Here is a 1,050,656-nt window from a genome sequence, read left to right on the forward strand (position 1 = left end):
GGTCGTTGTCTTAGTTTGGGCTGCTATAACATAGTACCGTAGCTGGGGTGGCTTACAAACAACAGAAATTTATTTCTCACAGTTCTGAAGGTTGGAAAGTCCACAATCAAGGTGCCCAAATAGTCAGTGTCTGGAGAGGTTTTGCTTCCTGGATCATAGATGGCAATCTTCTCACTGTGTCTTCAAAGAGAGCTTTCTGGGGTCTCTGTTATAAGGGCCCTAATCCCAATCATGAGGACTCCATCCTTACGACCCCACAAAGACCCCACATCTTAACACCATCATATTAGGGGTTAGGGTCTCAATATATGAATTTTGAGGGTCCATAACAGTAGTAAGATGACATATTCAAAGTTCTAATAGAAAAAAGCTGTCAACCATGAATTCTATGTCCAGCAACTATCCTTCAAAATTAAAGGACAAAATAAGCATTGTCAGAAGAACAAAAAGGGAAAGAGATAAAAACTATAGGGCTATTAGACTTTCCCTACAAGAAATGCTAAAGGGAGTTTTCAGGCTGAAATGAAAAGATATAAGAGAATAAGTAGAACCCACAAGATATATAGGAAAACAAGTTTTGTATACTATTAAAATTAAATCAGTATTAATTCAAACTAGAGTGTTAATTTATTGTTGATTAAGATTCCCAAGGCAACCACTAAGAAAATAACGCAAAAATAAATAATATAAAAACAATAAGAGAATCTGATAGATAAGAAGATATCTATTTAATACTTATAAGGGGGAATTAAGGAACAGAAAAAGATATAGCATAGAGAAAACAAACAGCAAATTGGCAGAAGGAAGTTCTTTTCAGTAATTACTTTAACTGTAAATAGATTAAACTCTCAAGTTAATAGTTAGCAATTGTCAGAATACTGTTATTCCCCCTAAGATCAGGAATAACAAGAATGTCTGCTATTACCACTCCTGTTCAACATTGACCTAAAATTCATATGGAAATACAAGGGATCCTGAATAGCTAAAATGACCTTGAAAAAGAAGCAAGTTGGAGGACTCACACATGATTCCAAAACTTACTACAAAGCTATAGAAATTCAAAGCATGTGGGGACTTCGCCGGTGGTGCAGTGGTTAAGAATCCGCCTGCCAATGCAGGGGACACTGGTTTGATCCCTGGTCCGGGAAGATCCCACATGCTGCAGAGCAGCTAAGCCCATGTTCCACAACTACTGAGCCCATGTGCCACAACTGCTGAAGCCTGCACACCCTAGAGCCCGTGCTCTGCAACAAGAGAAGCCACCACAATGAGAAACCCGTGCACCGCAGCGAAGAGTAGCCCCTGCTCACCTCAGCTAGAGAAAGCCCACACAGCAACAGAGACCCAACACGGCCAAAAATAAATAAATAATAAATAAATTTTTAAAAAAATTTAAAATCCCTTATTAAAAAACAAAAAAAGTGTGTGTTACTGGCATGAGCACAAATGAATATATCAATGGAATAGAATTGAGATTACAGACATAAACCCACGTATCTATGTTCAATTGATTTTAGACAAGGATGCCAAGACTATTCAATGGGGGAAAGAATAGTCTTTTCAACAAATGGCACTGGGACAATTGGATATCTATCCACATTCAAAATAATAAATGTGATCCCCCTACCTCATGTTATATGCAAAAATTAACTCAGAATGGATCAAAGGCTAACTATAAGAACTAAAACTATAAAACAGAAAGAAAACATAGGTGTAAATCTTCATGACTTTGGATTAGGCAATACTTTCTTAAACATGACACCAAAACCACAAGAATATTAAAAGATAACTATTAGAATGGGAGAAACCCTTTGCAAATCACGTATCTGAGAAGGGCCTGAATATATAGAGAATATTTAGAGTGCCACAATAAAAAGATAAATAACCCAATTTAAAAATGGAAAAAGGATTTGAATAAATGTTTCTGCAAAGAAGATATACAATGACTAATAAGCACATGAAAAGACATTATTTTAAAAAAATAAATAAAAAAATAACAAGTGTTGGTAGCGTCAGTAAGTATGTGGAAAAGTGGGACCATCGTATATTGATGGGAATGTAAAATGGACAGCAACTATGGGGAAGTTAGGCAGCTTCTCAGTAAGTTAAATATAGAATTACTGTATGACCCAGTAATATCGCTCCTATGTATATACCCAAGAAAATTGGAAACATATGTTCACACAAAAACTCGTACATGAATGTTCATCGCAGCATTATTCATAATAGCCAAAAAGTGAAAACAATCGAAATGTCCATCAAATGATGAATAGATTAAAAATTGTATCTGCACAATGGAATATTATTCAGCCATAAAAATGAATGAAGAAAGTGCTGATACGTACTGCAGCGTGGATGAAGCTTGACAACATTCTGCTAAGTGAAAGGAGCCAGACACAAAAAAGGTCACCTACTGCATGATTCCATTTATATGAGATGTCCAGAATAGACAGATCCGTAGAGACGGAAGGTAGATTAGCGGCTGCCAGAGGTGAGGATGAATTGGGAGGTTTAGGGTTTCTTTTTGTGTCTAAAATTAGATAGTGGTGAGCGTTTCACAACATTGTGAATATACTAAAAATCGCTGAATTGTATACTTTAAAATGGTTTAGAAAATAAAACTATCCTCATCATTACTATCCCATATCCCCCGAAGTACATTTTCACAATCTCACCTTTGGGAGATAACCCCTGTCCAGAAGGATCCTATTGCAATGAAAGATGCTCCTATGTATGCTGGTCCATTAAAACCCACCATTGCAAATGTAATTAATCATCTGCCCAGAGTAAGGCAAGTGGACCACAGCAGCTGTGAGCATAGAGAAATGATGATGTGGTCAGCTCCTAGGCACATTATCAGTTAACCTCTGCACAAGGAAAACATAAAATAAATGCAGGAATAGAGGGAATGTCAAAGTGCTGCAGGAAAAAGGCTTTACAATAGAAGCAGCGTTTTATAGGAAACTTGAAATTTAAGGGAAATGTAATATGAAGTAAGGAGTGGACACCAAAAGCGGAGGCAACAGCATGAGCAAACATGGAAGAATGGAACAGTGACTAAGAGGTATGATACAAAGAATACAGGTTTCCCCTGCTATCTGAAAGGAGAGTGTTCCTGTGAAAACTTTTGTAAGCTGAAATGGTGTAAAGTGAAGAAACAGTTACCTTAACACACATCTTGGTAACGGATGCGCATAATAAACTGAGATAAAGCACAGACGGTCACAGACACAGTTCAAAGCTATGGCGGCTTGATGCTGAGATGCTGAGTGTAGTTCCCAGGGAAGGAGCCTGGCGGGGCTACTCTCACTGCTTTGGGTGTGTGCTGCCTCTAGGATGGCTGGCTGCAAAACAAACGCGTAAAAACAAAAAGCCTCTTTGGATTTCTTTCAGTTAGTGAGAACAGGTACTAACGTAGGTCTTCCGTAAAAGCAAAGTGGCATAAACAGAACTTTTGAAAAGCAGGGAATACCCGTATATACTGATGCAGGATAGGTACAACTCATCAGAATGGACTATGAACTTACGGCAGCATAACAAATTCAAACCATAAATTTAGATTGGTCCTCATTACTATTATTGTTACTATCATTATTATTGTTTTAAGCAAAGAATACAAAATTACAATAGCCTCATTTCTTTTGTAGAATGTCACTTGTGGGGTTGATACCCTGCCATCAATGACTCTGTACCAGAAAATTAGGAATATTTTAGATCTGGAAATCTTACATTTTTGCCCTATCCCAGTATTTTTATAATTTGGATTCTCATCAGTTTTCAGGGGGAAAAAAAAGCATTCAATCAATTTATGCTTTCAATAGGAAAAATTACAGACACCTGGGCTTTCTTACCTTATGCTCACATTGACAAAATCGTATTCTGTTTTAAGGAAAAAGCAGTTTCAGTGCCTGGCATCCCTTGTTTCCTTTCTTTACTCCCCAGCTGTCCAACCTTCCAGAAAACTATTTACTTTCAAAATCAGGATGAAACCAAATGACTGAATACCTTCAAAGTTACACTAAGAGGTTAAATTCCTTACATAATGATATTCAAGAAAATTAAAGAGGAAGGAAGTGCTATGATTATACAGGTGGATGATAAGAAAATTTAACAGTGTGAAAGGCTAGATTGTGGGGCAATATAGGAAATGGATAGGAGGGCATTGCATGGTCAATGTGAGCGTTGATGAGGGTATGAATTAAGGAACTGGCAGTACAACTGGAAAGGGGAAGTGGAAGTAGGGACCACTGCACAGGTAGTTTGGTAGATGATTGGCTGTAAGACAATGAAGACAAGGAAGTCAAGTTTATAAGCCAGGGTGTTGGGAATAATGGAGGGACTATTATACAAAGGAGCGATGAGAGGAACAAAGGCATATTTCAAGAAGATAATGATTTTGATTCTAAAGCATGCTCAGTTGAATTTTCAGTGGGAATTCCAGTGGTAGGTACCCAGCAAATAATTGTTAATTGGCACCTGTTACTCAGAAAATGAATTAGAAAGATGATTTTGGACTTGAGACGTATCAGTTTAGAAGCAATATTTGTCTATTATAGTGGAATAGAATATTTAGGAAAAGAATTCAGTAAAAAAAGTATCCTCCTATCTCTAAACCACCATAATATGCTTATGTAACATAAACCCCTATAACCATAAAAATGAATCCCTGAAGTGCCTAAACTATTCCAAGCAAAAATCATAGACTATTCTGCTTCAACTTGTCTTCCTCTCATTCCTGTTCTGTTTTCCCGTGGATCTGAGTTAGTGGACCCATATGTCATTTACACAGCTTTACTTGGGGTGTGCCTTTCTAGATCTTCCAAATGGATAATACAACATGGAATTTCTCCCTGATTTCCTTCAAGAATTTAGCTCTCACTTTCCCTGATGGCAGGTCTTTCTTCAGTTAAATATTTGTTGCCACATTTCCCTCTCTCTCCTTTTTTTTTTTTTTTAACTGAAAATCTCCTTGAATGCTATTCATTACAACCCTGATCATTCTCTCTTGAACCTACACCAAGCAAGCTTTTGTTTCCAACATTTGAATAAAATTTTTCTTGTTAAGGTCGTGAATGACTCCATATTGCAAATCCAAGGATACTTTCTAAGTGTTCATCTTCCTTCACTTTCTCAAAGCACCTGGCACGGTTCACTCTTGCAAACCTTTCCTTACTTGGCCTCTGGGAGGGACACATCATTGCCCTCTTGCTGTCTCCCTGTCTTCACTTTTTCAGTAGGCTTCATTGGATTCTTCTCGCCAGTACTCCATTTGGGGACCTCTTCTCTCCTCTTCACTTTTCCTCTCTTCTCATCTACATTCAACCACTGGTTATTCCATTCAGACTCACACTTTTAAATACAATTTGGAAACTGATGACTCCCATTTTTACAATTCCAGACCCAACTTCTTCCATAACTCAAGACTTTTATCCAACTCGCTATTTAATATCTCCACTTACATGTCTAATAAACTCAAATGTATCTTAAACTGAACTCAATTCTCCCCTGCTTTGTTTCTTACTCAGTTTCTCTATGTGAATAGATGTCACCAACATTTACCCAGCTGCTCATGTCAAAAACATTGGAATTATCTGTTGCCTCTTTTTTTTTTTCCACATTCCTCATCTACTGCATTAAAGTCCTTCAGTTATACATTTAAACTATTTTCTGAAGTCAGATCTTCTTACCACATTTGCTGTTCCTCTCCTAAACTAGGTCCTCTTATCTAGTCTAGGCCATCATAATAAATAACTTGGATTACTGATATCATATTCTACCTGGTCTCCCAGCTTCTACTTTTACCATACTCATTCCACCACCCCACACACACACACACACACACACACACACACACACACACACACACACACACACACACACACACACAGTTGACTCTCCATATAACAGCCAAAGCGACTGAAACGACTTCTTTTGATGATCATGCCTCTCCCTTCATGAAATCTTCCCATAGAATATACCATAAAAGCAAAGAATCTACTGTGGCTTTGAGGTCTTGTGTAATCCAACTGCTAGCTACCTTTTTGCTCTAATTTCCAGCCACTCTCCCTCCATCCAGCTAACTTTCCAAAAATGTCAATATACATTCTTCCTTTAAGCCTCTGTTTGTCCTGCTGCCTAAAAATACCTTTCCCCAAATATTCACCCCATTTACTCCCTCACTTAATTCAGGTCCAAGATGAGATTATAGCGCTGGAAAAAACCCTCATAGATACCGTTTAATCTTCTCCCCTTACTTTGCTTTATTTTTCCCTTTTCTTTTTTTTTCGTGCTTTCTTTTTCTTTTTTTGTTTTTTTTTTTTTTATAATTTTTTTCCTTTTTTTTTTTTTTTTTTTGTCCGCTCCAAGTGGCATGCAGGATCTTAGTTCACTGACCAGGGATCGAACCCACACCCCCTGCAGTGGAAGCTCGGAGTCTTAACCACTAGACTGCCAGGGAAGTCCCTCTGCTTACTTTTCTTTACAGTACTTTTCAACATCTGATATTTTATTATGGATTAATTTTTCCTGTCTTCCAGACTTTAGCAGCATGAGGACAGAGAATCTCTTGTTTTGATCCCTACTTTATCCCTAATACCCAAAATCTTGTCTACTACAGAGAGGGCTCTCAACTTTTTGTTGAAAAAATGGAGGAACAAGAGGATTATCGATAGTGTGAATTAATATAAAAAGTGTAATGAAAAGAGTCCACTTCATTTGATAGACAAGAGGCCTTTTATGATTTTAGAGAGGGGAGTGGTAATAGGGGAAGAAATTAGAAGAAACTGAATGTATTTTTGTGAATGTTCCCAGAGTGCTTGGAGGAGGAGGTAATAATTTTGAGGGTGCTAAATATGCTATTTTAGATAGAATAATAGATAATTTTAGAAAAAAAATGCTTTCAGTAATTTGTTTAATTTAATTTATTTAAATTTATAATTCATTTCTTGTCATACTCGATTATTACATCTGTAGCAAAACATTAAAACTTGAGGTAAGCAAACATTATTTTGAGTTTTTAACATCCAAGGCAATCCATGGGACAATTGTCAAAGGGATAATATCACTATAAGTCTCTCTTCAGTGTAAGTTTGGACATAATCCAAAATATAGAGCTTAAAGTATTAGGTTTTTACCAAGTTCTTAAATAGGAATTCTTGTTCTTAGAATGTGACAGTGATGTAAATTATTGTTTTTCTTCAAAGGGAGAGAATAGTCACTGATGAGACCGAGGGACTTCATGAACATGTCTTAGCTCAGAAGAGCAAAGTAAATCATAGAATTTGGTAAATTAGTTGCACAAGAAATTTCATATACCCGGGAAGAGTACAGATTACCGGGAACATATAAACTGCCCTAATGTAAATAAATAAATGTATTAGGACTTAGTCCTAAGCCTTTTGGCACTTTTTCTGGTCAGTGCTTTTTGACATTACAATGAGTCATGAACCCTTCCTGCTGTCATTCACAATGAGCTTTTTCATAACCTGCAATTTCAGCCATTCTGGAACTTTTGCTGCTGCTACAGGGAGCGGTCATTGAGTTTATAAGTATCTATCTTGGGAGCAAAAATGACAGCGTTACGAGTGAAAGAGCAAGTTACTTGTTATAGCAATGTTACTCCTCATCTATACATCCTCCCTCCCCCAAACACAAACACACACATATTAGCAAGAAATAGCCAAAGGACTATAATTACACCGAGGCAAACAAATATTGACTTCAAAAACAGCTTTATCAATGCATGTTTCAAACAGAGTACAAGACCACGTGATGTTTGACTTCGCCCTGGTTTTGCCCCTCAGAATAAAATCATTATGATTAGGGCCTCTTTCTTTGGGCCTTTGATTCTCACTACCATTAACTGCTTGGGTGCTGGCACACTGGAAATATAGTTATATCTAAGGCAACTTCATCAGCTGGAAGGCATTTTAATTTTCTTTTCAAGACAGAAATATTACTGCACTATTTTTGTATCTGCTCATTAAACAAATCAAATTTTGTTTGAACAGTACTTCAGATCACATTATTAAAAGATCATGTTACAGCACAAGCTGGTCATTTGGGGACAGAGGAAGCAAATTAGATTGTAATTCAATGCAGGCTGATAGGTTTTAGATCAAAGACTGGTTCCTGGCAATTTTTGGAATTATGAAACTATCTATAAACATGAGGCTGGCAATACTTAATTAGAATTCAGCATGGACCACTTTCTCCTGGTGTGTATAGAAATGTGTCACTTACTTTTAAATGAATAAACATGATTTTAGTAATGAGTTCTTGCATTAAATATTATTCTGATTATTCTTTTAAAAATCACTTGTATTTCAATAAGTTCAGTTTGTTAGAGCATAGTGTTCATGGGAGTCAAGTCCCTAGTATGGACCAGTTAGTTTCCCTTTGCTCCATGGTTTTAGATAACATGCTAAGCCTGGCTTGTTAGTACAGATTATTATGACTTGTCTTAAGGAGGATCAGGCTAAGACTTTACATCTTTTAGGGTAAACTCAGCCCTTTGAAAGGGAAAGAAGAGCAAAGTTCACTATGGAAGATCAATGTGTCCCTAACCCAGATAAAGTTTTCCTATTGTCATGCCATGCTTTACACGTTTGGTATTCACATTGTATTGGAATGGAACTGTGACTAAGAGAACATTGCGAAATGGTTCACTGGGAAAGGAGTTTTTTCTTTGTTATATGTTCTTTAATCAGAACAAATACTTTGGAGCTAAGTTAGAGAAAGCCATGTCCCAGTTCCTATTTTGTCTGGGAAATATAATATCAACACTTTCCTGAGATGCTGGTATTCAAACCAATTTTTATCCTCTTTTATAACACTTCCAAATGCCAAAGTGCCATACACAGTGTCAGTAATCATCCAAAGTAATTTTTATTGGGCATCTAGTACACAGTGCTTTTGGCTCGTGGGAAGAAAGCATCTGTAATTGATCAATTTGTATTTATATTTTAAAAATCAAGATAATAGTCTATGACCTCAAGTGCCTAGTCTGTGATGCTGGGTTGAAGAATTAACTTATGGCAGGGGGTGGGGGCGGAATAGCAGTTTTGGATGATTTGGGGTTTAGAATAGAGGAGGGAATGGAGAAGTTGGGAAAATAGAAAGATGAGAGAAGTGAGGGAATCTGGAAAGAGCATGGCAACGGCACTGCATACTTTGTGAGTCTCCCTAAAACGCTTTGTAAGAATGGGTTACCAAATAGCAAAACCCCAAAACCAAGGTACAACATTTACAATTAACTAGGTGACATGATATATCCTCAATGAACTCCAAAATACGAGTGGGAGGGAAAACATCTCCCACGGACTCAAGATGCCCATGTGTGTTAGTATCTGTGTGGGAAGGAGCAGAAAGAGGCTGAGGTATGGGACAGATCTAAGAGCAGAGTCCATAACAGCCAGCATGCCTGCACTGAAACGCATGTCATGCCAAACTAAGAACAGCAGCTTCTACAAAGAGGGGTTTAGATAAATCCAGTAGCTGGTATGCCAGGGGCTTGCTGTAGAGTGTGAAAGCTGGAGCAGTCTAGATCCTATGATTTCAAATCTGACCAGCCCAAACTGCCTTCCTGGACAAGGCTAGGCAATGGGAGGAAAATTCTGGAACATGATTAGAATTAAGCACAACAGGGACAACAGAAAGGAAGGAAGAGAGGACTCAGATAAAGATAGAGAAGGGAAAATCACAGGGAGCCATGAAATCTCAGAAAGCTGTTGTGAACACCACCTCTCTCTAAAACCTTAGGAGAACTACTTTACAAAAATATAAGCAACAAAAAGGGTTGTAGTCAAATTCCATACAATGTTACTATAAGAAAAAAGAAAATAGAAAACACATCCATGAAATTAAAACCATCTTAATATTTTTCAAAATGAGCTAAAAAATTAAAATTGATACAAAGTATAAAAGAATGACATAAATCAAAATTTTTAAACTCTTAAATAAGATAATGGAACTTAGAAAAGAATTACAAATAAAGGGAAAAAGTTCAGAAATGAGGAATAAATCAGAAAGAATGAGAGAGCAAATGAACACAAGAGATAATGACTTCAGAGAAAGAAAACTGTGAAAAGAAACAAGATATTAAAAAGTAAAATGAAATAAATAGATGAAAATGATTCAGGAGAAAAAAACGTATATTGAAAATACATGGAAAAAATTAGTATATGGATAATAGGAATATCTGAAGAAGAAAACCAAAGCAAGAGAAAACAAATACTAAAAATAATTAAACTTCCTTGAAATTAACAACAAAAAAATTGAAACTACATATTCTCTGCATACCAGAGAATATTGACTAAGAACAAGCTATAACTGGTAAAATTACTGAGTTTTATAGAAAAGACCAAAAAAAATACTTTAGGGATCTAGCTAAAAGAGTATGTGATGTTTAAGAGAAAGACAGTTAGATATGTGGTAGATTGTTTGCAAAAATGGACCAATAGTTCTCATCCCATTTCCCACTCTGAGGTGGTTCTCTCTCAGTGAACCTGGGTTTGCCCATGTGACTTGCTTTGGCTAATGAGACTTAAGAAACTTAATAAATACTTGCACATTGAAGTGTGCCGTCTCTTGTGGCTCTTTGGAACCCTACAGCCACTCTGATGATGTCTAGGTTAGCCTACTGGCTGAGGAGAGACACATAACCCAGTCATCCTCATCATCCCATTTGACAGCATCAAAAGCCAGACACATGAGTAAGTTTCCTGCAGGTCAAATGTAGGACGATTTGAACTCCAATAAGGATAGCAATAGCAATGAATTGAAATCCATTGTTATGGACTGAACGTTTGTGTCCTCCCAAAATTCATATGCTGAAATCCTAACGCCCCTAATGTGATGGAGGTGGGGTCTTCGGGAGGTGATTAGGTCATGAGTATGGAGGCTCATGAATGGAATTTGTACTCTTAGAGACTCCAGAGAGCTATGTTACCCTTTCCACCATGTGAGGACACAACGAGAAGTCCTCAGTCTGTGAGCCAGAGGAGAGCTCTCACCAGAGCCTGACCATGCTGACCCCCTACTCTTGGACTTTCAGCATCCAGAATTGTGAGATATACATTTTTAGAAGCCATTCAGTCTATGGTATTTTGTTACAGCAGCCCAGTCGGACTGACACTCATAAAATATGTTTAAATCCATGAATTGATAATGGTGCAAAAAAAGGATAAAAGAACTAATTAGTTACTTTCAGAAGGTGTTTGGGGACAAATTCATCATTGTGGGAAATGGGAAATAGAAGGAAAAAAATAAAACATTTATCTCGCCTTACCAATATGATTGGGTACCAAAATAACAGTTGAGGGAGACCCTCTATGTATAGAATTATTCCATCCAGACAATGAAAAATAAATGACAATGGAATATCACCATATTATAACTCCCATCAAATTAATGCATCTAGTCATAGCATTCACAGCTGCTAATATCACAAAAAAGAACAACCGAATAGCATGTGCCTCCTAATGAAAGAACACAATAGAACTTGCGGTGTTGCCAAAGGGACTGAGTCTGAGTCTAATCAAACCTCTGCATCAACTGTCAAATTGTGGGAAATACAAAGGACGGGCATATTCAAAACTACAGGTCAGATGGACCTATGTTTTCAAAAAATAAATTGCAAGAAAATGTAAGGATGGAAGGAAAAAATGTAGAATAATGGTGACTTAAGAGACATATCCCAAAATCACCCCAACCCCCCAACCCCCCCAAAAAAACCCTAAAAACAGGAAAGCTTAAACAGTTCTTAAGGATGTATACTTGAGGAATGCATCTTCAGTGACTTAACTTGTTTAGGAATTTATTGAGTACATGCAATTTGCAAAGCTCTGATCTAGTCCCTAGAATAACAAGGTGATAAGACTATAAAGAAATGCAAAGAGATGATTACTATGAAATTTTTTTAAATGGCTACTTTTGTGGGGAGGGAAGTGATTATAATGAGATGGAGCACATAGAGGACCTTCTGGGGTTCTGGGCATACTTCAGTTTCTTGACATGAATAGTGTGTACTCAGGTGTTGGTCTTATGATAATTCATTAAGCTCTATGCTTGTATTGCATATTCTTCTGTAATTGTATCTTACTTACATTTTAAAAGTTAAAAAAAAATAAATTCTGTAGGTTAGTAATTCCATGGTGACACCTAGAAATAAAGCATGAAATTGCCATTTTTATTTTCTTGGCCCTTTCTGTCCAGGGCGACATGGTGCCAGTGCAGGTACCCAGAGCTGAGCTCTTATTTCCAGATTGACTACCTGCTTTAGTTTTCCTTCTGTATCTCTAGGGATCAAAACAGAGACAGACTAGCACATATTAGGTGCTCCATAAGCATTTGTTGAATGATTAATATCTAGGTTCAAAGTTTTTAACACCTCTTTAAAATAGTTAAATCTCTTTTAATGTTAGCTGAGGAAAAGCTGTTCTTTGCAAGATTTAAGAGGAGCTGGCCTCTTAAAGGCAGGCCTCTTTGAACTCTTCATCATAATAAGATATCCATTAAGATGCTTACATGAATGTGCAGTTCCTATTTTCCTGGTAAGTTTCCAGATCACCTTTATTATATTACCTTTTGCTTACATAAGTAAAAAAGACTAAATCATTGGTTTTGTAAAATTTAGGTGCGTCAAATGAATCATGGTACAAAATGTCCCTGATTCAAAGCTAAACAAATTACAGCTGAAATCTGGTGAGCATACACATCATAGGATCAGAAAACAACATTAAGCCAATGATCAATGATCTGTAATTACTTAATTTTAAAAATGTAAAGTGGCTTACTTATTTTCAATTTAATGCTGGGAAGATTCACTATCAAATCATTATTTTTGTTACCAATTTCCAATATCATTTCATATATAAAATTTATACACAAATATGAGTTTTGTTATTCGGGTGCATTGGGATTACAGACACTATTCCCAGGCTCTTAAAAGTGAATAAAAACAAAGGGCAATATACGCTGGTAAACTTTAACCTTTTCCCTTTCTATTCCCATACTGAGGCTGATAATACCCAGAACAAAATGATAAGAGGCTTCAACAGAAGTACATGCTTTTAATAGCCTTGATCATATCCAAAGTTTCAGTTTCCCACGTCCTAGAAATAATGGAGTAAGGGCATAAATGGAAATTAAGTGGGGAAAAAAATTAAAGCAAATGTCAGAAGAACTTTTCATAAAAAATTAGAAACACTTTAAAATATAGAAAGAAAAAAAAAACCCTACAAGCAAGGTTGTTAAAATCACTAGAGCTATTCAAAAAACAATTAACTAGATGGCATCCTGAGGGGAACAGAGAACCTAAACACAAAAGGATAAACCTCTACAGGTTGAGTGATCCTCACATACTAAGCCTTTCCTTGTTCTCCCAAAGATTCATTTGTATTTAGATATTGGTTACTGTGTGTCAGTCCACAGATTAGGTAAATACATCTTGCTTCTACAGTTAGAATTACACAGCATAGGAAAATAATGGAAGCATTCATAAAAGCCTTACAATGGCTCTGATTACTTGTAGTTACTAAAAGGCCAGGAAGGGGTGAAGCCAAGACCGTAACATCTTCGAGTCAAAAATCAAAAGTCTTTGATTTTTTTCATTCTAAGTGAACTTTCTCTTGCAATTTGTCTCTACCGTAAGTGTTGTAAAGATGAGAGGCTCACAAAATGACAGGACTGGGAAAAAATCACTCAAGTCCCCTTCGGACGGCTGATCCATTTAGTAGGTTTCGGCTCCCTGTACAAGGTTATGCAATTTCTGAGGTAGAAAGACACCTCTCAGTTTCCCCAGATACTCAACCTGTGTTTCAAATCTATTAGAATCCCAATTTTTCTGATGTCTCATAGGCATGACTCCAGTACCAATGTAATCTGTGTTCATATATATCCTCCACGAGGACGCTAACTTCTGATTGATGGCATTTAGAGATTCTACTAGGTTTTTGACACAGTTCAGTAAATACCAGCAATATTGTGTTAGGTATAGACCTCTCCCTAGTGATTTCTTCCTGGATTATTTGTTTACTTACAAAATAAATGTGATCAGAATTCTATTTTGAAAATTATGTGCTTTCTTTACTGCATTTCTTTCTCTTTGATGTTCAGCTAAGGCATCCATCTTTCCAGGGTTTCATTAAGTTTCCCTAGGGATATTTAGAGGAAGAAATGAAGTAATATTTCGCTTTTGGCATCAAGATAGGAATTTGTAGTGAAACAATGGCCCTCCTAGCAAGGGACATTTTCTTGAGAGGAGATTTTCCAGCTTCTTTGGTAATATTCAGTACATTAAGGGTTAAATCTGGAGGACTCAGTTCACAGAGTTCTCCAGTAAGAATGAAGTGGTTGTCTGGGACCATGAGGTCACCAGGCTTCCTGATCAAAGGGAAAAGGAGGCTAAGATGTAGGTGAAAGGCTGAGAAAAAAAAAGAATAAAAACAGACTATATCTGGCCCTAAGGCATGGTACAGAGGGTGGTGAAGGAGGCAGATATGAGGGTCAAGGCTTATCACACACACTTGGCATTGTCTGGGGACAGGAAGAAGTAACAATTAAGTAACCAAGGGAAAAGGAGAAGTCTTGACCCCATTCCCTGTTTGGAACCTTCAAAGGAGGCTGTCCTCATTACTAGAGGTTCAGGTTGAAGTTTAACATACAATAAGTTCTTTGTCTCTTTCTCACCCTTCTAGAGCTAAGCTTCAGGTCAGGCAGACACCTTACAGCTGATTGTACTGGATCCAACAGCTTAGGGCAAGTATTTTAAGACCTCAGAGCTTCAACTTCTACATTAATAAAAAAAAAAGAGAGATTGGGCAAAATCCTTTCTGATCTGCAGCTTTAAAATCTGATGATGGGTTTGCTTAAAAAAAAAAAAAATTCCGTGGTCTCAGTTTCCTATTCAAAAAGATGTTTCTGCTAAACCTGTATTATTTCTTTTCTCTTGTATCTCCCTATTACTTATACTTATCTTTTAACGAACAATGAGAGTTAGCTGGATATATTGAATGATAGTTTTATTTTGTAAGAAAGAAAAAATGCATGAAAGCTATAGAATTACAATTTATAGTAATAAAGCAAACAACATTTCTTCAAGAATCTTATAAAGTACAGAAGTAGAGATGGGTCAACAAATCACGTAGACTGCAGAGAAAATAAAATAGGATCTGAGCAAAAAATTATCTAGATTAAGAAAAGTTATAAATGCGAATGTCTAAACATATTTATGTTTTACCACCAGAAATAGTTTTCCTCTATAGACTACGTACTCTTTCCATTTGAGGAGAAATAGTGTTCCTCTATAGATGACATACTCTTTCCATCTGGGGAGAAATTTCTCTTACAAGAGTTTTATGACCCCAGGGGGGAGGGCAGGCAGGGGGTAGCATCCCTACCTTTTCTTTCTGTTACTCTCACCATTTCCATGCAAACAAGAGAAAAAGGAAAATCAAATACTATTAGTATTGGATTATTTCTGCCCCCAGGCTAAAACATTTTCCTAACTAGAGCAGTGACGCTTTTTCCTTAAATGTCTGCATGATTGAGTTGTCATAAGTCTACCTTGTAATCTACTCAAAATAAGTGATATATTTCAACAAAACCTAAGGGGTTCCTCCATAAATATCTCCTGTTCATTTAATGCTACTTAAGCACTTGGCTTATCTTATTATCATTACAGCAACAAAAGACTTTTCCTAATGACCACATAATTGAACTTGAGGAGCATCTCTGGACCCTACCTCTGCTATGAAAGTACAACTCTCATTCTCATGACTTCATTTGTCCTTCTCTTGGTCCTTGGACTTTCAAGGAGGAGAAAAAGACATGACCTTCCTGGGGCTGCAGTTAGCTGACTCATACTTACTTAAAATAGCACTTTTATCCACCACTTGTCCTGGTCACAGCAAACATTGATGGAGATATACTTAATTGAAGGATCTGAAGGCTAATTAAGATAAATGTATAGGCAAAGAAAATGAAAATTTTATGGAGGAGATAAAGTGGAATTTAAGACAGGAAAATATGTAAGATTTTCATCGAAGAAGGGAAAAAACGTCAGATAACTGAAATGATACATATTTTATAGGAAAAGAACAATTTTTGGATGACCACCAGCAAAGACAGGACATATGGTAGAAAACCTTCAGAAATTAAATACCTAACTAATTCAAGAAAAGTCATTCACACAAGCAGAGTAAGATAGCGAATGCAATTATTTGAATGATTAAGAACAATTACAGACAAAAATACTTGCTGTTGAGAAAAATAAAAAGATTTTCCCCATAATATCCAGCTTGACTGGCTGCATTAATCTAATTCACAGGATTGATAAATCACTTGGCTTTGTTTTTCTCAGCACAGCCCTGGTGTCCTAAAGCCTTAAGCTCTGTAGGATATACTTTAGACTCATTCTCTTCAAACTGAATCTTTGAATCAATTAATCACAGAATGCTTACTTATTCCACTTATAAGTAAGCATTCCACAGAATGCTTACTTATTCCACAAATAATAATGATATTATTTGTGTTTCACAAATAATATCATTTGTGATTAAAATGTATTTTTCATATGTCGGTATACCAAAACTCAACATGATTGTTTTTAAAAAAATTTTAGCTTAATAAATAATAACATATTTATTAAACATCAATTAACTACTAGCTCCTTTTTCACTTTAGTAATGAACTTTTTCGGGAAACAAACACTGCAGTTCATTTTCAATAATTTATCTTTTAGCTAGGTATTCCTACATAACCCATCTTCAACTTCTCTAGTCTTAAGAGATGATCCTTTAATACCCAAATTGCCTCTATCTTGATCAGAGGAAGCCAAGTCTTTGCCCCTATTTTTGAGGGCATTTGTGTTACATGCAGCCTGATGGCCTCTTATTTCCCCTCTTCCAGTAGTCCTCTATTCTGTCAAGTTCAGATATTGTCTCTCTCCCACACTGTGTCATCCTAAAGGACATCATCAACCCTTCTCTTAGCTCTCCAAATAAACTGTCACACCTGGCTATCACTTGTAGTAAAAAATTCACCAAAATCTTGGGCATAACAGAAAGGTAAAGCAGTGCACAGAGTAGATTAAGAATAAAGAAATGGATATTCCTAATCATGGACCTTCACAGGTTCTCTTACTGGATGGATGTGGCTCTCAGCTCAAGCCTACCATGATTTCAAGAGGCCAGTTCACCAGCCACATAGGAGGCCCCCCCCTCTCAAGTCACACTGCCTGAAGATTAGACCCTTATATTTCTGAAATTCCTAGTGAGAAAACAGGAGTTCTTCTTCATGGTATTATGCTATTTCATTGTTTTTATTTGCCTGAATGTAAACCGTGCCACAGATGCAACTTCATCTAAAAGAAAACAAACTTTTCATTATTATGCATATATTCATCAATATTCAGCTTATCCTTACCGCTGAATGTTCCCTTCCAGACTAGGATAGTGGCCTTTACATTGGAAAATCAAAAGACCTATGAAGGCCATTCCCTGCTTCCCCAAAGTTAAGGTAAAATCTGCTCTCAAAATTGAATTCAAAATGTCGTATTCTAGAGAACATGAAAAAAAAAAAAATTGACAACTTGAGAGCTGCTGGGTTTTTCCCCACAACTATTTAGGTTTTAGTAAAATCTTGGATCTCATCCCTGCTATGGTACTCTTACTACATTAGAAATTATTTACTAGCTAGTTAGTACCCGGTTATTCCTAAAATTAATCGTTGTACAAATGAAATCAGTAGACAGTTTCCCAACTAACTTGCATGTGTAGTTCAGTAACATGTCTGAGTTTATGGATGTTTTGACAGTGTCCTTCCTTAGCCCCATATGTTGGAAACTTGAAAAACACAGGATGCATAATTGACTTTAGTTGAATGTTGCTGGAATGTATGGAGCTATGAGTCGGATAATTTGTTATTTAACTGAATCTCACCTTTAAACACCATGTGGAAATTGTGCAGAGCACCTTAATTATTTTAAAGCATAGAAAAAAGCCCTGTATACACCCGACACTGAATTGTTCACTTAATCTCCTTTCTTCCAAAAAAGAAAAAGAGAAACCATCCACAACTTTCACATAAGAGAGTGAAGTGCAACTAATTTAAAATCTTAGATACTTTTGGAAAAGAGCCAAATATGTAGTCTTGTCATCTAGAACTAGCACCCATCCCACATAATATTAAATTTTCCAATTTACATGAAAATGAAGTAGGGATTTACTCAGTGGCAGAATCTAATTGGTTCTAATCCAAAATTTGGAAATAAATTTTGGTTGGAAATTCTTTTACAGTTAGCACAGAATGCGATGGCCAAGTCCTCAAAGGCCCTGAATGTCATATCCATGATTTGTGAGAGCCTCAAATAGATTAGGAGCAAAGATAATAGGACAGTATTTGTAGAGTATTTGCTTTCTGTGTCACGATTATTAGAAATTTCTTATAAACCAGATCAGGAAAATGAAGAAACTATGATGTTAATAAAAAGAGGGGAAATTGTACAAAGAACCATTTATTTTAACAATGAGGAGTTTAAAATGTTTAATTATTTACTATATACAAGTATACTTCCCAAATATCCAGTTAATTTTTTAAATTGATTTTCTCAAACTAGTTTATGCTTACACATAGCCAATTCAGGCTTTTCTTATCCAGCAATCTGTTGTAGATTTATGATGGATTTATAATTTTTCTCTCCATGGCTAGTTCTTTCATTTCCTCATACCCAAATTTCCCTAGAAAATAATTAGCCAATCTTGCCCAAACCCTGTACCATATTTAGTAGTTTATTATTCTATATAAGACATGCTGAGATTATAGCTAGCTTGTTGACAGGGAACAAACTCCTGCTACCACCATTTATTTTCTTCATGCATACATTTATGTATTCATTCAACAAAAGCTTAATGAATGGGAATGATGGTTCTGGTGGGTTTATTTTCTGCACTTAGAAAATAAACATGAAAAGAACAAACCGTATCTGCTTAGATGAAGCTCATCATTTACCAAGGGATTCTTACTGGTTTAAGTACTGAAATTTTAATGTATTAATTATACAGAGAATATTGACATTTTATTATTAAAGGTGCTAGTAATGTAACTGGTTAATGGGACAAATTAAATCACTTTTCTTTGTTCTTTCTAGAAATTATGACTCATCATAACCGAAATAGGTTTGAAAAAGTAGATAAATAGACATGACTATTAGGTAGCTGTATTCTGTTAGGACAGGTTAAGAACTCAGTACTTGATTGAGATAATCAAACTGTCCTGAGCTGTGGGGACATTTTATTAACCCATTCATTGGGATGGTTTACATCTTCTATGATCTTTAGGTCTTCTAATGAAAATTCTCTCTTGGTCAACAAAGCATCCAGAATTAAGCTGGAAATGGAGGTGATTTGTAATATCTGGTACTCTGGACTATGTGACATACACTTAAAGGGTATTTAGGATAACAATGTAAAACCCTTAATTTGGGAGTCATATCTAATTCTAATTAAAAGGATGAAAGGTGAAATAGTTACAGGGATGAAATCTACTCAGTGAAAAATGATCAGAATCACAAACCAGGGACATTTAACATGAAGATGATGCTGAGAGTGTCAGAGAGATGAGGATACTACAGGGCAGCTTTCCAGGAACCTGCAGCCCCCATGAAATAGGCCACTTTGTATGGAAAGGTAGACACCAAGGATTCTATCTTAAATGCCACCATATTGATAGGATAGTCTTTTGAATGAGCTCAGTTTTCTAAATTACAATCTAGTAAAGAAAAAAGAGTGAGGTAACAATTACAAAGTCATAAAATATTAAAAGTATGTAGTTAAGTGTGTGAACGAGGATGCTCTGAGGTCTGGCTGCAATATGAATCTGAGTCACTTAGCTGCCAAAAACATTATCCTAATCCAGAGACAGACAGTTACTAAGCCTTGGGAGTTGAGTTTCCATGGTGTAGGTAAGAATCCATGAGCTCCTGAAATTAAATCTTCTCATCCCACATTACACTCTCAAGTTAAAGAAGGAGAGAAGAAAACATAGTATATGCACCAGTATTACAAGTACTGGTATGATAATGGAATTCATTTAATTGTGCATTTCATTTTTTTCTGATTCATTTTATTAACCTCATGACCAGGAATGTTTTATTTAAGCTTTTTTAAATTTTGAAATAGTTATAGACCCAGACCCACAGGAAGTTGCAAAAATAGTGCAGAGAGGTTTTGTGTACCCATCACCCAGATCCCTGCAATGGTACCATCTTATATAGCTATAGAGCATTATCAAATGCAAGAAATTAACTGGAACAGTACAATAAACTGCGCTACAGACCTTACTCAGGTCTCATCATTGTTTGCATGCACTCATTTCTGTATGTCTTTTTTTTTTTTTTTTTTTTTTTTTTTTCTGGTACGCGGGCCTCTCACTGTTGTGGCCTTTTCCATTGCGGAGCACAGGCTCCGGACGCGCAGGCCCAGCGGCCATGGCTCACGGGCCCAGCCGCTCCGCGGCACGTGGGATCTTCCCGGACCGGGGCACGAACCCGCGTCCCCTGCATCGGCAGGCGGACTCTCAACCACTGCGCCACCAGGGAAGCCCTCTGTATGTCTTTTTAACTAATTCTATGACAGTTGATCACATACATTTGCTTTGTATAACCATCATCGTAATGAAGATGCAGAACTGTTCCATCACTACAAAGTGCTTCACTCGTGCTGCCCCTTTATAGTCACACCCTACCTCCTCTTGCCTATCCCCTGGCAACAGCGATGTTTATAATTTGCCATTTCAAGAAGGCTGTATAAATGGAATCATACACTATGTGTGATTTGAGACTAGCTTTTGTTCTGGCAGCAGAATACCCTTAAGAGTGAACCAATTTGTCTCACATATCAGTAGTTGATTCCTTTTTATTTCCAAGTAGTATTCCATTGTCTGGATACACCACGGTTTGTTTAACAGTTCACACTGAAGGACATTTGAGTCATTTCCACTTTGGGGCTATTACGAATAAAGCTGTTATGAATATTCATGTACAGATTTCTATATAAACATAAGTTTTCATTTTCTAGGATAAATGCCCAGAAGTAAAAGTGCTGGGTCATATAGTAAGTATATGTTTAACTTACAAAGAAACTGCCAGACTAATTTCCTGAGTGGCTGTATCATTTACATTTCCACCAGGAATATATGAGAGATCCAGTTTCTTCACATCCTCACTGGCATTTGACATTATCAGTATATATATTTTTTAATTTTAGCCATTCTGATATATATGTAGTGGTGTCTCATGGTAGTTTTGGTTTTTTTTTGTTTGTTTGTTTGTTTTTTTTCGGTACGCAGGCCTCTCATTGCTGTGGCCTCTCCCGTTGCGGAGCACAGGCTCCAGGCACGCAGGCTCAGCGGCCATGGCTCACGGGCCCAGCCGCTCCGCGGCATGTGGGATCTTCCCGGACCAGGGCACGAACCCATGTCCCCCGCATAGGCAGGCGGACTCTCAACCACTGCGCCACCAGGGAAGCCCTCATGGTAGTTTTAATTTGCATTTACTAATGGCTAGTGTTGTTGAACATCTTTCCCTATGTTTATTTGCCATCTGTATATATTCTTTGATGACATGTCTGTTGGAATCTTCTGCTCATTTTCTAATTGGATTATTTGGTTTCTTACTGTGGAGTTTGGAGGGTTCTTTATATATTCTGGATATGAGTCCTCTCTGATATGTGATTTGCAAACATTTTCTCTAAGTCAGTGGTTTGTCTTTTCATTTTCTTGACATACTTTTTTCACAGAGCAAAAGCATTTAATTTTAGGGAATCCAATAATTGAGTTTTTTTTAATGGATCATGCCTTTGGTATCATATTGAAGAATTTGTTGCCTAACAGTAGGTCATGAAGATTTTCTCCTATATTCTTTTCAAAACAGTTTTACAGTTTTACACTTTACATTTATATCTGTGGTTCATTTTGAGTGAAATTTTGGGTAGAGTGTGGGCTTAAGTCAAGGTTCATTTTGGGCGGGGGGGGGGGGAAATTGATGCAATTGTTCCAACACTGTTTGTTCAGAAGACTCTCTTTCATTGATTTTTTTTTTTCCCCTTTGTCAGAAAGTCACTTATCTCATGCTGGATCAGAGTAAATGCACTTGCGACTTTTCTTAAAGAATTTAAGAACAAAAGTTATTTAAGGGAGAATAAGATTTAAAGCCCTCAAAAGCACAACATTAACTACATAGCACCGTTTTGCTTCAAGAGACCTAGTTTTAGAGCAAACCATATGTTGTTTTATTTTTGATAGAAATGAGTCTTTTCTAGAGCTGTTTAATTGTACTGGCAAAATTTGGCAACTCCATGGGATTTTGATTTCCATAGTAACATCTTAGTTTCCTGTTTAACATATATAAATAATCACTTTTATAAAGAATAAAAAACTCATGATATCACCGTAGCTTTAATGTATTAATACAAGATTTGGCACACATTAATCATTGTTCCTTTTCATGAAGAATTTCAGTGGCCCATTGAAGTGATCAAAATGATTGCCAGGAGATCCCTCTCTATCTATTGTTCTTGAACTGTACGTGTATTTTGAAATGGGGTGAAAAATATAGAAGTTATTTCTCAGGTCTTATTATAATGTTTCAGTTTCTCCATATAGAATGAAAATTATTCAAAGACGTATCTCACTTCTGCTTGTCCTCTTGTCACATCTATTCTTCTCACTAATTTTTCCTTCTTTCTTTTTCCCTTGCCTCCCCATCGCTCACTTTCTGAATATAATAGGAAACAGAGAGCCAGGCACACCTGATTTACACAGTAATCAGAGGAGAAAACTTCATTGTCCCCTTATCTCAGGCCCCAAAAGCAGATGTATATGTGGCTGTCGATCAAGTTTCATGCTTTGTAAACTATTCAACTATTTAACTCTTTATCTTAATATGTTGCCCAATGCAAAAACTATCTCCTATAGTCATTTATTCATAATTAATTGACACAGCTATTTCTCCACTGATAGCTTCAAGAATCATACACTATTCCCAAAAGCAGTGTAACATTTTGCCTTTCACTAGCAAAGCAAAGCAGAATCTACTGAATTCACAATAATCTAATTCATAAATTCAGATACCTTTGATCCAAAGCTGTTTTTTTTCCTTCTGCTTGAACTATCTAGATTGGCTGTATCTGTAGCACCAAGATGCTGAGAAATTGGGCAGCCCTCTGTTTTGACGAATAAATATTGACAGTGTTAACATCACTGATAGTCAAAGATGTTTTATTCTGGCCGGGGGCAGGAATATTGGGGAAATCAGCGGAGTCTGTAATCTGATGCTCATTCAGGTTGCCAAACTATTTTCACTGAAATCAGATAATTTAGTCTTAAACCAGTCACATCAATCTTCCTACGTATTCGCCTCTGCCATAGATCAACAAGGGAATAGGTTTATGTGTGTAGTTGACTCCATCAGGTCAGATTTTGTAGGTTATGGAAACAGAACTGCCTTCAGCATTTGAGGTTCCTTCCTTAATCTAGAAACCCATGTAGAAGGAAAAATGGTAGGGTAACACACTGCTGTATTTTAACATTGACACGATTCTGCATAGCAATATTCACGTTTAGGTTGAAAATATTGTTATTATTCTGCTGCGATAGCCAAAGAAGAGTTTTGACCAAAATATTTGAGTGAGTACACCATCTTTGGCCAATCAGCCTCCTATGGCCCCTGCTCAGTTCAACCCAAGCCCAAGAAACAGGTGTCTTATTTGGTGGGTTCCTTGGCTGGATCTCAACTTTCTTAGCATCTGTGAGCCTTCAGTTAGGAGTTGATGATACATACATTTGAGTTTATCAGACTTATGCAATTGTGTTTGAATCTATATCATTTGAAAAACTAAAGCAAAAAAAAATAGGCTTTAAAAATCTTTTTCCTTTTAGAAAACAAAGGAGCATAGCTTCAACAAGTAGTATTGGCAAGAGCTACTAATGTGAAGGGAACTATATAATCTATTTTACTTGAGTTTATTTTGACCTTGCTATTTTGTGCAGTTTTTTCTCTCTTTTTTTTTTTTTTTGGTCTTATGATATTTTCAAGAAACAGTTCATTTTCTTAAATGAAGAAAGAGATTGTGACAAGCAGTCATTCTAAACAGTCTTCAGAACACAATTTCAAGCTACTGGTCCAAAGTATTTGGCACGTTAGGCAATAATTTATAATCCTTCATTAGACCCTGCCATTTGAAATCATCACAGTTTTGTTATTTTATCTTGAAAAGAAAAATGCAAATAAAACCAATCATTCTGTCATTCCCTGTTCTGCATCTTAGCGGAGATGATAGTGACAGATGAAAAATCTTTGAAAGAAGGATTGCCTGTGTGTATCAACCCAAACGTAACTTGTTTTGCATTGTCAGATAACAATGCTGACTGGAGCAATGAGAAAATAAACATGGACAGGGGCATCAGTGGAAAAGTCCATCACTCAGTTTCTACCAATAATAAATAAATGGAGAAAGAATACATATTCATTACATGGTTGAGAGACCCGAAGCCCATAACATTTAGAAATGCAATTTCCAAACGTCCTGTGAGCATTTTCAGAAGCTGCAGCTGAATATCAATAGGGTATTTGTTCATCCTCAAAGTCATGTTGTTATTATTTTTTCTTCCCCATGTTTCAGCATGTCGTACTTCCTTTGTTGATCCAGTTAAACATAAACATTGACAAGGAGTGGGTCAGAGCTACTATAAAATTGACAGGCCTGTTAGGGATGGGAGAAATTGGTGAAAGTAGGGATCTGTCATGGAGAGACACACATACTGAAGTTAAAGCATTTTTCAGATCTTCCCAATTAGAGAAGTTGTGCTGTTAATCAGCTGACATTGTTATTAAGTCAAGATTCCCAAAGTTTTGCAACCATCTTAACAAGACATGCTGAAGTGAACTGGAATGATGAATGTCCGATAAAAGGTCATAAAATTGCTGGAAACACTGTTTTACATTTTGAGGATTGTATTCTGGATCTAAATATATAAATTAACTGCATTTTTGGACTGATCTTACCAGGTTAGCCAGTCAGTAGTCAGACCAACAATCAAAACACAGAAGTCAGGCTTCGTGATTTGTGTCCAATCTTCTCCAAAATCTCGCAATTGAGTGACACATGAAAGCAGAATACTTAATAGACAGTGGGTATACTTTCAATTTTTACTTAAAATGAATTTATTTTCTCTACCTGCTGTTTCATTTTCCTCAAAATGAAAACAGTCACCTGCCTCTCAGGATATACATTGAGTATATAACTTTTCCAATCTTAATGCTTACAGTATTATTCTCAGAATTTCTTTCTACTTCTTGCCTGTTTTATAACGTGGAGCAAAAGAAATTGTCTTAAGGTATAGAAGTTCCAGAGAAGTCAGCTGAATCTTGAAATTAATCAGGATGCTTTTTTTTCAGCTCTCCGACTTTTGTTTGTTAAGTACCCCATGATATTGGGCAATGTAAGAATTAACCCTACTTCCCACTTGGTCATCTGTCATTATGATTTTTCACAGGAAATGTATGTTTAGGAGCATTCAACCTTGCCAACATCTGGCTGAAAGGTCCTTGGCTTCTCGCCTTGCTCTTGCCACAAACCATCTCTAGGTTAACAGCAAGACAATTGGAATTGTGAATATTGCAGAACTTTTTGTGTGTTATTTTCTTGAGTTATAAAATTAAAAGACCAATATGAAGGTTTCCAGATTAGATATAAAAGGAATCATTATCAAAGAAATTTCCAGTGTCTTCCATGATAGAAAGCAAATCACAAGAATTTTGCTGTCTTTTAGGTTTGAAGAAATAACAACTCAGTCCAATAAGAAATAGGCTCTAATCTCTTCATTCCTCTAGATTAATGTCATATGTTGCATATAAATTGCAAGGAAACCAAAACTGTGCATATAACAGCAGAGGTTAGAGAAGGAAGGGACCCTCAGAGATGATAGGATTGAAACCCCTTACTGGAGGTCAGAGAGGTTGTAAAACAGTCAGTTGAAGCAGAGCTGGGACTCTACCACCTGTCTTCTTTCTCAAGTATGCTTACTGGAGATGTTTATCCAAGAAGAGTGGTATTAATTCAGATTCCATTAACTTGAAGTATGTTATCATTTGACCTTGTCTTTATGTAGTTCCGTTTTATGCTCTCTCTTAAAAAGTGAAACATAAAGAGTATTATAGAAAATATGTTTAACCCATTTGAAAGAACTATGTTTAATGACTTTATCACATTAATTAGTTTTGTATAACTAGATGTTGCTACTTACAGACCATAGAATCATAGGTCACGATCTGAAATGATCTTGAAAGTTCATCTGGTTTAGCCCTCTGTCTCCTAACTAATGAAATCCTCTTCTATCCTTTTTGCAGTAAAATCTGCTAATGAAAAGAGGTCAGTTGATACTTTGTAAGCAATTAGTCTTATTGTCATGATTATTGTTGTTTCTCCGGGTATAACAAGACTGCATTCTTAAAATATTCTATAATTCAGATTTTCTCTCAGATGTGATTATCCTGTCTCCCATTTAGTGCCATTTGGAGGAGTCTTACTATGTGTGTGTCTGCTTTTTCTCAGTTTTACGTACAGAATTATGCCCTAACTTGTCTAAGTCATCGTTGCTGTATTTTTGTCTATTACATTTAAAACCTGTAGTTGGCTTTGTTTTATAAGTGATCAAGGCATTCTTCTTTTTATTTTTATCTGATAAATTCCTGGACCATGCTGTTAAAATATGTTGTACTCTATATGAATGACAAGTAGCATAAATCCAACATGGAAAATATATATAGCTATAAGTTAATGAGATTGATGGGGTGTGTGACTTGGGAACACAGTGTTGTAATTTTTATAACCCTTATATGATTATAGATTTGTTTCCCCCCAAACAGTTAATATTTACAAGAAAAACTGCCCTTCAATCTTTTTGGAAACAGAGTTGCTGATAAGTAATTTCAGAAATATAGCACTGCATAATGCTTTGCAATCATCCTATTCCAGGAGTGGATCCCGTAAATTGGACTGGACTGGTTGAGCTCATAAAAGACCTTCAAGCCAAATAGGCAAAGAGAAAAAGCTGCCAAGGCAGCTACTCGTATTTGCTAAATGATTCTCGCTCACTATTCTACATATAAAGTTAACCCCCTTCTTCAGCCACCTGTCCTTCCTGCCGTGCACATCTGAAAGAAGGGTTGGAAGGAAACTTGGAAGATAGACTGACCTTCCGTGTCTGTTAGGCAAATGAGTCCTGCTTTACAAAGTGAATTGGTACAATGACCGGGAAAAGAGACAGTGGAATGAATACAATAAGCTAGAGTTAAATAGGCATTTAATACTATTTCTTAGTTATGTTTGTGTAATTGTGATTACCCATGATCAGGGTCTTGGCTTACAAAGTAAAGGAAGGACCAGTGTAGAGAGTAGCATAGGGAGTAGCGTTGGTGATGAGAGAGAGTCAGTGGCTCTCTTGGATGATGATACGGCAGAACCCTGCAGCATAGAGAAGTTGATCACGTAGGAGTCTGTGATTATAAAGCTGTGTCTCTGAAACACCTAAAGGCCTAGGGTGCAGGATGCCTTTTTCCGTTGAATTGGCCTTCGACTCAGAAGCGTTTGTTCCGTATCTGAATACGCTACTTGGCATCTATATGTCACTGTGTCACTTCTCTAGGATGGGACTTATTCTCGTTAATATTAGATTATCTCCACACCCTTACCCCCTAACTGTCCCTCTGACACCTCCAGCTGTGCAATGATGTTCTGCCTCTTCACTGTTCAGTATTGCAGCCACTAGCCACTTGTGGCTGCTGAGCACATTAAATGTAACTGGGACGACTGAAGAACTGAATTTTTAATTAATTTAAAATTGAACAGCCACCTGTGGCTATGGCTTGGGAATAGCATTGTTTTGGCAATGTCACAAGCTACATTAGTTTTGACTACCTGAGAACATAAAAGGTGCCCACCTCTAGGGGGAGCTCGAGACCTTCGCTCATACATCTGACTTCTCACCAAGGATTAAAACAATTCCTAGTCAGAGCCTCCCTCCCCAATGAGATCATGTGTTACTCAGGGTTGAGAATACAGATTAGAGCACTGAGCACTGAATGTGGAGCAAAAAGATCATGGTGACAGCATATATGTGTTAATATCCACACATGGATATTAACAGCAGGCAGTCGATGCCTGAGGCCCAGAAGGGAGAAGACTTGCTGGCTCTCTCCCACAAGCCCCCTGAGTGCACTCTTTCTTTGCTTTCCTCTCACCTCTATTCTAAGACAAGAGTAAGATATTTAGAAGCCACACACACTTAGAGATTATGGTGCTTCATTCATGGATCACTGTAAAGGAAAACAACATTAGGGAATAAACTGAATGTAAAGAAAGAGTAACAAAGTTTTTTCAAAAATGCTGTTGCGAAGAGCTTCAAGGTGGTGGAAGAGTAAGCCTACTAGAGATTGGAGTTGAGGTTATGGGGAGGGGAAGGGTAAGCTGGGATAAAGTGAGAGAGTGACATGGACATATATGTACTACCAAACGTAAAATAGCTAGTGGCAGCAGCTGCATATCAGAGGGAGATCCACTGGGTGCTTTGTGACCACCTAGAGGGGTGGGATAGGGAGGGTGGGAGGGAGGGAGATGCAAGAGGGAAGAGATATGGGGTCATATGTATATGTGTAGCTGATTCACTTTGTTATAAAGCAGAAACTAACACCATTGTAAAGCAATTATACGCCAATAAAGATGTTAAAAAAGAAAAAATGCTGTTGCACTAAGCACAATTGTGGATCTGCTTTTAGATAACCAGGGACATCCATGTCTCCATCCCAAGCACTCTTCTGTCAATCCAATAGCTATTGCCCTGTTTTGGCAAGACCTCTTGGTGTTCTGGGCAGACAGCCCAAACCAACCCTCTAGCGTCCCTGAAGTAAATACTTTCTCTTGTTCTGTCTCTCACTCCTTTTCCTCTAAGTGTGGGTCTGCCTCTTCCCCCATTCTGAATTAAAAACCAAGGACCAGGGATAGACTTTGGGGGAAAGTAGAGAAGGAAGAGCCAGTGACCATGGTTTACGTTGTTCCTTTAAGTCTGTAGTTCTTAAACTTGAGCAGCACATCAGAATCACCTGGAGGGCTTGTTAAAATGCGGTCTGCTGGGCCCCATTCCAGAATGTCAGACTTAGTAGGTCTGGTGTGGGACCTGAGAACTTGCGTTTCTAAGAAGTTTCTGGGTGATGCTTACAATGCTGGTCCAAGGACCATACTTGGAAAACAACTGCATTAGTTCTTGCTTTAGAATTTAGGGTCCAAACTCCAGCTGGTAACAATAAGTTGTCTCAGCTTCTCCGCCGGCTCTGTCCTGTTTGTGTGTATGTGTATATGTGTGTTTATATTCTCAGGGAACTCTTAGAGGAGCAGTTGTGGTTGAGGGCAAGATCCAGCTTTTCTGAATCCCCTGACCAAATGCAGCCTTTAAGATAATCTTTTAATGGTGCCCAAGAACGGGACCCAAATACTGCTTTTATTTTCTATTCTCTGTTCTTTTTCCCATGCTGCCATCTTTCATTAATTCTACTCTACATTGGTGATCCTATGACTTTTTATTTCCTGAACTGTAGTTCAGAGTCGAGGATATTGGTTAAAACAGAAACAAGCCAACCAGCCACTCCTATAAGAGATAAGAAATCAGAACCATCCCCCATGACACGACATTATCGTTTTTCCCCCGTGCCTATATGGGAGAGGCAGAGCCTGGGGTGGTGGTTGCAGTGTTGATGATAGGTCTGCAGGACCGAACTTTCTTCTTCGGCAGGGAGGAGTTAAGGTTGAACTGGAGGTCTTAGGAGGCAATGGAGAAAAGATATGAGGCTGCCTAAGAGCAATTCCTAAACAGAGAATTAATGCTGGGACCTTGGACATCACGGCTCCAGTGGAACACATCCGTGAATGGGCTGCTCATTAGTGTTCCCTGTGGGGCCTCCTCAAAATACAGCAGCCTGGACCTCACTCCTAGAGGGTCTGATTCCGTGGGTCTCATTTCATAAATGAGACACCTGAGAAGATTTATTTATTATCACACCTACTGGCATAGATGGATTTGAAATTCAGTTGCCTGAAACAGCAAGTGCTGCTTCCCACATCTGCTGCCTCTTTTTAAATTAGGTGACATTAATGATTCTCCCCCAGAAGAGAAAGATCTGTCTTCATCCCCTCACTTACAAATGGCAGCATTGCTGGTGACTGACACTGCAAGGGAAAAGGAGTTTTATCCTTCTGACCCTAGCACAATGTTAAAAAGCTGTAGAGGGCTTCCCTGGTGGTGCAGTGGTTGAGGGTCCACCTGCCGATGCAGGGGACACGGGTTCGTGCCCGGGTCCGGGCAGATCCCACGTGCTGCGGAGCGGCTGGGCCCGTGAGCCATGGCCGCTGAGCCTGCGCGTCCGGAGCCTGCGCTCCGCAACGGGAGAGGCCACAACAGTGAGAGGCCCGTGTACCGCAAAAAAAAAAAAAAAAAAAAGCTGTAGAAACAAGAGGAGTGTATCATGCTTACCTCTTCTATGAGATTAGTCCACTTTTGTAAATAGTCCACATATCTTAGGGCTCCAAAGACACACTTTATAAAAATCCAGATGTTCACAGACACTGCAATCAATTGCAAGGCTGGATAATCGCACTCTTCCTATTCAAGGGCAGTTTCAACAGGATATGATATAGTTTGTTTTTAGTTGCTAAAATCTGACCTCCAGGGAGCTCAAAACATTTTGTTATTTGTTTCTTACTAGTTATCAAAATGAAGGTCTTCTGAAGGAGATAGAAAGTCTTACTGCCTCCCTTTTACAGATAAAGCAGTCAAGGCCCAAAGGCTAAATGATTGTTTTGTAGCCTCACAGAAGCTGGAGCCCTTATGTTTCTGGGGTCAGGGGTCTAAGATCTAGAAATTAAAACAAACACAAAGTCCTGCCGCATGAAATATTTGTCTTGTCATTTCCTAACGTAAAAGAGAGTAGAACTTTCTTTCTGGCAAACCTGTCATCATGTATACTTGACTCACGGAATAACAAAGCATTTTTCTTTCTCCTCTCATTTTTTGCTTTTTTAAAAAGTAGATTTAGGCCTGAGATATTAAAATATCAACTTTTGAAAAGCTGAACATGTGTTTCCTTTGTGTACAGAATCAGCTGTGTTCAGAAAAATCTCCCGGACCTGGCGCTTTGTGAAAGCATAGATGGGACTTAGAAACTCTGTGCTTCTCCACAGATTTCATCTTTATTCTCTCCTGTCTTTGTGACAAGTGTGGCTGTGTGGAAACACTGACAGTCCAGAGGAGGAAGAAGCGACTGTAGGTTAGGTCCTCCTGTTTATCCCCAGAGCTTCCCAGGCTTGCTTCTCACATAATACCCTCCAACCCAGCTCACCAGTTTGAAGTTACCTCTTTACTTGTCTGAGTTCCTGGCAGGCAGAAACTGTTCCTTTATCTTTGTACCCCACGTACATAGAAGAGAGCCTTGTACATATGAGGTATGTGCGCCTGATCTATTCCATTTGCCTCGCTAGAAACCCTATCTTTAATACTCTGTCCTGTGCCTGGTAGGCTAACCCATATGGAAGCCAGCCAGGCACTGCCTTGGGTTTAGCCAGTAGGAGGCAACCATAGGAGATTTGAGGGCAGGAGTGTTAGGCCAAGGTATCTTCTTCTGTCTCCCTCTTTCCTGGGTTGCCATGGGTAGTTCTATCCGTCGTGATAAAAATAAAAGCCACGTGACGATGTCCAAAAACATTTCATGACACTTTGTGCAGAAATGACAGACTTAAAAAATGAAAAGAGAATAGAAGAAAACAAAACCAAAAAAAGGCAAACCTTTTAAATGCTGTCCTTTCCAGAAACCTGAAATTTATACTAGGCTGAGTGTCAGACAACTATTTAAGGTAATTAATATGGTTTGCTGTTAAAATACAGATTAATGAGACTTTCAGATAAGTTCTAACATGTTCATATTTGCATTTCACAATGCTTGTTTTCATTTATCAGTGAATTATACACATGTATACCTGGAAGAGACCTGCTTCAGGCTGATACATGATTAGTCATCCTGAGCAGATAATTTTTTTATTGCTTTTTAGAAACACCTACAACCACTCACAGTTACCAGTACCAGTCTCTGTGGTCAGGGTATACTTGCTAGAGTCATAGGGGACTTCTCTGCTATCCATGATGATTTGGTTCCAGGTTACTTAGAGTTGACAAATTTTGAATCCTTGTTTTATCTTACTCAATGCAATGTTAAAAACTGTACGATGATAAATCTCAAAAGGCACCCACAAATCAGAGATTATTAGAGATGAAATGTTTCCCAACTTTGAAACTCTGTAGGGATTTTTTGCTTTTCTTCTAACATCTATCACAGTTGAGACCACAGATGGTGTCTTTATTTCTGTGTGTTCTTTGCAGCCCTTGGCCGGATGGCTGGCACATTGCAGGTACTCAGCCCATAATTGCCGGGGGGTCATCTAGTCGCACCTTATGATTTAAAGCAAGAAACTTCTGCACATCATTTCTTAGAGATGGTCATTTAACTCCCATCCGAAACCTTGTCATATTGCAAGGCAGTTTCAGTCTGCCTTGATAATTTGACCAAATTCAATCCTAAGGACAGCCCATGAATCTGAAGTCAGTTATGTTGCATTTTCTCTTTACCTAAGTCTTCTTTTTTAACTTAATGTACGTAATTCGTTATTTTCTTTTCCAAAAATCCTACCGTATAATGATTTCAATTCATGTTCATTTAATTATAGTCTAATTTGTTACTATTTCTCTTCAACTATGACCCCAGATATAAACCTATAAGATTTGGTCTGATTAATATGGGATGTGACAAACTCTCCCTCTTATATTCTGAACACTATGCTTATTTTAATGCTGAATGAGATTCCATTGCCTCCAAAAAGTGAGTTATTGCATTTTAGTCACCTAAGTGAAAAGACAACTGTTAGCATTTTTGAGAAGACAGTGGCATGCCAAACAACACACCATTATCCAATTAGTCAACTAGAAAAGAGATCTTTTTCAAGAGGGTTTTTGAGATCTGACTTCTCAACAGAGTTTCTGTTGTTTAGTCTTCATCCTGTGTCACAAAGAGGCAAGGTGCTGGAAAAAAGACATCATGAATACATAAGTTTTTTTTATTTGTGCAAAAATGCATTCCATAGACCATTAAAAATGACAATTTTGATAACACGAGGCAGTAATGTGGACCGATAAGAGATGACATTTTTAGAATTCTTAAAGAGTAATTAGTAATTTCCATAAAGTGGACTCACTGTCTATTACTGTTACAGCCAGTAGTCAAATTGAACAAATTTTGCATGCCGTATTTACTACTCCCTAGGAACCCATGGCATGATAAATTATATCTATTTAGTTTTTTACTCCTTGCTTAAGGTACAAGACCAAAACATTAGTGGGAGAATGACCCCTATTATTCATGTGCGTGTTTATATGCAATTCTACTGATTGAATCGGGAGTGGTGAGTAGAGTAAGATTAGAGTGAAGTCTTTTCTAGGTTGCCAGACTGAGAAGTACATGTTATTGGCCCTTGAATTTATTAAATAGAAAAAAAGTAAATTTATTAAAGGTGCGTTAAAGACTTTTCATTTAGATCAAAGAAAAAGCCAAGATAGATTCTTCATATCATATAGGAACTATATATGGTCTTGGCCATTTAAAACTCTCTACTGTAATTTCATAGTCAGTTAAAACCTTCATATACTTATAAGTAATTATATTATGGTATGAAGAACCTATAGAATTGAGGCTAAATAATAGTAAAATTTGACAGGAAAAACTACCTGAAATGCACTGTGTATCATGGACCATTTATGGGAGAAAGTTTCTCCAACTCATCCCTCCAATCCAATGGTTCGCAAACATACTGAGCACAAGTACTCATTTAAAAATGCAGATTCTCAAGACCCATACCCTGAAATTCGAATTCGATAGGCCTCTAGCAGGGCTTCATAAACTACATTTTAAACCACATCCCTATGGACCCTGATACAAGTGGTGTTCAGCCCACTCTTGGAGAAACTTTGGATTAAACCTATCCTTAAAGAATTTTCATTTTAGTTGATTTCTGAAATAATTGTGCTCTATTGACCATCAAAGTAAATATCTAGCGTTAGTGGGTACTAATCAGAGAAGAGAGGTGAGGCAGATTTATGGATATTTAAATGACTTATTTTAAACTAATTTTAGACTTACAGATTTATAGATTGTTTTTAAAGGCCAGCTCTTAAATGGTCCTTCTGTGATGCTGAGCATGATGAAATGGTAACATAAATGTGTGGGAGAAACACAAGGACTGAGCTCCCTCTTTGCTTCTTGCTTATCTTGTAAAATGATTTGCCCATGTATATTTATATAAGCTTTACATATTTTAATTTAGAAAATCGTCACCATTTACTGATCTACAGTGTACACTCTTTTTTTGTATTTTTATGCTTCAAAATATGATGCCAGTCAGCTTAGTCGGTAGAGGGACCGTACCATATTCACAGTATTTAAATTAAGCCCTACAACTATACAATTTTAGAACATACTCTGAATATTTACTGCTAAATTTTCCATTAGAAAAACTCTCTCTAGTCTAATAAATAATACATACATTTTATCCAGCCATTCAAAAGTTCAAGAAAAATCTTTATCAGCATGTAGCTATGTTGGTGACCTGTGCACAACCTCTCAACAAAGTACCTCCATTAAATATTTCAGTTCCATAGTATGGCTGAATTGTGTCACGCTCGAAGTCATCTTAAATATTTATTTAGCTTAATTCAGCATGAGTCATTTCATCCTGGATTCTAATGCTAACCTCAGAACATATGATGATTGAAAGAAGGAATCATTATTATGTATTAATGGTGAAAATTAAGTTAAAATGTATTTTAACACACTTGTGAATTTCTAAAGCTGACAGCAATAAGGAATATACTAAGAAGACATTTTCTCTTTATTATTCATATTAAATATGCCACTTTTATATTCTGTAGGTAGAATGAGCGCCATAAATACGGTAATTATATTTGAATACGATGCAGTCAATACACTCAGAAATTAAATATGTTGAAGCAGCCAGATTCTTCTCTTGTTGGTTATTAGTAAAGAGATAATTCCTCTGTGGGGGACGGCTGTCACTGTTAGTTAAAAATCCCTACTGTGTAAATTGGTATAGATACTTTCTGAAAAGTGAGGGTTTTTCTACAGTGGGCTATTATAGCTTCTTCATAAGCCAATCACATCAACCATCTATGTTCTGGTTCACTGACCTACTCCATAAAGCCATTATGGATCATCGTGTCTGTCCAGCAGCCCTAGGGCCCCATTAAAGATCTATTTCAGGTCTCAGATGCCTGCTGATAGACGACACATATTCTCAAACTCCAGTTACAAGGCATGAACAGGTATAACAGTTTTTGAATTTAAAATTTCCATTTTACATAACACAAACTTGGTCTAGTTTTTGCTTCTTAGAAGTCATCATAAATGTTGCTGTGTTGGGGGGAGGCGTGGGGGAAGTAGGGGAAAACTGGATAGGACTCAGACTATTACAGCTTTAAAACACCTGAAAAACCTTTGTCTTAAATTGCACCTTGGATCCAGTATAGTGCTAATAAAAGTGCTTGTCAACTGACTATCCAAACACTTTCTCCCTCGCCTCTGACCTAGAAGATTGGACCTGCCAGTGAAAATGCAGCAAGGTCTCTGCCAATTCCGCCTTTTGCTCTGCCAAGAGTTTCCACTGTAATAGACTCCAAGACTATAGACATCTTCTGCTAATGGCAATGCTAAGGTTGTGGGCCTAGTAAATAGCCATTAGGTAATAACACTGATAAAGACAGAAGGAGGATGGCTGGGCTCAGTTTGGCCTAAGGGGTGTTACCCCAGCATTGTGGATTGTACATTTCTATTCTTGGCTCAATTAGTGATGGGTGATTTGACACTGAACTTGAATAATCTTCAGCTTTGGTCTTTCTGTCTGTAAGACATTATCATAATAATGTCTATATCTTAGGAAGGAGATCATGCACTAATTACTAAAGCAACTACTTGTGCATGAAAGAAACAATCATGGGTTGCCAACCTAAAAATATAATAAGAACACATTTACAAATGATTTGCATGAACTTCTGAATAAAGTTACCCTGTATATAACAATTATAAAACTAGGTTGATTTGTGTGAACTTACCGGTAAGTTGTAAATACACCCCTCAAGTGGTCTTTTCATTTTTTTTTTTTAATTTCTTTCATAGTATTTGAAAATTTTCAAATGAGATATAACAGATCATAAACCATGAAGAAAAAGGCCTACATTCTGTGTCTGGTCGTATGATGTACATGGATAACAGTAAAAATTGCACATTAGAGGCAACTCAGGATAAAAATTAAAACTCTAAAGCAAATTAAAAAGTTAGCACTAGCTTGAATTTATCCAATATCCCTCAACAGAAGACATTCCCCAGAGTTGGGAAGGATGGATAGCTCTCCAAGAACAGATATGACACACTAATATCAAATGCTAAATCAAAGGATTCCAGGAACAAGAATAGACTTGTGCCTAATATGCCAGCTGACCCCTGTAGTATTGTGTCCTCTCAGGTGACACGTTCTCTCCAATACATAGCTCTGTACAAGCTCCACACCTAGGTGCTATATGATCTCCAGCAAGTTAGCTAATCAATCTTTGTCTGTTTCATCATCTACAAACATGGGTAATGATAGTACCAAACCCACAAGGCTACTGCAAGATTTGTTCCACTGCAGCACTTAGAAAGCTGTCTGATATAAGGGTGTCATAATCTTAGTGATTATAATTTTTATTATAATTATTGTAGTTGCTATTATCATTAGGTGACTTATCATCTCTCCCAGATTGTAAGCTCTTTGCATCTCCACACAAGAAATAATATATGATTTTCACATTGTTCTTACTGAAAGAATAAGTGAATGATTGAATGAATTAAATAATGAATTTTTTAAAAAGCAAGCCCTTGAGAAACAGGGAGCTTGTATACTAGCAGAAAACATAACTAAAGTACTATACTCATGCAGTCCCTTAATATTGATTATGATCTCAGGCAATATTCCCTTTATTTACTTATTCTATATTTCAGGCAGATAGATATGTTTCTTAAGAAGGAAATGGACCTCGGACAAAGAGTTTTGATTGGGATAAAAGATTGGGGGTAAAAAATAATATTCCTGGGGTAGATTCTGAGGAGCACTATTCACTTTAAAATAACTCAGAAGCCAAGGAAACAAAGTTAGAGATTAAAGTTGATCCAAAGACCCACAGGCCATTCCTGGGAAAACAACAACACAATATCAACAATGACTACAATAATCAAACAAAATTTAAAATACTGTAAAAGAACTGGGATAGACCTCAGGAGGTAGATAAATGCTATTGAGAGAAGCTGGAAGGAAAAAAAAAAGTCAGCTCAGGGTTCAGCCTGGAAGAGGAAGTTTAGAGAAGAGAGAAGAATTTGGTGACATCAGGAGATGATCTGAAACCCTGTTGGAAATACTGCAGGGGGAACAAATGCTCATTTTCAAAGTATTTCCTGTCACCAAATTTATCCCAGGATTTCTAGAGTTATTCCGGTTAGTGATCCATGCATCTTTAAAAATGCAAATCAAGGAGCCTGAGTGGGAAGAAACATTGGACATTCATACTTTAGTATGAATTATATTTCCTTCAATTCATTCTTCTCACAGTCACTTCATCTCCATAAATAGCAACCATCCTTTCAGCTACTTAAGTAGAAAACCCTGGAATCACCCTTTTCTCTCAACCACATCTATGCATCAGCAAATTAGTAAAATTTTCTGTTAAAATATAGAGAGAGTTTAACCACTTTCCATCACCTCCACTGCCTTACTCAGCCCACTCCATGGTCCTGTCTACTCTGGATCATCCAAGAGTGTGTAACTAGTGTCTGTATTTCTGCCATTGCCTCCTTGAGGCTAATCTCATCTCATTACAGAAGTCATAAAGATGCAGTTAAAATGAAGACCCATATGTCATTCATTTGCTCAAGACCCTGTGAGGGTCTCCCATCAGTCAGGGTAAAAGTTCCAGTTCTTTCAGTGATCTACAAGGCCCTTCAAGATCTTGTTCTCCACCCCACTCCTCCCCTTTACCTTACCCTGCTCTAGATATGCTCATGCCTCAGGATCTGTCTCCTTCCTGTTCCCTCTGCCTTAGAATTCTCTTCCCAAAAACATTGTATAGACCAATCCCTCCTTTCCTTCAGGCTCTTAATCAAATGTCATCTTCCCTAGTTAACCCTACCTAAAATTTCAACCCTGTACTCTACAAATGTTACTTCTTAGCCTATTTCCTATCCATTTTCTCTGATTTATTTTTCTCATCACTATTTATCACTATCTTACATACTCTATATTTACACATTTATCTTCTTTATTATTTATCTCTCACACAGAAATATAAATGCCTTGGGGACCAGGGTTGGTTTTTTATTGCTGTCGTTGTTTTTGTCCACTGTTATATTCTCAGCACCTACAACATCTGCTACATAGCTGGTCCTCAGTAAATATTCTAAATAAAGTGAATAATTAAACTATCTTAAATATATGTTTTCTTACTTAAAATCCAACTGTAGTAGCTTCCCTAGGGACCTTTGATATGCCTATTTGATATCTGTATTGGGGATGGGGACAACCTTGACATCAAAAAGTAATTTGGGATTGAGGCATTGGAGCATGGCAAAGTACTAGTGGGTCCAAGAATGGAAAATGGGAAAAGAGGACCTCTGAATACCTAGAATGTATGTAGAGGCTATCAGTCAACTGGATGACATCTTCAGGAGGTACAGAGAAGTTCAAGAACATGATGAGAAAAACAATAAGTACAGAAACCATGTCTCCTCTATTTTATAATTTTGCTTCCTACAGGGTGCTTTTTCTTCCTTCTTCCAGATTAGTGAAGATTCTTATTGAGCTCCAATGCTACTAGTACTCCATTCAGAAAATTGAAGTGAGGGGGTACATGGGCGTTCATAAATTCTAGGATATTTGTAGAAAAGCAGAGCTCTATTCATCATACCTCTCCCCTTGCCAACTGCAGCCCTTTGACAGGGAAGAACTCATTCTTGACTCTCTTGCCTGGAAGATGCCAGTGGCAGGATCTGAGAAAAGGCCTTGTTGGGGTGGGCAAGGGTTAATAGCCAAGGACAACTAGAAGATATGCATGGATATGGGATAAATTATCCATGGTTTGTCATCTTTGGGGATGCTCTTGAAAAACTAATTTGCCCTTGTAGTGTAATATACTACAGAAAAAGGGAGACGAAATACCCCTAGAGATGACAATACCTATGGGACAAAAGGAAGTCGTCAGGCTTTCACAGATTATTTGTGAAACTGCCAGATAAGGAACTGTTAGCGGAAGGCAGCTACACACTTATTCACATCTATCCTCCGTATCGTCTTATTCAATCCAGCCTCTGAATTGCACACACAGTAAAGAATAAAGATAGGACAGAATAATTAAAATACAGTCCCATCCCAGAGCTCTTCCAGTACTAACTTGGATTATCTTAATATGATTTTAAGCACATTTGTGATGTTTATTATTCAGATACTGCAAATGCAGTGCTTGACATTAGGGGAAACAAAACAATAAAATATAACTTAGAAAAATTATCCAAAACATGGAAATAGGCAAAAATGGTGATTTTTTTTTTTTTTTCCAGCACAGTGCTACATTTGAATTTCTATCAACATGGTTATTTTATAGCTCTGTAGATACAGGGGTTAATTTGTCAAACTTTATCCAGTAGTTTCAAACAATGTCTGTCCAATGAAAGAGATAACCTCTAAGTTTACTGTTTATTACACCTTAAGACACTAAACTAGTTTTATATCTAATCCTCTGATTTATCCCAATATTTATTTATATATTGAATATATTATATACATCATTAGCTTCTCAAATGCTCTTTGTGCTAGTTTTAACATCTTACTGGTTCCCTAGTTAATAAATGGATTGAATAAAATCCTTGACTTTTTCATTTTACCTCTTTATGAAAGTTGTATCAATATTTTTAACTCTTTCAGAATGATACTTTAACATTCTGATAATTTTCATTAGCTCTCAAGATCATCCTATGTTCTAGTGAACTTACCTAATGAAACTTAGTTCATTGGTAAATAATCTTATATGCTTACTTCAAAATCTGATACATCACATGGATGATTTGCCTTTCCTGTTTTCTATAACCACATCACCCCTACCTGCTATCCAAGTCATTACATGGCCGATTCTTATTTTTTAATAGGTCCCAATCCATGCTTGGCCTTCATGACTTTGTAACAAGTTATTTGTGAAAGTTAGCTTTGCTAAAACTACTTAATAAGGCATCACACAATTAGAGAAATATTTAATAGGTCAAATTTCTTTTCCTCTATCCTTATCACTCTGAAAGTAGCCAAAATATAGTACAAGGCTTTACATTTATAATACACTGAGTTCAACAGAGAGAAAAATATTCTGAATGTCCCAATGAAGGGTTAAATTAAATAAAAAATAATGGCACCCATAAGTCATAATATCATTAAGTTATGCTACAAAAAAATTTTTGTAAGAAAAAAACTGAAATAGAACATAGACAATAGTTTTTTTTTTAAAACAATAATTGTTCTTTTTTTTGCTACTATAATATGACACTTTCCAAGAATGACAGCAAGTTTCTGAACATTCATAGGCTTCATTTTTTCTTAAGGAAATCTTTTCTTCTAGCTAAAGCCAAGTGTTTCTTCATTATTCATATCTCCGTTAAAGGAGAACCATAATAAAAGAAAAAAGAAGCATTTCTAAACATTATTTTGTATGATTAGAATGTTCTATAATTTGGTATTATTTCTTATTCATCCTTTCATGCAACCTTATTGTTATTTTTAGCAATTTTATTGTAAAAGATAGATGAAACACTGACATTAAATAAATGAAATGAGAAAAATTGGTAAGGTTGCATAATAGAGTTTAAGAATGTCATTTCATCCACTTGCTGAATAAATAAAATATCAGTACACATTGCCAACAAACACATGAAAGGATGCTCAGCATCACTAATCATTAGAGAAATGCAAATCAGAACTATGATGAGGATCACCTCACACCAGTCAGAATGGCCGTCGTCAAAAAATCTACAAACAATAAATGCTGGAGAGGGAACCCTCTTGCACTGTTGGTGGGAATGTAAATTGATACAGCCACTATGGAGAACAGTATGGAGGTTCCTTAAAAAACTAAAAATAGAACTACCATACAACCCAGCAATCCCACTACTGGGCATATACCCAGTAGTGGGATTTGAACCATATTATGAACCATATTATGAACCATTATGGTTCTTTTTGAACCATAATTCAAAAAGAGTCATGTACCACAATGTTCATTGCAGCCCTGTTTACAATAGCCAGGACATGGAAGCAATCTAAGGGTCCATTGACAGACAAATGGGTAAAGAAGATGTGGCACATATATACAATGAAATATTATTCAGGCATAAAGAAACAAAATTGAGTTATTTGTAGTGAGGTGGATGGACCTAGAGTCTGTCATACAAAGTGAAGTAAGTCAGAAAGAGAAAAGCAAATACCATATGGTAACACATTATGGAATCTAAAAAAAAAAAAAATTGGTTCAGATGAACCTAGGGGCAGGACAGACATAGACGCAGACATAGATAATGGACTTGAGGACACGGGGAGGGGGAAGGGTAAGCTGGGACAAAGTGAGAGAGTAGCGTTGACATATATACACTACCAAATGTAAAATAGCTAGTAGGAAGCAGCCGCATAGCACAGGGATATCAGCTTGGCTCTTTGTGACCACTTAGAGGGGTGGGATAGGGAGGGTGGGAGGGAGACGCAAGAGGGAGGGAATATGGGGATATATGTATATGTATAGCTGATTCAGTTTGTTATAAAGCGGAAACTAACACACCATTGTAAAGCAAGCATACTCCAATAAAAATGTAAAAAAAAAAAAGATAGACTCAGAAAAATAAAAATAAATAAATAAAATATCAGTGTTGGCTAACATAATGTAGAAAATTGATGATATTCTTTCTTCACTGTCATTGGTAAATGATAGAGAATATAGAGTCAAAGGGGAAGGAAATAAGATGACACAAACTTCTGTTCTTAGTGAGATTTCCTGTAACATGGTATTTAATTCGAGTTAGAAAAGTAAAATCCTGTTCATCTGAAACGTTAAATTTTCTCTAAAAGTTTCTGATAAACACTAAAAATAAAGCTTAATCATTTAGTTCCTATTCATGTTCCAACGGTCTTCCCTCAAGCTTACATTTATGATTAGTTTTCCTTAAAAATAAAATGAGTTTGTGCCAGATGAACCATCGTGGATTTAGGTGCCTTTAGATATTAGCTAGCATAAGCTGATTTTTTAAAAAAATTGAGGTCAGATTTGGTTGGCCCAAGGTCACACTGATATATCGCTTATTGTCTACTAGTGGCATTTGCTGAGCATTACCTTAGGCTACATTTTTAGTATTCCCTCTGGCATGCTGAGATTAGATGTGACATTTCTTGGCCAGAATAAAACACAAGGTCGATTCTAAAGACTATAATACTATATTTTTTCCCTGCAACTTCGCATTTGCTTATCTACAGTACACAGCAGTTAGTTTTAAAGCGTGGGACTTATGAACCACTACTGGCACATGCTAAATCCTTCTCCTTACAGGATGCCTCCCCACACTGTCCCAGCATGTATAACTATCTCCTGAACCCTCAGCAAAATCCCTGAGAAAATAACCACAGCGGAAGTCAGAATGCTCCAGCTCCTACTGTAAGAGGTTGAGGGAATTTATCCTCCCACTGCCTGGGGAAGGTGACAGTTTCATCAAGAAAATCTCCCACTGAGATAATGTTATAAAGGATGATTGGCATATGTAAATCTATGAGGACTATTATTCAACTCTATTATGAGTTAAAAAGATTTTGTAGAACACCAAATAATTATCAATTATTTATAAAAGTACTTAGGAAAGAAAACCCATTGGTAAGTTTGTAATAGGAAGAACAATTTTGAAACGTCATGAATTTTGCTTAATATTTTTTCTTCCTAAAGCCTTAGAAGAAAAAGTAATAATAATAAAAACCCACCTTTGGCCTGAAAGCCAGCTTTGCTCTCATAATCACCCTGTTGTATCCACTTACCCTGACTAAAGTCAATTAGTAAATGAAAATATGAATATGTACTTGAATTTCTCTCTGAATGAAATGCAAGCCTTGTAAAATTCAAGCATTTCTCTCAAGCAAACATGTATATACTTACTAGTTTAAAAAAAATCTTTAAAATGACTAATAATCTCCAATACAAAGAGAACTGTCAGTTTAAAAATTAAAATACAATTATAATTACTTTTCTTGGTATGGCTATTGGTACTGAGCTACGTGGCACAATAAAATATGCTAAATGTGCAGTTATGAGTTTCCTTCACTTTAAACTAGGTCTTATCTAGAAAGGCACACCTAGAGGTGGGTTTATGATCCTGATTACGGGATTGTATGTATCAGTAATTCAGATAATCTGAAAACTTGAAAACAATACTCTCACTCTTGATTTAAATATTATCTACAAACAACAAATAACTATTAGGAGAAACTCAACAAGAGGCCAATAAGTACCTATTTCCTTCTGTATGTAGCTCTCTGTCTGGGTTGGTATCTAGGAAATGCTGCTCTATGCTGAAGGAGCCTAAGCTATGCTACTTCAACTCTGTGTTAAATAAAGTGACTGTCAATATCTGGGTTGAAGCAACAGAGCACAGATAGCTCTTTGTATCTATAAGGGATGCAATGAGCTGTCCAAGCTAACTCAGCAGAGAGAACATTTACTAACAAAATGATTGTAGAGAACCACTGACTTGATGGATGTCTGGGACGGTGTAGAATGGAGGCGCCCAGGACGAAAATGGGAGCAGATTTGAAAGCCTTTAACAGGCTCCTCTTACCCATCCTAGTGTGGTTTATTAGCATGACACAGGCTCCCTGTTTTCTCTCTCTTTAATGATACTGTTCTATGAACCAATGAATGTTTTCATTTGGAAAATACGAAAGCTCTGACATGTTATCTGGACTGTGGTTTCTTTAGTGATGCCAAGGGAATAAATATGCTAATTCTGTGCTTTAAGGCGTGTATTGGGTAAGGCCCGTTACTTCACTGCTTTCAGTGCATACTAGACCCAGGTGAGAAAAAGTTAGTATTACACACCTTGGAATATTTCATTTTGCAAATGTTTAGCTTAGAAAATGGAGAATTTCAGTGACACTTGGATATACTTTTAGATGGTGATTTTCAGATTACATTCTCCCAAGTTTAACTCATCATTTGTTAATTACGATACCTGAAGCAATTGACCTCAAGCTACTGCTTGATTCTTCATAAAAGAAGCAATTACTATGAAAAGCTACCACATAAATCTTGAAATATTCACAAAAATCTTACACAAATAATATTTTCATAGAGAAATGAAAGACCGTGTTCTTCACATACACGCAAACGTACAAAAAGACATTCCTCGAGGAAATAGTAGTTTCTTGGCACACCAGGGCTTTTACAGCAGCAGTTAAATAACAGCAGCAGTGCCAACTGGAAAGAGTTTTCCCTGGCTTTAAAACTGGAACGAAACAACTCTCAACATTTGCAAAACATTCCTTTATTATTAGAAATAAATTATTTGTATAAAAAATTGCATGCGTCAACCATTGCATTTATTTTTTAGCACAACCCAGGGCTTCAATCTGGTCAGCCATTACAAGAAACAGACTCATTGTCTTATACAAGTTGAACAATGTGGGACAGGAACGGGAGTTCTCACAATCACAGAAAAATACTTACAAGAATAACATCAGACATGGTTTATTTCAACAGCATTTTTTTTTTCACAAGCTAACATTAGTTATCCTTTTGTGATTTTTTTTTTTTAACTGCTCATGAGGAAGCAATACTTTAGCTTGACACTCATTGGTTGTATTATATAAAATGGGTTTCTTCACTCCCTGTTATTGATACTTTTGGCTTGTGGCTACTTTTTGTTCCTTACAAGATTGACTATTGATTTGATTGACTGTAGTCTACAGAGATCTCCAGGAGTGAGTGTTGGTGGTGTCACGTTCATTGTTTAAGATCGCATACCACATTTCTTCATATTGTATCATTTCCCTGTTTCAGATTGAATGATTGCTGTAGCTGATATATGTCGTCTTGGTAGAGGAAGCTGTTAAGACAAATTAAGACAAATTATAGTACAGAATAATAAATTAGTTCGTTAAAATGATTTTAAAATTCAAATATTGCAATGACTTTTTATGATATGTGGTCTTTACAACCTGTTACTTATTATTTTAAACAGTGTAGTAGGATTTCAACAATTGTAGAAATAAAAATGCAGCAGAATTTTTAATCTATAAAACCACTAGTCTCATTTATAGTGTAGACATTTGGCAGAAAACTAAAAATGTGAATGCCCTGTTCTTTAATATATTTAGGTGAAATTCAATTTAAATGTGCATTTTGACTAACAGATTTACAATATAAAAAATGAAAGAACAGATGAAATTCTCTATCCTGCAAAATGAAAAAAGAATTTTTTCTTACAACCCACGTTAAAGACCTCAATTCTTTGAGTCTGATTTGATGGCCAAGAAAGGGTTAGTCATTATAATTAGTCATGCTTTGAGAATGAATATATCTTCCATTTAAAAATAGTACTTTTAGACTCTAGAAGTGAACACAGTACAATATCAATGTGTATTGCCAACACATATTTATGGTCTGGTTTCATCCAAAGGATACAAATGGAGATGTTTAAAAAATAAATAAAGACTCAAAGAAGGAACTTATCATGAACTAAACCCATTATTGTAAGATTATTAGAAAAGTATGAACAAGAAAATATTCTAAGTCTATTCTAAGTCTAAATATTCTAATTCTAAATATTTCTAAGTCTAAACTTAGAAAATATTCTAAGTTTAAGTATATTCATACTTAAATTTCCAGAAATACAAATCTAAATCCAAATAATTACTTCGTATTTTTGAAAGATGTGACGGAATAAATCTGTTTTAAAATTCAAAAGTGATATCTTATTTTTTTCAGTGGAACTCTGGAATGAAAAATCATAAGAAGAAAGAAGAAAAAGTGCAAAACGTATGTATTTCACTATATAAATCCAGTTCAGGGTGAAACAGATTTTTAGAGAATAATTTACTTTTGAACATTGAATAAGGAAATTGTAAAGTTTCTTCTCCGAAATAATTGGCAGTTAGACTCATTCCATTGTAGTGTACATGAATACTGGTAATTGACCAGACAAGTTCTTACCAGAGACCAGGATCAGACAAAGTCCACAGTCACTAAAATTAATACAGGGAGCCCAGGAAGTGCTAGCTGTAGAGGTTTTTGCTGTTTTTTATTTCATTGAATATTATGAGCTTCATGCCAAAAACAGGTGGGACATATCTGCTTATCTTTCTATGTTGCTCACATTAGGTTATTATTGAGGGACAGTGGAAAGGAAGTAGATCTTAGACTTTTTTTTTTAATAGATCTTTATTGGAGTACAATTGCGTCACACTACTGTGTTAGTTTCTGTTATACACCAATAGACTTGGTTTTAAATTGCATTCTCTTCTCTACAAAATGAGTGAAAAAAAGTCACTGAACCAGGTTATGGGGCCTCAGCTTCATCACTGGTCCACAATCCACAACATTATGTTTTTGTGAGGACGGAGGCACAGTAGATTTGTGGGGAATGGCTGTTGTCTTAGAGAGTCCATATGGAATGCTACTTTTCTATTTATGCTTCTAAAAGGTAGGGTGTCTGTTACCTTTGGTTTGGTGTGAAGTGAAACACAGTGATTTTTATGGTCTTTATTTTTTATTTCTAATTTATATAATGCTCTCTTATGCCTCTAAATGTATTCTAAGAAAATGACATCTGTGCTTCAACTATGCTTTTGAAAGACTTTCATATGATCTTTGTAGACAAGATGGAGAAAAATCATGAGTTAGAAAAACGACCCTTTAAAAGATTGCTCAACTTCCTGCCCTATTCAGTATATTTAACAGTAACTAAAAATGTGAGAAATATCCAAATTTGCAGATAGCTAGAAAGAAAAATTATGGTTGTAACAGAGGAACAAGAGCCTAAAGACCTTAACGAAGATGATATTCAGATGTTAATCTTCAAGGATCATTCCAACTTCAAGACTCTAAAGCTCTTTAGAAATTATTTCATTGTTTGAACTCTTAGAAGTAACCTCCAGGGAAAAAGATGTAGAATTCTATTGAGAACTAAGACTATAATTTACAGAAAGAAAGTAATCTTGATTTTTCTGATTAGAAAAAGGATGTAAGGCTTTGGAAACATAATTTAGTCAACACTGAAACGATGTGAATGGCAGATATCTTGCAAGAATCTTCCCTTTTCTTTTTTTCTTCCAAGAAGAAAGAAAGATGGATGCTAAAATAATAGAATTTTTGAATTTTAAGTCTTATCTTTTCTATTAATCACAGACCAATCTAGATTTTGTGGGTTAGGTTCCAGACCATTGCAATACAGTGAATATCACAATAAAGCAAGTCCCATGAAATTTTTTTGTTTCTCAGTGCCTATAAAAGTTATGTCTACACTATCCAGTAGTCTAAGTGTGTGATAGCATTATGTCTAAAAACACAACGTACATACGTAAATTAGACAAAAATACTTTATTGCTAAAAAATGCTAACCATCATCTGACAATGCAGGGTTGCCAGAAATGCTCACTTTTGAAAAAAATGCAGTATCTGGGAAATGCAGTAGAGTGAAGCACAGTAGAACGAGGTATGTCTGCATATTTTCACGGCAGCAGTGATACTTTTATCTTTATCCCAGAAGTGTTACAGAACAAAAGGGATCAGAGATGTACATATAAGCTAATGTAATACTTCTGCTGATGAATATGCTTATGTGAAAATCAGCCTTGAATACAGCAACAATGAATTTCCTGTGCACACCACACTGTGTTCATAAGCTAGAGAAAGGAGATCTACCTCCAGAAGCAGCTGTTTTCATGAATTATGCATGAATAGAGCTTAAGGAATACCGTGTTACAGCATTCGTTAATTGGGTACCGTTGATAAAATTCATATATACCAACTTTGTTTCTAACTCTCTTTCCACACTTGTATGAAACAACACTTGACCTTTTTATGTGTGAAATGTAGTATTCTGCAAATTCAGTCATTAACATGGAGTCATTTGGTCTCCCTTCTAGCTTCACATTGCTTTTATTTATTCTGTGTACCATTAGAAGCTTTCCTTAAATATGTGATTAGAATTTCTGGCATTAACAAGTCATCTTTAAGATGAAATTTCTAAGAATGATGGACTTGTAGAACTCCATAGCTATGAAAGAAAAACATTGCATGCATATCATAAATACAGTTAATTGGTCAGAAAACAAATCCTGAATGTAGCATAGTAGCCATAATTATCAAAATTCTCCACATATTAAAAAAAGGGAGGGACTTCCCTGGCGGTCCAGTGGTTAAGACTTCGCCTTCCAATGCGGGGAGTGTGGGTTCGATCTCTGGTCGGGGAGCTAAGATCCCGCATGCCTCGGGGCCAAAAAACCAAAACATAAAACAGAAGCAATATTGTAACAAATTCGATAAAGACTTTAAAAATAATGGTCCACATCAAAAAAAAAAAAAAAATCTTTAAAAAAGGGGATGCTAAAAAAATAGTTTTTGAATTTTGTCTTCTTTTTTGTTACTCACAAACCAATCTATATTTTCATGGGAGCAATGATACATTTACCTTTATATAGTGGTTTATAGTTTACAAAACACTGTCCTGTACGTCATTGTCAAGTCATTGTGGTAATGGTGATTTATCAAAAGTCTGGTAGCAGAAAGTATGAGGATGCGGCAACATGGACACTGTTCCAGTGGATTAACTAGTCCTGGTTTGATTGAGAATAGGCTCCACGGGTTTTGAAAGGAGGTATTTTAAATCTGAGGAGGCAAGGTACTAGTTACAGAGAGTTGAATGGCAAAAGCTTTCCAATATTCAATTATACTTCTAGAGACATAAGACACACTTTTAGAAGAAAAATATTGCATTTAAGCTCTTCAAGTTTTTGGTAGTTTTAGAGAGTTTGTGATTTTGGAAGACTTTTTACTTTTTCCATTCAAACCACTGGTGCATTTGGTAAAGGGAACAAGCACACAAGGGGTACATTGTAGCTACTCCTTAAGTGAACAAAGGTTAACAACTGTTACCAGGAGTGGGATTGCAGAAGGATGTGTGAGGATTTCCTACTCTGTCTCTCCTGAATGTGTAAACTGTAATCACTTTATCTGAGCCTAATTCATTCAACCCAAACCACTCCTGTAAAAGATGAATAGTACAGTAAAATCCCCGAAGTACAATTTAACCTTCTTTGAGGTCATAATTGACTTTATCTTGATTCACCTTCTTAACTTTCTTTTACCTTCCAAAGGTGAGCATTCAACTCCTCCAAAATATTACAGGCTTAGCCATCATACAGCCTTCACATTTGTAATCTTTCATTCTTATTTTCAGAGAAAAGAGGGATACGTACACATGCTATGAAATTTCCATTTCAACAGCAACAGAAAATAATAAAAGGAAAACAAAATGTATGAGACTTATTTCTATAGCATGGGATTAGTCTTTGTCAATACAGCACATTTTCCCTTCAGGGAACTAACTTATTTTTTAAAGCGGTGGAAAAAGTTTATTAATTTTTTTCCTTACCACATTTCAGAGGTGAGTCCAGGATAACTGGTATTTATTTCAGTGTACATTTGGTTGTTTCCATGTGCAACCATATTATATAAGGTTTTCTGGATTGCTGCTAAAAACCAAGTACAACTATAGACTCTGGTGAGTCATACTGAGAAGTACCAGTGTTCAAAGTGTATCACTGGCCAAAAGTAGTTTATTGGCATCCTACATTAGGTCTTAACTTCCTGCACTGATGATTTCAAGGCAGAAGAAACAAATAAAATTCTGCCCTGAAATCACAAGCATTCTACACTGATGCCTTTGAGAGTAGTTACAGCACAACCTTTGCTAGGAGCCCAGATAGCCCCACCATTAGTCAATTGCTTATCTATAATCAGAGATGATTGTAACCATTTGATACCAAAACCCATCCTTATTGTGCCTCCACTTGCACTTCCTCAAGATTTCATGTTTGCAGAAGAGTGACTATGTGGGGAATGTCTGTGAAATTCTTAAAAGGCTTCTTTCTCTACAAGTAACTAAATTTGATATTTACGAGCTGAAGGTCATCTTCCTAGAGGACCTGGCCAGTCATTCCAAGAAGTCTGATAGTAATTGAAGCCAATAGGTTTAATTAATCAATACTTATCTTCTAAGGATAGTTCTGCATGTGGGGCATTAGAGTAGACAGTGTTCATCTGGAACTCTTGATGCAAGGGAAGGTTTGTGAATCTAGTGAAGACTATAAGTTGTTATAATAATTAAATCAGATAAAGTCATCTCAATCTTTTCTGTATTTCATGTCAAAAGTACAGAGAAAAGGAGATACAGCCTCCTGGCAGAATCCGAGAGGAAGAGGGCATTTTTGCGTAGGGTTTTATCCTTAATGCCTGTGTTATATTGAACCATATACAGAATCTCGTAATGTATAGGTTATACACACACACACACACACACACACACACACACACGCATATATATATATATAATTTTTTTCACTGTATTCAGCTTTCTGGTATTTTGCAATACATAACTTCAATCTATTTGCTACTCTTCCATAGAGTCCAAGATGGACTTGAACAGCTCAGTTGACTCTGCTGGCTTAGTTTGGTACCAGTATGTTGTTATGTGCTTCTTCAGGGATGAGTATAGAGAAGATAATAGGTGAGGAAAGGAAAAGTGGAGTGGTGGCTGTAGAAGGGGTCCTGTTTTCAGGGTCATGAGGCTTTCAGAGAAGAGCTCTAATTACCTTAATATATCCAAGAAGGGAAATCAAGGGAAACCAAAGAAGGGGACCATGTTGGGGAAACAAATATAGACTATGACTTAACCTAACATGTTAGCTAACTAGTTTTCTCATTTCCCTAAATATCTGAATAACGTATCATTTATTTGTGTAAGATCTTTGGTAGCATGCTTTGTAAATACTAGTTAACTATCAATTCTGTAAAGAGCGACCAGTATTGAACTGAAAAAGATTGGAGAGTAGTTCCTAAGAGCTAAAGGATAATTTTATAAATGGAGCACAGTTCCAAGCTTCAAGCTCTGTAATGCCTCAAAAGAGAGACTCGAGCGTCACACTTTGTAAAAGAGATTTCGTGTTTATGTTCATGCTCTGGAGAGGAGCCACTTGCCTTGAAATCGTTTGGTTCTAACCAAATGGTTCTAACTGCTGTGATGGTCTCATGGTGTGCGAGTACCACCAGGCCCCTGGAACCACGTAGCACAGTCCCCAAGACCAGTAGAAGAATGTTCAACGTACATCTATCAGGAAGTGTTCCCACTCTTGACCATCGGAAAGTCTACGGATGACTTACTGTTGGTTTCAAGACTCTCACAGAGTTCGCTTTTCACCTCGCCATTTGGTCTGTCATTTCCTTTTTGGATCAGTTTGCTTTGCATGGTGGCAGCTGTCACCACAGCTTTGAAGCTCCTCTTGCGTTTTTGAACATTCTGCTCTGGATGAAAAATTATAATATAAACCTTGGGCATGTAGAGCATGCCCAGAGACACCGAAGCACTTAAACTCATGGAGACAGTAAGTGTTGTAGTCTGGATGTACATCTGAAGAAGGAAAAAAACATACAATCAATGTTGGTAAGCCTGACCTAAGATAAAGCAAATAATATAACCGTTTTCTGAGATTATTCCAGCTTCTCTGCTAACAGTGCATTAGAAGGCACTTATTAAAACTGCCCTTAATTATAGTGAAATGTTCCTTTATCCCCACCTGTAAATGTGGGTAAAGTTGTATTGTTTATGAAGCCCAATTTTTTAAAACAAGCAAAAACAAACAAGTAAGCTGATGGAGCTTAGTTTCCTCTTTAGATTATAATTAAGCATATATAAGGAAGGGAACAAAATCAGTCTAGCAAAAGACTAATATTTTATGTCACACAAACCTTATTCAGGGAGGTATCACAAGGTCAAATGTTATTCTTTCAACAGTAAACCTAACCTAGAAGGTAAATTATATATAGTGGAAATAGAGTGGGAGTGAAATAGTCCAGATCATCACTATTGCACCCCATTGCTTGGATAATGTGAGTGTTTGCATCTTCACATAATTACTTAATTCCAGCTTCCAAATTGGATACATCACAAGCATGCCATAAGGGCTTGATATTTTTTAATAGCCCTCCTAAAGGATAATTCCAGAGGGTTTCTAGATGATTGCGTCAGATCAAAATAAATGTGGGTGCTTTTAGAAAATACGTATAAGACTTCCTCCTTCCAAGACTGAAATATGCCCTTTGGGGATGGGTCCTGACATCTGCATTTTGAAAAATTCTCCCCCTGTGCTCATTCCTTATCCTTATTTCACTGAAATTGACTGCTCTGGTACTTACAAAGAGAAGTCCCTCTGGAAGATTTTTCTTCCTGCAATCTAGAGGTTAATGAACTGAAAAAGTCAAACCTAAAATCACTGCTTTAGCTCTTTTCATTATGTTATGAAAACAAACATGACAGTATTTTAATCTTTTTTCTTCCCCAATGTTATTGCGGTATAATCAAACAATAGAAATTGTATATATTTAAGGTTTTATCAAAACTTGATGTTTTGATAAACATATATTATGAAATGATCATCTCAATCAAGTTAATTAACATATCCATCACATAGTAACCATTTTCTTTCTTTCATTCTTTTATTTTATTTTATTCTTTTGTGGTGAGAATGCTTAAGATCTCTCTTCACAAATTTCAAGTAAACAATACATTATTGTTAACTGTAGTCACATATTCATCTTGCATAACTGGAAGTTTGTACCTCTTGACCAATATCTCCCCAGTTCCCCTTTCCCCTGCCCCTGGTAACCACTATTCTGCTCTCGGCTTCTATGAGTCTGACTATTTTAGATTCCACACATAAGTAAGATCATGCAGTATTTGTCTTTCTGTATCTGACTAATTTCACTTAGTATAATGTCCTCCAGGTTCATCCATGTTGTCACAAATGGCAGGATTTCCTTCTTTTTTTTTAAAGAGTCAATAATATTCCATTGTATGAATATTTCACCTCTTTAAAAATAAAACCTTTGATCTGTTTACATTTTTCATGTCCTGAGCTGAAAATATAATTTCTCCCAAATAACTTGGAATACTGAGGTTACAAGGTAGCCATGTTTTAAGATGATGAAGAGAGCCCTTTATCATCTCCATGATTTTTTTTTTTTTCAGGCTTCTTTTGCTCAGCATAGTGGTTTTTTTTTTTTTAAACATCTTTATTGGAGTATAATTGCTTTACAATGGTGTGTTAGTTTCTGCTTTACAACAAAATGAATCAGTTATATATGTACATATGTTCCCATATCTCTTCCCTCTTGTGTCTCCCTCCCTCCCACCCTCCCTATCCCACCCCTCCAGGCGATCACAAAGCACCAAGCTGATCTCCCTGTGCTATGCGGCTGCTTCCCACTAGCTATCTACCTTACGTTTGGTAGTATATGTATGTCCATGCCACTCTCTCACTTTGTCACAGCTTACCCTTCCCCCTCCCCATATCCTCATGTCCATTCTCTAGTAGGTCTGTGTCTTTATTCCTGTCTTACCCCTAGGTTCTTCATGACATTTTTTTTCCTTAAATTCCATATATATGTGTTAGCATACGGTATTTGTCTCTCTCTTTCTGACTTACTTCACTCTGTATGACAGACTCTACGTCTATCCACCTCATTACAAATAGCTGAATTTCGTTTCTTTTTATGGCTGAGTAATATTCCATTGTATATATGTGCCACATCTTCTTTATCCATTCATCCGATGATGGACACTTAGGTTGTTTCCATCTCTGGGCTACTGTAAATAGAGCTGCAATGAACATTTTGGTACATGACTCTTTTTGAATTATGGTTTTCTCAGGGTATATGCCCAGTAGTGGGATTGCTGGGTCATATGGTAGTTCTATTTGTAGTTTGTTAAGGAACCTCCATACTGTTCTCCACAGTGGCTGTATCAATTTACATTCCCACCAACAGTGCAAGAGGGTTCCCTTTTCTCCACACCCTCTCCAGCATTTATTGTTTCTACATTAATGTCTGTTCATTCTAATGATACCTCTGAAAATGTAAAGTTGTCAGATTGCATCCAGCAATCCCCAAATTAATTGTGTCCTTTTTAATAAAGACTCGAAATATATTTACCTTCAAGAGTAAATATCTGAATCAGCCTTATGGCTTCCTTTTCCTAGGGGAGACTGTTTCTCTTAACAGATGACAAAGCCTTGAGGTGAGAAACTGTCTGAAACATGAAGAGAACTTCAGGCACTAGTAAAAAGACTGTCCTTGTCTGAAAAATCATATCCTGTGGATTACTGAGTTTACTGTTCAATTTATCTACCACTAAGGCTGTCGTTTGCTTAAGACCCTATCGTGAGTATGGGAACACCCTTCAACAAGGTGATATTTAGGATCGATTTGTTTCAAAGTTCACCTCCTCCAGGAAGTCCTCCATGATAAATCCTGACTATAATGTCGTTATTTTACTTCTAAGCACTAGTGCATTAAAAAATAAAAACAGTGGAGCTCTTGCTAATGTATAACTATGTGATTATAACAATTTATATGAACTTTGTAATAATTCATAAAAAATGCACAACCAGGGTATAAACTTCCCTAGCATCTGTAATCTACATTTCTTCTTATATACCTCTAAGAAATCACACAATAATTACTCAGATACCACTCATTATTTTTAAGTATATGAAGATCTTCAAGAAACCCTTAATTTACACAAATCATACAGAATATGCTTTCCATAATTTTCCACTCTGTCAAATGGACATCAGGGTTGATGACATTTTAAGTAAGAAACACAAAGAGATGAGGTATGAATCCAGATTCTAGGTTGGGCTCATGTGTACCATCCTCAGTAGAGACGTGATTCAGATACGTCCCTCGGCAAAGTGATAAATTACTACATGCCATGACCTCTCAGGCTACCTGTTATGTTAAATTTGAGAGAACTAATCTACTGCAATTAAGAAGGTCCTGATAAAATGTGAATATGTGCCTTTAAACCACACGAACCTCCCTAAGCTTTGCCACGTAGTTTTAAGCAACTTATTATTATGAATACTCATAAGCTTCTTATACAATAGTTAATCCTCTTTGAATTCGTACTTATTCTCCAGCTAGCATTGCTGCAGAAAGGCTATGCAGAAAATGGGCTGCAGAGAAAGGATGTAATGATAAGGAAAGGATAGAGCCAAATGCAAACCACACATAAATATTCCAAAGCCACTCAAATAGGGAACCATCAGTTTTGTCCCAGTCAGACCCAGCCAAGTCACTTTAACTTAAAAAACAAACAAAAACCAAACAAGGGCTTCACTGGTGGCGCAGTGGTTGAGAGTCCGCCTGCCGATGCAGAGGACACGGGTTCATGCCCCTGTCCGGGAAGATCCCACATGCCGTGGAGCGGCTGTGCCCGTGAGCCACGGCCGCTGAGCCTGCGCGTCCGGAGCCTGTGCTCCGCAACGGGAGAGGCCACAGCAGTGAGAGGCCCGTGTACTGCAAAAAAAAAAAAAAAAAAAAAACCCCACCCGAGGTATAGCCATGAAATGATGGGAACATCCACATTGATTAGCTGGGTTCTTTTTATATGTCTTAACCTGTTGGTCTTGCTAAAACATATAATACTAGTCCAAATAATTCATAAATACCTTTCTAGTTTGAAAATCTTATAAATTTTATCCGCTACCATAAATGTAAGTGATAATTTTCTCCCCTTATTCAGAATAATTTCTGTAATATATAGTAAACTTGATTTTGTTAAATATTAAGCATGAAGAAGATTCTGGAATGCTAGTTTCCACGTTAAATATATTACTGTAGTCTATCCTCTTAGCAAGCCAACTCAAAAGAAGATATAATAAACAAAGACATTAGGATTAAACAGTACTATGCTTAGTGTTCCAAGCCCTCCATTAGACACTGTGATTGCAAATTATAGATCTTATGTGCTCTCTTACAACAGCTTCTGAAAAATTTTAATGTGGGTTTAATATATAAAAAGCATCTATACAAAAATCATACCCTAAAATCTAAAACCTTACAGTGGCCAAGGCTTTGTTACAGGACTTCAGACTGTGAGTAGACTGAGTTTTTGAACTTCCTCTTTGAATATTTAATGAGATAAAAATTTCGTATATATTATAACCTCAATGAAAGCAGTAAGAGCAAAATAGGCAAAGAAATGAAATGCCACCTACTGTCCTTCTAGAGAAGTTAATTTCTTAGCATCATGGATTACAGGATTTTCAGTATCTCCCATATTTAAGAAGAAATAGAAAGATTATATTAAAAGATTGAAAATGAGCACTCGTTTCCAAAAAACTCATGGATTTTTTTATACCTGTTGAATATTCTAATTACTTGAACCACGTAAGGAAGAAACATGTTCAAGCAGACCTGAGCTTGAATTCCAGCACCGCCACTTCAAATTCTTTTTAAAGATAAAGAAGTTTACAGAGAAATTCTGTAGTTGCCTTGTGGATGGTAAAAGGCCCTAGTTGACCCACCAGGTGACAATCTGAACTCTAATAAAACTTCCCTGGCAATTGAACAGTTGTGAGATCTTATTTTCCTCTCTGACCTTTAATTTATTACCTATGAAATGGGGGAAAATAATACTTTTCTCTTAGAAGGGTTATAGGTGGAATGACATAATCTTTATAAAATGTCTCAAAGGTGCAAAACAGTTGTAGCTCAACAAAGATTAATTTCCCTACAACTTTGAATCTAAAAGGCTGCCAACAAAGCATCCTTCCAGGTATATAGAATAAGAGGGGCCCATGAGCCAGTTATCCAAAGTTGACAGTTTAGTGAAGAGCTGACAGCCCTGCTCTCACTATATGATGTCAAGGAAAATGCTTTTGTAATCTTACTTCAAAGTAGGCAGTTGCCCAAAAGTCAACTCCTATTTGCTGATAGGGAATAGAATAGTGCACTGGTTCTCTGTATCAAAGTTACAGTTCACCAGAATGCTGTAACTATATTAGGAGGAAACTATATTAACTCCCTGTAACCAACATAAATCCACTGAGAGATGCTGACAGTGGTACTGGATATATTAATGTAACCTTCTTTTTTCCATCCTTCTTTTATGCCCCACCCTCTGCCCCTTGTCACTCTAAAATATTAGTACCTAGAGGAAGAGGAGCATCTTTTCTATTATGTCCATTGATAGCCTGTCACTTCCTCTGCCTCCACAGCCGCTGGACATTTTGAGGCTGAAGCAGTCACATGCAGTGAAGCAGACGGAAATGATCTCTGGCTAAGCCAGGGAGGAGATGGCACAGTGGAGCATATTAACATGACATCTTTTCTGGGACCATTACAGCTTCCTCTTCATTCTCTGCAGGAGTCATTTGTGCACATCCAGGGTCTACTGAACGTAGGTCCTGGCCTGGAATCACTAAAGACTCTAGGAAGGGTAAGGAGGGAGGAGATTATATTACTCCAGGAGAAAGGTCAGTCTTTTACTTTCAACCAGCTGCCTGCACACAGAACTCCACAGATATCCAAGCTGGTGAGTTTTCAACCCCTATGTAACCAATGTAACCTGTTAAGAAACCTAACACCCCAGACGGATTTGTGCCATGTGATAAGAAACAGATGATTTATTCCTGTCTGCCTTGCCCTGGATGGTTTCATCTCACTTTTTGCTGCAGTCAGCCAGGTCCCGTTTGTCTGCTTCACACAGTCTGACCAGTGAGAAAGCTACGTTTACACTTAAAGCCTGCCTTTGCCTTTCTCTACTTCTGTTATCTATTCCCTCATCTGTGTGTCCGCCAAAGTGTCACCTGCCTCCACAAATGGATCTTCTGCTTTTCAGAAGGGCTTCAGCCAATGGATTTCAAAATCTCATTAATTACTAGAAGTGATTAAAACAATTTTTTTTTTTAAGATGGAGAAGTTTACAAAGAAACTCTGGAGTTGCCCTGTGGGTAGTAAAAGCCTCAAATCAACCTATCATGAAACAATCCAAGCTAATAAAACTCCCCTTGCAATGGGACACCAGAGGCGATAACACACAGCACCTCCACCAGCTCTTTGGATGAGCCTGGATACTAATGAACCATCCCAAGTCCATATCAAACATTTTATTATTGTTTCTGTTTTGTCGAGTTCAAATACCTTGCTGGCTTCTCCTTCTCAGTCAGTTCTGAAGGGTCCTCCTCATTCTCTCTAACATCTTTACCTTGAAGTATCCCAGACCTCAGTCCTTGGATATCTATCTGCCTATCTATCTATCTGTCTATCTATCTGGCCACATTACTCTCTTGATGGTAATGTTCAGATTTATGGCCTTAAAGCAGGACCAGCTTTCTGGGCGCACTGCCTGTACACAGGCTCCTTCACTCAGAAAGGCGTCACACTTGGTTTAAAGTTCTTCTGTCAGGGTTTTGAAATTCTCAATAATTTTTGAATAAGGAAGCCTACATTTTCATTTTTCATTGGGCCTCACAAGTTATGTAGGTAGCCCTGCCTTAAAAACTATATGCTGACTAATTCCAGGCTTCCCTCAGGAAACTCAGTTGCCTTCTGGGTAGCTCCCCTTAGATGTCTGACATATACGATCCAAAACTAAGAAGCATCTGAATCCCATCTTCATTCCTAAACTTCTTCTTCCAGTGGTCTTCCTTGTCTTTAGTCCATCTTTCCCGTTGTTGGGATGAAAACAAATAGAAATTGTCCTTGACTCTTCTCTTACGCTCTATCTATGACTGAATTCTGTTGACTCTACTTCCAAAATTTGTTCATATGTGTCATTTTCCACTTCCCCCACTGGTACTGCATTGGTCCTAGCCAACATCATCTCTTATTTGGATTTTCACTATAGATGTCCCGTTGACATCTATACATTTCTCCTCTTCTGCTCTTATTCTCTTCTATCTGATCATCTGATTGATTTTTAACACAGGTAGCTAGAATTTAATCCCATTATTCATAAATTGGGTTCAGTCACCCCTACCCTCAAAACTCTACAATGACTTCACATTGATGCTGTCCCTATAATGGCCTACAAGGTCCTCTGAACTGATCTGGCTTTACTCTTTTCCTCATTCATTCTCTTCTCATCACACTGGCCTCCTGGCTAATCTTAGAAGATACCAAGCATGCTTCTGCTTTGGGGCTTTTGTATTTGATGAACTGACCCTTCACTTCGTTCAGGAAGTGTTCCTTTCTGAATGGTTCTTTCTCAATGAGACCCTTTCCTAAACATGAAGTTAAAAATTGTACCCCCCATCCCTCCACCTGCATCTATTTCCCCAGCTTTATTTCACTCCTCAGCATCTATTTTCTAGCATAAAAGTCTATATATTTTACTAATTTATATATTGTCTCTTTCCCTTAACCAGAATAAAAATTCCATGAGTCCAGGGATTTTTACCTGTTTTGTTCACTGCTATAAACTCAACACCTAGAACATTGCCTGAATATGTGAATTTTCTGGTCTTTGAGGCAGTGTGGATCCTTACTCTTGAATTTGACATTTAAAGGAAATAACCCATGTAGTTTCAAGAGGAAAACAATAAATCAGGTTCTAAAGCTAGACAGTCTATTAAAATTTGAGGGCCCCATACCCCTTCAAATCAATACCCAGGCTGGGACAGAAACTCCTGGATAGATAAACATGATGATCATTTTCTTTGGCCTTGCCGCACGGCATGTGGGATCTTGGTTCCCAGACCAGGGATCAAACCCACGCCCCCTGCAGTGGAAGCGAGGAGTCTTAACCACTGGACCAACAGGGAATTCCCAACATGATGACCTTTTAAACTATAAATATGACAACTAAAAGTCAGTGGCCTCCACTTGGGAACATGAGAGCTCTGGGCTCTGCCCTGCATCCCTCCCCCACTTAAGAAATGTACAGCTGAGGATAAGGCACTCACACTATTTATAAACGTCCATAGACTTAAGTAAATGAATTTAAGGAGGCAACGTATGTAAAATGTTGGCACAGCACCTGGCATACAGTAATCATCAACAGTAGCTGTTGCTGTTATTAATTAGCCTTGATTTTACTCTCTCTGAATCCTCCTCCACTCCTCACACAGTAAAGACATAACGGTACTGCTCTCTCAAAATCAGCCACACCTTTTTTAGCCTTTTTGGTAAGGAATGTGCACACATAGAACTATAGGCACAAAATATTTGTTCATAAGGAAATATATTTTATGCTTATAGGAAACACATTCAAAATGTCATAGTCTAGTATCATTCTGGAAAAAACTCACAATCCTGAGTGTCCCTCGTGTCAGGTAGAAATTGTAGGGTTGCTGACCCATCGGCAGGTCAGAGACATTATGTTGTGTTTTCATTAGTGGAGACGGAGACGGGTTTGCTCTGATCCATTTGCTGTCTCCCTTTTGGCCCCTTTTAGCCAGGACACATGTTAGCAAAATGAAGAGTCAAACCAAAGGGCGAAGACTATGGATGCAGAACTGGGCTGGTTCACATGTGAGGTCTGAATCCTTAACCTTGGACCTATTGAGAATGGTTGAAACCAGCTTCAGAGAATAATAAAGCATACACCAATAAGTGAACTATCAGCTCTGCTGAGGGTAGGAAAGGACAAGTGTAAGGAAGCTCAAGATCCTCTAAATATGGCAGGACAGATATTAGATTTATAATGAGTATTTATAATTAAATATACATGATATTTAATATTTGGACCAGGAAATAAATTTTCTATTAAAGCCCCATAGACATTTCTTAAAGTAGATGTTTCAAAGTAGAGCATTATTAAATAAAATGTAGTCTTTAGTTTTCAATTATCCTCCATAAGTATTATTTATAGAAACATAATAAAAACAGTGTCTCACACAACGGTGCCATGTTTTCGACCGTGACGTATGCAAATGAATATGAAACATCTGCTGTTGACTGCTTATCAGTTCCTCCTTTACGTGTTATTTTTCCTCCATGTTTCCCTCCATGGATTCCTACTTCCATGCCACCTTTTAGCCCTTTATCATTTTTCAACAGTATGGTCAAAACTAAGAATAAGAATAATGGAGATACCTTTAATTATTATAATTTTAAAAGTATTTATTTGAACAGATATAAAATATAATAAAGAGAATAGTTACATGAAGAGACCAAATAAAAACTAAAAATTTTTTAGAAATAAAAAAAAGGAGAAGAAACAATTATTACAAGAACAAAATTTATCTAAGAACTGTGTAATTACACACACCCACACACAGATGGTCCCCAACTTAGGATGGTTTGTACACACACTCACACACACACACACACACACACACACACACACACACACACACACAGACGGTCCCCAACTTAGGATGGTTTGATTTGGAATTTTTTGACTTCGTGATCGTGAAAAAGTGATACTCAATAAGAATAAGTAGATACTCAATAAGTACACACACACACACACACACACACACACACACACACACACACACACACAGACGGTCCCCAACTTAGGATGGTTTGATTTGGAATTTTTTGACTTCGTGATCGTGAAAAAATGATACTCAATAAGATACTCAATAAGAATACTTCAAATTTTGAAATTTGATCTTGCCCAGGGCTAGTGTTATATGGTGTGGACACTCTCTTGTGATGCTGGGCAATGACCTTGCCACAGCTCCGGGTCATCCACGCAATCAGGAAGGTAAACAGCCAATACACTTACAGCCATTCTGTACCCACACAACCATTCTCTGTTTCACTTTCAGTACTGTATTCAATACATTACATAAGATATTTAACACTTTATTATAAAATAGGCTTTGTGTTAGAAGATTTTGCCCAACTGTGGGCTAATGTAGGTGTTATGATGTTTGGTAGGTTAGGTGTATTAAATGCATTTTGACTTACAATATTTTCAACTTACGATGGGTTTATGGGGCCGTAACCCCATAGTTAGTTGAGGAAGATCTGTATATCTATCTATCTATTTATCTATCTATCTATCTATCTATCTATCATCTATCTATAGTTATCCTATAGTTATCACTGTCTGAAGACAGAAGGTTTGCTGGAATTTAAATTTCAGGAGACAGTTATTATGTAGGTTGTATTATTAAAGGAAATTGGTAACATTATGGAAATAGTTTCAACCATAGTTTTCGAAAAGGTACTAAATCATTGTTCAACTGGATACTTCCTATACAACACTTTCTAAAGCCCAAAGAATTAAAGCAGTACCTCAGTGCAGGTACTTTTGTGGAGGCATAAGATGTTGTATAAATACTAATTTTTTCCTGGTGATATTACTTAATGCAGGAAGAACCAAGAGTAATGGTATTATGGGCTGAATTGTGGTCCCTCCCTCCACCCCAATTCACACGTCCAATTTCTAGCCCTTAGTACCTCAGAATGTGACTGTATTTGGACATAGGGTCTTTAAGTAGATAATTAAGTTGAAATGAGGTCTTTAGGGTGGGCTCTAATCCAATCTAACTGTTGTCCTTATAAGAAGAGGAGGTTAGGACACACAAAGTCACACCAGAAATGTGTGTACACAAAAAAAGACCCTGTGAGGACCACACAGAGGGAACGTGGACATCTAAAAGCCAATGACAGAGGCCTCAAAAGAAACCAACACTGTCAATACCTTGATCTCAGATTTCTAGTGTCCAGAACTATAAAAAAATAGATTTATGTTATTGAGGATCAGGTATCATCATTACTGCCAAACATTTTATGGACATTAACCCTTCACAGTAATCCTGTAAGTTAGGAATGGGTCCATTCTGGAGAATTTAAACAATATTTTCAGAGTCACACAACTCATGAGGATAAAGTGGAGGTTTAAACTGAAGTTTGTCTGACTTAAAAGCTCATATCTTTAGCACACACCATATGGCTCCCATAGATATACAGAGATGTGAAAGAGCAGGGTTAATATGACTTGAATCCTTACCAAGTCAGAAAATCATCCTTTTCTAATAGAGTTGGGCCAGATTTCTTAAAAATAACAGAGTCTCAATTAAAACACCTGAATTAATGTTTAATTGAGAACTCAGAGGATTTTTTTAGATTGCTGTTATCCATCAGCTACTTTCCTCATTTAAAAAAAAAAAAATCCAAAAAAGAAGAAACGAAATCTCATTGTGGATCCTGGAGAAGCTCTTTCTTAGAACTATATATTGTTGAACTTAACAGAATCATCCAGCTGGAAATACAGACTTAAAGAGATGGATAAGTTCATCTTTTTAAATGAAGATACTTAGCACCAGGTTTGCACTGGCCAGAGGAGAGGAGTACCCAACAGAACCACTGACCACCAGAAGGGACAAGGATTCCCTACATTCAGAAGACAAATTGCTGGAACATTGTTCCTGCATAGGCACTGCTCCATTTCCATAGCCATGAGAGACAGGCTATTGACAACACAGTAGGCAAGCAAACTGGGATTCACAAATACAGATGAAAAGACACCAAGAATTAGCAAATACTCAGAGAAAACTGACACTGTAAAAGAGAAGCATCAAAAAGAAGGATAAAAATCCAAGAAGATAGGTCCACTAGAGTTAGTGGAAGAAGACGTTAGAGATAAAAATAATTATCTTCGCAAACTTTTGAAAGAAAAAGTATCAAATAAATACCATAGAAATAATTTTTTATCATTAAAATGAAAATCTCAATAGATGAAGGATTTCTCATTCTGGCTATGCTGTCATCAAACCAATCCACCCACTGAGAATAGCTATAAAAGAATCATAAATTTAAAAAACGATTGCTTGGAGGCATCAGAGAAAAATCAAAGCAGTCAGGACTCAGGAGGGCCCAGATCTTAGGACACACACACACACGCACACACACACACACACTCACACTCTGATGTGAGTCAGGCATTTTTCACTGCTTTTATCCATAGGGAGTGTGCTGATTCATTGCATGGGTGTTAGAGGGCAGAAATCTTTAGACATGCTTTTCAGCAGTCTCATGGGGCTGGGAAGACAAAAAAATGGAATTCAGGGTTACCAGTGCAGCCAGGACTTGAGAACTCAAGATTCCAGGGTATTACAGACAAGTGAACCTGAGATTTACACCATTTTTTTTTTCTTTAGACTTTGGTGTACCTTAAGTGGGAGGGAGCAACAGACTAAAAAAAATCAAACATAATCCAGATTCAGAGGCTAAAAAGTTAAGCAGTGTCATTATGCTTGGGAAACAAAATTTGGAATTTGTGTCAATTAAGGAGGATGGGTAATTATAAACACCTTGGACTTTTAGCTGATATATCTGAAGGGATATCCTCCAAGATAAATGAAATATCAAACATGGACAAACCCACAGAAAGCCTAAACCTAGTCTCAAATTATCCCAATCCTGGATTACGTCAAGGTGAAATGCCTCTGCTTTAACTGTAGACAGGTAAAAAATTGCAGCTTCTCTGGAGGAAAATGGCAACATCTATAAATCTACATTTTTAAAATGTACAATGTCAGGTATTCAATAAAAGATTACCAACTACCAGCAAAACATGGTCCAACATAAGAACAAATTACCAAAACCAAAGGGAAAGGGAAAAAAAAAACCCAGTATATAAGGTTGTGTCACAAATGATCAAGATACTGTACTTCTCAGACAGAAGTTTACAAAAGCTTGAACAGAAATGTATTGAAGAAAATACATAATAAGATAATGAATTTAACTGAGGAACTGGAATATATGTGTGTATATATATATATATATATACACATACACACACACATACATATATATATTTAAAAATTGAAACAAAAATTATAGGGCAGAAAAATATAATAATTGAATTCAATAGATGAGTTTAACAACAGATTAGATGATGTTCAGGACATGACTAACAAATTGAAAGACAGATCTGTAGAAAATATCCATATTGAAGCCTGGAGATAATAAAGAATTTAAAAATGCAGAACAAAATTATTAGAAATATATAAAACATAATAAAAATTTTGAATATGTATGAATTTGGAGTTTCAGAAACAGAAGCAATATATAGTAGACAAAAAGAAAAAAACTTAGAGATACTGGCCAAGAATTTTCAAAAACTGGATGAGCATAATCTATAAAATTGCACAGAGAAAAGGTATCAGATGACCATATTCTGTGTAGTCTTAACAAATTTCAAAGGATTGAAATACAGAGTATGTAATCTGACTAATGTGGAAGAAGGGTAGAAAGTAGAGTTAGGATAGAAATAACAAAAGTAACACGAAAAGTATCAAAGATTTGAAAATTAAACAACACAGTCCAAAATCACTTATAAGTCAAGAAGAATTGACAGTGAAAATCAGAAATTATTTTGAACTGAATAATAATGAAGTGGCAACATGTTAAAAGTCATGGGGTGCAGCTAAAACAGGCTTCATCTATATTAGAAAAGAAGAAATTGTGTTATAATTATCCATCTCACAAACTAAAGAGAGAGAGAGAGATTAAACCCAAAGAATATAGAAGGAAGGAACTAATAAGGATGAAAGATGAAAGTCAATAAAACAGAAAACAAATGCAAAATAGGGAAAAATCAACAAAGCCAAAAATTCCTTGAAAAGACTGTAAAATTAACAAACTGTTCACAAGGCTGACCAAAAATAAAAGGACAAGACATGGTATAAAGTCAACAAAATATACCAGTAAACTAGTTCTGGATGTCCTTAGCAAAAAAAAAAAAAATAATAATAAAGTATATGCTTAAAATTTAAGGGCAACCTACAAAAATTAAAATAAGACCTAAAATTTCTGAACTATCAAAATGGAAACAAAATGAAAATCTGATCAGTTAAAAAAATGGAAAGGAAAAGAACAGAAACACGAGAGTATAGTAAATAGAAAATAAACTGGCAGATACAAACCAGTGATTTTCATGATATAAATTAAATTCCCCATTTAAAAAATACACAGGTTATCAGATTGGATTTTAAATGTGATTCTAATAAGGAGAAAGTTATATGTAAAGCCTGAAAATAAAGTAACTGGAAAAGATGTACCAGAAAAACGTAAACACAAAGAAAGATGGAATAGTAATATTATTATGGGACAAAATAGAATTTAAGATAAAATCTTAAGTTATACAAAGAACACATCTATCTATGTAGATAGATCACTAACAATACATTATCACAATGTGTGATGCAACAAATCATAAAAATACAAGAAGAAATGGACAAATTCATAATCATTATGAGGGATTTTAATTCATCTTTTCAGGTTTAAATTTAAACATACAATATAAAATTAAGGTTAAAAATAGTTTAACTCAAATAACAAAATTGCCATTTTGATTGCATTATTTTAAGACCTAATGGACTCTTCACAGAAATCGATCATGCATTAGATTACCCAAAAACAAAAATGAAAACAGGGAACTTACAGGCTACATTCTTTCCCCTCAAAAGGCAATTAAATTAGAATTAAAATTAACAAATAAATATTGGTTTTTATTTGGAAACTAGATAGCACCCTATAAGCAACTTGCATTTAAAAGGAAATGACAAACTATTTAGAAATGAACAATCATGAGAACAATACCTGTGAAAAAAGGTGGATGCAACCTAAATGCTTGAAGGAAAATTTAAATCTAAAACGGCAATGTTAGGAAACAGGTAAGTCTCAAAATTAACCATGAAACTACTCAAAGTAAAAAAAATTAAATTCAGTAGATGTAGAAGAAAGGAAATATCTGAGATAAAAGAAGAAATGAATGAGACAGAAAGCTAAAGCCAGCAGATGTAACTAACAAAACCAAGTCACATTTGGTAATATTTGATTTAGAAAAGGAGATACAACATGACTAATTAACATAGAAAGTATAAAGAGGATATAAATATAGATACAAATTAGATTTTCAAATTATAAGAGCAAATTATGTATAACTTGATGTCACTAAATCTACACATCTAGAAAAAATGCATTATTGCCCTGTAAATAGATATAAGAGGTTAGGAAAAAAAAAAAATACTGGATAGACTGAGAACCTTGGGGGAAAAAAATCAGAAAGGTAGTACGTTATTGACAGAAGGATGGTAACCCAGCACTGAGGAAAGAGCCAGTGTTGCTTGCACTATGCCCTTGGGTGAAGTGAGAATAAGGAAAGTGCCCACCCCAGTTCCCATTGTGTTCCCACCTCTCACCTAGTGACATATGTACATCTGCACTTCTTTGGTGCTTTTGCTCTTGTTTTAGGTAGGGCCTAAGACCTTGGAAAGTTTACAGTCCCTTTCAGAATTAGAGATTCAAGTGCTCATGAGATATACTGGCAGAAACAAATTTTCTCAGGTTCAATCTCCTCTAAATCTTCCGTCATGCCTCACTGCTATTTGAAAGAAAGAACATGGCCAAGAGCCTCCTCCCAAGTGCTGAAAAGGATACAGTGGTGAAGCAGGATCTCCACTCACCCCCTTTATCTGTGCACTATCTCTGGGGAGCATGAATATTTATGAGTGACGCCTTTACTAAGATCAGCCCTAAGATAAGGTGAGTTGGGGAGGATATAAATGTAACTCTATCCGAAAGGGTGACAAATCCACATTCAACTCAGCCTCAAAGACTCATAACCCTCTCTGTGTTCCAGACCCTAATGAATAGCATCTTCTGTAACTCAGGGACCATGACTTCTCTGCCCCGTCAATATTTTTACCTACTCTTGTCATGTACCTGCTTGGCAGTTCTGGACTCATCACATCACCATTTCTGAGATAATCTATATAGGGACATCTTTGTTCCCAGGACTAGTGCTTCTAGAAAATACAGATGAAGGTCAAAGTAGCCAGGTTTCTATAGATGAAAAGCCTGAGACCTAATATTGCTTTACTTTGTGCAACTGTCCGCTACCATGTCTGATAGTGACACATGGGTCTTCCTGGATGCCAGCTATGTCTGAAGCTTTCAGGAGAATTAAAATTTTACCTATACATATGTTGACTTCCCCAGGTCATCATGCCTAGCCATGGTGAAGATGCTGCCCATATCAGACCAGTGATCTGCTACAGCAGTGTACTGATCACACATATGGGCACTAGTACCCGGTTCTAGTGCCCAGTTCCGTCACATTGGAGACCCAGTTCTATGTGGTAATGAGAGCTTTCAGGAAAAGACAATTATTTCAAATAGGTTCAAGACATTGAAACACCCACCAATCACAGACTAAAGAAGTCATGGGTGTCCCAACCAGTGAAAAGCGGAACGTGCTTTCAGCAGGTCACAGCTAAGAAGTCCTTTTCTAACAGGTATAAACTCTACAAAGTGAAAGAGAGCTTGGCTGTTCTGCCATCTCACCTGAAGCTGAAAAACCTCATCCAGCTTCAGCAAAGGTACATACTCTGAATGAAGCATGTAGCAGCGATTTAAGATTACCACGGCTAGGCACCTGAAGAGGCTAAATGCAGAGAGTGAAGGTGAAGAACCTCTGTACAATCCTCTATGAGAGACCAACCCAAGGTCCCTCCCACAAAGTTTGATCCGGCCCCCAGGGCCGTTTCTTGACATTCACACTATGGTCCTGGTAGTCCTGCAAATGATACAAGTTCTCAGAACAAGAGACTTATGAAGCATAGGCTAGAACCAAGAAACTTTAAAGCATATTCTAGAGCCAAGAATCAATTAGAACTCCCCAGTATCTAACTCTCCTGGGATACTGAACCCAGAGCTTATTTTAGATTTCTCTCTTTCCAAAGAGCTTAGTGCCATAATAGGCTTCAGTGATAAACTGGATGCAGATGACCCATTTTGACCTCACACAGGTCAATTGGACCACTGCGTGGGTCTTGAATGGCCCGACCTGTTGGTATGTAACTGAGTCTTCTCCTGCTGGGGCCCATGTTGTTCCGTTGAGACTACAGCCACTAGATTATTCCTGTAATTATCAGTCCGCTTCCAAAGCAATGCAGCTCTGACATTAAATATTCTTTTTTTTAATTGAAGTATAGTTGTTTTACAGTGTTGTGTTAGTTTCTGGTGTGTAGAAAAGTGATTCAGTTATATAGATAGATATATTCTTTTTCATATTCTTTTCCATTATGGTTTATTACAGGATATTGAATATAGTTCCCTGTGCTATACAATAGGGCCTTGTTGTGTATCCATTCTATATATTTAGAGCAGTTGTAATTCCTATTCCACATAAACTCCCCTGTATCCCCAGTCTCTTCTCCCGGCCTCCACCCAGTGGTCTCAACTGAAACTTCTCTCTTCCTAAAAGTATTATTTTCTCTGCAGTCTCTTAAGTGATGGTTGCTTTTATTCTCTGAATCCATATTCCTCATGGATGGTAATACAGATGGGGAATTGCTTACTCCCGTTTGCTGCTTCTGGATCATTATAGACTCATCTTTTTCCTCAATGTCCTGACTTTTAAGCTATCACAGCCTTCAGCTGCACATCCTCCCATATCCTTGTCACTTGCTCTGCCATCATTTGCCCTCATGCATTGGATGTTCTGGTCCTGGCCCACAGTCGTGCTCTCTATCCCAAGTGATGTGGGTGTTTTGGATGAATTCTACATCCGTGTACATGATTGCTCCAGTCCCCTGATCTATCAGTTCCTTAACCTCCTCATTTCCAATGATGTCCTTTACTCCATCTCAGCCACTCTCTTTCATGATTGCAGTGTGGATCTTAAAATACTGTTTTCACTTCTTGTTATAAATTCTGTAAAATACTTTTGGCTTAATATGTTATTTTTTTGGTAAGAGATTATTTACAGTATCTCATATTTTCCCCTAAGCCATTCCACTTTTCACTTATAATAAATAGAGAGTTATGTTCACAGGCCTTAGTGACGTCAACATTGTTGTTGCCCATGCACTCAAAAAGCTAAAATCGAGGAGGGATGGGTGTTTCTCATTTCACATAATGCAGGTTTCCATATGGAAAGAGTTTACCAGGCAGACTATTAAGGTACCAGAATTAATGTAAATGCATACAAGCATCTTTTGAAATAAAAGTCGTTATGACTTGTGCCAAGTATTTAAAAACTGGGGTTGTTAACTTTGACCATACTTCACTGTGATAGAATGTCAACTCTTCCAAATGTGAAAATACAAGTATTAAATAGTATAACTTGTATTTTCCTAAATAATAAAAAAATGAAGCCAGCTATTATCAAATAAAGTGCATGCAGTTATAACAATAGCTGTTTTATACATTATAGTGTCAACATTTTTAATTAAACATTTTATATTCAGAAAACAACTTTTCATTCCTAGGTTTTTATGTTAATTACCAACATCACAACAACAATATTTACTACAGTTTTTATAGCAAAGGTCCTGTATCTAAATTAGATGATAGGTTAAATAGGCTTTTAATGGATGGCATAAAGACAATCGCCATATGTAAGACTGCAAATTAATTTATAAACAGAATTTTAGAACATAAACCATTCTTAAGTTTGAGGACCATCTGGATGTTATTATTGAAACTTTTTTCCTAGGAGTAGGAGTAGAGAATTATGTGGATAAATTATTCCACTGGTAAATCTGATAGACTGAACTCCAAGTATGTTCAAACTATTGATGCTTTCAGTCTTCAGAATAACCCAAGTGAAAACTTTAATTGCCATGGAGGAAATAGAATTCAGTATACTTTCTTTTTTTTTTTTTAACATCTTTATTGGAGTATAATTGCTTTACAATGATGTGTTAGTTTCTGCTTTATAACAAAGTGAGTCAGCTATACATATACATATATCCCCATATCTCCTCCCTCTTGCGTCTCCCTCCCACCCTCCCTATCCCACCCCTCTAGGTGGTTACAGAGCACCGAGCTGATCTCCCTGTGCTGTGCGGCTGCTTCCCACTAGCTATCTATTTTACATTTGGTAGTGTGTGTATGTCCATGCCACTCTCTCACTTCGTCCCATCTTACCCTTCCCCCTCTGCATATCCTCAAATCCATTCTCTACACTTTCTTTTAATGTTATGGAAAAAATAGTCCTGTACTTCTTTTTCTTTTACTATTTTTACGAAGCAACTTTAGGAGCAAAGTTATAAGTAAAACAGCTTTTCAAGGAGAAGATTATGGGGAAAAAACAGACATTTTTATTGGAAAAATGGGTGTGGCAGGGGTATCAAAGTGGGTGCCCCTCCTTCCATTGCATGGAATTGTTTCTGAGGAGTGCCTGACCGGCCAGTCCACTCTGACTAGAATGGGTGTGGCCATTTGGCTAGTCTTCAACCAATATCATGTGAACAAAAATGACCAATGTCAAAGTGTTTTACAAAATTTATTACAAGAAACTAAGAAGTATTTCCCCTTGTTGTTGACTGCGTATTTATGATAATGAGGCTGATAAAGCTATAGGATACAAGAAATAGGGGTTCCTGAGTCACTACATGGAAGGGAGCAGCCAATCAGAAAGTCTCAGACTGTTGCTTGAGTGGGAAATAAAATTGTATACTCAGATCATATGCTTTGAATTATTTTTCTATGAATGGATTTGTATTGCACAGTACAAATGCTCCTCTGCCCCTCTGACTAATGTGTGATGGCGGAGCAGCGTGAAGGATAATGTTTACGGCTATGGCAGAAAAACGAAGTTACGATATCCTCAGATAGATTGTAACTATTGACCTGATTCGCATCACTACCATGTTCTGATGAAGTGTCTAATCTGTCAAATATAATCCCAAGCCATTAAATTTATTCCTAGGTTCAGTCACCTCGGTCTTTGGTTAGGGAAAGAATCAAGCTGGGTTTTCTATTACATTTTCAAGAAAGAATCATTTCAGGCACTTTATATAGGTTTCAGTACCTGAAGGAGTTTACAGGAAAGGAAGCCTATGTAACTCAGCACTTACAAAAGGAGGTTGGGCTGTCAGATTAATAGTCTAAAATTCCTAAGTCAGCAGTTTAGCACTTGTGCCTGATGTACAGCTTTCTCTTTGGACCTCTTTCCCTCACATAGTTTATATCTGACACTGCCCCTAACCAACTTCTTTGTCACTGGAAACAACTATCTCTGAATACCTAAGAAAAAAAGAATTAAACTACAGAATTATACCTGAGAACTCTTCTCTCACATGGTAAACTACTTCCAAAGTCTATTATTTTTAATTTTTTTCTTTTTTTTTTCCCAATACTGTTATAATTTTTACATTTCACCTTTTGTTGATGAAACATTGACATTTTTTTAACATCTTTATTGGAGTATAATTGCTTTACAACGGTGTGTTAGTTTCTGCTTTATAACAAAATGAATCAGTTATATATATATACATATGTTCCCATATCTCTTCCCTCTTGCTCTCCCTCCCTTCCACCCTCCCTATCCCACCCCTCCAGGCGATCACAAAGCACAGAGCTGATCTCCCTGTGCTATGCGGCTGCTTCCCACTAGCTATCTACCTTATGTTTGGTAGTGTATATATGTCCATGCCTCTCTCTCGCTTTGTCACAGCTCACCCTTCCCCCTCCCCATATCCTCAAGTCCAATCTCTAGTAGATCTGTGTCTTTATTCCTGTCTTACCGCTGGGTTCTTCATGACATTTTTTTTTTCTTAAATTCCATATATATGTGTTAGCATACGGTATTTGTCTCTCTCTTTCTGACTTACTTCACTCTGTATGACAGACTCTACGTCTATCCACCTCATTACAAATAGCTCAATTTCGTTTCTTTTTAAGGCTGACTAATATTCCATTATATATATGTGCCACATCTTCTTTATCCATTCATCCGAAGATGGGCACTTAGGTTGTTTCCATCTCTGGGCTATTGTAAATAGACCTGCAATGAACATTTTGGTACATGACTCTTTCTGAATTATGGTTTTCTCAGGACATATGCCCAGTAGTGGGATTGCTGGGTCATATGGTAGTTCTATTTGTAGTTTTTTAAGGAACCTCCATACTGTTCTCCACAGTGGTTGTATCAATTTACATTCCCACCAACAGTGCAAGAGGGTTCCCTTTTCTCCACACCCTTTCCAGCATTTATTGTTTCTAGATTGTTTGAGGATGGCCATTCTGACTGGTGTGAGATGATATCTCATTGTAGTTTTGATTTGCATTTCGCTAATGATTAGTGACATTGAGAATTCTTTCATGTGTTTGTTGGCAGTCTGTATATCTTCTTTGGAGAAATGTCTTTTAGGTCTTCTGCCCTGTTTTGGATTGGGTTGTTTGTTTGTTTTTTTATTAAGCTGCATGAGCTGCTTATAAATTTTGGAGATTAATCCTTTGTCAGTTGCTTCATTTGCAAATATTTTCTCCCATGCTGAGGGTTGTCTTTAGGTCTTTTTATGGTTTCCTTTGTTGTGCAAAAGCTTTGAAGTTTCATTAGGTCCCATTTGTTTATTTTTGTTTTTATTTCCATTTCTCTAGGAGGTGGGTCAAAAAGGATCTTGCTATGATTTCTGTGATAGAGTGTCCTGCCTATGTTTTCCTCTAAGAGTTTGATAGTTTCTGGCCTTACATTTAGGTCTTTAATCCATTTTGAGCTTATTTTTGTGTATGGTCCTGTTCCATTGATCTATCTTTCTGTTTTTGTGCCAGTACCATACTGTCTTGATTACTAGCTTTGTAGTATAGTCTGAAGTCAGGAAGCCTGATTCCTCCAGCTCCGTTTTTCGTTCTCAAGATTGCTTTGGCTATTCAGCGTCTTTTGTGTTTCCATACACATTGTGAAATTTTTTGTTCTAGTTCTGTGATAAATGCCAGTGGTAGTTTGATAGGGATTGCATTGAATCTGTAGATTGCTTTGGGTAGTAGAGTCATTTTCACAATGTTGATTCTTCCAATCCAAGAACATGGTATATCTCTCCATCTATTTGTATCATCTTTCATTTCTTTCATCAGTGTCTTATAATTTTCTGCATACAGGTCTTTTGTCTCCTTAGGTAGGTTTATTCCTAGATATTTTATTCTTTTTGTTGCAATGGTAAATGGGAGTGTTTTCTTGATTTCACTTTCAGAGTTTTCATCATTAATGTATAGGAATGCCAGAGATTTCTGTGCATTAATTTTGTATCCTGCAACTTTACCAAATTCATTGATTAGCTCTAGTAGTTTTCTGTTAGCATCTTTAGGGTTCTCTACTTATAGTGTCATGTCATCTGCAAACAGTGACAGCTTTGCTTCTTCTTTTCCGATTTGGATTCCTTTTATTTCCTTTTCTTCTGATTGCTGTGGCTAAAACTTCCAAAACTATGTTGAATAAGAGCGGTGAGAGTGGGCAACCTTGTTTTGTTCCTGATCTTAGTGGAAATGCTTTCAGTTTTTCACCACTGAGGATGATGTTGGCTGTGGGTTTGTCATATATGGCCTTTATTATGTTGAGGAAAGTTCCCTCTATGCCTACTTTTTGCAAGGTTTTTTTTTTTTCATCATAAATGGGTGTTGAATTTTGTCAAAAGCTTTCTCTGCATCTATTGAGATGATGATATGGTTTTTCTCCTTCAAATTGTTAATATGATTTATCACATTGATTGATTTGCGTATATTGAAGAATCCTTGCATTCCTGGAATAAACCCCTCTTGATCATGGTGTATGATCCTTTTAATGTGCTGTTGGATTCTGTTTGCTAGTATTTTGTTGAGGATTTTTTCATCTATGTTCATCAGTGATATTGGCCTGTAGTTTTTTTTCTTTGTGACATCCTTGTCTGGTTTTGGTATCAAGGTGACAGTGGCCTCGTGGAATGAGTTTGGGAGTGTTCCTCCCTCTGATATATTTTGGAAGAGTTTCAGAAGGATAGGTGTTAGCTCTTCTCTAAATGTTTGATAGAATTTGCTTGTGAAGCCATCTGGTCCTGGGCTTTTGTTTGTTGGAAGATTTTTAATCACAGTTTCAATTTCAGTGCTTGTGATTGGTCTGTTCATATTTTCTATTTCTTCCTGATTCAGTCTTGGCAGGTTGTGCATTTCTAAGAATTTGTGCATTTCTTCCAGGTTATCCATTTTATTGGCATAGAGTTGCTTGTAGTAATCTCTCATGATCTTTTGTATTTCTGCAGTGTCAGTTGTTACTTCTTTTTCATTTCTAATTCTATTGATTTGAGTTTTCTCCCTTTTTATCTTGATGAGTCTGGCTAATGGTTTATCAACTTTGTTTATCTTCTCAAAGAACCAGCTTTTAGTTTTATTGATCTTTGCTATCGTTCCCTTCATTTCTTTTTCATATATTTCTGATCTGATTTTTATGATTTCTTTCCTTCTGCTAACTTTGGGTGTTTTTTTTGTTCTTTTTGTAATTACTTTAGGTGAAAGGTTAGGTTGTTTATTGGAGATGTTTCCTGTTTCTTAAGGTGGGCTTGTATTGCAATAAACTTCCCTCTTAGAACTGCTTTTGCTGCATCCCATAGGTTTTGGATCGTCGTGTCTCCATTGTCATTTGTTTCTAGGTATTTTTTTATTTCCTCTTTGATTTCTTCAGTGATCACTTCATTATTAAGTAGTGTATTGTTTAGCCTCCATGTGTTTGTATTCTTTACAGATCTTTTCCTGTAATTGATATCTAGTCTCATAGCGTTGTGGTCAGAAAAGATACTTGATACAATTTCAATTCTGTTAAATTTATCAAGGCTTGATTTGAACCCAGGATATGATCTATCTTGGAGAATGTTCCATGAGCACTAGAGAAAAATGTGTATTCTGTTGTTTTTGGATGGAATGTCCTATAAATATCAATTAAGTCCATCTTGTTTAATGTATCATTTAAAGCTTGTGTTTCCTTAATTATTTTCATTTTGGATTATCTGTCCATTGGTGAAAATGGGGTGTTAAAGTCCCCTACTATGAATGTGTTACTGTTGATTTCTCATTTTATGGCTGTTAGCGTTTGCCTTATGTATTGAGGTGCTCCTATGTTGGGTGCATAAATATTTACAATTGTTATATCTTCTTCTTGGATCGATCCCTTGATAATTATGTAGTGTCCTTCTTTGTCTCTTCTAATTGTCTTTATTTTAAAGTCTATTTTGTCTGATATGAGAATTGCTACTCCAGCTTTCTTTTGGTTTCCATTTGCATGAAATATCTTTTTCCATCCCCTTACTTTCAGTCTGTATGTGTCTCTAGGTCTGAAGTGGGTCTTTTGTAGACAGCAAATATATGGGTCTTGTTTTTGTATCCAATCTGTGTCTTTTGGTGGGAGCATTTAGTCCATTTACATTTAAGGTAATTATCGATATGTATGTTCCTATTCCCATTTTCTTAGTTGTTTTGGGTTCGTTATTGTAGGTGTTTTACTTCTCTTGTGTTTCTTGCCTAGAGAAGTTCCTTTAGCAGCTGTTGTAGAGCTGGTTTGGTGGTGCTGAACTCTCTCAGCTTTTGCTTGTCTGTAAAGGTTTTAATTTCTCCATCAAATCTGAATGAGATCCTTGCTGGGTAGAGTAATCCTGGTTGCAGGTTTTTCTCCTTCATCACTTTCAATATGTCCTGCCACTCCCTTCTGGCTTGCAGAGTTTCTGCTGAAAGATCAGCTGTTAACCTTATGGGGATTCCCTTGTGTGTTATTTGTTGTTTTTCCCTTGCTGCTTTTAATATGCTTTCTTTGTATTTAATTTTTGACAGTTTGATTAATATGTGTCTTGGTGTATTTCTCCTTGGATTTATCCTGTATGGGACTCTCTGTGCTTCCTGAACTTGATTAACTATTTCCTTTCCCATATTAGGGAAGTTTTCAACTATAATCTCTTCAAATATTTTCTCATTCCCTTTGTTTTTCTCTTCTTCTTCTGGAGCCCCTATAATTCGAACGTTGGTGCGTTTAATGTTGTCCCAGAGGTCTCTGAGACTGTCCTCAGTTCTTTTCATTCTTTTTTCTTTATTCTGCTCTGCAGTAGTTATTTCCACTATTTTATCTTCCTGGTCACTTATCCGTTCTTCTGCCTCAGTTATTCTGCTATTGATCCCATCTAGAGTATTTTTCATTTCATTTATTGTGTTGTTCATTGTTGTTTGTTTTATCTTTAGTTCTTCTAGGTCCTTGTTAAATGTTTCTTGCATTTTGTCTATTCTATTTCCACGATTTTGGATCATCTTTACTATCATTATTCTGAATCCTCTTTCAGGTAGACTGCCTATTTCCTCTTCATTTGTTAGGTCTGGTGGGTTTTTATCTTGCTCCTTCATCTGCTGTGTGTTTTTCTGTCTTCTCATTTTGCTTATCTTACTGTGTTTGGGGTCTCCTTTTTGCAAGCTACAGGTTCGTAGTTCCTGTTGTTTTTGGTGTCTGTCCCCAGTGGCTAAGGTTGGTTCAGTGGGTTGTGTAGGCTTCCTGGTGGAGGGGACTAGTGCCTGTGTTCTGGTGGATGAGGCTGGATCTTGTCTTTCTGGTGGGCAGATCCACGTCTGGTGGTGTGTTTTGGGGTGTCTGTGGACTTATTATGATTTTAGGCAGCCTCTCTGCTCATGGGTGGGGTTGTGTTCCTGTTTTGCTAGTTGTTTGACATAGGGTGCCCAGCACTGTAGCTTGCTGGTCGTTGAGTGAAGGTGGGTGCTGGTGTTGAGATGGAGATCTCTGGGAGATTTTTGCCATTTGATATTATGTGGAGCTGGGAGGTCTCTTGTGGACCAGTGTCCTGAAGTTGGCTCTCCCACCTCAGAGGCACAGCACTGACTCCTGGCTGCAGCACCAAGAGCCTTTCATCCACACAGCTCCTTAATTTGGGATGATTCGTTGTCTATTCATGTATTCCACAGATGCAGGGTACATCAAGTTGATTGTGGAGCTTTAATCCGCTGCTTCTGAGGCTGCTGGGAGAGATTTCCCTTTCTCTTCTTTGTTCTCACAGGTCCCAGGGGCTCAGCTTTGGATTTGGCCCTGCCTCTGTGTGTAGGTCGCCGGAGGGTGTCTGTTCTTTGCTCAGACAGAATGGGGTTAAAGGAGCAGCTGATTCGGGGGCTCTGGCTCACTCAGGCCGTGCGGGAGGGAGGGGCACGGAGTGCAGGGTGAGCCTGCGGCAGCAGAGGCTGGCATGACGTTGTACCAGCCTGAGGCGCGCCGTGCGTTCTCCCGGGGTAGTTGCCCCTGGATCCCGGGACCCTGGCAGTGGCAAGCCCTGCACAGGCTTCCCGGAACAGGGGGGTGGATAGTGACCTGTGCTCGCACACAGGCTTCTTGGTGGCGGCAGCAGCAGCCTTAGAGTCTCATGCCTGTCTCTGGGGTCCGCGCTTTTAGCCACGGCTCGCGCCCGTCTCTGGAGCTCCTTTAAACAGCGTTCTTAATCCCCTCTCCTCGCGCACCAGGAAACAAAGAGGGAAGAAAAAATCTCTTGCCTCTTTGGCAGGTCCAGACTTTTCCCCGGACCCCCTCACGGCCAACCGTGGCGCACTAACCCCCTGCAGGCTGTGTTCACGCCGCCATATCGCCATATCCACTCCTCTCCCTGCGTTCCGACCGAAGCCCGAGCCTCAGCTCTCATCCCCGCCCGCCCCGGCGGGGGAGCAGACAAGCCTGTTGGGCTGGCGAGTGCTGGTCGGCCCTGATCCTCTGTGCTGGAATCTCTCCGCTTTGCCCTCCACACCCCTGTTGCTGTGCTCTCCTCCGCAGCTCCGAAGCTTTCCTCCTCCACCACCTGCAGTCTCCGCCCACTAAGGGGCTTCCTAGTGTGGGATTCCTTCCTGCACCTCCCACTGGTGCAGGTCCCATCCCTATCCTTTTGTCTCTGTTTGTTCTTCTTTCTTTTGCCCTACCCAGGTACGTGGGGGTTTTCTTCCCTTTTAGGAGGTCTGATGTCTTCTGCCAGTGTTCAGTAGGTGTTCTGTAGGAGTTGTTCCGTGTGTAGATGTATTTCTGGTGTATCCATTTTTTTCTTTTAATGTTTATACTTTGTTTCTACTGCAAAGACCTTCCCCTGTATCCTTTTCAATTCATGAATTTCTGTGGTATACTACATTATTGCCCTCGATTATTTACTCTGCCCTTCCTTATAATAGGATTACACATCTTTGCCCATTGTTGTATGATTTCCGGAACCACTTCTTGGGGAAGGGCTTTCTTCTCCATCCCATCCTTGCCAAGGTTCATCATGTGATATGTTTTAAACAATGAGTTGTCAACAGAAGTAATGTATACCATGCCTACGCAGAAGCATTAAGCATCATTGAGTGATTAGTCCTTGCTCTTTCTCTTGGCCAGTAGAATAGCATCTTTCGGATGGAGGCTGTCCATCAGCAATGCAACTGTAATCCCTGACATGTAATACAGGCAAGAAATAAAGCATTGTTTTGGCAAGCCACTGATTTTTATGCTGCTTATTACAGCAGCACACACTAGTAAAAGCTGACTAATATACTATGGAGACTCAATTTCATGAACTTGAAAGGCCATTCTATTGACAGAGTCAGAAAACCAATGCTGAATGCTTGACTTTGTCACCCCTGGATGTGGTAATATATTAACTTCTATGAGTCCCTTCCTCTCATATGGAAAACAGGAAACATTTTTTCCTGACCTGATAAACTAACAGGGTTGATTGTGAATAATGTATAAAAAAGTGTTTTGAAAGTACCGTTGGGTGTTAATCTTATTCAGGATTGATATCTTCCCTCAAGTATTTCTGCCTCCAGCTTGTCTGTCAAATATAAGGTGTTTGGGGACATATTGCTTTCATGAAGTGTTGATAATGGGCAAGAAGAATGAAACAACACGACCAAACCAAAGAGGTAATTAGAGAAAAAGATTTGGTCATCCAGCCGAGACTATGATCCAGCTAGGAATTCAGAAAACCCTAGACAAGGTGGGGAAAGTAAGACTTTCCTGCCATAAAGACTGGAGAAAACAAAAAAGACTGAGTACTAGAAGGGAGGAAACGTCCAAAAAACCTGAGATAATAAATAAAGTACATTTTTACAATAGTGTTGACTATGTACCAGGATCTTTGTAAGCACTCTACAGGCCTTCTCACTTTATATGAATTCACACAACTCTTTAGGGGAGTACTATGTTTATTCCCACTTTACAGTTAAAGAAATGACGCACAGAAATGTTAGGCCACTTGCCCAAGGTCAGAGGGCTAGTGAGTGGCACAGCTGGAATTCCAAACCAGGTAATCTGGCTTCGGAGTCTGTGTACTTCCCTTTAACCAGATTCGTGATTCCATGACTCTAAAAAGGAGAGGGTGCAAAGTTCCACAAATTTTGAAAACCTCATTGAACTCAAGGGAAGAATATAAAAGAAGATGGATAATTAATTAAAGTAAATCTACCCATTCCTTGCTAAGAAAACTTATTGCCATCGATGCTTAAAATATGAAGGAAAGTAGAAAATTTTAGTGAAACTGTTTATTGTTATTCAAGCCAGAAATGTCTCATTAGCAAAAAATATTCTATTTAAAATAAATAAAAAATCAGATATTTTGGACAGATTTATTCACAAAGATGTTCATTAGGAATTACTTATTAAAAATTAAAATTTAGCATAGCCCAGGGACCAAAAATATAATGAATACAGAAATCACAGCACAGCCACGATTGATATTTATGCAGAAATTTTAATGACATGGGAAACAATATAATTTAAAGAATAATATATGTTGAGACAGAGCTGTATCTATACTATGATCTCTAAGGCCAAAGTTAGAAGGAAATAAACTAAAACATTAACCCTGATTGTTCATATGAGGAGGAATCATGAGTGATGTTTATTTCTTTCAGGATTTTTGGTCTACATGTTTAAAATTTTCTAAAATATGGACAAATTACTTTTATAATATGAAAAAAAATAGTGGCACTTAATCAAAGGAGACACAGTCTTCCTTTTATAGATGCGTGAATGTATATGTGTGTGTCATTAAAAACAAACCAACAACTAATGAAAGGATAGAAATGAGATCAATGAGATAGGAAGTGAGATGAAGTGAAGTGAACTAAGCAAACCATATTCACTCATTATCCCTTATTAACCAAATTCAGAGAAATATGAAGGATTTGTGTGACTCTTTGAACATGACAAAGAATGAAACAAATTGCCGTCATAGAGAATTACTCCTGTCTTTGATAGAGGAATTAATGAATTATAAAACAAATTTTTTAAATCCATAATTTTTAACTTTAAGAATATAATAATTGAATAGCTCTGCAAATATATACCATAGACATGTGTATTTATTTATTTACTGTTAATTTTGCAATCCATTTGAATGCTAGTTTGCATTTATCAATATATTTCTATAAGGTCAACAAAAATTTCTTTATAAAATGTATCTTACTTCAAAAGAACTATACATTATAAGCATTCAGTCCATTAATATGTATATAATCTACTTTACATGCTTATTTACATTTACTGCAAAACTAGGCAATATGAACTCAGGCGTTCAGCAATGCCCAATTGTTGATGAATTTTGCTGAGCCACAAGATATACAATTTGTTACCAAATATTTTCCTTTTATTTTAGGAAATTATAATCTTTCCATGAGACTAATTTCTATTTTGGAACATTAACTCATTTTTAGCAAGAACATTCAGTTGGTACATTTAGTATAATAAATTGTATATTATTTTAAATGAATACATGTTTTCCATAATCAGAATGGTGTGAATATTAAGTGTTTGACCATAGACAGTTAAAAGTACCTCTTAGATATTTTCCAGATTTATTAATCTAATTTTAATAGCCACCTGATTTCAATTCTGTTGACAACATATATTAAAATAATATCCTGATGTTACATATTTAGATTTTTGTTTCTAATTTGGTGACATATTATCTAAAATTAAACTGTACTCTCTATCCTTACTTCAAAGCCTGAACTTTCAGCCCCTCATAACCTCCTGCTTACTGTATACCTTACACTTCCTCCACATATTTATGGATATCTTTTCTCAGGTATGTTTACTTCAAATATAACATTTCTTTAGAATTATTCTTGGAATGGATTTATTTAGTCCAAAATATTTATGGATTTATTAGTCAGGATTCAACCAGAGAAACGGAACCAACTCCTAAGATACAGGTAAATAGATGAAAGCTAGCTAGATGGATAGGCTTCAATATTCTTGGTCCTTTACAATTCCATATCAATTTCCATACAAATACACCAATACACCTACATTCATACACACACATACTCACCCCTACCAGGATTTTGATTGGGATTGCATTAATGTATAGATCAATTTGGGGATGTGATATCTTTACAAAATCAAGTCTTTCCATCCAGGAATGTTTTATATATTTCCATTTATTTAGGTCCTCTTTAATATATTTCTATATTATTTTGTAGTTTCAGTGTAGAGGTCATGTATTTATTTTGTTAGATTTATTTCTAGGTATTTAATATTTATGTTATTATAAATGGTTTATTTTTAAAATTTCATTTTATATTTATTCATTGCTTCTGTATAGAAATACAGTTAATTTTATATTTTGATCTTGTATACAGTGACCTTGTTAAATTTACTTATTAATTCTAATATCACATCTGTAGTTTCTTTTGGAATACCTATGTCATCTGAAAATAATAGGTTTTTTTCCTTTCTTTCTAAACGTTATGCCTTTTATTTGTCTTTCTTCTTATCTTGCACTGGATAGGAACACCAGTACCATAGTTAATAACAGCAATAGTGGGCACTCTTGTTGTTTTCCCAAATTCAGAGAAATCATTTTGAATAATTCAACATTAAGTATATATTTGCTGCCTTTTCTGAACTACTCATTATCAGATTATGGTAGTTCTTTTCTATTCTTAGTTTGATAATTAAGTTATAAATGGATATAGATTTTAATGAATTTCAGTTAATTTAAGAATTGGCATTTTTGTACTCTTTCTTCCTGTCTACACACTTCATTTATTCAACTCTTGTTTTCAATCTTTCAATGAAGTCCTGTAGTTTTCTTAAAATAGGTACTATGCTTTCTTGTTAGAATTATTCTTAGGATTTTAAGGTCCCATTATAAATAGGGTATTTTTTATTCATTACATTTTCTAATTGGTTATTGTTAGGATACAAGAAAAATTGATTTTATTTTGCTATTCATGATGTGTCTAGTCATTGTATTGTGCTCTGAAATTTCTTATTAACATAAGATGCATTTATTTGATGTCTTTTGATATTCTAGGGATAAGATAGGATGGTTGGGAAAAAAGATACTTTTCCTCTTAAAAGATACTTTTCCTCTTGCTTATCAAAAACTAGAACTCTTAATCCTGTTTGATGTCTAATTGCATTACCCTAAATTTCTGGAAAAATTATAAACAAAATGGATGTGTATTCCTTATTTTGTTGCTGATTTTGTAAAGAATGCGTCTAGAATCTCATCATTATGAATAATTCTAATTCTGTTTTAGATACATATGCTTCATTATAAAATGGGAGAATTTCTCTATTATCAGTTTTCTCAGACTTTTTTTTCTTTTAAAAAAGAAAAGATATTGAAAGTTTCATGGATTTTTTTCATAATCCATTGAGAGGATCATAAGGCAAGTGTTTTAATGTTCTGTTGAATAGTTGCTCCCTGTATTCTATTTGCTCTTATATACCTATATTCATAAGAATAGTTAGTCTAGCACCTTTTAAAAAACATGTACATTCTTAATAACATATTGCGTTACAATAACTGACATCTCAGGAATTACTAAATGTTCTTTAAAAATAAAAACACTTAGTGTTTAAGGACAGGAGAGAAACAATATGAAAGTATATTCTTTTTTTTTTTCATTTTAACATCTTTATTGGAGTATAATTGCTTTACAATGGTATGATAGTTTCAGCTTCACAACAAAATGAATCAGTTATATATATACATATGTTCCCATATCTCTTCCCGCCTGCGTCTCCCTCCGTCCCACCCTCCCTATCCCACCCCTCCAGGTGGTCACAAAGCACCGAGCTGATCTCCCTATGCTATACGGCTGCTTCCCACTAGCTATCTACCTTATGTTTCGTAGTGTATATATGTCCATGCCTCTCTCTCGCTTTGTCACAGCTCACCCTTCCCCCTCCCCATATCCTCAAGTCCATTCTCTAGTAGGTCTGTGTCTTTATTCCTGTTTCACCCCTAGGTTTTTCATAACATTTTTTTTTCTTAAATTCCATATATATGTGTTAGCATACGGTATTTGTCTCTCTCTTTCTGACTTACTTCACTCTGTATGACAGACTCTACGTCTATCCACCTCATTACAAATAGCTCAATTTCGTTTCTTTTTATGGCTGAGTAATATTCCATTGTATATATGTGCCACATCTTCTGTATCCATTCATCCGATGATGGGCACTTAGGTTGTTTCCATCTCTGGGCTATTGTAAATAGAGCTGCAATGAACATTTTGGTACATGACTCTTTTTGAATTTCGGTTTTCTCAGGGTATATGCCCAGTAGTGGGATTGCTGGGTCATATGGTAGTTCTATTTGTAGTTTTTTAAGGAACCTCCATACTGTTCTTCACAGTGGCTGTATCAATTTACATTCCCACCAACAGTGCAAGAGGATTCCCTTTGCTCCACACCCTCTCCAGCATTTATTGTTTCTAGATTTTTTGATGATGGCCATTCTGACTGGTGTGAGATGATACCTCATTGTAGTTTTGATTTGCATTTCTCTAATGATTAGTGATGTTGAGCATTCTTTCATGTGTTTGTTGGCAATCTGTATATCTTCTTTGGAGAAATGTCTATTTAGGTCTTCTGCCCATTTTTGGATTAGGTTGTTTGTTTTTTTGTTATTAAGCTGCATGAGCTGCTTACAAATTTTGGAGATTAATCCTTTGTCAGTTGCTTCATTTGCAAATATTTTCTCCCATTCTGAGGGTTGTCTTTTGGTCTTGTTTATGGTTTCCTTTGCTGCGCAAAAGCGTTTAAGTTTCATTAGGTCCCATTTGTTTACTTTTTTTTTTTTTTTTTTTTTTTTTATAGATTTATTTATTTTTATTTTTGGCTGCGTTGGGTCTTCGTTTCTGTGCGAGGGCTGTCTCCAGTTGCGGCCAGCGGGGGCCACTCTTCATCGCGGTTCGCGGGCCTCTCACTGTCGCGGCCTCTCTTGTTGCGGGGCACAGGCTCCAGACGCGCAGGCTCAGTAGTTGTGGCTCACGGGCCTAGTTGCTCCGCGGCATGTGGGATCTTCCCAGACCAGGGCTTGAACCCGCGTCCCCTGCATTGGCAGGCGGATTCTTAACCACTGCGCCACCAGGGAAGCCCCCATTTGTTTACTTTTGTTTTTATTTCCATTTCTCTAGGAGGTGGGTCAAAAAGGATCTTGCTGTGATTTATGTCATAGAGTGTCCTGCCTATGTTTTCCTCTAAGAGTTTGATAGTTTCTGGCCTTACATTTAGGTCTTTAATCCATTTTCAGCTTATTTTTGTGTATGGTGTTAGGGAGTGATCTAATCTCATACTTTTACATGTACCTGTCCAGTTTTCCCAGCACCACTTATTGAAGAGGCTGTCCTTTCTCCACTGTACATTCCTGCCTCCTTTATCAAAGATAAGGTGGCCATATGTGCGTGGGTTTATCTCTGGGCTTTCTATCCTGTTCGATTGATCTATCTTTCTGTTTTTGTGCCAGTACCATACTGTCTTGATTACTGTAGCTTTGTAGTGTAGTCTGAAGTCAGGAAGCCTGATTCCTCCAGCTCCGTTTTTCATTCTCAAGATTGCTTTGGCTATTCGGGGTCTTTTGTGTTTCCATACACATTGTGAAATTTTTTGTTCTAGTTCTGTGATAAATGCCAGTGGTAGTTTGATAGGGATTGCATTGAATCTGTAGATTGCTTTGGGTAGTAGAGTCATTTTCACAATGTTGATTCTTCCAATCCAAGAACATGGTATATCTCTCCATCTATTTGTATCATCTTTCATTTCTTTCATCAGTGTCTTATAATTTTCTGCATACAGGTCTTTTGTCTCCTTAGGTAGGTTTATTCCTAGATAGTTTATTCTTTTTGTTGCAATGGTAAATGGGAGTGTTTTCTTGATTTCACTTTGAGATTTTTCATCATTAATGTATAGGAATGCCAGAGATTTCTGTGCATTAATTTTGTATCCTGCTACTTTACTAAATTCATTGATTAGCTCTAGTAGTTTTCTGGTAGCACCTTTAGGATTCTCTATGTATAGTATCATGTTATCTGCAAAGAGTGACAGCTTTACTTCTTCTTTTCCGATTTGGATTCCTTTTATTTCCTTTTCTTCTCTGATTGCTGTGGCTAAAACTTGCAAAACTATGTTGAATAAGAGTGGTGAGAGTGGGCAACCTTGTCTTGTTCCTGATCTTAGTGGAAATGCTTTCAGTTGTTCACCATTGAGGATGATGTTGGCTGTGGGTTTGTCATATATGGCCTTTATTATGTTGAGGAAAGTTCCCTCTATGCCTACGTTCTGGAGGGTTTTTATCATAAATGGGTGTTGAATTTTGTCAGAAGCTTTCTCTGCATCTATTTAGATGATCCTATGGTTTTTCTCCTTCAGTTTGTTAATATGGTGTATCACGTTGATTGATTTGCGTATATTGAAGAATCCTTGCATTCCTGGAATAAACTCCACTTGATCATGGTGTATGATCCGTTTAATGTGCTGTTGGATTCTGTTTGCTAGTATTTTGTTGAGGATTTTTGCATCTATGTTCATCAGTGATATTGGCCTGTAGTTTTCTTTCTTTGTGACATCCTTCTCTGGTTTTGGTATCAGGGTGATGGTGGCCTCGTAGAATGAGTTTGGGAGTGTTCCTCCCTCTGCTATATTTTGGAAGAGTTTGAGAAGGATAGGTGTTAGCTCTTCTCTAAATGTTTGATAGAATTTGCCTGTGAAGCCATCTGGGCCTGGGCTTTTGTTTGTTGGAAGATTTTTAATCACAGTTTCAATTTCAGTGCTTGTGATTGGTCTGTTCATATTTTCTATTTCTTCCTGATTCAGTCTTGGCAGATTGTACCTTTCTAAGAATTTGTCCATTTCTTCCAGGTTGTCCATTTCATTGGCATAGAGTTGCTTGTAGTAATCTCTCATGATCTTTTGTATTTCTGCAGTGTCAGTTGTTACTTCTCCTTTTTCATTTCTAATTCTATTGATTTGAGTCTTCTCCCTTTTCTTCTTGATGAGTCTGGCTAATGGTTTATCAATTTTGTTTATCCTTTCAAGAACCAGCTTTTAGTTTTATTGATCTTTGCTATCGTTTCCTGCATTTCTTTTTCATTTATTTCTGATCTGATGTTTATGATTTCTTTCCTTCTGCTAACTTTGGGTTTTTTTTTGTTCTTCTTTCTCTAATTGCTTTAGGTGCAAGGTTAGGTTGTTTATTCGAGACGTTTCCTGTTTCTTAAGGTGGGCTTGTATTGCTATAAACTTCCCTCTTAGAACTGCTTTTGCTGCATCCCATAGATTTTGAGTCGTCGTGTCTCCATTGTCATTTGTTTCTAGGTATTTTTTTATTTCCTCTTTGATTTCTTCAGTGATCACTTCGTTACTAAGTAGTGTATTGTTTAGCCTCCATGTGTTTGTATTTTTTACAGATCTTTTCCTGTAATTGATATCTAGTCTCATAGCATTGTGGTCTGAAAAGATACTTGATACAATTTCAATTTTGTTAAATTTACCAAGGCTTGATTTGTGACCCAAGATATGATCTATCCTGGAGAATGTTCCATGAGCACTTGAGAAAAATGTGTATTCTGTTGTTTTTGGATGGAATGTCCTATAAATATCAATTAAGTCCATCTCGTTCAATGTATCATTTAAAGCTTGTGTTTCCTTATTTATTTTCATTTTGGATGATCTGTCCATTGGTGAAAGTGGGGTGTTAAATTCCCCTACTATGAATGTATTACTGTCGATTTCCCCTTTTATGGCTGTCAGTATTTGCCTTATGTATTGAGGTGCTCCTATGTTGGGTGCATAAATATTTACAATTGTTATATCTTCTTCTTGGATCGATCCCTTGATCATTATGTAGTGTCCTTCTTTGTCTCTTCTAATAGTCTTTGTTTTAAAGTCTATTTTGTCTGATATGAGAATTGCTACTCCAGCTTTCTTTTGGTTTCCACTTGCATGAAATACCTTTTTCCATCCCCTTACTTTCAGTCTGTATGTGTCTCTAGGTCTGAAGTGGGTCTCTTGTAGACAGCAAATATATGCGTCTTGTTTTTGTATCCATTCAGCCAATCTGTGTCTTTTGGTGGGAGCATTTAGTCCATTTACATTTTAGGTAATTATCGATATGTGTGTTCCCATTCCCATTTTCTGAATTGTTTTGGATTTGTTATTGTAGGTCTTTTCCTTCTTTTGTGTTTCTTGCCTAGAGAAGTTCCTTTAGCATTTGTTGTAGAGCTGGTTTGGTGGTGCTGAACTCTCTCAGCTTTTGCTTGTCTGTAAAGGTTTTAATTTCTCCATCAAATCTGAATGAGATCCTTGCTGGGTAGATTAATCTTGGTTGCAGGTTTTTCTCTTTCATCACTTTAAATATGTCCTGCCACTCCCTTCTGGCTTGCAGAGTTTCTGCTGAAAGATCAGCTGTTAACCTTATGGGGATTCCCTTGTGTGTTATTTGTTCTTTTTCCCTTGCTGCTTTTAATATGCTTTCTTTGTATTTAATTTTTGACAGTTTGATTAATATGTGTCTTGGCGTATTTCTCCTTGGATTTATCCTGTATGCGACTCTCTGTGCTTCCTGGACTCGATTAACTATTTCCTTTCCCATATTAGGGAAGTTTTCAACTATAATCTCTTCAAATATTTTCTCAGTCCCTTTCTTTTTCTCTTCTTCTTCTGGAGCCCCTATAATTTGAATGTTGGTGCATTTAATGTTGTCCCAGAGGTCTCTGAGACTATCCTCAGTTCTTTTCATTCTTTTTTCTTTATTCTGCTCTGCAGTAGTTATTTCCACTATTTTATCTTCCAGGTCACTTATCCGTTCTTCTGCCATTGATGCCATCTAGAGTATTTTTCATTTCATTTATTGTGTTGGTTTCATCTTTAGGTCCTTGTCAACTCAATCTTGCATTTTGTCTATTCTATTTCCAAGATTTTGGGTCATCTTTACTATCATTATTCTGAATTCTTTTTCAGGTAGACTGCCTATTTCCTCTTCATTTGTTAGGTCTGGTGGGTTTTTATCTTGCTCCTTCATCTGCTGTGTGTTTTTCTGTCTTTTCATTTTGCTTATCTTACTGTGTTTGGGGTCTCCTTTTTGTAGGCTGCAGGGTCGTAGTTCCTGTTGTTTTTGGTGTCTGTCCCCAGTGGCTGAGGTTGGTTCAGTGGGTTGTGTAGGCTTCCTGGTGGAGGGGACTAGTGCCTGTGTTCTGGTGGATGAGGCTGGATCTTGTCTTTCTGGTGGGCGGGTCCACATCTGGTGGTGTGTTTTGGGGTGACTGTAGACTTATTATGATTTTGGGCAGCCTCTCTGCTCATGGGTGGTGTTGTGTTCCTGTCTTGCTAGTTGTTTGGCATAGGATATCCAGCACTGTAGCTTGCTGGTCATTGAGTGAAGCTGGGTGCTGGCGTTGAAATGGAGATCTCTGGGAGATTTTCGCCGTTCAATATTATGTGCAGCTGGGAGGCCTCTTGTGGACCAGTGTCCTGAAGTTGGCTCTCCCACCTCAGAGGCAGAGCACTAACTCCTGGCTGCAGCACCAAGAGCCTTTCATCCACACCGCTCCTTAATTTGGGATGATTTGTTGTCTATTTATTTATGTATTCCACAGATGCAGGGTACATCAAGTTGATTGTGGAGCTTTAATCCCCTGCTTCTGAGGCTGCTGGGAGAGATTTCCCTTTCTCTTCTTTGTTCTCACAGCTCCCAGGTGCTCAGCTTTGGATTTGGCCCCGCCTGTTCGTGTAGGTTGCCGGAGGGCGTCTGTTCTTCGCTCAGACAGGACGGGGTTAAAGGAGCAGCTGATTGATTAGGAGGCTCTGGCTCACTCAGGCCGGGGGGTAGGGAGGGTCACAGAGTGCGGGGCAGGCCTGCAGTGGCAGAGGCCAGTGTGACGTTGCTAGCCAGAGGCGTGCCGTGCGTTCTCCCGGGGGAGTTGTCCCTGGATCCCGGGACCCTGGCAGTGGCGCACCGCACAGGCTCCCCGGAAGGGGGTGTGGATAGTGACCTGTGTTCGCACACAGGCTTCTTGGTGGCGGCAGCAACGGCCTTAGCGTCTCATGTCTGTCTCTGGGCTCCGCACTTTTAGCCACGGCTCGTGCCCGTCTCTGGAGCTCTCTTAAGCAGTGTTCTTAATCCCCTCTCCTCGTGCACCAGGAAACTAAGAGGAAAGAAAAAGTCTCTTGCCTCTTCGGCAGGTCCAGACTTTTCCCCGGAGTCCCTCACGGCCAGCCGTGGTGCACTAACCTCCTGCAGGCTGTGTTCACGCCGCCAACCTCAGTCCTCTCCCGGCGCTCCGACAGAAGCAGGAGCCTCAGCTCCCAGCCCCGCCCTCCCCGTTGGGCGAGCAGACAAGCCTCTCGGCTGCTGAATGCCGGTCGGCGCCGATCCTCTGCGCTGGAATCTCTCCGCTTTGCCCTCTGCACCCCTGTTGCTGTGCTCTCCTCCGCGGCTCCGAAGCTCCCCCACTCCGCCACCCGCAGTCTCCGCCCGCGAAGGGGCTTCCTAGTGTGTGGACACTTTTCCTCCTTCACAGCTCCCTCCCGCTGGGGCAGGACCCGTCCCTATCCTTTTGTCTCTGTTTATTTTTTTCTTTTGCCCTAACCAGGTACGTGGGGGGGGTTCCTTGCCTTTTGGGAGGTCTGAGGTCTTCTGCCAGCGTTCAGTAGGTGCTCCGTAGGAGTTGTTCCACGCGTAGATGTATTTCTGGTGTATCTGTGGGGAGGAAGGTGTTCTCCGAGTCTTACTCTTCCACCATCTTCCTGAAAGTATATTCTATAACTAAACTAAAATGTGTTACAAAATTTAAAAATAATTCATTTTTATCATAAATTTCCATTGCATAAAAATGGTCACACAAAGAAAGACTTTTTTTTTTCTTTTTTCTTGCGGTACGCGGGCCTCTCACTGTTGTGGCCTCTCCCGTTGCGGAGCACAGGCTCCGGACATGGAGGCTCAGCGGCCATGGCTCATGGGACCGGCCGCTCTGCGGCATGTGGGATCCTCTCGGACCAGGGCACGAACCCGCGTCCCCCGCACCAGCAGGCGGACTCCCAACCACTGCGCCACCAGGGAAGCCTGTAAAGACTTTTATTAGAAACATCAAAGAATAGTTTTCATACTTAATAAATGTCTTCCATTTACCATTCTCAAACATATCCATGTGGAATATGTTCCCATGAAAAAACATTGTCATTTCCTAGCCATACCAACTTTGGCAAATGATTTAATAATATCAAACTTCAATTTCCACATCTATCAAACTGTTGTAACAATGCTATCTCTAATTGCCTCACTAGATAGCTATGAAAACAAAATGAGATAGTGCATGTGAAATTGCTTCAGAAACCATAAAGACTGTAAAGTGTTGTAGGACATTTCAGATATGTGGGGTTGACCATAAAATTTCAATATCTTCCCCTGTCACTTGCCTACAATCAAAGAGAGACAACTGATGCAAACAAAATTAAAATGCCAAATAATAAGAGAAAGGACAATGTATCATTCATATAATATTGGAGACTTATCAGACTGATTATTTCTCTCTGTATTCCAGGATTCTTGCTGATATCACCATCTACATTGATGATCCATCCCATTCCATGGCCTCTCAATTTCTTGCATTCATCACTTGCAGTAATCATGCCCTGCATCTCAGTTGTTTTAACAATAACTGCACACCTGCCAAAGTCTCAACTTCAAGCATCCTAAGCTCTGTCTGATAAGCCTACTCTTTTAAGCCTATTCCTTTCAGTACCGATGTCAACAATTCTTCAACCTTACAATTTCCTCCAAAACACCAGTGCTGAAGTCCTCTCTTACTCCTCTCTTCCTTCCTTACCTGTCTTAGATATCACTATCATTAAGAGCATTGCTTTGAAAATATCCTCTACTTCCCTGTTCCTCTCTCCTGTCATTGCTTGTGTTCAGAAAATATAATTCCAACTTGGTTTAAGTATAACTCACTGCTGCTTCTGTGTCTGTACCGATTGGAAAGCTAAGAGTGAGCTTGTTGTAAATTAACCTCATTTTAAATTGTTAATAATAATACTCAACTGGGCCTCAGTTAGCCTTCAATTCTATTAGATTGTCCTCCTCAATTCACTATCCCATTTTTCAAAAACATGACTAATTCACATCTCTTTCCTCAAAACTGCAATACCCATTCTTCTCCTCACGTTCTTTTGATAACTAGCTTTTGTCTATTTTTTTTTTTTTTGGCCGTGTCACATGGCATGCGGGGTCTTAGTTCCCCAACCAGGGATCGATCCCGTGCCCCCTGCAGTGGAAGCGTGGCGTGCAAAGCTCTGGACCGCCAGGGAATTCCCTGATAACTAGTTCTTATTTCACTGAGCAGACAGAAAAGACAATTAGAGAACTTCCACACACTTCTGTACCACTTTGAGTAACCTACTGGCTTCTATAATAATCATTTCTGTCTTTTCTCTGGTTACTAAGGCCAGCTCACCACTTGTACACCAAATTCCATCTCTTTCTCCCCTTTCAGCACTTCTGATGATTTCCCCTCTCTCGCCTACATTATCAATTTTCCCACTTCTACTAGATTATTCTTATAATAGAAACAGGCTCTCATATCCCATTTTATGACACTCCTGTAATTCCCTCATTTCCAAACATTAAAAAATACTTGCTTTCATCATTTTACAGTAAAATTCAATGCAACTGTTGTCTCCATTTGCTGAATCCACTTGCCTTCCACTCAGTCTCTCCTGAACCCACTCCAGTCAGGTTTTATGAAAATTGTTTTTGCAAGTTTACCTCCATGTTGCCAAATCCAAATGACCGTTTCTCACTTTTATCTTGATTTATCTCTCAGCAACATTTGACGCATTTAATGAGCCCAATCAATTTCAGCTGCTGTCCTAGGACAATTTGGAATATTCTATTTTCCACATTCCAAAGTGAAATGTAGACCTCCAACTAAACAGAATTTGTAAAGGAGATGTTCAAAAATTGTATATATTTTTAATACTTAGCTGACCACCCATCTTCATTCTCAAAAGAAGTTTGAAAAGGTCGAGAGATGGACCAGAGGTTGGATAGACAATTTTCTTGGAGAATTGTCTTCCAGTTCTATAGCTTTGTCCCTGCTGGCCTGCTAGGGGAGAGTTCCTACACCTCCTGTAAGACTAGTGTAAGAGACGACACAGAAAAATTGTTATGTTTCCCTTGCAGTTTGAGAGACATAGAAGAGTGATGCCTGACTGGCACCCAACGGGCCTTTGACACCAGAGAAAACACTTAGAATTAAAGAAGTTATTAATTCCCACCAGAAGAAGTAAAGAATACATTTTCTTTTTCTTTTTTTTTGTAAGCCAGATGTGGGCAAAGAGAGAAAGAAGAAATAGGAGGGAGAAGGCAAGTTGCTCTGAAATCTCCTTAAAGGTATTTTATCCTAAACGGAAAAGGGAAGAAATGGGACTCCAAGAGAATGTCTCCACAGAGGACACCTGCCCACAGGTAAGCACCTACCAAGTAGTTATGGTAGTTGGCTGAAGAGGCAACTCTCATGACATAAAGTCAGGATGAGATGTTTCTAGTGATGGGGAACTCTGAAGATCCCACATAAATGCCCGATGAGAAATGAGTCAACTCAGAGTAGGAACAGCAGCTCATAACAGTACCAGCCAGGTAAGACCTCTCCTGCCCTCTCACCTCTCCTCCCTCCCATCCAATAACTTTTGGACCTGTGACGTATCAGAAACCATGAGGCATCAAAAAACAACCTGCGAGGGTGTGGGGAAGGAACTACATTTGTTTTAAGTATTCTCAGTGATGGTATCAATCACTAAAATACCCATTGAAAATTACTGGTTTTCTCCATTATCATACTCGAGTTGCATGTAGCTGTAAGAGCATGAACTCAGAGGAGACATGTAAATATCTGAATAACTAAATAAGTGGAGGAGAAAGGACAGCTCTTCCTTAAAGAAGAATTCCAGCTAATAAATGGAGAAGGAATGAAGGAAATAGAAAATCATCTTTAGAACGTCACAGCAGTAATTGCTGCAGGCAACATTCAGTTGTGAAGGCTAAATATTTATTTGGGGGAGATACTTTGAGACTATGCAAATATGTGTTAAGAAAACTAAGAAAAGCATCTCTTCCAAATAAAGATTTATTAATTACAGTGGGAAAAAATGGGAACTTTATAGTGGGGAAACCCAGAAGAAAACTCCTTAATCAAATTATCAAGGTTATTAATTCACTAGTAATAAGACATATTACTACACATCTCTACATATTACATAAGACATCATATCCCTGATAATATCCCTGATATGATGCAATGATAAGGGCATATTACCTGTGTTAATTTCTTTCCAATGATGCATAAATTTAATATAGTCAAGAGAAAAGTAAGGGATATTTTACATAATGTCTACAAGTGCTACAAGTAACTGACAAGTACTGTTCAACATTCTCAGTGTCCTTAAAGTTGAAGGAAGCCTGAGGAAGTATCACAGATTTAAAGGGAACCCTTGTACACTGTTGGTGGGAATGTAAATTGGTGCAGCCACTGTGGAAAACAGTATGAAGGTTTCTCAAAAAACTAAAAATAGAACTATCATATGATACAGAAATTCTCCTCCTGGGTGTATATCTGAAAGAAACGAAAACAGTAATTCAGAAAGATACATGCACTGCAGTGTTCATTGAAGCATTATTTACAACAGCCAGGATACCGAAGAAACCTGTATCCATCAATGAACAAATGGATAAAGAAGATGTGGTATGTATATACAATGGAATACTACTCAGCCGTAAAAGAGGATGAAATTGTGCCATTTGCAACAACATGGATAGACTTGGAGGGTATTATGCTTAGTGAAATAAGTCAGAGAAAAACAAATACTGTATGATATCACTTATATGTGGAATCTAAAAAATAAAACAAACTAGTGAATATAACAAAAAAGAAGCAAAGATATAGAGAACAAACTAGCGTTACCAGTGGAGAGAGGGAAGTGGGGTAGGTCAACATAGGAGTATTAGATTAAGAGGTACAAACTACTATGTATAAAATAAGCTATAAGAATACATTATACAGCACAAGGAATATAGCTAATATTTTATAACAACTGTAAATAGAATTTAACTTTTAAAATTGTGAATCACTATGTTGTACATTTGAAGCCTGTGTAATATTGTACAACTATACCTAAATACAAATTTTTAAAAAATTTTTAAAAAGAGATTAAGGAAGCATGACAGCTAAAGGCAAAGTGGGATCCTGGATTAGCTATTGGGCACAAAAATAGATATTGGTGGAAACGGTTGAGATCTGAATAAAGTTGGTAGCTTACTTAGTATGTTAATTTATTAGTTTCAGTAATTCTACCATAGTTATATAAGATGTTAACATTAGGAGAAGTTAGGGGAAGGGCATATGGGAACTCTCTGAACTAATTTTAGAACTCTTCTGTAAGTCTAAAATTATTTCCAATTAAAATATTGGGGGAAAAACAAACAAACAAAAACCAAACAAACAACCTGATTCAAAAATGGGCAAAGGACTTGTATGAACAGTTGTCCAGAGAAGACATACAAATGGTCAATAAGCATGTGAAAGCATGCTTACCATCACTAATCATTAGGGGAATGCAAATCCAAACCAGAATGAGATACCACCTCATACCCATTAGAATGGGTACTATCAAGACAACAGAAAAGGGGGCAGAGGGGAAGATGGCGGAAGAGTAAGACGCGGAGATCACCTTCCTACCCACAGATACACCAGAAATACATCTATAAGTGGAACAACTCCGACAGAACACCTACTGAATGCTGGCAGAAGACCTCAGACCTCCCAAAAGGCAAGAAACTCCCCATGTACCTGGGTAGGGCAAAAGTAAAAAAGAAAAAACAGAGACAAAAGGATAGGGGCGGGACCTGCACCAGTGGGAGGGAGCTGTGAAGGAGGAAAGGTTTCCACACACTAGGAGCCCCTTGGTGGGCGGAGACTGCGGGCGGTGGCGGGGGGAGCTTCGGAGCTGCGGAGGAGAGCACAGCAATGGGTGCGGAGGGCAAATCGGGGAGATTCCCGAACAGAGGGTCAGTGCCGACCAGCACTCACCAGCCCGAGAGGCTTGTCTGCTCACCCGCCGGGGCAGGCGGGGCTGAGGCTCTGGCTTTAGTCGGAGCACAGGGAGAGGACTGGGGTTGGCTGCGTGAACACAACCTGAAGGGGTTAGTGCACCACGGCTAGCCGGGAGGGAGTCCGGGAAAAGGTCTGGAGCTGGCGAAGAGGCAAGAGACTTTTTCTTCACTCTTTGTTTCCTGGTGCTTCAGGAGAGGGGACTAAGAGCACCGCTTAAAGGAGCTCTAGAGACTGGCGCAAGCCGCAGCTAAAAGCGCAGACCCCAGAGACGGGCGGGAGATGCTAAGGCTGCCGCGACCAACAAGCCTGTGTGCGAGCACAGGTCACTCTCCACACCCCCCTTCTGGGGAGCCTGTGCAGCCCGCCACTGCCAGGGTCCCGTGATCCAGGGACCACTTCCCTGGGAGAACGCACGGTGGGCCTCAGGCTGGTGCAACGTCAGTCTGGCCTCTGCCACCGCAGGCTTGCCCCGCACTCCGTGCCCCTTGCTACCCCTGGCCTGAGTGAGCCAGAGCCCCCGAATCAGCGGCTCCTTTAACCCCGCCCTGTCTGAGCAAAAAACAGACACCCTCCAGCGATCTACACGCAGAGGCGGGGACAAATCCAAAGCTGAGCCCCTGGGACCTGTAAGAACAAAGAAGAGAAAGGGAAATTCCTCCCAGCAGCCTCAGAAGCCACGGATTAAAGCTCCACAATCAACTTGTTGTACCCTGCATCTGTGGAATACCTGAATAGACAACGAAATTGAGTAGGTGGACTTTGAGAGCAAGATTTAGGATTTTTTTCCCCTTTTCCTCTTTTTGTGAGTGTGTATGTGTATGCTTCTGTGTGAGATTTTGTCTGTATAACTTTGCTTCCACCATTTGTCCTAAGGTTCTATCCGTCCGTTTTTTGTCTTAATAATTTTTTAATTTAATAACTATTATATTTTATTTTATTTTACTTTATCTCCTTTCTATTTTCCTTCCTTCCTTCCTACTTGTACTAATTCTTTCTCTCTACTTTTTCTCCCTTTTACTCTGAACTGTGTGGATGAAAGGCTCTTGGTGCTGTACCCAGGAGTCAGTGCTGTGCCTCTGAGGTGGGAGAGCCAACTTCAGGACACTGGTCCTCAAGAGACCTCCCAGCTCCACATAATATCAAACGGCGAAAATCTCCCAGAGATCTCCATCTCAACACCAGCACCCACATTCACTCAACGACCAGCAAGCTACAGTGCTGGGCACCCTATACCAAACAACTAGCAAAACAGTAACACAACCCCACCGATTAGCAGAGAGGCTGCCTAAAATCATAATAAGTCAACAGACACCCCAAAACACACCACCAGACATGGACCTGCCCACCAGAAAGACAAGATCCAGCCTCATCCACCAGAACACAGGCACTAGTCCCCTCCACCAGGAAGCCTACACAACCCACTGAAACAACCTTAGCCACTGGGGACAGACATCAAAAACAACGGGAACTACGAACCTGCAGCTTGCAAAAAGGAGACCCCAAACAGAGTAAGATAAGCAAAATGAGAAGACAGAAAAATACACAGCAGATGAAGGAGCAAGATAAAAACGCACCAGACCTAACAAATGAAGACGAAATAGGCAGTCTACCTGAAAAAGAATTCAAACTAATGAGAGTAAAGATGATACAAAATCTTGGAAACAGAATAGGCAAAATGCAAGAAACATTTAACTAGGACCTAGAAGACCTAAAGATGAAACAAACAATGATGAACAACACAATAAATGAAATGAAAAATACTCTAGATGGGATCAATAGCAGAATAACTGAGGCAGAAGAATGGATAAGTGACCTGGAAGATAAAGCAGTGGAAATAACTACTGCAGAGCAGAATAAAGAAAAAAGAATGAAAAGAACTGAGGACAGTCTCAGAGACCTATGGGACAACATTAAACGCACCAACATTCGAATTATAGGGGCTCCAGAAGAAGAAGAGAAAAAGGACTGAGAAAATATTTGAAGAGATTATAGTTGAAAACTTCCCTAATATGGGAAAGGAAATAGTTAATCAACTTCAGGAAGCACAGAGAGTCCCATACAGGATAAATCCAAGGAGAAATACGCCAAGACACGTATTAATCAAACTGTCAAAAATTAAATACAAAGAAAGCGTATTAAAAGCAGCAAGGGAAAAACAACAAATAACACACAAGGGAATCCCCATAAGGTTAACAGCTGATCTCTCAGCAGAAACTCTGCAAGCCAGAAGGGAGTGGCAGGACATACTGAAAGTGATGAAGGAGAAAAACCTGCAACAAGATTACTCTACCCAGCAAGGATATCATGCAGATTTGATGGAGAAATTAAAACCTTTACAGACCACTAAAAACTGAGAGAGTTCAACACCACCAAACCAGCTTTACAACAAATGCTAAAGGAACTTCTCTTGGCAAGAAACACAGGAGAAGGAAAAGACCCACAATAACGAGCCCAAAACAATTTAGAAAATGGGAATAGGAACATACATATCAATAATTACCTTAAATGTAAAAGGACTAAATGCTCCCACCAAAAGACACAGATTGTCTGAATGGATACAAAAACAAGACCCATATATATGCTGTCTACAAGAGACCCACTTCAGACCTAGAGACACATACAGACTGAAAGTAAGGGGATGGAAAAAGATATTCCATGTAAATAGAAACCAAAAGAAAGCTGGAGTGGCAATTCTCATATCAGACAAAATAGACTTTAAAATAGAGACTATCAGAAGAGATAAAGGACACCACATAATGATCAAGAGCTCGATCCAAGAAGATATAACAATTGTAAATATTTATGCACCCAACACAGGAGCACCTCAATACATAAGGCAAATACTAACAGCCATAAAAGGGGAAATCGACAGTAACACATTCATAGTAGGGGACTTTAACACCCCACTTTCACCAATGGACAGATCATCCAAAATGAAAATAAATAAGGAAACACAAACTTTAAATGATACATTAAACAAGATGGACTTAATTGATATTTATAGGACACTCCATCCAAAAACAACAGAATACACATTTTTCTCAAGTGCTCATGGAACATTCTCCAGGATAGATATCTTGGGTCACAAATCAAGCCTTAGTAAATTTAAGAAAATTGAAATTGTATCAAGTATCTTTTCCAACCACAACACCATGATACTAGATATCAATTACAGGAAAAGATCTGTAAAAAATACAAACACATGGAGGCTAAACAATACACTACTTAATAACGAAGTGATCACTGAAGAAATCAAAGAGGAAATAAAAAAAAAATACCTAGAAACAAATGACAATGGAGACACGACGACCCAAAACCTATGGGATGCAGCAAAAGCAGTTCTAAGAGGGAAGTTTATAGCAATACAAGCCCACCTTAAGAAACAGGAAACATCTCGAATAAACAACCTAACCTTGCATCTAAAGCAACTAGAGAAAGAAGAACAAAAAAAACCCAAAAAGCAGAAGGAAAGAACATAAAAATCAGATCAGAAATAAATGAAAAAGAAATGCAGGAAACGATAGCAAAGATCAATAAAACTAAAAACTGGTTCTTTGAGAAGATAAACAAAATTGATAAACCATTAGCCAGACTCACCAAGAAAAAAAGGGAGAAGACTCAAATCACTAGAATTAGAAATGAAAAAGGAGAAGTAACAACTGACACTGCAGAAATACAAAGGATCATGAGAGATTACTACAAGCAACTCTATGCCAATAAAATGGACAATGTGAAAGAAATGGACAAATTCTTAGAAATGCACAACCTGCCAAGACTGAATAAGGAAGAAGTAGAAAACATGAACAGATCAATCACAAGCACTGAAATTGAAACTGATTAAAAATCTGCCAACAAACAAAAGCCCAGGACCAGATGGCTTCACAGGCGAATTCTATCAAACATTTAGAGAAGAGCTAATGCCTATCCTTCTCAAACTCTTCCAAAATGTAGCAGAGGGAGGAACACTCCCAACTTCATTCTACAAGTCCACCATCACCTTGATACCAAAGCCAGACAAGGATGTCACCAAGAAAGAAAACTACAGGCCAATATCACTGATGAACATAGATGCAAAAATCCTCAACAAAATACTACCAAACAGAATCCAACAACACATTAAAAGGAATATACACCATGATCAAGTGGGGTTTACTACAGAAATGCAAGGATTCTTCAATATACGCAAATCAATCAATGTGATAAACCATATTAACAAATTGAAGGAGAAAAACCATAGGATCATCTCAATAGATGCAGAGAAAGCTTTTGACAAAATTCAACACCCATTTATGATAAAAACCCTGCAGAAAGTGGGCACAGAGGGAACTTTCCTCAACATAATAAAGGCCTTATATAACAAACCCACAGCCAACATCATCCTCAATGGTGAAAAACTGAAAGCATTTCCACTAAGATCAGGAACAAGACAAGGTTGCCCACTCTCACCACTCTTATTCAACATAGTTCTGGAAGTTTTAGCCACAGTAATCAGAGAAGAAAAGGAAATAAAAGGCATCCAAATCAGAAAAGAAGAAGTAAAGCTGTCACTGTTTGCAGATGACATGATACTATATATAGAGAATCCTAAAGATGCTGCCAGAAAACTACTAGAGCTAATCAGTGAATTTGGTAAAGTTGCAGGATACAAAATTAATGCACAGAAATCTCTGGCATTCCTATACACTAATGATGAAAAATCTGAAAGTGAAATCAAGAGAACACTCCCATTTACCACTGCAACAAAAAGAATAAACTATCTAGGAATAAACCTACCTAAGAAGACAAAAGACCTGTATGCAGAAAATTATAAGACAGTGAAGAAAGAAATTAAAGATGATACAAATAGATGGAGAGATATACCATGTTCTTGGATTGGAAGAATCAACATTGTGAAAATGACTCTACTGCCCAAAGCAATCTACAGGTTCAATGCAATCCCTATCAAACTACCACTGGCATTTTTCACAGAACTAGAACAAAAAATTTCACAATTTGTATGGAAACACAAAAGACCCCAAATAGCCAAAGCAATCTTGAGAAAGAAAAACGGAGCTGGAGGAATCAGGCTCCCTGACTTCAGACTATACTACAAAGCTACAGTAATCAAGACAGTATGGTACTGGCACAAAAACAGAAAGATAGATCAATGGAACAGGATAGAAAGCCCAGAGATAAACCCACAAACATATGGCCACCTTATCTTTGATAAAGGAGGCAGGAATGTACAGTGGAGAAAGGACAGCCTCTTCAATAAGTGGTGCTGGGAAAACTGGACAGGTACATGTAAAAGTATGAGATTAGATCACTCCCTAACACCATACACAAAAATAAGCTCAAAATGGATTAAAGACCTAAATGTAAGGCCAGAAACTATCAAACTCTTAGAGGAAAACATAGGCAGGACACTCTATGACATAAATCACAGCAAGATCCTTTTTGACCCACCTCCTAGAGAAATGGAAATAAAAATAAACAAATGGGACCTAATGAAACTTCAAAGCTTTTGCACAGCAAAGGAAACCATAAACAAGACCAAAAGACAACCCTCAGAATGGGAGAATATATTTGCAAATGAAGCAACTGACAAAGGATTAATCTCCAAAATTTACAACCAGCTCATGCAGCTCAATAACAAAAAAACAACCAACCTAATCCAAAAATGGGCAGAAGACCTAAATAGACATTTTTCCAAAGAAGATATACAGACTGCCAACAAACACATGAAAGAATGCTCAACATCATTAATCATTAGAGAAATGCAAATCTAAACTATAATGAGATGTCATCTCACACCAGTCAGAATGGCCATCATCAAAAAATCTAGAAACAATAAATGCTGGAGAGGGTGTGGAGAAAAGGGAACACTCCTGCACTGCTGCTGGTGGGAAGGTGAATTGGTACAGCCACTATGGAGAACAGTATGGAGGTTCCTTAAAAAACTACAAATAGAACTACCATATGACCCAGCAATCCCACTACTGGGCATATACCCTGAGAAAATCATAATTCAAAAAGAGTCATGTATCAAAATGTTCATTGCAGCTCTATTTACAATAGCCCGGAGATGGAAACAACCTAAGTGCCCGTCATCGGATGAATGGATAAAGAAGATGTGGCACATATATACAATGGAATATTACTCAGCCATAAAAAGAAACGAAATTGAGCTATTTGTAATGAGGTGGATAGACGTAGAGTCTGTCATACAGAGTGAAGTAAGTCAGAAAGAGAAAGACAAATACCATATGCTAACACATATATATATGGAATTTAAGAAAAAAAATGTCATGAAGAACCTAGGGATAAGACAGGAATAAAGACACAGACCTACTGGAGAACGGACTTGAGCATATGGGGAGGGGGAATGGTGAGCTGTGACAAAGCGAGAGAGAGGCATGGACATATACACACTACCAAACGTAAGGTAGATAGCTAGTGGGAAGCAGCCGCATAGCACAGGGATATCAGCTCGGTGCTTTGTGACCTCCTGGAAGGGTGGGATAGGGAGGGTGGGAGGGAGAGAGAGATATGGGAACATATGTATATGTATAACTGATTCACTGTGTTATAAAGCAGAAACTAACACACCATTGTAAAGCAATTATACCCCAATAAAGATGTTTCAAAAAAAAAAAAGGACAACAGAAAATAACACGTGTTAGCAAGGACGTAGAAAAATTGATTGTACACTGTTGGTGGGAAATGTTAAATTATATAGCTGATGTGGAAAACAGAATAGGAGTTCCTCTAAAAATTAAAAATAAAATTACAAGATAATTGACCAAGTCTACTTCTGGGTATATACCCCAAAGAATTGAAAAACTCAAAGTGACATTTGTACATGCATGTACATAGCAGCCTTATTCACATTAGCTAAAACACGGCAGCAGCCCTTGTGCCCATCAATAGATGAATGGATAAGCAAAATGTGGTATATTCATACAATGGACTATTATCCAGCATTAAAAAGGAAGGGAATTCTGATATAAGCTACAACACTGATGAAAGTTAGGACATTATGCCAAGAGAAATCAGCCAGTCACAAAAATATAAATATTATGATTCCACTTATATGAGGTACTTAGAGTAGTCAAAGTCATAGCAACAGAAAGTACAGTCATGATTGCTGGGGACTGGAGGGGAGATGGTGGAATGGAGAGTTACTGTTTAATGGGTAGAGAGTTTTAGTTTTGCAAGATGAAAAGAGCTCTGGTGGAATGGAGAGTTATTGTTTAATGGGTAGAGAGTTTTAGTTTTGCAAGATGAAAAGAGCTCTGGAGATGGATGGTGGTGATGGTTGCACAACAATACGAATATACTTAATATAACTGAACTATACTCTTAAAATGATTAAAATGATAAATTTTACATTATGTGCATTTTATCACAGTAAGAAACATTTTCAAAGTTAGGGGAGAAAAACATGACTAAAGGCAGGTATTTGTGAGACGGCAAGTGTGTTTAGGAGTTTAATCTCAGAATAGAGGACTTTGGCAACTTCTATAGAAGTTTTATACAGCAATTTCAAGACTTTGCTTTTCATATTTTTGAACAGGCGCTCACAGTAAGAAAAATGTTTATATTTGATCCAGGATTATATATATGTATAATATATACATATAACTGCAATTTCATGAAACAGAACTTACCCTTAGCACCTACTACACACTCTTTTACATTCTATTCCTGCTCTCTTTCCCCTTCCTTACTTCCTCCCTCCCTCCTCCCTCCCTTGGTTTCTCTCTCTATATCTCTCTCAGTCTCTCTGTCTCTGTCTGTCTCTCTCTGTCTCTGTTTCTCTTTCTGTCTCTGTCTCTCTTTCCTTCTTTCTTTCTCTCAATGCTGGTCATGACTCAATAAAGAGATTTTGTGATCCACTGAAAGGATTACAACAACCACTAATGTGACCCTATCGAAAAGCTGAAAAACAAAATTTGGTCCAGAGCATCGATAATGACAGTTCATTCTCTGTTTATCAAATTTTCATTTTTCCAAAACCCTTTCATCCATACTTGAGCATCAGCCACCACAATTTGTATCTCAGGTACTTTAGAGGAGTGTTCTGCCTCAACTATAATTACCCTATCAAAAGGCCTCAATTTACAAAGCATTTAATTACTTAGTGCTTATGACGTAAATGTCACTACTGTTCAAGTACTTGATGGAGAAAAATATTAAGCGAAGTGCACTTGTTTTGAAGATAATTTCATTTAACGTCTCCAAAGCAGGGCATAATTAAGTTATTCTGTCATACAAAATGATGGAGGCTTTAAATAAGTAACAGCCCGTTACCCCAATGATGGAGCAACTGCAGGGCAGCCCTTGGCAAGAAAGCTGTGCAAACTCAACGGGGGCAGTATGCTAATAGACCTACATTAGGACTAAGGAAGTAGCTGAAATGGAAGAACACCTGGAAAAGCAATCAGACAAGTCCCTGTAGCTCGGAACATGCATGTTAACAGAACTCGTGTAGAAATATTAGTAATAAGTTCTTATCTATCATTACTGTACTCAGATGGGTGTCTTATATCCAGAAACATTTAAAGTTGGTCATTGCAAGGCAATGAGCGCATTTGTTAAAAAGTGTCCTCATTTTTAAATGTAACCACTATTTAAAGACCATATTCAATCCAAACAAGAAATGAAATATAATTTATTCATTACTTTAATATTAGAATTTTTTAAATGTTATGATAACCTTATTCCAAACCAATCTGATTTTTATTTCTTTGAAAACTCTTGCACAGATTTATATGAAACCATATTTGCAACAATGACCTTAAAAAGTTTAGAGTTGGCCTTCATAAAACAAATGTGATTAAAAATATTAAATAATCACCTCCCTTTTAGAAAAGCTGAGTAAAGCTGCAGTTGCATGGACCTACTGCTAAATTATTTTTTCAAAACTCATTACTGTCATTTGATCTGTATGTCAACAAGGAGAAAAAATGAGTTTGATTTATGTACTTGTTTGTTTGTTTATCAGAATTCTTAAGTTCTATCGTTGACCTTTTTGACTTGAAATCATTTTGAAAGCAGTTATCAGATTAACGCTCCTAATTAGTATTTTTATTATATAACTTATTAAGAATTTACAGTACTATGATTTATTAAGCAAGAATTATTAAGCAAGCAAATTTAAATAAACAAGCACTTTAAAGTGATAACCATGCATTAATTAGGTCCAAGGTCTCTATCCACAAGAAGCTAACTAGTCATGAGATAAAATAGATACAGAAACAAGAAGTATCACAATAATATGCTAAATGCTTATGTTGAGATATAGGGGCATAAAGACTCAGCGCAAGACCCAGACTGGGAGTTCAGTTTCCTGAGGGAGATGTGCCCAATCTAGGTCTTGATAGAAAAGTCAGATATAGGCAGAAAAAAAAATATGCATGGTTTCCAGCCAAGGGAAACAGCAGGAGCAGAGGCATGAGCGTGTAACACAGCATGACAGGGTGTGTTTTATCCCCATGAGTAATGGTAATAGGTAAAATGGCGAGTGGTGTCTGGGGAAAGAAAACGAAAGAATTTTCATATAGGCCTTCATATGAAATGTTGAAGAATGTTAAAGAGCTTGGTCTTTAGGGAGATTTAAAAAGGAGTTAGAAACAGAGCTTTATATTGGAGGGTAAAGTCTGTAAGGGAGACAAAATTGAAGACTCAGAAATCTTCTGTGATTACCCTTCTGCCAGCATAGCAGATCTCACCCTTTTTGGTATTAACACCTCCTAAAAATTTTAGATTACTGAGGATACCTAAGTGCTTTTGTTTATGTGGGTTATATCTATCAATATTTATAATGTTTGAAATTAAAATAGAAATTTAAAAAATATTTATGAATTCATTTTAAACAAAGATTTAACAAGATTTAGCCCAGTATTTGTTTTAAAAGTAACACATTTAAAAAACATATTTATTCATTTTATATTTAATATATAATAAATATTTATTTAAAATATTATTAAGCAGTGACAGGGTGGGTTTTTTTTGGCAAGTATTTTTAATTCTTGGTTTAATACAACTGGGTTCTTTTATTTTCTTCTGTATTCAATTTATGGTCCTATGTTGTGTTGGTTAAAATGTGTAAAGAAAACAGCCTCGTGCACTAATATAGTTGGAAAATGAGGTGTATTCTAATAACCTTTTCAGATAATTATAGATATTTTTCTTTGATACTACCCTATTACTCTACTGTAGTAGTTTCTTAAAGATTAGTGATAATGTGGAAACCAAAGAAATATCACTGAACTTCCATATGCTACTACATTAAAATCCGTTGGTCTATTTTGCATTCTGAATGAATCTTTCATCCATTCATGATCTTGTAACATGATGTATTTATCATCGGGTAAATAGTGGTTCACTAAGCTATACAAGCCTTTCACGTTGACACATTTCATTATACAGTATTGAAATTTACATTTCTTAATATCACCGTTGGTCTCATCAGCTAAGTCTTTAAGAACTGAAAATCTATGAAGTTCACATTCATAGTAAAAGTGTTTTTTTGCTTGAAAGCTAAAACTTTATCATTGGCAACAAATATTGTCAGTTGCTCTCCTTGAAGTGACAAGCTCATTCCAGCCATTTCAAGGAAATATCTGCTGTATACTTAAGTTTGCATAACCATAATTTTTGTCAGTCAGCCCTTGAAGGAAAAAGGGTAATGCATAAGAAAAGCAGCTAGTTCAGGTTCCCACTCAATCTCTTGAGAGCTTTTCCTTGAGACAACAATCATACTTTGGTAAGTATTAGAAGTGCTCTTATTTCATCATATAGAAACCTGGTAGATTGGGATTCAATAAAATTAATAACTCTAGTGACTGCTTCATCAATAGGTCTAACTGAAACTGTATTTTTTCTTTTTTTTCCTAAATGTAAGTGCATAGTGGTGAAGAGTACAATGACCAATAACACAGTTTTGGTGTGGGTGTCTTGATTCACGTTAAGATGCTAGCAGTTGTAACAAGCACTTTTGTATCAACTGTACAGATATCAATCCAAACTTTTAAAACATGGTATCTTCGTATTATGATGAAAATAGTTTTTATGTCACAGACACCTAAAAAGTTTTGGGGGAATCCCCAAATGTCTTCAGGCCACATTTTGGAAAATGCACTGCTAAAGCCTCAAGTCCAAACTCCTGTGGCTAAAATCCATACATAATCTGGTTCCACTCTACTGTTGAGTTGAACCAGTTTTACCATTTTGCAAAACAACTCTTTTCCTCACCTCCTAATTTCATGTATTTTTCCAGTCTTCATCATGTATAAACCCTTTCGTCTTTCAAGATCTAGCCCAATTCATTTCTATCTCACATGTTTCTATAGTATCGGATTAGGCACACGATTATAGGCTGTGATGGATAATTTTATGTCAACTTTACTGTGCTAAAGAATGCCCAGATCACTGTTAAAACATTATTTCTGCGTATGTCTGTGAGGGTATATCCAGAAGAGATTAGTATTTGAATCAATGGACCTCATGAGTAAAGAAGATCGCCTTCACCAATGCTGGTTAGCATCATCCAATCTGTCGAGGGGCTGGAGAGAACAAAAAGGCAGAGGAAGGATGAATTTGTTCTTTGTGCTGGTATCTCCATCTTCTCCTGTCCTTGGACATCAGCACGCTTAGTTCCCGGGCCTTCAGATTCAGACTAGGACTTATCCGATCCAATCCCCCACCCCAACCCATTCTCAGGCCTTCAGGCTAGGACTGGGCCTTTAGACTGAATTGCACCACTGGCTTTCTTGGTTCTCCAGCCTGTAGATGGCAGATCATGGGACTTCTCGGCCTCCATAATTGGGTTAGCCAATTCCTATCATAAATCCCTCCTATCTATTATCTATCTATCTATCTATCTCCTATTGGTTCTATTTCTCTGGATAACCCTGAATAATACATATGCTATTTTTTTTTCTTGGGGAATCAGAATTACATCTCAAAGTAGACTGTAAAATCTCCAAGGTGAGTACTGTCTTATAGTTCGTCTGACTAGACTATAGTACTTTGCAGAGAGTTGAGCATACAATAACAATGATATTAATAATACCTTGAATTTTATAAATCAGTCTTTTTAGAGTATGTCACAAATACACATGTGCCTCTGTATATGTAAATATTTTTATATAGAAAACATTTTAAAATTATTTTTGTAATGTCTTCTATTTTAGGTAATCAATAATAACAAAGATATACTTAATATGGAACATCAATTTATGAAGTAATGTAAAGCTCATCGTATACAAATATTATGATAATGTAGCTATGTATAGCGGGAAAAAAGCTGGACTAGTAGAAAGAAAATCTACGTTTAAGTATCCATCTGTATGGACTTAGAAAACCATATGGACTTAGAGTAGCCACAAACCTTGTGTCCCAGTGTCTACAACATATCTATAACAGTGAAATGCTCCCCCTTACTGTGATATTTAAATGAGAAATTTTATGAGAAGGTGTTCTTTTGGTAAACAAAGTAGTATTCAAATGCAGTCTTTTGATGTCAGTATTACCCTGAGACTTGCACATTTACTGCAAACCAGTATCAGTTATGACTAGATGCACAGCACAACAATTAGGAGGACTTAAGACCTATAACTGACACATCTTTGAGAATTAAATCCACAGTACTCCACTTAGAGGATGCCTTGAATATTAGTTGAGTACTAGGTGTGTACACATCTCATATGTAACCCATACAAAGCAAAGAAGCCTTATGGTCCAGTATTAACAGTTTAACTTTGAAAGCCTTGAAGAATAATAAGGGTCTGAAAAGAAGATGTAAATGTATATTTGTATCTGCATCAGTACAAAGAAAGGTTTCATAAAAAACTTTAGAGAGGACGAGGGGAAGATGGCGGAAGAGTAAGAAGTGGAGATCACCTTCCTCCCCACAGATACATCAGAAATACAGCTACACGTGGAACAACTCCTACAGAGCACCTACTAAACGCTGGCAGAAGACCTCAGACCTCCCAAAAGGCAAGAAACTCCCCACATACCTGGGTAGGGCAAAAGAAAAAACAGAGACAAAAGAATAGGGACGGGACCTGCACCAGTGGAAGGGAGCTGTGAAGGAGGAAAGGTTTCCACACACTAGGAAGCACCTTAGCGGGCGGAGACTGTGGGTGGCAGAGGGGGAGAGCTTCGGTGCCCCGGAGGAGAGCGCAGCAACAGGGGTGCAGAGGGCAAAGCAGAGAGATTCCCGCACAGAGGATCGGTGCTGACCGGCACTCACCAGCCCGAGAGGCTTGTCTACTCACCCGCCGGGGCGAGCGGGGCTGCGAGCTGAGGCTTGGGCTTTGATCTCAGTGCAAGGAGAGGACTGGGGTTGGCTGCGTGCACACAGCCTGAAGGGGTTAGTGCACCACGACTAGCCGGGAGGGAGTCCGGGAAAAGGTCTGGAGCTGCCGAAGAGGCAAGACACTTTTCTTCCCTCTCTGTTTCCTGGTGCACTAGGAGAGGGGATTAAGAGCACTGCTTAAAGGAACTCCGGAGACGGGCGCGAGTCACAGCTAAAAGCACGGACCCCAGAGACGGGCAGGAGACGCTAAGGCTACTGCTGCCGCCAACAGGAAGCCTGTGTGCGAGCACAGGTCACTATCCACACCCCTCTTCCAGGGAGCCTGTGCAGCCCGCCACTGCCAGGGTCCCGGCATCCAGGGACAACTTTCCCGGGAGAACGCACGGTGAGCCTCAGGCTGGTGCAACATCATGTCGGCCTCTGCCGCCGCTGGCTCGCCCTGCGCTCCGTGCTCCTCCCTCCCCCCACCCCCGGCCTGAGTGAGTCAGAGCTCCTGAATTAGCAGCTCCTGTAACCCCATCCTGTCTGAGCCAAGAACAGACGCCCTCAGGCGACCTACACGCAGAGGCGGGGACAAATCCAAAGCTGAGCCCCTGGGAGCTGTGAGAACAAATAAGAGAAAGGGAAACACCTCCCAGCAGCCTCAGAAGCAGCGGATTAAAGCTCCACAATCAACTTGATGTACCCTACATCTGTGGAATACCTGAATAGACAACGAATCATCCCAAATTGAGGAGGTGGACTTTGAGAGCAAGATTTAGGATTTTTTCCCATTTTCCTCTTTTTGTGAGTGTGTATGTGTATGCTTCTGTATGAGATTTTGTCTGTATAGTTTTGCTTCCACATTTGTCCTAAGGTTCTTTCCGTCCATTTTTTTAAAAATGTTTTTCTTAATAATTTTTTTTAATTTAATAACTTTATATTTTATTTTATTTTACTTTACTTTATCTTCTTTCTTTCTTTTTTCCTTCCTTCACTCCTTCCTTCCTTCCTCCCACCATCCCTCCCTCCCTCCCTCCTTTCTTTCCTTCTTTCCTTCCTTCCTTTCATTCCTTCTTTCTTTCTTCCTACTTCTACTAATTCTTTCTCTCTACTTTTTCTCCCTTTTATCGTGAGCTGTGTGGATGAAAGGCTCTTGGTGCTGTACCCAGGATTCAGTGCTGTGACTCTGACATGGGAGAGTCAACCTCAGAACACTGGTCCACAAGAGACCTCCCAGCTCCAAATAATATCAAACAGCAAAAGTCTCCTAGAGATCTCCATCTCAACACCAGCACCCAGTTTCACTCAACGACCAGCAAGCTACAATGCTGGACACCCTATGCGAAACACCTAGCAAGACAGGAACACAACCCCACCCATTAGCAGAGAGGCTGCCTAAAATCATAATAAGTCCACAGACACCCCAAAACACACCAACAGACGTGGAACTGCCCACCAGAAAGACAAGATCCAGCCTTATCCACCAGAACACAGGCACTAGTCCCCTCCACCAGGAAGACTACACAACCCACTGAACCAGCCTTAGCCACTGGGGACAGACACCAAAAACAACGGGAACTACAAGCCTGCAGCCTGGAAAAAGGAGACCCCAAACACAGTAAGATAGGCAAAATGAGAAGACAGAAAAACACACAGCAGATGAAGGAGCAAGATAAAAACCAACCAGACCTAACAAATGAAGAGGAAATAGGCAGTCTACCTGAAAAAAATTCAGAATAATGATAGTAAAGATGATCCAAAATCTTGGAAATAGAATAGACAAAATGCCAGAAACATTCAACAAGGACCTAGAAGAACTAAAGATGAAACAATGATGAACAACACAATAAATGAAATGAAAAATACTCTAGATGAGATCAATAGCAGAATAACTGAGGCAGAAGAACGGATAAGTGACCAGGAAGATAAAATAGTGGAAATAACTACTGCAGAGCAGAATAAAGAAAAAGAATGAAAAGAACTGAGGACAGTCTCAGAGACCTCTGGGACAACATTAAACGCACCAACATTCGAATTATAGGGGTTCCAGAAGAAGAAGAGAAAAAGAAAGGGACTGAGAAAATATTTGAAGAGATTATACTTGAGAACTTCCCTCATATGGGAAAGGAAATAGTTAATCAAGTCCAGGAAGCATAGAGAGTCCCATACAGGATAAATCCAAGGAGAAATACGCCAAGACACATATTAATCAAACTGTCAAAAATTAAATACAAAGAAAGCATATTAAAAGCAGCAAGGGAAAAACAACAAATAACATACAAGGGAATCCCCATAAGGTTAACAGCTGATCTTTCAGCAGAAACTCTGCAAACCAGAAGGGAGTGGCAGGACATACTTAAAGTGATGAAAGAGAAAAACCTGCAACCAAGATTAATCTTCCCAGCAAGGATCTCATTCAGATTTGATGGAGAAATTAAAACCTTTACAGACAAGCAAAAGCTGAGAGAGTTCAGCACCACCAAACCAGCTTTACAACAAATGCTAAAGGAACTTCTCTACGCAAGAAACACAAGAGAAGGAAAAGACCTACAATAACGAACCCAAAACAATTTAGAAAATGGGAATATGAACATACATATCGATAATTACCTTAAATGTAAATGGATTAAATGCTCCCACCAAAAGACACAGATTGTCTGAGTGGATACAAAAACAAGACCCATATATATGCTGTCTACAAGAGACCCACTTCAGACCTAGAGACACATACAGACTGAAAGTAAGGGGATGGAAAAAGATATTCCATGCAAATCGAAACCAAAAGAAAGCTGGAGTAGCAATTCTTATATCAGACAAAATAGACTTTAAATTAGAGACTATCAGAAGAGGGACACTACATAATGATCAAGGGATTGATCCAAGAAGAAGATATAACAATTGTAAATATTTAGGCACCCAACATAGGAGCACCTCAATACATAAGGCAAATACTGACAGCCATAAAAGGGGAAATCGACAGTAACACATTCATAGTAGGGGACTTTAACACCCCACTTTCACCAATGGACAGATCACCCAAAATGAAAATAAATAAGGAAACACAAACTTTAAATGATACATTAAACAAGATGGACTTAATTGATATTTATAGGACACTCCATCCAAAAACAACAGAATACACATTTTTCTCAAGTGCTCATGGAACATTCTCCAGGATAGATCATATCTTGGGTCACAAATCAAGCCTTGGTAAATTTAAGAAAACTGAAATTGTATCAAGTATCTTTTCCAACCACAATGCTATGAGACTAGATATCAATTACAGGAAAAGATCTGTAAAAAATACAAACACATGGAGGCTAAACAATACACTACTTAATAACGAAGTGATCACTGAAGAAATCAAAGAGGAAATAAAAAATATACCTAGAAACAAAGACAATGGAGACATGACGACCCAAAACCTATGGGATGCAGCAAAAGCAGTTCTAAGAGGGAAGTTTATAGCAATCCAAGCCCACCTTAAGAAACAGGAAACATCTCCAATAAACAACCTAACCTTGCATCTAAAGCAACTAGAGAAAGAAGAACAAAAAAAACCCAAAGTTAGCAGAAGGAAAGAAATCATAAAAATCAGATTAGAAATAAATGAAAAAGAAATGCAGGAAACGATAGCAAAGATCAATAAAACTAAAAACTGGTTCTTTGAGAAGATAAACAAAATTGATAAACCATTAACCAGACTCATCAAGAAGAAAAGGGAGAAGAATCAAATCAGTAGAATTAGAAATGAAAAAGGAGAAGTAACAACTGACACTGCAGAAATACAAAAGATCATGAGAGATTACTACAAGCAACTCTATGCCAATAAAATGGACAACCTGGAAGAAATGCACAAATTCTTAGAAATGCACGACCTGCCAAGACTGAATCAGGAAGAAATAGAAAATATGAACAAACCAATCACAAGCATTGAAATTGAAACTGTGATTAAAAATCTTCCAACAAACAAAAGCCCAGGACCAGATGGCTTCACAGGCAAATTCTATCAAACATTTAGAGAAGACCTAACACCTATCCTTCTGAAACTCTTCCAAAATATAGCAGAGGGAGGAATACTCCCAAATTCATTCTACGAGGCCACCATCACCTTGATACCAAAACCAGACAAGGATGTCACAAAGAAAGAAAACTACAGGTCAATATCACTGATGAACATAGATGCAAAAATCCTCAACAAAATACTACCAAACAGAATCCAACAACACATTAAAAGGATTATACACCATGATCAAGGGGGTTTTATTCCAGGAATGCAAGGATTCCTCAATATACACAAATCAATCAACGTGATAAACCATATTAACAAATTGAAGGAGAAAAACCATATCATCATCTCAATAGATGCAGAGAAAGCTTTTGACAAAATTTTGACCCATTTATGATAAAAACCCTGCAGAAAGTGGGCACAGAGGGAACTTTCCTCAACATAATAAAGGCCATATATGACAAACCCACAGCCAACATCATCCTCAATGGTGAACAACTGAAAGCATTTCCACTGAGATCAGGAACAAGACAAGGTTGCCCACTCTCACAACTCTTATTCAACATAGTTTTAGAAGTTTTAGCCACAGCAATCAGAGAAGAAAAGGAAATAAAAGGAATCCAAATCAGAATAGAAGAAGTAAAGCTGTCACTGTTTGCAGATGACATGATACTATACATAGAGAATCCTAAAGATGCTACCAGAAAACTACTAGAGCTAATCAATGAATTCAGTAAAGTTGCAGGATACAAAATTAATGCACAGGAATCTGGCATTCCTATACACTAATGATGAAAAATCTGAAAGTGAAATCAAGAAAACACTCCCATTTACCACTGCAACAAAAAGAATAAAATATCTAGGAATAAACCTACCTAAGGAGACAAAAGACCTGTATGCAGAAAATTAAAAGACACTGATGAAAGAAATGAAAGATGATACAAATAGGTGGAGAGATATACCATGTTCTTGGATTGGAAGAATCAACATTGTGAAAATGACTCTACTACCCAAAGCAATCTACAGATTCAATGCAATCCCTATCAAACTACCACTGGCATTTTTCACAGAACTAGAACAAAAAATTTCACAATGTGTATGGAAACACAAAAGACCCTGAATAGCCAAAGCAATCTTGAGAAAGAAAAACGGAGCTGGAGGATTCAGGCTCCCTGACTTCAGACTATACTACAAAGCTACAGTAATCAAGACAGTATGGTACTGGCACAAAAACAGAAAGATAGATCAATCGAACAGGATAGAAAGCCCAGAGATAAACCCACGCACATAAGGCCACCTTATCTTTGATAAAGGAGGCAGGTATGTACAGTGGAGAAGGATAGCCTCTTCAATAAGTGGTGCTGGGAAAACTGGACAGGTACATGTAAAAGTATGAGATTAGATCACTCCCTAACACCATACACTAAAATAAGCTGAAAATGGATTAAAGACCTAAATGTAAGGCCAGAAACTATCAAACTCTTAGAGGAAAACATAGGCAGGACACTCTATGACATAAATCACAGCAAGATCCTTTTTGACCCACCTCCTAGAGAAATGGAAATAAAAACAAAAATAAACAAATGGGACCTAATGAAACTTCAAAACTTCTGCACCGCAAAGGAAACCATATACAAGACCAAAAAACAACCCTCAGCATGGGAGAAAATATTTGCAAATGAAGCAACTGACAAAGGATTAATTTCCAAAATTTACAAGCAGCTCATGCAGTTCAATACCCAAAAAACAAATAACCCAATCCAAAAATGGGCAGAAGACCTAAATAGACATTTCTCCAAAGAAGATATACAGACTGCCAACAAACACATGAAAGAATGCTCAGTATCATTAATCATTAGAGAAATGCAAATCTAAACTACAATGAGATGTCATCTCAACCAGTCAGAAGGCCATAATCAAAAAATCTAGAAACAATAAATGCTGGAGAGGGTGTGTAGAGAAGGGAACACTCCTGCACTGCTGGTGGGAATGTGAATTGGTACAGCCACTATGGAGAACAGTATGGAGGTTCCTTAAGAAACTACAAATAGAACTACCATATGACCCAGCAATCCCACTACTGGGCATATACCCTGAGAAAACCATAATTCAAAAAGAGTCATGTACCAAAATGTTCATTGCAGCTGTATTTACAATAGCCCAGAGATGGAAACAACCTAAGTGCCCATCATCGGATGAATGGATAAAGAAGATGTGGCACATATATACAATGGAATACTACTCAGCCATAAAAAGAAACGAAATTGAGCTATTTGTAATGAAGTGGATAGACTTATTGTCTGTCATACAGAGTGAAGTAAGTCAGAATGAAAAAGACAAATACTGTATGCTCACACATATATATGGAATTTAAGAAAAAAAATGTCATGAAGAACCTAGGGGTAAGACAGGAATAAAGACACAGACCTACTAGAGAATGGACTTGAGGATATGGGGAGGGGGAAGGGTGAGCTGTGACAAGGCAAGAGAGAGGCATGGACATATATACACTACCAAACGTAAGGTAGATAGCTAGTGGGAAGCAGCCGCATAACACAGGGAGATCAGCTTAGTGCTTTGTGACCGCCTAGAGGGGTGGGATAGGGCGGGTGGGAGAGAGGGAGAAGCAAGAGGGAAGAGATATGGGAACATATGTACATGTATAACTGATTCACTTTGTTATAAAGCAGAAACTAACACACCATTGTAAAGCAATTATACCCCAATAACGATGTTAAAAAAAAAAAAAAAACTTTAGAATTCTCTTTCTCCCTTTATAGTTTTACCCTCATCTTCTGCAACCCTCGTCTCTCTGGAAGTTAGCCTTGACAGCATGCTGGTCCTAGTCAATTACTCTTTCTTCTCCTACCCAGATTCTCTAATGTGACCACCCCCTTCACTTCAGCCAGACCCCTGATAAGAGCACTTTTCTCCCATGGTGAGTACTAGACTCTTGAAAATGGTAGCAGTGTTCTGCTGAATAGAGGCTTGCATCTTGTACATAAAATCCTGAAGCCTTAAAATGGAAACTGAAGCCTCAGAGAGCTCTTGCAGTCAATAATCACAGCACCTTGACCAAAAAGGGTATAAGTTGTGACATTTCTTAACATGAAGTTAGAAAAGTAAATCCTTACAGAATAGGAACTATGCCAGTGGACAAACGTTCTGGTCCCTCCTCTTATGAAGGTGGATAAATAGGGAAGGTAGTTGATGTTTTCAGAGGTCCCAGTGGGAATGGGGCCCTCATGGACTCCAAACATACTCTTCGCTACCATGCTCTCTCATTCCTCCTTGCTAGTATTTCTGCTCAAATAAACTGTCTGCGTTCAAGTCTCTGTCTCAGCCTTCTGCTTTCAGAGAAATCCAAACACACAAGATCATCATCTTTTACGGAAAATGCACTACATTCTAGACTCTTCATGTAGATGATCTCTAATCCTGGAAGAAGGCTGAGAAGGCTGGGAAGTCTCCACTTTAAAGATAAGGAAATGGTAATTGAGGGAGATTAAGTAATATGCCCAAGGCTGTACAGCTAATGTATAACAGAATCAAGATGTGAGTCTATCTTTGGACCATTTAACTCTAACGTTACACTATTTTTTCTATGCTATGGCGGTTTTCTCAATAATTGCAAACATGCGTTGAATAACTCCTATATGCAGTTTGTTAAGTCCGTTATTTACCTTATCCATCGTGAAGTCTGAGGTTATACGTCTCTAACCAAATTGGCTTATTTTGACTTTTCAAAAGAAAGCATTGCTCTACAAGCACTAGTACCATCTTATGAATTTCATGAAATTATATACCATTTCACTAAATCGTAATTTCCCTCTCTGTAGACTCCATTTCTCAATGGAGCCCATCTTCTTGTTTTATTTTAATGAAACTTAATTCAGCACTATTGTAAATGTTCAAAAAGTAAGCAAGTCCTAAAATAGTGTGTTCCTATTAACTTCATTTCACAGACAAGAACAATGAAATGGATATTGTTTTTTGTCATTTAAGTTTTCATAAATACTTTATGTGCTTCTTCAAGGAGTTTCAGCTTAAAGAAAGTATTACAAATTTAGAACACTTGCATTTTATAAGTATGTAAATATAAATGCAAGAACTTAACAACTTTCACAAAATTTCATACTGTTAGAGGTAATGAGGTGTCATACAAATGACAATGAACGAGAAATGAAAGGCATGTGGATTCTCCTCCTTATTCTTGTCCTGTAGCGTCCATGAACCTTTGGTCAATATATTTTATTTATCCTTAGCAACAGTTGCCTTATTTGTAAAATAAGGCTAACAATCAGAAGGACTATTGAAAGGATAAGATAAGATAAAGGTTGAAAATAACTTTAGAAATATAAGAAAATAATAAATCAGTGGATGTGGAAAGATTCTGTTTCCAGTCTAGCCTTCAATAAATTTCAGATTATTTGACTCATCCATACGGATTATATATGTTTCCACAAGACCTGTTTCCTTGTTTGTTTGTCTTTTTGAATTGGCTTCTAAATAGGTAAGTTGACTTTAGAGAGAAATAATAAGATAAACTATCCTTTCTTTCATTGTATAGTTTTAATTATACAATAATTACATAATTCTCTTTAATGAAGCACTCTTTATGTGCCAGGGTCTGTGGTAAGAACTGTACATTCATTCTTCTTTTAATTTAAAGTAACACAGCCAATGAGTCAGATCTTATTATTCACTTTTCAATCATGAAGAAATTTGAGCTATGCAGGGGCTAAATGACAAGAGCCACACAGAGGACCTTACAGCCAGTGTCCATCCCAGGTTTACTGCCTCCTAAAGCCTTCTCCTGCTCTTCACCCCATGCTAGTTCTTTATTAATATGGTTTGATCTTAGCAACTATATGGTAATATTTAACAAACTAGAATTATTTTCATAAAAATTAGATTTAACTCATATATCGAACTTAGGTAGTTTTATTATGTGACAATCATTGATTTTATAGGTAAAGATGTAGACAGATTTATAGATAGGTGTTCCTTATATGCAAATCTCAAAGTTGAGTAATTCTGTCAGGTGGACACCTTTTCCTTGGCAAAGCTGATATACAAGCTAGAATTCTGAATATCTGTCTGTCAGAATAGGAACACACGCAGAAATCACAAATGAATGCTTTTAGTGACCACTTGAATAGTGCCTGAGATGCGTCTCAAAGTCCATAAAAATATCTGTGCTAGAAGAAATGTGAAACATATCAGAATAGGCACCAGTATGTATGGGCAAGGGAAGAGGGCATTGGGAATGTGTGTTAGTTGGTTGATTTTGCTGGAGAAGCTTTTTGAGGGTTTTGTTGTTTATGTTTTTATTAGAATAGAGTGGATGAAATATTTTCACCTAATGAAATTGTTCTGCTGTGAAATCCCCTCTGCCTTGTTAAAAAAAAGCTAATTATCTTAATATATTTAAGAAAGAAAATGGAGATGAAAAAGCATCTGACGTTAAGAAACCAGAGGCTATGTTACTAAATGCAATTGCATCTTGACTAACAGCAGGAGAGACAGGGAGCCCGTGATCAGATCCGGAGCACAGGCTATCTGCCATGTGGTGAGACGGGGCAGGAGTGGTACTGGAGGGGAGGACAGAGCAGAGAACAGTGACCATAACACTAGGGTAACCCTGGCTCAGAGACATTGGTTGAAGTTTCTGCCAGACAAGGAAGAGAGCAGCATGTACCGAAAGATTCATAAGAATGTGCTAAGAGAGTAATGCTCATCTTTCCCCGAAGTACAGATTTTAGCAGAAGATGGGTTTGAGCTGTTAAAAAAAAAATCCAGAACACAAAAACCCTATGGCAGCCTCCGTGTGAGAAGAAAACGAGCAGATGTTTGCATCAGCACCGTTTTATAGCTGTGCCGCTTTTGACAACAGCAGCCTCGCTGAATGGAACATCTAAAGCTTTGCTCCATCAGTTACTAGTTCCGTGACACTGACAGAGTCTCTAATCTCTATCAGACTGCTTTCTCGTTTTCTAAGTTGGAATAATAATGGCCACCTTAAAGTTTTCCACCATCAACTCTATATGGAGGCCTCGCTAATCTCTCTCTAGTCCCGACACCTCCCCTATGGCTCCCTCTGGAAGAGGGAGTGATTTATCTGATGGATAAGATTAGGCAAAGGCACTAAGAACGCACAACTCAGCTACTTCCAGGCTCTCTTTTTGGAATCAGCTGGCTGTAGGAGGCACATTATTCTCTCTGCAACTGCTGTCATGAGGAACGGCTTCCCACGGCATGACTGACAGGGGAAGTCTCGGCGCTGCAGGCCTGCTTGCTCTCGTAATGAGTCTCAAGGACATATATACACTACCAAATGTAAAATAGATAGCTAGTGGGAAGCAGCTGCATAGCACAGGGAGATCAGTCGGTGCTTTGTGACCACCTGGAGGGGTGGGATAGGGAGGGTGGGAGGGAGACGCAAGAGGGAGGAGATATGGGGATATATGTATACTTATAGCTGCTTCACTTTGTTATACAGCAGAAACTAACACACCACTGTAAAGCAATTATACTCCAATAAAGATGTTAAAAAAAAAAAAAGAACCAGACTTGATGGCCACTGGGGAAGGGCGGGGTGTTAGGAAGCCAGAGTTCAGCTCTCAGATCCCAGCTGTATTTCCCAACCTAATTTACCAGTAAGAATACGATCATTTTCTTACTTATTTATAACTGTATTAATCTTGCAATTGGTTTAGAACCTAGAGAGAGGAGCGTGATTGTGATTCTCGTGCACTCACAAGTCTTTTGATGGAAAGTTCTGTTGTCATCACCTTTTAAAGAAGCAATCTAACCCTTAGCTCAAACAGATGGGCCTGCTGCTTAGTATTATGGAAACTAAACGTCATTTCAAACAATCTTAGAGAATATCTGCAAATCACATGCAGCTTAACTGTCAATGTCTTACACTTGATTGTAATGATTTGGGGGGGCACCTTTAATAACTCCATTAATCTACCACATTATATTATATATTTATATATTATATTTATATATTGTATATTATATATAAATACTTAAGTTTGTTCATAATTTACATTTTTATCTCTTTAAACAAATAAATATAAACCAGTAGTACAAGGAAGTAGCACAGTAATTGTTTGCAAACCCTTAGCTAAGTCCTCTTGAAGGAAATGTCTGGGGAAGACAAGAAAACTCATACTCTACTTTGTTTTCCTTTATTTCAAAGAGGCCCTTTTTTTGTGTGCATCACACACACACACAAATAATGAAAGAAGGAAGGAAAAACAACTCAAGAAGTCTTCAAAAATAGAATCTGAATGCCACTGCCACTGTTTGAAAATTCAGCATTTCAAACTGCACTTTTCTTGAAAACATGTTACTCCTCTGCTGAGCTAGGTGACTAAAATCGCAAAAGGTAAGGTTTAAGAATGTACAAAACACCATCCCTTCAAAGAACGCTGAACACTGGGAAATACTATATGCTTGATTAAAATAGATGACTGCTGGTGAAAAGTGTGCTCAGTTCACAGCATAAGTAATTTCCTGTGAGCATTTACTAATGGGCTTCTTAGAATAACAAAAACGTTAAATTAAAAATCAATTATAACCAACAAGGACCTCTGTGTATAGCACAGGGAACTATACTCAATATTTTGCAATAGCCTATAAGGGAAAAGAATCTGAAAAAAATAGATATATATGTATGTATAACTGAATCACTTTGTTGTATGCCTGGAGCTAACACAACATTGTAAATCAGCTATACCTCAGTAAAAAATCAATTAAACAAAACAAATGTGACCTATATATATATATTATATAATATATAAATTACATATATAATATATATATTATATAACTGGGAATTCTTTCAAGTGGATATGGCCCATTAATAATAAAACATTTGCAAATTGCACTACAGTCCTGGGGCAGAGACTGTGGCTCTAAGCCAAAGGTCAGGAAAGAAGTGAGAATATGATAATCCCACAAGCAGGATGCAGTGAGACATCTGAAAACTTGTGGCCTCGGAAGCAGAGGTCAGTCGGTGGAGGGCTTTAGAACCAAAAGCAAGCCAGAGTTGGCTCACACCTCAATGGCAAAGTCAGAGACCAGAAATGTAAGTAGGAATGAAGAAGATCCAAAGATCTTAACACTAAGTGGGGTGAGCAGATTAAAATCCATTAATTGGGGGATGCTACTAACACTGCAGCAGTGATCGTACAGCAACCAGAAGAGATCTGACACATCCAAAGGTCTTGATAATTTTTCAGTCGAAGTTTGATAATTAACTGTATGTGGAGTAGAAGCCAGCTAACCACACACTTAAAAGCAGAATAATAACTGAGGTCCCCAAGCTGGAGAAAGGAGTGTATGAACAGACAGGACCTGCAGAGTAATACAAGTTTTAAGTGATTCTGTCATCCAGGCTTCTTCGTTAGGGCTCCTTAAAATGCCAAAAGCTGTGTTGCAAAAGAAATCAACCCTCAGTTAAATCATATGGAAAACTAACGTGTGGAGATCAGCCCAGCCCTTTCACGTGTCAGCAAACGTCCTCATAACTTCCTGCTTTGTAAGACAATATTTAAATCTACATGTATGTGTTTCTATGTGTGTGTATCAATGAAAACTCACGCATGAGGTGACTAGTGGTTAAAATATCCCATTTCTGACCAGGCATATGTACACAGTGGCAACACTGTTTGCACAATAACTTTTGGTCAACTCAGTCATCCCTTTAGAGTCCAAGTCCAAAGCCAAAGGCTACAAAATTGAAGGGACTGAATTAGGTGGTCTTCTAACTGGCTTCCACAGGGCTGAGGAGTTCTAAGGTCCTTCATGATTACTGGGGTGGGGATAGCAAGCTGGAGTGGCCCTGTGGCCAGAGCCTTGCCTCGTCATCTTCAATGGTTACCTCACAAGAGATTTCATTTGTGAAGAGGAGTTTTGGTATTAAAAAAGGAAGGAAGGGAGGGAGGGAGGGAGGGAGGGAAGGAAAGGAGGAAGGAAGGAAGGAAGGGAGGAGGGAAGGGGAGGAGGAAAGGAGGAAGGAAGGAAGGGAGGGAGGGAAGGAAAGGAGGAAGGAAGGAAGGAAAGGAGGGGAGGGAGGGAGGGAAGGAAGGAAGGAAGGAAAGGAAGGGAGGGAGGGAGGGAGGGAGGGAAGGGAGGGAGGGAGGAAAAGAGAGAGAGAGAAAGGGAAAATCTACAGATTTTATAGATTAGGCACTTGAGGTCTAGGAAGGATAAGCGACATTTCACACCTTCCTGGCACAGACAGGACTAAACCCAGGCCTTCTGACTCTTCCACTACAAGAAGTATTGGTGGCTGCATTTGTGCTTTTATGAGAAGAATTCTCTGAGGTTTTGACCCAAAAGTTTCAATAGTTCCACTGTTGTGAAACCAGGGCACACCTGCTGCTTCCGTTCAGGTGCTAGCAGACTTTTCTAAATTAGGAAATGTCCAGTGGGGCCAACTTTCTTGCAGTTGCTCTTTCTGTAATATCTGTAATTTGTCAGCCTCTCCCTCTGGGAAGTAAAATTGCCCAGAGATCTGTTTCACTTATATGCCTATCACTCACTAACTCTGTAGCCTTGGACAAGTCATTTCACCTCTGAGCTTTCTGTTATAGACCTAGTAGGATGGTTGCAGGAGAAATTGGGGTTCTGTAATTACATAGAGCAGTATCCTCTCACCTACTGGCCTCAAGGAGTCTTTTTAGACACTTTTTTCTAATCTTCACAATGAAATTTTAATACCCCAGATACACTGTGTATTTCTCTATGTGTTACATGCATATTAGCGCTTTATGCGTACAGAGAGTACTGCCCCCCAAACCAACTTACATACGCTTAGGACCAATATCGCCTCCATGGAGAATGCATGACATAGGGTAATATTAAACACCAGGTACATAGAAGGAATTTAGTAAGTAATGAGAATGGTGATTATGGCCAATTTCAGCATGAAGAAGGAATCAAAGAGCAGCACAGTGTCAACATACCCCCAGAATAAAAGAAGGAGCAGAGTATGTGGATAGAAGATGGGGGCACACGGGAAATGTTACTGTTTGTTACATATTTACCTGTGTTCGAACTTTATGTTTGCTATTTCATGCATTTTCATAACGATCTTATGACGGTCTTTAAAGATGAGGCAACTTGGGCGCAGCTAGTATTGTGTACATGAGCTGCTTAAGGTAAAACTGTGGCTGGAGGGGCCATCCTTCAAACCTGGGTACGTCTATCTTTCAAATCCAGGCCCTTTTCATTAGCACACTGTCCCCTAACTTGGCATTTTTAAGATACATCAGCCTGAATTTACTCATCTATAAAGAGAGATTAAGCATTAGGCAGGCGCAGCTAGAATCACCCATCCTGGGCAGTCTCCATGGCCTGTTGATGTCCTTACCCCAATTCAATCCTTGCAACAACTCAGGAATTAGTTTAACATCTTAAAATTATTGTGGGTGGAATGTTTGCTCTCCCTTCTGAAGAAATCACAATATTTCTGTATGCCAATATACAATACTGGTATCTGTGAAACTTCAGAGTTCCTACCAGAATGTGGGATTAAAGCTGTAGGTTCTGAAGTAGAAAGGTGAGCCTTAAATGATAAGCGACTGTAGGGAATGATGCTGAGTGCCCTGACATAAAAGGCAGGGAGGACTGGCAGTCAGATCTGCGACCAAGGAGGAGCATCAACGGGCCATGGTCAGTAGAGTGGCGGCGTGAACTTCCTGCTTCTTGAATGGAACACAAAGTTCAAGGGAATGATAACAGTGTAAAGCAAAAGATTTCTTTGAGGCTAAGACAAAGCTAAAAATTGAGGCTAAGACAAAGACTTCCCTTGATCCTGAAATGTGTCCTAGAGAAGACAGAAGACCCATTCTGGAAGTTAAAATTAGGCACAGACCCCCCAGGGGTTAGAAGATTTCATAATGAGAGGAGAGCCCTGAGGCCGTAAACATTCTCAGGATTTACCACAAGACACCAGAGTGCTGTGTATTGGGAGGGACAGCTTTGCATATTGAAGCTGCAACTACTCATTTGTTTTGTTTTGTTTTTTGGCCTCGCTGCACGGCTTGTGGGATCTTAGTTCTTAGTTCCCCAAACAGGGATTGAACCCGGGCCCTCGGCAGTGAGAGTGCAGAGTCCTAACCACTGGACCGCCAGGGAATTCCCAAAACTCAGCTGTTGTGATGCTATATTTTTTCCTAGAATATTTTCTCTTATATTAACAACAGCAACTGCAAAACCTTGGCTGCCCATGCATACTGAATTGTGTTGGATGAAGTAAAAGGAAGATAGTATCCAGGGCCAAAGAGAAGACTATCTCCTGGGCAAGCCCACAAAAGCAGAGTTATTAGCATTTTGACCTCTGAGCATTGGTAGGGCCTCAGGAGATCTGCTTCCAGCAGGAGCGCCTAGTTTCCAGGACCCCATGGTATTAGACCTCATCTTGGGAAACCCCTTCTGGCACATCCCATGGGCAACTAAAAACTCTTCTGCAGGAAACACTCATCCACACAAGAGACGCTGTGTCTCCAGAGAAGTGGGGGGAAATGGCACTGCTGGCTGGCTCTAATATTTTTGTCTGATTAATGAGTTGGCAATTAATATTAAATATTTTATAGGATAATTTACTTCCTCATTTTCCACCTTACTTCTGCCCTGTTCTATACCGACGCGTACAAGCTTCAGTTTGGCAGTACATGTAAGAGATGAGCTCTGATGGCTATAACGTAGCTATGGTGTCAAATTAGGTAGTTTGGGGTCTAATACGAACACAGAGTTAGAAGAGTAGATATTCAGATTTCAGATGGAGCAGCACTGAAGTCCCCTGGCCAGAAGAAGGACACAGATAAAACACTCCCGACACAATCACACAGCCGCCACAGCAGCACATATTTATCTATTGCTGCACGACCTGTTTGGCAGAAAGCAGAAGCCCTTCTACACTCTTTCCTAAGATATACAGAAGCACTTTCAATGCAGGAAAAGACTATGCAAATGGATCAGCAGCAATACACTTAAAAAAGACATGGGTTCTAGTAGAAAATAAGCTCAATTTGATTCAAGAGTTGATACAGTTTCCAGATGAAAGCTGATGTGATCTGAGTATTCATTAAGAAATTCATGGAATAGAGCTCCCCGATATAAGTGACCTGTGCTATTCTGATCTCTGCTGCCATACTGTGTGTCATTCTTGTCAAAAGATTTTCAAAAGGGACTTACTGAACATGTGAAATTGGAAAAACCAGAGTATATGTGAAGGACTTTTGAAGGAAATAAACACATTTAAAATAAAACCAAAATTCAAAATAATGGTGGTGGCTGTCCTCCGATATGTAAAGGATTAATTGATTGCCCGCTGGAAGATGGAGAATTAGTCTTGAAGTTTTATAATCCCATCAGTATAAGTTAAATAGAGATAAATTTTAACTCAACCTAAGGAAAGGATTAGAGTCATCACTGACAACTGCTATAAATTAGCTTGAAAGATAAGGAGCTTTTAGTCACCGGAGGTGTCCAGACATCAGGTGGACATACATTGGTTGGCATCAATTCTTGATAGGCAATTGAATTCAGTGAGTTTTAAGATATCTCGCAATGCTGACACTGATTTGTACATACTCCTTCACTGTCCCCTTTTTCGCATTGATACATATTTACGAAATATTTTGACCAAAGTTTGCAGCCAGTCTTTAGACATGACTACCTTGAGAATCTTCATTAGAGTCTAATCTGTGAGATTTAGCCTGTGGCCTTGGACTCATTAGTATCATATCCTCCAAACCTGAACCTCTTACATAGCCATGGTTGAAGAGTGTTGATGAAGGAAACAGGTAAAAAGCCATATAGAGATATTCTTAAAATTCATACATGTCAACATATTGAGAAAATTCCCCTTTTTTCCTATGGAGACACCCATAAGCAGTCCTCCTTGGTTAGGGCGTGGGGCATGGGAAGATCAACACTGCCCGTAGCAGCTGCCATGGTCTCCATGGATGTAGGGAGACTCAGGTGTCACTAAAGGCAAGCTCAGTGGAAAGCTTAGTATTTATTTCAGGGCTGTGCTGTCCATTCAAGTCTGCTACAATATGACCACCCACCACTTCCTGGTTTATCCAATGTTAAATTCCAGTAGTCAATGATGTACACGATGAACTTTGACATGATGACGGGAAAGCGGATTTGAATTAAGTGGTCTTAGCAAGACTTCTTGAGAATTTTAGAATGGACAGATCCACAGACGACCAGACAAATATTTGTGGAATCTGTCTTTCCTCCAAGTGGATTGTGATGAGAATGGCTCTATGTGGTATGCCTTTTATCCCGTTGAGGGTAAGTTCCCATAAGGCCACCACAGGAGTATCAAGATGAACAATAAATGCCTCAGTGGACAACTGTGTTAATTGTGCGTTATAGGATCAGATTCGAGGAAGAGTGGGAAATTAAATGTGGGCAAAGGCCAAGGAACGTACAAATTTGAATTTAGAAAACATTCAAAAGAATGTGGATAATTAATGAGAAATAATTTTCAGTCAATGTAGTAAAACTTTAAGTGTTTATGGAACGGGATATCCCAGTGGGAAATTTCTCAGCTTTGGCTGTGAGTTAAAAAAATACATAAGAATGCCAACAAGGCCAAGGAAGAAATAAATGGGAAAGAAATTGGTGGCAAGATCACATGTGGGGTTGGATCTAGAAGAAAGTTGAGCACATCGAAAAGACTGAGTTAAAACAAAAATTTGAGATCCTGAAAAGGGAAAAAAAAAAGCCAGTATAAGAAGATAAATCTCTAGATTAAGGATCTTGATAATGCCACAGAAGTGAAAAGTTAAAGAAGGACTTTTCTCCATGTGGATTAATAACTAATACCGGAGGATGGGAGAAGCAAAGAATTGGGAGTCATTCATTTCTCTTCTCCAAAAGCAGAGAGGTAGAAAATGGGTCGTAATGGTCTCCAAGCCACTATACCCCTTCCCAGAATAAGTGAGAGAATAAGATGGGCCTGATCAACTGTATATGCAGCTGGAATAAGATAGCTCCTGGCCAATCACATTCTCATCTGTGGCTGGTGGCTACTTTGTGCTGGTGAACCTATAGGCTCAGTACAGATCTCCTTATTATTCAGCTAACAGGTTGGGTCAAATAAAACCTAGTATTAACTGGCAGTAATGTAGGAGAACATGATTGACAGAGTGCTATCTGCCAATCTGGGCCATGCCCAATCCCTCAACACGTGGCCTCAACTCACGACACTCCAGCCTCTTGTGCCTCCCTCTTAGTGCTTGTATTCATCAGGCCCACTACCGTGCAGAACTCTACCATCCAGTATCTGCTCTGGCTTATCAGGTTATGGCTCTGCCTGATGCCCAAAGCTCGTGATACAGCGCTGCAGACACCAGAATCTATAGCTGCAGCACAGGCATAGGAAACCTTGGCCATTTCCATGCTGACTCTGCACTCTTTAGGAGCCAGATAAAAGAATGAGAAAACATTTATCCTGATCATGCAAACCACACATTCAAAGCTGATAAATGAATGTGAACTTGGGTGAAACCTGTTTCTAGGTTATGAAATAAAGATAAGTAGAAACATTGAGAAAGTGGGTAGCGAGTGGAGGGAGATTTAGAGACCTTGTTGGTCCACATTAAATCGCAATCGACCTAAATGCATTAAATACGTATGCTTGAACCCACTCGGATAATCCAGGATAATCTACCTATTTTAAGGTCAGTTGATTAGCAACGTTAATTCCATCTGCTATCTTAACTCCCCTTTGCCATGTAATATAACATATTCACAGGTTCCCGTGATTAGAATGTTTGCATCTTTGAGGGGCCTTTATTCTGTTTACCACAATTATTAGCCATTGAACTTTTACGCCATATATCCAAGGCACATTGGCTTATTTTGATATATCTTTTCTTATCATTTAAATTTATATTTGCACTGTAAATTAAAGTTTTGTGCCTTAAATATATACGTAGAGTTGTATTAAATTCTTATAGCAAACAATTTGAAGATTTCAACCTTTTGTTATTTACATTCATCTCATAAATCTAGTCTTATCAACCTAGTATAGAGTTGCCTGACAAAATACAGGACACCTATTTAAATTTTAATTTGAGATAAACAACAAGTAATATTTTAGGATGTCACAAATATTGTACAGGACATATTTATACAAAATAATTATTCACTGTTTATCTGAAATTCAAATTTAATTGAACATTTGTATTTTTATGTAATAAAGCTGGCAACCCTACCCTAATAATATTTTTTTAAAGTAACTTTGGGAAATGATGACTTATTATATACTGAGTTCAGATGTAACATGGAATAGTTTTTGCTTATCAGCACTCCACACAGAAACAGAATATTTTAATATTATAAATATTAATAATTTTCCTTCTATGCATATTAACAATTCCAAATTTGCTTTACTATTCTAGGGCACTGAGATTTCAGAATGTTATGATAAAATTATATTTTAAAATATAGAGCTCTTCTTTTGACATTATGATGCATGCGGTATTTCATTTCAATAATGGGAGAGATGACTTGAAGGGGACCAACTATTCCAGAATAAAGGCAAAATACTGGAGTTGTGGAATAAGATATGAAAAAGGGAATGTAAGTTATCGAGAAAAATGAGCAATTGGGTTCATTGGTAAGTTGCGCTTCACTCAAATATACACTAATGGAGGAAACTCTGAACTAAAAGAGGAAATGGAATTATTTCTCTGGAGAACTGAAAGAGAATTTGTAGGATCATCTGGTAAGACCTCTTGCGGGAAACTAAAACCCAAATCGAGTGCAATTAACGATGTCAGAATGGTTTCAAATAGAAGATGAAGTTTGTTCAGATTTTTAAATGACTGAAAATAAATATTTGGTTAATAGGATTAAGTAGGAAGCATGTTGTTATGGCACATGGGACTAAACTGAGCAAGCACCTACGTCTTCCTGATACAGAGTATGAAATCAGTAGTGGAGTGATGAGAATGAGAACCCTTTGGTAAAATACCAGATCATATAGCATAGCTTTAAATTACTGTAATATTCTGAGAAAGGACATGTGAAACAATGTGAAAAAGAGGCCATGCTTTAGGAATTTATAATATAAGGAGTTCAAACTGAAAAATGTCATGACTTACATATACTTAACTTTATCTAAGATATGTTTCAGAAATGATATTAAAGTGAATTTCACTATACGTTTTCCCATTGATTAACATTAAATTGAGGCTGTTTTTCTTCAGAAAATATATTGTTCATGCTTTTTAACCGTACATTACAAACATAGCAAGTTTTCAAGAATCACACAGTTTAAGAGTATTTTCTGATAGAACATATTATTAGAGTGTAGGGAATAGGAAAAAAAAAACTTATATGCAAGTGTTATAACTTCTCCTCCTCTTCTTAGAGTTGTATTACAGTCATAAAAATAGTCATAGGGCTTCCCTGGTGGCGCAGTGGTTGAGAGTCCGCCTGCCGATGCAGGGGACACAGGTTCGTGCCCCGGTCCGGGAAGATCCCACATGCCGTGGAGTGGCTGGGCCCGTGAGCCATGGCTGCTGAGCCTGCGCGTCCAGAGCCTGTGCTCTGCAACGGGAGAGGCCACAACAGTGAGAGGCCCGCGTACCGCAAAAAAAAAAAAGTCATAAAAATAATTTTACTTTTAATACAAAATCACATCATAATTGATATTAAATAATTTAGCTCTACTCTATTAAAGCAGATGAAACTGTGAAACATTTAGTGTCTGCTTGGGGCTAGGTCTACACTTAAAGAATAGGGTGCTATAGTTAGGGTAGATTTGTATAACAAGAATATAAATTCAAAATGTCTCAAGTACCCAAATGCATCAGCACAGAAAGTAGGGAAGCTAGAAGATAGAGAACGTCAAAGCCATTCAGGTTGGTTGGCTGTAGGAAAGGAAGGATCCCTATCTCACCATCACCACCATCACCAACACTGGAATTATAGGAAGCAATACTCCTATATGACAGTCTAATCTCATCTGCTAAATACTGTTGGGATCCCCATTTTACAGATGAGAGCTGAGGCTTAGAGGATAACGTATGCTGCACATAGTACACATATGGAGCACAGAGCACTTGTCCGAACCAGTGTTCGTCCACCAGATTTGTAACCACTACTCCATGCTGCCTCCATGCAATTAGACCGAGCACAATTCAACTGCTCATGGTATTACTTAAAACAGTGTGCAATGTATAACTATTGCACCTCGTCGTTAGTTACAACTGATCCTAAAATGTTCTGCGTGTTAGAAATATGGCCCTTATTTTTCAAAATAAATACGTATTTCTCTTTTTGCCTTATAAGGTTCTCAATCAACAGGAAAAGAACCTACATGGTTATCATGCTTGAATTAAGTTTTAAACTAGAATTAATTTCTTTTCAAGAAAATAACTTTTGTTTGCAGTTACAAAAGGACGTTAAAGCACCAGCTTTCTCTCAGGGTCCAGGATGAAATTAGGGGGAAAAAAATCAAATGAGAGAAAAATTCAAATGTATATAAGGGAACTTAACTGGTTCTTGCTACCAACATTCTATAATTTGTCATGAGAGGGCTGCTTAGTAGATGTAATTTCCGTCTCTCTTCATAAGGCATTGTGGCAGAGCAATTTATGATACTACACTGACTACAGGTACAAGGAAAATGTGGTAGAAGGGATAACGAACTCACTAATGTGCGGTGAAATCAAAGTCAGTCTCTAACAAGAGATTACACATTAACTACTCTGGGGTCACGTTAAAGTCTTCCAGCCAGTGGTTCGTGTATTTCTAGCAAGGGAGAAATAATCTGACAGATAAACTAGGAGCAAGGACGAGTAGACTGTGCCAAAGAAAAGCTAGCTAGACCAGCAAAATCCAATGAACTAGGAAATGTCTGTGGTCAGCTATACCTTATATATCTGTTGCTTTCAACCAGAGAGGAAAGAAATTTAGAAGTTAATGTGGGGGATTGAGTACTGAGCGCCTTTCTCATTTTCCTGCCTAAGATATCTCAGTAAAACTGAAAGAAACATATGGTGTGAGGACACGCCCCACAGGGCTTTTTGGAAAAGTAATTTAGACTCTGGATCACACGTTTGTATCATGCTATGTTAGCGCACTTGCTTATGGCTTATGAGACTGCTGACTGCCTCAAGCACATTTATCTTCTAAAATGCTTCCTGCATTCATTTGCATCCTTCTCTACATATGCATAATAATTCTCATGTGCATTTGCTTAAAATTAGGTCATATCTCTGAGTGGTTGACCATTTCCTATGTAGCCGGCAATTTTCTCTACAAGAGCATCTTAGAATTCGACAAGGTCTTAGAGAAATTGTGAGGAAATCAAATATCCTGGAGGTAATTACATTCCCTAGGCTCTGACATTCCAAGTGAGGCTGGAAGACAGACCACCTAGTCAAGCCCTGTTTTACAAGTGAGGAGGAGATAACTCGCTTTATCAAGGCCACAGAGACCTTAATGGGACAAGAACCATTTCATCCAAACTATTTCCCCATTTTTGTTTAAACTCACTTTCTGGCACACATTGACTCAGAATTGCCTTGAAAATGTTTACCACTTTCCTGTTCATCTAATTCAACAAAAACCTTTTTAGCTGAGAACTATTTGCAATGTACTTTGTCAGGCATTGTGGGGCTAGCGAGCAGTAAGAGTCAGGAAGATCATAAAAGAATTATGATTATCTTTTCTGAATGTCCAGAGAGAGTATATATCTGTTCAGAATCTGTAATGTTTTGTAAGTTAGAGGACAATTCACAGGTTGGTTGATTTGCTAAGAAAATTGGGTTCAGTTAAGTGAAGGGCTGTGAAAGACAAAGTTTAGGTTTGAGCTAATTGTCAATAAGAGATCATTTTAGTTTAAGAAACCTTCATAGCATCATTGATAACACCTATAAGAATTTTTATTGAGCAATTATTCTATAATTATCAGTTTAAAATCTACCAGAATTCAAGCTCCATGAGGCCACACTGAGCTCAAACAATGCTGTCAGCACTGAGCAGAGTGAAGGTGCTAAATAACAATTGGTTGATTGAGAAAATATCTAAAAATCAACAAAGCAGAAGTGTGTGGACTAACTTTATGGCAGAAATCCAGAAGACATTCTTGAGGAGCAAAGAGCAAAGAGCATCATCACAGAAGCCCAGACTTTAGACTAGGGAATTGACCTTGGAAGTGGGAAGGAAAGGATGGGTCCAAGAAAAGTTTCAAATGAATAATATAATTTGCTGACAAAGAAAAAATAAGAGTGAAAGGGAAAAGGAAGTCTATGTTAACTTGAAAGTTTGGATCTCTAAAAAACAGAGATACTGTTCATAGAAAGGAGGAATTAAAGATTAAGCAGATTAAGCATAATGGAGAAATATAAAGTAGCTGCTAAAAGTGTGAGATCTGTAGTCAAATGGGATAGGTTCTTCCCAGGTCTACCTCATAGTAGCAGTATGAATGTAAGAATTATTGACTTAATTTCCCTGTCTCTCTAAAATTCATCTCTTAGAGATGAAAGATTGTTTATACAAAAAAAGCTTAGCCTGGTTTTTGGCACACACGAGGCATTCAATAAATAATGTCTATTTCAAATATGATAAAGTTTGGTTTCAGATATCTTAATTTCACAATTTCGGTTCTGGATTACTTAATTTCACATCTTTGCACACGTGAAAGTGCAGGGATTAAGAAAGCAGTGTGAAAAGCATGAGTGTAGCATTTATAGCAGAAGCCACTTGAACCATGACTACTTCAAGGGAGTGGTGCCTGGGAGAAAGGCCAAACTCATAGGTGAGCTGAGGAGAAGGGAGATGAGATCAAGGAGACAAGAAACAAAAAGAGATTGAAAGCAATATGGTTTCTCAGAGTATACGGGAGGGGAAAATAGCAGATGAGGGTGGAGGGGTGCAAAGCTACATGTATTAGCAATTACAAATGTATGCGTGTTCTGTATATAAAATACACTGTAAAATAATAAGCAAAGTAGAAATAAGTAATTTGAGGGCCTTCTTTGGAGACATGTATTTTATAGTCCTATGGTATTTTATAATCCTACGGTGCCTCTACTCATTGCCTCTTTTCTTGCTACCTTCTACACACATTTTTCTTTTTCATTCCAAATGTAATTATTTATTCCTTGCTTGTCATTGTCAGTTCTTAACCATAAGTAGGCAATATAACCAAATGTTCAATAAATTGTGGTGTGATTGGATGTTTTAGCATGGCGAAAGTGTTTTGTTGAAGGGCGGGCAGTGCTACCGTGATAAGCTGCCTGCTGATGTAAATACTTTATGGTTTTATGACAGGCTCACAATCTACCAACACTATTTTCAATTCAATTCAATTTGTGTGAATGAGGATTTTAGAGAAAACAGCTGGCAGGAGAAACACGTGACATTTAATCTTGCCTGAGAACATGAAATTCTTTACAAGGCTATATGTATAGGTGTGTGTGAAATGTGTGTGCTTGTATATACTCACAGAGGTTATATAGGGAGCTGCATTTTACAGAATCTGGGCCAACAGACAGCAGAAAACATCACATTCCTTGGCATTTTTCTGTAGATACACTTGACTGAGCAAATAACTCGGTGAGTCTAAAATTCCGATGAAAACATTCAACTGATTGCAATTTTTGAACTAAAAAGCTTTTTTTTTCAAAATGAGAACCTGAAGTCATCCTTAAAACAAACAAACAAAAAACCCTACAATTAATCTTGTAAGTTTTGATGGATTCAAAACTACTACCTGTGAATAAGATTCTGAACACTGATAAAATGCAGAACTTTGCAGCTTACCTTAAGAAATCAATACATGACTTTTTAAAAATGATTTTAAAGAGAAACAACAATATAACTGAAAATTGATTTATTCTAATTTTATATGAAAGGTGCCCAAAGTTGCACAAAACAAGATATATAATAAGGAAAAAAATATTGACTGAATTTGGTCACGACCATGACAAGCAGAGAAAATCGAGATTACCCTAAAATTTGCCCAGGATTACCAGAATATAAAATCCGTCTAATGTCCAAATGTATATAATGGCAATGGTGGTTACATATTTAAGTTGGAGTCGTAATCATTTAGAAATGATTTGCCTTTTATTAATAAAGAGCTTGCCTTTTTATTTCCACTATCAAAATTCATTTGAATATTAGTTAGCAGAGTTGCTGAAAATCATAGTCTACCAGATATTTCTTGTCCTTGTATTCTTACCTTTGCTTTTATCCACACACTGATTTTTACACAACTTTACTATTTTAGGACCCAATATCCTTCTCCATACTTGGCTACGGGCAGTCATCAGCAGTTTAAAAGAATTGCTTTCTCTGCATCAGCCCAGACCAGAGGGAAAGCTACAGGCTCTTTCTTTCTTTCTTTTTTTTTTTGCGGTACGCAGGCCTCCCACTGTTGTGGCCTCTCCCGTTGCGGAGCAACAGGCTCCGGACGCGCAGGCTCAGCGGCCATGTACGGGCTCTTTCCTGAAGTCCGATTAGATAGAGTCCTTGTGGCAGCCACAGAGAAGGTTCAAAATCACACAGAGACACAGACCACACAGTGCAAGCACCTCACCTCCCACTCTGTCTTCTGTTCCCCATTCAATTGGAAATGAGTCTCTTCTTTCCACTGCCGCAAGTCAAGCCCCCATATTTCTCACCTGTATTTCTTCAATAACCTTATCATCGTCTTTTTGCTTATCCTTGCACACGACAACTCAGCTGACTCACCACTGGCAGAGAAATCTCACAAAATGGGACCGTGTTGAGAATGCAGCCATGCTCAGAAAGATTCAAATGTACTCAAGTCCCTCACAAATGAAGTACCAACTTGGCATAAGTTCCATGGCGAATGGCTGCCAGTTATCTGATGAGCCTTATTTTGTAGATAACCATATAATTTATTGCTCTCACTGGGAAATACATTTTCAGAGTAAAAGGAGTGCTATTAACAACGGGGCAAATCGGGACATATGGTCACCCAGCTCTCCCTGTGATGTGTCAAACTCAGAACTGGTCTTCAGTCACAGATTTTACACACAATGCCCTGACTTTCCCTTTTCTGAAAGTTTAAACCCACTGCTCCTTTTGCCTGGAAGATGGCTTCCATCTGTTTCTCTCTACCCTTTGAGGTCGATTTAATCCCCACGTCCTCATGGAGACTTTCTCAGTCTCTCAAGAGGACAGGCTCCCTTCCTTCTTTCTCCATCCCTGGCCCCAAGACTTCATTCTAGGCACTTCGCCTGCATTATGTTCCTTTGCTTTGTACCTGACCTCTATGTGCTTGGGTTGGCTCCATACTTGACCCTAAACAACTTCTTACTCATCTTTGCATATTTCTAAACACCAAGCAAAAGTCCTTGTGTATAGCAAGCATTTCAAAATGCAATCACCAGCTGATAATTAAATTGTGACCCTTAAAAATTATTTATTTAGTAATGGCATTAACCCTAAAGAGGAGGAGATTCATAAACCATTTGTGACAACCAAAGATCTTGAGTCATTTAAACAAATTCAAAATCACTCACCCATTTCTGTATCTAAAAGATTTTCTCAAAGTACATATTACACACCCAAAGTCCCTTAGAGAAGGTATATTCATGTTGTCTTAGAAAATTTTTCCTGAGACTTTCACTTAAACCATTCTATATGCAATGATTTCTATTTTTATTATAGATTAGTTTACTAAAAAAATAAAACCTAAGTATTAAATAAAATTAAAACCCTGTATCACCAGTCTCCCTATATCCTAATGCTATTCTATAGAGTTAACAAGTTTGAACAGGTTTTATTATTTATTTATCTATTTATCTATATATTTTATATATCTAGTTATTTATTTGCTGCTGTTTAAATAATGCACTTATATCTCTTGAGTTACCAATTTTAGATTATATTTGTTGACTACTCACAGTAAAAGGTGAGTGATTGAGGTCCTTATACAACTCCCCTCTCTATTGCCCATCCTTAAGCATCTCTCAATTTTTTAAAAATTATATTAATACTATTTTTAATTTATCAAGTTTATAATATTTACATTCACTTCAATGGATAAATTAACATTTCTGTGTTTTGTTCCTAGATTCCTTCTAAGTGTAAGACCAATACAGAAAGCAATTTCAGTATTATGGCTACTAAATATTATTCCCTTCAGATTCATCCAAGTATCATGACTGGACTCACAGAGAAGGGATAAATATAATTATTAAAATCCTGCCTTTTAAAGGGTAATTAGACACTAGGGTCTAATATATCTTTTACAATTGCTTTTAAAATTTCTTCATTTTTTTCTAGGTCATATGCGATTGCCAATGTTATCCATCTCATATCAGATATGCTTTTTTATTTTGTTGGATTATACCTAGAATAATTCAGAGATAAGCTACGTAGGCACCAGGTTTTCTGAGCCACATTCATTTTTAGCCTCACGTTGATTGATAGTTTGGCTGGTTCTATAGTGTTACTTTTCCCTCAGAAAGTCTTGGCTCATTGCCTTCTAGAATCCAGGGAGGCACACGAGGTCCAGTTTTCATTCCTTATAGGAGTAGTCCCACCCCAACCCCCAACCAAAAAAAAAAAACTCATAGAATGTTCTCTTGGTTAGTAAAATTTTACTAAGATGTGTGCCCCTTTCAGTTTTAAGAGCTGCCTGTCTTCAGTTTGTGAAACTTTTTTTTTTTTTTTAAGATAATTTATTCCCCTTCTTGTTCTCTTTCTTCTTCTCAGGTGTTTTTTAGATATATGTTGGGATCCTGGGTCTAGCTTAATGTGTTCTAAATGTGCCTCATATTTTCTTTTTTTCACTTTTCTCTTTGGTTTTACCTTTTACTTTACCCTGCAGATCATCACTCTGGTCTTTAGCCCTAGCCACCCCATGTTTAAGATGTTCAGCTTTTTATTTTCACGTTCATAATTTTAATTACTAGGGTCATTTTCTTATTCTCTGATTGGTCTGTTCCATGACCACCCATATACATGTGTGTGTATGTTCAATATTCTCTTGAATTTTTTCTTGAAGAGATGCTAATTAAAATTCTATTTAAAAAATTCTCTTACATTTTCTGAATCACCTCTGGCTTTGTTTTTATTGTGTGTGTGTATGTGTGTTTGTCTTTTTAAATTATGCTATTGGGTTTCTTCAGCTCTCATGACATCTTTGGTTGTTGATGTATAATTATGATTGAAGGGTCAGGTTGATTGATAAGGATTACTGGTGGGGTACATTTTCCTCGGATGGACCGGCAGACTATGGACCTGTGTAAATTAGTGAGTTTCATCTGACTGGCTTCTCTTAACGATGCATGGATACAGGCAAGCAAGCAGACTGGGGACCCACCCCTGGAGAAACTTATTCTAAGAGTGGAGAAATTTATTATAGTTCTATCTTGTATAGAAACTGCATTTCCTATTTCCCACCTGTCTATGGCTGTCTGAAATAAAATTACTTCAAATTCTGCTGTTTTCCTTCAAATGCCTTGTGCCCACACTAGGAGCATAAGATAATCTCACCATCAGATAAGTCCTCTTCTTTAGAGTAGAATTCTGTAATTTTAACCTAAACTCTCTCTACACGTAAGGTTAGAGCAGAAGGGAGAAGCGAGGGGACCAACTGGCCCAGCTATTTTGAAATTCAGCTCTTTAAATAATTTTCCTGATGGTCACTTCAAGGCCTGCTTCAAGTCTTCATGTTGACTTTAGGTTTAGAAATTATTTGGTATTTTCATAGTAAGAATCATTTATGTCTCTTGAGCTGTTCTCTCCCTCTTTTAATTTCTCTGTAAGTCAGGCCCATTCCACCTTTATTTTTCAGGATTTTCTCAAATTGTTTTACCTACCGTTGGCTCCAAAAATATACAGGCGTAACTTGTTTACTGCACTTTATTTTGTTGCAGTTTGCAGATATTGCATTTCTTACAAATTGAAGGTTTGTGGCAACCCTGCATCAAACAAGTCTGTTGGCACCGTTTTTTCAATAGTATTTGCTCACTTCATATCTCTGTGTCATATTTTGGTAATTCTTGCAATATTTCAAACCTTTTCACTATTATTTGTTATGATAATCTGTGATCAGTGATCTCTGATGTTACTATTGTAATTGTCTTGGGGCACCACGAACCACACCCATATAAGACAGAGAACTTGTATCGATACATGTATGTGTTCTGACTGCTCCACCAAGCAGCCCAGCCATTCCCCTGACTCTCTCCCTCTCCTCAGGCCTCCCTATTCCCTGAGACACAACAATACTGAAATTAGGCCAGTTAATAACCCTACAATGGCCTGTAAGTGATCAAGTAAAAGGAAGAGTTGCAAGTCTCTCACTTTAAATCAAAAGCTAGAAATGATGAAGCTTAGTGCGGATGCCGTATCGAAAGCCAAGAGAGACCAAAAGCTAGATCTCTTGTGCCAAACAATTAGCCAAGTTGTGAATGCAAAAGAAAAGTTCTTGAAAGAAATTAAAAGTGCTACTCTAGTGAATACACAAATGACAAGAAAGTTAAACAGCCTAACTGCTGATATGGAGAAAGTTTTAGTGGTCCCCAAAAAAGATCAAACCAGCCACAGCATTCCCTGAAGCCAAGGCCTAACCCAGAGTGAGACCCTAACTGTCTTATATTCTATTAATGCTGAGAGAGGTGAGGAGGCTGCAGAAGGGAAGTTTGAAGCTAGCAGAGGTTGGCTCATGAGGTTTAAGGAGAATATTGGAAGAAGATGCCATCTAGGACTTTTCATAGCTACAGAAGAGAAGTCAATGCCTGGCTTCAAAGCTTCAAAGCACAGACTGACTCTCTTGTCAGGGACTAATGCAGCTGTTGACTTTACGTTGAAGCCAGTGCTCACTTACCATTCTAAAAACCCTAGGGCCCTTAAGAATGATGCTAAATCTACTCTGAAGCCGTGCTCTGTAAGTGGAACAACAGAGCCTGGATGACAGAAAATCTGTTTACAACTTGGTTTACCGAATATCTTAAGCTGACTGTTGACACCTACTGCTCAGAAAAAAAAAGATTCCTTTCAAAATATTACTGCTCATTGACTATAAACCTGGTCACCCACGAGCGCTGATGGAGATGTACAAGGAGATTAATGTTATTTTCTTACCTGCTAACACAACATCCATTCTGCAGCCCATGAATCAAGGAGTAATTTCGACTTTCAAGTCTTATTATTTAAGAAATACATTTCATAAGGCTATAGCTGCCATAGATAATGATTCCTCTGATGGATCTGGAAGAAGTAAATTGAAAACCTTCTGAAAAGGAGTCACCATTCTAGATGCCATTGAGAACAGTCCTGATTCATGGGAATAGGTCAAAATATCAGCATTAACAGGAGTGTGGAAGAAGTGGATTCCAACTCTCATGGATGACTTGGGGTGGGAGTTCAAGACTGCAGTGGAGGAAGTAACTGAAGATGTGGTGGAAATGGCAAGAGCAGTAAAATTAGAAGTGGAGCCTGAAGAGATGAATGAATGGCTACAATCCTGTGTTCAAACTTTAATGGCCAAGGAGTTGCTTCTTATGGGTGAGCAAAGAAAGTGGTTTCTTGAGATGAAATCTATTCCTGGTGAAGATGCTATGAAGATTTTTGAAATGACAACAAAAGATTTAGAATACTGCATAAATTTAATTGATAAAGCAGCAGCAGGGTTTGAGAAGATTGACTCTGATTTTGAAATAAGTTCTACCCCGAGTTAAAAGCTATCAAACAGCATTGAAAGGAAGAGTGAATCAAATGAGGCAAACTTCAGCGCTTTCTTATTTTAAGAAATTTCCACAGCTCCACCCCAACCTTCAGCAGCCCTCACCCTGCTCAGCCAGGAGCAATGAAAATCAAGGCAAGACCTTCTACCAGACAAAAGATATGATTCTCTGAAGGCTCCAGGTGATAGCATTTTTTTAGCAATAAAGTATTTTAAATTAAATAATGTACATTTGTTTAGATACAATGCTATTGCACAGTTAATAGACTACAGTGTAGTATAAACATAAATTTTATTCACACTGGGAAACCGAAAAAAGCTCTGTGACTCGCGTTGTGTTATCTGCTTCATCATGGGGTTCTGGAACCAAACCCGCAATATCTCCGAGCTATGCCTATAATGACCCTCTCTCTCTGTCTCTCTCCTTCCCTCCCTCCCTTTCTCTCCCTCTCCCATCCCCCTTTTCTTCCCTTATTTTCTTTTCCTTTTCTTTCCTTCTTCTTTTCGTTTCATTATCACCTTAGAGGCAATCGATATATATGTTTGTGCCAGCCCGTATCTTGAACCAGAAGCCAGACTAAGTATTCTTTATATTTCTTTTAATGATGCAAATAAATCTGCTTTGCACTCACTTTAAATGGCCTGGAATTTAGACTAATATTTGGTTAAATATTTCTCTACACTTTGGGATGGGTGGTACTAATCCATGTGATACTGTATTTAGAGATTTAAAAAAAAATTTCCCAACCTAAAAATGTATATATGGTTACAGCCAAAAGGAACTATTTGCTTGCAATCTGCTCTTCCTGGCACCCTGTGTGCTCCAAGAGATATAAGCAGCTACTGAATCATGGAAAATGCAATTTGAAGTTACGTAAGTAAATTAGTCACTGTGTTCTGTACTATGAACAGTCTGGGATGTCATTCAAGTTCTGCCTATATAGAAAAAAAGTAAGTCTATTTGTATGGTATTCCTGCTAAACATTTTGAAATAAAGTCATGGTCACTATGTCTCAGAAGATATTCACATTTTGGTCTTAATCAAATCTAGTTCTACAGCATTTCAAAGATATTAAGAAGGCCAAACCATTTTAGTGAGATATGTGAACTCTAGGACTAAATTCCCAGGTTGACTATCTAAACTGTCTAATCGATTAATTTATTGTAACCTGGGTATAGAAAATTCAAATCCTTTGTAAATTCAATTTCAATTAAAGAGAGAGAGAGAAATGTGCAAATACCACAACCTCACCAAATGTTTCAATTAAGTACCCCCAGACCACACAGCTTCATCTGAGCCCCCAAAAAGTGGGATCATGGAATCTAAGCAAGGTTCATGGAGCAAACATTTCTTTGTGCTGTCCAGTTAGATAGGCATCCCCCCAAAGGGTTGCCCTAAATGTGCAAGTTGGTAATATTCTGCAGCAGTAATATGTAACACAAAGGGAAAAAAGTAATAAGCCTGGCTAAGGCAGCCTTCTCTAGAAGAGCTACTCAACAGATTTGCCTACACTGTGCCCTAGAATCTCCTTAATTTCATTTTTTTCTTCTACACCATCACGAGCATATCATTTTTACTGAGTGCATAAATTAGATCCTATAAATGTTTTCTTTTCCAGTTTTTTTTTTTCTTTTTCCTTTTTTTATTTGGTTTTTCCTTCCAGAGTTGATTGTAACAGGCTGGTATGATTAATCTTGCCTGGACACAATCCACCATAATACCTGAAATAGTTCTGTAACCTGAGATTCCTTTAAAGGAATCAGCTTCAAATGACTGTAAGTGAACAAGGAAAGAAAACGCTCTGAGGTTTACAACAATTACAGACACACAAGATGGTTACTGATCATTGTTTCCATTTCCCTCCTTTCCACAGAAATGGAGAAAAGTTAGGAGACAGTTATGGGTGGTCTGATCTCTTCTGAAAATTACTTCCATTGCTATCTAGGTTATATTGACACTCTTACCACAGGTTTTCAGGCTGTTCTTTTCTCATCCGGACTATTCCTTAAAGCAGGGATTTTATTATTGTTTTCAGAACTACCTCTCACAACTCTTGTTAGAGTTATTCAACTTTTCAGTTTTAACCCAAGTATTCCAGCAACTGCTTTCTGATGACACTTTCCTCTCCTCTAGTGTTTTCTGCTAAGTATATGGAGGCAGTTACATTACTGCCTCAGGAACAACACTCTCTTCTCTTTCTACCTAGTCCTTCAGACTCTTTTCTCCATCTTTAACTTTTGTAATCTTGTGTGCTCTACCCTCAGGCAAGCCCCTGTGTTTGCGAAAACACGTCTGGTTGGGATGCTCCGCAGACAGCTGGAGAAATTGATGCAATTATCTGGATAATTTTAAATGCATTCAATCATTAAACAAATATTTTTGGAGAACCCATTCCGGGCACGGTTTTATGCTAGGTGTCAAGGAGATGATGGTGAGCGAAATAAAATAAGATCCCTGCCCGCGTGAAACACAGCCTAATTGTAATAACAGACAGTATCTATTGATTGCCTATTACGTGCTAAACATGCCTCATGACTCCTAGCATATAACTCTCAGCAAAACTACCATGAGGTATCTATTAATACAAAAATACACCATAATGAGACGAGAGGATTTTTTAAGTCAATCATCTTCCTGCCCTTTCCTAAATGGTATGAACTCAAGTCTGCTTTAGTTTGTGAATAGGGCTGGGCACAGATGGCAGGCAAATGCTTTATGCTGCTTTATATCTGAGTTTGCATTCCCCAGGAAATGTATTTCTATCTGCACAAATTTAGCCTCTTAACTGAATTTTCTCAGCTAGTTTAGCAGAGCTGCAGGATCTGAACCCACATCCTCCCACTCCAGAGCTTATGCTCTTCCTTACTCCACTCATTCACCTTACAATTGACAGAGTAAAAGAATAAGGGAAATACTTTTGACATGGCAAAGCACCTGGAAAACAGCATCAATTCTCCTTTGTGTTTTGTGTATTTTAGACAGAACTAAGGATAGCTATTAGAATTCCTTTTCATATTTCTCCTTAAATATTTAGCAGTCCCATATCAGAATAAGTGATACTGACAAAATTTTTAAAAAGAAATGTATTTGGCCCATCATTCAAAGGAGAAAACTTATTTTTCAGGAAAAAAAAGTTGCAGTGGGGATCACAATATGATGACTATATAAGGTTACCATTATATGCCGTATTCTAACTTAATAATAAGCATTTTTATTATTATAGTATGTCATCATTGTGCAAGGGACTCTATTTACTCATTCAATAGGTATTTATTCAGAATATATTACATGAAAGTCTCTATGTTAAGAGATGCATTCATTCAGATATATATCAGACAAACATGGCTTACCCTCCATGAACTGATACAGGATGCCATTTGAAGGTGAGAGGAGGTGAGTGTGAGTACCGGGAGGGGTCTAAGATAACCCCAGGTTTTTTATTTAAGCTACTAAATAGAGGCTACACGACTTATCCAGAAGGTGAAAGAAGAAAGGCTGGTTTGGGACATATGGGGTGCTTGACAGTTTGGAGTTTTATTTTCTTTTCCGTTTTGAGGGTGTTTTGTTTTGTTTCCATCCTGTGCTCTGCTTGAAGCACTGTTGCTCCTTGGAGCTTGGCAGTGTCATAACCTTTGTCTGATTATCTAGACTTTATGAACCCAATTAGAGATGGTAAGATATGTATTTAAGAGATTTCTGCCATCCTAACAGCCCCTAACCACCCTGAGGATTCTCCTCCTGACTATTACATTAATTATATTTTAATTTTTTGTCTTTTCAACCCAATTAGGAAAGTTTGAGTTGGTCCCTGTCTGTGCCGCAGTGTGTCTGCCCTTCCTTCACACCACCTTTTTCTAGGAAAAAAGAAAGTGCATTTAAACTATGAGTTAGTAAAATGCCGTAGTAGATATAAAGCTAATAAATGATGTCATTAAAATCTATAGGAAAAAACATGATTCATCTTGATTGTGAAATCTGAAAAAAAAGAATGTGGGAAAATTAAGTGGTGTTTTATCATTGGCTGGAGACATACTTTGGAGAGCTGTCTGTCCTCATGAATGCTACAAATGTCCCTTTATAACTTGATTTTACTCAGAGGTTTTCTAAAACATCTGTCTAAATTAGTCAACTAATTTTACTTTTTATTCCTACTTCTCTTGTAATTTCAAAGAGACCTGTGTGGCTAGATGGGTTTTTTTCCTGTAGACATGACTCCATGAAACATAATTAAATGCCTACTGGAAGAAATTTTGCTCTTCCGTGTTACAAATTCTATGTCACTGATGCATAGTTACAGGATGCACAGTTCTTTTCTTCGCTTTCTCGTCTCACATCTGACTCCTCACCATCTCCCCCTGCCCTTGAGCCTGATCTTCTCCTGCCCTGGAACCTGGTACTTGCTGGTGATGACAGGCATCAGGCAGCATCAGCTGGGAGACCGGCTGCGCCTTTGTACGAGGAAGGCTCGGGGATACTGACTGACATGGTTCAGTAATTAGCACAATGCTGGACACAGTGCTCAATAAGGATCTGCTGAATTAATGGCTGTGTGTGCCTCCTGACTGCTGCACACACTTCAAGCTGATAACGTGGGGTTAACTGGCTGAGCTTTATAAAGGACAATGTAGAACTGACCAGCTCTTTGGTCCTCCAAAGTCAATAAAACTTAGAGAAAGCCTGCCTTTAGAGATATAAAAGTTGTATTCGCTTTTAATATCTGTGTCAATAATTTTAGCAACATGAAAAGATAAACACTCTCAAACATTCTGTGTATTGTTTTGAGTAATTAAAGATACTTTGACAGAGAATAGCGGGAAGCAAATTTTAACGTGAAGTGTTAGGATGACACATAAGTGTATTACACAAAATACTTCAGTAGCAACTCTTAGCTACTTATCAAATAATAGCTCTTGATGCAAAGCTTGTCTAAATTCAGCAACTCCAAGCCTAACTACATAATTTGAGCACTTTCCAATGTTCTGAAAATTCCTAGAATTAGTGTTCCTTCTTGATTTCTTCACTCATTTCCACATTCAATCATATCATGAATACAAATAAATTCCAATTAACATATTTTATAAATCTGTCTTACAGTGTGTTTCTCTGACTTACTTTGATTGCACAAAGCTAAAAAAGAAAAAAGAATTCTGGCTAGCATTCAGTCATCTCTCTGGAGGCATTGATAGATCCACACCGATAAGTATGTACATACACTCCAGGTTTTCAGATGGATGTACAGCTCCCACAGGCCCAGCACTGGGCAGCCTCCAGCCCTGGCTTATTCATGTGTCCATTTCATCCTGAAACTCTTACTGTCTCCATCACTGCTCCTCAGGGGACAGCTGCAGAGTTCTTATCTGAGAGACAATGGTCATTTGTTTTTTTTTCAGTTACCTTAAAAAAAACTTACTATGATGCATGTTTGCATTACTATGAAGGCGCCCAATAGCTTGATGTAGGACCACGATTTTATTTATTCTAAAAATTCCTTCTAAAAATTGAGTCACTGAAAGAGTTCCCTGAATAGAACTAACATCTTATTAGCATTTATATTGCTCCCCCAGATCCTTGACGTCACAACATGAAAAGTAAGAGTAGACTGTCTTTTATAAAATGTAAAGGGAGAGAAAACAAAAGAAAAGGGAGTTAGATATCAGAACTCAGGAGATTTTGTTTGGTTAAATATTTGTTGTCCACAAGAAAACAAAATAAACTTCCTATGGCCCTCTCTAGATAAAACAATATGTTAAAAAAGACAGTTCTAGGTTCAAACACAAATACAAGTACCAGTTAGGTTGATGTTATCAATAATTCACATAATGTGGACATTTCTAGACACTGAAAAACAATATTTTTCCCTGCCTAGTCCAACTAACCATGTCAAAACAGACCTAATAAACTTTGAGCGACACATCCCTTCCTATGTTAAATTTACAAGTTTGATCCTAATAAATTCCCATCTGTGTATGTCAAGATATAATGTTTTCTAGTGGTTAAGTTTCGTGTCCCAAACTGTCTTACTTTATTTTCCCGCCATGAGCATGGTCCTACGTAAAATATTTGTGGACTTTCATCAGGCCATTCAAGTCAAGAAAGGTCACAGGTCTGGAACCCATGGCAAGTTTGCTCTATTCAGCAGCAGGTTTGCTGAAGTACGTTTTTGGCTTTCAAAGTTGAAGACCACATTGATCGAGTAAGGGATGAATGCTCATACTAATGAGCTCTCCATGCCCTTGTTGAGTATTTTTTCCTCTGAATTAGTTGGCATTTTAAGAGTCATGTGGGACCTTCCTTGGAATGTTAGAACCTATGGAATATAATGCCCCCCTCCCCGAATGTTTTGACTTCTTCACGACTTCTGATGATGGAGGATGGAATAATCTTTACATCCTCACTCTGAGAGAAGAACTTTCTCATATGCACATTAGGGCTGAAGAGCTATCCCTTTAGAACGGTAGCATTTGCCTTTGTTTTTCAAGCTGGTTGTCTCCATCACACCACCCAAACCTTGAAAGTCATGGTTAACGTTAGTTCTCTGCTTTTCTATACATAGAAACACATACATCCAGTTCAGCATGTATTTCCTTTCACACACAGATGTTCTTTACATGCAGTGTTTTGTGTGGTGAAGTTAATGGAAGATTAGTAACAAAAGAAAATTATTTCAGGAAATTCAGTTGATCTTCAACTTCTAAAAAAATATAAACTGCATTATATAATCGCCCATTGCTTCTTCTTTCATCCCTCACCACCATCCTCCACATATGGAAAAATAATAAGAATGGGAGCTAAAGAGAAATAGTACGACAGTTCAGACTGAATTAAGCCACTTAGTTTTTGCTGTTGCAGTTTGCTTCTGTGACTAAAACCATCATAATTATTAAGGAATAGCTTTTTCTGAGAGTAACATTAGAACTGGCAAAGGAGGCATTTGTCATGCACTGAGAAACCTCTGGAATAGCTCAGCCCTGTGAATCATGTCTGCCCTTTCTCCCTTCCTCTTTTAACGTTTGGAAAACAACAGTTATGTTAGTCGATAACAGAACTGGGAAAAGGGACCCAGAAAGTGATGTGAGCTCTGTCAATCTTCCACCTTGCCAAGGAGGACACATTAAAGTGTTTTTCATGGAAAATCAGCCTTAGTCAACACATATTCAGAGCAAAGTGACCTTGAATATATATATAAAACACTGAAGCTTCTTGAGAGAATATAAGTGAACCAAAAAGAGAGAAGGGAAAGCATCCTAAAGGAAGAAGTTAAATCCAGGAAAAGGGTTGGCAATGCATTTCTTGCCACTTACCTTTTCTGCTGACTGGGCTGTACCAAAAAAGATGGGGATGAAAGCTAACCAAATGATGCAGGTGGTATACATGGTAAATCCAATAGGTTTGGCTTCATTGAAAGTCTCTGGAACTCCTCTTGTTTTAATGGCATAAACAGTACAAGTTACCATCAAGAGGATACTGTACCCTAGTGAACAAATGAGCGAGAGATCAGAGATGTCACACTTGAGCACTCCCCTGGCCTTCTCCGGGTCTAGAGTCCGCTGTTCTCCATAGTCAATGATGATGTGCGGTGGGTCCACAACAAACCAGACACACACTCCCAGGAGCTGGATGGAGATCAGGCTGAAGGTGATCACCAGCTGGGATGCTGGACTGATAAACTTGGGTGCTGTGACAGATTTCTTCCCCTGCTCAAATATTCGGTGGATTCGGTTTGTTTTGGTAAGAAGGGCTGCATAGCTGAAACACATGCCGAGTCCTAGGAAGATCCGTCGGAAGGAGCAGATGACTGTATCTGGTGCTGCAATCATTAAAAAGGTGATTGAATAACAGAGAAAAATCCCCGTTAGGAGCACGTAACTAAGTTCGCGTCCCGAAGCCCTCACAATAGGTGTGTCGTTATAGCGGACAAAGGTCACGATCACAAAGGTGGTGGCGATGATTCCCAAAATGGCAACGAACACAGGCACCACGGCCCAGGGGGAATGCCACTCCAGTTTGATGATGGGGATGAGCTGACAGCCTGTGCGGTTGATGTTTGGTCTCTGGTCCAAAGGGCAGAGTTCACAGGAGAGCTCATCCACCTGGTAGTTGTAACCTTCACAGCGCTCGCAGTGCCAGCAGCAAGGAGCTCCTTTCACTGTTTTCTTCCTCTCCCCGGGCTTACAGGGCAGGCTGCAGACAGACGCCGGGTGAGTGTGTTCTCTGTTGGCCCACTGCATGTCTTCCACCTGTGGGTATAAAATATTAATGAGCCTTCCATTTGTCCCCCATTTATAATATCCTAATCCTAGCCACAGGTTTGTAATAAGTCACTGAATGCTGACAGTACAGTTTACCATAATAAGAGCCTAGAGTTTCTTTCCCTAATATTGACTTTATGAAAGTGCTAAATGATTGGGTCCAATAAATCATTCACATCATCAACTTGATGAGTGTCATTACGTTCCATTTACCTCCTTGGTGTTGACCAATCTGACATTTGGAGAAAGATTTATTGGCCCAGACAGTTTTAAAACAGAAAAAAAAATAAGTCCCATGGAAAAACGTGTTAGAGCTAAGCTCAGATATAAATGCCAGAGTCCCTGAAACACTGGCTAGGCTATAAACACACATAGAAATCGTGATCCAAGTCTTTCCACCATATCTGGGGAAATTCAAATCTCACTGCGTCAATTTTGAAAGGAAATGGCAAAATTAGCTACTTTAATCTCTGACACTTCTCATATTAATGTTTTTGCCTGTTTAAGCTTAAAATTCACTTATTCCCCCACTCTTGCATTTTCACATTGTTGAAAAGACCGTGCTGAGTGAGATAGCTTGATGGTTATGTTTTCCATTGAACAAAAGTAGGCTTAAAGCAGTGAAATTGGCACAAATGAGCGAGTTCCCCTGCTGAGATCTCTCTCTGCTTCGGGGCCTTAAAGTTCCATTGTACTCTTTTGAATTAGATCACAGAATACCTCTATTAAAACAAACTTGTTATTCTAAGGGAATTTTGCCAATCATTGACCTCTTTCCTTAAATTTGTTTACTAAAGGTTCTGGACCCGATTCCAACGTGAGGGGGCAAGGGAAGTGGGGTTTCCCACACCACCAAGCAATCCTTGGATACCAGCTGGGTGTCCTACAAGTCAAATCAGTTCTGACACTATCACCTGGAAATAGCATCAGATCCCACAGAATGCTAACAGGACAAACCAGAAATTATGGATCATAGGAGACAACTCATTATGAAAAGCTGCTACTATATAAAAGGTAAGCTCTATGAATGGAAGGATTTTGTTCACTGATGTGAACAAACAGTGATTGACACACAATTTGTCCTCAAATATTTATTGAATTTGTGAGCAAGGAAGGACAGGAAGGGCACCCCTGAGGAAGAAGGAGTCAACTTGGAAGTACTGGCTTCTAGAAATAAAGTACAGCTCAAAGAGGCACAGAGAGGAGAGCTAAAGGAATGTTTAAAAAAATAAAACAAAAAAACTTATTTTCCCAAGACCAGCTCTATAAAAACCCCAAAGAAAAATTACCATTTGCTGTGATAGTCTGGCTCCAAGATGGCCCCCAATAACTTTACCTCCTGGAACCATGCACTCATGGAGTCCTCTCCCACTTTAAATAGGGCTGAATTATGTAAACAATAATATATTCCAGAAATGACTGCATGTGGTTTCTGAAGCTAGGTCATAAATGACACTTTAGCCTGTGCCTTGTTCTCTCTTGGACTGCTCACTCCTGGGAGAGAACCAGACTGTCATGAGAGCTCTCAAGCAGCCCTATGGAAAGGAACTGAGGCTTCTTGCCCACAGTCAGCACCCACTTGCCATGCATGTGAGGAAGCCACCTAGACAGTGAATCGTCTGGCTCCAGTCAAGCCTTTAGATGACTGCAGCCCCAGCTGACACCTTGACCGCAACCTCATGCGAGACCCTGAGCCAGAACAACCCAGCTGCGCTGCTTCTGAATGTCCAATCTCCAGGAACTGTGTGAGATGATAAGTGTTTTATTGTCGTAAGCTGCTAAATATGGAGTTATTTGTTACACAGCAATAGGAAACTAATGCAGCTCAAATTAAGCTTACTGACCCATTCTGTGACCACCACCAGTAGAGTAGTCTACTGAGAATCTACTGAGAAGGTAGTGACAACTATCTTATACCAAAAACATGCCCCAAAGTGTCTAGTGTCAGCAATATTCTATCATCACTCTTAAGGTTGCCTCCCTTTGGGGAACTATGTGACTGAGCTTGTTCTCATAAATAGATCTATTGCTAAAGGATGCCTTCCTTTCTTGAATGTGGGGTGAATAGTGGAGGGCAGAGAATTGTAGCCCCGAAGTTCAACACTTGCTGAGGGCTATCAGATCTCCCCCAGGTGGAGTAGATAATTCATGCATGTTTAATTTCAAATATCCTCCCTTGAGAAAGTAGATGGTAATTCATGTGTCCTAAGGGCACTCAAGACTATTAGCTCTACCTTGTCTCTTCACCACAAAGGAAAAGCAATCTATCATAACCCTGTTAATTTTCTATTAGGTTTTAATGATTTAGAAAAGTTATTTTATTTATGTATAAGATTCCATTAGGTAAGAAAAAAAGTTAAATTGAAAGTGGCTTCTCTCAAAAATATTGAGAAAAATGAAATGCTCCACTTGAGTGGCTAAAATATTGATTTTATACCCTAATGGACTCTTATATAAGATAATAAAATACTCTCTGTGAAGGTTATGTTTCAAAGCTAATTATTGTAAAACCAAAATTGCATTTTGTTTGGGGCTTCTATAGATTTATATAATGTTACCATTAAAACAAAAAAAAAAGGCAGTAAAAACAAAAAAATCTCAGAAACATTAAACTTCAAGTTTGGTAGAGACCTTAAAGGTCAGCTTGTCTACCCACATGTCTAATTCTTTAATTCTCAATACACTTTATTTTCTATAAGGAAATAAGACTTATTAACAAAGAAATATATCCAAATCTGATAGGCCTCATTACGGAGGATAAATATTCATCATTATAAGCTAAGTACTATATTTACTTGATCAGTTTCCTGAATACTGAACTAGTGGAAAAATGTTTTTCATAAATAAAAATTAAAGTTATAAGATAATGAAAACTACCACAATTTTTTAACAGTTGTAAATTTTCTTTAGTAAAAACAGTATAGTCAAGCCATATGTGTTACATTTCTTAATATAATGGAGAAAATTTATGTATGTTTCAGTAAACATGTTAAACATACATGACTACATTTTCATCAGGGAATCTATTTATGTATAACTGTACTGTGTTTTGATGTCATAGTTGAAGTCTGGGAACCAACTAATATCCACCCCAAGGAAGAACAAGTAGCGAACACTTGAGTCAGGATCTTATAAATACATTAGTATCTGAGACACATAATTTATTTTGGATATGTTGCTAAATTAAAAATACTACTACTCGGGCTTCCCTGCTGGCGCAGTGGTTGAGAGTCCGCCTGCCGATGCAGGGGACACGGGTTCGTGCCCCGGTCCGGGAAGATCCCACATGCCGCGGAGCGGCTGGGCCCGTGAGCCATGGCCGCTGAGCCTGCGCGTCTGGAGCCTGTGCTCCGCAACGGGAGAGGCCACAACAGTGAGAGGCCCACGTAACACAAAAAAAAAAAAAAAAAATTACTACTACTTGAGAGTACATTAAACTTCCTATTTTTCACAACTGTGCTACAAAGCATCGACAAATATCATTCAGCTCTCTTGCTTTGCTATATTAACAAATAATACCATCTTCCATAATGCATAAAAAGAGAAGCCATATCCGTACATTTAAACCATGTGTCTTCCTCTCCTTTGGCATTATTCTGATATTAGGATGTTTTCTGTCTAAAACATGTGTTCTAACAAATGGATGATAGTTATATAGATAGACCTTCTAGGGATAAAACCATAGCCCATTCCTGTCTTGACAATGTTCACCAATAGTGATTCATTCTGTAGGCTCCAATCCAGTACATTTCATAGAATGTGAGCCGTCAGCTGGCTTCTGCTGTCAAATTCTACTATTACTGCAGACAAATATACCAGCAACCACAAAACCAAAACTTTCTGCGTGAATGTGCTTACATTTTTTCATCTTTCATCTTCCCAGACCAATCAACCTAGAGTAATGCTTCATAAATTAAAGACATTATTTTTTATAGAATAATTTTCTTCTGTGTAGTTTTAATAACTCCTGAAAAAAAAGGACTACAAGAATATTTCCCAATTAAATGCCCCACTATAATTAATCATTTCCAGTATTCACTACAAAATTCTCGCTCAATTTAATACCTCTACTACAGTGTTTTTCCCACATGTTAAGTGGTATGTTCAATGTTATGATTACTATACATGTGGGAAAATTTTAAATATAACATTTAAAGATAATTGATATCTAGTCATATCGTCCTTAACTAGCTCTTTTCATCTTGCTCTATAAATAAGCATAGTATTATAATCATTGTGGTGACTAGTTTGCCACTGCAGTATTCAAAAACCCAACGCTTCATCTGACTTATGTCACAGCAGATTGTACATGCAAACATTTCCAGTGAAACTGGGCATCTTTTCAAAGGTTTACTCGTTAATTTCCATATAGTCAATAGTTTTAACAAGTGCACTTAATTAGCATGAGTATCTAAAATGTCAAAATTTGGTATATTTTGTGAATCATACGATTCACATATGAATGACTACACATTGCACAATTAATTTGATAATGCAACTCAAAATACAGTTTCTCAATATATTAGTATACACATTCATATATATAGATATGTTTGTATATAGATATATATTGCTTCAGTAATATTCATCCTTTCCTTTGGGTCATGCAAAGCTTTCTACTTCTGTTCAAAGTGGTAAGTAGGTTTAGTGTCCTTGGAAAAGATAGTATGTGTGAGATGATTCTCAGATTGAAGTCCTAGTTTTATATGATATTACAGATCTACATAACCTTTACAAATGCAAAGACTACTCTTATTTAAAAATACAGTTTAAAATTTCATTTACAATAGCATCAAAATAAAATACTTAGGAATAAACTTAACAAGTAAAGTGCAAGAGTTTTTTTTAACTAAAAACTACAAAATATCATTTCAAGAAAGTTAAAGAAATGAATAAATGAAAAGAAATCCCTAGTTCATGGATCAAAAGATTTAACATTGCCAAGATGGAAATACAAAACTGATCAAGAGATTCGACATAATCCCTATTAAAATCTTATCTGGCTTCTTTGCAGAAATTGACAAGTTGATCCTAAAATTCATATGGGAGTATAAGGGACCCAGGATAGACAAAATGATCTTGAAAGTGAAGAGTGAAGTTGGAAGATTCACACTTCCTGATTTTAAAACTTACTACAAAGCTATAGTAATCAAGCAGCATGATACTGGCATAAAGATAGACTAATTACTGAAATAAAATTGAGAGCCCAGAAATAACCTCTTATATGTATGGTCAATTGATTTTTGACAATGATGACAAGAAAATTCAATGGAGAAAAAACAGTCTTTTCAACAGTGGTGCTGGGACAAGACATGACACCAAAAGAATAAGCAACAAAATAAAAATAAATAAATTAGACTTCATCAGTATTACTTTTGTGATTCAACAGATGCCATTAGGAGAGTGAAAAGACAACCCACAGAGTGGACAAAAATATTTTCATATCATATATCTGATAAGGAACTTATATCCAGATTTTATTTTTTAAAACTCTTAGAATTAAACTGTTAAAAAGGCATACAATCCAATTAAAAATAAGCAAAAGAAATGAAGAGACATTTCTCAAAACAAGACATATGAGTAGTCAATACGCACATGAAAAGATGTCTAACATCATTAGTCGTAAGAGAAATGCAAATCAAAACCATAGTACCCACTAGAATGGTCATATTAAAAAATACAGACAGTATCAAGTGTTATTGAAGATGTGGAGAAAGTAAAACCCTTTACATTGTTGGTGGCAATGTAAAATGGTGCAGTTATTTTGGACAACAGTTTGGCACTTCCTCAAAAAGTTAAGCACAGAATTGCCATACGACCTAGCAATTCCACTCCTAAGTAATTTTAACCTAAGAAAACTGGAGACATATGTTCTCACAAAAATTTGTACATGAATGTTCATAGCATCATTAGAGCAAAAAAGCAGAAACAACCCAAATGTGCATAAACAAAATGTGCTTTATCTATTCAACCAAATATTAAAAAGAAATAAAGTACTATTATATGCTATAAAATAGATGAACCTTGAAAATATGCTAAGTGAAAGAAATCGGTCACAAAGACCATATACTGTGTGGTTTTTTTGTTCCTTTGTTTTTTTTGCGGTACGCGGGCCTCTCACTGTTGTGGCCTTTCCCGTCGCGGAGCACAGGCTCCGGACGCACAGGCTCAGTGGCCATGGCTCACGGGCCCAGCCGCTCCGCGGCATGTGGGATCTTCCCGGACCGGGGCACGAAGCCGTGTCCCCTGCATCGGCAGGCAGGCTCTCAACCACTGCGCCACCAGGGAAGCCCAGTGTGTGATTTTAATTTATATGAAATGTCCAGAATAGGCAAATCCATAGACAGACAGTAGATGGGTGACTGCTAGGGGTTAAGGAGGGAAGGGAATAGAGAGTTACTACTCAAGGGTACAGGATTTCTTGGGAGGTGATGAAAATGGTCTAAAATTAGTGGTAATGGATACACAATTCTGTGAATATACTAAAAGCCACTGAATTATGTATTTTAAAATGGGCAAATTTTATGGCATTTGAATTATCTCAATAAAGCTGTTAGTTTTTAAATATGCAAACTATGTTGATACAGTCAGGAAGTATTTATACTCAGTCCTTCATTTGCTGTATAAAAAGCCATATTGCATGTTCTAGACAAGGTTCGATGTGGGGATTCAACAGTGACCAAGACATGGTTGCTGGCCTCCAGAGACAGTGCAAGTGGGGAAACAGATAAGCAGAGGGCCAGTCACAGTTCAGTATGAAACTCCCCAAAAAGAAAAGGGGTGAGGAAATGGTACTGCTAAAAGAGGATCCAGCAGGGCCACCAAGCATAGGCTTCAGGGATGTGTGAACAGCAGCCTGAAGGATGTATAGGAGGTAAACCAGGGAAGGGGATCTCAAGCCAAAAAAAAAAAAAAAAAGACATCAAGATTCACGGGTAAGAAGTCATAACAACCTGGAGAAACTAAAGGTATAAAGAATAGCAAAAGTATAAATAAAAGCACTGGGGGAATTGGTAAGAAGCAAGCTAGGGAACAGAGGTGATGCTAGATCGCAAAGAAACTTATAAGCCACTGAGAGTAATTTGGGTATTATCTTGAAGGTGGTAGCTGGGATCTTCTGAAGGGTTATAACAAGGATAGGCATGATGAGCTTTATCGTTTAGAAGAATTGCTGCGCTGCAAGGTAGAAGACTGAAGGAACCCAAGACTAGATATGGGTCAATCACCAAACACGCTGAGGCTGTTAGAATTCCAGATGAAAGGCAATGGTGACAGGAATCCAAAGAACGTCAGTGAGCATGAAGGATGTTGTAAGCAGCACCAGGTTTTGGTTTTCAGATTTTATTCTCAAGGCCATAGAGGATGTTTAAAGGATTTTAACCAAATGCGTGATCACATGTAAAATATAAATATAAAACTTTATATAGGGCTTCCCTGGTGGCGCAGTGGTTGAGAATCTGCCTGCTAATGCAGGGGACACAGGTTTGAGCCCTAGTCTGGGAGGATCCCACGTGCCGCGGAGCAACTAGGCCTGTGAGCCACAACTACTGAGCCTGCGCGTCTGGAGCCTGTGCTCCGCAACCACAACTAGAGAAAGCCCTTGCACAGAAACGAGGACCCAACACAGCAAAAATACATAAATAAAAATTAATAAACTCCTACCCCCAACATCTAAAAAAAAAAACTTTATATAAATATGTAAAAAATATATTTTTTTCTTTTGGAGATCACTGTGATGAGATATCAGGGAAAAGAGTAATACAGAGGCAACGATAAGAAATAGGGGAATAATGTCATGATTCCAGGCAAAACAAGAGCCTGTGAACCGTTAGAAGAGGTGGTGATGAAGAAGATGGTCTGGATTTAAGATATAGTGAAGAAAATAGAGATAAGGGTGGCAAGAGAAAAAAGAGGAACCAAACAATGTCATCCAAGCTTGTGTTTGAGAGTCATCCTTAGCATCACACTTACTTCAAACTCATGTCTGATGAATCACATGGCCAGGCACGATCCTCCCCATGCCTAACTCCCAGGTAATTAGGTATCAACCCTCCTTAATCCCTTATTATACAACACACAGCACCTTGTAGTCTTCTTCAATGGCAATTTTACAGTATGTAATTATGCATTTATTTATTTGATTTTCTTTTTATTTGAATAAGAGATTTTCTGCATTTTAAATTATGTTCCTCAGAATCTCTTACAGGGTTTACACAAAATACATCTCACTGGGTCCCAGTTCTTAGATATTACAATTTAATAGGTCTGGAAAGGAACCTCAAGTTGGCACTTTTTTTAGTATCTTTATTGGAGTGTAATTGCTTTACAATTGTGTGTTAGTTTCTGCTGTATAACAAAGTGAATCAGCTATACATATACATATATCCCCATATCTCCTCCCTCTTGTGTCTCCCTCCCACCCTCCCTATCCCACCCCTCTAGGTGGTCACAGAGCACCTAGCTGATCTCCCTGTGCTATGCAGCTTCTTCCCACTAGCTATCTATTTTACATTTGGTAGTGTATATATGTCCGTGCCACTCTCTCACTTTGTCCCAGCTTACCCTTCCCACTCCCCATATCCTCAAATCCATTCTCTACATCTGCGTCTTTATTCCTGTCCTGCCCCTAGGTTCTTCAGAACCTTTTTTTTTTTTTTAGATTCCATATATATGTGTTAGCATATGGTATTTGTTTTTCTCTTTCTGACTTACTCCACTCTGTATGACAGACTCTAGGTCCATCCACTACAAAACTCAATTTTCTTTCTTTCTATGGCTGAGTAATATTCCATTGTATATATGTGCCACATCTTCTTTATCCATTCATCTGTCAATGGACACTTAAGTTGCTTCCATGTCCTGGCTATTGTAAATAGAGCTGCAATGAACATTGTGGTACACGACTCTTTTTGAATTATGGTTTTCTCAGGGTATATGCCCAGTAGTGGGATTTTGGGGTCGTATGGTAGTTCTATTTTCAGTTTTTAAGGAACCTCCATACTGTTGTCTATAGTGGCTGTATCAATTTACATTCCCACCAACAGTGCAAGAGGGTTCCCTTTTCTCCACACCCTCTCCAGCATTTATTGTTTGTAGATTTTTTTGATGATGGCCATTCTGACTGGTGTGAGGTGATACCTCATTGTAGTTTGGATTTGCATTTCTCTAACGATTAATGATGTTGAGCATCCTTTCATGTGTTTGTTGGCAATCTGTGTATCTTATCTGGAGAAATGTCTAATTAGGTCTTCTGCCCATTTTTGGATTGGGTTCTTTGTTTTTTTGATATTGAGCTGCATGAGCTGCTCATAAATTTTGGCGATTAATCCTTTGTCAGTTTCTTCATTTGCAAATATTTTCTCCCATTCTGAGAATTGTCTTTTTGTCTTGTTTTCCTTTGCTGTGCAAACGTTTTTAATTTTTATTAGGTCCCATTTGTTTATTTTTGTTTTTCTTTCCATTTCTCTAGGAGGTGGGTCAAAAAGGATCTTGTTGTGATTTATGTCATAGAGTGTTCTGCCTATGTTTTCCTCTGAGAGTTTGATAGTGTCTGGCCTTACATTTGGGTCTTTAAGCCATTTGGAGTTTATACTTGTGTATCATGTTAGGGAGTGTTCTAATTTCATTCTTTTACATGTAGCTTTCCAGTTGTCCCAGCACCACTTATTGAAGAGGCTGTCTTTTATCCATTGTATATTCTTGCCTCCTTTATCAAAGATGAGGTGACCATATGTGCATGGGTTTATCTCTGGGCTTTCTATCTTGTCCCATTGATCTATGTTTCTGTTTTTGTGCCAGTACCATACTGCCTTGATTACTGTAGCTTTGTAGTATAGTCTGAAGTCTGGGAGCCTGATTCCTCCAGCTCCGTTTTTCTTTCTCAAGATTGCTTTGGCTATTTGGGGTCTTTTGTGTTTCCATACAAATTGTGAAATTTTTTGTTCTAGTTCTGTGAAAAATGCCACTGGTAGTTTGATAGGGATTGCATTGAATCTGTAGACTGCTTTGGGTAATATAGTAATTTTCATGATGTTAATTCTTCCCATCCAAGAACATGGTATATCTCTCCATCTATTTGTATCATTTTTAATTTCTTTCATCAGTGTCTTATAGTTTTCTGCATACAGGTCTTTTCTCTCCTTAGGTAGGTTTATTCCTCAGTATTTTATTCTTTTTTGTTGCAATGGTAAATGGGAGTGTTTCCTTAATTTCTCTTTCAGATTTTTCATCATTAGTGTATAGGAATGCAAGAGACTTCTGTACATTAATTTTGTGTCCTGCTACCTTACCAAATTCATTGATTAGCTCTAGTAGTTTTCTGGTAGCATCTTTAGGATTCTCTATGTATAATATCATGTCATCTGCAAACAGTGACAGCTTTACTTCTTCTTTTCCGATTTGGGTTCCGTTTCTTTCTTTTTCTTCTCTGATTGCTGTGGCTAGAACTTCCAAAACTATGTTGAATAATAGTGGTGAGATGGACAACTGTGTCTTGTTCCTGATCTTAGAGGAAATGGTTTCAGTTTTTCACCATTGAGAATGATGTTGGCTGTGAGTTTGGCATATATGGTCATTATTATTTTGAGGTAAGTTCCCTCTATGCCTACTTTCTGGAGGGTTTTTTTCATAAATGGGTGTTGAATTTTGTCGAAAGCTTTTTCTGCATCTATTGAGATGATCATATGGCTTTTCTCCTTCAATTTGTTAATATGGTGTATCACATTGATTGATTTGCATATATTGAAGAATCCTTGCATTCAAGTGGGATAAATCCCACTTGATCATGGTGTATGATCCTTTTAATGTGTTGTTAGATCCTGTTTACTAGTATTTTGTTGAGGATTTTTGCATCTATGTTTACCAGTGATATTGGCCTGTAGTTTCTTTCTTTGTGACATCTTTGTCTGGTTTTGGTATCAGGGTGATGGTGTCCATGTAGAATAAGTTTGGGAGTGTTCCTCCCTCTGCTATATTTTGAAGAGTTTGAGAAGGATAGGTGTTAGCTCTTCTCTAAATGTTTGACAGATTGCTCCTGTGAAGCCATCTGGTCCTGGGCTTTTGTTTGTTGGAAGATTTTTAAGCACAGTCTCAATTTCAGTGATTGTGATTGGTCTGTTTATATTTTCTATTTCTTCTTGGTTCAATCTAATAAGGTTGTGCTTTTCTAAGAATTTGTCCACTTCTTCCAAGTTGTCCATTTTATTGGCATAGAGTTGCTTGTAGTAATCTCTCATGATCCTTTGTATTTCTGCAGTGTCAGTTGTTACTTCTTTTTCATTTCTAATTCTATTGATTTGAGTCTTTTCCCTTTTTTTCCTGATAAGTGTGGCTAATGGCTTATCAATTTTTTTTATCTTCTCAAAGAACAACCTTGTAGTTTTATTGATCTTTGCTATCGTTTCCTTCATTTCTTTTTCATTTATTTCTGATCTGATTTTTATGATTTCTTTCCTTCTGCTAACTTAGGGGTTTCTTTGTTCTTCTTCTCTGATTCCTTTAGGTATAAAGTTAGGTTAGTTATTTGAGATTTTTCTTCTTTCTTGAGGTAGGATTGTATTGCTAGAAACTTCCCTCTTAGAACTGCTTTTGCTGCATCCCATAGGTTTTGGGTCATTGTGTTTTCTTTGTCATTTGCTTCTAGGTATTTTTTGATTTCCTCTTTGATTTCTTCAGTGACCTTGGTTATTTAGTAGTGTATTGTTTAGCTTCCATGTGTTTGTATTTTTTACAGTTTTTTTTCCTGTAATGGATATCTAGTCTCATAACGTTGTGGTCGGAGGAGATACTTGATACCATTTCAATTTTCTTAAATTTCTCAAGGCTTGATTTGTGACCCCAAGATATGATCTATCCTGGAGAATGTTCCATGAGCACTTGAGCAGAATGTGTATTCTGTTGTTTTTGGATGGAACATCCTATTAATATCAATTAAGTCCATCTTAATGTATCATTTAAAGCTTGGGTTTCCTTATTTATTTTCTTTTTGGGTGATCTGTCCATTGGTGAAAGTGGGGTGTTAAAGTCCCCTACTATGACTGTGTTACTGTCGATTTCCCCTTTTATGGCTGTTAGTAGTTGCCTTATGTATTGAGGTGCTCCTATGTTGGATGCATAAATATTTACAATTATTATATCTTCTTCTTGGATTGATCCCTTGATCATTATGTAGTGTCCTCTTTGTCTCTTGTAATAGTCTTTAATTTAAAATCTATTTTATCTGATATGAGAATTGCTATTCCAGCTTTCTTTCGATTTCCATTTGCATGGAATATCTTTGTCCATCCCCTCACTTTCAGTCTGTATGTGTCTCTAGGTCTGAAGCAGCTGATTAGGGGGCTCTTGCTCACTCAGGCCAGGGGAAGGGAGGGGTACAGAATGCGGGGCGAGCCTGTGGCAGCAGAGGCCAACATGACATTGCAACAGCCTGAGGTGCACTGCGTGTTCTTCCGGGGAAGTTGTCCCTGGATCCTGGGACCCTGGCAGTGGCAAGCTGCATGGGCTCCTCGGAGGGGCAGTGTGAATAGTGACCTGGGCTTGCACATAGGCTTCTTGGTGGCGGCAGCAGCAGCCTTAGCGTTCCATGACCGTCTCTGGGGTCCACACTGGTAGCCACGGCTCGCGCCGTCTCTGGAGCTCTTTTAGGCAGTGCTCTGAATCCCCTCTCCTTGCGCACCCTGAAACAATGGTCTCTTGTCTCTTAGGCAGGTCCAGACTTTTTCCCGGACTCCTCCCCGGCTAGCTGTGGCACACTAGCCCCGTTCAGGCTGTGTTCACGCAGCCAACCCCAATCCTCTCCCTGTGCTCCGACTGAAGCCCGAGCCTCAGCTCCCAGCCCTGCCTGCCCCGGCGGGTGAGCAGACAAGCCTCTCGGGCTGGTGAGTGCCAGTTGGCACTGATCCTCTGTGCGGGAATCTCTCCGCTTTGTCTTCTGCACCCCTGTTGCTGTGCTCTCCTCCGCAGCTCCGAAGCTTCCCCCCTCTGCCACCCACAGTCTCCACCCCCAAAGGGGCTCATAGTGTGTGGAAACCTTTCCTCCTTCACAGCTCCCTCCCACTGGTGCAGGTCCCCTCCCTATTATTTTGTTTCTGTTTTTTCTTTTTTTTTTTTGGCCCTACCCAGGTACGTGGGGAGTTTCTTGCCTTCTGGGAGGTCTGAGGTCTTCTGCCAGCGTTCAGTAGGTGTTCTGTAGGAGTTGTTCCACTTGTAGATGTATTTCTGACGTATTTGTGGGGAGGATTTTGATGTGCACATATTACTCCTCCGCTGTCTTGAAGGTCTCTCAAGTTGGCATTTTTAAGAGAAGTCTTTCTTCTTCCAGTGATTCTGTCATGTAATTAGTGAACCACACTTTGCCAAGCACCAATTTAAATTTATTTTCCTCAGGAGAGTAAGAGCCTGGTGTGTGGCATCCCAGAGCCTAATGTGATGACTACCCTGCAATGGCCATCAATAAATATTTGTTGAATGAATGAAGAAGGAATGGAAGAACAAGTGAACAGGTGATGGCGTCCTTCATTCAAAGCCCCAGCAAAGCTTCCAAGCCAGGAAGCTCATGAATCAGATGAACACATGATCTGTGTTCATGAGTTAAGTTTCCCTGGGCAGAGATTTCAAAGGCACAGTCATATGCAAGGCAGTTGAGATCATGAATATGTATTAGCAAATTCTCACCCACAGGAACAATGGAAAGTGTGAAGGGAAGATGACACAATGGAGGCATGGCAAGAGCAAAATTTAAGGAGCAGACACAGGAAGATTAGTAAAGGAGGATGAAAAAATACGGTCAGATGGAAACCAGGGAAGAACCTGGTCCAAGGTCCAAGAAGCCAAACAGATAATTTCAGGAAAGAGGAAGTGGTCAGTGGTGCCCAAAGACAGTCAAATTTCATGAGGATACAATTTGAAAATTGAGAGTACCTGGTTGCCTTCATGACAAAAAAATTATTTTTTCTGTGAAGTCTTCTCTGACTGACCCTACACCAGTCGGGTAGGTATGTTCCTCCCCTGGATTGCATTATGTATTTTATTATAACTCTTTGGCATTATATTGTGACTATCTGTTCACATATCCATTTCTGCACCAGACCGAGAGCACAGTAATCTCAAGGACAGATAGTTTTACCTCCCATTACCTTTATTAAGACATAGGATTCAGTAGGAATTCAATGTTTGAAAAAAACATAAGTTGATTAATAAGTAGAATGTGTGGTAAGCACACCTATTACTACTCCAAATATATAACTACTCTCTATTTAGGGTTTTGAGTAGGATGGTAGTAAACTTATTCTTTCCTAAATCTGTGTGGTCTCTAGATTATTTTAACCATACCTTCCAAGAAGCTAATTTTGGGGAGGCTATGTACTCTGACACACACCTTATAGGGATGTTGGAAAGAACTAACAAGCTAACATCTGTGAAAATGTTTTGTGAATGGAAAATGTAAAAGGTTCTCAGAAACTCTGCATATACCTTGATTTAGGACTGAGAGGCAGCACTAGAAAGAAGGTACCCACTCTCTACCTATAATAAATATAGCTGCTCTGCTAATAAAACTATGTCAGCAGCAACAAGCAAAACCACGGTCTTTGGATTTCATACAGATCTGTGGTTTCTTGCTTTAATTTTCCCACTCTCAGCTCTTAATGTCAGTTCCTGGTAATTGCCACATGAGATGCGCCTTCTCACATCACAGCTCTATGCAGAGAAAAGCATCTAGGCTAGTGCCTTCTGCCCTTGACTCTAAGGTTGGAGAGGGTGGCATCTGCCAGTGTGGATGTTGGGATGTGTGTTGTGGGACACTTGGTTTTGGGGACTAGTATAGGAAGTCAGACCTACAATATTTTTGGTGAGTGGGATGCACTAACCCTATGTTAGGTTGCACCCCAACACACGGCATATGCAAATATCCAGGGAGCTCGGGGTATTTGTAGCCATAGTATTGAAACAGACTAATCTTTTTCCTTCATGTTAAATTTATCATAAAAGTTATAATTTGAATACTATAAAGAGTGGTCATTTGAACTCAAAAGGCATTGAGCTACAACTTGTGTTACTATGTTCATGATTATATTCTAAATGACCAAAATAATTTTTTTAGATAAAAGCTTTTTATTTAAGGGACTTTCCTGATGGTGCAGTGGTTAAGAATCCGCCTGTTAATGCAGGGGACAGGGTTCGACCTCTGGTCTGGGAAGATCCCACATGCCTCGGAGCAACTAAGCCCGTGCGCCACAACTACTGAGCCTGCTCTCTAGGGCCTGTGAGCCACAACTACTGAGCCCTTGTGCCACAACAACTGAAGCCTGCTCACTGCAATGAAGAGTAGCCCCTGCTCGCCGCAACTAAAGCCCGCGCACAGCAATGAAGACCCAACACAGCCAAAAATAAATTAATTAATTAATTATTTTTTTAAAAAAAGCTTTTCATTTAAGATTAATTCATCTGAATGTTTACTATAAAAATAACTATTTTAACTTCTCAGGATGATTTGGTATGTCAGATCTTTTCTGAATATTATTTAAAAGCTTTCATATTTTAATTTTAAATCTTAAAATATGACATAAATGTCATATATGATAGCTATATTATATATATTGTGCCAGTATTTTATGATGACTAAAGTCAGTTAAGCAGATCCTTCATTGCTAATAAGTAGAAGTAAATAACATGAAAATCAGCTCAGGGGTAATACTCTCTATGGGCAATTTTGTTAACTCTTAGGATATCCCTTTAAATTATTCACATTTCCTATTTTTCCTACACTATGTTGATTTATAAGTGCATGCAGAAACTAAGATAATTCTTTACAAAGCATTTTGTGATATTTTGAACAATTTAATAGATGTTCAATACAAAACACTTGTCTATTTCAATCTTAGCCATATCACTCAGTGTATATTTAACTCAATCTATGGAAATTTATAGGAAGTAAATACCTTCAAAACGTGAGAAGATAGACAAAGGAGTTTGGAATAACTTATTTCCAGTGGAAAGCCACTTTATATTGCTAAGCAAACAGAATATAAAGAGTGATGATGCTGACGATAATAGCTAACATTTTCTGAGGGCATATTATGTGCCAGAATTGTTCTAAGTAATGAATATTAAATGCTTATAACAACCCTGTGGGTTAGGTACCCCTGACCCTACCCCATTTTGTCTAAGGAGTCACGGAGCAGTAGGTAACTTGCCCCATATCACATATTTACTCAGTGATGGAGGGGGCCTAAAGCCACACGCCCAATCACAGCATTTTATTGCCTGTACCTGCTGGTTCCCAGGGCAGTGCATGACATGATCGACGGTAGAAAAAAATTTTATACTGACTGAAAGTCCAGAATAGGGAGCAGAGAAGATAGGAGACAGTGGAGTAGGCACAACACATTCGAAATAATAGTCCAATGAAAGGAGTGTGGCCCCAAACAGGAGAGGCCCTAGACAAGAGCAGAAAAGTGAGTGAGACCAGGACAGTCAGTTTACTGGGAATGGAAAAGAATGGGTGAGTTTAAAACAGGTTTAGAAAGAAGAATCAAAAGAATTTGGTAATAATTTGCTTAAAGGATTTTTTCACACCAGACCCAATGTAAAAACCTTAGGATAAGATAAACATTTATTTAATGGTTTCAGTATGCTTCATCCTAGGGATTCCTTTCCCTTTTTAGTTATTACAGTGAAACCTTGTCTCCAGCTTAGATTCTTCTAGCTATTTCATTCCATATATGAGCACCAAAAAGGTTATTGTATCAATTTAGCATGCTTTATTCACAGTAACCCTAAATGGCACTCTTCCTGCCTGAAAGGCATTTATAACTTAATCCTAAATGAATATATGCAAAAATAAGATACCTTATTTGAATTAAAAAAAACAAGACACCCAGTAAAAAAAAATCTCAATTCTGTACTGAATTCCTAGGGATTGCATGACTCTGTATTCTACCCACATAAAGATAGATGGGAAACTGCTAAACACGAACAAAAAAAGCTCCTGCAGCCAGGGAGAAATAGAGCTATCACAACTGAGACATGTCATAAAAATAAATGACCTCTGAAAGAAGGAGAGAACCTGATGTCACTTTCCAGCCCCAAACCTAGAGACTAAAGGCTCTTCCCACAGACTGTGGTACAGAATAGCAAGATTGAGAGAGATTAAGAAGTTCCCTTGGATACAGCTGGAGCAAAGTGACCAGACAGAAAAGAACAGAGATGAATGAGAAATTGAATGGTACAAGAGGAGACCACAGCCGGCATTTTGGGGGAATATGCCTCACAAAGACACACAAATAGTCACCAGAATTATTTGTTTCTATGCATTGTTTAATAGGACAAATGGTAACCAAAGCTATTGAAATACAGTGTAAAGACTGTGATTAGAATGTGGAACTTTGAACAATAGCTGACATAAAAACTGTGAACTGTCTCAAACTTGTAGGGAAAGCCTACATGATATTAACACGTTTATTCTGACACAGAAGTGACAAAAAATATATCAGAACTAAGGCAACAATATAAGAAAAGGAGCTCTATGACATCAGAAGAGAAACATTTTCAATCAGCCATATCTGGCTAAGGATTTCCTCAATTTATAAAAAACTTATTTATTCATTTATTCAAAAACATGAATTGCAACAACAGTATAATCAACAGGGTAGGTACTAGGAATATACAAATGAATGAAGCAATGTTTGGGCACACTAAGAGCTTGGCAATTAAGAAGGGACTGGAATTCAAGACTAAAATTATGGGATCAAATACTTGACATTAGTGAAGTTGGGCCATTTTCTTTCCCCCAACCTGGCAGAAGACTAGAGATTTACTTTCTTGAGAAGGTAAAAACATAGAGTCTTTTGGATGCAGGACACCTGGCACATTTGGGATCAGGGTACCACATTGACATCAGTTGTGGTAAGTAAAAATACAAAAGGTGAATTGTGTTTTCCAGTCCTCTTCCCCTACCTGGCTCAAAGAGTACTACCAGCCTTGCTTACACCCTCCAAGGAGAGGATTTGAAGATTCATCTTCGGGAGACTTTTAGATACATCAGCCTAAAAGAGAAGATCTAAACATTCTGATGTGAGGTGATTTCCCAGTGACATCTACTGTCAACAAACACACACATGTACAGAGAGCTGTTGATCAGATTTTCCCTGCACTCTTAGATGTGAGTGGAATCCAAGGGTCACTGGGCATGAAGAAAATATTTACCATGAACAATAGGCATTAAATCAAACAAGTAGAGGGAACATAGCAATTTAAGTAAATAAAGGCTATGCCTGGAGAGGAAAGCATTAAAAAATAATTAATACCTTCAGAGATTTTTTAAAAATGCATTCACTAAAGAAGATTGTGAAAAAAAAAAAGGAACGTTCATAGATCATGAAATAACTCTTACAAATTAATTCTAAATCATTATAATTAATAATATACTTACATTACATTAATTATAATTATAATTCTAGATAACTGAATTATTTATAATTCTGAATTATAATTTCAGAAACAGAAATCAGTACAAGAATTAAAAGGTAAAGTTGAAGTAATCTCCCAGAAAATAGACTAAAGAGACATAGAGAAAGAAATCAGCAAGAATTAAAGGATCAGTGCAGGATTTAAATAATAATTCCAGAAAAAGAAAATGGGGCATTTGGATTATTAAAGAAAAAAAATTTCTGGAAGAAAAGGATAAGACATTCTGGAGTAAAAGGTCCTACTGAGTGTCTAGTACAATCAATAAAAATTATACACATACTAGGGTATATCCTGTTGAGATTTCAGAATAATGAAGACAAATAGGGGATCTTAAAAGATTCTGGAGATCAAAAAAACAAAAAAAGTTACAAAGGATCAGAATAATCTGAGAGCCAGGGAATAATGAAATAGTGTCTTCAAATTCTAAAGTAAAATGATTTCCAACCTAGATTTTGGCAATCTTTTGTTAAAGCATAATATCAAAATGAAGACACTTTTAAATTTTTTTAAAATTTATATTTGGCTGCATCAGGTCTTAGTTGTGGCACAAGGGATCTTCACTGAGGCATGCATGCGGGATCTTTCGTTTCGGCATGTGGGCTCTTCCTTGCAGCTCGCAGGCTCCAGGGCATGCAGGCTTTCTAATTGAGGCGTGCAAGCTCAGTAGTTATGGCATGTGGGCTTAGTTGCCCCATGGCATGTGGGATTTTGGTTCCCTGACCAGGGATCGAACCCGTGTCCTCTGCATTGTAAGGCAGATTTTTCACCACTGGACCACCAGGGAAGTCCCCCTGAAGACACTTCTATAAATGGAAGTTCTCCAAAAAATGTATCTTCCATTTTCAGTCTAAGGAAATTTTCAGTTAATATGTTGTACCTAAATAAAAGAATAAATGAAGGAAGAGGAAACTGGATTATAGGAAACAAAAGATGCAGCACAAAAGAAATGTGAAGAAATCCTCTGAATTATGGTAATGAAAGATGCTGGGATGTGGGATGTGGGATGCAAGCTTTGCCTTTATTTAGAGACGTACCAATCTAAATTGGAGAACCTGGAGAGGTATCTCTAAGAACATAAATATAGTTAAACAGATGTTTTTCTTTTGTTTGTTTGGTTTTTTTTTTGCGGTACACGGGCCTCTCACTCTTGTGGCCTCTCCCGTTGTGGAGCACAGGCTCCGGACGCACAGGCTCAGCGGCCATGGCTCACGGGCCCAGCCACTCCACGGCATGTGGGATCTTCCCAGATCGGGGCACGAACCCGTGTCCCCTGCATCAGCAGGCGGACTCTCAACCACTGCGCCACCAGGGAAGCCCTAAACAGATGTCTTTTGATGAAAAATTTGGAAGTGAATTGGTTTTAAGTATATAAAAAGCAAAACAAAATCAAAACAAAACACTAAGCAAGCAAACAATTTTGTAAATGATGATTGTTAGCTACATAGAAATGTAAGTTATGGTTTATCTATATTGGCAGGATGATGGGACAGGAAATGTAATGGCAGAGGACAGGTATAAAGGAGATAATTCCTCATATTCCATAGTGAGAAGCTAACACAAACTGACAGAGCAGAAAAATAAGAAGTAGAAAGTAAGTGTAAGCAAGTTATTTAGAAATACAGAGTAAAACACATCAAGAAACAAGGAGTTGAATGTAGTCACCTTTGGTCATCTGAAAACAAGGACAGATATATTGGGGGCTGACATTTTCAAACAAGCATTGTGAGACCAATGTACTTCTTATAATCCTATGTACAAATAAATAAAAACAGATTGAAATGAAAAGTTAATAAGCTTGATAGTAAAGTAAGACAAATAAGAAACAGAGAAGTGCAGGAGAGCTAAAAATGAAATGCCCACTGGAAATCCACACAGGAAGCATTGAAGGGAAGGAAAGAGTTTGCAAAAATCACATTCTTGTACAGACACCAACTTGTAAAGCTTCTCAAACCATTGAGAAAAAAAAATGCAGAGATGGAAACAGTAATAGAAAAAATGGAAGAAAACAGAAGGAGACTATGAGAATAATTATGGACAACTAACATTTCTAGAGAAATCAAAACAATTGTTATGGAAAAATATAATAAAAATATATGGAAAGAAAACATTTCTCTGCTGAAGAAACATCTATGCAAATGGATTGAAGGGCAAACTTCGTGAAAGGGACTGATAAAACATAAGACTTTTGGTGGGAGGTATAAGATTAAAGAAAAGCTCAAAACAAATCAAGCAAGATAAAAAAAAATCTGTAACAAAAAGTAAAACTAAGGATAGTCTCAAACATTTCCACCACAACACAAATGCAGAATAAAAAGAAGTATGACGTTTTTAGGAGAAACTCTCATGATCACATAATTAATAAACTGACAAGTTTTCTTTCACATTTGAGGACTAGACTTTGGAATGCCTTCACTGAGAAAACAATTTTTTTTTAACATCTTTACTGGAGAGTAATTGCTTTACAATGTTGTGTTAGTTTCTGCTGTATAACAAAGTAAATCAGCTATACGTATTCAGTATTCATATATCCCCATATCCCCTCCCTCTTGCGTCTCCCTCCCACCCTCCCCATCCCACCCCTCTAGCTACCTATTTTACATTTGGTAGCTTATATATGTCAGTGTCACTCTCTCACTTCATCCTAGCTTACCCTTCCCCCTCCCCGTGTCCTCAAGTCCATTCTCTATGTCTGCATCTTTATTCCTGTCCTGCCCCTAGGTTCTTCAAAACCATTTTTTTTTTTTTAGATTCCATATATATGTGTTAGCATATGGTATTTTTCTCTTTCTGACTTACTTCACTCTGTATAACAGACTCTAGGTCCATCCACCTCACTACAAATAACTCAATTTCATTTCTTTTTATGGCTGAGTAACATTCCATTGTATATATGTGCCACATCTTCTTTATCCATGCAACTGTCAGTGGACACTTAGGTTGCAAAAAGAAAACTACAGGCCAATATAACTGATGAATATAGATGCAAAATTCCTCAACAAAATGCCAGTTAACAGAATCCAACAGCACATTAAAAGGATCATACACCATGATCAAGTGGGGTTTATCTGAGGAATGCAAGGATTCTTCAATATATGCAAATCAATCAATGTGATACACCATATTAACAAACTGAAGGATAAAAATCATATGATCACCTGAATAGATGCAGAAAAAGCTTTCGACAAAATTCAATACCCATTGGGCTTCCCTGGTGGCACAGTGGTTGAGAATCTGCCTGCTAATGCAGGGGACACGGGTTCGAGCCCTGGTCTGGGAGGATCCCAAATGCTGTGGAGCAACTGGGCCCATGAGCCACAACTACTGAGCCTGTGCATCTGGAGCCTGTGCTCCACAACAAGAGGCCGCGATAGTGAGAGGCCTGCGCACCGCGATGAAGAGTGGCCCCCGCTTACCACAACTAGAGAAAGCCCTCGCACAGAAACGAAGACCCAACACAGCAAAAATAAATAAATTAATTAATAAACTCCTATCCCCAACATCTTCTAAAAAAAAAAAATTCAATACCCATTTATCATAAAAACCCTCCAGAAAGTAGGCATAGAGGGAACTCACCTCAACATAATAAAGGCCATATATGACAAACCCACAGCCAACATCGTTCTCAGTGGTGAAAAACTGAAACCATTTCCACAAAGATCAGGAACAAGACAAGGGTGTCCACTCTCACCACTCTTATTCAACATAGTTTTGGAAGTTTTAGCCACAGCAATCAGAGAAGAAAAAGAAAGAAAAGGAATCCAAATCGGAAAAGAAGAAGTAAAACTGTCACTGTCTGCAGATGACATGATACTATATACAGAGAATCCTAAAGATGCTACCAGAAAACTACTAGAGCTAATCAATGAATTTGGTAAAGTAGCAGGAAACAAAATTAATGTGCAGAAATCTCTTGCATTCCTATACACTATGATGAAAAATCTGAAAGAGGAATTAAGGAAACACTACCATTTACTATTGCAACAAAAAGAATATTTTTAAAAGACTTTATCAGAATAAATTTGCTTGAGTATGTAATCCAGTCAGCTGAAAATTACAGCAACTTGAGAAGTCCAGAAATGGAATCATAATATAAAAGTTGGGACCATGATCATTGAAATGTGCGTGAAATCTACCAAAATGGGAGTAAATCTAGTTTTAAAGCTGGGTATAATTAAAAAATAGTTTAAAATGATATTTAATGTAAACCAAAAATTACAGTCACAATAATCTGGATCCAAAACCCCTAGGTTTCAATGAAAATATAACTTGCATGTGCTTTTATGGGCAACAAAGCAAACAATGACAAGAAAAAAGGAAGTTAGAGATATGATAAACTGGCAAATTCTAGAGCTCAGAGAAAATGTATTTAAAAATGGGTCATAAAGAAATTCTTAACAGATTAAAGTAAAATAAACCAACCTTGTTTAGACCACATTTTCTGATGACAGTTTCTAGTAAAACTGGAAGTAAGTTAAAGTCATAAACAAAAATGCAACCACTAAGAAATTAAACAATAACTCTCTTCAAAAAGTCGAGTCAAAACCACAATTAGGCCCACTTAGAAATAAAAGATAATGAGAATGCTACATACAGCATTCTGTACTTAGAACAAAAATTTGTATTCTTCAATGCTTTTATTATAAAATAAGAAATAATAAAAATAAACAAAGTTAGTATTCAACTCTAGAAGCTAGGCAAAAATAACATAAAACTAAGAAAAGTAGAGGGGAAATTAATAATAATAAAAGCACACATTCATGACTTAGGAGACAGAATAATGGTTAATTAGTTTAAAATAGCATCAAAGAACAGTTTTTATGGAATAGCCAATAAAATTTACAGATAGCTGGCAAGTCTAAATTGGAAAAAAAGGGTAAAACTCAAATATACAGCCTTAATTCTGAGATTATAGATATAACTATAGATGCCAAAAAAGGGGAGAGAAATAAGAAAGTCTTATGTAGTATGTAATAATATAGCATAAAATATAATGTAATATAGTACTCTATTGCTTTATAAATATACCCTGACTCCCAGACCTTGAAAATAGTCTGTGACAGTTGTATTCTTTAGCTGGTGTATTCTTCCTCTTCTTTCTCTCTTGACCAATCCTTTAGAAACAATGTTTTATGCCCTCTGCACCACGATCCCTGTGCAAACTAGCTTTTGCAATGTACTCAACTTAAATATTATGTGAGAAAAGCATCTGCATTCAAATCCAATGACCTCTTCTCAGTCCATCTCTTTTTTAAACCCTCCTTTCTTGACATCTCGAACCCTATCACTATTCTTTCTCTCCTACTGTCATGAATGCTGGTTCTCTCTTCTTTGCTGGGATTAACTCTTTATCCTTAATGTTTTCTGACTTCATCAGACATCCCAACTATTCCCTGCCTTCAAACATCATTGCCCTACTTCAATCCTGATCTTATTAGCCGCCTGCTATTACAACATTTCCCATGACCTGCTGACCAAGCACCATGAGACAGAACCAAAGTATGAGAAATAAAGCTCATCATGTCTAAAAACGTATTTGTCATCTGACCTAAGGAGTTTTCTTCTTGATTTCTCTAATTTTGTTCAATCGAATTTCATAGCCAGTATCAGCCACTATATACATCTTTTTCTTTCATCCATCCAATGTTTTGTCCAGCCCTACTGCAAGCAGTTATTTTACCCAACACATGTATCCAACTACCAAGAAAAAATCACTAGACACAGCAAAAGGCAAAAAACACAACTCGGAGAGACAGAGCAAGTATAAGAACCAGCCGTGACAGGGATTTTGAAATTGTCAGATTCAACATTAGGTTTTGGAATCAGATCAGAGTTTAAACTGTTTTATAACTTACTAAAAGTATTTCTCTGAGTTTCAGTTTTCCCATCTGTGAAAACAGGTCAGTACTACCTTACTTCAAATGATTTTTTGAGGACTCAGTGGATGAGTCCATACAAATGTCCTAGAACAGGGTAAGTCTGATAGCACAGTAAGCATCGTACTCAACAGCTACCACTGACCCCCTCCTCTTCACTTATCTACTTCCTCTACCTGTCATTGTGACTGCTGCTATTTGTCTTCCCAAAATACACCTGACATCTCCCCTACTTGCTGCTTGAATGAGATACTCTATTTTCTATTTCCTACTCTAAAATAACTATAAGAAACAACATATAAATTATTTAGGGAAAAAAAACCAAATGTTCTATTCTCTGTATAAAATTTTTTTCCAGAAAAGGTATAGCTCTGGTATATCACTGCTGTAGTTTCATTACTGTGTGATTGACATATTCTATGTGTTGTTTTCTTTTTGGCGATATTAAATAAGCACAATGATATTTTTACTTAATACTGAATGGCTTCTATTATTCAGAGATCTCTGTATACCTGTTAAGCTGGTGATGTAGCTCTAAAAAATATCCTTTTTGTCATTTCATTTGTCAAAAATGGATGTGGAATATTAAAATGTTACCTTGTACCCCCTGAAACAATATTTCATTTGACCAAAACCAATTCTGAAATAGTGAATTTATCACATGAATGAATGAATGAATCTCAATGAAGTACTTTGCTTTCCACAGATAGACTGTGTCTTTCTCCCAAAGCCCGACATCAACTCTCTAATACATCCACTCCAACCTAGTAATCCGGACTCAGACTCAAGAATACCCCAAAATTTTGAAGACAAAAATCAAAACATGTAAAGTTAAGTTTTGGAGAAACCACTAAAGAATAACTCAAACAAAAGAATGGCATGGGAGAAAAGAATGAGAAAAAGACAAAGCACATTGGTATGACATAAGCTAAAAATAGTTTTCTGCTTTTAAAAGGAAATCAGAATAGAACATTTAATTAAAATTTTTTTATGTGTTTCTTTTCTGATGTTTTCAGTCTTCCTCTTTATAGTCCTATGTGTTATTTTCCAAGGCACTAAACTATGTAACTTTGTTTATAATAGTTTAAGAACAACACAGTTAATATTTGACATTCCTAAACAATTCTCTATTTCTTGTTTGGAGAATAATAGAATAAATATAAGAAGAAAAGAATAAATTGAAACTTGAGATTTCAAGTTGTGGACATAGATTGCTCTTATTTTCAGAAGAGCATCATGAAAATGAAGAATGTGTTGCCTACAACTCAAAATGAAGGGGTGAGAGCAGTTAGAATAAATTATGATCTCCAAACTGAAGGAAACACTTAAAAACAAAACATAAACAAAATTATTTAGAACAGAAACACCAGTAGAACAACACAGATGCAATTTATCTTCTTGATAGATTCATGGGAAGCTTAATCTGGTCCATGTGAATAGGGCAGACTAAGCTACAATTTACAGCCTAATCCCATGACACCATTCCACGTTGCACACAGGGTATCCACAACTAGATGTGAAGAAGCAAAGTAGGCAAATGACGAAAGGAGCTCCAGATGAATTGCTCAGGCAAGAGATGCTCTTCATAGCTTGGATTAAGAGCTCGGCAGAATGGCAGCAGGGTCTGTCTAGATTTCCCTTACTTCACCACTACCAGTTTACAAAATGCAGGGAACAGCTCTGAACCAGAATCCCTGTCTTGTCACACATAAACTACTCTGTAGGACTATATCCATTAATTATTGGAAATAAGTTATCACAAACTTGCTCTATTCCATAATCTTGTCAGCTGTTCAAATGATTGATTCATTGTTTATATGTACCATTGTTTTTCTAAGTATTATAATTGATTATTGTACTAACTTCAAGGCAAATTATTCTGAGGGTTTCTGATATTTGATACTTCAGATTATTAAATGAAGGCTCTACTAGCATTTTGTTACTGTTGTTCAGCTTTTATAGCTTTGTTTTGTTTTTATGTTTGATGTTTGTTTATTTGTATGGCTGTAAATGCCCGAATATTTTTTTCCTCCAAGTGTAAAATAAGGATAGAATACAAATGGTCTCAGAATGAATTCCACTTTGAACACTACGTTTGAATCCTCTCTGCTTAAAATTTGGTAATTCCCATGAAAAGTAATTTTATTTGCTGTAAAAGGACATGGCAAGGAAAAGTCTATCTCAGAATACTAAAATAAAGTACAATGGCTCTGTCTACAAAACACCAAACACATCTGGTTGAAAAGTGAGCATACTCTCATCTCTGAAATACCAAAAAAAAAACCAGCTTGTGCTTTCTTGTCCTTACTTCCCCAAATAACAAATTATTTTGAGGTTAGATACATACAGTTGGAGAAATATTCCACTTTGTCTTTAAAGTTACTTGAGTGAGAGACAAAACACTTTGTATCCATGAAATAAAATTACTCAGGAAAGCAGAGACATGTTTCAATAATTTCAGTTTTCAAAGTCAGGCAAACAGTTAAAAATAAAGTTATTGTTTTGTGGTTTTCAGATTGGCACCTATATTGTAAAACTTCAAAATAGGGCTCTGGGATGACAATGCAGCTAAAGTTATAATGGAGAAGCAGTTCTCTTGAAAAACAATGGTACATGCTTTTACAAATTTTAGTTAGAAGCCTTTCCTCATTTTCAGAGGGCAACTCCAGCCTTGCAAGCATCAATCATGCTTGAGACTATTAAAAAAAAAAGATACAAAAAAAGACTATAAATGAAATGTGTTTTTTGTTCCTAAAAAATATTTTGTCTCTAAAGAGAGTGTTATTTCTGTTGCATTGTCCTTAGTTTCTGTCTCGAATCACACATAAATGCCAAGCCTTCTTCATTGGTATCTTTATTTATTATTTTTAAAAATTTATTTATCTTTGGCTGCATTGGGTCTTTGTTGTTGTGTGCGGGCTTTCTCTAGTTGCGGAGAGCGGGGGCTACTCTTTGTTGTGGTGCGCGGGCTTCTCATTGTGGTGGCTTCTCTTGTTGCGGAGCACAGGCTCTAGAGAGCAGGCTCAGTAGTTGTGGCACATGGGCTCAGTAGTTGTGGCTCATGGGCTTAGTTGCTCCACGGCATCTCGGATTTTCCCCAACCAGGGTTCAAACCCATGTCCCCTGCATTGGCAGGCAGATTCTTAACCACTGCATCACCAGGGAAGCCCCTTCATTGGTATCTTTAGTTTTATCTAGAAGCCGTAAAGACACATGAAAAAATATGGATATAATAATAAGTATTGGTTTGGAGAGAGGGGTTAGAGGACACCATAAATTAGAAATGCAAAGAAAAAGGCAAAATAGAGCTCTGCTCTTGCCCTGAAAAATGAGCTGCTTGCAGGTAGGCTGCTCCCCAAAATAGGGATCAAGTATCCTTTCCTGTGACATTCACTGGTCCGCTATCTCTGGACGAACTGGCAGGCACAGCAGACCTCGCCAGTGCCTTGCTGATGATTTCCTTCTCTGTAGGATTTTTTTAAAATAAAGTTATTTATTTTATTTATTTATTATTTTTGGCTGCATTGCATCTTCGTTGCTGCCCACGGGCTTTCTCTAGTTGTAGCGAGTGGGGTCTACTCTTCGTTGCAGTGTGCGGGCTTCTCACTGCGGTGGCTTCTCTTGCTGTGGAGCACAGGCTCTAGGTGTGCGGGCTTCAGTAGTTGTGGCATGCGGGCTCAGTAGTTGTGGCTCACGGGCTCTAGAATGCAGGCTCAGTAGATGTGGCGCATGGGCTTAATTGCTCTGCAGCATGTGGGATCTTCCTGGACCAGGGATTGAACCCGTGTCCCCTGCATCGGCAGGCAGATTCTTAACCACTGCGCGACCAGGGAAGTCCCTGTAGGATATTTTTAAGAAGAAAACTGCAATCTTAAGACAGGACCAAGGCAGCTGTACTAGAGTGAGACTGGGTAATATTCAGGATCCAGTGCTACAAGGACAGGAAATAAGTAGAAAAACTAACATTTGTGACAAAGCCAGGCTCAGATGCCCTATTGCCACTTAGTGAAGAGGGCCTAGTCCAGATGCAAGGCAGCCTTCTTTGTGTTTTGCCAGAGCAAATCGTGGTGTGTACTTGCTGTGAGTAACTTGCACGGCGCACAAGGGAATGGGCCACAGATGGCTGGAAGAGCAAAATAAGTCCAGTGCTGATCTTGAAGGAAGTATCAGTTACAAGTAATTCCAACACTAATTGAAGAATTTCAACTTTAACAAGATTCAAACTCCATCTCAGTTACTGTTATGCTGGATAATTCTTGAATGGATCAAGTTGTCTTGTGACTCAGTTCCTTCTAAAATGCCATTTACATGGCCTAACAACGTATAATGAGACAAGGCGGGGTGGGGTGTGTGTGTTTAGAATCAGAACTAAAAAATGCTCAATTGATTTGGTGAATTCTCCCAACTGTACAGGATTATCTGAGGATAAATTGGGACTTGCAGGGCCCCACATGGTATGAATGTAAACCATTATTTTAAATTGGAACTGAAAATTCCAATCTTATTTTTCCCTGTTGTGTAGGCTCAGTGTAACAGTAGTGAGTGTAATACCTCTGGAAGTGACATGTGTGTCCATTTGCAACTGGATCTATTAGATTTTCTCTTTGAAATTCTCTTCAATCACTCTCCGATCTTGAATAGCAGCATCTGTAATTGCGTCAACAGACATGATCATTTTATGATCTGAGGAAGCTGGAGCAACCAATGCAATGCCACTTGAAATCTAACCCAAAGATAGAAAGCTGCATTGTCAGAGGAGAAGGCTAATCTCTACTTACGTATCAGCAGCAACACATATCCTATGTTGCCGTTACTTCATTTTATTTAAAGGCACCCCTGAACTTCTATTTCAGATGAAAGAACATAAAAATGTTGGACAGTGAACTTTTCAAACCCATATAATTTTTAGTCTATATTAGTGATTATGTAAATCATTGATTTTTTAAAAAGATTTGTTTATTATTTATTTATTTTATTTATTTTTGGCTGCATCGGGTCTTAGTTGGTGCACGCAGGGTCTTTGTTGAGGCATGTGGGATCTTTTGTTGCAGTGTGCAGGCTTCTCTCTAGTTGTGACATGCGGGTCTTCTCTTCTCTAGTTGTGGGGCATGGGCTTCAGGGCGCGTGGGCTCTATAGTTGTGGTGCGCAGGTTCCAGAGCACATGGGCTCTGTAGTTTGCAGCACACAGGCTCTAGTTGAGGCTCGCGAGCTCAGTAGTTGTGGCACACGGGCTTAGTTGCACCGCAGCATGTGGGATTTTAGTTCCCTGACCAGGGATCAAACCCATGTCCCATTGTAAGGCAGATTCTTTACCACTGGACCACCAGGGAAGTCCCTAAATCATTGATTTTTAACTAGAAGTCAAGTTATTAACAAGGCTTCTAATTTAATGAATTGCTAATATTCCATCTGGTTTAAACAACCCAGAAATAACATTGACCTATTTGATGGAAAGGTAACAAGGAATAGAGAAAAATTATGTAAAAACGACTGTATTCTTGGTTCATAAATTTTAGAAAGATGTTTGTTTACATCGTGAGATTTTGAACAGCAGGAGGAAATACTTTTAGTCAGCCTTCCACTGTTACTTATAAATTAGTCAATAAATAAGTAGAAATCTCTGCATAGAAATGAAATGAACCAGCAAAATACCAAAGAGTACAATGTAAAAACAAAACAAAAACAAAAACCACCACAGATGAAATTTACCGGTCAATATATGTCCTTTTTGGATAAGAACACAGTGTGATGAGTAGTTAGATCTGATATGGTAAATAGATTACTTTCTGTAACAGGCTTCTTCAAGAAGACCAAAAATACTCTAAAGAAGCAATAATTCTGCAAGTACCATTTTGAAGTATTAGCATTCCAGCTTTGGAGATAGGATTAAACAATTCTGGGATTGATGGCATTTAGGAATAGGATGAGGAAGGTACAGCTATTCAATGAAGATCAATAAAATGTGCATTTACTAAGCTGGCTAAACAGGAACGTTAACAAAATACACTAATGAGTGACAATCGTGTGTTTAATTTAATTACAGTAGTAGTCTGTGAAGTTATGTGAGCTTCTCCAAGTCCTCTCCTTAATGTGAGTTGTAAGAAAATGGAGTTTCAGTACTAAAACTCAACTTTATATAAAACTTTTGCTGGCTAACATTTTATATAGGAGTATTTGGGAATGAAACTTTTGATAAAGAGAAATGGGAAAAGATTACATTTATGTCAAAGGTATCACCAAGACTCAGTCATTTTCTTAAGGCAAAAGGAATGTGCTCACTTCCAATTTTTCTTGAACTGCCTACCATGGGTGACTAGTAATGACTGGTTAGCCTTCTAATCTGTTTTTTGAGTCTTAATTGACCAGGGTGTCCTGGTATGAGGGATATTTACTGTATTGAGTTAAATCCAAATAAATCTAATACCAAGTGTTTAATGTTGAAGAAATACTGTTAATGTAAACTACATAAGCAGTTTCAATGTGGCACATAATTTAAGAATCTAAATTAGCAGTTGAAATTTAGGTATAACTTACCTTAAAAATAAACAAAAGCTTTAACTAAGTGAGATCTAAATGTCAAAAAGATGGCTAAAACAAAGAATTAATAAAGGAATGTATGGTTAAGTAAGTGGCTAACAATTATTACTCAAAATGTGTCAGTACAACAGACTCACAGACTTAGAGACTGAACTTAAGGTTACTGAGGGGAAGGAAGAGGGGAGGGATAGATTGGGAGTTTGGGATTGAAATGTACACACCACTGTGTAAAACAGATAACCAACAAGGATGTACTGTAAAATAAATAAATTAATTAATTAATTTTTAAGTAAAAAAAAACCCTCTGTACTTCCCATTGCACAGTATCTGGATATGATGTTTTTAAGCTTCAAAGTCCATTATAAAGAATGTGGCAATCACTTAGCCCTATTGGTACTTGTATGTACTTCCCCTTGTTATACTGCAAGGCATTCAACCCTGAAGAATCCACAGGCATTCGAATGTGATGAACCACAGGCATTATAATCCACCCTCAGTTAATTATGACATCAATGGCATTTTAAAATTCTTAATATTTTCAACCATTCTTAAGTCCCCTGTTTATAACATCAGACCTGCCGCTTGCCCTATGAAGTTAAGACAAGCATATTTTGCCAGCAACTCTCATTGCTTCTCATGCTGCCCCTGAAAATACTAAGAAATCATAATGTAACAGAATGTTGAGTGGGACTTTTTCCTTGACCCTGAAATCTAAGTAGAAACCCAAAGCTGAAAGGTCTAAGAAGAGCGGCCCCCAAACTGCTTGGATTTACATTCTAGCAAGGAGTCAGTGAGCTATCCTGATGGCCAAACAAGATGCATTAGAAGCTCCCCACTTCGAGGATGCATCCCCCCATCCCACCCTAACCCCCACCTCTCACCCACATATGGAGAAAATTGATGAGGAGGGCGTCCATCCAAAGGCACCCATCTGATGCTCACCAGCCTTATTAAAAGGGCAATATTCATGGTACAGGCTACTGGTTTCCCTCCTCAGAATGAGGATTCTCCAACCAAACCACTAGCGGAGACCACTGATATCTGCACGAAAAGATGTTCTGGGTGGATGTTGGGGCTACCGTCAGAGAGAAGGATGGTGAGATAGTTGCTAAGAATCTTCTGATATATGTCCTCACATGTATGAGGCTGTATGTCAACAAAGAGTGCTTATTGCTAGAGAGTTCTCAAACCTGGAGACTTGCTAGAGGAGCCTGAACCAATGGGACAAAAAGTGATAACAGTAAAGTGCCTCATCCAGTCCAAAGTTAAAAGTGTGATGATTCTGGTTATATTTAGGGATAGTGGGTGGCTTCCAGGACCTTGGAGATGGGAAAGAGGATTTAGTAGTAGTTCATATGGCTCCACCTTTATGTGAAAAACAGAAGTTAGGTAACAGGCAGGTACTGTATGTAGGCTTTTCTAGCAGCCTCTGAGTCAAGCAATGAGACATCTCTCCTAGTCAAAGAGCTTTGATTGGAGATTTTGATCAACAGAAAGGGCCAAGGGATAGTATGGCTGCTGTTTTCTGAAGGGTTTCTCATCAAAGGAGATTGTGAGGATGAAGCTGAACTCAACTCAAAGAGATCAAACCAACTACTGATTTGGAAACCACCTGTCAGTCATGGTCACCAGCACACGGAGCTAGACTGAACCAGAGTGATGTCAAAGATATTTCCCCACTACTGACAAGCCTCCAGATGAACTTAGTCTCACCTATTGCTCCTCCCTGCCTGCCACCCACCAGCTGGAGAGAGAGGGAAATAAGATGTTGAAAAAGAGAGCACCAGCCTTGGATACCTCCCCCCACCCATCCCTGCCCACAATCCCTCACTCACACTTCAGTTGGCCAAAATAACAGCTCTAGTCTACACTGGGGGTGTAAGGGGTAGAGCTTTGAATAGGATATGTGAGACTGCATCCCTAAATGATGCTGGATTCATTTTGATAGCCAAAAAATTATCAGAAAGCTATGGAATCTGCACTCAACTTTTCTAAAGAACAGGAAAAGAAGTAAGCAAGGTTTTATTTTTTATTTATCTATTTATTTACTTTAGGCAAGAAGTAGATTTATTAATATAGGACACTTGTAAGAGATGCATGTGGACAGGCGAGGGAGCTCTGACTATACAATTTTATAGTCAAAGGAAAGAGGGAGGGGAAAAGATCGCCTTCCTGGAGTAGACATGAGGCTTACATCACTAGTTCCTCCTTCGTATCAGGCCGGAGAGTGTCTGACCCTATGAGGTCAAACTAGGATTATCAGTAGGAAGGTGGTGACATTTTTCTTCCACCTGATGGCCTTGGGCATATCTCGTGCTTTTATTTATGGCTTTATAGTTAAGCAAGGCTGCTTCCTTACACAATGTTCCAATAGCTTTCTTGAGTGATCATTAACTTACAGTGGTCTTCCAAAGTTTCCTAGGTTTCCCTCTCTATGTATAGTCCCCTATTGGGACTTCTACCTGTATAACTATCCTATTCTATCCCTATCAGGAAAGACATTATGTCTCACTAGGGAATGCTTCCCCTGTCTGGTAATATAAGACAGGGCACATAATTCTGCTGCTTAGGCAATATTAATTAAACATACTAAAGGAAACCAACAGGGTTACCTGAGCCCACACAGTATAAAATAAAAACTGGGGGCTAATATTCAAGGGCTAATAAAAGCAATAATGGAGGGTATTTTTTTTTTCTTTTTTTGCCCCTAGGGTAAATTGCTAGGCCCACTCAGAAAGAGGGCCTTTGTTGTATGCCTTGTGCAAACTTTTGAAAGCATGATAAATTGAACCCTAAAGTTCTAAAACATACAACTCTTGATATCCAGTTTAGTTGGAAATTTTCTCTCTCGCTCTCTTTTTTTCTGATATAAAAAAAAGCAAATTAAAGAAAATGTAGTTGGGACTTCCCTGGTGGTGCAGTGGTTTAGAATCTGCCTGCTGATGCAGGGGACACAGGTTCGATTCCTGGTCCAGGAAGATCCCACATGCCACAAAGCAACTAAGCCCATGTGCCACAACTACTGAGCCTGTGAGCCTAGAGCCCATGCTCCGCAACAAGAGAAGCCACCGCAATGAGAAGCCCACACACCACAAGGAAGAGTAGCCCCCACTCGCCACAACTACAGAAAGCCCACCTGCAGCAACGAAGACCCAACACAGCCAAAAAAAGAAAAAAAAAATGATACTATCCCATCTGATTCTTACTAGAAAAAGATGAGAGCTGGAATAAGAAATGTTTTCTTTAGGGAGTTCCCTGGTAGCCTAGTGGTTGGGATTTGGTGCTTTCCGTGTGGAGGCCCGGGTTCGATCCCTGATCAGGGAACCATCCTGCATGCCGCACAGGATGGCCAAAATACAAAAACAAATAAATTAATACAAATTAAAAGAAAACAAGAAAAAAAATAGAAATTAAGGAAAAAACGGTTTAAAAAAGCTTTTTAAAAAAAAAGTTTCCTTTAGCATGGCAGGTCACCATATGCACAGTGGGGAGAAGCTCTTTTTTGCCTTTCAGCTGGGGAACAGCTCCTAGAGAATGCGAAAAGAGTTGCTCTTCCAGACCAAGAGAGTTTATTCCTATTTTTCAAAAGGTTTAACGTTAGAAAATCCTTGAGTAGTATTTAATACATTTATAGGTTAGAGGAGAAGAATGTGCATCTCAAAAAATAAATAAACCCAGCGAAGACGTACATATTATCCAATATCCATTTCAAAGAGTAGATTGGAAGATAAAATACTGGACTTCTAAACTGCAATCAGTTGGATTTACTGCCTCCATTCCCTTATTTATTTACTCACGAATTTTTCTTCCAGTTTTGTTGAGATATCATTGACATACAGCACTGAAAAATTTTAAGGTGTACAGCATAATGATTTGACTTACATACATCATGAAGTGATTATCACAGTAAGTTTAGTGAAAGTCTATCATCTCATATAGGTACAAAATTAAAGAGAAAAAATTTTTTTCCTGTGATGAGAACCTTTAGGATTTACTCCCTTAAAAACTAACATGTAGGGCAGAGTCAAGATGGCAGACTAGGAGGACGTGGAATTTGTGTCTCCGCACAACTAGGGCACCTACCAGGCACCGGAGGGTGACCACGGACACCTAAGGACACGGGAGGCACACCCAGCGACCGGGTAGGACGTGGGGCGTAGGGGGAGTGAAGGCGGAGGAGAAGTGGAGGCAGGACGGGACTGGCGTCCCTGAGGGGTGGCTGGGGGAGGGGAAGGGATCCCACGCCCGAAGGGGGAAATTGGGGAACTACTGGGCGGGCAGAGGATCAAAAGGGAGCGTGGCCAGGTTTCCCCTGCCCAGTTGGGCCCCCAGGAACCTGCTGAGATCCCTGGCCTGATCCTCTGCCCACCTAGGCCCCCTCCAACCATGCGGGTCCTGAGGGAGCGGGAGGGAGAGAAGAGGGAGCAAAAATAAAGGCCGGACCTCCAGGACCGGCACCCCTGAGGGGTGGCTGGGGGAGGGGAGGTGTTCCGACACCCAGTGGGACCCACCCACGTTTAGGGGTCCAAAAGGGATGGGGGAGACCCTGGGGGAGCCCGTGGGGGGTGGCACGGAGGAATGGAAGTGAACGGCGGCCAACGCTTTCCCTGTCCACTTAGGCACCAGGGAGTCTGTTGGGCTCCCAGGCCTAATTCTCTGCCCTCGGAGCCTCCCTGCTGCCGCCCAGAGCCCGAGCCCTGCCCCTATACCCCACCCTGGGCCCTACCTCTACACTCGGAGACCTCCTCGGAGACCCCCTCCAACCACGCTGGGCCTAAACCCCACCCACACACCCTCACCCAGGGCCCTACCTCCAAACTCCAGAACTCCACACTCAAAAGGCCGTCCTTTGGACGTGCTCGCAATGTTTTATTTATTCCCCCTATAAATTAAACATTTAATAAACCCAGTTATAATAGCAATAAAGGAAGAAATTTGGCTGTTGTTTTAGATGAGACTGAGGGTCTCAAAATTGGAACGAAGAACACATCAGATACGAGTAGAAGGCAAAAAAGGAGGGAAGCTTCAAAACTTTGTGTCATCTCTTGACTCAGACCTTTCCATGAATTTATTACTCTGTTTAAAGTTTTGTGAATTTCATGATATCAAATACATTCACATTTACATTGATAGTAAAGAAAAAAGGTATATTAAAAAATAGAATATTTCTAGACGATTCATTTTTTAATTTTAAAATTCTTTTCTATTAACATAGGTGATTCAGAACTGATGTCAATCTTAAAAAACAAACAATTTAGGGTTATCTGATTGGCCGACAAAATATATGTTTCTCTGGTTTACACTCCTCCACAAAAACTGCATGGCCTTCCCTCTCTGTCTCTTGTCTCACTGCAGACTATTATTTTAACTTCACGTAATTTCAAATTTTAGAAGACTCTAAAAACGGCAGAACTTGGGGTAAATTATTAGTCTCCTAAATTTATTTGCAGATCATCAATTTGCTGTCTGCTGTAAATTATTATTAAGGGATGGCAGAGAAGAGATGGGTGGTTAGTATGAGGAAGGAGCAACTGGTGTGGAGAGGAATACAGCTTGGCTTAGTGTGTCTGCTGCTCCATGGGTGAAGCTGTATGTGTGCCAGGTGGTGAGGAGGGCAGAGGAAGCCACAGAGCTCCAGAACATTGCTCATTTCTCTTCTTCAACACTTAGAGAATCCGATCAGTTTTGGGGCAGCCACTAGGGGGCAGTAGCAGATGACTGCCACGCTCTAGAGGTACACTCTTGAATGGTGAGGGCTCCAGTTATCAAAAGCAGCTATCTTTTATATGCCAATAAATATAGCCTACTAAAAGGCTGCAAAAAGACACATTCGTGGAAAGTTATCATTTTTAATTTGGAGCTTTAATTCAGTTATCTAATTTTTCTAGTATTTGATTTTATATATCAGCTGTAGGACAATTATTAAACTTAAAGAAAAAATACATATTATCCCTTCCCATCTCAAGTTACCCAGGAGACGAATGGTCAAGTGACAATTCTAGGAGAGGATTTTTCAGATTCAACCCACATTCACTGAGAACCTACTCTTTGTGCCAATTATAGTACCAGAATTTTCCATGGGCATTCTTATGTGAGGTGGGTATGAAAAGTTATTTTTTGAAGGGAAGGTAAAAGATTTCACTTCACACACACACACACACACACACACACACACACACACCAAAAAAAAAAAAAAAAAGATGCAAAAATCAGAGGAAACTAAATACTAGAAGTTCAGTTCTGTAGTAATGTATGCAAATCCAATTCTGTCTAATTTTATTCTTACCTCAATATATGTCAAAACTTCTCCCAAATGGGAAAATGACAAAGTTGAGATTTTTAAATTTTGTTCTGTGTTGTTTTTAAATGTGATTTTGTGTGGCTGTTATTCTCTATACAAAATGATTATGGCCCTCACAAATAATAGCTAGCTAACAATTCTATAGCATTTTGAAGCTTACGAAGTATTTTCACATACAACACTCTTGATCTTTAAGAAGATTCTGTAAAACAGGAGCCAGGATATAATAGGAAGCTTCAATTCCTAGCTGAGAAAACATTTCAGACCTGTAACTGTGCTGACTGGTGTCAGCCTCTATTCTGGAGCGGTGACACTTTAATAAGCTTATGGCAGGCAGTGGACATTATAACAAGGCTTCGCTCAGATACTGATACAAAGTGTCACCACTGGCCAACTAGTTTTATAGAGTTTTTATGGGAATGGCAAAGTAGTTGGTATTCAAGGAAAAGAAATTTTTCTTGCCTGTCTTCTGGGGTACACCAAGAGTGTCTATAACTTGTCAGCTGAACTACAAGCTCAGCCCTGATAGCTTCTGAATTTGTTCACTAAATCATTCAAAGAGTCATCATGAGCTCCACCTTTCCTGGTTCCCATAACCAACCGTTCACCAACTTCTTCCTGATTCTACTTCTTTAGTATTCCTAAAAGCAGGCACACGGAGTAGGATATATATGCCTGTGAATTTCATCTCTGTTTCCACGAGCCAAGTGAACTTAAATAGGTAACTTATTGTTAATCTTAGTTTCCTCTTCTATAAAATGGCCACTCTAAGAGTATCTAACTCACAGGGATATGACACAGATTAAATGAGTTAATAAATGTAACTGAGGTGGAAGAGTCAACTTAAGCCAACATTTTTCACAGTAAGTTTCAAGGAATATTAGTTCCGCAAAATGTTCTTCAAATAAAAAAGGATTCATGGTTAAATCAGTTTATTAAACATTACATTCAATGCCCATGTCTCAGTCAGCCATGGTGTACATTAGTATATTAAAGGGTCTCCAAATTCTTGCAGGAAAACAAAACAAAAACAGTTGTCCTAACATTCCCTAAGCTTTTTAAACCAGAGGGCCTTTGTGTGCACATGTAGCAGCTATTTAAAATTCTGCAGAACCAGTGTTCTGAGGAAGGCATTTGAAAAAATGCTGACTTGGACAAGAGCCACAGTTATCATTTTGGAAGTTATTTCAGCCTCAGGTTTCCAACAGTTTTTGATTTTTTTTTTTTTTTTTTTTGTAAAAGAGACTACTATCTCCTAATGTTCAGAGTCATCATAAACTCGCAGAAAAATGAACCAAATTGTCCTGTGGGAAGCTGTGTCATAAGGGTAGTAGAACGGTATGAACTTCTTCTCTCAGGAGAGAAGTTTTACATACAAATATGTAAAAATCCGATAAAGAGTGGAAAGAACTCTGGGGAGATTCAGGAAGTGGATAAGCTCATGCCTGTGATGAAGGCGGACTTGAGATGAGATCACGGTGCCTGAGTTCCAATACCTCTACCCCTGACTATAAAACTATTGATTGTACATGAGGTAAGAGAGCAATAAATGCTGCAGCCTGATTGCCTCAATGTCACAGGCTGAATGCAACCCAATTTTTGACAGCACAGCAGGAGTTCCGAAAGCATCTTATTTTTCTCTTTTTATAGGAGAAAAAATAAGCCGAGCTCACATTTATTGCTCATATGCGGCCTTTTCTTCTCTACCATGACATCCCCTAATTCTTCACAAACATAGGACTTATCCCTCCTTTTAGAGATAAACTAGCATTTCTCAGATCACGTTAGTTATTTTTACTTAGCCATGTTTGGATTCAGTCTAACTAACAGAATCAACTTAGCTCCCCTATAGCAGAGTCCTATTTTTCAAAGTATATTATAAAAACATGCAGCTGGGAGAGCAAAAGAAAACTAATATCATATCTGTTTTGAACAATTTTTACATTTCTATTAAAACCAAGGTAGCAAAATACCTAAGTTGTCTTTACTAACCTCTCCCATTTTGGTTTTAGTTTTCATAGGGTATGAGTAGCCATGCTTCTTTAAAATAAATATCCCAAATTGAAAAAAAAAAAATCACATAAGGAAGCTCTCTGTTCAGTGAGGTTTACACCGTAGGATCACTTCTGTATCGTTGAATGATGGAGGGCTTAAACTTTTAAATCTAAAAAACAAGTAAACAAAAACAGAAAAATACATCCATCATAACTGAAGTATGTTAACTATCTGAAGTATCCAATCTGAGAATAATAGATCTGGAAGAAATTTTAGTGAATAACTACATTAAATTCCTAATTTTATAAACATGGAACTTGAGGCTCCAAATATTAAGTAATAAAGCACAAACCTATCTCAGGATGAATGAGAGGTCTGGGTAAAAGCAAGTTTCCTAGTTTCCAGTGACACTTTCCACACCATGCAGAACCTCCTAGGGTCTGTCCTCCAAGTCCGTGTGTGCCCTGAACAACATGAAATCACACCCCTGTCAAATATTTTATGGAGACCATTTATAAAAATTGGCTGATTCCTTGATAAACTAGTTTAAGCATAGGATAATTAAGGGATTTAATTCACAGTTGCCAAGCTTAAAGTCGGTTCCTGCTAGGAGATTTATAGAGCATAGGCCAACTGCAGTGTCCCTGCCGGTTCCCTTTAAAAATTTTACAAATTTTAGATCAGTAGGCTCGAAGATCTTATAGCGGCTTAATCTAGAAATCATGTCTGAATTTTGGAACCTTAAAAACATGGCCTGAATGCAGAAAAATGCATGTACCAACAGATCTGACAGCTACAAAAGCAGTCAAATGAGAGCTAGATACAGCAAAGCCTAGCAGAGTGTGAGAACAACTTAAGAAATACAGGACAGGGATGACTTTGAGGAAGTCTTGGAAACTCATTGAGAGTTGGGTTTTAGTGTCATAGACAGCAACATTAGTGTAATATTGACAGAAGGGATGGAAAAGTGAAGCACGATAAGAAGGAACATAGGTGTGGTTTCACAGACTATACGTTAAGAGGACATAGATCCAGGTGGTATTACTTTTAAACGAGAACTTTTCTCTTAGGTACGTTTGCTGCGATTATAGTAATTAAGCACACTGCAGCCAAGGTGTCACTGCGCCAGTTATGAAGGATCTGAGGTGTATGTTGCAGCAAGTTATGAAGGATCTGAGGTGTATGTTGCAGCAAGCAAGTTTCCTTTTCTTATTTTCTAAAAATATTCTATATTAAAGGGTTAAATGTAACTTCTAAAACTATCTTATAAAAATGATTTAGTTCAGTTCTGAGACAAGACATCACTCTTCCCTGCTGTTTCTCTCTACAAACAATTCAACAAATGCTCATAGCAGGTCGATGCATAATTATTTTTCAGGAGTCCTTCGAAGAGTGAATAACTGAACACAGTTTGGTAACATCCATACCATGGACCTACTCAGCAACTAAAAGGAACACAACAACAGGGATAAATCTGGAGGGAACCATGCATGCTGAGTGAAAAAAGCCAAACCCAATAGGTTACGTACAATATGATTTCATCCACACAGCATTCTTGAAATGACAGTTTTAGAGAAATAGAGGATATATTAGTTATTGCCAGGCACTGAAGGGAGGCATCTGGGTAGGATGTGGGTGTGGCTATTAAATGACAATTTGGGATCCTTGTGGTGATGGCAATGTCTTGTATCTTGACTACGGTGGTAGATACATGGGCCTACACAGGTCAAAAATGCATAGAAACACCCATACACATGTATAAGTGAAAGAGGAGATATGAAAAAGATTGGTGGACTGTATAAATATCAAGATCCTGCTTGCGCTGTTACACCATAGTTTTTCACGATGTTATCATTGCGGGGAAAACTGAGTAAAGGAGACATGGAATCTTTATCATTTCTTACAACTAAATGTGAATCTGCAGTTATCTCAAAATAATGTTTTATTCCAAATGATTTTATAACTGATAAAAGCAATCAAATACTAGTCAAATTTAGTACCTTTCTGTGTCCTTGTTATATCCCTCTGTCATTTATGGATTTAAGAAAGAACACCATTTTACATCTCTACCCCTGAGTTTATGCACAATTGCACATTTCTGCAACTTCACTTAGAGATAAGGATCCATGACCTCAACAAAATGGAATAGGGACTTGGGAGGATTTCAGCTTCTGGCTCTATTTTCCTTCTTTAGACAGTGAAAGCTTTGAGGAAAGATGTCTGTTAAACTTTTGATTCAGTCAACAGACATATGAACGTTTTTCTTTTTAGTTTCATGCTCTTATCAACTACTGACCTCCATCTACAGCTGGAAGCTACATATTTTATTCATATATAATACTTTTCAGTTCCTGTAATTCTCTTGTACGTTGTAGATTTTACATAACACTGATGTGTCCACTGAGCCTTTCAAAAGTACCCTAGGATACAGGGTTCACATATATTTTAGTTTAGTAAATCTACCATAAGAAAATGATTTTTTCCCAGTTATTCCTCTATCCTACATTATCACTTTATGTTTGTAACCTTACTGATACTACTCATCATGTCAAAATTGCACTTATTTTTCTCCTCCCAAGGTTAAAGTAAGGATTAAAATACCATTTATCATTTTTACTGTTTTATTATCCCCATAAACGTCTAGAGTCACCATCCTCCTTTGCCCTTCTTTGGTGTTGGTATAAAGAGGCACTTTTCATTTTATGTTACGTCCTTCTTTAGTTGCATTGTATTTTTGATTTGCTTTTTCCAATTTGACCTCTATTATTTTTTTTAGCTTTCTTTTCCCTGTCTGTGTCACTTTCATTATTTACCAAAATAACTAAGCACTTATGATTTTTCCTATTTTTCATGAATAATAATAGCTTTATTAGTGCCCCACCTGTATTTTCCCTGATGAACTACTAGATTCCTTGGATACTATTAGATTACCCTGGGAATCTGACTCCAACTAGATCCAGATAATTGAATCCAGCTTCTGAATTCTTAATCAGATTAAATCATTTTATATGGCATAATTTTGTATCTTAGTAAGTCCTTTTAAATATTTTGTAGAACAAAACACAAACCAAGTAGATGGACAGATAGGGCGGAAAGAACCTGCCAAACAATTAGGTAAAATAAGAAAGAAATTAATTCTTAATTATGGCTTCTGCTAAATAATGGAACGACCTCTTCTCCAGCCAATCTACACTTTGCTGCCCAAAATGTTTCCCTGAAGTGTAAAGCTGAGAATGTCTCTATCAAAAAGCTCACTGTAGCTTAAAGAATATCAACTTGTGTTCTAATAGTTTTTGAAACCCTATAAAATTTAGCTTTAAGCCATCTTTCTTCATTCTGCATGATATGCTCTGCTCAGATAGTCCTCTGTACTGGCAGCTCAGGATCACACTCAATTCCCTAAATAAACTGTGCCCCTTTCCACCTCCCTATGAAAACCTAGTCAACATTCCTCATCTCCATCAATGAACTTACAACTTACACTCTGTAGGCGGGATATGCCTGCACATCCAATAGATGTGCACTCCCAACTCAGGGATGGGGATTGAATCTGTAACACCTCTAAATCATTCCAGCACTGTGTAGAGCAATGGCACACTGGAGGCACTTTATTCTGGAATGAATAGATAGATAAATGGATGGAAGTATGGATGGATGGATGGATGGATGCTTTTGCCGTGGCCTACACACTCTTCCAACCGTTTCTAGCCACCAAAGTATTTGAAGATCCAGTTTGAATTCAACAAACTTTATCCAGTCCCTCTAGTTGGAGGTAATCATTACATATTTTAATTCATAGTTTGTTCTTTAATCTGTACCTTCTAAGTATGCTTTTATTATAATTATTCAAGTGTACTGTTACCTTTAATGGAGTAAATCATTTGCTATCTGGGAGTTTATTTTATTGAACCTTGTACTCCTCAATGGCTTAGCATCCTGCCTAGCAGGGAGCAGTCACTGAATAAATGATCTGTGCACAAGTCAACTTCCTCATCAATAATCTCGGATCAGTGCTCCATATGAAGTCAGTATTTAGAAAATATCGGCATACCGTTCATGACATACTCAACAAGTCCTTACGGAGCCCCTACTCTGTACTAGCAAGAACGTAGTTAAACTTTAATTACCTTGGCTTTGCTTGATGTGTCAAAAACATGAATTTACCAAATGCTTATTTTCTCATAAACACAAATTAATTACTGACCCCAAAGTGACTTATTTTGAAAAGAATAAATTTGCATCTAGTGAACAAAAATATAGTTTTGACAACTGATCATCTTGTTACAAGGAAAGGAAGCCAAAAAAGACCTTGTCTGAATAGAATATAAAGGCAGGAGATAGAGCGGCATTTAAAGTCCTATTGGAATGTAGTAAAGGGTCTCGGAGAATTGACTTCACATTCATACTTTGTAGGATGGGAAAAGCTTTATATATTGCTTGTCTCATAGGGTGAATGATCTTTTTTATGCACTGACTATCATATGAAAGAGCATTTGCAAATGCAGGCAACTTTGCAATGGGGAAACAGGCAAAGGAAACGCATGGCTCCTAAGAGTCAAGGCAAATAAAGGCTCAAGCGTCCCCTCGAATATTGTTTCCACTCCATTCACTCCATCCTTTGCTTCAAGGCTATTTCAATACCCTTCATCATAGAAAAGCTGTTCCTGTATGACATTAGGGAATCTAGTGGTTTTGGTTAAAAACTTTTGATGTTTATCCAAAGCAATATAACCATGAGGCAAATGAGGGGACTCAGAAACTTTCTCTTTCTGTATTTCAAGCAGGTTGAGGAACCCCTGGTATAGCATGTATTTGCCTGACCATTGGCAGGCAAAGACATATATTCAATTAAAATATCATGTTATAAATACTACACTAGAGGTTCATAGAAAAGACGGATTTAATGCACTAAATCAGAAAGCTTGCTTGAGTTTCTGGTTGTCCCCAAAGCACTGACTCATGAAGCCCACTTTTTTTCCATACCAAAATAAACATTTGGGGTTTATTATATAGGGCACAGACGAGTTATCATAGTGTAACTCTTTTTACAGTTACTCCCTACTCAGAACATCAAGATAGAGGCAGAGAAGACTTTTCGTAGATGGCATTTCAGATTGCAATACCCATTATAGGTCCTCTGCAATAGGCTGGTTTTCCTGGCAAAACAAAGCAAAATTTTTATTGCCATATTCGTTTGACACTGAATATGTAGCAGGCAGTGTTCTAGGATCTTTGATATGCAATTTCCTTTAATTATCTCAATAACTCTATGAAGTAGTTATGATTGTTTCACTCAGATGAAGAATCTGAGACTAAAAGAGGTAAAATAACGTGCCCAAGGCTCAGAAATGGAAGGTTGGAACACAAAACTCTTCTTTCTGACTTGGAGGTCTTGTTTTTGACCACTATGCATTGGAATACCAATGCATTTGATCTTCATAGTAAGCCTATTTATTATCCCACTTAACAGATGAGAAAACTGAGGGTCAGAATTCAGTACCTGGTCAAGAGTTACTTTCATCTATGGAGTGGCCCCACACAAAATTAAATGAAGCCCTTCTCCTTCAAATCACCCTTTCCAATTGACTCCATGCTGCTAACAATGAAACGTTCTTATGAAGTCATTATCCTTTACTATCTTTATTTATCTTCAAATTACTTATTTGAATAAAAAAAGAATAAAACAAAACAAGCAAAAACTATGCCTCATCCTACAGTAATCTAGAAAGAGTAGCTCTGGTTGGAAGTACAGAAAAGTGAGCCCTCAGTTATTTTAGGCCCATCCGGTAGCCTCCATACACCTTCTCCCTGCGGACTCGAAGTAGCAGATGGCTGTTCTTTTTGCAGTTCAGGCTCCGCTGTTTTCTCTGAACCTCTAGGTTACAGTACGTTTTGTAATCACTAATAAGGACCACCTGCCTCTTGAGAGGTTAAGCCTCACAAAACGGAGAAGCCTAATTGTTCAAATTCACTCTCAGGTAGACAATCTGCCCTTCATGCGTGGACTGAGATTACTGAATAAAAAACCGAAATCAAAATAAACAGTTATACTAACTCATTGTAATTGCTAAGTTAAGAACATATGTTAGTGCCATAAAAAAGAAAAAAACAATATTTAGAACAATGAAGACCATGTTTTTGAGGAAATAAAACACCTCATGATTTTCCAGGAAAAACAAACAAAGAATAACCTACTTTTACAATTTCTTTCACTCCACTAAGATATATTCAGGGCAAATTTATTGCACTCATATATGCATAATCGTGCACCCTCTGTGCACAAACTTATCCTATGGTTGAATTCAGTCAGAAAAACTGCCTCTTTGAAAATAAGCCAAATTCAATCCAATAACTGGCTGATAAATGCTTACCATTGAGAGTGTGAAATCTATTGCAAATCTGGTTTAAGAGAATAAGAAGGGATGGAGTACATGGGGAAGAGCGCCCTCCGCTGCCATCATCACAACTCCCGCCAGCAGTCAGGCCAGATTCGGGGACTGTCTCTGGGCTGCAGGTGCAAAACCACGGACATAACTTCATCTGTGGCCTGCCCCACTGCACTAGAATTATTGGTTTGAGTGTCCATCTATCCTTCCAGTCTGCGAGCGCCCTGAGAGCAGAGTTCACATTTTCACTCTAATCCCAGCACTTAGCATGCAGCATGTGCACAGAATGAATTTATCCAAGCCTTCAAAAATAACTACCTAGGTGACAATATCTAGCCACGGGCTACCACAGGAAAAGAAACTACATACTTATATTAAATAAAGTTTACTTTGTAAGTGCAGATAGATTTGCTAAAGTATTAAGGCCAATATTAAAGGCAGGCAATGGGCTATAGGGACAAATGGTCCCCACTTTAAGTGAACGTATTCTGAACTTGCTAAAGCAAACTCAAGTGCCTCTTCTGACAGAACCTTCACTTCTCTACTCACCACACTCATTCTCAGGTCTCCCACTGACCACACAGAATCATGAGACACTGGATTAATAATAGGTAATGTTTATGGATGTCATGTGGGCCAGGCCCTGGACTAACGTCTTTACTGTATTATTTCATTTAATTCTTATTACAACCATCTAAGGTAGGTGCTATTAATGTTTCTACTTTATAGATGACAAAACTGGGGCAAAGCATTTGTTTGGTGCCTTGCCTGAGATCTAAGCAGAACTTCAGTAAATCTGTCACTTTCCAAGGAACCCCTACTCCACCTCCAAACAGATGACTAATCCTGTTCCCAAGGAGAAACATTTTGTTTGTCCTGATAAAATTCAGAATTCAACCCTTGACGTATGACCTGTCTTCACAAACTAATTCACTCTTTTCTGAGAGTTGATCCTCTCTGTTTCAGTAAAGCTAGCATGGCTATGTAGTTATAAACGATTATAATCATGCATGAGAAATAATTCTTACAAATCGTTTTGATGTATTTTATGAGCAATAACACAATAATAAACATAAAACTTTTCATGCACCGTAAATGTACATAAAAGAGCTTGAGATTCAACATAAAGTTTTATAATAAATATATATATATAGAGAGAGAGATGTGTGTGTACGTGTGCTTGTGTATATAATTATTTTAGGTATCTTCATATTATATATTAATGCACATATTTTTCAACCATTGAACTTTGTTATTTAAATCCTTAATCATAAGAATATAGTAAGCAGTCTGGCATTCATAAAAGTCAGATAAAAAGTAGCTTCCCTATTTTAACCCATATCAAATTTTCTTTGTTGTGTTTAATTATTTTATTTCACAGAGGTCCACTGTCAAAAGGGCTTTTGCCAAGAAGCAATTGATTTTCAGATTGGCATCAATAACCCACAGAGTTATCAAAGCTTTGTTTCCATAAGTTTGGGTTGCAGGACAAGGGATAGGGTTTCATCAGGCTGCTACATGTAGTAAGGTGTAGACACGTGGTCTTACGAAGTACAACCATAGTGGCAAATATGAGCTGTCTTTGTGCATTACTGAAAGCGGAACTGTGACAATTATCAGGAAGCCATTACGGAGACAATAAATCATAAATATCCTAGTTTCCTTATTTCTCATTATCTGCTTCTTTTCTGAGAACTACGGTGACTGGTGCTGTATAAACATAGCACTTCAGGGGCTATATTTGGACAAACAGAGGTGAAAAATGTATTAAAAACACCAAATTGGTGTCTTTCAAATGGGTTCAAACACAAGAAAGCACATACACACGTGGAAAACACACACAGGCAAGAATAATCTCTCTCCCCACCCTCATGTATGTCATAAGAGTTTACCTTCCAGCTAGGATAAGCTGTAGCTAGGAAATGAAAGTATTCATTTACGAAATGAACTCAGCCCTCACAGTGTTACGGTAGCTTTGAGAATCAAGAAGAGGAGGTACTTTTACTAGAGGAAAGAGTGAAATACACATGAGAACAATATAACAGTAGAAGGGTATGTTTCTGGTTTATTAGACACAGGTGCTTTTAAAAGCACCTCACTGCCTACAGGGGAAACACTGCTGCTGTAGAGATTCCTCGGCCACTCAGTTCCTGTCAGCAGTCCAATGTTACAGATGTATGAGAGAATGTATTATGAACATTAATGTTCATGTATGAAGGAACTCTGATCCTTAGCTGCGACCACAGAGCACACTCCTTGTCTGTCTAGACCAGAAGGAGCCGGCGTGCATAGATATAGCACCACAGGCTGTTAAATTTTGAAATGGTTCCTTACCCCGTGGTAGGCAGATGCTTCTCCAACCACTCCTGTGCCCTCCTCACGCAGCCACTGCCTGCCCTATGCCCTGTGACTTCCCGGGCCTCCCTATCCGTCAAGTTCAGGACGGGCTTCCTGCTCTGGAGCCCCTTATGCTTAGTGGGTGCTGGTAACAGACAGCGCCCCCCAGTGTCCCCAAAGACCCCTTCCCTCGGATAGCCCCTCTGGAGAGCTGCCTGCCAGCTAGACTCATCTGACAGAGCTTCTCCTCCTGCTGTTATCCCACGTGCCAGCCCCACCTGGTCCCAGCAGGAGGAGACAGAGCCCCGGGTGGCGGACACAGCATGACACTGGGCAGGCAGATGACCAACTGCCTTTGGCACCAGCCCCAGGCCCTGCGACCTCGCTGCCCTGCGACCTCGCTTCCAGTTGGGCTCTCCAAGTTCTCCTCACGTGGCCACTTGTAGGAACTGCAAAATCTGTGGGCCTTGGGCCTTCATGGCTCTCCAGGGGGACAGGGACAGCTGGCAGCCCTAAGGGCTGTTAAAAAACTGAACATCTCTTTGGGGTACATTAACCTTCTCTGATGTTGTGATTCAAAGAGGTAATGCAAGTACAGATCATGATTGACTTCCATCCAGCAGACATAGCTGCAAGATCTCAACTTATGATGGGGCAAAGGTGAAGCACACTTATTAAGCACCGACTTTGTCATTCATGGCACAGTTTGTCACCCCTCCCTCCAAAACACACACATACACACAAACACACACACACACACACACACACACACACACACACACACTGTACAAAGGTCTGAACAACTGAGCCTTTCAGAAAAGTATAAAGTTTCCCTAAATGTATATTTAGTCACTTAAAAGAAAATGAGATCTTTCATTAAATCCCTGCAGAGAGTAAATATCTCTACAGACATTTAAGACTTCTCATAACATTTTAAAGTTGAAGAAGGATCAAATCATACATTTTCTGAAAACTTATTTACAAGAAGATCAATTCTAACAAATGCTATATTACTTAAAAGTAAAGCGTCTCTCCTTGAGAACAATATACACGAAGTATAAGTTTATATTGATACTTGCTTTTAGATGAAGCTGATTGGTCCAGTGCCCAATGATTTTGTATTCTGTACTTTTGTTGGTTATTTGATACTGGAAGATATCATAACGACCAGGAGCGTCTCCATTTTCATTAAAAGTGACCGGTGTCCCAGCACTACCTATAAATGTTTAGGAAACAATGTTAACTTTTCAGTGAGATAGACCACTGGGCTGATTTCTCTCTAAGAAAAAAATGGTAGATAAAAAAATACTGTGCATAGTAAGAGCTATGCAGCTAGTAATCCATACAAGGTCATTCTTGGTAGCATAATATCTCTGACATGAAAAGAAGCCCAGACATACTTTCAGGAAGAAGACGTGCTTCGTTACGCACATTAGAAAGTAAATGATGAGAATCCAAGTTAGGCGACAAACGTAACAGTTAAATAAATAGAAGTTGATAGGCTGGACAGCCAATAGTGGCTACGGAGAATGGCAGTTAATAGAGAAGAGTGTAAACGCCTTGAAGCATAACAGCTATTGTACAATATGAACTATGAACAGCAATTCAACATGTGGCAGGAGAACGTCGCAGCCAGATTCCCTAGAGTTTTACGTTATTCTGACTTGAACTCCACTCTGAAGCAATTGCCGTATTCAAAGTCTCTTCTAAGCCTCTGCTTTGGCTACCTCTGCCCAAGAGTCTATCCATGTGGGCTACGTTTAGGATCCTCTCAGTGGGTGACGCAGTGGTCGCTGGGAAGTCCCAACTCCGCTCAGATCATAAAAGTTCCCTCAATTCACTGTGATAGTGCAGTACTGGCGGGGCAGCAGGATGCAAGAAATGTCATCTTTTCTAACCTTCCATTTCTCCCAGAAGCTTTCATCTTTTTCTCTTACCAGCTTCTGCTCACTTTTACTTTCTCTCTCATTAACTTTTACATAATCACAGGTTTTAAGAGTAGAAAGGGATCACTACCCACAATGTTTTCTTGTTCCATCTATAGCCTCACTTTCTATATAGAATTTCCTTTTCTCTACTGGCCTTTGGAGGCTGCCCACAGCCCACACCTTCATCTTCTTGCCTTACTCTTTACTGTCTCGACAAATTCGCCTAACATCAATCCCTTTTCTTTGTGCCAATCTTCTCTCTGCAGGTTCCCTTCCCTGAATTTCTTCTCACCGTATACCGGATTTAATTTCTATACTATACTAGAAACTGTCCCCTTCTTGCTATCTCTTTTCTATATTTTACTCCCCCAAAATATATACTGCTAATAGTTATACATGTCAACTCTATATATTTCCATCTTATAATGAGTTCCTTATTCTACCTGGGGAGTTTGAAACTAAAACCAATAATCACAAAAGTCTAAAACATTCCTCTTTGGAAGCTTCCTAAAATTTGAATGCAGTGTGAGGTCTCTGATGAGATGCCTGGTATCTGCAAACAACTGCTAAGGACACAAGAGACAGCACAGCATGGAGAAAAGAGCACTGTTTTGAGAGTCAAGAGCTCACATTCATGCTCACTTGGCTTCTGCATTTATTTTCACAACTTCTGTACTCTCTTTACTTGTCACATAGGGACTTAAAAAATAAAGATGAACATATTTTTAAGTCTCAAAAGATCTATATGCATTTAAATTATTATTATTAGTTCACATGGGAAATGACTTTATATATAAATCAAGAAAGAAATAGGGAATTAGAGAAAAAAATAGGAGCTCTCCAATCAACCACTATCTTAACTACTCCTTAGATACTCAAGTGGAAACCCACGTGCTATAACGGATCAAAACCTTTTCTAACTCCAAGTGAATGTGAGTAGGTTAACTTTTAAATCCTCAGATTCCTCATCTGTAAAATGGGAGTAATAATAACACTCATAGAGTTGCTATGAAAATTAAACAAATAGTTGCAAAGAACAATGCCGGTGGTAATTAAATATTATGATGATGATGATGATGATTCATTATTCAGTACATACCAATGTAGAGTAATAGACAGGATATTAAACATTCTTTTAAGTAATATCTAGACAAAGGATTATGGAAATTCAATGGGTAAGAGATTACTGGATGGAAAAATACACATCAGTTATGAATTTCACATTAACATCATCAACAAGTCCTGACATTTACATACCATTTCAAAATTCTGATGTCATATACTCCATGAATAAAGTATTATTTACTTTTGTCTAACTAAATTCCCCAATATTGTCATACTCCTCACTGAATGGCTCCGTATCTCCTACGACAGCATCCCGATCTTTTTTACCATAATGATACCCAGGCTAGGAGAATATCACTTGCGTCACACATTCTCATGAATGTACTCTGAGTTATATATAATTCGTAGTGTGCTAGCTGTTTCTATCTCTCTTTTCTCCAACTCAAGAAGGTATCCTGGAAAGGAACCTAATGAGAGCTGTATTACCACAAACATAATTGTCCAACTTGGATACTTCAATATAATTATTAATAGCAAGTTACACTAAATTTGGCATTGCACCAAGAGGCAATATACTAAAGTATACATACTATATATAAGTATAATACACTGGAAATGTGGGTTTGGGGGCCAGGTCATCGCACTTCTTAGATAGATGATCTCAGGTGAGGTACTTGATCTGTCTGTCCCTCACTTGGCTCATTTTTAAAATGGGCTAATTGTAATTCCCATCTCAGAGGGATATGAGGATTAAGTGAATCAACATACAGAAACCTTTCAGTAAATAGTAAGCATTATATAAATATTAACTCTTATTTCCCTTATTGTTTTATGGCAGTGCTGTGTTTGAGATCCAGGGTCTATATGAGAGCATAAGGACTTCTCAGTGAGCATGTAAGGCTTTTCTGGAGTCACCCTTTCTAACCCTTGCTCTCCTCTACTAACACAAAGCCAAATATACCTAAAATCCAGTTCTTTAAATTCACCATGCACTTTCTCACGATCCTGTTTCGCATGTTATTTTCTATAAGTTCACTTCCTCCTTTATCCTAACCTTTCTTCTCTATATAATTCCTTCAAGATGTGTCTTAAAGGCACACCTATAAGGATCCTTATCTTCTAAATCTGGAGCAGGGACCCAAGTGCCTCTTCGTGTCCTGTCCTTCTCTATCATGGCACTCACTGCTCTCTGTACACTTGTACTATCCATCCCCATTCCTGATCAAAACATTCATTCAACAGATATTTATTGAGAGCCTATTACGTGCTCAATACTGGTTGGACCCTCTGCCTTCCTCACAAGACCGTGGTCTCCTTAATAAAGGCAGAGTGCATTTCTTATCTTTGTGGGCACGGCACCAAAGACTGCTTGATATTGAGTGTGCAATCAATAAATTACAGTAGAGCGTGAAAGAGGCACCCACGAACGATTCCAAGCAAATCCACATTCAGCTTCGTCATAGCATTATGAACTTCACTTCTATCAGCTCTCATCTTTTATGTTCACAAATGAAGGGACCAAATCAGTCCCTTTTACACTGTTATCAGTGTGATGTTAGAAACCACTCTTGCGACTTGTTTTAGTAATCTGCTTTCTGATCTTGGGCTAGGCTTGCAGTTGAATTACTTCAACCCTTTCAACAAAGAACTGATTCAATTGCATATTGGCTTATTTCAAATAATTGCCCTGGTACTGTGGTCTGTGTAACAAAGAACACCTTTGAGTAACCATGAGAGGTTATGTCGTTTATTAATTTCAACAAGTAGAAATTTGAATGATCACCCTTTGTACTGAAACTGGGCACCCTGAAAAACAGAATTAAGTGGCATTTTGTCCAGAAAAAAAATTGAAATGACAAACGTCTCGATATATCCATCAATGTACTATGGTTTACTAACAACACAAGTAAGAAATATATTTTGTTAGGCTAAATTCATATATATATATAGTAAATTACGCTCCAGCAAGTTTTCTTGTGCTTCCTTCCATCCTAGACTTTAGTTATTTCAGAAATTTTGAAGTGCACTAATTTTTTACATACTCTTTAATCAATGTGGGTTAGTGGAGAAATGGAAACAAACAACACGGAGGTGGAGGTAACTTTTACTAGTCAGATACTGCTCTCAGAGTCCATATATCACTTTGGATATTTTCTGTTCGATATGAAATGCATGGAAAAAAACTGTATTTTCGTTACTAGGCATGTCAAGCACTCCAACGTGCTTTTGTAGTAAAAATGACCTATTCAATGAAGATTTTATTTGAAAATATTGGCTCTGTTGAATATTGTTCTGGGGAAGATTATGAGCTTGGGATTCAGGGACTGGCATTTGCTTTCTGGTTCTGCCAGTTCCCTGTGTAATCTGGGCAACTTACTCTCCAAAAACCTGTTTTGTCAACTGTCAAGAGAACATTATAACCCCAACCTCCCTGGGCTATTACAAGGGCTGCATGAGACGATGCACGTGAAGCACTTAGTATGTGACTGGCACACAACAGGTGTGCAGTATGTGAAAACTACCATCATCATTAGCCATTCTCTGCCTACACTTATGCTCCCTTGATCTACATTTTCTTGTTTCCACAATGCAAAAGGCAATGCAAGAGTAATTCATTCACCTTTATGTGCAAATATTAGATATAAATATATTTATAAGTATAAGCCACTCAGTGTATTGTCATGTTTATTACTTTCATTTCTCTTTCTTGCTACAAAACTATCCCTTTTCCTTCTCATAACCACCTGTGCTATTGGGTAAGCAGGAAAAAATAAGAAAGGTAAAAATACAATCAGTTAATTTAGTCATTTTTAGCACCCTTAAAAGAAGAATGAATATATGAGATTGAAGTCATTGACCAAATGCCATAGGAAACAGCAACTTTCATCAGAATCCACTTCCCCCACTTCTGGATGACTAACTGTTTCATGTCGCACACATCCAACATTTTCCTCCCCGTCGCTTCAGCTTGTCTCAGACTTTCTCACGGAGGAAAAGCAGCAATAGGACAAAGACCCCCTCCTCACTCCCCAACAAAACCTACAGCCTACCTGCATCTATGCTCATATGATCGCTTCCCTCCTGCTGAAACACACGTCCCTCATCCAATCAAAGGCGCATTCCTCCTCTAGTGCTAGGACCCCCCTTCACTCTCACTCTCTGTGCACTTTGTCTCACAGTTATCTCCTTTCTTTTACATCAGCAGATTTAGACTGTCTGCAGTGGTCCCTTCAGTTTACAACTGAGTTCTCATAGCTCTCATCTTAAAAAAAAAAAAAAGCAAGCAAGCAAATCCCATTACTAACCTTACTGCCTCATTTATCTACTCTCCTTAGCAGTAAAATAAAACTTTTTGAGTGAGCTGTCCTCACTCTGTCTGTTTTCTTATTTCCCATTAACACATCAGACCATGTTAATTCGAAATGTAACTTCATACCTCCACTGATGAGTCTCAAATGTATACACCTAGCCCTGAGTGCAGACTTACCAATTAACTGTATCTCCACTTGGTTGTTTGATAACCATCTTACACTTTACATAGCCAGACACAACAGTCCTCACTCAAAACACGTTCCCCACAGTCTTTTTCCTCTTAGTAAGGAGCTGAGGGCTGTCTATCCATTCAATCAATTCAAAAACCCAAGTTAAAACCCCACATGTAAGTGTAAAACACAAAGAGTGAACATAAACTATGGACTTTAGCTAATAGCAATGTATATCAATATTGGTTCATTAATTGTAACGAATGTACTACATTAATACAAAACATTAATAACTGGAGAAACTGTGTGTGTGGAATATGGGAAACTTCTGTACTATCTGCTCAATTTTTCTGTAAATATAAAGTTGTTCTTCAAAGAAGTTTTAAAAAGTAAAAGAAATAAGAAAATTATTTTCATTAAAGCATTTGTGTAACCCAATATATGCAAAGCATTATGACATCAAAATATAACCAATATACAAACATTAATGAGATACTTTATACTTTTTTATATATCACATCTTCAAACTCCTGTGTATCTTAGACTCACAGATAATTGCTATTTGGACTAGCTGTATTTCAAAGCTCAATAGCCACATCCCTATTTAATAGTGCAGGCCTAAAAGACTAATGATTTCAGCAGTTATTGCTCTAACCCTCCAGCCACTGGGGAAGAAGTCCATGGCTGAGCCTTTCTGATCTGGCCTCCACTTCAATTTCAACTGGACCGACTCCCCACCCCCGCCTTCAACAGTTTCTCCCCTAAAAAGGTGTGGATTCATCCAAGTCTCACCCATGGCTCAGTGGAGGCCAGAACTGGAGATAAGATCCTAAAATAAAATTCAAATTGCCCCAGTGGTAAAAACAAACAAACAGCCCACATCTAAGACATTAACAGGTCCTGTCGCCAAAACATATCCAGAATTTCCCCATTCTCTCCATCTCCTCTTCTCTGCACTGGTCCAAGCTACTGTGATCTCTCCCTGAACTCCTAGCCCATATCTATGTTCACAGTGGTAACAACGATCCACTCTCCGTCCTGCGGCCAGAGTGATACTGTGAAAGGCACATCAAGTCAGACGGCTCCTCTCCCTAAAATCATGCAGTGGCTTCCCATTTCACTAAAATAAAACATGAAGTGTTTATCACGGCCCTTAAGGCCTTGTTAATTCTCCAGTCACTTGTTTCTATACTTCATCCACCCTGGGATCCTTCCGTTCCTCAAACACATGACGTTTGCTCTATTTCAGTATTTTGGTGTTTCTTGTTCTCTCTCTCCTTCTCACTTTCTCCAATGCTCTTCCCACCTGGATCTTTGCATGGCCGGGCTCCTTCTCATCATTTAACACACACACACTACTAAATATAAAATAGATAACGAACCTACTGCATAGAAATAGAAAGGACCTACTGCATAGCACAGGGAACTATACTCGATATTTTGTAATAACCTATAAGGGAAAAGAATCTGAAATGGTTTTCTTTATCTGATTATTTTAGTGTGTGAAACAAATAGGACAAGGAATGCAGTTGAATGGCATTTCTAATTCTCTCAGCCAACCCTCCTTCTTGATTTTTCCATCCAGAAACTGAACTGACGGGCTTCCCTGGTGGCGCAGTGGTTGAGAGTCCGCCTGCCGATGCAGGGAACACGGGTTCGTGCCCCAGTCCGGGAAGATCCCACATGCCGCGGAGCAGCTAGGCCCTTGAGCCATGGACGCTGAGAAGAAACTGAACTGACAATTGTACTTTCTCTTCTGGAAATGTCTTTATGATCTTGCCTTAAAGGTGTTTTAAGAATGAAAAGTGTCATTATCAGGAATGAATAGCACAATTTCAGAAGTAGAAATACAACCTTTAATTGTACTGATGGTACTCAAATAAGCTAATTGAATGTTTAAAATAAGAAAAAATCCATTATTTAGTGATGCACATTTCAGGGAAGCAGATGAATTAAGAGGTTTAAATAAAATCTCTTATAAGAAAAGTGACCGCAGAGATGATAAAAATATCAAATGTTTATTTAAAGGAAAGAAATGCGAAAGAATATGTAATAATTAGGCGATATTAAGTAATACATTTTAAGAGGAATTTGGGAACAAACCGAAATGTGTTGCAATCCTCGGATCTCAGTATATTTTCATTTCCTGACAGAAAACCTCTGTTTATCTAGAGCAAGTTAAGCCTTTTATTGTTTCCTTCGTGGGGGTATTTAATACCTAATAGATCTTTATTTGTATATATAACTTCCATTATAAGTTTTGATTAATCATTGTATTTCTAACAGTGCTACATTTATGAGTACCTTTATGAAAGTGTGAGGGTGTGTGTGTGTGTGTGTGTGTGTGTGTGTGTGTGTGTGTGTGTGTGTGTGTGTGTATACATATATTCTTGCTTTTTCAAATCTGCTGTGTACCAGGAGGATGTCTCTGACTATCTAGTCCAATGTGTTGCTGGAAAAGAAAAAAAGATGCTTTTACCATCTAGATTTAAAATTGTCAAATTTATTAATTTTTATAATGAATGCTTACTAAGAAGTTTAAAATTTTGCTTTCAACGTTCACATTTTTAATTTACCCACAGTTGACTTATGGTGTGAGGTCGGTATACAATTCACCTTTTTCCTATATTGATTACCATTTTATCAGCACTACTCCCCTTTTCTGAATGACTAGACAGATGCTTCTCTTTTATACCTGTTACATAGAGAATGTGTCTTTTTCTGGCCTTTCCCTCCTATTCCATTAGTTCATTTGTCTCTCTTTGACCCAACATCATACTGTATAAATTACTAAATTCCATAATAAGACTGATAATGGTATGGCAAGTCCCCACTCCCTATTCTTCTTTCTCAGAAGTATTCTGACTTGTCTTTGCTTTAGACTCTTCTGTATACAATGCAGAACCATCTTTTTAAGTTCCCTGAACAATCCTATTTAGATTATGATTGGAAAAATATATAATATCTATAAATCAATTGAGGAAGATTTGATACCTTTATAATATCTTCCTATCCATGAGCATAAGTTGTCTCTTGGTTGTTTGGATCTTCTTCTGCAAGATCTAATGTAGTCTTATAATTTTCTTTCCACAGCACTTAACCATTTTTTTGTAGACTTACTCCTAGGTAATTAATATTCTCTGATGCCACTGTAAATGGTGGCCTAAATTATATTATCTACTACTCTGCTGCTAGTATAGAGAATTCAGCTGAAGGTTGTTTTTTTGCTTGTTTGCTTTTGTTTTGTTTTGTTTTGTGTTACTCTTTTATCCAGTCCAGAGGTGATTCTATCACCCAGGGGTATTTAGAAATGTATGGAGACATTTTTGGATTTTGCCGCTGGGGGAGTGCAACTACTGGTGACTTGTGGAAGAGGCCGGGGTGCTACTAAACATTCTACAATGCACAGGACATCCACCTCCAATAAAGAATTATCTAGTTCAAAATGTCAGTAGTTTTAAGGTTGAAAAACCCTTGTGAAACTCTTTTTATTATACTTAAGGATTTATCTCTATAAATTCTTAAAACTTCTTTAATTTCTATGTAAAGAATCATGTTAACTGCAAATAATTACAATTTCATTTTATCCTTAACAATTTTTATGCCTCCAATCTTTTTCTTTCTTCCTTTTTTACTGCACTATCTAGGACTTTCAATGCAATTTTGACATGAAGTGGCAATAGTGCACATTCTTATACTTCTTCTAACCTTTAAAGAATATTTCCCACATTCTTCATTTAGGATTATGTTTGATCTAGGCATTTTGTAGGTGTTTCTTATCAATTTAAGAAAGTCCCTTTTATCCTACATGTACTAGATTTTTTTTATCATGAGTATATTTTTAGTGTTAGCAATGTATTTTATACATCTTTTGAGACAAAATATTTTTCTTTTAATCTGTTACTATAGTGAGTTACATTTATACATTTTTCAGTTATGTCATGGAAGCTTGGGATGGATCCAACTTGGTTTCAATATTTTTTGCACTGCTGGATTCAATCAGTTAATATTTTGTTTAGAATCTTTATATTCATACTCATAAGTGAGATGGAACTATAATTTTCTTTCTTATAATTTCCTTTTCGTTTTGGTTCCAGGGTTATACTGGCCACATAGAATAAATTGGAAAATAATCCTTTTTTTTCTTTTCTCTGCAAGAGTTTGTATAAAATTGTAATAATATCTTCCTTGAAAGTTTTATAGAACTCACCTGGAATTACCCCAGATACCATCAAGAGAGTGAATAAATCAATTGTGGCATATGGAATATTTACACAATGGAATATTATACTGCAGTCAAAATGAATGAATTACAGAGACAGCCATAAATCTGGATGAATCTTAGCAATATAACATTAAGTGAAAAACGAAAGTGCCAAATATACATTTTACAAAGGTATAAATGATTAACATTTTAAAAATTTGTGTGCTTTTTTGGGAATACATATGCAAGACAAATCTATTTTAAAAGGTAGGAATGTTGACTGTTTGGGAGTAATGTGAGAATGGGTTGGTGATGGAAATACATGTTTGGATACAGCTTTTTATCACAATTCTAGTTTTGAGGGACAGGGGAGTATTTTCATAGATGCTTATTACGTTCTTTGAAACAACCAAATAACTAAATAACTAATTAAATAGATGAAAATGGACCTTGCATAGAACAATTATGAGCATGTGTCACTAGCCAAGGAACCAAGAGGAGAAAAGAGAAAAAGAGAGACAGAGAGAAGGGAGAGAGGGAGGAAGAAAGGAAGTAAGGAAGCAGAATGAAGAAAAGGGAGAAAACAATGAATAAAAAAAAGAAAAGAGAGATATATTAAAAATTATAAAATAGCTCTGCTATTATGCCCTTGGAGAATACAAATACTTCCTAAGGGTCTATGAACCCAAACAAAATAGGTCACAAACAGAACAAGTCAAGCTTCTGTAAGAATTCCCAGTTTATAAAATATAATGTCTGGGATTAGAATTACATTATATTTTTAAGCCAAAAAGCTTAATTCACTTTTTATTATGAAGATTTCTCTGAAGAGTAAAATAAAGCTAAAATTCACCTCTTGCCAGTCGAGTTATTACTTCATTTCTTGCTCAATATCAGATTGTTCTTTTATCTTGGGTTATGCATGCCTTTGTAATAATTCATTGTTTGAAACATCATTAAACACACAGCCTTTCAATATGGTTTGGAATTAATATTTTGTTAATATTTGCAAAATTACAGTAAGCCAGTCAAATACAGATAATTCTATAGGAACAAATGTCAAAGTGTCTAAAGAAATAAAATATCAAACTAGAGAGATCTACTCATTTCTGACAATAATTTATATATTGAATTAAAAAGGATACCAAATCATTTATTTATAATGGATCTGATTTTCTGTAATTACACAAACTGTCAATGTATATTATGCCACTGTGATAAATGTGACTTGTCTATGTTACCATGGTGATTTGAGGTGTTTCTATTCAACACTGCATGCATAACAATGTGGAGCATAATCAAAAGAAACACTGAAATATGTAAGTAAAAAAACCATCATAAATTTTTTTAAAAAGTGTAGTTTGACTTTCACATATCCCTTTTAGAGGCTGATCCATTAAATGGATGAAAACAATAACTACTAAATAATATATTTTATTTCAAATATATATCGAATACTTACAAAAATTATTTCCTGCCAAAAATAAAATATGAATGATTACCATAAACTAGAACTCTCAATTCATATTCTCTGACCACTATTCAAGAATCTGAAATTTTTAACTAAAGCTTTCAAGAGAGTAAAATGTTAAAGCAAGACTAAGGAAGATAAACATCAAAAACTCCTAAAGATTTAGAAAAAACAATTAAGTACTCATGTTAATTAATCCTTAAGTCAAAGAGAAATAAAACTAAAATTATAGAGTACTATTTAACAGATACTAATATATTTCAAAACTAGAAGATATGGTCAAGCCTGTCCTCAGAGAGAAATTTAAAGGATTGAGGTTAAAAAGCACATGAAAAGATGCTCAACATCACTAATTATTAAAGAAATGCAAATCAAAACTACAAGGAGGTATCACCTCACCGGTCAGAATGGCCATCATCAAAAAATCTACAAACAACAAATGCTGGAGAGGGTGTGGAGAAAAGAGAACCCTCCTACACTGTTGGTGGGAATGCAAACTGGTACAGCCACTATGGAGAACAGTATGGAGGTTCCTTAAAAAACTGAAAATAGAGCTACCATATGATCCAGCAATCCCACTCCTGGGCATATATCTGGAGAAAACCATAATTCAAAGAGATACATGCACCCCAGTGTTCATTGCAGCACTATTTATAATAGCCAGGACATGGAAGCAACCTAATGTCCATCAACAGAGGAATGGATAAAGATGTGGTACATATAAACAATGGAATATTACCCAGCCATAAAAAGAACAAAATAACGCCATTTGCAGCAACATGGATGGACCTAGAGATTCTCATACTGAGTGAAGTCAGACAGAGAAAGACAAATATCATATGATATCGCTTATATGTTGAATCTTAAAAAAGGCTACAAATGAACTTATCTACAAAACCAAAATAGAGTTACAGATGTAGAAAATAAACTATGGTTACCGGTGGGGGGGGGGGGTAAGAGGGGGAGGGAGGGATAAACTGGAAGATTAGGATTGACACATACACACTACTATATATGAAATAGATAACTAATGAGAATCTGCTGTATAGCACAGGGAACTCTACTCAATACCCTGTAATGGCTTATGTGGGAAAAGAAGCTAAAAAAGAGCAGATATATGTATTTGTATAACAAATTCACTTTGCTGTACACCTGAAACTAACACAACATTGTAAATCAATTATACTCCAATAAAAATTTTTAAAAAAGAATTGAAAGTTTTTATTGTTGCACACGACCTAGATGTATTTATAGAAAAAGATCTTTATAATCGTGAAATGATAAATGGCTTTTTAAGCATGACATCAAGTAAAAACTACTAAGGAAATAATAATTTTAACAACATAAAATTTAAAGTTTCTGAATACCAAAAAAACTTATTTTTTTTAAATAAAAAATAGAAACAATGTAAACATATATCAATCAAGGCATGGATAAATAATGACACATCCATACAATGGAATATAATGATGTAGCCATTAAAATTATCATATAAATAGTTATTATTAATATGGAGAGATTCCATGGTATACTTTTACTTTAAGAAGGATTACACACACCCACTAGGATGGCTATATTTGTCAAAATGGAAATTAACAAGTGTTTTTGAGAATGTGGAGAAATTGGAACCTTCATATACTGCTGGTGGGAACGTAAAACAGTGTAGCCACTGTGGAAAAGGATTTGGTGATTCCTCAGAAAGTTTAACATAAAGTTACTGTATGATCCAGCAATTCCGCTTCTTGGTATACACCCAAGAGAACTGAAAACATGTTCACATAAAAACTTGTACACACAGATTTACGGCAGCATTATTCATAATAGCCAAAGAGTGGAAACAATCCTAAAGACACTAAATGATGAATGGAAAAATGCAATATAATATATTCATACAATATTCAGCTTTAAGAAGAATCATATGTGCTACAATAGGCATGAACCTTGAAATCATTATGTTAAGTAAAGATGCCAGTCACAAAAGGTCATGTATGCTTCCATTTGTATGAAATATCCACAATAGCAAATCCATAGAGTCAGAAAGTAGATTAGTGCTTGTCAGGGGCTGGATGGGGGATGAAATGGGGAGGTTCTGTTAATAGGCATGGAGCTTCTTTCTGGGGTGAGGAAAACATTCTGGAATTATAGTGATGATGGTTATACAACCCTATGGACAAGCTAAAAACTTCTAAATTGTATAATTTAAAATGATGAATTTTATGGTGTGTGAATTAGGTCTCAATTTTTTAAAATTACAGGTTAACATATAACATTATCTCATTTTATACTATATATGTGTAATGTAGGTGGATGGATGGAGAGATGGATGGATAATGGACATATGATAGATATAGATAGATAGATAGATAGATACATAGATAGAAAGAATAGGATGTAAGTACATATTTTGAAAGATAAGCACCTAAAAAGTTATCTTTGGGCAGTGAAATGAAAACTGACCTACATTTTCTTCTTTATTATTTTCTCTATTTCCTGAAATAAATGTCTTATTTTTATTAAAAAACAAACAAAAACCAAAACCAAAAAACTGTGTTTTCTTTAAAATATAGTAAAGACCTTGGAAGAAAAAAATAAGGTGTCTTTTGGTAAAATCTACACTTCATATCAATGGCTAAAACACACAGATATTAGCAGAGAGAGAAGTAGCTCTCAGAGTCTGCTGATAGCAATGTTCTCCCCTACACAACTGAGAAGTAATATGGGAGAGTCTGGTTAAGTTACTCTGATTCTGTAAAAAAAAAAAAAAAAAAAAAAAATTGCAGTTCACCAATGAGTTCAGCGCAGGTCAGTCGGGTAGCTTATCTCTGAGAAGATCCCCAATAGTATTCCTGCATTTTTGTCTAAAAAATGTTAGCACCTGAAAAAAAATGGAGGTGTATGTTGAATAATTAATGATAGCTAACACTGACGTTTCTGAAGATTTTGATATTATACACTTTGGGCCTGGGTCTGCAAATACTCGGAACTCTTGAATGACAAAATCTTTTTGGTTAAAATGAAAACAACTTTGTACTAAAACAAATGGTTGAGATAGTATTCATTACACTGATATTCTTGTATAATTTAATCTTAATTTTTGAAGACCTTTAAATAGCTAAAAACACATTTTTTTTCCTAAAAAGCATTAGGAATTCTTAAGCTCCATATCCAAAAAAATGTGTATTAAAATAACTTCCTTTTTAATAACTATGTGGTTCATAAGGAGTATCCATATTAACAAGGGATTTAAGTCTCCATTTTACAATTAGTTTAGTTTAGCCTTTACATCAATTACAAACAATCAATTTCTCATATGTTCTAGTACATGGATCAAAAGTATAGGAAAGAATAACGCTATATGTTTTAAATCTATGTTTATAAAAATTTCCTGGTATATTAATTATTATAGTTTTGTATTGGAATGCTATATAGAAATTAGTTTTAATTAGGAATAAACTTCTTGGTTCCATTTAAAAAGAGAAGTGGGTGTATTATTCATGATCATTAGAGAAACAATCTGTTGTCATTTTAAAGTTCTATTTTATGGAAACACACTGGGTTAAAAAACTAATTAAGGAATTAAGAGCAAATAGAAGTATTTTAAAGTGGTTCTAAATATGTCTGTGACCATAAAAAGTTAGTTCTCTGCCCAGGACATCAGCAGCTCTCTCTCTTTTTAACTGCTTCCCATTACCCAGGTCACAGCACCACAAAAAATATGTCCTAAGGAATATCTGACCCTACCTTGGGAATTTCTCTAGGCTTTGCCTATTTCCTCCTTTTCATTCATCAACTGAAGGGGTTTCCTAATTCCACAAGCTGTGAATGGTTTCTCATTTTCCTTGTTACCTTTGCATTTCAAAACTCAGCTCCAAACTATTTAATCTCAGTGTTAATTTACACCCCTATAGGGATCTGCCTCTCATATTTGCTACTGACTACAAGCTCCAAATTAGTATCGCAGACTGCTTTCTAACCCAACCTAGTCCTTCTAGTCACCTAGAACCTGGCCCTCGTCAACTTTCCCCCCTTGGCCTTTCTGCCCTTCCAGGGCAATTGTACCTCATCGTTGTCTCCATTGACATCATCACCAACATCATCAACCAGCTTTGAGTCCTTAGTACTTGCTGAACATTGTGGATATACACAAACATAAGGTTACCCTTTACTTAAGTTGATCCATGAGATCTTAGTGATTTTATCTTTCTTTAAAGCAGTGTTGTTAATGTTGACTTTTAATGATGGAATGTTAAATAATGAACATGAGTGGCAGGATCAGACATCTCTCCAAAGGGAGAAGGGTCTAGTGGTTGAAAGAGCAAAGCTTTGGAATCAATCATGCCATAGCTCATGGACCACTGAGAAAGTGTCACTGCGTATGTTCCCTCTTCTGCATGAGGTGAATATCACTTACATCATAAGGTAGCTGGAGGATTAAAAGATATAACATTTTTAAAAAATCATGTTAATAATTATCATAGACCCCATCCCTCAGTGCCATGTCTATAAAAAAGTAGAATAAATCAATAACTTTGTTCAACCAAAAAATTAATTAACTAAAAATCTATTTCTCCCATTGATATAATCAATTAAGGGTGTAAAAAAATTAAACAAGGTGACATGTCATTTTTGTCAACATGAATTTCCATTTGAAAGGAGTTAATGCCTTATAGCTATTTATGTTCATAGTGGTGATTAATATCAAATTTCTGCATTTCACTCTATATTTAGCTAATTGAGAATTGATCTGTTGAATACCGCCAAAATTATGAATATGTAATAATCAAAAACATTAAACCCAACTAACCCGTTACTCTGAGCTTTGAAGACCAAGCTTCATGGAGGTTTAATGTAATTATTTGTTTCTGTGCATAAAACTAAAATTTCAGTACATTACCAAATATCTTCTTTCAAAATTAAAATTTTACACCAGATAAACTCTGAGGAATATATTTTTTTATTTCCTGTTATGAATCTCACATTAAAAAAAATACCTTTACCTAAGAACTCTGGCATATCACTAGAATTAGCACAGTTAGTAAAGTAGCATGTCAACATGCATAATACATGTGATGTATGTGTTCATCACGTCACATACAGGGAGACAAGTTGATCCCTTCATTGCACTGGATGACACTGGGATTACAGGGGCACCTTTCAGAGTTCTAAATTAATGTCATTCAGCTTAACCATGAGTTTACTCACTCACTGTAATAATAACATGATTAAATAATTAATTTACTCCTCTACTCAAATAATATTAGACTTCCTAAATACAGACAAGCATTTACATATCATAAAGTCATAAAATCAGAGAGTCAAATAGTGGCTATTAGGGGTTATGGGGATGGGGGAAATGGGGAGGTGTTGGTCAAAGAGTACAAAGTTTCAGTTATGCAAGATGAATAAGTTGTAGAAATCTAATGTATATCATATGGCATTTGGTTAACAATACTGCAAGAGTTGACTCTAATGTAAACTATGGACTTTAATAATAATGTATCAATAATGGTTCATTAATTATAACACATATATCACACCAATGCAAAATGTTACTAATAGGCAAAACTGAGGGCCAGCAGGGAGAGGGGTAATAAATGGGGACTTCACTTTTTGCTCAATTTTTCTGTAAACCTAAAACTGCTCCAAAAAATAAAGTCTACAAAAATAGCATAAAAAAAAAAAAAGAAGTGGTACATATATACAATGGAATATTACTCAGTCATAAAAAAGAATGAAATAATGCCATTTGCAGCAACATGGATGGACCTAGAGATTGTCATACTGAGTGAATAAGTCAGAGAAGGACAAATATCATATGATATCACTTATATGTGGAATCTAAAAAAATCGTACATGTGAACTTATTTACAAAACAGAAATAGAGTTACAGATGTAGAAAACAATCTTATGGTTACCAGGAGGAAAGGGAGGGAGGGATAAATGGGAGATTGGAATCGACACATACAAACTACTGTATATAAAATAGATAACTAATATGGACCAACTGTATAGCACAGGGAACTCTACTCAGTACTCTGTAATGACCTATATGGGAAAAGAATCTAAAAAAGAGTGGATATATGTATATGTATAACGGATTCACTTTGTTGTACAGCAGAAACTAACACAACATCGTAAATCAACTATACTTCAGTAACAATTTAAAAACAGTACTGCATTATATGTTTGAAAATCTGCTCAGAGCGTAGCTCCTATAAATCCTCTTACCACACAAACAAAATAATTTTGCAAAAAGTATAAATAAATAAAAGGGGCAAGAGGAAACTTTTGGAGGTAATGAATAAATTTATGGCCTTGACTGTGGTATGGTTTCACTAGTATATACTTATCTCTAAACTCATTAAGCGGTATACATTAAATATGTACAGCTTTTTGTTTTGTATGTCAATCACACCTCAATAAAGTGGTTTTTAAAAATTCACTACCAAAACCATAAACATTCCTCTTTTAGAAAGCTGGATATCCCAGATTAATGGTGATAGCTCTCCAAATTTTTTTTAATTCGTAAGATGAAGTTCTAAATGTTCCCAAACAAATGTCTGAAAATAGTAATAACAAAAATATTATTTGGAATTTTCATGAAGCTCTGTTTTTCTTCCTTTGAAATCGCTGAATGTTTTATGCTTTCTTATTTAAATGTCTTCAGATACTGAGCTCTCAGAAGTTTATAGAAGCACTAAACTTTATGACTAAAAAACCCTCAGAAACTTATGTAAAATATATATTTTGTATTTTGTAGTCCTGAGAATAGCCTAGGAGAATACTGTATATAATAGATACTAGACAGCAAGACCCTTCAAGTCTCATATCTGAAGAAAAACAAAATCAGAAGCCATACTTCTGGTCTTTTTTTTCTTTTCAGTCATCTGAAAGCCTGTAGAAATTCTATCTATATCTGTTAGCTACCCCATAATTAATTAATTTGTTCTTATACCCTAGTTAAGTTCAAATACAAAATGGGAAGTTAGAAAAAATAACAAAAGCACAATTGTGGAAAGTAGCTTTAAAAACTTGGATGCCTTTGTAATGACACATCTTTCTATTCATTTTTCATTACATTTAACTTTTGTCACACTGGTTTCTAAAGTTCCTTAGCTTCTCAGTGAAAATGAACTTATTGCAACAGTTATACCAGATCTAAAGGATAAGTTGTAATGTTACTTGGCAACAACCAATAATCAGATTGTCTCATTGAGGAAGGGGAAAAATTAGTGTTCACATTTTCTTGGTCCATAGTCTAGTCTGCTGAGTATACAGAAGGAAACTGTATCCAAGGGCCAACACCCAATAAGATATGCTCCATCTAGTCACTGCCTTTTCAAAACCAAGCTCATGTAATTGACCACCTTTATCATCGAAAATAGGAGGAAGCAGAATATTGTCAAATATCAGATGAAATGAGCTGAATATTAGTGTTGGAGAACAATGCTGTTTCTATTTTTAACAAAATATTCATTATAGAGATATTCATATTTATTGTAAAAAATTTGGAAGTCAAGATAAGCAAAAGAAAGAGAATAAAAAATGAATATTGGCCCATCATCCTACTATAATTTAGTGAAAATGGTTATTATTTGAACTACATTTTTTCCTATTATATCTACAGCTATCTATTAAAGAAACAATGATATAATACTATCTATGCAGTTTTAAATCCTTCCTTTTTCAATTAACAATAATTATGGAAAACTCTATATGTCAATATATAACGATCACTAATATAATTTTATTGGCTATACATTTATTCTGTTTCTATATCTACCATATTTTACTTAACCAATTTCATAGTGGTGGATACTTATATCATTGCCAATTATTTGGTCATATAACAATATTGCCAAAAAAAATCTTATGCTTATTACTTTGTCTAATAGTCTGCTTTTTAAAAAATTTCTTTATCTGGGCTTGCTGTGTCAAAGTGAACAAATATTTCAAATTCTGATGTGAGTAATTTCCTTCTAGGAATTTTACAACCAAATGGCAGTGCCTATGAATAATTGCTAATATTTATATAATATGAAAAAGCCTTAAGAATTATTCTAGGATGCAAACACACACACACACACACACACTCACTTTTTTCTCTGGCCTATTTGTGTGCAGTGCTTAATGTTCACACAAATTACCCATGATATTTTTTCAAAAGCAGACTCTAATTTAGTGGGTCTGGGATGGAGTCAAAATGTCTCCATCTGTAACATGTCTAACAAGCTCCCAGGTGATAACAGCCTTGCTGATCTGCAGCCCATGTTTTGAGTAGCAAAAGCTTACAGATTTAACAATGTATTGTTACAAGATAATCAGGAAAGTTTTCACCTCCACGTCTGCACATTACTGATGGTTAACCTAAATTCCACCGACTTCTAAGGGCTCTATAAAAGAGCTTTATGAAATGTTTATACCACCTGCAATAGTTAGTAAACAGGGTGCATGTGAAAATGCATTATTCTGGAGAGAACAAGTACTTTAATCTAAAATTCAAAGGGGTCATGACACCAAATAGCTTGTTGATGGTTTTTTTATTCTGCTTTACGGACTGATCAAGGTGTGCTCCAAAATTCCATCTACGTGCCAGATCCCTCCTCCCAAGGTCTTTCCCAAAGAAACACCACGGCAGTTGACTAGTCCACAATCATTGCAGCCTTCTCTCTCAGTGCATTTGTGTAGCACAGCACAGATGATCTAAAAAAGGGTATTTATTGGCTTAAGGAATAAATGAATTTTCAAAACATTTGGGATAATTAAAACTGCTCTTAAAGCAGCCCCCTGTGAAGCTGCTGTGAAACATAAGGATATCAGCTCAATACTGTTGACTCGGAATTGCCATAATTGTTAACTGGCTTCTGGTTAAAGCATTAGCAACACGGTGTTGGAGAAGCCAAGCATTCCTGTATTTTTCAAATTGAGATGTCAGTCCTTTTGAGAATAGTGGGATGTATGATTTATCTCCCTGAGAGAAACACATCGTGAATTGAAAACCTATTTTTGAAACAGTCACAAAATTTGGGGGGAAAGAGGCTGTGATAACCAAAGAAAAAGAAAAACACAGTTCTTTAAGTATACATAATCAAATAAACTAAAATCTCTATGGAACAAGAATAAATAAGGACTCTTCTGGAGATGGATGGTGGTGAGAGTTGCACAGCTCTGCCAATGCAGTTAATGCCACTGTTCACTTAAAAATGATCAAAATGATACACTTTGTTATGTATATTTCACAATTTTAAACAAACAAATAAAAGAATAAACAAATAAATAAAGACTTCAGATATTTCCAGATACCAAAAAACCAAAAAGCAAATACAATAACGGCTTAGAAACTGTTGCTTTGCTCAAAAATGCCTGTCTTTCCTTGTACAGAAAACTACAACATAGAACATTAATGTCTCTCTGAAACATGTGGCTAGAAAAGAAGCATTAGCCTGTTGTTTAAGCCAAATGTAATTTGGGTAATTGTGTTCTAGCTGCCTCAAAGTCCCCTAAAGTCTCTCATAATCTGTGTCACTTCTATGCTTAATCTGTTTACAGCAGTCCACGCTCTTTCAAGAGGTCATTACCATCTGCCCCTAAGGTGGCTGCATTTCAGCAGGAGGGGACATTATTCCTATTACAGAAGTACCCAACATGAACAATTATCCCCCGGAAGGTTGATGATGCAAATTTACCTGGAAGCACCTGGGAAAGAAATGGGAAGTCTCCATAAAGATAGGTCATTGTTAGAAGTGATCAAATTAGCCCCCTGTTCTTCCTAACTCCTGAAGTTTGGCTTAATCAATACTCTTTCAGGATGGAAGTACCCTTTGTAAAAAATTTTAAAAGAGCATTTTATGTAAGACTTTTCTGTAGCATGAGTACGTTTACTATTATATTTTGAAAGAAATGATACATCTACCTTTTGAAAATAAACTTGTATTAGGTGCTAAAATATATTTTTTGTTTTGTCTTATAATCCTGGATTCCCTAAATATCACTGTTTAATTTTAATACTTTCCTTCCCCCCCGTTACAGCTCTGTATAGGGCCAACACCATCCAGAAGCAGAAGAAATACATCTTATGTGACCCAGACGCCTCCAGAAATCTTCTTACTGCTCCAGCACAAGGCAGCGAATTCCTACTATTAGCATAATTATTTAGATTAAGCAGAAGGTTATGTGTAAAAGGCAACAGTATTGCTCTGGCCGGTTAACCTACTAACTTTTTTATACATCAGCACAGAAAACTGTATCTGTTAATTCGATCAGTGCAAGATTCTGATGGTTTGATGCATATGAACAAGCAGGTTTCTTCAGAAAGGTAATTCAGAGTATTGGAAGGCAGCCTGGGTGAGCATGTATGGACAGACATACAGAAGGCACTACAGAACCAGATGGAGAGTCATAAATACTGCCAGTGGGATCGAAGAGGAATTGTCAGGTATTGATCATTAGCACGTGCCTAGGATGACGTTTACCTACTTCGTCACGTAGTCTGTCTTGCGTCTCTGCTATACTTCTAGGTGCTAGTCTCCTCAATAAGTCAGCAACATCCCAGTCTAGACACTCTAGAGTTATTCTCATTCTTTCCCTGAATATTCATCTCAGTTTCTTCACAAAGTATGATCTTTGACTTCTGAAAAATTTCCCATGTATCTTTGTTTTTTTCCAGTCCCTTGAATGTACACCCTTGAAACTTGATCTAGCCCATGAACTTTCGAAATGGTCTCTGTGGTCCTCCAACCAGCAGAGTGATGGCTCTGAAACACTAGTCAAATCATGTTACTCAAAAACCTAGGATAGGACTTCCCTGGTGGTCCAGTGATTAAGACGCCATGCTCCCAGTGCAGTAGGTCCAGGTTTGATCTCTGGTCAGGGAACTAGATCCCGCCTGCTGCAACTAAGAGCTGGTGCGGCCAAATAAATAAATAAATATTAAACAACAGCAACAAACCTAGAATGCCTCCTAACTGCCAATCAGATAAAGGTCAGTTTTGTTTAGCTGGCATTGGAAGCACCCCCATGCCCACCTTTGCACACTAATCTGGTCTCACTGCCTTTTCCATCTCACTTGCCACTGAATCCCACTGCACAATCTACTCTAGCCACTCAAGATACACACTAGATACCCCTGGCGCAGCATCCACTCTCCCAAAATGGCTAAAGTTTTTTGAACAACCCGAAATGCATGTCTGTCTTTTCTTCTGCTATCAAACTCCTAACCTTTTTCAAGTTCCTGTCCGAACGCCACCTCCTTGGTGCTTTCTTTTTTCCTGCCATTTGGAAATAACTTTAGCCCTCTGCTTGCCTCTCTCTTTATTAGATCTATTTAATTTTGCATGGAAGTGTAACTACTGACCATGTAGGACGTCTACTATCTCACATACTACGAACTGTATGAAGTAAGGATGTACCCTATCATCAGAAGCCATCGTGCCTTACACAAAGCAGATGCTTAAGAGACATTTATTGAATTTATTTCCAGCAGTGTAGGGTCCAAAGGCCAAGAGAAGAGTAATCCAAAAACAGTAGGGACAAATCGAAGGGACTTAGAGACAATGTGTCACGGGTATTCCATAGGATTATATCCAGGCTTCATTGTACCTTCCATGACAGTTTTCTGAATAGTCTCATTACATTAGTAAGGGGTCAATAAACCTTCTGGAAGTCGGTCTCCAGAAGGACTAGGTCATTTTGGAGTTATAGTCAAGCAAGAGGAGGCACTGGCAGGAGGATATTCCTTTCCCTCCAAGCCTAGGAAGAGTGGCATTCCGAAAGCAAAAGGTAACAACAGATGAATGGATAAAAAAGATGTGATACATATATACAATGGAATATTACTCACCCATTAAAAAGAATAAAATAATGGCATTTGCAGCAACATGGATGGAACTAGAGATTATCATACTAAGTGAAGTAAGTCAGAAAGAGAAAGACAAATACCATATGATGTCACTTATATGTGGAATCTAAAATGTGACACAGATGAACTTATCTATGAAACAGACTCACAGATACAGATAACAGACTTGTGGATGCCAAGGAGGAGGGAGGGGTGAGGGAGGGATGAACTGGGAGTTTGGGATTAGCAGATGCAAACTATTATATATAGAATGGATACAGAACAAGGCCCTACTACAGCACAGGGAAGTATATTCAAAATCCTGTGATAAGCCATAATGGGGAAGAATATGAAAAAGAGTATATATATATATATATATGTATATATTCTGAATCGCTTTGCTACACAGCAGGAATTAACACAACATTGTAAATCAACTATACTTGAATAAAATAAATTAAAAAACAATACAAAACAAAACAAAAGCAAAAGGTAAAACTGGGCTAAATTAAAGTAGCAAGACAAGGGCACAAATAGGAGACAATATTAATACCAATCATGATAAAACAAATAATGTATAATAGCAACACCTAGATTTTCATTAGCCAGTTCCTACAGTAATAGCTTTGTGTCGAGCAGCCTCAGAAGCTATGATGTGAACACGACCTTCCGCCAGGAACCCAGGGCGCTCTGGTTGGATGATATCAGTGAAGGATCATTAACCACGTCTTGCTGAAGAACATTATGGGTTACAAAAATGTCATCTAGACCATGCCGACAAGCCCATCTGTATTTAAGGCTGAATCTCTATGAGAGAAAAGCACTCCATGTGGCTCAATGGGGCTGTGATTTCAGATGTCAGAAAACTATGAACACATAACCAGAGCATACAAGCTGTAAGAGTAGTTGAAGGAATGTGGGATATGAAATCTTTCCAATTGCCTCACTTAGAGCCTAAGTACTCTTCAGAAGAGTACATCTTAGGGAAAAACAAAAAACAAACACTTTTAAAAGAATTTTGTAACCTATCAATAAAATTAATTGGAACCTAAGATAGCCTTTTCTGCAATTGATGGCTGCGATTCTATTTGACAGGATGGTGAGGATGAGAGATAAAGACATTTATGATTGGCTCAGAATTCCATCTGTCACGGGGGCAAAAGTGTTTTGTGAGAATTAACCAGGATAATTAAGAAGAAAATATTATTTCAAATTGCGATACAACCAAGCTAGTCTGTTTTCTAGAATCACATGAATGGGATGGATTGATGTCTGAAAGGAGATGAACTCTTCTAATATCAATGCATATTTATCGATTTTTGTATAAAGTTGTGTATTTGTATTTTGGGTCTGTCTCTCCGTGTATCGCTTTCTTTGTGTGGACCGATAAGAATATGTATTAAGATGTGCACACGTATGATTTCTGTAGTTTTTTGAGTTGAGTAAACCTCTCTGATTTGACTTCTCACCAATATGTCTACTCCCTCTTTTCACTCTCCTTACCATGCCTGTCATCTTTGAAACTGGAGAACTGTTCTAGAACAACATTCCTACACACCTTTCCTCCCTCCTCTTGCCCTTCTCCCTCTCTCCTGCTCCCACCTTCCTTATCTCAGGTGTATACAGGTGAGGAAGGCTCATGAAGAAGAGAGAGGCCCTGAGTTATATTTTAGTTCTTTTCATACCCATCATCATAATAATAACTAGAAGAATATCCTGCTGGGGAATGTGTCATCACAGAGTTTAATTACTTCTAACCAAGTGGGTTTTTCATTTTCTAGTGTGGATCAATATATCCTATTATCACTGTTAGCAATTTTTAAAGAAAACTGGTGTAAATGCACCATAAAATGCCATATCGACTGACTTATTACTCATTACTGTAAAAAAAACTGCATAGTCAACATCAATTTATAATTCATTTAGAATCATACTGTTATACTGCTCTGTTGGCAATGGAAATACATTATCAAAGTTTCTCTAGCCTAGATCTATTTACTTGATCTCTTTAAAAACTTTTAAACTGACCATCCACTATTCTGAGCCCCAAACAACAAAAAAAAACCATCTGCAAATCTATGAAATAAATTCGGGTTGGCTTAAGGTCTAAAGTCATACACACACACACACATTCATATATATATATATATACATATATATATATACACACACAAGAGATACAAATGTATGTTTATATATGTATCTTCTGTGTCTATATACATATATATATATTACATATATAAGCATCCATAATTGGATACATTGTCACTATTATTATTTTGAATAAACTTTATCACTTAGATCAATTAAGCATAAGAAAAATAAAAGTTGTTATTTTACCTTCATTTATTCCTTCTTTGATGTCCTTCCTTTCTTTTTGTAGATTGTTTTTAACCTATATTATTTTTCTTCCTCTCTAACTTATTTTAACATTTCTTGCAAGGCTGGTCTACTGGCAACACATTCCCTCAATGTGAGAAATTCTTTATTTCTCCACTTTGAAAGGATAATTTCTCAGAGTACAGAATTCTAGGTTGGAGGTATTTTTTTTCCCTCTCAAAACTTTAAATATTTCATTGCCCTCCCTTCTGGCTTGCATGGGTTCTGGGGATAAGACTTTTTATTTATCTGTAATTTTCTGTAGTTTGAAAATGATATGCCTAGAAATCGATTTGGGGGGCATTTTTCTTTCTTGGCGTTCTCTGAGCTTCCTGGATCTGTGATTTGTAGTCTGACATTAATTTGGGGAAATTCTCCAGCATTACTGTCAAATATTTCCTCTGTTCCTATCCCTCTTTCTTCTCTTTCTGGTGTTCCCATTAAGCATATGTTATGCTTTTGTAGTTGTCCCACAGTCTCTGGCTATTCTGTTCTGTTTTTGTCAGTGTCTGTTCTCTTTGTGTTTCAGTTTTGCAAGTTTCTATTGATATATCCTCTATTCAAAGATTCTTTCCTCTGCCATCTCCAGTCTACTAAGGAGCCTGTCAAAGGCATTATTCATTAGTGTTTATTTTTGTTGTTATTTCTAGCATTTCCTTTTGATTATTTTTTAGGATTACCATATCTTTTATATGTTTCCCAACTGTTCTTGCACACTGTCTGCCTTATCCATTAGAGCACTAGCATATTAATCAGAGTTATTTTTAATTCCCTGCCTGGTAATTCCTATATTCATGCCATGTCTGGTCCTGATACTCTGTCTCTTCAAATTGTGTTCCTTGCCTTTTGGTATGCCTTGTGATTTTTTTTCTTGAGAGCTAGACACAAGGTACTAGTTCTCATGTACATGTAAAAGGAACTATTGTAAACAGGCCTTTAGTATTGCAGTGGTGAGATGCAGGGGGAGGGGAAGCATTTTATAGTCCTGATTAGGCTTCAGTTTTTTAGTGAGCCTGTGCCTCTGGACTGTGAACTTCACAAGTGTGTTTCCATGTTTTTTCTCTTTCCTTAGGTCGAACAGGATGGCTCCAGTGGGCTGGGGTTGTGTGTTTCCTTTCCCCAGGTCAGTCAGTCTCTGACAAAACCCCAGGAGGTTAGGTTTTGGTGAAGTAGTTTCCCTTGAGGGCAGGCCTTGTTAATAACAGAGTGTTTGGGCATATTTCAGAATCGTTTCTTTTCCCCTCCATCTGCCAGAAGCACAAAGAAAATTTTCTCTCATATTTACTATGGAGACCTGATTGAGCCCCTGGAGGTAAATCTGACAAAATTACGGGGCCTCCCCTATGTCTGGCTCCGGCAAGAATTTTTAACTCTCAAAATTCTCCACACTGCATCTCCAGCAATTTATCGATTACAGTTCAGGTTTTCCTACCCTGGCCCTGGTTCCTGCAGTGGTTTCCATTCCTAAGCCTCTGATACTATAAGTCTTGCCTGCCTGCATTCCTGTATGTACCTATTGGTGCCCCCGTTCTACCCTATAACCCCCTCTCTCTTATGGCTTGTAGAAGTAGTATTGCTTTTTCAGTCTGTTCAGCGTTTTACCTGTTCCTAGAGCACAGTGCTGACTTCCAAGCTCCTTATATGCAGAACTGGAAACTGGAAGTCTCACAACATATATATATATATATTTTTTTTTTTTAAACTTTTTATTTTATACTGGAGTAGAGTCGATTAACAATGTTGTGATAGTTTCAGGTGTACAGCAAAGTGATTCAGTTATACATATACATGTATCTGAGCTTCTTCAAATTCTTCTCCCATATAGTTTGTTACATAATATTGAGCAGAGTTCTCTGTACTATACAGTAGGTCCTTGTTGGTTATCCATTTTAAATATAGCAGTGTGTACATGTCAATCCCAAACTCCCTAACTATCCCTCCCCCCGCAACCATAAATTCATTCTCTAAGTCTGTGAGTCTGTTTCTGTTTTATAAATAAGTTCATTTGTATCATTTCTCTTCTTATGCTACACATAAGTGATATCATATGATGTTTCTTTCTCTGTCTGACTTACTTCACTCTGTATGACAACCTCTAGGTCCATCCATGTTGCTCACAACATATATCTTTAGTTCAATAAAAACATAAATACTATAGGCAAGGGCCTGTGGCTTCAAGAAGCATCCTTTATTTGGTAATGAAGGCACAGATACTATTAATCAAAATGCATAAAAAAATAGTAAGAGACATAGGATAAGCATGGTACAGAGTAACTCTCAGGGGAGAAACAGCAAGATCATTTCTGCTGAGTGTATACATGAGAAAGTGTCTTTAAGAAGCTGCTGTTTTGTGCCAGGTGCCATGAGAGGTGGCTTTCATACATTATTCCATTTAATCCTCACATTCCTGACAAGTAGATGGTTTTAATTACTACTTTGTTGGGGAGAAAATAAATAAATAACGTTTAGCAAGATGATTGATTTGGTAAAAAAAAAAAAAAAAAAAGTAAAACACCCATGATCATTTGTTCACCAGGCCTCTTTCTGTAATCGGAAAGAACAAATCTGACTCCATATTGGATCTGTTTCTTTTACTTTAACCTTTGTATTCTATTGCTTTCGCTACAAGTTAAGAATGTTGCCTATAGCCTGAAATATACAGGATAGCCCATTCTCAAGGCTCTGACCTTTAAGGGTATAACACTTTTCCATTCATATAGAGATAAAAAGTTGCAGAACAGAATAACATGTGTCTTGTTGAGGTTTACCTGACCTACATGGACAGCTGCAAGAACAAAGGATTCCAACACCAAGAAGTTTGCAACAACTAACCGCACCCTTTTATATTTCAACCGCACTTTTATATTTCAGTATAAAAGAAGCCTGAATTCTGACTTGGGTAGGATGGTTCTCTAAGATATTAGTCTGTCATCTTCTTGGACTCCTGGCTTTCCAAATAAAGTCATCATTCCTTGTCCCAACACTTGGTCTCCCAATTTACTGGTCTGTCATGCAAGAAGCAGAATGAGTTTAGATTCGGTAACATTTCCATCACAACCTGAAATTCTGCAGCTGAGGCAGAAAAGTAGGTGGGACTCGGGGAAGTGAAATGAACAGAGTTTACAACAGGAGCTGAAGCACGAAGGCAAGACACGTTCAAGGAACTGGAATATATGTCTCTTGTGGTAAAAATGTTCCTTTTTATATGGAGGAAAAAAACCCCTCCCCAGACCTTAAGCTTCTGACTCCCAGCTGTACCTCCCTGGCCAGAATGGTCACAGGACCACCTCTAGTCTGAGGTTAGGTGAGCATACTGCTACCTCAAAGGCAAACTGGACTGTATTGAAATGGACGTGATGACTGGATATTGGGCAGGTACTAACATTATTGGCCACTCACAGAAAGCAATGAATGAATTGTAGCTCTTAATTATTATTACTGCAGTTTTTTGAGTCTAAGGCATACATTTCCCACATATTAACATTTGTTAAATCAGTATGTGTTCTACAATTACTATTAGGAGAAACTTGCACAAATACCTTTTGTTGAAGGCATTTGATGCTCATCCACGCGCCACCACAGTGAAGGTGTTTTCACTGGCAGCACTACACGATTGAACTTTAAATTTTTTATTTCTAGTTGTGATTTAAAATGTCAACAAAAAGATGATGTCATGATATAGTAGTCAAGCAAAGGGTTGTTATACCAAACAAGACAAAAGTAGAGTTGAAGGAAGTACATTTTCTTTTAGAGGCAGTATTGCTAATGGTCAAGAATACAGGTGCTAGAATCAGAAGCTTGTTCTGGTTCCATCACTTGGGAGCTATGTGACCTTGGAGAACTTACTTCATCCCCTGGGGTTCATCTAGAAAATGGGGGTTACAAGGAGGTCAGTGTGAGGATTAAGTGAGTTAATGCTGATGAGAATGCTAGAGATTATGCCTGGCACACAAGAAGTACTCCATAAATATTAGCTGTCATTATTATTAATATCGTTTGAGGCAATGTATCACTGTAGGGGAATAAATGTCTTCTCGTATTTTCTTTCGAGTCCAAAATCAAGTGCTTTCTAGTTTCTCAGAAAGAAAGATATACACAAGCAAATAAAACTGTATGTATATGTGTATATGTATATATGTACGTATGTGTATATGTATAGTTATTCAAATTTAAAAATCACTTAAAACGTATGAAGAAGGATAACTAAAGACAATAAAAACTGTCAAATATCTTCAGATATATCATAGGATTTGAAAAACTAAGAGAAATTCCATACACCCATAGAGTTTCATTAGTGACTAAAACTCAGCAAATGTCAAAAGCTTCTGCTTGGTATTCAAAAGACACTGTTTAATATCCAGTAATACATACTTCTATTGTGGAAAAATCAAAACTGTAAATTCAACCAAATCGGAAATGCAAACAAAAACTGGTGTTTTTAGATATGCTTCAAAATTATTTTGTCAGTCCTAAGGCAGGTAAAGAGGTCATGATTATAAGCACGGGTTTTGGAGAGCAGCTAGTCACTGTGCTGCCAAAGGTCAAAGTCATGTAAAATATGTAGACCATGAATATGAGGAAGGCTTAGACCCAAATGTTGGCTGTGATACAAAAGAAATTAGTCAAATGAAATCAATTGAATGAATTTATAGAAAAGTGAGATTGGTGGAGAAACATAATGCACATTTAATGTAGTGTTTCTTTTTTTCTTTTTTTTTTTTCCAGAAATACACTTATTAAGTCAGTTGTGAATCTTACATTAGGTGGTATCTTGGAACAATGTTACAATTCCAAAACTTGGCCATAAGGGCTGCTTGAGAATAAATCAGATTGAACTTTATTTTTAGAATAAATAATAATATTTTTAGAATAAAGTTCAATGATATACATTTTGTCATGAAATTGAAATTTTTAATCATAAATCATTCCAATTATATTAATAGCAGCCTATTCCTCACCCAAAAAATGTTCTTTTTTTTCATGATAATCTGGTTAAGTTTTGGAAGGAATGTGGGCAAAGTGTGAGAACTCACATCATCCCCTGGCTTTTCTAAAGATCTAATTTTTAAGAATAAAAAATGTCTGATGCCATGGCCATATGGCAGTGCTTCCCATGGACATAGATGATATATCCCTAAGCAGATAAGCCATGCCGCAAAGGAGGATAATTTTTCTCCTTCTGAAAATTAGCCTGTTCAATCAAAATCTCATGGAAATAACGACTGGTTTTCTGTGTATAGCTGGTACTTCACTTGGAGTTGTCTGTTGCCTGAATCTTCCTTATTCTGCAACACTGTATATACCATACAAGTGTGATATGTTACAGCCAATATCCAAATGCCTTCTAACTCCCACAGTGGGGAAAGAAAAATTGGTAACACAGTGAATTATTCCAGTTTAACATGCCGTTCTCAAGATACACAGCTGGTTGTTAAAGAAAGCATTATGCCCTGATGATGATCCTTTTGGTAAATGAAAATGTGAACAGATTTCACAAGTATTTTCAGTTTCACAGGTATTTTATAGGGATCGTTTTCTTATGCTAAATACTTAAATCAAGGCAAAATGTTTTGTTTAATTACGCTGGGGAATGGAAAAATAACACAATGGAAACGTTTACTTATTTTTCTTACTCTTCTTCCTCTATGGAGATTAGCTGGGACTATTTATTTAACCATATGTTTACATTACACTGAGTGCCAAATACTTAATGTACCTTCAAAAGATACCTCTATACATTTAAAGTAAATGAATTCCTCAAAGTGAGGAGGGAACTAGCCTGGATGCTTGGCTAGTGAGTATATATGAGTATATATAGGATAAAGGAATTGAGGGAAGAACTTCAGAAAGAAAGCTTACCCAGCCCTCTCTAGTGAGTCACATTTCATATATTGCACTATAATTACCTGTGTGTTTCTGTTTTTGCCTTTAACTGGGAGCATCTATTTCAATGCGTGAACCATATGTTTTGTACAGTGATAGTCACGACCAGGGTCCACAGAATCACGCCCAGAAAATGGCGCAACAGATAAGCATTTTCCCAAAGGAAAGAGTTATTCTCTATGAGGATGCTGCTGTCTCTCTGCCACGAGCCTTATTCAGTCCTCAATCTATTATAGTTTTAAAATATCTTTCTGGGGGTGAGAGGGATAATGCAACTTATCTCCTTAGTATCACTTTAAATTCATGATCAGTAACATTCAAAAGACTTCAGCACTGCCTGCAAATCTCTCCATGTTTCTCTATCAGCTGGCTCTCTCTTATTTGTCTTCAACAAATATTGCCTGTCTTCTCCCCTCTACTAAGTCTCGGGTTGTCCCCACCTTCCTCTTGCCTCTGCTGATGATCCTATCCTATACTTCACTAGAAAAACATAGACGTCCTAAAGCATAGCCCCTGCTTTTAGTCCACAGCTGAATTTTCAAGGTCTCTTACCCACCCCTCCCTCTCCGTCTCTCCAACTAAAGTAGAGAAAGTGTCTGTTCCATTAAAGGTCAACCCCACTCCACACAATCCGGTCATTGCTCAGGACCCTGCTCATCACATCTCTTACTGCTTCCTTAACCTCTTCTTTCTGACCGAGGCTTTACATGTACATTAGTTTACATTATGACCTCACTTCACCTCTTTAAAACAGAAGGGGTTTTCTGTATCAGGACCTTTACACATGCTGCTTCCTCTCTCTGCCAAGCCAGCATGACCTCATGCCAAACTTTGAAAACACCTTCTTATCCTGCCAACGTCAGTGAAGCATTAGTTCTGACTATACTCTCTGGAGTCATGCTCGACTTTTCCTTCATATCACTTATCACACTTGGAAACTACCTATTTCTTGATGCGATTTTTTATTTTCTCTATTCCCTGTTTATCTGGTTTTCATAAGGATGATAACTAGTCTGATTTGTTTCTCTCTAATGCTTCATGCCTAGTGTAGTGCCTGACACACAGAGTCACTGTTCAAAAACATCTGTCCAATATTTGAATTAATCATTTCAAATGGTAATGCCCTCGATTGCTCTGCAGTCTGTGGGCCTTCCTTTACGTGGTTCCTGTCACAGCTTTAAACAGAAGGGCAGGAATGATGGGACCGTCAAACAGGACTAATGTGATCGCTGAAGACCCCAAACCAAAAGCCCAACCTGCCTATATTCTCAGATGACTACATGCATTTATGCTTCAGGACCAGGGATGGATTTGTAGATACTAACAAGTCAGGTATTTTGAAACTCTATTATCTCGAACATACAGATAACAAACAGAAAAAAATACTAGGATTTAAACAAACTTTTAAATGAACAAATGCTGAACAATGATTGTAATGTTCAAAGTGTGATTATTAGGATGACGTAATCCTTAGAAGGAAAATTCAGGGAAACACTGTATTCCCACCATAGTTACTGAAGCACTTTTCGTAGGTCTATATTATTCCTGGGTTATCCCTACAGTGACAATATAATCTGAGGACTTCATTGGCAAATTACTTTCAAAATGGTTGTGCGAAGATGGCCTCAGGCTTTTAGAAGCCACGTTAGCTTGGTGCATTTCATATTAAGTAAATCGTGCTATCTTCACCTGTGTATAAAGCTGTGGATCCCAAATGTGAACATCTAGATGTGATGACAGAAACAAAGGGGGAAGAACCACTTATGAGGGCTTACATTCTTTATTTTAGAGGTTTAAGAGCAATTCTATGTACCTCCCTCTTCCCAAGGTTGGGAGTCACTTTAGCTTTGACACATCTCCCTAGTGACAGACGTGCCCCAGTTAGTGATTAGTCACAGCAACACTGACCTCACCTACAATTCAGTGGGGGTCCTGAAGCATAATAAGGACTCCCTGAGGAATAGCGAGTTTTGAATTTTAAGGAGAATTCTCTAAAATATGTAAGAATCAAAAGGGTTCAAAAGTGGTCAAGAGAGACATGCGATATCAATGTGGTTTTATGACATTTATCTCTACTGCAACCCCTTACAATCACCCCAGGAGCGGGGGTGTGTACAGGAGGTGGAGGGGTGAACTCAACCAAAACAGGTAATTCAATCAGAGTGAAAGATGGAAACCACTTATCATGAAATGGCCAAATAAGTTGACTTGTTAAATAAGAAAATCAAACTCTTTTCCAATGGTATGAAATAACGAATTTCATCTCAAATTTTATTAAATAAGGGAACCCCAACAGAAATAAGGAGACAATTACATTGATTACGTAGATAAGAATTACAGTTCCTAAAAGCATAAAACCTTATCAAAGAATGTACTTACCCATATCAAAGCAGTCCACTTTTGAGCTGCCTCTATGGCTTACAATTTTAAAAAAAGAATTATGTTGGATATGAAAACCTCAATATAAACAAAACTAAGTAAAAATAATATTCTAGGGCAATCTGTAACAAGAATACCCATGAATATGCTTGGTATTTATTTTAATATAGTTCAGTTCAATAGGGTTGTTTGCTTTCTAATCAAAGAGCAATCTATATTTCCATTTATCAGAAGTAGTAACAGAGCTTATTTTGGTTAATATCCATCGTGGGGAAGAAGGGGAAATAGCTGGACCCAGGACTATCTCAGATGATGCAAAACATTCCCTTTCATGATTCTCAGTAGACCCTATAACACTGACTATGAACAACTGCTGGATTTAAAAGTCACAATGGCATACATAGTCTTAGAGTTCATATAGCAGGATTGTAAGAGGGTTACAACTTTCCCTAGAATCAAGAGAAAGTACCATCCATCTGAACTAAAGTGAACTCTATAATCATTTCTAATAACAACCAGAGCCCTAAGCAGGTGTATGTGTATTCCAATACTTCCTCTACATCTGGACTTGAGTTGACATTAGGTGACAAGAGTGGTTTTCAGACCAATTGATATGACAATACGGTTTATGGTTATAATGAATGTCCCTGGAAACCAGTGTATAGCCAGACTCCAAAAACAGACAAATCCCTTGGTTCTGGTCTGGCTTTGCTACTATCCATTTCTGCATATTTAACCTCTCCTGGCTTCAGGTTCTAAAAATTGGAAAAAAAAATGGAATACTTCATCCTGAAGATCAACCTTCAGTTCTACCTTCTTCATCAGAAAAATTATGGCAGGTTTAAGAAAATCATCATCTACAGAATTAAAAATCAAAGAGACTTGCTGAGGTAAGCAACGAAGTTTACAAAGGACAATGTGAGGTTAATTTTCTTCTAGACTGAGTTTGTACCCAGTATTCATGTTGACTTGAAAACCGTGTTTTGATAAATTAAACCTAAAATGAGGGCATTTAAAATTATTAGCCACTTATCAGCATGACACACAAAGAACACTGAAGTGTGAGATTTCTTCCAGCGGAACTCATCATTAAACTTTCACTAACAATGCCATCATTTCTTTTCCCCTCTGTGATCACACCATCTCCCAGGCACAATTTTAGATGTAATGGTCTTAAAACTAGGCAAGACTAGGAAAGCTGAGCCGGCAAATCAAATGATTAAGTTTCAGAAAGTTTTACAGGTATTTATGCCTTAGGTAAACTTAATCACACTTAATGAAGAATTTAAAGCAGTAGGAAATGTTCAAGAAAAAAATGACTATTCGGTTGAAAAAAAAAATCCGGGAAGAGCCACAGGGCACTGATGCTAATTATCACTGACAGGAGGAAAGGGCTCTGGCAAACACAGGAAGTGACCTGAAGAAACAGACTGAGAAAACGAGGGTAGAAAAGGAAAAGTAAGGGAGATATGTAAAAGGGAGGGTGCAACATGGCTTATGTTTTTCAGACAGAATATTGATTCTGCTTAAATGTGCTTTTCCTAACTTTCATACTATCATAAAGACAATCAGAATATCCTCAGCTCTTAATATTCGTTCACTCATTCATTTAATATTATATTTGGAGCTCAGTCTATTAGAACATCTGGCTGACTTCTGTACCATGAAATTCACTAACCCCCATCCTATGAGAAGAGATCCCAGTTGCATCCCATAATCCTATGAAATAAAATGCAAAATTTTAAACATGTCATCCTTCTTGGTCTCAGTTACTGGTTACTCATCTGGAACCAGGGTTATCCCTGACTGATATACTATCCTTCAATGACCACATAATATAACATTTTCTGGAATATCTTACTGTAAATATATATTAGGCATTTGAATCTGTGGTGGTGTTTTGACTTATCATATAATATCCAAAATGCACAGATAACAGAAACTAAATAGCTGGTCCAAACCTAAAGAAGTCACTGTCTTTGCTCAATCACTACAGGATTTATCAATCTATCCACGTGTGATTTAGATGAATCCCGAGATGGATATATTTCCAAAGCACGGCACCAGAGAGTAACATAGCATTAAAATCACCTTCCAGGAAAACTATGTTTACAGAAATGCACAGAAATTGGGCTAACCTTGGTACTCTCTCCTATTGCAGAAAATAAATATTGTGTTCAGCTATTTCTCCATTGTTGGCAACGTAATATAAATACTAAAATCTATCCTTAATAGTCTACCACATAGTTATCCAAGTCAGGGAACTGCCCACTGAACTGTTAGTGTTGGCTTTCCTTTTGGGAGGGAGGTAGGGGTAACAAAATATAAACTAGAAATAATAACCATAAAAAAATGCCAAGGGGGATTAAATGCCAAAGTTTTGGGGATTTAGAGAGTGATATAAGGGCTAATGGTGGCCATGATAATCAGAATGAGTTGTGAGGGACTATGCCTCATTCCTGGTCCCCCCTCTGGCAGTCAAAACAGTGAGGGATGTGAAGGATGGGCATAGTCAAAGACCAGCCTTGATCTCCTCAGGCATCTAACGGCATGCCAGTTGGGAAGGGATCTAATAACTGTGACCCTTCCTCATGTCACCATCTTGGAGCAGCCATGAGAAGGGGTCATAGGTAACAGCTGGGACTGATGGGGGATCCCTTTAGTTGTTAGAGATGCTTGCTTTCACAGACAAGCTGTGTTTACTATTAAAAATTTTTTTTTCTAACGTCTTTATTGGAGTATAATTGCTTTACACTGGTGTGTGAGTTTCTGCTGTATAACAAAGTGAATCAGCTATACATATGCATACATCCCCATATCTCCTCCCTCTTGCATCTCCCTCCCACCCTCCCTATCCCACCCCTCTAGGTGGTCACAGAGCACCGAGCTGATCTCCCTGTGCTATGCGGCTGCTTCCCACTAGCTATCTATTTTACATTTGGTAGCACTGCCTTTGAAGGCAATGTGTACTTAAAGAAACAAATTCATCCACATCTGACATTGGTGGCAGGGTCTAACCTTTGCCAACAGATTAATGCATTAGCAAGGAGCCCAAATGAAAAGTGCTCATGCACACAGTATGGCTATGCAGCATGGCTGTGATTCAGTATGTTCACACTGCAATTTATAGTTACTGACTGCTACGATGATTTCCATTATTTATTCTTCAAGACAGATCCATGAGGTATTATCTCTAATTTTTTTAGATAAGGAAAATAAGACATCAAGTAGTTAATATGGTGTCATGTAGACTGAGTCAGACCGTGTCTATACAAACAAAAACAACCTTTTGGGAAATAAAAATGAGCCTAAAATGTTTTCTTGACATTAAATAGATCAGTGGCATTGAGATAATTTCTAAGCAGTAATACTACTTTTTTTTTTCAAAATAATGTTACACACAATTCCTTATAAACAAGATAACAACTGCACTGTATTAGCAGAATTTTACTAACATTTACTAATTATTAGGGCAATTAATGTTTTTATGAATATAAAACTTTGAATCAGAGAGCATGGATAATAGTTCCAGGCATCTACCACCCTCAGCATCTGTGAATTTCAGAACTCGTGAACTCCACCGACCATAGGACCACTAGCTATAGGGGGGAAATATTCGCTTAACCTAACAGTGAGGAATTATACATTCAATAAAACTGATATGCATGTGTACACATAATGCAATAGTGTCTGAGCTGGGAATGTATCAGAACCCTTGAATGTAGTCATTTAATTAGTGAACCAACCATCCAGTCCAGAGCGGGGTGAGATGGGTAAAACCAGCAGAAGAAGCACCTACACAGGGTGACAGCAGGGGTGCTGGAAGGAAGGCCTGCAGCCAGCGGGAAAAACGTCTCCCTGATCTTCGTTATAGATCTGTCTATAGATCTTTCTCTCAGGCAGGAAACAATGACCTAAAATTAAGTCAAGAGGTGCTACTGGTTATATTAATTTTTTGAGAAGAAACAATAGCTTGATGACCTGGAGGCTAGTCTGTCTGCTGAGAAAGAATTGAATGGAACTAGAGCTTTTAAGGGTTGCATGAACTCAAAAGGAGAAAAAAAGGCAGGAAAGTAAAGAGAAGCCGGCAGGAAGCACAGGTGAGATTCAGCTCAATGGAGGTGAGGGCATAATACGGCCAAGACCACACAATGTTAGCAGGCAGTTCACAAGCCACGGGCTGAGTTAAGGCTCACTGAGCCACAGAAGGCCGTTCCCAGTGGAAGTTAAACGTGGTGAACCCAGATTCCAAAAAGGATAAGGCATGCCTTTCCAGGGACCAGAGAGAATATAAAGAGAATGGCCTGCTCTTGGACATGAGGGAGGAAGTAAAATGAATCACAAAGAAGGACAGGAACTAGCGACTGGAACCAATGATCACGACTGGATGAGCAGAGAACAGAACTGGAAACTGTCAGACCCAGGAGAGTGTCATCTAATCCCGGAAGTTTGGGGATGATACATTTGAAGCACATCTATCACCTGTTAGCTCTGCCCACAGTCTATCTGATGCTTCAGACCTGGGCACTGGGTTACTAGACTGCTTTGTACAATATGAAGGCTGCCTTCTAGATCAACTGTAGTAAAACACTTTGGTTCTTTACAAAAGGGGAGCCACGGATGATGTGCTCTAAAGAACTGGAGGGGAGAAATACATTTAAGTAAAGAAGGAAGGCCAGGAATTCCAATAATGAAGTTTTTGGAAAATAATTATGGTATTCCCCAAATCTGTTGAATAGAAAATTAAGCTATTACAAGTGGTAGTGGGAACCTACCTGGGGTTGAGTTTCTGTTAAATGAGAAAGTGTATGTGATTGAGTTTTGTAAACTAAAGATAACTAGAAAAGGAAAATAATACTCTGAAGTGGCCCTGGATTTCAGTCCTTAGTTCACAAAGTATGTGTGTATATATATATTTTTCCTGAATATAAATATGACAGATATACATTACAGAATATTTGGAACATAGGGGAAACGATTAAAAAAAGAGAACTGTTCAACCTTAAACCCTCCACTTAGAGACGACCACTTTCAACAGTTTCGTTCATCACATACACGGCTTTATTCTTTTGTTACATCTGTGCCTTGTTTATGAACAAAACTGGGACCCTAAAACTTCCTTTTTACTTGTCAACACATTGTGTACTTTGCCATTTCATTATAATCTTAAAACATTATTTTAAAGGCTGCATGGAATTCTATTACTTTTAATAAATTTCCTGAAATCAAAAAGTTAGGCTTTCAAATTACCACTATTTCAAATAAAGTTATGAATTAATATCTTTGGTTTTACTTGCATTATTTGGTTACTGATGAGACTGATCATTTTTCATGTTTTGGACTATTTGCATTTTTTGTGTGCATTGCCTTCAAGTCTACGGTCCATTTTTTTCCCCGAGGTATTAAGCTTTGTAAAAGAGCTCTCTATATTAAATATATTAATCCATCCTCTGGAATACATATTTAAAGTTGATTTGTCTTATTTCATTTATGGTATTTTCTTATTGATTTGTCTTATTTCATTTATGGCATTATGTCATTTATGGTATTTCTGACATATAGGAGGCTTTAAATTTGTATGTAGTTAAATGTTTTCCTTCCTGGTTTTTGTTTTTGGTGTCAAGTTCTGAAAGATCTCCTCTATGCTAAAACCACACATACATATTCACCAGTGGTGTCTTGTAGTTCTTTCAAGGTGTAATGAGCTTGGGGCTTGGAGTTGTGAAGCTATGCCTAACCCTTACCTTAACCCTGTGCTCTAATCTGCCTCCGTTGATCTGAGGGGTAATCTGATCTCTGCTTTAATTTCTTCGTCATAAAATATGATTAACAGTAGCATCTACCTGGTAGGACACTTAAAAGCAATAAGTGGGATCATCCACGTAATGTACATGGTCTAGTGCCTGGAATATAATAAACACCCGATGAACTCTAGAGATTATTTAACTCCCTACTACAAATGAACATCGCTTTGCAGAATACAATAAAAACTGAACTTAAATTTAAATGTTTCCAACTTCGTCCCAACACTATATTTTGAATAATGCATGTTGTGTTCCACTAATTTGAAATGCCATCACTATTATATACTAAATGACTACAGGTGTTTGGATACGTTTCTAGACTTTTTATTGAAGTCCATTGATCTGCCTGAATAGTAAGGCAACACTGCTACAATATTAAAATCAGTATGGCTGACTAATGTTTTAATTACTTTTAGTGCAATTACCCCTCCATAATTATTCTTTTTTCAGAAAATGCCCTTGACTAACCAAGCTGCCAAAACTTCTGGTTAAGTCTCCAAGAGGAAATTAACAAAAGTATATGAAGATGCCATTCCTCTAAAGAACGCTTTTAGGGCTCCCTCTAATACTTGCAGGGAAAGTCCAAGGTGAACTTTTCTGTTTAAAATTTACCTGAACCCTCACCACCTCCTGGGTTCTGTCCAGTAGAGTATAAGTGTACAAAGGTCAGTATCAATTGTTTAAAAACAATCAGGCTTTAAAAGCGTCTTTGTAAAGACCAGATTGAAGGATACATTGAGCCTTCCCAAACCTAGCCCCAGGACCCACGGAATCCTGATTCATCACAGGACTGTGGTCAGCCAACCCAAGCTGATACTGCTCCAGCCATTACCTCAAGGAAGAAGAAATCAAACACCTGCAGAGCCTGAGAATGGGCAGTCCAAGTGCCAGCTCTTCCTGGTAATGTCTCTGCCCTGCAGTGGATGGGTTGGTGGCTGTGAGTCTGACCCGCCTCACTATCTGATCAGTCATCATTCCTGCGGAGTAGCAAGCTAATGAAGTGGGAAGACCAGTGCCAGAAGTGTTACTGTCCTACTACTCCTTCCAAGAGAGTAAACTTAAAATCCTCCCCCCCCCACAGAAATATAAGAACAAAAAAGGAGCTCCCTAGCAACTTGCTTCAAATCAATATGTGCCCTTTGAATGAGAGAAAGCTCCCAAGTCACAGCAGCCTGATTTCTGCCCCATCTCCTACTTTGGGGGTTCTGCGTGCAAAGCATACGTTTTGGTAGATCACTGTTGACTGTTAAGATGTCATGCCCACATACCTACTCTACTTGGTTTTTATGTCACAATAAATGCCTTAAGGTTTTCCAAATTACTCTAAATTTACATCTCATAATAGGTTCTTTGGGTACTTTTTACCTACTCCAGGGATTGGGAAGCTGAAAGGAAAAGAAAACTGAAAAGGGATCTTTTAATAGAAATGTATAAATTATGCTAAACATAGAATAAATGATGAGGAAAAGTGCTATTTTTTCAAATTAATTCTGGCCATCAAGTAGATTGGGAGTGTGAAAATGACAAAAACCATAGGAAAAAGTGTCTATGACATCTTAAAGCCCCTGAGAGCTAGTGAGAGGAATGTTAAGTTTAGCCAGAGTATAAAAGTCAGGAAAGGAGCATTCCAAAGGTCCTGATAAAGGGAAGGATGAAACCATGGCTGAGATTCTGGAAGGGAAAAAAAAGCTCAGGAGGTTTATTAGGCTATACAAAAGGAAATTTCAGTTTTTCTTCTGCAAATAATTTTTAAAAAGGAAAAAGAAAAGGGCAGGAAGGCATATCTAAAAAGATCAATAGGAATCTGTGATGGCATCAAATTTCATGAGAATCTGTGCACTCGATAGAAGGGCAAAGAGTTAAGAAGAGAATATTTGTAAAATACAGAGTCGGAAATGCAGAAGCACATAATAAGCTGACTTGAAAAAAAATATATATATATATATGGCAGAAAATATATTCTCCTCATCTTCCTCCTCCTTTTTTTTTTTTTTTTTTACATGCCATTCAGATCCAGAAGGGCCAGAAAAAGGCAAATGTCTTTGTTCCTCCCAGAGGGAATGATTAGTGAATGTTTGGGGTAGAGAGTGGGGTGCTGCTCTACTTATTCTCTTCTGCAGTGGAAGACAAATGTTGATTAAAGATGGTTAGGGCCAATGCCGGCATGAAGCTTGCCAGGCGAGGAGACCGTAATAGGTGCTTTCTAATTATGAACGAATCAAAGACTCTCAGCCATGTTAACTTACTGGTGAACATCCTGGTTTGCCTAAGATAGTCCCAGTTTATGCCTGCCTTTCTGCCATACTTATTAATGGACCTCCCTTCTCTTTTAAAAATAGCTTTACTTGGATGATAAACGATATGGTCATCTTTAACATATATCAGAAAGGTATTTCACATTGAATTGTTTTCAGTCATCTTTGAGAATCTATGGAGAATGGAAGTGGTACCATGAAAGTTGAGATGAGCATATGTTCTGATTTTCAAAAGTGGAAAGAAGGAATATGTTATTATATCCTGACCAAAGACTATAGACTTGATAAGCAGAGGGACAGATTACCGTACAGATTTTGTGATGACTTTGAGAGAGAACAAGCAACCACTAAGAGGGAACGTGGTTTTATAAAGACTAAACTAGGTGAGATTCACCTTCATTCCTTCTGTTTTCAGGCTACTCTAGTACTTGCCATGGGATATCTGTTGACAGATGGAATGTGGATTTTAACTAGACCTCAGAAAAGATCTTTTTGATATTCTTATAGACAAGGGTAGAAATACAAATTGTCATACAATTTGAGGGATTTTAATTGGCTGAATGACTATTCCAAATAATGTTGACTAATGTTCACTAATGAGCAACATTAACTCTGCTCTTGGCACTGTCCTTTTCAATATTTTTCTCACCAAATTGGATTAAGACATGCTAATCAAAGTTACATCTGACGCATGGCAATATCAGATACTGAGATGTCAGAGTCAGGATCCAAAATTATCTCATCAGACTGAGAAAATGGGCCAAGACTTAAAAATTAAATTTCATGGGGAGAAACAATTTCACAGGGAGAAATTTATTTTCCAGAAACCAGCTGACAAAAACAACAAGGGAGGACGTGAGATTATATAGTAATACAAATGAAAAAGAAATAAAGGTTTTGTTGACTGAAAATCATAGTGTGGTGACTTGGCTACAAAAGCATTAATATCAACATCAAGAGGGTAATATATCAATTCTACTCTGAGCCCAGCATATCACACCCAAAGTATATTCTACCCAGGTTCTACCCAGGAACCTCAAGCTTAAGCAAGACAGTGGCAAACTGGGAGCCAGGCAGAGACTAATCAGGGTAGTAAACTGTAACAGTCATTTTCAAAAAGAATAACAAATACAATAGCGATAATAATAACACAAAATTTCAGCTCTTTGCAGTTCCAAAATCCAAAAAGGTAGAAAACCAAAATACGTTTAACTCAGTTGTTGCCAAATCCTAACCTGAAATAAGGAGAGAGAGGCTGTCTTTATCTACTCCAACTTACGTGAGTATTCACATGGTTATTTGCAAAAATATTAATGTACCTAATTATGAGATTCTGCCCTATGCCCCACTGGGGATATTACATCATATGTCCATATTGCCTTTTAAATAAAAATCCAATAAGACCTTCAAAAAACATCAGGCCTCAAGGGATTGAGGTAAAGGACTGTGAACAAATAATAATGGAAATGACAACAACAATCATAATTATTGATATAATAATTACATAAATATATTCATAATATAACAGTATTTATGATATAATATCACTAAAATAATAATGATAACAATAGTAAGAATAGGTAACAGGTAAACAGCACTATGTACCACTGGGCCGTGACAGCATCCAGACCAGCAAGGGCATCACGGTGGCAGAGGTCAGGACCCATCCAAGAGCCACATGTGGCCACAAGAAGCAACAAGGGTAGACTGTTAGACTTCTGCCTCCCTATATACCTGCTGTTGGAAGCAGAGTTCATGCCCTTTGTGGACAGTTTAAGGAAAAGACCTCAAAGGGGAGATAATGAACTTGCAGGATATACAGGGCTGTCTTGCAAGGTACGTCTCTTCAAGGTAGCCATGATATGTAGCAGGACAGGGGACACATTCTACAAGGTCACACAAAGAGTTGTTATCTTGAGTGCTTTAAACCGTCCAATTTCTAACGCTCAGAAGTGTGTCTTAAACATAAAAGTTTAAGGAGACATTAGCTGGAAAAGTAGACTGCATGACCTCTAAGATACTTTGCAACTCAGAGTGTCTTTGGTTTTATGAGATGCTCTGGAGAAGTATTACATATTATTAATATTTCCCCTAATCTTAGTTGGCATTCTATTAGCTTTCTTCCCTGATACTGCACAGTGAATAAAGAACTTCAATGTATCAATATAGACCTTTGTCCTCAAGTCTATTAACTGGTTCAGTGCATTATAAACTGCACTCCGGTTGAACATCATTTCTACCTAACTCAAACACTACAGTTCAGTCTCTTCTGATTCTTACTCCATCTTTCGACTTGCCGGCCTCTTCCCATTTACTTCCTTCTCCTACTCATGCTTCAGACTCAACAAAATCCATATTCCAGCTCTACTGTACTGCTTACCAGAGATTTGATAAACCCCAAATATCAATAGCAACGGAGGGATCTATAGTTGTCTGTGTCATAATGACTGAGGGATATAAAAGGCAGTGTGTTTTTCCGTAGTCATAATCCTCAAATGCAGGTGACAGCATTTTCTGTGATCTCTTTGGGATTCTTTCTCATTTAAATAAGGAAGTACATTGTCTTCCTGCAGTGGGTGCTTATGTCCCCAAATCTGTAACTATAAGTTTGCATCTATATTCAAAGCATCTCAGTGGTACCAGCTTCACATCAGTTATGTTCAGTCAGACTGTTGAGTGAATCAAATGTAGGTTTCTAGGAAATCTACCAGGTGCTGTGCACTTTGAGGTACTGAGGAAATAATGAGATGTAGTTGCTGGTGCCCAAGAACTCACAATATAAAAAAAAAATAACTAGAATTTAATATAATAAATACAATAAAGGAGAGAGGTGCAACTGACAAGCTCAAGAGGGTCACATGACCCCCAGACAGGAGGAAACATCATTTGTTCTGAGCAAGTTACCATGGCAAAGAGAACAGTCGCTTAACATTTACCCAAATTACATAGGCGAAAGTCATCTAGCAATTGTCATTAGGTTAGTACATAACTGAGTACAAAACCTGGGTCAGGACAAATAACCGAAAAAGAAAAAAATAAATGAATCGGAGTTCTGGTCACATGGCTAGCCAGAGATCTAAAGCCACTGATGTGCTGTAAATGCATGGATGGATGTGGGTCAAGCTTTCAGGTCCATGCCCTGGTACGAGAAGAGGAAAGGAGCTTCCAGGCCAATCCCCTCAGGCTCAAACAGCCTCTTCTTTTTGTCCCAGGGAGCCGTGTAAATGTCATCACTTTCTATGGGTGTCATGACATGAATGTGGGAAGTGGGACGCCCTGGAAGGATAAGCCTTGGAAATTTAGGGATGATTAAAATCAAACCAGTTAAGTGACTTACTGATTTATTTTTTCCTTGGTAAAGGTATTAGTGGGTGTCATTGGTTTGAAGCAGCAACACTGATGAAACCAAAACATGCACAACACTAAGATTTAATATTTAACATTGTGATTTGATCACTTCTCTTTGAAAACTGCTTCTGGGCATAGGAGCTACATAGATCTAAAAAAAGATATTGACTTCTGCTCTTCCTATTTGTTTTTTATATTTAAGCAGTATCTTTTACATGTTAATAATGTTAAATTGTAGATATAGACTGGTGTCCTGATTTCACGGAAAATAATCAAATAATATCATGGAGGAATCTGATTTGGAAGTATCTTTGGTCCTATTAAAATTCTTGAGTAAATGCAGCTTTTCATCCCTAAAGAGCCATTGAGTGCTACATTTGTGTGAAGTTGGGAGGAAAAATATAGTGATTCTGAAAGATTCTCCAGGCAAGGGGAGGAAAAATAATAATATAGTGAGAAGGAAATATCTTTATTTGAGCTTCTTAAGGCACTTTTAAACCAGCGGGTCTCCTCTTTCTGATAAACCGAGAGCATTCCTTAGAAGTACACAACCCGAAAAAAGATTAAAAAAAACCCGTCAACATTTATTTTGTAAGTGATCTTCCATTAAGAGGTACTCAGGCACCTGGAAAACTTTATGCCTCTTCAGTGTGCGTCTGCTGCCTTCTTTTTGACTGATACTCAGGTCCTGGCTACGGTTGCATCTAGTATCTCAATTTCAGGAATAGAAAGAGTTTTTCAAAACTGACTCACAGTGGGGGTGGAGAGGCCTCCCATCAAGCACTAGGTCTCCTCCACTGTCTTAAATGCAGGTGATAAAAAGTACAATTGTAACTAACAATTTGAAAACTGATTTTAAAATCAGAAATGTCTGTGTCTGATACTCTGTAAATCATTCTCATGAATGCTTCCCACCTGAGTACGTTTATCTAGTCCTGTTTTTCCTTCAAATTCCTGAGACTTCTGCTTACAAAGCTCTCCATTACTTTGTTTCTTTCTATTTTCCTACTACTTTATTCACTCAACCTCCCTTATTAATTCAATAGAGATGTGTGCCAGGGTCTATGCTAGAAACTAGAATCAAAAAGATGAGTAAAGCGTGATCCCTCCCCTCAAGGGGCTTACAATCCAATGGAGAATACTCTGCTAGTCCATTTTTAAAAATTAGTTCACTAGCTAATTTTTATACCTCTAAAATTACCATATATAATGTGCATATTAGAGGAAATCTTTCCCTACTATTATTTTTGGATGCATGAACAAACAATTTATCATTAAAACCTAGAATTTCCTCTGATATAAAATTTTAAATGAGGATACATTAAAATATAGTTAATCAAAGGATTTTAGGGTGAAAAGGGCTCTGCCGAGATCTTTTAGTATAATGTTCTCACCTTACTAATGGAAACACTGGTGCCTAGAGAGTGAAATAATTTTCTTTGCTCAGTAAATATAATGGGAGCATCAACCATATGCCAGGCACTGAGGTAGAAGCTGGAGAGAGTGATGAATGAGATCCACACTAGATTGTGTAATTAATATATAATTATACAAATAACTGAATTATAATTGTAATAATTCTATAAGCGAGAAGTAGGAGATGCTGAAAGAGTTAAAATAGGGTGATAAAACCCCGTCTGTACAGCCAGGGGCTATTTTCCTCAGAGGGTCTAATTAAAGATGGGACTTACTGTATAGAAGGCTTGCCTCAGGTCACATAGCCAGTTAGAGGCACAACTGGAACTGGAACCAAAGTTTTTTATAGCATGAGTGGCACACCCTCTACTATACACTGGCAAGTTCCCTACTGGTGGTTATTTATTGCCCACTGACAATGAGATTGTCAGTAGAAGACTGTCTACTTAGTTTATAAGCTCACCTCTAGCCTTGCCTGGCCAGTGTGCTCGTCCTTCAACAAGAGTGCCAACAATATATATATAACACGCATTTCCTTGATCAAGAAACACTTATTGCCACATACTGAAGTTTCCAAATAACTGGAACTCGCTTTTTAGCTGTTATGTATCTTTAATACCTATTAGGTCCAGAAAAAAATGATTCTTAATCAAATGTATTTTGCAATAAATCATAATAGAATTGAGGAAATGCAATAAATATACATACATTAAATATTTGTGTGTATATTTTTCCAGTTATTTCTTTCTGATAGTGAGGTCTTGCTCTTCTGTGCCTTACGATACAATCTATTTAATAAGCTAATTAAGGAAGGGGTGTTTTAGATTTAGAACTCTTGTCAGTAAGCTATTTGCCCCTAATATACCCATTTTATCATTGTCTATCTGCCCTGGTGTACTGCCAACTAACATTATTAGCAGTGTGCTTTGCTTAGGAAGATGCAAGGGGATAACCCATTCTGCAAATATTTGTTACTTCTAACTTTTTGTTAATATTCAGGTACCGTTCATGGTAATGAGCAACACCCTCAGTGCTTTTCAAAAGAGCACAGACATCCGACACCTGGAATGTTTGTTCCTCTTTATGTTATCAATTTACCCTTAGTAATTCCTACAAACCCTCACACAGACAGACAGACAGACAGACAGACACACACACACACACACACACACACACAAAACAAACACACATGCGTCTGAGTTACAGTACAATATTTTGCCTCGTTCGCTTCTATGGTTGCTTTGGGACAAGAAAAAAACTCACTTATCTTTAGAATTCACTGAGAAGTGATTCTGGAACTAATACATAAGTACTTTAGAAGTATTTGAAGGAACAGTGAGCAGGTAGAGAAAAGAGAAGGTTAGGCAGCCGGTGTTTTGACTTCTTAACTCCTATGTTGATTATGCCTCATCTTCAGCACATCCTTGTGCAGAACAACCAGCCCCTGACAACATGCCCACACCATTATTTTAGGGTTCCCCATCAGATACGTCATTACTTAACCAAAGGTGATCTCTACTGCTCTGTGGCAGCAGGCTTGTCTTCTCCACCAGCTTTGCCCCCTTCAGACAGCTGTCCACCATCTATGTCCACAGCCCCTGAAAGTTGCTGCCCACTTGCAGTCATCTACCCATCACGGGAGCTGAGTCCACCAGGGCTGCTCTCCCGATGACTGCACAGCTACAGATGCACCCCTCACAGTGACACGTTCACGTGAGATTACAAACTGGACGGAAAGTACTGTGCACGCATTTTATCTGAGCACCTATTCCTTACCAAGGAAAAGAAAAGCTTGGCTGGAATTCAAAGATTTGGAGATTTTAGGAGTTTCCTCCTGAAGCAATCACTTATGACGGAGCAGGGACCTTGCCTCTTTCCCAGGAACACAGATTTCCAGGCATCATGCTGACTTGTGTTTTACTTTCAATTGCTAGATACATGCATCTGCCTTCTTAGAGGCAGATACAGGAAGATCCCTGTCAGATGGTAAGTTCAGGGGCTCATTAGCTTGAATGATGACCCTTCCTCAAATCCATATTTCGAATCAAAAATGGTTTAGGAGCTTCCCTGGTGGCACAGTGGTTGGGAGTCCGCCTGCCGATGCAGGGGACACGGGTTCGTGCCCCGGTCCGGGAAGATCCCACATGCCGCGGAGCGGCCGGGCCCGTGAGCCATGGCCGCTAGGCCTGTGTGTCCGGAGCCTGTGCTCCGCAATGGAAGAGGCCACAACAGTGAGAGGCCCGCGTACCACAAAAAAAAAAAAAAAAAAAAAAAAAAAAATGGTTTAGTATCCAGGCAGTTATTCCACAAAGACACATTTTTTTAACCTTGGAGATTATGTTTTCCCTTTCTCCTTCATTCCCTGCATTCATTATTTTTAGTCGATTCTCATGGGTAATCCTCCATTCTCCCCACTTTATGAATATGTTCTACTTAGATTTTATGAGCTATCCCAAACCCAATACAGAGAAATAAATTTTCAACGGCTCTAAGTGTAAAGAGCATCATTCAAAGCCAGGAAGCTTCACAGCTAAACCAGATGCACCCTTCCTAGTTTTCAAAGCGTTTTTGAATTATGGTATCTTCCTTAGCACTGATCTTACACTATAAATGCTTATTCACATGTTCATTTTCCCTCCTATACTATGTGAGTCCTTAGATTAGGGATAGACGCTATTCTGGTATCCCAACCTTACCAAATATGTAACTCATGATAGGCACTTACTAAACGTCTGCCAACTCATGGAATGAATGAAGGGACAAATGAATTAGTGAGTGACTATTAAAGACACCTTCCCTTTACTGAAGACTTAATATGAATCAGGTACAGTGTTTGGACAGTTTTTATAAATGATTCGATTTAATTCTCTCGCTACCGTAAGGCAGGCATTACTATCCCCAATTAACAAATGAGCAAATAGTTACCGAGAGAGGTTGAGACTTGGTGGAGCTTATAAATGTCGTAAACGACAGCTTTAAGGGGGACTCAAGGCTGTCAGTCTTAGTCACTAGGACAGGGGTCAGCAAAGTATGGTCCACACTCCTCTTGCCTGCCACGGTTGGAGTAAACGACGTTTTGTTGCAACACAGCCTCATCCATTCATTTACATATTATCTCTGGCTGCTTCAGGGCTGCAATGAAAAAGCTGAGTAGTTGCAAAGAAAACTGTCTAGCCTGAAAGGCTGGGATATCTGGCCCTTTACTGAAAAAGAGTGTGATCCCTGCCCTAGGATATACTGAAGGATCAGACCACAGTGGTGAGAAGAATGGTGAAAAGAAAAGCAGGGACTCCTGCCCAGGGGAGAGATTGGATTTCCGTGTTTGCTTGATTCAGTTTTATCCGACTCTCCACTCCAACACAACTGGGTTATTGTGGGATTGAAGAACACCCAGGCAAGGTCCTAATTTAAATTCAACCAGCCTTAGGTCAACGTTGGTCTGGTCTGTGCTGCCGCCTTATCTCCTATTGGACCCTGTTTGGTGCTGTGGTTAACTCATCCCCAGTGAAGTCTCTGTTTGAGATGAGAGCAGCTGGAGAGCTGAAGCTTCTGTTAAACAATTAATTAGACTTTCAAAGGGCAGAGATAAAGTAATCACAATCTTCAGCTCTCAATATGAAGTGTGAAAACATTTCAGAATTTAGTAAGCCTTTCTCTTCTCTTCTTTAAGGTGTCATTTTCTCCCTTTTCTATTGATACTTCTCTCCCTCCACTCATATCTCTACTTAACTGTTCATCTGTAGAACTTATCAAATGTCAAGTATGTGTTGTATTTACTTTTTAAAAGTCAATGTTCCTTTCTTAATTAAACCAAGCTTTTTAAATATGTTACATATGATAGATGTTACACAAACAGGGTATTTTGGCCCAGGCAAGGGCCTAGACATTAGTCGCTTTTGTTGGAAAGACTTATGGTCTTTAGGTGATTGGGCGGGTCCTTCTCTTCCATTGCTCTTTTTACTATGAATTATGAGTTAATAGTAGACTAAAGTCCCCCTGGAAGAAAATAAATTTGGACTGCATTGCCTTTTCTGTGAGATAGTTATTCAAACATTTCTGAGGTTGTTAGATAATCCACACTAAGGCCAGGAGTCAGGAAATTGTGACCTTCATGAAAGAAGGAACGTGTTGCATTTTTTTGCTACCGTGTTCTACATTGCCTAGCACAGTGCCTGGCACGTAAGTATATGTGGATAAAGGGAAAGTGAGCAGAAGGGAAGGAAGGAGAAGGGATGGGAGTGGGGCAATGATGGAGGGAAAGAAGATAAAGAGAAGATCAGAGAGAAAAAAAAAAGGGAGTCCTTTTGAGCACACCCACCATAATGGAGTGGATGATCTAGGCTGAGATTATGGACTTAGCACCTGATTCTTGAAGGGAGAGTGGAGGTAGTGTCAGCAGACGGTGACGGATGCTGGAGTCCCTCCTGGCACATGGGCTCAGCTTGGGGAAATGGCCTGTTTTGTGTATTACCACTCGGCTCCCAGTGATTTTTGCTATGACTTGTTTCTTTCTGACATGATGCTATGGAAGAGAATATCCCCCTCCTCGCTTTGATAGATGAGGTTTAGGGAGAGGGGCAGAGCTCTGCACCTGGGGCAGAGGCGTCCTCAAGCAACACACTGAAGTTATCAGGAGAAGGTGGCTTGGTGGTCCCCCTGTCTGTAGGCCTGTCAGACTTTAACTGCACCGCAACTCCATCCAGGGCATCAAAACCCACTAAGTAGGGGCTTCCCTGGTGGCGCAGCAGTTGAGAGTCTGCCTGCCGATGCAGGGGACATGGGTTCATGCCCCGGTCTGGGAGGATCCCACATGCCGCAGAGCAGCTGGGCCCGTGAGCCATGGCCGCTGAGCCTGCGCGTCCGGAGCCTGTGCTCCACAACGGGAGAGGCCACAACAGTGGGAGGCCCGCGTACGGCAAAAAAACAAAACAAAACACTAAGTGCCCTGTGCAGGGGCAGCGTCTGAAGAGTCTGACCTGGAGAGGTTCTGCTGCTTTCCAGAATATGGAACCAGATCCATGACAAGAGGGATGGATTCATGGTCAAATGTGACCAATATTGCAGGTTCTCAGGATTATGTGGATAAAGAATGTCTGGGAAAGCCTGTTTGGTTTTTTCTTTCTACTCATTTGAGAACTGGGAGCCCATGCACCTTATGTCCTGTGCATTCTTGTTAGCCTGACTGTGTTAGTCCCAGGTTGTTGAAGTCTAAAAGCTCAGCACTTTCCTGTCACCCTTGATTGCCTTTCTCTACTGTGAGCTCAGTGGAAAACAATACATGACATCTGGACTAATGTGGTACTAATTCCTGCCCCAAAGCATGTGACAAACGAGCCAGAAATCACTGGCTTGCCTCGTCCCCGTCAGGGTGCCTATCACCCTACAACCCCACCAGCTCACTTCTACCTGTTTTCATCTTTATATATCTATAGATAGAGAGATTTTCACTATAAAATATAATACACATACAGAAAACTGAACAAAGCCTAATCATAGACTTTAATGAATTATTACTGGGTAATCACCACATGGGTCAGGAGATAGAGCACTGCTGGCAGTTTCAGACAACTGCTCTCCACCCCGTGTACCATCATTGACCCTTCTGTACCTTCTCCCAATCACGAATCTATCCTCTTGTCTAAAGGTAACCACTTTGACGATATTTTCCTTGATTTACTTCTTATCATTTCCACTTAAATGTGCATGATGTGCACTTTTAAACCTGTTAGTTTAGTTTTGCCTGGTTTTTTTGGAACTTTATGTAAATAAAATCAAACATTCTTATTTCCCTATTTGAACTTTATATAATGGAATCAGTTTATCTACCTGGTTACTTTTGATTTTGCTTATGAGAATTACCTTCACTGTTATGGTTATGTGTAATTCATTTGCTTTCATTGCTGAATAGTATTTCACTATATAGAGACGCTATCATTTGTGTATTCATGCTAGCATTGATGAACATTTGGGTTATTTCTGGTTTGGCTATTACACACATTATGGTCATAAACATTCTTTTATATATGTAATGCTACAAATGGATGTGTATTTCCATTGAGTATATAACTAAGAATGGAACTGGTAGATTGGCCCGTATGAATGTCTTCAAACACAGGAGAAAATGCCTATCTGGTTTACAGAGTGGTTGAGCCAGTTATACTCCTGACAGCAGTATACGATAATCCTTGTAGCTTTACATCCTTACCAATACTTGATAGTCTCAGTTTGTTCAAATTTAGCCATTCTCAAAAGGTAGATAAGGTAGATATCACTACCTTATTGTGGTTTTAGCTTGAATTTCCTAGATTATTAATGGAATTTAAAATCATTTTAACTTTTTTAATTTGTGAAGTATATATTCAAATTACGTGGTTGTTTTGTGGGTTTTTTTCCTATTGGGTTGTCTGCCTTTTTCTCATTGCTTTGTAGGACTTTTTTTCTTAATAGGTATTCCAGACTATATACAAGCACTTTGATTGTTATGTATATTGTAAATGTCCCGTCCCATTCTGTAGCTTGCCTTTTAACTCTCTGCACTAAATCCAATAGGAGACATATATTAAAGTCTTTGTGGCAGGTTCTCTGATAGACATATATTCAGAGTACCGTTAGAGTACAAAGGAAGAATTGCCAATTAAACCTATGAGGAGTGGGAACTCTAAAAATGTCATACGAAGGTAAATCTTGAAAATATACGTTCATATTTTCCAGAAAATTAAAGGGGCCCTCATGAGTAGAAGGAAGTGAGAACAAAGCGAAAGAGAATGCAATCTAAGGGTCACAGGTGATATTGATACTTTGGGAGTATATGGGATTGTGAAGAAAGAATGAGTAACAGGAAAGCAAAGATCAAATCTTGGTAGCCATATTTAAAGGAGGTATCCAAAAAAAAAAAAAGGAACAATGAGACAAGAAAGTTGAAGAGTGGCCCCTGAAGCAGGAAGAAAATCAAATCAGGAGAGTGTCATTAATAATCTCAAAGGCAGAACCATACCAAATACCAAATGGGATATTAAATTTTCAGTGTCAACTTGAATAGTCTGTGGGATGGGGTCCAGCTGTTTGATCAAACACTGGTCTAGATGTTGTGAGGTAATTTTTAGTTGTGATTAATGTATAAATCAGTAGACTGAGTAAAGCAGATTATGCTTCATGATGTGAGCAGGTCTTAGCCAATCAGCAAAAAGCCTTAGGAGGAAACACTGAGATTCCCCAGAGAAGAAAGGAATTCTGTCTCCAGTCTGGCTTTGGATTCCAGACTATAACTTCAACCCTTTTCAGCCTGCCAGGTCTCTGCTCACTGGCCTGCCCTACAGATTTTGGACCTGCCGGCCCTTGAAATCATGTGAGCCAATTCCTTAAAATAAACCTCTCTCTATATATACCATTGGTACTGTTTCCCTGGAGAACCCTAAAAAACACACCAGATAATACAGAGGTCCTAAATATACCCATGCCAATGTGTAGCTGAACAGGGTTGGAAGGAAAATTTATCAGGATTAAGAAAATCGTTGCAATATGATGCTTAGATTAATTTCAAAACTAATGAGGAGCTAATGGGAGAAGTTATATGTTTAGCAATTGAAGTTATCAAGAAAAATCAATATTTTAAATGGGAATAAATGATGTCAACAAGAATTGGGGGAGAGTGGCATTAATATATAAGGACTGCATGGACTTTTAAAGAAGGGTAATTTTCTAGTGATGGTGGTAGAATGGGAGTCTCAAGGCAAACGAATACTGATTCCTCTCTTGCCCTATAATTGCAAGAGAGAGCAGTACTTTTAGATGAAGAAACTTTCCCAAGAAAGGTCTATTCATCATCTATTCAGTGATCAATAGAACCCTAGGTATCATTGAGAAAAGGTAAAAGGAGTGTCTAAGATGTAGAAGGATATTTTCACTTAAAATAAATATTCCCTGTGGTTTTAAAAAAAGATTTAAGGGCAGATGTGTGGTTGTCCTGTGGCGAAGTCGAGCTGAGCGGGATGGCAATGAAAGAGAGTTTCAGAAGTTGTGGATAAAGAAGAAGAAAATAGAAGGTTGTTAAGTCTTATAGGCAATGGATAGCATATCAGCTTTGGAGTCACAGAGATCTGGGTTTAAATTCTGCATTCATCTAATATACACACACTTACAACCTGTGTGACTGGGGTATGAAGCAGGATTTTCAAAAAGTAACCCTAAATGCTCTTTCAATCACCTGAACAATAAAATAGCTAGAGTTGGAGCCCTCACTTTTCCCAAGGGTTAGGGTCACAGTGTTCTCAGAAGAGGGGCTACAACTTCGCCCTGGGTTCCAGGGTGCCCAGATCTGGAGCAGCTGGTTTTCTCACATTGCTGACGACTAAATGCAGATTGCCTGCCATCCAAAACAATGTATCTGCACTATCTTAACAAGAGGCTCATACCCTGGCCTCATAGGAAGAGAGAGCAGTTAGGGCAATGTTCTTCCACTAGAACATAAGCCCACTCTGTATCCAGCACGGGGTTGCTCCTTACCCACTGCTCTGTGGGATGTTGAGCCTCCAGGAGCATGTTCTTCTCTTACTGACATCGGCCTGTAAGATTCTCCAATAAAGCCTATTCCTCGACCATGTGATTCTACAGAATTCTCCCTGAGCCCTGCTGCACAATAGCAACCTGAGACAGGTAACAACCATCCTTAGTTTTGATATCCTTACCTGTAAAATAGGAACTACAGTAATGAGTTATTGTGATGACGGAACAAGATAATGTGTTTAAGATACTTAGCACAGGGTCTATTTTATATGACTAATAGAAGAAAATTTACTTATGGGCAGAATGAAACTAAATAGCCTCAGTTTCCCAACTGAATGATAAGTCATGGTTCTGGCCTCAATAAAAGCACTCTCAAGATAATGAAATAGAGAATGACAATAGAATGTGTGGGGGGTGTGATTGGGGGTAGTGTGGCTGGAAAGGATATTTACAAAAAGGGAGGGACTGGCCAGAAGTAGATCTACCTCTGCAAATTTATCCCACTAACAATTGTAGATTGTATTTTCACTTGTAATAATAACTCAATACTTCTTTGTGTTTGTATATATACATACAATTTATGTATATACCAAATATATGAGAAGTCTCTGAATTATCAGGAGTAAAACTCTTGCTATATGACTGAACTCTGAGAGGATATATGTATCTATCGCCACTGTTGGACTGATTGAATATCATTTGGGGGGGTCTGTTTTCCTCTGTTTAAGATGACAAGGACAGGGAACTGTGAGGTGGGAGGTTCTCTATAAAGTAGGTTATTATAAAGAAGCTGGCCAGAGGAAACAATAAAAGATAAGCTCTAATTGTGTAAATAAGGCAGTCAAAGCAAAGACAAATTCTTGTGTTGGAGCTGCTTCTGAATTTATTGCTACTGCTACTAGCGCTGGCCAGAAGGACCAAAACTTCAGTTATGGACAATATTGGAGAAATGAAATCCCACTTGGGCCCACTGAGATGCAGCCTGTGTACCTGTAGAGATGAGACTGGGAAGGGAGAAGGTGAGCATGGGAGCAGGAGAGTAAGAGTGGAGCTGATCAATTTCATTATGCGTCCTTGTTCAAGAAAAGAGCCAGCTGGATAGGAAGGGGCACCAATCCCCACAGGACTCTCCGGACAACTCAAGGAATTCTACTCTATCAGAATTTAATCCTGTAGACTACTTAGACCCTTGGGGCCTTTTGAATGCAAACGGAACCAAGAATGACGGAAATCTTACTATAAATGAACTAATATTTGGATCTGAGGGTAAAGGAATGTAGGAAGCTTTTCTCCATGGCAGTTGTGGGGTAGGATGGAGAGAAGACAAGAGTCCTGGTACTCTGAGGGAGGGAGAAACAGGCTGGGAGGAGATGGGGCCAGAAGTGAAAGGCGGGGATGGAAAAGACCATGTTGCCTAATCACAAGAGGACGTCAGGCTTTCCCTGGGAGAAGGGCCTTGACAGAGGAGTGGGAGGCCTAACCAACACTCTCTGTATCTTTAAAGTCAGAAGACACCCCTGAGAACCAGCATTTAAATTTTCACACTGCAATCTTTGAAGTTTTGCTATAATTGTATCAAACTCTGTAGTAATGACAGATACACAGACTTGCTGTAGAGGAAGAGGTAAACAGAATAGTGAGGAAATGCCTCATCATTGAGTCCCAAAGGCCTCTAGTTGTCACCCACCAAGGATAGTGACTGCTAAGGCCACTCTCTATGTCCTTGCTGGCAACATTGGGTGACCTGTGTTAAAAAAAAAAAAAAAAAAAAAAAAGTGTTGGGAAGGGAGCTGTCTTCAGGACACAGTATAACTCTCCACTTGGAAGATGTGTTCAATATGCCATCCTGGGAAGGGTGAACTCTTCCAGCAGCACATAATGGGAAAATACTGTGGCCCTGGGCAATAAATTGAGAATATTTCAGAATCTCAAAAACTACTTCCATTGCTTCTCCTAACTGCAGAATATAGGAGTTTACACTGTCCTAACAACAACAACAACAACAGCTGCAATTTTTCTCTTCCCTACCATGGAAGAGTTCCTTACTAACTCTGAATTTAGTTAAGGTTACTTTAAATGCATTATTCTTTCAGGAGTTGATTCCTAACAAATGTCAAATCCCACGAAAGTAAAATAATCGCCTTCCAAATATCAACCTTGTAAAACAGACGCAAGATCAGAAAATCAGTAGGTCATACTTTATGGGCAAATTCTTTTTGTAGCTAATGATTGGTTTATTTAACCACCCCTCATGAAATTATCACAAAGAATGGTGTTCCCCTCCCCTTGCTCCACTACCCAAGCCCTCAACAGGGAAGAGTTGGCTGGAGAAGTAAATAACTTAATAATTGCCTTAAACTTCACTAATGTTAATTAGATATGGCATCTCCCCTAAAGATCACAGTAGTCACTGACTGGAATAACAAGTGACAAGACAAGAAACCAAATTGTCAACATGGGTACAAAGAATCTGCTAATTTATTGAAGGTTGGTAAATAATAGGAAGTGTTATATTAACATTATTCCCTTGTGATCCATTTTCAACCGAATCCTTTTATTAGCAATGTTTATTTTCCTGATTTTGAAAATAATAAATGCCCCTTTTGGAAAATCAAGGCGATAGAGAAAGATACAAGAAAACAATAGTAATTAATAATAAAGCTACCAGCCATACACACTCATTTCAACAGACCAGCATTCTTCTTTCAGTCTTTTGGTATACGTATGTCTTATCCATCACACCATGTATAGGACTTGCATTTTATACTTAAAAGGATGTTCTCTTTTCATTAAACTACTGTAATATTAATGCCTATATTATATTCCATTTTACTGCCATTTGTGTATTTTTTCTAACAGTAAAAGCCTTAACAAAAATCTTCACGCACAGATACTTTTTACTTCAGATTGTTAGCATAAAACTCTTGGAAGAGGTATTTCTGAACCAAAGTGTAAGAAGAGAATAACTGGCAAGTTATTTTCCAGGAAGTTTTCTTTATTTTATAACCTATTTAATTCTTTGCCAGCCATATAAAAGAGCACTCTCATCTCTCTGCCCTCTCATCAACCCAAAATATTTCTACTGCATATATATTCTAATTCAATAGGTGAAAAATGATGCCTCAAGTTATGTTTAATCGATCACTTCTAAAGCTTAATTGTTTTCATAGTCAAGTGCAGTTTCTTGTGTGAATTGTTTGAATATGTTCTTTGTTGATTGATATTTTAGGATTTTGAGGGAGGTTGTTAGAAATTTGTATAACCATTATAAATATTCAATACATTAATGTTTTCTTTTATATTTGAAGCAAATCTTTCTCCCCACTATTTCTCCTTAACTTTGTTCATAGTGTTTAAGCTTTTTATTTAGTTAAATCTATTATTTCCCTATGTGATTTTTTCCCTCAGTTCCTTTAAGTTTAGAAAAATTCCTCCTCTTCTACAGATTAGATATGCATTATCTACATTTTTTAAATAATTGATTTATGGTTGGCTACTACACATAAGACCCTGATCTGATCTCACTGTGATTATATTGGTGTACGGCTTGAGGTAAAAGTTAAACTTGTCTTTTTCAAATAGGAAAACACATTATTTTTTTCCAGAAATTCAATTCTACTATATTCCAGGATCTACTTTTGCATAGGCCAGTCTAATCTTATTTTAAAGGCTGACTACGGATTTTTAAAAAAATTGTACTTGCTTTTTGTTACTGTTAAAATTAAATGAAACTAAAACTTGTTAATAAAATTAGCTAACAAAATTTTCCACTGCTGACCAGATATTATAAAAAACATTGAACCTATCATGTTTAATGGTGCATAGATCTTCCCAAGCTGGAGAGCTGTGAAATAGAGTGTAACCAACGATCTGAGTGTAACTGTGATTAAACTTTCCAATGTTGGAAGACACTTTTAATGGAAGCTATTATCTATATTTATAGCAGTTTCATTTTTTACTTTAGCTGTTTCTTACTCATTTTTTTCTCCTTTTTCTGCAATTGATTTGCAAAGTATTCCATTAATTGCCTCGTAACTGTCATATCTATGGAAAATTCTTAGCATGCCTTAAAGTGATCAAGAAAGCTCTTGGGTGTTGAAATATACTATTTTATTTTTAGATCTTTGTGTCTCATCTGGATTCTGCTTAGGCAAACCTAGTTAGATTTAATGATGCTGTCACACATTTGCTGTTAAATTGTATTGATCTGGGTCAATCAGACCCTTGAGATATGTTTGCCCCTCTAGGATCCTTGCCCAGACTAGATGTCCATGCAATTTCTGTCCAGCTCCTAAGCCAGAGGCATTTAAGCTGGCCAACAATGGTCTCTTGCTTTGATAAAGTCTTGTATCTGGAGGTCTAAGCTTAAGAATGAGAAATAGAATTTGTATGGTCCTGTCTGATGCTGAACTCTAGCTTTTGCCTGCACCCCTGGGCTTGCCTCATGGATCTCCTATGTAAAGTCATGATTTTTGTTTGTTTGTTTGCTTTGCAATGTCCGGCTACAAACCATTCTTAGTGCCCACTGTTCTGAGCACTGAGTGTAGAAATAGCTGTTCCCTCTCTGCCCCAGTGTCACAGGTGCAGCAGGGCAGCTGTACCCATGATGCTGGCAGGTCCAGCATCTGCAGGGCAGCGTCCCCTCCCTCCCACCCAGAAAAAGTCATGATTTTTAAGGATCTCTGTTCCTACTAGGACTAGCCGGATGGGGTAACTTCTCCAGGAGCGGGTAGGGTAGGGTAGGGAGGGATTGAGGTGTCTATATTCAAGAATAACAAATTCTAGGCCAATACAACACATCATGAACTACCCCAATACAAGGTTAGTAATACATGAAAATGTTTTTAAAGGAAATGTTGTTTATCTTATAAATAAAATAAGAAAAGAAAAATGATCGCCAGACTGGTATCTTCTATAATTTGGGCAATACCCACTTTATGCCAAGAACTGTATCATGCACTAGAGACAAAGGGTTAAAAGATATAGTCCCTGCCCCCAAGGAGCTCATGGCATGGCGAGCAGACTTACTAGTAAGTAGTATAAAAGCTATGAGAGGGAAGCACTAAATGATAGGGAGCAGACGGAATGGATGCCTAGCTCAGACTGTAAACAGCTGGAAGACTTCTTGGAGACGGTGACCTACGAACTGAATTTTAAAGGAAGAGAATTTCAGGCAGATGGAATAGCACACTAGAAGGCTCAAAGCTGTGAGGAAATAGCCCACTTACAGCCCTGCAAGCACTCCGGCAAAGGTCTTAATTGGTTAGTGGCAGAAGATGGAAATGAAGGGTTTAATAGAGCCAAATGATTAAGGTTCTTATATGTCTTGCTAAGGATTCTGGATTCTATCCTAGGCTGTGGAGAGGTACTGAAGGATTTTAAGTAGTCAAGGGGAATGATCAGATTTGCATTTTAGAACGATTTCTCTGGCTGCAACCATATAACTGGGGAAGGATGGGGGGGACATAACAATACAAAACAAATAGAGGACGATTATAGCAATTCAGGAAAGAAATTATGAGGGTCTTATCTTACTCTGAAGAAAGATATTAAAGAGCTAAGGAGGCAAAATATGATTGTTGATTACATGGTTAAGGAGATGGGGATAAGGGAAAGAGTGAAGGCAGGTCCAGGATGCCCTAGATTTCTGGCTTTGGCAACCAGGTAAAACGTGATGACATTCACAGAAACGGAGAGCAACAGTGTGAGAGGAGACTTGGCTCAAGGTAGATACAACTATCTTGAGTTACCGACCAAATGTCCTGGTGGAAACACAGGGCCACGACTAGGGTGAGGTGAGTGAGGCACTCAATTGGATGCAAATATTAAGGGGCAAAAAAACTCAGTAATCAGAATAAATACTACATTAATGAAAAAAAAATTTAAAGCAAAATTAAGGCAGAAATTCATGAACAAAATATCAAAATATTAAATAAAGGCAGCATCAGTACCAGTGGCATGCCACCACATAGAGCCACCTTGGAGGAAAAGAAAAATCAGGAATACCTATCCTGGTACAGGATGCAGTGGCCAAACCCGGAAGCCCTGGCTCCTTAAAGGAAGCTGTGATTGAAAGAGATCGGATAGTCCTCAGCTGGGCAGGAGGTTTACAGAAGGTGTGTTTTGTGGGTTTCCCCCCAGCTTTATTGAGGTATAATTTAAAAATAAAATCGTAAGATATTTAAAGTGCACACTGTAGTAATCTGACATATGTATACATTGAAAAGAGTTCCTCCCACCTAGTTGTTTAACACAAGGAAGGTGTCCTTATTTCTTTTTACTCTTCTTTTATGAGAGAAGAAACTTGAACATATCTGCTTTCTAGGTTAAAAAGGGCTGGCGATGGAAGGAGGGCTTTGGGAGCAGGAAGGTAGAGAAGCACAGGGAGAGATGGGGCTGGAGGGAAGGAGAGGAAGATGGGGACCGATGTAGGTAAGTTAGTAAAGGTCTTCAGAACTAAGGGAGTTTCCACTTAGGAACTGACAGTGAAGGAAAGAGCTTTTATTGTCTGGTAACACATCAGCATATCATCCCTCTGCAGATCACTCTTTTTATCTTTTGTAATGTTTATAACATTTCCTCACATCTTTCTGCATTTTTTCCCATCCCCAAATTTAGAGGAATTAGTATGCCATACTTATCTCCCACAATCCTCCTCTCTTCTGAGCATCAATCAGCAGTTACTAATGTGAAGCTTCAACAACGGAAGAACAAAGAAGCATTAAAAACTGTTTGATGAAAATAATAGAAGCAGTGCTTAAGTGCTGCCCACATCGTTTCAAAAACGCTCTTACCCAACCTTCAGGTGGAAATTATACTCAAGGCTGCAATGGCTGGATCCCCAAGTTCACCACAGTCTGCACCTTAGAGCAATTTTTCCATAAAACAGTTCTTTTATTTTAGTAATAGAATATCTACTAAAAGGGTGAAAAACAATGCAAGCAAATGCAGTAAATGTTTGTTATTCGGAGAAGCAAGTTATTCCTTCGTGCCCTACCATTGTTTGAGCTAAGTTCCAGAGGTTGATACTAATGGAATGGATTGCAGAACTACTTCTCAAACATGCTAAGTAACCAGGCTGTCAAATTAAAGGAGTCTCCAAGGCTGGTGCTTCTCTGGTCATCTCTAATTAGGCGATACTCTGCTGGAACCCTCACAATTAATCTTAAGAGTTGTTTTTCTCCTCCAGTGAACGGAAGGGGAATTTTTAAAGTGTATGTAGTGGCTTCCTCTTTGTTGTAATTTTATTTAGAGGAGTATGTTACAAAGATTGAGATATAATAAATTGTTCTATTTTCCCCCGTTGAAGGAAAACTAACAAATAAACATAAATTTGCAGGAAAATTAACAAAAGCAATGCTTATCTTTTATATTATTTTATCAGTATTTAACTTATATTATTTTTCAGTTGCATCCATGTCACAAAACACTCCAGGCATATCAGGGTATGTGCTACTCACTAAACGTTAAGTATATGTTTAGTAATGCTTTTCCACCTCTGGGATCTATTTGGGAAGGAAAAGTGTCATGTTATTTTTCTATACCTGGAATGACCCAGACTTATCTGCCTGTTAATACTTTATCCATCTGATGCTTCCTACAACATCCAGCCTTACCTGATAAGCTATTTTTTCTTTAATTTATCAAACAGTTATTGACTATCATAAATCAATGGATAAAACAATGAAGAAATGAATTAACTGATCAATGTGGTCAGATTCTATGGGCTACATATCTTTGTAACCCCAGTGGAGCCTACCACAGTGTCTGGAACATTAGCAAGTCAAATAGATATTTACCAAATTATTAATTATGTGTGTATCGCACAGATTGGAATACATTTTACTTCAAGGAATTCTCCCTAAATTATAATCATAGCTTCTGAGGAGAAAAGCATATATTTCCCATCAACCTGATCCTTAAAATCTTCAGAAGCACTTTTTCTGTAATGGTAAATAAACTTTCTTTTAAATGCTGTGGGAGATGCTGGTGGATGATTTCTGAATGTCTGGTTGCTGTCCTCAAGGCTTAGCAATCACCTGAACCTGAGGGACTTTTATCTAACCTTAACTCTGCACCTGACTGCCAAGCAGAGCTAATCACTTAAGTTCCAGTGAATTAATGGGTTCATCTGTAAAACACGATTGCCATCAAAGGACTTCAGAGGAAAAGACTAATGATAGAATAACCGAAATGACAGTAGATTTAAAGATTCAACAGTGCTATCAAAATTCAGGGCAAAGCCATTTTCCATACTGTCCCTCAAGTGTAACTGTGCCGCTTTTATGAGGATCGAATTCAAGAAAAATAAGCTTATAAGAGCTCTGTCGTGCTGTTTTGTATCTGCTGGATTGATGCCAGATGTCAATCCTGTTGCTTTCAAAAATTTAACACGGAAAGCAATTGGAAAATTCATATTTTCATTAGATGCCCAAGGACTCTAGACTTCAATGGACAAAACACACCCCCTATGACTTTGCAAAGACGGCTAACTAGAAAAGCAATTCATACATTTCTTTTTATCACCTTTTTCCTCTTCTATTTCCTTTCATTTTTCTACTACATTTTGAATTTGACTTTTATGTTTCTGCATCTGAAGCAGTTGGAAGGTTTTTGCAGACTCCAGGGTGCCGTTTTCAGTGTCTGATGAGGTTATCCCTTCCATGTGTGTCAAAAAATCACCTCCAGGCTCCAGATAAAGAGCCAGGGTGCCCCAGAAGTGCCCTAAGCCCTCTGGGGGCTTGATTGCCTGAGCTGCTTGTATCCTTCTAGCTGCAATGCATATGTTTCAGGGCAATGATAAATACTGGCTCAACGGAGAGCGATGGAAAGTATTCCTCAGAGAAATAAGATCTGCGTCTATTGGAAAACTGATTTTTTTTTCCAGGCACTGTGACATCTGTTCAGGGTAACTAAGCATCGCTGCATAAGGGGATAGAGGACATTAACTGAACTGGTGTTGGGTCCACAATGAAATAGAAGAACATCAGAACCAAAGCACACTCTGTTCAGATAGTTCATCGTGTCCTTTTAATCACCCACTTGACTTTATAAATCGATTTAATATGTGGGAGGTTGGTATAGAGCAGACAGAACAACCGTAATTACACGATATTGGGACCACTAATGAACATAAAAAGCCATTTCATGTTCAGTGTTTGAAAGAAATCATGTTGGACTTAAAGGAAATCAGGAATCCAAGAATTCAATTCAAAGAAAATAGAGCTGAAGACTGTATCAGAATCAAGTACCTCATACCTCTACATTCTAGCAATTAATGATTGACTTTTAAGAAAACCTATTTCTGCAAGAATGCCAAGTAATCTTTTTTAGAGCTCACTTCTAAATATTTCTTACCATGTTCTCATTCGTTAGCTCAATTGATTCTCTTAAGAATCCTATAATTTAAAAGTTATCATAATCTACATTTTAGAGTTTAAAAAGCTGAGAGAAATAAATTACATAATTTGATAAGCGTGGTAAAGGGGCCTCTAAGAACTCCAGGCTCCCTCTCTCCATCCCTTCCTCCCTCCCTCCCTTTCTTCTTTTAATAAACATGTATATATAACTAGTAATTACCAAGCACTTGCAACGCACTGGGCAGTGCGCTAGGCTCTCCAAGGCAAACATTTTAAACTACAATAAGAGAAACAGGAAGCAATGCAATGAGTCAGCTAGTATGGGAATCAGTTTAGTCACAGTCGCTCCCAGCTGCAGGCTCAGAGTGTTGGGTTGGGCTGCCCTGAATTGCAACCACATGCAATGCAGCACCGTAGGAGCACAGTGGACCTGTCAGTTCACACTGCAGGTCCATTTATAGCTCTTATCTTAGTTAATACCACTGCTTATATATGTAAAAGGTACTTATGAATTATCATACAAAATATGGAAGGGACCTCAAGATACTTCTCGTCTCCTGGTTCTCAAATCTAACCATGTACCAGAGGCACTGGTGGTTTTTATAAGGAACAGATTCTTGAGCTTCACCAAGGACTTCATTATTTCCAGGAAGGAATTAAAAAAATAAATCTGTGTTTCTAGTAAACTCTCCCAGTGACTTCTGAGTAGCCTGTTTAAAAGGGTATTGGAAAACTTAGACTACAGTCTTGCTTTTGATTTTTATTATTACACGATCTAGAATTGAGTTCAAATGGTCAGGTTTTGTGAGAAATGCTTCTGTTTAGTCTTGGAAATACCACCAGCAGTAGAAAATGGCTTCTAGTCCACGTAATCCCAGCCATTGGAGATGACAGAAGCAAACAGAGTAACCAAGTAGGCTAGGGTACGGAATCTGGACCCCTCTGAGACAACCTAAGAAGTGAGTCTGCCAGAGGACAGTGATCATTGTAAGTGGGCTGCCTGTATCTCCTGGTATGTTTTGGACAAGCCCATCTCCCATGCCCTGCTTGTGGCATGGTGACAGCAGTACAACCTGAAGCCAGAAGTTGGGACAGTGGTTTCCTGATTCCCCCACTTCCTGATGAGGCAGTGCTGGTGGACCAGTTCTGGGGTGGTGTTCTTGGGTTCACCCTTGAAGGTCCAATCTGGAGCTCTTCCCAAAAAACTGTAAGCACTAAATCTATCGTGTGAGATTCCTTCCTGCTAAAAATGGAGTGGTTTCTGCTGTCTGTTGAAGAATAGCAAGTGATAAGGACATGAAGAATGAAAAGGAGGCAGGTGACAAACCAGGAAAAGAGAATTCTAGGCAGAGAGAACAGCAGGTGCAAAGGGTAGTGAGGCTGGAAAAGGGCTTGGCACGTTCAAGGAACAGAAAGATCATTGGTGTTGGAACAAACAGGTGGGAATGGGAAGGATGAGATATAGCAGAAGGCAGATAAGGTCTATGCCAGTGAGATCAAGTTCAGACTTTTTTTCCCAAGTATACTGGAAAATCAATTAAGAGTTTCAATCAGGCATGATCTAGTTTTAAAAACTTACTCTGGATGCCTTGTAGAAAAAGAAAGCAGGAAGACTAGTTATGAGCCTGTTTCAGCAGTAGTGGTGGTGACAGTAGTAGGCGTAGTGATAGCAATGGTAGTAGTAGCAGCAGCAGAGAGGGAAAGGAGGAATTAAAGATGAGTCCTCGGCCTTCCGTGGTGGCACAGTGGTTAAGAATCCATCTGCCAATGCAGGGGACACGGGTTCGAGCCCTGCTCCGGGAAGATCCCACATGCTGCAGAGCAACTAAGCCCGTGTGCCACAACTACTGAGCCTGCACTCTAGAGCCCGTGAGCCACAACTACTGAGCCCTCGTGCCACAACTACTGAAGCCCACATGCCTAGAGCCTGTGCTCCGCAACAAGAGAAGCCACAGCAACGAGAAGCCCGTGCACCACAACAAAGAGTAGCCTCCACTCACCGCAACTAGAGAAAGCCCATGCACAGCAACGAAGACCCAACACAGCCAAAAATAAATAAAATAAATAAATTTAAAAAAAAAGGTGAGTCCTCAGCTTTTAGCTGAATCAAAGGATAGATGTGGTACAATTCACTGAAATGGGAACTCTTGGGATAGAATAAGTTTGTGTTTAAGACATCAAGAATTTTTTTGCACAACTTGAATTTGAGATGCTAACTGGACATCTAAGAGCCTATGTCAAGGAGAGGTTGTAAATAAGAGTCTATAAAAGAACAGTTTTCCATCTGGAGACCCTCATCTGAACCAGGTCAAATTTTTTTTACTACAAGAGTCAGGAAAAAACCCTCTGAGCACAGCACATCCAAGCGCCCATTTCTTATGTTGGCTATTATCATAGACCATAGGCAGTTCCACTCTATTAACCCTACTACCACCTCCCCTGTGTTTTCTCTGAAATTCATGACCACTTCCTCAGATCCAGTAAGGTCTGGACCTCTCCTGCCTAGTGACCATCAACAAAAAACTAAATCAGGCTCTCTGGTCATCTACAAGCCTCTTACTGCATGTTTGCTTCATACTTCTAACACAGACCCTGAGACAGTAACCTCCAGTCTTCTCAATTTTCTCTGGTAACTACCTAGAGAAGCTGACTTGCTCTTCTTTATAAATACACTCACGACATCATTAGCTATGATGTGCCACGATGCCAATCTCCTTGTTGTTGTGTAAACTTGCCCATCCCATATGCACGTTTTATCATCACAATCATCAACATCATTGTGGTGGTAGTTGTTTTCATAATTATTAAATATTGAAAACTGGCTATATCAGTCATTCTTTGAAAGTATGCTTTATTTCCACCTAAGTGTATTTGCATGCATGAAATCTTTACAGGGAGAATACATACAGATATATGTGTTGACACACCTATGTTATGTATATATACATATGTATGTATACATGAATGTATGTGTATACGTATGTATGTATGTATACATACATGTATATATATAAAACCAGCATTTTATCATCAATGTTATCTTAATTCACAGCCATTGAAACATACAAAACTTTTAGGATTTCACTATCTGAAAATATGGGAGAGCTCCAAAATGTTTAAGTGTTCAACCTTTAAGATGAAAGTATTCATCATAAAAAAAAAGAAAAAAAAGATCTTGGCATATTTAGGGATGGCAGTAAGTAACCAAAGGACCGTTTCTTTTAGGAAATTTCACTATGTTAACTTCAAACTACTTATTATTTTACATGTTGTCTGGTTTGCTAAAACCTAATGCAAGTAAAGAAGATCCAAGCAATCATTAAATATATCACTAGGAAATGAATTTTAGATAAAAGTTCCATTATTTTAAGATAGGAGAGAACACAAAATTGCAAGGGTTGGTATTAATTTTAATGTCACTGACAGTGTATTTAGTAGAAAGAATATGCAAGTGATATCAAGTGTTGTTTCTTTTTGTTTTAATATCCATGTGAACCTGAGAGAAATCACCTATTACACTGGGAAAATGTATAAAGAAGGTGATTAGTTAGGGCCCTCCAGAGAAACAGAACCAATAGGATGTGTGTGTGTGTGTGTGTGTGTGTGTGTGTGTGTGTGTGTGTGTGTGGGTGTATACATATATATATATATATGTATGTATGTATTTCAATATATATATTGAAAGAGGTTTATAAGGAATTGGCTCATGCACTTATGAGCCAACAATTATGGAGTTCAACAAGTCCCAAGTCAGCAAGCTGGAGACCCAAGACAGCCACTGGTGGAGTTCCAGTTTAAAGGCTGTCAGGCTCAAGATACAGGAAGAGTCAATATTTCAGTTCAAGTCTTAAGGCAGGTAAAAGCCAATGTCCCAGTTCAGAGGCATTCAGGCAGGAAAAATCCTCTCTTACTCATGGGAAGGTCAGACCTTCAACTGATCGGATATGGCTCATCAACATTGGGGAAGGCAATCTGCTTTACTCAGTCTACAAATTTAAGTGTAAGTCTAAAAATACCCTCATAGAAACACCAGGAATAATGTTTGACCAAATACCTTGACTCCTTGTGTGCCCCAGTCAAGTTAACACATAAAACTGATCATCACAGTCGGTCAACATTCTCTCAGGATACAGGATCTTTTGTCTTTTCTAAAACTCCATACTAAAGAAAAGACTAACATGAATAGTAACTGACAGAGAGAGTACAAACCACTCTAAGTCTGCTTGTAAAAAGTATTATGTGCATTTTCCTCAGATCCTTATTTCCAAAGACTCCCATTATTCAAGATGCTTCATCCATACCCAATACCTGCCGTATCAACTGCAAAAGTCAATAAAACGCTCACTAAGACCTTGGTCCTTGTTACCTCGTGCCTACCTGGCAGTCCTATCACCAGTCTTTCTTCATAACAATCCATTTCTACACAATTACTTGATAAATCTTCCCCAAACATTACTAACGTCACAACCCTCCCATAGTCAAGAACCTACAATGTCTCACCAGAGCAGCAAAGGCAGATTAACTTTCATCTCTCCAAAGAGGCTATGGCTATTATTATGTATTAGACATTACAAAAATTAAAAGTTAAAGTCCCTATATTCACCTTTAGAATTTCAAAGAGGAGTCAGAATTGTAAGCAAAGTGGAAACAAAATGAGTATTCTAATGGTACATGGGGTGTGCATTAGAAGCAAACTGTGACTGCCATCAGCTGTGTGTATTGGGGGAAATGGAGTACCAGTAAATATGTCATCTTAGTGGTCTTTCTTTCCTTCAACAACCGTTTATTTAGTGTCTTCTACACCCTAGTCTACACTAGGACTGGGGTTTCAAACCATTAAAGGCACAGCCCCTGACCTTATGGAACTCAGAAAACTAGCAAAAGTAATTCAATAATGACAGTATCCACTTATAGAAGGCTCACTTTAAGCCAGACATTTGCATTCTCTAGCATAGCTAGACACACAGTAGGTGTTTAATAATAATCTATGTGATACAATTGAATTAGATTAGGACACATTTAAATTTAGGCATTTGAATTTAATAAATGTATTTATTTTTCCTTTCGAAAAGGCTAGCCTGATCTCTTTCTTAAAACAGTTTTTTTTTCCTTCCTTATATATAGTCCGTCTTAGACTCCTGACTTTTCAGTCTAATTGGCCTAATTTAAAAATCATGTTGGCAGCAGTATTTTCCATAACTATGTGGAGTTATAAAGAAGTTACCCAGAGAAGTGTATTTGACAGCTAAGTTATTTCTCTACAGAAATGCACTGAAATTTAGAAAGAGATCAGTTAGGCTTGTAATAACCACAGTTTTTCTATACTATCTTTTACTCCCCTGTGGTGTCTGCCCACGTCATTCTCTCAGAGTCCCGAATGTGAGAGCTGCTAGAAAGTATGACTTCATGATGTGACCTACCCACTTTTGCAGTAACCCCCTTTTTTTTTTTACATCTTTATTGGAGTATAATTGCTTTACAATGGTGTGTTAGTTTCTGCTTTATAACAAAGTGAATCAGTTATACATATACATATGTTCCCATATCTCTTCCCTCTTGCATCTCCCTCCCTCCCACCCTCCCTACCCCACCCCTCTAGGTGGTCACAAAGCACGGAGCTGATCTCCCTGTGCTATGCGGCTGCTTCCCACTAGCTATCTACCTGACGTTTGGTAGTGTATATATGTCCATGCCTCTCTCTTGTTTTGTCATAGCTCACCCTTCCCCCCCCCCATATTCTCAAGTCCATTCTCTAGTACGTCTGTGTCTTTATTCCTGTCTTACTCCTAGGTTCTTCATGACATTTTTTTTCTTAAATTCCATATATATGTGTTAGCATACGGTATTTTCTTTCTCTTTCTGACTTACTTCACTCTGTATGACAGACTCTAGGTCCATTCACCTCATTACAAATAGCTCAATTTCGTTTCTTTTTATGGCTGAGTAATATTTCATTGTATATATGTGCCACATCTTCTTTATCCATTCATCCGATGATGGACACTTAGGTTGTTTCCATCTCCTGGCTATTGTAAATAGAGCTGCAATGAACATTTTGGTACATGACTCTTTTTGAATTATGGTTTTCTCAGGGTATACACCCAGTAGTGGGATTGCTGTGTCATATGGTAGTTCTATCTATAGTTTTTTAAGGAACCTCCATACTGTTCTCCATAGTGGCTGTACCAATTCACATTCCCACCAGTAGTGCAAGAGAGTTCCCTTTTCTCCACACCCTCTCCAGCATTTATTGTTTCTGGGACCTAATGAAACTTCAAAGCTTTTGCACAGCAAACGAAACCATAAACAAGACCAAAAGACAACCCTCAGAATGGGAGAAAATATTTGCAAATGAAGCAACTGACAAAGGATTAATCTCCAAAATTTACAAGCAGCTCATGCAGCTCAATAACAAAAAAACAAACAACCCAATCCAGAAATGGGCAGAAGACCTAAATAGACATTTCTCCAAAGGAGATATACAGACTGCCAACAAACGCAAGAAAGAATGCTCAACATCATTAATCATTAGAGAAATGCAAATCAAAACTACAATAAGATATCATCTCACACCAGTCAGAATGACCATCATCAAAAAATCTAGATGCAGTAACCCCTTCTTAAATGCCCCTATGGAACGTTGGTTCTCACCTCCTCCCTCTGGTCCAAAACTTCTAATGCATCTTCTATTCCATCTGTGCCCAGAAACTTAAAAAGCCAAGAAACTTCATTCTCCCTGAGGGTGTTTTAAAGTATCACTCTACTCTCATGCACAGACAGAATATTTGAGAACATTTGTAGGCAGAAGACAAAGTATCAGTGAAGAGGGAGAGACTAAAGAAATGGCAGCAATTGAGAGAGGAAAGCATGAGAGAGAAGAGGAAGGATCATGAACATGAGTGCAGGGGTTATTCTCCAAACAAGGCCACTGAGCTCCTCCTCCATCAAAGAAGAGCGGCAATAAACATGTCAAGGGGAGAAGGAAAAAGATAATAGTTTCTTTAAAAATTTTGTGAGGTGGAAAAAAGTAACTACAGGAGACCCTAGCGAGTCTACACATTCTCCTTAAAGAAGTAGGGCGTGAGATCATTCACTTGGGAAGTGCAGCTGATTACGAAAAAGACTTAAGGTCACTTCCAAGATGTCTTTGGGCATGTATAAAATGTTAATAATTGTGGTGAGAGCCCAAAGGAAAGTGGACGGCACAAATGTATAATGGTGTAGTCACCAGAATCCTATAGCTCTCATCCAATTTTGGACAGGGAAGAGGTCAAAAGTGTGAACAACAGACCTGATCCTGGAGACAAATAATTCTAGGGACCGGAAATGGAGAGCCTTAGCGTGACTGACAGGCCCAGGCTTAGGAAGCTGGTGGGACAAACAGGAGCCTGCATGTACCATTAGTGTGAGCCGTCCAGGGACATGAGTGGCAGGGGTAAAAGAGTTCATGGACACAGCCAACCGTCGCCCTCCTTTATGCTGGGAGAGCAGGTCAAACTTGGCTGAGATACACAGCTGTGAACAGGTTTTCTCAAAAAGAGACAATTGAGAAAAATAAAGCAGGTCAATAACCATGCTGTCTCTACCTACAATTTTCTCTACATATTTTCAATATAGCCTTTACTTCTACTTCAAAGATTGTGACATCGAATATCTGAGAATTTTACCCCATATTATATATTATACCCCATATTATATATTACCAACCTACATGTTTATAAAAATTAAAATTCACAAAGCAATTATTTAATCAAATTAATAATAGACCTTAAGTTAGCAGTTCTTTTGGTTAATATCTGAAGAATTTTATGGAAACATCTCTTTACATAGAAACCATGCTGAGAACAAAAATTTATGATTATCTAAAAACTGTTTTCTATTTCTAGAAATAACTCTTTCAAAAGAACATAGTTGAGTGGATCTCTTAATTTGAACAGTGATGCCTTTCAGAATTGCAGTGAGTTATTTCTATTTTCTCATTTTTCCAGAGGAAAGGCTAAACTTGCTCCATATAGGGAAGTTTAAAAAAATGCATTCTTCAGGGACCAAATGTGTTCATACCTGACTATTTCAGAATCAGGTTCTGGAACAGGGGAAAAGATCTGATTCACAGAGGTTTTGGGTTTTGATTCAGAAATTCCACAACCTGCCATGAATCAGGTAAAAGAATTTGCAATGATGAGCTCTGCCTCTGCTGGTGAGTTCCTCTGCTGGTCAGAGGTGGAGGTCAGGACTTGTCAAGGTAGTCTCCATTGGCTACTTTGCAAGGGCATCATGGCCACTGAGAGTCAGATGTAGACGTTACCAGACGCTAACTTTAGACTTTCCATTTGCTTTCCATGTCCAATCTCTAGAATTGTTTGTCTCTGGAATCAGCTCTGTTGTTCATGTGTTCTACCTCTTCCCTGTCCAGACTTGACTGAGAGCTACAGGATTCTGGTGACTATACCATTATACATTTGTGCTATCTACTTTCCTTTGGCCTCTCACCACAATTATTAACTTTTTACAGATGCTCAAAGACATTTCTCATGGAGGTGGCCTTAAGTCTTTCATAATTTGCTGCACTTCCCAAGCAAAGGATCTTACTCCCTACTTCTTCAAGGAAAATGTTTAACTTTCTAGGGTCATCTTACATTTCTCCACCTCAAAAGAAAATTAACATATAATCAATATTATATGCTGTGAGAGAATGTAAATACCTGGCTTTTGGAGTCAAAAGATGTGAGTCCAATTCCTAGACTAGTCACTTAAAAGGTAGGAGGTTTTAGGAAGTTACTTAACCTCTGTGAACCTCAGATATTTTTTTACCCATAAAGTGGGTGACATGCACTTTACGAAGTTACTGTGAAAAATAAATCAATAAATGAGATAATATATTTGATCATTTTGCATAATTCTTGGCACATGGTCAATAAATGGTCACAGTAGGCATTACTCATTTTTAACTTATTGGTCCTTGCAACAAAGAGGCATATTTTGAAAGTAATTCTTTTAACATAAAGTAAATATAGATTTTATTTTCTAAACTTTATTAAGTGGTCAAAGTTGAAATGTTTATTCAATAAAGTATTCATCAGTATGAATGGTTTTAATCCCGTAGGAATTCTGCTGCGATCAAATACCAGTAACCCGGGAGGCACAGTTCAGGTATGGGACTAAAAGGAAAAGGAGGCATAAAGAAGGTTGTAAATGATTTCGTCAAGCCTTCAGTTCGTTCCCATGAAATTACACGATTACAGTCTGTGACAGTCACCATGTGTGAAAGATACAAGGGCCTTGTAACCACTGAGAGAACTTACAGAGGTGTGTTATTGGGAAGGCCTTGTGATAGTTCAAGTTTACCCAGGCTGCGATCCACCATAGTACTTAGCTGGGCAATCTTCCTCTGGAAAAATGCACACAATTCACCAGCCTCCAGGGAGCTGGGAAATTACAAATAGAGACTTGAGGAGTGGGTGGATTTTTCTTTCCTTCAAAGCAGCAGCTGTTATGATAAAAGGCAATCTTGAGTCTTTAAAAAGGAAATCAAGAAATACAAGGTGTTTACTGATTTCTTTAGCAAGTTCTATTTTTTCTCTTCCTTTACTTCTCTCTAAATTCCAACATGATATTTTTTAAAGCCACATTCATAATTTTTACTTCTTCCTAATTTATAACACCTCTAGAAAAGGAGTGGATGTATCTCTACATCATAAACATACTCTTTCTTTCCTCGTCCTCCTTCCCTCTTCCCCCTCTCTTCTTTCCTTCCTTCTTTCTTTCTCTCTCTTTATGTCTTTTTTAAATTTATTATTATTTTTTATCCATCTTTCTAATATTTAATACTAACAGGCAAGGATATACAGAATGTATACAAAGAAGGCTGCATCTCACCCAAACTTGGAAGCATATGTCAAAATAAAAAAAGATATCCTCATATATATCCTTTCTGAAAAATATTATTCACAGGTCTGTGTTAATTGAAAAAGAGTACAATAAAAATTAACAATTAAAATCTTTTTCATGTAATGGGGAAAGCAGTACTGATTTTTCCCTTAACTTTGATAATTTAAAAATATCTAGATCTCCTATTTGTTCAACAGTCAAATAATTTCATACCAATAAAATTTAGTACTCAATAGGAAAATAAAATTAAATATGATTCATGGGGCTTCCCTGGTGGCACAGTGGTTAAGAATCCATCTACCAATGCAGGAGACACGGGTTTGAGCCCTGGTCTGGGAAGATCCCACATGCCGCGGAGCAGCTAAGCCCGTGAGCCACAACTACTGAGCCTGCGCGCCACACCTACTGAGCCTCCGTGCCACAACTACTGAGCCCACACGCCACAACTACTTAAGCCTGCGCGCCTAGAGCCCAGGATCCGCAACAAGAGAAGTCACAACAACGAGAAGCCCACACACCGCGATGAAGAGTAGCCCCCACTCGCTACAAATAGAGAAAGCCCGTTCGCAGCAATGAAGACCCAACACAGCCAAAAATAAGAGCAAATTAATTAATTAATTTAAAAAAATATGATTCATATGATGAGAGAAATAAAGGAAATAATAAAAAACAAAAAAATGACAAAAATATAAAAAAGATGTATAATAAACAAATAATACCAAACATATGTTAGGTCAATGAAACTATGTTTATCACTGAATTAAAAGTTAGATATTATCAGATTGAGTTAAAAGACAAAATTAAAATGCATTCTACTTGTATTAAAAGTACCTTTAAAGTAAGGATATATAGCATCATAAAGATAATAGTCATAAATCTGTATGAATTGAGAACCTATACAAGAAGCGAAAAATACAACAAAAATAAGATATATATTAATATGTATAAATAACAAAGTTGCATAAAGAAATATCACTTTACTAAGAGATTACCATTTGTCTCTGATAAGCGTATCTGACGAGCATGTTTATAAATGTTCACATATAGGTAGTTTTTACCGTAGAAAGAATAATTAAATTCCCTTAGAAAAAATGCAAAGTATGATCATAAACTAGGCTGCATATAAATTTGAAAAAAAGCAGACATCACTCAGGGACGTTCTTAGATTATGAAACAGAAAAATAAATATATAAAAGTACTCTAACCCTTTGGAGATGAAAGAGTTAGAATGCTTAAACTACTTAAACTACCTTAAACTACTATTGTTACATAGATTAGATACAATTATATTTACAGACAATATTTTTGAGGACAAATTACATTATATATAAAAATAAACTTGTTATAATAAAGTCTATACCTGGAGATAAATACATAGCTTTAAATGTGTTATACATTAAAGGATAAAGAAAGAAAATAAATGGACCAAACATCTAACCTCAGAAATTAGGAAAGGATTCAGTGTGTGTGTGTGTGTGCTTGTGTGTGTGTATGCAAGTGTATGCATGCACAGAAGGAAACAACAGATATAAAACAAAAGAAGGAAAAAATAAATATAGAGTTTATTGTTACCTAGCTAATTAACCAACCAATCAACAAATACAAAAAAAATTCAGAATTGATAATGAAATCTGAGATATTTAAGAATTATTGAGAAAATTGTTGAAAAAATTAATCTGTCAATACAATCTTTGTTAAAATGGGAGTGGGTGGGTTTTGTTTTGAGTATTTTGAATTCAGCTGTTCACAGCATTGTTGCAGAGAGGGTTGAATATGAGACACTTTCACAGACCAGCTTCGTCTTTTAAACAGGCAAATATATTAAAATCTATTTGTTACTGTATTTGCTCTAATGTTATTAATTTAAATTATAATTCTACTGCAGTCAACATTTGCCTAATGTTACCCATTAATGTTTTTACCATACCATATTACTACAGTTATAAAATAAAAATTTAGCACTTTGATATCTTTCCTCTTGTTACAGAATATGAGGTGTTTTTCTTTATAAAATGAAGCATCCATTCACCTCTGCCCTCACTAACGGTCTCTCATCTCACCTATGTCTTTATTCTATCAACAGTAAACTTCTTTTCCTGCATCTTCAATCCTTCCCTTTCCCCTGCCTCCTCTATGGTACATCAAATATCTACTGTTCTTTAAAAACATTTTTAAAATCCTCTCACCCAGTCTCTTCTCTTTCACATTATTTATATACTCATTGCCTCCAATTTCTTATTCCCTATTACCTTTGAACTCTTTGTGATTTGAATAAGATAGATGAATAGATGGATGGAAGATGATAGATAGATAGATAAATAGGTAGATAGAGAGATGTCAAGAGTAGCCAGGGATGTAGGAGAATATGATGTGATGAGAGTCAAGAGATAAACATGTTGATTCCCTTGAGAAAATGAGTTCCCAGTAATTTTCATAAAATTAATTTCAGTTGAAATTCTTCATTTATTTATATGACTGTTTCAATCACTAGTCTCATGTCTTTTTTGTATACCCAGTAAAACATATTAATGCAATGAATATTACATAGTAGAAGCTCAATATGCATTTATTGAATGACAAATGCATTTGTTGAATAAATCATTGGTCAACTTAGTCAAATGCAGTTTAGATGTGAAATAAGATGACAAAAAATAATTCAATGAATTTTGTAGTATGGCGGTATCTTGTGATTATAACAAGTAGTGAGTGTGAAATTATGCAGTTTCCATATTTAATAGGAGATGAGTGTGAGGATACTGCATATGTAATCAATTCATTTGAGCAGTTTGACTATGAATTTGCAGCAAATAAATGGAGGCTACAGATGGGGTCAAATTACAACAGTGTATAAACTCAGACTGATGAGATAAAGAACAAATTTCTTAATCTTTCCCCCAAACATGTATCAAACTCTAACAGTGTTTTGCCTAGAATACTGCAAAAGCTATTTGTTAGTGATCTCTCCATAATGTATTATTCCCTCAGGAATATGGACTCACATTTCTTTTTTTTTTTCCAACTAAGCATAATTTTAATTGTACTTACAGTTATAGGTTAGCACATTAATATTTCACAATCATTTTCACCCTCCAAGAAGTCATCATCACTGATTAAAATCTTTCCAAATACTATGGAATCTTTCAAATTTTCTTAGAATTATAATAACTATAAATTTGTGCTTATAATTCACCAAGCAAATTTCCCTAGAGTTCTTTCCATTATAAATTTCTGATAATGTAAAAATTATTTGAAACTTTTTACATTTCTCTTTTGTGACATCATCTTTATTGGAGTATAACTGCTTTACAATGGCGCGTTAGTTTCTGTTGTATAACAAAGTGAACCAGCTATACGCATACATATATCCCCACAACTCCTCCCTCTGGCGTCTCCCTCCCATCCTCCATATCCCACCCCTCTAGGTGGACACAGAGCACCGAGCTGATCTCCCTGTGCTATGCAGCTGCTTCCCACTAGAACCTATTTTACATTTGGGAGTGTATATATGTCCGGGCCACTCTCTCACTTCGTCCCAGCTTACCCTTGCCCCTCCCCGTGTCCTCAAGTCCATTCTCTACGTCTGTGTATTTATTCCTGTCCTGCCCCAATGTTATTCAGAACGGTTTGTTTTTTTTAGATTCCATATATGTGTGCTAGCATACGGTGTTTTTCTCTTTCTGACTTACTTCACTCTGTATGACAGACTCTAGGTCCACCCACCTCACTACAAATAACGCAGTTTTGTTTCTGCGTTATGACTGTGGCTGAGTCATATTCCATTGTATATACGTGCCACATCTTCTTTATCCATTCATGTTTATGGACACTTAGGTTGTCTCCATGTCCTGGCTATTATAAATAGTGCTGCAATGAACACTGAGGTACATGACTCTTTTTGAATTATGGTTTTCTAAGGGTATATGCCCAGTAGTGGGATTGCTGGGTCATATGGTAATTCTATTTGTAGTTTTTTAAGGAACCTCCATGCTGTTCTCCATAGTGGCCGTATAAATTTACATTCCCACCAACAGTGCAAGAGAGTTCCCTTTTCTCCACACCCTCTCCAGGATTTAATGATTGTAGATTTTTTAATGATGGCCATTCTGACCGGTGTGAGGTGATACCTCATTGTAATTTTGATTTGCATTTCTCTAGTGATTATGGACGTTGAGCATCCTTTCATGTGTTTGTTGGCAATCTGTATATCTTCTTTGGAGAAATGTCTATTTAGGTTTCTGCCCATTTTTGGTTTGGGTTGTTTGTTTCTTTGATACTGACCTGAATGAGCTGCTTGTATATTTCGGAGACTAATCTTCTGTCAGTTGCTTCATTTGCAAATATTTTCTCCCATTCTGAAGGTTATCTTTTCATCTTGTTTATGGTTTCTTTTACTGTGCAAAAGCTTTTAAGTTTCTTTAGGTCCCATTTATTTATTTTTATTTTTATTTCCATTTTTCTAGGAGGTGGGTCAAAAAGGATCTTCCTGTGATTTATGTCATAGAGTGTTCTGCCTATGTTTTCCTCTAAGAGTTTTATAGTGTCTGGCCTTAACGTTTAGGTCTTTAATCCATTTTGACTTTAATTTTGTATATGCTGTTAGGGAGTGTTCTAATTTCATTCTTTTAAATGTAGCTGTCCAGTTTCCCAGCACCACTTATTGAAGAGGCTGTCTTTTCTCCATTGTATATTCTTGCCTTCTTTATCAAAGAAAAGGTGACCATACATGCATGGGTTTATTTCTGGGCTTTCTACCCCGTTGCATTGATCTATATTTCTGTTTTTGTGCCAGTACCATACTGTCTTGATTACTGTAGCTTTGTAGTATAGTCTGAAGTCAGGAAGCCTGATTCCTCCAGCTCCATTCTTCTTCCTCAAGATTGCTTTGGCTATTCGGGATATTTTGTGTTTCCATACAAACTATGAAGTTTTTTGTTCTAGTTCTGTGAAAAATGCCATTGGTAGTTTGATAAGGATTACACTGAATCTGTAGATTGCTTTGGACAGTATAGTCATTTTCACAATGTTGATTCTTCCATTCCAAGAACATGGTATATCTCTCCATCTGTTTGTATCATGTTTAATTTCTTTCATCAGTGTCTTATAGTTTTCTGCATACAGGTTTTTTGTCTCGTTAGGTAGGTTTATTCCTAGGTATTTTATTCTTTTTGTTGCAATGGTAAATGGGAGTGTTTTCTTGATTTCACTTTCAGATATTTCATCATTAGTGTATAGGAATGCAAGAGATTTCTGCACATTAATTTTGTATCCTGCAACTTGACCAAATTCATTGATTAGCTCTACTAGTTTTCTGGTAGCATCTTTAGGATTCTCTATGTATAGTATCATGTCATCTGCAAACAGTGACAGTTTTACTTCTTCTTTTCCGATTTGGATTCCTTCTATTTCTTTTTCTTCTCTGATGCTGTGGCTAAAACTTCCAAAACTATGTTGAATAATAGTGGTGATAGTGGGCAACCCTGTCTTGTTTCTGTTCTTAGTGGAAATGGTTTCAGCTTTTCACCACTGAGAATGATGTTGGCTATGGGTTTGTCATATATGGCTTTTATTATGTTGAGGTAAGCTCCCTCTATGCCTACTTTCTGGAGGGTTTTTTTTTTATCATAAATGGGTGTTGAATTTTGTCAAAAGCTTTTCCTGCATCTATTGAGACTATCATATAGTTCTTCTCCTTGAATTTGTTAATATGGTGTATCACATTGACTGATTTGCATATATTGAAGAATCCTTGCATTTCTGAGATAAACCCCACTTGATCAGGGTGTATAATTCCTAATGTGCTGTTGGATTCTGTTTCCTAGTATTTTGTTGAGGATTTTTGCATCTATGTTCATCAGTGATATTGGCCTGTAGTTTTCTTGTGACATCTTTGTCTGGCTTTGGTATCAGGGTGATGGAGGCCTTGTACAATGAGTTGTGGAGTATTCCTTCCTCTGCTATATTTAGAAAGAATTTGAGAAGGATAGGTGTTAGCTCTTCTCTAAATGTTCGATAGAATTTGCCTGTGAATACATCTGGTCCTGGGCTTTTGTTTATTGGAAGATTTTTAATCACAGTTTCAATTTCAGTCCTTGTGATTGGTCTGTTTATATTTTTATTTCTTCCTGGTTCAGTCGCAGAAAGTTGTGCTTTTCTAAGAATTTGTCCATTTCTTCCAGGTTGTCCATTTTACTGGCATATAGTTGCTTGTAGGAATCCCTCATGATCCTTTGTATTTCTTCAGTTTCAGTTGTTACCCCTCTTTTCTCATTTCTAATTCTATTGATTTGAGTCTTCTCCTTTTTTTCTTGATGAGTCTGGCTAATGGGTTATCAATTTTGTTTATCTTCTCAAAGAATCAGCTTTTACTTTTATTGATCTTTGCTATCATTTCCTGCATTTCTTTTCCATTTACTTCTGATCTGATCTTTATGATTTCTTTCCTTCTGCTAACCTTGGGTTTTTGTTGTTGTTGTTCTATCGCTAATTGCTTTAGGTGTAAGGTTAGGTTGTTTATTTGAGATGTTTCTTGTTTGTTAAGGTAGGATTGTACTGTTATAAACTTGAGGTAGGACTGTATTGCTATAAACTTTACTCTTAGAACTGCTTTTGCTGCATCCCATAGGTTTTGGGTCATTGTGTTCTCCTTGTCAATTGTTTCTAGGTATTTTTTGATTTCCTCTTTGATTTCTTCAGTGATCTCTTGGTTATTTAGTAGTAGTGTATTATTTAGCCTCCATGTGTTTGTATTTTTTACAGATTTTTTCCTGTAATTGATATCTAGTCTCATAGCCTTGTGGTGAAAAAGATATTTGATACGATTTCAATTTTCTTAAATTTACCAATGCTTGTTTTGTGTTCCAAGATATGAGCTATCCTGGAGAATGTTCCATGAGCAATGGAGAAGAAAGTAATCCTGTTGTTTTTGGATGGAATGTCCTAGAAATATCAGTTAAGTCCATCTTGTTTAATGTATCATTTAAAGCTTGTGTTTCCTTATTTATTTTCATTTTGGATGATCTGTCCATTGGTGGATGTGGGGTATTAAGATCCCCTACTATTATTGTGTTACTGTCGATTTCCCCTTTTATGGCTGTTAGCATTTGCCTTATGTATTGAAGTGCTCCTAACTTGTGTGCATAAATATTTACATTTGTTATAGCCTCTTCTTGGATTGATCCCTTGATCATTATGTAGTGTCCTTCTTTGTCTCTTGTAATAGTCTTTATTTTAAAGTCTATTTTGTCTGATATAAGAATTGGTACTCCAGCTTTCTTTTGATGTCCATTTCCATCAAATATCTTTTTCCATCCCCTCACTTTCAGTCTGTAGGTGTCCCTAGGTCTGATGTGGTTGTCTTCTAGACAGCATATACGGATCTTGTTTTTGTATGCATTCAGCCAGTCTATGTCTTTTGTTTGGAGCATTTAATCCATTTACATTTAAGGTAATTATCGATATGTATATTCCTATTACCATTTTCTTAATAGTTTTGGTTTTGTTATTGTAGTTCTTTTCCTTCTTTTGTGTTTCCTGCCTAGAGAAGTTCCTTTAGCATTTGTTGTAAAGCTGCTTTGGTGGTGGTGAATTCTCGTAGCTTTCGCTTGTCTGTAAAAGTTTTAATTTCTTCGTCAAATCTGAATGAGATCCTTGCTGGGTAGAGTAATCTTGGTTGTAGGTTTTTCTCCTTCATCACTTTAAATATGTCCTGCCACACCCTTCTGGCTTGCAGTTTCTGCTGAGAAATCAGATGTTAACCTTATGGGGACTCCCTTGTATGTTATTTGTTGCTTTTCCCTTGCTGCTTTTAATATTTTTTCTTTGTATTTAATTTTTGATAGTTTAATATGTGTCTTGGCATGTTTCTCCTTGGATTTATCCTGTATGGGACTCTCTGCACTTCCTGGATTTGATTGCCTATTTCCTTTCCCATATTAGGAAAGTTTTCAACTATAATCTCTTCAAATATTTTCTCAGTCCCTTTCTTTTACTTTTCTTCTTCTGGGACCCCTATAATTCGAATGTTGGTGTGTTTAATGTTGTCCCAGAGACCTCTGAGACTGTCCTCAATTCCTTTCATTCTTTTTTCTTTATTCTGCTCTGTGGTAGTTATTTCCACTATTTTATCTTCCAGGTCACTTATCTGTTCTTCTGCCTCAGTTATTCTGCTATTGATTCCTTCGAGACAATTTTTAATTTCATTTATTGTGTTGTTCATCATTGTTTGTTTGCTGTTTAGCTCTTCTAGGTCCCTGTTAAACTTTTCTTGTATTTTCCCCATTCTATTAGCAAGATTTTGGACCATCTTTACCATCATTCTTTTTTGAATTCTTTTTCAGGTAGACTGCCTGTTTCTTCATTTGTTTGGTCTGGTGAGTTTTTAACTTGTTGCTTCATCTGCTGCATATTTCTCTGTCTTCCCATTTTGCTTAACTTATTGCATTTGGGGTCTCCTTTTTGCAGGCTGCAGGTTCATAGTTCCTGTTGTTTTTGGTGTCTGCCCCCAGTGGGTAAGGTTGGTTCAGTGGGTTGTGGAGACTTCCTGGTGGAGGGATCTGGTGCCTGTGTTCTGGTGGATGAGGCTGGACCTTGTCTTCCTGGTGTGCAGGACACATCCGGTGTTGTGTTTTGGGGTGTCTGTGAACTTAGTATGATTTTAGGCAGCCTCTCTGCTAATGAGTGGTGGTGTGTTCCTCTCTTGCTAGTTGATTGCCATGCGGTGTCCAGCACTGTAACTTGCTGGTGGTTGAGTGGACCTGGGTCTTAGCATTGAGATGGTGATCTCTGGGAAAGCTTTCACTGTTTGATATTACATAGAGCAGGGAGATCTCTGGTGGACCAATGTCTTGAACTCAGCTCTCCCACCTAAGAGGCTCAGGCCTGACACCCAGCTGGAGCACCAAGACCCTGTCCACCACATGTCTCAGAAGAAGAAAAGGGAGATTAAAAAATAAATAAAATAAAATTTAAAAAATTATTAAAAATAAAAAAATTAGTAAGTAATAAAAAAAATAGAAAGAAAGAAGAAAGCAACCAAACCAATAAACAAATCCACCAGTGATAACAAGCACTAAAAACTATGCAAAAAAACAACAACAAAAAAAACAACATACAGAACCCTAGGATAAATGGTAAAAGCAAAGCTATAGAGACAACATCACACAAAGAAGTATAAACATACACACTCACAAAAAGAGAAAAAGGAAAAAAATATATATATGTATAAACAAAAGGATGAAAGCAACCAAATCAATAATCTACCAGTGATAATAAGCTCTAAATACTAAAGTAAGATAAACATAAAACCAGAAACAAATTAGATGTAGAAAGCAAACCCCAAGTCTACAGTTGCTCCCAAAGTCCACCACCTCAATTTGGGGATGATTCATTGTGTATTCAGGTTGCAGAGATGCAGGTACATCAAGTTGATTGTGGAGATTTAATCTGCTGCTCCTGAGGCTGCTGGGAAAGATTTCCCTTTCTTTTTTTTGTTCACACAGCTCCCTGGGTTCAGCTTTGGATTTGGCCCCGCCTCTGTGTGTAGGTCGCCTGAGGGCATCTGTTCTTCACTCAGACAGGAGGGGTTTAAAGGAGCAGCTGATTGGGGGCTATGGCTCACTCAGGCTGGGGGGAAGGGAGGGGTATGGAATGTGGAGCGAGCCTGTGGCGGCAGAGGCCAGCATGACGTTGCAACAGCCTGAGGCACGCCCTGTGTTCTCCTGGCGAAGTTGTTTCTGGATCACGGGACCCTGGCAGGGGTGGACTGCACAGGCACATGGGAGGGGAGGTGTGGATAGTGCCCTGTGCTTGCATACAGGGTTCTTGGTGGCTGCAGCAGCAGCCTTAGCATTTCATGTCCATCTCTGGTTTCCGTGCTGATAGCCACAGCTCCTACCCATCTCTGGAGCTCTTTCAGGTGGTGCTCTGAATCCCCTCTCCTCGTGCACCCAGTAACAATGGTCTCTTGCCTCCGAAGGCTAAGCCTCAGCTCCTAGCTCCCACCTGCTCCAGTGGGTGAGCAGACAAGCCTCTCAGGCTGGTGAGTGCTGGTTGGCACCGATCCTCTGTGTGGGAATCTCTCCACTTTGTCCTCTGCAGCCCTGTTGCTGCGCTCTCCTCCATGGCTCTGAAGCTTCCTCCCCACTCAACCCTCGTCTCTGCCAGTGAAAGGGCTTTCTAGTGTATGGAAACTTTTCCTCCTTCACAGCTCCCTCCCAGAAGTTCAGGTCCCATCCCTATTCTTCTGTCTCTGTTTTTTCGTTTTTCTTTTGCCTTACCCAGGTACACTGGGATTTTCCTGCCTTTTGGGAATTCTGAGGTCTTTTGCCAGCACTTAGTAGGTGTTCTGTAGGAGTTGTTCCATATGTGGATGCATTTTTGATGTATTTGTGGGGAGGAAGGTGATCTCCATGTCTTACTCCTCTGCCATCTTGAAGGCCCTCCTTCTCTCTTCTTTTTCATCCTTCCTTACCTCCATTTAACTCACTTGATCCTCAAAAGTTATCTCTGAAATAAGTAGCTGGAGAGTAGAGCCATTGTCATTCTTATGACAGATTACTTCCTGACAAGGGCACTATATGTGACTATAAAGAAAGCAAAATTTGATTTTTAACCCAAACTGTCACACTGTATGATTATTTAAAAGGGATGACATAGAAAGATAACTAAATGGTTTTTAAGACATCCTACCACCTTTAAAATTATAAGATTTTGTAATTTTTGATTATAAGGAATATGCTGATAAAACATAAAACTATGGATGGTTACAATATAAATTAGGAAAAACATATCACTATCTTATATAAAACTGAATTTAATATATATAATATAGTAATACTGCCTTGACCAAAGGTATTTCTTTATTTTTATAAATGAAGGGAAACAACATTTTCACTGGATGTGGGTAGAATTTTCATCTCTAAGAAAAGTTTGAGGAGACTCCAAGCTTACAAATGGCTTTTTGGTAAACTGCTTTGTGAGTGTTTGTTTTGTTGCCCTCCTTCACTTTTTCCCTCTAGCAAACACAGGGATTAAAGATCAGTGTGTTGGTCATTCTACTGTCATCCAAACATAAAATGTTTTCTGCTCTCTTGAGCCGCCACCTCATCAGCACTAACAGCTTCACCTTATATCCCGGTGGTATATATGATATACCTGCCTTTAAAATGTGTGAACTGAATTTTATCTGCAGTGATTTTTCTTTTTATCCTTTGATCTGCCACTATTTCTTCACAATGTCAAAAGCCTCAGCTTGGCTTGAATGGTGATCAAACTCAAAGGCACGCGATTTTGGGTCTGATCCCAAATCTATACAATCAAAAATCTTTTCAATTCTCATTCATACCCCGCGCTTTGCCTTAGAATAGTAAAGAGCAGCCAGCAGTAAAGCACTGCTTTCTCCTTTAAGCTTTTAAAAAATGAACATATTAAGGTTATAAAGAAATGAAACAGATTTTTGTACCAATTTTACTATAATAAATGCATCTAAAGAAACATGTCCTTTTGTGACCCCTTGGAAGTTTAAACACTTCCTTGGTGCTGTGGTCATTGGAATTCCTCTTTGGAATTGACTTCAAAGATAGTTTCCTAGGTCCATCAAAATATCAACATCATCAATTCACTTTCACAATCCATTCAATTGGCCTACTATATTTTCTTCCTCTCATTCTTTTTCCGTCTCTCTCTACTTGGACTTGTCCTGTCATGCACTCCCCTCTGAATGATGATTCACTTTCATTTAATGAACATTCATTTAGAGACACGCTCGTGAACAAGACTTTTCCACACATTCATTAAACTCTACTGTCAAATATTTCCTCTTTTTGCCCTCTACCCCATTCTCCAACATTTAAAGAGAAAAGATCGGTAACGGAGCTTCTTTTCTTTTCCACTTCTAATCCTCACCTCATTTTGTAGAGCTTATTGTTGTTTTGATTTTTTTGTTGTTTGCTTTTCTGAGGAATGGGCTAGGCCCAAACTTAATAACCATAGATTTGAAAGGCTAAATGGTACCCAAGGCCTCCTTAGGAGAAGCACCTTCAGACGGAGTGGGTAACCGATCCATGTGCATCTGACAACATTATGCCTCTGACTGGGTATCAGGAACCATCAGAAGGCACTGGACCATCAAATCTGCACTTAAACTATTTCCTTAAGTTTGCTCCTGAGCACCACACTTATTTATTTTATTTGCAACTGGACCTCTACCTGAATGCCCCATGGGAAATTCAATGCAACACATCTAAAAACAGACTTTCTCTCTACAGACCTGCTCCTCCTCTTATACTTATTTTAATTATTACACTTCCGTCACCTTAAAAAATGAGCTATCCTAGATCCTATTTTCTTTCTCCTTCCTTTAGCCAAGAATTACCAAGTGCTGTAGAATCTATCCCTGTATTGTTCTCGAATATGCCCCAGGCTCCGTCTCTACTGCCACTGCTCTCATCATCACACTTGGATGTTTGTCAGAGCATTTTAGATCTTCTTACTTCTAGGCTTATCTCTCTCCAATCAGTCCTCCATAGGGCTATGAGGATGATCTTTTTAAACTATTCCTGTCACCGTACAATCCGAAAAGGCTTTGCTGATTCTTAGGGCCTTCAAGATAATTTTCAAACTCTTCGCCACTGGTTATATTTAGTTAATGCTACCTTTTCTCACTAAATCAACCAAGCTCAACTAATAATGCATCCATGACAGTATCTTCTCTCTTTGTCTTCAGTCTGTTTTGAGCAGTCTTCTAATGTATTATAATACTAATTTGTGATTTGCCTCTATCACAGCATCATTAATTATTCTCTCAAGCGGACTTTAAAATCCTTAGGAATAGAGCTATCACCCAACTTTTGGTACAGTGCTTTTTGGTACAGTGCTTTTTGTAGGCTGAATAATGTCCCCTCCCAAAGATGTCCACATCCTAATCCCCAGAAACTGTGACTGTATTACATCACATGGCAAAGGTCAGTTCAGGCAGAAGATGGAACTCAGGGCATGGGAACATTTACATACAAGGGAAGCTGGGAAATACAGTCTAGCCTGTGCCCATGATGAAGAAAGAATAAACTGATGGACAATGAGTGGTCCCTGATATAGCCTCACAGCATGAAGGAACAGGTTAAGGGCTGGGATTGGTGGGGGAGATGAGGGTCTAAGGAAATTAGAATGAGGGAGGAATTTCTGAAATTAGTTTTAGGAAGAATGAGGTATGATCGATGATCTCTGACATCTATCTGAAGATCCCTGGAACATTTAGGACCTGAACTTCCTTCATTTTCCAGCAAAAGTCTCTAGTAGCCTAAGTGTGTGAAGAGTCAGGCCTCCTTTTCACAAGGATGTGGAGATTGAAATTGGGATGATGTATGGATGAGTAAAGTTAGGTCAGGCTGCCCATCTTGCAGGCCCTCCTTTGGGCACACTTGCCGCCTTATTAAAAGAACTGCTTCCCTGTCTCCTCAGAAAGAGATAGAAATTGAAAGGCTAGCTGTAAGAACCCTCCTTTCCCTATGCCCTTATCTAGGGCTAGGTAAGTGACAGATGAAAGCAAATCTAACACTTCTGGTGGTAGTCAAGGATACGGTGTGAAGCAGCATGGCAGAGATCTTCTTCACAATTATGCCTCCTTCATGAAACCATCTACATTTCTTCATTTAAAAAAGTCTATCAGGAACTTCCCTGGTGGTCCAGTGGTAAAGAATCCACCTTCCAATGCAGGGGACACAGGTTCGATCCCTGGTCAGGGAACTGAGATCCCACATGCCATGGGGCAACTAAGCCCACATGCCACAACTACTGAGCTCGTGCGCCTCAACTAGAGAGAAGCCTGTGCACTGCAGCTAGAGGGAAGCCCACGTCCTTAACGAAGACCTGACACAGCCAAAAAATAAAGAAAATAAATCATTAATAAATATTTAAATTTCTATCAATTGATGACTCCCTTTTGTTGTTAACTACTGTCTTCAGTTGAAAAGTTACCCCAGCTCTGGGACTGGAAGCCACCAGAATAGACCAGGGGTGGGAAATGGATTTCCAAGAACCGATCTGGGTTAAAGAATAAGCCAAGCATTAAAGAGCCCCACAGATACTAGAAGTCAGAATGCCACTGAATCAGAACAATGGCCCAGGAATTTGCAGTTATTAATGCTCAGAGGGAAACCAGAAGAGCCTAATTTTAACAAGAGGATAACAACAGGTCAAAGAGATGAAGGGAACCAGTGTTTGTATTAACAGCAACACTTGGGCAACTTTGGACTCACAGGTGTGGGCCACTTTAAGTACAGTTACACTGAAACAGTGGTCTAGGGGGCACTATAACATATCTGAATAAGGAGTAAGAATGAGAATGTCAGGTGGATTTTACATTTGGGAGTTAAAGAGAATTTTACAATTAACTATATCTCAGTGCAAATCATCTAATCAGATTGTTTTTCTCCTAACATCTACCAAAGTTCTGGGCGGTGGGCGAAAAGTGAGAGCATTGAAGAAACTGGGGTCAGGGTAAAAAACACAAGTGATCAGGAATGATAACGAGAAAGAAAAATAAAAACCAAAACAGTTAATTTTACTAAAGGAAGGGCCTATAGATAAGAGACCACCTCTGGCCTCCAGGAATTCACATTTACATGGAGGGTATACAGGTTTGAACAGGTGTGTGTGGGAGGGGATTTTGTGAATGTGTTCTTATGTTTACTCTGCTAGGAGCTACCCTTCATTCACTAGACCTACTCTCAGGTTAGAGGAAGGGATCCAACTCAGCCACTAGAGTGAGTTCTCTTTAATGAGACAAATCAGACTAGCTTGTTCCCCAGACAGTATCTCTTTCCTCCTGGGTGGGCAATGACATTTCCCAGCATCCCTTGCAGTGAGGTGTGGCCATGACCACAGTTCTAGTCAATGAAATTTGCACAGAAGTGTTGCATGATCCTTCCAGGCTTGCCTCTGAAAGACCTCCTGCTGGATCTGCCATGCTTTCTCTCTTCCCTTATTGATTAGACAGGTACAAAGATCCAGAAGGGAACCGTGAGGCCCTAGGGAATGGCAAAGTCAATGTGTGAAAGGAATCTGAGTCCTTAAATGAATGCATGGAGCAGAGTGCCCTCCCTCAGCCTCACTAACCTGTACTGGACCACAGCATCGATAAAGAAATCAACCTTTCATATACCCAGAGAAAACCATAATTCAAAAAGACATATGCACCCCAATGTTCATTGCAGCACTATTTACGATAGCCAGGTCATGGAAGCAACCTAAATGCCCATCGATAGACAAATGGATAAAGAACTTTTGGTACATACATACAATGGAATATTACTCAGCCATAAAAAGGAACGAAATTGGGTCATTTGTTGAGATGTGGATGGATCTAGAGACTGTCATACAGAGTGAAGTAAGTCAGAAAGAGAAAAACAAATATCGTATATTAACGCATGTATGTGGAACCTTGAAAAATGGTACAGATGAACCGGTTTGCAGGGCAGAAGCTGAGACACAGATGTAGAGAACAAACGTATGGATACCAAGGGGGGAAAGCTGCGGGGGGGTGGGGATGGTGGTGTGATGAATTGGGCAATTGAGATTGACAACGTATACACTGATGTGTATAAAACTGATGACAAATAAGAAAAAAAAAGAAATCAACCTTTATCATGTTAACCCACTGAGATTCTGGTGTTGCTTATTACAACAACTGGTTATCCTAACAAATACGTGTATCTCGGGGATGCTTCATGATGATTCATTTATTTTGCCTCCTTTTTGAATGTAAATGTGTGTAACTTAGAGACACGCTTGCTTAAAGCACATTTTAAAATATGTGCCTGAAAAGGGGAAGCTGGAAATATGCACACATGCATAATAAGCATCTGTTTTAGAAAAAAAATGATTGGGGATTTTGGTTGTTTTCACACAAGTCTCCTGTAACCATCTTCAAAATTTTAAGCAGCACTTTAAAAAGAAGTGAAAAATCAATGTCAGCATATAATGAGGCTTGGGGAAGAAAAGGAAATGAAATAAAAAGATATCCAAAGTTACTTAAACTGATGTACATTCTTACATGTAGCTAGAAACAGTACCTCATGTCAGCCTATAGTCTGTGGGTTCTCGCAGATGAGGTACAAGCTGTGAAAAAGAATTGTAAAGGAAGTAAGAGCAGATGTTCACTCATGACAACTGGAGATTTTCGAAAAGCATCAGAGCACAGTCTACAAGTTATCAACAGCCAGGCAGATCGAAGCGAGTCACAAACCCCCAGATTTACATCTTCAACAAAGTTGGCCTCTCTAAGAGTAATCTCATTATACTCAGTAATCAAAGACTGCGGTCTGCTGTCTGTGCCACCTTCAATTTAGATTGTCAATTATCACGTGCATAAATACATATGACCCATGCATATTTCAATCCAGGGCATCTCTCTTTAAAACTTGGGGTGCAAAGTACATGCATTAGGCCCCTGACGGTGATGCTCAGGACTCAGGAACAGCAGCAGGAGGCCCTGTCTGTCCCTTCCAAGCCTTACCCCACCCCTGTTAAAGGTCTGCGATCCCTATGTTGCTTAATAACGTGGCTAAGAGAAGGGGGAATACAGAAGAACTCAGTACGGCCCGCTCCTTGTTTAATGCACTGGCTGAGGCAGAAGGTTCGCTGGTTTCTGAACAGAGACAGGGAACAACCTAGAAGTTCAGAATTTAAGCTGAGGAGGCAGACTCATCCAATTACCATGTTGGATATTTAAATGTACTTGGCTGTCACATCTCTGTGTCTGTGTAGATGAATAGTTCCCCGTTCTGGCCACCACCACTCTTTGAGTTGCAAGCCTTTTCCCATGAAGGGTGAACCCATTTCCCCACGGGACCAGTGTTTTCTGTCACTTATTCTCCCTCTGGCTCAAAATCAGGCTTAAAAAATACTGTCAAGCACTTAAAAAAATGCTCATTAAAAATAATGTCAAGCATTTAAAAATATAAATTTATATATTCTCCATACTTCATTTTTCTTCTTTAACAAAATGAGATTTCCCCAAAGCATTTCACAGTATTTTATTATGTTCCAATAACTGAATAATATAAAATCTATCAAATAGTATTTTAAGTACTATTTATACTATTAGTAAACATGTATATTTATATGCTAAATATTTTATTTAATAATACAACTATAGAAATATATACATACATATATAATTATTGAATCACAAAAATCAAGTAATTTTAGCTAGTACCCAAATGTATTCAAGTAAAATATTTAAATAGTTAAATACACAATGACATATATAAAATTAAATGTTAATGAGTATCAATACATAAGTTCAATAAGACAGTATTTAAAATATTCTATAAAATTCTGTGGGTTGGAGTATGAGGTATGAGGGTACATTAAGAACATACTTTTAAAAGCACTCTAACCGTTGCTATTCAGAAATTAATATATGAGAGCTATATAAATACAGAAACAATATCTGATTTAGAATTTTATTGCCTCAGAATAATATAGGTGTTTAAATATAGGTTTTGAATCTAAAGCAATTTAAATGAAAAATAAAACTTTATTAAATTGGTACAAGTTACAACTCTGAAATAAACTGTCATCTAGGTAGATGTCTCTCATATACACTTTTCTAATCTCCCACTAAATTAACTATGAACACTAAGAAAAAGTGAAAAGCAAATATATCATCTAAAGAAAGTACTAACAATAAGGCTAATTCCAGGATCTGAAGCAAATTTTTAAATGGCTTAAAGTGGATTTAAGAGTATGCGCATTCCCAGCGGGGTGCCCAGGAGAGAGATTGCCTACTCACCTGAAATTATGCCAAAGGACCAAAGGTCCTCCCTCTGATGTCTGCCTTCCTAGACTCCATAACCTTTAAGACATGATAGATTTTTGACCACCTGAAACTGAGTAGCTGGGCGTTGAGACCAGCTGTGAGGTGTATAGAAAGTCGTTTCTTACCAATATTATTTTATAGACACTTGAACACAATTACACCTAAATTACATTAGTGCTTGCATTCTGACAATTCACAAATTTGGAAAGAAAGGGTGAAGTCACCTCTATCACATTAGAAATTGCACGAACCCCTGTAGACACACAGAAAAGTGGGTTGTGCATGTGAATATCATTTTAAGAAATGCCAGGAAGACAATAATTGTTGAGAAGCTGTCTACTGCAGAGCCACTGCTTTTTGAAGCAACAGGAACAATCTAAATCTGCCACTACTGCCCGGCACCCCACCCCACCCCCATCATCAGGGATCCTCTTCACAGATCCAAGACCCTGCCAGAGAACTCCTGTCTGTGCCCTTGCCTGCAGTACAGCTCGGGATGCTGTTTGCCACTAATTCCCCTTTACTTCTGGAAGAAACATGCACCACAACTGGCTGGCTCACAGTGGGAGCAGAAGACGAGATCCCAGTGCAGAGCAGTAACGTTACAGAAAAGGAAAGCCTCCTTGCTACTAGGACAGGGCTTGGGCTTGGAGCTTTGTGCATTCCTCCACTGTCTTTTCCATCTGTGAAAGACCAAGCAAAGGAGTAGAGAAAGAATCACACAGAAGCAACACACCCACGCTGGCTCTGGAGAGGTTGCCCCTGTTACATAAATGCACAAACAAGTACATAAAAATACACGGTGCCATTGGAGAACACTCCAAATCCACAAGGATAAAGAACCTCATTCTGAAAAGTCATAGGAAAAGACCTTTGAAAACCTTTCAGTAGAGGAACTTGATGAACATCTTAGAAAACTGATAGACTCAACAGGAGACAAGAAGCAACAGCATTAATGATACAGGAGCCGAAAGCACAGGAAGTCATACGTGGGCTTCTGGGCCCTACATGATATGGCCCTTGGATGCCTGTCATTCTTCCTTGCACTCACCCTGTTCCAGCTGCCCTGGTCTCCTTGCTGTACCTTAAACACTCCAGACACTTTCCAAGCTGGAAGGTTCTTTCCTAAGCTTATCCCTATGCTCACTTCCTCCTCACCTCATTCAGGTTTCTGTTCACAGGTGCCCTCTTCAGAAAGGCTTTTCCTGTGAAACGGCAACTTCCTTTACTCTTCATTACCTTACCCTGCTTTAAAGTAGGTGGTCTTTACAGCACTTGAGCACAAGGGCAGTCTATCTTAGTGATCAAGGGCCTGGGTTCAAACCCCAGAGCTACCACTTCCTGGCTGTGTGACTTACCCGCTCTTTGCTTCACCTTTGCTTCATCTTTCTCATTTGGTACTAACTGTAGCCAACGGTATTAGTGCTTCACTCCCTCAACACTTAGGATTCTTGTGCCCTCAGATGGCCTCCCATTGCAGCAACTACAGTCTTCAGCCAAAAAGCATCCTCTGGCCCAGAGAGGATACCCGGTCTACATGTGGGGCAGGCCGGAAGTGCCAAGGGGTTAAAATGGTCTCCACGCTATGATGAATCAAAGTCTGAAGATAAACATCTCAGCTTCCTCACCTGTTTGGTGGAACAACGGAAGCCAGCTCTACACCAGAGTTCTGCAACCACAGCCCATACACCTGCTAATGACTTTCTTCTCCTCTTTTCCTTCCCTGTCTCAGTTCTCCACTCCCTTACCAGTCCTTCCCGAGATCCCTTCCCATCTAAATTAGTCCCCCTCAAATGCTAGCCTAAGGGTTTGCCTCTGAGGGAACCCAACCTATGAAACCTACATGATAGGGTAATTGAGTAGGTTAAATAAGTTGATATAAGCAAATATTTAAAACGGTACCTGGAACAGAGTAAGCATCCAGCAAGTATTAATTGTATTATTCATTGTTGTATCTTGGTATCTAGAACGACGCCTGGTAAAAGATGCATGTTTAATGAATACTTTATGGAACGAATTTTTAAAGATGAATAAAAGGACAATAGTATGAGAGAAAAGGGAGATGAGATAAATAAAGAACCATAAAAATGTACATGTGGCCATTCTATTATAATTCAAATTAGAGGGTAGTAAGCGCCTGAAATGACATGAAGAAAAATCCTGTTAAGAATATCAAAGCAGACTTGAGAAGCTATTCCAGAATATAAAGAAAAGAGACAAGGAGGTGAAAGTGACCGGAATGAATATGATGAATATGGAGGACAAAGAACGAAAATCAAAGCTAAGAATTTTAGGAGTTCCTAAGGAAGAAATCCAAGGTTCTCTTTAGGAATGTAATAATGACCAATGGAAGAATAGGTTCAATATTAAATGAAAGGGGGGAGGGGACCTAAGCATGCAAAGGGTCATTTCCACTTTCTTCATCCACTTCATAGCTCTTCACAAAAAGGCAGGCACTCATCTGTTTGGAGGGAACCCAAGACATTCTTTTACTAATGGGAGAAGGGGGTTCCTGTGCCTTAAAAGTGAAGAAGCCTGCCCAAGTGCTCATTTCCCACTGCCATGTGGTAGGGGACTCCTGGAGTTTGGCGCTTTGGGGGATGCCATCATCCTTGTGGCTGGCTGGATATGTGGACTCAAGTAAGCAGATAACTTCACTAAGCCCCATCCAATAAGTTGTGCATTCCAGTTTAAAAATTCCACATTTGGGGGATACCGAGTGCTGGACTAGCCCCAAAGAAAGTGATGCATCAGTTTTCATGTGATGACCTTGTTTCTTTTGTGATTTTTCCTCATCCAAGATCTCAGAGAGAAGAATTTGGGCCCCGAAATCCCACTGGACCCCTAACAACTCACACCTAAACGTGCTCTGGCCATTACTTTTGGAATTACAAGGATAAGGAAGTAAAAGTCTCTCAAGCTTTGAGGCAAAACACAAGACCTTCTAGAGAGTTAAGGTTAAGAAAATCTGATTGTTCTAAGATATTTCCACTACATTAAATGTCAGGAGACAATGTAACAAACATAAAGGTTCTGGAGTAGAAGTCCGAGACTCAAGGGTTTATACCCAGCTAAGCTAAGGGAAGAGAAATATAGTCTCAAATATGTAAGAGTTTAGGAAGACAATCTTTTTACTGAGAAAGTTCAGTAGGAAAAACAAAACGGAATAGCTAGACCAAATGAGAGCTGAATCAAAAGTAAAAAGACTTACGAATAAGGAAGCAATAATGTAAGAGAAATGTTTGAGTCTCTTCTATTCAGTTCAGATCATGATCTAAGGCTTATGGAACTCGTTGAGAAGATTAGAAATAGATCCACACATAAACCATATATGTGTCAAAGAAATGGTATTGGCAAGCACTGATTTAGAAGCAGAAAATATAATGAAGGCTATAGAGCTTGAGCAGAGATTTGAAAAAAAGCTTAAGGCTTACATGGGTACAGAATACAAAATAAGAGCACTTTTGAAGTTGGAAAATGCCTAAGCCAAGGTCCGCGATATGGGAAGTTATAAGGTCAATTTGTGCAACAGTAAATATACAGTTGGATTAGAAATACAAGAGTCGCTTTAGAGTTATTGGAAAGTAAATTTGGAAGTGAATTTGGGTAGATCATGAAGGATTCTGGATGTCAGTCCAGGAAATTTATGAATCTTTTTGTAAATAATGCAGAACTGTTGAAAACTTTTTTTTTTTTTTTTTGCGGTACGTGGGCCTCTCACTGTTGTGGCCTCTCCCGTTGAGGAGCACAGGCTCCGGACGCGCAGGCTCAGCGGCCATGGCTCAGGGGCCCAGCCGCTCCGCGGCATGTGGGATCCTCCCGGACCGGGGCACGAACCCGTGTCCCCTGCATCGGCAGGCGGACTCTCAACCACTGAGCCACCAGGGAAGCCCTGTTGAAAACTTTTGAGCATGAAAAATGGAGTAGCTAAGGGGCATTAACCTGTGTATCCATGCAAGAGGGAGACAGGATACAAAGTTACCACAAAAGTTTTAAAAGAGAAGAGAAAATGGAAGAAATAGTATGATGGTTGGTTCCTGCTTAAATATGAAGCTCGATATGGAGAAAGATACTATTCTAAAGTACCAAAAGTAGTATAATGTTCAGGTTATTAATTAAATTAGAAAATTAAGGAAACAGAGGTATTTTACGTACAGAGCACAAAAGGGATTAGGTTATCTATTAACTATGCACATTTGGGGGTAGTAGCTACATAGTTAATTTAGTTATCAAATTCACCTTTTGATAATGATGTACAATGTCTCTCCTCTTGTATATAATCATTTGATAAACACCACAATATTTTAGTAATGAACGTGGCTAAAAGTTATAAATTTAATTAAATTATAACTATTATTTTAAGAATATGTTTTCAAATACAATTATTTGTTTAAAGGGACCTCAAATAATGGAGGTTTTAGATTAATTTTTTTATATTAAACTAACTTTGTCAATTGGAAAGAAATTTGTGAGGGTAAAAACGATGTGATCATTCTTTAACCGTGTGCTCTCCTGAGGTACTGATGGTAAGGCTTAATATGGATTGATTAATTACACTGAGGTCACATTTGATTAGTCTGATACCTTGGCCATTACCAGCAAGATGTGAAAGAACCACTGGGTATCCTGAGAACTTGCTGTGTAACTAGGTTAAGTATAGGCCTAAACTTGACCTAAATATTTACCCTGGGGTTTGAATCATCTCTAGTTTGAAGAATGACTTTATGGGTTCCCCGACTTCTATTTCCACCAGCTACCTTTCCCTTTCCAATACTTCTTTAACCCTTAATTTTCTAAACTTGTTATAAGAAGAAACTGAGGGACTCTCCTGGTGGTCCAGTGGTTGAGTCTTCACCTTCCAATGCAGGGGGTTGCAGGTTTGATCCCTGGTTGGGGAGCTAAGATCCCATGTGCTTCGGGGCCAAAAAACCAAAACATGAAACAGAAGCAAGATTGTAAGAAACTCAATAAAGACTTTAAAAATGGTCCACATCAAAAAATCTTAAAAAAAAAAAAAAAAAAAAGAAATTGAAAGAACATTGCCTGGATATTCCCAATGGCAGTAAACAGGAGAGAAACAAAATCCATTCCAGAAATTTCTCATTTGAACTTAGGCATTCTCTGACATTTTATTATCAATATGGACTATTTCTAGGCATCCCAAAACTTCTACTTAAAATTTCTTCATTTAATATACTCTCATATTCCACAATTTCATACCAGTAATAAGTCAGTAGAAACACTCAGATTTGCATATTTCACTACGATACGTACCATCGTTGTGATAATCATTGCATTGTGATAAATGCATACATATTCATGTAAATTATGAATACAAATACTTTCCCAGAGACGAGAATATATTATTTTCTCATTTTCTCTAATAAATATCTGAAAATAGAAAATAACTCTAGGTAATCAATTAGGTACATCGTTTGTACCTCAAGAATGGAATTTTTTGGTTTTGTTGTTTTAAATGAAGTTTTTATACTGCAGCGCTGTAAAAGCTTCCTCTAAATAAGACATAATATACATTTCCTATTTGGGAACTAACTTTATTTGATATGAGAAGAATTGCCATGGGGTATAAAGTCTAGGAAGCTACCATAAGGACAATCCGTCAGAATAAAAGTACTACCAAAACCCTAATTAGTTTAAAGTGTCAGCAGTTATTCCTTTTATACAGTCATAAACCAAATTTAGTGTGTAGCCAGAACAAATATCATCTTATGTTTTTTCACCACATTAGATGTTTGATATAATTTTAAATAAACTAATTTAAAATGTAACTGAAAAACTGCAGGCAGGTTATTAAGGATGATAAAAGACCAGGTGTAAAAGAACATCTGTTGTAAAAATTAAAAGACCCATTAAGAAATCTAAGAAATTATGTAATTAAGTCTTCTGTATCTATTCAGAGCAATAGCAACTATCTCTAAGTTATCTAAGAAAAATTCAAAGACTCCAGTGAACAAATTATTTTTATTCTCCTGAACTTTACATCTTGTATAAGTATCACTTTGAGTTAGTAGGAAAATCTACCCATACCCTAACTTAAAGGAATGTATATTAGTGAAGTCATTCTCTCTAGCTAGTTACAGTGACGAATCACGAAAGAAGAAAACATATTTTTCTTCTGTTTCATAAAAAGTATTAATATAGCATAAAGAGAGCTTTATAAAATATATTTTAAAAATTGACTCATCCTACTTTATGCAGTTCATTTGAGTTAGTAATTTCTGCCTAGTTGAAAGCCTGGTCAAATATATTATAGCACACCTACACATGAAAAATAGTTGTATGAGGAAAGTACTTTCTTTTTGCTTTATCACCCTTAATTTTTTTTAAAATGAGGAATTATGCCTTTTCACATAGGAGCTTTCTAGTTTCCAATGAATCACTCTCTTCTAAACCAAAATCTCAAGAAATGGAAAATAAAAGTTTTCTTAAGAATGAAGAGTGAAGAATAATCCAATTTATTTTGAAGGCATGTTATGTTTAAATTATGACAATTATGTAATTGTCATCATTATGTAATTATTATGTAAACATAATACAGACAATTATGTTTAAATTATCTTAGTGATTGTCCTTTTTTTCTCCTTCACTAATTATCTTATAAAGGGCAATGTCTTTGTGATGAACAAAGTAAAATAAAAACATTAGAATTATTAAAGAATATTTCTAACACTCACTGAATTGTCCTAATGGGAGAAAAGAAAAGATCAATGGAGTACAGATTTTTCTTGCTTTTACTTTGTTAAAGTATTTTCTTCACATTATTATATATAATACACATAAAACTGACATCATAATATATAACGTATTATGATGTCAGCCTATATCTTTGGCAATGAGCAGTGTTTCTTCCGATTTAAAAAAAGGACTTGCTAGGAAAAAGGTTTATTTTAAAAAGTCCTACAACTAAATCTCATTTATAAATATGAATGCAAAAATTCCTCAATAAAATACTAAAAATTAAATAATATTAGACCTAGTAATATATTAAAAGAATAATACATCATATATAAAGAGTATTTGATGCACAGATAAAAGCAGATTTTTATTAGGTAAAAATCCTAATGTCTAATAAAGAACAAATATATATTTTCATGTCAGTGACAAAAAATGGCATCTGACAAAATACACATTGAATGAGCACCACTGAACCAGTTTTACAACAAATGTTAAAGGAACTTCTCTAGGCAGGAGACACAAGAGAAGGAAAAGACTTACAATAACAAACCCAAAACAGTTAAGAAGATGGTAATAGGAACATACATATTGATAATTACCTTAAAGGCAAATGGATTAAATGCTCCAACCAAAAGACACAGACTGGCTGATTGGATACAAAAACAAGCCCTGTATATATGTTGTCTACAACAGACCCACTTCAGACCTAGGGACACATACAGACTGAAAGTGAGGGGATGGACAAAGATATTCCATGCAAATGGAAATCAAAAGAAAGCTGGAGTAGCAATTTTCATATCAGAAAAAATAGACTTTAAAATAAAGATAATTACAAGAGGCAGAGAAGGACACTACATAATGATCAAGAGATCAATCCAAGAAGAAGTTATAACAATTGTAAATATACATGCACCCAACATGGGAGCACCTCAATACCTAAGGCAAATGCTAACAGCCATACAAGGAGAAATCGACAGTAACACAATAAAAGTAAGGGACTTTAACACCCCACTTTCACCATTGGACAGATCATCCAAAATGAAAATAAATAAGGAAACACAAGCTTTAAATGATACATTAAACAAGATGGACTTAATTGATAGTTATAGGACATTCCATCCAAAAACAACAGAATATACTTTCTTCTCAAGTGCTCATGGAACATTCTTAGGATAGATCATACCTTGGGTCACAAATCAAGCCTTGGTAAATTTAAGAAAATTGAAATCATACCAAGTATGTTTTCTGACCACAATGCTATGAGACTAGATATCAATTATAGGAAAAAAACTGTAAAAACTACAAACACATGGAGGCTAAATAATACACTACTAAATAACTAAGAGATCACTGAAGAAATCAAAGAGGAAATCAAAAAATACCTAGAAGCAAATGACAATGAAAACATGATGACCCAATACCTATGGGATGAAGCAAAAGCAGTTCTAAGATGGAAGTTTCTAGCAATATGATCCTACCTCAAGAAACAAGAAAAATCTCAAATAAGTAACCTAACCTTATACCTAAAGCAATTAGAGAAAGAAGAACAAAAAAACCCCAAAGTTAGCAGAAGGAAAGAAATCATAAAGATCAGATCAGAAATAAATGAAAAAGAAATAAATAAAACAATAGCAAAGATCAATAAAACTAAAAGCTGGTTCTTTGACATGAAAAACAAAATTGATAAACCACTAGCCAAACTCATCAAGAAAAAAAGGGAGATGACTCAAATCAACAGAATTAGAAATGAAAAAGGAGAAGTAACAACTGACACTGCAGAAATACAAGGAATCATGAGGGATTACTACAAGCAACTCTATGCCAATAAAATGGACAACGTGGAGGAAATGGACAAATTCTTAGAAAAGCACAACCTTCCGAGACTGAACCAGGAAGAAATAGAAAATATAAACAGACCAATCATAAACACTGAAATTAAAACTGTGATTAACAATCTTCCAACAAACCAAAGCCCAGGACAAGATGTATTCACAGGCAAATTCTATCAAACATTTAGAGAAGAGTTAACACCTGTCCTTCTCAAACTCTTCCAAAATATAGCAGAGGGAGGAACACTCCCAAACTCATCCTACGAGGCCACCATCACCCTGATACCAAAACCAGACAAAGCTGTCACAAAGAAAGAAAACTACAGACCAATATCACTGATGAACACAGATGCAAAAATCGTCAAGAAAATACTAGCAAACAGAATCCTATGGCACATTAAAAGGATCATACACCATGATCAAGTGTGGTTTATCAAAGGAATGCAAGGATTCTTCAATAAATGCAAATCAATCAATGTGATACACCATATTAACAAACTGAAGAATAAAAACCTCATGATAATCTCAATAGATGCAGAAAAAGCTTTTGACAAAATTGAACACCCATTTATGATAAAAGTTCTCCAGAAAGTAGGCATAGAGGGAACCTACCTCAACATAATAAAGGCCATATATGACAAACCCACACCCAACATCATTCTCAGTGGTGAAAAACTGAAACCATTTCCTCTAAAATCAGGAACAAGTCAAGGAGGCCCACTCTCACCACTATTATTCAACATAGTTTTGGAAGTTTTAACCACAGCAATCAGAGAAGAAAAAGAAATAAAAGGAATCCAAATCAGAAAAATAGAAGTAAAGCTGTCACTGTTTGCAGATGACATGATACTCTACATAGAGAATCCTAAAGATGCTACGAGAAACCTACTAGAACTAATCAATGAATGTGGTAAAGTAGCAGGATACAAAATTAATGCACAGAAACCTTTTGCATTCCTATACACTAATGATGAAAAATATGAAATAGAAATTAAGGAAACACTCCCATTTACCATTGCAACAGAAAGAATAAAATACCTAGGAATAAACCTACCTAAGGAGACAACAGAGCTGTATGCAGAAAACTATAAGACACTGATGAAAGAAATTAAACATGATAGAAACAGATGGAGAGATATACCATGTTCTTGGAATGAAAGAATCAACATTGTGAAAATGACTCTACTACTCTAAGCAATCTACAGATTCAACTCAATCCCTATCAAACTACCCATGGCATTTTTCACAGAACTAGAACAAAAAATTTCACAGTTTGTATGGAAACACAAAAGACCCCGAATAGCCAAAGCAATCGTGAGAAAGAAAAACAGAGCTGGACGAATCAGGCTCCGTGACTTCAGACTATACTACAAAGCTACAGTAATCAAGACAGTATGGTACTGGCACAAAAACAGAAATATAGATCAATGGAACAGGATAGGAAAACCAGAAATAAAGCCACACACATATGGTCACCTTTTCTTTGATAAAGGAGGCAAGAAAATACAATGGGGAAAAGACAGCCTCTTCAGTAAGTGGTGCTGGGAAAACTGGACAGCTACATGTAAAAGAGTGAAGTTAGAACACTCCCTAACACCATACACAAAACTGAACTCAAAATGTATTAAAGAACTAAATGCAAGGCCAGACACTATAAAACTCTTAGAAGAAAACACAGGCAGAACACTCTATAACATAAATCACAGCAAGATCCTTTTTGACCCACCTCCTAGAGAAATGGAAATAAAAACAAAAATAAACAAATGGGACCTAATGAAACAAAAGCTTTTGCATAGCAAAAAGAAACCATAAACAAGACGAAAAGACAACCCTCAGAATGGGAGAAAATTTTTGCAAACGAAGTAACTGACAAAGGATTAATCTCCAAAATATACAGGCAGCTCATGCAGCTCAATATCAAAAAAACAACCCAATCCAAAAATGGGCAGAAGATCTAAATAGACATTTCTCCAAAGAAAATATACAGATTGCCAACAAACACATGAAAGGATGCTCATCATCACTAATCATTAGAGAAATGCAAATCAAAACTACAATGAGGTATCACCTCACACCAGTCAGAATGGCCATCATCAAAAAATCTACAAAAAATAAATGCTGGAGAGGGTGTGGAGAAAAGGGAACCCTCTTGCACTGCTGGTGGGAATGTAAATTGATACAGCCACCATGGAGAACAGTATGGAGGTTCCTTAAAAACTAGAAAACTAAAAATACAACTACCAAATGACCCAGCAATCCCACTACTGGGCATATACCCTGAGAAAACCGTAATTCAAAAAGAGTCATGTACCACAATGTTCATTGCAGCTCTGTTTACCATAGTGAGGACATGGAAGCAACCTAAGTTCCCATCGACAGATGAATGGAGAAAGAAGTGTCACATATATACAATGGAATATGACTCAGCCATAAAAAGAAACGAAATTGAGTTTTTTGTAGTGAGGCAGATGGGCCTAGAGTCTGTCATACAAAGTGAAGTAACTCAGAAAGAGAAAAACAAATACCGTCTGCTAACACATATATATGGAATCTAAAGTAAAAAAAAAAAAAAAAAAAAAAAAAAGGTTCTGATGAACCTAGGGGCAGGACAGGAATAAAGACTCAGATGTAGAGAATGGACTCTTGAGGACATGGGGAGGGGGAAGTATAAGCTGGGAGAAGTGAGAGAGAAGCATTGACATATATACACTACCAAATGTAAAATAGATAGCTAGTGGGAAGCAGCTGCATTGCCTGGGGAGATCAGCTTGGTGCTTTGTGACCACCCAGAGGGGTGGGAGACGGAGGGTGGGAGGGAGACGCAAAAGGGAGGGGATATGAGGATATATGTGTACGTATAGCTGATTCACTTTGTTATACAGCAGAAACTAACACACCACTGTAAAGCAATTATACTCCAATAAAGATGTTAAAAAATAAAATAAAATAATAGAATAAATTTTACCTCTGGTATTGATAAAGATGAAAAAATTAATAATACCCAATTTTGGTGAATGTATGGGAAGATAGGTAAATTTATCCACTACTACTGTCTGTATAACTATGAAGGGCAATTTGATAGCATCTGTCAAGAATCTTAAGGGTAGCAATTATACATCTAAGAATTCTTCCTAAGAAAATAATTGAGCAAGTAAACAGAGTGTTGTCATCTTCCTCATCTACAAAGGACACCGTGTTATTACCAAGATTCTGATGAATTATATATTTTTCAGAATAAAAAGCTGTTTAGTATTGTAAAGATCCCATCCTCACAGTATACCCAAATCAAGAAAACGCAAAGATTCATTTTTTAGATGGTACCCATAATTCAAAAGCTCTAAACACAAGAAAAAAGAGAGACACTGAATAAAGAGACAGATGGAGACCATGTGAATCCCACTCGTGCACCTGAAGGGAATGGGTTCTATCACTAAAAAACTGGAGGCAGAAACAGGGACACGTGGGCACTATCCTTCCTTCCCTGCATGTGAAAGAAGCCACACCAATGCTAAATTCAATTCAAGAACCAGAAGAGCCCAGTATCTGAATATAATACGTTAAACAGAAGTGCACAGATTGTTCATGTTAGGTTCTTCCAGCAGGCTGATGTAAGCTCTGGGTCCAAAGACTTGGGGTTCAGCACAAACTGAACATCTTCACATATCAAGCATTGCTCTACTCAGTATGGGTAACCGCAGCAGCAGTTCTGTGATCTATTTGGGAACCAGGGGCCAGGAAGGACTCCACCAAAATATGCTGGGTTAGATCGGAGACTTAACCTAATTTACAACATGTGTGAATGTATGTGAACATATTATGGGCTCTTCTCACTAACTGGAAATATGCAACATCTTTACAACTATGCACCTATTGAAATTTTCAACTGCTTAAACTATATAAACATAACCCTCTAAAATAGGGATCAGAAATGTTCTAGACTTTGTAAACATAACCTACTGAACCAAGCAAAAGCGTTTCCATTTCCATGTTTGATATGTTCAATCCATCCTGTAATTGGACAAGGTCATTCATTATGTGCATCAACGAGTCTATAACTGCAATCTGGATGATTTTGTGCTTCTCTCATTATTATTTAGGGAATAAAGTGTCTTAAGTATTTCTAACCTTTGCTACTATTTATCCTCTGAGGCTACATGATGCCAAAATATCTTAATAGAAATGAAAAAGTGTGGTCCGTCACTATTCTAAATAGCTTTCCTGTAAGAAACCAAACATGCTCATATTTCTAAATATCCAAAGATTTATCTGATTGGAAAATCTTGTCATTACAGCAATGCTGTCGAGTTTCTTAAAGGTTCAGAATTATGTCCCAACTTAGTACCACTTCAATCAAATATAGTCTTTCTCATTTTCCCTCTAATGATAACGCTCACATGCTACATTTAACTCGACTAAATATTCACTGGTGTTCAATTTTTCCATTTCTTTCTTGACCAATAGCTAGACTTACAAAAGAGCCATTCCCAAGGCCCATTAATTTCTTCATTTATTCAGAAAATATTTATTGAACAGTACTTAACTTAGCACTGAACCAAGCCATGATAATATAAAGTCAAATAAGTCATGACCCCTGCCCTCAAGAAAATTATAGTCTAGGTAGAGGCAGACAAGTAAATTAGCAATTCAACCACAGTTTAGTGAGTATTACCTACTGACTAAGGGACATGGAGGAGGAGCATGGAAACCAATCTAATGCTTATGAGGATGGGCTCAAGTCAGGGAAGTCTTTCCAGAAGTGACCTTTGAACTGAGTTGGGAAATAGGATGAGGAAAAGGTGACATGTCAAAGACAGGAGGGAGAATTCTCCAGAAAATGGGAATGACATATGAGTCATCACAAAGATGTGACGTGGTATGATTCATTTACAGAATCACAAGTCCGGCATAGCCAGAGTAAAGGGCACATGTGGTAGAGAGAAAATAAAAACCTTTTCAGGAAGGATGAGATGTGCTAAAGCCAAGGATTTTCCCTGATGCTGAAAGCCGCAGGGAGCCACTGCATGACTCTGAGAGAAAAATATCATGCGATAAGTGCTTTGAAAACAAGCCCTCTGGCTATTCTATGGAGGATACACTGAAAGGAGAGACAACTACAGAGAGGGAAATGGGATGCCGTTGCAATAATCCAGGGAAGAAACCTTAACAGCTTCAATTAAGGTAGGAGAGATCTAAGGGGGAGAACAGATTTGGAATATATTTCAGTACTGGTAAGAAACTGTACATAGGGAAAGGAATCTAAACTGGCTCTGGATTTCTGATTTGGAGTACTAAGTGAATGCCATTTAACTCACTAAGATGAGAAATTCAAGTGAAGGAATAAACTTGAAGTGAGAGATGGTAAGCTTCATTTTGAACTTAATGAGTTCAAAATCCAAGTGGATTCATGCAGACTATAGCTGGATAAGTGAAAGGTCTTGGTCAGAGATACAGGACTTAACTGTATAAAGAGGTAGTTGAAGTCATGGGAGTGGTCAAGGTTATGGGGGGCGGGGGCAGAAGGTGGGATGTTACTCAGAAAGAAGAACAGAGGTACCAGCATAGAACCCTGGGAAACTCTAAACTGAGAGGAGAGCATTAAGCAAACTACAAATACTTAATTACTAGAGGAACAGATGAGGAGAAGAGAGCTAAACAGGTCGATGAAGAAGAACTCCAAGAAGGTCAAGTGTTTCAGATGCTTCAAAGAGGTCATTTAGTATGAACAAGACAAATGTTCAGAGCCTTTAGCAATGTGGAAATCAGAGCTGAAGGAAACAGTGGTAGGAAGAAAAAGGAAGAGAGAAGTAACCAGACTCCAGAAGGCTATGGAGGGAAATGGGCAGTGGGGACCAATTTTCCTAATACTTTATCAAAGGAAGAAAAGAACGATGCGGACACACTCCATATCAACCACTGGTTTTAAAATAAATGATCATTATCACATCTAATTATTCCACAATGCATGTTTTGACAACATCCTTTTCAAACAGAAATTAAGTCTTTTTTTTTTTGCGGTACTTGGGCCTCTCACTGCTGTGGCCTCTCCCGCTGCGGAGCACAGGCTCGGGACGCGCAGGCCCAACGGCCATGGCTCACGGGCCCAGCTGCTCTGCGGCACGTGGGATCCTTCCAGACCGGGCACGAACCCGTGTCCCCTGCATCGGCAGGCGGACTCTCAACCGCTGCGCCACCAGGGAAGCCCCCAGAAATTAAGTCTTTTGCAAGCAGTTTTAATGGAATAGAAGATAAACTTTGTTTTTGTTTCTACTCTGATGTCAAATTTTAAAATAAATAGTGTCAACAGCAGGAGCAGCCGTTGGGAATTAGAGTGAATCACCTTGACGTTTCCTTCCGAAGTTATTCAAAATCATGTTGGTACAGATACATGCCATTCACACAAAGCAAAGTTTATCCTACCAGTACTCACTTCACTGCATCTTATATTTCCTTTAAGATCATGGTGTTCTGTTTAGTCACCTAACATTTAACACTAGTGTTTTAGATTAATTCTTCCAAAGAGCTTTATATTTTCAATTTTCCTCTGTTTTCCTAGTGAAATCTCCTCTCACTATTCCCTTTTTAGACTGGTAATTCTCCCATAACCCGTTTGTATAAATATTTTCAGTTCTTACTAATGTTTGTTTCTAACTCTAATTTAATATCAGCTATAAATATTTAATAATTATGGTGACTTACATTTATATAGCATTATTCACCCTGAGAGATCCCAAAGCACCTTTCCAAACTGCTCACATAAATAAATGCTAGGCAACATTAAGGCTGATGAAACAGCCAGTCACACAATTAGCATGCTGTTTACTCAGCTCCCGAACACTAAAGATGCTTCCTAAGACTTGAGCTAGTATCAGTCACAGGAGATGCTCCACTGAACACCATGCCACAAGCTGATATACCTGTGACTGTTAACATGGGCCATTTTTTATGCGCTGGGATATAACTCTTATCGAGTCAAACAGAATTAGTTTTGCCAAAAAGATCAATGGCTGTTTAAAAACGCTTGAATAATAAAAATGCTTGAATAAAATGCAGGTACTTTAAGCATACTTAAAAAAACCGTTTCTTTCTTAACCTAAGCTTTTACTGCTAAACAGGGAACTTTGTGTTAATGGTTGACACAAAATGTGGCTCCCAAGTTATAAATCTCGACTCAAAGAAGCACTCCTTGCATGACCTTGAACAAATTACTTACACTACCTCTTTGTTTCATAGGCTCAGAAGGAAAACTCTATTATTCCTGACTTGAACTCAGCAATTCTTCATTTGAAAGACCATGAAAATGTGCTGAAAGATTCCTCTAGCCACAGGAGATTTTGACAGAGGAGTCCTGTCACCTCATGTTGTTTCAGGCATGCACGTCAACCAGTCGTAATAGTGGGTAATGAAAATTTTTGCGAAAATACTAAAAAAAATTGTAAGGCTAAATATTTACCACCCGATTAACATCTTCCTCCAGTAAAGCACATAAGATCTTAATAACTTTTGCCATGAAAGCGAGAAGTTGAAAGTGGGGTAAGTTAAGAGTTAGTGATAAATAAAACCAATAAGGGTAATTGATTAATCCTTTATATAGAAAATGATAGCAAGTATAAAACATGTTTGCCAAATGGTAAAACTTTACTTGTACAGATTAACTTGAGAAATTACTACTATTATTAATATTGACATAGCATATACTAGACGATATGTTAAATGTATTAGATTTTTTATCTCACATGATCCTCGTAACCACTTTATTAAGTAGTTACAGTAGAGTCTTATATTTGTTAGCAAAATATTCAATACTCTTGCAAATAGCTGAATTTTCAAATATGGACCTTTTTATGCAAGCTTCTGGTCTTTAAAACCACATTCATGTTTAATTCAATTATTTCCTGTTCATCTCTTCACAGTGTAACCTACATTTCAATTTGCATTAAAGCTTTTCTTGAAGTTGTTTTGCCAAGATGACAGCATTTACTAAAACAGTTTTAGGAAGCACTTTCTCTAGTTTCTGTATGTGGACCTTAGGGCAGAACTAGTCGTATCTTGGACCTGACTCAGTAGAGAATTTGACATTCTACCCTTTAGTATACCCCAACCTTCGATCTGCTAAGAAACATCACTTTATTAGATCTCCTCTCATTTATTTTCCTTTTCAGCATGGTCACCAGCAGTTGACTTTCTTTTCAGGCTCATTTCTTTATAAAGAAAGAGAGATTTGTATAGCTTCAAGAGAAAATCTGCATAGTTGATTATGCTCACTCATTAGCTAAGGAATTCACTGCTCCGAAGCACATGGTTTGCTACCCATCATGGAACTTGGAAGTTGCTCTCAAATGGAGAAACATATGAGTGCTAGACCCGTGAATGGCAAGGGTCAATTTTACTGTAATCTGAATTCACAGAAAAGAGGAAGCCGAAGCTCAGTAAAACTAAGTAATACACCCCAGCCACACATCCAGTAAATGACAGAGCCTTTCAACTAAGGTCTGGAGAACTCCACAGCCGGTTTTTCTTTTGAACAACTCCCAGTCAGTCTGGCATAGTGAATGGTCTGAATTCTTGGAACTACTTTAATGAAAACTAGTTTTACTGTAGTTTGGACTGGAACAAAAGATTTTAAAATCTGACCCCTCGCCTTGATTTGGCAACTAACCAGGTGTGAGGTTTTTAGAAAGTCATCTTAACCTTTCTGGGATTCAATGTCTTTGTCCATAAAAAGGAAAAATTCATCAGGGTTTAAGGAGCTCCAAGGTCCTAATGGTCTATGAAAGTGTTGCTAAACAGAGATTCACTGCCAGGAAAAGCTGTGTATGTGACTGTGTACAAATATATGCTGCGAGGTAATTAAGATTTGTCGTGTTGTTCATTTAATCAGGTCAAACGCCCCTCATGCAATTGGATTACAATATTCATGTGCTTACTAAGCACTTGTGCTGTAGACATTTTAAGAATGAACTTCAGTGTATTCCATATATCTACATCACCCTGATTTTAATTTAATAGGTTTAAACTTATGCTGTTTCACTATAATATTTGAACAGTGCACACTGAATATAGGTGCGATCCACGATAGAACTGTCCTGGGTTTATTCAGTTATAATTATCCTGTTCTTCACAAAACTAGGGAAATAGTACCTTAGATTTACGGAATTTTCTCACCCATCTCTTGATATCTTTCTTCTAGACCAGTGTCTCTCAAACCAGATTGTACATAATAATCATAGTATATGGGGACTCAAATAGAGATGAAGAATTAAGGCACAGAAAGGCTACCTAACTTGCCAAAGCTTCATAGCTGGGAAAAAGCCAATGAGATCTGGCTCCGGAGACCCAGCCTTTTACCACTGCATTATACTGCCTCAACCAAGAAGCTTTTCGAAAACAGTTGACTGGGTACCACCTGATACCTCATGAGTCAGAATTCCAGGAACATATTTGTTTTGTGTCTGTGTGTGTGTGTTCAGTGTTCCCAAGGTGATTCTAACGGGGCTGCTAGACTACTTTCAAAAAAGAAAAAAAACACCCCCTATCTGTAAGTAGAAGAAGTCTGCATCCAAACATTTGGTCTTCTGTTGAGAGGACTGTCATACAATAGTTTTGCTTACTTCAGAGATGCACTTAATATGCCTGCAAGGGCACACAATTTTCTAAGCAGCAGTTGCTCTCTTTCCGCTTACCCTAAGAACAGGCCAGGATTTCTTTTTCTTGCAAATCTAGTCCCAAATGTGAGAGAACTGAAATGTCCTTGGGAAATCAGACCAGTCCAACACAAGCTGACAGCATGATGTCATGAAAAGAACAAAGGCTTGGGGGCACAGCAGATAGAAGCTAAAATCCCAGCTTGCCATTTGTGAAAGTAAATGAATACCGGCAAATTATTTAATCTCCCTGTGCTTTAGTTTCCTTATTTATAAATAAGGAATATAATAATAGGAGCCACTTCCACGAGATTGTGGGAAGCAGTACAGCTTGACAGTTAAGCGTAGATTCAAATCCCAATTCTGCCACCTTCTTCTCTTTAAGACTGAGCTCCTCATCCATAAATTGGGATTCTGAGACTCCTTAGAGAGGGGTGAGGAAGAGTAAATGAGGTAACGCATGCATTACTGCTATTCGTACTGGGACTGCTGCAAGGATTTAAGTTAAACCTCTGCAATGAAACTGGTCCAGTAAAGGATTTGTAAACGTTACTTTCTCATTTTTAAACCTCATCTGCAGGTTGAATGTCAGAAGAAACCATATACACTGAACGTGCTCAGAAACCCATACACCATCAGAAAGACCGAAGAAACAAGGAAGAAGGACAGTTTGAAGGGGGACTTTAAGAAGACCTAGGTGAAAAGTAGTACGGAGGTTCCTCAAAAAATTAAAAATAGAACTAGTAAGTGATCCAGCAATTTCATTTCTGGGTATATATCTGAAGGAAATGAAATCACTATCTCAAAGAGATGTCTGCACCCTCACGTTCATTGCAGCATTATTTGCAATAGCCAAGACATAGAAACAACCTAAGTGTCTACTGATGGATGACAGGATAGAAAAAATGTGGTATATACACACAATCGAATATTATTCAGCCTTAAAAATGAGATCCTGCCATACATGACAACATGGATGAAACCTGGTGCTAAGTGGAGTAAGTCAGAAAGAGAAAGGCAAATAATGGAAGATCTTACTTATATGCGGAATCTCAAACAAACAAACAAACTCATGGAAACAGAAAGTAGACTGGTGGTTGCTGAGGGGAGGGGAGAAACACGTGAAGGTGGTCAAAGGGTACAAACTTCCAGCTATAAAATGAGTAAGTTCTGGGGATGTAATGCGACTATAGTCAACAATGCTGTAGTATATATTTGAAAGTTTTTTCTTAAAAGAGATTTTAAAGATCTCAACACACACACACAGACAAAACTATGTGAGGCAACAGATGTATTAACCTAACTGTGGTCATCATTTTGCAATATATACATATATCAAATGATCATGCTATACACCTTAAACTTACGCAATTTATCTCAATAAATCTGAGAAAAAGACCTAGGGTTAGCATTTCAAAGATGACCCTCTGCTTTTTAATCACAGCCTCCACGGAAACCACACATGCCACTACTAAAAAGACCACCCTTCCCAGCTACCTCTCCCACTGTGTCCTACTGCCAACTCGCCATTAATCAAACCCACTGAGTATCTTGTTCCTCAGTGTCTACACTCTTGCCCTTCTTTCTGCCCGGAATGTAATCTACAAACCACATCATCACCCAGCAAAATATAACTCACACAAGATCTGACCAAATACTATTTCTCCTTTCCCTAAGTTTCTCAGTCAGAATGCGTCTTTCCCTGCACTCCTACAAAACAATTACCTGTGTATACCTTCATTATTAATTCTAGTTACTAATTCATTCTGATAGATCTTAATAATTTAATTTATAAAACTTGACTCTCCACTAGATTTCAAGTTTTCTGATGGGAGTTTATCTTACATATCTTTATTTTTTCCCATAGAGGCTGAACTACTGTCTTGCATATAGTAGGTATTCAACACAAATTTGCTGGAATAATATGGGGCCACTGCAGATTGCCACGGCCATGGATGGAGCCCACAGCAAAACTTGTCTCAATCACGTGGTTCCTGCCATGATGCCTTTAATTCAGTGTATGGCAGACATTAAATGAAACAGTGCCCTGAAAAATAAAGCATGAAGTCTTTAATATCTGAAAAAAATAGACTAGTGCAAAACTGAGCCTGGGACATATGTAGTAAAATTTCAGTGAAAGGATGCAACTAACTGGCAGTTTAAAAAATCATTCTCCCGTATAGAGATATTATAGTTTAATGTACTGTAATGCAGATCCAATAAAACCTTTGCCATTTTCATTTTTAAATATTTGAATGTCAGGGTAATGTCCCAGGAACAGAAATTAATTTTCAGTGCATGTGCTATTAAAGTTATTCACTTTTCATATCAAAACCTACACTGACACTTTTGACAAGTTTTTAAAACTATACTAAATTAGATTTCAATCATAATCTTACAGAAAGTGAGAGAGGGAGAGAGAGAGGAAAGAAGGAAGGAAGGAAAGAAGGAAGGAAGGAAGGAAGGGAGAGAAAGAAAGAAAGAAAGAAAGTTGGAGCATGGGGAAAGAGGAAGGAAGGAAGAAAGAATATATATACCTGGAGTGAAAACGGAGAGGAAATCCAGCCATGGCCAAACATAACATTTTCTCTATCTTGGTATTCCTTAAAGAAATTATACCAAGTGAGGGTACTGACATTTTCAAATGAAATATTATTTGAGCTGCTTCTGTAACAGTATAGTTTGCCTGTACGTTTTTACAATAGTTTTTTCTTCCTCCTTCACACAACAGTACTTATGGAGAAATATTATTCAGAAGAGTGTCTCTCAGTGTAGCCTACGGGGCCCTGGTGTTCCCTTTCAGGTGATCCACCAGGTGAAAACTGTTTTCATAGTAATATTAAAATTGTATCTGTCTCTCCCGCCATGTTGATATTTGCCCTGATGATAACAAAAAGTGATGGTGGGTAAAACTGCTGACCTCTTACCATGAAGAAGGCACAGGAGCTAAACTATACTAGGTGTCAGTATATCTTCCACGGCTACACACTCGCAGTTAAAGAAAAATTGCTAGTTTCACTTGAGAATAGCCTTGATGAAGCAGTAAAATCTATTGATTTTTAAAATCTTGATTGGAGTAAAGATCTTCTTAATATCCTGTATGATGAAATGTAAAGTGCACGTAAAGCACTTCTGTTACAGACTGACAGAAGCACTTCTGTTACAGACTGACAGATGATGCTTGACTTGGGGAGGGGTCGGGGGTAGCATTAAACAATAATTTCAGTTGTGAGCCGAACTAGCCACCTTTTTGACGGCACGTGATTTTTACTTGAAAAGTCTACTGATAGATAAACTACGTTTATTAAGACTTGTGTGTGTGGAAGATTTTTTTCACAAAAATGAACAAAATAAACCTGTTAACTAAAGAAAAACTTAGAAATTTTGGCCAATGATAGAACTTGAGCTTTCGAGTGAAAATTAATATTTTGGAAAATTTAAATCTTCCACAAATCTAATCAGGCTTTTCTGATCACTTTTCTGATTATACTGGTGGTGATATTAGCAAACGTTATGTTTTGCTATTATATAATAAAATGTTCCAATATTTGAAACAGATATATAAACTCAATGAACCAATATGATCCAAAAATTTCAAAATCTTCCCTAGTTAAAAGATTCAATCAAACAACCACATAGACCAACGGATTTTAAGTTTATTGCTATAGTCTCAGATTCTATATTGGAATCATCTTTTATGAAAAAATATTTGTCAAGTTTTGGTGTAGTATCAAAGATAATGTGAAAATACTATTAAAATAATCTTCCCTGCCACTATGTATCTGTGAAACCGAACTTTTTAATATTCTTCACCTAAAACTTCATATTGCAACAGATTTAGTGCAAAAGATATGAGACAGCAGGCTATGTTCTATTAATCCATAAAATTAAAGAGATTTGTAAACATGTAAAACAATGCTACTCTTCTCAGAAATTTTTTTCTTCTTTTATAATAGTTGTTTTCATCAAAATGTTATTTACATCAACATGTAATCGGTTTACTGTTATTTTTAAATGAATTAATAAATAAATGTTTTAAATTTTTAATTCTTTAAATTTCTAATATGGCTAATCAACAGATACAATGCATATAAACAAAAGCTTTGGGGGGTTCTTAATAATTTTAAGTGTAGAAGATGCTGGGACCAAAGTGTTTGAGAACACTGCTGATTTAGAAAATACATTAGGAATCTACATAATTTGAAAGAAAAAAATACAAATTCTCTGGCAATGTTATTTTTCACTCTGTTGAGTTTGGAATTTTTCACTATACAGATTCAATGATCTTTATGTCATTTATTCAAAAACCATTTCTCAGTCCCTGCTATAGGTCAAGTGCAATGGGAAAAAACAAAAACATAAGACATGGGTCCTGTCATCAGAGCATTTACAGTTTCCATTGTTGTCCATATAGTGATATATTGATATATTTATTCCCATCTCTCTTCTGCATTCAAACTCGTGTGTATGTGTCTTTGTGTGCCTTTGTGTGGGTGTGTCCAGCTGCCTCATAAATATCTTCACTTGGATTTTCCACAAAGAGCTCTAAATGGTCCAAAACTGAAATCATTCACTAAACTGCATATACTCATTAATGGTAATTATTACCTTTGTATGCTTTGGGGTTTTTTCCCTAATATTAACACTAAGCATAAAATATGAAAAGCTACTTTTTTAACTTTTGTAATGGCAAACCATAGCTGTGAAATTTCATTCCTTTTTGATTCTATTCCATAGTACAACCTCTGCTTATAAACCTATTCTCCCTAACTCATGATTATTGAATTTCTTCCTGTAAACTGAATTTTCACAAGATTGTTCCTCTTATCCTGTGCTTTTCTCCTTCCAAAGAGTAAATTAAATGTCATCCTCAAAATAGAAAGCAATTCAGAATATATTTTATATATTCTGTATATATTCTACTTAATTCATTAGCAACTCAGAAATAGATAGTAAATTTACATCTTCTGAAAATTCTATTATTTGCACACATTCATTTCCCTAAAGAAAGCTGAGGAAGTGCTGCTTCTTGAAGTGGCAAAGAGGCCCTTATCATAAAATACTATGATATGAGTTTTAATGCGATTTAAAATAATCACCATGGAAAACATCAAAAGAAAAATGTAGAATTGAGTCATATTTTTCAAAATATCCCAATCCCTGTGAATTAGAAAAAAATGATAAAAGCTAACCTTCGAAGTATGACTATACTTGATTACAAGAGGATAATCATATGTATTGATGTTACTTTTTCAGAGACAGATTACTTGTCTATAGTCAGCTGTTGTTATTGTTTTCACTGTTTTGCTTTGATAAAGATTTTATAATCAAGACCAAATAATCCATTTGATGGTAACTTACTAGAAATAAAGGCTTAGTAACACAGCAAGAAACTACAATGTCTCCCTTTTGCCTACACTATCAAATCTAAATTATTCTATTCTATTTCACTAATATCCATATTCTGATGCCAACGTATTAACCAATCATATTTTTCATTACCCACCAACAAAAATATTTACAATATTCTTTCCAATTTCTTTATGATTACATTTCTCATGATGCTAATTAAAGACCTACGAAGTTCTTCCTATTTCCTTCCTTTGTGTAAATATTACCTGTTCTTTTCTCTTTCCTTCAGTTTTATTTCAACTAATAAACCCACACAAATACAACTGAAGAATTATGAACTTTTCCCAACCCCTCTTCCTCTCCTCCTTGCTTTCCAGAGATAACAACTATCCCAGGTATTTATCATTCCTACGTATGTTTTTATTCATTTTATATACATGTTTGTGTCTTTAAAAGTATATAGTATGTATTATTTATATAATATTATGTTTTATTGTATCATATGTTATACTCTTCTGCTGCTAGTTTATATCACTCATATTTTCTATATTTATCCAGGTTGGCACATATCTAAATGGTAAAAGATGGACTTATTTCTGACTAAGACAGAGAAAAAGAGAAGGATGCTTGCTTTTACAACTTTTATTCAACATTGTACTGAAGGTCCTAGCTAATACTACAAAGCAGGAAGAAGAATTGAACACATACATATTGGCAAGAAAGAGGTAATACTGTTTTTGCAGATAACATGATTGTTTATGTAGAAAAGCCTAAGGAAACTACAAAAAATAGCTAAAATATGAGTTAATAAAGGTTGCTTTATAGAAAGTGAACATATAAAAATCAATTTTCTACTAGCAATAATTTAGAAATGGAAATTTAAAAATAACTGCACTTACAAGACTATCTAACATATGAAATAATTAGAGGCAAATTTAACAAAATATGTGCAATACCTTTACACTGAAAACTACAAATATTGTAGAGAGAAATTTAAAAATATCTAAATGAATGGAAAGAAAAACCATGTTCACAGATGGGAAGACAATGTAGTTAAGATGCCAGTTGTCTCCAAACTGACCTACAGATGCAATGCAATTCCAATCAAAATCAGAGCAGGAGATTTTTTTTTTTTTTTAGAAATTGACAAATAGATTTTAAAATTGATATGTAGATGCAAAAGGCATACGCTAGGGCTTCCCTGGTGGCGCAGTGGTTGAGAGTCCGCCTGCCGATGCAGGGGACACGGGTTCGTGCCCCCGTCCGGGAAGATCCCACATGCTGCGGAGCGGCAGGGCCCGTGAGCCATGGCTGCTGAGCCTGCGCGTCCGGAGCTTGTGCTCCGCAACGGGAGAGGTCACAACAGTGAGAGGCCCGCGTACCGCAAAAAAAAAAAAAAAAAAAAAGGCATAGACTAGCAAAGCAATTTTTAGAAATAAAAACAAAAAGAATTTATGTACTACCTTATTTCAAGACCTAATATAAAGCTATAGTAATCAAAGACAGTGTGGTATTAGCATAATCATAAGCTTATAAATTTATAGAACAAGATCACGATTCAAGAAATAGACCCATGCATATGTGTTCAAATGACTTCCAGCCAAAGTATAAAGTTATTCAACAGGAAATGGGTAGCTTTTCAAAAAATATGTTAGGAGAACAATTGGATATCCATATTTTAAAAAATGAAACCAGCCCTTACTTCATACCATATTTTAAAATTGCATTTCTATTGATCATATTTAAATGTAAAAAGTAAAAATATAAAACTTCCAGGAGAAAAATTTTGTAATCTTGAGTTAGACACGATTTTTTTAGCTAGGACAGAAAATGTTGATAAGTTGGCCTTCATCAAAATTAAAAACATTTATCAAAAGACAACATTATGAAAATAAAAAGAGAAAATATTTTTATAATACAAATATTATATATTTGTATACATATACAAATGCATATATAAAATAACTTGTTTTTAGAATGAATAAAGAACTTTTACAACTCAATAACAAGAAATCAAACAATTCATTTTTAAGATGAGTAAAAGATTTGAAGAGACAATCAAAGAAGATATAAAAATGGCAAATAAGCATATGAAAAAATATACAAAGATGATTAGTGATCACAGAAACGCAGATTAGAGCCACAATGAGAAATCACTATATACCCACTAGTATGGCTAAAATTAAAATGACTGACAATATTAAGTGTTGAAGAGGAATGGAGTAACTGAAACCCTCATACACTGCTCTTAGGGATGCAAAATGGCACAGTCACTTTAGAAAAAAGTTTGGCAGTTTCTTATAAAGTTAAACATATTCTTCCCATACAATCCAGCAATCCCATTCCCAAGTGTTTACCCAGGAGAAACAAAAGCATATGTCCTCACGAAGAGTTGTACTTATATACTCCTAGAAGCTCTTTTCATAATGGAAAAAGCTGAAAATAATCCAAATTCCATCAACTGATGAATGAACAAATTGTGATATATTCATGAAAATAAAAAGGCAGTGAGGGCTTCCCTGGTGGGGCAGTGGTTGAGAGTCCGCCTGCCGATGCAGGGGACGTGGGTTCGTGCCCCGCTCCGGGAAGATCCCACATGCCGCGGAGCGGCTGGGCCCACGAGCCATGGCCGCTGAGCCTGCGCGTCCAGAGCCTGTGCTAAACAACGGGAGAGGCCACAACAGTGAGAGGCCCGTGTACCGCAAAAAAAAAAAAAAAAAAAGGCAGTGAGCTAGAGCTACTGATAAATACAACATCATGCGTAAATTTCAAAAACTTTATGCTAAGTGGAAAAAACAGACACAAAAATTTCAAAATATATGATCCATTCATATTAATTTTTAAGAAAGCAAAAACATACTGACAGAAGGGAGACCACTGGCTTCCAGGGAATGATATTGTGGGGAAGGAGTTGACTGAAAAGAGGCAGGAAGAAGCATCTGAGGTGATGCAAATGTTCTAGACCATGACTGTGGTGGTGGTTATACAACTGTATATATTCATAAAAAACACATCAAATTGTACACTTAAAACTAGTTGGTTTTACTGTCTGTATATTTTACCTCAATGAAGCTCACTAAGTAAAAATTACTGGGCTGGCAGGAAGCTTAATGCCCACTTCCCAGCCTCAAGAAACCCATGGGTGTTAATATACAAGACTCATATATGATTGTAATGAGCTTTCAAAAGATTTACCTTGACTTCGTATTTGTTATATTCATTGTGTTCCAACTCTTGGAAACAACTTTCTTTTGGTTTTTGCTGCTCAATTGCTATTTGCACTTTGTTTCACATTATCTGTGTAGTCACAGAGAACTAACTTGACTCTGTGAGTCCCAGTGTTCTATCAAAATTATAAAGGTTCTTTGTTTTCTCTTTTAGACACATGGTTTTTTCACTAACAAGTTTTCTCCTGCTTCTGCAATAGCACTTATCATCAGAGGTGGTATACCTTAATTAACGTAGTAATTACCATAATCACAGTAATCACCATAGTAATTCGGTGTGCAACTCTGAGCTAAGGCTTCAAGGGCTCAAACCCTGGTGCCACCACTTGACTAGGTAAGTGAACTAAATATGTGTTTCAGTTTCCTCATCTGCAGGAACAGGGATAAAAACTGTTCCTACTTCTTCAGATTGTTTTGAGGATTAAACGAGATAGTACACAAACGATGCTTAGAAATATATCTGGAACATCATACAGACTCAATAAATGTTAGCATTTGTATCAGCCTCATATTTTCCATTGAAAATTCCAGAAAAAAGAAGTGAAACCAATGTGATTGAATAAAATGCCAAACTGGAATTTTAAATGCAAGAATTGCACTCAACTGTAATTTCAAAACTCAACAGAAAAGCCATCCTCTGCTTCTCAGTTTTGGGTGGCTTCTTTATTTTTTCTTGTTATCATTGCATTCTTAATTTTCTGGTTTATATTACAACAGAGAGGGGTCAATTAAAGATTGTCCTATGATGATATTTCTTATACCTATTACAACCTTCTATATCAATGTATGTGTGTTTGCATTATGTATGTATGTATGTACTTTATTGTATCCTAAATTCAATTTGGGACTCTTTAAAGGACTTGCGTTGAATATATTATTTGGATAGAAAAACTAGGTATACCCAAGTCCTGTCTTGGTTTAACCAATCCTCCTATGGAGGCCTCCAAGGAAACATATGCATAAAGAAGGCAAAAGAAAGTACTTTATGTTTTGATTTGATTTGCTTCTTAGCTGTGACTTTGGCCTCAAACTCCGTGGTGGAACTTCATAAACCAGGGGAGAAAATGGAGAGTTCCTTGTCTCTACGTTAGTTAAGAAAATGAACCAGTTACACAAGCAGGGCGCAATTTTGAGTCAAACTAAGCCAACATGCCCCAGGCCTTCTCAGACTAAAACAGTGATCTTTGGACAGTGGCCACATGTGAGAAAGCACAGCCACAGTGCCAAAGCTAGATGGCCTGGCCTGTTTAGAGAGAGCATCCCAGCTCCTGTCTATCGCTCTTCCTTCAGGGACTGCTCCAATGATAGCCCTGTCCACTCATTCTTAGCCAGAAGATGACCCCTCTCAGGAGCACAGCAGGCAAACTTCACATCTGACCCATCCAAATCAACCTCCTCCTCGGGGGTTGGGGAACACTCGATGATACAGAGTGGAGAGCGTCTATTTTCCCATAAGCCCACAGCAGTTGTTAAAATCTTTGAAAATTAAAACGTGACTAGTTATTATCTGATGTAGTTTGCTGTGCTATATACTTCCCTGCTGCCGCTGTTATAATCTGGGAAGTATTTGCAAGACAAAATATTTCTTCAACGTTCAGTAGCATCATGTGCACAGCGTGAACGTCAAAGAAAACATTTTTAAAAACGTTGGTACTTCCCAACTACGGTGGGGTGTGGTGCAGGCTCACATGGAGGACATACCTGGACCATAAATCCTATGAGAATAGCTGCATGGGCTTCCATGGGTCTCTACAAAGTGTTTACAAGATAATGTGCCATTTCAAGAATTTCAGGAAATAGCATACTTTTCAGTAAAAAGGTCTGTGACTCCAGAGACAGAAGGGAAGCAGTTAGCATGAAAATCTCTATTCTGTCTTGAGGCTTTTGCACCAGTTTTTTCCTAGGCTCTTATCCTTCTCATAATTCGGGTCTCATTTTAAATATCACCACCTTCATGATGATTTCACCATCTTCCCTACAGTCCCACTCTCCCTTTTCCACCATATTCTCTACTTTAGCATTGTAATACTTAACATTTTGTAGTTGTTTGGTACTTGACTGCTTGCCCTATTAAACTGCATCTTCCTGAGGGCAGCAACTGTCTTTTACTCACCATTGCGGGTCCAGTTCCTGATAAAGACTAGTACATGGTAGGCATGTAGTAATCTGTTGAACGAATAACTTGATGAATGTATGCAGATTTAGCAATTTTAATAGGCTACCTTCAAAGCAATATCCTATCTCAGCTCCTTTGAAACTTGGAGCACTAAACATAGAATTGAAAATTCTGGGTCTAGTCTCAATTCCTTGATTCAGTATCTCCAAGTCTTGAATATATTACTTAACTTTTATACATCTCTGTAGTCAAATGGCGTAATAACATCTACTTACTTGCCCTCCCACGTAAGGCTGTTAGGGCTAATGAGAGAATATATATGAAAGTACTTTAAAGTGAAAAGCGTTAAGATGCCTGGGATTGTTATTGTAATACGGTGGAATTCAAGGTAATTAGCACTAAAAAGACTTAATATGGATAAATTTATCATCAAAAGAAATCTTTCACTGAGATACAAAATAAGAAAACCTGGGGAATGATTATTAGAGGCTTATCATCTTTACACATACACATTTGTTTGAATATAAATCCCAAATGAAAAGATTATTTTTTACCTAAAATTCTAATAGGATTTTTACAATTCAGAGTCTATGATAAGGACAGAAAACAATACACAGAAGTTTTCAGCAATTATTTTTTTTCCTAAACAGCATAGAGCTAATTTTATTTGACCCTTCCTGCTGTACATTTTAAGTGAAGTGATCTGAACCCACCCTAGAATTATCTGTATTTGTGACATCATTGTCTTTGCCAAGAAACTATGAAAAGTCTTTTTAATCACAGTGATTAAGTAATCATATTCCCTTATCCACAGAGGGATGTATTTAAAATCTTAGAGAACTATCACTGAATAATGGCATTTAATATTTTATCACTAATTCAAATCAAATGATAGAGATGGATAGGCTAGTCAGGAATTACGTCAAAGAACCCTTGAAATACACAGGGTTAATTTTGTGTTAGGTTGAATCTCCTAGCACAGCCACTGGGCTATCAAACGGGACCACAGATCACCTAAACTCACAACAGGGCCTTTCCGGAGGGTCTAAAACCTGCAGTAGATCGCTAAGATTTTAAAATAGCATATTACACTAACCTGCAACCACATCATGGCGAAATTATGGTGGTCTAAGAATGTAGTAAAGAAGATAGATGTTGATCACAGTACTCTGTACATTTCTGATTCTTGTTCTTATCAATTCTTAAGATTAAAAAATAATAAAATAATATAGGTAGTGAACTGACTCTGAAAACATTTTCGGTAAATGCCAGCCAAAGTCAACACAAGCTCAAATGTCATTTGGTTTATCCAAGTCCCTGTTCAGAGATATGAAGCGATTCAAAATTTCTACTCTTACTCAGTCTCCGTAAAGTTAGAAAATTTACCTAGACGTTGGCAAGGAAACAAATCCTTTCTTTCCATCATATCATTTTACTATTTTTATTCACTTCCTCTATTTCTATAGAAAGAGAGGGGTGTGTGTGTGTCTGTGTGTGTGTGTGCACTCATGCACTTAAAAGCTCTTGGTATTAGAAATTCACTTTCTACTTAGATCTGTTGCAGGACTTAAAGGTGCTCAGCTGAAACCATCCTTGAGTTTGCTAAATATGTTACTTTATTTCTATAAACATTTTGTGTGTGGAGGTTGCTAGAAAATTTATGAACTGGTTATTTTCTGCTTCAATACCAGTGAAGTAGATTGCTATCATGCTCAAGAGCCAAAAGGTGACTTCAAGTAATGCTGAAAAGAAAAAAAATCCAATATGAAATCGTATTTGTTTATTCATATATTAGCATGTAATTGCCCAAAGTAGTATCATTTAAATTTTGCATTTACAGCCAACTTTAAAGGCTAAGATGGTTCAAACTGATGAAGCACACCCGTAAAGGTATAAAAAGGAAGTATTATGCAAACATTGCAATAAAAATCTCATTATTTTTTTAACAATATCTGATAGTTTGTGCCTATGTAGATAGACCGTATTTAAGAAGAAAAGAAAAACTTTCTCACCCCAAACTACTAGTTAATTACAGTGTTTAACAAGGGAAAAATGACTTCCCCCTCCTTCACCACAAGCTAGTTTCTGTGTATAAAAAGTATCAGTTCTCTCCTTGGCTTGGGTTAAAGCATATATAGTAGGATCAGAAAGATATACTCAACTAATTCTTGAAATGTCAGTCTGAAGCTTTTTTTTTTTTTTTAACAGAGGGCCAATATTATTTCAAAAGATAAACATGGGGATAGAAAAATCAGGTGTCACTGATTTCCAGAAATGGATGCAACGTGCAATCTAGAACACTGCAGTTTTCTCAAATGCCTCTGAGCCCTCTAGAATTTACTGGCTCTAGAATGTGTGACAGCTCTGACATACTGTCATTGATAGCTAAGTAAGGAAAGCAAATGTGTTTTCTTTCCTGGTAAAAATAAAAGGATTACACGCTAAAATCCTTTTGCTAAGTTCTACACGGACGTTTTGGGTATTTGGGAATTATCCTAGAGGACTAGCTGGAAGAGCCTAATTTCCTTCTCTTTAGTGCCTAGGACTGAGGCTGATGGAATTAGGAGTATTTTTTCATGATGTTGATTAAAATTGAAACAGTTATGAGAATGCTGTTTCCTGGAAGGTGAAATATATATATAATTGTACATTTGTCAGAACCCATAGAATGCACGTCAAGAATCCTAATGTAAACTATGGACTTCGGATGACAATATTGTGTCAATGCAGGTTAATCAACTGTAACACATGTACCACTCTGATTCAGGATGTTGATAGTGGGAGAAGCTGTGTGTATGAGGTCTGGCGGTATATGGGAACTCTCTGTACTTTCCCCTCAACTTTGCTGTGGACCTAAAATGGTTCTAAAAGATACAGTCTATTATTTTTTTTAAATGATGGGAACATGACCAAGATGAGAATATTATTGGAAGTAATATTTTTTATCACTTTCTAAGAAATTGTAGGTATTGTATTAAAATTTTTCATATATTTTAAACCTCATTAATAGATATTAAATGTTATTATTTCATAAAATAATTCATTAGGCTTTAAAAATTAAATTCTTAATATGTAATAAAGTAAATTAAATAATTGAATCTTATGGTAATAGAGAGAGATAATGGTGGGAATGTGCTTTCCTTCCTCTTTATCAAAAATTACAGTGAAATGAAGCCAGGCATAAATGAGTACAGATTATGTAATTTCATTTATATGAGCACAAAAGCTGGCAACCCTAGTCTGTGTTGTTCAGCGCTAGGACAGTGACTTCCTAGAGAGATGTATACTGACTGGAAGAGCACAGTAAGGTTTTGAGGTGCCAGTTGGGGATTTGGGGGTTTGATTGGCTGTTCTGAATACTGAGTTAGGTGTTTTCAGTTTGTAAAAATTCATGGAGCTGTAGACTTATTGCACTTTTCTATATATATGTTATACTTTTTTAAAAGTCAAAAAAAGGCCATAAACATGGTTCTTCATTTCATGATGTTTTGACTGAAGTAAAGAGGGAATTGAGATGAGGGCATATACATTCTTACATAAGCCTGTGGTTTATATAAGGACAGGGAAGAATGAAAAGGAAGTTAAGAGAGCTTAAAGGAGCTGGGAGGAATGGCCTTTTGGCTGTATTGTTAAACAGGTTAGAATTTCTCAGTGAGCTAATATAAATCATAGGGACGTCTATATAACCTAGACAGCCGGCAAAGAAAAACATAAGATCGAGGAAAGTTAGAGCTTTCTTAAGCAGGATTAAGGATTACAAGTAAGGTAGGAATTGATAAATATCCTTCTGGGAGACTCGCATCACATCCCTTTTGCCTGCCAAAATGTGCATTGTCATTTTTATTTGAATTACTTTTTTAAATGATAGGGCTTACGGCTATTAAAGAATTCTATCATGCGGAGTCCACTTTTCTCTGTTCTGTGGGCATGGACAACTCAAGTGGGCTGTGCACTGGTATGACAGTTTCCTCTCGTTCAGCCGGTTGCAAACAATGACCTTCAGCTAAATTTTTTGCACAAGTCATAGATGTCTCTTTTATAGCCCATGTCTAAGTGAGTTTCCAACAAGTTTCTTAACACAGTAGGTGTATGATATTCCCGTACACATTCCGTGAACACTATTTCAAGCAGCAGCCTCCATCTCTTTACCTATCAGGTCATTTTACTCAAGGCAAAATGGATTAGAATGGGCTTTACGTCCTCTTATTCCTATATCTCACCCTAAAGTGCTAATAAAAAATGAAGGGCTCAGAAGGTGATTAAAAGAGAAGAGAGAAAAAGTGAAAAAAAAGCCTATTCAACCTTGAGAATAGATGAGTTAAGCCTTGAAGAAATAAGAAGTTAATTTCAGACAACACAATGTTACTGATTTTAAGAAATTTATCAGATGCTTTGGAATCTAAGGTGTGTAAGGGAATGTATGTGAATGAGTGTGTATTTGGGGGGGTATTTATGTGTGTATGTTTGAAACCCAGTAAACATATGCAGAAGATTTACTCTTGTCATGGGGTAGAGGAAAAAATAATAGTTGTCATTCATTGATTATTCACAATTGCCAGGAGTTGTGAATTATCTCATTAAATGCTCATAATAACACTACAAGGTAGGTATGATTATTACTCCCATGCAAAGGTGAGAACATAGAGGTTTATAAAATTTAAGTGGCTTATCCAAGGTCTCTTCACCTAAGTGCGAGAGTTACAACTTTAGTTCATCTCTGTTTCAACTCAAAAGCTCATACGCTTACCCACTGCTGCTATCTTGATTACTGAATGATCACAAGCGCAAGTGGAGAAACACTGGGCAAGAAAAGAGGACAAAAGAAGAAGAAAAGAAGTTTAATATCTAAAGGAATATGAAGTAAGAAAAAGGAGAAGTGAGAACTGGAAGAGGGACAAAATACAAATAGCACAGTTCAGGTACATAACAAACGTTCAATAAATGTTTGTTGAATGGATGTATATGACATATACAAATAAATGCTATAAATACACTCTGTAAGTTTTTTTAAAAATTATATTTGATAATTTTCCCTTAACTTAGCTACAAAGGTGTTTATATGGTTCAAAAGAAAAGTTATTTTATAGTCATGTTTTTTTAATACATTCAAAAGACCAAATTTAATACATTCAAAACCCAAATCCCCAAAGTGTAACAATTAGGCACCTGAATTAAAAATAATTTTCTCATTCATATCCTTCACTTTCAAACTAACTTCTTGATTAAACTTTAATGTAATTATAAGAGTTAATAACCTTAAAGAGAATAATAATCAAGTCTCCATTATAATTTTCGGGTAGATTCTTTCTGAAGCAAAATATCACTAGAAAATAATTACCCTTAATAACACGGGAGCTATTCTAACAAATACTTTCTTTCATTAAAAAAGTACATAATTTTGAAGGAAACAGAAGAAACAGGGAGAGAATGAGCCCCATTTGATCTACACTAGACTCATCAGATGCCAATATCAATATACTCTGCCATGTACTTTGAGAAGGTTGTAAAAATATTCACATTTCTGTTCCTTTATCTAAGAAGCTGACACTGCTGGGGAAACCTTGTTGATTGGTGCCCTGGAAGAAGCATCTTTTCCAATTTGTGTCTTGTTTTCAAGCTCTCAGTCCCATCCCACTCATCTCATCACCTTTATAAGGTGATCCAAGTACTAACTTCATTAATTCTCTATTGATAAAGTATCCTCCACATATAATACAGTACATCACTTATTAAGTACTTTCTATATATTATCACCTTATATTTAGATTTCACAGGAACTCTAAAATGCATATACTATTAACATCCCCATTGTATAGATGAGGAAACAAAGATTTAAAGAGGTTTTGTTACCTGACCAAGATCACAAAGTAGTGAGTGCTGAAACTGGATTCAAACTCTGAGTATAAACTCTGGGTTTCTGATCACTATGATAAATACAAAACATTAAATGTGAACTCCAGCAGAAACTCCCCATCACCTCAGATCCTCTCTGCTCCTTCATTTCTGTCCCCATCCCTCATCCAAGGCTCACTGCTGCATCCCCGGTTTGAACCCAATGCCCACACTTAACCCACAGTTAGTGAGCCTATGGCACCCCATCTGTTTCTGGGGTTTGCTTATCATTTATCCCTAATTTTTGGCACATGATGAAGTTCATGAATTACAAGAATAAAGAAGGAGTAAAAGAAACCCAGTGCAGTGGGTGAAGTTGAGTGGGATCCAAGGAAGAACTAAGGCAACTCCACTGATTTGCCTGAAGCTTCGAAGGATGCTGGCTCCGTCTTGGTCCACACATAAGTCTTTATATATTAAGGGAGGAAGTGAAAGCCCTTGTTCTTCATGACTATAAAATTAAACTTAGAACAGTATGGAGGTTCCTTAAAAAACTAAAAATAGAACTACCATATGACCCAGCAATCCCACAGCTGGGCATATACCCTGAGAAAAGCATAATTCAAAAAGAGCCATGTACCACAGTGTTCATTGCAGCTCTATTTACAATAGCCAGGACATGGAATCAACCTAAGTGTCCATCGACAGATGAATGGATGAAGAAGATGTGGCACATATAGACAATGGAATATTACTCAGCCATAAAAAGAAAGGAAATTGAGTTATTTGTAGTGAGGTAGACTGACCTAGAGTCTGTCATACAGAGTAAAGTAAGTCAGAAAGAGAAAAACAAATACTGTATGCTAATACATACATATGGAATCTAAAAAACAAAGGTTCTAATGAACCTAGGGGCAGGACAGGAATAAAGATGCAGATGTAGAGAGTGGACTTGAGGACAAGAAGAGGGGGAAGGGTAAGCTGGGACGAAGTGAGAGAGTAGCATTGACATATATACACTACCAAATGTAAAACAGATAGCTAGTGGGAAGCAGCCGCATAGCACAGGGAGATCAGCTCAGTGCTTTGTGTCCACCTAGAGGGGTGGGATAGGTTGGGGGGGAGGGATATGCAAGAGGGAGGGGATATGGGGATATATGTATACATATAGCTGATTCACTTTGTTATAGAGCAGAAACTAACACAACATTGTAAAGCAATTATACTCCAATAAAGATTAAAAAAAAAAAACTCCCACAGTTTATCAACTTACTCAGAAAACAAGAGGCCGGTATAATTATGCTGCTAAATTTCATGATGGCTTCATTTGTAGGATTGATATTTTATAAGCAACCTGAAGTTTCCTTAATCAGAAACTGAAATATTACCTAATTCAAATCAGTCTGTTTATTTATCTCTACAAATTCAATAACGCTACACATGCCGTTCACTTTCTTTTAAATATAAAAATATTTCCAGGAATTACTTCATGACTTGCAAACCTCTATCATCAAGCATAAATTATATAATGTACTTCCAAATTATTAATAATGATTTTCTAAATTTTATTTCACATACGGTAATTATCAAAAAGAATATTTATCTTTAAGGTTAACACAGAACCGCTTCATCACATTTGACTTTGCTTCATCTCTATTTACCAAATAAGTAATATCTAGTCACAAGGATATTATGCCTCATAAATTCTACAGTTGACATTTGATGTCAGTTTTTCCATATATTGGCATTTTATGTCTCATTTTCTACTTATAAAGGTGGATAAAACAAAGTAGTGTCAAGTCAATTTCATCAATGGTATATATGCTAAAACATTCTCCTCAGGACTCTGTGGTGACCTAAGTGGGAAGGGAATCTAAAACAGAGTAGATATGTGTACATGTATCACTGATTCACTTTGCTGTACAGCAGAAACTAACACAACACTGCAAAGCAACTATACTCCAAAAAAAATTTAAAAAATGAAAACACTCAATAAAAATGATTTATGCACACACGAAAATAATGAATTAGCTCTAGGAATGGGATGGTCACAAACAGTTACAAAGAAAGATCATTTGGGGAAGTAAAGATATGTCTCAAAACCTTCTGGCTTCTAATCAAAGCACAGTGTCTAGAACAGAGCCAGCACTGAAATGATTCTTTGTTCCCCTCCTCCCTCTTTCACTTCTTTACATTCCATTTGTACTTTCATTTTCCCATTTCAGGCACTCTTCTCTCCTGGAGATGATTGGAACCGTCTCTTAACTTGTCATCCCTGTCTTCAGTCTCTCCCTCCTGTCTGCAAATTGCTGCCATAGTTATTTTTCTAAAACACAAATCCTAGCACTTCACTGTCCTGCTCAGAAAGCTTCAGTTCCCTGTGTCACAGTCAAACATCAGAGTTTGGCAGGGATTTCTAGCCAGGCCCAAGTTCACGTTGCTGGTCTCATCTCCAGGCTGCTCCCACGTCACTCCATTGAATTCTTACACCGTGGATGCTCACTTTCTCAGAACGCGTACTCTTGCCTGTCTTCCATCTACTATTAAACTGTTTTGTCTGCCATGAATAGTTTTTCCCATCTTGTCCACCTAAAGAAATGTCACTTTCTATTTGTAATTTAAATCAGATGTCACCTGTTCTGTGTTGTATTCTTTGAGCCTCCCTTATGCAGTTTCCTAATCTCAGCCTTATGTTGGGTTTGTACATGCCATGCCCATGCCTCTATCATATCACTTATCAAATTGAATTATTGTTGGTAACATGTTTGTGTCTCTCCTCTGTTAAGCTATGACATTTGAAAACTCATAGAACCACATTTTATTAATCTTTGTATTTTTGATGCCTGGCAAAGAGCCCTTTTATTAGATACTTTGTAAGATTCTCAATAAAATGTATGTGGGCTAAAGGAATGATTCATAAAAAATAAAAATAAACAACTAAAAAAAAACAGTAAGAACACTGATAGGCATCTATGTTTTAAAAATATACCTTTATCTTTAAAATAATCTGCAGTGAATATAGAGCTGGAAGAGACCTCAGTGTTTAGAATATTTTAGTATAATCCTTCCATCTAAAAGATGAACCATCTTCTATCTTCTATATTTTTTTTTTTTTTTTTTTGCTTCTCCTTTTCACCTAACTCTAAAATAAATTCCAAGTGGATTATACTCTCTTATAGGGAGAAATCATGATTACTTGATTTTACTGTAAATTGATAATCAATGAATAAAATTCCTTTCCCACTGAGTTCTAACTCATCTTTATCACATCATAAGTTCATATGTGTGTATATACAAATACATGTACAAACTGATTTATTTATTATTATATATTGATATTTCTGGCTATTTCTATCTGGTTCTATTTACCATATGTCTGTTCTGGTAATAGTTCCATGCTGGATTGATTATTATAGATTAACGTTATGCTTAAATGTTAACTGTTTGGTAGGAATATTTTTTCTTCAAAATCATTTTAGTTATTTTTACTCATTTATTCTCACAATTAAAATTTTAAATATTATTTCAAATTCCAGAAAATACTCCTTTGTCATTTTGGTTAGAACTATACTTAGCCTGAATACAGATTAATTCAGAAAAGATTAACATGTTTCCTCTAATTAGTTTTTCTGTCTACAAACAAGGGATGTCTCTCAATAAAGTTGTCTTCATATGTCTTTAATATTTTTTGGCTCAATTTATTCAAAGATATTTTCTATATATTTTTGCAAAGAAAAGAGTCTCATTTCCCATAATTGTCAATGATTTCTAACATTGTATGTAGGAAAGTTCTTAATGTTTTAATATTAATTTTATATTTGATCATCTTAAAGTAAGTACTCCTAGTTTTCAATTTATTGTCTTGAGATCAAATCATTTGAAAATAACCATAATACTTTTTCCTTTTTAGTAGTAATCTCTTATTTTTGTTTGTTGTTTTATCACATTGGTTAAAATTTATAGAATATTAATAATAGTGCTAATAGGACTAATCCAGCTCTGTAATAGGAATAACTATAAATATATAACCAGCCATAGGCTGAGAGAGATGTGCTTATCACGTTAAACATTTATTCCATTTCTAGTTTGTTTTGTACTTGTAACAGAAATGAGGGTTATATTTTAATCAAATGCTTTTACAGAATCTTATATTTTTCATTGTCTTATTTGACTTCTTAGTGAATTTGTAATGCACTTCCTAATATTAAGCAGTATTTATTTCTTTTAGATAGCTTAAAGGTACTTTACGTGAAGAAATTTGCTTTAAAACCGTCTGCAGTGTTCAGAGACTCTCAAAATTGGATATTTGGAAAATTTGCAGTAAGTCCCTAAAATCAATAAGGTTTCTAAAGAAAAGGAAGTGCTGCTAAATTCCATCTCTATATCAGTCTCTGTAATCAGGCAAGTGTTTAGGTATGTTTCTTAGAATATTGAGCATTGAAATGGTTAGACCACTACCTCACTGTGAGTTTAGGGAAGCTGCTTCATTCAGGGAATTCAATCACAGCATGAAGGTTTGTTTGCATTAAATAATTCCAAAATTGATTCCTCTCTCAGATTCCCACAAATTCTATATGATTTTAATTGTGTCCTCTAGCCTAACAAAAATTCACCCACTGAGAGAAGCAAAGAGATTCAGAGACCACGGCATCACCCCTTTCTCAGGTTTTCACCTCTCTGCTCACTTTGTTTAAACTTTCCCCCTAAGTCAATGATAGAAGCTTCCTAAATGTCCCTTTCACCCATGTCGTTTTCACCCGCTGGGAGTGCCTCATGACAACTAAGTTTGTACTTACTTGATCTTTGCCACTGATAATTTGGAACAGGTCTGACATCCAACCTAAGTTTAGCTAATGAGATTCAAGTTTCCAAGAAGTTAGAACTGGGACCTAAAATCCATATATGTTAATCTTAGCACATGTCCTGAACAAACAGCAACTAAATTCTAGAAATGTAGATGGTCTCCTTCTACCTACCCTGTGGACCTAGACGTAGAGAAAACCAATATAAAGAGAACCAAACAAAGTAGACAGAGGGATATTTGGATTTCTGAGAGGTTTTAGTACTTATAACCAGTTCTTTTCTTAGACCTTTCTACAGTCTGCCATGAGGTTTCTTGACACACCCTCATAAATCGTTCCTTTTAGCTTAAAGCAAGCTTAAGTTGGTTTCTGTTACCTACAGTCAAACAACCCTGATTAGTATGCCGCTGTGCCTACACTGCCCTGCTCAACTATAGAGAAAGTAAGGAGACATCTCTGGAATTCTGTCCAACACTTTTTCTTTATGATGCATAAGGTTCTCACGGCAACAGAAAAATCTTTGATTCTATACAAGATGTACAGTATTAATATTTTATTGCCTATAGAACACACCAGAGTAAGGAATTGACATTGTTGCTTAAGTACCTTAAAAATCTGAACTTTTTCTTTATTTTATGTTTTTCTTTTGATAAATCTTTGCATTTAAAAAATTTATAGAAACAGCATTTTGTTCAAATGGTAGCAATAAAAGTAATCCTAAAAGGCAGGCCTTTGTTTCCCTCCAGATTCCCAAGTAAAATTTTGTTAAATAACATTGCTTATTAGGCTGTAAGAAAATTCATTCTCTCCTTAGAAATAGGTAAGTTTGCTTCTCTCATGTAATGCAACATATACTCCATTGAATGTCCCCTTATATCTTAGCACTTAGGAAGCTCAGAACTTAACGTAGTCCTTCATTCTGGTTACCAAATTTGTTTCTTCCCCCTTCAATGGTTTTGATGGTGTACTTCTACTTGAATAGCCCTATGTGCCTTTTTTTATCAGAAGCAGGCAAGGTATTAATAATAGATGAATACTAACAGTAAGCCAATAATGAAATCAAAAAATTGATAAACATCCTGAAAATTACTGAAAAGCAAATTATATATCCCATGATAACCTGCTTATGCTCAGGTCCCCTACCCTATTATTATAACCGTACTATTATTACCAGCTACTGGGACACAGAAAAATTTCAAGCTATTTGCAAAATAAATCTCCAAGGAGTTCAGAGAGATTCTCTTTTAAGTTCATACACTAAAATTCATGTATTTTCCATGATCCTCATCCAGAGTACACTTACTCTTGTATCAGACACAGTTCTATTATGCTTCAGTGGGTTCCTACTGCTTTCAAGATGAAGAACAAATCTTAAGAATGACCTGTAAGACATCTCATGATCTATCTGGTCCTGTCTAGTGCTTTACCCTTGTCTCTGACCCTCATCTCCAGATTCCAGCTGTCTCTAACTCCCTAGAATAGGGACATATTTCCCTATTATAAACTTTTAGTCCAACACACCTCTTCTTTCAATACTCATTGCGGATTATATGATTACACCTTTGTGTGCTTATTTGATTGATATCTAAGTTCCCCAAGGAACATGTCTGTTTTGACTCTTTTTAACAGTAATATATCTTTAGTACCTATCATAATGCTTACCACAACCTATGTGCTCAATAAATATCTCTTGACTAAGTTAATGAAATTTTATGTGCGTTTCTGTGTCCGTGGTAGATTGAAAAAAGCAAATTATGGAAGGGATCAGTCCAAAAAACAATCACAGCAACAGTAGTCTGATAATGTAGAAGGGGAATATAACTATAAAAAGTGGTCAGAAGAACTCAAAAATCATTGGACTCTAGAGGCAAATTGTCTTAATAATCATGAGACAGTATGACTTTTTCAGTAGTCTTTAACAGCATCATTATATTACAGTATAGTATAATAATTAAAGTCATCAAGGAAGGGTTAGGTCTATGGTTAAGAGAGAAATTGATAATTCAACTTTAGAATACTTTAATCCAGTGTTTCTTTAAAAGACTTCCCTGTCTTCTGGAGATGAGCTTCAGTTAATGAAAAAATATATTCATTTGCATTCCTCTTCCCACTTCTTAGCAATTTGGATAAATAAAGTGCTCCCCAACGTCATGTTAGGGTAAATAACGTATTGTATTGTAACACTTGTATTGTAACACTCCTCTTTCGCTCCACTTAATAATTGTAAGAAAATTATTTTCAAATTCCCCTTACTATTTATATTCTTAACAAAAGGAACTATGTTATGTAATGTTTCACCAAAATTCTGGTGAAATTCAAGAGGATACGAATGTAAACCAAATTGTGTCTCATGTTGCCTGAACAAAGCAAAAGAAGAAGTTTCCACTTGAATTCTAAATTGAAGATGACCTTGTGTTTTTAGAGAGGCTGGCAGCTGAGGTCACTGGAGTGTATTATGATGGACAGTGCAGCGCCATGCGTCCTGCTTGGAGGCATGTCCATTGTGTGGATTACAGCCAAACAGAAAGAATTAGACAGCTCAGAGCATTCTATCATTTCTTTTGAAAATAACGGTCAAAGTCATGGGCAGCAACCATTACAGCTTTCATGAAAGAACAGCAGAATTCAATAGTTCCATCACTTGAGACAGGCAATTTGGCTATTCTCAGCCGAACACTATGAATCCAGCGGACTCTGTACCAATTTCTTGTGACGCTCACAGAAGCAGCATTTCTGCTTCTGCAGTAGGCAAATCTCATCTACACTTGATTGTATGTAGTTCTGCCTTACACGATGCAGCTCACTGCTTCAAACTGACCCAATCATTGAAAGAAATACAATGAAAAAGAAGATGCAGAAACTTAACACGGCACTCTTAGAATGTAAAAATATACAGCAACTCCAAATCATCCACTCTCCTCAAGTCACCTTACTGTTTAAAATGCTTAAAATAGGTTTCAAAACAAAATGTCTACAATTCCTTCTTTAATAACGGCATTAACAAAACATTTTCAAAGAAATCTAATCTGTTGTCAGTGGTTCCAAATGAGTCTCCTAAGTTACTTCTGAAATAGTGATATTTTGATTGATAGAGGCTTATTTTTAACTTCTGCTTCTTTCAGCAGATTAATGGTAGCACCAAAAAAAATATGGTTGAGATTTAAAAGCAGGTGGAAAAAACTCACACTTCTGATTAAAAGGGGAACAGCTTCTAATCCTGTACTTTCCACTCTGCTTGAGTATACTCTATGTATAGGGGAAAAAAACACACCCTGTCCCTTCTAAAGTATTTAGATTTAAAAAAAAAAAAGTTGTGACTTACCATTAAAATTTACAGCCCGAATATAACCGAGTAGTTCTTTCCCATCAATGGTACTCATTCGTGGGCAAAGGCCAATGTATCCAGGGCAGAGATCTTTGTGCATATTGTGCAGGGCGTAAGCCATGGAATACACAGCATCAATTACAAACTGGACCTTTCCTTCCTGTTCGTAAGATGAATCCCGAGCAATTCGCTCCAGGCCTGTGAAAGAAAAGGGAAACCATCAACTGGGGTTAGATTTCACTAAAAATTTGGCATGAGGGCTAAGATTTTCATCATTGGAGGCACACAGAAATGAGACAAAACTATTTGATTTTACTCCTGATTATTTTAGTCCTATACTTACTGAGTCAGGTTTTTAAACTGGGTATTGAATTTTTTATTGTGAAAGAATAGAAACTATTTTATTAGCAACAAAATGATATAAAGTAAATAAAAGACATATAGTTTCATTATCTTCATTTCTACCTTATGAGCTCTATTATACTGTACATGCTGGTAATTACCTAGCATTTTGGTAGTGCTTTGATCTTTTAAGTAAAATGTGTACACTGTTGTTCTTCTCATCCACCTTAGCTCCAACGGCATCACTTAATAAGTGGCCCAAAGTAAGATCTCCCCCTCCATCCCACGTCTGTCCTTGTTTAGAATGTGCTCTGTTTGGGAGCTCTTTTTGTAAATAGTAAATGACAGTATTTCTTAAATGAACTGCTTATCTTTAGAAGAATCATTCAATTTATTTTCTTCTTGAACTCAACTTTTTACTTGTTTCTATTGTTTAATTTTTTCCAGCTTACTGATATATAATTGACATATAACACTGTAAGTTGAATAAATACAACACGATGATTTAATACACATACATATTGTGAAATGATTACCGCCATAAGGTTAGTTAACATATCCTCCACCTCACATAGTTGCCTTTTTTATTCCTTGTGGTGAGAACTTTTAAGATCCAATCGCTTAGAAACTTTCAAGTATACAACACTGTGTTGTTACCTATAGTCATCTTGCTGTACATTAGATAAAAGATGTAGAGCTCTCAAAATGAATGTCATTCAGAATAATTGTACCTGTTTTTAGGTATATTTAGGGCTGAGAACTGGCATTGGAGATTACCTTTAGCTTGGCCTTTATCATTTAACATGTAACAGAAACATAGAATTAAAAATGGAAGATAAAATTGATGTTAAAAGTTAGATGGTGTATAATTAGTTATAATCCAACATTCTCATTTTGAGGATGAGGAAACTCAGTTTGTGGAGGTGAAATTCACTTAGGACACACAATGCAGACACAGGAACCACTGCCAGGTCTCAGATATTGAAATCCAATATTCTCTCAATCTCCAGGAAAATGGGGTAGATGGCAAGAATGTTGGACACGCGAGGAAAAAAAAACGACAGATAGGACATTGAGGACTTACTAAGGAGATCGAAAAGGATCTATCATTTCCACATTCCCACAAACTTTATACATCTGGTACCACTGGGAGAGACCAAAAGCAAGCACTTTAAATCTTCCCATAAATGTCAGTTAGTAAACTTTAATAAAAGTCTTTAAGTTCAACAAATATTTCCTTTCTTCACAAAAATGCATATTTCCTCTAAATTTAGAGATGTGAATTAAGATGGTTGTCTTATATTTGGGTTTTTACACTCTGACAAAACCAGTGACTTTCTTCTAGACAAATGTAGTGGTCAATTCATTCATTTTCATTAATCAGATCATTGAACCTTTTTTCCTCTGGTCTCAATCACTTGTTCCACTCAGACCCTTTAAATGCTGTTTGTTGGTGCTCTACTCCCTGCAGTCTTTTGTGATGCTAAATTCTGCTCCTCCCTTTTCAACACACCTTTTCAGACTTTTTTGATGACTCAACATTCCATTCCCCAAGATTGAGTCCTCTTTTATTTTTCCCAACCTCAGAATCCATTCATTCTCAACTATTACTATTGGTAGGGTCTAGAAATAGAAACTGGAATCCAAAATTTTAATTATAGAGTCCAAAACATTAGATCAACTTATAGCATCAATTTAATTCATTGTGGAATCTAGCTTTCTGGACTTTACTGTCACCTAACTTCCAACCCACATTTCCAATTGCATGCCATATTTCTATTTAGTCTCCTTCCATATCAAACTCATAAGATCCAAAACCAGGCTATCATTGTAGGGAATTACATTATTATTTTCTTAAAACCTCCTATTGAGGATTTGGCAGGCTTAGGAACACAAAGAGAGAAGGCATTTCTAACAAAGAACCTCTTTGAGGTGCCAAAAGGTATACTGTCTCTTTCAACCTGCCTTAGTTGAGTGATCTAAGTAAGCTAAGATCCATGCGGATATGGGGACCCTAGGACAGTACTGTGTATGTGCAGAACATCACCAAGTAACCTATGGAAGCAGCACTTTCAGCTTTCCGTAGTTTTAACCACAAAATAGACAATTCATAAATAAATACTGATGAATGGTCACAGAAACCAACAACATTCAGTTATATCTTTAAAGACCTTATCTGGTGACAAATGGCTCTGGTTAGTCCAGGACTGAGGAGTTTTTCAGGATGTAGGATCACAACCTGGACAGTCCTGGGCAGACCAGCATGGTTTCTTATGAACAAGGAGGCAAATGGTGAGGGAAACTTAATGATAAAAGACTGAAATAACTACACTGAGGGTAGGTCCCTAGGTCTATATGGAGAGATACTTGTGTTTCATTTATTTTGCATCACTGAACTTGATAACTGAAAAGGAAGACTAGGCATCCCAGAGCAGTTGTTCCCATCTTAGTTATCTTCTTAAGTACAGATTCTGCAGTGCCATCCAGACTTAATGAATCAGAATCTCCCAACTTGAGGACATGAATACTCTGTAATTTCAAAACATAGATATCTAACTGTCTTAGATATCTGTCTTAGATAGACACTGTCTTAGATAGAACTGTCATAGATATCTAACTGTCTTAGTCAGTTTGGGCCACTATAACAAAGTGCCACAGACTGGGTGGCAGGAATTTATTTCTCAGAGCTCTGAGTCTGGACTTCCAGGCTCAGGATGCCAGCATGGACAGGTTCTGGTGAAGGCTCTCTTCTGGGTTGCAGGTGGCTGTTTTCTTACATCCTCAATATGGCAGAACGCAGAGAGGAAGCAAGCTCTCTTATGACTCTTAGAAGGGCACTAATCTCATTCATGAGGGCTCTACCCTCAAGACAGTATCTGATCCTAGTTACCTCCCAAAGGCCCACCTCTAATACCATCATATTAGGGAGTAGGGTTTCAACATAGGAATATGGTGGTGGGGGGAAACACAAGCATTCAATCTATAGCACTCATATTCCAGGTTATGTTGATTGTATTGCTGCTCTGTAAACTCTTCTGCAGCATGCTCACATGCAAACACACACACACACACACACACACTTTAAAGAAAAAAGAGGAATTCCACGTCTCCATTACTAAAGGAGTATGGTCAGCAGGCATAGGATTGGCAGAAAATGCCAAAGCCAAATTGATTCAAAGAAAGTAATGACCATGAGAACTTAAGGCATTTGGAAATTTTCCACAATCCATGGGATGTATGGACAAGCCAGATGTGTATGAATATTTTATATTTTTAAATTTACTCTATCCCCAAATGTCCTGAATTTGACATACCAGGATTTTATTTTAATGCTACTGCAACCTCCTAGAAGTCTGTAAGATATTTCTGACCATTCAATAACTGAGATAAAGTTATATACAACAATTTCCTGATATACTTTTAATATAGATACCCCAACTTAATAGACATACTCTTCCTTGGATTCCTCCCCAATATTTTTCCACCTTCATGTATAATGGATTTATATTAATTCTGAAACACCACACCATCTTATTAAAGGAAAATATGTAAATTTTCACTAGTCAAACTATTTATTTCCTTGCTAGTTCTAAACTACAATTAGTTTGAGTAAAGGTTAAATATATACAACTTTGTTTTCTTTTAAAGTAAAAGTTCATAAGGCTCTCTAGTAACTATTGCCACACAAGTCAATGGACACTATAAGACATTTTTCATAAATCAATGTATGTACGTGGTGACAAACTAAAAGACTGATCACTATTGCCATTTCTAAATTTAAAAGGAAATTATCTGATTTCTTTTCAGGCTGTTTAGACAAGGTATTTTTTCTATTTCCTAAAACTTCAAACATAATGACACTTAAGATTTTACAGGATCCAGAGTTTGCCCCTCACTTCCTATATCTGCTTCCCTTGATCATCTAAGAGAATAATTTAGGAAGCTGACAGTGAATCATCAACTTAATTGCCTGTAAAATTTCATTATGCTATCGTTTCTAAAGTTAGCCTTACTGTATTGCTACAAAGTGCTAAACATTGTTTTAAAGCCTGTATGTCAGCCATCCATTTAAAACACTGATTGTAAAGTTGTGATGTGTTTTAGTGCATAGCTTAAAATTAACAACATATAGCTAAGAGTTTGTGTGGTAGGAGACGAAGTCAGCCTCATAAATCTTATAGCAAGATTGTTTTATGTTTTCATTAATGAAATCTAAAACCCTGACAGTATCTCTGTCCCTGGAACACACAGTAAATTCTTATTGGTCCGAGCAATACCACATGGACCTCAGTTAAGGTCTTCTGCACATCAGGGTGTATCTTTTTTGGTTTTGTTCCTTCTTAGCGAAAAGCAAATCTACTCAAGTTTGCAAAGTGCTGTATATTTTATAATGTGAGTTCCTAAGATGAACCTGACATGAATTTTAAATTCTTTGACTGACACATAGTTTTTGAGCTTTGCTTTCTAAGAATTTCTCATTTCTCAGAAGATAGCTTAGTTTTGTAAACTGAGATACTAGGGGCTATTTTCCTTTTCCTGAAATTGTTATAAAACTTATAATGTTACTGCAGTGATGATCTAAAACACAGTGGTCAATTAAGTGGGAAAAAAATGTAAGTCAAATTAGTCCTTTTATTCCCAGGAAAGCAAACATCCAATTGGTTGAATTTTTTACTACAGTCTTACCAGGTAGTAGAAATAATCCCACACTCTAAATTTGTAGGTTAAAAAGGACTTCTTTATTTAGCTCCTCCCTGACTTTTTCTTAAGTATGTAGCAAGTATTTTAAATAATTCAATCATTTTCTTGCAGTTGCTGTGAGGAGAATGTTAAGAGGGAAGAAGAGAATTTGTCAGTTGCTATGAATAAACACATTTACGCATACAGGACCAAATTGAAAAGTCATTCTGAATTCCACAAAAACTCCATCTGCCTTACTCCTTGATACACCAGAGATGAGACTGTCACACTCTGCATTGAGCTTTCCCGATACCGCATGTGTATGTAGTGACGCAGAGAGGGTAAAATTCTTACACGCTTGAGAATGATGCCAAGAACTGCTCTTCACACTAAAAAGTAATCGCTATCAGGTTAGCAAACGTAAGTCATCTTTTACTGAATTTAAACTGGTTTGGGTTCAAGGACACAGTAGAGGGAGGATGGAAAAGAAAGATTAGCGTGTTCAGTAATTCAGGAATATCTCCTAGGCACTAGGATATGCAAAGGAAATGTGTGCACCTCCCAAACCGCAGAGGGATGAAAACATGGGCCCTGTAAGGCAGAAGGACAGACTGAGTAAAGGAGGCTGCCGGCACGGGAGAAGAGGACGGGCCAGTCAGACAGACCTGCATTCAAATCCCAGTTGCACAACTCAACAGGCCCGGGACACTTTCCTGAACCTCACCAAGCCTAGTTCTTCAACTGGAAAGGTTGCCCGCAGGGACTTCCAAGACAGGGTCCCCACCTCTCCAGCCTCAACTGCTGGTAGCACCCTACCTCTCTCTTCTCCACTTTCAGGTCCTTGAATATAACCTGAGATCTTCAAACCACGGGACTTCACTTAGATGTTCACTCTGTAACTTTCTTCACTGCTTCCCAGAGGTCTCCTTCTCAACCTCCAAGCTTCAGGTAAGATGTCAACTCAAATTCGGCTGCAGTAGTGATAGTTAATCATTTTATTTTCGATTTAACAGCTCAGATCAAGTCAAAGAGCATATTAAATGCTAGGTTTAAGTACTAAATATTGTTTGGTTGGAAACAGAGAGCCAATACTGGTATTTAAAATTATTTCTGGGAATTATGTGTAAAGTAAATTGAAACAAACATAAGTTGAAGGTAGAGATACAGGTTGGGAGGCAGGGCAGCAATAGGTTGAAACAGTGGAAAAGAAAAAGAATGACAGAAAATATATTTCAGATGTCAAATTAACAGTCTTTGGATACCTAATTAAATATGAGAGTAGGAGTTGGAGGCAATCAACAACTCAGCAGTTTTGAGGATAGGTAGTAGAATATTGGCACCACTAACAGAATTTGGAAAATCAGGTGAACAGGAAGCCTCCATTTATGGCAGTTAAAAAGACTGATGTTTAAGATTCTATAGTATTGTATCCTCTAACAAAACATAAACTTTATATAAATTTGTTGAGTTATTTAAAGAATAAAGGTCCAAATGTTTAGAGTAATCATATAACAGTGATATGGTTGATTATTTATTTATAACACTGCAATAATTTATGCCACCTTGGAGTGAAATACCTTATGCGGTACTGCCTTAAGACCAGTGGTTTGAGAATTCAAAGACCTACGTTCCAGTTCTAACACGGTGACCAACTGAATTTTGTCCTCGGTCAAGTCATGATCTCTCTGGCATTTATTTACTTCTCAGTAGAAGTTAGAGGACTGAACACGATGATCAATCAGGGTCCCTTCAGTTCTAAAATTCTAGATTCTAGGGCAGCTTCTTTTATTTCTGTTTCCTTCTCACACTAAGATCACTTGAAGATTGCATTAGGGTGTGACTGAACAAATACCACTAAACTCAATTCTCCAAAACAGCTAGGACTATCCAGTAACCAAGACCTGGAAATTCTGCACTAACAACAACAAAAAAAGAAAACAAAAACCAAATGTCAGCCTGGATTTTTCTTCTTGAATTCTCTGACTGATTAACTGCGTCACTGCATTTTCATTATTCTTAGACTTGAGCTATATATCGAATCTGGTTCCTCACAAAGGAGAAATGTTTTTCATTTATCTTTTTATTTTTATCCAATGGTTAAAAGAATCATTTATGGAAAATCAATTATGAAGACATGAAAGGGAAGAGGGAGGACACAAATAATTAAAATGGGCAGGACTCTTCACAGATAGCTTCTCTTTGATCGTAAATTATTATTACTCCTTTCATCTTTTTTTTTTTTTTAAAGATAACGGAACTAAGACTCAAAAAGTTGAATCATTTACCAAATATCACACAGTTATGGCAGAAACAGTCAAGTCAAGCCTGACCCCAAACCTCTGCCATTTACTGCTTCACTTCCTCTCCTCCTGAAGTTTTCTTTGATTCTTCCAGCTCGGGCTTAACTTTCACTTCTTCGAACTCCTGTTTAACGTTCAGTCATTGTATCCATGACTTGTTTGTCTCCTAGTTAAGTATAAAGATTGTGTGTGTGTGTATGTGTGTGTGTGTGTGTGTGTGTGAAACTTTAAAGAGGGCAGTGGAGCAGGGATTAAAGAATATTATAAAATAATACATATTTTTACAAAAATAGTAACTAATAAATACTAACAAATATTAACAAATGACAATATCTACATTGAAATGCTAAAGGGGGGAATACATTTCTATAACATTTTGAGCATTTTCCTGAACTACATAGAAAATTTTTGTTTGTGAATTTCAACCACACACCTGAGATAAAATTGGCATAAAATGGCTGAAACTCATAAGCAAGATGATTGGATATTTGTAGTGAAATCCAAGCTAATAAGGCCTATAACTTTATATTTATAAAAATTAAAAAGGGTATTTTAGCATTGGAGAGTGAGAGTGTGTGTACATTTATATATCTAGAGGATTTCTATAGGAAAATAACATCAAGCTCAAAAGAGAATTCGACACCTAAGGTCCTGCTTCATAGATTCTATAGTAGGCTTTCTCAAGGACCTGTAAATACATGTATTAGACTAACCAACTAGCTTGAGCCTCGGCTTTACCTATTTACACAGAACAGAGAAAATGAGAAGGGTCCTCCCGCTGAAAATCACCTGCTCTCCATCTTCTTCTGTAATTTAAATGTAGTCCCAAGAACTGAAGGCTCTTGGCTGCCTGAGGACACGTCAGGAGACACTTGTAAATCAACCAGTGAAGAGTGTTACAGTAGCCCACAATAACTTCTCTCCTTTGTGCCTGACAGGAAATGGAAAATGCTCCCGGCAGGTGCCAGGCGTCCCCTTCAGGAGTTACATTTTCCATGCAATGTCCTAGGGCTTTTAAAACACTGAAAAACCTAAGGTAAGTGGCAAATAAGATTAAGAGTGTATCTTCAGGCAAAACTACCAGTTTAAAAGAAAGATGTTCAGAAGAGAAAGTCATTTCATAGGTATATCCCTAGGTCCCCAAAGAAAATGCAGTTGATTAAATTCAAACAGTTGCATTTTGCTACATAACCATCTTAGATCATATACATTAGAGACAAATTTTGATAGAAAATAGTGTGTAAAACTCTTAATAGTAGAGTTCATAGTTAAGAGAACAGCTTTTCTCTTTAAAGCATATTAAATTTTCTCCATTGAAGGATTCAAATTTTCCCTTCATAATTCCCCCTTCAGTGGGTAGGATTTCTAATGCCCCACCTTCCATTCCAAAATATGTTATACTTGTCATTGCAGACCCTATGATACGGCTTAGGATTTGCCTTAAAAAATTTTTTTTTCCAGTTACAAAAGTAAATCACAGCCTTTGTAGAAATGTGAGGGGAAAAGTATTGGGTTGGCCAACAAATTCATTCGTTTTTTTCCTAAGACGGCTCTAGTAGTGCTTAGTTGTCTTTAACTTCATTCGAAACAATTTTGTTAGATTGTATGTGACAGCTGCCACATCAGCGTGCATTTAAAAAAAAAACCTTATCAAAATTGGTGAATTTTTGTGTAGCCATTTTAATATTGAAAATGGAAGAAAAAAGAAATGTTTTCGGCATATTATGCTTTATTATTTCAAGGAAGGTAAAAATGCAACCGATCCATCCAAAAGACATAATTTTTTTTTTAACGCCAGATACAGGCTTTTTGGTTAAAACCTTGCTTTTTACATTGCTTTAAGTATAAATAGTAATCTTGGAGTGGCTTCAGTTCATCATTTGGGCGGCTCATTCTTCCACAGAGGAAAAAGAAATTACATTGGTTTCCTCAGCCTTCCTTCATCCTGTAATATTTTCATCCCATGTTTGCCTTGTCTCACTCAAAAAAAGGTTTCTAATGTCAAAAAAAAAAAAAAAAAAAAAAAAAACCACCGAAACTCAAAAAAAGATTTGTGCAGTGTACGGAGAAGGTGCTATGACTGATCGAACATGTCAAAAGTGGTTTGCAAAGTTTTGTGCTGGACATTTGTCGCTGGACGATGCTCCACAATGTCAGGTAGACCAGTTGAAGTGGAAGCGATCAAACAGAGACATTAATTGAGAACAATCAACATTATACCACGCAGGAGATAGCCATACTCAAAATATCCAAATCAAGCACTGAAAATCATTTGCACCAGCTTGGTTATATTCATGTCGTTGATGTTTGGGTTCAACATAAGTTAATTGAAAAACACCTTCTTGACCGTATTTCCGCATGCGATTCTCTACTTAAACATAATGAAAACACTCCGTTTTTGAAACAGATTTTGACGGGCGATGAAAAGTCGATACTGCACAATAATGTGGAACTTAAGAGATCGTGGGACAAGTGAAATGAACCACCACCAACCAAACCAAAGGCCGGTCTTCATCCGAAGAAGGTGATGCTGTGTATATGGTGGGATTGGAAGGGAGTCCTCTATTAGGAGCTCCTTCCGGAAAACCAAACGGTTAATTCCAAGTACTGCTCCCAATGAGACCAACTAAAAGCAGCACTGGATGAAAACTGTACAGCATTAGTCAACAGAAAATGCATAATCTTCCATCAGGATAAAGCAAGACCACACGTTTCTTTGATGACCAGGCAAAAACTGTTACAGCTTGGTTGGGAAGTTCTGACTCATCCGCTGTAATCACCAGACATTGCACCTTCAGATTTCCATTTATTTCAGTCTTTATAAAATTCCCTTAATGGAAAAAATTTCAATTCCCTGGAAGACTGTAAAAGGCACCTGGAACAGTTCTTTGCTCAAAAAGATAAAAAGTTTTGGGAAGATGGAATTATGAAGTTGCCTGAAAAATGGCAGAAGGTATTGGAACAAAAGAGTGAACACATTGTTCAATAAAGTTCTTGGTGAAAATGAAAAATGTGTCTTTTATTTTTACTTAAAAGCCAAAGGAACTTTTTGGCCAACCCAATATAAAGAAGAAAATAGAGAATATCTATTGGCCCACTCTGTTAACCACTACTTGCACGCTGGTCTATTGCCTTACAGCATTTCTTTCCCTCTTTATTTATAAAAATTAAGATAACTCTGTATATACTTTTAAAACATACAATATTCACTTCACCTATAGTGAGAATTTCCCCGTATTGTAGGGAAGCGTGGTTTTTATAACACTTGTATTATATATAGCTCACTTAATGGATTCAGGATTTTGCATTTAACTCCTGATACCCAACACGATATTTGGTGCAAGGTAGGGATCTAACTTCATGCTTTCTAAATTGTGAACCTATTCTCCCAGACTACTGAATGAACGTTCTTTTCCCCATTAATTTACATAAAGTCACTTTTAACACGTATCACATGCATACATTATTAGATATATAAATGTGAAATTTCTGCTCTAGTCTGCTTGTCTCTTAACATGCCAATACTCCCTTTTTCACAAATATTGTAATTCTATAGGTTGTACCATCTGTTCACACAAATTCTATCCGTACTCTTATTTTTTAAAATTCTTGATTATTCTCACAAATAAACTTTAGAATTATTTAAACTAGTTTCAGAAATTGAAGCTTTTATTAGAATTGCATCGATTTTTAAAGTTAGTGGCAGAAGACTTGACATAGCTACAATATTCAGTGTTCCCACTTGGAGACATAGGATCTCCACTTATTCCAATCTTCTTCTGGAATCCTCAGAAATATATGTCACTTGCTCATTTCTTTTTAAGTAATACCTCAATATTTTGTGTTTTCAAGCTTTATAAAATAGAATTTTTTCATTCGATTTTTAACTGGTTATTCATGGTATACTTCCTAAATCTCAATTCACTTTTAATGCTCAACATTTTCTTCTCCCCTTATTTAAACTCTATGCATTCAAGGCCCAGATTAAGTCCTCTGTCTTCTACAAAACAAGAAAAATGCAAAACAGCATGGGCTCTGAGATCAGACAGATGAAAATTTGAGACCCTGCCTCTGCGTCTCTTATTCTTTACTCAGAAAATGGGAATTTATACCTACGTTGCATAGTTGTTTTGAGCATTGAGATAATGTAGAGCATCTGTGCATTACATAGTGAATAAATGGACACCATTATTTGTTATGTAGGGCTATAAAATATTTAAACTTCTATAACGTGCAACACTTTTCCAATTACACAAACAGAAGAGATCACAATATAAACCCAGGATATATGTTCACGTACTCATTCAATAAGCATGATAAAGGCAATGTACTTCAATGATTAGGAACAACCACCCTGCAGCCAATCTGCCTGGGTTCAAATCTCAGCACCACCATTTACTATTTATGGGACTTTGATTAAGTCCCCTAATATCTCATGCCTCAGTTTCCTCATCCATAAAATGAGGATAATAATAGTATCTCACCCCACTGGGGTTGTCATAATTAAATGAGTTAATATATATAAGGCAGAAGTCTGTTGAAATAGGAATATATAAGGGGATGTTGCTATTACCTTCTTTATTATCTATCATCATTCATCATTGTATGATATATTAAGCACTGAGCTGGATACAATGGCAAACCAAAACTCACCTAGTCCCCGATGTCATGGAATGACACTAGGACTAAGATCTAAAGGATAAACAGGAGTGAATTAGGTGAGAAAGGGAAGCAGGGGAAGCACAAAAGGCAGGGTGACAGTAATAGCGAAGGTCCGGTGATAGAAGAGACCTATAACTTGCAATTAATAAAAGAGGAATGCTCACGCTAAAGCAACCCTAAAAATCATCCTATCTGCTGTTTTTCAACTTCATGACATGACCTATTACTGGTTCTTCAAATCAATGTAGTAAGTCACAAACAGCATATCTTTAAAATAAAGAAAACAGATAGAAATCAAGTGCATCACATATAGGAACAGGATGAATTATTCCTTGAAACTTTTGTTTCACTTGCAAGGCATGTGTCTACCGGGTTGCCATATACAACAAATTATTAATCTGCAGTGAAGTCAAAAAAAATTGAAACTCACTGACCTAGTCCAATCTTCTTATTTTACAAATGGTGAAACTAGGGTAGAGGAACACTGAGTGATTTTTCCAGGTCTGACAGCTCATGAAGAGGCAGAGCCAGGGACAGAACCTTAACCATCTAATTCCATGACTCTTCCCTTTATATCATGTTTCCTCTTTCCAGCTTCATGTTCTCTCCCTTTGTAATTGAGTTCCATTGAGGATAAGTAAAACTTGAGGGAATCACTAAATGAGTTTGCCCGTGCGGAACTAAAAGCCTTGAAAGAATTAGTTAAATGAATTATGGGAGGAAATGAATAACAAGAAGGTGTGAGTTATGGTAAGGCTCTCTCTCACGCCAACTTCATAGGAGTATCAGTGGAAACCAACAACATTCAGAGAACCATGCCTTTTGGTTGAAAATGCCAAAAATATAAAAGCAAAGGATTTTATAACAGAAACTTAAATTTAAAATTAAAAAAAAAAAGAAAACCTGAAGTACTTTGAGTATAATATGCATACCCTTAAAATGGAAATTTTAGGGTATCTTTCTGTGGTACTGGACCACCCAGATGCAAAAGGAAAACAATCGTTGCCTCTGTACAATGTGGTCCATCCTCTGGGTGACTGACTGGGTTTTTCACTTCTCTTCCCAGCTTTAGGGGTCAGAGCACAGGCGTAGGTATAATGCCAGTGGCTGATTAAAACAGGTCGCAATCTGTCTGGGAGAGTTTCTATGCCATCCTTCACTGGGACAGGGACCAGACAAGATGACCTCTCATGTTGCCTTCCAATTAATTCAATCAGCCTCTGCTTCCATCAGACACCTTCAGGGATGCAAACCATCCACTCATTCCAAGTCCTCACCAGGAATCAGTAAACACAGACGCTGCAGACTGTGTTTAATGAATAACCAGGATTCATCTTTCAGTCATCATCCTTGATTTACAGCCTGCTTCTAAATATTATTTTCTCTTCCAATAATCTAAAACCTCATGAAGGACGGTGGCCGGATCTGCCTCCTCTGAACACCCACTGGGCATAGTATGGTGCCTAAATACGTCTTGGGTGAGTATCAATGTTTGTTAAAACAACTCACATCAAGTTTCTTTTTAAAGAAGGGTTTACACCAATAACATAATCCCAATTAGCTGTGCGTAAAGCGTCCATCCCCTTTGCTTTAATATTCTATGAAGTGCCACTCTAGGAAACTATTATGGGATATAATAAAGTACAACTGGGAAGGCTCTTGTCAAATAAACTAAAGTTATGCCTTTTATTTTTATGTTCAAGTAAATGTACACAAAAGATGGAATCGGTAGGGGTGTTTTGTTTCTCTCCACTCGGACTGGCAGGATAATTTCCATAATAGAGTCAACAGAATGTCTGAGACTAACTGCATTAGACAGTGTTGAAACAACAGATCCAAGATGAGGTAAGTGTTCATTTCAACCCCCTCATAATACGCCTGTGGCTGTATTTCTTCCCTTCCTAAACAATCAATAAAACATCAGTATTCATTAAGCCGAACTTATACACACAGTTGCCCAAGATCAAAAATTGTGGCTTTTGACTAGGAATTTACAACAGAAAGTAGATTTGACATCTTTAAAAAAAAAAAAATCTTACTAGTACAAACTGGGATTTCCTCCAACGTTACATATAAACTAAATTATAGTGCATGATTTAGTGTGACTCTTATATGGACCTAGTAAACTTTCCAAGACAAAGGTGGAATTCTAGCCCTATAACCACCAAGGGTCTCTTCTGGCAACCACCTCTGATTTCAACTGGAAAGATGGAGCATGACCAGTTGGAATCTCCCATTAATTACCCCTGTATGCGAATGCGGAAAAAAAAACTGAAAATATTTTCATCTTTAAAGTTTCAATGCATGCAAATGCAAAAGAGAATTGAAAATATTTTCATCTTTAAACTTTCATCATACGCTTTAAATACCAAAACACATTTTGTAAGAAAATTATAAATAGAAATTTGATATATTTAGAACCAATGTGAAAATCATAGCCTGAGATGCACTTTAAATTTATTTCTAACAAATCTGCTTTTTGGAGTCTGTTCTCAGTGGTTTATTTTTACGCCCCATATTATGTTACTAGCATCAAGGACTTGAGTAGAAAACAGGGAGATATGATAAAGGAAACATGTAGACATAATGGCTCAAGTGTACAAATTTTCATAAACAGCCTTCTTTTTAGAAGCTAAGGGGAAGAAATAAGATTTACTGGGATCTACTGTGAGCCAACATCCATACTAGACAAGTCAGATGTGTTCTTACATAATCCCTGTAATAACTCCATGAAGCAGGTTTTATCATTCTTCCCATTTTTTTAGATGAGGATACTGAGTCTCAGACAGGTTAAAAATCTGCCTGTTATCACAGGCATAGTAAGCTGTAAAGCCAAGACTCCAAACTGTGTCTATTCAAACTGTCTTGTTTTTTCCTTATAACTCAAGTCTAAACAATAAAGAATGTGCCCAGGTACAGCAAATGGATTTAGATTAAGATATAAACCTGCTACCAGGCCCTTGAATAGACCTGTCTCACTTGCACTCTAAGTACCTGGTAAACATTTGGCCTTTGACTTCCTATGACAGTCTTGTGTGTTCAGCTTCTGTATGAGAAGCAATTTTTAATATATGAGTTTTCTTTTTTCAAAACATTTTTATTTGATTTATTTAAACTAAACAAAAACCTCACCCATTTTCCCATCTCCCACCCCTTGCCTTTTGCAATCACCAATCTGTTCTCTCTATATGTGACCTTGGTTTGTCGTTGTTGCTGTTTTGATTCCACATTTAAGAGAGATCATAACAGTATTTGCCTTTCTCTGTCTGACTTATTTCACTTAGCACAGTGCCCTTAAGGTCCATCCATGCTGTCCCAAGCAGCAAGATGTCACCCTTTTTTACGGCTGAATAATATTCTATAATCACTTTATCCATTTATCCACAGATGGACACTTAGATTGTTTCCATTTCTTGGCTATTGTAAATAATGCTGCAATAAACAAGGGGCTGCATATATCTTTTCAAATTACTGTTTTCGTTTCCTTTGGATAAATACCCAGGAATGGACGTGATAGATCATATGGTATTTCTGGTTTTAATTTTGAGGGGAGGCTCCATACTGTTCTCCATTGTGGTTGTACCTATTTACATTCCCACCAACAGTGCACAAGGATTCCCTTTTCTCCACATCCTCACCAACACTTGTTATTGCTTGTCTTTTTGACAATACCCATTCTAACAGGTGTGAAGTATTATCTCGTTGTGTTTGATTTGCATTTCCCTGATTAATGATGTTAAGCATCTTTTCACACACCTGTCGGCTATCTGTATGTCTTCTTTGGAAAAATGTCTATTCATATCTGCTCCTTTTTTAATCAGACTTTTTTTTTTTAGTATTGAGTTGTATGAGTTCTTTATATATTTTGGATATTAGCCCTTTAACAGATATATAATTTGCAATTATTTCCTCCTATTCAGTAGGTTGCCTTTTCATTTTATTGATGCTTTCCTTTGCTGTGCAGAAGGTTTTTAGTTTGATGTAGTCCCACTTATTTACTTTTGCTTTTGTTGCTTTTGCTTTTGGTGTCAGATTCAAAACACCATTGCCAAAACCTATCTCAAGGAGTTTACTGCTGATGTTATTTTCTAGAAGTTTCATGGTTTCAGGTCTTATGTTCAAGTCTTTAATCCATTTTGAGTTAATTTTTGTTTGTGCTGTAAGATAGTGGTCCAGTTTCATTCTTTTGCATTTTGCAATTTTCCCAGCACCAAGAGACTGTCCTTTCGCCATTGTATATTCTTGGCCCCTTTGTCATAAATTAATTGACCATATATGCATGGACTTATTTCTGCTCACTAATGAGGTTTCTGATAGTCTTTCAATAAATGATTTTAGGAATAAGACAGACTCAGGTACGGGAGCCATCTGGTAAACCACCCTCTTTCAAAGCCAAGGCTCTTAAAAGAGTATTTATGCTCCCACTTCCTCATTTCCATTCACATCTTGACTCCTGCAAGTTGTCTCTCAGCCCAACCACACATCAAGGCTATCTGGGCAGAGACCGTTAGTTGTACCTCAATACTAGCTCACCACTTTTTCCATAGTATTAGAACTCATGATTTTTATCAGGGCACAGAGTTGACCAGAATAAAGACATGGACATCGGCCCTTTGTCCCTATCATTTTTCAAACTTTCCTCCATCCTGACACCTGAAAGGCAAATGTTATAATGGGAACTCCACCAGCCATCTGGAACCAGGAGGAATTAGAGCCACATCCTAGAGATGGCAGAGTAGCAAACTAGAAGCATTAGGTCCTCGAGTCCTGAGTAAAGCCGAGCCGTTGCACCATTCCTGGACTGCCTCCTCCAGACTTTACCAGACAGAAAAATAAAACTCTGGCCTCTTTAAACCAGTGTTATTTTCCCTGTCTGTTACTTATAGCTGGATATAATCGATAAACACCCGTGGTCTCTTTGTGTCTAAACCCAAGGACAGTTTACCACATTTTGACTTTTAATTGTACCAGCCTTTTTACGAGGTAGCATGGAACAGTAGGAAAAATACAAAATTTATAATCAAAATTCCTCTACTTACTAGCTCTGTGATCTATGGCAAATGACTTAACCTCTCTTGGTCTCAGTGTCTTTATTGGTGAATGGGGGAAAATGACCACGTACCTCAAAGTGTTGTTACAAGTAGTCAATCAAATGGAAGCTACGATTTCTTGTGTCCTTTTTCACAGGGTGTAAGGACTTTAGAATTATAAATTTTATACCTTTAAGTTTAAAGTACCCTTCAACCGAAGTACCCCTTTTCTAGTTTTACGTACCACTGAATTAATGGACATTCTGGTTTTCTTCAGATAAGTCAATTGTTTATAAAATAAACAAGGAAAAAGAAATCCGTTCAAGGCACTCTCCTTTTTGTTGCTTCTAAAATCATCTCTGTATCCTATCTTATTTTAAGATAGTGTCACTAATGGTCCACAAAGGCAGGGACCATGTTTATTTTCATGTGTCATTTTACTTCCATGCACATGGTAACATCTCAGTAAATGTACCCTATTTCCCATCCTGCCATGCTAGTAATCCCAGTATCAAAGGGTCCTTTCTTCTGCCACATAATGAAAAGTTATGAACAGATTTACGCCCTACCTCTACTGGCTACCTCTTGTGGCAACCTCTTATCCTTTACTTTCTAAGTACAATCCTATAGCCAATTATGTTCTACCCCACATTCTTATGGCTTAATAATAAATATGATAAGTAAAACAGACTCAAAAGCTCTCTAGTTATTATAATTAGCATGTATAGACTTTCTGTCAATCAACTGGATGTGTTGGTCTAATTGAGCAAAAATCAGATTAATGTGACAAAGTGTTTGTGAACTGCATGACTGTTTCTTTGTTTTGTTTTGTTTTGTTTTGTGGTACGCGGGCCTCTCACTGCTGCGGCCGCTCCCGCTGCGGAGCACAGGCTCCGGACGCGCAGGCTCAGCGGCCATGGCTCACGGGCCCAGCCGCTCCGCGGCATGTGGGATCTTCCCGGACGGGGTCACGAACCCGCGTCCCCTGCATCGGCAGGTGGACTCTCAACCACTGCGCCACCAGGGAAGCCCTGCATGACTGTTTTAAACTCTTTCTCAGTTAAGTTCACAGATGGAGTAATTGTAAATCCTTCTCAATTTGCAAATGCTGTTTTGCTCACAATATTGGCTCTCTTCTGCCCCCACAGTTAGGGGCTATGTCTAACCAAGTTATGAGGGAGACTAAGTTCATTTTCAATTCCTCTTGCTTCTGTAGTTCTTGATCATGTTTCTCCTTTAAATAGCCATGCTCCTGTCCCTTCATCCCTACCACAAGTGCCTGATACCAGCAAAGATAAACTGATTCACAAAGAGATATTAATGGCTGATACTGTTCAAGGTGTCACCACCCCGAGTATATTCTGTTAACATGCCTTCACTTCTGGAATTTATGTTATCAGCATGTTGTGTGTAGGAAAGAATAGCCAATCTAGATGGCCATTTATTTCAACTACTGTCCCAGGGATGATCCTCCTCCCAGATTTCCAGGAGTCAACAAAAAGAGGGGAGGAAGTAATAATAACTTCAGCCAAATCCTACAGTATTCCTTTTTTATTGGATACTAGTCAACTGAAATCAAATATGTCATCACATTTAGCTTTAAGAAACATTACCTTTGCATACTTTGTTAATAAAAATTCTACCTTTCTTCAAAGGTAAAAATTCACTCTTAAAAAACACAGAAAAGGGCTTCCCTGGTGGCGCAGTGGTTGAGAGTCTGCCTGCCGATGCAGGGGACGCGGGTTCGTGCCCCGGTCCGGGAAGATCCCACATGCCGCGGAGCGGCTGGGCCCGTGAGCCATGGCCGCTGAGCCTGCGCATCCGGAGCCTGTGCTCCGCAGCGGGAGAGGCCACAGCAGTGAGAGGCCCAACACAGAAAAAATATTATCAAATCAAGTGCTATCTTTTCCTCTCAATCTAATTTAAAAAAACAGCCTATCAAAATCTTTTATTCCTGTTATATTTACAAATTGACAGAGAGAATTTTCTATTCACTTTGATCAATTTTCCAAGTGGTAGCTCATCTTCTTTATTAAATAATTCACTATTTATTATGTTTTGCTCTTTAACTTCTTCATAATCATCCCCAGCTTTTACCTGCTGTGGCACAGACTTGTGTGCTTTAATAATCTGGTAGGCCTTTTAGTTCTGTTTTTGGGTATTCGATTTCATCTCTTGTACATATTTGTAAATCATCATACCTCAATCACGCAACTTCTTCAAATAAGGTAAATTCTACTGAAATATAATTCTTAGTAGCTTCACTAATTTTCAAAGAAATTCCTAAAACTTTTATAATCAATTTCATTCTCTTAGCTAAAAGATCTCAGCTGAGAGTCATATACAAATGACTAAAGATGAGGGGGAAATCCCCACCTAATTCTTTCTATTTCAAAGTATATTAGAAAATCCACTTGCTCCATTTACTTTCTTCAGGGAATCTTTGGTCAAAACCAACAAAAACAGCAAAAGTCATCTGAAGAATGTATGGCTAATCTATCATTCAAAAGTCTCCTTCAGATATTCTTTATATTTATCTTATTCCTTGTACTCCAAATTTTACATGCTTTTCAACATTTTCCATCCTACTGATACTACAATCTTCCTGAATATTCCCATTTCCCAGAGTCACTCAAATATCTCTTAGGCCTTAGAACGTGGGAAAATTTGGTTTCCCTATCTATTGCAACGGTAAAGTAAAATACAATTACATTAAAGGACATGAAGAATGAATTCTATTTTACCCTTTAAATGGGCTTTAGCATAAGTATACAGTTAAACATGCAATTAGTAGCAAACCAAGAAAGCATTTAGACTAATCAGGCCTAGACTCTAGGAAATGAGTTCACAGATTATGCCCGTGAGACATCATTCAGGTCGATTTGGTCAATTTAAAACAAAAAGATAAATCAGCTCAGAGACAGAAGGAAAAAACTGTCGATGGCTCTGCTTTTCAGCTGATGTAAATGCAGCCTTAATGAAATATAAGCTACTCTTCACATGGAAATAGATTTCATGTTATCCCGATCGTATTCAAAATCTTGTAACATATGGCATTCTAACTTTGAAACAGCCTTTTCTGAACCACCTACATGACAAGGAAGAAAGAGAAGTAGAAGAGCAAAGGGGAACAGCATCAAACATGGTACAAATGAATACAGACAGAAAAATAAGATGCTTTGTTTCTAGTAAACACTTAGTTTTTCCACAGTATGATTTATAACATATGGTAAGATAATCAGTATAAACATCTTACATATTTTACACTTATTTTGCATTTCCTAGTTGCCAGAAGCCATACCGAAATCTAAGATAGCCTAATCATGTTCAAAAGACTAACAAGAACAACAAAAAATGGCAATGAAACACAATCACAGAGTAATTACTATTCACCGAGGAGAACAATGGAAGCATCTTTTCTCTGGCTGTAATCAGTTTATAATTATGGCCCTGCAAACAAGGCAACACATAAAGAAACAGCAAGAAACTCCCAGTCAGCTTCCATGTTATAAATTTATGGTGCCTTGAAGCTTTTTATCTTCATTGCCCTGACAGATGATGGGGACTCCAAAGTTCTCCCTTCATCAGCACCAGCATCCAGACCAGATGTACGAGTTAATGTTCCAAAGAAGCTAATTTTTTTTTAATGTTAAAACCTCATAGAGCATGACAAATAACACAGGTTGAAAATATAAATAATTAAAACTAAGCATCAGCAGAAAAGTAGCTTATTTGTAACAAATAACAAGCCTAAAGAAACATGAAACATGCTCTTTCTAAAATATGTTGATATCATCTAATATTATGGCTTGCTAAAATTATTTTATCTTAGTGGAATAGAAAGTGTGAGTTGCCTTCTGCTAGTCTAACCATTTACATCTTTTATACAGTGACTTTCTAGAGAAGGTTTGCTATATAGATTATGTCATACAGACTCAGAGATCAACTTATCTGCAAAAGGAAGACCATAAATGCTCTCTTATTTAAAGAGTTGAATAATCTTTTTTCTAACTGGCATTTTGGAGTATGGAATTCACTACCTGTTTAATTCTAGAATCAGTCTGTGTAAGAGCATATCCTTAAAGGCATTGTCAATGAAATTCTACCTTTTTTTAAACAACAACAAAAATGCACATCGTTAGCATAATCAAAATATGTATTGAGATTTCTTTTCATTTAATAAATATGGAGATACTGGACTTCCTAAAGAGAAATCTTTTATGTAGCTTCATAAGGATGCAAGAGATAACATACCTCACACCTACATTTTAAATTAAATGTTGGGCACTGGGATTTGCATTAGTATTTATTCACACAGTTGTACTTATCATTGTATTAAACCATAGTGTCAGTATTTTATTTAAAAGATTGTTTCTTTTCATTAAAAACTACGGTTATAAGTCCTAGAGGTGAATTAGCTATGTGTTCAGATGCTTGTGCCAAGGCGATCAGAGCCAGGCCACCTCTGGAGCCAGGGCTGAACTAATGGAGAAAGGAACATATGGCGAGGATGGTTCAGAGTCCCAACAGGTGAAGGTGAATGGCAAAGAGCGGCAGTGAGGCCCCATAAACTGTAGATGCAGACAGGAAGACAGGAAAGAATGGAGACTCGGCGGGTGAGAACGGGGCTCTGAGTAGGAAGACTTGACCTGAATTCAGGGGGTGCCAGCTGCTTTGCTAGACTGCACAATGTGAGTCAGATGCCTCTCCTGCGGGGGAGCAAGTAGGAAGTTTGAGATTCTCATTAACTCTTTGAGATCACCAGGGTGCCATTTGATAAATGGCAGTGCCGGCGTTCTGGTGTTCTAAGTGGAGCCCAAGCATCTGTTGGAATAAACGTACATCCTGCAGCAGCCGGCTTATTAAAATAGAGTGTGACCCCACCCAAAGAATGCACCCGAGTGATAATGACTGGTACATGTCATACATGCAGTTACTAAAGAGAGAGAGAAGCCGAAAGAGAGATATTCAAGTCTAGCGCGCAGTTCTTAAACACTCCACTACTACATTCTCACTTTTTTAAAAAAGGACTTAATTTTTTTTTTTTTTTTTTTTTTTGCGGTACACGAGCCTCTCACTGTTGTGGCCTCTCCCGTTGCGGAGCACAGGCTCCGGACGCACAGGCTCAGCGGCCATGGCTCACGGGCCCAGCAGCTCCGCGGCATGTGGGATCCTCCCGGACAGGGGCACAAACCCGCGTCCCCTGCATCGGCAGGCGGACCCTCAACCACTGCGCCACCAGGGAAGCCCAAAAGGACTTAATTTGAGATGTCAGGTTTAGATAACTGAGTATCTTCATTGCTACCAGCTTTGTCTACATTTACTTGGACTTGCATTTACTGTTAGTGGTATTATTTTCTACCTTCTGTACTATATTCATATTTTTAATGTAAAGCATTGTCTGTATTGTTTCATCTGAGGCAACTTTCCCAGACCAGGTTTTTTGTTTAAGTCCTGCTGTAACCAGGGAGGCTGCCAACTCCAGGAGGTGACTCGCACGTCGAGCTCTGCATACATTCAAGTACAGAATCAAGCAGGAGGGCATTCCCTTTTCTCCTTGTGTAGGAGCCCTGAAGGAGAAACTGACTTGTAATGTCTACTGCCCATTCACAGGATTGTGTTCAAAAGCATAGCCCTTACACAATCTTTCAAAGTATTTTGCTGATAATTAGTATTTGTTGCCATCAGGTGAAAAACAGCCTCTTGGGTGCAGCTTGTGGGTAAAAGAACCATAAGAGTGGTTAACTGAATTCCATTTAAAAAAAAAACAACTCTAAAACAGATAAACGTCAATTTTAATCAGGCCATTAACCACTGTGCTGAAATTGAACATGTATTTGCAGGGAAACAGGTTTTTTGGAAAGATGGAGAGATGGAGACAGAGATACTGAATAGCACACCTGAGCATTCTATGATCTTCCTCAATGCAGTGTAAGACGATGCTGAGTTGTCTTCAGAAATTAGGAGTGCCTGGTATTTGTCAACACCCTTTCAAAGAAAGCTCACAGATTATAAATGAAATGTTTCGAGAGGGGCGACTTAAAAGACTTGTGGCACGTGCAAAATGCTGCTATAATTTCTAGCGTCTGGCAGGATGGTAGTCTGGAGGGACAGGTTCATGGCCACAGTGTGTCCCTTAGGAACAGAGAACTGGGGGAGGCCAGCAGGGGAATTTCAGGTTGCTCCAGACACGGTGGCCTTTCCACATCTGAGCAGTATGTTTCCTTGATGAGAATTTTTAAAATCTTCACTGTGATTGGTTCTGTTCCCCTTTTACCAATATCCATTGCTGCTGGAAACCAAAGTAATCAAGGTGACGTCTAAACGTAGTGTGTGGACCCTGGACGGGCACCAGCAGCAGTGCCTGTCAGGGAACTTGTTAGAAAATAAGTCTTCAGGTCTCACCCCAGTTCCATGGAATCAGAAACTTGGGACTGGGGCCCAGCAACCTGTGTTTTAACAAAGGGATTCTGATTCACTGCAAAGTTTAAACTGTGAGCAACTAGGTGTAGTTATTCTACCTTACTCTCAACTCTAATCCATAATTAACCTGAACCTGCTTGTCTCCCTGACTTGACTATCACAGGCCTTACATTTCAAAGAGTTTCAACCTAAAACACATCCATCGTTCTAGAAAATAAAGCTATTTTTCTGATTTTTTGAAAAAGCCCTCCATGTAAGTTATCAGGTGAGTTTACCATTCCAGCCACGAACCGTACACTGACTCCGTCAAAGCTGTTTCGGTGACTGAGGGAAACAGAGCAGTATTTGCCAGCTGTCAACATGATGTCTGGCCACTGCCGGTGTGCCTACTTTTTCCGGGGCCCTTCTGCACTGCCTCTTGGTACAGGAGGTGCAAGTTCCTTCTTCATTCCTCACTCCCTCTCTCATCTTCCTCCTTGTTGAGGTCCACTCCATAGAATTTACAGCACATTCTTCCCTGCAATATAACTTGTACTGCAGAATACTCTTTGACTTTCATGCTAAACCCCTACACCTCCTTCCCCCTCCCGGAAGCAGAAGAAAGTTGGGAGGGGTGTGTCCTACATAATCAAGCTGCTGTGTGAAGTTTTTGCATGATAGTTCTACCAGCTAGCTTTCAAATCTTCACTCGGTTGTTTTATTTCTCTACTTGTAATAAAAAGTGCCCTCTTTATCGACTTCCTTTCTGATCCATACTTTAAAATTTAAAGTAATGGTTTCCTTGGTAACAGCTACCCTCCCACTGCACTTTTATCTTCTTTTGCCTGGTTGGTCTGTTCTAATAAAAGATGGTTATGGTAGAGTGGAAAGGTCACTACAGGTCAGAAGGTCTGTGTTCAAGGGACATTTCTAGCACTTACAGACTGATCAGCACATGCCACTTAAAACTCTGAGCCATGGTCTCCTGATATGGACAATGGAAATTAATAATGACCCCTGCCTTGCATGATCCATACAACTCTTAAGACCAAATTTTAAAACGTATAGGATTGGGCTTCCCTGGTGGCGCAGTGGTTGGGAGTCCGCCTGACGATGCAGGGGACGTGGGTTCGTGCCCCGGTCTGGGAAGGTTCCACATGCCGCAGAGCGGCTGGGCCCATGAGCCATGGCCGCTGAGCCTGCGCGTCCGGAGCCTCTGCTCCGCAACGGGAGAGGCCACAACAGTGAGAGGCCCACGTACCACACAAAAAAAAAAAAAAAAAAAAAAAAAACGTATAGGGTTAACAGATACTACTATATACAAAATAGGTAAACAATAAGGACCTACCATATAACACAGGGAACTATACTCAGTATCTCATAATAACCTATAATGGAAAAGAATCTGAAAAAGAATATATATGTGTGTGTATATATGTATAACTGAATCACTTTGCTGTACACTTGAAACTAACACATTGTAAATTAACTAGACTTCAATTTTAAAAAACATATTTAAAAAAAATGTTGAGCAACCAAATAAAACTTCGTATACATAAGTTGATTAACAACAAAATAAATGAATGTGAAGTCATTGTGGCCACAGTAAACCTGAGTTACCAGTATCAGTGACAGAGCTTACGGACTCAAAGTGAAAGCCGACAGAACTAGGACTTGAAAATCATAACATGTCTCTTCAGATTGGGTGGCCTTTTAATCTACAGAGTCAGAATACCACAAACTATTCAGACATGTTGATCCAATTGATTAACTAGTAAATGTCTGTAATGAAAAGCAAATAGTAATTGTTCAGTTTTGCTGAAGCAGTTGTAAGTAGAGAAAGAAAGTATTGCCTAAGATATTTCCACATTTGGAGAAAAACTGGAACAAAAGGAGTCAACCTACCAAAGACCACACAACCTAAACAACCATGGAAAGGGATTTGGGGCCAATGATCCCACACAGAAATGTTTACTAATATAAAATAGGCTTTGTGATTAATCAGTAATGCATCAATAGCTATGGGGCAAATCACACCCATAAGAAATTACACTGGATCATTAACAGCAGTATAGATGTCCATCAACTTAAATGGATATTGAAAATAAGGCATAATATTTATCTCCCTGTGTGTTTTTTTTTAAATCTTAGGAAAAAATATCGATTTGGAACTCAGAAATCACCAAAACAAAGAGGCTAACATAAGAATGTCTTTGCTCTCTTTATTACTGAAACCACATAAGAAATGGAAAAACAAAAACAAAAAGCAGCCCTCAGCACTAGCAGTATTAGTTATCTACATTATTTTTCCTAGTATATAACCTTGAAGAAAATCAGCCTATTAACCTTGTAGAGTGCATTCTCATAAACATTTTGCTCAGCATGAGCTTACAACCAATCCCAAATTGTTAGTGTCAATTCCCCAGGTTTAGTGCCTCCCTAAGGTCACTTTCTTTAGTTACCGAAGATCAGAGTCCTTTAGCAAAGCAGGGTCCTTAAAGTTAACATACAAAGTCATCGCAAAGACTTGCTTTCCAATTCAGAAGATAAATGTCTTTAACTTGTAACATAAGAAATGATAGCAAACAACAGAACACAATTCACATTGATTTTTCTTTTTCTTCTGAAAAACATCTTTCTAATCCATATCACTTATCCTAATATATGAAAATAAAGTATTCATTCTTATCCAGCGTGTTATGCTATACCCTGTGATTTTATTATTCTGAGATTTTCTTTAAATAACATAAAAGCATAGGATTAATTTTTTTTTAAGAAACATCAGTGCTTGTTAATATGCCCTAAAACAGTTTTCAATGTGTGGTTCACAAATCACCTGCAACAGAACTAGGACACTTGTTTGGGTTCCTCAACTCCATCCAGGTGAATTAGACTTGGGAGAGGAAGAACTGAGAAGTTTCATCTTCACAAACCCTGCTGTTGAGTTCTATGCACACTACAGTTTGAGAAACACTGTTAATCTTAGCCAATAATTCCCAAGTCACTGCACATTATATACACCTGGGGAACTTATAAAAACACCAATGGCCAGAACTCAACCCAGGCCAAAAAAAAAAGCCCAATTAAAACGTTGACAGAGGACCCAAGTAGACATTTTTCCAAAGAAGAAATAGAGATGGCCAACAGGCACATGAAAGGATGCTCAAAAACACTAATCATCACGGAAACGCGAATTGAAACTGCAATGGGATATCACCTCACACCTGTCAGGATGGCCATCATCAAAAAGACAAGAAATAACAAGTGTTGGTGAGGATATGGAAAAAAGGAACCCACATGCACTGTTGGTGAGAATGTAAATTGGTGCAGCCGCTATGGAAAAGTGTGAGGATTCTTCAAAAAATTAAAAATAAAACTACCACATGATCCAGCAATTCCACTCCTGGGTATTTATCCAAAGAAAATGAAAACACTAATTTGAAAAGATATATGCACCTCTTCATTCAATGCAACATAATTTACAACAGCCAAGATATGGAAGCACCCTAACTGTCCATCAATAGACAGTTGATGGACAATTCACAAATACTATATGATATGTGGAATCTAAAAAATAAAAAAAATGAACAAACATAACTAGACAGAAAGAGTCATAGATTCAGAGTACAAATAGGTGGTTGCCAGAGGGAAGGAAGGTAGGCAGAAGAGAGAAATAGGTGAGGGAGATTAAGAGGCACAAATTTTCAGTTACACAATAAATGAGTCACAAAATTACACACACACACACACATACTATAAATAAGGTTGCCAGATAAAATTCAGGACATGCTTATTTAACAAACTTATACTACAGAATAACTTGTTATTTAACTGGGAATCCTATATTTTTGTTTAATAAATCTGGCAATCTGAGTTATGGAGCCTCAGCACAAGATTTCTTCTCTTTGAGTCAACTGGGCAGTTGAGGTTGAAAACAACTAATTCTAAACCAAGGCTTTAAAGACATTGGAATATAAACTCTACAGAAACAAGCAGGCAATAGGGGTAGAATTGAGATAATATAGCCCAAAAGCAGGCTAAAAAAGAGGAATATCTGTCCCATCCTTGACTACTTCATATACTCTTGTTTTCCCAAAAATTTCATAGGAGTTGACTAATTTTAAATTAGGTACATAAATATAAATAAAAGGCAAGACAGGTTTCACATGTGGAACAATCTATCTTTTTTACATTGAAATATTCTCTTAGAAGATACTACGTAAAAGGGGGCCTCCAACAAGTTCGTTTCCATGGTTATTTACACTCTTTCCTAATGGGTAAACTGGCTTCTACTGTCACAAACCCCTCTCTAGATCCCCAGGATTCCCAGCAAGAGAAAAGTCCTGGATAATAGCCACGTCTTTCAATGATATTCACTATCTGCTGTTTATAAAGCAGCTGAAAAGTAATGCCATTTCCCCTCAGAAAAAGGTTGGGAGCCTTTAGACATTACCCAGTTGTCCAAATGGGGATCCTGATGGAATAAACACAGGTGCAAAATCATTCACAGGTTTACACAGTGAGGGAGAAGATTAAGATTATTGAATATATGTTACTGTAGCTGGTGAAGTGGAAACAATAGAGTAAGATTGATAAATAACCCTAAAATTTCTGTAGAGTTCTCTCATTACAGTCACCCCAAATTTAAAACATTAACCTTCTATAAATACCAATACTTTAAAATAAAATGATGAATATATTACCACTGAACCGATAGCATTATCTTTAAAAGAATCTCAGCTTGCAAGCTTTCTCAACGTGAATGAGTTAAAATTTTAAAGATCGACATTTACATAAAGCTGAATTCTAATCAGATAAATGATTTCAGGGGCTAATAAATTTTAGTGAGAATGCACCTTTGTAAATTGAAGAAAGAGCACAGAAAAATCAATGCAGGAAAGGCACATGCCCATTTTAAGCTTTTTTCCTCAAATTTATCTCTATAAGATTGTCCACATATCAAATTCCATGAAAATGTCCTAAGAAGGTGCATGTCCAGGAAACACCTATCAGCCAGCAACTTAAAATGGAATTTTAAAGTTATCTTGCTGTCTATGAGTATAGCTCCAGATCTGGTAATTAATAATCCACCTCTTAAAAGTGTGGTGTTTATCAAAGAAGGAAACAAAAATGACCAGCAGATGATTGAAATGACCTTCACTGACCTGGGTCTGTGACAATAATGATACACTGGGCAAGCCGGTCATCACACCAACCTACATGTCTCGAAGGATTTGGTGGTATTTACAATGGCAGTGTTTAAGATGATCATTTAACAAAGCTCCTGGTAAGCGTTTCCCATTAATAATTATAACAAACTGGAATCTGCTGACTTTGTGTTGACACACCAAATTCCTTTAAGTTAAAAATAAACTGTGTGTAAGACGCCACCTCATCTGAGGTTCACAATGTGCCCATTTTTCCATTTTGGGTCTAGGAAGGCACTAGCAGGTTGATCTTTTTGAATGCATGGCATAGAATCAGTTTACTAGGATTCTCCTTTTAAAGGAAACTTCAAAAAGAATAACTCTCTTATTATAGATATTATATTCTTTATCAGCAAATAAGTATTCATCATTCCAAGAAACATTTCTGGAGGATCAGTTAGGGTTCAGATGAATTCTAGACCCAGTCCTGCTCTAAGCTCACCATCTTGCTTCTCTTCAAGACATGCCTTCAGGAAAGGGAGTGCTCTGTTCTTTCCCCTTGAGTGGGAGAATTAAATAGGACATTTAAAAATGCTCATTTGTTTACTGAGAAAAAAAGTTCAAACTGCATTCTAGACCATAGAAATGGTCATTAAATCTGGAGGTTTCCTAGCCCCACCCTAGGAGTTATTATCAGAATTGCACATCATTAATCCCTGAGATTTTCACAGTTTATAATTCCCCTAGCTTTTCTGTCAGTATAAAGGTTAGGATTTAATCAGTTATCACGCTAAACCTCTTAATTTTTATAAATACTTCATCTGTGTTGTGATTAGCATTAGTAAAGATGGCTTGAACTGAATGGCCTAAGAATATCATTTATGATTTGTCATTTATTATTTACATTTTTTACACTTAACCTGGAATTAAAAGTACAGCCACACATATTCCTATTTATTTAAAATAGTCAATCATAAATAACATTCATGACTGAATTTAACTTTTTTCTTTTAATCACAATTTTATATTCCTCTAAATACCAAGCCCTGCTCTATGGTCCATGAATATATTCATTAGTCTGCAGCAAGTGGTGTGCAAGTAAGAGAGCTGAAAGGCGGCTCCAGTTTGAAGTCTACTGACAACTCTCTGAAGCTAAAACCTTTCAGTCTCTCAAGCATGGATTTATTCATGATTTTTGACCTTAAGAGATTTAGGGGAAAAGTGTTGAAAAAGTGAATGTCTAATCATTGGATAAAAACTACTCCTAGAACATGAAATATTATTCCAAAATCCGTAAGTAGCACTAAGATAGTGTAAAACAACAATGGCATTCCAAATTTGCTGCCCCTACCTTAAATACCGATGTAAACTTGTGTCTGGTTTAAGCCTGATACTACCTAAAGATATATTTTTATATCCACATTAAAAGTAAGAATACGGAGATCAATATTGGGCAAGTCTAATGCATAGAAGTACAGCTAAGCACCGACAGAGCCTTTGAAAGAGATTCAGGATTGTCTTCTTTGAGGATAAATTTACATCTCCAGAAAAGAAGTGCAAGAAGAAAACAGCTCTGTGGGAAGAACCAAGTGACATCACAATACTCTAAGCTCTGCATCACAGAATGTGTCAGAATTTCTTTCCAGATTTACACAGTGCCAAGTGCACTGTCTTCAACTTGCCGTGCATTATATCAGGATTAATATTTTAGAGCATTTTCTCCCACTGTGTAGCGTTCATCACCTTCACAGACTCAAGGACAGATCTGAAGTGCATAACTAAGGATTAGGGGAGAGGCTTCGGCGTTTGCATCTTACCAAGATGGAATGAAGACATCAAGGAATGTTCCGACGGGGAAAATACAGATCCACACAAGTTAGCCTGGAAGTGTAAGGCCAAGGAAAACTGAGTAAAAACATGAACATTTCCTCTCCTTTGGGGAGAGGGGCAGATGTGATTATGCCCACCTCATAGGGATGGGGTCACTTCAATGGGCTCCCCCTGCCCACTGCTAGGATTAATTTGAATGACCAGCTCAAGTCAGAGGTAACTACAGGGATGGGTATCCTTTGCATCAAGCAGGGATGGTAAAGAGAGCTTTGGCTTTGAAAAAGGGCTGTGCTGGCTCTATGACAACCTTGACTCCTGCCTGATAGCAAGGGAAAATAAAGCAGCCTGGATGAACTTAACAGAGCTCCTCCTATATCCCAGAGTGAGGTCAGAGGGCTTACTGTCCCTGACACAATATCAAGGGCAGACGATTTATGTTCCTACAGAAGGTCAGGGGGCTTCGGAGGGCTGGAGCTGTTGGAAAGAGCCTTACCCGTGACCTAACCCGGAAAGGTCCTCCAAGAAAGATCTGTTTTTGCCGATGGGAATGAGAAAGAATGGCAGTGATGAAATCTTGGAGCAAAAGTTCAATCTATGTGGCTCTATTGGAGAACATTCCAGAGACTGCTTTGACTGCCTCAGAGATGCTAGAGGAGCTGTGACTGCCTCAGAGATGCTAGGTAGGCGTCATCTGGAGAGCTGAAAAGAGGTCCAATATATGGAAGGACTAGAATGCCAGAATATCTAGTTTAGACACTCTAGCCCTTTTCTACCCAAAGTGTGATCTGTGGACCAGCAGCACTAACACCCTGTGGAAGCTCAGAGAAACGTAGTTTCAGGACTCCCTCAGACCTCGGGTCAGAACCTGCATTTTGACAAGATCCTCATACGATTCTTGCACATACGGATGCTAAAGCAGCACTGCTTTTGTATTTATTTGAATCACCCGGGGTACTAAAGCTAACGGTGAGCTCAGGAATCTCCAAAGTCAACAAACATCTGGGTTGAGACAAATAAGAGGATGGCAACTACCAAGTAGTTGAGGAACATTAATCTGATACAGGTGGGCAGGATGGATATAAGGGTAAAGGGACAAGCAGCAATCATTCAAAGGATGGTAACAATAATGTATACAGGATTGTGCCTATGCAGTAGGGTTAGCCAAAGCAACTTAAAACTCCCTCTTTGATTCCTAGCTTAGTACATAAGAACATAGGATGGATAGAGTATCAAGGAGCCCTCTTTGCACTTAGGAAATTCATCCAAAGGTAGCACCTCCATCCTTTTATCTTCCTTCCCTGGACTGTAGGAGGCAGATGCCCCAGCTGGGAGACTCAGCTGCTAGTAGCTAGAACAGTGCTTCTGTAGAGTACAAGGAACATTGCCTGGCATACACTAGGTGTTCCATAAATGTGGTTACTGTTGTTGTTATAATAATAAGAAGAATTATTACTAGTACCTTGGTTGTACCTCCTCATCTATCCAGCCTGCTCCATAAAGGTTGGGTTTACTTAGTTCCTTGATAGTTACTCAAGAACCTGAGTGAGACAGACCTGAATTTGAGGCAAACCAGCCCAAAGTGGCAGAATCGAGTCGTCTCCCCCTTCCCAACCCAAGGAAAGAGAAGCCAGGGAAAGGAAGAGATGAACCCTAATGTCTCTCCAAAAGACATGCCTGGAATTGGAAATCATCTCACATTACAAAATCAGAAAGCAGACATATTCTTTTCTCAGGTTCAATGACATGATCATCCTCAAATATGAGCTCTAACTTTCAAACTGTTTCTGATTTTTTTTTTTTTTGTAGATGATGGCCATGATGATAATTATAACTCATGCTGCTGACAAGCGTCTACCTTACCAAATTACTTTCTGGTACCTTAAAAACCATAAGCCTTACAAATCTTATATCCTAATGCATTGCTTTGTACAGACCCAGGAAGGAGACCAGCCTCTGTCATTCATCAAAGTGTCTTTCCTAATGCATTCTAGGTTCCCCTTAGAAATCCCTCATCTGCACACCAGGCAGCCTTCCTTCTCACTCCTCTTTCTATGAAATCACTGCCTTCAAGAGATTTTTTCCCCATTTTTCTTATTTAAATATGTATAAGTGTAATGTAGCTATGCCCCAGTTCATCAATAGTAATTCTTCTTATATTTAATGACAGAGAAATGCGGACCATTAAATACGAAGTTAATGCTTCTGTCTCTCTCACTACATGATGATTTGTTTCTTTAACTGGTCTCTGAGCTTGCTGTTCACATCATCCCAAGTCTGCCACCAGAGGATAGTCAGTACTTGAAGAGCGTGAAGATTGTAGACTATCCAGCTCCCTGGGATCATTTCAGTGGTGTTCCAGTCAATGATTTAGGGGAAAAAAAGTGTTAAATATTTGTCTTAAATGTACCTCAAAATAAATTCTAGATGAACAAATTTAACGTAAAAATTAATAAATTGTTTAAAAGAAAACAGAGTGCAAATATGCCCTGACTTAAGGAAGAACTTTTAAAAGCATGATACCAAAGTCAGAAACCTTAAAAATATGATTAATATATTTAATGGAATAAAAATACAAAACTCGTTAAGTGCAAAAAAGCCATATTTTACCAGCAATATTAAAAGGCAAGTAAGTCTCTGGGTAAATATTTGCAACATATGATGAACAAAAGATGTAACATTGTATGTATCAGGAAAAAAACTGTTTGAAATAAATCAGATAAGAAAAAAATGAGAAATGCTTGAAATAAGTAAAAAAAATTAATGGCAAAGGCTACAAAAAGGATATTTTAAAAAGAGAAATACAATCAGCCAATATGCATACAAAAATTGTTCAACCTCATTTGTGCCAAACAGATACCAAAGTGACACTATAACACTATATTGTTCACCTATTAATACCCCACACACTGCTAGTGAAAGCATAAGTTGAGTCACATTTTCTAAAGACAAATGGCTAATATTTCTTTTTAAACTTTAAAAATGTGTATATGCTTCACACAGCAATGCCACTTGTAGAAATAAATCTTAATTAGATGTAAGGCTGTTGCTTATTAAAGCCAACAATAGGGGACACGTATAATGAAATACTTTGTGATCATAAAAATTTGTTATCTAAATCTATAATTATTAATTTAAACGTTGCTCATGATATATTGCTATATTAGCAAAAAAGCAGGTGACTACATGGTATTTTTTTCTTACAATTTATTTTGTGTAAAATGAAAAGAATGATATGCATATGTTTATATAGGACACCAAAATATTCAGCATTAATATCTAGGTGGTATTTAATGAGTTATTAAATTGTTTCTTAATCTGTATTATATAATTTTCTATAATATGTATGTGTTAGCTATTATAATACATATTGGCTAAAATTTAAAATAAATTAATATTTACAATTTTAGGATGGGGAAAGAGCAGGACCCAGCATACAAACTACTCAGAAGAGGCTCTGTTTCGTTTTGTTAAGTAGAGAGGCCCATCCTTTCAGAGTGACTATTATAGAGGGAAGACAGGCACTGGTGGTGTTGTCTCCTTTGCTCTAATTCACATTCCATCACTTGGTCCACTTTCTCAACTATTCGAGGAAATATAGAGTTAAATGTCAACATGAGTTACAATGGGATTCTAGCAAGTAAGAGTCTCCTAATGGTTTGTCTGGCTAATGTAAGCAATACGGACCAATATACTTATTTATGTGAGATTTCAAAGGACTGTGATAGCTCTGATTTTCCCCTGTTATGGTAGAAGAACCATGAGTGGGGTCCCCTCTATGACTTCTCTGGCCCATCTCTGCATCTGGCCTCCCATCTCTTCAGAACTCCTATTTAACCCCTCCAATGACAGCCTCTCCTAAACATGGCCCATGTTCCTCAAAATCTGGAGCAGAATATCACTAAAAGCCATGCTGGAAACCAGGATAAAGTCATAACATTATTTTTTTTATTCAAAAAGAAAAACCTTTGTCATTTGAAATCACCAAGGTCAAAATGTGCAGGGAATGGTGACTATGAGCACGTGAAGGAAGAATGTTGCTTGTTGACATAATCAAACCATCATGTGAATTACACTTTTAGACTGGGGAACCTGAATTTAGTGTATGGGCACAAGTTTTCAGGTAGCTCTTGCTAGGATATACTAAGCTTGAAAGAGAGATCCAGGCAGATATTAATAGAGGCAGGTCAAAGGGAAAGGTTTCCAAATGGTCAGTTCCCTACTACTAAATAAAAATCCTCTTTGAATAAGTTGGTGGTTCTCTTGGTGCTCATGAGGTCCAAAATTATTTTGACTTCTCATTGTAAATTTTTGGTGGTGTCATGATTCGTTTCCCTGTAGGACGCCAACCCTGAGACTCCTACTAACCAGTAAGGGCCCTGGAACATTGTGCCTGCAGTTCAGAGAAGCTACCAGCAGATGGCAACATTGGTTAATTGAGCAGGTACCAGCCTCTAGGCACAAACCATTGGTAGTCCCTTAGATAGTCTCCCTAAAATGTTTAGTTTAATTCTTTCCAAATACAAAAAGTATTTGTGAAGATTCCAGCACTTAGAGAAAAGTAGGAACCTTTAGCAATCAACGTGTGTAAGTACTATGGAAAGATTATAAGTGAGGTTTCATTTTCAAATTCAAAGTTGAAAAAAAAGAAAACTACAGGAATTTTTTAGTCTCCCAGTTATCCAATACCTTTTAATCAATTTTTTGGTAAATTCCATAACCGGAATTTATATTCTTCTACATTCTAAAACACAGCCTTAGTTGCGTTTCTTCCAGCCCTTCATATTCTAGTTCTTGAGATTTAAACATCACTCTATGACCACGGCCCCCACAACCAAGTAAACTGAGTCCTTAATTATCCCTAAGTAAGGATGCTGACCACTATGGTCAAGAGCTATGGCCCGGGGGTCAAAAAGCCATGGGTTTAAATTGTTCACCATTAACTTGGGCAGAAGATTTAATCTTATTAAACCTCAGTATCCTCATCCGTAAAATGGTGTTAACAATACACCTGACTCCTAGGATTAAATGAGAGAATACGTGTTTAAACCCAATACAAAAATGGGCAGAAGATCTAAATAGACATTTCTCCAGAGAAGATATACAGATTGCCAACAAACACATGAAAGGATGCTCAACATCACTAATCATTAGAGAAATGCAAATCAAAACTACAATGAGATATCATCTCACACCAGTCAGAATGGCCATCATCAAAAAATCTACAAACAATAAATGCTGGAGAGGGTGTGGACAAAAGGGAACCCTCTTGCACTGTTGGTGGGAATGTAAATTGACACAGCCACTATGAAGAACAGTATGGAGGTTCCTTAAAAAACTAAAAATAGAATTACCATATGACCCAGCAACCCCACTACTGGGCATATACCCAGAGAAAACCATAATTCAAAAAGAGTCATGTACCAAAATGTTCATTGCAGCTCTATTTACAATAGCCAGGACATGGAAGCAACCTAAGTGTCCACTGACAAATGAACGGATAAAGATGATGTGGCACATATATACAATGGAATATTACTCAGCCATAAAAAGAAATGAAATTGAGTTATTTGTAGGGAGGTGGATGGACCTAGAGTGTCATACTGAGCGAAGTAAGTCAGAAAGTGAGAAACAAATGCCATATTCTAACACATATATATGGAATCTAAAAAAAAAAAAGGTCATGAAGAACCTAGGGGCAAGACAGGAATAAAGACACAGACCTACTAGAAAATGGACTTGAGGATACGGGGAGGGGGAAGGGTAAGCTGGGACAAAGTGAAAGAGTGGCATGGACATATATACACTTCCAAATGTAAAATAGATAGCTACTGGGAGGCAGCCGCATAGCACGGGGAGATCAGCTCGGTGCTTTGTGACCACCTAGAGGGGTGGGATTGGGAGGGTGGGAGGGAGACGCAAGAGGGAAGAGATATGGGGACATATGTATATGTATAACTGATTCACTTTGTTATAAAGCAGAAACTAACACACCATTGTAAAACAATTATATTCCAATAAAGATGTTTAAAAATAATAAAAAATAAAGTGCTACATTTAAAGCACCGTGCCTGAAGCACAGTGAGCCCTCACTAACGCTCCATTACCATTACTCACGATAAGTCCTTGACTGAGCACCGTTCCCTCTGTTTGAAAGTTCAGATGAAAAACAGCAGCCACTGACCCACCTTGGCTTCTTCCCACCCTAATCACAAAGGATGCAGGACAAGGCTGCCACATTAGCAACGGTGTGCACGCTCCCTTTTAAAACTGATTTCAATCTCCTCTCCAACTTCCTCTCGGCCGCATTCTGCAATTACAGCTCTTATCAATGCTTTTTTATATTGGCCTGGTTTACCAGCTCCACGGCTTTTCCTGAAGCTGTCTGGCAGATAAGTGGGGTTATTTTCCCCCTTCCACTTCTAAACCTTTAACAAATTTCTCACTTAGCAGGGTCATTTCTTCTTTTAATCTTTCTAAACATATTCCAAACATGACCAAGACATACTGAAATGACTGTACACAAGCATTTTATTTTGTACAAATCCCCTCCAACTCTATTCCATTTCCCTATCTCTTTCCTCAGTTTACTCTCCTGCCTTAGTCGGCCAGGTTAGTTAGCCAGTTCGAATAAATGTTATGTCATTAACCTACTGATCTCAGAACCTTCCCCTCCCCTTTTATCTACCGATCACAGCTCAACTGTAATTCCATTTCACAATCCATTCAACAAAGACACCTGCATTTTATCCTCATTGTCAATGTACCGTTCTGTTTTACAATCCAAAAATATTGCAGCCTGAACTGGAAATAGTGACCCTCTCTTCAGGGCTGCATTATAGCAACTTGGTAGTGGTAGCTGAACTGCCTCTATGTGTTTATAACCCGGGAGAGGAGATGGAATGGACTGAATCAAGTTTCTATCAAGATCTATCCTATTATGCTAAGGCTTATTAACAGTTTGTGGGTCTTTTAGAATCTTAGCCAGCTCTGTCCTGCTCTGCTAGAAAGTATTCTACAAGGAACCCCTTCCACCACCACCCCCCTCAGTCAATCAGTCAATCAAAGGTAGGAGTGAATTTTTGGCCTAGACTATGGTCCTCCCACCACTTGATAATCGACATGAACCTATGCTGATACTCTCCTTCCATCTGACAGCCTGAGTACACAGACAATGCCCAGACCATAAATGACAACAGAACTCACACCCATAACCCCCGCAGTAATCAGCTTGGGAAGCCAGACCACAACCGCTGCACAAATTGGCCCAGAAAGATCAGAACTTGACCGAGTCAATGACTGGCCAGTTTCCTGTTTTTTGTTCCTGTTCTGCTTCCAAATCAGGACAAATTAGAGAAAGCCGAATATGCTCCCAAACCAGTCACATAAGATGCCCCACCTCTAGACAGCCTATTTGCAGCTTCTCCATGCCAGTAATGTCCAATCAGAGCAAACCTAAATTTTTTTTTTTGTTTTTTTTTTTTTTAGTATAAAGCTTTCTCATCCTCCTGCCTGAGTCTCTGACAAATGCAAATGATTACGGCTGACCCCCTTGCTAGAGCAAGCTCTGAAGAAATACCTCCGTTTATTCTCATTTGGGTAGTCTTTGTCATTTCCACAGTATTCCTGAACTTTCCACTGAGGTACCGCCCACACTGCCTACTGCTGCTGATTCATCAGGGGCGTTGCCCACGGGTATCCCTCGTGTCTTGCTACCTGTGGCTTACTGAGCCCATACAGGTGCAGTAAATCAGTACCAGCTGAACTGTTTTTCATTGAGTTCCTCAGCTGTTTATTGTTTGCTACCTAAGTTTTACTATCAGCTCCCATTTGTTTGACATCCTCAGAAGGCAATTCCTTTTCATCCCTTTCTGCTTTCTTCTGTGCTTGTTTGTGCAGTGCTGTCTAAAAGTGTTGTTTATCATAACACCACTTAACAACCTAACAACACTGTGAAGGAGCATCACAGGCTAGAACACAGGCACAGACCCCAGAAGCCTGTTGTCAGAGCCAGTGTCACAGACCAGCGAGTCTGCGGGTTTTCATCAGACCAGCTTCCATTTGGACAAACTTTGCTGTAAGTCGCCGATTAAAATGAATGACGTCTTGCTTCTATTTCAATTTTCTGTCCTGAGAGCTTGGCTTTGGTCTAGAGAGAGAGTTCTCTCCACTTTTCTGCCTGCCAGGAGGCAGAGACTGTCACGTCTGTTTTTTGTTTTTTGTTTTATAGGCAGCCAACTAGTTGGGGGTCTGATACATGAAGTACACAAGCGTCACCTTTGTCTGACCATCGTCAGATCTCACAGGGTCATCAAGTCTAAATCTTCTCCAAGAAAAATCCCTGCTTCTTTTACGTACTCTCAGTACACTCCTAATTCTCGGGCATCTCTCTCTAAATGGCATAACTTCAAAGGTTATTTGAGCCTTCAGAGGCCACTACAGGGAAATTTTGACCTGAACAAAATTGTTCATTTCAGCAGTGACTCAGTGAAAAGGGGAACAAGATTTCTCAGGCCCGATGCGCAGCATTTCTTAATTGGTGTGCAGAGGCCTTCAGGTGAAATTCTGCTCCAAAAATTCTTAAAAAGAATCTTTGGCCGGGCTTCCCTGGTGGCGCAGTGGTTGAGAGTCCGCCTGCCGATGCAGGGCACGCGGGTTCGTGCCCCGCTCCGGGAAGATCCCACATGCCGCGGAGCGGCTAGGCCCGTGAGCCATGGCCGCTGAGCCTGCGCGTCCGGAGCCTGTGCTCCACAACGGGAGAGGCCACAACAGTGAGAGGCCCGCGTACCGCAGAAAAGAAAAAGAAAAAAAAAAAAAAAAGAATCTTTGGCCAAGGCTAATGAGCAACTTGACAGACATAAGCAAAAAAAAAAAAAAACAAGCTCGACTTATTCCCCTGGTAAATCCATGTCCTCCTTGTCCCCCACTACCTCCCTGAATCCAGGGTCCCCTCTTCCCCCTCTCCAACTGCCCCTCTTCATCTCCTTCCTCTTCCTCTTGTCCAGACCCCTCTGCTTTCCCAGTGCTTCTCCTAAGGTCCTAAAGTGCCAGTTGCCTCCACAGATCGATCTCTTCCAAAGTCAGTTATGCAGGCAACTCTAAAATTGGTATCTCACATGTGAGCTGAATTACAAGCAATAATTAAGGATTTCTCTAAACCCAGGCAAGACTAGCAATTATTCCTAGAAGAATTTAGAATTCTTCTGAGTACATGTGAACCATGGATACCTGACTTATTTCAGCTTAAATACATGTTGGTCAGAACACCTCAGATGTTAAACCCTAAATGGCAATAGCTGATTGGACTCGCCCAAAAAGGGACTGACAGGATCCCTCTTTCCACAATAAACCTGCGAGTCAAAAACGGATGAAGAAGTAGGGCCAGGTCTCATAAAAGCCATAGCTGAACATTTCCAATAAAAATTGACTGGGCCATAATTCAGTCATGCAAACAAACGATGAAATGTTAGGACATTTTCAGAATAGACTAGAAAATATCTTCAGCAATACTGGGGAGTTAAAGGTGCTGATGTAACAGCCACCCTTCCATCTAATTTTGTCAGAATTACACCTGAAGTTGGGGAACCAATTTATAAATAGAAATTAGAAAATCCCCCTTTACCTGAATTACAACATCCTACAGAACATTTTGAAAGGGTTTGGAACAAAAATGAGACGGGATCCAAAATAAACTTATGGCCCTGCAGATCCAACAGCTAAGCAGCCCACTTTCCGACAGATCACCTACTGCTAAGGACATTTGTAGATACCGTAAACCACAAAAGAAGGACGGACGCTGGGAAAAAGACTGTCCCATCTTACCAAAGAAACGCCAAGTTGAAAAAAAAAAATCCCTCAACTCAGGTACGTAAGGATGCTCTGAGAAAGGAAAAAGTACCCAATACCCTGCCTTACCTTTAAACACTCAAGATGAATTACTGTAAATATAGATGGTCGACCTCCTGCTGGATCCAAGAGCTACTCTTTCTTCATTAACCCGTACACTTTCGCTCAACCTCTTCTTCAGAGTAAACATACCACACAGGTGGTAGGTATTTCAAATAATGTACAGGTTTCCCCTGGCTTTCAGCCTTTAAGTGAAACCCTTGGGCCCTGGAATGAAAAACATTTCTTCCCGCTCTGTGATCCTACTACCCTCCAAATTGAATAAGGAGAGACTTACTTTGAAAATGAAATTGTATGCAAACCAGAGGGACAATTTCTTGAGGTTCCAGAGGACTCCTCTCTTCATAATCAAGTCGTAAACGCTATGGACACATCTTTGTCTCCTTCATTATACTTGATAGAGGTCTTGATACACGGATTATTTCAATTTCCAACCGCTTTTGTAACACATTACCACAAACTTAGTGGCTTAAAACAGTATATGTTTATCATTTTACAGTTCTGGAGGCCATAAATCCAAAATGAGTCTTAGGAGACTAAAATCAAGGTATTTTAGAGAGGTGGAGCTGCATTTCTTCCAGAGGCTCTAGACAAAAATTCATTACCTTACGTTTCCCAGCTTTTAGAGGTCACCTAAATTCCCGGGCTCATGGCCGGCCGCTTCCTCCACCTTCAAAACGAGCAGTATGGCGTCCTCAGATCTCTCAGGCTTTCTTCTTCTACTTATAAGGACGCTTGTGATTACATTGGGCTCACCTGGATAGTCTCGGCTAACTGCCTGTTGCTAGGCTACATGATTAGCAACCTTAATTCCACCTGCAAATTTAATTCCCCCTCATCACGCAGCCTAACATATTCACAAGTTCCAGAGATTAGGATATGGCCATCTTTGAGGGTTTATCATTCTGCCTATTACAACCTGGTACCTAACACTAACGGCTAAAATTGACATAGAAAAAAAATCACTGGAGGAGAACCTATTAAAGTTCGGATAGATCCAACCAGTTACCCAAACTTCCCCAATATCACTTGAAGCCAGAAGCAAAGGAAGGGCTCGAGTCTACAGGTAAAAGTTTTATATCCAAAGGCCTTTTCATTTCCTACACTAGCCTTTTTAATACTTGTCCTGCCAGCAAAAAAAAACAAACAAGAGAAGATACTGATTTTTCAAGACCCCAGGGCCATCAACAAAATTATTATGCCTTGCTTCCCAGTAGTACCGAACCCAAACGCCATCCTATCAACAATTCCAAGTGAAGCCACTTGCTGCACTGCGGTGGATCTCTGATCTACCTTTTACAGTGTGCCTCTAGACCAGTACAGCCAATACTTTTATGCCTTCACCTGGAGAGGACAAGAATACCTGGACAGTCATGCCTTAAGGGTTCACGGAAAACCTCTCTATTTTCCCTGATTCTCAAATAAGACTTAAAAGATCTAAACTCCTGTTGTGATTTAGTTATGATGCAGTATGTAGATGATCTACTTTTTCCAGAGGACAATAAAGCCTATACAAAGAATTCCTTTGACTTGCTCTAAGCCTTGGCAGAAAAGGACATAATGTATCACAAAATAAATTACTGTTTTGTCAAAACAGAGTCCATTATTTAGGATATGAGTTATCTATGAAGTGGAAAACACACTCCCCTGGTAGACTAAAGACTATCCTAACTTATCCTAGCCCCCTCACAACATGACAGTTTAGAGAGGATTTCTAGATTTAACTGACATTGCAGATAATAGGCACCAAATTTTCCTGGGATTGCAACATCTCTCCGTGAATTGGCTAAGCCTCAGATAAAGAGATCCTCTCCTTGGAGAAGCCAAGCACAAGCCTTCTATAACCTGAAGAAGGCTCTTCAAAAGCCTCCTTTCCCTAGGCATCCTTTGCTAGAAAAAGCCCTTTTATCTATTTGTACATGAGTGATCTGGACAAGGTGAAGGGTTTTTGTTTTTTGGTTTTTTTTTTTTTTTTTTTTGTGGTACGCAGGCCTCTCACTGTTGTGGCCTCTCCCGTTGCGGAGCACAGGCTCCGGACGCACAGGCTCAGCGGCCATGGCTCACAGGCCCAGCCGCTCCGCGGCATATGGGATCTTCCTGGACCGGGGCACGAACCCGTGTCCCCTTCATCGGCAGGTGGACTCTCAACCACTGTGCCACCAGGGAAGCCCTAAGGTGAAGTTTTTAGCTCAATCTCATGAGAGCATCAAAAACCCATTCCTAGTATGGCCTCACCCTTGACCTGGGTGCCAAGGCTTAACCTCCTTGTCCCAAGGCAATAGCTGCCCCTGCAAAACCTGTCAAGGCTTCTTCTGAATTAGTTCCAGGCTCCCTGCTTGATCTCATGGGTCCTCACACAGTACCGGCACTGCTACTGACTGAGAGCAAACGACATTCTTAGCCGGTCAATTAACTGCTCAGGAGACTCTGCTACTCCCTCTTTTCTCACGTTACTCTTCACCACTGCAGAATCCTAGTCCTGCCGCTGCCAGAAGGTGGGATTACTTTATGATTATTTTATCTAAGTTAGGAACTTTCTGTACCTCACTCAGATTCAGTAAAGGCTCCCATTGAGAACCTTAACCTAATGTTATTTGTTGATAGATTATATCTCAAAATTAAAACTGGGGGTTATCAAGCACGATGTGTTATCACTAATTTAAGTTCTCCTTTAGCATAGAGTCCTCTGGTCGGGCTAAAATAAGCTCAGGTGGCAGAATTTATTATGCTTATTAGAGCTTGTCATCCCACCAAAGACTGGAGAAGAAACATATACAGAGAGCAGGTATGCTTTTGGAATGTACATGACTTTTGAATGCTTTAGATCCAAAGGGGTTTCTCACCTCTGTTGGAACTTGTATCAGAAATGGACAACAAGTTAAGGAACTTTTAGATGTTTCCTAGCTAGGTGGCTATTGTAAAGGTTGAGCTTGATGCAAAAAGAAATAAGGGAGATGCGAAAACAGATCATTCTACAAAACAGGCAGCCCTCATCAAAGTTATGATCCTAATTAAACCATGAAAAGATAAATCCCTTAAGGGATTCAAAGAGTCCATTAGGAAATAACAACTTTAAGTCCATGAAAAGGAAAAATGAAAAGAGTCTGGTTGTACCTTTTACTCAGATCATCTCCGGCACTCCCAACAAGGAGGCTTGGGGGCCACAAGATAATTTCAAGTGAATACCAGCTAAATTTCTCTATTAAGTTACTCATCATGGTACAAATTGGTTACTAGCTTACATCAACATTTTGGGGAAATTTTATAAAGACAGCTGAGGCTATTTTCAGGTTATGTGTCACTTGTTAACAACACAATCCTGGAAAAACTATAAAGGTGAATATGGCCAGGAACTAAAGCCTCAAGGACCCCTTAAACACCTTCAGGTGGTTTTATCCAACTTCCATCCTCCATCAGATTTGAATATATTTTAATGTGTGTTTATTTTTAGCATGGGTTGAAACACTTCCTTGTTGAAAAGCTACATCCTTCATAGTCACTAAAAAGCTCCTTGATTACATGTTTCTAACACGGGGCATATTAACTTTTATATCAAGTGACCAAGGCACATACTTTGTGGGAACCATTATAAAAGAAATCCACAAGGCATTACCGCCTTACTCAAAAACGGCCACAATCTTCTAGAATGACCGAAAAAACCAATGGCATCTTTAAACTAAAATTAACAAAAATTTCAGAAACCCATAAGCCAGCCTCCTTTGGGAAGCCAAAGTGACTTTTCACTACCTGTCCCTCAGGAACATAACGGTTTTCTACCTAGGAACTGGTCATTTGAAGGCCCTTTCATTCAGGTGCCTCTGATACTAGACCTGCTGCACAAAGATATGACAAAATATTGCAAAGGACTCATGTAGTTATACCCAGTCTTATCACCAACAAGTTATGGCTGCCTTCCTACAACCTCTTCGTGATCTTCAACCATGAGACTCCAACCACTGGAACAGACATCAGAAAAAACAGCTCTGAATCCTCTTTCCAAAGGACCTTATCAGATACGCTTAGCAAAAATACAGCAGAGGAACTCCGGGAAGCCAATCCTCGGGTCACCATTCACTCTTCCACACAATTAGGAGGCTACTTCAGTAGGAGATGTTAAACTGAAGATTCTTGGAGATCTAACAGAAGCAAATGGTCTTCAGATATAGAGAGTGGACCCAAAACCTTCAGAAAAGGGATATAACCTCAGATAGTAGGCAGCTTCTGTCTAAGATATCAGATCAAGACCTCTATCTAATTCCTGTCTTGTTTTGTTTTATCTTCTTGCCTATAACCATTCTTCTCATTTTCTAAAGATCCCAGTTTGTCATCTACTCACAATGGCACTCTTCTCTGTTTTTCTCTTTATTAGAATTGTTAAATCAGAACATAGTCATTCTAATATCATTATTAGATTCTCCTTAACAGTGGCCACTGCCTTCAATCTTACAGGGTACTGTATAGGCCATCCATAACCAGATCTCCTGATAAAAACCTCTGAGCAATCGGTCTCATCAAATAAGATGATAAGGAATTATTCCAGTGACATTTCCACTTGCACCTACATGGACAAATGACCTTAAATAAATCAACCTGTGACTTTGCTACTGTCCCTCTATCCTAGAAAAAGAACCAATGATTACCATCTATTGATCAGGCCCTAAATAATTTTAAATTTGAATTTCATAATCTTCCCTGAATGATGGGCCAATTACTTGATACCTGGAAGATAGTAATTGATATTTAAATACATAATCTAGCTAATGTAAGGCCTTGGTTCCAACCTCATGTCATGTATAACTCTATTTCTCATGGCTCTCCATGTGCCCCTACTGGTTATTAAATCCTGTGTGACCAGGATGCCTGGTTATGTTTGCCTCCAACTGATACCTCATATACTTTGGGAATAATATTCTGAGACTTTTCTGCACGTAGGAACCCTAACTCTATACATCATCAAGGCTTGAAATTCCAACTCAAACACAAGCTCCAAAAAAGAGGCCACCTTTGATTATTCAGGCACTCTACCTAGGAGAATCACTGACTCATTGTTTATATGAACAATCAGAGCAGTGCTCCCAACAGAAGGAGTCATACAAATAGAAAAGACTGTTAGAAACTTAACATTAATTCTAGCAGGAGTTATTAACAATATCATCTGTAACCTACATAAAATACACAACACTCTCAACTCATTGGAAGAATCAGTAATGGACAATCTCATTGCTCTAGATTTGTTTGCTGGTCCTGGTGGCCTCTGTGCCATTACTAATACTGCTTGCTGTACGTGGATCAATGAAGCAGACAAGGTAGGCAAGCCTAGATTTTGCCTTAAGAAAAAGCTATTTGGATCTCTAATGTGATCCTCATGCTGTACAAAATTTGTTCTCGTTACCTGATTTGGGCAACTGGGGTTCCTGGTTCCAAAGTATCTTACAGGGACTATTAATTTTTCTTGTTGTAGTCAGGGTGATCATGATGCTGGTCTGTTGCACTTTATCTAGAGCCTTGAATACATCTGTATTTAAGCAAGTCTCTTATCAGGTGCTAGCCATAAAGCTATAACAACATAAACTTAAAGATCTTGGCCTACAGTGATTATGGAGACAACCAAACATTCCCTGAGTGGCGATGATCCGGATCTCTAGCTTCCCATGAATTGGCCAACCTCTCTCGAGTGAGAGAAATACCCAGTGAGAGACAGAGTATACAAATGGATAGTGACCAGCCATATATGACAACAGAACTCTGACCCGCAAGCTCTGTAGTAACCAGCCCGGGAACCAAAGCATAACCTCTACAGAAAGCTTCAGCCAGTTGCCCTATTCTTGTTCTCCCTTCCAGCACAGGACCAATCCAGAAAAGCCAAATACGCTCCTGAAACCAATCACGTAAGATGCCCCACTACATTGTCAACAATGTCCAATCAGAGATTACCTAGAGCCTTTGTTTTGTTTTGTTTTTCAGTGTAAAGTTTTCCTCCTCTCCTGCCTGTCTCTGTCTCTGACAAATACAAGTGGTGGTAGCAGGAGATATAGCAAGCCCAGTATAAATAGCTTTGTTTGTTCTCATTTGAGTTTCTTCATTTATTTTCACCTAGTTGTACACTGTCCATAGGCAGCACAGCACACCAAACTTTAGCAGGCATACCTATAGCATAAAAAGGAAATAGAGCTTACTAATTATTAGTTCTGCCATTCAGGCTATGTATATTATCGAAAGTTACTTAATATCTCTAAGCCTCAGTTTTCTCATCTGAAAACTAAGCATCAAAATATTACCTAAATGGCTGTGGTGTGATGATTAAATCTGACAAAATATGGAACATATTTATCCTATTGTCTGGCCCATAGGTGGCCAATAAGCAGGGAGTACAGTGATTATGAAGGTGATGGTTTCCCGTACTTGCTAAGTTCTGCAATCTGGATTGTAATCATGCCTTGCCATTTGCTACCTGATGTTAAGGAACTGCATATAGAGTGGGTTATATACATAGTATATATGCAGCGTATACAGAAGTTCACAGAACACATGATAAACCTCCATATATTCGTCACCCAGTTTCACCAATCATCAACTCGTGGACAATCTTTTCCATCCATAGTCCCCCAATTCTCCCTGTTATTTTATCTGAAGCAAATCCCAAACAACATATAATTTCATTCTTAATATTCCATTATGTATCTCTAAAAAATAAGGACTCACTCATAAACTATAACTGTAATACCATTATCACCCCTAAAAATTCCTTAATATTATCCAATACCAGTTGCTTGTACTTTGAATCTAATACGGTGAGAAGTTCAACATTGATTTATACACACTTTGGTTGTTTCTACACATTTAGGGCTCCTTTTTTCATTTTCACTTTTCTTTAAATGGTGTGCATAAAAATAAATGGTGAGTTATTGAATTACTCCTCTATTTTTGTCAAGATGGAAGATTTGGAATAGAACTGAATTTTGTCTCTATTAATACCTATTTTCACTACCTTAGGTGAGTTTCCTTTTCAATTTCTTGGTATTTTAACATCCAAACAACCCAAAGTAGGTTGTGTAATATTTACTATTTAGTTCATTTTAATACAGTAAGAGGAATTATAGCAAGATGATACCATGGGAAATATATATGACGATTCACTAAATCAATGCCATGAACATTCATTTAAATATTTTCAAAATATTTACCAGTTTCCTCAGAAATAATTTACCTGAGGGATGATGAGTTTTTGCGTGTCTGATTCATTTGTAAGGCTCAGTTTATTTACTGAAGATTATCGATGTACAGTTACCTATAAATTGAGAAAATATCCTGTAGGTTGCATATTTACAAAAAGTCCTTCCCGATCATTTATCATCCTCTACACACATCCTGACTACTTCTGCCATCATCAGTTTTGAGCAATTGATTTTCAGAAGTAAACATTTGAGGGGAGTGGATGAACAGGAGGTTGTTTGAGGGTTCCCATTTTTATGAGTCAATAACTCATTTTAATGAAAAAGATTTAATTTCACCAAGGTAAGTAAAGTATCCCTTTAAGAGGATAAAGAGAAAATACCTTAGATTCATTCTACATAGTATTTTATTAGATTCTTTTTATTTCCATTTCTCTTGACACACCTTTTTTCCCAAACTATAGTAAATACCACAGCATCCCAAAATTTTTACAAGCCTTATGGATAAAACACAGAATCAGAGGTAATTCAACTAGTGAATCATAGTCTTTAACTCTGTCTGGGAAATAGCAACAATGATGAAATTTTTTAAATCCTAAAGAGATTTTTTTTTCAAATTAGAAAAAAGGATGCTAAAGAAAGAAGAAACTTCTAAAAAACCTGACATTTTTAACTTAAATATAAAATGTATTAGTCAATGTAATATTAACAGAAATGTCTTATTTTCCCCTGTCAAACACTAAAATTGGCTTCTAAATGAGATACCCCCCCAAAAAAATTTTAGGAGCTATAATTTGAGCTCCTTAGTATAAGCATGTTCTAAAACCAGTTAAATCTAAACTTAATTTTCTGTGGTATTGACTTAGGGCTTGATTATCTTAAGTGAATAACGTTAACTGTTCTGTTAAATATTTTCCAGGAAGAACAACCAGAAGATATAATTGAAGGATGCAAAGATAATCTCTTCCTGCTTGCTGTCATTAAACTAACTTTTAGGCCTTTAGTGCCAACAGAAAATATCAAATGTCAACTCTTTCAACTATAATAATTCCAGGCTTCTTGTCTTATTCAGTGTGCCTCAAATAAATTCTGTAAGAGGGAAGATGCTCTAAGCTATTCCTTTAAAATTTTTAAAGTTGTGAATTTTCACAGCTCTTACCAGAATTAATCTTGGCATTATGATGAACCAAGGTAAGTAACTTTTTCTCCAGCATTAAGATATTCACTCTTGGAAGCTAAATTCCAACTATACTCAAACTGAAGGAAATCACACCAAGTTAACTGAGAACTCTGACAAGGAAACGACAGTAGTAAGGTGAATGGCATATGGCCTAATATTCAGCTTCCCCATGTCAGGAAACTGGTTCGTTTTTGGCAGAACTGGAGGCATGCTTTACGCTAGTCTGCAGGTAGACCTTGGAATATCACTCAGTCAGCGATTCCCTCCACAACCAATTATTACCAACTCCTGTCACTTCTATCTCCTAAAAGTCTCTCTAATTCAGCCCACCGCTAATGCCTTAGTTCTGGCCCTCCTTAGCTCTCGCCTGAATTATAACTAGACTGGTTATCTGAGGGGGCTCCCTGCTTCTGTGTCCACCCACAAAACAACTGGCTGAACAACCTAGAAGATCTATCCTCTTAGGGAACAAATCTTCAGATGGCTAATAAACTAGAGTGTCACACACAAACTATTTCACAATTTAGTTTCATACACTTTATCATGTTTCCTCTCCTTACTCCTCCCTCCTTCCTCTTTCTCACTCCCCCTTCCTGTTCACACACATACATATCACATCACATTAACCCTCACCTCCTCACAACTCCCAAGACACATAGCCCACTTTAATCATCTTTGAAATAACACTGGACTTTCTCGTATTCCTATCAATAAACTCACATATATTATAAACATTTATTCTGTCTACTACCTCTTTGCTAAACTATAAATCATGTCTTAGTCTTTATTGTATTTATCTCCTTGATAAATATGCATTGAGGTGAAATTGATTCCAATGGACAAATCAAAGTAATATAATAGATGTTCAATAAATAAACTATGAATATTTAAGTATCCATTAAATGATTTCAGTATCCGTTAAAAGATGTCATTTCAACTTCATTTAATGTTATTGGGATTGGTGGTAAAAAGTCTGAAGAGACTATGAGTCAGACTTTAGCTCATACAATACAAAAGCATATATTCCAGATACATTAAACAATGTAAATAGCTTTTAAAAAAAACTATAGAAATACTAGAAAAAAATAAAAATTAACATTTATATTATGTTGAAGGATGGAAAAGGCCTTCCTAGGTATGACTCCAAAGGCAGACATCAATCAGGAAAGCAGTGATGGCTTTTCCAATTAAAAAATAATTCTCTAGCAGTGCTGCCCAATGTAACTTTCAGCATTGATGGAAATGTCCCCTGGCTACACTTTCCAATGCAGTAGCCACTAGCCACGTAGATACGGGACACTACAAATTTAACTAGGGAGACTACAAGACTTAATTTTTAATTTTATTTCATTTTAATCAATTTAACTGCAATTCAAATTACTTTTAAATTTAATAGTCACTTATAGCTAATGGCTGCTCTTTTGGATGACATGGATCTACAGGTCCAAATAAAATCTTACAGAAAGAAAACAAAAATGCAAACCACAAAATTGAAAAAAATATGTGAAACATATCTGTTGGTTGAATAAAAATTCCCTTGTTGCTTATCTATTTTATATAGTAGTTTGTATCTGCTAATCCCAAATTCCTAATTTATCCCTCCCCCAACCCTTTTCCCCTTTGGTAACCATAAATTTGTTTTCTATGTCTGTGACTCTGTTTCTGTTTCATAAATAAGTTCTTTTGGGTCATATTTTAAATTCCACATATACGTGATATAATATGGTATTTGTCTTTCTCTTTCTGACTTATACTTAGTATGATAATCTCTAGGTCCAATCATGTTGCTGCAATGGCATTATTTCATCCTTTTTTATGGCTGAGTAGTATTCCACTGTGTATATATATACCACATCTTCTTTATCCATTCATACAACTGAATCACTTTGCTGTACACCAGCAACTAACACATTGTAAATCAACTATACTTCAATTAAAATAAATAAATAAATAGCTGGAAAGGAAAAAAATTCCCTACTGGAAAAACAAAAGACAGTTACCGACAATATACAAAAAAGGAGAAATAAAAATGGCCAATAAATATATGAAAAGCATTCACCAGTCACTAGTTATCAGAGAAATATGAACTGAAAAAATGCACTGACTGCTCTAACTCCTCCCTATCAGTCCCACCCTGTCTTCACCCCATTCCCATTAGTCAGATTTGAGTCTACCCATTTTACTCTTAACATCATTCTCTTCCTTGATCAATTATTTTTGTGGCACCGACCCTGCAAAAACTCCATCTTGGATAAACTCAACAGTCTGCAGCCTACAGAACACACCGGAGAAAGCTGTCCACCGCAGAGATGATGGAACCACGGGCATGTGGTCTCACCAGCTCCTTCTCAGCACACCCTGGCTACCCTGCATATACATTACCAGCTCCCTCCCCTTTTCTCTACACTGGCTCTCCTAAAACCCTTCTACTATTTCAAACTTCCAACCTCCCCTCCTACTTCACAAAGAAATTAAAAACCACTGAGAAGAACTTTCTCAGTCTCCGGCCAGTCATCTACACATTTCCTACCTTTTTACTTATTATTTATCATAGTGTCCCCGCTTCGGGTCCAAGTCTATATTCCACTCATATTCTGAATTCCATCCTCTATCTTCTACTCCCTCTTTTTCTTGACTTGTCTCTGTCTCCCCATCTAACAAGCATTTAAGCACACCTAATTTGTCTCCAATTTCAAAGACAGTATTGAATGCAGTGACTTAAGAAATTAGCTTCAAATCCCAGCTCTGCCCCTTACTGCTTTGTGATCATGTTTAACCTTGTTCATGTCTCCTTTTCCTCATCTGAAAATGTAGGATCACAACAACAAAACAGTGCCGTTTCCTCCATCGAATAGTTATGAACACTGAGTGAAAAATTTCCACAAAGCTCTTAGAAAATATTGTCGATCATTTTCACAACTAGTGCTAATTTTGAATCCTCCTCAGCCTCATATTCTTTCCAGCCATCATCCCCAACCCCCATCCTTCCCTTCAGAGAAACTTAAAACTTTTCTTTTTCTGAACTAACTTTACACTTAGAGAAAAATTGCAAAAGTAGTACAGAAAGTTTCCACATACCCCTCACCTAGGTTCCTCTAATGTTCACTACATTGCATAACCATGGTACAGGGATCAAAACCAGGAAATTATCACTGGTGCAAGACTATTAAACTACAGACCTTATACAAGTTTTGCCAGTTTTTCCACTAACATCATTTTGCTGTTACAGGACCCAATCCGGATCCCACATTGCAACTAGTTGTTATTTCTTCTTGGTGCTCTGTAATCTTCCTTTGTCTACCCTAGTCATGATCTAACACTTCTGAAGAGAATTAATCAGTTATTTTGTAGACTGCCCATCAGTTGGGGGTTGTCTGTTATTTTCTCAGGGTTACAATTTGAAAATTTCTTGCATTTTTAGCAAGGAAACCACAGATCTTTTTATTGTGTCCTTCTCGGGACATCACATCAAGAGATTCATGATAGCAATATGTCAGAGCAAAACATTTTGCAAGAATTAATCTCCTCTCTGTGACCTCACTTCATCTCTTTTCTCTTGCTTTGCGATCCCCTGTTCAGTGGCTTCACTCCCTGTCAGTGTAGTGAAACTGCTCTTATCAAGGACACCAAGAACTCTCTAGTTGTTTGATTTAAAAGAAACTTCTTGGACCACACGGCAGCCTCGACACTGCTGAGTACTCTCTCCTTCTCGACACGTGTGTTCAGCAGCAACGACACCACAGTTGCCTGATTTATTACTAACCTTCCTGGATGCTTTTCTCAGTCCCCTCCCCTGGCTCCTTTTCTGATATCCTACCTGTACATGTCAGTGCTTATTTCTAACTATGCACTCTTCTGGCACAATTGCAGCTCCATCTCTGGTGTTACTGGCCATCCATTTACAGACAATTCCCACATCTACACCTTCAACACATTTCTCTCTCCTAATTTTTATAGCCATATATACAACTGCATTCTAAACATCTCCATAAAATAGCTTATAGGAGTCATACACTGAACATATCCTCCAAACAATCCTACCAGAGATCTAAAGTTTCGCCTTGTGAAGTAAGACTTATTTTACATTTCAGGAGGACCTCCCAAACCTACTAAGCCACTATAGCTATAAACTCAACAAAGTAAAGAGTAGGTCAAGAACGTCATCTGTTTTTTGGAAGAACAGATTTTGATTTTTATTAATGCAGTCTAAAATTGCATTCGATTTTGTGGTGGCCACATCCCATAATTGACACACATTGGTCCCCAAGTTTCTATATAAATATATTGCTGTAGCTGTTCTTCCCCAGTCCCGTAGTTGTACAGATAAAACTTAAGATACGCTATGTCACTCTGTTGCATTTGGCCCATCACTCAAGACTGATATATTCTGGGATCCAAACACAGTAATTCAATTATTCGTGGAATCAACAAATACTGAGCCAGCACTAAACTTCTGTGAGACACGGAAGGTACTGTAGTGAGATAGAGGGCTAGCTGTCACCTCAGTCCATTTTCTCTTCTTCTATAGTATTGCAGGTTCCTCTGGGTTCCTGGCCATCAGCTAGATGCAACACTAGGCAACAGAAATATTATAGGAGCCACGAACGTGCTTTGGGATTTTTTATTGGTCATATTAAATGAAATTTTTTAAAAAGAGGTGAAATTCACTTTAATAACATATCTTAATTAGCCCAATATATCCCAAATACGATCATGTCAACACGTAATTAATATAAAACATTTGAGATGGCATGCTTTCTTTTTTCACTCTAAGTTTTTGAAATGGACATGTGTGTTACACTCAGAGCACATCTCAATTCAGACCAGCCACATTTCAAGGGCTCAGCAGCCTCACAGGGCCATGGCTACTGTATTTTATAGTGGAGAGGTGAAGAGACTGCATTTCCCTACAAGGTGTAGCCGTGTTCTTGCCAACGGAATGTGAATGGAAGTTACACTTGCAATTTAAGCTTCACTTGCTTAAAAGAAAACTGCTTGTATATTGGAGGCTCTAATATAGCAGCTTAAACCTTAACCTAAAGTATACAAGAATTAAAAAGCAACCGCATTCCAGGCCCTGAGTTTGCCATCCTGCCCATCTGCAAATTTGATGAGCATATCTTGTTTATCCTCATCTTAAACATGAGATCCAAATGCAGTGACAAAAAACAAAAGAAAACAGGAAAAAGCAGAACAGAGGTCTGCCACACACACTGGGGACTTACATACACAGGCTATAGCAATCCATTAGTCAGCAGCCCTCTGGTACGGCCATTGGAGAACTACAGGTTAGATGCAAACTGTCCTACCATTATGGCTGAGGAATTAGGAGACTTATTTGTTTGGTCCTGCAGCCTCTCCAGTACATCTCTCGACATTTCTGAGCTTATTCTGCCATCTCTCAAGGAGTCAATTCCCAGAAACTCCTCAATGGTGTTTTCTGTGTCACAATGTACCCCCATCCTCACCTAAGGAAAAGTGATAATGACTAAGGGATTGGGTCACTGCCAATGACCACTTACAGCACGGTGGATATTAACCAAGAGTGCTAGTGGTTGGTGGGTTTCCGGGATTTCTAGACAGAATATATTTATATCTTCTGTGTGTGTGTGTGTGTGTGTGTGTGTGTGTGTGTGTGTGTGTGTAGCAGGGGCTGGGGAATACAAAAGGGAACCTGTCTTAAATTTCTATTTGCATAAAAAGAACACCTTATTTGTTTAGATTGCACGTCACAAATAATCAAGCAGGATTTCGGGACTTCCCTGGTGATGCAATGGTTAAGAATCTGCCAGTCGATGCAGGGGACACGGGTTCGACCCCTGGTCCGGGAAGATCCCACATGCCGTGGAACAACTAAGCTTGTGCACCACAACTACTGAAGCCCGTGTCCCTAGAGCCCGAGCTCTGCAACAAGAGAAGCCACCGCAACGAGAAGCCCGCGCACCGCAACGAAGACCCAAGGCAGCCAAAAATAAATAAATAAATAAATGTATATATTAAAAAAAGGACTTCTAAAAATACTTCTATTCATTTTTCCATAAGACTAAGGAAGGTATTTCATGTTGAAATTCTCATCATCACTGCGACCGTTATTCTTTCCCAGGCTGGGGTCACCAATGCCCATCCCTCAGTGAGTCACTGCATGTTCTCCAATGACAGACAGTCTGGGTGAATTAATAACAAGGGGATGTTGCACAGTTGGTTTCAATCATGGCTTTGGCATTGTGTTATGAATAAAAAATATATTTTATGTATAAATCACAGGCACATATGAGGAAAGAAAGGAGCCAAAGAACAAGTCGATCAATAAAACACCCTTGACTCCAAAAGTTCATTGATCTACTTCCCAGGAAGTTATTACTGTCCTATGATGCCAGCTCTCCCTCTCACTTTCCCATGTGGTTGACTGGGAGAAGGGTGCCTTGCCACATAAAGGGCTGTGCCTGTTGGCAGGCCAACACATCCCATTAAAGGGCTGCATCTGGCCACAGCCTGTGGCTCAGCCTCTGACGCCCTATTTGGCGTGTCACAATAAGCACTGCTAATGGCACCTGTCCCAAACCTATAGAATTATCTATGCAATATAGCTTGAGATACCAGTGCAAGTATCTTTTTTTAGAAAAAAATGGAATATAAGATTTTTATTTACCTTCTTGGTTAGAGACTAAGAAATATTTTGAAATATTTCTGATTCCATGACTTAGCAGTCCCATCATATTGTATCCTCCCTCCTTAATCCATATGTAGTGAAATTACGGAAGACAACAAAGTGAGCTGAACGAGCATTAGGAATAGAGTCATAAAAACCTCTGTACTACATAACTCTCTCCAGGAGCCCCTTCTTTCTCATGAGACTAGTTTAAAAACAGCAGAACCTGGGAAGGCCACTTGGGCAGTCCTTCATGTCTGTTGCTGCATCAGAGTTTAGAAAGCAATTACACAACATGACCTTTAAAATGTACAACAAATTAATGAGGTATTATTATTTTCTTTATTACTATTTTGTTCTTTATTACTGTTTCTTTATTACTAAATAGGAAACCTAAGGTTTAGAGACATTAAACAACTTGTCCAGAGTCACACAGCTAATAAGTGGCAGATTACCAGATTTCTCAATTCAAGTCCAGAGGTCTCGCCACAAACGGCCTCAGAAGATGGCAGAAAGCCTATGCTTTTGGAAGTGTACTTAAATACTGTTACAAGATCTTGTAAAATGAGAGAACCAGGCCAAGAACAGACTCTGAATTTGTACCTTTAAATGAAAACTTACAAAATAGAAACTTAAACATTGATTTAAAAATCAAAACTTTGAAATAGTTACACACAAATGAAATGTCCATAGATAAAATAATCCCTTGTGTGTTACACTATATTTGAACAGTTGAACTTCTTTTCTATTTCGTTTTAAGAGTTTCCATCTCTGGAAGTTTAGTAGAGTAGTTGTCTTTTTCCTTGGCAGGGGAGAAAGCCATCTCAATAAGAAGTATAGGCTTTCATAACTGTATAAATCCACGTTCAAGCATTTGTCATGTACCTACTATGTGCCAAAAGCCCAAAGAACCTCAAGATTGGGGCAGAGTCATGACTAAACCTAGATCACTGCCTCTCTTTTGTCCAGGAGCTGGTACACACACACCATACTGTATTCCAAAATAATGCCATAGTGAGTGGATCAGATTCCTGTGCTCTGTCATGACAATGGTTCACACTGGAAGGGATAATTGCTGTAGCATATAATCTCATAAAGCAAGGAATGGGCATCCAAACACCTTCCACCTATCATAATTTGGAATGCATCTTGCTTGAATATATTTAGACTGTTCTTAAACTTATTTATGTATTCAGTATCTAAACTCAATCTCCATTCAGTTAAAGCAAGAAGAAACCTAATACAATCAAACATGATAAAGCTGAGTTGAGATAACAACTTATTTTTTTCTTAACTTATAATTAAATAATTTGTTTACCTATACTTTTCACTTTTTAACTTAGATTTATATGTTACACCATCAAGTATAGCCCTGATATTAACTAAGAAGCTACTGAGTATGAAAACTTTATTGTAAAAGAAGGAAGAGCAAAGTGGCTGCAGACTTTCAATTTTCCACACCATGTGACTATGATTCCCAACAAAACTTAGGAAGAAACATGTACTTTTGGTACTTCCATTTTATAGAAAACGCTCTTCTATTAGTTCGCTTTCTCAAGCATTTTGCACTGATTCCCTGGTTAATGATAATAACCAAGAATTAAAAGCTACAGCATATGTTGAATGGCCGCATCACCCCAGAAATCATATTTACTGCCATTTGTTAACATGCTGTTTTAATTTCAGAAAATTCAATGATAGTTCATGAATTTTGCAGAACCTCCAAAAAAAGGATATGATTTTGTGTTGAAGACTAAAGGGATGTTGTTAATTTTAATGCACACTGGGAGGTCACATGATAGTCTCAAATTTAATGGTAAAGCAAATTTAGTTAACTCTGCAGAAACATAAGGAGTCTTACACAATCTCTTGGCTAGCCAAGGGCAGGCTAGGAATCAGGACATTTAAGAGTTTAAATCCAACACCTGAGACATGCTTTGAAAACTTTTCTGCACTAAACGCAGCTTGTGGAAGGAGCAGTTTGAGGGGTAATAAAGGACGGGTACAAAGACACCTGATAACAGACAATAGTCTCTACAGTAGAAAAATTGAGACAGCAACTCTATGCAAGAACTAATCTCCAAGTAACCATTCTTTGTACCCCAGGTCTTCATTCTCATCCTAAAAGATGAAACTACCTCTTATGTCCAGATATGGGAAGTTTTCCCTAGGACCCTGGCTGTCCTTTGTTACAGCAGTCTGCTTGGGCTGCTGTAACAAAATACCATCAACTGGGTGACTTAAACAACAGACCTTTATTTCTCACAGTTCTGGAGACTGGGACGTCTGAGATCAGGGTGCCAGCATGGGCTGAGTTCTGGTGAGGGCTTGCAGACGGCTGCCTTCTTGCGGTATCCTCACATGATGGAGACAGGAAGCTCTGGTGTCTGCCCCTCTTACCTGGGCACCAATCCCATTATGAGGGCTCTACCCTAATAACCTCATCTAAGCCTAATTACCTCCCCAATACCCCCTCTTAATACCATCACATTGCAGGCTATGGCTAGAACATATGAAACTGAGCAGGACACAAACACTCAATCCAATACTGGTCATCGAACTATAGTGTGTCCACAAACCACTTGGAGAGATATAGGAGGAATGCAGAGCACCAGTCCTGCAACACTTGAGATTCTGATTCATTCTGTCTGAGAGGCGGCCAGGAAATACTTTCAAAAGCGATCCAGGGAATTCTGCTGCAAAGGTCCACTGGCCACAGTGTGAGAGATCTGCCCTAGATTAGCTTCGGAAAGAAGGGATTGCTCACAGGTCCCTGTGCCATACCTGGAGGGGTGAAAGGAAGTACTCAGAGATCAGACTGTCCTATGAATGGTAAGAGCCAGAACCAGGAAGTGCCAACAGAGGCACATCTACATAAATGTCAGTAAAGTGGTGCTGAATAATGTATATCTGAGTAATGTAGACATACTCACCACCCAATCCCCACTCACACTGCCATTTCCATGACCTTTGGAAAACTGTTTCTGAGCAAAAGAGAAATAAAAAAGGGAAAACCTGGATAGTATCCTCATATCTAACCTACAGATGATTTTTAAGATGGATTTTGAGAGGAGCAGTAGAAGGCAACTGACTGCCAACTGGGGGAATACATCGGTATGTAAGCCAATGGAAACAGTCTAGCCAAAGAGAGCTCACCCTGAGCAAGAAGGCATCTCCCTGACAGTGTGACACCAAGGAGAAGACTCTGGAAAAACAAACAGTAACAACAAAAACTTTTGAGGCTATTTTTAAATACATACAATATTTTTAAATTTATTGGTTCAATTTGTCTTCTCTGCTAAACATGAAAGGAAATCTATGGTCATAAATGGTTCAAACCAACAAACAAAAAATAACGTCCAGAAAAAAGTCATAGGAGAACTGATAACTCAGTTGTCTTAAAGATAATGCAGGATGGTCAGCTAAAAAATCTTAATGGACAAGGCTTTGATAGAATTAACTGCTGGGGCTTAAATTTTAAAACACTGAAATCATAAGATTAACAGCTTCAAAGTATTTCACAACACAGATATTATGATGATTTTTAAAACTATTATTGTTCATAAGCATAAGAGGGAAGAACCAAAAGAAACAATTATAACGCTGACAAAATCAAAATTACTTTTAGTGTGTAGCCTATTTCCCTATAAAAGTTCAAGTTGTCCTTCAAATATGAATATATGAAACTTATTGATGTTTCAAATAAAAGAAAAATGAATGCCTTCACAGTGCTGATTATTAGTAAATTATTTATATATTGGATTTACTCAAGCTATGCTTTAGTAAAAGAATAAGCCTGTAGAAAATGAAGTCTAATTCCTACAGGTCACTACTCTTTAAAAGTAAAGACCTTCTTGATACCAACTTAAATCTCCCCCATTTCACCAGGAATACTCCAGGTTAAAAGCAGCGCTCAGGAACTACAATAAAAATCTATTAGCCAAGTTCCAAATGCCTAGGAACTGTTATCACTGGTACATTGTGGAGTATTTTGATAACCATAAAAAATGTTTGTAATGATAAATGATTAACTATTATTGAAATTAAATTGAATAGTTATCTTTAAAATATCTTTTTAATTTCTTTGAAAATGTGAAATTTTCCAAAGATTTCGATTTATTCTGGATTTGGTCTCAGGTGATTTGTAAGTACTGGTCTCAAAATGCCATTTGATACAGAAACAGATTCCCTCAGGAAAACAAAAATTATGCGGATGATTCCATCTATGTGTCCTAAATGCTTCTCTAAAATTTTAGTAAATTAATTCAAAAGACAGAAGCCTGGGTTGTTTTAAAGCAAACAACTTCAAAGTGAATACATTTCTCTGCTTTAAAACATACACACAAACTCACCTCTAAAAGGGTTAGGCCATCTTTAAAGCCAAAGACTTGTTCAACATCTAGATACAGGCTGTTAGGACTGATTAATGAGCATGGAGGCAAGAGAAAAAGATGACAGTCAAGGGCATTATCCCATGTCTTAAAAAATAATTCCCTCTTTGGTCAGCACATTCCATTTTGATCCAAAGCACTATGCAACCACTTGTTTAATAAAAGGAAGAACTTATGTCAAAATCGAAGCTGAATTCCACATGACTGAAGTTCACAGAGATTTAAACACAGCCTTCTTAGAACCTGATATTAATCTCCTGGCCTGAATTATGTCTTTGCAAAAGTTAAAAAAAAAAAAAATGCAGGAGCCACAGGTTATGGCAACCGACAGATCAAACTCCCAGATACAGATAGTCTATATGGAAAATAGTATATTTAGATACTAGGCAAATAAAGACAAGAGAATAAGAATTCTATGAGGGCACAACCAAAGAATGATGGTGTATGATGGAAATGGGCAGTAAACTTGGAAGCAGAATACCTGTGGTTCCCCTACTTCCCGTGTAACTTACATGAAATTAAAATTCTGTGACATGCCCAGCAACGTCCTGCACGTGCTTTCCGCTGTCTTTCTGTCCAATCTCTAATATGTGTGGCCGCTCCCAACCTTGGCAACCATTGGCTCTCCCTCAATCACGTGACCCAGACCATACACGTCACTCCTCAAACTTCGTCCTTGCCTAACCCACACTCTTAATCAGGCACCCATTCTCTTTCAGAGCACACTTTACTTTCCCTTTGAAACATTTATCAACATGTGTGATTATAATACTTTTGTGTAATTATTTATTTAATTTCTCTCTCCCTCATTAGACCGTAAGATTTCTGACCGTTTACATATGGTGACCAGCATATAGTAAATACTCAATAAATGATGTTAAATTGATGAAATCCCATTTCTGACACTTACTAATTATGTTATTTTAGACAAGTCATCTAACTCTCTGAGCTTCAGTTTTCTGATCTATAAATATGGGCAACAACTCCATAACCTCTATATATTTTATCTGGGTTATATTTACAAAAGCATTTTGCAAATTGGAAAGTGCCATTCAAACTTTAGGTATTATTATCTTTATGACATCAAGATTATAAACCAAAGAACCAAAGAACCAAAGAACATTAGTCTTCATTTAGTTGATATAACACTGTATAGATGTATCTAGAAAAGTCTCACATTTAATACTAATAAAGCTTGGTAGTTAAGGAATATTATAGACTGTGAATAACAAACAATGATGCTTTGTAATTTATAGCTAAAGCTGATGCCGCATTAGGTATATCAAAATCTCGATTAACACTATTTCCTTTAATACAGTTTATGCCAAGATGTCACATAAAAAGAAAACAATTGGTATTACTTAGTTGCTCTATTTATGTGAACCACTTCAGTGGTTTAGAAAACAATACAAGGTACATGCCACTTTATAATTCAAATATGCCTTATTTTATTTTATTATTATTATTTTTTTTTTGCGTTTCGCGGGCCTCTCACTGTTGTGGCCTCTCCCGTTGCGCAGCACAGGCTCCGGACGCACAGGCCCAGTGACCATGGCTCACGGGCCCAGCCGCTCCCCGGCACGTGGGATCTTCCCGGACCGGGGCACGAACCCGTGTCCCCTGCATCGGCAGGCGGACTCTCAACCACTGCGCCACCAGGGAAGCCCTGCCTTATTTTTTTTAATAGAGCTTTACTGGAGTATCATTGCTTCACAATACTGTGTTAGTTTCTGTTGTACTAACTAAAGTGAATCAGCCATATGCATACACATGTCCCCATATCCCCTCCCTCTTGAGCCTCCCTCCCATCCTCCCTATCCCACCCCTCTAGGTCATCACAAAGCACTGAGCTGATCTCTCTGTGCTATGCTGCTGCTTCCCACTAGCTAACTATTTTACATTCAGTAGTGTATATATGTCGACGCTACTCTCACTTTGCCCCAGCTTCCCCCTCCCACCCCATGCCCTCAAGTCCATTCTCTACGTCTACATTTTTATTGCTGCCCTGCAACTAGGTTCATCAGTACCTTTTTTTTTTAGATTCCATATATATGTGTTAGCATATGGTATTTGTTTTTCCCTTTCTGACATACTTCACTCCGTATGACAGACTCTAAGTCCATCCACCTCACTACAAATGAATGAACATGAAAATTGGAAACACACTTTATACACCAAAATGATATGACTTGCCAATCATGAGTGGACTTACTGTCTGAGCTATTTTTCCAAGAGTAGAGATCCATTTATGCTGATATATGCACAATTCCCACCTCTTTCCTTCTTCAAATGAGAAGGTGAGAGGATATATGGTCCTAGAGCACTTTTTATCAGAAGGGAGCCAACCAGTGCCAGATGAAACATGACCCTGGTCTCCTCTTTTATATACCTTAACCCACTGGCCTAACGGTCCTGGACAACAGGTTTGTGATGCTAAAAGAATTTACTTCTGTCTGGATATTTTGGAGGATCTGACTCCTGTCAGGTACTGCAACAAAATTAAGTGATTTCAATTTACCAAGCAAGGACAAGAAATGGTTTCAGGAAAAACCAAGGTGATGAACTATTGAGCATTCAGTTCATTAGCTGTTATCCATCTTGACATCTTCATCTTTCAAGCGGTACTGCAGAAAATCAAAGACTTGTAGTGCTTCCTTTAAAAAAATCCAAGAAGGAAGCCATATCCTCTTGAAGTTAAAGGGACCATGAAGGCTATTTCAAATGGATTATGAAAGATAACCATTGCCACAGAAATGAAAATTTTGACAGATACTCAGTCGTCAATACTACCTGTGCCGTTAAACATATTAATCTTAAAAATAATATTAAAAATGTGTACTGAGTGAACTGTTGGAATATTTTTTAGCTTATTCTAATTTGATGAATTCTGCATTTTCATATGCAGTAGTAGTGATATGACAAATAAGTGACCTTTTAGAAATAGCATCTGAAACCGAAAAAAGACCCAAGAGAAAAAGTGTTTTCCTGAAAAATCAGCCAATAAAACATGGACAGTAAGACTCCAGTGACACAGCCAAGTATTGGTCATATCACCTTCCTTCTTTTGTTTCTCTATTCTGCTTGTTCAGCATCGAGGCAATTGTATGCAGTTTCCTGAAATTACAGAGTAGTGTAAGCAACCAAAGACAGTAAAGAAGTGGTTCATAACCTTTCCCAGCCACTATCTCTTACCAAGGGGAGAGAAATGGTTCCATCTTAAGTTCTTGGAGACCCCTTGAGATAAAGGTGCAATGAACATCATGCCGTACTTCTATTTCCCACACAGAATTTTATTAATGCTTAGAAGCATTGTAAAGTTGCACTTGAGTTCTCCCTTTCCTGAAATACTCAAAGAGTTCTCCAGACCTGTAGATACTAACAAACAAAATAAAACAAAATCCCTCTCCCATGTCTCCCCCAACCCCTGAATTCTCCACTTAAAACATCTAAGTCAAGCTATAAGAGAAAATGTTAATTCACAGCTAGTATCTTGTGGTGACTGGACCACAAAGCCTAGACATGATCTCTCAGAAGCCTCTGTGATCTTGAAAGTTATTGGAGGACAACTGTGGAACAATGCAGGTGCTGCTGGGTCCATCAGGGAAAGCTCTAGGTGCAGGTGGTTTGATGGGTTGCTTCTGAGGGCAGCGTTTGGTATCCAAGGAAGACTCTACACCTAAAACTTATTTCTAAAACCTTCAGCCTGAAATTCTCCAATGTATTATTAAAACTCTTATTATCATCATACTACTACCACCACTACCATAGTGCATTAGATGATTCTTGGAGGGAACTGTACCAGGCACCTTGCATAAGGCAACTCATACAACACCTGCAACAACTCTAGGAGGTTAGGCATTATTTTCAAGTAACAGGTGAGGAAACAGAGGCAGGTAACACAGTCAAGGTTTTTGCTACTTGGAGTACAGTCCACGGAATAGCAGCTACAGCGTCACCTATTAATTTGTTGGAAATGCAGACTCTCAGGCCCAACCCCAGATGACCGAATAAGAATCTACATTTTAATAAGATTTCCAGGTGATTTATATGCATATGAATATTGAGAAACACTGCTCTAAGGTAAACTGAATTACTGAGATTCAAGTTCGGGTGTATCTAACTCGAAAATCCACGTATTAAAATAGTCGGCTCTTCTTGATGATGCAATTATAGCTAAAAAATGAAAACATTTGAGTATATTTACGCTCAGACATGATTTTTCCATTAGCTGACAAAATCCAATACAGAGAATTATAAATTTTGGAGAAGGAAAGAGTGAGCTGGGAATCAGGAAGGCAGTAGATACCCTTGACAGAGGAGTAGGCAAGAACCCCTGGGAAAGCTAATAGGTCTAAAAACACACTTTATTCATGTCACAGTTTGGCTAAGGACTGAGTCAGTTGGCAACTGACTCTGTTACTGACATGGTTCCAGTTAACCTGAAATGGTGCCTGACGTCGAATCACCTCATCGAGAAGCTCAAGCCGTCCTTTATTAAATGATGCACAGGACCACTTTCTCATGAACCATGCCATTCCCTATCCTATGAAGAAGATTCCAGAAACATTCCTTTGCCAAATGTACATACTTACTCTTCAGGTTCTAATATCAGACAATCAGCCCAATATCGAGCTTTCTAGAGATACCAACTACTTCACTAAGTCTGACAAATGGAAATACCTATACGAGGTATATTGCATTTTTTAAAATGCAAGTTTAGTTTTTTCCACCATAGATAATTAATCAAACTATATTAACCCATCAGGCATCCATCTGGGATCTGCTCTGATGGAATTCAAACCTAAGAAGGAATCAAAATATGTCATTTTCCTGTGAATTAGCATCTGATCTTGAAAACAATTTCCCTTAACCTTAAGTTAGTTAAGCATTTCTGCTACAGTCTTATTTATACTATCAACTTTTTTAAGCAAACCTTTCTGTTCTCCAGAATAGAAAGTTAAACTGCAGGTCATCCACAATTCAAGTTATCATAATTAATTAGGTTTAGTTCTATTGCTTTTTCATTAAAAACTAACTAGATCCCATTATATTTCCTTCCTCTTGTACTAGAATCTTTTAGTAAATGCCTTCACAATATCTAATTTTTTAACACTTTAATGAGACAGTATTTTCATCTTTTCTTGGAGGAGAATTTAGTGCTATTTTTAAGAGTATTTTTTCTTGTTCATTACAGTGTGTCATTGTAACCAGGTGACTCAAGGAGACACTCATGTTGTGTCAATATCTGTGACTTTGAGCTTCTTTATTTTAAAATGAATTTTTGGCCATATGGTTTTTCATTGTGAAAACTTTTCCAAATTCCACATCATAGCATGACTTGCTAATGAATACATTTCCACAGAGGGAAAAAAATGAGCTTTGTGTGCGTTTTTAATATGAATGAAAGGGAATACAAGGGCAACTCATTTTTGAAAGGAAGATTATAATTTTTCATTAAACTTTCATTTTAATAGTGAAAAGTATACACTAATTTTATGTCACAGATGAGATTAGACTTTCTGTTTTTATAGTCAATATTTGTTAGAGAACTCTAGCTCCTATCAGAGAAAGATGTGGAAATTTAATAAAGAAGATATATTTCATTTTGTGTAAGCAGCGGTGTATGTGAAGATTAAAGGTACTGGCAGGGTCTGAAAATGCAGTCCTTTTAATAGAATGATGCATGCATCGGCTCTCTGGCTGCTGTAAATTCTCATAGGATGAGCCTTAACACATACTGTGTGATTCACTTTCAGACCTAGAAAGCTATTGGGTACCATTCTGGTCATCTCTTAAAACAACAACCGTTTTATCACTCATTATAATTTGATGGATCAAGAATTCAAGAAGAGGCTGTCTGAGCAATTCTTCTGTGCCATAAGGCATTGACAGAAGCCACTTGATGGTATTCAGCAGGTGGCTGGGCTGCTCCGGAGAGCCCAAGCCAGCTTCACTACATTTCTGGAATCTTGGTGGGAATGGCTAGAAGCATAGGCTCAGCTGGACAGCTGACTGCAGCACCTACATGTGGTCTCTGCAATAGGATGGTCTCAGAGTAGTCAGGTATCTTACTTAGCAGTCTAGGATTCCCAGAGAAAACGTCCTAAGAGTCCTGGACAGAAGGTATAAGGCTTCTTCTGATTTAGCCTCAGAAGTCCCAGAATGTCACTTGCAATGCGTACATTGATCAAACAAGCCACAAAACCAGTCTAAATTCAAGAGGAATGAAATTAGACTCCATTTCTCAATGAGAGGGGTAACGAAACATGTGCAGCCATCTTTGATCCATTACAGCTAACCACTTAGATCGCTATGCTTTTTCTTTTCTTTTTGCTCAACTAGTAAGTGGAGTTGGACTTGTACATAGATAGATAAAGAAAAATGAAGACATGTGTATATATGTATAACAGTAAATTTCCAACTTAGTATGATTTATAAAGGCCCCACTTTCCTAAATGTAATGTTCTCATTGAGTCCAGACCCGGAAAATAAGTGGAATAAATAATACAATGTAGAAAATTTGATTATCCCCAAACTAATTATCCACATTAAAGCATATACACCACCACCATCATTCTCTCTTCTCTTCTTTTGACCATTTATAGCTGCTTAGCACATCTTCCAGATGTGGCTAAGAGGACAACAATCAGATACTCTTACACACCTATCAGAATGGTTAAAATTAAAACAAAACTGACAGTACCAATTGCTGGCAAGAATGTGGAGCAACAGAAACTCTCATTCATTACTGGTGGGAATGCAAAACGGTATAGTCACTTTAGAGACAGTTTTGTACTTTATTATAAAACTAAAAATTGTCTTACTATATGACTCAGCAATTGCTGGATTTACCATGATGATATGAAAACTTATGTACACAAAAGCATATGTGAATGTTTATAGCAGGTTTATTCATAATCACCAAAAACTGGACCCCCAAAACTGGTTACAGAGAAGCAAGAGGAGGAGGCTAGAATGATCCATGGAGTGATTGATTACAGTTTGAAACATCAGTATGAACTCACATTCAGTTTAATATAAATGCAGATGGATAAATAGAAATAATTATAGATATATGTATGTACATCAGTTAGTATATACCCGTATATTTCCAAGCCCTGTGCACTGACTGCAAGGGTTTAGAACTAACAACACCCCAGTAGCAATGAGTACCCCTGGCACCCATCTCTTGGTTTCTAATTTCATTCTCCAATGAAAAGAACCAGAACTCCTTGGAGAAATGACTATTCTAGTGATGGCCAGGAAACATACCGGATAATCCTGGGATATCTTGTCATGCCAGAAAATAAGGAAGTGCGCAAAAACAAACTGATGGTGGTATGTCAAAGGGACACAGGAGCCAACTTTAAGAACTTCTGTGGCCAAAGATGGAACAATTTGAGCAACAAAATCAATAATGTAGTATTGGGTTATAACTCAAAGTATAAAATAAATGTTCATGAGTCAATACTGATAAAAATAAATGACTAAATAAATAAATAAGTTGGAGGGAGGGGGGAAATCCCCTGCACAGAATTCCAAATAATTTCTGTGACACTCTGCCCTCAAAGAGGGAGTACACAGCTGCCTACTCGTTAAGTGTGGTCTGTGCACAGTGACTCCTTCCAAAGGGCACAGTATGGAAAGCAGGAAAGAGAGTAACTTTACTGTGGAGAAACCTGACATACCCCACATCAGCCAGCTCATCAGAGTTAACATCCACTGATAAGTCACGTTGATAGCATGCGCCCTTAATACACTGTGAAGAGCATGGCATTTAACCTCCACAGTCTCCTCCTCAAAAACCCATGACCCCGGTCTAATCATGAGGAAACATGATGCAAACTCATACTGAAGGACTCTACCTTTACCAGTACTCATCAAATTGTCAAGGTCATCCAAAACAAGGGAAGTCTGAGAAGCTGTCACCAACTAGAGGAGCCTAACGGGACACCATGACTAAATAGAATGTGGATCCGCAGACAGAAAACGTATTCTAGGTACAACCAAAGAAATTTGAACGAAGTGTGGTCTTTACTTTAAAAAAATTGTCGCTAGAAAGCATAAATAAGATAGTTCATATAAAAAGGAAGCTCACACACCTACGTGGACAGAAAAAAGTTAGATATGACCAACAAATGGCTTAGTCATTATACATTTTTGTGATTTATTGCTAAAAAGAGTGACCGCAATAATCTGGAGGAAAACTTTAAATGTAATTTTATCTGCCTATGTTGAAATGGAATGCTCTCAGAAGAGAACAAAAGGTTCTACGTGGCAAAGGGAAACTACAAAGGCAGAGCAGCAGACCCAGGAGGAAAACCAGGACAGCCTTACATAGAAGAATACCAGGATAAATGAGGATGAGGGTTGCCAAAAAGATGTTTAAGAGGACATAGGTTACTGAAAACCACTAGGCCTTTATAATCTGTTTATAGGACCATGAAGGCAAACAACTGATTTCTAAATCACAAATTGCTGAAAAGAAGAAGCACTCCCACCCAAAACGATGCAACAAAAGGAAAAAGACTGAGTAAATAACACTTAACCTCTGAAAGCAGAGAGAGAGAAAATATGTATTGTGGTAGGCAGAATAATGGCTCCCCAAATATGCCCACATCCTACTCCTTAGAACCCATGAATACGTTATGTTACATAGGGGTATTAAGGTTGCAGACGGAATTTAAATTGTTAATCAGCTAAATTTTAAAAAGGAGATTATCCTGGATTATCTAGGTGGACCCAATATCATCACAAGTGTCCTTAAGCGGGGAAGAGGGACACAGAAGAGCCAGGATCAGAGAGATGGTATACTGGTCTGCTCGGGCTAGCATAACAGAACACCACAGAGCGGGTGGCTTCAATAACACAAATTTATTTCTCACAGTTCTGGAGGCTGGAAGTTCAAGATCAAGATGCCAGCAGAGTTGGGGTCTGGTGAGACCTCTCCTCTGGGTTGCAGACAGACACCTTTCTGCTGTGTGCTCACATGAACTTTCCTCGATGCATTTGAGTAGAGAGAGAAAAAGGGGGAGCAAGTTCTCTCTGTCTTTTCTGGTAAGGACACTAATCCTACTAGATCAAGCCCTACCCTTATAACCTCATTTAACCTTTATTTCATTACAGGCCCAATTCTATAAATACAGTCACTTGGGCAGCTAGGACTTCAACATACGAATTTGGGGCAACACAAACATTCATGAGAAAGACTTGATTGGTCATTGCTGGCTTTGAAGAAGCAAGGGGGCCATAAGCCAAGGAACGTACATTAGCAGCCTCTAGAAACTGGAAAAGGCAAGAAAACAGATTCTCCCTTGAAACCTCCAGAAAGGAATGCAACCCTGCTGACACCTTGGTTCTAGCCCAATGAGACCCATTTCAGACTTCCAACCTACCTCCAGAACTGGAAGATAATGCATTTGTGTTGTTTTAAGGCATTAAGTATGTGGTAATGTATTACAGTAGCAATAGGAAACTAATGCAATTATGAAAAATGTACGGGGGACTTGGAAGAGAAACGTAAAAGCATTTACTTTACAAACAGTTGCTCAAGGATGACAAAAATGATAGCGAGACTTACAGGTATATTATAAAGGAAGATAACTGTTTATAACACATAATGCTTGACATAACTCCATCAGATTCAAAACAAATAAGCTCTATGTATTGTTTGGAATATCAGTCCCCTTCCTGTTTTGTTTAACGTCAATTTTGGCAGCTCTGGACTTCAGTAACTAGCACATTGCCTGGTACACAGAAGCTCAGTAAGGAATAAATCCATTATTTAAACTAAATGGGGCTATAAAATAACAAAACTCACTATCACATATGGCTTGTGAGATTGGTTACATTTGCAAAGGAAGGAAGAGAGAAGAGAGCTAAAATTAACTGGAATAAGAATAGAAGTCCAACTGAGATTTAAGTGCAAATGCTAATACTTTCCTAGTGAGACATTTTTAACCATTGACAAAGCTTCTGAATTTCAGTTCGTTCTTCATAACGTCTTGCAAACACGCACGGCAAAGATGCAGCTGAACTCCCACCAGCTAAAGCTGGGCTATGGTTGTTCGGGCAAACACATAACCCAGAGTAAATATTGTCTTGCACGAAGATGTGAGGAGGTGGATTAGGCATTGTAACTTCCATTTGCTGGGCATCTGGCATTCTTTTTAAAGATTTAACCATTTAGATGAGGCTCAGTGTCTCTAAAAAAGAAGTCAGTATTTCTGTGAGCCGGAGGAGAGAATAGCACTGATGTTTCCCTTTAGTTTGGCTGTTACCCGGGGCCTACAAGAGTCAGCTTCACCTACTAGTTATTTATTCGAGACAGCACAAGATAAAGAAATATGAGCACCACCTTCCTTTAGCTCATTTCCTCAAACACAATATGTTCTCATATATTATTGATCAATAAGTGATATTTAAAGTGATGGCCATTTGTAAAATTGCCCAGTAATCTTGTTATATTATCTTAATTAATTTTATGGCCAGCACTCAACCCCTGTCCTTTGTGGTAAATCTAAAAGATTCACGTGCAGATTAACAATAGCCAAGGCAGACTCTGATAGCAGCTTTCAGAATAAGACTTCTGTTAATCTTCTCCTCGTCGACTGGCATCTACTGACGTAAATTCATTTAGTCACAGTTCCTGGCAGTAAGCATTTATAGAACAACATTTAGAGACACTGATTGGCATACCATTCCTTTGAGGTAGTGTCCCTAAATTTAAGAGTACAGATCACCTGAACTGCTGGATTCCTGGGCCCTATCAGAGAGATTCTAATTATTTAGGTCTAATGTGGGGTCCAGGAACCTGTATTTTTAACAAGCATTCTGGGAGACTCTGATTCATAGGATAAGGTATATGTAACCAGATCTGCTTTGCAATCATAGAAAAATCTGGACAATGATACTGTTGCTCAAACTCCTTTGCTCCTTTCTTTAAATTTCCAAGCCCTTACATAAATTTCCAGCCCTTTACTCCTCACAATGGTCTTGTGATTTAGGTGTTACCAGGATCCCTATTCTGATGAAGAGCAAAAGGTTCAGTCACTTTCTGTATTAGTCTTCTCAGACTGCCATAATGAAATACCATAAATTGAGTAGCTTCAACAACAGAAATTTATTTTCTCATAGTGCTGGAGGATGGAAGGCTGAGATCAGGGTGCTGGCAGGGTCAGGTTCTGGTGAGGCTCTCTTCCTGGTGTGCAGATAGCCACCTTCTTGCTGTGTGCTCACATGGCCTTTCCTCCGTGTGCTCCGAGAGAGAAAAAAAAGCTCTCTCTCTCCCTCTTCTTATAAAGCCCCCCAATCCTATCAAATTAGATACCTACCCTTACAACCTCATTTAACCTTAGTTATCTCCTAAAAGTCCCATCTCCAAATAAGCCATGTGAGGGTTAAGGCTTCAACAGATGAATCTGGTGGGGGGCACACAATTCAGTCTATCACACTTGCCTATTACAACTAATAAGTGGGATGCAGGCTTCACACCCAAGTTGGCCGGAACGGAACCCACACGACTACCTTACCCTACCTTGCCAATTCTCCCCCTCCATTCTGGGCCATGGGCAAGGAATAGTGATTGGTCACTTACGGATAGGGGCATGGAGGTTGGCTAGGATGAATAATCAGTTTTCAATTAACTGAGAATTGACTTTAATATAATCCAGATTACTTTATTAAGCTTTGAAGACCACATTGTACCTCTTGGCTACGACTATTTTATTCCTGCTAATTTGTCACTAGTGAAGTATCTGTTCTCATGGAGAACATTTAGACTTCAAAATGCCATGTAAGGGTAGGCGTTTGTTGGAGAGAGGTTTACGCCAAGGGTGAGACCCTTAGAATATTATAGGGAGGGAGATGGAAGAAAATGTAGGAGTGGTTGGATGGGTTTGGGGGAGGGGAGACTATCATCACTAACTCTGCTACTCCTCCTAGGAAAAAAATGAACATAATAATTATTAATTGTACCCCCATTATACGTCCAACGTTATATAATATTTAAATATATACATTCTACATGTAAAATGTATTATTTATTTTATATGTATATACATATCTATCTCCTTCATAAAATTCTTGAATATTGTATAGATAATTAGGGCTCAGGAAGATCAATTAATTTGTCCAAGTCATATAGATATTAATGTGGTACCAGGAATTACAGCAAACTACGGAGTAGTAGGGCATAATATTTTAGGTTTAGGAATTTTTGAAGGAAACTTTGGATATCTATTAAAACTCAAATTCAACATGAAGCTCCTTCACTCAAAAACTTAATGACACAAAAGGTAATTCAGAGGCTTGCTTGTTTTCTTCCTTCCTTCCTTTATTTATTTATTTATGTGTAAAGCTTGTGTCAAAGGTTAGTTATGCAGGATGGACCACGCATGAAAGAGGCTGGTCGCCTTATAAGTTTTTCTAGGTCCAGAAAGAGTCCTAAAAATACACAAGTGAAGTCAGAAACTGTCTGCCTGTCTCTAGAAGATGGGCCTCTATAAGTCTGGCCCACTAACCAGAGGCTTATCTTTTCTTACTGTGACCTGGGGCCTCTTAAAGTAAGTACAAATCGGGTAGCTAGAAATTTGCCACAGTAAAGGGAACAAAGAGTTTTAAAAAATCATCATCTGTTATTACATATTACAGGTGGATCAAACAAAACACAGGTAACTGATGATGAAGGGAAAAGCTGATGCCTAATCCAACATGCACTGTCTGCAGTGATCTGATTCTTTCATGCTCTAAGGCCAGTCAAGTAACGTCACTGTTCATTTAACCTAAAACAGCGGAAAGAAACAGAGGAGGCAGGTAGTACTGCTACTACTCCAGGTGATTCATCCTTTTCCAAGAACCCGGGCTTCAGGTCTATATTTATAAAACATTCCATCTATCAGAAAATTGTCATCTCTGATGTCTTGACTTTGAAAAAACATGCAGACATTCGCAAAGTCAATCCGTTTACTTGCAAACTATTTGGAGCACCATTAGGTCATCTGAACAGCAAATTAAAAATGTCGATCAATCATTACTAGGGTCAGCCCAAAACTTAAAAAATACTCAAGAAGGTGGAATTTTATCTAGTCTTGTATAAATGTAAGTATTTAAATATATAAATGTATAAATATATACAAATAAATATAATATCGAAATATATAGAAGTATAATTCTGTAATGCCCAAATATCCCGGTTCAAAGATTAGTTATGCAAGCTGGACTGTGTGAGGGATAAGCCACGTGACACCAGATTTTGCAAACACAACAACTGAAAATTCTTTTAAGAAAACACTCTCAATACACTTTTAGATCTCTAAAAAGGTTTATTAAATGTCACAGTTTAGTACAAAAGCAAGGTCTAATCTTTCTGGTTCAGTTCTATAAATCGACTTACTGTAAGCTCTTTCTTTTCATTTTTTTCTTTTTATTAATGAGGAACTAGGATAATTTAATATGGGGAAAAAAATATGAGTAGTGCTTACTCCATGCCACCCTGCCCCTATCATCTGTGGCCCTTTAAGCTACTGACGGAAGAACTGCTACCATCTTAGACGTTTTTCCCTCAGTGGTACACTCTGCCATGTCCCTAGCTCAATTTCTGGCTAATGATATCTAAGAAAGGAGAAACAAAATGCCACGTACCAATGTCTATCTCAAACAAAGGCGTTGGGGGTCATCCCAGGCCTGGCTGCCTAGGATCTGTGATGCTTAGAAACAAGCACGTGGAGTGGCCAGAGTGGGCCACTCCACAGGGCAGGGAGAGGAACTCAGAAGGATAGGGCTCCACTGGCCTGAGCCCACGCCAGAGATAGTTAACTCCATCCACAAACAAGGATAAAAGCAGAAAGAGGATACGGTGCCACCCACAGTACCACACCTGAGAGTACTTAACATCAACACCTCCAGCCCATGCAGGGGCGAGGCGTGACCCAGACTGCTCTTCCAGGCTGCTACCCCCTCTGGGTCCCCCGTTGCCAGTGTCCACTGTCCCCAGCATGTCAATATACCATTCATACAACAAATTCTTACTGAGACTCTTTATACAGCAGCGAACAAAACAAACAAAAATCCTGCTCCTGTGGAAGTTATACTCCAGTGGGGAAAGAAACAACAAATAAAAACAGGTAAGTATAAAGTATACTAGACAGTAAAAAGTGCTAAGGAGAAAAAAATAAAGCAAGAAATGTGGAGAAGAAATGTCAGATGTGGGACATTAAGTTTAGAGAGAAAGGTCAGGAAGGAACACTCTAATATGACTTTGGAGTAAAACACTGTGGGAAATGAAGAAGTAATACACAGAGATAGTAATACACAGAGATACACAGAGAACAGCATTCTGGGCAGAGGAGACAATGCAGAGGAACTGGGTGATTTTCTAGTGTGTTCAAAGGACAGCAAAGAAGCCAGTGTAGCTGAAGCAGAGTGAGTAGGGGTGAGAGTAGCAGGAAGTGTGTTCAGAGAGAAGGTCCAGATCACGATGTCATAGCAAGAGCACTGGTGTTTACGCTGGGTGAGATGGGAGGCTAGTGAAGGGTTTTCCATAGATAAGTGACATGATCTGACTTACTTTTTAACAGGATCACTCTGGCTGACAAGTTGAGAACTGACTGAAGTGGAGAAAAGGCAGAAGCATGGAGAACAGTTAGGAGTTATTCCAAAAATCCAGGAGAGGGGTGATGGTGACTCAGACAGAGGGTTAGCCCTGGAGAGGTGAGAAGTAGCCAGATTCTCGGTGAATTTTGCAAGTGCAGCCAATAGGATTTGCCAAATATCAGATTTGGGATATAAGAGAAATATAAGGTATGTAAGAGTCAAGGAAGGGAGCAGTTTGGGGTCTGAACAACTACAAAGGACAGAGTTGTCTAAACCATCATGGAGAAGTCTACCATGAGAAACAGGCTTGGAGGAGACTTTCAGGACCCCAGATTCAGATATGCTCAGTTTAAAAGCCTTCTAGACAAAGGCTATTGGGCTCTCATGTCAATATGTGGTTATAAGGGCTATGCATAAAATGTTTAGAATATTGAACATATTAATGGAATTTAAAGTCATGAGTTTAGATGAGATTACCCAATGAGGAAGAAAGAAAAAAGCAGCCCCTTATTTCCAGCAGCCAGCCCAATACTATCACCTAGGCCTTGATGTTCACTTGTTGACCATAAACAATTTCATAGAACACTGACATCAGACAAGGCCACTCTGTGACCATCATGGATCAAGACAGGAATACGACCATTCCATAATTATGTCTGAACAGAGACAAAACATCATTGTTCAAACCACAAAAAACCCTAAATATCCTATCTGTCTAACATGAGCAAATTGCTTCTTTACCAGTTATACCTTTAGCCTTGCCTCAGTCTTCTGTCACTATAGGTAAGGTTTGTTAAGATACTCAGTCACAGAATTGTCTGACAGCACCCAATCCAGAGTGAACCACCACTTCTTTGGACCCTCCCCAAAGTCACCCAACAAAATCCCAAACCCTATAATAAATCCTTTCTAACACCATCTTACTAAACGCCTCACCGTTGTCCATGCTGTGGGTTCTCCTTGCTCTAGCAAGTAATAAACAAACCCAACTTGTTCGGCTATAAGTGTGTTCCAGGTGGTCTTTGGCTGGAGATCATTGACATGAGTAAATATACATACACAGTTGAAGAACTCTAAGGACTGGGCCCTGGAGTACTGGGCCCTGGAGTATTCCAACATGTGAATGTTGCAAATAAAAAGGGACCGGTCAAGGACACCGAGAACAGCTAGGGGCACAGAATTTAGACCAGGAATGTGAGCTGTCCTGGAAGCCAAGGGGAGATAAGAACGATTAACTATGTTTGGTACTTTTGACCCGTCGAGTAAGATGAGTACTTAGAACTGATCATTGGATTTGGCAACTTGGAAGTTATTAGTGACCTTGATAAGGACAGCTGAATGGTGGAAATTATAATTGATGTAGATTCAGGAGAGAATAAGGAAGAGAAATTAGAAGTAGCATGTACAGCCAACTCTTTCAAGATATTTTGATGTCAAAATATTATCATTTCAAAAAATAATGTAAAACTTATTGAGATATTTTTACATCTTTTGTGCTTTCAAAATTCAGTGCATACTTTATACTTATAGCACATCTCAGTTCGAACCAGCCACATTTCAAGTGCTCAGTAACCATATGTGGCCTTACTGGACAGTGCAACTCTAGACTCTCATTTTCAATTGCCCCATGGACACCCCTACCTCAAAATCTGCAAGGATAATTGAAATTTTCCAAAACCAAATTAATGATATCCACTTATATCTTTTCCTTTTACTGTCTTTATTTAATTTCTATTTTACTTCCCTCTTTCCTTTGTTTTCCACTGAGAAAAGGGTCAGAACACCTTGGAGTCCATTTCTTTCCATCCCTGGCATCACAGTTCCACCATAATTAATTTCTACCTGGACGATTGCAATAATCTCCTAAATGGTCCTTCCTCAGTGGACTCTCTGTTGGTAATCTCTTCTCCAGCCTATACTCTGATGCCAGAAGAATCGCTGAAATCAGGTTTGATGTCACTCTCCTACTCATCAGCCTTCAATGGATCCCCTCTGCCAACGGAATAAAGCCAGAACTCCAAAGCGTAACATGGAAGTCCCTAATGTAGATTATACCAACCCACCTTTTTCTTTCATTATGGCCTCTCTTCTATCATAAAGCCCAGAAAAATAAAGATATCTTTTAGCCCTGAAATGGCTTTATCTTTCCCACCTTCTTACTTTCACTTGACTAGTTTAATCCCATGGTTCTCAATTTTAGCATGCATCAGAATCGCCTGGAAGACTTATTAGAACGCAGATCACCGGAACCACTGAGTTTCTCATTCAGTAGGTCTGGGGTAGAGCTCAAGATTTTACACTTCTAACAAATTCCTAGGTGCTGCTGAGACGCTGGTCCCGGGGTCACACTTGGAGAATCACTGGTTGAATTTCTCAGGAATGCTCTTCTACTCATCTACACTTATGTGAATGCTACACTCACTGCATTCTTAAGTGCTGTGTCTTACCTGAAGTCTTCTTTAGTTGTTAATCCAAAACTAATTTATCTCTACTTTGGGCTTCTGTAGGTAGTTGGACTTCTCTTGGACTGTCACCTACCTTGCATTAGAGCTAATTTGTAAGTGAATATTCCTTAAGAGTAACGTTAGTAATTTGTATCTTCCATAGTGCATCAAAGATATTTAATAAATATTTCTAACTGAATTAAAAATGCAGACACTGACCTCAAGAAATTTAAAACATTTCAGAACAAGAGAACACAGAGTCTTTCTTTAAAGGAGAAAAATGGCCTTAATGATTAAAAAGTATGAAGTTTCTCCAGCTTCTTTTAATCTGTTCCCGAGTATTGCTAAAATCCACTTTTTTTTTTCCCCAGAAGTAAATTCCCTCTCAGTTTTTGTTTTTTGGGGGTTTTTTTTTGCCTGAACTCAAATAATTAATGAAAGATCAGGCTAATAAACAGAATGTTATAGCTATGGACCTTACTAGTTTGAGTAATTACTTTAAGAAATATCATATATTAAAATATTTCCAGCCAGTACATCCTTTTTATTAGCACCCTACAAATTTGCTGTCAGTGTGATATCTGCAGGGAATGCCTATAAATTAAAAAATCAGATAACAAAAATAACATTGCCACAATTTTTTTTTTTAGCAATCCCTTCTGAAGGATCCGAGTAGATGCAGTTGAAATATGGACTTGGAGCTCAAGTGATTAAACTTACAGGAAAAACAGTGCTATTTCTACTTGCCTTTCATCTGCATCTACTTGTTATTCTCCTAATTTTTCAGGGGTAGCTTCAGGAATGAGTTCTGTTATATGGTGATATCTTCCTTTATACCACTAAGTTTAGAGGTCAGTAAGACCAGTGGAAAAATTCATAATGATGTAGCTGAACCTGGGAATATTTTAGCTAACTCACTTGGGGGTGACTTCTTTATGCAAGGATTTGGAAATGGGAGAAAATATACAACAATGCTCATCACCACCTAAACCAGGCAATGAAGAAATTTCAAAGCCCTTAGATCGGGAAGAAGTTGCCAAGTTCTACACTGCTGTGTAATTCTTGTTATGAGGAATGCCCATCAAACATGACACACTACAAGATTCATGCATTCTTTCATTCTGCCCTTTAGAAGGTAGTCTTCTCAGTTGCATCCATTAGCTCTTATCTCATAGTATTTGGAAAATAAGCATGCTTTTCTTCCCCTCCTTTGGGAAAGCTCTCTCCAACTAGATTCCGATGCACAGGTCTTAATGATAAGCAAGTTCTTTGTAATTACATGGTACATTTGCTCTGTGGCAAAAGCAAGGTACACTTTCTGTGAGCAGGGAGATCTTTACTCCAAGGATCATGAAAATTTACCTAATTACTCATGAAACAGAAACCATGCCTTTTCTAGAAAAAGGGGCAGGGGAGAAATACAAATAATAGGAAAATTTCTGTGGACTACCACAACAACTACACGAGACGGTATCTTTGCTTTTCTCAGTGCCTATAGAACTCTGTCCAAGCCTTATGGTGTTATTGCCTGTGATTCTACAGACAGAGGTGGCAGCTACATTTATAAGCAATCATTTTCCACTTAGTTACCCGGCTAAAGGGAGTCAAGGTGTGGGGTTTGTAACTACTCAGCATAAAAATAGATGATAGATAGATAGATAGAGCAATGTGAGACCCATTGATAAAGGAAATGCCTCAATTCTGAAAACTGCAATGAGCCATCTTCTCAGAGCACCATCATTTACTCCCTAAAAATCGATCATTTCCATTCACAAACAAGAATGTTCCAATACAGTTCATCTTAAAAAACAAACAAAAACAAAAAAACTCCCAGGCTTGACTTACACCCACTGCTACCTACACTGTCATTTCCATGCTTTCCTTCAGAGCAAAACTCATCGGGTGAGAGAGAGGTACTAGCCAGCTCCTCTTTGCTTCTCTGCCTTATTAAGTCCCATGGTTTAAATGCCACTGTAGACTATCAATTCTCAATATTCACCTCCAGGCTACATTTCCTCTGCATTTCAGACTCCTATATGCAATGCCATCACTACATGGATGTTCAGTAGGTTTAACAATATGTGCAAAGCAGAATTTCCCACCCTCTACACGTTCAATTCAGAGCCTTCCTAATGTTTTCCATTTAAAAAAAAAAATACTACCACTCACCCAGTTATTAAAGCCCAAAACTTGGTAATTAACCCCTTCCCTCAGACCCCAATGCCAAAGAGGCTGGATCTGTTATATATATGGTGGTGATAGAACTTACATAATAACTCAGTGGTTTGGATATGGGGAAAGTCCCTGCATCCACTATTGGCTACTACAATCCATTTTCCACAGAGAGTCACAGGAGTCGTAATTTCCACACTTAAATCACTCTTCTACTCAGAATTCTTTAATTCATTCCTATTACTCTCCTAGCAAAACTCAAATTCCTAACCCTGGCCATATGTCTTTGCATGATTGGACTAGCCTGCCCCTCAGTCCTGCCTCTTACCTGTCTCCCTCTCACTCAGGATGCTTCAGCTGCACCAGCCCCTCCCTATTCTTTGAACCTGGCATACATTTTCCCACTGGTCCAAGGCCTCTGCTGGGTCCTCTCCCTTGGGTGCCCGTCCCCTGTTCTTTACATGGCCGATAGTCTAACATCTCCCTTAGAGAGAGGCCTTCCCCGCCCACCACATCATAAAGGACCTCTCTCACAGCAGCTCAGTTGGTTTTCATCAGGGCCACACACCTCTCCCAGCACCTTTCCACCTCCCACCAAACTCCCATCCCTGTGATTCAAAAATCTTGTCAGGTTGTTTGCTTACTTCTCGTATTCACCGCAGCAGCTCCAGTGCCTAGTATAGTTTCTGGCACATAAAGGGTTTTCAATTGAAACTTACTATACAGATGAACAAAAGCTAGGCTTGTCCTGACCAAATCTGAAAAAGTGGAACCAGCTCCACGTCATAAGCTCTTTATTACACCATCTTACACTCCCAGTGAACTAACTTACACTGAAGACTGACTGACCAAGATAAGTTGTACTTTCCCTAGGCTTCTTGCACTTTAATGGTAGGGAAGAGAAAGAGGCAGCTTTTTTTTTTAATATATGTGCAATTAGCATTTTGGAATTGAAGGCTTAGTTTAATCCAATGTGAAAGGTATCACATTGGAGTAAATAGAATATCCTTCATAAAATAGATTGTATACTACACACTATTTTATGAAGGATATTCCACTCATGTTTAAGAGCCAGTGCATATTAATATTTTAGGAGGTCATGGGTACTTTTGAGAGTCACGGGTACTTTTGAGAGTCTGATGCCAAGGTTGGATCAAAACATCTGGAAAAAAGTTCACATATGCAAAAAAATTACATATAATTTGAAATGATACATGGGTCCCTTGAAGTCTATTCATTATGCACTCTGTGTGGAGAAAAGGGAACCCTCTTGCACTGTTGGTGAGAATGTAAATTGATACAGCCACTATGGAGAACAGTATGGAGGTTCCTTAAAAAACTAAAAGTAGAACTGCCATATGACACAGCAATCCCACTACTGGACATGTACACTGAGAAAACCATAATTCAAAAAGAGTCATGTACCAAAATGTTCATTGCAGCACTATTTACAATAGCCAGGACATAGAAGCAACCTAAGTGTCCATCGACAGATGAATGGATAAAGAAGATGTGGCACATACAATGGAATATTACTCAGCCATAATAAAAAGAAACGAAATTGAGTTATTTGTAGTGAGGTGGACCAACCTAGAGTCTGTCATACAGAGTGAAGTAAGTCAGAAAGAGAAAAACAAATACAATATGCTAGCACATATATATGGAACCTAAAAAAACAAAAAACAAAAAAACAACAAATTTCTGATGAACCCAGGGGCAAGACAGGAATAAAGATGCAGATGTAGAGAATAGACTTGAGGACATGGGGTGGGGGAAGGGTAACCTGGGACGAAGTGAGAGAGTGGCATGGACTTATATATACTACCAAATGTAAAATAGATAGCTAATGGGAAGCAGCCTCATAGCATAGGGAGATCAGCTCGGTGCTTTGTGACCACCTAGAGGGGTGGGATACCGAGGGTGGGAGGGAGATGCAAGAGGGAGGGGATATGGGGACATATGTATACGTATAGCTGATTCACTTTGTGATACAGCAGAAACTAACACAATATAGTAAATCAATTACACTCCAATAAAGATATTAAAAAAAGAAATTTTAAAGAAAATGCTTATATCTGATTTACAGTTCTCTGAAAAATAAAGTTGTTAAGAATTTTAAAAAAATAATAATAATTCCTATATTTACTTGAAAAACAAGATTCCATTTCCCTCCACTGTAAATCTTAGGTCATTGTTGGTTTTGCTTAAAATTCTTCCTTAAGCAATTTGAACTGCCTCATTGCCCTTACAGACTGAAGAGAAAGAATCTATAAATTGGGGGAAGGAGTGAAAGGAAGGAATACTAACATTTACTGGGCACTAATATGTGTCCAGCACTCTGCAGTATACCTTCCACGGATTACTACATTTAATTCTCAAAACAACCCTGTAAGGTCAATAAGCCCCATTTTTGCAGAAGTCCAGAATGGAGCCTAGATTCATATCCAGATGGTAAATTCATTTTCTCTATGTTGTAGCATATATTTAAGCTTTTAAAATGGCTGACTTAGTCTTTCATTTAACTAATGATCTACACACTCGCGTTAACTCTCTGACTTCATCTTCTGTTACTATCACCTTTGCCCACTTGATCCGAGCCACATGGGCTTCCTTACAATTCCTTTTTTTATATATACAGCTTTAAAGGTTACTTTTCATTTACTGTTATTACAAAATATTGGCTGTACTCACCGTGTTGTAAAATGCGTCCTTGAGCCTATCGTACACCCAACAGTTTGTGCCTCCCACTCCTCAATGCCTATATTGCCCCTCTCTGCCTCCCACTGGCAACCACTAGTTTGTTCTCTATATCTGAGAGTCTGCTTCTTTTATTTTATATTGACTAGTTTGTTGTATTTTTTAGATTCCACATAGAGCTATTCCTTAAACTAAGTTCCTTTTTTTTTATTCCACTACAGGTATATATCATCTTTTTTTCTATTATTTTATTTTTTTATACAGCAGATTCTTATTAGATATCTATTTTATATGTATTAGTGTATATATGTTAATAACAACCTTCCAATTCATCCCACCACCCCCACCCCGCTTTTCCCCATTGGTGTCCATACGTTTGTTCTCTTCACCTGTGTCTCTATTTCTGCCTTGCAAACCAGTTCATCTTTACCATTTTTCTACATTCCACATATATGAGTTAATATACAATATTTGTTTTGCTCTTTCTGACTTCCTTTACTCTGTATGACAGACTCTAGGTCCATCCATGTCTCTACAAATGAACCAATCTCATCCCTTTTTATGGCTGAGTAATATTCCATTGTATATATGTGACACATCTTCTTTATCCATTTGTCTGTCGATGGGCATTTAGGTTGCTTCCATGACCTGGCTACTGTAAATAGTGCTGCAATGAATATTGGGGTGCATGTGTCTTTTTGAATTATGGCTTTCTCTGGGCATAGGCCCAGGAGTGGGATTGCTGGGTCATATGGCAGTTCTATTTTTAGTCTCTTAAGGAACCTCCACACTGTTCTCCATAGTGGCTGTATCAATTTACATTCCCACCAACAGTGCGAGAGGGTTCCCTTTTCTCCACACCCTCTCCAGCATTTGTTGTTTGTAGATTTTCTGATGATGCCCATTCTAACTGGTATAAGGTGATACCTCACTGTACTTTTGATTTGCATTTCTCTAATACTTAGTGATGTTGAGCAGCTTTTCATGTGCTTCTTGGCCATCTGTATGTCTTCTTTGGAGAAATGTCTATTTAGGTCATCTGCCCATTTTTGGATTGGGTTGTTTTTCTTTTTTTAATATTGAGCTGCATGAGCTGTTTATATATTTTGGAGATTAATCCTTTGTCTGTTGATTCGTTTGCAAATATTTTCTCCCATTCTGAGGGTTGTCTTTTCGTCTTGTTTATAGTTTCCTTTGCTGTGCAAAAGCTTTGAAGTTTCATTAGGTCCCATTTGTTTAGTTTTCTTTTCAATTCCATTACTCTAAGAGATGGGTCAAAAAAGATCTTGCTGTGATTTATGTTAAAGAGTGTTCTTCCTACATTTTCCTCTAAGAGTTTTATAGTGTCCGGTCTTACATTTAAGTCTTCAATCCATTTTGAGTTTATTTTTGTGTATGTTGTTAGGGAATGTTCTAATTTCATTCTTTTACATGTAGCTGTCCAGTTTTCCCAGAACCACTTATTGAAGAGACTGTCTTTTCTCCATTGTATATCCTTGCCTCCGTTGTCATAGATTAGTTGATCATAGGTGCATGGATTTATCTCTGGGCTTTCTAACCTGTTCCATTGATCTATATTTCTGTTTTTGTGCCAGTACCATATTGTCTTGATTACTATAGCCTTGTAGTATAGTCTGAAGTCAGGAAGCCTGATTCCTCCAGCTCCGTTTTACTTTCTCAAGATTGCTTTGGCTATTTGGGGTCTTTTGTGTTTCCATACAAATTGTAAAATTTTTTGTTCTACTTCTGTGAAAAATGCCAGTGGTAGTTTGATAGGGATTGCATTGAATCTGCAGATTGGGTAGTACAGTCATTTTCACAATATTGATTCTTCCAGTCCAAGAACATGGTATATCTCTCCATCTATTTGTGTCATCTTTGATTTCTTTCATCAGTGTCTTACAGTTTTCTGAGTACAGGTCTTTTACCTCCTTAGGTAGGTTTATTCCTAGGTATTTTATTCTTTTTGTTGCAGTGGTGAATGGGATTGTTTCCTTAATTTCTCTTTCTTTTGTTGTTAGTGTAGAGGAATGCAAGAGATTTCTGTGCATAAATTTTGTATCCTGCAACTTTATCAAATTCATTGATTACCTCTAGTAGTTTTCTGGTGGCATCTTTAGGATTTTCTATGTATAGTACCATATCATCTGCAAACAGTGACAGTTTTACTTCTTTTTTTCCAATTTGGATTCCTTTTATTTCTTTTTCTTCTCTGATTGCTGTGGCTAGGACTTGCAAAACTATGTTGAATAATAGTGGCAAGAGTGGACAATCTTGTTTTGTTCCTGATCTTAGAGGAAATGCTTTCAGTTTTTCACCATTGACAATGATGTTTGCTGTGGGTTTGTCGTATACAGCCTTTATTATGTTGAGGTAAGTTCCCTCTATGCCCACTTTCTCGGGAGTTTTTATCATAAATGGGTGTTGAATTTTGTCAAAAGCTTTTTCTGTATGTATCAAGATGATCATATGGTTTTCATTCTTCAGCTTGTTAATATGGTGTATCATATTGGTTGATTTGTGTATATTGAAGAATCCTTGCATCCCTTGAATAAATCCTGCTTGATCATGGTGTATGATTCTTTTAATGTGTTGTTGGATTCTGTTCGCTAGTATTTTGTTGAGGATTTTGGCATCTATATTCATCAGTGATATTGGCCTGTAATTTTCTTGTTTTGTAGTATCTTTGTCTGGTTTTGGTATCAGGGTGATGGTGGCCTCATAGAATGAGTTTGGGAGTGTTCCTTCCTCTGCAATTTTTTGGAAGAGTTTGAGAAGGATGGGTGTTAGCTGTTCTCTAAATGTTTGATAGAATTCACCTGTGAAGCCATCTGGTCCTGGACTTTTTTTTGTTGGAAGGTTTTTAATCACAGTTTCAATTTCATTACTTGTGATTGGTCTGTTCATATTTTCTATTTCTTCCTGTTTCAGTCTTGGAAGGTTATACATTTCCAAGAATTTGACCATTTCTTCCAGGTTGTCCATATTATTGGCATATAGTTGCTTGTAGTAGTCCCTTATGATGCTTTGTATTTCTGTGGTGTCTGTTGTCACTTCTTTTTCATTTCTAATTTTATTGATTTGAGTCCTCTCCCTCTTTTTCTGGATGAGTCTGGCTAAAGGTTTATCAATTATGTTTATCTTCTCAAAGAACAAGCTTTTAGTTTTATTGATCTTTTTTATTGTCTTCTTTCTTTCTATTTCATTTATTTCTGCTCTGATCTTTATGATTTCTTTCCTGCTACTAACTTTGGGTTTTGTTTGTTCTTCTTTCTCTAGTTCCTTTAGGTGTAAGGTTAGATTGTTTGAGATTTTTCTTGTTTCTTGAGGTAGGCTTGTATTGTTATAAACTTCCCTCTTAGAACTGCTTTTGCTGCATCCCATAGGCTTTGGATCGTCATGTTTTCATTGTCATTTGTCTCTAGGTATTTTTCAATTTCCTCTTTGGTTTCTTCAGTGATCTCTTGGTTATTTAGTAACGTATTGTTTAGCCTCTATGTGTTTGTGTTTTTTATGTTTTTTTCCCTATAATTTATTTCTTAAACTAAGTTTCTTAAACAAAATTCAGCTATGACAGCAATTAATAGAGTCAGTAGTCCTACTGTGATATATAATGATTTCTATGTATAAGTAAGAATCTATGCCTTTTTAAGAAATGTTTTTTGGTAATTTTATTTAGAAGATGATTGCCTCAAATAAGATACTAGCAATACAGATATATTTGTTAAATTAAAGAATATAATCAATTATGAAGAAACAACTACTAATTAAAATGACTACAGGACAAATAGTGTTATAATAAAAGCATAAACATAAGCTCATAAAAAATGTATTAATATCTTACCCAGTTTGTAGACATTAACTCATTCTTTAAAGAATTAATAAAACCTCAACAGATATATTTATGGAAATTGCAAGCATATGAGTTCAGATATTCTACTCCATGTTATATAACATTTACTGGTCAAAACATGTATCTTGAGTTGGAAATATTGGGGTAATACTGCACTTTTAGAAAAATCTGTGCTGTTTTGTTTTTTTAAATATATAATTATATATATTGATATCCTTTTGCTTTTCTGAAAATAAAATCACTTTTAGTCCTCATGACCTGTGAAGATCAGCATAGAACTGAAAAGACATAAATAATGAAGCATCCATTTGATATGGGAACATGTTAAGGTTGTTCTATGGTTTGTGACTGCAGCAATTATTATAAATCTTTTATTGGTGAATTCTCCCTTTGCGGCCTTCAGCCATGCTCAAACATGTCTTTCTTATTCCACACCAGCCAGCTATTCTCCCACTGTTTCATGTCAGCATCTCATAAGGACACCATGCTGGCTGGGACCTTTTTAATCTGAAATATTTCTAACATGCAAAAATACATAGAGAAGGTTATATGAAACACACACCCACCACCAAGAATTTATAATCCCCTTCCTCCCCAGGCATAATCCCAATACTGAAGTTGCTGTGTATCTTTCCCCATCCATATTTTTGTTTTCTCTCATATGTATCTATTCGTAAGGAGTAAAAGTATCGTGCCATACTTTTATTTTTTCTATCCACCATTATGCTCTCAAGATTTGGCCAATGTGGATAATGAAGATCTAGTTTATTTATCTTAAGTCTTATATAATATACCGCAATTTACTTATCCTTTCCACTATAAATGGCCATTTATATTGTTTCCAATCTTTCACTATTAAAATCAACACAGCAATGAATATTCATGGGCACATATGTGAGAATTACTATAGTGTATGCATAGAAGTGGAATTACTAGTATTGAATGTAAATTTTTGATATTACTGGATATTGCTAAAGTGCCCTGTAATGTGGTTTTACCAATGTATTCTCCCTGCACCGTGCGTAAGAGTGTGTAAGAGTTTCCAATTCCCTATAACCTCTCCTGTGTTTGATATTGCCGATATTTTTAAAAATTATTTTTCTTACCTGATGGGTATAAAATTATATGTCTTTGATTTTTTTTAATTTGTACTATCTTGATTACTGGTGAGCTTGAACATTCTCATGTTTATTTGGCTCTTTACTTATCCACTTTTATAAACTGCCTGTTCCTATTCTTTATGTCTTATCCCACTCCATAAGTTGTTTTTCATTTCTCACGGATTTGTTGGAGTTATTTATATAGCCTGGAACATAATCTTTTTGTTTTTTGTCTTGTTTTCTTTTGTTTGTTGTATAGAAAGACTCAAATATATGTAACACAATTATCATTTCTTGGTCTGTAGCTGGCCTTTTAACTTTTTCTTTTAATATATATATAGTCATTTTAAGTTGTTTTGTTGTAGTCAAGTTGATCAATTTTCCCCCTTTTGTTTCACGTTTCACATTTTAAAACAAAAAATCCTGACAGATTTAGAGATATATGTGGAAAACAAAATTTATTTATTTTCTTTTTCCATTTCTATAGCAAATTACTTCAATACAATCAATAGCCTATTCTCTCCACAATGATTTTTAATATCCCATTTATTTGACTTCCTATGTGGTCAGTTTCTGAGATGTCTGTTCTATTTTGCAATAAAGGTACAAAAAATAAATTAATAACTAGGTATCTTCCTGGAATCATTTTGCATTTTAAAACCTGTAATGACATTTCTGTTTGTTTCTGTAACATAAAAGGATTCTTAAATAATTCTTATAGCCAACAAAATTATTACTTCTAAAATCTATCTGGGGACTTCCCTGGTGGTCCAGTGGTTAAGACTATGCCTTCCAGTTCAGAGGGTGCAGGTTCAATCCCTGGTCAGGGAGCTAAGATCCCACATGCCTCACAGCCAAAAAAAACAAAACATAAAACAGAAACAATATTGTAACAAATTCAATAAAGACTTTAAAAATGGTCTACAGCAAAAAAAAACTGTCTGTAATTTTCTTACAATAAACTCATATTCTTCAAACAAGAATTTTGTTACTTATTTTCTAATCCCTATATGCTCTTTTTTATTCCAATCCCTATATGTTCCTCTTGTCTTATTGCATAGGCTAGGACCTAGCTACAATAAATAATAACTGATGGCATGCATCCTTGAGGAAGAGAGCAGCATTCTTACTATAAACTTAATATTTTAAATTGTTATTAGTAAATTCAGATTTTCTCTTTCTTCCTGTGTTGATATTGAAAATTTATATTTTCTTAAAAAACTGTTCAGTTAATCTAAGATAGCAAGTTACTTAAGTTATTTTGCATAACATGTTCCGAATCGTCTCTCAGGATTTTAAAATCTTCACTAGATCTGAAATTTTATCTGTTTTTATTCCTCTAATTGCCTATATGTGTCTATGCATGCCCTTTTTCAATGATCAATTTCACCATGGGCTTGCCTATTTTAACATCCTTTTCAAAAATGCATCCTTTGTATTTTATTAGTAATACCGCTATTGTTTTTGTTTGCCATTTTATTACTTTGTGCTCCTTTTCATACGATTTTTCCTCCTCCCACTTCTTTGTAGGTTCTCCGCTGTTTATTTTCTAACTGCTTGTATTGAACCCTCATTCGTTTATTTTCAAATGAATTATTTTCTAATGTATACATTTATAATTAGAAACTCCCCTTTAAGTGATTACTGCATCCCACAAGTTATTATATGTACTATATTCACTATCATTCAATTATAAATATTGTATGATATTTATTTTATGTTCTTCATAAACTCATTAATTATTTAGAGGCATATTTTTAAATTTCCAGCCCTATGGGAGAGTTTGGGCTATTTTGTATAGTTGCTGCCTAATTTTATTGAATTATTTCATAGAATTTTGTGCTACTTTTTTTTACAACATCATATAATGATAATACCAACTCACGTTGGTTAAATGTTTACCATGTGTTACGCACTATTGTAAACAGTTTACATGTTTAACTTGTTAAAACTCACAAAAGTCATAAGTACTATTATTACCTATAATTTACAAATGAGGAATCTGGGGCATAGCAAGATAAAGTAACTTAACCATGTAGCACACCTAGTACATTGTGGTGCTAAGATTCAAACTTAGTCAGTAAAACTCCAGAGTGTGCACTTCTAACTCCATAAGAAACTGCCTTGAATTCCCATGCATAAAGAAAATAGACGTTCACATTTGTTGAGTGTGTGCTTATATATACAACTGTCAGACCAACTTTGTTAATTGAGTTATTTAAATCTTCTATATCCTTTCTAAATATTTTGGTCTGATTAATTTATTAATTTCTGAGAGATGTGTTAATAACATCTCCCATTTGGATTATAGTTTTGTTAATGTCACCTTACTGTGGTTTTTGTTCTGTAAGTTCATAATTGTCATATCTTTTGATGAATGATTTTTTATTAATTTATATTTCTCTTTATATCTACTAATACTTTACAATAAAATTTATTTTTTTCTGATTTTAATTGACTATACCACCTTTCTTTTTTCTTTTTGCTCGAATTTGCCTGGATATCACTTTTTATTTTTAATTATATGACATATATAGAAGTACACATAGGCATACATACATATACAATCACATGTAAGTGTATTTCTGTGGGTAATCTGCCACTTTTTAGATGGATTTTAATCTGATATTTTTCTGTGTTTTAATTGTTGAGTTTTACTGTTAACTATTGATATTTGACATCTATTTCCACCAATGTATTTTGCATTACCTATTTACCATCCTTTTGGTTGTTTCTATTTTTTCTCCTTTTCTCACCCCCATTGGATTGATCAACTTTTCAGTACCACACATCCTTTTATGCCTCTAGGGTTTTCTAAGCTATAATTGCACTTTTATTCTTTTAATTATTAACCTTAAATTTTTAACATGCATAATTATAAAATGATGTGTTAGGATAATTAATATTTTTATATTTCTTCTGAACAATGCAAGGAGTTTGGGAAGGCTTAATTCCAGCCTCTCAAACATATCATTGTTGTTGAGAACTTTATTTCCAATGCTAGCCACTTTTTGAAAATCATTGCTTCTTATATTGCTTACTTGTAGAATCTATTTTCTTCTTTTAAGGTTAGTAGCTCCTTCAAAAAGAGTCTAAGAGGCAAATTCTCTAAGTCTTAAATGATATAAAATATCTTCATTTCCTTCTTGTCTTATATGATAGTTTGAGTATAGATTTATAACTACTGTTATTCTTCCTTCAACATTTAAAAATATTTTTCTGCTGCTGTTAGTTTTATTGCTGAACTATTATGGATAATTTCTTTTCTCTTTGGCATCTTTAAAGCTTTCCTTTTGTCTCTGCATTTCCCATTTTCACTCTGATGTGTCCAAGTGGGCCTGCTTGTTCATTTAGCCCAAGGACCCATTTCATTCTTTATATCGGGGTTATTCTCTATCGTTACATATTTAGTTATTGCTTCTCCTTCATTCTTTCTATGCTCTACTTCTGGAACTCCTGCTTTAGAGTTTTATAGTTTTAGAGCTTACATTTAAGTCTTCAATCATTTTCAATTACTTTCTCATATGGTGTGAGCACAGTGGTATTTTTTAAGGTGACTACCACCTGGAAAGGTCTTCTCTAGGAATTAAAGATCTGACCAAAAATTGACATGATTTGGGGTCACTATGAATAATTATTATCACAGCAATATTAAATGATATGAGACACCAGTCTCTTTGATATTTTGATCTCTCTAAAAAGCATGGGATTATAAAGTCTTAGTTCAGAGAGATTGGTTCTTTTACATATTTCCAGGCGTGTATGTTTTTCTATGGTTAACAGAACTAAAAGAAACCATCATTGCTGTACTTTTGATACACGATCAGGAGGCAGTACTGAAACACCAGGAACTAAACAGCTTTAACCAACTTGAGTCACTAGTATGAGGGGTTCTAAGGAAATAAAAAACTCATTTGCATAGGCTGATTTCTTACAACCTCCCGATGCAGCCATGTTCCAAACTCTCACTGCTGTGATTTACAAGAAATGAAAGAAATAAATTGGGTACTTTCTCACCAAAACCACTAGAGGTTTATTTGAAATGTATATGTATTGACTAGAGACATTTATGAATATCTGGAAACTGATGTCAATATTTTCAAGTCATGAATCACTGGCAAAGGAGAAAGAACAGAAATTCTTTATAATATGGTAAATCCCAGTATGTAATTCTTTGCATTTCTCTCTATATTTATTGCAATATCAGAAAGAGAGATTAAAAGGAGAAGTGAGGAAAAAAAAAGGACCCTGTCAAAAAAGGGTCTGGGGGAACAAAGACTGTGGTAGGAATGCTAACACAGAAACGAGAGGAGTGAAAGCAAGAGAGGAAAGCCAGCAAACAGAGATGGGAGGACAGGAAAACCGAGGTGGTAAAAGGAGAGACAAAGACAAGCAGAGGGGGACAAAATACTGTATTAGAAAGGATGCAATCTGCAAACCAGGGATGCGATCTTAAATGGAATTCATGAGACAATCAATCAACAACACATCTGTAGATAACTAATGAGACCCTACTGTATAGCACAGGGAACTCTACTCAGTGCTCTGTGGTGACCTAAATGGGAAAGAAATCCAAAAATTAGGGGATATATGTATACATATAGCTGATTCATTTTGCTGTACAGTAGAAATTAACACAACATTGTAAAGCAACTATACTCCAATAAAAATTAATTTAAAAAATTACATCTAAAAGTATTTATAAAGTGTCTCCATCTTAGTAACAGTTTGCAGCAGAAAAACCATATAATCAGGACCTCTAGGATACTTATCCATCTTAAAATGTTAATCAGAAAAAGTGAAATGTGACAATAAAGGAGTTCCAGTCGAGAAGTGGTCATTAGTGGAGCGCCGTCTGGGGCCCTCTCGGCCTGAGTAAGCTGACGGCCCAGAGCAGGGCGGCCAGGCCCAGGCCCAGGCCCTGAGGCAGCAGCAGCCCAGCCCTCCTTTGACCTCACCCCTGTAGAGTCCGCGGGTCTCCGGGCTCCGGCTCCAGCCCTGAGGCAGTCGCTGAGCCCTCCACGCTCCAGGAAAGGGCACCGGTTGGGGGGGGGGGGGGCGTGGCAGGCGGAGAAGAGAGGCAGCACCCAGACACCAGAAAGAATTTGAGCTCGGTCACCTCAGCCTCAAGCCACAGAGCCACGCAGGTCCTGGGCCTGGGGTGACCCCTCTGTCCCCTAGTGAGCAAGATGCTACCCCGTCCCACCCTTTAAGGGGCCAGAAGGAGCAGAAAGCAGAAATGGCTGGAGTCTGTTCCACCAGACCTTGACCCTGGAAGAGGGAAATGATAGAACAGCATCCCCCACTGGGCCCACACGACGTGCCCACCACCCTCGGGCAAATTTTGTTGGCCACTTATAGAAGGCCTGCATATATAATATGAAGCAGGTGCTCTCAAGTTTCCCCCATCGTTTTAAAAGAAAACACTGTATTGTACAATAGAAATTTGCTAAGAGAAAAGAATTTGAAAGTTCTTGCCAAAATAAATAAATAAATGCATAAAAATAAAAATGTGGAGTGATGGATGTGCTAATTCACTCTACGTGAGGAATCCTTTCACAATGTATAGGAATACCAAATCATCACGATGTACACTTTAAATATCTTAATTTTATTTGTCAACTATACCTCCGTAAAGCTGAATTTTTTTAAGTCTTATTTTGCTGCGTCTGGGCCTTCTAGATGTAAAGAAGTTCTGACATCTGATAGAAAATCCCACATCTTAAATGTGCCCTTTTGAAAGAAAAAGGAAGAAAACAATCTTAGGAAAGAAATGTTTTCTGAGAATGACTTTCGGAAATGGAATGTTTAGACCACCACTAGAAGAGACACTAGGAATCACCCACATCCATGTCTGTTCATAGGTTAGAGGAGGTGGAGCCCAAGGTCATGAAGAGGAACAGGATGGTGGTTCACTATGCCAAACTGGTCAGACTTCGGAAATATTTTCATATGATGCCCGTCCTCCTGTGTGTGCATTTTATTACTCACAACTATATAGACAGTTAACCATGCTAAGTACTTTTTTGAAATATCTAATCTTTGTAGCTGCTATGAAGTGCCTGATTTATGTTTAGAGACAGTAAAATAACACATTTTATAAATATCCTTTTGATAAAAATCATATGAAATTTGTCTTTTGGAAATGGACTGGCCAAACCACCTCTGAGAAGTACGCACTGTGCGTGTGAACCGGTTGGGCGGGGAGAAGGCAGTGCAGAGGGGTCCATGTCAGCAGTTTCACCATAAGACAAGATTAACCATTGTCCTGTATGTTCTGTGCATTTCATTTTACTTTGCTGAGTATCTAATGGACAAATGAGTCCTAAGATTACAACATCTAGACATTCTGATGTTACAGAGGTTGCCAGCACGTGACAAAAGTGGTTAGTAAACTATTTTGTGTATATTGCATTAAAACTTATAGGAATGACTGTCTTCAGAAAATGACTTGTAGAAGTAAAATTAAATTCATCTCTAAGCATTATAGATAATTATACTTGTCCACAGTAAACACCAGAATTACTAAATAAAAGGCGAAGTGTTAAATAGATAATTTTGTGGTTGATCATGATGAAATAGAGAGAACCCTGTGGGGCCTTCCTGGGGACAGACCCCCCTGTGTCCCCCACCTCTTGTTTGTAGGAAAGCTTTAACCTCCCTAGGCCTTCCCTGAGTTCCAAAGAACAAATTTAATCAGAGAAGAGAGAAAAAAAAAGCAGAAACAAAGGAAAGGAGCCAAGCAGGACAAAATAATAATAGTTTAGCCATAAAATAAAGTCAAGGACTTTTAGCTCCTCCTCAAGGGCTACAGGTAGTATCCTGAGTCATATCCTTGAGTTATTTTGCAAATACTAAAACCCCTACCCAGGGGAAAAAGCTAACTGTATGCTGACCACCATCAAGTAGACCCCAGAGTAGTTGAAACCAGAAGGTTGATGACTGAGATTCCCCTAACATTATGCTGTTACCTCACCATCAACCAATCAGAGAATTGTGCACGAGCTGATCATGAACCCTGCGACTCTCTCTCCTCACACTGTCTTTAAAGACCCTTCCACGAAAGCCATCAGGGAGTTCAGGTCTTTTGAGCATGAGATGCCTATTCTCCTCGCTTGGCCCTGCAATAAACTCTACACTTTCCTTCACCACAACCCAGTATCAGTAGATTGGCTTTGCTGCGTGTTAGGTGAGCAGACCCAAGTTTGGTTTGATAACAATGAAAAATTAAAATACTTCTAATACATATGATTCATAAGACATACTATGTTCATGGATCCAAATTATCCTTTATGCTTTATCCTTTGCATAAAGCATTTGTCAGCATTGCCAGCCCACAACAAATGACACTCAGAGAGTAAACCTGTCTATGCCTTTAAATGACCTGGGAGCTTGGCCTTTGGCTTGGCATGAAAAACTGCTTCTGCTCCTGGTCTTTGTGTTTGCATAGGATGGAGGGAAGGAAAGCAACTCTGCTATTCTTGGGGAACTTCTACTCTCTGTCTTTAGTTCTGAAGATGAGCAAAGTCTTCTAAGGGTTGTTCTGCCCTCTTTTTTCCCTATTCTCCTGTTTTTTCCCTTTTTTCCTCTTCATTCTGAAATGCTGGTCAAGTGTGCTAAGCAAGAGATCACGTGATTAGGATCCCGGAGGAAGAAAGCCATTTCCATCCCATAGCTTCTTCAGTCCAGACCTGCTTGTCATCCGTGGAGGCTACTTCCCAAAAGGCATATTAGGAGCATTAACTCTTTTCACTGCTAAGACTGTTTAGATCGTCTCAAGTAGCAGTACTTTAAAGAGCGCTCTGTTTTAAAATTAGGTGATACTAGTTAGGGTTAGGGTTAGGATTAGGGTTAGTACCTGTAATACAGTGTAATTAAAGTTGTATGGAAAGGGGAAAAGAACCCTCACCTTCTTTTGGGACCATGTTAACTTTTCTGAAACTGTGCATTATTCTTTTCGGTGGGTAAAACATTTAAGGTCAGAGCTGTACTAGAATATCCAGATTCTCTGCAGTTGGTTTTCTGCTACTGAAACCTCAAAACCAGATATTCTCAGCAGTGTACCGCATATATTACACAGGTGCATCAAAGGTTTATCTACCGCATATATTACACAGGTGCATCAAAGATTTATCACTCTTCTTGGTCCACCTCCGTGGAGCACTTCATCATCGAAGAAAATAACTAAACTCATTTGAGCCCCTCTTTAATTTTTAAAGTGAAAATCTATATCCATCAGGCATATGTCAGAGTTTTCAGAGGGAGAAAACTGAGATAACTTTTGAGAAATTTCTTTTTTCTTTAAACACGGTTATCAAGCATTCAGATTATAAAAAACTTAAAATTCATTTTGTATTAATGAAAAGAATCTACTAAATAGTTATCAAGTGTCTAGTATTATGCTAGATATTTAGGATTTCTACTACAGTTTAAAACACACACACACACACGCACGCATGCACACACACATAACTTTATGAAGTGTAGTTTTCCTCTTCTGCATGTATCACTATTGTTTCACCTTTGATAACTTTCACTGAGGAGTTTTGTTTTGTTTTGTTTTTTTCCCTTGAGGAGTTTTTAACCTAAATTGTATCTTCATAGTGCACTCTATCTGGCTTTTTGATGAAATTGACAAGTCAATTCAAAAGCAACCACACTCATTGCATTTTTTTTTTTTTATTCTGTACATGAGCAAATCTACTGAGCATAGTTTTTTTTTGTTTGTTTGTTTTTAAGATACAGAACTTTTAAAATTTGGGCTTGGTAAAAGCAAAACTTACTTTAATAACTGAGAGGGGAAAACCAACTGATGCTTATACACTGTATATTAGGTATTAGCCTAAGTGTTTTGTATATATTATTTAATTTAACTCTCACAAACCCTTATAAGGTGGGCACTATTATTATGTCCATGACCCACTTGGGGAAACTAACACTCAGATAGTGAAATAACTTTCCCAATGATACAGAGCTAGGACTTGAACCTAGGAAGTCTAGCTCAAGAGTTAAATGCCCACCTCTACTCTATACTCAGACTCTAACTGTGTATAACACAGAGTATAAGCAGAGAAATGCACTAATTCAAATTAACTGGATGTAACTGAGGACAAATAAACCAAAAATATGAATCTCTCTGTTCCTGATCTCAACATTTTCCGAAGTTGTCTCTGTCATGAGAAGAATTCTATGTCCAGGCTCTCTGAGACATGCAAAATTCAACAATGTTCTCAGAACACAATTGGCCTCACCTATTACAGATATGTCAAACACTTGCTAACTATCATAACAAAAATTCAAGGGAATTCAAATTGTTTTCAAGTTTTTATATGCCTTCTAAGTAAAGCTTTTGTAATTAATAATAAACAGTCTAGAGGGAAGGCTTCAAGATGGCGGAAGAGTAAGACGATGAGATCATCCTCCTCCCCACAAATACATAAGAAATACATCTACACGTGGAACAACTCCTACAGAACACCTACTGAACGATGGCAGAAGACCTCAGACCTCCCAAAAGGTAAGAAACTCCCCACGAACCTGGATAGGGCAAAAGAAAAAATAAAAAACAGAGACAAAAGAATAGGGACGGAACCCGCACCAGTGGGAGGGAGCTGTGAAAGAGGAAAGGTTTCCACACACTAGGAAACCCCTTCACGGGCGGAGACTGCGGGTGGCAAAGGGGGGAAGCTTCAGAGCCACGGAGGAGAGCACAGCAACCGGGGTGTGGAGGGTAAAGCGGAGAGATTCCCGCACAGAGGATCGGTGCCGACCGGCACTCACCAGCCCGAGAGGCTTGTCTGCTCCCCCGCCGGGGCGGGCGGGGCTGGGAGCTGAGGCTCGGGCTTCCGGCGCTCGGAGCGCCGGGAGAGGACTGGGGTTGGCGGCGTGAACACAGCCTGAAGGGGTTAGTGCGCCACGGCTAGCCAGGAGGGAGTGCAAGGAAAAAGTCTGGACCTGCTGAAGAGGCAAGAGACATTTTCTTCCCTCTTTGTTTCCTGGTGCGCGTGGACAGGGGATTAAGGGCGCTGCTTAAAGGAGCTCCAGAGATGGGCGCGAGCTGCGGCTAACAGCGCGGACCCCAGAGACAGGTATAAGACGCTAAGGCTGCTGCTGTCGCCACCAAGAAGCCTGTGTGCGAGCACAGGTCACTATCCACACCTCCCTTCCGGGGAGCCTGTGCAGCCCGCCACTGCCAGGGTCCCGTGATCCAGGGACAACTTCCCCGGGAGAACGCACGGCGTGCCTCAGGCTGGTGCAACGTCATGCCGGCCTCTGCCTCCGCAGGCTCGCCCCGCATTCCGTGCCCCTCCCTCCCCCAGCCTGAGTGAGCCAGAGCTCCCGAATCAGCTGCTCCTTTAACTCCGGCCTGTCTGAGCAAAGAGCAGATGCCTCAGGCGACCTACACGCAGAGGCAGGGCCAAATCCAAAGCTGAACCCCAGGAGCTGTGAGAACAAAGAAGAGAAAGGAAAATCTCTCCCAGCAGCCTCAGGAGCAGCGGATTAAAGCTCCACAATCAACCTGATGTACCCTGCATCTGTGGAATACCTGAATTGAGGAGGTTTACTTTGGGAGCAACGATATATATATATATATATTTTTTTTTTTTTTTTTCCCTTATTCTCTTTTTCCGTGTGAAGGACAGGCTCTTGATGCTCCAGCCAGGCGTCAGTGCTGTGCCTCTGAAGTGGGAGAGCCAAGTTCAGGACACTGGTCCACATGAGACCTCCCAGCTCCACGTAATATCAAATGGTGAAAATCTCCCAGAGACCTCCATCTCAACGCCAAGACCCAGCTCCACTCAACGACCAGCAAGCTACAGTGCTGGACACCCTACACCAAACAACTAGCAAGACAGGAACACAACCCCACCCATTAGCACAGAGGCTTCCCAAACACATAATAAGGCCAAAGACACCCCAAAACACACCACCAGATGTGGACCTGCCCACCAGAAAGATCCAGCTTCATCCACCAGAACACAGGCACTAGTCCCCTCCACCAGGAAGCCTACACAACCCACTGAACCAACCTTAGCCACTGGGGACAGACACCAAAAACAACAGGAACTACGAACCTGCAGCCTGTGAAAAGGAGACCCCAAACACAGTAAGATAAGAAAAACAAGAAGACAGAGAAACACACAGCAGATGAAGGAGCAAGGGAAAAACCCACCAGACCTAACAAATGAAGAGGAAATAGGCAGCCTACCTGAAAAAGAATTCAGAATAATGATAGTAAAGATGATCCAAAATCTTGGAAATAGAATGGAGAAAATACAAGAAACGTTTAACAAGGACCTAGAAGAACTAAAGAGCAAACAAACAGTGATAAACAACACAATAAATGAAATTGAAAATTCTCTAGAAGGAATAAATAGCAGAATATCTGAGGCAGAAGAACAGATAAGTGACCTGGAAGATAAAATAGTGGAAATTACTACTGCAGAGCAGAATAAAGAAAAAAGAATGAAAAGAATTGAGGACAGTCCCAGAGAACTCTGGTACAACATTAAATGTACCAACATTCAAATTATAGGGGTCCAAGAAGAAGAAGAGAAAAAGAAAGGGACTGAGAAAATATTTGAAGAGATTATAGTTGAAAACTTCCCTAATATGGGAAAGGAAATAGTTAATCAAGTCCGGGAAGCACAGAGAGTCCTATAAAGGATAAATCCAAGGAGAAACATGCCAAGAAACATATTAATCAAAATACCAAAAATTAAATACAAAGAACAAATATTAAAAGCAGCAAGGGAAAAACAACAAATAACACATAAGGGGATCCCCACACGGTTAACAGCTGATCTTTCAGCAGAAACTCTGCAAGCCAGAAGGGAGTGGCAGGACATATTTAATGTGATGAAGGAGAAAAACCTACAACCAAGATTACTCTACCCAGCAAGGATCTCATTCAGATTTGATGGAGAGATTAAAACTTTTACAGACAAGCAAAAGCTAAGAGAATTCAGCACCACCAAACCAGCTTTACAACAAATGCTAAAGGAACTTCTCTAGGCAGGAATCACAAGAGAAGGAAAAGACCTACAATAATAAACCCAAAACAATTAAGAAAATGGTAATAGGAACATACATATGGATAGTTACCTTAAATGTAAATGGATTAAATGCTCCAACAAAAACACACAGATTGGCTGAATGGATACAAAAACAAGACCCATGTATATGCTGTCTACAAGAGACCCACTTCAGATCTAGGGAGACATACAGACTGAAAGTGAGGGGATGGAAAAAGATATTCCATGCTAATGGAAATCAAAAGAAAGCTAGAGTAGCAATTCTCAAATGAAACAAAATAGACTTTAAAATAAGGACTATTACAAGAGACAAAGAAGGACACTACGTAAGGATCAAGGGATCCATCCAAGAAGAAGATATAACAATTGTAAATATTTATCCACCCAACATAGGAGCACCTCAATACATAAAGCAAATACTAACAGCCATAAATGGGGAAATCGACAGTAACACAATCATAGTAGGGGACCTTAACACCCCACTTTCACCAATGGACAGATCATTCAAAATGAAAAGAAATAAGGAAACACAAGCTTTAAATGATATATTAAACAAGATGGACTTGTTATTTATAGGACATTCCATCCCAAAACAACAGAATACACATTCTTCTCAAGTGATCAAGGAACATTCTCCAGAATAGATCATATCTTGGGTCACAAATCAAGCTTTGGTAAATTTAAGAAAATTGAAATCGTATCAGGTATCTTTTCCGACCACAACACTATGAGACTAGGTATCCATTACAGGAAAAAATCTGTAAGAAATAAAAACACAAGGAGGCTAAACAAAACACTACTTAAAAACCAAGAGATCACTGAATAAATCAAAGAGGAAATCAAAAAATACCTAGAAACAAATGACAATGAAAACACGACAACGCAAAATCTATGGGATGCAACAGAAGCAGTTCTACGAGGGAAGTTTATAGCAATACAGTCCTACCTTAAGAAACAAGAAATATCTCAAATGGACAACCTAAACTTACACCTAAAGCAATTAGAGAAAGAAGAACAAAAAACCCCAAAGTTAGCAGAAGGAAAGAAATCATAAAGATAAGATCAGAAATAAATGAAAAAGAAATGAAGGACATTATACCAAAGATCAATAAAACTAAAAGGTGGTTCTTTGAGAAAATAAACAAAATTGATAAACCATTAGCCAGACTTATCAAGAAAAAAAGGGAGAAGACTCAAATCACTAGAATTAGAAATGAGAAAGGAGAAGTAACAACTGACACTGCAAAAATACAAAGGATCATGAGAGATTACTACAAGCAACTGTATGCCAATAAAATGGACAACCTGGAAGAAATGGACAAATTCTTAGAAAGGCACAACCTTCCGAGACTGAACCAGAAAAGAAATAGAAAATATGAACAGACCAATCACAAGCACTGAAATTGAAACTGTGATTAAAAATCTTCCAACAAACTAAAGCCCAGAACCAGATGGCCCCACAGGTGAATTCTATCAAACATTTAGAGAAGAGCTAACACCTATCCTTCTCAAACTCTTCCAAAATACAGCAGAGGGAGGAACACTCCCTAACTCATTCTAGGAGGCCACCATCACTCTGATACGAAAACCAGACAAACATGTCATAAAGAAAGAAAACTACAAGCCAATATCACTGGTGAACATAGATGCAAAAATCCTCAACAAAATACTAGTAAACAGAATCCAAAAGCACATTAAAAGGATCATACACTATGATCCAAGTGGCATTTATCCCAGGAATGCAAGGATTCTTCAATATATGCAAATCAATCAAGGTGATACACCATATTAACAAATTGAAGGAGAAAAACTATAGGATCATCTCAATAGATGCAGAGAAAGCTTTTGACAAAATTCAACACCCATCTATGATAAAAACTCTCCAGAAAGTAGGCACAGAGGGAACCTTCCTCAACATAATAAAGGCCATATATGACAAACCCACAGCCAACATCGTCCTCAATGGTGAAATACTGAAACTATTTCCACTAAGATCAGGAACAAGACAAGGTTGCCCACACTCACCACTATTATTCAACATAGTTTTGGAAGTTTTAGTCACAGCAATCAGAGAAGAAGAAGAAATAAAAGGAATCCAAAATGGAAAAGAAGAAGTAAAGCTGTCACTGTTTGCAATGACATGATACTATACAAGGAGAATTCTAAAGATGCTACCAGAAAACTACTAGAGCTAATCAATGAATTTGTTAAAGTAGCAGGATACAAAATTAATGCACAGAAATCTCTAGCATTCCTATACACTAATGATGAAAAATCTGAAAGTGAAATTAAGAAAACATTCCCATTTACCATTGCAACAAAAAGAATAAAATATCTAGGAATAAACCTACCTAAGGAGACAAAAGACCTGTATGCAGAAAATTATAAGACACTGATGAAAGAAATTAAAGATGATACAAATAGATGGAGAGATATACCATCTTCTTGGATTGGAAGAATCAACATTGTGAAAATGACTCTACTACCCAAAGCAATCTGCAGATTCAATGCAATCCGTATCAAATTACCACTGGCATTTTTCACAGAACTAGAACAAAAATTTCACAATTTGTATGGAAACACAAAAGACCCCGAATAGCCAAAGAAATCTTGAGAAAGAAAAACAGAGCTGCAGGAATCAGGCTCCCTGACTTCAGACTATACTACAAAGCTACAGTAATCAAGACAGTATGGTACTGGCACAGAAATAGAAATATAAATCAATGGAACAGGATAGAAAGCCCAGAGATAAACCCACGTACATATGGTCACCTTATCTTTGATAAAGGAGGCTTGAATATACAGTGGAGATAAGACAGCCTCTTCAATAAGTGGTGCTGGGAAAACTGGACAGCTACATGTTAAAGAATGAAATTAGAAGACTCCCTAACACCATATACAAAAATAAACTCCAAATGGATTAAAGACCTAAATATAAGGCCAGACACCATCAAACTCTTAGAGGAAAACATAGGCAGAACACTCTATGACATAAATCACAGCAAGATCCTTTTCGAGCCACCTCCTAGAGTAATGGAAATAATAACAAAAATAAACAAATGGGATCTAATGAAACTTCAAAGCTTTTGCACAGCAAAGGAAACCATAAACAAGACAAAAAGACAACCCTCAGAATGGGAGAAAATATTTGCAAGTGAATCAACAGACAAAGGATTAATCTCCAAAATTTACAAGCAGCTCATGCAGCTCAATATCAAAAAAACAAACAACCTAGTCCAAAAATGGGCAGAAGACCTAAATAGACATTTCTCCAAAGAAGATATACAGATTGCCAACAAACACATGAAAGAATGCTCAACATCATTAATCATTAGAGAAATGCAAATCAAAACTACAATGAGATATTATCTCACACCAGTCAGAATGGCCATCCTCAAAATATCCAGAAACAATAAATGCTGGAGAGGGTGTGGAAGAAAGGGAACCCTCTTGCACTGTTGGTGGGAATGTAAATTGATACAGCCACTATGGAGAACAGTATGGAGGTTCCTTAAAGAACTAAAAATAGAACTACCATATGACCCAGCAATCCCACTACTGGGCATATACCCTGAGAAAACCATAATTCAAAAAGAGTCATGTACCAAAATGTTCACTGCAGCTCTATTTACAATAGCCAGGACATGGAAGCAACCTAAGTGTCCATCAACAGATGAATGGATAAAGAAGATGTGGCACATATATATAATGGAATATTACCCAGCCATAAAAAGGAACGAAACTGAGTTGTTTGTAGTGAGGTGGATGGACTTAGAGAGTGTCATACTGAGTGAAGTAAGTCAGAAAGAGAAAAAGAAATACTGTATGTTAACACATAGATATGGAATCTAAAAAAAAATGGTCATGAAGAACCTAGGGGCAGGACCGGAATAAAGATGCAGACGTAGAGAATGGACTTGAGGATACGGGGAGGGGGGAGGGTAAGCTGGGACAAAGTGAGAGAGTGGCATGGACATATATACACTACCAAACGTAAGGTAGATAGCTAATGGGAAGCAGCCGCATAGCACAGGGAGATCAGCTCGGTGCTTTGTGTCCACCTAAAGGGGTGGGGTAGGGAGGGTGCGAGGGAGGGAGATGCAAGAGGGAAGAGATATGGGGACATATGTATATGTATAACTGATTCACTTTGTTGTAAAGCAGAAACTAACACACCATTGTAAAGCAATTATACTCCAATAAAAATGTTAAAAAAAATTTAACAGTAAAAAACAAAAAAAATGTTTTTAAGTAAACAGTCTAGTTGAGCATTGATTTCTTAATGAGTTACCCCTGTTACAAATATTAGAAATAAATGAATAAATAAATATATATGTGAAATTTGCCTGCATACTTTTCCTTTGTTTATGTCTAAGGAGTTGTCAATCACTTTCATTCCTTCCATGTCATTTGCATTGTTAAATTCCATGTTTTTTTTAAAGCTCTATCCTCCTCCTTGAGTTTTATCTCTGACTACCTCATGGAATTCTTCACTCGGATATCTAGCATGCTTTCAAAATCAACATGTCATCTTTCCTGAAGCTTCTAAATCTGCTTAGATCAAATATATTCTCAATACTAATGCAGGGGTGCATGACTCAGGGTAAAATAAAACTTCTTAAATGATACATTTTCTGACAGCAAAAATTCAGATGTGACTCATATTAGTCATCAAATCCTAACCCTGATCACCAAATTTAGAACTCATCCAATCCACCTGCTTCGTTTTACTGATAAGGAGACTCAGACCCTGAGAGAAAACATGACTTGTCCCAGATAATCATGAATTAGTAGCTGAGCAGCAACTAGAATCTTGACTCCTCTTTTTTGGTAACTGCTATTATTTTTATACTGAGTGATGAAATAAAATTCATATTTTATGGCAAGATGAGAAAAATTTAAACATAAAATTTTTCTTTGCCTGTTTGGGCCTCCTCTCTCCCTTTTAGTGTGTGTTGTACATCTGCATTAATCAGACCTCCTTAAGAGATAACAGTCTTAATCTCATAAAGGTCACAACTCCTTAGAAGATAACCTTCCTCCCTAATCGTGTAAGGGGTCCCGTGACCCATGACCTACTTGCTTTGTACGTGTAGACCTGAATTGTGTAAACTGTCAATAATATGCCACTTGACACAAGCCCTTGTCTCAAAAACCTATACAACTCTGCTTTGACCTCTAATGTGCATCTCCAGGTTATAATCCTCAGATTGGCTTAAATAAAATTTTCCATTTGTTTCTTAGATAGACTACTAATTTTTTTGTTGACATGGGCATACTATGAGCCAGCCACACTACTGAGTGTTTTACTTGCATTATCTCATTTAATCCTCAAAATGACCCTACTGTAAAGTAAGCAATATTATCCCACATTACAAATGAGGGAAGACAGGCTCATCCAGGTTCATACCCTGGAAGAGTCAGAATCCCAAATCTTGTCTGTTTCCCTGTAAATCCCTTGGCTTTAGTCAGCTTCTCTAGACCAGTGCTCCTGAGTAACCCACTTCCCTCCTGTGAATGCAAACTGTATAAACAGAAATACATTTGACCATAACCATTAGGGTAAGGCGTTCCAAAACAGAATCAATGGATTAAAATATGTTAACTGCCACACATTTTATGCAAATTCTATGACTCCTCAAATTGTTCCAGCTTGTGAAATATGTCTGCAAATGGTAAGGTAGCCAAGTATTTTATTATGCTTTGTGTTCTATTTGTCAGTAATTAGGTGTAGTCTATTTGAATTCTATTAAACTGTTTATTAAGATGTCCAGTGCCTCTTTTCCTGAGTCACCAAAGATATTATCACTATAAATCAGCACCTTAGTTTCACGACAACTCAAGATATATTAAAATATTTTAGTGAGTGTCAAAAAAATCTCAAAAATGATTTTAGTTCACTTATATTTGAATACTTATATTCTGGAAATCTGCATATTCTTTATAGTAATTTAAACTTGGAATGGGTCAAGAAGAGATATAAAATACGTTTTAAAATAGTATTACAGCTGTAAGTAACCATAGAAGGAAAAACAAACAAGACAAATTATTAAAGGGCCAGCATACCAGGAAGAATTTAAATAGGTAGTAAACAACAAGCACTTTCTCACTTACATGAAGTCACAGAGTTTGAGATACTCATAGAGGCAACTGTGGAAACCTCTGTACCATCATTGGGGATGGTATAGTCCTAAACCAGTGGGATAATTTTGGAAACTTTGTCCAATAGAAGTCCAATTTAAGCAGTGACCATAGCTATGAACAAGCAATTGTATGTTCTCCATCATGGTGAAAATGCACGATGTGGGCCATCTACACAACAAATTGTTCAGCAATCCAGTTCATCTCATTAAGACAATCTTAATAGAAGAATCAAGTAAACTATCATCTGGTTGTGCCATGCATAATAAATCACCAACGATTTATCCAAAATGTCCTTTCCATTCTTCCTTTATGGATACTGCCTTAGGTCAGACACCATCACCTCTCACCTGAGTTACTATACTAAACTTTTAATGGATCTCCCTATCTCCAATCTCAATGACCCTATATTATCCTTTAACGACTTCTCATCACTTTGAGATTAACTAGAAACTCCTTTTTGTGCTCTGGCCAATGGCTTTATTCTCTAGCCACACCAATCACTCTCTCATGGGAAACCTATTTTCCAGCCACATTAAATTCAGTGCTATTCCCAGACCCAACATACTCTTTCTCCTTCCTTTTAATGTGACATTTCCTGAGCAGAATTCTTCTCTTTCCATCACTTGACTGACATCTCCTTTGACACCCTACTCAAGCTTTATCTTCCCCGAATAAGGCGTTCCATGACCTTCCCCAGGCTGAGATGCTCCTCCTGTATGCTCCCTTTGAACACCTACCAAACCATTTATTCCCCAATGGCATGTACTGTCTCCCCAATCAGAATGATTTCTTGAGGCCAAAGACTACAGGTTTCCCCTGCTATCTGAAAGTAGAGCATTCCTATGAACCCTTCATAAACCGAAAAGGCATAAAGGGAAGAAGCAACTACCTTAGGACACATCTTGCTAATAGATGCACAAAATCAATCGAGATAAAGCACAGATGCTCACAGACACAGTTCAAAGCTATGGCAGCTTGATGCTGAGATGCTGAGTGAAGGGAAGGAGCTCAGCGGTGTCACTCTCGGTACTGGATGGTACCCTGTCTCTATAAGACTACTGCAAAACAAACACTGAACACTATTTTAATTTTCACCTTTTTACATAAAATCGAAAATCCTCTTCCGATTTCTCTCATTTAGGGAAAACAGGTACTAATGTAGGTGTTTTGTAAAAGCAAAGTGGCATAAGCCAACTTCAGAAAAGTGGGGGATACCTGTGTATCCTATTTATGTTTCTGTCCCTGTATCTAGCTGAGTGCCTAGAACATGGAAATTGCTCAAGTGATGTTTGTTGAAAAGGTGAATAAATGAAATAGATCAGAATGTCCCAAAATAGTCTGATCTTAAGAATCACTTGGATGCTAATTTAAAAATGCAGATCCCCAAACTAATCCTTTGGAGATTCATGTTGAGCATCTTGAATTAGGGCAAAAGATTATGTATGTTTATCAGGCGTTCCAAGTGATTTTCAGAAGGGCGAATGAGGAAAGAGGAGATTTACTATAGTCATTTAATCATGAGAGGTAAGAAAACCTATGTCTTTGTATAAAATATGTCTGCCCTTGGCTTGCCTTTGAGGTATCCACAGGACACTTCACCCTCCCCCTCTACCTGGTACCTATCTGTGCTGTGCAAGTCAGAAAAAAACAGTTTTTCATCATATAAATATAAGGGCATGAGGATAATCTAGCCTTAGCTCAGAATATAAACTAGGCAAGGGGCCTGATTATGATTTCAACATTGTATTCTTTCAGCTAGTGTTTTCAATGTGGCCTAAAAATGTCATGACTTAGAGTAGTTATTTGCAGAATTGCTTCAAAATTTTATCTAAGCCACTGTAATTTCATACCTGAAACTACCTAGTTTGCCTGCAAGAACTCCACTTACTTGGCGATTATACGGTACTTACCGGAACTAATTTAGTGTGTAATGTTTTCTTCTTTAATTCTAGGAACACAAACTAGTTCAAAAGAAGACTGTGCTCCATGTTACCACCTACTTGACATACCTCACTCCTTAACCCTTGTAGTAATCTTTTCACCTCCACGACTCAATGGAAACCTTTCTTTTGAAGATCACTAATAATCTTTGAATTGCCAAGTCCAACAAACTTCTTGGTATCTGCTGGCCTCTAAACTAACAGTGCAGGGCAAGCCTCTCTTCAACACCCATTCCTCAGCGGTTCCTGGTTTTCCAATTTCTCTCTCTGTTGCTTTTGCGTCTCCTTTGCTAATTAATTCTTTTGCTTCTCCAGCTTCTAAATATGTTCAGTTCCATTTTGAAATCTAAACATGTTGGTCTAGCAGTTAAGTTCTACCAGATTTGACAAAATGTTTTGGCCTCAGCACACAAAACTCTTCTCCACGTACCCTATGGTCTAGACCAGCACTAGTCACATAGGGCCTTTAAATTAATTAAAATTAAATGAAATTAAAAATTCCTCAGTCACACCATCCATGTCGAGTGCTCAATAGCTACATGTGGCTAGTGGCTACCATATTGTACAACACATTTCTAGACTAGTTAAACCATGGCAGAAGATTCTGCTGGGCAGTGCTAATCTAGACAGCTGGACTACTTGACTTCCTCACCTCTAAACTTCAATCCATTCCACTCCCTATACCTGGAATCCTCTCCACCAACCATACCTCTTCCTATTGAAATAGGACCCTTTCTTCAAGATTTATTCTAAATACTTACCTCTCCCAAAATCTTTTCTGTTCACTCTAACTGAAAGTGTTGCAGCCCTACTCTGGACTCCCGAAGTTCTTTGTACCACTCTTACCCTCTGTTCTGTCATTATTGGTGTGTGAATATCTGCTCTTCCTGATTAGATATTAAAGTGTCTAAAAGCTGATATTTGTCAACTGTCAGTGAGCGCTTTCAATGAGCTAAGCTTCTCAGGTCTTTATAACTCCGCTGTGAAACATGCGGTGTTTTACCATATTAACATTAAGGAAGCCGGGATTTAAGATGATGAAGTGATTGGCCAAATGAAGGTCTCAAGACGGGGGGTGATTGCTGGGCATGAAGTGGTGAGCCCTGAGTCACCCTGGGTTGGTCTAATACTCATACCCTTAATCCCAGGGACACACTGTTTCCTCCATCTCATTCCATATTAATGTCCACCCCACATGCCTCATGATACTAGACATGGCTCCACTGGTGAATAAGTTAATAGTGAATAATGCCTTATATGTAACAGGTAATTCACAGTTCATAAAACTTGTTGACAACCATAATTTATTTCCATATAATTTCCCCAACAGCTCTAAGGCAGCTCTGCAGGAAATGTTATCTCCATTTTCCAGAGGCTGAGAGAGTTCAGAGGCCTCCTGAAGTTCACATTGCTATTTAGTGAGAGCGATAGGACTTTAGCCCATGACTTTTGCCCCCAAGTTCCATCAGCCTTTCTTTCAAACCCCCTAAGGGAAACTCATCAATAATCAACAAAGACTTAAAGTGTTATATCTCAATATAATGCTTTCTATTGATACTTACCCTATTTATTCTTTAAAAAACATGAAAATGAGGCTTAATTGCTGATGTCTATGGGAGGGGGAGAGGCAGTTGTGTGCTGGTTAAGTGCTGGTTAAATAGCCGCAAATTTAGATCTTCATCATATTGTTTTCACCCTAACCCCATTAAAATAACTTGCTGATATTAAACACAATTCTGGGAACGGTAATTAGCAATTTAGCTATGAATATGCATGATTATTTTTAAGTCCACTAATAATATGCACAGGTCTTATCTGTAATTATATCTGCATGATTTTTTTTTTTCCCTCTTTCTCTCTCCTTCAGGAAAGCCATTTAGAATGCATTTGGGAAATGTAATGTTCAAAAAAATTAATTCTAGTACTCTTATTTTCTAGAATTTTCTTAAATGTTTTATGGCTATAATTATTTTTTCCTTCTCAAGGCAAAGCAATATATCACAACATACATTATCATATTTGTTGACAAAATGTGAGATTCAAGGAATTAATTTTATACCAGTTAAATAACAGAAGAAAAGTTATGCTGTATTTTCTTATTATATTAATTTTCTCATATACTTAAACAGTTTTGCATTTTGTCTTGTATCTGCAATTACACTTAAGAGTACTATACTTCCACTTACTTCATATTCATCTTTAAGCCTCGTGTATTTTTTTTTTTTTTTTTTTGCAGTACGCAGGCCTCTCACTGTTGTGGCCTCTCCCGTTGTGGAGCACAGGCTCCAGACGCGCAGGCTCAGTGGCCATGGCTCACGGGCCCAGCCGCTCCGCGGCATGTGGGATCTTCCCGGACCGGGGCACGAACCCGTGTCCCCTGCATCGGCAGGCGGACTCTCAACCACTGTGCCACCAGGGAAGCCCAAGCCTCGTGTATTTTTGTGTATATTTGAGGTTAGTTCGGGGAGAGATATGGGAGGATTAAACTCACCTACTTCGAGTGTCTTTCTTCAGTCACACGCAGATTCTTTACAAAAATTATTTTATCTCATCTGAAAAGGAGCCTAAAAAATGATTTGCCCTTCCAGAAAGTGGCAAAGGTCAGTTTCAAACCCAGGCCTGCCTCATTCCTAACCTTATGACCTTTTCACTCTGAATGACCAAATGGTTGAATGGCTGAATATTAAATGAAAGACCTCTTGGGTAAAACAGAAATGTGTCTGATAACTATTCCCTAAAATGTTTATTAGATGAATAAATAAACAAATGGGTAGATAGAGCTCAATACACATCAGCTCATTTACCTCCCCACCAAAAGAGAACATTTTCAAATAAACATTCAGGAATACACGATTAGGAAAATGTTTCAGCAATGACAGGGCTTTTACAGGATAACTCTTTCCAAGTTCAATAGTCTTAATGCACAAGCAATTTGCTTGAAGTCTATAATGCCCTTGGATTTCAAGTTGAGGAGTCTGATCAACTGGAAACAGAAAACTAAAAAATCTGAAATATTGTTAAATGAATAGATTGAACTGAAATTAGCCTCTTAGAACTTTAAGTGCTTCCACATAAAGTCCAAGAGATAGACACAGGAATGATATTCACTACAACCAACTGTTGCCTTAATTCCAAATTTAACTTCTGCAATTTGATCTAATGTTACATCAAGGCATATGGGGCCTCCGCATGTGAAGAGCTTATACCAACTTAAAGCAAACGCATCACACAAGCAAGAACGCAGTCACGTAGTAGTGATGTTTCCTTCGATATGTTTCATTCCATGTTTTTCATCATACCTGCAGTCACTATGCAAACCTGCCTCCCGTCACTTTACCACGGGCTTGTTTAAAAGCGTTGTAATTCTTCTCCCTGATGCCAACCTTTCTACTCACGTCCTCTCTTCCTACAAATGGCTGCTAGAAAAATCTTCCCCAAAGACAGCTTTTATCACAGGCTCAAAACCTATCACAGTTCTCTGAAACCTGGTATTTAACAGACTCTTAAAGTCTTTACCCCTCACCATCCTAGTCTCTCATATCTCTCTGAGGCAGATTCACCATTAATTTAAAAAAAAAAAACCTGCCATGCCCTGTATGAAATAAATTTATTTTCTTATCTGTGCTCTTTGGCATGTTAGTGATCCTAATTTAGAGCTTTTGAAATTGCTTTGCAAATTATCTATGACGTATTTTCATATGGGTGTACTATCAGTCTCTGTATCAGTCAGGGTCCCGTAAGGAAACAGAATTCATCCCAGATGGTTCAAATGAAGAGATTTTAATGAAGGAGTTATTTACCAAAGTGTAGACAGAGTTAAGGAGCAAACAAGACGGTGAGGCAACAGTGAGACTAACAGTGGTGAGAAGACAGTACTACCCGTAGAAATGAAGAGACAGGAGAAGGAGTAGCATTTCCACAGGAGCCCAGTTAAAGCTGGACGCATGGAAGAGGGCAGCCTGGAGGGAGTGAAAGCCCGAAAGGACACCACCACAGCCAGGGCACAGGGTCAAACAGGACATGGAGAGGAAACATTCCCACCTCTTTCTCCTCTCACCGTCCAATATCTTGCTAAGGTTTCCCATTGGCCAAGCCCAAGATGAAGACAGAGGGGAGGAGAGTCCTGGACATGCAATCTGTATGGAAGCTGTAAAGGCCAGCTTCCCAGGACGCAGGGAGGACACAGAACAGGGGAGAACGGATGGGGGCCCAGCAAGTGGAGAACAGCTTGCACAGTCCCCAGCTCACTGCAGCCTTCTAAAGGGTGGCAGTTTCTGTGATCACCGGCATTTGGAGTGAGGAAACAGCTACAGAACTCCCTGAAGTCGCAGCTATGTGTTACTTTGAGCAACTGTACTTAGAGGCTCAGCTTCCTTACCTTTAAAATGACAGTAACACTCAGTTTATAGAATTATTTTGAATATTAAATGAAAAACAGTCTATAAACTCTCTAGCACAACAAGCTCTAAGTAAGTGCTAACTACTGTTACCCACAATGAAAATTAGTCTTAAAATAAATGTGTATACATAATAAAATAAAATTTTAATGATATATTTATAAAATAAATAAATAAAATTTAAGTCCTATTTTCAGTCTTATAATAAACTGACTCTTATAAAACATCTTATAATAAAAGAATGAACCATCAAAAATAGGAATCCCTGGGCTTCCCTGGTGGCGCAGTGGTTGAGAGTCCGCCTGCCGATGTAGGGGACACGGGTTTGTGCCCCGGTCCGGGAAGATCCCACATGCCACGGAGCGGCTGGGCCCGTGAGCCATGGCCGCTGAGCCTGTGCGTCCGGAGCCTGTGCTCCTCAACGGGAGAGGCCACAACAGTGAGAGGCCCGCGTACCGCAAAAAAAAAAAAAAAAAAAAAAAAAGATAGGAATCCCTGAATGTTAGTGGTCACCTTTGTAGCTCGCCTCTACCCCACATCCCCTTGCCTTAAAAACTATGGCAGGACATCTTCAGGACTTGGCAGACAGACGACTTTACACTAGTGACTTGGATGCCATTTCTCTTCCTTCCCACTCAGTAACAGACGGTGCCCTGGACAGCAGTGACATCTGCAGCCCCAAGGGAGAAGGGTCAGCACAAATTTTAATTTTGCTTTTGATTTGGGGCTTTCAGTACACATTTTTTTTCTCCCTGTCAGTTTGCATCCAGCTTTGTATCTGACATTTTTTAGTGCTTTATGCAGTTGGACTAACCCCGAAATTTATAGCTCTGGGTTTTTGCTTATTTTGCTTTATATATTTAATTCAACCTCTTTGATTGAAAGAAAAAAGGCAAGTGAAAATATGATAAAGTACTCTACCTGTCATTTCTGTATCACTAAGGATGTTAGATAGAGGGTAGTCTGCTCTTTTTGAGTTCCTCTCATTAAAATGTTACTATTTTAATATTTTAAATAATAAGAAACAAGAATACTAAGAGATAGCTTATAAAAATATGTAGGCGATTCCACTCAACTAGAAAAAGGAACACAAAAGCTGAGAGAATTTACAAAAATTCCCTAGAAAGGAATAAGATTCTACACTGATCTCTGCTATGAGAATAAAAATAAATGAATAATAGATAGAAAGATAGATAGAAAGAGAGATAAAGGCTTTATTCTTAGGAGGTCAAGTGTCTGCACTGGGTGCACTTTGATCCTCCTGAGATCGAATGTTTCAGGGGAATTTCTGTAATAGGAGACTCGCCCCTGACGTTTGAATGTTGTGGCTACATTTGGAGCCATAAAAATTTCCTACTCAGGCATCCCACAGAGAAAAAGCATCTATTTCTAAGTATATAAAATGGCATCCTCATTACTGAGACCTCAACAGTATTTGTAATTTCCCTGTGCCCAGGTGCAGTCTCTAGAGGTCAAAGAGAACACCAAAGGCTATGTCTATGATATAATTAGATCAAAACAGAACTGAAGGCTGGCCTCAGGTAGCTATTTCTAATGGGAGTCATTCACAGGATAATAAAAATTACCGTTCTGCCCAAATGTTCTCCTTGGCCAAGGAGAGGCTGACTAGATAAAATCAGAACTCAAGGGTCATTTCTGATTGGCCTCAATCCAAAACACAGCAAAACTCAAGAAGCTTCACATACAAATAATTACACAGCTAATTCAGGTGTTTGGATTAGATAGCTGATTCAAAGTCCCCTTCATCTTCTCAGGCGCAACTGATTCTGAATTTACAACAGAATATTGAGCCTCACTTCAACTATGCAATGGGTAGAAGAAGAAGAAAACAAACTGGGCTTTCTTTTGTTTTGATGCCAGAAAGACAAATAGAATGGCATGCATAAATCACTCAGACTAGGCGATCACATCAACAGCAATTCATTGTAAGATAAAAAGATATATGGGATATCTGGTCCTGGTTCCTTTCTCTGGCCCTTAGACAAGTTATCCCAAATGATTCCAGTTTTCTAATCTGTAGAAACTAATCCAGGATAAATAGTCTCTTCACAATATAATCCAGGATAAATATTTCTTCCAACTCTACACACACAAAAAAAGCTGCTTTTTTTTATGTATCAAGAAGGGTAAAAATATAATTTTATGAATTGCACACCTATATTTCAATGAGGCTGCATTTCAGGTGGGTCTGAAGCAACCAAATGTGTATTCAAAAACTTTAACGTCAGATAAAAGAAGGGCTCAGCCAGAATCATTCCAAGTTGAAGAATCCAAGTCACAGAGATGAAATAAATCCTTTCACCAAGAATAGCTCATATCTGAAGTCATATTGTTGATATATCCCACACCCATTTGTTAGATATGTTTCAAAAATTTTGGTTTAGAGATAGATACATAGATAGCTAGATAGATAGATAGATAGATAGATAATCAATAGAGAGATGGAAAACGACAGATATTTCTCAACCATGTTTTTTTTGAAAACAACAGTTGTAAAAAACATATGTATATCCAATGAAAAAATAAAAAATCAGAATAGAGATAATGCAGACAGTTTAGCAAAGAAAAGATCAAGGGTGAATAATAGTATTAAATATCTGTCATAAGATCCTACATAGTAATAAAATGAGCTGTGATTTCTCCTTTTAGCTCCCTAGAATTTAAAAATCATCATCGTCAATGAACACTAGTTAACAGTATAATAGAAACCATTTACTGGTGCTATAAATTAAAAACAAACACAGAAAAAAACTGTATTCAAAATGACTGAGCCATTTAGGAACATTTCCTTAAAAGATGGAGACATGGAAACATTTTCCACAACTAAAAGCTGAATGTCATTCAGCAGTGGATTAAACAAAGAAAATCAAAGTAAAAAAATTTGAGCATCCAGATTGATTGCATAAAACTTTGTCAAAGATAGAAATGTAGGAGTTTTGCAACTAAACAAAAGGCAAACAACACAAATATCGATATTTCCCACCAATTACTGGATATCAGTAGCTTAAGAAGCCTCTCACTTTTTTCTTTTTTTCATTCTTATCATTCTTTTTTCATTCTTATTCAATGACAAAAAAAGAAAATGAAGCACATTCTTTCTTGAAGAGTTTATGCATACTGAGTCACAGCCCCATCTCTCAACTTCAAAGTCAGTTTAGCAACTAGAAATGACAGAGAAAATGGAGATCATGTTCTATTGGGGAGAAATGGCTTTCACTGTAGTGTAAACTTAATGAATGCCTCACCTACCACAGAAGTATTTTTTTACATCATTATTCACTCAACAAATACTTATCCAGTGCCTTCTAAGTGGCAGACGGAGTGAACACAAAGGTGAGCAACGAAAACACACTTCTTATGCTCTTGGAGCTTACAATTTAATAGGGAATCAACATCAATCAAACAATCCCATACAGAAATGTACAAGTGAGTGATGATGTAAAAGTGAGTATAGTGCTCTATGGGCATATAGCAAGGAGATCTGCCCTAGACAGAGAGGTAAGACAAGTTGGAGGCTTTGTATCTTATTCCTGGAGCTCTTTCATCAGCAACTAGGTGAGGGAAGTATTTCCAAGAAGAGAATTTCTTCTGGACACCCTAAAGTCCTGTCCTGAGGGCAGCCACTTACTCTATACCTCTGTATCCAAAGCTGACCCTGCTTTTCAACTGGCCTTGCTGAGATTGAGCTCAACATGAGAGATGAAGCAACACTCTGGCACAAACCCCACATCATCCAACATCTTCAAACCAGAGCAGCTCAGTCTTGGTCCGTATCTATGAGGGATGCTTGCAGCATCATGGCTGGCTTTGCAGGGACCCCAGTAGGACCCACTGCCCTCTCCTCCACCATATTCCTACAGTGACACAGAATGTAGTTTAAGAGCCTCAGTAAATAAATCAAGGGAAGAACTAAATAAACTCAAACTTTCTAGAGTTGAGAAGCACACATCCAACCACAAACTAAGTCCTAACTTCTAAAAATAGAGGTTCAACCTCAAAAGACTTAAAAAATCAACCCAAGATTAGTCCACAGTCCCACCTTGCTCCTTCCTGTTCCCTGCACCCTGAGAATAGTCAGAGGAGTACCCCAGCCATAATTGTCTTACTCAGTACTTAGAGGTCTATGATCAAAAGCTGGAAAAAGAGCCCACATCTTTCACACCAGCAGGGAAATTGTTTTCTGTAGCAGGAAATCATGGGACATTTAAGCATATGAAACTTAAAAAAATAGCCTATTAAGGCTATTTTCAGTAAACTTAAAATAGTCTTACTAGAGAAATTAGGTTTAGATGATTTCATACAACAAATCTGATTTTTTAATTTTTGAATACATTTACTAATTCAAGAATGGTTTTAAATCTTCAGGGAGCTGGGGGGTGCATTTCAAGCTAACTTCCACCTTCAAATGGAACATTTCTGAAATAAAATAAGGAAACCCAATTTGTAATCATAATAAAGGTTCTTATCTGAATCCAAAAGCAAGCTTGTTTTTCTCCTTGGAAATGAAAGCTCCTGAAGGGCAGGGGCTGCATTTTCTTATTCTTTGTGGCACTTGGCACAGTATTATTTCAGTCATATAAAGAGCATGGAGTGATTATAATGATGTAGTTTTTATCTTACTCTTTATAACTACAAAGTTATCCAGGTAATTCCGTGCAGGTACAGTGATGTTCTGCTCTACTCAATTGGTTTGTTCCAGAACAAGGGCACTCTCGTGAACACATGCCAAAGCATGTTTTACAAGGCAGGGACTTTGATGATAGGATCATTCTGCATACTCACGTAACTTGCAAAATCAAATCTGAGCTTCCCCACATTATTGCCAGAACTTACATGGACCCTTGTCATACCTATTAACACAACTTGAGATCAACCAGTTAAGTACGTAAACCAACAAATTAAGAAAACAGAGCAGCAAAATTCCAGACACATTTTATACTTCTTACTTTTTATTTTGACTTCAGTTTTTTCCAAGAAAAGCATGCCTACTTCTGCACATTTTCAGTTTTCTCCTGTGCACTTTGTATTACAATTTCAAAATAATTTGACCAGAGATCCAGTACTATACAAGTCCCTAAATGTGTGATAATCATAAAAAAAACTTGCAAAGGCTGTAGCAGTGGGATGTGCAACATCTTTTATGATGTCAGCAGTGTTGCCAGGAAGACAAGAAGAGCTAAAAGGAGTGAATGAGAAAATCCATAGGATAAACAGGCTCCATTAATTTCTGAGCAGGCTGCGTGAATTCATTAATGCCAACAGATTAATAGCATGGCCATATAAATGAAAGGTCACTGAAATACATTTTTTCTGAAGAAAAGTCATAGGTAATTCATCTTATAGAGTCAAAATTTCATTTTCCAAAATATATATGTGTGGAGACTTTCTTGAGTAATACCTCCCATCCCTAAGTTACTATAGTTTCTATGCAGCCAGATTCCCAGATAATAAAACATATGAAATGTGGAATTCAATCTTAGATATTTATCTAGTGTTTATTCTAAGTTGCAATGAATGAATGTACTAGAGAAGCAGAGTCAAAAGAGGGGAAGCCAAAAGAGGGGAAGGCTGCATTCTGTAAGGACAGAGAAGCATTATTCTGGAAATGTGTCCAAACCAAGTAGACTCATTCAAGGGATCCAGATGATAAAAGCCCAGTGGACTAAGATGTGGTCCATCTGGGTGTCTCAAAAAAAGGAAGTTTTCAATCTGGAACCTAAAATGAGCATGAGATACACCTGAAAATCAAACGAGGAGAGACTTCTTTTTCAAGAACTAGCGTTAGATGAAAGAATCAACTGGAGATAGATAACTAAGCTCTAGGAAGTGAAACCTACGGCCAGATTATAAGATTCCGGAGGGACATACTGAGCGATGAGGTTGTGTGTAGTTTACAAATGCATACAGTATTTAGAGATGTCCCTGAAGGAAATCTACTCTCAAATTATACTTGCCATGTTAAAGATAGTACTGAGCTTCCCAGAGAGCCATCAGCAGAAAGTTCCCTGACCACAGGGCTGTGGTCCTTGGGAAGCACTGGAGCGCTTGAATGGTTAGAAAGTCACCAGTGATTGAACATGTGTCTGTCTTTGAGAGGGAAAGGAGGGAGCTGGCAATGAGGAACTGTGTTGAGTTTGTCCGTCTTTTGACAAATGTTACTCGCTATTTATATCAAAATTATCAACATCATCACCACCTCATCTGCAAGGAATACCCAAGTATCTTGTTCACACTCTTCCCAACTCTCTCTACATTTACCCCAAATACACACCAAAGTTATTCAGAATTGGAAGAACAAATTGTTTGCCCAATCTCATAATAATCTGTCCTAAAAGGTCATTTAAACATTTAATCAAACCTGCAGCCCTCGGGGAAGATGTGAGTCCTGCAGCCAGCACAGCACACTGAAGTCGGGCTTTGTGTCAGCCGTTGGGATTATGCAGATGACCCCACAAAGAAATCAGTAACAGGGACATTTTCTGTCATGGGGCAGGGGAGAAAAAGCTAAACAGATTTCTGGGTTCTACTGAATTAAACCTTCATATCTATTAAGGAAACCCCTCTGGGATGCATTAAGCCACAATTCCCAGAACGTTGGCCACGTGCTGAGATATAAATGAAGACTCCTGAAAAAGGGAGGGGTAGGTGGGCATCCTAAACCAGTATGAATTATTTGTTTTTCTGCTTCTTTTGATAAGTTACACCACAGCTGCCTTTCACAGGTACAAACACAGAAAAGAAGGCTTCTGTCTCATAAAAGTAGCTCAGACAAATGATACTCCCCAGGGTGCTGGACCCAGACCTGGCAGCCAGCCCATTCTCTGGGCTCTGGTCTGCTGGTACTTTTGTCTTCCAAGCTATCAGCCTGCGTCAGACCTATGCCTTCACTCTGACTGGGGACAAAAAGAAGATCACGGTGGAAATCCTTCTGTGTGCTGCTAATAAGCCTATTTAGAGTCAACGAGAAAGCCTCATTTTGTACGAAATAAAGCCTTCACGAGTTCTACTGAATCAGTAAAACCAAAATGTGTCTGTGCCCTCCCTGTCCTCATTTTACGTCAGGCTGCGAGGTGAAGCTCAGCAAAATGTTGGATGTGTTGACCTCTAAGCTTCCTTCCTCATCTGATGTCCTCTGATTCTCTGTGGGCTAGTGGGATTTGAATCTTATTTAAATGATCACATATTCTGATGGATACCTGAGACTTTCATCAGTTTTCATCTCTGTGCTCTGCTGAATCAGCATATTTGGAATCTTGGCTCTCTCTTGGCAAAGAACTGAATGTTGCTGCCATGTAACAGCTTAGCTAGCATTGCCTATATTCTTTCTGGAAGAGATCTGGGTGGGAGACAGACGTAGAGCATATTCCGACCACCCACAGAAAGACTTCTGAAGTGTTTCGGGAACCATGGTTTCCTTTACTGTGCAAAAGCTTTTAAGTTTAATTAGGTTCCATTTATTTATTTTTGTTTTTATTTTCATTACTCTAGGAGGTGGATTGAAAAAGATCTTGCTGTGACTTATGTCAAAGAGTATTCTGTTTATGTTTTCCTCTAAGAGTTTTATAGTATCCGGCCTTACATTTAGATCCTTAACCCATTTTGAGTTTATTTTTGTGTGTGGTGTTAAAGAGTGTTCTAATTTCATTCTTTTACATGTTTTCCCAGCACCACTTATTGAAGAGACTGTCTTTTCTCCATTGTATATCCTTGTCTCTTTTGTCATAGATTAGTTGACCATAGGTGCGTGGGTTTATCGCTGGACTGTCTATCCTGTTCCATTGATCTATATTTCTGTTTTTGTGCCAGTACATACTGTTTTGATTACTGTAGCTTTGTAGTATAGTCCGAAGTCAGGGAGCCTCAGCTGATTCCTCCAGCTTTGATTTTCTTTCTCAAGATTGCTTTGGCTATTTGGGGTCTTTTCTGTTTCCATACAAATTGTAAAATTTTTTGTCCTAATTCTGTAAAAAATGTCATTGGTAATTTGATAGGGATTGAATTGAATCTGTAGATTGCTTTGGGTGGTACACTCATTTTTGCAATACTGATTCTTCCAGTCCAAGAACATGGTATATCTCTCCATCTATTTGTGTCATCCTTTATTTCTATAATCAGTATATTATAGTTTCCTGAGTATAGGTTTTTTTGTCTCCTTAGGCAGGTTTATTCCTAGGTATTTTATTCTTTTTTAAAATTTATTTATTTATTTATTTATTTATCTTTGGCTGTGTTGGGTCTTCGTTGCTGTGCGCGGGCTTTCTCTAGTTGCAGCGAGCAGGGGCTACTCTTCATTGTGGTGCATGAGCTTATTGCAGTGGCTTCTCTTGTTGTGGAGCATGGGCTCTAGGCACATGGGCTTCAGTAGTTATGGCACATGGGCTCAGTAGTTGTGACTGGCGGGCTCTAGAGCACAGGCTCAGTAGTTGTGGTGCATGGGCTTAGTTGCTCTGTGGCATGTGGGATCTTCCAAGACCAGGGATCGAACCTGTGTCCCCTGCATTGGCAGGAGGATTCTTAACCACTGCACCACCAGGGAAGCCCTGTTTCCTTGATTTCTCTTTCTGATCTTTTGTTGTTAGTGTATAGGAATGCAAGAGATTTCTGTGTATTAATTTTGTTTCCTACAACTTTACCAAATTCATTGATGAGCTCTAGTAGTTTTCTGGTAGCACCTTAGGGTTTTCTACATATAGTATCATGTCGTCTACAAACAGTGACAGTTTTACTTCTCCTTTTGCAATTTGGATTCCTTTTGTTTCTTTTTCTTCTCTGATTGCCATGGCTAGGACTTCCAAAACTATGTTGAATAATAGTGGCGAGAATGGTCATCCTAAACCAGGTCATCCTTAATGAAAGATATTAATCATTTTCCCAAATGAAACTACAGTTCTAAGCATTTGACCACAGTGATGTAAGCAAATAAACCTGCAGCTAATAGGCTCTGTGTGGGCCAATGGGCTAATGGAAGGTAACACAGGGGTGAAATGACATCACCTATTGGTCAGAATACTAATTCCTTTCCCAATGAATAGTCACATCCTAACTCAGCTTATTTAAAGAAATAAGCACCACTTCTAAAAACAATATAAGTTCTACATTTAAGCTCAATGTTTTAGCCAGAGAGCATTTTGGTAACATAAGGGAGAAACAGAGCAATTGAATGGCCTTTGTGAAAAGTCTGTATACCAATAACAGCCACCACTGTCACCACCAAAATCTAGAGATAGGAAAAATTAACATTTAGCAAGAATTCTTAGAGGTTAAGTTACTTGCCCAAGATCACACAGCTAAGATGCAGTGTTGGAATGTCTACCAATGAGGCTGATAATTTTACTAGACACAGAAAACATAATAAACACCTAGTTCCTCTTAGGTCTTATGATTTAGTTGATAAACGTACAAGCACTTTGAATAGGTTTTCACTTACACTGCGAAGAGAAATGCTTAGCTAAATTGCTGTCTGTCTGGGTGGTAAGTAGCACACCACCACCATCTGTAAAATAACATTTTGGTAGGCTCTAGGGCACGTTGCTTAACAGAACCCAGAGGCGAATTAATTTTGACAAATTAAGGAACATTCTCTAATACTTGTGTTTCATAATTCTGCAACTTATATAGAAACATGTCTCAGTAAAAGATTGCTGAAAAGCTGTATATCATTTTAATTTTAATAAATCAAATCACATTTTATATTCACTGACTGGGAAGTCAGTATTTAAGAAACCTGTGGCAAATCCATTTAATATAAACAATTTGTCTGTGTTAGAAACATTAAACTCCTGATTTATCTTAGAATTTTAATTTTTGTCATATCTTCTTAAAATGAGGCATGTTCATGTCATGTTAAATAAATCATTCCCACTCATTGATAATATATTGTATTAGTTAGTATGCTTTCAGTTGCAAATAGGAAAACATCCAGTGCAAAATGGCTTTCAGATTGAGAGGGTTTATCATTATCTCATATCACAAGAATGGAAGGGGACTCCAGGGCTGGTTAATTCAGAGGTTCAAAGACATCAGCAGTGACTGAGGTTCCTTCTACTCTTCTACTGTGCTACCCTCAGCATGATTTCCCTGCTGCAGGTCCAGCCACCAATTACAAATTTAACAACAACCAAAAGAACAAAGACTCCCCACTCTCTAAAGGATCCTGGAAGTCTTTCCCATCTACCTCATTGACCAGAACTATATTACAAGTTACCCTTTTAACTAAACACTGGCAAAACAGGACAGGACCACCATAAATGAACCAGACCAATCAGAATTAACTGTGTTGGGCTTCCCTGGTGGGGCAGTGGTTGAGAGTCCGCCTGTCGATGCAGGGGACACGGGTTCGTGCCCCGGTCCGGGAAGATCCCACATGCCGCGGAGCGGCTGCGCCCGTGAGCCATGGCCGCTGAGCCTGCGCATCCGGAGCCTGTGCTCCGCAACGGGAGAGGCCACAACAGTGAGAGCCCCACGAACGGCAAAAAAAAAAAAAAAAAAAAGAATTAACTGTGTTACATGGGATGCACACTAAAATAAAATTCTTGTTCTGTAGGTCTGTCAGCCTAGACCTCTGCTGTCCAATAAAACAGCCAGTAGCCACATGTAGCTACTCACGTGTAAATGTAAACTAATTAAATTTTAATTTTAAAATTCAGTTTCTCAGTTGCACTAGTTGCATTCAAGTGCTTAACAGCCACATGTTAGCCACATGTGGCTACTCCATTGGACAACATAGATACAGAAAACCGTCCTTATCTCAGAAAATTCTATTGCATGACACCAGCCTAGCAGAAAGGGAAATTGCTGTTGGATAGGTTATAGCGCCTGCTGTACTCCCTATGTAGCAAGCAATAAACTTTATGTGTATTACCTCTTCTAATCTTCCTATGTATTATTATCATGTTAGTCTGGTCTTTAGGTTGCTAGCTAAGGATGGGAAAATTTAATTAGAAGGGTCTTGAACCATCTCACATACCTGCAGGAAGGGCATGGTTAAGGTTTTGATCACAGTCAGAACTCTTTCCATTTGCCATCTCTGTTCTGGCTACATGTCAATATCGTTATCCCAGGCCAACTTTCTCCTCACAGTAAAGAACTTGACAGTCTCCCCAGCCTTACCTCTCACAGCCTCACCACACACCCTCCCGCCCAAGGGAAAATGGTATTCCTCCTTCACTTACAGGTCTAAATACCCTTTGGAGAGACTCTGGTGGTACAGGTTGGGTCAAGCACCCAGCCTTGGACTAGTCAGTTGTAGTTGCAGAGACATTAGGGAGGGAAGTAGGGTCTAGGGCTATAGATCAGCAATATGACCTTAGAGGGTCCATTCATGGTTACTGAAAACAATTCACAGAGAAACTAGAATTCCAGGGTCCTCTCCTTCAACACATTCCCTAAGGCTGAGTCCATCAAGCTCTGGCTCAGGCCCTCTGCAATTTGCTGTCCACATAATTTCTGGCAAACCTCTTTCCTCAGCTTCAGACTCACATAACCAACTAACTGCTTCCCAGACACCTGCAGCTGAATATCTCTCAGCTTCCTTAAATTCAACATATCCCAAACAGAATTCATCATCCTCTCCTTCCCCCTCTTCCCCAATCATTCGTATGTCAGGAACACTCTCTCAACCAATGACCCAATTTCCCAATCCAAGAATCAAGTTGTCATCCATGATTTTTCCACTCAGTAAATAATTAATTGCCAAATCCTAAATCTATCTCTTAAAATATATCCATCTACTTCTCTCCACACCCCAGTGCGGTACAGCCATCATAACCTGGGTCACTATCATCCCTGGGGGAATTACTGTAATATCCAACTGGTCTCCCTCCTCCAGCATTACACCTTGCCAGTGTTATGCTACAGTCAGGATAATCTTTCTAAAATGGAAATCCGATCATGTCACTGATCTGTTTAAAACCTTTTAGTGCCTGTTCATTGCCTTTCAAAACAAATGTTAACTCCCTGGTGTGGCATATAAAATCTTACATGGCCCATCCTTTTCCTAGGTCTCTATCCTTCTCTTTTACTATTCTACCCCCCTACTCTCTATCACAGCCCTACTGAACTTGTTCATTTCCTCAAACCGCCATCCTCTCTCTTGCCTACTGGCCTTTGTGCTTCCATCTATTTGAAATAATAATCCTACTGATCACCTCTTTGTCCTGTCTAAATGCTGCTTATGTTTTAGTCTCAACTTAAAGGACACCACTCTTCTCCCCTACGCCACATTAGGTCTCCCTGATACGCACTCCCACTCACCAGCCATAACACGTTTCATTGCAGGGACGCAACTTAATTATTCATCTTCTCAAACTATAAGCCTCATGAGGGCAAAGACCATTTCTGTTTCGTTCGCTAATATGCCCCCAACATCTAATAGTACCTGAGGAAAATTAGGTAATAAATAAGCTGGATTCAATTCATTCATTCATTCAACAGGTATTTTGAGGAAGCCTATTTGTGCCAAATGGCTTCCTAAGCACTGGGATGCAACAGAGAACAAAACAAGGTCCCTGCTTCATGAAGCCTATGTTCTTGTGGGGAAAGAAAACCAATGATAGACAAATAAACAAATAAACATGCTTAAATGGAAATTTTTTAACATCTTTATTGGAGTACAATTGCCCCACAATGGTGCATTAGTTTCTACTGTATAACAAAGTAAATCAGCTATACATATACACATGTCCCCATATCTCCTCCCTCTTGTGTCTCCCTCCCTCCCATCCTTCCCATCCCACCCCTCTAGGTGGTCACAAAGCACCGAGCTGATCTCCCTGTGCCATGTGGCTGCTTCCCACCAACTATCTGTTTTACATTGGGTAGTGTATATATGTCCATGTCACTCTCTCACTTTGTCCCAGCCCACCCTTTCCCCTCCCCGAGTCCCCAAGTCCACTCTCTACATCTGTGTCTTTATTCCCATCCTGCCCTAGGTTCTTCAGAACCTTTTTTTTTTTTTTGGTTCCATATATATGTGTTAGCATACGGCATTTGTTTCTCTCCTTCTGATCCACTTCACTCTGCATGACAGTCTCTAGGTCCATCCACCTCACAGCAAATAACTCAATTTCATTTTTTAATGGCTGAGTACTATTCCTTAAATGGAATTATTAAACACATTCTTAACTGACATTTTCTATCATATTTTCCAAATTTTCTTTTTATTATTTTATTTTATTCCAAATTTTCTTTTTATACTTTCTTTAAAAAGAAAGAAAGTATTTTCTTTCTTTCTTTGTTTTGTTTTGTTTTAATGAAGTGGTTCCTTCAATTGAAGTTTAATAAGCCTTGAGGGAAAGACAATTTTTTCTAATGTTTCTATACTTTTCTAATCCCTCTCTCATCCTCACTGGCTCGAGCTTTATTATGGGTTTTCAAATAATTGGTTCTTAAAAATGCTTAGCTGTCACTTACTTGCTTTTATTGTCTTGTCCATTTCTAAGTCCTTCAGCCTAATATTCCAGAGATCATGTTTATCATGTTCTCCAGAGATAAGTGTGACTCCCTAATCAATCAAGCTAATGCCAGAGTCCACTGTATATTTTACAGGAATAGACTTCTAGACTCCTAAATTCATTTTGATTCTATAGAATGGATGTTCTTCTGTTTTAATTTACTGTCTGAAAAATGTAAGAGTTTATGTACACTTAAAGTTCACTCTTCAAGGTCACTTCCTTACACTTCCACACTTCCAGCAGTATTAGTGCTTCTCAGACCAAGAGCATCAATGTGACCCCCTTAGAAGTCAGGGAGCTTCACACAGAGGGAATACTTAACCCTAGATGGGCTAAGTATGTATATGTATGAAAACATTCAGGCGGCTATGCCAGGGAAAGATAGTGGAACGGATCAATGCAACTCAGCCCCTCGCTGGGAAAGGCTTTCAGAGCAGGAAAGGATTAAGAAAAGAATCAAGTGTCAAGTCAGATTTCAGCCCTACCATCACCTTCAGGTAGCTATGGGGCTTTAGACAACTCACTTAGGCCAGATGGGCCTCAATTCCCTTTACTGAGAAATGAAAGAATTGAGCAAAATGATCTCTATGGACATTTCCAACTCCTTTACTCTATGTGTGTTTATGACTGACAGTGCAGTTTTTTTAAGTTTTCAGAATATTTTTGGATCCTGATATGGCAAGCTTTGCTATCTACTTTGCAGATTTTAGAGATACAGGTGAAACTGTGTACGTTTCTTTAAATTTAGTAATTAAGCTTCCCACTTTCAAATTTCCTAATGAGAAGACAAATACACACACACACACACACACACACACACACACACACACATTGCAATATCTTTATACTTTACTAATTAAATACTTATTGAAGAGAGTATACATAACATAGGCTAGTGATTGTAAATTTTTGTATTTGAAAATTTAAAGTCATTTAGATGATCTTCTTTAAGACATCTTGAGTTTATCAGTAATCTTTAGCACAGCTGCCTATCTATTATGCTAATTAAATGTCAGGGACTTTTGTTATCTCTATAAACTAACTCTAATCCCCACCTGTTACTCAGTTGTGTCCCAGGGCCCATGGACTTTGCATGACCTGGGACTGGTCAGAAATGTAGACTGCCTCACCCCAGACCTATGAAATCAAAATCTGCATTTTAACCAGGTTCGCAGGTGATTTATGTGCTCACTAAACTTCTAGAAGTGCTATTATACATTACAGTGCTTCCTGCACTGCTGTAAAATACATGGTGGGGGGGAGGTTCCTATAAGGGAATGAATAAATGGGCAAACTAACTGTAATTCAGCAAAGTGAATCCTACAATTCAATGCCACTGGACTTAAGAGTTATAGAAGCTTATGGTTGATAGTTTCTCCATTTCTTTTTAATATAGTCCTAGGTCTACCCTTAGAAATGGCGGGGGGCCAGGGAACTGGAGGAAGAGCCTTATTCTGTTCAAGACCCACTCACAAATACTACATACACACTGAAAATCAACATGAAGGATATTAAAATATTAGACTCTTTTCTATAGGATTAGATAACAACCAATGTGCAATCTTTGTTTCACTTAATAGCTGGTGGTTTTAAATTTCATAATGCATTGCTGTCATACATAAAATATCATAAAGAGAAAAAAAACACTTTTCAACTATGTGGTTAAGAACTCTAAAATAAGTAAATGATAAAATAAATCAAGGATATAAAATTCAAGTGTAAGTTCAAATAACACAGACAAGGACTCAAGCTGCAGCTCTAACACTGTGGGATTCTTCAGCCATACACTAAACTTCTCTGGGTTCCAGTTTCTTCATCTACAAAAGGAAAGAAGGATCCTGATTTTATGTCCCAGCTCTAAAATTCTGAAATCCAGTATGTCTGAAATCAATGCCCATTTGTCATCTCAAATTCATGTACTGAAATTCAGTATGAAATCTCAGAAGTGGCCTAAATAAGTTAAGAACAGGAGCATACGAGCTAAATGGCCACTCTGTGGTGCAAATGCAAAGATATTGTCCCCCACAGACTTTTTCTCTATGCAAGGAGCAAATGGGTACGACAGAACACATTTTCATGCTGGGAAAGTTATCTTAGTTTCCTTTCATTCTGAATCACCATTTCCAATGGTGCGATCCCTCCCCCAGTTCACTCATGTGGACTCCATGAATCTGAGTGAATGGGTGAGAGCTTCCACCTTTCATAGGCACCCAAAACAGGGAAAGGCTGAGGGAGAGTCACACCTGAAAAGTGACATAGTTACTCTGGCACCATAAGTAAACTGACGGGCCTTTTAGAAGCTAATTATTGAGCCTGCTATTTGGTTCACTGACAGAATTTCTTGTTTGTGGGAAGAAACATATCTGTGCACTGCTTTTTTCCATTACCACTATTTCTATCGTCATAAATAAGAATCAACAGGCCATTTCAAGTAGCATATGCTCACCACCGTTTAGCGTCTGAGTGTCAGCCGTACACAAGCTAAGCAACAGTGCCCCAACCTCCTGGCTGAGAATTCAAACCCACGAGACAAGGAAAGCACTTCAGATTCATTAAGATGGTGTATATGATGGTGTGTGAGCAACTTGAAGGCAAAGGTGATCTGCTCTTTGTCTGTGTCTCTAGCAATCTCTGGCACGAGGCTGGCTATCCAAAATGAATAAATAAGTGAATGAAGAATGAATGAACGAATGAACAAATTGTTGAATGAGGCAAAATGTTTTAAGATGCTATACCGACCGGATTTTGAGGGTTGGTCAGAGAATGTTGTTTTGGGAAGGGCAGAGCTATTTACAATTCATGATGGAGAAATGAAGGCCAAGACACAGTGTGACCCAAGAGAGAGACTGCCTTTGATTAGCCGTTGCTCTGCACGTGCTCAAGTTTCCCTGCAATATTCACTATCAGGCCTCACTAGGAAAGACAGGGAATCAGAATGATGGCCATTACAAAATTCAATTGAGACCTCCAGAGAAAAACTCTCTACTGTCAGTGAGGGTCTTGCTGGACAAAACAATGTCAGGTAAGGGACTGATCAGAGGAAAAGCAGGAAAAAGAGAAAACGAGATGTTGAAGGGGAGCAGCGGAAGAGGAGTTCAGGCAGAGGTGTGAGTGGGAGAATAGGTGGGTGAAAAAAAGGCACCATCGGCTTCCCTGGTGGCGCAGGGGTTGAGAGCCCGCCTGCCGATGCAGGGGACGCGGGTTCGTGCCCCGGTCCGGGAAGATCCCACATGCCGTGGAGCGGCTGGGCCCCTGAACCATGGTCGCTGAGCCTGCGTGTCTGGAGCCTGTGCTCCGCAGCGGGAGAGGCCACAACAATGAGAGGCCCGCGTACCAAAAAAAAAAAAAAAAAAAATGCGCCAAAACAAGGAGAGCAGAGTTAGACCCACGGTCCTCAAGGGAGGGTGTGGGTGTTTGGGTCGAGAGGAGCAGAAAGGCATTAAGTCTGGGAGAAGACAGGGAGGGAGGAAAAGAGAAGAGGTCAGATAAATGTCTATGAAATAACACCCATCAACAATGATAACAAGTATAAAAGAATCTTTCTTCCTTTTTGAGAAAGACAAAGGGAATTTTAAGTAGGATTAAGTAGTAGTAGCTTTCAGAACTCAGCAGAAGCAATAATAACTACATAAATAGCTAAGTGGATGGCAGGAATTACTTCACTTTGGAATTCGGCCAGCATATCAAAGTTAACAGTAATATCACATCTTTTTGAAAGCTTTCCTGAGATTCTAGGGGGGAGATCATCTCAGAAAAACTGTACCAAGTTAATTTTAGGAAGAGGATGCTCCTCACTGCTTGAAGACATTCTATCTCCCGAAAATTGATAAGACAGAAGTTCTAGCCTGCTGGAAGCACTCTCTTATCCACGTAAATACATTGCCAGTATTGCCCCCAACGGATGCAATTATGTTTACAGATTACCATCGCCTAATGTAAAATTTGACTCAAAACATAACCCACAAAGGATGCTCTAAATGCCGCAGAAAGGACCTGTGGATATCCCACTTTCAGAGTTCTCTAACGTTTGGACTCATTGTGAATGGTTAAGATGTAAACCTTGTAAGCCTAGATTTTGAAACACGCACAACTGTACACATTCATTTCTGAATTAGGTGGAATTGGGCAAATTGGAAATATAATGTTCAAACCCTGGACACCTCTAGTCATGAATATCCTGTAGGTTTTTCCTCTTACGTACATTTCCTCTTTGACCATTAACGTGCTGACCATCTTCTTTGCTTCCCAGAAATAGAGATAAAAACTGGGTGCTGATGGCAATTTGGGGTACAAGTATCTTCTCTCACCATCTGGAAACATTCATGTGTTACTGTTTCCCCAAAAAATAAGTTAGAATATTGCGTTCTTTATTTATTTTCTACCCAGGGACAAGTTATTTTAGTATCACTCACAATGGAATTTGCATGAAAATCTGTTTACTGACCCCATTCCATAAGGGTGCATTTGCCCTAGCACTTCGAGTAAACACCATTTTCATTGCACTAGAAATAGTTTTAATTGGGCAGATTGTTACAATTTTAGCAACACCCAAATAAATCAAAGGAATATGCAGCAGACATGCCACCAAGTCTGGATTATACAGCAACCCAGTTCAGTATGCCTGAAATAAGGATTCCTTACACACCATCAACAAATGCTAAAAGAACATCTGTAGACATCAAAATTTTTTGGAAAATATGAGTTTCAAGAAACTGATGATTCTGAAAACAGTATGTTAAAGAGTTATGTGATTAATTGCTAATTTTATCATATATATAGTATATATGTACATATATATCATATATACAAATATATACAAAGAATGGAATTCATTCATTTCACTAACTGGTAAATTTTCATTAATATGATCTAAACATGTGGATGATCAAACAATAACATTCAGAATTCAAAACTAAGCACCTTGGGGCTTTCCTGGTGGCGCAGTGGTTAAGAATCTGCCTGCCAATGCAGGGGATGTGTGTTCAAGCCCTGGTGCGGGAAGATCCCACATGCCGCGGAGCAACTAAGCCCGTGTGCCACAACTACTGAGCCTGTGCTCTAGAGCCCCCGAGCCACAACTACTGAGCCTGTGTGCCACAGCTACTGAAGCCCGCACTCCTAGAGCCCATGCTCCGCAACAAGAGAAGCCACCGCAATGAGAAGCCTGCACACCGCAACGAAGAGTAGCCCCCGCTCGCCACAACTAGAGAAAGCCCGCACGCAGCAACGAAGACCTAATGCAGCCAAAATAAATAAATTAATTAAATAAATTAAAAGCAAAACATTAAAAAAAACACACACAAAAACTAAGCACCTTGTAACATATACCTGAATGAGAAACACATCAGGTACTGTGTGTGTAAATTCTCCTTTCAAACCTTTCTATAAACTGCCTGCTCTTTAGATCCCATTATTCATTGACACGCAAACTCCTCTCCAATAAGCTGAACCTCTGCCCTGTTCTTCACACACCTCCATGCCACTCTCTGCTGGCCCATCCTTGCCCTCATTTCGGATGCTTTCTCAAATCTTTCTTGTTATCAAACACTCGCCTCCTCCATGAAGCTTTGAATTTTACTTGAACTTACAGTCATACATTTTCTGAACTTCCTCAATATCTATTTCCAAATTTAACACTTAATCGTAGGATTGTTTTGCTCTCTGCTTATGTACGTGTATGTGTATCTCTTTTTCCCAATTAAATCACATGATTGAAAGGTAACACCTCCCTCTTAAGCCTCTCCCTAAACTTTCTGTCAAGATCCTACTCCACATTTAACTTCGCTTTCTCTTGATAGTTCTTCTGACTGCTACGTTTATCTGAAAACATGCTTAGGGTTTCCCTGGTGGTGCAGTGGTTGAGAGTCCACCTGCCAATGCAGGGGACACGGGTTCATGCCCCGGGCCGGGAAGATCCCACATGCCGCGGAGCGGCTGGGCCCGTGAGCCATGGCCGCTGGGCCTGCGCGTCCGGAGCCTGTGCTCCGCAGCAGGAGAGGCCACAACAGTGAGAGGCCCGCGTACCGCAAAAAAAAAAAAAAAAAAATGCTTAAACGTGCCCTCTCTTAAAGAAACTTCTGAAAGCCTGCTTCTTTCTCAAGCTCTCCCACCATATCTACTTTCTTTCTCTGTCAAACTTCTTCGAAAAGCATTCTTTCCTCTACTTCTATGCGCACTCCATCTCCAGCCCTCTCAACCTGAGTCTCCCTCCACCTGCGCGCACCCCATCTTCTCTCCTGACTCCCAGTTCATCTCCTTCCCCAACCGCAATGCTCATTTCCTCTTCTGGCTCATCCCCTAGAGGCTCAAGTTGTCATCCATCACATCTGCACAATTTCCTTCAGCAACTGCCTCTCTGTCCTCGTCTTTAACTTCCAAGTCTCCACCTGCCACTCCCTAATCTGTATTTTTAGTGCAGCACACAATGTGGGGTGCCAGACCTTATGCTGCCACCTGCTGGGGAGTTCCATGAGGCGAGCTTAGAACCAAATTCACGGTCGTCCCTCCACATCTACCATCCGTGCGGTCCTTTCTGCTAAGTAATTCTCCTAGACCTAGTTGTCAAAGATTTAACATTCAGAACCTCCATCACTTACCACCATCTCCCCTGCATTAATCACTCACTGTGTACTGTAAATACTACCTACTACAATCTCTGCACTCTGTGTTCCACCCCCAACTAGCACATCTCATTTAAGCTGTGACTGCCCATTACAGGGGCTACTGGATGGGCCCTGATTGACCTTTCTCCTTTCTCTCCCCTGATCTCCAACCCTCCCTACCCTTCTGCCAGGGGAATCTTTTTGAAACAGCTATCTGAGCAGTGCCTTAAATGAAAAGCCTCATGTAATTCTACCCTACAGGTAGGATAAAGCCCCAACTCCTCATCTCTGGAGCTTCTAGGAAGAACTCCAAGGTCCTGCATGAGCTGGCCTGTCTCTTTATCCTCTTCTTTCCTCACTTCCCCTCTCACTCCCTATCTTCACTCTCACTCACTCCGGCCTCCCTGACCTTTTTGTACCTGTACCTTGAACCAAAGAGGCTTGCCCTGGATCCTAGAATGGGCTGCCCTCATATCTTCACGTGGCTGACGACACCGGCCACTCAGGTCTGGTCTCAAATGTCACCTCCAAAGCATCCTGACCAAACGATCTACAGTAACTGCCACCGTCCCTCCCGAGGCCACCTGGTCACTCTTTTCACATTTACTCTGTTGTATTTCTCCGAGGCACCTGGAAGTCTCTGTTCGTTTACGTATTTAGTGTCTGTCTTTTCACACTCAGATGTAAGCCCTGTGAGCAGGAACTCTGCCTCACTTCACTCACCCCAGCTCCTGGAAGGCGCATCCTCCACAGGGCCCCTGTTCTCACATCCCCATCTTGCTCCATTTATACGGCTGCTCTAGCACTTATCACATTACATCTCTTATTTGAACAGCTATTTCCAAAGGAAGTGAATCACGGGCAAGGAGGTCGTATCAAAATGTCCGGGCCAGGGGGTAAGCAAGGGAGGGGTGTCTGGTTATAAGATGCTCATTCAGTGTAGAAGATTTTAGTGTAGAAGACTTATGCATCTTTGTTAAAATTACCCCTAACTTTTTATGTTCTTTTTAATCATGCTGTACATATTTCATTTTCTATGTGTTAGTTTCTAATATATATATATATATATAAATGGATTAAAAGGATGTTTATATTGACCTTGTATCTTGAATTGATCTCACTAAATGTACTACTTAGTTCTAAGTCATTTTTAAAACTCCATAGACGTTTCTACGTACATAATCATGTTTCTGCAAATAAAAAGTTTCATTCTAACACTCAAAAAATGCACATTTAATATCACTATTATTTTTCAGCACAAGATATAGAAAGTAGAGCATCAAAAAAAATCATAGCTGATAGAGCTGTGCAAGATATGGGGAACATGGACTGAAATAGTTGAAAAACACTATCTTAGAGCCATTTGTTATGATCTGTCATCCTCACTACATTTTGAGCTCCTGGTGAGCAAAATCATGTCTTGCTTATTTGTAAGTATCCCACCAAACCTAATAAAGTACTTTGCCTAAAGTAGGCACTCAATAAATGTTTTCTTAAATAGAATTAAAATATCCCAGTGTTGGACACATGCCCCATGTTCAGTACATACTTGTCCGTTGACTGTAAGAACCAGTGAGCACACCTAAGTCTGTTGAACGATCAATGTAAGCTCAGCCCCACTGAGAAACTATAACAAGAGACGTGAGGAAGTAGAAGATACCGTCATCATTATCCACGTAGAAAAACTTCATTTCTCAGATAATGATAAAACGAATGCACCAAGGAAAACATTGAAGTGGGTACCTGTGCATTTCTTTACGTGACTGTTCCTTTTTCCATGTGATCCTAACTTGCATCCAAAATTCTCCTCCCAGAATTCCGCAAACCATACATTTCTTCGATTATTGGCAAGCGTTCGGCTTCTAAAGTATCGATCGAACCCTATTTTAAAGAAGAAAGGTATGATTTTAATATTCGTCCAAAATCAAAACCAAATACCATCAGAGCTTTTGAATAGATATTATATGATGTTGTGATCATTGCATGAAAAAATATGTATAACAGATGGGGGAGGGCAGCCAATAACCCAGCATTAAGGCTTCCCTTGTGGCAAGAGTCAATGGGGATCAGTGGACAATATCTCCACTCCCACCATTCACCATTCAGGCACCTGACTCTAGGGATGTACACAGCAGGTAAGCCTGTTGGGTGGCATCCGCACCACCTCTGTCTCTCTTCTGTGTCTCCCAGCGGCAGCAAGCAGTGACCTCGTGCTGAATATTCAAAACCAACTCAGACTTTTCTCATTCTCCTCTCTCTCCCCTAGCACGAGTCAGTGTTCCAGGCTTCCGTGCTTCTACTTGCCTCAAGGTTTATCTGTCCCACATGTTCCATTTTCAGCTAATTCAATAAACTAATCACTACTAATGTAATCTTCTGGAGTCATGGGTAATGGGCTAGTGTCATTCTGCTCAGGTAACCAACTCACTGAAGGGAGACCACCTGGAAATAGTGCCTTATTCCCAAGGATAATGGCAAAGGTAGGAATTTCAATCACTGTCGAGATCATTGGAAAAGATATTTGGGAGACAGACTGCCTTTCAGAGATGCTCCACATCTTTGCTGTTGCATTTATTTACCCATAGAGCCAGGCCAGCATCATGTCTTCATTTGCTATAAAGCAAGCACTCTCCTTCCAACAATGCTATAACCACTGTATACACCCATGGAAATATGCAAACTTAGAGGGCGACTACTAACATCACGGAGATATCCAAGGCCAACAGCAGTGCCCCCTAAAAAAATACCTAGTGGGTACTCTTTTCTAATAAAAAAAAATATATATATATACAATATGTTGAGTTAAATAGTTACTGTCTTGACCATTCTGCCATCAGTCCTAAAAATTCTATCGAGTCATTAATAATGGATTCATCTCATCGTATGCTGATACCCTGATTTTGCTTTTGAGTTTAGATTCAGTCGGAATGAAGCAAATTCTCTACAGTGCATCCTTACCATCAATTGACGCTCTTTTGGGCAAAATTGTCACAGCCCCTTCTGCAATCTCCTCCTGCTGATAAACAGGTGCTATTTTGGATCCCCAACTATCTGAGCCAATCCAGAGAAAATGCCCACTTTGGTTTAATTTTTTCGCTGCTTCCAATATCCTCCTATTGGAATAAAAAGAAATAAAACATACCACATTTACCAAGAAACTCTACACTTGTGAATGTTACAAGACCAGCTATATGAAGTCATAAGCACTCAGTAGGTCACCATTAAACAACCAGTCAATCATTCTAACTGCCTGAGTCTTATCATCTCCTAAAGGAATATATTGGAGACTTTAACTCCAGCAGCTGATAATTAGCCTTATCCTTAACCTCATTCACATCATTCTGTTTATCATCGTTATTTGTCTCATTTCTTTCAGTCCCCAGGCTTTACTTGATAAACAGATTGGACTGAGAAACTAGAAGGCTGTTGTCTCTATGTAGCAGAAGGCAGTCTGTAATTGCATGAGAATGTTGCAATTCCTATGAAATCTCACAAGATTTTACATTGAACATGAAATATGTCAGAAAAAGGATGTGGGCTGCAAATCTGATCCTACATGAGGAAGAAAAGCAATCAGCACCTGATGTCATCTTCATTAGCAAACATAATCACTGCCCGAGCATTAGGTGTTTCTAGCAGACGCTTGATTATTTTTTCAAATTCTCCAGGTCTTGGTTCACGTGGGATTTTCTGTGATTGAGCAATGCAAACACCACCTATTTAAAAAAAAAAGAAAGAAACAGAGAAAGTGATTAGGAAAAGACATTTACTTAACACACTTAATGAGGTTAGCTACTTTATAAAAACACGTGACTCAGTAAAGGATATTGTTTCTCAAAATATCTGTCATTCTCACCTACTAAAAGCAATCACTTTTTTGCATTATATGTATCAAATAAATGACATCAATAACTTAATCATACATCAGAGGTTTTTTCCAAGTTTAAACATTATTTTTGTGGATGTCTTTAAAAAAACCAAAGTGTACAAAATGTGGGACAAGAGAGAAAGAGTGGAAAGAAGGCTCTTTTAATTCATTTAACCTAAGTCCAAGGATAAGAGTCTGGATTAATAAAAGGTATGAGTATGTCTTATAGGTGAGACCACATGTGAGGAAGGAAGGTCCTTTTGCTAATTTTATTTATCAGTAGACTTCCTTTAAGGTTAATTTCCTTTTTTGAGCTCATAGTATTGCAGCAAGATTCTTATGCAGCACCATAATATGTTACGAGACAAGTGGTCTTCAAGACTGAGACACTAGCCAAGTTTCAAAGACACAAACCCTCAGTTGACATATATCTTCACCATGAAAATCAAAATGGCAGAAATCCCGTCCCACTCACATGGAAAAAGACAAGAACTCTTCTTTTGGCCTCTCCTTTTAAAGCAACATGAAGCCAAAAAGAAAAGTTTAGAAAAGATCTCTGCCCCCTGCCGATGGGCTGGGCTAGGAGGAGAAGAAGGAGGTTTCCTTTGTTTCAGTGGTACAGTTATAGCATATTCTGATACTAGGAGAAAAAGCAATATTAGCAAGATGTTTCAATTGCATTATGGTTTAAGCAGGCTTTTTGAGTCGCTTGACAAGAAAATCATCATTTATTTATAGTATTGCTTCAGTAGGCAAAGGCATGTTTTCTTCTAAACAGTTGGCAATGCATTCAGTCACCCAAACATTACTGGATGCCATTATATGCTATGCATTGGGCTGGACACTGGGAATGAGTAGTCTAATCCAGCAGTTACCAGCTAGTCTGGGAGAGGGGCATTCCAATAAATTATCATGGAACATGTAATAAATTTTAGAATGGAGAGAGTATACCACACTTTGGGAGCACAGAGGAAGGAGTAACTCAAGTGCTTGAGAGAGCTGGATTTTAAATGGCAAATATACATAAACATAGGGACAAAAATGGGACATTTCTGGTAGAAGCCAAGGTATGAAAGAACCTTGCTTGATCGTGACCTATGGTTGAGACTGGCTGGGGCTGAGGTTGGAAAGAATGGACAGGTCCAGCTTGACAATGACTTTGTTATACACGCCAAAGAATTTGGATTTTATCTTGAAAAGGATGGGAACCCACTGAAAGCTCATGAGCAGGAGAATTACATGATGAGCTGTGCACTTTGGGAAGAAACCTCAAGTAGGCAAACAAAGAAGAACCATGCGGTAGCCAGACAAGGGGTGTCCCGTGTGTTGTGATCAGATTTAACATACGTGACAATACTGTATGAATAACAGTGCTAGAGTACTGAAGGTTATTTTCTGTATAAGTTAGAGCACTGCCAAAGTTATCCCTGCAATAGAAATACCCTCACTAACCCTACACTATGCTCTTCAGGGGTGGGAATTGCCCATAATCCACAGACAGAGCCTGTAGTTAGTTAGTCTACTGATATGCCATGAATAGTTGTGATGATTGATTCATTCGTTCAGTAAATATTTATGGCGTGCCCACTGTCTGTCAGATACCATGTGGGGCATGTGGATTTACAATGGTGAATAAAATAGACACGGCCCTTGCCTTCACAGAGTTTAGAGATGTTATGGGTAAAACAGGCTTAATGCAAAACAAACCCGCAAACTAAGTATATAAGTTATGGCAAGTCCTAGGAGGAAGAGCAAGGACATTTAATTTAGATTGAGGAACGTTTGGGAAAAGTGTCCCTAAAGTTGGTATCACTTGGTTAAGGTCAGAAAGAAGAGAGAATGCGAGAGCATCACATGGGAAAGTGCAGGAAAGAGCCAGTGGAGTTAATGAGTGAAGGGGAGAGAAGTGTGAGACAAAAATGAGAGGTAATTTGGGGGCCAAATCATGCATGGCATGCAGAGCCTGCAGAAGATTATGTGTAATTAAAGTGCCTGACATTTAGTAGCCCATAGGAATACGTCTTGTCTATGACCGCCGCATTTCATGGGAGAAAAATGAATGAGGACCATTGAATTATGTAAGAGGGCAACGTGGAGTGAAAAGAATAGGAGGCCATGAGCCCAGTTAGGAGGTTATCAGAACAGGCAATGGGAAATGATGACTAGGGTAATGCTGCTGGTACTGAGGAGGGGCAGGTGGACCTGTAAGAATTTGAGTTAGAATCAGTAGGGCTTTGTAATATTTTTCCCACCTTTATTGAGACATGAATGACAAATAAAAATTGTATATATTTAGGTTGTACTGATTGGATCTAAGTAGTGAGGTAGTAGGAAACCATTAAGCACGACTCTAAGGTTTTGGCCTTGGTGATCAGTTTGTGTGATGACACTATTAAACAAGTAGGAAACACAGGAGGGTGAACAGGTTTGGAGAGGAGGAAAGAATGATTTTGATTTAGGATAAGTTGTCTTCAAAGTACCCATGGAACATGAAACTGAGAAAAAGTGAGTCTGCAGCTAAGGAGAGAGAAGGGAGTTGTAATCACAATGTTGCCTGATGCAGATACAGTAAGAAGTTGAAGTGTTGGGAACGAAGAGATCACTCAGAGAGAATATTGAAATCAACAACAGGAAAAGGTGAGTGACAGAGCTCTCAGAAAACCCACCAGCTTGGGGAAGGGAGCTAGTGAAAGAGACTGGACAAAAGTGATTACACATTTTGAGGAGAAAACTTTGGGGACAAAGTCTTAAGTTGAAGACTATGCATAATGTGTTTAAAAATCAAACAAACAAACAAAAAACTGTGGTGAGTGGAAGCATTAGGTAACCACAGAAATGCAAGACCCAAACTGTAACACTCTCTGGGGAACAATAGCTGTTTCAAAATATGACTGCTCTTTTAAGAAAATTCCTCTGATTACTTAAGGATCCTATTAAAGACATGTCATATCCAAAATATCATTCTGAGATTAATCCTGACTCCATTGCCAGAAGAAATGAAGGCCAGAAAATTTTTATTATGACTATTTCAGATGAGGCAAACAGGCAATGCCATCCAGACATATGGTTTAGTCTGAATTCATTGATGTATTCATTTACTACAGATCTAGTGAACATTTTTGTTTGTAAAAAGCTGAGTTGGGCTGGAATTTTACATAGTCTATTCATATGTTTTTATTCCTTTACCTCACCTTTTATTTGTCAGCCTGGTCAATCGGTATTTTCCTGGAAAGAGGGACTGCACAATTAACTTATTTCAGCTGAGCAAATCCTTATGAAGCTCCTGCACCACACGGCATTGTGCTGTTTGGTGCCTTATGGATATTTTATTAAATTGTGGAGTGTGTTACTCTCAAGTAATTGGAGTTAGAAGATTAGGATTTTTTTCTTAACCTTGAAACTCATTCACAATTTCTGTCTTCACATCAGTCAAGAAGCCACACTCATAAGCACTCATAAAAGCACATACCGTCTACTGCATTTCCGGAGCTATGGACATTGTCTCCCATTCTGTCCAAAAAAGTCTTATAATTGAATGACGAGATGTACATATAAGAAAAGCCAGATAAGAATGTAAAATGATGGACTGCTAAAAAATAATAGCAGAAGATCAACTGCAGTAATAAATGACAAGTCCCCCCCGCCCCCCACCGAATAGTCCAATGATTTCATAAGAAGAAGAGGTCTTTACATACTGTTAGAGTTGAGGTAAAGTACCGACGAAATTTAGTCAAACATTCAGGCTTTATCAAAGACGTGCTTCCTTCAATACTCATTATATGTTGTTTCAATTTTTAAAGAGACTCTCTGACTTGATTTAGACTCCTGGGGTGGGAGAAGGAAGAGGAGCTGCTCTCCATCAAAGCACATGTCTATTGCATCTATTTCTTCATACCTCACTCTGGAAGAGTACTGATTGTGTGCAATTCAAGGAACACTAACTTTCTTATTCTACAGCTGTCCCCAGTTCTGCAAGAAATAATTTTGAAAGCTTAGCGCTTAGGAATGTTGTATGGAGGAATTTATAATTGGCTGTTCTCTAGAATCTTCTGACTTCCTCATTTGTGTCAATGTTTTCCTTTTGATTATTTAGTGATAATTAAAAGATCATTTGTTGAACGGAACATTTTACATTCACTCTACAACACACGTGATCACTCCTTCCCAGTCTCATTCACTCTTGCCTCCCTAGTCGTAGCGAAAGCACTCCAAGATTGGCATAATCACCACATTTCTGATGAGGAAACTGAGAAACAAGGGGTGTCAACAGCTGGCAAGAGGTTGGAAGCCAGGTTCAAAGTCAGATCTGACTCCAAGACTAGCCTTTTTTCTTCATCTTTTCCATCACTTACCCAATTGACCAGTGTGTCAAGTTGGTTCACAATTTCTGTCAAGTTCTAAGTAAATCAAATCGAGTCTCTGGTTATATAACGTGTTAGCTCTGCATGACAGAATGGTTTTGATACATAAACAAATCAACAAAGTTACCATTTTATCAATGGTTAAGTTATTGGTAAAAAAGTGATTGGTCAAAATTGTTGGTTAACCGTAAGAGATTGTTTATAATTGACCCTAATGAGAATGTAATATAGTCAGTCAACTATTATTAAATTATTTCTTATGAATGCACTTGCAAATAATAGCAATGAGCAAAACCAAATAACCAGTTTTTTTGTTTCTCTCTTAAAGACAATAGAAACACGTTAACTCTTCAAAGTGCCGGGATCCCAATTCCAATTCTTAGGGAGTGAGGAATTTCCCCACCATCACCAGGCAATCCTCTGACAAAAACTGGGTGCCCTACAATTCAACTCATTTCTGATACTATCTACCTGGATATTGTCAGATTCCACAGGTTAAGGGTTCAAGTCCTACAAGACTGTCTGCCCAGCCCCCGCCCCACTTCAGATGTCAGTCACAAGCTCTGCTTGTTACCTGTGCTTCTGACCAACTGGTTACAGATCAGAGGTTCCCAAAATCTCCTCCTTGGGTTCAATTAATTTGCTAGAGAGGCTAACAGAACTCAGAGGAACACTGTACTTACTAGATCACTGGTTTATTATAAAAGAATATAACTCAGGAACAGCCAAATAAGAGATGTACAGGGCAAGGCATGGGGAAAGGGCACAGAGCTTCCATGCTCTCTCTGAATCTCCAAATGTTCACCAACCTGAAGCTCTCCAAACCCCATCCTTTCCAGTTTTGATGGAGGCTTCATTACATAGGCATGATTGAAATGGCCATTGGTGGGTGAACTCAATTTCCAGCCCCTCTCCCCTCCCTGCAGGTTGCGGGGTGAGACTGAAAGTTCTAACCCTCTAATCCTGTGGCTGGTCTTCCTGACAACCAGCCCCAACCTTAGGTTACCTACAGGCTTTCCTAAAGTCATCCATTAACATAACAAAAGACACCTTTTTCACTCTCATCACTTAGGAAATTCCAAGGATTTTAGGATCTCTGTGCCAAAAACTGGATAAAGACCAAATACTATTTCTTATTATACGTCACAATATCACAACTCTATGCCCTACTCTTTTCTTTTTTTTTTTAAACATCTTTATTGCAGCATAATTGCTTTACAACAAATGCTGGAGAGGGTGTGGAGAAAAGGGAACCCTCTTGCACTGTTGGTGAGAATGTAAATTGATACAGCCACTATGGAGAACAGTATGGAGGTTCCTTAAGAGACTAAAAATAGAAATACCAGACGGCCCAGCAATCCCTCTACTGGGCATAGACCCTGAGAAAACCATAATTCAAAAAGAGTCATGTACCACAATGTTCATTGCAGCACTGTTTACAATAGCCAGGACAAGGAAGCAACCTAATTACTCTTGACGTCATTTCTTTCCACCTTTCTGGAGACATAAGTAAAAAGACAATTTGGCCCTAATGTAATTGGTCCTTTAGTGATAGTTCAGTAAAGTTTGTTCTAAGGTTTGAACAAGTGTAATCACGCCTTTTGTAACAGTACTTTCACCTCCTATGTGGCGTACATCTGGGACTTAGCAGCAAAGTATACAGTGTGATGGAAGTTTGTCTCTTTGTCAGCTTCAAGTGCACTTTGTGAAAGAGATTTACCTCACACATCGCAGTGAAGTAAAAGTGTTATCTTGAACAACATGCATTAAAAGAGCAAAACTGCACTTAAATCTGTGCTCATTCCCCCCCCACCACCACCACCACCAAACCTGTTATGCTTTTTCCTCTATCAAATGCCAATTCACCCTTAAAGAGACTGAACAGCAATGAAATGAGGGAATGAAAGTCCTGGTACAGAAGGGGCATGAGCGCCTTGCTACTCCCCTCTTTGTCCCCTAAGAGTGGCAATAGGGACGATCCAGTAGGGAGAGGACTGGCTCAGAGAGCCCCTTTCCTGCCAGTCTCCATGTGACTCAGAGATGCTCGTGCCTGGAAGGTAGATTGGGCTGGAACAGGTTCACAGGGTCAGTTTCCTACATGCTAGGCTTTCTAACATGCCCTCATTTCATCACAGATCCACTCAGAGGCACAGAGCGGTATGGCGGTTATGAACGTTGTCTCTGGGGCTACACTTTCTAGCTCCAAATCCCGGCCCTTCTCTGACTAGCTGTGATGCTGGGGAAGTTGTGTGACTTCTCTGTGCCTCTGTCCCTCAATCTAAAGATTGAGAGGATGCTAGTATCTTCCAAATGGGTTATTGTGAAAAGATTAAATAATCACTCAACAGATTAATTTGTTTCCTCAGAAAACACATTCATTGTAAATTGTTTAAAATAAAAATTGACAAACCCCAAACAGAAACAGTAACTCACTTTCACCAAGCAATACTTACCTATAACATTAACTCTAGACTCCTTAAATTTCATTCTCCAAATGTACACAGAATAACAACTCTTACTAGCAAGTCCAGTCAACGGGGATGCTAAGTACAAAAGGTTCTACGTTAGAAGGGAAACTTGTGCCCATCACCACTTGAACTAAACGTCTAATGTGTTGCCTCTTCCCCTCTTGAAAACTGGAAATGTCTAAGGAGACATGGGTACAGTAGATGGGAAAAATTCAGGAAAAGAAAGGATGAGGAAGAAGAAGAAGAAGAAGGGGGGTGGGGAGAGGGTGAGAAGGGAAATGACATGACTTGGGGGAAGAAATAGAAGAGGGAAAAGAACAAGAGGAGAGACTAGAGGGCAGACCATCCACACCAGAAGTATCTTCGGAGCTGGGCAAAAAATCCATTCTCTTCAGGGTCAAAACAGCAAACGTGGAGTTAGGAACATTTGGACAAGGAGAACTTGACGAGGTTTAAATAAATTTTACTACTGTGTTGTGTGCATTTGTATTTCCATGAATTATTTTCTGAGTACTATTTTTGGAGTGTTTTGGGATTTTTATTTTGTTTTGTCTGTTTTTTTGTTTTGTTTTGTTTGCTATTTCAAAGTGGATTCCCAGATACTGGGGCCAAAAGTATGACAGGAAGGCTTTGAAAGATAAAACTAACTCCCTGTAAATGCTCAAATGCTCAATATGAATAAACTCTCTAAGAAAAGAGAAATTTCATATTTTCTAGCCCATTGCTTGGAAAAACCATCATGCCAATGACCACTAGAATCAAAGTGAGCACTGGTTAAATTTCTCACCCTTCTGGATTAGGAAAAACACAGTACTGGATTTAGGATTAAGCTCATTACAGTTACAGATGAGAAATTAGTCATTCAGTTACAGATGAGGAATTCATTACAGAATCATGCCAATTAAATTAGTGAGGGGGAGAGTAGACAATCGTGGCATCCGCCCTTCTTCAATCATTCAACAAATATTTATTGAGCACTGTTACAGGTCAGATACTTTTTAGACACAGAGTATACAAGAGTGAATAATATAGAGAAGGTCTCTGACTTCACAGAGCTCACATCTCAGTAAATCCCTAGGGTCTTGTGAAGCCTGATACCAGTGGGCATTCATTGGATGTGTGATAAATAAGTGAATAAACAAGAAATTCTTATTTCATGATGTAGTAGAATGATCTAATAAAGAGATACTAAGCATATCCATGTATTAAAAATACCATCATTCAGGTAAGGCTAAGCATCTCTGCATCTATGTTATATATGTGTGTAACATAAAGTCATTTCCAAATACCTTCTGCAAATAGGACGCTCTCAGTAGTATCTCAGCAGCAGCTATCAGAGCCTGCAAACTATGAACATTCTTCTACACAAGTAATATCTTCGTCTACTTACCAGCATTACCTGAATTCTGCTATATATTGGCTTTCAGTGCAGCATTTTAACAGATACTCAAAGGGGGCTGACATTCTTGATTTAAAGAAGGAACTAATAGCTGAAACATCATTATTGCTTTAGCTGTATAACTCTTCAGAGCAAGGCTTGCACCACAACCAACGTACAACAGTGACTAAGCTAAGAAGTGGACTAAGAGAACAAAAATAATGCACCAAAAGCATTTAAAAACTCCATCTTTCAAGCAAATGCAAGTACTTGTAGTATTTCTGTAGGCAGTTCACAATAATTTTCCATGGCAAGATTTGATCTATGTGTTTGAGGCATATAAAAGTTAAAAATATAATTATATATTTAACTCTTTGGATTCAAATAGAACTAAAAAGAGAGGAGAGTAAAATGACATGTTTTTGATAGCAAGCCATAGTACAGTTAAAGAACTCTTTTTAAAAAAATTTTTAACAGTTTTACTGAAGTGTAATTGATATATCAAAAAAAAACCTACATATGTTTAATGCATATACTTTGATGAGTCTGGACATATGCATACACCTATCATACCATCATCACAATCAAGGTAACAAACATATCCATCATTTCCAAGTTTCCTTGTGTCTCATGTCCCCTTTGTGTGTGTGTGTGTGTGTGGTAAGAACACTTAACATGAGATCTATCCTCTTAACAAAATTTTAAGTGAATACCATGCTGTTAACTATAGGCACTACTTTGTACAGCAGCTCTCTAGACCTTATTCCTCTTGCATAACTGGAACTTTACCCCCATTGAATAACAACTTCCCATTTCCCCCTCCTCCCAGCCCCTGGTAACCACCATTCTCTCTGCTTCTATGGTTTGACTACTTCAGACTCCTCACATAAGTAGAACCATACGGCATCTGTTCTTCTGAGACTGGCATATTTTACTTAGCATAACATCCTCCAGGTCTGTCCATGTTGTCTCAAATAGTAGGATTTCCTTCTTTGTTAAGGCTGAATAATATTCCATTTTATGTGTATTCCACATTTTCTTTATCCATTCATCTGTCAATAGACATTTGGGTTGCTTCCATATCTTGCCTATTGTGAATAATGCTTCAAAGAACACAGGAATGCCAATAACTCCTCCAGATCCTGTTTCAATTCTTTTGGTTAAGTACCCAGTCATGAGATTGCTGGATTATATGGTAGTCCTCTTTTTAATTTTTTTGAGGAAGCTCTACTATTTGCCATAGTGGTTGTACCACTTTACATTCCCACTAACAGTGTACAAGGGCTCCATTTTCTCCACATCCTTGACAACAGTTGTTATATTTTGTTGTTTGTTTGATAATCGTCATCTTAACATGTGCAAAGTGATATCTCATTGTAGTTTTGATTTGAATTTCCCTGATGATTAGTGATACTGAGTAACTTTTCATATACATAGTGGCCACTTGTATGTTTTCTTGGGAGAAATACCTAAGTCCTTTGACCATTTTTATTTATTTATTTTTAAATTTTATTAAAGTATAGTTTATTTACAATATAGTGTTTTTGACCATTTTTAAATTGAGTCACTTGAGCTTTTGCTATTGCACGGTAGGAGTTTAAGGACTCTTACTAAAATAAATTTTAGACTAGATTTTACTCAAAATAGAAGGCAGTTAGTAACTTGAGATGCAAGACTCCCCATACACAAAAGAAATTAACTCTATTACATTTTCCTTAACTAAAAACCCATTTAGAACAAATAGAAAATAATAATAATAATCGTGTATTGAATACTAGTTCACCATGCTTTAATATCTCATTTCACCCTCATAATATCTCAGTGCTACCGAATATGTAAGGTAAACATCATAAACTTGAGGAAACTGTCCCCGAGGTCACACAGCTAGGAAGGAGTCAAGTGCAGACCTTGTAACCCTTATCCTAGTAGCCAAGTATATTCATTGTACTTTGCTACTATCTCTCATAATTGTCCCCTTGATCATTAAAACTCCTCAATATAAATAATTAAACAGCATCAACAGGTAAGGTAGTATGACCAAAGTGCGAACTCCAAAGTGTTATACCATCAAGACCGAATAACTTAGGAAAATGGATTTTGTTCTGGTTCAGGTTGGACAAAAGTCTCATTCATTAACATCCTCTCAAAAGAGTGTCCTGCAGGCTTCTTCTCTACATGAACCCAGGCATGCCCACCAACACTCCTGGAGCATTCACTGTGTGCTTACTATATGCTGAGTGCTCTGTTGAAGTCTGGAGATACAAAAATGAGTAAGAAGCCACAGTCCCTGGTCTTGAGGCACTCACAATAAATAACACAATATGTAAACAGTATTACAATTTCATGTGAGAAATGCTACAATGCAGGGTAGCCTAGGGGTATGGGACCAAGAAAACAGAATCTAGTTAACTATGAATAAGATTCACCAGCTCCTGCCAGTGACCGTAGGAATACATGGTCAAAGAAGCGTAAAAAGTAGCTGTATGGTACATTCAGACACACCAGGATCAACAAAGTCAGAAAACATTGCAGAAGTAAGCTTATGATTGATTTAGCCATCCAGAAACCAGCAAAGTCTATTTCTAATGGAAACTACCAGTCATCAGATATATCCAGTATTTCCAGTGAAAATGTGATTGTCATTGATAATTTAAATACGATGTAATAAATACCTTGCGTTTATGTACAAGGGGGATTTAATTTTACTTTTCCACAATAAGAAACAGACCACACATCTTGAAGTGGAAGGAATACAGAGAAAAAAAATTAAATAACCATTAAAATGGCCATTTGAAAGGGTTAGAACAAAGCATCAGTTCTAAGAACCAAGGATTTTAGTTGGGTTCAATGCATTTTAATCACAACTAATCAAACAGTTTATACACGGCTTTGTTTATTTCAATGTTAAAACACGTCAGAACTTGCAAGAATAGTCTTTTAAAAGTTTATTCCTATTATTGCAAACTGTGAATGCACAGGCCAAGGCAAAATCTGAATCATCTAGAGATTCACTATCAAACATTCTTTCACTGAAACCAAGAAACGTCTATACCCGCGGTGTTACAGGAACAGAGCAGGTATGTTATAACATTTTGCATTAAATTATATCATTTATCTAAGGGTGTTCTTAGGAAAGAACATTAAGCTTTCAATAATCCTAACATCATTCAAGCACAAAAATGAAAACTGCAGATCAGAACTGCAAATGACAAAAGGATAACCGTTTGTTACCTCATAAATTTCTATGGTATAATTTCTACAATATCCATTCATGCCGTGACTCCCAGAGAAAACTCATTCTCTTTACAAATGCATTATATCTTAACAATATACTATAGCAAGTGAATATCTATAAAATAAAAAGCAGTTCGGCTTGTGGGAAAAAATTCCTGAAATATGAATAGTATGACAGACGTACTGGCTCTACCATTCTAACAACAAGTTCACTCAAGCCATGATATAATTTCTCATTCCTACATTGGATTATGCCCATGTCCCCTCTGTAGGACCCTCTCTGGCTATCAGTTTCGTCATTTGTACAAAGAAGGGTGCTTGATGGGACGACCTCAAGATTCCTTTGAATTTCAGCATTTTGTGTTTCTATGAATATTCACATATACTGCCTCCCATGAGTACTGTGAATTATGTAAGTAAGTTCTAATATGGAAATAGAAAGAATATCATGTAAAATACAATAAATCACTTGTTTAAAAGCTTAAAGGAGAAGAACTAGAAGAGACATAAGAAAATTTATTCAATTCAAAATTATGAAGCCTGGGTAGCTTAAAAACTAATTTTTATGAGGGTGTTAGGGTCTCAGTCAGGTGCTTTGGGTCTGGAGACCAGTTTGTCGAAGCACTCTCACTCCTTCTCAGTTGATTGAAAAGGAAATGAGACAGGGGGTTCAGCATAGTCATGATGGAGACATCCATTCAGATTTGTCCATTAATAGCTTTCATTTCACTATTCCATAAGCCTCCCTTCTCCTCTCATCTTTTAATTTCCCTCTCATTTCTTTATCCTACTCCACTTCCCTTTTCTTCTTTTTCTTTGCTCCTCTCTTACTCCCCCCTCTCCCCTTTCAAAAACCAGAATATGGTGACAGGTCACCTGATGCAGCACCCTTCCAAGTCTGCCTGTCCCGCTGTTCCCTAAGATTCACTAACAGGACAGAGCAGCAAAAAAGAACTGCTGTGTGGCCTGGAGTTTGGTTAAGCAAGGAAACGAGAACACATTCATTTATCTCCACTTCCTCCAAATATCCAGCTGAGTATCAAATGGAGGTGAGTATCACATGGAGAAAACAGGAAAGAAATGTAATCAATGTTTCGAAAGCTGAAAAGCAGATGATGATCTTGCCAGGCAGAAAAAAAAAAAAAAAAAAAAAAAAAACTGAAAGGAAAGCCCTCAGGGCATGGGGATGCAGCTGATATGAAGAGAAACAAAGCAGCCACTCCACCCAACATCAGGAAGGCTCTAGGAGGGGAGGCGCCAGAGACTCCAGAGGTGGGGGTGAAAACAGAATTGGGTGAAAATCTCTGTGTCTTCCTCCAACTACAGACCGTCTGCACAGAAGATCAGAGGGTCACTGTAGAGGATGAACTCAAGGACACCAGACCCAGCAAGGACTGAGCAGGTTTCTATAAAGTGAAAGCCTGTATGCTGAATGGGGATCCCCTGGTCCTGGTCCCCCTTCCCTGCTTAGCACCCAGACTCCAGCTGCCTAACTTTCATCTCCCAGGCAGGAAACTGGAAGAGTCTTCTCGGGAGAAACTGGCCAAAGGGTGACACCGTACTGATACTCATTGATGGATGTCTCCCAATTAGATAATCATGTCTACCTGCTCATTTTAAAGTAAAGCCACAATCAGGGAACCTGACCCACAAGTCGCAAGCTTCCAAACAGCACCAGGACCACATTCTTAATGTCACACCAAACAGAGGAGAAGAACTCAGCGGACACAGAAACAAGACAGAAGCAGAAGATGACTTCAAGAATATTAATAACCTCAGACAGAAGACATTCTGTCCACGCAACAAGAACAGGAGGCTATAAACACAGGAGCATTCAGAGAACAAGGAAGAGCTCCTGGATATTAAAAAAGATAAGTGAGATAGAAATACCTCAATAGATAAGACATAAGAGAAAGTCAAGGGAATATTTCAGAAAGTAAAACAAATGAAAAATCGTCATGAAATTAGGGAATGTATCCAGGAGGTTCAACATTCAAACTCTGAAGTCTCAAAAAGAAATAGAGAGGCCATTACCAAAGAAATAAAAGAATATTTCTGAGAACTGAAGAACATGAGTTTTTGACTTGAAAACACCTGTCAAATTTCTAGCAAAAAGAAAAGAGAAGGATGAGGAAGGGAAAGACCCACACGAAGGAACATTCACACAAGATTTTAAAATCACTTGAGAGTGAAAACAGATTATAGAAAAAGGGTTAGGGCTCAGAATGGCTTCTGGGTCCTGAAGGGCAGAACCACTGGACAGAAGAAAACAGAGCAACACGTTCAAAATGATGAGAAAAGATGAGTTTTATTCCAGACAAACATAACCACCAAACTATAAATCAAATGTATGAGTAAAATAAAGTCTATTTTGGAGATGCAGAAATCTCAAAAAACGATTTGCCTTCCATGCGCCCTTTTTAGGAAGCCTCTGAAGGATGTACACCATCCAAACCAGGAAGGAAACAAGAAAGGAGAAGATTCCGAATCCAGGTAACAGGTAATCCAACACAGGGAAGGTAAAGGGATTTCTCCAAGTGATGATAAAGTGAGGTCAGAGTTAACAGGATGGAACTCGTCTAGAGATCACCCAGTCCAGGTTAGAGCAGGAAGATGGAAGACTCCAGAATATCTCCAAGAAAAAAAAAAAAAAGAACCAGAATTGGTGGATTATTTGATGTGTTTGGATGTACTGAAAGAATATGTATAGTTCTGCAAGAGTTTGAAGATGAATTCATAATAGATACATAAGAAAAATGAAGCTTATGACAAAGCAAGGAATTAATTCCAGGAAAAACAAAATGTGTATAGAAGAGAAATGTTATTTTAGTACCCTATCTAGATCAATTGTAATGTCATGTGTAGAGTCATGATAATATAAACACTGAATATTAACTGGACCAAAATGGCGATACAATCCTGCTGGAAAGATTGGAGAAGTGTGTGTCTATGTGCACATGCACGTGCAATTTGTGTATGGTGTGTATTTGTGTATGAGTTGTCATCATCTTCCAGAGTAGGAAGACCAGAAAGATGAAAGTTAAAAAATCAAGATAGCAGGGCTTCCCTGGTGGCGCAGTGGTTGAGAGTCCGCCTGCCGATGCAGGGGACACGGGTTCGTGCCCTGGTCCGGGAAGATCCCACATGCCGCAGAGCGGCTGGGCCCGTGAGCCATGGCCGCTGGGCCTGCGCGTCCGGAGCCTGTGCTCCACAACGGGAGAGGCCACAACAGTGAGAGGCCCGCGTAGCACAAAAAAAAAAAAAAAAAAAAATCAAGATAGCAGCATAAACATGTTGTGTGGAAAAATGGAGACAAAAATCAGGGGAAAAAAAACAACTAAAGAAATTGAAAACAAATTTTCTAGATTCAAAAGTGGGAGGACTGAGGTGTGTGACTGTGTGATTGCTGTTTTTGTTAAGCCTGGTTGCACTATACAGGAAATCGCTCAGTTAAAGTGCGTGCTTAGGGCACTGCCTTTTATAGTCATAAAGTGGGAAGAAAAAAAAAGAGCTGAAAGATGGCTTTCTATCTGTTAAGAGAAGCCTCTCCTGTAACTGGGTTTCTCTTAAAGATGTTTCTGCATGTTTACACCTAGACCTGTGTTACCTTACCTAACTGGGGGTTTTGTTTGTTTGCTTTTTGGTGGCATTGCAGATGCTTGTTTAATCTTCTTGGGACCAAAACCCGGACAACAATGCATAATGACAAAAATAATAATTAATACAAACAACATGACAACCCACGTTGCCAGAGTTTCAAGCACCAGATTTCATCTCAGTTAAAGCTAACCTGTCCATAGGTGTTTCCTACCCAAACTCCAAAGATATATCAGTAACTGTTTTCAATGACATAAAAGACCTAGCATTTAAACAAAACCACAACTGACACTTTATCTGGACACTATTTGCAATTTAAAATAATGTTTGTTGTTATGTTAAAGAAAATGAGTTCTCTCACAGAAGGATATAATTGTCACCCAGGTAATCTTATTTGAGTATTTCAAGGACCACAAGGGAATGAAGCTCTATGGGCAAAGTGGCTGCGGAGTAGAGGGAGCACACGGGCACCCAGAGGTGGGTATGTGCAGACAAGGGCATTGGTGTAGGTGACTCTAGTGTTCTCTCTATCAGGCACATGAATTTATGGTAGCTTTGGTGGGTGCTCAATCACACTCCACAAGAGAAGGAGGCGGAAATGAGAAATATACCAGAGGCTGTCATCATCCAAACCCTTCCAGTTGGGCTTTGAAGCCTTGGCAAAGGTGGTTTCAGGAAGATATGAGGAGATTTGAAGGAACTCCTTCGCCAAATTTTAGCTAATCCATGCGGAATTGAAACTTGATGAGTCCTAAGTGGGGGATAAATCACAGATTTCAATAATCTGTGATGTGAATACATCTACGTTTTTAATATATGTTGTACACGGAGGCACTGGAAACTAATCTGTACGTCATAGTTCTCCAGAAAAGATTTGCAGTGATTTCTTTTCCAACCACGAATGGGCGGCCTCCCTTTAGACTATGCGAAAGACGGGGCCCCTACTCAACACTCACAGGAGACAAAGGTGAAGCAAACAGCAACAATGGGGACAAAGTCTCCTGCCAGCACTGCACCAGGCATGGGGGATGAGAGACCACACCCTGGTTTTCACAGAATTTGGGATCCAAGGGGTGAAAGAAAGAAAAGGGATTGGATCCATAAGTCATTCCTTCATTTTAATACCAAATAATAAACATTCATTTTAAATCTCATGGATTTTGTAACACCAACTGGGCATAAAATTGTGAACAATCATGCAACCTAACAATGTAACTCGCAAAGTGTTAAGTTCTTCTCCTGCGATCATCACTGTGCAACAGGGATTATACTGTCATCCCTCTGGGGGTCACAGGTGTCCCAGATGTGGTGATTTATGTGAAATCAGGTGATGACATTGTTTTCTGGTAACAGGTTTTTCTCACCCTCCACCAACTCATATCTATAACCCTCACAAGGGTGATATTACCTTTCTTTCCCTCTTTGTTTTTTGTCCTATTGAAATGACATCTGTGTGATTTATCTTTTTTTATTTTAGAAAAAAATATTCACTAATCTTCTTAGATGTAGATGGTGTCAATAGGAACCAGGTTCTTATCAGTCTCTAATTGGACATAGCTTTATGCAAAGGAAATTAATGGACATGGGAGCCTCTCAGAGCTGACATTTGTTTTGTTTTTGTTTTTGTTTTTGTTTTTTAGCGGTACGCGGGCATCTCACCGCCACGGCCTCTCCCATTGCGGAGCACAGGCTCCGGACGCGCAGGCTCAGCAGCCATGGCTCACGGGCCCAGCCGCTCCGTGGCATGTGGGATCCTCCCAGACCGGGGCACGAACCCGTGTCCCCCGCACCGGCAGGCGGACCCTCAACCACTGCGCCAACAGGGAAGCCCTCAGAGCTGACATTTTACGTGAGAAGCTTAATGAGGAAACAGAGGGAGAAAGAGGTCAGTGCCTTTCATGAGGACCAAATCCAGAGGCAAATAAATGCTAGCTCACTGTCCTCCAGGAAAGTAAGTCTCCAGTGAGTGTCTGTGGGGCTCAGGTAGGCAAGATCACAATTTACGTGAGAGAAGGCAAAAAGTGGCTAAGAGGAAAGTGAAGAAGGAAAGGGAAGGGGCTATAGCATCTGGATGAAAAGGAGATGTTTCTGACAATAAATGCTGGAGAGGGTGTGGAGAAAAGGGAACACTCTTGCACTGCTGGTGGGAATGTGAATTGGTTCAGCCACTATGGAGAACAGTATGGAGGTTCCTTAAAAAACTACAAATAGAACTACCATATGACCCAGCAATCCCACTACTGGGCATATACCCTGAGAAAACCGAAATTCAAAAAGAATCATGTACCAAAATGTTCATTGCAGCTCTATTTACAATAGCCCGGAGATGGAAACAACCTAAGTGCCCATCATCGGATGAATGGATAAAGAAGATGTGGCACATATATACAATGGAATATTACTCAGCCATAAAAAGAAACGAAATTGAGCTATTTGTAATGAGGTGGATAGACCTAGAGTCTGTCATACAGAGTGAAGTAAGTCAGAAAGAAAAAGACAAATACCGTATACTAACACATATATATGGAATTTAAGAAAATAAAATGTCATGAAGAACCTAGGGGTAAGGCAGGAATAAAGATGCAGACCTCCTAGAGAACGGACTTGAGGTTATGGGGAGGGGGAAGGGTGAGCTGTGACAGGGCGAGAGAGAGTCATGGACATATACACACTAACAAACGTAGTAAGGTAGATAGCTAGTGGGAAGCAGCTGCATGGCACAGGGATATTGGCTCGGTGCTTCGTGACAGCCTGGAGGGGTGGGATAGGGAGGGTGGGAGGGAGGGAGACGCAAGAGGGAAGAGATATGGGAACATATGTATATGTATAACTGATTCACTTTGTTATAAAGCAGAAACTAACACACCATTGTAAAGCAATTATACCCCAATAAAGATGTTAAAAAAAAAAAAAGGATATGTTTCTGAATAGCTTCAGGTGAGATGTGACATAAGAGAACATCAAGAACTCAAATGTTTCTTCCTGTTTTCCATTTATTACTATTAAGCCAAAATAACACTTGGTTTGTCACTTTCAGAGCTCCGAGCATACATTTCCTCTATTTTCGGCAGCATGGTTAACATTCAGTTTATTTTTCCACGGGTGCTATAGCACAACATGGGCATAAAACAGTGAAAAATTAAATCGCTCAAAAGTGTAGGTGGGCTTCTGTGAAATTTGTGCTGAATGAATTTTTAGAAAGTAGAATGCGGTACTAAAATTGCTGCACATGTGTTCTATTATTAAATATCTAACTCTCCTAAATTGGGAAGGATGATAACAAGCAGTCTTGCGGGAAAGCTGAAGACCTAAACAATATGATTCTGAAACCAAAATAAAACTGTTTTGTTATTTTTTTATTTTTATAATTGTTAAAATATCACCGTGGCATCATAGCACAAAAACAGAAAGAACAACAGCTAAAGAAGAGCATGGAAAAGAATACTCCCCAGAAGCTTACTATCCTGGCGTTAACATTTTTTTTCAACATATCTCAGGCTTTATCCACATAAAACCATAATTATCAGTTTTTATTAATGTACATATACTTTTGTGTTTGGTTTTCCACTGAGCATTGTACTGTTAGTATTCTTCCATGCTATTCCAAGAGAAGCAGCAGAAAGAACACTGGGTTACTAGCAAGATGTGCTTCAGGTCTTAGCACACATGAGTTCCTTGTACTGTCCAGAGAGTCATCATCTTCGTAGCTATTCAATCTTCCTTGGAATTGATATAAGCAATTTTACTTACTCTGCTCCTTGTTCTCGAGCATGAGCAACAGTTCACAGGCCTAAGTATCACTGCAATACACACTTCCTTAACATAGCTTTTTTCTTCTTTTGAAGACTATCCTTGATATAATTTCATGGCAGGTGAACATATTTTTATATGCTTTATTCCTTTTGGTACATACTACCAAATTGTTTTCCAAAAGAGTTATACCCAGTTATACTGTTACCAGCAATATAAATATGATTGTACACAACCTACAGGATGAGAGAAAATATTTGCAAATAAGGCGTTAATATCCAAAATATATCAACAGCTCATACAATTCAATATCCAGAAAAACCAACTAAAAATGGGCAGAAGATCTGAATAGACATTTCTCCAAAGAAGACATGCATATGACCAACAGGCACATGAAAAGATGCTCAACACTGCTAATCATCAGGGAAATGCAAATCAAACCTACAATGAGATATCACCTCACACCTGTCAGAATGGCTATCATCAAAAAGAACACAAATAACAAATGTTGGCAAGGATGTGGAGAAAAGGAAACCCTCACACACTATTGCTGAGAATGTATAAATTGGTACAGCCACTGTGGAAAACAGTATGCAAGTTTCTCAATAAACTAAAAATAGAACTACCATATGACCCAGCAATTCCACTCCAGGGTATATATATATGAAAAAAACAAAGACAGTAGTTAGAAAAGATACATGCACCCCAATGTTCACAGTAGAATTACTTATAACTGCTAAGATAAGGAAGCAACTTAAGTATCCATAAACAGATGAATGGATAAAGAAGATGTGGTATATATATATATATACATACATACATACATACACACACAACAGAATACTACTCAGCCATAAAAAAGAATGAAATTTTGCCATTTGCAACAACATGGATGGACTTGGAGGGTATTATGCTAAGTGAAATAAGTCAGACAGAGAAAAACAAATACTGTATGATATCACTTATATGTGGAATCTAAAAAATACAACACACTAGTGAATATAACAAGAAAGAAACAGACTCACAGATATAGAAAACAAACTAGTGGTTATCAGTGGGGAGGGGGGGGAGCAAGGTCACTGTAGGGGTAGGGGCTTAAGAGGTACAAATGAAACAGCAATATAGATCAATGGAACAGGATAGAAAGCCCAGAGATAAACCCACACACCTATGGTCAACTAATCTATGACAAAGGAGGCAAGGATATACAATGGAAAAAAGTCTCTTCAATAAGTGGTGCTGGGAAAACTGGGCAGCTACAGGTAAAAGAATGAAATTACAACACTCCCCAACACCATACACAAAAATAAACTCAAAATGGATTAAAGATCTAAATGTAAGACCAGACACTATAAAACTCTTAGAGGAAAACATAGGAAAAACACTCTTTGATGTAAATCACAGCAAGAGCTTTTTTGACCCACCTCGTAGAGTAATGGAAATAAAAAAACAAATAAACAAATGGGACCTAATGAAACTTAAAAACTTTTGCACAGCAAAGGAAACCATAAACAAAACGAAAAGACAACCCTCAGAATGGGAGAAAATATTTGCAAACAAAGCAACGGACGAAGGATTAATCTCCAAAATATACAGACAGCTCATGCAGGTCAATATCAAAAAACAAACAACGCAGTCAAAAAATGGGCGGAAGACTAAACAGACGTTTCCCCAAAGAAGACATACAGATGGCCAACAAACACATGAAAAGCTGCTCAACATCACTAATTATTAGAGAAATGCAAATCAAAACTACAATGAGGTATCACCTCACACCAGTTAGAATGGGCATCATCAGAAAATCTACAAACAACAAATGCTGGAGAGGGTGTGGAGAAAAGGGAACCCTCTCGCACTGTTGGTGGGAATGTAAATTGATACAGCCACTATGGAGAACAGTATGGAGGTTCCTTAAAAAACTAAAAATAGAATTACCATAGGACCCAATAATCCCACTACTGGGCATATACCCAGAGAAAACCATAATTCAAAAAGACACATGCACCCTAGTGTTCACTGCAGCACTATTTACAATAGCCAGGTCATGGAAGCGACCTAAATGTCCATCGACAGATGAACGGATAAAGAAGGTGTGGTACACATATACAATGGAATATTACTCAGCCATAGAAAGGAATGAAATTGGGTCATTTGTAGAGACGTGGATGGACCTAGAGACTGTCATACAGAGTCAAGTAAGTCAGAAAGAGAAAAACAAATATCGTACATTAACGCATATATGTGGAATCTAGAAAAATGGTACAGATGAATGAGTTTGCAAGGCAGAAACAGAGACACAGACGTAGAGAACAAAGGTATGGACACCAATGGGAGAAAGCAGGGGTGGGATGAATTGGGAGATTGGGAATGACATATATACACTAATATGTATAAAAGAGATAACTAATGAGAACTTGCTGTATAGCACAGGGAACTCCACTTCGCTGTACAGTAGAAACTAACATAACATTATAAAACAACTATACCCCAATTAAAAAAAAAAAGAGGTACAAACTATTATGTATAAAATAAGCTACAAGGATATATTTGTAGCTTATTGTACAACATAGGCAATATAGGCAATATTTTGTACAACATAGGGAATATAGCCAATATCTTATAAAAACTATAAATGGAGGATTACCTTTAAAAATTGTGAATCACTATATTATACATCTGTAACTTATATAATATTGTACATCAACTATATTTCAATAAAAATAATACACTAAAAATATGATTATACAGCATCCTTGCCAATGTTGAGTGTTTGATGTTTAATGTTTTACTAACATATCTGAAAAGGGAGGGATATACCACCATATTATGTAGACGTTAAGTGTTAACTTTATTATATTTTATGATAATTAGTGGAAGTTTTCAGGAGTCCTGAAAGTTAATAAAATTTTAAATTATGACCCACAGTCCTGTAAAGAACTACAGATATAATTTAACCTAGTCCTGCACCCACGGAGAAATTTTTGCAGCAATATCTATGATTGAAACCTGGCCATTAACCTAGACTCCTCACTGTGCTTAACTGCCCTCATTCAATGTTACTAAGTCCTGCTGTTTCAAACCCAAAATCCCTCTTAAATCTGCCCGCTCTTCTCTGTCTCCCCTGCACGGCCTTAGTTCAAGCCCTCCTTAGCCCTCACCTGGATTACTACAATTACCTCTTCTCCAGTATTTCTGCCTCCAGTTCAATGGTTGGCATTGTGTGTGGTCTGAAATATTAATCCGATGGTGAGTGTTACTCCTTGCTTAAGTACTCCAACAGCACACCATTTTTTTTTCAGGACAAAATCTGAATTTGTGACATAGCATACAAGGCTCTTCATAATCTAGCTCAGCCTTTAGTCTCATTTCTCACCAATAACCCCACACCCATTCAACATCCACAAAGGCCATGCTCTTACAAGCCTTCACTTAGACAACTATTGTCTTGTAAGACTTGTCTCAGGGGTCCACTCCTCCAGAAGACTTTCCTAACTCCACATCCTCTCAGTGTTGGTTGGTCATTCATAATTCCATCAACACAGATTAGAAATCTCTAATCTAAGCATTTATTCCACTGTATTACAGTTGCTTATTTAGCTGCTGATTTTCCCAGCTAGCCTATTGGCTCCTTCAGGTTCAAGATGTGTCTTTAGCTCTGAATCCTCAGTGCCCCGCAAAGTGTGAGCGCTTAGTGATAGGGAACAAACGTCTGTTATTATTTATTAATTAATAAATGAGTGAATGATCCAGTCTCTGTTCAATGTCTTCCAGTGACAGTATCTAACAAACAGCCCATCCTGTTTGTTCTGACTTTTAAAAACGAGAGAGCTGCTACTAAATTTCTGCTACATATGACTGGGCCAGTGGTCTGTTGAAATGTGCAAGGCACTGTTAAAGTACCAATGGCCAGAAAGATACGTGAAATTGGTCATCCAGGGTGATTTACTAAATAGAATCCTGGATGCTCTTCGACGTATGCATTAAAAGTGAGTTCTATCCTAATAATAAACAAATACATAGTAGGGAAAATGCACATAAATATATAGCGTATGAATGCCTTTTAAGGAAAAACTGAATTCAAGGGGGATGCAGAGCCTCAGGTCCAAGCCGGCTGTCTCAGAAGGTCCTCCTGCAGGTCAGGAAAGCTGTCTGAAGGGAGTGAGTCTGGAAGGAGGCTGCCCAGAGGCAAAGGTGTTGATGCATTTAATGGGCTCAGGCAGCTGCTTTCACACATTTTCAGTATGGAAGAATGAATTGAAGCAAGAGAATTCGAGAAAAAAAAGAAACAGGACCAAGTGTATTTGTTTAAAGGGACAAGTAAATAAACAAGAGGAGTGAGGGGAGGTGACATGGTATCCTATTTATTCTATAAGCACGAAGACAGTGATGAAAAAGTGAGATGCTCCAATACCAAAGTGATTCAATTACTATGTTGCTTCATTTGAAAGGAAATACTACCTTGTGTGATCTGTCTAGTGCTGCCCAATAGAACTTTCTACAGTGATGGACATGTCCTATTGCCACACTGTCCAGGACAGTAGGAGCCAGCAATGTGAGGCCACTGAGCGACATGCAACGTGGCTGTATGACTGAGCAACCGCACTTTTTATTGTATTGGATTTAAGTTTAAATGTAAACAGCCACCTGTGGCTAGTGCCCTTTGGGGCAGAGCAGAATTCTATAGCCCTACAAGCTTTAAAAAATAAGACAACTTTTCAATTTAAGAAGGAAGAGGACTTAAGGGGCAAGGTTACCTGTTTGGGAGAAAATGAAATCATATTTTTATTGGTCTTTGCAATTTGTAACGTACTTTCATGTGTTTTATTTAACAGGAGTATAGAAGCTGAAGGTGAAAGTGGAGTCCGAGTTGACAGAGGCAATGAGAAAGGAATCAGGGCCCCATGTCCTCACTTAATTGAATGAGGCTCCTGTGGAGTAAAGACCTTACTGAGCCACACTGGACAGGCAGGGAACAATAGTGACTAGGAATACACACGCTGGAGCCACACTGCCTGTGCCCAAACCCAGTTCTGTGTGACCTTAGTCAAATTACTTAACTTCTCTCTGCCTCATTTTCCTCCACACCTTAATGGGAACAGTAGCAGTACTGACCTCATAGGATTGATACGAGTTAACGCATGCAAAACACTTAGAACAGAGCCTGACATACATAGTAAATTGCTCTTAATGGGTGAGCAATTAACCAAGGGCTCAGCAGCCCCCACCCCCACCCCCGGCCCCGCCCCAGCTACACATGGTCTTTTGGAAGGACACACTGCTCTGGTCTTGGCTGGTCCTTCTTCTGACTCTGATACGTCTTTGCCTCATGATTGTCAGATGGGGTCTCAGACGGGGTCCCAGACAAAGGAAAGCATAACATTAAACCAATAATAATAGACGGTGTACAACCAAGTTTTCCCTTCCTCCTGATAATCCAGTTCCAACACCTATCAGCCTAATGGTTATTCTATTTCGTTTGCATGGCCACTTTTACTTTCAGCTTCCTAACAGGTTACAAACTATAGGTAAGTTATGAGCTGATGATTCCTATCGACTATTAAATGTTTTCATGTGAACATAACATAGTAAATGATATTCACAGACAGAATTCTTGAAGGTCCCCTACTTTTCAGCTTGTAACTGGCAGGTACTTTGTATTCACAATCTTGCTCTTGGTTACACCCTAGCCTGTTTCTGAACTTGTTCTGCTTTTCGAAGCCTCCACCATCCTCTTCCAGCTGTCACTCATCCACCCCTCACCTCTCCTTCCTCCTCTCTCCAGCCAGCACACTGCTTGGTGCAGGTGGATAGAAGCTTTTAAAGTTTTATGGAAAGTTCTCAAGAGCAGTGAAATAATTTGTCTATAAGTAGAGCTGATGTTGAACATATTAGAATGGAGGTAAAGTTTAGAATAGCTCAGAAGAAAAGCATTAGTTAAAATAGAGAATAATAATAATAATAATTTCCAGGAGTGATGTGAAGATGTGAAATAAATTAAAGATTTTCAAGGTGTTACAGAGCTAACACGCCACAGCATATGACAAGGGCTCCTATAATTGCTAGGAAGGAAAATGCAAGAGTATTCGTTATTGTCCTCCAAATAACAAATTCAATGATGTGCTTCGAATCAGTAGAAGAACATACTCAGGTTGTGAAGATGCTATGAAAAATGGTCATCTCTAGGGACTTTATGAATTAATCCTTACCTGAGGCATGTTTCTGCATGCTTAGTGTGAATTATTCTTTATAAAATTACACTGAGAAGAATAGAAAATGTAGTTTGTAACTGGCTTAACAAACAATAGATTAATAGCATTTCATATCAGACACAGATAACTGAAAAGTCAAAAGCCCAAATATATATTTATCAAGAATTCAAAAAACATTTGTTTTAAATAGAAGTCATGCTCTGTCCTTCATTTCTTACACTTGGAAAACACTGGTGATTATCCCAATAATTTCAGAGGGTAGAAGTCTCACCAGGACACTTGACTACTGTAAATGTGTCTCTACAAATCTTCATTTTCTACTTAGAAATAGAAAAACTCATAAAAGGAAAACACAGTCTCCTGCAACAAGCTGAGTTACTAATAAACTCATAAGAAGGAAAACACAGTCTCCTCAACAATCTTTCTAATAAACTCATAAGAAGGAAAACACAGTCTCATGCAAAAATCTGAGTTACTAATGAGCCCATTGCTTTTCAGACAATCTCGTGCAATATCTAGACAAATGCTTCAGCCAGCACTGCTTGGTGTCATCAGCTCACACTGCAATATATTATTCCCTGATGTGTGAAATAAATTACAAATACTTAATAATTTATCATGGTTGTTTTGAAAGCATCATAAGGCACTTAGCATCTAACTCAACAGAAAATAACTATTGACCTTCTCACAAAAATTCCCAAGTCCTCATTTTTATATTCACTTACTAATGTTCCTTTTAATCCTCTTCTTTAATTTTGCCTCTAAATTTTACAATAGCATCTTAGGTGGGAAGTGACTTCTGGGTTATCTAAGGTCAACCCTCCCAATGTAAGAATTTTTCTAGCATCTCCAAAGGATGGCTACAAATGATTTTTCTCTATCCCTGAACATCTCTGAAACACTGTTTTGTTTGTCCATTGGCAGGTCGGCTACTTTGTTTGGTTTGGCTTTGCTGGGCCTTTCTTTAAGAATCTATTGACAGGAGTTTCAAGATGGCGGAACAGTAAGAGGAGGAGATCATCTTCCTCCCCACATATACATCAGAAATACATCCACACGTGGAACAACTCCTACAGAACACCTACTGAAAGCTGGCAGAAGACCTCAGACCTCCCAAAAGGCAAGAAACTCCCCACATACCTGGGTAGGGCAAAAGAAAAAAGAAACAAAAGAGACAAAAGAATAGGGATGGGACCCGCACCAGTGGGAGGGAGCTGTGTAGGAGGAAAGTTTTCCACACACTAGGAAGCCCCTTCGCGGGCGGAGACTGCGGGTGGCGGAGGCGGAAGCTTCGGAGCCGCGGAGGAGAGCACAGCAACAGGTGTGCGGGGGGCAAAGCAGGGAGATTCCCGCACAGAGGATCAGGGCCGACCAGCACTCACCAGCCCGAGAGGCTTGTCTGCTCACCCGCCGGGGTGGGCGGGGCTGGGAGCTGAGGCTCGGGCTTCGGTCGGAGCGCCGGGAGAGGACTGGGGCTGGCGGCGTGAACACAGCCTGCAGGGGCTAGTGCGCCACGACTAGACGGGAGGGACTCCGGGGAAAAGTCTGGACCTGCCGAAGAGGCAAAAGACTTTTTCTTACCTCTGTTTCCTGGTGCGCGAGAAGAGGGGATTCAGAGCGCCGCTTAAAGGAGCTCCAGAGACGGGAGGGAGCCGCGGATAACAGCACGGACCCCAGAGACGGGCATGAGACGCTAAGGCTGCTGCTGCCGCCACCAAGAAGCCTGTGTGCGAGCACAGCTCACTATCCACACCCCCCTTCCGGGAGCCTGTGCAGCCCGCCACTGCCAGAATCCCGGGATCCACGGACAACTTACCAGGGAGAACGCGTGGCGCGCCTCAGGCTGGTGGAACGTCACGCAGGCCCGCCCCGCATTCCGTGCCCCTCCCTCCCCCGTGGCCTGATTGAGCCAGAGCTCCCGAATCAGCTGCTCCTTTAACCCCGTCCTGTCTGAGCAAACAACAGACGCCCGCCGGCGACCTAGCTTTAAATGATACATTAAACAAGATGGACTTAATTGATATTTATAGGACATTCCATCCAAAAACAACAGAATACACATTCTTCTCAAGTGATCATGGAACATTCTCCAGGATAGATCATATCTTGGGTCACAAATCAAGCCTTGGTAAATTTAAGAAAATTGAAATTGTATCAAGTATCTTTTCCGACCACAACGCTATGAGACTAGGTATCCATTACAGGAAAAAATGTGTAAGAAATAAAAAAAAAAAAATAGAGGCTAAACAACACACTACTTAAAATCTAAGAGATCACTGAATAAATCAAAGAGGAAATCAAAAAATACCTAGAAACAAATGACAATGAAAACACGACGACCCAAAACCTATGGGATGCAGCAGAAGCAGTTCTACGAGGGAAGTTTATAACAATACAATCCTACCTTAAGAAACAAGAAATATCTCAAATGGACAACCTAACCTTACACCTAAAGCAATTAGAGAAAGAAGAACAAAAAAGACCCAAAGTTAGCAGAAGGAAAGAAATCATGAAGATCAGATCAGAAATAAATGAAAAAGAAATGAAAGACATGATACCAAAGATCAATAAAACTAAAAGCTGGTTCTTTGAGAAAATAAACAAAATTGATAAACCATTAGCCAGACTTATCAAGAAAAAAAGGGAGAAGACACAAATCAGTAGAATTAGAAATGAAAAAGGAGAATAACAACTGACACTGCAGAAATACAGAGGATCATGAGAGATTACTACAAGCAACTCTATGCCAAAAACGGACAACCTGGAAGAAATGGACAAATTCTTAGAAAAGCACAACCTTCTGAGACTGAACCCGGAAGAAATAGAAAATATGAACAGACCAATCACAAGCACTGAAATTGAAACTGTGATTAAAAATCTTCCAACAAAGAAAAGCCCAGGACCAGATGGCTTCACAGGCGAATTCTATCAAACATTTAGAGAAGAGCTAACACCTAACCTTCTCAAACTCTTCCAAAATATAGCAGAGGGAGGAACACTCCCAAACTCATTCTATGAGGCCACCATCACCCTGATACCAAAACCAGACAAAGATGTCACAAAGAAAGACAACTACAGGCCAATATCACTGATGAACATAGATGCAAAAATCCTCCACAAAATACTAGCAAACAGAATCCAACAGCAAATTAAAAGGATCATACACTATGATCAAGTGGGGTTTATCCCAGTAATGGAAGGATTCTTCAATATACGGAAATCAATCAACGTGATACGCCATATTAACAAATTGAAGAAGAAAAACCATATGATCATCTCAACAGACACAGAGAAAGCTTTTGACAAATTTCAACACCCATTTATTTTTTTTATTTTTTCAACACCCATTTATGATAAAAAGCCTCCAGAAAGTAAGCATAGAGGGAATTTTCCTCAACATACTTAAAGCCATATATGACAAACCCGCAGCCAACATCATCCTCAATGGTGAAAACTTGAAACCATTTTCACTAAGATCAGGAACAAGGCAATGTTGCCCACTCTCACCACTATTATTCAACATAGTTTTGGAAGTTTTAGCCACAGCAATCAGAGAAGAAAAGGAAATAAAAGGAATCCAAATCGGAAAAGAAGAAGTAAAGCTGTCACTGTTTGCCGATGACATGATACTCTACATAGAGAATCCTACCAGATGCTACCAGAAAACTACTAGGGCTAATCAATGAATTTGGTAAAGTAGCAGGATACAAAATTAATGCACAGAAATCTTTGGCATTCCTATACACTAATGATGAAAAATCTGAAAGTGAAATTAAGAAAACACTCCCATTTACCACTGCAACAAAAAGAATAAAATATCTAGGAATAAACCTACCTAAGGAGACAAAAGACCTGTATGCAGAAAATTATAAGACACTGACGAAAGAAACTAAAGATGATGCAAACAGATGGAGAGATATACCACGTCCTTGGATTGGAAGAATCAACATTGTGAAAATTACTCTACTGCCCAAAGCAATCTACAGATTCAATGCAATCCCTATCAAAGCACCACCGGTATTTTTCACAGAACTAGGACAAAAAATTTCACAATTTGTATGGAAACACAAAAGACCCCGAATAGCCAAAGCAATCTTGAGAAAGAAAAACGGAGCTGGAGGAATCAGGTTCCCTGACTTCAGACTATACTACAAAACTACAGTAATCAAGACAGTATAGTACTGGCACAGAAACAGAAATATAAATCAATGGAACAGGATAGAAAGCCCAGAGATAAGCCCACGGACATATTGTCACCTTATCTTTGATAAAGGAGGCAAGAATATACAGTAGAGAAAAGACAGCCTCTTCAATAAGTGGTGCTGGGAAAACTGGACAGCTACATGTAAAAGAATTAAATTAGAACACTCCCTAACACCATACACAAAAATAAACTCAAAATGGATTAAAGACCTAAATATAAGGCCAGACACCATCAAACTCTTAGAAGAAAACATAGGCAGAACACTCTATGACATAAATCACAGCAAGATCCTTTCTGACCCACCTCCTAGAGAAATGGAAATAATAACAAAAATAAACAAATGGGACCTAATGAAAATTAAAAGCTGTTGCACAGCAAAGGAAACTATAAGCAAGATGAAAAGACAACCCTCAGAATGGGAGAAAATATTTGCCAATGAAGCAACTGACAAAGGATTAATCTCCAAAATTTACAAGCAGCTCATGCAGCTCAATATCAAAAAAACAAACAACCCAGTCCAAAAGCGGGCAGAAGACCTAAATAGACATTTCTCCAAAGAAGATATACAGGTTGCCAACAACCACATGAAACAATGCTCAACATCATTAATCATTAGAAAAATGCAAATCAAAACTACAATGAGGTATCATCTCACACCAGTCAGAATGGCCATCATCAAAATATCTACAAACAATAAATGCTGGAGAGGGTGTGGAGAAAAGGGAACCCTCTTGCACTGTTGGTGGGAATGTAAATTGATACATCCACTATGAAGAACAGTATGGAGGTTCCTTAAAAAACTAAAAATAGAACTACCATATGACCCAGCAATCCCACTACTGTGCATATACCCTTAGAAAACCATAATTCAAAAAGTCATGTACCAAAATGTTCACTGCAGCTCTATTTACAATAGCCAGGACATGGAAGCAACCTAAGTGTCCATCAACAGATGAATGGATAAAGAAGATGTGGCACATATATACAATGGAATATTCCTCAGCCATAAAAAGGAACGAAACTGAGTTATTTGTAATGAGGTGGGTGGACCTAGATACTGTCATTCAGAGTGAAGTAAGTCAGAAAGAGAAAAACAAATACCGTATGCTAACACATATATATGGAATCTAAGAAATGAAAAACAAAATGGTCATGAAGAACCTAGGGGCGAGACGGGAAAAAGATGCAGACCTACTAGAGAATGGACTTGAGGACACGGGGAGGGGAAAGGGTAAGCTGGGACAAAGTGAGAGCGTGGCATGGACATATATACACTTCCAAACGTAAAATAGATAGCTAGTGGGAAGCAGCCGCATAGCACAGAGAGAACAGCTTGGTTGTTCGTGACCACGTAGAGGGGTGGGATAGGGAGAGTGGGAGGGAGGGAGATGCAAGAGGGAAGAGATATGCGGACATATGTATATGTATAACTGATTCACTTTGTTGTAAAGCAGAAACTAACACACCATTGTAAAGCAATTATACTCCAATAATGATGTTAAAAAAAAAAGAATGTATTATGTTCATTTCATCATTTGGGCTTTTATTTTAAGGATAGTGGAAATCCAAAGTATGTGAAGGCTAACTCTTCTCCACGCCAACACTACAGACTGGAAGGTAAGAAAGTCAATCAACGAACACATTGTTTATCCATAGTTAATACCACATAAATGGCATATTTTCAGTTGGCAAACTAAAGTCAAGGTTGACACCACACAGAGCAAATCACAGACAACTAATAAAGAATTGATACTGAATTCCTTATTTAGGAAATCTTTTTGAGTATTCACAGTCAGCCAACACACAGGACTCTGTGGAAGAATTATAAAGAAAAGGCACTGTTCTCATCCTCGAAGAGTACACCATCTGGCTAGAGAACATAAGCAGGCATATGCATAAAGCTGTATTATTGAGTTCAAAGGATAGCATGTAAACAGCAGACAAAAATGCCTGGAGACAGGAATAACGTTTAATGAATTGAGTTAATCAAAGAAGACCTTCTCACCTTACAAATTAAAATACATTTTTTCAAAAAGAATGAGAATGCCCTATGTTCAGGAAGGGGTGAACATTATCAGAAATGAATTTGTACAGTTCGGATTGGGGAGGCAAGAAGGAAAGGTAGATATGGATCCTTCAACGGTTTGACTAAGACTAGATTTGCTATGAAATGAAATAAAGAGTCCAGTTTCTAGAGTTGAACAGTACGGAAAAGCAATAAGAGGTCTGTCAGGGTTCCAGGAGCCCCATTATCTATCCAGGAAAGGGTTAGAACCAGGATGATCATGATGCTGATGGTGAAAAGCTCAAGATACTTTCCCTTAGGAACTATGTCCCATGACCTCTTTTTTTTTTTTTTTTCTTCTTTTTGTGGCCATGGCTCACGGGCCCAGCCGCTCGGCGGCATGTGGGATCTTCCCAGACCGGGGCATGAACCCACATCCCCCGCATCGGCAGGCAGACTCTCAACCACTAGCACCACCAGGGAAGCCCCCCGCCACGACCTCTTAGAAAGACCCATCCTCTCATGGTTGCTACAATGAAGCCCTCAGAATCACACCTGGACACCAAGCACAGCTGCAAGGTGGATTGGCCCCAATCAGGATGCAATTAATGGAAACATACTTCCCTACCTCTTCTCAAGAAAACACTGTAAAAAGGGCAGGCTTCAAAAGCTTTTAAATGAAAGAAAGTAGCAGTTTCAATTAAGTTGTACACAATCATACAGGTGTTAAGGGCAATGCAAGCACATAGTGCATCTTGAAAACAGTTAAGAGCGTGGAGATTAATGATTGGACTGGGGTTATCTGGAAATTTACTCTAGCCAGGTAAAAGCCTAGCTGGACACACCAAGCTCTTTCGCTTGGCCCAGTCTCTCTTCTGTTCACACTTAACTGGCAACTTCACCATTCTTCATGTGTTCTTCTCTAACCCCACATCCCTTGCTGCTCCCAGTTAGCATCTTGTACTCTTCTTTCTTAGCACTTATCACAGTTTACAGATTGATAAACCTGTACATACTGGTGGATTATGTAAGAGGGAGCTGTGGAAGCCAACACTCTGTGTTATGGAGATAGTTGCTAGGGTTCAAATCTTGGTTCCAACACATTAGTTGTAAATATATCCCATGCCTCATGATGGTTACTGTAAAGATCAAGAGTTAGTACATGTGAAGATGGCAGAACAGTGTCTGGCATATAATCACATTCCAATAAATATGTCATCATCCCCACTGGATCCATGAGAGCAGGGACCGTGTCTATTGCATCTACCACCTCCTCTGTAGGACATAGCACAGTGTTTGGGATGTAGGGGGAGCTTAGTGAGTATATATGGAGTGAATGAATAAATCATCACTCCATGCTTTGTCACCCATCAAACCCTTGATATATATGTACATACACATTCATTCTGTCCCCTTGCTCTCAAGGGACTAGGGACAAGACAGCATTCCTTTCGTATGCCCTTTTGTATGCCTTATGTATCAGACTTAAACTTAAGCCAGTACTTTCCCAATACTTAAGAAGCCAAATTTAGAAAAATGTGGGCAGAGGCAAAATCCCCTAGAGCTCTCAACTATGCTATCAAAATGGTTTTACACTATAAATGTATAAAAATTCATAATTTTAGTATATATTTAAGAAAGGCAAAGAGAGAGTCAATTCCTCTAACTTACCAACTGTGAGTCTTTCAGCCACAAAATGTAATTATTTAGCCCTGCTCTAAATCATTCGTAAAAATGTTTAGGGATGGGTCTCCACAGCATGCTTGTAACTTTCTAAAATTGATTTTTTTTTTTTTTTTTTTTTTTTTTTTGCGGTACGCGGGCCTCTCACTGTTGTGGCCTCTCCCATTGAGGAGCACAGGCTCCGGACGCGCAGGCTCAGCGGCCATGGCTCACGGGCCCAGCCGCTCCGCGGCATGTGGGATCTTCCCAGACCCAGGCATGAACCCGTGTCCCCTGCATCAGCAGGCTGACTCTCAACCACTGAGCCACCAGGGAAGCCCTAATATTGATTTTAATAATGGCATACACAAAGATTAAACCACAAGAGTTAAAAATGGACATACCAGTCATTCCTAGGCCAGAGAAAGGAGCAATATAAAAAAATTGTATCTTCAAATGACTAGAGATATTAAAGTCAACAGACCACTAAACAGTATGAGGTTCCCCTTGAGGGTCAAGGATAGAAATCCCAGCTCTTTGTGCCTGCAGTTAAGGTTATGAGGAAGGCAATTACACTTTTATGGGTCAAACAAGACATGGCAGGAGACTAGAACTGTTGGTTAGACCGGACCTATGAGTCATCTTTTGTATAGTATTATTCCTAGGCTTCAGAGAGAGTCTTTCCCTTCACAGTAGCCAAGAAACACCCTAAATTTCCATCAGTGGGTGAATGGATAAAGATACACATACACACACACACACTCACACCCCACATGCACACACACAATACAGTATTATTCAGACTTAGAATAGAAGGAAATCCTGCAGTTTGCAAGAACATGGATAGATCTGGAGCACATCACACTAAGTGAAATAAGCCCGTCACAGAAAGACAAATACTGCACAATCTCACTTATGTGTAAAATCTAAAATAGGCAAACTCATAGAAACAGAGAGGAGAATGGTGGTTGCCAGGGGCTGGGGGCAGGCGGAAGGGGGAATTGGGGAGATGTTGGTCAAAAGGTACAAAGTTTCAGTTATGCAAGATAAACAAATTCTGGAGCACTGTGACTATAGTTAATAGCACAGCATTGTATACTCAAAATTTGCTAAGAGGATAGATCTTGTGTTCTCACTACAAAAAAAAGAAGAAAAAGAAAATGGTATATAAACAACAAAGATCTACTATATAGCACAGGGAACTATATTCAATATTTTGTAATAACCTATAATGGAAAAGAATCTGAAAACTACATATATATATATATATATATATATACACATATACACACTTATATATGAATATATCTTCATATATATATATATATATATGAATCACTCTGCTATACACCTGAAACTAGCACAACATTGCAAATCAACCATATTTCAATTTTTAAAAAAGACCAAAAGAAATGAAAATGGTAACTATGTGAGGTGATGGATATATTAATTAACTTGATTGTGGTAATTATTTTGCAATGTATATGTATTTCAAAACATCAAGTTGTATACCTTAAATATATAGAATTTTTATTTTTAATTTTATATTTAATTTTTATTTGTCAATTATCCTTCAGTGAAGCTGGAAAAATAAAAAGTAAAATAAAATAAAATAAAGGGATTTTTTTTTTAATCCTTTAAACTCAAATTCCAATTTTACAGCTCAATTTCTTTGACTAAGAAAATATGTATTTCTCAAACTAGAAAACTTTGACTCCCTGGAGGTTTGGAGCCAAGTGCCTAAAGGTTGTGCGGAGCCACGTGCCTAAAGGTTTTGCAAAGCCACAGATAAACATGGCTTATTTTCCTGCAAATTAAGTCTTACTTGAAAATTTGAGGCAGAGGGAGGCAAATGTTTTAACCCTCAATTTAAATCATTTGTTTATTTAAAAGAATGGATCAATTGTGCCGCAGAATCCAAGATTTGCACTCATTTTTAAAACATGGCAGGGACATATATACACTACCAAATTAAAATAGACAGCTAGTGGGAAGCAGCTGCATAGCACAGGGAGATCAGCTCAGTGCTTTGTGACCACTTAGAGGGGTGGGATAGGGAGGGTGGGAGGGAGACGCAAGAGGGAGGGGATATGGGGATGTATGTATATGTATAGCTGATTCACTTTGTTATACAGCAGAAACTAACACACCATTGTAAAGCAATTATACTCCAATAAAGATGTTAAAAAAAAAACAAAACAGGAAACTGCAAAGAAGCATAATGCTTGTAGTAGATCATTTTAAGCTCCTGAGGAGTTTGTACTGAAGAGGGAGATGTCACCGAAAATGATTCAGAAAGAAGAGCGCATAAAGGCAAAGTTCACAATTTGGTTGAGACCAAGACCTGCTCAGGAGCAAGGGGGTCTGGGAAAGCCAGACATACCAAAACCAGAAAGTCTCAACACCCAAACAGGAAAGCAGCAACTAAAACTGACAAGACCCTAGCAAAGTAGATCATCAGGCCGAGGAGATGCTGTGTGGGAACGGAGAGGAGAAAAGCTTCAAGGTTGGGGTGAACAAGGGCCAGACTATCAGAACTGCAGCTACTTGTTGACTCAGCGAATGGAAAGGGAAGCAAAGACACACACGTGTACACTCATATGAACCCAGAAATTAATGTTGATAATTGTGTGTGTAGGGGAAGAAAACAGAGTTCAGCAAGCATAAAGGGGGAACTGCTCACAGGTGCCCAGATGAACCTACCATATCAGAAAACAATACATGCATGTAACCTCCAAACCGTATTTCCCAGCATCGTAACTTTTCCAGGTACAATGACTCTTCTGTATTTTCCTTTTCCTCTCACCTTAAATAAACCTCGTTCCCTAATATAAACTTGGGAAGCAGTTTTGCCTACAAGCTCAGTGCTATCAGAGGCAATAGACAATTAGACTGAGCTGAGGCAATGACACTCAGCTCATTATTTTTACATCTTCATACAACAGAACACAAGCGTGCTTGCTTTCATGCACATAGGACTCCTAACAAGCCTGAATTACTCCATCTGGGCTGGCAACGTTGTCAGTATTAAGAAAAGATGAAAATCACCTAAACCATGCTGCTTGCAATCAGTTACGAATATACCTTTTTAGACACACGAATAAGTTCCCTTGATGGAATTACGATGTGATTGGCTGAAAGGAACTCAACAAATGATGGATATTTGAACTTCAAGCAGTTGATCATTTGTGCTATGTTTTTTTTCCCCTTAAAACTCAATTCACATTGTATTTGTAAGAACACAGGAAGAGAGCTAAATGATCAAAAAGAGTAGGAGGATGTTTTTTGTTCCTAGCATTTCCGTGGTGGATAGACTCCTTGTGAAGGAACAAGTTTCTAAGAAAATGCCAGAAGTCGCATCACATTTAACCTCATTCTGTTATTAGTCAGCAGGGTTGTGGTAGGAACTCTCTGACTTCCCAGTAACCATTCATCCCTCTTCCTTCAGGGGGATTGTAGAATCCCCTGAATTTTATTTAGAGAGATCTCATTCCAATTCCTCTTAGACCCAGATTTCCAACTTGTCTCCCATTTCTACATACCCCAGAGGCAGGCGTTTAAAACAAATAAACAAAAATCTCTATTCACCTCACGTAAAGGAGAGATTTAATCCTGGCCAGTGGCACCAAAACAGAGACTTAAAGTAAATTTCCTTTTATATAGTCGATAGCATTATATTATATATTGAAATTTGCTAAGAGAGTAGAACGTAGAAGTTCTCACAAAAAAATAAAGAGAGAGAGAGAGAGAAATATGTGAGGTGATGGATATGTTAACTAGATGGGAGGGATCGTTTCACAGTGTATATGCATATCAAATTACCATGATGTACACTTTAAATATCTTACAATTTTACATGTCATTTATACCGCAATAAAGCTAAAACAATTTTTAAGTATATTTCATTTTATACATGGCATGGGTATGTATTCAAGGGAGCAGAAAACTTAACCAAAAAAAATCCAGAAAAGAAAAATAGTGGCTGCCCCACTAGAGTCCACTACCCCACCCTCCCTGTTCCCAGTATCCTTTGCATCTAGGTGTGGCTACAGAAGTATGTTTCTGGCCAGTGAGGTGTCACTGGGAAGGATGTGTGTAACTTCTGGTTCAGTTTCCATAAGGACATTATTTACCCTCCACTCTGTCTCCCACTCTCCTACCTCCCGCAATCTGGAATGTGGACGAGACGGTGTTCCAGCTTCAGTGCGAAGCTGAGGACAGCACCTCAGGACCAGGCAGAGTAACAAACAGAAGGAACCTGGTCTCCAATCGATGTAGCGCAGAAGTGTTGACCCATCCTGGACTACCTGCCTACATGGAGACCATCAGATGAAAGAGAAATAAACTCCTATCTTGCGTAAGCCAGTGTATTTTGGGTCTCTTTGTTATAGCAGCTTAGCTTGTCCTAGTATAGAGTTGCTACCTAGATGCAGGGTCAGTACATACCGAAACTGAAAATACCGGGCAGGGGCTTAGTGACCAGGTGGCAGGTGATAAGAACACAGATATTGCAGGCTGCAAAGCTCATGACCCCTGCTAGTAAAGCCAACTGCTTCTCCTCTCCAAGTAGCAGAAGATAAGCTAGTCACTCAGAGCCTACTTCAAGAACCTCCTATGAGACATTATCCCGAGCCACACAATGGGAGCCAGCCCTGGTTCAAAGATTCAGATGACAAAGGTGTACCTTCCCCATACAAGCCCATGGCTCCAGAGCACATCAAGGTAGAAGCCCTTAAACTGAGAGAGAGAACTAGGGGTGGGCTGCGCACTGCAGCCAGTAAGTGAAAAGCTAGAATCTGCAAGCTTAAGAACTATAGCCAAAGGTTACTTTCATATGGAACAGACTGGAAGCACACAGACTGGAATTTTGAAGGAAATTGTGTTGTCAAAGAAAACAAAAGCCTAGCTGACAAAGTCAGTGATCCTACAATCACTAAAGCAAATCTCAGGTCCCCAAACCTGCAGCAGTAGAAAGCAGGCTGTCAAATGAGAGCAGCTCCCAAGGAGGGACAGTCTTCAATACTCACCACAGATGTGGCCACAAAAGACAGGGGCCGCCAAGATTAATGGCAAAAGGTCACTCCCAGAGGGCAAATCTGGATGGCCAAGAAGGCCTGCCAAGGATGGCCAAGCATTTCCTGCCCAGCAAAATTTGCTAACTGCTGCTAATGAGACTCAGTTGGATACTTTCCATTCTCCTACTTTCCAACTGGGGTTATTGTAGCAGGTAAGTCATGTTTTAGTGCAGAGGTCGCTGGAACCACATCTGACCTGATAGCAGCTGAACCCCTCCCAGGGATCCTGGGCTCTCAGCTGGGTGCAGTAACTTGGTTTGTCTCCTTTGGGAAGAAAGTAAGCATTTCCTCCACAAGGGAGGAAGGGTGAGAAGGGATACTGGATGCTAGAGGAGCAAACTGTGACGGAGGTTGTTAATTACCTCCAGTGTCTGTTCTCCTCGTGTCCTTTTAGGTCAAGAGAGCTGTGAACTCCCCCAGACCAAGCCTGCACTCCACAGCCCTTCTTGTAGCTGACTAGGCATGGATACATGACTAGATTTTGGCCAATGGGACGTAGATTTTGACGAATGGAGTACATGCTTATAAGGGGAAATTGCCTGTCCTCAACTTACTGTCTCTTCCCCCTTCCTGTGAGTTAGAATGCAGATGTGAAGGCGTGTGCCACCACTGGGCACACAGGTGGAAACAGTGCCATAGGGGGTGCAGAACAACAAGACAGAGAGAACCTGGGTCTCTGGGTGACCTCCTGGAGTCAAGCCTGCTACTCTCCTTGAACTGCCTTCCTAAACAATGTCTGTGTTGCATGAGGCACTATATATTGCAGTCTCATTTTTATAGCAACAAAGCCTGACCCTAAAATTAATACAGAAGAAAACCAGAACTAAAAGTGATTTGAGGACAAAGTATACACTGTATATCCGGAGACATGAGCTAAAAGTGAGGAAATGGAAACTCTGTCACCTTAAAAAGTAGAAGAGGTCATAAGATGAAGTAATGAGTGCACTGAAACCCAGTAGCCCTCATCAAAGTTCAGCTAAGAAAATTCATGTGAATAAGTGAAACCACATTCAGTCTGAAAACACTCTATCCTTTAAAAAAAATTGTAAAGTTAAGTCATATATCTTTTATTTCAATAGTTTAGAGGTAATAATAGGTCACTTGATCTAGTCAAGAAGAAATCCCATAAAGAAAGGGCAACTCACTTGAAAAATGAATGGTCACATGCCCAAATATTTAGTACCAAATATGAGAAAAGTAATCACATAGTATAGAGGAAGTAAATGTAAGTGGTTAAGAGCTCTGATCCTGCAGACAAATGGACTGGTCATGCATCCTAACTCCCCAATTCCTAGCTGTCTGACCTTGAACTCTTACCTAGACTGTCTAAGTCTCAGCTGCCCTTGTTTCAATGTCCTGTGGATTAAATGAGACGCACAAAGCACTCGGAGCAATACCCAGTTCATAGTAAGATTTCAGTGAACCTTTCACCATCTCAAATTATTACCACCTGATTGTAAAAAGGTCACTATTAGAAGCCAGGCATCTTAACCTTCTGTCTTCTCTGAGACTGAATTCTTTCTCAGGTCGGCAAGTCACAAAATGTTTAATGCCTTGGGTTTTAAGGAAAGGCGGCAGCTCAGTCAGAGAATTTATTTATATACCAGTGTGTTCATACCTTAGCATGAAATGAATGATTAATGTAATAAAATAAATATACTGATGAAAAATCAGATTCACAGATTTTGTTAAAAACAACTTCTAGGGCTTCCCTGGTGGCGCAGTGGTTGAGAGTCTGCCTGCCGATGCAGGGTACACGGGTTCGTGCCCCGGTCCGGAAAGATCCCACATGCCCGTGAGCCATGGCCACTGAGCCTGCGCGTCCGGAGCCTGTGCTCCGCAACGGGACAGGCCACAACAGTGAGAGGCCCATGTACCGCAAAAACAAAACAGAACAAAACAAACAAACAAAAAAAAACAACTTCTAGATTTAAGAACTCCCATTTTGGGGAGGGATAAATTGGAAGATTGGGATTAACATATACACACTGCTATATATAAAATAGATAACTAATATAAGGACCTACTGTATAGCACAGGGAACTCTACTCAATACTCTGTAATGGCCTATACGGGAAAAGAATCTAAAAAAGAGTGGATATATGTATATGTATAGCTGATTCACTTTGTGTACACCTGAAACTAACACAACATTGTAAATCAACTATATTCCAATAAAAATTTAAATAAATAACAACAACAAAAGAACTCCCATTTCCCTGTGCTATGCTTACCTAAATAAGGAACACTAGGTCTCTGAATTATTATTTCCTAATTGTGTGATATTGGGCATGTCCCCAGATGTCTTTTTTTTTTTTTTTTTTTTTTTGCGGTACGCGGGCCTCTCACTGTTGTGGCCTCTCCCGTTGTGGAGCACAGGCTCCGGACGCGCAGGCTCAGCGGCCATGGCTCACGGGCCCAGCCGCTCCGCGGCATGTGGGATCTTCCCGGACCGGGACACGAACCCGTGTCCCCTGCATCGGCAGGCAGACTCTCAACCACTGCGCCACCAGGGAAGCCCTCCCCAGACATCTTTGAGACTAGGTTTCCTCATCTGTAACATGGAGACAATGTCTAGTTCATTGATTGCTATGAGTATTAACTGAGATAATACACACAAGATGCTTACTTACTACAATGTCTAGCATACAGGAAGCATTCAGAGAACAGACAATGAAAACTTTCTTTGGTATAGTTACCATTACACAAAATAGTAAAATGCTGTCCATATAAGACAATAACACCCTCACATGAGTTTGAGACCCACTGGTTGTCAGGCACACGCTTTGTGCTATTTTCCTCATCACACTAATGTGTCCCACTGGCCACTCAAGCATGTTCTCTCCCAATTTTCATCGATACCAAAACATTATTTTTGCAAGGCTGTTGTCGGGGGATGAGATGCACTAATGAAACATACATTCTCCCCTCTGTCAAGCTAAATGCTTCACAAGAGATTGTATTCTCGATGTGGTTTCTTATTAGTGCCACATTCTATCCAACTAACCTGACCATGCCAGCCTTGGCTAAGCAATAATTACAGCAGTGTGTGTCACGCAGCACCCTCCAAGACTTAATGATTTCACAGAACTAAAATTAAGTTTTAGTTAGAAAACTAAAATTTAGAAAATGCCCTCTTAGCTTTCAGGGAGCTGACTGGGACAATTAGTGTCATCAGCTAACTCAATATCTGGGGTGGAGCAGGGCCCTTTCTCTTTCACCCATAACATGTAGATAAGACTGGAACTAAAAAAACATGCTTGAAACTGAAGGGAAAATAAGCCTTTTCTTTTCTGGATTAAAATAGAACCTTTTCTCCTCCACCTCAGATTCCAATTCTTCACCCCATTTCTATCAGGGCAGAAGATGTGTAGCATCGCTTCCTTTAAGCCATTGTTTCGTCTTTATTTTTAAAACAATCAATTTTGCCCAGGCTAACATGTTGATAGTGTTTCCTCCCGCAGGTTTCTGATTATAGTCACCACCCTAGTCTGACCCAGTTTTCCAAGCTGATTTTTCTCAGCTGTGGAGGTGCTGGCTGCGTGGCTTCACGGTTCATCTGCTTCCATTCCTTTATGCCATAGTCCCTGGAACCTTCTCGGCTGCATCTGGTGGGCACTTCATGAAACGGTCACTACCGTTGCCCTTCTGCACACAGGCCCCAGGGGAGTATGTAGGCCCAGGCCACACTGCTTAATGGTGGCAAACCTAAGACCAGAATCCATGGTCTTTGTTGTCACCAAGCAGACAAGAGCCCTTGAACCTCTACAAATCAAAAAAGAGATGGAAAAGGAACTCCAACTGAAGTAGTCTACTGGGTGGCCTCATGTAGGCACAGTCTATGTCATAATATCTCCTTGTGAAGTCTGGCTCTTTTTTAATGATTGTCATTTGGGTCCATTTTTTTGTTCTTTCTCTCCCTGTGAGAATGTTTTTGACTTTGTCCAGTTGGATTGTTTGCTGCCTGGCTGGTTGTCCCAGCTAAGAGCCCAGCCTAGAGCCAGTGCCCACTGTGTAATCATTGCAGATTACATGACTGAATAGGGGGCTTTGTGTATCATTATTTGCTTGCTTGGCCAGGTTTCAGGCTATTTGTTTGCATCCACCTTGAGACAAAGGCAATGATAATGAGGCTCAGAGTTTTACACATTTTAGTTCATTATCTCCGCAGCAGGATTTACACAGGAATGTGATCCACGTTCAAATTCTACCCATCTATCCAAACCCAGTCCATTTATCCCTCCTGCACAGAGCCTTCCCTCACCCCCTCACTCCTGTTTCTTTCTCTGGATAACCACAGCACTTCTCTTTATATCTCCCGTGACAGCTATTTCCAACCACGCATTAAAATGGTTCACATAATTTTTTGTCTCCCCTACTCACTCACAAGCTCTTTGACAGCAATCTGCATGCCTGCTTCACCCATGGAGCCTGCGCTACCCAGGACCCTGCACTACCTTTGCCATGTGCTCAGGAAACACTGAGCCAAAGAACACACAGCATAGCCAGTGGGTCTCTTCAACCTGAGCAGAAGCAATTCTAATTCTTCACCTTCTGGAACAGGATCTTGCTATAATCAAAGCAAGCAAATTAGAACCATTCCTAAGAATCGAATCTGTACTACAGCACGACAAGTTCACATAATTTTTTAAATATTAATTTTACGTCCAGAAAAATAGCAAACAAGATAACATTCAAACACAACAGTGGTGGCAAAAGCTATAAACTCTGAAGTTTGTTAGATTTACAAATAATCACTATTAAATGCAAACATTGGATCTACCTAGAAACATTTCTTTTGAAGAAAAAAATCTGTTGTCAAGTTCCTCCAATCTTATATCAAATAGGGTATAAATAATCTCTTCTAAAAATGTAGGTCAAGTGAAAACTTTCCTTTTCTTTAAAAGTTTACATGTGATTTATAATTAAAATGCACTTTGGCATATCTTTCTGTAATACTTCTCATCTGGGTTGGAGTAAAAATTTGACAGAATTAGTAAAGCCTGTTGAACTCACAAATTGTTTTCTAGGTAGTGAAATTGAGGAGGTAATTCCTCTAATCTTGGAAAAAAAATGTTAAGTTAGAAAACTGCTTTCTGAATGGTTTGATTATGTAAGCAAAGAAACCTCCAAACACCCACATTCCCAACTGAAGAGAACAGCATGGAAGCCCTTTGTTACTATATTGAGAATGTGTCTATTTTTAAAAACCCAAAATCTCCTGGTAATGAAATAGTCACCATGTGGTCAAGACAACCACCCTGAAGGCCCCTATGCTATTATTTTTTTCATTCCACATGTCTTTTGTCCTTCCTTCCTTCCTTACATCATTTCCCCATTTCAGACTGCAAAAGTCGCTTGAGGGCTGAGACCATATTGCCAATAGTTCACTCTAATTGGAAGCAGTAGGTGCTTAAGCACTCATTACCTGATGGGGAACATCGCAATAACAAGCTCAGTATGTAGGTCGGTGCTAATAAGGCCAAGGTCCTGGACCTGACGTGAGTGGACGTTTGCTTTGCTCCGTAACAATAAGCCAAATGCCTTGGTCGGTGCTGTTGTTTACCCAGTGTGTTTGGGGGGAAGAAAGTGTGGACCATATGAGGAGTATGTGAATGAATGTTCTAGCTCAAGTCCCCAACACGACCAGGGCTGGGGAGGTACAATCAAACATTGTGAAGCCCAGAAGGATCGGGTTGTGGTCAAGGTCAGAAGCAGGTACAGTGGTTCTCACCTCTGTTTCTTTCTCTTAACACACCGAAGTGGGAGCCACACTTCCATCAGGAACACAGACTCATCAGCACTGACCATCAAACAGAGAGTACACTCACTGGGCAGGTGAAGAGGGCTATCTCCATCATTTGTGGGGCACATATTTTGAAAAACAGGACCCTGGTTGATAATGAAACCCAGCACTGAATTGAAATTAAGTCAAGTGGAGCAGTGCGTACCAATCCCTTCAGGATCTGGTTAAAATAGTTTCTGATTCTGTAGGTCTGGGGTGGGACCTGAGATTCCACATCTGTAAATAAGCTGGCAAGTGGTGCCAAGCTGAAGGGTCCTCCTTGGACCTCATTTTAAGTAGCAAGATTTGAGAGTTTCTCAGATTGGCACGTGTATAGGAATCCCGGACCTCAGGAGTCCAGACAGCCAGGAAAAGTTTTAAGAAACTGACAAATACTAGGGGTCAGGGTCACCAAGTTTTCAGGAATCCAAAGATCAGACCACTTGCAATCACTCAGGAGAGTCAGAATTAAGTCTCAGTGAGTGTTAAGGGCTCTGAGTCAGGTGTTCCCCTGTCTCTGCTATCCAGAGCGGGCGGCCAGGGACCGTGGGACACAGGACAGGGGCCTGATCTTGAGGGCATTGGCAGAGAGCAGTTGCTGCAGCTGATGCTAAAGAGACAGGTGCGGAGGCACTAAGAGGAGGCTGGAAGCTGATGGGAGGCAAGGAATTTAAAAGACGTTCAAATCTCAGATCGCCGCTGTAAGGCTAAGATCGGAGTTGTGCAGCTATTGGCCAAAGGTTGGCACAAGGCTTAAACAGATCATTATACACAAAAGTTGGAGGATGTCTGGGGCCTCGTGGGCCGTCTTCTCCACCTCAAATCCATTAAATCATGGTGCCAGCGTCCATTTGTGTGGAACAGGGTGGCATATCTCTTTGGCTAACCCAAGGTGAAACCCTATCCGTTTTTCCCTCTCTAGTTGAGGTCTCCTATGTAAAATGTGGTAAGGCAGCTGAAATTAGGCTTATAGAGCCATGTTCACAGAAGTGTTACAAATGAAGGTGAGTCAGCCATGAGTTCAATGGGGCATAAATAGACAAATTTAATACGTTCATATATGGATTGATTTCGGCATTTGTCAAATATTTGCCAAAAGAGCTTTTCCCTTGTCTAAGGAAGGCATAGCCCTAATATTTTTCTTTGTAAAGGACTCATTTTACTGGTGAGTTTGACAAAAGTTAAACACTAAATGCTTAATCTGAAAATGTGCATTAATACCTTCTGTATCTTCCCAGATAGCTCAGCTGATCCCCTTCCTGGTCTGAATACTATTAGATGCAAATAAAACCGAGATCCTCGGGTTCGCTATTGTACCCAAGAGACACTAACAGCCCTCATCAGGATCATGAATGTAACCGTGGAGCCTTTCCAGCAACACGACAGAGAAAGCGGATACAGACCTTCTTCAGACTACGAACACATGGAAAGTTGGAGCAAATACAACTGAAATAAATATTATAATGTAATCTGAACTTGAAGGAAAGATCGAAGATTCTCAGGAGTCATAAGCCAATAGGAAAGTCAAAGTTGGGATGTAAGCAGGAACTGGGGCCGTGGTATCCCAAAGGGGTATTATGAGAATATGGGCTGTGAAGGCCAGGCCTTGGATCTTGGCCCAGTGGAGAACTGAACACCTGGCCCACTGGGGCTGCCCAGGCCTTGAAGAGAGGACAGGAAAATCCCTACCCCTGCCCAGAGAGCCTGAAGCAAAGCCTAAGCTCTACCCTAAATAGACTTAAAGGATTAAAGCTGTTAAACTAGCAATAAAAAGAAATTTAGAAGTGATATTTGCCATTACCCATCTGAAATTCAAACTGTTCCAGGAAATAGAAAAAAAAATTAGCCAAACTATTTCTGACCTTGCTACCCATAGGATAACTAAACAAAGCTAAAAGACAAACTACAGACTGAAAGAAGATAAGTGAATGTACATAAAATACAGAGTTAGTATCAAGAATATATAAAGGATTTATAACAATCAGTAAGAGAAAGTCAAACAATCTCATGGAAAAATGAACAAAAGATACATATAGCTATTTCACCAAAAATAAGACCCCAAATTCCAATAAGCGTATGAGAAGTTGCTCAATTCAATAATAATCAGAAAAAGAAAAAATGACTAATGACATGATGTTATTTCGTATCTATCAAGATAGTGTATGTATACATTATACATACATACATATAGGCCTGGGAAAATAGAGAACTTTTGATAGTGTTAACCTTGGGGAGAAAGTAGGATAGAAGAAAAATGTCAAGAGGGGATTTTCCCCTTTTACTCTACCTAATTCTGTATTGTTTTCATATTTATGAACATGTGCTCACATGCTGTAATATATTGATTGCACTGAGGCCCCGGTTAATGACCTTTCTCTCTATCTACAGCCTTCACCCTGTAACTTCATAATCTTCTTCCATCTGACTCTGGCTGGCCTTGTGACTTGCTTTGGCCTATAGAATGCAAATGAAATAATGGTGTGCCAAGTACACATTGGGTATCAAGAGACTGGCAGGCTTCTCCTTGGTCCCTCTCTTCCACAGCTGGGCTAACATTTCCTAGAGAAAGCCTTGACTAGCCTGCTGGAGAATAAAAAAAACCAAGTGAAAGAGAGTCTAGTTATCCCAACCAAAGCTATTCTACACCTGCCAACAGATAGTTAACCCCCAAACATATAAAAGAACCCAGTCAAAATCAGCAAATCTGTCTACCTGACCCACAGTGACTGCAGAAGCCTAGCTGGCACCAGAAGAAATGCCCAGCTGACCCATCAACTCATGAACAATAATAACTACTTAGTGTTTCAAGCCACTGAGTTTTGGAGTAGTTTTATCATGCCTTAATAGCTAACACATGCATTCGCCACATATGAGATTTTTAAGAGTAGAGAAAAGGTCCATCCGTTCTAGCGAAGTTGACCTGCTGACTCATACCTAGACGCACATGTAACAACTCCGAGCCTCTATTATTAATGTCATCATTAGGGTCTGACTTCAAAACTTGCTCTATTCTTCCCACACACTGTCCAGTTTCTTATTTAGAAGATACTTTTTTCTTCTTTTATGAAGTGGGAACCCCAGCAAGCAAGTGGAATCTTTCATCATATGATCTAGCATGGTGTACCCTATGCCTTCATTTACCCTTCATGAACCTTCTTTAATCAATTCTGCAAAAAGAAAAAAGACAACAAACAGCAAATTGCTCATAAACATGTGCTCTATTTGGCAGTAGATTACAAGCCAATGTGAATAGAGAGAGAAATCAAAAGTTCTAAGCTTTCCCTAAGTCTGCCCCGAACTGAGTCAACTGTGACCCAAAAGCACATCTGAGCACAATGTCACTCTGTATCTTGATTTAGTGACACAGATCAAGTGATTGGTGTGGCTGAGGGGTACAAACCTGAGTGCTCTGACTCTGAGCAAGTGGCTTAAACTCTCCAGGCCTTCAGTTTTTTAATGAAACAAAGAGGTTGAATGACTTCTCTCTTAGATTCCTCCCAATCTGAACATTCCATGATCCTGTGACAGTGAGACAAGCCCCAAGGCGTTCCTATCATAAAAGCAACCTTTTCATTCCACTTCAGTCTCCACAGGTTTTGATGTCCTTTCTCTCAGTCCAAATCACTCATTTGAAAAACTTGGACTGAAGTGAAGATTTCAGCCAAAAGTAAGCTGAAAATCAGAAGCTCCTTATGGCCTCGTTGTTAAACTGGCTAAATTGTAAATGTCCTCCAAGGAAAAGACTTTGAAAATTATGGTCAATAACTTCATCTCACAGATGAGGAAACCAAGGCCCTGAAAGGTCCTATAATTTACCAGTGCCATACAGTGTTTCGGTGGGCGGGGTAAGTTGTAATTTTATGCTTTCTAACTCCTTATCCACCCGTGAATGCATTCAAGCAAGACTAAATGAACCTTTACCAGACATTGCTAGGCACTCAGGAAACACAGAGTACTAAGACAAATTCATTGCCCTCATGGAGATCACAGTCCAGTGGAAGTGAAGAAGGAAGGAACAGTTGCCAAACCCTAACACACATGCCAAGGCAGAGGTATTTGTGGGATCCTCTGAGAATCCAGAGGAAGGACTACCTCACTTTGCTTAAAGAGACGTGGAAAGTTTCATGTAGGAGGAGACAACTGAGCTGCATTTTGAAAAATAAGGAGTCCGTAAGGCATTTAGGGCATGGGAGGAAAAGGCAGAGAGCACAGCATATGCAAAGACATTTAAAACACACACATGGGGGCTTCCCTGGTGGTGCAGTGGTTGAGAGTCCGCCTGCCGATGCAGGGGACACGGGTTCGTGCCCCGGTCTGGGAAGATCCCACATGCCGCGGAGCGGCTAGGCCCGTGAGCCATGGCCGCTGAGCCTGCGCATCCGGAGCCTGTGCTCCGCAGCGGGAGAGGCCGCAGCGGGAGAGGCCACAACAGTGAGAGGCCCGCGCACCGCAAAAAAAAATAATAATAAAAAAATAAAATAATAAATAAATAAATAAAAATAAAAACACACACATGGGACTTCCCTGGCGGTCCAGTGGTTAAGACCTCCCCTTCCAATGCAGGGGGTGTGGGTTCGATCCCTGGTTGGGGAGTTAAGATGCCACATGCCTCGAGGCCAAAAAGCCAAAACATAAAACACAAGCAATATTGTGACAAATTCAATAAAGACTTTAAAAATGACCCACGTCAAAAATACATAAATAAATTAAATAAAACACACACATACACGTGTGTTTGGGAGACTATAGGCAGTTGGATAAGCTTGAGCCTAGGATGCAGGCTGGGAATGTAAGGAGACATGAAAGAAGAAAAAGGCAAGAATAAATAATGCAACAAAAAGAGCTTTGACTTTTGCCTAGGAGATGAGGAATGAGCCACTAGAAGACCGTAAACAGGTAAAGGACAACGTTATCCTTGCTTTCAATAAGAGCATGCCCCCATAAAAGAGGAGACAAGAAAGCCCAGCTAATGACTTAGAGAAAAAAGTGATTATCAGCACAGAAACGAGAGCACTGGGAGGCTAATACATGTCTACTGCTCTTTCCACTAGTTTCTGTTGGATTTCATTCCCTCCAGCCTAAAAGTGCCATTTGCCACATAAACCCTGGTCCCCTGGGGAAGGCTTTGGAGATGCTCAAGATTCCTGGAGGGGCCAGGCCTAGGACCAGAGCCCACTGCTGCTCACAGCTGGATCAGTGAGTAAAGGCTGAGAAGAAAACCATGGCCCCAGGGAATCCAGACACCCGAAGACTCAATCACAGATGTCACTGAAGTAGGAGCCCACACATCTGGGTTAAGTCTCATCAGGTGGTTTACTAACTTACTTACTGTGTAACTTTGAGAAAGTTATTTCACTTCTCCAAGACTCAGGGTCCTCATCTACGAGACGCAGATGACAGTAACACCTGCCTTGTATCATGGATATATTAAATGAATGATACACGTGAGGCACTCAGCACACATCTAGCACATGGTAAGCACTCCACAATCCATGATTATGATTATTATCACTTAGCATCACGCACTCAAGCACCTTGACTATTCCTAAAGGAGTTTGTAACATGGCAGACGTTTCTAAAAACACTCTTCCTCAATCTCTCATCCCTTTGCTTCCCCTCTAGAGATCCCACAGAGAAAACGTTACATTCAAAGGGCCTCTTCTCTGTTCCATACTAGCATTTCTTACATTCTTAAGGAAGCATATTTATGCTAAACTCCATAAAGGATCAGATCTACTCTTGGAGTAGCTAATAAAATTTTAAAAAATTATTTTCTTCCTTCTACCACTGAGTAGACCCTCTTTTCAAAAAGAGCAAAGAATATTAGAATCAAAATATATATTACAGGTGTATAATTCATATAGAAAAAAACAGTATATCTACCGCTATTCCTCCTATCTCATGGTGGTTTTGTGAGTTGAGCTGGGGTTAAGAATGTCCCTTTAGATGGGAAATTTGATGAATTTTCATCCACTCACTTCTTGCCTTCATGAATTAAAAAATGAAAATAAAGTTAAATCTTCTACACTGCTGGAAATTTTCATTAATCTCAGCACCATCTAAAATGTTGACAATATTAAGAGATCAGCAATAAATACTTCTTGCATATTGAAGCCAGAGGAAGGTGGAAGGGTAGGAAAGAGGAAGGGGGCAAAGGAGACCTTTAAGGAGGCTTTGCCCAAATAATTCTTCAAAACTCTGAAACTTTACTGATGACTTTTACAAACTATAGTCATGATGGAAGTTCTTCCTTTAGAACTGCAGGCTGATAGGGAGTTTGGACACTTCTGTCGAGCATTTTAGATCAAAATGGGTTTTTGTGGGTTTGAAGTTGAGGTTAATTCCCTCACTTTGTAATACCACTAAAACGAACATCATAAACAAAGGTTTAAGAAGCAAGGGATTGATTCCTTGAATTTAACTCTGTATTTTCCGGGTAAGTGTTTGGCAAATGTTACACTTACAAAAATATAGTTGGTTCAGTTGAGCACCCAGGTAATTCAAACCCCCAAATTTATTGAGCTTTTTTTTTGGTTCGTTTGTCCACCTGCTTTTTCAATTTTGTTTCACATTTGATTAATCTGACCTTAGACTGAAATGACCAAATGATCTGGTCGAGCCTTCTGGTAGGAAGAAAAGTACTGTGGAAAAAATGATAAATCTTCATAATAAAATGGAGATAGGCTACAATGATGTATTGTACAACATGGGGAATATAGCCAATATTTTGTAATAACTATAAATGGAGTGTAACATTAGGGGATAATTTTCATTTTCTTTTTATGTATTCTGCTTCTTTCTTTCTCTCCCCCCCTTCTTGCTTTTTCTTGTGCTCTGTTAGCATCACCTTGATATAAAAACTGCTATTTTTTTAGCTGTTTTTATATCAAATGATGATCAATTATCTAGATAGATGGGAGAGAAAGAGGGCTCTTCCTTGCTATAGAATTCCAATTTATAAATGTTGAAGAAAGAGAAGAATAGAAAATCACTGTTAAGCAAATACCATAGTAACAACCACTACAGAACTGAGATTCACTGACGTATGCTAAAAAGCAGTGGGTGAAAGTTGAAGAGAAACAGGATTTGCATCATCTCAAAGCATTTCCTCCACGATATTTGTTAACAGCAAGGGAAAAGATAGTAACTGTCAAGTGAAGAAATCCAGCAGAAACCATCTTAACCAAGTGATCAAGGTCAACATTACCAATAATGAAACATTTTGACATCATGAATCCCATGATATGATGCATTAAGAAGAACACAACATAATTTCTGTGGAATTCTTTCCAAAAATAGTTTCCTCAATCCAATCATGAGAAAAGACCAGACACACCCAACCTGAGGGACATTTGGCAAAATAACTGCCCTATACTCTTCAAGGATGGCAAAGTCATAATGGTTAAGGAAAGAAGAACTGTTACAGATTTCAGGAGGCTAAGGAGAAATAACAACAAAATGCAATGTGGGATCCTGAATAGAATCCCAGAAAAAACAAGACATTAATGAAAAAGACCAGTGACATTTGAATGAGGACTTTAGTTTAGTTATTGGTATGATACCAATGTTAATTGCTTGGTTCTACTCATTGCATTATTGTTAAGTAAGATTTTAACACTGGGGGAGGGGAGGGCAGGGATATATGGAAACTCTCTGTACTAGTTTTGCAAATTTTCTCTACATCTGAAATCAGTTCAAAATCAAAAGTGAAAAGAAAAGGTATTGTCTTTACTCCAACAGAACTGAAAATGCTTTTGAAGAAGTAAATCTCTTTCGAGGGTTAAGATCAAATTTGGCGGGGTGAGGGGGGAACTCTAACATGAAAACAATTTAGTTAAAAATTCCCACCTTTGGATAGTTATAACTTAAGAATCTGTATCAACATTTCTGTCCCTTGTATTCGACACACTTAGGAGTTTTTATTCTTCAAGCGGAATCCATCTTAATTTTCCAGTTGCAGCAGAGGCATCTTTATTTTTCCCACAGACGGGACCTCAAACAGCTTTTTGTCATCTCTTAGCTGTTTACAACTCCAACTGTGAAAAGCCTCTAGTACATTTGATTTTCAGCCTAAAAGAACCCCATGGCTAAGATGGACAACTCAAGCAGTTTATTTCACTTCTGTCTGCTGAGGTGTTGTATTTATTTTCTTTCCCACATCATGAAAAGAGCCAGGTTATTTTTTTTTCTTTTTTCTACTCCTCTATCCCATTCTCCCCTATTTAACAGTGTCTGTCAGAAGAAGAGCTATCAAGAGGCAGCTGTGCAAATTAATCAGTCAGGGCCTCAGCACCCAGGAGCTGTTTGTTACAACAGCAAAGGGCATGAAGCCTGTATAATGAAGCCTCCAACCAACAGACTAATTAATACCTCTCTCTTCTTTGAAGAAAATGACCCAATATTGAACTCCAGTGAAATATACAGCATTTTAATTTACTATCTGCTAAAAGGATGACTCCTTCATAAGATGCATTCCTGTTTATTCATTCTCTGATAACAACAGTCGTCATTCAAATAGGACCCCCCTGGCCAAGGTCTTAAAAGAAACACTGCTAGGACAAATAGCTATTTAATATGTGCCATCATACTCACGCCTCTTGTTTCTACCAAAGGAGACGCCATATGGAAAGGATGGTGTCGCGGGCACACAGGAGCAGTCAGGAACTTTGACTCGTTGCTTCCTCCTTCCCGGCCTCCACATCTCCTCATGTTGTTATTGGTAGAGTGTTTGCAAAGATTTGCTTTCCAGACAACAATTCAGAAAATAGGCAGGAGATAAATACCCTTAGAAATAACAGGGGAAATCTCACCTGGTGGTCAAATGGAAAACTGCTGAGGAATTAATCCAGCTGCAGCAATGGCAAAGCCCTAAGCCTCGCTTTGTTGCCAGTCATGGGAACATGACAATCTTAAGATTTCTGAGGCTTTCTTCATCTGTGTACTAAGACACTGGAGGTAGATGGGCTCCGGTGAAATTTCTGGCTAAAAATGATTCTGCCAGTAGTCAAGTGTTCTTAGTGTTGCCAGATCTAACAAATAAAAATACACGATGTCCACAACCCATGCAATATTTGGGACATACCTTAAAAATCATTTGTTGTTTAGTTGGCATTCAAATTTAACTGAGTGTCCTGTATTTTGTCCAGCATCTCCCCTTCCCCTTCTGAGAAATGGATAAATAATGCTACCATTTAACTTCCAGGTTCAGATTTTTCTATAAATCCACCACTTCCTCACTGTGGGGCTCAGGTAATTTATTTAATGTCTGTATTTCCCCATCTGTAAAACGGGATAATAAAAATAATAACTTCCTTCTCGGGTTGTTGTAAATCCAATAACCTGCCCAGTGCTTGGCACAGTAATGCTCACTCTTATTATTGTAGTTACCTTATTATTATTGTTTGTACTGAATAAAATATTGTTGGGAGAGCAAACAGGTCAATAAGTTTAGATTTCATCCGAAAGGTAGAAAATGTCTTTGCTAAGCAAGGTAGAGGGAGAAGAAGAGTCTGTGAATAAATTGAGAATCACTAAGTTACGTTGTAAGATTTTCCTGTAATCCCTTAATATTAATTACTGTCAAGCTTCAGAATGAGGAACGCTTACTGAATGTTCTTGCAATGTTTTATACATTTCATTTTTCACTTCGATTCAGAATAAAGGCAGAAGAATTAGAGTGAAACAACTGAGATAAACCCAAACAAAAATGAGGAAAAGCTGTATATGTAAATTAAGAACACACTTATTACAAACCCTTCAGAAAAAGAATTGGCAGTGACCTCTACTAAGATATTTCTGTGTAGAGGCTGGTTGACAATCCCTTTCCAAGATTACCTATGCCTGGATAAGAGCCAATATTTAAGCCTTTCTCTTAGAAGTGCCCTATCTGCCTCTTCCACCTTCATTTCCTTAAGAAGTCGCCTAAGAACCCCTCAACACCAATACAAAGGCTGGAAGATAACGTTTTCCTCTTGGCTGGATGCAAAAATGCAGAAAGGCTCTCAATGAAAATTGTTTGTTTGAATCACTATCAACTCATTCTTTCTGCTGACTAGAGGGGTAAAAAATATATAAATAAAAGTGGTTCTCAGTCTCCAGTTACACCAGCAGTTTCCAAAGAGCATTTCCTCTTTCCCAAGAGCCAGGATCAACATAAATGATTCATTTTCTTTTTAACTAGTATTCATAGGTATTTGAGGGTGTTCCACAGACTCAGATGAGTCCTTTTTCTTTGTCTAGCCTCAAGAGATTAATTATTCCTGTCAATTCAAGTCTGTCTCCCTGTTAACAAATCCCAGTGGGGTTCTTTCCCTACTTAATCAGATAAACTCCAGATTCAAACATTTGAAGGAAAATTTTTTCTACATTACATTGCCACCACCTCTAAAGAATATGTAGATCTCTGTAACATTTTCCTTTTCTCCCCCTAATTTCCTTAATAAGAGACCAGTCTGACAACTTTGTCAATTTCATAAGCATACACATATTTTTTGTGGAGGATTTTCTCAATGATTATAAGAGCTCTCTTCTAGTCACCCCATTTCCATTTTCAACAGCAATTTTTGTTTGTTTGTTTTTTGCAGTACGCGGGCCTCTCACTGTTGTGGCCTCTCCCGTCGCGGAGCACAGGCTCCGGGCGCGCAGGCTCACGGGCCCAGCCGCTCCATGGCCTGTGGGATCTTCCCGGACTGGGGCACGAACCCGTGTCCCCTGCATCGGCAGGCGGACTCTCAACCACTGCGCCACTGGGGAAGCCCTTCAACAGCAATTTTAAAAATGAACTTGAGACGGTCAAGTTGAGAGCCGAGTACATTAAAAAGCAGCCTTTGCACATGTATGTGTGACTTCTCAGCACAGAGGGCCACACTCAGTCAATTTGAGGATATTATCAATCACCTAAAAATAAATGGCACTTTAAAGCAATGGGAACAAAGATGTGCACATGAAAATATTTTATAAAATCTAAGTTCATCACTATAAAATTAGGGCTTTATTAGTATTATTTTGAGAAGAAATGGGAGAAAGATATAAATACCTCTGAGGTTCGAAAGTTTCCAAAGAGGAAACACGATGAAGGAAAAAATATATTGTGGAGTTAGAAGGACCCCACTCTATTACTTACTATTATTTTATAGTCTGAGCCTCCATTTCATCTATAAAAGGCAAATAACCATGCCTAACTCAGTTTGTTGTTTGATTAAGCATAATAGTGTATGCACGACCACCAAGCATAGTGTCTGACACTTAGTAGAAGTTCAACAAATGCTAATTCCCATCATGCTCTCTTCAGCATTCCCTTTCGAAATGACAATGTAACTGAAGAGGCCACAAATTGATTTCTTTATTACTTCCTAACATTTTCTTTATTAGCTTGGCAGGAACATGAACAGGGAAAAACAAGAAGCACATGGTAGGAAGGGATCAATAACTTGTGATGAGGAGAGATGAATCTTTTTGTCAGAATTCACCATAGAACACACGAGGAGCAAAGTTTATTCTTAGGCCTAATTAAACTTGCAAAGTTTACCTTTTATTCTCTCTCATAATGGAATTCTTCACCTAAGACAGAGCCTACTATAACTCTGAAAATGAATCACGAGGACAGATCTGGAAAAAGAAAAATAATCTTAGCAATGGAGGACCTTCTAATGAATGCATGCATCTTCCTCAGCCCTGGGTGACAAAGTACAGAATCAGAAGCACAGAGGTGGGACCTTGTGTGAACACTTCTTAAAGGTTCCACAGATGATTCTGGTGCCTGACGAGGTTAGACCACTGCACTGGTGCAGAGGGGCCTGTGCCTGGAAGGTAAGGAAGCTCTTAATCAGAGAGCTGAACAAAATTAGTAAGTATGCAAACATTAGCTGAAAAGAAGTAGAACACCTATAATAGAAGAGTTCCTTCCATGTCCCCCAAAGGATTAGATAACCATGGGATCTCTTCCCTTAAAGAAAAAAATCTACATAAAAAGAGCCATGTCTATTGTATTAAGGGTTTTCTCCACCTGTCCCCATCCTCAACCCATGTACTGAAATAGCAAATAGTCAACACATGACCCAGTTTATTTCATGAAGAAGTACATTCAGTAAAGTCATCCAATATCATCAAAACTGTGAGGGAGTGACCTGCATGGAACATACATTTAGACTTGAAATTTACTTCATTGACTCCTTAATAAGCTTCTGAAACACAGTGAAATTTAATGTGGGCAGATGGAAGGAGAAAGCTGGAAGATGAAAGAAGAGGGCAGTGAGATTGTAACATTAACCCTGGGAAAAGATTTTGAAGGAAAGTGAAGGCTGTTAGCTCTAATACATAAGGTTCTGGGAATCCACAGAGCTCTAAGGGCTGGCTTGGTGTGATGTTTAATTGAGAGGAAAACTCCAGGATAAGAGGCAAGAAGGACAGACTACAGAAGGTGGTACCAAAGGCAGGAAGAAGGAAAACTACAATTGACCAGACCAGAGATGGAAAGTCCCCGAGCTAAAGCTCTGGCAGGGGCCTGGGAGAGAGGGAAAGATGGTGTGCTTACAGGCAAAATTTGACAAAAGTGAATTTAAAATCATTTAAAGACTACTTTTGATTCCTTATTTGAGAGATGACAACATTATCCTGGGATTGGGTGAAAGTCATAGAAACTTTGTCTTCATTATATTCCAATGGAACCAATGGACATGGGACCCAAATTTTGGAGGAACACTTTGGAAAGGGTACACTTTCTGGTATTGAAAAATTTCTAGCAAAAGGGAAAATCCTAAAGTTCACTTGCTTACAATCATTATCAGTCCATGTCTTTTTCCTCTAAAGATCTCTAAACTTCTTGTGGTCTTTGCATCTTTCATGGTGCCTAGTGAAATGCCTGGCTCAAATATCTTAAACTTAACTCGATCATAAATCATAATTTTATCAGAAGCCATCTGGTCTGAGTTCTTAAGTCATATAAAACTAGGTTGAAATCAGCTTCATCACGTAGCTGAATGACATTGAATAAATTAAATATTCTCTACACTCAGCTTCTTCATCCTTAAGATCCAACTGTTGAGAAGATTAAAAGAGATAATGTGTATAAAGGACTTACCACAGTGACTAGCAAATTACAAGCATTTAACAAATGGTAGTGCTCATTATTTTTATTATTGAGCTCTTTTTTATTTTTTTCTCACACACGCAATCCACGGTATCTGCAGCTCCACAAATATCAGTCAGCCAGAAACCCAAGTAAATCAATGAATAAGAAAAGAACACCAATCAATCTTCCAATTTTTCTATTCTGACAAGATCCTGGCAACTGGTAGTGAGGGGGAACAAAATCCGCGGCAAAGATGCATCCTCTTTGATATCAAAACAGACTCAGATGGTGTCACAGTTAGCAGAAGTCTTTACAAATGAAGACAATTCTACTAATAATACAATGCTATGCTATTCCGCCTTCTTCAAAGATTCAAGAAAAAAATAAGTAAATGGAAAATACTCCCCCTGAAAATAATTGAGATGTCTTGGCTTTTGAAGAAATGTAGAAAACAGAAAACATAGCTTTAGTTATCAAAAAAGAGACAATATTTTATTAGAACAAGAATGAAAATTAATAAACTAATGAATAACATTATTCTGGCCCAAAGACAACACTGTTCTTAGAATGTTTGCTTACAATTGAAAATGAAATTATTTTTAGTTTGTGAAGTTATACATGAAGAGAAGATGACTAACAGGGGAGAAGTCGAGGCAATCATCTTGATATATTTTGGGCAGACGCAAGGAAATATTGGAGTCTTAGACTGAGACCTAGGTTTGGCTGTGTTCTAAACCTAGAAAAATTATTTGTGCATGATATTTCTCAGATACATATTTTAAAAAAGGAATTGAATTGAATTGAAATATAGGAATGGCACTGGACTATGTCACTTCCAAGCAAGTAAATGTTAAAACCCAAACTATTCCTACGTTGAAAACGGTACCATTTAATTTTGTTTTTTTCCTGCTACTCTCACTTTCTGTATGCATTGAGGGATATTCCAGATCCACCTCCCCCAAAACTGGTTTAGCAATACTTAAAATTCAGCAAACAACATTCCCACCTCCAGGAGATACCTCCTTCATCATTATGGATGACTGACATATAAAAAATGTGATGCCTAGAACAGGAGTCAGTTCTTCTCTTGCAAATATTCACACATCAAACAATGCTCTTTCCTCATTTTCATAAAGACAGTTCTGACCATATTATCATAGCTAAAGGACAAAGTATATCGCTCTCAAAGTTCAATTGATCTTAGTTATCTAAGTCTAACTCTAAATGAAGATAACAGAAATCCTTTCTCTATGTAAAAGGGTTAAGCTTAGGGGAAAAAAAGTGAAAGATGTTCTGGTTCGTTCCAAATAGGCTTTGGAGAAAGAATCGCTAAGTGTGAAATTCCTCACCTACTGCATTTCATTGAACAAAGCATTTTGTAAAACAAGCAAATGCAAAATTTTGAGAGGCATTTAAAGGGCTTGTCTTCTGGAAGTTAATTCCCTTTGCTTAATTTATCATTGATTCCCATTCTCTTTTCCCCTCTTATACCATCACCACATATAAGAGAATATAACAAGATTCTAATTTGTCTAGAACTTAGCTTGAATTGTTCACAATGCAGATACTCATAGGGGCTGTAAAGTGCAGGATGTGTGCATTCATTCAGATCCTACCAACACCATGGCCTCCCTACTCTGTGCTGGGCTCTGGTTAAGAAGGCTGGCGCTGGCTCTGCCCCTGCCCCTGAACACCACACAGTGGGTGCTTTCTGACACGTCTCAGACTCTGCAGACCCCAAGATAGATGCTTTGGAATATTCTGACCACAAACTATCTATCAGGACCTACATTAATAGAGTCCAGGAGCCTGAAGGAAAGCACTGTCCCCCAGCTTGCACTTCCTTGTACACGTCCTTTATGCTTGGACATCTGCTAGTCAAGCACAGCTGAGCTCTTCTTCCCCATCAGAGGAGGATCACCCAGCTCTGCTATAGCTCCTCACTCATCTGTTCTTGTTTTAAAGATTCCTCCATATCCACGGTAGAGGAATTTATCTCCCCCATGGCCCCAACTATAAATAGGGAAGCTTTCTTGCTGATACCATGTACCCCCTCTCTCCCTTCCCCAATCCTTCTCCTCTGTACCCCCTCTCTCCCCCTTCCAAACTCTGTGGGCTAGAAGTAGTCATAACACAGTTCACATATAAAATACTAGTTTCCATCATAATTTTTGATTATACAAAAACTATCTGTCCTGCTCAGAATGCTTTTCAACCATATAATAAGAAGAATAACAATATTTAAAAGACTTACCATATGCTTGGTAATGGATGTTACATTTCCTCCCCTAAATGGCCCTGCGAGGCAGGTATCAGGGTCAGGCAAATTGAGGCTTGTGTAGGTTAAGTGACTTGGCCAAGGTCAAACAGCAAGTGATGAGAAACAATATGCAAACAGGTCTGCTCAGATGGCAAAGCCCAGCTTTCAAAATGCCCTTATGCTGCTTCATAAGGTCAAGGTGTGAGAAGCAAAGCAAAAATAAGATTACAGTACCAGGTATTTGTTGAATACAAATTTGTTTCCTTTCAAGCTTATTGGAAACCAAAACAAAAAGAAGTATTTCATTTTATTCCAACGAAAGACAAACACTGTAGTATAAGTGAAAGTAGCCTAAACTTTTGATCTGTACTACTGGGAGTAGAACTTACAGTAGTTTATGTTTAAATGAATGCCGGTAATGGAACAGAATATAAGGTACCTTAAATGATTTATGGACACTGTGTCTTTTAATAACTCACAGTTAGCAATTTCCAATTTTAACCAATCCCCTTCAATAAGAGCTTGCTCAAAACACTTAACGTCGTTTTCTTTGAATACCTGTGGTTACAGCAAATGTTGCCCACCACGATAACCCAATCAGCTAAGCCTACAGTAAGTGTTTTACTCCTACCGTCCACATATTTGCTGTGTCCAGTGGTTTGCCCTACACGTCAAATCGTTCCTGTGTACACTTCCCACAAACTGAGCTTCATGCTCAGTATTCAAGGTGCTTATGTTGTCTAATGATTTCAATCCTATAGTCACTTCTCCATTCATGAAAACCTTAGACATCTTTGACCTTGGCTTCTCTTTCAACATATCACTTTCCAACCTTTGTAAACATACGTAAATAAACACATATGTCTATACGAATAACTTATTCATCTCTTCTGCATGCAAACCAAATAACTCACTCAGGGTTTGGTTTTGGTTTTGGTTTTTGTGTTAAGACCAGATAGACTCCAGTTTAAGAATATTTTTTCTTGGCCTATAGTACAATGGTAATGACAAAAATAACACTCTGTATTCTCAATTCCCCCTTATCCTAACCAGTTTCAAGGGACTATTTCATTTTCAGTAGTGCTATTTCATTGTTACATACCTGATACCATTGACTGATTCACCAGTTATTTCCATTTATCACATGAGCATTACTGCTTTCTTAGCACAGTTATTTCTACAACTCATGCAATTAATGAATATTAATTGAATCTGAATTATTTTAAATATAGATCGTTATGAAGAGGAACTATTTGTACCAAATATGGTCCAAAACATGAACACTACCAATTAGTTTGCCAGAAGGCACTTATTAAGCTTTTATTTTGCTAATTAAACATCTCTGTCCCTTCCATGTAAAGACATCATCTAGATCAGTACTGCTCAATAGAAATACAATGCAAGTCACATATGTAATTTAAATTTTCTAGTAGCCACATTTAAAAAGGCAAAAAGAAACAAGTGAGATTAATTTCTATTATAACATTACTTAAAGCGTTAATATAAAGTACATGAATTTTATTTAACCCAGCATATCTGAAATATTATCAGTTCAATATGTAGTCATATAAAAACCATTGAGATACGTTTTACATCATTTTGCATTAAGTCTTCAAAATCTGGTGTATATACTTACACTTACACTCAGTTCACACTAGCACATTTCAAGTGTTTGGTGCCGCAAGTGGCCAGTGGCTACTGCACTGGACAGCATGGGTCCAGATCAGTGGTTTTCAGCCTCACTGCTCACCTGGGGAGGGTCTATAAATTTTGATTCTTAGGCCACTCCCCAAACCAATTAACTCAGAATCTCTGGGAGTAAGACCCAAACATCAATATTTTTTAAAGCTCCCAGGCAACTGCAATGGCAGCCAAAGTTGCCAAGCACTTGTCGAAAACAGTATGGAGGAGGTTGAACATGGGCTTTGTCATTTTGTCCATTTAAATGTCAGGGGGTGCGATGGTGCGTGACATCAAAAAGCTTATAACTTGTGTGAGACACACACACACACACAATACAACAAATATTCCCAATGCTGTGATAACCACGCAAATAAAAATGTAAAACAAAGTATACAACAGGATACTAGAGAGAGAATGAGCAATAATGCCTGATGAAAGGCTATTCCTCGTGTGTTGGCTGGTAGAGATTGCTAAATGTCATCACATTAGGAGTGGAGGGTATTTTTTTAATAGGGCGATAAGGAAGTTTCTGAAAGGCATTTTAGTTGGTGTCATAAAAGCCTCTTTCATCAGAACCTAACTAATTCAGATTTTATAATTTCTGAGAGACGTTGGGGCAGAATTACTTTTGCCCTACATCTGGGGAGAAAAAAAAAAAAAGCTTTGCTGAGAAAAAGAAGATTTTAACAGATTATTTAAAATTCTCAATACATTATCTAAACAATTTTTAAAAACTGACATGTTCACAAGTGAAGCTCTCTGAATCTAAATTAGTTTACTGTGCTGTATTAAAACATCAAAGTTATTCAATTCTATTTTTAAAGAAAAGCGTAGTATTTCAGATTTATTCCAATTGTATAAGCCTTTTTGTGATATGAATACAAATGTTCTTGAATCTGTCCTTCCACTGTCGGATATGCTTCTTAGTAGGATAAATTTTTGAGGTTTTCTACCACATATTCTACTGTGGTTGCAAAATAAAAATATGCCTCCTGCACCCTACTTTAAGTTTTTTGTCTTTTTCTGACTAATATATCCTTATTTCTTTATTTGCTCAAAAATGAGCTCAGAATGTTTCTCCTTCCTGAAGCCCTCCCTGACTATACCCACATGACCCCTCCCTCTGTGTCATCTGATATGCTGTGGACAAGCTTCTCATTATACTTATGTATATCAACAAATAAGCACAAAACTGAGTGATTTTTTTCTTGAAAGATTGTGAGCTGCTTGAGGGCATTTCATGTCTTTTCAGTTTCTTATTTCCAGCCACCAGCACTATGTGTGGCACTTAGCGCTCAAAAATATTGCTCAAGTTAGATTAAAACAGAGGAAATGGCACCTTGTGGAATCAAAGCAAGCGCCAAAATACTCAACATCTTTAGTCTCAACTTTTATATACATTACTATCTATAAAATAGATAACTAATAAGGACTTACTGTATAGCAGGGAACTCTACTCAATACTCTGTAATGATCTATATGGGGAAAGAATCGAAAAAAGTGTGAATATATGTATATGTATAACTGATTCACTTTGCTGTACAGCAGAAGCTAACACAACATTTTAAATCAACTATACTCCAATAAAAATTTATTAAGTAAATAAATAAAATTTAAAAAAAGAATAATAGAAAAGATTTATGCACCAAGTAAGGAAGTACAGAGATTTCTTAAAGTTGTTTGTGATTATGTCACCTTAAAAGGAAAAGGAACCAACACAAGGTGTCAGCTTGTGCCCTGAAAATTTTCCTACAAACAATATTATTACCTCCCCTTGAAAGAGAGAAACATATATCACGATTTCTACACTGAGGGTTTAGGGAGTGAACGTGTTTTGTTCTAATAGCGAAATAATTGGAGATACTATTGTACTGGTCAGTATGACCCAGCCAGAATAGTTTTGATTTAGTAAACTTGTCTTCCTAAGTAAAACAAAGCTAATTGGACAAATATAAATAATATTGCGCTGCCCAAGGCTCTCCCTAGACCTTCAGAAAAAAATAAGTCAATGAGAAATAGAATTACCTTTGAGAGCTACAAACAAGAGTGACTCTGGTCTGCTCTGAAGGACAAGAGTCATGGGGCAGGGACAAGGGTGGGGACAGGGGGGAACACACATTGTTCAGACTGGGGCTGTTGGCTTTGCATTGTGATGTTTTAATGTCACTCGTACGGTCCAACCCTACCACCCCAATCTCCCCAGGGCAGAAAAAACTTACAGAGCCCTGGTCCCTAAGACTCCCTCACACTACATCTGCTGTTGGACTCACCTTATCCTGAGACACAGAAAACCTGGACCATCTTACGTTGGGACCATGGTGAGATGAGTTTCTGGTAGTTATTGGCATTGCTTCATTTATTCACATATATTTATTTCATATATATGTGAAAAAATAACCCACAAAATTCTGCAAATTCAGTGGATAACAGAATTTATCCACTGTGCCAGAATAAGAATTCCACAAGCTAAGGTTATCTGTGAACCTCTTAAATCCACCCTCCTTGGGAAAAAAACATACAGCAATTTCAGATGCATTACACAGGCCTTGCTTCTTCATTTTCATCTTTCTTTAGACTCTCCTCTCCCTTTTGTCCCCAAATACAAATATGTCCCTAAAAATGCCTGAAAGCATTGTAAGATGTTCAATTACATAAAACAGAGAGCAGCCTTCACATTTTGAAACTTACAATATTTCATATACTATTTCTTTAATTCAATTTGTCAAATCTTAAATAGGTCCAAAATTCATATATTGTCCTAAAAAGCTGTGAGATAATAGTCTTCTCTTCAAAGAGAACAGTACTATTAATATACAACTGGTTAAGTTTAAACTAATAAATCATAATCAAGCAAAAGTAGGTCTTGAGGAATCTGCCTTAAGCCTCCATGACTTTAAATTTCCATATTCAGCACTTACAATAAATCCCAGTTCATGTGTGTGAAAATATAAATATTCATGCATAGTTAAATGTACACCTATAAATGCACAGGATTCATAGGCAGAAGTAAATGCGTTTTATGACTTCAGCTTATGAAGTGTCTTATAGACACGTATTGGTCGTGGAGAAACTACCACTTTAATATCCATTAGATGTAATCTATGAGTTTACCACTGTACCATCATCATAGTATAATGCCATAGTCTAAGATTCATCTATTAGGCAACTCAGAAGTGTGTAAACGCTCCAGAAATGAAAAGAAAATTGTGAAGCCATTAAATCATGGTCAATAAAGCATGTCTGTGTCAGTCATAGTCTAATCAATCCTCTAACTCCGTCAGGTTTTAGCTACAATGACTTCCAAACACATTTACCACTTTTGGGTCTTCCTTTGCATTCCTGTTACGAGTGACAAATCGCTTAGATTGGCTGACTGCTATTGCAAGGCCAAGCAAACAGATACCAAAAAGGGGGCATTTCAGGATTTGGAACAAGACCCCGGACACTTTTGCCTTATTTATAAGGCACTAATCTGTGCTAATAAGTGTGTACAAGCCTATGCAGGCAGAGACAGGGCCTGCAGGTCACTGCAGCCAAACACCAGGTCTTCTCTGCTGAAGACCACTCATGCTTCTAAAATCTCCACTGCCAAGTTCCAAACGCTATGCTTTCCTCTTTTCCAATTATCCCTATCTTCATCCCCATACATGCCTATTAGAAAAAAACAATAAGACATCTACTTAGTTCAGTCATCTGGCAAATGCCACGGATAATACAGTACTGTGGGTCAAATAATGCATTCAAAAACCAATCAATTTAGTGGGAAAAGAACAATCAAATTGCTTATTTTGCAGCATACAGAGCAAAAACATTACAATTTGAATGTTGTGTTTTTCAAATAGCTGTACTGATGTTGGGTAGACATAAGCATATTCACCAGGCATCTCTGCACTTTGTCTCTTTGGTATATTATTTTTTAAACTGCCTTTTTTCCTTGGAATCAAATTTATTTATCCTTTTGGAATGCTTAATACCTTAATGTCAATCAATTTTTTTCACGAAAGCAAGTTCTTTGTTTTGCAGCTAAATTTTTTAGTCAGCTTTTGTTCAGAAACTGTTTATTTCTGACTGCATTACAAATGCTAGCTTTAACCAATCTATCAACCCAGGATAATACAAAGAGGGATCTTGTTAGTTCGTCCTTTCCTCTCAGGAACAAAGATACTGTATTCTGTAGTTTTGAAGAAAGGAAATAATAAGATTAGACTAAGATTTGAGAACAAGAGGAGGTCAGACCCAAGAAAGGTATGTGGTCCTTCTAGAGCTTTCCCATCTAATATGGGGAATTATAATCCATTCATGTTAAACGCTTTGACTACGCTCATTATGCAAAAAGCATTAGAGCCTAGTATATTTTGTTACCATAGTTCTGCCTACTGGGAACTATAATTAAAGCACATTTGAGCAAATGCAATTTTATTTGTTATTAAGCAACTAAAAGCTTAGTCAACCTTGCAAATATGGCATTATTTTAGGATTAAAATATGAGCCAGCCAGCTAGCTAATAAACTTTATTAGGTCCTGTCTTCATTAGCAATGGCTCCTATCCCTATTGTAGGAGACTCCTATGCTATATAACAATGTTTCTCAAACTTCAGGCTGCCTCAGAATAACCTGCAGGGCTTTTAAAAACACATTTCTGAGCTCCGCTTTCGGAGTTTCTTTACATCTGGGGTAGGGCCCTAAAATTTGCATTTCTAATATGTCCCTAGGGGATGCTGATGCTGCTGGTCTGCAGACCACACTTCAGGAACCACTGCTATATAATGTCATGGTTAGAGCTTTGGAGTCAGCCCACCTGGGCTCATATCCTGCTCTTCTACTCTTTATGTCCTTGGGCAGGTGACTTCATCTCTTAACCTCAGTTTCTTAATCCATTTAGTGGGGACAATAATACTTATCCAATAGGTTTGTTGTGGGAATAAAATGAGATGAAAATATGGACTGTGCTTAGCCCAGTGCCTGGCAGGGGAAAAATCAATGCATGGCAGTGATCAGTTTATTATTATTGTTAATTGGAGAAATAGGCCAAAGCTGGTACAGTGTATTTATAGCCAGCAGTGTGCATCGGACCCACCTGGAGAGCTTCTGTAAAATTAATGCAATACCTGTCCCCTCAAAGATTCTGATATAGTCCATATTTCATTAACTACTAAGATGCCATTGATTATAAGATGCACCATTATTTTAGAAAATTCTGCAATTATACCATGACTAAACTAATGAAAAGTGAGAGCAACCAGATTTCAGAAATGAGCAAACATGAAAAAATGTGCATCTTGGAATTGATAAAATACAGTAGGTACAGAGGTGAATTTGGGCTTGCTTCACAGATTATTGTGACGTGCAATTCTGGTTAAAAAACACTAACCTAGTCAGTGTGGCAGCTGCAAGGGGGACTCAAAGTTCAGATGCCTTGAAACTGAGAGCCCACAGGTTGGAAGCCCCATCCTTAGAACTACAACACAGCCTAATATCATAATCCACCACACAATTCCCTAGGCTGCTAATGCAACAAAAATATTTCATCTTGGTTTGATAGCATGCACCCTCTAAGCTTCTCCCATTGGATAGCATTTCCCCACATAATGAGAACAAATAAGTCCCTTGATAGAGCCAATCAGATCAGGAAGTTGTCAGGCCAAGAGAGTTTTTCCTTCATAAACATGAATTCCAATGCTGAGATTTGAGGAGTACTTGGGGAGACTCTTAAGGGAAAAAACATGATTTACATTTGGGGGAGAAGGGAGGGTGGTGGAAGTCACATTACTGGGACTTGCCGTAGTAAATTTTTGTTTTCCATCTTGATTTTTAAACTGCAGTTTGTAAAGTGTTGGAAAAAAAAACTGATTTTGTATAACTGTTTTATCAATAGGTAATTGCAATTTCCCTTCACTCTAGGAATTTTGTGTGAAGGCAGGAGTAGCACATAACTTCCCTCAACTTTAATACTAATGCTCTAACCCACAGGAAGTGCATCTGTCTGTAATGCAACATAGAACAGGGCAATATCTTCTGACATTTTTATTTGGGAGCTCAAGATTTCTAATAACTTCAATAAACGGTCTCTGGTAGTCTCCGTGCACATGAGTTAATTATAACGAGTAAATAAAATAATATTCATTTTAGCTTCTGAAAATTCTAAGAATGTAAATCTTCAATGAAATGTTGAAATAAAATCATAGCTGCATTTGCAATTTTCCAGCAATGAAAATTTCATTTGAACTGTTTCCTATCTTGTCACTACCCAGTTGCTCCTTTAATGGATGGAATTGATAACAAATACTCAATGCAGATGGACAAACATAAGATGTAAGTCAGAGAGTATCAAGAACATTTTTTGAAGGTTCAAATAGTGACAAACTATAGCAATGATAATTAAAATTTTAAAATACACTAGTATAGATGATTTTCTCATTTTCTCACTGTATTAGGCACACACACACACACACACACACACACACACACAAACACAAACACAAACTACCAATGAAATCCATACTTCCGAAAAACTTTTTTTGTACCTTGGAAACCTCTTTTGTTCCTGGCTCATATTAAATTCCTTTCTATTGTTATATTCTAAAGGTTTACAAAAATGATGTTTTTAAAACTGTGATGTTGAAAATTTTTCATGTTTCTAATTACAGAATAGGAAATACAAGATATCATGAAACTCTACAAAAATGTCTACATAATTTAAATGACTGCACATGTAGAATATAATTTAATATAAAACACAGTCACCTGAATAAGGACATCTTAGACACAGTCACACTGGTCATAGAGAATATCTGTCAACTTAAGTGAGGAGGAAGCAGCAATATCTTTTTTTTTTTTTTTTTTTTTTTGCGGTACGTGGGCCTCTCACTGTTGTGGCCTCTCCCGTTGCGGAGCACAGGCTCTGGACGCGCAGGCTCAGCGGCCATGGCTCACGGTCCCAGGCGCTCCGCGGCATGTGGGATCTTCCCGGAACGGGGCACGAACCCGTGTCCCCTGCATCGGCAGGCGGACTCTCAACCACTGCGCCACCAGGGAAGCCCAGCAGCAATATCTTTATAGAAAATTCATTCCTATTTTACTATAGAGGACAGTATTTGTTCAATTGATTCTGTCTTTCACGGTTGGGTTGCACAATGAATGCAACCCCACCCCTATTTTCCAAAGAAAAAGACAAAGACTGGTCTTGTAATTCTTCAATCCCATCTATCACTGTAACATCCAACTCACTCATTTGCATACACCTTTCCACAAGGGTTTATCTTTATTAAAGAATTCTCTATGTACTTTATCTATTTTGACCAAAACATGCATAAACTTCCTAAATTTTCATGATATCAGTGTATATGATGACTTTAAGTATTTTCAGTTCTTTGGAAGACATAAGAAAAATCTTAAGAAATAAGCATTAGCAGAGTTTTGAAGATTCTGATTTGTTTTAACAAAAACATCCATTAGTTCAAGTCCTTTGCTGATCAGAAAGTAGTGGATCTCACTTGACAGTCAAAGCATTTTGATCTTACGTTTTGCACTCCCATAAAATGCCTTGCCATTTCTAATAATAATCTGAATGTTCAACTTTTTCCAATATCCTTCTCTCAGTCTTGTATGTCTGTTAGGGAATCAAAAGGTTTTGCTTGCCTAAGAAGAAATGTGCTAAAGAGAGGATGACACAACAATTTCAGGAGGGAAGAATAACAGACAAATGCCCTTTCCTTCTTTGGTATAAGTCTTGGGATTATAGAAAATGTAGAGACCAAGCACACATCACCTTGAGAGAGACCTTTAGAAGATCTTTCAACTTATCCTTGTGGACAAAATGGAGTAAGGAGAAGCTGAGTGCATGAATATTAGGGCAGATTAGTAACAGCTTCAACAGCTATACCCAGAGGGTGCTAATTAATAGAGTAACATCCACCTGGTTCTAGGTTTCCAACATCATAGGATTCTTTCCTGGGTTCCATTTGCTTCAACATTTTACATTCTCGTCAATGTCCCGGATGAGACTAGAGAGGACATCATAACATTTGTAGACCGGCCAGTGACCATGTTGGATGACTGAATCAGGATCAAGAAAGAAGCTGACATGTTAGAAACAAGGGCTAAATCCAATAAGATGAAAAGTAATAGACATAAATGTAAAATGAGGTGATTAAGTCCAAAGGGACAATTGTTTTGTACAGACTGGACAGTAGCAATGGCTTAGAAACAATCCATGCAGCTAAGGCTTAGAGATTTTAGTCTATAGAAAGGTTAATGTGAATCAACAGTAAACAGAACGTTTGTTGAATGAATGAATAAGTGTAGTATAGAATAATAGGAGGGATGAAGAAAGAAGGGAAGAGGAGGGAAGGAGAAAGGAGAGGAGGAAAAGAGGGGGAAGAGAGAATCTATATGAAAAGAAAAAAAACTCCATTTGCCTCTGTGCAGCCCAGACCATCCTAGACGTACTTCAGTATAAGTATGGATGGACAAACTGGGTACACTCAGGAGTGATCCGCGATGGTGTCAAATCAGCACCATTCAAGGAGTTCTTGAAGGAATCAGGCATCTTTAGCCTTGGAGACCTGATAACCATGCTTAAATATCCTAAGGACTTTCATGGGAAAAAGAATTGGAGGTGTTGTTGTTTGGACCCAATAGTTACAAATAAGATAATGAATGGAAGGCACAAAGCAGCAGAATTAGATTCTGTACTAATATCTCAGTGTCAAAGTTCTCCAAGGATGGAGCTACTGGCCACTCTCTCCAGGATGTACTGGAGCCCTGACTGGAAGATCCTTGGCACAGCTTTTGCAAAATTAATTCAAGCATCAGATAGGTGATAGGACTAGATAATCTCTGGAAGTCCCTCCCAGCCCCGATATTCCAATATTCAAACATTTTCTTGTGGTGCAAATTAAGTTCTTGCAAAAGATTTTCTCTAACAAAAACAATGAAAACAAATGGTTAGCCTGGAGACGGGAACCAAGCCTTCAGGAAATCCTAAGAGAACCACGTGTTTGCTCTCTAGAGAACTGATTATCTCCTTCCCCAGGAATGTATTAATATCTCTTTGTCCTCTTCTATACCGGCTGACTCTGGGAATTTGCGCACAGCGTGCTTTATCTTGCTAAATATAATAGTCCATCTAGCATTCTTTCTTTGTGCGAAATCCCTATTCACTTTCATAAATTACATGAATGGATGTGAAGTGTACTTTCCTTTATTCAATAGAGACTATTCCCAAAAGCAGCCCGAAACATGCCAAACATCTGCTCCTACACACAGTTCAATACATGATATTGATATGTACTATTACTGGGTGAATTCTGAATACAAGGCCAATTTAACACACTCCTGAACAACTCCCTCTTCCTCCCATGGCCCAGGCACAGAAAGCTCAAGGAAATCAGAATAATTCTAATATTTGCCCAAGCAAGCTACAACTAAGCAGGTAAATCTGCTAAAACAAAAACCACAGTAGACCATTCCAAAATCTAACATAAATTAGATAAGTATAAGTATGACAAATGTTTCTCTAATTTAATAAATATCTTTACATATATAAGTACTTTTTACTCTCTGCTATACTTTAATATTCACAGATGTTGCTTTTCCAAACTGTGAGTTCCTGGGTGTTCGAGCGCTTGTTATGAGTTTATCATATATGCCTAGTCCATGTTTTAATGATTGAATGCAATTATTGTTGATCGTGTCACAACGAAAGTGACCAAAATCCCTAAATCTTGAATTCATTCTAGTCATCTACAGAGATCTCTCTCACAGACAGTGAATTTCCTAACAGACATGTTCATAAAGACACTGAGTAAACACAACTTTATTAGCACTGAGGGCTTTGGCCCCAAATACCTCTCTGGTCTCCTTTCCTGGTGAAGTGACCTGGGACCTCATGTGAGTTTCGCAGATTCTTTCTGTCCCTTGGGCTACAGATTAATTTTTAAAAATAGCCCTAGAAGCTGATCCTTGATTCCTTCACAAGTCCCAGTCTGATTCTAGTTCCTGACAAAGCCACTGCTCTCACACAGATTACATCTGCCCAGAGGAGGCAGGTTTTCCTAATGAGTGAAGTCTTTCTATACACCTGTGTTGTCCAATGCAGCCACTAGCCACATAGCACTACTTAAATTTAATTTTAAGTAAATTAAAGTTAAGATTCAGTTCCTTGGTGTACTAGCCACATTTCAACTGCTGAATAGCCACATGTGGCCAGTGACTAGGATGCCATTTTGTTCTTGACTTTGGCCAACTTTCTTCTTGGAGTTGGGCAGCCTCATCCCCTGCTAAAGACCAGAGTGTGAAACTGTTTACTCATTTCTTCATTCAACACATATTTATCGGTTTCTTTTCTAGCTGCTGGATATATCACCATGAACAAAACAGATATGTACCTGCTCTCATGGAGCTGTCATTCTAGTGGAAAAACCAACAATAACAGGTAAACAGTTAATGGAAAAGATTATTTAAGTTAACGATTTTTTTCTTTCTTTTTTTTGGCCACGCCCCGCACAGCATGTTGGATCTTATTATGGTTCCCCAATCAGGGATCGAACCCACACCCCCTGCAGTGGAAGCACGGAGTCTTAACCACTGGACCACCAGTGAACTCCCTAAGTTTTGAATTTTAATGCTAGTGTATCTCCCTTTCAGCCCCATGGCAACAAGGAATTTTTGTTTCATTCAAGTGGGCCCATCCCTACAGTCGCCAGCCTGCTCTCCCTTGACAGTCTTCATAGAGCAAACACTGATGGTTTTAGGATTTCCTTGAATCTACTGTTTTTTTGTTCAGTCTCCTTTTTTCTTTAGAATTTCTACCGACAGCTTTTTTTTTTTTTTTTTTTCATCTTAAGACTTCTGATTTCAAAGCTTTATTTAACTTTGTCCCTTCTTGAGGAAAAAGAGCTTGTTGTGTTCCCATCATGAATCAAGATTTTTTTCATAAAGAAAGATACCATTACAAAAATACTTGAAACTAATTATTTTAAATTATCAAAATAACCATTTTCCACAGTACTGTTTACTATTTTTTCTGCCTTTTTCTCATTTAACTGTCTACCCACAGTTAATTCTGTATGCTTTATTCCATCATCAAGGGTTCTCCAGGCTTTATAGTTTCAGTGATCACATTTTTAGGTGTGGCTAGTCTTAACTATTTCTATTCCCAAATAGTACAGCAAAAACTACTAGACATTTCTTCCTGGAAGACCTCCACCTCCAGCTTCTTCACCTTGTCATTAGATCTTCAGACTGTCTCTTCAACAAAAATCTTTATTCTATTCCCAGTGGGCTATACCATCTAGGCTGTCTACTACTCATACGTGGATTACTAAAGCAACCTCCCCAAAAGGTTTAATGTCTCAATTTCTCTTCCTTGCAATTGATCATGTACACTAAATCATGGTTAATCTTAAAACAGTCTGTCATTGCCCCTCTCTGTCTTCTCTGCCCTGGGAGCAGCTCTTGCCACTTCCCCACCCCCAGAAAACATATGCTTGCCCCAACTTCATCTCCATCCCCTCACTGGTCAGGATCACGTCTCAGCTGCTGAGCCAACCACTCTCTGAGGTGGTGCTGACAGATGAGAGCCTCCACAGCTTGGCAGCCCCATGCCCCCTGACCTTATTTATCCCTAGCAGCAGCTTCCAAAATGGCGCCATTGACACAGCAGCCAAGTTCACTGAGGTTGGAGCTGCCATGGTCAGAGGGGTTGGCTCTGGGGCTAGGATTAGGACTGTGTTTGGGAGCCTCATCAATGATTATGCCAGGAATCCTTCTCTGAAGCAACAGTTCTGCTCTTAATGCCATTCTGGGCTTTGCCCTCTTGGAGACCATGGGGGTCTTTTGCCTGATGATGGCCTTTCTCATCCTCTTTGCCATGTGAAAGAGCTATCTCCGTCTCCCAGCATTCTTTCTTCCACATCTCATCTGCTCTGTATGTTCCTTTCCTTGTATCTTCCCAAGCAGGCCAGGAAAAGTGTTTGACTCAAGGTTTGACAGAGGGAAGACAAATAAATACTGTTTGAATAAGAAAAATTATAGCTTGTCATTACCCTACCTATGAACCCACCTTGGCTCCCTAATATCCCTAATATCATAGAATCAAATTTCTTTTTCATGCACTTATTGCTTTGAAAAAATAATGCTAAAACTGAATAATTCTATTATTAAAGTGACCTTTTCAGTTACACATATTATAAATAACCTATTTGGTCTCTGAAAATGATTTTGGATTTTTCAGGCTGCTATACCACTGGCTCCTATGACTTACTATGTACCTGCACATGTCTCCTCATTTTATCTAGTTAAAACTTTTCTAATTATCTTCCTCCCAAGTTTCCACCAAACTCTTCTTCCACAGAGCACACGCGCGTGCGTGCACGCACACACACACACACACACACACACGAGGGAAGGAAGAAAAAAAGCTTCTAGAGATAATTTACTGAGTTCCCTGACATAAATGGGAGTTTTAAGAAGCACAAGCAAACTATTTCAGCCAATTGTATATACCTTTCCCATTTCCTTTACACCCATTTGAAGCCTACACTATGTCTTTTTCCATAGGATCCAAAGCTCAGTAGCTTGAATTAATTACAGACTGACATTCTACAGGCAACTTTTGGTTCAACATCCACAAACTAAAATCAGCCCAGCCTTTGAACACAGGATCTAGTAGTGATTAATAATTTCACCACTGGCCAGGAGGATAACAAATGAAAAGAGCAAACTCATTACTTTATTGTGATTTCAAACCTAAATGTTTATCTTCTATGTATTCTACATGCCCAAAGAACATGACTGCAATTTGAGTTTATTAGTAATTGAAGCAGAACTAATGAAAGATTCTTTATTGGAATGTTCTAGTTACCTTTTCAAAAATATCTATGTCCTTTTTCATGAAGATTAGATGTATAAAAGAAAGTTCAAGTCTCTTTTATTATTATCATAACTTGCGCTAGCAATCAAGGGAAAGGAAATTTATCTTTCTGTCATATTTTATTGCAGTTAAATTAATTCTTGTAGTTGTATTATGTCTCTAATACAGGTTAACTGATGCTTAAAGTAACTAAAGTCCAACATTTTTTCCTTCTTTTTCATAATTAGTTTCTATTATCATAAATATACTAGACTCTGAGAAACTCAGTAGACTTTTTTTTTACATTTTTTTGGATGTAAACCACTTTTAAAGTCTTTATTGAATTCATTACAATATTGCTTCTGTTTTATGTTTTTTTTTTTTTTTTTTTTTTTTTGGCTGTGAGGCATGTGGGATCTTAGCTCCCCGACCAGGGATTGAACCCACACCCCCTGCATTGGAAGGCAAAGTCTTAACCACTGGACCACCAGGGAAGTCCATCTGTAGACTTTTATATTTGTTACTTTTATATTTTTCAAGATCCCTTGAAAAATATTCAAAATTATTAACATACATACATGTAATACAATATACATTAATATGCATAAGCAATTTCACTAGATGAGATCATAGCCAATCAATGTTTAACCCACTTCTCAATACCATTTTATAGGAGCTTCAGGCTACCAGAATTAATTTCATTGACTTGGAAGAGTACAGAAGACATAGGTTATATCACAGGTCACAGGCAAATAATTGTGCTTAAACCCTTCTGTATTTCTATGGCAATATTTACTTAACAGACACATATGGTACTTGCTATGTTCGAAGCCTTTTATATATGTTAATCCATTTAATCCTCCTAACAACCTTATGATTTAGGTAGTATCATGATCTCCATTTTACAGACAGAGAAACTGCAGCATAAACAGGTTAAGGCTCTTGCCCAAGTCCACAGAGCTAATAAATGGTAAATTCAGAATGCAAACCTAGAAATCTGGCTCCAGAGTCTGAGCTCTTCAGCACTCTGCTAGGCTGCCTCTCCATCTTCAAAACTATTTCCATATTTGGAATCTAATTTCAATATTAAGAATATTAAAGCTTTGAATTTTGTGAAAAAAGTATAACATTTTCGCTTTCATATCTGAAATCATTTTGTGGCTGCTCCCACACAGGCACCCAAGGTCTCCCTGCTCCCCAACACACCGGCCCAGGTGCCCTCTTGCTGTGCACCATCCAGCTCTGTGCCTTCTCCTATAGCAGATCCTAACACGATTTCTGCATATTAAATGCCAAGTTCTTTAAGGGCAGGGAGTACATCTTTTCACAGGTACATCTCGAACATGCACCTGTGCAGATAAAACATCGTTATAAATCGTCCAGCAGCCAAAGAGTTAAATAACCTTCTGATCAAGTTCTGACACCTGTCATAAATAGACTTCTTCTCTACCCACGGGAGTAGACACCCATTCTATTTTTTTAAATTAGCAAGTGTGTGGAAATAGGCTTGGGATTTGAAGGAAATGATACTGCAGAAAAACAGGTAAATGAATGGTCCACTTTCCTCTTGGCATAGAGCTTTCAAAATGTGAAAGACACTGGAGTCCCTAATTTGAAGAAGTGGCAGCCCAGCGGCACTGAGCTTTTCAAGCTGAAAGCCGAGGAATATATACCAAGCTACTATAACAAAACACTTCCATCAAAACCTCACAGCAAGCGAACAACCGCCAGCCAGCACATTGCTCTGCACAAGAAATGACGTTATGTCATTTTGTGCAAAGGACATCAAAACAACTTGTCAGTTTAACAGAGGATTTAGATACACCAGGAGAAGACTTTCACATATCACTTTAAGCATTCCTAGGAAAACTGCTATAGAAGCTCTTAAGGCACAATAATTTGAACCTAACTAGACTTATTAACCAACACAAACCATAACTTTTCTAAAATGTCTATTTCTTTGTAAGTGTAAGGATTTGCTAGAAGAGTCCTACTAACTCTTAGAAAATAAAGTTCTGCAGAGAAATGGTGATTTATTTGCCTTCATCCAGGAACATTCACTCGTCAAGTTGTTAATTATGTACCTATTAGTGCCGGGCACTCTATTGAGTGTACTTATAGGAATCATTTTTCTGCCAATAAAACCGTATTTTTAAATTGGGTTAGTAATTTCCAGATACTTTGTCAAATTTAACAACAGTAGATAGTGAGTTCTTCGTATTCATGGGACGAAAGCAGCATTTTAACTGACGTACGTAAATCTACATTTTATCTTGAATGGCAGGAACATATGTAGGTGTGCGTCAGCTCACACAGGTAGCTGGACGGTTCTGATTAACTGTCCATTTTGCATTTTGGCCTAATTTGATCACTCAGTTCACTGAAACAGCCAAATTGCCTTTGGCATTTAAATAGGATCGGCTGTAGGTCCATAAAATAAGAGAGCTGAATGGGCATTGGAAGACCGGCCCCCCTGGACCACAAGCTCCTGAGTATAAGAATTGTGATTTCTGTGGCTCTGGGGCTGGATGTATTTCCCAGCACAGACCAGACACTGATATATGATTTTTTAAATAAAGGACCCCACATAACCTCTTTCAAGCCTATAAAATTATATCCCATTAATAAAAATTTCCAGAGGTACCAGACATTAAGATGGTCACTTGGTCATTACCCTTATAATATTAACCCTACCTAGATGCAGAGATCATACTGGGGCTCTTAAAGCAAAATGATTTGAAACTAACTAGATTAATTCACCAAGACAAGCTATAACTTTACTAACAGCTGCTCATTTCAGTGAGTTTGCCTTCATTCTCTTAACTTTTCATCCCTGATACCGTTTTATTTTGGGTTTTGGTTTTTTACTTTTTTGTTATCTTTTGGGGTACTCTAATTATTAAGTTAGAAGTTAACAAAATAATAAATTATAACTCTGCTTCCTGGTTACCAGCTTAAATTCTCTCAACAGTGCATGATTATTCAAGCTTATCTCCTTTTCATAACGTTGATAATATTATAATATGAAATGTGCACCTCTCATCATGGTGTCCTGTACCCTTTCTACTATAATGAATGTTTGCCTTATCTCCCAACTAAACCGTAAGCTAGAGCAGGGTCCAGGTTCGCGTCCCTCTTTCTTGCCATCCCCACACCCTGACAGGATACACATGACTGTATCCACTACAGGGGCATGTTGGGGAAAGATAATACAGTACTGCAAAAATGGGGCAAGGAGGTGGCAGAGAAGAGTATCCCAAAGCTCTCTGATGGAAAATTGAATGAAAACTTCTAAGAAAAATGAAATATTCTCTTTCTCTCTCCCTCTTTTAATCACCACTTTTAAAACTTACACATAATCAAATTCCACTACAACCTGACAGCAACGACGTTATGAAATATTTATTGTGTCAGGCACTCTTTGGCCAACCAAAGAGCAATTCCCGGGCCCCAGTCACCTTTTGCTTACTTTCCCTGCTTTTCTTGCAGCCGAGGATGCCCATGTGACACAATTCTGGCTGGCACTGCCACTTCCCCATTCTTCCTGTCTTGGACATATGATGTCTGGGCCTGCATTGTGCATTTTGCATTTTGTAATCATGAAGCAAAAAAATGTGAAAACGAAAAACCAACTGTTGGGAACAGTGAAACCGAGGATAAAATAGCATTATCGAGCAATGCAAGCAAACCAATGCAAGTAATCTCCTTCTTTCAGAACACTCGATGTGAGGAAAAGACTTTTTGCTTGTGTAAGCCACTGCTACAGCCAAATGCCTTCCAACTCAGACATTGATTAAGACAGTTACGGTTTAAATCCTGATTTTACCTTTTACTAACTATGACTTTGGGCAAATTACTAAACGTCTCTAAGTTCAGTTTCTCATCCGTGAAATGGACATAAGTGTAATTGCCATTAGAGAATTTTTGTGAATTATTGTGAGAAATATGAAATAATCCACATAAAGTAATTAGCAGAACTTTAATATTACTCTCAAATGTTAAAGGTACATACTAATATTAAAATATAAAGACACAGGAATGTTTTTAAAGTAAATGTGTCTTTTTTCCCAAAACATTGCATATAAAAAAATTAAATATTTAGGGTGGTAGAGAATTCAATGTTTTATAAAATAATTCTCATCGTATCTTTTAGGTCAAGACATCTACAATTAGCATTAATACACTCATGTGTGATTACATTAGGTGGTACTATAATCACTATGATTAAAATGTTTTTGTTCTGGTTATTGCCACAGAAAAATAAACTACTTCCACAAGCATAAGGATAGACTGAAATGGCTCACAGTGACCCCCAACTTTTTTTTTCTTGAATTTTTGAATTTTATTTAACTGATTTTTTTATACATCAGGTTCTTATTAGTCATCAATTTTATACACATCACTGTATACATGTCAATCCCAATCACCCAATTCATCACACCACCACCACCACCCCCCCACGGCTTTCCCCGCTTCGTGTCCATACGTTCGTTCTCTACATCTGTGTCTCAACTTCTGCCCTGAAAACCAGTACATCTGTACCATTTTTCTAGGTTAAACATATATGCGTTACAATGTGATATTTGTTTTTCTCTTTCTGACTTACTTCACTCTGTATGACAGTCTCTAGATCCATACACATCTCAACAAATGACCCAATTTCGTTCCTTTTTATGGCTGAGTAATATTCCATTGTATATATGTACCACATCTTCTTTATCCCTCTGTCTGTCGATGGGCATTTAGGTTGTTTCCATGACCTGGCTATTGTAAATAGTGATGCAATGAACACTGGGGTGCATGTGTCTTTTTGAATTATGGTATTCTCTGGGTATATGCCCAGTAGTTGGTATCCTGGATCATAGGGTAGTTCTATTTTTAGTTTTTTACGGACCCTCCATAGTGTTCTCCACAGTGGCTGTATCAGTTTACATTCCCACCAAGAGTGCAAGAGGGTTCCCTTTTCTCCACACCCTCTCTAGCATTAATTGTTTGTAGATTTTCTGATGATGCCCATTCTAACCGGTGTGAGGTGATACCTCATTGTAGTTTTGATTTGCATTTCTCTAATAATTAGTGAGGTTGAGCAGCCTTTCATGTGCTTCTAGGCCATCTGTATGTCTTCTTTGCAGAAATGTCTATTTAGGTCTTCTGCCCATTTTTGGATTGGGTTGTTTCTTTTTTTGATATTGAGCTGCATGAGCTGTTTATATATTTTGGAGATTAATCCTTTGTCTGGTGATTCTTTTGTAAATATTTTCCCCCATTCTGAGGGTTGTCTTTTCATCTTGTTTATGGTTTCCTTTGCTGTGCAAAAGCTTTGAAGTTTCATTAGGTCCCATTTGTTTATTTTTGTTTTTATTTCCATTACTCTATGAGGTGGATCAAAAAAGATCTGTGATTTATGTCAAACAGTGTTCTTCCTATGTTTTCCTCTAAGATTTATAGAGTGTCCGGTCTTACATTCAGATCTTTAATCCATTTTGAGTTTATTTTTGTGTATGTTGTTAGGGAATGTTCTAATTTCATTCTTTTACATGTAGCTGTCCAGTTTTCCCAGCACCACTTATTGAAGAGACTGTCTTTTCTCCATGGTATATCCTTGCCTCCTTTGTCATAGATTAGGTGACCATAGGTGCGTGGGTTTATCTCTGGGCTTTCACGTTGATCTGTGTTTCTGTTTTTGTGCCAGTACCATATCGTCTTGATTACTACAGCTTTGTAGTATAGACTGAAGCGAGGGTGTCTGATTCCTCCAGCCCCGTTTTTTTCCCTCAAGACTGCTTTGGCTATTCAGGGTCTTTTGTGTCTTCATACAAATTTTAAGATTTTTTATTCTAGTTCTGTAAAAAATGCCATTGGTAATTTGATAGGGATTGCATTGAATCTGTAGATTGCTTTGGGTAGTATAGTCATTTTCACAATATTGATTCTTCCAATCCAAGAACATGGTATATCTCTCCATCTGTTGGTATCACCTTTAATTTCTTTCATCAGTGTCTTATAGTTTTCTGCATACAGGTCTTTTGTCTCCCTAGGTAGGTTTATTCCTAGGTATTTTATTCTTTTTGTTGCAATTGTAAATGGCAGTGTTTCCTTAATTTCTCTTTCAGATTTCTCATCATTAGTGTATAGGAATGCAAGAGATTTCTGTGCATTAATTTTGTATCCTGCTACTTTACCAGAGTCATTGATTAGCTCTAGTAGTTTTCTGGTGGCATCTTTAGGATTCTCTATGTATAGTATCATGTCATCCACAAACAGTGACAGTTTTACTTCTTCTTTTCCGATTTGTATTCCTTTTATTTCTTTTTCTTCTCTGATTGCCATGGCTAGGACTTCCAAAACTATGTTGAATAATAGTGGTGAGAATAGACATTCTTGTCTCATTCCTGATCTTAGAGGAAATGCTTTCAGTTTTTCACCATTGAGAATGATGTTTGCTGTGGGTTTGTCGTATATGGCCTTTATTATGCTGAGGTAGGTTCCCTCTATGCCCACTTTCTGGAGAGTTTTTATCATAAACTGGTGTTGAATTTTGTCAAAAGCTTTTTCTGCATCTACTGAGATGATCATATGGTTTTTATTCTTCAATTTGTTAATATGGTGTATCACATTGATTGATTTGAGTATACTGAAGAAACCTTGCATCCCTGGGATAAATCCCACTTGATCATGGTGTATGATCCCTTGAATGTGTTGTTGGATTCTGTTTGCTAGTATTTTGTTGAGGATTTTTGCATCTATATTCATCAGTGACATTTGTCTGTAATTTTCTTGTTTTGTAGTATCTTTGTCTGGTTTTGGTATCAGGGTGATGGTGGCCTCATAGAATGAGTTTGGGAGTGTTCCTTCCTCTGCAATTTTTTGGAAGAGTTTGAGAAGGAGGGGGGTTAGCTCTTCTCTAAATATTTGATAGAATTCACCTGTGAAGCCATCTGGTCCTGGACTTTTGTTTGTTGGAAGATTTTAAATCACAGTTTCAATTTCATTACTTGTGATTGGTTTGTTCATATTTTCTATTTCTTCCTGGTTCAGTCTTGGAAGGTTATACCTTTCTAAGAATTTGTCCATTTCTTCCAGGTTGTCCATTTTATTGGCAAAGAGTTGCTGGTAGTAGTCTCTTAGGATGCTTTGTATTTCTGCAGTGTCTGTTGTAACTTCTCCTTTTTCATTTCCGCTTTTATTGATTTGAGTCCTCTTCCTCTTTTTCTTGATGAGTCTGGCTAAGTGTTTATCAATTTTGTTTATCTTCTCAAAGAACAAGCTTTTAGTTTTATTGGTCTTTGCTATTGTTTTCTTTGTTTCTATTTCATTTATTTCTGCTCTGATCTTTATGATTTCTTTCCTTCTGCTAACTTTGGTTTTTGTTTGTTCTTCTTTCTCTAGTTCCTTTAGGTGTAAGGTTAGATTGTTTATTTGAGATTTTTCTTGTTTCTTGAGGTAGGCTTGTATAGTTATAAACTTCCCTCTTAGAACTACTTTTGCTGCATCCCATAGGTTTTGGATCATCGTGTTTTCATTGTCATTGGTCTCTAGGTATTTTTTGATTTCCTCTTTGATTTCTTTAGTGATCTCTTGGTTATTTAGTAACGTATTATTTAGCTTCCAAGTGTTCGTGTTTTTTACGTTTTTTTCCCTGTAGTTCATTTCTAATCTCATAGTGTTGTGGTCAGAAGAGATGCTTGATATGATTTCAGTTTTCTTAAATTTACTGAGGCTTGACTTGTGACCCAAGATGTGATCTATCCTGGAGAATATTCCATGTGCACTTGAGAAGAAAATGTAATCTGCTGTTTTTGGATGGATTGTCCCATAAATATCAATTAAATCTATCTGGCCTATTGTGTCATTGAAAGCTTCTGTTTCCTTATTAATTTTCTGTTTGGATGATATGTCCATTGGTGTAAGTGAAGTGTTAAAGTGCTCCACTATTATTGTGTTGCTGTTGATTTCCTCTTTTATAGCTGTTAGCAGTTGCCTTATGTATGGAGGTGCTCCTATGTTGGGTGCATATATATTTATAATTGTTATATCTTCTTCTTGGATTGATTCCTCGATCATTATGTAGTGTCCTTCCTTGTCTCTTGTAACATTCTTTATTTTAAAGTCTATTTTATCTGAGATGAGTATTGCTACTCCAGCTTTCTTTTATTTCCATTTGCATGGAATATCTTTTTCCATCACCTCACTTTCAGTCTGTATGTGTCTCTAGGTCTGAAGTGGGTCTCTTGTAGACAGCATATATATGGGTCTTGTTTTTATACCCATTCAGCAAGCCTGTGTCTTTTGGTTGGAGCATTTAATCAATTCACGCTTAAGGTAATTATCGATATGTATGTTCCTATGACCATTTTCTTAATTGTTTTGGGTTTGTTTTTGTAGCTCCTTTTCTTCTCTTGTGTTTCCCACTTAGAGAAGTTCCTTTAGCATTCATTGTAGAGCTGGTTTGGTGCTGCTGAATTCTCTCAGCTTTTACTTGTCTGTAAAGCTTTTGATTTCTCCATCGAATCTGAATGAGAGCCTTGCCGGGTAGAGTAATATTGGTTGTAGGTTCTTCCCTTTCATCACTTCAAGTATATCATGCCACTGCCTTCTGTCTTGTAGAGTTTCTGCTGAGAAATCAGCTGTTAACCTTATGGGAGTTCCCTTGTATGTTATTTGTCGTTCTTCCCTTGCTGCTTTCAATAATTTTTCTTTGTCTGTAATTTTTGCCAATTTGATTACTATGTGTCTCGGCGTGTTTCTCCTTGGGTTTATCCTGTATGGGACTCACTGCGCTTCCTGGACTTGGATGGCTATTGCCTTTCCCATTTTAGGGAAGTTTTCAACTGTAATCTCTTCAAATATTTTCTCGGGTCCTTTTTCTCTCTCTTCTCCTTCTGGGACTCCTATAATGCGAATGTTTTTGCGTTTAATGTTGTCCCAGAGGTCTCTTAGGCTGCCTTCATTTCTTTTCATTCTTTTTTCTTTATTCTGTTCCACAGCAGTGAATTCCACCATTCTGTCTTCCAGGTCACTTATTCGTTCTTCTGCTTCAGTTATTCTGCTATTGATTCCTTCTAGTGTAGTTTTCATTTCAGTTATTGTATTGTTCGTCTCTGTTTGTTCTTTAATTCTTCTAGGTCTTTGTTAAACATTTCTTGCATCTTCTCGATCTTTCCCTCCATTCTTTTTCCGAGGTCCTGGATCATCTTCACTATCATTATTCTGAATTCTTTTTCTGCAAGGTTGCCTATCTCCACTTCATTTAGTTGTTTTTCTGGGGTTTTACCTTGTTCCTTCATCTGGTACATAGCCCTCTGCCTTTTCATCTTGTCTATCTTTCTGTGAATGTGGTGTTTGTTCCACAGGCTGCAGGACTGTAGTTCTTCTTGCTTCTGCTGTCTGCCCTTTGGTGGATGAGGCTATCTAAGAGGCTTGTGCAAGTTTTCTGATGGGAGGGACTGGTGGTGGGGAGAGCTGGTTGTTGCTCTGGTTGGCAGAGCTCGGTAAAACTTTAATCTGCTTGACTGCTGATGGGTGGGGCTGGGTTGCCTCCCTGTTGGTTGTTTGTCCTTAGGCAACCCAACACTGGAACCTACCTGGTGGAGCTAATGGCAGACTCCAGGAGGGCTCATGCCAAGGAGTACTTCCCAGAACTTCTACTGCAAGTGTCCTTGTCCCCACGGTGAGCCACAGCCACCTCCTGCCTCTGCAGGAGACCCTCCAACACTAGCAGGTAGGTCTGGTTCAGTCTCCCCCAGGGTCACTGTTCCTTCCCCTGGCTCCAGATGCACACACTACTTTGCGTGTGCCCTCCAAGAGTGGAGTCTCTGTTTCCCCCAGTCCTGTCAGAGTCATGCAATGAAACCCTACTAGCCTTCAAAGTCTGATTCTCTAGGAATTCCTCCTCCAGTTGCCGGACCCCCAGGTTGGGAAGCCTGACATGGGGCTCAGAACCTTCACCCCAGTGGGCGGACTTCTGTGGTATAAGTGTTCTCCAGTCTGTGAGTCACCCACCCAGCAGTTATGGGATTTGATTTTACTGTGATTGTGCCCCTCCTACCATCTCCTTGTGGCTTCTCCTTTGTCTTTGGATGTGGGGTATCTTTTCTGGTGAGGTCCAGTGTCTTCCTGTTGATGATTGTCCAGTAGCTAGCTGTGATTCTGGTGTTCTCACAAGAGGGAGTGAGAGCACATCCTTCTACTGTGCCATCTTGGTTTAGGCACCCCCAACTTTCTTTTCCCACCTCACCCAGAAACCTGAGTCATTGTGAATCTTTAGTGTTTCATTTATTAGGTTATTTTCAGGATATTCAACCATTTCTCTTGGATCACTGAAGAAAACAACAGGTCTCTGGGTTTTGTTTTCCTTTGTTTTAGTCACAAGCATTTCAGTTTCACTTCAACGAGATCATCATTCCCAATGTTTCTCTTTGGAAGCTTATCTCACAAGGCTAATAAAAGATAGTGTTCCTAAGCCTAGAGACTTTCCATTTATAGCTTTCCATTAAGCTACTTAAAGGTAGATATTATTCCAATTAAATATTTAAAAGGTAGGTCCTTTTATGAAGTAGCTTTTTTATTAATTTAAAAAGAGATAATTATTTAAACTTCTAAATCCTTTCTAATAGGATTTCAAATGACCTGCAACAAAAGACATAAATAGATTAAGATGAAAATAAATCAAAACATACCAAAGCACTGGAAAAGTGGGTGCAAATATAAAAGTCATCATTGATGTGATTATGCACAAAATTTAGCTCTGAGCTTTCATGAGACTAAGGGGAAAATGGAAATATAGTTGATTAAGCAATTTCTTATGACTATATATAGCAGATCTGTAATACTTTTATATACTAATTCCAAGTGTGGTCTTGGTACTAAATTCCATTAGGAATTTATCTTATGCGCCCTACTTCAAGGAAAATCAAGTTTCATAGTACATAGTGTTTTCATCCATAGGGTTCAGTAGCTGCTTTGAACGTCAATAAAATTCAATAGGGGCTTCCCTGGTGGCGCAGTGGTTGAGAGTCCGCCTGCCAATGCAGGGGACACGGGTTCATGCCCCGGTCCGGGAAGATCCCACATGCCGCGGAGCGGCTGGGCCCGTGAGCCATGGCCGCTGGGCCTGCGCGTCCGGAGCCTGTGCTCCACAACGGGAGAGGCCACAACAGTGAGAGGCCTGCGTACCGCAAAAAAAAAAAAAAAAAAAAGTCAATAGCATGACGTTACGCCAGTAATTTTAAAATTATTTTTAGCCATGGAATCTGGAAAATAAAATGTTATGCAGCAGCTATCATATGTAACATAGGTAAATAAGCACTGCTCTAACTGAAACACAATTAAAGGGCCTGAAGCTACCATCATCACTGACTACAGAATCTGGATAAGGCAAAAGCCTGTGTAGCCAATAAACTGATCATATTAGTTACAAATATTAAAATGGAATTAAATTTCCTACAGTTAATATCATACTTAATGGTAAAAGATTGCATGTCCTCCCCATATGACTGCAGACAAGGCAAGGATGTTTATCTATATCAGTGCCATTGAACCTTACACAGGAGGTTCCAGCCAGTGAAATAAAGCAAGGGCGGAGGGAGAGGAAATACCAGGCATACAGATAGGAAAAGAAAAGGCAAAACTATCTTTATTCACAGACAACCTGTTTGGGTATTGGGTATGTAGAAAATCTTAAGAATCTACCAAAAAAAAAAAAAAAAGCCACTAGAACTAAGCAAGGTTGCAGGATACAAGATCAGTAACAAAAATCACTTGTATTTCTATATATAAACAATAGAAAATTGGAAATGAAACAAATATACATTTGCAATAGCATCAAAAAACCATGAAATACTAAGAAATAAATTTAACAAAATGTGTGCACAAGAAGTATACTTAAAACTACAAAATATTACTGAGAAAAGTTAAAGTCTTAAATAAGCAAGTAGTTGAGGCGCACCCCCACTTAAATTCATATGTTGGAGTCCTAATTCCCAATGTAATGGAATTTGGTAATGGGACCTTGGGGAGATAATTGGGTTTAGACGAGATAATGAGGGTGAAGCCCTTATGACGAAATTAGTCTTATGTCCCTTACAGAAGGTACATGAGAGAATTTGTTTCTCTCTCTCTGCACACAAGAGATCATGCAAGCACACAGTAAGATGGCAGCTGCCTACAAGTCAAGAAAAAAGAAGCATCAGCATTACATCTACTTTACTGATTTGATGTTGGACTTCCCAGCCTACAGAACTGTAAGAAAATAAAACTGTTTTTTAAGCCACTCAGTCTATGGTATTTGGTTAAGCCAGCCCACACTATGACAGAGATATACCATGTTCATGGGTCAGTTGACTTAACATTGTTAAGATTAAGATATCAATTCACTCCAAATTGTTCTACAAATTCAGCACAATCTCAACTGAAAGCCAAGCAGGCCCATATGGCCCAGCAATTCCACTCCTAGATATATAGCTAAAATAATTGAAAACAGGTACTCAAACATACTTGCATGTCAATGTTTACTACAGTAGATTTTTATAAAGTTCAACATACATCTGTCATTTGACCCAACCATCCCAAGACTGATTAAATTATATACCTACCCTACAAGAATGTCCATAGTAGATTTATTCATAATAGCCAAAAAACTGGAAAACAAGCCAGCTATCCATCAATAAGTGAATATATAACCAAATTGGGATACATCCATTCAGTAGACTACTACTTAACATTAGAAAGAAATAGACTATTCTACTATTGTTACATGCAATGACATGGATAAATTTTTCTGTCATTTTTGAATACTTTTGCTTATTCTGAAATTCTGGATAAATGGAATGATATAGTATGCATGTCTTCTTTTGCTCAGTAAGATGTTTTTGGTACATACATACAATGGAATATTATTCAGCCATAAAAAGGAATGCAGTTCTGATGCATGCTACAATATGAATGAATCTTGAAAACATTATGTTAAGTGAAATAAGTCACAAAAGAACAAATACTATATGATTCCATTTATATGTGATGCCTAGAATAGACAAATTCATAGAGGCAGAAAGTAGATTAGAGATTACCAGGGGCTGGGGAGTATTGAGTGTTACTCCTTAATGGCTACAGAGTTTCTTTTTGGGACCATGAAAAATTTCAGAAGTAGTGGCAATGGTTGCATAATATCACGAATGTAATTAATGTCATTGAATTTTATACCTTAAAATGGTTAAAATGGCAAACTTTACGTTATATATGTATTATTACAGGAAAGAAAATTATTTACAAAAAAATCCTAGGAAGCTTTTTGTAGAAAACAAGTTGATTGTAAAATATACATGACTATGTGAAGGACTTAGAATAGTCAAAATCATTTTGAAAAGAATAACTAAGTTGGAGGACTTACATTACCTGATCTGAAGACTCACTATAATGCTACAATAATCAAGATAGTGTACTCTTCGTAAAGGGTAGATATACAGATCAATGGAGGAGAACAGAGTCTCCTCCACTGAGTCTGGAAATAGATTCATATACAATCAATTAATTTTTGACAAAGTACCATGGTAATTCAATATGGAGAGCAGTATTTTCATTGAATGGTGGAGAACATCTGGATATGCACACGAATAAATGAACTTTGACCTTTCCTCAGATTATACACCAAATTAACTCAAACTGGATCATAGACCTAAATGTAAAAACCCAAACGATAAATCTTCCAAAGGGAGAAAACTTTGCAAAAACCTGACATTAATCAATTGAATTTCACCAAAATTAAAATCTGATCTTCACAGACAAAAAGTTAAGCACCAAAATGGGAGGAACTGGGATGAAATGTTTATATATATGTGTATATATATACACACGTATACATATACACATATATTTGTGTATATATGAGCATATATACGTGAATGTACATACACATTCATTTGTATGTATATATGTGTATATAAATGAATGTGTGTATGTATATATATATGAATTCATATATATATATGAATTGTGTGTGCAGGTATATCTGACAAAGGACTTGTATTCAGAACTTAATAACAAGACAACAAAATCCCATTTTAAAAACTTTTCAAAAGGTTTGAACACTTTACAAAAGAAGATATACAAATGGCCTCTAAATACATCCAAAAATGCATAACTACATCAGTCAAAAGAAAAAGGCAAATTTAAACCACATTAAGATACCATCGCAAATCCATTAGAATGGCTAAAAATTAAAAGACTGGAGCAAATGGAAATCTCATGCAATCCTGGTGGGACAGTAAAGTGGTATAACTACTTTGTAAATAGTTTGGCAGATTCGTATAAAGTTCAACATACATCTGTCATTTGACCCAAATTAATTTTGTCATTAATCCCAAATTAAGTCAAATTAAGTCATTAATCCCAAAACTGATTAAATTATATGCCTACCTTACAAGAATATCCATAGCAGATTTAGTCATAGTAGCCCCAAAACTGGAAAACAAGCCAACTATCCATCAATAAGTGAATGGATAACCAAATTGTGGTACATCCATTCAATGGACTACCACTTAACATTACAAAGAAATAGACTATTTTACTATTGTTACATGTAACGACATGGATAAATTTCAAAAACATTTTACTGAGCTAAAGAAGACATGCATACTATATCATTCCATTTATCTGGAATTCCAGTAAAGCAAAACTATTCAAAAATGACAGAAAACAGATCAGTGTTTGCCCAGGACTGTGGCTGGTAGGAGAGGGGGGTGACTGCAAAGTGCCATGAGGGAATGTTTTTGGGTGATAGAAATGTTCTGTAACTTGATTGTGATGGTGATTACAAAGTTGCATACATCTGTCAAAACTCATTGAACTTTATACTGAGAATGGGTGCATTTTATTGCATGTAAATTATACTTTGATAAAGGTGTAAACAATTGAAATAAATACCTGCACCCATTACTGAATCACATCATGTACTTGCTGAAGCTGTGATGAAATGGATTGTCAGAGCAATACAGCCAAGCTCACACACAGGTAAGCTCAAGTGTGGGTGTAAATTCAATTTCAGAATAAACAGACTCCCGAGTCACTGGCAGACTCAGGGGCGAGCTCTCCCTCATGCCCAGCTGGGAAATGTCCGCATTCTTTTCCACCAGCAGTGTACATATCCCAGGTCAACAGCTCGAGAGCCAGGAGAAAGACGATGGTGCATCTTCCTCCTAGAAGAAGACAGCTGCTCTTGGCAGTAGGTACTTGAGACAGGACTCAGGAAACCTTTGCTATGGCCAGCTCTCCAGAAGGTATATGCTTTAATAATTAAGCATTTTTTATCTGTGAACGATTAGATGTTTGTGCATTTTTGTCACTTCCACTGCTTCCCTAACCAGGAGAGCCCACTAATTCTCCATCCCCCACCTTGAAGATAGCTCAGAAATGATTTTAAAACATTGAAAGCATAACTAAAGTGGTGGCTTATATTTTCTTTGCACAGATAAAAATTCATCCTGTTCTCTAAATTTCTTAGTAAAGTTCATTTTCACTGATGATCATACAGGCAACTTCTAATACTAATATTAATACTAATACCATGGTTCTCAAACACTTCATGGTCTTAACCAAATCCTCAGAGGTCTCTGATGGGCCTGGAATTAGGGTCCAAAGATATGCATTTTAACATCTCCCTGATGATTCTAGTGTAGATAGTCTTCAAACATAATTTAAGAAACACTGCTTTAATGGGTTCACTGTTTCATTGCTTTGCCACAGACACGACTTTTTATTCCTCCAGTTAGGTTGGAGTGAGTTGACAGGCTAGATAATAACCAAAATACATAATCAAAGTCACTTTAGTCACTATATACTTTCTTCAAACAGTCCCTCATGAAGATACAACATGATTATTTTTGCATGGGGAAATATATATTTGATTGTTGACTTTGCTTCTGTTAAACAAATTTTAAATACAAATGGCACTGATTCTATAAATAATAACATCCTAGGAAAACAACCCATAAAGAATCTTTATACTTAACTCTTAGAGAATGGCAGCATGGATTGCTTAAAAAGACATGAAATAGCTTGCTGCTATCGATTAAATTTCTTCTGAGAAAAGGTGTGAACTCTTACAGGTGGTATCCAGATGGGGAATTAGTCCCTTCTCATCCACAGGCAGAAAGTCTATAAAATGTCTTCTACAACTGTGGAAGAAGGGGAAGACGCTTTGTGCCAAGAAATTTTGCAACTTGTGGATTGGAAGAGTGCTGCACCTCTTGGGAGCAATCCATATTACATGTAACTGTGTAGTGTCGAACAGAACAGATAACTAAACTACAGAAATTGAGTTCACGGAGAAGCAATATGTCAAAGTCTAACTTTGAACAAAGGTAGACAGACTGAAACATTTCCACGACTATGCCTGGTTTTGGTCTTGAAAATGACCAGTCCAACATGAGCCCGCTTGGGTCAACATGCGATGCAGAAGACGATCAGTAAATGGAAGGGAACAAGGATGACAACAGGAGAGGATCAATCACAACAAGCCAGAGACCCTCCTAGCCTCTCGTGGTTAAGGGTTCATGAACACCTTAATGAGTCAAGCTGACAGTTAACCCCCGAACAATATGTAGTCATGCTTATATATAATTTATTTATAGATTTTTCTTTATATATGCCTAAGGTAACGAACTATTTGTTTCAGTTTAAACAGTTTATTTTGCAGGGTGTGGCCTCCCATTCTCAGTAATTCCTTTTAAGGACTTTAAAACCACTTTCATTATTAAGAAAAGGTATTCAAACTAGGTGAATCCAATCAACAATTGTAATGATAAGAGCATCTCTTTTTATTAGTGGCTCTTAACTTCTAGGAAAGATTTTAAAGAAAATTCGTTGTGAGTGCTTTAATCTACAAAATAAATTATTTGAATATGAATTCAATTAAACAAGCTCAAAACCAGATGGTGGAACTCAAAATAAGTTTTAGAAAAAGGGATTGCACAAGTAAGGAAAGAAGTTGATGGTCGGTATAAATTAAATTAATAAAATAACAAACACATTAGTAGGATCAAAGAACTGAATAGACAAGGTTGAAAATTAAATTACTCACTAGAGGAAACACTTGAGAAAATCAAGTAAAGGCAGAGAAAAGATACAAAACCTAACACAATTATAAGAAAAGTAACATATATAGAAGGTAGATAACACAATAAATGTAACAGAGAAAGTATTCAAAGATATAGCGCAGCTAAGCTTCTCTGATAATTAAGGGGAAAATAAATGTGTATATTGAAAGGGCACATGCAATTCCAAGAAACATTGATAAGTGGTGATCATCTGCAAAAAAGACCTTGGCTACAAATTTTCCCCCAAGTTCAAGGATGAAGAACAACAACTTAGTTATCAGTTCTTGCTGTCTATTATTCTACCTACACGCATAAGCATAGAGAGATTTCTAGAATGATAATCGTCAAAATTATAATGATTATTTCTGGGAGGCAGGATTTGAGGTGGGCAATCACATTTTTCTTTGTACCTTCTTCTATTGTTTTTATATTTATAATGAACTTGGGCTACTTTAACAAAAGCAAAACTCATTATAGGAAGGAAGGAAGGAAGGGGGGGGAGGGAGGGAGGGAGGAAGGAAAGAGACTATGGATCTGCAAGACACTATTTTATCTCTTTTCTTGTTACCTAATCTTTACCAAAAAAGAAGAGGAAGAAGAAGAGAAGGAGGAAGAGAAAGAGAGAAAAATCATTCATTTTGTATTGATCACAAATCATATACGTGAATTCTTGGGAATATCTGCTTATACCTGATATATTAGAATTTCGCTCAGTGATTTTTTTCCTGATATTTGTCTCTAATTTGAAGTGTCTGAAGGAGAACTCCATATTTGTAGAGACCCAACTGTGCTACTGATTAAAAGATGTCTGTGTTCCATAAATATTTACATTCCAGTTTAGGAGAGCACAGAAACAACTTAGTGGGCCTGTTGCTTTCCCACTAAAACAGACTACTCAACAAAACCATTCTGGATCATTTTCTACATCGAATTATCTTTTCTACCAGATCTCTGGTAGAATGTCAATTCCCCGAAGACATGGACTGTGCTTTCTCTTCGTTACAGATAATGCAGGGCTTTGCATGGTGGAAGTACTAAAAATAAAAAATAAAAATTGTAAGCTAATTGACAGTCATGGTGATGATATTGTTTCGAACTCGCTAAGGCCAGGCTGTGAACTATCTTAACCAGATATATCTCCACTAAGTTTCAGATCTAAGAGACTTTGCCAAGCACAATTCTGTTTGCAATGAGTCTCTTACAATTATCTACTATCTCCCCAATCCCTCTCTTGGCATTTCACTTAGAATTTTAGCAACCGGCTCATTGGAAACCTCTCCTCCACTATGCCAGGCACTGTTTTTAGTAACTTGAATATGTCTTGTTCTCTTTCTCTCTCTCTTTCTAATTCTAAAATTAGAATTTTACTCAGTGATTTTTGCCTGTCTCTAATTTGAAGTATCTGAGAGAAAACCAAAACCTATCTACCTAGCAAAAACCAAAACCTATCTGCTCCCCACTTGCACCCCAGTACCTGAAAGTGGCTGGAGAAAAACACACACTTGAGTTACCAGATCTCACATAAAGTTTTAAGAAATAATTTTAAGAAAACTATTCATTTTTTAAAAATAAATTTATGACCATAAACCTCAAGAAACACCCCATCAGCATCCTTCTATCTTTCATAGTAAATTCATTTTCCTACTCTACCAAAAATTTATTTTATGTATTTTTTCCTCTCACTTCAAACCCTCAATACTCTGCCCTCCCTCTGCCTCTCACTCTGGGCTGATGACCTTGATCTGTAGTTCACTGAAAAATGAAAAGCAATCAGAAAAAAAAGTCCTCATTTTCTTATCACTGAATCTTCCAACCTAATTGCATCGGACGCATCCACTCTGTCTTTCTTCCTGATACAATGGATGACCTCTCCTTGGTCCATTTAAATCAGCCCTCCACAGTGCGCTGGATTCCATTCCTTCTCCCATATTGAGAAATTTTGTTACTGAAATTCTTCTACCCTCCTTTTCTGCTCCCTCCTCATTTTCCCTCTCTTAACTGGATCATTTCCATCAGCATGTAAACATGTTATAAAAAGCCTCTCACTTTGAAAGCAAACAAACCAAACTTCCTTGACCGTATATGTCCTCCAGCTTCTGCCCATTTCTCTGCTTCTCCTCTGGGAAAAAGTGTCTCCACTTACTCCCATTTGCTCTTTAATCGACTCCAATCACGCTCTGTCTCCACCACTCCCACGGAGCTGCTCAAATCAAGGTCATTAAAAACTTCTATCTTGCCACATCTGTCTCCAAATTACTCAGCCTCTCCAAAGTGTTAACTTAATGGATAATAGCTTTGTTCTTGAAACACTTGCTTCACTTGGCTTCCAGTGAAGGATGCTTTACTGGTTTTCCTCTTAATTCTTTGGCATTTTTTCTCAGTTTCCATTGCTGGCTCCTCCTTCTCTCAATGTTAGCATTCTCCAGAGTTCAGTCCTTGGCTCTCTTTTCTTCTATATTTACTTCTTCCTAGATAATCTCATCTAGTTCCATGACATTATATAATTATCAATAGGCTAAATATTACCAGACCACACAGATATTATATAGTCCCCATACTCCATCTTCTAACCTTTGTATTCTACTTCCAGGTTCCTACCTGTGCCCTAAGCTCACAACTCTTGATGTCCTACTGCTTCCTCTTCAACATCTCCACTAGGAGGTCTAATAGACTCTTAAACTAATGGCCAAAGGAAAACTCTTCATTTCTATCTTCCGCAAATTTTGAACCTCCCCCCAATTATGTCCATCTCAGTTACCAGCACCATGACAAAAATCTAAGTGTAATCACTGATTACTCATAATTTTGATTATCAAATAATTTTAATTATCCCTTTCCCTCCACCCTGCTCCAAGCCATCAGCAAATTCTGTGGTCTTCCTTTTCAAAACATCCCAAGTCCAACATTTATCATAACTTCCAATGCTATCACCTTTGTCCAAACTACATCATTTCTCACCTAGACAACTGCAGTGCTTAATAACTGATCTCCCTGTTTCCATTTTTACCTTCCTGTATCTATTCTCCATTTAATAGTCAAATTGAACTCTTAAAAACAGAGATTAGATTGTGTTATTCCCTTGTTGAAAACTATAATTGGTATCTATCCATTGATTCTTGATGAAATTTAACTCCTTACATAGCTCACAGGGTTCCACATAATCTGGCCTGTACCTACCACTTGGACTTCATCTCCAGATCACTCCATCCCAGCCACACCTGTCTTCTTGCCTCCAAAAACAAAATATCCATCTCTCTCAGGTCATTTACACATGCTGTCTCCTAGAATTCTCTCCCCTAATATCTTCTCATGAATGGACCCTTTACATCACTCAGATATCCTCTCTAACTTCACTGTTACAAAGAGGTCTTGTCTGACCAGTCTGTGTAAGACACCCCCCACCTCACCTCCCCATCACTCAATGTTCTTTTATTCTTCTTTCTTTTCTTCATAACACTTTACAATGTTTATTAGATGTCTTCTCCACTAGAATGTAACCGCTTCAGGTAGGGACTCTGCTGTATTTGCTGCTGTATCCCCGCACCTGCCAAAACCAGTATTGGTTCCACAGAAAGCCTTCAGGAGATACTTCCTGAATAAATACATGAATGAATGTCCTTTGCCTGCTGAAACGACCTGGCTGATTTAGCTCACTGCTGGCTTGGGGAGGGTAGGTTTCTGACAGTGTTAAAGGACAATTACTCTGTCTTCCATGTGGCAACAGAGTAAACCAGGTGAAATTTCAAAGTAGGCAATGCTCGACCTGAGAATTTTTGAACCACTGTCCTATTTTCTAATGTCCCTTCTCCCTCACCCACTGGCGTCCGGCACCTTCATGCTGCCTGATCGCCGTCTACATGCACACACAACCCTCATCAGGGCTCCTGTTACCTTTAGAGCTTCTCTGCCATGAGAACAGGCATATTTCAGTCACGTCATGGAAAGATGTAGCAGTGCCCCAAACGTAGCAGTGCCCCAAACGTAGCTGCTTTTATGCCCTGTCATTTCAGCCTCCCCACTTCTCCCTTTGATGGAGACTTCCAGTGACTTCTAGGTGCTAAAAATCTTCATGAAAATTTTAAATAAGTCTTAAAGCATAACTGTGATGGTTAATTATATGTGTCAAGCTGAATAGGTTATAGGGAGTCCAGATATTTAATTGAACATTATTCTGGGTGTGACTATGCAGGTATTTCTGAGTGAGATTAACATCTGAATTGACAGACTAAGTAAAGCAGATTGCCCACCCCCACGTGGGTGGGCCACATCCGATGTGTTGAAGGCCTGAAGAGAACAAAAGTCTGAGTAAGAGAATTCACTCTCTCTGCCTGATAATCTTGAGCTGGGACATGGGTCTCCTCCTGTCTTCAAACCCAGGCTGACTTACACCATCAGCTTTCCTGGTGTTCAGGCCCTCAGACTCGAGCTGGAACTCACACCATGGACTTTCATGTTTCTCAGGCCCTCAGACTGCAGATCCTGGGATTTCTCAGCCTCTATAACCATCCTGTGAGCCAATTCCTCTAAACAAATATCTTGTTACAAGATGGATAGTTAGATAGATAGATAGATAGATAGATAAATAGATAGATAGATAGACAGACAGACAGACATGGATAAAGTCCATTTGTCTGTGTCTCTGAAGTACGCTGACTAATACAATAACCTTAGTTCTTTAAGAAGCTCTGGAATCAAATTTATTGTGGAGATGCCTCACCAGTGACGAGTCTTTCCTTCTTTCTTATTAAGAGACCTTCATGGTATTCAGCCAGCCTAAGGGTGTCACCTAGAGTAGGGGAGACACTGGGATCCTTGGTATAAAGTAAATCCCATCTTTCCCTAAAATTCTATCTCAGAGAGAAATAATTCCAACTCCTCCCTCTAGCAAAGATGGAGAGTTGCAAACTCTTCATTCTCTTCTTTCCAGGATGATCATTTTCCCCCAGATAATCTCAGAACTATTGGTACATGAAATTAATACAAATTGTGGTTTGTATGGTAGATACAGCAGTTGTTTTCACTTATGAGAATGGGTTGCATTTTTGTTTAATTTCTACTTACACTTTTTAAAAAATAGAGACTATATTGATCACTCATGACTATAGGAGAGATTTTATCTCAATACAGGTGGTAAAAATATAAGAGTTTCTAATACCATTATATGCTCTATTTCTTAAAATATGTTAATCCTCCCGTAAGAAAACATTTTACCCCTTAGGGAAGAATCCTTGATTCTTCCCATCACTCTGCTTTACTTTATATTAATAACTTTTTTCATTAATTTTACTATTAACTTTTGACTTCTAGCCATGTTTTATCACTAGTGAATTCTTTCAGACAACCGTAGGGTGATATGGTAAGAGTTAACATCTTAATAAAGGAGAATAATTTCTTGCATTCTTAGAAAGCTCAAGGCCAAGATAATTTTCTTATAATCATAGTTAAGAAAAGCTTTTTCATGGCTTTTATAAAGATGCCAAATGAAACTCTGTCTTAAAAAACTTGTTATCAAGTACCTCCTTAACATAAATCCATACACATAGCTATTGCTTAAGCAACTTCAACAAGATTACAGGACTCAGAAGTCAAAGATGCCCCAACGGAGAATTCATTATAACAAAGCTAAAGTCCTTAACTTCTAGTAGCTTCTGCAGATTTAACAAAGAATGTTCAGAGCATTGCCAGGCTCCTATATGGCTATAAAATGTTGTATTTATACCTGAAGGAGTCACTACGTCGATTTTTTTTAAATTTATAGGAATCACTCAGTTTTTGAAGATCACCCACACTCCTTGTCAGGATTAATTGTTTCTTTGGATTTGACCTGAAAGTATAAAGACAATGAAGCAAAGAAAGACAAGAAAAGAAAGAAAGTCAGTCTAAGAGTTATGGTCCCTACCGGTCATCTCCATTTTTGATTTTTAGGCAGAGGTTTTAAAGATGTACTCGATTGTACGCAACAAAGAGTAAATGGCTTCTGTTTGGAATTCCTCATGTGGGCCCAAATATCTAGCTAAGACTGACTATAACCTTTTAACATTAACATGATACATAGGAAGGATTTTAACTGTAACCTTCATCTCGCTCCACCTTGCATCTGACTGATTCAAAGGAGGATTCTTCTAGAAAATCTTAGAAAAGCTTGCACCAAAAAAATGTGAAAGGAGAAGAAAAACGGGCCAGAATTTCAACCATCCACACTTTAAAGCAAATTCATCTTTATAAATACAGCACTATTCAAATTCTTCCTCATGCTTCAGGACATAGGTACTAAATTATCTGCGATGCATTTGTGAAAAGTATGTGCTGTTCTCTAAATTATTGAAAACTATTTATGTTTTATGTTGAAATCTAATCTCTCAGTGTTTGTTCAGATTGACTATTAAAAGTAAAACATTTACTAAACCTTGTTTTTGTTTGTAAAAGCATTTCTGCTTGATTTAATTTAAATATTATCTTAAAATCAATTAGTAGTTACAAAAACAATATTCAAAAATTTCAAGGCCACTTTAAAAACAGCCTCTGTTCCCAGCTATTATAAAGCATCAAGCATTTGTCATGAGAGTGTTTTCCATATATTTTTAAGTTGCCTTTTATGTGGCATAAATAAAGAACATATCCATTGCTCATCCAGAAAAAGCAGTTAAAGATCAACTGCTTTGATTTTTCAGTGTTTCAAGTGTATTTCTACCTATAACACTGGGATAGATCACTTCTGAAACTCTCATTAGAAAGTATTACATAACACATGTCACCAGCATGGCTGAAATTTCTAAAGCCTGTCTTTCATTTGCCTTCTTCCTTATTTAAATTTGCCAGGCTGAGTTTTGAGCCACATAGCTTTTCCTGAATTGACAGGGGAAACCAATGATGCGGAACTTACAAGTTTTCTTTCCCATCTCTGCACAAAATCATTCTGACTTTGATTAAAGTGACCAACCACCAGGGGTTTGACTGAATTGATAGACTATTACTTTACTTGTTAGAAAATCAATTCTTTCAATCAAGAGGGTCAATCTGATTGTGTGTCAGTTATGACCTGAAATGATCTTTATCGATGTTGAGATAACCAGCCCAAAGCAATCGCTAAAGAATGAAGTATTTCAAAACTTACATACTAAAACTCATTATCTATGACTACATTAATTTCGAATTTTGATCAAGTAGACCTATTCTCTGCTAAGTTAGTTCCGTGAGACACTAAAGTATTAATAAAGTTTACACATGCATGTTCGTAATTTCATGAACACTATCTAGAATGACATTCCCTATGAAACATTAATGGTATAAAAAGTATAAACCCGACTCAGCATATGGTACCTTCATAGAACACCCAAACATTGCTTATATGACCCATAGGGCAGGAAATAAATTCACGCAAGGAAAATGGAAGCTTCACTCTAAATTATATTCTTAATTTTGTATGTGTTAAATCAAACGTTTTAAACAAAGTTTAAGATAAAGAGAACTTTTTACTTTATCACAAAAACTATAGGGCCCTAAAATTTCACAAATTACAGCCCCACTAATTTGGAACCATAAAAAAAAATCTAGATTTTTTTTTCTTGGTTGAAGTTTATATTTGACTCAGTGTAGAGATAAGTTATTCTTCTCTGGATTCTTTTTCAACCCTTATAACATGGCCAGAAAAAAAGGCTCAGTTTGGCGTTTGTATGTCTTTTACTCTTCTCTAATGTTCGACAACCTCAAACATTTAAATCAGGCTCAGTCTTTCTCCCAACAGAAGCTGGCTAAAATTTAATAATGTCATTTTCATCACATTATATTTATTTTTATAGCTGCCTTCTGTTTTCAGGAGAGGATACTGGTTTTCTATTCACAGTACTAATATAAAGTTTTCTCTTTAAATAAATTTAGATTGCAAAGTGAATCAATTTAAGGAAAATGTGGAGTAATAACTGTACAGGTGGTAAGAAAGTATGTCTAAAAATCATGAAAGTGGTAAAAATGGTTAGATGTTAGGAAGTAAATATACGTAAAAGCAAATACATTAAAAAATTATGAACAAAACTATAAGAAGAAAACCATCTACTTGGGTGAACAAATTAATTTTAATCTCTTTCCCAGTATTTATTTGTAAACCATTGTGTTAATTCGAAATGACTCCTCTATTAAAGTGGGCCCATTGAAACCTATATTCAACAACATTTTAATAGCTGCTTCTTCAGTACAGTACAAGCTCAAAAGTTATAAGACTGCACGCCTTAGAGAAAAAAAGTTTGTAGTTCAAAAACCTCATTCAACAAATGCTTATTGGGACTTCCCTGGTAGTCCAGTGGTTAAGACTTTGCCTTCCAACACAGGGGGTGCAGGTTCGATCCCTGGTCAGGGAGCTAAGATATCCCACATGCCTCAGGGCCAAAAACTAAAACATGAAACAGAAGCAGTATGGTAACAAATTCAATAAAGACTTTAAAAATGGTCCACATCAAAAAAAAAATAAAACGTCTTAAACAAAACAACTGCTTATCAATCACTCATTACCTCCGACATGGCAAGCCAGATTTGGGGAAGGATAAAAAGATTTATGTGTCCACTCATTATTCAAAAGCTATTTTTTTGAGTCACTATGAGTTTCAAAGTCACTTGCTGTATAGGATGTAATTAAAGGAAGAGAGCAAGGAAAATGCAGAGGAGGAGGAAGATGAGGAGGATCCTGAACTCAAGGAGATTAGCATCTCGTTCATCATTACTTATTACTGTCCTTGAATTTTACTTATTATCCTAGATACTATTTCATTTTCTCACATACTGCCTTTTTTTTTTTTTTGCGGTACGCGGGCCTCTCACTGTTGTGGCCTCTCCCATTGCGGAGCACAGGCTCAGACACGCAGGCTCAGCGGCCATGGCTCACGGGCCCAGCCGCTCCGCGGCACGTGGGATCTTCCCGGACCGGGGCACGAACCCGCGTCCCCTGCATCGGCAGGCGGACTCTCAACCACTGCGCCACCAGGGAAGCCCCACATATTGCCTTTTTAAAAAAAAGTCAACGTATTATTCAGCCAGAGGTAATATTTAAGAGACATTTCCTTTGAGTGTCAGATTCTATGAAACTCAATAGCAAATTCATGGAATACAAAACAGCACGACCACAGCAATGTTTATAAAATACTGCAGACTTGGCCTTTCACACATTCTTTGTGAAAGAGGTGATGCTGCCCCAGAAAGGAAAAGACTCAAAATTTTTAAAAAAAATAGTAAAATAAAGTCACAGTACTAACTTGAACATATGCATTTATTATGAAAACCCACATGTGATTTGAGGTTTAATTATATAAATTAAAATTGGTGGAAGGAAGCTGCTATCCTTCACAAACATGATGCTTCCAATTTTACTAGATTTATACATCTCACTTAGGATGAATGGAGTTGTGATGCTGTAATATATTTATTATACTACTTGAACTTATATCCTTTTCTTCCCCTTTACTCTGTGTCTGAAGCCTGTGAGGATTTCTCCTACAGGAAAAAAACAAATCTACTGGGTTCTAAGGAAGGGTGATAGTTTTTTAATATGAAAATGGATTTTGATGTTTAATGCTTAAAGGACATTTTCATTTCTGATGCACTAAAGGCAGATTTCCAAAAAAAGTTCTGTACCATATGTACTCACACTTCACTATTTTAAAACAGAAAAATGTTAAAGAAAGATTACAAGACTTTCTTCATACCCTGCATTCTGTGTGACAGTATTTTCTGTACCATCATGGCATGGGATGCCTTCCCGATGCATTTTAAGCTGATGATGTAACTGGCATGAATACTGTGGATAATACAGCCTTACATCTGTAGCAACTGCCCAACTTTCCCCAAAAGGATTATAAAACAACTAATCAAGCCATTCAATACAAATATCAGTCACCTGTGAATCCACTTTAACCAATTCATTACTTAATTTCACCCAATAGTATGGAAGGAGAGGTAATATTTGGTGTCAAAGAGATTGAGCCGGAAAGGTGGTCCTACAAGGGAATGAGGGCGCAGTGATCCAGCTCTGCAGGTCTCGGCCCTTGGCAGTCATTTCACCAGCTTCTGGGGCCAGTTCTGTTCCCGCTGCAGCAAATGAGGGAAACACCGGTCCAAACACTAGTAACCCTCAACTCCATCTGAAGCCTGTCCACTTCGGCTCCAATAACGTGCCTGGGCTCCTTCCTCCATGGCCAATCCCACACACCCCCCATCCCCCGTAGCACAATTCTATTATCTGAATCATTTCCTGTCCTTTCTTCTCAGTCAACACTCACATGGTGTGTCAGGTACTGTGTTAGCAATGGGAAACAAAGAACAAGTCCCTCAGGACAGGGGTGCTCACTAATTCCCATGATTTCAGATATCCTATCTCCTGTGGCAGCTTCATTTAATTTTGCTTCCTACAAAAGTAAAAATATTGTTATTTTTTCCTTAATGTGAAAAATTTTGCAATATTCCATAACTGCAGCCATTTGGGTCTTCAATTCCACTTAAATAGCATTTTACTGCCTCAGATGCTACAATGAACGCTTTTGCTTTTTCTTCTTGGGATATTTTTCCTTTAGTTCTTCCTACAGCTTCTATGATGGTCTTGGGTTGCTGGTTTCCTTAATTAACTTCTCATCACATAGAATCACTGGAGAATCCTGCTAATTGGAAATGAATACCTCAAAATTATTTTTACCATAAAGGGCTTTTTTTAGTATTCCTTAAGATGCACCATTTCCCTTTTATTCCTTAAACCCTCTATTTAAGGTTAGAGAATGTCTTTCCTTCAGGAAAAAAAAAAAAAAAAAAACAGGAATTCCCTGGCATTAGGGCTCCATGCTTCCATTGCAGGAGGCATGGGTTCAATCCCTGGTCGGGGAACTAAAATCCCACATGCCATGCAGCACGGCCAAAAAGAGAGAGAGAGAGAGAGACAAACAAGGGTTTCCTATCACAAATCCAGGATATCCTTGAGGGTTTGGGTGGTGAATTAACTTCCTGCTGTTTAGAACTATTGATGCCTTCTTACAGCCAGAAGGGGAAATACCACTTACTCACACACTGAGGGTGACAGAGAGGGAAAAAGAAACAGCCTGGAATCATTGAGGCCATTGATAGGACAGTGAACTAACTCTGGGCCTCTTATTTCCAGACTTTCTATTAAGTAAACCATGATGATTCCTGGGGTTTATACCACTTTAATCAGGAGTTCTTTTACCGGCAACCCAAACCATCCTGTTACAGGCTCTGAGATCCCTCCAAGCATAGCTTGACCAGCTTACTGGTTCAATCAAGAATGGATGGAAAGAGACACAGACTGGAACAGGAAAGGAGGCAGACTCCTGGTGATGCCATTTCTGGGCTTCCTGATCAAGTTTTCTCTGATGGTTTTCTGTAGTTGCTTTCTACAGTGAACATAAACTGTCATCTTCTGCTCAGAGCCTCAGGACAGCAAAGACATGGAGACTGACTCAGTGTTCTCATCTCTACCTTCTCCCCGGTGAAGACATTTGGGTCATGGCCATTAGCTAATTTACAAAGGATAAAGAAGAGCAGTTGTCTGTGGACCACAGGAAAGTTTGTAAACAACGATGTCCTTGTAAACTGGCTCTCTGACGGTGGGAGTAGATGGAGGGTAGCCTTGCTGTGTAGCCTTTGCCAATTTTCCTGCTATAAAATAATCCCACCACAGATTTCAAACTACCAATTTAATAACCAGCTAACAAAATTTCTGAATATTTGACAATCAGCTCTGGAAAGTCAGTGCTGGATATTAATGAGTTATCTTTTTTTTTTTCCTGAGAAAACACTCTGTACCAACAGGAGGCATTGCTGAAGGAAAGTCAAGCACACCAAACTCATAATCAATTCTTCTCTCCATGGAGCTTATAGTTTAGCTGCAAGTTCAGCAACATTTGTAAGACAGAAGTAAAAATCACTTCTAAGGCAACATATTTATAAATGCAAATTAACTGAAAGCCAAGTGGTATCTAAGCACCTAAGATGTAAAGGAAATGAGTATAACAGTCCATCTCCTAAGGTGGTTGAAAGGGTCGAGTGAGATCACAGATGAGAAGACCTTGGTGAGTTACAGGCCGCTACAGAAACGTAAAGGATCACTCCTCACAGAGCGGAGTGAGGCTCCAATCCGACAAGGCAACATCTGGGCTCTCAGAACACAGTAGTTGATGATGACAAGGTCAAAGATGGAAAAGCAGGATGCCTAGGGATACTGGGAAGACAGAGCAGAAACCAAGCCCACCGACCTCACACAGTGGATGAATTGTGTTCACAGAGCCAGATTATTTCCTACCACATCACCACTGCCTTTTTCATCCCATTTATTATGCAACCATGACCAAGACATTAATTCCTCTAAGGCCTCAGAAATCTGCAAAATTGACCTCAAAGGGCTGTTTTTAGGGTATTCACGATAAAGACCTGAATGACCTTGAGAATAGTCTTCTCCAAATTCAAGGTCTGACTATGGATGGTTTCGTAGGGTAGAAGCATGGCCTTTGGGACAAAAATTCTGACTCTACCACTTACTAGTTGTGTGCCTTGTGCAAGCAACTTAAACTGCTGGTGCCTCGGCTTCCTCATCTGTACTTGGAGATGGTAGTTTTTAACCTCATAATGTGGTTTTGCAGGTTAAATGAACTAAGGCACATAAAGTATCTGGTACAATGCTTAGCACATGGTAAGAACTCAATAGTTGATAGATGCTGTTATTATTGATTTTAAAAGCATCACATTCAAAATTTGGATGAAAAAAATTTTAAATAAAAAATAAATAATAGGCATTTAAATTAGTGTTACCACCAGTTTTTAAATGAGAGGTTTTAAATCATCGAGAAGGCTTTCTTTCTACCACTTAAGGTGTCAGCTTCACCTTACAACTGGCCTTCTTGTGACTGAAAGTTTGTTGTTCAGTAGCAAGAAAGCTGCTTAATACTTCCTGCACATCTGACATGGGAGGGAAGGAAGGGGGGGGGAGAGGGAAAGAGAGAGAGAGAGAGAGAGAGAGAGAGAGAGAGAGAGAGAGACCCAAGGAAGAGAGAAGAGTCCTTCTGACTCTCCAACACCTGTCTCCTCCCATCAGGTCACATGATCATCCTGAGACCAATTCCTGTGCCAGAGGGTTACAAAATGTTGATTGGCTAGAACTGGAATGTTTGGGAAGTTAGTGGTCTAGGTGGGAAAAAGGAAGGAGGAAGGTGGATACTAGGCAGGTAACCTACAAAAGGTTCCTATGGTTTCAAAACCATTTTCTTTACTCATCTATTGCCTTCAAACCATAAGATACAGGCCATTCAACAACAGACATGATTTGAACTTTGACCGCTTCTAGCTCTGGTTCATGTCATATTACAATGAAAACACGACGTTGGCCACTATCCACTCTAATAACCACAGGATTTTCTACCTCCACAAAAATGGTAGAGAAAGAAAAAGTTCCATATAAACAGAACTTACTAGCTCCAATATTGGTTGTTACTGTATCTTTTTGATAGAGCTGATTTTCCTATTTTCTTATAGTGACATATACCACAGTACCGAGGTTAGTTGGATATATAAAAACACACCAGCCCAAGCAGCTAAAAAAGGAAGAACTTACTCAGTTTTATCACTGAATAATGACAACCAATTTGAATCATGTTAGTCAAATTGATGAACTGAATTATAACCGCTTGTTTTAAGACATCCATGAAGGTGAAATCCAAAGAAAAAGATTAGGCACCTTTGTTTTTTTTTTTTGTATCTCTTGCATGCCTTTTACTCCCTGCTTTTATCATTAAAAACAAGCTTAGTTTTTTTGTTTTTTGTTTTTTTTTTTGCGGTACGCGGGCCTCTCACTGTTGTGGCCTCTCCCGTTGCGGAGCACAGGCTCCGGACGCGCAGGCTCAGCGGCCATGGCTCACAGGCCCAGCCGCTCCGCGGCATGTGGGATCTTCCCGGACCGGGGCACGAACCCGTGTCCCCTGCATCGGCAGGCGGACTCTCAACCACTGCGCCACCAGGGAAGCCCCCCAAGCTTAGATTTTTGACTTAACGCTGCACCAGCTCTAAAGCCTCAAGTTTCTCCTTATGACAGTAGCTTTTAATTATTATGATGGACGAAAACTCAAATAATATTTATTCTATCCTATTGGGAGAAAACCATGAAAATGTCCAGAGGAGAAGAATCTCTAAAAGCAATAAATGAAATATATCCACCAATAAAGGGGAATAGAATCTTGATCTCTGGTCTCCTTTTCCAGCATTACTCTTCCTGTGGGAAAAAGACTATGGCAGAAATCTAAACATGCCTTAATTCCTACATCCCAATGCTAGATACATTAAAGGGACCAGAATTAGCTGAAATAAATTGGAAAGGAAAACATTGCTTCATAGATCCTGTCTATGACACATTTCTCTGTATGTAATCCCCATGATCAAATGAATACTTGAATGATAAAGCAAGGGAAAAGGTATAAAATCAGGGAAATTAAGAGTGATGTGAGCCTGTTATTGATAGCAGCTGTGCTGCTTTGCCTCTGTGCCCTATATATGTAAACATCTACCTATCAAAAGAACATATCCTAAAGAACAACATGGTGCAGAGATGAATTTCAATCTGACAAATGCTATGAACTAAAAAATGAACTATATCATAAACTTTCCTCCTTCTCAAACAAACAAAGAATCCTAAATAACCTTACATTCTCTGTAGGAAATAACCAGGGTAATGTGGAAGTGCTCACTAAATTTCTGCATACTGCACGGCCAATCAATCTAAAGCGATGCAGAAATTATCCTTTCACAAAATGGTTTGAAAAGTTTCGTGTTAAAATGTAACTTTGCTTGCCTTTAGCTTTTTCAAACACTAGGGGTTTTTTCAACAACTAACAGAGTTTTAGACTGCAAATGCTAAACAGAAAGTATCAAAATTTGTCACTATTACATCAATCATTCTGGCCTCATAGATACACTGCTGTATTCATTTATTCATACAATATATCCATATGATTTACTATCTTCCTGTAAAAGAAAAATGGCCATCTTGATTAATGGGATAATCTGTGAATCAACTGTGCTAACTTTTCTAAATTTCATACCTATTAATTTTAATAAATTTCCACTAATTTCTGCATTATGAAATTGAGTGGGAATATCTAATGTCTTTACAAAATGCTTTACTACTGCTACTATACTTCTGCAGTTTTTAATACCATTTTGTGATCTTTTTATAAATACTGCAAAAGTCATCCATACCTACCATCATAAAATGTCCCCCCCCATTTTAAGTAGCTAAGTCCTCTCAAATTTTACTGCACAGTAATCCCAGGTTATCAAATTGATTGTGCCACGAGTCATGAGCACCAGAACTGGTGTTTAAAAGAGTATACTGCAACATAAACTGGCAAAAGCCTCAGCTCTGCCTCATTCTTGATTGGGAGCATTTGGTCAGTTGACCCCTGTCACCTTTCATCTTGCCACCTCACACGTACCAGTACCCACAAACCCTGCACACTGTGTACTGGGGTGGCAGCAACAAGAATAGAGAACAGCTAGAGCTATTTGCCAAGGAAAATGCAACTTAATGATATAAATAAATGATCCCACAAACGACACCAAGTTTTCAAGCTCAAGTAACTAGAAGAAGGTGTCATCACTTTGAGACTAGAACATTGAGATGTGTGTCTGATGAAGGTCATTTGGAACTTGTTGGGTGTAGGGCGATGGAAAGGCATTCTGGTTAAAAAGTAGCAGGCAACTGGAAGTGGGATACAGATACCTGAGTAAGAGAATTGGTGTGGACATCTAGAGTTTGAGTAAAGATAATACCTATCTGAGAGACAGGAAGAATAATCTAGAGAGAGAAACATGGACAGAAAAAAAAAAGAAATATAAATGAATGGATAAATATGTATGAGAGCACTTAGAGAATGTTTAAAGTTAGAATGGAAGAAGAGGACAAAAAATGATGCCTAAAGAAAAGAACGAACAGCAGGTGAGAGAAGAGCCTTGAAATTTATTCATTCATTGTTAATTCATTCAACAAATATTTATTGAGGGTCTACTCTGTCATAGGCACTGTGCTAGACACAGAAGGGAGGGAGACTATAGCCTAGGGGGAGTTTATAGTCTGGTGGAAAAGAAAGCAAGACATTGAACAAATAAAAAATCTGTACCCCAGCTCCCATAAGTAAGTATAATTGTGATAAGTGTTCCAAAAAGAAGGAAAAAAAAACAGGTCCAGGTGCTGGGGGCATATATAAAAGGGAGCTGTCTAATCTTTCTGAAGTGTCAGGGATGATTACTCTAAGGAAATGACATTACCCGGCAAATGAGTAATTAGAAAAAGAGAGAGAGAGAAAGTGATCACCAAAGACAGAGTGAGCAAAGATACCCCAACACTAAGGAAGAGAAGAGTAAAACACACAGTGCATAGCTATAAAGAGGCCACTGGCGACCTTGAAGAAGCCTCCTTTTCTTCTTTCCTCTGCACTTTCTCCTCTAATCCCAAAGCCACTTGGGACAGTTCAGGGCTGGCTTTGGTGTTGGGGTTAGCATGGACACAGCTGTTTTACCCCAAAACTACTCGCCAGTTCTGCCTTACTAATAGAACCCTAAGTTCTTTAGGGTGACAGTGAGCCCAGCTAAAATACTCATTTCTCCAGACTGCCTTGACGGTTGACCTCATGACAGTTCTGAGCAGTAAGACATAAGTAGAATGCTGCTGGGGATTTCCAGAAAGTTTTGCTTTTGCAAGAGCAACACAGGCCCTTCCTGAGTGACACCTGGTTTTCTTTTTCCCACCTTGAATGACACCATGAGTCTGGAAGTGAAGCAGCCATCGTGCAATGTGAAGCAATTGTAAGAATGTAAGTTTCATACTAAGGATGACAGAACACTGGAACATAAAGGGTGGCTGGAATTTTGAGGGTATCCTGGAACCACTGGACCAATTCCAGACTCTCTACCTATGGGCTTTTTGTTATGTGAGAAAAGCTAACTCTTATTTAGTTAAGCCAAGGTAGATCACTTTCTGTTACCTGCAGTCAAATATAATTCCTAATTGACACAGGGTTGTAGTGTTACCTGCAGTCAAATATAATTCCTAATTGACCCAGGGTTGTAGTGGGGTGGGAAAGGGTGTTATCTTGTTAAAAGCGATCAAAGTAGGGGCGTTATCTTCTTAAAGGTGATCAAAGTAGAGATGATGACCCGGACAGAAACAGGAATCAAAAACTATTCCCAGTCCCATTTTACAACACAGACATTGTTAGTGCCACAAATACATGGGATAATCAAGCTCTTCAATAACATAAATACTACCTTATTCAGGATAATGCTTTGGAACTGTAAAAGTTATCCCCTGGAAACTGTCTAGCTTATACAGAAAACTGGTATATTTAAAGACATCTGGGCTTCCCTGGTGGCGCAGTGGTTGAGAGTCCGCCTGCCGATGCAGGGGACACGGGTTCGTGCCCCGGTCTGGGAAGATCCCACGTGCCGCGGAGCGGCTGGGCCCGTGAGCCATGGCCGCTGAGCCTGCGCGTCCGGAGCCTGTGCTCCGCAACGGGAGAGGCCACAACAGTGAGAGGCCCGCGTACCGCAAAAAAAAAAAGACATCTAGTTGTCACATCATAACATTTTTTTTTTAAATGTTGTGGGTAGGAGTTAATTAATTAATTTTTTTTGCTGTGTTGGGTCTTCGTTTCTGTGCAAGGGCTTTCTCTAGTTCCGGCAAGCGGGGGCCACTCTTCATGGCGGTGCGCAGGCCTCTCACTATCACGGCCTCTCCTGTTGCGGAGCACAGGCTCCAGACGCGCAGGCTCAGCAGTTGTGGCTCACGGGCCCAGTCGCTCCGCGGCATGTGGGATCTTCCCAGACCAGGGTTTGAACCCGCGTCCCCTGCATTAGCAGGCAGACTCTCAACCACTGCGCCACCAGGGAAGCCCCCCATAACATTTTCTAAAAAAAAAAAACTTTCTCCATCATTGTACATTAATCAAGACTATCTAAGGAAGAAATGAAAATGTTCTGAGAACTCAGCCATGTGCTGTAGCAGGTGGTGGACATTTAAATGGCATTATTTATCATAAGTAGCATTTAAGGAGTATCTTAGAGTCTCTGATTCCAAAAATGTATGTCAATTTGGCGAGAGACCAGTGCTTTTTTAGTTATTAAAGCATAAATAGGTTTCCCACACTTTCCTTTCCCTAATTAGACACATTGACTTGTCATGACGCTCCCACTTTGAAGGGTATTGTAAAGTCGGCTCTGGCCAGCCTGATAAAGAATCATTATACTGGTACATTCTACAATGTTGTTCACGGTAGCACAAATTTTACTGTAAAGTGTGCCCAATCTGATGCAGCTTTGAAGCGCAAACCCTTAGGATTTCAATCCTATCTCTAGAACATGCTGTTTTACCTGAAGCACGTTACCGCATCTATCTGAGTTTTGGTTTCCTGAATACCTACATTTTGTGAATATTAAATGAGATCCTTTAAAAACAAACAGTCCACACAAAGGTCTACACGACTATAAGCCCTCTGCAAATATTATCTCCTTTCTCTTTTGCCCATTCCTATACTGCACTGCATTTGAAGAATTTTCATTAAGCTAGTAAAATCTGTTCCTACAGAACAGATCCCAACCTAATTAAGCAAAACATGAAGAGAAGGTTTCTACTTAAATTCTGAAGCAAAGATACAACATACAGAACCTTCAATTCTGAAGCAAAAATTATCCACATACAGAGGGTGGTAAAAATCACGTGCACCCGTTTTTGGAATATCATGCAGACCATAAAAAGAATATTTTAAGGACCGTTTCCATTTTTGAAAGACTGAGTTAGTATTACGTAACGGCCAAATCATACATATGCCTCCTTGTCCTATAGAGGTGGGGTGGTAGATATGCCTGGGTACAGCCCTGAGCAGAAAGGGTTAAGAATGGAAGATGCTTCCTGATGAATATGTTTGCTCCCATCACCCTGTGACCCTTACATCCACAGCTGTCTGCCCCACAGCTGTCTGTCTCCCTCACCTTGGACCAGTCCAGAGATAAAGCAAATATCTCCTCAAGGAAAGCAGAGAGCCTCTCAGTTCTCCCTGTCTCCATCACCTCCCCGATGAGTCATCTCTCTGACTACTTCACTCCTTTAAGGGCAGTCTGGCAAGCAAGGGACAGTGAGAACAAAACATTTATAAGCAGGACCCTAGTGATAAAAACAGTAGCAATATTTATGGATACTGAGAATTAATTTCTTTTTCTTGCAGGAAATATGAGTGATAACGTTTCCTTGGCCAGTCTCAAAAATGTCAATTCATTTGTTTGTTAATACAAATGCATTGCCTCATTCGTTCTCTGACAGGAACGTTGAGAGGAGTGAGGGGGGGAGAGGAGAATCATTATTGTCACCCTATAATTATTCAGAGGATGTTTCATTTTATTTTATGTTAGAGTGGCCAAATTTGTATTATTTCTCTGTTGCCCTAATCATCATGATAAATCATGAAATAAGAATCTCAATGTCCAATTACCATTCAGAGTAGATACAGGAAAGGAATTAAAGCTTTCTTTCTAAGTGGAAGAAAGGGCAATTCCACAGAGCTTCCTCAGGGAATGTACACTGTGCTGAACAGTACATTATTGAAAAGAGATAAGCAATTGTGTGATGTACAATTGCCAACACTTTCTTGTCTTTCAACTCTAGTTCTAAATGCTTACGAGGAATAATATCTTCACAGTTTTCAAAGGCTGCTACAAGAGAAAGCCACTTACACTCACATTCACAAGTATTGTAAATACAGCAGTTATTATTTAAGGAAGAGACACAGAGACAGAGACCAAGAGAGACAAAGAGACTGAAGTCTCTTTGAGTGACTGAAGTCTCTTAGAGTGCCATGGCCAGGTTTCAACAAAACCCTGCCCTCAGCTCCAGGCTCAGGGCTCCCATACCTCACCAACTGCTTCTTTAAGGACCTCAAGCCGGAGAGCTACAGCAGAGGGAAATGTTTTTCTTCAAAGAAATGAACTTCTAAGAAATTTAATAAGCCAAACCTAAACTCTTAAATTATTTTCTTTCTTTGGTAATTTTTCTTTTTCTGCTAATAAAGGTAGCAACTAAGTGATACTAACGTCCAGCAGGTCAACTGCATATGAGTCAATTTAGTCACTATAGCTGTAGGTGGTGTAAAAGAAACAAGTGAAGCAATCCGGTTGCTTGGACAGTTCAATCAATAAATCAAAGTGGTAACCCTGTGAAATTATACCTAAATTAAATATCCCAAAGTAGACTTTGTTTCAAAAAAGGCAACATCTATCTTATAATATTTCTAGAAAATCTATCACCTGTCATGGTTTTTTTTTACAAAAGTTTATTCTGAAATGTACAATAGGTTCCAAGACAACATTTCATTCTAGCTATAGGTGGCAACAGATGTTATGGCAGGGAATCCAGATGTTTAACCCAGATGTTTAAACAGGAATGGAACTAAGGATCATCACTGCCTCAGGCACAAGGAACAGCTTACTTTTTGCCAGATTTCTTAATTCCACCTGTGGCCAGGGGGGCCTTTCCCCGCGGCCTTCGCTTTTAGCTCCTCAAGTTTCTTTTGCTCCTCCTTCTGTTTCTGCTTGAATGTCTTATCTTCCTCGTCCATCTCCTTGGCTTGCTTCTTGGGCTGCTTCAGGGGCTTCTTCTTGCCACCTTTGCGGCCCGACATGGCGCCTGCCACCCCTTCCCCAGACCCTGCCACCGGATGCGGCTGTCATGGTATTTTAACACAGGGACGTCGGCTATTCACACAAAGACATTTTTAGAAAATAGACGAATTTAGCCTCACAGTTAATAATGTCTAGTTATTAAGTTTGATGGACTAAATCCCACCTTTTTTTTTTAAGGTAGGAAGTACAAGACTAGATTCAGATTAGAACAAATACTGCAAAATATAATGAAAAGATATGGACCATTTTTCTCTTCCCTGCTTTTGGAAGATTTTGTTGTTTCCTTCTATTCCAGCTTATAATTGAGTTCAATCTGATAAAAGTTTGTCCTCCAAACCTAAGTCCTACGTTTTAGGCAATTAATAATTGGCAACAAGCTTAAAATTGCACTTATGAGTTCTAACTTTTCTGTCTAGGAACTAGCTGGCTCACAGTCCAAACATGATAGTAATTAATAGTTAAAACTGTGTTTGGATCTTCTTAGAATAATACCACTTATTATCCTACTCTGCATTGATGTTTTTTCTTTTCTTTTTCCAACAGAAATTTTATTATGGATGCATAGATCACTGTATGGGAAATATCTGATTTCTAAGTAATCTTTGAAGGAGTAGTTCTTCAAGTATAGTTCCACTGTAACCTATAAGGATCTTCTAGATGTTTGGAGGATTAGTCCAAACTCTAATTCATTAAAAAATATTTAAAGTATAGCTGATTCACTTTGTTATAAAGCAGAAACTAACACACCACTGTAAAGCAATTATATTCCAAAAGAGATGTTAAAAAAATATATTTAAAGTATAGAATACAGTTTCTACTGCAAATGACAATTTCTAATATAAAATACAAAAATGAAAAAAAAAATACTATAATGACTCTTTACCCAACCCAAAGCACCCTCACCCACCTTTGGCATGGGAAAGAGAGAGGAAGAGGCTGGGGGGGAGGGGAGTCCTGGGGTCAGGGGAGAGCAAAGGATTTGGTCACTGGCAAAAAGGCAAGCAAGAATAGATCAAAATCAGTTTCCAAGATCATTTCTTCTAGGAAGCAGCGTGTGAACCAGGAAAAAAGACATTAGCGACCGAGGCATTTTTACTAGTCAATAAAATCCCATTGATTTTATTGCAAGAATATTACACCTTTCTATACATTTTTATTTCACCAATCACCTAAATTTTACAGCTTTTTATAACACCTAAAAGGCAGTGTAGCATAGTGACCTGAGTTCAAAACCTAACTCTCCCACTTAATTTCTCTAAGCCTCAGTTTCCCCATCTATAAAACGGGAATAATAATATCTATAATATGAAAACATGTTTTTAAGTGCCTTGCAAAAAGCTTGCCATGAGGTAGGCACTCAATTCATGGCAATAACATAATGTATTAGATATAAAAATATTAACTGATTTCTAGAAACCCACCTGTGCCCTTATTTTTGCATGTGCTACCATTTGAGTAGTTGCACAATTTCACTTAAAGGATATTTTTTTCTAATACTCAGAAGGAATACTTCTTTTATGTTTCAGCCTTACTTTGGTTTTCCAAACTATTTTCTTCATAACAGGCTTTCTCTGCTTTCATCGTGAATTTTTTCTTTATTTAGAATAAAAAATAAATGTTTATGAATTATTTATAGTTTCTTATTATGGCAAAACATATATATATATATATATATTTTTTTTTTTTTTTTTTTTTTTTGCGGTACACGGGCCTCTCACTATTGTGGCCTCTCCCGTTTGCGGTACACGGGCCTCTCCTCTCACTATTGTGGCCTCTCCCGGAGCACAGGCTCCGGACACGCAGGCTCACCGGCCATGGCTCACGGGCCCAGCCGCTCCGCGGCACGTGGGATCTTCCCGGACCGGGGCACGAACCCATGTCCCCTGCACTGGCAGGCGGACTCTCAACCACTGCGCCACCAGGGAAGCCCACAAAACATATTTTTAAGTCTTCATTATCAGCTTGTGCCAACAACCCTCATGCTGTTTGGAGAATGGCATAGTATGTGCAAAGGGGACAAACACTGAGAATACTTTCTACCGATACAGAAAAAAGATAAGTTAATTTCTAAGCCTGGAAACATGTTTTTAAATCAGAAATTTCTCTTTCCAAATATTCACAATAACTGGTCATCTTCTGAAATCTAAAACCATGATTATTTCTCCTTTAAGTTTTAAACTATTAATTTTACATTTCGAAGGAATGTTTGCTCAGAAGCAAAAGGCTTTGATCATTTCATCAAGTAAAACCTGTAAAATTGATTTCATGGAGACAGACCAAAAAACTCTCCTTGGCTGACAAAAAATTTCCAATTTAAATCCGTGGTCATCCCTCATTCAACGTTTGCACAGCTCCACGGAATCTTGTTTGCTTATTGAAGCAAGGTCCTCCATAAAGAGTGGGTCCCAGCGTGTTTTTTCTCTATACCATAACATTTCAGCCTATTAAAACCCATAACATCTGAAGGGCATTTTAGAAAATGATTTGGTAATTTTTCTGCGATGTATTCCTGACAATGCCTGTGACTTCAAAATATCTCTGCAACTAGAGAAGAATATGTCAAGTGCTCCTTTTGATACGAAAGTCTGTAAATAAAGTAGTTGTTTACAAAGATGGAATTTAGTCAGATATGGAATTGGTTTTAAATCACTGCATGGCTAAACGTTTGCTTGACTAAGCTGATAGCTTGTCAAGTCTTATATTTGGTTATTAACAGCTGCCATTTCTTCTACAGCATTTCTGGTGCATAGTCCTGTGAGGATTAAATAAGGTAAGAGTAATTAACATGCCTAGCACAGAGCGTGGCACAGAGTAAGCGCTCAATACATGGCAGCTGTTAATATTTTAATAGCAATTATTTTACAAGTGCTATTGAACTGAAAGAAAGTGACCTATCCAGCATTGGCCAGCAGGAGTTTCCAGTGTTTCCTTGATCTTTTCTCTAATCATCATTACTGATGACCCCAACAACTGAGATTTAATACTTTTTTGTCTCTTTCAACTGAGAAAATGGAGAGAGTTGCTGTTGAACTGCTCTCCCTGCTTCCACTCCTGCCCTCATTCTCCTTATTCTCCACACAGCACTCACGTCATCTCACATACATCAGACCACATCCCTCTCCTGAATGAACCCTCCAAAAACTTAACTTCACACGGAGAATAAAACCCAACTTTGTCCTGTGGGCATGACGCCTCCCAGGAACTAATCCATGGCCTTGTCTCATGCCATGTCTTCCCCACTTCCAGTCAAACTGTCCTTTTATCTGTTCCTTGCCTTGTCCAAGCCTGTTCCCACCTCAGGACCTTAGCACCTGCTGTTGCCTTTGCCTACAAAGCTCACTACCTGTTATCTCTTCCCACAAACTCTTCAGCTCAAAGCCTACATCCTCAGGGCTATGCCCCCCACCCCATGCCTAGAAAAGCATCTCAGTCCTGCCATCCTATTGCCCCCCCGTCTGGCTCTAGTACCCATTCAATTGTATTTCCTTCACTTCTCCTTATGACTCTTTTTTTATGTAACCAATTTCTGGAGAAATCTCCACTTACTGGGATATAAATACGAAAGAGCGTCCCTAACAGTGCCATGTCAACCCCCCTTTCTCGAGAAGAAATCGGTCCTTTATGGCATCTTGGCCAAAATCCATAGCTTCTCAGCCACCCGTGGTTGAGAGCTGTCTCACTTTGGTCTTTAAGACTTGAGCCTCTTCATTTGCAAATACTACTCATCTCAAAGTTAATTCAAAGCTACTCTCTTCCCTGCCCCCATCACAGGCTAGACCATAGGGTCTTATGGGAGAGACTGGAGTGAAATCCACTATGTTTACACACTTTTCTTTCTTTCAGTTCCCTCACTCTTCTGCTCCCAGACACTGGACTCTCAGAGAACCTCAGTCTCACCCACCACACCCAGGAGAAGGAAGTTAGTCTCTCTCTCTCCTATTTTGTTTGACTTTTGGAGTATGACAGCATTTTCCCCCGTCCTCCTCCCCACCAGCGCATGAGTTTTTAGTTCCACTATGTGCTACTTCAGGGATCAAGAGCTGCCTCCTCTTCAGGGACTTCCCTGGTGGTCCAGTGGTTAAGACTCTACCTTCCAATGCAGGGGATGCAGGTTCGATCCCTGGTCAGGGAGCTAAGGTCCCACATGCCGTGCAGTGCAGCCAAAAATAATAATAATAATAATAAAATAAGAGTCCTCTTCAGTTCACCGGTCCATCTGTTCATTCATTCACATGAGCAACCATGTGTTAAGCGTTTGGTATGTTCCCCAGGGCTGCGGCGGGCATACATGTAAACATTTCTCTGAGTCTCCTGTACCTTCAACATTTACCTCTTTTTTCTCTTGCAGGTCATGTACAGCTCAGTGGCAGTCAATATCCTTTCCAAAGACAGTCCACAAGATAGCTGCCCAGGAGCAAACTCTATTATCTCTGTTTAGCCAAACCTCTGTAATTCTGAAAAATAGAGGAGCTAGGATTGCTCTCAGTAGAAACGGCTATAGCTGCTTCCACTCAGCAATTAAAATCATATCAATTCTCGACAACTCTGAGAGACGGAGCCTCCTGTCAGATAAGCTATCATTTTTTTAATAGACTTTAATTTTCAGAGAAGTTTTAGGTCTACAGCAAAATTGAGCCGAAAGTGCAGAGAGTTCTCATAGAGACACACAGACACAACCTCCGCCACTATCATCGAAGAGAACTTTTTATGTGCCTGGACATGCATTGGTGGTAAAGGTTTTCTCTGTCTTATTGTGATTCAGGATGGTTCTAATGAATCTGCTGAGATGAGAAGCGGGGTTTTCTGAGGGAAACACTCTTCCCCCTACCTTTTCAGGAGAGCAGCCACGGTACCTTTGCCTTTTCCCAAGTTAAGAGCCCCAAGACTTGGTCCAGTTCCTGTACCCAGCTACTCCCCAAATACTGCAAGTGGAGCCAACCTAACTACTGGAGGCTTCGTGCTCCCCATCTTATCAGCTGCCACTAACCAGCATGGCGTAAACACTGCCCCCTCTCCCCAGCCACACCACGCTCCCCTGTCCTGGATTCTTCCAGTGGACCTCTGGGCTCTGCCTTTAGACACATGTCCTTTCATCTTCAAGGGTACAGATCAAATACTCACTTCTTACTCTCTTTAGAGAGAAGTCAGGGATGCAGCCTCACTGCTAGGCTCCACGAATATTCTCCAAAACTTCTCCTGCTCTACTCCAGAGACAGCATCAAAAAAGACCTACAGATTCTACCAGGGAATGAGATGCTACTCCACCATTCTGGAGACAGCCCCAGGGTCGGTTGGCTCTAAGCCCTACTCACCTAGCTCCAAGCAAGGGAAAGGCCCTCCTACCTCTCTGTCACGGGGAGCGAAGGGAATAGCCAAGCTCTGAATAGGCATCGCCAAAATGCTGACTCCTACCACTTTCAGCCTCCTTACATTGGCTGGTGAGAGTGGGTGTAGTGGTAAAGCTCGTTCTTATTTGGTGCCTCTCAGAAGCACTGCAGGAGGGCTGTTCCCGGGACTAGCAGCACCTTGAACACAGAGTCGCACTGAGTTCTTCAGGTCCTCAGCTTTGAGCTGAGGCTCCAATTCCAGGACTAAGGGGGAAGATACCACTGCCATGTAATGCTTTACTCTGTCGGTCTCAACTCGCTCCTTTGTTACTCTCCACCGTCTCGGTCTACCCTCAGCACCCAGAAAAGCATTGGACACTTAGTAGGTGCTCATTAAAGATTTGTTAAGTGAATCCTGTTTTGAACGCTTCTAAAACAAGAAGTTACATCATAATGAAGCCCATTACATACTGAGGAGCCCTAGTGGTTTGAAATCAAGAGAATGTTTATCCATTTTATGTATCTCTGCCCAATACAACAACAGAATAACCCCTTTTTTTTCTTCATAGCATCCCTTTCAAATGTTCCCAGATAGAGATGATGACCCTGACTCCTTTTCTTCTCCAGGGTCCTCATGCCCCATGGTTTCCAGACCTGCACTGACCATCTTGGTTGCCTTTCTTTGAAGCACTAACAGCGTGTTTAAGAAGTGCTCTACCAGTGATAAGCAGTCGGACTAGCACTTCCTCAGAGTTGGACCCTCCTTTTCTGTTAACGCAGCTGCACTTGCATTAGGATTTGGGTATTTGCTGTGTGGGGTTAATTTTTTCAGCAGAGGATCTACATAGTTGGCTCACGTTAAATGTATGGTCAACAGACCTCAGATTCCTTTCTCTGGATGGACAAATGTCACACCTTCCTCTCCTACACTGGCTTAAGTGACTTTTTCACATGTAAATGTTGAATCTTACATTTAGCTCTGTAACATTTCTCCCTTTTGTTTTTGCCCTTTTGTTCCAGTCTCCGGAGGTTTGTTTTTAATCTTGATATCCTACTGGCGTATTCAAGTTGCTATTACCTGCAATATGACAAACACATTTGCAATGTCTTCACTTAGGCAATTGTTTTCAGTGACCTGCAGAGAATGGAACCAAATCAGAGCCTTGGGGTGTTCTAGGGACATCCATTTGGACTGGCACTTTTTGCATATGGCCGCTCACCCAACTGCAAATCCACCTAAATCTGCCTAATGTTGCCCTCTTGCAGCCCACATTCTAATCCCTGCCACCACCTTTGTTTTCATAAAACTCTAGAGCTTTTAAGAACTACTCTGGAGGGCTTCCTTGGTGGTGCAGGGGTTAAGAATCCGCCTGCCAATGCAGGGGACATGGGTTCGAGCCCTGGTCCAGGTCCACATGCCGCAGAGCAACTGTGGCGCAGAGCTCGTGCGCCACAACTACTGAGCCTGCGAGCCACAACTACTGAAGCCCACGCGCCTAGAGCCTGTGCTCCACAACAAGAGAAGCCACCACAATAAGCCCATGCACCGCAACGAAGAGTAGCCCCCGCTCGCCTCAACTAGAGAAAGCCCACGCACAGCAACAAAAACCCAACATAGCCAAAAATAAATAAATAAAATAAATTTATAAAAAAGAATACTCTGGAGAAATAAAAATATGACATCTACAACAGTCCCATGATCTATAGATAAGATCACCTTATTCTTGAAGGTATGTTTATGTTAGTATGATATATAGATAGTTTGCTTCCTTTCCTCATAAAAACAACTAGTGAATTATTTTATAAATTATCAGATTATCCTGATTAACATCGATATGGTTGTTCTAATTTTTCAAAATTCTTTATATCATTTTTGAAAATCTGGCTACCTATCCATCTTCAGGCTCCTCTTAAGCTCCATAAATGCCTGCAAAACATCCCCAACCTGCCCCCCCATTTCCAGTATCAAATCTTCACATTCCTTTAGTATTGGGGAAGTCCTATGTCTGAGCCCAGAGCACTGACAATGCCTAGATTTTCTTCTATTACCTCCTCATCTCTTTTAGAAATTGTATCATCTCAGACTGCCATGACAAAATACCACAGCCTGGGTAGCTTAAACAACAGAAATTTATTTTTTCCCCAGTTCTGGAGGCTGGAAGCCCCAGATCACGGTGCCAGCACAGTTGGGTTCTGGTGAGGACTCTCTTCCTAGCTTACAAATAGCAATGTGTCCTCACATGGCAGAAAGAGATAGAAGCAGAGCAAGCTCTCTGGCATCTCTTCTTATAAGGGCACTAATACCATCATGAGGGCCCCACCCTCATGACCTCATCTAAACCTAATTATCCCCCAAAGACCCCTCCTCCAAATACCATTACACTAAGAGTTAGGGTTTCAACCTATGGATCTTGGAGGGATATAATTCAGTGCATAGCAGGAATTAACTAGTTGGTCATATTATTATTTCTTTTCTTTTTTTTTTTTTTTTTTTGCGGTATGCGGGCCTCTCACTGTTGTGGCCTCTCCCATTGCGGAGCACAGGCTCCGGACGCGCAGGCTCAGCGGCCATGGCTCACGGGCCCAGCCACTTCGCAGCGTGTGGGATCTTCCCGGACCGGGGCACGAACCCGTGTCCCCTGCAACGGCAGGCAGACTCCCAACCACTGTGCCACTAGGGAAGCCCGGTCATATTATTTATACTACTTGTCCTGCCCTTTTCCACTTTGAAGATTATTTGTTCTGCTGGAAAGGATGAAATAGAAGAAAATTAAGATTGAGTTTTCTTCCTTTTCTCCATAATCTATCCTATAATACCATCCTCTCTAATTAGAGAGCCTAGTTTTTCATTATTTCTTATTCCAAATTTAAATCTTGAAAAAAAGTTTTATAGTCCAGCATTTTCAGAGCTACAGTTTCAAGAGTCCAGCATTGTGAGCCCTTCTTGACATCACTGGGCTCCTGCTAGGAACTTAGTCCTCACGGACATGCTCGAACAGATCTCTCACACTTTTCCTTTGGCATTTCACCTAATCGTGCATCCCTACTTGCCCCAAGATTCCTGCCTGGCAAACCTATCACATTCAATTCCTTTGCATTGTTGGTTTACTGGCCTCTAGCAGCATTTCAGAAAGGCATTGCTCCACCCCTGCTCCTCACCCACTCAGGATGCACTCTCTGCAAGAGCTGAGTTCTGCAGGCCACCACCAAAGAACAGTCTTCCTGCCATCTTTCTAGCAATGCTCCTTAAAGAAAATCGAAGCCCTGTACTTTGGAAAGGTTCGTTTACGGCCTCAATTTGGGGTACTCAAAAAAAATCAATAGCAATCGTAATTCCCACTGGAGATAAATAGCTCAAATCTGTAACTATGCATGAACATGGGAAATTTAAGAAAATATAAAAAGACTGGTTAGCCCTCAAATCATCCATTCCCTTCTCAGAACTCCACTTTTCCCAAACTGGACGGCATCCAGATTTGGGTATGAGAGGGGATGAGAGAAATAGCTGTGGTTTTCTTCTATAAGGAGGATAAGAGTTTTCTATTTTTAAATTTTGCTTTTGCTTTTTGTTGTTTTATTTCTACCGAAGGCTGAACTGGGGAAGATTTTTACTGTACAATCTGGAGAGCTTTTATCCAAAACTTCTCTCAAAGGCCATTCTAAATATCCCTAATCAGTGGGTCTTTAGAAATTGCCTTAAGGTCTTTCTTTTCTTGATTTTTGACAATAGGGTAACTTGTTTTAATTATATTTTCTTGATCACAGTAAAAATAAATATTTTTTTACCTGTGAATTGTCTCTACACATGTTTGTGCTTTTATCTGTTAGTGTGATACCATCACACTAACTCTTAGTGTGATTGTATTTGAAGGAGGGGGCCTTTGGGAGATAATTAGGTTTAGCTGAGGTCATGAGGGCAGGACCCTCATGATGAGATTAGTGCCCTTATAAGAAGAGATACCAGAGAGCTTGCTCTGCTTCTATCTCTTTCTGCCATGTGAGGACACATGCTATTTGCATGTGTTTTTTAATTGATCATAAAGATTATTTATATTCACTAACTCTCTGTTTGGTATATGTATGTGATTTTTGCCTCCTAGTCTGTTCCTCGTCTTTTGACTTTTTTTAAACAATGTTTTCCCCACCTAAAAATTGTAAAAATATTCTTCTATGTCAACTTCAAATTATTTTAACCTATAGAACTGAGTAACATATGCTTTGATCCAATAGAAAAAGCAATATACTCTTTCTTCAGCCTCACCTTCTCTGGCCTAAGAATCTTAAACCTTTTATTTTTTTCCAGTTTTTTTTCCCAGGGTTCTATATTTTAAGCCTTATATCATCCTGGAGACTTACTCCAAATAATCTCCATGGCCCTTGTATCAGATTTTAACACTTGTATCTCTAATAATATTAATTGTAACTGTAATAATAGCAATATCTAATCATCTACTGAACAGCTATTATGGACCATGGACTGATCTGGTTATTTTATCTGCACCACCTCATTGAAGCCTTATAAAAACTTCATTTTATATATGAAGAAACTCAAGATCAAAGAAGTGAAGTAGTTTGCCCAAGGTTGTACAAGCCATAAATGCTAGAACCAGAATTTAAACCTGGGAACTTGGGTTTTCTGTTTCCGAAACCCATGTGCATAATCATGGCATTTTAGTGAGTATGAAAAAAAGCGTGCACATTTCCCCCACAAACCTCTAGCTAGAAGGGACTTTCCTAAACACTAAACCACAATTTTTAAGTGTTAGGAAGTATAGTACTGATGACCCACAGAATAGTTCTCCCTCATATAAATTCTGGACACATACATTAAAAAGAATAGACTCCATTAATAATGAAAGCTAAAATCACATGTGTAAACACATTGCTTTTAATCTATTCAGTTATTTCCCCATAAGTACTAACAGTGCATCACAAATTATGCTGTCTAGAAGACATACCACAAAACTTAAATCTTGGAAGATTCATTGCCATGGTTTAATGGAATAGTTTTCTGAGAGAATGGAAATTTTGAATCTCCAAGATGGAATGTCCCTATCCACTGTTTCCTCATTCTGTTAATCAAATCGGAGATGGACACAGAAGGCAAACTACACAGGGACATAGCTGTATAATTAATTTGCACGTCTCTTCAGCAGTTACATATAAATATAGTTTCTTCTCATGCACTTTAATTCAGTAGTTGCAAACTGGTAATGCTCAGTAGCCAAAATCAGCCTGCCCCAAAGCCTTAATTGTTCTACGCAAATGAGTGTACCTTCTCCAGTTTGCCACAAGCACTACTATTCCCTATTGTATCAAAACTGGCCTGATGCGATACATTTACATACCTGGTCCCTCCTCCAGAGGCATTTGAGTTTATAGTCACTGAATTGATCACGTGATTGCAAAGATAGTGAGACAAAAGCCCATATTAGAGACCTTATAATCTGAGCCTACTACAGGCATACTGCCCCTGAAATAAACTTAACAGGTAAAGCCACTATCCCAACTGTACAATCGATCGTCACTCTGCTATCCTAACCCTAATTCTCCCTGCTCCTTCTCCTTTCTTTCTCCCTACCAAGCCCAAAATAGCAAGGTTTATAGGTGTACTTGCTGTTGACTCAAGCTCAGACCAGGAGGCTGCACAGTTAGATTACAAAATTGGTTATGCAATCTACATCACAGAGGTACATCCCTGACCTTCCATAAATCCAGTGTTTTCACTGTGCGGTGCATAGTACGAGCTCCAGGGGATAAAAGCAAAATTGCACTCACTTCATCCCTCGAATAACCTTGAACACTGCTGTAGAGCGGATCATGGAGACAAAATTGGATTTTTGGAAAAGAACTGAATATCCTAAAATTAGCACTACTGTAAGAAAGCCCGTAAAACTCTGAACTTTCACTCCAGTCATTTTAAAAGTGCTTGGATAGGACGGGCATGGGAAAAAAAAAATCTGCAGAGCTTTGAAAGCAGAACCTAGGTGGTTATGGTCATAAACTAAAGCAGCTTGGTTTAGATCAGTTTCCAGTGAAGAGCCAGGCAAAGAACTTCAGCCTTCAAAAAGAGATTTCAAATATATCTTTCTAAATCATAGAATTAATGTCAATGTTGGAAATATTTGCAGAGCTGTATTTTAGACAGTGAATAATAGTCCATAAAAAACAATTCTCTTCTCACCATGGGCAGAAAGTCAAAACAAGGCTAGAGACCACTAGGAGCTCAGATTCCTTGGCCAGTCCCATCAAATCATTTCAAAGCCAAGGGAGTATAATATTTACATTGTTAAGGTTGTGTCTATATGATGCCAGCAAACATTTGATTAGGTTGATCACTCAAGCAACCAGTTAATTCAGTGAAACATTTACTCAAGCCCTTGTTATTTTCCTACATTAACCGAGTGATTGGCATGTTTGATTGGCTGGTCACATTGCTGTATCCCGTCTGCTCTCCCATGTCTCCTTTGGCCACTTGGGGCAGTCACTCACAACTCTCACTTCCCATCTCTACAGTCTACAGGGTCATTACCTAGTTACAAGTCTACCTCCCTCACTAAACACTGAGCTCTTTGCTCAAAGGGCACAGGAGGCTTCCTCTCCATTTTCTACCACCCAGTTGAGTTATCAGGATCTGTATAGTGTGGGGAATGAGTCAATAGCACGGCTACTGGCAAGCTGCCTTGGGTGGCGGAGTGGGGGGGGCAGGGGCAGGGGGGAGGATGGTGATCGAATTTGTCCCATTTCTTAATCCCTAAACATTATTTGTCTCATCCTTTGTAGAGGGACCTATAAAAAAGGTTAGTTAAGTGTTTCCCCCAAAGACGCTGCACAGTTTCCCATCTCTACATGCCTACCTATCAGGTACCTTCTCTACCCTGTTCTCTCCACTTGAGCCTTTCCCTCTTCCAATTTCATAGGCCACGCTTTCCACGAAGCATTCCCTGACAATGTGACAGATGTTTCCCCCTTCTGACTTCCTCTACTGTTTACCCCAGATATCTGAGCATTCAATTACAATCTGCTGGCTTGCTCGGTATTCATCAGTATATGTTTTGTATCACCTACAACAAAGATTATTCAACTCTTTGAGATTTGGACTAGTACATCTTTTAAACTGTGTCCAGCTGTTGTAGGGTTTTTTGGTGATTAATTAAATAATAAATGACAACTAACAGTTGCCCAGTGTTCTGTGCTTTATTTCACTCATAAAGACATTAACATATTAGAAAACTCAGGCCTGGAGAAGTTAAGGAGCATGGTTATGACGATACAGATAGGAAATCTCTCTTGGATCCTTCTTAGTGGAAGTGGGGTAGTTTTCTACTCAGGCATATATTCTAATCAAAGCTCCTCAGCTTTCCTAGGAAGATGTTTACCCTTTCCCTAGCATAACTGTTAAGGCATAAATATGAGTCTTAACATAGACTCTACAATCTTAATGCAAACATATAGCTACCCAATGTCTCATCAACTAGGTGGAAAGAATCCTTTATCTGACAGGATTGCTTGAGGCAATCCACATGCTGGAAACTCTACTGGCCACGTACAAGCAAGAGCAACAGAGAATCAGGCAGTTGTACCCTCACAGTATGAACCCATTAGAGCCACAGAGTTGTCTCTACTACTGACCAAGCCAAATGGCAACTTGACAGTCAGCCATCTCTTTGGGATTCGACTATGGGTCCACGATTAGGAGGTTGTGAGGACACTGTTACACTGCAGAATCCCCTTCATTAAGATGCTTGGGAGACAGTCCTGTCTGGTTTCAGTACCAAGGACAGAACTTCTCCGAAGCAATTGTTCTTATCTTTTCTTATGGACCCTACGGCATTTTTAAACAACCACTTTTCCCTTTTTGGTTAGAGCTGAATTTGTCACCATCCCAGGCAAGTAAACAGGTTTTATGGCCATCTTAATCTTGTCCCTGGTTCCATTTAATGACTCACATTTACTTTCCTTTTCCCCCTGCTTTTAATTTAAAATAAATAAACAGATGGAGAAAACTTCAGAGAGGAGATGGAATACTGCTTATCCCTCTGCTTCTCTCAACCTTCCCCAGTGCCAACTATTAGTGCTTCATGCCCTTCTCTATCTCTCCCCCAACATCATCAGCTCAAAAAACCAGATTTTTAGAAATTATTTTACAAGTTGGTGAAATGGTTTTTAACCATTTGTTGAGTCACAGACCCCTTTGCTAAAAGCACAGATCTTTCTCTCCAGAAAAGTATCCCGCGGAAAATGCTTCAACACATATCCAGGAGCTCTTGAATATCTGAAGTTGGGCCCTGGTCCATGGATTGCAGGCAATAAAGCCTTGCCTGAGTGAATGCACAAGACTTCAGAAGCCACCTCTCAGGACTTGCTGCAAGCCCCACAGAAGGGATTTTTCCAAGCCCCGTCACCAAGGCCTCCCACCCATCTGAGTCCCCCAAAGCCCCCACCTCCATTTCTGCCTTTTCTGCCCAAAGACTGTGAAATAACGGTCCCTTCAGAACCTCTTGCTAGGTCCTTGCCCCACTTCGTGCCACAACCTTAACTGGCATCCGAGCGACCCACCTGCCTCCTTTTTCTCAAAGTATGACTTTCTGCTGGGTCTACTAGCCCAGGCCTCAGGTCCCAAAGTTTTGCTGCCCCACAAGTTCAGTGGTGGACAGAAGTAAGCAAGGAGCAGGGGTTATCGGAGCCTTGCGAATGAGAGGACAAGAGAGGCAGACTGAGGAGCTTTCGGAGGCAGAGACTGAAGAGTGTCTCAGCCCCACAGAGCACAAGACTCCCAAGGAAGCATGGCTGGACAGATGCTGAATTCCAGCTGGTGTACGTGTGTTTAACATTACACTATATATAGTATCAGCAAAATCTGCCAACTCTGATGCTTTTAATATATACCTAAGAATTCATGAAGAGAAGAAAAACTGAAAACATGGTTTGACTCTGTAAAAGAAATGGCAATTACAGTTATATATGAAATATATTTACCATGTACAGCTAATTACCATATGCAAAATAACTAGGATGGCAGTATACATATATATCGTTAATTCTGTTATAAATGGCATTTGATTTGCGTGCTAGAAGTCTTTTTCTGTCAGTCGGGCCTCAAGATTTGCTGCTTACAATTTCCAACATTAAGGGGTACAGTGACAGGAACCATATCTTATAGTCCTTTGTTTTTCCCTTATCATCTAAGTAACACAGCACGAGATGCCTGGAAATTGATAATCTCGCTACGGAGACTACAGCTTGCGTAGTGGTTGTATCTGAAGCCACTGGAGAAAAATCCAAGACAACATGTGAGAGGGTTATAGTACGCACGATTTACAGAAAAATGGGGGTGATTTTGCAACAATCAGCCAAAGTAAGGCTACATGAAGAAAGTGGGTTTGGAACTTAGTCTTAAAGAAAATCTAGGATAAGAATATGGTAGAAGGTCATTCCAGTCCAGGCAGGAAAGAATTGTTTTCTGTGATATAGAAAATATTCAAGATTTTAAAGAACGCTTTAGTTCATATTAATGTTCCCACTGTATTATAATGAAGATAAGCTTTGAATGAACTCTTATAAAGAAGAACTTTAAAACATTATTTTTATTTATTTATCCATAGAAATATACATTCGTATCTTGGCTGTTCCTTATTTTAAAAGCCAATGAAAAAATTCAATAGCCATAAAGCTGCCTATAAAGTTTAAATAATAAAATATAATTTATTATAAAAATGGAATAATAAAATCACCAGTGGTGGGTGACACAACCAAACTTTTTATTCCTTGCTTAAATAAAGTAGTAGGTTGAGGAAACGTATTTCTTCATCTTGGTTTAAGCCTACTAATGACTATACTTGGTCAGATAACAACTAAAATAAATGACAGTTGTTAGTAAATTCTTCTAATCATGATAATCAGAGCAAAACTTACTATACTGTGTATGGCAAAAATGAATGAAATGTTTGAAAGTCTAAGTTAATGCTGAAGACTTTGGGAACTCACCAAAACTTCTCGTGGGCAAGGAGAGCTCTCCCTCCACTTGCTGGAGGCTTCTCTGAACTCCGTGAGACCAGTGGGGAGGCTGGAAGTATTGATCCATGTCCTCCAAAAAGCAAACACCAAGACAGGATTAAATGTGAAAAATACTTATTAGGTGTTATGGGCCGAATTGTGTCCCCCCAACCCAAATTCACATGCTGAAGTCCTAACCCCTGATACCTCAGAATGTGACTGCATTTGGAGATCTTTAAAGACAGAAAAGGATTTTAAAGAGGTTAAAGGGTCTCTAAGTTAAAATGAAATTATTAGGATGGGCCCTAGTCCAATAGGACTTGTGTCCTCATAGGAAGAAGAAATTAGGACACAGACAGACACAGAAGGAAGACCACATGGAGATGCAGGGAGAAAATGTCATCTCCCAGCCAAGGAGAGGGGCCTCAGAAAGAAAGCAACACTTCCTACCCCCTGATCTTCAACTGTTAGTCACCAGAATTATGAGAAAATAAATAGTTTAAGCCCATCCAGACTGTAGTATTTGTATGGCAGCCCAAGCAAACGAAAACATTACAGGGCACTCCTATGAGAGGAAATGAGGAGGGAGCTGGCGGAGGCTGGGAGTAAAGCTGGTCTGACCTTGAGTGAAGGAGAAAGAGAAGGAAGAGTGAACGGAAGGTCTGAGGCTATAGTGCAGATCTAAGGCAAGCTTGGCAAAACCATAGAAGAGCCCGATATCTCCCGGGAATGGGCTGCTTTGGTACCCCTGCCATGCTCAGTCACTGGCTGAGAACTGCTTACAGGCAGCATCAGTGATGGATTTTAGAGCACAGCAATTGGATGTGTCAGTTTATTATACTCCCTACATCCAGAAATCTGAGCAGTGCATTCTCATGGCTGTCCACACTGGAAGGCCTCCACAGTTCTGGACATTTCAGGAAGGACTTTCCAATCAGACAACACAAATGCCCATAGACAGTTTTCCAATGTGGTTATCACACGAAGCTACAGAACATTCTCTTTTGCCTTCAGAAACAAATATTGTTCCAGGCTCTGTAGAGTAAAAAACCAGTGTAGTCAGACTCCATTGACTGAAGAATTCTGGCCACGTGGACGATAACTGTCCTGCAAATGATCTCTATATTATGTGTGAAAAGATAGGCTAGCTACCCGACTTAATAATGTTAATAAAGATAGTGATGACCCTGCCGAGGAGTTTCCAAAGCAGGGAACAACAGGTGGTACAGCCTAGCTTGGCTGACCCTGGAGTGGGAAGATCAAAGGTAGTGTTTGAGGTTTGGCCCCAAGATGCTACAGACTCCCTCAACCCCATACCTTTTGATCCTGCCTTCTTTCCTTGGGATGGAAAAATCAAAATGCCTGGTTTTTTTTTGTTTGTTTGTTTTTTTAATGCTGTGAGCTGTCTAACAGGCTATGGGAGGAAAAGGACATAAAAAACAAGTTTGCATGAATGGAGAATTTGTCAGCTTCCAATCAAGTCCAAAATGCAACCAAGTTCATCTACCATGAAAATTCAATCATTTTATCTCCAATATCTAGCACAGGGGCTGAGAGTAGATGTTCAATTCACGTTAGAGGAATAAATAATGACCCTCATATTGAATTATAGAGTTTTATGGTGATAATAATAAATGAAAGTAGTTCCTGTAAATGATCATAATTAGCATGTCTGTGGGCAGGTAAAGGAGGGGGTAGAAAGTTACAAGGAGCCTCTTCTGAAATCCCCAGAATCCAGAGTCAACCCCAAAAGTGGGGAAACAAGATGAGGCTCAGACGGTAGGCTGGGATCAGCAGATTTTAGGGCAGGGCTGCAAACCTGTATCATCTCAGTTCAGATTTCTTCCTGATATGGATAAAACAGAAGTTTCTATTCATTCATTCATTCATTCAGTACTCATGATCGGGCACTATGCTATGTGCCAGAGAAACACAAAGGAATAAAACGTATTCTCTACCATTAAAGAGGAACTTAAATGTATCAATAGTGTGAGATGTGGTAATAGAGTTTATATATAAAGAGCTCCCAGAGCAGAGACAGGGAAGAATAAGTGGCTGCAGCGTAAGTAATGGGATCACAACAGGTCAACATCTGAGCCTGGCGGAGTGGAGCAACAGAAAGCAAGGACACGTATTCTATCTAGACGGGAGAGCTGAGAAATGGCAGGTGCGAAGACACAGAGGCGCAATAGTTTTGATTGAGATAAAGTGGGAAGGTTTGAGGGGCGATAAGGTTGTGCGAAGGGAAAGAAAAAGGAATAATTTTTTTTCATTGAAGCACTGTTTATTATAGCACAGAACTGAAAACAACCTAAATGTTAATCAAAAAGGAACTAATCAAATAAAATACAGCATATCCACACAATGAAACATCATACAACCATGTTATAAAATGAGGTAGGTCTGGGCTTCCCTGGTGGCACAGTGGTTAAGAATCTGCCTGCCAATGCAGGGCACACGGGTTCAAGTCCTGGTTCAGGAAGATCCCATATGTGGCGGAGCAACTAAGCCTGTGCACCACAGCTACTGAGCCCGCGTGCCATAACTACTGAAGCCCGCGCGCCTAGAGCGTGCTCCGCAACAAGAGAAGCCACCGCAACTAAGAAGCCCCAACTCACTGCAACTACAGAAAGCCCACGTGCAGCAACAAAGACCCAACACAGTCAAAAATAAAAACAAATAAATAAATAAACTTATTTAAAAAAATTTTTTTTAATTTCTTTTAAATTAAATGAGGTAGCTCTATATTTCTTCATACAAGTTGTACAAGATATGTTTTTTGTTTGTTCAATTTTTATTGGAGTATTGTTGATTTACAATGTTGTGTTAGTTTCAGGTGTACAGCAAAATGAACCAGTTATACATATAATATAGCCGCTCTTTTTTTTTAGATTCTTTTTCCATATAGGTCATTACAGAGTATTGAGTAGAGTTTCCTGTGTTATACAACAGTTTCCTATTTGTTATCTATTTTATATATAGTAGTGTGTATACGTCAGTCCCAATCTCCCAATTTATTCCTCCCCACCTTATCCCCTGGTAACCATAAGTTTGTTTTTTACATCCGTGATCCTACTTCTGTTTTGTAAATAAGTTCGCTTGTACCCTTTTTTTTTTTCAGATTCCACATATAAGCGATATCATATGATACTTGTCTTTCTATGTCTGACTTCACTCAGTATGACAATCTCTAGGTCCATCCATGTTGCTGCAAATGGAAAAAGGAATAATTTTAAAGACAAAATCCATGACAGACAGGTGGCTCTGGAGTCACCTGAAGGAAAAGCTGGGTAGCCAGGGCATGGTGAGGCACTGGGCTTCTAGAAGAGCAGTGGCCAAGAAGTTGCAGGAGATGAGGGGCACGGAGCCCTGAAAAGGGAGTTGGAGAATACCCAAGACAAGCTTGACTTCTGTTCTTTATCCTTTTCACATGCCATGTTAAGTTTATGCTTTTAAACTCTTCTTGGGACCTAACTTTCTTGAGCCATGCCCAAGCCCCTTGCTCAGAGTAGAGAGGCAAGCAGTAGCTCTGTCATACACACACACACACACACACACACACACACACACACACACACACACACACACACACCTGTGAAGCTGAAGCAAGCTCACGAGCTGGAGAGTCCCCGTCCCCCAGTGAAGAGTGGGGAACCCACCGTCCCCCTAACTCTACCTGCCTGCTGTAGGGAAGGAAGATCCACCTGGATGGCTAACATGCTTTGCCCTGGAGTGATCAAGCCTAAAAAGACATATCAACCTCTCCACGCGGACCTTCAAATGGAGTCTATTTAAAAGTCCTAGTACACTTCAGGTATTAAAAGTAATTAAAACAAATCCTTTACTAGCAATTTACCTAAATGATGCAGTGTCTCTCTGCAGGTGCTCTTGAGAACTAGAGTTTAGCCAAAAACAACAAAACAAAACAAAAAAACAAGCAAGTTTCATTTTAGTAACAAAGTTTAATTTAAGTAACAAAGTTTGGCTCAAAATGCCAAATTCCTTCTTGTCAAGTAGGGCAGTAGAGCTAATTCAGTGGCAAAGTCCAGCCAGGAATGGAGTCAGGTAGGTTGAGGGTTATGTAAGGCCACTGTGGGCAGAGAATTAAATAGGAACAATATCACAATAATAGCAGCAAAGTCTCACATTCACTGTCTGCTTCTGTGAGTTGGGCATTTTCTTATTCAATCACTTCTTTCAATATTCCAAAAAGCACAGGGAAAATACAGCCATACCTATGTATCCACCATCCAAAATTTAAAAATCACATTTTGTCATATTTGCTTCAGACTTTTTTTATTTAAAAAAGTTACAGATGAAGTAATTTATACTTCCTGAATCCCATTTTTCCCTCTCTCTCTCTGCATATTCAGTACTATTTTCATGTTTTACTCCATTTCTATGTACCTGTAAGTACTACAGGGGATTTTTTCAGATTTTTGTTTTATTTCCTGAAATCCTCTTTTATCAGTTCAAATGTATGACTTCAAAATCTATTACTATTGATTACTCTGGTCCATTGCACTTATCAACTTTGAACATGCTATTATATTTACTCATTCGTTTTGTTTATAGTACGTTGCCTTCTCACCATTAGACTGCAAAAGAAATAGAGGGATTTTTTTGTTTTATTCCATAATGTATCCTGAGCATATAAACAATGCCTTCAATATTTGTTGAATGAGTAATAGAAATTCAGTTAATTTAACTTCTAGAATAACCTATTTGATGCATACTTCAGAATTTATTTATCCATTTCTATGTTAAGGTTTATTGGAATTTTCCCTAAGTTTCTGATATTATAAACAATATTGCATGAAATCCTTGTATACATATGCAAAAGTCCCCCTAAGGCATTTACCTAGAGTAGAACTACTAGGTCATGGGATATGTGTACATTAAACTGTACGAGATATTATCAAATTTCTCTCCAAAGAGGTTGACCACCTTTCACTCTCACTGCTTTCCTACTTGCTCATTAGCACTTGGCATTATCAGGGTTTTTTTTCTTTTTCCTATCAGATAAGAGTAAAATGGTATCTCAGTTTTCTGTTAAGTTACATTTCCCTGATCACTCACTAGTGTGACTGATCTCCATACATGTCCTGACTCTCTGGATTTCCTCTTCTATGTGGGACATATTCTTTGCCCATCTTTCTATTTGACTATTATTTGCCTTTTTAAAAATAACCTCTGGGAAGGAGTCTTTGGTCTGACATTTATGTCAATATCTTCTACCAGGATGTGGCCTACTTTTACACTTGTCATGGGGTCTTTAGTCATTCAGATCTCTAATTTCAAGTAGTCCAATCCATTGGTTTTTCCTTACTCTGATTTCATAAAGATATCCTCCAACATCTTTATCTATCATCTGTGTTACAACTGTATTTCCTACACACAGTTACAAAGTTTTCTTTTTCACATATGCTCCTGAATACATCTTAAGTAAAAATAAATGGTGTAAGGCAGTGACCTAGTTTAATTTCTTAACAACAACAACAACAACAAACAATGAAGAATTCATTCTTTCTGTACTTATAGGCAATCCCACTTCCATCATATACCAAGGTCCCATATGTGTGTGAGCACCTTGTCAAGCTACATATTCTGTTCTATTTGATATATTTGTCTATCCCTGTGCTAATTCCAAATTCCAAACTTTGCCATGTGCTAAAACCTTTTTATAAATCAATATACAAGCAAATCCTTGTTTTTTTACTTGTTTATTTCAGAATTGTCTGTCTATTCTTGCAATGTTACGTTTGCATCTGAGTTTTAGAATCTGTCAAATATCACACACACACACACACACACACCATTAACACAACCTTGCAGTGTTGAAACATCGAATATGTGAATTTAAATAAACATAGTGTTATCTCACTGATTATTCACGTCTTCTTCTTTATCTCTCAGTAATGTTTATATTTTCTCCATAATGATTCTACAGATTTTTCTTACGTTTATTCCAAAGGACCATATCGTTTTAGTTGATATCATGAAAAGTATTTATTCTATTACATTTTTAATGGGCTATTTCTCTATTTCTGGTGTATAAGAGGAAGAGAAGCATTATCACGAATTCTAGAGTCAGTTTACCCGTATTTCATCACATACCAACTGTCACCATGGACAAATTCTTTAAACTCTCTGTGACTCAGTTTTCTCAAATTTCAAATGGAAATAATAACAGTGCTACCTCATAAGGTGGTTGTGAGAAGTAAATAAGTTAACATATGCCTGGTGCATAATAATCCAATGTAAAGGTTAGCTTTTATTATTATAAGAATATTATTAATTTGCATAAATTGCTGTTATATCTGGCAGCCTTGCAGATTCTCTTGTGAGTTCAAATAGTTTGTAGATAATCTTCGAATTCATTTTAATAATGATATAACCTACCAGAAAGAACAAATTGAGTTTCTTCCTTCTTCCTGTAAATATTTCTCTTTCTTGTCTTAGTATGTTATCCAGGACTAACAGTATCATGATAAGTGGAGCAGGAAATAGGAACATTCCTGTCTTACTCTCTTTGACAGATATATTCTAAAGTTTCACCTTTAAGATTTATGTTGCCTTAATTTTTTGTCAGATACTCTTTTATCAGGGTAAGGAAGGCCCCTTGCATTCCTAGTTTGATGTGAGTTCTTATCATGACTGGGTCTTGATATAGATACTTAGATTTTCCCTCATGTAATCCCTACACTGTGGTTTATATAGAATATTTAGCAACAATATAAATTGGGCCAGAAGTCAGCAAACTAGACAACCTGCTTTGCAGAATAAAACTAAAAAAAGAAAATAAAACTAAAAAAAGAAAAAGCTTATCAGAACATAGCCACACCCATTTGCTTACATACATTGCTTGCAAACTATAATGGCAGAGTGGAGTAGTTGACAGAGACCAAATGGCCCACAAAGTTTGAAATATTTACCATCTGGCCCGTTACAGAAGTCTGCCCACCCTGATATACACCATATTAAATCTTACAACTTTCACTCTACTTTGAGGGTCTGGGGAACAAGCAGGGAAGCAGGCCAAAGCAGCTTTTTTAGAAATCTCTTTTCTAGCTCCCTCACCTCTGATCCCTCTACCATCTCTCATGTCCATGGGTCTCTTTCCTCTTCTGTCTCCTTCCCCCTTTCCTTTTTCCCTTTTCCTTCTCTTATTCTTTTTTCTTAAATTGCTGTTATATGTTCTTTAAAATCAATGCAAAATCTCATCTTCTCATTAAATCAAAAAGAAAACTGGCCAACATTTCTTCAATGTCTAGGATGTGCCACATGCTGTACTAAATTACTTCATTCCAAATTCATTCATTCACCCAATACCTACTGAACACTATACACCAGGTACTGTTCTGGGTGCTTGAAATATATCAGAGAACCAAACAAAGATTCCTGCTCTCATGAAGCTCACCATTTAACAGAGGGAAGCAAACAATAAAAAATAGAGCAAATAATACATGAGAGGAGAAGGGTAGATAGAGGAGGGCATGGGGGGTCGGAGAGTGGGCACGAGTCCAGTGCTGTACAAAGTGGTCAGCAGGTCCCCTTGAGAAGGTCCATGAGCAAAGCCTTGAAAGAGGTAGGGAGGGAGCACAAAGGCCCGTGGCCAGAGTGTTCCTGATGTGTTCAGGGAACAGCAAGGAGGCCAGTGTTTCTGCGACAGATGAAGCAGAGAAAACAGGAGATGAGGTCAGAGAGCTTATAGGGGCCAGAGGGTGGAGGCCCTGGTAGGCCTTACTCTGATGGAAATGAGAAGCCACTGAAAGGTTTCGAGCAGAGGAGTTAAGTGATCTGGCTGATTTTAAAAAGAATCACTCTGGCTATTGTGGTGAGGACCATCGTAGAAGCTGCAAGGCCATCTCAGGGGCCATGATATTCTTCAGGGAGAGTTCACGGCATTTAATCCCCAACAGCTGGATGAGACGGCAACTATTATTATAGATGAGGAAACTAAGACTGCAAAAGGATAACCTGCCAGGTCACACAGCTACCAGAAGGCATAGCTGGTTCAAACCTGGAGTCTGTCCAAGGTCAAAGGATGGTATCTGGAGTCAGACCGACTTGGACTTTGCTATGTGAAAGTGCTTCATAAATAACCTCTATATATTCAGTGATATATGACATTAGAGTTATTTCCATAGTTTCATGATTTTAGATTAATCATATGTTATTTTTGACTCCTAAACTTTTACTTTATTTTATTTTTTTGCGGTACGCAGACCTCTCACTGCCGTGGCCTCTCCCGTTGCGGAGCACAGGCTCTGGACGCACAGGCTCAGCACCCATGGCTCACCGGCCCAGCCGCTCCGCAGCATGTGGGATCTTCCCGGACCGGGGCACGAACTCCTGTCCCCTGCATTGGCAGGCGGACTCTCAACCACTGCGCCACCAGGGAAGCCCAATTCCTAACCTTTTAAATAAATCACATTTCTTTTTAAAAACTGCTTGGATGCTATAGGTCTAGATTCCTAGGTTTTGTTCTTTGTTCTTATCAAAAAACAATTAAACCTAGATTTGCAAATATTAGTTTGCTTCCAATAAACTTCAGGACCTGGCGATTTTTTACACTAGCCCTAGAAATGAGAAACTCAAGATTATGTTCCTACTCCCCTATAGAGTCTCAGGATGTATTCTTTAAAATTCACTTCACCACTTGAGTGCTGAGTCTTCTTTTTAAAATCTGCCAACTGACAGGTACCTTCCCAAGTTCAATTCCCATCTTGCACACCGGAAATGCTGTCTTCTGTAATATCACTGGTAAGAAAGATAGTCAGATAGAAGGATTTGCTAAATGAAATGTTTCTATTTATTCTTCAGTGACAAACTGGGTGGCTCTAGCCACGCAACACAAAACAAAAGCAACACAAAAATAGTTCATGCAAATTTGATCTCGAGACACTTGGTGAGTTTTTAAACCAGCCACACTGACCCAGGTTTACAGGTAAATGATGCTGAGAAGTTTAAATGTGTCTATGTGCGTGCGTGTGTGTGTACAATCAATACACAGAAAGGCAGTCGGGGATTTAAATCAATCGGCCACAGACATGTATTACATTTACTGAGTGTTCCCTAGGCACCGTCTTAGGGCCTGGGGGTTCAGTGCTGAGAATAAAAAGTCCAGGACCCCTGCCCTCATTAAACTTATAGTCCTCAAGAGAAACCAAACAATACATACATAAATAAAAATATTAGGAGAGCCTTGAAGGAGGAGGGAGGGTGCAGGGCTGCTCTTAACATGGGCCAAACCCAGCGTGATAGGAGAGGATGGCAGGGAAGCCTGCCCCGCGAAAGGGATGTTTCAGCTCCACTGAAGACAACTGAGCAAGGAGAAGTGCAAAGAGGTGAAGGAGGAAAGAACTTTTCAAGTAGAGAGAAGAACCTGTGCGAAGGGCTTGATACAGCAGTGAATCCAATGCCTTGGGGGAAAAAACAGCGAGAAGTCTGGTGCGCCTACTGGCCACCAGCACGGGGTGGGGACTGCATGAAGTGGAGCTTGAGACAGGCAGGGGCCCGGTCAAGTGAGGCTAAAAAGTGCAGATTTAACTCTAAGCGCAAAGAGAAGCCACTAGGGGGATTTTTAGCCATGGAGTGACATGTCTAGTTCTCATTTTTTAAAGGTCAGTCAGCCTACTCTGTGAAGAATAAATCAGAACAGAACAAGAATAGAGGGCACTTTAGGAGGCTGTCGTAATCATCCAGGTGAGAGGCTGCGGGGATGTGGACGGAGCCGGAAGCAGGGCGGTGGGCAAAGGTGACAGATTCAAATCAGCAGGGACTGTGGAGAGGGGATGAGCGAGAAGGAAGAGGCAATGATGATCCCTCATTTTCCAGCTGGGTGGATGTAAGGGCGGTTCACTGAGATAGGGGACACGGTGGGAGCGCTGCTTTGGCCCAGGTGTGAGTCCGAGTCAAGTATCCCTTAGGGGTGGAGGGAGGTCGGGGTGAACATCCGCTTCAGCACCACTTCTCCCTACCAACCTGAATCATTGCTTGTGAAAGATTTTATTTCATTGGCCCCTTCTTACTGAAGGTATAAGAAGAGTGTCATCCTTGCAGAAGGAAAGAAACAGATGTCTTCTGAGAAGAGCAGGGGGAAAGTTCTGAAAAGACAAAAGTTCTGAAGGCAGAACCTTCCAGAGAAGCCTGAGCACTGAATGCAGTGCAGGAGGAGGAACAGTGTGAAACCGTGATTTATAATAAGAAATACATATTTGGTCCTCGTCCCATTTCTGGCGCAACGCTCCTAAGACGCTGATGAGAGCGATAAAGGTGTCTTTTGTTATGTAAATGAGGTGGCTTTTGGGATGTACCTAAAGATGGGAGCTGGTTGCCAAGAGAGTCAACCAAGTGATTAAAGGGTTGGAACTTCCAGTCCCATCTCCTGACCACTGGGGAGGGAAGAGGGTCTGGAGACTGAGTTCAATCACCAATGGCCAATGAGTTGGTCAACCATGACTATGTACTGAAGCCACCATAAAAACTCAAAAAGGATGGGGTTTGGAGAGCTTCCAGGGTGGCGAAGACATGGAGATTTGAGGAGCATGGTGCACCTGAAGACAGCATGGAAAGCTCCGTGCCCTTTCCCCATACCTCGCCCCATGCATCTCTTCCTGCAACTCAGGCTGTTCCTGAGTTATATTCTTTTATAATAAACCAGTAATCTAGTAAGTAAAATGTTTGCCTGAGTTCTGTGAGCCACTCTGGCAAATTAATCAAACCCAAGGAGAGAAGGGGTCGTGGGAATCTTTGATCTATAGCCAGTTGGTCAGAAGTACAGGTAACAACCTGGGCTTGCAACTGATGTCTGAAATTGTGGGTGGGTGGAGGGATTTAGTCTTGATGAAACTGAGCCCGTAACCTGTAGAATCGGAATCTATCTCCAGGTAGATAGTGTCAGATTTGAATTGAACTGTAGGACACCCAGCTGGTGTTCTGAGAATTGCTTGGTACTGTGTACGAAACCCCCTCAACACCCACGTTGAAACTGGGTGCTCAGAATACCAGAAGAGACAGAAACCGGATGGACCTCAGGAGGGACGCAACTGAGCCAAAGAAGGTGCACAGAGAAGAACATTCTGATTACTTTACGTCTTTGCTGAGGGCTGACAATGTTCTCATCGTAACATTTCCCATTTTGCTTTGCTTCCTTGGCGATGGGTGATGTACCTATTGATTACACCATAAAGATAATAGGAGAAGGAAGGGAGGACTGCTTTTCTCATTCAATTGTCTTTTTTTTTTTTTTTTTTTTTTTTTTGCGGTACGCGGGCCTCTCACTGTTGTGGCCTCTCCCGTTGTGGAGCACAGGCTCCGGACGCGCGGGCTCAGCGGCCATGGCTCAGGGGCCCAGCCGCTCCGCGGCATGTGGGATCTTCCCGGACCGGGGCACGAACCCGTGTCCCCTGCATCGGCAGGCGGACTCTCAACCACTGCGCCACCAGGGAAGCCCTCAATTGTCTTTTTAAAGCCTTCTTCCTGGTTCCAAACACCCAAAAGGGAATACAGAATTTACAGTTAAGGGGAAGTTGCTTCTGAGCATGATTAAATGCTCTTCATCATCCTTTTAGGCAAAAGCTTGCAAATACCAAGCTATTCGATTACAGAATCGTATCATTTCTATTTTTAACTTATATCCTAGATTATATAATATACTAATTACGATCAAACATTTCACAATAATGCAAAGGCATTTGAATAATCAGTTGGAACTTCCTATTCAGCTCCTAAATATATACCCTAGTGGCTCTCAAATGTGGTCCCCAGACCAAGAGCATTAACGTCACTTGGGATTTTGTTAGGATGCAAATACATGGGTCCCACTCTAAACCTACTGAATCAGAAACTCAGGAGTGGGAGGGGCCAGCAATCATTTTAACAAGGTCTCCAGGTGATTCTGATGTATGCTAATATTTAAGAGCCACTGCCTTAACACGTTTCTTCCCAACCTTTGCACATCTCAGGCAAACACAGAAAGAGATGGTATCTGCACACCGCCCCATGTTAAGAGGATGAAACTGCCAGAGGCCTGAAGCCACCAGTCCAAGCCCTGTTCAGTAGTGTGGCCTGAGCACCTCACTATCACCCTCTCACAGGCCCACCAGGAGGGAAACCCTGACATACAGAAACTCACACCAATGCAAAAGGAGATATATATGAATGTTCACCATGGCTTTGTCTCTCATAACAAAAAATCAGGACTCACCAGAACACCTATCAACAGAGAAGAATGGGGAAATTGTTGTACGTTTGTGCATTGGAATGCCACCTGAAGTTACAATGAATTAACTGGAGCTACGTTTTAGCACAGAGAAATCTCAAAAACATTATGTTGAGCCAAAAAAGCAGGTTCTAGAAAAATGCACAGAGCTTGATAATGTTTATGCAAAACATGCTGAATAATATTGGGTATCATGTGTGGCACGTCCGCATGTAGTAAAGTCATAAAGACAAGCATAGGAATGACAAGCAGCCTGTTCGGGACAGGAGTTAGCTCTGGAGAAGGATGGTAAGAGGAAAGGGGACCAGGGATGTATACTAACAGGGCTTCATCAATTTTATTTCTTAAAAAAAAATCTAAAGAAAATGTAGCAGTAAGTTAAATTTGACGTGAGGGGGAATGGGTACACTGGTGTTTCTTATATTACTTTTCATACTTTTTTGTATACATGAAATAGCTCATTAAAAATTTGATAAGAAAAAAAATCAGTTGGAATCTGCTATGAAATTACCTGAGTTTTAAGGCCAACTCTGATAACAGATCTTTGGCACTCGGCAGATTATATTTCTCTCTCGGGCCCTCAGTTTCCTCATTTTGCAAAATAGAGAAGGTTGAATTCATTCTCGATCTATTTTTGTTCTCAAAGGGAAAAATCCCCAGCCCCTTGCCGTTTTGGTCTCTATACATAGGCTGCAGCCTTCTCAGGCCTTGGTCATTGTCTGGATGTCTGCCCTAACAGCCCCCTGTTTACAATTGCCTCAGCAACTGGGATGGACACTAATAACATATCACAAAGCAGGAATCGGAGAACCTGTGTTCTAAGACATATTTTTAAGGCAAAAAGAGTAAAAATAAAACCGGAAAACTTTGGCACACAGACAAGCTGTGTGGGATTCAGAAAATACCTCAAATTTGTAAGCAACCTTTCCTTGAAGGAGAATCTTATCCCTAAGCATGGATTTCACCAAGCTGAAGAGAATTTCGAATCAGCATTACAGTGACATTCACTGCTTTATCCCTATTCTTTGGACATCACTTCCACATCCTCATCCACCATTTTGACATCAGATATGATTCAACACAACTAAGTAGTTGACTTTTTCCACAAAGGAAAGCTTAGCTTCTCATTTTCCATGGATTCTTTTGAGCTTCTCTCAAGTTTTGCCTTACAAGAGCAATTCCCTTTCCAAATAGGTTTGCTTGTTGATCCTTTAAATGTGATCAATATTCCAGTAACATGGACATCATAATATTGATGAACTATGCCTACAAAGAGTGACCAACTTTAACTAATTTATTATTTACTATAAAATATTTCAAATACACAAAAAAGTATACCCACCACCAAGATTTGTCATACCTTTTTAAGTTTTACTAGTTTGCATATTCAAATCAGCCGGGCAGGTTGAGATGGCATTTTCCGCTTCAGGGTTTGTGACACCAAATCACAAGTTTGAGGGTCCCAGGCCCCTTTTGAGGCATTTGTTCTGTGTAATATGGTAGGAAACATATCTAATGTTGACTGACTAGGATTATGAGGCAAAAACAAGCAAATCTGGTTCTCACTCTAAGATGTAGTAGTCTTGGGAAATCATCTCTTGGCCTCATAATCTATGCTATGCACAGATTGGACTTTATTGTTTATAAAGTCCCTCCAATCTCTGAAATCCTTTGGTTCTATGGAATGACCAAATAAACCAATTGTTCTGGCCTTGTATATATAGTCTCAGTCTTAAGTTTTCAAACTTTTTGGCTAAAAAGTGAAAAAGTCATTAATGAATCATGTAGACTCCAGCTAGACCCAATGCAGTATGTGTGTATACATATTTACTTATTTATATATAATGTATATATTTCAACAGATAGGAAAAATACACACTGCTCAGTTATTGCACAAAAAATTGCCCAGTCACTATTACATAACAGCATATAGTTAATGCTTACTGAATTAATAGGATAAATTATTAAGCTCATACTATGCCAGGGACTATGTTAGGTACTTATGACAATTTCTCGTTATCCTTACAGCAACTCTGAGAGGCAGATACTCCCTACCTGGTATGGAACACAGTACTATTAAATACCAGTCAGAATTCTAAGTCTGTCTTAGCCCATTTCAGCAACAATACTAATACCCCAAAGATAGACTCCTGCTTTGTAAACGAGCTTTTTACGAGCTTCACCTTGTATATCACTTTAACAACTTCCAGCCTCCATTCAACATTTACCTACAATTTAATACTTCTTACTCAGGTAGTCCCCTGACATCTTCTATTATTCATTGTTATGAGGATATGCCTCTCTGGTGGTGAAAAACAAAGCTACAATAATGAAGCCTAGAATGAGAATTAGTCAGTGGGACCCACCCAGACCCTATTCTCACTTAGATAAATATAGTTGGCTTTTCCTACCTTGTGGGTGACTGACTTTGTGAATTACCTGTGGTACCTATTTTATCTTCACCAAATTTCTTAATATATAATGTTACATACCTTAACTTCATAATTTTCTTTGAGGGGACTAGTAGTCTGGTCAGAAAATGCAGCCAGTAATGTGCATTAGATTACAGCAAAACATCTGGCAGGCCCTTTCACACCCAAATGGAGTAAATGGAGAAATGTGGACTGGATGTTAGGACAACCGGTAATTAGATCAAGAGCTATACTCAAACGGCTAGTGATTGGGACTTCCCTGGTGTTAAGACTCTAAGCTCCCAATACAGGGGGCCTGGGTTTGATCCCTGGTCAGGGAACTAGATCCCACATGCATTCTGCAACCAAGAGTTCGCATGCCAGAACTAAGGAGCCTGCAAGCCACAACTAAGGTGCTTGCCTGCTGCAACTAAGATCTGCTGCAACCAAATAAATAAATATTTTTTAATGAAAAAAAAGAGAGAGAAAAATAAAGAGCTAGTGATTAAGAAAAGAATCTCAACCTGGACAGAGAATCATGCTGCAGGGTTCTGTCCTTGACCTTTTTCTGTTCTGAAATATTATCAGTGGTTTAGATGAACAGAGAGCAAGGTCCTAAAATGTGAAGATGACAAAAAATTGAGTGGGATAATAAATGGATTATATAAACCAAAATAGATTTGACAGGGTGATGCGATGAGTCAAGTCAAACAAATTGAAATTTAACAGAAATAAGTTGAAGATCCAAAAAATAAACTTCTTAAGTACAGGATGTTTAAAGAAAAATGGTTTGGCAGCTACCGTAAAAGAGACATAGGAACTTTGGTTGATAGTAAATTCAATATGAATCAACAATATGACTACCCGAAAGCTGGAGCCACCTATAGCAATAATAGAAATAAGACATTTCTGCAATAACAGAAATAAGAAAAGTATCTCATAGAAGTGGAGCCATCGGCTTAATCTTCTTGGCTCTGGTAATTTACTTCCATATTGCATATGGACTGTGATGTTGAATCTTAAAGATATAGACAAAGTGGTGTTGAAACTTAAAGATGTGGACAAAATGGACATTCAGTTTCTCACACCAGAAGAGTCCCATGTCAGGTGAAGAGACATTAAAAAAAGTAATAATAAATTTTTTTCAAAGATCTGTTTAGTCCGAAGGAAAGAAGGATATGATAGCTATTTTTAAACATTCTGAAGGACCCAAAGAGGTCAAATGAGGATTAGTAGGTTCAAAGAAAACAGATTGTAACTTGGCATAGCAAGGAAATTATGTGCAGGATGATGAGATTGCGAGTTTCCCCATGTTAGATAGATCAGTAACAAACTAAACAGTCTACTGGTGGGATGTTGTATAGGGGAACACATCAGAGGGAGTCTCATCTCAGTGAATTTTGAGATCCCCATGCAAACCTGAAGGAAAATGAATTAACTATCTAAAAGTTGCCCAGAAAAAAAGTGACTGTTAAAGACTTACTCACTTACTCTTGTTGCTAATAGTCTCCGCAAAATATGGTCTGAAGTTAAATCTGCTACCCACCCACTTCCCAAATATGCATACACACATATATAAAGAAAATATGATTCTTGTCAAAGTGGAATAAACACCAAAGTCTCATAAGTCCAGATTCTACTATTTGGAATTTGTAATAATTCAGAGGGGAATAGGATCAAAGTTTGCCATCTCTAGGGGAAAACATGTTTGCGAAGTAAATTGTTAGTGTAAACAAGATTCTGGGAGGAAAGCTTGGCCTTACATCTAAAGTCAAGAAAACACACCATTAAAAATAATTAGTTTATGGGCTTCCCTGGTGGTGCAGTGGTTGTGAGTCTGCCTGCCGATGCAGGGGACACGGGTTCGTGCCCCGGTCCGGGAGGATCCCACATGCCACGGAGCGGCTGGGCCCGTGGGCCATGGCCGCTGAACCGCCACGTCCGCAACGGGAGAGACGACAACAGTGAGAGGCCCGCGTACCGCAAAAAAAAAACAAACAAAAAAAAGAAATTGGAAAGATTTGTACAGAAATCATAAACTAATTATTATTATTATTATTATTATTATTTGCGGTACGCGGGCCTCTCACTGTTGTGGCCTCTCCCGCTGCGGAGCACAGGCTCCGGACGTGGAGGTTCAGCGGCCATGGCCCATGGGCCCAGCCGCTCCGCGGCATGTGGGATCCTCTCGGACCAGGGCACGAAGCCACGTCCCCTGCATTGGCAGACGGACTCTCAACCACTGCGCCACTAGGGAAGCCCTCCAATTTCTTAATGACCCATTCTTCACCTTGAGTCAGGTAAGACTTACCAGTTTTAAGTACTTGTTAGCAGCACTTATTCTGAATACTGTACAAACTTGTAAATAATAAAGTTAATTTTCTCAATGCTAAGAAATTCAGCTTTCGGGTGAACTAGACCGTACCCAAGTTTAAATTAAGCCCCATTACTTCGAGTTATTAAGGGACTTTCTTGATGATATGTTGCTTTGAGTTCTTCTTGGTTACAGATAAGCAAGAAACGAGGATAGATCATTATTAACCAAAACTAAGTAATTATAATCTAGAGAGAGATAAAATTGAGTATTATAAGCAGTCTGAAACTTACCTGAAAGAATCCAACCAAAGCTAGAGATCACACAAACTGGCCATAAATTATAGAAACTGTGAGTCAGCACACAGGACCCAGTGCTGTTCAAAAGCATAACTGGCAGGGTCACGTGGGCATGTGACCTACGCACTTGCACAAGGCCCCGCAGTTAAAATGGCCTTGTGCTCAGAATGGCTGTGCACTTGCTTTAATGCTCTACTCTCAATGTCTTGAAAGTCTTAATAGCTGTTTTACAATATTGTGTAAGTTTCGGGTATAGAGCAAAGTGATTCAGTTATACATATATATTTTTTTCAGATTCTTTTCCATTACAGGCTATTATAAGATATCAAATATGGTTCCTGTGCTATACAGTAAAATCTTACTAATTTTTTAACACTGGGCCCTACAGACTACGTAGGTGGTCCTGAAGACCGGTACATCATGGGAAATACGAAAGGCAAGCAAATGAAATGCATATGCACTGGCAAGATTGAAAAATAGTTCCACTTATTAATGTGCACCAATATCCTGTAATCAAGACACAGCCTGCTGGTTAAAGTTATAAAGAATTACTTTGCTTGTTTAATGTGTAAACCAAAGCTAATTCACAAATTTGCTAAGTGTTTTTCTCTGCTGCAGATGTGAGCTGCCAACCAGTGGAGCTTGAGTATTCAAAAGTAATCAGCCACCATTTCAAACGCCATCAAAAAGTCATGTATCCCTTTCAGAAGGCACAGAATTTTGGTACATTTTTACTGGAGTTATAGAAGGAGTGAGGAAGCAAGTGTGAATTTTAAGACAACAAACAATCTCTTCACTTCACCACTGAAATTAGAATCAGCAAAGAACCCTTGTAGCACTTCAGCCTTTTTCAGTATTCTCTAGACTGTGAACTGCCAAAACTACATGAGAATGGGGGAATTCTGAACCTTTGCTCAAATTATATTTTCCTTGATGTGGGTTGTAAAGCTCCCTCCACCAGTGAAAAACAAACACCTTGAATCCACACTTACAGGACAGAAAGAGTTACCAAAACGTTAAAGATCAGAAATAAATCTAATTCATTTCTGGACACATAAATCTATAAATGAATCAATCAGGAAAAAAGTTAAGATGAAATATCAAATATGAAACCCATCTTAGTTTGAACTTACCAAAATTTTCCCTAGTCGATTTCAAGTTCATAAGTAGAGTTTACGTATCCCAGGAGAAGGTATTTAATAGTGCCCTAGATTTATATAACAACATTTGTTCCAAAGAGTACAGAGAGTATTCACATACAGTGAATATTCACATACAGTATATAACTTGTCCATATGATATCCCTATAAAAATCAGGAAAAATGCATTATCCGCATTTTCTAAATGGTAGAACTGGGGCACAGAATAGCTAAAAGCTTGCTTATGATCACACACACACACACACAGAGTAAACTATATTTTGCAATTCATTTCTCCTTTTTAACATTTTCATATTATTAGAATCTCAGTGGAAGATTATTATTATGAAATGTATGCCTACAAAAGGTATTAGTTACAATGTAATTTCAATTATAAATCATTTTATCAGGAGCTCTATGAGGTACTAAATAATTTTTAACAAATATGCAAATTAAGAGATTATATTTTCTTAATCTCATTCTGAAATTATATTTAAATTTAGCACCAACTCATATTCCACAGACAAAAGAAAACTAATAGAGGTACAACCTCTGATAGGAGCAGTCTTTTAAATGAAATTATATTTTTATTTTAAACCTGCCTTGAAAGAACAGGGGTTACAACTTCTGGAAGAAGCCATATACAAAAAAGAGCCATAATTCATGCAAAAAAGCATTTTCTAAACTGTAATTTACAATTCGGTTGCCTCACTGCCTTATATCTCAAGCCCTTACTCAAATAATTGCAGATTTGTTGCTCAATTTAAAAACCTTCCTGGAGTCACGTCTTTAATTGGCGTTGTGACGTTTTACGTCATGATGTTGCGTCACCACGTGATGACGCTGTGCCATCACACACATCATCGCATACTGACACAATGTCATGGCATAATATCATCAAATTAAATTCATCAGCCTGGCCCCAGGAAGGGCAAAAGGGATTAAAAGATTTCCTTTGCTCTTGTCAACACTCCCGGTAAGTAGGAGAGAACGGCGGACTTCACAAATTACTTCCTGGTCTCCTAAAACTTCCTGGATCTCAAATTAGCCATGTTTGAAAGTTACAAGAGAGAGTTTATGGGGATGGTTTTCATGGGTTGTTCCTTGCTTTGCCCCATAACCAATGACACCCAAATCCCATTTGAGAGAGAAATGTTTACATATATTAGTCTCCCCTTTTTTCAGGTCATAAGATAGGATCGTATTTGGGCTGGTGGGAAAAAAAAACAAAACCTAACTCTTTGGTTCCTCATTTCTTGTCCTCATCATCCACATTCTTCCAATTCTTTTTCCTCTTCCTCCACATTCTTCTATAATATTCTGAAATAGCAAGTCATGGGAGAGCAGGAGGCGGAGACAGTCAATAGTTTTGACTAGAAACATTTAAGGATGGAAGGAGTGCTGAAAACTGAGATAGGGGGCCTCTGGCCATCAGAGCCTTGATGATGAACAGGGTCTCCATGTCAGCATCCATTATAAACGTGGGACATCTGGATGAGACACATCTCATCCAGACATTATCCAAACGACACCTGAACATTTCTGAATTTACTTATAAACCCTTCCCGAAACATTGTAGTTACCAGTTCATTAAACATGACATTTGTTTGTGCATACTGTCAGGGCATGACCTCTCATTCATGAACTCAGTCACTATGTGCCTGGCACTGTTCTAGGTACAAGGGCTCACGTCAAGCAGAAGAAGCAGTGTCACCTTGAGGAGCTCACAGAGCAGTAAGGATGACAGGTGGGCAACAGATTTCAAGACAATCCGCTAAGGCCTCTAATGATGATAAGACAGGAAACGAATATCTGGAGTTGCCAGGAGGATCCTACAGGGAAGGTAGCATGTTTTTGAATCTTGAAAAATGAGTAGGCAGAGGAGAGAAAAATTCCAGACTCAAAATTTTTTAAATGGGCATGTGGGAGACCCCAAAGTATTAGACTAATTAATCCTTTTGTAGATATTTTCTCAACATGAGCCGTTCATGTAAATGCTATTTTGAGGGGCACTGACTCACACACTAAGATCACCATAATCCATCATAATTACAAATAGCTTCTAGATGATCCTGAAATATACTACATCAATTCAGCAGACTTATTCTGTAGGAGAGTTTTCTTCCGTGAGGCTAAATATGTTATTCTCTCTTCCTAACCAAATAAAAATTGGAAATCCAAGTCACTTGTGTTTTCTTGAAAGCACTTGACTGGCCACAAAGATCTCCCTAACTTCATTTCTGATATGTACGTAAAGATGGATTAGAAAAATCCCTACTGATGGTTCACTTTTTTAAAATAGGCATTGAAGAATATTTGTTTTTTCATATACTATGGGAGAAACGACTCAGCCTAGTCAATGGTACGTGGTTATATATTCTGACATTCAGTCCCATATGAAAGCCACTGTTAGGTATTTTCTACTGCTGCCATAATCCTCAAGAGGTGTTTAAAAACTAGACATGACAAGAGAATAAAAACTCTAGGGGATTTCAGCCCCAAAAGACTTGCCTTCATCGCTCTGAAAAGTACATGATCTTGAGAGGCAAGTTTTCAAACAAGTTTCTAAAATGTCATATCTAAGCTAGATATACACAAATCCTCTTGGAAGTCAGCGATTATTTCATTAAAACTTGATGAAACCCACTCACCTATGGTCACCTAATCTATGACAAAGGAGGCAAGAATATACAATGGAAAAAAGACAGTCTCTTCAATAAGTGGTGCTGGGAAAACTGGACAGCTACACGTAAAAGAATAAAATTAGAATACTCTTTAACACCATACACAAAAGTAAACTCAAAATGGATTAAAGACCTAAATGCAAGGCCAGACACTATAAAACTCTTAGAGAAAAACATAGGAAGAATGCTCTTTGACATAAATCACAGCAAGATATTTTTTGACCCACCTCCTAGAGTAATGAAAATAAAAATAAATAAATAAACAAATGGGATCTGATTAAATTTAAAAGCTTTCACACAGCAAAGGAAACCATAAATGAGATGAAAAGACAGCCCTCAGAATGGGAGAAAATATTTACAAATGAAGCAACTGACAAGGGATTAATCTCCAGAATATACAAACAGCTCATGCAGCTCAATATCAGAAAGACAAACAACCCAATCAAACAATGGGCAGAAGACCTAAATAGACATGTCTCCAAAGAAGACACACCGATGGCCAAGAGGCACCTGAAAAGATGCTTGACATCACTAATTATTAGAGAAATGCAGATCAAAACTACAATGAGTTATCCCCTCACACGGGTCAGAATGGCCATCATCAAAAAATCTAGAAACAATAAATGCTGGAGAGGGTGTGGAGAAAAGGGAACCCTCTTGCACTGGTGGTGGGAATGTAAATTGATACAGCCACTATGGAGAACACTATGGAGGTCCCTTAAAAAACTAATAGTAGAACTACCATATGACCCAGCAATCCCACTACTGGGCATATACCCTGAGAAAACCATACTTTAAAAAGACACATGCACCCCAATGTTCATTGCAGCACTATTTACAATAGCCCAGATATGGAAGCAACCTAAACTTCCATCAACAGAGGAATGGATGAAGAAGATGTGGTACATATATACAATGGAATATTACTCAGCCATGAAAAGGAATGAAATTGGGTCATTTGTAGAGACATGGATGGACCTAGAGTCTGTCATACAGAGTGAAGTAAGTCAGAAAGAGAAAAACAAATATTGTATATTAACTCATATATGTGGAATGTAGAAAAATAGTATAGAAGAATCTATTTGCAGGGCAGGAATAGAGATGTAGCTGTAGAGAATGGATGTGTGGACATGGAAAGAGGGAAGGGGGCGTGGGGTGAGTTGAGAGATTGGGATTGACATATCTACACTGCCATGTGTAAAACAGATGGCTAGTGGGAACCTGCTGCATAATGCAGGGAGCTCCACTTGGTGCTCTGTGGTGACCTAGATGGGTGGGATTGGGGGTGGGGGTGGGAGGGAGGTCCAAGAGGGAGGGGATATATGTATACGTATAGCTGATTCAGTTAGTTCATTGTATAGCAGAAAGTAACACAACATTGTAAAGCAACTATACCCCAATAAAAAAAAAACCTTGATGAAATCTTTAAATGTGGTTTTTAACCTATGTCAAATATACACATACATATATATATATTCATTAACATATCTACCTTAATAAAATAAATAATAAAAAGCAGAGAATTAGCACATAGACTCCTGTGAAGACATGCAATAAGTAGTAACTGATGAGAGAGAAAAGAAAATTTCTAAATACACACTCTTTCTTATGTATAGAACATATAAAACTTTACCATGAATATGAGAGTAAATAAACAAAATGTAGTCAGAAATTTAACTTGAATAAGTGATACATTTTAGGAAATAAAATATAGAGAATATGAGGGGAAAGATCTGCAGAAGATAGGAACTCAAATGTATACAACAGTAGGCTATGGAGTTAATGAATTTCTCAAGACTTATTTCCTTGAGAATTTTAAGTATATCTTTTTTAAAAATTCCAACTCCAGAAGAAAACCAAAAATTCCTTGTCTTTGCAGGTTTATTCAGATGGATATTAATGTACCTTTCATCCAGATAGAATTTATTTTATGCAACAGATGCATGTGGAAAAAAACTTTTACTTGATTTGTACCTTTTAGAGCAAAGAATTTTTGCAGTACAATAATCACCCATAACTTGCCTGTTTTACAAGTTCAATACTAGCTTTCTCAAACCGGAACCCATTTCTGCAAATACGTCTCAGTTATATAATGATGCATTGGGCCCTGGGAGTAGGGGCTTAGAAGTGTTCACATGAGCCTGTCTGCCTTCATATTCTATGCCTACCTGGAGAGGTATATCCTACCCCTATATCTGAGACAGGTGTAACAAACACCTGTACTCATTCTTCCTACCCCCAAATCTTTTCTTCAACTTCTTGAGGACTTTTCAGATTCCCATGAACTGGAGCGAAACAGCTCATAGGAAGATTTTAAATTTTATTTATCTACATGAATAATTTTCTTTAAATTACTGAATTCAGGGAAAAGGAAGGGTGAAAGCACTCCCATTTATTAAGGACCTGCTGGCTGCTAGAAACTGTGTTTGGAGCTTTACATAAGCTATTTAATTCAATCACATCCTTAATGCTCTTGAAGAGGAACATGAGTACAAGCTACAAACTTCAGCTGTTTGAATTAACCCGATAACTCAACAGTTTTTTTACCAATAGACATATTAACATTTTTAAGTACCTCTATGAGCTGGGTATTGTTATATTAAAATTACCCCAACTCACTATCATTTTACTGCAGTTTCTAGGTGAGTAGGCACAGATCGAGTTACCAATTTGTTGGGTTTTTTGTTTTCATTTTTTTTTAATTGGAGTATAATTGCTTTACAATGTTGTGTTCGTTTCTGCTGTACAATGAAGTGAATCAGCTATATGTATACATAAAAAAGAGGCACGAGTTGAAGTTGGGGGTTGGTGAACCTGTACTTTTGAAATACCTTCTTGCTCCACTCCTTCTGGCCTTTCCCAAGTTCCCTGCAGGGGAAAGGCTAATACCAAGTAATTTAGATAATCAGAGCCGCAAGCAATAGGCAGGTGGCTGAACTGGTTAAGCCCAGGTGTGCAGGGGCAGAGGCCCAGCAAATCTGGTGAAACATCACATGACCAAAAAAACGCTCCACCGAGAGAGGAGTTGGGCTTGAAGCAGTGCACACTAGAGAGCTACTGCTCTTTACACAGAAGTCATAACTAACATAATACTGTAGGAGAACAATACTTCAATTGAAAAATAAATTTAGATAAAAATAAATAGAAAGCATACGGTATTTGTTTTTCTTTCTGACTTACTTCACTCTGTATGACAGTCTCTATGCTAACACATATATATGGAACCTAAAAAAAAAAGATGGTTCTGAAGAACCTAGGGGCAGGACAGGAATAAAAACGCAGACATAGAGAATGGACTTGAGGACACGGGGAGGGGGAAGGGGAAGCTGGGACGAAGTGAGAGAGTAGCACTGACACATATACACTACCAAATGTAAAATAGATAGCTAGTGGGAAGCAGCTGCATAGCACAGGGAGATCAGCTCGTTGTTTTGTGTCCCCCTAGAGAGGTGGGATAGGGAGGGTGGGAGGGAGATGCAAGAGGGAGGAGATATGGGGATATATGTATACATATAACTGATTCACTTTGTTATACAGTAGAAACTAACACAACAATGTAAATCAATTATACTCCAATAAAGATGTTAAAAAATAAATAAATACATACATAAATAGGAAGGAAGGAAGGAAGAAAGGGAGGGAGGGAGGAAGAAGGAAAGAAAGAGAGAGAGAGTCTAATGAAAGAGGTATTATGGAAAGATTCAGGAGGAATTGGAGGAAGCCATCTGTTGGAGTCAGAGGTGCCATGACACCGTGAGCATGAAAGCTGGGGTTAGGCCGGTGGCAGGGAATGTGGGGCTCCAATCAGAGATATTCTCAGCAGGATAAAAGTCAGGACTCAAGAACATATTGGTTAAAAGAAATATTGGAGGGTACTGGAAGACAAATACAACTCCAAAAAGTTTCAGCAAGAGAAATGGGAAGAATGTTGGGCTACTGACAGAAATGGGAATGTCAGGTCGTTGTGGTGATGGAGGTGGTGAAGAAGGAAATTAGTTTCACTTTAGATGTTAAGAGTTTGAGATGACAACAGGGTACCCAAGTAGGATTCTCATGTTCATCGTCACTGTCATGGTTCCGGAGCCACAGGAGAAATCAGAGATAGCGATGAGGGGGCAGGCATCTGTTTCCCGAGAAGAGGCTCAACACAAAACTTTTCAACAGTTATTAAAATTCCTAACCAAAATTCACCAAACCCATTCATTTATTCATGTCACAACAACAAAAAATTAACATATTTCCTTATGAAAAAGAAATAGGTTTTTCTCTTTTGTACTCAAAAAACTAATCTTCAGAAAATGGTTGAAATCATTCATCACTCTGAAACTTTTACTGAAAAGCTTTGATTAGCTAAAAAAAAAAAAAAATCTTCAAAAAGGGATAATTCCTTTAACATTCCAGACTATAACTTGATGACATTTTTTTTCACAGAGATTACATTAATTGGCTTTTCTTAATCTTTAATAGTAGCAAAGTCATCCCATTGAAGAAACCTTACGTCATTTATCAGCTTCCTCTCCAGAGCCCTGAGAACACCTGACAATTTTTTCAATCAGACTGATCATTCACTGAACACATAATCATGAATAATTTAGTAGAGCAATAGATCTATTACTTAATGTAGTGCTAACCTTTTATAATGCTTCTACCCAGGGAGAGGACTAATATCTGTGTCACAGAACAACTTCTATCAGGCCCTAACTTTTGGAGGTAACGTTGTGACTCATGGATACCTAAACACATGCAATTATAAACCACATTATGGGAAAATAGTTAACCTTTGTGTAGCATTTAAGAGTTTACAAAGTACTTTCTCAGACATCATCTCATCTGATGCTCAAAACAATCCTGGGAGAGAGGTAATATTAACCCAGCCTATGTTATAGGTGAAGACAACCAGGCACAGAGAGGGGAAGTGATTTGCCTAAAGCTGCCGAGCTGTTTAGTGGTGGCACTGAGATTCTCCCCCCAAAATATCTGCTCTGTCCTCAGCACCCACAATTCTCTAGCAGCGTGATCAACATTGATGCCAATGGCTTTTTAAAACAGTCGCTGTGCTCCGCACGCAGCTCCCATACCCATCCATGCCATGGTTCAGCTCTTCTCTCCATGTTTCTTGGCCGCCTGCCACCAGTGGCCAGGGGTTCTCACGGGAGTCCCTGCTAAAGGAACATCATAAGCTACCACTTCTAGAGGGAGAATGCTCATTGTCTCAGGAACCAAATCACCTGCAAGCATTTCTGCAATACATACCCGTCCTCTCTGTGAGCCAAGGAAGCTGCACATCTAGTAATAACAGGTGCTGGATTTATTCTGCGTAAAATGATTCCTGCCATGTGACAGTTCATGTAAACAGCAAACAGATTTCTACCCAATCAAGAACTACTCTTTGGGCTTCCCTGGTGGCGCAGTGGTTGAGAGTCCGCCTGCCAATGCAGGGGACACAGGTTCATGCCCCGGTCCGGGAAGATCCCGCATGCCGCTCGCATGCCGCGGAGCGGCTGGGCCCGTGAGCCATGGTCACTGAGACTGCGCACCGGAGCCTGTGCTCCGCAGCGGGAGAGGCCACAACGGCAAAAAAAAAAAAAAAGAATTACTCTTTATTTCAAATTCTTAAAGGAGACTCGCCTCACTGTAAGCTAATTTTGTGAGAGTTCGTTTTGCCCATTCAGTATTTAGCTTGATTTGAGAAACTATCTGGAATATTCTCTTTAGCTTTCTCTCCTCCCCCCTCTCCTTCTCTCTCTCGCCAAGACTGTCTATGATGGATAAAAGCTATGCTTTAGTTCTATAATCTGCTCTTGAGAGTTCCTCATTATGCTTCAATGTCTCTCCTTTGCTTTAAAGGATATTATCCCACATTAGATGCAAGCAATTAAAAGTGTCATTAGAAAAAACTGACATTTCTTTTATAGCAAATGTAAACTCCATCCAATTTAGAACAATATGTCAGGTCCCTTCTTTACCAGCTCCATAGTAAATCATTTTGTTACAATAATTTTTATTTTCATCTCTATCGCTATTATTGTTTTACTTACAAATAACACTCTAAGGATCACATAAAACATGCTTTTAGACAAAGCTCCAGCAAAGGTGACTTGTGATTTAGGGAGAACAACAGGGGGAGATATGAGTTATAATTGCACATAGTTAGATAACTGTACACATCTGATCCCTTTAGACCAATGAAAGCAAACAACAGAGCAGAATGCTTTCCCACTAAATAAAACATTTACCCTAATATAGTCAAACATGAGATTTCCCCACCCCTTCCTCCCCCCTCATATTAGTCAAGGATAACGTCCCAAAATACGTGGTATTAACAGTACTCTTTAATGAATTGAAATTTTAGTCACTTAGAATTCGTGCTCAAAAGATGTGGGTGCTTTGATAAGCAAAATCGCATTCTTTAGGGGAACTTGCAGCCAGAATGCCACGTTCGCTTTATTAACGCACTCAGCAATAACTAAAGAGTATTGCAGCAGTTTAGTCTGAGGCTTCAAACTGAACAAGAAACAAGAAACGTGCCAGGCCTTGTGCCATGGGGATGCTAGCCACATTACCCATGTGGGGGCTGGTAGGGTGACTGACCTTTCTGGAATGCCTAGGACTGCAAGATGTCCCAGGACATGGGACCTTTGGTGCTAAAACTGAGACAGCCCTGGACAAACCAGGTTGGTTACCCTAGATTCAGGTTGAGGGAAAACCTCCCACTGGAACTGGAGCACATATGTAGGCGAACTCGCTCCTGGGAACAGGGCAAAAGCTGCATCCCTGGAGCCAGAACACAAGGTTGGAGCTGGACTAGACACCTTGATGCCATGCTTGGTTTAATACAAGAGTATGAAAGCTTTTAAGACCCACCCCACTGCCCCACTGAGGACAGGATTGGCCCCAGAGCTGGAGACAGGCTGAGTCTGCAGCTGGGGCACAGATGGTCCCACACAACAGAGCTTGGAGCAACATGGGAAGAAGACATCCGGAAGCCCAGTCCCCGCACCCAGCTTCCCTTTGTGCTCCTCTGCTAGGCTGATGGGTCAGCTGTTCTTAGGCCTTCATTTAAACCCAGAGGCACCGCTTCAGACTTGAATGTGGGTGGGGAGAATAGCCCTCCCCCTGAAGCACTGACATAAGGAGATAAGGACCGCACCAGAGTTATAGGGTGTCTGCACTCGGAGTTTCTATTCTACTGAAGCGCTTTTCATTAAAAGGCAACCGGAGTTCTTTTCCACTCTCTCCACAGGCAGCCAGAGGACACTGCTGCACCTGTTATAACCAATATCAAGAAACCTCCCCCTCGTGCTTAGGAAATCCTGTTTTCTGCAAAGACCGGAACCTGAGAATATGACTTGGGGCTCTGGGTGTTGGTTGTGTAGTCAGAGGAGCAGATGATGAGAGAACCCCAAGGGGAAAGCAGGACTGTCAACATTCAGTTCCTCCCACCAGAAGTTTCCTCTCTTGGAACTACACATCAGTGATACTAAAAACACTCATACATTTTCACTAAAGGAGACAACATTCCCCCACATGTGTCATGATTGGGGCACCCATTTACTCTACCTGTAAATACAGGATCTTGACTTGTTTCATAATCACCACGAGACAAACTTTCGTCATCTGGAAAATAGGCAGCATAGCTCACAATCGGCAGGGCTTTTGTGAGAATGACATAAGATGACAAATGGAGAATGCTACGTCTGACACTGGTAGATATTCAACAAATGTTAGTAGTTTTCCTTTCTTTTTTCCCTGCCAATATCCTGTCTGCAAATGAACAAATAGGTCACTCAAATTTGGAAAAAATTGTTCATTATCACCATTTATTAACAATCTCAGCAGCAGCCTGATGGGAAGTAATTCAGGTCATTTTCTTTGTCTTTTACATTTATCTTAACCTTCAAAATTGAAATGTCTTTTTAAAATACCATTTATCAGAATAAATGGATATCTGGTAGAGACAACCTGATATTTGTACTTGAAAAGTTCTAAAATGCACTTGGAGATCCAATTCATCTCCTCACTTATGTGTGTGTCCGTCTACAAGTAAGCTTGTTTCTACACAGGGATCATTCTAGACAACAAGCTCCATTCTGAACACCTCACTGGATTTGACTGTCCTCTAAGTAAAAGTCATGATTTTCAGGTAGGAGGATGAAGACTACATTTAAAAAGCTCTGAAGTTGATTTTTACTTATATCCCCAACACAAGTATCAAGTGGATGATAACAGAGTTCACCACCATTTTTAAACAATAATAAAAATGACAGAAATCGGGAGTCCTCTCCTAATAGTGTGTAAAAGTCAATACAGTCAATAATTCTTCTCATACCTTTTGTCCATGTAAAGACTTTCCAAGTCACTGGAAACTAGGATCCATCCTAGGAGCTTGTTGGATAAAAGGAGCTAGCACAGGGATTATTTTCCTTAACTTTGATGTTTATTATTGCTGAAAATTAAGAACTGTTACCAAATGCCAGGACTAACCCAAGCACATTAGATAGGTAGGTAGATAGATATAGGTACAGTTGAACACTCACAATAATTCTGGGCTGTAGAAACTATGACTATCCCCATGTCACAGATGAAGAAACTAAAACTTAGAAAATAGCCCAAGGTCCCAGAGTTGGTAACAGCAGGGATAAGGCTTGAACCTATGTCTATCTTTCTCCAAAGCCCACACTCTTTAGCCATTAAACTGTATAAGAAAAGGAAGTTTTCTCCTTTTGGGTAACATTATAATCCTAACCAAAAAGATGTTGGACAAGTTAATTACTTCTTGAGGTTCCAATAGCATTCAATGATGTACCATAATAGGTACCTTGGTTTTACCCCCCAAAGTATCCATATACCAGGATCTGTAGACTGTGTTTCCTATGAGTTTCAGGCTCTGAATCACACTTACTATACTACAGAAAATAACATTACTGCCAAAGACGTTTTTTTCTCCAAACTAACTTCTTAGACTTGACGTAAGTAGTTTAAGCAAATGGCCTTTAATGTTCTCTTCGTCATGGCTGGGGAAAAAATTTTTAAAGCTCTGAGTTTTACTCACTTCAAAAACTGAATCTAAAAAGATTTCAAAAAATGTTCTCATTTTCAACTCAACTTTCAAAGGTTTTCAATGGTTGATTTGATATCCTAGAGTATTCAGCGGTATCCCTTAATGAGCTTAAAACTGGACTTTTTTCTTACAGACTTGGCTTTCAGATAATGATTGAAGACCACCTCATCCTGTCTTCTTTGTGCATTGATGCCATTAGGCTCAGTCAAAGTCAAGCATGAAGGTGAACAGATATTAATTTAAGACCATTTAGAGCTACCTTCTCTGCATCACCCACAACAAGCCTCCTTTACCAGCCCCTGATGGGGCCTTCATTAGTCAGAACAGAGCAAAAGCTAGATGGAAACAACCCAGCCTGGCAACTCAGAAGTCTTTCCTATTCCTCTTCATATTTGTAGAGGTCAGTTCAGAGATAATGCGAAACACTGTAACTCAAAAGAGAACTCAAATTAGTAGATTAAAATATGGCCACAGTTGACTGTGGTTGACTTTTTCTATACCTTTTTTCTTTGGGCAGAAATAAGTCACATTGGCCTTCTCTCTGTTCAAGATATTTCAAATTGAATATCAGACCCCACAATGGAAACTAAGTCTGGTAAAAATAGAAAATCCTTACTTACTGTAGAGGGTTTTCCCTCTCTGTTCCCACATGCCCAGCTGTGGAATGCCATGGATACTGCTGATAAATATCTCCTGAATTCATCAGTTTTTCTCCATTCCCTTTGATGTCTCAGTTCTTAAGATGTCTTCAGTGCTGGCGCTCTGGTCATCGAGATGTACTGAGGCTTATGCTCTGTTTCCACGGCTTTCATCTGGCATCCCCCATTCTGTCTACGGTTTCCATGCTCACCTGCTCAACACCTGGTCCCCTCAAACATCACCCTGTACGATCTATGTCTACCCAACCAACCCTCTGGGCTTCGGCAAGCGTTTTCCCTCCTTCGTTGTCACTTGATTTGAAAGTCTCAAAAGGCTCTCCCTGTCTGAACAGGCTTTTAATTTACATTTTATGGAACCACTTCCCTCACAGCCACAAAGAGTTCTTGCCTGCTCATCTCTTCCCACAAGATGCTTTGAGGATGCTCGCATACTTCCAAAAAGTTTCCCACTTTTATAGAATAAAGTACATCCCCTGAGCCCAGCATCTAAGACTCTCCAAGGTCTCCCTGTGTTTGTGGATTTTTTTTTTCCCCACTCACTCCAGATTATACTGGTCTCCTTTACTCAGAAACATTTTAGCATTTATATCTGTATCATTTGCTCTTGAACCGAATTATATGCTTCCTTGTACTGTTTCAAAAGGATTTTATGTGTGTTTCTTGCCTGTCCTACCTACTAAATGCTGAATCCTCTTATCATATCTCTTTTTTAGCTCCTGGCTCAACACCACATGTATCACCACATGTATAGACACCCAACAAATGATTATTAATTCAGCAAGATTGAATGAATAAAACACACAGCTACCCTGAAACATAAAGAAACACAAAGAATGTTTCATAGAGAGGTAAAAAGTACAATTGAAGGTAGAAAGCTCTAGGTGTTTTTCCAGCCCACATGTTAAACCTTAAACATTATTTTTAAGCGGGTTTTGAAGAAGGGTGAGGTAAAGTCAGATGCTCTTCTAGCTTCTTTCTTTTATTTTGGCAGGGGACCAAGGGAGGTGAAGCTAGACCACCAATTGCTTCAAAAAGTAGTATTCTATAGAGACAGCTCCAAGAGGAGGGGAGGGAAAGTGAAGGGGGAATAAGGAGAGAGAAGTCAGTCATTCATCACTGCCACAGCTGGAGGAAGGCAGCCTTCCTCTGCCCAAGAGGCAGGAACAAATATCACCGCCTTCCAGGCCACTGAGAAAACATTTGCAGAGGATAACACTTCTAGGGACTGGAGGGACCTATTGGGGGAGAAATCACTTAACAGCTGAAGAGCGTCAGCCACACAAAAGGCCTTCAGGGTGGAGGCCTGCCTCTGGGTCAGTCTGACCACATGAACAGGAAGAACGGAGTAATGGACCATGAATCCAAAGGGGGTAGATGAGTTAGCACAGAGAAAGACGGCCTGCATCCCACCCATGAAACCCCGAGGAAGGCTGCTCAGGATGCTTACGATGGGAATGGGTTTTGAGCAGATGAACACTTTCAAAGGGCTTCGGAGTTTGCTGTTAGCCTAGAAGTTTCCACTTACTCTTTCAGGAGAGGCAAAAGTATGGGCCAAGGGAATTTATTTTGTCTGATGGCATAGGCGGGTTGGTTTGGTTTTCCCCAAGCCAAACGAAAGCTGATCAAGCAAAGACTGGTTTTGGTAGAAGCAGCATGAAAGCATTGAGTTCAAACTTTATGAGCCACCCAGGCTCTCAGTGGTCATGGGGAAGGAGTAACCCACCAGATCAGGGACCCAACGAAAGACCCAGCCCAGATTCTGAAGCATGACGTCTCCCTCACACATTTTTATGCACATGGTAAAACTGTGCTCCTCTAACTAGACAGAAAATCCTGTCAAGTATGAGTCACTAGCTCTTAAATAATTTGAAGTTTCTGTAACGAATCTTTGTCCTTGAAAAGAAAAGTCTTCTGCAGATAGGACTGTAACATTAATAAAACCTTAAGTGAGCAAAGGCGTATGCTTTAATTTAACTTGTGCTTTCAGGACTATAGAAGTTTTAGTGATGCTGGAATGTTTCACGTACAAATTGCTGTAATGTGTTTGGTTCAATAAGACTTGGAAATGGACGTCCAAGATGATAAGCCCAGATGGCAATACAATAGTATGCTGCATTCATCAGATATTCCAGATAATATTGGGCTTTTTAAATAATAGAAGGTAGAAATAAAATAATATTCTGATTAATTATGATCCAGAGTACAGGCACCATTAGTGGGGTACAGGAAGGCTTTGGGGACTTCCATGTAAGACTCAGCCTTTTTGCCATTTATGAAAATTTAATTCCACATCGTCCATTTTTTACATTTCCCATTCTCATTCACGCATCGCATCTGAGCATGAAATTGTGCAATATAGGCAAAGGACAAGGACAGCAGAGGGTCACAGATGTGTGTGTTGAAAGGGAATGAAGTAGAGTATTGCTCCTCCTCTGGGGACACAGCTTCTGGGATGTCCCCACTTGCCCTGTTCCGAGCAATGATCCTCAGCTTTGTACGTCCAGCAACGTTGACAAACACCTGGGAACGGGCTCACACTAATCAATGCTCACACACTTCACTATCACTTGAAATGAAAACATGACTTTGGGATATGCCTCTTGAGATAACGTAAAGCATCCTTTCCCATTACACAAGTTGCCTCACCCATAGGGCCATAAGTTTCCATCCTACCTACTCGCCCTCTCTCCTAACACTGCTGGATATACACTAACCGCCTTCTACATGTTCTCCTCCCTCCTTTAAACATCACACTAATTCCATCATCTGTTGGCGCCTTCCTCTCTTGAACGTTAGTACCTTCGAGCCTGCCATGGTTTTGAATCCACTGACACAGTCAAGCTCTGTCTAAGGCTACACCCTGATCTCTTCACTGGAAATTCTGGAATTCTGGATACTCTTCGGGTTCTCGTTAGTGTCCCATTTACTGATAGCACCCCTGCCCTGCCGGTGGGGTGTTCCAACAGAAAGCCAGCTTCCCCCTTCGTGTATTCTTGAAATTCATTGTACTCTCAGCATTACAGGCGTATTTCCTACCCCAGATAGCCACACCTAATGTGAGGGTCCCTACTGATTTTGTATGAAGGCTTATTTTATTTTCCCGAGGTTGCTGGGGTAGGAAACACTGCCCACAGTCATGTTGCTGGGAAAGATCTAGTGGCAGAGGTGGGAAATGGAATGGTGACAGCCAGCTTCTTACATTTTCACCAGGTAAGAATGAAGTTCAATCTATAGGTTGCCCAGCTACAGATTGTGGACCCCTAAAATGAGAAATCATGGGCAACAAATATTGTTTTCCACAGTAAAATGCAGCATTACCTGGAGTTAAGCCTAAAATCCATTCGAATTAGATAGTCCCTACTATGACATAGCTAATGGACCACAGTGCACAAAATATGGCTGTACCAGTAGTCTAATAAAATGAAATGAATGGATTAAAATAAAATTGGTGGCAATGGGACTTTCCTGGTGGTTCAGTGGTTATGAATCCACCTGCCGAGGGGACACGGGTTCAAGCTCTGGCCCGGGATGATCCCACATGCCGCGGAGCCACTAAGCCCGTGCACAACAACTACTGAGCCTGCGCTCTAGAGCCCGCGAGCCACAACTACTGAGCCCATGTGCCACAACTACTGAAGCCCACGCACCTAGAGCCCGTGCTCCGCAACAAGAGAAGCCACCACAATGAGAAGCCCACGCACCGCAACGAAGAGTAGTCCCCGCTCACCTCAACTAGAGAAGGCATGCGTGCGGCAACGAAGACCCAATGCAACCAAAAATAAATAAATAATTTTTTTTAATTGGTGGAAATACAATAATATATTTACTGCATAAATGCATTCATATATTGTTTTCATTGGAAAGCAGTGGGGGAAGTGGTATGACAAAGACAGAGAAACCAGAAATAAATAGGGTTATTTGTCCCATTGTCCATGATTTAAATCTACCTTCTTGGTTTTCAGATGGAGTAAGTGGAGGAGGGTAGCAGTGACCTACAGAGCCTGCCAGGAACTTGTTGAACCTAGTTTATGAACATAGTCCTATCCTGTTTTGTTTTGTTTTGTTTTTTGCGGTATGCGGGCCTCTCAATGCCGTGGCCTCTCCCGTCGCGGAGCACAGGCTCCAGACGCGCAGGCTCAGCGGCCACGGCTCACAGGCCCAGCCTCTCCGCGGCATGTGGGATCTTCCCGGACCGGGGCACGAACCCGTGTCCCCTGCATCGGCAGGCGGGCTCTCAACCACTGCGCCACCAGGGAAGCCCCCTGTCCTGTTTTTGAAGCAACTGCCAAGGGGACTCTTCCCATTATTGGGGGAGGAGGGGCAGGCATGCAAAGAGCCAGCAGTTGGGCTGGAGGTGTGATCCTGAAGAAGGGAGGCACACTCACACTTACCTCTTAAGCTCCCACTGGAGTTCAAACTGAAAAGGGCAGCATAGCTTCTTGTCATCTTTATACAACCCAGAAGCACCTAGCAGAAGGCCTTCTGCAGAGAAAGTGCTAAGATATTTATTGAATAGAATTGTATGGTGGCAAATACATGCTTTAAAAGTGTTAAAAGACTGGTATGCTTAGTCTAGTCAAAAACATTGTATTTAAGAGACAGAAGCTTGGAAAAGGTGGTTGGTGGAAAGCAGTTTGGCTAACAGACAGCTTGAGTGTCCAACAGCTGCATTAAAGCAGAAATTGGTAAGCAACTTCCCACGGCGTGGTAAAAGATTCATTAAGACAGCTCTGAGTCTCAGAGAGGGAAGGAAAAGCCGAAAGAAACCAAAAATAAAGGCAACTTGACTTTTTAAAAGTGAACTTCATTTTTTTAGAGCAGTTTTAGGCTCCCAGCAAAACTGAACAGAAATGACAGACATTTCCCATATATCCCTGCCCTCAACGTGCACAGCCCCTGCATTATCAACAACTCCCACCAGAGTGGTGCACTGGTTACACCTGATGACCTACACTGACACATCATCACCAACAGCCCATAGCTTACATTAGGGTGCACTGTTGGTGTTGGACGTTCTTTGGGTTTGGACAAATGTATAATAACCTGCACGCACCATTAAGACATCATACAGAGTAGCTTCACTGCCCTGAAAATCCTCTCTGCTCTGTGCACAAACAGACTTGTAATGCTCTAATGTGCAACAGGAACACAAATCCTCTACTTCTGTTCCACGTTCAAACCCGTCTTGAAAGCACAGCCAACAGTCAGGCACTCAAGAGCAGAAGGCCACTTTTGAGTCATCATTATCAACAGTGAATAGACAGTAAAATGGGTGTGGCCCCAAGCCCAGGAAAACAGAGAGAACAGAGTGTCCACAAGGAGACGAGGCAGAAGCAGCTTTAGGAAGCTTCTAGGACACCCAGGCTACTGCATTCTCGTGTCCCTTCTGTTTCCTCCTACAACAGCACTCTGACTTTAACGCCCTTTAAGGAGTCCCTGAAGAGCAAGATGTGGCAGGGCTCCTCCAGAGGTCGGGTAGCTGATGAGAGCCTCAGGCTGTCATGGGGTCCTTCGCTCCACGTCTGGCCCTGGTGTCCCTCCCAGATGTGGGTTTGACATTAGTTGAGCCGGTCTGGCTCAGGCACTATAAACAGATGTCCCGTCCAAGCGAACAACCGGAGTCACACCAGTTACACTTCAGGTTCTTTATGGATTCATAGGATGTTAGAACAAGAAGGGTCTATGGTTGGAACACTTAGTCCAACAAAGTCTTTAAAGAGGAAGAAACTATATGAGAGGGGGAATGATTCCTTAGGGTCACACGGAGAATTAGAGGGTGAACTGGGAGAAGCCCTGTTCCCTGACCCCCCATCAAGTGCTCCAACCACTATTTGCACGTTGTATGCATGTGCTGTTCTCCCTTTAGACAGCCTGTGCTTTTCTGCATTGTTGTCTGTCCATACTAGCTTCCCAGACCAGATCTTTAATGCAGCGTGCATATGTGTGGGTATAAGTGTGTGTCTGTGCTGAGCAGGGCACCTGGGCTGCAACTAGAGCACGCAGATGTCTAGGAGTGCACACGTGCTCACTCTGGCCCTCTGGTGTTCTGGGCAAATGCTAGGGCTCTTCATAAGTAATATTCTTCTAACTGGTGCATTCTCCCCTATAAACCGGATCTCAACCAGAGGTGCTCCTCCCCCTTTGAGATCTCAACTGTATTAGCCTAAACCTCCATTTTATTCTCTGTGTACCTTCATGGACTGCGCCCAGATTGCTGTGATTTCTGGAGCAACTTCTAGCATTGTGGTTACCTATGATCCTAAATTCTCTTCTAACAAATAATTCCAGTTACAGATTAGCTACTGGGGCAAATGTGACATTTCCTGTTCTACACTGTATGTGGAAGTCAAATCTATTTCAGAAACTCCCACCCAGGGCTTCCCTGGTGGCGCAGTGGTTGAGAGTCCGCCTGCCGATGCAGGGGACACGGGTTCGTGCCCCGGTCCGGGAAGATTCCCACATGCCGTGGAGCGGCTGGGCCCGTGAGCCACGGCCGCTGGGCCTGCGCGTCCGGCCCTTGTGCTCCACAACGGGAGAGGCCACAACAGTGAGAGGTCCGTGTACCGCCAAAAAAAAAAAAAAAAAAAGCCTCCCACCCAAAACAAAACCGCTCACAGAAGACCACCTTGTGTACGAGAAGCTTTGGGTGAGGCTGTTTCCTATGAAACAAGGCAAATCACTTCAAACTGGCCAGCAGACATGCCTGTTTTTCAAGTGCCTTCCTTCAGCGATCTTTTTACTGGCAAGGTAAGCTCCTCGGTAACCTAACTTTGTACCCTCTCCCTGACTCCTCTTTCCTCTTCTTTCCCATTTTCTTGTTATCCCTTCCTTCTCTTTTTAGGGTATTTGGGATTCTGTATCCTCAATCTACTGTCTAGAGCAGCGATCCTCAGCTGCAGTGATTCTCCCCCCCACCCAGGGGACATTCAACAATGTCTGGAGACATTTTGGGCTGTCATGAGTCGGGTGCTGCTGGTACCTAGAAGGTGGAGACCAGGGATGCTGCTAAACATCACAGTGCTCAGGACAGGCTTCCGCAACAGCCAGTTATCCAGCCCCAAACGTCATGGGGTTGAGGAACTCTTATCCAGAGAAACTTAGTTGTTGCAAGTTCTATTCTTTTCTTTTTTTTTCTTTGCGGTACGCGGGCCTCTCACTGTTGTGGCCTCTCTCGGTGCGTAGCACAGGCTCCGGACGCGCAGGCTCAGCGACCACGGCCCACGGGCGCAGCCGCTCCGCAGCATGTGGGATCTTCCCGGACCGGGGCACGAACCCATGTCCCCTGAATCGGCAGGCGGACTCTCAACCACTGCGCCACCAGGGAAGCCCTCGCAAGTTCTATTCTTAAATGCAGTTCTAGGCTTATCCAAATTCCTTCGGCCCACCTTAGAAAGAGGCTTTTATTTAAAATAGCATGTTCTTAATCCGCTGCACTAACAAGATGCAGATGAAACATCATCTGCTCTTTGCAGACTTCCTTGATCCTTCTTTCCACTCCTCCATCTGTGCCTTCACGGCACTTCTGCACCACCGTCCTGTCGTTCATCCATTTTGTTAGACTACAGCTGCCCAGCGACATAGATCAAGGCCTTTTAGCCCCCGCACCAGCACAGACCCTGGCATAGAACAGGCATTTAATACTGTTTGTGGAACTGAATTCAGTGTTCAGTGAGCAGCTTCCCCCATCTCAGTACCAAGCCTGACAGAATGGTGGAGACAATTGGCAGCAGAGGGCAATCATAACTCCTGATAGACAGAGAAGGCACGTGTGTCCCGGGAATGACTATATGATGATGCAAAGTCCAGCCTTAGTTGGAAAGACCACACGCTGGTCCTCTTAGTGAAGAGACCCAAGATGACTGAGCACAGCTCTCAGAAGCACCCGCTGTCAACACAGGATATCAACCAGACGAAGTTGTTGCCATTCCAATTTTTAGTGAGGGCATCACAGCTTGCAATTTGCATTGCAATCAGGACTATTTTAAAGGAAGAGATGTAACAGCCTATCTAAATATTGCAAAAGCATACAGAAATGCCCATTTTTCCTGACTGAGTAATGGTAAATGGTACAATTATTTTAGAATTAGCAGTAATTTTCCAAGGCTTTGTGAGCAGTTCACGAAGTAATGGAATTTCTAATGGTAACTTCTAGATAAACAATTGGTTAGTGAAAAAGAAAAAAAAAATGATACCCATACAAAGAAAAGCATGTATGAAAGAAATAGGAAATTTCATTATCACATTTCTAATCAACCATTTTGATCTCGTCTTCCAAATGTTCTGACATCAAGCCGTCCAATGGTGACATATATAAGCACAACTGAAGTATTATGCAACATCATTTATATATTTTTTTAAAGCCAGTGGCAAACTTTGATGCTTTCTAAGGATAAGATACTGCATCATTTTGTTTATTTAAAGATAAAATAAAAGCAAATTTAAAAAAAAATCTGCCTCTGGAGAGGCAGAACAAACGGTGGCAGAAACCATCTGAATTTTTCATGGCTTCATCCCCGCCAAAGTTAATGGCTCTCTGCCAGTTGTCCACTTACTGATCACCCTTTTTCTTGCCTCAGCTTCAGATCACTCCCTTGGAGCAGATCCTCCCTACCTGTAGACCCAACAGCCATTTCCCCTTCCCCCTTGCCAGTGGACTGTTGGGGTAGCACAGGCCACTTGCCTCGGGGCACAATGGCCCCTCCCGTGCCCCACTGGTAGATCTTGGTTTAATTAGTCTACCTCAGTATTTCTCAACCTTCTTTCTTTCACTGTCCCCTCATGAAGTCTTTGTAGACGTGTTTCTACTCAAATACTCCCCAAACTCCTCCCATGATATTTTAATACCACAGATATACTGTACAGCTGTTTATGTAGCCCTTTGGAGGACCATGAACTGCTGTAACATCTAAGTCTTTTTGTCCCTGTGGCAGGCAGAATAATGGCCCCCTAAGCATTTCCACATGCTAATCTCTGGATTCTGTAAATATGTTTGGTTATACAGCAAAGGGGAAGTAGGGTTGCAGATGGAATTGAGGTTGCTATTCTGCTGAATTTCAGATGGGGAGATTATCCTGAATTATCCTGGCACATCCAGTGGAATCACAAAGTTCCTTAAATGGGGAAAAGGAGGCAGAAGATCAGAAAGAGAAAGGGCATCTTGAAAATGCTCAATTGGTCATTATTGGTTTTGAAGACGGAGGAAGGGGGCCATAAGCCAAGAAATGCAGGCAGCCTCCAAAAGAGGAAAAAAGCAAGGGTTTTCTCCCAGAGCCTCTAGAGGGATACAACCCTGCTGACACCTCAGTTCTGGCCCAGTGAGACACATTTTGAGCTTCTGCCATCCAGAATTATAAGATCATAAATCTGTGTTGTTTTTAAGCCCCTAAGTTGGTGGTACTTTCTAATAGCAGCATAAGAAACTAACCCTCCCCGCACCCCAAACCAATTCTTGTCCCTGTGTGGCAATTCTGTCACCAGTGAGCATGCATAGTCTAACTCTCTCATTGTGCTTCCACTTCCCTACTGATTTAGGAATAGGCTTATGACAGAATTCGGGCCAACAAAAACATGTTGCAGGGAGGGGGGTTTCTTCTGGAGGTTTCTGAAGAAGGATTATTGCTCTTAAAAAAATGGAGATATTCGTAAAGGGAAATTTCCCTTTGTTTCTCTATAGATGTTGCTATCTGCATGTGATACCTGGACCTCCTACAATGAGACAATGAGGGCAGAAGGATGACAAGAAACCCCACCTTCTAAGGACAGCAGAGCAGAAAGAAGTAAAACCCATGCTGCCTTAGTTGGACATTGACATAACCAACTGTGGAGTTGACATACCTCCAACCTTCTCGTGATGGAAGAAGAAAAATGCACTTATTATTTAAGCCAGTTTTGGATGGGGTCCAAGGCTTGCTAGCGAAAGCAGCCCTTCTTCCCTTTACCAGAAACGAACTCATTCTGTAAGCAAAACACCCACCACTAGGTATCCCCTCATTAGCTGAAATTTAATGTGGTGAACAGAAATATTTGAAGTAAAAGATCATTTCAGTCACAGAGATTATAACAATGAAATGCTAATTAGAGATGTTGAGCAGATAGTTTTAAAAAAACAACAAAACCCTAGAATAGCACAGAAGGTCCTTTCCGAGCTAGCCTTTGCCCATATTCCAAGCCTATTCCGTCTTACTTATTCCATCCCTACACTCCATGTAGCCTGTACTCCAGCCATTGCAAACGCGTGCCTCTCCATCCCTGTGCAATTGTGCAGGGTAGTCCCTAGAGCCCTTTCTCCTGGCTAACGCCTTCTCATTCTTCACAGTTCAGCTCATACTGGCTTCACGGAACCAAGCCTGGCATCACCCCTACCCAGAGAGAATTAAGCATTTGTGATCTTACTTTACCTTTGTTCCCCCAGCATGTTAGGCACATCTTCATCTGCACTTTTTTTTAAAAAAAAAAAATTTATTTATTTTTGGCTGTGTTGGGTCTTCGTCGCTGCACACGGGATTTCTTTAGTTGCGTCGAGCAGGGGCTACTCTCTGTTGTGGTGCACGGGATTCTCATTGCCGCGGCTTCTCTTGTTGTGGAGCACGGGCTCTAGGCACGCGGGCTTCAGTAGTTGTGGCTCACGGGCTCTAGAGCGCAGGCTCAGTAGCTGTAGTGCACGGGCTTAGTTACTCCGCGGCATGTGGGATCTTCCCAGACCAGAGCTCGAACCCGTGTCCCCTGCACTGGCAGGCAGATTCCTAACCACTGCGCCATAAGGGAAGCCCTTCATCTGCACTTTCAAACTGTTAGAACTGCTGTGATTGTGTGAGTCAACACCCATCTCTCCCCTCCGCTAACCTGCGCTCTGAAGGCAAAACCTGTGGTCTTCATATGTAACCCCTCTACCTAGTTCTGTGCCTGGCCCAGACTGGGAGGGAGGAGGGGGAAGAAGAAAGAGAGTGAGGATGAATATGAATGAGAGAGCTTGAGTCTGGAGCTTCGATGAGACACCAGGACAAACATCTCATCTGGGGAGTCATCAACACACAGATGATGGTTCAAAGTGAAAACCTGGGCGAGATTGCCAAGAACAGCTCCTTCAGAAACATTACCGCTGGGGTGGGAGGAGATAAAGGTGCCAAGAGGGAAACATAGCAGAAGGAGCTCTGCCCGCTATTAAAAAAGACAGTTTCCAGAAGAAGATATCGGCCGCAGTGGAAGATGCAGAGGGTCAAGAAGGAAGAGGGCTGGTAAAGGCCTTGGACTTGGCCTCAGAGAGACAGCCTCCAAGAGAGTAATTTCACAAGAATGAGTAGAAAAGAGGCCAAATGACAGGGGATTGAGAGAGAGTAAACAAAGAATCAGTGTGTCCACACTGACCACACCTACATGTGCAAGTGGCTGGACCAGAAAAGAAAGAGAACAAAATATACGACTCTGTCTTCTTTTGTTCCATATTCACATAGGCTGATAAGCCTGAAAATATTTTAATTTTTTTAAAAATTCTAATGCCTTTACATGTTTTGGTCCATTTAGGAATAAGCCCTTTAAGGATTGGACCAAACCAGCTGCCAGATGACTATCCTATACTTTGCTACACAAACATATAACATAGTTTGCTCTGCAAGGGCTGACTTGGCAGCCTGGAGATGGGCCACACAGTGTGGTTTTGGGGGCAGATGCCCTTTGCTCCAAGAGAAGGGCACAAGAGCCAGAACATCTGAGTCCTGGTACTAGACTTTCTACTAACTCATTCTACGACCTTTACTAAGTCATGCATCTCTCTGGACCTGTTTCTCCCTTTCTAACCCACTGTGTTTCTCTGATCCCACTCACTGGTACCAGGAAGTAATTCAACCGTTCAATGAATATTTACCTATTAGTTCAATGAGCAAAGCATTAAGCTAAGAGGCTAATTCTTCTAATGGAAAACTCTGATCCCCAATGTCACTAAATCCCTCCTGGGAAAGGTAACAATCTGAGCTGTCATTAGTCATTAACACTAATCTGTAAATGTTTCCTTGTTTATAATAATGGCAAACATTTATTAGGAGCTTACTGCCTGCTAGATCCTAAGCTTAAAACTTTACATGGATTTTCTCTTTTAATCATCACAAGAACAATAGAAGTGAAGAATATCGTTATTCTCAGTTTGCAAATGAGGCAAGTTGGGCTCCGAGAAGTCACTAATGTTGTCACATAGTGAGATCACTGGGCAATGGCCAGAACAGGATTCAGAGCCATGCAGGGTGACCCCAAAGCCTGTTGTATAGTCAGGGTTCTCCAAAGGAACAGAACCAGTAGGATGTAGAAACACATGGAAAGAGATTAATTTTTAGAAATTGGCTCATGCAGTACGGGAAGCTGGCAAATCCAAAATCTGCAGGGTGGACCGGCAGGCTGGGGATCCATGAAAGACCTCCCCCCACCCCCATAGTACAGTTCAAGCCTGAAGAATGTCTGCTGCAGAATTTCCCCTTGCTCGGGGAAAGTCGATCTTTTGTTCAATTCAGGCCTTCAACTGATTGGGTGAGGCCCACCCACCTCAGGGTGAGCAATCTGCTTTACTCAAAGTCCTCTGATTAAAATCTCAATCACATTAAAAAAAAACAAACCCACAGAAACATCTACAATAATGTTTGACCATGTATTTGAGTGCCATGGCCCAGCCAAGGTGACATATAAAATTGACCATCGTATCTGTGCACTCAACACAATGGGGTACTTAATAAATATTTTTTAAATTATTGGTTCACTGCCAAACACTTCCTTTTGTTTTTCTCATTTTGGTTAACAACAGAATTCTCTACCTAGGTGTCCAAACCAGGAGTTTGGGAGTTATCCCTGACTCTTCCTTTTTCCTCACTCTGTACATCCAACTGCTTGCAAAGATCTATTGATTCTACTTCCTAACAGTGCTCCTATTTATCACCTCACCTCCATCCTCACAACCACAGCTTTATTTAAGACCTTGTAACTTGTTGCCTGGACTATTGCAATAACCTGCTAACTCATCTTGCTGCCTACAGATAGATTGAGTCTCTCCACCCATTGTTCAACCTACTGTCAGAGGGCTCTTCCTAAAACACAAATCTGGTCATGCTGCTGCCTTATTTTAAATCCTTCAATAGGCCTATCTCCTTAGTTTGGTGAAAAGGTCCTTTACAGTCCTGTCTTCATTTATTTTCCAGTCTCATTTCCTGTCATCCCTCCAATAAACCCCTACACTCACTGCAGCACCCCCTTACAAAAATAATTGCACTCCCTTAAAACTGCCGTATCTTTTCTTGGCAAATGCTGCTTCCCCTCTGCCTCAAATGCCAGCTCCCTTTCTCCCCAAATCAGTTCAAAATCATCATTTTGTGAAAGTGTTTCCCGAGATCTGGGCAAAATAAAGTACTACATACCTGCCTTCCCAGAGCCTTAATAGAGAATTTGCCAACCACTGTAAGTAACTTCCCCCCTAGAATATAAATTCCTGGGAGACAGTGCTGTGTTCACGAACACTTAACAACATAGTACCTGGATATACAAGATCAGGTACTTTATAAATGTATTTAGCATAAACATGACCTTCTAGAGGTCACATTTGTGGTTTCCCCCTTAGTAAAAAAAAAAAAGGGCCTATCATTTCATAATGTAACACAGGGCCTAGAAACCTCCAAAGGTACCAAGAAATAAAAAGCAGCCCCATTTTCCTTGCAAAAGATTATAGGATTTTTTTTGTTGCTGTTTTTCAAGAGTTAAAAAAATGTTTCCCAACCGCTAAGGAGAACTGGTAACCAAGGAAGAAATGATGGCTACAACAGTGAAAAAGGACAGAGGCAGACTGAGCTGCACTTCAAGATACTTGCAAACAAAAGGATCTTCAGACACAAGACAGATTAGGGGATGGATTCTTTTAAGGAGATAGGCTGAACTGTCATCTTCTTGTCCCCAGCAGCTGTGCACATGAGTACCGGAACCGTGAGAGGAGACTGGGGACTTCTGGGCGTACGCTAGTCTGTGTTTGTTATAATAAATAAGACATGAAACCACAAGGCACCAACATTACAGAGGAGACAAGCTTTATGGTTCTCAGTGAACACAAGACCACTGAAAATCTGGGGGAGATGAGGTTATTATAAACTTTATATCTTATAAGTCATTAAAACAAAGCCGTGCCGTAATTGTGTCATATTAAAGATACACAAAGGGAAAGAAGGTAATTGTTGAGGGAGACAGAGGTTCTAAGCCTCAGTCGCCTTGGCCAGGTCTGAGGATATTAAGAAATGTTTCTGTCCGGTCACTCACTTACCCACCCGTCCTGGCCCCTGTTTAAGAATCACTGCTACTGAAGGCCAGTGAAGGAGACACCACCGTTCCTATGACAATGACGTTCAGACCACTGAATGTTTCAGAGTAAGAACAGGGTGACAAATCTTTATCACCATGGACGTGGAAAAGGTATGGGACAAAACAATGCATACCAAGAACGTTGGGAACTCAGAAATATAAACCTCATCAACGGAGCAGGTCCTTCTTGGTCATAAAATTGAACTAAGGGAAAAATAAAGGCATGTATGCCACAGGAAGCAGGCAAACTTTTATTTTTATAATTGAGAATTTCAAAGCAATCTTGCGCCTTTATCAATGAAAATTTTTAGCTCTGTGAAACATAGTTTGAAATGCTAATGTCTGTCTCCCAGGTCTCCACCTACATGCATTTCCTCTTCCTTCACTACCTGGCCCAGTGCCTCCCCTTTTAAGGAAGGGGAATGCTCCTGGTTGGAACCGATCGTCTCATCCTCTGCACTCACACAGCTCATGACCTGTACTTCTAGGGAGCAATTATTTTCTCTCATCTTGGCTCTAAGCGATGTGATGGTCACTGTCCCGTCACATCCTTCTTTACGTCCCTCCCCAGTGCCTATCACAGTGCCTTGTCTGTAGCCAACGTGCAGTACGCCTAATCCAGTGTGACCTCCGGACAGCTCCTCTTGTAGCATAAATAAAAGAAACCAGAGCTCTGTTCCTGTTCCCCCGTCATTAATCAAGTCCTACCTCCAGCTTTTTACTTACAAGCAGGGGAGAGAAAAGCTGAACTCACAAGTTCATGCTGCTGAGATCAAGACCCGAAGCATATGTTGACCCAAATGGAGGGCCCAATGCCAAAAGCCAGGGAGGAAACCAAAGTTTCTCCAAGGAAAAATATAAGTGGGGAAAAGAGGAGAAAACACCCTCAATCAAGGCTGGATACTGTAGCCAGCCCACACCAGGCATACCTGTGTCGGTGCTTTGGTAACTGCTGCAAGATGTTAAAGCAAGGCCAAGCAGCTGGGGCGGGGGGGACAAAGGGGACAAAGGGGCAGAGGAGCAGCTGCCAGCCACAGCCCTACCCCTCCCCACTGCAGGGCTCCAGGCAAAAGCAGCTCCAAGCTGTGGGAGGGGAGAAACTTTCAGTTTGGCTGAAATTCAGTTTTATTCCACTGGGCTGGCCATTTTAATAACTAAAATGAGACTTTTCATATATTTAGAAGTGACTAAAGGACTAAGAGTCTGAAGCCAAGCTATCCTCCAGAGGAGGGTGTGGGGGGAGCTAGACCATCACAAGTGAAGAATCAGTAGGAAGAAAAAAAATAATAAAGACGTTGCTTAAAGAATTTGCTTAAAATAAAGGAGCTGCATTTTAAAAATAAAGAAGTGGCACTATGGAGGACAGTCAACACACCAATGACATTTACACTTTTTAAGTCAGTTCTCAATGACGGGGCTTTCCCAGAGTGCCTTTCTCCCTTTAAGACGCATAGAACACAGACTTCCATGCTTCCTGACAGTCCTGCAGGGAATCCCTTTTTTTTTTTTTTTTTAAATGGAGAAAAGAAAAACTCCTTGATTTAGAAACCATAAAAAGAACTAAAATATCTTCTTTGAAAATAGAGAATTCAGCCATGTTTAAAACAGCCAAACAAAATATACTAGTTCTTTCCTTAGGCTCTGGGATCCTCTGATGGTTGTCCAGTCAGCTAGTGGTCAGAATTGACCCATGGCTGGGAAGGCAGCTCCTTGGCCACTGTGTGATCTGCGCTATTTTCACAGAGGGGACTCCACTGGTGGGGGGGGAGCGTGCATCTTGCCACAGATAACTGCTGGGGAGGCGGACGTGGACACCCTCCAGGAGTGTGAAGCCCCTGGCTTCTTTCCTCTGGTTGCCAACACACTTGGCTAAAAGAGAGGCAGGACAGAAAGGAGAGCCTTTTCAAAGTAGAGGAGAACACTCAACAGAAGCCTTTTCTTGTCCTTGAAACTGCTTTGCTTGTTACCATTTAGATAGAGGCCAAAACTATTTTTGACAAATATTATGATTCATGGCTACATTTAAATCTTATTTTTCAGGGAAATTTTAGCTACTGTAACAATTTAACATATGTTGATAGAGCTCTCTCATGCCCCAGGCACTGATGAATAAGACCAGGTTGCTGCCACCCTGAGAAGGTCACGGTCTAGGCGGGAGGCACAGAAGTCGACAGGCCGACAGCACACAATATGCACAGTGCCTGCCTGCCCGGCAGGCTTTTCTCCTTGTTCTAGACGAGCATCTTAATTTAGCATTGAGGCATGATCCCTCCCTGTGGCTTTGACCATTTGTTTCAAGTGGGCCTCTCCCCACCTACCTCTCCTCAGCTCCAGAGGGCATGTGACCCATGTCTGGCCACTGTGAACCGTGCCTTCCTTAGGCCAAAGTGGTTGCTTGAGTCATGGACTGAAACCCAACTTGGTGGAGCCAAGTCTGGGCCTTTGCCGGAACCAATGGGAATGAAACACACCCGTCCCACTACAGTTGCCTTAGTAGGTTGAAGGTATCCCCCCAGAAGAGATAACTGTCTGGAACTCAGAATGGGACCTAATTTGGAATAAAGGTCTTCGCAGCTTTAACAAAGGGAAGGAACTCAAAATGAGGTCACCTTGGATGAGAGTGGGCCCTAAATCCAATGACAAGTGTCCTCATAATAGACAGAAAAAGAAAAGACTCAGACACACAGAGAGGAAGGTGATGTGACCGTGGAGACAGGGATCCGAGTTATGCAGCCACAAGCCAAGGGATGCCAAGAACTGCTGGCAGCCACCAAAAGCCAGGAGAGGGGCGTGGAACGCACTACCCCTCAGAGCCCCAGAAGAAGTCAAGCCTGCTAACACCTTTATTTCAGACTTCTGCCTCCACAATGGCAGGAGAATAAGTTTTTGTTGTTTCAAGTCACACAGTGTGGTGATTTGTTAAAGCAGCTCTAGGAAAGGAATACAGTTGCTAAGCTGGCAGTACACAAGCCCACAGCTGCTGGCAGCCCTCTTCCCATCACGTGGAAGAAACCTGAGGATAAAGCCAACATGCAAGTAAGCAGAAGCCAGAGCTGGAACAGGATGCATTCCTGTCAACTTCATTTTAAAATGTGGAGCTAAGCCAACCTGAGGTCAGATTTACTCCTAGACTTTTTAAGTTTCTGAACCCCAAATTTTCTCGTTGGCTTAAGTCTGAGTCCTGACCAAGACAGTGAAATAAATGTTTTTGTAAAAAAGTTAATAAACAGAAACCTCAGTTAAAGAGAGTTGGGAGACCAGAAGGGGGAGCTCTCAAGCCCTGTGAGGATAGCAGAGCCCAACAGGGAGAAGAAAGACTCCTCTTTTGGCAAGGACTCAGCCAATGAAAAGCCGTGGACTCTGCTTACTAGCGCCCTCCCAACTTCCTTTTCCCCTTTATAAAAGCTTGCTCCTTCCCTTGCCATGTGGGGACTTGCCTGTGGCTCACCGTGATTGCAGACCCCAAATTGCAATTCCCTGCTGATCCCTAATAAACCCATCTTTGCTGGAAGAATGTCTATTTTTCTTCTAAGTGTTTCAGGTCAACACTTTCTTCACTAACGATGTGTACAAAGGGTTGCAATTGCAGAAAAGAGCTCGGCTAACCCCTTCTGGGTATCTAGGAAGGTTTCACTAAGGAGGTATCATTGATGCTGGGTCTTAAAGTATGAAAATAGCTTCAGGCAGACACTGGGGATGCTGCATTTCCAGAAAAGGGAAGAGGATCCACGCAGGTGCATTAGAAAATGCTCAGGTCATAAGATGAGGCACAAAAGCACAACGAGTGAGGGGAGACGGAGGGAAAGGCAAGAAATCAGGCTGTTTAAAGAAAGAGCATGCTCTCTTTGTCCTTCCTACAGTTTCGCAGGACAAGGATGGGAAACATGACTGCAGAAACCAAAGTCTGTAACCTCAAAAGAGAAATAGCAAGAGGCAGTAAAAAGAACATGAACTTTGGAGCTACAGAACTCTGGGTTTGTATTCCATGCTACCGCTTACTAATTAATTAGGTTATCTTGGGCTGTTATGTACTTTTTTTGAGGCTTAGTTTTCTCATCTGTAAAACAGGTATAATATATGCCTCATAGCCTAATGAAAACTCAGTTATATGGTACATACAAAGTAAGCACTAATAGTTCCCTCTCCTTTCAATGAATTATCTTGGACTTGGGGACAATAAGACAGACAGACAGAGAGAGAAAGAGAGAGAGGGAGGGAGAGAGAGAGACTTTGGAAAGCAAACATTCACATTTAATAGAATATGGTGTATGTTGGAATTTACAAATCAAAAATAATTAGGTCAAATCACAGTTATACATACTTTAAATGAAAGTTGCACTAAACCTAATTTTTAGAGGACAACGTGTCAAATCACCCATTTCTATGACCCTTGACTATGTGGACTCAGAAGTGTTTCCAGAATCACCATTGTATTATGAAAGCATAAAAATGTTCGCAAAACTGCATAATGATTAATGAGCCTTCAAATGAATCAGTAACACAAGAGTATAAAAGCAACAAGAAATATGAGTTAAGAGGAAAATATTCAGAACAATTAACAAGAAAACTCTAAACTTCAGGTCCTCCTAGAACACAGGAAAAAGAGCAATAAAGGTCTCTAGCGGACTTTGTTTAAAAAAAAAAAAAGTAACAAAAACCTGGGAGACACTTACCATTTTAACTCTTTTTCACTGAAGCATCAGTTGGAGTGAAATTTTGCCAGGAAATAATTCACTTGATCTCCCACCCCTGAATCATCCATTTAAGGGAACCATACTGTCACTCGGGACACACCCATTCCAGTCTAAGGGCTCTAGGACACACCCTGCTGTTGACCAACAAGTCTTAAAGGAGTTTTGCTTCAATGGCTTAGGTCCCCATAGCATCAAGTCACCTCATTTTCCCAGGCCTGGGACTTTGATCCTATCTGTACCTAGGCCAAGTCACACACCTCCCTGCCTTTACCTCCACCCAAGTCCAAGTCAACCCCAAGAAATTTCTAACTCATATTCTGGTTCCATCCCTACAATCCAGTTTTTGCACACGATTCCCTTAAAATCTGAATTGTACCATGTCACTCTCCAAACCCTCCAAAGACTTTCCATTGCTTGAGAATAAAATCCACACTTCCTGCCATGACCTATGACACTAGTCAATCACGCCTTTGACTGCTTTTCACCTCCTGTGCTGCCGCCCCGCCCCTTGCTGGGTTCTAGCCACACTGGCTTCCTGGATATCTCTCAAATAAATCAAAAACACACATTTGTTCCTTTCTTAATAAGATACACTTCATAATTATTAGCTTGAATTTATAATCATTAGTTTGTTTACTTGTTTTCTTTTTAAATCGGTCTCCCCATCAGAATCTAAGCCCCTTAAGGCCAGAGCTGTGAATTCCCAGCACCTAGCACAGTCCAACTTCACATGGACATCAATCATTTGTCAAAAGGGTCATCAGCGAACAAGCTCCTCGGGGCCTGGAGTCATGAGTCTAAACATCAAAAACCTTTAGGACATCTTGCAGTCATGAAACACATCACACACTTATATACCTGGAAGACTCAAAGCCAGTTGAAAGGAGAATAGTACATTCAGCATATTTACCTCCTTTCTGATTTTGCATCCCCCCTATTTGTCAGACCTAGCAAAGCTCTAGCCCTTAACTCAGCTTTGCCCCACCGGAAGTGCAGATCCGCCATCTGGTTCTGGTTCTGAGAATCAAGTTTAGCCATCTGGGCATCAAACTCGCTGTCACCTACTTAAGCTACTGCTTCTGTTTCCCAACTTAATCCTGGCCCTGAATTGGTTTCTTGGTTCTCTCTCCTTCCCATGCAACTTCCTGTTGTAGACCCAGCCATGCCCCCAGACCCCATGCCTCCCAAGTAACAGCAGGTATGTTGTGAATTCTTACCCTGGGCAGGGTTTTACCCTCTTCCACTGAGCACTTTCATGTGGACTGCTAGCCTGTCCATCTACCTACCTCCTCCTCCAAACTACCTGCTTCCTGGTGTCCTGTCTGCCAGGATTCACTCACCTGCTGTGTGTTCATTTACTCACTCATTCAACATTTTTAGAGCATCTTCTAGACCTTGCAACTACAGTACTATACAAAGACTAATAGGCTCTGATATCAACTCCAGTGCTGGCGAGGGGCTCCCCACACCGACAAGCAGTTCTCAGGACACCAACAAGTTTCCTACAATTCAACTCAACTCTGACACTGTCCACCCAGAGAGACTATCAGATTCCACAAGTTGAGGGCTCAGTCCTACAAGACTACCCCCCACCCCTGGCCCACACTGCAGATGCCAATTGCAAGCCCAAGTTATCACCTGTACTTCTGACCAACTGGTTATCGATTGGGGGTTCCAACGACCTCCTCCTTGGACTTGAGATAAATAAGGTATGCTCTCCACCTCCGAAGGAAGAGAGAAGTCATTAAAATCCACAGTGGTAAGATATCTTCATGGTTCCCTAGAAACGGACCAAGGGTTCACAGTTGCCCACTTCTCACCCGCTACTTTGTCTCGACACAAGTGTACTCAGGCTTCTCTCCTTCCTACATGCCCCTGAACTCTGTCTGCCCCCAAATCTGAGCAAGCACTGGAAAATGGACCATGTCCCCATTATCAGCTGCCTCTGGAAAGCGGCTGATCAGAGCAGGACACTTTCCTGGTCATTTCCCCTTTGCCGACCCAGACTTCCCTTAAAAGTTTCTATTAAGCTGTTGCTTACCGCTACCTACCATATAAAAGAAAACCCTTCTTCCCTTTGACTTTGCGATACTTGTGGATTTTTGAATTCAAGTCTTCTCTCTCTTGCAATCGTCTTACTTCTGAATAAAGCCTCTCCTTGTCTAAGTCTGGATTGGTTTTTTACTTGAGAGAACACACAGAAGAGAAACCTCACTTACGTTTGTCTGGGAGGATGAGAAGGTAGAGATCTGAGAAGGCTTCCTGGAAATAATCCAAGAACTGAAGGATAAGGAAATGTAAACCAGACCTACATAGGGGGAGGACAGGAATTCCGGGCCGAGATGTGGCGTGAGCGGATCTCTTGCCACAGGGCAGTCGGTTCAGGTTATCACCCAGAACCATAATCTCTTGATCTATGCTCTGCAGGGCTAGATGCACTTCTTGTCCCATCCTGCATTTGGTGTTGCTCCCAAACATCTGTACCCGGTGAGCTTCCTAAGTCCAGATTTATCCCTCTGTGTGCCCACACAGGCACACTTTTCCTTCAACTATGTATTCTTTCACCCAGCATGCCATGGACATGGACTGAACTCTGGTATCTCCAGAACACCCAAGGGATCAAGTTGTTGATGTGACGGTTACAGACCCTCTCTCGTTATTTTCATGGACTCTCGGTCTGAGGCATTTCACACTGTAGGCTTAGGTTGAGTTCCCATAGCCCAGAGGTAGGAGACTAAAAGAACATGAGAAATGTAAAGACCGTAAGCTTGACAGGAAAGCCTACAAGGGTGGGAATCAGGTTGGACTCACCCAGTACCATATCCCCAACCTCCTAGAAGGGGGCCCAAACGTACAATACGTGCTCAAATATTTCTTGAATGAAGTGTCACATCAACTCCCATGAATATTCCCATCCACCCTAGGATTCCTCCTGGCAGTCACATCAAACCCATTCTGAAGGGGAGCACAGTGGTTGCCCTCCACGATACTAAACACAATAGGCTAACAATGTACTCTGCACTTGCCTCTTTCCCTTAATTGCCCATTATGTGGGTGCCAGCAGTGATTCATGATGCACATGTGGCCCCTGAGTCACATGGCCCTGTGTACCACTGCTTCAGAAGTAGGTCTGAGCTGCTACACGAGGCATTTTTTTTCTCACTAGTGGAACTGCCAGAGATATGTTTAAATCATTACTTAAAATTCCTTTCTCGACCAAACCTCTTCCCAGAGCTGTTAACAGGAAACAAAATGTGCTGACTCGAGTTTCACTTTGCCTCCTTTCCCCTGCCTTCCCCTTGTGGAGTCCCCAGTGAATCATGAAATGCCTCTGACCAGGCAGCATGGAAAGAAGCAAAGAAAGAAGCCCGGGATCTGTCAAACATACAGATGTTAGAGCAGAAGGACCATGTGGCCCAGTTTTGCCAAGGGATGTGACCCTTGAAATAATTGGCGCCTTTTTCAATAAACTATTCATCTTATACCTTCCTGATTGCACTATTCTTGAGCCATTTCTTTTCAAGGAAACCATAATTATTGCTTAGTTGATAAGTTATGACGGAAAGCGGGAAAACACACTCATTCTCAGGCCAACTCTTTTAGCACCTACAAAAAGTGACAGGAAGGGATTCTGATGTTGCTTCATTTCTGCAGAAAGATGTTTTCATATTATGTTCTATCAACACAGTAAAGTGCGGATGGCACGCTCATCTAGTGCTGGAGTTTCCAAACAGAAGAGCTTGAACAAGAAAATGACTTTGGAAAGGGAAATGAAAGAATGCAATTTCTTTGGGGCTAAGCGCAGGCGGAGAAGCACACGCCTGCCGTGACGCAGGCATTCAGCTCTGAGGCAGGCAGAGCCCAGCCGGCAAGGACAAGGGGAAACGGGGCTGGCTACCTTGGTTACGGAAGCTGAGGCCTCAGGAGACACAGGGGAGTCCAGGGCCCAAAATCCACCTAAAGAACCAGGACGCATGTGGGTTCAGTTCAGACAGAACTCCACGAATCAGGGTTCAATCCAGCAGTTAGGGTTGGTGTTATGGCTGAATTGTGTCCCCCCCCAAAATTCACATGTTGAAGTCCTAACTCCCAGTACTTCAGAATGTGACCTTATTTTCATTGCAGATGTAATTAATGAAGGGTCATTACAGATATGATTAATGAAGATGAGGTCATACTTATATGAGATCATCTAATATGAGGTCATATTGGATTAGGGTGGGTCCCTCAGAAGGAACCACCCCTTCTGACACCTTGATCCCGGATTTCCAGCCTCCAGAACCATGACACAATAGATTTATGTGGGAATTCCCTGGCGGTCCAGTGGTTAGGATTCCACACTTTCACCGCCTAGGGCCCAGGTTCCATCCCTGGTCAGGGAACTAAGATCCCACAAGCCACAGAGCCAGCCAAAAAAATATGTGTGTGTGTGTGTGTGTGTGTGTGTGTGTGTGTGTGTCATTTAAGCCACCCAGTTTGTTGTACTTTGTTACAGAAACCCTAGGAAACTCATACAGTTGGCAATAAGAGTTAGGGAGCAGGAAAAGAATAACTCGAAACAGGGACAACCCTGTTGATGACATACCCTTCCTAAGCATTTAAATGGGAATTTCTGAGAGAGAAACTCAAACCATCCTCTGAGACTGAACCCCTTTTATTCTAGGGATACGACACTAAAAGGATGTGAGAAATATAAAGACAACAAGCTAGACAGGGTCAGGATCCCCGCACACACTAGGGACCCAATAGACAGGACTCTGTTCAATGGCTTCACGCATAGTCAGATCTCAACAAGTGCATGAGTCGTGCAGAGGACCAGATGCCTCCACACAGTCAGGGGAAAGAGTTGACAAGGAATAGGCAGTGTGTCGTGGTTCAGCCTCAGAGGTCAGAGTCTGGGGCAGAGTCCCACTGCTAGGGATCCAGAGTCAGGGTGAGACAGCTCTGTAAGTTTGCTGCAACCTAGAAGGGAGCTCAGGGCTCACCCTGGGACCACCAAGTACAGGGTCCGTCTTGGCAAAATCATTCCAAAGCCCAGAAACTTGTAAGCTAAGGTCAGGACAAACTATTGGCCCTGATTAAGACTCGGGAACTGAACAAAACTGAAACTGCTGCCTAGGGCATCGGTGATGCTGGGTGGGAGTGACCGGGGGGAAAAGGGGCTAAAGCCGATTATCTATGGACGGACACATCTGGGTATCCATCCATACATCAAGAAATGAGGATTGTCAAAACTATATGTTCACAGATACACACGTTACAAAGTTGGCACCATATTCTACATGCATTTTTTGTCTCTCTTTCTCAAGAACTTGTGTTGAACTTACCTAAATTCATTCCACTCACATCACACAGCGTACTCCCTTTGAGCTTGGGGTCCATAAACTGTCACCCTCCACTGCCTCATGGCAGGTCTTTTCGTTACATGAACTGCAGGATGCCCTCTCTTGGGCACTGTGCTCTTGGCCAACGCCTCTGAATGATGCCTCCATGAAGGCAATGATCACATTCATTTGAAAGTGTTTGTTTACATCTCTGTATCCTCTGGTACACAGTAACCAGCTAGGAAGCAGAGGCCGTGATTCAGCTCTAGATCCTGAACGCCTAGAACAAGGATGCCCTGATCCATGGTGGGTACACAATAGATGCTGGCTGAGTCAGTTAATATATAGAAGGCTCAAAAGGAAGAGGAGAAAGCGTACTTGGTGAGCCACCACTGACTGGCATTTAATTAATTCATGCATTCAACTAGGTGCCAACACTATTCTATGTAGTACATGAGTCAGGCTAAGAAAAAATAATAATAGGATTGGTCTCTGCTAGGAGGTACAAAGCAAGTTTCAGGAATGAGGAGGACTGGCTGCTTTTATTTGAGCTCTTATGTAGGCCTCACTCTGCTTTCTTATTCGCTCACTGAGCTAACAGGGCACAGGTTCTGGGCAATAAGACAACCCTGGATCACCCATCAGCGAGGATGCCTAACACAACATGAGTTGGCAGTTGTTGACCACTTACCTCGAGCTACACGTTGTTCTGTATGATTTCTTTTGATTCTTAGACAATTGCTATCCCCATTGTACAGATAAGAAAAGTGAGGCACAACAAGAGTAAGTAATTTACCCAAGGTCTTATAGCTAAGCTGTGACAGATCTGGAAGTCAGACCCAGCCGATAAGAAGCTCTTAGCCACTCCCCAGCACTGTTTGGCCTGAGGGAATCCAGGGTGGGCTGAACCTATAGATTACAGGCTTTGGTATTTTCCAGTAATAGAAAATTGAATTCTGAGTGGTTCAACAATGTGGAAGACCAAAGCTTCCCATATAGGTTACGTGTTAGCAAAGAAAATGCATAAGCCATTGTTGGGACCATCTCTGCCCTTCGGTTCCCAGAGCCTGAGGAAGCCTGACCACTAGGCTCACAGCGCCAACAGAGCCATGAATTGGTGACAATGGTCATTCAACAGAAATTCATGAAGCACCTGGCATATGCCAGGCACTGCACTGGGTGTTGGGGTAGGGGAGTGTCCTTCCATTGAGAAAAACACATTCTGGAGGAAGAGGTATACAGAGAAATTGGCATTACGATCAGAGTGGCAAGTGAATCCACAGGGTTAAGCTCAGGGACTCATGAGAGCACATCACTAAGGATGAGGCAAGGTACCTCAAGCTTGTCCTGATATCTGAACAATGTGCTACCTGAACAATCAGACCCAAGCAAACACAACTGTTGGTGACACCAGAAGCAATATTCAACAGCCAGGGGTGACAAGATTAAGACAGGGTAGAAGATGTACCACAGCAGTTGTGGAGGGCTAGTAAAGAGAACGGAGAGCTGGCGGTCAGGAGCCACTCAAAATCTCCTCTCTGATCTTTCAGGCAGAATATGACTAAGTTTGAAGGTAACTAATGAATCATGCAAAGCCTTCCCTGGCTATTTATCCTACACACTGGCAGCACATCCACCACCTTCATAATAATCTACAGGTTTGCCACACATTCTGGAAAAAAAATCCGTATTATCCCCATTCCTTTCACTAGTAATACCTGATATCAAATAGCACTTTAGAGTTTATAAAGAACATTTCACAAGTATTCTAGCACACGATGATCACTGAGCAGAGGGCCACCATTTTATAGACAAGGAAATTAATCTTCAGACAGAGTCTCATAATTGAAGAAGGGGGATTTAGACACGTTTTTGACTCCAAGGTGTGTTCCACCGCATCAAACTGCCATTGTTTACTAAATACTTAACTACGGCGTTAGAATCATAGGTTTAAAAGCATCTATTGAATGCTATTTGCCATTTCACATTAATAGCAGCTGTTGCTACTTAGCAGTTCCTAAGCCCTAAATATTAAGCAAGGCCAGAATGAAGAACGGCTTTGAAATGATGTTCCATTTGATCAAGTTCTGCAGTAATTGTCAAAATCGTATACACTTTCTTTGGATCCCTATAAAGCTTCCGCAGGATCGCTGCACCTGCAGTTCCAATTTGCAATTTCCTCAGCCCTCCTTTGAAGTTATTCTTGCCAATTACCTGGTGTTAATATTAATTAAACATGATGTGCAACTTGAAATGTGCTATCAGTGGAAGTCAGCTGTAGGAATATAAAGTAAAAATTTCAATTGAATTAAAATGTTTCCTTTCATTCACAGTATTTTACAACATTAATACTTTTGTCAAATTGATTTTTGCCTGCTGGAAGTCATTTTTCCAAAGCAGTGAACATCTATGGGAAAAAGCTGCTTTTTATGTACTTTTTTCTTTCTCTCACTTAAAATACTTTGTTTTATTCTTGAAGCAGATTCATTGCAGTTAATAGAAACTTGATTCTCGTTTATAACCCAAGAGGAAAAAACGCTTTATTTTAAAACAGTACTGACTTAGCTTAAAATGATCAGAGGACACTTTTCCATTGTAGAGGTGGAATGAAATTTCCCTTACTTTATTTCTTGACCCACACCGAAAATAAATTACTATCAAATGTTTTGGCAAGTGTCGGTCATTTCATACACACAAAAATGAATTAATTAAATTGATTTATTGCATTAACATTTCAAACAGATTGTGCCAATCCAAAGACCTCTGTGATCCCTTCCAAGTCTGAGATTTTAAGATTCTGAACACGTCAGACAATAGTCAGAAGCTTCCAGCATTTGCAAATTAGAAGAAAAAAAGTCACGTATGGTAGATTTGACAGAATCAGGTCTGTTCTGCCCCTTGTAATGTGTGGGATGACGACTCGCAGGCCTGTCATCTTCAATAAAGCATTCATAAACACGATGACTGATTAAAGGAGGTGTGTTGCCACACTGTGCGAATCCACAGTGAAAAGATAAAATGCTATCACAGATTCCTTTCATCTTCAAAGATAAAGCTTTAGCTTCCTTGCCCCTTGGCAGCATTAACATTTATTATCCTGTCTTCTTTTTTAAATAATATAATAAGGTAAGACAAAGAAGGGAAAGAATCTGTCTAAAGCCTCAAGGAAGTCATTTATTGAGTCACAAACTACAAGTTCCAGAGCTTATGACAGAAAAGCATGGGTATGTATTATTAACCTTCTTATTATAATATCAATGAAAACATCATATCAAAGCATTAAAACAAGACAGACATAGAGGACTGTGGTGCTAACAACTGAGGATGTGTAACATAGGGGATGGAGAAGTCTTAACCACCAGCAGCAACTAAGCTATTCCCTTCCCTCAAGCCAAAAGAGACCAAAGGGGGAAATAAAAATAAATTAGGCCAGAAAAGACTCTAGATGTCCAAAATTTCCCAGGTGTCATTGAAAAGAACAATAGCTTGGAATTACACAAAGCAGGGAGGCTGAACAGCCGGTACACCACTGTAGAGGGAGTGTCCGCTGCGATCCTACTAGGAAGCTCCTGACTACTTAGAATCCTGGGAAAGCCAGACACAGGGATCCCACCGCCCACCCCCATCTGGAACCCTGAGTCATCCATTAGGTTGCCTCATCTACCCAAGTAGTCAAGACTGGGAGAGTAAAATTCTGCAGCACTTCAAAAGGAACTTTTGAGCTGGTTATATTATGGTCTGCTCCGCTACCAAATTCTGTCTACAGAGCACCCCCCTCATCTTTATTGCTAACTGTTTGTCCTCCTGGTCGACCTCCCATCCCTGTCACTGCGAGTTATCTCCCTAAGTACACCCTTCATCACTACCACCCCCTGTTATGGGTATTAAATTGTGTCTCCCCAAAAGATACAGCAAGTACCCCAGAATGTGACCTCATTTGGAAATAGGGTTATTGCAGATATAATTAGCTAAGATGAGGTCATACTGGAGTAGGGTGGGGCCTTTAATCCAATATGACTGGCATTCTTATAAGAAGAGAAGACAGAGACAGAAACAAGAAGGGAAAAGACAGCAATGTGATGATGGACGCAGAGACTGGATTGACGGATGAAGCTAATGAACACAAATGATCACCAGCAAATACCAGAAGCTACCGAGGCAGGAAAGGATTCTCCCCTACAGGTTTCAGAATCAGCATGGCTCTGCCGACACCTTGATTTCAGATTTCTAGCCTCCAGAACTGTGAGACAGTATGTTTCTGTTGCTTTCAGCCCCCCAGTTCGTGGTGTTTTGTTATGGCAGCCCTAATATACGCGCTCTCAGGGACATTCCTTGATTCTCTGCCACTGTACCACACACGTTCAGCTGTGCCCTCTGGCAAAGTTCCTGTTCTCTTGTGAATATCTGCTCAATAACCTTGACTTTTTCCTCAAGAACTCCTACCATCGCCTATCATGGAAAACTTCAAAGAAGACTGAGAGCCCTCCCATGGCCACAAACCCATCAAGAGAAGAGAAAAGAGAACACTCTGCCCTATTCTTAGCTTTCCCTTACTAAATCTAGCCCATTATTCCCAAATCTTCATTTTTTTTCATTTATACTAATTTTATTTTTCCAGCTTTTTTGAGGTATAATTGACAAATAAAACTTGTATATATTTAAGGTGTACAACATGATGTTCTGATATATGTACACACTGTGAAATAATTACCCACACAAGCTAATTCACATCTCCATCATCTCACATAGCTTTGTGTGTGTGTGTGTGTGTGTGTGTGTGTGTGTGTGTGTGTGTGTGTGTGTAGTGAGAACACTTGAGATCAACTCTTAGCAAATTTCAAGTATACAATACAGTATTACTAACTATAGTTACCATTCTGTACATTAGATCTTCAGAATTTATTCATCTTGTTTAACTGAAAGTTTATTTCCTTTGGCTAACGTCTTCCCATTTCTCCTACCACCCCCCACCAGCTCCTAGCATTCTACACGCTGCTTTCATGAGTTTGACTTTTTAAAATTCTACCTATAAGTGAGAGCACATATAAGTGACAGCATGCAGTATGTATCTTTCTGTGTCTGGTTTATTTCACTTAGCATAATGTCCTCCAGGTTCATCCATGTTGTCACAAGTGGCAGGATTTCCTTCTTTTTTAAGGCTAAATAATATCCCATTTAACATATATTTTCTTTATCCATTCATCCATCAACGGACACTCAGTTTGTTTCCATATCTTGGTTATTGTAAATAATGCTACAATGAACACAAGAGTGCAGATATCTCTTCAAGATATTGATTTCATTTTCTTTGGACATATACTTAGAAGTGGAATCACTGGATCATGTGGTAGTTCAGTTTTTAATTTTTGAGGAAACTCCATATTATCTTCCATAATGACTGTACCAATTTACACTCCTATCAACTGTGTGCAAGGCTTCCCTTTCCTTTACATCCTCACCAATGCTCGTCATCCCACACCTTTATGTAAAGCTTCTCCCCAAGGGTGTATCTTCCACCCCCTTTAATTCACACTCTACTACATGTTCTGCCTCAGCAATTACCCTTCCCACCTCAATCATCAATTTGAATGAGCTTCAGATCTATAGTTCAATTCCTGCCTTGGCTTTAGATCAATGTTCTTTGCTGCTCTTCTCCACAAAGGTATGTACCAGTACTGACAGTTTCTTGGGTTCATAACCAAACTATGCTTCCCACCCCAAACCAACCTTTCCACTTCACTGTCTCTTTTCTATTCATGGTACTTGCATTTTCCCAATTGCCCGGGTTCAGAATTTCAAGCTTCATTTTTTTCTTACCTTCGAGCTCTAATTCCAATCAATTGCTAAGTTCCAGAGACTCCACCTCCAAGTGCCTCTCAAGTCTGTTCCCTCTTCCACTTCTATTACCACTACCCCATGTGAGGCTAAGACTGATACTACAGAGGCCTCTCAACTGGTCTCCCCATCTTTCGCTTCTCATTAGCAAAGTCTTAAATACATATCCTAGTAGACCCCTCTCTCCTCGGTAGTTTCCTCCATTGTCTAGAAAATAAAGGATAAAATTACTGTCCTATGAGGTAAAGTGCTCACCTATGTGTCCTTGTCACAAAGCCTTCCAGTTTTGTCTTCCATACCTCACTACACAAACTATGATCCAGTCAGATTGTGCTACTTGTTGATCCCAAATATTTTTCTTTTGACTTCTCCAATAAAAATGCTATAGTCAAGGGGCTGAGATTATAACAGCTAGGATATCAAGGGGCTATTTGTCTTATTTTATCAAATAATTCCTGTCCCTCTCTCCCTGAGAAGGATCGTGACCAGAGAAGAGACATCACGGGCATCTGTGTTCATGACCATCATTCACTCATAAACTTCGTTCTCCAAGACTCACGAAGGACACTTCCCCACGTCTCAGATTTTGTTAAGATGAAAAACGTTCTAAACAAACCGTGCAGGCATTGTATCCCTAAACAGATTTTCCTTTCACTATCATTCCATTATGATCTGTCAGAATTAATCAGAGACAAAACATAGGAAGCCTCAATTTACACTGAAATTTCTTGGCAATCAACGTTCTTGAAGAGAGAAATCCTGAACAGAGTACAGGAAAATTTAGAAGAGTCGGGAAAATATACAATTTCATTAATAGGCAGACACTCCAAAAAATGAATGTATACTCTCCTTCTCAGTCAAGAGACTAAGATTTTTAAAAACACTAGTAACACAGTGACAGAGATGTCTTCAACGTCGTAGTAAGAGGAGCAAATGTTATAGAACTAATGAATTTTCATTAGAGGCATCAGATCATTTCAGAATGGGTTAAGTTGCTACCCTATGCCATTCCCATTAATATCATTGTCATGTAAAAGGTTTCATTTTCAGCTATTTTTGTTCTGGATAAAATCTTTGTCATTAAAATGAGGGATGATTTTGATATTTAATATATTCCATGGCATACTCTAGTGTGGTACTAATTTGGCCTTTTCAGTATTCTGCATATTAATTGACAACCCAGCCCTCCTCCATTCCCCAGATAAGTGAGAACTGAAATAGAATGGAAAGCCAATCACGTCACAGAATACTGAAAGGATCAACACAGAAGAAACAGGTTGCTCTATCAAGAGCATCCTACACAAGGCACTAAAATTATTTTCTCCCGTACTAATGACTAAGATAGAGACAGCAATAATTAATGGTATCGTCTGAATCCTTTTAGGTGACAGTTACCTAAGAAGAGCAATGCTCCTTAAAAGTGAAAACAAAATATTTCTTTTTTAGTAAGAAGAGTAAAACTGCGATCTCACTTAACTTCTAGAACAATGCATTTTATCAGATACTTCAACAACTGGCAAATCATGTCCTGTACTGAATTTTTCATAGTAATCTGTTTCGTGCACACAAAATGTGCCCTATAGTTGAGAATGTACAGGATCACTGCAGAAAACTTCTCATTTCAATACGTGCTCTATTAGTTTCCTTCTGTCGTTGAATTACCACTTTGGTGAGAACCGACATCAGCTGCTTAAAATAATGCGTTAACCCTGCTTTCAGAAGCTATTGTTTTCATTTGAGTGGGCATTTCTCCTAAGGATAAACTTGGGATTCTTTTCCAAGAAGGTAATGTAATTTACCCTCATTTAAAGTTCAGTTGAATGTTTTGAATCATCTTTATAGCAGTAGTGATATAAATTAAAATTCCAAACAGCACAGGTTATGGCATCTTGGATATTTACAACAGGAATGAATAGTTGTCCCTTAAATAAATTAAGCCAATCTTTCCAACAAAACCAGGTCTTTTCTACATTTTCTGTAACAGCATAGCACTGGAACAAATGGTAAACACACCAAATATTATGTATAATAAATTTCCATGTTCTGTTATATGCAGAAGAACAGATCGCAGGCATCTTCAAGTGTTTCGAGAGAAAACCTTATTCCAATAACTTTGTCTTTGCTAATTAGGGAATAAGCCCAAATCACTCCCATGGTCTTTTCCTGCACTGAAGCTTCTAAGAAAAACAATAAATTATCAATATAATTTCCTGCAAGTTCAAAATTACTCAAAAACAGCTAAAGGGCACGTTAAATTTTCGACAAAAGATTGTTATTACTTTTATAGAAAAATATGCAAATTTTATTCAGTAATTCTTAGTAAGAACAATAGCATTTGTTAAGTAATGGTAACATGTCTCCTTTCATCCACAAAGTTATATTGTTGGCCAGTCAGCAATAATATTTATGCCCTAAGTTGTTTTTGTTTTCTGGTTTTCCCACGCAGTGTAAGCCTCATGGTTAAACATACACGTAGTAAAACGCCTACAGAGATTTGGATGAGAACCTTGAAAAAACCGGGGACAGAGTTCACGAGCACCCTGTTTTAACCAAGTTTTCACATCTTGCCCTTACCTCAGAGTTTGAGGTAAGAATAAAAATTCAAAAAGTGAAATACGAGAATAAGAATATCGCTTATGTATAGCCTTGGGGGCTACTTCAGTACTGTTTTAAGATGATTACCAGTGTTAATTCCCTCTAGTGTTGGATGTTAAATTCCACTGCCTTTTTAAAAAAACTTAATGACTCGCTAATGTAAACCTCCATCTAGAACAATCAAATAGCATGTCATTTATTCAAATTTACAGTGGCTCTAATGTGCCAGCGAAGTCCCTCGTCAAAACAGACAGCTTTAAAAAATGTTCGCCTGAGTCAGGAGCTCTAATTCCTAAATTAGCACCAAAGTGTCACCTTGATAGACCAAGAACAACAAAATCATTTATAATAAACCCAGCTTCCCCCTAGAGTGGACAGCCTGGGTCACGTATCTCTAGGAGCTCTAATTATCCCATACAGATCAGAGAGCTCTTGGGGGTGCTCAGACTTCTGCAACCTGTCATCTCCAAATGCGATAATCTGATAAATACACGCTTACCGATCTCCCGCGAGATCTGAGTGAAGGCCTCCACACCGCTCTCTCCGTAGTTGCCCTCAGAAGCCAGTGTTGACACATAGTTCCACCCCAGTGCCGTCACAATGTCCACCATGGCTTGCGCTTGGTAGGAGTCAGGGGGGACCACCCGAGAGAAGAAGTCATACCTGGTGTTATCACTTAGCTCTGGGGCTGTGGATGCATAGCTGATTTGAGGTATCTGCGAAACAAATGACAGGTCATTTCAACCCATGAGGAATGCTGTCAAATGATGGATCGTCACACAAGAGACTAAATAGCCAAAGCTATACCAGAAACCTAGACAGATCAGCCTGCAGCCAAAATATGGTTTCATGACCACCAATTTAATTAGAACGTATTTTATAAGGGTCTGTGGACTCGCTTTCTTTCAAAGCACATTTCTAAACAGTAAGAAAGGATTTAGTTTGGGTTCAGGTCCCATTGTTTCAGAAGCCAAAGCAAAGCATTTGTGCTTTTTGTTTTTGTTGCTTTTTTATTCTGTACATGATAAGTTCTGGTGTGGAAATGAGGCAGAAATGAACGTGAGATGTACATACATGCTTCAGAAAAAGTCACCTCTGAAATCATCTTTGGCTTTAGGACATAAAGGCTACATAATAATGAACAGAGAATTTAACATGAGGCTATTTTTATGCTTGATACCATTTCAGCCTTAAGATTATATTTTTGGTAAAGTATTTTAAATATATAGTTTTGTAAGTCTAGCCACTGCTTATTGATATAATCACTACACACCACAATAAGATTTGGGAATAGCTAACCATGTATCTTTTAATTATAACATCTTTCCAGCCTTCCCACCCTCAAAAAAGAAAAATCACAAAACAGGAATCCATACCACAATTGCTTTAGGAAAAGAGACTATTTTCTGACATAAAAAGGGTGAATTGCTAGAAGATATTCAAAATTAGAGATCGTATGTCATTTCTCCTAAATAAATTCAAGCTGAGAAACAAATTAACTGCATGCCATAAATCTACCCCTAAAAATGTTTGAAATGCAATATTCACTCGTATAAACAAGTGAAGACTCTTACTCCACCAGTGAAAAGTGCTAGGATAGAAGAATACAGGGATGTTAAAGAAGTATGGCAGAAGGACATGCAGGCTAGACGGAGCACGGAAGATGCAGGAAATCTGGCATATAGGCCAGGAAGGACATTTCAGCCACACGAAACTGCATGTCCAAGGCCATAGAGTCAAGAAAGGGCATGGTGGGACTTCCCTGGCGGTCCAGTGGTTAAGACTTCGCCTTCCAATGCAGGGGGTGAGGGTTCAATCCCCGGTGGGAGAGCTAAGATCCCACATGCCTTGCAGCCAAAAAACCAAAACATAAAACAGAAGCAATAGTGTAACAAATTCAATAAAGACTTTAAAAATGGTCCACATCAAAAAAAAAAAAAGAAAGGGCATGGTATGGTATTGCAGCATTTCACATGGTGGGAATGCAGGATACCAAGGGAGGAATGTCAGGAAGGAAAACTGCAAAGCTGGACAGAAACCAGAGGATGAAGGGCTAGTCAGGTATGACAAGGAGTGTGGATTTTATTACCAAGGCCATGGGGAAGCACAGCATGATTGTAACCAAGGAAATGACATAATCAAATTTTTGTTTTAGAAAGATCACATTGGCAGCAGTGGGGAGAGTAGCAACCCTCAAATTTCAGTGTCCACCTGGGCAGCCCCATTCCCAAAGATTCTGACTTAGGATGTCTAGAGATCTAGGAATCTGCATTTTAATATGCCCTCCAGAAGAATCTGATGCAGGTGGACCCATGCTATGCTTACAGATAACCTGAATTAAAGGGAAACCATACTACATGCAGGACAACCAGTTAGAAAACTACTACAGAAATCTATGTAAGAAAGTATAAAAACTGAAATAAGGCAGGGGCAGGTGGAAAAAAGGAAGGGTGTAGAACCTGTAACTATCTAAAAGACAAGGAAATGTGTAAGAAGAATGTGTAATGACTCTCAGTTCTATGGCTTTGGTATCTGAGTAGACGATGTTTGCTATTTACCAAGACAGAAAAACAAGAGAGATTCTGGAAGACAAAAATGATGTGTTCAATTTTTGATTTGTTTCTTTTGAGGTTCCTGTGAGATGAATGAAAACAACTAAAAAGTGGGCAATAATACTGTGGGATCTGGAGTTTAAGAGGTGTGCATCTCGTTACTCCTCTGCTGCCTTGCTGTGTTGTGAAAGTTCAGAGGTCAAAATGATTCCATGATGCACTAACTCAGGTTGCTTGGTTGAAGATGCAGGTTTGACTTGTACATAAAACCATTAATCCTGCTCTCCATCAGATCCTGCAGCTAATGTCAGTGCTCTGATGTCAAAGAAGCTGCCGTTCCATCTTCCTAAACAGGGCTACACACTCTGGGATCCAACCATCACTTATCACTCCCTGGCCAGATGATTCCCAAGCCACAAGGAGGTTTTGACTCTCCTCTTGACACCTTTATAAACCCTCAACATCTGTATCCAAACCTTTCTTAGGTCTAGAGAGTCCTACTCCGTATTGGTAGCCAGTGAAGTGACATTGAACATCCTAAGACATGAAAGCCTCCTTGCCCCGGGAAGAGAAGTAAAAGAATGTGCTTGGAGCTCTCCAGGGTGCTGCAGGATTTGTTCCGCTTCTGTGTAACCTGTGTCTATCTATATTGCCTACAAAAAATAATTTAGCCTATTTCACACCCAATTCTTCCGGTAGGACCAAAATAACTTGCCTGTTAACATTGTGGGATCATGAAAACTAGTCCTGACCTGCCTCCTTTTTGCCCTTTCGCTTTCTCTGCCAGATACACCAGCCATCTCTCGATAGACTGTCCCCTTGATTAGGCTTTGTGTCTTTGTAGCAGATAACTACTTAGCAAGGACACCCGTCCAAATCTCTAACCACACACCAAATCTTGAATTTTTTTTACCTTTTCTTGCTTGCTTCTAGAGGACCAGGGAAAGAGACAATGGATGATTCAGTGAGGTCTACACTTTACTAGGTAAAACTTTCCCAGAGATCAAGAGCATGTTCATTTCTATGTTCTAATGAAAAAGATCCATGAGCCTGACCTTCATTTTGTTTGTTTGGTTGGGGTTTTTTGCGGTACGTCGGCTTCTCACTGCTGTGCCCTCTCCCGTTGCAGAGCACAGGCTCCGGACGCGCAGGCCCAGCGGCCATGGCTCACGGGCCCAGCTGCTCTGCGGCATGTGGGATCTTCCCGGACCGGGGCACAAACCCGTGTCCCCTGCATCAGCAGGTGGACTCTCAACCACTGCGCCACCAGAGAAGCCCGTGACCTTCATTTTGGAAGGGATTCTGTGCGTGTGTGTGTGTGTGTGTGTGTGTGTGTGTGTGTGTAGGAGGGGATGGGGAGCATTCTCTAGCAAATTCTACAGCACTCTACCATTTCCTTGTCCTATTTGGATGTATAATAATCCTCCCACTTCCTCAGCTGCCCAGAGTCCAGCAGGAAAATGCCCTACACAGCCCCCACCCTGCCTATAATAATGAGTCACCCTTTTCTAAAAATGAGCACAAAGTGTGAAAATCTAGTGTTTGAAACCAAAACTAATTATCTCAAATTACTACCTTCAGTCAGTCACTTTCAGGGCTGTTTAATTAGCAGTCAGCATCATGTGTAGGATTAATTAAACAGGTGTAAAGTGTATATAAAATAAAAGTGCAGATAAGAAATGATTGTTTGAATAATTAGGTAAAGGACTTTCTCCGCAAAGTCTTGGAGAGTTTTCTCTTTGCGGATCAATGTGCGGAAAAGTAACGTGAGAGTATGTGTTTGTATTTTCATTTGTTCAGTTCTTGCTATGTCTCAGCCCACAATAATAGACGCCAGGGTATACAGAGCCTATTTCAAGACTTTTCAAATTGTCATGGAGTCGCATCTCATTTTTAGTTTATTGTGGTCGACCACTAAGCATTGGCTCATTCAGTATTTTAATTTCTGTGTTGGTATCCCCAATATTTCCACTACCCTCAAATTAAACTCCTACTGGCAACTAAAGTGGGAATTATTTTTAAACCTGGAATGTTTCTTTTTCTTTTCCCTACACTGAATCCATCCTAACTAATCCCTTCACCCTGGAGGTTTCAGCTACCAGAAACAAAAACAACAATAAAAAAAAAAATGTGGTGGATGGGGCATAGAAGTAAAGAGGGAAATGAGAGGGAAAAGGAGAGTGTACCAAGAAGAGAGGTGTTAAGGAATGCATTCTGCATCAGCTCATCCTTTGTAAGATGTCACATTCTTTGTAAGTTTCTGTTAAGTCCCACTTGCCCCTTCAAGGGATAATATCCCAACTCTTCAGTCTGGCTCCTGAAGCCCTGGTGTCGGATTCTGTCCCATCCTCCTTCCCAACTTCAAGCCTTTGCTGTCATACCCTGATGGCACCTTGCATCCCTGCCCACGCTGTTCTCTGTGTAGAGAGACCCCTCTCCTCCACCCGGTGATCTTCTGCACAAATGCAATATCCAGCTCAAAAGTCTGGGATTAACATATACACACTACTGTATATACAACAGACAACCAACAAGGACCTACTGTATAGCACAGGGAACTATATACTGTATATCTTGTAATAACCTATAAGGGAAAAGAATCTGAAAAAGAATAGATACATATATGTATAACTGAATCACTCTGCTGTACACCTGAAACTAACACAACATTGTAAATAGACTGTACTTCAATCCATCCATCCATCCATCCATCCATCCATCCATCCATCCACCCACCCCCTCCTCCCTGGGAAGCTTTCACTAACACTCTCAGGCAGAGCTGTCTTTTGTTGCCCCTTGTCCCGCAGCCTCCATCATCTGCCATTATAACCACAGTTGTGTGCTGGCTTAGGAGCCCCTCAGGGACAAGGTCTCTGTTGATTTATTTGGTGTCACCAGCACCTAATAGAGCAAGTGCTCAATGAATGTTTGGAGGCAATTAATTACTCAAACTGCAGCAGGAATTTTGATACAGCCTCTTCACCATGGCCCCCTACCCTACATTCCACCAAAATGTCATGTGGGCTCTTCTCCATTTGTGCCTCTCGATGTTCTCCATCTTGCTGTATGTCCTAGGAGGTTGCTTTGTGACTGTCTCACCTGGGCTCCCTCACTTTAGGCTTTCAGTTGAATTTGGCCCGTGGGAGGCACCTACAGAAGATGTGAGGGCAGAAGAAGACAGAAGGGAGTAGTGAAGTCCCCATCTCCTTCCCCCGCCACAGCCCTCACTCCGTGTTTCTCTACCTGAGTCCTCATCCGCGGCTGAGGCCCTCACCAGGTTCCTATGATGAGTCACTGCCCGTGGCCCTTCAGGTCTTCCCACGGTTGCTAGTTCCCGAGTTCTCTCCATCTCAGGTTTGGGACTTTAACTGTGCCCACGCCTTATAAATGGTCCTTTTATTCACCTCTCTTCTATTATCCCGTGAGTGTGCCGGAACCCTACCAGTCCACCCACTCTTCCAGGTCTCTGTAGAAGGGACATCGCTGCCCTGCCTCCCCACCCTCAGCCCTGCCCTAACCTCCTAGCTCTTCTCCATCCACCTTCCGTCCCAAGCCTCCTCCATCACTTGTACTTACAGGATGTTTTCCTTCCCTTTCCAAATTGCACCATTTGGAAACACCTGTCAATTTGCTTTTTTTTCCCATTTCTTCTTTTCCTTGTGCTGAGGTTTCATAAGAATATGATGTGTGCTTAAAATACGGCCAGTTTCCATTACCCAGATAAAGCATATCTGTGGCAATCAATTGCATGACTCAAGATACCCATCACCATACCCTGCTTTAAAAATTGCTTGAGCTTCCATTTTCTCATAATTGTTTGGGTTCAAAAAAAAACCCTGCTCCTTCTCCCACTATATTTTCACTTCAGCCTATAAAAGAAGAGATTCCTACCCTCAACCTCATCCCTCTTGGGGAGTTCCAGAATGCATGTTTCCTACCCAAACCTCCTCCTCTTATGTATTCTCCCAAAGGGGAGGAGAAACTGAACGAGAGGCCATAGTTCTGTGCTTCCTGGGCAAGAGTGGATAACGCTCTGCCTTCATTCTCTGACCTGCCCACACACAGCCCAGGCTTGTTTCTTTTCCCTGTGTGGTAAGAAGAACAGGTAGGGTCTCCTTTCTTGGGGCAGAAGCCCACCGCTTTCCATATTCTACTGACAACAGATGTGTGAGAGAGCATGAAGTCCATGCCACTGGTTGAATAAGAGATGTCAAGTCTCCTGTGCAGGCAGAAGCGGGTCCCAAGCTTGAGATGTGATGTAGGAGTAGGAGGCCCCATTTCGGCCTCAAGTCCACGCTGGATCCTTTCCAATCCAGCCATGTGTCTGGGAAGTTATCTGGTGTTTGCCCAGCTCTTAATAAAACTAATTACTTGATCTGCATTAGCTAGGTATTCTGTGAATCTTGGACTGACATACTCTAATATATTCCAAAAGTTTAACTTAGATCTCAACTTAGTTCTATTTCAAAAGAAATTCATGTACAGTTTCTTAGCTATTTTGTTAAAGATAAAAACAAACATATATATATATTTTTCTTTTTAAATAGTAGTTAGCAGATATTATTGTCCTCCAGTGTCTGTTTTCTACTTCTTCCAGAGAGAACCTCAGACTTTTACCTAGGACTTGGCCACTTAGAAGAAAACTACATTTCCCAGCCTTCTTTGCAGCTATGATCATTAGTATAGCGGTGAGTGTAACTTCTGAAAACATGTCCTTAAAGGGAGACAGCAGGCCTTTCTCATGCCCCTCCCCCTTTCCTACTGGCCAGAACTTAGACATAATCTAACATTCAGGAAGTCATCTCAGGCCATGCCGTAGGGATGGTAGAACAAAACAGCATGCCCTGACCTAGTCCAACCCACTGTGGTATCTGGATTCCTGAAACCACCTGATGGTCTTCCAGCTTCCATTCCTGTCCCTCTCAAATCCATTCTACACCAGCAACCAAACTGATCTTAAACAAAATAATAATAATCAGGTAATATCAAAATCTTGCTGAAAGCCCTTCAGTCATTTCCCCAATAATCTTAAAATAAAGCCTAAAACTCTTCCCACAGGACCCTGCAATTCAGCATCTGACCTCTTTTCCCCTTGCTAACCTGGCTCAGTGGACTGGCTTCCTTTCTGTTCCCTGGCCCAGCCAAGCCCTATTTCTTCCCCAAGCCTCATGCCCATTGCTTCATACACTTTCTAGACAGAGCTGAGAGTGCTTACAGCTTCCTCAGGTAGACTGTGTCTCTCCCTGTTGAAGTCACTGAATCTAACTCCACATGACTGACAGGGTGAGATGGGATGTTACTGAGATGCAAAGGGGCCGAGAGACTTTTACCACCCTAAATACTCTTTCATGGCCCAAGAAGATTACAATTCCACCCCAGGTGCCTCTTTAAAGTTCCCTACTGTTTGCACATTAAAATACTACGTTAAGTTTGAAACTTTCCACATCTGCTTAAAATGACATGAATCCCGTGTCCATTTTCCCCAGTTTCTGGTTTGCCAAGGATCCCATAGGAAGCCAAGACACCCCTGACAGGCAATGAGCCCTAAAGCACAGCTCAGAGGAAGCCCCTGAGGATCATAGGAAATGTAAGCCTTCCTGCAAGAAACTCACATACATCTGAGGACAGATTTGCAGACAGAAGACAATTTAAGACCTGAGCCACACACATCTTCACCATCAATTCCTACTAAAAAGGTTTTTGTGCTTTTTCATCTCTACAGAAACCTCATCCATTGATTGTCGACCTTAATGGTAGAAGAGGTTGGCGGGTTGGGTTCTTGGTGTCTTTCAATAGCATCATTGGTTTTCTCCAGTGAAAGATCAGCTTGAAGCCATGCTCTTCCTCAGGGGGTAGTGCTTGTCTGAGCACTTCTTCAGTGATGCTGGCCTTAGCAACAGCAGCCATCGCTATGATAGCTTCCTGCCACCTGGTCTTGGGATGGATTTGTTTTCACTGCAGAACCAGGTCCAGAAAAGCATAATGATTACAGCCATTAACTTTGTCTTTTCAAATCTGACTGCTCTCTGGTATTAAAACTACTAGTTGCTTGCGGCAAAAACGTGAGTATTTAATTAGAAATTGGATAAAAATGAGGAGTTGGGGCTAGAAGTCAATGTTCAGCACACACCTTCCCCGCCTCACACTACCCTGAGCTTTCATGCTCCTCTCAGATTCATGAAAATGGAATGAGGAGAGGGAAAAGGAGAAAGGAACGTAGGGCCAAAGCGTGAAGTAATAATAAGAGGGACGACTATCCTGAATTTGTTTCTTAAGTACTATTCCCCTCCCAAGCCAGGACCTGCTCAAAGAAATACACACAGTGGACAGAGAGTAAATTTCCTGTTTGTACAAGTTAATGCCAAATGTGAAATTAGTCCATGACTCTCTTCTCAGTTGAATTCCCACCGTTGATTCAGAGAAGGACCCAAGTTTTTGTGTTTTGATGCACTGTGGGGTTTAGCAAAAGAAAAGGAGAGGTGGTCTATTGAAACGGGAAATTGTGGAGGCCACGGAGAGAGAGAATGATTTCATTGTACTGTAACGTTATCCTTCTCCGCAACATCAGCTCATCCAGAGAAAGCAACATCTAATTATACACGCGCAGTGAAAGGGCCTGTGGTCAGTTAACACAACTACGTATAGAGCAATGGTTAGAACATTTAAGGTCATAAGTGTAATTCTATTATGAGCCAGGATACAGACCTTACCTCTCACCAGAAACTTCCTTCTCACCAATGCACAGCACCCACAACAGAGCCAACCAGAGAAGGATGAGACAAGGTCAATCCATTCTCACTAGCAGATAAATAATTCAAAGAGGGTTTGCTGCTGATGGTGAATCTGAAATTTCAGAGGCAAATATGAAGAACACGAAGTCACAGGAGGTACACTTTCTTCAAAAGATGAATAATGCATTTTTGTACATATGTATGTATGCCTGAAAGTAGACATATATGTTACACTACAATGTCATCTCTGGGTTTCACGTGATCCACTTGGATGTATTCTACTGAGTTTTAAAAGGGTGCATTTATCACCACTTGTTCAAGGGTCTCGTATGAGTCTGGGAAGCGAAGAAAACTCGGGAGAAAACTCCCCTGAGTTACCTGAATTCAAGGGCACTCTTGAATTCAGGTAACTCAGGGGAGTTAATAAGGGGTCTATTTTCAAGGCAGGGGTAGTACAGAGGGAGTGACAGTGGAAAGCCATAGTCAAGTAGAGTCAAAAGGGGTCAGTTGCCACGCCTGTGCCCTAAGAACCAGAGGAAGGAGGAGTTACAGAAACCGGAAGGAGTCACGGACAGAAACCGGAAGGAGTCACGGACAGAAACCATTTGAGAGAAGCAGCGACCACCCACCCCCGCAGAGGGAGGGACACAGCCACCCCCTGGCGACATGGCGACACTACAGGGTGGGATCCAGGAAATCATATCCCAAACTCTGCCCTCCCTGACCTCCTGCTGGCTCTCCCCTTGACCAAATCCACAGGAAACCAAGGGGCCAAAGAACCTATTGACATTGTCTGGACAGAGTTGCCTCCCAGGAGAGTGAACAGACAGCGCAAGGGAGAAGGTAAACGGGAGGGGCGAGCAGAAGCTACCCATCCCCAGCCTCATTCATCATTGATCATTATACACTTTAAATAAACCGACGGATGGTGGTGCAGATATCCAGGCTTCTATGTTATTTTGCTTTTTTTTCTTTTTATAGCTTGATGCTTTCAAATACTTTTGGCAGAACATCTACACTAAGACATTTTCGTTTGGCTATTGGAAATTCCAACCCTAAAACTAGGCCAATTAAGTTAGCGTTATCTTTTGATAAATAAAATAAGTAGTGACCTGTTAAAAAAAATTGTAATGATTTTAATCAAATTGGTAATGACATTTGACTTCTAACCTGTTTATTTAAAATGAAAGACAAGCAATCCGTGAACGTGGAAGAATTTACATATAAACAGCCATAGTTATATCCTATAAGATTAATAAACCTTTCTTTACATCTGCTAATTACATTTTACAATGAGAAAGCACAGCAGCCCCTAGGGGAAAGAGTTGTTATAATCTATCAAATCACTAGCAATGTGGGAGTTTTTAAGCCTAACTACCCTGCGTATATACATTCAAAAGTTCTAATAGCAAGTTGAATTTAAAACCTTTATTTTTTTATAATTTTTAAGGAAGGGACTTTAATATTCCAACTAGTTCTACAGTTCCTCTAGTTTATGGTTTCTCCTGATCTTCAATTTTCCCTTATAAAGAAAAAAGTGAACACCGTATTTTTTTCTAATTTCCACACACTTCAGTATGCTGTAATTTCTAGGAAATGATAACCAGTACCTATGCAGTATTACACACAGATGAAAAAGGTTAATTCAATATGCACACTTTTTCTGATTAGTGGCTACATTAAATTTAATGTCTTTTTAATGGTTACTTTTTGATTAGTTCATTCAACAAATTAGCTCACACTATGTGCCAGACACCATGACAGGCTCTGGGAATTGGGCCATAGACAACACATGGTTCCCCCCACCCTCACAGAGCATATGGTCAGATGGAAAAGATAGGCATTAAATAAACAATCACCCAAATAAACACTTAACAGCACTTGTGATGACTGCTGTGAAAAAGGAGCACAGGCTGCGAAGAGTAACTCATCTGGGGGGCGGGGGTGGGCATTGGGCAGGCTTCCCTGAGGAATGACATTAAGCTGACACACGACAAATGAGGGCGAACAGGAAATGGAATAGCAGCCACAGATTGCCTCTCACTTCGGACTTCCTTCAAATGTGTAAACCACCCAATGTGTACAAGTGAGTAGGAGGGGCAGTCGACTGACAGGTACTTAATTTTAGAAACTTGCTAAAGGCGGAATAATATTAAAGCAAAGACCACTGCTCCCCTGCTTTTTACACATACTACTATTAACTAGCGTATGCCTAACTGGGATTCTCATACCGGAACTATTTAAGAAAATAACTATGTAATTATCAGCAGGCGACTACATCATGTTCTCATAGATCCTGAGGTTTGTAGGGGTCCGGAATGAATGAACAAATAAATGGATAGGTGGACGATGAAAGAATGAATGAATCCAGCAGAAACTAAGCCCATAGAAGAGAAACAACTTTAACACAAGAACCCAGGAAAAAATAAATGTATACTTAATATTACTTATAAGCTCAAATATTTGTTTCCTTTAAAAAGTTAAAAAAAAAAAGGTGATTGAAAACTAAAAAGAAACTCTCTCTTCATTTTTACGCAGACAGTGAAAGCTTTGGGATAGTATTTCAAAAGACATGAGAAGCAGGTTAGAACTGACCCAGGAGAATAATCTAGCTTTTTTTTTTTTTTTTTTTTTTTTTTTTTTGCTTTCAAGATGATACACATTTTCGGCACTTCTGAGGAGGAGGAAAGAGAAATAAACGGATCTGTCCACCTCTAAAGACTGTGCTCAGTGACCCAGCATCCCAGAGAGACCTGGAGAATGTCACTCCCTGATTTCACTATTTCTAACCTCTACTGCCAGGATTCCACTGCATTTCAGAGTAAAAGATACTTCTCTGATAAATTCTCAACAAAGTTTTCAAGCAGCTTGGGATTTCAAAGTGAAATTTATCTCTAAGTATTCTTTCAAACAAAAGGGAAGGAGAATTTTGCAATGAGTTGTTTCGGACAGCGAAGATTTTCTGTAACGAGGTTCTCTTACATGAGTAAAAAAAAATGATCAATTATGATTTGTTATATTAGAAAAACCAATGATGGCATGGCACTTTCTTAGGATCACTTGCTAAATCACTTAAAAATTTAACTCTTCCCCCAACTCATTCCCTTCACTGCTGACTTCAAACCATCACCTAGCATTTAATTTTCCTCTTCTGCTGATTTCCTTGCTGTGCAATCACCGCTGTGTTTCAACCTTCCCCCCAACCATGACAGCACTCAAACACTAAAGAATAAAAAGTTAGCAATTATAACCAATGAATCGAAGTCAATAAAACTTAATCTAGCAAATATTCCATTTAGACTGGCATTTTGCCACTCAATAATACATGATTTGAATCCCAGAAATAAGGCAGAATTTGATAGGGACATTTGTCTGTGCAAATAAGTTTCTCAGTTGACGATTTCTTGGACTTTCAGTGATTATCCACCTTGATTGATATCCTGGCCTCCAACTGACTATTTATCCACCAGCTGGCATCCTCCAGGTACTGATTCTGAATACTAAATACCACTGGAAATTTTCATTTCCTTGATGTTGTCTAAGCTGGTGAATTCCGTATGTTACAAGAGGGTACAGATGAGATTAAAGGTCTTACTTAGAGCTCCATTTTCACAGGAAAAAGAAAAACCACTCCTTATCCAAAAAACAAATAGCCAACTTCATAAATGGCCATGATTGGATAAGAGGAACAGTAGATGAAATAATGTAAATGACTCAGATTCCATTATTCCACTCCACACTGGAGAATGTGCCAAGCCCACGTTCGCCTGACTAACATCATCTCATCATCTTAGTATACAAAGGGCATCACATTAAGTTTCCCCAAAGTGGACTGATTAGCCTTTCTGCCCATCTTTGCCCCACTCACAATCTTTTTTTGAGAAAGCCAGCTTACTGCCCTTGACAAACCTCCTTTATGTGTCAGATCCCATCTGCACACCTAACTCATGAAACACTATGTGTGCCCATGTATGTGTGTTCATGTGTTTGGTTGGTTTTGCCAACATTTATTTAACATGTTGTATTGGCCAAGAACTGTGCTACATGCTCTGTCCCCATTTTACAGATGAGAAAACTGAGATCTGAAGAAGTTAAGTAACTTTTCTGAGGCTGAATAATTTGTGAATGGCAGAATGGGATTCAAATCTAGGCAGTCTGACTCCTGACTCATCTCTTAAGCACCTCTGCCCTCCACTACCTCAAGTCCATTTTTAAATGTTCATCCTAGTAGGTTTGCCTTCCATGAGCGCTCACATTTCTGAGGAAGCAACCATAGTTCCCTGTCCTTACTTCCTCTGGTCCCATACACAACTCCCTCGGGGTCATAGTTCATGGTTCAGCTGGAGCTTGGACCCCACCAACTATACATCCAGACTAAATCTCTACATCCAGACTAAATCTCTTTGCTGAGCTCCACACCCAAGTTCTACTTATTTGAAATCTCCTCTTGAGTGTCCAACTGGTATGTCAAAACCACACATCCAAAACTTGCCATCTCTCCCGCAGCATAAACTGGAAACCAACTGGTGCACCAAGGGTCTCAAAATACAGCAAGCCCATCAGCCTGACTCCAAATGTATGTGACTACTACATACTTCATTGTAACAGTTTTTGTCTATACAGCATTGAGTGTGTTCCATCTACAGCACACAATGCATGACTTTGGTCTACCTTGTCCGGCCCTCATCTTTCTTTTATCTTTCATTGGTCAGGTTAGCCACCACAAATGAAGATTTTTTCAAAAATTAAATTTAGGTACAAAATGCCTTGAAAGGAAAAAAAAGTATCCATGTGATTTGGTATAAAAGATATATTCACATTGCAAAAAAGTCAATTTATCAGCACTGACTACAGAAACTGGAGTCTCTACAACCTTGCTGCTCAGCATTGTCAACAAACCCACAGAATCAGCATCACCTGGGAGCTTTTCTTAGAAATGCAGAACCTCAGGCCCCACCCCAGACATACTGAATGAGAATCTGTATTTTAACAAGATCTCCAGGTAGTGCTCCAACAATAAAGTTGGAGAAGTACTGCTCTAGTCTAAAGCATTGAATGTGTACTCAGCAGCCCTATATCTTCTTTTGAAATTTTTCCATATCATGCTCAGAGGGATTTAAATGCATCAATTGCAAGGATGATTTTGGTAGATCTGATGTTGTCATCACAGGTAGATATACAAGCGCTCTCTAGGTTCACTTGATGAAGAAGGTGGTGCCTTGAACCGATGTTCCCGTCCCCTAAGGTGAACAACATCTCCTTACAGGTAGACATTTCTTTTCAAAAATATCCAACTACTCAAAAATTATATTTAAGAGTATTATGTTTCAATTCTTGCATGAAATTTTGGCATAAAGTTTATTTTTAGTGTCCTGGCAAATCTATAGACCAGTGAATACATCACGGCGGTATTGAGTCAGTAAGAGGTTTTTAAATATGTTTCTTACTTATTTGCAAATAAGTAATGAGTTTTGGAAAAAAAAAAAATTTGACAAAGGCTGCATGATTGAATGTCAAATATACGATGCAATGTACCTTGTTATCAATGTTTCCCATAGTATTCATATGCAGCATGACAGTTTATTAAGACTTTTTAAATCTAATTATTGTTGTTTCAGAAGACCCATGAAAAAACTTTTTTCCTTTTTTTCCCTTTTGTGCCCTCCCCAAAAGCGATCAAGCCTGTATGCCCTAGAGAATAAACACGCCTTGTTTTCAGAAGCCTTCGTTTACAGAGACTGTACAGCTGAATTATCTAGAGAAAGAGGATCACGCAAGGTTTGAAGAGGAGGAAATGGAAATGGAGAGAGAGAGAGGTGCTTCATCTGGGACTCAGAATGATGGAGATCTCCATTTTGCTCCCTCCCAGTGCCCAGGAACCCAGAAACCTCATCAAAGAAGCCCCTTTCCTATTCTTGCCATGGGAGGATTGGAGTCACCACCTTTAAATAGCCCATGGGGACTACAGTGAGCGTCTCTACAGCAAACGCCTCCACAGCACTGGACACCGAAGTACAGGCCCAAAATATGACAGTGATTGAATTTCTTAACATCCTAGTCAATGTGGCTCAGTGCCAGTTATCTGATACAGAAGAAAAAAGTTTCTTGCACTTGAGTTTTGAAGATCAAATGTATTCCTAATGCCTACTCCCTATCAGAGGGTTGGCTTGAGAGCTTAGGCTCGGGTTTACCCTGGTATCCTTTCACAGATGCTAGGAAAGTACTTGGTCCATGGTAGATGATCCAGGTGTGCTGTGGATTAACTGCCTACTAGTCACAGTAAGACAACTCAGATTCCTAGCTTTTAATATCTGCAGCCTACCTGATAAAAGTACTTCTCAAAATCTTCCCACATTTTTGGTGCTTAAGTGAAAATATACTTTTCTCTTTTTGTGAAGAGCTACATCCTTTTTCATAGACCGTAATTTAGAGATATGAAGACGTTCACTGTTTTTCCAATTCTTTCTCCTTTTCTAAGTAATCTAAATGTGTAAATGTTTTCCTAATGGTTTGCCAGACTATATGTAAATATCACCGGCCCCGCTTTTTAAAAAAGCAGCGAAAAACAAAACAAAAACATTTCAGGCACTTCTGTCTTTAAAAAAAATACTATTTCAACCTCAAACTTGATGAGACTTACATACTGCTCTTTGGATGCCCTTTTTTTTCCATTCTAAGGAATAAAATCTGAGAAAATTTAAAGCAGCTCAGATGGCTTTTAAGAATATAATCAATCTCAAATTGAAACTGCATACTGAAAATGTAGACTTTTCTTTTGTAAACAAATATAGTGTGGGAGAACAAGTGGGACTCAAGGTGGCTACAAAAAAGAAAGCAAGAGGACAAACACACAAGAAGATAAGGATGTGGAAATGCTGAAATATGGGGGGGAAGTTTTCAATAAGTAATGAAGACACTATTTTCAGGAGAGGGATCAAGAAGAGTGAGAAGAATGTTAAGGATTGGATGAGAAACCAGAATTAGAAAAATAAAGCTAGAGATTGAGGAGAAGAGGATGGATAGACACAGCAGTGAGGCTTGAGAAATGAATGTCAGAAATAGGGAAAGAAAGCTGGAAAGAGGAGAGAAATGGGAGCCTCTAGCAGAGGATGGAACAGGCAAAGAAGCCACTGTTTTCTCTCCTTCCTTGCTCAGGGGCTACCATTGACATAATGATCTGGCAGGCATCTTTCTGGACTGGTGGAGACTTGGTTCAGGGTTGTCTTGTAACTGAGCAAGACCTTATGGGGCCTTCCTGGGACAGACCTCCCCTCCCCAACTCCCAAGTTCCAAAGAATAAATTTAATCAGAGAAGTAAGAAAATACAGACACAAAGGAAAATAGTAAAGCAAGACAAAATAACAATAGTTTAGCCATTAAACAGAGTCAAGGACCTTTGGTTCCTCCTCAAAGGCTACAGATAATATTCTGAGCCGTATCAGAATATTTTTGAGCTGTCTTGTAGACACCAAAACCCCCACCAGGTGGAAGAAGTTAACTACGTGATGACCAGACTGTAGCCATGACATAAGCTGCTCCATCTTGCACAATTCCAAGAACCCACCTCAAGGAAAAGGGAGCAAACCAACCCTGGGATTGAAGATTAACTGTACTTAAAACAATCAAGATGAAGCTGATCAGACCAACACATGACCAGTTTCAAGATGACTGTCAGAGCTAACTGTGCTGTTCTGCACATAGGACCCCCCAACCCACCTGTGCACCCCTGAAACTCCCCTTTAAAACCTCTTGCCCACTGAGCAGCAGTGGGGAGTTGGTTCTTTGGGACACAAGTCCACCTTCTCCCCAGGATTGCCAGCTTCCTCAATAAAGCTATCTTTCCTTTCACCCAACATTTGTCTCTCAGTATTGGATTCTTGAGCCATGAGCAGCTAAACCTGAAGTCAGTAACAGTCTCATTCCATCCATTCTAGTCTTCTGGGTCACTGAGTCCCTTCATGACTAATCATCAGCCAGATGTTGTAATTAAAATGTCTGGGCCTACACAGACTTAACTGCATTATTCTGTGCATTGTTTCTGGTTAAACATTACCAAATTCTCTTCAAAAGTTCTTCAGATCTATGTCAATATGGGACACATATTTTTCAAACATTCTCCATAAGAAGTAGAAGCCATCAGTTAAAGATAGCTCTCAATTTCCCACCACCAAATCAACAAACCTGACTTCCTGTGCACTCATTTTCTCTCCTTTCCTTCTGTTGCGAGAAGATATATCACTTTTTCTATGTAATGTCAAGTCTCAACTCATGAATTGAACGTGCAGCAGCCTTTCTGCTCCTGATACTATAGATTATTGCCTCTCTCTCTAATCATTAACCTTATACTCTCAGCCAGGTCCTTCCCACCAGCATTTCTGTACACTCAATGCTCCCCTATTTAAAATGAAAACTTTTTTTAAAAAAGAAAAGAAATGAAACCATTTCTGATATTCTCATCCAGTTACAGCTCTCAAGCTAATTCTTGGCTTCCATTTACAACTCAACTTTTAAAAATGGTCTAAACTTAACCTCTCTACTGTCTTACCTCCCACTCTCTCCTCATCATTAAACCTGGTTTCTGTCCAGTGCTCTCCTGAAACTGCTCTGGGCAAGGCCACTCAAACTTTTCACGTCACAAAATCCAATGGCCAATTCTCAGTCCTCCTTTCACCTGAACCAGCATCATTAAAATCTTGACAATCATTATCATGAAAATCTTAACAATACCTTCCCTGGCTTCTGCAACAGGCTTTCCTGGTTTTCTCCTACCTCTCTAGAAGTTCCTTCTCTGTCATCCCTCTAGTTCATCTTTCTCTGCCTGGGACTTGAAAGTGAAGTTCCTTGAGGCTTGACCCAAAGCCCAGTTTTCTTCACATACTTTCATTCTCACAAGTGATAACATCCAATTATGCTTATGACTCTGATCACCATCCATACTACTACAATTCCCAAATTTTTCTCTTCAACCCAGATTTCTTCTCTAAAGTGCAAATCTAACACCAACTGGATAATGAACTTCCACTTAGAAATTTCAAACTTACCTTAAGTTCAACATGATCAAAACTGAATGCACAGACTCGAGCTTCTAGCCATGATAAAATAACTGGGACTATTCTTTCATGTGTTTGTAGTTTTGATTTGCATTTCTCTAATGATTAATGATGTTGAGCATTCTTTCATGTGTTTGTTGGCAATCTGTATATCTTCTTTGGAGAAATGTCTATTTAGGTCTTCTGCCCATTTTTGGATTGGGTTGTTTTTTTTTTTTTTGTTATTGAGCTGCATGAGCTCCTTGTAAATTTTGGAGATTAATTCTTTGTCAGTTGCTTCATTTGCAAATATTTTCTCCCATTATGAGGGTTGTCTTTTGCTCTTGTTTATGGCTTCCTTTGCTGTGCAAAAGCTTTTAAGTTTCATTAGGTCCCAACAAATACCGTATGCTAACACATATATATGGAATCTAAGAAAAAAAAAAAACGGCCATGAATAACCTAGGGGTAAGATGGGAATAAAGACACAGACCTACTAGAGAATGGACTTGAGGATATGGGGAGGGGGAAGGGTAAGCTGTGACAAAGTGAGAGAGTGGCATGGACATATATACACTACCAAATGTAAAATAGATAGCTAGTGGGAAGCAGCCACATAGCATAGGGAGATCAGCTCAGTGCTTTGTGACCACCTAGAGGGGTAGGATAGGGAGAGTGGGAGGGAGGGAGACACAAGAGGGAAGAGATATGGGAACATATGTATATGTATAAATGATTCACTTTGTTATAAAGCAGAAACTAACACACCATTGTAAAGCAATTATACTCCAATAAAGTTGTTAAAAAAGAAAAAAGAAAAGAGGCATTTCACAAATTTCTAGAAAATTCCCAGATGTAGTTAAAAAATTTCTGTAGCAAGAAATGAAAAATAGGATTCAATTACATCAAAATTATTATTCAACCATGTTGGTCGAATCTCTATTTTACACGTGTTTTATTTTGTGTTCTAATCACAGATCATTTAAACCAAGAAAAAATAAATAAATAACTGGGACTAGATGTACCCACACACACACTGTAAACAACTAGAAAACTGGACAAAATATATGAAATAACTACTTTAGACAAGAAGCAGTTCAGGACTGCTATCTCTGAGAAACGGAAACAAATGATGTGAGCCCTCTGACTGCCCTGGCTTTCTGCCAGAGGCACCTTCTGGACTGTGGAGTAGGGAGGGACATCTCAAACCAAACAAGGTGATCCCACTGAGTTGAGAAAACAGAGTTCAAAGAAACTGAAGTGACAGTAATTTGTAGGTCAAAGAACCAGAGAAGAGGAAGATAAGCAGAGAAAAAGCTCCAGAAATCTGTACAAGTTTCCCCTTGACTCTGTTGCTAAATACTAAGAACCTTGTTTGTTTTAAATATATTATAATTTTGTCAATTATACATCGATAAAGCTGAAAAAAAAAAGAAATTCACTTTAATATGAAAGCACAGAGAAGTTCGAAGTAAGAAGATAAAATATATACCAGGGACTTCCCTGGTGGTCCAGTGGTAAAGAATCCGCCTTCCAATACAGGGGACGCAGGTTCGATCCCTGATTGGGGAATTAAGATCCCCCATGCTCTGGGGCAACTAAGCCCGTGTGCCACAACTACTGAGCTCACACACCTCAACAAGAGAGAGCCTGCATGCCGCAAACTGCACAGCCCACGAGCTCTGGAGCCTGTGCACCACAACTAGAGAAGAGAAAACCCGCACACCACAACTAGAGAGAAGCCCGTGTGCTGCAAGGAAGAGCCCACATGCCACAACGAAAGATCCCACATGCCTCAACAAAGACCCCGTGTGCCGCAACTAAGACCAACACAGCCAAAAATAAATAAATAAATAATAAATAAAATATTAAATTATATATATATATATATACCATAGACATACTAATCATATGAAAGCTAAAATAGCTATGACTAGACAAAGAAGACTTTAAAACAAGGAATACTTTCTGAAATAAAGACAGACATTTCTCACCTGGATCTCTGGTGGCATCTCTTGTGTGGACACTCTTGTGTCCTCCTAATGTATTTCCCACTCTCCAGCCAAATGCAGATCTGATTATGATAGCCCTCTATTTAAAAAACTGTACCATCGTTACCATGATCTAGAAGGCCTTGTGTGGCCTGCTCCCTACATGATCTCCAAACTGTTTCAATCATCCTTTAGGTCTCCACACTCCAGCCACAGTGGCCTTTCTTTCAGCCCTCAAAGGGTCTATGTGTCTTCTCTTTTTAAGGCCTTCTCACTTGCTATGTTCTGTGCTCATCTACGCCCTTCACCTAAATCCTTGCTCATCCTTCAGATCTCTGCTCAAACAGCAGTTCCTCAGGGAAACCTTCCCTGCCCCTTTCCTCCAACAGGTCAGAACCCCCGACACAGCTGCTTATAACACTCTTGAGTTTCTCCTCCACAGCACCCACTTCTATTGGAATTGTGTTATTATTTGTGTAATTTATTGTTTAATGTCTGTATCTCCTGTAGGATTTCAGCTTCACAAGAACAGTAGCCCTGGGGAATTCCCTGGTGGTCCAGTGGTTAGGACTCCATGCTCTCACTGCCAAGGGCTTGGGTTCAATCCCAGGTCGTCAGGGAATTAAAATCCCACAAGCCACTTGGCATAGCCAAGAAAACAACAACAAAAAAATCAGTAGTGCTGTCCATCGTATTCAGCATCATGTCCCCAGTACCTAATATTAAAAGAGTCAACAAACATGAATAAATGAATGAACATAGCCTACAACAAAGAACAAAGTAAGACCAAGGAAGCCTACAGAAACAATAAAATAAAGTGTCAATAATGACCTTCACTGAGAACAAGAAGTTTCCTTAATCACTACCATTTTGTTTCTCAAATGAGTCCAGAGGGACCCGGAACTCAGACTAAAATAAATAAGCCTATAAAGGGTGAATGTCATTTTATCTTTAATGGCTTATTCGTTGTCATCTCTATGTTCTAAAATCTAAAAGAAATGGATTCATTACCTGGCATGGGACAACATGCATCAAGAAGGAAAATAACTAAAATGAATGTAAGTACATAATGACGCACGAATTCATAATAATACTCAGAAATTCATTGGTCACCCCTGGAAGTTAGCTGGACACTGAATCATCACACTAAAAATTGATAACAAATGGGAAAAAAATCAATATTTAACTTGCCTTTCAGTAGTTCAGACTAATTAAGTAGTGAATGAGGGAAAGTTTTTTATTAGATAGAAAAAGTATATCTCATAAATGCAGAAGGAATACTTTCTATGATAGTAACACCCAAAGTTCTTTACTACTTTTACACCTAATTTGACTTGGTCTCTCCACAAGACATTTCAAAGAGCACAGCCCACATGGCAAAGTCAAAGGTAACTTTCCTACTTCCAAGGATCTTCCATGCCAATGGATCAACAGGTTGAAGCATGCTTTGTAGGATGAGACTCAACACAGAGGTAAGTTTGGGGATGTTCTGTGGAAAATGTTGAAGGCCAGTACAAAGAGTTTGTGCTTAATTTGGTAGGTGAGGGGCAGCCACAGGAGATTTCCTTTCTTAGTGATGGTGTGACATTATCAGAGCTGTGCTTTATAAAATTAAACCTGGCAGGATATATTAAAATACACTGGAGAATGAAGGGACTGGAGGTGGGGAGAGAGTTACGAAGTTACTGCAAAATCTAAGGAGGCTTTCATAATGGCCTGAAGTGGCGTGATAGCTGTGGGAATGGCAGATCCAGAAGCCAGAGGGGAAGTATAATTCGACAAAGGCTAACAGTTATGATTAAAAAAGAAAAGTAGAAATGTATGAAATGATACCCACAGTGTGATGATTAATAAATGAATTGTGGGATCTTCAAGATGGCAGAGGAGTAAGACGTGGAGATCACCTTCCTCCCAACAAATACATCAAAAATACATTTACATGCGGAACAACTCCTACAGAACACCTACTGAATGCTGGCAGAAGACCTCAGACTTCCCAAAAGGCAAGAAACCGCCCACATACCTGGCTGTGTGGCTGACAGGGTCTTGGTGCTCCAGCTGGGTGTCAGGCCTGAGCCTCTGAGGTGGGAGAGCCGAGTTCAGGACCCTGGACCACCAGAGACCTTCTGGCCCCACGTAATAACAATCAGCGAGAATCTCCCAGAGATCTCCATCTCAACGCTAAGACCCAGATCCACTCACCGACCAGCAAGCTCAAGTGCTGGACACCCCATGCCAAACAACTAGCAAGACAGGAACACAACCCCACCCATTAGCAGAGAGGCTGCCTGAAATCATAATAAGTTTACAGACACCTCAAAACACACCACCAGAAGCAGTCCTGCCCACCAGAAAGACAAGATCCAGCCTCATCCACCAGAACACAGGCACCACTCCCCTCCACCAGGAAGACTACATAACCCACTGAACCAACCTCATCTACTGGGGGAAGACAGCAAAAACAAAAGGAACTACAAACATGCAGCCTGCAAAAATGAGACCCCCAAAACAGTAAGTTAAGAAAAACGAGAACACAGAGAAATACACAGCAGATGAAGGAGCAATGTAAAAACCCACCAGACCAAACAAATGAAAAGGAAATAGGCAGTCTACCTGAAAAAGAATTCAGAGTAATGATAGTAACGATGATCCAAAATCTTGCAAATAGAATGGAGAAAATACAAGAAACATCGAACAAGGACCTCAAAGAACTAAAAAGCAAACGAACAATGATGAAAAACACAAGAAATGAAATTAAAAATTCTCTAGAAGGGATCAATAGCAGAATAACTGAGGGAGAAGAACGGATAAATGACCTGGAAGATAAAATAGTGGAAATAACTACTCAGAGCAGAATAAAGAAAAAACAGTGAAAAGAATTGAGGACAGTCTCAGAGACCTCTGGGACAACATTAAACGCGCCAACATTCGAATTATAGGGGTCCCAGAAGAAGAAGAGAAAAAGAAAGGGACTGACAAAATATTTGAAGAGATTATAGTTGAAAACTTCCCTAATATGGGAAAATAAATAGTCAGTCAAGACCAAGAAGCACAGAGAGCCCCATAAAGGATAAATCCAAGGAGAAACACACCAAGACACATTAATTAAACTATCAAAAATTAAATATACAGAAAAAATACTAAAAGCAGCAAAGGAAAAGCAACAAATAACATACAAGGGAATCCGCATAAGGTTAACAGCTGATCTTTCAGCAGAACCTCTGCAAGTCAGAAGGGAGTGGCAGGACATACTGAAAGTGATGAAGGAGAAAAACCCGCAACCAAGATTACTCTACCCAGCAAGGATATCATTCAGATTTGATGGAGAAATTAAAACTTTTACAGACAACTAAAAGCTGAGAGAGTTCAACACCACCAAACCAGCTTTACAACAAATGATAAAGGAGCTTCTCTAGGCAAGAAACACAAGAGAAGGAAAAGACCTACAATAACGAACCCAAAACAATTTAGAAAATGGGAATAGGAATGTGCATACTGATAATTACCTCAAGTGTAAATGGATTAAATGCTCCAACCAAAGACATACACTGGCTGAATGGATCCAGAAAAAAGACCCGTATATATGCTGTCTACAAAAGACTACCTTCAGACCTAGGGAAACATACAGACTGAAAGTGAGGGGATGGAAAAAGATATTCCCTGCTAATGGAAATCAAAAGAAAGCTGGAGTAGCAATTCTCATAACAAACAAAATACACTTTAAAATAAAGACTATTACAAGAGACAAAGAAGGATACTATATAATTATCAAGGGATCAATCCAAGAAGAAGATATAACAATGGTAAATATTTATGAACCCAACATAGGAGCACCTCAATACATAGGCAAATGCTAACATCCATAAAAGGGGAAATCAACAGTAACACAATCACAGTAGGGAACTTTAACACCTCACTTTCACCAATGGACAGATCAACCAAAATGAAAATAAATAAGGAAACACAAGCTTTAAATGATACATTAAACAAGATGGACTCAATTGATATTTATAGGACATTCCATCCAAAAACAACAGAATACACTTTCTTCTCAAGTGCTCATGGACCATTCTCCAGGATAGATCATATCTTGGGTCACAAATCAAGCCTTGGTAAATTTAAGAAAATTGAAATCATATCAAGTTTCTTTTCCAACCACAATGCTATGAGACTAGATATCAGTTACAGGAAATAAACTGTAAAAAGTACAAACACAGGAGGCTAAACAATATGCTGCTAAATCAAAGAGGGACTCAAAAATTACCTAGAAACAAATGACAATGAAAACACGACAACCCCAAACCTATGGGATGCAGCAAAAGCAGTTATAAGAGGGAAGTTTACAGCAGTACAATCCTACCTCAAGAAACAAGAAAAATCTCAAATGAACAACCTAACCTTATACCTAAAGCAATTAGAGAAAGAAGAACAAAAAACCTCAAAGTTGGGAGAATGAAAGAAATCACAAAAATCAGATCAGAAATAAATGAAAAAGAAATGAAGGACACAATAGCAAAGATCAATAAAACTAAAAGCTGGTTCTTTGAGAAGATAAACAAAATTGATAAACCATTAACGAGACTCATCAGGAAAAAAAGGGTGAAGACTCAAATCAACAGAATTAGACATGAAACAAGAGAAGTAACAACTGACATGGCAGAAATACAAAGGATCATGAGAGATTACTACAAGCAACTATATGCCAATAAAATGGACAACCTAGAAGAAATGGACAAATTCTTAGAAAAGCACAACCTTCCAAGACTGAACCACAAAGAAATAGAAAATATGAACAGACCAATCACCAGTAGTGAAATTGAAACTCTGATTTTAAATCTTCTAACAAACAAAAGCGCAGGACCAGATGGCTTCACAGGAAAATTCTATCGAACATTTAGAGAAGAGCTAACACCTATCATTCTCAAACTCTTCCAAAATATGGCAGAGAGAGGAACACTCCCAAACTCATTCTACGAGGCCACCATAACCCTGATACCAAAACCCGGCAAAGATGTTACAAAAAAATGAAAACTAAAGGCCAATATCACTGATGAATATAGATGCAAAAATCCTCAACAAAATACTAGCAAACAGAATCCAACCGGACATTAAAAGGATCATACACCATGATCAAGTGGAGTTTATCCCAGCAATGCAAGAATTTTTCAATATATGCAAATCAATCAAGTGTGATACACCATATTAACAAACTGAAGGAGAAAAACCATATGAACATCCCAATAGTTACAGAAAAAGCTTTTGACAAAATTCAACACCCATTTATGATAAAAACTCTCCAAAAAGTAGGCATAGAGGGAACTTACCTCAATATAATAAAGGTCATATAGGACAAACCCACAGCCAACATCGTTCTCAATAGTGAAAACTTGAAACCATTTTCACTAAGATCAGGAACAAGACAAGGTTGCCCGCTCTCACTATTATTCAACATAGTTTTGGAAGTTTTAGCCAGAGCAATCAGAGAAGAAAAAGAAATAAAAGGAATACAAATCAGAAAGGAAGAAGTAAAGCTGTCACTATTTGCAGATGACATGATACTACATATAGAGAATCCTAAAGATGCTACGATAAAACTACTAGAGCTAATCAATGAATTTGGTAGAGCAGCAGAATACAAAATTAATGCCCAGAAATCTCTTGCATTCCTATACACTAATGATGAAAAATCTGCAAGTGTAATTAAGATAACACTCCCATTTACCATTGCAACAAAAAGAATAAAATACCTAGGAATAAACCTCCCTAAGGAGACAAAAGACCTGTATGAAGAAAACTATAAGACACTGATGAAAGAAATTAAAGATGGTACAAACAGATGGAGAGATACACCATGTTCTTGGATTGGAAGAATCAATGTTGTGAAAATGACTATACTACCCAAAGCAATATACAGATTCAATGCAATCCCTATGAAACTACCAGTGGCATTTTTTACCTAACTAGAACAAAAAATTTCACAATTTGTATGGAAACACAAAAGATCCCGAATAGCCAAAGCGATCTTGAGAACGAAAAACGGAGCTGGAGGAGCCAGGCTCCCTGACTTCAGACTATATTACAAAGCTACAGTAATCAAGACAGTATGGTACTGGCACAAAAACAGAAAGATAGATCAACAGAACAGGATAGAAAGCCCAGAGATAACCCCATGCACCTATGGTCATCTTATCTTTGATAAAGGAGGCAAGAATATACAATGGAGAAAAGACAGCCTCTTCAATAAGTGGTGCTGGGAAAACTGGACAGCTACATGTAAAAGAATGAAATTAGAACACTCCCTAACACCATACACAAAACTGAACTCAAAATGGATTAAAGACCTAAATGTAAGGCCAAACACTCTTAGAGGAAAACATAGGCAAAACACTCTATGACATAAATCACAGCAAGATCCTTTTTGACCCACCTCCTAGAGAAAGGGCAATAAAAACAAAAATAAACAAATGGGACCTAATGAAACTTAAAAGCGCTTGCACAGCAAAGGAAGCCATAAAGAAGATGAAAAGACAACCCTCAGAATGGGAGAAAATATTTGCAAATGAAGCAACTGACAAAGGATTAATCTCCAAAATACACAAGCAGCTCATACAGCTCACCATCAAAAAAACAAACAACCCAATCCAATAATGGGCAGAAGACTTAAATAGACATTTCTCCAAAGAAGATATACAGGTTGCCAACAAACACATGAAAGGATGTTCAACATCACTAATCATTAGAGAAATGCAAACCAAAACTACAATGAGATATCACCTCACACCAGTCAGAATGGCCATCAACAAAAAAATCTACAAACAATAAATGCTGGAGAGGGTGTAGAGAAAAGCAAACCCTCTTGCATTGTTGGTGGAAATGTAAATTGATACAGCCACTAGGGACAACAGTATGGAGGTTCCTTAAAAAACTAAAAATAGAACTACCATATGACCCAGCAATCCCACTGCTGGGCATATACCCTGAGAAAACCATAATTCAAAAAGAGTCATGTACCACAATGTTCATTGAAGCTGTATTTACAATGGCCAGGACATGGAAACAACCTAATTGTCCATTGAAAGATGAATGGATAAAGAAGATGTGGCACATATATACAATGGAATATTACTCAGCCATAGAAAGAAACAAAATTGAGTTATTTGTAGTGAGGTGGGTGGACCTAGAGACTGTCATACAAAGTGAAGTAAGTCAGAAAGAGAAAAACAAATACCGTATGCTAACACATATATATGGAACCTAAAAATAAGTGGTTCTGAAGAACGTAGGGGCAGGACAGGAATAAAGATGCAGACGTAGAGAATGGACTTGAGGACATGGGAGGTGGAAGGGTAAACTGAGACGAAGTGAGATTGTGGCATGGACATATATACACTACCAGATGTAAAATCAATAGCTAGTGGGAAGCAGCCGCATAGCACAGGGAGATCAGCTCAGTGCTCTGTAACCACCTAGAGGGGTGGGGTGGGAAGGGTGGGAGGGAGACGCAAGAGGGAGGGGATGTGGGGATATATGTATATGTATAGCTGATTCACTTTGTTATACAGCAGCAACTAACACAACAATGTAAAGCCATTACACTCCAATAAAGATGTTAATAAATTAATTAAGTAAATAAGTAAATAAATGACTTGTGATAATGACAATAATGACTCTCAGGATTCAGTTTGCAAGCCCCAAGCAGTCAAAAATTCATAAGACTTTTTGGTAAAATACTATGTTCAATGATTAAGCAACATTATTATTAAGCATCAGAGTCCAACCATATAGTAGAAGCCACTTGAGTATTTAAAGCAGCACTACTATAATATACGGAATTCATTACACAGGTGACAGGAGAGGTGAAAACCCAGAGGACAGTGATACAACCCGGAGCTTAGCACCAAGAGGAAGCCACTAGCATATAGAGAGAAGGGGGAGCGAGGTGGTAGAACCAGAGCCAGGGGCCAGGGTCACCCAATGAAAGCTGAAACCTTGGCAAGCCAGTACCCATGGGAGTTGAGGCTTCAGAGGAGACATGGCCACAGCCACAGATGATTTTCAAAGCAAAGATGGAAGGGGAGAAATAATTTGAAACCTCTCCCCTTCTCATCTGCCAACTTCCTACCAGTGTTCCCCACTGACAAAGATACACCAGAAGCCAGCTGACAGGGGAGCCAAGGAAATGCAGACTGTAGGCGTCAGCCTCCTGTAATACAGGGCAAATCAGAGGATAGGTGAAGAAAGGATATAAGAGCAGGGACACTCAGGACCAGCACAGCTATACAGGTCAGGGTGAAAGCCTTCAAATTTCCAGCCCAAGACTAAAGAGATACAAATATAAAATCAAACAAATTAAGTAAATATTCTGTAACCTTAAATTTTAATTGGAAATGTCAATGCACACTGATGATTTCTTTTATTTTTAAACATGTATTTCCCAACTCTATCTACGGAAATTGCTAAATGCGATGACAATGCAGGAGTAATGAACTCTCCTGGCACTCAGATTGTGGTCTCTAAATACCATTTCCCACTGAAATAAAGCATGGCTCCTTCTAGGAATCACTGATTCTAGACATACAGAAAGATGAACCTGGGACGTCTTATTGAGCCAGAAAGCAACAACGTTCTCAAGAGCTACTAGTGTTTTGGCAAAGGACACTGGAGCCAATGTGATGAAATTCCCACTGACCTAAGATGGGACAAATTTCATCAAAAAGAATAATGACTGCTGTGAATTGAACACATAAAAAATATATAACAAACTGAAAATAAATTGAACCTGAATCTAATTAAGCCTCTATATCAAATTACCAGTTTATAGTAAACACAGGATAGAGCAACAAGTTAAATACCATGAGAAGCAATACATCAAATCCAAAAGGCGGAACACTCTAAAGTATAAATCACAGTGTCTCCAACAAATCAGTGATATAAAAAAAGAAGAAAGAGTTAACGGACGTATCAACCAAATGCAACATGTAGACCTTGTTTGGATATTGATTAAAACAAACCAAACATAAAAGATACTTTGGAGGGCTTCCCTGGTGGCGCAGTGGTTGGGAGTCCGCCTGCCGATGCAGGGGACACGGGTTCGTGTCCCGGTCTGGGAAGATCCCACATGCCGCGGAGCGGCTGGTCTCGTGAGCCATGGCCGCTGAGCCTGTGCTCCGCAACGGGAGAGGCAACAACAGTGAGAGGCCCGCGTACCGAAAAAAAAAAAAAGATACTTTGTAGACGATTTGGGCAACTCAAACATGGACTGGATTTTAGATGATATTACATTAATTTTGTTCAGAGCAGAAAAGCATAACAGTTTTTTTTTTTTTAAGATAAAAGGTCTTAAGACTAATTTGTAGCTATTCACCCAACAATGCCCAAAGTTGGTCTGCAAGAGCTGGGTCTGAATATTAAGAAGTGGTTCCCAAAGCTGACTCATTATCAGAATCACCTTAAACAACTTTTAAAAATTCATATTCACTGCTTTGGGGTGACATGAAACAGTTCTTCTAAATATCCTAAAAGTCATCCAGGTTTGAATATCATCTTATAAAGTCAGTGGGGCTGTTTGGAGGAAAGTCCCATGTCAAGACCTTCAAGCTGAGTCATTTTTGTTTACACCACTATTTCTATACAGCCTGGAAACCTGCCCACCAAGTACAAGGTTTATCACTCGCTCTGACCAAAGTGATCTTTCTCTGAAAGTTCCTTTCAATGTAGTAAAGTAACAGTAATAATATTTACCATTTGTTGTAAGTCTCCTAGGCACTTTATGTATACTACCTCTAACTTTTGTAACAATCTTCTTAGGCGGATAGCATCTCTTTTATAGGTAAGAAAACTGAGGCATAGAAAGTTAAATAATTGTCCTTTGATTATAAACAGTTAATGATGAAGGGCTAAGGTTTAAGCTAGAATCTGTTGGATTTCAAAGACCACATTCTTTCCATGATACTATATAACTTCCCTAAGAATAGCAGGAAAAAATTTTCCTGCCATTTATATCCTTTATATCTACATTCCTTTATATTTTCATTGAGAATTTCTTCTTCCCCAGTCAGCTGGTGGATGGCAGCTCCCGCAGCAGAAGACCCAGCAAAAGACTGAGCAATAGGGACTTCCCTGGTGGTCCAGTGTTTAACACTCTGCGCTTCCACTGCAGGGGGTGCAGGTTGGAACCCTGGTTGGGGAACTAAGATCCTGCGTGCCACATGGTGCAACCAAACTAAGATTATTAAAAAAAAAAAAGGCTGAGCACCAGCTAATATCTGAGTAAAACAAAGAAAAAACAAACAAGAAAAAACCCACGTGAATTAAAGTCCTGTAATAACTGAATTGTTAATATTAATCATATGACTTCAAAACAACTCCTTCTTTACCATGTCTGACCTGATATATTGGAATTATTTCTTCCTAGAAATAAATGATGCATATAAAAACCATAAGTACGTCAGAATTCATGCATGATGTATTTCATAGCAGGAACCCAGGTAAAATCAACATTTTCAAGTCCTGACATCTCTGATAAATCTATAGAATCATAGGTATAAACCAAAAAAAAATTATTACGCTTTCAGTCAAAGCATAAACGAGACAATGCTTTTATTTACCTTTCTCTGCTGCAGCTATTAGCTAACAGCCTTACTTTATGAAAAAGATATTCATTTCCTTTGAACTGCTTTCCCCCACATCAAAGCAAAAGTATTCAATATCCTTGAGAAACTAAATTGCTGGGCATAAAACCAAACTCCCTGTTCTTTACTATAATTTGAACAATCAATTTTTTATACACTGAAAAAAATATGCTCATTGTTGGTTCACAATACTCGGAGTTCCCCCGGTGAGATCTGAAACTGGCCTCCATACACGGAGAGCAAGGAGAGACCGAAGAAAGATGCAGGCTACTCCAGACTGGTAGGTGGTAGGTTTAGCAAGAAAGGGAACTTACATATGACGCTTGTCTTGAGCAGCTGCAAGACAAGTAGATATCTGCACCATGCTAGAATCTTAAAAGTTTATATGGAGGCCTTAATGGGGTTCAGACATGTCTTCAGTCCAGATGGTCTCAATAGCACATCAATCTCTCAAGGCTGCATCCTTGAAAGAGCTCCTAGTGTGGGAACAGCAGGCAGACGTCCATTACAAAGACAGAGGAGGAAGTGAAAAGCCTCCAACTGCCTGAGTCCAGCTCACAGGTCGACCAGTGGTCACATCCTCTCCATGACCTCCTCCAGCACTCATAAAATTAAGTATTCACAGTAACCAAAAATCAAATTCCCAAACGCTTGTGCTAAACTGCCAAAGACTTCCTTTCTCATCCTTATCCAGACACACCAAGGAACAGCTTGCCAAGAGACTAAATTTCTCAGTAAGTGAAAATTGCACATAGTAGGGGGTTTAATTCCCCGGCCACAGGAAGCTAAACCAATGAGAGAATCAATCTGAAAGACTACCCTTGGCAGCCATAAATGAAGTTATTTTCCTCTGTGCCGGTATCTTCGTAGAGAGTTTATTTCTTCCTAAGCAACAGTGGACATTCACCAAGGTGACAGAGATCCTATGTCCCTCCCATAGAGCTCCTCAGTGCAGCATGGAACTTAAAAATACTTTTTAGAGCCCATATACTTAGCACAAATCAGAATATTTTCACAGACCAACATATGTGTTTGTGGGTATCATTATTATTATTGGTTTATTATTATTATTATCCCCCAAAAAGAGCCTGAGAGAAGAACTTGTGTGCAGATAGTTTTTTCAGCTTGTTTCCAGAAAGCAAGAAGGAGTTGGGAATGTGAGATGGAAAAGTTAAAGGATGTATTATTACCTGGTTACCACTGTGGGGATCTGGATCTCTGTAGGGGACCCTCGGGAACTATAAAAAGTCTACCTTGGAATTGTCCTTCTAAATGACAGGAGTCTGGGGCATTTATTTGCCAACTTCTTACTCCATTGGTTGAGGGTTCTGCCCAATGCATTAATTCTCCCACTCTCTCTACACTAGAACATGCTCCCATGACTTTGGAGAAAGTCCTAAGCATTTAAATTCTTAACAAGTTCCCAGGTGATGCTAGTGCGGCTGGTCCTGGCACCACACTCTGAGAAGTCCCCAAAGAAAAGTCTCATGGGTGCCCACAATTCAGTCTGCCTTTGAAGTGGCCCAAGGCAACTGCCCTGCCCTCCCTTCTGTACTGGCTCACACCTGTGAATATCCAGCTCCGCCCACAAAGCCATTAGAAGGATGCTCACCCCTCATGCCCCTGTGGTGGTACCCACTTCAAGAAAGCCAATGTCTCTATTCTCCTGATACTTCTGAACCACGCTCTCAAGGTTCCAGGACCAACTCAGGGTCCCACTGTGTCAGCTGGGGTCCTAAAAAGATTCTAGATATACCTAGAATCTTACAAAGTCTTATAGAGCAACTTGCATTCTGTCAGGTCAAACCCAAGCAAGGGACAAAAAACAAAAGATATCATGCCACACCTTCATTAATTCTAGTCTCCTCTCTTCTCCAAAGCTCTATCCCTAACCAGAACCCCCTCCCATATTCAAGACAAGATTTCTCAAAAATAACAAAAAGTAGAAATTGGCTTGGGAACAAGATTGAAACACTAACATCTGAGCTCCTGAACTCAGCCTGTGAAAATCCCCGTGTTTGCTTCTGTCCCTTTGTTTCTATTTTGTTTTTTTTATTGAAGTATAAAAAGTATAGTTTTATAGTATAGTTGATCTACAATGTTGTGTTAATTTCTTTTGTACAGCAAAGTGATTCAGTTATACGTATATAGACATTATTTTTTCAATATTCTTTTCCATTGTGGTTATCATAGGATATTTAATATAGTTCTCTGTTCTATACAGCAGGACCTTGTTTTTTATCCATTCTATATATAATAGCTTACACCTGCTAACCACCTCTTCTTTATCCATTCCTCTGTCGATGGACATTTAGGTTGTTTCCATGTCTTGGATACTGTGAATAGTGCTCCTATGAACTACAGGGGTGCATGTATCTTTTTCAACTAGAGTTTTGTCTAGATATATGCCCAGGAGTGGGGTTGCTGGATCATATGGTAATTTTTTGTTTTTCTTTTTTTTGCTGTATGCGGGCCTCTCACTGTTGTGGCCTCTCCCGTTGCGGAGCACAGGCTCCGGACGCGCATGCTCAGCCGCCATAGCTCACGGGCCCAGCCGCTCGGCGGCATGCGGGATCTTCCCGGACCGGGGCACGAACCCATGTGCCCTGCATCGGCAGGCGGACTCTCAACCACTGCACCAACAGGGAAGCCCTCATATGGTAATTTTATTTTTAGTTTTCTGCAGAACCTCCATACTGTTTTCCATAGTGGCTGCACCAACTTACATTCCCAGCAACAGTGTAGGAGGGCTCCCTTTTCTCCACATCCTCATCAGCATTTGTTATCTGTAGACTTTTTAATGATGGCCATTCTGACCAGTGTGAGGTGGTACCTCATTGTAGTTTTGATTTGCATTTCTCTAATGATTAGCGATGTTGAGCATCTTTTCATGTGCCTATTGGCCATCTGTATTTCTTCTTTGGAGAAATGTGTATTTAGGTCTTCTGCGCATTTTTTGACTGGGTTGTTTGTTTTTTTGTTGTTGAGTTGTATGACCTGTTTGTATAGTTTGAAAATTAAGGCCTTGTCAGTCACACTGTTTGCAAATATTTTCTCCCATTCCGTAGGTTGTCTTTTCATTTTGTTTATGGTTTCCTTTGATGTGCAAAAGCTTTTAAGTTTGATTACATCCCATTTGTTTGTCTGTTTTTGTTTTTGTGGGAAAGTGTTGGATATTTCTATTACCTTAACTGTGGTGATGGTATCAGTTCACTTATGTCCAAACTCAACAAATTGTACACATTAGGGCTTCCCTGGTGGCACAGTGGTTAAAAATCTGCCTGCCATTGCAGTGGACACAGGTTCAAGCCCTGGTCCAGGAAGATCCCACGTGCTGCAGAGCAACTAAGCCCATGTGCCACAACTACTGAGACAGCACTCTAGAGCCCGCAAGCCACAACTACTGAGCCCACGTGCCACAACTACTGAAGCCCGCACACCTAGAGCCCGTGCTCCATAACAAGAGAAGCCACTGCAATGAGAAGCCCCCGCTCGCCACAACTAGAGAAAGCTTGTGTGCAACAACGAAGACCCAATGCAGCCAAAAATAAATAAATAAATTTATTTTTAAAAAAATTTGTACACATTAAATATGTGCAATTCTTCGCTTGTCAAGTATACCTCAATAAGGCTGTTTGTAAAATTTCCCTTATTTGTAATATATAGTAGCACAGAAACATTGATCCCTTTCCTCTAAACTTTGAGAAATCTCTGGAGCAAGCTTTTGCATGATCATGGTATCGGTTATCTATTGCTGTGTAACAAACCAGCCCAAAGCTCAGTGGCTTAAAACAACAAACATTCATTGTAGTCATGAATCATTACTGTACTTAACTACTTTTGAGTTGATTTTGAATTCTATAGGCACAGTCTTCATGTATCTAGTAAAAAAAAGTAATGGATTATTATGGGCTGAATTGTGTTCTCCCAAAGAAGATATGTGGTATACTCCAATAAAGATATGTTGGATACTACCTAAGGAGACAAAAGACCTGTACTCTGAAAACTATAAGATGCTGATGAAAGAAATCAAAGAAGACACAAACAGATAGAAAGCTATACCATGTTCTTGGACTGGAAGAATAAATACTGTCAAAATGACTATACTACCCAAGGCAATCTACAGATTCAATGACATCTCTGTCAAATTACCAATGGCATTTTTCACAGAACTAGAACAAATAATATTAAAATTTGTATGAAGACACAAAAGACCCCGAATAGCCAAAGCAATCTTGAGAAAGAAAAACGGAGCTGGAGGAATGAGGCTCCCTGACTTCAGACTATCCTACAAAGCTATAGTCATCAAAACAGTATGGTATTGGCACAAAAATAGAAATATAGACCAATGGAACAGGATAGAAAGCCCAGAAATAAACCCACACACCTCTGGTCAATTAATCTATGATAAAGGAGGCAAGAGTATACAATGGTGGAAAGACAGTCTCTTCAACAAATGGTGCTGGGAAAACTTGACAGCTACATGTAAGGAAATGAAATTAGATCATTCTTTAAGACCATACACAAAAATAAACTAAAAATGGATTAAAGACCTAAATGTGAGACCAGACACTATAAAACTCCTAGAGGAAAACAAAGGCAGAACACTCTCTGACATAAATCGTAGCAGTATCTTTTCTGACCCATCTACCAGAGTAATGGAAATAAAAACAAAAATAAGCAAATGGGACCTAACTAACCTCAAAAGCTTTTGTACAGCAAAGGAAACCATAAATGAAACGAAAAGACAACCCACAGATTGGGAGAAAATATTTGCAAATGATGTGACTGAAAAAGGATTAGTCTCCAAAATTTACAAATAGCTCATTCAGCTTAATAACACCAAAACAAACAACGCAGTCAAAAAATGGGCAGAAGACCTAAATAGACATTTTTCCAAGGAAGACATACAGATGGCCAAGAGGCACACGAAAAGATGTTCAACATCGCTAATGCTGAATGATTAGAGAAATGCAAATCAAAACTACAATAAGATATAACCTCACACCAGTCAAAAAGGTTATCATCCAAAATCCACAAACTATAAATGCTGGAGATGATGTGGAGAGAAGGAAACTTTCCTACACTGTTGGTGGGAATGTAAATTGGTAGAGCCACTATGGAGAACAGTATGGAGGTTCCTTAAAAAACTAAAAAATAGAACTACCATATGACCCTGCAATCCCACTCCTGGGCTTATATCCAGAGAAGAATATGGTCCGAAAGGATACATGCACCCCAATGTTGATTGCAGCACTGTTTACAATAGCCAAGACACGGAAGCAACCTAAATGTCCATCGACAGAGGAATGGATAAAGAAGAGGCGGTACATATATATAATGGAATATTACTCAGCCGTAAAAAAAGAATGAAATAATGCCATTTGCAGCAACATGGATGGACCTAGAGATTGTCATACTAAGTGAAGTAAGTCAGACAAAGAGAAATATGATATGATATCACTTATATGTGGAATCTAAGAAGAAATGATACAAATGAACGTATTTACAAAACAGAAACAGGCTCACAGACTTAGAGAACGAACTTATGGTTACCAGGGGGGAAGAGTGGGGGAAGGGATAGTTAGGGAGTTTGGGATTGTGGGATTGACATGTACGTACTTCTATATTTAAAAAGGATAACCAACAGGACCTACTGTATAGCACAGGGAACTCTGCTCAATGTTATGCAGCAGCCTGGATGGGAGGGGAGTCTGCAGGAGAATGGATACATGTATATGTATGGCTCAGTCGTTTTGCTGTGCACCTGGAACTATCACAACATTGTTAATTGGCTATACTCCAATATAAAATAAAAAGTTTAAAATATTCAAAAATCAATTAATTAATTAATTAATTTTTAAAAGAAGTTATGTTGGAGTCCTGGATCCAAGGTCCTAACTCCCAGTACCTAAGAATGTTATCTTATTTGGAGATAGGGCCTTTATGGAAGTTAAAGTTAAAATGAGGTCATTAGGGTTGGCCCTAATCCAACTTGATTGGTGTACTTATAAAAAAGGGGAAATTTGAACACAGAGACAGACAGGCCTAGAAGGAAGATGATATGAAGAGACATGCAGGCAGGGAAAAGATGACTATCTAGAAGGCTTTGGGAAAATCGAGAACTCACTGCTAAGTACATTTACTCACAGAAAGTTTCCTTTCTTGAGAAAAAAATGAGTGAGAAAATACCTACAATTTTGCAATAGATAAAGTTGTTCAACACTTCAAAGACCAATTTAAAACAATCACATCTTGCTACAGATCTCACCTCCATGAAATACCACCTCAACTTGACAAACTACCACTACATAAATTCCAATGGGCCTGATTTAGCCTTAAAACCTGCTGTGGGGCTCCCCTGGTGGCACAGTGGTTGAGAGTCCGCCTGCCGATGCAGGGGTCACGGGTTCGTGCCCCGGTCCGGGAAGATCCCACATACCGCGGAGCGGCTGGGCCCGTGAGTCATGGCTGCTGAGCCTGCGCGTCCGGAGCCTGTGCTCAGCAACGGGAGAGGCCACCACAGCGAGAGGCCCGCGTACAGGAAAAAAAAAAAAAAAAAAAAAAAAAAAAAACCTCCTGTGATTCAATGAAGGAAGTGTGAGAACCAAGTGGGATTATTTCAAGAATAAAGTAAAACATTTGTTATCAAAGGTAAATGGAGCTGTAATAGAATTCGCATTATAAAAAAAGTCAAAACAATTTTAAGAAGAAAAAATAAAAAATAAAATGCAATATTATTCAGCTTGTTACCATAATATTTTGAAACTTTATAACTGTCAGAGCAACGCTCATGACATTTCCTGGTCTGTTAACTGATAAGCATTTTATTACCTATGGGGAAAAAAAAGAAACAACTTTAAGCTCTTAACTATAAAATGCAGGCAAAAGAATGGCAGGATGAGTAGACAGGGAAGAGCAGGGCAGCAGGCTGGGGGGGGACAGTTTCCCAGGGAGGCGAAGCATCATGTGCAAAGCCTCACAACAGAGATTTCTTGAGCCTGTGTTTGTATTTTACATAAATGGAATCATACAATAGGTTAAAAAAATGCAGGCAAGATATAAATCTTCTAGATATATAAAATATTTCAGCTAATTGAAGAGTCTATCCAAATTTCAGCTAGCTTTCCTCTGGGTCTGTTACACATAGGTCTGAACTTTCACAAAGACCTTGTAACAGGCTAACATTTCTTACAAACTTCAGGAAAAAAAAATTTTTTTAATACTAAATGTATGACCAGTTTAGAAATATAATGTGATTAAAATTTAATAGGCAAGGGGATTTTTACATTTAACTCATCAGTGGTACTACCTGTTGTATTAAAGAAAATCACCGATTCAGATTAAGAAGATGCTTGGTTGTGTTGGGGTTTATGTATTTGTCATCCGTTCTTTAATGGAGAAGTTTACTCAGTAAATTAATATGTTGGAACCATTTTTAGAAAACAGTATTTAACCCATTTAAAAGAGAAAAACTATTTTGAAAAGTCTAAGCATGCCCATTTCCATATAAATAAATGTGAACATTATGTAAAACTAATTATAAATCAATTTTTTAGCTGTTCATCAAAGCAGGTCCACAGAAATCTCTAACTGAAAAAATTCCAAGCAATTCCTTTTAGGCATTGTTTGAGCTATTACAGATGTTTGAAAATAACAAAACTAAATTTAAAATATTCATAATAATAAACAAGACAAAAAAGACAACCCTCGGGCTTCCCTGGTGGGGCAGTGGTTGAGAGTCCGCCTGCCGATGCAGGGGACACGGGTTCGTGCCCCGGGCTGGGAAGATCCCACATGCCGCGGAGCGGCTGGGCCCGTGAGCCATGGCCGCTGAGCCTGCGCGTCCGGAGCCTGTGCTCCGCAACGGGAGAGGCCACAACAGTGAGAGGCCCGTGTACCGCAAAAAAAAAAAAGACAACCCTCAGAATGGGAAAAAATATTTGCAAATGAAGCAACTGATAAGCGATTCATCTCCAAAATATACAAATAGCTCATGAGCTCAATATCAAAAAAACAAACAACTCAATCCAAAAATGGGCAGAAGACCTAACTAGACATTTCTCCAAAGAAGTCATACAGATGGCCAGCAGGCTCATGAAAAGATGCTCAACATCACTAATTATTAGAGAAATGCAAATCAAAACTACAATGAGGTATCACCTCACACCGGTCAGAATGGCCATCATCACAAAATCTACAAACAATAAAAGCTGGATAGGGTGTGGAGAAAAGGGGACCCTCTTGCACTGTTGGTGGGAATGTAAATTGATACAGTCATTATGGAGAACAGTATGGAGGTTCCTTTAGAAACTAAAAGTAGAACTACCATGTGACCGAGCAATCCCACTACTGGGCATATACCCTGAGAAAACCATAATTCAGAAAGACACCTGCACCCCAATGTTCATTGCAGCACTATTTACAGTAGCCAGAACACGGAAGCAACCTGAATGTCCACTGACAGATGAATGGATAAAGAAGATGTGGTACATATATACAATGGAATATTACTCAGCTGTAAAAAGGAATGAAACTGGGTCATTTGTAGAGATGTGGATGGACCTAGAGACTGTGATACAGAGTGAAGCAAGTCAGAAATAGAAAAACAAATATCGTATATTAACGCATATATGTGGAATCTAGAAAAATGGTACAGATGAACCTATTTTCAGAGCAGAAATAGAGACTCATACGTAGAGAGCAAATGTATGGACACCATGGGGGGAAGGAGGGGGTGGGATGAAGGGAGATTGGGATTGACATATATACACCACTATGTATAAAATAGATAACTAATGAGAACCTGCTGTATAGCACAGGGAACTCTCTACTCAGTGCTCTGTGGTGACCTAAATGGAAAGGAAATCCAAAAAGGAGGGGATATATGTATACTTATAGCAGATTCACTTCACTGTACAGCAGAAACTAACACAACATTGTAAAGCAACTATACTCCAATTTTTTTAAAAAAAGCATTCCTGCCCACAATAAAAAAATATTCGGGACTTCCCTGGTGGCACAGTGGTTAAGACTCCACACTCCCAATGCAGGGGGCCCATGTTTGATCCCTGGTCAGGGAACAAGATCCTACATGTCACAACTAAGAGTTCACCTGCCACAACTAAGGAGCCAGCAAGCCGCAACTAGGAGCCTGCCTGCCATAAGACCCGGCGCAACCAAATAAATATTTTTTAAAAATATTCATAATGAAGGCTTTTTACTAATTCCAACTGAGCTTTCCCCACTCTTCCTTCCAGAAGTGACTTTGTTCTGCAGCTTTGGATGGGACTGGACTGAGGGAATAGATGAGAATTATCCACTTTGAAAGTCAGATTTGGGAGATAAAGAATGAATAGGTAATTTATTTTTCAAAAAATGAACCAAGTATAAGACTGTTAGGAAGTATTAGGCAAAGAGACTCTTTTACATTCATCTAGAATTGTTGTTCTTATTCCCAAGGAGAATTTAAATATGATAAGATAGGCCATTTTTCCCACCTGGCTAGCTCCAAGGAGGTTGCCCCTCTCTGACAAATAACAGGGGAAATATCCAACACAGAACCCTTGCCTGTTATTATCTCGGTAGACAGTAACTTCTGGAGAGTGAGGATTAGTTCTTTCCCCTATTCAAACTAACTACATCTTGCACAGTGCTGTGCACATCATAGGAATTCCTCAAAAGTTCGGTGAATTCCGTTGAAAAACTAAGATTATTCACTAACCTTAGCTTCTTCAATGTCAAAGTATAAAGACAGAATCAGATAAGAGCACTGAATTCTAAATTAATTCAGTAAGAGTCATAAATTATGAAGTGCTTCCACCAATATATGGTTAAGTCAGGGGACCTACTTTTAAAATGACTTAGTTATTAAAAGACAAAAATAACACAAATGTCATAGAATTTTCAAAGGAGCTTTATCATTTGTATAACTTGCTAGAATTGGGGTTATCAAATTTAATATGAACAGCTTTCATCAAATTTGTATTTAATGAATGCAGCTGTGAAATGGGCAAATCCAATATACTGCAAACAGCCCAACTCTTACTTCGTTCCACAGATATGATTTACCCTTAACAGCCAGAAGCATCACTTCAAATAGTTTGTGTTATGGCAGAATGGATTATGTCATATTCATTCTACCTACAGGAAGGAAGCTAACATCCATAAGAGCAGCATTCAACTGTGTGTTACAAAGCACAGCCCAGCAGAACGTTTATAACATAAAATGTGAAGATATTTAAAACATAAACTTTGCAGGTTGTGGCAGACCAGAGCCTTCTCTCTTTCCACTAAAGGGATATATTTTTGATTCAAGGCTTTCAAATCCTAGGACCTGAGATCAGCTACAAAACTTACCCAGGACTGTGGAAAAATGTGTCAGCCTCTGCTTTGTACTCCTAAGACTCAACTCACCATCTCTATAAACACGTACATACACAAGCATGGACGTTTCTACAAAGAGCAAATTTATCATTCATTTAACGTGGAGGATGCGTCTGCAATTGAGAATGTAATGGACATTCACATTTCTTCCTCCAGATAAATGTGTACTACGCAGTAAAGCTCCAGTTGAGAGGGCTATGAGTTCTAGTTCTCCTTTTTAATATTTCACTCCTGAGAAAATTCTCCATCACATATAAGCCATTTCTAAAATATTCGCAATCTAAGGAGGTTTCCAGATGTACCTGGAAAAATGAACAACTGCATACCAGTTTGACAGACAGTATACAAGAATTAGATCAGAGGGTAAAAGTCACAGCATTCCAATGCAAAGAGGTTTCAAGGTCATTCAGACGTCCAAGTTCAAATCTCAGTTCTGAAAAAAAAAACTAGCTGCCTGATGTTAAACAACTTAATCTTGCGAAACCTCGTTTCCCTCATGTGAAAAGTGGGGATAAAAATAGCACTGCTGTGGGAGTTGAAGTTTACACACACACCACACATGCCACGTCTCCAGCACAAGCCCATGATCAGGCACTGCATGATATGTAGCTGTACATGCATAATACCACGTGGACACTCTATAGCTGTCCCTACCTCCTACTTCCCACATTAAACAGGCATTATCTGCTCATGTTCTCTCCTCCTTTCTGCATTATGGACCATTACAGGCAGAAGCTGTGTCGTATTCAATTCTGTAACTGCAGGATTTGACACACACCTGGCATATTGTGTAAACCAGTCAACTGCTACTTATGTTTGGCGAGAGCAGCTGGCTCCTCATATATGTTAACATATTTTATCAAGTAAGTCAAATGAAAAATGAAGTGCTCATTCTTAACCTATTAAACTTTCTCCCTCTGTTTTTGTTAAATTTACATAGGTAGACCCTTATTTAGCTGTAACAATCAGCTGCTGATTTTCTATTTAAAATGTGAAACTTGAAGTTCCCCCATTGTTTCACCATCGTGGGGTTCATCTGGGTACCATTCCAAAAATTTAATTTGCTTTGTTATTAAAAAAAAAAATACTAGCACAGCCCCGTCCACCTTGATGTGGCTGGAGGCGCGCAGGGCCTGGGACACCACAGACCTGGGACCCAGAGCAGCTCAGAGGCAGTGAATAACAGCTCTTCAAGTCTGCAATAAAAAATGGCCTCCAATAAAACTACATTGCAAAAAACGGGAAAGAAACAGAATGCAAAGAGTAAAAAAGTCGAAGAGGCAGAACCTGAAGAAATTGTGATAGAAAAAGTACTGGACCGACGTGTAGTGAATGGGAAGGTGGAGTGTTTCCTGAAGTGGAAGGGATTTACAGATGCAGACAATACTTGGGAACCCAAAGAAAATTGAGACTGTCCAGAGTTGACTGAAGCATTTCTTAATTCTCAAAACGCTGGTAAAGAAAAAGATGGAACAAAAAGAAAATCTTTACCTGACAGTGAATCTGATGATAGCAAATCAAAGAAGAAAAGAGAGCTGCTGATAAACCGAGAGGTTTAGCCAGAGGTCTCGACCCAGAGCGATAACTGGTGCCACAGACAGCAGTGGAGAATTCATGTTTCTCAGGAAATGGAAAGATTCAGATGAGGCGGACTTGGTGATGGCAAAGGAGGCAAATATGAAGTGTCCTCAAATTGTAACTGCTTTTTACAAAAAGAGACTAACTTGGCATTCTTGTCCAGAAGATGAAGCTCAATAATTGTCTGCATTGCTTTTTATATACATTTATATATATATATATATATATATATATATATATATATACACACATATAAAATCTGGGTCTTGGTTTTTTGATTTATTAGTGTGAAGAAATAACTACATTCTAATGAAAATCAAATTTGACATGTTTGTTTTGAAGTAGTATTGGGGAAGTTGTTGGGTTTTGGGGGGGGCTTTGTGTTTTTTTGCATCTGTACCACTGCTTACTTTGAACAAATAAAAGCTTTCTGTAGTTGCTTCCTTTAGCAGAAAAGAACATTTGATACCACGGTATATTATTTCCTCTGCATTAGAGAACAGCTTTTCTAAATGTTGGGGAAAATCTCCATAGTCATTACTCAATCAGAATTCAGAATTTGCATTTAACTCATATATGTCTAAGGACCTTTCTGGGTTTTTTGTATGTGTATACATAAAATACATATGTAAATGGTTTGGGGGATTTTTGGTTATTGTCTAAATACATTTACCAAAACAAAAACAGCCTTTCACGGCCATGGATAAGCCCATGTTTCTGGGATTCTATCATTTTAAGCAATATAAGAAATCACGTTCAACTTAAATTGAAAATTTAAGTCTTAACCTTTCAAATTAAATAATTTTGTAATTAATTAGGCAAATTAATGTAAGTAATTTAAATTGGATTTTTTTTTTTTTCCGGTACATGGGCCTCTCACTGTTGTGGCCTCTCCCGTTGTGGAGCACAGGCTCCGGACGCGCAGGCTCAGCGGCCACGGCTCACGGGCCCAGCCACTCCGCGGCATGTGGGATCTTCCCGGACCGGGGCACGAACCCGTGTCGCCTGCATCGGCAGGCGGACTCTCAACCACTGCGCCACCAGGGAAGCCCTAAATTGGATAATTTTTTAAAGCAGCCCTATCAGAATTTGCATCCATATCTACCGTCATATAAATGCAGTTTTATATGCAAAACCCCTGAAAGGAAAATGTTATCACTGTCAACAAATGACACCCAAATGAAAAAACGAGAAAAATTCTGGTATGTTTTAATTAGCCAAGCAAGACTTAGTTAAATGGACATTTAAAGCTTCCTTTTGGCAAACCATTCCTTTATAAGAAGTTGAAATCCCTGTGCTGTATTTACTGAAAGACTGTGATACATGGAGTGTCTCAGACTTGTTAATGGAAACCTAATCAGATGGTTAGAGACGTTGGCAATTTAGGATCTGCAGGAATAAATGAGTGAACAAACTTTTCTAATCTAAACTTGACCTGCATGTTTTTTCAAACTTTACCGCAACCCATTCCTTACACGTAGGCTCAATCTTCTCCGTATTTTGGGTTACTGGTTCAGCAGAAGCCAGGAAAAACTATAACTTTGTAGTAATCAGAATGTTATTCAACTGTATATTGTTTACTTTATGGTAAATAGTGGTGAACAGTGGTCAATAAATAGTTTTATATTCAAAAAAAAGATACTAATAGAATTGTAGGTCTTGAACACAGGTGAGTTTCTTTTTGTGATTCAAAATGAAACAACCTTTCCGGGTAAAAACTTAAATAGCTGATTTCTGCCTAGTGGAAAGATTCCCTGTTTACAGTTCTTTGCTAAAAAGGAAAGAAATGAAAATATTTTTGCCAGATTGTAAGCCCATAGGCAAGTTACAGATTAGAGTTTGCACTAATTGCTCAAGCTCATTTCTTTTTCAAAAAGGAGATCCTAATTTTTAACAACTTGACAAGATTACAGCAACCTATTTGGTACAACTCAGATTATTTTCATATTTCCTCTTTTTCTTGCTCCAACTGGTGGCCAATCTCAGTCAGAAGTCTAAGCAGCACCTCCAGTCTCCTCTCCACAAAGAGTGCCAGAAACAAGTAGCACAGAAGAGGTACCACCACCCTTAATTTGAACCTTTGTGATACCCTCAGTCCACAACTGCAAAGCTCGTCTTCGATTTACCTTTTCCAAACAAATAAACCATGTAATCTAATTCCACCCCACCCCCCCAACCTCACATCCATTCTCCTTTTGATACATTTTTCTTTGTTTTTTATTTGTTTGTTTGTTTTTAATACAATGAGTCCCATATACCCAGTCATCCCTCAGTATCCGTGGGGAATTTGTTCCAGGACCGCTGTGGATACCAAAATCCGTGGGTGCTCAAGTCCCTTATATAAATGGCACAGTACAGTCAGCCCTCCATATTCCTGGGTTCTGCATCTGCAGATTCAACCAAATGAATTGAACTGTGGTTGGTTGAACAGGCCGATGCAGAAGCAGTGGGGGCAGAGGGTCCACTGCTTTTCCTACTCACTGGATCTAGTAGAGCATCAAATAAGTAAGCAACCTGCGGAACCTTTATGTTCCCTGCAGGGAGCCTGAAACCTGTGTTTTCACAAGCCCTCCAGGTGGTCCTGACATGCGCCCAAGGTTGGAAACCTCTGCTCCAGCCTTTCGGGATGGGGCCCAGACTGGCAGATACTTTTCATGACTTTTTGTTCTTATAAACATACTGAAGATCCCCAATCATCTGACTGTTCCCAGGGCCAGGATTTGAGTGACTTAATGTTTAAGTACAATTCTGATAGAAGTCACAACATTTCCATTTCATAATAACTAATGTTTGGGTGAATAAAGTCTTTGTCTCTTGGAATTTGAACTACCTCACTACAGATTCTTAAATTTTATTTGTATCACACACATCCACATGCAACCAAGGCAATTTGAAGGACAAACCCAAAGGAAAAAAGGCAAAACATCTGTCTTTAGTGGGGAAAGCATTGCAGAGGGTCCAAAAGCCCTACCTACCTGAAACCCAACTCTCAGCTCACTCTCTCTAACAATGAGAAAATCGGAATGGAGAATATGGACAGTTCAGTGCAAGTAGCAGTAACATATATGTTGTTACATATATCAACATATATGTTGATAACAAAAACAACATTTATTTTGTCCTTACTGACATAGGCACTTTGTCAAATGAGCCACGTGTATTATTTAATCCTCACAACAACTTTTCCCATTTCACAGATAAGGAAACTGAGGCACAGAGATGTTAAGCAACCTGCCCAAGGTCTTAGAGATCTTAAGTGGCAGAGCTGGGAGCCCACAATCTAGGTTTCTCTGACTTCAAGCTCCATAAACTCTTAACAACTTTGCTGTGCTGACTTCCAGCCCATCAGCCCAGATTTGGTGGACAATGGGAAAATAACTTGATGGTGCGTTATCTAGAAACCTCTCCCATGGACTGGACACTGCAGTTTGGATGCCCAGTCTGTCTCACAGACCTATTGAGGGGCTCATTTTCCTCCTTCCCCACGAGAAAGATTACAAAGTGTAACCTGAGTACATCAGGCCTTGAGGCAAACTCTACCATTCACTGTAACTCACAATAGTCACATCAACATGGTACCATCTTGAATATCAGAAAGGACATAGTATGAGCAAACTGCCTGATAATCAAGTCTAAATAGACTTACTGGTTGAGAAATAATCCTGGCATATATTCTTCAAGCAATATTTACTCACTGCAGAACAATGAATTTAAGTTTCAGCTTTGGAATCCGTTGCTTGTTTTAAATGTACCAGACTGTCTTGAGATAATTATCAACCCCTCCTCAGCACTCCCCACTGCAAGTGCTTCAACACTATTATCTTGCCTCATCTACACACTGAATCTCTGTAGCTCATGGAAAGCCTGTGTCAGAGTAGATCAAGACTGAGGCATTGGGCAGAAGTTCGTGGAAAAAAAGACACAAGTCCTTAACTTTAGGCTCCTTCCATCGGAAGTAAGAAAGAGGGCAGACCTTAAAGTGGCTGGCAAAGTCAAGTGACCTTTATAAACACACTACACAAGATCCCATAGACGCCAGCCCACAACTGGGACAGCTGGCCACTCACGCTGTTAGAGCAGGTTCCCTCCCAGGTCCACAGAGAAACGTCCAGATGCTCTCTAGGCTGCCCCCACTCTGCTTGAATCTTGAGGGCAAAATACTCCTAGTATACTTCCTTTATACATACTTCCTCTCTGGTAGAGTCACAGTTTGCCAACAACAAAGGGAGAACTAATTTACGTATACACCGAAATACATTTCACTGCTCATACAAATTCAATATTCAATCAAGACAGTATAGTAGTAATCTTACTCTATTTCCAGTTTTCTCAGTCTGCACTAATGACATTTTGGACCAGATAATTCTTTGCTGTGAAGGGCTGTCCTGTGCATAGTAGGTTTAGCAGCATCCCTGGCCTCTACTCACTAGATGCCAATAGCAAACCCTTTCCCCAAGTTGTAACAACCAAAAAATATCTCTGGGAGAGCAGATCACCCCTAGCTAAGAATCACTGCTCTATTTGCTCAATTTGTCCCATTTGTCTCTAAAAGGCAAAAGTAATACTTCTGTACTACAATGCAACTGTTTTAAAAGATATTTCATATACCCTGTGACTGTCAGTCTCTGTGATTCTCTGATGATTATTCAGACATCCAGGTGGCCTGCCTTTCTTATTCTGGCATTGTTACTGTATTAGAATTCCCTTGGCTCAAGTGCCAGACCCTGCCTGGTTTCCATCTCTCCACCTTCCTTTTCTGACAACCTGAGACCCCTGAATTCCACCCAGCTTTAGACACACCTCCAACTTTGTCTCTCAAGAACTGATCTTTTTTTTTTTCTGAGTTATATAATAATATATTTATTGAGTATATACAGTGCACCAAGGATGGGTTTTTTTGTTTTGTTTTGTTTTCTTTTACATCTTTATTGGAGTATAATTGCTTTACAATGGTACGTTAGTTTCTGCTTTATAACAAAGTGAATCAGTTATACATACACATATGTTCCCATATCTCTTCCCTCTTGCGTCTCCCTCCCTCCCACCCTCCCTATCCCACCCCTCTAGGCGGTCACACAGCACCAAGCTGACCTCCCTGTGCTGTGCGGCTGCTTCCCACTAGCTATCTACCTTACGTTTGGTAGTGTAGACATGTTCAAGGACTGATCTTGATTTGGCGAGGAGGGATACTAGCCTAATGTTCTCATAATCAATTTCCCGTTACTCCCACTATTTGTCATTAAACCACATCCTGGCGATCCAGTTTTGAAAACCAGACATGTGCCTTGAACTGGGAACAAAGTCCCCACTCACCATTCAATGTTGATAATTCAAGTTGTGTCTTATACTTTTATAATTGGTCTCATGATGCCACGATCCTCTAGAACCAGGACCCTAAATTATTCTTGCAGTCCTGCCTCAGAATTTGTGACTATCTGTATGCTCATGGAATCGTTAGCCCAATATTATTTTGTCTGCTCCTTGGAATTTCAAACATCACCTGCTTTGATGTTGGCCATCACTGAGCTTCTACGACAATCAACACATGCTCATTTGACCTTGTTACACCTACAAGATGCCAATGACTGTACTAGGCTGCTACCATCCACGACTTCATCAGCTCTCTGGACACAATCCTCAGTCTGTCAGTCTCGTTCTGTAACCCTGTTGCCCCCTCCCCAGTGCCCATCCCACACACACAATTGCGGGGGGTGTCCAGATCCAAGTCTTTGCTCATGAGATGGTTGTTACCCTAGCTAGGCTATGGCACTCAGACCAAGACTGGATACTGGAATTAATATTTGATTAGCTCTTCTAGGTAGTTCACTCAATTTTACTTAAACCTTAAGCCAGAATATTGCTTTTCCAGTTACATCATCCAGAAAGGGGTGGAGCTTAGATAACGAACAGAAACAGGATCTCCAGTGCTCCCTCACAATGAACGTTACATTTGGGTACATAATCCTCTTTTTTTTTTTTGTGGGGGTGGGGTACGCGGGCCTCTCACTGTTGTGGCCTCTCCCGTTGCGGAGCACAGGCTCCCGCCGCGCAGGCTCAGCGGCCATGGCTCACGGGCCCAGCCGCTCTGCGGCATGTGGGAGCTTCCCGGGCCGGGGCACGAATCCGTGTCCCCTGCATCGGCAGGCGGACTCTCAATCACTGCGCCACCAGGGAAGCCCCATAATCCTTTTTACTCCCACATATTTTCTCAGGAAAGGAAAGCCCTTTGCAATTCTCACTCCAATCAAAGTGCTTGATTGCCTCAATTTCTTTACCTCATCTCCCACCTTCTTCATAACTACAGGAAGTATAAAACGTAAGCACAAATAACTCAGAAAGAAATGAGAAATAAAAAGACTTTAAAAGTGTCGAAATCCTCCCACTAATTAATTTTCACTTAAATATCTTCAGGGACTAAAAGTCTGCTCATTATGAAGGGAAACTTAATGGGTCACTCCTTCCAATCTTCTGCCTTTACGGAGAGAGGCGTCCAAACCATTCAAGTCAGGCGTTGACCCTGGCTAGGCAATAGCACTACCCACAGTTAAAAATTATGTTTTTATGAGCTTTACAAAAACAAGACCCATTAGAGTGCAGCAAATACTTTCAGAACTTCCCAGTAGCTGGGCCAGAATCCTCAATACTACTCGGCTTATTCTACCAGCCCGCGGCAAGCTAGTGCATGGACTAGGGAAACACACAAGCTAAATGAAGGCACTATGACAGCAAGAAAGATAAGTCTCAGTGACACAAGCCTATTTACACATAAAGCCAATTGCTCCCAGTGACAAGCAGTGTTTTTCAAATTGCAGATCATAACCCAAAGCACTGGAAAGAATGACCTATTAAGGCTCTCTCCCCAGTGAATGCACTGAAATTAACTAATAGGTCTTGACTGCAATTTTTTCCTTTTTAGGAATGGAATAGAAAATTTCAGAATGCATTACAAGCAAATAGTAACAGTAAAAATGTTTCATGAAACTTTTTTCATAGATAGATAGGTAGATAGACAGATAGATAGATAGAGACAGTAGTTCAACAGCTATTTACTGAGCACCTACAATGCACCACGTGCTTTTCTAGACAGATACACCAATGACTAAAACAGAAAAATTCTTGTGGTGCTTATCCATAACATTTTAGATAGAAATGTAAAATGGATTTCTTAGTGTAAGTCATAGACTTTTTTTAAGTTTGAAAGACACTATTTATAATACAGAGGTACCCAAGCATCCTCCCTACCACTCCATCAAGACAGACCCACCCAGTAATTGCCCAGCCACTCTGGGAAGCCCCAGACAGGAATGAAGTGGAAGGAATAGCCCAAATCATCCCCCCTCCCCGCTTGCAAACCCGCCTTCAAGGTCAAGCCTGTCTTCTTGAAGCCATTCTCTGTTTGCTCTGTTTTGCATCTTCCCCTTTAATTTTGTTTCTTTCCCACAGTTCTGATAAGATAAGCCTCTTGAAAGGGAATGAAAACAGCTAAATGAACCAGTTCTCAGTGGATATCCCCTAGAAGTGTAACAGGTGGAGAAGTTCTGTTTATATTTTTATTAAATATTAACTACTAGTAACAGGCAAAGCATCGAAATTGTGATAGCGGATTCTCTTTAACCCATTAAACAACATATCTACATACATTCTCCCTAAATTTCTTCAGAAACATCCTAATAGGTATTAACTAGGGTCCAATCTGATACTTCTCAACATAATGATTTGCTTATTTAATCTGAAGCCGCCGTAGCCCACACTTAGTGGTTCTCCAGGATGAGCCCAACGTTGTGCTATGTGCCTCGTCTTTCATCTTCACAATGATCCGGTGAGGGCAGAATTATTATCTGCCTTCTGTAAGAGAAGATGTTAAAGCTTCTAGAAGTTAAGTAATTTGTCCAGGATCATTCAGCTAGTAAGTGGCAGAGCTCAAATTTTAACAAATGCCATATAGCTCCACAAAATGACTGACTGTATATCCATTAAGGGCAGAAGGTTTATTATGTATGAAAAAAATATAAACTCTGCTCAGAAAACTTACTCTACAAGCCTCTGCTTCCCCTGACTTGCTCTTAATCATTCTTTACTATTTTCATAATCATTAATAAAGTCTATAAATAAACAAACCATTAGGTTTAGAACTGAAGTGTCAGCACAAGTACTTTTTCCTTCCTTCAGTGCAGTAGGTTTAAATATGTGGTTGCTCAAAATATTGTGACATTTCTCGCACTAACCCCTTTTAATCGCCATAAGGATAGTGGGAGGATAAGAGGACAGACTCTGGGTCCAGAATGTGTGGTCTCAACTACCAGCCCCACAATTTATATGAAGCTTATATACAGCTGTATAGCCTTGGGAAAACCGTGCCTCAGTTCCCTCATCTGTAAAATGAAAATAATAATAGTATTTACCTAGGAGGTTATTTTGAGGGTTAAATGAGATACCATAAGCAATGCACTTAGAACAGTGTGGACACTGAATAAACGCTATGGATTTGTTATCCTTACGATTATTACTTCCTAAGAAGCACTAGCTCATCTCATTCTACTAAGCATTAACGTCTTGGAGTTTATCAAGAAAAAACTAACTGATTCACTTTGTTATAAAGCAGAAACTAACACACCACTGTAAAGCAATTGTACTCCAATAAAGATGTTAAAAAAAATCCCAACAGGAATAAAAACAAAAAGAAAGAATGTGTATTTTGTTTTTGAGTGACGTGTATATTGTTTTTGAGTGAAGTATTGTATAAACGTCAATTAGATCCAGCTGGTTGGTGGTGGAGTTCAGTTCTGTATCCTTGTTGATTTTCTGCCTACTACTATCAATTACTGAGAGTGGAATATTAAAGTCTTTGATTATAATTGTGAAAAAAAAAGAGTCAGTTCTGGGCGGTGGGGAAAAGAAATCAATCATTAAACTTGAAACTCTGTCAAGACAGAGAATTATGTCTGTTCCATCATCTGTCCCTTCATTCCCCAGGTGCTTGAGTTGCTGAAAGGTGCACAGTAGATGCTATTGCCTAATTTATGCTGTTTTTGGAAAGCATTACACTTCATAACTTATTTGAAAAGGAACCATTTTGTTTTAATGCTGATATACGAGATCTCTTCGCTTTGCAAAACACAACCAGCATGTTTATTTACTGAACAAAGGTCAGTACCATAAGTTTGTATGAAAAGAGAAATCATAACCATTGTCAAAAGAAGATTCAAACCAATTTTGCAGCAAAGGTCTATATGTTGTTTTTAACAACTGTCTCAAATGTTGGTCAAATGAAAAGGTCAAGTGTACATCAATATAAAAGAATATAAAGGTCCTCACTATCCCTTAGCCTGTTCTCTTAGTGAGGCAAAAACACATTTAAAGTGCATCTCCTCATAATCAATTTCTTTACTTACAAATGTCATTCTGAATGGACATTTTACAGCTGATTAATTTTTGTCCCTTTTTCTCACATGCAAATACAAGACCAAAATGCATACTTCTGGTAGATTTCCTTCCTGCTGATTCAAGTGCTGATTTCCTACAGATCTGCTATCTATAGCCCTGGCAGAAAAATGATCTTTCAATCTATGCTGCCATGTTGCTTAAATATATTCATCTCTTCTCTTCCAAAATATTTAAGTGAACAACTAAACATCTGATTGTAGAAGGTAGATAACATTGTCATTGCCTTCGTCAAAAAGTCAACATATTAAATATGCTGCACATACAAATGTACTCAGTTAACATTTTAATTAAGGATAACAAACAATAATTAAACAGATGACATTTTAATTAATTTTCTCAACTGTAAATAGCCTGATGGAAATTATTGTTAAATCTAATTTAAATATGTCTCCTTGCAAAAACAGTGACCTCAAACTACCCATGATCAAAAACGTTTCCCTCTTATGTACTTATATGGTCACAATGTCGTAGCCATAAATAAATTTCCAAGTAAAGTTTCTCAGTGTTATCAACCCTGTTCTCTTCACTTGGTATGCAACCAACAGTGTAGCTCTATATAATTATGTCTTTCAAGGCACTTGTTTATGTCTTGTGCAAAAACATAGCACTAAAGTACCTTAGGGTTGAATACTACAGTTACAGATTCATGCTTGGTCATTAAATCCAGATAAGCTGTTCTGCCAAGCTTGGCAACCCAATTCCATGAAATCCAGTTTTCATATTGCCATTGATTCCTGAGACCTGTCCCTGGTTTTGCAACACAGAAGGGGTTGCTAATTGTCCCAAGTGGCATTATTAATTTCTCAAAGCAAAATGAGATTTAATTCATTTTGGTTTTGAAAACAAATGTGGGCCACTCAGCACTTTGTAGCAGAGTGGAACGACAGCATAGCAAATGATGCCTAAGATATTAGATGGTGAACTGTCAAGAAAACAGAATAAGCCCTGCTAGCAAGGTCGCCAGACTGGCATTCATTAATTAATTAATTTTTGGTGTTGCTCTTTTGTCCCATATTGGAACATACTTATACTAAAAGATGGTCCATTATTTATCAGAAAGTCAAATTTAACTGGGGGTTCTGTATTTTATCTGGCAGCCCTCCTTTTTTAAAAATTTATTTTATTGAAGTATAGATGATTTACAATTTGTGTTAGCTTCTGCTGTATAGCAAAGTGATTCAGTTATACATATATATAATGGTTTGCATTGGCTAATCGCAAACTGCCAGTCCATCCCACCGCACCCCCCCCTCCCCCTTAGCAGTCACAACTCTGTTCTCTATGTCTGTGAGTGTGTTTCTGTTTCGTAATTTCATTTGTGTCATATTTTAGATTCCACACGTGCCTTGTTAATTTTCTTTTCTTTCCTTCTTTTTTTTTTTGGCCATGCCACATGGCTTATGGGATCTCAGTTCCCCAACCAGGGATTGAACCTGGGCCGTGGCCGTGAAAGCCCAGAATCCTAACCACTAGACCACCAGGGAAATCCCTGGTAACCCTACTTTTAAAAGAGCAGTATCTGTAAGATAAACTCACCTTGAGAAACATTTTCTTGGTCTCTGATATAGGGTGAGCTATGGCAAAAATGAGAAGAAATCTGATGCTAGACGATGCTCTGGGCCTCTCTGGGGCCCTGGGAAGGTGGAAGGATAGGTCCTTAGCCAGCATCAAGAAAGCATGTCCAGGAAACAAACACTGTTTCTTTACTAAGTCATATCTGGAGTTTAAAAGTTATTGATCTATTGTTTAATCTGCTCTGCTTTAATTGTTTTTTAATTGTAATAAATAGGTCTCAGAGGACAGCGAGCTGCAGCTTGGGGTCACTCTGTCACTGAAGGAGACACTTGGGGTCTATCACAGACTCTGCATGGTTTCCTGCAGGGGAATTCCTGGAAGACAACACAATTCCCAGAGATATGGCTGGAAGAGGCAGCTGCTCTCCATTGCAAAGTGAGCCTCAGACAAAGAAGTGGGGTTCTCATGGCTCAGGGTAGAGAAGGACGGGGGGACAGAGAAGGACAGGGGGACAGAGACGTCCACAGGCTGAGAGGTCAAGAGAGGGGAGTTTTTCCCAAGAACTTCCAGCTTCGGGAAGTTCAAGTGTTTTTTCCTAGCTGAGAATGATGAAGGGATATGATGATTAGGATAAATGGTCTCCTTGAAATCTGTATTTTTTCATCAACAAGATTAGAACAGAATATTTTAATTCAATTACCCAGATATTTCACCAAAGAGAAGTAGCAGTTCCAACAGGAGATATCTAGGGCTAGTAAGCCCCTCTTTTCAAAAATATCCCCTCTTCACCTCCAGTTACTCAACAATCCCGTTATAATTTTGGAGTCACTCATTGTACAGTAACTCTCTACCCCACCCAACCTCTGCAATCTCCACATCTCTTGAGAGAAACTTCCATAGCCTTAAAGAAGACCCTGGCTACTCTTCAACTCAAAGAAAGGGTCTCCAGCTTAAAAATGAGTTTGCTTGTGGAAATGAAAGGCAAACAGAAAGTAATCACCTAACACCATTGTTTACCTGGAATGTAAGGCCTTCGGCAGGCATCTGTCTCTGTTAGAGGCAATCTTTCTTAGTATGCAGTTGTTATTGTTGCTATTAGCACAATGCATTTAGCACAACCTTGACGTGAGGTTCAAGTATACTGAGCACTCAATTCAACAATATTGAATGTATGAATGGATGGACCAGTGAATGAAACTTGGGCAGCCCACAGAAAACCTCAGAGAGAGCTAATCGATGCTGCCCAAGAGGTCTGAAGGTCCTCCCCTCCTTACCAGGCAAAGCTGGAAGTTCAAGTGTCCTGGCAGAAGTGCAGAGAGTAAGGATACTGCCTTCCTACTGCTGTGGATGAAGGTCCTCTGACAGGCCCCACTAACAGAGGGTGTATTTTAAAGAGATCTTGTTTCCTAATACTTATTGTTAAGCTCTCTCCTAAGGCCCTATGCAAGCTTGGCTGGTGACTTTTCTGTTAACTACAAATGAGCTGCAATTCTCTCTTGCTTTCAGCTTTAAACAAGTCCCCCTCCCCACTTTTCTTAACCTAGGGGTTAAGTCCACCCTCCGCCCCTTACAAGTACACTGACAGCATATTTCCAATATCCTCCAGTCTTCAATTGCCATATCTTTCAAACTGGGCTCAAAACACCTCTTTGTAGCAGCCTCTCCGAATTAGCTCATGGAATCCAATTTTACTGTTCTCTCCGTTTATCTGAACCCTTACACACTTACATGTCAGGTCTTTACCATATATTTTTATGTTATTTACTCAGAGAAAGAATGTCAGAGCTTTGTATATTATTGGTGCTCCAAATGTAGCTTTAAAAAGTAAGTGAATGAAAACTGGTGCAGAGGAGCATAGAAAGCTCTGTTGTTCTAAGATATAATGTATCTACTCTTACCCATCTTTGAACTCAAGTGTTCAACACATGAATGTAGCCCTTCCACTTGATACTCTAAGTATGGTCCGTGAACCAGCATCACCTGGAAATTCATTGGAGATGCAGTCTCAGGCTCCACCCCAAACCTACCACATCGGAATCTGCATTTTAACAAGATTCCTCGGAGTGATTTGTATGCACAACAAACTTTGAGAAGCACTGACTTCCCCCATACCCAGCATGAAATAATCTACAAGGAATATCCCTTGAATGGCCGTAACATCACTGTCCATTCAAGCATCTCTAATTTTGCCCAATCAAACCTATCCATTAGGAAGCAACTTTTCTACCAAAGGAGTTTGAAATCCTCTTCACATTGCCTCAGTGAAACAGGAAAGAAGACAGGCCTAGGATACAGGACTCAGATTAGAAAGAACAAATCGCTTCCTAGAAACCAATTGATGAAGAACTGGTACTTAACACTGAAGGCATTGCAATAGCAGGGCTCACAGAGCCAGGGGCAGGCTCCTGAAGCCAGGGTGCGTCCTTCAGACAGTAGAACATCTGCACATGGATACACAGCAGCACCCAGCAGAGGCTGAGGGTCATCAGAACCAGACCAGAAAAGAAGACAAAGGTGCGGACTGTCCCGAGTCTCAATGGGGAAAAACAGGAAACTTACATCACAGCCCCACTGGCTCATTTGTGCCTAGTATCGATGTGCCAGGAGTTAGACGAACCACTCCACCTACATTACCTCATTCAACCACAACTATAATAGACAATGAATGTTATTATCCCATTCCACAGATTGCATAACTAAAAACCAGAAAGACTGTGAAATTAACCCAAGAAACATCACTGAAAGTGACCTCACAGGACTCGAAACCAATCTGGCTCCCAAGCCCTACTTCAGCCTCTGTTCTCCACCTCCTTCTACTCAAGGTGAGTAAAGAGTGTATGGTCTTCATTACATAGTGTGGACTCAGTCATTCTCAATTAACCCTTTGGTTGGCTTCCTAAATCCAGAATTCAAGAAGCCCTTCGGATATCACTACCCACTCATGTCTGAAGGAGGGAGACCCTACCTCAAAAACAAGATGGCCATCACAGTGAGCGTAGGAGGCTGGCATTATGAAATGCTGTCTTAACAAGGTGGTTTTTTCCCTTCCCAGTTGGTACCTGCTATATATTACAATGAGCATCAGGTTTTAGCAAAAACGAAACACTTTTCCTTCCTTGGAGAAGAGCATATGCCGGCATGGCTAAGAGGTTGGCCACCTGGCCCTGTGGTACAGAGGACTTCGTGGGAGGTCAGGTCCCATTAGGGCAGCACTGGAGACCCTGTAGATTGAAGGTCTCCCAGCCTGGCCCAGGTGGGTCGACTTTAGTCCTCAGAGTCTGTGCTATCCCTGACCCTTCTCCAGCCTTGGCCTCTCTAGAGGAAATGACATTGTACACACTTCTATAATAAACGCAGTCACCCAAAGGCTATGGTCACCCTTAGTAGACAGACCAGACCAACCACCTGCAGAAAAATTCCCCACTCACAGCACCCTGCTAAGAATCTGCTTGTGTCATAAAAGAGAAAACACCCCAAAACCCAATTGTGGGTGATGGTGAAAAGCCACATCACACTAACAAGTCATCAACAACATTTTCTAAATACATCAGGCGATTTTCTGAAAGGTGTTCAGTCACATTGCAACTTCTGCCCTTCATCACCACTGCCATCCCATGTTCTTTGACTCTGAGTTTAGAGCTCTCTATTGGGCTTTTAAAGATACACGTAGAGACATAAAAAGTGCGATAGGAGGTATAGGAAACACATAGAGGGGACAGCTGCTTCCATTTAGTTCATGTTGACAAACCTGAAGACAGGCTAATATAGACCTTGAGGGGTCTTTAGAAAGCTAGACACTACCCTTTTCTTCTCTTGGCAGTATTACATGTAAGTTGTATTTTATATTATGAATGTTTATCGGTTTCTTGTTTGCATTCCAAAGCCTTTTAATTCTGCAGATCAAAAAAGTTTTACTATCAGATTTCCTAGGCCACTTTTAAATTACTCTTACTATTTCTCACTTGCTAATTACTGAATTTTCATGTTTATTTTTAATCTTGAAAATAGGGAAACTGCTAGCTTTCCTCCACCTCTCATCACCTTAGGGAAAAAGTGAATAAACATAGTGTAGAAACTACAAGAACAGGAAGACTGGTAGGACACATGGACGCAATGGGAGGGGAACAAAGTAGATATTTTAAATCTTTCAGGCCCAAGTTCTCGTGTGGGTTTTACCACTTACTGCGTAAACTTGAACAAGTTCATCAATCTCTTTGAATCTTGTTTTCATCACTTGTTAAATAAGCATAATACCCACCTTGAAGGGCTGGTCTGAGGGTAAGAAGCAATGGAGGTAAAGCACTTGGCACAGTGTCGAAATTCAAATTATGACAAAGATGATGATGATAGTGGTAGTGATGGGGATGGTGATGATGAGGGTGATAAGCAAAACAAAGAGGGCGAGGGCAGCAAAGTAAGAAAATAACACTGGATACAGGTTACCCTAAAATCAAGAAATGGTCATCACTGGGCTTCCCTGGTGGCGCAGTGGTTGAGAGTCTGCCTGCCGATGCAGGGGACACGGGTTCGTGCCCCGGTCCGGGAAGATCCCACTGAGCTTGCGCGTCCGGAGCCTGTGCTCCACAACCGGAGAGACCACAACAGTGAGAGGCCCGCATACCACAAAAAAAAAAAAAAAAAAAAAGAAACAGTCATCACTGAATACCTAAAACAAAGGAAAGAGTCCACCAACCTGATTAACAACTTCATTCTGTTTTCAAAGACACTTGAGCTAGATTGAAAATTCCACTGGGATCTACGTACTGTCTAACCTGACTTCAGTTTATCTCTGTATTCAAACTCCAGAGTAATAAATTCCAGGGGAAAGTGCTCTAGAGTGTCCTTAGGTGGAACTTTCCTTTGCAAGTTTGTTTTTGAGTCTTTTTTATAAATGAACATAGGTATTATGAAAGAGAAATTATTTCTTTAAATTGGAAGCACAGCTAATGACACTTGGAGAAAACAATTAAAAGATCCCTGAAGAAATTTTCCAAAGAGGAAAATCATGAATAAAATTATTTTTCAGACATGTTCAATAGAACTAGAGTTCAAATCCTGTATGATACTGATGTTCTTAACAATTTGGAACCGTTTGTCAGTCAAAGTTAAATTATAGGCATTGCATTTGCAGAATAACAAATCAGTCAATCTTATTAGCATGAATTACAAAAATCTCCTAAAGCTCTTGGGTTTCTTAAGGAGTTTAACACCTTCCGTTTTCTCAATGTGAATATTAGGTCACATTAAATCACAAGACCATAACCCACTTACTTAAAGCATATATTACATAAAAGGTCGCACAACCTACTGTGAAATACTGTATCTTTAGCATTTGGATCGCTTGGGACATTGAAAGTCCCAAGTGTGGGACTCATTTTATTTATAGTCCATGGGAAAGGCATATTTCACGGCCACAGAAGCACTTCTGCCGACAGGAAATCACGGTTAATCCAAGCACCACGCCAAGCTAGTGCAATTCCCATCCCCGTGTCCCTGGCAATCAGACAAACAGTAAAGGAGAGAGAAATTCGTTTTTAAAAAATTGATAACCGAGGAACTACGAGAATGTGGTAGAAAGTCAAATCCAGACCATGAGTAGAACTTTCATGGGAAAGACCACTTTGCCACCAAAAGACGAAGGAAAGAGCAAAGGTGGGTTTGGCTATAGGGCGGTTAAAAGATCTGGGGGACTTTGAGATGGTTGTAGGTGGATATCATCTGTTTTCTCTGTGAAGTAGTAGAAAGTCATTTGTTGAAAGATGAGAGGTGGAGAGAGTGTGATTGGAAATAGACATGGTGGAGGTGTTAGGGCACATTCACCGGGAAGCTGAGGACTGTCAGTCTATTTGAAGGTACTGAGTATGAAGTAAGAGCAGCCTCAGACATCTCAAGTCACTTCTGTCCATTTCTCCTCCTAGACTGGACTCCTGAGGCCATAATTCATTTTGTGTCACCAGCACCTAGGACAGCTCCTGGCACAAAGCAGTTATTCGTAACTGTAATTTGATTTTAATTAGATATGACAGATACCTGAATTGTCTGACTATAAACAGACTAACTGCTAGACTTTTTTAACCTTTGCAAAATACAGTTGGCTTGTTAGTGAAATCCAATGTATACACGAAGGAAAACCCGAGGCCTAGACTTTGTATTCAAGGTTAGTTAGTCAGTGGTCCAAGGGAGGCCAAGGGAGGAGAGGTCCAAGTGCAGGGGACCCGGTGAGCATGGGTGTGAAGGTTAGATGGCTGCCCAGCCACCTCTACCAAATGCCACCTTGAGGGCAGCGGGGTTCCAGAAACAGGGTCAAGGGAATCAGCAGAGGCACCACACGACCCTGATTCTCTAGGAAAATGATGCTTTGCAGGCTGGAATCAGGAGAAAAGCTTTGAAGGAAACCCATCATTCTGACAGTACAGCTTTCTAGGTTTGCAAAGAGCACTCTTCCCTGGAACTCAGAAAAAAAATAGTGCAAACCTAGCTGTCTTTCTCAGGATCCAGCTCCTGCCCCCACCTGCAGCCCTTCCAGCTTCTTCTTGCTGCTTCCATCCTGGCACATTATGTTTCAGCTTTTCTGAATTATTTCCTGGTTTCTTCCAAAGTATTTCCATGTTGTTTTAAGATCCAAGCCTTGTACGGGATGTCCCCTCTCAGTGAAAGGTCTTTGTCTCTCTCCCCATCCCATCCATTATAAACTCCTCTCCCTTCTCAGGTGCCACCTCCTCCACAAAGCTGTCTTTCCCAGAGTACTGAAGGCCACCCCTACTCAGTCCTTGCCCACACCTGTGGGCCTGGAAGAAACCACACTTTACTTAACCTTTGCTCCCAGTGACTTGAAAAGTGACTTGCACATAGTAAGATAATCAGTGAGTGTTTGTTAAATTTAGTCTTGCCATTCACCTACCTTGCAGACAAATGGCTATTTCTTAGCTATCTCCTTTTTCCAACCTATGGACTAAATCTTTTTTTTTCTTTTTAAACTGATTCCAGAACCTCTTATTATATATACACTATTGGGTTTTGAATAAAACTTCTGAAAGATAGATTTTAAAATGAATACTAGCGGCACTACTTACAATAGCCAAGACATGGAAGCAGCAACCTAAAAGTCCATTGAGAGATGCATGGATAAAGAAGATGTGGTGTGTATATATATATATAATACACACACGCACACATAATGGAATATTACCCAGCCATAGAAAATGAAATAATGTCATTTGCAGCAACATGGATGGACCTGGAGATTATCACACTAAGTGAAGTAAGCCAGACAGAGAAAGACAAATATCATATTGCTTATATGTAGAATCTTTAAAAATGATACAAATGAACTTGTCTACGAAACAGAAATAGACTCACAGACATAGAAAACAAATTTATGGTTACCAAAGGGGAAAGGGGGAAAGAGATAAATTGGGAATTTGGAATTAACAGATACACACCACTATATATAAAATAGACAAACAACAAGTACCTACTGTATAGCACAGGGAACTACATTCAATATCTTGTAATGACGTATAATGGGAAAAAATCTAGAAAAGAGTATTTATACGTATATATAATAAAGATGAAAAACATGAATACTTTGTTCTATCAGCTTTTGTTAACTCAAACAGTCTAGAAATGTGAAGGTTGGTATTGATAAAAAGATGCCTAACATACTACAAAAGACACGAGGGGTTACAGAAATAAGACTTTGCTCGTTCTCCAAATTCAATTCAGGAGTATTAGAATTAGAGGCACCCCTTGAAGGCTGAAGAACAAATAAAAGGGAATGCTACTTTACACAGCAGGAGGTAAACATGAAACTCTTTAATTAGTACAGACTTGAAAATATAAGTAGATTCCAAGAAGGACTTAGCTATAATCTAGGATGATGGTTCCAGCATGCTATTGAGTAGAAATTAGAGCTATTTACCTTGTCGGCAAGGTGCACCCACCCCTCACTTACCACAAAAGTGCCACCTGCATCCTAGCCACAGCCCTAGCACCGAGCAGGATACATCCAGTTTGGTTGGATCTAACCCAGCATGGCATTTCTGGTGCTTTTATACTCCAAAATCACAGCTCTGTTGTTTGGGGAATACTTACTTGCTTGAAACAGGATGCAGTTCTTTCTGTGATTCATCTTACATAACTGTCATCAATCATTGAAAATAAAATCTCTTCTAAAATAGTTCACTGAACAAGGACATGAGGGAGGTCAAAGAAGAGTATACCCCGGCCATGAGCTGAATGTCTTTCTAAGCCATCTGTCCTTGGGGAGGGAAAAACTGCCACTGAGTGCACTGGAGTAGATGTGTGGTGTGCTAATGCTGGCCCATGGAGGGAGGAAAAGGAAAAAGCGGAAAGAAGTTATCTAGAACCAAATGGCAAGTTTGGTTCACTGAAGTTTTATTCACAAATTCTGTCATGCAGAGTCCTCAAAATCCACTCAATAAACATCATTTTCAGCCAACGTGCACACAAATGGGCCGGAGTCGCACGTCAGGATTACTTAAGGAGGTAGAGAAACACAGTGAATTAATCCTTCTTGTGCTCATTTTAATTTAATGGACGACCTGTGCAACTGGAAGAAAGTCAAGGGGTCCCTGAGCTTGTAACATGGGGCTCAGCACAGGAGAGGAGGGTGGTGAAAACTGACGACTGAGGCACTCTTGATGGCTAACAGGCATTTAATAACCACCAGTGCCCACTGTTACAGGAAGTGGCTAATTCTAGCAGGGATTAGCTATGTCTATAGGGTTGCCATGTCATCAGAAAGATTTCTGAGAAGAAGTAACCATGTACTAAGATCCTTCACCTCTCATCGACAAAATCATGTATTAGCCCACACAGTTCAGGAATTCTGTGAAATAACTGTTCCTCTATAATGACACCTATGTGTAAACTTTAAAGGTTTTACTTCCAGCATGCAAGAGCTACTGAATTCCTCCCTGGGCTCAACCCTAGAGAAGCCACAAAGGGAAAGAAAAGTGCGTGCATCTGAAGACCGAACATAAAGACTCTGAAGAAACTCTGAGGAGAAAAAGACTGGTAGTAACCACATGTGGAAGAAAAATGTCAGCCCGTGTGCAGGAGGGAGGGGCCACGTACGGACAGATAGGCTGGGGGTATGCGTACGAGTTGTGTTCTTTTTATTCTGTAAGAGTTTACTTGCCCTTTACCAGAAGAACGGCGGCACCAGCCCACCCTGCAGCCATCCTGGGGTAACTCAGGGGAGAGCTGGGGTCTGGTTGCTGTTGGCAGAGGCTAAAAACAGGTGCAGGCTGAGTAGCCTGCCCCTGAAGGGTCCCTGCACCTGTCCCCTCCACAGCCTTAGCTTAGGACTAGACAACCAACATAGAGAAGATGTAAGAAGAGCAAAGACTCAGAGCAGAGGCACAGAGAGGTTCCCTTGGGCAGTTTCTTAGTAAGAGGGAGCAAATGTGACATTCAAGTCCTGACCTCAGTGCTATGAACTCTCTAAGCCAGGGCACACCACCAGCCTCCCCTCCTTAAACCCACCAGGTGTCACACAGGCTAGGATCTGTCTTTGGCCAGTACTATATGTTCTCCTTTACTAATGGATCACATAACCAGATTTAGTGGGAGGTCCAATAACTACTGTAATTTTAAACAGAACCACAGCCAAATCACAACAAGCATGTAGCATGAAATAAGAACACCTGTGCTGTTGCTGACACTGAAATTTAGGGAATTGGCTGTGGGTCGAGCTGAGTGATAAAAGTAGAAAACAGGCCAAGGTTTACAGTCTGATACCATTGATGGACATTAAGAACACATTCACTGCAAAACAACACTGCAGACTTAACAAGAAAACACACATATTTAAGATACATACATTTAAGACATAGATCAGACACCAGAGTGAATGCTAAAGGAGAGAAGGGAGTTGGAGCAGTGATTAGAGAAGATGAAAGAGAAAGAAAATAAAACAAGAAGAGGGCTTTGCACCCATCAATGATGACGATGCGTTATAAATTAAGGAGGATGATTAACTTAACTCTCTGGACCTGAGATCTGATTCAAACAAACAAATACCACAATGATAGATGATTAGAGGCTGAAAATAAAAGTAACTGGCATCGATTTGAATAGATAGAAAAAAGATAGCACCTAAAGAGTTTGCACAGATCAACAGAGACTTTGTCAGGTCGAACAGCCCTAAAACTGCTGTTTGCAGAGATGCCCTTACCCCGTCTCAAGAGAGTATGCCATTGAGGCCAGATCAGGGATAAGAGCCTGACAGGCTGGAGAGGACATGGGATGGCACCCAGAACAGGTTTCTGGAAGGCTCGACACAGATTGTCTTTTCCGGTTCAGATATATGACACTCCCCGCATCTATCCACTCTCTTGTCAGTGGGACCCAGGGAAGATTCAGGAATCCAGTGGTTGTCCAGACATTTGGCGAAGATGGGACATCCCATCCATACCCAAAGGATGGCTGAATACAGTCTTCTGATCTTTTTAGCACCCTCTAGCTGTAGGTAGCGGCAATACATAGCTAATTGGTGGTCCCCCTTCCGTCTCTGTATCTGTGACTCAGGCTCCCTGAAGGGCCCTAACCAAAACTAGGATGACAGCACACCAAACTCTCCAAACCAGTCATCTTGGTCCCCCAACAGGCCATAAAGCACACTTCACAATAGAAAGGTCGTGTGGAAATAATGCAGACACGTACTTTCCTGCATTCAAGTTTGGGAAGGGTAGACAGCAGAGGGGAGCAGGGCATATAGCTGCTTGGCTATAGCAGGACACAGAGACGGGAAATGAAGCCTTTGCTTTTGGCTGTGCTAGGTATTCCTCAAGTCATTTTTTTATGAACACATCTGATCCACAAGGTTCTCTTTTCTAAGATTACTTATCGAAGTTAAGTCTTTTAGTCACTGTTTGATAATAAGATGCAAGATAAAGTACTTGTGAACACAGAAAATTAATGGAAAGGAAACACTGTCTGAGAGTATGCTGAATTTAGCCTACAGCATCTATTTTTAAAGATGACCTAATTAATTGTTACATAGAATATGGTGAGAAAAGAAACACAGGCAAAGCTTTTAGATAAACCGCTACTGACTTTAAATGTATACCATTGCTGAAGCAATTTTACAAAAGCTTATAGCATGTTGTTAATACACTTGTCAAACATGCCAGGAAGAATACATAAGGGTAGAAAACCATTGAAGTCTCTGGGGAGAAAAAAAAAGGATGGAGTTGAAAAGTGACCTTAAAAAATTCCGTAGTAATTATTAATCTGTGTGTGTCTCCTCAACATACTTCTCGTTTAGTAAATCAGAGTCTAGTCGTTTTGCCACAGGCATTTTCCCCTACTGTACCTGTGTACAGAGCCATTGATTTTTATGTTGTTTTTTTTTATGAGCGTTAATGTTATTTAAGTGGAAACTAGATCAAAGATAGAGAGGACTCGCCTCTTTATCAAATTAAAGCATTCTAAAATTTAAAATCCAAATGCTGGATTTCCCCCTGAAGGACTGATATCGCACTTCAGTGCAATAAAACACGCTTGAAAGGCTGAAGCATACTACTTTGTTATCTTTGCAAATAAAAGATGATTCTGAAAATTGGCTTTACTTCCACAGTCGGAAAGCAAAGCTAAACTAAAGAACAAATACACTAATGGAACATAAAAGAACATATTTAGGAGGGAGATTTTATAAAAGCCTTGGCTAAGCATGAGAAAACTAGAAAATGGTATCTTAAAGCCTATTAACATACATCTCTTTCAAGAAAACACTAATCTAATATCACAGCAAAGGAGACGTAGCATGTATACACTTTCTGCTTAGGCAAAACGCCGGCCAGCGTTATAGCTCTCAGATACTTGCCCTTCATCCTTGAGAGAAAGGTAATCAGTGAGCTTTCCAAAGTCACACCAAACTGGACATGGGGACCTGCCAGTGGCGCTTCCGGGCTTGGATGATAGAATAAACTGGCTTATGTCTTTTCCCTCTCCCAAACTTAATGAAATAATAACTAGGGGGAAAAAAGAAAACAAAAATTGACCAACACGTGGCAAACAAAGAAAAGTCTACAACCTAAGGCTATTACCTCAGAAAACAGTGAGTGAGGAAAGAGAAGATTCTGGAGTGCAGCAGAGGGGCACGGTGTAAGAAGGTTCAGGCACCCCTGCCAGACACACACACACACACACACACACACACGGCCCTCACAAGTTCCCCTGGGGAGCTGTAAAATCCCGAGTCCTCACATTAGTGATAAATCTGCGGAGAGGCAAGCTGAATGGGCTGCCCTTTTTTTTTCTCCCTCCTCTGGAGAGCGATGGAAAGGCCGCTGGGAGAAAAATAGAAGTTCTCTGGCAAAAGAAAAGCCTCTGGGCTACAGGATGAATTGGGGGAGGATCTAAAGCATGCGGGGACCCCCTTCTGGGAATGGAGATCTCCTCACAAGCATTAGACATTTAGTATCACCCGGCTCGGAAGTGAAAATGGGATCCAGACAAGCTAGCAACTGCCCCACCTCTGCTGCACCTGCCTGCTCTCTGTCACGTCCTCAGCACTTAGTAAAGCGGATCAAACCCCCCCAAAAAGCCAAAGCCTGAGCTGCCTTTTCTTAGTAGAAACAAGTGGGTCTCAATCATGGGAGAAAGAGTCAAGTATGGTGGTTTTTTCTGGATGATGGGATTGAGGGCATCATTTTTACTTTCTTCTCTACACTTTTCTGATTGGCTTAAGTAGTCTTTATAATGAACTTGAGATTTCTGTACAAAAGAAAAATAATTTTTTTCTTTAAAAAGTAATGAAAGCAAGAAATGTGACTGTGACATTTAGCTTACCACACAGATTTTTAAGAACCATGAACCTGAAGTAGGGTTATGACAAACCATACAACATTCCCATCGTCACCAAAAACACCCAACCCATTTGGTACTTTGGCCTTTGAGAGGAGAAAAGAAAAGAAAGAGGTGGGAAGTAGTAAGAAGAAAAACAAGAAGAGCAAAGGAGGAAACAGGTCTGTGAGACACGGAGAGGTAGACCCATCCTAGAACAGCTGGGGGAGACGGACTCTGTCTTCTGGTCCAAGTTTTTCCCTCCCCACACTCCTCCGAGTTGACTCTCCCATCACCCCAGTCATCACCAAGCCCTGACACCCAGTTTCGGTCATCTATAGTCAGGACAGCAATTGAAGGGGGCTGACGTGAGCGTTGGGTTACAGGGAAATGCATGTGTGTCCCTGTGTCCGCATTGTGGGTGCATGTTGTGTGTGTGCATGTATTCATAGTAATGCTGCTTAAGCAGAACAGATAGATTTACTCCAAACGTGAACAGCTGACATCTGAAAGAAAACATACAGTCTTTACTTGAATGTACTTTTTCTACCAATGAAAAACCTGTTAATTTAAATAATTAAATTAAATAACTAATCCCTATAAAATGTGAATAAACAAGACAATCATAATAATAATATTTAAGGAAATATATTTAAAGAAAGAAATATATTTAAATATTTAAAGAAAGCGCAGAAGAATGATGCATTCTTCTGTCACTCTTGACCGTATTTCAGCGGATCTAAGGTATCACCTTAGATTAGACCATCATTTTATGTCATTATGAAAAAACAATGTTACCAAGTCAACTGGAACTCGGTACCTTCTTATCACATCAACTGTAGGACCGTTCTGGTCCCTGGGATGTTCAAATGTGGCTCTTAAAAGCAGAGGGAATGCAATACCTATACCTCTCATCATTAGCTGTGTGATTCCTGACGGATCCCTTAACGTTCCTGGTCTGCTTCTTCAACTATAAAAGTGTTAGGCTTTTATATATATATATATACACACACACACATATATGTATATATGTATGTGTGTATACATATATATACATATATATATATAATGTATAAGATTCCTTTATGTTGTAAAAATTCTGTGGCTTCAGATCTCTGTTTTTCTCCAAGAACTAAGATAGTCTGTGGCCCTGAAGCCTTTCACACTGTGACGAGCAGGAGGTCCGGGTGGGTTTTTCTACTTGAAGAGCCTCGGGGGGCTCCGAGCCTTGTTGGTACACCAACCTCAGCTCCAACAGGGAGGCATCCCCCGCCCCAAGTCACCACCCATCTCTCACCAATACCTCCAATCAGGGCTGGTCCCCACTTGCTTTGTCCTATGTGCCTACTTCCTGGTCCTTTTTCTCCCAGACCAGAAGAGAAAGATACAGAAAGGAAGACCCCAGGTCTCTCATCCAATCAAGACTTTGGCTTTCTTCCAGTCTCAGAGTGGTTGCCTAGGTAACCAAGTATTAACTGAAAGTAATTCCTATTCTGTTTTTTAGACTAACCATTCTTCTGGTTCCTCCCTCCTGTCTTACTAGGGAGTTAACAGTAAAAGGATTTACTTAACTAGACTCTTCATTGTATAACCCCTGCTGGCTTCCAACAGTAAACTCCAAACTGCCTCTTACTGGAGGCTTATCTTAAATGAACCAGAACTACTTTTTCTCATCTAAATATTTTAAACCTAATTAGAACACAGCAAAGCAAAGCAAATTCGAAAAGCAGTTAGGGGAGTTTCCTTATGCTTTATCTTTATGATTTATCAATGTCTGAGGCTTGTATATTGAAATATAGCTCTTGTTTCATAGCATCAAGATCAGCTGAAGATAGGAATGGTTTGGAAAGGGAAAAAGGAAAGGTGTTCCTTTACCAAGATATCTAACTCCCAACTCTATCAGTGTTGACAGAGGAGATTATTTTCTTTAGCTGTGTAGGTAGTGGGTGGGGCCCAAAGTGATAGAGCCAGGGTCTGGGGTACAGTGCGGTGAAGGCAAGCCTCCAAGGCATCCTTAGAAGAAGGTGTGGCATAGAAACATATGGGTGGTGCTAGGTGAGAGGGAATTGCAGCTCCAAATCTACTCTATCCTTCTCCATCCCACTGTGTGCTGTGTGCCTGGGCGGCTGACTTCTATGAACCATACCAGTTTAGTCAATGGAAAGGACTTGCCAAGGCTGAGAAGGTAGGAGGGAAGTAAAGTTGGGATACTTATAGCCCCCATTCTCTCCTTGCTAGGTTGGCAGTGCTTGTGTTTCTCTGCCCAAGGCTACAGCTCCTGCCAGGTAAACCTGTCCTCCAGCTCCAGGTCTCCGTGCGTTTCAGGAAACTCTTCAAGCCTGGGTAGAGGTCAAAGTAGCTTTTCATGTAGCTAACCCTTGGGTGCTTCACCAACCCGTGCTTAATTCCACCAACCCTTAACCCTTTGTAAATTTGCCCTGCAGTAGCAACTTTCTTCGGAAATACTCATTTCTTTGGGCATGATAATGATATTCGTGATTATTTTTGAAAGTGGTCTTTATCTGTTAGAGATACATCTGGAAATATGTAGGGATAAAATGATATTTAAATGAAGCCTGTTTGGCCATGAGTTGATAACTGTCAAAGCTAAGAGATTGGTAAATGAGTACTTGGGTCTCCTTTACAATTTTGTCTCTACTTTTCTACACGTTTACGTTTTTCCATCATAAAAAGATTTTAATGGGAAAAACCTCCTTTGAATCACCCCTTTGGGGTGTGCTATCTGTTTCCCATGGGGACCTGGACTGATACAGGGGTAGAGGAGGAGCTGATATACAACGGTCAGCAAGACGAATACGGCCCATTACATAATGTTGCCTGGAGCTATCACTAAAAAGGGCCCCAAATAATCTGTTCGTGGTCATTTCTGAACTGGAACTAGACAGTAAAATCTCACTAATTCATCTTGATTAGGAGAACAATTCAATCAGACTCAGAAAAGATCTATGGATTACTTATTATTTTTTTAATTTTAATACTTGAACAAGTTATTTACCTTCAGCCTCAGACTGGCCTTCATGCACTCTCCAGTGTTATCTCACAATGTACCTTTTTGCAAATCTTGATGGAAATTTTCTTTTATAGCTGTCTTGGACATGCTTTTCCTCCTCATACTAACATAAAGTTCCTGGCCCTTTCCTCTCCATTTCAAAACTCAGCTTCGTTTACCTCTTCTTTAAAGTCTGGCTTGACCCTATTGGCCCAAAATGAACTCTCCTTTTTAGGATTATTATCTCTGCTTCACCAGTTACTGGGTGACTTTGGACAAGTACTTACCCCCTCAGTGTCTCAGTTTTATCAGCTGTAAAATGGAGCTCATGACAGGATGTGTTTGCTGGGATTTGCATGACTGTTATGGGAGTCTATTTGGGATTGGCTGACCCTTAGCATTTAATCAGTGTTAGCTACGGTAATGATCATGTATTCAACAAATATATATACAGAGCTTCCACTTTGTATCTGGTTTTTTAAGACCTGAGGATACAACAGTAAACAAAATTAAACCTTGCGCTCTTAAGCTTCCTTTTAGCAGAAGAGACAGATAATAAACACCTAAACAGATAAATATTAAGGTTTCAAATAGTGCCACGTGCTATGAAGAAACTAAAACAGAGTAAAAACAATGGGAGATATTATTTTTAGATAAGGTGGTCTGGAATGGCCTAAGAAGGTGACATTTTGATGAAAAGACACATATTGAAATTAGTTTTTAAACCAGTTTCACTGCCAGAGAAAAATCTCTTAGATAAATGTCAAAAACACTGCAAAGGTTTGGGAAGTCTGTGTTTTCCAACTAAGTAGTAATGATAATCCAGAATCCCACCCTGGATAAGTAGACCCATTAATGAACAAATTCACATTCTGGACCTAAGCTGCCATTCCGAAGTTGTCTTCAACTGCCGTTTTACATGTGATCACCTTCCCATATTGTCTTTTTCATATTGACCTCATTTTTCAAACACAGTGCTTTGTCATCACAACTTCTTCACACTGTTAACAGATTCTTCTCTTGCCACTATTTCACAGACCCGGCCTTTTAATTTCTTCACCTTTAATTGTTTCCTAAGAAATCGTCTCCAGTCTGAATTACACCTTTAAACTGCTTTCAGGCTTCTGTTCACCTGTTTTATCCTTTTCTCTCAGAGTCACTGTCACTGAATTCTTTCACCTTCTTCCGCTTTTTTTTTTAACTCTTTCTTCTTTGTCTCTTCACTCCCATTTATAGCCAGAAGGAGAGGCGATTCCAAAGGAAGCTGCCAGCCCCTGGGGATTGGTGTGAGTTTGGAGGGAGGGAGAGGAGGAAGGTTACACTGATAGGAGTGGAGGATTCAGAGAAGGGAACATATGTATAACTGATTCACTTTGTTATAAAGCAGGAACTAACACACCACTGTAAAGCAATTATACTCCAATAAAGACGTAAGAAAAGAAACCATAAGAATTGGACTTACCCTGTAGTACTTCCTGACTATGTGATCTCAAGTAAATTACACAGACACCCTTAATCTGCATTCTTATTCATAAACTATGGGTAGGAAATCTTGCCTCTCCGGATGTGAATTAAAATGACAATACGTATGGAAAAAAAAAAAAAAGAAGAAGTAACATGATCTAAGAGCCCCACTGTTATTTTTCTGACAATTTCAGCATCTGAGAATTAATAAAACAAGGATTTGTGTCAGGAAGTATCGGGAGATTCAGGAAGATAAACATTATGCGTATTTCCACCAAGGGGAAAAAAATTCTAGTAATGAAAATTGTCACCTTAGGAGACCTTTGTAAGTGAGTTAATGGATTGAATTTTTTTAATTCTACCTAATTAAAATAACAGTGGACAGTTTAATACTGAGTCCCCGGACTCTTCCCCTCATGAACCAATATACACAGGCAAATATCTGGGTATCTGAATATTCCTCTTTACCTTTTGCTCCTTTGCTGTGATTTTTTATTTCCTTCTCCTTCATACATGGGGCCCAAAGTCAGTCAAGAGAAGAAAACATAAAAAGCCAAGAAATTAAGGGCTTCCCTGGTGGCGCAGTGGTTGAGAGCCCGCCTGCCGATGCAGGGGACACGGGTTCGTGTCCCGGTCCGGGAAGATCCCACGTGCCGCGGAGCGGCTGGACCCGTGAGCCATGGCCGCTGACCCTGCGCGTCCGGAGCCTGTGCTCCGCAACGGGAGAGGCCACAACAGGGAGAGGCCCGCGTACTGCAAACAAACAAACAAACAAAAAGCCAAGAAATTAAATGCTTAAGATGAACTTCTAAGGAATTCACTTCAGACCACATAAATTTAGAGGCTTTCTTCACCAGGAACTCAGCAACTCGGATTAATGTTCCTGCTTTCTGAAGTTGTGACGAATGAGGGCCACACGGAATCGGCTTGGTTTTCATCCGGTTGCACATCCCACGTGAGCGCTGGGATGGAGCCACCGTCCAAAGATGGGCTGGTACACAAAACTTTCCCAGGTACCACATTACCGTCTGTGCAGGTGGTACTCTGGCGTGGGCAACACTGAATGTTCCAAATAGGAAAAAAGTTAACCTGAGAGAAAAGACTGCTTTCTTTTTAGCAATAATAAAAATAGTTTCATTATCTCACAAGTAAAAATATCACAGAGGAGAAAAAATGCATGAGTTCCAGCTTTTTGCTCTCTCACATCCTGATACAGAAATTTCCGTCATAAAAATATGCTTCATAAAAATATGCTGCATTATTCTAGTTTAAGGGGTTTTCTTTAACACAAGGATCTTGATATTTCCTCTTAAATGGCATGGTAAAATTAATATTGGTTCACCTTCAAGTAGCCTCTGGTGAGACTGACGCGTTTTAATCTCCTAGACCATACTTTTTCCTGATCAAAGGAAAGGATTTTTTTTTCTCCTTTTGTGTTTGGATTAAAAATTAAGATCTGCAGGGCCGAGTTGAATGAAATTGAAAGTTTACTTTATTAAAGGAGAAAATCACTAACTCTAAAACATCCTTTTGAAAATCTACAGACTGAGGGTTTAAAAAAAAAGGTCTGGTGTTTCCAGGGCATGCCAAAGGTATTAGAAAAAAAGGTAGGAAATTTGACTAAGATGCAGGCCAAAAGGGGGTTGCTGTCTGCAGAAAACTTAAGAACAATAGTCAAACCAACTAAAAAAAAGCAGGTCTACCTTTGGATTATTACCACTCAGTTCTAACACAACTTTGCATCAAAATTGTGAGCTGGCCTAGTGTGGTGGATTCTAGGACAGCTAAAAGAAAATACCTCCTAGGAAGGTACAGAAAGAGGGAATAGGACAACTATGATGTGCATTCATTCATCCATGTATTCACTCCTCCATACATTCAAGAGATAGCTAGTAAATATCCAGCATTGTGTTAAGTTCTCATCTAGGCACTAAGAATACAGTTGGGATAAGCTTCATGCCCCGTGGGCGCTTATGCTGTAATGGAAAGCACAAACATAATGAACAGGTAAATTATGTAGTATGTTAGAAAGCAATTAAGTGCCATGGGGAAAATGATAAATGCACCATGTTATGGGGGATTGAGAGTGCCAGGAAGTTGTAGTTTTAAATAGGGTAGTTATTGGCCATTGGGAAGATGACTTTTGATCAAACACCTGAGGCGGTATGCCCTTTCCTGTCCCTGACCCTCTCCCACAGGAAAGGTGACTGAAGGATGCCTCTTGGTAGCTTAATTGGACCTCTTGGTCCCTGAACTCTGTTTTGTTAAGACTATTATTACGTTCATTCTGCTTAAATCTTCTGGCAGTAAAACTTCTAAACATTTCTTTGTCACAATGGAAGACCTTTAACTTCTCAACTATTTTTTAAGGTATCCTCCAAGGATAGCACTGTCAGAAGCAAGATGAAAAGCACCAAGCTGGGTACCAATTTTTACCCACCCTTCCCACTGAAAGTTGAATTTGAGGCTAGGAATGAACAAATATAAGAAACATTATTTCCTAGCAATGTAGAAAATGTGTTTTAAAAGTTTTCTCTGATGTTTGCTAACACCAAGTATCTTGCCAGTGCTCACAGCTCTGAGCTGGTAATTTCCCAGTGTCAACCCATACTTCAGAAGCCCAGATTTGAATGCTCAAATTACAAATGTCTTCTATCCCTTACGACAATCAGCTATGGGTGCACAGTGAGTTTTGTATCAAGAGTAATAGAAACAGCCTCTTTTCCACACTTGACAGCTTCCATCCAAGCAAGACTCATGAAGATTAACCACAAATTCCCTATCTGATATAATTTGAAGACACTAGGAAGCTTATCCTGACTCTACCACCCACAAAGTTTCCCCACCAAACACTGCTGCCTTGACATCGTTAATATGGAGAAAAATTGTACAGTAAGGATTGACCCTTACAATATAAAGTTATTACACCCAGGGGGAAAATTAATAAATTTATACTAAGGTGTAAATGACTAGTGTCCTACCCCTCCCTTAAAGCAAGTTTGTATAGAATAGAGTAGAAAGAACCCAGAAGGAGATGCAGATTTCAAAAGGGAAGAAGAACATTGACAAGTAAGGCCACAAGCCCTTGAGGATAATGGGGAGGGGGAAGGGTAAGCTGTGACAAAGCGAGAGAGTGGCATGGACATATATACACTATCAAACGTAAAACAGATAGCTAGTGGGAAGCAACCGCATAGCGCAGGGAGATCAGCTAGGTGGTTTGTGACCACCTAGAGGTGTGGGACAGGGAGGGTGGGAGGGAGGGAGACGCAAGAGGGAAGAAATATGGGAACATATGTATATGTATAACTGATTCACTTCGTTATAAAGCAGAAACTAACACACCGTTGTAAAGCAATTATACTCCAATAAAGATGTAAAAAAAAATAAAAAGATCCAAAGGAATACATACTCACATTGAAAAAAAAGAAAAAAATAAAAGACCACAAGCCTGCGATAGCTTAAAACCCACTAGGAAAGGTAAAATGGACGGAACCCTCCTGAAGATATGTCCTGAGGGTGGCTTTTGTTACCACAATCAGCACTTAAATCCTAGAATACTCCCCTCCATCTCATCTCCATTCCTATTCAAACTTTCCAAAGGATGGGTTATTCTTACAGCACTAACTGTATTACAAATTTCTAAATATTACTAAAAAGAACAAAACCTGATTTTTATAATTTCCATCTTAAAATCAGAAATATAGCTCTATAGCAAAGAAAATTAAAAGAAGCGAAAAAAATTCCTTGAGAAAGAAGATAAGGCAGTGGACACCTTGTGCATATTCATCACTGCCTGGTGGGCAATGGAGCCCCCTCCAGTTTGCCTTGCTGACACTGCCATTAGCCCAACCTTCAACCCCAGATTTTTGCCCTTTCAACTACCCAAGTATAAATCTGTAACTGTTCAAGGAGGCAAGGATACATTATAGAGATTCCTAAGCCTGTTTTTCAAGACCCTTTATAAATTGAGCCCTCAATCTACTCCAGCCATAACTTCCACTACTACCCTACTCTGCCCTACTATTCCTATTATTCCCTCATTTTAGCCAAACAGGATCATCTGGGAGTGTTAAAATCTCCCTCTTTTTAAATTACTGAACTTTGTTATAATACTTTAGTCCAGATTATCCATTCCTAACTCCACATGTCAAAATCCTATGCACCATACAAAACTACCCGAATACTTCCTGATGTCTTTCCTGACCCATGTTTGGCTTTCAGCAAAAAAGTAGAAGGAATGCTAAAAGACAAGAAATAAATAGTCTGAAGACACAAAGCAAGCATCAGAACCAAATTCAGATATGGCACAGATTTTGGAATTATCGCATGGGAATTTTAAATAATTTATAATTAATATGTTAAAAGTCATAACACAAAAATCAGACAGCATTCAAGAACAGATGGGTAATGTAAGCAAAGCTATGGACTCTGAGAAAGAATCAAAAGGGAATTCTAGAAATCAGAAACACTAACAGAAATGAAGAATGCCTTTAATGGGCACATCAGTAGACTGGACACAGCCAGTGAAAGAACCAGTGAGCTTGAAGCTATATCAATAGAAACTTTCCAAACTGATATGCAAAGAGAAAAAAGTATGGGGGAAAAAAAAGAACAGAATATCCAAGAACTGCGGAACAATTTCAAAAGGTGCAATATATATGGAATTGTAATACCAGAAGGAGAAGAAAAAAGGGAGTAGAAGAAATATTTGAAATGATAGTGACAGATTTTCCAAAGTTAATGACAGACACCAAACCACATCCATGAGATTCAGAGAATACGAAGCAGAATAAACACCAAAACCTTCCACATGTCGGTATGTCATATTCAAACTGCAGAAAACCAAATACAATGAGAAAATCTTGAAAGAAGCTAGGAAAAAAAAAGAAAGAAACAAACCTTACCTATTGAGGAACAAGATTAAGAAATACAGCACATTTCTCATCAGAAACCAGGTAAGCAAGAAGACAGTAGAATGAATGATGGATATGCTATGACAGCCTAAAACAAAAAGAGCTCCGGACCAGACAAGTGAAGGGGATGATGTGGAGAACAGAGACGTGGAAATTGTATAAACGATGGCTAAAGAGATAACCAGGGAAGATATCTGGGCAAAGAAAACCAATTAGATAACTTATAAATCAGAAATACATTTCATTATTACTGTCTTGGAGGGAAGGGGGAAATGGCCCTATGTCTTAATTAGACATGTCCACATATGAAGTTTCTAACCAAGAAATGTACACTCTACCTCCTCCATGCTGCCCCAGGGGTCTCACTTTTATGGTATGCATTAAAGGGTGCCATCACTATGACTTCCCACGAAAACCAAGTTGCAGGAGAGCAGAAGGCAGGAGGCGAGTGAGACGGGAGTAGTACTTTCTTAGCTTCCTCTCAGCTATGCTGTGGGTGGACAACGCCCACATTTCTCTAGCAGAGACCACAGCTCCTGGCAAACAGCCGCCTCTCACAGCCCCTCCAGGGGTGCCTTCACTTACATGAGTGGCATCATTCTATGCTCTGCACCAGCCCTTGTTAGTTTCCCTTCACCCTGCCCACATCTTTGAAACAGTCCATTTGTTTATTTCTCCCCATCTGTTACCTGCCTAGACCCTAATTGATACAGGTATAAAATACGTGTGGACACAAAGAGAGAATATGAAATATGTTAACTGCTGACAAGGACTTTTCAGTTTTAATAAAATAGATCTAACTTATACAAAATAAGGGAAAATAGGATTTACCTCCTCTGTGGAAATACTGACCCCACAAGTTGGCTATGATTTCCTCTTTGTTCTTCTCGCTTTCTGTACATAGCGTATAATATCACGGGATTGTGGTGGGCATGAAAGAAGGTTAGACAAGGGAGCTTCGTTTGGGAAAAGCTTCATGAAGTGAGGGAATCTGAGAAGTACAGGAATGCCCAGAGATCTGATCTGACAGTTGGACTGATGTCAACTCAAGAACTTGCAGTTGGCTTGCATAGCCACACACAACCAAGAGATAGAAAGTGATGCACAATTCAGTGAGGACCCTCTTAATACATCTGTCTTTCCCATCAGATAGTAAGATCAAGAGGAGAGTTTCCATCATCTCTTTATTCCCAGTTCTAGCCCATTGCTCAATACACATCTGCTGATCTCCTACTGTAGTTGAGAACACACAGTCAGGACACAATCGGCATTTATCAACGAGCTCAGAACTGCCTTCCAAGTCATGTTTCCTGACAAAGACAAGTACAAGCTATTTAAAAGAACACCATTCAATATTAAAACATCTAGGTTACAATAACCCCAACATCATGTACCTTGATATGTTATATATACGCACTTCTGTTTTTTCCATTGCCAAGACCAAACTATTTTGAGAGAGGATTTATTTTTAAAGGAAGAATGCTCATGTCAATGCAAGCAGGAGTGGCTCTTTTAAACTCAAAAAGGAACTGCAGGTCTATCTGTAAAATCAGAGTGAGTCTCCAACCCCAGAAGTCAGAACATTAAATTTATGGTGTTCCGTTCAAATAGCAAATGGCAGTGCACCCAGATGACCTCTGAAGCCATCAGCTAATGGGCCATAACTGGCACCAACTCCCTGGTCATAAATCTGCATTTGGTGTTCTCATCTTCCCCCTTCCGAACTGTGAACTCCTGGACCTTCCTCTGTGTGATTCTTGGGTATATTCTGCCTTCACAGCCCCTTCTGTGTCAGGTCTCCCTGCCACAGGCCGAGGAGCCCACAGTTTCTTCTCTCACTCCCTTCACTTCCTTGACTCCTTTCGTCTCTACACCCAAACCCCGTTTTTCTCCAATACATTATCTTCATATCATTTTCCTATCTGCCACATCCAAATGGGTCAGGTTAACATGAATGGACTCAGACCTGTTTTCTCATCTGTAAAAGTGATAATAGAATGGGACTAAGCAAAATCGACGCGCTCTTTTAGCTCTGATGTTATTATTCCTGCACTGAACTCATCTGATCTTGGCCCCCTTGGTGTCAGCCATTCTTCTCACATCCGTCTAACATTTACCGAGTGCCTGTAATGGGAAGAACATCGTGCTAGGTTCTAGGAATACAAAAAGCATCCCTGCTTTTGACATGTAAGAGCAGTTACCACGTCTGAGCACATCTACTTGGGTATTTAAACTGGGCTCTCTGTATCCTTATGAGAATCCTATGATGAGGCACCATTTTACAGATGAGAAAACTGAGACACAGATATTAATAATATGTCCCAAGTCACACAACTAGTAAATGGCAGAGCCAAAAATCAAACCTAGGTAAACTAAATGGCACTGCTTCTTAAATATAATAGTAGAAAGTTCCTATTTAAAGATAGGAATAAAACACTGGATAGAAGAGCTTAGCTCTGCTAAGATTTCCAGGACGAGGGGCTACTTGGGCTCAAGATGCTTTCCACCCCCCACCCCACGCCCATGACATGACCCCATCAGGAGTCCTCGTCATACACCCTTAGCCAAGTCACCTCCATCTCAAGCGTTGCTCAAAGGCCCACTCACCTCCAAAGAGCTATCTTCAATGAATTGACTCCCGTCTGTGCTTTATTATTTTGTGCCTGATAATATTGTTAATTTATACATATACTACAGCTGACATCATTTTTTTCTGACTTGGTCTCATTGCCGTGTTTAATCTCCCCAGCTAATCTACCAAGGGCACCTCCAGCCAAGCTTGGTACAGTGCTTATCAAATAGCAAGCAAACTTTGTTAATAAAGCAAATAATCACTTTATCCAGGGAGTCAAATCAAAACCATTCAGACCAATCCGAGGACACTCATTCACCTTGACCTGGCAGAGCCTCCTCTATCCATCTACCAGGGCTAAGTTGACAGTTCTCCAATCAGCACTCCACACTCTCATCCCCTTGATTTGTATCTTGTCTTAAATAATATAAACTCTAAGGCTCCAAAGTAGTGAAATAAACTTTTATTTTCTCATGGTTTCCATTGCCCAGGTTTTTATACTGTATTGTAAATCCAAAACTGCCATCAAAGTTAGAAACTTTGAAAGTGACTTTGTAAGAATTTGGATTGCAGTTAAACATCTACCCTCACTGTTCTCTCTCCAGTGGTGGAATGTCCTCCCCTAGGACCTAACGCGAGTACACTGGGTGCGTTAGGAAGACCTGCACACATAAGCAGGTTTGAGCTATTTTCCATCACTCCTCTTTGTAAATGTGTTTGTTTTCTAACTGGAGAGTATTCTTAAACCCTGCTGCCGGTGATGCTTTCTGTAAACAACGGTAATTCTCAAGGGCCTTATCATGAATGCAGTGATTCATCTCCAGCGCAGAGAAATGGCTTTATTTAGAATTGGCCAGAGGGGGAGGGGCAACATCATATTCCATTTGACAGAGGATCTGCAGAATTCTGTCTCCTTTGCCCCGTGCGGCAGTTCCAGCTTATTCCTTTTTCTTTCTCCTGCTGTAAGAATTGCATGTAAATATTGGGAGATATTAAGCAAACAGCCCCAAATTGATGCTTTACCTAAATGATTTCTTCTTAATTGGTTCAAAGTGCACTTTGCACACCCTCCCTCAGTCTAGTCTGTGTTGCCCCACAATGACACATAGGAGACAGTAAATAAATGTTTAATTAATATTTGCTGAGCAATAAAGGGAAAAAATAAAAGCAAGAAAGGGAGGGAGGTAAAGTTTGTCATTGCAGTTGAAAAGAAGTCAAGGTTAAAGACTACATCTCTGTCAGGTTCATGAGCTACTGAACTTTACAGGACTTAGCATCTTTCTGTGACCTCACATGCCAATCAATCTGCTCTTGAATTTTACTACTAGGAGAACCTTTAGAAAGAGAGCAACCAGCTTAAAGAACTACATCCCCACTGCTAGAAATATACAAGCCAGCAAATTTTACCTCTGAAAATAAATCAGCATAAGTATTTTATCGGCTATCTACTGCCACAGTAGTACTGCATAACAAAGAGCCACAAGAACCTCAGTAACATTCAGCAATAAACATTTATTGTTTATGCCTGGGTCAGCTGGGCGTTGGCTAGATGTCTCTGCTGGTCTCAGCTAGGCTTGCTCACATGTCTGTAGTCACTGGCTGTTGGCTGATATCAGCTGGCCATGGCTAGGACAACTGGGAATACTCAGCTCTGTTCCATATGTCTCTTCTCCACCAGCAGGGTCTCATGGCAACGGAGGAGGGGCTTGCCGTCAGAAATACACAGGATTCTTGAGGCCTAAACTCAGAGGTGACTGTGCCCTTCCCTCTACCTCATTCTATTGGTCAAAGCAAGTCATGTGGCAGAAACTAGGGACAGGGAATTATATACCCTCGGTGGAAATGGACTATAAGATTAAATGACAGAGAGAGAGATGCTACAGAGAGAGATGGAGAATTGAGGCCAACAATGCAGTGTATACCACATATATATTATTTATACCAATATATTTATAACAATAAATATATTTACATAAAAATTAAAACTACACTACACTATTTTTAATTACAAAGATGGAAACCAGGCATATTGGCAAGTCTTAAACTAGGAAACCAATCTGAAAGAGGGTGCCTATTTTTTCTAATAAATGCCTAGTTCAGACCGTGTTATTTTTAACTCCAGGCTTACTATTATTATAATTAGTTAAATATTAGCTTGAGGTAAGTAACGTTTATGCTGAGAATGAATTGATTTCTTTCCTCTCTGGTTGTTCTCTATTCAAGTGGCCTGGTAAAACATTTTTATGAGCTAATAAAAGCTTTAAGCATTTTTGTAAGTCTATGACAATGATAAATTTTTCAAATTTTGGAGAGAAAGAGAATTGAAATATCCTATCTGATATAACAAAGATTATGAATAAATTAGAAATTCATTTCAGTATTTTAAAGTTAGTAAATACTTTCACGTAACAGTTTTGACAAAACAAAGGCAGAAAGATATCTGATTCCTAGATTTGTAGTTCTCATCTGATTCAATTATGTAAGCTTATATTCTGGAAACATCAACTCATTCACATTAGAACCAAGACTCACTCTACAATATCAGAAGAAGTTTCAGATTAAAAGAAGGTCGAAACGAAATTACATCTCTGCAGAAATCAGAATCTCTATTTCTGGGTTCAATGCCTTTTACAGTCTAACTACCTACATTGTTTTCATCCTATGAAAAAGGAGACTACTTTAATTTCACATCCCTTAACCTTCTAGCAATGAAATAGTCCTGGAGCATCTAATGAATATAAAGGAGGTCAGTATTCAAGTTACATTCGTTCATAGTTAATTGGAAAGTTTCTTTGGTTGTTGAAGACCGGGGATGCCTAAATCTTCAAGTGGTCATTGCCCTGATTCAATACAATTATGCTAACCCATAAGTTAATGTAGTCCCGTAAGAGATACGCCATCATTACCCAGATTTATGGGCAGAACCACCTCCACAAAATTTAGATGATTGCCTGTGTACGGCCAGCCTATTTTGCCTGTTAATATAAATAATATTCTCAACGTTAGCTACCAAGAGGACCAATTTCTCATAACTGACTTTGTACTTCATTCTGTCAGATAATCTCCTCTGAAATTTGATGAATATACTGCGAGCAATCTCTGACAACCTTCGTTTCTCTAGTGTGTTTTGCTGAAGAGGCCCAATCTGTTTTTTGTTTGGGGGTGTTACCATATTAAATTGATTTAGGGACACCATTTTCCATTCTTCTTTCTTCCATGCTCTGTTAACTTATGTCACATTGATTAAAACTCATGGTTGTGCATGTATGTTTCAATTTGTGGTAGCAAACTGATAAAACGCGTTTCTTTCCCCTTTTTGTAAAATAGTATTTAACAACGGGTGCTACTATTATTGTATTGCCACATCATAAGTAAACTCAACATGAAAAGATCTGCACAATATTCTGATTAGGAGGTACTACCTGGGGCATCGAATACACGTGAAGTACCTTTTCAAATAAAAACCTGGAGGAAATAAATAGAACAAATGCATAAAAGAGGAACATATGTTTTATGTTACCAAATTACGCATCATTATTTTGAATAGCTAACCAAAATGTGTTATAGGTACTAAAGCTTCATTTAAATTTTAGTCCATTTGCAGTTTTTCTCAATTTCCCAAGGCAGGGTGGAGGTGGGGGGGTGGCTTTTCTACGGAGCTGAACTCTAAAATCTGTTTCTGAGAGATACTGCAAATCGTGGTCTCAGATTCCAGACTGTTCCAAACAAAGCTCTCGACGCTCCTGTTCGCTAATTTATGAGGTATCTGCTTTCACCTGCTAGGTTTGCACTTTATCACCAGTCTCAGGGAGCCCATCCCGGCTTACAAAGGCACGGAAATCTGAGAGACATAAAAACATTTGACACCGAGCCAGGGAGCCTTTCATATGACGCACAGCACAGGACGAACCCTTGGTACTGAGGTCATGGGCTGAACAAATACGGAGACTTTGTTGCAATCCTCACATTCTTCATGTTATTAAAACAACTTAAAGTTTCCCAAAGCCTTGTGTTGGAGAAGAGGTATCAGACTGGAGCACAGACAGTACACATCTCCCACTTTCCCTCCCAACTCCCCTTCTGAACACTCAATACTGTCCCTGCTCTGGCCAGACTAACCGACATATTCCCTGAATGCATCCTGTACTTCCCACCTTCAAGCCTCTCACACTTAAATTTTACCCATATTTTAAGGTCCAACTCATTTCCTACCTCGTAGCCTTCCCTGAGTACTCCAATGCAAAGTTAGTCCTCTCCCTTTAGAGAAAGTACAGCTTTCATTTTCTCTACCATCTCTCTATCTACCGTAAGACTTACGTAAATAGTCACTGTTTCCCTAATAGGCTATACATTTTACAAGGATGAAACGATGTCAATATATTCAACAATACCCCTAAATGGCTAACACTGTGCCTTATTCAAAGAAAATGTATAATAAAATATGTCTTTTATGCTTTTAATATTTTTAATATTTTTCTTCTTACAAAAATAATACAATGTTTTCATATATACAACCTTCAAACATAAATGATAATGTAAAAGCCATAACTCTTATCAATATCCATTCAGAAGTGTTAAGTTAATCAATAAGTTAATCAATTGAAGAGGAAGCATTTGCACCATTGACCCAGGCAGGTGTCTCAGGCTACAGTGAAGCTTGAAATGTTCATATCATTTGTTGAAAGACCCAATTCAGTCAAAACCTACTCTCGCTTATCAGTGGATCCCTGAGTGGGTTAACTCCTCCGGACGAAATGTCAAAGTGAATGCTAGATAGAGTAAATCCCCAAGTCAACTCTAATTTGAAGCCACAATCCCAGAGCATTTCAAGAGGCTCTAAGTCTTCCTGAGGCTTAAAGAGTGAGATAGTGGCTTTTCCTGAGCGATTGTTAATACTATGGGTCAAGAACAGTGGTTATGGATCATATCCTCATAATCACCTTCTTAAATATTACAGCATCTTGCAACTTGCAGAGAAGATGGGGGTGGGAGGACACTATCATAGTTTAGGAAGTTGCTTCTATAAGCTTCTCCATCTCTAAAAGTTACAGCTCAGTCATCCAAAAAGCTCTTTCTGAAATACATTTTCAGAAAACATTTCCATCATTGATCCAAGCGTCAGAAAACAGAAATGGAGAACGTATACAACTTAATTAAAACCCCAAGAGCATTAACAGCCCATCCCTGGCATAACATGAATTATACTTGAAGCATGAGCAAGCCATATGAGCCCCCACCTCAAAGGTGTGAGAGGGCAACCAGGGAGGAGTGAGACCAGCTCATACCACCACCTGACACACAAGTTCAGAGTTCTTCCAAGGACTCTTAAAGACATAGCTTCTACCCCCAACACTACAAGTGACTAGTCCTGTGCTTTCAGTAATGCAATTAGCTCTTCTCTGCCTCAGTTTCCTCCATGTATAATGTGGCAGTAGAGGATAATAGTGAAGGATGTGGGCTTTAAGTGAGAGTTCAACAAACCTAGGTTCAAACGTCATCTCTGACATCGACCTGCTGTATGACCTTGAACAAGTTAATCAATCTACGCTTTGGTTTCTTCATCACTAAAATGAGAGTAATGCTCATGGGATTATGATAAAAATTAAGTAAGTTGGTGTATGGATGGCAGTAAACTGTAGCTTTATCATCATTAATGTCTGCATTGTTATTATAAGGGAGTTGGATTAGGTTATCTTCTAAATATCTGTTCCACTCCTAAGAGTTTATGAAATAATAGTAGAAAACTTTGAAGTAAGCCCCAGCCAACCTCTAACTTTCATTGCCATAGAGATTAATTTGCTCCTCCTGCACCATAATGAAAAGGTGAGGCACCCTTGTTGGCTTTCGGGCATCCCTGCTCAAGAATCAGATACATTCTATTTTTAAAATTAAGAACATAAGTAACACTTGGAAAATGGCCCCATTTCAACAAAGTCCTTGATGGTTAATCTATAACCAGTGATCCTAACTCCCTCATTTAACTAGCTTTCCTGACAGCCTGATTATATGGGATATAGAAAATGTGAATACCAAGTAATGAGACTGATCTTGGCAAGACATCCAGGGCAATCAGCATGAATTGCTCCTTATCACACTTACATAAGGAAAGTCATTTTAAGAGACTATGTCAAAAGCATTAATAAACACAAGTCAATTCACTTTTTCCAGGGACTTTCATGCAACTTGGTATGTATGCACAGGTGTCAAAATCTCCTTCCCTCCCAGATCCCAATTGAAATGATAAATGGAATATAAAAATGTCAAAATAAAGCTTTGCTTCTGACTTTCCTAATATTATTAGGCATTCTAGCTATTGGGATCAAAATGATATTGTAGATGGCTCCCAGTTTTGTCCTTAGCACATAACTCGCACGTCAGCCTTGGTCCTTCTTGCTGAAATCTCTTTGCTGCTCTTCTCACAATGAGTGCTTCAACCTCCACTCCATTCATTCATCTTTATCACTTTCCCTTTCTTCAGCTTTACTGAGGTATGTGTAATATACAAAAAGTTTCACATATTTAATGTACACATTTTTATGAGTTTGGATACATGCATACATTGTGATACTATTGGCACAAACAAGGTAATAAACATATTTATCACCTCCAAAAGATGGCTTGTGTCCCCTGGCAAGTGTGTATGTGTGTTGAGAACACTTAGCATGAGATTTGCTCTCTTAAATTTTTAAGTGCACAACACCTTATTGTTAACAATAGGCATATGTTGTACAGCAATCTCTATCATTCATTCACCTTGTGTAACTGTTGCTTTATACCATTGAACAACTCCCCATTTCACCCTTCCCCCACCCCCTGGAATCCACCATCTGTTCTCTGCTTCTATGAATTTGACTATTTTAGATACCTCATAGAAGTGGAATCATGGAGTATTGGTTCTTTTGTGACACATTTCACTTAGCATAATGTTTTCCAGGTCTAGCCATGTTGTCACAAATGGCAAGACTTCCTTCTTTTTAAAGGCTGAATAATATTCTGTTGTACGTAGACAGCACTTTTTCTTTATCCATTTGTCTGCTGATGGACATTTGGATTGTTTCCAAATCTTGGCTACTGTGAGCAGTGCTGCAATACACATGGGAGTGTAGCTGTCTCTTCCAGATCCTGCCTGCAATTCTTTGGATATATACCCAGAAGTTGCCCTGCTGGATCACATGGCAGTTCTATTTTTAATTTTTTGAAGAACCTCCATACGGTTTCCATAGTGACTGCACCATTTGACATTCTCACCAACAATGTACAAGAGTTCTAATTTCTCTGTATCCTCCCAACACATGCCATCTTTTGTTATTTTGATAACAGCCATCCTAACTGGTGCGAGTTGATATCTCATTGTGGAGTTTGATTTCAATTTCTCTGATGATTAGTCATGTTGAGCAATTTTTCATGTACCTGTTGGCTGTTTGTGTGTCTTCTCTGGAGGAATGTCTATTCAAGTCCTTTGCCCATTTTTTCAATTAAGTTATTTGGGGTTTTTGCTATTGAGTTGTAGAAGTTCCTTATACATTTTGGAGATTAGCCCTTTATCAGGTCTATGGTTTGCAAATATTTCACTCACTCCATAGGCTGCCTTTTCACTCTGTTGATTGTTTCCTTTGCTTTGAATAAGTTTGTTTAGTTTGATGTAGTCCCATGTACCTATTTTTCCTTGTGTAGCCTGTGCTTTTGGTGTCATATCCATAAAATCATAACCAACACCAGTGTCATGAAGATTTTCCCCTAGGTTTTCTTCTAGGAGTTTTACAGTTTCAGGTCTTATGTTTAAGTCTTCAATCCAGTTTGAGTGGATTTTTGTGTATGGTGCAAGATCAGGGTCCAAATTCACCCTTTTGCATGTGGTTATCCACTTTTCTCAACACCATTTGTCGCAGAGACTATCTTTTCCCCACTGTATATCTTTGGCATTCTTTTTATACATACATGGATTTATTTCTGGGCTCTCTCTTCTGTTCCATTTATTTATACATCTGTCTTCATGCCAGTACCACACTGTTTTAATTATTGTAGTTTGTAATATATTTCAAAATCAGGAAATGTAATGTACTTTCTGATTTCAAAATACATCACTTTCCTTATGAAGTAATTCAAGGCTTTCACCCTATGAAAAGCCTGATTCTGCCCACTTAGCCTTACTGTCCTGGAATATTGTCCCCCTGTATTCAAATTTCACAACAGTAAAATTTCATGTATCAATGACTTTGTTCCTACAATGGAATTCATTTATCTTCTATTTCAGTGTGATTCCCCGCCCCCAACAGAACTAAACTTTCTACAGGATAAAAACTGTGTTTGCTTCTGCTTTTAAAGCTTCACAATGGTTCTGATGTTCCTTTGAGATCTTCCTGACTAGAGCTCTTAATTAATTAATTAATCAAAAAATAGATGAGAGGCTCTACATTTTTTCTTCTCAATAATGGGCAATTATGATGATGATGATAATGACACAATTCTCCGCAAGAAGATTAATTTTATAGTTCACATTATGCTAATTTTGCATGTCAAGCCCAAGAAACACCATTATTCTCAGCATATTATGGTGACAAAAATCAAAAATTCTGAAATAATTAAGACAAGCTTCAGGCAAATAAAGGCCTCTGGAAAAGAGTCAACAAAATCCCTTTATGAGGCTACTCCTGGGATTCAGAATCAACACCTGCTTTGTAGCAGAATAATGTTCAACTCAGTCCGATCATGTGTGGTTATTTCTGAGGAAAGATACATTCTGACCTGCGGTAGATCAGACTCCATGTAATAGTGAAAAGTCCCAGAAGTGAGGTCAACTCTGTGGTCAATGGATCTACCATATATCACATCCCAACATCTGCATTAAGCATGACTGCTCTTGGGCCAAAGCCATCAGAGAGGGTATCTAGGGTTCTGAGATGTGGTGAGTCCTAAAACTATCACTAAAGACCATGTGGTATCCAAGGTGCTGGCCAAAAAAGAGATGAGCCCTTTAGAGATAGATGATGATTTTAATCTAATCTGGGGTGGGCAATCACCCCCAAAATTGAAATGGTCAATGCATTGAAATAGGAATGGAAGAAAATAGCTTCTAAACTAACATAATCTTTTAAAGGAAAAAAGTAAGGTCAATCCAATTTTAAAAAGAAAAAATAGCCTTGTTTAGATTTGCAAATGGGTAAAAAAGAAGGCAAACTGTTGCTTAAAATGGCATTTTACCTCATCCAAACTGGTAGTGTATAATTTCTCTATTAAGAATTGGGAAATAGTGACACTGATAAACAGCCCCTTAATAATGTACAGTTCAGGTTTTGTTTTTATAAATGCCTTAAGAGACAAAGTAGCAACTTTTTAATTAATATGTAAGGTACTAGAGCAGGGACATTGATTTATTTGTTTCATTGGTAAAATTAATTGTAAATAATGCAATCTGATCTACTATAGGTAATCAATGGAGTACTTCTCTTGAGAAGACAGGATTTCAAAAATATCTTCATAATATTATTCTTTGTCAGTATACGTATTAGTTTCCTATTCTGCTGTAACAGATTGTCACAAATTTAGTAGCTTAAAACAACACAAATTTATTATCTTACAGTTCTGGAGGTCTTACTGGGAGCAAAGCAAAGTGTTAGCAAGGCTGTGTTCCTCCCTGGAGCTGGGGGAGAATCTACTGCTTTGCCTTTTCCAGCTTCCAGAAGCCCACATCCTGTGGCTCATGTTCCCACTTCCTCCATCTTTACAGCTAGCAACACTACATGTCTCAGTCCATCTTCAAGCTCTCTCTGACCACAGCCGGGAAAAGTTCTCTGCTATTACGGACTCATGTGATTGCATTGGGCCCACCAGATAATCTCCCCACCTCAAGGTCCTTTAACTGAATTACATCTACAAAGTTCCTTTCACCATGTCAGGTAACATATTCACAGGCCCCAAGGATCAGGGCATGGATATCGTTGGGGCATTATTCTGCCTAGTACAGTATGCTCAGCAGAACATTATTGCTCATGAGTGCAAAATAAATTCAAAAAACAAATCTTTTAATAAAAATCAGAAATAAAAACTTAGGAAAGACTGAGCTCTGAGTAGGTAGAAAAACAGACACTTCGTAATAATGGCCCAGAAGCAAGAAGTAGGCAGCAAGTCAGAAGGAAAACATAGGCTGTAACACAAATATTCTCTTAACTACACTGGTGAAGTCTTATCACCAATATGTTAATGAAGAACTGGAAACCGATAGCAAAGCCTACTATATATTCCTTAAGTTTGATTCATCTTCTATTACTGTTTAAATATAGAGATAGATATAGATAATTGATAGATGATAGAAAAATAAAGCATGTGTGTGTGTGTGCATGTGTGTAAGTTATTTTATATGCAGTCTACATATGTACAGGTAGTCTTCTTTATGGAGCTTAAGATCAGTGATGCGAAACAAATGATTTTGTCATCTTCAGAAATTCCAGAGTTATAGGTTCCTGGTATAGTATTTTGTATACGGTCCACATTTTTACACTTTCTTCATACTTAGCATCTTTAGTGTAACCTAATAACCTGTCTGTTAATTTACCATAATTTGAAGGCAATAAAGTGAGTGCTTAAGAGCACATCCTCGAGCAAGATTGCCTGGGTTTGAATGTTAACTGTATCATTTTGTAGCTGTTTGACCTTGGACAAGTCACTTAACTTCTCTGTGCCCCAGTTTCCTCATCTGCAAGATCATACCCATTTTATGAGGTTTTTGTTTAGACTAAATGAGTTAATGTGTAAAATAATTAAGAGCGCTTGACGTATCATAAATATTGTAAGTTTAGCTTTATAATAATTATTGTAATTAGGAATTCATGTGCTATTATTGATAATTTAGGTTGTTTCTAGATTGTTTATTTATATCACAATAGCATCTCTATGCATATGGATTTGAGGATGGTTATTTGATTAGTTGGTTGCTTTTACTTCCACGGGATTATTTCCTTAGAACAAATCCCCAGGACTTCCACCCATGTCCAAAAGGGCTTCTAATTCAATTTTTAAGTGCTCAAATGCAAAATTACTTAATTTTATATGTTTACTTGTAAACTAAAGATATTTTCACAAAAAGTCAACAACCTGTGCAGAGAGACAACTGACAAAGAAATCAGAAGGGCCCAAAACTTTGGTTTTCATTTCAAGCTTTTTATCTCAGAGGAATCATTAATTAACCGTCTCTACATACATCCTAGTGAGAGACAGAGGGTTGTGACCAAAGGAAGAATACTTTTTTCATAACTTGCTTCACAACTCAAAATTCATTGATTTATGTGTGTATTTTGTTTTGCTTTGTTAGGTTTTTTGTTTGTTCGTTTGTTTTTGCTGTCACTAAACAGAAATAGTTTCTTTCATCTCCCTCAATGAGAAAGGCAATATATCTGTCAGAAAAAGAGAAAGGAGAAAACAGTAGGACAGAAAACAATAAAACATGCCAGTTACGTCTTTGATATCACGCATCTACCGGTGGGAACCAAGCAGTGAGCACAGGGAGAGCTGAAGAGGGAGTCGGCATAAGACAAAGAGGACAATATCACTTGTCATTTTTCTTATTTCAGGTGCCTCTAGTATTAAAAGATTTGGGGCACAGAGAGCGGCCAAAGGAAAGGTTTGTGCTCTATAAATTTCTCTCTTCTGGGCAATGACACATGTAGACTCAGTACTATTTCTTTAGCAGAAAGCATTTGAAATCCAAACTCCAAATCATATGCATACTCTACATTTTTGCTTTCTAGAGGTGAAATCACCGAAAGAGATATTTTTGTTTATCTGAGCCTTATGAGGTTTTTCTTCATTCTTGACTATCAAATAGCTAATTTGTTAAAGCAATAGTTATGTTATTTCAGGCACTGATCCCAACCTGATGCGTGCAAACGGGACAAAAGTCAGCAGGTCTTTATGCCACGATGAGCTAAATGTGTGCAGCCAGACATCACTGAACTGGAAACCCGTATCTGCTCTGTGGCCTTAGTCAAGTTACTGAACCAATCTGAGCAGCAATTTCCTGTGAAATGAAAAGGATAGCAATTGTGGTACATGTCCTTGTACGGCCAAAGGAACTCATTCACGTAAAGCACCCGGCACACAGGTGCACGGTAAGTCCCTAATAAACGCGAGCTATTGTTGTTATGGTTTCTTTCATCGAGATGCTATGTGGATTTTTTTGTTGTTGTTGTTATCCTATTCTAGGATTTGACCTCTGGCTTATGCTGTCTGGCGCTCAAGAAATATGTTATCTTTCATTTCGTCCTCTCTGATGGATTTTCAACTTAACCCAGTTTAAAGATGATTGTTAATTTATCCAACTTACTTCACTTAGTATGATAATCTCTAGGTCCATCCACGTTGCTGCAAATCACATTATTTCATTCTTCTTTATGGCTGATTAATATTCCATTATGTATATGTACCACATCTTCTTTATCCATTCTTCTGTTGATGGACATTTAGGTTGCTTCCATGTCTTGGCTATTGTAAATTGTGCTGCGATGAACACTGAGGTGCATGAATCTTTTTGAATTATGGTTTTCTCCAGATATACACCCAGGAGTGGGATCTCTAGATCATCTGGTAACTCTATGTTTAGTTTTTTAAGAAACCTCCGTAGTGTTCTCCATAGTGGCTGTACCAATTTACATTCCCACCAACTATGCAGGAGGATTTTCTTTTTTATTTTTTTAATAAATTTATTTATTTTATTGTTGGCTGCGTTAGGTGTTCATTGCTGCACACGGGCTTTCTCTAGTTGCAGTGAGCAGCGGCTACTCTTCGTTGTGGTGCACGGGCTTCTCATTGCGGTGGCTTCTCTTGTTGCAGAGCATGGGCTCTAGGCATGCGGGCTTCAGTAGTTATGGCTCGTGGGCTGTAGAGCGCAGGCTCAGTAGTTGTGAAGCACGGGTGTAGCTGCTCCGCGGCAGGTGGGATCTTCCCGGATCAGGGCTCGAACCCGTGTCCCCTGCACTGGCAGGCGGATTCTTAACCACTGAACTACCAGGAAGCCCGAGGAGGATTCTCTTTTCTCCACACCCTCTCCAGCATTTATTGTTTGTAGACTTTTTGATGATGGGATAAATCAGGAGTTTGGGATTAACATATACACACTACTATATACAAAATAGATAATAAACAAGGACCTACTGTATAGCACAGGGAACTCTACTCAATATTCTGTAATAACCTATATGGGAAAAGAATCTGAAAAAGAATATATGTATACGTATAACTGAATCACTTTGCTGTACACCTGTACACTTTGCTATAACACAACATTGTAAATCAACTATACTCCAATATAAAATAAAAATTAAATTTAAAAAAAGATGATTGCTAGTGGACAGTCCGTTCAATGCTTATTAAGTAGAAATTAAAATTGCTTTCAAATAAAATGCAAATGTGTCATGGGTGAAGAAAGTCGGGCCTACTGCAAGTTTGTGACAAATTACCTTGAAACCACTGCTAGTAGTTAGCGAGTCCCTTCTTTGACAGATGTGTTCCTCTCTGTAATGTGCACAGATTGCATGCGATAAAAGTCAGATTCCACTTTTTTAGATGTAGCTCTTCCCTCCAGGATGACCAACACAGGCAGTTTCCGGCCTTGGATTTTAAAATGTCGTGCCATGTTAGGAGAAAACAGAGGCCCATGAGGATAGGACTTCTTTCTACTCTGTCCTGAAACCATCCCTCCACCTTTCAGCAGGCTTGTCTCAAACCAAGCTGCCTAGTCTTTCAAATGATGCAAAGTTGTGCCCCCACGTAGAAAAACACAAGTCATTCCCGTTCGCCCAGGTCCCAGCGCTGCACAGGACCTTAATTAGCCAGAGGACCACGCTAAAAACGGCAGCACCTATTGTAAGCGGAAAGATCCTCTAAATGGAAGAACAAAAGTCTGCAGACAAAATACTATTCGGTTCATTATACTACTGATTTTTAGAATATTTCACTTCAGCTTTGCTTCTTTGTTGGTATAGGTCAAATGACCAGGAGTGCTTTAAGTTACATGGGGGAGTACTATTGCATGTACATGTTTCCTAGAGAAGAGAAAGAAACAGCTTTCGTACTCACCACAGGCGCTGTGAGGCTGAGCTTGGGGAAACAAAGAAAGACTACACAGATTTAAACCTCACCGAACGCTATGTGTTTCTTTGGTCTTCTACAGTGAGTTAAAATGAAGCAGTAATTGAGATGTTCTGGATGTGTGGTTCAATTCCCACAGGAAGTATCCATGCAATTTAGTGGCCCATTCTCTATATCCAACCACACACTGACTCAGCAAACGATAACCAGAGGCCTGGGGGAGACCCTACACTTGGTTTGGGGGTGTGGGGTCCACCAAGAAGAAAATAAAATCCCTTGGTGAAAATGCTAACACAATCATAGACTAAACCTGTCTGCCTTCTGCAGCCTACATGATGGCCCAAAATTGTCTGGGAAGTAAAATAGAACTCTCAGACCAGTTATGTGGCCATGCTCAAGACTCCAACATGATTTTAATCCTACAAGTGATAATTCCCTTATGAAAATCTCCCAAGTTTCATTAGGCTCCCCCTTCCCCACCCCATCCTCCCCTTTTCTGGTCTATGTACATTCACTTCTTTAGCAAATAGATAGGACTGACTCATGAGAAGTTCAAAGCTTTGCCCCACCTCAGAGTTCATCCCAACTTCTTTGGTGGATTTCCAAAAATAATCAATACTTTGAGAGCTCTTAGATATAGATAATGTCAGATTTAATTTCCACACGCAGCAGGATTTGAATAAAGTTCTGAGACCTCTTACTAAGCTTTATTTTCAAGTTAAAGCAACACCTTTACATCATTTTACATTAGGCAAAATTCTAACCAATAAAAAAGAGCGAGGCATACGGTATTGACTTCCTAAGGCTGCTGTAACAAATATCACAAACCAAGTGGCTTGAAACAACAGAGATTTATTCTCTCACAGTTCTGGAGGCTGGAAGTCTCAAATCAAGGTGTCCATAGGGCCATGCTCTCTCTGAAGTTTCTAGGAAAGCATCCTTCCTTGCTTCTTCAGGCTCCTATTGGTTGCTGGCAATTCCTGGTACTCCTTGGCTCTCAGATGCATCCCTCCAATCTCTACCTCCTTATTCGCATGGCCTTCTTCTCTGTGTGTGTCTGTACATATGTTTTCTCTTCTTATAAGAATACAAGTCATTAGATTAGAGCCCATCCTAGTCTAGTATGACTTCACCTTAACTAATGACATCTCTAAAGACCCCTATTTCCAAATAAAGTCACATTCTGAGGTTCCAGGCAGACAAGAATTTGGGGGAACACTACTGGACCCAGAAGATATATGGTGCAAAAGCTACTCACCTCTCCATTACTAGTAACTTTCAAAGGTAGTCAAAGTTAATTTGCAATCTTCACCAACTTCTCAACATATGCACAGCTTTGTCATAACCTGGATCATAAAATCGGTTGTCTCCATTGTTTATACTGATACTGTGCTTAAGTTTACAAAGTGCTTTCATGTTGTCTCATTCGATAGTCACAAATGCAAATACCCACCCTGAGACAGGCAGGCAGGGTGACTAGTCTCTTTCTAAAAATAAAATGAGAAAGAGGCGAAGGCAGTTTATCTTTTGTCAAATACCTACACTGTGCTGGGCAGATATTGTTCTCAGTGCTTCATGGACTGTCTCATCTGATCCATATAAAAACTTTAAGTGTAAGTGGTTGTATTCCCATTATAAAGATGCGTAAAATAGCACTAAATAAGTCACCCAAGGTCACATAGCTAGTAAGAGGCAGATCTTCTCAAGTGTATCTGTGTTCGAAGTCCATGCTTTTTCATGCTTCCCTCTCAATTCAACCTTCCTAATAAATCTTTAACCTTATTCAGGGTCAGAATTTGCTAAAATATGTTTAACCGTCTTATTCCATGACTCCCTTGACAGTCAAGGCAGAGATTCCATGATCTGATTAAAGGATTGACCCAGAGGGACCCAGAGTCACTTATCACAGCATATGTAGGGGACCGTGGTTTTATTGCTTGTTGTAGTTATTCTTTATATTGCAATAAAGTACATATATTTTCCCAACTGTGAAAATAGAGGAAGCATTATGGTAGTAAGAACAGTCAAAAGTATACCTAAACATGTTTTGAATAGCTTCAAACACAGTAACCCTCCGGGACCTCCATTCTTTCTTTTGTGTGAGTGCCAAGAAGATGAAATGGTGAAACAACTCCCTCATGCCTGGAAGAAAAGCATGGGAATTCTGAGGGCCCACCCAGGAACCCATTTTCCCTTTCTTCTTCTGCCCAGTGTGTGTGTGAATGAGGCTGTGGAGAAAAATTGCTCCAGGCCCATCTCTTCTTGTACCCCAACTCATAAGAAAAAAGGAAGGAAAAGAAATTGTCAAAACCTTAAGAAAGAAAAAGTAGGAATAAACCTTGTCCCAAATGTAGGCTATTTAGAAACATACTTTAACCTTTCTATACCTGTTAAGCACATTCTTTGTACCTGATGAGGCACTGGATAAAATGTACAATTCGGACCCTGCCATTAGATAGCTGTACCTTCACTGGGAAGCCAGAGGCAGAAAGGCTCAAAGATGCCTTCTTGAATCTGATGTCTCAGGAGCAAACTCTGGCTGAGAATGTGTGTGCGTGTATGTGTTTGTATATGTGTATTATATTTACATCATCAGTTCTATCTCATAAATATTATAAACATTACCACAAAAACAGAACTTTCCAGATTCTTAATGCAGTCCATTTTACTTGTTTACAAATAGATATTGCTAATAGCTACCATCTATTAATGCCTATTGGGTACCAGGCAACAAAGCACTTTCTGTACATATTCCTAGTCTTATTATTAAATAATCCTACAAGGTACTTATTACTAAGCCCCATTTTACCAGTATAGACTCTGAAAAATTTAAGTAGCTAAAGTCATTGAAGAGCTAGTAAATGTTCATTGCAGCTCTATTTACAATAGCCCGGAGATGGAAACAACCTAAGTGCCCATCATCGGATGAATGGATAAAGAAGATGTGGCACATATATACAATGGAATATTACTCAGCCATAAAAAGAAACGAAACTGAGCTATTTGTAATGCGGTGGATGGACCTAGAGTCTGTCACACAGAGTGAAGTCAGTCAGAAAGACAAAGACAAGTACCGTATGCTAACACATATATATGGAATCTAAGGGGGAAAAAAATGTCATGAAGAACCTAGGGGTAAGACAGGAATAAAGACACAGACCTACTAGAGAAGGGACTTGAGGATATGGGGAGGGGGAAGGGTGAGCTGTGACAAAGCGAGAGAGAGGCATGGACATATATACACTACCAAACGTACGGTAGATAGCTAGTGGGAAGCAGCCGCATAGCACAGGGAGATCAGCTCGGTGCTTTGTGACCACCTGGAGGGGTGGGATAGGGAGGGTGGGAGGGAGGGAGACGCAAGAGGGAAGAGATATGGGAACATATGTATATATATATAATTGATTCACTTTGTTATAAAGCAGAAACTAACACACCATTGTAAAGCAATTATACCCCAATAAAGATGTTTAAAAAAAGAAAAAAGAGCTAGTAAATGGATGAGCCAGAATTTGGACTCTAGTTCACATAACTCCAAAGCCTGTCTCTACTCAAATAAAATGTTCACTCATTCATTTATATAAGATCATGAACCTCTTCAAGTATGCCCTGTTTCATCCTAGACTCCTTAAAAATTACCCAGCCATTCTCTTCTTTTGAGATCCCTCTGACATAATGGTGATTCAAAGAGGTAGGATCAAGAATCCTCATCTTCAGACAGAGTTGTCTTTTAAGCTCAATGAAGCCACAGCTTTTAGGCCTATACTATTTAGAAGTTAGTTAGAAAACAGAGCTAACACTTGTCTTAGAGGCCAAATGCTCACATCAGGTTTTCACCATAAATTATGTTTCATGAGACATGGTTTGATCCATATTATAACTGGACACCTAGTAGAGATCCATGTTATAAATGAAATTATATTTATTTTATAGACAGGTAAATATTATCAAGTATATTTCTGTATTTTTTATTAGATAACAAATTTTTAAGAAATCAGGTGATTAACTTTGGGATTTTAAAGGGTTGAACTAAGCATGAATTGGTTTAACAGAGAAAGGAAAACAGAGTAGGGGAGACAGAAGAGGGAGAGAAGGAAAAAGAAAGGAGAAACTCCTCATAGCTATAAAAGAAATGTCTGGATTGCAGAATTTTTTAAATTTTATTTTAATAAAACAGTTGAGGGCTTCCCTGGTGGCGCAGTGGTTGGGAGTCTGCCTCCCGATGCAGGGGACGCGGGTTCGTGCCCCGGTCCGGGAGGATCCCACATGCCACGGAGCGGCTGGGCCCGTGAGCCGTGGCCGCTGAGCCTGCACGTTCGGAGCCTGTGCTCCGCAACGGGAGAGGCCACAGCAGTGAGAGGCCCGCGTACCGCCAAAAAAAAAAAAAAAAAACAGTTGAAATGTAAGTAATGCAAATAAAGAGGGATTAACTTAAATATTTTAAAAATAGAACATATGCTAAATATAAGAGTAGTGGTCAAAATGTACTAGCGTGCTAATTGATTATGGAGTTCATTAATTAAGTTACATTTCCATAGCATAAATAAATGTGGTAGCCGAGCTGTGCAGTTAATGTATGTCACATTCACTGAATTGTAGACAGAAAGAGTCCAAACACTAGAAAGCAGCTTTTACTACTCTGTAATATTCTATATCAAACTGTTTATGCAAGACTTTATGAAACCTAGAACATGACATCACAATCTCCAGTGCATTATTATACAGATCTGATGCTCTCATGTTTGCTTTCAGACACTCCGGGCAAAGCACAATGGCTTCTCAGTTTTATCGTCCAGAAGCTGTGTGGTCAGGAAAGCGGCTCCCCCATCCTGCAGCAAGACACCAGAAGAGCTTGGGTTCCGAGAGCCAAGGATTCCAGTGAGGTTTCCTAACGTGCAGCTGCCATTAGAAACTTCCCAGCCCTCAGATGTGCATTTTACAGAGAGCATTCGGAGGGTGATAAACAGATCTTTTACTTGATTTGCCATCTGTGAATTTTAAAGCCATTAAGGCACTTTTCAGTCTTTATTTCCATGATGCTCCTGATCACATTTTGCTAGTTAGATGCACTCACTCTGTATTATCCAGTTCTATTGAGGAAACGGTACAGATGCATCCCTGATTTGGCATTAGGGCAGCGTTGTTCTTTCTTTTTGGATAATACATCAGGTAAAATAAACCAGCTTGAAACTCTGGCCTTCTGGAGTGCTTCAAATAATTCTTTTCATTTCTTCGTGGCTGATAGCTTACATTAGAGAGCTGTTAATACATTTGAGTAGAATTTGTGTTTTCAATTCAACCCAGACTGGGAATGAAAAGACATGGAAAAGAAACATGGGTTTCTTGGACAGCCTGAATCAATAAGTTGTTACTCTTTGCCAAATGTAGCTCCCATACAAATGGCTTCATTTCCATTCCCCTTTGCCGTGAGCCTAGATAACCACTGTCATAGAAGCCACAGGATTACACCGACAGCTGTCACACAGGCAGGACCCACTCGTTTTCAATAACCCTCGCCTTTTTTCATTTGTTGGTTTTCTGAAAGACAAAATTGTGCTGATCCTGATTGTATGAAACCCAAAAGAAAAAAGCCATTGTATTTTCCCTGGTGGTTCTGCCTTGGTTTCTTTCATCAATGAGAATGCTGCACCGTAGCACAGCTGGCCCTGTAAGTGATTTTTCCAGTGGTAGCGATAGAGTCATTCATTCAATCAATTCAATCCACATTTACGGAGCACCTACTCGATGCCCAGGACTGTTCCAGAAGCCTCTATGATAATGAGCAAAACCCAGTTCCTGGCTTTGTAGAGCTTTCATTCAAGGGGGTGGGATGGGAGAAGACAGATGGAAAAACATGTAAACAAATAAGATTGTGGTACAATGTTAGAAAATCAAAGGTAAGGCAAAGGGTGAGAGCAGGGTTCTCAACTTTGGCACTAGTGACATTTTGGATGAGATAATTCCTTGTTGTGGGGAACTGTCTCGTGCATGATAAGATATTTAGCATCATCACTGACCACCACCCACTAGCACCCCCGAACCCCAGTCATGACAGTCAAAAATGTCTGCAGACTTCGGTAAATGTTTCTTAGGGGACAAAATTTGAGCGCCAGTGGGATAGAGATAGCCAGCCTGGGGAAGGGAGGGTGAGGAGTGACAGTTTCTCAGGAGAGGTGATTCTTGAGCTGAGACTTAAAAGATGAGAAGGAGACAGTTTTCGGATGATTTAGAGGAAGAGCATCTAAGGTAAAGGAAGTTGCCAGAGCAAGGCTCTGAGCTGGGAGTGGGCTGACTCATGTTCCCTCCCACAGGGAAACCAACCACCACTAAATTTCTCCCATAATAAAACCTACAGGGTGGGGACACCAAAGATACAGTGATCAAAGACACGATTCACATTGATACCTAATAGAACTGAAATTTCAGAACCTTTTTCTTAAATGTACACATGTACTGTTCACAGAACTAGAGGACTACTGATGGGTTTGGTACATAACTAGTGTTAAAATGTGACTTTTTGGCATTCCAACTTGATGTAAAACCAAGTTGTCCGTTGTATGTTTTACTGATTTTTCTTTTCTATTTCACCCCTGCCTCTTCCTTTCTGTTCTAAAATGGTTAAGTCTAGGACCTGGGAGCTCTAGATACAGTCCTAACTGCCACCAACATGCCCGATATCACAGAGCTAAGTCGCTTCCTATTTTTGCTCTCTGATTCTAAATCATGGGGGTTGCAGTCGATTTTTCCTAAAGTTCCTTCCTGGGCAGAAAGTTCTGTGATTGATTTGTAAATTAGTGCTAAGTAATTTTTTGGCCTCACATGTGTGAATGCTATTAAATAGACCATAATCATAGCCATTTTAGAAATAAAGGATTGTATATATTCCAAATATTGCAAGTTTCACCAGCCCATGGATACAGATGTAGTCACATTTCCATTAATGCCTGAATTACTAGGGCTCAGGCCTCCTTTGAAGTCTTCCTCGGTTATTTCAGGGGGACTATCAGATGCTGCTTCATAACCAACAAGCACAAAAACTAACCACTTTGGTTCCTCCACCCTGGCCTTTCTGCGAGGCCTCTCCTCGAGGCCAGGTGGAGACCTGGCAGGCTGCCATGTCTTCAGGATCACGGACTTTCTGGAGTCATCCTCTCCCCTGCTGCTCTGCAGCTCTCCAGTGCACTCGGCCGGGGGCACAGGAGGATCCAGGGTGTCAATCTCCCCTGGGGTCCACAGCCAGTGAGGAGAGGAAGATGGAGGCTCCACCTGCTTTCTAATGTTACCTGGGCCCTGCAGTTCTTTCCTGCCCAAACTTTTATGTGGTCTTTCACAGACACTGCTCCTTTCTCTTCTGGCCTTTACTTCTCTCCAGCTAGACTCCACGTGTTTCCCTCTCTTCTCACCTGTCTCCAGGCACCTATGCACAAAACAGATCCCTCTTTTTCCTTCTGAAACAGAAGAGTTGATGACCAGCATCTCAGGCGATTACATTCCCATAGGAGTGACGAGCCTGATGAGGCTCGATGCCGGGCTCCAAGAGGAAGCCCTGCCAGCTATGGGTGGATGAGAGCCATTGGCATATAGGACATCAGTACCAGAATCGGTTATTTGATTTGAAGAAAATCAAACAAAAGTTTAAGAACATGTGTACCTGGGAGAGACCAAGGAAAATGGAGTGACTCCCAGAATCGGTCTTTAAACCACTCCATTTGGCTTCCTGACAAATGTACTTCTCCACCCAACCACTAAATCCTAGCGTCTTCCTCAGCCTCTACCTACAGTTAGAATAATTGGCTCCTGTGGGTGGTGTACAGTCATGCTGTCCCACCAATGTGCTTATGATTCCTTCTGAAGCTGGCTTTCCCTACCATTCTGGTATGCCTGCCCCAATGTGGTAAATATGCTTGCCCCAATGTGGCAAAGTCAACTCTTAGAACAGCTGAGTTGAGACTATTAATCCATTTAACTTGGGTTTTCCTAATCAATATAGAAACTTTTAGCCTCTGTATTCTGAAAGATCGATTCTATAGTCCTATATGATTCTCCCTGCCTAAGAACTGCCCTAAGCAGGGTAGCCTCAAGATACATGTGGGCTTTGCTAAATAAATTTGGATTAAGTCATCTTTTTCTAATATACATAAAAATCTTTTTATGTTGGGATTTTCCACAGCTAGATCTTCTGTAATCCTGAGAAGTTTTATTTCCTTGGAATTAATATGCCTCCATGATAACAGCAAACTTCAGAAAAACTTCAAGGCATATGTACCTCAAATGCCTGTCCGACCAGCTTCAGCAACAGTCTTCCTGTGCATAATTCAGCAGGAGAGAAAGAAAGCACCTCAGCATTCTGCAAACCCACAGAAATCCAAGCTGAGAAATCCAACATTTTAAATCATCTCTAGATTACTTAAAATAACTGATACAATGTAAATACTATATAAATAGTTGCCTGCATACAACAAATTTTCGCATTTTTTTTCTGAATATTTTCAATCCGAGGAACCCACAGATACAGAGGCTGACTGTCCTTTCCACTGGATGATCTTCAGCGTCACCAGTAAACTCAATCTCACGACACCGGGAGGACATTGGCATTGGCTTTGAATAGTTCCCCTTGGCGTCATAGATAATAGGCACAAATAACAGGTTCAACATCTGATGGATATGCCTTCACATACCTTTTAAGATGATCAACTTGATATAAGTTCTACGTTAGACTGAAACTGTTTCATAAACTTGTGAAAGCCAACACAAGGAGTATCTCAAAGTTAGTAGAGTAGAACATTCTAGATCTCTATGTGCCAGTATTTGGGATTATTGGATTAAACTAATAATTTCACTGCTAGCCTCATAGTCAAACATAATGGCAGCGCTTATTTGGCTGAGTCGGTCTCATTCTTAGACCAAGGGAAAAAAGAGGAATTTTTTTCCATTATAAAGATCCCAACCTTACATAATGGTCTCCCTCACGTAATAGTCACACCCCTATTTTTGGACTGGCAGAGCCAGGCTAAAAAGTGTTATGATTACACAAATAAATACAGCACTTTAAGAGGTATTTTTAAGGACAAAAATACATTTTCAACTTTATAACTATTTTTTTTAATTTTTATTTTATATTGGAGTATAGTTGATTAACAATGTTGTGTTAGTTTCAGGTGTACAGCGAAGTGATTCAGTTATATACATGTATCTATTCTTTTTCAAATTCTTTTCCCATTTAGGTTATTACAGAGTATTGAGCAGAGTTCCCTGTGCTATACAGTTGGTCCTTGTTGGTTATCTATTTTAAATATAGCAGTGTTATTACTACTTTTCAAATAGCAGAGGCTAGACAGAGGTTCCAAGTTCCTTGCTTCACTGCTTTTGAAGCTGTTACAACAGTGACCCAACTGACTGCAGTCATGTATCTTACCCAAACATAGAATCTCCCAGGAAGTCTGAGGTTATTTGGGTCAAGTTCATAAGGTATTTGATTCAGAGCCTGATAACATAGCTTTTGTGTTATAGGAGCACACTAGGACCTGGTGCTCTCTTTTAACTGAGACATAAAAACCAAGGTAACAACCTACTTATATTCACTGTCAAGTTTTCATATCATTACAGCCAAAGAAATGAAAACCACTTCCAACCTGCCTGCTTCTATTAATAAACACAGTGAACTTTGATGTAAATGTCAGACATGCTCACTTTAGGCTGCTGGTGAAATTTGCATGAGGATAATTAAATTCTGAATTTCCAAATCACCTCTGTAAATTCAACAGATATGATATATTTCTCTTCTAGTACTAAACCATTTTTTACTATTGCTCTGAATGACTCAACAGCTGTAATTTTACAACTCACTGGATGTTGAAGGGCATAATAAGTGTACAGAGGGATATGAACGCGTGTAAACCCAAAGCTTGATGCCACCACTGCGATGTTACACTAACCCACATTCCTCCCAACCTCCCAACACATCCTCCTGCTACAACTGGCTCACTTCTCCACGTACCTAGTGACCTTCAGTCAACTTCTCTTCCCTATACACCTTCATTGGTTAGATCTGCACTAATATGGTAGTCACTAGCCATGTATGGCTACAGAGCATGTGAAATGTGACTAGTCTAAATTAAGACAGTCTATAAGTGTAGGATTACACACCAGATTTTGAAGACCTAGTATAAAAAAAAGAATGTGAAATATCATTCATAATTTTTATATCAATTACCTGCTGAAATAAAAATATTTTTATATATTGGGTTAAATAAAACATATATAATAGAAATTTTAAATTTTCTACATGTGTGGCTCACATTATATATCTATTGGATAATGTTGAGTTAGATCATTTCAGGCTCCTTCTAACTCAGTTCCACTGAGTCTTTTTCAATTAGACATACGTTGCATCTTCTAATTTTATACTTTATGTCTCGATTTCTCTCTTTTTCGATCCTCTTGTCTTTCTATGCTGCACCCTGGGTAATTTCTCATATTTATCTTCCAAATCACTGATTCTTTCTTCACTGGGTCTAATCTGTTAATCCATCCATTTCATTAGTATGTTTGTTTTGTTCTGACATTTTGAATACTGTTTTATTTGTTGGGTTTTTACACAAGATTTCACCTAGATTAGAAAAAGTTGGGAATGGTTAGGCAGTTCTACTAATGCTGTCCACACGTATACTCTAGGACCTAGCCATTCCACTCCTAGATATAAACCAACAGGAATGGATAAATAATAGCCAAAAACTAGAAATTACCCAATGCCCATCAGCAATAGAATAAAGTGTGGTATATGTACAATGGAATACTATGTTAAATAACAAGAAGCGAACGACAAATAATAGAAAAATATAAATGAATTTCATGTTTTTTATTATTTTCATATGTTGAGAGATAAAGGTCATATGCAAAACAGTATATACTATATAAATCTATTTATTATTTTAAAAAAAAACAGGCAACACTAAATATGGTATTAGAATTCAGGATATTTGTGATCACCTAGCGGGTGGGATAGGGAGGGTGGAAGGAACATGCAAGAGGGAGGAGATATGGGGATATATGTATATAAGTATAGCTGATTCACTTTGTTATACAGCAGAAACTAACGTAACATTGTAAAGCAATTATACTCCAATAAAGATGTTAAAAAAGAAAAGAATTCCAGAGAGTGTTGCCTTTGGAGTGGGGAGTTTACCTAGAGGAGCACATGAAGGGGCTTCTAAGATGCTGATAACATTCTGTTTCTTAAGTTGAATACTGGTTATGTGGTACATTTCATTTGTGAAAATTCATAAGGTTTTACACTTAGGATTTTTATACCTTTCTATGTGTATTCCTTTAAGAATATTGTAAACTCTAACTTTCTATCAGATTATCAAAACAAAATACTTGGTGGTTCAAATCCTTTTTTTCAATTTCAAATATAATAATCTTTATTTCCAGAATTTCACCTTGATTCTTTTTAAAATTCTGCCTAGTCATTTTTAATAGCTTCTTGTCCCTTGTCCATGCTTTAAAAATTGTCTTTTATGTCTATAAACATTTTAAGGATACTTAGTTTATTTTCTGACTCTGATCATTCTTATGTTGAGGTCCTTGGAACATGTGATTCTACTGGTTTTTGTTTCTACTTAATGGCTTGTGTACTCTGTGTAATTGGTAACTTTTTATTGTGAACTCAGGGCTGAACTCAGGGATTCTAAAGAGCTTCGGCTGTGCCTGCATTCCTCCAGAGAAGATCCTCATCTGATTCTGCCAGGCATTCTGAGCCTCTTCCACGCTAGAATCATCTTAATTCACTTGAGGTTTCCTGGACAGCATATGTAGAAAATGTAAATTTAAACCCCAAATCCTCATGAGGTCCAAATTCTCAGGAGAGACTCTTTTTTAATTCCTCCATTCCCAGCCAAGGCTTGAACAAACAACTTTTCATAGCAACTTTCATCGCCAGATGGGTTATTCTGGTCCATCTTTTCATCGAGGGTACAGATCTTCAAGACTCCTGGCTTTTGCAGGGTCTTAATGAGTCCTAACTCCCCATCTTAAAGTGCCCAAGACCTTGTCTCCAATCCCATAATGGGCGACACGCACTTACCCTCACTCACCCCCTGCTCTACAGCAGTTGAAAACCAAGGCTCCGGGTTTCTATAATCTTCAGGTACCCACAAGGCAGCCCATAGCTCATACTGCTCACTTACCACCGTGATGTCAGCTCTCTCCTCATTTTCAGCCCCTATGGATCTACCTTCAATTTTTATGAGCTTGGCTGCACATATTTGTATGATATCCAGCATTTCTCAGTGTGCATAATTAGGAGAGTTTCTCAAAACTCTCAGTCTGTCATGATACCAGAGGCAGAAGTCCATCAGGCCTTCCCTATCTGATGCTTAAAGGCTAGTGAGACATTATGGCTATCACTTTGCCTCTCCAAAGCCCCCGCTGTTACCTCCCAGCTTAGCTATATCTCAATTTTATAGAACTAAAAAGTGTTTGAAGTGAACTGAAATAAGCTGGGATGTCAACCAATCCATTTTCAAAATACGCTACCACTTACCACTTAGTGGACTCGCTAAAAGGTCACCCAACAGAGAGAACTTTGCTACTTCTTTATTCCAAAGGACAAAATAGTTTAGAAACTATTCATTTATACAACAAATATTCACCAAGAACCTACTCTTAGCCAGGCACAGTACAAAGTGTTAGACATACAAAAGTGATTGAAACATGAACTTGATCCTCAAAGAGTTTAGCAAGAGTGCCTAAAAGTTTTGTTTTTTTCCTTAAGTGCAAACTGATCAATAAGTAGAGATTGTCTAGAGTATTGTGTTAAGAATCTGAGCACAAGTCAAACTTCAGTAGATAAAAGTGATCTGTGAAAAATGTGAACGTTACCCTGCCACGTTCCTGCTTCAGCACCTCTACTAGCTTCCCATCATCCCTAGACTAGGATCCAGACTCCTTCATGGTCTCCAAGGCTGTACAAGATGCAGCCCTGCCTGTCTCCTAGTCTTCGTCTCACACCCTCTTCTTCTTACTCTCGTCTCTTCACACTGGCTTCCTTCTGTTCTCCAAAGATGCTGAGTTCATTCTCCTTTTAGCTTATTGGCACATACTCTTCCTTTCGTCTAGAAGACTCTTCTTTCAGATCTTTATATGGATCCCGCGTCTCATCATCTGGGTCTCAGCTCAAATGAGAGACCCTTTGAGAGGCCCTCCCCTGACCACCCAGTCGAAAGAAGCCCCACCACTATTTCATTTATCTATCACATCACCCTTTTTCTACCTTCTTCACATTACATATCAGTCACTTACATTATCTAGTTTTTTCTAATGGATTTCCTCATTAAATCCATACTTTGCTTTCCCTGTATTCTCTAAATGTACTTGGTGTATATAGTGGGTGCTCCATTCACATATGAGAATAAATGAATAAGTGGTTAACGATGTCTGCAAGTATGGAAAATGAGAGCGGATTTCACTTGTGCCCCCTAATTGTGTATCAGGAAATAAGACAAGTAGCAAAACAAATCCCCATTGAGTGCAATAAATGCCCTAAGGTTCAGTAGTGGCCAAAGGGGGAGCAATGAATTCTGGTGGCAGCAACTGTGGGAGACAGGAAGAGCGACTGTCCCAGCAGCTTACAAAAGACCCTGAAGAATGAGTAGGCAGCTACTGGCTGCATGTGGTGGAGAACAGCATCCAGACAGAAAAGGCGCGAATGGCAAGCAGGTAAGAGACTCCTGCTTCCTTTATGCTGTCACCCTAAGTTCAGGGAATGCAGAACCTCCAAAAGAGTTCAAGGTTTGGCTCCCTGTCCAGAGGTAGCCCAGGTATCCAAACATCAAAGTCCTATCGTAGACTTTGCCGCCAATTAATTGTGTGATTTTTAAGCAAGTTGTTTCCCCCTCTGGTCCTCCAGTTGCAGCACCTCTAGAACCAGCTCTAAAAGTCTGTGATTTTCTCCTATGTTTGCTCCAGCACACGTTCTAAAATTGCCAATACAGAAATTATAAATTCATTTTGATGGCTGTTTTTGTTGATTTGTTTTTTAATGAGTAAGAGAGGGTCTACAGCATGTCTGTGCGCCACTCTATTGCTTGACTATGGCCCAGTGCACGAATCAGTTACGAAATGCTGCTCTGGATCTGGGTACATTTCAAGCCTTATGCATACCATCTGGCCAGTCAGCCCGGCCAGGATAAGAACAGGGCAGTTCTGTGACTGCCACACCACTGAGCTTCTCAATGTGGGCTCCGTGGACCAGCCATTCCATATCACCTAAAGTCCTTGCTAAAAATAAAGGTTTCTGGGTCCAATTATCCACCACTCCTCCAGACCCTACCGAATTAGAATCTCTCATGAGAGGGGCCCATAAATCTGCACTGTTAATAAGAACGTCAAGGTAATTCTTTCTTACGCACCCTCAGGTAGAAAGCTTCCACCTCTTAGCTTCACTCTGTTCTCCGGCAAAATGAAAACAATAAACAAAATGCTAACAACAATGGCAGCTAGCATTTATTGAGCGCGTATTCTGTGCCGCGATCTGTAGCAGGCTTCTCTGGCTGACTTCTTTTCTTGCCCCAACAATGTTAAGTAACTCATTCAAGTTCATAACACAGTCAGTGGGGGGAGTCAGGATTTGAGTGCATGTTTCTCTGACTCCAGAGTCTATGTTCCCAGCTGCTAACTAGACCGCAGCAGGATATAGTGCTTAAGGGCTGCAGCCTCAGCATCTGCCTCAGTGAGTTCAAATCCCAGCTGCACCATTTACTAGCTGTGTGCCATGGGCAAGTTCTTTAGCCTCAGTTTCCCCATTTGTAAGGTGGGACTAATAAGCATTCCTGCCTCCTACCGTGGTTGGTTGTGAAGAATAACTGAGGTGATTCACGTAGCGTTTAAAAGGGAACCCAGCACACCACAAGCACTCAGTAAGCGCTAGCCATTACAATCCAGCCTCCCCTTTCTCCCGCCTTCAGTCTCCTTGGTGGCTGTCACTGGTCCCTAAGGAGGTCTCTGGCAAGCATGAGAAGACAGATCTGAATAAAATCTATCCCCTCTGCTGGAAAACAGTCCATAGCACATGCTCTACCAACAGTGGGTCAGTAATGTGGTCTTTGGAGATAAAGGACTGCACATTATTTGAACTTAAATGTTCAAAGGGCATCAACTCCTTTCTACACAGAACACTTTCAGCCCTGCTGCTGCTTTTTCTTTCAGGCTTCCTAATGGTTCTGTCTGTCATTATGAACCTTTCAGTTCTGCTTCAACAAAGCACAAAGGGATTCCATCCTTTAATCCTCAAAATAGTTTGTCTTTATAGTTCGGCAGGTAAGAGAAGGTTGCAGAAGTAACTCCTGAAACCCGGCTCTCATTATGTCAAGAATGGCAATGTGTTGCTTCATCAAAGCATGCGTGATAACAAGTGCTTTCAGGCGGTGAGAACTGCTCTCTATAATCTGCCTTCCAAGTGCCCTCTTGACACGGAAGAACTTTTTTGACTACCATCAATCATCATTAGTAGTGAATGGTGCTACCTGTCCGGGTGACATCTCAGCCAGGGAAGGAAGTCTCATCTTTAGAATGTCAGCTACCGCAAGACTGAAAGCACAGTGAAGTACAGTGAAGGCTTTTCTTCTTCCGTGCCAAAAATTATTCCGTAAGTCATGTTTTTACTAAATCTCCTAAGGAGGTACTTAAAATTATTCATTTTTCTTTCTAAATGAAACTATTTTTACAGTCACGCATAGAATTTTAAATAAGCCACTATTTATGACCACAGATATTTCAAGAGCCCAGAGAAAGGAGAGTCAGCAGAAAAAGTAGCATTGCCACACTGTCCTCATGCAGATCCAGTGATGTGCCTGTGAGCTTCCACGTCCATCCCCAAAGCTCCACCCAGAGGAGATGACGCATGTGAGGTGCACAAGGCACAAGCCCCGCAGACCATGGATCTGCTGACCACGCAGCAAATTGTCTCCTCCTTTGGAAAAGCCAATCCACTAAGCAACACCCAAACATGGCAGGACCCACACAAACAGGCAGCTCACTCCTGGACAGGATGCCTTTTGCTGTACCAAGCTGAGAACTTCCTCCCTCTGAAGGGGACTGCAGCTTTCTCAGATGCAGAATGCTTTAAACAAATGGGGAAAAGACACTGGTCCCGTAAGAATCTGGTCTTTTTAGCAGTAAATTAATCAAGCTTGAAAACTTCTCAGAAACATCCAACTCCAGACAGTAAATGCTTGGCTCAAGCTTTCCTCCATAACCTGCTGTGAAGCCAGTTGATTTGACCTGAGATCCAACTCTACAGTGATGATGTTTTCTAGCCTGGAAGGGTGTCCAGTATGAGCTAAAGTGTGAGTGGTAAAAGCTTTGTAATCAGAAGTTCTGCATGAAAGAAGGGACCTCCTCAGAAGTTTATTTTGATGGACGGTGACCTATAATTTTCTGAAACACCAAACAAGTTTCAGGGACCAACACTGCACCTATGCAACTATTTCAACAAGAGCAGCTGAGCAAAATATGACGCATGTCATATACCAACAAAATGTTCTCATTAGAAACCTCCATCCTAGAGAAGGAAACTGTCTGAATTAGAAGTTTTTTCTGCAGAAACCAGTTACAAAGTTCAGAAGTGTTTCTTGTGCTTTAACACTCAGCTTTTAACTTTGTAAACCACATCCAAGAGGCTTGGCACTTCTGCATTACTATGTTTAATTTTTTTTCTATTTTGGTTAAAAGGACCATAGGAAAAGATTTTTCTGGCATTCTTGTTCACTTGGTTACATTTGTATAAAGTTCTGATTGCCAGTTGCTCAGATAACAAGTGACAAGGCAGAATTCTTTAAAGCATTAAAGTTCCTTAAATCTAAGGCTAAATCTTGAATACATTATTGAATTCTTTAATATCCTGATGCCTAGCAGATTGACAGCTACACATCTGGCATGCTTTTTTGTTTTTGGAGGGGTTTTTGGACCTTATTTTTCATTGCAGATTCACTTGGCAATGGACAGTAAATGTTGTAAACTTGCATCAAGTTTATGAATAAAACACCATTTAAATTTTTTTTAATTGTTTAAATTAGAATTAGAATTATAAGGAGGAACTTCACTATCCTGAGAGCCCCAGGACCAACGCGGCTGAGGCTTCACTCTGTCCTCCACCTTCACCCGCTCCAGCTGCTCCTGGAGCTGTCCAGTTTCTGCACATGAAACATACGAAAATACAGAAACAGCTGCCTCTGCCCCTGACCAGGGCACAAACTGCAATAATGAGTCAAAGAATTATTGCAAAATATTATGAATAACGCAATCCTATTACAAAAAGGGCTCTTATGAGATGGATGGAATTAAAATCAAGAAAAAGGTTTACAGAACTGAAGGAACTGAAGTCCAGATGCTGAACACATTTATCCAAACGTCTAACTAGAGTAGATTCCCACTGCAACCACTTAGACAAGGAGCAAAGACCCTTGGTACCTCCTAGAATCTTCTATCTAGACTAAGTCCCTGATGTGGACCTTCTTGCCGTCCCCTCGGTCACCAAGCCATGCAGCCCTTCTGCCCCAGCCCTAGGCCTATGTGGGTCTAATTCTAGTCCTCAGCCCCCAAGGGAAGGAAGCCACTGGGCTTCAGGCCACATGACAATGACCTTGCGGTTGCCTTCTTTGCTCTTGTTGGAGGTCTCTGTGGGCCATAGGCCAGGAGGCCCAGGTCTTACTAGACCCAGCGTTCTCAAGCAACTCACCTGAGTCAATCAGGCCTTAAGCGTCCATCTGTGCCAATCCTTTTTTTTTTTTTTTTTTTTTTTTTTGCATGGAAGGCAGACAGATTGAATGACTTGCTCAAGGTCATGGCAACTTAGCCAGGCCTTCTGTTACCCAAGCCAGTGGTTTTCACTTGGTGCCACTGATGAAGCCTGGGGCTATAGACCCTGTTGAGCCCTGCTCGTGTTCCCAGGGATCCCTATTCTAGCTGCTGACAGTGCTACTCCTAACCTCACACCTATAACCTTCTCCAGAGAACTGGCCTTGGGTGATAGAGCCACCTTGACCAAAGGTGCCTGGGAATTATCCCTAACTTAGGACTAGGCTGTCCCTAGCTCAGGACTGATTGGTACAAGGACACAAAATCCCCACTTCCTTGCCTTGAGACAGAACAGACTCTAATTCAGTGGATGCTACAGAGCACCCCATGGGATCAAGCTGACACTAGGCTTCACCTGAAACTACATTCTTTCTCCTGAGGTTGCTCTTTAATAAGTCACTTGCATAAGAATCCCCATCTACATCTAGGGAACCTGATGCTGTGCTTCTCCATGAGTGTTCCAAGCTGGCATCCTGGTTCAGACCCCGCAGTGGTCCAAAGGCCTCCATGGGCTGTCTTTATCCAGAGCCCATCAATATGAAATCCAGTGCTCAGACAGCCAGGAAGAGCTCCCTTGTCCCCTTCAGCTTAGAAGTCCACCCTTCCCCAGGGAATAGCACCAAGCCCCTCCTTCCTGCCATCCTAGATCTCACCTGACTTGGAAACAGAAGCTGAAAGACATATTCTGAAGTCAGTAAACAACCAAGCTGCAGTTATCAGCAGCGGAACATCGCCTAAAATACAATCAATGAGTCATTCTTCCGGTTCTCTTTAAGGAGAGCTTCCGGTTCTCTTTAAGGAGGAGAGAAGCCTCCCCCAAGGTCCCTTAACTTGCTTCCTGCAGTGCGAAATCTTTTAAACAGAGAATGGGGGTCTCATCACAGCATTAACAAGCTACCCATTGCCCCTGAAATGACTCTACTCCTTAGACGAATCACTGTGCTTGCTCCGTGTTCTAACTGATGCTCTCATCCGGATGCAGCATTGGGGATGGGAAGACATCATTTCTGGGGCTTCTTATTCAACTATGACTTGTTTAGAAAAAACAGCATCCTCACTGAGTTTGGACGCGTTTCCTTCCTGGCAAAGGTCAGATTATTGACAAAATATCTGGAGAATTTATAACCTTCTTTGTAACGATAATAGCTGTTCTTTTACAGGACCTAGTATGTGCCAGAGGCACCAGGAATATGCTACTTCTAATCCTCATAACAGGTAGGGAAAATGAGGCTCAGGGAAGCTCAATAATACGTCAATGTCATGTAACAATTACATGGTAGAAACAGGATTTGAACCCAGGTTCAGCTAACCACAGAACGTGTGATTGGGCCACCTCCCCGAACTGTGCTTGCCATTGCTCCAATATTTGAGGCTGGTTCTACCCTGCAGTAATGCCTGTTCCAAGCTAAGCTTCCTATACAATTATTTATGTTCTTGAAACTGTACCAGCAACTGTGAAGCAATATAAAGGGTGACTGGGGTGGATAAAGATGAGGATCAAAGGGGGCTCTGACGGGAAGATGCAGTAAATATACTCTTCCGTCTTCCTCCCATGGGTATAACTAAAAATGGGGACATTTCATCTAAAACAAACACAGCGAAACTCCAAAAGGTAAAGAGAAGTCAAGAAAGTTAAGGACTTCAGGACCCAAGGAGTGACATGGTGGCGAGTTCCTAGATGTTCTTTTTTCTTCATATATTCCAGACCAGATACTGGAGAAGCCAGCAACCTGGAAATGCCAACAGTCATAGACAAAAATAAAGAACTCCTGTCTCTAACCCAAGAGCCAAGGAAGAGGCAGCCTAGTCCCTTTCAGATAGAAAACTTTTAGATAATAATCACTCTACTCCAGCTAAATACTACAGGAAAAACCTGCAGTCCCACCGCCACCCCACCAGCAAAGGCCTAGACAGGAGCATAGACTCTACCGAGGTGTCCCAACACCCCCTCCAGGATGATGTCAGAGACGCCTGAGTGAGGAGAGTGGACTTTCATCTCCTCCAGGTGCAATCCCAGCTGAGGAGCTGTCAGAGGAACCTAGTGGAGATTCAGGACTTTACCACCCACACTCAGCAGTAACCATGCCCAGGAGTGTTGGGGAAGCTCATGTAGGGAGCAGTGTCCAAGCACCCCTCCTTCTCGCAGCCAGAGTGCTGTAGCTTCAATGAGCAATTACTTTCTTGAAACAAATGAAAAATTGGAACGATATGACAAAGAAGTAGGAATTCTCAGCAAAGGGAAGATAGAAAGAAGAACCAAATGGAAATTTTGGAACTAAAATATACCATAACTGAAACTAAAAAAAAAAAGCTCTCACTCCATTTTGCCATTGAGATGGGCTCAACAGCAAAATGGAGCAGAGAGAGGAAAGAATCCATAAATTTGAGGATAGAATAGAAATTAAACAGAAAGTAGACTGAAAAAAATGAGCAGAGCCTCAGAGACCTGTGGGATTATAATGAAAGATCTAAAATATAGGTCTTCTGGCTCCCAGGAGAGGGAAAAGAGGGTGGACCCAAAAAAGTATTTGAAGAAATAACGGCTGAAAGCTTCCCAAACTCGGCAAAAGACAAATTCAAGAATTTCAGTGAACACCAAACAGGGCAAACCAAAGAAATTCATATCAAGACACATCATGGTCACACTTCTGAAAACTAAAAACAAAGACAAAAAAAAAAGTAGCCAGAGAGAAATGATGCATTAACTATAAGGGAAAAGCAATTTGAATAATACAGGACTTGTAATAAGAAATCAAGGAGGCCAGGAGGAAGTGGCCCAACATTTTTCAAGCGCTAAAAGATAAAACTGTCAACCCAGGACTCTATATCCGGAGAAAATATTCTTCAGAGATGACACTCTCAGAAGAAGGAAAACTAAGACAATCCGTTGCCAGCAGACCTACCCTGAAAGAATGGCTAAAGGAAGCTCTCTAAACAGAAAGGAAAAGATAAAAGAAAGAGTCTTGGGACACCAGGAAGGAAGGAAGAACAGACAGAGCAAAAACATGAGTAAAATACAACAGACTTGACTGCTCTTTTGTTTTCTAAATTTAGTTTATGATTAAAGCAAAAATCATAGCACTGTCTATTGTGGTTTTCAAGGTATGCAGAGGAAATATTTAAAACAATCATAAAAGGAGGAGGGGAAAGGGAGGTAAGTTTCTACATTTCAGTGGAACTGGTAAAATGTCAGCCCTAGGAGACTGTGATAAATCATCTGTATATAAATGTAATACACAGAACAACCAATAAAAAAAGCTACATAAAGAGATACACCCTAAACCAATGCAGGGGACATGGGTTCGAGCCCTGCTCCAGGAAGATCCCACATGCCGTGGAGCAACTAAGCCCGTGGGCCACAACTACTGAGCCTGTGCTCTAGAGTCTGCGAGCCACAGCTACTCAGCCCGTGTACCACAACTACTGAAGCCTGTGAGCCCAGAGCCTGTGCTCTGCAACAAGAGAAGCCACCGCAATGAGAAGCCCGCGCACCACAACAAAGAGTAGCCCCCGCTCACCGCAACTAGAGAAAGCCCGTGTGCAGCAACGAAGACCCAACGCAGCCGAACATAAAAATTAATTTTTTTAAAAAACCACACAACCGATAAATCAAAATGGAATTCTATAAAATGTTCAAGCAGCCCGCAGGGAAGCAGGAAGAGGGCAAAGGAGAGACTGAGGAGGAGGGAGTGGGGGTGGGTAGAGGCACCTCCACTTCCTATGCCAGGGTTACTCCCGAGCTAACTAGACCCTTTTCACGGAGGAGAGCGGTCTCCCTGCTGCTCAGGGGTGTACCTTTGGGGCAGGGCCAAGGGGAGGAACCCTCCAGGCAATTCCACAGAGCTTTGCCTCAGGAATTACAGTGGGTTGGGGATGTTCGTACTGACAATCATGGAAGGCCCTTGTCAAAGCCATCAGGCTGACCTGCCAGCACACCCAAAGGGGCTCCTTGCCCGGGGCTGGGTCTCCGCTAACCTTCAGCACAGTGGAGGCCCCCTGCAGGGGGAGTATGGTATATTTACATGCCAGTTACAAAAGCCAAAAGCCCCACTCTACAACCTATACTGCTGGAAAAAATTAATTCAGGTGGCTTCGATGAAGGTTGGATGCAGCTTGGACAGAGGAAAGAAACAAGTGTGTGTCGTGTGCGGCCACGCCCCAAATGCTTAAAGAAATGAGCTGAGTTCAGAATCAGGCAGCCTTGGTAAACTCTCCCTACCAGATATAAAGACTTACTTTCACAGGCATCTTCAGTCTTAGAAATACTAAAAAGAAAATGAATCCTGAGTTCCAGTGCGGTTCAACCTCCCTTTCATTGTATTAGAGGCAGGACTCCCGAATCCTTCCAGGCAGGTGGGGAGCCCCCAGTGTACGGTAAACCACTCCATAGGACCTGCCGGCCCTGTGTCTCTTAGAAGAATGCTTCTGAAAACCTTCCATTACAGTTGTTTATGATTTTTAAGCTTTAAAAAAAGAAAAATGTACAAATATCCTGGGGATGATATTTGTACATTTCATGTCATTCATTATCGCAAATGTAATTTTAATCAGTTCAACATAAAAGTATCTTAATATTCTCGATGACGGCACCGGTAATTTTAAATATTAAAATCCACGTTAGGAAAAAAAAGGAGCTCTGATTCATCCTCTCCTTCCAAATAAGCACAATCAGCTTGGCACACACCTCCAATCTTCCTTTCTCCTCTCCCCTTGTCTTTCCTTCCTTTTGTCTTTTCTCTTTCCTCTTGCTTTTCTCCCTTAGGAGGTAGATAACAAAGAACAGGGTTGTAGGGGCAGAGTCGAAGTTGACCCAAAAAAATCTAATTATTCCTTCTCCTTCCACAAACTCAGAAACCTAAGGCTTTTCATAAAAGTAGTAGTTCTATTTCCCCCCCCAAAATCTCTGCTGTTTATGTTTGCCTTGTCTTTAGCGAACTCTAATAGATTTTTCTACTGAGTTCTGGTCTGTATCCCAGGTTCCTAAAAGGTGTATTTGAAGACAATACCAGGTAGATTCCCTTGAGTTTCTGGATACAATCTTCCTTTCACCGAAAGGCAAACAGCTCAAGGAAGGCTCTCCTACACCTACATCCTCCTTTGACTTCCCAAGAGCAGGCCTGGCAACTTGGAAAATTCTGGAAGGTTGCTGAAAATTCAGAAACAGGGTTTCACGGCTTTTTAAATACTGTTAAATTTGAAATCAATGCCTCAAGTTAATTTGGCTCTTTCCGCCTTGAGCTGATTAGTGAACACTAAATTTCATGCTAACGCTCCCAAGCCATTTGCCTGCAATGCGGGAGTCACTTTCCAAATTCCGCTGATTGCAGTAAAAATATATATGGTCACATCATCTCTTGACCGTGGTTCTACGGTATTTCTCTCCTCATACAGGTGGGTTGGTGTTTACTGTATTAGACCATCATGCTCCAACTTCCCACTGGCACATGAAGTTAGTGGTTTTCTAAAGTAGTCCTGGAATCCATTACCATGGAAACAAAAGGTACAAAGAGCTATTTTTATCTCACAGGAAAACCTACAGGAACTCTAAAAAGATCAAAAGTGTTTTCAAAGCAAAGGTTTGTAGGGCTAAATCCATTCTAGCTCGGGTTAAAAAAGCCTTGGGGTGAAATAACAAGGCAGGTTAACAGAGGAAAAATGAGGGTGGTAGGATGACAGCAAACACACAGCAGCTGGGAGGCTCTGCAGCTGGACAACCGGTGGACACCTGGGGCTGCTCACCAAGTCTACCCCCCAAAAGTGGCTTTAAAAACCCAACTCTCTTCCTCTGCCAAGGTACACGAAATAGGATTAGAACTCTGGTCTCTCCTCACGTATGTGAAAATGAGTCGTCTGCTTTTCCGACATTGATAATATCATACAAACTTTGGTCCCAACATCTCCACCCGACCATTCTAGACTAGACTCAGTGGAAATGAGGACTAAAGGAAGGAACCTTAACACAAATATGTTCATTGTATCATCTCTCCATCTGATCTAGAAATTGATCCCGTGTGTTGAGGAAACGCTGTCATGGGTCATATTTTAGTTTGGGAAGGGAGTAGGTACAAACCACATGCATTTGTTTTAGTGTCCCTGTGTTTTCCTGAGGTCCAAGTAGTTTCACCACATCCTGCCATTAACTTCAAAGAACAATTTTGGATGTGTTAGTCCTTCCATGGAAAACTTCCTGATACATAAACTGCTCCGGCCATCTGAAAAAATACAAATTCTTCCCATCCAGCCTCCTCCTCGAAAAACATCTGGTGCAGTAGGAAGCTCCCATCCACAGTGCTGAAGGAGAACACGTTTCCTAACATTTCCCAGGAGCAGGAAAGGCACACGGGGTCATGGCGGTCAGACTCCATTCTTATATCCAGGCCACTGCCCACTGAGGATGTGCTGGGCCAGGCCACCTGCCATCCTGGCCACTTCCACTCTGAGAGTATGAGGCTTAGAGAGTTGAAGCCCTCCACGTTAACTTCCCTGCTCAAAGGCAATCTTTTAGAATGGCAAGGAAAAACGAATTTCACTCAGAGGAGGGTTAAACTAACAGCAGGAGTATATTCAGGGGAAGGAAACCATAACAGAAAGGATTTGAAATCATACTGTATGGAAGACTGTGCAAAGCAGTGGTTGAAAGCATGAGCTTTTGCATCTGTCAGACCAAGGTATGACTGTGGCTTGACTATGACTTTCTAAGTTACGTAAGGAAGCTTAGGGAAGCCTCATTTCCTCATCTGAAAACCATACTCATCCGATGGATTTGTACCTGGGATCAAATAAGATCAGACATGCTAAGTGTTTAGCACAATGCCTGGCTGGCATTTAAGAAGCTCTCAGTAAATGTTAGCTCTTATGCTGTTACTGTCAGGAGCAGATTAAACAGTAGAAACTTTTAGCCTGGAGAACTCAAGACTCAGGACAACCAGGACCTTCAAACATCTGAAGAACTGTCCCATAAAAAAAAGAGACGCATCAGAAGACAGGAGCAGGGCCAATGGGGAGAAGTGATTGACCATGACCTCTGTTCCCACCTTGAGCATCAGGATTGCCTCACCCTCCAAATGACTGGGTGGGCTTCCACATCCCTTATGGAATTAAAGCCATTCCTAAAACTGCTCAAGGGGGAAGAAGATTTCAAGTCAGAAGAGAGAAAAGAAAAAGAATGCCATTACAAAACGGAGTGGGCCAGTTTGTGAGATTATTAGCATCAAGTGTTTAAATGCATCGTCAGGATGCATTCTTTTCGTACCTCTCTGTGCCAAGGACCATGCCAGGTACTCTCAGAGACATAAAGATGAGTAAGACATGTTTCCTGCCCTCAAGAGCATTATTCTCTACTGGGGTTTGAGTGGAGATGGATGTTTAACACAATTAAGTGGTACAAAAGGCAGCACTGAATCACTAAGTATTAAGGAGCTTAATAGATGAGATTCTGCTTTGGATGAAAGGCTTCAATAGACGATCTCAGAAATGCCTTCCATCCCTGAGGTTCCACAAAGCCAAGTATTTGGGGAACTAGGGAAAACAACTGTAAAATAATAAATAAATTACTCTGTGCCAAGCTTCCCAAAACATTTTTTAAATGTTTATTAGTGGATACGATATCTTAAAATGGTGTTAAGTCTTCTACTGAATTTAACTGAGTTATATACAACAAAGTACAATGCAAAACTGTGTACTTTTCCTTCATAAGATCAGTTTTCTAACTGGGCATAGCTTTTTAAGGGTAATTCTCATCATGTAGACGTGATCAGCATTATTTATAGGTTTTACATTTCTTTCACGTCAAATCCTAAAGTTGTACCACTTTACTAGAATGAAATATTGATGCTATTAAACACCATGAAATGTTTTAAATAAGATGTTAAAATAATATTTATTCATCAACCTTGGACTACTACAGTATTTTAGATCACTGATTTAACAACTAAATTTCTTCTTATCACATTCTATGCCTGACACTGATCAGGAGAGGCTGAAATTTAACTGTAATTACAGTCCAAAAAGACAGGTTTTCATTTTAGTTCCTCATAGTTCAGAGAAACACTTAAGGGTAAATACAAGTTTGGAGCTTAAAATCCTGATTCTCCCAGCATGTGCTTAAACTCACCCTGCTTCACATGCAGACCCTCGGCCGGGCACTGCTCTCAGGACCGTGTTGGCTCAGATCAGCATGGAGGTGACAGATGGGGCATTCATTTAAGGAGTGGTGCTGGGTTATCTTATTTTTGTTAGAGAAGGATACTGTGGGGAAAATATTCTCCACTTAATCTATTTTACTTGCATCAAGGTGTTACCTGTAAATATTAAGTTACACACATGCAAAACTCACTAGGTACTTTGTATGCATATAAATGAAACGAGGTAATCCAAACTAAAAAATGGGATTTCCGGTATCTTTTCTCCTCAGGCAGAGGGGAAAAAAAAATCCAAGGATTTAAAATTCCAACCCAGTGGTTTCAAAGACAACAAAACATCTCCCATCGAGCTCCCATTTAAATCGGTGGGGTAAGGAGAGTAGAAATTACAAGTTAAAGTACCACAGCATGAAGGAAAAAAATAAGCAGTTATGCCATTTTCAATACAGAACCTATTTCCAAGTCACTCAAAATGCTTTACACTTCGAATATTGTAAATTCTCCAAATTTTTTTACCTTACTGAGATCTATTACCACTTTGTGAAATGGAGAAAGTGCAGATATGATTACTCCCGGTTTACTCAAGGCTCAAGAAGACAGCAAGGAGAAGCTGTGACCCTCTCGAGAACACTGGCTTTCCTTACTGGATTGAGGCAAATAAAATCAATTCACTGATAATGCGTTTAATTTCTCTCTCAGCAATTAATTGTGTATCTATGTTTAATGAGAACAGTATAAACAGTCAAGATAGGCAGGTGGCAGATGAAAAAAATTTTTTTTGATCTTAAGCTACATGGATTTCCAAAGTGCAAAAATGGGGGCTGGGGGTAGGAATTCTCTGGGGTCCACTAGCTCCTTGCTTGAATCGCAGAGCAATTCACCTCCTGTATCTACTCCTACCCTGAACTAGAGGGCTTAGATTTCTGGCCTCTGGATGCTCAGTACCCACTTGCTTGGATTTTAACTGAGGTCCCGACTTTCGGGACATAACCCTCCAACCCTCCCCGTTTTCAGTCCTCCTAGAAGACTCTTAAAGGGGCCCTTTGAAGTTTTGCCATAGCAGAGAGATGCTAAGCAGAAGAAATAAGGTTTCCACTTACTTCCGTCTTCACGGAGCTGAAGGCATCAGGTCAAAGGTTCTGGGATTCCCCACACCTGGAAGAGCCCTTCTCCTCCCCTGGCCTCTGGTTTATACACTCCTACCCATCCCTCTAGGCCCAGGCTGATCCCACATTACCACGGGTAACTCGACTCATAGCTGCAGCTTCCTCAGGTGAAGTCGGCCTCTCTTCTAAACCCTGGCACCGTATCACAGCCTTATCACATCGTTTTATACTGTTCGTTGCTATTGTATACGTGTTAGTGATTTCTCCCCAACGAGATTCTAAGCGATGTAAAAGCTTTGAATCTTCTATTGCTTTCTTAGTTATCCCCAGGAGTGTCAAACACCATATACTTCCAGGATGCTGAATAAACCCAAACACCTGCTGGGGACTGGCTAGTACCTAGTTCACCTGTTAAGTTAAAGAAGGAGAATAAGTGGGTAATATATTGGTATTTCTTCACTGTATTCTGCTTGTCTTGGTGGGAAAAAAAGAGCTTTCACACTTACTGAGTTTAAAGAACAATACCAAGAACTACTCAGCAAGTAACACTGTGATAGGACTCTGTCCTTCCTGCAAAGACGGCAGAATTCTGCATTGCAAAACTACCACTTCTCCGTGGTCATTTTTAAGTCTTTTGTCATTTACAGACAGTTCTGGGTGTACTCTGATGCTTTTGCAAATATGTTCCTATAAAAGGGTTTCATCTTCAAGGAATTCATGGAAAAGACTCTGACAAGTACAGGTTTCTGGTAACTGTACTGCTGAACTGAATGAATAGGCATTTTCAGAACTCTAATGGAAAACTGATAAACTCATAAAAGTGCTAACAAAAGATCAAGATAAAAAAATTAATTACATGGGACTGAGTGAACTGATGAGGCTGATTATAATTTTGGTGACTTTCTGTTTGAATAAAAAAATAAATAAAATTTAAAAAAAATAAATACCACTTCTTTCCCTGAGGAGTCTTTTCACATTTCAGTAAACTATCCATGTTTGATTAAAATGAAAATGTACCAGGCCATAATTGATGTGTGACTGAATTATTTATATTTTCAACAGGTGGAACATGAGAGGTCCTAGTGTTAGTCAAAGTTTTATATGTTTAGTCCCACTATTTTTCTGGTTGTCCAAAAATGAATGTGACTTCTAGAGAAAGTACTTCTGAATCTTTTTAGTGCTTCCATTTCTGACATTTGTATCAGAAGGTAATGGGTGTAAGTATTATGTAGTCCATAAAAGTATTCCCTCAATAAAAGGATAGTGTTCTTTGCCCACAGTGGGCCTATGTTTCCATCTATATTGGATCATTGTACCAAACATGGCAAAGAAAGGGAATTTCACTAACAAAAGATCAAGATGGAAAAAAAAAATTAATTACATGGGACTGAGTGAACTGATGAGGATGATTATTTTTGTGACTTTCTGTTTGAATAAAAAAAAAAATCCCACAAGGATTCAGAGGCAAAAAATATACAAATCAATTTTCACTGCAAAGTAAAGGAGCTGTTACAGTGGAGGATTCCTGGACTGAATGTCAATATTATGACATAGCGTGAGTGTGTTTCGTGTTTGGTCATCGCAATCACTGTTGCTTTTGTTGTGGTCATCCATTTACAATGCTTGCTGTCAGTTTATTTATCTCTTGTAAAAATAAAATACAGTGTGTGTGTGTGAAAAAAAAAGAAAGAAAGAAAGGGAATTCCAACCCAAAAGACAGACTTAAACACTGCCTGCAGCCTTGAGGGTTAGTCAGCCGCTCGTCCACACCACGGCTCCACCTCTTAACCATCAAACCAGGGGTACCGGGAAAGAGTCCAGAGGAGCCAGAATTTGTTGTTGTTTTCATTGTTTTCCACAACTGAACCCCAGTGGCACTTTTGCGTGCTGATACAACCTTAAAATTTAGCACAGCTTGTCTTTGGGTCATCCAATCTTTCCCTTGGCTGTTTGTTCATTAAACAAAACTGACTCTTACCACCTAAGACATGGATTTGCAAAGAACAGAAGCCCACTGCTTCCTTAGCTCAACTGGTTGGAGCATGAGGTTGGTGAGGTCCCAGTCTCATGCTTGGCCTTCAGGCAAACGAGACAGCTTAGCTCCATGCCAGAGCCTATTTGGACCTATTGATTGCATTGTTTCTTGGTCAGTGACAGCATCTTTAATGCTAACCTGCCATTGTTTACAAAATAAGGCAAATCAGTATGGCCGCTTGAGTACTGAAGTAGAGGTCTAACTCAAGATGAATATCCTACTAACGTGGACGTCAACATCTCCCTCCTCACTATCATCATCACAACTATGTATCAGGGATCCTACTTAGGACTTCACGCACTTTACCTTATCTTCATTTAAGACCTTATGAAGGAGGTACTATCATTATCTACTCTTCAGATGTAAGAAAGCTAACGTTTAGATCACTTTGCTGTACACCTGAAACTAACACAACATTGTAAATCAACTGTACTCCAATAAAAAATTTTTTAATTTAAACACACACACACACAGAAAAGAAAGCTAAGATTTAGAGAGATTAACTAGTGTACTTAAGGTAATATAGCTAATAAGTGTTACATCAGAATTTGAACCCAGAAGTCTGACTACAAAGCCTGACCTATTTCATATAATTCACATTAATCTGTTCTACTCCAAAGAGTATCAAGCACCACTAGATAAGTATTACAATAATCTATAATTTGAAAAGACAGCTCCTGAGGATGAATATCTATAGGACACAAATATCTCTACAACATATCTGCATAGGAATGATATGCCATTTGTTCTCTAAACAATATAAATGCAAACAGTCTCAGAGCTGAGATGACAAATCACTTTGAGAACTCTACTACATAGAATTGTCACAATATTAAATACTTAAAGTTAAAATGTAAGAAATAGCACAAACACTAATAAAAGTTAGAATTCACTCTCGATTCATGTAAAGGGAAGCAAGGGTGAGCTGGAGCAAGAATACATCACCATCCTCACATCCCACGGGAGCCCAGGGTGGCACTTTATGACTTCGAAGGTGGGCCTAACCAGTAGATCTGGGGCTACATTGTACCAAGGAACCCAGCCTCCCCAAGCACAGAGGGAGCCTGGGAGAGTCTTGGAAGGAGACAAATGGCCAACATTGAAAACACATGTCTATCAGCTTGCTGGGCCAAATGAAATAAAGCAGCAGAGACTGGCCTCGTTCTGGAAACAGATAAAGGTGGCTTTGGACAATGCTATACCTGGACCCCTTCCCACCCCACCAGCCTGGTGCTCATTATGTATTTAAAATACATAAAGATTACATGTATATTTTTATGTTATTAACGGTGCTTAGAGATAGGGAAAGTCCCTATTACAGCTGAAAGCGATGTCTCTGTCTTTTGCCAGAGAATGTGTTTTACCAATTAAATGGGTAAATAGGCCCTTTTCCCCCACTGTGGGTAAAGGGCCTCTTGTGACCCTCTATTGATTAAGACTGCTGTGGAATGTTATTTGCAATCTCCATTTACATAATGGAAATCAGGAGGTAGCTGTCATGGTTTCTGAAGACAGATTGCTGGTAGCTGAGACAAATCGCAGCTTCTTTCGTCACTTACTCTTCTCAATCCCCTGTCAATGTGTATCTTAAGTCCAGGTTTCTTAAATCGGTCTGCTCCACTGTCACAGGTAATAAAAATGAGGCAAAGTGACCATCTGAGTGACCCAGCTTTAGGAACCCTGTTCAAGTGACCATTCTGCTGACCATCACTCCTGAGCCACACATTATTTAATAAGGAACACAACCTCCAAAAGAGCACACAATTAAAAATAGATCCATACGGCAGCTGCTGTGATTATGACCAATAAGAACAGAAATTCAACCAGGCATGAATCAAAAGAAAAAAGGCCGCTGCCAGACAGAACATTGTTCAACCTCATTTTTGTCTTGTGTACTTTGACTTGCTAAGTCAGCCAGCGGACGATTTGCACGGAGCAGAGTTTCTCAAAGTGTGGTCTGCGAAACGGCAGCATCAGCATCACCTGGTTACCGTTAGCAGTGCCAGGTCTCAGACCCCAACCCAGACTTACCGACTCAGAAGCTCTGCCGGCGGGGGTGGGGTGGGGACTCAGCTTCCACGCTTCACAAAGCCTCTGGGTGATTTGGATGCATGCTAGAGTTTGAGAGCTACTGGGCAGGAGCCAGGGGCAGCCCTCGGATGCTAAGTCTTCCCGCAGAAAGTACAGCTGTTGGTTGTAAAAAGTTATCTTCTGAAGAGTCTGGGAAGAAACCAGTCCTGAAACCAAATAAAACCACTACCGTCTTCAATTGTGCTGTAAGCTAAAACTTCTCTTTTAAAAAAAAAAATCAAGTCTTGGGCTTCTCTGATGGCACAGTGGTTGAGAGTCCGCCTGCCGATGCAAGGGACACGGGTTCGTGCCCCGGTCCGGGAAGATCCCACATGCCGCGGAGCGGCTGGGCCCGTGAGCCATGGCCGCTGAGCCTGCGCGTCTGGAGCCTGCGCGTCCGGCGCCTGCGCGTCCGGAGCCTGTGCTCCGCAATGGGAGAGGCCACGACAGTGAGACGCCCGCGTACCCCAAAAAAAAAAAAAAAAAAAAAAAAAAAAGTGTATAGCACTGTTACAAGCCATTCTCTTGGAAAGACTCCTCACTACTTTCAAAACAACCTCGTTATTATTTATTTAAATTGGATCAAAGATTCTTTAAATTCTATAGTGCTTTACGACTTTCAAAAGTTTCACACACATGATTTCATATAATCCCATAATAACCCTTTTTTCCCCTCCCCCTTTATTGCCTCTCCCCTCTTTCCTCTCCTCACTCATAGCCGCTAGTTAAAACAAACTTATTATTTAAAACACTCAAAAGATAGGCATTAATCACTACGTAACGTCTTAAGAGGTCTTCAGTATTCACTGTAGGGTGTCAGACCTTTCGAGGCTAGGAAAAGGGAAAGTAAGAAATACTTAAATTCACCAAGTTTAAAATCTGCTCCAGCCAACAAGTCACGATGCTCCTTTAATGGTCTGAGCACATGACCACTACACTGGTTCTAAGTTACTGCATTTCAAAAAGAGCCACCACCTGCGAGGTGGGCCTGTATCACGTGCGTCCGCCTTATAGCAAGGTGCTTTTGGTAATTCATTAATTCAGCCCCTTTGTTGGTCCAAGAAGGGGCTCTATGAGACCAAAATTCACTCTGGAGCTAATAGTGCTTGGAATGCCTCTAGCATTGTTTTCACTTTTTTGTCAAATGATAAATGACCTTAAGAAATCAAAGTCAAGTAACCTATCAGTAAGGGATTTATTAAATACATGATGCTCTCTTCATATAGTTAAAAACCAAGCAGCTAAAGTTTTACAGTTCTCAGCCCTGGACAAATAACAGAATCATCTAATGATCATTTAAAATATACCAATGCCAGGGCTCCACCCCAGTTTCATTGGTCTTGGGTAGGGTTTGGGCTTTTTTAAAACCTATCCAGGTGATGCTAACAGGCAGCTAGGGTTGAGAATTACTGAGGTGAATCTATATTAGCCAACATGGAAATCTCTCCCAGGCATATTGTTATATGAAAAAGAAAGCCATAAGACATATCTATTAATAAAATTCTGTGTATGTGTGTGACGTCACGAATAGATATGTGTTTGGATGTGGTCTCTTTCCATTTTACACTATTTACTTATTCATTGCTTAGACTTTTCAAAATGAGAATGTGCTCGTGTCTTTTACTTATTTAATTTTTAATCTTAAAAATCTGTTTAGAGAAAATGTGAATTGGTAGGAAAATGAGGCAGCACATGAAAATATAGGAACTCCCAAAATATACCACCTGTCCTTTCTCCCCTTCTCCTTCCTTCTGTTCCTTTTTGTCAATGAGTACAAAAGTAAAATACACAAAATCCCATTTCTGTTCTATCTACCCAACACCTACTATTTCCAATATCTGGGATTGGGGTGAGGGAGGTGGAGGAAGTGGAAGGGGTAGAGAGATATGGTTCATTCATTCATTTATTTATTCAGCAAACATTTATTGGGTTCCCAGATAGGCCCTTACTAGGTGCTGGAAATAACAGCAACAAACAAGATATATATGCCCTCATGGTTATCATGGATATCATCCTGCCCTCGTGGAGCTCTGTTACATGTAACAAAGAAACTTAATGTAGTGGAGAGAAGTAAGAAAAGACTTCCCGAAGTGCAGGTAGACCTTCATCTTGGGAGAAATAGCGGCCACTAGAACTTTAAGAAGAGGATGGCATGACCACGTCTGCATATTTACGTGTCCCTATGGCTTCAAGTTGTGTCAGTGACCATGGGCCATGCCCATTTCCCCCTCTACCCCAACTTAAGGCCACTAAGAGAGAACATCCATCGTCTCTCATCCGAGGTGAATAGGCTCTTTACAAAACTAAATTAGAGCTTGCTACAGGAGCAGAGCATTGACTAAAGGAATCTATCTTTCAATTTTCCATTATCTGTTTGCCATCAAATAAGATTAAACGTGAAATGTTACCTCTTGCTGAGTTTATTGATTGGGCTCATTTTTCTGCCCATGTAACTAGATGAGCCTGAATACGGCAGATATACCTGTTCAGAGTTTACAGTTAAGAAAGCCCATTGTATGCAATAAATAACTCGCAAAATTCTTGGCTTTGTGGGAATGGTTACTGCAACTAGTAGAGTCTCTTGGAAGAAAATATATCTTTGTAAACATAGCGGGGTAGGCAAGCACATCCAGGGTAATGGGATGCTTCACTGTACTTCACTTACTTAACATGAAGGTCAGTTTTAGCCACTTATAACCAGGACACTTCCGCATGGTGAGAAATTATCTAGAAGTAATTCTAGATAATTATAGAATAATCCACACGTGGATTTCTATTTGATTGCTTTGGGAAGTATACACCACAGACTATCTAAACCCCATCCTTCAAGAGTTGAAAATTAATTCTCTAGGTAAAGTTCACCAGAAAAACATGAGAAAGAGAAATTATATCTGACACTGTCCTTTTCTAACCCCAATGCATCTATGTGGACATCAATATGTGTTACCTCCTACTATGAATGTGCTATTTTTAACTTATAATGTTCAATCTTTGCTCAAAGTAAGACATATGATTAGTGTTTTGAGGAACAGATTTGCTCTAATTTAAAAGAGAGGGGTGGAAATGTTCTAGAAAGGGGAAAAAATCCGAGCGCTTTATAAAACATATGCAAATTCCTTGAAACTGCTTTATAAAACAAATTTAAATTATGGGCTTCCCAGTCAACATTTCCAAAAGGCCCTCTCATTCTTTTTTAATTCTTTTCAAACTAAGCAGTCTCCATCTGAGAGCTGGACCCCTCTTTTCTTTGGTCTGTCTGCAACACAGGAGCCACTGAAATGGCATATTAACCTTCATGTAGGTTGGAGCAGTTCTGGGTTCTCTGGGTTTGCTACTCTGCAGTTATGGGTCACATTATCCTAATCGATTCTACTGTTATCTAAAACCATTAACTTGGTATAGGGATTAAACAGTCACCTAGGTGACCACTCTGCCGCCATGTTAACCCATATATGACACGTGTGTGTGTGTGTGTCAAGGCTGCGTGTAGTGCTTCTAAAAAGTTCAGATCATTGAAGTCTTGTTCTGTGACTCTCAAACTTGTTTTCACTCCCAACACACCTGACAAATGAGATACTTCAATCAGTAAAAATGGTTCTAGGGAGGGGGTTGGGAGACACACACTCACTCACTGTGTCTGTCACATGAAAAGCCTCTGAGGTAGTTTTGATAGCCTACACCCCCCCCCCCAGGGCATGAGGAGAGAGGGTGTAAGCCCCGCCCACACTCAGGGTTGACAATCATTGGTTTAGTATGGCATTCAGTGCCCCAAGGGGCGAGGCCACAGGCCAGCTTCCGCCCCACACCCACCCCACAATGAAGTCTGGCTCCACCCCCTGCCGAATTCTCCGCTGAAGTTAAAGGGCTGATTTTACCATTTGCCCCTGAGCTTTGATAGGAAGAGAAACAAAGATAGGGCAACATTCCTTCCCTCTAGAGAAAAGCAGGACCAGCTATACACCACAGCAGAGGAGTTGCCCCTCACGCCGACAAGGTGCAGGATCTGGGGGGCTAAATGAAGCTCCCCCCAATGCCTGAATCCCCTTGACAAAGACAAATCATTTCATTGCACCACAATTAGCGATCCCATGGAAAACAGAATCCTCCTCTGACTTAAACACAGACATGTTATATGCAGATGACTGATAACACATGCATAGCTCCTTTCCTGAAACAAGGCTTTGATCAGGAGAATGGAGAGGGACACGAGGCCAGGAGAGGCTGCCACAGGAGGGCCAGACTGAAGGAAGAGGAAGATGGGCATGCCTGGGGGACTTTGTCTCCTTCACAATGTAGCCCAGGCAGATAACACACGGCTTTAACAGGACTGTCCAGAAAAAGAGAACTGGGACCTTTGGAGACTACTTCTGATTTCAGCCCAAATATTTTCCATACAATTTTAAACAGATTCCAGCTACATTCTAAAAACCCCAATTAATGCTTATTGTTGAGCAGGACAATAAGTAAATTCATTAATCAAGACCTTGTTTACACCCCTCATGGTCAAGGTTAACTGTGTTTTTCCAAACCAAGATGCTCGACCTTCTGTGACTCCATTAATCCAGGAATAAGTGGCGCTATACTGATATCCAGGCATCGTTTTAGATACTATGGGTCATATGCTGTCCTGGAGGGGCCCAAGCGCCATAAAACTGTCCTAAATGTTTAATTTTATTCAGGTCATAGCATTTGTTTAATCAAATTATTATCTTTCAAAATGGAACGGTAAGCGAATCCCCAAAGCATTAATTTGCTAATCATTCCTTTGATAACTATTCTAATATTTCATGTCAGTCCTAGCATATGTGTTTAAACAGAATATATATTCACACATAAAGTGAAACATTTTCTATTCCAAGAGTGACCATCACCATTTCATAATTAATATCAGTGTGGAGTGCTGGCTGGAGGTCTCATGTGAATCGTCAAAGTAAACTAAAGTAGCACAACAGCGATTAAGTTGTAATTATCAATTCACAGTCATGTGGTTCCAGGTTCAGCTGGAAGATGGGCTGACCACTTACATTTTCTCACTTACTTGTAAAAGACAGATTTTTCAGGCCCCGCTTATTTGGTTCATAAATATATCTGCTCCCATATATTCAATGCTCATTCCAGGCCAGCATACCGGTCTTAGTCATGACATCTACCATAACCAACATCTCCTCCTGGCTAAAAGTCACCCAGTCCCTGTGCTTTGGTAAAGGGTGGCAGCCCCATTCATGTGCAGACCACAGTCTCGAGACTTGACCTATAGCCCTGGACTCTGCCCAGAGTCAATGGTATTGTAATTCTCCCACATGATCAAATAAGGTCCCTCCAGAGTTACCCAAGAATTGGCCAGTCAGTGAGAGAAGAACAAAGTAAAGAGAAGCCAGGTCTAGAATGCATAAAAACAAAACCTACCCTTCAGTTGGCCCGAGGTTCCCTTTGGCAGCCCAAGCAGACGAAGGACACGTTCAGGTCCTGGTGGAATCCTTCACCTGCATTATCTCATTAAATCATCCAACAACCTAACACAGTGTTAACATCCCCATTTTACAGATAAGCTGATTCTGTAGCAAAATTAATGTAAACAAGTTTTGAAAACCTCAACTGAGCAATTATCACCTCCATCCCACTCCTCAAATCCTTGCCCACTTTTGGCACCAGACTCCAGGAAAGAGACAGGATTCACGGGAATTACGATGGGATTGATGGGAACCAGAATTAGTTTATAAGGGGAGAGTAACAGGAGGGAGATGATCCTCACGAAAGTTTCCCCTTCCCTAAAAGTGGGTGTTGATGAGTTAAGAACAGAAAAGAGATGCTTTGGAGCATCAAGGGAGGGAGATCAAGTCAGAGAGGAGAAGAGAACTGGGAAACCTGGCTGGAGCTGGACATCACCCCAGAGCCGAAAATGCCATGCGGCTCAGAATCAGGATGCGGGAGAAATCCAAGATCCCAGGATGTTGGGGTAAACCTGGAGCTTCTGGTTCTGAATCTTGCCTCCAGGCAAGGGGTCAATTAGCCCAAGAGAAATCACTAACAACTTTCCAGTTTCCCTTGAAAGTTTCCAGAGATGGACCATTAGAGCACCCTTGGCTGCCTATTTTAATCTTGTGTCCTCCTCCTTGCCAAGGGGCTCTTCCTAACGTCTGGCTCAGATATCTCAGGCATTCCCTGACGCCTGTGTGTGACTCCTCGGCACTCCTTAAACACAGAGAGCTCCTGCTCAGCAGCCTCCTCATCTGAGAAAATTTCATCCATCTGAAAATAGTCACTAAGGGGCCTCTTACCATTCTCTCCTCCAAACTTAGGCAATTCATACAGAAGCTGGGGGGATGTTACAGACGTGAACCAGACTAGATGGTCCCCCAAGACAGCTTCCAAAGCGGAAAGCTTTTGATTCGAACCCTTCTATTTTCTGAAGTAAGTTTTCCATCACTTTGTTCATTGTTGTCACTATATCTGTCATCCGTCCAACTTCTCCATATTCTTTTAATATTTTTAAATCTAATATGCACAGAAACAGCTTCTTACAATATTAAACGAAGACTCATTAATTCAGAGTAAGCTGGAAAAGTCACGTCCCACTGAGTAAAAAATAAGAGTGAAAAGTATTTTCCATTTTTAAAATTATGTCTATTACAAAGGACTACATAACGGATGTTAATAAATAAAATGAGAAAGTTAATGAAAGATGAATTACAATAACTTTATGTTTATGGGACTTTATGCTTTCAAAATATTGTTCCATGTGTTGTTTTATTTTGCCAATTTTATTCAAAATGTAATCTATAGATAATAGATCATCCAACCTAAACCAAAAAGTCTCGAATTATCCTGCTCAATCTGAACTTTTAATTCAACAAGAATTACCTATAATTATTCTAAGTCTGCCTCAGAGCAGTCTGAATTAATGAGGCTCTGCTCTACTGTAGCTATCACAAACCTGACAACTTTATGGCCATCTTCTAGCCCAGAGTGTCACTCCCATCTACCCATTGGTAATAAATACTATTTCTCCACACAGGAACTTTTGTCATAACACAGCATCCCACGTTAAAGAAATTTCACCAAGTAAATTATCTTAAATCTCAAATACTATAGAAATGTCTGATCTGATAAATGAGCTAAGAGTTCATCAGACCCTCGAAAAACACTTGCTTTGCTTTAAAATAGGCCTCAATAAACAGCATATCCCAAGATACTGAGGACCCAACATGTCATAGAAATTATCACCTTTCTGTTTGTTCAGAAAAAAAAAGTCACAGTTAATCCAATTCATTCTTTTTAAAAATGGAACTAAATCAACACTTGTAGAAACCTAGACACAAACGCCTCTCTGTGAGGAAACTGTGGCCCTGAGAGGGTCTACGAGCATCTTCACCACATTCGCTTCCCTCTTAAACCTGCAGCTGGAGTCAGGACAATTTCTTGTCTTTCCACAACGGTCAGAATTGCCTAGTGCCTTTACCTACCTTAAAAAGTCTTAAAATGTTAGCCACCATGATGGACACGGAGCTCGCAGCAGCACCTATGACGCCAGAAATCTTGTCGGGCTTGGTGAAAACGGGTGGATCTCCATTAGCACACTTCACGTCAGAAGCATCTTTCTCTATCAGAGCCTGCACGAACGTTAGTGACTGCTCCAAAGCGTACGTGTCCCTGGAGCAGGTGTCGAGGATCCGGACACCCAGAGTGATATTGGAGAGGAGATCAGGGTCCTTATTAATCTGGTCAATTGCATAAAGCATGGCCTCCAATCTGTGGATCCCTTTTTCCTTCTTCAGCTCCCCACAAGGCACCCCCCTCTCTCCCTTTGCGTGGACAGGAAAGAGACCTCCCAAAATGATGTCCCCGTCCACTCGTATGGAATGGGCATGCTCTTGACTGTGAGCTCTTTGCGTCATCGTGAGGATCCAGTAGAACTTGGCAGTCAGGAGGAAGAAACAAGGACACGAGGCTGATCGCTTTCCCTCGAATACCATTTTCTCCACAGGTGGTGTTGCAATCCAAGACCCAAAGTTTATTCTTGCCACAGAAGAAGGGGGACCACCTGAGGCTGTACCTTCTGGAGGCTACCATCAGGGCCCATGGGGAAAAGGCCCTGTGGGTTTCAGCAGGTGTTCTTGATTTGAATGTCACAGTGAATTTCCATCAGACCCCAAGGTTCAATTTTATTTCCGTATAAAGTCAACTTGCCTGGAATGATGCAAAAATTAGAGGAACAGCTGAGGTTCTGATGTTGGGATGAGGTCACCAATTCACATCCTTAAAGTCAGCCGTGTAGCAGAATTATTCCTGGGAGGCCGGAAGCAAAAAAAAGAAAGGGTTCAGTTCAAAGGGTCTACATTTTTCATATTTTAAGCCCTGTTTGCACCGACCTCTTTTTTATTGTTTAATTTTCCCTATTCAGTAAGAAACTAATTCTTTTTGTCCCCTTATGATTCTGAACACCTGGCTGCACTGCAGCTAAACAGAGAGATTGATGACACTTGTGGAGCAAGGGAAACAGAAACGTATCAGAAACTAGGTTGATTGTCCCAAATCAGAAAGCATTTTTATGTACAATTTCATTTCAATAAATCCAATTTCTGTGAAGGTAAAAATCCCGAGATTGATGGCATGAGTTCTTTTCAAATCTGTTTTTACTTTTTACAGCTGTCTGAATTTAGCATTTAAATTTCGTCCACAAAATCAGAAAGAAAGGCTGTTTTCTGTGATGTATTCAACAAGCCAGTCATTCGTTAATGACATTTTTGGTGCCTCAGATTTCCCAATGGGAAAAAGTGATTACTCAATCACACACAAAAAAAGAGAAAGGAATCCACCCAAGGAGCCCAAAATGTATAAGTTTTAGAGCTTGTGAAAAGATTAAACATAGAATGTCGGCTATTTTGTGTAAATTATCTTATTGTTCTCTGATAACAAAAGAATGACTTGAAAATTAAACACATAGGGTAGGTTATGTGTGAAAATACTCCTATTACCATTGTCAGAGTTTCCCATTAATTTGTCGGAGTGGAAGCAATGGGTATGATTACAGTTCTGAAGCAAACGCTTCTTGATCCTAGAATCACTAGAGAAAATCAGAGCTAGAGGTCTATTGAAGAGCTTCTTAATTTTGTCAGACTCAGTGGGGAAAACAGTTATTTCATCAAGACTAGAAATAACCTAGAGTGAAAACATCTACAAGCAAATCTATAGGAAAATTTTATTCTAGGACCTTCACTGTTAAAGAATGCCATGAGATTCTTTCAAAGGACTTTTGTGGAGGTTTAACTGAAAACAAGAACTGACTTCACATAAGGGAATCTGATGTTTGAAATGCACATGCGGTTAAGAGAATAAACAGCACCAGCGTATTTTGGTAGGATAGTTAATCTAATGTTCATTGCTCACCTATTTATACATATGGGTTTGAAACCTGAAATTTGGACAACTCTCCTCTACCCTAGCCAACCAACATCTGGTTGTGCTTTCCATTCACTTGTTCAATTTCCAGTTCATAAAATTTTCGTTCCTCCCCAACCCAAAGGAAAGGATGGTGCCTCTCTAGAGGCCAACTGAACATATATCCAAAAGCCTTCAGAGAAAGCTGCACTTTTTTCACTTTTAGATGAGGAAAGGGGGCTTGTTGTAGCCCACTGCCTGGGATTTCTGAGTTTACACCTGGAGCACACTCAGAAATACAGTCCATGGCCCAGTCTGCTGGGACAGTCCTCATCTGCCTATGACAAGCATTTCCTGCCTCCTGGCACATGCTAAGCCCTGGATTTCCCATATTCGGCCTCAAAATACTTCGTCCTTTTCTGATTTTTCTCATGACTTGACTAATATTCCATCACACGTGATTCTCTTAGCAGCTGCTTCTCCCTCAGAAAATCTGTGATTTGGCAACAGCCTGACCTCAGGCATTCCACAAAAGGAAACACTTAGAAAGTTAACTTGACTTTCTGTATGAAACCATTTAAGTGATGGACCATGGATTACACCAACCACCCATTAAGAGAAGGAGGATTGTGCTTTACAGTTTCATGAGGAAGACCAGTTAGAAGATAGTAAAATCTCATTAACTCTGATGACTAATTCAGGGCTTGTGACCAAGTCCACAGGGCTGGGCTGACCCTGAGCGTATCCTTTCCGGCAGAGCACAGAATGAATGGATACTCGAAGGAGAAATGATGAAGGGGAAAAGGAAGGGGACATGCCGTTCTTCAAGCCACCTCCCAAGTACTTAAAACACTTCAGAGAATAAATGGTTTTCAATTATAGACGACTATAAACTCAGTCTATCTGTTAATTACAAATCATCCTTACCTATGCTACTCACGTGGCATTAACCTAGTTCCACTTGTTGTACAGCCCTGGAGGTAGTAAAATTGAGTTTCTTTTAAAGGTATTCATGTCTGCAATACTTTTTAGTCTCTTTAGCATCTCATAGGTCTGTTTAGAGCTTTAAGTTAGGGAAAGATTGGGGAGTAAATCACAGAGAGACAGGAGTTAGTCTTGTTTAGGGGATGAATGCACTTAAATGGAAAACAAGAGGTACCATTTTGGTTGGGATTTACTGGGCAGTTTACTTGGATTTTTGCTTAAATTTCCTCCTTTGCAACACAGAATTAAAGGCACATAACCGCTCTGAAGCTCGGTTTTCTTGTCTGTAAAGGGATGCCACAAGGCACACACGGAAAGCGCGGTAGCTGGCACAGGGTAAGTGCTCGGTAAACAGGAGCGATCGTTGCTAGTCTGCAACTCATTTTCCACTAAAGCACAGCAACTTTTTCCGTATTTGCCCAGTTGGTGAGATTGTTACTGAAAACTTTTGTCACTTTGAAAGTAAAATCAGAGCTACTTACAAAATGTCGAAATACAGCAGTTATTTCAAACTCTGATACACTGTCATACAAATCAGACTCTTGATGACTGGAAGGCTTAGTTTCCCTTTAAAATTCTAAGGAAACGTATATTTGAAAGTTTGTAGAAACCTACATAAATCTGGTGGCATCGCATAATCTTGCACGGCCTAATCTTGCTCTTGGGCAATTCTTGTGAGCTTTAATCTGAACTCATCCTAGTGGGCGTCAATGAATTTTAACAAAATGACCTTTTTGTGCTATCGAGCCAGACAGCTCTACTTCATGTTCTGTGCTTGATTTAAAATCAGTTTTTCTCTCAAACGGACCTTCCTCTGGGCTTTGACAGAAACCTCACCTGAGATGATGGACTTCTTCAAGGAGGCGTGAGGTCCACACTCCTGAAAGCGACCTCTGAGGGGAGAAGACACCTTCCACTATTTCTGAGCCCTCAGGCGGAGGGCTTCCAGGAGGCTTAACCATTAAATGCTCGTGCTCAGCCCTTCCTGTTCATTCATTCCCTCCCAGCTGGTCCTAAGTACACGGTAAATGGGTAGATCATTAGCACTTCCATTACCCACCTCCGTGGCCCGGGTCTGCTGGGGAGCAGGCCCCCCCCCCAGCTGGGACATGAGTCTGTGGCTCCCTCACAGGCTCTAGCTATTTCCTGAAAGGCCAGGAATATGGACAGCTCCTCAAGGACCAGGGCCCTGAATTCTGCTGCTTTTTACCTTCTAGGTACCTTCTCTGAACCAAAGTCTCAAGCACCTAACAGAGTATCTCACTGAATTTTCATACACCAATCATTAGGTCTTGTAAATGAGAAAAAAAGGCTCCAAGAGGTTGAGTATGGCCCAAAGCCCTCAGCTAGTAAACGGCACCACGGTCGAAGTCCTCAGGACCTCCAGGCGGGTCCTGCCCTTTGAGAAAGCCCCCAGTCTCTGCAGAGGCTGATTGGGACAGCACAAGCAAGGGGGAAGGCCCTGCCCCTCCACTGAAATCTTTCAGAAATGTGCATATCTTTGAGCGTTAGCTCTTTAAGAAAAATAATGAACTAATTAGGAGGGGACAATCTGGGGGCATTTCCAGGGCAGGGTGATTTCTGAAGGTTTCAACGAGTTGAGAATATCAAATGTAGTTTGTCCAAACCCCTCTGCTTCAAATCCGGTTTCCCAGACAGCCTGACACCAGTGAGAACAAACCCACCACGCCATGTGGGATCTATCTGGGTCTGTCACCAGGTCTTCCTCCAGCAACCTGGCAAGTGCTTTTAAGACACGGTGTGGTAAAATCCTTACAGGGATAGCAATAGCCAAGAACTGTAATCGTTTTCTCAGAAAAAGGCCAAACAGCCTCCCTCTGCTGTGTTCCATTCAGCTCTTTAACAAATAGGTTAAGCTCAATATCGTCATCAATTCACAAAATTGCAAATCCGGCAGTTTTTCTTGAAACAGCCCACGTTTGCAGCTCTTTTTGGTTGTTTTAGAAAATGCATCCTATTTGTTTATCATCTCCTGTGCCACCACAGGTATGCACAGCCCTGGAATCTTGGTGGGGACAGAATGAGGATGGGCTAGACAGAGACTGCCCTGGCAACAGAGGCCTGGAATTGGATCCTTGTCTGACAGTCGCTGGCTGGTGACACTGAGCACGTCACTTCACCTCTGTGTGCTTCCATTTCCTCATCTGTGAAATGAGTGAGATGGACCATATAATCTCTAAGGTGTCTTCCAGCTTCCTGTTCTGAGGTTCTATTATTTAATGATAAGGAAATATGAGATTATGCTCAAAACACCAGAGCAAGGCTTTGCCAACTGAACACAATAAATGATTTCGTTTGCAAGCTGAGTGGCTTTTCCCCATCGGTGAGAGAGGGTTGTAAAAGCTCTTCTCTACAAGCAGGCCCCATATTAAGAAAATCTGATACATGAGAGGCTCAATTTACTAAACAGATAAATTAGAAGGTGATTATTTGCATTACAAAAGAATTCACCACAGGTTTCCTTTAAATAGCTAAATCCCCCGTGCATTTAAAATGCAATCTGAGATATTTTTTTTTAAAAAAGAGGCAAAAAAAATGCAATTTGATTTAGAATTCAATTTGCACCATTTTTTTCAATAACACAGCTACTGCATAAAAAGACCACATTTAAAGTAATAAGAAGCGACTTTTATAGTATGTATCATATAAGAAGAGGGAAAGGGGCTGAAACAAACATTTACTGAACGCTACAGCGTGCCTGGAGCACGTTACCTCATTTGCATTACAAGATACACCAATGAGGTTGGTATCACGGCCCCCATTTGGTATATAAGGAACCTAAAAACAGAAAGATTATATGAATGTGTCTAAAATCTTGGGCCGGAACTCAAATGCAGGACTGTGATATGTTCTTTCCCTTACCCCACACCCCTTGGGTGCAGCAGACCATGAAGAATGTCAAGCTGACCCTGATTTGATGATGTGGGCTGTGAGTGTGGCATCCTAGGTTCTGAGAAGTACCCCCCAGTACTCACTCCATGGCACTGGGCAAGTCACTTAACCTGGGATCAGTTTCTTTGTTTCTAAACTGAGGAATGATTTCTGGCCACCTCCTACGGTTGCGAAATGAAATGATATATGTCAAAGTACTTTATAAACTGGCAAGTGCTATAAGAATGTACAGGGAAACTATCATTTAACAATCAGTCCCGCTGGGACTTCCCTAGTGGTGCAGTGGTTAAGAATCCGCCTGCCAATACAGGGGACACGGGTTCAGTCCCTGGTCTGGGAAGATCCCACATGCCGTGGAGAGACTAAGCCCATGCACCACAACTACTAAGCCTGCGTTCTAGAGCCCGAGAACCACAACTACTGAGCCCACGTGCCACAACTACCGAAGCCCGCACACCTAGAGCCCGGGCTCCGCAACAAGAGAAGCCACCGCAATGAGAAGCCCGAGCACCGCAATGAAGAGTAGTCCCCACTCGCTGCAACTAGAGAAAGCCAGGGCGCAGCAACGAAGACCCAACTCAGCCAAAAACAAATAAATAAATAAAAAATAAATTTATTTAAAAAAAAATCAGTCCTACAATTCAAATATTTTACTGGTGTACTGTGCTTAGAAGACCCTAAAAAAACACTTTCCCATCATACACAGGGCTGGTCAGACCTTAACAAGTCATGCGTCCAAGAAATCAAAGGGAAAACTGGAAAGAAGGACACAAGAGGAAAAGTCAATGGAAATCAACATCTGGCTGGAAAGCTGAAGTTCATGGACACTTGGAGCACCCAAAGTGCTGTTCTGAAGAAAGTGGTGACAAGATATTCTTCTGTAGTGAGAAGAGGACAATAGGATGCTTTCCTAAGTTGTATGCAGGACAAGATGCAGAGCTTCTACCACTACGGCTCATTACCACTAGAAAAGTTAGCCAGTAAACAGCCAGAAGATTTCTATCTGCAGGGATACCCTTGCCTGGAAAAGTATGTGCTCAATAATTTGCACATACTCCTCTTCAGCCTCTCCTACATCTTCCCACTTCTGCGCACCTGCTCCCTCCTCCCCCAGACCTGGATCTCCCCCCTCCCTCACGGCTGATGTGTCCTACAGGTCACAACCTTAAGAGCTGGTTTCCTGTTACCGTGGCCCTCCCCAGGGAGTGAGTAAATTCATCAACAGGTATCACAACCTGAAGATGAATTACTGTCATCCCCCAACTGGAACATCTGCATTTATAAGACCATTTCCAGGAGATCCATAATTTCTTTACCAAAGAAATGTCTCTAATAGTGGTTAAGACTGGCACTGTAACAAACCAAAGCCGGGAGTTATCATAAGTCAGGAGCCTCTCAAATCCATCCCATGGCAATGCCCACCACTCAGAAGGCAGGTCCTGGGAGAAAAATGCATCATGCTCAAGGTCCTCAGTCAGTGGGTGAGTTCATCACAAGTTGTCCAAGTACCAAGTAGAAATAACAATCAAACCAAAGAACTCTCTGAGGGAAGGAAGGAAGGAAAGAAGAAGGGAGGGAGGGAGAGAGGGAGGGAGGGAGGGAGAGGGAAGGTGGAAGGAAGGAAGGAAGGGAGGGAGGGAGGGAGGGAGGGAGGGAGGGAGGGAGGAAAGGAGGGGGGAAGGAAGGAAGGGAGGAAGATAGTTCAAATATAAATTTCTAGCAGACAGAAGACCCCCCTTGGGATGGAAACATTATAATCCAGCTGGCTCTCCGTTCATATCTTTTTCTCCCACACAACATGGAGTGGCTGTCCCCCCTGAGCAAACTACATGAGTGAGTCTGGTCATGTCCAATCAGGTTCTATCAAGAAAACAGCAACAGTTTCCTGAACCTTCAAAAGCCAGCCTATTTGACAAGCATCGAGATATGGCCAGATCTTTGCTGTGGGTCCAGCTAAGAGATTACTCCAGGCAACCATTTCTTTTTAAGACACTGCGACAGGGCAACCCCATTCCCTGGACTAAAGCAAAGTCCTCTTTCTGTTGAGTATTCTAACTACAGGAGGAAGACCGTGAGAAAAGAACTTGGAAGGAAAAAAGCATTGCTACCACGAGCACATGTATACAGTGTTCTGTGCCTCATGCCCTGAAGACAGCGAAACGCTCTTACACAATGATTGGCACTAGATGTTGCCAAAGTGAACGTCTACGGGTTGTTTGCTGCATAAATACCAATTAAACAAGCCCTGCAGCAGCTTCAACCTGCCCAGCCAACTTTGAAAAGAGCACATCTCTCCAGACCTCTAACTTTCTCCTGCACTCATTAGAGCTCAACTCTTCCTTTTATCTATTCCTTTTGGATTTAGATGTTTTTAGCATTATTAAGTAGTAATAATTAGCAAAAGGAGCAGGAGGGCAGAACTAGCTAGCACAAACCAAGTAGAACAAATGGAGCCTAAGTAACAGTACAGAGCTGTGTTCTCAGCATCTTTTTCTTTATTCTGGATAAATCCTCTCCTGGGGAGCCTCCCCTCACCTATTTCTCCCCATATCCCTGATTTAAAAGCAAGAATTCCTTGTCTTTATCTCAAGTATGATACAACCTGTAGTTGACTTTGAAATGGGAAAATTGCATTTAAAAAGCTTACTTCATCTTCCCCGATGGGTAAGGCTTTTCAAAATTATCAAACCACATATTTTCAAGAAACAGGCAATGAACTCCACACAGCTGGTTCTGTCTCCGACAGAGATCTTTGAGGACATTATTCACAAGCAAGGGACCAAGGTACACTAAAGTGGTTTCTGTAGCCATTTGCAATTACTGACAATTTCATAACGGAAAATGGAAATTATAGTCAAGTGCAATAAACTGTTTATCCAAGATCTACCTGCTGGTGGCTCTTTTTTCTCTTTTTATTTTTTCTTTCAAGCAAAATACCAGCTATCATCGGAATGCATTTCTCCCGTTTATGATTTTCCTTATCGATACCTCCACCACCAACCCTGTTTTCCAGTTCTGATGTTGGCAGGATTTGTATTCAATCGCGGTCGTGGCCGAGACGGTAGTGTATTCTTGGATGTTTGCGAGACTCCCACGCCGTCAGGTCTGTGGGAAAGGATCACCCCCCAAATGGCAAATAGGGCATTTCCTCCTCGGGCGGGACTCGCTCCGGGGACTGAGGGTTTGGGGCTTCTGCAGCTGGCGGGTGGGTCTGTTTTCACCCCTGCCCTCCCGGGCGCGCAGACACCCTCTGATCCCGGGCCCCGGGGGAAACAATTCTTCAGGGAAGCGTCGAGGGCGCCGTCTTGCGCAGTTGGCTGACTCGCACACCCCTCCGCATTTCATGTGCACCGAGGAAGCGTGTCAGACGGGGTTTTGGGGGGCGGGGGACTCTGTTACATTTTCACCAACTGTACGAACCTCAGAGGATCTCCGAGCTGCTTTGCAGAGCCCCTGGGCTCGCTCTCAGCGCGGCTCAGAGGGTTCTCCGCCTCTGCCTCTATCTCAGCCCGCAGCCACTCACCCCGCCCCCGCTCCCCTCTTCCCTGCCGCATCTTCCTTTTTCTTCTCTGTTCCTTCGTCTGTTGAACCCCGGCTCCGGGTAGAGCCAGGGCCTTAGGAGAAGTACCCGGTTCCTCTTGCCTTTCCCGCGCCGCCGGGGTATTCCGGCGCCGCCCCAGTCCCCCGGCGCGCCCGGGGATCCGGGCTCCGCGCGCTGCAGGGCAGGGAGCGCCTCCGCCCCCGCCGCACCTGGCCGCCGCGAGCGCCCACACCCCGCGCGGGTCCCAGCCAAACTGGGGCCACGCTGGCCGTAGGTGCTTCGGAGGCGCTGTCGGGGGCATTGCCTTTGTCGTTTAAACTCAAGATCCCCGAGACCATTACTCCTCCTCCCACCCCCAGCAGGACACGGAACTCCAGTGTTTTCCTGAAAGCCGCAAAAGGGGGGCGCGGAAACCCCAACCTCGCCGGTCTAACTCGGGGAACGCAAGCTCAGGCATACCACGCGTACGCTGTGTGGGGATGTGGGGTCTCGAGAACCCCCAAACCACCCGGCTTCCCCCGCGACCCCCATCTTCCCTAGATCCTGCTTAGACATTCATCCAGCCCCACGCTCAGGAAGGCGGGGGTTACCCCAACTCATCCCGGAAGCCTCTAACTTCGGAAATCCCTCCCGTTAGTTCGCGGAACGGAGGTACCTCGTCATCTCGGCGGGGCAAGTCCGGATTCCGCCAGGGCAGATCCAGGAGGTCACACGGGGCAGGCAATCCGCGGAAGGAGCGCTTTACAATCCTGCCGCCGCACGCCCCATCCGAGCACCCTAGGCGCGCCTGCCCCTTCCCGTCACCCTTCAGTCTCCCATTCGCCGACTAAACTTTTGGGGGACCACATCTCCAAGCCCTGGGAGTTCCATGCTAAGCCTGCCTCTTTTCTGAACCTCCTCACTGGAATGTAATCATGGGAAGATAAGAGGGGTGGCTGCCTTGTTCTTTGCAACGTAAAATCAACAGACACCCAATCAAGCTCCGATGCCCGGCCAGCCCCTCGCCCCCTGGTGCCCACTCTCCCTCGCCTCTCATTCCCGTCACCTCCGCCCACCAGTTCTCTCCCGGACCCCGGGTGTGCAAGGCCATCTACTTGTGCCCAGGAAAAGCAAATCACTAAAGTGATCTGGGAAGGAACGGTGCACCTGGCTGTCCACTGAACGGTTTTAGGGAAGAAAACGAAAAGGGGAATCAAAACGGGGGAATTCTCTTTTTTCCTCAAGCACAGCCTTTGGGGAGAGTTCGGGGATGGGGGCTTTTTTTGCCTGTGGTTCGGCACTTGCTCTTCTCTTTTCCTCTCTCCGCTGCTCGGCGAGCCTTACCCTGCTCCCCACAGAGGGCGCGGTGAGGAAGCCCGCGGGGGGCCCGCAGCTCCATGTCAGCGCCGCCAACGCCGCCGCCGCCGCTCTAGGAGAGCACCGCGGCCGCACTTGTGGCTGGTCTCGGGGCTGAGGGGGCTGAGCTGGCCCAGCCGGCGCCAGGTCTCTTCCATGTGAATAACAAATACTCCCACCGGCGGCCGCGATTGGCCTGCGCCCGGCGCCTCCAGATCCTCCGCCCGCGGCCATTCACCCGGCGCGGTGCGGGGAGCCGCGGCCGGTATCGCGCCCGGGATCGCCAATCGCTTTGCGCCAACCAGTCACTTCGGGAAGCAGGAGGAGGAACCCCGACGGGTGGGAGCCCCTGGATTTCGGATTTCGGTGTCTCGGTTCTGCCCGGATACGGGCAGGGAGAGGGACACTCGACCGGCGGCGGATTCCCCTCCGCGCTACATCAGCCCTCAGCGATGCGGGGACCAGAAATGTCAATAGTTCTGATTTTAAAAATCACTGCATCCGCCCCGCCCCGACAAAAAAAGGGAGGACCCAAAGACTGGGGGTGGGGCGGGGAGGGTAGGAAGAAGTACGGGTGGCTGTAAGTAGGAGTAAGGCTGTGAAGGAGAGGAGCGCCTCCGACTGCCAGACGAGCCCGGGACACGCGCGGGAAGCGCAGCACGAAGGCCACCCGGAGCACGTAGTCGGGACCACGAGCCCGGGGCTTGGCTTCGTGAGCAATGGGTCACGAAAAGGGTCACCGTGAAGAATACACGGTAGACGGCACGTGTCCCGCCCCACGCTTTCTTGTTGGGGATGCTCAGAGTAAAGCCTTCAGCTGCGCGCTTCCCCTGCAAAGTTTGCTCGCGCCGCGCTACCGCTCGGCCATTTATCCTGCCCCGCGGCACCGGGCGATCGTCTCCCCGCCCCCAGCCCGCGGCTCTCGGGGCGCAGTCTACAGAACCCCCGCAGCCCGAGCATGGACGGAAGATCGGGCCGCTGCGGGCCCTGCGCAGAAGGGGGCGCGGGCCGGCACGGTGACCGGCATCTTATTGAGCTGATTCAAGCACCTGCAGATACGGGGCGGGAAAATCCTGGGGACCCACGCCACGCAGCTCCTGGGTTCCCGAGGGGTAACTCAACCGATGGAAGCCCGCCGGACTCGACGGGCACGGCCCAGAGGCACTCTCCACGAGTTACTGCCCAGGCGCCCCGCACCTGCCCGGGGCGAAGGAAAGGAGCCGCTCGCCGCCCAGCGCCCGGGAAGCTGCGGCCCGCCCGACCTTGTGTTGGTGAGAAAGTTCCATCTAGAGGCGGCCGCGCGCAACTGCAGCCGGCGCCCCAGGCCTGACCTCCTGCCTTGGCCGCCCGGTGAGCCAGGGAGGGAGTGCCGCCTCTCCCCACCTCCCAGACAGCGTGGGAACGCTGGGGCAGAGGGGGACAGCCAGCAGGAGATGGGGAGGATGGAGGAGGGGAGGACAGGCCCGGTGCATGGCAGGCCCTCTACCCCCTGTCGCATCTCTGCAATGAATTCCAACTTCCTAAGCATCATGAACTTCATAAGCATCATGACAGGTACCTTGCGTTATTCTGTATATTGCTTATCCGGCGTGGGCTTCTTTCATTCTCACACCAACTCTGAGGTGATCAAAATTATTAAGTCCACTCTACAGATGAAGAAGGAAACCGAGGCTTAGAGACACAGCTAGAAAGCACTAGAGCCAGAAATCAGAGCACCCTGGCTTCCAAGCCCCATACACACTTTCTCTCTGGGGCTGTTGCTTTTCCCAAGGCTGGTGTTAGGGTACCAAGTTTCCTCTTTCATAAAGCCACCCTCGCCCTATGTCACTTAGGAAAAAAATCTACAGGTTTCCAGCCCAGGAGATCTCTTCTCCTTTCATTTCCATGTCTTCGCATTCCTTTCCCTTCCCTCTCTCATCACCACATGAGGAGCTAGCTATTCGATTGTAGAATCATGATTTTAGGGCTGCAACCGCCTGGAGGGAGGATGGAGAGTTTGGAGAGATAAAATAGGCTGGATCCCCTGTCCTCAAGTTTTTATACCGGGATCCTCAATTCACTGTGAACGCACAGCACAGCCTTGAGGGAGTGACCAGGGGGCAGTGCAGCCTGGGGCAGGGAAGGTGCAAACAGAGAAGGTGGCTTCATTGATACAGAGATGGAGCTGGGAGGGCTCATGGGTCACATGCCTGCCCATGAAGTTTGGGGAACTTTCTTATGAACTGGAAGGGCTCCGTCTTCCCCCAGAAGTGTGAAGGTAAGCTGAGCAGCCTGATGTCCGTAGTAGACAGCCCACCCCCGCCACACACTGCAGACTGGCGCCATCTGGCTCAGCAGAGCAATGCAGGTGTGTGAATAAGTCCCTCTGTAAACCCTTTTCTATGTGTGCCTTAATACATTTGGGGGGAGGGACTTCCCTGGTGGTCCAGTGGTTAAGAATCCGTCCTGCAATGCAGGCAACTCCGGTGGTTCGATCCCTGGTCAGAGAACAAAGATCCCATATGCCGCGGGGCAACTAAGCCCACGCCACAACTAGAGAGCCCAAATGCCACAACTAAGACCCGATGCAGCCAAAAATAAATAAATAAATATTGAAAGAAAGAAAGGAGGAAGGGAAGAAGGAAACATATGTCTCTTCTTAAAAAAAAAAAAAAATTGGGGGGGAAAAGGACATGAAGGAGAGGGCAGGCAGAGCAAACCCAAAGGTACCCTGTACCCACAGAGCTGCTGACAGCACCGTAGTCCTCAGCGTCTGCTAGAGGCCAGCTCTGGCCCCAGGAGTATTGTCACCCAGGTGAGCATGGAGGGCAGCACCCTGGCACTCTGGTGGGCCCATCTCAGGAACAAGGACAGCACAGCCGGTTGTGGCTTTGGAGGCCTGACAAGACTGAGTGAGCTGCTCAGGAGAGAAATGCCTAATGAGCCTGCTCTTCCCTTTCCCCTACTGATCGCTACCTGCAGAGAACTGGGGTCCTGCGTGCACATCGTGGGCTTTTCCGGTGCAGCCCTCTGAGAGATGAGCAGAATTGGTCTCTCCTAGGAAAAGTATAATTCTGACGTTCGGTTTTACATCTCCTTTAACTCTTGAAAGTGAGAACGGGGCCATCATCCCAATCTGACATGGAATCTGGTCAATACGGAATAAATTCATTCTACATATTCCAGAGTGTTTCCAATGACTTTATCTGGTGGCCCCTGAGCAAGCGACAAGCTCATATACAGGTCAGAATCCAGCCAGACTGATAGCCACATCAGGGCACAGGAAGCGAGACTGTCTCCACAAGTCATTGGTCCCTGCCAGGAACACTCACATGGTTACACTAGGCAGTCCAGCCCGGACTCATCAGGCTCAGACCCCAGGGCTCCACTCACCCTCTGCTGCAGCCTGTGTCAGCAGCTGATTCCAGAGTCACCAGCCTGGTCTCACCTCGGGCTACCCCACCACGATATGAAATGTGTCTTTGGAAAGTGTCTGACCTCATCATCCATCCCACCCCCAAATATTTATGCACACCAAATCTATTTCCAGACAGTTAATCCTCAAAGGAGATTTGCCTATAATCTCATTTTTCCATTGATTTCCAATGATTTCCATTGATTTCCACGTGAAAAACTGCCCGTGTGTTAGATAATGCAAAAAACAATGCCATATGTGTGGGGTCCATTTAACTCAAGCTGTGATGTGTACTTCACACATTACACATGCAGACTTATGCCACAATTCCTGCTTTGGGGTAATCATTGAGACTCAAACTTTTGCAGGCTACTCACCCAGGAGGCATACTGACAGCGTGAAGCTCCCACATGGAGCACAGCTAACAGGGCAAAGTGGGAATACAATTTGTTTCTTCTGGAAACTCAGACAATCCATATATGTTTTTTACTAGACCATCTGCAAGTGGTGGTGAGTGTACCATGCGGGTTTTGCTCAGTTTATGAAAGCCCTGGCTCCTGGAAGCAAGATCAGACGTGTGAGACCTATCGACAGGGCCAGTGAGGGGCATGACAGCAGAGCGCCCCTCCCTGCACCGTCAGCTCACCCCTGCATGCAGAAGCCACGGGGAGGGATTTCCTGAGAGGGGAATCTATGGCACAGTGTACATGCATCCTGCTGGCTTCAGCTGGGCTCCCCCAGAAGCACAACCTGAGACAAGGATTTAAGGGCAGGTAGGTTATTTAAGAGGTGAAGGAGGGCCCAGTAGTGGAGTGGGCAACAGAGCCAAGAAAGAATGTGTTATCAAGCCAGCTGCCCCTGTGGGGCCTGGGGATCTGCATGTTTTGCAAACATTCCAGGTGATTCTGATGCCATTCACTAAAATGTGAAACCCGCTGCTTTCAGGAAATCATTCTCACAAGCAATCAGCAGGTGGCACATTTAAATATATAAAAACTTACTTGCAAAGCCTAGGGAGGCAGACCTTAGAAATAGGAGTCCAGGGAGGGGAGGCCCATGCTGCCCATGCCTGTGGTCACAGAAGCTCCTATCCTCTCTTTTCCACTCTTTTCAATTTTTTTTTATGCTTTTGTAATGCCTGTCTCTCTTTTTTTTTTTTTAACATCTTTATTGGAGTATAATTGCTTTACAGTGGTGTGTTAGTTTCTGCTGTATAACAAAGTGAATCAGCTATACGTACACATATATCCCCATATCTCTTCCCTCTTGTGTCTCCCTCCCTCCCACCCTCCCTATCCCACCCCTCTAGGTGGACACAAAGCACCGAGCTGATCTCCCTGTGCTATGCGGCTGCTTCCCACTAGCTATCTATTTTACATTTGGTAGTATATATGAGTCCACGCCACTCTCTCACTTCGTCCCAGCTTACCCTTCCCCCTCCCCGTGTCCTCAAGTCCATTCTCTACGTCTGCGTCTTTATTCTTGTCCTGCCCCTAGGTTCTTCAGCACCATTTTTTTTTTTTAGATTCCATATATGTGTTAGCATATGGTATTTGTTTTTCTCTTTCTGACTTACTTCACTCTGTATGACAGACTCTAGGTCCACCCACCTCACTACAAATAACTCAATTTCATTTCTTTTTATGGCTGTCCACTGTTTTTATACCCAGATATTTCCACCCTGTTTTCTGAGGGAAAAAAAAGAGGCTGAGTTCCAGCCCTAACTTTGCCATTAACAAGTCATATCATCTTGAACTTTTAACATTTATGCACCTCAATATTTTACCTGTAATGTGGGTCTGCCAAAGACAGCCACCTGTCCAACCGAGATTCATGTTCCCCTATCAATAGTATAGACTTGTCACCAGAAAGTGGCACACACATACACACACACACACACACACACACACACACACACACACACACACACACGGGCTGCATTTCCCTACCTTCCTTGCATCTAGGATCTAGGTGGGGTCATGTATGTACTTCTTGTAGAATGAACAGAAATGATCAGGTCACTTGTGGGCCAAGGAAATTAAGAAGAAAACGCTTCCTCACTCTCTCTTTCCCCTTCTTCCAGCCAGAAGCAGAGATCTCCATGGTCCTGGGATTGGCAGCTCAAGATGGATGGGCCCTGGGTCCTCAAATGGCCAAGCTGAGGAAAGCTCCCTGCCTACGAGAACATCCATGCTGCATTGTTAGGTGAGTGAGAAACTTTCATGTGCTGTCACTGAAATTTAAGGATTCAATTGTTACAGTACCTAGTTGTTACTTTATTAAGGTGGTGTTGGAGGAGGTCATCAAAAGGACATGACTGCTTGACCGGCAAGCTGACCCCGGGCGATCAGAGATCCCTCACCCGCCTCCCCTGTCCTTGGGATGTATAGCTGCCTCCTATTCCCATTCTAGCAGCCGTTTCAAGAATGTAGCTGTGAGAGGGTAAAGTGCTGCTGAGCCTGTTGGACTAAAGACGTAACCGAACCCAGTTAAGGCTTCTATATAAACTTTTAAGATTCTGGCGAGTGGATGCTGAGTTGTACTCCTCTCACAGCTGCCTAAGACAAGCCTCGAATGTTCCCCTGCTTATTAAACCTGCCACCTACCAATCTGGAGTGGGCCTCCTCTTTCTTCGGTCTGTCCTTGCCCTCCGTTTATAGGTCCAGTTTCAGATCTCACCCAGGGTTGTGAGTCAGCAAGTGGACATGGTGACGATTGTTCCCACTCACCTAGGAGACACACAGGGGAAACGTTCCTGCTTCTCTAAAGACCACCTGAGGTCAAGCTGAGCACAGTCACATGCCCTTCCTCAGCAACATTTATGCACCCAGAGGCATGAGGCCACGTTGACATCCTTCGCAAGCCCAATCCTCCCTACCCCTCCCATAGCCTGGCCGGAGAGAAGGAAAAGATAACTAATGCAGCTCCTCTGCGTCACTGGTGTTTGCCTCGTGCTAGAATAGTCACTCCCTAGGACACCTTCAAGCCGAGGGGACTGCACTCATGAGAGAGAAATTGCTTTTCACTTCTTCTTATATAACCTCCTTCAAGCATCAAAAAAAAATATTCTTTTGAACTACCTGGGAAAGGAAAACTGTGTGTCCCAGTACTGAAACACGCTCATTATTTCTTCTCTACCCGTCCTTCCCTGAACAACTCAGTCCTATCTTTCGCAAAAATCTTCCCAAACTTCTGGAGCAACCCAGTATCACCCACGCAGTTCAACTTCTTTATATGCTCATGCTTTCTTTTTGCACATCTGTCAGGCTGACTGTATTGTCTTATGGTGGAGTAGCAGACTTCATTTGGGTCCCTGGGAATACGGTAAGTAATCATGAATTACTTGACTGTTAACCTTGGAAAGGATGAAATAGCCACACCACCACGAGCATCACCACCGCCACCATCACCACCACCGTTACTACCACTCACACATGCAATTTAGCTCCCTCTAAAGCTAATATATTACACTAGAGACAGCTTACTCTATATCATATTTTTAAAATCACTTTGTAAAAATTGCTGGGCGTAACCCAACCCCTAACATGATTTGATTTATATATTTCAGCTCCTTAGGTTTAAAAATTATTTGAATCTTATTCTTCAATTATTCACTAGATTTTTCATCTGAATCTCAGAAACCTGGGTTCTTACAAGAAAAACACTTAAAACGATGTTGGGCAAACAGAAAGAATAGAAATGTTAGCTACTAGTTGCTATTGTCCAGAAAACAATTTGTATTACATTTCACATGGGTTTCAATTCATTAAAAAAAAAAAAACTTCTTGTTATAATCTTGACATTAGAAATGAGCATTAGTTTCACGAGACTTCCAGTGAGAGGACGTTTTGGCTTGTTTTGCAACTTGTCATCAACTGACCAGGCAGGAATAAGCAAACACAAGTATACAGACGAGCACGAACTCAATAAGGAGTCCACATAAACTACTCGATTTTTTCCCAAGGTTAATAATCAAGTAACTCATAATTACCTGCTTGGTCCAGGGAACTAAATGAAATCACAGTCACTACATCATAAAACAATACAATCCAGCCTGACGGATGTGTAGTCATATAGAGAACATGTAATAACAAATTATATAGGTCAGAATAGGGTGTTCTACAAGTCTGGGAATGTTGTGAAGAGATAGGACCAAGCTGGTCTAGGAAGGATGGGTAGAAAAGGAATAATGATTGTGTTCTAGTGCTTGTAGGAAACACAGCTTTCCCTTCCCAGGTACTTCAAAAGAATCTTACTAAAATATTATTTTCTAGGTGCAAAATGTGGCTTATGGTAAGCAAATCATGAGACCCACCTAGGTATATTGAGATACCAAGAGGACCCCGTTAAAGGAAACGTTAACTTAGAAGGTAGCACACTAGGTGTTTATTGCTGTGTAACAAATTACCCCCAAACTTAGCAACTTTAAGTAGCACACATATGTTATCTTGCAGTTTCTATTGGTCAGAAATCCAGGCCTGGCTCACCTAAGTCTCCAGCTCAGGTTCTCTCACAAGGCTGCAGTCAAAGTGTTGACTGGGGTCTCAGCCAACTCAAGACTTGACTGGGGCAGGATCTGCTTCCAAGCTTACTCAGGGGTCACTGGTGGAATTTAGTTCCTTGGGGGATGTTGGACTGACAGCTTCAGTTCCTTGCTGACTGTTGGCCACAGGCCACCCCTAGTTCCTTGGCCCATGGGCTTCTCTGTAAGGCAGCTGACAACATGGCACCTGGCTTCCTCAGAGTGAGCAAGTGAGAGAGAACGCGCGAGAGTGCAGCCAGATGACGTCACAGTCTTTATAACCTCATCTTGGAAGTGACATCCCATCATATTTGTCATATTCATCAGAGGTGAGTCACTAGGTCTAACCCCCACTCAAGGGAGAGGGAGAGATTACACAAGGGCATGAACTCCAGGATGCAGGGATCTTTGGGGGCCATCTTAAAAATCCACCTCCTACAGGTGGGTCTGCGGTTGTTGCTTTAAAGATCCTAATACAAGGGAGCTTGCAGAGATTTAAACATGCATTCTATACCTCGTCAGACACGCAGAGCAGTTTTTTTTTGTTTGTTTTTTGTTTTTCTGTTCGTTTTTAAACTGAAGTGTAGCTGATTTACAATGCTGTGTTCATTTCTACTGTACAGCAAAGTGATTCAGTTATACATATATGTATACATTCTTTTTTAATATTCTTTTCCATTATCATAGGATATTGAATATAGTTCTTTGTTCTATACAGTAGGACTTTGTCATTTATCCATTCTATATATAATCGTTTGCATCTGCTAATCCCAAACTCCCAATCCATCCCTCCCCCACCAACACACCCCCTTGGCAACCACAAGTCTGTTCTCTATTTCTGTGAGTCTGTTTCTCTTTTGTAGATAAATTCATTGTGTCTTACTTTAGATTCCATATATAAGTGATATCATATGGTATTTGTCTTTCTCTGTCTGACCACTCCTGGGCATACAGCTGGAGAAAACTATAATTCAAAATGGTACATGCACACCTATGTTCATAGCAGCACTATTCACAGTAGCCAAGATACGGAACCTAAATAATGAAAGGATGAAAAAGATGTGGTATATATATATATATATATACCACATGTGTGTGAGGTAGAGAAACAACAGTGGGCAGGGATTCCATTGCTTTTTAACAGCTTTTTTTAAAAATTGAAGTATAGTTGATATACAGTGTTATATAAGTTACAGGTATACAATATAGTGAGTCACAATTTTTAAAGCTTATGTTCCACTTATAATTATTATAAAATATTAGCTATATTCTCCATGTTGTACAATATATCATTATACCTTATTTTACATATAATAGTTTGTACCTCTTAATCCTCTACCCCTACATTGCCCCTCTCTGCTTCCCTCTCCCCACTGGTAACCACTAGTTTGTTCTCTATATCTGTAAGTCTGCTGCTTTTTTGTTATATTCACTACCATATGACCAGCAATTCCACTCCTGAGTATATATCTGAAAAAACCAAAAACACTAATTTGAAACAATATATGCATCCCAATGTTCATATCCACATTATTTACAATTGCCAAGATATGGAAGCAATCTATCCATAAACAGATGGATAAAGAAGATGTGGTATATATATACAATGGAATACTACTCAGCCATAAAAAAGAATGAAATTGTGCCATTTGCAGCAACATGGATGGACCTGGAGGGCATTATGCTAAGTGAAATAAGTCAGACAGAGAAAGACAAATACTGTATGATATCACTTATATGTGGAATCTAAAAAATACAACAAACTAGTGAATATAACAAAAAAGCAGCAGATTCATGATATAGAGAACAAACTAGTGATTGACAGCTTTAATTTGATTCTTTTATTTCTTGATGATCACACAGCACGCTAAAGGTTTTCTCCTGCCTATACCGGACAGCAGTCTGATTTTACCCTTTTTCCTCCTTTTCCTCTCTTCTTCTTCCATATTCAGATACTTAGTGGTGACTTTATTGGAAGGAAGAAGAGTGAAAAAGATGATCATTGTTTAGAAGCATTATTGTACTTCTTAATATTTTTTTTTCCAATTTCAAGCTGAGAGAAGGGAGAAAGAAAAGCAGAAAAGGAATCAAAGAAGGAAGGAGAGAAGGAGAGAGGAGAGAAGATGAAGGTTCCAGGAAAGACTCTAGCCATCTGGGGTTTTATTGTTTTAAATTAGAAGTGAGGGAGGAATTCCCAGCTCACCTTTCTGAGAAACAGAATCCGAGAGAACGTCCAGGGGCAAGTTATGGGAGCAGTTTTCCTAGTGGGAAAGTAAATACTGATAGAGGCAGGTGTGCAGGCTGGTGGGAACACTTAGGCTGCAGACAGGAGGGCAGCACACAGCTATGAGGAGTGGTGAGACCTCGCAGAGAAGGGAATGGTGCCCAGAACAGCAGCTGGTGGGAAGGTCCAGGTCCAGAAAAGGGGATGTGAAAAGTGAGAACTTAAACAAGAGATGGAGGAGTAATCTTTCCCCAAGGACATGTTAATGGTTGCTCAGAACTGAGAGGGCGTTTAAACAGGCCCATGGAAAGTCCGTATCCCTAACTCCTGGACCTGCTCACTTCTCTCTCCTTTCCTTCCCCTGACTTGTCTACCTTTGTCTCCTAACACTACCCTTTCTCTGTCCACCTTCCTTCCTTCCCATCTCTCTTTCAATCCTTACTTCTTAAGTGACGTTATTACTGAACAGAAGGATATTCATTACGTTACACTTCCAGAATAGAATATCCTGTTCTCTGTTTTATGTTTAGAACATTAAGAAATGGTTATTTGTTTAAAAAAAAACCTGAGTTTTAACTGCACTGTTTTTATTTTTGTGTGTGTGAATTTATTTATTTATTTAACATCTTTATTAGAGTATAATTGTTTTATAATGGTGTGTTAGTTTCTACTTTATAACAAAGTGAATCAGTTATACATATACATATGTCCCCACATCTCTTCCCTCTTGCATCTCCCTCCCTCCCACCCTCCCTATCTCACCCCTCTAGGTGGTCACAAAGCACTGAGCTGATCTCCCTGTGCTATGCGGCTGCTTCCCACTAGCTTTCCATTTTACGTTTGCTGGTGTATATATGTCCACGTCACTCTCTCACTTTGTCCCTGCTTACACTTCCCCTTCCCAGTAACCTCAAGTCCATTCTCTAGTAGGTTTGTGTCTTTATTCCCGTCTTGCCCCTAGGTTCTTCATGACCATTTTTTTTTTTAGATTCCATATATATGTGTTAGCATACAGTATTTGTTTTTTTCGTTCTGACTTACTTCACTCTGCATGACAGACCCTAGGTCCATCCAACTCACTAAAAATAATTCAATTTCATTTCTTTTTATGGCTGAGTAATATTCCATTGTATATATGTGCCACATCTTCTTTATCCATTCATCTTTCGATGGACACTTAGGTTGTTTCCATCTCCGGGCTATTGTAAATAGAGCTGCAATGAATATTTTGATACATGACTCATTTTGAATTATGGTTTTCTCAGGTTATATGCCTAGTAGTGGGATTGCTGGGTCGTATGGTAGTTCTATTTTTAGTTTTTTAAGGAACCTCCATACTGTTCTCCATAGTGGCTGTATCAATTTACATTCCCACCAACAGTGTGAGCGGGTCCCCTTTTCTCCACACTCTCTCCAGCATTTATTGTTTCTAGATTTTTTGATGATGGCCATTCTAACCGGTGTGAGGTGATACCTCATTGTAGTTTTGATTTGCATTTCTCTAATGATTAATGGTGCTGAGCATTCTTTCATTTGTTTGTTGGCAATCTGTATATCTTCTTTGGAGAAATGTCTATTTAGGTCTTCTGCCCATTTTTGGATTGGGTTGTTTCTTTTTTTGATATTGAGCTGTATGAGCTGCTTGTAAATTTTGGAGATTAATCCTTTGTCAGTTGCTTCATTTGCAAATATTTTCTCCCATTCTGAGGGTTGTCTTTTCGCCTTGTTTATGGTTTCCTCTGTTGTGCAAAAGCTTTTAAGTTTCATTAGGTCGCATTTGTTTATTTTTGCTTTATTTCTCTAGGAGGTGGATCAAAAAGGATCTTGCTGTGATTTATGTCATACAGTGTTCTGCCTGTTTTCCTCTAAGAGTTTGAAAGTGTCCGGCCTTACATTCAGGTCTTTAATCCATTTTGAGTTTATTTTTGTGTATGGTGTTAGGAAGTGTTCTAATTTCATTCTTTTACATGTACCTGTCCAGTTTTCCTAGCACCACTTATTGAAGAGGCTGTCTTTTCTCCACTGTATATTCTTGCCTCCTTTATCAGAGATAAGGTGACCATATGTGTGTGGGTTTATCTCTGGGCTTTCTATCCTGTTTTATTGATCTGTCTTTCTGTTTTTGTGCCAGTTCCATACTGTCTTGATTACTGTAGCTTTGTAGTATAGTCTGAAGTCAGGGAGCCTGATTCCTGCAGCTCTGTTTTTCGTTCTCAAGATTGCTTTGGCTATTTGGGATCTTTTGTGTTTCCATACAAATTGTGAAATTTTTTGTTCTAGCTCTGTGAAAAATGCCAGTAGTAGTTTCATAGGGATTGCATTGAATCTGTGGATTGCTGTGGGTAGTAGAGTCATTTTCACAGTATTGATTCTTCCAATCCAAGAAGATGGTATACCTCTCCATCTATTTGTATCATCTTTAATTTCTTTCATCAGTGCCTTATACTTTCTGCATACAGGTCTTCTGTCTCCTAAGGTAGATTTATTCCTAAATATTCTATTTTTTTGTTTGTTTGTTTATTTTGTTTTTTCTTTGTGGTATGTGGGCCTCTCACTATTGTGGCCTCTCCCGTTGCGGAGCACTGGCTCCAGACGCGCAGGCTCAGCGGCCATGGCTCATGGGCCTAGCCGCTCTGCGGTACATGGGATCCTCCCGGACCAGGTCACGAACCTGCGTCCTCTGCATCGGCAGGCGGATTCTCAACCACTGCGCCACCAGGGAAGTCCTCTATTGTTTTTGTCGCAATGGTAAATGGGAGTGTTTTCTTAATTACACTTTCAGATTTTTCATCATTAGTGTATAGGAATGCAAGAGATTTCTGTGCATTAATTTTGTATCCTGCTACTTTACCAAATTCATTGATTAGCTCTAGTAGTTTTCTGGTAGCATCTTTAGGATTTTCTATGTAGAGTATCATGTCATTGGCAAACAGTGATGGCTTTACTTCTTCTTTTCCAATTTGGATTCCTTTTATTTCTTTTTCTTCTCTGATTGCTGTGGCTAAAATTTCCAAGACTACGTTTAATAATAGTGGTAAGAGTGGGCAACCTTGTCTTGTTCCTGATATTAATGGAAATGGTTTCAGTTTTTCACCATTAAGGACGATGTTGGCTGTGGGCTTGTCATATATGGCCTTTATTATGTTGAGGTAAGTTCCCTCTATGCCTACTTTCTGGAGGGTTTTTATCATAAATCGTTGTTGAATTTTGTCGAAAGCTTTCTCTGCATCTATTGTGACAATCATATGGTTTTTCCCCTTCAATTTGTTAATGTGGTGTATCACATTGATTGCTTTGCATATATTGAAGAATCCTTGCATCCCTGGGATAAACCCCACTTGATCATGGTGTATGATACTTTTAATGTGCTGTTGGATTCTGTTTGCTAGTATTTTGTTGAGGATTTTTGCATCTATGTTCACCAGTGATACTGGACTGTAGTTGTCTTTCTTTGTGACATCTTTGTCTGGTTTTGATATCAGGGTGATGGTGGCCTCATAGAATGAGTTTGGGAGTGGTCCTCCCTCTGCTATATTTTGGAAGAGTTTGAGAAGGATAGATGTTAGCTCTTCGCCAAATGTTTGATAGAATTTGCCTGTGAAGCCATCTGGTCCTGGGCTTTTGTTTGTTGGAAGATTTTTAATCACAGTTTCAATTTCAGTCCTTGTGATTGGTCTGTTCATATTTTCTATTTCTTCCTGGTTCAGTCTTGGAACATTGTGCATTTCCAAGAATTTGTCCATTTCTTCCAGGTTGTCCATTTTATTGGCATAGAGTTTCTTGTAGTAATCTCTCATGATCCTTTATATTTCTGCAGCGTCAGTTGTTACTTCTCCTTTTTCATTTCTAATTCTATTGATTTGAGTCTTCTCCCTTTTTTTCTTGATGTCTGGCTAATGGTTTATCAATTTTCTTTATCTTCTCAAAGAACCATCTTTTAGTTTTATTGATCTTTGCTATCATTTCCTTCATTTCTTTTCATTTATTTCTGATCTGATCTTTATGATTTCTTTTCTTCTGCTAACTTTGGGGTTTTTTTGTTCTCTTTCTCTAATTGCTTTAGGTGTAAGGTTAGGTTGTTTGAGATGTTTCTTGTTTCTTTTTTTTTTTTGCGGTACGTGGGCCTCTCACTGTTGTGGCCTCTCCCATTGCGGAGCACAGGCTCCGGACATGCAGGCTCAGCAGCCATGACTCATGGGCCCAGCTGCTCCGCGGCATGTGGGATCTTCCCAGACTGGGGCACGAACCCATGTGCCCTGCATCGGCAGGCAGACTCTCAACCGCTCTACCACCAGGGAATCCCTCTTGTTTCTTAAGGTAGGATTGTATTGCTATAAACTTCCCTCTTAGAACAGCTTTTGCTGCATCCCATAGGCTTTGGGTCATTGTGTTTTCATTGTCATTTGTTTCTAGGTATTTTTTTATTTCCTCTTTGATTTCTTCAGTGACCTCTTGGTTATTAAGTAGTTTATTGTTTAGCCTCCATGTGTTTGTATTTTTTACAGATTTTTTCCTGTAATTGATATCTAGTCTCATAGTGTTGTGGTCAGAAAAGATACTTGATACGATTTCAATTTTCTTAAATTTACCAAGGCTTGATTTGTGACTCAAGATATGATCTATCCTGGAGAATGGTCCATGAGCACTTGAGAAGAATGTGTATTCTGTTGTTTTTGGATGGAATGTCCTATAAATATCAATTAAGTCCATCTTGTTTAATGTATCATTTAAAGCTTGTGTTTCCTTATTTATTTGCATTTTGGATGATTTGTCCATTGGTGAAAGTGGGGTGTTAAAGTCCCCTACTATGATTGTGTTACTGTCGATTTTCCCTTTTATGGCTGTTAGTATTTGCCTTATGTATTGAGGTGCTCCTATGTTGGGTGCATAAATATTTACAATTGTTATATCTTCTTCTTGGATTAATCCCTTGATCATTATGTAGTGTCCTTCTTTCTCTCTTGTAATAGTCTTTGCTTTAAAGTCTATTTTGTCTGATATGAGAATTGCTACTCCAGCTTTCTTTTGATTTCCATTTGCATGGAATATCTTTTGCTATCCCCTCACTTTCAGTCTTTATGTGTCCCTAGGTCTGAAATAGGTCTCTTGCAGACAGCATATATATGGGTCTTGTTTTTGTATCCATTCAGCCAGTCTATGTCTTTTGGTTGGAGCATTTAATCCATTTACATTTAAGGTAATTATCGATTTGTATGTTCCTATTACCATTTTCTTAATTGTTTTGGGTTTGTTATTGTAGGTTTTTTACTTCTCTTGTGTTTCCTGCCTAGAGAAGTTCCTTTAACATTTGTTGTAAAGCTGGTTTGGTGGTGTTGAATTCTCTTAGCTTGTGTTTGTCTGTAAAGGTTTTAACTTCTCCATCCAATCTGAATGAGATCCTTGCTGGGTAGAGTGATCTTGGTTGTAGGTTTTTCTCCTTCATCACTTTAAATATGTCCTGCCACTCGCTTCTGGCTTGCTGAGTTTCTGCTGAAAGATCAGCTCTTAACCTTATGGGGCTTGCCTTGTATGTTATTTGTTGTTTTTCCCTTGCTTCTTGTAGTATTTTTTCTTTGTATTTAATTTTTTATAGTTTGATTAATATGTGTCTTGGCGTGTTTCTCCTTGGATTTATCCTGTATGGGACTCTCTGTGCTTCCTGGACTTGATTAACTATTTCCTTTCCCATATTAGGGAAGTTTTCAACTATAATCTCTTCAAATATTTTCTCAGTCCCTTTCTTTTTCTCTTCTTCTTCTGGGACCCCTATAATTCGAATGTTGTTGCATTTAATGTTGTCCCAGAGGTCTCTAAGACTGTCCTCAATTCTTTTCATTCTTTTTTCTTTATTCTGCTCTGCAGTAGTTATTTCCACTATTTTATTTTCCAGGTCACTTATCCATTCTTCTGCCTCGGTTATTCTGCTACTGATTCCTTCTAGAGAATTTTTAATTTCATTTATTGTGTTGTTCATGACTGTTTGTTTGCTCTTCAGTTTTTCTAGGTCCTTCTTAAATGTTTCTTGTATATTCTCCATTCTATTTCCAAGATTTTGGATTATCTTTACTATCATTATTCTGAATTCTTTTCCAGGTAGACTGCCTATTTCCTCTTCATTTGTTTGGTCTGGTGAGTTTTTCCCTTGCTCCTTCATCTGCTGCATGATTCTCTGTCTTCTCATTTTGCTTAACTTACTGTCTTTGGGGTCTCCTTTTTGCAGCCTGCAGGTTCGTAGTTTCCGTTGTTTTTGGTGTCTGTCCCCAGTGGCTAAGGTTGGTTCAGTGGGTTGTGCAGACTTCCTGGTGGAGGGCACTAGTGCCTGTGTTCTGGTGGATGCGCCTGGATCTTTCTTTCTCGTGGGCAGGTCCACGTCTGGTGGTGTGTTTTGGGGTGTCTGTGGCCTTATTACGATTTTAGGCAGCCTCTGTGCTAATGGATGGGGTTGTGTTCCTGTCTTGCTAGTTGTTTGGCGTAGGGTGTCCAGCACTGTAGCTTGCTGGTCGTTGAGTGGAGTTGGGTCTTGGCGTTGAGATGGAGATCTCTGGGAGATTTTGGCCGTTTGATATTATGTGGAGCGGGGAGGTCTCTTGTGGACCAGTGTCCTGAACTTGGCTCTCTCACCTCAGAGGCACAGCCCTGACACCTGGCTGGAGCACCAAGAGCCTGTCATCTACACAGCTCAGAATATAAGGGAGAAAAAAAGAAAGAAAGAAAGAAGAATATAAAATAAAATAAAAAATAATTGTTAAAAAAAATTTTTAAGTAATAAAAAAAAAAAAAGAAAGAAAGAAGAGAGCAACCAAACCAAAAAACAAATCCACCAGTGATAACAAGTGCTAAAAACTATACAAAAAAAAAAACCCCAAACGGACAGACAGAACCCTAGGACAAATGGTAAAAGCAAAGCTATACAGACAAAATCACACACAGAAGCAAACACATACACACTCACAAAAAGAGGAAAAAGGGGGGAAAAAAAAATATATATATATATAGTTGCTCCCGAAGTCCACCTCCTCAATTTGGGATGATTCGTTGTCTATTCAGGTATTCCACAGATGCAGGTACATCAAGTTGATTGTGGAGCTTTAATCCGCTGCTCCTGAGGCTGCTGGGAGGGATTTCCCTTTCTCTTCTTTGTTCTCACAGCTCCCCGGGGCTCAGCTTTGGATTTGGACCCACCTCTGCGTGTAGGTCACCTGAGGGTGCCTGTTCTTCGCTCAGACAGGACGGGGTTAAAGGAGCAGCTGATTCGGGGGCTCTGGCTCACTCAGGCCAGGGCGGGGAGGGAGGGGCACGGAGTGCGGGGCGAGCCTGTGGCGGCAGAGGCCGGCGTGACGTTGCACCAGCCTGAGGCGCGCCGTGCGTTCTCCCGGGGAAGTTGTCCCTGGATCACGGGACCCTGGCAGTGGCGGGCTGCACAGGCTCCCGGGAGGGGAGGTGTGGAGAGTGACCTGGCCTTGCACACAGGCTTCTTGGTGGCGGCAGCACCAAGAAGATTACTGGTTTCAGTAATCTATATTGTGAATATATTGCTACATCCTGACAAAAGACAGTAAAGAGTTTTATTGGCAGCATTGGGGCACTGGGGGGGAGGGGAAGGTGATAAGCAACAACAGACTTGAAAAAAAAAAAAAAAAAGCCTAGCTCTCAAAGCCTAAAATTAAACCTTTTACCTCAGTTCTGATACTATTTTAGATGCATGTATAAAGGCCTCCAGCTGCTACACTCTGAGGTGTGATCCTGTCACTGTCACAGTTTAAGGAGGACTGTGTCACAGTCGTGCCTTGACTAAAAGGACTCTCGGATATACTTGGGTGTCACTGGATGGTGTTCCAGCTGCCACAAGTGAGGAGAGGTCTCACCTGTCCCCCCCCCGCCCCCCACCAGGCAAGGCCAAAACATCCCCTCAAGCCAGCAAACCTTCCAGGCACACCCAGCGTCCTACCATAAAGACATCCGGATAGTTCGCTGTGCTCAAGTTCAAATTAATCAGGTGAGGATTTTGTAAACTCCCTACGAAACAGACAGACAATACTAGCATGTCTTCGCGTCCAACCAGAAGCGTGTAGAGGTGGTCATTTTACCGTCTGACAGGACCAGCCATCTTGCCAGGGTGGCTCCTTCTGAGGAATTGTTTTCAGACAAATATATTCTCACACATTCATCTCAGAAGCTAAAATTAATCATGTAAGGTCTAAGATTTCCTTTTGTAAAAGTTCATAGGTGTAGGGGGAGGAGATTTGGGTCTTCCTTCTATCAGCAAGGACCACCACTCTCACCTGGGCTTTGAGAGGGGGCAAAGGAGTTAAGAAAACAAAAAAGCAAAGAGGAAGAAGAGACGAGGGGGAGAAGGCAGGAAGGGAAGCCAAAAGTTTGCTTCAGAATGAAGGAAGAGAATTAAATCACCCCAAAACCAGGACCGTTGTTCCTAAGGAACTCAAATTTTGGCCAAACCTAGAATCACTGAGCTGGAAAAACTGTTGCGATGATCTTGTCCAAATCTTTCAAAAACATGGTGAGGAAGCTGATGCCCAGAGCAGGGCAGGGACTTGCCCAAAGTCCCTGGTGGGTTAGAGGAGGAGATGGGAGTAGAAGCTGGCCTGCTGATGCCGGGTCCAGTCGTTGGCACACCACCCAACACTCAGACAGGAGTGTTTAGGGTTACATTTTTGGATACGCATATATGGTATATATGTTTACAGTATTACAGATTTCTTTTTCTCCGTGTTTGTAGATTATTCTATTCAATATATTTTTCAGATTAAGATAATAATATGTTTTCTACTAAATAATGCTCTAACATTTACTGGGTATTTAAATTTCTCTCGCCAAACATCTTAAACTCATTCAAATGAAGTACATTCAAATGACGGAAACAAAGAAAGTGAATATTGCCGTTTATTTACATTTCCCAAAAGCATGAATTAAGGATTACCTACTCTTGAGCACAGCATTATCTTAGCTACAGCTTTCTACAGTCAGTTTCATTTTCAAGACCTATGATAAAAGATGTGGCATCTATAACAGTTTAGACTCCTCCCTGGGAATGGGATGAATTCCAGGCGATGTCAACACATTGGCAAAGATGGCTAACTCTCATCTCCCCAAGTGAACCTGACCTTAGTCCCCAGCCTTCTTCCTCCCAGCCCACCACACCCTCTCCTTCAGGAGCAAAATTATGAACATTTTAACAAAGGGACAATAGTGGAAACTCTTAATGCTTGGCATATGCAGGCTATTTCTTCATTACGAGGACTATTCAGATCACTAAACTGTGTCAGGACAAATAAGGCAGTGCTGAAAGCAGCTGTATGTTAACCGGGAAGACAAGGAAATAGGATTTCCTAGATTTTGCCCTCAGCTAGGGTTAAGCTACCTGGCTTCTCAAACATGGCTCCTAAGTAACTTATTTTGCAACCTCTGTGGCATGTTTAGGCTAGTGCCTATTTATATTGAGACAATGAGACCCTCTGCATTTCTAGCACTGGTTTCCTTTCCCCAGTCAGGGCCCAGATAGCTATGGAAAGGTATGGGGAAATTTCTGTAATGTCCTTCCCTCCCTTCTATTCCTCTCTCCCTCTCTCCTTAACCAACCAACCAACAAATAACTCAGCAATCCTCTTCTCTCCAAACAACAACCTATAACTAATTCCCTCAAAACCACCCCCCATTCTTAAGAATGACTGAAATTCCATCATCCATTTTCTTCATTTTCTTGTTTCAAGGTGAGCTCCTCTTTGTGTTTCTCGGGTACTCAAATACCCTCACGTTCTCTATCTCAGTCAAAGAGTACACTACACTAAAACTGAAATGACTACCAGCAGCTAAAAAAGATATATCTCCCAGGAAAGGATTTGCCTTTTAGCAAAGTTCTGTGAAGATGTATGCCCAGTGCCCACACAGTTCCCAGGGACTAACAGACTCTCCAAATTTTTGTTGAATTGACAGTTAGCTCAATGGGCAAAATTAAAGATTTCCAAATCAGACTGTTTCAAAATCAAATTCCTTTCAGAGTGATAACTGTCTCTATTGATAATAGTTCATATAGAAGGGTGCTAGAGTCTTGGATAACGAGGTAGGCATTTGGAAAAATCTTTGATTGAAATATTTGAGTCTAGGCAAACAGAATAACTCTTGTAATATAATTTTCATGGATGACTTGTCTCACCGACTAGTTAATAAACTTGAATTCAAAGAAGACATGGATATGATATCTTATTTTCCACAGCTCCTACTATATGCCTCACTTGTAATTAGAATTCAGCAGTACTTGCTGAATAGATGTGAGGACAAATGAATAAAAATGGGATAGAAAAATGGATGGATGGAAGGGTGGATGTAAGCCTGGATGGTTGGATGGATGGATGATTAGACGGATGAAAGAAAAGAGGAGAGTATCAACGGCCTAGAAGGGAAGTCACAAATTAAACGCCACAGTTCACTTTCACTCAAGACAAAACTTTAGTAGAGTTTCAATTAAAAGGAAATATATATATTGGAGACAGTAAAGGGGGAAGAAAAGGAGGAATAAAGGATCAGTGGAAGAAGCAGCCTAGGCAGTAAGAAAGTGGTGATGGTAAGAAAACCTAAACATACCAGGGTATCATAAAGCTATCTAAAACTTGAAAATAGGCAAAAAGAGAATACTGAGAAGCCTTTCAGTGCAATGCTGGGCTTGGCTTTTTATTGTCTGGGTCGGTTTACAACTCTGCAGAATGGAGGTTAACTTGTAGATTTTTGTTTGGTGGAATAGATAACCAGAGAGGTTAAGGCTCAGTTGGATATTAACCAACTTATCTTAGTATTGCCTATAAATGCATAGCTACTCAAATGTTCTTTGAACCAGTTTTAACATCTTATTGGTTCCCTCATTAATTAATGATTTAAATAAAACCTTTGATACAAACGTTCATTTTATATTTCTGTGAGAGTCATGATTTCCTTTTACAAAAATTATCAAAGATCTTCATGACACATCATTAGAGAAAGATTAGGTGATTTAGATCCCACATGCCATGGAGCAACTAAGCCCGTGCTCCACAACTACTGAGCCTGCACTCTAGAGCCCATGAGCCACAACTACTGAGCCCACGTGCCACCACTACTGAAGCCCACGCACCTAGAGCCCGTGCTCCGCAACAAGAGAAGCCACCACAATGAGAAGGCCGCACACCACAACAAAGAGTAGCCCCGGGTCACCACAGCTAGAGAAAGCCCGCACGCAGCAAATAAATTTATTTTTTAAATAAATAAATACAAATAAAAATGAGGATCTCACCCTGAACTAAAGTAATATAACTCTAAAACTGAAACCCATGAGCTTCTACCTGAAACAGGTAGCCAGCCATACCCTTAGCTGCAACGAGAGTGCATGTGTGGGATTTGAAGCAGAATTTAGCTGTAAACAGGGAAATACCATTAGCAAACTCATGGATTAGGCTTCATTTTAGTCATATATTCACTGAGGCACAGCTCCCACCTATGTGGTAACAACAAAGAGATTTCAAGAAAAAGTAGGATTTTTCTATACAGTAAAAGGCATTGATTCAATGCCCTAGCATCTCTAGACTCTTCATAGGTCATGGGACTTGGGAGATCAGCCTAGGGATATAGATGCTTAAGACGTTAGCATTTAAACTTAACTACAGTGGTGAGAATAACTGTTACATTTCATTATAGAGAGCTCTCCCAGAAAGGCTATAGAGCACTTGCATTTCACATCAATGAATATTTTCAGAAGGCACGTTGCACCCAAGAACAGTGCATTTCAATCGCCACCCTGTCAGTAGGCTCCAATCACTAACCAGCCAAATGGCAAAGGCTCCTTAAGGGAGCAACTGTTAAGCCCATTCGCATGTCTTAATATGACAGACTCCTCCGTTTTTTAGAGGAAAGAGATTCAAACTGAGATATTGAATATTTTAGGGACTTGACAAGTCTCTATAAGGTCATTTTTTTCACTTATAAACCTTAGGGACAGATTTCTGGCTGTGATCTCCGAGTCACCTGTTTTGAAATCGCAGAAGAACTTGCTGAGAATGCAGATTTGGGTCCACAGATTGACAAAATGCCAGAAGCGGTGGAGCCTAGGAATCTGCATTTTTACATACTCCCCAGGAAGTTTCTCAGCACACTCAAGTTTGAAAGACACTATCTTAAGAGATGTTGGGTGAATAGGAACCTAAAAATAAAACCCAAACTGAACACATATTGCTCACAACAGATCCTTTCTGACCTACATCTACTTACCCTCTCTCCCTTCTTCTCTAGGTTAGTTTATTTCACATATAAATTCAAGGATGTTGTCATTCAGCTTTCTGGGATCATCCCCTCTCTCTCTGATTCTCAACCTCACTCCACCCCAAAGACCTTAAAACTACATAAAAGGTTATGTCTAAGCCTAGAATCACAAGAAAACACAAGCTTCTCTTGCTTTGTCTGGGGTTACCTCCATCATATCATGACAAACTATAATTCAGTCTGCTTTTATCAACTATAATTCCATTTCAGAAGATGTGACGCTGGCGCTGAAGAAAGCACATGGCTCTGATGGCAGGCAGACCCATCGCACATCCTGTCACCGGCCCTTGGTGACTCCTTTTATTTGGACAAGATACTTCATCTGTCTGAGCTACGGTTTCCTCATCTAGAAAACAGGAATCATAGTGCTTGGGATTGTGAAGAGGACTAAAGATAGTTTCTGTGATGCGGTGGTTCAGTGAGGACAATTGTGCATTCAACGTTTACTGAGCACCCACAGTCTGCCGAATACTCCTTCTAGGCCCTTGGGACCCATCAGAGAGGAACAAGGATCCCTGTCCTCATGGAGCTTGCAATTTTAGAAAGAGGTTAAGCTAAACAATAAATAAAATAAATAGAGTAGAAGTGCTAAATATAACGGAAAAAAAGGAAAAGTAAGGGCAGTGTAAGTGGGATCAGGATAGCAGAGGTGAGGAAGAAATTCATGTCAGCCTTCTTCAGGAAAGTGAGATTTGAGCTGACTTGATGGAGGTGACAGAGGGAGCCAGCAGAAGAATGTTCCAGGCAGGGGACAGCTGGAGCAAAGGCCCTAAGACAAGGGGGAAGGAGGGGTGCCTTGTGGGCCTCCATGAGGACTTTGGCTTCAACTCGGAGTGAAATGGCGAGTAGCTGCAGGGTTTTGAACAGAGGGGTGACAAGAGCATCATGATTCCTTACCTATCATGAGAGGTGATGCACTTCAATTATACATCCTAAGACAGTACCTTAAGTCCAACATGTATTAACAGATGAGTCCTTTCCAAGAGGAATAGATTCTGCCTGGGCTTACAGTAATTCTTCTTTATAACAGAACTATAAAACAGGACAAAATTTACCAACTTGCTCTCCTACGTTTGCATAACCATCTTTAAACATGATGTCTCTGGAGAGCATTGTATGTGTGTGTGTATATGTGAGTTGTGTATGTGTACATGTGTGTGGATGGGTGCACGTGCACACTCTCAAGCTAATCCCTAAATGCTGCTGCCAGCTCTGCCTGGATCGCAGGCCAAATCCCACCCTACTCTGGCACTGAGGTGCAAACCTGTGTTCCTGGGTGTGGAGCAGGGTCTGAGGAAGACGCAATAGGCCTTGACCTCTAGTCGTGAGCCATTACACTGCTGCAAGAGATCAGAGTTCAGCTCTACACACACACAACTCAGGCCACTTGACACCCTAGTGAAAGATTTTAGAAGTGATGCATTTTCCCAGCTCTGCATAGTTAAGTGAGAGATGGTATATGTTAGACCTGTGCTTGAAGGAAATGGGCAGGCATTTAGGAGGAACCACACACTCTTCAATAGGTTTGGAAACAGGTAACAGGGCAAAAGGGTATCCTTTCCCATTTTATTTTTCCACGAAAGCCCTGTCAGGAAGCATCATGTAGTTCAAAGAAATTTTACTATTAGAACTTTGTGGTACATTTTAGAGATCCTAGCAGCAAGAGTATGAACTTCCCATATTTCACTTCATTGCTCGTATCTTTATTGAAAGTTAATTTTTCTTTACAGGCCACTGTACTCGCTAATAGTGCCTGAATAAAGTGTAACGGCACAATAAGGTAAAATGTGTCCCACGGAACGAATAAACCCCCGGCTGCTGAATGGGCACCTTGAGCCCTCCACCTTTTGCTTGCTCTTCCCTGAGAACTGTATGGTGAACTTCATGGGTGTTTTTACTATTAAAACTTCATGCCCAAAAGGGACAAAATTGCACTATATTAACATGTTTACCTAATAAGAAATGAGTTCAACCAATTATTACCCTGTGTTCATTTCCTTTTTGGGATTCATCTGGAAAATTTAATTAAGCCAGGTCAAATCTTCTGATTGAACGTACAAGCTAATAAACTTCCTTCTCTATCTCCCGTATAACTGTAATGTGATCTAAACGCCGGCACTCGCTATCGTCAAATTATTTTTCTAAGGGTGTTTGCATCAATATTCAAATTGAATGGAAATCCTTTGAGATGGAAAGGATTTAATGTTTAATGTTTAAATGTATTCCTTTGCCAATATACTCAATAAGGGCAGGACCCTGGAGCCTAAGTGCCTGGGTTAGAAACCCAGCTCTGTACCCACCAGCTATGTGATGACGGCAGGTTGTCTAAACTCTGTGACTGTTTCATTGTCAATGAAGTGGGACTAGCAGCAAAGATGTTAAGAGGATAAAATGAATTAATAACTGAAAGCATTTAGAACAGTACCTGACATGTTATGATAAGTTGTTAAATAAACAGAAAAAAAAATCAAATGACTCTCTTATGACTCACTGTAAAGAAAAAAAAATAATAGGTCTTCCCTGGTGGCGCAGTGGTTGAGAGTCCGCCTGCCGATGCAGGGGACACGGGTTCGTGTCCCGGTCTGGGAAGATCCCACATGCCGCGGAGCGGCTGGGCCTGTGAGCCATGGCCGCTGGGCCTGCGTGTCTGGAGCCTGTGCTCTGCAACGGGAGAGGCCACAACAGTGAGAGGCCCGCGTAACACAAAAAAAATAATAATAATAATAATAATAATGATGATGGGGGGACAAGAAAATCACTACCTTGAGCGTTATTTTACCAGCTACTTTCATAGTTCACCTGGTCTCACTGCATCTCTCCAAAATCCTCCTATGTGGGGGAACCACACCCTCCCCCTGCAAAGGTAGCATCCATACAGGTGATTCTGGGCATGAGGCCAAAACTCTCATCTCTTCTATTCCTTTTTGACAGTCTCTCTGATTCTGGGGGAGAAATACCTCAGGCTTGCCTCTGTGAGAGGAACTTAATGCGCCCCTTCCAAGCGTTATCTGTGGTACTTACGGGGGCTCCACGGAACAGCAAACCCTGGGGCCGTGAAAAAATAGAATCCAGAAATGGTTTCACAGGTCCACAGCTCTCTGGCATCTTGGTGAAATGCTGACCCTGCCATCCACAGGGATGGGGGTCAGTGATGAAGTGGACCAAAGGCAGAGGGATGTGCATATATACACAAGTGCTTATAAATACACACACAGTGGCCACTCACCCAAAATAGTTTGTCCTTCCACCCTTTCCTCCCTGAAGGTGCTGCACATACTCCCATTGCCTGGCACAGTCTGGTCCAGCTCACAAGTTCCCTCCTCAGAAAGACTGTCTGTGATCAAACTAATGCCCACAACAGTGGCTAGCACATGATAGATAACTAAAACAGTTACACAGAGATGAAAGAATGATCTGTTTCTTCACAAAGCCAAAAAGACAGTCTCATCATCTTTTTTTTGAGGGGAGGTAACACACTTACATGGTTCAAAATTCAGTAATACAAAAGGATTTACAGTGAAAAATCTCCTGTATCCTTAAACCCCATTTGTCCTCTTCTCCTCCCAGAAGCAACTGATATTCTCAGTTTCTTGTGTATCCTACAGAGATATTTGCATTTGCCGACCAGTATGTATATAGTCTGTTCTCCCTGCCTCATCTGTGACCCTTTTAAACAATCTTCTGTTGTCTTGCTCTGTTTTCCCAGAGCTCTTATAACTTTGCTTTGTGTTTTGCCTACTTTTAAAACCGAGTATAGTTGAGCTTACAGAATTACCAAATCAAAGAATTATTACTTGAGTTCTTATAAGTTGAAAGTTCCTCTGGTGTTTTTCAAAAATGTTTCTATTTATAAAAATTTATTTTGCAACTCATTTTTCAGAAAAGTCTTTGTTGCATAAAGCAAATAAATGTAAAATCTGCAGGTAAGTTTATGAGCACATAACCTTTCTATGGTCTAGGATATTTTAAGGAAAGGCTCAGAAACACACCAGTGTTGAGCTAAGGGGTATTTTTATATTTAAGATCAATGTGAAAGTGAATTTTAAGCAGAGAGGGCTTCTTGTAGCAATTAACCACTTTTAACCTTTGGTTGTTTTCTGGAACTACTGACATGGGTTAAAAATCTCAATGTCCTGTGTGATTCAGATCTAATTATGCTGTTTGGGCCTCTAATGCCAACATTCTTTTATTTTCTACCCACTCAACTACAGGAAGCCCTGACTTCTCCGTTTCCTCGTTCTCAGAGCACTTTCTTTTACTTGTCCAGTTCCCCTCCCAGTGGTATACCAATCTCTACCCTGTTTCTTTACCCCATTTTCAGATTTTCAAAATTTCTTTGAGGTGTACCCACGCTTTAAAGTGATGAACCACATGAGGCCCGAGAGGAGACCGAGAATCTATCACTTATAAAATTCAAGTCTTATGTAGGGGTCAGCAAACTATAGTCCGTGGCTGTAAGTAAGGCATTTTTTTACATTTTAAAAGCATTATTAATTCAGAATGAAGTGCTCTTACAAAACAGAGTATTTGAAAAGTGAAGGCAAACTTCTAAAACATGATAGCAAAAGTGTTTTGTACCATTAAATTTTAAAAATTAAAACCATTTAAAACTAAAAAAAATAAAAAATAAAATAAAAGTGATGAACCACAGAACAGGTTAAAACCAGTGCTGTGTCTTGGAAATAGGAATCATTTCTAAATTAATTGACTTAAAGTCAGTACTTTCCCACCATGGAAGCCTATTATGGAAATGAATAAAACTGTAGAGTAATGAATTAAAAGATAATTTTGTATTTTATACCATTTGCCATATTTGACTCACAAATTTCACATTTAAATAAAAGAAGTTGGGGTTGAAATAGAAAACCATTACATGAGGGAAAAAGAAAAGTACTTAATAGAAATTTAATTATCAAGGGCAGGTATATTTCTCTTAAAAGGAAAATAACTTACTTTTGACAAAAGTATTCAAACAAGTGACTTATGAAAATATTAGTTATGCATTAAAATATGAGTGGGGTTTTTTTGCTCAATTGCCTTGGAAAACTTGAGGTTTTTTCCCAACCTGTGGCCAACCAAACTGTATTCTTTGTACTTTGTCTCCTACTGCAGGGAGCCTATGTTCCAGACAAAGTGGATAGCAGAATCAGAAAGTGTTAACTGTGGAGTTTTGAAATTTTTATTCAATATTATATTTTTATATTATAGAAATTGTGATTATATCATTCAAATATAAATATATACGTGTGTGTATATTTTTTATAATAGAAACTACAGAAAGCAAACCAATGCTTGGCAACATTTCCTTGGCTGGAAGAAATATGCAGAATACCCAGTGATTCTCAAATAGAGGTTCACCCCTAGGGGCGTGCTGGAACTTCAGACAAAAGGGAGAAGAAGATGTAAATTTTTTATATCAACTGTAGGCAAGAATGTTAAAGAGCTGCAAAACATTGGTGTCTGGGGGATATAATGAGGGTGAGCATCAGGGCTGTTTGGGCTAAAGGGACCAGTCTCTGGGCTCCTGTCCTGAGCTCATGATTGTAACATCAACATTTGACCATCACTCTGTGCCAGGCCCTGGGCTGAGTGCTTTGGCACCATCTCATTTAATCCTCCCCTGACCCTCAATGTACATAATATTAAAACCTCATTTTACGGATGAAGGAATGGATGCTTCAGGGGCTCAGATAACTTACCCAAGATCACACAGGGAGGAAACTCAAAGCCAAAATTTGAGAAAAGACATCCATGTTCTTAATCATCTTACTCTATTCTACTCTACTGGAAAGGGTTGATTTCTGCCTTTCATTAAAACATTCCCGAACTTCCCTGGTGGCACAGTGGTTAAGAATCCACCTGCCAATGCAGGGGACACAGGTTCGAGCCCTGGCCCAGGAAGATCCCACATGCCGCGGAGCAACTAAGTCCGTGCACCACAACTACTGAGCCTGCGCTCTAGAGCCCGTGAGCCACAACTACTGAGCCTGCATGCCACAACTACTGAAGCCCGTGCATCTAGAGCCCATGCTCCGCAACAAGAGAAGCCACCGCAATGAGAAGCCCGTGTACTGCAATGAAGACCGAACGCAGGCAAAAATAAATAAATAAATTTTAAAAATTAAAAAAACAAAAACAAAAGAACATTCCCATTAATCCTGTTGCTATATTTGACTGGAATTACTTTATATAATCTCTTCTCTTAAACCGTATCATTTCTTAAGAGCTATATTCCAAAATTATTTTGGTATTCAGTGTAAACTAGTAGTCATGGGTTACATTAGGATTCAAATTGTGAAATTACTGGCTCCCTATAAATTAGTTCCGTCATGAGGTATAGAATGAATGAAAGCTCTTTTGTCTAATAGGAAAATAATACTAACTAATCATATTGAATATGATGTGCTAGGTGTGTTCTGAGAGCTTTAAGTTTATTAATTGAAATTGACTTGATCTCATTAACAGCCGTATGAGGCAGGTGCTATTATTATATCCAATTTATGGATGAGAAACTGAAAATGCTTTTTGAAGACCTACGAACATACGTAATCCCTAAAAATATATGAATAAAATGCTGCAAAATAAAAACAAATGCTTAATAAAATGTCTAGCATGTATAGCCTTACATAGATTCTATTAATTATTGAATCTAACATACTTAAAATCCTTATTGTACCTGAAAACAATTTGTAGGGTAGATTTTTCTCACTTGTGGGAATCCCTGAGTATATTCATGGTGCTTGCTAAGACATCACTGCCAACTTTTACATTAAATGAGTTACTCATAGCCAAATAACTCAAAAACAAAATTATAGAAATCTCTCAAAATTCTCACAGAAAAAAAAAAACGAAAACAATGAGAAAGGTGTTGGGGCATTTCCCAAAGAAAAGGAAAGGGCTATGAAGGGGCTAAAACCATCACGGCTGGTGATGCGACAAATTACAGAGCCTGGAAGAGCTAAGGACTTTACATTCACCTTGTTCAAATTCACTCTAAGTTTAAGATCCACCAAAGGACCATGAAATAAGATTTGAAAGCTGATGATCCTGCTCTGTTCCCTGCTGGCTGTGTGACCCTGAGCGAAGCCCTTGGCTGGCCTGTGCCTCATCATAAGACAGGGCTGTTGTCAAGGTTAAACAAGATGGTGTATTGGAAAGCGCTTTGCCAACTATATTTTCTGTGGATGTTACAATTCAGCCGTCAAGTCCAGCAATACCATTTTTCTCTTACTGAGGGAAGGACAATAAAAATTCTAAGATGCTTTTAGAAGAAATTTTGTTTTCTTACCATTTAGTAAATACGATGCTCCACCAAAATGCTGCCAAGTAGACATCTTCCCTTGGGAGGCTTTGTATAAATGGCTAAGAATAATGAGCCTATCGACCTTCCACAAATGAGCATTTCTTTGATGCCAGAGAAGTACATCTATTTAAACAGTTTCAACATACTCTCTGAGATATTATTTGTACCTGCCAGATCTCATCAAGGTGTTTTGGACACTGTGGTAGCCACCGGCCTCTGGGGAAGGTCCAGCCAAAGACCTAAAGGCAATTGTCCGCTCTGTTTTTCTCAAAAGCCCAAGTTCGGGAGCTGCTTATTGGACGGCCCTGGACTGTGTGAGCCTCAGAGATGCCCCCGTCATTCAAGGCTTGGGTCTGAGCAGAAGAGACACAGACCTGCTTTCCTCGGGTCTAGTGAGGAGACGGCCCAATCTGCCAGCCAGAGACTTTCCCTGGTTTCCCTCGGCTTCAAAACTTTAAGGGAACCAAAGCAAGGGGTGCCTGCAGGCCCATCCTAACACAGAGGTCACTGGAGATTAAATAAGGAGAAGCAGAGAGAGAGGAGGTGGAGGATGGAATCCAGTGATTCTCCATCTATGTGCCTATTAATTTTGACAATATTCTCACCTGGCCAAGTGGAGCCTCCAACACCGAGTGCAGCCAAACCTCAACTCTCCCTCCTCTTAGTTAAACCGTCTGTCTTCCCAGCCCAATATTTGTTTCTGCCATATGTACGCATTATGCATAGCATTTATATTTTCCACCTGGGAGAGACTTGGGATGATGAGACGGGAGGAGGTTGAAGAAGAGAAAAGAAGAGGAAAGAGCAAAGGGTAAAAGGTGTTTGTTCTGTCTCTGCCTCCTGCTCTTCCTCCCCATTCTCGAAGGGGGAAAGGGCCAGAGACTAGTGGAAGAGTTCAAGAGAGAGCTGGTGTAGCTCCAGACAAGCAGAGCTGCTACCCAGCTCAGGGGGCAACATTCAGAGCTGTGGAGGCCATTCTCCCAGCCCCTTTAAGAAGGCAGGACCAGGCTTCCCTGGTGGCGCAGTGGTTGAGAGTCCGCCTGCAGATGCAGGGGACACGGGTTCGTGCCCCGGTCTGGGAAGATCCCACATGCTGCGGAGCGGCTGGGCCCGTGAGCCATGGCCACTGAGCCTGCGCGTCCGGAGCCTGTGCTCCACAACGGGAGAGGCCACAACAGTGAGAGGCCCGCGTACCGCAAAAAAAAAAAAAAAAAAAAAGAAGGCAGGAACTCCTGAACCCCAGAAGCAGTGGAAACATATGGGAGATAGAATACAGACGATCCAAATGGAAGGTGCAGTGACCACCACTGCCAGGCTAGTCCAAAGACATACATAAAACCCCAGAAATAACACAAGTGACCTCAAGAGGCCACCAGAGTCAGGCAGGTGAGGTCTCCAGCTACCATAGCTTATCCCCTAATGACAAACGTAGCCTGAGACACCTTGGTGACATTGATGACATTACTCCCCTCACGAATCAGTATCTGTGTCTTACAGCCCTGGTCCGCATCACAGCTCCCTTCCTCAAGGGGGGAAGCCTTCTGCTCCCACTGGAGGTTCACTTGTGGTGCCACAAAACCCTTTCCTGTATGTGATATAAAAGTCAGTTCAACTAGGCTCCCGGCTCTTCATCAGAAATTCAAAACAAGGGAATGAGTTAAGAACGTTTTTTATCTTTCTAATGAGACAAAGAGGATAGAAATTAGGCACAAAAAACTAACTCACCTCATCCAACTCTGGCTCCCATGTGAACTGTGTAACAAGGACTCTGAGCCTGCCATATAGCACGTCTTTGGAAAGACAAGCATGGGTACAAACTCACCAATGCACCTAATTAGCTGCCCTGGTAATCTCCTTAAGCTTGAAACATCTAATTCCTTCTTTCCAGGCTGAAATTGTTACGAATCCCTGTTTCTATATTTAAATGTTTGGTTTTCTTATGCTATTAAAACATAAACATTACTGCTTTTAGCTTCTCACAGATTTAGAAAAGCATGGATAAATACCTAAAATGTGTGGCTGTGTTAGATACAATATCCTTTCACAAAATCTTGGCTATCAGATTACTTGCAAAAAGAGACCTTTTTCCAGTTGTATGGCAGAGAGTGGGAGGAAATATCACTTGGTATTAAAATGTCAACTTTGATGGAACAAAAACTGAAAATGGAGAGACCATCACTCAAGTGAAAGAAGATAATATTGTCCACATGTCACCTGAATGATTTTCACTGTTTCCTTTTCTTTCTTTTTTTTTTTTTTTTTGAAATGGGAAGAAATGAAAAAACAAGTCAGCTTACGCACCAGAAAAAAAAAAAAAAAAAGGCTCTTATCTTATTCTGATTCCTATCCACCTTTGTCCAGGACCCAAATTATTCTACGGGAAACTGTTCTAAGTGATAACAGAAAGAGTTGAAAGAGGGAAAAAGCAGAGAAGATGGATAAAATTGTCCTCCAAGAATCTCAGAAGACACTAAACATTAAGGAAAATGATTCAGACCCTCAAATGAAATGTCAGAATAGAATCCCATCCTGGTCCAACTCCGATTAATATGCTCACTCATATTAATATAAGATGTTATTTAATGGACCTTTGTCTGCCATTTGAACTTTTAACAAAGTTGCTCTTTTCTGGTTTTATAGATTTTAATTATTGTTTTCACCATTACCCCTCAATCTGAGGCAGCTTCAAAAAGGGTGGGATTTAAAACCTCAAAAATAATAGAAATGTTACTCTGATTGGTCATTTAGTCTAAATCCTACACATGGTCCATTTGGTTCAGTTATAGATTTGCAGCTAATAGCTACGTCCTGATGTTTTAGTATTAAGTGTAGGTTATTTAATGGAACAAAGAAGGTGACTATTTCAAGCTATTTTATCTTAGAAGTGGCATCTAAGACCCGGTCCAAGAGAGCTTGCTTCCTTCTTGCATGTATCAGGGGGATCTAGAATCCCCATTCCTGGGCACACTCGTAGGTGCATATGCGAAGGATTCAAGGGCTGGAATCCCACATCCTTGAGGTTGTTTTCATTGTCTTTTTTGTTGAACTGCAGAGCAGAGGGTTTAATTAATCATAACCCATAGCTGATGGCACATTGTTTTCCTTGACTCCAAGAAACGGTCTCTCTTTTATTTTACTTGTGAATTTAGCTCCTGTCCCCATCCCTGTCTCCATCTCCCTCTCCCACCACTGGCCATGTTTCTAACGTGTTTGAAGTCTGTTTCTTTCATTGGACCACTCCTGCTCTGCACCCATGCCTCCTCCCAATCTTGGCACTCCGTATGCAGGGTCTTCTCCCCATCCTCACATTTGATCACATCTTGCTCTCAGCGTTAGTTCCCCAGTTTACCTGCCCCTCTGCCTCCTCACTCGCCATTCCGTTTCCTTCACCCCTTGCTGGCTGATGTCGCCATGACTGACTGCTTAGTAACGCGCCTCCTAGGCTCAGGGCTGGAGCTCTCCAACAAGGGCAACCCAGGCAGGAGGAATGGCCTGGACCTTCCAGGAGGGACTTTGGCCTCCCAGAGTCTGCTGTCAGGGAATTTCCACCTAACACTAACCCCAAAAGTACCTCTTTTTTGGAACTCTGATGATGTGTCAGATGACATACGCCTACTTAGGGAGTAAAAATATCTTCACTGATGACGTTGGGCTTTACTTGAGGGGAAACTGGAAGAGTCAAAGGAAGCTTGTGCCTACTTTTTATCAATGGTGGTGTGCGCTTCAGGATTTACTAGGTAACCATAACATTCAGGTATTGATTAGCTCCCCAGAATGCAGATAATGTGTACCCCCAACTCTTAAGAAAAACAATGGAGAAAATATTATTGTGTTTATAACCCCAAAAAGGGATTGAGAATGAGCCATGGTTTGGCAAACTTACAATGTTCAGATCTGTGCTACCTTTGGGGGCCTGTTACAGGTCTGGGACTACAGTGGTCGCTGCTGTAGACTGAAGGCATCCTTCCATGTCCAGGAAACCTCTGCTCACCTACTGTTCTTTTGGGAGGATCTTCCATATCAGGCATGGCATAGAGGTGGCTTGTCAAAATAGACTGTTAATAAATGTGTCTTTTATGAAAAAGGATATGCAATGCCATGGAAATTCTTGGAAACTCATTTTTAAATCTTCAATCTGGCAGCGTTAAGCAGACAAAATGCGGAGCAGCATGTTTTACTTTTATTTTATAATTTTAAACTTGCTTTTATTATTTTCATTTATCAGTTCCTAATGTCTAAATTCAAATTCTTTTTTTTAACATCTTTATTAGAGTATAATTGCTTTACAATGGTGTGCTAGTTTCTGCATTATAACAAAGTGAATCAGTTATACATATACATATATCCCCATATCTCTTCCCTCTTGCGTCTCCCTCCCTCCCACCATCCCTATCCCACCCCTCCAGGTGGTCACAAAGCACTGAGCTGATCTCCCTGTGCTATGCGGCTGCTTCCCACTAGCTATCTATTTTACGTTTGGTAGTGTATATATGTCCATGCCACTCTCTCACTTTGTCCCAGTTTACCCTTCCCCCTCCCTGTATCCTCAAGTCCATTCTCTAGTAGGTCTGCATCTTTATTCCCGTCTTGCCCCTAGGTTCTTCATGACCATTTTTTTTTCTTTTTTTAGATTCCATACATATGTTAGCATACGGTATTTGTTTTTTTCTTTCTGACTTATTTCACTCTGTATGACAGACTCTAGATCCATCCACCTCACTACAAATAACTCAGTTTCGCTCATTTTTATGGCTGAGTAATATTCCAATGTATATATGTGCCACATCTTCTTTACCCATTCATCTGTTGATGGACACTTAGGTTGCTTCCATGTCCTGGCTATTGTAAATAGAGCTGCAATGAACATTTTGATACATGACTCTTTTTGAATTTTGCTTTTCTCAGGGTATATGCCCAGTAGTAGGATTGCTGGGTCATATAGTAATTCTATTTTTAGTTTTTTAAGGAACCTCCACACTGTTCTCCATAGTGGCTGTATCAATTTACATTCCCACCAGCAGGGCAAGAGTGTTCCCTTTTCTCCACACCCTCTCCAGCATTTATTGTTGTAGATTTTTTGATGATGACCGGTGTGAGATGATATCGCATTGTAGTTTTGATTTGCATTTCTCTAATGATTAATCATGAGCATTCTTTCATGTGTTTGTTGGCAATCTGTATATCTTCTTTGGAGAAATGTCTATTTAGGTCTTCTGCCCATTTTTGGATTGGGCTGTTTGTTTTTTTGATATTGAGCTGCATGCGTTGCTTTTACGTTCTGGAGATTAATCCTTTGTCAGTTGCTTCATTTGCAAATATTTTAAGCAGCATATGTTTTTAAGTATCTCACAGCTGTCGTCTTAAGAGCTGTAGACAGCTTTCCTTCAGCCAACATACTCATTTCCTGTAGATAAAGGGTGGAACAGACAAATACCCATATCTCCACATACAAAATGCATGTATTTGAGTATTAGTCTTCACTTAAATGTGCCTTATATTTGCCAAGGGCTTCGCTTTTTATTTGCACAGGGCTTTGCGATCACCCTGGTTACTCACTCCATATGGCAATCCTGTGAATTACCTTTTCTAAATTGACAGAGAAGTAAAACACTGCGATTATGTCACAGGCTGAGAGCCTGCACCTCCTGGATCCTGTAGCTTCAAGCGTTAGGAAGAGGAGACGGTAAAAAATGGGAGCTATGTTCAGAACCCTGTGAATCACCACTTCCTGTCCTAAGTGGATGTTCCCAGGGAGGCCTGTTAGGTGATGAAATCTCTCCTAGTTGGCAGTGTGCAAGTAATGCTGGCCTACACTTTATGATTCTTTTCTCCTAAGATGCTTAAAGTACTTTTCAGGTAATAACTCACAAATTACCCTAACATCTCTCTGATATGTGTCTGTGGCAGAGATCATCTCCATTTTAGCAAAATGAGGAGGAAACTGAAGCACAGAATCACAGAACAACTTGGAGCCTCCCCTTGCTTCCAGGCAGCAGGCTGACTTAGCAAAGGACCGGGCACCTAAGTTCCATGAAGAGCATTTTGACAGAAAAGACTTCAAATGCACTTATTTACTAGCAACGAAACTAAGACGTAATTATGTGTTAAACCCCAAACAGAGCTATTTGCATTGATGAGTTTCAATAAATATCAAGTGACCGCAGCAGTGATAAGAGTCTGGTTGTTCTTTGCTTAGGAGCCCATCTCCAACCCTCTTTGGCCATTTGAACTTCTTTTCAAGGCCGATCAGTTCTTATGGAGGTACTTTGTTCACCTCTATTCAGAAAATGCAAGCCTCTTTTGTTTCTCTGACAAAAATTCAACTCCCCACCCCACCCCCCAAAAAAAGAAAAACTTAGGAGAGAAACAGAAAAAAGTCAGGGAGCATGGCTAGCTCCTGCAACACATAATTAACCAGGTACCTCTCTGCATGCGTGTGCATTTATTCGTTTGATTTTCCAGCTCTTTCAGGGATCCAGATGTAAAACAGAGCACTTGGGAAAAGCTCATAGATTTACAAGGCCCTCTAGAGGATACAAGTCTATAAACTGACGCATTAGCCTCATCCATAGACCGGGTGCAAAGTACTTTTACTGCCACAATATGGACCACAGTGTTTCTAATCCAGAAATAATTTGATATTGGTAACCAATATAACACTGGCACCGAAACGTCCTTCATTTCCCTTAACTGCTTCTGAACCATGGAAAAGTAGATGCAGTTGAGTGGAAATTGCTTTTCAAGGAGCTGTGTCTGCACTAGAAATGTGAAATGAGGGATCGGAGAGTCCTTCTCATCTACCCAGGCCCAAGAGGGAGCACCTTCTATTTGAAAACATGACGAAAAGTTCATAAGGTGGCTTCCTGTGTTGAATGTGCATGATTTCAGTAGAAGGACATACTGAATACAATTTTACAAGCCAATAAGCAAGGGTGCAAAAACATAGCCTTTACGTTTCCTATAATTGAATTTAACTTCAATCTCAAGCTCGTGCTCTTCTCTGTAGCAGAAAAGTTAATCTCCCTAAGTTAATTCAAGTTAGTGATTCTTCAATCATTTCATGGATAAAATCAAGCAATTTCAGGTGTTTCACCCTTTCCCTTTCATTCTCTTGAGATGGCAGTGAATGTCTGTGGGTTTGCACATGTCATGGCACTGGAGAGTGAGGCAGCTTCTCCACTGGCACCCAGTGAAGGCAACTCCACCTGCTGGTCTCTTTCTCTCTCCACAGCATGCCCTGCCCTTGTGCACGGGTCCACTATGGCCTCTGGCTTTTCCGTGCTGCTCGTGTTGACAGTGAACTCTCATCACAAATCTCTCAGCTATGTCCACAGTCCTCTTAGGGACAATAAAAATTCCTGTGGGCTCTCCTCTGGGATGCAGGAGACTCAAAACTGTCAGATCCCTGCTAGCCTAGATTGGCCTAGCCACTGTCTCTGCTTTGCTGCTGTTCCAAAGTGCTCATGAGGTTTGCTGTGCACTCAGGTTTCACCCAGGAACGGCAAAGGTCTTCCCTGCTCTTGGAACCCTCCAAACAAAGCTGAGCTTTCTATCATCCTCAACCAGGGTTTTGTCACTGCTAAACAAGGACTCTAAAGCCATACTGCCTATGTACAAACACTGGCTGTACCACTTACTGTGTGACTTTGGGCCCATCACTTGCCCCTCTGTGCCTGTTTTCTCATCTGCAAAATGGGATCTCATAAGGTTGATGAGATGGGTAAATGAATCAAAATATGTAATGCACTTAGAATAATTCTTGGCACATAGGAAGTACTAGGTGTGTTGGTTAGTGTTATTGCTACTAGTCTATGATGGAGACTGGGATGGGGCATTCCCTCTCCTAGAATCATATCAGCATCTCCCACCCATCCTTTTAGGAGAAGAACTAGCTATCACCCTCATGCTGTCTTTCCAAGTCTATTGTCTATTGTATGAACTTTGTGCTCTGAATCCTTCAGTCTCTTAGCTTTCTGGAACTCAAAATACCTTTTCTCTTTCAAAAACCTGGACTTCTGCAATTTAAATCCTTGACTCTGCCATCAACATCAAGAAATTATTGAACTACTGGACGTCCAAAGTCAAGAACTTAGAATCTAAAAAGAAAGGTTCTGAAGAACCTAGGGGCAGGACAGGAATAAAGACACAGACGTAGAGAATGGACTTGAGGACACGGAGAGGGGGAAGAGTAAGCTGGGACAAAGTGAGAGAGCGGCATGGACTTATATATACTAACAAAATAGCACAGGGAGATCAGCTCGGTGCTTTGTGACCACCTAGAGGGGTGGGATAGGGAAGGTGGGAGGGAGGGAGACGCAAGAGGGAGGAGATATGGGGATATATGTATATGTATAGCTGATTCACTTTGTTATAAAGCAGAAACTAACACACCATTGTAAAGCAATTATACTCCAATAAAGATGTTAAAAAAAAAAGTGCCAGTCTCTCCTTACAAGTTGAAACTGAGTGAATTTCTTTTCTGTTTGCTTTAACAGATATTCTCAAAATCTTTGGACTGACTTAGTCCAACATCTTTTACAAATCTTTGTGGCTATAAAGACGCAAAGTCTGATGATACTAGGTCTGAACCAGATCACTAAGTATAAACATCGTAATCTCTCGCTAGAACAACAGAGGTAGCCAACAAAAAGCCTAAATTATATCACTCGCATTTTATTAATCATGTAACTTTTAATTTAAAATAAACCATTTTATGTTATAAAAAAAAAAAAAAGAATTTGTCTTCGACACTAGTCTCTCCCCTAAGGTAATAGCCCTGAGCCCTGTGATCAGGTATATGTAATGGAAAAATTGTGAGTTAAAAAGTTAGCATTCCTCTTAACTGACCTGCAAGTCTGAGCACTCTGTAGGGAGAAGAATAACAAGGTGGCTAGGCTGGCCATGCCTGTCCCATGCTTCAAATACTTCCAGGAATCATGAGGGCAGTTAAATGCTAGCCAACGCAACAGCCTGCTAAACTAATTACTTGAGGCAACTCATGGAAAAATGCAGAAATACATTAAAACACGTGTGTCATAGCCATCTGCAACAACACAAAAACAACGCATACCACGAGGACTGGACTGCTACCGCTGTGGCTGCTTGACTGCTGTAGGAGTCAAGATGTTAATGCTTTTCCCAAGATGTTAATGCCGTTCATGAAAAATTAAAATCAGTAATAATTTTGTCCCCACAAGAGCTTTGTTCTGAGCACAAGTGGCATCAACACCTCGGGAGGTGACGGTTAGCCAATCTGAGGAGGATCCTCTAGAAATGTATTTCAGTCGTGGATTTCCCACTGGGATCTTTATTTTAAGCTCTAAATATGTTTTTGCTTACTGAACCAGATCCTCTGGCATTAAAGTATATCCCCTGTGCATACTCAGAGATATATTGCCTCTTCCAGGCCATTAGAGCAATATTTGATGAGTTATGACCCCAGCTACAGGAGGACATTACTCACACCGAGTCCCCGAAAGCATCAGTTTGGCTACAGGCTCTAAAGTTACGGCTTAAAGGCAAGTCCTCAAAAGCCTTTTTAAGAAACAGCTAAATGATGCCACTAGGCATTTTAAATCGACCCACATCCATTTGAACTTCAAGTGATCAAACTTTGTGTGAGAAAAGGTAACACCGCTTTCTCAGTGGTTCTATCCTACCTCAGTATGACATCCTTCTGTCCTCTGAGCATCTTCAGACACGTGTTTTATATGTCAGCTTTTCAGGCACTAATGATTCCACAGATTCAGCACAGTGGTCACCACAGAGTTCCTTATGATCTATGAGGGGCAGGATCCTTGAGAATGCCCCAGGCACGGAGCCTTCAAAACCTCAGATTCATTTGTATATGTAAATGGAACCTGTTCACATTTCCATAAAGCCACAAAAGCACTGATCACTTTCATTGGCATCACTTCCATTCTAATCGTCCTAGGCTGATATTAAATGTATAATTAAATGACTGCCCAATTGTTTGGTCTCAGGTAATGGTAATAGCTCATACTTACAGAGGGTTCATTATGGCTCACTCACCGTGCTAAGCTATTTATGAGTATTATCCAATTTGGTGCCACAAACATTGTCATTTTACATAAGCCTCCTGAAGGGTCGGCAGTTTGTCTGAGGTCACACAGCTCAGGAGTGTGGAACTGGGACTAAACTCAGGTCTGCTTGATCTCAGAGCCTCAGCTCAACCCCACCAGGCCACACCACCGCATGTACTACATAATCCAATCAAAATGAGACGGCATTCTCAACTTTCAGCCCTGAGAGACTCAAATATGACTTCGACCCTGAATAGATATTAAATTTACCTCCATGAAATGTCTTTCCCTCTTTTCCTCCTTCCCCTCTTAGCATATCTCTTTGTTTCCATTCACTTTACAAAACCTCTGGCCCCTTTAAATGCCGAGAGTCTCAAGCTCTCCCCTCACAGACCGCCTCTATAGTAATACAGCATATTCATTAAGGTCTATAAAGCACTTGAATAACTAAAGCAAGTCTTTACGAAATATGAATATTCTTATAGAGAAAGAATTTATTATTGCAATCCTTCTCAACTCTTAAAAAAAATTTGTTTTAAAAAGTGAGCCCCACAAAAACAGAAAGATAGATCAATGGAACAGGATAGAAAGCCCAGAGATAAACCCACGCACATATGGTCACCTTATCTTTGATAAAGGAGGCAGGAATGTACAGTGGAGAAAGGACAGCCTCTTCAATAAGTGGTGCTGGGAAAACTGGACAGGTACATGTAAAAGTATGAAATTAGATCACTCCCTAACACCATACACAAAAATAAGCTCAAAATGGATTAAAGACCTAAATGTAAGGCCAGAAACTATCAAACCCTTAGAGGAAAACATAGGAAGAATACTCTATGACATAAAACACAGCAAGATCCTTTTTGACCCACCTCCTAGAGTAAGGGAAATAAAAACAAAAATAAACAAATGGGACCTAATGAAACTTCAAAGCTTTTGCACAGCAAAGGAAACCATAAACAAGACCAAAAGACAACCCTCAGAATGGGAGAAAATATTTGCAAATGAAGCAACTGACAAAGGATTAATTTCCAAAATTTACAAGCAGCTCATGCAGCTCAATAACAAAAAAACAAACAACCCAATCCAAAAACGGGCAGAAGACCTAAATAGACATTTCTCCAAAGAAAATATACAGATTGCCAACAAACACATGAAAGAATGCTCAACATCATTAATCATTAGAGAAATGCAAATCAAAACTACAATGAGATATCATCTCACACCAGTTAGAATGGCCATCATCAAAAAAATCTAGAAACAATAAATGCTGGAGAGGGTGTGGAGAAAAGGGAACACTCTTGCACTGCTGGTGGGAATGTAAATTGATACAGCCACTATGGAGAACAGTATGGAGGTTCCTTAAAAAACTACAAATAGAACTACCATATGACCCAGCAATCCCACTACTGGGCATATACCCTGAGAAAACCAAAATTCAAAAAGAGTCATGTACCAAAATGTTCATTGCAGCTCTATTTACAATAGCCCGGAGATGGAAACAACCTAAGAGCCCATCATCGGATGAATGGATAAAGAAGATGTGGCACATATATACAATGGAATATTACTCAGCCATAAAAAGAAATGAAATTGAGCTATTTGTAATGAGGTGGATAGACCTAGAGTCTGTCATACAGAGTGAAGTAAGTCAGAAAGAGAAAGACAAATACCGTATGCTAACACATATATATGGAATTTAAGAAAAAAAATGTCATGAAGACCTAGGGGTAAGACAGGAATAAAGACACGGACTTGAGGATATAGGGAGGGGGAAGGGTGAGCTGTGACAAAGCGAGAGAGAGGCATGGACATATATACATTAACAAACATAAGGTAGATAGCTAGTGGGAAGCAGCCGCATAGCATAGGGATATCAGCTCGGTGCTTTGTGACCACCTAGAGGGGTGGGATAGGGAGGGTGGGAGGGAGGGAGACGCAAGAGGGAAGAGATACGGGAACATATGTATATGTATAACTGATTCACTTTGTTATAAAGCAGAAACTAACACACCATTGTAAAGCAATTATACCCCAATAAAGATGTTAAAAAAAATAAAGTAAAAAGTGAGCCCCAATAAATAAATAATGAAAAATTAAAAGTAGTTAAATTGAACAAAATATTTTATCATAAAAACTAGTAAATTTGTATTGATATTTGCTTCTTAATAAGCCATGCTTGAAATAATCTAATTTAAAATTCCCCAAAACTTAATTTGGGCTAGGTAATTTTTCACTGTACAATGTACTTAGATTAATTGTACTTACTGTCACTTTCATCCATTTTTCACTCTTTCATAATATTATGCTTGAGTAGTTGTTCATTTTTATACCATTAAAATGTAGAAATACTCTAAATCAATATAGAATATCACATGAAATATTGTTAAAACTTTCACAGCTTAAGTCTCGTGAGGTACTTGTAATCATTTCCTCATGAGGCAACTTTTAATATTCTTTAAAATTATTACAGGAATATATCTAAATGATAAGGTTGCATTGGTGATCTGCTGTAAAAGCAGAGCACGGACACTACATGACGTAAGTACAAAATAAGGTTTTTAAGAAAAACCTACAGGCAAAGAAGCAGCAGAGGTCATGAGCCCCATCCTCTTGCCATCCTGCAAGGAGACAGTCTTGGGTCATGCAGAGTCAGACACACCATGGAAAGTGCACCAAATGAAGGACACCCCTGTGTCTGTGCCCCTTTACCTAGTTATAGAATCATTGAAAGGGGCCAGGAAAGCTCTAGACACCTATAAAATCATGGGAACTGCATGGTAGGTGTGACGGCCTTCTTAGAAAGGGGGACTCTCCTGACATCAGCCTCTGGGATGGCCTGCTCCTCTGTGGAGCTGTCTTGGATCCTAGAAGCAACTTCTTTCTAAGCTATTAAAAGAAGACAGGAAAGATCCTCCAGAAGTCTCCAGATTTGTATCTTTTCAGGATCTTAGTGAATATTTTTAGGTAATGGGGGAATCATTATCAGTGCTGCACTGAAGAAACAAAATATGTTCAAGAGGTATTGTTGTGTAATAGGTATTATTGTATAATAGGTATTATTGTGTAGGAGGTATTATTGAAGGAAGTCTAGCCATTAATACAGAAACATCAGTGACCTAATTAAAAAACAAACCTAAAAAGCAGTGTTACAGGACTTCCCTGGTGGCACAGTGGTTAAGACTCTGTGCTCCCAATGCAGGGGCCCCAGGTTCAATCCCTGGTCAGGGAACTAGATCTCACATGCACGCCACAACTAAGGAGCCCTCCTGCTGCAACTAAGGAGCCCACGTGCTGCAACTAAGGAGTCGGCGAGCCACAACTAAGACCCAGCACAACCAAATAAATAAATACATACGTACATAAATAAAAATAAAAAGAAGTGTTACTAGCTTTCTTTGGTGACATTTATAGATAATCCCATAGACCTGTGTGATGTGACACCGTGTATGCTCTAAGTGGAGGCTTAGGTTAGTCTTTAAAAGATAAGAGTTGGCGAGGTTTAGGAGGATGAGTGGGCAGTACCACTAATAGAACAGAGAGCTAACATGAATTCTGTGAATCAAGTAGAAATGGGGAAACTGATGTTTTTCCAAAGTTGTGCTAAAGTATCACTATACACTGGAATAAGTTTGGCCCATTTAGGGCAGCCAAGGCCACAGGTGTCTTTGGAATCAGACAGTCCCGGATTCAAACCCTACTTACTGGTTGTGTTACCTTGATCCAGTCATGTAAGTTCCCAGAGCCTCCTTTTCCTCATGTATAAAATGGCATAATAACATAGACTTGTCAAAACTGTTGGGGATAATAAATGAGATAATAAACATGAGCACAGCAGCCCACACATATTAGGAACTCAACGCATATTAGTTCTCTTCCCTTCTCTCCTCCCCATGGAAACAAATACAGTTATCAGAATAATAAAATTAGGCCCACATGAGGGCATCTCACCAGAAAGGGACTCCACTGACATGAACTCAGAGGACAGCAATATATGGAAGTTGTACTTGCAGAGATTCATGACATACTTGGCATTCCTAAATAAGATAGAAGAGGTTAACCTTAACCTTCTAGCTATAACTTTAAAGTCTTATTATTGTTTGTTTCCATAGATTATAGAAGTAAAAATTGCAAAGAACAATAGTTAAAATGTTATAGGTTTTCTGCCGTTTTTTTTTTTTTTTTAATCTTATCTTCTTAAAAAGGCTGTTATGGTCCTAGAGCAAACTTTAGTGGCGGCGCAGCAGGGTTTCTGTAGTTCTTTGGGATTATAGATAATAATGAAGCTCTCAAAGTTCACTTCCCTCCCAGGCTGGCGCGGAGGTGGTGTGGCCAGAAAGTGCAGCTCAGCTGTGCGCATTGTGGTTCAGCAGGAACAAAGCAGAGAAAACAAAGATAAAGGAAGCAGGACTACACTGTTCACAAACCTAGGTGGCAAGCTGAGCAGCGCTCAGGCTGGGCTCTTACAGAGGTCTTACAGAGAGGTGATTATGTCTTGTCTTAACCTAATCCAGAGAAAGAAACTTCTGGCGATGTGGTTTCCGAAAGGCAAGAAGGAGATCAAAGGTCACAAGTAGCCTGCTGCCTGTTCTATCCTGCGTGCACATTTAACGCATCCCTCAGTGAGCCTCGGAAGCTGTAACAAGCTCCGCTTCTGTTCATAGCTGTTCCTCCCCGTGTCTCAAACTGCTCAGACCTGTGCTGAGAAAGAGCCTGCTTCTATGGCCATGTCTCCATACAGGGCTGTTTCCCAGAAGCCAGTGGTCATGTGTCAAGGTCTGATGGGTGTAAACAGAGCTTGAACTGAGCTGGGATCGTTGTGGTGGCCCTCGATTCTTGGTCCAGATCTGCCCTGCTCTGAATGAACTCTTGTGAGACATAGCACAAAGGACGCCCCTGCCACCCCACCAGCCGAAGGCACCTTGCCTCTATTACTGGTCAATGGCTCTCTCAGTCCCCCTCACAGCTTTGTTAGCTCAAGTGTGGAGAATGGGTTCCTTCGGTCTTTTTTTTTTTTAATTTATTTTATTGAAGTCTAGTTGATTTACAATGTTGTGTTAATTTCTGCTGTACAGCAAAGTGATTCAGTTATACACATACATATGTGCATATATATTCTTTATGATATTCTTTTCCATTATGGTTTATTACAGGATTTTGGGTATAGTTCCCTGTGCTATAACAGTAGGACCTTGCTGTTTATATCAGAATGGGTTCTTTATCTATCTCCCCTGGGCCAAGAACTGTGGTTCCCCATCTTTTCACCACCAAGAACCGTTTCTCTTTTATCCATCATCAAGTCCAGCATGAACAAAGAGTCAAATCCCCAGTTTTAATCCCTTGGAGATCCCTTGGATCCCTTGCAGATCCCTTGGAGATCACAGCCAGGGGAGAAGAGGAGGAAGGAGGACTCTATTTAACAGTGATGACGTTACCTTGAATTGGCAAGATTACCTTTCCCCTATTCATTTTGTTCTAAAGACGGCTATATATTTTTTTTGACCACTTGAATTTTGTAACTGTGTGAATATCATGCCTGCCACAAATGAAACACTCATTAAGCATTTCTCAGATGTCTCCTTCTCCCTGCTTCTCACCTCTCTTGTAGCTGCAGCCTGGGGATTTGAATTTCATAGCCTCAAAGGAGACATTTAGCCTTGTAAAACTTCAGACTTTTGCTTTTTAACGGTAGACTTTCCCCATTTCTTTTATCCTGTCTGTTCTCATAGAGCAACTTGTGATAAAATATTTAGAGAAACCTAATCACACACAGTTATTTAGGAAACTAGGATACAGTAAAGGGGATTAGTAACCAAGTTGTGTTCCAGATTTGTGGTAGACAACAGAGGACCTGTTCCCAGCCACATGTATCCAATGTGACAGTGAAGGAATGACCAGTGTTCCAGGGAGAGCTTCTTCATCACGACAGTCCTGGGACTTGAACCAAGTTCTCCACTGAAGAACCAAGTTCTTCTCCTTTCCCAAGATGAGAGTGATCGGGTAAAGTATGGAGTCTATGGTGGGTACTATCTAACTTGAGGAATACAATATGAAACAACTGCAAAATGTAGATTATTTCTGAAAAGGAGTAGTTTAACTGCCTTCTATACCCAGGCAGTGGCTTTAACACAATTCAGGACCTTTCATGTCATCTTTTTTCACATAATCTAGCACTAGCCTAATGTGCTGTGGGATTGTTTTATAATAATTGTGAAAATTTATTGAGCATTTATTTATGTCAAAGAACTAGTCTAATACCTCTGAATAAATTAGCTCATTTAATTCTTGCAACTCTATGAGACAACTACCATAATTAGTCCCATTTTATAGATGGGAAAACTGAGGCATAGAGAGGTTAAATAAGGTCACACAGCTAGTAAGTGAGTTTAGAGCCCATCTGTGAACCACACTAGTTTCACATTTAAGCTTGGTCTTTAATAAGCTTTAAAATTCTTTGAAGTTAGGGACTGTCTTATCTTCCCTACTACCTAGCCTAATGGGCAGAAGGTAACAAATAAGTGATTATTGACTTAACTGGTGTGAACAAAATTATGTTAATTAAAACTGCCCAACAGGGAGCTCCCTGGTGGTCTAGTGGTTAAGATTTGGCGCTTTCACTGCCGTGGTCCAGGTTCAGTCCCTGGTCGGGGAATTGAGATCCCGCAGGACACGCGGCGTGGTGGTGGGTGTGAGGAGGAACCAAAAACACTGCCTAACATTTTCTTAACTAAAAGAAAACAAAAACAAAAAACCAAAAAGCATTAGATCCTGATTTTTTTTTTAGAAATTCAATAAAATTAATAGTATAAACATACACAAAAAGAATAAATTGTATCCTACTTAATGGTGAAACGTAAGCATTCTGATAAAAGTCTCAAATAGTATAAACATGCCAAACAATAAAATAACTTTACAAAAGTAAAATAAAAGGCATTAATATTCTTAACAAAAAACAAGATTGACTGGACTTAGCATTTAGAAATAATATGGGAATTCTGCTGTCACCAGTCCTCTTTGTGGATCTAACACAAACCCTCTCATTTTATAACTGGTTCAACAAAAGAATCTTACTATTGGTCACCTCATTCTGATTCCTGGTGATCTATGTCTCTAGGAAAATTAGTCTAGATATTGTATCTGTGATTGGAACCTAAGTTTTGATTTGACTTCTCTGAAACGCGTAAGTCTTACCTTTTGATTTACTGGTAGGTTTTTTTCACCAAGACCTAAAGTATGTTTCCATAACAGTGTCTCATAGGAATAATTCTCGTCATATGTGATATACATTTATTCCTGAAAAGCTGAATGTAAAATGATTCAACTGCACTTAGGAAGTTTGTTTCTTAAAGATACTCTACACTGAATCTTTTATAAAAGAAAAAATCTCGTATTTGTTACTTTTATAAATCTATATAAGTTACACTTATGTCAGCCTCCTCAGAAAACATGCTGATGTTACCAATCTGATGCCTTAGCAATAGAAGTAACATACTAGGTGGCCATTTTTAGCCTTATAACGTTGATTGAAGATCGCCTTCTCAGACTGATTGTCAGAGAAGTTCTGCATTTTCTTCTGAGGCTCTTCTTGGGGTCCCTTTTAGAATACTGCCACCATTGCTCTCAAGTTCCTGGGGGAGCCACGAAAATGAGAAAAAAAAGCAAAGAGGTTGTTGGAATGGAATTGTCCCTGCTTCACTTTTTCTGTTGCCCCTTTCCAAGCAGATTCACTGATAGTCTTCACCTGTAAGCTCAGGAGGTGTCCAGAGCTGTATTAATAATAGCATTAGTTGCAACCCGTCTCCCTCAGTGGGCCATGGGATTAGGTCTCACTCAGGATCCAGCAGCCTAGCTACAGCTACGGGACTCTTGGGTACCATCTTTATCTCCACTCCCTGCCCCATGTTTCCTTTACTCCCAATTGGATCTAGTGAACTGGGGGAAACTTGGGGTCTGGGTAACTCCCAAGATGAAATGCAACCTCCCTCCTAGCCAGGGAACTTCCGTGCAAACCTGACAAGGCCTAGCAAGGAGTCCAGGGGCCGGCTTGCTCTAACCAGACTTGCCTTGCTATTTTGGTGAGGCCTGAGACTTAGAAATGAGCTTAAGAGAAGGAGTAGTCTTTCAGCCTGCTTGGTACTAGATGCATAGTTGCCTCTTGTGGCAGCCAAATGAATTCTGCACTCTAAGATTTTACATCAGGGTTTCGCGCAGAAGTGGTAACAAGTATACATTTGGCAGACTTTTGTCTCCTGTGCCCGTATTTCCCACAAGTTCCTTGAAGATGTGGCAGATTGCTTTAAGACAAAGATTATATATATCACGGACTTCTGATTAAACACTACTATCTTATGTTCACTCATTTATTCTAGATCCCTAGCTTTCTGGAAAAATTATTATTATTTATGTTATAAATATGATTCATCTTTTGGGTTAAAAGTTGTACTCTCTGGCTTCTAAAAGTTCTAGTTACATGTTTCTAATTAGTATAGAATATTGGATAGCTAAAAGCAGTTCATGCTTTATGCTAGAATTATTTTTTAATTGCATTTATCTAACTAGATTAATATTCTCAGTTGTTGGGGATTTTTAAGAGAGAAAAGTGAAAGGCCCAGAGATCCCACGAGCTGAAGCTGACAGGTACCTCCCTGTATTTCCGTGGATTGATTCCGGTGGGGACAGATGTTCATCAGCAACAGCCTGAGGGGATGGCTTAGTTTATGGCGAGGAACGAATGATATCGCCGATGGTTCCACTGATCTGCTCAGGCCATCCTCAGACTATTCTTTACTTCTTTTTTTTTTTTTTTTTTTTTTTTTTTTTTTGCCGTACGCGGGCCTCTCACTGCCGTGGCCTCTCCCGTTGCGGAGCACAGGCTCCGGACGCGCAGGCTCAGCGGCCATGGCTCACGGAGCCCGGAGCTCACGGGCTCCGCGGCATGTGGGATCTTCCCGGACCGGGTCACGAACCCGTGTCCCCCGCATCGGCAGGCGGACTTTCAACCACTGCGCCACCAGGGATGCCCCTGTTTACTTCTTAATAATAGCTCTTTCTCTCCCTTCTTAGGAAGAACTGATTTTTCAGTTTAGTCCTTATGATTCAGAGAAGAAAGAATATGAAGATTTTTGTCTTTAGAAGATGAAAGATCAGGAAGAGAATGTAGAATTAAAATGGATCCTTATTTTCAACAGGATATCCTTTCTGAAAAATCAATATCACTAAAAAATAAAAGGGCGCACCCCCTAAAGTTACTGCAAATATATCTGGAAAATCTAAGTCGGAGAGAAAATAGTTAAGCTAACATTAAGTTGAAAAAAACAAAATAACGGTAAAATTCGGAGAGAAAAAAAGAAACATAAAGCCTTTGGAGGACTTTTACAACTAAATATATTTGTGGTAGCTTTCCAGTCCACGCTGGTGTTGGAAGAGGAGGAGGGGCAGTAGAGGGAGTAGTAACAGTAGTAGTGACAGTGGTAGCAGCTAACATTGGACTGCTTGCTATGTGCCGATACCTGTGCAAGGTCTCTATATGCTTTATGTAACTTAATCCTTAAGGAAGTCTCTAAGAGATAAATAATTGTTGTTATTATTATTCCCATTTTGCAGATAAGAAAACTAAAGTTTCAAAAAATATAAGTAACTTGCCTAAAGCCACATAATTAGTAAGCAGCAAGGCAGGATTTGAGCCCAGTCATTGATCTAAATACCTGGACTCAGAATTTTAGGACTGAAGCCATCTTTACACAGTGTCTAATCCAATCCCTCATTTTACGGATTAAGGGACTGAGGCCAAAAATGATTCATTCAGAGTTGTATGGGCAGAGTTAGAAGAAAAAGCAGAGCGAGAAGTCAGGTAGCCTCTCTTCCAGATCAGCGTTCTTTATACTATACAAAGCCAGTATAACAGCCCAGCCCATACCCCTTGTGAGATAGGTCTCATATTCCAATCCCTAGAGTAAAAAGAGAGATGCTGCCACGTATAACAGCGTCAAGCACTCACTTTCACGCGATCGTTAAGAAGGGGCATTGAATAGGCTCAGCAACCGGGGGTACCGGCTTCTCCCCTCCACCTGCCCTTTCAGGCGATGTCTGTGGACAGAGGACCCATCCGCGCAGGGCAGCTCTGGGAGAATTCCGGAGACACAGGAAACACAGGGGGGATGGGCCGAGGGCAGGAATTTAAGTGACCCAAACAGCTGCTGTCAGTTCCTGAGAAGCTGAGAGGCCAGACCATCTAGAGCATTCAAATGCTGCAGAGTGCATAGGAAATACCAGAAATCAAACCCTGAAAGTAGAAAACCGGAAGTAGAATAGAACTTTGTGGGAAGAAGGAAAACAGAAGAGTAGCAGGCCTAACCGGAGGACGAATGCCCTGATCTCCCACCTCCAGGGAGGGGAGCAACTGTAAAGATGCTGTAGTTTCCTATCATTTTGTTCTCAAACTCTTCAAACATACAGAAAAGGTGAAATAACTGTACAATACACACCTGTATACTCCCACCTAAATTTGACAATTCATGTTTCACTACATTTGCATTATAAGATATTGATCCCTCTCTCCATCCTTCTACCCATCCATCAGTCCGTGTTATTTCTGATGCATTTCAAAGTAAGCTGCAGACATCAGTACACTTCACTCCTTAACACATCAGCAGGCATACCATCAACTAGAGTTCAATATTCATAGTTATTTTCTCTTTTTGATATAAAGTTTACATTCAGTGAAAGGCACAAATTTTAATTCATTTGTTGTATGTTGACAAATGCATGCACCTGTCTAACCCAAACCCCTGTCAAGGTACAGGACACTCCATCATCCCAGAAAGTTGCCTCAGGCTCCACTCCAGTCAAAACCCATCCTCCACACCAGAGGCAACCACTGCTCTGAGTTTTTTTCACCATAGATCAGTTTGGCCCGTTCTAAAACTTTTTAAAAATGGCATCATACTTTATGTATTCTTTCATGTAAGGCTTCTTCTTTTACTCAGTACAGTGTTTTTGAGATTCATGCATGTTTTTGTGAGTACCAGAAATTCATTCCTTTATATTGCTGAGTAATATCTCGTTGTATGTAATATATCACAGTTTGACCACGCTCCTCTTAAAGAACACCTCAGATGTTTCCAGTATTTAGCTATTATGCATAAAGCTGTTATGAAGATACTTGTACAAGTTACGTGTCTTGGGGTAGATATATTAATTTCCCTTAGGTAAATACTTAGGCATGAAATTTCTGGGTCATTGGGTAGATGTATGTTTAATTTTAAAAGAAACTGCCGGATTTTTTCCCAAAGTAATTGAACCACTTTATGCCCCCAGCGACACTGAACATAAAAGAGTTCTGGTGGTTCCACAGGCTCGCCGACCTTTGGTACTGCCAGTTTTTATAGTTTTGGCCATTCCGGTGACTAAAATTTATTCACATAATTTTCCACCCATTTCCCCCCCTATAATTTAGAGGGGGAAACAGTCATTCCTTCTGTCTTTAACGCTCATTATAGCATTTTTCACTGGACGCTTATTATGTGCCCGATGCTGTGCTAAGCACATGATCCCATTGTATAGGCACTCCTTTATTATTATCATTTTATAGATGAAGCTACTGAGACTTAAGACAGTAGCTCCATCAAGGCCACACACCAAGCCATCAGTACCCCCATACTTGCCTGACTCTGAAGGCCATGGTTTTAACCTTTCTGGTGTACCACATCCCAAGGCTGGTGCTAGGACAGAAAGAGATTTCACTTTTGGCGCTACGGCCTCTCCTTTCTTCTGCATAATTAAGTCTCCTCCCATGAGACACACAAGTCCTCTTAGGTTCGAATGTGAAATAACTGGAGCAAATTCAAAGCTTAACAGGAATCCATCGAGCCACAGGGAACCCACCTGAGTGCCCATGAGAAGTGCATCCATTTCCGGGGGCCACTGCACCATTCATTCGTCCAGTCAGTCAATAGCCTCTTACTGGGTGCCCCAAGGTGCCCGATACTGTACTAGACTCAGGATTCCAGAAAAATGAGTGCATTTCACAAAACCTAAGATGCCACTCTTTTCTGTGTTACTAAGAAATAAATAACACTGCTTTCTTATCATTTGGAATTTTTATCTTATACTTATTAAAAGAATTATTTTAATATTTAGAGGCAGGTGTCAAATAAGCTGTGGTCACTGGATCTTGATATTTTATAGTGCCTTTGCTTTGACAGTGTAATTTCAAGATGGTCAAAGAGCACCTGGATTTTATTAGCATTGCCACTTTGACTAAACTCATAGTTTGATTTTCTCCCTCAACAAAAATCACATGTTGCTGGAAGTTAAGGAGTTTCTATTCAAAGGTAGCAAGAAGTTTCTGATAAATTCATGTTTGATGCCTTAATGGTAGGCCTGCACCAGGCATAACTGACCCCAGCAGCTTCTCTCATTGCTTTAAAATTCTATCACTCATCTAAAGGATGTGATTCTTCTGCCTCCAGGGATTTTGCTTGGCCTGCAAACAGAGTTCTTCTGCACATATCTGAGGAAGAAACATACCACAGCTTCATCTGTTTGTGGGGACTTCCTCTCTTAGGTACCGTAGAGCATTTGGTTTTGCTTTGCAAGAAAGTATGGAGTTGCAGTTATTCCTCCAACAATGAATACCTGATTCATTAATATCAAATGTATGTCCTATTGCTCTGTTTCTGTGCCTTTCTTTGAACATAATGACTTTTCAATGCTGAATCGGAGAGTAACATTTCTTTTTCTTCATCAATAAATGTATTGTCTTAACCAAAATAACTTGATGGAGAATTGAGAGCGTATTGTTCAGTTTAGGCCTATTCTTGAGCCCTAAGGAAGCTGGCCACCTTCTGAGCAACCTCATCTTTCTTCCAGACAAGACAGATTTTAGGACAATCCTACCTTTTCTTTTAAACTCTGTCAAGTTTCTTTTACAGACTGGACTCTCTCTGTAGCAACATAAGCTTTCCAATATACCTCTTCCATCACGCCTGGAGTTACATTTTTCTTTAACTATTGAAATAATTATTTCTTATAAGCATCCAACCCATATGTTGATCATGTACTGCCACATGGAATTTTTTGCGTTCTCAGTCGTAACCAGGGAATCATTTGGTATCTGTGGGGGATAGAACAACTCCCCCCTCGCCCCCCGCCAATCCTCAGCTCCCTCAGAGCCCCAAAAACTTCGTTCCCAAAGGAGTCTGGCAAGGCCCACATCTGAAAGGACGTGAAGGCGGCAGGCTGACCACCAGTGCTTTCCACATTCCATTCCTCTCCGCTCTCCTGCACCTCACTGGGCCTTCACAGAACTTGTCCACACCAGTGAACTCTGCTGCAGTGTGGCTTGGAAACCAACCTTCACAAGCATGGAAGTTTGTGAGCAGAAGCTGCAGAGACTAACATATCCTCTTTTATTCAGGTGTAAGCAATCTGGCAGAGTAAGCCTCTGAGGGAGACACAAAGTCTCATCCTTCATTTGGGTGAGGTGTACTTGTTTTTAGCCTCGACTACCAAGTGCTCAAGCATGGAAATCATACTTTTCCCCTCCTCTTCCTTCTAAATTTCATGTTGTATTTCTTAACAACTGTAATAAGCCTATCCTTCCATATTCATGACTTGATACAGACCTGAAGGCTTTGCAGTGCTACAAAGGACAAGGTTTTTGAAGATAATTTTAACTGTCTTTTGTTTAAATTAAACTCAACATGTAGCGTCAACAATGTACATCACATGATTGATGAGGAAACTGTATGAAGAGCAGTGATCATGTGTGTGCTGCAAAGCCAAGGACACTACATCACTACTGCCACCAATGTCAGGTTGTAAAATGTAAATTAAACAAACAAAAGTGGAACAACTCACCTAGAAATGAATGAACTCTGGAGAGAACTGCCTTGATTTCAGGAAGTACCAGGGCTCACCTCCTGTGTGTCTCCATACTCCCTGAAAAGAGCAGATTCAGCTGTCATTTCAGGTGTCATGGTTATAAATAAGTGAAAATTATCTTTAAAATTTTCTCTTTCCTGTTATACAGCTAAAATGGGAGTACATTTAATGTAGGTTGAAGCTTAAAGACAACACCAATGTACATTGCTGGAAATAACAGTGGACCTTATTTAGAGTTATGTTTACTCTTCTAATGAGAAAGAGAAATTTTTTTTTTTAATTTAAGGGACAACTTAAAATATGGTTTCTGGTGGCAGCCTAGAAAAGTATTAATGACTTGCATATCTGCAATAAAAAGATGTGAAATGCAAATCTACTAGTAGATATTCAGATATGTTACCAATTACGCCAAGTTTCCAAGTAATTAAGAAAAAATCTTACCTGAAACAAATGAAAGATTAGTCTTGAAAAGAGTATAAACAGTACCCTAACTGATGAATTCAAGGTTTCATTCTGTTTTTCCCAATTGTCAACATTAGCCTTCTTTCCATTTTCAACCACAATGTATATTGTAGTTGGACTTTCTATGCCTCGTTATGAATGCTTCACTTTTATTGACTTATGTTTTCCAAGAACAATGAGTTAAATGAATTCCATGGATTCCACTTTATTTACAACCAAGAAGTCAGCATTAAAAGATTAGTGTCAGTGGCCAAAAACTATTATGTATCCAATCCATGCCCCAGTCTTTTGCTCATCCTATTAACACTCTCGTTCCATTTGTACTTCAATTCAGTTCTTTCCATTCATTTGTTAGCTTATTTGATCAAAATGAACTGAGTTTCTTTGATGGGGGCCCCAGTACAGAGACAGCTCAAAAAAGCAAACCATTTCTCTTCTTTGAGTTCCTTTATCATCTTTTCAACTTACATGAGAACCCAGAGGACTAAAAGAGAAAATTTTAAAGAAAGCATGACATTTTTTTTTAAGTTTGACTATTCTAAATCATTTGCTTCAGCCAGAAAATCAGTCCTTTCATCATGGATTTTCTCAAGTTACACATCTCTCATTCTTCATTCGGTTTCTTTGATTCTATGTATATGATATGGTGCTGATGTGGGCAACTACTGGGAATAGTTATATTCAAGGGGATGATCACCCAATTACTTAGAGATATTTCCTGGGCAATTAATCAAGAGAAATAATTTCTGACATTCCATGGAATTTAATATGCCATCTTACATTTTAAGTAGTCAGCAAATATCTACCTTATAAAGGATGAATGGGAACATTTGAGGGCTGTGAACTTAAGTCTTTCCCTCACTGTCCTTTCTTTCTGAACCTGTCTACCTTCATTAAGTAACAGAGCTTCTACTGAGAAAAACAAAACAAAACAAAGAAACAGAACCATACAATAGCTGAAGTACTTTCAGAAGATTAGCATTAGGCCATGGTGTTTGACTTATTATGCACAATGATAAACAATCATATACCACAGGATAGTGAAAAGTCAGGTAAGTAAAACAACAGCAAACTGCTCTTAAGTGTTGTTTTATCGTAGGAAACTTGGGTTTGCATATATCGTTTTCAGATTTCTGCTAACATTACAAGCAAAAGCCTACAAAGAAGGATTGATTACACTATTTGCATGAAATCTGATTTCTACAAAGCACTTTACAGTATTTGGATGAAAAAAAGTGTCAGAGAAAATCATCAAAGCAATCAAATAAATTAAATTGCTAATTGCACATCCCTTTTAGTTAGAAATAATTCACTCTGCCAAAAAACGGCATAGAAGTAAAATTACAAAATTTAAGGCTTGTAATTTGGGGAATGTTTTTCCTTCAGCTCAAAACTGATAAACTGGTCATTAAGCACTGCCGTTAAAGTTGAGGCTTTAGTCCTTTCTTTTTCCCCCACAAACAAGAAATGAAGCTGCTTAAAAGGGAGTTATGTCAAGCATTTAAGCACCACGCTGTTTAAAAAATGAAAATGAAATCTGACTGATAAGTCAAAGTAGAGGGACTTTAAAGAGAGCACCCAGGGCTTCCCTGGTGGCACAGTGGTTGAGGGTCCGCCTGCCGATGTAGGGGACGCGGGTTCACGCCCTGATCCGGGAGGATCCAACGTGCCGCAGAGCGGCTGGGCCCGTGAGCCATGGCCGCTGAGCCTGCGCGTCCGGAGCCTGTGCGTCCGGAGCCTGTGCTCCGCACCGGGAGAGGCCACAACACTGAGAGGCCCGCATACCACAAAAAAAAGAGAGAGCACCCAGTTATTATCTGTCTCTTCAAGTTTTGGGCTACTCTTGCTTTGGGTCCGACTCTTGCTTGTATTAGTTTCCAGTGCTGCTGTAACAAATCATCACAAACTTAGTGGCTTAAAACAACACAAATTTATTATCTTACCGTTCTGGAGGTAAGAAGTCTCAGTAGGCTAAAATCGAGGTGCCAGCAGGACTGTGTTCCTTCTGGAGACTCTAAAGGAGAACCAAGTTCCTTGCCTGTTCCAGCTTCTAGAGGCTTCCCACGTTCTTTGGTGTATCACTCCAACCTCTGCCTCTGTCATCACGCCTCTGACTCTCCTGTCTCCTCTTTTACTTATAAGGACCCCCTCTGATTACATTAGGCCCACCTGGGAAATGCAAGCTAATCTCTCCATGTTAAGATCCTTAACTTAATCACTTCCCTTTCGCACAGTCCTTCTTGCCATGTAAAGCAATTATATACATAAGTTCTGGGGATTAGGCATGAATGTCTTACAAGGGGCTGGGGATGGAGGGCTCATAATTCTGTCGGCCCCACCTGGGGAACACCTGCGGGCTAGCAGCTGTGAGGTGAGCCAGAAGAAGCAGCCCCACTGGGCAGTCTGTGCTCCAAGACCAAGTCAGAGCAAAGGATTCCTAGTGTTTTCCATTGACCAAATGATGTGGGCAACGCAAGTGAGAGAGAAAGGATATTCAGGCAGCCTAAGGGGTGACAGGCCTCAGAAGAAAGAAGCCAAACGTCAACATCTCTCAGGCATGAGGGAAGGAGCAAACAGTGAGCTAGATCAGGGCTCAATGAGCGAGGTCAGGACTGGTGCTGGTGCACACACTGTGACCAATCTACAATGTTGAAAAAGGACAGAAATTGAGAATAAGCCTTAGGAAAATTTTAGAGCAGTTTGACAGAGTAATTTTCTGTTGTAGAATGTGATTATTTAAAATGCAGGTTTATTTTTTGTATGTCTTTTCTCTCCATTTCATTTTATTAGCAATTCTTTTTTTTTTTTTTTGCGGTACTCTCACTGTTGTGGCTGCTTCCGTTGCAGAGCACAGGCTCTGGATGTGCAGGCTCCGTGGCTTGTGGGATCTTCCCGGACCAGGGCACGAGCCCGTGTCCCCTGCATCGGTAGGCGGACTCTCAACCACTGCACTACCAGGGAAGTCCCACCACTGATGATTTTTCAAGAAGCCCTGAGCTAGAGGAAAGTGCATAACTTACAGAAGGGAATTCCAGGTGAGAGGTCCCCTGGAAATCTCCAAGGAGCCAGAATCAGCTGTAAACACTTGCCAGGCACTCCAGCGAGTTCCACACCAACTCACAACACTATCAGCTCACTAAGAACTGTCCCGGCCCCATTCCCTTTCTCCACCCTATGCTCCAACCCCAAGGTTGGACAAGCTAGGAGAGGGGTAGGACCACTACCAGGAAAGGGGAAAGAAGCTTGCCACACCATTGTCCTCTTAAGTCAAACTTGGAGTTTTGATTATTACAAGGGACTAGACATTTTAATTACTGAACTGAGAATGTGCTCTGTGGTTTAAAATGAATAAAGGACATTTTTCATTGTATAACAGTGACCAGAAAATTCATGAGATCGGCCCGTTTTCATCCAGGGTCAGGGCCAGAACAAGCCCCGCAGACCATTTTAAAGGAAGAGTTTAAAGACAAGAAGTCACTTTATGGTTTCATCCCTCAAGTCATGATTGTTCAATCTAATAATTATGTAACTCTTAGAGATAGGGCAAGTCTCAATATAGAGCCACTCATGCCATGGTTTAAGGCAGGGTTTCTCAACCCTGGCAATATTGCCTATTGAGCTGGATAATTTTTTGTTTTAGGAGCGGGAAGGGGAACTGTCCTGTGCATTACAGGATGTTTAGCGGCATCTATACCTTATCTCTAACCCTTAGCACTCCCACCCCAAGTTGTGAAAACCAAAAATGTCTCCAGACAGCCAAATGTCTGCTGAGAGGGCAAAATTGCCCCCAGTTGAAAACCACTGATGTTAAGAGGAGCAATGAGATTCTGTTTCCTTTTCCCACCCAGTAAATACCTCCCTACCAAGATCCAAAGCATCTAAATTCCATCATTCCAGCTTCATTGCCCATTCCAGGCATTTTTTTTAAAATTTTATTGGAGTATAGTTGATTTACAATGTTGTGTTACCTTCAGGTGTACAGCAAAGTGATTCAGTTATATTTATATATTCATTTTTCATTCTTTTTCAGACTTTTTTTTCTTTTTTGCCACACTGAGCAGCTTTCAGGAATCTCAGTTCCCCGACCAGATACTGAACCCAGCCTTGGCAGGGAAAATGCCGGATCCTAACCACTAGACGACCGCCAGGGAACTCCCAGACGTATAATTTTAAATTCAAAGTCCTCTGAGAAAGGACATCTAGCTGTTATCAGTCATTGATGCATTACCGTAATTGGGTCATCAGACTCCTTTCTTTCACAGATTGGCCCATTTTTAATATACTGGTTGTCTGAAGCCAAGGTGAGAGTAAGGCACAAAGATCTGGGAAAACCAGTTTGTTCCTTCCATTTCCAAAACATCCTCTGATCTTCTCCCTACCCCCACTACCAATTCTCTCTTTCAGGAACTCCGCTTCTCACCTGTATTATGGCAATAAATTTTTACCATGTCCTCCTGCACCAGTTTCATGTCCCTCAAACTCACCTTCTGCATTGTCCTTGGAATGATCTTTCTAATCATGCCATGTCCTAACTCATAAGTCTTTAAAGACTTGCTATCATCCAAAGGAAAACATCCAAGCTTTTAACAAGGCATGCACCCTACTTCCATCCATGTGAATGATTTCTAACCCCCATGTCTTTACCCTTGCCGTTCCCTTTCTCTTTCTCTTTCTTTCACATTTCTTTGTTTACTGGAAAACTCCCACTCAAACCTGCAGTTTCAACTCAAGCACTCAAGGTCCTTGAAAAATCCTTCTCTGATCCACTCAGCAATAATTAAGTTGCTCCTTTTCCCAGGATCCCAGATAACAGTGAGCATATCTTTAGTGTAGCACTTACCTCTTTGTGTTTAATTATCGTTTTACTAGACTTTTTTCTCCTCTAGACCATGAGTTCGTTGAAGGTAGAAACCATGGTCTGTTGTTTTCCTGAAATTCACAGCATGGTTTACAGAGCCCTGTGTGATCAGGCCTCTGTATTCCTCTCCTGTCTTATCTGGCCACACTGTGCATCTTGGTTTCAACTCCCATACCACACAGACATTTATTCAGTTCCAATTCATCATGTGCTCGCCCACTTCCAACCTCTCCATACAGTCTTCCCTCCTGCTTGCAATGCCCTTTTTTACCCCCTTGAACGCTGTCCCTGAAAACTCTGCTCTTTGTCTGTCCCTCAGCTAAATGTTACTTCTTCCAAAAACTTAATCTGAACTTCCAGACCAAGGGAGGTCCCTCTGTTTTACTCTTCCAAGACATTCTGTGCTTCTTCCTGCACCATTTTGCACTTATTGCAATCGTGTGACTCATACCACCTCACTCAGGTATAAGAGATGTGCTATTATTTAATTTTCTAAGTAAAATTAAATCTGATTCTGAACTTCCCACTCACCAGTGTGTGGGGAGGAAATATCAAAGTCAGTCATGTTTTTGTAAGACTGTTCAGAGTACAGAATTCTGAAGGCCTCTGGAATGCCTAGGACTTGGAGTAAGGGCCTCTAGTCTCTAATCCACTGTGACCCACGATCACTGCTAAGATACTCATCATCCAGTTTGTGGTTCATTCAAATACAGAAGGCCCTGGTGCTTCACGCCAAGCTTCTGGGCTCCGTGAGGCCCTAGAGTTCTTCCTATCTATCTACCTATCTCATGACATCCAGGGCTCTATCACCCAAGTGGCCCCCTACAGCCACCTTCCTCCGAGGCCCCAAGACTTTCCAATGTGCCACTGCCCCCAGGACTGTAACTTTTGCTTCTAGCCCTCTGAGCACCAATCTCACCCCTAATATTCACAGGGGCCAGAACAAGAGAAAAGTAGAGGCTTATGTATCATACATCCAAATATTTTCAAAGTTACAAACCAAGCCAACAAACTATTCAATGAGTTCTATTGTTCTATGATAACATATATACCTTCATAATTTCCTGGAAGGCCACATTCAAGTTAAGAATCCTTGGATTCCTCAGTGTCCCATACTGGAACATGGTGGCCTAATCATAATTGGTCCTTATCCCATACCCCCAGCTGCATCCCACACTGTGAGGGGCCTCACATGCAACTATGTGGACTCCCCAGCCTGCAGAACCAAGCTGTATCACACCCCTGCAAATAGCCATCCTTTGGCCACCCTTCAGGACTAAGGTACTCAACTGGCAGGATAGGATGGACCAGAAGATGCTCTAGAAGGTGAGGCTGTTTGGATTGAGAATGCTGGATCCCAGGCACCCAGAATGCAGTCTAAAGAAGAGTGCTCAGGGTCTAGGTGGGCATATTCCCTCAGATCCACAGACTCTTCAAGAGTGACCGAAAGAGAGCCAGAGCAGGGCTCTGCAAAGCGTGGGGCCCAAGCAAGGGCCTCTCTTACCTGGGTCTGAGGGCAATCCTGAGATCAGATCCTTAGGCCTTGCTGGGACTAACTTGTCAGCACACAAGACGAGACACCAGAAAATAAACTTATTCAATATGCTAAATCAGTATTAGTTCAACTAATACTGATGTGTGGAAACCAAGAGGAAGGGCCACCAAGCTGTTGCTAAGCTAAGAAACAAAATCAGTGTTTCGTGAAATTTCATAAAAAAAATTACCAGTTTTACCAGGAAAAAGTACAGTATTCTGTAATGAAATGTTTGAAATACATATTTTAAAGCAAATTTTTTCTTTAATGCAGAACTTCTCAGAGCCTTTAATGTAAGAATGTGGCCTGTGAATCTTCAAGTAGGCAAATAAAGTAGGTGACATTTTCCAAACTTGTATGGGTGTGTGTATGCCTAGGTATGTGTGTGCTCAAGCACACACCTGTACACACATGCATAATATATCTCTTGGCATTCTGAAAATGCTATGAATCAAATAAAACAAAATCACTATAACAGCCAGAGTTCTTGAGTGCAAGTGACAGAAATAAAATAATTAAATGGAAGATTATCAGGGAAGTCTTCAAGAACCAGGCTTGGAAAGCAAGTAGTCTGGGCAGTAGAAACCACAGCAGGAAGAACCCAATCCTTATGCTACTAATACTGAAATAAATTAATTCCCAACCATCACTACTTCCTTATGTCATAGGGAAATGCTAACAAATAATAAGTAAAAAAGCAAAACCAAGATGCAAAAGAACATGAGTCCCTCTCCACCAAAAAAAAAAAAAAAAAAAAGAAAGAAAGAAAAAAGAGATGTACAGAAAGTCCTAGAAGGAAATACAACAAAATGTTAACAGTGCTTTTTTTAACGCTTGATAGCTTATAGGTAATTTTAATTTTATTTACGTACATGAATTACATTTGTAAGTATAAAAATAAATATTTTTAAAATGAATCTTTCCAAATATAAAAGAAAACTTGTCCCAAGGCCAAAATTTTCAAACTCCCTGTTCACAATTTTCAAATCCTTCTGGATTTCATAAACTTTGATAATGAGTTTTTCTAATTATTAGATGATCATTTAAGTTCCATATTACCTGAGGATTTTTGAAGCAGTAAACAGTATTAAAGCTCTTTTTACGCCTTTTACATGAGTAACTAGGATATTATATAGAAATCACAATTCCAGTAAATTATTGACACTAATGGTATACCAAATCCCTGTTGTCAGTAACTAGTATAGTCACCACTAGTCAACACTATTGATAGGATCTCATAATGAGGAACTCTAGGTAATGCTTGCATATAACTTGGGATAATTCAACTTCACACATAATTTCACTTTTTCCAATCAAAATTACCTCTTTATTAAAATAGCAACATAAATATTAATAAATTTATTCTTTATTAAAAAGAAATAAGAATTAACAAGGAAAAAAACCTCACAACACTACCCTAAATAACACCAGTCAAAATGAAATAAAAACAGCAATTATAATCCATTATTTTAAAAATAGCAACAATTAAGAGACTACATACAAAAACTTTGGAGATGCAGTCAAAATTGTGCTCAGAGGTAAATGTAGAGCCTTATGTGTCCTATTATTAAATAAGAAAGAGTAAAAATCAATGAACTAAATCATTAATTACAAAGAAATATTCAGAAAACACAAAACAAACTTAAGAAAATAAATAAGGAATTTTAAACGATTAAAAGTTATATTAATGATGTACAAAACAGAAAAAATAGTTAAATGCTGGTTCCTTTAGACTACAAGTCTAATAAAAGAAAGAAAAATGCAACTAAAAATATTAGAAGTGAGAAAAGAGCTATAACTATTAATATAGAGAAAAATATTTCCAATTATAAGATTATATGTTGAGGACTGCTAACAAATTTTTTTTTTTTTTTTTTTTGGTGGTACGTGGGCCTCTCACTGTTGTGGCCTCTCCTGCCGCAGAGCACAGGCTCCATACGCGCAGGCCCAGTGGCCATGGCTCATGGGCCCAGCCGCTCCGCGGCATGTGGGATCTTCCTGGACTGGGGAACAAACCCGTGTCCCCTGCATCTGCAGGCGGACTCTCAACCCCTGTGCCATTAGGGAAGCCCCAAATTTTTAAATTCTATGAAAATGCATGATTTTCTTTAAAACTGTTATTTTTTTAAATTGATACTCAAGAAATAGTAGTTAACCTGTCTAAGCCAAAACCATAGAAGAAAATTTAAATTTTTTCAGATAATTATCTTCCACTCACTTACCCTGAAAAAAGCTTGGGGCTTAAACTGTGCTATGGGTGAGTTCCTCCAAACCTTCAAAGAACAGGCAATTTCTACACTCTATACTAATCTAGGGTACAGAACAACATTTTTTTGAAGCTGTTTAAGATAGAATTTAAAAATGTAAAACTATAGTCCAATCTTATTCATGAATATAAATGCAATTATCCTAAATAAAATGTAAGGAACTGAATTCAACATGATTGTACTAAAAGAGGAAAAAGAAAACAAAAAAACCCATGATGAAATAGGATACATCTCATGCAGAAAATAATCCAATATTGAGATATCTAGTAATATAATTTATTATAAAAATAGCCCACATAATCTTCTCTAGTGCCCAGAATATGTTTAACATAATTCAATAACAACTTTTAATAAAATGCTTAGTGTACTTGAACAAGGAGACCACTTCTTTAGCCTGATAAAGAACTCTATTTCAATCAAACAGCTAATATTAAAAGCTGGTGAAATATTACTGGTATTCCTAAAAAGTCAGGAATAAGAACAAAATTAATACCATCATATATTAAACATATGAGGTATTAATATTGTAAAGGAAGAGAGAAAATTACTATTAATTATACTTCAAATGATTGTCTACTTAGAAGAGAATCACCTAGAAAAATTAATGAAAGAGTTCAGAAAAGTTACCAATTACAGAAATCAATAGCTTGACCCAACAAGGAGCAACCAGTTATAAAACATAATGTGAAAATGATCCCAACAAAGATATAAAATATCTAATAATATAATTAACAAGAAATATGCAGGACCTACAAAATTACTGAAAAATATATAGGAAGCCTTCAATAACCTTGACATGCGACAAGTTCCTGAATGGGAAAATTATTATTACAGAGATGGCAATTTTCCCCCAATTAATCTATAATGTTAAAGCAATTCTAAACAAAATGCCAATTTCTTTTGGAAACTGGCCAAACTATAACTAAAGTTTACCTGGGAGAATAAATGCACAAATATAGCTGAAAACATTTTGAAAAAGAAGAGTAATGTTTACCCCATAAAAAAGTTAATCACACAATAAAGCAAATTACAAAATGACAATAATTAAAACAACATGGTTCAGGAATAGAGGATACCAAAACAAAACAAATAAACAAATAACTAATAAATCCAGAAACCACTCCAAGTACATGTAAGAATTTAACTTTGATAAATGTGGAATTTTTAAAACAGTGGAAGAGGGCTTTTTCAATAAGTGATGATGCAGCAACTAAATAAATATTTAGAGCCTTAATCACATCTATATCAAAAATAAATTCCATTTGGAGTAAAGATTTAAATCTAAAAAAATTAAAATAAAAAAATAGACAACTATTTATATAACATTGAGCTGGAAGAAGAGTTTTTCAAACATATCACCAAAAGTAGAAATCATGAAAGAAAAGATAGATTCACCTAAATAAAAAATGTAATATTTCTATATATCAAAGACATCATGAATTAAGTTGGCACATATATGACAAGGGGCAAAATATCTGCAGCAAATGGAATAAACAAATTATTAGTGGTTAGTGGTTTTAATGTATAAAGAGTTTTTACAAATCAATAAAAAGTGAACTCCCAACAGAAAAATGAGCAAATGTGTTCATTTATTCCTTTAACAGATATTTATTGTTCAACTAGTATGTGTTAGGTATTGTGCCAGGGGCTAGGAATACAATGTAGAAGAACCTAGACATCCAGACACAGTCTCTTTCATTCTTTCCAATATGGGAAACACAGACATAAAAAGTAAATAAACAAATAAATAATGTTACAAATTGAGATAAGGAATTCAAAGAAACAAAAAAGTGAGATAGCAAATAGGAGAGAGGCAAGGACTATTTGCAAACAATGCTCTGGGCAGGCCTTTTTTAAGATGTTGTATTTAAGAAGTTATCTAAAGGGTTGTGGTTGGGGAGAGGATAGCCAAGGAGAGCAAAGATAACAGCATTTACTAAGCCCCTGAAGTGCAGAAAAGATCTTGGCATGTTGGAGGAACCAGTGTGGCTACATCATGGTGAGCAATAAAGAGAGGAACATAGGTTTGGAGAGATAGGTAGGGATCAGATTGTGCAGAACTCTGTGAGTCACGGTAAAGGGTTTAGATTTTATCTTACAATTTACTCAATTCAATTTAGGAGTAAGGTCACTGTTGCAACTCTATGAAGAATGTATTGAAGTGGGTCATGGGTCAAGAGTGGAAGCAGAGAAAACAGGTAGGCTGGCTGTCATAATAAACAGGTGAGAAAAAATAGTGATTAGAAGTAAGTGTTGGCATTGAAGATGGAAAGAAGCAGACAGATTAAAGATTTATTTGGGGGACAAAATGGATATATTATGCCAGTCTATCTGATGTAGGGGAGAGATGAAAAGAATCTAGGATGATGCGTAGGTTTCTGGCTTGAGCAATTGGTTGTATGGTGGTACTCTTTACTGTAATAGGGAAGATGTGGTAAACAGGTTTGGGGTGAGAATGAGGAATTCGATTTTGGCCATGTTAAGTTTGAAAGATCTGAGTCATTCAAAGGAAGATACCAAGCAAGCAGATATGTGAGTCTAAAACTTAGAGGAAAGGTCAAAGTGGGAAACATAAATTTGTAACTCATTAGCATAAAGCCAGTATCTAAATCCATGGAAATGGAAAAGATCTTCCTGGGAAAGCACATAGAAAAAAAGAGGAACCCAGTGGAGGTGAAAAACCTCAACTTTTCAAAGTTAGGTGGGAGATAGAGCATAACATTAGGAGTGAACAGTGAAGCAGGAAGAAAACCTGGACAGAATAGTGTCTTGGATATGAAGAGATAATCTTTAAAGAATCAGGAAGTGGTCAAGATGAGGACAGGAAAGTATCCTTTTGGACAGGGTAATATGGAAGTGCCTGGTGACTTTGAAATGGGCACTTTCAGTAGTGGTCGTGGGGAAGTCACATTGTGAATTGAAAAGTGAATAGAAGATTAGAAAATGAAGACAGTCTATAAGGATAACTCCATAAAGAAGTCTGGTTATGAAGGACAGCTGAGAAATGGCTAATAGATGGGAAAGATGTGCACAAGGGAAGCTTTGGTTAAGATGGAGAACACTGGAGCATGTTTGCAGGCTGATGAGAATGATCCATTCAAGACACAGATTAATAATGCAGAAGAAAAGGGAAAAGCTAAGGAGAAAAGTCCATGAAAAGGCAGGAAGGGTTGGGATCCAGAGCACAAGAGGAGGGGCTGGACTTTGCAACTTCCTCCATAGTCACAAAAAGGAAGTTGGTGGTTGCCAAGCTAGCTGGGTTGGGGGTGGAGGGGTCTTGTGCTAGGAAGATGAAGTTTGTATGTAACATCTTCTATTTTCCAAGGGAAATTTAAAGTAAACAGGGAGGAGGGGATCCGAAAATTTGAGGAGAGTTGAAAAGGTATAAACAGTCATTTTAGAAGTGGGAAACTAAGACTACAGTAGGAACAATAGCACCAATTTGAGGTTTGAGATAATTGATTTAAAGTAAAACTAGTTGACTGTGTTGTGTGATTTTTCTTAAAGAAAATGTCCAATTGTCCCAGTCAGGCCAGTGGAAGGAGATGGTAAGGTTCATCTGGAGTGGGGATTTTACCAGGAAAGTAAACTGGAAGAAACTGAGGCTCAAGACTACCGAGGGCACTGTATTTCAAGGATGATGATAACAGTGATGGATCATGGGATCTAGGCTAGACAAGAAAGGAAGTGAATCCAAAACATAGGCTGATAAATACTGGAAAAAATGAGGTTAATGAATTAGCTGTCAGTGAACAAGGGATCCAGGAGGATAGGAAGATGGTAATCAGAGTGGAATGTCTGATAATGTGTTAGCCCAGGTCCTCCTAGAAGCAGACACCAAGGCAGGGTTCAACTTAGAAGAGTTTTATTGAGGGAACATCTGTGAAGGACAAAGGAAAGGAATCAGGAGCAGGGCGGGGTCTTCATATCATAATTCAAGTCTGGCACCTAGGAAAGGAGAGGGAGATTGGGCAAGAAGAGCCTTAGACTGCATGCAGCAGGGTTCTAAGAAAGTTTCAGCCAGGCTGCTGAGGAGTCCCCATGCCCAAGCTGCTCGTGAGAGGAGTCCCGACGTCTCACTAATACCCCGACTGTGCTCAGTCATGGACTAAGGGTAGCCCAGGAGATGCACCAGCCTCAGCGCAAACCCAGTTGAGGATGCCCTGGGATGGCAGTCTAGAACGTGGGAGCAAGGGCTGATTCCGAAGGGAAGAAATGGTCATTGGGGATGAAGCTACAAGGAGTGGACTGGAGGTTGGAGTTCAAGTTTAACCACAGTTATGCGTCACACGACTCCAGACAGTGCGGGTCACCAGCTTGCCGATGATGGGATTTGAGATGAAGACTCATGTGGGAGCTAGTCTTTTAAGAACTAATAATGAAAGAAGCTGACTAGGAACTTGACAAATGACGAGGCGGAGGGAAAGAGGATGGTATTGTCCAGTGGCAAGATTCTCAGAGAAGCCGGGATTGTGGCAGACGGGATGAGGAAGTGCTGCTCAGCAAGTAGCAGCGACTAGCAGGGAGGCCTTCCTCCCCACCCGCCGGCCCTAAGGCACACGGTCCGCCTGCGGGGCTGCGTGGGACAGAGTTCGGTAAAGCGCGGGGGGACGGCAGGTCTGCGATGGCTGAGGACCCCAGGGAGATCGCCGACGCCCGAGTGGACTTCGAGAGCTCCGGCGGGTGCGGCGGGAAGGAGAGGCGCGACGGGCGAGGCTTGGGCTGTGCCGGGCGCGGTAGCGTCCGCCGGCGGCCGGGCGGCGGCGCTCACGGGGGCGCGGGCTTCCCCAGGCCGCGGGCGGCGTGCTGGCGCTCCCGGGCGGCGCCGCCGCGGAGCTTGGCGCGGCAGCTGGCGGCGGCCTGGCGCGTGGTGACGGCGCCCGCGGGAGGGCAGCGGCTCCCCGGGGCGGCCGGGCGCAGGGCGGCGGCACTGCGGGGCGACGGCTTCCCGAGGCTTCGGCCCGCACGGGCGGCAGCGGTCCCCAGGGAGAGAGACAAAGACACGCCGGTTAGAAACGGGCCGAACGCGCCGGCGCCTCCCAGCTAATCAAGGAGCCGCCAACCCAAACTCGGCGCGATGCCATTTCCGCCCAACAGGTTGTCTGTCACGTAAACACAGGAGATAAACCTGTGTTGATCAGAGGAAAACAGCATCCGATTGAAGTGTCATTATACACGTTTTTAGCAATTTAGGGAAATGTACCAAAACCCTTAAATTTTTTAATACTCTTTGACCCAGAAATTCTAATTTTAGAGTTTTCCCTTAAGGAGTAATTATGAACACATGCAAAAATTTCATATGGGGTATTCAGTGCAGTATCTGTAACAGCAAAAAACAACAGGCAAAGAAAATGGAAAAAAAAAATTTAAGGAGAAACCGGGAATATCCTATATCCCAAAATACAATTATAGTCTTTCTCTTATAGTTGATACTAACCTGCTATTAAAACAATGCTGGGATATAACTATTCATATGGAAAGGCATACTAAATAGAATGAAAAAAATTAGGTTCCTCCCCATTTGTAGTGGTGGGATGTGTGTATACTTTATGTGCGTACATGTGTATACACACCCAACACACCACACATGTATAAAACAATGGAGAGAAACACTCCAAAATGTTAAGTGGTTATCTTCAGGTGATGAGGCTGCAGGTAATCTTTATTTATATATTTCCCAAATTGTATACAATAAGCATATCTTTATAATAAAAAAATCAAGTAACTTAATAAAAGGCATTTTAGTTCATTCTTATGTGCCCATTCTAACTTTCTACCAATTCAAAATTATATTTTATATTGTGTAGCAAAGTGGTGGACATCAAAAGATTTTAAGAATGAATGAATGGTCCACAGAAGTAGTTTATCTTCCTCAAAAGTTCTGAGTAAATCACAGTATTTCAGAGCAGTTTATGCCTTAAACGTTATGCAGTTAATCAAAACCACTGTCTTCTGTGAAGTTATACCTTATTTCACTCTATTAAGCATTTCTACTTCAGGAAGAAAAAAAAAAAAAAGCTTTCTGGGCTGCTAACGAACCTAATTTGATTTGTAATCTCCACAGACTTAGGAACACAAAGTTTTCCGAAAAAAAATTACCATACTTTTGGAACAAATGTTTTAGATAATACCAATGTTTTCACAATGTATTCAATAATTTGCTCTTTAAGTTGAAAGAACTTAGTGGGAGCAAAACTAAAATACTGCAATAAACGAGAGTCTAAACTTTACATCTTGGTCTTCCAGTCATAACAAATTTAAATTTTTAGCACTCATTAATACCAAGGGAATCTGTTTTGCTAAACCTTGTTCCAGAAAAATGTGTACGATGACAATAAAATTATACTAATGTAACGTAGGGATGGGATTCCAGGGCTTTGTTATTAAACTGATAGAAGATCCATTTAATACATAAGTTCCAATGATATTTTAAGCCAAAGTGACCTCAGAGTTGTCAGACTGATTTTCCTTAATGATGAGTAAATCCAAGCTTAGATGTTTATTAGAATGCTGCTTAAACAGATGATGACCTAATCAACCACACCATCCTGCAAGTTTCCTTCCCTCTGCAGGTACTGGATAAAATGATCATGTCTAGAGACACACCTGTAGTAAAAAAAATTATCAGAAATAAAATATACAAAAAAAACAAATCCTAAGTGGTCAAAACTTTGTGTTAACCAACTGCTCAAACAGAAAGTGTGCATGAGGTTTTTATAAAGCAGTGTCTCTCCAAAACCCTTATTTTACACCAAATGATTTAACATAACAGTATTAAATGCATAAGACAGAAGAACATTTTTGGAGCGCTATCATCTAACTTTCATTTGGTGTATCATGTCCACACAGCAATTTCAATTTAATTCAACATTTTTGAGTGCCTATTATGTCTCAGGCACTGTGCTCAGACACTAAGAACCAAAAAAAAGACATGAGATTCCTTCCTTTGAGAAGCTCTATCTAGAAAATTACCTTCAGATTATTCAGATAACTCCAACCCTAAGGCTAACCTGAATCCCTAAATCACGCTGCAGTCCTGCCAAAGCTTTCCTTCTCATATCCTTCAAATGAGCACTTTCTAATTTCCTGTCATTCCTTTGCTCAAATTCATCCAGAGCATCCCATTGTCTCCACACTAGCAAAATTATTAGTTCTTAACCTTTTAGGGGAATCAAATAATAGTCCGAGATTCTGCTTAGACATGGACTTTGTCCTCCAGAAGCATGCACAGAAATGCATACACCATATACTTTATTTCACTGCACTAGAAACTGATTTCTTCAACATAAGCAATATACAAAAACAAATATTTACAAAGAAAGGAATCCCTCCCTCACATTGTTATTTTTCATGAAAGAAAACTGGTGACTTCCTGAAAGAAATTTTAAAATTCTAACTGCTTAGTAGTAGATCTGAGATTTGGCTTGAGTTGAAATTGTAATATGCACTTTGACACAGCAACACATACATAATCTTGGATAATCAATTATAACTTTTTCTCCATGGCAACAATTGTTGAAATCCTTGACTCACAAAGGTACACAGAACCAAAGCAGAATTTCATAGAATGCTTTGTCAGGTTAAGGCAGCCTGTGTACTAGAACACTAAATTCCTCTGAGGCTTTCAAGTTGAAGTCAAGTCACATTATTTCCTCTGCCTTCAAGTTCAATTAAGACCTCTGGAAAGGCAGCACATTTCTTTCTGTCTAGTAGAGAAAAACATCATGTTCTGTTCCCATTTCTTGGCAATACCTCTTGGAAAGGTGGTGACAGCTGCTGACATGGAAAGTAATGAGGCACAATGACATGTGGCTATCCCTCATCAAAGCAGGAAAACCATGATGTATGCCTGACATCACAAGTGTACATCTGACCTCAGAGTGCTATCATTTTTTTCCTGCCATCTGAATAATTATCAGAGAGAGACGGAGAGATATTATCTTGAAGATATTGACAGCCTTTCCAGTTTCCAAAAAGAGTCCTAAAATGAAATTCTTTGTTGATGACACCAGAGAGCCCATGAAAACGTGAAGGTTGATGCACTGAGAGGCATCAGTTATCCAGTTGCATGATGAACGGAAATGGCATGGCGCCCATTTTTTTCCAACCCTGGAATGAATGATACCATTTGACAAACACTGCCTCAATTCTCTTTCATGGGCCATATTTAAGAAACTTTGCGCCAAACTACTTGACTCTCCACTCCCCTAACATATACTATTATTTCCCACCTCTATGCTTTTGTTCTTGGCATTTCATCCATCAAAAAATGTCTTCTCCCTCCTCTCATGTATTCAAACACTGCTCATCCCTCAAGACCCTCAGCCATTCTAATTAGCTTTCCCTGATTACTGCAGTCTGAAATGATCTATCCATTTTTATGAGCTCCCACAATGTTTACTATTTATAACTGTCCTCGAAGTGTGGTTATGAGACCACCAGCTTCAAAAATGCACCATAATCTGTATTTTTACAAACACCAGAAAGAGCTGTAGCAATTTCTCCACTGTTTTCCTAAACCTATTTTGCCATTCTTAAAAAAAATAACTTATCCCCAGATGGATGGAGAGGAGAAGGCTGACAACAATGCTTATTGTTGCCCGAGTGACAGATCAACTCATCTCAATTATTCCTTTCTGTACTCATTTTCACACAAGAAGTTTGATTTGTCAAGTGTGTGTTCACCAGATCGGTAATGCCATTGTTGACTGCTGAATTTACCACCATCATAACTCTACCCCTGGATTGTTCAATCATTGCCTCCCAGTTCCGTGGCCACCTGCTATTCTAAGGATTCAGACCATTTTCAAAATAACTTTACACTCTATGAGAAAGAAGTTATGCAGATTTGAAGTTAAGGTAAGCTGATTAGATGGAAAGGCCTACAATCGACATCATCCACTCAAATAAGATATAAAATTACCTATATCCTAGAGCTGAGCAGTAACTTGAAGATTATCTCTTCCAACAGATTCACATTACAGACGGAAGAACTGTGGGGAATGGGGTATTTTGGAGCAAGAAACTTAAACTTTAGAAGTATCAAAATCTCAACAAAATGGTAGCAAAATCATGCAGAGTCAAAAGGGATTCAACATGAATGATAAATGCAATTGAGTTAAAAGAATCAGGAATTAAACAATGAAAATAACTCAAAATGTGAAAGATGAGATTGATCAGTCATCTAAAGAAATGGCCCTTTAAAAGACTGTCTTTGACATTACAAGTACCAAGGTAACCTGAACTTAATACCAGTTACATTTATTAATATTAGTTATCATTTATTTACTGTATGCCAGGCACTGGGCTAAGTGTTTTACATACATTGGTGCAATTTTATTAAACTCTAATGGGGAAAAAATGTGCTAAAGGAGACAATCTATAGTATCTGTAAGAAAAGAAATCAAGAAAGCAAAAGCCGGCCATCTGTCTGCATCCTGGTCTACGAGAAAGGATTCTCTGAAAATTGATGAATATCTGGTCTGAGTGGCAAGTATATTCCTATGGGAAAGATGAATGTATCATACTACCAGAGCTTGCTGATACTGGTCACTAAGAGCTGATTCAATGCTCATCAAGAAACCTTCTCATTATAATTTAGTATATCTGCCTACTGGGAGAAAATACACTGAACCATAAACATGAGAAGCCAGTGTCCCTGATACATCTCATGACAAATTTAAAAAGTAGTATTGTATTTATACACCAGTATCTATGAGGCTGGTCAGAGTGACACAGTCCTCAAGCACCTAGTCACCTTGCTAGGTGAACCAGTAATGCCCCTAGATGAACCAATAGGGCCAGCCTTAGAAAGTAGTGACCATGTGAAAGTTACTTGTGAGGCCTAGCAGGGAGGCTAGCCTGCCCTCTGTCTTGCTGTTCACCATCTTCAAACTACAATGCCACATGATTTCAAACACATGCATGCAAGGAAGAACCATTTAATTCAAAACAGGAATAATGGAAAATGGAGGAACAAGATACAGAGTTGTTTCTCCATGTTCCAGAGCACTACCTTGTGAATTTAGAGCTTAGTTTCTACAGCAGAGAAGGCTGAAGATTTGTGTGGTTTTTTTTTTTTTTTGGTTTGTTTGTTTATGGCACCAATAAGTAATTATTTCATTTATTAAAACAATTAGTCACCTAAGCAAAAAAGAAAAAGTTCGAGTAGAACTTGGACATATAAACTTTTACCAAAGAATAAAGATTAAAACATTTCTCACGTCCAAAAATATGCACAATACGCAGTTACTTAAGGGTTTTGTTTCTGTTTGGGGTTTTTTGTCAGTTTTTGTTTTCTGATGATACCTCTACAGGCGAGATCTATATAAATACAGCAAGGTCCTAACATGACTTATCACAATTCTTGACAAGACTTGAGTTCATGATGTCACATCAAGAATTCCAAAGTCAGAATGCAGTAAGAACCATTAAGACCCTGTGTCCAGGGTCAAGGATAACACACATAAAAGTTGTGCTAATGCTATGAACCTCAAGGATACAATTTTATTTGTTCTACTACTGAATTTTAACTATTGTGATATTATGAAAATATACTTTTAGTCTGATTAACTTTTTTCCAATCAATAATGGAATTATAATTAATACTATTTTCAAACAGAATTACTCAGTAAATGATACATGGAGAAGTACTGCCATCTTTAGGGAGAATGCAGGATTACTAATTATCTAAAGTAAAATTCAAGTATAAGTACTTGGCCTCTATGACTCTTAACATGGACATTTGGTATGGTTCACATTTTTTTTTAATGGATTTGTCTTTTGTAATACAGTCTGGTCCAAAAGATGTAAAATCAAGCAGTTTTAATAGGCCCCATTAATCTCTGAAAAATAAAGCAATAATTGCATTGACAGAGAAGCTAGCCAAAATAAACCCTGAATGATCAAAATTAAGGGTGTATTTTTATACAGATGACCATGAGTCATCTCAAGAAGATTAAAGCACATAGTTAAAACCTGTTTTGAGAAACAAATGAAAATTCTTTCTGATTTGCATATGAGTTTGGAGATTAGAAAATAAACATTTGTGCTTTAATATTTATAACACCACTGCTTGTCACTGGCACTAAGATATTAAACTGCTTTGTACATACTTACTATACAAGTTTTTACACAAGTTTAAAAGTAAATGATTTCCCTGAAAATTTCACCTGCCATTTCTTTTTCATATATTAAAGAAAATATCCCAATCAGCTATTTTGGGTAACTAGTAGTAATAATTATTATGTACATTTCACTTTAGCATTTATCATAAAATAAATCCATGACCATGCTCTCTTTCTGAAAGAAATGTGAAATACCACATTATGTTGCACATGAGGTACTCAATACGATATGCTAGAAGCAAAGAATAATTTAACACTTTGTTCACATTAACTAAAACTGGTTGTCTAAATGATAGGAAGTAAAGTAAAATGGAAAGTTCATGGACCAAGGGATAAAAACATCTGTGTTCTACAATTTTCAGACATAATGTTAAAAAGTGAAAAAAAACAAGGTACAGTATAGTATGCTACCATTTGCGTGAAGGGGAATATATACATTTATATGATTATATATACATAAAACAGATCTCAAAAGCCCAAGAAACTGGAAACTAACTTCTTAACTCTGGGGAAGAGAATGAGAAAACCAAGAGATGGGGTGGGAAGAAAACTTACCTTTCATAGTACATCTCTCTGTACTGTTTAATTTTGTTAACATGTACATGTTATTACCTACTAAAATAATCTTTAAGAGATAGCTGGTCTCTATTTCTGACTTCTTCACTGACCTTGTGCAATCACTTACCTCAATTTTCTCCATTTTAAAATGAGGTTATACTACATCTCTATAGTTCCCATCTACAATTCAACAGAATTTTGGCTCAAAAGAAGGTATATACAAAATGTATATACCAGATGGCTAAATAAAATAACTATAAGCCTGACTTTGCAGTGACTTACATACATGATATTATAATTATTTATACTCTGCCTGCTCTGTTCCCACCAGGCTACAAAAGCAGCATAGTAAGCAAAAGAATCTGGGAAGAAAATTCATGTTTGTGAACTTGACAATGTTTCTCTTCTTTGTTTTTATTCTTTATCAAAAGTAAAAAATCTGGTTAGTCCTGGGAGTTCCCTGATGGCCTAGTTGGTTAGGATTCCAGGCTTTCACTGCTGTGGCCTGGGTTCAATCCCTGGTTGGCGAACTGAGATCCCACAAGCCGCAGCCAATTAATAAATAAATAAATAAATAATAATCTGGCTAGTCCTCTTTATACACACACACACACACACACACACAAACTATTGCTTCTAAGATACAGACTCTCAAAACATATTTTGATACATGAGTAAATATTAAAAATAATTATAAAGAGGTAGAATCTTGTGGTAGAGTTTAAAAATGGATCCTGGATAAGGAAAAAGTTGAAAAATCACCCCTGTATTCCCCTAAAATTAGCCCAAGAACCTCCTAAAAATCATCCATAATCTTCATAAACACAAGATACTAGCAGACCAGGCAGGGTAGCCAAGGGTAGAGCAACAGAAGGTTTAGACCAGTAAAAACAGGACATGAAGAGGATACTGACATCTGGAGAACAGGAAACGGGGACAGGCCTGATGTTCCATTCATTCATGATCTTACATGCTGTAGAGCAAAACTGTTAGTCTTGAGACTCAGAGGGCTTACAGTCTAATCATGGGGACACTGTAATTAAATAATAATGCATTAATAACAAAAAGGATGAAAGTGAAAAAAACTGGTAAATCTGAGTTCATCAGAGGAAGAGGTAACCATGGGTTGGAGCTACCAAGAATAGATTCATAGAAGAAACAGCACTTTAAATCTGTGTGATAAGCAAAATGATGATAGCATGGACAAAATAAAGTCAGCAAGGGGAATCAGTGCTGGTAGTAGGATGATAAATTTAGTTTTAGTCACAGTTTGATTTTAAATAGTAACTTGGCAAAAAAAAAAAGTCAGAAATTATTTTTCAAATATTGGGTTGCCAAGTTTTCTTGATAGAATACAGGAGTGATGACATGATAGAGATATATCAAAAGTGACCGAACAGGCTCAAATATAAGATTAATATGCATCTAGATACAACTTTTAATAGGGCAGGGCTCTGAAGTATGAGAAAATCATACCTATACAGGAGGCTTGGCAACCCTCTTCCAGTATTTTCTTGCAAGTACCTAGTATTATTTCCTATCACAACCTTCATACGCAAGAGTCAGCTCCACCCAAAATACAACAAAATGAGGAAATCAAGAGGTGCCGGTTCTACCTTTCCATTGATTAAGATTGTGAGTTGGGTCTGCCGAAAGAGTTCTGTGTGTTTTACTACGTGAAAAAAATGTCAAAAAAACTAACCTCTCTCTCAACGATCTAGTAACCTTGTGAAGCTAAACGAATAATATAGAACCATGTAATAACTTTTGGCAAGATACATATTCAAGGTATTATCTTATGAATAAAGAGTGTACATGTATGTGTATGAGTGTGTGTGTGTGTGTTGTTATTGGTGACATACTGATAAATCTTGTAAGAAATTTCTAAACAAAATTTATCTCTAAAATGTTGGGCAAGAAAGAATATCAACAAATATAAAGAAGGTTATTAAACAAATGAAGTCCTCAGTGCAGAAAATATAAATTCTAAAATTCTACTCTACCATTCGTTTTTGTTACAATCCTTCAAACACCTAAATACACATATTACCTTTTTTTTAGTAAACTCTTAGTGATTTACTGATGTGAGAATGAGTATACAGAGGCTTGCTGGGGGGAGGGAAAAATCAATGTTTAGAAACAAATTTATTTAAAAAGGAAGATCTGAAACAGGTGTTAGTTAAAAGTTTATGATTTAAAATAATTCTGTGCTATAGCAATGTGCCCTGTGTTATTTTGACATGGTTGTTAGGTTTATGCTGATGTCTACTGTTGATTAATTTAAAGTTCAAATAACAAGAAAATGAAACCATTTTCAAAGCATTAAAACAGAAAACTTTTAAGTTTTTTTTCTCATTTTACTATAGATTATAAGATTATAATAAAACGTTGTTTTATTATAGTTATCCTCTTCTAGTTCAAGTCTGGCAGCATTTCTATTACTGACTTCCGTTTTAAGTTTCATAACTCAACCATAAAATCTGCTCTATTGAAACCTGACACACAGTCTCCTGGGAATTCTTCCCTTTAAAGGCAGATTTTAAAAGTTAATCAAAAGTTGGATAGCTTAAATGGTATACAGACCTACACTTTCAGTATTAAATCTTTGGTTTCGATCCCAAGCAGGACTGACTTCTTAAAAGTCATTCTGCATACCCTCCTAAGTATACGCTGGCCAGGGCAGGGTAAACAGGCTGCTTCATTTCAGTTCCAAGAAGACAAAAATCTCTACTTGAACTCTAGTGGTTAGCTAGATGGCAAGACCTAAAGTTTTATTGTTAGGTTCTCCCTTCAGAAAGGAGGTAAAAAGAGAGAAACCAGTGCGGAACACAGGAACATACATGACAATGCAGGGCCTAGTTTTCATTTCATTGTTATTTTAAATATTCACCAGTCCAAATAGTGCAGCTTGGCAAAGTAAAATTACTGTAATTTATTTCAATAATCTGTTCAATGTTTAATAGCATATTTTTGCCCTCAGAATCTGGCTATGGATACTAAATTACTTAAGTTTATCATATGGATTATGTCAGATTCTATTAGTTTACCCAGATGGCTTCCTCCCAGTTTTCAGAAATAGTTTCTGCCTTAGTCAGAGACATAGGGACTAAGTCACAAACAACTCCTGGATAGACCAAAGCCATGGGAGTCAACAAACACATCTTCTTCAGTCCAAGAACACTGATTGTTTTATTTTTAAAAGTAGGATATTTCCTTTTTAAAGAAATAATCTTTTAAAAATAGGTCTTACAGAGTTTTGAAAAAGCCCTCAAAATACAAGACGGATTAGTTCACATTGCCTAATACTATTACAATTTAATTATCTAGCACTTCTTAAAGTAGTATCAAATACATGCTATATTATAGATTTCATACGTTGCAATGGGGGTGGGGAGTGGCAGTGGGGAGGAGAACTGGTGCTAGCTAAACATCATTTCCCAAATGAAAAACTGAAATAGGAAGGCACTGACCTAAACTGTAAAATAAACCAAAAGAATGTGAGAATTAGTATGGTATGTTGACTCTATTCTTGCCAGTAATCTCTACATTTTCAACCACCACAGGTACATGAATGATCCCTAAATCTCCAGCCCCTGTGCAATCTCTCTCCTGACCTCTAGTCTGTATATCCTACTCACACTAAGCATCTCCAATATGATGTCCCACAAGCACCTCAAACTCAACATGTCTAAACTTTAATTCAACACTCCCCCGGAAAAGTGTTCCTCCTCCTGTGAGTAATAAGCAAATTAATCCCTACCTTGAAGAATGGTACCACCTACCTGCCCAACCAGAAGGCCCAAACTAGACGCCATCTTCAACTCCACTTCAGAAATTCCACTTCTGAAATAATTATAGTATCTGTATCCATCTCCATAGCCTCAGTGCCATTACCTAAAATTAGGTCCTTATCACTTCTTAAATTTCTGAAACTGGTTTCTGTTTGATTTCCCCACCACAAATCTTACCCTTATCCCATCTCCAATTCAGTCTTCTCAATGCTATCAGATGCCCCTGGCTTAAAATCCTTCAACAGCTACTCCTAATTTTGAAAATATGATTCAAACTACTCACTTGGTATATAAGACCTTTCTTGATTCGGCCATAATTCCTTCCCTTGGTCTACATGTGGTCTCATGTCCTCTGTACCTACTTGGAAAGTTTGTCTGCCTAGCTAACTCTTTCAAAACTCAACTTAAAAATGAATGAATGAATGATGAAAAGCCTTCGCTAAACCCTCAGTGTGCCTTAATATTCCACTTCTGTGTATCCTTGTAACATGTTCTTCTTTCACAGTATTTGAGAAAAGGAACTGCATTTCTTATCTCTGTAACCCTAGCACCTAACTAAGTGCCTCACACAAAGCAGGAGCTCAAAATGTCTACTGAATGGATGAAGCGAGTCAACCTAAGACAGTGAAATCTCAAGAATATTCATGAAATTCTGACTTTTGAAACCTGAGCAGGCTCCACAGGGAGAGGGAGATTAATTTGCTTATTACTCACTGATCTGTTTCTAGATAATATTTTTAAATAATTTTTTCATTTTCCATTCAATAAAAGTTTGCTAAATTAAAATCTTTAATCTTTAAAAGGCAAATAAATTCCTCATGTCAAACACAACTAGTCCTACAAGTAATGAACACATTAATCAACATGTGGTACAAAGGCCTGCATCACTCAAGAGGCTAAAAAGGAATCTGGGTTAAGTCAACTTAGCAAATACCTGTTTGTCTGCATGGCTAGGGTACCACCTATGTATTAACAACAGGTCAACAAATCTAGCTGCCACTACTCTACAGCCCCCAAATCAACTACAGTCACATCAGCGTTAATGTGAGTGTGGGGTAATATAATTGTTGACTCTCATCCTTAGGGAAATAAATGCAAACGACAGAAGGCAGAAGCCCATTACTATTTCAGAAAGGCCAGAACTACAGACCAAGGTCTGTGAAAATGTAGGAAGATTCTAGGACCCCGTAACTTTTCTGCCTTTGCTATCTCCTGTTTTCCTATACTGATAAGCTATCTATTATCGATCCACTCATTCAACAAATATTTTTTAAGGACTACTATGTCCCAAGCATTGTGCTAGGCACAGGGTCTACATAACTCTCCCCAGTCTGTTACATAAATCTCTCCAGTGCGAAGACAGACATTAAACAAATCAATGCACAAATATAAACATAACTAAAAACTGTATTCAATGACAATATGGAAAGGAACATGAAACAGAACTATAAGGGAGACTACTCTAGATTGTCTTTAGAAGTGACATTTAAGCTGAGATCTGACAATGAGTAAGTTAGTCAAGCAATGAACCTACAGTAACAACAGATCTGTGTTTTAGGTAGGTAGTTCTGACAGCAGCATGGAAGACAGATTAGAGAGGAGGTCGGTTAACAGATTATTGCAGTAGTATAAATAAGAGATAGTCCTAACTAAACTATTAAAGGTGGAGATGGCAAGGAGGACCCAAATGTAAGAAACACTGAATTGCAGGATGAACAGGCATTGATCGCTGATAAGGTAAAGAGTGTAAGAGAGAGAAAGAAGTCAAGGTATTTCCTAGGATTCTAATTAGCCTAGGTAACCAAGAAGGTAGGAGTGTGAATAATTGAAACAGGGAACAATAAACGAGAAGCAAATTTAAAAAGAAGGTAAGTTTGGCTTACTGAGTTTCGTTGCTGGTAAGATATGGAGAAATATCCATGTGGAGATGTCTGACATGTAACTTTGAAAACAAATGGTCTAATAATCAGAATCGCCAGGCTAGAAAATAGGTCTGGGGTCATCTTCACAGAAGTAATAAGTGATGCTTTAGGAGTGAAGGAATCAGTAAGAGTATTAAAAAAAGAACAGAAAAAGGAGGAAGGAAACTCTGATCATATTTAAAGACGTAGAAACAAAATAAAAGTCAGTGGCAAGAGAGGAAGAATCAGAGTTCACAGGACCATCAGTTCAAGAAATATTTATCAACATCCACCATGTTCCAGGTACTGTGCTAGATGCTAGGGGTATAAAGAAAAGACAGGAGTTCTCAAGATGCTTCCAGACTATGGGGAGAGACACAAATAGATAAATTCAATATAGTTATAGATGGGGCACTACAGAAACACACAAGGGGGAAACCCAGCCAAACCCAGGAGATTAAGAAATACTCACTGGAGAAGACAGTGTATGATCTAAGGCTCTAAAATTAAGTAAAATCATGCAAAGAAAATTGGTAAGGACAAACCAGATGAAATCAAGAGAATGCTCCTAGACTTTTGGAATGCTGAACAGGATAACAGGTTATAGAAAAGAACTGGAAGAAGCTGAGAGGCTAAAGTGATTTAAATTGGAAAGAACAAAGTTAAGAGAACCAGAAGATGAAAAAAGTAGACAAGAGGTTTTGGTAGGAAGTTTACAGAAGATTCTGGGGGAAATGTTACAGAAGGGAGATTGAGGGAAGCTGCCAAGCTGTATGAGGATCTGGGAAGAGATGGGCAAAGAGAACTTGTATGAAGCTTGCTGAGCTTAACGTAATTGTACCTTTCTATCTCCTTAGAAGATTTCTGTAAAATAGTAAAAAGTTCATTATTTTCCAAAGATTTGGAAACTTGTCTGTTTCTTTTGGATGCAATACCATGCTGAGACCAGCCCAAAGTGACTTAGTTACAAGTAACCATGAAAATCTTGGAAAGGTATATTTTTGTAAGCATTATTGGTCATAGAGAGTTCAAGCATGATGGGAAGCAAGAAGGCACTAGATTTAGCATTTCTGTGGTCACTGATGGCCTTCAAGTGAACTCTCAATAGAAATGTAGGGGTAGGGAAAAACTATATGGTTCACATGTGAATGGTATAGGCATGGCTCAATATTGTTCATTCACTCAACAAATATTTATTGAATGCCTACCATGTACCAGGAACGACCCTAGGCCCTGGGGAATCAACGGTGACCAAGGCACAGGTCTCCTAAGAGCTTAATGGAGAAAGGAGACAACAAAATAGACAATTACAGTATAGTGAAATTAGTGCTAAAGCACAGTATGAGAGGACATGAAGTTTGACAGTGAAAGGAAGGAGGAACAGATGGCAGTAACTAGACTGAAGGTAGTCTGGAGGGGAAGTTTACCTTTTGGCTGAAAGGAATTTGAGCATGTCTTGAGGGGAGAAGTTTGTGGAAAGGGAGACAGAGATGAGGAGGAGGAAGGAGAGGACGGTTGGAGGAAGGTCTGAGGAAGAAGACTGGCAACGGCAGAAGTGTTGGACTTGGACTTCTTCCTTCAAAGAACCAAAGAAGGAACCGAAGACAAAACTGTGATGCAGAAGGGGAGCATAAAGAAATGTCTTCTACCCTTTGTCATGATATAGGCAAGGCTGCCTCTTATCAAGGAAGCAAAATAGGACTGGAGGCTTTAAGGGCAGTATAAAAGTTCTGAAGTAGCAATGTGAGAATTGGATAAATGAAATAACTAATTCTAATTCCTAAGATTACACAAATGACAGAAGAGGCAATCAACAATTGTATGCTTAGTTTGTTTAGATCTGGGAGTGGAATATGAAAGTGAAATGTGAGATGCATTTCATAGAATTGAATAGGGATGAATTAAACAAAGGTAAGTCTTAAAAAAAAAGAATTATCAAAAATCACTAAATGTACACCCAGTGTATAACTGATTATGGATTATTTACCAGGGTATACAGTCAGTACAGCACTCCCATGAATTTGAACCTGTCACCACTACTTAGTAGCAATGGCAGAAGCTAGGAGCCTCAAATTAAAAAGTCAGGAAACAGAAGCCATCAGCAATAGAAACGAAGAGGAATTCACAGGTAGAGAAGCTATATACATTAGAAGATGAGGTAATGGGAAAAGACGCTTAAAAGCAAAGACATATTGTGGACTAATATAAGCCTAAAGATAACTGATGTAATGTTGCTGCTTTCCTTCTCTCCTTCTTTCCACATTCTCCTAGCTGTTTTATGCCAGGTACATTGTGAGGCATTAGTGATACAAAGAGAAGACATAATTCTTGCTTATAAATTCAGAATATGTTCTTGTACCCATAGCCTAATTTTTACAAAAAATAATAATAAAACTGAAAGCTGTTCTGAGTTTTGCTACTCAAAACTATGCATTGTTCTATAAGACATTAATCACAAGGAAGCACAATTACATCATAAAAAGTTCAACAACTTCTTGAACAATTAGCAAAAGGTGCTGCCAAACACGGCAGCAGGTTAAGTACCCATAAAATAATATGTTCTAACTTAATAAACTGCTGTCCATCTTGGCTTTATCACAGACGTTACATCTGACTTTTCCTTAAATGGCTGGATTAATACCAACAAAAAGGCAACGAACATCAAATGGCAAAGCAAGATAACCAGAAACTATTTGGCAAGTGCCAGAAAGTATTTTGGCAGCAAACTGATAGTAATTTTAGTGATCACTGTAACAGTATTAATACATATTTATTGAGCTCTTGAGCCAGGCATTGTGCTAAGTATATTACATACAATATATCATTAAACTTTTATAAATTCCCACAATAAACCGACCTATACCGCATTTCCTAATACCATCATTATACAGACAAGAAAATTGAAGCTTAGAAAAACTAAGTAACTTGCCCAACATACACAGTTAGTAAGCAAAGGAGCCAGGACCTGAACTCAGGTATGCATGATTCTTAAAAATCCATGTTTTAACCACTGTGTGATTCTGTTTTCCCAGAAGAATGGAATGGTGCCAGACACATGATTAACACTCAATAGTGCCTGTCCTTGAAGGAATGAATAAAGCAGCTATTGCAGAGTAAGCCCAAATGCGGAAAATACAAGAGCAGAAGCAATACTTTAAGGTTTCACTAAATCACCAACTCAAATTGTGCAGCATAATTGTGGGTGTCTGGAAAATCACAGCAACTGACAGAATGGCCTAATATGCTGTTACAGGAAATGTAATGGCTCTTTTTGAGTGAAAACTTCAGGCTGCCTATGAATCTACAAAGCCAAAGACGGAAACAGCACCAGGCAGTTCAGAAAAGGAACTGCAGGTGCTCATTAGAAAACTCCTCCCCACATTTTCTCAGTATGGAAAGGATCACTGGTGCTGCACTGACGAACAGTCAAGCCCACAGGTTACCTTTAATTCTATCACCTTTAAAATGAAAGAAAATGATGTGTACTGGAAAGATTAGTACATTCTAGAACTATCCAGATCCCTCTTTTAAAAGACTGGCACCAAAAGATTCCTCTTACTAGGTCCAGGGCCATGTTTTATGGCACTGACTCTGCTACCATGATCACCAACGACAGGACCCACAGAGAGCACCTGTCCCAGGAACAGCCAACCTCTGAAGAGCAACCTATGACGAGCAACCTACGAAGAGGCGTAGCATGGGAGATCTGCCCAACAAGAATGCACCTAACTGAACCAATCAGATTTTCTCTTACAGAAGTCTAAATTCAAGCTATATGGAGAAAGAAAATACTTGAAAGACACAGAAGAGGCAAGCAGTGGAAATAATGAGGCACTTATATAACCACACCGAGAAGATATCAAATGATGTAATTAGTGTCTTTTTTTTTAAAGTAAAAGCAGAGTCTGACACGGGGAGGGGGAAGGGTAAGCTGGGACGAAGTGATATAGTGGCATGGACACATATACACCACCAAATGTAAAATAGTTAGTGGTAAGCAACCGCACAGCACAGGGAGATCAGCTCAGTGCTTTGTGACCACCTAGAGGGCTGGGATAGGGAGGGTGGGAGGGAGACGCAAGAGGGAGGGGATATGGGGATATATGTATATGTATAGCTGATTCACTTTGTTATACAGCAGAAACTAACACACAATTGTAAAGCGATTATACTCCAATAAAGATGTTAAAAAAAAAAAAAAAGCAGAGTCTGAGAAGGGCTAATAGCAGCAGAGAAGCCATACTCCTGCTCCTAAGAAGGCAACACCCAGTCCCTAGAGTAGCATTATTTTTTCCGGCTTCTTTAACTGGTTGAAATCCATATGGTGAAGCCAGTTTGTACAATTACTGCTAGGTTCCCTTAAGGCCTGGCCCCTTCTGTCTTAGTTCCCCACACAGCACTCTCTAACGAACCTCTCTTGACCAGCTACAGACCAACTAAAACCCTGCACTCGCAGCAGCAAGCACATAGCACAATGCTCTATCACGGGCACATATGCACTCACACACCTGCAATGAGATGGCATGGCAAGCTGGGTGGTGACTGGTAATCCAAGTACTGTGGGTCTTATTTCCATCTTGTAGAATCTGTGGTTTGAAGACATTGTGTTCTTTAGCTCTAGTTAACTGTTTTAGAAAGAAATGACCTTCAAAGAAGTATCTTAAACCTTAAAAAATAACAATTCATATCATTACAATTATACACTTAGAAACTGAAAAGAGATCCAGGGCAGTTACAGCAACAAAACCATTTCCTTGAAAAGTTTCTTCCTCTGGTGTGTGTTTGTATCCAAATTTCATGGTAACTAAGTGATTGTGTTCACTTACAATCATAAGAAACAACAGCTGACTAGTCAAGACAGCAAGGCAAAGAAAGGGCCAACTGGAAAATCATGAAAACGTTCTGAGGAAAGCTTAACTTGAGGATATAAATATTGATGACGACTCACAAATTTCACTAAGCGTGTTCCCTCTATCTTTATGACAGCCCCATGAGCCTACCTTATGTCCTCAAAGGCTGCCCATTCAAAGGAAAGGAGAATAAAGCTCAGAAAGTCTCAAACATCTACAAATGTCCAGCATGTTGGATTCTTAGTAATTCTTAGTAAAGGAACTAATACTAATTCTTAGTAAAGGAACTTAGTAAATATCTAATGAACAAAAGGCATGAAAATGGCATGGCCACTCTCCTGCAGAAGCTTATACAGAACGACCCTAACAACTTATATGACAAAACCCCAAGAACACTACATAAAAATCTTTTCCCTAAAAGTTAATTTCTTTTCATGTAATTCAATCACTTGTGCACACAATGTTCCTAGTACTTCGCTATTTTTTTTTCTTAGAAGAAAACTATTCCTCACTTTCTCTTCCCATCCAAAATAAAAACTACCAGACACAACCAGTACTTTGGGGTTTAAGTCTACCAAAGCATCAATTTAGCCAAGAAGAGTCTCAACTTTTAAAAAAATGTATTTTTGCACAGCTTAGAAAGAAAGACTGACTAAAAGCCACAGTTCCATTTCTCAGAGCTAATTTATTCTCAGGATAATTCCACGGATAGAAGGAATTAAAAACTAATATTCAAAACCTGGGTTGTAAAGAGAGTTCTATGCATTTAGGGTTCATTTTTGTGTAATAATTTCTCCTCTGAACATAACATTATTACATGCTCTTGCATCGAAAGTGTTACCAGATTATACAGGAGCAGGACACCCAGAGAGGCTACAAGTCATTATTGCTCAAGCATTCAAAGCGTTTGTTTTTGTTTTGGTTTGCCTATTTTTTTCAACCACCTCATTCTACTGTTTAAACATTACTATGTTTTGTGTGCCAGAAACATGCTCAGATACCTGACATAAGAATTTGAGTATCAGAATCATTAAGAAACCACACAACCCAGGTGTTGGGACCCCAGCACTTAATCTGCAGATCAAGATATGAAAGTTCATCCAAACCAAGGGACAAAGGTTCTCTGGTGTTGCAAATTAACCCTAGACACAAAAATTTCTAAAATCGTCATCTTATGGTTAAAAAAAACAAGATCAAGAACAGGGAGATGTACGGGTAAACCCTGTTGGTAGATAATTTGACAGTACTTGGGCCTCAAGTGAAATGTGGAGTACTGTCACTAATGCCTATTATTGGCAAGACTTTTGAAAAGTACCATTTCTTATTTCTTCATGACACATTCACCAAAGAAATTCCTGACTTAGCCCAAATAATGCTCTCCTGAAGAATCCACTCTTTCCACAACCAAATGCTTGCTTTCAAATAGTAATGCATATCTACTTTAGTTTCATTGAAATATTTGAACTATGTTACTCAGTTAATATTTGCTCCATGTCAATACTTTACACATGACCAAAACCAAAATATTGTGTGATAGAACAGATACTAAGAGAATTTTAAGACAGATGGGTTGTCCTAAGGAGTAATGATAAAAACAAAGCCTAAACAATGAATGTGCTTAAAACTACCTAATACCTTTTCAAGATAAATGAAAAACTTGAGTAGGAATGATAAACTAGTAATAGCTGCTTAGAAGAAAATTGGTGGCAAATAATAATTTGGTTGGTTGTCCTCATTTCCCAGTTAAACACAAAAGCAGCAGTTAAAATCTGATGCGTAGCAATAAACTCTCTTCTAATGCACGCATTTCCATTTAAACTTAACTTTACAAGGTAATAAAAAGTTGCACATTTATACTGTGAAAATGACTTATAGTAATCATATCTAACATTTATTGTAACATGACAAGGACCACCCTGTTTTACATGTATTTTTCATTTTCTCCTCAGAACAACCCTATCAGGTAAGAAATATTATTCTCATTTTATAAATGAGGTTAACTAGGATACAGAATGCTTAAGTAACTGAACTTGCCCAAGGTCACACAGGAAATAAATGGTGGATACAAAAATTTCACCAACGAATCTAGCTCCAGATCATTACACCAAACTGCCAACAAGTAATGTAGTGACTGTACTTTGCAAATGATAAAATCTGCATATATAAGGTGCACTGATTAAGGGAACATGCTTTGTGGTCAGACTTAGTGTCAAGTCTCAATTCTATAATTTACTAGCTATGTGAACTGCAGTAAACCACTGAACTTCCCTAAGCTTCAATTTTTCTACTCTGTAAAGTGGGCATGATGAAGGAACAGTTCTTACTCCATAGGGCTCTTGGTGGATTAGGGGCATCATGCATATAAAGGATTAGCAAAGCACTTGGTACATAGTAAGCACTCTATACACGTTAATTACTATCAACTAATACTAAGAATTCTCTTTATTATCATAAACTCTCATTTTAGTACTGGTGGCACTTTCTAAAATAAATTAAATCTATCAATATTGAGATAATAAAAGTTTAGGAAAGTAAGACCCAAAGCCTCAAAGTATATGACAGCACAATTCAGATGGAAAAGGCTACTACTTACTTCAACATCATTAGCAAACATTTATTTAGTGTCTGGATATACATGAAAACGTGCTAGGCACTAAACAGAATTATCAAGACATAGTCCCTGACCTCAAAAATACACAATCAAGCAAATTAATTCTGCTGAGTGGGCACAACAGCACAATCTCCAACTCCGGGCACTTTCTGAACCAGATGCACCTATAGTGCTCATTATGTTCCCCTGTTTGTGGTATGATAGTGGTGAACATATGTAGAGAAAGAAACTTCAAAATAAATAATAAACCTGACAAGTGTAGAATGATAAAGATTCAGGAAGAAATGAGCTGTTTTTCCACACTCTTACCTTCTCAAAAAAATATTTTAGCTATCTTGGTACTATGATCTGGTTAATTAACCAGAAGAGAAAAAAGGAAAGAGCTGGAAGCTCAGAACTGAGGTCAAAGAAAAAGGGTACAGAAACAAATTATAAGAGAGAAGGAAGGAATTTAGAAAGTTAGAAAAGCCAAAATAATTGTAGGTGACTTTAAATGAAACACATTTTATTCTGCCATCTAACATGTGCTTTATGCCTTAGAAACCAAACAACTAACAGCCGTACTTAAGATTGCTGATCCTTACTCCTTTTCAATCTTGAGGCTTCCGCTAGCTCTTGAAGTCAGAGAAGAGAAAAAGAATAGCATAGAGTACAGAAGGATTCTGTCTAACACCACAGCCAACATCATGCTGCCCATATCTTAGAGCTCGGCCACTGATCAACTACGAGACTGTGTCTGAATCATAATCCTGATAATCTAAGGATTCCATTAGAAAAGTAAATTCTAAAACTCCTAACTAAGGAACTAGAATATTTCCAAGGGCCACTACAGGAAACCTGAAGACCTAATTTCTGAAGTTTTAGAAGCATTTCAAATCTCATTTTCAGTGGTCATGCTATTCAAAGAGATCTTTTACAACTTCACAGCAGGAAATGATATTCACTTGTGCTTCTATCTCTATACCTACTTGCCATAATACCTACTGGGAAACTCCTCTTTCTATACCTGCAGCCTCAAACTGTAGCAAAACCACAAAACTCCCCACTACTGCATCCACAGGCTATCTAAAGCAAACTGAGTAGAACAGCCTACTGACCATAAGGCAATGTAACAAATACATATTCCTAAAAAATGTGAAGGTACTTTTCAACAATACAAGCAATGTGTCAACCGAAAATTTGGCTCATATATATATATATATATATATATATATATATATATATATATAAAACTAGGCTAAAAATTAAGGATGGATAATTTATATATTGCTCAAGAATGTGTACATTCAAGGTTTTCTTCTTGAAGTAGGGAGTAAAGAGGGGAAAGAGACATGAACCCCCAAAATGGTTATTGTGCATTCAAGGTATATCTGCATGTTATAATCAACACCTGCTTAGGGAATTCCCTGGCAGTCCAGTGGCTAGAACTCCGTACTCTCACTACCGAAGGCCAGGGTTCGATCCCTGATGGGGGAACTAAAATCCCACAAGCTGGGCAGCGTGGCCATAAAAAAAAAAAAAAAAACCACCTGCTTAGTATCAGCCATACTTCATCCAGCTTTTGCTTGCACTATACAAACTTATGAAGTTGAAGCGCAAGCCATACCTTTTACTGTTTCTCCTCTTCCACCAAATTTAGGAATAAAAGGTATCTTCAGGAAGGAAGATGATTTGAATTCTATAGAAGAACTCTCAATTGATCAAATTGCAGCAAAAGTGGATGTAATTTGTAGCCAGAAATAGGTCTTAATATAAAATAAGGAGTTTCTGATGGTTCTTTACCTGCTTCACTACTCCCCCCAACGACAACAAAAAGTACTATAAATACTTGCTTATACAGCCTGCGTGTAGAAAAGCTTCTGGCACAAATTTCTTAGGCCTCTTCTCAAGACCCTCAAGCCTGATCCTCTGAGATGACAAACCTCAAGAGTCAAAATAAAACCAAAAAGGATGAAGACCAGAAAGGAATAGGAAGAACAAAGAATTTCTAATCACTTCTTACTTGTTCATTCTACTTAACTGGTCCTAGTTTAGTCTCTATGCTTCCCATGATCCATTAATTTGGCTATTATGATAAAATATTCTTAATCTCTCTAAGCCCTTCTAATTTAGACAAGTCCTGACATAATGCTATTTTTTTCTCTATGACCCAGATGAAATATTTTTATAGTCCTTGGAACCCTTGATGCCCCCTCCTAAATTCCTGCTCTGTGGCTCTAAGTTACGACAGTGGAGACAAACTGTATGTGAAAGGTCCTGTGGAAACAGGTGAGTAAAGTAAGGGAACTGCAGCAATTGGGCTCTCCACCACCACCATCAGGATATTTCTCTTTCTTCCCTACAGTATTTAACAAGTAAAGCAGAAAGGAAAAGGCCAGCATACACAAGAGAGGCTGCAGCAAAGAGCTACCCCAAGCTTTTTAGGAATCCTCATATCTTTCCATTTGTTATAGGTACCTAAGTCTGGAAAATATCTTTGGAATATGTCTTGTGTGTAGGAATGCATAAAAGATAACACCTTGCAAAAGTCAAACATACAGGTTTAATAACGTGCAACTAATGAAGATGGTTTATAAATGAAATAACACCTACACATTTAGTTCCCTAAATATATTACACTATTAATCATTAAAGTTAGACCTATAAGTACAAGTTTTCCATATGTGGAAAAGTAAATCTGTTTTTAAATTAAAGAGAAATTATTACTCTAATTCTTAAAAATAAAACTATCAGGATAAATTTCAAGTGTAGCTGCTCATAGTCACTGAATAAATTTAAATTTGATAATAAAACATTTAAGTTTCAACCAATGCACCTTCGTTGAAGCACATTTAGCTGAAATAACTTCGAGTCTGGTTTATTTCCATCACATATAGTACATTTTTCCAACAAGAGCATGTACATTCAATATAGAACATTTCCAGCAACAGTTACAGTCTTTCTAGTTTCCTTTCACAGTATATTTTAGTGCAAAGCACTGGGAAGGGTAAATGTTTTTCTAGCTATGAAAGCATTTTATTATGACCTCGTGGATCTTCAACATTTTAAAATTTTATACAAAAAGTATATAGATGGACAGGGTCCCTCCTAAGTACAGGGATGAACCTATATAAAAACATGGTATATTCTCTGCTGTACCTTTTAAAATTATAATTTGACAAAAATTACTAAAAAATAAAATATTCCCTAAAAAGTACAAAATATTGATTACACAAAAACCTGTCCAGTATTTCATTAAAGATAGATGTACTTCTGTTTTCCCTAAAATCTTGATTACAAAAATGGACAAAAATTCATTATTTTCTAAATTTTACAGTAGGGATCAAATATTATCTAAAGTGGTCATTTAAGATTTTACTTGGGAGAGAAAAAGAATCAGGGTTTATACCCCAATCTTCCTTTTTTAGCAATATGTAAAGAAATAAACTAGTATTATAAGAAGTGGTTGTGCAGGGATTGTCTGCATCCATAAAATAGCAGTAAGCTATTTATTACCTTCATATTAACATTAGTAAATGTGGGGTCTTTTAAAAAAAAACTGAAAAATTAAGTTGCATCTATCATTAAAGTGCTTTGTATGAAACTTAAAGAAAAATAGGGGAATGTTTAATTTTCATAAAAACCTCAGATGTTTACAAATGAAGAATGTGATGATCCATGGATGAAAATGAACCGGAAGTTTCCTATAGTATATATTTTAGAATGAAATTTTCAAACATTTAAGTGCTATAGAACAAGTTAGAAATAAATGGATGTAAAAATAATTACAAATATTTAGTAGGCTAAATATTTATAATGTGTTGAGATTTGTCTTTTGGTCCTAACATACGCTCACTAGGAAATTATATATCTGTACAATCCAATAAAAATTCTGCCAAATAAAGTGGAACAAAACTAAAATCGCTAACTTATAAAGTCTTTGATAATTAAAAATCACCAGTGGTGGTATTTTCTTCAGATTGTTGATCACTTAATCAACAAACTGCTGGAAAACAAAATTTGCAACATTTTTGTAGAAACTGTAGACCAAATGCACAGGGGTGGTTAGCTGATGGACTGTGATGACAATACAAAATGTCACAGCTACTTGAAAGTGCTGGAAGAGGCAGTGCCTTAGAAACAAGTGGTTAGATGGTTATTATTTTAGTCAGAAAACAGCAGTTACAGTCATATATTTATCAAATTTTTTTCTTTTTTTTTCCTCATAGTACCATTTGAAGATGTTTAGTGGTTCTAACACCAATTTAAAGTCTTTCCACAAAAATGAACTCCAAACCTTTTCGTACATCACTTGAAGTTATCTGAGGAGAAATGGGAATAAATGAACACTTTTGAGTTTACCAATAAAACCTTATTTTCAAAATAATACAATAGTAAATGACTTCTAAAGGATGGTTTCATCTCAAGTTTTCCACACAAATAAAAAAATGTGTGATAATCAAACCACAACATTTAACCTACTGAGCACTCAAACTAAGTATACTGCTTTAGAATCTGAATCCAAAACTAATTTAATACTAATTAAATATATTAAATGCATTAATACAAGGGACACAGGTACTGAAGGTAAACTTTAAAAATATAGAGAGACTTGCAAAAACAAGTACAGGGAGTCTACTCCTTAGTTCATATTGCATTTTAAAAATCTACATTTGTTCCAAAACCCTCTAAAAAACTAGTATTTTTTTCTTTCTTCCCAATAGGAATTTTATTTTTCTTGCAACACACAACCACAGGAGAAAAAAAAAAAAAAAAACCTCCTTAATAATATTACCTATGTTGAAATGATCACCAAAACTTTATTTAAACGAAAAGGTAAAAATAAGAGGATCAGGGACCTAAACAATCACTTTTTCCAAAGGTAAAAACTAAAAAACAGGAACTAACACATACTCCCAAGGAGAAGGAAAAATAAACCCAAACTTTTGTTTATCATTTCCCCCTTTGCCTGGAAGCACTATGTTAAACGTAAATAATAAATGCTAATTGTTCTAAATTCAATTTGGGGATTGTTTTTTCTGAGTGCAGCACTTTATTTAGCCGTCACAGATTAATTTAACAATAATTACAGTGCCTCAAAAGACTTTTTTCCTATAATTATTGCCTTCACAAATTCATTCTAATATACTTAACTTCCTACAATGTATTAATTAGTAGACTAAGTCACTGAATCAAATTAAACCTGTGCAAAGTTAGTTAAACAGAAGACTTCTATTGTAAACATAAGCCAATATAAATGTATATATTTTACAACATTGAGAGGAAATCACTGACCCTGTGCCATCTACCTATAACTATATTGCATTGTCCTGTGGAAGATAAGTTCTGAAGTTAACTTTTGTTCCCAAGCCACTGGAATAAAGGTCACTGAAGAGGTAAATGCGATATGCACATTACTCTTGCAGTTCCCACTGCCGTAAGATATATGGAAGCAAATGTGTTAAAATGGAACCAGCTATAAATTATGGTCAAATGATTTTTTTAGTTCGATGGGGGGAAAAAAGCAAAACTCTGTAACTGTTCCTCACCAGACAAGAGCCTTAGATCTTGTACTTCGGCCTTTGGTTTTGTTTCCTTCAGGTGAATTGGAAGCATTTGCCTTATGAGTTTTCTTATGATGTTCAAGATAAGTCTTTTTGGCAAATGCCTTTCCACATTTATTGCATCTGTGAAGAGAAAAGTTTTTTGTGACTTTTACTTCAATACCAACATCAGCTACTTCATACTTTTTACTAGGAGAGTTAGAAGTGCCATCGTGTTTTGAATCACTATGTTTTGCTTCGTCTCTTGAAGGGCCTCTTTTTGCCACTTTATTTAGAACAAAATCAATGGGCTTTTTTATAGCTCTGATCTCTAAACTGGCTGTTATTTTCCCAAGATAACGGGATGACTTTTTATGAACCACAGTTATATGTCGTATCACATCGCGCTTCCGACGAGTTTCATAAGTGCAAAGAGGACACTTGTAGAATTTAACATAAATGTTATTCCCATCTGTGTGCAATTCAATATGTTTAGTCAAGTTCTGTTTGGAAGTAAACTGACGTTTACAAAGTTTACAGTAAAGTTGCTTAAAGTCAAAGCCAGCTGAAAGTTTTGGCTTCCTGGTTTTTTGCTGGCCACCTGCAGCAGACGGACTAGTTGATTTAGGGCTTTCAGAGTCTTGTTTAACTTTATTTTTCTGTGCTGCCGGTGCGTTCTTTTTTTCATTTGAATGATTTGTTCCCTTTAATTCATTCTGTGGAGAATGGATAATGGAAGGGGGTGAAGATTCTACAGAATCTGCTGGTTCAACTTTAACTTTTATTTCTGAACTGTTGGCAGTATTATTGGGGCCTTTCTCTCTTTTAGAGTTTGTTCCAGAAAGAGTTATCTTGTGGACAATTTGCATATGTCTTTTAAGCATTATTTGTGAACTATATTTCCTCTTGCAAAGGAGGCATTTGCATGCAGTTAAATTGTATTCAGCCTTTGAAGACGACTTTTGTTTTCGAGTCTTAAAAGATTTTTTAGGAGAAACAGAATCCAGGAACAAAGGTTGCCCAGGCTTTGTTGCTATATCAGGAGTAATTGAATCCCTCCTTAGTCCTCTATGAACTTCATCAAAATGCCTCCTTACATTCGCTTTTGTAGCAAATGATTTACAACATACTGGACAACTCCTACTTAATGGAACTAGAACATTCTTACTGCGTCCTTTAGAGGATTGGTTTGGATTCTTTCGTGTTTCAATGTACTTTTTTAGTTCTTCCATTTTTTTCTTGTGTACTTTTCGAATGTGACGACGAACACCTCGTCTGGAATTGAATTCTTTTCTACAAAGACAACATATCAACTGGTGACCAAAATCAGAATTGTCAGAAGTTTCCAAGTCAGCCTGTGATTCCTGCAGTTGTTCATCAGATGTAGGTGCAACTTCATCTGCAACAATTTCAACAGGAGGGGGCTCTACAGTTTCCACCTCTGTGTCTGTAACTGGAACTGTCTTAGACTGTTCAGTGCTAGTTTCCTGTATTTGAACTTCAGGCTGTTCAGGAGTACTGCTTGACTCTGTGACTTCAGTAGGATTATCAGTCCTTGAAATATATTGAAAAACTGCATTCTGATTCGTTTCTATGGGTTCTAGCTTAATAATGTATTCTCGCTTGTCCACACTTGGATATATGGCTTCTAGGAGATCACTTATGGCTTGGCTTTGTTTATCATTTACATCAGGAAGGTCTGTTAAGGAAAAAACAACATTTTAATCTGAAATAATTAGCCTGCTCTAGCCCTCTAATATTTTTAAATGTATTATGAACCTCTATTTTAAAATTTATTATATTACTGGTTTGCATTTATTTTTACAAGAGCATTATCTACTTCTCAGTATTTTATGAGTATAAAAACAAGTATTAATTAAATTAAAATTTGCTTTAATTTACAATCTCATCATGGTACACAAATGTTAAGGAATAGATGCAATCTGAAGAGTTACTTCTAATAAGGGCCCTTAATATAAAATATTTAAGCACATGGGTACAATAAACAATAAAAATAGTATTTCATATTTTTAGGCTAGCAAAGGCAAATCAAAGTTCTCATAACCCAAGATGGATAAAACACCATGAAGAATGTTACTACATATAAAAATAATTCTTTTTTTAGAAAATATAACAGCATTCCTATTAACTTAATCCATAATAAATAATCTCATCTAATTGTATAGGGACATTTGAACATCTTATGGAAAATGAAGACGATTTATAGGAAAATACATAAACATGAATGACAGGATGTATAGAAGTGTTTGCTAAATTCAGTCCTATTACATGTCTTCTTAACATGGCAACCTATTAAAACAAATGATTAAAAACTACAGATTAACTCCAAAAACAGAGCTAGTTTTATTTATCTGTGCAATAATTACACCATCTGTAGGCAACCTAATATTCCTATTGTAACAGAGCTGTCTAACACTGGTTATGTTTCTACCTAAAATGTTAAAATCTAGCTACAAGTATAGCATCAAATCTGGTATCTAATTATAAATCAAGAAATGACTCATCATAGCTCTTCTAGTCTACTAATCTTTCTTTTTTAAAATGGATAAAGTGGTATCTATAAGAAGAATTATACTTTCACAGAAGTATTTCTAGAATAAGTATTGCAGTGCACAATAATACAGCAAATCCATTTATCTATTTCCCTCTAAAATTCAACTAAACTTTATTTCACACCAAAAAGTAACAAAGAATGACTACCAGAAAATTAAATTCCTACTAGTTCTTTAATTAAAAGGTTAGATTTGAAACTAATCTCTATAGACTACCTTTTCATTTATATTTCAAGGATAAAAAGAAGTGTAATAAGATTTAACAGTGGTAGGGAAAGTTTCCAGACAAATATGAAATTTCTGTTTCATCTATGTCCTATAATATACTTTAAATCAGCTTCATGCTAATAATTAAAGCAGTACTTTCGATATTTGGAGCTCTGCATTCCATTTCCATCCCAAAAAGGTTAAGTGGAAAAATGCACAAAATCCATAATGCAACTATAATATCAAGCTAACAAAATAAATTCTATATTTTGTAAGTCCACAAGAGTTAAATCCCTGAACAAGAAATAATGAAAGTAACCTATTACTTATTAAAATATTTTAAGGAATTTACATTATTCTTTAAAGCAAGAAAATAATACCATTATATATACTGCAACTTAATCATACAGAGAAGAGACAATATGCTTAATTCAACAAACATTTGGTTCCACAAAGACTTTGTTAGGCTACTACCTGCCTTTACCACATAAAGCTATTTCAGATCTCAGGTTAGCCCATAACACAATCTAATTTCTGATAAAATGACTTATCTAATAAACTTCACTGAGAATAAAACTGATCTTCAAATCAAGACCCAGAAAACACTAGAAAGATCAACAAGTATTTTTTAATGCTCTCTACAATTACCAAAAAAATCAACTCATTTACTCATTCTTTGCTCTATTTCCAACTTTCTCACTTACTTAAGGAGAATCTAAGTAAATGATGAGTCATATCTGGTAACAAGTTTTTAAGAAGTAAGGAGGAAAAATACCAACACCCTCATCAAGCATTAATATTTTAAATTACAAAAATCCTGGATATAAACTGTATAGTCCATATAAACATTCAAATATATCCAATACTTTAATACAAATATACTCAAAAATCTAACCTCATATATCTTTAGCAAAATCCAAATGAAAAACACTGATATTAAAATATCTATTTAAGAAACTGAATATAACATTGAGTCAAGTATTTTACCTTATTCTCTATCAATATATTATCTGTAACTAGACATCGATACTATTTTAACATAAATGTATAGCTGTAGTATAAGAATACATAGCAAAATGCATAATTGAATATATGAATAAAACTTACTGTCATCCATCTGGAGACTTGGTGGGCAGTAGAATTTTTTATGGGTAATTAAATTTGGTAATCCTCTGAAGAGACTGCGGCATAATTTACATTCAAAAATAGTGTCCACATCTTTTAATAAAATATGCTTAAGTTGTTTAGTTCCTGAAGGAAAAAAGAAAAGAAAACTTAACACAAAAGGTAACTTTAACATGCAGTTTTAAACTGGGCAACCACTGTTGACAATCCAAAGGTGCAGTTTTACTCTTTAAAAACAAAATACGGGCATTGCCAATGTCTACCATACTATACTCAGAACTAAGTTATAAACTAAGTTTTAAGCAAAATTCTACTATCATTTGGATATTAGGACAGCTGAAATTGATGGTCTTTTTCTAATTCAGCAGCCAATCAATTCCTGGGCTATCTTAACAGTGGTTCCAACATCTGGTTGATCATCACAATGACCGAGGAATAAAGATGTACATGACCCACTCCTGAAGATTCTGATTCAACAGACCTGGAGTGTGAACAGAAGAATTAAATGCCACCCCAACCCAAGTTTTTGGCTGGTTCTTCCAGCTCTCTTTCACATTAGGAAGTAAACATGAGTAATACACTTTCCCCGATTCCTTAAAGAAGGTCAAAACTGTGTCACAGGATTGTCTGTGACTTTCTTTTTTAACTTCAGCTTAAATTACTTCGGGTTCTGGGGCAACGTGGGATTATGGCCATTCAGTGAGAGTAAAGAATCCTTGTCCACGGTTTTGAATTTTGCTTAGGTCTCTTAATACCACTAGAAATTTATTCAAAGCCTTTCTCCCTCAAAAACTCACCCTAATTGCAAAAAATTAAATATTGATATAATTACTACTTTAAAGCCCGTCTTTTCCACTAGATTATAAATTCGAAGGCAGCCAAGATCAAGCCTGCCTTATTTACAGCTAAAAAGTGTTCAGCTCTAATAATGCTCAATAAATATTCGTTGAAGAATTGCCACCGATCTATGGAATCTAAGCATTATTATGATGGAAGACGCAGGTAAATTGACAAAAGTGATCTGCAGTGTTCACTAATTAAGGAGCCTTTGGTTTCCTCAAAAAATGATAATAATATTGACTTAAATTAAAGAAGGGAGGGCTTCCCTGGTGGCGCAGTGGTTGGGAGTCCGCCTGACGATGCAGGGGATACGGGTTCGTGCCCCGGTCCGGGAGGATCCCACGTGCTGCAGAGCAACTGGGCCCGTGAGCCATGGCCGCTGGGCCTGCGCGTCCGGAGCCTGTGCTCCGCAATGGGACAGGCCGCGGTGGTGGGGGGCCCGAGTACCGCAAAAAAAAAAAAAAAAAAAAAAAAAGGAGGGGAAAAAAAGCGTCCTGAAAAATACTTAAGACTATCTAGGTGCACAGTGTTCCATCATTCAACAAGCACGTGACTATTAAGCTCCAAGACTACTAGAGAATAAACACCATCTCAGTAGCATAATTAATACTGTAGGATCCATAAAGGTTAAGCATTTCTGATTCAATCTTTTGCAATCTGTTTATATTTAATTATTGTATTAATCATCATGTTGCATTTTATCATTTTGAAGACAAGCCAGCCCTCAAATTTCTACTGCCAACAAGATTACCACATTATCAGAACTTTACGAAGTCTTTAGAGATTCCAATTTTGATTATCACCTAGTCGTGTGACCTTAAAGGGCTATATAATCTTTGCACCTTGGTTTATTCATCTTTTAAAACAAACAAACCAAACCTATCTTGGAGAGTTATGAAAGAAAATATGAACCTAAATTCTAGAAGAACTAAATTATAAATCCAGGTTTCTACTGAGAAAAAATAAATAAATAAATAAATAAATTATATATATATATATATATAAAAAATAACTTCCACTATTTCCCAATCCAACTCAAGGTTTAATTTGGTCCACTAGACCATACTACTGCAAAATCAGAAAACACACATTTTTAAAGATTCAGAGGATAGCTTGGGTATTATACTTTGTATAAAAGTAAGTTCACACTCACACACACACACACACACACACACACACTTCTCTAGTTTATTTCACATTACAAAATATATTGGCAATAAAGTGCTAATATGTTTAGTTCATAGTTAACCTCATAAGTCACTGACAAACTATGAGAGGTAGGCTGAAGATAAAAAAACACTTTAGATAAACCTCTCCAATTGATCTACATATAGTTCTCGGTAAGTGTAGGTGGGTGTGTTACCAGACGGAAGAAAACATGGGAAAATTCTGCACTTTAATTATAAATTAAAAGACCAGCTAGACCCATACTACAAATTCAATTCTGCCTCTAAAGGTAGTTAAAAAGGATTGAAGAGGGACACAGAAATAATCTGAACTAGGATTAGCTTAAGAATTCTACTGAAGATATAACTAGAATGTACAACATAAAGTTATTTGTAAAAATGTAAAACTGCATCTCGAAATCAGGTTCTCTCAATCAACCATAAAAAAACAAAAACAGTATCAATTTCTTCTTTAGTCCCAGTTACACAGTTATATTCAGTAGAGAGTATATATTTATTCCCAGTAAGCATCCCCCCCCCAAAAAAAAAACGAGTTGGGGCTAACCTTGACTCATCAATCTTTTTTTTTTTTTAACATCTTTATTGGAGTATAACTGCTTTACAATGGTGTGTTAGTTTCTGCGGTATAACAAAGTGAATCAGCTATACATAAACATATATCCCCATATCTCCTCCCTCTTGCATCTCCCTCCCCCCACCCTATCCCACCCCCTAGGTGGACAAAAAGCACGGAGCTGATCTCCCTGTGCTATGCGGCTGCTTCCCATTAGCTATCTATTTTACATTTGGTACTGTATATATGTTCATGCCACTCTCTCATTTTGTCTCAGCTTACCCTTCCCCCTCCCCATGTCCTCAAGGTCATTCTCTACTTCTGCGTTTTTATTCCTGTCCGGGCCTAGGTTCTTCAGAACCATTTTTTTTTTAAGATTCCATATATATGTGTTAGCATACAGTATTTGTTTTCCTCTTTCTGACTTACTTCACTCTGTGTGACAGTCTCTAGGTCCATCCACCTCATTACAAATAACTCCATTTCTTTTTATGGCTGAGTAATATTTCATGTATATATGTGGCACATCTTCTTTATCCATTCATCTGTCGATGGACACTTAGGTTGCTTCCATGTCCTGGCTATTGTAAATAGAGCTGCAATGAACATTGTGGTATATGACTCTTTTTGAATTATGGTTTTCTCAGGGTATATGCCCAGTAGTGGCATTACTGGGTCGTATGGTAGTTCTATTTTTAGTCTCTTAAGGAACCTCCACACTGTTCTCCATAGTGGCTGTATCAATTTACATTCCCACCAACAGTGCGAGAGGGTTCCCTTTTCTCCACACCCTCTCCAGCATTTATTGTTTGTAGATTTTTTGATGATGGCCATTCTGACCGGTGTGAGGTGATACCTCATTGTAGTTTTGATTTGCATTTCTCTAATGATTAGTGATGATGAGCATCCTTTCATGTGTTTGTTGGCAATCTGTATATTTTCTTTGGAGAAATGTCTATTTAGATCTTCTGCCCATTTTTGGATTGGGCTGTTTTTTTGATATTGAGCTGCATGAGCTGCCTGTATATTTTGGAGATTAATCCTTTGTCAGTTGCTTCATTTGCAAATATTTTCTCCCATTCTGAGGGTTGTCTTTTTGCCTTGTTTATGGTTTCCTTTGCTGAGCAAAAGCTTTTAAATTTCATTAGGTCCCATTTGTTTATTTTTGTTTTATTTTTCATTTCTCTAGGAGGTGGGTCAAAAAGGATCTTGCTGTGATTTATGTCATAGAGTGTTCTGCCTATGTTTTCCTCTAAGAGTTTTATAGTGTCTGGCCTTACATTTAGGTCTTTAATCCATTTTGAGTTTATTTTTGTGTATGGTTTTAGGGAGTGTTCTAATTTCATTCTTTTACATGTAGCTGTCCAGTCTTCCCAGCACCACTTATTGAAGAGGCTGTCTTCTCTCCATTGTATATTCTTGCCTCCTTTATCAAAGATAAGGTGACCATATGTGAGTGGGTTTATCTCTGGGCTTTCTATCCTGTTCCATTGATCTATCTTTCTGTTTCTGTGCCAGTACCATACTGTCTTGATTACTGTAGCTTTGTAGTATAGTCTGAAGTCACGGAGCCTGATTCCTGCAGCTCTGTTTTTCTTTCTCAAGATTGCTTTGGTTATTCGGGGTCTTTGTGTTTCTATACAAATTGTGAAATTTTTGTTCTAGTTCTGTGAAAAATGCCATTGGTAGTTTCATAGGGATTGCATTGAATCTGTAGATTGCTTTGGGTAGTATAGGCATTTTCACAATGTTGATTTTTCCAATCCAAGAACATGGTATATCTCTCCATCTGTTTGTATCATCTTTAATTTCTTCCATCAGTGTCTTACAGTTTTCTGCATACAGGTCTTTTGTCTCCTTAGGGAGGTTTATTCCTAGGTATTTTATTCTTCTTGTTGCAATGGTAAATGGGAGTGTTTCCTTAATTTATCTTTCAGATTTTTCATCATTAGTGTATAGGAATGCAAGAGATTTCTGGGCATTAATTTTATATCCTACTTTACCAAATTTTATAGCTAAATTACCAAATTCACTGATTAGCTCTAGTAGTTTTCTGGTAGCATCTCTGGGATTCTCTATGTATAGTATCATGTCATCTGCAAACAGTGATAGTTTTACTTCTTTTCTGACTTGGATTGCTTTTATTTCTTTTTCTTCTCTGATTGCTGTGGCTAGGACTTCCAAAACTGTGTTGAATAATAGTGGTGAGAATGGGCAACCTTGTCTTGTTCCTGATCTTAGTGGAAATGGTTTCAGTTTTTCACCACTGAGAACGATGCTGGCTATGGGTTTGTCATATATGGCCTTTATTATGTTGAGGTAAGTTCCCTCTATGCCTACTTTCTGGAGAGTTTTTATCATAAATGGGTGTTGAATTTTGTTGAAAGCTTTTTCTGCATCTATTGAGATGATCATATGGTTTTCCTCCTTCAATTTGTTAATATGGTGTATCACATTGATTGACTTGCATGTATTGAAGAATCCTTGCATCCCTGGAATAAACCCCACTTAATCATGGTTTACAATACTTTTAATGTGCTGTTGGATTCTGTTTGCTAGTATTTTGTTGAGGATTTTTGCATCTATGTTCATCAGTGATATTGGTCTGTAGTTTTGTTTTTTTTGTGACATCTTTGTCTGGTTTTGGTATCAGGGTGATGGTGGCCTCGTAGAATGAGTTTGGGAGTGTTCCTCCCTCTGCTATATTTTGGAAGAGTTTGAGAAGGATAGGTGTTAGTTCTTCTCTAAATGTTTGAACAAATCAACTGGTCAGACCACAACTTTTCAATGTTTAAAGCAGAGTAAGCTTCCCTGTAAAAGCAGCACCTTTGTGACATTTTAACTTTAGTACTCCTCTCCTTTTTCCTCTCCCTCTCCTTCAACAGAATCCACACCAACCTCCTCATAATCCTTCCCAAGGGCAGTCACGTCCTCACGGGCCTCAGAAAACTCTCCTTCCTCCATGCCCTCACCCACGTACCAGTGAACAAAGGCACACTTGCCATACATCAGGTCAAACTTGTGGTCCAGGTGAGCCCAGGCCTCAGTGATGGCTGTGGTGTTGCTCAGCATGCACATAGCTCGCTGTACTTTGGCCAGGTCTCCACCAGGTACCATAGCGGAAGGCTGGTAATTAATGCCAACTTTGAAGCCAGTGGGGCACCAGTCCACAAACTGGATGGTATGCTTGGTCTTGATGGTGGCAATGGCAGCACTGACATCTTTGGGAACCATGTCCCACCATGGTACAACAGGCAGCAAGCCATGTATTTACCATGGAGAGGGTCGCATTTCACCATCTGGTTGGCTGGCTCAAGGCAAGCATTGGTGATGTGTGCTACAGAAAGCTGTTCATGGTAGGCTTTCTCAGCAGAGGTGACAGGGGCATATGTGGCCAGAGGGAAGTGGATAAGGGGATAGGGTACCAGGTTGGTCTGGAATTCCGTCAGATCAACATTCAGGGCTCCACACTATTTGACCTATCAACCTATTCAGGTTAGTATAGGTTGGGCACTCAACATCAAGGTTTCTACGACAGATGATAGATGGCCTCACTGTCTACCGTGAAGGCACAATCAGTGTGCTCCAGGGTGGTGTGGGTGGTGAGGATGGAATTATAGGGTTCAACTACAGCTGTGGAAACCTGAGGGGCTGGGTAAATGGAGAACTCGCAGCTTGGACTTCTTGCCATAATCGACAGACAGATGCTCCACCAGCAGGGAGGTGAACCCAGAACCAGTTCACCCACCAAAGCTGTGGAAAACCAAGAAGCCCTGAAGACTTGTGCACTGGTCAGCCGGTTTTTGAATTGGATCTAAGACGAGGTCAATGATCTCCTTGCCAATGGTGTAGTGACCTCAGGTATAGTTATTGGCAGCATCTTCCTTGCCTGTGATGAGCTGCTCAGGGTGGAAGAGCTGGCGGTAGGTGCCAATGCAAACTTCATCAATGACCGTGGGTTCCAGGTCTACAAACACTGCCCTGGGCACATGCTTGCCAGTGCCTGTCTCACTGAAGAAGGTGTTAAAGGAGTCATCTCCTCCCCCAATCGTCTTGTCGCTTGACATCTGGCCATCGGGCTGGATGCCGTGTTCCAGGTAGCAGAGCTCCCAGCAAACACTGCCGATCTGGACACCAGCCTGGACAACATGGATGGAGATGATAGCTGCTGTTTTGTGGCTGCCAAGCAGATGGCAGACAGGAGGAGGAGAGGCTGTTGCTTCTTATAGCGCGACTCTTAGGCAGTCGATGTAAGAGAAACTGCCTGCTGACTTATCAATCACAAATGCTCCACCACCCTCACGTCACCTATGCACACACACACATACAAACACAGTTGTTTTGATCCAGGCATACCAAAATTCTTTCAGGTCCTTGGATTCACCAAATTCTCTCTCACTTACTTTTCAGGCCTTCACCTATGTTTTTTTTCTCTCTGCCTATAACATTCTCTCATTTCCCTGGTCTGGCTCACTTCTAGCAATCCTTCAGATTCCAGGTTAGATGTCATTTCCTCCAGGAAGCCTTCTCAGACTCCTCCTGTTTTTTGTTAAGAATTCTTCCCCTCGGGCTTCCCTGGTGGCACAGTGGTTGAGAGTCCGCCTGCCGATGCAGGGGACACGGATTTGTGCCCCGGTCCAGGAAGATGCTACATGCCGCGGAGCAGCTGGGCCCGTGAGCCATGGCCACTAAGCCTGCGCGTCCGGAGCCTGTGCTCCGCAAAACGGGAGTGGCCGCAACAGTGAGAGGCCCGCGTACCGCAAAAAAAAAAAAAAAAAAAAATTCTTCTCCTATATTCCCCAGAGCACCCTATACATCTATACTACATAACCCCGCTATCTTGTAATTAGTTACTTTTCTGTATCCCCATTAAACTGGAGGCTTTAAGAAGACAGAGAAGATATCTTTGATGCTCACCACTGTACTCCCAGCTTTCAGGACCAGGCCTGATGGGCATTTGTTAAATGACATACTGAAGAGCCTTCTCTATGTTTCAGAAAACTTCCCTATAAGTAAGATTTCTATTAAGTCTATGTAAAGTTGACCAGAAAGTCAAAAAAGGGACCTGAATGATTTTCCAATTCTGCTTACATACTTTCCAAATGAGAAAAATAAGATGTGCCCTCATTCCATAAATACAGGCAAAAGTTATTCCCTAAGTTAGTTTCAGTTACCATTTAAGGTTTTGTTGGTTTCCCATGGGGACATAACTGCTTTATTCTAATCAGCTACCTTTTTAACTGATTGCTTTGCTCACTGACAATTAGACACAGCAACCAACTGTGCCTCTGTCAACAGTTAAAACTTTCTATAACCTGAAACACGAGACAAGACAGCAGCAAAAGTTCATCTAGACAGCCACAAAAGTTCTTCCACAACTCCTAACCCTGAGAGAGAGAGAGAGCCATGCTGCCTTACCCCTAATTATTCCTTTTCCTATATTTAACTCTTTTTCTTGCCTTAGGTTTTTAAATTATCTTAGAAGTCACTACATACTGCTTACATACTGCTTACATAGATCATCAATCAGTATCTTTCAAAAAACCAGCCTTCCAAAGGGAAAGCTTTTGATGCCTAGAAATTAACTAATTAATGAATATTTCAGATTATCACGCACAATGGATGCTCAATAAAATTTAGTTAAACCTCATCAAGGGTTTCTCCTGTGCTATCAATTAATGCCAAACACATTGTATACACTGATAAAAATGTTTAAAAAATTATTTTCAAAAGGAATCAATATTCAATCTTACATTAGGTTCGGTGGCAGTCAGTTGACATGACATAATATTAATTCTAACTCTTCAGTGCTAGACAAAGATAAACTTTCCTTTTCTCCCTTAATATACTGATATGTTGATCAATGATAAGTTGCAGCAATAATGATTTTTAAATAGTATACTGCATGCTTTATTGCTGACTCACACATGAGCTCAGTTTCTTTAGGATGACTGTTTAACCACAATATCATCCCAACACTGCAAGCAAATCTGTAACTCGTGTCATACCTCCTGAGTTCCAAGACCAGTACGAAGGGAATTTCGTACTGATCATCCTTAACGTAAGAAAACTTAGGAAAATTGAAATTGTTATCTTAAAACCACCACCTACAAAGGTTGGTTAAAAAAAAATTACTAAATTATGGAACACTGCCACATACTACAATAAATTTATAAGTAGAATAAAATTATTTTAGTGCCTACTTGGTGAATCTTTCGTTTAGTCTTACACACATTTATTGAACACCTATTAAATACCAGGTACAATGTTATTCACTGAAGACATGAGAAGTGAAGGATATGATCTGCACCCTTGAGAAATTCCCTAATATAAACGGCTGCTCTCCTAGGAACACAGCCCCAGATGAGATGCTTTGAAGATGAATGTAAGAACAATAAAACAAATCTACATTTTTCTTATTCATCCCCAAAATATGCACTCTGATTTAAAACTTCCTACAGTTGCTATGTATCAACCAAAAAAAAACCCCAAAAAATCCATCATATAATATGGCACTATCTTATGTATCTCTGATAAATCACACTTCCAGGACAGAGGCATCACCATCCAGTCATAGCTTACACTAACTCCAAGAAATGTTGCTTTAAGCAATAAAAAATAAATAAAAACTCTTCTAAGAAAGTAAATGACCAAACTTAAATTTAATTAATGACAATAGCAAACATCACACAAAGCCAATTCTCATTTTTCACTGCAATTTATTCCTCCCTAAGATTCAAAAAAGATGCTACTTGCAAATAGTAGTAATGTGTTCTATAGGTAGAATCTTTCTTCTATAATACAGTTGACCCTTGAACAAACACAGGGGTTAGGGATGCCAACACTCTGCACAGTCAAAAATCTGCATATAACCTACAGTCCTCCTTATACTCCCTTCCTCCATATCCTCACTTCTGCATCCTTGGATTCAATCAACCAAGGATCGTCTGATACTGTAATATTTACTATTGAAAAACTCCGCAAAAAATAGACCTGCGCAGTTCACACCCATGGTGAATGTTCAAGAATCAACAGTATAATATTGTAAAAAGAGATAATATATATTTCAAGAATTCAAAAAAAGATGTCAACTTCATATTAAAGACTAGTTATGAATACTGGACAATTTTCCATTTTTCTGCTTCTAACCTTAGGGCATTCCACAGCTCCTTTGCCTCTACCAGAAGACTAAGCGACTAAGAAAGAATATTAAGCTCAATTAATCAATTATTTATAAATACCTCATGGAAGTACACCTTTTTTGTTATTTAAAATTTTGTTTCCATTTGGGGAGAGAGGTTGGGAAAAGAAGGAAGCTAAAATAAAAGTTAATAGAGGGAGGGTTGGATTGGGAGTTTGGGACTAGCAGATACAAACTAATATATAGAGGACAGATAAACAACAAGATCCTATTGTATAGCACAGGGAACTATATTCAGTATCTGGTAATAAATTAAAATGGAAAAGAATATGAAAAAGAATTAATATATGCATATAACTGAATCACTTTGCTGTACACCAGAAACTAACACAACATTGTAAATCAACTATTTCTTTAAAAAAGTTAATAGATACGAGGGAAATTTGAAGACAAAAAGTCACAGACATGATCCTGGAAGGACTGACACAACTAAGGAAAGGCTCGAGCAAAGGGCAGGGCACAGTCAAGGTAGTACCTGAAGCCAGGATTCAAAGCAAACAGCATGTCTCAAGTCACCCAACCATCAGGGATTTCAGAGTAGAAAATCTGCAAGTAGGGGCAAAACAGGCAGCCTTCTAAAAAAAATGAGGTATCTATCTATGGACAGATGTCAAACAACAGTGGAAAGTACTGTTAAAAAACCAAAGATACCTAACTATGCAGAGTCAGCTACTCCTTGTATTAGGAAGAAAGTGAGGAATATATGCTCATATGTGTGTAGAAGGTCTCTAGAAGAAGACACAAACCATGTAGCCGTGCTGTCTGAACAAAGACACTTACTTTTGTATTTCTGTATACCCTTTTATACCTCTTTATTATTTTTTTAAACAACTTATTCCAAAAAGAAAAGTCTATTCAGATTACAAGTTAAGCAGATAGAAATAGGGAGAGATTAGAGGTTAAGAAGTATTTGTAATTTAAAGCCAGGAAAACAGTCCAAAGCAAAAGCTGAAGTGTGAAGCAAAGAAAATGAGTCAAAACTGGTCAAGCAGTCAGTACAGCACACATGGGGTTGGTGGACCTAAAAAATGAGTCAACTCCTTCCTCAGCCTTTTACGAACTTCCAGCTTGGGTAGGAATTAATAGCAGGTCAAAGAGAGCCCAGTTTAGGCAGGAGACCATGAATCCTTTAAGCAAAGCTGATACCGGAGCTGAAGACAACTATCTTGAGCTTGAAGACAAAGGCAGATATCCTAACACATTACTACTGCCCAACCTGGTTTAGCCTGTGAAGGTTAACAAGAGCAAAAGCATAGACTTCAAAGTTCTATCTTCAAATACCTGTCAGATACAAAACACCACCAAGATTGTTCTTTAAATGCAATGTGTGTGACCCAGCTGTAATGGAAAGAGCCTAGAAAGAGATGAGTCATTGAGGGGCTGCTTGGGAGTAGAGTGAGACCGGGAGAAACTTACACGAGTCTCAGGATGAGAAGGGATCTTAGACCCTAAGTCATGAGGCCCCAACTTCCAGCTCATCCTCTCAAGGTTTCAGTCAGCCAAGGCTTATATACCTCAGTGCTAAAGAAGAGCTACCTTAGGAGACTTGAGATTATCCAGATACGTAAGAGATTACTATCTTGAGGAAATTAGAATTACTTAGCTATGAGATACACTAATGAAGTAAAAGAATTCCTTTTTTAATCCACAATTAGTTTCTTTGTACCATTCAGCATATTTCTAAATCATCTCTAATTTAAATGATAGGGTACTTAGAGAATTTAAATTATAGTATTTTCAAAATTTGTTTGGGGGAAAAAAAAAAACTCAGAAGGCAAATTTACCAGGGACATTTAAGAAAGAACATATTACCCATTTCACAGTCCCTTTCCTTCAGCTTTGTAAAGAAACAATAAACACAGAAAACAGATACAACCACAGTGCAATGGAAAAACACGTAATTTCCTTTTTAAATATTCACCTTCCAAAGTTAAAAAAATATATAGATTTTGGGTACAGGAGCTTATTGAGAAGGTATTTTTTACAAGACAAAGCACAAATAAATGAAACAATTCTAACTTCTTAATCAAATAACACTATAATAAACTGAAGCAGTATAAAATAACTTCGTTAATCCCAAATTATGAATTTTTAAAAAAGAAACCTATATAGCAAGGAATATGACTATGTGAAGCTATTACCTTCATTTCCATGATATGAGAAAGAACAAAAAGAAATTTTATCTCTATACTAAAAGTAGCTAACAGAAACTCTAACTACAAATAAAAACTAACCATTCTTCTGTTATGCCAGAAACGTATTTAAATACTGCCTCTAATTAGAAAAATTTTAATTGTATTTACCACAGGAGAATTTGACATATTATTTATTTCTGTTAACCAAGGGCAATTATCAAAAGTAAAAAACAACAACAAAAAACACAGTAAAATACGTTATACCACCATCCAACATTAAGCATAGGCATATGGTATACACGAAATATTTACTGACTTAAATATACATAAAAGCAATGCCATAAGGACTACAGATGAAAAGTATAAGAAATGAATCTTAGACTCAGAAATTTATTTTAGATTAAAGAACAATCTATTTCTTAGAATCCTAAAGTAAATCAAATAGATACTACTTCCCTTTAAAATGATTTAAAAACAAGCACCTCAAAAAATTTCTCAATACAAAACAAATGGTTTCATATAAATTATCTTTTTCTTTGAATCTCAGAAATTTTTGATTATGATATAATAAGCTTTAAAATAATAACAAAAGATAGTCTAACCCTGTAATTGCCCACCACTTAGGTGTCCATCAGTCATGTATGTTTGCTTGTTCATATTTGATTTAATAGCCTGCAATGTCAGAGAAGCCATATCCACAAGAGGTGGACAAGTGGATCATAAGAATCACAGCAACCTAAGACTTTACAAAACACTGTAGTTCTAACAGTTCTCAACCATTTATACTTAGTGAGCAACACCTACTTTAGAGCACTGGATTGTAACTGCACAAATATACTTATTATATATCCATTATTATAGCAATCTAATGGAAAGAAAAGCTAAACAAATATATCTAAATATCAGGGCTGGAATAATCTTTTTTCTATCTGTGCTCTACTAAAGATATTGAAACTCCAGGGTTAGGTAGGAGATGGTGAGTCACATAAACAGAGATGATAAAGTAATTAATCTAGAACAAGGGACATCTCAGACATTCTGAGTAAATAATCTACTCTGTCAAAGCTCATAAAGACCCTGTATAATCTACTACCGTCCTTTGAGAGTTTATAAAGAACATGCCAAAAAATAACAATGAATCTTTGCCAGCAAATATACCACATATTTCTTTAAACCATACTAAATACTTTTTAAATTAGTATATAATATATAGTACTGAAAAGGAATCTCTATCAAGTCAATATTTACTCATCCACTTTTTAAAAATGACAATCAAAAGTATTCTGTAAAGAAAACCAATGTATACATTTTATTTTTAAAAAATTATTTCTAAGGATTTCTAGGTAGTTTTTAGCTACTATGTGAAGATTGAAAATACATCCTAAAACATTCATACCTGATCGAAAGCACTCAATTATTTGCTGAATACCAGATTTGGATGTCTGTAGTGGTTGCTGTAACAAAGGAGCATCTCCAGGTTCCAGGATATAAACTACATGGAAGACAAACACCCAACCCAATCCCCACAAAAAAAGGGTTATTTATTTAAATCATTTACTATTGAAGTAAAACAATGGTTTGCTATAATCATGTTAATGACAATCACACTTTTTTGTATGTACTCCACCATTATCTTTGTAAGGCAAAATGAAATAATGGGAAAAATGTAACTAAAATTTTTCTCAATTCAAGGTGAAACTAAGGCTACTGAGACTATGCATTAAGTTCAAATGCAAAGATCTTACTATTTTGGTGTTAGTTAGTACATATTAGTCATGTTTGCCTTTTTATTCCCCTTGAAGAGGAACCACTATATTTAACCAAAATTCTAGGGCAATGATAACCTAGCCACACCTCATAAACCATTCCAAAACTCTCCAATCTAGTACAGCTCTCTGGGCAATTAAGAGAGCAAAACTCAAAAACCACTACCTAAGGAAAGAACTGGTCAAGTGCACAACGACAGATGTACAAGAAAGTTCACTGCAGCACTCTGCAGTACTGTAAATAATTGAGAAAAATTTCAAACAACTTAGAAGTCTCTCAAAAGGAACCAGACTAAATAAACTATGAAATATCCATACAACAGAATCTCTCACGGCTCTTACACAGCATGAGCTAGGTCTACATGTACTGACAACAAAGGATGTCAATACTACATTGCTAAGCAACAAAAACAGGTTATAGAATGTGACCTCAATTATATTAATATATATTTCAGGAGCTACAGAAAGAAATAAATTCAAGGTATATGTGTGTCTATGTATAAATGCTAATATAAACACAGAAAGTCTGATGGGATACCAACGAAATTTAACAATGGTTCTTTCCATCAGGGTGGGCTTATAGGGGTGATTTTCACTTTCTGCCTCACACTTCACTAGCCTGGGCTTTTGGAAGTGTGCACTTTAGAAAGTAAGCATTTTTATAATAAGTAAAAATAATATTCCCATTGTAAAAGTAAAAATTTTCATATACAGAGGTCTATATCATGCCTGCTTTCCAAAATTCCCAGAGTAGCAGTATAAATATATAATATAAATAAGATTATGGTAATAAGAAACAAGGTAACTGAAAAGGAAAACTGAAGTTTCCCATCAGATATCAAATAAAGAGATAGTTGTGGTGGAGAAAAACTGGCCATTTTAATTACCTCTTTTTTTCCAATATGTTATAATGTTTTACCGTCTTAACCCAGATGATATTTTACCATCATCTGCTCAGTGTGAGAAGATAAGGAGGGTTACTTCAGTAATGTGTGCTGCTACTGCTTCAGGGCCCAGGCTTGGACAGCATTTAGCTGTCTGATAAAGCCTGCTAGGCTATGTGTAGAGACACAGCCTTAGATTCTCATTTTGGTTTCAACTCTTAAGTTCAGCGTACACAAAGGGGAGGAACTATGTCTCAGGACCAAATCATTCCATTAAGCAAAATTTTCCCAATTTTAAGAGAAACTCTGAGGTGTTTTTAAGAACATACACGCAAATACAACTCATTTTGGGAATATCTGACATTGGCACTAACTGCAGTGGTTAAGAACAGAAGACTCCAGACCTGGACTGATTGCGCTGAAATTCTTTTGCTACCAATAACTAGATACCACTAGGGCAAATTACACTCTCTGATTTCTCTGTTCTCATCTCTAAAATGCAGATAATAAAAGTACCCAAATCATAGGGCTGTGCGAGGATTAAATTGGCTAATGCAGGTACCTGGTTATATCAGAGCCTGGAATATAGTAAAGGCTCAATAAATGTTCTAGCACCATCATCATCATAATCTACAAATCAACTGCCTTCCTGACACCAAAAACTGAAAAATCTTTTCCAAAATCTAAGAGAAGTAGAATGCAGCCCCTTAGAGAAACAACAGTAGAAGTTTGTAAGTAGACTGATGATATCATTTATTTAGGTTAGATATTCTTTCCAGTATTTGTACACTGTAACAACCAATAACTGATTATAAAAAATAATAACTACAGATGATAGGGTAGAAGTTATACAATTTTAAAGAACTAAAAAGCTTGAAGGCCTGGCTCTCTAAGTGACAAGAATTCTAGAAAGGAAGAATGAAAAAAAGAGTAATGAATAAGGGAGAAATATGGGGGAAAAAAATGGAAACTTCTCCTTAGAGCCCCCTTTCTTCATTTAGGTATATGCTCCAGAAAACTTCCTGTAATACACTAACTTCCACTTCCACATAACAACATCTGATTTTAAAGCTAGAGCAAAATTTTGTTACCCATAACCATCACTGGTACCACCAGAATACATACACATCCTGAGATACCATTCAAAATAACCCCAGGGTTAGTTCAGTTATGAGTGGACACATTCATTTGGTATACACATCTGTGTAGGTCCCCTTGTAAGAAACTTTTCTTTCTTCATGAAAACATACTCTCAATCCTAAAAAAACTTTATATGTTAGTATTTTATAAAATTTCCTCTTACATATCCTAACATCCCTCCCAAGATCAGGTTACATGACCATTCAGGAAAAAAAGAGCATCTCTCTCCAGCCAAAAAACACAAACGCTCAGAAGTTAACACCTTTCTTTACATCCTTTCAAGAACACACTTCCCAGAATAAAACACCCACTTTTTTAAGTCTCTCCTACCTTAAAATAAGCCCCTTAAAATATCCTTCTACCTATGATGTCTGAGATTTGCTTTCAAACAGTAGAGAGTAGGGGAGCAGTTGGAGGATGGAGAAGGGAACTGTGGGGAGGGGAGAATACAGATCAAAAGAGCTTGTCCACATATTGATAACTGATGGAGTTGTGTAATGGCTACATCAGGTTCCTTATACCATTCTCTCTACTTCTGAACATCTGAAAATTTCTCTAACAAAAAACTTTCTTAAAACATAACTAAGAATATTTGACATACACTGATAGACTTATAACACCACCCCTCAATACAAATTGATCCATCCTATCAAAACCTGCTCAGGAACACACTGCTCTCATTCAGAACTCACCTATCGTTCATAATCCAAAGGAGGTCAGACCTCTTGGGACAGCTCATTAAAAGATCTTCTCAAACATCATGTCACCGTCTTTCCTCCATCTGAGGGCATCCTCTTTTTAAAACTACCATAACATATTCCTCTCAATAATGGCCCATACCTTCCTCTGAAATAATGACAATTAACTACCCCGTAAGTTAAACTTTTGGCTTTCCACTGAACTAAATCCTCAGGAAGTGTTTACTTCTAACTAAGAAAGTGAAGAAATACCAACCACTTTTGACATGACAGTCTGAAAAATAAGTTGCATGGGAAAAGTTCCTGGCAAAATAAAGTTGAAATTTTTCAATTAATGCAGCTTATCTGAATTTGTGTTAATGAGGGAGAAAAAGCAGAAAAGTTCCAACACATATTTAAAAGTTCAACTCTGGAAAACCTCTTTAAAAAGACATTAAAGTATCTAGAAAACTTTAATTACCAGAATATATACTTTATAAATAAGGTATGGTCACAAATTATCTTACTTGTTTACTTACGTCTATCTCTTCCCACTCAAACGTTCCATGAGGGGGTGAGCTTATCTGTTTTGTTCACCACTTATATCCCCATTGCCTTGAGTAGTGCCTAGCCCCTAACCGGTGCTCCATAAAGATTTGTCAAAGAGATAAAGAAATGAGTGACCAAATAAATTTCTTCCTAAATAAGAAGTTTTAATATGATGATTTAATTAACTAATGCAACTCAAATGACTTCTCAGAAAAAAAATGGAATAAAAAGACAGTGGAACACAAGTATAAGAAGTCATTCACAGCTTTGTACTTCAAAACTAGCAAAAATCCATTCAACATTTGGCAAAACGTTAAGTGATATATCATCACTTCAAAGATACAAAATATGCAGCAGAAAGGATGGTGAAAGGTAGGTAGATCAGGAACAGTTGAATAAACACTGGATTCCACCCTGGGATTGCCTGTTTTACTAGAAGAGGTATTATTTTCAGCAAATCAGTGGGGATAGGGTCATAGCACAAATTTTATTCTCATGTGTACCAAAGTGTTCCGAAAATAGTTCTTCCCCTTTTACCATTGCCATTTTTTCCCATTATACAAAAAAAGTACTCTACTTTACATGAACTCTACTGTGACAAAACCAAGTACATTAGTGCAGTTAAAATACTCCAACAAAAAAACAAGCAAAAGTATTAAAAAGTCCTAATAACTTTTAGGTCAAAAATAATGATAAACAACTGCCTTTGAACTGTAACAGAAGAGCCCTTAGTTGGTTTAGTGACTGTGTATTCAAGGATTCCCTTTTTAAGCTGTATCTCTAAATGTTTGTGACAAAGCACATCATACTTCTAATAAGCAGAGAAACTATTAAGAGTTTATATATCACATTTATTAAAGTGTTGTAATACTCTTCATGAGCCTTCAAAAAGCAACTTCTTCATTTCATAAATTCAACTCGAAAGAGTTCCACTGAACAAACTATCCTAAAAATATTTATGTATTCTATCTAAATATTCAGATTTTGCAACAATGTGCTCTGTCCAAGAAATTTCTTTAAGAGGTTCCACTTAACAAAACCTGATTCTTCCAACAAGTTGACTTCAGCAAACTTTTCTTAGCCCAAACTAAACTCATTTTTAAGTTTAAGCATTATTCTGTCTCTAAGCACTATCAAAGCACGAGAAACTTTGTTTTTAAAAATTTACATGAAACAGCTTCCTCGAAGATAATGCCAGTATTCTACTACCCATTTTTTCCTTTCTCTTCAGTTTTAAACATTCACAGAGCATGAGGGTATACTACTAACTGCAGGCTGCCTTGAAAGAAAAGGAAAGGGGATTGAGTAATTGATCTTGTGGAAAAGATTTAAGGTGACACTTGCAGTACTTTTTTTAAGAGATCAAGCAGGGGAGATCTCTTGTTTGTACAAGCTTTTAGCTTCATAACTGGTTTTATGCTGGGGGAAATTATAGCCTGCTTAGTTAGGAATGTCTTCTTGGGCAGGAGGTAAGGAGAACTAAAAGAAAACAGAAGGCAGAGCGGCTCTGGTGGAGGGCAAAGTAAGTGAAGAAAGGCGTATACCTGGTTCACAGCATCCGTGATGATGGTGGTCAGTCTGACAGTATTTGTCCCTTAAAGGCATTTTCAGTGGGCGCGACCTACTTTCCTTTCACTGTAAGAAGCTCTTCATTGCGGCTTGGCTGTTGAAAGAAGCACAAACCCGTCACTCAGCCTGAACTTCCTGGGGGGGTTCTGGCTGCATTTTCCAGAAACGTTCCCCTCACCCGCCCTCCGCTTGCCCTCCGCTTGCCCTCCACAGCCCTGCACCCTCCTCTCGAACTGAGAAAGAAAAACGCACGAAGGCTTCTTCAGCCCGAACTCCCGCACAGGTTCACCGCCCTACCCGGAAACGCAGCCCCGGGCGCGCAGGGCAAGGGCCTGGCCGGCTGCGCGGGCGGCGGCGGCGGCGGTGGCGGCCTCGCCTTCCCGGGCGGGCGCGCGCGGAGACGGTGGCGCGGAGCGCAGCGGGCACGGCCGGCGCCGGGGCCCGTGGGGCGGGGGGCGCGGCGGCCGGGCGGCCGAGGTGTAGCTCCCGCCGGCGGCCGGCCCACGTCGCGCCCTCCCGCGACGCACGTGCGCCAGGGTCTCCCCGGCTGAACCCCCGTCCCCCCAACCAAGTGCGCCCAACTTACTGAACTCTTAGGGCGGGCCGACGGGCGGGCGGAAGGAAGGAAGGCAGGCCGGACGGCCGCGGGGACAGCCTGGCGTGAGAGGCGGCTTCGGGCCCCACCTGGCGCAGCCTCGCCGGACCGCGCGAAGGGACCGGGGTTCGGGCCAGACGCGCTCCCAGAGATTCCCCGCCGGCGCTGACGCGGAAGCGCCGCAGCTCACCACGTCCCTCCGCGGCCCGAGGCGACGGCTGTGGCGGCGGCTCACGGCGTCCCTCCGCGCTGTGGAGCTGGCGGGCGGGCTGACGGCGCGCGGGCGCAGGCAGTTGACAGGAGGTACCGCCCCGCAGCCGCTGCCGCCGCCACCGAAGGAGCCGGAACCGGAGCGGGCAGGACCCGAGGCGCCCCTTGCCAGGGCAACGGCTGCCGCCGGAGCCCGGCTCCCCTCAGCGCCGCTCCACCTGCGACGGTCCCTCAGGCTTTTGGAGAGGGGCGGGGAAGGATGGGGGTTTCCCCCGCCTTGGGCTCCTTTTGGTAATAGTTGTTGTTTCAGGAAACTTTATTAAGTCAGTCTCTCTCTTTCTCTGTCTGCCCCTCCACGAAGAGCCTGAGCTGCCGCCGCAGAGCGGGTAGGAAGGGGGAAGCAGAGACTCGCCGGCTGCGACAGGGAGCGACTGACTGACCCCGGACGGAGATGGGGCGAGGGCAGGAAGTGACAAGCTCTCGGAGTGGGTGGGGGGAGTGTGGCCGGCACGCCCGGGAGCGCTGCGCGCATGCGCCCAGCCCGGCGCCCCCGACGGTGGGGTGGCGACGCTCTGCGGCCGGGCGCGGGGAGGGAGCCGGGGCGGGTGGCGCGGCCCGGGTCTCGAAGCGGCCGTACTCCCGCACGTCCCCGGCGGACTGGGAGCCGAAGTCCTGGGCTTCGCGGGCCGAGAGGTGTGAGGCCCCTGGTGCGGTGATTGCGCCCGGGAGACGGACTGCTGGGCAACCAAACTGTTGCTATCGCTTTTCTTCTTTCGGTGGAACCGAAACGGGAGGCTTGTAAAAGCAAGGGAGGGAACTGTAGGAAAAGGCTTGGCAAATGCGTAAGCCGTAAATCGTGGTGATTCCGAAAAAGTTGTCATAAATGGTACAAGTGGAACTTTTTTTTTTTTAAACCCAACAATTTCCGAAGTGTGTCTCTCAGAACTTCGGGGGTTTTAGCAGGTCCTTGGGAGGAATACAACCTAGTTGGTGGAAGATCGGTATTGATTGCAGCTGCGCTCCGCTTCTGGCACCTGAAAGTGAAGTTGGGTCACGTGGGCTGTACGCACTTTTTCTCATCGGCGCTCTCTTCCAGCTTGGAAAATCCCCCAAGATCGCAGTGGTCTGTCAAATTCAGCAAACCCGTGTGCCGCTGCTCGGGGGCAGGAGAGACGCCTCCCCCGCCTTCTCCCCGACGCCTAGGATGGAATTCTTGCTCCAGAAGCAAATATGAAAATTTTAAGACAGAAGAAGCCCCTTTGCTTTGTTTATCTCCATCTCTCCCCCCCCACCCCCAAGATCCACTTCGTAGTTAGCTTGCCAGTTTTCGGATCCCTGAAAAACAAAGTTTCGTAGATAGGCTTTTGGAAAAACAAATGAGTGACTGAAATCTATTTTCAGAATTAAAAGTTAAGTTTGTAGTAGACCCAGTAATTGATAAATTTGTTACTGTAAAAATATTGAATGGAACATTTGCATAGGTCCTAAGGGATTGTAGCAGCTTGGTTATAGGGGTGACAGGAAAAGGATAGGAAAATGAAAAACTTTTTAAAAGGAATTCCACGTACTGTACATTCTACATACTAACTGGTTACCTTAGTATGTTTGATCTCTTTATCTGTCCCATTGTCAAGAAGCAATACAAAACATCAAACTAAAATGAAATGCCACAATTTATAAACCAGTGTAAAATAAACTACGTCCACATGATGGTGTTATGAAGCCAATTTAAAAAATCACATTTTTATAATATTGTGTGTAATATGCTTAAGCAAAAAAATAGAAAAAAATTTTAAACGTGACCCTTAACAGTGGATTTTATTTAACACTGGAGATCTTTGGTAAAATTTGAGGTGAAATATTGTCTTCACTTTTGGAAGATCTTTTCCTACTTTAATAAGCAAATTTATCATAGGTTTAAAAAATGAATATACAATTTTAAGTTTTCATAAACCTGAAAAGGCATCTCTTTGGATATGTAAGAGTTGTAAATGTTTGCTGACCAGATGTGAATAAAAAATGTTTAGTTTCCTGAGTAAATGCAGTATTATTTATATTGTACTTCAAAGTGGTCATTACTAGAGGGTCCTCAAAATTGCTTGTTAATAGAATAAGTTTTAAACAATTTTTGAAAAATTAGAATTATAGACAAGATTGTAATGTGCATGTGGGTAGAACAAATATTGAACCCTGAATCATAGAATTTTAAAGAGGAAAAGAAACCATGGAAGTTACATAGTAAACCTTACTTTATAGGCAGAAAACTGAAACCCAGATAGGTTAACTGATTTGCTGAAGGTCACACAGTAACAGAACTGGGTCTAGGACCTAGATCATTCCCTTTATAAAATAACAATGCTAGTATCTGACATGTTTTGCGTAATATGTTTTAAGCTCAAGCATTAACTCATTTAATCCTAACAACAATTCAATAAGATTTTGTTATCATTCCATTCTTCAGGGGGAGAAACTGAGGCAAAGAATAGTTAAATAACTCATCAAGGTTACAGCTGATAGGCAACTGAACCAGCATTTGAACCCAAATGGTATGGCTCTGGAACTCATGACCTTAGTCACTATGTTATGCTGGCTATATACTGTGTTGCCTACACTGTACCACAGCTGTTTTAGATCACATTGTATGTGAAAGATGAGCCAGTGGATCCTGTCATTTGTGAAGGGTATTAAAATGCCACGTACAAGTTCACGAAGCGGGAATGGAGTTGCTGAAATCACAACTGAATTTCACAGGGCCCTAGAGTTTAAAGAGAGTTTGAACATCTTCTAGAATTTTCACCCTACCTCTAAAAACACTATGCACAAACCATCACAGAAAAATTGTCTTCCCTTTTCGTTGTTCACTGCAGCAACCTAGGTGATACATCATTACAGCTTTAAGGAAATTTTTGATCCTTAAAGTCTGCAAGTGCATCCTAATGATTAACCTAAGACCCTCTTACAGTTTAAAAATATTCCCTCATCTTCAAGGCTAGAGAATATATATGTGAGTGGGTGTATGTGTATATATTACATATACACATACACACACACACACACATACACATATATACTATTACTGCGTAGCAAACCACCCTAGAATCAGTGCCTTAAAGCCATTTTATGTGCTCTCTGGCCTTGTCTGGGATCATGCATGTAGCTGCTACAGTCATCTGGCAGCTTGACTGGGTGCACTCATGGATGGCAGCTAGTGCTGACTATTGGCTGGACCTCTCTCTCCCCTTGTAGCCTTTCATCCTCAATATTATCCTGGGCATCTTCACATTGTGGCAGCATGCCAAGCAAATACAGAGTGGGAACTGCAAGACCTCTTGAAGCAGAAACTTGGCATCACTTCCACCACACTCTATTGGTCAAAGAAAGTCAAAAGGTCAGCACATATTCAGAAACTTGGGAGATAAATTTCCCTTCTTTTTAAATTTTTTTAATTGAAGTATAGTTGATTTACAATATTGTGCCAATCTCTGCTGTATAGCAGTGACTCCGTTTTATACATATATACATTCTTTTTTTAATATTCTTTTCCATTATGGTTTATTCCAGGAGACTGGATATAGTTCCCTGTGCTATACAGTAGGACCTTGTTGTTTATGCATTCTAAATGTAATAGTTTGCATCTACCAACCCCAAATTCCCAGTCCACCCCTCTCCCTCCCTCCCTCCCCCTTGGCAACTACAAGTCTGATCTCTATGTCTGTGAGTTCACTTGTGCCATATTTTAAATTTCCCTCCTTGATGGGAGGAGTAGCCAAGTCACATTTCAAAGGGATACGCGTATAGGAATGGAAGCAATTATTGTGATGATCTTTGCATGTAGTCTATCACAATATACAATTATTTCAAGAATGATACTAACTAAAGCTGCTGGATTGCTTTTCTTTTTCTTAATGCTTGATGATGCCTTTAAGAAGAGCATAACAAGGAAACACTAGTCAGACCAATTCTTTAAACTAAGTGGGTCAATTTGCTGGCCTTGTATAAATAAACCTTAGTGATTCCTTTACTTTCCTCATCATTTTGTTGCTTTCTTTAAGATTTTCCTATGTGTTCTAAACAAATCTCTCTAAAACACAGTATAAAAACCTAACAACAAGTAGAAGCACTTATAGTTCCTATAGGACATACATATTCCGGTCCAGATTTTTCCAGCTTTGATTATGATGTGGCATTTTACAACACAAATAATTAAATTCATAATTATTTACAAATCAAATTATGGACCAAAATAGAGGCTGAAAGTTTAGAAAGTGTCATGGAAAATTGATTTAGAAGGGCAAATATTAAACTGTTGATCTATTATCAATTCTAGAACTTAACATCTAGGCAAGCAACATAATATGAAAAGGGATGATAATGCTTCCCTAAGATGTTTATTTTAAGGACAGTAGGGAGTAGGTTGTACCTGCTGCCCTGGAGGTAAGTCACCTACTAGGAACCACCCCCCCACCCCACACCCCGAACATGGACTTAAAGTTTCCCTTCCTGGTGCTAAAAGCACACTTAGGTCTTCCTGGCCAGGTGACACAGAGCATGTACCATGGTGCCATGTGACACGGCACCAAACCATGCCTTACAGGCCTTCCATTCAAATGCATTTCAGATAGCATTTAAGTGAATTCCATTTTTAAAAATGTTTTTTGTTATAGGGGAGTATGTTCATACGTAAGTCTGTATTATAATCTAATAATAATAGCTAAAGATAATTTTGTCACTTATTGAACTCAGACAAGGTGCTAAGTGCTTTCTGGTTTTTCACTGAATCCTTACCAAGTTCCTGGGTTAGATATTATCCCATTTTACAAATTAGGACACAGATAATTTGTGTTTGACCTAAGATTTAAACGTAGGTCTGAGTCCAGGTCCTGTACCTCAAGTTACATGCGTTCGGATTATGTATTCTGATTATTTCTAAAATTTTATCTTCAGCTCAGACCTGTCCCTGAAGCCTCTAAGCTCTATTTCTAACTACCCAGGAGGCAGATAATCTGAATTTTCGCAGGCATCTCAAAATTAGCAGGGTCCAAACTGAACCTACCTTCTCACGAAACCTGTTCTTCCTCTTCCAAATTTTAATCGACAGTGTTGCTATCTATTCAGGCTATCAAGGTAGAGGCCTTGGAGTCATAGAGAGGAGCACATGCAGAGATGCAAATAATGCAAGTTACCTGTGTACAAGGTTTCTCATCTCACTTATCCCCAGCGTCTAACCTAGCACCATTGGTTATACCTCAGAAAAGTCTAGAAAATAGTTTCCTCTCTCCGTGGGCACCATCAATCTTCTAGTCCAAAACCTCATCTCTGAACCATTTCAATAACTACCTCCATGGTCTCCCTACCACCATCTCTCCCTCTCTCCATTATTCCACACTATCAACAGAACTATAGTCCAAACAAATATAATATTACTTCCCAATTTAAAATTTCTGTTGACTACTCATTTTCCATATGAAGAAGTCAAATCTCAACAAAAACCATTAGTAGAAAGAGCACATGGGGAATCCCTGGTGGTCCAGTGGTTAGGGCTCTACACTTCCACTGCAGGGGGCCAGGGTTCGATCCCCAGTTGGGGAACTAAGATCCCACAAGCTGTGTTGGAAAAAAAAAAAAAAGCATTTGTTTTGGAGCCAGAAAAATCTAGGTCTTAGTCCCATCTCCACCATTCATGAGTTTTGTGTCTCTAAACAAGTGAGAACCTGTCTTGAAACTCAGTTTCCTCGGCTGTCTGCTACTTTCAGTGTTGTGGGAAATCAGTGAATGAATAAAGTGCCCAGAAGGACCTGGAACACAGTTCAGGTATAACAATAATAAATACTTACTATTATACTTGTCCCTCCCACAATTTCACAACTTTATGCTCCAAAGAAACTTGCTGGATTTCTCACCCTTTGCAGAAATCAACAAAGCAAACAGTAGTTTAACTGGGTGGGGAGGGAGTGTGGGACACGAGGGAATTTTAGAGAGAGATGATAGAGTTGTAGGTTATGTGGCTGTATCCATTAGCTAAAGCAACTGTTAAATAATAGAACAGTGGTTTGGGTAGAAGGTTGGGAAGTGTACTGGGAGGGGAGGGGTGCCAATTTGGGGGCTACTGGCCATTTTATAGATTTTGACCTAATGATCGTTACATGTATATTTGCCTTGTAATAATTCAGCAAGCTGATAGTTATGTTTTATGCACTTTTATGAATGTGTATAATATTTCACAATAAAAAATTTTTTTAAAGCAGCTGACGTAGGTTTTAATGCCTCTGAACTACATCTGGCATAAATCAGAAATGAGTATTGAACTTTTCAAGGCTTTGAGCCTTTGCACATGCTACTCCTTACACCTGGAAATAAATATCCTTCCCCTCCACCTGGAAAGCTCCTATTCATCCTTCAGATGTCACTTCTTCTGAGAAACTAGCTCCCACAGACAAATAACTGCTCCATTTTCCTGCTCCTGTAATAAATCATTCTGATTAAATGGCTGACTCTCCCATTAGTCTGAATTCGTCAAGAAACACATCATAACTTATTCCTCTTTTGTTTTGCCATCACCTAGCCCACTACATGGCACACGATAGGCAACAATTAAAAGTTACTAGATGGGCTTGAGTGAACAAATTTTCATTTCAATTGGGCTAAAGAAGAAATAATGACAACGTTCATTCTTTGCAATAAACATCATAAGAAAAAGTTTAGTGGGGAAAATCAATTTTACTGGTTTAGTTTAATTAGGCCCCTGGCCTAATAGGACACTCATTTTCAATGTAGAGAACAACCATACGAGGACAATTAAAGGAACCACTATTGCATAGAATTAGTAGTGCTGTAGGCTATATGCCATAGCTGGACACTTGAAACTACTAACCATTCATCATGTAAAACCATTCATCAGGATTGTGTTTTTGTTTTTATGAGGGGTGGTTATTTTGGTTTGGTTGGTTTTTTTAACTTTTTTTTTAACTTGCAAATAAATGGGATTGTATTTTAAGCAATTTCTGCCTTTTTTAGATATCATCTTTGACTTTTTTAACTTTTAATTTTGAAATAGTTTCAAATTTAAAAGCAAATGGAAAGAACACAAATAATTCCCATACTCTACTCAGATTCACCAATTTTTAACATTTCGTCATATTTGCTCACTTGCTCTCTCTCTCAATCCATATACATATCTGATTTTTTGAACCATCTGAGGGTAGATTCAAATGTACATCCTGCCCCTTTATCCTTAATTACCTCAGTGTGTATTTTCTGAAAGCAAGGATTTTATTATCTTACATAAGTGCAATACAGTTATCATATTCAGCAAGTTTAACACTGATACGATACTTTTATTTAGACTAAGGTCTATGTTATAATTTTGTCAGTTATCCTGATAATGCCTTTTATGGATTTTTTTTCCTCCAATCTAAGACCCTATCCAGGATCACATATTGCATTTAGTTGTCGTGTCTCTTTGCTTTCCTTTAACCTGCAATAGTTCCTCAGCCTTTCTTCGTCTTTCATGACAATGACATTTTGTTCAATATGGGCCAGTTGTTTTATAGAATGAGTCAATTTGGACTTGTCTGATGTTACTTCATGATTAGATTGAAGTTTTACCTTTTTTGAATGGTATGTAATACTTGATGTGGTGTCTTTCTCAAGGCATGGAATGCCTGGTTGATAGGCTTTTTTTTTTTTTTTTTGCACCTAGCCACGTGGCTTGCCCTAACCATTAGGCCACCAGAGAACTCCCAGTAATCCTTTTTCTTGAGATATAATTGACATATAACGCTATATTAGTTTCAGGTGTACAGCACAACGATTCAAATATATTCGTATATATTGCAAAATGATCCCCACAATAAGTCTAGTTAATATCCATCACCACAGAATTATGAAACTTTTTTTCTTATGATGAGAACTTCTAAGATCTACTCCTTATCAACTTTCAAATATATAATACAGTATTATTAACTATAGTCACCACGCGATACGTTACAACCCCAGGACTTATTATTTTATAACTGGAAGTTTGTAATTTTGACCCCCTTCACACATTTCACTCACTCCTTCCCACCCCCACAACCCCCCGCCTGCAGCAACCACCAATCTGTTCTCTGTATCTATGAGTTCAGTTTTGTTTTGTTTTTGTTTTTTTTAAGATTCCATATGTAAGTTAGACCATATGGTATTTGTCTTTGTCTGACTTATTTCACTTAGCATAATGCCCTCTAGGTCCATCACATTGTCACAAATGGCAAGATTTCTTTCTTTTCATGGCTGGATAATATTCCACTGTGTGTATATATATGCACATCAATGGAGACTTACGTTGTTTGCATGTCTTGGGTATCGTTAATAATGCTACAATGAACACGGTGGTGCATATATGTTTGATATTAATCTTGATCAGAGGTTTAAGACGTTATTCAGCTTCTCCACCGTATAGTTACTGTTTTTCCTGTTGTTATGAATAAGTAATTTGTGTGTAGATAACAATGGTTTTATTATAGAGACTCCTTTCAACTAGTGATCTCAGTAATCTTGCTTAGATTTTAGAAACTATCAAAGCAAAATTAAAGAGAGTAAAAGTTAATTGAACTGACTGTAATATAATTAGAAACTATGGTCAATTATGTAACTGGAAGCTGTTTTTTGGTTTACTCTTATATGATAAAAAGTTAGAAAAGTATTTGTTATTACCCTGGGTGTTAATTTATTATCAGTAAATCCATTCAACCAACATTTGCTGAGTATCTGTAATATTCCAAACATCATGTCAAGCTGAGAATACATTGATGAGTAAGACCAGGTCTCTTCCCTTTAGTAAACAAAAATTTCTTTAGTGCCTATGCACTGGGTTCTAGGAATACATCCATGAATAATTTGGGAAGTTCTTACCTACTTGGAGTTTATAGTCTAATTATTGAGGCGCTCCCAATCTAGTAACTGTGACACAGTAAAAACCTGTATTGTTTCATGATAATCACATAAGACAAGCACATGAGAGATGACTGAAACCATGGACTTATAAGGTCTATTCACAACAGAAGCACGGGGGCAGGGGGACGGGGGTGTTTGCAGCATGTTTTCATCTCGAGTTAGAAAGCCATAATAATAGATGATGAATAATAATATGTTGGGTTTTTCCAAGTAAATATTAAAATGTTACTAAGACCTATTTCTTTAGGCCAGCTGACTAACAGATTACCTATTATTATATATTAACAGAATCATTCATCCTAAATCGGAAGTTGTAAATGTTTTGTGATTCAGGTTGAACAACAGTCATGAAGGGCTTTGTATTTGATATTGTACCATCAAAAAGACAGTCTGGGGGATTCCCTGGTGGTGCAGTGGTTGAGAGTCCGCCTGCCGATGCAGGGGACACAGGTTCGTGCCCTGGTCTGGGAAGATCCCACATGCCGTGGAGCGGCTGGGCCCGTGAGCCGTGGCCGCTGAGCCTGCGCGTCCGGAGCCTGTGCTCCGCAACGGGAGAGGCCACAACAGTGAGATACAGTGAGATGCCCGCGTACTGCTAAAAAAAAAAAAAAAAAAAAGGGACAGTCTGAGTTTTTCATTCATTCTCCTAACTGCTCCTCCTTATGGCCAAGAAGGTTTATTTGAATGACTGAAAATAAGGCTGCAGTTCAGGACTGTAGAACAGAATGTCTTTTATGTAACTCTAACTTCATTAGTATCTTGATCTAAAATACCAAATCCAAAATCTTCTCTGGAAAAGTGAGATGATGCCTCATCTCTAACAACAAGGTATCAGAAGAAATGTACACTTTTGACTTATGAGAACTGAGTCAACACATGTGCCTTAGGTCTTAATTCCAGTTGAATACATAGACTACTATGTACCCGACTATAACCTACAACAAAATACTGTACTAACGGAACATTTTAAGTAAATAAATTGTGTCTGCACTTATTATATTGATCTGAGATTTTAAGTAATTTCTAAAATAATTTCTACAAAATGATCACATTTTTATCTTAAATTGGCATTAATTTTTCCCATTCAAACGGTCTAATTTTCTCAAATGAAAGTTGCATATTTTACATCTGAGAAATCTCTAGAATTAGAGCCTCTGCAGGTAGAAGGTACCTTATAAAAAGTCAGGAAGCTTGCTTGGGTGTTTCTTCTACTTCAAGTCATCAGTTATTGTCAGTCAGCAAACAGTTAAAGCAATTTCAGTGTTGTAATGATCATATGTGGAGTAAGGAAAAAAGTTAGATCGGTGAGAATTTTGAAAAAGAGCATCAAGGAATTACTCTCTCCACTCAAGAAGAGACGTTTCAAGTTAGAAGAAAGCCCCTCAGGATCCAGAGTGTCGAGATCCTTGGTAAGACCTGTGTTGCTGGGCAGTACTACGTCATCCAGTAACACCTAGATGCTGGAGTTAATATCACTGTTTTCAATGCCATAGAATGATGCTTTCTCCTTAGTAATTTGTGGGGGAGTACCTAAAGTAGTGTCACTCTCTTTTCTAAAATAAATGTCTTTGTAAAAAAGTGAGTCAAAGTTCAGTGTGTTTTTAAGCATCTTATTGCTAAAAGAGATGGTGTGCCAACTGTTAGGAATGGCAGTTTCATTTATGGGAACAAAGTTGCTTTACATTTCTCAGAACCTTAGTTTTAAAGAAACAATTGCTATAGGATATTCAAGAATTCCCCTATCCATGTTAGTTCTCTTTTCTTAATCTCTTGTGAAACTGGAAACTGTAATACAACAAAGTGAGAGAATTGAAACTTCTCATTTTTTAATCCTTGTCTTTCTAGTCTTAGGAAGCTCATTTTATTTTATTTTATTTTATTTGGTGTTCAAATACACTAATTTTATTTGACTTTGTATCCATAATTTTAAAGAAAACAAATAGCTAGAAGTTCATTTTAAACACACAACCCAGCCAGATGAATGAAGATGCAAAATAATGCACAAGTCAACTAGATTAATAAAATGAATGCCTAAAGATTGTTCAACTTAAGTGCTATATTTTATGTGGAAAACATCTGAGACGTTTGTATCTCATCTAACTCTCCCTTAGGATTTTAGTTAAAGAAAACAGAGAACTCATGTCTTCTGGGAATTACAAAAAGAGTCTACAGAAGGTATTTTATAGTCTACGTGTTCATCCCTACATCATCCTTGTGTTAAAAGAGAGGGGAAAAAATTCTGAGAAAAAATATAAAGAGATGGCGAGGGGAAAGGAAAAGTTAATGAACATTAGCTGAGTCACTACTGTGGACCAGACACCAGCCTAGGCACTTTACATACATTCATTATCTCACTTACCAAGCAGTATTAAATAGCTTTATACTAGCCTTCATATGTTCACTGAGCATGGAGATATTCTCTCCTGATGTGACCTATGAAAAAAATCACTTTGCCCAGTCTAAAATGCTCTAGCTCTGATACTTTCACGAGGGAGACAGAAAGGTTGCTGCCGATTCATAGGAATTGTCACTACACTACCAGGAGAAAACATGTGCGGAAACTCCTGGCTATCTACAAATCCAGTATTTGGCAGGAGCATAGTTGCTGCACATAAACCACACTTAAAATACTGGGCTCTGTCTGGACACTACACTTTTAAAAGAGATACAAACAAACAGAGGCACATTCACTGGGAGAATGACCAGAAAAGGGAAGAGATAGGAAATCATGTCCTACCTGGAGTGTTCGTACAAACTGGGGAAATTTCGCCTAGCCACTGAAGACTTCAAAAATACATGAGGTGTCAGATGGAAGAGGAAAAATATGTGTTCTATATGCCCATCCTTGCTGGGTGCAAGAAGTGCAGGAAGGCCAATCTCAATATGATAGAATAAAGAATTTTCTAACCAAACTGTCCTTAAATGGAATGGATTGCCTCAGGAGGTGATAAGTTCTCTATCACTTGGAAATGTGCAAACTTTGACTGGGCCCTTGGCAGAAATATTGTAAAGGAGATTCAAACTTAAAATGGAAGACTGGGTTTAAAAAGATGACTCTGAAATTATTTCCAACCCAGACATTGTTCACAAATGACTGGTGATTGAACCAAACCTTCGTGCCTCGGAACTCATAGTTCAAAATACAATAAATCGGAATAAACTTTCCTCACATGAACCATACAATAAGAAATCAGAATTTTCCTACCCTTCCTAATTCAAAGTTAGAATATACAATTTTACTCACTGGTTTTTTCATAAATTGAGACACAAACCAACAACCTGACCTGTTAATGCCAACACTGGGATCAGGCATCATTGGTTTATCCTCTATAAATATCAAGGATGGAATTAGAGTATTTTGATTCATTCATGTAACAGCTATTTATTGAGCACCTATTATATGCCAATAACAGTGCTAGGGATTGGGATGGGAGATATAATCATGAACAAAAAACATGACCTCTGCCCTCAAGGAGTTTACAGTCTAGTACAGTTGCTGTCTCCCTACAGATCACATGAAATCTACTGTTTCCATGCATGTGCCTTCATTAATTTACTTTCTGATTAAAAATGTCAAAATACTTAAAACAGAAAAAACATTTTCCTTCTATTAAACATTCATCAGAAATATCATGATTATCAGCTTAGAAGGACTCAATTTACATAATCTGAGAAACCATATTCTACCAAAATACATCACTGCTTATATTTATGGAGTTAGTACAAATATACATAATATGTAAGAATGTTCTTTGCTATGATTAATTTATATAGACAAATTAATTTGCATGCAATGTGACTCATTAAGAGAATATAATTACTTGAATAATCAAAAATTATTTATGAACGTTAATTAGCTGGCGTTTTGCAGTTTTCAGATAGATACTATGGTCTAAATCAGCATTAGAAACATTTGTGGTTAGTAGTCTGGTTCTTACGTACCCCAGTAGTTTGATTTGCTGCAAAATTAAATTTACAGTTGAGCTGGAAGTTTGGTAGTAGGATTTAGGTTAGGAGCTGGAAAAAAATTTTATAAGATTAAGTCATGTGATTTAGTTGACTGACGTTACCAAGAATAACATATGAAAACTGTGAAGACAGAATCTATGAAGCCTTAAGTTCCTGCCATATACAAAGCCACATGATGAGGAGATGAATTCCTATATTCTTGCAGGCCTATTCAGAATTGTTTGCAGGTAAAACGACTCCTGCCTTTGTAATCGTGGTTGATTAAACCAGTCATCATTTCACGAGTCACAGGCAACATTATACAGTCTGGCACACACTAGGCACCCGATGAACATTTTTAAATGAATGAACAAATGGGCAGAAGTGGAAGTAAACTCAGAATTAGCATAACAGGGGTTAAAAAAAAGAAAAAGTGACCCACCCATTAACTCATTCAATAAATATTTTCTCATCTCTATAATTAAATCGGGCACTGTACGTCAGATACTCTTCCAAGGTATATAGGTGTAAGCAAGACCAGACATGATCGTACTACCCCTCAAGAAGTTTAGTCTAACTGAAAAGACAGATACTAATCAAAAGCCGCCCATTAAAATGCAAATATAATATGCATAATATGAGAAGTGGCATGATAAGATGTATGGTGCTACGAGAGGGTCTAACAGAGGGGTCTGACCTTGTCAGGGAGGTCAGGGAAGCCTTGCTAAAGGACATGATGACAAATAATTACCCAGACGAAGTGAGGCTGAAGGAGCGTTCCAGTCACAGGGTCTGGCAGGTGCAAAGGTCTCATGGAAGAATGAGGGCCAGTACGCCTTTGCACAGGAGGCATGGTGTGAGATGAGGCTGGAAAGACCCCTGTAGGCCATGAGTGGTGGTCCTTTAGTCTTAAAAGCAAGTAAAAGCATCCCAGTGTGTAACAAGATTAGGGATTTAATCATTACACTCAAACATGCACACAAAACATGGTGTCATCATGTTACGTGTGTGTCTATATACAATGTGTGTATATATACATATACATATATATATATATATTTTTTTATTTTTTATTTTTTTTTGCGGTACGCGGGCCTCTCAGTGCTGTGGCCTCTCCCATTGCAGAGCACAGGCTCCGGACGTGCAGGCTCAGCGGCCATGGCTCACGGGCCCAGCCACTCCGCGGCATGTGGGATCTTCCCGGACCAGGGCACGAACCCATGTCCCCTGCGTCGGCAGGCGGACTCTCAACCACTGCGCCACCAGGGAAGTCCTACTGTCTTTTTTTTTTTATTATTATTATAAACATCTTAGTTGGAGTGCAGTGGTATCTCATTGTGGTTTTGATTTGCATTTCTCCGATAGCTAATGATGTTGAGCATATTTTCATGGGTTTATTGGCCATTTGTGCATCTTTTCTGAAGAAATACCATGCCTGACTTTTGAATATCCTATTAGGCTTTCATAAAGGTAAAATATTGTTTATAATTATCTGAACCTAGAATTTAACTCCAGGTCACATACAATCATGAAATATTTTTGCATGGTTTTAATATATGGTAAATTCAAGGAATGCAACTACCATGTAAATTGAGTATCGATTATACCATGTTATATTCAGAAGCTTAGCAAGATCTGTTCATTATTTCAGAGCACATGATCAGTGGCAGTGCCCTCAGGGCATTTGAATTGCTGGTGTAACATGCCTTTCTGTATCAGTCTGCGCTTGTTGCTGTGACATGCAAATAAGTATTCAAGGGAATTTGAGACTCCTTTTAATAGATTTAGAAACATAGGCATCTCAATGCATGTTAACAATAAGGGTTGTTTGTAAATATTCTATGTTATTTCTAACTTATGTATTTTAATGTTGTGTAACACAGTGTTATCTATGCTGTGAAAATTACATATTAAAATTATGTAATTCATAATGTTCTGTTGTTTTTCGATCTTACTTCATGTTCCCAGAAGCCTGTCAAACAACCCTCTTGGTAGTCTCTTCTAATACGGTATTATTTCCAGTCTACCTTCTTCCTCTTCGCCTAAGGATGTAGTATCCAAGGTCTTTTTAAATACCAAAGATTGAGTGCACTGGGATTTTAAGACAGGAGACATGTTTTGTGTGTGTGTGTGTGTGTGTGTGTGTGATATTTCATCACTGTCTATCTGATGTCATAATAAAGGGAATTATTCTACATTGTACTAACAAATAAGACCAAACTCGCATGTACAAATATCCTATAGTACTTCCTCACTTTCTCCATTTCCACTGTCTGTAATTTGTCTTGGCTGTTAACTACACTTCAGTCATGGTTATTTCCCTCTTTCTCTTATCATATACAAATAAGTCTGATCCATAATACGTATCCTAATTCTAGTTTATACTTTCATTTCCACTTGTACTTCTGCTCTTTCATTTTCCTGTATTTCTTGTACAGAGGAATTTCTTACTTCTCTCAAATTCAAACTTTTTCATTGTAACAAGACTCAAGCATCTGACCCCTACATGATATCTTCTAGTCCAGACATGCCCAGGCATTTACACATTGAAAGATTTATTATTTTATAGTAAATTACTTCCCCTTTGTTTCCCCTTTATATTAGGTATAGGTTATTATATTGATTTTTTTGGAATTCTATGTGGATACATTTATATTACCTATGACTTTCATTTCAGGATAATGAAGGAGGAATTACACAATATTCGTTATGGAAATGGGACACTGGATCTGAGACGGTTGAGACCCGCTGCTCTACATCATATCCTCCTCCACCCAGGACAGCAAGCCTCACGGCCTGGCTATCATCCGAGGCCTGGCTAGCTTCTCTACACTACGGCAGGCTCTATGCTCTCAAGTGAGTAGGCTTGGTTCTTGATATGCTAAAAGAATTTAGATGATCATCTCTAGCCCAAGCCTGGTTTCAAGATTAAAGAAGTCAGGTAACTTCCCTCTCATCCCCAGAGCAGTAAACCTCAAGCCTCATCCTCAAATGCAGAAGATGATAAAACTCATGATTTAAAGGACAAATTAAAGTGTGCTATTTTAATTATTGTTAACTATAAATATTTAAAGCAAGATAGGAGGTAACATAATGATGTTTGGGTTCTATAAACTCCAGATGCTGTGCAGATAATTGACTGTGAGAAGCTCATCTATTGACTCAAGAGAAACACAACAGCTTTTCTGGTTTTCTTTGAAATCTAGTGCAAATGTGGCCAGTGTTCCCCCATGCTCTCCCATGGTGCCGGGTATCATTAAATTAATCCTTTATCACTTAAGGTCTTCTGGGACCTTACAGGACCACAGCATAATAGTGTAATGTACAAAGATGTCAAACATATAGTTGGGGAGTGGCTTAATATCTTCAGAATCTAATTCCTTTATATCTTAACTTTATGTATTGATTGTCTCCAAGTAGCGTGGTTGCTCAGCTGTGGTCTTGGTCCCTGAAGCTTCTAGCTAATAAAGGCAGGTCTTAGAATAGGAGTCCAGGTGCTGCTTCATGAACTGGAAAACATGGAGGCTTAATGCATTCTTGCTTTCTCTCTCTGAAGTCTCCCATTTTATTTTAATTTTAATCTATGATTTCATGAAGTTGAGTTAGATCCAATATCAAGACATCTCATATTATCATGGGGCATTATAGCAACGAGAGTCACATTGGTCCATGTGAATTGTTTAATGAACCTTGTATCATTGATCCAGCCACCAATATAGCTATGACATTCCAGACTGGAGAGAAGGAAAGAGTCACCAACTGCCTTAAATTATTTGGCAGAGGAGGTGAGTATAAATTGTGCAGGATGGAATACGTAAGTCAAGATCGCCAAAAGAAAGAGTATAATGTATTAGGGATCCACCATGCTCCAGTAGGACCTAATCTTTACCGTTACTCGGCAAAACTCTATTTCTAAGTAAGGTCACATTCTCATATATAGAACAGACTTACGGTTGTCAAGGGGGAGGGGGTTGGGGGAGGGATGGAGTGGGAAGCTGGGGTTAACAGATGTAAGCTATTTTATATAGAATGGATAAACAACAAGGTCCTACTGTATAGCTATCCTATGATAAACCATAATGGAAAAGAATATAAAAACTGTATATATATGTATAACTGAATCACTTTGCTGTACAGCAGAAATTAACGCAACATTGTAAATCAACTATACTTCAGTTTTTTAAAAAACTCAATAAATAAATAAATAGTCACATTCTGAGGTACTAGGGGTTAGGACTTGAACATATAATTCTGGAGTGGGAGGGGGGACGCAATTCAACCCATAACGTTTACCTTTTTTCTTAAAGCAATAATGCTTTGCCTGTGAAATTACGGCTGTGGGAAAGGGAGTAAAATAGTGGTACTGATGAGTGGTATGACTTCTAGCTTCAATTTCTAAGTCCTCCTGCTTATTTTTCTTCTTGATTTTGAGGGAGAAAAATACCAGAAATATTGGACAACTGTAAGTGCCCTTAAGTCATCTTGAGGGCTTTTCATGTGAAATAATATAATAGTAATAGAGATACAACTACTTGTCATAGAAGAACATGCAAAATTACCAGCCAAACTTTACAGTGACAAGAAATTGTTACTTTTAGATTTGAGCATATAAACACTGCTGATATACACCTCAGCTTCCTGCTGCCATTTTCCTCAAGATAAAGAATCTTCAAAGCAAAACCCAACCTAAGCAAAATTACGAAGTAAAGGAGACTTGCCTTTTGGCCATTCCCTTCTCTTCCTCCCCTGTTTCCTCCCTTTCAGGCACTTCACTGTGTCGTATTTGCCTTTCCTGGCCAGGATTGTCTAGGGTCCCGTAGACATTCTGCCATCTTTGCTGTTTGGCCCATCCTGCCACGACCATTCAGGATTTGTTATGATGAATTTACCTGCAGATGAATTTACCTGCAAATCTGCCAGTTCTGAATTTCCTCAGGATCAGACTCTTATTTTTATTTTTATCAAAATATATATCTTCTTTTTAAAATTTGTTTATTTATTTTATTTTATTTTGGCTGCATTGGGTCTTTGTTGCTGTGCACAGGCTTTTCTCTAGTTGCGGCGAGCAGGGGCTACTCTTCGTTGTGGTGCATGGGCTTCTCATTGTAGTGGTTTCTCTTGTTGCAGAGCATGGGCTCTAGGTGCACGGGCTTCAGTAGCTGTGGCATGCAGGCTCAGTAGTTGTGGCTCACGGGCTCTAGAACGCAGGCTCAGTAGTTGTGGCGCATGGGCTTAGTTGCTCCAAGGCATGTGGGATCTTCCTAGACCAGGGCTTGAACCCGTGTCCCCTGCATTGGCAGGCAGATTCTTAACCACTGCACCACCAGAGAAGCCCCAGGATCAGGCTCTTTAAAATGCCATCTCTGATCACAATTTGCAAAACTAATGAATTTGATCCACGATAATGTGGTCATGGGAGACAGATGAAGAATCTTTCCATCCCTTGTAGGTAAATCTATATTGAAAAAGAAAAACACCTTTGAAACAATGGCAGATGCCTCTGTTGTATAATTCAGCATAGTGGCTTCTATCAGGATTCTCAGGCAGGGAGAGCTACATCATTTGCATGATCCAGTGCAAACTGAAAATGCAGGGCCCCAGAACCAGTCCCAGCTCACAGGGGACAGGCCAGTTCCAAAGGATTATAACTTCCACACCAGTACATGCTCAGCACCTGGATTAGGGATGTTCAAGAGGGCCCTCCGAGTCACCTGCCAAATGTACAGGGTGCTGCCGCCCCAGGACACTACAGGTCACGCTCCAGACTCTGACCCTCCTTGCGCCTGCACCTAGGCCACCACCAGGGGCAGAAGTGGGCAACAGAATGCAGGTTTCCCCACTCTGCTGCCACCACCTGGTTGCTAGGTCACGTAGAGGGTGACAGTGGTCATGGGGTGAGAGTGGGGAGGAGGAAAAGCATGCCCAAGGCACCAGGGGTCAGGAAACAGGCAGCCAAGAACCTCCGCCAGGTCAGAGGGGGGCAGGTGTGTGAGCCAAAGCTCCGAGTCCCCAGAGAATGGTTCATTGTCCCAGCAGACTTCTCTTAGAAACCACAAATTCAAAGATAAAATTATTAAAGAGTTTCAAGACAGTAGCCACAGAGCATTAAACCCTAAATGCAGTGGCTCCATAGACAAGGGAGCAGTATTTTCATGCAAGTAGATCTTTGTAGTGGTCCTTAATCACATGGCATTACAAGGACATCAAGACATAGTGCAAACAGCATAGGATTTGGAATGAAAAGATACAGATTTGTGTCCTGAGTTGCTGGTTTACTAACCAAAGGAGATTATTATTATTGAACTTTTCAAAACCATGCTTTTATCACGTATGATGGTATTGTAAAGTGGTGTCCTACAAGGGTTAAATTCAATAAGGTTTGTGTGACAGAGACGATCAGCTAGCCACCAAAATCCATCTTTGGGTACACAGCTAGATGACATTTCCTTATCTTTCTTACAGATAGCTGGAGCCATCTGACTAAGTTCTCTCCAACAGAATGTGAGCAGAAGTGATATACGCCACTCCCAGCCAGGTCCTGAAAATCTCCCACAGCTGTTTCTCTACACCCTTCCCATCCTGTAGGCTGGTTGTAAACGATGGTGAGGTCCTAGAAGCAGGAATTCTTAACCTGGGGTCTGTGGAGCCCCAAAGGATCCATGGATAGAACTCAAGGAATCTATGATTTAGATGAGGAATACCTTTAAATCTTTATTTCCACTAACCTCTATTTGAAATGCTGCATTTCCTTTCACTGTTAATGTAGGCAACAAAGCACAGTACTATGAGCTGTAACTGACCCTTTCACCAATAAAAGTCACCAATACTACAGTTGTTGGAGAAATCTGAAATACAATGTATGCTCATCACTACTTTGATAGTATAGTCATCCTTAGACCCACTGCTAGATCTTCTTATTTAATGCATTAATTAAAAGCACATATACTACTCCATCACAAATTAGCTCTTTTAATACTTTAATAATGATAGTTCAACATATACATTTCATTATGTAATCTTAAATATTTTATTTTATGCATTTGTAACATTATTCCAAGAAAGAAGTTTGCAGGCTCAACCAGACTGTCTAAGTGGCCCATGACACAAAAAATTTAGGACCCTGGTAGGATTATGCTAAGGAGGAAAAAAAAAAATCTAAACTTGAAAGGCTATTTACTATGTGATCCCATCTATAAGACATTCTGGAAAACGCAAATTTATAAGGATAGAAATCAGTGGGGAAGGGAAGGAGATTGACTACAAAGGGGCACAAGGGTACTTCTGGATTGATGGACATGTTCTAGATCTCAAATGTGACAGTGGTTATGCAACTGTATGTATTCATCAAAACCCACTGAACTGTACACCTAAGAAGGGAGAAATTCACTATATGTAAATTATACCTAAATAAACCTGACTTAAGAAAAAAAAACAAACCCTGCTAGAGGACAGCAGAGCCACAGAGGAAAGGAGCCTTCATGAAGACATTGGAGGAGAGTCACCCACTGGCCCGTACAACTGCCCAGGGCTGTCCTGTGAGAGAGAAAGAAACTTCTATTGTGTTGAGTCCAGGCTTGGGCCTATTTGTTACCACAGTTTAGACCACCCTGACACATTTAGTATAAGTATTTGCTACACTGTAACACATAATACAAATGTTGGAATGAGAATATTTGAGTGCAAGTCCCCACGATGTTACTTCGGAGGTTTTGCAAAATTTGGACAATCACTTGACTTCTCTGAACTTTAATTTCTTCATCATGGAATGGACAGATTGATTACACCCCCTTGCATTATGTTGTGAAGATGAGAAACAATACAGACCTTAGCCTAGAGCACCCAATAAATGAAGAACTGTTAAGTAGTCACCTATTCTGATTGTGTTTGGAGCACTACCCAATGCATTTGTAGTCCCAGCCCTACAAAATCTAGCATTACACCTTCCTTTGCAAAGCTGTTTCTTGCAATGTAGGCCCCCCTCTTTAGCAAGTGACTTTCAGATCTCATAATTAGATGGGATGTTCAAGACCACGTAACCCATTCCTTTTGCTTCCTATTTCCGCTTAGGGGAACAAAACTAAAGTAACAGTATAGCTTTAGGCTCTGAGACACAGAATTGGCAACTAAGACCCAGAGATGAAAGAAAAGGTCCAGAAAGACCCCACATTCTGAGTCAAAGCCACAGCTATTGAGGAGGAGGCAGCATCCCATGGGGCTTGTGGAGAGCTGCCGTTCTGGAAGAACTGAGGGAAGAACTGGAAGAGAGGAGATCATGATTTGGGAGACTACAGCTTCATTGAAATGAGGCTATTCTCTTCCTTTACCGCCTGCAAACCAAAGAAAGGTGATAATAAAAGTAGAGGATTCCCAAACTCTCATCCCCAACTACAGTGGGGGCTACAGATGAGTATCTTATCTAAGAGTGGATCAAGGACCAGAATGGCCAAGTGCCTGAAGCCACGTCAGAGAATGATGATAGATCTGAGAGAAGGTTTGTCTGGGAGAGGCAACCTGAATTTCCACTCTTTGGAGAAACAAGGATTCTTGAGTGCCTGTGGGTCAAGACGACACTGATGAAGGGGTCTATATGTCTGAGCCACCTCACTTTTACTGAACTGAACAATCACCCAACAGTTATGGGACTCCAAGTGATGGGGATCCCAAGTGAAGTGGCAGGGGCTGTGGCCATGGTGGCTGGAATCCAAGCCAGACCCCCCAAAACTAGGGACCGTGCAAAGAGGAGGCCCCTATCAGCACCCTTCAAAGAATCAACAAACATACCACAGAGAGAATAGCATTTGGTTGCTACCACAAAATGCAAATGTACGAGTGCCAGTCACAATCGGCAGAGTAGTAGCTGCTACTTCATTATAGGCCATTCTATAAGGAGACCCCTGCCTCTGCCTTTCCTACTTGCTCCCCACCCCAGCACCATAGGGGAAGCAGTGAGAAGGTAGGAGTGAGGGCAGGTGCCTCAGAGAGTGTCCACCATGTGCTCTCAGCCTGCTCCAGTCGGCCGGCCTACAAACCACTGCTCCAGCTTCTACCACCACCACCAACCACTACTATTCCCCTTACCACCACTCTGCCCACCACCATCACGACCAGTAGCAAGCAGCTAGAGCCAAAAGTCTTACCTGTATGGGCAGGGGTATGGCTAGAGATTTGGGCCAAGTATGAGTTTTATATACATATATATTTTTTACGTTTGAATGTATATGAGTTTAATATTTTTAAATGGATAGTACTGCCCTTAAAACATGATCGATGAACTAGCCTAATAACTCTGTGTCTTTGAAGTTGTGGAATTGCACTGAAATGCTTCAAAGGAGCCCATTACCCAGAGGCAGAGCATAACTTGAGAAGGTAAAATCATTTCATGATTATGCCCACAATGAATTGAAACTTTTGATGAAATGAATAATAAATTGACATTTTTTGAGCACCAAGTACATCCCAAGCACTGTTTATTAAACATGATCTTTTTCACACCTGAGAGAACTTCCTCGCTGAAATAGCTCCCAAGCCAAGGTAAGCTGACGTATTCTTCCCAACTCCAATGACAAAAGTATTGGTTTGCAATAGACTGTGTTTAAATACATTTTAACAAGTACACTTACTGATCTGGAAATCATTAGTGTGTCATGAATTAAGAGCATGAGGTAGAAACAAAAGGTATCAGGGATCTCAGAGCTTTGCCAGGCAACTGCCCACGAGGGCATTCATTTATCAGTCAATACATGCCCACATAGCAGAAAATACGGAATGTGAAAATTGTTTCTTGCCACTAATGTATTTAATCTGTGGGTGATCAGTATCCCTTTGCAGAAAGTGAGGCCATCAGTTCTGAGGCAGATGTTGGCACAAAAAACAAAGCCACAACCAATATTAACACCATTGAATAAGCCAGATATTATGAAGCCAGGCTAGTAATTCTCAGAAAACAAAACAGGATTATGTAAATCTGTGAGCATTTAAAATGTACATTCTCATCTCATTAATAATTTCCTTACATCGTTTACATGTTGAAATGATTTTAAATATATCGGGTTAAGTGAAATATATTATTAACATGGAAAAAATTTAAAAATAAAATGTACATTCTCATGTTAAACAGTGGTTTGAGAATTATTTTCTTTGACATGATTGATGCCACTGCGTCCCTCTGGGTTTCAGTGGTGGTGATGGTGGTAGTGTTTTTGATTTCTTTTGTTTTTGACTACCCAAGGTTCACCATGAAATGACTCACCAAAACAAAAACTGAAAACCCAAAAATAAAGATCAATTCATCACAATTCTTCATCAAACCCAGTAGGACAAAAAGGCCCAAATTGCATGCTTAGCCATTGTTATGAGCTGAATTGTTTCCCTTCAAAATTCCTGTGTTATTCCTGGCACCCCAGAATGTGACTGTATTTGGAGATAGGGTCTTTAAAGAGATAATTAAGTTAAAATGAGGTCCTTAGGGTGGGCCCTAATCCAATACGACTGGTTTCCTTACAAGAAGAGGAAATTTGGACACAAACACACACAGAGGAAAATACCACGTGAAGATACAGGGAGAAGACAGCCACCTACAAGAGAAAGAGAAGGGCCTCAGAAGAAACCAACCTGCTGACACCCTGATGCCTCCAGAACTATGAGAAAATTAATTTCTGTTGTTTCAGCCACCAGTCTGTGGTACTTTGTTATGGCAGCCCTGAGACTAATACAGCCATCATTATTTTTCAACTATATATTTTACTTAAAATCATAGCACTGTGCCTAAAGCATCAATTAAGTGCCTCAGTACCAATTATCCAGGCCAACCCTATCATTCTATGTATAGTAATAATACCTAGCAGTATTGGGTGCCTACAGTGTGGGACACTGGGACGGATATCTATATTCTGATATTTACATCAACCCTGTTCAGTGTATGCATTGCTATTGGCCCCATTTTTACAGATTCCCAGAGCCAGCGACTATCAGAAACCCGGGTTCAAACCCAGGTCTGCTTGACACCAAAGTCCTAAACTCTTGGACATTACACCAGAATGAGTTTACCAATTTGCCTACTGTTAATCAATTTGCCTGCTGTTCTGACTCACAGCAGAACTAGAGCTGGAATGGAGGTCACCTGACTCCCAAACCAGTATCCTGCCTCGATGACTGCAAGACATTTTGAAACACAAAATTTTACAGAGTTCTCGCATCAGTGCAGGGTGGCCTGGCAAAGGGCTGAGACCCACTGGACCTCTTGTTCCTGTCTCATACTCTGCAGATGCTCTACACAGCATCAGAAGATTGGAAAATGGGTGAGGCTTCTGGACTAGGAACGTCTGTGAGGGTGGCTGCATGCTGATCGTGGGTAAGAGAAGAGGGAGAGCCACGCTGATGAGGTTTAGGGGGGTTGGGTTTATTTATTTTTTTAAGAAAGGCAGACTGCCACTTGCAGAGCCCTCGTTAGGATGTATCTGGAGTCCTGGTAGGTTGACTGCCCTATGTTGTCCTACAAATGGACCATAAGAGCTTGCTTGGAGGTCCTAGCAGGAGAGCACAGCTACTGCCTGCACTTGAAGGAAGAAAGATCCACCTCTATCAGGGAAGGTTGCCCTCATCCACCAGCATGCAGCTTCAGGAGGGACACACGTGATGGAGCGGGCAGGGAGGAAGAGGACAGCTGCTTAGCCAGCCAGATCAGCCCAATCAACCCTGGCAATCAAAGGGGTGACAGATATTGCTGCCAGATCGCCCTCACATGCAAGATTTAGAGTTTGAAGAGGAAAACTAAAATAGTTGGGGTTTAGAACGTGAGAAACAGAAATTTTCACCATACATAACAGATTTATAGGCTTTTATAGGCAATCTGCATGTAAATAGGAAATTCTAGAATTTTGGAGGTTTTCTTTTGATGAAATTGCTTTTCCTCTCTCATGCCTGTAGAGAGCTACGTTGAACTCCTGTAGTTTATACTCGAGCTTGTTTCTGACGTACTCATTCTGACATACTCAAAATCAGACTACAAAATTTCATGTTAAAAGTCCTAAATAAAACCTAGAGCTCATCACTGCAGTGTGAAATATCCCAAATGGAAGATGCTAAATTGTAAGGATGAAACTCTTTCTGCAGTGTTAAGGGAAAACTGCCTTTTCTAAACTGTCTTCATGTAAGTAGCCTCTGTATCAGTGGTTCTCCAAGTGTGGTTCCCCAGGCCAGCGGCACTAGCATCACCTGGGGTGGGGACTTGTTAGAAATGCAGTCTCAAGCCCCAACCCAGATGTACTGAATCAGAAACTCAGAAATCTGTGTTTATAAGCCTGCCCAGGTGATTCTGATGAGCACATATGTTTTGCAACCACTGGTCTATAATAAATTTTTTTTATTGGAGTATAGTTGCTTTACAATATTGTGTTAGTTTATAATGTACAGCTATACATACACATATATCCCCTCTTTTTTGGATTTCCTTCACCACAGAACACTGAGTAGAGTTCCCTGTGCTATGCAGTAAGTTCTCATTAGCTATCTATTTTATACATAGTATCAATAGTATATATATATGTCATCCCAATCTCCCAGTCTTCCCACCCACACCCCCTTTCCCGCTTGGTATCTATACGTTTGTTCTCTACATCTGTGTCTCTATTTCTGCTTTGTAAATAAGATTGTCTATACCAATTTTTTCAGATTCCACATATATGCATTAATATACGATATTTGTTTTTCTCTTTCTGACTTACTTCACTCTGTATGGCAGTCTCTAGGTCCATCCATGTCTCTATAAATGACCCAAAAAACATGGAACGCTTCACGCATTTGCATGTCATCCTTGCACAAGGGCCATGCTAATCTTCTCTGTATCGTTCCAATTTTAGTATATGTGCTGCCAAAGCGAGCACTAATAAATATTTTTTAAACTTTGAAAAAGTCTTAAATACTGAACTCTAAAATCTTTAATCAGTAAAATGATTTAAAAAGGAGAGTTGTCAGAATGACCCAAGTAATTACTAAATCATGTTCTGTCAAAGACTCAACACCACCTATTGAAGCGATACCTGGCCTCTTAGGTACCTTTCAATACCTAGAGTCCGTGAGCATTGAGAGAGAACAATCTCCTGATTGAATAATTGCATAACTACAAATAATTGGTACTTCAGTTTTTCACAAAGTTTTGATTTCCCATTCTCTTAAAATTAAGATTGTCATTCCTATGAAAATATCCTCCTGAACCATAACCTATTCCATTTAGCATTCTCAAATCTAAATAAGGAATATACCAAAATGTTAAAAGTGGTTCTCTCTGGGCAGAGGAATTATGGATGAATTTTATTCTGGTCTTTATACTGTCGTATTAATATCTTTTTAAAAAAAATTAAGGTAAAGTTAGATAAGCATATGAGGTTCTAGTAAACCTGAGAGAAATCCATTATTATAATGTTTGCAGCCAGATCCACCATTTATAGGTAAAGAAAGATTTTTATAAATTGACATAGAAGGTATTTTCAATAAACAAGATTGAACAGAGACATTTTTCCTATCACTTTTCTCTTTTCCTTCTAACATGTGACAGATGGACTGACTATATTACATGGCAATTAGGAATTATTCTCGCGAAAAAGTCAAAATAGATTTATCTTAATTGTAACAAGAGTTTTTTTTAATGTTGAAATGTTTTCTACTCTAAGTAAAGAGTATGCTTTGGAATCTACAGAGAAAATCTTTTTATAATACAGAGAGTCACTGTACATAACCCCTTGTCATGCTTAATGGTCCTCAGTTCCATGGGCTGTTACTCTCTTTGGTTGATTGGCAGTTATACTGTAAAAGAGATTCATATTTTAGCTTCACTCTTCATTGCAGCAACTGAGATTGGAGTTTTTTATTTTCCTCGCTTTGATTCTTTAAGATGTGTTTTCCTCAACATAGATCTATTTTTTTCATTTTTAAATGTTTTTCATTTAAATTTCCCTTAGGTACTTCCTGTGAATTTTATGGGCCTCCTTTCTTATTATTGCTATAGCTGTCATTTCTGAAATCAATGAAGCATAGCCTTTTATAGGGCTGACATGTACCAATCTAGTGAGCTAGAAGAAAATCTAGCAGTTTATTTCTCTACAATTTTCTACCAAAATAATGACTCTGTATATAATGTTGTTAAACGAATTTTTTGAAATCCTAAGTACGGTCTTTCTTCTTTAGGTACATTTTTGTCACTTCCCATATACCGTGCTATTATCTTCGCACTGTGGTTTAGTAGAGGAAGCACAGAGTTAGAATCAAAAGCCCTGGATTAAGTTCAGTTTCCGCCACTTACTAATTCTATCAATCACTTAACTTCTTTGTATTCCACATTTTTCAGCTATAAAATGGAAGTGATATTAACTACATCACAAGGATTTAAAAATAAATAATAGTAAGACCATAAAATTTTAGAGTAATTATGGTTATTGTTTTCTGTCCTGACTGAAGTGCCCCAGGTAGCATGAAGTAACTAAAGAAGGGAATGGAAAGAGTGTAATTCAAAAGAAATAAAATTTGCCTTCAGAATTAAGCGTAGAACTTTTCTTGATCACATCCTTTCTGCCACATACACACCCTTCACTTACACACTCCGTGGTTTTTATCAGCTCACAGTGTTTTCCAGGTGGTTTGGTTGGGAAGGTTCTTAACCAGGCCTGGGAGGAGTTTCTATACTGAGTTTCTAGAGTGTGGTTGGAGGCTGGTGGTTAAAAAAAAAAAATCCTAGAAGGAAACAAAATCTAAACACTCCCTTAGCACTTCAACTATCTGTTCAACCTGTAAATTCTCCCTCCAAAAACCACTGGTACATCCTTTCCTCAAGCCACTTTTGTGGATAAGATAGGGTTTCTGAAACGGGGTAAAAAGAGATGGATGGCTATGCAGGTGTACATTTAGGTATATATAGGGTCACTTAGTTTCCTGGGAATAAATGAAGTATTGAAAAGTAAGGAACAGATGGATCTTGTGAAATGGATGAAAGACACAGTCCCAGAGAAACCTCTGGACTTGAGAAGTCAGACAGGACCATGTGTGCAGAAAGGTCTGACTCTTAGGGTAACCAGAGAAGGAGGACAAAAGTAACAGCTCTAGGCCGCTAACATGGGAATCTGAAATGGGTCTGACAATGACAGGGTGGCCCTGGTAAGAATAGATACAGGACGGATTTCTATGTAGTGGTTAGCCTCTCCTATTTCACTGTGTTCTTTCCTCTGCTAATTAAAACCTTTGTCCACCAGAGGATACTTCAGTTACTTTCTATTCTCTGTGTTAAAAATCTGTTTGATGTTTTCCCAGAATTAAGAAATTGTTTTGTACTAACTGCAATTAATAACAATGGAAAAGAGCATTCCAGCAAAAGTACAGATGGATTCTGTTTGCCTAAGAGAAGAGTAAGAAAACTCTATCACATTAAAGACTCAACTCAGTCACTGCAAACATGGTCCCTCAATTTACCCACCTATGTGCAGAAGATAATAATACTCATTTTATAAGGATGTTATGATAGTGAATGGGACTAATGCTTACACAGCACTGAAAATACTGAAGTCTAATTAATTTTATGCATTTTTCCATGATATTTGTGTATATGTGTGTGTTTTATGAAAAACACCTTGTAAAGAAAAATGAGAATGTCCAGTTGGTTGAACCAAAAGACAGAGATTAAACTACTTCTTTTTTTTTTAAGTTATAAGGGAGCATTACTATCATCTATTCTAAGAACTGCGAAGGGTTTTATGTTATTCAGAGACTAATGGAGCTACTCTATTTATTCTTTTATTAGGCCCCACCAATAGCAATAGAGAAAAATTAATTCTTTGACTCAGGAAAAATTTATTGAGCACCCATTACGCATTATAATGGGCTCTGGAGATTTGATTTTTTTAATAAGAAATGATTCCTATCCTTGATAGAGAGAAGTCTATAAAGAAATTCTCATCTCAAACAATGAAAAAAATGTACTCATGCATTTCAAAGTTTATTCTGTGGCCTATGCAATAGACATATAGTTTGCTCATAGAGAAGAATAATTCTGTCCCTCTACCACTATTAGTTTAAAAAAACATCACACTTCTAGATCTAAACATTCCTGAAGATAAAACATTTCAAACTAAAAAAAAAATTAATGTGATTTTCTAAAAAAAAAAAAGAATGTATGTGAAGTACACCAAGAAAGATGATTTAATAGATTATAAGTATTAATGTTGAATTAAATTTCAACTTTAATGCTATTGAAATAAAACCAAAGAATCCTCAGAGAACAAATTTTGCCACTGATACTGTCATTCATGAAAATGAGCCATTAAAAAGTTGTAGTTTGATAAGCATTGCATTGAATCTGTAGATTGCTTTGGGTAGTATAGTCATTTACACAACGTTGATTCTTCCAATCCAAGAACATGGTATATCTCTCCATCTGTTTGTATCATCTTTAATTTCTTCCATCAGTGTCTTATAGTTTTCTGCATACAGGTCTTTTGTCTCCTTAGGTAGGTTTATTCCTAGGTATTTTATTCTATTTGTTGCAATGGTAAATGGGAGTGTTTCCTTAATTTCTCTTTCAGATTTTTCATCATTAGTGTATAGGAATGCAAGAGATTTCTGGGCATTAATTTTGTATCCTGCTACTTTACCAAATTCATTGATTAGCTCTAGTGGTTTTCTGGTAGCATCTTTAGGATTCTTTATGTTTAGTATCATGTCATCTACAGTGACAGTTTTACTTCTTCTTTTCCGATCTGGATTCCTTTTATCTATTTCTTCTCTGATTGCTGTGGCTAAAACTTCCAAAACTATGTTGAATAATAGTGGTGAGAGTGGACAACCTTGTCTTGTTCCTGATCTTAGTGGAAATGTTTTCAGTTTTTCACCATTGAGAATGATGTTGGCTGTGGGTTTGTCATATACGACCTTTATTATGTTGAGGTAAGTTCCCTCTATGCCTATTTTCTGGAGAGTTTTTACATAAATCGGTGTTGAATTTTGTCAAAAGCTTTTCCTGCATCTATTGAGATGATCACATGGTTTTTAACTTCAATTTGTTAACATGGTGTATCACACTGACTGATTTGTGTATACTGAAGAATCCTTGCATTCCTGGGATAATCCCCACTTGATCCCCATGGTGTATGATCTTTTTAATGTGCTGTTGGATTCTGTTTGCTAGTATTTTGTTGAAGATTTTTGCATCTATGTTCATCAGAGATATTGTTCTGTAGTTTGGCATTTTTCACAGAACTGGAACAAAAAATTTCACAATTGGTATGGAAACACAAAAGACCCTGAATAGCCAAAGCAACCTTGAGAAAGAAAAACAGAGCTGCAGGAATCAGGCTCCCTGACTTCAGACTATACTACAAAGCTACAGTAATCAAGACAGTATGGGACTGGCACAAAAACAGAAATATAGATCAATGGAACAGGATAGAAAGCCCAGAGATACATCCATGCACATATGGTCACCTTATCTTTGATAAAGAAGGCAAGAATATACAATGGAGAAAAGACAGCCTCTTCAATAAGTGGTGCTGGGAAAACTGGACAGCTACATGTAAAAGAATGAAATTAGAACACTTCCTAACACCATACACAAAAATAAACTCAAAATGGATTAAAGACCTAAATGTAAGGCCAGACACTATAAAACTCTTAGAGGAAAACATAGTCAAAACACTCTGTGACATAAATCGCAGCAAGATCCTTTTTGGCCCACCTCCTAGAGAAATGGAAATAAAAACAAAAATAAACAAATGGGACCTAATGAAACTTAAAAGCGTTTGCACAGCAAAGGAAACCATAAATAAGATGAAAAGATAACCTCAGAATGGGAGAATATATTTGTAAATGAAGCAAATGACAAAAGATTAATCTCCAAAATATACAAGCAGCTCATGCAGCTCAATATCAAAAAAACAAACAACCCAATCCAAAAATGGGCAGAAGACCTAAATAGACATTTCTCCAAAGAAGATATACAGATTGCCAACAAACACATGAAAGGATGCTCAACATCATTAATCATTAGAGAAATGCAAATCAAAACTACAATGAGATATCACCTCACACCAATCAGAATGGCCATCATCAAAAAATCTACAACAATAAATGCTGGAGAGGGTGTGGAGAAAAGGGAACCCTCCTGCACTGTTGGTGGGAATATAAATTGATACAGCCACTATGGAGAACAGTGTGGAGGTTCCTTAAAAAACTAAAAATAGAACTACCTTATGACCCAGCAATGCCGCTACTGGGCATATACCCTGAGAAAACCATAATTCAAAAAGAGTCATGTACCACAATATTCATTGCAGCTCTATTTACAATAGCCAGGACATGGAAGCAACCTAAGTGTCCATCAACAGATGAATGGATAAAGAAGATGTGGCACATATATACAATGGAATATTACTCAGCCATAAAAAGGAACGAAATTGAGTTATTTGTAGTGAGGTGGATGGACCTGGAGTCTATCATACAGAGTGAAGTAAGTCAGAAAGAGGAAAACAAATACCATATGCTAACACATATATACGGAATCTTAAAAAAAGGGGAAAAAAAAGGTTCTGAAGAGCCTAGAGGCAGGACAGGAATAAAGACACAGACGTAGAAAATGGACTTGAGGACACGGGAAGGGGGAAGGGTAAGCTGGGACAAAGTGAGAGAGTAGCACTGAAATATATACACTACTAAATGTAAAAGAAGTAGCTAGTGGGAAGCATCTGCATCACACGGGGAGATCAGCTTGTGCTTTGTGATCACCTAGAGGGGTGGGATAGAGAGGGTGGGAGGGAGACACAAGCAGGAGGGGATATGGGGATATATGTATACATATAGCTGATTCACTTTGTTATACAGCAGAAACTAACACAACATTGTAAAGCAATTATACTTCAACAAAGATGTTTAAAAAAAAACTGATAAAGAAAAATAGCAGTAGTTCGAGGGCCATCACTGATGTCTAGCAATACCAAATAAATATCAACCACTGTAGGTAATAAAGGTTTTATCTCCCCTAACATGGGTGTCCCAAGCTAAATGTTCACCATTTTTTTTTTTTTTTTTTTGCTGTACGCGGGCCTCTCACTGTTGTGGCCTCTCCCGTTGCGGAGCACAGGCTCCGGACGCACAGGCCCAGCGGCCATAGCTCACGGGCCCAGCCGCTCCGCGGCATGTGGGATCTTCCCGCACCGGGGCACGAACTCGTGTCCCCTGCATCGGCAGGCAGACTCTCAATCACTGCGCCACCAGGGAAGCCCTGTTCACCACTTTTATGCAGACTCATCTGTCAATGAAATCTTCCCAGGAGAAGATACTGCCATACTATGGAGAGGAACATCCTGCCACATTGCTCACTAATTGGTCCATACCTAGGACCTCTCAGCAGCACACCACAGATGATGCAGTAGATTTTGCTTTGAAATAAAAGAATCACTTCTGGACCTGGGAGTAATTTAGGAAACACATTAGCAACACCCTCAGCAATCTCATACTTCACAAACAAAATGATGGAGCTTTTTAATAGGAGGAATAGACCAAAATGAGTCTTCAATTAGACATAAGCCTTCAAAATCACAGACAGTTCTAATCACTTTAAAGCTACTAAATTCGCCCCAATAAGGCAAAATATCATGAAATCACCAGCATCAACAAACATTTCTTCAGTGTCTATGGTGAATAAAAACATAATGCATGATGTTAGGGATACACAGAGAAAATGGAACACAATATCTGACCTCAAAGGGTTTGTAAGATAATTGAGAAAGAGAACACAGACATTTTAAAGTGAAGTGAAAAACAAGGTAGCACGAGGAAAACTACAGCACTAGATGAGCATTTAATCTAAAGGGATGGGTGGGGGGAGCAGCATTTAACTAAGGTGCATTATATATCCCTAAGCCAATCACTGACCAGCATGCTCTACATAGTTACATGCTTAATTTGAGTTTTAAGATAATAGACTCTATCCTAAGGAAATAATCCAATATTTAAGCAAAACTTCAGGCACAGAATGTTCTAAAACATTATTCATCACCCCTGAATAACTGGAAACAATCTAAATATTTAATAGAGTTTTGATTCAACTACACAGAAAAATTATACACAGCCATTAGAGGAGATATTTACAAATCATTATGAGAAAATACTAACTCTAGTACACTGGTACACTAACTCAAAAGTACAGAAACTGTATATGCTTTATGATCTCAACTTTGTACCTTAAAAAACTATGAAATATTAAACGAATTATTTACTCTGAAAATTAGTAAATAAAGAGAATCATTAGGCACTTACCCTGTCATTTTAGGAGGAAAATAATTTATGAGGGAAAGTTCTTTTACAGAGAATAATTCCAGCTAATAAATATAGAAAGAATAGAATTAGAAAAATCACCATTTTGAAATCCCCAGTGAAATAATTAATTCAGGCAAGAATCTCAGTGAATGCTAACACCATTAGGTGAAAAGATAATGAGGGACTGGATACTATGTGAAAGTGCCGAAATTTCACCCCACAGACTACTTGCAGATCACAAAGGGGAAAAACATGCAAGTATGTGACTGTATCACTTTAATTGGGGAATCAGACAGCATGGCTCCTAGTAAGATACTCTGATACTATATGCCTCTTGACATGAACTAATGAGCTACACAGCGTCACCTATGAAACAGTCTTGCCAAAAATGTTAGCTATGGCCTTAGATCTAATTTCCAGTCTGTAGGAAACACAGGGAACAGAGCAAGTCAACTATTACTTGGAAGAAACAATCCCTCAACAAAATGTGAGACATTCTACAAGATTGGTCTCTTCAAAAGGTGATGTCATGAAAAGAAACTAGAGAAACGTAATAAATAACCCAATGGCCACCCTTAACTGTATCCTGGTTTGGAAAACAATCTCGGGGAAACTGAGGACATTTTAAATACAGATTGGGTATTAGATTATATTGGGGAGCTATTACTAATTTTGATGATCATGTTATTTATGTTACATAAGAGAATGTTTTATATTTTGGAAAGTAAAGAAGCATGGCTCACTCTCCTAAGAGACAGAGATACACAGAGATGGAGAGAGCTACAGAAAAACAGAGCCAGAAGAGACAGAGAAAGGAATTATTTATGGCAAATTCTAATAACCATTGAATCTAGGTGGTAGGTATATGGTCCTTCATGCTAGCCTTTCATTTTTTCTATGTGCTTAAATTTTTTATAATAAAAACTTGAAAAAATATGTATAGAAAAAAGACTAAAAAGAAATATACCAAAATATTGACAGTAGTTATGTCAGCATAATAATAGGTGATGTCCCTCTCAGTTAAAAAAATATTATTCTGTAACTTCAAAGAAACGCAGCCATTAGGTAGAACTGTGTGTGAAAAAATAAAAAGCCCTAAGTCTGTCCATTTAAGGCAGTTGTGATGTTGCTTTGGTTCTGACGTTATATATATATCAGCAGTTTCCAAAAGGAAGTTCAAGGCATATTAAGTCATATTTCAAATAGTATCTTGGCAAAGCAATAGGGAGGGCCACAAAAACAGGCCAACCCAGACACGAACTGCCCACACAGCTCATTAATAAAGGACATTTTTTTAATCTTGAAAAAATTCAACCCAAAACCTCTGGGGAAATTCTTTTCTGCATAGTTATTCAATAATAGAGAAGCCTGGAAAGCAACAAATGGCAAGAACAGCAGTGGAGAAATGGGGGAGATCTTGGAATGATAATGGAAAACAAATTAGAGATTGGTTTCCAATTACGTCAGTGAGAAACAGGTCAGTGCTGATTTGGACTGGGTATCGAGGCAAGACTGCCTTTCCTCACTGCTTGCTGAGACCATCTAGTCCCAGGTAATATTCAAATTGGGAACACAAGAAACCTTCGTCTAGCAAAGCATATAACTAGGAGCCTTCGGGGATTCATTCATCAAAAAAAGAGCAAGAAATGAAATATGCAGAACTTGCCAAGAGACGACAGAGTTAAGAGATAAAGTTACAAAAATATTTAAAAGATATTAATGTTAGGAAGAAAGAGAAAGCATTCAGCCTGGAGCTAAGAATAATGATATGAAATAAAATTAAGAACTGAAAAAAATTGTAGTAAAAATTATTTAAATGATGTCATTGGACCATCTCTTACCACTTGCCTTTAGATTCAACCAAGCAGTTTAATAGTCACATGCCTCTTGTACCAGTGTGTGGCTTAGCACTTTTCCCTTTTAGCCAGAGAGTGGCTTACACCGAGAGTCCGTAAGTAACAGTCTAGTACAGTGGTGCCCAATTCTTGCTGCACATGAGGAACGTTGGGAGAATTTTTTAAATTCCAGCATCCAGGCTGCATCCTATACCTGTTAAGCCAAAACATCTGCGAGTGGGAACAAAGTGTCAGTATACTTAGACTGTCAGGAGATTCCAACGTGCAGCAGGGTTTGGGAAATACTGGTGTGGTATGCAGAAGCAAATGCTGGGAGCCGTACCGATTACAGCGGATTAAAATATTTTAGGCAAAACCTCCCCCGCAAGTGCTAACAGCTCAAATCATATACCGTCTACATAGGAAGAGGCAAGAATTGTGATACTATAGGCAGTAAAGCCTAGAGCTGAGAGAGTCAACCACCAGGAATGGAAGCTAGTGAATTGTCCCACAGGTTCAGCTTGGCAAGAATGTTATAAGAACTGATTCCAGACTAGCTGAAAATAAATGGGATGTCTTTTTTCACCCCTTTTTATGGATAGAAATAGAGAGTCTATATACTCTGTTACCATTTAAAAACAACTGCTTTAAAATTTTTTCAGCCCTAACTGATTTTGGTTTTATTTCACCCATTTTGAATTGTCTCCATTCCTTTTTTGTTTTCTGATAGAGCGTTTATTAATACTCCTCATGTAACAATTTGGAAGCTTTCTTGAATCACTGTAACTTTTAAAAAATATACGAAGTAGCCAAGACATGGAAACAACCTAAATGTCCATCGAAAGATAAATGGATAAAGGAGATGTGGTACATATATACAGTGGGATACTACTCAGCCATAAAAAGGAATGAAATAATGCAGCAACATGGATGCAACTAGAAGATTATCATACTAACTGAAGTAAGTCAGAAAAAGAAAGAAAAATACCATATGATACCACTTATATGTGGAATCTAAAATATGGCACAAATGAACCTATCTACAAAACAGAAAGAGACTCACAGACGTAGAGAACAGACTTGCAGTTGCCGAGGGGGAGGGGGAGGGATGGACTGGGAGTTTGGGGTTAGTAGATGCAAACTATTACATTTAGAATGGATAAACAACAAGGTCCTACAGTATAGCACAGGGAACAATATCCAATCTCCTGGAATAAACAATAATGGAAAAGAATATTTAAAAAGAATGTATATATGTGTAAAACTGAGTCACTTTGCTGTAAGCAGAAATTAGCACAACATTGTAAATCAACTATACTTCAATTTAAAAAAATATATATACATATATATGTATATACATATATACATATGTGTGTATATATGTGTATATACATATATATATACATATATATATATACATATATATGTATATGTATATCGGGTTGGCCAAAAAGTTCATTTGGGTTTTTCTGTAACACTGTCTGGAAAAACCTGAACGAACTTTTTGGCCAACCAAATATATGATGTGATATATAAGTATATGAATTTGGAAGTGACTTGGAAAATGACATGAAGTTTATTTCACTTGTAAAGCATATAATAAATTATATAGTTTATGTGGCTTTTGAAAGCAAACTTGTAATTTATGCTTCCATATTCTGTACAAGAGGTGAAAGATTATCTCCTCTCTCTCAAATATGTCCCTTCATCAAACAAAACAAAACCTGGGTGCACTCTTCTCTGCTCGCATCCCATTGTCCACCAGCCTGTCTCTAACCCCCTCTTCACCCTGGTCCCCATCCCTCAGTGAAAAGGAATTTCCCAGGCCACAGGGGGGAATTTAGCCATCTAATCGGGGATGGAAGTAAGGTCGGTGTTTCCCACAAATGGCCGAGCCCAGACTGCCAAGCCTGATCTATCTTAGGGAATGGAGGACAGATCCAGATCTTAGATCTTAGGGTTGCTGTTAACTCAAGTGTGTCTGACATGGAGCTGCCATCCCCACTAACAAAACGGGATGGGAATTTCCTTTCCAGAACTGTTTCGCTTTTGTAGCTGCCAGTAACCCACAGCGAGTCTGATACATTCACCCACAACCCATTCTATGCCTCCTTACATATATCCAAGCATTTAGCCTGCAGCTAAGAATAATGATAGGAAATAAAATTAAGAAGTGAAAACAATTGTAGTAAAAATTATTTAAATGATGTCACTGGACCATCTCTTACCACTTGCCTGTGGACATCTCTTACCACTTACCACTCATATGTATATCAGCTTTACTGTGCTATAATTCACAGACAATACAATTCGGCCATATAAACTGCACAATTCAATAGTTTTAGTATATTCATAGGGTTGTACAACTATCACCACAATTTTAGGACACTTTCATCACCCCAAAAAGAAACCCTGAGCCCATAAGCAGTCAGTTCCCATTTCTCCCCAACAGCAACACCACCATTCCCCTGCCCCCAGCCCTAGGCAACCACTAATAAACTTCCTGTCTCTGTGGATTTGTCTATTCTGGAAATTTCCAATAAATTGAATCATACAATATTTCTTTTGTGTCTGACTTCTTTCACTTGACATGTTTTCAAGGTCCATCCATGTTGTAGCATGTATCAGTACTTCATTCTCTTTTATTGCCAAAAAAAATATTCCATTATGTGGATTTACCACATTTTATTCATCCATTCATCAGTTGATAGATATTTAGTTGTTTCTTCATTTGGATATTATGAATAATGCCACTATAAACGTGTATGTACAAGTTTCTGTATGGACATATATTTTCATTTCATTGGGATATATACCTAGGAGTGGAATTTCTGGGTCATACAGTAACTCTTATGTTTAGTCTTTTGAGAAACTGCCAGACTATTTCCCACAGCAGCTGTAGCATTTTAAATTCCCACCACCAATATATGTGGGTTCCAATTTCTCCACATCCTCACCAATACTTGTTATTGTTTCCCTTTGATTATAGTCATCCAAATGGGTGTGGAGTAGTATCTCATTGTGGTCTTCATTTGCATTTCCCTGATGGCTAATGACATTGGGCATCTTTTGATGTACTTGCTGGCCATCTGTATATCTTCTCTGGGACAATGTATGTCTTCTTTTATGTGTCCTTTTTTTTTTGCGGTACACGGGCCTCTCACTGCTGTGGCCTCTCCCGTTGCAGAGCACAGGCTCCGGACGCACAGGCTCAGCGGCCATGGTTCATGGGCCCAGCCGCTCCACGGCATGTGGGATCCTCCCGGACCGGGGCACGAACCCTTGTCCCCTGCATCGGCAGGCGGACTCTCAACCACTGCGCCACCAGGGAAGACCTACTCTTGATATATATATCAGATACACAATTTGCAAATATTTTCTCCCAGTCTGTGAGTTATCTTTCCATTTCTTGATGGTGTCCACTGAAGCACAAATGTTTTTACGTGCTGGTTTCTTTTTTCTCTCTTTCTCCTTTTAACCAATCCTATATACTGGTGGTTCTATACAAGGTTTTTAATAAAAACAGAGCCTAGAGTATAGGCTTTTAATAAAGCAGTGATTCTCATTTGTTTTGTTAAATTCTGCGGTTCTTAAACAGTATGCAGCATATAGTATACCCTCAATGAATATTTGTTGAATAAATGATTGAATAACATTCACATACACTCAAATTTTTATCTTTCTGAGAGTATGTCCCATCTTATTTAAGTGCGGCCTTCTGAAACCAGGGAAATGACCCCTGGTTCTCAGTCCAGTGAAATATTATAGGAATATCTCAGTCAAACACAAACAGCAGGATCACCTACATCTCTTCCAGTCTTTAATCTTAACTATCTCCCTCCTTTTACAGAGGAGTTGCTAATCAGTGCAGCAAAGGAATAGCTCATCTTAGACCTTTCCCTGCTGCATAAACTACAACCAAGAATGGACTTCAGTGGTCCCTCCTTGCTTGCCTTTCAAGGGACAATTATACACATGGTTGAATTCTCTTATCATTTTAAGTGAGAGTCTTCTAGTTCTACAGAAGCTAATTTTTAGTGTTTCGAAGAAACTGAGTCACTGGGATAAGGGTGTATAGGACCCTTATCACCACACCATCAGAGGGGCACTTCCACGTCCTTCCTTGGGTGGACACTGAGAATAGATGCCAGTCCATCGAGGATCATGCAGCCATGGCAGGACTGGAGTGACAAAGGCCCAGACAAGCCACCTCAGAACGTATGTTTGCTGGCCTCAGTAATATTTTGGGTTGTAATAGGCATCCTTTTTGTTAAAAGCATTAAGTCTCGTTTTGCTTAAGTGAGTGATGATTGGAATCATTCAGTTTGCTTTGGTCAAACTCACTGGAGCAAACACAAGCGATCTGGAGGGAAAAGGAATAACTCCAATACTAAGATACAGACCCTTCAGAGCCTGGCTATGAAGAGACAGACTCAAGACTATCAACAAAATATTTTTTATGTTATTCTCATTACATCAATGCTGCATGTAGGATCTTAGTTCCCTAACCAGGGATTGATCCCAGGCCCCCTGCAGCAGAAGTGTAGAGCCCTAACCACTGGACCACCAGGGAATTCCCTCATTACTTCACTTTTCTAAATTCATATTCTTCATTGCTATCAATTAACTACAGAAAGAATTTCAGCACCCAACATAGAAGCACCTCAAGACATAAGGTAAATGCTAACAGCCATAAAAGGGGAAATCAACAGTAACACAATCATATTAGGGAACTTTAACATCCCACTTTCACCAATGGACAGATCATCCAAAATGAAAATAAATAAAGAAACACAAGCTTTAAATGATACATTAAACAAGATGAACTTAATTGATATTTATAGGACATTCCATCCAAAAACACAGAATACACTTTCTTCTCAAGTGCTCATGGAACATTCTCCATGATAGATCATATCTTGAGTCACCAATCAAGCCTTGGTAAATTTAAGAATATTGAAATCATATCAAGTATCTTTTCCAACCAAAATGCCATGAGACTAGGTATCAATTACAGAAAAAAACTGTAAAAAAAACAAACACATGGAGAAGAAACAATACACTACTAAATAACCAAGAGATCACTGAAGAAGTCAAAGAGGAAATCAAAAAATACCTAGAAACAAATGATAATGAAAACATGATGACCCAAAACCTATGGGATGCAGCAAAAGCAGTTCTAAGACGGAAGTCTATAGCAATAAAATCCTACCTCAAGAAACAAGAAAAATCTCAAATACACAACCTAACCTTACACCTAAAGCAATTAGAGAAAGAAGAACAAAAAAACCCCAAAGTTACCAGAAGGAAAGAAATCATAAAAATCAGATCAGAAATAAATGAAAAAGGAATGAAGGACACAATAGCAAAGATCAATAAAAGTAAAAGCTGGTTCTTTGAGAAGATAAACAAAATTGATAAACCATTAGCCAGACTCATCAAGAAAAAAAAAGGAAAAGACTCAAATCAACAGAATTAGAAATGAAAAAGGAGAAGTAAAAACTGACACTGCAGAAATACAAGGAACATAAGAAATTACTGCAAGCAACTATATGTCAATAAAATGGACAACCTGGAAGAAATGGACAAATTCTTAGAAAAGCACAATCTTCCAAGACTGAACCACAAAGAAATAGAAAATATAAACAGACCAATCACAAGCACCAAAATTGAAACTGTGATTAAAAATCTTCCAACAAACAAAAGCCCAGGAACAAATGCCTCCACAGGAGAATTCTATCAAACATTTGGAGAAGAGCTGACACCTATCCTTCTCAAACTCTTCCAAAATATAGCAGAGAGAGGAACTCCCAAACTCATTCGACTAGGCCACCATCACCCTGATACTAAAACCAAAGATGTCACAAAGAAAGAAAACTACAGGCCAATATCACTGATGAACATAGATGCAAAAATCCTCAACAAAATACTAGCAAACAGAATCCAGCAGCACATTAAAAGGATTATACACCATGATCAAGTGGGGTTTATCCCAGGAATGTAAGGATTCTTCAATATACACAAATCAATCAATGTGATGCACCATATTAACAAATTGAGGGATAAAAACCATATGTTCATCTCAATAGACGCAGGAAACGCTTTTGACAAATTTCAACACCAATTTATGATAAAAATCCTCCAGAAAGTAGGCATAGAGGGATCTTACCTCAACATAATAAAGGCCATATATAACAAACGCACAGCCAACATCATTCTCAATGGTGAAAAATTGAAAATATTTCCACTAAGATCAAGAAGAAGACAAGGTTGCCCACTTTCACCACTAATATTCAACACAGTTTTGGAAGTTTTAGCCAGAGCAATCAGAGAAGAAAAAGAAATAAAAGGAATACAAATCAGAAAAGAAGAAGTAAAATTGTCACTGTTTGCAGATGACATGATACTAAACATAAAGAATCCTAAAGATGCTACCAGAAAACTACTAGAGCTAATCAATGAATTTGGTAAAGTAGCAGGATACAAAATTAATGCACAGAAATCTCTTGAATTCCTATACATTAATGATGAAAAATCTGAAAGAGAAATTAAGGAAACACTCCCATTTACCTTGCAACAAAGAGAATAAAATACCTAGGAATAAACCTCCCTAAGGAGACAAAAGACCTGTATGCAGAAAACTATAAGACACTGATGAAAGAAATTAAAGATGATACAAACAGATGGAGAGATATATCAAGTTCTTGGATGGGAAGAATCAACATTGTGAAAATGACTATACTACCCTAATCAATCTACAGATTCAGTGCAATCCCTATCAAACTACCAGTGGCATTTTTCACAGAACGACAACAAAAAATTTGCACAATTTCTATGGAAACACAAAAGACCCTGAATAGCCAAAACAATCTTAAGAAAGAAAAATGGAGCTGGAGGAGTCAGGCTCCCTGACTTCAGACTATACTACAAAGCTACAGTAATCAAGACAGTATGGTACTGGCACAAAAACAGACATATAGATCAATGGAACAGGATAGAAAGCCCAGAGATACATCCATGCACATATGGTCACCTTATCTTTGATAAAGAAGGCAAGAATATACAATGGAGAAAAGACACCTTCTTCAATAAGTGGTGCTGGGAAAACTGGACAGCTACATGTAAAAGAATGAAATTCTTGTGTATGGTATTACCTAACACCATACACAAAAATAAACTCAAAATGGATTAAAGAGGGCTTCCTTGGTGGCACAGTGGTTGAGAGAACTCCTGCCGATGCAGGGGACACGGGTTCCTGCCCCGCTCCGGGAATATCCCACATGCTGCGGAGCGGCTGGGCCCATGAGCCATGGCCACTGAGCCTGCACAGCCAGAGCCTGTGCTCCGCAACGGGAGAGGCCACAACAGTGAGAGGCCTGCATATCGCCAAAAAAAAACAAAAAAAAAAAGGATTAAATATCTAAATATAAGGCCAGACACTGTAAAACTCTTAGAGGAAAACATAGGCAAAATACTCTATGACATAAATCACAGCAAGATCCTTTTTGGCCCACCTCCTAGAGAAATGGAAATAAAAACAAAAATAAACAAATGGGACCTAATGAAACTTAAAAGTGTTTGCACAGCAAAGGAAACCATAAACAAGATGAAAAGACAACTCTCGGAATGGGAGAATATATTTGCAAATGAAGCAACTGACAAAGGATTAATCTCCAAAATATACAGGCAGCTCATGCAGCTCAATATCAAAAAAACAAAAAACCCAATCCAAAAATGGGCAGAAGACCTAAACAGACATTTCTCCAAAGAAGATATACAGATTGCCAACAAACACATGAAAGGATGCTCAACATCATTCATCATTAGAGAAATGCAAATCAAAACTACAATGAGATATCATCTCACACCAGTTAGAATGGCCATCATCAAAAAATCTACAACAATAAATGCTGGAGAGAGTGTGGAGAAAAGGGAACCCTCTGCACTGTTGGTGGGAATGTAAATTGATAGAGCCACTATGGAGGCTCCTTAAAAAACTAAAAATAGAACTACCGTACGACCCAGTAATGCCACTACTGGGCATATACCCTGAGAAAACCATAATTCGAAAAGAGTCATGTACCACAATGTTCATTGCAGCTCTATTTACAATAGCCAGGACATGGAAGCAACCTAAGTGTTCATCGACAGATAAATGGATAAAGAAGATGTGGCACATATATACAATGGAATATTGCTCAGCCATAAAAAGAAACGAAATTGAGTTATTTGTAGTGAGGTGGATGGACCTAGAGACTGTCATACAGAGTGAAGTAAGTCAGAAAGAGAAAAACAAATACCATATGCTAACACAAATATATGGAATCTAAAAAAAAAAGGTCTGAAGTACGTAGGGGCAGGACAAGAATAAAGACGCAGATGTAGAGAATGGACTTGAGGACATGGGAGGGGGAAGGGTAAGCTGGGACGAAGTAAGAGAGTGGTATGGACATATATACACTACCAAATGTAAAATAGATAGCTAGTGGGAAGCAGCCTCATAGCACAGGGAGATCAGCTAGGTGCTCTGTGACCACCGAGAGGGGCGGGATAGCTGGGGTGGGAGGGAGACGCAAGAGGGAGGGGATATGGGGATATATGTATACATATAGCTGATTCACTTTGTTATACAGCAGAAACTAACACAATTGTAAAGCAGTTATACTCCAATAAAGATGTTAAAAAAATAAAAAGAATTTCTATCTTCTCAGCATGGCACCCACGGTTCCCATGATCTGGTCCCACCTCATCCACCCAGCTTTTCCTCGCCTTTCTTCTCTGCCAACACCCTCATCTCCGTGAACCATCTCTCAAGTCTTCCAAATATGTCATACTAACTCCAACTCTTTGCATTTGCTTGAACACAATAATGTAATATGTGTCTACATCTTCTCATCTCTTTTTTCTTTTTATTTATTTATTTTTTTGCTGCGTTGGGTCTTTGTTGCTGCACGCAGGCTTTCTCTCTTTTTTTGCGGTGAGCTGGGGCTACTCTTTGTTGCAGTGTGCAGGCTTCTCACTGCAGTGGCTTCTCTCGTTGTGGAGCACGGGCTCTTGGTGCACAGGCTTCAGTAGTTGTGGCACCTGGGCTCAGTAGTTGTGGCTCGCGGGCTCTAGAACACATGCTCAGTAGTTGTGGCACACGGGCTTAGTTGCTCCACAGCATGTGGGATCTTCCCGGCCAGGGCTCCAACCCATACCCCCTCCATTGGCAGGTGGATTCTTAACCACTGAGCAATCAGGGAAGTCCTCTCATTGTATTTTAGAAAAGTAATTCAGTGGCAGATGTTGAGTGCTTTCCATTTCTTAGATGTACATTTAACAATTTTCTTTTGGCCCTAGGCTATTAGTTTTATTTTTTATTTCTCATATTAAAATTTATTATTATTATTATTTTGGCCACACCACGTGGCTTGTGGGATCTTAGTTCACCAACCAGTGATTGAACCCAGCCCATCAGTGGAAGCACCAGGAAATTCACTCAAATTAAAATTTAACGTCAAAAGTTATAGAAACAGATGTTTCCAAAAACAGGAAGAGTAGAGCAGTTGAATATATAGTGCTCAAGTATGCAAGAAATACATATTTTAAAATATCTAAAACAATAGGCAAAATCAACAACACATCAAGTTCTGCCCTACCTATCAGTAAGCTTTTTAAATAGCAAAGAAATATGGGAAAAGAATGATGAGTATTTACTGCTCAAATTAGTTTGGTGTGAGATTTTTCCAATTTAAAGTATCATTAAATTACTGCCTTTCCAAGTAAACCTAAAGAATACTTTAAATTTTTAAAGCATCTTTCATAAGCCACATTGTAGCACAATAAATAGATTTCTCAATAAAAGAACAGAAACCTCACTAACCAGGTGCCTTCTCAACAAATTAAACCTGAAGAATTTATCCAAATTCCTTTTAAAAAGAAAAACAGTTGACAAAAGAAATACAAAAATAGCCTAAACAGATGACCAAAAATATTCATTGTCACTAGTAATAAAGAATTGTCCATTAAAATAAGATAACATTTTTGCCATCCAAACTGGCTCTGGCTTTATTGTGTAATTAGACACACACACACACACACACACACACGATTATTCCACATTCTGTTTTTTCAAAGTACTCACAGCAGCAAGGGTAAAATTAGATGGATACGCTCAAACACTGCTGGTAGACGTAACTTGGTTCAGTCTTACTAGGAAATGATTAAATTATCTATCCCGTGGTCTTACAGTCTTCTAAAATTTAAAGTTTTAATGATTACATAATATTTCATCAAATGCATATATCACCAGTTATTTAATCATTCCCCTATATTAACTATGTAGTTTTTGGAGGGGGGATGGTTCTATTACAAATGATGCAATGAACATTTTTACATAACTTTTGACCACATCTCATTATTTTCTTCAGATAAATTCTTAGAAGAGATAGTACTAGATCAAGAAGTAAAATACTTTTTAAGGTTCTACTTTTAATCAATCCTATATACTTATGGTTCTTTAGGCTAGAAGACAGCCCTTGTAAGGCAGGGATGCTTGTCCGCTTTGTTAAATGCTATACCCCCAGCACCTAGAACTGTACCTGGCACATAGTACACCCTTAATAAACATTTGTAGAATGAATGACTGAATAACATTTGCATACATCCAAATGTTGGCATTTGCTCTTGTAAACTTCTGGGAAGACATCCCACACTGTCTTATTAAGGAAGGCTGGAGGCTCACTAGCATTTGGTCAAGGCATACCAAGTACAGATACGAAATTTGGACAGATGTGCCCCGTCATTCTATTTTCCATTTTAAAAGAGATAGAATTATAGCAACAAGCTGGTGATGGCAGCCTTCAAGACGGCTGCTCCAATCTACTGTCCTTGCTCCCAGATTGATCTATAGACTCAATGCAATTCCAGCGAAAATCCTGGCAAAAGTTTTGCACATTTCACTGTAAAGCTACAGTAATCAAGATAGTGTGGTACTGACTAAAGACAGACATATAGAATGAGAATACAGGCAATAAAGATAAACATAAAGATCAACAATGAAACAGAATACAGTCCAGAAATAGACTCACATATATATGATCAACTTTCATCAAAGATGCCAAGACAATTAAATAGGGAAATGATAACCTTTTCAAAAATGAGCTTGTAAAAACTGCATATCCATATGCAAAAATAAAATGATTCTAAACCCTTACCTCACATCATACACAAAAATTAACTCAAAATGGATCATGGGCCTAAATGTAAAACTAAAGCTATGAAACTTCTAGGAGAAAACATAGGAGAAAATCTTAGTGACCTTGGGTTAGGCAAGTAATTTTTAACAGGATAAACACAAACTCTAAAGAAAAAGATTGATAACTTGAACTTTGTCAAAATTTATAACTTGGGGCTTCCCTGGTGGCGCAGTGGTTGAGAGTCCGCCTGCTGATGCAGGGGACATGGGTTTGTGCCCCGGTCCGGGAGGATCCCACATGCCGCAGAGCGGCTGGGCCCATGAGCCATGGCGGCTGAGGGTGTGCGTCCGGAGCCTGTGCTCCGCAACGGGAGAGGCCACAGCAGTGAGAGGCCCGCGTACTGCAAAACAACAACAACAACAAAAAAAAAAAAACAGAAAGTCCGTAAAAGAAGGTACATGAATAGCAAATAAGTAATACATGAAAAGATGTCCAACATTGTTAGTCATTAGGGAAACCAAGAGATACCACTACACAATCCCTAGAATGGCTAAAATTAAATACTGACAGTTTCCCACAATGTGGAGAAACTGGAACTTTCATAGTTTTCTGTTGGAAATGCAAATTGGTTCAGCCACTATAGAAAACAGTTTGGTAGTAAGTTAACACACACTTAGCATATGATCCAGTACGTCCACTCCCAGGTACTTACCTAAGAGAAATGAAAACATAAATCTACACAAAGACTTCTTATACTCAAATTTTCATAGAAGCTTTATTCACAACAGCCAAAAACCGGAAACCATCTAAATATCCATCAACTATGAATGGCTATTCATAGTTGCCAACTATTTTGGCATGTTGTATGATGGAGTAACACACAGCAACAAAAAGAATAATTAGTGTTACAGGCAATGATTTGCAAAAACATTATGCTAAGTGAAAGTAGCCAGATACAAAAGATTACATTACATGAAATTCTAAAAAAGATAAAACTATAGTGGTAGAAAATAGGTTGGTCATTGCCATGGGCCAAGCAGTAGAGTGTTGGTGGAGACATAGGGGGACTTCTGGGGATGACACAGTTGTTCTATATCTTGATTGTGGTGTCTGTTACATGATTGCATGCATTTTTCAAAACTCATTGAATTATCCACTTAAAATAAGTGAATTTTATTGTATGTAAATTATACCTCAATAAAGCTGATTAGAAACCCTTTTGATAATAGCTTCTTTTCATTTTTAAAAACAGAGGCTAAAAGTAGTATTACTTATTTATTATGGCTGCATTGGGTCTTCATTCCTGCGTGCAGGCTTTCTCTAGTTACAGCGAGCGGGAGCTACTCTTGGTTGCAGTGTGCAGGCTTCTCTTGCTGCAGAGCACAGGCTCTAGGTGTGTGGGCTTCAGTAGTTGTGGCAATGCAGGCTCAGTAGTTGTGGCGCATGGGCTTAGCTGCTCTGCGGCATGTGGGATCTTCCCAGGCCAGGGATTGCACCCATGTCCCCTGCATTGTCAGGCAGATTCTTAACCACTGCGCCACGAGGAAAGTCCCTAAGAGTAATATTTTGACGTGGATGGGGAACTGACTTCAAAAAGATGGGAGATAAAGGGGCAAATACTAAATATCCCTTTCCTTGGGTGGAGATGTGTCAACAACAGGATTTCTTCCCTGAGTGATTTGTACTCAAATCAATCTTATTCAATGCTAAAATAAAGAAGGTGATTGCATAGGAAGCAGAGTTTGTAGATTATCCTTAAATTTCTTTCAGTAGTGCATGCCAAATGAATGAAGATGAATTGTTGGATGATTTTATACTGTGTGAATAAGGATAGGTAATGCATTTTAAGAAAAACAATTCAAACCTACATTAATAATATTGTATAGGCTCAAGATATTTTCCCAGGATACACTGTTATCTGAAATTATTGATAAGTATTGTAGACATGATAATGGTATTACGGTTTAAAAACATTCTTTATCTTTTAGAGGTAAATACTAAAGATTTTACAATGAAGTAATATGACATCTGGTATTTGCTTTAAAATAATCCAGCGGAGTTAGAAGAAGTAAGAGGTAAGAATAGTTAGGAACATAGAGGAAACAAGATTGGACACATACTGATAATTGTTGAAGCCAAGTGAGTAACTAAGTAAGTACAGGGGATTTACTTTTCTACTTTATTTTGTGTATGTTTGAACGTTTCCATAATAAAGAGGTTTTTTTCTTTCTAAGTTTCCTGGGGAAAAATCTTGGCCTGGAGTCGTCCTGAACTATGCTACATGTTCCATAAGGGCGAGAAGAGAAGTTGAAAACACATCCTTCAAGTCAAGGGGATGTGGTATGGCGGAATCACCAAGGGCGCTCATCCATTCTATGCCAAGGGCCTCTCTGGAGGATTTGATGTGCTTGGATGGTAAGTTTAGTCAGTATCACTGGGCAGAGGTGATGCCCAAAGTCTAGTGGATACAGGGTTATGATTCTGAGCTAATTTGGTTCTGTGCTATTTGAACTAGGACCCCAGGCAGAAACTGAGGGTATAAGAGATAGTGTTCAATATGCTGGGGAGAAGTAGAGGAAAAGGAAAGGTGAACTTCCAGGATTCCTGCCAATGAGAAATCATTTGGGGAATATCTATAATCACTGCGAAGGTGAAGTTTCACCACACCATCCCAATAGGCTGCTCTGAATTATAAGCCCAACAGAATGCTAGGAACAGACAGAGTATAGAAGATTAAAATTTTCCATTCTATATACTAATTGCAAAAAAAAGTACTATTAGAAATTCAAAAAATCCAGAGAAGGGTAATTAATTATTTTTTTAGATACTCAAGGAAAATGTATGAAAACAAGAGACCAAAAGATGGTAACACTGGAGACTTGAAGGTTGTAATTCCTTAGAGGTATAAACAGTGTTGTAGGGACTTTTCACTAAACCCTAGAATGCTAGAACTAGAAGATGCCACTTAAAGCTTAAAAGATGTAATTTAATTCCAACAAAAGGAAGTATACTTTATAAGAATGTTTTAGCTAAGAACACAAATAAGCACGTTTAGCAAATAAAAAAGTATAATTAAAGGAAAGTAGGATATCTGAGAGAAAAATCTTCAACATTTTGAGACCAACACCATGGAAGTCATCTAAGCTTTTTACAATCTACCCATTGGTACTACTTCAGAGGCTGAGTTGGACAAATCTGTGTTGCCAAGTACTGCAGTTCTTAGTTTTTTGAGATTTGATTAAAACCCTTGAGTCACTGTCAGAATAGCTGTTGGTCCTTCACATATACAAGGAATCTCCATTTCTAGAGTCAGACATGAGAACTCACGTTGGCCAGAAACGGAATAATGCAGCATTCCACCACCCTGGGCACCATCCTTGAAAACTTACTCTTTCAGTTACTTACTGCTGTGTAACAAACTACCAAAACCCAGTGGCTTAAAACAGCACCTTTTTATTATATTTATGATTTGGGAAGGGCTGGGCTAGGTGGTTTTTCTGCTCCATATGGCATCCAGTGGGGTCACGTGTGCTATTCAGCCAGTGGCTGGGCTAGGCTGGACGTTAGTTGCAGCTGCTTCCCTCACTAGCCCAATGTCTAAACAGTGCTGCAGATGGCTGGGTTTACTTGAGCTCCTCTGCCTCACTATATAATCTCAGGACTTCCCCACATGTTTTCTCCAGCAGGGTTGTTAGAGTTCTTACCCGATGGTTGACTTGTGATCAGGACTCCAAGAGACAAAGGAGAACCCTGTCTGACCTCTTGGAGTCTAGCCCCAGAACTGGCAGCATCACTTCTGTTGTGCTCTGTTGATCAAAACAATCCAGGCCAGCCCTGATTCAAGGGGAGGAGAAATGGACTTCTCAATGTAAGAAGTGTCAAACAACTTGAAGCTATCTTTAATCCATCACAGATGCCCTCAGAAAACTGGCAGGAATGGAAAACTACACTTGTCTGCCTTTAAGGAGAACCAGAAAGTAATTTTCCTTGACTAAATGTTTATTCAATAAGAAAGATAAATAGTTCTACATATCTCAATATTTCTGTTTTTAGCCAGACCAACAGAATATTCTCCACCACATATAGAAGTGCCTTGTTCCTCGATTTACCTGTATATGTAGGTGAATGTGTGTAAAATATGTATGCATCATACTATATATGCATTGGTCAAATGACATTGTTAGGAAGGAAGTTGGGATTGTTCTAAATAACATATGATAGAGAATGAATCTTTTTAATTTTCTTAAAGAGTCCTAAAGCTTACCACAAGGAATATGTAATAATAGCAATAATAATTCATGGTTACAAGTGTAAAGATGCATAGGCATCTTTTTTTCTTTTGCAGTACGTGGGCCTCTCCCTGTTGTGGCCTCTCCCATTGCGGAACACAGGCTCCGGACACGCAGGCTCAGCAGCCATGGCTCACGGGCCCAGCCACTCCGCGGCATGTGGGCTCTTCCCAGACCGGGGCACGATATAGGCATCTTTTAATACATTGTATCATTTATTCGTTACAAGAAGTCAGCAAGCTGATATTATTAGTTCAAGGTCACATGCTATAACCAGGATTTGAAGCCAGGTTTGCTATAGTTCTAAAGCCTATAGCCACACTGCAAATGTAGTAGAGAAATAACAAGTGTTGGCAAAGAAGTGAAGAAACAGGGGCTCTCATACACAGCTGATAGGATTGTTAGTTGTTACAATCATTACAACCAATTTGGAAAACACTTAGTTGAAAACATATATTGCATGACCCAGTCCCACTACTAGTTAAATCCCCTAGAGAAACTCATTCACATGTACATGAGAATACAAATATATTTATAATTCACTGTAAGTAATACCAAAGAAAGAGGAAACAGCACAGATGTCAATCAACAGTAGAACAGATAGCGAAGTGGTAGTGTGTCCATATACTGGGATAACCTGCACTAGTGAAAATGAATATCTGGAACACCATGCATCAACAAGGACGAATCTCAGAAATCCAAAACTGAAGCAAAGGAGTAAGTCACGGATGAATACCTAAGTATGATTCTATTTATATAAAGCAGAAACCACTGAACAATATGTTCACTAAAATGCATACAGAGGGATAAAACTATGATGAAATAAGGCAATATCACACAAAATTCAGCCAGGAGGGAGAGGAATATGATCTGGTAGAAACGCACAGTGGGTACCCGGTACAGAACAAAATTCTATTTCTTGGCCTGGGTGGGAGTTCATTTTGTTATTTTTCTTTTAACTAAAAATGCATCATTTACACAGCTAACCAGATCAATGGTCTTCCTAGCATATTTCAGTGCCTGTAGCTAGTCTGCCACACTGTAGTTATCTGTTAACTGCTTTCCCGTCATCCATCCTAGCATGGCCGGGCAGGGTGAAGTAAGCTGATTAATGCTCCTGCCCTCACCCTGAGCAGCTAACACTGAAACCCATTGGGTAGTTGGCTTCAATAAGTGTTTGAAAATCTGTTATACAAAAATTAGGTTATTGCATTTCTGAGGAATGTCTATGAAATAACATTACTATTTTAACTTATTTAGGTGAAATATATGATTCTCCAGTTTTCCTTGGCATATTATTTTTTAAATCAGCATCACAGATCAACTATACAGCATAGTGCCCATTGTTAATAATACTGTATTGCACATTTTAAAATTTGCTAAAACAGTAGATCTATGTTAAATGTTCTTATTCACACACAATAATAATAATAAAGAGGGTGAGAGGAAACATTTGGACGTGATAGATATGTTTATGGTATAGATTATGGTGATAATTTCACAGGTGTATACGTATTTCCAAATTCATCAAGTTGTATACAATAAGTACATACAGTGTTTTGTGTATCAGTCATACCTTAATTAAGTGGTTTTTAAAAAATCACCACCACATGCTACTATGAGATACATTGCTTTAAAAGCAAAAGACTCATTAAACCCACACACTTGTGGTCAATTAATCTACCACAAAGGAGGAAAGAATATACAGTGGAGAAAAGACAGTCTCTTCAATAAGTGGTGCTGGGAAAACTGGACAGCTACATGTAAAAGAGTAAAATTAGAACATTCTCTAACAACATATACAAAAATAAATTCGAAATGGATTAAAGACCTAAATGTAAGACCGGATACCATAAAACTCCCAGAGGAAAACATAGGCAAAACACTCTTTGACATAAATCGCAGCAATATTCTTTTTGATGTCTCCTAAAGCAAAGGAAACAAAAATAAACAAATGGGACCGAATTAAACTTGAAAGTTTTGCACAGCAAAAGAAACCATTGACGAAATGAAAAGACAACCTACTGACTGGGAGAAAATATTTGCAAATGATATGACCAGTAAGGGGTTAATAGCCAACATATGTAAATAGTTCATATACCCCAAAATCAAAAAAACAACCGATTAAAAAATGGGCAGAAGTGTATACATGTCCATGCCACTCTCTCACTTTGTCACAGCTTACCCTTCTCCCTTCCCATATCCTCAAGTCCATTCTCTAGTAGGTCTGTGACTTTATTCCCATCTTACCCCTAGGTTCTTCGTGACATTTTTTTCCCTTAGATTCCATATATTTGTGTTAGCATATGGTATGTGTTTTTCTCTTTCTGACTTACTTCACTCTGTATGACAGACTCCAGGTCCATCCACCTCACTACAAATAACTCAATTTTGTTTCTTTTTATGGCTGAGTAATATTCCATGTATATATGTGCCACATCTTCTTTATCCATTCATCTGATGATGGACACTTAGGTTGTTTCCATCTCCTGGCTATGGTAAATAGAGCTGCAATGAACATTTTGGTACATGACTCTTTTTGAATTATGGTTTTCTCAGGGTATATGCCCAGTAGTGGGATTGCTGGGAAGCAGCCACATAGCATAGGGAGATCAGCTCGGTGCTTTGTGACCACCTGGATGGGTGGGATAGGGAGGGTGGGAGGGAGGAAGATGCAAGAGGGAGGACATATGGGAACATATGTATATGTATAACTGATTCACTTTGTCATAAAGCAGAAACTAACACACCATTGTAAAGCAATTATACTCCAATAAAAATGTAAAAAAAAAACGGGCAGAATAACTGAATAAACATTTTTCTGAAGAGGAAATGCAGATGGCCAACAGGCACATGAAAAGATATTCAACATCACTAATCATCAGGGAAATGCAAATCAAAATCACAATGGGCTATCACCTCACACCTGTCAGAATGGCTATCATCAAAAAGAACACAAATAACAAATGTTGGCGAGGATGTGGAGAAAAGGGAACCCTTGTACACTGTTGGTGGGAATGTAAATTGGTGCAGCCACTGTGGAAAACAGTATGGAGGTTTCTCAAAAAACTAAAAATACAACTACCATATGACCCAGCAATTCCACTCCTGGGTATATATCCCCAAAAAAGCAAAAACACTAATTCAAAAAGATACATGTACCCCAATATTCATAGCAGTGTTATTTACAATTGTCAAGATGTGGAAGCAACCTAAACATCCATCAACATATGAATAGATAAAGAAGATGTGGTATATACATACAATGGGATACTACTCAGCCATTAAAAAGAATGAAATTGTGCCATTTGCAGCAACATGGATGGACTTGGAGGGTATAATGCTAAGTGAAATAAGTCAGACAGAGAAAGACAAAGACTATATGATATCACTTATATGTGGAATCTGAAAAATACAACCAACTAGTAAATATAACAAAAAAGAAAGCAGACTCACAGATACAGAGAACAAACTAGTGGATACCAGTGGGGAGAGGGAAGGGAGAGGGGCAATATAGGGGTAGGGTATTAAGAGGTACAAACTATTATGTATAAAATAAGCTACAAGATATATTGTACAACACAGGAAATATAGCCAATATTTTATAATAACTATAAATGGTGTATAACCTTTAAAAATTGTGAATCACTATATTGTACACCTATGACATATGTTATACATCAACTATACTTCAGTAAAAAATAAATATAAATAAATAAATAAAAGCAAAAGACTCACCATATCTGTGTAGAAAGGGTAACCACAGGCTCCATTATGAGCAAATTTGTCTATATTTGTTGTGTACAAAGGCCAGTAAAAATGTGTTTGTAGCTTGATACTGAAGACAGGTGTAATGAAAAGGGAAGGAAAATTTCACTGCTCCCATGTGGAAAGAGGAAATCATCAGAAAAGTAAATAGTTCTTTTAAGTAGTACATTCTATTTTGTAATATAGATATCCTAGAGCAAAAGAGAGTAAAGCGTTCTAAAATTATCAAGTTCTCCACCCTCACAAAGAAAGTAAATACGATAATTAGAAAAATCCAAGTGAAGTATATTTGATTTCTACTTGGCATAAATGCAAAGCAGAAAGACTTCTTAGGGTTTTTTCTTCCCTTTCACTATAAGTTGATGTCAAAATAATTAAAGAAAAAGAACTTCAAATCATGATCCTTTCTCCCTTCACATCAAAGCCAAGGTTTTACTCCTAGTTATTTTAACAGGTAACATATTAAGTCAAAACAAAGTAAATTAAAATTCATGCACTGGAGGGCACATTTTTATCCAATTAAAATGAGACAGTAAGTTATGCATCAGGTAAGTAAAACCATGCTTTCAGAGCAATTTGAAAGGGAAATACTTTTCTCCAGTTGTGAAACTTCATGACTATTTATTTTTAAAAATTGGTAGTTTGACCTATTCTATTTCTTTTTAATTTTACAAGCAACACACTCCAGAATCATGTGATCTTCTATTATGTATATTTAAAATAACTATCTTCAATGCAAAGAATGAAATCAACATTATATGATGCAAGTTTATGTTTGCTTTTAATAAAATTAATAGGATTCCCTAGTAATGCTCATTGTCATTATGAATATAATACTAGATTCTCTAAATTTTTCCTCGACAAGAGTAAATATAAGTAACATAAAATAAATTCTAGCATTTTTGTGCCTAGCATTGTATATTACCTCTGATCCTTAAAAATCCGTGGTTGTTATTATCCCCATTTTACATATGAAGACACTGAGGCTTAGAGAAGTTGAGCAACTTGCTCAGCACTGCATTCCTGGCAAATGGCCAGATGGGGATTGGAATCTAGATCTTCCACTGCTTCCATGTTATTATGCATACTTATACTATGTCAGTTAACACATGGCCTTTGGATTTTAACAACTTTAATACAGCAGTGCCTGCTAGGGGACAAACAATTTGTTATGTCCCCCAAACACCATCATTTTTTTTAAATGTTCTATTCTAAAAGAATGTTTTTCTGTTATTTAAATTTAATTAGAATGTAGATTCATTCCAAATTATATAGATACTACCCTCACAATATTACAAAGGGTGATGAAGGCAAATGTTCTGGAGTAGCAGGCATTTCCAAATATTATTGTTTACAGTTAACTATAATATTTCAGAAAAGAAATATTCAATAAAGATAATATATCCATTAAGAATCAATGCATAACTTTGAGCCAAACCAATCTTGAGAAAGAACAAAGCTGAAGACATCACATTTCCTGATTTCAAATTATATTCAAAGCTATAGTAATCAAAACAGTATGGTATAAGCATTAAAAACAGACACATGGATCAGTGGAAAAGAATAGAGAGACCAGAAACAAGCCCATCCATATATAGTTGTTAATTACAACAAAGGAGCCAAAAATAGAGAAAGGAAACAGTCCCTTCAATAAATGATGTTGGGAGAACTCAACAGCCACATGCAAAAGGATGAAATTGGATCCCTATCTTCACCATCCACAAAAATCAACTCAGAATGGATTACAACTTGAACATAAGACCTGAAACCATAAAACTTTTAGAAGAAAACATAGAGGTAAGCTCCTTGACATCAGTCTCAGCAATGATATTTTGGATTTGACAGCAAAAGCAAAGGCAACAAAAACAAAATAAACATGTAGGACTGCATCAAACTAATAGGCTCTGCTCAGCAAAGGAGAGCATGAACGAAATGAAAAGGCAACCTATGGACTGGGAGGAAATATTTGCAAACCACATATTTAATAAGGGGTTAATATCCAAAATATACAAGGAACTCATACAGCTCAATAGCAGAAAACCAAATAACCCAATTTTAAAATAGACAAAAGACCTGAATAGATATTTTTCCAAAGAAGACATACAAATGGCCAACAAGTACAGGAAAAGGTGTTCAATATCCCTAATTATCATGGAAATACAAGTCAAAACCACAATGAGATATCATCTCACACCTGTTAGGATGGCTATTATCAAAAAGACAAGATATAACAAACACTGTGGAGGATGTAGAAAAAAGAGAACCCTTGTGTACTGTTAGTGGGAATGTAAACTGATACAACCACTGTGGAAAAATGTATGGAGGTTCCTAAAGAAATTGAAAATATAACTACCATATGATCCAGAAATCCCATTTCTGGATATATATCCAAAGAAAATAAACAATTATCTCAAAGAGATATCTGTACTCCCATGTTCACTGCAGCATTATTCACAATAGTCAAGGTATAGAAACCAGACAGTAGAAAAGTGATTGCCACTGGCTTGGTTGGGGAGGGGGAATAGGGTAGGGAGTAGTTGGTAATAGGGCACAACCTATCATTATAAGTTGAGTTAGGTCCATAAGAGGATCTAACGTATAACATGGTGACTATAGTTCATAGCACTGTATTATATAATCAAAACTTGCTAGAGAGTAGAATTTACATGTTCTCACCAATAAAGGGGGCAGGGAATATGTGAGGTGATGGATGTGTGGATTAACTAGATGGGGGAAATCCTTTCACAACATATACATATATCAAGTCATCATATTGAATACTTTAAATGTCTTAAACAATTTATTTGTCCATTATACTTCAATAAAGCTAAAAAAAGAAAGCATAATTTCAAACTAATCTTTTTTTAAATAAATTTATTTATTTATTTTATTTTTGGCTGTGTTGGGTCTTCATTGCTGCGTGCAGGCTTTCTGTAGTTGCAGCGGGTGGGGGTTACTCTTCATTGCGGTGCACAGGCTTCTCATTGCAGTGGCTTCTGTTGTTGCGGAGCACGGGGTCTAGGCATGCAGGCTTCAGTAGTTGTGGCACATGGGCTCAGCAGTTGTGGCTCACGGGCTCTAGAGTGTAGGCTCAGTAGTTGTGGCACAAGAGCTTAGTTGCTCCACGGCATGTGGGATCTTCCGGACCAGGGCTCGAACACGTGTGCCCTCCATTGGCAGGCGGATTCTTAACCACTGCACCACCAGGGAAGTCCTCAAACTAATCTTAATTGATGAGTTTAAACCACCTGATTCCTATGTAAAAGAGATATCTTTGGAAAATGATATACCTATGTTCTCAAATACATCAGCACACTAATAGTTTGAAATTTTGGGGAAAAAAACTGCATTAACAAAACTCACTAAGCTCCAGTGGATAATGAGATTGTGATTCTGTACATACATACGTACGGCAGTTCTCATAGCAGCAGCTGAAGAAGGAGGAAAAGGAAGAAAAAGAAGAAAAGGAGGAAGAAGGAAATAGAAGAAAGAGGAGAAAAAGTAGGCGGAAGAAGCAAGACGAAGAGATACAGGTGAAAGAAGAAGAGAGAAAGGAAAGAAGAGATGGAAGAAGAGATGGAAGAAGAGATGGGAGGAGAGGAAGAGGAAGGGAGAGGAGAAAGAGAATCTGCCATGATAGCCTAATTCCAGATCATTATTTGAAATTCTGGGTACTTGAATTACATAGCTCTACAAGATCCTACTTGGGGACAGACAAAAAAATGATAGCCTACCAAGTCATCTCTGTCCCTAAATTTTGACACTGCTGCCAGAAAACAGAGACTCTGTACTGTAAATTGGGGACTGCCACATGAAAGAGTATAAAGTCCAAATCACCATGAAGGGAAATAGAACTAATATTTATTGAATGCCTACTGTGTGCTAGACCTTTCGTGAGGTTCATTACAAGTATTTTATCATTTCATAACATTAATATTATTATAGCCATTTTACAGATTGGAAAACTGAGACTCAAAGAAGTTAAGTAACATCCCCATGGTTGCATCACAAGTAAGTGGTAGTCCAGAATTTAGAGAGTCCCACTGGACTCTTTCTATTCTTATCTCCTACTTCACTGCCCTAGAGGTATGGTGCTTGTTAATGATACATTCTAAATAGCAGCAGCTCAAGGCTCTCTTCCCCCTGCCTCTCCTTGAGAAGAGCTGATGTGGCCAGAAGCCAGAGTCACTACCATTGAGCTAAGGGATTAGGGGTTGAAGATTTCAGTATGGTTCAAAGACTCTGATGTCAACATGGCTTGCTGCCCCATTGGATTCCTGAACTTTAGACTCCCATTCCTGGCTCTTCACCTGCTTAGACTTAAGTATTGTGTGACTAAAACTATTTGAGGGGAGAGACGGCCATGTGTGCTGTTGTCCATGGTCCTGAACCATTGTTCAGGTTAGGGTTGTTCATCTGGGAAGTAGTGGTTATGGACGTGGGATGGGGCACAAAACCAGGAAGGCCTAGCAGACCCAGATACAGATGTGGTCCAAAGAAAAGGAATTACTGAGTAAGTGGCTTAACCAGCACATCCAATACAACTTTCTGCAGTGATGGTAATGTTCCAATTCTGCACTGTTCAATATTGTTGCCATTAGCTACATGTGGTTATTGGGCACTTGAAATGTGGCTAGTAGATGAGTAACTAAATTTTTAATTTTATTTAATTTTAACTAATTTAAATAGCCACAAGTGTACCATATTGTAGAGCACAGGTTAGATCATTAGCACTACGCTGTTTCCTGAAAATGCAAACTCCTTGGCACCATGTCAGATATACTAAGTCACAATATCTGGGATGAGTCCAGGGATGTGTACTTTTAACCATGAAATTCCTGTGCTCACTGACATTTGAGACCCACTATCCTGCAGGGCATCTGCACCAGTCTCCTCAAACTTTTCATTTGGGTCCACTGATACCTGCCACTTTCACTTCAGTTCCTAAGTTGGTCTTGACTTAGGAAGTTTAAGAGCCTCAGCCTCACAGTCAGCCCTGCCTGTACAATGGACCCAGTGGTTCAGGATGGTTGCTGACCTCCCATATCCTCCTTCTGCATCCCAAGATTCCTTAAAGACCAACTTTAAGGGCACTCATGACACACAAACTCTAAGCACCTGCCTCACCCTGCCGTGAGTCACAGTACTCCCAAATTCATATGCTATTTGCCCTCCCTCCCCATGTATTTTTGTCTAGTCCAGAGAAGTAGGCTTGAGTTCTGCCTCCTTATGTCCCCTGCCCTGCCCCAATCCCCTCTAGTATAGGGATGGTGCTTTCCTAGTTACCACCAGTCTGTCTCAGATGAATCCTCATCTTTACAATCTCCATCCACAGGCAGGATGTGCGGTGAGCTCTCATGACATTGACGACTATCCTGACCTTCAAGTTGAACTCACTTAGAATAGACCTTCAGGTTCTGATGAATGACTCATTCATCCATAAATTTGATATATCCTTGAACCAATTCTCTTGCAGTGCCAATTCTCTGTAGCTGAGTCCTTTTCTCCAAGCTTCATATACTGATCACATGATCCAGGTTCCAGCATGCTATACCTCTGAGCCCACCTGAGTTAACTAATTTTAATTTAATAATGGAAGTCAGAGATTAAAAGCTAAATAATTATTTTCAGGACTGTAAATTCAATATCTGTTAAAGTTTTCAGGTACTATGTCTTCTCCCCACCTGCCACTACACGTGCATACATACCACACAAAACTTACACTGATACAACACTTTAAAAATAATTTCCCATGCATTGTCACGTTTGACCAAGAGAATGTACAGATTGCTACGCTAATAGTCCCACATATATCAAGCCTCCATACTGTGGCAAAGTTCCCACCCTCACTGACCCTGGGCTTGGTCATGTGATTTACTTTGGCCAAAGACATTTAGCAAATATGACATAAGCAGAGACATGGTAAGCATTTGCACATTGGGACTTGCCTTCTTGGAATTACTGCCATTGCCATGTAAGACACCTGGACTTGGCTGCTGAAGCAGCCACGTAGAGAACTGAGGCATTCTGTTGACAGTCCCAGATGACTGCCAGATCAGGGTGAGGCCAATCCTGGATCCACCGGGGAAACCCCAGATCACTGTAGCTGCATGAGTGACTCCAGAAAAGACCAACAGAAGAACTGCCCAGCAGAACTGAGCCCCAAGTGTGAGCAAATAAATTATTGTGTTTTAGGCCACCGAGCTTTGAGACAGCTTTTTCCTTAGCGACAGATAACTGATACACAGAATGACCCTAGGAGATATTGTTTTTGTTCCTATTTTATAAGTTAGGAATATGAGCTTCAGAGACATTAGGTAATTTATCTAACGTCCTGGAGCTAGAAAGCAGCAGAAGAGGGTCTAGAACTTCAGTCTGTCCCCAAGTTCAGCACCTCTGCCCTACTCTAAACTGCATCTACACAACCTCCATTCAACTAGTAAAGCATCATTGATGACCCTAGTCCTCCCCAGACCCCATTTACTGACCTAGTTACCGACATCCAGCAGCCCTTTATTGAGGATAAGAGTCATCTCACCTCCCCCTCGGCCTGCTGGTGACCTCACCTCATTACTTTCATTATGCAAAAACTAAGGCCAGGAATTATTTTAAGAGAACCACTTGAATACAGCTAATGGAAACAGTAAAAGTTGAGGTTACTTTACTTGCAAAATGCATATTCTGGCCTGCAGTCCTGACTTAGGTCATCATAATGGAGAAAAAAGAAAAACTTATTTGGTCTGGAGGAAAATGACAACTATCTAAGGATTAAAGAAATTCATTAGTGAAAAACAGATTTTGGAATCGAAGGTCTTATTCACAGAGAACATTATAAATTAATTCTTTAATGCAAAACAGAAGAATGAAATGAAGTTAAATGACAAAACTGTGAAAACAGGCCACAAAGCTGAACACAACTTTAAAATGGAAATCTTGGGGTAAATAAGCCTCTGACAGAAGTATTATGAAAACTCTCACCTTTTGGGAAGTTGTACATGAATTACCGAAAGAGTAAGAAGATATGAACAGTTTCATCCTTCATTTCTTCCCCAGATTCTTGAATAACATCATCATCCCCGTTGGGCTAATTCATGGATCTAGTTCCAGCTGAAGCAAATGATTTGAAAGCAGCCCCTGCTTCTCAGCTGGAGATGTGTTTACTCGGCTATTAACAAAAGGCATGTTAACTGGTCTTCCAAGTTTGGGGCTTGGGAGCCCAAAACAATTTTAAAATTAAAATTTTCACATCTGAATGTAAAACAGTTAGAAAGCAGGTGACATAAATTAAGTGAACTGATCTCCAAGTCAGTTGGAGAATAACTCTTAGTGTGATGATGTGAGGTCATTATGAAAGCTGGTTCAAACGACGGCGTAGATAAAACATGTGAATTCATAAACAAGCTTTCTCTGACCCATTAATTTTCCTGCAGTCCTCTGTCCACACAATGGAGTGCACAATCACACAGGTGTGTCAAGCAGCGCTGCCTAGCCTGGCGCCGTGTTTGTTCCAGTAGAACTTGTGGGCCCACGTAATTTCACTCAGGAAGGGGAAGCAGTGTGGGCTGCTGTGGAAGCGCCACTGACTTTAAGCCACAGTTTAACCGCTCTGTGGCTCGTGGTTGTCGTCGGTAAAAGGTGAGTAGAAAGACTCATCCTTCCTACTTCACAGAGTTGCAAGCATAAAAAAATGTAAACATACTTTGAAAAAGTTAAAAATGCTGAGCAAAGCCAAAGTGCTTTGTATCTGGTGAAGAGTATGAAAAGGGGAAACCACGAGGCTGCAGGTGATGTCTCACATAAAAGCAGAGGCTTTTTAAAACACAAGAAATCTAACAGGGAGCAGAAATAAAGGTCTGCCACCTAAAAAAAAAAAATGATCACGGTTATTCTGGAGTCCTCACATAAGAAAATAGTATTTTGAAATATTGTCACGTTAAACTTAAGCTACCCTTGTGTGACTTCAAACTATGCAATTTGCATTTAGCCCATGCTTAATTATATCCTAGAAGAATTCCTCTAATTCTCATTCATGACAATAATCCTGCAAAATTTAATAAAGACCCACTTACAAAGACGTATACACAAGGTTAATAATAACAAATCAATCATTTCTCTTCCTTTCACCTACATTCTGAAAAATGATTTTCTTTCTTCCGCATAGCACAAGGTTTCCAAATCCCGTTTACATATAGACACACATTTTTCCATACCATTTTATTATCTCCGTACATAACTTCGCATGCACTAATACTGAAATAAAAGAATGCTCTGTGTTCAAACTAGTCTATTTCATCCAATTAAATAGATGTTTTTTGATTGTATTACATCTAGTACTTTTCTTGTATCTACACCACATGTATTTGACACTGGTTTTGGCATTTGGGGAGGAACACACTTATGAATAAGATTCTCTGCATCTGAGAAGTTTCCATTCGAACCAAAAAAGAAAAAAATGATAACACAAGGCAGAATAGAAGAGCTTTAAGAGATGTTTAAAAGGTTGTGGGCAGGGCTTCCCTGGTGGCACAGTGGTTGAGAGTCTGCCTGCCGATGCAGGGGACACGGGTTCGTGCCCCGGTCCGGGAAGATCCCACATGCCGCGGAGCGCCTGGGCCTGTGAGCCATGGCCGCTGAGCCTGCGCGTCCAGAGCCTGTGCTCCGCAACGGGAGAGGCCACAGCAGTGAGAGGCCCACGTACCGCAAAAAAAAAAAAAAAAGGCTGTGGGCAGCAAAAAAAGAGATCACATCTTCTCTTGTCAGGGTGAGGTTTCAAGAGGTTGCTTTCTAAAAAAGAAACCTCAAAGTAGAAATAGAGATAGAAAACACAAGATGCACTCTTCGTCTGCAAAAATAATCAAGGCCTAGGTGGGAGAAGAAGGAAGGACAAGTTGAAAGGCTTTGAGGTGGCAAAGCAAAGAGCCTGGTCAGGATCCAGTGCTGGTGCAATCTGGTGGAGTTCAGGGTACAAGTCTCTACAAGGAGAGGAGAGGAAAAATGAAGCAAAATTAGCTCCGCTTATTTTGAAGAACCTTCATTGCCAGGCCAGCATTCAGGGTATGAGAGAATCTTTTTTTTTTTTTTTTTTTTTTTTTTTGTGGTACGCGGGCCTCTCACTGCTGTGGCCTCTCCCGTTGCGGAGCACAGGCTACGGACGCGCAGGCTCAGTGACCATGGCTCACGGGCCCAGCCGCTCCGCAGCATGTGGGATCTTCCCGGACTGGGGCACGAACCCGTGTCCCCTGCAGCGGCAGGCGGACTCTCAACCACTGCGCCACCAGGGAAGCCCGAGAGAATCTTTGAGAGTGGAAGTCAGGAAAATATGATATTTCACTCCCACAAAACCCCAGCTCTTTCTATTACACAATCATTACATAAATAATGTATTAAATGATAAAATCAAATGTACATGTTTGCATTAAAATCCTGATCAAATACTGCTTGACTGTTTTATTTATGTATTTACAATATTATTGCTGGCTATACTTTTATTAGCTTTCTATGAAAAGTACTGTCATACATTTTACCTTGTGATAGTCAAATGCTATCCAGTTATTCAGTATTAAGAAAGTTTTCCCCAATATACGGTTGACTCTTGAACAATGCAGATGTTAGGGCACCACCTGTCCCCCTCCCTGGCCCCCACAGTGGAAAATCCTCATACAACTTAGAGTCAGCTCCTTCATATCTGCAGTTTTTCATCCACATATTCAAACGACCTGGATGGTTCAGTACTGTAGCAGTTACTATTGAAAAAAATCCCTATACAAATGGACCTGCCCAGTTCAAATTCTTGTTGTTCAAGGGCCAACTATAATTTCAAGTTGATATCTAGATTTCTATTTCCAACAATTTGGTTAACAAAGTACCCTGCTTGGCCCTCTTGCAGAAAACATAATACTGGAAAAACACAATAAAAAAATTTTTAATACATCAATTATCTAGCTATTTAGTAAGGAGAACTCAGTGAAAGTAGGAAGCCAGAGAGGTAATCAGAGAAACGATTTTTTTTTTTTTTTTTTTTGCCTTTGGGGAGCATTTGCCAAAATGAATGAGCTCGCTTTTTTGGTTTTCTCAGTCCCATAAAGCCACAGAACAGAGGTCACAAAGCCCACGATTCACCCAACGTGGGAGGTTTAATTGGAGAGCCCACTTCATAAAGCTGAGACTGCAAAGGGCCACAGCACCAGTGTAAGAGGGAACTAGAAAAAGAAGGAATTGAAAGCAAAATTATTTACCTAGAAATTTAGTCTTGGAGAGGGCAGGACACTTCCCCCCAAATTTTTAACCACAAGCCAGTCATGCCAAAGTCATACTACTGGGGCAGGGGCACGGGGGGGGGGGGGGTTAGTTCCCATAAATCACAAGCTAAGAAGTCAGTTTAAAGTTGTCCTGGGCTGGTAGTTCCTCCAGGTTCCTGACAGAAACAAATTCAAATCCTCTCTGGAGTCTGCTTTATCAGTTTCAAAGAATTCATGCAAAAGAAAAAATGAAATATGAAGTCACAGTAAAAAAAAAAAGACACAAAACATAATAGGACAAAGACAGTACCATGAAGCCCAAGCCCAAGCCATCAGAAGAGACCTGAAAAAAATGTCTAAAAGGCTTTCTGTCTAAATAAACTAAAGAATGGTTTAAAATTATGAGGGGAAAAAAAAGCCACTGTAGAAATGATGAAGCATATTAATACATACATTTTATATATATATATATATATATATATATGTATGTGTGTGTGTGTGTAGTACTCATTTTGGCAGCACATATGCTAAAACAAATATAACTCCTGGAACAAAAAAAATTAAAGCCTAACAGACAGACTAGAAAAAGCTGAAGTGTGAAATGGGAAAATAGATCAAATAAATCATCCCAAAGGCAGCATAGAGAGCTCGTGATAGAAATCACAAAAGAAAGACTAAGAGATATGTGACATCAGAGCTCTAAAAGGACAACAGAGAAAAAAATAGGAAAAAAGAATATTTGGATTGATGATTAAAAATTTTTCAGAAGTGATAGGACACCTCTCCACAAGTTGAAGAAGCCTAATGAATCCCAAGCTTGATAATAAAAAGGAACCTATACCTGGATACATCCTGGAGAAAGCACAGAATAACAAGGACAAGGAAAGTCTCTTAAAAGCAGCCAGAGAGAAAAGACAGCTACCTTCAGATAAAGCACAAAGACAGACACAGTGAAAATTAAAAGACCATGGAACAATATTTTCAAAGGGCTGAGAAGAAAATAGCTGACACTCTAGAACTGTAAACTCAAAATGTCTTTTAAAAAAGGGACAAAGGAAGATATTTTCAAACACAAATAGCCTGACAGACTGCTACCAACAGACGCTCGATAAGGGAAATTCTAAAAGATATATATTTTATGCAGAAGGAAATTGATCCCAGATGGAAGATCCAAGATGCAAAAAGAAATCATCAAGAAAGAAAGTAGTAAATATGTGGACAAAACTAAATAAACATTGATTTTATAAATAATAATAATATTGTCTTATGGAGTTAAAAGAAAACAAAATAAACCTAAAATGGATGCCAAGATTAATACATTTCAGGACTGTCATGATTAAATGTTTTACAATAACTGTATTACTAGAGAAGAGGGCGATGATATGATTAACTTTAGGATTTGATAAGCCAAATATGTATATTAAAATATCTAGGATAACAAGTAAAAGAATAGAAACAAAGCATATAATAAAGAAGAAAATGGAATGAGAAAAAAAACTCAATTCAAAAGAATGCAAGAAAAAAAAGAGAAAAATGACATTAAAAAGGTAGGACAAATAGAAAATCCATGATAAGATGTAGAAATATATCCAAGTATATCAATAACTACTATCAGTAATAAATGTAAATAGATAAGTATCTAGTGGAAGAAATATGTTTTCCAACTGTATAAAACAATAAACAAAATCCACTTAAAGACTGTTTAAGAAAACACATCTAAAATACAAAAGTATCTACAAAAGAAATGGCCTCCACCCTTCATAAATATCAAGAACATGAAAGAAAGTCTGAGAAAATGTTTCTGGTCAAAGAGACTAAAGAAATATGACAAGTAAATACAATGTGTGGTCCTGAATTGGACCCTGGACCAGAAATTGTTTTTCTCCTTTGCTGTATAGAAAATTAGTGAGACAGATGGTGATATTTGAATAAAGTACACAGAGTAGACAACAGTACTGGATCACTGTTGATTACCTGATAATGCCTCTACCGTGAAAAGCACATGTCCTGTCTAGTCTGCTAATCCAAGAAGGGTGAGGGGCATGCAGAGCACAGTTGTCTCAACCCAACCACAGTTCTCAGAAAATATGAGCTGCCCCCACTGCCACAGCATCAAACAAAGCCATGCGGCCTAGATCACCCAAAACCCAGGTGACCCAAGATGCCTGGGAATAAATGTTTATTGTTGGATGCCATCGAGATTTGGGGGTGTTTGTCTTGCTGCAATGGGTAACTTATACAGTAACACAATGAGATTATTCTAGGAAGAAAGGTTATTTTAACATTAGGAAAATCAACTGGCATAATTGACTATATGCTCAGTAAGCATATAAAAAAAAGCATTTGATAAAATTTAACATCCATTCCTGACTTAAAAAAATTAGCAATAGAAAAGTTTGCTCTAATGGATATTGACCTATTATTAAGCTATAGCAAATAAGATTGTTTGGTTTTTGTACAGAAACAGTGAAATAGAACAAACGAGAGAGTCCAGAAAAGGATACACCCATATATAAATAGTTAAGAGAGGTAGGAAAGGAAATTTGGCATAGGAAAATGGGCAAATCAAGTATTTTCAACAAATGGTGTTGAAACAACTGGGCCTCCATATGCAATAAAGTGAACTTTGATCTAAACTTCACATCTTATGCAAAAAAAGAGAGAGAGCGAGACAGAGAGAGCATGGCAGATCAATTAGGAAAAGACAAGTGTGTTTTCAATAAACGGTCCTGGGACAGTTAGCTATTCAAATGAAAAAATTAAATTGTATCCCTATATCACATTATATGTAAGGATCAATTCCAGATGGACTAAAAATCTAAACACAATAAGAAAAAGACATAAAACCTTAAAAAATAATAAAGGCAAATACATTTATGACTTCAAGGTATACTCAGAGAAGTATTTCTTAAATAAGACATAAAAAACATAACTGTAATAATAAAGATTGATAAGTTATACTACATTAAATAAGAATTTGTGTCCAAAAAAAAACAATGAAAAGACAAGCCACAGAGTAGGAAAAATATTTACAACATGTATGTATAATCAGCAAAGGACTAATGTCCAGAATATACAACATACAAAGAACTATAGTTAACACAAAGAATAGTGAGGTTAAGAAAGAAATTCCCACTAACAATGCAGAGAATACAAATAGCTTTTGTTCTTATTTTAAAACTGTAGACTTGTTGAGCTCAGGGATCCTCAGAGATCATCATCCCAACTACTGAATCTCCTATTTCTCAGGTGGTCACCAAGACCCAGGGAGCAGAGGGCTGGCTGGGTAGCATGTCCTGTGTCCATGCTCCTTCCTCTTCTGAATCTCGGCACTCCCAAGACTGGTTCAGTGTCGAAACTTAGGTGTGGTCTCATCTCTGTAGCAGTCTTTTTTTCCAATCAACAATTCTTCACTTCAAGAATAAGACAGCATGCTCAATGACGAGAGAGTCTGGTTGATGGCGGCATCCACCTAGAATATTTTTCAATATCCAGCCATGTAAAGCCAAAGAAATATCCACAGAATTTCAGCTGCTGGAGTTTGTCCTGAACTCTATTTATGTTCTCCAAAGAGCAGCTTATTTTGTGCCGCATTATATTTCTCTCCTCTTTGTGGGCCAGATTCAATTTGTCACTACTTAGATATTGAACACTTTTTGCAAATTAAAGAGAAAGTCACCTCAGGCAACTCTCAGATACAGGCTTAGTGGAGACTTGATGATACTGCAAATCATTAAAGAGCTTAGGTTCTGTTCCACTGCCCTCACTGATCAAATAGAGGGCACTGCTTTGAAGCCAGCAAGGACCCCTGGGACTGACTTAATGCTTTTGCCTTCAGCTTCTCAAGTTTATCATGTTACTAATGTTTGAGCTTCTGGATTCTGCTGGCTAGTTTAATCATCTTGAAGTACAATAATACTATTAATGCTGTTAGAAATGATTTATCCTTCTTTGCATTAACTGTTTCCTCTGCTTGATTCATTCATTTTATCCACAATTTTGTAACTTCAAGTTTTCTTCTCATAATCCTTCTCTTTCTGGTCATTCAAAGTAAAGATTATACTGTCCTCTTTCTGTTAGGATAATCTGTTGCTATGGAAATAGAGTTCCCAAACAGGGATTAAATGATCCAGGAGTACTAAAGAAAGAAAAAAAGGATTTTTCTAAGAAAAAATTTGTGTTCAAATACAATCCCTTTAAACTAAGCTGTCATAAAAACATTATACAATTATTAATTAAGCACTATATATCTAGCAAGGTGCTAGGTCCTAAGCAATAAAGAAAAAGAAAGTCCATAAAATTGTGTTCCAGCTGAGGAAATAGGACACATGTATAAGCAATGTAAGACTGTATATAATTCAGAGGTAAAAAAATACATTTGGGATCATAAAAGCAGTAAAAAAAAAAAAAATCACAGTAGACTAACAAATAAAGGTAGATGGGCTTGATGTGAATGAGCCACTAGTGCAAGGCTTTAAGGCCAAAATCAGTCATTTTCAAAAGTTTATTTATTTGGCTACGTTGGGTCTTCATTGCTGCACATGGGCTTTCTCTAGTTGCAGAGAGCGGGAGCTACTCGTCATTGCACTGCGCAGGCTTTTCATTGCAGTGGCTTCTCTTGTTGCAGAGCACCGGCTCCAGGCACGTGGGCTTTGGCGGTTGTGGTTCGCAGGCTCTAGAACGCAGGCTCAGTAGTTGTGGCACACGGGATTTGTTGCTCTGCGGCATGCGGGATCTTCCCGGACCAGGGCTCGAACCCATGTCCTCTGCATTGGCAGGCAGATTCTTAACCATTGCACCACCAGGGAAGTCCCCAAAATCAGGAATTTTAATTTCATAATTAGAAGTTAGGTTTGGAAAGAAAGTGTAATGTGATCAGCTTGCTGCCCAGGGAAGATGACTTCATTTGTTCATTTGGTGAACATTTTTTGAAGGTCTAATTGGCATTGGGTCCTGGGCTAAGCAAGAGGGCATGGGACAACAGAAAATACTGAAACAATGTGTCTTGGATCAGGTTCCCTAGAAGCGGAGTTTGGGTGCACGTGATTTATTAAGGAAGTTCCTTAGAGAGAGAGAGAATAAGAGAAACAGAATAAGGCTGGAGAAGGAATTAAGATGTGGTGTTAGCAAGGGACTGGCTTCAGCTTGATCCCTTGGAGAGCTCTGGAGCATGACCATTTCCCACAGAATTGGTCTCACCTTGAGGCAGTGAGAAAGCCTTTTGTACGCCCCTACCAGGCAAGGGCTGGAGGCTGCCCCCAGGAAAAGTGGGTAGGTAGTTTACCAAATGAGTTAGCTCTCTTTGAGCAAAGGGCAATTCTCCAGACAAGGGAGCAGGAGTGAGCTGTTAGTAGCCAATGATTATGGCAGCTGTGGGATGGATGCCCTTGCCTGTTAATAGGGATCTCAGAGGGACACCAGCAGTGTAAACAATGTTTTCAAATCATTAAGAGAAATTTATTTTGAACCTAGAACCCTATACCTGGCCCTCTAGCCTCTCTATGAAAGAATTACTTGAGAGCAATATTGGAGCAGCAAGATAAATGAGTTCAAGAAAGAGAAATGCATGGTATACAAGAAAAAATACAAACAAAGGAATACATAAAATGTCAAGTTAATTCTAATAATTCTTAATGCAGAAATCAAAAAACAAAAAAAAACCTGGAAGTAGAATTCCAGATGATTACCGTGAGGCAGATAGTGGTGTAGGATGAGGAACAGAAAAATCAAAGTATCCTAAGGTGAGTAGCAGTGTATCTGGAGAGGAAGAAATAAACACAAATTAACTCTGGACCTGTGTTCTCCAGCATGGTTGTTATGGGCTGATTTGTGTCCCCGCAAAATTCATAAATTAAAGCCCTAACCCTCAGTAGCTCAGAATGTGACTGTATTTGGAGATAGGGCCTTTAAAGAGACAAGTAAGTTTAAATGACATTGTTAGGGTGAATCCTAACCTAATCTGACTGGTGGCCTTGTAAGAAGAGGAAGTGTGGATACACAAGTGACACCAGGGATGTGTGCACACAGTGGCAAGGCCCTGTGAGGACACGGCAAGAAGACAACCATCTACAAGTCAAGGAGAGAGACCTCAGGAGAAACCAAACCTGGCAACACCTTGATCTTGGACTTCCAGGCTCCAGAACTGTGAGATAATACATTTCTGTCATTTAAGCCACCTATGCTGTGGTATTCTGTTATGGCAGCCTGAGCAAACTAATATGATGGTACTTGCTGGCTACATATGGCTATTTAAATTTACATTCATTAAAATTAAATAAGTTGGGCTTCCCTGGTGGCGCAGTGGTTGAGAGTCCGCCTGCCGATGCAGGGGACACGGGTTCGTGCCCCGGTCCGGGAAGATTCCACATGCCACGGAGCGGCTGGGCCCATGAGCCATGGCCGCTGAGCCTGCGCGTCCGGAGCCTGTGCTCCGCAACAGGAGAGGCCACAACAGTGAGAGGCCCGCATACCGAAAAAAAAAAAATTAAATAAGTTAAAACTTCAGCTCCTCAGTCACACTAGCCACATTTCAAGTAATCAATAGCCCATGTAGCTAGTGGTTACCCTACTAGGCAGTGTTAGAGATATAAGACATTTCCTTCATCACAGAATTTTTTATTGCACAGTACTGCTCTAGAGGTTGAAGTCAAATTTTAAGTTTAAATATAGGGGATAAAAACTTAAAGGATGGGCTTCACTGGTGGCGCAGTGGTTAAGAGTCCACCTGCCAATGCAGGGGACACGGGTTCAAGCCCTAGTCCAGGAAGATCCCACATGCCGCGGAGCAACTAAGCCCGTGCGCCACAACTACTGAGCCTGCGCTCTAGAGCCCATGCTGCACAACAAGAGAAGCCACCGCAACTAGAGGAAGCCCACACGCAGCAACGAAGACCCAACGCAGCCAAAATAAAGAAAATAAATGAATAAATTTCTAAAAATAAAAACTTAAAGGATAATGATTAGAAAGAGAGAAATAAAAATTAAATGACGAAAACATAATAAATCTAACAAAAGACCCAAAAGGATGAAACACCAATAAAATAAAGTAATGGGAATATAACCGACCATATCAATAATCATAATAAGCATAAATATATTAAATTCCACCTTTAAAAGACAAATTGCACTTTGGGTAGAGAAGGAAGAGAGGGAAGGAGGAAGGGAAGAAATTATGAAGTAAAATTAAAAATAGAGGTATGGAAAATATACAATTGGTAACAAAAAGAAAATGTAGCAATATTAATTTTAAACAAAATAGGATTCAAGTCCAAAAGACAGTAGCTGGAACAAAAAAGAATATTTTACATTAAAAAATGGTGCAATCAATCACAAAGATTGATAACTCTTCGAAATGTAAGGTAAAACTGTCAAATCCATGAATGGCTACATTCAGAGTGGAAACTTCATACTCACAGAAGGAAAATATACTCTTGGATCAGTAACAAGATTTGACATATATTAGATCACAGGTAAAATTTCAATAAATTCCGGAAGTCAGAAGTCTTACAAGCCATAAAACTGACCACATCACAGTAAAAAGAGAAATTAGTGAAAAGAGGGAACCAAAATATTTATCAACTGGGACATATTTTGAACATGCTTCTAAATAGTTCCTGGAATAAAGAGGAACTCAAAATGTTTTTTAGAAACACTATTTATTTATGTTATTTAGGAACATTACTTAGGAAACACTATTTAGAAAGGAACGACAATGAAAGCATGTATTCAGTCAAGATTCTGAGTTGGCCTATGCTAATACATATATATGGAATCTTAACCCAAAAAAATGGTTCTGATGAACCTAGGGGCAGGACAGGAATAAAACCGCAGATGTAGAGAATGGACTTGAGGACACGGGGAGGGGGAAGGGTAAGCTGGGACGAAGTGAGAGAGTGATACTAACATATGTACACTACCAAATGTAAAACAGATAGCTAGTGGGAAGCAGCTGGGTAACACAGGGAGATCAGCTCGGTGCTTTGTGACCCCCTAGAGGGGTGGGATAGGGAGTGTGGGAGGGAGGCTCAAGAGGGAGGGGATATGGGGATACATGTATACGTATAGCTGATTCACTTTGTTATACAGCAGAAACTAACACACCATTGTAAAGCAATTATACTCCAATAAAGATGTTAAAAATTTTTTAATTAAAAATAAATAAAAAGCAAAAATTTTTAAAAAGATTCTGAGTTGGAAGCAATAGAAACCAACTCTGGCTGACTTCAGCAGAAAATGAATTTATTAACAGGACATTGATTAGCCCACAGAATCACTGGCTTGGCAGCAGAACTAGACTCAGGGCTATACAGTTAGAACAATGCCCACCACAGTGCCACTGAAGCAATCTGGAGAGGACAATGCTCCTGCCACCACCAGGTGCCAGCAGCTGCTTCTTGCACCACTGAATCTGACAGCCATGGATGCTGAGACTGCCCTGGTGGTCCTGCCCCAAGAACTTGGTCTTGCTGCCAGTGCTACTGCTGTCACTTCTGTGCACTGCTAACTCTCACTGCAAAACCAGGATAGCATACCTATGCTTGGAGCCTAGATCATGTGCCTGTGTTCATGCTGCAAGACAGAACAACATTTTCAGCTTTTATAGAAAAGGCAGGCTTTGCCTCCCACTAAGACTTATCAACTCAAGAACAAAATAAGCCCAAAGAAAGTAGTAGAAAGCAATTAACTAAAACAAATAGAAAAATTAACAAAATGGAAAACAAAAATCAGATAGACTTGATTTTTTAAAAGACAGACAAGCTTTTATCATACTTGATTAAGGAGAGAGCGAGAAAAAAGAAACACAGACACCTTTTAGGCTAAGAAAAGGAACATGACTATAGATAGAATTCTTATTTTTAAAATAATATTACATACAGGTTATTATCAATAAATCTGAAAACTTAGAGTAAATGGATATTTTCAAAGAAAACATGAAATAATTGACTCAAGAGAAGACACAAAACACGAGATCAATAACCACTGGAGAAAACAGAAATGTAATTTTAAAAATCTATCCCTGAAAAGGCATCAAGAAGGTCCAGATGGCTTTACTAGCGAGTTCTAGAAAAATTTTTGGGGAAAAAAATGTGATTTCTGTTTTAGACAAACAATGCCAGATCGAGTATAGAAAAGGTGAAAAGTTTTCCCACTTCATTTTACAAATTAAATATAACCATGTTACCAAAGCTGGACAAAAATTGCATGCTGAATAAGACAGTTACTGACAATATGATTCAAAACTGTAGATCCAAAAATCCTAAACCAAGTATTAGTAAATCAAACACAGCAGTATATTAAATATATATATGTAATGACCAAATAAGGGTTATGGCAGGAATGCTAGGATGATTCAATATTAGGAAACCTCATTACCAAAGGAGAAAATATCAGGAGTTTCTCCATTTTGATAGATGTAAAAAATGCATTTGATAGAATACAGCAAGCTTTTTGAAATAAAAATCTCATTCTAAATTTTAAAAAAGCTTTTATGAGGTAAGAACAGAAAAAAATTCCTTTTCCGAGATAGAAGTTAACCATCAGAAACATGCAAATTACTTTTGATGGTGAACTACTAGAGGCATTCTCATTGAGGAGAAGACCAAGAAAATGTATCACATAAAAGTTCTTGGGTTGAAAGAAATTGCCTGAAAGCAATTCTAACTAACTTGGTACAAAGGGAGGGAGAATTTATTGGAAAGCTTTTAGAAAGTTCTCAAAATCAACCAGAAGTCTGGAGAACCTAGCTCCAAAACAGACAGGAATTACTTGGTCTCTGGAATCAATGAATTACAGTTTTTCTCGCTTGCTTACACATGGGTCACTTCTTCAAGAGCCGAAGTCCTAGGACAGTAAATCCAAATGGCTAAGCTCCGGTCATGAACTTGCCCCTTGACTATGCAGGTGCACTGATGCGAAAGATCTAATAAAAAAAATGTCCAAGGGCCCCTTCTATGTCCATAATAGGAGAGCAGGGTCCCAGGATTTACCATTCTTCTATGACTGCCCACAGTGGGGGAGAGGTAATTCCACAAAATCAATCAATCAATCAAGGTGCTGTCAGAAGGAGAAAAGGATGCCAGGAAAATATAATTCTACCACAACATCCTAGTCAATGTAATAAGACAAAAAACTATATATATTTTTTTTAAGAAAAAGGAAATAAGTGGTAAAGATCTCAAAAAGAAAAAGTAAACACTCATTATTTGGAGATGATATCATTGTCAAGCTAGAAAATTCAAGAGAATCAACTGAAAAGTATTAATATATTATTTTTATATATTATTATATTTGTAATTAATTACAACTTGTAATTAATACAAATTCATGAAGGTGGCTAAATACACTATCAACACAAAAAAATCAACAAATTTCCTACCCAGTTGCAATAACCAATTAGAAAATGTAAAGAAAAAATATCCATTCACAGAAATAGCAAAAACTGAGATATCCAAACAACCCTAATGAGAAATGGATAAAACTCATTAAATAAAAATATAAAGTTTTCTGAAAGATATATTGAAGAAGACCTGAGAAAATGAAAAAATATACCATATTTCAGAATGGGAAAACTCAAAATTATAAAGCCACTCAACCTATAACACAAATCAAATCCAAGCATAGATTTTACGGAACTTACAAACTTTTTATAAAGTGCATCTGGAAGAGAAAAAGGTATAATAATACATTTGAAAACATGAGGGAGCATTTACCATACCAGGTTTCAAAACAGAGCTTTAATGATTAAAACGTGGTATAGTCTACAGAGGACATGAGAGAATCTAGCAGCAGCCACATATTCATAATTTCTGTTATGACAAAGGCAGCATTTTACATTAAATGGCATTGGTACAACTGGCTAACCATTTGGAAACAAAATTAGATCCCTATTTCCTGTGTTGCACAAAAATAAATTCCACATACAAAGCTAAATGTAAAAACAAAACTATAAAAGCATCCTAACAAAGTACAGATTATTTTAATATCATCTTGGGGTGAAAAGTTTTTTTTATCAGAACCAGAGGCCATATATTGACCATTTCACTATATAAAAATTTTTAACTTTTAAATAATAAAAGGTACCTTTTAAAAGATAAAAACAAACAAACAAGCAAGCAAACAAAGAAAAAAAACACAGCAACAGACTGGGAGAAAATATTTGAATGAGCTCCTGCAAATCAGTAAGAAAAAGACCAACAACACACTTTAAAAATAGGCAAGGGCTTCCCTGGTGGCTCAGTGGTTAAGAATCCGCCTGCCAATGCAGTGGACACGGGTTCAAGCTCTGGTCCGGGAAGATCCCACGTGCCATGGAGCAATTAAAGCCGTGCGCCACAACTAATGAGCCTGCGCTCTAGAGCCCATGAGCCACAGCTACTGAAGGCCGCGTGCCACAACTACTGAGCCCACACGCCTAGAGCCCATGCTCCACAGCAAGAGAAGCTACTGCAATGAGAAGCCTGTGCACTGCAACAAAGAGTTGCTGAGTAGCCCCCACTCGCCGCAACTAAAGAAAGCCCACGTGCAGCAACGAAGACCCAACACAGCCAAAAAAAAAACAAAATAAAAATAAATAAAATGAAAGGTGACATAAAATGTGTGCTAATTTTCAGCTTGCTATGACTTGCTGTTTACAGTTTAAGAAAGAAACCACACACTAAGTCACAGGTACCACAGAATTACAAAATTACTTCATTCTCTAGACATTTACATAGTGCAGATCAGTGAAGTTGTAATGCTGAATTCTCCTTTACTTCATACCCAGGAGTCAACCTATTACCCCAAATCCTGGTTCTCTACCTCCTCCCCACTACTGCCCAATTTTTGGCCATTTGGCTAGTCATTACTCAAAATATAGGTAGGAAGAAAGAAAGGCGGGAGTTTAAAATTCATAAGCAATGTACTGTACGGTGTGAACAAATTTTATAAAATTTTTGATGATGCTTGGGGGACAGAGGTTGATTGTGATTACTAAAACACATTTGGAAAATTCTCTGAGTCTTTATGTCTACACCTCAGCCATCTCCTACCCCAGCAACACAGATAATAACCAAGGCCAAGCATAAACGATACCTCCTTTGAAAAAACTGCCTGTACTCCCCTGTACAGTTAGTCCTTCAGCCTCCTTGGTCTGAAAGCACTCTGTTGGTACCTCCTATAGTCTAGTAGTTGGAATGCTATCTTTTAATGTTTTCCAGATATGTCTTGCCCTTTTCTCTGTGCATGCCACATAGACAAGGACCTCTCTGATGCATCTGTATAGCTCTTGTGCCAGCCGCAGTGCTTGATACATAGGTAATATGTAGAGTTTTGTTGAATGAATGAACGAATGGTGTGACTTTCATTCAGCAGTTTACCACTTTTGACCAACTCCTGCCTTGTCCACTAAGTATATACCTCTTCCACTGTTATGTTACTAGCTTTCTGGATACTACTTCTCACCTCCTTAGTCCCTTGCAGACATACAATGTTCCCAAAATGCTCCATTTTTATCCAGACTCAAGTCAGAGGAGGAAGAAGAAGCAAAAGAAATAGAGAACTCATTTCCATAATGTCAGGAGCCACACGATTTGGACTACAGCTATAACCCAGGCCTTAACAAACAGTCAAAATTACCCCAGGGCATAAGTTTTGAAATTCCAGTACTGGGTGAAAGAAGTCATCCTTGCAATATGGCAAAGAAAATAAACCTCAAAAATGTATGAACAATATAATAATAACACCTAACATTTATTGAGCACTTACTCTGGGTCAGCTACTGTTCTAAATAATTTTAATTGTACTGTAGCTTTATAAATGGTCCTGATATCTGGTAGGACGAGTCTCCCATCTTGCCCTTCTTCAAGAGTACTGTGGCTCTCTTTGGTTTAGGGCTCTTCCATATAAATTTTACAATCAGTTTTTCAAGTTCCACCAAAAATGAAAAAATCCCTTTGAGATTTTGATTAGAATTGCATTGAATTTATGAATTATTTGGGGAAGAATCAATGTCTCACGACACTGAATCTTATATCACGTAGTATACCTCTCCATTTTTTTAGATCTCTTTTAATGTCTTTCTATGAAGTCTTATAATTTACTTCATAAAGGTCACATGTATCTTTTGGAAGATTTATTCATAAGTACCATATTTTTGTTGCTATCATAAATGGGATATTCTTTCTTCTGTTATATTTTCTATTTGTTGATGGCAAATAGTTTGTACAATAACATTAGATCCAACCACCTTCTTATTAATTCTGTAACAAGCCTATAGATTCTTTGAACTTTCTGGGTAGAGAATCATATTATCTGCAAATAATGACTAATTTGCTTACTTATTTCTTGCCTTACTAAAAATCCAATAAAATGTTGATGAGAACTGACAATAGTGAATGTCACTGGCTTTGCCAACTGTCATTGCCAGGTCTTAAAAAGAATGTTTCTAAGATTTGAACATTAAGAATCATGTTCACTGCATCATTACTAGAGAAATGCAAATTAAAACTACAATGAGGTATCACTTCACACCTGTCAGAATGGCCATCATCAAAAAGTCTACAAATAATAAATGCTATAGAGGGTGTGGAGAATAGGGTGTGCTGTTGGTGGGAATGTAAACTGGCGCAGCCACTATGGAGAACAGTATGGAGGTTCCTTAAAAAACCAAACATAGAACTACCATATGATCCAGCATTCCCACTCTTGGGCATATATCCAGAGAAAACCATACTTTAAAAAGATACATGCACTGCAATGTTCACTGCAGCACTATTTACAACAGCCAAAACACGGAAGCAACCTAAGTGTCCATCAACAGATGAATGGATAAAGAAGAAGCAGAGTATATTTACAATGGAATACTACTCAGCCATGAAAAAGACTGAAATATTGCCATTTGCAGCAACATGATGATCTAGAGATTATCATACTAAGTGGAGAAAATCAGACAAAGACAAATATATGATATCACATATATGTGGAATCTAAAAAATAATACAAATGAATTTATTTGCAAAACAGAAACAGACCCATAGACACAGAAAACAAATTTACAGTTACCAAAGGGAAAAGGAGGGGGAGAGATACATTAGGAGTAAGGGATTAACAGATACATACAACTATATATAAAATAGATAAACAACAAGAATTTACTGTATACCACAGGGAACTATACAATATCTCGTAAAACCTATAGTGGAAAATAATCTTTAAATATATATATATATATATATATATATGTACGTATATATAACTGAATCACTTTGCTATACACCTGAAACTAATACAATATTGTAAATCAACTATAGTTCAATACATAAATAAATAAAAGTTTTTAAAAATAAGAATAATGTTCACTGAAGTGTGTTGCTGTTCTTTTAATACCTTTTATCTGGTTAAGGGAATATCTTTCCGTATTTAACTTCATGAGATTTTTAAATAAAATCATAAACAGGTTTTGAATTTATCAAATATTTTTCCTGAATCTATTGAATTGATTTTTTCTCATTTAATTTCTTGATATTATGAATGGTATTTATAAATATTTGAATGTTAAACCACCCTTGCATCTCTAAGATAAACCCAATTAAATCATAATATATTATCTTTTTTATACACTGCTGGATTTTGGCTTGTTAATATTTAGTGTAGAATTTTTGAATGTTCAGGAATGAGATTGGCCTGTAATTTTCCTACCTGTACTATCCTTGTCAAATTTGGGGGTTTTACGTTTATAACAGGTTCACAGAATAACTGAGGAAGTATTGTCTCCTTTTCTATATTCTGGAAGCATTAGTATAAGAGTGAAATGACTTGTTCATTAAAGTTTGGTAAAAAATCTGGGCCTGGTATTTTTTTATGGGAAGATTTTAACTACTTATTTCATTTCCTTTTTCTATCTCTTTCCTCTGATGAGTTTGAAATTATAGAATCTATTTCTATTCTTTTAGTAGTAACCTTTGTAATTTTTAGATTTTATTTTTATTTTTATCAAAGATACATGTGGATATAGCTTAGTGTCAAATAGTTCTATGAATTCGTTATGTAAAACAGCAGTTCCCTAACCCCTACATGCAGCCCCATTTCCTGATTCCCAGAGGTAAATTCTCTCAATTTTTTCATTGATTCTTTTGATATTTATATCCATAGCTCTACATAACATGCTTATATTACTACTTCTTGGTTTTTCTGTTTTAGGCATTACCTATTACCTTCCCACCTTGGAAAATAAGAACTTAATACACTCTCACACATACTCTACATCCTCATAAACCTACCATATACACACAAACACTACCCTTCAATCTTCACAATATAGCTATTTGAATTTTTTTAAATTTATTTATTTATTTTTGTCTGTGTTGGGTCTTCGTTGCTGCACATGGGCTTTCTCTGGTTGCGGTGAGCGGGGGCTACTGTTCGTTGCAGCGCGTGGGCTTCTCATTGCAGTGGCTTCTCTTGTTGCCGAGCACAGGCTCTAGGCGCATGGGCTTCAGTAGTTGTGGCATGCGGGCTCAGTAGTTGTGGCTCGTGGGCTCAGTAGTTGTGGCTTGAGGGCCCCAGAGTGAAGGCTCAGTAGCTGTGGTGCACGAGCTCAGTTGCTTCGCAGCATGTGGGATCTTCCCAGACCAGGGCTCGAACCAATGTCCCCTGCATTGGCAGATGGATTCTTAACCACTGAGCCACCAGGTAGGTCCCTATTTGAATTTTAGATAGGGGTTGCTGTTTTACACGTATTCAGTACCTACACTTCAGTATATAGAGTTTAATAGACTCCACTCCCAACTATGCCTACCACTGCCCATCCCAAAAGCCACAGGAATTATCCCATCCAGAGGAAATCTTTAGGGTGGGAAGGAAAGCTGGTAGGCTAGCCTCTTCGTAGAAAACCTCTCAACCACTCTTCCTTTTGCACCCTCACCAAACCTCCACCTCCAGGAAGTTCCTAATGACACCCACTCCTGGACCTTTTGTGAATCCCTCAGCACAAATAAGGTGCTCCTCAGCTTTCTCCATCTGGACGCACACGATTCCATTTCTCTCTTCCAGGTCCACATTGTGTTTCTTGTTGCTTTCCTTTTATGTGAATACATATGTTATGTCCTTTATTCCCTTCCAGTTTTATTGAGATACAATTGATATACAGCACTGTATAAGTTTAAGATGTACTGTATCATGATTTGACTTAAACACATCATGAAGTGATCATGTTATTTCTTTAAGCAATTTCATACAGTTTCTATTATGCATCTCGCAATTCTAAAATCTGAAGTTCTTAGGAATCTAAATCATTTTTCATTGTTGCCGCTGATTCCTCAAGCAGCTTGGAACTCGGCTTCCCCAGGTTCTCTAAGACAGTTACCACGCACCCAACTGCTTCCCACCTTCCTAAATTTGGCTTCTCACTTGTTCCTATAGGCTTGTATCTTTTAAAAACATCCATTTATTGTCATGCTTGTGATTTTTAGAGTGAAAATAAATGCATTCAATCAATCCATAAGGTTTAACTAGACATCCCATCCTTAAAATTTTTTCCTTCATATTTAAACAAAATCCAAAAGTTAACCAATACCGTAACATTCCCTCCTGGATATCCTTCATCCTTCCCAGTTCACATATGATTTTTACCCCTCCCAATTTGTACGGCTCTGCTGCCTATAATTTAACTCTAATATTTTAATCCCCACAAATAAAACATTATTATTTTATACAGCTAAGATTTGTTAGATTACCGTTTTCTTCTCATCAGACCTTCTTCTATTTCAGACCTTACTTCTGGAGACATTTTTTTCATTCCTTTTGAACAGCAACCTCAAAGTGTGATTTATGGACATATAGGGTCCCCGAGACACTTTTAGGGGTCCGAAAGGTCAAAACTACTTCCATAATAATACTGAGGTGTTACTTGTCTTTTCTACTGCGTTGACACACACGCTGATGGTGCAAAAGCAACAATGGTTAAAAGTGCTGGTGCCTTAGCACGAATCAAGGCAGTGTCACCAAACTAGGCTAGGAATCACTGTGTTGTCACTGTCACGCCCTCACAGTAAATTTTCTAAAATGCCAGTTTCACTTAACAGTGTGCTTGGTGAAGCAGGAAAAATAATATTAATGTTATTAAGTCTTGACCGGTAAGAAATGTCTTTTTAATAGTCTCTGTGACCAAAGGGCAAGTACAAAAAGCACTTCTGCTGAATACCAAAGTATGGTGGTTGTCTCAAGGAAAAACACTTGTGTGATTGAGTTTCAAGCTGACGTAACCAGTTTTTTCATGGAACCCCATCTTTACTTAAAAGGATGACTGACAGATGAACTATGGCTATTCAGACTTGGATAACTGCCAGACATTTTCTCAAAATTGAACGAAGTTGAGCCTGTTACTTCAAGGAAAACAACTGACAGAATTTTTTGCCAATGATAAAATTCAAGTTTACACGCAAAAGTTAGAATTTTAGAAAACTTGTATTTCCCACCATGAGCATGACAGCTTCTCAGTGGAGGGACTTTTCTATCAAGATCGGCGGTGATGTTAATGAGTGTGATTTTTGCACCAATATTTGGAAGATCTGCATTATTCAATGAACCAATATTTTCCAAATCACCAGTCCACGATGTTACAAAGTCATACATAGTGAAATATCCATTTAAAGTTTAACATAGGCAAATAAATTTTGATGTAACAAGAATATGAAAAGTTTACCGATATGGCTTTCAAATTCCACATTGCAACTAACCATTAGAAAACTACCATTGGTTGAGTTTTGGTGTAATATCAACAGTAATATCCACCATTATCTGAAAAGGGTATTAAAATACTTCTCCCTTTTCCTGCTACATATCTGTGTGAGGCCAGATTTTTTTCATACGTTTCAACCAAACAACATATAGCAACAGAATGAATGCAGAAGCAGATATCAGAATCTAGCTGTCTTCTATTTACCCAGACAATAGATTTTCAAAAACATAACACAGTTTCTCAGTAATATTTTTGTTTTGGAAAATAAGCTATTTTTCTTAAACTATGTTATTTATGTTAACATCAAATGGATTTATGATTTTTGAATGAATTAATAAAATATTTTAAAATTCTGTTTTATCTTTTAATATGGTAGATATCAATAGATATAACCTACATATACAAAAGCACTTTGGGGTCCTCAATAATGTTTAAAAATGTAAAGGGGATCTGAGATCAAAATGTTTGTTTTAGAAGTTCCTTGATTGAGGGCTTGCTGTGATAAACTCTTGCATATTTTCCATCTCCCTGTCTTTCTGTGCTATATTCTGGATAATTTCTTTTAATCCTGTCAATAATTCTCTCTTCAATTGTTTAATCTGCTATTTAACCAACTCATCGATTTTTAAAATTTCAACCATTATATTTTTCCATTTGGAAATTTCTATTTGGTTTCTTCTCAAATCTTCCCACTTATTTTGGGTAGTTCCTTATTGCTTTCTCATTTCTATAAGATGCCAGGTTATTTCTTTAAACATTTCATACCTTATCATTTGATATTCTACATCTGATAATTCCAAAATCTGAGTTCATTAATGCTCTGAATCCTTCGTTCGTTGTTTCTGCTGACTTTCCTCATGGTGAGACGGATGTTTTCTCTTCTGCCATTTTGGTGATCTTTGGTTGTGAGTTTATATTTGGTAGATCTTAACCTATAGGAATCCCGAAGGTCCACTGAGGTTGCCCTCGTCCAGAGCAGGTTTCCCCTTCTTCTGCTGGAGGCCCAGGACTCTAGACCTTGGGCTACCTTATCCCCCTCCCAGGGTCTCACTAACATAATAGTCTCAGATTCCACTCATTCACCTTGCTTTGGGTACAAAACTTAGTCTCCTGATCACATTTGGTTACTGCTCACTGCATCTCCTACTCACATTTCAACAAACTATTCTCTTTTTTTCACCATTGGACATTTCCCTCATTTCCTACCAACCTAGCCCTGCATTTGAAGTTGTGATGTTACTTAAGTACATATATAATATATCATAATAGAATCAAAACCCAACTTTATTTTTGCCTCCCACTGTTCCTACAAGTTTTATTTAGTAGGGGTAATGTTTCCCTGCACCTGGATTAAAACACAGTCTTGATTCAGTAACTAGAATGTCCGATTCTGTATAATAATTATAACTCTGGGTGTGACTCAGCAGTCAATCTCTTCCTCTCCCAGCTTGCTTCTGCTTCAGGCTACAAGCCTTCCATGAGAAAGAGGGGCTGATTGGCTTCTTCCCTAATTCACTGCCTTGTGCGTCTCTTCTCATCCTTCTTCTTCTGTCTTCCCTCTTCCAAGCTGAAGTTTTGATGCCTTCAGGGTCAAAGTAGGAGGATGGAGAAGAGGAATGGGACAAAATGTTCTCACTTAACCGATATCCTCATGATCTGAGGGTCAATGAGCTCTTCAGAGGTTATTATCAATGGACATCTTTCTCTTGCAACTTCTGGCTCCAGGTGGGTGCATTTCTAACCTGAGTGGTCTTTATAATTCCCCACCTAGACTTTGTACACCAGTGGTACATTACCAGCCTCTATCTTCTGATTTCTCACCTCTCGCAGATGGCAGGCTCTGAGAGAAACCACACTGGCTCATTTTCCCAATGCCCACATCTAGATTTTTTGAAACAGTGAGACAGCATATGGGGAAAAAGAAAAAGCCAATCCCTCCCCACATCTGCCACAAGAGTGGTTAGTCAGCCCTTCTCTTGCCCTCCAGATTTCCGACATTAGAATCAGACTCCAGCCCACAGGCATCAAAGCCCTCCAGGTGGTGCTACAGACCTGAAATAAAAAAGGAAGTGTCTCCACCTACGGGGTGGGGGTGGGCAGTGCAATGGATTCCCAGGTTTCTCCAAAGGGATCCTCCTCACTAACCCTTTCCTCGCTCCATGCAATAAGCCCTTTTCATATCCTTGACCTACTACTTCATGCACATTGTTCACAGAATATTCAAACGCTCTTTGGTAGCCACCATATTGGTGTTTGAGTCAAAACCCAGAGGAAAGAATTTCAGTCCAACACCCTGTGACTCATCAGTGAGCATGCTTTATCCGGGAACTAGCTGAGTATTTAGTACACCATGCCGGAGGAAGCAGGAGCCTGTGCTAATAAACTTAACTCATTTAAATGTTGTAAATGTATGATAAAATGCCTTAAAAATAAGGCTGCAGTGCCTGGATGGGAGGGGAGTTTGGGGGAGAATGGATACACGTATATGTATGGCGGAGTCCCTTTGCTGTGCCCCTGAAACTATCACAACATTGTTAATCGGCTATACTCCAATATAAAATAAAAAGTTAAAAAAAAGTAAGTCTGCAGTATTTAGTCATATTCTGAAGGCCCTGAGCTGTGAAGAATACTGCTGTCACACCCCCAAATCAATGTCATTTCTGGAAAAGAATGATCACATACACTACAGTGAAGGACCTGTCTTCTTCATTATGCGTCGAGTTCCAAGTTCCCTGTTACACAAGTATGTCTCAGCCCACTTCTACCTCATTTGGATGCACATGAGGCCGTTTTTCCCTCCAGATACACATTGCATGATTATTTTCCGCTCTAGTAAATGAATAGCTTAATTAGCTCTTTAATTTGATTTTAAGAGCTGAAAAATATAAGTAATGTGCATTCTTTTTTTTAATATTCTGCATGATCACACTTTGTGACTAATTCTTAGATATGCAAACTGCACTAAAAGAACAGCAAAAATAGAAAAAAGCAACATCTACTAAAAGCTATTTTTGACAATTAAAGAGGATTTCTCTTGTTTACATCAGAGGAGTAATAGTACAAAAGTAACTGAACACATGCCAGAATAATTAGCAGCTCTTGGCTCATTTAAATTATATGCACATTGCCATTTTAATGCATTTTTTAAACACCCGCTTGCAATCCTGTTTTATTCTTGGAAGAAAATTAATAGCTTTCTACTACGTATGACTAGTGAAAGCAAATTTGTTTCCTGTTTTCTTGGAAAACATATCTTCCTCGCTTTACAGACCTACTTTTAATAATAATTAAACACATAAAATAATAATTGTACTTTGGATTTATACTATACTTCTGCCTGAAAACTGGAGACATTCTTTTATGGACGATAACTCCTCTGTAAGAATATCATGTTGTTTTTCATGCTCGTTATATAACGTGTTGATTCTAAGGATCACCTCATATTAATAATAAGAGGATTGAGACTGTGATTTTCTTTTTTCAAGAAAATACCCCAGTGGCTCCCTAGAAACAAATTCAGGGCATGAATTTTACACATTTTCTTCTAAATTTAAGGTCCCTGATGATTAGTCACAAAGTAGTGATTTAGCAAGAAGGGCATGTATATGCATGTTTCTCATCCTAGGAGATAAAAACCGGGAGCAAAGAGAGGAGATAATTTATATCTTCTGAAGACGTAAATACAGAAAATTTGATCATAAGGACAGTAGACCAACTGATCTGAAAACTCTAATCCAGAACAACAAAATTCTTGTCATTAAATGTTATAACATATGTAGCTCAGCTAAGTATCATGATATGCCTCAGACTTTAGAATATATGGAAAGCATTAACACAACCTGTCCACTGTTATCCTGTGCCTAGTCTGCTCTGGGCCGCAAACACATGCCACGTGAAACCACAAAAGTAGCTGTGACATGACCTGGGCCCTCTAGAGGCCTCCAGTCTGTTGAGAGATATGACTGCCACATAGGTAATGAGAGGAAGGTAAAGAGTTGGACATTCTCTAAGATGGAATCAGACAGGGTGCTGAGGAAATTCACAGGAGGGAGCTAGTACTTCTGCAAGGAGAGACCAGGGAAGACAAACACAGCCCTCAACCATAAGGCCAAGGAAAGACATGAAAGTGTGTGGACCTCAAGAGGGGCCCTTTTGAGCCAAAGAGAACATCTGTCACACTCATTCACTGGGCAGGAACGCAGTCCCACCTCTTTCATACCAAGTTTTGCAGAAATTATACAAAAATAAAAGAATGGTATACCTATCATAGAAATGTCTGTAAGCAAAAGAAAATGAGGCAAAGTCAGAAAATATGATCAGGTAATCCAAAAAGATAAAAGTAGGGACTCTGGGGACTTCCCTGGTGGTCCAGTGGCAAGACTCCATGCTTCCACTCCAGGGAGCATGGGTTCAATCCCTGGTTGGGGAACTAAGATCCCACACACCTTGCGGAGCAACCAAAAAAAAAAAAGCAGAGACTCTGGTCAAGAGGTTAGCTTGTCACATGGGGCCTCTTTGTCTCTAGATTCAAGTCTGAAACAGGATATTTGAGGAGGTGTGATCCAGCCATGTAGGGAGGAGACTGCAGGTCATGATATGCATGACACTTCCATGCTCTCTCTCATGCTGAGAACGCGGAGCAACGACAATATAAGTTGAGTACAGGTGGCTGGAGGAGATGATACTGTGAGCTCAGGAAGATCCAGGTTTTCTGCCTTCCTTTAGTATATTCACTCCCTTCTTTGCTTTGAAAGAAGAAAGACTACAACAGTGCCATCTTTATTTTTAGAGGCTTATTCCCTTCATTTGATGATCTACAATCAAAGCTACAATTGAGGAGACCAAGTACATCACCAAGGTCCTTGAAATTACGCATTCATCATTTTCAAGATATGTGTGCAGTACTAATATTCATATTATTTTATCACATTTTTGACAACAAAATAACATGTATAAAATATTCTCTTTAAAACTAATAATTTTTGCAAGAGTATAAAGATCTGATTATATATTTTAAAAATAGCTCTCCTAGCACATGTAGCAACTAGTTCGTGAGCTGATTTAATTTGACGTGTGAAAATTAATCAATGTTCGATCTTTGATCCATGCATGTAATTTCATTGATTTCAGTGGAATCTGTCTTCAAGGGCCAAGGGTAGAATCATTCCATAATTATCTTTACCAATCCAGTTACTATATTTATTACAAAAGCCACTTCATTTCCCATACTGACTGTTTGAAACTCAGAATGCATACATTATATTCTGAATTTCTTCCTTCCATAGGCAGAGTATGAAATCCATCATGGAATTGGTAATATAAAATTACCAGAACAAGGATTTATGATGACAGTGAACACTCCTGAATGTCTCCAAGGGAGATACAAGTTTATACTTACTTCTTTAGTAAAAAAATCCACAGTGGAGTAAAAGACCCTCACCAGATCTCTTCTTCACCAATAATACTGATAACACTGAGGTTTTTTGTCCCAACCTTCGAAATATTTATTTTAAGCTTTTACCAGTTTCTCCCTAATCCCTTTCCAAAATTCCCTCTTCTACCTGCCTCAGCAGTACCCTCCAGCCATAGTCCAACAATATAACATGAAACGTAACTGGATGCTTAACCACTGAAAAAGGCACTTCTCACTTCCAAAGCCAGGAGAATACGTAATGAAACAACCAGTGCCGAGAAAATTAAACCAGTTCACAGAGCTCTTTCCTAATAAGGCAACAGTTAAAAATGACTCAGGCCCATAACAAAATAAACTTAGCAGAATGTCATAGAATGTTTTTCTGTTGTTGTTATTTCTCTTCAGAAAAAGACTACAAAGCCTGCATTCCTTTTTTTGATGTATACATGAAAAAGAGCCCAGGGCTCTGCTCAGGGGAATCAGAAATGGTTTAGATTTGTTTAGTTATTAAAACCTGCCATCAGGGGACTTCCCTGGTGGCGCAGTGGTTAAGAATCTGCCTGCCAACGCAGGGGACACGGGTTCGGAAGATCCCACATGCTGTGGAGCAACTAAGCCCATGCACCACAACTACTGAGCCTGCGCTCTAGAGCCCACGAGCCACAACTACTGAGCCCGCGTGCCACAACTGCTGAAGCCCGCACACCTAGAGCCCACGCTCCGCAACAAGAGAAGCCACCACAATGAGAAGCCCGTGCACAGCAACGAAGACCCAACGCAACCAAAAATTAATTAATTTGTTTAAAAAAAAAAAAACCTACCATCAGGCACAGTTTATCTGCAAAGTGGATGCTTATTTTGGCACCAATTGACAGTCTTACTAAAGTAGTGACAAGACGAATACAAGCTTCAGGAACCAAAAGACTCTGAAATCTGTTCATATCATTCCATTTTTTTCTATTACAAGAATTTACTCCTACAAAAATTAACTCAAAATGGATCACGGACTTAAGTGTAAAACAAAAAACGTAACACAATAAAAAAGGAGAAAAACTTCGGGTCCAGGAGTAGGCAACAAGTTCTTAGATTTGACACAGAAAGCATAATCCGTAAAAGGAAAAGTTGACAAAATCAGACCATATCAAATTGAGAACTTTTGCTTTGCAAAAAAACATGTGACAAGGACAGAGAGCAAGGTGCAGACTGGGAGAAAATATTTGCAAATGACATATCTAACAAAAGACTAGTACGTAAAAAAATATTTTTAAACTCTCCAAATTTAACAGTTAAAAAAATGAACAATCCATTAGAAAATGGGCAAAAGACATGAAAGCACATGAAAAGGTATTCAACATCATCAGCCCTCAGGGAAATACAAATTAAAACCAACCACAAAGAGATATCACTACACACCTACCAGAATGACTAAAACGAAAAATAGTAGCAACATCAAATACTGCTGAGGCTGCAGGGAAAAATGGATCACTCATACATGACTGCTGGGAACGTAAAATCATAGTCATTCTGGAAAACACTCTGACAATATGGCAGGCTGAATGATGGCCCACAAAAGGTGTCCATGTCTTAATCTCCAGAAACTTTGAAAATGTTACCTTATGTGACAAAAGAGACTTTGCAGATGTAATTAAGTTAAAATCTTGAGATGGGGAGATTATCCTGGATTATCTAGTGAGTGCAATGTAAACACAAGGGTCCTTATAAGAGGAAAGCCAAACATCAGAGAGAAGAGAAGATGCTGCAGAGGCTTTAAACATAGAAGGAGTGACCATGATGAGCCTCTAGAAGCTGGTGGAGGCAAGGAATAGATCCTCCCCTGGAGCCTTCAGAAGGAATTAACACTGCCAGCCCTGTAAGACTGATTTCAGAGGTCTGACCTCAGAAATTATAAGAGAATACGTTTGTGTTGTTTTAGGCCACTAAATTTGCAGCAGCAATAGGAAACTAATACATGCAGTTTCTTATAAAATTAAACAGACAACTACCATATGACACAACAGTTGTACTCTTAGGTGTTTATCCCAGAGAAAGGAAAAACTTGTATTCACACAAAAACCTGTACACAAAGGGTCAAAGCAACCTGCTTTGTAACAGTCAAAAGCTGGAAATGGTCCAGATGCCCGTCCATAGGTAGGTTAAACAAACAGTGGTACATACATACCACAGAACACTCACTACTCAGCAATACAAAGGAATGAACCATTGATGCACAAAACAATTTGGATGAGTCTCAGGGGAATTACACTGAGTGAAAAAAGCCAATCCCAAAAGGTTACAGACTGTATAATTCCATTTGTCATTCTTGAAATGACAAAATAATGACAATGGAGAACAAATTAGAGACAGAAAGTGTGGTAGAAGGGAAGGAGGTCAGTGTGATTACAAAAGGGCAGCTGGAAGGATCCTTGTGATGGAATTGCTTAGGATCTTGACGGTAGTGATGGATACACAGATGTGATAAAACGATATAGAACCCAATACACACACACACACACACACACACACACACACACACACACACACAAATAAAACTGGGGAAATCTGAATAAGAAAGGTAGATTTTATCCATGTCAATATCTTAGTTGTGATAGTATACTACAGTTTTGCAAGATGCTACCATTGGGGAAAAAATGAGTAAACGGTACATGGGACTTCTCTGTATTATTTCTTGCAACTGCATGCGAATCTACAATTAACTCAATAAAATTTCAATTAAAAAGGCATTTATTATAATCTGTATACTAAAATAATATCTTCCTCTTTAATATGCATTTATATCCCTCATACAACCAAATACTATCAGTATTTTCGAAAAACTACCCTTGCATTTATTATAAAGAATTATATATTGGAATGTAGAGTTTTTAGTAATAGAAGAAAACTATTCTTAAGTCAGATATGATTTAATACTCTAAGTATTTGCTTTTATTTTTGCCACATATGCATTTCTGAATGCCCTACTCTACTGAAAGCTTTATATCTACTATGTGTGTGTGTACTGGATTCTGTACAGTTGCATCGTATGTAGGTTTGTGTAGGTTTGTTCATGGAGCACATATTAGGGACAGAAGGTGCAGCAGGAGGGAAAGGGGTGGCTGGGGTTGTAAAAGGGCAAAACCAGGAATCTAGTAACAGACGCTGAAGATAGACCTTAAAGTTACAACTGCCCACACTCAGCACCAGGAATCTCATAACAGACGCTGAAGACAGACCTTAAAGTTACAACTGCCCACACTCAGCACCAGGAATTTCGTAACAGACGCTGAAGATAGACCTTAAAGTTACAACTGCCCCCACTCAGCACCAGGAATCTGGTAACAGACGCTGAAGATAGACCTTAAAGTTACAACTGCCCACAGTCAGCACCAGGAATCTCCTAACAGACGCTGAAGATAGACCTTAAAGTTACAACTGCCCACACTCAGCACCAGGAACCTCATAACAGACGCTGAAGATAGACCTTAAAGATACAACTGCCCACACTCAGCACCAGGAATTTTGCTGGGATAATACTAGAAAGTCCAGCAATTTGCCAGAATTTGTGGAAGAAGTGCCCAAATTCTGATTATGACTCAAAGCCAAAACCAGATTTCTGGTTTCTATCACAAGCTCAGCCATTAACAGTGAAAATGAGAGAGTGAGACCCAATGTCATATCCAATAAAATATCTCAGAAAGCACCATGCTGTCATCAGCATCCACCTTTAGCTTCCTTACTCTCTAAGGCTGAATCTTCCCACTACATTCTGCAGTTTCATAGTCATCATGATTAAGTGTGCATCTTTCCAACTGCTGAGAAGTCACTATTACCTCTGTATTAGAACTAGGTAAACTGAGTCCTGGAAATCAGAATTCTTTTCTCCAGTACCAACAGTCAGAGTTCAAGTTTCCTTCCTTTCGGCAGAACGTTGCTCAAAAGAGCAGACGATCATATCTAGGAAGCCAGACGACACGGAAGGCCAAATCCCTGAATAGACTTGAAAATACAAGATGGCTAGGCAGCTGCAGCTTTTCAGGAGTATAGCTTCTCTTCTTGTGACTTTGACCCCTGTGTCATCCCCTCTCCTTACCTCTGCTGTCACCAGACAGTTGTTTACACTGTCAGCAACTCTGTCACACCCACAGGGAAAAAAGAAATTAGACTGGGACAAAAAGAATTCCATCTGTGAGCTCAACATCATTGGGTTAAAAGTTTAATATCCAAGCCACCACTTTGGGAAAAGGTCTAAAAACAAACAAGCAGCCTGGTGAGACATGTAGCTCTGTCCAGCCTCTGACAACATGTGCTTTTGGTCACAGTGTCAGGCTCCCCAAAGAATAAGGAGAAATCAACTGCCCGTCCAACTCATAGTCTTCTCGGGGTTGCTTGAACCCACAAAACAACTGGATCCCAGCCTCCATGACACCTAGGCATGCAGTGAGAAGGATGGAGCATATGCTATGTAGCTGTTGCATCTCTTAAACAAGCATAATTTTTCAAAGGATACAATGGAGCCTGATGAAAGAATAAAGTTGACACTCTTTAGAGCTGGTGACTGTGTCAAAAGAAAAAAGATCTGTGTTAACATTTAGCCAATATATTCCTCACCATTGACTATTTCCCCTGTTCATTCCAAGACGTTCATTATCAGATACAGTGTCACCCGAGTGCCATCATTTTGCAGTTGTTGCAAAGAGATGCATTGAAATGACACTAACTCTTGTTCATTCTCAAGATCTGATGACACTTCCAGAGTGTGAGAAGCAGTTCTCTGTATGCAGAAGAGCTTTCATTATAATGTACTTTTGCTGGTGTATTTTAAGGGGGAGAGGTAGCTAACAATATTCATAATGTTAAATCAAAGTCTGAAGTATGACATGAGAGGAGACGCCAAAACCAGGCTGTGTAGCACATCACAACACTGACATCTGTTGGCTACAAGTGTACTGAATCTATCTCCCTTCTCTGCGGCTGCAGAACAACTCCTAAACCAAATCTCTTACTGGCCCTGAGCCATTTGAGGTATGTTATGTCCTTCACTTCCAACAGATTGCAAACTCATGTTCATGGCTTCTTGTGTTAGCCTTTAACTCTCTTATGAAACAAGACTTTAGGCCATTTTAATTCTTTTCTAAAACAGAAATCAAACATCCGTGTATACAACGGCCCCGTTAATCCATGCTCAAGCTCCATAAATGAGAACTGTCGTTTTACTGATACAATTTTGAAACGCAAATTATGAAGATTACACGTTTATTGATGTGTCGCGTGTCCCCCATGTAAGTGCCTCCTGCCATTCACCCTGCTAACTATTCTCTCACTTGACTCTCCTTTTTAATCCTCCGTTCTTGACGCCATCCTCCACTGTGTTCCTCTCTTCTCTGTGGTCCTACACACTCTTTTTCTTCCTCTACCCATGAACTATGAGCATCCACGAAGACTCCCTGTGTGGTCTTCCAGAGCCCTCCTTCTAACACTCAGTATCAAGGAGACTGTATCTAAGCACATGGTTCAATATTCCATAGAAGAAGCACTCCCTGACCTTTCCTCTCCTGTATCTCCTGAGGTTTCAATGACTTAGAATAAGAGGGATTACTTGCAACGTCCCTTCTTTAATGCTATGGATTAAAGCATTAAATTTAATTTAATGAATCACCCCACTTCTGAATCACCACTCCTTTCCAATTCCCCCATTTCTATCAAATGCAGTGCTATCCTTCCGGCCCTTTAATTGCAATTTTGGATGTGGTGCTGTGGCTTGGCTCCTGCCTCTTCTCCCCTACAACATTCCCTATCCATCTCCACAGCAGGGGCCCTGATCCCCGAACCCACTGCCTCTCACTTGGACAAAGACAGTAGAATGCTCAACCTCTTCCATGACACCAACCACCATCTACGTTCTACGTTCTAAAGACATCCCCTTCTCCAGCCTAGATATCTCCCCTAAACTTCAGAATCCATAATTGGTCACCTTCACTTGGATATCACCAGGTACCTGAAACTCTACGTATCCAAAATCAAATTTCTGTTCTTTCCTTTCTCCCCCCAACAACCTGCCTCCCTCTCCTCTGTTTCTCATCTCTGTACATGTAAAGACCGTTGACTTTTTTGTCCAAGTCAAAAACCTGGGAGTCATCCAGAACTCCCACCTTCCCCTCAGATATCCTATCCAATCCAGCACAGAAGCTTAATTAACTGCCCTGTGGATTCCAGCCCCTGGGTTACTCTCTATTTCATTCATGTCTCACCAACCCAACTGTAGCAGAGACCACTGTCTGACAACCCAAGATCTGAGCTCCTCCTCTGTAGTGTGCAATTGTCACAGGGGAGGAGCTGTCCAGACAGAAACTACTTCCTAAGCCCCTAGCATCTGGGCTGCGGAAGAAGCCATATGATTAGTTCTTGCCCGTGGAATGTAAGCTGATGTTACTTGTGCCACTTAGTACTTACGAAGCAGATGTACATTCCCAAGGCTCTTTCCCCATCCACCAGCTGAATGGAGTAGGCTCTTAGGTCTCAGAGGGTAATGGGGCCACGAGACAGAGGAGCCTAGGTTTCTGAATGAGCACTTGGAAGGCTGTCTTCCAGGAAGAGACCTTTTGGGCTGTGACCCAGTGTGAAACAAACTATTATTGTGTCAAGCCACTGGGAATTCTGGGCTTATCTTTTACAGTGCCTAAAGCGCCCTCTGACACTGCCTAGTTCAAGCCACCATCAGATTATTGCAGGTGACTCTCAGCTGATCTCTGTGCCTTTAGTCATGTCTGGGTGCCCTCTAGATTGTAAGCTCCATGAAGGCAGAGTCTGGCTCTGTTTGTTCACATCATGGATCCCCATCATGTTGCTCAGTGCTTACCAGGCAATAAAAACAACCAGGAGCCTTTCCTCCCAATCACTCCCTAGCTCATAATCTCCTCTCCTGGTTTTTAATACCCAATGCCTCTCTCTCTCTTACACCAACACACACACACTCATACTTACACTCACAGAGGGTTGACTTGAGCCCTCGTCCCAGTCCTCATGCTGACAATTCCCTCATCCCAGCCCCTCCCGTTCCCTCCTACCCACGCCCCCTTTCAAGTTGCTTATAGCTCAGCTTCTGTGAATTTTTGTCTAGCTTCATCTAGGACGGATTATCCCAACATTAGTTATCCCATTGTTCTGTGTACCTTGTCCTAGACCTCTGCTTGCATTTGCAATAAATCCTTTGTATCTGACATACACTCTTTCCCCTCCCCTGTGCTATAGTACACACTCCCACAGGGAAGAATAGAGGTTCACTCTTTTATTAGAGCTCCTTAGTGAATGTTCAATAAATACCACTCACTGGGGCTTCCCTGGTGGCGCAGTGGTTGAGAGTCCACCTGCCGATGCAGGGGACACAGGTTCGTGCCCTGGTCTGGGAAGATCCCACATGCCGCGGAGCGGCTGGGCCCGTGAGCCATGGCCGCTGAGCCTGCGCATCCGGAGCCTGTGCTCCACAACAGGAGAGGCCACAACAGTGAGAGGCCCTCATACCGCAAAAAAAAAAAAAAAAAAAACACACACAACAAATAAATACCACTCACTGAATCCAATAATTTGCTTTGTATAATCCTCTACCTAGCATCCTCTAGGGCACCTCTGGGTCCAACTTTTTGTGTGTGTACTTCAATTTGAGGGGTTTTAATGGAAATTATGCATAAAACGAAAATGAAACACAGCACTTACAAAAAGAAGTATCTCTCTATTACCTCCTTTGTGACTACGTAGTTTTCCATAAAGGAGAAATCGATTGTTAGAGCATGAAATAAGCAATTAGGTCCAGTATATAATTATCATTCATAACAAGTAATAGTAATAATAATAATTTAATGTCTATTAAACCAGTGCTTGGCACATAGTAAATGCTCTATAAACATCTTACTTAATTCTAACAACAACACTATAAAGTGGTCCTCCTGTTGTTTCTGAATTTTATCAGTTTCTTCCTGAGCTTCCTTTCTTAAAGAGCCTGTAACTGAGGAAGGGGACTGTATTGAGACATCTGAAAGGCTCCCTGCTGAGGGCTTCCAAAAGTCAAGGGTTTGGTGAGTACACCAGAATATAGGTGAGGGCTTCCCTGGTCAAGGATCTGCCTGCCAATGCAGGGTCACGGGTTCGAGCTCTGGTCTGGGAAGATCCCACATGCCACAGAGCAACTAAGCCCATGCACCACAGCTACTGAGCCTGTGCTCTAGAGCCCGTGAGCCACAACTACTGAGCCCACGTGCCACAACTACTGAAGCCCACATGCCTAGAGCCCATGATCCACAACAAGAGAAGCCACCACAATGAGAAGCCTTCACACCACAAGGAAGAGTAGCCCCTGCTCGCTGCAATTGGGGAAAGCCCGCATGCAGCAATGAAGACGCAGCCAAAAATAAAATAAAGAAAAACAAACAAATTAAAAAAAAAAAGAATATAGATGAAAAAGATGCACCGGGGATGACCAGCCTCAGACAACAATCTCCTATCTTCATAGCGTGGCTGCTGGGAAGTTACAGGGAAATCCTGGAGGTACGATGACTATTCCTAATACAGACACCATCATCCCCACTGTAGTTTACCCATTCCATCACAGTCTACTCATCACACAGAAACTCAATAGCCGACATTTGGTCGGCCAATCATCATGGGTCATCTAAAGCACGGGGAAGCTGTGTATCCAGGATCCCTGGGATGCTGACACATTAGCCAGCCCAGGACCAACATCTCTTCAAACCATTTGACTGAGCACTCCTCGGAGAGACATAACCTAGCTCTCAAGGAAATCTGCTAAGGCTTTCAGGCGTGCCTCACCACGCTTTTGAAAAATTATTTTTCATTTATGTGCTGTACATTATCACTCTGTGTGAAGGCACTATATATATATTGTGCTGCACAAAAATAATTGATTACTCATGAGTGACAGAGTAATTGGCACTACCCTGGTTATTCAGCTATTTTTATACATTATAATTACCAGCTTCAGTACACTAGACAGAATTTAATGTTCTTGAAAATTAACATTATTGAAGGAATTGATACAAACGAATGTAATGTTCTTAAATTTAAAGCTTGTCACACACTGATAGTCTCCCATTGTTGGCTATTTATTAACATTTCGTTTTAATCATTTCAAACCCCTTTATCAAGTTGCAGAGCCTGTAGCTCCTGTCAATTCAGTACAACTGAATTCTAGTAAGTCTATAACCTGAATTAAAGCTTGTAGTAGTAATATTACATGTTTAATGCTGTGCTGAAGACCTAGAATCTTTTGCGTACTGACCGGTGTTAGAGCTGTGAGTTCCTTGAAAGCAAAAAATAAAAAAGCAGTCATTTATATTTGATCCTAATAAGTGCCTGGTGTGCTCAGGCTGCATGAAATGTATTAAATAAGCAGAGTAATATACAACAATGATGCCTATGAACTCCCTAGAAGAAATTCCATCTTCTGCACTGTGGTCTAGCTGTGATGCAGGAGCGAGACCTCCCAGGGTAAAAGGCATAGCTGTGAAGCTGACTCTGGCCTTTAACTTAAAGTCATCCTACCCAGGGTAATGGTACCAAGATAAGATACCTTTTGTTAAATGCTTTGGATTGTATAAACAGAACCCTCCCACCCCCACTTTTTTATTTTTTAACATTTAACTTTTTTTAAAAATTTATTTATTTATTTTATTTATCTTTGGCTTCGTTGGGTCTTCATTGCTGTGCACAGGCTTTCTCTAGTTCCGGTGAGCGGGGGCTACTCTTCACTGCAGTGCGTGGGCTTCTCATTGTGGTGGCTTCTCATTGCGGAGCACGGGCTCTAGGCACACGGGCTTTGGTAGGTGTGCCATGCAGGCTCAGTAGTTGAGGCTCGCAGGCTCTAGAGCGCAGGCTCAGTAGTTGTGGTGCCCAGGCTTATTTGTTCCACGGCATGTGGGATCTTCCCGGACCAGGGCTCGAACCCATGTCCGCTGCATTGGCAGGCGTGTTCTTAACCACTGCGCCACCAGGGAAGCCCTCCCACCCCCACTTTTAAATGACTTAACCACTGTCTCCCAAACGCTTCTTACTTATGAAACCTGGTTTTCTCTTCACTCCTGTGAACAATTCCTGTGTTTATGCCAGTCTCTCTTTCCTCTTTTATTCTGCCTACCTTTGTATCTTTAAGAGCACAGGAAGTTTTACATGTTTGTAACTGAGGCCATTCATCTGAGCGGGTCTCCCCTCTGCTACAGTCCCCCGCTCCCCATTGTTCCCAAATGACCTGCCAGGTCCTACCAGCCATCTGGGTGTGGCTTTCCTAACTATTCATCTCTCTCCCGTCTTCATTTTCCCTTATCCTTCCCTCCAGTCCCATCTATCTTTTTTCTCTTCCTCAGCAGTTGGCACTTAAATACTTAATACTGAAGGGCTTAAATAGTCCTTTCAATTGCCAGCTCCTAACGCAAGAACTAGATTCATGGACTCTTTTTCTTAACCTTATGGCTTTCTTTAAAATAATAATTAAAGCTAATTTTACTCCTGTGGCTCATGAATTGCTTTTTTTTCCTGTGAGTTAGCAAAAGTCCCTTCAAAAAAAATTATTTCCCATCCCCACTATAATGGCTTAACAGATATGAATTAAAGAATCATAGAATATTTAACTAGTATTAGCTTTAAGAAAATTAAAGTTAGAAAAGATGGGGTAGAATCGATCTTAAATGTGGAGCCAAAATTTTAATATGTCTTCCCAATCAGATTAATGTAGTAACATAATTTCAAGTAATTGACTCTATTGTTCTAGTACACATTAGTTCGGTAACCAAAGTGCCAACTTGATTAACTCCCATAAATTTGTACAGAAATATGCTTATTACCTCATACCAAATACAAAAATTAACTCACAATGGATTATAGACCTAAGATTATAGTTCTTACTATGATTAATAAGAACTAAAACAACAAAACTCTTAGAAGGAAACATAGGAGTAAATCTTTGTGACCTTGGATTAGGCAATGGTTTCTTAGATATGACACAAAAAGAACATGTGATAAAAGAGAAAAATAGGTCAATTGGACTTCATCAATATTAAAAACTTTGTGCTTTGGAGGACACCATCAAGAAAGAAAAGACCATTGACAAAATGGAAGAAATAAATGCAAATTATATCTGATAAGGGTCTAGTATTCAGAATATATAAAGAACTCTTACCACTCAACCTAATTAAAAATGAGCAAAGGATATGAATAGATTTCTCAAAAGATGATATACAGATGACCAATAAGCCCATGAAAAGATGCTCAACATCATTAGTCATTAGGGAAATACAAATCAAAGCCACTAGGAGATACTACTTCATACCTACTAAGACGGCTACAATCAAAAAGATAGACAATAACAAGTGTTGGCAAGGATGTGGAAAAATTGGAACCCTCAAACATGCAAATGGAATGTAAAATGGTATAGTCACTTTGGAGACCAGTTTGGCAGTTGCTCAAAAAGTTAAACCTAGAGTTACCATATGACCCATCAATTCCACTTCTAAAAGTTTGAAAGCATACATCCAAAAAATTTGAAAATATTCATCCACACAAAAACTTGTACATGAATGTTCATAGCAGCATTATTCACAATAACCAAAAAGTAGAAACAACTCCAATGTCCATTAATGATTAATGAATAGATAAGCAAAATGTGGTATTTTCATCACAATGGAATATTATCAGCCATAAAAAGCAACTGATTCTTACTACAACATGGATGAAACTTGAAAACATTATACTAAATGAAAGAAGCCAGAAACAAAAGGTCACATATTGTACGATTCCATTTATATGAAATATCTAGCATAGGCAAATCCACAGAGGCAGAAAGCAGATTAATGGTTGCCAGGGGCTGAGGCAGTGAAAAATGGAGAGTGACTCCCAGTAGGTGTGGGATTTCTTTTTGGAGTGATTAAAATATTCTGATGAGATCGGGCACATTCAGGGTGGTATGGCCGTAGATGAGTGATTAAAATATTTTGGAATTAGTTAGTGGTGATGCTTGTATAACTTTGTGAATATATTAAAAATTACTGAATTGTATACTTTTAAAGAGCGAATATTATGAAGTATAAATTATATCTCAATAAACTGTTATTCCTTTATAAGTGCTTATTGCTAGGAAGTGCTTTGTGCTCTGATCAGCAAAGGAGTTCCCAGTGATGGGGACTGGTTGGTGTCTAAGACCTGGAGGGGATAGAGTTCCGTTCCAGAGATCCAGGGGCTTCTCCCTGGCCTTCCCCTTTTTCCTCTACTGAATTAATTCAGAAAATAGACCATGTGTTGATGTTACTTTATGTAAATTAACTTCTCCTGACCTCAGTTTTCTCAGGTATTCACCCAAGGGAGTTAGAACCCAAGTGTTAAGAGTATACGTTAGAGGGCTTCCCTGGTGGCGCAGTGGTTGAGAGTCCGCCTGCTGATGCAGGGGACACGGTTTCGTGCCCCCGGTCTGGGAGGGTCAGTGCAGTTACTATTTTCATCCCAGCTCTACCTTCTTAGAGCTGGAATTAAACCTTGGTCATGTTATTTAACCTTGCCAGGCCTCATTTATCCTCACTGTAAAGTGGGCATAATTGTACCCAACTTAGATTGTAGAGAATGAAAAAAGTATACATAGCATTTATTGGGGTCCTTGATAGGGAGGAAGCACTCTGTAATTGCAACTATTATTAGCTCAAATCTCCTTCCAGTTCTAAAATCTCTAAGATGCCTAATAGAATTACAGTTTAAATAGTATATATCATAAAAATAGTAACAGACACAGAAAAATAGCTTTAAATAGTATATATCATAAAAATAGTAACAAACACAGAATAATAGCTTAAGTTGACTTGACACAGAGCTTAAAATAATAAGAAAAAGTTGAAGTCCTCTTGTCATTCTGCACAAACACTTCCATTACAACAATGTTTCCTTAAATGTTTTTTCCCATCTTCTGTCAGTTGCCTGATTTCTCAGATAAAATAGAGTATCCAATGATAGTTCAGTTGTTTCTGAATACACAAAGATTTTCTTTCCATAATCTGGCTAGATGCTGGGGCGTGACTTTCTTATCATACTTAAGATTGCTCTGGCGGATCACATAACTGATGATGTACAAGGTAAGTCTACGGTAAGCCACAGGGACAGGTGCTGTTCTCGCTGCCCCTTATTTCTGAGTCAAAGAGAAGACAATTTGATGATGGCTCAGGGGTTTTTTCCTACTAATTTTGATGCCCACATGCTTGAGGGGCTATTTCTTAGATTGCCAAGCAAACATTATTGACATCATTTGCAAAATGACAAAATTACAGGGATATCTCCACTAACTATTCAATAGACTGACTTCTAGCTCTCAAGGTGTCTCCCATTTTCTTCTAGCAGTAATTTATCAAAGAGATAATTATCAGCCATTAGCTCCCCCACTGAGCTAGCCCAGCATTCTAAGTTCAGAGTGAATAAAAGGGGGAAACCATATAACTTACATAAGTACAGCCACTGATTTTTCTCAAAAAACAGAGAAACAGAAATAATACTTAAAAAAGAGTCTCAGTCTACTAGAGAATGGACTTGAGGATATGGGGAGGGGGAAGGCTAAGCTGTGACAAAGCGAGAGAGAGGCAGGGACATATATACACTACCAAACGTAAGGTAGATAGCTAGTGGGAAGCAGCCGCATAGCCCAGGGAGATCAGCTCGGTACTTTGTGACCGCCTGGAGGGGCGGGATAGGGAGGGTGGGAGGGAGGGAGACGCAAGAGGGAAGAGACATGGGAACATATGTATATGTATAACTGATTCACTTTGTTATAAAGCGGAAACTAACACACCATTGTAAAGCAATTATACTCCAATAAAGATGTAAAAAAAAAAAAAAGAGTCTTGGCAATACTACTACTACTAATAATAATAACGACAACAACAAACTCCTGCAAGCAAAATCCCTTAGACCTAGTTGTAAGATAATGAGGTCTCATTTCATTTTTAAATGAATACATACTACACCAAGAAACAGCAGCCTGTGATTAAATCTAGAGCCAACCAAATCCCTCCAAGCCTGTGAACATATACCATAAAATAAAAAACATTCTGGTGTCCATAGGTCAGCCCATCTGTAGTAATTTGACAACCTGGGGGAGGGAGAGAACAGATATACTTCAGATAATCCCTTAAAACTTATTAGGGTTTCTATAGGAAGCTTGTCCTTCATCTTCGAAGGTGCCCACAGGAAAGAGCAACTCGTGAACACAAACAAATGACACATTATGTTGAATCACAATCTTGAATAAATGAAAAGAATACCATTCAACAAATTATTCCATAGTACCAGTAGCTAGTAACTTATGCAGGCCTCATCAAAACAGCTGACATGCACAATGACATTTAGAATCACATGACTCCATCTTGATCTTGCTTTGCCATCTGTGAGGCTCCACAGTTAATGCATCCTACCTTCGTGACTGACCATTTCATCAAACTGGAATATGGCATGTAGAGCCACAGGCTTTGTGATATAGACACTTCATTGGTAAATTGATTCAGTAAAGGGAACCAAAACAAATTCTAGAAAATTTGGGACATATTAAAATAAAAATATTTAGCATTCAAATAGAAGGATAAAGGCTATGCATTTGCATGCTTTTCTGAAAGGCAATGGACTCCAGAGCCAGATGAGCTGGGTTGGAATTTTGGTTCTGCTAAGCTGTATGACCTTGGGCAATTTAACTTCTCTGTGCCTCAGTTTTCTCATCAGTAAGATGGGGACAGGAATAGTACCTATCTTGTAGGGTTGTAAGGAGAATTAATAAGTTAACGTGTGTAAGATACTTAGAATAGTGTGTGGTACATGGGAAGCATTACATAGCAGTCAGCTGTCATTGTCTCTATGAGACTAGAGGTGGGGTAGCAGTAGAGTGCCATGTTAGCACAACCAAACCAAAATGAGCCCCTTGGCTTGGCACTTCTGGACGCTTGAACCCAAAAATCCAACCTGACTGATGATCTGAACCAATAGATGAGCCCCTCTATTATTAATTTAAGGCAGAGCTCATGAGTTCTCTTTCATCCAGGTACCTCCAACTCCTGAACATCTAGGGGATGGGGAAGAGCACGCACTGGATCTGCAACGTTAACTAAGAGACGCCGTAAGGAGACCATCCGTGTATTACCAACTTGCAGAAAATTTGTGATACTGTACAGTCTACCTATAATAACATTTATAAAACAAATTTTGGTAACTCAGAAAGCACTTCAAGATCCAATAATATTTCAGAATCATTATTATGAACATCAGTTATTACTATACTGTAGAGGTGCAGACAGAGAAGAACAACAAAGTTGAACTTGCCTCAACTATATCCTGGAAGTAGTCTTTTTTTTTTTTTTTTTTTTTTTTTTACTAAATATCCTTGATATGAGTATATTTACTCACCACTTGTGTGTCTTTCTACTTTTTTTATTTTCCAGTTGCTTGGACTCTGGGCAATGAGGACTTCATCATTTCCTCTTTTTCTGTGAGAATGCATTATTTACCCAGCTCCGCATCACACCACACAGACCAATTACTCTCTGAATGTAGCATCCCAAAATCAAACATCCGGCCCTAGTAAGCACTGAAAAAGTAGTTCCCAACATTTTCACCTCTAAGAACTCCTTTTATTTTCTTTCCCCACAAACATGTCTTAAAAGATTTTATCTACTGAAATACAATCATCGGTTAACCATTTACTTGTTGAAGGATACCTAGGTTGTTTCCAATTTTTAGCTATTGCAAATAAAGCTGTTATGAATATTCACTTTCAGGTTTTTCTGTGAAGATAAAGTTTCATTTCTCCAAGATAAGTGTCCAAGAGTACAACTGCTTGGGTTGCATGTTTAGGTTTATAAGAAGCTGCTAAACTGTCTTCCAGGGTGGCTGGAACATTTCACATTCCCGTTGTCAATGTAAGGCTGATCCATTTTATCTACATCCTCACCAGCCTTTGGAAATGTCATTATTTTTCATTGTAGCCATTCTGACAGGCATGTAGTAATATCTTATCGTGCTTTTAATTTGCATATCTCTAATGGCTACTGACGTTGAACATTTTCCATGGGCTTATTTGCCATCTGTATATCCTCTTTAGTGAAATGCCTGTTCATATCTTTTGCCCATTTCCTAGTTGCACTGTTTAGTCTTTACTGTTGCGTTCTAAAAATTCTTTGTATATTCTAGATACTAGTCCTTTATCAGCTATATGGTTTGCAAATATTTTCTCCCAGTCTGTACTTACCTTTTCATCCTCTTCACATAGTCTTTTAAGAAGCAAAAGTTTTCAATGTGGTGAGGTCCAATTTCTCAATTTTTTCTTTTATGAATCATGCTTTTTTGTGTCAAGCTAGAGAACCCCACAGCAGGAGCCATTGCACTAGAACTATGGTAACCAACTCGTCCAGGTTTGCCTGGGACTTTCCTGGTTTTAGCTTTGAAAGTCCCGCATCCTGGGAATCCCCTCAGTCCCAGACAAACCAGGACAGTTGGTCACCATAACTAAAACCAATGGAATTCTGTCCCTCTTTTGGACCAAAGTAGCCTCGGCTGAATGGTAGCAGGGCTAGTGCCAGGGAGACACCACATCCTATGACTTACAGTCAGGACGTGAAGTCATTGACATATAAGTAGCTGTGATGCTACAAAGTCGTGATGTGCACACATGGTACGTTTGCCGTTTCCTCTTTCACTACGAGAAGCATGATGCTCTAGAAAGGCAGGCTAACAGGGAAAGAGAGCTCCACTTGCATGGTCATCCCACTGTCCTCCCCTGACTTTGGAGTCTGTACTGAGGCAGCAATTCTCACAATGCGCACCCACATCCTTCTTCATCTAGTTCAACCCTTTGGGCCAGGAGTCCTCAGTCCTGGCTGCACAATAGATTCCCCTCAGGAGCTCTTCAAAAATAGTGATGACTAGGCCCCATCCCAAACCAATTAAATGTGACTCTCTGGGAGTGGGGCTCAGGCATCGATTAGTTATAAAAACTCCCCAGGTGATTCCAGTGTGCAGCCAAGGTTGAGGCTGCCTGCTGGAGACTCTAAGAGTATAAACCACTTGAGGACAGGGATGGAATCTGTTTGCCAGCACTGTACCCACAGCATCTAGCATGATGCCTGCATATAGTAGGCATCTGATATATATTTGGTAATTTTTAAAATGAGTGACTAAAATAGAAGTGATCATAGATTGGGACCAAATATCACTTACTTTGTCTTTCCTACTTGGAACCAAAGAATCAAATGAGGTACAAGATAAACTGCAAGATAAGCCTCCCTATAACTAGTCTGTCCCCAAACCCTTCCCAATCTCCCAAAAGCTATTATTGAAAAGTCAAGAAATCCAAGATTGCATCAATGGCCATTTTTTCTTTTTTTTTTGCGGTACACAGGCCTCTCACTGTTGTGGCCTCTCCCGCTGCGGAGCACAGGCTCCAGACGCGCAGGCTCAGCGGCCATGGTTCACGGGCCCAGCCGCTCCGTGGCATGTGGGATCTTCCCGGACCGGGGCACGAACCCGTGTCCCCTACATCGGCAGGCGGACTCTCAACCACTGCGCCACCAGGGAAGCCCCCAATGGCCATTTTTATTACCATCATTTTACAGATAGATACTTTGGCTCTCGGACAGTGAGAGCTACATCTCATCTCTGGGTAAGTTAGAATCTCGAGCCCCTGGCAGCATCAGCATCAGCAGGAATGCTGATTTTCAGGCCCCATCCCAAAACAACAGAATCAGAATGTGCATTTTAACAATATTTCAGGTCATTCACATGCTCTTTAAAGTTTGAGAAGTACCCATCTAACCCAAATGGCTGAGAGAACCAGCTGGCTCCACTGGGAAGGTCCTCAGTCCGGGAGATGTATACGGACGGGGAAGGGAAGAGACCCTCAGATGAGGCTGGGGGGAGCAGTGGAGCCACACCCAGAGACCAAGTCACAGAGCTTTTTGACCTTCATAAAACCTCCAAAGAATCTAAGGACTTGAATCCTTAACTTCGCAAGTGTAAGTCTTGAGCTAAAAAGATCAATGAGCAGGCAAACCGATACAGCAAAGGAGAATAACCTATGGACACCCTATAGTGTGTTTATTTTTACTTCCTGAAGGATCTGGATGAAGGCAGAGCCATGAACAGGTACTGGGTATCATCCTGAGATGGACTGAGGAATGTGGTCACATCTCTGAATTACGGCAGCAGAGGCTGAGGCAAACACTTCAGGGTTTGCTCAGGGAGGCGGGGTGGGTGGGGCTCCTCGCTTCCTCCCCCACGTGGCCAGAGTTCTGTAATTCCCACATGACGTCCACCGTGCTGGGCAGTCCCCTCACAGCACCAAAGATAAGCACCAAGATCCCTTAGAAACCCTTGCTTGTCTGTCTGCGCATCTAGCAGTTTAGTTAGCATGGCAGCATCCTTACCAGCGTTTACGACTGGTGGCTGTTATTTTCATCATTTACTTCATCCTAAAAGCAGCCTTCTGTGGGGTTTGCAGGTGGAAAGGGATGGCTGTGGTCATCTTTTCTTTTGTATAACGGGGGGGGGGGGGGATTTTATACCAGCAAGGAAATGATTTATTTTTTGCAAACTATAGATACAGTTTATGCAGTTTTCTCCAGATTCTGATTAACACCTACACTTTCCCACAGAGGCAATACCTGACACCCACCAGAAGTTCACAGAGAACAGCTCCCAAACCAGGGTGAACATCAAAGGCAGAGCTAAAACCTCAACTCACTCCATCCTAAGAGCCTCTCTGCCCTCGAAGTAACCTGACATAACTACATAGACACAGAAACACCAGAAGGGGAGATCTCAGAAACTGTGTTGCCACAATGATGTTTTGTCCTGCTTTTGCCCTTGATGAAACTGCTTAAACTATTTTCTGCTTTATGACATCATACACAGAAAACATCTTACACAGAAAACATTTTTCATGCCCGGGCTCTGGCCTAAGGCAGTTTTTGCATTTTGCAATCAGGAGGAAATTGATTAATGTGAATGTTTTAGCTGTGGTTGTTGTTTGTGTATAAACTTTTGTTAAAACAAGTGCCGCAGAAAAAATGACCTTTATGTAGACACCCATTAAGGCACTAAAAGGCTTGGCTACATTCATCTGAGACGCGTACACATAACGAGAGGAACAATGAAGGGATCAGCAGCTGCAAGGGGTTGAATTGAACTCTTCAACAATGGAAAAGTTTTTCAGACCCAAATACCAGCAATCAAAGAGAATTTTTGCAGATAATCCGAAAGAAAGAAAATAATAAAATTAAAAAAAATAATGCTAGCCAACTTTGCACCAGTTAGCATAAGGTTGCCATCTGAAACATGTCAGCTTAAGAGCAGACGTACCACCATTCTTTCGCCCAACTGAAGTATTCAGAACTGTTTCCCCAAATAATCCCAGATGGCATGCCACAAAATTTCAATTCATTTTAAAAGCTTTCTTTGCAGTTATTATGTGATTGAAAGTGCAAAAGCAAGTTGCCATTCTCATGGCACTATTTGCATTGGCTATTATTATCCCCTAAAATCCCCTTTAAACAGCTACATTGTCAGCCCATAGGCCTCATTTAGAACTACAAAAAAGCCCAGATTAATTCGATCAAAGAAAGAGCCAAGTACAAAATGCACTTTTCAAACTGTATCAGAGTGGGTTCGCTTTACAGATCGCTTCGGGGCAAGAACCGCAGGGGAAAGAAAGCCTCGAAATAAAGCTTGGTTATGAAGCGAACTAACTCGGTTTGGCTCCTTCTCTGTTTTATTGGAGCACCTCGAGCCGAAATCGCCAATTAAAATTCTTACAGGGAAATATATTTAAATATAAATGCTGACACGGATGCCCGCAAATGGCAGCATCACATTCGTGCCCTTGCCTTTCGGCCATCGTTCTCGGGAGGCAGTTGGAAGCCTCGTGTGGGTAACCCGGTTAGTTAGCAGGCATCTCTGATGTCTCACACACTAAATAAGCCAGAGGACTTTGCACTATAAACACTTATATCCAGTTTTTTTCACCCCATCCCCAGAGGAAATGTTTTAAGTTACTACACGACAAGAAATTGCTGGGAAACAAAGGAAAACGGGGGTGACGGCCTTTCTTCGCACAAAACAAAACATGCTAAGATTCAGGTCGAATTCAAGGATGAGAAGCATGCTGCAAGCCCGCCTTCTACAGGCAGGCTGATTGGACTGCCGGCCGCGGGGTTGGTTGGTTGGATTTAGTCTCACCTGGGGGTCTGGAGGTGGGGGAGATAGCTGGTGTGAGCCAAGCTGGAGTTTGGGTTTCTTAGGGACGCTCCATTAGTTTCCCAGGCAGGGTTAGCAGCGTCCGTTTCCACTGGAGATGGTGCAGCGGCGCTTCAGCCGGCCAGCTCCCTCCTCCCTCTGTGCCCAAAGCTGTTCCCTTCAGCCGCCGCTTTTGTGCGCTGAGAACATTTTACCGAAGAGGGATCGGAGGCACAAAGGTAGGGCTACAAGACGTATGCAGCAAGTTGTGCAATTGCCTCTTCAGGGACCGAGCAGGGCCAGCTGCAACAAATGTGAAAGTGATTTGCACGAGGGAGGAGAAACAGGGGCAATTCCAGCCGGTAGTTTCAGTTCAATCTTTTGCGCCCCCCCCCCCACCCGGAAGGATGAACTCAAAGTCCTGTTGTTCCCCAAACCCACCCTTAAAACAAAAGAGCATCATGCTGCTCTGGTCACATCCCACGTAATGTTTAGAAAGGGCACGCTTACCAAGGGGCTCCAACCATAAAGCACTGGTCCAGAACTTCTCGGTCACATGCTCAGCTAGAAATGCACAGGACTAAGTTATTCAAATTGCACATAGGTGTGCACCACCCCGCAACAACTAAATCCTCATAATCATCCTGAGAATTATCTAGAGAAAACAAACGTGGATAGAAAACGCTGCAAATTGGAAATGTTACCTACCTCCCACCTCTGAAGGCAGGAAGACAGGGAAAGAAGTCTTACAGGAAAGGGACTATAGACTCAAATTGCTTTCAGCCGAGGTAAACATTCAGGGTTTTTTTTTTTTTTTTTCCCCCAGATTTTCCAAATTAGTTGGAGTCTTTTCCTGATAGTTCTAAATTTTAACTACAGCATCATAGTTCAAAGAAAAATGGTTCTGGTTTTCTGAGACCTGGATAAAGTTTCTGAAATTCTGCAAACCTTCACCTGTAAAGCAAAAGGGAAAAAGACAGGCATGTCTACTGATTCCTTAGGAGAAAACTGTCACTGGGAGAAAACATATCCACAGTAATTTATTTCTAGTGAATTTCAATGACCGTTTGTTACCTAGTTGCAATGGAAATGTTCCTGTGACTTTTTATGTAGGTCTCACTGAAGCCCTAAATGAAAACACAATTACTTCCCTTGATGGGTAATGTTTGATGATAATTCAAAAAATATTCCAAGCAAAATAAGAAAGGAAGATCAGCACTTCATCATTACCACCACTGCCAGGATCCAGAGACCCATGGTGATCCCATCAGGACTCACAAGCACATTGTTTAAGGCAAATCCTTTGAGGTTTTTGTTTTTGTTTTTGTTTTTGTTTTAGGGAAGCAGAGGAATAAGGGAGAATTTGTCACAGTACCTTGTAAAATCCTCAACTCTTTGTCAGGAGATCTGCATTCTGGTCCTGGCTCTTCCTCTAACTAACAGAATGACCTTGGGCTAGTCCCTTTCCCTCTCTGGACCTTACTTTCCTCATCTATAAAATGAGAAGACTAAACTAGATGATTTCCAAGGACCATTCCAGATGTAACACCAAAGAGTGATGTGAAGATTCCTCTGGAGACTGCAGACAATAATAGTAATACAAAGGTTCTAAAATAAGTCTCATGTTATGTGCTTTCTACATGACAGAATAGCTTCACTGGCACAGGATAGGCCTTGGAAGGCTTTCTTTTTACCTATTAGAGGCTCTGGTCATCTCTATGATACACATATGAATGAACTTCAACGTGGTCAATAGGAAATTAGCCATGAAGTTTCTGGCAGTTAGCTGCCCCAACTTTTAGTCCTCTAGAAACAGCCTCTATGTTTTTCTTCAGTCAGATGGGAAAACAGGATACCATTTTTAAAAATTATCTGACAAATATCTCTTAGGTATTTTGTATTTATAAAGAGGAAGTCTTGGTTTAGTCATAAATACTTCCATTACTAGTATCACTATCCAAGCATTCATTCAAGAAATATTTATTTAGTGCCTACTTTGCACCAAGCACTAGTCCAGGTGCAGTAAATACAAGAGTGAAAAAGAATGACAAGTTCTCTGCTCTCATGGAGCTCAAACCCTAGCGCAGGACCAGGGAAAGATCATACACAAGCAAAAACAGAATTAGAAGTAGAGTGGTGGGACAGAAATTGGTGGGCTACACTGGATTGAGTGAACTCTTTTAAAAGAACTAGCCAGCATAGATCAGGGAGAAGAGCACTCTGGGCAGAGGGAACAGCAAGGGCAAAATCCTGAAAACTTGGGACAGAAAGAAAGCCAGGGGCTTCCCTGGTGGCGCAGTGGTTGAGAGTCCGCCTGCCGATGCAGGGGACACGGGTTTGTGCCCCGGTCCGGGAGGATCCTACATGCCGCGGAGCGGCTGGGCCCGTGAGCCATGGCCACTGAGCCTGCGCGTCCGGAGCCTGTGCTCCGCAACAGGAGAGGCCACAACAGTGAGAGGTCCGCGCACCGCAAAAAAACAAAACAAAACAAAAAACACAAAGAAAGCCAGTGTGGCTAGAATGCAGTGGTGGAGGGAGGGAGTGGTGTAAGATAAAGTCAGAGAGGTGAGCAGGAACCAGACCAGGTACATCACTGGACTTTATGTTAATTATAGGATGGAGCACACAGGGAGTTTTATGCAGGGTAGTGACCCAGCTGCCTTCCTTTGTGCCCACATCCCACATCTCTCATGTCCAACCTCCAGGTTTTGCCTGAGGACCTCCGTTTTGAGGCAGACTTCCTCAGCTCCCACATATGTGAGGCAATTAATGCCCCATGGGTGAGTCTTTGACTAAGGCAAGATGGCAGCTGACAGATAAATTCATCTCCCTTCCACCTCCATATGGACTGCTCTGAAAAAAAAAAAAAAAATCAAAGCCAGGAAATGACTTCACAAGATTGAGAAATCAATCATTCTTTTTTGTCCTTCCAGTTTCATTGAGATGTAATTGACATAACAGCGATGTATAAGTTTAAGGAGTACAGCATAATGGTTTGACTTACATACATAATGAAATGATTATCACAATAGGTTTAGTGAACATCCATCATCCACAGATATAACAACAAATTAAAGAAACAGAAAAAATATTTTCCTTGTGAGAAATCAGACATTTTTATTTAGTTAGTTAGTTATTTTATTTATTTTTTTTTTTTGCGGTACGCGGGCCTCTCACTGTTGTGGCCTCTCCCATTGCGGAGCACAGGCTCCAGACGCGCAGGCTCAGAGGCCATGGTTCACGGGCCCAGCCGCTCCGCGGCATGTGGGATCTTCGCGGACCGGTACACGAACCCGTATCCCCTGCATCGGCAGGCGGACTCTCAACCACTGCGCCACCAGGGAAGCCCGAAATCAGACATTTTTAAATCCAAGTGGTGGCCCATTGACTAATGCGCACTCATGTTCCCTCACTCTCCTCTCCTGCATCACTCCCCCTTTGCCCTCACTCTTCTCCCTGGGATTGGGTTCAGAAGGCAGGAGTCCAAGCAGAGGTGCAGCTGCTCCGCCATCGTACTGCTCAGCAGCTCTGGCGGTGCTGGAAGTATCTGCAGTGGATAAGAACACTGTGCAGAGTCTCTGGAAAGCCTCAGTGGGAGAGTTAGCACAAAACACAATGGTTATGGAGCAAGACCAGACCTTCTGTGGCCAACAACTATTTTCCATTTGAAAAAACAGCTCCTGGTACCACTGAGACCTAGTAGAGATTGATTGATCTTGCTGCATGAATTGACCATGCAAATGACTATAAGGTCAGGGAAGCGCGGCAATCCACCATAGGATGGAAAATGGCGTATTCAGGATTGGGCCTGAGCAAGTCCAGAAGGTATGAGTAAGCCACCTGAACAGGTGGTCCAGATTCCCTTACACCTCTCTCTATTGCATTAACACCTCTTCCTCAACTCATTCCCACAGCTTCATAGAGGACTCCTTGACACCAATTAACAGAAGAGGAAGGGACTCAGGCCTGGTTCATAGATGGGTCAATAACAATATATTGGTACAAAAACAAAATAAAATAAAACAAATAAAATTAAAAATATAAAAAATAAATAAATACTGCAGCTGCATTACTCAGGAGTGGGTCTAAGGTGCGATGATGATGGCAAATTCTCCCTGTAGGCAGAGCTCTGAGCAGTATACTTGGTCACCCACTCCATACGAAGTGGCCTGAACTACAGATATACATAGATTCCTAAACAGTTTCAAAGAATGGCTTAAAGGTCAAGTCCTGAAAAGAACAAGATTGGAATATCAGAAATAAGGAGGTCCAGATAAACAACAAGGTCCTACCTCATAGCACAGGGAACTATATTCAATATCTTGTAATAACCTATAATGGAAAAGAATCTGAAAAAGAATATAGTTATATGTATATGTGTGTGTGTGTATATGTATGTGTATATATATATATATATATATATATATATATATATATATATATGAATCACTTTGGTGTACCCCAGAAAGTAACACAACATTGTAAATCAACTATACTTCAATGAAAAAGAAAGAAAGGCATGCAGGAAGGAAGGAAAGAAGAGAAGGAGGGGAAGGAGGAAGGAGGGAAGGAAGAAAGAAGGCAGTCTGGGGAAGAGGTATGTGGGTGGATCTGTGGAAGTAGACCCTAAGTGTTTAGATCTTTGAATCTCATGTTAATGCCCACAGGGGGTGTTCTTCCCAGTTAAGGCTCTCACCAACCAGATGGACAGGATGACATGTCTTATGGACATGAGCCAGCCTTTCTTTCTTGGCTACCTCAGTGCTTGTGTAATAGACCCATGCTATATCCATAGGCTTCATTCATGCTACCATGCTATGGATGGGCTAAACAGCATGAATTGCCCTCACTAAGACTGATGTAGCAAATACCAGTGCTGAATGCCCAACCTGCCAAGAGCAGAGTCTGACACTGAGCTATTGATATGGCGCTATGGCTCAGGAATTACACTTATATCACCTTCCACCCTACATGGAAGAGTAGGTGTTCTTTCCAGATTTGACACCTGCTTTAGATGAGATTTGCCTTTCCTTTTCATAATGCCTCCAACAGCACTGCCATTTAAGGTTTACAAATGCCTCTTCTAAAAACATTATATCACACATGATACTGCCTCGGTCCAAGGGATCAATTTTACAGCAGAGGAAGTGTGACAAGGGACACATAACCAGACTCCACTGCCTTATGCCTCATCACCCTGAAACATTCAGGCTGGTAGTGAGTGTAACGGCCTGTTAGGACTCATTTAAGGTGCTGGAATTATTATCTCTATTCCAGGATTTGCTATACGTATTGAATCAACAGGCAGAACCTGGTTCTGTGTGTCCAACAGCTAGAAGACCCAAGACCAAGAACCAACGAGTGGAGGTAGGATTAACCCTTCTCACTATCACTCCCAGTGACTCACTCACAGAATTTGTGCTTCCCGTTTCTTTAGCCTTAGGCTCTGATGCATTAGCAGTCCTGGTCCTGGGTGAGGATACTTCCACCAGGGAACACAGTAAGAGTTCTACTAACCTCGAGGCCCCAACCCCTACTTGGTCACTTTCATCTCCTCATTCCAGTAGACCAACAGGCAAATACATGACTTTATTTCTAATTACCATGATGAGCTAGCATTGATGCTACACATGGGGTCAGGAGGGAATATGTCTGAAACCCAGGGGGCTTGCTGTAGTATCTCTTGGTGCTTCCTTGCCCTTTGATAACAATGGATGGACAATTGAGCAACCAGTACCTGACCAAGTTAAGGCAACTAAGGATTCAGATCCCTCAAAGATGAAGGTCTAGGTCAGTCTACCAGCAAAGGAACTCAGACCAGCCAAGTGCTGGCCAAGGGAGAGAGGGATGTAGAGTGGTGGAGGGAAATGATGATGAATATCTATTACAGCCAAGGGACAGGTTGCAGCATCAGGGACTGTAGACCATTCTGCTAACTCTGCTACCTTAAATCTTTTCAGAAATTATGGCTGGCCATCAAGTTGTGAATTATTGAACGTGTCCCTCCTTTCTCAGGGAAGACATGGAAACATCTTCACGTCACAAAAATGAAGGCCACAGATCACAGTGTGAGAGCCAGATACAGTGGGAGGGTGGAGCTGATTTGAGAAATGCAGGAGGAGAACTGTATCAGCACCTCTCATGTGCCAGTCCAGATCTTCATGGTCTCACCATCCACAGGGCCTTTGGCCAGTTGTTCAAGACATAGCTGCAATTGTAGTGACCTTGTCCATATGGCCTCTGATCCACTTCAGGCAGAGAAAACCTAGTAGCACCTTGCTCCACACTATGGTTCACACTCCCATCCTTTGCCCTGAGGCATCCCTACTGACACCACAGACCCACTCAGTGCCCCTCAGGGCCAGCTGCAGAATTCACAGTACAAAATGAAAATGTGAAGTTGCTTGTTCAAAAACAGGAAAGAAGCTTTTTTCTTTCTTCCACAGTCTCTCTCTTGACCTGTCAAGGTATATTTTACCTGCTACTTCATGTTGCACTCCCTCAGGCAGAGAGGTACTCACCGGGTGAGTGCAGACCCTTTCAAGTATCCAGGGCACCGCCAATGACTCAGTGGCACAAAGCTGGGCACTGAGAACCCATCTCAGAGAGGCAGGGAAAAGAAGAGCCCACCATGAGCAGAAGCTCTAAGTCCCTCAGCGCAGGCTGCATTGTCCCTCAGACTTCACTTACAAAACACAAATTCAGAAATAAAATTATTAAGACTTTCCAGGCAGTGACTACAGAGCATTAAACCTCCAGAGTGGGCCCCCTTCTGAGCTCGGTTATGACTTCACTGGTCACGAGCCCAGGAAGCCGGCCCTGGTGCCCATGTGTGCCCAAATGGGAGTGTAAAAGAATTAACACAATTAACACCCTGTGGAGCAAACTGTTAACCAATGGGAGATGGGAGACAAGTAAATTCTTCTCCCTCCTTAATCCAGACATACTGTCCTGAAGAGTAGTTTCTCGGAAAACTGTCCTATAAGAAATCAGTCCCACTTGATTCCAAGTGCAGGCTGGCTCAGTTGGGCATTTTCATACTAGCTCTCTCTCCTTCCTGGACTTACTCTCCTTTTCTTCATCCTGCTTGGGTTGTATCCCGATTAAAGTAATAGCATATAAGCCTTTTCCACAGGCTCTGAATTTTGGGTAAACTAGGGTAAGACCATCAGTTAACTAAAAAAGCAAGGAAACAGGGAAGATACTTTAAAGAGTTTATTTTTATTTAAATGTTTTATTTTAGTTTATAATGTTATTTTAATTTAAAATGTTTAAGCATGCACTTGTTTGCCAATTTTCCAAAGGTTTTTTTTGTTTGTTTTTTAAAGATTGGGTTCACTTGGGAATTCCCTGGGGGTCCAGTAGTTAAGACTCCGTGCTTCCACGGCAGGGGGCACAAGTTTGATCCCTAGTTGGGGAACTAAGATCCCACGTGCCGCTTGGTGCAGCCAAAAACAACAGCAAAAAAGCAAAACAAAACAAAACAGGACAAAACATTCCCTGGTGGCACAGTGGTTACGAATCCGCCTGCCAATGCAGGGGACACGTGTTCGAGCCCTGGTTCAGGAAGATCCCACATGCCGCGAAGCAACTAAGCCCATGCGCCACAGCTACTGAGCCTGCGCTCTAGAGCCCGTGAGCCACAACTACTGAGCCTGCGCTCTAGAGCCTGCGAGCCACAACTACTGAAGCCCGCACGCCTAGAGCCTGTGCTCTACAGTAGTTGTGGCACACGGGCTTAGTTGCTCCACGGCATGTGGGATCTTCCAAGACCAGGGCTCAAACCCGTGACCCCTGCATTGGCAGGCAGACTCCCAACCACTGTGCCACCAGGGAAGCACTCTACTGTGTTTGTTAGGATTAGGTTTGACTTTATATAAACAAAAAATGTAAAACAACAATAGTTTGTGTAAATATAGTTAACATTACTGAACTGTACACTTAAAAATTGTTAAGATGGTGAATTTGTGTTTTTTTTTTAACCAGAATTAAAAATAAATTTAAAAAATTTTAAATTTAAAATACAGTGGCTTAGAATTCCCTGGAGGTCTAGTGGTTAAGACTCAGTGCTTTCACTGCTGGGCCCGGGTTCAATCCCTGGTCAGAGAGCTAAGATCCCGCAAGCCACGAGGCGCAGCGAAAAAAAAAAAAAAGAGTGGCTTGAGCAAATTAGAAATTTATTTTTCTTTCATCTAGAACAAATGCAGAAACAGAGAGCTCATGACCTGTATGGTCCTCCAGTAAGTGACCAAGGACTCAAGTGCCTTTTGCCTCACTCTCCACCATCCCTAGTGTGGGACCCCTGTCCTCATGGTCCAAGTGGGCTGCTAGACAGCCACTGCATCTACATTCCAGGCAGCAGCATCGAGTAAAGGAAATGACATGGGTACTCCCTCCCTTAAAAGGAGGCTTCACAGAAATCCCACACAACACTTCCTTTTAACATCTCATTATCCAGTAGTCACATAGTTTTTCACAGCTGCAAGGGAGCTGGCAAATGTCTTTTAGCTTAAGGCACAATGTGCCCACTCAGATATTACTAAGGGAGAAGAAGAGAATAAATATTGGGAGACAATGAGCCAATTTTATCACACATTGTAATTGTAAAATCATACCTGCCATTACCCAACCCCCAAATGAAGAAATCACTTACGTAAACATTTCTAGACATTGCTGTAGTAAAAATGTACATGGAATCAGCTTTCTTTTGAGGAATAAGAATTCACATTTTTCATCAGACTTTTAAAGGGAAAGGGGGGAAGAAAAATACCCTTTACCAAGGCCTACTATGTGCCAACCACAGTGCCTTTGCATCTGCCATCTCATTGATTGTCCACCATCAGGTGTGGTAGGAAATCTTACTTTCTGTAATAGTCAGGATGGGCTAGATTGGGTGCAGTTAAAGAGAAAACTCCTTGTCACTTGTTGGGAAGGGGACAGGGAAGTGAAGGAATCACACAAGAGTTCCTATAGGTCAAAGAAAGGGACATGACCACGCCTACCTTCTAGCAGGTAACTAAGTGCTCGGGAGAATTGGAAACATCAATGGCTGATGGTCCAGGGTTAGAAAGAAGCTTTTGAGGCCAGAAGCAGTGTCTCACTACCTTGGCATCTGGCATCTGGCCCACATCCTCACACACCTAAGGAGTCTGCTAACTGTTTAAGTTAAACTGTTTGCCAAAGGGGAAGTTTTAAAATTCGCCCAGATCTCCCACGTGAATCTCAATCATCTTTCTAGAACCACTCTTCTCCTGAAAGAAGTAGCTTCTGCAGCATTATTCCTAGAACTCATCAAGATTGTGAAAAAATAAGAACTTGCTGAAAATTAGGTTCTGCCCAACTTCTTCCACACTGCCTGCCACCCAGGCAAAAAATTCCCCAAGGCAGCATGGACCCCAGGCCTCTAGTGGAAGAGACACTCATTTTGGCTTTCGTGCTGCAGGACAATTTGACGTGTCAAAATTCTGTTTTTAATTTGTCCATTCCCAAGGAAATCATGACAAATGTTATAATGGGAAATACATTTTTCCGACGATGAGGTTATATAGCAGACTAATCACTTTTGCTTTTATGAAGAATCAAGTGCTGGTATTGTTACTAGGGATTGTCAGCTAAATAATTTAAGCTGTGCTATTTACGTAAGTCCCTAACTACTGCTGGGATTCGTACAGTAAGATGGAGTTAATGATTTTTTCTGTCATATATCTTCTGTAATGTGATGACTTTTGCAAGCTTCCTCCTTCTAATTGCATAAAACAACTAAAGCACTGTGTTAAGGAAAAATGGGCAACTAAATAATGATGAGTCAAAACCCACCTAATTAAGATGTGAGTGCCAGAGCTGAGCCCAGAACTGCTTAGGGGCGCACTTCTCATCATCGTTGGATGACTCAAAAACCAACTGTGCATTAATGTACCAAGGGAAATAGCCAGTATTATCCATCCAAGTATCTTCATCAGTACATCTCCCCGAGCCTCTGGTGTCAGGACTTTAACACTGTAAGCAATAGAGTGCTGAAATTAGACAATTTGACACCACTTTTTTTTTTTTTTTTGCAGTACGTGGGCCTCTCACTGTCATGAGAGGGTGTGACACTGGGGCACGAACCCGCGTCCCCTGCATCGGCAGGTGGACTCTCAACCACTGCGCCACCAGGGAAGCCCTGACACCACTTTTGAACATGAATCTTATTATGTGGATTCTCATTCCACCTCTAAACCCCTCAGTCCATTTCTGGATCCATAAAGATTTTAAATTTTGAAAAGAAATGGCCCTTGGGCCACTGCAGAATTTTGGTCTTTCTTATGATTTCATGGAGGTGTTTGCTGGCCTGTACTCTGACGCAAGGCAGTTTCTGCGAGCAGCCAGGGGGCGAAGAGAGGAGTGCCATGGCCTCCAGGCTAAGGACTCAGGACTCGGGTCACATGGGAGGCTCTAGGCATCTAGGCTGGATCGGATGAAGGGCAAGGCCAGGAGGGTGTCATCACAGAGAGCAAGGACAGAACCTAGCTGCACGGGGAGGATGGAGACAAGAAAAGCCGATTTTTCCATCTACTTAGGAGATTTCAAAGGACTCAGCCTGGCCTGAAGACAAAATAAGGTGACCAGGAAGAGTGGCCCCTAAGTCGAGGCTGAGAACCAGAAAGGAGAGAGACTAAAGGAGCTGGAAGGAGCTGTAAAATGTATTATACTTTCACCTGTAATTTCCTTAAATGTATATTTTGTGTCCCCTTGTATTGTATAAAAAGTTCGTGTAAACAAGCTTTGATAGTGTATTGATTGGGTAATTCCTACACTGCCACCAACCATAATTCTATGTGTGTGGGGGGGGGTGTTTTACTTCCTCCCAAACTGCTCAATATCTATCTTTTTTATCTTAATTAAAAACTCTGCATGTGGGAATTCCCTGGCAGTCCAGTGGTTAGGACTCAGTGCTCTCACTACCGGACCCCAGGTTCAATCCCTGGTCAGGGAACTAAGATCCTGCAAGCCACTCAGTGTGGCCAAAATAATAATAATAATAAAAGTTTAAAAATAAGAAAAAATAAAAACTCTGCATGAAACCATCATTTTGAAAGAGCAGGGTCTGTGATTCTAGCTGAGGGAAGAGGCAAATCAATACAGGGCTTAGAACACACTGAGTCTCAGGTGTCCGTCCCTCCCCTGGAAACCCTGCATTGACCGCATGCAGCTGGAGCACAAGGATGCGCTCCCGACCAGAACACAGATTCAGGAGTCACGAGCGGTGGCAGTGACAGTGAGGAAACTGGATGGATACCCAAGAGAGTTTCAGAGTGATGCGAGAATATCAAATACAGAACCCGAGTGCACAGCAACATTTTCTAATGGGTGGAGGAAGAAGAGACAAGTCACACAGCTAAGAAGAGAGGAAGTCACAGGAGAAAGAAGAAACAGGTATAGCTCCCAAGGAGAGACGTTTCAGGAAGGGATGGCTCATGGTGTCAGAGGTCATAATGATCAAGCAGATCATGGATGTGGCTACACTTTCAGCTCCTGACTTTTAGCTCTGCCCTGGATGCAAAACTTACCTCGACCCCCTGAGATGATGTCTTCGTGGGCTGGTCCTTCCCTAAAGGCCACTGGGACATGGCCCAGGGCTACCACAGGCTCACTCATTGTCACTCATTGCCCTGGAAGGCCTCACTCAGCCTAAGACCAGAATGTGTACTTCTGCTCCAATGCTCTCCTCTTCCTGTCCACTCAGCCAGGACTTTAAAAGTCTATCTTTTATACACAGGTAAATGGAACTCTTCCAGGCTGCACTGATGATACAGGTGATATCTGATAACTACCCTTCAAAGAGGGCATATTGGATGACACTATTCTTTTAAAATGGTCTGGCCAGGTCAGAACTGAGTGCTCTCGTGGAGGTGGAGACAATATACTTTTGGAGGATTTAATAAAGCTTTAACTTTAGAATCATTTTAGATTTACAGAAAAATTTTAAAGACAATGTAAAGTGTTCCTATATATTCCAAACCTAGTTTTCCCTCTGACGAACTTCTTACATTGGTATGTCACATTTGTCACAATTAATGAACCAATATTGATTTCTTATTATTAACTAAGGTCCATACTTTTTTTTTTCCTTAATTTTTACTTAATTTCCTTTTTCTGTCTCAGGATCCCATCTGAATACCTTATTACATTTAGTCATCATGTCTCCCCCCACTTCTCCTGATTAATTCTCCTGGGTGTGATAGTTGGGCTACTATCTTTTACAATGGCTCTGCTGTCTCAGACTCGACATCCATGCATATCCCACTATCTAGATCCCCAGAACCCACGAGCACGGGGAGGAAGTTCTTGGGGCAAACATGGGTCACTCAGGCTAACGCACGGAGCCTGAGCCAACCTGCACTGTCTACAGATGACCACAAAGTAAGTAAAATAACTCTTACAGTGGTGTGAGGAGTGGTATCTTGTCCTGGAAGAAATAGTACCTCAGTTTGTACTATCTTGTACTTGTACGGCACAAGAGGAGGAACAGGGAACAGATCAAGAATAAAGTCACATGGCTGTGAAGGAAACATCAGAACATGAGGAACTGCTCTATCAGTGGAACAGACAGGAGGGTGAGTAGCTTGACGACCCAGAGCAAGGCCGCCACGGGGGCAGATGCAGACGCTGCTAGTTCACACCTCCCGTGGGGAGCAGGGACACAGGCAGCCTCGAGTGTTCTGCCCCAAGATTCTTCATTCTCCAGATAGATGGGTAAACTGTGTGGTGGGCCACAGGCTCACAGAGCCCCTCCCCTGTGCCATCAGGACCAGGGACCCCCCAAAGGATATTTGTTCCCCAGAATCAGAGGTGCCTGTCATGGGCGGACACCCTCAGGAGGGATGGGGCGTGAGTTCTATTCCGTGCTCTATTTCCATCAGCTTATTCACCATTTTATCTCTGTAGGGAGCAGAACTGCCATCTCTCTCCTTGTCTGGGGCCAGGTCAGCCTCACACGGTAAACAGCTTGCTGACTGCAGTGGTGGTGGGGGAAGAGGTGACCTAATATATGGGAAAGAAAAGGGTAAACCTCTCTGAGGCCTGGAGAAGGAACAGGGGGGAAGGGGGCAAAAAACTAATGGAAAGTACTTTTCCCATCTCTTCTTCATGGCCTCTAATTAGTCATCACCCATTTTTGCCTCCTTGACCTTCCTAGTATTTTTTTAGTAACTTTATTGAGATATAATTCACAGTTAAAGTGTACAATTCAATGGTTTTTAGGGGTTTTAGTATATTCACAAAGTTGTTCAACTATCACCACTAATTCCAGAACATTTTCATCACTCCCCAAATAAATCCTGTACCATTAGCAGTCACTCCCCATCCTTCCCTCCCCACTTCCCAGACCCTGGCAACCGCTAATCTGCTTTCTGTCTCTATGGAATTGCCTGTTCTGGATATTTCATATAAATAGAATCATACAATATGTGGCCTTTTGTGTCTGGCTTCTTTACTTAACATAATGTTTTTCAGGTTCTTCCATGTTGTAGAATGTATCAGTACTTCATTCCTTTTTATGGTTGAGTGATATTCCGTTGTACGGCTATGCCACATTTTGTTTATCCATTTATCAGTTGATGAACATTTGGGTTGTTTCCACTTTCTGGCTCTTATGAATAATGCTACTATGAACATTAGTGTACAAGTTTTTCTATAGAAGTATGTTTTCAATTCTCTTGGATATATACCTAGGAGTAAAATTACTGGGTCATATAGTAACTCTGTTTAACTTTTTGAGGAACTGCCAAACCAGGGCTATACCAATTCTTTCACAAGAACGAGAAATAAACCTCTCTGTTGTTTAAGCCAGTGTTCTTTGGCGTTTTGATGTATGTACAACTGAGCCTAATTATAACTGGTACCCTTGGCCATTAAGTCTTCAGTGTTTTGTAAATGGGTACATATGCTTTAATTGCCAGGGTGTGTCTTGACTGCCAATAAGACTGGGTGCAATCTGAGGATGAGGGTCATGTTCTTATCTTTCTGCATCTATCACAGAGTCCAGCATGGTGCCAGGCCCAAAACAGAATTGATTTAAATACTTCTGGATGTACACATGGGTGTAGGGGTTCACACTGTCTAAAGAACATACAGAAGACAGAATCAGTCTTCTCCTTCTATGAATGGTGAGAATTTCCTTTTTCCACCATCAGTCACTGAGCTGTACCTTCTAGTCTACGTTTTTAATTACAGGACACTGTAAGTTTTCTGCTGAAATTTATTTGGAGAGACACTAGGTGTTGCTAGTTTCCCATGAAAAAGAATCTTGCTAGGAATTATCCAGTAATACTGGAAGCCCTTATTATCAACAAGTTAGGAAGAATTTTGATTTTCCATTTTCACTTTTGCCAAAGTTCTTTCCAGATGAAATACTTACAAAGTATATAATGTGGTAGGAAGAATAATATCCCGCCCCCCCCCACCCCGCCCCCGCAGATTTTCATGTCCTAATCTCTGGAACCTGTCAGGTTACATGGCAAAGGGGAATTAAAGTTGCTAATTGACTGAATTTAAGATAGGGAGATTATCCTGGATTATCCAGGTGGGCCTAACCCTAATCACAAGGGTCCTTAAGAGTGGAAGAGAGAGGCAGAAGAGAGTCAGAGGGAGATGTGACAATAGAGAAGGCGCAGAGAGATCTGACATTGCTGGCTTTGTGGATGGAGGAAGGGGACCGTGAGAAAAGCAACGCAGGCAGCCTCTAGAAAAGGAAAAAAGGCAAGGAAACAGGTTCTCCTGTTGAGCCTCCAGAATGGAACACCTTGGATTTTAGCCCAGTGAGACCCCCTTTCAGACTTCTGACCTCCAGAACTGTAGGATGATTAATTTGTGTTGTTTTAAAGTCACCAAGTTTGGGGTAATTTGTTCTGGTAGCAATAGAAAGTCAATACATATCCTAATACTATTTTTCCCCACCTCATCTTTTTAAAAGTAGGAATCTTGGGACTTCCCTGGTGGCGCAGTGGTTAAGAATCCACCTGCCAATGCAGGGGACACGGGTTCGAGCCCTGGTCCAAGAAGATCCCACATGCCGTGGAGCAACTAAGCCCGTGCGCCACAACTACTGAGCCCACAAGCCACAACTACTGAGCCCGTGAGCCACAACTACGGAGCCTACATACCACAGTTACTGAAGCCCGCGCACCTAGAGCCCATGCTCCGCAAAAAGAGAAGCCCCTGCTCGCCACAACTAGAGAAAAGCCTGCACGCAGCAATGAAGACCCAACGCAGCCAAAAATTAAAATTTTTTTAAAAAGTAGGAATCTACTTCTTAGGAAGACAGTGGGATGTGGGAGCCAAAGTAGGAGTTAGGTAATAGTTGACCCACACAGAGTTATTTATCATTGTATTATGTTGTCTAGTATATGTGATGTCAGACATTAATAATAATTACATTTTACAGTACTTTACACTTTTCTAAGAACTTTCAATACATTGTCTGATTTGATCAGTAAACAAACAAAAAGTCCTCACAATAACTTTGAGAAGCTATGCAAATGCATTGCTTCCCTTTTTGACAGATTAAAAACAATGAGTCACGAAGAAGGTCCCAGAGAGAGGTAAGGACAGAATCAGCATTTTGTTTTCATCTCTTCCAGGGTGGTCCTTGGCCTTTAATATCTTACTCTTTCAAAGGACTAGGGTCCTGGGTGCTAGAAACCAAAAGCCCACTTTCCTAAGGACATCTGTATGTTTGCAGCCATTCTTCCACCATATCTAGCACTTAGGGAAAGAGTTCAAAGACATTAATTGAAAGTTTCTACCTTGGGCTTACAATGACGTGAAGCCTGGTAGGCAGGCAGGTCTAGGTATTTCAGACCTTATGTTGTACGACTTATGGTTCCCAGAGCATAAAGGGACTCTCGGACTGTAGGCTCCTCCTTCAACGGTTCACTCCTCACTGGCTCTCCCCTCCCACCCAGCCTCCACCATCCTCTGAAGCCTGGCAGCAGCCGTGCTGGCCAGGGGTTCGCCATTGACTGACACTATGAATCTCTGGCTTGAACTCATCCCTCTGGCCCGTCCTACTCTGGATGCCAGAAGTAGAAAATTCTACCCTGTTTGTGGCCCCTGAAAGCCCAAATCTCTACACAAGTCAGACATATTCTACAGTTCATCTCACCAGCCTTCCCAGTCTCCAATCTATGCCCCCACTTCCACCTTCCACCCTCCCTCCCTTCCTTCCTTCCTTTTTTCCTTCAGTAAGTATTAAGGGCACATCTACTCTGCATACTGCACAAGACACTTGGGATGAAGTAGTGAAGAGCAGGCCCACTCCCTAGCCTCTGGCCCTGCCACTTATTGGGAAATGCACACATACATTAAATAACAAACCCTAAAAAGGGGGAAACACAGGGCACCCGCACTCAGTTAACAAGGAGACTGGCTCCAGCTCCCTTCATAAGCTTGGATTTGGTTATTTTCAGTTTACTGATGCCATTCTAGAGGGGCATCATAGTGTAATGATTAAGAACCTAGGCTCCAAAGCCAGACCTCCTGGGCCCAAATCCTGCACCTGCTGCTTGCTAGCTATGGGCAAGTTATTTAACCTTTCTTTGCCTCAATTTCCTCAGATGTAACAAGGATGATGATAATAATACCTCATAAGGTATGATTAATTAAATTAATAGCACAGAGACACTCTTAAATCAGGTCTTTTGATACATGTAAATATAGTACCTGGCATATATTAGACCATATGAAATTGCTGTTGTTATAGGTTGGATATCAGCAACTCCATATGTTTTCATCTTAGCAAACGTTACATAAGTGTTGTCACTGTCTTTCCAGCAGAGTGGTGGGAGAGTGAGCAGATGAAGGGGCAAAGGAGTGGTTCTGGAAGCCACAGAAGATGGAAGAAAGGAGGCCTCTTCCCACTTTAATCAGTACAGCCATTAAAACAGGTCAGAAATGAAGGCTGGGAGGACACATGGAGAATGAACAGATGCTGTAAGATTATCTCAAGCAAAAAGCAAACACAAAATTATAATGCATCATGTTATAATTTCAATAAAGGATAGAATTCCTATGGACAGATATTGGAAGGGAGCATCAAAATGAAAACAGCTGCTGAGTTACATAGCCGGGATATGCATGGATGTTTAAAAGCTTTTAAAAATCTTGTTGAAAAGTGATTTAAATTCGACAGGGCCGAACACTCTCTCCATGATAAAACTTATTTCTCCTTTGAATTCTTTGACACCTTCTCTGCTAGTTTTCCACTTCTTTTCTGGTTGTTCCTCATCTGTCTCTGTGTGCTCTTTTATTCTGCCTACCTTTTAAATGTTAAAGAAACATTTAACATTAATGAAATACTAAAGGGCTCCATCCTTGTGTTCTTGCTGTAGAAGAAATATATATGGGATAGGAGATGGTAGGGAAAAACTGAGTGGAAAGGGATTGGAATAGAGATATTGGTGCAAACTTGCAATTTTTTTTTTTTTTTGCAGTTTTTGTGTTTTTACATTTTCGGTCTATGATCCATTTTGAGTTATCTTTTTTAAATATTTATTTATTTGGTTGCATTGGGTCTTAGTTGCGGCAGGCGGGCTCCTGAGTTGCAGCATGCAAACTCTTAGTTGCAGCATGCATGTGGGATCTAGTTCCCTGACCAGGGATTGAACCTGGGCCCCCTGCATTGGGAGCGCAGAGTTATCCACTGCGCCACCAGGGCAGTCCCCAAATTTGGAATTTTTAAAGTGTGTATTTATGCATGAATAGCTACATATGCACACATGTATGTATACATGTATATATAATACATAATATTTTCTAAGTCTGTCTGCTGTAAGGACCTAGAAGCAAAGACACCCCAGTAGCAATGAGCTCGCATAGCTCCCAGATATTGGTTTCTAATACCAGCCTCCACAAAAAAGAACCAGGCATCCCCAGAGAAATAGTTGATTCCAGGACTAGGGCACAGAAACCATAAGATGAGCCAAAAACATGTTTTCCAGCCAGAAAGTAAGGAAGTACTCCAAAAAATGATGGGAGCATGTCACAAGAACATGGGAGTTTGAAGGGCTCTTACCAATCTGGGGAAATTTGAGCCAAAACAATTAAGTAAAATAGTAAATAATAAACCATTGAAAAATAGGAATCCATCAGTCTAATAATAAATAGATAAATAAATGTTAAATAAGTGATGGAGAAGGCAGGGCTCTTGCTTAGAAAATGCCAAGGACCAAAAGATAAATGCGGCAGCAGTGCTGGAGTTGAAAAATCATTATTTTTCAACCATCATAGCAAAGATTGGATTATCATCAGTTGATGTTGAATTTAGGGGGAAAATTTTGAAAAGAAGCAGGATATCTGCATGGACTTAGAGTATCTCCCCATAGATTATTTATTAGTAGCAAAATAAAATATTAACTATACAGTTAAGAAATCAGACACCTTGTCTGAGTATCAAAATTAACATCACCAATGAGGAGCAAATGATAATTTGCCTCTGGGAGTGATACCCTGAGAAAAGCATGTAAAACAAAGAATGTTGCTCACCATCCAGTTGTACAAGGATTAAGTCATTAGCCACTGCAGTCGCTGACCAACAGTGTACCCTGGGAGGAATTCAGGATGAAAACCAGGATGAGGTGCTCTGTGCTTCGGGAAAATAGGCCCCTTAGATAGATGTTTATCTCAGGAAGAACCTTAATGAACCCAGATTCTTGGATCTTCCCATGCATGGTAAAGCATTAAAATCATTAACTGATGTATCTTTTCCTTGTGACTAGCAGTAACCTTTTACCAAGGTGTACGCTTGATTGCATGTACTCTCTAGCCAAAAATCATAAATATACTGGCTCCTCCCCTACCCCTTTAGAGAAGTCACCTCAGAGCTACTGTGAGACTGTCTCCCAGGCTACAGTCCTCAGTAAGACCCTGAATAAAATTTAAACTCAGAGCTCTTACGTTGTACAATTTTCTTTCATTCAACAATCACATCACGGATCCAATATCCTGGCAGGGAATGCATAACCTTAGTCTAATTGTGAAGAAATGTCAAACTCAAAATGAGGACTCTTCTATTTTATAAAGTGGGGGAGGGCTCTATTCTCTTAAAATGTCACTGTCATACAGGACAGTAAAAGGTAAGGAACTATTCCAAATTAAAGGACATTAGAGACATGACAACTAAAGGCAATATGTGATCCTAGAGAGGATCCTATACTAGAGTGGGGGAAATCCTATAAAGGATATTATTGCGTTAGTTGACAAATTGGAATGCTGATGATGGATTTGATTATAGAATTGTATGGACGTTAAAATTTACTGAAGATTGTTACTATATTGTAGTTATGTAAGAGAACATCTTAGGAAATAGTCACTGGTAAAAGGTAAAGGGCCATGATGCATGCAATTTACCCTCAGATGGTCCAGAAAAAATATATATGCATACATAGAGAGAGCAATGGATAAAGCTAGTGGAACACAAGGTGAACAATAGACGAGTCTGGGTAAAGGGTATGATTGTTCTCTGTACTGTTCCAGAAACTTTTCAGTAAATATGAGGTTATTTCGAAAAAGATCTTTTTAAAGGGGGTGGGTGCCACCCCTGGCCCACTTCTCTCCAAAGTCTACACATCCCCCGAGTAATCGCACGCACACTAGTGCCTGCGTCACGCCGCAGACTCCCAAATCTTCATTTCTACTCCACACTGTGCTCCTGAGGTCCCAAACTCTATGACAGTCGAGGGGGCCTCTAACTAACGAGTGGGAGCAGTTAACATAATTTGAGATGACTTGGATAATGGAAAGTTTGAGAGCTCTGCATTTTAATTCTTAAATTATGCACCTACTATGATAACCCGTGAATACAGAAGTGTTTTCCTTTTCTGAATAACCTCTGACTTAGAAGTTTTTATTTGCATGGCTATATTTACATTAACATTGATATTTTCTTCTACTCTTCTCCCTGAAGTCATCTTCTTTCTTCTCTAAGCTGAGCACCGTGTGCCTCCCAGCTGCTCAGGTTGGAAGCTGGAAGTCAAACCCCCTTTGCCAGGATCTGGGCAACAGGAAGACACAGCAGCTGCTGGCTCTGGAGCCACGTTTCTGTTACAGCCAGGCCAGAAAAACAGAAACTTTGCATGCCACCCACTCAGTCCGTTCCTAGCTCCAATCTCAGATGGAGCCTCAAGTACCTCTGGAATCCTAGTTGCAAAAGAAACTGACAAACATCGTTTTTAGCTTTTTCATCTCTGCAGTTCAGGAAGATTGAATCAAAAGGGGATTAGAAGGACACTGAATGAGCTAATCTCCTATATCTACCACGTGCCCCCATGCCCACTCTCACCACCACTGTCTGTCCATGTGGATAATGCCAGTTGTCTTAGTCTTGCAAAGCTCAATTGAAGTGTCACCTTCACTTTAGTTCTTTGATTCTTTGCAGACTGAGTTCAATGTCCTGTCTTCCCCTTCTACCCCTCCATTACAGCACTTGCCACACCGAATTATAATCATTCAACTCTGAACCTATATCCTGTGCTGAACATTGAGTATATTTTGAATGCCCAGCAAAGTGCCTGGGATAGAGTAAAAGTTCACTATGTGTGTGCTGAACTGATGAATAAAGTGATATAACCTCCACGTTGCAGACTTCACCTACAAGTGGGTTAAAATTTAGGTCCATAAACACTAGCACCCATGGGTGGGAGTTACTGGGTAAGTTACCCTTAGTCAGCTGAACCAATAGCATCATCCTCCTGGATCTCTCCCTTTTCCCTTCTTGCATCTCTTTAAGAGGCCCAGAGCAGGAGCCAGAGAAGAGAGGGAAGACTCAGCCTCAGACACCAGTAGAGCTGCTGCCTGCAGTTCTCACTGCCCCCTGTCCTCAGCGTCGGCCGCTGCTGTGCTCACCCAGACCCACACTGCATGAACCCACCGTGCACCCGATGCCCCACTCTGCCTGCCACCCAGCCGCTACCCATCAGCCACTACTCTGGACGAGAGCCTCTACTTCACTCTTAAGCCACAACCTGTGATAGAGCCAATTTGTCCTGTGTGGGTCTTGGTTTCCTCTTCTCTTAAGGGAGCAGCATACCAAGCAAGCTACAATATCCCTTACGGAATGAACATTCTGTGATTCCATAAATGCTCTGATGGACTTGCACAGTCCAGGCCTTTGGTCCATGCTTTCATCCTGTGTGGGATGCACTTCCCCACCTAAGCCACCAAAGAAGGGCAGATCATCACTCATGGCCAGGCTCATATCCTGAAGCCTTCCCTCATCACTCTGGATCACTCCCTGACTCTTCACCATCATCATCCATTGACCAACCCACTCTTGGTGTACAGAGTCCTCCTGCTATTGCAGTTTGGATAAACATGCTATATGAACCCCAACAGACTCTAAGCAACTTCAAGGCAGGAATCATTTTTATTGGAGGAGCAACAGGTCTGAAATGGAGAGAGGAGACAGAGGTGGTTAGTGAACCCATGCTAGGTGCTGGATCAGCCTCTGATCCAGCTTCTTGGCCAAGTCTGCCATCATAACTTGGGAAAGATCCCAAGAGTCACCTCTGTGGTTTGTACAGCATCCAGATACGGCCTGAATCATCTGATGGCTGAATGACCAGGGATTGCTAATGTGAACGATTTTGGCCCCAGGTGTCTCCAAATCATGGTTCACAAATTGTCGAAAATTCTGTTTCCTTCTGTACCCATGGGGCTGGCTGACTCACTGACCATGAGCCATGCACAAGTGCTGACCAAGGTGCTGAAGAGGCTCCCGGAAAGCTCCCTGGGAAGATGCTAAAGAGAAAGAAAGATAGTGCCACTCTCGACTCTTACCTCCTTCCAGACAAGCATTATCTTGGTTACTCCCTCTCCAGAAGTTAGGTGCCGGTCTGAAGGACCAAGTGTCAACTCACAGAAAGAAATCAACTTTTTTTGTTCCTGACTAAACCTAGGCAGCAGAGAAAGTTTCATTTACAAGAACTTTGCCACAACCATAAAAGGATATGACGATAGAAGAAAAGGAAGTCCCTAATCCCCTTGAGAGATAAGGGAATGGCGATGCCTGTTCTACATACCCCTCAAGTACAGGGGTCTCTTAAATACAGGGACACGCTGCCAGAAGCTTCCTGCAGGGGTCCTCATCAGGAGCAAGACCTCAGGCCCAAAGTTTGGCTCAGCACCTGAGCCTCAGAGCACTCGCCACATCCTATATCCTCCTTTTCTCAGCCATCTTCCTCATAGCTCTGAAGAGAACTCCCCAAATCCTCTAACAACCAAAGGAAGCTAATTTACCTAAACTCAATTCTAGTCATATTCCCAGAGACCGAGAGAAACAGCACAGCCACTAAAATGGCCGAAGAGACAACTAGCAGGTAAACAGCACCGTGGGAGAAAGCAACACTAGCAAAAAATTAAATCTCTCACTCTGAATGTACAAGATTGGTATTTTCAGTCTCTTGTTCATTCATTCAGCTGTTTATTGAACATTTAGTATGTGCCAAATTATGAAAAGTCCTGAGAGTGCAAAAATGAATGAGGCCTGGGACATGACCATGAGAGGTTTATAGAGTAGTCAAAGAGACAAGAAGTAAATTTAAAATGAAAGTACAAGAAATGACTGTGCCCAAGGTTGTATGAACAAAGTGCTAAAGGACCTCAGGGAAGTACCTGAGCGTCCCTGGGTATCGGAAAAATCAGCATGGATGGAGTGATGTTTCAGCTGAGTCTGAAAGGATAGGACCATACTGCACGTGGCTAGGATAGGGTTGGGGGGTGGATTTTGAAGGTGGAGGAAACAGTGTGCCTAAGGATCCCAGTTTTGGGAAATGTAATCCAACCAGGTGATACAATGTAAGTGTTCAAAACCAACACAAACAAGCTTGGCTTCCAGACTCCTTCAAAGCTCCTCTCAGCTGGCTAAGGCTCCAAGTTGGGCAGATATCCCAGTGGACTATACAGGATGCCAGAGCAAAGATATCCACCCAAAGGGGCAGGAAATTCCCCAGGCTGAGGCTTCATTTTTAAAACCTGATAGCTGTTGAACTAAAGGAAAGACAATGGACCCTACTCTAAATATTAACCCCCAAAATATTTTGACTGTATGGACAGCACAGTCTCAGCTAATAAAAAATTTGCATGTGATTTGCATTAAAAAACTCATGTTCAAGTAAAGTGGTATCAGCCTTTAGATTCATTCTCTCAAATAAGAAAGACAGTGTGGTCCCTCAGCGGCAGCCCATAGGGATGGACAAATTTACACTGAACCAGAGATGGTCTCCTTGCTGAAGTCAACGGACAGGGTTTACCCATGAGGGTCACTAGCTTGCAGGTGACCTTCACTTTTCTGGGTTCCCTGACCTGTGGGTTTGTCAGAAGCTTTGATATTTAGGTTATTCACAGATCCGGGTCCCAGGAAAAAACAGGCTGTTACTACTCAAACTCACATAAAACCGAGCGGTAACAACGAGTCCATTTCAGAACTTTCAGTGTGAAAGAGCTCTGCTGTTTTTCTGCTGTTACGAAGAAATGAGGCTTCAGAGAAATTATAAGGCAGTTTGTTGCCACTGAAGAGAGGACCACCTGGACAAGGACTCCTTCCTCCCCAGCCCAGGCCAGAAACACAGCCGCCTGAACTCCTGGGCAAGCACCGCGTCCTCAGGATTCCACTTTGCCCTCTGGTGGCATAGACGGCAGAAAGAGCTGGGCCGCTCAGTTCAGATAAATGGGTTTGAATCCAGGTTCTACCATCCCTGGCTCTGGGCCTTGGGCAATTCATCCTGCCAAGCCTCCATTTCCTCATTTGCAAAATAGATATGCTTCACAAGACTGCTGTGAGGATTAAGTAAAATAACGCAGTCAGCTTCAGAGCAAGCACTTGATAAAAGACAGTCATTTTTCCTTTTGTTTATGGAAACATTTGTGGCTAAGAAATCAAGAAAAGCTCAGTCTAACTTCCAATTCTGCCAATTCTTGGGGAAAAAAACTAATGTGGTTTAGCACCTACTTTGTTTCAGATACTGTGCTGGTTCTTTCTGTATTTAATTTCTTTATAACCTGAGAATATAACCCTGAAATAGCTATCATTATTCCCATTATAAGAAAATTAAATTCAGAGAGATTAAGTAATTAATCAAGGTTATACAGTTGTCAGGAGATTGGACTGAGATTTTAGCCCAAAATGTCTGAATCTAGTTCCTTGCTCCAAAAACCATCAATCCCAGTAAGCCAGGCTGCCTGGGAGAGGCAGAGGAAGAGAGTGGAGGGGAGAGAGTAGAGGTGGTTGAAGGTTGGGTAAGGTGACCAATTCATTACAGTTCTATTTCCAATTCCCAAAGCTGTTTCCCCAGCTTTACTGGAGGTTATTATTGGAACACAGTATAGTAAGAGCTGATATCCTCCTCTCACTTAGTTAAAATGATCCCAGTTCTAAATAATCCTAAAATTTATATGGAACCACAAAAGACCAGAATTGCCAAAGCAATCCTGAGGAAAAAGAACAAAGCTGGAAGCATAACCCTCCCAGACTTCAGACAATACTATAAAGCTGCGGTAATCAAAACAGAGAGGTACTGGCACAAAAACAGACATATGGATCAGTGGAACATGATAGAGAGCCCAGAAACCCACGCACCTACGGTCAATTAATCTTTGACAAAGGAGGCAAGAATATACAATGGAGAAAAGACAGTCTCTTCAGCAAGTGGTGCTGGGAAAGCTGGACAGCCACATGTAAATCAATGAAGTTAGAACATACCCTCTCACCAAACACAAAAGTAAAAAGTGGCTTAAAGACTTAAATATAAGACATGACACCACAAAACTCCTAGAAGAGAACATAGGCAAAACATTCTCTGGCATAAATCGCAGCAATGTTTTCTTAGGTCAGTATCCCAAGACAACAGAAATAAAAACAAAAATAAACAAATGGGTCCTAATCAAACTTATAAGCTTTTTCACAGCAAAGGAAACCATATAAGAAACAAAAAGACAACCTATGGACTGGGAGAAAATATTTGCAAATGATGCAACAAACGGCTTAATTTCCAAAATATACAGACAGCTCATATAACGCAATAACAAAAAACAAACAACCCAATCAAAAAATGGTCAGAAGACCTGAATAGACATTTCTCCAAAAAAGACATACAGATGGCCAATAGGTACATGAAAAGATATTCAACATTGCTAATTATTTAGAAAAATGCAAACAAAAACTACAGTGAGGTATCACCTCACACCAGTCAGAATGGCCATCATCAAAAAGTCTACAAATAATAAAGGCTGGAGAGGGTGTGGAGAAAAGGGAACCCTCATACACTGTTGGTGGGAATGTAAATTGGTGTAGCCACTATGAAGAACAGTATGGAGGTTCCTCAAAAAACTAAAAATAGAGTTGCCATATGATCCAGCAATCCCACGCCTGGGCATATATCTACAGAAAACTGTAATTTGAAAAGATACATGTACCCCAATGTTCACTGCAGCACTATTTATGATAGCCAAGACATGGAAACAACCTAAATGTCCACTGACAGATGAATGGATAAAGAAGATGTGGTATATACATACATATATATATATATATATATATATACACATATATATATATATATATATATACATACATACATAGAATGGACTACTACTCAGCCATAAAAAAGAATGAAATAATGCCATTTGTAGCAACATGCATGGACCTAGAGATTATCATACTAAGTGAAGTCAGAGAAAAACAAATATGGTATCACTTATATGTAAAATCTAAAAAATGATACAAATGAACTTATTTACAAAACAGAAACAGACTCACAGACACAGAAAACAAACATGATTACCAAAGGGGAAGGGGGTGAGGGATAAATTAGCAGTTTGGGATTAGCAGATACAAACTACTATATATAAAATAAACAACAAGGTCCTGCTCTATAGCACAGGGAACTATATTCAAGATATTCAGTATCTTGTAATAAACTATAAATTTTTTTCTTTGTGTCTCATCTAAATTCTTTCTCTCTCTCTCTCCCTTTCCTTTCTTAGAGTATCTAGAACAGAAATACCAGTCAAATAACTGGAAAACTTATCTGGGGGAAAGGGGAGGGAAGACAAGGAACTTGTGTCCTTAAGGGTAGGAAGGGACCAAGTCTTTTCCTTTCAGTTGGGCGCATTCGCACAGCCTTATGTATATCAATACTTAAAATTATTAATCTGAAACTGTCTTGCTTCTTTGCTCGTTTAATATCTCCTCAAAAGTCAAAAGCACAGAATTATTAGTCCTAGGAAAGCAGCTGTGACTATGGATCTTTCTATTCTGTCCAAAACCACCTAGGAATAACAACAATCATAGTATAGCCTACATTTAAGGGGATCAGGTAAGAAAATTAAGAGATGATAACCACCACCACCACCACCACCACCACCACCACGATCACCATCATCATCATCATTTAGTTTAGCTTGATATCCTGAGAAATTTTCCAGGATACCATGAATCCTGGTTTGAAGTATAATAAAGCATTCATAAGCAGATTACTTCTAAAGTTTAAAGCAGGGCTTCCCTGGTGGCACAGTGGTTAAGAACCTGCCTGCCAATGCAGGGCACATGGGTTCGAGCCCTGGTCCAGGAAGATCCCACATGCCACAGAGCAACTAAGTCCGTGTGTCACAACTACTGAAG

The 1,050,656-nt window shown here is 39.1% G+C and overlaps 3 protein-coding genes, 2 non-coding genes and 3 pseudogenes across 15 annotated transcripts; 2 read left to right on the plus strand and 6 right to left on the minus strand.

Moving 5' to 3' along the window:
• Positions 1–44,808: 44,808 nt before the first annotated feature.
• Positions 44,809–800,175, minus strand: GRM8 (glutamate metabotropic receptor 8). Its single transcript, XM_019924505.3, has 11 exons — positions 799,777–800,175; positions 789,101–789,923; positions 658,215–658,431; positions 467,159–467,294; positions 466,537–466,691; positions 465,322–465,459; positions 332,440–332,640; positions 197,685–197,821; positions 147,763–148,698; positions 51,694–51,940; positions 44,809–45,358 (listed from the first exon to the last, which is right to left on the minus strand). The coding sequence occupies exons 2-11, from the start codon at positions 789,608–789,610 to the stop codon at positions 45,309–45,311; spliced, it is 2,727 nt and encodes a 908-aa protein (XP_019780064.3). The 5' UTR covers positions 789,611–789,923; positions 799,777–800,175; the 3' UTR covers positions 44,809–45,308.
• On the minus strand, positions 257,050–257,183 carry LOC117313658 (small nucleolar RNA SNORA43). The gene has a single exon (XR_004528246.1). It is a non-coding gene; the product is annotated as a small nucleolar RNA SNORA43 (small nucleolar RNA).
• LOC101335021 (ATP synthase F(0) complex subunit C2, mitochondrial pseudogene) lies at positions 539,568–540,064 on the plus strand (annotated as a pseudogene).
• LOC109548178 (translation machinery-associated protein 7-like) lies at positions 578,636–578,856 on the minus strand. Its single transcript, XM_073809464.1, is given in 2 exon segments — positions 578,636–578,677; positions 578,679–578,856. Coding segments are annotated over 2 exon segments (195 nt in total). The 5' UTR covers positions 578,832–578,856.
• Positions 700,238–700,793, plus strand: LOC101322482 (chromobox protein homolog 3 pseudogene; annotated as a pseudogene).
• A 63,977-nt stretch (positions 800,176–864,152) lies between the features above and the next one.
• Positions 864,153–918,201, minus strand: ZNF800 (zinc finger protein 800). 11 transcript variants are annotated; one of them, XR_012334059.1, is made up of 8 exons: positions 915,934–918,186; positions 915,323–915,441; positions 910,159–910,254; positions 896,829–896,972; positions 892,948–893,085; positions 891,631–891,720; positions 884,467–884,544; positions 867,415–867,536 (listed from the first exon to the last, which is right to left on the minus strand). XR_012334059.1 is itself a non-coding variant. In XM_073809891.1 (6 exons), exons 2-6 carry the CDS (start codon positions 915,381–915,383, stop codon positions 867,133–867,135), a joined length of 843 nt encoding a protein of 280 aa, XP_073665992.1. In that variant the 5' UTR covers positions 915,384–915,441; positions 915,934–918,192; the 3' UTR covers positions 864,153–867,132. The 11 variants fall into 11 exon arrangements, 8 of the variants coding, with proteins under 8 accessions (XP_073665992.1, XP_073665993.1, XP_073665989.1 ...); XR_012334060.1 differs by having other exon boundaries at positions 884,467–884,583; XR_002174193.3 differs by having other exon boundaries at positions 892,948–894,640; positions 915,934–918,179.
• LOC141279568 (tubulin alpha-1A chain-like) lies at positions 899,592–908,262 on the minus strand (annotated as a pseudogene).
• Positions 918,202–941,805: 23,604 nt separating the features above from the next.
• LOC117313685 (U6 spliceosomal RNA) lies at positions 941,806–941,912 on the minus strand. Its single transcript, XR_004528270.1, has one exon. It is a non-coding gene; the product is annotated as a U6 spliceosomal RNA (small nuclear RNA).
• Between the last annotated feature and the right edge of the window lie 108,744 nt (positions 941,913–1,050,656).

Source organism: Tursiops truncatus, chromosome 9 (assembly GCF_011762595.2).
Source record: "Tursiops truncatus isolate mTurTru1 chromosome 9, mTurTru1.mat.Y, whole genome shotgun sequence".
Lineage (NCBI taxonomy): Eukaryota > Metazoa > Chordata > Mammalia > Artiodactyla > Delphinidae > Tursiops > Tursiops truncatus.

Bases quoted from the DNA above. Each gene is read 5' to 3' on its own strand.
- GRM8 (XM_019924505.3), bottom strand. From the start codon at position 789,610: ATGGTATTCGAGGGAAAGCGATCAGCCTCGTGTCCTTGTTTCTTCCTC. The intron at 466,692-467,158 runs GTGCTGATTGCT...TTATTCCAATAG, and splicing joins GCTAATGAAGATGACATCAG to GAGGATATTGGAAGCAGCGA. The intron at 197,822-332,439 runs GTAAGTCACAAC...AAACATTTATAG, and splicing joins TCGGGCTGTAAATTTTAATG to GTAGTGCTGGGACACCGGTC.
- ZNF800 (XM_073809888.1), bottom strand. From the start codon at position 915,383: ATGCCTTTAAGGGACAAATACTGTCAGACTGACCACCATCATCACGGA. The intron at 896,973-910,158 runs GTATGAATGTTT...TTTTTCCTTCAG, and splicing joins AATTGAGTGCTTTCGATCAG to GAACTAAACAACTTAAGCAT. The intron at 894,641-896,828 runs GTAAGTTTTATT...TTTCCTTAACAG, and splicing joins AAGTCTCCAGATGGATGACA to ACCTTCCTGATGTAAATGAT.